The 1,136,504-nt window shown below is 45.2% G+C and overlaps 1 protein-coding gene and 1 long non-coding RNA gene across 3 annotated transcripts; one reads left to right on the forward strand and one right to left on the reverse strand.

Moving 5' to 3' along the window:
• The first annotated feature begins 94,709 nt into the window (after window positions 1–94,709).
• WDR44 (WD repeat domain 44) lies at window positions 94,710–711,224 on the forward strand. 2 transcript variants are annotated; one of them, XM_085607883.1, is made up of 20 exons: window positions 94,710–95,141; window positions 237,604–237,637; window positions 277,270–277,344; window positions 298,813–299,470; window positions 323,555–323,685; window positions 345,349–345,450; window positions 394,681–394,817; window positions 442,009–442,092; window positions 467,731–467,837; window positions 482,701–482,852; window positions 491,692–491,830; window positions 493,870–493,934; window positions 507,459–507,575; window positions 512,815–512,937; window positions 554,604–554,795; window positions 580,672–580,773; window positions 581,226–581,341; window positions 611,923–612,050; window positions 669,723–669,860; window positions 710,156–711,224. In XM_085607883.1, the coding sequence occupies exons 1-20, from the start codon at window positions 95,068–95,070 to the stop codon at window positions 710,248–710,250; spliced, it is 2,769 nt and encodes a 922-aa protein (XP_085464009.1). In that variant the 5' UTR covers window positions 94,710–95,067; the 3' UTR covers window positions 710,251–711,224. The 2 variants fall into 2 exon arrangements, with proteins under 2 accessions (XP_085464009.1, XP_085464011.1); XM_085607885.1 differs by lacking the exon at window positions 277,270–277,344 and having other exon boundaries at window positions 94,730–95,141; window positions 710,156–711,215.
• Window positions 711,225–804,716: 93,492 nt separating this feature from the next.
• On the reverse strand, window positions 804,717–806,367 carry LOC146829249 (uncharacterized). Its single transcript, XR_014961941.1, has 4 exons — window positions 806,331–806,367; window positions 805,501–805,626; window positions 805,254–805,389; window positions 804,717–804,961 (listed from the first exon to the last, which is right to left on the reverse strand). It is a non-coding gene; the product is annotated as an uncharacterized LOC146829249 (long non-coding RNA).
• Between the last annotated feature and the right edge of the window lie 330,137 nt (window positions 806,368–1,136,504).

A 1,136,504-nucleotide genomic window follows, 5' to 3' on the forward strand; every position in this document is an offset into this window, starting at 1 on the left:
AAAATCATTAAATTGATAAAAGTAGATGTAAAATAATTTAAAAGCTATTTTGTATTAAAAACTACAAAGCCAAATATTTTTTTTTCCCAGGACTCAAAACTTCCGGATTGTAAATGTGTTCTGGGAGGTAGATGAAACATAGCTGTTGCCAGAAAATGAACACAATGATCCCAGAGGCACCCATCAAATCTGATCCCTGGAGCAAACATGTTCCCATCCATCCAATTCAGCAGCCACTGAAGAAGGAGTAGCCAGTGCGAAATCTGCAGAAGCTGAGCCAAGATCCAGATCACTGGGAGCAGAAGCATCCCAGGAGACTCGTCGAACGCGTTTAGAAGCAACAGTAGGCACAAGGGAGAAAAGAACAAGTGGGCCGTTAACAGACTCCCCAGTAGTTGAATATTCAAAGACTGAACCAGTTCCGTTCCTAGGTATATATCCAGTGCACACTCGAAAGCGCATAGAAGACAGCAGAATACGGGATGCACGCAGTGTAGCCACACAAGCTGAAAGGACAAGAACTAGTGTTCAATCAGTTCCAGAAGCAAGTGGGCAACTGTATCTTGAGTTCACGAAACAGGAGCACATGTGGAAGTACTAGTTCCATTTGGCCTCTTAAGGGGACATCCATTGTGGAGGAGAAAAAATAAAAGCACAGTCCTGGCAATAAGTAACAGGACAAGTGGAAGACCTCCAAAAATGCTTCCCAGCACGGAGTTTATGAACGATGGAATAACTCCGAAGACTGTCTGGAAGGTACTAAGCAAGCCAGAGCCTATTGCCTTAAAAAAGTGTGCCACTCCTATGGTACTAGCGTTACAACAAACAATTGATGGACGGAATGCTGACAATGCAGACATTCTCCCCCAGTCAAGAGATCTGGGTTAAATCCATCGTTCTTTTGCCCACTACGCCACCCCAGTTGCAAATCAGTCTTGACCCTGTGCCTCATGGGAACAGTCCAGCCCGAACTGCCAAGCCATGTCTTCCCTGGACCGGAATCAAGCATCCTAGGATCGGTTTCTGGCTATCAGCCGTCATCAGCCAGGATAGCTTGACTCCAGTGGCGTAGTGAGCACGGGTCCCACGTCTGGGAATACCCATCCCACTTAGGGCGAAAAGCGTTACAACAAACAATTGATGGACGGAATGCTGACAATGCAGACATTCACCCCCAGTCAAGAGATCTGGGTTAAATCCATCGTTCTTTTGCCCACTACGCCACCCCATTTTAGACATGGCCATATGCAAATCAGTCTTGACCCTGTGCCTCATGGGAACAGTCCAGCCCGAACTGTCAAGCCATGTCTTCCCTGGACCGGAATCAAGCATCCTAGGACCGGTTTCTGGCTATCAGCCGTCATCAGCCAGGATAGCTTGACTCCAGTGGCGTAGTGAGCACGGGTCCCACGTCTGGGAATACCCATCCCACTTAGGGCGAAAAGCGTTACAACAAACAATTGATGGACGGAATGCTGACAATGCAGACATTCTCCCCCAGTCAAGAGATCTGGGTTAAATCCATCGTTCTTTTGCCCACTACGCCACCCCAGTTTAGACATGGCCATATGCAAATCAGTCTTGACCCTGTGCCTCATGGGAACAGTCCAGCCCGAACTGCCAAGCCATGTCTTCCCTGGACCGGAATCAAGCATCCTAGGACCGGTTTCTGGCTATCAGCCGTCATCAGCCAGGATAGCTTGACTCCAGTGGCGTAGTGAGCACGGGTCCCACGTCTGGGAATACCCATCCCACTTAGGGCGAAAAGCGTTACAACAAACAATTGATGGACGGAATGCTGACAATGCAGACATTCTCCCCCAGTCAAGAGATCTGGGTTAAATCCATCGTTCTTTTGCCCACTACGCCACCCCAGTTTAGTCATGGCCATATACAAATCAGTCTTGACCCTGTGCCTCATGGCAACAGTCCAGCCCGAACTGCCAAGCCATGTCTTCCCTGGACCGGAATCAAGCATCCTAGGACCGGTTTCTGGCTATCAGCCGTCATCAGCCAGGATAGCTTGACTCCAGTGGCGTAGTGAGCACGGGTCCCACGTCTGGGAATACCCATCCCACTTAGGGCGAAAAGCGTTACAACAAACAATTGATGGACGGAATGCTGACAATGCAGACATTCTCCCCCAGTCAAGAGATCTGGGTTAAATCCATCGTTCTTTTGCCCACTACGCCACCCCAGTTTAGACATGGCCATATGCAAATCAGTCTTGACCCTGTGCCTCATGGGAACAGTCCAGCCCGAACTGCCAAGCCATGTCTTCCCTGGACCAGAATCAAGCATCCTAGGACCGGTTTCTGGCTATCAGCCGTCATCAGCCAGGATAGCTTGACTCCAGTGGCATAGTGAGCACGGGTCCCACGTCTGGGAATACCAATCCCACTTAGGGCGAAAAGCGTTACAACAAACAATTGATGGACGGAATGCTGACAATGCAGACATTCTCCCCCAGTCAAGAGATCTGGGTCAAATCCATCGTTCTTTTGCCCACTACACCACCCCAGTTTAGACATGGCCATATGCAAATCAGTCTTGACCCTGTGCCTCATGGGAACAGTCCAGCCCGAACTGCCAAGCCATGTCTTCCCTGGACCGGAATCAAGCATCCTAGGACCGGTTTCTGGCTATCAGCCGTCATCAGCCAGGATAGCTTGACTCCAGTGGCGTAGTGAGCACGGGTCCCACGTCTGGGAATACTCATCCCACTTAGGGCGAAAAGCGTTACAACAAACAATTGATGGAGGGAATGCTGACAATGCAGATATTCTCCCCCAGTCAAGAGATCTGGGTTAAATCCATCGTTCTTTTGCCCACTACGCCACCCCAGTTTAGACATGGCCATATGCAAATCAGCCTTGACCCTGTGCCTCATGGGAACAGTCCAGCCCGAACTGCCAAGCCATGTCTTCCCTGGACCGGAATCAAGCATCCTAGGACCGGTTTCTGGCTATCAACCGTCATCAGCCAGGATAGCTTGACTCCAGTGGCGTAGTGAGCACGGGTCCCACGTCTGGGAATACCCATCCCACTTAGGGCGAAAAGCGTTACAACAAACAATTGATGGACGGAATGCTGACAATGCAGACATTCTCCCCCAGTCAAGAGATCTGGGTTAAATCCATCGTTCTTTTGCCCACTACGCCACCCCAGTTTAGACATGGCCATAGGCAAATCAGTCTTGACCCTGTGCCTCATGGGAACAGTCCAGCCCGAACTGCCAAGCCATGTCTTCCCTGGACCGGAATCAAGCATCCTAGGACCGGTTTCTGGCTATCAGCCGTCATCAGCCAGGATAGCTTGACTCCAGTGGCGTAGTGAGCACGGGTCCCACGTCTGGGAATACCCATCCCACTTAGGGCGAAAAGCATTATAACAAACAATTGATGGACGGAATGCTGACAATGCAGACATTCTCCCCCAGTCAAGAGATCTGGGTTAAATCCATCGTTCTTTTGCCCACTACGGCACCCCAGTTTAGACATGGCCATATGCAAATCAGTCTTGACCCTGTGCCTCATGGGAACAGTCCAGCCCGAACTGCCAAGCCATGTCTTCCCTGGACCGGAATCAAGCATCCTAGGACCGGTTTCTGGCTATCAGCCGTCATCAGCCAGGATAGCTTGACTCGAGTGGCGTAGTGATCACGGGTCCCACGTCTGGGAATACCCATCCCACTTAGGGCGAAAAGCGTTACAACAAACAATTGATGGACGGAATGCTGACAATGCAGACATTCTCCCCCAGTCAAGAGATCTGGGTTAAATCCATCGTTCTTTTGCCCACTACGCCACCCCAGTTTAGACATGGCCATATGCAAATCAGTCTTGACCCTGTGCCTCATGGGAACAGTCCAGCCCGAACTGCCAAGCCATGTCTTCCCTGGACCGGAATCAAGCATCCTGGGACCAGTTTCTGGCTATCAGCCGGCATCAGCCAGGATAGCTTGACTCCAGTGGCGTAGTGAGCACGGGTCCCACGTCTGGGAATACCCATCCCACTTAGGGCGAAAAGCGTTACAACAAACAATTGATGGACGGAATGCTGACAATGCAGACATTCTCCCCCAGTCAAGAGATCTGGGTTAAATCCATCGTTCTTTTGCCCACTACGCCACCCCAGTTTAGACATGGCCATATGCAAATCAGTCTTGACCCTGTGCCTCATCGGAACAGTCCAGCCCGACTGCCAAGCCATGTCTTCCCTGGACCGGAATCAAGCATCCTAGGACCGGTTTCTGGCTATCAGCCGTCATCAGCCAGGATAGCTTGACTCCAGTGGCGTAGTGAGCACGGGTCCCACGTCTGGGAATACTCCTATGGTACTAGACATGTTAAAAATGCCATTCCATTCAACAAACTTTATTTCGATCATTGGAGGCCATAAAAAGTAAATAACGTGCAAGTACATATATAGCTAAGTTAGGGCAAATTAAAAAAAAATCATCGACAACAGGTTATAAAAAATAGCCACAATGCATTTTAGTTTGTCCAATGTCATTACATCAATTAAGAACAAGAATTATTAAAACCAGATAAAACATATTAAAATGTTAAAAAAGATAAAAAAGACAAAAAGCAAGGAGAAATGTTTACGGTTGCTGAGGTGAGTTTAACAAGACCCTACGCCTATGCCACATTGAATTAAGGAATCGGGACACGGCAAAGACTATGGGGGGGGGTGTATCAGATCTTAGAATTTTATACACCTCCAACCACTGCCTCCAGCCCAAGTTTCTGCAAAGTGGTGTGAGCCAACGCCGTCTGGCGGATTTATAGCCAGGGCAAAAAAAAAAGAACATGAATGTCGGACTCTTCAGGGCTATTGCAAGCAGGACACCCAATGGAGGTATCTTTTGTCCATTTATCCGTAAATGCATGAACCAGGAGGGTCCCTGTTCTAAACTGGATATACAGCTTCCTTGCAGTGCACAAGTTCCCCAAAATGTAGCGGAAGATTAATGCAAAGTAGCAGCTGTTTCTCAGAAGAAGACATTGCAACTCGAAGATCAAAAGTATCATTTGTAGATGTTATGGACACATCCTTCTGGAACAATAATGCTTTCAGTCTGCTCAAAGAATCAAAGTGCACGTTTGAAAGTTTTATCGAAGTTCAAAGCATTGTCTCCCTAACTGCAAGGGCGTGTGGAAACAGTACTAGTTGTAGAAGTCACAACTACAGAAACCGTCACCAATTAGGCAATTCCCGGTTTCATGCCACAGCAGCTCTGACCGTTCGACATCAAATAACTGCAATTTGAGAGCAATCTGAAAGCCGGATGTATCATAGCAGCTGGAGGACCCTTCAGATAGCAGGACAACCTTGGCATTGACGCATTACATGAGCCATGATGCAAAACCTCCCTCCACACCAAGGAATGTCCTAAAGTATTCTGGCAGTCTGGCCCACTAACAAAGACCTCAGTCTCACCATTCCTACAGCTATATCTAAAAGGTAAATTACATGGCTCATGCACATATCCCTCTCCTAGAGCTTTGTATCAGCCTACTTGATGGTATTGTAAACAGTAGTGAAAGTGGAATGTCGGTATTGCCAGAGAAATAACCTGTAGATAATTCAATTTCCTGAAGGTATTTCTGCAGCAGTAAATGGTAACTTCTCCATGTGTGGGCGACCTGACCGGATCCAGGTTAAAAACTTAATCGATCTAAGCTGTGACAGCCCATGTTGTAAAATAGGGCATCATTCTGTATGATGTCTATCGCAGATGACACGATGTTACTCAGAGAGTATATGCGCGTGGACAGTGTAGTCATACCATTATCTACTACCGCAAGAGCCTTTTCTAAATTAAACCCTTTTGTGTTACCCAGGTAACGTGCATGACATCCGTTAGTGTTTAATGGCCCCACTAATCATCCACCAGATCGGATCCTGAATAATTGTCTGAACCGCTATGAAGCATGGTATCTAGTGTTTTCACTGTGTTATTTGTGAACTGTTGCCAGTTCGCAAATGTGGGGATGTTTGGAGTATTTAAATCTTTCATCTTAGCCAGGCCAAGACATGATGTTTGCAGAACTGTTTTGTTCGGGAAAATTAGTTGTTGTGGTATCTGGCATGTTCTGAATAATGCCTCATTCACTTGAACCTGCCAATCTTTTGTTACCCAAATTGATTTTAAATCATCTGTGTCCCTTCAAAAGTCAAACCCTTGTGTAGACAGATGGAAATGAAAACATTTGGAATATATCAGCCATGCATGAGTAAGCATAGTTTATTTGCTGGCTTCGGTGTGAACCTATAACAATATGACCCCAGGTCTGTGGTATTATAACCAGAAAAATATGCTAACTTTTGTGCAAACGTGTGTGAGCGAACCCGTGGTGGTGTTGGGCAGTGTTCCCTTGCGTGAATTAAACACAGCACGTGGAGTACTTGCTTTATATAGGAAATTATAGCCAAAATGTTGAAAACAAAGCATTTTCTCATAATTAGTTGGTTCTTCATACATTTCCTCAGAACTGAAAACAGTGGAATACTCTAGATCTTCTAGCATTTCATACACTATATCAATGTCCCAATCATCAGAGGCAGTACTAGGGTGATAATATCATTGAAAGAAATGCAAAATACATATGGTATTTGCAGAAGTTCATTTGGTCCAAATATATTATGCAATACCCTATCGCAAATAATTCTCTTGGGAACTTGAACAGCAGAGATGTTTACCTGGGGGAAGGTCTCTTCGCACTTTGTGTGCTGAAGAATGGGGTGTTAAAACCAAGTTCACCGTTTGTAAAGCAGAGTATTCTGGGAGATAGTGTCATTTCAGAAGCAAGCAAAAGACTGTAACAAAACCAATCCACAAGATGAGGAAAAGTAATGAAATTGGAATCCACAGGCATAGCAATGGAGGAAGAAAGTATGTCTTCTTTAGCCAAAAGTAGAACACACACAATATACCTCAGAGAGGTGGACCTGGAGGTGGTAGTGACTCTGATAAATCTGACAAGAAGTCATCAAAGTCAACAAAGTAGCCAGAGGCTGTTCAATCTATTTTTGGCAGCTCTGGAGGCTGGGAAGAAATTGGAGTTGATTTGAATTGTGGTATATTGGCGTAGACACCATCCGTGTCTGGTTTCTAAATAGATATCTGTGTTTCCCTACAAGTATTTTGTATAGTTGCTGTTGCTGTAGCAGGTAGAAGAGATACTTCATTATTTACTGTCCCCAGCAGGGGAGTAGAAGCTTCATTGCGGATCAAAGCTTCCATTGGGACTTCCTGTATAGTAGTTCTAGAAGAAAGGAAACTACTCAGGATCCCTTGGCACCTACTGTGTAGAACTGGCCACATGATGTGGATTGATGAGATTTATTGACACAAATCTCTTGTTTTTGCAACTTGCAAGTGGCAGTAAAAGTACAGTTCTATTACCTCCAAAAGCCAGGACAGGTACATGCACACTGTAAGATGGCACAAATTATTTCTTGTCTACATTTTCTTCCTGGCCAGTTCACCTATCTTGGTATCCAGCTGGAGGCTGCTGGTGTTTCCTTCACTTCGCCAGTGGCTGTGCGTTATACTTGGACATTGCTCTGTGCATTCCAGAAACCACTCAGTTCCTGTAAAACATTAATTCATTTATGTCAAAGAGCATTTCTGTTGCCACTGTGTTGGCACTATCGAGGTCAGGTACCCACATCTTAACCCCAAACTGCATTTCATAGGAAGTCCGTCCACCCAGGGATTTTCTAGGCAGATTGTTCAGTGCTCTTTGGACCCAATATAGGTGATGGACGAAATTGCAACCTGAGCCTAATACTCTCGCTGTTAAAGACTGCTTTAAGTCACGGTTCTCACCTTCCACCACTGAATTTCCCTTGGGATGGTAGGGGGAGGAGTATCGCAAGGTCACAGCAAATTTCCCATTGTGTCTTTGTAAGACTTAGGGGTGAACGCCGGCGCCTGGTCCGAATGGAACATGCCAACTGCATATGTCCCGATGACAACTTGCAAGACTTTGATAACAGTTTGGGCATCAGCCGATCACTGTGGCCAAACCCATAGGAATCGAGAGCAGGAATTCACTGCAACCAAGATGTATTTGTAAGCCACATCCGATTGTAAGGGGCCACACTGGTCCAGAAAAATACAAGCAAGGGGCTTGTCTGAAATCAAGAGAGGTGTCTGCAGTGTCCACGCCACGGTAGAACCTTCATTTGTTGGCAAATGTCACATTTAAGGACAAATTCCCTAGTTTGTTTATAAAGATCTGGCCACCAATAGCGTTGCTGCAATCGTGAAATTGTAGCCACCACCCCTGCGTGTGCAGATGCTAAGCCCTCATGTGCTGCTAGGATCAAAGCTAACCTGTGATCAGAATTTGGTTTTACTCTATCTATCCCCAAGTCCGGGAATATGAGCAAACTGTATGTTTTGCACACTTAACTGGTAGGAGTACATCACTGGAAAGCCTTTCGGCAAATGGGTGTCTTCATGCGCAGTATTGACAGCCATCATGATGTCTCTATTTACTCTTGCACTGGACGGAGTAATTGCAACAAGAGCAGTTTGCACAGTTGCTTTCGTGGTTTAATAAGCCATTGAATTCCCTGCAACCTGTTTTCCTGCACGTTGAGGACTCAAGGTGTGAATCACATGAGTCTGTGGCAAGCATCCTTTCAGCTTAGCCACCTGCTCTTAAAGCGTTTTATGCTTTATTGGAATCTCTTAATCCATTCTGGCTCCAATAGTGTAGCTACTCGTTATAAGACTGGGCACAATAATGCAAATCTCACACAATGAAAATGGGGCATTCAGGATCTGTATACTCTAGTGCCAGTATCAGAGCCCTAAGTTCTGCCCACTGTGCAGTCACCAAGTGATTGCGTCTAGGTTTTCTCAGGGTGGAATTCACCATCCTTCATTCACCCTTTCACAGCTGTGCATGCTGCCAAGTATTGATGCTTTGTCCCTACCGCAGATTGTGGAGGACCATCAGTATAGAGGATGCAGTCATACTGATCAAGAGGCATGACTTCATAAGGCAGAGGATACTTATGCTCATATTACAGAAATGCTTGTGTTTGTAGTGTTGAATCAAATCTGTAGTCTACATCTGTTGTGGTGAGAGAGTTTTCCCATTGTATTCATATCAGATGTAATGCTTTTGCATTGGGAACACTAGCTTTTGTGACAACCTCTAAAGTCGGCACTGTAGTCAAGACAATGATATGCTTCCCCACAGCCCCTGCTCCCTTTTCACCACAGCAGCCTGTACTGCCATCAGAATCTTTTCTGTTGTTGCAAAACATATCTCTGCATTTGTGTATAATTGCAATTTATATGCATTTGGCACAGTGTCACCTTCATTCAATGTAATGCAGGTATACCCTGATGGCCCCGCAATGATCCGGATCACCAAGTTTATCGTGTTTACACATGTATGTAAGGGTTTTGAAGCTAGCATGTCAGCTTCTACTGAACGTAAAATCAGTGAAAGTTCTGTTGTCCAATGTGTACTCGAAAAGCCTGGATGAATTAAGTCGTAGAATGGTTTAACCCATTCTACGTAATCTGGCATGTATGTTCTGCTAAAATTTAAGAATCCCAATATGTATTGAAGTTTCTTCAATGAGTTTGGTGGTTGTAGGAGCGCACACTTCTCAAAACATTGTGTTGCAAGGCTTTTGAAAGCAAACAGGACTGTTCTTATACCCAAGGGGGAAACAACAGAGCTGTTTCTGAGAACCCAGCGTGGAAAATGCGGTCAAATACCTGCTTCCAGGCACTGTATTTTGCAGAAAAATCCATTTGAGATATCTAATATTGTTTTGTATTTTTAAGCACTATATTGTATATAAGGGCTATGTTATGCGCATTCTGTACTGCAGATGTACATGTAGCTTTGTTTAGATGCCTGTAATCTGATACTAGATTATATGAATGATCTGGTTTCATAACTGGAAACAAGGGATTATTCATAGGAGAGGTGCATCTTTCCATTTCACCTTGGTATTCAAGTAGTGTGAGAACTTGTTTTTTCACTTCATTTTTAATTGAGTATTGTCTTTGAGGTTGTGAGGTCGACCTCAATGATATCTCATGATAAGGGGGAACAGTCATCCCACAACACATGGTTGCGGGATAACGCAGGAGCAAGCGCTAACGCCCACTCCCTGGCGTATGAATGTTTTACTGATTCTGGAACGAGGTTGAAGGCAGGTAAATTTACAGTTTCAACATTTAGGCATTCTATCAAAAATTCAGGTGGCCAATCCTTTTCAGCCAAAAGAATTTTGTTGCTGAATGTCAAGTTCTCCCAAAAGAGAACATTAATGTTTCTAGGTAGGTCCCCCTTCAATTGGAGTTGCATTTCGCACAAACGATGCAGAACATTCACCCTTGTATCCAGTGTTTTCACCTGGATATATTCATCAAACTCTACTCCCACCAGACAATCCATCAGGTTTCGGAAAACTATTGTGACTTCTACCGCGCTGTCCAGTATGGTCAGAGCCCACTCCCTCTCAGAAGCAGTGTCCTCAATATCGTGGCATGCTTGACCTTAAGTTGTGACCATTTGGGTTTATCTTCTTTTTAATTATGTAGTCAGATGATCGTTGTAAGTCCTTCTTCGGTTTCAAGTACGCCTCTGATCTGCTGTCATGATGACCCCCATGTATAGTCCTAACACTGCCGCGTCCCGTGTGGTGGCAATCCTTGATGGGAGTGTAACCCGATGTGCCACTTTGTTCTGTGTGGCCACAGCAGCCAGCATTGTGTGTGTGTGCAGACATTTGCTGGTCTCCTCCCAGCAAGCAACGTTGTGTGTGCAGACTCCTGCCCTTGCCCCAAAGCAGTGGGCGCACGCTGCCTGCAAATCAAGACAGGTGGCGCACCCCTGATTGAGTTGTGGTCGGGTGGCCATGTCTGACACATCGTCGTGGCCGCCATCTTGGACAAAACCAGGTTGGCTCTCTAGTTGTTTACAGTCACGCGCCCGCATCTGTAGCACTGTCGCGGCTGCCATCTTGAAACCAACACAACTATTTAAAGCTGCTCCTGTCCGCGGTCCAGCACTAATGATTAGCGTCGATCCCCCGATCCTGGCAGCGCTCACCCTAGCAGTCGTCGGAATCACGGTAGGCTCTTTTGGTGTATTTTACTCGTGCAGAGAGTATTTTGTCAGCAAAGAACTGTTGAGTGCAGCAAGGGAAAATTGCAGAACGTATTTCTTGAGGAGTGATTTGAAAGGATTGTCAGTGACATTGAACTGTTATTCTTGGCATGAGAAGTGTGGAACTATACAAGTAAAGTGAAGGAAGCATATACTTTGTCTCACATAAAGAAGTATCTCTTGCAACAGTGAAACACGAATGCCAAAAACCTGTCCATGGTGAGATGTCTAACATCTTTGTTTCCATACAGGTAAGCGGCTTTAAAGAAGTATAAATTTAGAATAACTATAGTTGTAAATGGTTTATAGTACCTGTTGATTGTGGTCCTAATCATGGTCTGCTATTATTCCACGTCTCTCTCCCTGCAGTACCCTCCCCAAACACCCTTCCCCTAATCTGGCCACTCCGAAACTCTGGTGTTTCTACCCACAGAGTCAGTGCTGCCAGAAGGTGGGCATTTGAGGGTACTTCTCCTGAGGAACAAGCTCCTGACATCTGCGCTCGGACTGTCCCCCTCTCTCAGATTGTTTCTTGATGTCTCCTGAAAGGAACAAGATGAATGTCTATAAATATCATGATACCTGTCAGGAGCTTTAATACTATCATTGTTACGCAGATTGTAGCATTTTTCAGAGGCCTCCAATTGAGGATATCCACTCAGTGACTTAGTCTTTTATTTATGTTTCTTATTACCCCACTTATTCTTAGAAGACTCGGGAGCTTGCTCAGAGTAATCCTTTTCAGAATTGCTTCTAATCTGTGGTTTACTAGGTCTGGTTCTCAAATTATCTCTACCCACTGTTGCGTAGTTTCTTCAAAAATCTTTGCAAATGTGCGTTCCCATTGTACTGGAGCCAAATTAGTGAGTCGCTGGTATGCCCAGACGTGGGTCCCGTGCTCACTACGCCACTGGAGTCAAGCTATCCTGGCTGAAGAGGGGTGAAACCCCGAAACCGGTCCTAGGATGCTTGATTCTGGTCCAGGGAAGGCAAGGCTTGGCAGATCGGGCTGGACTGTTCCCATGAGGCACAGGGTCAAGACTGATTTGCATATGGCCATGTCTGAACTGGGGTGGCGTGGTGAGGAAAATAACGATGGTTTAAACCCAGATCTGTATCTGGGGGTGAATGTTTTGCCAATGTGCAACATTCCGTCCATCATCTTTTGTGTTTTGCTGTTCGCCCTATGTGGGAAGGGTATTCCCAGACGTGGGTCCCGTGCTCACTACGCCACTGGAGTCAAGCTATCCTGGCTGAAGAGGGGTGAAACCCCGAAACCGGTCCTAGGATGCTTGATTCTGGTCCAGGGAAGACAAGGCTTGGCAGTTTGGGCTGGACTGTTCCCATGAGGCACAGGGTCAAGACTGATTTGCATATGGCCATGTCTGGACTGGGGTGGCGTGGAGAGCAAAATAACGATGGATTAAATCCAGATCTGTGACTGGGGGTGAATGTTTTGCCAATGTGCAACATTCCGTCCATCATCTTGTGTGTTTTGCTGTACGTCCTATGTGGGAAGGGTATGCCCAGACGTGGGTCCCGTGCTCACTATGCCACTGGAGTCAAGCTATCCTGGCTGAAGAGGGGTGAGACCCCGAAACTGGCCCTAGGATGCTTGATTCTGGTCCAGGGAAGACAAGGCTTGGCAGTTCGGGCTGGACTGTTCCCATGAGGCACAGGGTCAAGACTGATTTGCATATGGCCATGTCTGAACTGGGGTGGCGTGGTGAGCAAAATAACGATGGATTAAACCCAGATCTGTGACTGGGGGTGAATGTTTTGCCAATGTGCAACATTCCGTCCATCATCTTGTGTGTTTTGCTGTTCACCCTATGTGGGGATGGTATGCCCAGACGTGGGTCCCGTGCTCACTACGCCACTGGAGTCAAGCTATCCTGGCTGAAGAGGGGTGAAACCCCGAACCCGGTCCTAGGTTTCTTGATTCTGGTCCAGGGAAGACAAGGCTTGGCAGTTTGGGCTGGACTGTTCCCATGAGGCACAGGGTCAAGACTGATTTGCATATGGCCATGTCTCAACTGGGGTGGCGTGGTGAGCAAAATAACGATGGATTAAACCCAGATCTGTGACTGGGGGTGAATGTTTTGCCAATGAGCAACATTCCGTCCATCATCTTGTGTGTTTTGCTGTTTGCCCTATGTGGGAAGGGTATGCCCAGACGTGGGTCCCGTGCTCACTACGCCACTGGAGTCAAGCTATCCTGGCTGAAGAGGGGTGAAACGCCGAAACCGGTCCTAGGATGCTTGATTCTGGTCCAGGGAAGGCAAGGCTTGGCAGAACTGGCTGGACTGTTCCCATGAGGCACAGGGTCAAGACTGATTTGCATATGGCCATGTCTGAACTGGGGTGGCGTGGTGAGCAAAATAACGATGGATTAAACCCAGATCTGTTACTGGGGGTGAATGTTTTGCCAATGTGCAACATTCCGTCCATCATCTTGTGTGTTTTGCTGTTTGCCCTATGTGGGAAGGGTATGCCCAGACGTGGGTCCCGTGCTCACTACGCCACTGGAGTCAAGCTATCCTGGCTGAAGAGGGGTGAAACCCCGAAACCGGTCCTAGGATGCTTGATTCTGGTCCAGGGAAGACAAGGCTTGGCAGTTCGGGCTGGACTGTTCCCATGAGGCACAGGGTGAAGACTGATTTGCATATGGCCATGTCTGGACTGGGGTGGTGTGGTGAGCAAAATAACGATGGATTAAACCCAGATCTGTGACTGGGGGTGAATGTTTTGCCAATGTGCAACATTCCGTCCATCATCTTGTGTGTTTTGCTGTTCGCCCTATGTGGGAAGGGTGTGCCCAGACGTGGGTCCCGTGCTCACTACGCCACTGGAGTCAAGCTATCCTGGCTGAAGAGGGGTGAAACCCCGAAACCGGTCCTAGGATGCTTGATTCTGGTCCAGGGAAGACAAGGCTTGGCAGTTCGGGCTGGACTGTTCCCATGAGGCACAGGGTCAAGACTGATTTGCATATGGCCATGTCTGGACTGGGGTGGCAAGCAAAATAACGATGGATTAAATCCAGATCTGTGACTGGGGGTGAATGTTTTGCCAATGTGCAACATTCCGTCCATCATCTTGTGTGTTTTGCTGTTCGCCCTATGTGGGAAGGGTATGCCCAGACGTGGATCCCGGGCTCACTATGCCACTGGAGTAAAGCTATCCTAGCTGAAGAGGGGTGAGACCCCGAAACTGGTCCTAGGATGCTTGATTCTGGTCCAGGGAAGACAAGGCTTGGCAGTTCGGGCTGGACTGTTCCCATGAGGCACAGGGTCAAGACTGATTTGCATATGGCCATGTCTGAACTGGGGTGGCGTGGTGAGCAAAATAACGATGGATTAAACCCAGATTTGTGAATGGGGGTGAATGTTTTGCCAATGTGCAACATTCCGTCCATCATCTTGTGTGTTTTGCTGTTCGCCCTATGTGGGAAGGGTATGCCCAGACGTGGGTCCCGTGCTCACTACGCCACTGGAGTCAAGCTATCCTGGCTGAAGAGGGGTGAAACCCCGAAACCGGTCCTAGGTTGCTTGATTCTGGTCCAGGGAAGACAAGGCTTGGCAGTTCGGGCTGGACTGTTCCCATGAGGCACAGGGTCAAGACTGATTTGCATATGGCCATGTCTGAACTGGGGTGGCGTGGTGAGCAAAATAACGGTGGATTAAACCCAGATCTGTGACTGGGGGTGAATATTTTGCCAATGTGCAACATTCCGTCCATCATCTTGTGTGTTTTGCTAGTCGCTGGCATGTAGCCAATGCTGCTGCTTCCCCTTTAATATTACTTAACATAATGGCGGGCACTGTGGCAAAATTGCCCATCAGTTTCATCCCCAAACCTAGGGCAGAGTCTGCCCTATACTCATTTTGAATCTGTTTAAGTACATCTGGCAAAACAATGAGGGCTTACTTTGAGTTCTGGAATATACTGCAGCAAAGACTGTACCCCATGTGGTGCAATTCTCCACCAAGGGAAGCATGCTCATTGGCAAGCATATTGTATGAATTCTGTGTTTTTCCTGAGGTCCGTATGAGGAAACATTGCTTCAAGCTGGTTTATTTTTTGTGCAATCCAGAACAGAATCTCATACTGCCTGGATGAAATGTTACCCATAATGGCATTGATAATCTGTGGACTAATGCCTTGTGTAGTCAATTGTGGTCCTGCAACTTGAGCAATCCTCACAGGATTTATTGTCACTGTTCGCATGACAAACTGTGTTAAACATCAATATGTTTTAACTAGATCTGTGTATGATCTATGCAGCTCTGCTGCCCCTAGACTATCTCTATCTGGATATGGTGTGTAACCAGCTAAGACTGGCCATCTTGCTCCCTCATTGATAAGGAGACCTAGTCTTTTGTTCGTATATGCAAGTGGTAGGGCACCTTCAAATCAATTTTGATGTTCTCGGTACTTCTAGAGCTTTATAAGCTTCATAGTTGTTAGGTACTGTATCTGATGTGTATGTGTGGAACAGTCTTGTAGTTGCATTAACTGCTGGGAATGTAATCCATGAGTATAATACCTCTGTCCTGAATGCTTCCTGAGCCTCCACCATGAAGGTAATGTCTCCACACGTCTGTAGCAGACGACATTGCAACAGCATTTGTGTAACCGCATGTCCGCAGATTCCCGGTATGTTTCGTTGGTTTCAGGAATTTGGATATGTAGAATGAGAAAGGGGACCACTAAGGGACAATCCTTTGAAAAGTTCAAGCTTGAAAAACCTACAGCCAATACATAGTGTTTACCTACTCAGCTGAGGAGGATTTTCCCCTAATAACTAGGACGTCTCCTGTTAAGAGGTGAGAAGGGGTCTTTGGGTACACAAAAGAAAACTACTCAGGCTATCCATTAAATAAGAGCCCAAACTATAACTTTGGCGGTGCCATGTCTTTACGGCTGGTACCTCCCTCTGTAAAACTGTGTGTTTGTCAGACATAATAAACTTCAGGATTGTGCCAGACTGATTCTGTGCACACTCTTGTGATATGTTGGCCTATGTCCCTGCTAGCCACAGTGCACCATCTGTACCCTTAACCTTACAGGTCAATAAATGTGTGTGCAACCTTAGGACTCGACAATCCTAATTCCCCAAGGCAATCTAGAACCTTCTCACTTCGACTCTAATACATACCCAAAGAAGTACACAAGAAATACTCAGCAAGGCTTTACAATATTTATTGTGATTCTTGCATAAAACGTGTGTGCTCCGTTGATTAGTGGAATGAAACATATTAGCGTAATTAGCATCACAAGAACAGTGAAAAGAATTAACATTTCCACTATTGTGCTAAGACAGTGAATATATGCGGGCATATACTTACTGTGCATAGTTGTACGCCTATCTAGCACTCCCTAACCTAGTCTTATCAGGGGTGAGTCATCTGGCAATTCCCTGCCGGGTAGACTAACTCCACATTACCTGTGGGTAAGTGTCACTAGGCTGCCCATCTTGGTGTGAAGCTGGACTTCCCTCGTATTGGTACGCAGGAGACAGCCGAGCTGTAATTCCAACATGATGTGACCTCACTGTGTCAACTGAGTGCTCCTCTGCCTAAGCACGGAAGTGGTTGTGTATTTATAATAACAGTGCCAATGTGGCCATGTTGTAACCCCTGTGTAGGCCACAATTGTTTATTCTAGTTGGATAGTGGAGTTGCCAACCGGACAAATCACAAATATGACATTTGCACAGTGAACTTTATCCCTCGTACTAAATGTTCAAGGTGTCGTGATTTTGTACCCACGAAGTAGAAATGTAGAAATGTAAGCAATGCAGCTTCAGAGAGTGTTATCCTGCATTGACAAGCACGCACATGTATGCCAAATGTCATTGTGTACAAAAGAGAAGGCAATTTAAGAAACGTGATCATGTAAATGGTGGGGTTTCTTCTAGGCCTATCTTGGCCACGTGACGGGGTAAGAAAACACAAGCTCAAGAAGTACTTGTTGGCCCTGCACTGAGCCTCATTGGCTTTCATAACGACCATTGTGAAGGAAGGGGGAGGTCACCTATGGTGAGACGTACTGTTTTGCTGCTTCTGAAGCAATCATGTAGACCATCATCTGGGCCCTGGTGACCTGTATAGCGATAGCACTCTGAAGAGGCTGTTAAAAGAGTGGAGAGGGTGGTTCCTATTGGAGATGGGAAGAGGCTGTAGCGGAGCCGGTGAAGTTGGGAAGAGTGACTTAAGGTTGTAGGTTGGTGTGGGTAGAGAGACTGGCATGAGGCTGTTGCGATACGGGGCCACAGGCTAAGGCTGAAGTCACCAGCACTTCTGGAGTGGCAGGAAGGTTGGGCAGTCCATGCACCACTACATTATCACGCTGGACGTAGCAACCTTTTTGAGTGAGGCGAAACCCCTAATTGGGAAGCTCTATTCACCGATACTTCTACCGGTAATACTGCTACTGGCTCACAGACAATTCTTTATGCCAGTACGATCACATCACAGTGGAGGTGTCTTCCTTTTTTACACTGCCATGCCATGGTGTTTTAATTGGGTAGGAAACACTACTCAGGACCTAATAGGGGTACAACAAGCACTCTTTCTTGGCAATACCATACAAGTTCTACCTAATCAAATGCTGTACTCAAGGTGAACATATGGGTGGAGCCAAAGCCCCTCTCACAGTTGTGCTTAATAAAGCTCTTTTCACACCAGTTATGAAGACAGCTGAGCTATAAAGCCAGACCTAAAATGTATATATTAGAAGTACTGAACGTTTCCATGAAGGAGCTTCAGAAACAGATCATCGCACGATACATTAACTTAAGTACATTAACCCTTCAATAATAAGACAGAGTTATGATGTGTGTTGAGTAGTACTGAAGTTAATCCACATGTAGTGAAGTGGTTTTTATAACACTATACGTTTTATTTAACACTTACCTTGTTTAATATTTTCCTTTAACCTCTTCAGTGCCCATGACGAGATGGTCTCGTCATGGGCCGCGGTTGCGCTGTGCCCATGACGAGACCATCTCGTCATGAACCCCGCCCGCTAATGAAAGGGCCGGCACAGGGCGGGGAAAGGGCGGGGCACTCAAGGGGTTAATGCCTTTAGTGTGCCATTCCTACCTGCACCCATTATGCCCTTGACTCCCATTGAAAATGTTGAGTTAAATGAATGACAGTGCCTATATAGAGATAGGCTTGACACCCAGTAAAGTTGGTCACTCTGAATACAAATCCTTTTTGACAGAGGGCATGTATCAGACAGAGTTTGGGGGGATAGGGCAAGCAGGAGCTACTGGCCACAGATGTTTCCTAAGATTTATATCCTGTATTCAAAAATAGTTTGTTCAAATATCCAAGCAAAAGGAGAAGTCAAATTCTACGTAGTTTAGTGTACAAGGAGGTTTTATTGTAAACGTAGTATTTGCAAGTCATCCTGCATCGTCTTCATATTAGGTTTGTTACAATCCTGCAGTGCAGTCAACATGTGTTTCACCCCCTGCATTGCCTGTTTGGTGGGGGTTTGCTAAAGGCTGTAAGTCAATATAATCTTTTTTTAATGACTCATATTATTAGCAAAGTATAGCACAACTTGTGTGATCCATTATCTTAATATCAAAAGAGCACATGGACCTATTTAAATGGCTGTGTTCGTGCTCAAAAGAAAATGAAACAAGAAAAAAAGAGAAGTGCACCCTTGTTAGACCTTTAAATAAAATTCATTATGTAAAATAAATTTGGACCGAAGTTCTAAAAGAGCATATTAGGAACACTGGAATACTATATAACTAAAATATAAAATTTTGAAAAAGTCCACTGGCATTTAAGGCGATCTTATTTACCTTATTAGAACATCTACAGTTTATCCATTTTTTAAACTGGTGCACTATTTACGACTAAATATGACCCAGATTCAAAGAGAACCAACTCTCATAGTATTTAATCCAATATACAACTAGAAAAATTCCCCATTTTGAGATGATGCTGAAACGATGACGCTTATCGAATCAGGGAGCTTTAGGCTGCACCTTTTAATATGCTGTAATTAGCATTTGAAAATGAAGTTGCAGCGAGCAAAACACAACCTATTATCAAGATTGATATACACCATACACCATTCATCTGCATTCTGATAGCTCTTTCTGGGCAGGAGGAGAGAGTGGAGCTGAAACTTATACCTGAATAGGCAGTGTGCGGTTTTCCACACAAAGGGCTGACTACCCCGTACTGATATTCTGGAGTCAGGGCTGGGAAGAAAGGGCCTGTGTGCACTTCAAAGACCCTTCTTTGAAATCAACCCCACTTCAAATGCACAACTGGGTATAATTCTGGGGCTCTGACCCTACCAAGACAGTATACTACTGGACTTGTGAAGAACTCTGCCAGGAGTAAAGACTGCTGTGCTACAAAGATTGCCACTATGCTTCACTGCTGCTCTGGAAGAACTGCTTTTCTGAGTTGCTTTGCTGCCCTGCTGCCTGCTGGTCCCTGCCCTGCTGAGGACAAGGGCTGGACCGATCTCACTCGAACCCAGAGTTACTCCAAGAGATTGCCGTCTGTTATGGCCATCCAAGACTTCCTTCAACAGAACAATGACTCTGCCATCTGTAGGTCCTGCCCTGTCAAATGCCAACTTGGGAAGAGGTTGTGGCCTCATGGCCAAAGCTGCCGACTTTGAAGCTGGGCATCCAGGTTTGAGCCTCGGCGTCAGCTCAGCTTCCTATGATTCTGGGCAAATCACTTAATCTCACCGGGCCTACCAAAAACTGAATGTGTCCTTGTGTAATATAACTGGTGCTCATGTGAAGCGCTCCAATGCCTCTGGGCCGAGTTCACACTATATCAATCTGCCCCCCCTCCCCAAAAATCCATTTCAATTGGCACATCAACAACTTTGCGCTGATCCGAACCAACGCATCGCCTTTCGACGCTGATGCCGCTGCAACTCGATGACATTGCTTCAACAGACTGTGTGGCTTGCCACTGACGGACTGCGCAGCTCGACACCGATGCATGACCTGCATCATAAAGGGTTGTTCGCGGATCGGAACCGATGCATCGCCTACATCCACAGGATCGAAGATGACGCATCGCCTCCTCTGCTCCTTGCATCGAGTCTTCGACGTCGACACTTCCTCCATCCAAGGTACGTTTTCAGCTGGACCTGAACGAGTCCTGTAGCCGACCTGCCCTCCGTCGCAGTCGGCCTGAACTTTGTATTTACCCTGGTCTAGCATGACCAGGAGTCCCCTGATGGCGTTTTATAACTCTAAGCATTATAAGTTAATTTAATCTTTAAAAATTCCTAACTCTAGTTCTACTTATTAGGTTTTTGTAATTTTGATCTTGATTTACTTATCAAATTGTTGTCTATTTTTCTAACCCTCTGTGGATTATTTGTGTGGTGTGTTCATTATGTTACTGTGTGTGTTGCACAAATACTTTACACATTGCCTCTTTAGCTAAGCCTGACTGCTCTGTGCCAAGGTACCATTGGGTGGGCCCAGGTTATCTTTTTATCTAGTTTTCCCTGACTAGATGGTGGTTCCTGCTTGTACAGGGTGCATACTGTGATAAACAGAAACCCGATATCTAACAATAACCCTTTCAAGGTGGTGCAGACCATCTTGGGAGTTGAATCACAGACTAATCCAATCAATAGAAAGTGAAGATCATCACACCCTTTTTCAAAATGGCACTAGAGATGAACGCCGACAACTGATGCTTGTGGAGGAGATGTGCTTGACTGGACCGCAGATACTGAAACACGGATCCCGATACTTGGAGCGCACCTAAGGTCGAAGAACCTGAAAGCTCCTCTGGCTCTACCTCTTAAGGCCTTATACCACCACTTTATCAACATCATGCCAACATTGCCCAGTGTTTTGTTGATTTTCCAGTCTTGCTTGCAACTATACTAAATAATGAAAGCTTGTGGCTACATGCTCCTATTGCAATTCATGCATTTGTTAAGTCTACTTAAAATAACCAGACTAACATGCTAATTTCTAGCGCAATAACCCATCTATTAATGGTGTATGCTATTGTGTAACGGTACACTTCAACTAGCGGTAGTGCACTCCTGCCTATCACATCGCCTGTACGCTATAAATATACCTTGTAAAATCAGATTAACTGGTCATTTCCTAACACAATCACACATGAATTAACAGTGGGTTTCCACTTTGCCTATCAGTGTGTATGCTTTTCCAGGCAATATAAATAATGTCCCTGTGAAAACAATTACAATTTGACCGGAAAGTGTGAGCCTTTCTTTACTAGGAGCTTACACATAGGACGACTACTAATCATGGATCTAGTCATGCTTGTGATTAACCACTCTGATTTGGGATATGGGCGCGGGGGTTCTCAGTCACCCCCACCTGTGCCAAATGATCAAAGTCACACCAGTTTTAGCTTGATATGACTCACATGTGCATCCTACCCATACAGCATGTTGCAACTTACTTTCACAGATTGAACCCAAACGAGGATGCACCTAGGAACACGACTTTAGCATATGTTCTTATAAGGTAAATAAGATGTCCTTGAATGCCAGAGGGCATTTTAAAAATGTTATATTTCAGTTATATTATACTCCGAATATACTCTTTTGGAACCTTGGTCCCAATTTTTTTTATAGAATTTAATTTTTTTTAAAGGGCCAACAAGGGTACACTTCTCTTTCTTCCTTTTCTTTTAAGCACAAAGACGATCATTTAAATTAGGTCTATGATCCCTTTTGATATTAAGATCACACGAGGTGTGCTATAATTTGCTAATATTATGAATCACTAAACAAGGATTATATTGGTTTACAGCCTTGAGAAAACCCCTGCCAAACAGGCACTGTGAGGGGTGAAACACGTGTTGGCTGCACAGCAGGGCTGTAACAAACCTAGAATAAAGAAGATGCAGGATGACCTGCAAATAATAAGTTTGCAATAAAACCTCCTTTTACAAGAAACTACACAAAATGTGACTTCTCCTTTCGCTTGGATACTTGAACAAACTGTTTTTGAATACATAATATAGCCCATAGGAAAGCTGTACACTCATCATGGCAGTGGATATCTTTTTACGCACCAGTGCTATTTTATCTCCAAGTGTAGAACATTTCCTCCAATAAGTGGTGAGACAAAATGTTGCAACTGTCAACCATCAAAACTCCGATTCAGGATACAATGAAACGATCATTGTCCCATTGTTCTCTTTGGATGCATTTATTCATTTTCTGAAAAAGAACATGAGGTGTTTAAGGAATATTTGTAAGCCAAACTACATAATGACTTTCCTCTTCACATACTAGCGAACCAGTTTTTAGTTCCAAAGAACGATAAAGATCACAGGCAATGTATTGGCTACAGAATGTTACATGAAATTACCATTAGGAACATGTATCTGCAAATGGCTTATCATCCTTTACATAAAATTGAATGTGATGAGTGGAAAACAGCTTCCACACCCCATTCGGTCATTACATGAATACCGTGTGAAACCATTCGGGTTGTGCAATCCACCTGCTGTTTTCCAGCATTTGATGGACTTTGTGTCTGCGTATATATTATGAACCATTGTACTGATTTATTCTCTTATTCTTCAAGAATATTAAGGAACGTGGGGAACACGTGTTTACAATTGTATCTAGGCTACAACAACTGACCAGCTAGCCAGACAAATGTTGCTTCAAAAGAAGAAATTAAATACCTAGACTTTCGATTGAGTTCCTTCAGTTTGTGAACGAACCCTAAAAAGATATCTACTATTTTGAAATAGCCATCCCACACAAATGCTATTGAGGATCAACATTTCTCTGTTTTGTAAAAGTTTCTCAACATTTATTAATGGATTCATAAAATTAACAAGAGACATCACTTGCATTTTGAAGAAGGAAAACATGAAGAAAGTTTTTCAATTGGACTCTCAAGTAGATCTGTCATTCAAAAGTCTCAAGAAATTATTCACAATGGCCCACCATAAAAAACATAGTAGAATCAGATGCCTCTGAAAGGGCACAGGGGGCTGTCCTTCAGTAACTTCAAAATGATAATGGTCTAGAACATCTACTTTTTTACTTATCTCACATACTGTCTGGAAGTGAATACAATTATCCAATCTGGAAATAGAAGTGTTAGTTGTAAAGACTGTGTATACCGAACAGAACATAGAAAGATGTAATGTTTACAAATTGGTGATGCACGTGTAACAATTTTGCCTTTTCTGTCATAGAGGAATTACAGATTTTGCGTTCCTTTTGGTGGCCTTCTGTCCATCCTGATGTCCAAGACTACGCTTTTATGTGTCCCGCTTGTGCACAGAATAAGTCGTTGCATTCTAAACCTTGTGGACTTTTACAACCCATATCTCTGGCTCTTGAATCATCTCACATTATTTGCAACTAGTTCATGGTCCTTCTCTCTACTTATCTGAAGGATGTAGAGTAATTTCCTCTGTGGCCCTGGCAGAGGATGGGCCGCCTATCCACAATTAAATCTCGTCCTTTGTCTTTATTGTCTTCACTCTAATGTTAATGACTTTTTGTTTTTTGAATTCATGTAACTTTTATGGGATATCACAATTGTATTTATAACAGTGCTGCTATTTTATGAATAACTAAATGCTATCAATTAAATCACATTATACCTGCATTTGCTGTATGTGTTTGCTGTTTCCACATGGTCATTCCCAGTTACCTGTATTCAAAGAACATGTTGCTTCAGATGTTGATACCTGAGGACACCTGCCCAAGAAACAACGCAGGAAAGATGGAGTTCAGGCAAGATGTGTGGCACCTTCTGGAACTAGCAGAAAAGAGAGGCAGACAAAGATAATTTGAAAATGAGCCAGACTGCACACACACCGAGCATTAGCCGAGACTCAATTATTGCTAGCTGGAATGAACAGAGGTATTAGGTGACAGTGCCGATTGCCTAGTAGAAAGGAGGCAAATTAAACCTTTGTCAGTTGGGGCTGTAGAGGTGACATGAAAGCTGATTACTGCTAGAGAAAAGGGGTGGTTCTTTTATAGCAGTGCTCCAGACAATGCAGTGTCAGAGATAAAGAATAGAACTTACATCAGGAATGCATTGTGTTGAAGGAAATAATGTTTGAAAGAAATTTCATTCAAGTGGAACTATAAGAGAAAAGGAACATCTGTTATTGTGTGCAAAAAGTGAGCTACAGTAGCAGGGAGCCAGAAATTGTTTATTTTGGAAAAGAAACTAGCCAGCCATTAGCTGTATTCGCTGAAGGATTTGTGCCTTACGAGGAAAAACTGCAAGGACAGATGAAGTTAGGAAGGCAAAATAGCACGTTATATTTTTAATAAAATTGTATAAGAGGAAAAAATAGCTAATTTAGTTCCACGTGAGTTTGAAGTTGACTGCATTAATAGTGAAGTGGGTGGTAATAAGAAATTAAGGTTATCTGCAACATACTGTAGGGAAATACAGCAGACTGTATAATTGGATTGAATGCAGAAACGTTTTTAAGGTGTGGGCAAAGTGGGCTCTGGCCCCTTGGCCCCAGCCTTTCAAGGGGCCCCCCTGAGAGAGCCAGCTGTGTTCTGCAGAGAGTCTTGCCCTGTTGATCTTGAATAATTTAGTTTTTTATTGAACATGGGGACACTGTTCCCTATATCTCTGTTCCTAATCAGTATCACAAAAGGAAAAGTTGCTCAAAAGCGAATTCACTGCAGAAAAGATATGGGAAGCGCTGGCTAGGTTGCGCCCGGGGAAATCTCCTGGCCCCAACGGATTCCCAGCGGAATTCTTTAAAAGAATGGCAGACCTCCTCACCACGCATATATTGGCATTATTCAACGGGGTGTTGGAGGAAGGAACGCTCCCGCCAGATCTCCGTATGGCTATGATAGTACCTATCTATAAGCAGGGCAAGCTGCCGGATGTGTGCTCATCCTACCGTCCTATATCTCTATTGAATGTAGAGGTGAAACTCCTAGCGACAATCATGGCCCTCCGACTCCGAAAGGTGGTTTCAGGCCTGATTCATTTAGATCAGACGGGTTTCCTGCCGGATAGGGTGACTAGACATAACCTACAGAGGACACACAACTGGTTGATGGAGGTGTGTGCACGTGAGGACCCCCATGTATTTCTCTCCCTAGATGCTGAAAAAGCGTTGGACACGGTGCTTGGCCCTTCCTAGATAGCGTGCTGATAAAGTTTGGATTTGGTCCGAAATTTCGGTAGTGGATTACGCTTCTTTACACGGACCCACGAGCGAGGGTTAAAGTCAATGGTTCCCTTTCGAAGGACTTCCCCATATGAAGAGGGACTCGTCAGGGTATGTCCCCTATCTCCGCTACTATTCGCCCTCACCATAGAAGTGCTGGCATGTGCAGTACGGCAGGATAGTCAGATAGCTGGTTTTAAAATTCACCAAGGTGAGGTATATGAAGAGAAGATCTCGCTGTACGCGGATGAAATCCTGCTGTATGTTACATCCCCAGAGGTCTCGATCCCGCGACTATTCGCTCTGCTGGATCGTTATGGGTCGCGCTCGGGCTATACTATAAATTGGCATAAATCGGTCCTGTACAATCCTGGGGAGAGAGACTTGGGGAGGGCGATACCCGAGACACTACGGGTGACGACTGAAGGGTTTGTATATTTAGGAATTTACATAACAATTAGTAGCTCTGTCTCATATACGAAGAACATCCAACGGGTTCTACTGAACTTTAAGGAGGATGCATGCAGATGGAAGACCCTCCCACTCACAATGCTAGGGCAGGCGGCGATGTATAAAATGATCACTTTACCACGATTCCTCTATGCACTACAAAATGAGTATTTCCCCCTCCCGCATCGGGTGTTTCAAGAAATAAATGAGGGTCTGAGAGGGCTGCTCTGGTTGGGGAAACAGCCTAGGATAGCGCTGGAGACCCTACAGAGAAACCAGTACAATGGAGGAATCTCGCTCCCAAATGTGGAGGCATGGGGAGGGCCACTGACCCTAGCTGTTTGCGGTGCGGACATGCCGAAGGCAACTTCTACCACACCATCTGGGAGTGTGGGATCCTCCAAAGTTATTTTGCCAGGATAGTGGGAGATCTCGGGAACGTACTTTAGGTGTCCCTACCCCTGGAGCCCAAATTAGTTCTACTGGGGATAACGAATGATATAGACCTGACTCGACCCCATCTCATTTTCCTGATGTAAGCATTAGTGGTGGCCAAGAGGGACGTGGCACGGGAATGGGGAGCCCCGAACCCCCCGAAGCTCGACGACTGGAGGAGGGGGATGGACATATATATGGCAGCCGAAAGAGTTACCTACAAAGCACGGGGCTGCCCGAAGAAATTTTCCAGAGTATGGGGGAAATGGTGACGTTATCATGGCCTGGATGGGGGGATCTGAGGGGGTGGAGAGGGTTGTGCTGGCAGCCTTATTGCATATGGGACTGACTGGGATGCAGCTAGAGGCCTCCATGGATGGTGGGTGCTTCTATATCAATGTATTGAGGTGTCTGGCGCTATGCTGGGGGGAGGTGGGTGGTGGGTGGTGGTAGGGTACTAGGTGGTGGACGATTCAATGTGACATGCTTATTATGTTCTGTGTTGGAAATGCAAATAAAAATATTTATAAAAAAAAAAAAAAAGACCCCGTCAAAAGCGATTCATGCAGTGGTGAGAAGCGTGTCCGTAGGAACAGAAACGTCCCTGTGTGGCATTGTTGCAGGGAGCCGGATCCGGCATTCTGCAAACCTGACGAGGAACCTCCGGACGTGCAAGACTGTGACCTGGAAGCAGGTTCATATTATAAAGGCGGAAAAATACAGTAGTTCACTGGCAGACTGGCTGCTGGACGTTACGCCTGCCCACCCTTCTGCCCACCTTCTGCACTGGGGGCGGCTGCGACCCTGCATCGGAGCGGGACCAGAGTAGGCCCGGCTGAGTCCCAACCCTGATGACAAGTGGACGCTGGAAGCACGGCAGAGCAGTTTGAGCTTCCTAGAGGGGGCTGCTTATCATCGTGACCCACTCCAACCACCTGTAAAGTTTGGGGGGTGATTTTCCCGCTGTTGGATCCGCTGTGGGGGGCCATTGCTGCACGTACTGACTCTGGTGGGACTCCAAGTCCCAGAGTGCTAAGCGGCCCTCCCGCCCCCTGCAGCTGAGAGGGAGACGTCACCTGTGCCCTCTTAAGTGCCGCTCACAAACCGCGGCGTATGAGGCTGGGCTGGGCCACCCCTCTTGAGTTGTGTTTGCTTAGCCTCGAATAGCGTGATCCCTGGGGCAAGTACTCTTATTGACTATAAGCTGATTTGTATTCACTGTTACATTATTGGTAAAAGGGACATTTAATTATTTTCTTTCTCGACATTTCTCGCCATTACGTGTTTATTTAAGTAGTAGCTGCTGGAACCGTAACTAACATGGGTAAAAACAAAATTAACAGCTAACACTACTGAGAAACATTCTAGCAAGCCCAAAGATGCTAAAATGACCTTGCTAAACTATCTTACGGGGGCTGTAGGTGCTATAGAAAAACAGATTTCCTGTGTGGAAGAAACTTTAACTATAGACGCACAGGGGTTACCTAGTAATAGCAAGGAACTATCTCTACCTGAAATAGTGACAGACGATGCCCGTTTCCCAGGAACTTCACACACAGAGCTAGTAAAAAACAGGTGTATCCAGAAAACTGCCAATGATATCTCTATTAATGAGTTGGATGCTGAATCATCACCTCCATCAAAAAGACCTTGTAAACCAAGACCAGCTGAGTCACTGGATAGTTCCCTCCGAGTAATTTTCCCGGCCACCCTTGATAATAGACCACCTAAAACTAACTCGAAAAAAGGCAATGTCCAGCCCCAAAAGGGCAAAGGAATAGAACCCCGTTCCAAAAACAAAGGAAATGGTCCCCTTAATGAAAATGAGAAATTGTCTAGATTGATTATGGAATTATCAGCGTACGTGAAACAGTCTATCAGTACTATGGAAGGTAGGTTAGAAAAAATTGAACTAGGTCTGGAGAAAGTTGCAAGAAAGCAGAGCCTAATAATACACAAGGGGAATATGTGTGAAATGGACCCTGTACGTACATGAAAAGTAACACAAGGTGTAAAACCTATTCCCCCTCGTAGCATCCGAGAATAAAGACAAGCGTGAGTCAGTAACACGTACAGGGGTGAGTTGTGAACATGACCCACTGATAAAAATCCGACCTATTAAATCTGATATTCACGACAGATTACGAGTCTAAATTTACCCCCGGCAGCTACCCCCTACACAGTGATTTTAGCTAACGTCCCCGCCCCCTGCCTAGGGTAAGATGAAACATGGATATCACTGCGGAACAAAGCCATTCATTGCTTAGGGAATAGAACTGGACTAACTAACGAAATGTTTAGGGAATTCAAAATGGTCACACATGTACCCTGGGTTGGCAATAGTACAAAAAGCCATAAGGGAGACTGTGTCGTTCTTTCTTTTGGTGTTCCTTCCTTGGTAAGGGAAATTCTAATTAGAGCTAGGAACAGAAACATTACCGACTTAGGTATAAAGTGGAGAAGTGTGGCTCAATAGTGGAGAAGTGTGGCTCAATGGTTAGCGCGGCAGACCTTGATGCAGAGCACTGGTCCGGGACCAGGGTTTGATTCCCGTCGCGGCAGAGTCTCGGGCTATAAATTCCGCGGACCGGATATTCTCGCCTCAGTGCCTATGCTAATCATGGGTCCCACGCTGCAACTCTGGGCAATAGCTTGCTTAATCTCCACAACGGCCCCAACAGTGCTGGGATGCCTGGCCTTCACCATGGGGGTGCCCAGGAGTGGACACCTCACATGGAAAGCCAGGAAGGGTTCCTTCAGCGGTATGTATACAGCGTTGAGATACCTGTAGTGGTGATCGGCGCTATATAAAAAAAACATACATTTACATAAATGTACTGCCTTTGGGTTACTTTTATCAGCCTAATCTTTTGACACGACAAGAAGGAACCCAGCTCCCTACTCAGCCTATCGGCCATTTCTCCTATAAGGAGGTGGCAAACAGATATTGGCCTCTCCAATCCTTGGATGCTAATGATTTTTTATGTTAATGTTAATGAGATTTATAAAAGCTCACAAATACCCAAGAGTGTCTTGGTGCTGGGGACTCCAAACAGCAAGCTCTGCGCCTAACTCTGAAAGAGCCAGGTTTTTAATCTCTTTCTAAAGCCAGTCAAGGAGCTGGCATTCCTAAGTTCCAGTGGAAGAGAGTTCCAAAGTTTCGATGTGTCGTTATGAAAACTACGGCCACCCCAATGTGCAGTGCGAATTCTAGGCACCAGCAGCAGTCTTGCCTACATCGACCGAAGATGTCTGGTCGGTTGGTACCATGCAAAGAGATTCTGAAAAAAAGAGGGGCCTGTATGATGCACGGCTTTGTAGACAATACACAGTGCCTTGTCACTGAAGCACCAGAAGCCAGTGCAATTTGCGGATTTCGTTAGAAACCGGTCTATGCCTGGGAATATTGAGCAATAAGCGTGCCGCAGAATTTTGAATCATCTGGAGCTTCTTCAGGCATTGCTTCTGGGCGTTGAGATATAGCCCATTGCAGTAGTCTAATTTAGATTGAATAAGAGAGGTGACTACTGTTTTCCTGGTATTTGCCGGAATATACGGAAATATCTTCCTTATTTTCTTTATAAGAAAATATGATGCAGAGACAACAGCATTAGTCTGTTGACAGAGTGTTAATCTGTTGTCAATCAGCACACCCAGATTTTTTACCGCTGGTTTGGGTGGTATGCCCATCTACGCCGGCCACCACATGTTGCTCCAGGTGGACTGCAAATTGCCAAAAATCAAGACTTCCGTTTTATCGGAATTAAGTTTGAGGCAGTGTGCAGTTATCCATTTATTAATAGTGCTTATGCAGCTTTGAAACTGCTGAAAGGGGGAGTTTTGATGTTTCTGTGCAGCTACCACAATCTGGGTGTCATCAGCGTATGTGGTCAAACTAAATCTGAATTCCAGGATTAATGGGGCCAATTCGGAGACGTAGATGTTAAACAATGAGGGGCTCAACGAGCTGCCCTGAGGGACGCCACAAGGCAAAACATAAGAAGCCGAATTGAAACCGTCAATAGACACTGTAGATTTCCGATCCTTTAAAAAGGAGGACAGTAGCGCCAGAGCCACTTCACCCACTCCCAGCTTCTTCAACAAATTTTGTAAAAGGGTATGATCAACCGTATCAAAAGCGGCAGACAGATCGAGGAGCACAAGAGCAGCTGTGCCTCCTCCATCCTTGACTACCAAGTCATAAAGAACAGAGTAATACAGCAAATGACATGGTAAATAGGTTAATTTATGTTGTCGGCAGCGATTTTCCGAGCACCGATTTGATGACTAACATGACAAAAGTGGGAGAAGCTCCAGGGCTACACCCTGTGTTTAGGGATATTGTAGACCAAAGTTTGCCTAGTAATCCCACACAGACCGAACAATCTAGTCCTGAATTAAGTCAACAGATACAATCGGTCCGTGGATCAAATTCCCCTAAAAAAGTAAGTGTTCTAACATAGCAGGTTTACAAAACAAAGTTGACAATCTAGCATGGTTAGAGTTTATTGATAAATTTGATATCCTGTGCCTACAGGAGACATGGGTGATAGATGAAGTTCATCTAAATGGATTTAAGACCTACCATACTCCTGCAATCCACTCAATACATGGGAGGTCAAAAGGAGGGATATGTGTGTATATTTCTAACCTGTTGAGCGTATCAAAGATTGAACTGATAAAATCTGACAACTATTACCAAATAATATTGATCTGCATAGACTCTAGCTATACCCTGGCTGTCGTTAACTTCTATAACAATGCTGAAAAGGGCTATCAGGGGCTCATTTTAAAACAGTTAAGCGAGGACCTAGGCAAACTTAGGGCAATCAATAGTACTGAAAGGATTATTGTTTGGGGGGTGATTTTAATGTTAATCTGTGCCAGCAAGCTGGGCTGGGGAATCTGTGGATTGGAGGTAGAAGAGAATGTATTTCCGATTCATTTGGAGCACACTTCCAGGGGGGAGATGCTCAATGAAGTCTTGTTCGCACATGATCTTGGGTTCGCCAATTGTTCGTGCTCCCCGAATGTTGAGTTTGATTACACCTTTATTAATAGGGGACTACGATATATAATAGATTTCATAATTGCACTTAATTGTTATGCAAACTTAATCGCAAACGATAAAATCTGTACTGAGTGATCACCTGCCCTTGAGTATCAACATTTGTCTGCCCTCTATGAAGCATCTCTGAGCAAAGATAGCTCATCATTCTGGAGGGCAGTGAACGCTCCGTTCTTTACCAAGTCTGACGTTGTGACATTAGCGACCACAATTGACGAGAAAACCTGGATAGATTTTTTCTCAAACGTGTATAAATCACACGTTTGATACGGTTGATCATACCCTTTTGCAAAATTGGTTGAAGAAGCTGGGAGTGGGTGAAGTGGCTCTGGCGCTACTGTCCTCCTTTTTAAAGGATCGGAAATCTACAATGTCGATTGACGGTTTCAATTCGGCTTCTTATGTTTTGCCTTGTGGCGTCCCTCAGGGCAGCTCGTTGAGCCCCTCGTTGTTTAACATCTATGTCTCCGAATTGGCCCCATTAATCACTATGGTCCCCCCTAATAACACATGTTCTCGCAGCTTGCTGCAAGAAGGGTTTTCTTAAAACTTGGTCTGAATCCGTATTAGTACAGATTTTTAAAAAAGGGGATAGGGAAAAACCAGCATGCTACCGTTCGATATCTTTACTAGATTCTTTGATGAAAGTAGCAGGAAGGATAGCCCTGAACAGATTGCAGACCTGGGCAAGGAGAACAATATTTTAAGCGACGTCCAGTATGGTTTTAGAGAGGGTCTCGGAACAAATGAGCAGGTTTTAAATGTAAGCATCTTAATCGGAAAATATACCCAGGCAAAGGCAGGGAAATTTTTTGTAGCATTTGTAGACCTCAAAGCCGCCTTTGACTGTGTTATACACAGCAAACTATGGGATATTCTGGCAGACATGAAGGTCGATCAGGTTTTGGGTCCAGTTTCTAAAACAACTATATTCAAGGGCCACCGCTAAGGTGCGGTATGGAATCAAAGGGGAGTGTACTGCATTATTTAAAGAGGAGAGGGGAGTGAGACAAGGCTGTGTCTTGGCACCGTTCCTGTTCACTTTATATACAAACTCTTTGGAACAGGAACTGACGGTAAAGGCCAGAGACCCACCATCCGTGAAAAAACGCCCGATTGTCTCCCTCCTCTATGCCGATGGGGCAGTACTCATGGCCCTCACGCAGCTTAGCCTGCAGAAGGCCCTTGCTTCGTACTCCAGCTTTATGGATGACCTGGGGCTCAAATTAAACGCAAAAAAAACTTTTATTATGACCTGTGGGTGGGGGAGGAAAAATGCAGTAATCTCCACTTGGGAGATAGCAGGGTTGCCTCCACTAACATCTTTACATATCTTGGTGTTGTGTTTGACCAATCAGGTTCATGGGGGTCGGCAGTCAAGGCGAGGAGTCTTCTTTTTACGAAGTCGACTGCGGCCGTGGTAAATTTCTAGAGGAAACTGGGCAAAAGACCTCCGCGTATCCTCCTAAAGATATGTCAAGCAAAATGTATGAGCATTGCGACATTTGGGGCGGGAGTTTGGGGTTTTTATGACGTATCTTCTATACAACGCGTGGAAAACACTTTTTTAAGAGATACTTTAGCAGTACCTGTCAGTTCCCCAGTTTTCAACTGTCATAATGAGTTGGGTATTCCCTATATTACAGATGTGATTAAAGTATAACCGGTGCTTCTCTGGCACCGTGTTTGGACTTTCAGCTTTACCGGCCTAAATAGGAAAATTATCAAGGACTCAATGAACTTGGATTATGCAAGCAAGATTACTTGGCTGAAATATATTAAGAATGTTATGAGTGATTTGGGCCATCGTGAATATTATACTTACCCAGAGTCACTGAACTCTATTTCAAGGAAGGAACTTAAAGTCATTTGCATGTCCCACCTTGAGTCGCTTAGAGTGGCCGTCGAGATGAATAAATGTATGGTAGCCCAACATCAAGTGACCTTGATTACTTATGAAATCCAATCGTACCTATTATGCTGTACTGGGGGATACGACAGATTTCTTTTAACACGTTTTAGGTTTGCCATCTTTCATCGTTTAATTAGCTACTCAAAGATAAATGACTGGTCCAGCAATCTCAGCCCCTGCCCTTGCAACAACATTTCCCCTCAATCCACCATCCACATGATTTTTTTCTGTAAACACTATGATAAGGAAAGATCAAGATGGATTATGCCCCTACTAAAGGTGGGGGGATGGAGGCAATGTTGTCCTGCCTTTTTGTATTTGCAGTTGCTGGAAAATGTGTATTGTATTGGTGTTATGGCCGGTTTTCTAAAGAACATCATGAAAGCAAGGAAAAGTAGAAATGGCTAACATCTTTTTTTTTGCCCCGTTTTTAAATGTATTAATACGATCAGCTTAGCATTGTATTTATCAAATGAATTGTGTAATATGTGTATATTTGTATTTTATCTGTTTGCTTTTATGATTTTAATGGTTAAAATCGAATAAAGCATATTCTAATTCTGAATAATTCTTAAACAGATTGTTTTAAATACTGTTTTCCTTAATTTAATTTTAATGTGGATGATGTGTGAGTCTACTACAGACATTTTGCTAAGAAGTGTTGTGTTTATGTTTCATGCCACATCCATAATAAGGTTTTTTTAAATCAAAACAGGACCTTACTTATGAAAAATGGGAGGGTGTCACAGAGATTATTTGTAGTAATATTAGAGAGCTGCTGGTGTTTTACAATATTGAAAACACACATCACTATCCCTGAATATTAGATGTAAACACATTTAGAATTTGGATGAGGGGGCCTGTGCACTGTCAGTGACCTGGCCAAAGAGGGCATGAAATAGCTGAAATAGGATCATAAATTCAAAACTGTTCCGAACAGGGGCCCCCAAAATACGTTTGGCCCAGGGCCCCCAAAATCCTCAAGATGTCCCTGATTGAATGCTCTTCGAGTGAAAGCTGTACATACAAGTTGGGCATCTGAGCACACGTCTAAGATACTAGACTATCTCTGACACTCCATCTTACGTACTTCTTGGATTCTGTAGCATACAAAATGGAAGCTAGTGCAATCATGGATACATATACCACTCACACTCCATGCACTACTTCCTCTCTCATAGAGAATTTCATACATGCGACATCCATGTCCCACACAGACAGAGGACCGGTTGTAGGTGACTAGCAAACACATTTTAAAACATGGAGTGGCGGTAGGACGCTTTCCCTAGCAGATAACATGTATAAAGGCCTATTCTGCAAGTGTAATCAATTTGCTACCACCACAGTCAATTCTCTACAATCCGATGAACCCAGTAAGATTACAGTAGTCACCCTCTTCAAAAGGAAGGTGTATATCGTGTGCCCCTTCGATCATAGATCCCTGCTCTTGTTCTCACTCATGGATGGGCTTCAGTGCACTTGCAGAATTGTCGTGTGTTCTGAGGAGGTAGTCATAAACTACTACAGCTGGCTATGGGTAACAAGAGGCAGGCGCAAACATTCTCCAGGGCTTTGCAAGGGACTTTTCTATGTCCCAAAATATCCTGTTCCTGAAAATCTGTATTTTGGGGCATGACCAAAGGATATGGCAAAATGTTTGCCTACACTCAAATGTTAACATCTGTGTTCTAGAGTAGTATATCCTAAGTAGTAATTTAAGTTGGATTATTGAAAATCTGATCCTTATCACCAATATCCTGAGATACATAAAGGAATTTTGCCAATCATCCTCTGTGAACTCACCCACATCTCTCATCTTTCTTTCTGCTTGTCCATTCATTGTGTTGAATTACAAACTAGCATTTGAAGTAATGTAAATTTCAATTGTCATATTATATTCTGTGAGGTCTGTTTTCGAATGTGGAGTACTCAAGGAATGCTGTCTCAGGTGGTAAATTTTGTTAATGCGTGTTTCAATTGAAAATGTTGTAAAAATTCACGATGTGCCATTCATATTCCTGTTGCATCTGGGAAAATGAAAGCATTGTTTTCACCTCCCCCACACCTCCACTTTTTGTTACGCTTATCAGGTCCATGTTTTAACAGTGATGGCTGGTATTTAACGGTGGTGGAGGGGTGGGTCGCAGGGGTGGGGGGGAGGAGAAAAAAAATTATTAAACACTTACCTGTGTGCCACATTGCGCAGCTGCCTCTCGGTACTCTTTACCATCTTCAAGGATTCCATGGCAGGAAGTACCCAGGCTCCCCATAGCCAATTTTGTGATTGGTCTGAGCGCTGTGGTTCAGCGCTCAGCCAGGGAATGGGAGCCTGGACATGTTCTCCACCCAGGCAGTAATGCAGCCTAGGTGGAGAACGTGCAAAGTGCTCATTATGGTTTGGCCGAAGCGTCATGCGCACTTGCAGTGGGCAAACCACTCCTCCCCTGCTCTGCTCTGTGAGCAGAGCAGTCCTACCCTTACCCAGCAGAGCAAGGACAGAAACATAAAATAATAATAACAATGAGTTATTATCATTTAATGATTTTCTTTTTGACCTGCTCAGTGGAGCGATGCTCCTCCGCCTTAGCGGAGGAGCCGCCCCTGGGTTTTAAACTTTTTAAATTAATTTGCCTCCTTCAAGTCCCTCGCCATTTACCTCACTCAAGGCTGTACCCATCTACAAGTGAATTTCTTTTGATATTCTCGCTTTTCATCCAATTTGACGGGTCGCTAACTTTCATGCCCACATTGTTCCTATATTATGAGCAGGAAGACCCTCCCCTCATTTTGGTTATTTCGTGCATTCCTTTTAATCTTTGGGCAGGAAAAGTATGTTTCATTAAGGCTGTCAAATAAGGGTGAGTTGAAACTGGCCCTCCGTGGAAAAGTTGTAAGTGGATGTGAAATGGCCTGCCTAGCAGGCTTTAATCCAATTTAGGATCCAAGAACCCAGAGTTCACACACAAAGTAAATGCTTTTTGTGTGAAGTGAGTCCCAAACAGGTATGCGCTCAGCTTCTTAAAAGAACAGACTACAGTTGATGCCTCTCTTTTAGTCATGGTCCAAAGTTACTCCTTCTGTAGCAAAAGTTCACTAATCAATGCCATATGTTGGTCCTAACATTTTAGATGAAGATGAAATAACACTAGCCCATATAATTGTCAGAAGTGTCTTTATGCAGAATGTAAACATTGCAGCACCTGGGCCCGATTCAGAATGTATGATGCTTTCCTTCACTTTGAGCTTTAGTTGACAAGCTCTGGTTACCTCTTAAAATGTAGACCTGTCAAATGATCTCATAGCCTTCTACACAGGTTCTGTGAAGTGAGACATTGTGAGGACTAGCAAGGCTCTGACATTGGCCTAAATGCTGAGAGATTCCCAATGCACTAAAGAATGGATTTTGGATTGGAGAATGAAAACTCTGACACTGTTAACCTGACCTTTGTACTGTCTGCCACTTACAGGCATGGGTTGACACACTATCTTTTTGAAAGGCTTGAACCACTTTCATGAGGCACATTAGTTAGTAGTCCCAGTTAGAATGAGACAACAACAACATTTAGCAAGTAATACTGAAGTTATCCAACACGGTCTGATCTTAATTGACAAGTTTCTGAAAGATGGCAGTATATTTTTCAACTCAAAGGGCATCACTTTAAAATGAATGCGGCTTGCAGGGTTCGAGAACTGTACCCTCTCCTAAGTAACCCTATTTGGGGTTTTCTATCAGTATCTGTAAGTTAAAATCAACTTGGCAGTCCTTGATCTGTCAGTGTGCTCATTAGCTCAAACTATTGGGTGTACATCAAAATTGGCGGTAGCACTGAAGTCTGTGCAGGCACACAACACTATAATTCAGGTGATGGAGCGGGTAGTACAACATTTTGTATACCCTCCCCATTCTGCATGTTTATATTAATCTGAATAATCAACTAATAGTAATCTTATTAATTTGTTTGCAGTGAAAGACTTACCAATTATATTAACAAAAGAATTACACGTGGGAATTGCACTTTGGATGGCTAAACTAATTGTAAACTAACATATATACGCACACTAATAGTAGAAAATTAGAATATTACATGGTATATGTTGCTTTTGTGATGTAGTTGTAAGTTGCGTATCATTGAGTGAGTATAAACGCTTTGGATGTTGCTATTCTGCTAGATAATTACTTACACATAAGGGTATTAGTGAGGGTTTAACATTTTATTAGTCATTTCCATGTTTTAATTACGTTTTTGTGTTTGTTTTGCTTAAGTTGACCATTTCGGCCTAAGCCAAGATGGCTGAACGAGATGTTTAACGTGACTGCTCCTGACACACGAGGTTCTGGGTGAAGTGCGCATGCGTCACCGCCAGCAACAATGGCCTAGTCCTGGCCCCAGGAGATGATGTTCTTGTCAAGGACACTCTGGGAGCTTTGCCAACGACAATACAAAGGACTGTCTTAAAACCGGAACCAGCAAGTGTGATGACTTCATTTTGCGGACTATTTGAGAACTTCACCGGACGACCCCATGTCCACCAATCAGAACTTTCCAAAACCCCAATCTTGATATTAATTTCATTATAAAAGTAGATAGGGAAATGAACTACAAAAAAACCTCTTCTTCTTTGACGAACTCGATTTCCTGACGTTATGCTGACGGAGAGGACGGCGACACTGCTGGACAGCTGTTATCCTGAATCTTTAAGAGACTGAATTGCGGCCTAACTTTGATGAATTTTAAAGGTTTATCCACGACTTGACTGACTTAGAGGACGACTATTAGCCAGATTAGGTAAATATGATGTTCTGCGGTTTGATGATGATTTCTAACAATTTGCAAATTTCTTAGATAAACGATATTTGATTAATTGATAAATGTGTTGTGTCGAGTATTTGAAGAAGAAAATTAGGATAAAGAGTAGTGTATAGATAAATGAAGTGGTTCACTAAATTATAAAACAACTAAATGATCCATCTCCTAATGAGGGGAATATCACAAGGTTGTAGTCAACGCATTTAGGGTTAGGTAAAGATATTCCTTTCATGTCAGCGTTTGGAAGCTTGTTCCTCTAGGGAAGCAGATCAACGAAGTATGAGTGTTGGTGTTATGGGCCCCACCAATTAATGTTTTGAGTGAATTTGCTATTGAGGTATTTGGTCTGCGACGAAGGGGGAATTTGATGTTCTCCGCTGCAACAGTTTTTCTGGTAGCAGAGTTATGGTTTTTATTGTTTTGGTTTGGTGATTATTGCTTGTAAATTGCTTATTGATTATTGGTTATTGATATTGGTTTATGTACAAACACTCTATGTGAGTCGCGTTGAGTTTTATGTTGTTTGCACGGCTTCTGGGATGTAGGAAGTCGGAAGTTCGTAACGGTTCCGTAGTAGAGCAGAGGTAAGCGCTGCTCTCGGGAAAGACGGAATTGTTGTTGCCCTGTAGGTACACGGGGAAAACGTGTAACAATTGAAGTTTCACGACGCATTGTCTGGGTTCGATTCGGTGACATCGCCGTGTGTTGCCATTAGAGACATTTTCTGTGTGAGAGAAGTGTGTATGATAGCGAAGGTCACCTCTGAAATTTTGGTCTTAGGTACCAGGAGTCCAAATGGCATTCCAATAACGCTTATCACTGGAAAGGTAACAGGTGTTCTCTGAGCTTGCTAGAATGACAAAGTAGAGGGAAGCGCTGCTTTGTTAACGTATGTCATAATTCTGTAGTAGAACAGACTGTTTGCTGTTCTCGGGAAAGACAGGATTCTGTGTGAATGTACTATATTTTTCTCGTGTGGAAGTGCGTGAATGTGAAGGCATTCGGGTTAGTTGTGAAACTCTAGTTTTATTTCTCAGGAGCATTGGGTCTCCAACTATGTGTCTTAATTAAGGGGAAACGGTTAGCTAATGCTTGTTAGAAGGGTAAGGTAGAGGGATGTGCTACTTTATCAACGGAAGTAACGATTCCGTAGTAGGGCAGAGGTAAGCGCTGCTCTCGGCAAAGACGGAATTCTCGTGAGAAAGGTCTATTGCTATTCCTTGGATAGAGAAGCGGACAATGGTGGTGCTTTTATGTTGTTACTAACAGAATTGTAAATTTCGAAACAAAACTTACCAAGTGGAGTTTGTGAAGGAGGGGTAGACAGGAGCAGGAGCTGCGGCAGCGGCTGCTGATGTCAGAACGACCGCACTAGGATTGGACAGTCGGTCAGAAACGTAAAACGCTCCGGATTGGTGTGTTAGTGTGCGCCCCGCTAAGAGTGGAGAAGTACAGGGTGTCGTAGACGCTCCGTATTGGTGCGTTAGTGTGCGCCGCGCTAGGATTGGAGAATTGCAAAAGGGACGTAGACGCTCCGTATTGGTGCGTTAGTGTGAGTCGCGCTACGATTGGACAGAATAGCAGTACAGTTATAAGGAGAGACTAGTGATACGCGAAAGACAGGAAAATGTATTACGATCCACCAGAGAAGGAGAAAAAGTCTTGGTTTGGTAGAATTAAAAAGTGGTTTAAAAAGGACAAACCGATTGTAACAAGGAATGGACAGTTACTTCCTCCACCGAAAACCCCTGCATCCTTTATGGTTGCGAAATATGGATATCACACCTGTATTTGGTTAGATAATTGGGTCAAGTATACCGAAAAGGATGGAGTGTTGGCTTTTCCAGAACATGGTTAATTTAATTTGGCAGTTTTGAGAAATTTGAGAGAGAAAATGATGAATTTAGAACCAAGACCTAGACCGATACAATTTGAAGCATTGACGGAGTGGGAAGATGAGATGCATGACCGAGAAAGACAGAGAAATGGTAGAGGATATAGGTACATGTTTGGTAGGTCATACGGACATGAGACGCATGATGATCGAATGAGAAGGAGGCGGAATGCGAGTATGACTGAGGGTTTGTTTCCCGTAAGAACTGCAGGAGAGAATGAAGGAAGAAAGTGTGTAGAGAAGAGGCATAATGTGGAATCGAGAGGATATGGAATGAATAAATCAGAGGATGATGTTCTTGATGATATGTTCTATAAAAATCCACCTCCATATCGACCAGAACCAGAAATATTAACCCCAAGTGCCCCAATGAAAGAAACAGTACGAATCATAAAATCAGAACCAGAGTTCCAAGATTTGGGAAGAAACAATTCTATTACAGAGGTAGAGAAGAAGTCTGGAGGTAAAATAAATTATGAAAATTCAGCAGAACTAGCAAAAACGACCCTAGAATTAACAGAGAAAATAAGAGAATTGACTAAATCTAGAAGCGGTAACAGTTCCAGTAACGATAGGTCCAGTAATGCCTACTTTTGATAAACAGAAAGATAGCGAACACTGTTTGACGGTCCCTTATAAAAGTAGTAAACCGGTTGAACAACCAAGAATGAGTCAGAATGAGAATCCATGGAGACAGACAATGAGTATGATTGAACCGAATTTTTCAAATAACCCGTTTGTAAGTCCAAACTGTGCAGAAAAGCGTATGACGATAGTAGAGTCAATATCAGAAACACAAAAGGATTTTGGACAAGGAAATGTAGAGAAGCCAGTAGGACCCTCTACAGAGGAATTGAGTGAATGGTTGAGAAGCTTGCAGAAGAAAGACAAAGAATCGCAATCAATAGATGTGGCCAAACTACGAATGGTACTGGAATAATTAATAGTAGGAACTATCCCTACGGAAAAGTGAAAAACTTACCATGATGAGGAGTTGTTATTTCTGTGTAAAAGCGTAACATGGAGAGCAAAAAGTCTCCATGAAAGATTAGAAGAAGTGGCAAATGAAATGGGTATTGATATTGAAAAGGTAAAAGCACTACAGAAACCCTATCGAGTAGATTTCACTGAAAAAGACATTGAAAATATGAATACCACAGGACGAATAGGTCAGATTAAAGAGATAATTATTTTGTTGAGAAAATGGGGAGATGTGGACAAATGGAAAAGTAGATGGTATCGTAAACGAGATGAAGTTTCAGACAAAACTTTTTCAGCTTTCCCTGTGAGAGAGAAAGAGAAGGTTGTGACAGAATGCCCTATGAGAGAGATTCCAGGAGGAGGATATGTACATGTGCCATGGACTAGACAGGTTATTTTGTCATTTACGAATGATTTCCCTCGACTACGTGAAAAACCCGTCGAGTGGTATAGACAGGTGGATAGATTTGTAAAATTATCCAAAGTATTGTGGATTGATTTAAATAGCTTGTTTGACATAATAGTACCAGCAGATCTATGGACAGAGTGCAAAATCATGATAGATTGGCCGACACAGGAGTACCCAAGGGATCCAAAAACAGGAGCTCCAGACCCCGAGGTAATGAAGAAATATGAACATGTTATGGCATTTTTAGAAACACAAAGTACCTCCTAAAGAGACAGACTGGGTAAAAATTTACAGAACACATCAGGAAAGAAAAGAGTCAGTACATGCCTATTATGAGAGGTTAATTTTAGCCTTTAAACAATTCAGTGGAGATGAAAATCTAAGTGAAAAGGATTTCAGTCATTTTGTATACAGATTTGTATATGGTCTTCGTCCAGAAATTAGTGAGATGATAAAACAACATACCGTAGACTGGCAAAATAAGAAAATAGACAAAGTATTGAGACATGCTAAATATTTCAGTGATGAAGGCTATGTGGGCAAAAGTAAAGGTAGCAGAGAGACAGGAAGCTCAATTAGCAGAACAAGCAGGGTCAAGACCAAAATTTAATCCTGGGAAACGTAAAGGAAATATCGAGGAAGCTAAAAAGAAATTTCCGTGTCATAATTGCGGTAGTATAGGGCATTGGAAATCCGAGTGTAAATTTCCTCCGAGTACTAACGATGAAAATGCATCATTGAATCCACAGGTGCAGAATGAGGTGAGTGGTCAACAGCAACGACAACAGCAGGTTGTAACACAACAGAATCAGGTGCCAAAACCACCTTTTCCACAGAACAAAAATTGCCAGAAGTATAGTAAAGAGAATGGATTCTACAACGAAGAACAGGTAAATAAGCCGCCACGCGCTAGCGCTGCTTCGCAGTATTGGCTGCAACACGATGAAAGTGATTCAGAAGAGGGTTATTGATGGTGCCGAAGGGAGGAAGAAGAGTGCGTGCTTGGCGCAACTCTAGAAGTAGACCAGACAGGCCCATTTGTAGATGGAAAAGTTAATAATGAAAATGTTACTATCCTAGTTGATACTGGTGCTACTCGATCAACTGTTAGATCAGCTGATGTCAAGAATCTTCCTCTCTCGGATGAAACGATCCAAGTACTTGGTGTATCCAACAGACAGATTAAAACTTACCTTACAGAACCAGTGAAAGTTAGTATAGGGAAATTCTCTGAAATGCACCGGTTTGTCGTGTGCGACACCAGTCCTGTGAACTTGTTAGGTAGAGATTTATTGTGCAAGATGAACTGCACTATATTTTGTATTCCAGATGGATTAGCCTTTGAAACACCAGATGATGATGTGCTGTATAAAATGACAATGGCAAACAGGGAGAAAGAGGTTTCAGGAACCTATGCTGTATTTAACCCTGACGAATTACCAAAAGAATTAAAACAATCTGTTAAAGCAGAAGTGTGGGATTTCACAGGAGAAGACGTAGGATTGATGAGAAATGTAGACCCATAAAAATAACAGTAAAGGAAGGAGTAAGTTACCCAAATGTCCCACAATATAAATTGACACCTGAAATAATTGAAGGAGTTGCTTCTGTGATTGAGAAAATGATAAAACAAGGAATATTGAGAGAAATAAGGAGTAGCCCATGTAATTCACCAATAATGGGATTAAAAAAGCCTAGTGGGAAGTTCAGGATAGTGCAAGATCTGAGAAAGATAAACAAAATTGTTGTACCGTGTTGTCCCATTGTACCGAATCCATCTGTGATTTTATATCAGATCCCTCATGACGCAGAATGGCATACAGTAATTGATCTGTGCCATGCTTTCTTTTCCATCCCTTTGCATCATGACAGTCAGCAGATTTTTGCATGGTGCCGAATTCCACAGGGGTATACAGAAAGCACCTCAATATTTAATCAGCTATTGAAGAAGTCTTTGGAAAGTCTAGAAATGCCTGAAAATTCTGCATTAGTTCAGTACATCGATGACCTGCTTGTGGCATCGAAAACTCGTGAAGCTTGTGAGGTAGATACAGTAGCCTTGCTGAATCACTTGGCAGATGGAGGACTAAACGTGTCACCATCGAAATTACAATTTTGTAAGAAGGAAGTACAATATTTAGGACATAACATTGAAAAAGGACAGAGAAGAATAACCATAGACAGAATCAGGATCATAAAGAGAATGAGTCCACCAATGACCCAAAGAGAAGTGAGAATGTTTCTGGGAATGGTTGGATATTGTCGTCAGTGGATTAGCAATTTCTCATTGATTGCAAAACCTTTGGTACGATTGACAAGAAGTGATATCAGAGATCCAATTGATTTGAACAAAGAGGAACTGACAGCATTCAAAAGATTGAGAGAAGGATTGTGTGAAGCACCTGCATTAGGAATGCCTGATTATGAGAAGGAGTTCAAGTTGTATTGCAGTGAGAGAAATGGATGTGCACTCTCATGTTCTAGTACAGAAGCATGGAAAACTGAGGATACCAATTGCATATTTTTCATCCATGTTGGACCCAGTAGCTGTAGCCCTTCCTGGGTGTTTGAAAGCAGTAGCAGCTACATGTCGAAGTTTGGAACAGAGTGAGGGAATTGTGATGGGATATCCTGTGAAAGTGTTTGTACCTCATGATGTGGCGATCCTTTTAACAAGGAGTCGTACTCAGTATATGACGCACAGTCGGCTGACTAAGTATGAAAAGGTCATATTGGGTGCAACGAATGTGAGTCTTGTGAGATGTGTGAATGTGAATCCCTCAACACTGTTACCAGATGTAGAGAATGTGGAACTAAGAGATGAAGCAGATCATGACTGTTTGGATGTACTTGATTTTTGTTTAAAACCACGACCTGACATAAAAGATGAACCCTTACCAGAAAGTGATTGTCATGCCAAGCCAAGGAAGCCAGGAATAACGAGGTAACCACCGGAGCAATTGTCTCTACCTCGACACAGCCCGACCAACCGACCGACTAACTCGGTGGAAACGGACTGGGTCAGTCGACGCGGGTGTGGTGTGGTGCGGTGCGGCCCCTGACCCTTCGCCTGCCCCCCTTTTTTTCTGACTGCCTCGAGCGGATTGTGCATTTACTTTGCCACTGTTCCGCCTTCAATTTTGTGCATTGGCAGATTTGCCCAGCTTCCCTCCCCATCAACAGCAAGTGCCCACAGTTTGGGTCAGAGGAGGCCCTGCGGACCAGAGAAGGAGCACAGGAGCCTTAGAGGACATAGCTATACAGTCCTCCATGAGACACTAGCTGCACACAAACGTTTTTTTCTGCTCAATCCATAAGCCTAAGGGATACATACGCAGTAATTGAATCGCTTCGAGGAGCATTTTGACCCGTGAAGCTGAAGGAGGGGGTCGCGTTGCCACCACTTACCTTGCCGAACTGCAGGAGCCCTGACGCTGTGGTCGCCCCCGCCGCCGAGCAGCTGACATCGCTCGGCCGCGGAGTGGGGCGGACTACAGTTCCCAGCCTGCCTCGGGACACCGCCCACTTCCTGGTTGCCGCGCCTGGAGGCGCTTAAAAGCAGGCAGCTCCCATAGAGGAGCGAGGAGCATTTTGACCCATGAAGCCCAAGGAGGGGGTCGCGTTGCCACCACTTACCTTGCCGCACTGCAGGAGCCCTGACGCTGTGGTCGCCCCCGCCGCCGAGCAGCTGACATCGCTCGGCCGTGGAGTGGGGCAGACTACAGTTCCCAGCCTGCCTCGGGACACCGCCCACTTCCTGGTTGCCGCGCCTTGAGGCGCTTAAAAGCAGGCAGCTCCCATAGAGGAGCATTTTGACCTGTGAAGCTGAAGGAGGGGGTCGCGTTGCCACCACTTACCTTGCCGCACTGCAGGAGCCCTGACGTTGTGGTCGCCCCCGCCGCCGAGCAGCTGACATCGCTCGGCCGCGGAGTGGGGCGGACTACAGTTCCCAGCCTACCTCGGGACACCGCCCACTTCCTGGTTGCCGCGCCTGGAGGCGCTTAAAAGCAGGCAGCTCCTTCCGCCTCGCGGACGCGCGCGGGCGACGCCGGGTGGAGCCCGGGCAGAGGGCGGGCCGTCTGTGGCCGTCAGGGGCCAGAAGAGGCCAGGCCGGGCCACCCCTCTTGTTAGTAATCGCAGGACATCTGTACGTGAGTAATACTGGTCGGGACTCAGGGTTGATAGAGGCAAGACATCACCCCATTCATTCGAGACTCTACCATTTGACAAGCCACTCATGCTGGGTTTGCATATTGTGAAAGCCGTGTTAAGGGGTGGAGGGGTCTAACACGCTTTTATCCCACGTAGGGTGCAGTGAATGTGTGGTAGGGTGGGGGTGATCAAATACACCTAATATATTAGTATAGGTACTGACTGTAGCGGTGGGAAGTATGGCAGGCAAAACAGTGACACGCTCGTTAAGAGCAAAGCGTAGCACCCCCGAGGCTTCTATGGCACACAAAGATGATACTAGTTCTGTATTCCCTGTCATCATGCAGCCTACTGCTATTGATCGTATGCTCAAAAGAGCGCTAGGGGCTGTGTCGAGCGATATCGAGCGCACAGAGAGGCGCTTGTCTCGAACCCCAGATCCTGATCTTTTCTTAACCACACAAGATCAGGAGCAGGAGGTTGTATTAATCTCACCCCCTAGTCCCTCAGAAACCAGTGAGAAGGACATCTCATGTGCCCAACTCATCACCACCAGGAATAAAGAGGACCTAGGCCCCACCAAACGTGCTACTCTACTTAAAAAAAAGAAATGCGCCCAAAAAAAGCATAAGAATATAAACAGCCTAATCGCCCACCCCAATCTCCCGAGTAGAAATAATAGTGGGATAGAACGAGCCACACAGACATCCGCTCAAGCAGTTCCTTCAATTTCGTTAACTAAGATCATGTTAGACCTACAGGCCCAAATAGAAACATTGATTACAAACCTGCTGAAGCCGGTGACAAATAGGCTGGACAAAATTTTAAGTGAACTAAAGAATAGAGAGACAAAAGGCAGCTCACTAGGTGTCTCAAGCAACCCCACTAGCACCCTAGATACTAACCCAGTAATCCAAAGGGCGAATAACATCACTGACATAAGGAACGTGCAAATAACATCTGCACAGATCCACGATGCCCCGGCTACCCATAGACAAGTGATCAGGAATCATAACCCTAGTGAGAGCGGACCGTACCCTAACAGTGGCCCAGGTGCACAACAATTTGACAAACAGTCCCAACCCCCTGTTGACCCCAAATTAAATGCAGCAAATCACGAAGATAGGTTTATCACAACACATAAGAGATTCCCTACCATAAATCTTCCCCCAGAGTCGTGCCCGTTGGTCGTTGTTTTTGCAGGGGTCCCAGAACTAAAAGAGGACCAGAGAGAATCACATCAGGAGCTTAAAAACAAACTCATCTACTGGCTCACCCAAAACAGACCAATATCTAATAACCAGAATGGGGAAATTCTCTTGGTCAGACGAGTGAATTGGATAGGGACTAGACCTAAAAATATTGAAGGAAACTGCATTATTGCTAACTTTAGGGACATGGGGGGCGGTTGAGCATATTTTAAGACAGGGACCATGGGGACGCACAACGGGCATAACGCCATTGGCATTTAGCTACTTCTATTTGAGGCAGCAGGTACCAAATGAGGGACAGTACACTATAGGGGGACGCGTGGAGGGACGAAATCCTAGTTTAAACGGGGCCCCAATTCGCACACGCCAAGCGACAGGGATCTGGGAAGGAGGACACCCATGTTGGGCAAATAGGTTCACCCCACTAAGGCCGCTAGAAGAGATTGATTGACTACTCATTTCACATTCCCCTATTGTGCAGGCTGATATGGATCACACAAAATCCGATCGGATTGACTCGATAGAAGGAACCCCTCCTACACATTGCCTGACCAAAGAAGATGTACAGTCTTCACCAGGGGTGGGTAGGCGCAGGACCCTAGCAAGGACCTCAGGAGCTCCAGACCCTCTTGATGGGGGTTGCCCACAAACGCCCTTAGGGACAGGAATCACAGCCCCTGTACTAAGACAGCAGGATAGTGATTCGCAGAAACTATCCCCCAGGAACAAAGGAGGGTGGGCTAATATCACTCAAAGCATGGCAGGGGCAGGGCCCGTTACTATTGAGAAAGCGGGCCTGAAAATTATATCTTGGAACATAGCGGGTATTGCAGGAAAATTTGACAACAAGGACTGGTGCCAGTATATGGACCATTTCCATATAATCTGCCTACAAGAAACCTGGGCATTGGATAACATCCACCTCCAAATGGCGGGTTATAAATGCTTTTTTACGCCTGCACAAAAAACCTCTGCAGGTAGGGCCAAGGGCAGTTTGATTGTATATGTTGACCTAAATATAGAAGGTAAATGGTCTAACGCGGACTGGTTCGCATGGAACATCCAGGCCCTGAGGTTCAGGAATAAAGGGTTTGGTTTTGTTTTGTTCAATGTGTACAATACCGGTCTCCCTGAAAATGATACTACTATCACGAGGGAATTAGATGCTAAGTTGAAACTAGAACTCGCTCCCGTCCATGGTGTTTTGGCCCCCTCGATACTAGTAATGGGTGATTTGAATTGCCACTTATGCCCGCGGCTGCTCCAGATCAGCGCCAATTGGTCAAAATGCCCAATAGTAAAAGGTCCCCATTTTAGCCACTCCCCAAGTGGTTTAGAATTGGGCAAGCTCTTCCACTCTCATGACCTCGAACACACAGTAGATATGATCCCACTGGGACCGGACGGCACACTCCCCCCTACTTTTAAAGGGAGAGGGTGCTCGTCCTATATAGATTATATTTTTGTCTCTAGAGGTCTAAAAAATCGGATCACTAAAGTAGGAATTGAGGGGAGCCCATTTAGCGACCATAACCCTTTGGTTATGGAGCTTTTGTATCAGGCCAAGGAAAAGAAGAAAGCAGTTGAGGGCACCCTTGAAAGTGTGAGGGCCCAGGGCAGAAGACTCAAGTGGGCAAAATTAGATGGGGTCAGATTTTATCGGTCCCTGATGGAAAAAGGCAAGTCACTTATTGATGAGTGTTTAGACCTCTCTGTGGTAGGGGCTCGCTTAATAAACGCGTTTGGACAAATAACTAGCTTGGTGGATGGGCTATTGTTGACCAAGGCCCCCAAGAATACTCACCCCAACTCGCCGAGATGGTTTGATGGGGGTTGTACACGCGCTCTGAAGGATCTAAAATTAGCCCTGAGCAGCACACTGAGGGACCCAGTAAAAGTTAACACATGCAGGTCAATATATAGGAAGGAGCTAAAAAGAAGGAAAGTAACACTGCAGGGGGAAGCATGGGCGGCCTTCAGAGAGGCCTCTGAAAAAAGGGATATTACAGAATTCTGGAGGTTAATAAATTCCCCTTGTTTTCAAGACAACAACGCCCCTGAGGTCGCAACAAACATCCTACCGGAACAGTGGATAGCTCACTTCGAGGGCCTGTACAACCATGGGGAGGTGGACACCATAGAGGAGAGGGGGGTGAACATACAGAGAATGATGGTGGTATTCGCCCTGGAAGAGATTAGAATGGGTATCGAGGGACTAACCAAAAATAAAGCCCCGGGCCCAGATGGGACCCCCCCAGATTTGTTCCTGAGTCACGTGGAATTATGGGCCCCTATTATAACTAGAGTAATAAACGCGGCCATTACGGTCGGTTTGCCTCGGTCCTGGTCATCGGCCATTATTGTACCCATTTTTAAAAAAGGCAACAAAGATGACCCTCAATGCTATCGTCCTATCTCTTTGATAGATGTTACCGCCAAAATCCTGGGCAGAGTAATCCTGAATCGATTGACTGAGTGGGCCGAGGATAATAATATCATCTCAGATGCCCAGTACGGTTTTCGGATCGGTAGGTCCACCAGCGATCAATGCCTGAACCTATACATGCTGGTCGCAAAGTATACTAAAACCAGCAACGAAGCCATGTATTTGGGGTTTATGGATTTGGCCGCTGCATTTGACCATGTCAATAGGAATAAGCTATGGGTAATGATGAACCAACTCGGAATTGACCCAGGGATAATCTGCATACTGAGGGAATTGCACAGAGATACCTCCGCCAGGGTACGCTATAACAAGGATGGGGGATTGACAGAACCCTTTAGCTGTACTAGTGGCGTGAGGCAGGGATGTATTTTAGCTCCTTTTTTGTTTTCGTTATATATTATTAATTTGGAACAATCTCTTAACAATCTAAAAACAGATTGCCCAAGGGTTGGGACACATAATATACCTGTGCTGTTGTGCGCAGATGATGCGGTGCTTCTGGCACGAACCCCCAAAAGTCTGCAGACCCTAATTGATGGGTTCGTCAAATTCATGGAGGCGCTAGACTTGTCTGTCAACCTAAAATAATCATATGTAATGTCAGCAGGCCACAAACCACGGACTGGCTTCACTTACAGAATCGGCACCCACACATTAGAAAGGGTGCATTCGTTCTCGTACTTAGGTGTGCTCTTCGATGAGTCACTAAAATTCACACCTCTTGCGCAGGAAAGGTGTGGCAAATTGGTGGCATCATCTGGGGCAATTTCAGGTTACGGGAGGAGAGTTGGCCACTGGTGCCCGGAACAAACAATGAACCTTTATGGCTCAATGTGTTGTCCAAAAACTATGTACGGCTCAGAAGTATGGGGTTTTATAAATCTGGATAGACTACAAAGGGAAGAAAATAAAATATTCCGCTCAGTATTGAAAGTCCCCAATTGTACACCAGCTCTCATAGTCCACAACGAACTAGGAAGACCCTACTTAGAGGATCTGATCAAGTTTAGACCAATCCTGGCTTGGCTCAAATTATGGACGAACCCGGAAGCAGCATTGAGCAGGCTGATTATACAAGATTGCCTTGGTAGAGATAAACATCTGAATATCCCATGGATCAATTATGTTAAGATTAGTTTGGAAAGTTTGGGTCATCAAGAGCTGTACTCAAACCCCTCACTGATTACTGCTCAGGATAAGCTTAACCTGAAGAGACTTTTTATGGAATCAACAGTATCGGGCAGGGTTTTACTAGAAGGGAGCAAACCAACAGTGAGCATTTACAGTAGGCTTGAAACCACTGAAGGGATGGAACCGTATCTCTGTGTCTTGTACAATGCCCAAGAAAGATTTTTAATGTCACGTTTTAGGCTCAATTTTTTACCTTATTTGTTAGCTGATCCAGCTGGTTTTAGTAAATCAATTGAGCAGAAGGGTGCCTGCGGCTGCGACAATAGGTCTCCACAGGACACCCTTCATTTTGTACTTTTATGTCCCATATACACAATTCCAAGACGCAGATTTTTAAAAGATATTTAAAAAAAGGCAAGGTTCACCCGAGCCAAAGAGGCACTGACCTTTCTTCAAAGGGCTAGTGACCCGCTAACACTATGTGCGGTGATAAGTTTCCTGAAATTTGCACTTAGACTCAGGGTAACTAGAGGCCAGCATTAATTATGAACACTGTAGACTCGCCAACTTGTCAGTTTGAATAAGCTATCAAGAAGGATTTTCTGTGGTTAATGAACTAATGGTATGTATAGAGACTCGTTCAATGTTCTGTAAATTTATTTAATACTGTTTTAACTGTATATATGTGTACTCTTTTATGATGGTTTTTAACCACCAAATAAAGAACTATTGAATTGAATTGAATTGATTGTCATGTTCGTTGATGGATCTTGTTTGAGGACAGATGATGGAGTGCTGAGTGAAGCATATGCGGTATGTACAGTTGCAGCAGTGATGGAAGCATCCTATTTGAAAGGGGTAAGATCAGCCCAAGTAGCTGGACTTGTTGCCTTGACAAGAGCATGCAAAAGTGGGAAAAGTGTGAGAGTGACTGTGATAACTGATAGCCAGTATGGCTATGGGGTAGTCCATGACTTCGGCCAAATATGGCTGCAGAGAGGTTTCCTAACCTCGAGTGGAACTCCCATTAAGAATGCTGAAGTGGTTGGAAAGTTGCTTGAGGCGATACAGCTGCCTAGGCAATTGGCTGTTGTAAAATGTGCTGCCCATAGTCGCAGTAGTGAATATATTGCCACTGGTAACAAATTCGCAGATTACATGGTGCAATACTGTGCACGAAATCAGAATTCAATCAATCGGGCAAAGGAAAAGGAGTTGATTTCTTGTTTCCCAATGTTTACTAACACTGTGGGGACATGGGAAGAAGTAAGACAATTGCAGGAAGAAGCAGGAGAGGAAGAAATAAAACGGTGGGTAAAAGCAGGATGTGCACCAAGAGAGAAGGATCACGTGTGGGTCTATCGAGATGGAAGACCAGTTATGCCTGATAGCATGATGTCTGCCATGGCACGGATGTATCATGGACAGGGACATATAGGGAGAGACGCTATGATTAGGTCTTTTAAACAGACTTGGTATAATGCAAAATTCAGACTTGTAGCAGAAAGTCTTTGTCAGAGATGTCTAATTTGTTAGCATTACAATCCAGGAAGAAAGACAGTAGTGAGTCTAGGAACAATAGGTCGAGAAGGAGGGCCTTTTACAAGAATGCAAGTGGATTTCATTGAAATGCCTCCCTGTAACAGGTTGAGGTATGTTTTGGTTATGGTATGTCTATTTTCCAGGTGGGTAGAGGCGTTCCCAACAAGAAGAAATGATGGAATGACAGTGGCAAAATTACTTTTGAGGGAGTTTATTCCTAGATTTGGGTTCCCAGTGACAATTGAATCAGACCGAGGAGGACATTTCCATAATGAGATCATAAAACTGATATGTGAAGCATTGAATGTACGACAAAAACTGCATTGTGCCTATCGACCAGAGGCTTCTGGTGTAGTAGAACAAATGAATGGTACTATCAAAAACAGAATAGGGAAAATGTGTTTAGCCACAGGTATGAAATGGCCCGATGTCTTGCCTCTGGTACTCATGACTATTAGATCAATTCCAGACAGAACTACAGGGTTGAGTCCACATGAAATCATCATGGGACGAGCCATGCGTCATGTTTTTATACCAGTCAACAAGCTGATGACTATAACTGATGACATGGTATTGGAATACTGTAAAAGTCTGGCTGACACAGTTCATTCTGTGTTTCATCAGGTTGGAGTGGATGCCACCACCCTTGAAAAGAAGCCAGCCAATGATCTAAGCCCAGGGGACTGGGTAAGGATAAAAGTCCACAGAAGAAGAAACTGTTTGGTTCCCAGGTGGGGAAAACCAAGACAAGTCATCTTGACCACAACGACAGCTGTGAAGTGTGCTGGATTGAAGAACTGGATCCATGCAAGCCATACGTTGAGAATTCTAAATCCAGTTGACAGCAAAGAAAAGGAGTATTTTGACGAATCAGAATCCAGTACTGAGTTGGATGACGGAGAGCCGAAAGACAAAGAAAACCCTGAAAGGGGGGTAACAGAGCCGAGTTTAACTTTGGTCCCCAGAAGTAATTCCCTGAGGAGAAGGTTACAGATTTCTGATACCAGTTCAGACTCAGAGACAGAACAAAGAGCACACTCTTCCAGGAAAGAACAAGGGAGGAACAAAGAAAAGGACAGTGGAGAGACAATAAAAGAGATTCATGAGAAAGAAGTGCCAGATGAAAGATTGAGAGAAATTCCACCTGAAATAACACACTTAGATGAACAGGTGCCAGATACAGAGAGAGAGGGAAAGATTATTGCGGAAGAACCCTGAGGAGGTGTAGGGAACTCCAACATCCAGTTAGAAGCAGGGACAAGTAGTCAGCAGGAAGATTGCGTGCTGGAGATTCGAGGAGGGACAGAGGTAGGGAAAACAAAAGAAGTGGTGGAAAAGGAAACTGTTGAGAGTAAAAAGCAAGTTGAAACAGAGTCAGAGGAAAGCGAATATGAAATACCAGAAGGCCAAGTTCTGAGAAAGAGAGCTTGGAGGACTGAAAAGAATGACGAAGGGAGTAAATTGAAAAGAGCAGCAAAAGACGATGTATGGCCAAATAAAATAAAAAGATTGAGATATCGACTGACACGTGTAAATTCGCCAAGGGCTGAACAGGTGAATGAAGTGACGAGTCAGGAGAAATCGAAAGGAGAAGAAACAATTGTGGTTAAAGAAAGCAAAAGAACAAGGAAACCTAACCAGAAATATAAATCACCGGAATGGACATATGTGGCCCTGCCTGAAGTAAAAGAAGAGGCGGATAGCCAAGGAAATCCAGAGGTGGTTGTACCGGAAGTGGTTGAGGAAGACGAAGAATCTGAAATCCTGATATTGGAGAAGAAGCGGATGTTCAGGACATTCTGTATACCGAAAACGAAGGAAAAGTGAAAGATGATGAGATGCCAAACTGAATGAGACAAGAAAAATTACTGATGGAAAGACAGTAAAATACTGAAAAAGACAAAAACTGGTAGAACCACGTAGGTGCTTAGAGCCTTGGGTTAGAAAACTAGTTGTGAAGTGGAAGAGGTTAAGTCAAAAGACACGGTCCATTTTAGCTAAGATGGCAAACATAGATAGTAGCAAAGGTAGATGTACCTTCTTTAGAAGATGGTGTAAAATGTGTTTTGGTTGTACAGCATTATTAATGCTTCTTTGGAGTATACTTGCTCTACTAATTTCATTTAAAGTTACTATAGATACATTAGAAGGACATAGTGATAACATAACTAATATAGGGAAAATTCAAAAGGTAGTTCCGACTAGAATAGATAAAAATTATTTGCATAAAGACAGGTCTATAACAGATTTTTCTAATAATGTGTTTTCAAAATTGTTGTATGAATATGTAAAAACAATGGACGTAAAGGATTGCTACGTATGTATGCAGTTACCTGCATTTGTATCTGAAGGAGTGACTTATCATCACCTTCCAGTAACACATGGAATAACATGTAGTGTAATAGCTAGTTTATTTTATCAAACAGGTAAATTAGAGTATTATTTTTCAGATGTAGATACTATGGGCCATATGTAGGTAGCTAAATACTGGTCAGTAACGGCCGAAATTCGGTAAATATCCCGTTACCGACCGGTATTTAGCTATTTGAGATGTAGGGGGCATATTTCAGGATTCGGTAATTTACCGAATCGGTAAAATTACCGAATCGGTAAAATTACCGATTCGGTAAATACCGAATCCTGAAATGATATGTAGGAAACACTCTAATGAGTGATGAGTAGGAATTAGAATTCGGTATTTACCACCAAATATAGGTTGGTGATAAATACCGAATACCATGCAGTTGAAAGAAAGAGGAGAAGACATTTTTAGATATGGTTGAAGAAAGGAGATTGAAAATGCAAAGAAAGGCTTCAGAAGGGAAAGTGGAGAAAACAGTTTGGGATGTAAAAACGGAGAAACACTTGAAAGGGGAAACGAGTCCAACTATGGTTTTAGATTGGCCTCAGAAAGGGAAATTGTGTATAAGAAGGAATCAAACAGCGTATGATAATTATTTTGTAGGGAATAGTGAATGCCATGATACATACCGAATCATGGGAGGATGGGGATTTAAAGGTGGAAAAGATCCAGTCTTTCCGGGACTGTATTTTATTTGTGGGAACAGGGCATATTATCGTTTGCCAGACCATTGGTATGGCACATGTTATGTTGGCCTGGTTTTTCCAAAGATTTTTCATATGGATAGAGGAGAAGATGGTGTACAAAGTTTAGGTAGTTATTTAGCACGTAGTAAGAGAGAATCTTGGACTGAAATTGTGGGTGACATTCTTGGAGCACTGATACCCACAGTGGGAATATCTCTAAATGCAAACAAAATTAGAAGACTTTCAACAGTAGTGGTTCGCTTGTCCACAAGCACCACTGGAGGATTCTTATGGGTAAATACCGAAATGGTTGCCATGCGCGCTATGGTAATGAAAAATCGACTTGCCCTTGATATTCTTTTGGCAAAAGAGGGTGGAGTCTCTGGAATGCTGAAAGTTCAACATTGTTGTACTTACATTCCTGACGAAAGTAGAGATTTGAACATTTATATTAAGAATATTACAGAATTGCATGACGAAATTGCACCACTGGAGGTTGAAGGTGTTTGGGAGAAGATTGGAAAGAAAATATCAGCTATTAAAGATTTTGTAGTTAAATTAGGTAGTACATTTTTAGGTAAAATATTATTTCCATTAACATGTGTGATTTTCTTAGTATTAGTAATTAGCTAGGATGTATTTGTCGTAGAAAAGATAAAAATCAGAAAAGATTAAAAAGAGAAAATTTAAGGAGAAGAGATAAGAAACAAGAAAGAGAATTTGAAGAAATAGAATTAGAAGAAATCAAGGAGAGTATGTATAAAACAGCGAAAAGAGATGAAACGGGGGAAACTGAAATATGAATGAAACAAGAAATCACTTTGAAATTCCATAAAAGTGGATACAACATTTTTTGTTGGTGTGGTGATATAATCACCAAAGGGGGGATTGATGGAGCGGGTAGTACAACATTTTGTATACCCTCCCCATTCTGCATGTTTATATTAATCTGAATAATCAACTAATAGTAATCTTATTAATTTGTTTGCAGTGAAAGACTTACCAATTATATTAACAAAAGAATTACACGTGGGAATTGCACTTTGCATGGCTAAACGAATTGTAAACTAACATATGTACGCACACTAATAGTAGAAAATTTGAATATTGCATGGTATATGTTGTTTTTGTGATGTAATTGTAAGTTGCGTATCATTGAGTGAGTATAAACGCTTTGGATGTTGCTATTCTGCTAGATTATTACTTACACATAAGGATATTAGTGAGGGTTTAACATTTTATTAGTCATTTCCATGTTTTAATTACGTTTTTTTGTTTGTTTTGCTTAAGTTGACCATTTCGGCCTAACCTAAGACGGCTGAACGAGACGTTTAACGTGACTGCTCCTGACACACGAGGTTCTGGGTGAGGTGCGCATGCGCCACCGCCAGCAACAATGGCCTAGTCCTGACCCCAGGAGATGATGTTCTTGTCAAGGACACTCTGGGAGCTTCGCCAATGACAATACAAAGGACTGTCTTCAAACCGGAACCAGCAAGTGCGATGACTTCATTTTGCGGACTATGTGAGAACTTCACCGGACGTCCCATGTCCACCAATCAGAACTTTCCAAAACCCCAATCTTGATACATTTTGACATTAATTTCATTATAAAAGTAGGTAGGGAAATGAACTACAAAAAAAACTCTTCTTCTTTGACGAACTCGATTTCCTGACGTTATGCTGACGGAGAGGACGGTGACACTGCTGGACAGCTGTTATCCTGAATCTTTGAGAGACTGAATTGCAGCCTAACTTTGATGAATTTTAAAGGTTTTTCCACGACTTGACTGACTTAGAGGACGACTATTAGCCAGATTAGGTAAATATGATGTTCTGCGGTTTGATGATGATTTCTAACAATTTGCAAATTTCTTAGATAAACGATATTTGATTAATTGATAAATGTGTTGTGTCGATTATTTGAAGAAGAATATTAGGATAAAGAGTAGTGTATAGTTAAATGAAGTGGTTCACTAAATTATAAAACAACTAAATGATCCATCTCCTAATGAGGGGAATATCACAAGGTTGTAGTCAACGCATTTAGGGTTAGGTAAAGATATTCCTTTCATGTCAGCGTTTGGAAGCTTGTTCCTCTAGGGAAGCAGATCAACGAAGTATAAGTGTTGGTGTTATGGGCCCCACCAATGAATGTTTTGAGTGAATTTGCTATTGAGGTATTTGGTCTGCGACGAAGGGGGAATTTGATGTTCCACGCTGCAACACAGGCATACTCTCTGAATGGTGGGCTAAGCGCCAGAACCATCATACTTGACTAAGGACTACCACTGAGTTTATCCACCTCCATGTTCTCCATTCTGTAGGCCATCACCTTGCCTGGCGGTCTGTACAGTTTATTGTTGATCAGAATGTTCTGATTAGTGTCAATGTCTTAGGCACGCCAATGTGCAAGTTCTGTCTGAAAATAATACAAAGGAAAAAACTGGTACAGCACCTGCTTATAATTCCTATATTGTTTCTGGCAGAGTAAAGGAAAGATTTGCTTCCTTCACAATGCCATGCTTTTCTTGATAGTGCAGTAGGTTAGGCTTGGGTTCATTCTCCTTGATTTAACCTATTGCCGTAAATCCAACAGTACCATCCTCCTCATTGTGGGCTTTTAAGTGATTAAATGGCTCTTACTTGTTTTGGAGGTTTAAGGTCAACAGGGTAGTTCTCGTTCAGCACTCTGAAGGCACCAGCCATCTTTGAGGTTTTCATGAGCCCTACCGCCCAGCCATTGGGGTGGTTTTTCTCCGGGTGGCTATTTGGTCACAACAGTGTTTGATTTTCCTCTAACTGGCCTCTGGATTCTTAATGGCCCTTTTTAACCCCTTCGCCGCAGCAGGAATTCCGCCACGGCGCTGGGGGGGTTTGGGGGCAGTTGCGGTGCCGCCGTGCTCGTGACGGAACCACTCCATCATGAGTCACGGGTGAGCTGTGCTCATGACGGAGTGGTTCCGTCACGACTCCGCCCACTGCGCTAATCGCCCGCACAGGCGGGGAATTAGCGCCGCGTGGGCGGAGCGTCCGCCAATGGCCGCAGCATGACAGAACCACTCATGGCGGAGTGGTTCCGTCATGAGCGGGGAAGGGGTTAAGCACTGGAAAATCTTGGACATGACACCCAGCCCATTGTTTATACGTTAAACTTTCTTTGATTGCTCTTCTACAAACTTGAAGCAATTTATGCCATAGTGGTGGAATAAATAATTACATGGACTGAAGCTCACTCTCTTTTGTAGTAAGCCACCGTAGGGGAAAAGGAAGCAAGGGGACAATATCCTGCTTCCTCTTTAAGAATTTCTCCAGTCTCGTAGATAATGCCTTTTTGGAACATGAAGCTTCCCAAAAGAGCATTCGTTTGTGGGTGAAATGAAGCCAAGTACTTGCACTTTACACAGTATCACTTGTGACATAGGCTTCATGTAGTTAGGCCACTTGTATGAGACAAACTGCTTGGGAACCCCAGTCTTATACAAATGCGGCGGGTGGACCTCAACACAAAAGTAGCTTTGACAGTCCCGAGGACCATCACCAAGCAGTAATTGGTTGTATAGTATGACTCTGCCAAAGTGAATTTGTTTGCTTAGATGTGCTAGGATGCAGAGGACCGACAATATGTATCCAAACCACTCCAAAGTGATCCCTGTGCTGCCTGTGGAATCAGGTGAGCCTTGGTTTAACCTCCTGACTCACAACTAGATCGGCAGATATGACCTACCAATGAGTTATGACTCTTGGTAATACTAAGATGTCTAGCCATGCAGATGTCATGAGCCAAATCATGAGAGAAGTCTCTAACACTGAGACACAATTAACTTCTCTTGAGTTGCAGCCTTCCTATGAAGGGCTTTCAGAGTTAGATACACTCTGTGAGCCCTACATCAGTCTGCCAAAGTTAGGCATCCATCAAACTGTAAGATTTCTACCTTTTTTTTTTTTTTTTTTTTTTAGCAGAGTTTTATATAGCGCAAACTTGACCCGAATTCAATCAGGTATCAGAGCGCTTTACATAGCACCAGTTACGTTACATGAGGACACACATTCATTTAAAAAATATATATATATTGGGGCACGGGCAGATTAAGTGATTTGCCCAGAGTAACAGGAGGTTTGGCGTCGTTACCGAGACTCGAACCCAGTTCCCCCACGTCCGAGGTCGAGTGCATTAACCGTTAGGCCAACTCCTCCCCCCACTCCTCTCCTCTCCCCACTCCAACTCCTCACTACCTTGAAGAAGTAACTTCCCCTGGGAAGAAAGATCAGCCGTCTCAGACTTGGATACCTGTTGCTGAGTAGCAGGCGCTTTGTGTTCTTCAAGCACTTTTACAGCAGGCTTAACCTTCATTCCTGACCCACTTTCTTCTGGGGTCCATTGACTACTAACTTAGGGACGCTATCCTCAGAACTCCCCTCCATGGCCACATGTCCTCTCAAAACTACAGCAGCAGCTCTGTTTCTCTTTTGTGATACCTTGTACCTGTGTTTCCACAATTCACAAAGCATTTGCTAGATCAATGCAAACCAAACAATTTCCTGGCATTCAAGGACAAGTGGCTATCTTCCTTTGGACGGTGATCTCTCCTCTTCCAATGGTTTTGTTTGGGTTTCGATGTAGACGCTGATTGTTAGAAATGGGGGTCTCTAGTTGGCAATGGCTGGCGCCAATGTCCAAATAGGGACCCTTCTTCCTAAGTCAGGGCAACTGGGCTACCCCCTTTGACAACCCCTGCTCAACCCTGTGGTAATGTAGCACCTGCAGTTAGGCCTAGCTAAGAGGCAGTGTGTGAAGCATTTATGACCATGCACTATAAGGCAGTAACGACACCACAAAAGGACACAACTCAAGTAGGTATAGAAAAATAATATCCTTATCTAAGGTTTAACTCAAGACACTCAAAGCGTTTTAACAAGCTACAATGCACGTAAACCAGTAGGGACTCAAAAAGGCAGTAACGTATTCACCAGAACGTGACACTGACTGAGTTCAAGGCCAGGGCCTACGCGACCCGTTGCGCACCAAATACCTGCCGGTGAACGGGGACACAGCACGCAGCTTCTCGAAGAAGCAGAGACGGTGACAGGGGGACTCCCAGTGACCACAAGTCTTGGCTGCAGGGGTCCGCAGCGTGCACCCACAATGATTCGGGCACTCGGGGACAGGCGGGCTCTCAGCGGCAGCAGCACGTGGCTGCGGCAGCCCGGGCTGGTGGTGGTGATGACTCTCGTCTTGCAGCTCCTTGGTGGGCTCACAGCGGCAGAAGGTCTCTCTTAGCTGCGGAGGCCCACGAGACGATAGCAACAATCCTTGACAATGGTGAACAAGATGCGGGCACACAGCAGCGGCAGCTCTCCCTTAGCTGTGATGGCCCACAGGACAAATCACGATGAGGCAACGTTGGCAAAGGTGCGGGCTCTCAGTGGCAGCAGCTCTCTCTTAGCTGCGGCGGCCCACAGGACAGATCCCAATGATGCAAAGTTGGCAAAAGTGCGGGCACTCAGTGGCAGCAGCTCTCTCTTAGCTGTGGTGGCCCACAGGACGAATCACGAGGATGCAAAGTTGGCAAAGGTGCGGGCACTCAGCGGCAGCAGCTCTTTTAGCTGCGGCGGCCCACAGGACAGATCACAATAATGCAAAGTTGGCTTCCTCCTGAGTTTTGAACCGGGAGAGACGCGGTAGGGCTGCGAACCTGCAAATTGTTTAATCCTTGTTTTAATTACGGTTGTAATTCTCTGCTTTTACTGCTGGCATAGTGCACTTACCTTATCTCGCCGCATTAGTATTCCAGGATAGCGCTTGACCCGGGGAGTAGTGGACGCGCTCTGCACACGCGCACTGCCTCTATTGAACCGCCAATCAGTGAGGCGGCCACTCCTCCAATCAGGCTGCTACGGGGATACTATTACTATCAGGCTGGCGCGAGCGCGCAGCGGACGCTTCCTCCTGAGGTTTGAACCGGGAGAGACACGGTAGGGCTGCGAACCTGCAAATTGTTTAATCCTTGTTTTAATTACCGTTGTAATTCTCAGCTTTTACTGCTGGCATAGTGCACTTACCTTATCTCGCCGCATTAGTATTCCAGGATAGCGCTTGACCCGGGGAGTAGTGGACGCGCTGTGCACACGCGCACTGCCTCACTTGAACCGCCAATCAGTGAGGCGGCCACTCCTCCAATCAGGCTGCAACAGGGATACTATTTCTATCAGGCTGGCGCGAGCGCGCAGCGGACGCTTCCTCCTGAGGTTTGAACCGGGAGAGACGCGGTAGGCCTGCGAACCTGCAAATTGTTTAATCCTTGTTTTAATTACTGTTGTAATTAAACTTTACTGCTGGCATAGTGCACTTACCTTATCTCGCCGCATTAGTATTCCAGGATAGCGCTTGACCCGGGGAGTAGTGGACATGCTCTGCACACGCGCACTGCCTCACTTGAACCGCCAATCAGTGAGGCGGCCACTCCTCCAATCAGGCTGCTACGGGGATACTATTTCTATCAGGCTGGCGCGAGCGCGCCGCAGGCGCGCCGTAGGCGCGCCTAAGGCAAGCCCGTCTGCGGCCGCCCGGGGCTAGGGGCACGACACTATGCCCAAATCAACTCTTACTCTACACTGGAATTATGTAGCTATCGAGCAAATTGGTCTTTGGATCCCTGTATTTTATACAGCTTACGTTCCAACGGCATCCTATCTCCCTGCGACGAGACACTTGAGCCTCCCTCACATTTGCTCAGGAAAGGCCGTTCGGCCAGCCTCACTAAAATTTTTATTCCTACCACGTCTTCCCTCAAAACGTGTTTGGACTTTTTTTACTTGAATACTCGCTCGCTACCCAAACACCAGCTAGAGATATTTCATTTCCTCGACTCCCATCGCCCCGATATACTTCTCCTCTCTGAAACCTGGCTTACGGATGACTCCCTACCCGACATTCTGGCCGCTATCCCTATGGGGTACTATTTACTTCAGACTAATAGACCCCCTGAGAAATTGGGTGGAGGAGTGGCCGCTATTATTCATCACCAGCTCAGATTTACTGCTCTTACCCTCACTAGTATACCCTCTGTTGAGAGTCTTATTTTAAAATTCGAGTCTCCTCTTTTTCCTTTTGTGTGTGCCCTCTTTTATAGACCCCCCCAAGCTATGCCCTCTTTTCCTAAACTGATTGGTGAGCTTCTCTCCCAATTAGTTATTAATAATGCGAAAACCATCATTTTGGGTGATTTTAACTATTGGCCTTCGGATCCACTTGAATTCACTGATCTCCTCACCAGGCTCAATTGTATCCAACATGTCCATACTGCTACCCATATCAAGGGTCACATACTGGATCAGATATGGACCGCCAATCTGACTATTTCTTCTCCCTCTATATCCCCTTGTTCTTGGTCTGATCACCACCTTATTCATTTCTCTATGGATTATTCCTCTCCCCCTAAAACCCTGACCCTGGGTAAATCTTGGGCACGGAACTGGAACCGGGCGAATAAGGACGAGTTCCACTCCATACTCTCTGCCTCTATCCCTGCTGAAACTAACTGTCTCGATAAACAGACGGCCGCTATTAAATGCTGGCTTGACTCCGCCAGCAACATCTCAAATTATCTACACTTAGGCGCCCTCATGACGCCCAACGTTGGTTCTCCAACGAATTAAAACTAAAGAAGTTGGCGCTCAGACAGGCGGAACGTAATTGGAGGCGTGACTACTCTCTGGATAAGAAAGGCACATACTCCAGGCTTCTAAATGACTACAAAAAATCTATCATTCAAGCTAAAATCACTTATTTCTCCCTGAAAATTACTAACGCTGCCTCTAAAGCCAAGAACATATTCGCCATTGTGGACGAACTGTCCTTACCTGATAAAGTTACAATCAAACCCCTCCCTACTCAACAACTCTGTGATGCCTTGAATGACTATCTCCTACAAAAAATCATCACCATTAAAAGCAGCATTTCTCCATCTACTACCCCAGTGACCTCGATGACTTTGCCTCAAAATGTGCAAGTATTTACCCAAATTCCTCTGATCTCGAAGGAAGAATTTCTTGCACTTCTTAAGAAGGTTGGCTCTGGCTCCCCTACTGACCCATGTCCTTCCTATATTCTCCAAGAGGCATTCTCCATATGCCCCGACCCTCCTCTAGCTCTCCTAAACAATTCTCTGAAACTGGGCTTAGTTCCAGACTCTTTTAAAACTGCTGTCGTTGTCCCTATTCTGAAAAAACCCAACGCTGACCCCTCCATTCTTGCCAATTACCGTCCCATCTCCCTTCTCCCGTATCTTAGTAAGATCTTAGAAGCCCATGTCACCAGTTGCCTTAGCTCTTTCATTGAATCTTCATCTTTTCTTGACCCCCAACAGGTTGGCTTCAGACCAGCCCATTCTACTGAGCTAGTTCTGCTTGCGGTCATGAATGAGCTAAGAAAGGGTGCCGATAACAATCTCTCTCAGGCCCTCATCCTTCTGGACCTTTCTGCTGCATTCGACACGGTCGATCACAATCTTTTGATCGACCGTGTCAGGGATGCTGGCATTCATGGAACAGCTTTACAATGGATTTCATCCTTTCTGGAAAACCGCTCTCAGGCTGTCCGTCTTGATACTTTCTCTGCTAAGAGGGTCAGCTTGACTTGCGGTGTACCCCAGGGCTCCTCTCTTTCTCCTCTTCTTTTTAATTTATATATGCTTCCCCTGATCCGTTCTCTTCATTACTTTGAGGTGGCCACTTTCAACTACGCGGATGACCTCCAACTAGTGTTTAAAATCGACTCTTCCGCTACGTCCGTCTCTAGGTTCCAGGATAGTCTTCACTTTATTAGTAACTGGATGAACGCCAGTCAACTTAAACTCAACCCAGACAAAACTGAGCTGGTCTTGACTGGCGGTACCTCCAATCCTTGGAACAATGGTTTTTGGCCCTCTACATTGGGTAACCCTCCCCGCCCTTCTGACTCTGTGAAAAGCCTCGGAGTTATAATCAGCAAAGATCTGACTATGAAAGCTCAGATCAATGCTGTAGTCTCATCTTCTTTTTTCCATCTTAGAAGAATTCGAAAGATCTCGAGATTTTTAACTACCGAAGCTCTCACCCTGGCACTCTTGGCTATAGTCATCTCTCGAATTGACTATGCCAATTCATTGTACGCCGGTATTCCAGCCTATCAGCTCTCTCGCTTACAACTGGTGCAAAACCAAGCAGCCAGACTCATTTTTCACCAGCCTAGATTCCAACATGTCAGCCCTCTACTGAAGACCCTTCATTGGCTCCCAGTAGCTCAGCGCTGTATTTTCAAAGTTGGCTGCATTACCTTTAAGGCCTTAGCAGGCTCTGGCCCTGTCTTTATTTCCTCCTTGATCTCCCGCTATATCCCCTCACGTGCCCTTCGGTCCTCTCACTCCAATTTTCTTGTCACTCCCCCCTTCAAACGAAAAACATTTGGTGGCCTTAGTTTTTCCTTTCTGGCTCCTCAGTTCTGGAATTCTTTGCCCTCCCTCTTCCGTCTTGAAAATTCTCTCTCTAAGTTCAGAACATCGCTAAAAACCCTTCTATTTACACAAGCTTACTCATAATCTCTGGTTCTCCCTCTCCTACCGTTTCTCCTTCCTTAGCGCCAAGAAATCGTTTTGGTGTACGAGCGCTTTACAAAACTTTTTAACATAACAAGGTGCGGGCACTCAGCTGCAGCAGCTCTCGCTTAGCTGCGGCGGCCCACAGGACAAAGGATGGTCTCGACCAGGCTGGCACAACGGTGGGCACTCAGCGGCTACAGCTCGCTCTTAGCTGCAGCAGCCCACACAGATTCAGCGAAGGTTCCGAAGGTTCAAATTCAGGCAGGCTCTCAGCGGCAATAGCTCTCTCTTAGCTGCAGCAGCCCACACAGATTCAGCAAAGGTTCCGGAGGTCCAAATTCAGGTGGGCTCTCAGCGGCGGCAGCTCTCTCTTAGCTGCAGGCAGACTCTCAGCGGCAGCAGCTCTCTTAGCTGCAGCGGCCCACACAGATTCAGCGAAGGTTCCCAGTCCCGTTCCTCACAATAGAACTAGAGGCTCCAGATTGCTTGACGGAGGCCTCACCTACAAGCAGAATACCTCGCACAGGACAGCTGACGGGGTGAAGTCTAATGTCCCTGAGACTTCGGCAGGAGGCGCACTCGATTCAGGCCCTCGGGTAGTTTCTTCAGCAAGCTTGGTGAAAGTTTCAAAAGTCCTTTCCTCTGTTCACTCGGACAGAGTTTCAGCTTGACATCCAGAAGGAACACACCCGGACAAGGTTCCAGCGCAGCGTTTTATACCTAAAAAGTCTTTGTTCTCTAAAGCCAAAAATCACTAAATCCAGTCAGAACCAGTTTGGTGGGGTCGGGGAGCACTTGGTTTACGAGACGACATCCTTCCCTTTCAGAATGCGGGGGTCTGCTATCAAACGCCCAGTGGGGGGGTGGAGCCATCATTCACCTTGCCAGGCACGGCCTTGCTCAGATCAAAGAGTCACCCCTCCCCATGCTCTGAATACCGATCTCTCTCTCCAGCCAGGTCTGACCCAGCTGGCCCTGCTTGTACCAAACCAGATGGCCAATACACATACTAGCAAAGCCTACAGGAAAGCTCAGGCAAGAAAATACTGCGTTTCCAGAAGAGGCATTTTCGAACATGGGATATATAAATGGTTCTTACTAAAAGGTGTATCTCAATGTCCTGAGCATAAACATATCAAACTCGAAGTTCCTATCTGGTTCTGGGGGTCAGATAGGAATATAGAAGGTAATCCTCAACCTGCCCATTCTGGTCTATGAGAAAGGATAGCTTCACAATATAACACTGAAATGGAGGGTAACTCGCTACTAGAACATGCTACAGAGACCTAGGCATTATGGTTATCCTAATTCATACAGTCATTATTACACAGGGAGCATTCGCGCTGTGGCACTGGTTAGCAGTGGCATGGTGTCCAGAGCATCTAAATCCAGCCAACATAAAAGATAGGAAGTGAAAAGAGGAAGGGAGACCCACGCCAATGATGCCAGGTCTAATACGCGTCCCCTCCAGCTGAAATGTGGGGAGAACTAACCATCCCCCTGGGAGTTCTCATCACTAAGGCGGAAAAATCTGGACAGACCGTCAGCATTGGCGTGTTCTGTACCAGGGTGGTGTTCCACCGTGAAATCCATACCCTGTAGGGAAATGGATCACCTCAACAACTTGGGATTCTCACCCCTCATCTGCATCAACCATCTAAGGGGCCTGTGGTCTGTCTGAACCCGGAAGTGAGTCCCAAACAGGTATGGTCTCAGCTTCTTCAGCGCCCAGACCACAGCAAATGCCTCACGCTCAATTGCACTCCACCTCTGTTCCCGGGGAAGTAACCTCCTGCTTAGGAAGGCTACCGGTTGGTCTAGTCCACAGAGACTTCATGCACTTGGAGATTAAATTAGTTCCCCTATTGGACACCACCTCTCTGGGGAATCCCACGTGGGAGAAAATCCCCATCATTGCCCGTCCCACCACGGGGGCCATCACTGTCCTGAGCGGGATGGCCTCAGGGTACCTGGTGGCATGGTCCACCAAGACCAGGATGAACCTGTTGCCCATGACTGTTATGGGATCCAGCGGCCCCACAATATCAATGCCCACTCTCTCGAATGGGGTACTCACAACGGGAAAGGGCTGTAGTGGGGCCTTAATCTTCCCCCCACTCTTCCCACTTGCCTGGCAAGTCTCACACGTCCTGCAGTGAGCATCTGAGCTCCTGTGCATCTGGGGCCAATAGAAGTGAGTGACCAGCCTCTCAAAGGTCTTGGTCTGCCCCAGATGTCCGGCCAATGGCACATCATGAGCCAACCTCCGTAGGAACGTCCTGAAGCGCTGGGGTACCACCAGCACATAGGCTGACCCAGGCTCAGCAACCTTAGGCTCGCTGTAAAGGAGGTCATTCTCCCAATAGATCCAATGTGACCCTGTCTGATCACCTGCTGCCTGGGCGGCGGCCTGGCGCCGCACCCCCTCAAGAGAAGGGCAGGTCCTTTGTTGCTTGTAAAATTCCACCCTGGAGGGCCCCCCTTCCTGCTGCCAATGGGTCTGCTCTGTTAGGTCCCCCAGTTCAGCCACTTGTTCCCCTGTAGGTGCCAGGGCATCCCCCTCAAGGTCTGCTCCCTTCAGGACCGTGGGAACCGTGGGGGCCGGTTTCCCATGCCCCCTACCCCTTCTCTTTAAGGCAGGGGCCTTGGCCATAATTTTAGGCATCAGGCCCTCCGGAACACCCTTCTGAGCTGTCATGGACCGAGTGGTCGCACACGCCCACTCAGGCAGGCCCAACATTTCCAAATGAGACTTTCTCTCCACCGTAGCCCACGGGGAGTTCTCTAGATCATTGCCCAACAGACAGTCTATAGGCATGGCGGGCCTCACAGACACTTGAAGGGTTCCTGAGACCCCCCCACTTGAAGGGAACCTGAGCCACCTCACACTGGCTCTCTGAGTTGTCTGCTGACACTATGGGGCAGAATGCATGGGGGTCAACCTGCTCTTTGGACACCAATCTGGAGCTGACAGCAGTCACACTAGCTCCGGTGTCCCTGAGAGCCTCCACCCTATGGCCATTGATGGTCACCCACTGCCGGTACTTCTTAGTGTTATTAGTCAGTGTGGGGTTCGGGACCTTCTCAAAGTCTCCTAGCGAGACAAGGGTTAACTCTACGGGATCCCACCCACCTTGGACCTCCATCTCCTCCCCCCCAGGGCTACACTGGCAATCTGGCGGGATGGTGCACGGGGTGGTGCACAAGGGGATGCATTGGGGACCCTCTGGGGACACTGGGGATCATAATACCGGTGGCCCACTTGACCACACTTGAAACAAGTGAGTGGCCCCCTCTGAACAGGCCTACCTGTCGGGGACACTGGCTTCTTCTCCGAGGGAGGCTGGGACACCACTGCTTGGTTCCCTTGGGAATTACTCTGGGGCCCTCTCTGGAACACCTTTGGCTTACCCTTGTACCCCCCACTTCTCTGCTGGAGACCCTGCTCACCTATGGCGAAGTCTCCCACAAAACCTTTGCGGACCCGGGTGCTCACCCAGCGGTCCACCTCCTCAGCAAGCTTCCTAGGGTTAGTCAGCTTGCTATTAATCAGGTGCTGGTGTAGCTCTGGAAAACAGTTACTAGAAAAATGCTCCCACGCAAACAAATCATACAACTGCTCAAATGTTTCCACTTTGCTACCTTTTACCCAGCGATCCATTGCTCTGCAGAAATAAGACACATATTCAACCCATGTGGTACCCTCTAACTTCTAACAGGTTCTAAACCTCTGCCTGTACATTTCTGGGGTCAAACCATAATGGGTCATCAAAGCTTCCTTCATATGGGCATACACCATCCTGCTCTCCTCAGGCAGGTCCTACAGGGTATCCCTACCATCACTCACAAAGCGTCTCCACAAACCCGCTCCCCAATCTTTCTCAGGGACCCGGTGGGACACCATTGCTATCTCAAATGCGGCAAACCATTGCCCAATATCCTCACTCTCGTGAAAATCCTTAATGACATCTTTAGGAATATAAACTCTACTCTCAGGAGTTACTAAAGGTATGCTGCCACCAGAGGGGAAGACCGGGACACTCCTCGCCCTGATCTCTATCTCCCTCAACATTCTCTCATGCTCCATTTTCATTTTCTCGAGTTCAATTGACAATCAATTCTTCTCAATGTCTAATTTCTTACTCTCAAGGTCCTTCTGACCTTCCAATTTAGCCATCTCCAAACTATGCCTCCTATCTCTCTCCCTGTCCTCCAGCTCTTCTGGGGCCAGGCTCCTTTGGGACACACTAGTACCTGGATTGGAGGGTGTCCTATCTCCCCCCTCTACTGAATCATCCTGCTGCCCTCCAGCATTCTCTTCCTCATCCCCAGCGGACTCTCAAAATGACATCAGCTGTCTGGCAGTATAGGTATCTAATCTTTCCTCCTCAAGGGTGAGATCATCCGAAGCATTGGAGGTTGGCTTTCCCATATTAGCAGTACTCATGGCTGCGATCAACAATTCAATCCTAGAACAACCAACCAAACAATTAAAAAAAAGTTGTGGCTGCGCTTTGGTCTACACTCACTAGTGGTGTCTACCAGTTATTGTATGTGGATCACAAATGCAAGTCCTGATCCTCACCGCTGAACGCCAATGTTAGAAATGGGGGTCTCTAGTTGGCAATGGCTGGCGCCAATGTCAAAATAGGGACCCTTCTTCCTAAGTCAGGGCAAGTGGCTACCCCCTTGGACAACCCCTGCTCAACCCTGTGGTAACATAGCACGAGCAGTTCGGCCTATCTCAGAGGCAGTGTGTGAAGCATTTATGACCGTGCACAATAAGGCAGTAACGACACCACAAAAGGACACAACTCAAGTAGGTATAGAAAACTAATATCTTTATCTAAGGTTTAACTCAAGACTCTCAAAGCGTTTTAACAAGCTACAATGCACGTAAACCAGTAGGGACTCAAAAAGGCAATAACGTATTCACCAGAACTTGACACTGACTGAGTTCAAGGCCAGGGCCTATGCAACCCGTTGCGCACCAGATACCTGCCGTTGAAAGGGGACACATCATGCAGATTCTCGAAGAAGCAGAGACGGTGACAGGGCGACTCCCAGCGACCACATGTCTTGGCTGCAGGGGTCCGCAGCGTGCACCCACAATGGTTCGGGCACTCGGGGACAGGCGGGCTCTCAGCGGCAGCAGCACGCGGCTGCGGCGGCCCGGCTGGTGATGGCGATGACTCTCATCTTGCAGCTCCGTGGTGGGCACACAGCGGTGGCAGCTCTCCCTTTGCTGCGACGGCCCACAGGACAAATCATGATGAGGCAACGTTGGCAAAGGTGCGGGTGCTCAGCGGCAGTATCTCTCTCTTAGCAGCGGCGGCCCACAGGACAGATCCCAATGATGCAAAGTTGGCAAAAGTGAGGGCACTCAGCGGCAGCAGCTCTCGCTTAGTTGCGGCGGACCACAGGCCGAATCACGAGGATGCAAAGTTGGCAAAGGTGCGGGCACTCAGCGGCAGCAGCTCTCTCTTAGCTGCGGCGTCCCACAGGACAGATCAAAATGATGCAAAGTTGGCAAAGGTGCGGGCACTCAGCGGCAGCACCTCTCTCTTAGCTGCGGCGGCCCACAGGATGAAGGACAGTCTCGGCCAGGCTGGCACAACGGTGGGCACTCTTTGGCTACAGCTCTCTCTTAGCTGCAGCGGTCCACACAGATTCAGCAAAGGTTCCGAAGGTTCAAATTCAGGTGGGCTCTCAGCGGCGACTGCTCTCTCTTAGCTGCAGCGGCCCAACAGATTCAGCGAAGGTTCCAGAGGTTCAAATTCAGGTGGGCTCTCAGCAGCGGCAACTCTCTCTTAGCTGCAGCGGCCAATACAGATTCAGCGAAGGTTCCCAGTCCGCGTTCCTCACAGTAGAACTAGAGGCTCCAGATTGCTCGATGGAGGCCTCACCTGCAAGCAGAACTCCTCGCACAGGAATTCCGACGGCTGAAGGGGTGAAGTCTTATGTCCCTGAGACTTCGGCAGGAGGCGCTCTCGATTCAGGCCCTCAGGTAGTTTCTTCAGCAAGCTTGGTGAAAGTTTCAAAAGTCCTTTCCTCTGTTCATTCGGACAGAGTTTCGTCTTGACATCCAGAAGGAACACACCCGAACAAGGTTCCAGCGCAGTGTTTTATACCTAAAAAGTCTTTGTTCTCTAAAGCCACAAATCACTAAATCCAGTCAGAACCAGTTTGGTGGGGTCGGGGAGCACTTGGTTTACGAGGCGACATCCTGCCCTTTCAGAATGCAGGGGTCTGCTATCAGACACCCAGTGGGGGGGTTGTGGAGCCATCATTCCCCTTGCCAGGCACGGCCTTGCTCAGATCTAAGAGTCACCCCTCCCCATGCTCTGAATACCGATCTCTCTCTCCAGCCAGGTCTGACCCAGCTGGCCCTGCTGCTCCAAAACCAGACGGCCAATACACATACTAGCAAAGCCTACAGGAAAGCTCAGGCAAGAAAATACCGCGTTTCCAGAAGAGGCATTTGCGAACATAGGATTTATAAATGGTTCTTACTAAAAGGTGTATCTCAATGTCCTGAGCATAAACATCAAACTCGAAGTTCCTATCAGGTTCTGGGGGTCAGATAGGATTATAGAAGGTAATCCTCAACCTGCCCATTCTGGCCTATGAGAACGGATAGCTTCACAATAGTAACAGTGAAATGGACGGTAACTCGCTATTAGAACATGCTACCCAGACCTAGGCATTATGGTTATCCTAACTCATACAGTCATCTTTACACTGGGAGCATTCGCGCTGTGGCACTGATTAGCAGTGGCACGGCGCCCAGAGCATCTAAATCCAGCCAACATAAAAGATAGGAGGCGAAAAGAGGAAGGGAGACCCACACCAATGATTGGCTGCAGAATTTCTAAAGAACAGTCACTGGGATCCCCTTGACAGAGACCTTCTTAGGTACCTGAAAGTTTTGGTAGACACAACACCAAGTTCTCAGATTCAACCTCTCATCCACCCACAGAAACAAGTGTAATTTCTTCTTTGTACACCAGTCCTGACAGTGGCTTGGTCCATTCTTACTGACCAAGCAAATGCCAAGCCAACACACACCCTGAGCTGTGGAGGTATCACAGGGAAATTCCCCTAGGAATCCTCCCTCTTTCTTACTGAAACATGGGTCAAACCTAGCTCCACCCCTTCTATTACGGTGGCACTCCCTGACGGCTACCCTATTCAAAGGCTGGATAGAGAGTTTAAGGTCGGTGGAGGTATAGCCATTATCCATAAAGATACTATTAAGGTATCAATGCTAGAGCATTGTTGTAATGATAAAATAGAAATCTATGTTTTTAGAATTGATTTTCTGTCCCACTACTGCTGGAAAAGTACCCTTGTATCCCGTCCCCCGGGTCCCCTTCAAGATTCTTCACTCCAATTGATAGAACAAATTGCCCCCCACATTATCTCCACCAAACATTTCCTTTTATTAGGTGACTTCAATATATATAGTGAAATTAATTCTAATTTGGATGCCTCTACGTCCCTCGCTGACTTGGCAACTTTAGGATTAGGAAAGATCGAGGGTCCTACTTACCTGGCGGGACATACGTTAGATCTTATTCTCACCAACTCCCCAAACATTCTTTGTGAGGCTCCACGTCCTCTTATATGGTCAGACCTTCCTAATTGGTTTCCAAAACAGTGGGCCTAAGGTTAACCCTGCCCCCTCCACGGCTCCCAATAGTTTTAGAAGACAGTGGCATAAAATTACACCTGACCTTTTTATGAATACATTTCCAGTAATTATTAACCAGGAATCAAGGAACAATAAGGATTGTTTAGCCAGCTACTATACCTCAGTAAAATCAGCCATAAATCAGCTGGCATCACTGAAACCATACTCTAATACACCCAGACGATCACATGCACTTTGGTATTCTCAGGAACTGCGTAAGGAGAAATGTCTCAGTTGGAGAGACGGTGGCGTCACTCCCATGATTTAAACGACAAAGAAATGTATAAGACCTCTACAGCTCTTTATCATAAGAACTTAAAAAATGCTTGCAAAGCCCATATTGTGTAACAACTCAACCAGGCAGGGAATGCGCCTAAAGAATCATATCAAATCCTCAAATCTTTTACTAACCCAAAGGCCTGCAACAATGAAGTTTATCCATGCCAATAACTTTGCAATGAGCTTGCTAATCATTTTGAACAGAAACTCATCTATGAGAAAAACTACCGAAGACAGGAGCCCCTCGAACGACACCTTAAACCTCTGTCCTCTAACTTTGACAATGGGCACCTGTTGGAAAGTTTTACTCCTCTCACAGCAGACATAGTGGAGACATTGCCGAAAACAGCTAAATCTGGTTCACCTATGGATGTTATTCCAGCTAAAATCTCCTCTCTACTTTACAAACCTGTGGGCTCCATCTATCTGTTCAATTCTCAATCGCTCTATGAGACAGGGCCAACTACCATTAGAGTGGATGGCTGCACAAATAATTCCCATCCGAAAGAAGGCTAATGCCCCAGTAGATAATCTATCTAATTACCGCCCGATCTCTCTCTTGCTTCTTCTGAGTAAATTATTGGAAAAACATAATAATAAACAACTCTTTGAATATATTGAATCCACTGGATGCCTCGACTCTTCACAGTCTGGGTTTTGGCCAATGTACAGCATGGAGTCAGCACTGATTGCTGTCACTGATAATGTAAGACACTCCCTTAACAATGGGCAGGCAGCACTATTGGTGCTGATGGATTTGTTGGCGGCTTTTGACACGGTATCCCATTCCATTATGCTCAGGCGACTCAGAGAAATCGGGATTCGTGGACAAGCCTTTCAATGGATCTCGTGTTTTCTTACCCATCGGACACAGTCCATTAATCTCGGCTCTTTCCGCTTGCGATCTATGGAACTTACCAAGGGAGTGCCTCAGGGATCTTGCCTCAGCCCCACTTTGTTCAATATTTATGTGGCTTCGCTGGCAGGGCTACTTAGAAAGCTTGGCTTTATTCCGATTTCATATGCTGATGACGCACAGCTCTTACCATCATTTGATAAAAACTCTAGTAATACTCACACCACCTTCTCAGAAGATTACTGCTAGGATGATGATTAACTTCCTACAGCTAAATACTGGGAAAACTGAGATCATGCTTTTCAGGGATGCGCCTCTGCTCTGGTCTCCAGGGTGGTGGCCACCCAAATTAGGCACTGCCGCTTCCCCAAGACTGTGGTCAACAACCTAGGCATACGTCTGGACCAGACACTCACGATGAAAGAGCAAGTCACAACTACTGTGGGTTTCCTGCTTTCATATGTTAAGCTTCTTACCCAAGGTATTTCCCTTTCTACCCCTCACCGTACATAAAAAACTCATTCAAGCACTGATGATAAGCCGCCTGGATTTCTACAATGCCCTCCTGATTGTGGCATGTGAGTCTTATCTAAATAGACTTCAGGTAGTTAAAAACACAGCAGCACATCTTGTCATGAATTTACCAGCCAGAACAGCCTCTCTCCCTGTACAGTGTGTCTCAGCGACGCTGTCTGCGTGTGCTTTTTGCAGCCCGAGACCCTCGTAAGAATTGCCCCATGATCGTGGGCACCTGGAGTCCAAGGGAGTCTCAGCGATGCTGTGTGCATGGGCTTTGTGCAGCCTGAGACCTTCGTGAGGATTGTCCTGTGATCGTGTGCACCCGGAATCCAAGTGAGTTTCAGCGACGCTGTGTGCATGTGCTTCGTGCAGCCTGAGACCTTCGTGAGGATTGTCCTGTGATCGTGTGCTCCCAGAGTCCAAGTGAGTCTCAGTGACGCTATGTGTGTGTGCTTTGTGTAGTCTGAGACCTTCGTGAAGATTGCCCTGTGATCGTGCACACCCGGAGCTTAAGTGAATCTCAGCTACGCTGTGTGCGTGTGCCCTGTTGTAGCCTGAGACCTTCGTCATTGCCATCGACCCGGACCGGCATCCCCAGAGGAGCTGTGCCGCCAGCCAGAGCCTGCCGTTGCAAAGGAGGGCCAGAGTTCCACTGCCCAAAATCACCGAAGTCGCATCGGAGGCCCAAGTCTCGAGGAGAGGAGAGGAGAGCGATGTCTCACCCCCCAGGTAATGCTCAGCGAGCGTGCGTGTGTCGCCACCTGGGGCGGGGTGCGGGCTCTGAGAGAAACGCTCTCGGCCTTTCCCATTCTCGCAGCGCGAGCCTCCACCCAAGCTCGTATCATGGCTCGTACTTGCTGAGGAGTGGCAGTACCGGGGCCGGAGTGTGGAGCTGCACTTTGTTTTCCACTATCCCCGTGTTGGGGGCATATTTTGGCAGTAGCTGACCTGGCGGGTCAGTACAAGTGGCATAGAGACCGTCCAGAGCACCGTGATCGGTGCGCGAGTATATTATTGTTGGCATTACGAACTGCCCGACTGTTGCATTGCGTATTGCATTATTTTTGCATTACAAACTGCCCGATTTTTGCATTACGCATTGCATTATTTTTGCATTACAAACTGCCTGATTGTTGCAATACGCATTACATTATTGTTGGCATTACGAACTGCCTGATTATTGCATTACGCATTGTATTATTTTTGCATAACGAACTGCCTGATTGTTGCATTACGAATTGCATTATTTTGGCATTACGATCTGCTTGATTGTTGCATACCGAACTGCATTATTTTTACGTTACGAAGTGCCTGATTCTTGCATTACAAACCGCATAGTATTGCATTAGGACTGCATTGGATCAGCTAGAATTGCTCATTAATACTGCAAGAACCTACAAGAGCTTGCTGGCCTAATAACCTGGCAGGTGAAAATATTACAAATACCCATATGTTGGATCTTTATTGTGTAGTCTCATCGTATATCTTTTTAATATATATATATAATTGTTTTTGTATGAAACTCGTGTGGAGTCTATTTGTGGTGTCATCATTGGGTTACTGAGAGCGTGGTTGCAAATACTTTACACATTTGCCTTAGCGATAAGCCTGGCTGCTCGTGCCAAGATACCGAGGAGGTGAGCAGGGGCTATCTGAGAAGGTGTCCTTCCTTTCCCTGACATAGAAGCAAGAGTCTCTATTTGGACTAAGGTACCTACCTCAGCCAACTAGAGACCCTCAGTTCTAACAGAACCCATTGAATTTCTAAAGGTAGCCCTTCCCCATTCTCCTTCACTTCAATGTCTGGGTCTTCATCCTCCACCCACCGCAATGCAGTCAAAACACTTCCACTGGCCGGGGAAGTCCTATCCTCCCTCTTTCCTGTGCCATGCTAAGCTGAGGTCCATCCAATTTGGATCTTGCTAATTAAATCGCATAAGCCCTTAAAATCAGCTACCATGCTGCCCTTCATCCAACCATCCAGTGCACGTTGATGCATTCACACACTCAACCCAAAGTACTGGATTCCAGTTTCTTGAAGTTCCTGAATTTCTGCCTGTACTGTTCAGGAGTGAGTCCATACCTGAGGCATAAAGCCTCCTTCATATTGGTGTAGGTCAGGGTTCCCACCCTCTCTAAAGGGGGTAAAGCATCCCCCCCAGAAGCCTCAAAGTGTTTCCATAGGGCCACTCCCCAATGCTTCTCAGGCACCTCATTCATCCTCAGTGCGATCTCGTATGCCATGAACCACGCATAAATATCATCACCCCTTTGGTAATCTCGCACTAAGTCCTTGGGAATGTACACCTTACCCACTGGCACTGGTTGCGTGCTGCCACCGTTTGAACTGGACTCCACCTGTTTAACCTTCATGTCGAGTTCCCTCATGCTTAACTCATGAGCCAAGAGAATCTTTTTCTCTTCCAAGATGAGAGCATTCCTGCTCTCCTCGGCTCGCTTTTCACATTCAATGAGCAGCTTCTTCTCTTCTGCTTGAGCCTTAAGTTTTAAAACCTCCAACTCATGCTCTCTGACCCTTTGGTTTTCCTCCAGCTCCTCTGGGGAAAAACTCCTTCCTGAATGGTTACTACCAGCCCCTGAGGGCGGTCCTTCCACTGGTAAATCCTGTGGACCAAATCCATTCCCTGGGTCATCCTCATCCACCTCAACATCCCTTGTTTTTGAGCCTCTTTGGCTTCCCACCAGACCCTCAAGGCCGTTTGCAGCTCATCCTTCTTGGCGCTACTTTTCATGGGACATCCCAAAGCTCTGCAGAATTGCCTCAATTGATCAACTTTGTAGGTAAGCTATGCCTCAATGTCGAACTCTATTTCTGCAGCCTCACTGGCTTCTTGAGCATGAGGTGTGGCTTAAAGGTCGCTCAAATATAGAACCAAAAATCAAAACACAATATGTGGTTACGTCGTGGTCTGCGCTAAACTAGTGATGTACACCAATCACTGTGAGTGAATTTGAAAATACACTTTCAAATCCCAAACCGCTGACCACCAATGCTAGAACCGGGGGTTTCTAGTTGGCTGTGGTAGGTACCTTAGTCCAAATAGAGACCCTTGCTTCTAAGTCAGGGAAAGGAAGGACACCTTCTCAACATATGCGTATTTGTAATATTTTCACCTGGCCGGTTATTAGGCCAGCAAGACCTTGTAGGTTCTTGCAGTAATAATGAGCAATTCTAGATGATCCTATGCAGTCCTAATGCAATACTATGCAGTTTGTAATGCAAGAATCAGGCACTTCATAATGTAAAAATAATGCAGTTCGTTATGCAACAATCAGGCAGTTCGTAATGCCAAAATAATGCAATCCGTAATGCAACAATCAGGCAGTTCGTTATGCAAAAATAATGCAATTCGTAATGCAAAAATCAGGAAGTTCGTTATGCAAAAAAAATGCAAAAATAATGCAACAATCAGGCAGTTCGTAATGCCAACAATAATGCAATGCGTAATGCAACAATCAGGCAGTTCGTAATGCAAAAATAATGCAATGCGTAATGCAACAATCAGGCAGGTCGTAATGCAAAAATAATGCAATGCGTAATGCAACAATCAGGCAGTTCGTAATGCCAACAATAATGTACTCCGGCACCGATCACGGTGCTCAGGACGCTCTCTATGCCGCTCGTTCTGACCCGCGGTCAGCTACTGCCAAAATATGCCCCCAACACGGGGATGGTGGAAAACAAAGTGCAGCTCCATACTCCGGCCCCGGTACTGCCACTCCTCGGCAAGTACGGGCCGCGATATGAGCTTGGGGGGAGGCTCGCGCTGCGAGAATGGGAAAGGCCGAGAGCGTTTCTCTCGGAGCCCAATAATGCGAAAGTGAAAGTAATCGCAGTAAAGCGCGGCGCGCGCGCCCGCGCACATGCACTGTAGCTCTAGGCTGGCCTGGTAGCACTTTTTGGAGCCCTCTCAATAAGTCTCGTCAGACCAGCGCATGCGCTGGGTCAGGTGAGACCTAACAACGAATGACCCTTACACCCCCTTGAGTTCTTCTGTCGCCCATCAGGGTGTCTGACGGTGGAGCCAGCAGGAGAACAGCCGACGGAATTAAGATGCTCTCCCTGACTATTAATAAATAAGGCATGTGACCTGATGGTTTGACGGGCAGGTACCTACCCCGCACATTTGGGGCAAAGTACCCTGTCCGCTAAGCTCCAAATCAGACCCTTAGCCCTTTAATGTAAAATCATGTGAACAGACCTCCCGCGGAAATAAAATTCGATCTGAGAATCAGGTGTGTGTGTTTTTTTCCTCCATTTATTATCTGTGGTAAATAATCACAAGCATTTGCAATGCAATATGTCTCGCATTAGTGAAAGTTTGAGCTATTGTCGTTGCTAATATTAATGCTTGTTAGATTTTTGTTTTTGTCAAACAATATCATAGCAGTAGCATAAGTGATACAAGAAAAACAAATGAAAAGGTATGCTGAGCTGCAATTTTTTTTTTTATAATTGCATTAAGGATGCAGTACTTCCTGTGGCTAATTGAAGTCCCTGTAGAACTCCATAGGCACACCTAGTCACAGCCTGTGGTATGGCACCCATTTCTTGCTTTGTGTATTTTCTTGTATTACTGATGTTACTGCTGGGATATTTTGTGATCTAAAAAAATCTATCAATCATTATAATTTGGAACAGCAATTGCTCAAACTTTCTGTAACAAAAGACCTTTTGCATTGCAAATGCTTGTTCTGATAGGTGGACATGTCTTTTGTCGCAAGCCAGCTACTAAGAAATAAGGCACTTTGGTATCGTGGCCAAACTGAAATCTTGGAATACAGGACCAGTTGCCCTTCAGAACTACAGCCCACCAAGAGATATGACATGTAATTAAATGTTATCTTAACTAGACCAGATATGCAGAAGAGAGGCATATAGTTTTACATCCTCAGAGGGTTTCTGAAGGTGGGTTAGGGAAAGCTACAGTAGGGACTGTTACATTTTGAGTCCATTAGAACTGTGCAAATTGTTATCTAAGTGCGCATTGCTGACATCTGTCATAAATTTGAATTCCTGCAGGGCATGTTCAGTCCTTGATTCTTCCACTATTGATGGATTGAGAGCCATAAATTAGCGAATATCGACACCTAATATTTCTATGCCTGGGAATTTTTTTTAAACTGTTATCCCAAAAAGACATTCTAAATTTTGCAAAACAGTGAGACAGAACCTTGGAATGATAGATACTGTTTAAACCCCATAGAGTTTTATTCAATTCAGATGGGTAAAAGGATGAGTTCTGCTGAAAATCCAACCTCTGAATTGTAGTTTGAATATAAATCTCCTCAGCAGAGGTGACCCTGTGCCTACTCAACTACCTCTAATCTCACACACTAAGCAACAGTGCAGCGATGCCAAATCACTACGTTTAGAGCATGTTTCTAAACCTCAATCCCTTCAGTCAACACCTTCCACAGAGATCAATTAACAACCCACACCCTTTTCAGCCAAGAGAGCCCCCAGTACCCTGAAGCAAAGTTGGGTGATTTGGGGTGCATGTTTGCTTTTCCGCGTTCTAGGGTGGTTGGAGGGCGCCCCTCGAAGCTCTCGCGATAACAACGCGCACATTATAATTGATGAATGTGATGCGGGTTTGGTAGCTTTCTGTAAATTGTGTAGTTTGGATGTAAGCTAGTTTTGTGGATTTTCAGAAATGCTGGGTAGTGTCGCGGGACTGTGATGTTGTCCAGCACCCGCTTGTCCAGTACTGACACCCACACACTGCCCTGCCAAAGCACCGCATCCCTGATCAGCAGCGCCTTATGCTACCCCGGCAGTGGGCCCTGCATACAGCTCCTTGGATGCACCTTAATGTTCTCTGTGGCACTGGATGCTGGCCCAGTATCGGCACTGATTCAGCTCCCCCGCTGCGCCTACCGTGCTGGCCAGCACAGCGCTCACTCCTGTACTGTGCGAGCTCGGGGCTCTGACAACACACTAGAATCCGGGCCCTGAGCTCCCTGATGTTCCAGTACTGGGGCCCACACACAGCTCTGCCAGTGCACCTCAGCCCTGACATATGCCCCCTGGATTGTCAAAGGGGTAGGACCCGCACGCTGCTGTTCTTTGCGCCTCTTTCTGCCTGCACCACCCTTTGCTATTGAGGAAATGTTGCCCAAACTGCTCTGTTAGTGCATCTCAGTCCAGCCCAAGCGCCGCTGCTGCTCCTGTACTGGGACCCACACACAGCTCTGCTTTGGCACCCAATCCGACCTGCAATGCCTTTGCTATTCCAGTACTCATATCGGCACGTTGCTTTGCCAATGCTCCCTAATTACTTATGACCTGTAGCAGCCATTCTTTAAGTGACAAGACCCGAAAACAGCTCTGTTAATGCACCCCACTCTAGTCTACACCGCTCCCCATTACTTAAGTGATCGGACCCACACAGCTCTGTCAAGCCCCATCAGTCGTGCGTGTAATGCTTCGTATGATCGAGGCGCTAGGACCCAAGCAGCTGTCAGTGCACCTCAGTCACACCACCCTGTGTAAATGGTATTATTTGTGCATTTGATACAGGCAGAGGCTCACTCTTGCCCACGGGCAGATGCTGGGACGGGGGCAGCCCTTCTGCGCGCTGTATACTATTACTCCCACCTCAGAACTGCAGATTTAGCTGCTTGCCACTCGCTTGTAAAAACAAGGGACAAAAGGCAGAGGGGCAAGGTGAAGAGCAGGAGAGGGAGGGGCATGAATCAAGAGACAACAGTGTATGAGCAAGGGACAGTGTGGCAGGGAGCAGGAGACTGAGGAGTATGAGCACAAGAGAGTGCTAGAGGAAAGAGGGAGGGTAGACAGCAAGAGACAGGATAGAGAGCAAAAGATAGGGGTAATATAACATGAGACAGCGGGTATCGTGGGAATCGTCTCAAGTTTTCCTGAACGTGTTGCTCTTTGATAAGTGCGTGCAGGGACGCTTAGTTGTTATGGATAATGTTTTGTGGGTGTGTCCCTACATATGAGCTGGTGTTGTGTGTTGGTATCGTACCAATTTAAGAAAGCACGAAGCCCTGGGAAATAACAAACGCGGCATGTAGCGCTGACTGAACTGGTACCGCTTAAGGCGCTGGCGTGTCCACCACCTACATGAATGACCCGGTGTCAGGCAGTTGGGGGTTCCTGGGGGGAAGTGGGAGGGTCATGTTCAGCAACTTAGTAACCGCTGCAAAGAGGGAAGGACGGTCGGGGCTCTGTATTTTTAACAGTAACACGATATGTTGTAAAATATGCATTCTTAGTGAAGCGCAGACCAAGCGTTAACAAGAAGCGCATGCTTGGTATAGGGAGAAGATAGGCCGACTCCATCCTTGGACTAGACATAGTTTCTACAAGAAAAAAACAAGAAAGGTTTAGAGTAGGGGAAGAGCTGTGTTTCGCATCAGTGCAGCGAGCCACTCCTGCCGCCTCACACACCACGTTAAATGATTTGTGATGTTTACCCAGAGGTCGAAGTGCAGTAAAAACAAGAAGGGCTGGGCGAGAAGGGAGGGGGGAATGCGAGGAGCCTGAATACAAGTGACGAAAAAAGAGGAGGAGAAGGGAGATGCGAGCAGAGCATCAAAGGGCTGGGTGAGAAGGGAGGGGGGAATACAAGGAGCAGAGGAGCAGCTGTGCACGTGCACACCATCGTGCACGCAAGCTCTCGGCCAGCAAAACCATGTGGGTAGCACTTTTGAAAACCCACTTACAAAATGTCTCAAAGAGACAGCTTGCGCTGTCTCAGCGAGACCTAAAAATAGAGGAGGGAGAGGCAAAAAGTCAGGGGAAATCACGCCAAGAAATGCCAGGTCTAACAGGGTCCTTTTTAGCAAAGGGCTACTCATTACTTCTTACTGAGCATTGCCATTCGGTAGATGGTAAGGGTAAATGGTGGGACTACAGTTTCTATTGTTCAAGGTAAGGACTTTTCTAGGAATGGCCTGACCTTTTGTCTGACCTTGATTACTGCTTCAGGAAGGCTTTTGACAACCAGGTGCAGAGATGTCACACTTCATTGTGCCATTGATTTTGATGTTTCTGCCTGGCATCAGCACAATTGCCACCCACTGTGGGAGTCATCACTTTACAAAAAGCCTGTATCTGCGGAATAGCCAGAAACGACAACTGAATCAGAAACAACACAACCTGGTTCTGGAATCTTAAACAGTGGATCCATATCCTGTCTGGAAAATTTGAAGGACAATGGGATCCAAACAACCCCACTTTGTTCTAGTTCCAAGTTCCTCATGACCAAGGAAGGGAGTACTCTGCAGAGTTCTTGAAGAACTGCTGTGTGACCAGGGCTAATATACATGACAGCCAATTTCCCAGAGATGAGGGATGTTACCTGAACTCTACACTTTCTGCTGGAGGAGCTCAATGTATGCTTAGAGACTAGAAGCCTGCCTGCCAAGAGAGGAACAAAGTGTGCCTGGCCATGTAGGGTGACAGACTTTCCAAGAAGAGAATACCAGCATCATCACCCCATGGCAAACTAACAGAGAAAGCGAGCAACTATGAAGGAGAAAAGATGGGAGCGACCAATGTGTAGAGTGGTCCCACGGTCTTCCAGCACGCTTCTTGTCAGGAACTGCATCAGGACTTTTGAAATTGCCAATCGTTGTGTGTGATCAACAGCTAGCTGTGTGACCAAACCTTTTTAGTCACCAAGATTGGAGACCTGATCATCCCAGGTGCCGCAACTGCTGAAGACATCCAGCCTCAGGAGTGCCACCACGCTGATCTCCCTCGGGCGTTAATTTCAGAGCGAGGATGTAGCCTTGGCCCCAACAGTCCAAGAACCACAGTTCCAGGATCTGGACCACTGCTTATGCCAGCCCCACACTACTAGAACTGCAGGTAACTTCAAGGCATTAACTGTGCTTGAAACGAAAGCCTGAGGAAGCCGACATCTGCTGTATGAACTTCCGACTTTTACAGTGAAAGCAAAATGAACTGTTGTGTGCATCTATGCTTTGGGGGTATTTTGAGCGAACTGCAAAGGTGCCTAATTAGTGAGTTGTCCTGTGCTGCGCATAAGGGGCTTTTGGGACTGGTGAAACTCCCCTAACGGGTGGGGGCATTGAGAAGGTGCCCCGCCCAAAACAGGCTTGCAACCACATATCTGATTCCTCTAATTGCACTTCCTAGTATTAAGTTATACTTTGTGATTAAAGAATGATCTTTTTACTCAAAAGCTGAGCACTGGGCTGAACAATAAGCTCCTGCGTCTGTTGGTTGACTGTTGAATTCTGAGCTATTGACCCCCAGTCACCTGCCTGAGAATCCCTTAATCAGGACCAATGTAGAAGGACTCCAGGATACCATGTAAAATAGCCTCGATCAATTCGGTAGAGCCCCAGTAGCGCTTGTCTAACCTGTGGCCCCAAAACAGGGTCGGACGATATCCGTGTGATTACTTATATTTTGCTATACTTCATTTTCAGGAGAGTCACAAAGAGTTGGTTACACCGAGCCAACTTCAAGGTATATCATTTTCACTGAGAAAGTCAGATGAACATTCATGAAAGTAAGAATTTATTGGTTACTTTTAAATATGCTTTCAACCTGCAGATGCCAGGGCCTAGTGTAGACAAGGCAGAGAAGTGAATCCAGGGTCTCTTTTTGCTCTCTTAATTTCATTCTTGTTTACCTATTTCTACAATTCGTCTTGCATCTCATTCCATGTGTTGTCGGTAGTGGATGTGGCGAGGGGTGGGTGAGCACTTTGCTTCCGTTGGATCTAGAGTACAAGGCTGTTCTGTTGTGATTTGGTCTTTATTGCTTGATGGCACTAAACAATTCCTTTTTGGTGCACTATGAACTATGTGATATTGCAAAGGTTCTTCCTTTTTCGCCACTGCCGAGTGCGCCTTCGCTCCCGGCGTCTCCTTCCCATGGGCTTCTGCCACTTTATATCCAGCACACAGCAGTGCTCACGGCTGCCATTTTGTTTTTTCTTTGAAGTGCGTTGACTGGCTCTGCTGAGCGTGCAGCATTTTGGGGCGACTCCTCCTTCATGTCAGAATTGGTGGTGACACCACATGCAGGAAAAGATGTAATTTCATGCAATATTTGAAAATTACATATATTCGAAATTATTATCCAGTACTCTGTTTTTTTATTTGAATCTTTTTAGATTTTATTTGGTTACTGTGAATTGAAATTATATTGATTTTGGCTTTACAATCCAAAATGTCAGCACCAACTCCCGAATGGTGTTACATCCTGTTTGGCACTATAACAGGGAAGTCCATTTTGAGACCCGTTGCATCGCAATTGTCACTGCATCATTGCTCCCTCACTGGACTTTGTGGACTCTCTGCCTTCTCCAGTTCCTGTTGCTCTCCTACTATTTGGGTTGCTGCTTGACCTGGTCAGCTGAAAGGATTTCACTGGTTTCCAGTTTTTCCCTTCCTTCTGGATTGTATTTTCTGAAGCATTGGCAGACTCCCAGCTAACATCTGGCATCTGGTACTCCCTCTGGAAATTGGCAGCCGTGTCTAGGAACCAAGAAGACTCTTCAAGTGTTGCTTAAAAGTCCCGCTCTTGATAGATATAGACATTCTTGGAGGAACCGTTGCTAAGAGCAGCTTGGAACTGATATCCTTGAATGTGTACCAGGGCTGACAGGTAGCTCACAAGATATCAGATTCTTGTGATATATATTAGAATTTGGCAACATGGAAAGCCCTTTTACAGCTGACCTACAAGTATTTGTACTGAACAAATCTGTCACAGACCACATTAGAATTAGTCTATGATTCCTGGAGATGGAAGATAAAGATAAGAACACAGACAATGTCCATGGTACCATCCAGCACAGTAACAATTCCTTATGAAATCTGATATTAAGGTATTTATTGTTTGCTAAATTAACAACATATTGTAAGAGTTGGTGAACATACTAATTGTAACATACTGGCACGCCAATGTTTCATCACCATTTCTCCACCACATGATTGTCTTCATGTCTTCATCTGGGACCCAAACACCTGGACCTGCTGACATCAAACTGCAGCAGAACACTCAGTGCCATTGTTTCACCGGAAGCAGGAAGATCAGTTCCACCATGTGCAGTCACCTTGGACTTCACTGTGCTATGCCAGAATCTGACATACTAGCAGGTAGGTAATGGGTAACTTTTAGACACTGTTCTCTGCAGCACATCCAATAGCTGTCACATGAGCAGCAAGTGACACAAAGCCTCTTAGCCAGTGAGCTGTCTTGGTAATAGACACACACATACCAGATTAAATGCATAACTAGAACTTTGTATAGGCTGCCAGCTGAGGCAGAGAGAAAAATGAGGGGCTTTTTAATTGGAGCAGTCAAAACAGCATTTGCTCAGCAAAATAGCTCCATTCATTCTCCCAGGGCCTCATTGCCTTACTTTCACCCATGCTCCTTGACAGCACTCGTACTGGAAGTCCTGTGTCATCACAGGCGCACCTTAAGTATGTTGAACGCAGCAACACTACTTAATTTACGGCATGGAGGGTCACTTGGGAATTGCAGGGTGGCGCGCTAACAAGATGGTCACCAGAGCGTGAAGCTCCTGCCACCCGGTGCCATCATCCTGTGAATTATCCTACCTGCAGAGCGTGTAGACATCGCTGACGCCGCCAGCCGCGACATACAGACCTCCTGCAGCCCCACGGAGAAATTCAGAGCCGGCGATATCCCGCAGCTCCAGTTGTGCTGTGCTGAGTCTGAGGCCAGCGGGAGGAGCGGAGCGGGCCGTAGACCTTGGCCGGCCACGGGGGACACTCTAGCCCGCGGCTCGCCACGAGGTGACTGGGCCGCGCGGACCGTGATCCACGCAAAGGAGGCGGGACGGCGGCTGGCCTCTCGGGCACGGAGGCCGACGCAAGCAGAGGTGGGGAGCGGCAGACCCGGCGACCTGCTAGTGAAGAGGTGATCCAGCCTGCCAGATTGGGTGAAGCCGCAAAGACGGCGCAAACACAGAGGTGACTGCTGCCTGCTGGTGACGGTGCGGAACGCGCGCTGACAGGGCGCCACTGCGGAACGAGTCTGCGACGACATCCCCGGGTTACTGTGCGAGACCCTGGCTTGGAATACCTCGCTACGGGACCTGGCTGACTGCCTACTGGAGCTGCCCGGGTGAGTCGTGCGGACCCGACCTCAGCACTCCAACGAGGTCGAGGGGCGCGGCGGGGAGGCCTGGGAGCGAGGTGGGCCTCTTTGCGAACTGCAATAGAGTGGTGAGCCCGGCGGCGGCTGCCATGGACGGTCGGGGAGTGATGGGCCGCCCTACCACTAGTGGACATGACATTGAAGCCTGGGACTTGCGGGGCTAGTAGCCGGTGGCCCGGTCATTAGACATAGACCGTGAGGTGAACTACTAAGAAGGGGGGGGGCTGCTTTGACCCCACAGTGAGGAGAGCGACTGGACCTGGCGTGAGCCCCTGAGGTACTGGCATATTGCGGCGGGACTTACACCTTCACATACCCGACGCGCACAGGGAGCGTCCCAGCTGGCGACAACAGCATGGAGGGCCCGGTCATAGCCGAGACTGGGGTGCTGTCCGGGTTGTACCACTGTCAATACCAGGTCGGTGGCAGCAGAGGGGTGGCCCACTCGCTAGTGGCCTAGGAGCAGCGGATGCCGACAGCGGAGGTGGCATAGCGTCAGACCTGGTCGGCGCGGGGCACAGACTCTGAGGTGGAGGAGAGATGCCCGACGGGGGGCACTGACGCACTGTGGGGACAGCACAAAGCGGCCTCGGCGGCCTCCGGAGCCTGGGGATACCGGGCAGTGGGCATCTGATAGACGGTGGCTGCGCCATTCTCAGGAGGATCCTTGTCCCCCCCTCCCCCCTCTCCTTCCCCCGCGCTGGTGGGGGGAACGTGGTGTTCACTCTCTCATACCCCGGTGAAACAGGAGTGGGGGTCTGGATTGTCCGCCCGGTGCCGGGGTTGCCGGCGAATGCCTTCAGCACAGCCATTGGCCATGGGCCGGCTGCGTAACAAGCCGTCTGTGGGCCGATCACAGGCGGAGGGTCTGGGTCCCACATCAGGACGTCATGACAGAGACGTGGAGCCTCCGGTGACGGCACTTGCGGCGAAAATGGACACAGTATTGGCGGCGGTGGAACGGCTGGGTACTACCTTGGAGCAGACTAGGGCCTCCTTGGAGTCCCGGATCGATAAAGTCACAGTGGACTTCACCCTCCATCATGCAGACCATCGCAAGTTGGCGGACTCCGTTACCCAGCAACGCCAAGCGCTCCAGGATGTCCAACCTGTGGTGCGCAACCACACCGTGGCCCCGCAGGACCTGATCAACCGTGTCCATGCCTTGGAGGATCGTGCCGAGGACGCGGAAGGGCGCTCTCGGCGCAATAATGTCCAAGTGGTGGGACTACCGGAGGGTGAGGAGGGACGGAACCTGGAACAGTTTGTCGAGGGGTGGCTTCATGACATCCAACCCCTGGGGGTGCTCTCCCCGCAGTTCGTGGTGGAGCGGGCGCACAGGGTCCCGGCGCGGAGGCCTCAACCCGGGGCTAGGCCGCGACCCTTCCTTTTCAGACTCCTCAACTATCGAGATAGGGACGTGGTGCTTCGTGAGGCCAGGAAGCTGGACACCATCACAGTGGGAAGTGGACAGATGATGTTTTTTCCGGATTACACGGCGACAGTCCAAAAGCGGAGGAGCAACTACCTGGCAGTGAAGCGCCAGTTGCGCGATCTGGAGATCCCATATTCCCTGCTGTTCCCGTCGCGCCTCAGGGTGGTCACGAAGAAGGGGACCCGATTCTTCACTGCCCCGGCCGATGTCTGGGACTGGTTGGAGGAAGCGGGGCTGTGCGGAGGTCAGAGGCCCCCAGATTCAGGAGTTGGTGGACGTCAGGAGAGGAGACGGCGGCGATGGCAGCGGAGGGAGGCCCGCAGGGCAATGGGGTCGGGCCCCGCCGTGGCACCCAGTCCTGAGAGGATGCGGCTGGAGCGTCAGGGAGTCCTGGAAGCGGTGGCAACCCTGGGGTCCACGAGCAGCCCGGGAGAAGCGGCTGTCCACGAGCATAGTGAACCTGAGACTAGTAGATCGTCTTCCCTGTCCACCATGCTTTCAGAAGATCAAGTTCTACCACTGGTGACACCCCAGACTGCCGACCCCATTGTGTGAGCCCAGTGCATTGAGATGGCGGCGCCTACCGGCGAGTGGGCCGACATGAGTGAGACAGGGTGTCGTGGTGACTGTTGGTTTTCCTATTCCCCTGTATGATGTGGTGCAGTGCCGCGTGCTGGCACGCACAAGTTTGCTGGATCGTATTGGGTGGATGGGGTAGCGGAGAATCCTGCTCAGGGGGGTTTATGCGTTATGTGAGGTCAGAGGCAGGTGGTATAGGTAGGCGCAGTTAGGCTACTCGCACATGCTCAGTACCATTCGCACCACAGAAGGCACATATGGCGAATGTAGGGGTAACGCAGGGAAAGAGCAGTTTTCGTTAGCTACAGCCACACTGCGCACCCGTTAGCCATTACCTGGCTTAGTTTAATTCAAATAAGCGCTTAGCTTGCAGTTTGGACGAATGCCCATTTGGGGGTTTGCCCCGGTAGTTACACTGTTACCGATTTTCATTACATATACTCAGCAGTACACAAATGTTCCTTTGTTGGTGGCCCCTGTAGACCTCAATTGCTCTAGATGGCTACTACTGACGTTATCACATGGAACATATGGAGAATGCACACGCCAGCGCGTCGTTATTCCATTTTTGCTTATCTGCAGCGGCATGGGGCAACCAAAGCCCTTCTCCAGGAGACCCACATGACACAGCCTGAGCTCGAGCAGCTGCGTGCTCGTTGGAGGGGCCAGCTCTTCGGGACCACGTACTCCGCACATGCCCGAGGCACACTGATCTGGGTGAGGGCGGGCACACCGTTTACATGCACGGAGGTAGTAGCTGACCCGGCAGGGTGATACACATTGGCTCGTGGGAAGCTTAATGGTCAACACATACTACTAGGCTCCATATACGCCCCGAATGTCGAGCAGCCGTCGTTTTTGGCTCGCTTGTCCACGGTGCTGGCACCATATGCGGGTCTTCCCTGGCTACTGGGTGGGGACTTAAACTCTGTCCTTGACACGCGCCTAGATGGGTCCTTTCCGCCCCCCCGCAGCACGCAGGCGGTCTCGAATGCGCAGACCCTTACCGACTTGTTGTCAAGTTGGGCATTATACGATATGTGGCGCACCCTGCATCCCGACGATCGCATCTACTCGTATTATTCGGTGGTACACGACCTTCACGTCCGTCTCGATAGGGTGGTGGGCTCCCACTCTTTGACTCCCCTGTTAGACCAGGCAGAATACTATGTCGGACCCACTCTGACCACAACCCTCTTAGGCTGCGTCTCAGGTGGGACCCCAGTCGGCCTACCGTCCCCACGTGGCGACTCCAGCCGGCAGCTCTAGAGGACGCTGAATTTCGTGCCTCCCTAGGCACAGCGATCGAGCAGTTCTTTGAACTGAATGAGGGGACGGCGAGCAGCGAATTAGCAGAGTGGGACACCCATAAGTCCACTATCAGGGGCCACTGTTTGGGCGAATATTCATAAGCGACTTGCACTGTCGCTCGCTAGCCTGGAATCTCGCCTTCTTTCGTGCGAACATCATGGCGAAGGCGGGGGTCGTGACTCAGTCTGACTGGCGCGGCTTCGGGCACGCCATGCTGAGTTGCTGGAGCGCTTGCGTTGCCACAATTATGCGGCTCACTCAGCTCAAGTTCACGCCACGTCCGACAGGGCGGGGCGGTTACTGGCATGGCTGCTCAGACAGGAAGCTGCTCACGCCCCGATAGACGCTATTCGCGGGCCCAACGGGTTGCTCGTGTATACACAGTGGGAGATCCATCAGGCAATGACGGAACATTACGCGGCCCTATATCGTTCGGTGGGGCGCCGGCAGGCGCAGGTCCTGAATCGGTTTCTGGAGGGCTGCCTGTCTGCCCACGGTCCCAGAGGAACATCAGGAATTGCTCGAGTGCCCCCGTACCGTGGAGGAGATCGGAGACGCGGAGGCCTCTTTGGCCTCTGGGAGGGCGCCGGACGGGCTCCCAGTGGAGTACTACAAGGCCTATCGGGAGTCACTGGTGCCCAAGCTGCACGCTCTCTATAACACGGCCCTCGAGGAGCGCACCTTGCCCGCCTCCATGCGAGAGGCCTATTCGGTGTCTCTGCTCAAGCCTGGACGGGACCCCACCAATCTGGGGTCGTACCGCCCCCTTGCCCTGCTTAATGCTGATTACAAAATCTTGGCCAAGGTGCTGGCGGAGCGGCTGACTCCAACGGTGTCGGTGCTGGTACACGGTGACCAAAACGGTTTCGTGCCCAAGCATAGCACCTCTCTCAATCTGCCGCGGTTTTTCCGGGTGGCCACTGACAGTGTGCAGCAATGGCCTAGGGTGGGCTGCCTGGTCCTAGATCTCGAAAAGGCCTTTGATTGCCTGGAGTGGGGTACCTGGTGGTGACGCTGTCGCACTACGGGTTGGGCTTCGGGTTTCTCCAGATGGCAGCCCTCCTTTACAAGGACCCCACGGTGAGGGTGAGAACCGGGCCATATATTTCTGACGCCATCCCGATTTGCCGTGGCACCAGGCAGGGGTGCCCGCTTTCGCCCCTCCTGTTTGCACTGGTGATGGAGCCCCTTGCCGCCACGCTCGGCAAAGTGCTGACTGATGGAATCCCTCTGGGGGATGCGATGCACCCGGTATCGCTTTACGCAGAGGACCTTCTGGTTTTCGTCAGAGACGTGGCACACATCCCGGTCGAACTGGAGCGCATTCTACTCGACTTTGCCGCTATCTCGGGCCTCCGGGTGAATGCTGCTAAGTCCTGCCTCTATGCGTTCCGAGCCGACACTCAGGATCCGACCTACCATCTCGGGGGCGTGCTGGTCCAATGGCAGCCAGACACCTTCCGTTATCTGGGTATCCAGATATATCGGCAGCCGGCAGATCTCGTAGAGGGCAATCTGGGCAGAGCTGTGGCAGCGGTCAGGACTCAGATGCGGTTTTGGGGCACCCTCCCCCTCGCTGTCACGGGGCGAGTCGCCTTAGTCAAAATGGTGATTTTACCCCGGCTCCTGTACTACTTTGCTAACTTGCCCACTTTCTTCGCAGCCTTTGCACGGGCTCTTCGGGACTTTATATGGGGTACGGCACACAGAGTTGCGCTTCCCAAGCTGTACCTTCCCACTGACCAGAGAGGCCTTGAGCTGCCGTGTTTTGAACATTATTACCTAGCTGCGCAACTACAGTGGATAGCCCGGTGGTTAGCGGATAGAGAGCGGGACGACGCGGCGACTACGGCACTCCCCCTCTCCTTAGCTGATCTCATCAAACTATTCCACCCAGCCGCGAAAGTGTCGAGACCTGTGCCCCTCCTTGTGGTGGTGGCCTACAAATGCTACCGCCGTGCCCTCTACCTCACCCGGGCCCGGACTCCTTATGCCCCGGCCATGCCGATTGAGGGTTCTCCTAGCGGACAGGGGGTGCTTAGTGCCTCAGAACTGGCGGACTGGACCGCGGCAGACATACAAACGCTGGGGGACCTTTACCGGGAAGGTGCCCTCCTCTCGTTTGCCTCTGTAGCGGAGGAGACGGGGCTATCACCTGGCCACTTCCTTCGCCACCGGTCTCTGATAGCGACACTAACGAGCCGATAGGGAGATCTTCGGGAGGAACCGGAACAACATCTTACTATACAATACCACCATGTGATGGGACGAGGAAGGCACCTGGTTCGATGGTTTGCGGCCTTCCTGCGTACGCATGCAGCGATTAGCCTGGTCCCGCTGCGTCGTAAATGGGAGGCGGACCTGGCTCGACCTATGACCGACAGAGAGTGGGACAGAGCGCTGCAGGGCCCGACGAAGATTCCCCGGAACATGCGTTTCCGCCAAATACAATTTTTTATTCTGCCCAGAGCGTACCTCACGCCCGAATCCATCAACAGATACTTCCGTCGTGCGGACGCGGGCTGCCCTTGCTGTGCGGAGCTAGATGCCGGACTGATCCATATGTTGTGGAGCTGTCCCGCACTGGGTACGTACTGGCGGGTGGTGCAAGAGGCACTCCACGCATGCACAGGTCACAATATTCCGTTCAAATGGCCTGCCTACCTGTTGCACCTCTTCCACAGAACTCCCTCCACGAAGGTCACCTCTCGGTTTATCGACCTGGGGTTGGTGGTGGCGAAGCGGCTGCTCACTAAACGCTGGAAAGCAGCTGACCCACCCCATGAGCGGGCATGGCGGGGTTCATACCTGGTGTGGGCCAGGGCGGAGGGCACGGCCCTCTCGAGGGAAGAAACACTAGGCCTCAGGAAGTCGCCCATAGCGAATCAGTGGGAGGCACTTTTGCAGGCCATGGTGCGACTAGACGGGGATCATGCAGGGATCTGTCACGAGCGCGGTGTGGGCGCTCCCCTAGCACGACCAGACACTAGCCAAGCTAGAAGTGAGGCATACAGTATTGCAGCGAGGGCCTAGCTGTCCAGGTGAGGCGCAAAGTAAATATGACAATGTCAATAAAGCAGTTTGTATAAGGGGCACCGGGATGGGGGGGGGGGCGGACCAGGGGACAGAGTTAGGTGATGCTAGACCATAAGCCAAATGTTGGGGGGTTGTTGTTTTGATTGGGTATCTGAAGTTCTACCCCATTATTTCTTGGTTCGCTAACTGTTTATGGAAACGCACCTGGGGAGAGGGGGTGGAGTGCTAACAGGTCCCCATGGGGGGGGGTCTCTCAGTGGCAAGATATTGACAGGGACTTTATGGTTACCGCCACAGTTGAGAGGCCTCTAATGCGGATACAAGACTCGGAGATATACCCACCTCCCATTAATTTAATTTACGCATGCCTGGGTAAATACCAATGACACCACTACTAATGTGAGTTGCTCTGGCTTCAAAGTGCACTGTAAACCTTGTTAAATGCCAATAAACAGATTTTATAATAATGGAGGGTCACTTGAAAGAATACCCACTTTCTAATAACATGGATATAGGTGCCATTTGAATGGGCCACTCCTTTATTTTTATAGATATATTTTTACCATTTTTTTTATATCACATATGTTTGCAGGGTAGCCCGGTCAGACCTATTGGCTTTACTAGTGCTTGTTATACATATATTTAGAACATATATATTGTTTTCAATCTTTGTGTGTGTTAATATTGAAAAAGCTGATGCCAATATGAATAACAATACATTCATGTATAACAACGAAATTACATTTGAGCGGCCTTGGCCCTGTACCGGAGGGGACGGCACATTCACAGATAGAGTAGGCTACATGGAAGGTTTACTTACAGTTGGAAATTATGCTGCTCCAGGGATTGAACAGACTTATGGGGGGAGGGTTACTGTTTAAGTTTCAAAATGTGTTTTAACTTTATGGTATTGCAGTTGATATGTACCACAATTATTGGAACTGCCTTTTTGCTGTCTCCAGAATGGATGTGGGTGTTCGAACGCTGACGCACTTGGTTTTACTGACTGCACTGTGCTTGGGATATTGGGGACTATTATTACATACTTTATGATATAATGCGAAGTGATATACTTGTGACTAAATGCCAATAAAGAACAAATAAAAAAATAATTAAAAAACAACAAAATTGCATCTTTATTGACAAATTCGCCCGTTGTGAACTCCACGTCAACGCGGACTCAGAAATACATAGTCAGACAGGCTCTAAGACCCATGCCAAAGGTTACTGATTGACAGGTTGCAGGTGGAGTGGCACGTAGTCAGAAGACAAACATGTGAACAGGAAACCCAGATCAATACTACTGATAGGCGCAGTGGCACAACAATGGTCCTGGGAGATTGGCTCCAATAAAACATGCTTGGTCAGGAGAGGGGTACCCATGTTCCCAAAACATTATGATGTCAGACACGTTACACATTGGCTGCATTGTGTCCAGCAAAGTCGACCCCCACCTGGATTCCTCATCGAATACATTAATTTAGGACTCCAAAGACAGAGGTTCACATTCCTTACCAAAAAAAAGGATTGCCAGAACTATGTTATTGTATTCAAGGAACTTATAACAACCCATGATAGACCGAATGTAAATTGAGACAGTCCTCAGACTCTATGCCTGTGACTGATCGCATGGCCGCACTGTTTAATTAAATGAACTGCTCCAGTTTTGCCAAATGCCTCCTCTCGTTTTTCAAGGCATTTTATGTAATAGTAACGTGTAAAATTCCGCAAAAGCTAAAAAATGGGAATCTAACCTAACTTATTATAAGGCAACAGAGGCAATTCAGGTTTGGAAATGCACGGACAGGGCAGAAAACAAAAGCGCCAGCTGCATGAAAACAGGCAGACCTGTAAAATAAAATATATAACCTCAAGTCATCCACCGATTTAATCTCACACGATATCGGGTGCTTCCAGCAAAGGAACGTCATTCAAGCAATAAGCAGAGTTATCTTACACTGGATATTACTATTTCCAATGAGTACCCAGGCCAACTGCAAACGTATGTGAAGATGCTTAGTGTATATGAGTGAGTGAGAGGCCTGTCTCTCATGGAAAAAATGTAGGAGAAAAACAAAAAAGGAAGAAAAAGGGGGACGAGATAAGAGCGAAAGTGGAGGGCGAAAAGAAAATATGGATAACAGCATAAAATAGATCAGGAAAGAAGTACAGACACATGAAGGAAGGTTAGAGTGGATCTTAAGTAAGGTAAAAAAACACAAACACACACATTCGAGAGAGGTCATGGAGAATTTCCGGGTGACGTGGAGTATCAAAATCGCTCCGGTAACCGGTTACGGAAAGGTGACTGAAGGAGTTAGGGGATCCGTGCATGTCTAGACGCAGCAGTAGGCACAAACACGGCTTCCCTTAGCTAGCCTCTGCCTGCTCCCCGTGCTTCCTCCTACTCCGCTCCGGTCCTCCGGCTCCTCCTCCCGGTGTCTCCTCCCCGTGCTCCGCACATCTCGCGAGCTTTGCGCCCGCTCCTGCTGTGGGCTGTAGTTCCTGCTGGTGCTGAAGCCAAGACCCTGAGACTGAACCCCTGCCCCGGTACCACCCACCGGCTGGCCATGGCCCGACCCTCCAGCCGCTGAGTTCGGGGTAGCCCCACTTGCCCCTTTCGGACCGGGGCCCGTAAGTCACCCCGGGAGAAGACAGCCCCGTGCCTGCCAGTGACAGCTCCTTCCGGAGCGCCGGGCCTCTGCCCCCGGGGAGGTGGTTGCCTGCTGCGGCTCTCACATTGGAGCCGCCTGGCTGTTTCCGAGCGCCCGGGTCTCGGGGGTCCGTTGTGCAGCCCTATGGCGTCTGACAGCGACGCGGAGGAGTTCTACGATGCTCCTGAAGATGTGAACCTGAGCGCCTCCCCTGCCGTGTGAGTATTCAAGAGGGGCAACGCGAGGTGTCATGAGGAAAGCACCCACGGGACCAGGTAGCAAGAGGGTAGCACCGGGTAGCCGGCAAGTCAGGGTACCACTGAGGAACAGGCATGGAAAGAGACCCTTCACGTAAAGAAATGAGACGCAACACCTTACGGGGAGACGCCTTGTGGGTTCCTAGGGTTGCAGACAAGGGAGGGTACCACTGAGGAAAACGTCATAGGGTAGATAACTATTTGGAGAAGTCAGAAGAGTAAAGCGGTCTAGCAAACGTCTAACGGCAATCAAGGATCATCGGGGACGGATAGGCAGTCAATGATAAGCTCCACTGGGATAGTGGGTCAGAAAAGGATAGGCTCAACTGGGGGTAGTTCAGGAGAGGCACCACTAGGGTGCAGTCCAGGCTAGCTGCTACTAGGGTACAGTCCAGTTTAGCTGCCACTTGGGTGCAGTCCAGGGCGGTGCTACTTAGGTACAGTCAAGGGCAGGTGCCACTTTGGTGCAGTCAAGGGCAGGTGCCACTTTGGTGCAATCAAGGCTAGGCATCACTCAGCAATATTACAAGGTCTGGGACCAGTGGTAGCCCTTTATACAGTGACGGGCCGCTAACCGTATATTAAGCTTGTTGAATTTTATTGAGTTGGTTTTTTTTTTGCATTGTCCTTCAAAACCTTTATTTGTGAGTTGGCATCTTACATTGTGGTAACAGTTGTATGTGGCTTTAGGAAGGAAATCAATACAAAGAGTGTGAAAAAAGACAGACATCATTTGGAGGTAGACAGTGATAGGTGCCACTTGAGAAACAGTCATGGTTGGAGACCATTAGGAACAGGCAAGGGATTTCACTAGCAGGGTGCTGTCAAGGAAATATGCTGTTGGAAAGCGGGCAAGGCACCCTGCCCAAGAAGAGCAAGTTAGAGAAGGTTAATCACACCTCAGACAAAGAAAGGCATCCCAGACAAAAGGATGAACCCTGTGAGCCTCTAGGTAACATGGAATGGTGCACAAAAGAGACCAATAGAGATCTCGAGAGACCCTGGATAGCAGTCGTAGGGCAGGCTGTGTGCTACCTGCACTCATATTGGGAATTACACAATGCATTTTCTGAAACAGAGAATTACTCTCCTGGCTAGTGTGCTACCGATCGAAGTTCAGATCCTGGGGACCAGGGAAGAGAAAGCACTATTGAGGCATTGCATCAATACTGAGGTGTAGTCATTGTTCACCCAATGTGAATTTAATCGTAGCTCCTACTGCTCCTTATGGGCATGGGGAATAGAGTGTACTCTGAATGTATGTATCCATGCATGACTATAACGAGAATAACTCCTAGGCAATCAGAATATAATAGACAGTATATGTAACAATGAAATATAGGGAAACATGAAAGACAAAATAATGTGTAAAATGCTTTACTTTTTAATAATTCATATTCTGGAAAAAGTTCATGTACCACATTACATACAATAAAAAAAAAAAATCAGCAAATGTATAAACCAAATAAACAATACAGTTAAAAAGTGGCAGCTTTGAATTATCAACGTGCGTTTCGGCATACACAACGCCTTCTTCAGGAGTAGCCACACTTATATTTTAAGCATTAAACAATGGGAATGATTCACGTGGTAAAGGACTGCACTTCGTATATTATCTTTCTATTTAATAGAGATGTTCCAAGAGTAATGAGGTTGTGAATTCTTTGTAAGAGAGATCTGTGTCTGTGGTGGATTGTAATAAAGGCTCTTTTAATGCAGTGAATATCACCGGAAAGATGGGAGGTGGTTGATGTCTTCCTAAGTTCCTGTCTATGGCGGTTAAAATTGACTGTAGTCAGAATTCTAGAATATTCGGCTATTAGAACATACAATATCACTACGATCTATTCGATTAGAGTATGTTTTCAAGAAAACGGCTTTTTTTAAGCATTAAAAAATGGGAATGGTTCACGTGGCAAAGGACTGCACTTCGGATATTATCTTTCTATTTAATAGAGATGTTCCAAGAGTAATGAGGTTGTGAATTCTTCGCAAGAGAGACCTGTGTCTGTGGTGGATTGTAATAAAGGCTCTTTTAATGCAGTGAATATCACCGGAAAGATGGGAGGTGGCTGATGTCTTCCTAAGTTCCTGTCTACCACATGAATCATTCCCATTTTTTAATGCTTAAAATATGTGTGGCTACTCCTGAGGAAGGCGTTGTGTACGCCGAAACGCGGGTCGATAATTCAAAGCTGCCACTTTTTAACTTTATTGTTTATTTGGTTTTTACATTTGCTGATTATTTTTGTAAAATTGTATGTAATGTGGTACATGAACTTTTTCCAGAATATGAATTATTAAAAAGTAAAGCATTTTTTACATTATTTTGTCTTTAATGTTTCCCTATATTTCTTTGTTACATATACTGTCTATTATATTCCGATTGCCTAGGAGTTATTCTAGTTATACAAATTTACCCTGTCCTAGGAATTGAACTATTTGCTGTTCAGGGGGTCCTTGCTTTCCTCATTTGCATGCATGACTATTCCTTAGCCTTCCTCTAAACAGTGGCCAGGGTTGGTTGGCCTCCTTACTTGGAGAGGATGCACGGTCTTGCTAGTGTCAAAAAGTGACATCTTCTGGTCCTGGGTAGTAGGTATAGGTGGACTCCAGCCTTCTATACATTGAACACGCGAGCTAGTGTGACACAACTTAGACCTTTAACTTTTTTGTGGAGTTTTATATAATTTGAACTCGACCTGAAGGTATCACAGCGCTTTACATGAGCACCAGTTACGCTATAGACCGACACATTCATTTTTGTTAGGCACGGGGAGATTAAGTGATATGCCCATAATCACAGGATGTTAAGCATCCCTGCTGAGACTCGAACCCGGTTCCCCAGCTTCGAGGTCGACCGCTGTAGCTTTTTGGCCTCATCCTCTCCCATATTGTAATGAGAAACAGAATGATTACACGTTGATATCTGCTGTGCAGTCACTTTACATTCAATTAGAATTAGTGCACACTCAAGGCTTCGGGGCCACTGTACTACACAAATTTACTCCAACTTCGTGGTATGCAGAGGAAGATGTGAAAAATGCCTGTCCTGAAGATTACTGGAATTTGGTCTTGATCCTTGTGTTGGCGGGCCACACACCCTGTAAGAGTAGTAGCCATGTTTTATATGTATTGAGTAGTCAGTGATCAGCCGTCATGGAGAATGGGACTGGGGCTCATTTTCTGGATAGACCCCTGTGCTTATCCAATTCTCAACTACGAAAGCTCACAAAAAATGTTTTTTGACTCACCCAGCTCTGTTAAATACTTTAGGCTTGATTATCAACTCGGGAGTTGTTAGGAACTTCTAATGTGGACTGTTTAGGGTTTAATAACTCGAGTGTGATAACATGGGAATAACTGGATTCAACACGTTTTAATTACTGTTACTACAATTAATTGATTTATTATGATTGGTGACTGCAGATGAAGCTTCTCAGAAAACTGACATTTGTGACTGCTTGTATGTCAGGAATTTTCGTTGCTGACAGACGCAGCCCATTCTTCCCTTGGGCGGAGGTGTGCGCTCTGTGCAGGCTTACCAGAAAGTGTATACTTTTCGTGTTTACTCAAGAGCATAGTTTTGCAAAGCAATTTGAAAATGTATACCTCAAAAAATCATTCTAAATTGTGAAAACGCAACATTTAACCAACGAGATAGGCGTCCTTTGCCCAAAGAAAAACAGAAAAGGTTGATTGGCTTTCCTGTCATTTTGTGTTGTATTCTGTTTTCATGTTTAGAAAATGCTAATATGTACTACGGAGCAGGAAGACGCTTTACTGTTCAGTTGCATTTGCTAGTGAAGTAATTGCATGCAGGAGCTGTGCTGCGTACGTGTGAAATTCTCATAGGCCTGTGTAGTGTGGTGCTACAGGCTATGATTCAGTGTTTCTCCATCAGCCCATGGATTGATCCATACTGACTGTGCTTTCTGACTCCGAAATATAGTAGGTATCAAACAACAAAGATTACAGTGCAGGAATTGCTCCCTGTAATCGTTTCACCAGCAGTATTTTTTACTATTATAGTTAAATTACCAGAGTTAATCTGTTTTACTATTCATTCAATGGACCTGCTGAAACATGTAAAAGTATTTTTAGGTCTGGCCTTTGAGACCGCTTTAGATGTTTCTTTAGGCTATTGCTTTTCTAAAAAATGATCATACATAATTTAGTTACAGAGAAGGATATTTGCCTTGCAGACATTAGCCATTTGTCTTTTAAATTGTAATTCACATTTTGCTTCCACCCACCACAGCATATACAGAATGGGGTAGTGGTTCAGTCAACTTTACCGCTGCTTCCTTTCACTTTGAGTGACTGCTCAAAACCTGTGCATATTGTTCACATCCATTTAAAAGTAATTTATTTATTCAGTGAAAAGCCGATTGTAAGTGTGGATGTTTATTTTTTTAATTATATTACCTTTCAGTGCTGCATATTTGCAAGCAAAACAGCTATTTGTTTGACTTGCTTAACTTTTTATTTAGAAAATGTTTATGCTATAGGATTTAATTGACATTGGGAGATTGAAGCTGTCTGTCATTTGAGTGCTTCGTTAGACAAATATTTATTGTGGACTCCTTAAAAAAAATACACAGCATTGTGCATCTGAAAGGAATGTTGTTACCAAAACATCACTATCAAAAGAGCTGCATTGTTAAATGTTTTTTTAAATGATTATTTTTTTATTGAAATTATAAGTTGGCCCTGTATAAGTGGTCTCTTGTTTTCTAATGTATTTATTAGTCTTACAGTCTTACATAGAACAAACCAGACTGCGAAGGGTATCTGGGCGCTTTGCAGAGCTCAACGGAACAGTGCATTAGCAGTTACAATGGAATTTTAACCAACAGTACGAGTTAAGTCTGATGAATTGAGGTCATTCAGCCTGCATGAGACGTTAGCAGTTCATGAAAATAGGAACTTCATATTCTTGTTGCTTTTTTGTTGTTGTTGTAAAGCTGTGCTTTTTTTACACTGCTGTGCCTAATGTAAGTAATACTGACCGCGTGTATTCGTTTTTTAAGGAAATTGGATCAGCACATCCATTTACAACATAGTGGCGCTGTTCAAAGTAATCAGCTGGTTGGGATAATAGCTGTGAACGTTGTTGAAAGCCTATTAACTGTTGTCAAGGCCTAATTGCTCATTCTTTATTTAGTTGGCCGCAACAAACTAAACATGTTTGGAAGTGCAGCTGTCAGACAATTTAAGACATGAAGCTGTCTTTTCAGTATTCAATGAGCTCGGTGTATTCTCTGGAGGAGCTACGCTATGGTAGCTCTTTCCATTTATTAGTTTTTATCTTTACCACCCTCCATGTCTTAAAGTACTGAAGACATGTACAGTGTGTCATTTAGACACCCAATTTTTGTAAACTGCATCGTTCTGCAAATCCTCGCAAGAATATAATACCCTTTCAACGTTTAAAAACAAATTAAAAATATTCATACTATACTAGCAACATGGTAGAGAAGAAGGCAAGAATAGTCACTTAAAAAGCAGGTAAATATTTTTGATCTAAATGTAACTATAACAAATCAATACGTTACATGTACCTACCTTTACCTGTTGCATAGTTAAATTGTATACAATATGGCTATACAATAAATCTTAGGTGGTGAGATGGTTACATAAAGATTTGTGGCAGGAATCTGTGGTAAATAGATAAATACGTTGACAATATCTTGCACATAGGAATGCATACCTCATTATAATGTATTTAAGACTTATGACATTATGAGATTAGAAGTTGTGACCATGCCTGCTATTTGTAGGTCAGGAACAGAGAGCAAGCTAGGACCTAAGTATTCTGTTAAGGTAATAATGCATGACATGACATTTGATGACTTATAAGAAGTGATCAATTGATAATTGAGGGGTTAGATTAGATCTTAGAGCTTCAATTGTTGTAGATGATCTTTCTGAAATCAGTGGTGCAAACTTGTCTAGATGCATGGTCATTTTATGACTTTTGCCTCAGTGTGATAAGTTTCCCCAAAAAACAGACAATGACTTTCTTATTTAACATGTACATATGAAAGTAAATCTCCATGCGGGCTGTAGCGAAATATTGAAAGACTGGTCCGTGAGAGAGCTTGAAAAAGACATTAATGCCACTCCAGAATGTCGGCTCTGTGGCCAAACAAATGAATCTCTTCCCCATTTGCAGTGTGTTTGCTCAGCCTTGCTAGACAGGGACGAAGATTCTTATAATGCCTGGGTGGTGAACTTCGCTCTGTTCGCAGAGTTTTCTGCACTCCGCGGAGAGCAGAAAAATCTGCTTTGCGATGTGCAGCGGGGTTTTTTCCCCGCTCACGAACGGTAAGTTCGCGAGCGCCAACAGTAAGTTCGCGAGCGCCAACAGTAAGTTCGCGAGCGCCAACAGTAAGTTCGCGATCGCGAGCTGCCGCTCGGGTAGAATTTCTACCTAAGCAGCAGGAATACCAGCACAAACTTCAGTTTGCACTGCACTCCCCCACTCATGGAACTTTGCTGAGTTTTTTTGGAACTTCGCGGAGTTCTGCGTAGCAAAACTCCACGAACTATGCCCAGCCCTGACTCCTATGACCTACATTAAAAACCTTGCAAATTAGGTCATGTCGAACTGCTGTTATTACATTACTGAGTAGAGTTCGCATGCAATTGGCATGTAAAACAGTAAAATGTCTGAACACAGCAGCTAAGGAGTTGGCAAAAACCAATATCTGACTTTTATCGTATGTCTCAATTGGAGTCTAATACATTGTTGATCTGGTCTATGTTTTATAAGTTTTAATAATGTAGTATACCTTGAAATTGCACGCCCCTCTACAATTGAAGTCCTTTTAGATTAAGAGAATGGTATTTATTTAGCACGTATATAGTAAAACAGACTTTATGGCAGAAGTCATGCACAGTACATATGCACCTTATTATCATTAGAAAAAGAGGTTTCCTATGAAGTAGACCTTGGTCTTTTTTTTCACCTTGCTGGATATAGCTCTTTAGCTGATTATGATATTGTGCACTGACTGAGTGTGTTTAAACCATAATATTTGAATGGATTTCTTGTATTATCTAGGTAATATGTTAGAAGTTGCTTTTATATGCATGCCATGGTTTTAATTAGCAAACTAGATGCATTTGATGGCAAAGTTATGCATTGTATATACTGAATTTACAAATACCAGAAAGCAGTGCCTCTTGAGAGGTTAAATGTTTTTTAACCATACCGCCTGAGTAGTGATTTCGTATTATATGGGTAACATGTTTGAAATTGCTTTTATGTGCGTGCAATGGTTTTAATGATCAAACTAGAGGCACTATATGGCAAAGTTTTGTACTTTACATATGCACTTTATAAATACTGGAAACAAGGGTCCCCTGAGAGGTTGACCATGGTTTTGTTTTTGCATAGGAAGCTGCATAGTAATACATTTGTATTAATGAAGTTGTATTCAGCACAAAGCTAAACAAGATAATCTGTATTGATTTCTTATCTTTTTCAACTGTTTACAGTTGTTTACATGTTCAACTGTTTACATCTGTAGCTACGTTGCAATATCATGATCATTAGTATACTTTTATGAAATTGTAATAGTTTTAACTATGCATGAATACACTTGACCTAGACATTGATGCAGCAGGATTATAAATACCTTACATGCTTTCAAACATGTAATCTCTTCTATGGTCACTTAATAAGAATTGGTTTTTATTTTTGTTTCATCTGTTGCCTGGTACATGAGCTTCTGTCCGTTCTTGCCTTTCATAGAGCTACTTGCACGTTTTAAAGTGGTGCATGCATAAGTATGTGCAGAATAAGACCTTGCTTTATTTATTCTTAGGCAATGGAATTGCCCATAAGGCGAGTTGTGTTAAGCACTGTTCAGTTTTTTCTTTGGCTGACATATTGTAGTTTAGGACATTCTTAATGTGTGATCAGAATGTACAAAGTCCCGGTCACTGTCCTGCCAGTGGCATAAGTAAATCTAAAGTTAGATAATTAGTGAGCTGTTTAATTGCAGGAAACATGATGAAAAATCGATTTAATATTTTTCTGCTGTAGGGATCTGTATAGTGCAGTGAAGGAAGTAATTGCACCTGAAGAGGTTCATGTTGTATGATAAAGAGGTCACCTGAGATTCTATGTAGTAGATATAGGATCTTTCATATCCAGACATTTGTTTCTTGCAGTCTACAGGACATCTTGCTATATTGTGCAAAGCTGTGCTAGCATGACATCTTGATTGGTGGAGGTTATACAGTGTTTATTATCACAAGACGGCAGTTTTTCTTTGCATTCATTCCTCACTGTGGAACCTAAGTTATTTCGGATGGTAGAGGCTATAGAAAGTAAGTGATGAGTGTGGAGTTAGCTTGGTGATGCATCCTGAATAGATGAGCCTAATTGTTGCTTTTGAGATTTTTTTCTTGGCTGTTAATCTTAGGTCTGTTTTACAGTATACGTTTTGTAGCGAAATTAGTCAGGATATAATCTATAGCTGGACTGGAGCCAGTGTGATGTGCAATTGGTTTAAATGTTATTAGAACATTGGAATGTTGGGAGCGCCATTTAAGACAATGGAGTGCTCCCTGCTTCTACGGGCCGGTAAAGGCCCGCAGAGCAATATTCCAATGTTTTACAAAGAAATCTCGGAGCTCGAGGGGATTTATATCCTCTTGAGCTTCGAGAAGCCTTTGTTTAATTTGTTAGAACATTCTGCCCTCTAGTGGCAGAATATTCTAATAGCCTTATAGCCCTTCGTAGCAGGGCTATACCGGCTATTAAAGTCCTGTCCCTTGTTAAAGTCCCTCGCCTTCGGATCGGGCCTTTAACGCGGGAGCGGGCCTTTAATAGCCGGTATAGCCCGCTACAGCGGCTATAAGGCAATATTGGTGGTAGTAAAGGGCTTAAAAAGGGCTAGCATTCAGGTCCAGCAGCAATGCCTTGCCATTCTGGCCGTTTCTCTCTAGAATAGTTTTCTGCAAGTACCAGGTGACATATTAGAGTACCCATAACAACTTTTTTCACTATTTTATTAGGCCATTCCATTTGAAATGCGACAAGGATCTGTCCCACCCCCTCCAGTTATTCAGTTTGTATGTTGAAGCACTGTGGTAGGTATTGCCTTCCACTAGTATGTGTACAATGTGCAGCTGTACCTCAAGATTAATAGTACAGATGCCCGTCTGAAGTATGCTCATGAATGTCCTGTATGAAATGTAAACTTAACCCTCAAAGGACCGAACTCTCATATTGTTACCAGACAGCTCAAAGTTCCTCTCTCCTGAATGGATATCAAAGGTACAGCTCTTAAGCATGATGCCCATGATTATGAAATCAGCCAAATTTATTGGCATCACACTGATTTGATCCATCAATATTGACTTTATCAAAGTACTTGCTAAGTGTGCTAGAATTCTACTGAAGCTGCTCAGTTATTTCAGACCCTTTATCCTTGGAATTATGTCAGTGCCATTGTACAGACACTGAAGGTATTTTGCATAGAATATGGGTCTCAAAACCATCCTCGTCCTTTCAGTCAGACAGGTCACACAAACCAAACAAGCATTTGCAATGCAGTAGGTCTCGCATTTACGAGAGTTTGGGCTATTGGCATTGTAAAGGACAATGCCTTCTATTTATGTTTTGGTTTTTAAAACAAAAATAAAAGGCATTGTCATTTACAATGCTAATAGCTTAAACTCTCGCAAATGCGAGACCTATTGTATTGCAAATAGTTGATAAAATAATCAAGTTACCCTGCTGGGCCTGAATAAATAGTGAAACTGCCTTTTTTGCTTGCTTGGATCATTTGTGTACTGTGCTATCTGTGAAAGGAAGAGAAGGGGGCTGCAGCGGCCAAGTGAGGCCCATGGGCAAAGCGAAAAGGAAAGACAAGGTGCGGAGAGTTGGGCAGAGTGAGTCACAACAAAGAAACTGTGAATTAAAATAAATGCTAATGACACAGACGAGAGACGGAAGCAGAGAGAGAGGATATGAAAGCTGGCGTCGTGCTTAAATTTAAAGCGCGGTGCCTGTGCAGATAAGTTATCTGCATGGCAGCCCGTGAAGTGGGCGCCATGCTAAAAAAAAAAAACCCCAATAAAAGTGGGCACTTCCTTAAATAGTGAGGCGCCCGTCGTGTTGTTATAAAAGCGGGTGCCGTGGTGAAACTTTAGGTGCCGCGCACGGGGTGGGACGATGGTCTGCAAGCTGAAGTAACACAAATTAGGTCTAATATCAGGGGGTAGTAATTTTCTATCATCCCACAGTTCCTTGAATACATCTTTGCCAATAATGGAATACCAGGCACAAGAATCAATCATCATTGTCACTTCCTTCCCATCGACCAATATAGAGCCAGATGGAAAACTTTTACAATTATTCTCGCAAACACAAGAAATACAATTGAATTCATTAAATTCTGTAGAGATTTCATCCTCTTCACAAGTAACACAGTTAACTTTTTGTAAGGACCTGCACATTTTTCCAAAGTGACCTGCTTTCTTGCATTTTATACAAATTTTATTCCATGCCGGACATCCTTTGTAATTTCCGACGTGGTCCAAACTACCACATCTATAACAGATCACAGGATTTCTTCGATTACCAAATTTATTATCTTTGAATCCTGAGTCTTTCTGAGTCTGGCGTGAATTGATTTTTTACAAGTGATACTTCTACCACGGGGTCTTGTACTTTCACATTAAAAGTTTGGGGTTGACCTCTAATCTCACTGACAAACTTTTCAGATTGTTCAATACCTTTAGCAATGTTAACTACAGCATTTAATGATGATTCAGTGCCTAACCATAACCTTTCTTGTATTTTTTTTACTCTTTGTTTTCATCATAATTTGATCTCTGAGTACCTGTTCATAATTAATGGCATCGAATGCACATGAACCAGCTAGATATCGTAAGGCGGATACATAATTTTCAATAGATTCATCTTCTCTCTGGGCAGGAGAATAAAATTTGAATCTCTCCATTACTATATTTATGTTCTTCCCAAATCTGGTAGTAATTCTTTTGACAGCAACTTCAAAAACATTTACTCCTTCTGTGCTTTCAAGAGGAGGCAAATTATCGAATTCTTTAATGCCTTGACCCCCTAAACAATGTCTTAGTAGATCTAGTTTACTTTTAGGAGAGCAACCATCCTCCTCTAACACTTCCACATAGGCTAGAAACATGGGATACCATAGATCCCATTCCATCTTAGGTTCACCAGCAGAAGGCAAAAAATGTGGGGGTGCCGAAATATGACATTGTAGCAATAAGAGAAAGAAAGAAAAGAAAAAAAAAAATAATGTATATATATAAGGTAATACCAAAACCAACTATGTAGTTTAGTGTTCACCTGTATTAAAATGCCCAGAACGATATTCTTTATAAATGGTGTATAAAGCACAGATGTAGATTATTCACCAATGTCTTTGAATGACAGAAACACCAAATATACTATACATTACAAAAATGATCTTGGCTTATTATTATTTATCTTCCTTACTTGAGTGGTGCGCGAATCACCGAAGTAAAATCCGCATCCTGCTATGTTTTGTTGTTGTTGTTTTTTTTTGATATAACAAGTAAGACGAAAGAAACGATCTAAAAAAAAAACCCGATGTCACCGTGAAATTTTACAATAATAAACACTTAAAATGGTCGCCATACGCGTGACATCATCACGCTCCCAGCATGCAGTGTTGTATTCCAAATCCCACAATCCTCTTGTGATGGAAGAAAAAAGAGCTCCGAACGTTGGACTACCGAGTTCATACGTTGGTAATTGTTTTCTTTTAAGTCTCGTTGTTTATGGCAAAGAATAAGAGAGTATCGACTACACCAGTAATGTGTTCTAAAAATCTGCCGTGGGTGCAATCAGGGCGCGTCTCTTTTTCCTTTTCAAATGTTCGTCACTGGTACATACACCACACAGAAAACTGACGCAGGCGCTATCAGAGCGCAACTTTTCCAAACACGGCCACTCTTTCCAAATTAGATTCACATTCACACCTTTCCTTCTGCAAACGTACTGTTACGTAGGATGGCACTTGGATAAGGGTTACAACAGCCGCTGGTGCAATCATCAACACGTCTCTTACAAACAGCCGCCGGTGCATTCACGCACATTAACAAAATACCTTGAAATGTTCTCCAAAAGTGAACGTTGTCTTCGCCTTGACTCCCGCTCGTCGCCAATATGAAGTAACACAAATTAGGTTGATTGTGGATTCCAAGATGAGTTTATTACATGTAGAGAAGACAGCTTACACAACCACTGCCAGACGGTTCCCCACCAGAGATACCCAACCGCCAGCCATGGAACATAGAATCCAAGAAGACCAATAACATTCTATACTGATGTGTGACCGTACATAATATGAACACTACACAAGCCATGTGTGCGCCTTTGTTTAGTGGGTGTTAATTGATTTGGTTGAGCTGCGCGTTCCAAAATAAACGTGTGTCCGCCATTCTGGAATGTAAAGCTGCCTCGCCTTTGAAAAAAGAACATAAAGAGGGGCTTAGAACCGCAGTGTTTTAATTGCGCGGCTGCCATTTTTAAAAACAAAGATAAAGCGCTGCCACGCTGCTTAAAATAAAAAGCGGGTGCAGATTGCAGGAAAGCGTGTTCTTTTTGCAGGCAGGTGAAAAGCAGTTAAAATAGTGCTTGGAGGCTGTAATTAAAGCCTGCCAGGCAACAACACGTGCAACAGGGGGTGTCCTCATGGGAGGTTACAAATGAAGACAAGGCGGTACTAATGACGGACTTAGAAGCTTATGAACGAATCAAAAGCCATCATTTACCAAAGACAACGACACAAGCCCGGAGAGTAGGCAGAGCTTCAAGCAGCATGCCTCGCAGAGCAGTGCATGCTCTGCCCAGGCTCGACCTAAAAATGTAACAGTATTACTCGCATTCTAAACTCCATAAAAAGGTAACACCTGAACCTCGCTCTTCTTACAAAGAATTTGTTACCCATACAGACCAACACACCTTAATCACGCCTTCTACCTTGCACAAAAACTGAAACTGTCTGATAAAAGTGTCAATCTAAGAAGCAAATATAAACCATTTCTCAAAAACCTTTGTTAGATTTTTTTTCCAAAGTAGCACACACTTACTCAGGGAGTGTATCTAGGATATGCTAATCCCTTCCAACACACGTTAGACTAGCTTCCTCATTGCAGATCTTCGGAGCCATACTATGCGATCACATTTTAACCGGTCTTAACATTGTTCACTTTGTTTATGCCATTTAAGTTACCATGTTCATGGTATAGAACTATCACTGTTGCACTACTGCCAACCTTGGTTGTATAAAACCTGTCATTTGCACCACTACTAAGCACATTATGTCAAATTGTAAACACTAAAGTGGAAATACTACGGAGAGGTTCAAGTGACTTTCACGTATGTATCAGTCAGACACTAACTACACTCTCACCCTGTCTTCTTTCCTGCAACTTCTATTGTACTGCTGTTCTCTATCATGTTTAGTTTATCTTTGTCCACTACAAATGTATGTGTTTTAAATGTTCAAGGGTTATGTTGATGCCAACCACAAATATGTTCATTGCTCCCACTTGAAAAGGAATGTATTTATTATTTAATTTCTCTTCCTCTTAAAGATGTTGAGCAAGTTCTTTTCATTTTAACCTTTTTGTTGTAAATAACTGTCACTCTTTAGGGCAGGTGTCGCCATAGAGTAGTTCGCGAGCTAACAGCAGCTCTCCAACTGTACTGCTATGAAAGCTTTTGCTTGGTTGAATTTATACCAAAATAAAAAAAAAAGTATTCAAGACACGTGTATTTTCAGAGCACATAAGATGATGTTTGGAGAAAAATTGTTGGATTTTTAAAATGTGTTTACAATGATTACTGCCACGTAGATTGCAGCTATGGGTTTTTATGTAGTACCTATTTGATAGTTTAATTCAAATTGTCAAAGCCTTTTTAGGTCTCGCTTTAGCGCTGCTCTGGCGAGAGCTATAGAAAACGGGGATTTGGAAGTGGAAACAAGTGCTTTTCAGGCCCCCAACTACAGTGCATGTGCACCGGGCGCGCGCACCATTTGTCAGCCAGCTGATCGCGGCCGCTTTGATGTTCTCAGTGAGCCGCGCGGCCACTGAGAACATCAAAGCGGCCGCGATAGTGCTCACCATATGCCAGCCTTCCCTGTGGCACTGACCGCTCCCCCCCCCCCCCCCTTCCATGTTACCCGTGTGGCTCATTCTCTTTCACAACCGCGCGGCCAATGCTTGTTTTGTTTGTTGCAGAATCTACTTTAGAATTTGCTTCAAACTACGCCGTTGTCATTCCCCCACCCCCCTTGCAAAAAAAACCTCACAGCCTACGGCAACTGTTCCATCTGCTTCATGTTCATTTTTTCTGCTATTCACATCACCCACCCCTCGTTCGCCGCTTCCCTACCACGTCCTGCTTCTCGGTTACCCCTTGCACCGTCCATACCAGCAGTCCCCGGAACGCACGTTTCCCCCCCTCATCTCGAGTCCATTCAGCCGGTTCTGCGCACCCGGCGGGCCGCCCTCACCTCCACTGACGCCCTGACAGTCGCGAGAGGCGCCCCAGACATCCTTCCTTTACGGCCTCCACATGGTCCGCGGCGCGCGCCACGACGCCGCAGCCCACACTGCTCCAGTGTGTGCCTCTAATGGGAAGCAGCTGGGCTGCGGTGTCTGCTCGGAAACGGACCGGGAGGAAATGCCTTTGGTTGGGCCAGTCAGGTTCAGGCTGCTGCTATGTGCGAAGCTGGAAACAGGGCAGCGCGGTGTCACCCGCCATCCACCGTGTTTTACACTCAAAACTTTGAGGACAAGTCACGCGCCTTGGCAAAGAGCACACACTTTAGACCTACAGCCGTGAAAGCGAAGCATCTTTCAACGTGCGACTGGGTCTAGGTATTGATAGGCAAACACGGCATCCACAGGGCGGGATTTCCTCACACCTCACTTTAACACTCCACTGCAAGCAGGGCCTTGAACCCCCCAGGGCGATTAGCGCGCACTACAAATACTGATTGATTGACTATAAGCATGCCCGTGCTGTATGTGGTGTACATACAGAATGGGCAGCTGGGCAACTAACAACAGATTCCAAGTGAGACCCTATTGACATAGAAAGTGAAGACAGCGTAATCTATGAAGTCACTTGGAGCCACGAGGTGGAAGACTCCATATTGTAGACGTGTACCCATGCGTTATTCCATGTTGGTTTGGTCCCTCTACTGCCTCTTGCCCCTGCTCAGACCAACATCACAGAGACACAGGAGTCATGGAGGAAGCCATGCACAACATAACCTCACCTCCCTCGCCGCACATTCTTGTGCCTTATGCTAGAATTCAATGTACCAGGTAATAGAGAAGGAACACAATTACTAGATAGTTTACTATCTATTGATTTTGCTCCTTCTCTGTCCAAATATACTAAAATGGCATCCTGCCCCCCTCCCCGCATCAGTATTCTACTTTTCTCCACATAACAGAACACCGGAGTCTTGCCATCCGTGCACAGTACCCCCTGTCCAAAACCCTAAATTAACATTCTGTCTGACCTCCCCATCCCCACACCATCAGATTAACCACAGAACCCAAGAAGGGAGGCCCAGCCCTGTACTGACAGTGGCTCTATGACAGCACGACCTACAATCCCCTGTCACCTGTTTGTGTGGAGAGGAGGTGGTGGTTGGCAGTACAAGAGGGACACTTGCGTCCCACCGCCTCCCCCGCTCTGCAGTGACCAAAGAGAAACACAAGGGGGTGGGACAATCTGCCAATAATCACTGCACTGCTTCCCATTGGTCACTTGAGGGCCATGAAGGGAGAGGATTGGATTCTGTAACAGTAGCAGCTTTTCACTACTCTGACGTCAGAGAATGAACAAGTTTCAAATCCAGTTCTAGTATATGCACAAACGACTGACCATCGAAGTCATAAGCAGTGGGTTATTTCCATCTTCCTTTTAAAACAATTGTATTGACTCCCAAGAACATCCCTATGTCACACACTCTAATCAGTCAAAAACAACAATTGTGGAGCTATTAAAAACAATAACAAAATCAGATCTTCATCCATAAAGCTACTTATACCTTTGTGTGTAGTTTATTCTTGTTTGGAATTCAAACTGCTGTTAGTAGTGCCTTGAAAGATGTAAATCTCCAAGCATTTCTAGGGAGGAAATGGGACAAGTAAAAGTTTGCTAAGAACACGTATGTTGGAGGTGTATTGTTATACCTTGTCTCTTTAATATTTCAGAATGTTTGTATGAACGTTCATGCTTGGATGTAGTCTTTTTCCGGTCGAGGCCAGCGGCAGAGCAAATGCACTGCTCGCTCTGCGAGGCATGCAGTAGTCTAGTATGCTGTGGAAGCCTCGCCTTCTCTCCGCCTATATTTTTGATTGGCTGGTGTCATGGTCCTTGGTAAATGCGGGTTTCTGATTTTATGAGGCGCGTTAGTCCCTCCTTGTTACCACCCTGTCGCCATTTGTTACCTCCCATGAGGACTGGATCTTTTACTTGTGGCGTTACACGGTCTACATCATAAGTCAGTAGGCACTATTTTTTAGGTCTCGCCTGAGCCAGCGCTTTAGCGCTGCTCTCGCGAGAGCTTTTGTAAATGGGGGATCTGGAAGTGCAAGCGAGTGCTTTCAGGCCTCCAAATACAGTGCATGTGTGCCGGGCGCGCGCACTATTTGGCAGCCTGCACACCATTTGCTTTCACTTTTGCGGCCGCATGGCCGCTTTGATGTTTGATCGCGATCACTTTCACGGCCGCTTGTTTATCATTGCCATTCCTTATGCATGTGCGCCACCAGGCCAAGTTAGGAACCACTGCCCCTATCCGTGCGCCACCATACCAGGGTAGGAGCCATGCCCTCCTGTCCGTGCGCCACCAGACCAGGGTAGAAGTACTCGGGACTGTCTTGACCAGAAGCGCTCTCCAGATTGTACAAACGCACGTTTACGAGACAAGTGCCCATATTACACCCGCCTGCCCCCGAGACAATCACAGCACCTCTGGAGGAATCGGCAACATTACACACTCTCAGGGTGAATCCGGCTGGGAAACGTGTTAGATGTGCGCCTGCTGTACAGTTGTAATATAACTAACTAGCGCGCGACGGAGGAGCAGGTTTAACATGTCAGTATTTGGAAGCCCCGGAGTTATGTGTAACCATGGCCGCTTACCCAAAGCTCCATCTAAAACTGCCCCTTAAGCGTGGCATATTAATACGGTGGTGCAGTGCATATGGCTAGATAGTTTGTGGAAGGGGCATTACTTTGGGGTGGCAGAATACTTGGAGACGGCCATACACCGCCAATTATTATACGTGAACAGCTCGCGAGGCTAGGACAGTCGCCTTTTTTTGCAAATAATAAATGATTAGTGACCCTTGGAAGATAACAGAGTGGGTCTGTCAGCCCTGTATCTGTAGCTTGCGAGCATGCCAGCAGTACGTGCTTAACTCGCTGAGCTAGCACTTGCTTAGTTCGTCACCTTCTGAAGGCTGAGAAGTGGTGTGAGTGAGCCAGCAACGATTCGAACCTTCGACCGGCAGCTGGCGGAGCTCCGCTGCAGGCGCGTTGACCCACCCCGGCTGCCTTGGACCCTGAAAGCATGCCTCCTTATCATGATGCGGGAGCGCTTTCCTTCCAGGCACAGGGCGGCTCCTTGCACGAGATCCGTGTCTTGGGACATCACCCTTCTGGAAACGACAGAAAGAAGCGGCCTAAAAAAACAGGTGGCTCCGAATTTCTCCAAGTTCTGCTTCAAAACCACAGGCTTATGGGCGCCTATATAAACCAGCTCCAAACAATAAATAAGAACTTTTCTAGTGGGCATTGAAACTCCCTTTTTGCAACAAAAGCTGTGTCTTTTTAATGAAGAAATTTGGATTGGTTATTTTTTTCACTGCACTTAACCCAGGGCCTCTTGAAGTAATCGCTCGGTTCCCGTGCAATCCAAGGCAGCGAAAAAACAAACTACCTGCAATTACAACTTGCCGTAAATGCCCGACACAAGAGGCTTCCGGAGTGTCAATTTCAGCTGTCAGTCAGCCAATCCATCAGGCCACCCTAAGATTTGCAAATTTGATTTTTTAATGGCGGTAATTAAAAATCGAATTTTTTTCCCAGCGCACAAAACGCCGAGAGGCAAAGTGGCTGCATGGAGCACGTCTACTATTCACAACAAGCATTTGCAATGCAATAGGTCTCGCATTTATACGAGTTTGAGCTATTGGCATTGTAAATGACAGTGCATTTTATTTATGTTTTCAAAAAACCAAACTTAAATAAAAAGCATTGTGATTTACAATGCCAATAGCTCAAACTCGTATAAATGCGAGACCTATTGCATTGCAAATGCTTGTTTACATTCCTGCTGGAAATCCTTCCTAATGCACTGATGTGATCACTACTGACAATCTTGGATGGGGCAGTCACTATTACATCACTAGTATTAGTAGCTTGGGATGACTTCCATTGAACACAGAGCTCTTGTTACAGAAAAATTTGGAGATCACTTCTTTAGGGTATAGTCACTATATCTAAAATTAAAATAGATAAAAAATAGGCATTCTGATTGCAGAGTGCCACATTATAGTTTAGCAATGTAAATAGTGTAGTCAGTGAAACATAAGGAAATGGTGTAGCAGCAAAAAAAAGCTCTCTGTTTTTTTCCAGGTAGTGTTTTCCTTTCCTTATATTTTACCATATCATTTATTGAGCTCACTTTAGTCCATTTGAATACCATGGCTCTGTTTGAAATGAACTATACAGCCGTAGCAATATGCAATATCAACCACGTTTTGATGAATTAGTAAACGTTCTGTTCTGGAGCTTGAATGATAAAGTTCTCAACAAAAAATGATTGGCAAGCAGTTCAAGAGCTACAAGTTTGACACCGTGGATAAATAAATGACTTTCTTACTTAATATTTTGGCACTTTGGGGCTTTTAGTATGTGCAGAAGAGACAACAAAAAAGTTTGGTCTAGGTGAAACTGACAGAGTTTTTTCTGAAGAAAGTACCAGCAATTAATTATAATGCCTTATGAATTTATATCTCTTCTCATAAGAGAATAAAACATTTGTGAGCAGCTTTGAGAAAACGAAGTATTAATTGTGGACATATGCATGAGGATGTCCTTTATTAATTCATTTTCATTCTAGTTGAGTTTTGAACTATGCAAGACATCGGGAGCTGTAGCTGACCCAGACATATGAAGATTCTCTCTAGTTCTGGGGAGTTAGGAGGCCTTTTCCTACTTGGCTTAAATTTAAATTCTGATAGTTCCATCTGAATCCATTGCCTAGCCACCAAGTTTAATCATCCTAATGGTTGTCAGGAATTCACTTAGGAAAGTGCAGTATAGTTTGCATTACTTCTGAGTCGTAAAGGGAGGGATCAATGCAGTCATGCATTTAAGTTACCTCAAGAAGCAATCTAGCCAGGATTCTAGAAAGGGTTGCCTTTTCATTTTCCAGTGGTGCAGCACACCTAACTCTATTATCTTTGTGCTAAGTGGGCATTTTCCTCTAGAATGTAGATTGGAAAACCTGTTAGAAGGCATCAACATATATAATCTTACATTTGCAACAAACATATTTGGATACTCGTGTGTTTTCTTTGTGGTTGCTTTTCCTCACCTGAGGTGTTTGATCATCGGGGTTTCCTCATTACACCTCTGCAGACGTCCATTTCTCTCCCACCCCCTATTCACCATGGCATATACCCAGTAATTTACTTTTGGGAATGTCTCTCTGTGCCTTCCCAGCTTTTTGCTACTCCACCATGTTTGCCCTTTTGCACCACAGCTCAGTTGAATCCGCACACTACTATTTTCCATTGTTCATGCTAAATTGCACTTTATTCTGACCAGCTTGACATTGACTATCTAAAACATTGATTGATGTTTTCAACCTAGCGTTTTTGGCAATTATTGTCTTGTTGTTGTATTTCTCTATAACAACAATGCCCAACTGAAGGATTCTTTCAGCTTTTTGCAGCCTATTTTACTGCCCTGTTGCCCTGCATTTTTGTGAAGATCTGCTGATCAGATCTTCTAACAAGGGGTAACAAGACATAGGCGGTCTTGTGTATCATGGCTTCTGTAAAAATAAGAGAAGGTAAAAATGAAAGGAATGTGTTTTGAGGAGACACGTTGTAATTTTAGCGTACAGATTATTATTCAAGTCAGACCTTGCATTGACTTTCCTTGAGCCTTCTTGGCAGTATAACAATATTAAAATTAATTACTTGCATCTTCCTTCTTGTCTTGTCCCGCTTACATTTATTTGGGTAGCAGATGAGTTCTATAAAGTAGGAGACTCAAAGGATGTTTCTGAATGACTTGGGGTGTAATTGTTGGATTCGCTGGGGAGAATAGTCCAAAACAGTCACTATGCCTCTGCTGTAACAATGATCTTCTTTCTCCCAGATCTTTCTTTTTGCTGTTCTATCTCTGTCGCTGACTTTAACATTATCACCTTTTTGATCTTAAATGCTGTTCTGGTTTGTCTATTTGTATAGCGCACTAATCACCCATGAGGGTATCCAGGCACTTGAGCAAGTGTGTAGGTGAATGTCCCCTCAGAGTAATTCGAAAAGCCAGGTCTTCAAATTCTTGTGGAACTCAGGATGTGAGGAGGAGGCTCTGATGTGTTGTGGGAGGCTGTCCCATGTTTTTGATGCCATATATGGGAATAAACGACCTACTGTTCTGGTCTTGTCAATGCAGGGGATGTGTGTGAGGGAAAGTGAGGCTGAGCGTAGGTGTCTGTTAGGGTGGTGAAAGTATATGCGGTTGTTGAGGTATGTTGGGCCAGTGTTGTGTAAAAGGTTTTGTATGTGGGCATGAGGAGTTTGAATTGGCTGAATTTGTGAATGGGGAGCCAGTGGAGTTGTCTGAGGTAGGATGAGAAGTGGGTTTGACGTAGGAAGTCAAGTACGAGTCTTGTAACTGTGTTCTGGGAGGTCTGAAGTCTGTCTAGGAGCTTCTTAGAGATTCTGATTTAGAGTGTGTTGCCGTAGTCGAGCCTGCTAGTGATGAGTGCTCGCGTGACCATACATATGGTGGTCTGTGGCTGCCACTTGAAGAATGTTCGTAGGATGTGGAAGCAGGAGGTGCTCACTGCGTTGCCTTGTGCAGTCATGTTGAGCTTGTAGTCTAGGATGATCCCCAGATTCCTGTCGTGGTCAGTTGGTGTTGGTCCTAGCTCCGCCCACTGCCATGTGGCGTCCCATGGGGTGGCCTTGTTTTGGAAGACGAGTACTTCTGTCTTGTCGGAGTTGAGTTTGAAGCAGTTGCTACTCATTTGGGAAACACAGCAAACTTACTCCCCGCTTTCCTGTTAACAAAGGGGCACGCCAGGGTTGTGTGCTAGCGCCTACCCAATTCTGCCTATTTGTTAATGGGCCTATTGAGCAACTTAGAAAAGTTAAGGATAATGATGCCCTGATGCCCCTAGGCTAGCATCGGGCAAGGCCGCAGCACTGATGTCCGCTGATGACACCCTCCTACTTTAAAAGACACCCATGGGAATCCAGCGCATTCTAGAATGCTTTGACACCTTTTGTAAGACTCGGGCCGGAGATAAAAACATCTAAGACCAAGTATATGGTGTTTAATCCTGTTAATACATCTCGCCCAAATCCACATTTGAATGGCTTCCGCCTTGACAGAGTGACGGTGTTCGATTATCTTGGTGTCACTCTGACCGAGCATCTAGATTGGGGACCGCAGATGGCTAAGGCCAGCCTTAAGCTAGCACAGACAGTGGAAGGGCTTATGAAACAATTCAGTTCCTCACCATTCAAACCAGTGGGGCCAATAGCTGAAATTTACAAAACTCAAGTGCGGGGTGCTACACTGTATGGGGCAGAACTGTGGGTGCATCGCCCTAGCACTAGTTTGAACAAAGTGGAGAATAACTTCATGAGGCAGCTATTAGGTCTTTTTCTCAGCACACCTTACTCCTTTGCGTCTGGACTTGGGTATTAGGCCCATTAATGAAGAGTTGGCCCTTAGACCTCTAACAGTTTGGCGCCACCTCTGGGTGACCCCAGAATTGGCCACTTACCGATCTGAGCTTAAAGAGCTCTTGAGCATCCCTGGTATTACTAAAATACCCTGCTTTAGCTATATTAGTGATCTCTGTATACAGCTGGGGAAAGTGGACCTATGGAGATCACCTGAGGAGTCATGTTCCCTAATCCCACGGTTGGAATTGGTAAGAGCCTATAGATCTTATAGGCTCTCTGTTGTCCAGGAAAATCCACTTTGTGGCCGATTAACAGCAGAGATTTTATTGATAAAAGATGAATACAAACTGGAACTTTTCCTGGACAACATCCATCCAACCAACCTTGGCTAGGAAATTGTACATGCAGCTTAGATTAGGGACTTTGCCTCTCCTTGCCAACACAAGCAAATGGTCCAAAACTCATACTAGTGAATGCCCCGCCTGCAATTATAAGGAAGAAACTGAGTTACACGTCCTTTTCTTTTGTCCTGCATATGTGTTTTTCTCGCCAGCGTTGGCTCATCCAACTCTGTAAGAATTTGAGCTTTGTGCAATGTGCTGAGGCATATGGAGTACTAAAATACGAGTCCTACGTACCAATTGTTTTTGCCGTTTTCCGTTTTCTTAATTCTATGTGGCATGTGCGGAGGACTTTTTTTTACTTAGCGACGCTTTAGTAATGTATTAGTCTATCCTTTTCACTTTCATTTCCAGTCATTTTATTGGTTTTAAGTATTTATTACAAACATTTGCACTGTAATGAAGTTTGAAGAGTGTTCTTTTCATAAGATGACTGCAAAGCATTGTAGAATCGCATAAGGACTTGGCCCTTAGATAACCTAATGTTTCATCATACCACGGGTATTGGGGTCCTCTGGAAGCAAGCTGGCTACATTGCAATGCGGAAAAAATTTCTCGGTTGTGCACTACATATGAAGTAATTGTATATATTTTATTGTGTTTTTTGATATGTGCTTTTATGGTCTTTGTGACCGAAATAAAGTTGATTGGAATGGAAAAAAAAGTTCCTTCCACTTCTTCTGCATAATATCTGGGCATCATTTTTGGGACTAATCTTTCTCCCTGCAAATTTTTCTTTTCTGTGGGTTTTAACTTTAGACTGCTTATGAAGCAATTTGCTTGCTTCTACCTTTTCAGTTCTCATTCTCATTCTCATTCTGTCCCTCTTTCACTGTTGTTCTACCGTGCTTATTGATCTTCCTGATTTTTCTATTTTGCTCCTTAATTCTTCCATTTATGTTCTCTTTAAACTTTCCCTCACAGCTCGGCTTTCTCCTTTAATCCTCTCCTCTGACTACCTTTTAAAAAAAAAAAAAATTCCATTTGCTATGCATTGTCTTTATATGTGTTCATGTCCTTGCTCCTCCCTCCCTCTACTCTCTTGTTCTGCTCTACATTACCTCTCTCCCAATACACTTTGCTACACTGTTTAGAGTTAAACTGGTTTTCCCCTCTTCCTCCTTTGTGCCCCCGTTACTTATTTTAATACTTGGCACGTTTTGTTTCTAAGCTCTATAACTTCTTCACTTGTCAGTACACTTCACCTTTCACATCTTTTGAGCCAATTTGAATCCTCAACATCTTCACAAGCCTTTCTCTGTAACTTGTACTAAATTCCATCTTAGCTGAATATCCCTTTTTTGCACATTTCTTGGTATGTGCCGCTTTTACTGACTGTGCTCTGTACTGAACCTGAGCATAATCGCATTAAGAATACAATAAAAGGAAAATTAAATGACATTAGAGGAAGACGCATCTTGGAAAGAAACATTTCCAGTATGTCGGTCTACTGCTCACCTAGATATCACTATGTCTGCTCACCTTGGGCTGGCACTTATTACTCCTGCATCTAGTTTTAAAACCTGCATTGATATTTCATTAAAGCTCAGTGGATTAAGCTTTCATCGATGAGACCTTTGGGTGACCTGAAGGCCATAAGTCCAGATCCGGGCATTGTTTACTGTTAAGGTCTTTCATTCTCCAAAAGTTAATGAAAAGAGCACACGGCCCGGTAGACTAATGATAATTTCATACCAAAAAAGTAAGTTTTATATACAGTGGCTTGGAAGGTAAACTATATAAACCATACTATCTTAATAGTCAAAAAGAACAAACCTTTAAATCGTTCTTGTGCCATTATTTTAACACATTCAGGATCACTTGTGACTGTATTGCTTCTCCCTTTTACAGCTAGATTTTATTCTTAACCAACATAGGACTACATCAGTATGTTGTACGAACAATATATTTATTCAGTGAATATGTCCACTCCACAAATGTCTTGATGTTTTGAACATCTGGAAGTAAATTATTTGTTTGAAGCAGAGTATACTAGCCAGTGTTAGGCACTCTTATTTTTCATACAAGCGGATAATGTCTGCCTCATAGTGGGGTGAATGTTTTGCCAATGTGCAACATTCCGTCCATCATCTTGTGTGTTTTGCTGTTCGCCCTATGTGGGAAGGGTATGCCCAGACGTGGGTCCCGTGCTCACTACGCCACTGGAGTCAAGCTATCCTGGCTGAAGAGGGATGAAACCCCGAAACCGGTCCTAGGATGCTTGATTCCGGTCCAGTGAAGACATGGCTTGGCAGTTCGGGCTGGACTGTTCCCATGAGGCACAGAGTCAAGACTGATTTGCATATGGCCATGTCTGAACTGGGGTGGCGTGGTGAGCAAAATAACGATGGATTAAACCCAGATCTGTGACTCAGGGGTGTGCGATTGAATAAATTATCTACTGGTCCTTGGGCAGGTTGCTTCATAAGTCTACTTGCCCTGTAACAAAATCTACTTGTCCCTTTCGTGCCATGTAGTGCATTGACAAATTATGTCAGCAATCTCATTATATAAGAGCTCTGATATGGCCTCCCTGATGATGCCAGGGCTCATATTATAGTAGGGTTTGAATACTAGAAATTCACTTATTTTGCCACCGTTCCGCAGATCTACATACTGGGGCTGAAGGTAGTGGTAAGCAATAGTTCCAGTCTGTGCTAACCTACTAACTTGCTCATTTTAAGGGATTTCACCAGTTCTTCTCCAATCTTTTCCCATACTGAGAAAGTTTGGAAATTTACTCCTGACAATGGCAGACATTAAAATTCTTCCAGGGTTGGGAAAAAAGTGGATCGAAGAAAAGTGAACTTGCAAACACTCAACAGATTTCCACATGAGCAAATCTACACATGCATGTCTGCTCGTGCTAAAATGCAGTTCACAAATATTTTCTGGGACTACGATATCTTGATCTGCTTCTGTAAATTCTTATGAATTCATGTAAGCCATAAATCTGCACTAATGCAGGGGCATATACCATGGGTGCAGTTTTGAGATTTCTTTAATAATTGGGCCCCTATATCAGGCCTGGCGTAAAGCAAGCTCTTTTGTTTTTATTAAAATTCTCTCTCTCTCTCTCTTTTGGCTGGCTTCACCGTGAGTGACAGCATTCTGCTCTTTCACAAGGAGCATATCGGCACACAAAGTAGTTTTTTTCAGTGCCAGGAACTAATGTGGCAATGTGTGCTTTTGGAAACCAATTCATTTTTTGCTTTTTGTCAATGCTTGTTATAATGATGAGGGCCCGGCAGCTCCCACCCCAATAACGTTTTACAAAAACCATGCAAAATAAGACATACATTGACAAAACTAAAAGGTTGACTACCAATTTCAGACCTACCTATTATTAACCTATGCTTGTTAATTCATATGTTTCCCTTAAGCTTGTTGAAACTGGTTACACCGATTTTTCATTCAGGATATTCTTTGGAAACACTTGCATGCATCAACAAATTTTATAAATGATGCTGTAAAGAAATGGTACATAAAATTATTTTACATTAGTTTAGCTAAATGCTTTTTTCCTTGTTTCGTTTTTTGTGAACATTTTATTTTGAAAGCAAAGGATCATCCATCTTGCTTCCACGCTTCTGAAAATATTTGCATTTAATCAGAGAGCATTATGGGAGCATTATACAAAGCCTCATACTGCTAATCTTTGAAAACGTGTGTACACATGTCATGGTCAGTTGTGCAGTCCGAGCTTACAACATTGCCTTAGAACGCTCTCCCTAAGAATAAAGGCTTTGCATTAATGAACCATAAATACAAGTTTGAACTGCATTGACATGTGAACACAAAAATTACCTTTAACTGCAGACAATGGCCTTCCCTTAACCATAACGTGGGACTATGAACTGGCAGCCAAAGGGTTTGTGCTGCAGGGGTTGGTCCTACTTGTCCCAAGGACAATATACTCCTGAAAACTTGTTGTCCTTGACACCAAATAATATGTCCTGGGCATCGGGCTATAGGAATTCCACACCCCTGGTGGCTGGGGGTGAATGTTTTGCCAATGTGCAACATTCCGTCCATCATCTTGTGTGTTTTGCCTCATAGTGCGACACTTTAAGTGAGCATAGGTATTACCTCCGAAGAATTGCAAGATTTCCGACGGCAGTTCGTTGTTTCCCAGATATACGGAGATAATTTCAGACGAAAGTTCCTGCCCTTTCCATTTCACACAATGAATGCCTTTTGGTGTAATTTAACTGTGTTTGTTTAAGGTGTCATGTACAGTACAAGAAGCTGTTTTAAGGTCGTGAAAGAGCGCATTTTACATAGAGTTTATGTGCGTTGATGTAAGGGGTTGGGGCAAATGTATTGTCAAGTCATTTATTTAGCTTAGTTTGCCTCAGTGTGACTGCATATACCACAGGTTTGTGGATATTCTGCAGGTGTTCCTCTTTTTTATTAACCATTTCGTTAATACATTTTGAATGTAGATAAAACTGTAAAATTGAGTTCTGTTGTGTTATACTTAAACACATTTTTGGAGACTATTGGTGTAAAGCTTTCTTGCTGTTCTTAGTACAATTCACAGGGTAATGGCTTAGTGGAAAGAATTAACAGAATGGTTAAGCGCAGTATGCAATTGGCTATGACTGCTGGATTGTCAGTCGAGGGGGCTGTAAGTGAAATGCTGTGGGCATATCGCACCACCAGGAACTCTGATTCGGGTGAGAGTCCGTTTGAAATGATGCGGGGTAGAGCGCCTGGTACGAAACTTGTTCCAGCTTGGATGCGAAAGAAGACAAAAAAGTGTGGTGAGGTTCTGAGGAATGGTTGTAAATGGTTCATTGATGTGGGTGACTTGGTCAAAGTGAAACCTGGTGGGAGTGAAAGATTTCTGAGTCAATTCAGAGTGCCTTTGAGTGTCAAAGCGGTGGGTGGCAATTGGGTAAAGCTTGAAAATGGCCAAACATGGAACGTAAGGCGTGTTGCACTTCATTGTAAGGTGAAGGATGCTTCGGGTGTGTTGGTTGAGCGCGATGGTTCGACTGATGAGCCTTCTCCTTGGCTGTTGATGAGTGATCGGGAGTTTTTGGGAACTTCCTTGGGTGATGTTTCTAATATTTGCCGTCAGTCTCCTGGTGTTCCAGATGATGTTGTTCCAGGGGGAGGAGATGGGTTGGTGTGTTTGCCTCGTGTTACGTGGGGGGGCAAGAGAAAGGAGACCTTCTGCTTATTTGGGTGACTATGTTCAATAATGCTTATGGATGGGGGAGATTTGATTCCTAATGCTTTAACTCTATTACATTCCCTTTTTGTTTTTGTTTGTTCTTTTATCTTCTTGTTCTTCTGTTTACTTTCTTTCTGCTTCAGCTTGTTTTTATTTTTAGGTTTATCTTGTCAAATAAGATGGGGAGATGTGTTGTGTTCTTCTTGAAACCCTCCAGCTAGGTTGGTCTGTGCTTTGAGGTGTGAGGTACTTGGGTACCAATGCTACGTCATGGGTTCTGGGGTGACGATTGGGCAGTTGGCTTCCAGCTGCGTCTGGAGATGGGTTTCTCTTGCTGACTTGTTGCCATTAAACCTCTTTAAAATAGTGGTTGCCTCCGTGATTCATCATAACAAGTACCTTTGCATCCTATAGTCTGTTTTATGTCCTCCAACTTTGTCTTTTCTGAATGTATACTTGCTTCTGCCAATTCCTACCTAGAATCCATACATTCTAACGATTGCCATTCTGCCAAATACATCAAATAATGATCTACTTACCTTATTAGTGGTTCATATTTTAACACATTCTGCGGCAATCTGCCCTAAGAATAATCTTATGTACCTTAAACACTGGGCTCCAAAAATCTTAGTGATGTGTTCATAGCTGTCTCAGTAACCTCTCTGTCATGGGCTAGATGTTCCTCACACGTGAGGCAATTAATTATTCTGTTGACATATTGTTACATATAGCCTTCCTGTTTTCCAGTTCTGGTTCTCTCACGCAATACTTTAAGATTGCTTTTTGTCGTTGACTGTATAGTTTCTTAAATCCTTAAGAGAAGGATTTTTCCCCTCATAAAAGTGCTACGCCCTATTCTTATGTTTGGGTCAGTTCACACTTAAACTTGTATTATTATTTTTTTCCGCTAAAGATATTGCCGTTAGATTTGCATCCCTTTCTAACCACACATTGGGGACCCCAAGGATACCCAGGTTTTGTGGATTCTGCTATAGGCACACAGAAAATATTGTCGCAATGTTTTGTTAAAGGGGAACAAAGTTCTAAGCTAGAACTATTTTCCTAAAACATTTTTTTTCACCACAGTTTTTGCTGTTGACTTACTAGCTGAACTTAAGTTTGTGAAGTTTTATAGATTTCATAACTTTCTTAATGTGTTATGTTACTCTTATTTTTTGTAAGTAGAAGACCGGTTGTCCGTGAAATTCTTTGCATATCAGGATGAGCATTTTCAGTGTTACACTTTGCTAAGTGGCTAGCAAAGTTTGATGCTTTCAATTCAGTCTTGACTTTTTAAAATAAGCTGCTCCGTTTTAGGTCTCTCCTACAGGCAGCTTTAGTTAAGTGGATATTTTTCTTTCTCCCTTCCATGGGAGTGAATGTATTTTCTTGCTCTCTCCCCCTTGTGCTGCTTCCCCTTTACATCCCCGTCCCTGTGCTTTTTAGGACTCGCCTACGCAGTGCGCATGCACTGCATAGGAGGAGACCTCTTGGGATCGATTCAGTTTTTGCCCTAAAAACGTGCACGCGTTGCATTGCTTTCAATGGCAACGCGTGCACGTTTGGCGATTCCCTTGCGGGAGTGAGCGGCGCCATCTGGTAGCAATTATCGTGCTCGCAAGGGAAACGCTGCGCGTCCCTGCTCTCGGCCGCTCTCCCCCCACTTGTTACTTTAGCCTTTTGCCGAGGCCACAGTTTCATACCTGTTTTTGAACCTGAAGACTAATGTTACCGCTTTGTTTCCTTTAAGAAATACAAAGTAACTGAGCAGTCCTGCTGTGTATTTTACACTTGCTGAGTTCTGAATTAAAAAAGAATACTCTTTACATCTATTAGATTTTTTTTTTTCCTCCAAAGCGGACGTTCATAGCAATGTTCCAAAGCGCACTAGATTCGGTAACGGCGTGGCAAATTAATAGTGTTAGTAGAACGCAGGCAGAAAATAAAACAAATGCGTAGCAGAGTAGCTGATAATGTTCAGGTCAAGGTGTACGCTAAACAGTAATGTTGGGAAAATAGTCGGGGTGCTCCCATATAGGGGTAGTAAATGCTATATAAATGTTGCAATACCCTAGCGGGCGATTATTTTTTTGACGGCGCGATAGGCCATGACTGGCTGTGCTTGAACATCCCCCTAATGGCGACGCACACTTTCTACTCTGCCCCAAGCTCACTTGGTTCTTTTTTTCCGACTCTGATGACCGCCCATCCCACCCCGCTCTAGGATCTGAACCATGTTACTCCACCTATTAGGCTATGCAAGTGCCAGAAAACCCTGTCCTCAAACTGAATCTACACCAGCTTTTGGGACTTTCATCACACCACAGGACCCGCCATTACAGCGCAACCCAATCCTCCACCTTCCTCCCACCCGGTCACCCTGTGAGGCGGGTGGCATCAGCGCGTGGAGAAACAGCCCGAGCGGGAAGCGCGCGGCTGCGTGCACAGAGAGAAGCGCGTGCCACAGCCAGTGGACTGAGGTAGCAATAGAAACAGAAAGAAGCCATCGCGGAAGCAAACTAGCTACGTAATGATATGCGGCCCCTCACAGACAAAATAGAGGTCTGCAGAAGTGGAACTCAGAGAAGTAAAATATCACTTCATTAAAACTAAAAGTACCTGAAATGTAAATTTTCACTTGAAAAGGTGAAATACCAGAAAGGCGTAAATCTCATACAATGCAACTTATGTACAAGAAAGAAGCAGCAAATATAAAGCCCTCTTTCCTGTCTTATAACAATGGGAAAGAGCCAAATTTAGTGACTATGCAATTAAATAATAATCAGAACGATTACTATGCCCATCGGCAATAAAAATGATTAGCTGATGATTTTTTTATTTTCTAAAAATATTTTGTGTGGTGCAGTGACATCTACATAAGTGAACAGAGTACCGCTGGTAATAAAATGTAGTTTTAGACACAGACTGTCAGTGCCCTATGACAGTTTAAAAGTGCAACCCTTAGAACACTGTATATGTATTTTGACAGGACCCTAAACTTCCGCTTTGAACAGCAAGTAATTTAATGGCGGTTCTGGGGAAATCAGACCAGCACTGTTTGATCATATCCTTATGATTAAAATATTCGCCTGTGAGGCATCATCAGGCTGGCTTAAGAAGCTGTCGTAAGACTGAGATTTCAAAGTGCAGTAATTGGTGCTCCAAAGGGGAGCCCAATATTACATCCTATGTCAGACCTTCGGTCCAACATGGCCGCTGATCACAAGTGACAAGAGGACTCAGAGCTGTCTTGTAGAAATAAAAGAGAGACTGCATAGAATGTTTTCTCTGGTCAATGTTTCAGCGGATAATGTCACAGTACGAGATTGATAATTTTGCTACTTAGTTCCGCAGGGTACGCACACACAGGCTCCGTTCTTTGTGTTGTAGCTCACTTTTATGTTAATATTTTTTTTGAAAGGGTCATTCAGTTATTCATAATAAATTATTAATTATATATAAGGTAACAAAAATGCTTATAACGATTTTTATTATAACTTTGCAACATGCTGCACAACAGCCACACTACTCTACAACATAGCTTAAATACACTGGCAAAGCCAATAGCTCTGACTAAACACTTATAAGATCCCAAAGACGAGACCTATTGACTATGCCAATGCTTGTTTATATTTTGGTTTTGTCGTTTACAATGCCAATAGCTTACTCTGGTAAATGCGAGACCTATTGCATTGCAAATGCTTGTTGTATTTCTCTCCCCCCCCCCCCCCCCCACCCCCCTCCCAATTTGACTGTTGCTTCCCCAGCCCTCCTGTCCTGCTTGGCTTTTTCCCACTTTTATTTGCATCTCCACCCCTCCCCAGCTCTATTGCGTTCCCAGCTCACTGTTGCTTCATATGATGCTCGGAAGAGTTCAGTTGCTTCAAACCTAGCTCCCCCATTGCTCCAGCAACCATGCTCCTCCGTTTGGAAACAATCTTTTTAGAAGCTACATTTTGTCATTGAGCTGCTCCTTTTGCACATTTATCTTTTTTTAATTTTACCACTGCGTAAGAGTGCACCATCTTGCACCAGTAAATAAAAATAAAAAAAGGCTACTGTCGCGACATGACAGTCCATGTACATGCCTTGTGACTTTTACGCACTTGCGTCATCACATTTTGGCTTTAGTGTATTGCCAGCATCAAAGTGCCTGTCTCAGCACCATGGCATGTTCTTACGCATGCATGGTGATGCCAGCATTCAGCAATGAGCGACCTGCTGAAACTGCTCTTTCCCTTGAAGTCATCCTGACTTCTTTCACCTTGGCCTCCTCCAGATTCATATGCAGAGTTCCACAAGGATCCTCGCTCAGCACCCACTGTACAACTCATACATAAGCCCACTTGCCAGCATCACTGTACCCACAGAATCAATATTCTATCCTAAGCAGATGATAGCTCATCCTCTTCCTCACTGACAAAATATCAAACATTTGAACCAACTTTCCTCCTGCATGTCTGAAGTCACCATATGGATGAAAACTGTCTTGAATTCATCACAGACAAGACAGAAGTAGTTATTTTCGGTAATGATACCTTGCTATAGTACTCCATCTGGTAGCCTGCTGATCTCAGCACCACACATAACCCAACTACCCATGCAATAAACTTCAGAGCAATAGTTGACAACCATATCGCTATGACAGGACAAATGAAGTCACTCTCCACCTTCTGTTTCTACACACTCAAAATGCACTAGAAGATTTTCAAATGGCTTCCCTTCCACAACTGCGAAACTGTCACACAGACCTTCATCACCAGTAAGTTGGATTATGGCAACACACACTACATAGGAATAGATGTGCAACTGGCCAGAAGACTCCAGACCACACAATTCAGCTGCTGTACTCCACTCAAGACTCCTCACTCCACCACCCAAACTCACATCCCCCGCACCTAAAGACGCGTTCTCCATTCACAAATGACCTCTGTTTAAACTCCTAATACGCACAAAGAAAGCCTTGCACAACATCGGCCCCACCTACCTCACTAATCTAATTAACTTCCACATACCTACCTGAAGCTTCGGCTCAACTGTACTCCTACTCGCACACATTCCCCACATATGCAGAACCAGATCTGACGGCCAGGCCTTCTCTTACCTCGCACCTCGGAAACTGAAGACTTGGCTCTTCATCTAGTCTTGGCCCACACCGCTCCTTCTTTTTTGTACCAGGCTGACCTCCTCAGTGATTTGAGCACTCAACAAATATCCATAACTGTATAACATATGTATAGTTTTATGTGTTTTATTTTCTGATTTTGCCAATGCTGTTATTTTTTCTTGACCGTGAACTACATTGTTACTCAACCTTTTTGGTTTACAAGTGATTGTTAATGCCTTTCAATGATAACAGTTGGCTTTGCCAGTGCTTGTTGATCTTGTGTTGTTTCATTAGATCTTCTGAAAGACTGATGCATTAACAAATATAGCAGCTAGTTTGCATACGGTTAAGCAGCAAAATAGGTCTTCTCTTTTTATCCTCTGAAATAGTATTGATTGGCTTATGAGATTAATAGAATCTGGTGTGCCTGGTTGTTCCAAATTAAGTGGCTGCGCATTCATGTCCATTGCTAGCTGATGGGACCCTGTCATTTAGATGGGTACGATGTTCCTCTCCTGACCTGTGGCATAACTGGGTGATCTTAGTGTGCATTAGAAATTGTGCCCTGTTATAGGCATGAGTGTTCCATTTTCACTCTAAAAAATGTCTTGTCAGTGTTTTTGCTGATGCATAGTGAACCACAGAACAATGTTCATACCTAAAGGTTTGTGTTTAAGAGCAGCATTTTAAAGGATGAATGTAGAGATCTTTAAATATCTAAAAAAACAAAAACATGCTGCACAAGCCTCAATGCTTTGCAGAACTGGTAAAAGGGAAACTACAGTCACCATATTAAACAAGTGCATTTTCAAAGGAAATAGGTCTGGGTTAATTATGCTAACGCATGCAGCATATTATGACAGACAAATGTAAGAAGCGAAAGCTGTCAATATTGAGCATACTAGAGTATTAGAACAATATTTGTAAATTCTAGAAAATTGCATAAAACTGACAGGGTTACCCTAGTGTCCCTGGGGGTGATAGTGTATGTAGGAGTGAGGAAAAATAAGATACAACTGTCTAGGAGATACCGAAGGGTTTTTATTGTGATGGTTCTTCTTGCAGGATTAAAAAAACAAGGAATGCTTAGGGCTACTGTCAGGGGTGCGGAATTTAATAAAATATCTACTTGTCTATGGGGCAGGTAGCTTCATAAATCTACTTGTCCTGTAACAAAATCCACTTGTCCCTTTGGTGCCATGTAGTGCGGTGACAAATTATGGCAGCAATCTCATTATATAAAAACTCTGATATAGCCTCTCTGATTATGCCAGGGCTCATACCATAGTAGTGTTTGAATACTTGCAATCCCCTAATGTTGCCACGTTTCTGTAGATCTACATACTGGGGTGAAGGTAGTGGTAAGCAATAGTTCCAGGGTTAGAATGCCCTTTTGAGTCTCTGCAAACCTACTAACTTGCATGCTTTAAGGGGTTTCAACAACTCTTCTCTAATCTTTTCCCTTACTGAGAAATATTGGAAATTTACTGCTGACAATGGCGTAAACCTTCTTCCATGGTTGGGGAAAGTGTTTGGAGGAAAGTGCCATAATGTGTGGAGGGATGTTCCCCTTTCAATGTGGCATCGGAGGCATTGCCGCCCTACCAAAACCATGGAACCAGGCCCTGTCGCAATATGTCCTATGCAGGATTTTGAATTGTATCCGGCAGATGCTTGATTTGATCAATCTTCCCTGGGGTGCATCAATGCCGCTTCCCAATCCAAGTCATCAAGGGTCCCTAGTTCTCCCTCCCATTTAGCCCTCAGACACACTGATGTGTCTGGTTGCTTGTTGATCAAAGTCTTATAATTCCAAGAGATCGTCTTTTCTCTGATTTCCTCTTTAGGAGACGTCCCTCCCACTGTGCATATTCAGGCAATGCTTCCGTCTCTATCTGCTGTGCCTTCCAAGCATGAGTGACTTGCAAGTGTTTATAGTACTGTGTATAGGTTAGTTCAAACTCTTTCTGTAGATAGTCGAATGAAATGAAGGCCCCCCCCCCCCTCCAGGATATCTCCTAACCTTTGAGATCCCCAGCATGTCCCAGTATTTGAAACCTTGCAGCTTTGCAAATTCTTTTAATCGCGTTCCCGCCCATAGTGGAGTCTCCCGCATCACATGGTTATGCAGTGCATTCCCTTTTCTGCTTTTTTCCATGCGTCAATCGCCACTTGCGTTGCCAGGAGTAACTTCTTCATGCCTTTCCCTGTGTAAGTAGTGAATATGGTAATACGAGCCAAACTGAGTTTGCTCCAGTGCTTTTGTGGGTGGTCGCTTGGGGCATGTTCCCAGTCATTAACAACGACTAGGTGTGCCACCCAGTAGTAGGATCTAATGTCAGTGAGGGATATGCCCCCATTGTACTGATTCCTCTGCTGTGTGTTAAGTGACACTAGGAAGTGCGCCATTCCAAAGAAACGACCAAACTATCCCCTGTATCTTGCTGAATACTTCTCGGTCAGTTTAGAATATGTACTCTGGAGTATGTATAAAAGCATCGGCATTGTTATCTTAAACATGGAGGCTTTGCCGAGGAGCGTCAGTGGTAGCGTTTTCCAATGGTCTGCGTCGCTGTGGAAGTCTACTACCAATATATTTTCATGTTTTTACAAAATGGATGCCACTTTGACGTAATTTTGTTTACCATGTAATGGGTTGTCCTATGTTGATTTCCATGATTGTATATGCAAAACTGGCTGTTCCGACACGCCAGTGAGTGATCAAGACTACCTTGACAGTCGAAACGCATTGCTGGCAATAAATCTGTGGTATTGCAACAATCTTGAGAGTGCGATTACTTTGTGTTGGAGAATTGTATTAATGTGTCCAGTGGCACCCCCTATCTACGGGTTGAAGGGGCACGAAGGAGCATATAGAGAAATCGAGATATTTGATATATATATTTTTTTTTTTTATTCATGCTCTATTTGTGGTAATATTCATGCCTAGGTAGTTCAAGCCATCCGGGGCTATTTTCAGTCGCCCCAGGATGTCGGCTTGATCAAGATCATGACTCGCTGTGTACACACTGGATTTATCCCAGTTTATCTGATATCCCGTTTGAGTCCCATAAGTCTAAAAAAAATTTATCAGACAGGGGACTGTTTGTTGCGGACTCGTGACATATAGGAGGATGTCATCTGTGCATAGGGATATTCTCTCATCCTGTGGTGCCTCTTCTCTCTCTCGGAAGCCCACGATATCGGGATGTGTGCGGATTTTGCACGCCAGGGGTTCCAGTGGCAATGTAAATAATAAGGGGGATAGTGGGCACTCGTGCCCCTTCCAATCGGGAATTCGTCTGATTTGTCGCCATTCACTCTCACTCCGCCGACCAGATCTTTATAAAGTAGACCAATCCAGGCCCGGAAGTGTGGCGCAAAGCCATACCTCTGGAGCACCTGTTTCAAAAAGGGTCAATGGATGGCGTCAAATGCTTTTTCTGCGCCTAGGGATACTATCAGATTGTTGTGTTTTACATTTGTCCCTGTGCGGACACCGTATTCACCTTTGCTAATTGTCCCAGCTGATACGCTGTATCAGCTGGAACGTTCGTGCCTTGACGTGATCAGCTGCCGTTTGTTTTGAGAGTTGACAGCTGACCACGCAACGCACCACATGTTCAGCCGGCTCCGCTGTTGGAGCCTCCGTGTTGGTTGGAACAATAAAGTTGTTCTTCATGAAGACTTCAGCTTCTTTTATTTCTACAAATTGGCGACGAGGGTGGGATGGTGCTAGATATTTTAAAACAAAAAGGGTTGACAGCCGAGTACAACAAATGTAAATTTGGATGCAACTCCGTTAACTACCAGGGCCATCGCATAACTGGTGATGGCATAAGCCCCAAGAAAGAACTCATGGATGCTATACAAAATGCACCAGTACCAGCCAACAAGGATGAACTGAGATCGTTCCTTGGAATGGTAGAATTCTATTCTAGATTTGTTAGAAATTTTTCCCATAAGACATATGATCTAAGGCAACTGCTCAAGTTAAAGAACAAATTCATATGGTCAGAGGACTGTGACAGTAGCTTTAAGAACATTAAAGAGGAAATGTGTGCAGCCCTTCCCCTCAAGGGATTCGACACGAACCTAAATAGCTTCGTAACGACAGACGCAAGCAACAAAGGTTTGTTGTCATGATTGATCATATTAGACAGGTAATGTCATTCGTGAAAAACGGCTGGTGCAACAAAAGAGAACTCAGTGACCAACTACAAGCTTACTGGGAAGTTAAAAACGAACTGTCGCTTGAAGATGGATTCCTTCTCAGAGGAGGAAGGTTCATACCTCCTTCCAGTCTTAGGAGCAAACTACTGTATGCATGTCGGCAGACAAGACGCAAGTCACATTTAGACCACCTCTTCATCCACTCACATGCCCCAACATGCCTTGGGAGAGGATAGGCATAGACGTTATGGGTCCCGTCACTGAGGAACTTGAAAAATGGTATGTTGTTGTCATGATTGATCATTTCTCCAAGTGGCCAGAAGTGCTGTTCACTCAAAATCCCGAAGCAGTGAACATAGTGAAATTCATGGACAGCATCTTCTGCCGCGAAGGTTTACCCAAGGTGGATGTGAGTGACAACGGAACACAATTCATGTCAGATGTATTCCAAGAATACGTGAAAAGGCACAACATCTGCCACAAGACCACCTCAGTGTACCACCCGGCGGGGAACGGTGCGGTAGAACGTTTCAATAGAGTCATCAAGGGCATAATACAAATAGCCAAGAGCAATGGATTACCATGGAGAAATGAAACTATGAAGACTGTATGGGCGTACAGGATTACCCCGTGCGAGTCTACAGGACACAGTCCATTTGAACTGATGCGAGGAAGAACACCATTGTCGAAGGACAACGTGGGCTGGATCACGGCGGCGAGAAAGGTTGACTGGTCGGCCAAGTTGGTGCTAAATAATCTTGCCAAGTCACAAGCTAGGGCGAAGGCATACTATGACAAAACCCATGGTAGTAAGGCGGTAGAACTCAAAGAAGGGGACTATGTAAAAGTGAAGAAAAGTGGACATATCGCCAAGGGGCAAGAGAGGTACACCCCGCCGTACCAAGTCAAGAAAGTGTATTGCAACTCAGCACTTCTGAGTGACGGTAGGGTGTGGCATTTTTCGAAATTATCTGCAGTCAAGTATACCAATGAAACGCCCATCGGATCAGACTATCCCTGCTTTGAATCAGTTATCTCACAGGGGTGCAGGCGAACCATAGACTACGACTCAGAGGGTGAGGAGCCCATGGAAGGGATGACTGGTGCAGACCCAGCAGTGTCAAGTCCACCTAATCCAAGTTTGGCGCCTAGACCCGTGAAAGACGTGGTCAGACGGAAGTTACCAGAGACACCCAGTCTGGACAGTGCGCCACTAGCCACCACAAGCAGAACAGGCAGACTCCTGGGTCCACCAGCTAGACTTAAAGACTTTGTGTGTGAATGAATCTCTTCTTCCCTTAAGGAAGGGGATGTGTTGTGTTTTACATTTGTCCCTGTGCGGACACCGTATTCACCTTTGCTAATTGTCCCAGCTGATACGCTGTATCAGCTGGAACGTTCGTGCCTTGACGTGATCAGCTGCCGTTTGTTTTGAGAGTTGACAGCTGACCACGCAACGCACCACATGTTCAGCCGGCTCCGCTGTTGGAGCCTCCGTGTTGGTTGGAACAATAAAGTTGTTCTTCATGAAGACTTCAGCTTCTTTTATTTCTACACAGATGTGCATTATCCCTGTTGCGTGTAGCGTCCAGCCAGTTACTGAGGCGGTGGAGGTTGAGACGGGTTGACCTTTTGGGCATAAAGCCAGACTAGTCATTATGCGTTAGGGTGGTTACTACTGGCACTTATCTATTTGCCAGGAATGTGGCTAAAATGTTGGTTTCAATATTCAAAAGGGCGATAGGACGATGGGGGCCCATCCGCATGTCACCTCCTCTCCTCCACCAGCTCTTCTCATCGGCCTCCGCTGGGAGGACGGCGTCTGTAGAAATACCTCCTGCCGCAGCCTTTAGCCTCCAGTCCCTAGCAGGAAGGCCCCAGCCGCTTGGCACGTCCGCTGCCCTTCAGAGCGATGCGAGCCACCAGAGGCCCAGTCCCCGGATGCCGTCACCGCTCTCGCCTTCTGCGAACTCCATCACCTCTCTGGGCCTCGGAGGCCGTCCCCATCTAACTTCGTCAGGACTCGTCTTCCCGCTCCCGGTGCTGCAGTCGAGCGAGTCAGGCCGGCCACTCCACGGCCTCGGGGAAGGAGTACACCTTTGACGTGGCGCAGATTGAAGCGAAACCACGGGCCAACACGGAGGGGAAGATGTCTCAATTGCAATGCTGCTGGTGTCTGCGACTACTGCGCAGGCCAAGCTGTGTTTGGTGCCGTGGATGAAGCAAGGGAAACATGATAATTGTCGGATTAACAGCTAGGCCGACGGAGCTTGCAGTCAGAGCTGGTAGTCAGCCATGTTGTTGGCCACGCCCCCACTTTATTGATATTCTTGATCATTTTCCCAATTTCATTACATTGTACCTCACCAACATATTCTGTTACCTTTCGTGTCTTGCCATCTGCTTCGAACTGCACATTTACAGTACTGATACAATTGCATAAAGTGAAACCGTGATAGTCCGCTTAATTCCGGAGATATTAATGTGAGTTGGGTAGTGTCACGTTGATTTTGAAATATTTGTTTGCTTTAATAGCTATGATCTTGTCATACTTTATTTGTCGGGAACAATTGTCACTTGTTAACCAATGCCAATGGATAGAATGCTTACCCGTGGGGGTCTTTTCAATTGAGAGTTCCCGTTCCTCATTCAAACTGAACATCTATCTTGAGAGCACCATGAGTCCTAGTCAAGACTTCACAGGTTTTCTAGAGTTTCAGAATTGGCTCACTGGAGTTTTTCAAAAAATTCTTAAATTGTTTTGTTATTGTTTGCCACCGTTACATATATAATCGCCAAATCATGGAACGTTTATAATTCTCTTGTAGAGTTTATGCTACATTTGGAACAAATTTGTGGCTTATGGAATTGCAAAGAATTTCTGAAATATGCAGGTAATGTAGGACTGTCGTAAATTTCCTCGAGTATTCCAGTACAGAACATTTGTGCATAACGTGTATGCATGTGCATATTTTGTTTTGCTAATGAATATTAAGTTTTATTTATGTAACAGGAATACATTTGGTTAGTGGTCATCCACTTTTGTATGGTAGTAGGTTATCTCAATGTCAACTTTACTTTTAACTGGCCTGAGCGGGAATAATGTTGAATATGCTTGGGAGATTCAAGATGTTCTCAAAAAGAAATATTCATTTGAGTATCTGCTCAACTTAAGTAACAAACAGCAAGTAAGCATCTTGGTTGTGAACAGATATGTGGGAACATTCATTCTGAAACATGGAGCGAAAAAACAGTTTCATAAATTGGAAAGCAGATTGCAGAAGAATACTCCATTGATTTATGTTGTCCTGCTGATGCAATTACATTAATTTGTTTACAAATAAATAAATGATAGACTATTGTCTGGTGTAGAAAATTAATACTACGTATGGCTCTCATAGAGAGCCTCTATCGTTTATTTCAGTTTCTGAATTTTATAATCTACGACTCGGCATAGTAACAGTTGATAACAACACTGGTTATCCTCTTTTGTGATGTCTTAAAGGCCTTCAAGGCCAGCCTGACAGGCCTTCCTGAGAGCCTGTCAGTGCAGCGCTACTTGTCTGCTTTAACTGAAAGCAGAAAGCACAGCTGCAGTAGGGGTAAGAATGGCAGGGTAGATGGTGGGGTTTTGTGAAGGATGACGGGTAAGATTTATTTTTTTAACTTTGGGACAGGGAAAAATAACTGAGGCCATACATAGTATGTATGGCACCCTCATTACTCCTCTGCTAATGCGTAGCAGTTGAAAGCAGGGACAGATGATTGCGGGGGAAACATAACTTACAATCGAAGATGGGTAAAAGGTGAATTACGGGAAGAATTTTCACCTCGGGGTTCTGAGTGACCCGTTGTCTATTTGATGCCACTCTGAGCCTCTTGGTTAAAAACATCCCTGTATTTGATTGTTACCCATCTATAATGCTGTATGTAGTACTTGAATGTTGTATGTGTTTAACTTTGCAAAGCATAGACCTATGAATGCTCTGAGCAAAGATTTTGGATGTGCGTTTAACTGGTGCCCAGTGCTTTTTCAAGAAATGCTTTTCGAAAGAAAGAAATTTTGTATATCATTTAGTTACTTTACTGAGGGGTTTTGAAAGTTAAAGTAATGAAAATAAAATTATCTTTTGTAGTTATTTAAATCTTGTGTTTTGAATATGTGATTTCAGGATATTAGTAGTACAGCTATGGATCACAAACTTAAGAAAATTACAGAATACACTCATCACAGTCTGATGTTGCTTAATTAATCATTGTATCAGTTGTAGACTTGAAAATGTATGACAAAGTTGGGAGTAAAATCGTGCCATTTTAAGGGATGAGCCTATGACAGTGCATACGATCTCGCTTGCAAGACCCTATTGTGGCCCGCCCATAGCTTACCATATGTTTGCTTTAGTGCCACTCTTCTCTGCTGCCTCATAATTGGCAAGCACAAGTCACAGCGTCAATTCAATTCTTTCTGTGGAACATGGACCAGGCACATATTGAATAAGAGGTACTATTTCTTTTCTACCTCTCACCCTGTTTGCTCAACAGACTGGTATCAAACACGTTTTTAACAAATGCTTATTACAAATCACTGAACATACAAAAAACTGACCAAAAATATAATTTGTAATTTAACATCAAATAATTAGTAAAGTGCATGTTGAGTCGTGGGCATCTCACCAATGAATAACGTTAGTTCATTGTTAGGCATCCCAGTGGTGCTCATTTTATCGACCTCAGGAGCATGATAGTTTGAGATGACCAGCTGGGATTCGAACCTCTGACAGTCACGTGAAATACATATCCCTTTAGTGTAGGCATTAGCTCACTGAGCTACCAGACTTGAATTGATGTAAAACAATGTAAACAAATGTAAACATCGAAAATAAATTTCCTTCAATATTCTGAGGATCCATTAGCACGGTTTCATTTTACCCTCCAATATAGTGTCCATCCTAATCTGACCATAATATTGCTCCTATGGGGGAGAGTGTCTCTATTTACTCAGGTCCACCTGTTCTATTTTCTCAAATTCTATGGCTGTCAGGAGTAGTGCACTAACGCTTGGTAGTCTTTATAGGTGTCAACGGTCTTTAGAAATAACATGGTTGTCCTATTGTTTGCAGAATAAACTGATCCTCCAGAGGGGCTACAGTCTCGTCTCGCAGTCCTTTTTTCTTTTTTTTTTTTTCCTGGACCCTACATAAAAGTATCATTCGATTTCCCTATTTGGTGTTTCCCAGAGAACTTGTTCAAATTCACAGGGAGAGTGTAACTTTCAGTGCAGTGCTCCAACCACAAATAGCCGTCAAGCCGCTTCTGAGCTAATCGTGAAACCAGAACACCGCATGACTGTCTTTGAAATTGGACATCAGGTGATATCCTGGCTCTCTTTACACAGGCCTATATCCAAGATGGCAGCTGTTTGTCTTCTAGTCATAACTACCCAGCTTGGCTAGAAAAACAAGAATTGGCAAAACCAATTGGTCTTAACTAGGCAAGATCTATTGTCAATGTTTTGTTTAGCCATGTTCTACAGCAGCACGGCTACTGTGCAACATGGCTGAAAGTAACGAAAAAAAGCGATATGACATGGCCAGTGCCTACTCGGTCATAGCACTTTTGTTCTGTACTTCCAGCCATGCAGCTGTACAACATGACTAAAAACATCGAAAAAGCCAGTAGGTCTTGCTTGGGCAAGACCTATTAGCTTTCCCAATGCTTGTTTTAAGCTTTCCAGCTTGAGTTGGTCCCTCACATGGAGCATTGCATGTTTAACAGGGCTCTTTCTATTTTTTCATGAGTGGTAGCTTTCTGTAAACAGGCCTTTAAATTGTGCTCTTATCTTGTCACATGTTATGTGCCTTCATAGGCAGCAGTCAAATGTAAGGCACTGTCTTCCAGGGAACGTAGTGTTTATGTGAGTATCTTGCTGTGAAAGGAAAGGCTTTTTTATAGCGCACAACAACATTTCAATGTCTGTAAATGAACAGTGTAGATATTTCAGAAAATATCAGAATTAGGAAAGCACAAAAATGAAGCACATCTCTTTTTAATTCTGAAGTGAGGTGGAAGCAAATATTTTTGTATTATCATTACAGTAGGTGATGCCATTTCCACACATTATCGTTTGTGTGCTGTATAGTTTTATCAGTAAAACTGTGTCTGTGCAAACGTAATGGTCATTTCAATTGAAAATGTATTGTCTGTAATGGCAGCGTGCTAGCACTCCACTCTACTGTACCCCCACACAACTCCAGTCTGACATTCCACTCCTCTCCACGCCACTCCATGACGCTCCACTCTACAGCACACCATTCCGACATGCAATTGAAAATGTATTGTCTGTAATGGCAGCGCGCTGTCACTCCACTCCACTGTACCCCCATGCCACTCCAGTCTGATATTCCACTCCTCTCCTCTCCACGCCACTCCATGACGCTCCACTCTACAGCACACCGTTCCGACATGCCACTCCACTCTACGACCTGCCACTCTACGACATGCCACGCCACTCTACGACATGCCACGCCACTCTACTCTGACATGACACACGCCACTCTACTCTGACATGACACACGCCACTCTACTCTGACATGACACACGCCACTCTGCCACGCCAATCCACTTCTCGACATGCCACTCCATTATACAACACACTATGCCCTTCTGCAATATGCTCCTCCGCTCTGCGTCCCTCTGCTCTATGCTCCAATCAATCAGACATTTGTAAAATGCGCTACTCACCCGTTAGGGTCTCAAGGCGCTCAGGGAGGGGAGCAGCTACTGATCGAACAGCCAGGTCTTGAGATGTCTCCTGAAGGTCAGCAGGTCCTGGGTCTGTCGTAGGTGGATGGGGAGGGTGTTCCATGTCTTGGCGGCGAGGTGGGAGAAGGATCTGCCGCCGGTAGTAGTTCGGTGGATGTGCAGGACGGTGGCAAGGACGAGTTCAGCGGAGCGGAGTTGGCGGTTGGGGGTGTAGAAGGTGAGTCGCTTGTTGAGGTATGTTGGTCCGGCGTTGTGGAGTGCTTTGTGAGCATGGGTGAGGAGCATGAAGGTGATCCTCTTGTTGACGGGGAGCCAGTGCAGGTCTCTCAGGTGGGTCGTGATGTGGCTGTGGCGGGGGATGTCGAGGATGAGGCGTGCAAAGGTGTTCTGAGGGCGTTGCCGTAGTCCAGCCTACTGGTGACGAGGGCCTTGGTGACCGTTCTTCTGGTTCCGGTGGGGATCCATCTGTAGCTCTTGCGAAGCATGCGGAGGGTCTTAAAGCAGGAGGAGGAGACGGCGTTGACTTGTTGGGTCATTGACAGAGAGGAGTCCAGGATGAACCCCAGGCGTGCGTGCGTGCGTGCGTGGTTGGTGGGTGCAGTTCCCAATTAGGCCGGCCACCAGGAGGGAGTGGAGCCGAGGATGAAGACCTCTGTCTTGTCCGAGGTCAGTTTCAGGCAGCTGCTCTTCATCCATTCGGCGACCGCCTTCATCCCTTCGTGGAAGTTGGTTTTGGCGGTGGCGGGGTCTTTGGTGAGTGAGAGGATCAGCTGGGTGTCGTCGGCGTATGAGACTATGTTGAGGTCGTGCGATCGAACGATGTTGGCGAGCGGTGTCATGTAGATGTTGAAGAGGGTCGGGCTGAGGGATGATCCTTGTGGTACGCCGCAGGTGATCTTGGTGGCTTCAGATTGGAATGGAGGGAGGCGGATTCTCTGGGTACCTTTGGTGAGGAAGGAGGTGATCCAGTCCAGGGCTTTGTCACGGATCCCTGCGTTGTAGAGGCGTGTGCGAAGGGTGTGGTGGCAGACGGTGTCAAAGGCGGCTGAGCGGTCCAGGAGGATGAGGGCCGCGGTTTTGCCGTTGTCCATCAGGGCCCTGGTGGCGGCGATTAGGGCAGTTTCGGTGCTGTGGTTGCTGCGGAATCCAGATTGGGATGAATCCAAGGTGTTGTTTTCTTCGAGGAATTGGGTCAGTTGTCTGACGATCTTCCCGATGACTTTCGGCCGGAACGGGAGCACGGAGATGGGCCAGAAATTCTTGATGTCCTTTGGGTCGGCCTTGGGTTTCTTGAGTAGGGCGTTGATATCTGCGTGTTTCCAGCTATCTGGGAAGGTGGCGGTTTCGAATAAGCTGTTGAAGATCTTACGGTGTTGGGGTTGGATGATGGAGCTCACTTTGTTGAAGATGTGAGGGGGGCAAGGGTCTGATGGTGAGCTGGAGTCGATGCTGTTCATGGTCTCGATGGTGTCTTCGTCGTTGACGTAGTCCCAGGAGATCAGATGGCTGGTGTTACTGGGGGACGGTGAGTTTGGGGTGTTGGCATCAGTTGGAGAGGTCTGGGAGTTGAAGCTGTTGTGGATGTCTGCAATCTTGCGGTGGAAGAAGGTAGCTAGAGAGTCGCAGAGGTCTTGTGACGGCGGGATGTCATTGGAGCTGGGGTTGGTGAGCTCCTTCACGATGTTGAAGATCTCTTTGCTGTTGTGTGCGTTGTTGTCGATGCGTTCCTTGAAGGAGGTCCTGTTGACCGTTCGGATGAGTTGGTGGTGTCTGCGGCTGGCGTTCTTGTGGGCTGCATGGTTGTCCGGTGGTTGCTCATGGCGCCATTTCTTCTCTAGTCTTCGGCAGGTCTGCTTGGATGTCTGGAGGTCGGCAGTGAACCAGATGGCTCTTCTGTCGGTGCGTCTGTTTGAGGGTTTCTTGATCGGGGTGTTGGCGCAGTCATCGATCCATTGCCTGAGGTTGTGGGCGGCTGTGTCGGTGTGGTCGGTTGGTGGGTTTCGGGTGAGGGTGGTGATTAGCTGGTCTACGGTGACCTTGTTCCAGCTGCGGTGGGGGATTCTTTGCTGGTGGTTGTGTGTGGTGGTTTTCTTGAAGGAGAAGTGGATGCAGTGGTGGTCAGTCCAGTGGAGAGTGGTGGTGTGGCTGACGGAGATGTGTCTGCTGGCAGAGGAGAAAATGGGGTCGAGCGTGTGTCCGGCGGAGTGGGTGGGTGTTGTGACGAGTTGTTTGAGGCCGAGGTTGTCCAGTAGTGTGGTGGAGTTGCTGTCTTTTGTGTTCTCGAGGTGGAAGTTCAGGTCTCCGAGGAGAATGTAGTCTGTGGAGGCCACAACGTGCGAGCTGACGGCGTTGGTGATTGAGTCGATGAACTGTGCCCGGGGGGTCTGTACACGAGGGTTCCTCTGAGGGTGGTGTTGGGATCAATGTGGATTTGGAAGTGCAGGTGTTCGGCGGTGCTGATGGCGTCTTTGGTGTTGGTTGAGATTCTGAGGGTGTTTCTGTGGACGATGGCGATTCCTCTTCCTGGTCTGTAGGGGCGGTCCCTGCGGGTGATCTTGTAGCCATCCGGGATGGCTATGTCAACGTCTTGCGCCGATGAGGTGTTCATCCAGGTCTCCGTCAGGAAAGCGACGTCCGGGGAGTATGAGTCGAGCAGGTCCCAGAGTTCGATGTCGTGCCTGTGGACAGAGCGGGTGAAGAGTAGTAAACATCTGAGGTGGCTGTTGCCTGCCTGGGCAGGACGTGCTAGTGTGCGCTGGCTGGTGAAGCTGCAGTTTCGGCAGGTGAATGGTCCGTGGGTGTGCTTAGGGGTGGCCTGGAAGCAGGTGGCAGATCGGCCAGCGTTGAGTGCGTGGAGGAGGTTGGCGTCGTAGTGGCGTCTGGCGTTGTGGTGTTTGCGGAGGCCAGGGGGTCTTGCGCTGGGCGCGGTCCAGGCGCGGACGGCCGCAGACGGGCTTGCCTTAGGCGTGCCCGCTGTGAGCGACCACGCAGCGGTCGACATTATGTAGGGGAGGGGGGCGGGACCAGGGAAGGAAGGCGGGAGTGGAGGCTGTGCCGGAGGGGCGGGACCGCAGGGGAGCAGCGGCGGGAAAATATACAGAGCGTGAAGCGAGCGAGTGTCCAGTAACAGAAGGGAATAACAGTAAAATGCAAAAAATACACAGGGAGCAGGCAGGTAACTGAAGGGGGGAGAGGGGAAAGCACAGAGGAACGGAGCGGCAGCCGCGGGTAAAACTACGGGAGAGCGACCTGGGGAGCGCTGCAGGCACGAACTACAGCTGGTGAAGGCTACGAGCCGGAGCGGCTGCTCAACGTCCCTCCATGCCACTCAATGCCACTTTACACCATTCTACGACACTCTACTACATTCCACTTTACGAAATTCCACTCCACATCACTCTAATCTGTACCACTCCACTCTTTTCCACTCCACTCTACTTTTCGCCCTTCAATTCTACACCCTCTACGACACTACTCCACTCGAACACTATACTTCGATTTGTGCCACTCCACAACAATCTACTCCACTCTACTCTACGACACTCTGTTCCACTGTACGCAACTCCCTCTACGACGTGCCAATCTATGACACTGTATTCCACTCCACTCCTCTTGGCGACACTCCACTCTGCCCTACGGCGCTCCACGACACTCTATGCCACTCAGCTACACTCTTTGCCACTCTGCGCCACTAACCTTTAGCCAATGCTGAACAGCAGCCATGCTGGTGTATAACATGGCTAAAACCTTTGCAAAGTCAAGAGCTCTTGCATAGGCGAGATCTTTGGGCTTTGCCAATGCTTGTTTATTTTACACACCTTTTATTTGGCCCTCCTAAAATTTCGAGAACAGTACTTTTCAGTATCTGAGTGATTCTTTCTCCACCTCTTTGTGAGTCAAGCTCTTTTTCGACTGTTAAGGCTTCAGAAAATATAATTCTAAAAGTATACCTCTAATGACTGTATTCGCCTTTGAGCGGTGAAGGACGTTTGCATACTTTTCTCCTCTTGTGTAAAGGATGCCTCAGAGTCATGTTGCGACTTCAGTACTACTGTGTCCACTAGATTAAAGTTTCCCTTTCTGGACTTGGGTAAATATTACAGCAGGAAAATGCTCCCACTGTTTTTCTTTTTCAACAAAGCAGCAGGTTACTGCAGTGTTTGATAAGGGAGGCTGCTAAATGAAATTTGACCTTGATAATTAGTAACCGATGAATAGGCAACGTTAAATGGAAAGGGAGGAAAAAATAAGATTAGATGATTCAACATACAGCACATCCCCCCCCGCCCCAATATGGGAGAAAGAAAGCTCAAGTATAAAACAGACCAGCATTGGCAATGCAATAGGTCTCTCGTTATTTAAGTTTCTAAATAATACAACACCAATAGCTCAAACTTTATTAATGCGAGACCTATTGCATTGCAAATGCTTGTTCTGAAAGGTACTGTGTATTGTCATGTCTCTTCTCCTAATGCTGATTGTCTTTTACAGATAGGCGTTGACATTTTGTGTCTTCTAGCATGTCGTGGCTAAAAGTAAATTTCAGATTATTTCGGTGGACCGGTGTTTACTGTTCTAGAAGAGTCGGATTTGAAATGTATAAAATTGTATTTTTATTTAATTTTATGAGTATATATATTGCATATCGTTGTTTTTAATGGTTGCAATAAAGCGTTCTTTTCCGCTTTTCTAATGTTTGCATTATTCCATGTACATTTGAGATTGTGTTCGACATTCTAGGGAGTACTGTAAAAGTGGACGTTTTCTGAAACATTTGCTGCAATTACATCAATTTCAGAGAGATAAAGTGAGAGCAGCATAGGAACCATTCTTATTCATGCACAGTCTGCTATTCTTTGAAAGCAGCCTCTCAGCGCTTCCCTAATTTCATAAGTATCTCCGGAAATGCGCACACACGCTCGTGCAAACAACCTGGAAAGATCATGCAGAAAAATTATACTTTTTATCTTTATTCGAGAACTAGAGAAACATTTAAAAGTGACGTTAAGGAAAGGCCTATTTTCCTACCCTACAAATGCACAGAAACACGAAGGTTTCACTAGCCAGTGAGCATTCTGTGCCTGTAAATTGGATTTACAATATGAAAAGCAGATCTACATTTACCAGAAAAGAAAGAAAAAAGTATGCTTTGATATGGACTAAAACACATGCATGCTAACACTCTCAGTTTAGGCAAGAGATTTCTATTTTCTCTGCAGATTTTTAAAAAATATTTTCCGTACTTTGTATTCAAAGTCCAAGTATATGGCCAAAATATACATTTTGCTTTTTCGCGCTCGTGGAGGTTCTGACTTGTTGGCAGTTAGTTATGCACTCGGGAGGTGTGGGGAAACTAGCGATGTCGCAAGTATGATTTATTGTTAAACAGGTATAAATAATGGAAACCCAACATCCCACAATTAACAGTTTAAACGTTATCAGTTTTACAGTGCTGTCAAATGTAGTGTAGACATACTGAACTGTAAATCACCGTAAGCACTAATTCAGTGCAAATAAAGGCAATATTTCCAAAAGAATTGAAAACTAGTGACAAGTCTTCATTTTAGAAGTAGTCTTGGCGCTATTTGTGTGAGTCACACAATGCTGTGTTGTCTTTTATAAAATGTTCAGTGTGGTGAAGTCTCTGCCATAGATTTGTATCTCGGTGACTTAGTATGTTCTATTTTCTTCTACAATATTTGTAGGGCTTTGATTATCAGCAGAAACTCATTCAGTTACAGAATTAAACCCAGGATTTTGCTCCTTTGATGGAGACATTCACTGTATCCGATCTAAGAATGCCCTGTGTTTATTGTCTGTCTCTGCTGTGACCTTACTGTGACAGTGTGTCTTGTCCTTCTTCACTGTTATCCTTTATGAAGGGATTTGTTGCAGTCCACGAAGATGTGACCTGTTGAATGACAGCTCAATAAAGAGACTTTCAATATAAACAGCTGTTCTCAATGTTTTCATTTGGACGGCTGAGACTTATGCACAATTCACCACGGGGGTACAGTGAGGGAATAAAAATACCACCACTTGTTAGTTAAAGCACATACAATCTGCAGAAACACGGTATAAAGCGCTATAATAAAGCACGTTGCTGATATTATTATGTGCTGAGAGAGCTCCACGCACAATGTGTGAGTTTGCTTCACCCCTCGGGGACCAGGTGACCGAGTTAAGCTGATTGTTGTCTCGTGTGAGAGTGTGCCCCACACACAGCTGGGGGATCTGACGCACTCCTGCAGGATACTCTCATACACGAGTGAGGTCTGACACCACAGAGAGGAGGGCGGGGCACTGATCGGGGTGAGGGCTGCGGAAGTGTGGGTGGCACAGTGTGCATGGGCATGCTTTGGGTTCCAGGTGCTGCATGCAACACTTTTTTTTTTTATTTACATGCATAGCTATTGTAACATTCACCCTGTTAATAAACAGGGCCGGGACACAGGTCTGACTCTTCCTTATAAATTAACTTCGGGTGTAAATTGGCGCTGCATTGACTCCATGCGCACCCCCCCGCCCCCCCACAACCTCCTCTTTTCACTTACTAGCGATAGTTACATTTTTGTTGTAAAGGCATGTGTGGTAATGGCATGCATGGTTCCATTATAAATCCCTCAAAAACCACCAATGTTTTGTAGATCGAAAGCTACCACATAGCGCAACTGTCTTGTCTGCTAAAGACATCTTGCGGACATATAGAAAGCTTCCCTGGGAAGGCATTCCGCCCATTGCTTCCCACTGGCTTTGTGGTTTATAACTCATTTGCTGGCTTTCTATTTGCTGGTTTTATTTGTTTTAGCTGTCCAGGGTGTGTTTGTCCCTCCCAAGGAGCAAAGCCTTTTCTCACCATCTGCCCTTTTATTATACCACGAGTGCCCTTTTCTGTACATAGGACTGTAAGTCTTGTTCTTTTGTTGTTGCATTTGCTCTGCATTCATATGCAGAGGTCAAATGTCAAGCTCTGTCTTCCAGTGGAGTTTGGTGTTTACTTTTCTTTCTGGGCTTCACAATTGAGCTGATTTTTTTGCTAATCTTGCTGGATGCTCAGGGTAGGAAAGGTTTTTTTTTTCTACTCACAACAACATTTAAATGATCTGTGCAAGTATTTCAGGAACCAGGAACGCACAAATGAAGCAAATATTTAATTAATTCTGAAGTGTGTTGGAATAAATGCTTTAATATGATCAAAACAAATCCATAAACTAGGTGATGCCATTTCCATACATTGTTTGTCCGCTCTATAGTTTTATTTGTAAAACTGTATGACTCTGCAAATGTAGTGGTCATTTCAATTGAAAATCTGTTGTCTGCAATGGCAGTGTGCTACCACACCATGCATACTCCACTCTATGCCACTTCACTCTATTCTGCACCAATACACACCACTGCACTCTACTCTACACCACTCCACGCCACCCAATCTGTGCCACTGCATTCCACTCCTCTCTACTCTACACACTGTACTTTATGGCAGTGTACTCTACACCACTGCACTCTACACCACTCCAGTCTAGGCCACTCTACACCACAGTGCACTTTTTGCCAATACGCTCTATGCCCAATGCTCTTTACTCCTTAACACTCAACTTTACTCCCCTGCACCCTACGCCAATCCACTGTACTCCCCTATAATCTACTCTGCACCACTGCACTCTGACACTGCACTCTATATCACTTTACTTTGCGCTATTACACTCTATGCCACTAAACTCTACCCTGCACCACCCCACTCTATGCCTCTTCACTCCGCTCTGAAACAATCTACTTTGCACCACCCTACTCCACTCTACTCCACTGAAGTCTAAGCCACTGCACTTTACTCTGAACCACTGTATTCTATGCCACTCTATGGAAATGTGCCTTTTAATGAGCACACCGGTGTAGGGGTCACCCTTCTATGTCCACGGGTCCGTAGACCAACAAAGTCGAGATTGGCACTGAAGCTGGAATTCAAATAACAAGTTTATTAATCACTCATGAGCGGGACTACGTCCATACAACACCCTCAAGTGTTCCAGGAGGTAGTACATTGAATACACAGACCATGGGGCTTATATACACACTTTGTTGCAGAGTAAGCATGTAGATACAAATAGAAGGTACAGGCCTACACAGAAATAGTTACAGCCAGACATGGACAGATGGGTGATCACTTAGTCAGCAGAGTGGGAGGGGGAACAGAAATGTTTACAACCGCAGAAAATAGTTCACAGTTATATCTTTAACCAGGTGCATTTTAGCAGCTACAGACCTTTTCTCAGCACATTCATTGCTTTGGCTCAGTACAGAAGGAGTTAACTAAAGCTGATGACTGAAGCAGAATAGAAAGGCATGCAACAGTGAAGACGGAAGAATTACATAGCTAACAAAATGGATGCCACAACCAAAATGGCTTCAGCTTATGCTAACGGTATTTCAGATTTCCAGAGACGACCCTTTTAGCATATGCTGAAGACATTTTCTTATGCTTTCGAAGGAATACGAAAAATATCATTTACGTCGATTTGCATCATTTCATTAAATTCCTGATCACTTGCTAAACGGGCATTTACATTCTTAACATTTTGTTTAGTCTGTATACACGAGGTGCAAGTAGAAACACAAAGGGAACAAAGCATTGGGCTGCATTGAATACATAGGCAAAAAGTGAAAAGAATCACAAAAAATATACATAGGGCTGACAATAACTTCCAGCTCCATACAGCAAATATGTTCCATAGCCATCCTGTCCAAGTCCCTGAATCCTGATGGATTTCAGTGGCTATTTTGTGCAGCTTGGAAATTGCATCAAAAACAGAAAGAGCGTGGTCAGGGATGTAAACGCAGCAGCTACTCCCAATGATGCGACATGCTCCACCACGGTCAGCCAAGATGACATCAAGGACCATCCTATTTTGGAGCCTCACAATTCTCGCAATTTGTAGTTCTTCTGTGATATTTCCAAGCATCATTGCTGTCTGATTGGTTACAGCCTCTACAACACATGTCAAGTGTCGGATCTTTCTGCTGTTTAAGGCCACACCAACAAAGAAGAATAGTCCCAAATTAAAGTCAATATACTGCTGTACTGCAGTATCAGTTTGACACACCTCATCATTATTTATTGTCCTCTTGAATCTAGTTTTGGAAATGTCATTATACAGTTTATAGTCTTTATCGTAGGATGCAGGTGCCAAAAACACAGGTGGAAGCGTAAAGGACACATAGCAGCTACCTGACCAACCAATAGGTAAATGATAATAACCTTTACTTCCGCAAATGAAATAAGTGTTGTGTGAGGACAAAAAACTGCTATTGTTTATTCCAGTAATATTCAACACTAAAGTACAGTCACTTATTCCCACAAGGATATTGCCAATACTGCGAGTCTGCCGCCCACCTTGCTTATCTAAGTCTTTATCGTCTGAGGAAAGATGTTCTTCTTGAGAAAGCTCGTTCTCAGGGGCAGAGGGAAACTTATACGGGGGAGGAGATCAATCTAACAAGATAGAATCATCCTGAGGTTTATTAAGTATCGGATAAATGGGGTGCGTAATAGGGTACTGGCCAGTTACCTCTAAACGACGCTCCCTTCTTTTTCTTTTATTGCCTTTATCTCTTTATTTTTTAATTCCAACGCTTTTTGATATATCGTTTTTCACTGTTCTTTTTCTGCTATAGGTTCTTCTTTCCTCACTCTCTCTTGCACTTCTTTCTCCCACATTCGTACACAATGAAACATATCTTGTCGACGTTTTTCTTTCAAACAAACTCCTCTACATATTGAATCTTTTTAAAGTCAAATGACCCATTCACTGGCTATTGGAGATCAGGATCCTTTTTCGTATATTTGTTCCACAGTGTACTATACAGTATGGAAGAAATACTTTATTTGACATACATATGTCTTTTAGGTGTTCCCTCTAGGGGAGCCGGCTGACTTCTTTCTAAATCCGTTTTGGTACCACCAAGACAGCAGCACAGCCTACAGAGTGTGCTGGAAACCGGCATGCTACCAAATTTTTGTAAAATATTACTTTTCCAAAATATTCAAAAGTAGAGAAAAATCTCCACATTACCTGCCTTTATCTTTTGCAAAAAATAAATCAAAGAAACAAAACCAGAATCTTGGCCAAGCAAATCAAGAGTGCCGCTTCAGCGACCTTACCAAACAAGGGTCTCCAACTTCCACCTGCCGATCTCTTGGTCGACCCAATGGTCACTGCAAAAATATGACAAAGGATACCTCAGTCGGGACTGGTGATCACCCGAAGGGTCAAATCGAAAAAAACTGAAAAGTCACTTTGGCTGCAGAGACAAGGGCCTCCTCATGCAGGACGTCTCCTCAGTAATATTCCACTTTTCCGTCAAGATCACTCCTTCGCACGGCCGCGTCCTCGATGAGGGGCCACGTGTCGGGTGCCAACTGTGGAAATGTGCCTTTTAATGAGCACATCGGTGCAGGGGTCATCCTTCTCTGTCCACGGGTTCGTAGACCAACAAAATAGAGATTGGCACTGAAGCTGGAATTCAAATAAGTTTATTAATCACTCATGAGCGGGACTACTGTAGAGGTTGGTCTCTCTGATAATGAAATCCAGAGGCAGTTGATTTGAGGAGAGAGAGACTTTAGTAAGTAGCAGTAATCATTGAGACCCCATCCAGCAGCAAGACAGAGATAACTGTAACAATCTGTTTGAACAGTGCTAGGCAACCTTCACCACGTTCCAGAACCTGGAGTCAGTGGCTGACAAGAAGGCTGAGGACACCACATCACCTCCCCCTTCTTGAGCAAACATAACAATAACATGAGAAAGGCATACTAAAAGGAAAAGGAATGTTGAAGGGACAGGGACGAAGAAACAAAAAAAAACAATTAAGCACAATTGTGCAAAGGAAATGCAGTTAAACACAATTTTGCAAATTAAGCAACAAAGTCACGTAAATGAAGTGGAGCACGCTTCAGACGTATGTGTCTAGAACAGCTCCCAGACGCACCATCATTTTCAGCCCTTTGTCCTGGTAACAGCGGAGGAGAACCACAGGTGGAAAGGGCGTAAGAAGAGGAACATTTTGCCTCCCTGTTCAAATTCCAAATCCTGTGATCACTAGTCTGAATAGCATTCTTAAAGAGCTTAATCACTTGAATAGGTTGACTGAACTTAGATGCACCTCAACCTTTCCTAGGCAACCTAATTTTGATCCAGTCACCAACTTTGACAATAGTGCTCTTCACAGCCTTCCTTTCATCATAACAAGTCTTTTTTCATTCATATTGTTTCTCTCCCTCTCTTCCCAACCATCCGTGCTGTCCACATTCTCGTCAGCTAAAGCCCTCTTAGATGAGACCCAGGATGGAGTCATTTCAACATTAGCTACTCTCCCTTTAAAGAGGCGAAAGGGAGTCATACCTGTCGAAGAATGAGGGGTGAAGCGATATTCCCTGACCTTTTTCCGTAAAGTAGATTCCCACAATCACCAGAAGACCTAGCTTGTTGCAACGTTTCTTTAAGAACCTTGATAAATCTCTCCGCAATGCATTACCGTGCGCATGATATAAGGAGGACTTCTTGTGAATGATTCCCCTCGAGGCTAAAAAATCCTCCACGAATCGAGATGTAAATTGGACACCATTGTCTGACAGGATGGTGCGAGGAAAACCCTCCCACTCAAAAAGTTAATCTAAAAAGTTCACAACAGAAGATTCAACTGAATTGACTATCTTGATATCTGGCCATCGTGAAAACATATCCAGGCAGACTATGACATAACAATCTTGCGAACTTAATTTTACTGGCCCCAAAATATCTATACAAATTTCTGACCAAGGGGCGTTGGCCTGATCCCTAATCACCATGGGTTGGGTCCTGCACTTTAATGACTTGTCACAATTCACACACTCTACACATCCACGAACAAGTCTTTCTACATAGACATCCATTGCTGGCCACCAGAACGCTCCCCTAACCCTCTCCTTTGTTTTGGCGATGCCCATGTGAGAGGCATGAGCGTTCTTGACTATCTTTTCCCTCAAGGCAAGAGGTGGAACTAGCTTACTGCCACGACAAATATTACCTATTCTGAGTCTTTGTAGAGTAACATGCGGGTTTTGTTGCTTACCTCACCCAATTCTGAATACTGTACACTTGTCCTCCGTTAAATTCCGGCAGGTTTGACCTACCGAAATGTAACCAAAAGTGGGATATTTAATGTAACTGGTAAGTACTTAATGCTGTAAATACCACCCAACTTGCAATTCCAATCTTTGTGCCAAAAGTGGTTTAAGCAGAGGCCGAAAAACTTTGGGCTAATTTATAATCCGGGTTTAACTCTCTCTCTCAATACATTGTGCTGCAGCCTAGCTTATATTGTGTGTAATAGAATATTAAGATAATAAATTGCATTTTAGCAGTGCTTTCAATCGCAGGCTGAGACCTCTTAGCACTGTAAATACAACTATTCCCCGGTGCACCAACCAGGATTCAGTTCTGTGCATCCCTGGTGACACACACAGATACCTGCAGTGATCACACTAACCACATAAGCTTGTATAACATATAGTAGTTCATTGTGTAAGGCCTACAAAATAGTTGCAAAATAATGTTTACTTTTTAGCCACTTCTCTGGCCTGTCTCTAAACTCCCCTGCCCAGTTGCACTCAGAACTACAGTTCCTGTACAGTTTTTTACGCACTTGAACCTGTGGATGAATTTCAAAATACTTTGTTAGAGGGTGTCACTGAGGCCTCATTCTCAGTAAAGCCCAGCACACATCGGCTGAAGAATTGTATGTGTCCCGGACGCAGACCCAGGCCCAGCTAAAACAAACAGACGGGGCAGAGGCTGATGCCTTTTAGCCCAATGGCCATGACACGACTGGTTACTGGCCTTCTCAGCCTCAATGATAATTCGTGCTCTTCTGCAATTAATCTTAAACTGTCTTTGCCTTCTATGCATAGCTGCCAAGGTTTCAGATTGCTTACATGGGACATTTTCATAATTTCAGTGTAATAATGAGTGGCATTCAATGACTATGAGTTACACTTTCTCTCAAACAAAATCAAGCAGTGAAGACGATTGAAACATACATATCAGAAATAGCACCCATTTGAGCAAGGAAAAACTCCTTTTGCACGTGTAAAACCGAGCATTTTAGTGCACAGAAAGACAATATCAGAAATTACACCCTTTTGAGCAATGAGAAGCCCTAAAAAAAATCTTGAAATTGCTGCAAAATCCTTGAAATAGAAAGTCACTATGCTATAGCTGCTTTCTAAGACGACTATTGCATATTCATGCAGTGCCTTAATTGTTGGCTAGGACCTCATAACACTATGAATACAGAAGTCCGTAATCTCCACAGCACCAAAAAGGGCTCAAATCTGTCTCCCACTAGTTACACACACAACCTGCAGTGATTGTATTAATCAGTTGAGGTTTCATAAGGTAAACGTGATGCATGGCCCATCAATTTAACTTGCATGATCTATGAACATCTTTCATTTAAAGTATTTCGTGGTTAGTTTTATATATGGTTACCCGAAGAAGAAAGACCAAAATAGTTGTGGAACATTTTGTTCTCTAAGCCATATGACTCTCAAGCACACACTGAGACATTATTATTCCCCCCAGGGTTATACTTACTTTCACCTCTGGGCAGGATTGAGCCTTGAGACTTGAAGAAGTAAACAAATGGGTGGGGTGGGGGGGAGTGCACGCGCACACACACAGGAGACACCTCTTGCAGCTGGACGGGCTTGAGGCTTGAAGAAGTAAACAAGTGGGAGGGGTGGGGGAGTGCACGCGCGCGCCCGCTAAGCAGCAGCTGTATGCTCTTTTTCAAAGCACACACTTGTGCTTGTGGCGCGCCGCTGCGCACTCCCGCAAGCTGTATGCCGCCACAAGCACGATTATGTGCTTGGAAAAAGAGCTGTACGACGGCTAAAGGTCTCCTTTGCAGCGCATGCACGCTGCGTAGGCGAGACCTAAAAATGGAGGCATCCCTCCTAGACAAGGCCTTACATAAGAGACAAACAAGTGGTATGGAAATTTGAAGCGCTCTGTCCGACAGTCTGAAAACAATGCAAGGTTCTTGATCTTTATTATTAGTAGTTCAGACAATCTGGGAAAAATAATTTTATGGCTCACCATTTCAAACGCTGGTGTGAGGTCTAACAAAATTAGGGCTACCGGAACAGCGGTTGTGAACATGTGGGCTGCAACGCATTCTAAGGGGGGTGCAAGGACTAGAGTACCTAGCGGTAGTCAAGCTGTCATGAAATGTTGTAAGGTGCTTGGCCATACAGTTTTGTGGGTTACCTTAAAGAGCTTTTAATCAACAAGTCAGTAAGTGGTTGAAAGCTAGAATTATGTTTTTTTTGGCTTGTATAATGTGGCTGACCACTTTAAGCTGAAGATGAGACATGTGGTATCGTTTTGTAAGTTCCAGCGTGGAGCCCTGCAAAACTTTGTAGCTGCTATTATCATATTCCGGGATGAGGAATTTTATCAAAAGAATTGAATGCTTCAGAAATCTTATTTGTTTAAAAAAAAAAAAATGGTGCCATGCAATGATGTGACAATTATGACCCCATTCTCATTACATCATAGTTTTAATAGTATCCTCTCGGACTACACCATGGCTCATAATATATGAGGATGTGAGTCTACAAAACCTTTCCAAACATCTGCATACAGCGGATGCGAGTAGGCAGGAAGCGGTAGTTTCAGAGTAAAAATTCACAGAGAATGTGTGCACACCCAAAAACTGACAAATCTAAGGGTATTCACCAACTCCTTTCTGTTCTTCCACACTGAAAAGGCTGGAAAGTTACTATAGGAAAGGGCATAAGTAAAAGTTTTTCCAGAGTGGTAAAAGAGGTGTAGATAAAGTGAATTTGCTATCACTGAGCAGATTTTCACATTAAAAATCACACACATGTAAATTTGCTCAGGTGACCATGAAAATCACAAAATGTTCCCAGAATGATGTTTTCTAGTCCTACTTCTGTAAACTCTTGTGAATTCCTGAAGGTTGTCATCTGCACCACTGCACGCAGATCTACCTATAGGTGTATTTGTGTCTTTCTTTAAGCACTGGGACACTCATTTATTTTCATGTTGCCCTTAATGGTTTTACACGATTCTCTATTGTTAAGCTTTTTTCTTTTTTGGTATTGACACTCATCAAACATGTTATACTACATGATGCCTCAGACAAATGGTATCCCAAATTGCACAGCAGTTCAGCACAATAGTTTTTTCCAAGTTGCAATCGATTTTGTGTGCATGTTATTTTGAAAGGAATCAATTATCAGTCTTGCGTTCATACTTATGCGTTTATTTGTGTATAACGAAGGAGCAGTAGCCTCAAATTGTTACATTTTGCAAACTTTTACACGTTTTTATACTGAAACCACTGTCCGTGATGTATAATGAGCTCACAGTGACTACATTCAATAGTCAATAGACAAACCGCTTTATTCGATTGCTATTTCATACAATCATAAAAGCACTTAAATACATACATATTATTGCACAAAGTAATAATTTAAAAAACATTGTGTATCAGCTGCTCATTTAGACAATCATAAAAGCGCATAAAAACGGACATGTTATTACACAAATATCAATTAAACACAATATATAAAAATCAGGATTGCAGTTAATGTGCCATATGCGGCTAATTGACCTTTTACTTTAATATATTCCAAACCTTTATTCGATATCTAACAAATATCATAAAAGTACAAAAAATGCCCACATTCAATTCAGTGCATTTACAGATTAAAACATTTTCATTAAATACATTCAGCCCTTTTTGATCCATACTGCTCTCTAGTGTTTCTAAATCTAAAAGCGACCCTTAAAAAATGTATTATACATACAAGGGTCAGTGGGTTCTCGGCCCTTTGTAGATATAATAAGGCAACCTTTACTTGTCTGAATTTGCTGTTTTTTATTATTCTTACTAGGAAGCGACGCCTAGGAAAAGAATAAAAAGGGCATAATAAAACAAAATGAAGGGTATCCTGCGGGGATTTATTATCGCAGCCGCAGGTACCCTACTGCTCAACTGTAGCGGTAAAACCAGAGGGGTCCGCCAATGAGTGATGTATAAGGTTGAGCCTAAAATGAGTAAATAGAAACCTATTTTGTGCATAAGAGTAAGGTATGGTTCCATGCCATCTACTGTCTTTACCATACTATAAGCACAAACTGTGGGCTTTCTACCTTCAATGTAGGCTCTAAGCTCAACAGCCTTTACCAGGAGCAAACTCTTGATTCTATTCTTGTCTTGGGAAATAATTGTGGTGGGGTTGGTGAAGAGATCCATGCATCCTATTCCCTCCAGGGTAGTTTTTACATATTTGAACCACGGGATACACATCCCCTTGTCCCTGCTTATGCAATCTACATTCACAAAGGGTTTGCCCTAATAGCAAAGACATCATTATTAATGATTCATATATACAAGGTTGAACAACATGTACCTTTGGATTCATATCTTGCATTTAGTGCCAGGTAATTCTCTTTCAAAGATCTGCACTGTGATACTGTAAACTAGAGGCCAAAGAATTTGTCCTGCAATTGTTTAGACCTACTTGACCAGCGGACAAATAAACATGAAAACTTGTTGTCTCTGACCACAAATAGCAGTTTTTCAATCTGCAGAGTCTCTATAATGCACTGCATGATATGATATTCACCACTGTGTATTATATCAATTGGTGATATTCCAATATGTCTGCTAGGTGTGCTACCAGAATATTGTTGGCAGAATATCGTTTGACATAAATATTGTGTTCCAAATCATCGCTTACAGAAATATTGCCTCATTGGAGGCAATAGAACATCTGCATACAATGTAACAATTTTTTTGTAAATGATGTTCAGGACACGATATTTATGGCACACATTAGTTTTGTATAAGTTAATAACCTATAAGGGTCTGCTAGTATTATTGTCAATTTGAAGAATATTCTAACAAACCTGCAGTGTGATTTAAGGTTAAATTAAGGGATCATGTTGGAGCAATTGAGCAAAAACAGTTTAATTCTCAGTATGAAAAGTACGTTTTAAAAAAATAAACCTTTTTGGGGTAGTTAAACAGTATATTGCGTTCCCCCCCACCGCCCTAAAAGGTTCAAATACGTTACTGCGAAACTTGGTACCCGCTACAATTAGGAGTGAGTATGTGGCCATGTCTGTGCATCATGCAAGACAAGTAAACAGTTTGTCTGTTTTGTGAAATTTTCCTAGCATCATCACTTTTGTCTTATTAATGGCTTAAAATGCTCTAAAAAGAACTAGAACGGTAAATATTTGCACTTTCTGGTCAGAATGTTTTGCCAGTTACTCTAGGAATGTCTCTTCCTTTGTTTATTTATTCTTTGTCTCTAGCCTTGAGTAATGAGTTTCGTAAAAGTGCTCCATCTGTCAAATTGTTGCTTATTGATGATATGCATGTCACGACCCTTGAGGTTTCCCTTATTTTTAATCTCATGCTGTGGGTAGCTGAAGTCAGCAAGTTAGTCTGATTAAGTTAATTGTAGTAAAGAACAGCTGTTAATGTGCCATTGTTTTGCTCACTTTTCGAGGTTGCCCGCTCACTGGATTTTTTTGTGGCGTTTCTTAGAAATAATTGGCAGCAGTTTGCCTGTGTTTGATCCCACATAGACTTCCGTTGACACAGTCAGTTTCGTATGCGAGTCTCCGTGGTCTTCGGTATTCTAGATACATTCATTGTTAACTGCAGCCACATTTTACCCGAGTAGAGCTGTCAGTATTTTAAATGGTGATTAATAAATCCATAATTAATGATAAAAGTGTGGTTTTTAAAAAAATAATCATGTATATTGTTTGTTATCTGGGCCTAGACGGCCATTGTGCCTTCTCACAGCTGGGTCTTCGACCCGTGGCGTTGCATAAGGCTGCTCTGTCCTGCTCTTTAATTCGCATGTGGCCTCTCAGGCCAATCTCCGATCTGCTATGCGATGACACCCAGTTTATTCTCAGTCAGGATGGATGGGAATAGTCACTCCGGTTGCTGCATTTTGTGCTCCTGACAAGTGCAGGGACACACTGGGTGCCACACATTTGTTTAAAACTAAACACCGATAAAATGAAGGTCATAGTGTTGGGGGAAGTGGAGGGTTCCCCATCGACTAGATCGTCTGTCTCATGGCTTTATGCTTAGATCTTTGTCAGATCCGTGCAAAGACAGTGAGAAATCTTGGTGTTGCATTCGATGACTAATATTTGGCCTCTTGCTTGTTCCATCTTACAGTCCTAAGGAAGATTCTTCCCTTCCTGCTAGAGAATACGCGCTTTAGTATGCTTCAGGCTCGTAGGTTTACAGCTTGATTATGTTAATGTGCAGTATTTGGGGCTGCATTCATACACTATACAACTAGCTCAGTATCTGACAGCCCATCTCCTACTTAAACTGCCACTGAGAGTTCCGATGCCGGCACTTCTTCATAGATTGCAATGGCTTTCTTTCTCACAAGCGTGCCATCTTTAAAAGCCTATGCATTGGTCTCTAAACAGATGTACAGCAAAGGTTCCCGCTTCTTCCATCATCTGTTCAGTTGGTGTATCCAAGCGTGCTCATTATGCCTCGCCTCGGGACAAGTTGCAGACTCTGCCAGAGATAAAGAAATGCTGCCACGGTGGTGGTGCCTTTTCCTACACAGTTGTCTGTATATGGAATCCTCTCCCCCTTGAGTTGCGCTGAATTAACTTTAGAAAAGTGCTTAAACCCTGGCTGATCAGTCTATGATTTGGGAGTGACTAGATGCTCTCTTCAGCAATATTTATCTCAAGGACGGCTTTATGGCAATTGCGTACTTTATACACCTTAAAAATAAATGAAATGCAGGTTCGTAAACTATCTGTTCAAAGATACATAAAAGTATAGGTGTTATAATATTTGTTTCCAGTCTGCTATGGAAGTGCTGATTGCACAAATGTGAGTGGAGTTACACATTTTTAATGTTGCACATGCACTCATGTGCAAGGCACAATCAGCTAGATACACTGACAGTAGTTTAATCTTTTATTTTGGTAACTTCTTCCAAAACTTGATATCTTTAGAATGCCTTCAGAAAGTTAAATTTTTGTATTGCATGCAGTGGAGATTTAATGTTGGGTGCAATTGAGCCGAGCCAAGACATTTGTCATGATCAGTGGGGTTTGCCAGAAAATGGACACTGAAATATAATTTTTATATATCTGTTGGGGCGGAAATGTCCCCTGCATGGTAATAGACTTGTACCCCTGCAGTGAGTGCCCCATCTGTGTTTATATCTGAATCCTTGTTAATAATATTTGGTCATGAGCAAACACTACTCATGCGTGTGCTCCGCGTCCAATGCCTGTCTCACAAATTGTTGTCTTGCTTAACCCGTTCCCGACGCGAGCACTACCTTCCAGGTGTTGCGCACGACCGTTGGCCGCAGCCCCGCCCACCCTTTAGAACGCCCGCACCACCGCGGAATGTCAGCCGCGGTAAATGGGTTAAACTGAGAGGGGCGCCCAAAGTGACACCCTCATGTAGTGAAAGACTGCCTTCACCAGGAGTTAAGTAGCATGAGCATGGTGGCAGCAGCATACCATGTTTTTAGTTATAATGATCAGTAGAGTGAACAGGCCTTCTTAGCTCTGTCACAGGAGTAGGTCTACTTGCCCACTTGTGTACAGTTCCACTGCTGTGTGCTGAAATCGCTCTTGGTCTACATTAGGATGAATGCGATCCTGCGTCAGTATGCTGGGATGTATGGGTACATGTGAGTAGCGCCATACATGGAAAGCAGATATGGTCTGTTTGAGTGCACTGGGATACGTTTGTGTCTGAAGTGGTACAGTACATGGAAACCAGCATGCATGTGTTTACTGTGTGCACAGGGTTGTCTGTGTGTGAAGGGCACCATGCATGAAAGCCACTGGGTTCCAGGTTTGTGGATTGTTGCTTTCCTGAGTGCTGGGTGGGACACGCTTAGAGGAAGGAAGAGCAGGCTCTTCAGTGTACTCCAGTAGGACTCTTAGATTCTGAAAGTTCAAAGGTTAAAGGGGCCAGTAGACATCTCTGGAAGGAGATGGGGCATATCAGAGTATTGTAAAGAGTGGTGCCGGAGGCCCTTGTAAACTGTGGATAAACATATGTCTTGAAGGTGACATCCAGGTGTGCCTCTCTAATCACACCAATGGCCTGACGTTTGGGGCTGTCAAGTTTGGAGACATTCTTTCTGTCACAGACTGCTTTCAGGAGGAAGAATTAGACAGAGGAGTGGCCACTTAAAAGTGGGTAACCCCCCCCCCCCATAATACGAACAACAAAAGACTCTGACACTAAGTTTCAATTATGTTTCAAAACTGATTCTGAAAAGGGGAACTTGAGCCAACTTTGACAAACTGAAGTTGCTCATCAGCAAGGAGAAGCTCAGCAAGACTTTTGTCTGTTGTGATCAGGACTGAGGGTCTGCCAGACTCTCCTGCTTGGTGAGGGAACATCTCGCTGGAGAATCAAGAACATGTGTCCTGGAGTACCACCTTCTGCCTGACCCAAGACCAGTGGGCCCTGTGAGGAGAAGACCACAGTCTGGATGGAGCGAGGCCCAGTGGGAATCCTGCCAAGGAGATCCCAGAAAGCGGAGTGTCCCTGTATGCCAGATGGGGGCTGCAGAGAAAACTGGACCGCCACACACATCAATTGGTGTGTATCCCTTGTGCATAGTCTGCGACTCATTCCTAACCCCTCTACACCCGCCCATTGCCAGGTAGGGGCTGGAGTGATGATTAAGGGTTGGTGTCCTGGTGCCACGCTGTGACAAGAGGAGGGCTGTCACCGTTTGCAGCGCCGTGATCGGAAGAGGGCTATCACATGATGGTGCTGTTGCAACCTCCAAATGCCAGAAAAGGGCCGTGGTAAAAATTGAGGGCTGGTGCCCTGGTGCGTCGCTGTATAATGAAGATGGCCATTACCTTGTGCAATGATGTGACCTGAAGGGGCCATCACCCTGTGTGTTGCTGCATGAGACCTCCGTAATCCAGAAGGGGCCGTGAAGGGAAAGGGTCATCAAGTGAAGCAGCAGGCAGCTGTGAAGATGAAGCTGGTTGTGACCGCTTCATCATCATTGATTAGCCAGGACCTGCTGCTGGATTGAAAAACCTACTCTGTGTGACTGCAGGAGTGCTATGGAGGCCTGCCGCCTCGACCACAGCAGCTCAAAGTACGCTTACTGATGGACCTCAGACGCGTGCTCGGACACTCCGATCTACCACTCCAGCGAGTGTGTGTAATGTTGAAAACTGGGCTGCCGGCCTTGGTGGGAGCTTGCTCTGACTGATGTGCTATGGCGTGGGCACACTTTGAGGTTCTCAAGCCCATTGTGGAACTACTAAGACCTGCACTCACTAACGGTCTTAGTTTGGATATTGTCTCACATAAATGGGAAATAAACATAGCCCTTAGATCGGAAAGTGTTATGTATGCTTCTTTGTATAACGTGTTAATCACCCATGAGGTTAACCAGGTGCTTTGCAGGTGAAGTGTCAGCTGTCTACTTGGAAAGAATTATTCATTGAGCTAGCTCTTCAGCTTCTTGCGGAACTTGAGAAGTGATGAGATTTCCAGAGTACTTCAAGAGCTAGTTGAATGGCCACCTGATAAGAGCCTCAGGGACAGAAAAGTCTCTCGACCATCTTGAACTTGCACCTGGACCCATCTTTAGTGAGTCCTGACCGCCCAGAGTGGTGCCCTTTCAGTTCCGGACCTTTGAACTTGTGCTTAAAGGTGCCCAGATAGCCCAAATCCAAAACCTGTGACAGAACATTTTCTGCCAAAAGGTGTTCTGAAAAACAAGAGGAGACTGGGACCTACCTGCTCGCAGATCTTCTGAAGGTTCATCACTGTTCGACCTGCCTTCGCGGTAGCTCCAGCAGTTGCAAATTCTGTTCAGCGGCTCCTCGCACAAGGGATATCAGGCCTCCTGGATCCCTTACCAGTTGCAGCCTGCTCTTTCGTCCCGCCGGATATTTTCGACTTCCAAAAAATGACTAAGTCCAAACGAAGAAATCTTTACCGCAACATCATCCAACGGCTCCCTGACGCCGCCTCCTGCTCCTTGGACACTGCCAGCTGCCTTGCCCTTCTGAATTTTACCTTCTCAGACATTTTTCTTCAAAATTTCTTCTAAGTCCCGAGTTAAGCAGAAACCCTGCCCAATCGACTTTGTGTATCTCAACCGTGCTCCATCGCGGCCGCCCATAACTTTCAGCTTTGCCGGGTCCACAGTTGGCGCTTTGATCTTTTAGGTGCTATTTTTAACTTTAAACTTTAAAAATTCATAACTCCGGTTCTACTGATAAGGTTTTTTTTGATTTGCTGTCAAATAATTTACAAAAATGTACACTATTTGTTTTTAAATTAGTTTGGGATTTTTCTTGTATTGTGTTTTCACTTTATTACTGTTAGTCTGCTGCATGCATTGTGACTACTCTTGTGCCAAGCTACCAGAGGTTTAAACACAGACTATTTTACGGACTTTTTGTGGTTCACCCTGACAAAGATTGTGGCTGTTGTTGAGGGGTGTGTGACCCCTTCTAAAACCAACAACCCAGTTTCTCACTATATTGTATTGTATTGTAATGCAAAATGCATATAGCGCGTAATACCCCGATTTGTACATGAGAACTTGTATAGTATATGATAAATGGAAAAAGCCAGATGTATCATTTCCATAAAAAAAGAACATAACACTAAGGTGTATATAGGTTTAACATTTTATTTTTTATATTGTGGATTCTTTTATTAAGAAACACTTGGCAGACAAGTATGTGTAAATAGAAATCATGAAATATCATTTTCCACGTGAGAACATGTGCTTCTGGGGAGCAAAGTGTGTGTGTTTGGATATGTATTTTATATATATATATATATATATATATATATATATATATATATCTATATCCAGTAGATAGTTATAGTTAGGACCTAGTTTCCATAGGAAATCCGCAACATTCTATTCCCAGTAAGTCTGGCGCCGGTTGACGAATCCTCGCGAAATTTTCCAAACTTTTGGCCAGCTCCGCTCCGCTCCTACCCTGAAAGTTTCGTGGTGATTCGTCAAGCGGGGGCCGAGAAAATAGGGGGGTCTCAAAACACGCTTTCCCCATGCAATTTCCCATAGGATCTGTTGTCGCAGCTACAGCCCGAACCGCTGATCGGAATGACACCAAATTTGGCAAAGAGGTAGTCCTCAGTTCAGACTCGTGCCTTTTGCATAAATGGTGTGAATCCGTTCAGTAGTTCCTGAGAAAATTAGAGTTAAAAGTACATGAATATCTATGGCCGGGGAGGATCCGCGGACCCTACACGCACCGTAAGCGCACCCTCCCCGAACCGAGCGCGCACCCTTCCGATCGCGCGCTGAATGCTAATTGGCTGTCGAGTGTGTCTCTACATTCGAAACCAGGAACTGTTGGCGGCCATTTTCTGCCTCGGTAGAAGCGAGGCTGAAGAAGCAATGGGAATAAGTGTGTAAAACATATAAAGGGGGCAGAGTGGAAATACTCTGACCCTCTAAAGGTGCTTAGGGGGTCCCAGAAGGACCACCTGGGGCCCCCTTTAAAAAAAAAAAAAACGGCGAAATGCGCGCACTGTGCACGCATCCTATCGCATTGGGTGCGCGGATCCACGGAATTTCTTTTTTTTTTTAAAAGAGAAGAAATCATTGGTTGTTTGACTACTTTGTACACTGAAAGGTAGGGTGTATATTTCTGTTTTTTAAAGGTATGGTTCTTATTGGTTAACAAAAACAGATTGTAAGGAACATTATATATGATTAGCTGATATGTTGAAAAGTGAAGCACACTTCCTCTCATGTTTACCAACATTGTGTGCTGAACTTCTGACCTGTGTTCTCAGTGCAGTGTTCCATGACCTGTTTCTATGGTAACAGGCAGAAGGCAGATTGGGGGAAGGGTTGAAATGTATTTCAGTTGGAAAGGGTTGAAATGTTTAACCAATAGAAATGTGTTTTGCTTTTGAGTTTGTGTGAAGGATTGTGATTTGATGTTTACATGTATATGTGTGGAAAATGAAAGGGAAACTTTTCCATTCTTTGTTTTTGCTGAGAGGTGCACAGTGCAGAGATTCTGTAAAAGAAAATATGGTGAGTGACTGATCTACTTATTAATCTACAAAAGAACTTGAAAGATGAGTTATTTAATTGTGAGGGGATGTATGTAGACTATTTTGATTTTAATCAGACTAATGTATTTCTCCTGCTAAAGTGTAGGGAGTACTTTTTTTTTTCTACAATCTTATTGACATTGTGTGTGCATGTAGAAACCATTCTGTGATACGCATTTGTGTTTTTCATGTGTTTGCAGACAGATAACTGTGCTGTTTTTATATTTTGGTAGAATTAGAAACCAGTCATTGTTTATGAATTTGTGAAATGAGTTGTGTTCTGTTTCTATACTAAAATGTAGTACTTCTTCTAGATGAAGAAATGTGTTTTGGTATAGTGCAAGGGATAGTGTTGTTTGTCTAGAATCACACAGTGAGTATGTGTGTATTTGGGAACCACTGTGAGAGAAGCATTTGGTAACATTGTGTATTTGCTGACAGATAAATGTTTTAAAACCTGTCTTGTTGTCAAGTTTTAGTAGCATTAGAAGGCAGTTTTTGCTTATGCGTTGATTAAATGAGTCATGCTTCGACACTAATGTGCTGTACTTAAATATGTAGATTGTGTGCAGTACCATTAACTCTTCCAGAGTAGTGAATGAGTTTTGGTAAACTCCTAGGATAGTGTTGCTTAACTAAAATCACACTGTGAGTCTGTGTGCATTTGGGTAAGGATTGTGAGAGAAGCATTTGGTAAGATCGTGTATTTGCTGACAGATAACTGTTTTAAAACCGGTCATGTTGTCAAGTTTTAGAAGCATTAGAAGCAAGTGTTTGCTTATGCTTTGATTAAATGAGTCAGGCTTTGACACAAAAGTGCAGTCCTGAAATATGTAGATTGTTTGCAGTTCCCTTACCACTTCCACAGTAGTGAATGATTTTTGGTAAACTCCTAGGTATAGTGGTTGTTGTCTAGAATCACACTGTGAGTCTGTGTGCATTTGGGAACCACTGTGAGAGAAGCATTTGGTAACATTGTGTATTTTTTAGCAGATAACTCTTTTAAAACCTGTCATGTTGTCAAGTTTTAGTAGCATTAGAAGCTAGCCTTTGCTTATGCATTGATAAAATGAGTCAGGGTTTGACACTAAGGTGCAGTACCATGTACTATTCTCTTCACTGTGGCAGAACTGAAAATTTAAAAGTTTTACCCAAGCACTGTCCTAGAAGTAGTCTGATGATTTAGTCAGTTTCTAAGAACCAAATAGACTGCTTCAAATGTCTATGCAGTATGCATGTAGTGTTCTAACATACTATACACTTGTCTTTTACACCTTCAATCCCCTAGTCAGTATCCATACACTTCCAGGAAACACCCTGTCACTCCCTTTGCAGTCCTCCAGTGACCCATTCAACACCATGTACTAATCCATTCACTGTGCCAAAACCCAAACACTTATAAATTCACCAAGACACTCTCTTTCCAGTACTCTAATGATTCAGTCACTACCTAAGTATTCATGCACTGAGCCAGGCCTTAGCACATGGACTGCTTCAAACCCCTATCCACTAGGCATGCAGTCCTCTAACCACCTACACACTTGTCTTTCACAACTTCAATTCCCCAGTCAGTATCCATACACTTCCAGCAAACACCCTGTCACTCCCCTTGCACTCCTCTAGTGACCTATTAAGCATTATGTACTAATCCATTCACTGCGCCAAAACGCAAACCCTAATAAATTCACCCAGGCACTCTCCTTGCAGTACTCTAATCATTCAGTCAGTACCCAAGTACTCATCCAGTGACCCAGGCCTTGGCATATGGACTGCTTCAAACCCCTATCCACTATGCATGCAGCCCTCTAACCACCTACACAATTGTCTTTCACACCTTCAATTCCCTAGTCAGTATCCATACACTTCCAGGAAACACCCTGTCACTCCCTTTGCAGTCCTCTAGTGACCCATTCAGCATCATGTACTAATCCATTCACTGTGCGAAAACCCAAACACTTATAAATTCACCAAGATACTATCTTTGCAGTACTCTAATCATTCAGTCAGTGCCTAAGTATTCATGCACTGAGCCAGGCCTTAGCACATGGACTGCTTCAATCCCCTTTCCACTATGTATGCAGTCTTCTAACCACTTAGACACTTGTCTTTCACACTTTCAATTTCCTAGTCCGTATACATACAGTCCAGCAAACATCCTGTCACTGCCTTTGCACTCCTCCAGTGACCCATTCAGTACCAAGTACTAATCCATTCCCTGTGCGAAAAGCCTACCACTTATAAATTCACCTATGCACTCTCCTTGCTGTACTCTAATCATTCAGTCAGTACCCAAGTAGTCATGCAGTGAGCCAGCCCTTAGCACATGGACTGCTTTAAATGCCTATGCAGTATGGATGCAGTCCTCTAATCACCTACACAGTTGTGTTTCACACCTTCAATTCCCTAGTCAGTATTCATACACTTCTAGCAAACACTCTGTCACTCACCCAGTGTGTCTCCTTATAGTACTGTAATCATTTAGTCAGTTAGTGTTTTAGTGAGGTAGGCTTTAGGGCATGATCTGCTTCAAAGTAGTATGCACTATGCATGTAGTGTTTTAACCATCGTCACGCTTATGGTTGAGGGCTATAGTTTCTTAGTCAGTATTTATATAAAGTGTGTTTGAACGGTAATGGAATAGTATAAATTTGAAAGTTATTAATGTACATTTATTTGTGATTCTTTTTTACAGATCCAGAACAGGAGTGTTTTTCATCTGTTTGCACTCTTCTCGTGCAAGATTGTTTGGATGAAGGGTCCTTCGGTGTTTCATCATACTTGCTATGCCGCACGAGTATTTTTTGTTAGGATCCCCTCGTAACATAACTCTTTTGAAAATCTTGTGCGTGACAAAGGTGGCATTGGTCTTTGCTTTCCCCTCGAGAAAAGTAGAAAATTTCCACATCACCGAAGGAAAACGTTGTGGGCGTGGTGCATCCTCCAAAAATTCATCTTTAGATTCGGTGAATATTTTAAAGCGACATTATTTACAGTTTTTGTAAGTTAAAGTTAAAAAATTTTGTTAGCTGTGTGCATTTTATATATCTGTGATTTGTATCTTGTGGTATTTTGTTGAGAATAGCATGTTGTTTTTTTTTTTTAACAATCTTTGAGATTGTGTTTTTTTTGCCCGCTGTTAAGTGATGAGTACGATTGAAATCACTATTTTTAGTGAAATTTAATATATTCTGAGAACAGCAAAAAAAGGCAAAAAAATTACTTTGTGGAAATTATGCTGTGTTGTAAAAAATGTATTATTACATGTTATAATTTTTTTTTCGTTTTCTTTCACAGATCCAAATTTTAAAATAAGCAATTTTTAAGAATTTAATTGGAATGAAAATGTGAAAAAAATGTGTACCATGTTTTTATTCCTATTACTGTGAAGGTAAGTTTAACTAAGCCTCAATATGCTGAATGAGGAGGTCTGCAAGAAGCTACAAAGTGGAAACATGTTTCTAAAAACACTCTGTTTATACCTATGTAGTTTTGAAATCTGACCATAATCAGATATCATGTGACCTGCAAAAAAAAGAGATTTGAGGGGTTCATAATATTTCCAATTTTAGCTATTGAAGGACCGCAATTATTTCAATCATTCTTCTTTGAACATCTTTGCAGACAAAACTCTGTGCTTACCTTTTATCATTCGCAAGGAATTTTAAAAACGGAAATATGTCACTTTTTGTAACATAGTTATTGTGTAAGATACTCTTTCATATTTACAAAGAGAGGAAAAGGCACTCTGTGCACTTTTTATACTCCACGTAAATACAACCTCATCATGCAGACCACTTTGTTTTGAAAGGGTGTTCTATAAGTGTTGTTGTGCATGATTGCACTGAATACTCATAGAACAAGACACATGTCTAGATTTATCAGAAATCATAAATCTCGATGTGTGTGAATGGTGCACCATTCTAAAATGGGTGTAGGAAAGCACAACAAGGAGAATTGTTTTCATTTCTCCACATTTTTATATCTTCAATGCATGCTGAAATGTTCAGCATACATTGAAGGAGAAAAATGCATTTTCTCATTGTTTTTGTGCAGGAAGCTGTGTCCTCCTGCAGAAAAACTAACAGCACATGACACAGATATCCTTGCACTATGGTGCAAGGGTGCCTGTGTCACCACATGGCTGCAGTTTAAGCAGCCGTGCAGACAGAAGCATAGATTTGCAACATATTTATGTACATATGTTGCATCCCTGTGCTTCGGAAGTACTACAGCACACTGCAGTTAAAGAGGTTACTGTGTGATGCTGCATCACTTCCTCATAGTTCTGCACTTATACACTCGCCATACGCTACTAATGCATTCATTCAGTCAATTACGTACTACACATACATTCATCTAAACTAACACTAACAAAGAAATGTAGCTCTTTTTTTAAACCAGGAAAGTTAGTTCTTACAAGAACTTTTTTTTTCTTTCTTCTTTTATAATTTATTTTGGGTTTTCTGAACAATTTTTTATTTTTTGGGGTTTTTTTGCAAAAAAAACCCCAAAAACAAAACAGGAGAAACCAAACAATGAACTTCAGGGAACAATAAAAAAAAATGTGACTTTCTTGCCGGCGGCAGATCAGATCGATCGACTGCTCACCATAGCACAAAGTCGCATTGCACTTAGTGCAGAGCACTTTTAAATATTGAAATTGAGGACGGATGCCCAAGGTTTGGGCTGATGGATGCACTCTTGATGTGCTCGGCTGCGATGAGGTGGATGGCGCAGGAGCAGGAGTGTTTCTCATCCGTCGGCACTCTTCTTGTGCAAGATTGTTTAGATGAAGGGTCCTCATGTGCTTCATCATACTTGCCGTGCCGCAAGAGTATTTCTTGTTGGGATCCCCTCGCGACAGGACTCTTTTGCAAATCTTGCACGTGACCAAGGTGGCATTGGTCTTATTCTGCCCCTCGGGAAAAGTAAAACATTTCCACACCACTGAAGAAAAACGTTTTTTGAGTGGTGCCTCCGCCAAAAATTCATCGTCAGAAGTATGAGGTGATGCAGGTGATGCCTGCTGCCCTGAAGCCATTTTTGGTTGAAAAAAGTTAGAGCTAAGTGTAAACTTAGTCTAAAAAATCTTCTCTCCAAAGAGATGGTGCTCTAAAGAAGGTCAAAGAAGAATGATTGAAATGGGTTGGTCTTTCAATAGTTAGAAGAGGAAGTGTAATGAACCAATCAAAACTCTTTTTTTGCAGGTCACATGAGATCCGCGCACCCTGCGCTTACGCAGCACGCACCCAGCGCGCATCCGCGAAATTGAATTAAAAAAAAATATGGGATTAGATGTAAAAATATATTAGTTTTAAGAATAGTTTAGAGTTTGTCTTCAATTAATATTCACATGAAATAGATATATATATGTTTTTTTAAATGTTAAATATTTTGCGGTATTCGTGCACCTACCGCGTCATAGACGCAGATGACGCATCGCGGAAGCGCGTAAACGTCGCGTTAAGTACATCGAACGTGTCGCGTATACGCTGGGAGTCGCGTACCAGTCACATTGCGATCGCGCACTAAACACGTACCCAACACATACCATGCGCGGATGCTATCGCGTAGGAATCGGGAACGGTGCGCTTAGGGTGCGCGGATCCAAAAACATTGAAATAAATATATAAAATAAAGTTTTGCACATATAGTTAAAAAAATATTTTGAAAAATATAATTTTTTTTTTGAAAATCCCATTAAGTTCAAATAATATTTTTTAATTTTTAAAAGAATTAATTGAAAAAATAAGTTTAGAAAATGGTGATAAAGTATTTTAAAAAAAAGATAATTAAATTGACACACTGAATTTGAAAAATATACAAATCCAATCAAAATCATTAAACATGATATCTTCAGAGATAAGTTATAGATAGGAATTAGCATTTAAAAAACCTTTGAAATTCACTGAAAAAACCATAGGTTTCATGCACGTTATAGTTAGGAATTGGCATTTAAAAAACCTTGGAAATTCACTGAAAAAACCATAGGTTTCAGGGGTGTTATAGTTAGCTGGACATTCCCCTCGTACAAAACCCTAGAAATTCCCCTGTTATAGTTAGTTCAGCTAACTATAACTCGCGCCCCCGCAATGCACTGCTGATGACGTCACATATTTACATCACTCATGACATGGCCAGTGAAATCACTGATGACATCACTGATGACATCTCAAATGACATCACTGATGACATCACTGATGATGTCATCCATGTGATAAATTACTGCATCTTCTCACACCCTAATTTAACCGTTGATGCACCAACTCAAAATTTCAGACGTCCATTCTCAAATCCATAGATACTCCAATACCAATAACTACATACCCACTTATTAACTCTTAGGTCTACATACACCCCCACTCATTCACCTGTACAGTCACTCATACTTAGTCACTCCGTACAAGACTATCGTATGCATTTATACACCTACATAGACAATTACACACCACCAATCATCCATAGAGATATTTTCACACCTAGTCAGTCATGCAAATAATTAATTACACTCCCATGTACTCACCTATGCAGTTATACACACTCAAGTTCACTTACTCATAAAAATAGTACCACATTCTTACGCTCTTATACAAACATTGATACAAGCACACACTCATCCATACAGCCACTCTCACAATCACACACTCACATATACCCACTTATATACTCTTACACACATATATATTGCCTTTCACTTATGTAGTTGGTCACAAATGTACCACTCAGATATACATTAAATCCCTAACACACCCATACATACTCACTCAACCATACAGTTCATCACAGATGCACTCTTAAAACCATGCACCCATAGAATCACCCACTCACACATCTATGCATAGTCACACACACCCTACCCACACAAACACTCAGGCACCCATACAGATACTCAGACAACCAATCAATAACCCATATAGACACTCATATAGCTATTCACAAAACCATGCAGCCACTTATACACCAACACACAGACACATACAGACATTCACACAGTTTAGTCACTAGTCTGCAGTGAGATACATTTAATGACTCACTTATAGAGTCTGTTACGCACCTACAAAATCATCCATTCATACACTTGTACACCCACTCATTCTTCAACAGACCTTTCCCTATATATATTAAACATATTAAAACTGTACAGAAACACATACTCACTGGATGATGTCATCAGTGATGTAATTTGAGATGTCATCAGTGATGTCACTGACCATGTCATGAGTGATGTAATATGTGACGTCATCAGCAGTGCATTGCGGGGGCGCGAGTTATAGTTAGCTGAACTAACTATAACGGGAATTTCTAGGGTTTTTGTATGAGGGAAATGTCCAGCTAACTAGAACACCCCTGAAACCTATGGTTTTTTCAGTGAAAAAAAAAATATATATATATATATATATTATACTGCAACTCACCCTCACTTCCTCTTTTTCTTAGAAACGAACGAGCGTGGACCCAGTAATTCTTGTGCTGATTTGTTTCGGGCGATCCCGCCCTTGATCACATGACCTCTCATTGGCTGAAAACCACAGTATTTAAAGTGCAATGACTTAATTCATGGACATAGTAAAAACACTGTAGTATATCAAAAAAGCGCTAAACAGGATCATATATAATTACATAAATGTAAACTACAGATCACACTTTTTTACCTACAGGGTTGCAAAAAAGAAACTATTTTCTTATGTTCCTTTCAAATTTCTATTGTTTAAAATAAACTGGTACTAATAGCAGCATAAATGTATAAATTAATTCTATATTTCACTATGTCCTTACCATGAAACCGTAAGAGTGCTTATCAAAATATAATAAACTGCTATTTATAATAAAACTTGAAGAAAAAAGAAATGTATAAACACTAAACAGTTTCGGGTTACAACAAGGTGACATCTGGGAAGCAAAGTGTGTGTGTGTTTGGATATGTATAATATATATATGTATGTGTGTAAGTAAAAAAAAAATATATATATAGTCACTGGAAAAAAAACAAAGGTTAAAGTGGCGTTTTAGTTAGGCTTAGGTTTCTTCACGCATACAAAACTAGTGAAATTCAGCAGTTAAAATTACCTGAGCTAACTAGAACATACACCCCTTCAAATCACTGCTTGAACTCAAATAAAAACACCCAAAAATATAACCTCTACAAAAAAAGTTATAGAAAAACAACAAAAGGTTTTTACTCGAACTGCCTTTTGTGGTTAAAAAAAGATAACTTATGCTATATGAGTGTATGATTGCGTATATGGAGTGAATAGGTGCATGACTTCCTGCATGGGTGAGTGAATGGCTGTATGAGAATCTGTAAGGGTGAGTTAATGGGTGCATCAGTGCCTGTATGGGTGTTTGAATGGGTTCATTAGTGATGGCATGAGTGAGTGAATCGGTGCATGAGTGGTGTATGGATGTATGAATGAGTTCTTGACTATTGCATTGGTGAGTGAATGAGTGGTACAATCAATATTTCAACAAACAAGAGCAACCCATATGTCCTTGTGAACTGGGTATTTGCAAGAAAGCAGGGAACAATGTTCACAAGGTCAACACAAAAAAAGAGGGTAGAGGCTATAGGAATCCGCACCCAACAGATGACAAGTGTCTTTAAGTCCACATGATAGCGCAAAGAACCAAGGAGTACTCCCCTCTATACTCCTTATTTAGGAAAAAGTCCTATTTTATACACAAAATACACAAAGGATTCAGCGCTATATAATGTACATTTGTTAATCAAAGTTCAGGATTCACACCAAAGAATAAATTATTCCAAAGTCTTCATTTCTTGATAAAATATGTTTCTTCTTTATTTCTCTTTAAAATGTTTTCTTTATTTTCAAGAAGTCAAAGATCATAGCCAACGCGTTTCGTCTCACATCGAGACTTCTTCAGGGCTATTCAAATTAAAATACAAAAAATATAAATTACAAAACCACATTTTGACATCTCTCACATACAAAGACAAATGCAACACATTTAGGATCACAAGTAATACATGTTTCTAGTACGAGGGTCATGATTTAGTAATTGCACTTTGAATCATAAGTTATCTTAAGCATCATTTAATAAATTACCAAAGACAAAGACAGAAAAAAATATATATGTGCAAATGGTTAATGGCATACCTTGGCAGTAAAATATTGCGTGATCTCATCAAATCCTAATTGTTTCAAGTATTCTAGACTTCTTCAAAAATCCAGAACCTCTATGTGGTACACAGTATCTAAAATGATTAATATATATAGTCGAATAAAAAACTCTTGTCTAGTATTTATGTACATATTATAAGCATGAGCAACCATCAACCATTTCTAATATCTATTTAAATATGTTGTCATGTCAATGAAACGTTATATATTGTCTTGGTATCAAAAAGCATTAACCTCAGATGGCCTATGGCAGAATAGTAATCAAGAAGGAAATCAATATTCAACAGTTGTCTCTATAGGAAAAGCAGAAAACCCAAGAGACCTTGATCAAAGAAAGGTTCAAAAATTATTTTTATAATGAGAATGTTATTCCATGGTAAAATAATTTGCCCACTCAGTATATTAGTGCTGTGCAAGGTCAAGCAGTTTTCAAAATTAATAAAAAATGCTCATTTCATAAGGAGCATGGCCATATGTTTAGAAAAACGATATGAAATATACACAGAATACTAATTAGATGCTCGCAAGAAAAACTCCATGCATCCATTAGTCTTATTATATGCAAAAGTCCACCTTCATACTTGTATTTAAGAACATCACAAAATACCATGAACTGAAAATAATTTTCTTCAAAAGGAATCACATTTCAGTCAGCAACGATTATACTTATAGACGACTATAATCAATGCGTTACAAATTGACGCATTAACTATATGTGAAGATGAGTCAGAAATGCCCAGAAGTGCAATTAGATCATGGTTACTGAGTGAGTAAACAATCTCATATGCAAGCAAAATTTAGCCCATAATTCAAGTGCGCAAAACAAGGCATATTTTTTATATATTTGAAAAAAGAGTAATATCTACATATCATGTCAATCATCTTTGACACGTCGCTTATTAGCTTCCGTACTAGACGCTATTATATGTCTAAGTACTATTCAAGACAATCATTGCATTGAGGTATAACAATTCAGCTAAGTAAGAATAACACCGTTGCTCAAACATGAAACTTGATCGCAACGGAAATAGACTGGTTCAACACCGCACTATGTCGATTCTGCGGCGGACATCTTTAAGTTGCACGAATATATGACACATCAATGTAAAACATACGAGTACCAGTAAGGATAAATAAAGGCCACTACAATTATAACCTCGTAGCGCACATATATTCAATATCTTCTGTATTTCGATACAATTTTTAAAAAGAAGTATCCATAGACCAGAATTACCAAAAATGTCTCAATATACCAAAATTACAAGAAGAAGCAGAACACAGACTGCATGGACATTGTTGTCCATTGCGTGACACGATGGCAACCGCATGCGAATTAAACTCACCCGGAATGGCATGGTAGCCCGAGATATACGTCCTTCGTGTTTTAGATGAGAAGACGAGCGCTTACAGTCACGTCTTTTTAAACTCCCCGCCCGGAAATGTCAATCACCAGTATGTAGAAAACGGACAACACGGAGAGTTGAAATCAAAGGACACCGAAAACTAATACCAGTATCGCGGCCATCTTTAACGCGAATGTATATAGATAAATATAACGCAATTATATATGCGTATATCATGATTTACATGTTCCCAAAGTTGTGTCTTAGCACCAATGTATAAGGATTGATAATTTTAGATTACTTGTCTCAATATGTATGATTCATTATATATGTTACTTGGATACTATAGGTGGAGCAACACATTCTCCATATAGCGTTAATAATTCTTTATTACTAGAGAATCGAGATAAAGCCTGATTAATTTGGTTAATTCCCGTGATCGAAATGTCAAGGGATCCAGATTTATAGCATAGTGGCAGCCATCTTGTAGGCAAAAGCACATAGAATCGAGTATGTGGTAAATCAGGAGAAATGCCCGGTACCAAGTGTAGTAAGACTTTGTAGAAAGGCCTAATGTAGATAGATCAATATACTTTTCAGTGTGAAATGTATCTGAAGGCAGCATTATTCATACGGCATTATCCATACGAGAATGGACACATTTAAAAACGCGCCATATATGTCTTAGTTTATTTAAGTCAAAACGGCGGCCATCTTTGAGTGTATATGTGGAAAATGTTTTCCCTGAATGAAGCCAAATAATTTCAACGTTATAATTTGTCTTTACTGGTACGATTTATTATCAATAATAGTATACTTTATAGGTAAGTATTTTAACGCCGTTTCTTTGAGAGAATTTTATATCAAAGAAAATCGTGATCGTTAGACCCGTACATGGTCTATATGTGGAAAGTGCGAACTCATACAAGGATCAAAAGATATACAGTCATTACATCAATTTATGAATAAAAATTGAAGAAGAGGACGTGTCATATTTCACTATAAACATCATGGTATTAACCAATGCCCTCATGGGCAAAGGTGTATAGGCAACAAGAGCAGAGGTCTCATAGCTCAGTGCTCTCATATATTGGTCACATAAGTCATGGACAGAATTTCAAACTTGCAGCCCTGACAAAAATATATATCTGCAGTGTTCAACGGAAGATGGAATTGATTTATCTTTACAAAAAATGATGTAACTCAGTATTGACATTCAGACCAAATCTTACAGTCCTGAGACGGCATATCCATGATGCTTCTCGTTGCCTCAAAATCATCTCCCTGTCTCCTCCTCGTTCTGGTGCCTTAACATGGTCAATGCCAAAAAAGGTAAAGTTCTTATCATCGGGATGTTCACAATGTATATGCATAGCTATTGGATACTTCGCATCAATATTTCTTATTGCTCTGGCATGTTCTTGTATCCGCAATTTGAGGCTGCGGATACTGCTGCCGATATATTTCTTTTTGCAGGCGCATATAACCATATATACCGTGAATGTCGTATTGCAATTAATGAAGTGATTAATTGAAAACTCCCTGGACTGGCTACCACTAAACATTTTGATCTTGTTTACACCAAATCTACAGATACAGCAATTCCCACATATATGAAAGCCCAAAGGTTTGTTGGGTAACCAAGTAATAGAGGGAGTGTGTATTTTTTTAACATAACTTGGACTTAGTATATCTTTCAGCGTCTTACTCCTCCGATATACTACTTTCGGCTTCTTAGGTATGGTATTGCCTAAAGACCCTTCTTTCTCTAAGAAATGCCAGTTTTTTCTTAGAATGTTGTAAATATGACTGCTGAATACATTGTATTCTGTGATAAATAAAACCACAGAATCCTGTATCTCAATGTTTGGCTTACTTCGTGATTTAGGTACCAATGTCTCCTGCCTCTTCAAGGACAGAGCTCTCTTTTCGGCATTGTCAAGACAGGTCTGATTGTAACCCCTTTTAGAGAAGTTCGTTTTGATTTTTTTGATGTTTGTAACGAAATCTTCATCTAGGCTGCAATTTCGTCTTGCGCGGACCATTTCGCCATATGGAATGGCAGCAATGGTTGGTGGAGGGTGCGCACTTGAGGCATGTAAATAACTATTACATGAGGTCTTTTTTCTAAAAATGTCACTATGTATATCGTTGTCTTTTACAAATAGTTTCAAATCCAGAAACTCAATGCTTTTGTCAGAATATTGAATGGTCAGTTTCACATTAAAACTGTTGCTATTCAGATAGTGATGATAAGAATTAAGTTGTTCCACAGTACCATGCCAAATCATGACAATATCATCAATGTAACGTCCGTAGAAAATTACATTATCACTCCAGGGATGTGCTCTTGGGCCCCAGACATGCTCCACCTCATACAGTCCCATAAATAGGTTTGCATAAGAGGGAGCAAATCTGGAGCCCATGGCAGTGCCCTGTCTCTGCAGGACCATGTGTTATTATGCAAAAATGCATTCTGTGTTAGGATCATCTCAGCCATGGTCAATAGCATGTCAGTATGTTCCAGATGTTGTGCTCCCCGTTTAAAAAGAAAATATTTAAGAGCTCTCATACCATCTTGGATGTGAATACAAGTATATAAACTTTCAACATCCATAGACACAAATAATAAGTTATCATGATCCCAATTGAAATCCTCCAGTTTACACAACAGATCAGAGCTATCTCTAAGATGCGATGGCAGATTCTTTACAATAGGTTGGAGAAATTTGTCAACATATTGTGCAATGTGTTCTGTTGGCCCACCATTCCCGGAGATGATGCACCACTCATTCAATCACACCTGCACCACTCATGGACTCATTCTATCATGCATGTACCACTCATTCAAGAAAGCAGGGAACAATGTTCACAAGGAACTCATTTCATACAACATTATCAATTTGTCAAGCAAAAATTACTTGTAGCTGGTTGAGTCAATAACACGTTCAAACAATTTTAAATAGGACCTTAAATCTATTAGATCACGGCAAGAATTTATTACCCTATATGATAACTGTAATTTAATACACAAAAAGCCCAGGAGAAAGATTATTTACTTCAGCCGAAGTAAATATAATTTATTTCTTATTTATCATTTGTACTGTAGTTATAGATCTTAACGCAGTTATATTTCATTATTACACTACAAGCACAATATGGTGGAAAGGTGAAAAGGTGAGCCCCAGTGAAGTGATCTTAGCCTAACAAAGTGAAAATTAAGTGAAAATAAGGGAAGGTCATAAAAAAACAACAAAGAGGAGCTTCCAATAATATGATAAATCTTTCTGGCCCTCTCTTTGTAAATGTCGACGGCGTTTCGACCCACTCTTGATTTGGGGTCTCTTCAGGACAGCTTATCTGGGGACTAATGTGAGAAGATATCAGTGCGAGCAGTGAAATTTGTATTAATTGTGGGCTCAGCGGCACGTAATGGCTTACCTATAGAATTGTATATTGGACTCTTAGTCTTGTTTACCCACAAATCTGGGATCTGGGGACGGGAACCTCTGGACAATGCAGGGCTTCGAAAAGCGCTAGGACCGATTTTATTAGGGGCCTAAACATGAGAAACAAAGTAAGTTTCTATTAACGCACGCATTAATTCGTGCACCATATACAGAAACCGATTGAAGAAACAAACAAGCAACTGAGTGATGGCTCATGATGTAGTCCACAGGTGCTATTAATTGAGTCTCTTAAGGAGGATTCTTAATGTCTAGATGGCAGGACAACATATGTATAACTGCTGCCGCGCGTTGTGAAAACTTTCTTGTGCGTAGCAAGGGTGTGGCCTCATAAGTTATATCGATAGTGGCACACTACTCATAGGCAACTATCAAGCTGTATGTATGGCACCACAGACTAAGTCAATTATAGCGCGTTACCTTTTAATTCATCATGTCGCGGTAAATGTAAATCAAAAATAAGAAAGGGAAACGCCACTTACACATTAGAGTTGGCGTATCTCTAGGATTCAGAATTAATAATGAAAAGCAGCGTACGATGAGTAATACACTGAAACAAAACAATAAGGCTAGTTACTGAAGGGTCAAGGCTAGGCAACACAAGCTTGTCAATAATGGTGTCACTGTGAATGTCAAGGGAAAAACAAGGAAAAACGCCACTTTCCCGTTAGAAATAGCGCATCTCTGAGAATTCAGAATTCATCATAAAGAGCAGGATATGGAGGGTGACGAACTAAAATGAAACATAAGGATAATTACGCAGGAATCAGGGGCAGGAGGATGACAGTCGAATTGCGGGGGCAGTGTGATTACTTACTTAAGCGTCAGCCGGTCGGACTTCTCAATGGAGGGTTCCGATGGACTATGTGAACGCTGGCTAACCGGAAGTATCTATCTAGAAATTCTTGTATTGTCACACATGCGCAAAGGGAGCCGGCGAGAAAGATTATCCAGCGGCCATCTTAGAGTGGCAAGAGGACCATCCCTAATATTGAACAAATCTTATAGTCATAATTACCATTTGCAATAATGCCTTGGAATTATACAGATAGACAATCACAAAAAGATATATGAGCACATGCATACATTTAATTATCTGTAATATACATATGTTTTGTCGATAGTATTAGTATTGTGTCCGTTTGTTCTCAGGACACGTGCTTATTTGGCAATTCATCAAATTTTAATTATTCCTTTCATATTTGACCACCAAGATTAACTCATGTATAATAATAGAGAACATGAGTAGTCCTAGTACAAAACTTAAAATCATTAAAAGTGCCAATATATACAGTGGTTGACTTTAGAGCAGGAGAAAGATTGGCTAAAATGCTGACTTGCTCTTTAAATGCACGCCAATAACCTACAGCATTTATTATAGCCTATTCGATCCACTCTTTGTAGAATCACATATATACTACTAGTCACGGCCCTGACTAGTTGAATGCGGTTTACTGTATATCAATGAAGACTAATGAACCTGCGTCATTCCTCTAGGCTGTTCAATCCTCTCTGTGTGGATGCACATTTCTCAATCCATTTACATTCCAAGGATTGCAAAATTAGGGAGATATCCCCACCTCTAGGAGGTAACCTGGCTTTTTCTATCACCTGCCATTTTCTATCATCTGCTGAATGTGCTTTCTCTTTGTAATGGTGTACCAGATGGGCATTCTCTACTTGACAACGAATTCTACTTCGGTGTTGGCAGATGCGTGCTTTCACTGGTTGGGTGGTCTGACCAATATAGATCAAGCCACACGGGCACCAAATACAGTAGATGACATTCGATGTCGAACAATTAGAGAAATCGCGTAGGGTAAGGTTTATGTTGCCATGAGAGAAGGATTTAGTTTCCATTGTGAACCCACAGGCAACACAACTTCCACATTTATAGTGCCCTGTTACTGGGGGGAGGGACCAGAGATCATGGATAGTAGTTTTAGATTTGGTAATGCTGGTATCTAAATGAACCAGATGGTCTCTTATGTTTTTACCTTTTCTAAAGGAAAACAGTGGTAGTTCTTGGCAGACATTAAGGGTGTGAAGGGTTGGCCAGTGTCTTCTGATGGTCTTTTGGACTTGTGTACTCATTGGGCAAAAAGTGGTTTCACAGACGGTCTGAGTGGTAGGAGCTTTCGCTGTTTTTTTAGCAGTATTTCACGTGAGCTGAACCATGCCCTTTTCATAGAGGTTTTAACCAATCTTTTAGGGTATCCTCTTTCACGCAGTCTGGTACTCAATATATTTGCTTCTCTGAAGAAGTCAACTTTCTCAGTACAATTTCGTCGAAGTCTTAAAAATTGTCCATAAGGTAGCCCATCCTTCAAGGCCCTAGGGTGGAAACTGTTGTATTGTAAAAGAGTGTTTCTATCAGTAGGTTTACAATAGAGAGTCACATTAAGTTGGTTGTTATAGTGTCTGATTTTCAGGACCAGAAACTGAGTCATCTCTCTGTCTTTACTGTAAGTAAATGTCAATGCTGATTGACACTCTTGTAAATAAGGGATGAATAGTTCCAAATCTTCTTCCATGCCTGTCCATATAAAGAAAATATCATCAATATAGCGCTTCCAGCACCTTATATTGTTGATAAATGGATTAGTAATATTATTGATGTATTTTTCTTCAAGAGCACCAACATAAAGATTGGCCAGATTTGGTGCAAAAATCGCACCCATAGCTGTTCCTGAGCATTGCTGGTAATAAACTGTGTTGAATTTGAAGTAGTTCATAGGTAATGCAATATCAAGGTCAATGATGAATTCAGTGGGGACCATGACGGGCGCTCATGTTTAGGCCCCTAATAAAATCGGTCCTAGCGCTTTTCGAAGCCCTGCATTGTCCAGAGGTTCCCGTCCCCAGATTTGTGGGTAAACAAGACTAAGAGTCCAATATACAAATCTATAGGTAAGCCATTACGTGCCGCTGAGCCCACTATTAATACAAATTTCACTGCTCGCACTGATATCTTCTCACATTTGTCCCCAGATAAGCTGTCCTGAAGAGACCCCATATCAAGAGTGGGTCGAAACGCTGTCGACATTTACAGAGAGGGCGAGAAAGATTTATCATATTATTGGAAGCTCCTCTTTGTTGTTTTTTAATGACCTTCCCTTATTTTCACTTTGGTAGGCTAAGATCACTTCACTGGGACTCACCTTTTCACCTTTCCACCATATTGTGCTTGTAGTGTAATAATGAAATATAACTGTGTTAAGATCTATAACGACAGTACAAATGATAAATAAGAAATAAATTATATCTACTTCGGCTGAAGTAAACTCTCTCCTGGGCTTTTTGTGTATTACATTAGAGTTATCATATATGGTAATAAATTCTTGCCGTGATCTAATAGATTTAAGGTCCTATTTAAAATTGTTTGAACGTGTTTTTGACTCAACCAGCTGCAAGTAATTTTTGCTTCACAAATTGATAATGTTGTATGAAATGAGTTCCTTGTGAACATTGTTCCCTGCTTTCTTGAATGAGTGGTACATGCATGATAGAATGAGTCCATGAGTGGTGCATGTGTGATTGAATGAGTGGTGCATTGGTGATTGAGTAATTGGTACATGGATGTTTGAATGAGTGGTACATGGATGATTGAGTGCATGGATGGTTGTGTGCATGAGTGGTTCATGGATGATTGAATGAGTGCTTGAGTGGTGTATGGATTAATGAGTGCATCAGTGGGGCACGGAGGTTAGAATTAGTGTTTTATGGATGACTGAATGAGTGTATGAGTGCTGATCAATTGAATGAGTGCATGAGTAGTATACAAATGATTTAATGAGTGGTACATGCATGATAGAATGAGTGCATGAGTGATGAGTAGATGTTAGAATGAGTGTGTGACTTGTGCATGAGTGGTGCATGGATGTTCGAATGAGTGCATGAAAGTGGTTCATGGATGTTAGAATGAGAGCAGAAGTAGTGTATGGTTGATTGAATGCGTGGTTAAGTGGTACATGATCATTGAATTAGTTCATAAGTGATGCATGTGTGATTGAATTAGTGCACAAATAGTGCATGAATGAATCAGCGAGGGCCTGAGAGGTGAGTGGATGCTTGAGCACAGGAGGTCCATGGATGATTGAATGAGTGCATGAGTGATGTATGGGTGATTGAATCCGTGTATAACTGGTGCATGGATGATTATTTGAGTGCATGAGAGGTGCATGGATGATTGAATGAGTGTATGAGGCGCACATACATTATTAAATGAGTGCGTAAACAGTGCATGGATGACTGAATGACTGTGTGAGAGGTGCATGAATGGTAGTATTAATACGAGTGGTGCATGCATGGTTTAAGGAATATGAGACTTCGGTGGATGTTAGAATGAGTGTATTAGTCCAGCATGCATTATTAAATGAGTGCATGATAAGTGTATGGATGGATGAATGAATCAGTGGTGCATGGAGGTTAAAGTTTATGTATGAAGCGTGCATGCATGTCAGGATGAGGGGTCAATGGATGTTCGAATCAGTGCATGAGTTCTGGATGAATATTACAGTGCATGTGTGACTAGGGCATACATGATTGAATGAGTGCATGACAGCTGCAGGCATGTTAGAATGAGTGATGCATGGATCACTGAGTACATGATAACTGCGAATACTGTTTGTTTAAAAACACTATGGATATCAGGAAGTAATATGTGTGTGGTAGAAGAACTCTTTTGAGACATGTAATGTCCTTCAACTGCAATCACTATAGAAAAAGAAGATAAAATGTTAATATTTAAGCTTTAGAATTACAGAAACAGAACAATACACATTTGTTATACTGTGAGACTTTATTACAATATAGTAATAATACAATGTTACCCTTTTTTACTGTTCTCAGCCTTCATACTCCTTCACCCCAAACAATGGTTTGTATGAAGCACCATCCTGGAAGAGTGGGGAACAAACAATCAATGGATTGTAAAAGAAACCTCAAAGCTGCACAGTAGATCACTACAAATAAGTGATACAATGCATTACACTCAATAAAAGTCATTACTTAGTGGCTTTTTCCACAGTTACTACAGTAATCTGACAAAAACGTATGTTAAATATTTCATATATTGTTATATTTGGCATCATATCAGAAATAGATGTGAAGTAGTCTTCAATTTTGGAGATCCTTTTGAAAACATCACCCCTGGTAGGCCAAATGACGTGTAAACTACTGATGATCCATGTAGAGAAAATCTTATACAGTGCTTTTTTGTGCCAGAAATTGGATGTAGAAGTTTGATTGGAGAAATAGAAGGGGCCTGGATTTTAATTTTGAAGGCAGAATTTCCTTTTTTTTTAAAGCTGCAATATTTGGATTTGTTCATCCACTTTCAGACTTGAATTGGAGTGCTCTGTTTAGTTATATTAACTCTTTTCTACAATATAAAACGACTCTTCATTTTGAATATCTTTTTCGAAAATATTTTTAAAACAGTAGGCTGAATAATCCTACAGTGTAGTATGTAGAAGTTGTTGTTGAAGAACCTAAAAGGGTTATTTATTTACTTTTGAAAACACTTTTTACTTCCAACTTAACGCTGCTGTAATTGAACTATATGCATTCAGTTTTTGATTGTAATTGAGAATGTAGTGTTTAGAGGTTATATAAATTCCTTTGTGAAAGGTAAAACCAATGTCACATTTTGAAGAACTTTGACGACATTAACCCCAATAGGCAGAATATTTTCAAATAAACAGATTAACCACTTAATAAAAAATACCATATAGCACTTTTTTTATCCACAAATTCTCCTCAGAACTTTGGTTGAAGAAAGAAGAGATATGAGTTTGGTAATCCCCTGGGTAGTCTTGGTTTGCAGTTTAGATTAATGTCTAATGTTCTGTCCATCTAGATTGCGATCTTAAGTAGCCAGTATAGCGTCCAGATGTTGCATTAACTCCTTCATGAAAGATAATATCCAAGATAGTATAGGTCCTCCCTGAATTTGATATTTGTCCTTTTACGAAGTTTGCAATTTCACTTTCAAATTTTGAGCCACCTACTCTGCATAGTATCAGTATGATATATTTCCCAGTTCTTCGTAGGAACAACATAGACATGACATCTGATCTGCAGTTTGGACAGGTCATATTATGGTTGGTCTTTTTTCAACAATTTGTCAAAAGGCACAGTTTTAGTGTATGGTAATGTCTAGTAGATGAATCGTTCACAATTAATAACCGGGCTTAACGAGAATCCACAATCTTTTCAGTCAATAATCCATCTGTAACTGAATCCACTGAAAAGAACTCTTTTTATTATTTACTACTTCTTCCTCTAATACTCCTAGCAATACCCTAATAAATTATTATGCACCTTGTTCAATATTTGGAGAAACCATCTCTGATCCGGTGGATATATCTAGAAGATCTTGGATTCCTGGAACTGAATGTGTTACAGTTCTGTCACTCAAAAAATATTGGAGCAAACTATATAGTACAGAACAGATTATTTTATCTCTTTTTTGTTAACTTTACTAAATGTGGCAAATAGAAGAGAGTGTTGAGTAAAACATTTGCAAAGCAGTTGACTCCGGAACTGTTTTCGATCTGGGATCCTACAACTTCTCCATCATTTTGCAGTTTTCTCTTCTTTGATCCTTGAGGATTCTTTCTCTGCTTCCTTTTCTTGAGCATCTTTGCACTGTTTCGTAATCTCCTGCTTTGCTCAGATTAACCATTTCTCGTAAACAGTTTACTGGCCTAAATGAGGAGCATATAGAATTCTTAACAGATTGTATTCTCTTGATATCTTCCATCAGCACTAACTTTCTTCTCATCGAAGTCAATCAAAAACAAACGGACAATGTTTTGATTCGCGGCAATGCTACATATGGCATTCCTTCTTTGAATACTGTACTTCAAATATTAAAAGCTGTAGCTACACTTAAACCGTGTGATTTGTGGCTGGTTACAGCATACGATGGAGACAGTGGAAACTGCTTTTGTTGGACGCATTAGTCTATCACTAGAAAAAAGGGCATTAACCTATCGGCTTGACACCATCAACCTCATCACATTTTATGACACAGACTTTGCTAAATCATCCAGTTTTGCTTATAGTTTCTCTGAGCAGTGTTGTCACTTCCTGATATTCCATTTTACCAGTAGCTGTAATTTCCATAATCTCTCCTTTCTCCAGTTGAAGTAATTCTTCATTAAATTTGGAGCACTCTATGTGGGGTTGGCTTTAAACACACAATAGACTTCTCTTCTTTAATTAAACTATGCATAGGTTGTGCTGCTGTAATATTAGATGCAAATAGTTTCTTGATAAGGGGACTATTCAAAGCACGTTTACCTTCTTTTGTAAGAACTTCTACTCTGTCCTTCGATATATCTCCATATTGCACGTGGTGCTTGACTCCTATTTCTCACCAATTCGTTATATATTAAAAGTTTTGCCAAATATTTACATTCCCAATACTTCCTAGAGAATTTCTTGTTTCATTTTGCAGAAGTGTTTTGAAAATAGGTTGTCCTTTTACAGGTGTTAGTTGTAGTAGGTCACCAAATACTATCACATGTTTTCCTCCAAACAGTATATCATAGTTTGTTTTTAATATCTGCTGTATTCTTAAATGTAAGAAAGCAGGCATTAGGTTTGAGACCATACTCTCTATATCAATAATTAGAAGCTTCTGTTTTTTCAATATTATTGCTACCTCATGACAAGCGTCCCCAGATAGTTTCTGGTATTCTAATTTGTTGTCATGTTCCACAGGTAGCATTAATATCCGATAAAGAGTAATTCTTTTAATGTTGTGTGCAGCTAATCCTGTTGGTGCAGTAACTACATATGAAACATTTGTATATGTAGTCTTCTGTAGATAACTGGTGAGTACTTTAATTTAAAAGCGGTTTCCATTTCCAGCTCGACCACTTATGTATAATAGAACTGGTTTAAATTAAGAACATTCTCATACATGAATCCATGCTTTATCTATTTTGTCTTTAGCTTCGTTAAAAATGTCTTTCTGTTCATTATTAAGTTGTTAACTTTTCGAAATCTACAGTTTCCTGTCTTGCTTGTTGGTTTGCATTCTCCACCTAATTCATAGCTATTGCTGCTTCATTTTGAATTATTTGCTCTCCATGAAAATCTTGACTTGCTGGTGCAGAACTTTGGCTGCTTTGAGAACTCTCCTTGACTATCTCAGCAGTGACGGGTTCTTACTGTCCAATCTCCTCTCTCAACATTTGTAGATGAGTTGGAACACTGAGCATTCAATATTGTCTTTAACTGCATTAAAGAGTCTTCGTAACAGTCATAGTGTCTAAGTATTCTGATTCTGCACTGTGAGAAGTTGGCCTGGCATATGCTGGTCACTAGTTATAGTGGCCACCTTGCACCAGTCCAATTTGACTCTTATGGTAGATAGGTTTAAGACAACCTTTTAAAGAAAGCTATCCTAGTGGTAGCTGTGGAGAGCAGCCTTCAGGCTAAGTCTCAGAGGAATGTAAAGCAGCTTGTTTTACCTTATAATCTCTTGAATTACCAAATGAAAAGTCCCCACACAGGTATATATATCAAATATATATGTATTTATTTCTAGACACACTCTACTAATCTCTTTGAGATTAGAAGTCAGGAACACATTCAAATATCAACGTTTCACAATAAGTTAAGCACAAATATGGCTGAGGCCCTAGGGGCGTACCAGACCATTTTCTAAAAAAGAGGTTTAGGAAAGTCGACTTGCAAGGGGACAAGGCCTAGGGCCTGTAGAATCGCTGGGGCTTCAGTAATGCAGCAAAAGCAGGTAAGTAAAAGACCCATGAGAGACGCGTGCAGTGTGAGAACACTGCCGCGGGTTCTCTATTGATTTCAATGGAGCAAGTCACGGTTGGATTATTAAAGTTTTAGGGTACTTCGAGGAAGTGTACAAGCATGCAACTTACAAGGTAAGTAATTCGAGGGCCAACACACACTAGGGCACCGGAGTGCACGAGTTACCTGACCCAGGGAAGCCGGGTGCATAGGTGTCTTTTGGTGTCGGGTCGCGTCGCGTCGCTGTTTTCTATGGAAGCCAAAGAAGATTTGCTGCTTGCGAAGACTAAAGAAGTGTCCGGTGGAATCCAAGGCTGGATTCAGGATGAAGATGACATGAAAGCAGAAGGGACAGTGTTCACAGTCACTTGCCAGTGACCCGAGGCCAGGAAGATTGATGCCCACGGATGTTGGGTGATTTCAGGTGATCAAGGGTGTTTTGACTCTTCGCTCACGAGGTCCAGGAGAGATCAACGATGACAAGCAGCTGGATTCGAAGTGTCCCACGACGTCTGCAGCTGACTGCGGTGTCTGCAACCGGATTGGAGCCAACAAGCTTTGGCAACAGCAAGTCTTGTGAAGAGCGAATAAAGTCGATGGTGCAGACCAGCAAGGTCTGAGGGACTCATCCAGTGAGGGTGAGTGAGGGCAGGCCTGGAGCAACCAGGGGAGCTCTTTGGTTCGATAAAGTCTTCAGGGGACCCATAAGCCAACGGGCAAGGGATCGCAAAGACTCCTCGTGAGGAAATGCTTTACAGGAGCCCACGGTCACTCGGGACGGGGTAGGCCGCTGATTTTCGGTGCACAACCTGCTGGAGGCTTGGGCCACAAATGGTCCAAAGCACAAGTTCGTAGAACCTCGTGAAGGGGTTGCACTCGACAATAGTGCATGGTACCCAGATATTGCTGTTGCCTGTCACTCGTGGGGTCCACTCGCCTCAGCTCTGTTTCGGACTCACAATGCCGTCGAAGTCAGGAAATCCACTTCCGGGGCTGCAGGGACTTTGGCCATTGATTCAAGTTTTTGGTGCGTCCCAAGCAGGGGAGTCACTCCTTGACTCCAAGGGAGATTCTTCCGTCTTCCAAAGGTAGTGGACCGTCGAAGGGCCAGGATTCTTCTTGTAAAGCGTCGTCCAGGGATATCTAACTTGCAATGGCAAGGATTCCCTATCTTGTACTAAAAGACAGGGAGGGACTAGCTCTATGACCACTCCTCTGGGAGGGTGAGGGTAAGAGGTGGTTACTCCCACTTCCCTTTGTCCAGTTTCGCGCCAGAGCAGTGACAGGTAGCCCCTGAACCGGTTTGAGCTGGCACATGCACAGAGAAGCCTACTGCTCCCCAGTGCAGGACTTCAAAGCACTCTAGGAGTGCACCCACCCAGCCCCAATACACTAAATCCTGTCTGGAAGGTGGTAACACCTCCTTGTGACAGGATGCCTATTGTTGGGCCTCCTCCACTGCGAGTTTCAGTCAGCAGCAGGAGGGCAGCCCAGTGTCTGTGCTGGTGGCATCTATTTTGTGATGCCAGGGCTCTTTCAGATTTCTACCGTGTTTCCACAGTGGTACATGTCGTCCCCTCTAGAAGGGTGGGATCATACTCCCACATCATGGACTGATGTGGGGGTATGATTCCAAGTTGTTTGACACCAAACACGACATGTTTTGATGCAGTCATTCCGAAGTTAGCATTTATAATGCATTTAAGAGTATATGGTTTAACCGCATCCACAAACAGCCACAGGGAATAGACCCTGCCAGCTGCAGAGGGGCCCTGCTCAGGCAGAGGCACCCCCTCACATTGTAAACCAAGCACCCTGCCCTCAGGATTGATAGGGCCTGCCTTAGAGGTGACTGATAGGTTTATATGTGTGTGTATGGTGAGATATAGGAACCTATACCTCAGTGAGGAGTGCTAACACTACCTCACCCAGGCTGCAGTAGCAGGCCTGTGGTGTCAGATTTAGTCTGCTTCCCAGGGGTGGCATAATACATGCTTCAGCCCCTGGTAGGCATGTGAAGTACCAATGCCCTTGGTACCTAAAGTACCATATACTAGGGGCTCATAAGGTACCACAGTATCCAATCACTAGTGCATCTAATATGCACTCCAAGTTGTTTAGAGAGAACAGAGAGACTGGGGCCCTGATTAGCAGGGTCCCAGCCAGACTATAGCCAGAAACCAGTGTTAACATCAGAAAAAAAGTGGGGGCAACATAAGTGCAGATCCTACTCTCCTACATGCACGCCATGGCTTGAACAACTGTAAAAGTGGCAAGTAGGAAAACTTTTTTTTCTCTGGAGTTTGGCTACTATGTTTTCTGTTGTTAGTTAGAACATTGGAATGTTGTAAGTTCGATTGAAAACAGTGGAGTGCTCCGGGCTTATAATGGCTGGTAGAAGCCTGAAGCTTCAACATTCCAATGTTTGACTTTGTTTACAGCTGTTGCTGTGAACAAAACTTCTCGAACCCGAGGGGATTTAAACCCCCTCGGGCTCCGAGAGGTGTTTGTTTTTACTAATTAAAACATTCTGTCCTCTAGGGATTGAATGTTCTAATGACCTTAGAGCCCTATGTAGCAGGCTCTACTGGCCATTAAAGACTGTAATACTCTACTACTTGCAAGGTCTAGACTTACCACAGAATTCCTCTTGACTTAGAAAATAAACTTGCCAAGCTTAATCTGTCTTTCATACAAAACTATTTTGCTGTGGGAAAGCTTTTTCAAAATGAAACTATATAATTTCTGGTAAGACTCTTTTCTGCAGATATCTCCTCCCACATCTCTTTAATATCCGGCTTCTCTGATTTTGTTATATGTGAAATTATGTAGCGACCAACAGAGGTGGAGTTGTTTGCAACAAATTGAAGTTCCATATTTGCAGTCACATCTTCAGAATGACTGGCTTGTAGTCATTGATATATTTTGAAGCCTCTGTTCTTCTCAGGTTGTATGTATTTTTTGGTGATTTCCGTGTGAGGGTGTGTCTGATTGCAGACAAAAAGCTGTTCTCTCTTCCTTCTGAGATCACAGATAGTGTGAATCCAAAACATCTTTTGTAAAATTATCCTTTGGATTAATATTTTCGGTAACAGTATTTCCAACACCTATGATTTTGAAACCGTCAAACTTGTTGTTTCAAACCCTTGTCAGCAATATCCATTGGGATGGCACATGTCACATACTGTTGTATAAAAGAAAAGACCAACTCATCGCTGTCTTTTCAAAACTTTGAAGCATGTGAATATGTGGAGCATCTGTAGCTTGGTGCACTTTGCGCCAAAAGAAATCAGTTACTTTACCTAGAGGAGGATTAGTTTTATTGCAGGTGAAATTCATTATCGCTTGAAACCTATGGTTAAAATATTTGCAAACATTTGCAGGGTCCTGCAAACAAATTTCTCCTGCTGTCTTTGGATTAATGTCCTTATGTTGGAGTTTGCTTCTCGCAGGAATTCAAGGAGGTCATCCCAGGCATACTCGGCACAACTGAGTGTTAGAAACCAAGTTGATGCTCCTAGGTTTCTCAACATGCATTTCAGCTCACCAGGACGACGATACCAATATTCATTGGTGCCACATTGGTATGCCACCAAAAAGTAAGTTGTATTCAAGGTTTTCATCTTTTCCGTGAACTTTGTCAACAAATTCCCTTGCTCTCATATTTTGCAGATTCACTCCTGTCTTGAGAATGTGGCTTTCTGCATAAGATATGCCTGACAAGTCGCTCTCAAATAAAAGATTAAATATACACTGATGAAATCTAGGATCCTTTGAATATAGTCTAGTTGATCTGTACTCAGCTGCTGGTATCTGTACTGGCTTGTCATCATATCTACCACCTACTTCAATAGGAAACAGATGTGAGAAACAGGGAGCTTCTAAACTGCTCTCCCACACACTCGAGAGCTCCTCTTGCTTCTTTCATTTGAAAGAGATCCACAGCATCACTAGTGATCTCTTTAGAATGGAGAGGATGAGTAGTGTAGTGTTAAAAATTGTCTCTTGATTGGGGATCAATCTACTTTCTCAATCTGACCTCTTGACAATGATGTATCATCCTCCATATGATGTACATTTTGAAGAACATCTATATCTTTATAATATTATTTTGTACAAGACGTAATATTGCATTTTTTTACTTCTAACTCGCCATAATATTTTGCTCTTCCTAGGTACACCTTTGAATAGAATTATAAGTGCTTCTTCCAAATCTCTCGCCACTCCTACTGTTTCAATATTCTGCTTCTGATCTAATGGCAAGTATACAACTCTACCTTTAAGACCGTTCTGGAGCTCAGTTGGAGGTAACCTACCTAGCTTTCAATGGATGTATACATTGTAAAAGTGTAGATTCATGAGCATTCAAATCTTGAAGTACTTCTTGAATAGGTACTATTTATAATTTATTATGCACTGCCCTAGAAAGCATTTTGTTTTCTTCTAACTTATAGTAACAGTACTTGACTACAAAATCCTCGTTTTCGCCTACAGTATTTTTCAGAAACAAACTGAACTGCACATCATCAGTAATCTTTTCTACTACTTCCACTGTACCATGCAGAAGAGCTCTATTCATTTCTCCTAAACATAGTGCTGGAGTTTTGACACAGAAAAGCCTCCTAACTAAAGCCCACATTTTTGAGTGGTTTACACCTAACATTCTGAAATGAGGAAAGGTGCTTTGGCACACTTTCTTTGTTAGAAATGCTAGTGAGTGCTTCCTTTCTTTGCATGGATCTATTCCTTGTAAAGCCACAATTTTTTGTGTTAGATTTCTGCTTGGAAGCTAATGTGGACCATTTCTCAATAGATCATTTTTTTGATGTTGAATACTGCAAACACTACTACAGTTCCATTTCTATACAGGGGCCTGTCTATGTCTTCCCTGTACCTCTTCAGAAATCACTTCCTCTATATTTCTAGCTACCATCACTTCTTTTGGAATAGTAGTACCATTCTTTACCTCATAACATCGTCCAGATTCCTCAACTGTATGCACTAATGTATTCCCTTGCAAGTAGCTTTCTTCATTAAAGAAAGGCTCAGAACTTGGCGTATGTTTCCATTCACCTCTTAAAACTTTGCAAAAGTGATTTCTATTAACAAGTCTTTTCTGTTAACTACATCTCCTCATACAAAACTCAATTTTGTCCAGTGTCTAAACTCTCTGGAGAATCAAAATAAATAGCTTCCTTTTCAAAGCAAAAACCTTGTCAACTATATTCTCAACACATTCCTTTTGCCTGAGTACTTTTCTTCTTCTTTTAAACTTCTTCATACTTCTTGTAAGATTAACAATTACTCGAACTCTAATTTCCTTAAACTGTTTCTGCCTCCTGGTTAAAGTCTGTTTTTTTGTTACATTTTTTCGTCGTCTTTTCATCCACTTTTTGTTTTTCCTTAGTGCATCGCTTTCTTAGTTTTTTTTATTTACGTGATTGTCCATGCTTTCCAATTCAGCACATAGAATTTTCACAAATGTCTTTGTCCTCTTACCAGCAGGTCTTTTCTCTTTCGCCACTTTTTCCACATTTTGCCCCTTTTGTTTCTCAGTTTAAGGAGATAATGTTTGTGATGCTGCTTCTGTCTTTTCTTACTTTTTGATGGCATTGAAACTGTCTGAACTTAAGTAGATATTGATGTCTATGATGAAAGATAAAGAAAAAAAAGATAAGCAGATTTACCTTTTACTAATGTTGTCAGATTACATTTTTCAAATATTTAACTATAAACATAAACAGCACTTATTCTAATATACCCAACATCACCCATTTTATTTTCATATAGATTTGTACAACTTTATATAACTCAGTAAAACTTCAAAGTACATACCTAACATTTTAAGCACAAAGCCTTATGACCTACTACACCTAACTTGGTGATCACTTGTACGTGTTAGAAAATCAATTTATGCTTTGTCTTGGACTGTTAAATGTGTCCGAGTGTATGAATGTTTTTTTTTAAAACAAACTTTATTGGGGTTTTCATCCGTTTTCCATCTTTTAAACACATTGTATCCCTGAATTGTACAGGATATACATTCCCCTCCTGTACGATCTCCACACAGGGAGCATTATGTCCATGGATTTACATAATCGGCACAGTCCACATGCCATATGTTGGGTCACAAACCGTGTTTATTTATAACAATGTTAACTAGTACCCATGAACACCCCCTCCTCCCAGTCTACAGCCCACCCCCCGGCTCTGATTGCATATCACCAAATCCTGAGACATCCCTTTCCAATTAAGTGTCTCTGATTACCCTAGCTTGTCACAGTATTCCACTCAGAACCAACACTGATTGACTTCATAGAAATCCTCTGTTATAGCTGTCATTGTGTATGTGGAACGCCAGGAGTATCATCGGGGGTTGGCACCCTTATGGGCTTCTACCGTCGTGTCCCAGTCCAGGGAAATCGGGCGTGCCTCATCCCTAAGCAGCTCCGCGCTTTCAGCTCCTGCCCACTTGAACAATTCGCTATGCCACATGTGCAGCGTAGGGGCCTTGGCTGATTTCCAGCGCATAGTGATAGACCTTTTAACGACTATGAGCACCAAGTCCAAAAAGCGTAACTGAACCTTGTGTGTCTTTTTACGTTGACGAATGTCTAATAGGCACTCCAGTGCTGTGCCCCCAATGGAGAGGTGAGTCCTCTCTATCAATCTTATAACTTCCCTCCAAAAATTAGTAAGGTGTTGTCATGCCCACAGCATACGCAGTAAATCCGCTACAAGTAACTTTCACCGGGGGCATTGGTGGCCGGTGGCCGGGTACATTCGCTGTAGCTGATGTGGGGTCAGGTAAGCTCTATGCAAAATCATGCACTAAATAAACCTGAACTTGGCATTACGGGGTATTTTCCGTGGGTATTCCAATATATCTTTCCATTCCCTGTCTGTAAAATCTCGTCCCATGTCTGTAGTCCATTGCGCTCGGATAGTGTCTAAGGAAATTCTGGCATGTGCACGGACGCTAATATATAACAACTTAATAAGGTGGCTACCATGTCTCATATAATATAGAGACCAACTCATTCGCTTGGGGTTCCTCCTATTGTGGGGACCACTGTCTTCTAATATAATGTAGTAACGCTGCATGTGTCATGTATAGCGTGTTAGGCGATCCTGTGTCTCTCAGAAAGGCATTGTGGTCCATAAGCATCCCGCCACCAAACAGTGCCCCCCCCAGTCTCTACACCCGCGTCCAACCAGGGTCCAAGTGTCTGCTGCGTCAATCTACCACTCGCCAGTGGTATTCCCACTAATGGGATGTTACCTGCATATAGTCCCCCTCCGGAGGTGTATTTCAGGGGTTTAATGTGTGGTAAAAGCAGGGTGTGGAGTGTTCCTTGTTATACATGTCTGAGAGTATAGCCAATCTCCTGCAAGTGGCGGCCTGCCGTCCAATAGGATAACCATTGCAACTAGCATGCATAGTAATAAGCCTTGAAGTCTGGTGCTCCTAAGCCGCCCTTGTGTGTCTATTTGAAGTGTCTTAAGACTGATTCTACGACGACCCGTACCCCAGATGAGTTCTAGCAGAATAGTATCCAGCGTGTTAAAAATGGTCGGTGGCACCAGCAAAGGCAGGTTTGTAAAGTAATATAAAGACTTGGTAGCACCACCATTTTAGATAATGCCACGCGCCAGATAGCCGATAAGGGAAGCGTGATCCAGAAAGCCACCTGAGATTGTATACCTCGAATAGCCTTACCGAGGTTACCCTCCAACATATCCACTGGCGAGCGATGCACATTAATGCCCAATTATTTAAAGGTGTGTGGGGCCATTGATAGTGTGAGTCTCCCAAAAGTAATACTGTCCGGGTGTAAGCTGTTGTGAAAGAAGAAGGCATTTGATTTGGTTTTGTTAATCGCTAAGCCTGATATCACTTCAAAGTCTGCAAAAATACGAGGGATTGGGACCAGTCCCTCCACCAAGTCCGACACATATATAATTAAAACATCGGCGTAGGCCGACACCAGATGTGTCGATGCGCCCATCGATAGACCACGGTGTGTAGCCTCCAATTGCATATGGAGTGCCAGTGGCTCCAGGGCCAAGACGAACAATATTGGGGATAGGGGCCAATTCGAACGCTTTCCCCTGCTAATATATTCTCTGGAAATGCGTTTCCCAGATCTTACACTTGCGGTTGGAGCGGCATACAATAGCCTTAGCCACTTGATATATTTAGGGGGTAATCCAAAACATGCAATAGCTTTAAACATGTATCCCCACGACAGTGTGTCAAATGCCTACCTCGTGTCTAATGAGATACAGCTGGCCTGTTGGTGTTGTGTGAGATCCGTGGACATAATCTGGTGTAACCTACGAATATTTGGTGACGTATTCCTACCTGGTATAAATCCGCATTGATCGATGTCGATCAGTTTGTTGAGGTATGGTTGGATTCTATTTGCCAAGTTCTTGCTTAGGATTATGTATTCTGTGGATAAGAGTGACAAAGGGCGATAACCTGACATATCCGATAGATCCCTCCCTGGTTTGGGCAATGACACCACCAATGCCTGGGCAGTGGTGCATGGGAAATGTCCCAGTTCAAGCGAATTATTATGTACCTCTTCCAACTGTGCTATTAGTATTTCTGAGTATGTAGCGAAAAATTCTACTGGCAGTCCGTCTAGTCCCGGTGTTTTGTTGTGTGAGAGCCCACCGATTGCCGCTTTAATTTCAGCCCTGGTTATCCTATCGGGGTGTCCTGCATTCCGTCTGGGACTTGTGGGTATGGTAAATTTGTGAGGAACTCTTCTATCTGGGACCCCTTCAAAGACGGCGGAGCACTATACAGGCCTTCGTAGTATTCACTAAAGGTTACATTAATATCATTTTGGGTGGTCGCAGTGCCTCCCTCAGGGAGATTAATGTGACTAATGATGATGGTGGTGGGGGGGATCATTCCTAACTAATTTCGCTATAAGGGTGCCCGATTTGCCCGCGTCAGTGTGTGTCAATTGGTTGTAGGATCTTTAGACTATTAGCCTAAGAGTTTCTAGTAATTGCATGTTGAATACGCACTTCCTGTAGTAATGTCTGCTTCGAGGGGTCGTGTACTGCCTCCTGCAGCCAATTTATTCTCTGTATCAGTCGGCTTCTTCTGTGTCTCTTGCCTGGCTCCCACTGTGGCACTAATTGCTGTTCCTCGTTTAACTGCCTTCACTGCGTCCCACTCAATTAAAACCGTGGAGGCAGTGTTTCTGTTTTCTGCAAAATAATTCTGGAGTGCTGTGGAAAGTGTGCTGCAAAATACTGTATCTTCCAGTAATTGGGGCCACAACCGCCACGCAGGAACCGGGGTGGGCACTCTACCCCAACTAAAAATAGTCGCCAGTGGATTGTGGTCAGAGAATGTCTGCGCTAAATACGTGGTGCCTATGCCTTGATCTGCTATGGAATTGGGGCATTCTGGTATGAAGGTTGTGCACCAGGGAGAAGGAGTACTCCCTGTGCACCGGGTTTCTAAGCCTCTATGTGTCGCACAGGCCCAACCCCTCACCCAGTCGCATAGGTCTGTTTACTGGCCACCATGCCGTTCATTGGGGGAAGCGATCGATCCAGTGTAATATCCATGACCGCATTGCAGTTGCCCCCTACTATCCATGGGTAGGCCTCCCACCCTGCCAGAATCGAGTTCAGGCTGTAAAATATTTGTGTTGGTCAAAATTTGGAGCATAAACATTCCCCAGGATGATCGGTACACCATCCAACGTACCTCGCAAGAATATGTATCTACCCTGTGTGTCCCGCTCTTATCCAAATCGTCACCCCTCTGGCTAAAGCAGAGTAGTTTGTGGAGATTATTTTCCCCCTCCACTTCTTTCGCATTTTGGGGGCTTCAACCTCCGTCAGGTGCGATTCCTGGAGAAATACCACGTGCGCCCCACGGCGCAGCAAGTGTGCGTGTATCCTATGCCATTTGTGTACAGAGCCCAACCCACGGACCTTCCACGTCACAAAATTATCGTTGTCCAGGGTATGCATTAGTACTTAATTGTATCATACCAATTCTATATAAAGGATCAAGTTGTCTTGTGGGATATACCCATTGTCAGAGCTTTTGAACCCCCCAATGAAACGTAATATTAGGTCTCGCCTACAAACTAAACCAGGCCAGACCAAACAAAACGTACATTGAACTGTTACATAATACACTGTAGCATTCGCAGAGTGGGAACCCGAAGCCATAGCCATCATGTAGAAAAACACTCAATTTGGAGCTCCTCCAAACCTGAGCAGGTAATGAATAGTAATTCTTTGACATATAAACTCATCTAAAACCAGAGCAAAAGGATATGTGTGTCCTAGGGTATATGTGCCGTTGATGCCCTCATCCGTGGCCTTTCTAGCGTTGCAGAGGTTGTGAAAAGCCTACAATCCTAGTAGGTCATCAGCCGTCAGGGGAGTCGCGCTAGGGAAGAGTGTTAAGCTAGTCTCGGAATCCGATCGCACTGTACTGTGTTCTGATGATTCTGAATCTCGGTGTGAGGATTTGTCTCTGAAAGTATTCGCAGCCGCCAGAGCCACGTCCCTGCTTTTCTGGGCCTGCTGCTGTGTAGAACCAGGAATCGATACAGCGCCCGTGTCTCCAATTATGCATTGTGAGCGTCGCAATCTCTCATTCTCAGGGCTGCGCTGTGGTCTCGGGAGCTATTGGCCGGAGAGTTGCGTTGGTTCCATGACCTCCAGCCACTCCTCCACGTCCTCCGGACTTTCAAAGAAATAAGTCTTTTGGTTATAAATTATCTTCAAATGTACAGGGAATAGCAAGCATATTTAAGATTCATGGTGCACAACTTTCTCTTAACTGCCTGATATGAGGATCTGCGACGTTGCACCATTAGCCTCCGAACCTTGGTCTAGGTCCACTCTCTCCCCTCAGCTCTGCTGTGCCGTTTCTTGCCTCCAAACCCCGACCTCCTCCTTGAGAGGTTCAAGGCTGCTGTCCGCTCCTGTGCCTGCTGCCAGCTCCAACTGGGACCAGACAGACTGCCTGCAACCACCGTAACTTTCTCAGCTGTTTTTTTTCCTTAATTTTTCCTGTTGTGCCACTGTTATTGTGCCCATCTGTGTCTTTCTCTAATTCCACCACTGTTTTTATTTTCTCATGCCTGCCTGTTCCTTTCGCTGCTGCTGCCCCTCAGCCCCTCCCACCCCCCGGAATTCCCCCGCCTCCCAGCCTCTCCTCCCTCCCACCTCCCCTACTTAATGGAGGCCGCTGCGCCGAAGGCTCGCCAAAGGCAAGCCCATCTGTGCCCGTCCGTGACCCTTCTGCGGCCAGCGCCAGGAACCCTGGACCTCCTCCTACCCATCGCTACGACAATACCACCCTTCTCGCACTCAACCCTGGAAGACTTAGAGAATGAGAACAGCCTTCGCCGAACACGACCCACGGCCAGTTCCCCTGCCTCCACTGCCGCCAGACCTTCACCGCCACCCCGGCCTCCAACACCGGCGACGCCAGCACCGGCGACACCCTAAAATGTATCCTCCTCAACGGACGCTCTGTACACAAACACGGCATGGAAATCTGGAACCTACTCGACTCTCTCTATCGCCTTCTTCACAGAGACCTGGACCAACGCATCCTCTGCCCCCGACATCAGTACCGCCATCCTAGACGGATACAAGATCCAGAGGAAAGACCGCCCCAACCACCCAGGAAGGGGCCTCGCCATCACCCACAAGAGCACCCTCCACCTCACAACCTCCAGTGAAACCTTCACCTACGCCGAGCACCTGTACTTCCAGATCCAGAGCACCCCCAAGGCCACACTCCGAGGAACCCTCATCTACAGACGGTCTTCTCGATGACTTTGGCAGGAAACGGGAGGAGCGAGATGGGGCGGTAGTTCTTGAGGTCGGTGGGGTCTGCTGCTGGTTTCTTCAGGAGGGCGCTGAGTTCGGCATGCTTCCAGCTCTCCGGGATGGTGGCGGTGTTGAAGGAGCAGTTGATGATGTCCTGGAGTTGGGGTGCGATGACGGAGTCGGCCTTGTTGAAGACGTGGTGGGGGCATGGGTCAATTGGTGATCCGGAGTGGATGGTGTTTATCATGTGGATGGTGTCTTCGGTGCTGACCGGGGTCCAGGCGCGGATGGTGGTGTTGGGGGGCGTCGGTTCGGTGGTTGGGTGCGTGATCTGAGCGCCGAAGCTGTTTATGTCGGCGATCTTGCGGTGAAAGAACGAGGCGAGTGAGTCGCAGAGGTCTTGTGAGGGAGTGATGTCGTTGTTTCCGGCGCTGGGGTTGGAGAGCTCTGTGACGATGCTGAAGAGTTCCTTGCTGTTGTGTGCGTTGTTGTCTAGTCGTTCTTTGAATGCTGTCCTCCTGGTGCTGTGGATCAGCTGGTGGTGTTTGCGGGAGGCGTGCTTGAAGGCGGTCATGTTGTCTGTGGTCGGGTTTTTTCGCCAGGCTTTCTCGAGGGTGCGGCAGTTCTTCTTGGAGTTCTTGAGGTCGTTGTTGAACCAGGAGGCTTTCTTGCTGTTGGGCCTGATGGGATGGTTTTTCAGAGGTGCGAGGTCGTCAGCGCAGTTGGTGATCCACTGTGTGAGGTTGTTGGCTGCTTGGTTGGGGTCCGTTGTGCTGGCGGGAGGGTTCTGGTTCAGTGATGTGGAGAGCTGGTCGGTGGTGATCTTGTTCCAGCTCCTGCGGGGAACCTGTTGCGGGTGTTGGTGAGTCGTGGTTCTTCTGAAGCTGAAGTGGACGCAGCTGTGGTCTGTCCAGTGGAGTCCGGTGGAGTGGCTGAAGGAGATGTACTTGCTGGAGGAGAAGACTGGGTCAAGCGTGTGTCCGGCGTAGTGGGTGGGGGTGTTCACCAGTTGCTTGAGTCCGAAGTTGGAGAGGTTGTCCAGCAGGGTGGTGGTGGTGTTGTCGTTGTTGTTCTCCAGGTGGAAGTTGAGGTCCCCTAGGAGGATGTAGTCAGCGGAGGGGAGGGCGTGTGGGCTGATGAAGTCTGTGATCTCTTCGCTAAATTGTGCGCGTGGTCCTGGGGGTCTGTAGATGAGGGTACCTCTGAATGTGGTCTTGGGGTCGGTGTGTATCTGGAAGTGAAGATATTCGGTGGCTGTGAGGGTGTCGTCGGAGTTGGTTGTGATGCGGATGGTGTTCTTGTGGACGATGGCGATGCCTCCTCCGGTCTGGTTGACGCGGTCCCTCCGGGTGATCTTGTAGCCGTCCGGGATGGCGATGGCGATGTTGGGCGCTGAGGAGGCGTTCATCCAGGTTTCTGTAAGGAAGGCGACGTCTGGAGATGTGGTGTCGAGCAGGTTCCAGAGTTCCACGGCGTGTCTGTGGACGGAGCGGGTGTTGAGCAGGATGCACTTCAGGTGGTTGCTTCCGGTTATTGGCTTGGCGGGTGCGGTACGGGCCGGATGCAGGCGAACTTGCAGGATTGGCAGGTGAAGGGTCCGTGGGTGCGTCTTGGGGTGGCTCGGCAGCAACCTGGGGTCCGGCCGGTGTTGAGTGCGATGAGGGTGGCGGCGTCGTAGGTCCGGCGGGTGGGCTGGCATCTGCGGGGGCCAGGGGGTCTGGCGCTGGGCGCGGGCCGGACGCGGACGGGCGCAGACGGGCTTGCCTTAGGCTGCGCTGCCTCCATATCAGTGTGAGAGGGAGGGAGAGGCAGCTGGGAGGCGGGAGCGGGGTGGCCAATGGGACACAAGGGGGCGGGGCCGCAGGGAGGCAGCGGCGCGAACACGCAAGGGGATGGGGTCCCGGGTACAGAAAGCAAAAAAAGGCAGAATGGGTGAAAGAGAACAAGTGCAGCGGCAAGTCGGAGGCACAAGGGGGGAGCGGACACAGGGCACAGCAGGCAGAGAAGGACACAAGAAGCGGCACAGAAAATAAACAGACTCAGCAGGGAAGCAAGGCGGGCTCTCACGAGTGGCAGTGGCGGAATTAGCGGCACTCACGGGTCACACGGGCTGCGTGGCGGTGAGGAGAGCGACCTGCCTGAAGACAGGGTCGAAGGTCGCTCTCTCTATCGTCGCGCGGCCTCCATATGAGTGTGAGAGGGAGGAAGGGGCAGCTGGGAGGCGGGAGCGGGGTGGCCAATGGCACACAAGGGGGCGGGGCTGCAGGGAGGCAGCGGCGGGAACACGCAAGGGGACAGGGTCCGGGTACAGAAAGAAAAAAAGGGCAGAATGGGTGAAAAGAGAACAAGTGCAGCGGCAAGTCGGGGGCACAAGGGGGGGAGCGGACACTGGGCACTGCAGGCAGAGAAGGACACAAGAAGCGGCACAGAAAATAAACGGACTCAGCAGGGAAGCAAGGCGGGCTCTCACGAGTGGCAGTAGCGGCACTCACGGGTCACACGGGCTGCGTGGCGGTGAGGAGAGCGACCTACCCGAAGCCACACAACGCAGCCCCATGCCAACCACAAAGGAACTGAAGCAAGGTTACCGACAAGCAACTTAACTCCACCCTCACCTGAGACAACCACACCTGGGCACCCGACGCACAAGACGCAGACAGATAACTCCACACCTGGATGTCTGAGTACGCAGACAAGCTTGCCCCACTACGCAACCCCGACAGACAACGCCCCAGGAAAGCTGCCTGGTTCACCACCGCTCTCCAAGAAGCCAGATGCACCTGCAGACGCCTGGAGAAAAACTGGAGAAATACCAAGACAACCGAAAACCACACCACGTACAAGGACACCATGACGGACTACCACAACCAGATCAGAGCCACCAAGAGGAACTTCATCCACAACAAAATCCAGGCCAACTCCACCAACTCCAAGGAACTTTTCAGTGTCATTAAAAAATTCACCAACCCACGCAGCGAAGCCACAGACATCACCAAGACCTCTGCGACAAGCTTGGAACCTATTTCCACCTCAAGATCAGAACCCTCTAAGATAACTTAATCGACCATCCACCAGGTGCCACAGACGGCCCCCTGCCCCCCAGAACACCAGCCAGCACACCATCTCCAACTGGACACCGATCACAACCGAAGACACCGCCTCGACCATGAAAAGCATCCACTTGTGGGCCCCCACCGACCCCTGCCCCCCCTCACATCTACCACAGAGCCGCGGCCGCCATCGCACCCGAACTACAGCACCCCATCAACACCACCTTCAAAACAGGCACCTTCCCAGATGACTGCAAGTGCGCAGAAGTCAGACCTCTGCTCAAGCAGCCCACAGCTGACCCCACCGACCTCAAGAACTATTGGCCCATCTCGCTCTTCCCCTTCGCAGGCAATGTTGCAGAGAAAACAGTCAACAGGAAACTGACACAATCCATTGCAGAGAACGCAGTCCTCGACCCGTCCCAATCCGGATTCCAAAGCAACCACAGCACAGAGACCGCCCTACTCGCCGCCACAGATGACATCCACACCCTCCTGGGCCAAGGCCACTCCACAGCCCTCTTCCTACTCGACCTATCAGCGGCCTTCGACACCTTCTCCCACCGCTTACTAGTCACTAGACTACACGACGCAGGCATACAAGGAACAGCCCAGGGCTGGATCCGATGATTCCTCACCAGAAGAAGCCAAAGGATCAGACTCCCACCTTTCCTCTCCGACCCCACGAAAATCACCTGCGGAGTCCCACAGGGTTCATCCCTTAGCTCCACCCTCTTCAACATCTACATGGCCTCCCTCGCGGCCATCGTCCAACAACACGGCCTCAACATCGTATCCTACGCCGACGACACCCAGCTCATCCTCTCCCTCACCAAAGACCCCACCACTGCCAAACTCAACTTCCAGAAAGGAATGTATGACGTTGCAGTCTGGATGACCAACAGCTGCCTGATGCTCAATGCCAAGAAGACAGAAGTCCTCGTCCTCGGTACCACCTCTTCTGCATGGGACAGCACCTGGTGGCCGACCGCCCTCGGAAACCCACCTACCCCCTCAGACCATGCCAAGATCCTCAGCATCGTACTCCACTCATCACTCACCATGAACCGACAGGTCAACGCCGTCACCTCCAGTAGATTCAACACCCTCCGAATCCCCTGCAAGACCTTCAAGTGGATCCCCCCTGAGTCAAGGAAGACAGTCACCCACGCACTCATCACCAGCAGACTGGACTATGGAAACGCACACTACGCCAGCATCAACAAGTCCCTACTCCGCAAACTCCAGACAATACAGAACACTGCTGCCAGACTCATCCTCAGCATCCCCCGACACAAAACACATCTGCCAAAACCTACGAAGTCTCCACTGGCTCCCGGTGGAGAAAAGAGTCACTTTCAAAATCCTCACTCACGCCTACAAATGCCTACACAACAACAGACCCAAATACCTCAACAACAGAATCAACTTCCACGTACCCAAAAGAAATCTCCGATCTTCCAACCTCGCACTGGCTGAAAACCCAGCGCATCCACAGATCCAGAGTAGGCGGAAGATCCTTCTCTCACATTGCAGCCAAGACCTGGAACGAGCTACCAGCAGATATCCGACGCGCCCCCTCCCTAAACACCTTCAGGACGACCCTCTGGCTCTTCGGCTAAACTGATGTGTGGACCCCCCCCCCCCCTCAGCCTCTTGAGACCCTCACGGGTGAGTGACACGCTTACAATTCCCCTGATTGATTGATTAGCGTGTAGTCCAGGTACAGTGAGACCTGGCAGTTCTCAAATTGGTTCTGTGGCTTCTCCCATGCTTTTTGAAGCAGCACGTCACGTTTTCTGTAACTCAGGACTTTCACGATCAAAGGTCTCGGCGGAGCACCGACTTTCGGCTTCCCTGTGGGGATACGGTGCGCCCTTTCAGTGCAAAGGGGCCACATGTGTGTGGAACCACTGTTCTTTGTAGGTCGTCGCCGTCGTCCCCTCGCTTCGTTCCGGGAGCCCTATGATGCAAATATTATTGCACCTTGCTCTGCCCTCCGCATCCTCAACCCTGTCCAGAAGCCCTATGACCTACCGTTGGAGAGTCTAGCGATGCCAAAGGGGAAACCGCTTGTTTCCGGTCCAGGGAAGACATGGCTTGGCAGTTTGGGTTGGACTGTTCTCATGAGGCACAGGGTCAGACTGATTTGCATATGGCCTTGTCCGAACTGGGGTGGTGGAGTGAGCTAAAGAATGATGATGGATTAAACCCAGATCAGTTGACTGGAGGTGAGTGTTTGATTTGCTCAAACGTACCGTCCATCATCCCCTTTGGTATCGCGTTGGAGAGTCTAGAGCTGCTTCGTATGGTCCTTCTGTTGTGGAACCAAATCCTCTAGGATGGAGGTATGATCCTTCACCGTGCTGGCGAGTTTGGCATGGTCTGCCTTGATCAGGGTAAAGCCTCTGGTAAGGGTGCCTATCTGTTCTATAACTTTCCAGGATTCCCGGACCTCATTAAGTATCAGGTCCATCTTATCCTGGGCTCCCGCGTCCCACGTTGGCGGGATTTTAGTGGTCGACTGCATACTCATGACGGGGTCCTGTTCATCTGTGTCTTGGGAGTTGGTGGCGGCTGTCTCCTGTGGTTTCCCCTTTAGGCGGCCCATCTTCCCCTGATAGCGTTCCGCACCAATTGACCCTGTTCTGGTATCCGCTAGCCTGTTCCGGGCAGGTGGACCAGTACTGCTAAGGGTCGAGATCGGGCCCAGTGTGAAGTGTGAGCAAGCGCCCTTGCACCATCGAAAATAGTCCAGAACAAATAACTGAGAAAGGCAAAGTGTCCGGTAGCCCTATAGTAGGTAGGATAATGCACCACTAGTGGTCAGGCACATAACCGCAAGGACATGGCAGTAGGGTGGAGGAGAGAGACCAGGGCTGCTGTAGCGATGGGGCCTTGTTATGACTTATCTTCCGTTGGTCCAGAGCAGCACGCTGCGGCCCGTGTCAGCGCAATGGGGGATTATGGCTCCCAGGTCCCCGCCAGAGTTCCTGACCCAGGAATAGAAGGCCCAGCAGTCAACAGAGACCGGCATGTGCCCCAGGGGCACCCTCAACGGCACGGAGCCGGCAGGGGGGGGGGACACCCCAGGTGACCCACACAGTGGGGCAGAATGGGGGAAGTTAGGAAACGCCACAATCGGTGAGCTGGAGTCCCGTGTTGTCCCCCTTCTCCAGCAATGAGTGCGTAGGCTCACGACGTCCCCATGCACATGCAGTGCCCGCAGGCGGACCAGGCAAGCACCGATGCGTGTCCCCAACAGTCCTGCCAGGCCTCAAACACCCTCCTCGGGCAGCAGAGCAACCGTGGGCGTGTTGCTCCAAACTGCGGGAGTAAGTAAATGGCCGGGTAGGGCCGGATATCCAACAGTGTCCTGTTTGATGAGTTCCTCCCACCGCCAGCCCGGGCCGACGAAGGGGATGGGGTAAGAAAGGCCTCAAATGTTCAGATCCCCTCCTCTGAGCCAGGCCGCCATTGCGGCTCCATCGACAAAGAAGGGAGTAAAGCGCTCCGCAGGTCCCCTGTCCACAGGAACCGGGACTGCACTCACCGCAGGGAATACGACTTCGGGCGTCGCAGCCCCAGGTAGGCGCTTCTCCGATATTTTTTCACCACTCGGCGATCCAGCTCCAGCCGCTCCTGGCACCAACTGCAAAGCACATCGCAGCGGGTCTGCAGGCAGGCCCCAGGCCATCGCCGTGTCTCTGCTCTGCACCAGTCCTCTGTCGCCGCGACTCCGACACCTCCAGCTTGGGCGATTTTCCGGCAGCACGGCAGTGTCACACCACACCCTACCGGCCTCGTCTTCTGCCCACGTTGGAGCACGGCAGTTCCCCGGCTCGCTGCAGTCAGGCAGGCCTCGGCTGCAGCATCGGTAATTGCCAGTAACCGGCGCAACCACGGCACCCGGATGTGGAGCACTCGTCGTGCACAGCAACCTGCCCACTTGTACAGTGCGACAGGGCACGGAAACCACGATGGCACAGGAAAAATGTGCTCGGGCTCCGGAGCACGCTCAGTTCGCGTCTGCCATGATCGGCGGGTAGCCACGCCCCCGAGTGTATGGATGTTTTAATGTCTGTCTATTATTCTACTTGGGTATCTCATATTAAAGCCTGTGTGGCAGAGAAGATGTATAAATGGGCATATGGGTTTCTAGGAGTGCATATAGCTCACTGAAATTTCGCACTGTATCTGGTACGTTTTATGCACATAGCTCCCTGTCATATGGTCTTGCAGCACCCTACATCAGTGGTGAGTTATATGTGCTTCAAGAGCAGTTTATGCTTTCTCTAGGACTTTTACATAGGAAGATTGGCCTAGCAATAAAACTGCATGCAGGTGCTGAAGTGTACCAGGCCCAAAACATGATGCAAGTGCTACTTCTCTGTATGATAGACTTCAAAGTGTCAGTTTTTTAGCAGCTATCTGAATGACTGTCTCAGTTCCTTCTTGCAGCTCTTATTACATCTGTATGTTACTTTGTTAGTATATAACTCCTTCTCTTTGTGACATGTATCCTTCTCTAAATGTGTCTGTAAGGGGCTGCATGGATTTCCTCCTGGGTGTGGTGTTTAGGTTTGTGTGCAACTGCCTGCATTAGCACTACATACACAACAGTTCTTCCTGTCTGTGTGAATGGATGTTTACGTGCTTCTGTCACAGTCTGTGTGGGTGTTTTAGTGTCTGTCTGCTTGTCTTCTTGGATATATCAGATTAAAACATGGGTAGCAGGGTGGATGTATAATTGGGCACATAGGTCTCTAGGAGTGGATGTAGGTCACTGAAACATCAGAGTACATGTCTTACCTTTTAAACACATAGCAGTCTGTTCTATGGCCTAGCTCCGCCCAATCTCAGTGGTGAGTTATATATGGTAAAAGATTAGGTTCCATTCTCTAGGGCTTTTAAATGTGAAGGTTAGCTTGGCAGTAAAAACTGTATGTACCGGTTCAAATGTACCAGGCCCAAGATATCATGCAAGGGCTACTTCTCTGCATGGTAGTTTAAAGTGTCCGTTATTTAGCAGATATCTGAATGAGTGTCTCAGTTGCTATCTAGCAGTGTGATTACATGTATATGTAAGTTTGTTAGTAAATCACTGCCTCTTTTGTGGCGTGTATGCTTCTCTAAATGTGTCAGATAGGGACTGGATGGATTGCCTCTTGGGTGTACAATTGGCTCCATTAGCGTTGGATACATAACAGTTCTACCTGTCTGTGAGTGAAGGTTTGTGCTTCTCTTACTATCACACTGGGTGTTGTAATGTCTCTCTGCTTTTCTAGTTAGGTATGTCAGATCGAATTCTGGGTGGATGTAAAATTGGGCACATGGGTCTCTAGCAGTGCATACAAGTCACTGTGTCTTCAGAGTACATATGTTACCTTTTAAACTCATAGCACCCTGCCCTATGGCCTAGCTACAGCCTTAACTTAGTGGTCATTGTAAGTGGTACAAGCACAGTTTTCACTTTGTGTAGGAGTTTTAAGTGACAAGATAGCACAAGCAATTACACTATATGCACAAGGTCAAGTATAGCAGTCCTGAGACGTAATGCAAGGACTACTCCGTGTGGTAGACCTCAAGTGTCAGTACTTTACTAGATATCTGAATGAGCGTCTCAGTCCCTATCTGGGGCTATGATTCCATGTGTATGTAAGTTAAATAGTAAATCACTGCCTCACTTTGTAACATGTATGCTTCTTTTAAAAGTGATTGATAGGGGCTGGATGGATTGCCTCCTGGGTGTATTAGTGAGGAATGGGTCATTTATGTGTATGTGAAACTGGCTCAATTAGCGCTAGATACATATCAACTCTCTCTCTCATTGACTGAATGTTTACATGGTACACTTAATATCTCACTGGGTGCTTTACCGTCTGTGTGCTTTTCTACTTAGGTATGTCAGATTCAAGTCTGGGTGGCACAGTAGATGTATAATGGAACACATGGGTCTTTAGGAGTACATATAGCTCTCTGTCTTCAGAGTGCATGTCGACCCTTCTAAACACAGAGCTCCCTGAGCTATGACATAGCTAGATCCTACCTTACTGGTTAGTTATATGTGGTACAAAAGCGGTTTACACCTTGTGTGAGTTTTAAGTGACAAAAGACCTCTAGTACTATAACTGCATACACAAACTGAAGTATACAAGCCCATAACCTAATGCAAAGAATATTTCTGTGCATGGTAAACTTCATAGTGTCAGTTCTTTAGCAGATACCTTAATGAGTGTCTCAGTTGGTATCTCAGGCTGTGATTCAATATGTATGAATGTTTCTTGGTAAATGACTGCCTGTCTTTCAGACATTTATCCTTCTCTAAGACTGTCTGAAAGGGTTTGCATGGATTGCCTCCTGAGTGTATTATTATTGTGTATTGGGTTATTTAAGTGTGTCTGCATGCACCTCCATTAGTACTAGGCATGCATCCGTTCTACCTATCTATGTGAGTGAATGTTTAGTTACTTCTCTTACTGTCTCACTGGGTGTTTTACTGCCTATCTGCATTTCTACTTGGGCATGTCAGATTAAAGCCTTCGTGGCAGAGTGGATATATAATTGGGCAAATGGGTCTCTTGGACTGTATATAGCTCATGGAAACATCAAATTACATGCGTTACATTTTAAGGATTTTATACGATGTGCATGACTAAGTTACTAAAACTCAAAACAACAGCTTTCACTTTAAGAACAAAAGACCATGCTTTATGACATATGTGGAGCATATCTGACAAGTCAGTTATCTCTTCTAAAACAAGCTTTCAGCATTTCACAAAGAGATGTTAAATGCAAAGTCATGCTGGCAGTGAGACTGTGCAGGGGCTCTCTGCACTAGTAAACCTGACCCATATTCAGACCATACATGTTTAACTATGCCTACCAGTCTCCTAAACATGTAAATTTGGACAGGATTAAACAATATATCTCCCCATCTAACCATATACAAACCTCCCTTATAATTTAAAAACAGCTACACTAAAGTATATCTAATACGTAGCTGGAAACTTTCCCAAGTTCATCATTCACATACACCTACAGTGCATTTTTAGGTCTCGCCTAGCTATTGCGTTTACGCAATCGCTATGCGAGACTCTAGTAAGAGGGGCATTTCAAAGTGCTCCCAAAAGTGGATTGCATGGCGAGCACACGCACAATCACGTGCATCGTGCCGCCATGCAATCCGTTTGGGGAAGCGCTTCAGCCCACTGGCACGTTCACGTGTAGCCACAGCCTCGGCATCATACTTCAAAGGGTCCGCTCCCCTGCCTGGAATGCGCTCCCCCGCCACAGCATGCCGAGAGATTGTTTCCTCATGGCACCTCTCACAACTGTCCCTCCCCCACCACAGGGCTAGTCTCACGGACGCATTCCCATCCATCGATTTCACTTTCATGCCCGTGTTCTCTTTGCCTTTTCAGCACACAGCCCCCCTCCCCCCTCCGTGTTTTCTTGCAGCTTTGCCCAGATCTGAGTCTCAAACAACCAAAATAATAAGTTTGCCCTGCATGCTTTCTGCGCTTTCAAAGTTAACATATGCCGCGCTCATTCCCTTTTCATCCTTCTAAGGTCGATAACATTAGCTCCATTAATTCTGCGTCTAAGGATTTAAATAACCATATGTTTTCTTGCAACTTTAGGCACTTCACACACACAGCCCCACTGCTCACACACACAGGCATCAAGGCAGCAACAGAATGCTCTGAGCCCCACCATTGTTTGCCACACACACATGCCTCTTGCATCTCGTGTTTTCTTCCAGCTTTGGCCAGTGTTCTCTTTGCCTTTCAGCACTCCGCTTCCCCGTAACCACCTTACGATGTCAGCAGATCTCAGGCAATGGGTTGAAGGACCTACGCACAGGGGAGGGCATACCCTGGATGGGATTTTTTCCAACCTTAGTAATCTTCTTTTCCAGGGCCTTCTCCCTCTGGCCTGGTCCGACCATGCTGCAGTTCAGTTTGAGATACGGCTAGGCAATCTTGGTAAGGAAACTGTTGATGGAAAGAACAACATAAAAATCTGAGCCTGGAATAAGGTGGAGGAAGCCTCTCTTAATAAGCTGTTATCTTCTCCAGCAGACTGTATGGTAGATGATGTGGAGAGCGCTTGTCAAATTTATACGGGCTGGCTGCAGCAGGCCTGTGACAGTCTAGCTCCGACCAAAGTACTACAGCCAAAGAGAGCACAGCCCTCCGCTCCATGGTACTCGCAGGAACTTGGGACCCATAAGCTCAACTGTAAGAAGCTTGAACGCGCTTGGAGGAGCAACTACAAAGAAGCCGAGCGAAAAGCGTATAAAATCAGCTTACAAACTTATAAACATGTAATTGCGTCAGCCAAACAAACATATTTTGCAGCTCAGATTTTAGAATAAAAAAATACAGCAAAAGAATTGTTCAAGACAGTAGCGATGTTGGCTTCGCCAAAGCCAAGTCCGGTTCAACCGAGCCAACAACTATGTGAAGACCTGGCCAAGGTGAAATGCATTTTTGAGGTCTTTAGTGAGGGAGGTACTGGCTCTCTGGATGGGAGCAGGGAAGGCCCAAGGCCAGAGGATGCTCCTGGCCCAACCTTTGATAAATTCCGGAAAATCTCTACTTTAGACACACAAAAAGGCTTGATGGAAATCAACTCAGGATCCCCTTTTGATCCCTGTCCCAGCAGGGTGGCTAAACTGGCTTCAGGCCCGATAGGAACAAGGCTTACGAGTATATTTAATCTTATGTTCGAAACCGGTCTTTTTCCTAGGCAGTGGAAACTTGCCTCGATTTTACCACTTTTAAAAAAAAAACAACCTGCCAATAAATGAGCCAAACAGCTTTCGCCCGATTGCTAGACTTCCCCTACTCTCTAAGTTGGTCGAAAAATTCATGAATAGGCAATTTAGTCTCTTCTTGGTAGATACCCAAGCATTTGACCCCACGCAATATGGTTTTAGGCCAGGTCACAGTACGGAGTCTGCCTTGATAAAAGCCACGGAAGAGATCAGAGAGGCAGTGGATCAGTGAGGGAAGGCGGCGCTGATCCTGCTCGACCTGTCCGCAGCATTCGACACGGTCCACCACTCTATACTTCTTAAACGCCTAAAAACGTGTGGCATTGGTGGCAAAGCTTCGGACCTTATTAGATCCTTTCTTACTGACAGAAAACAAGTGGTAACCCTGGGGGAAATCCAGTCTAAACCTTTCTCCACACCTTGTGGTGTCCCTCAGGGGTCATCACTTAGCCCCACCCTTTTTAATATTTATGTGAGCGCACTGGCACCTGTTATCAGCGCATATGGATTTGGTATTACCTCTTATGCAGACGATACTCAAATCGTGGTCTCTCTGACTCCAGGGGGGGGGGGAGATTGACACAGAAGAACGTCTGCGGGAGTGTATGTTAGCAGTAGGGAGCTGGATGGCTAAGAACTGCCTTAAATTGAATTCAGACAAAACGGAGGTCATTCTGTTCGGAAACACCTCTAATTTCTGGACCCCGGCCTGCTGGCCCGATTCTATGGGCATGCTTCAAGTTCCGGTTGTAAAAGCCAAAAACCCCGGCATAATCCTGGACGATAGACTGACTTTAGATCATCACATCAGGGAGGTGACATCCAAAACCATGTACACCATTAGGATGCTGAGGAAAGTGCTACCCCTGCTGCCCCAGGACAGCAGACACATGGTGGTCAGGGGGTTGGTACTTGCTAGATTGGATTACTGTAACAGACTTTATTTAAACGCACAAAGCAGAGCACTGAGTAAACTTCAGATTCTGCAGAATGCTGCAGTCCGCCTTCTTACGGGCGCTTCAAGATTTGCTTTGGCATCCTTGGGAAGAAAAACCTTGCACTGGCTTCCTGTTAAAAGCCGTATTTGGTTCAAGGCACTGACCATGACTTTCAAGACACTGCACGGCTTAGGCCCAGAATTTCTAAAGGACCAATTACATTGGTATGTGCCGGGTAGAAGCCTACGGTCAAAAGAAGCCAATCTGGCTCAGGTCCCACGTATTAGGAAAGCTCGCTGGGGAGGCAGGAGCTTTATCTATGGGGCTGCCAAGGCTTGGAATGACCTTCCTCCTTATCTCAGGACCGTGACGGATCTTCTGTCATTCAGAAAGGAACTTAAGACCTGGCTGTTCCGTAATGAATAACTCCGGTCATCCATACATTAGCCCCCTTGTCTGTGGATTCTCAGGACTTTCTAGACAGCGCCAGGACACCTCCGGGTAATTGCCGCGCTCTACAAATTTCAATAACATAACATAACATTTAACTAACTTCCTGCCACACTCATTCCATTTTCATCCTCGCTTTCACTTTCATGCCAGTGTTCTCTTTGCCTTTCAGCACAAAGCTTCTCCGTAGCCACCATTTAACGACCATCCTGCCACACTCATTCCATTTTCATCCTCGCTTTCACGCCCGTGTTCTCTTTGCCTTTCAGCACACAGCTTCTCCGTAGCCACCATTTAACAACCATCCTACCGTAAACACCATTTAACTACCATCCTTTTAGTTAAAATCAAAGAATTGCCTCCAAGGGTTTAAGGAACCATAGAAATACAAGGCAAGACAACATACACTCCGAATGCCACTCAGAGCCACATAATTACATGCCACATAATTACATGCCACATAATTATATGCCACATAACTACAATGCGCTCAATACAACAGACACTCCAAAAACCAATCAGTGCCACATAATTACACACCACATAATTACACTACACTCAATGCCACATGCACTCCAAATAACACTCATTGCCAATTAATTACAATGCAAACAATGCGAGATACACTCAAAATAACACCACCACAACATCACTCACCGCCCCCCCCAGTATCAATCTGTACAACCATTCAGCAACAACTGGCTCTAATATGTTCTCTCAATATTTAGGCTTTATCACAAATGACACAAAAAATGATAATATTTAACTTCTGTTCTTGGATTTTAGGTGCAATTAAATACACTAAACATAATCTTCACAAGAGTTATTAACAAAAGTTTAAATGATTGCCATTATCATTTACATTAACTTTTATTTAGGTATTCATTATTTGCAAAAATTAAAAGCCATTGTTATTTGTAATATCAATACATCTAAGTCACGTAAATACAACACATATTGCATTACAAATGCTATAGGTGTCACATTTGCAACAGTTAAAACTATTGACCTAGTACACGAGAAAGCTAGTAATTTCAATATTTTCAATACCAACACATAAATAAAAAATTAGTCTATTTACAATACAAAAAGCTCAAACTTTCCTAATGCGAGGCCTATTGCATTGCAAATGCTTGTTAACTCTTTAAATTCTGATTGTTCTTGTCCTCTTTTACAATGAAGTAAATAGGACTACATGTCCCAGAATGCAAAGAAAAACATTCTCCATCAGCAGCAGATCATGTATACAGATATAAAGCTTTCACTTCTTCAAATACACTCTTGCATATAACTTTATCAATTAGACTACAGTGTTATTCTACCACTAAGAGAATGGAGTAAATAAGCACAAGGGAATATAGAGCTCCATGGCAACACGTGAACTAACTTTACAAACACCTAGTCTGTAACTGACACAAACTGTATCTCAGTGTCCTATTTGTACATATATAAAAGCATTCATAATACCAGCCTTAAACCATTATATACATTTCTGACTCTTTTTTAAAATCTCTCATACACATATACCTTCCTAATCAGTTTGGGTTAAAAAAAACGTAATTCACATACCATAAGATTGAGTTAGTTGATCAGTTAGCTTTTTCTGCTCTTATTAGATAGATGTAATACTCTCAGGGTTTGTAAAAACTAAGCACAAGAATGGCACACCACTCTCATATACAAAGCAACCATAAATGGCAGCCTTTTCAACTTTGCACTGTCTGGTACTGCAGAAGGCAGCAAATGAAAACATTAATTTCATATTTTAGTATTGTAAGTGTATTTCTCAATGGTGAGTATGTGGTAACCCTTTCACTCCCTTTTACAAAGACCACCAAAATAGATGCTCTTTGTGTATAATCTCGACTTGTCATCGCGGTGAATTTGCAAAAAACAATGGGAGTCCAAAAACATATTTGCCTTCATAGTTTTATGACTTTAACATTATAGTATACTTTTTTACGAAACGCTGACTAGATATTGAAACTTTTTATAGTAATAGAACTCTAAACACCTCAAATGTATACAAAATAGTGACCTGTGTCTTTAACACCCTTCCCGCAATACCCTCTTAGCACAGTCTACATACCAATCCACTAGAACCAGTAGGTTGCAAGTTCATACCACATTCTAAAAGGACCATACTTGTTACAAAATCAACTGCAGTAGGCGTGGTTTACTGTAGACATTGGAAAGCATATCTATGTCTGTGTTACATTTTCTTTTATACCAGAGCCAATCATAAATGTAGTTACTATTCCTCTCAACACACTACCTAATTTTATGCAGCTATGTGTTCACAACATCTAATCAACTATCTGTTTTTTTTAAACCAGGAGAACGCCTCAATTTTAATTGCCTTTCATTTGGAAAACTGCCTCATTCAGCACCAGCTTTCTCCTGTCTGCTACTGCTGCTTCACTTCAAAATGGTTAGGGTGTGGATTGTGGACCACAGCTATGTCTTTTGGGCTAGAGAAGCTGCTAGAAAGAGTGGTATTGACAAAGACGTGGGTTTGGCTAATGTGCACATTAAATGTATTGGCCAAGAGGGTTAAAGTGTCATTCATTTCTGCCTTTGGTTAAAAGCATTGTGGATTCCTAAACCCCAATCCTCATGATTGTGCACTGTGGTGGCAATGACCTAGGCACACTGACTGTGGTAGGACTGGAAATCATGATGGATACCTTTGCAGAATTAATGACTCTTTTCCCTCACAGTGTCTTCGGGTACTCAAACATATGCCAAAGACAGAAATAGAAGTGATCTACTCAATTCTGTCCACAGATTGACAAAGCCAGTTAACAAGTTAATAAAACGTTTTTTGCATTCCTCAGAGACCATAACATGGGATCTATTTACAACAACAACCAGCTTTTTGACATGCATGGAATCTATAGAAGTGATTTAGTGCACTTTACAGATGAAGGCAACAGGGTGTTTCAAAGCAACCTGAAACTCTGCATCTGGTCTTGTGTGTAACGGTCCTATACAAACAATCAACACAAAGACTCTTGTCAGATCCACCCCAGTGCCCAAAATATTTTAAATTTTCTTTATAAATCTTTCTTTTCCTTCAATTTTTGAAAGAGGTTGCAACGATGTTACGATAATCGTGAATAAGTTGCGCAAACGCAAAACAAAAGCAGACATTCAATAGCGAACAGCACATTCAAAATCTTTAACTAACCATCACACTACATACATTACTATCTAAATAACTCAAAAAAAGAAATGTATAACTCTTTCAATGTCACAGCGTGTATGAGTCTTTGACTGACAACTGTGCGTTGGTGTGTCAGTGGGTCTCTGAGTGAGTGTATCAGTCACTGAGTGGCTCTTTGACTGGATGCGTAAGTATCTGAGTGGGTCTGTCACTGGCTGCATTAGTGTCAGAGTACATCTGTAAGGGCATACATGAGTGTCTCAGTGGGGTGTGTCAGTCACTACGTGACAATATTAGTCTGTCACTGAGTGCATGCTTGTCTGTATGTGCCTCTGAGTGACTCAATATGAATATGAGTGGATCTGTGACAGGGTGTCTGAGTCTCTCAATGGGTCTGTCAGTGGGTGCATCAGTGTCTGAGGGAGTGTCTCAGTGGGTTCTTCAGTGTCTGAGTATGTCTGTGAGTGGATGTCTGAGTTTCTGAGTAGTTCTGTGAGTGGATGCATCAGTGTCTGCATGTATCTGTGAGTGGGTGTCTCAGTCTCTGAATGTATCTATGAGTGCATTTCTGAGTCTCTGACTGGGTCTGTGAGTGGGTTCATCAGTGTCTGCTTGGGTCTGTGAGTGGGGTCTGACTGGGTGGGAGAGCTGGTGCAAGAGTGGTTGTATGAGCTGCCGAGTGGGTTTGTCAGTGGCTGACTGACTCAATGGGTCTGTCAGTTGGTGTTTTAGCATCTGAATGGGTCTGTGAGTGGGTGCATCATTGTCTGCTTGGGTCTGTGAGGGGGTCTGAGGGGGTGTGAGAGTCGGTACATGAGTTGTCGAGTGGGTTTGTCAGTGGCTGACTGACTCTCTCAATGGGTCTGTCAGTGGGTGCTTTAGCATCTGAATGGGTCCGTCAGTGGGTGCATCAGTGACTGAGTGGGTCTGTCTGTGAGAGCATGAGTGGGTTTGTGAGTGAGAGCGTGAGTGGCTCCATGAGTGGGTGCAGGAGTCTGTCAGTAGGTCTGTGAATAGGGGAAAGAGTCTCTGCTTGGGTCTGTGAGTGGGTGTGTTAGTGTCAGAGTGGGACTGTGAGTAGGTGTATGAGTCTGAATGGGTCTGTCACTGGGTGCGTGAGTGTCTGTGAGTGGCTCTGTGAGCATGTAAGTAAAACTGAGGATGAATGTGTGTATATTTTTCACCAATATTCGCAAATACCGTGATATTGGCGAAATCACAGCAATGTCACACGGGGCCATGCTGACTGTCGTGATGCCTTTGCTAATATCGCATGTAAAAAAACAAACATTTAGGAGACAACGTTTGTTTTACTGACACCCCTATATGTCAAATATTAGGTCAGGGCACCGCTACCCTGACCCCGTATACCGCATTTGTGGTGAATTTTCACCCCTTGGACCGTGTCCCGTTTTCTAAAATGGCGCCCGCAACTTTCTGCGCAGGCTGCGGCTAGACAATCACAGGATTCCTGTTTTTCCTGTTTTAGCCGCGGCCAGAGATATCACTAACTGTATTTTCTTAAATTTCTCAACAACTACTGAATGGATTCCTACCAATTAACTGAAAGCGTGATCTGCGTAACCAAATCTTCTTTTCGACCAAATTTGGTGCAATTCTGTCCAGTGCTTTGGGCTGCAGCTAAATGTTGTGTGGGAATTAACATGGGAAACACTTTTTATGACCCCTTCCCTTTTTCTCAGCCCCTACTTCATAGATCAACCCGAAAGTGTCCATGTACAACAGGAATCACTTGGACACTTTATGGGGAAATAGTGCCAAATATATAGGCTAATCTAAAAACTTTTTTCCCATGGAAACATAGTCCTAACTATAACTTCCTCCTAGCACCACCAGTTGGTAAAACATGAATGGGGAAAATGCGTTTTGGGATCCCTACCTTTTTCTCAGCTCCCGCTTGACAGATCATCCTGAAACTTTGGGGAATTTTTGGGGAGGAAAGTTATGTGAGGATTTGTCATACAGTGCCATTTCCTAAGGAAACACAATCTTAACTATAACTACCCAGTGGTGGCCTCCACTGTATTAAAATTCAAATCTCACATTCCTTATACAAGAAAGAGCTGGCGCTCTGGGGTATTGTGCAATACTTCATATTTATTTTAGCAACAGTGATCGACCCATTGACGCGTTTCGGCTTCCTCGGAAGCCTTGGTCACAATAAGTGACACCATTTTTGCCAAAATTGATGATTAGTCCAACACAATCACAACAGCAAAAGATTAAGATAAATGTGATACAATACTGTGTCATTAAATGCAACTCGGGGAGAAAATAATTAGTAGTTGCAACTCTAGCAAAATTCATATTCAACAATGATGATACCATGTAATTAATTATGCCCCAGTGGGTTAAGTAAAACTGAATATATGTAACGCTCACTCATGCATTTTGCTTGGCCAAATTGCACTTTCAAATGCAAAACCAAATAGGCATAATGAATTCTACTTCCCTCAATGGGACAAATTCAGCACTGATGCAATCAAGCATAGCTCTACATTACTAAATCATTTTCAGAGTCAATCAAATTATACATTCAAACTTGATACTCTAAAGAAGAAGGAAAAATAAACAAAACACAAATTCATAAAAACACATGCAAAATCCATTTAAATTCATTCACAAAGGCATCTCTGCCAAAAAGGTAGAAAACAGCTTATTACTTAATGAATTCATTAATGAACGTGCATTTCTTCATCCGAATTGACCCCCTATAGTTCCGTGCTATTGAGAGGCATAATGTATCTGAACTCTAACCATTGCAATGCACTCTCTATCACTACCTCTTACTGGTCCATGCAGGCTTATGTTCCTCCAGTTTAGTGCTGCTGACAAATAATTTGGGGCAGGAACACTTTAAGATATATACAGTAAACTCTGTTTTAAATTTCAAGTGACTTCTAATTATCCATTCAGTATTATTAAGAGTTCTCAGTAAAGGTGGCCACCTCACCTTGTCCCCAGCTGTACAACTGGGACATCACGTGAAACCCTATATTACTTCTCACTAACTCGTCTCTCTATGATCTGGCTCTTCTGCATGTTATCTAGATTTTCTGAGTAGTTTTCTTACCTGTAACAGGATCATTAAGTATCCACTATCAATTTATATTTAAAACCGCTTTCACTTCATTATGCGCAACTTTATATGTGGTGATAAACCTGCCTACTCCTTCCCCGTTCTTCTCTACTTGCCATGTTCCAAACATGGCCACTTTTCTTTTTATTTTGGACGCTCCAGTTTTAGCTGAAATCTATGCACCATCTCATTGTCTACCTCAGTAAACTTGTCCTGGGGGCTATGTTGTCTTTTACCTCTAAGTTGTTTGCCATAAGATACTAGTTTTGAGGGGCTCGGGATGGAACCTACTAGCTTGTAGTGTGCTGTTACTTGCACTTGGTTTCCTATTAAGGGTGGTGGTCAAACTTCCATTTTCAACAATGTTTCACATCCAAGAATTCAAACTTTGTCGCTTATTTTGCTTGTAATATTCAGGTTGAGGTAATTCAGATTAATTTCTGATGCAGATTCTTTAACCGAGATAACAATTAATCTCCAATTTACAAAGATGTTATCTAGGATTCGAGCCAATAATACAATGTGATCACTCCATTTATCAGAGCCCAAACTACCTGCTCTGGCCCATGTGCAAATTAACATAGCTGTGGGCAAATCCGGTACCCATTGCTGTTCCCCCACTGTTGCTCATAGAACTCATCATTGAACAAAAACATGTTCCTAGTAAGGCACCAGTGTAGCATCTCTGATAGCATTTTAGTGTGTTCATAATACTTGATGGGACGTGACCTCAAGAAATGTTTAACTGCCCTTGTCCCATTCTCATGTCTAATCCTTGTGCGCAAATTGGATACATCAAGAGTCATGAGAATAATGTCATCTTCCCAGGCCACATCCAAGATATAGCGTAATTGTCCTCTCGAAGCCTTTATGTTTAATGGTATATTAGATTCATGTGATCTCAAGAAGAAATCCAAATATTTAGAAGTATTTTCAAAGAGCTCCTCCTGAGTCGCTATAATAGAACTCTCAGGGGGTGTCTCAAGACACTTGTATACCTTGGGTATCAGGTATAAAACTAGAACAGTTGTCTCCAACCAGTCGATCACGAGCTACCAGTAGCTCATAGAAACCTTCAGAGTAGCTCTCACCCTTGAGTATATTTTGAAATAAGCTAATGTTCACATTTTCCTTCTAATGTTAAAGGAAGGCCGTGTTTATTTTTCAATATAACCAGGCTGCAGATAGCAGGGCCTGGTAATGAGCAGTGCTCTGTTAGATTTATGATCCATGCTGGGACACAGAGGTGAAGAACTGAAGCACCGAAGTATTTAACTTGGAGCCCTTGACAGCTCCATATTGAAGCATTGGACCAGAAAGATGTTTCCGAATGCTATCAAATGGGAAAAATTGAAAAGTTTACCTTAATGATTAAGTTAAGTTTTAATTAAAATTTTTCCCATTTCAAAGAGTTGCATTTACAAACAGCCTTGCTCCCAGAAGACACTGTGCCATATTTATAACTGAAAAATACAAACATATTTTTTTCAATGGTTAAAATTTAAAGTAAAGAAAAATATTTCTATGAACCATTAGGTCTAAATGTTTTTCTCCACTTTCAGTTGTCAATTTAGTCTTAATGTTTTATAAAGCATTTTTATTCACTTTAAATTCTTCCCATTCAAAGAAATGGCTGAATTTTTCCTTTTAGACATTTGGCACCGCGTCCACAGGAAACTGGGAGCAAGATGCCTGCTCTTTGTAAATATGACACTTAGAAATGGGAGAAAAATTAAATGAGGAGTTTAATGGAATCCATTTAAACATAATGTTAACTCTTCAGTTTAAATTTCTTCCATTTCAAAGTGTCAACCTTTACAGAAAGTAGGTATCTTGCTCCCAGAGTCTGGTAGACACGGTGTCGCATTTATAACTGAAAAGTACAGCCATTATTTTAAGTGGGAGAAATTTAAATTGCAGAAAAAGGTTACACATTAATCAGACCCTTTCTCTATAGTTTCCTTTTCTCCCATTTAAAAAAATGGTTGTATATGTGTGTTATACATGTAACAGAGCTACATCTGATGTAAGGTATGTCCTGTGCAACGAGTATTTTCATATCCACGTTTGTCAACATTTCAGAAGTAAGAATAATTATTGTTTTATTGACTGTCACGATTTTACTCTGTGTTGTCTTCCCTTTGCTTTTATCTATTCCTCCTGCCACCTTTTCCCCCTCTCCTTTTCTTTATTGCCTTTGCGACCGGTATTTAATCTCTGTGTCCTGTGGTTTGTCTGCCAATGCGTAAAAAATCGAATTAATCTTATAACGATGTGTGGCTTACTCCCTTGTTGAATGAAGAAACAGGTCGCTCTACCTGATCTGTGTCAGAACGTAATTCAGTCTTATTTTATTGGGTTCATCTAATTGTTGTCTCATAATAACATCAAATTTCCTCGAAAGTGGAGATTCTCCCAAATTCATAACTATGATCTCTTGTGAATTTTCCCACTTTTTTATTTTGATTGTTTCCTCCTGCTGTTTGAGTCTTTCACTCACCACTTGTTTGAAAGTGGTCACTGATTCCTTTTCACCTGTATTTTCTATGTCTTCACAGAGCTCTTTAATCTGCTTCAAAATCTATCCTTTTTCACGTACTTATCAAAATGTTCATCATCCATATTAAGCTTGCTGAATTATGCTCTGCCCATTCTTTCAATAGGTTGGGGGAGGCGGATTCTCATAGCTTGGCGTAATGAGTATTCTGAGCCCTCTGGGCACCCGTCCTACTTGTATGCATTTTTGTAAAGATGCAATCTTCCACCATTTATTTAATTCATCCTTCCGTAATCTTTCCAATCTGTGTAATTTTATTTTTATGTTTGCCTCAGATCCTTGTGTAACAGGTCACCCTGAATGTTAGATCCAGTCACTCGTCTGTCTACAACAAAAGGTTTACCTGCCGCTGTTTGCCTTGCTTGGCAATCCACCTCCGCCATCTTGTCCTAGTTTTGCTTACTCCAATTTAAATGTCCCTGGCTAAGAAATAAGCCATATTGTTAGTTTGAAATGTTTTACCCCGACTCCCGATCTCCAAGGGGCAGTAAGCTGTACCAGACCAGAGTATCGCAGTTTGTGAAGAGTTCTACAACTCTCCACCCTTGCCCTCTGTATACTTGCTGTGTGTATATATTAGCCAGAATCCTAATCCAATGCTCATACAATTGGCAAGGAGCTCTGCAATTTGTAACTCCTCTCTTTACATCTGCCTCCGGGTTCACATCCAGACTGCGTACTGTTTCCCTGTTTCTCCAATCGGGGAGGGAAGAGGGGGGGGGGGTAGTTTGCCTGCCGACCAGCAAACTCCTCCTTATGATGGCAGTTGTCGGCTGGCTCCTGAGCGCCGTCATTGCCTGGCTATTGGCGGGGCTGCTGTGCCTGCCTAAAAATGTTCAAATCTCTTGTTACTTATACAAGAAAGAGCCAGCACATTGTACAATACTCAATATTTATTTTAGCAACAGTGGTGGGCCGAACGCCCCACCATTCTTTTTATAATTCTGCCACAGGGGTGCTGTACCCGGGGCCATTTTAGACTCGTGGAGGGGGTCCATGCGGCCCCCCTTCCTTTTTAATAGTTAGGTCCCAGGGGATGGGGCCCCAGGGGCTTTTTAAGGCTTGGGACGGGGGGGGGCATGGCCCTCGTTGCTTTCTACTACATTACAACATAACCACCAGGCCTATCCCTGCCCATGTGTCTTTGTTTGCATTTTTTTTTAGGACTCTGGACTGAGTTCCGTGTCTTAATATGGCTACCACTACTTCTTGGTTGATGCGATGGCAGCCTGTCTGGTCTCAGCGGGAGATCTGTTGGCTCCACCGATCCTGCACGGCGTGAAATATGCAACGTTTTTGAGCATTAATTTCTGAAAAATTACTTAACGGATATGCACCAAATCACAAAAGCGCTCTTTGTGGACCAAAGCTTTGGTGGATCTAGTTTTCTGGCAAATTTGGTTTAAATCCCTTTAGAGGTTTAGGCTGCAACTGTATCTAAAGCTATGAAAAATGAATGGTGTGGTTTGGGATTCCCCTTTTCTTCCTCTGATTCCGCTTGACAGATCATTCTGGAACTTTCCATGCGCAAACTAGTACTTTTTTGGTACGTTTTGTGGAGATTTGTCAAACTGCACCAAAGAATTCGCAACACAAAATATATATATATATATATTTTTTTTAAGGCACCTGTGAGACTCTTGTGAGAGTGGGAGCACCCAAACGCCTGCCTCCGCCAGCATATTTCTATGTTATGTTATGTTATTTGCACTTGTAGAGCGCGCGATTACCCTTGGGTGTCCTGGCGCTAAGTACTGGTTGCCTGGGGAAGCTGAAAGTGTACTACTGCGAGAAGAGCCATGTCTTCAGGCCCTTTCGAAATGAAAGAAGATCCGGGGCAGTCTTAAGAAAAAAGGAAAGCTCATTCCAGGCTCTCGAGGCACAAACGTAAAACTCCTGCCTCCCCAATTAACTTTTTTTGACATGGAGACTTGCACTTGTTTAGCACTGGTAGATCGTAACGTTCTACCAGGAACATACCAGTGGAACTTTTGCTTAAGAAACTCAGGACCGGGAGGAGCCTAGCGCGCAACCAAGATGGCCGCGTAGGTGCGAGGCTCCCGAGGACCTCCGCAACCTCCCACGTTTATCCTGTCTTCATCCTGAATCGGTTGAGGGGACTGTGTCGGTGAGCCTGAGCCGAGGTGGTACCCGTTTTCCGTTTTCGAATCGGACCCCGGGTGCCGGGGTGAGCACCGACTGAAGTTTGCGGCCTACTTCTCTCCTGACCCCGGATTCGAGTTTGGGGGCGACCCAGTGGCGAAGTGAACAACAACGGCGGACTGGGCCTGGCGAGTCGCGTACCCCACACTTTCACTTTCGCTTTCGAGTCCCCTTGCCATCATCGCAAGTGGGATTACGGCGCTTCTTTGTGTGGGGGTGGCCTCGCTGGGAGACCCTGCCTGCCTGCCTGCGGTGACCCGCTTTGCCGTCCTGGGGTGACCCCCGGGGCTCTCGGCCTTGATTGCTTGCTCTCCACTGCGTGGCTGGTGAGGGTGCGAGACACACGACGATGGCCACGAAGCAGTGTGGGGATCGGTTAAAGGCCAAGTCGACCCGGCGTGGCACCGCACATCAGGCCAACATCATGGACCGCTACACCCTCCCGAAGGGGTCTCCCGGCGGATCGCACAAGTCCTCCGAGTGCCCCCCGGATGCCCCGGATTTGCCTACGGATCTGACTTTGCAGGACGTCATGGGCGCCATTGCTGAGATGAAGACCTCAGTGGGCCAGCAATTCGACACCTTGGCACACAAACTCGACGCGGTCCTTATCGATGTCAACCTTGTCAGAGCCGATCTCTCTAAGACAAATGACCGGGTCGATTCTTTGGCCCACACCGCGTCGGGCCTCACGACTGAGGTAGCGGCCCTTCAGACGGAGGTGCACCGGCTCCGTCAGGCAAGTGCGCTCATGGATCGGCGCCTGGAGGACTCCGAGAGCAGGGCCCAGAGGAATAATATTCGCATTATCGGAGTGCCCGAGGGACGGGAGGAGTCGGCGGCGGATCTCTTTGTGGAGGACCTGATCTCTACCCATCTCCAGCCTCGAGGACTGAGTAAATTCTTTGCGGTGGAGAGGGCCCATAGAGTTCCCGGTGGCAGGCCGAAGGTCGGAGCCCCTCCGCGGCCTCTTATTGCCCGTATTTTCAACTTTCGGGACAGGGATGCGATCTTGCAAGCTTCCAGACTGCAAGGGCCGATTAAGCTGGGGAACATGGAGGTGAACTTTTATCCTGATTTTACGCAGGCGGTCCAGAAGCAGAGACTGAGTTTCCTGGGCGTCAAGCGGCGGCTTCGAGGCATGAACTTAAAATACGCCATGCTCTTCCCGGCCAGGCTGCGGGTGGAGGCGGATGGTCGCACTCACTTTTTTGACCGTCCTGAAACGGCCGGGAACTGGTTGGACACTTTGTCTGGAGGACATGGTCGGGATGGGGGGGGGGGCGCGACGGGAGGAGAGTGCCCACCGGACCGGGTCTGAGGTACTGACACGGGGGCTCGCCCCGGAGGATGCCACTTTCGGCCCAGCTTAGGGTCATTTGACTGTTGTGTCTCGTTTCCCCTCCATTGGGGGTGGTGCGGGGTCTCGAGGGGGTTCTCCTTCCTCCTCTAGGGGGTCTTAGTGGTTTAATTTACATAGGGGCGACAGGCACACTGCAAGTTGGGGGGGCTGTTTGGGCTCATGCAGGGGTGCAGGGAGGGGGGAGTTTTGTTGGGGCTGTTGGGTTGGGGTTGGGTATTGTTTATTTGTACCACAAGGCAGAAGTATTGTTGTGCTATTTCTAAAGTGCTCTCTGGGGGGAGATTGATCGATTTCGGCTGTGATGGGGGGTAGGGGACTGAGTCTTTTGTCCTGGAATGTTAATGGACTGGGGGACAGGATAAAACGGGGGGTGGTCCTGCAGTTTTTAAAACGAATTTCACCCGATATAGTATTTCTGCAGGAAACACACCTCATCGGCAACTCCTTTCGTGCCATGAACAGACGGGGCTATCGCCTTATAGCCCACTCGGGCTTCACGTCTGGTTCGAGTGGTGTGGGCATTATGGTTAAAACCTCGCTCCCGTTGGAAGTTGATGAGGTGCTCCATGATGACCGGGGACGATATACGGCGCTGGTGGGTAGATTGGAGGGTAGAGTGATTGTTTTCGTCTCTGTTTATGTCCCGCCAGGGTTGCAAACAACGACTTTTGCTGATCTGGGGCGCCTCCTCCTTGGCCTTCCGGAGGGGATTCTAGTGGTTGGGGGGGATTTTAACGCTGTAGTTTCCGGGACTGAGGATCGTCACCCTCCCAGGGATCTCCCCCGTGCCCAAACTTGGTTATCCGGCCTCTTGGATACCTTGGGGCTGGTGGATTGTTGGCGGCTGAAACACCCTACGCAGATACATTACACCTTTCATTCCGGGGCTCATGGCAGTCTTTCGAGGCTTGATTATGTTCTGATGCCAGCGGCACAGGCGGGGAGGGTTGGGGAGGTACGACATTTGGCGCGGGGTATTTCAGACCACTCCCCGCTCCTGTTGCACTTCGACATTGTCCCGAGGGGGGAGGGGAGGGTGGTCCCGATTAATCCCTGGTACCTGCGTGACCCCACAATTCGCGCAGACTTGGTTAAATCTCTTGAGCGATATTTTGAAGACAATGTGGGGTCTGTGTCGTCTGCGGTCTCTCTGTGGGAGGCGTTTAAGACGGTACTCCGGGGGAGGCCCTATCCCTCATTTCCCATTCCCGGAGGCGCGAGCGGGAGGAGGTGACCCGTATTGAAACTGAGATAACTGAGTTGGAGGGTGATCTGGAGTGTGGGGTGACGGATGATAAATTGCATGCTCTCCGACTCAAGCAGGCGGACTACAAGGCCCTCGTCACGGAGGCAGCCAGGGGCCTCAGTAGAGAGCAACAGGGGAGACTGTATGATGTGGGTGATCAGGCTGGTAAACTGATTGCGTGGCTGGATAAAAAGGAGAGAGCGAGTCGAGTTGTCCCGTCGATTGAGAAATTGGATGGTGTGTGTGTCACTGAACCAGGAGAAATTGTTGATTGCTTCGCAGAATATTTCCGTGGGGTGTATTCCCCGATATCTTCCCGCTCGGAAGAGGATTCCCATGCCCTGCTTAAAGACATTGCGCTGCCTTCCCTTTCGGAGGAGGATAAAGTGTTGTTGGACGCGACCCCGACATCCGAGGAGATTGCCCTTGCTATACGTTCGGTCGCCTCCGGCAAGGCCATGGGTCCTAATGGCCTTCCCATCGAATTGTACAAACTACGACCAGATACGCTGGCGCCGCATCTCCGTGCTATGTTCCTCGCAGCCCGCTCGGCGGGTTCCCTCCCGCTGGACCAGCGTCTGGCCACTATCGTGGTTATTCATAAGGAGGGGAGGCCGCGGGATCGGGTCACGTCTTACAGGCCCATTTCGCTGCTGAATGCGGAGCCCAAAATTCTAGCCAAGGTGCTGGCCAATCGGCTGGTTGGCGTGGTGTGCGATCTGATTCACCAGGACGGCTTTATCCCTCATCGCAACACCACGCTAAACTTGCGGCGTTTGCATGGGGTGCTCGCGCGGGTCCCGTTCATACGAGAGCCGGCATCCTTGGATGCCACTATGGCGTTAGACACGCTTGAGTGGCCATATATTTGGGCGACGCTGGCTAAGTTTGGTTTTGGCCCGGGATTCATTGGTTGGGTGAAACTGTTATACTCCGGACCGCTGGCGCAGGTGGCGGTGAACGGTAGAGTGTCGGCTCCGTTTGAGCTAGGCAGGGGCACGCGGCAGGGCTACCCGCTGTCGCCGCTCCTCTTCGCGCTTGCCTTGGAGCCCCTGGCGGAGTGGCTGCGGTGGCATCCTTCTATTCGTGGTCTCCGATGGACCCCCGAGTATGAGGATCGCGTATCTCTTTACGCGGACGATATTCTTTTATACCTCGCTTCCCCGCGTAAATCGCTGATTGTGCTAGTGGATGTTTTGCATTCATTTGGCCGCAATTCCGGCTTAGTCATCAACTGGGCTAAATCCTGTGTGTATGTCCTCTCCGGGGAGGCTCCTATCCTTCCGCGGGGTTGTCCTATCCAGGTCGCTCCACAGGGATTTAAGTACCTGGGTATCTTTATTACCCTGGACGCTGAGGCCCGATATAAACAGAACTTGCTCCCCCCCCTCCAGCGCCTGAAGGAGGACGTGGCGCGTTGAAGGCGCTTGCCGCTCTCACCGCTCGGTTGTTTAAGATGATGTCGCTGCCACGTTTCCTATACGCTTTACAGAACACGATGGACGTTGTCCCGGCGCGCTACTTTCGCGAGGTGGAGGGTCTGCAGCGACACCTGTTCTGGGAGGGGAGGCCGCGTATCGCCCTTGCGAAACTGACGCTCCCGTGGTACGACGGGGGGGTCGCCCTACCCAGACATCAAACGGTATTACTGGGCCTCCCAGTTGGCTGCGATAAACCACGGCCTTTATGGGCCCGCTCTTAACCCGGCCTTTGAAATGGATAAACTGTTACTGCCGGGTGGTGACTATAATCGTGCGCTTTATTCTAGATCGCTCGACGCACGTCTGACGGGCCCTACGCGGGTCGCGGTACGGGTCTGGCACGCGGCGAACTTGGCGATGGGGTGGAAAGATTGGTTGACCCGGGCGACGCCACTGTATGCATCTGAGCGGCTGGGCTCCCTGTGGACCTCGAAAGGCTTTGAGAAGTGGGACATGATAGGCATCAGCAAGTTGGGCGATCTCTGGACGAGGGGGGGATTCAAAACGTTCGAGGTGCTGCAGACGGAATTCCAGTTGCAGGATAGGGAGTACTTTCGATATATACAGGTCCGTCACGCGTTGTGCTCCGTATTCCCGGATGTTGCCTCCATCCCGGAGTACTCCCCTCTGGAAGATAGAGTGCTAGATGGGCATGTACCGGACGGCACGATTTCATTAATTTACAAAAAGCTCATCAACGATCGCTCGGGACTGCTGACTAGCCTTCGTGAGGCGTGGGTCGCCGAGGGATTGGAGCTGGAGGACGAAGACTGGGTGTCTGCGGTGGCCTCCCCGAAAGAGGTGGCCATACCGGCCCGCCTTCGCTTCGTCCAGCTCAAAATACTCCAAAGGGTCTATGTCACGGGGCCGGGTCTGATGCGTATGGGATATGCCGTGGATGGGTTGTGTAAGCGTGGGTGTGGTTCTTTAGGGACCTTCTTCCATATTCTGTGGGAATGCCCGGAGGTGGCGCGATTCTGGCGTGGTTTGCATGCGGTGTTGCAGGCGGTCACGCATGTGACTCTGCTTCCCGAGGCGAGGAGATGTCTGCTGAATGTGTGGGAGCCGACTGACTACTCAGCGCCGCAGACGTGGTGGGTGACTCTGGGATATATGGTAGCCAAGCGTGACATAGCGCAATTGTGGGGCTCCCAGAGGTCGCCAACGGTCTCGGCGTGGAAGGACAACATGGATTGGTGTATGTTTGGGGAAAAGGTAGTGTATGTAGCGAGAGGTAAGCCTGGGAAATGGGTGAAAGTGTGGTGCCCCTGGAACTCCTACCGTGGCGGGATTTTGTACCCCGCCACTGACGCCTGAGCTAGCACTGGCCCCGTCTCCCTAGTCTGCTTGTCGCCTTGGTTCTGGGAACTGAGTCCACTTTGTTTCCGCCCCGGCCCTCCCCCCCCGCTATTCCTGTGGATCGGTAGGGTCCTCCCCAGGAGAGCTCGTACTGCTGCTTTGACTTTTGCTGCCTTGTGGATTTGTTTGTTGTTTCTTATATAAAAATGGAACCGCCATTTGGGGGGTCCGGACGGTGTGGCCGCCAACGCTTCTTTCAACTCCTGCGATCTCTCTCACGTTGCAGAGTGTGTTTACTAACTGTATTTTATGCTCTTACTGTTTGCTAGCGGCCGGCCCGAAGGTTGTAGGCCCATCTTTGTATATCTTTTGCATTCTGTAATAAAGGTTTAAAAAAAAAAAAAAAAAAAAGAAACTCAGGACCAATTCCATTGATGGCCTTAAAAACAATACAGAGTGCCTTAAAGCGAGCTCTTTGTTTTATCGGAAGCCAGTGTAGATTCTTAAGCTCTCCTTTCACAGAGACAAATTTAGGTGTTCCGGACAGCAGCCTGGCCGCTGCGTTTTGGACTAATTGGAGCCTATACATATGTTGTTTTTGTATGTTCAGATATAGGCTGTTACAATAGTCCAAATGCGACGTTATAAGGGCCATGACTACTGTCTTGAGATTGCTCTCGGTCAAGAAAATCTTGATTTTCCTTATGATTCTAAGAATCATAAAGCAAGCCGAGGTCACCATGCTTACTTGATCACCCATGGTGAGTTTGTTGTCCACTAATACCCCAAGATTTTTGGCCTTCCTAGTCTAGACTAGTCCTAGACTTTAGCGAGAGTCTCGCAAGCTCAAACGTTTAGCATATATCTCATGGATAGCAGTCCTGTAGTCTTGAATGTGGGGGTAGTAGAAGGCGCAAACCCATATTCCTCTCTGCTGAGGCCTCTCTATCTTCAGACATATTTTCTGTACCCCTCCCTGCTTATACTTTATTGGGGAAGAAAGTGGCCTGTCCACTAAGAGCTCTCTAGAGTATAACAGGAGTGTATAGTAGGGTTTAAGGAGAGACTGGCCTCTCCACTGACACCTCTCCTCAGGGTGATTAGTGTGCATAGTAGTGTGTGTGAGGGACTGGCCTCTCTGCTGAGACTTCTCTCTTAGATGATGGTTGACCATAGTAGTGTGTGTGAAAGGACTAGCTTCTCCGCTGAGACCCCTCTCTTGGATGACTGGTGCATGTAGTAGAGTGTTGGGAGGGATTGGTCTCTCTGATGAGACCTGTCTGTCGGATGACAAGTGTGCATGGTAAGGTATCCGAAGGGACTGGCCTCTCTGCTGAGACCTCTCTCTGATGATGAGTGTTCATAGTAGGATGCATGGATGGACTGGGCTATCGTTTGAGAAATCCCTTTCCGATGACGGACGTGCGTAGTAGGGTGGATGGGGATCGACTGGCCTTTCCTTTGAGACATTTCTCTCAGCTGACGTGTGTGTGTGTAGTAGTGAGTGGGGAGGGACTGGTCTCTCCTTTGAGATCTCGCCCTCAAATTACAGGTGTGCGTAGTAGGGTGTGTCAATGGACTGGTGTCGTCTTTCAGATTCCTCTCTCAAATAACAGGTGTGCGTAGTAGGGTGTGTACATGGACTATCCTCTCCTTTGAGACCTCCCTCAGATGACATATGTTCGTAGTAGTGTGTGTCGATGAACTGGGTTCTCTTTTCAGACCTCTGTTAGATGATAGGTGAGCATAGTAGTGGATGAGGGAAGGACTGGCCTCTTATTTCAGATCTCTCTCTCTCTCTGATGACAGATGTGCGTAGTAGTGTGTATGGGGAGCGACAGACCTCTCCCGTCAGACCTCTCTCTCAAATGATGGGTTTGCGTAGGTATGTGGATGGACTGGACTATCATTTGAGACCTTTCTCTCAGATGACTGATGTGTGTACTAGGGTGTTGGGAGAGAGACTCGCCTCACTGCTGAGACTTCTCTCTTGTATAACGGGTGTGCATAATATGCAGGGACTGTCCTGTGAGATAATAAACATTAGCTATAAACAATATACATTTATTATTTTCACAGTAGTTATCCCTTAGACACTTCCTCTCTAAATCTAGAGGGACAGCATGTCTTTCTGCTGCCCCTTTATGTAGTGTGTTTACTTAATTTTCACAAGCTCAAAAAGGTAGTTTCCGCTGTTCCTCAAAGTGGAAAGAGGGGAGAAGAGTCAGGTGAAAGGCTAGAACCAATTGTATCCACTTTGTATTGGAAATTGGTAATCCATTTGTCGGATAATAATGCCCTCACACACCCTTGCAGGTGTCATGCTTCATCATATGGGCTAGCTCCTCGTCGGGCCGGCGGTGCAATGCCCGACGGGCTCCCTTTATAAGGGGCACTTTGTCGGAGATCTTCAATCCGACAGCCGTATGGTGAAGTGCGGGTGAGGGGGCCTAAGTGGTGTAGATGTGACTATGTGGTATAAAACAGGGTTAAAGTGCCAGCTGGGAATCAATTTTATTCTTGGGGCCTTCTTCCCTGATTAAAAACGTGAAAAGGTGGCACTCAACGGAGTATAATGTCTCATGTGTGAGTGAACTAAAAGATGGTCAACATGTTTCTCGCTATGAGTGTGTGTACTCGCGATTCTTCAGGACCTAAGAAAAAAACACTATCTACAAAACAGTAAAACTAATAATAACAGTATTCTGAACTGGGTCGTGTCACACCAGATGATGACTACTATTGAAGTACCTGTCAGTGTCTGGTATTACCTGTAAGGGAAATGATGCCAGTTAGAGTAGAACACCGTTGACACATTGGTACAGAAAAATATATAGCCAATAGGTGACTCTTCAACCATGCTAAATGTAGAAACTGTGGTGGTTTCCTAAAGCCAAAAGAAATATTTTTAGCAACTCAACAAGTACATTCGTGATGTGTCCCAAAGGTGAACTAGAAGTGCCAATTCACCTGTGTGGACGATTAAAAAATGCAGTAGGGAATACGCGGGAACTGACTTACCCTATTCGGTAACAGTTAAGACAGCAGCAGTACTCGGTGGGTGTACATGGAGCTAGAATCTCTCATAAAGTAGAACTGCGCACGAGACCAAAGAATGATATGGGTAAAACAACAATTAAGAGCAGGCACTAAGTAAGGCAGTACAGTTGTGGTCTAATGTATTAATGTAATGGCAAGCTTATCCTTTAGATGTAGGAAATATATATACATTGAGGTGACAATGGAGATATAAAGGCAGTCAACCTGTAAAGTGTATCGATTGCATCACATAGATAAATACATAAATAAATAAATAAAGAAACAACACAATTCCAAGGTTGTAGGCATAAAGTGTTGTGACTTGATGTCCGTGGATAAGGAAAGTAAACTGCGTGAAAGGCAGTCTGCTGGAGAGCCTTCATGTTTATACGTGGTCTAAGCTGTGCGTGCAGTCATCCTATGCAGAGGATTAAGGGATGGGTGGAGGCCGGTGTTGCAAAAGCCCGGGGGCATGTCCTGTAAACCCCTACCATGATAAGCGGAAGGAGCTAAGCCGCCGCAAGTTAGTAAGAACGGTCACCAAAGGAGACCGATCGGTGCGACTGGGATGAATGAGAGTATATTCAAAAAGAAGCGTCAGTTACCAGTCGAGGACCTAAGTGTGCCTGGCGTTCCCAAGTTAACTACTAGGGGGAATAAGAGGGGAAAGCAGGTCCCTGAAAAGGTGAAGCTCAAAGTTAGCGGCAATGTGATAGAGCGTAAATCTACTTACATTGCGTGCCGCTCATGTCCGCCGTATTGACCTACCCTCTCCACCGAGTCCGGAAGGTGACTCGTGCCTCAGGAAGGTGTGCTTAAAAAGAGGAAGTCGAAGTCAGGTGACTGTGGGCGGGGGTGGAGGTGGAGGTGGGACTGTGGTAGAATGGCGGCCATCATGGATTGGTGTGTGATCTCAGCCAGTAGACCAGGAAAGATTGTAAATGTGGCGGCCATCTTAAAACGGAGGGTTGAACACTAACTTCATAGTCACAGTAGCATATTAGCTGGGAAAACCAGTAGACAGATGGCTATTTTTAAAGCACTCAGTGTGAGTTTTGGTGGTACCACTCGGAGGGTAATGTGGGTGGTATATATCGTGTCTGGGAATGTATGCCAATATACAGTAGTGAAGGTCTCTTGTTGGGACTGAAGTCTCAACCAACAGTGGGGGTCATGCTCCTGGTATAGTGTAGAATTGCTCAGGTTCTTATCGAGCTCCACGGGATATCGTCGTTGAGTCCCCCAGTATCAGAGGATAAACGGTGTATCCATCTCTGCTCTCTTGCGAAAAGGCTCGATTTAGTAAGAAGGGGATTGGCTTCTAAAATAAGCCATTTCACCGAGTCCGGTGAGTGTCCCTTCTCGTGAAAATGAGCATAAAGTTTGGTGTTATTTTTGTGGCACCGGAAACTGCTGCGATGCTCAGAAATGCGCAGTTTGATGGGGCGTGTTGTCATCCCCACGTAGTAGAGATCGCAAGGACAGATAAGTAGGTAAATACAGTTTGGTGTGTTACAATTTGTGTGGGTTCTCAATTCCCAAACAAAAGTGCTATTCAGTGTGACTGTCTTATGTACTGAAGTGAAGGTGCAAGCACTACATGTGCCACAAGGGTGGTGTCCCTTCACAGGAGGTAGTTGCCAGAGTGTGCGTTGTAGGGACTTGATCTCGGGTTTAGGCCTTGTGCGTATGAGAATATCCTTAATGTTCTTAGATCTCTTGTATGCAAAGCGTGGTGTTTCAAGGTGTAAAGTTCCTGTATTAAGGATATCCCAGTGTTTCTTTAACACGCGGGTCAGTTGTGTAGAAACCGGTGTAAAGGTAGTGACACAGGTTAGTGTTGTAGAAACACTTGGCTCGGTTCTATGTTCAAGGAGTCCTTCTCTATTGTTGTTGCGGGCACGTTTATTAGACAGAGTGATGCTCCTCTGTGGGTAGTTCCTCGCTTTCAGGTTCTGGGCCAGGATAGCTGATTCACTTTTGTATGAATCTAAAGTGCTGCAATTTCTCCTAACTCTTAGAAATTGCCCAAAGGGCAAATTTTCTCTGAGTGATCTAGGATGGTGGCTCTGAAAGTGTAACAGGCTATTGCGGTCAGTTGCCTTCCTGTACATGGTTGTTGAGAAGTGACCCTGTGTCAACTTAATAGTCAAATCAAGGAAGGCAATCTGTGTTGGAGACGCTGTTATAGTGAACTGTAAGTAGGGATTCAGGTTATTAATCCAGGTAAAAAACTCAGTGTAGCTCACGCTGTCTCCTGTCCAAAAGATGAGGATGTCGTCTATAAAACGCTTCCATAGGCGGATGTTATCGCGATAAGGATTGGCGTCACAGAAGACTGTCCTGTGAGATAATAAACATTAGCTATAAACAATATACATTTATTATTTTCACAGTAGTTATCCCTTAGACACTTCCTCTCTAAATCTAGAGGGACAGCATGTCTTTCTGCTGCCCCTTTATGTAGTGTGTTTACTTAATTTTCACAACACCTCCAGTTATTCACAGTAAACAGTAGTGGCGGCCACTTCATTTCTAACATTCTAACAGCCAGCCATTCGGAGCCCTCGTGAGACTTGCGGGAGCCTTATACACCCACAAGATTGTGAAGGTTCATGGGAAGAACAGGCCTGTTTCTTGCCTATAGTAGCCCATAACAAGTCTAGTGGCAATTTGTGAGGACCAAGAGTAATTAGAGAAAGTGTCTCAACTCGAACACTACCGCAATGCTGGTTCAGGAAATGGCGGGAACCAGAGCTGGGGTAGGAACACGGCTATTTGCCGCGCCACCTACCGTTGTGAGCAACGAGGTGCTCTGTTGAAAAGCTCCTGTTATCCTAGACCCACTAATTAAGGGGTCACAGAATACTAGGTTAATCGGACTTGTTGTTCACATGCAAAGCTGGTAACTACTCCATCTCGCCATTTCCTGAACCAGCATTGCAGTAGTGTTAGAGCTGAGACACTTTCTCTAATTACTCTTGGTCCTTACGAATTGCCACTAGACCCGTTAGGGGCTACTATAGGCAAGAAACATGTCGACATTTTGCACCACACATGCCCTTTAGGACCATTGCATCCAGTTAGGGCTACCTGCTTTTAGTTAGGTTAGTGCACACTAGGAATAAAATTTAGGCAATAGGGTTGCCCTAGACCTATTTTAAATCACCATCTCGCACTCACTACACTACCTAGTCCACACAACCACATGCACCTAACTGCTTCATCAAAAAAAGATCTCCGTGTAAGAGCCCCTTCGCTGGTGCCCATCTGGCATTGCAGCGCCAGCCTGATGAAAAGCAGGTCAAATGATGAAGCATGACATCCTTCGGGGTGTGTGAGGGCACTTCTTCACAGACGCTCCCACCCACACTTAGGAACTGCACACTAGTCAGTTATACTCGTTTATGTTTGGGAGTACTTGTGCAGGACCTGTTTAAAAAGCTCCTGATTCCTCTTGCCTAGAGAAAGGGAATTCATTTCAGCCACTGATGATTGCTTGGGCTGTATTCCAGACCATCGGTATTTTACTCACTATGACACACTAGACCGAGACTTTTAATCCCCATATGCAATTCCTTCTTGGTCCTGCTCAAATAGGAACAGTCCCTCCTGAAGTGCAGGTCCCCACCAGACAGAAATGCAAGCAACTCAAAAGGTTTCAGCCTACTGAAAAACTGGCCGTGAGTTAGAGCTTGAGCCTTGTAGCACAGAAAGCATGGGATGGCGGAAACTGGTCTGGAGTTTTATGTTCTGGTTCAGAGTTGATCTGGCTTTACAATTCTGGCTGACCTTTTATTAATAGAGCGGAACCAAGGCTGACTTGTTTATGTCTGAGGTGGCATGGTAGGCAAACAATAGAGGGACCGGATTGCAACACAGAGTAATCACCAGTGACTAAGTTTAATTCAAGCAGACCACCCATCACTTTTTTTATTTTCACTGTTGATGCAGAAGTTGGTCAGTAGATTAGGTCTACTATTTCATCATTGGTGCATGCGAGTTTTAATAATGCTCATACCTAGGATATTTGAGAGAATGTGCAATAAAAGCTGAGCATACAGGACATACTTGAGGAAGGACTAGATTTCTTTTTGTACTGCTCAATGTCCTACCAAGGTTAGGGTGTACATTTTTGGTTCAATTGTGTGATTCTATATGAAAAAGAACTTGAGTCCTACCAAGAAGTTTAACCAGGTGTAGGTTTTTTCATAAGCGGACAAGTAAGCTGCTTCAAGGTAGTTTCTTTACGAGGTATGAGATTATGAACAGGGTATGACAAAAGGTCATGTTTGCCCACAAAGTGTAGTGAAATAGGGGCCATTCCCTACGGCTGCAAAGATTGGTTGTAGTTGCAAGGATGTTTTCTATTAGAACTATCATTGCAATCACACCTTATGCTTTACAAAAAATCATATTTTTGGCCACTGCACTTTAGATAGGCCTCTTAGGTATGGATGGATAGAGTCTATTCTGTTGGCAGTACTTAAAGAGAGTTTACAGTGAGATGTATTTATTATTTTTAACTTTGCTATGTGCCACTTGAAGATATTTTTCATATTGTGGCAATTGGATGGATTGTGGACTTTGTAATCGTGGGTAATTATATTCTTATATTTGCTGTGTATCTCAACTGTTAGGTCGAGGCCTATTAGACAGCACTACTGTCTGGTTTGCTCACGACCTCTTGGGGACATTCAGAAAGCTTCCGTAGCATGCATTCTGCTCGTTGCTTACCATTAGCCTAGTGGTTTGTAACTCACATTGGCTTGCTTTCTATTTGCTGGCTTTATTTGCTTTAGGATGTCCATCTTGAGTCCCGCCCTTTCTTTGCCGAAACCCTGTTTACTGTATTCTTCCATCAGTAGTGAATTTCTGTTCTTATATTGTCACATATGCTGTGCATTAAAAAACAGAGGTCAATTGTCTTCCAAGAAGCTTGGTGATTTTTTTTTGTTTCTCTGAATTAAAAGGGAGATGATTTATGTTACAATCATGCTGGCTTCAGGTGTGCTGTACAATGTTGTTTTTTTCCTAGCACAAAACAAAATGTAAATGTTTGTAAATGAACTGTGCAGATATTTCAGAATATGAAAATTATAAATGAAGCACATTTTGGTAGAAACAAATATTCCAATTTGATCAAAACAAATCAGTACATGAGGTTATGACAGCCATACATTATCATTTGTGCACTATATACTTATGTCAGTGAAACAGTATGTCTGTGCAAATGTAACCATCATTTTAAATGAAGATGTATTATGTGTAATGGTAGTGCGCTACCACACCATGCATACTCCTTTTGATCCCACTCTTCTGTGCACCACTCCATGCCACTGCACTCTACACTGCACACTACGTCACTTCATTCGACGTCTCTCTAGTCTATACCACTATACTCTACACTGTAAACTTTGCCCCAAACTACTCTACTGTGCACCACTGCACATTTCGCACTCTATGCCACTTCATTATACTTTGAATCCGTCTACTCTACGATACTGCGCTCTACGCCACTCTATTCCACTCTGCACCATTCCACTCTGCCATTCCACGCCACTGCAATCTACTCTGCGCCACTCCACTCTACCCCATTGCATTCAATGCCTCTCTATTCTACGTAGCTGCACTCTATGCTGCTGCACTTTACGCCAATGAACTCTACACCCCTTGAATCAAAACCAATACACTTTGACACTGCACTCTATGCCACTCTACACTCTTGCACTCTGCGTCACTTTACTTGGTGCCACTATACTCTACATTAATACACTCTATGCCACTCTACTGCGCTCTATGACACTATTCTTCAACACTAAAACTCTATGCCACTCTGCTCTGCTCCACTCTATGCCTCCACACAACTCTAGGCCACTCTACTGCACTATGTGCCAATGCACTCTTCTCCATTACCCTACGCCAATGCACTCTACTCCAGTACACTCTATGCCACTACACACTACGCCACTCTAATTTACTAGCACCACTGCACTCGGACATTGCACTTTACGCCACTTCACTCTACTCTCCTCTACTCTACAACACTCTACTCTATGCCAGTGTACTCTACCCCACTCTACTATGCACCACTGCACTCTGCGACAGTGTACTAAATGCCACTGCACTCTGACACTGCATTCCGACAATCTGCTTTGCAAGACTGCTCTCTCACTGCACTCTACCCTGCACCACTCTACCCTACAGCACTCCCCTCTGTGCCACTTCACTATACTGTGAAACAATCTAGTCTACACCACTGTAATCTGCCACTGCTGTCTACTCTGTGCCTCTGCAATCCACGTCAACAGACTCTACACCACTTTACTCAAGACCAGTGCACTCTTCAATGTACTCTGCACGCTGTACTCTATGCCACTTCACTCTAGTCCACTCTATTCTGTGACACTCAACTATACTCCACTGTGACTTTCTACTCCATTAAACTTTACTCCACTCAAACTCTACCAACACTACTCTACGCAACTCCATGCCACTCTACTCCACTCTATTGTATGCTGCACTACTTTACTCTTCCACTCTACGCCATTCCACTCTGACAGACCATAACACTATGCAACACCCTCAATGCCCCTCCACTATGCTCTACACCACTTCACAACACTCTGCCATTCCACTCTACAAAACTGTACTCCACTATGACACTGTACGCCACTCAGCTCTAGTCCACTCTACGCCCTTCTACTCTGACACTCTACTCCCTCTGTGACACTCCACAACCCTCTACACCGCTCCACTTGCCACTCCACTTTACGTCACTCAACTCTACACCACTCCACGACTCTCTACGCCACTCCATAACACTCCACTCTACTCTGCTTTACGACACTCCAATCCACTCTCCTTTACCCCACTAACTCTTAGAAATGCTAAACAGCAGACTCGCTGGTGTACAACATAGCTAAAACATACTGGCTTTGCCAATAGCTCTTGCACCATCTGCTCTTCATCCGTCTCACCCCTCACACATTTATGAGGCAGTATAGGGCTATGTAGTGGTAAGAGGAACGTTCTTACGGGAGGTTCCAGATTTATGCGGTAGAAGTAAGCACATGATCCATCGCTGGATCTATCACATATCGCTGTAGTAATGAGGTGTCATAGTTCCTCATAATACAGTTATATTATTTTAGTAAATGTTCCCTGCCATCACGCCTCTCAAGGACAGTTTTATGTGTTATTGATATTTATTTGTCCTGCATTTGAATTAGGACTATGAGCCTTTAACAGAAATGACATTAAACAAAATATCTTCACCACTGCCCTTTCTTTATTCCAGAACATATAAGAGTGTTACTGTAGCAAAAAGTATTTAATTCCAACCTGCTGCCTTTTCTTTAAATAACATAAACATGTTTCACATAAACATTTTTAATTGTTATTTTTTGTCAATAGGTCACCAACGAAAACTGGTCCTCTAACATTGAAGGTATGTTTTTTTCTCAATTTTCTTGCTTTCAGTAAGTTTGAGGCATAAGAATATTTATTTTAATCTTCGACTAGATAGCATTAATATACTGAACAAATGCTAACCACCGCAATTCACAGCTTAATGTATTGCCTTGATTTGACCTCGACCTCGTGGGCCTTCCGAAAGGGCCCCTCGAACAATTTTTCTACAAATATTGTCATTCATTTTCTTATAAGCCTGTTTCTAGAGTTTCCTAGGGGAATGCTTATAGTTACTTCTACCGGCAAAGTGCGTGCTTGGTACAAGGCTGAACTAATGTCACTTGGGTGCTAACTCCAATATGCTTGTCATTTCTGTTTACTTCTAGTTTGAATAATAATGGTAAGTTATCTATATGCATTTTAAATGCAGATGTTACAATTACACAGTGGTACTCTGCTTCACAGACCCCCGAAGGGTGAAAGGCCAAATTAACATGATTCAGACCGGTGGCGGCTCCTCCACTAAGGCGGAGGAACGACTCCTCACTGCTCTTTAGTACTGTAAATAAGGGAAACATAAAATGATAACTTGTTATTGCCATTTTATGTTGTCCTGCTGCCTCAGCTCTGCAGGTGGGACGGGGCTGCTCTGCTCTCAGAGCAGGGGAGGAGTGGTTTGCCCACTCCAAGTATGCATGAATGCTTAGCCGGTCGTCCCCGGCCGTCCAATAATTTATGCACACTTTGCATGTTCTCCACGCAGGCTACATTACAGCCTGGGTGGAGAACCTGTCCAGGCCCCCAGTCTCTGGCTGAGCGCCGGACCACGGTGCTCAGACCCGTCAACTCTGCATTGCAGCGTTGTGTTTGGCTATGGGGAGCCTAGGAGCCGGTTGCTTCCTGCTTCCCTGTTACGGCCTGAAGAGAGGATGGAGGAGAGACGAGGAGGGATGTGGCAATCAGGTACGTTTTCTTCGTTTAAAAAATAAAATAAAATCCGTGCCAGCCGCCACTGATTCAGACTCTTGATTACATCGGATTTTAGCGGCGAGCATTTAATAGTAAAATGTGGCCCTGCTTGTATGTGTAAGTAGAACGAGTGCACTAAGTCAGTTGTAAATTTAAAGACTTGGCAGCATACACAAATTCAGTGTACATTATGGCTATTTTCTGCGCAGTTAAATGCCACAATAGTGTTAATATTCAATCTAGTATGGGTTGCAAAAGGAATATGGAGCGAGCCTTGGCCTTGCCGGATAGGTTGTATGAGCCGTTCTTTGAGCCCCACCGTCATGAGGGTATTGAAGGCCTGGGTGGAGGATGCTGAGGGCCGCTCCCGACTCAACAACCTTCACTTTCTGTGGTTTTCGGAGAGAGTTGACGGCTCCTTGGCGGAACACTTTTTAGAACAATGGGTGAGACAGTAGTTGGCGCCCTTGGACCTCTCGGAGCTATTCGTAATGGAACAAGCCCACCGTGCCTTGGTGCTGCTGCCCTTTGGAGGCCCCAGCGGGACCATATAGCCAAAATACTGTCCTACAGGGACAGAAATTGTATTTTTCAAGTGGCTATACAACATAAAATGCCAAATTTGATAATTACACCATTGACATTTATCCTGACTATACCAGGGAACGTTAAGGAGAAGCGTATGTCATTCCTAGGAGTCAAACAGAAGCTGAGCGCTATGAACCTGAACTAGATGTTGTACCCATCTAAACTCATGGCCATCTCAAATGGAAATGCCCACTTTTTTCAGCAGCCTCAGGAAGTCTGGGACTGGGTAGAAAATGTGGGAAAAGGTTCCAGTCCATGGACTGGCAGCATGAAGTCACCCTGGTGTTTCGATGAATCATGGTGCATGACAGGGCTGCCCAGGGGGGGGGGGGGCTGCCTTCATACAGGGTCATGATACAGGACAATTTTACTATGCAGGTTGTGGACACGGGTGCCCCTGCGGTTGGTGGAGGCCGGTTTGCAGGACTTCACCTTGGCATCTCCGGTGCACAACACCCGAATGATCTAGTAACTGTGGTGACCGAGACTAATTTCACTGCTGAATGATGTGTATATTTTATTGTTCTGTGCTTTCCTGCTTTAAATGGGATGTTGTGTCAAGGCTATATGGGTCTGGGCGTTCCAGCTCCAGTAGTCGGATCTTCGGAGCTATTGATGTGGGAGAAGTCTCACTGTTGTGTAGGTTTGGTGTAGCTTTGGCCCGCTTTGACTTCTGTTGGCCTCAGTGTGGACGCATATTGCATTTCATGTACTAATTTGTTCAGCTCTAACTTTGTATTTCAGGGTTCAAGTCCATGAATCTAGCGGCAAATTCAGTTTCTGGGAGGCTGCTGGATGCTTAGTGGCCTAAGGTTTAGACAGGGTCCAGGATAGATGGGGGTACAGAATTGGGGTCCCTATCCCAGTTGAGTAGGTTTGGGTTATTGTGGTGTTCTGGCACTTAATACATGTGGACTTGTATAGCATAATGGTTGCACCATGTTTGTCCTGGGGAGGGAGAGATTGTTTTCTAGTTTTGCATTTGCTTCTTCAGTTTTCTTTGCAGCACTGTTGGTATGTCGCAATGGTGGAGGGTGTGAATCTCATAGATGCCAGATTTCCATGGAGGGTAAGTAACTTCAAGATACTTACCTGGAATGTCTGGGCACGTACCTTAAATGATACAGGAGGTTATCCTTCTTGAAGCGTCTTAGAGTCAACATTGCTTGTCTTCAGGAGACTCATCTTAACAATAAAGAATTGAGTGAGTGATACATTTATAAAGTGCAACTATTGCTGAGGTGTCTTGGCGCTGAGCTGTAATAGAAGTGGTAACTGGTATGTTGTGGACAGAAATTAGGTAGATATAGTTGGAAACAGCCAGGTTTTGATCATTCTCCTAAACAGAACTCTGTTAGGTTGTAACCTGATTGAGATTGGCATTGTGTTCCAAAGTTTGGCTGCCCTATAGGAGAGGGTTCTCTTCCCCCCCCCCCCCATCTAGCTCTACGAATTGTTGGGACCTGAACTAGTTCTTTATTGACCGACCTGAGTTCACGCCGCGTGATATGCCAGTGAAATAATTGCTGAAGGTCCAGAGACCCTTCTCCATACAGTGCCTTGTACCCAAAGCAAAGTGCTTTGAATTCGATGCGCTTCTGGACCGGGAGCTAATGAAGCTCACTAAGACTGTTAGAGATGGGGTGGTATTTAGGGATGTCCAGAAGCAGCCTATCCGCAGCATTTTGCAAGGCTTGAAGTTTCAACATTTGACCTTTGTCAATGCCTAGAAATGGCACATTGCAATAATCGATTCTGGAAAGGATCAGTGCAACTACCACCGTTTTGCGAAGGTCTTGAGTAATGAAGGGTAAGACCTTACTCAAAATCTTGACCAGGAAAAAGCATGAAGAGGTGAGGGAGTTACACTGGCCAGCAATGTTTAGCTGGTCATCGATCAGAATACCTAGGTTTCTTGTCTTCCTAGTGGCTACAGGGCACTACCCAGCATTCTCTGGCCACCATGAGGTACTCCAAATGGAGGGAACTTTTCCGAATTCCAAAACCTCCGTTTTTTCGTTGTTCAGTTTAAGGAAGCTGGAATGTATCCATTCAATGATGTTTCATACAATTGTGGAACCTTTTCCCCACTGTTTCCGCATTAGAGGGTATAGATATCACTATCTGTGTATCATCGGCGTACGAGATCAGAGCAAAGCCATGTGATTTGATCAGTCTAGCCAGAGGAGTCACGTAAATGTTAAACAGGGTCGATGATAAGGCTGACCCCTGCGGGACTCCTCATGGAAGGCAAAAAGGCCTCAGAAGTCAGGTTACCCCAACACAACCTCTGTTCCCTGCCAGTGAGAAATGAGTTAAGTAGGGCCAGGGCCCCCCCACGCCCCCCTCCCCAAACTCCTAAACTCTCCAGCCTGCATATTAATACCTGGTGGTTGACAGTATCAAACGCTGCTGAGAGACCCAGTAAGATGAGGATGGCTCTTCCCCCACTATCCACTTGTTTGCGGATCTCCTCAGTGGCCAGGGCTGACTCCGTGGAGTGACATGATCTAAAACTGTGTGGAGCGAAATCAAGGAGATCGTTGGATTCCAGGTAGCTGGTTAATTGCTGATTGATAGATTTTTCTAGGATTTTAGCAGCCAACGGTAAACACGATAGTGGTGTAGTGTAGTTCCTATTTCCCTAATTGGCTCTGCGCGTTGGAATAATATACCCTATAGATTTGGCATAGGACTGAGGTCAGTATGCCCCCATCGACTATATTAAACTTAATTTCTTTGTGCCAGCTAACTCAGAGGCCACTAGAAACTCCTTGTAAACAAGAAGGGAGTAGTTTCTGCCAACCGCATAAACATGACAACTTTGTTTCCCTTTAGAATCGGAACACACTCAGAACTGTGGAAACAACAGATAACAGTTTCACTCAGCTAATCGTGCGTGGTTAGTTTCTTCAGAGTTGCACAGAAAGAATAGACGGGCGTTTCAATAAAAGGATTTATTGAACAGTCTTGTTTCTCGTGTAAGAGATATGAGCTGTTACAATCATAAGACAGTATGCGAGATATAATATGTACAGCGTAAGCAGTAGAAAGAAATAATACTGCGCTAGCATTATCTTTTAGTTATGACACATATATTCATATACATAAATAACATAAGCTAAAAATGTGAGTACTCATAAGATGCTTCTCTAACTAGTTCTACCCCAGTGTACCTAACCTAAGTGTAGTGCAAGGTAAGAAGTAAGTGATGTGTTCTATTGTATGGTAAGCTATAGTATGGTATGCTATGTCTGGTATGCCAAGTGTCCCTCTAGGTTCTAGTCAGTTCCATACCTTGAGAATGAGAGAGGTGGGAATCTCTTTCCGGGTCTCGAATTCTAACACCCCGCGAAGGGAGTCAGAACACTGGAAGCTGGATTCTCTGCGAGCAGGGATGACAGCATCTCTTATCAGTATGTCAGGCCGGGACATGGGCTCCTCTAAAGTCGAGGTCTCCTCCTACTTGCTTGGGCAAGGGAAGGTATATTTATACCTGGTAGGTGCTTTGGAATGTTAGCATTGACGTAAAGTCGGGCAGAGGAAGATGTCCGGAATGAACCCTTAAGGAATAGCGGTTCATGCATAATGAATGAGTTCTTGGAGAAATCAATAATCCTGTGCTAGGGGAAACTCCCAAGAGCTTACGGGTCTGGTTTCTAAGAACTCGTTGTGACGTTGGGGTGGACTGATGTAGGTGACCATGGCTGTATTTGGATAGCATGGCTAATGCCTAAATAAGGACTGGGATCTTATGCCTATATAAGGGCAATGCGAATTGTGCCTATATAAGGACATGTTTCAGGGAAACCAATATACGGACACCTAAAGCGGAATACAGCACCCACTCCACTTTCGAATGAACGATCATACTAAATGTCAGTCAGTCAATACTTTATTTCGGCTAACAATAGCCATAAAAGTCAACACATAAAACACAATACATAAGTCCATGATTCATAAAACACAATACATAAGTCCATGATAAACAAATTACATACAATTTATAAAGGTGGATATTTATCCATGATTAAGCAATACCAAATAAAATATAAATAACACATTAAATTAGCTAAAAGCCAGAATTCTTATAATAAGTAATATTAAAAGTGAGGTAGACTTGAGGATAATCTGGTAGCTAGAGTAGTCCATAGTTCCTCTTTCTGCGATTATAATTTATGACCACAACGTTTCCTAATAAGGTACACATTGAATAAATATCTACTTATACCATATACCATTACTTGGGAGGAGTTAAATTTTAATATGCGCTCAGCTACTTTGTATGACTCAACCCCCATATTCCTACAAAGGGGTTTGATCCAAGAGGTCCTTGGTTTCTTGTAAGCCGGACAGAAAAAAAGAATGTGGGGAATATCTTCCCTAGCCCCAAGGGGACACATGGTACACGAATCCGTTCCATTTTCCCCAGCCCACCTACATGTGTAGGAGTTTAACAATAAAACCCCATACCTAAATTGTAGATAGAGAGATTTAGCCAAGGGAGGAGCAATCTCATCCATAAATTCCTCGAAATTAGGTGAATGTTACTAAATGCTAAATATTAAATGCTAAACATTAAACTGAGTACCACATGTTGCAAATAAAAACATTTGTAAAAGCACACTAAAAGAAGTTTTGTTTAAAAAAACCTTTTGCTAAAGATGTAATGCAAAGGTATTGTACATTTTAAAGCAGTTTTTCATTCGAAGCATATATCGGAAATAAATGCAATATGAATGAATAGAAATATATACATATGATGAAATGGTTGACAATTATTCAAAAACCAAAGCCATTTCATAACATGGTACTAAATGAAATAGTGGTAAATAAGGTGACAATGGGTCCCTTGAAGTGTTCAAAGAAGTCTGTTCTATATGAATAGTTCTACTGTAAGCAGATTGAATTCCCATGTATTTTCAAATTTAGAGAAAAAAGTCAATTTTAGGAAGAGTTCCAAGTTTTGTTCTGCTTTGAAAATATGGAGGCCAAATTCATAGCTTCTCCGGTAAACTGTGAGCCGAATCAAAGTCAGTGTATGTGTCTGGTGTATACATGAAATCATCTACTCCTGTACACAAAAGATCGTCTACCGATGTCGGTGACAGTTGGAGCACCTAGTTTAGAAGGTTAACTGCACAGAGGTGCGAAGCATCGCCTTCAGCATGGGATGCCGCAGCAATGTTCACGTCAGTTGTTATCTGTGTGCCTGTTGATCCATCTCGTATCTCAGCAGCAGCAGGAAGCGTCTGAGAGATGTCAACGAATACCGCCATCAGGATTGGTAGCCGTTAGTGTAGAGGGTGGAGAAACCATGAAATCGTCTAATCCTGTAGACAAAAAGTTGTCTACCGTTGTAGGTGAAAGTTGGATTACCTCGTTTAGAAGACTCACCGCACATAGATGAGAAGCATTGCCTTCAGCATTGGTCGCATCAGCAATGTTTGTATCGGATGTTACCTGCATGCCTGTTATTTCCTCTCGTACCTCAGCAGTAGCAATTTGCGTCTGTGAGATCTCAATGAATGCCATCATCAGGATTGGTAGCCGCTGGGGACAACACACAGCATGGGCCGTTATCGGGTCCAGCATAGTATCGATATCCGTTGGCATGACTGATGGAAGTGTTAGATGTCTAGCACGCATTCTTCACCGCAAAGCAGGCAGCTTAGAACAGGTAAGATGCAATCTTGCCAGATTGGTCTAAATCACAGAAACCATGTTGTATTAACCCCTTCGCTGCCAGTCCTTTTCCCCCTCCTGTTCCTCGCCTTTTTTTGGGCTATTTGGGGTAGTGCGCGCTGAGGCCCCTGTAACTTTTTGACCACATAAGGTATCCACGCCAAATTTGCGTCCTTTTCTTCCAACATCATGGGGATTCTAAAGGTACTCAGGGTTTGTGGATTCCCCTGGAGGGGTCACAGAAATGAGCCAAAATACAGCAAAATTTAGTTTTTTGGGGGAAAAATTGGAAAAACTGGCCGCAAATGAAAGCATCTGGGTTTTTCCCTGCAAATGTTATCAAAAAAGGGTTTGTGGGGCTGAAATCACAATTTTCCCATCTTTTAGGGGATACCAGACTTTTGTCAGAAACCCAATATTTTTTACACAGTTTTGGCATTTTTCTGGGACATAGCCTATTTTTGCTATTTTTTGTGATTTCGACCTCCTTCCAGTTAATGGTAGAAATGGGTACAAAAGCAATAATGGATCCTGGAAAGCGATACATTTTAGAGAAGTAGACAAAATTCTGAATTCAGCAAGCGGTCATTTGTGTAGATTCATCAAGGTTTCTTTATAGAAACTAACAGTTAAATATAGGATAAATTGAAAATTAGTTGAAAAAACAGCCTTTTGTGTCCACGTTTTCACCTGTAACTTGTTCTAATTATGACAGCTCTTTGAAAGCAATATACCGATACATCCGCTGGACATTACTGGTTGTGGGGATATGTAGAACTTGTAGGTTCACCAAGAACCCGACGAATCCAGAGCCAAAAACTGAGCAGCAACTTGCAATGGTTTTTTATTATGTACCGGGTATATAGTAATTATTCTGTAAAAATGTGTACATGGAAAAATCGGTATGAAAGACACCCATGTATTTCTGAAATGGGAGCAAAATATAGAGTTTAGAAACAGTAGATATTTGCACATTTCTGAAATTGGGAATACTCATACTAGCATGAGAATTATCAGTCATTTTTTTAAATTACTTCTTTTTTACACAATTTCTTTCATTTGAAAGGCAGAAAGGCATCGAAAGTGAATAGGTAATAACAGTTCCTTTACAAATCTGAATTACCCTAAGTCTCCCGATAAAAATGGTACCTCACTTGTATGGGTAGGCATAGTGCCCGCAGCAGGAAATGGTGCAAAACTAAATGTGGACACACCTCAATTTTGCAGTGAAAAATGACCCTTTTTTGGCAAAATGCCTAGCTGTAGTTTTTGAACCATAGGTCTGCCGGCACCTAGGGAAACCTATACATTTTTGAAAACTAGACACCCAGGGGAATCCAGGATGGGGTGACTTGACTGCCTCCCACTAGGTTCTGTTACCCAGAATCCCTTGCAAACCTAAAAAATTGCCAAAAGAAACACATTTTCCCCACATTTCTGTGGTGGAAAGTCCTGGAATCTGCGTGGATCCACAAATTTCCACCCACCCCGTGTTCCCCAAAGTCTTCAGAGAAAAATGGTACCTCACTTGTGTGGGTCGGCCTAGTGCCCGCGACAGGAAACGCCGCAAAACGCATCGTGGACACACCTCAATTTTGCAGTGAAAAACAAACCTTTTTTGGCAAAATGCCTAGCTGTAGTTTTTGAACCATAGCTCCGTGGGCACCTGGGTAAACCTACCAAACCCACACATTTCTGAAAACTAGACACCCGGGGATTCCAGGGAGGTATGGCTTGCGTGGATCCCCCAACGTTTCCTTACCCAGAATGCCCTGCAAACCTCAAAGCTAGCCCTCAAATTTAGCTGAAAAAATCACCTTTTTCACACATTTTTGTGTGGGAAAGTTGTGGCATCACAGGGCTTACACAAATTGCCTACCACCCAGCGTTCCCCCGGGTCTCCCGATAAAAACGGTGCCTCACTCGTGTGGGAGGCCTAAGGACCCGCCACAGGCAAGGGTCAAAGACGTAGTGAGGCGCACTACGTTTAGGACCCTTGCCTGTTGAGGCGCACTAGGCACATTGCCTGTCGCGGGTACTTGGGCCTCCCACACGAGTGAGGCACCGTTTTTATTGGTAGATCCGGGGGAACGCTGGATGGTAGGAAATTTGTGTCAGCCTGGTGATGCCACAACTTTCCCACACAAAAATGTGTGAAAAAGTGATTTTTTTTTCAGCTAAATTTGAGGCTTGCAGGGCATTCTGGGTAAGGAAATGTTAGGGGATCCACGCAAGCCATACCTCCCTGGAATCCCATGGGTGTCTAGTTTTCAGAAATGTGTGGGTTTGGTAGGTTTCCTTAGGTGGCCGCCGAGCACCGGGCCAAAAACCCAGGGGACCCCCTTTGCAAAACCAGGTCGTTTTGAGATAGACAATTTTGATGTCGCCTCAATACGTTTTGGGCCCTTGCCTGTTGCGGGTACTTGGGCCTCCCACACGAGTGAGGCACCGTTTTTATCGGGAAACCCGGGGGAACGCTGAGTGGTAGGAAATTTGTGTCAGCCCGGTGATGCCACAACTTTCCCCCACAAAAATATGTGAAAAAAGTGATTTGTTTCAGCTAAATTTAAAGTTTGCAGGGATTTCTGGGTAAGGAAACATTGGGGGATCCACGCAAGCCATACCTCCCTGGACTGTCTAGTTTTCAGAAATGTGTGGGTTTGGTAGGTTTCCCTACATGGCCGCCAAGCCCGAGGCCAAAAACTCATGGGACCCACTTTGCAAAACCAGGTTGTTTTGTGATAGGTAATCTTGATGTCTCCTGAATAGGTTTTGGGCCCTTGCCAGACGCGGGCACTATTCCTACCCACGCAAGTGAGGTACCATTTTTCTCGGAAGACTTTTGGGAACGCGGGGTGGGTGGAATTTTGTGGACCCACGCAGATTCCAGAACTTTCCACCACAGAAATGTGAGAAAAATGTGTTATTTTGGACACATTGTTAGGTTTGCAATGGATTCTGGGTAACAGAACCTGGCGAGAGCGAGTCAAGTCACCCCATCCTGCATTCCCCTCGGTGTCTAGTTTTAAAAAATGTACAGGTTTGCTAGGTTTGCCTACGTGCCAACTGCGCTAGGGCCCAAAATCCACAGGTAGGCACATTGCTAAAAAAAAGTCAGAGCCCAGTGGGCTTTCTGCCGCCCTGGGGGGGAATCGGGGAAGGGGGTTTCATCCTGATACGTCACTAAAGGGGCAGAAAGACTGCGGCTATTTTTTGTGGGGGCATTGGTATGACCATTTTGGGCAGCCCCCACGCATAATAAAAGCCTGCGTACTCGCTGGCGCCTAGTGGGCTTTCTGCCCCCCCAGGGGCCACTGCCACCATCTGCCATCTGCCCTCCCGGGGGGGCAGAAAGACTTGAATTTCTCTAGGGGTGGGGGTATTGTCATGCCCATTTTGGGGAGCCCCTACCCCTACACTAATAAAACAAAAAAAAAACATGGTTTCTAGTGGGCTTTCTGCGCCCCCCAGGGAGGGCCAGATAGGGGGCTACAGCTCCCATCTGCCTCCTGGGGGGCAGAAAGACTGTCATTTTTGTGGGGTGGAGGGTGGGGGGCATTGGCGTGCCCGTTTCGTGCAGCCCACACCCTAAAAACAATTTCGCAAAAAATATCCCTGGTGGATAGTGGCCTTTCTGCCCCTCTGGGGAGGGGCAGATTGGGGGCTACTGCCTCCATTTGCCCCCTGGGGGGCAGAAAGGCTGTAATAGTGGCAGGGGGTGGGGGCATTTTGGTGCCCATTTTGGGCAGCCCCCATCCTAAAAAAAAATGCGCAAAAAAAATCCCTTGTGTCAAGTGGGCTTTCAGTCCTCCCCCGGAAGCAGAGTGGGTGCTACTGTCCCCATCTGCCCCCCGGGGGGGGGGGCAGAAAGGCTGTAATGGTGGCGGGGGGTTGGCGGCATTGGCATGCCCATTTTGGGCAACCCCACCCTAAATAAAATCCACCACCCTAAATAAAATTGCGCGAAACAAATCCCTGGCGTCAAGTGGGCTTTCTGCCCCCCCGAAGGGGCAGATTAGGGGCCAATGCCCCATCTGCCCCCGGGGGGGGCAGAAAGGCTGTAATGGTGGCGGGAGGGTGGGGGCAACCTTCTAAAAACAAATCCCTGGTATTTAGTAGGCTTTCTGCCCCCCGAAGGGGCAGATTAGGGGCCAATGCCCCATCTGCTCCCAAGGGGGGCATAAAGACAGTAATGATTGCGGGGGGGGGGAGGGCATGGGCATGGGCATGTCCGTTTCGGCCAGCCCCCACCCTTATTTTTAGTTCCTAAAAAAATCCCTGGTGTCTCGTGGGCTTTCTGCCCCCCCAAAGGGGCAGATTAGGGGCCAATGCCCCATCTGCCCCCCGGGGGGGCAGAAAGGCTGTAATGGTGGCAGGTGGGTGGGGGCATTGGCATGCCCATTTCGGGCAGCCCCCACCCTAAAAAAAACCCTAAAAACATATCCCTGGAGTTTAGTGAGCTTTATGCCCCCCGAAGGGGCACATTAGCGGCCAGTGCCCCATCTGCCCTCCGGGGAGGCAGAAAGACTGTAATAATTGGGGGGGTGGGGTGGCGGCATGGGCCTGCCCGTTTTGGGCAGCCCCCACCCCTATTTTTACTTTTTTTAAAATTCCCTGTAGTCTAGTGGGCTTTTTGCCCCCCAGGGCGGGCAAAAAGACTAAATATTGCCAAAATAAACTGGGGGGAGCAAAGGCCTTTGCCCAAGGGGCCGCTCCCCCCTCCCTGGTGTTTACTGGGTGGATCCCTGCTTGGGGATCGCCTTCCTGTGGCGATCCCCAAGCAGGTATCCACTGGGGAGGGGTACCATTGGAAAGGGGAGATTCTCCCCTTTCCAACGATACCTTTCCCATCTTTCTACGTGCTCAGGGGGCTGAGATAGCACCCTGAGCACGTAGAAAGGGAAACTGAAATGAGCCTCTTGGATCATTTCAGTTTCGGTTTCACTGAAATGACGTCAGTGCGACGTGTGCGCCGATCGTCATTTCAGGGAAACCAGGCGGGGGGCCTCGGGAGCTGGGGAAGCTCTTCCCCAGCTCCCGAGGCAATTTTGGTTAAAAGGGAATCCCTCTGGTGCCCGCACCAGAGGGATTTCCCAGGGGATGCCTCATGACGAGCTGGACTCATCATGGGCACACGAGAACTGTGTGTCATGACGAGTCCAGCTCGTCATGGGCATTTAAGGGGTTAAGTTCCCGTAGACGAGGTATGCCCAAAAGTTGCACTATGCGCTCACGGCACTTCCATTCTAGGAGAGCTTTCTCCAAGTTGCTGGGAGTGACGCCGGTGGATAGGCTTGCCATAGCTTAGTAATAGGAATAGAAACAGGATTCCTGCAATGAGTGCTAGAAGTAATGGCAGACCACCAAACCCCGAATGCACGAAATTTGGAATGATTCCGAGGACTGCCTGAAAAGGTGTAAACAGTCCTGAACATATGGTCTTAAATACATTTACAATCCCGCTCGTATCAGACACGTTTAAGATATGTCCCATCATTTCTACGAAATGTATAGGGCAGTTTGTACTTATTAGAGCCTGTATCTCAGCCGAAGTCCTTGCAATTTATAGATCATAGGTTTCTTTGGCCGAGGTCAAAGGCACGGTCTGTTGCAAAAGCATGGCTTTCATTCTGCTTAAACTATCAAAACGTATAAAAGAAACATTCAATAAAAGCCATAGAGGCGACTCCCTGACTGTGTCCATTTGGGGGAACAATACTTGCATACATCAAGTAACCCTGTAGCTATATCTGTTACCAGAAATTGGATTCCTGGCAACATGCCACAGCAACTTTGATCATTCAACATGAGGTAACTCCCGTTAGAAAGTTGGCCAAACGTTGGATTAATCACAGCAGCTGGTGTAGCCTGCAGGTGGCAGGACAAGTTTGCCACAGAACCATTACAAGCCCCGTTTAAAGAAATGTCCTGACATATGAGTGATCCGCTTAGTGCATTTTCACAGTGTGTACCGCTGAGAAACACTTCTCGACCCCCACTCCAACATCTGTATTCGTAAGGTAAATCCCAGGATGTCTTAATGTATTCTTTACCCAACCTTAAATATTTGCCTGCTTGCATTTGTTTGAGGCAGTACTGAAAATGAAAAAGTAGTGACGGGCAGAGTTATTTTGCCATGGATAAGCCCTTCTGTAGCTGTTTTTTCTGCTACCGTAAATGGTAATTTTTCCAGTTTTTCAATTCTTAGCACTGTATACTATGCTCCCCTTTGTGCCAGTTTGATCTGTTTATCCGTGAGATTGTATTCCGAAAACAGACGATATGTTGATAAAACGCCAAGGCACATAGCCTGCACGCAAGGATTGCAGCGTCCAGCCTAATAACATAATAGAACGTAACTGAGATTGGCCTTGTTGTAACATGGCTAAATCTTGTTCCAGTATGTCAATAGCAGAGGATACAATGTTGTCCAGTGAATATATTCTGGATGACAAAGTTGTTAACCCATTGTCGACCACTCTAAGTTAATACGATCAAGCTCACGTATTCTTTCTGCAGCCTCTGCCTGTGAAACCTTCCATATTTCATTATAAGCAGCATAAATGCCGCATATATGAAACGTTTTTGATGCGGTTTTCTCGGTCCTAGCAAGAAATCCCTAAGGTCTGCATCTTCTTTAAGTAAAGATAAGTGTTGTTTCACATCCTTGAGTGAAGATTTTTGTAACCAGTTGAGGCACAATTTTCCTACACTGTATGTTGTTACTACCCCCGGGTGCTGTCGTTGAACATAACGTGGGTCTGACCTACTGATAGTAAAGCCCTGTATTCTATTCAGGAATCTTTCTTGACAGATGTTTGTGTCTGTGGGCCAGAGCAACCATTTTTTCCAATCAGGATCTGATCTGTTGTTTTGTAGTATTGTGTCTACTGTGACCGCTCCCTGTGTAGTGATATTACTTGCAGGTGTTGGTACAGAAGGTGTGTTCATGTCTTTGATCTTGGCTAATACAAGGCAAGACGTTTGTTGCAGTGTCATTCAAAAACATTATTTGCGGTGGGATGATACAGGCTCTAAATGAAGCTTCTATCCTCTGCACTTGCCAATCTTTAGAACCTCAGACAGATTTTGTGTTGATTGTCTTTCCAAAAGTCAAACCCTTGTCTCGACAGTTGGGCAATAAAGGCTGCAGAATAAGTCTGTTTTGTATTAGTTAACATATTTTTCTGTCCTGTTTTGTTTACATTTCTATAGAAAAATGTTTCTGGATCAGATGTATTGTACCCTGAAAAATATGGAAACTTATTTGCAAATGTTTTTGAACTACCCTTTGGTGGTGTAGGACAATGTTCCCATTGGTTAAACATAAATACATTTCTAGGTGTTGCAGATTTATGCAAGAAATGATGCCCATAGTGGTTGTAACAATAAAGCTGTTCGTAGTCTGATGAACCCTCTAAGTTTTCATTGTTAGAGAACGCAGCAGACCTTTCTAAATCAGGCATCATGTTATTAACCGTCTCAAAGTTCCAATCATCAGAATAGGTACTGGAGGTAAAAAAGTCACTTAAAGAAATTTTAAATAAATGTGGAATCTTCAAAAGTTCCGTCGGGCCGAATATGTCAAAATCGGTTTTGTCCCAAACTATACCATCCTGTATAGGAACGGCTGTGATGTTCACTGCTGACAAGTCTCTTGCTTCACGATGGGAAGATTTGTGTGGCTTTAAAAGTAAGTTCACATTTTTACTTTGTGTCCAAACGAATTTATCTGCCATTCATAAACTAAGAGTCATTACCAAAGCTAGCCAAAGCAGAAAGAAAAATATTCCAGAAATAATCCGTAGTTCAATCCATGGTGAAACCAGATAAGTGTCTTTCAGAGAATGAAAAAAGTCTTCTACTTGTTGTTTGAAATTTTTTAGGGCTGGCGTTGTTTCAGGCTCACTTGGATCCTCAGAAAACATATCCAAGTTAATGAAGTAGCCAGAAGCAGTTTGGTCAATTGTTGGAATTGCATCAGGATTTGTCGAAATCGCTGTAACCAGCTGATCACGTGTTACGTTGGTGTAGACAGGTGTATCAGGATGAACTGTTACTTGAGTTTCAAGAGTGATGAGTTCGATAGCATTGTTGCTTAGTCCTTCATCTATTACTGCTGAATTCTCGATGGTTGAGTCTTTCAGTCTGAACCGTGAGAGGAGGGCATCTGCTACTAGGTCGGAGTCCACGAGGCCTACTATTTAGTATCGGCCACATAGTGTGGTTTGATGAGGTCGATTAACACAAATCTTTTCTCCTTTTTTCCAGCAAGGGGCGGCAGAAGTACTGTTCTTGCTCCGTGGACGGCTAGGACAGGTACTGGTTGTCTGTAAGAAGGTCCAAATTCCTTCTTGTCCGCAATCTTCTCTCTGACTAAATCCCCAACTTTTGGGATCCAGACAGGCCTTGCTGGGACTGCCATTTTTTCCCCAGTGGTGTTTGGCTTCAGGAACACGTTGCTTTGTTTCGATCTTAGTTCATTTAGATCCTGTAAAACAGCCAAACGATCTTTGGGTTTATTTTCCACCACTGTGCCTTTACATTTGAGATCAGGAACCCACATTCTTGTCCCAAATAGGACCTCATATGGAGTGAACCCCCCACCCCCTTAGAAAAGTTCTTGGCAAATTATTTAATGAGCATTGGACCCCATAAAGATGTTTGACCCACCCATCACCCGAACCTAAAACTCTAGCTGTTACAGACCGCTTTATGTCCCGGTTTTTCCTTTCCACAAACAGAATTTGAAATGGAGAGTAGTACTGCAATGCTACGCCCAAACTGGCCATGGCTTCTTTGTAAGCCCGAGAGCTAAACGCAGGGCCTTGGTCAGATTGTAGTGTGCCAAATGCGTATGTGCCGATAAAGACTCGCAAATCTTTTATAACTGTTTGAGCGTCAGCCGAGCGCTTAAGGCCACATCCATAGGAACCTTGACCTAGTGTTTGTGGGGATGCATTTGTCATAAAGGACGCCTGCGCTTAGATAGTCTAATGCTGTCTAACAATGGTGTCTGTACTAGGCAGGTTACTTCGTAGTCTGATGGCGTTCGGCACTATGCTGTCTATTGCAGTCTCTGCAGTCATTGAGGAAGATGTGAATCAGTGTATTCATCCCAGGCCACCAGTACATCTCTTTTAATGTTAATATTGTTGTAGAGATCCCCTGATGTGACAGACCCTCCCCAAGATGTGCTTCATAAATCAAAGCTGCTCTACGTTCCATTTTTGGAATTACTCTATCCCACACTCCAGGGATTCGAGCAAAAGGAACGTTGTTCGCATCAATTACATAGGAGTACTTGAGTGGAAATTTCTTGGGAAACGCTGTACCACTGCCTTTGCTTGAAGCATGGACAGCCAACAATATCTCATTGTCTTTTTTCTCGTTTTTGAACGAGTGATCGCAGCTACGGAAACCGTCTGAACAGCCCCCTTTGCGGCTTCATCAGCCAATGAATTCCCTGCAACGTGAACGCCATCACGTTGATGACTCGGCGTCTGTATCACGTGAGCTTTTGGTAGTTCATTTCTCAACTGAACTACTTGTTCCCAAAGCGTTTTATGCTTTATTGTGCCACCTTTTCCATCTTTGAATCCGTTTTGAAGCCAATCTGTAAATATTCATTATATGATTGAACACAGTAAAAGGAATCGCACACTATAAGTGTGGGGAATTTGCGATCTGTTCTTTCAAGTGCCAGTTTGAATGCTTGTAGTTCAGCTCACTGAGCTGTACAATCTCCTAGAGATTGCGTCTTAGTGACCATTGTTCGGAAGTTACCATCACGCATGCATACTTTAACGATTGCGCATGCTGCATTGTAGGCTTGTTTGCTCTCTGTAGCGGGTTGTGCTGATCCGTCAGTATAAATTGTAAATTCGTACTGATCGAGAGGCAGAATGTCAGTGGGCAGAGGACATTCATGTTCATATTGCAGTAACGCTTGTGTTTTTAAATCGGGATCAAAAACATATTCAACATCTGTTGCAGCAAGAGAATCAACCCATTGTATCCATCTAGGAAGTAAAGCTTTTGCACTTGGAATGCTCGCTTTTGTAACCGCCTCTAAGGCTGGTACTGGAATCACGACAATTATCCGTTTCCCCTGAGCTAGTGCTCTTTCTTTTGCTACAGCGGTTTGAACTGCTGTCAGTATTTTTTCTGTTGAAGTGAAGCACATTTCTGCTTGTGTATAGAAATGTGATTTGTATGCTATTGGTATTTTTTCACCCTCATTAAAAGTTAAATAGGTGAAACAACATTGACCAGAAATTATTCGGTTCACTAAATTGCGCTTATTTACGGGTGTTTTGTAAGTGATTTGTTGTGAACATGTTAGCTTGGGGTGAACACAGGATGTCTGTGTGTTCCTGTGTCCAATGTTTTGTTAAAAAATCAGGTTTGATTAATTCGTAGAGAGGTTTAACCCTTTCTGCGTAATTTAGAATGTAAGTTCTTCCAAAATTTAGGTAACCCAAGATGGATTGTAAATTTTTCAGCATTTTTGGAGGTTGAAGCAGCGCACACTTTTCTAAAAAGTGAGCTGCCAGGCTTTTGCCTTCACTTGAAAGCTCATATCCTAGGAAAAGGACATTGATATGAGCAATTCTGGATTTTTTAAAGTTGAATTTATAGCCCTCAGAGGCGAAGCCCAGTATAATGGTATTCACCCTGTTCAAGTGCCTATCTAGGTCATCGTCTGTTAGATAGATGTAATCGACATATGACAATGCCTCGTCATCATAAAGTTGTATTAACTCTGTTACCCTTGCTGAGAATAACCCCGGGCTGTTTTTGAACCCTTGTGGGAGTCTACAAAATTGACCCTGGGTCCCCAATATTGAGAATGCTGTTAAGTACCTGCTTTCAGGTGCTATGTTTGACAATAGAAACCATTTGAAATGTCCAATGCAGTTTTATATTTTTTACGCACAATGTTATTCTGTACTATGTGCATTTTGCGCAGCAAATGTTTTGGAACAAGTGTTCAAATGTCTGTAATCCAAAACTAGACGATATGTATTGTCTGGTTTGGATATAGGAAACAAAGGACTGTTCATTGAGGAGGTGCATGTTTTAATCACCCATTGGTATTCAAGTTGATCTAAGATCTCCCTGACCTGTTTTTTTAGCTTCTTGCTTTATTGGGTACTGCCTTTGTGCAGTAGGTTGATTTATTATTTTGTGGTGAGGTGAGTCCTCATCCCATCCTACATGATTTTTGTATAATGCTGGGGCCTGGGCAACTGCCCATTTCCTGGCATAAGTATATTTTAAGTGAATTGGAATATGGTTGGAGTATCAATTGTTTGCAGGCCCACTCAACTATTTATCACCCTCTAATTTCCCTCAGGTGATCAATCACGTGTCTTGATGTCGACACTAAACTCTGCACCGGATTTAATATGTGACGTGCTAACCCTCGAGTCTACTGCTTAGCTATCAATACTACATCTCCCAGAATACCATATGTGTGTATCCCACTCCAAATGTTTTCCTCCTAAATTCACCAATTCAAAAAGAGGAGATGTTGCCATAGCTAACACGAATTAACACTGCAGAACGTTTTTAAAAGAATTAAACATAAACATCCAAATTTACATCCAACCAGTTCATGTTCACCGTATTTATCACAGCAAAACAGTCAGTAAAATACTTTTTTTTTTTTTTTGGAAAACCTTTATTTACACATCGAATATTCACAATCATGGGCCTACAACCGCATGGGCCGGCCGCTAATGTAAGACAATAATACAGTAGTCACAGGAATCGGAGCGAGCCGCACGCATAACGGCTGCAGCCGCCCACAACTGAGCATTGTACTACGGAAAGGTTTCTTATTAACTATTTTATAAAAAAAAAACAACAAAAAGAAACTTATACCAGGCAAAAGAACTCCTTAAATAGGGACTTGCTCTCCCATGGGCGGGGGACAACAGTGACAATGCAGCCAATTACACAGATATTTGTGTGAAAAAGGGGGCGGGGGGGGGGCCAGGAGAGGAGCAGTCATCAATCCCGCAAAGCGACCAGGAACATCAAAGTCAAGGGGACATCGTCACGTCTGGTGCGACCACCAAGGGGGGGGGGGCAAATATTCCCCCGATAGGAATTCCAGGGACCCCACATCTTACTCCATGCCCTAGGCTTGCCCCTGGCCACGTAAACCGTCTTCTCTCGGAACATGCACCAATCCATGTTTTCTTTGCATTTCGCAACTGTGGGGGGCCGGCCGGACCCCCAGAGCTGCGCAATGTCCCTTTTAGCGATCATGTTGCCCAAAGTCACCCAGCGTTCTTGTGCCGCATCGCAGTCAGTCGGTTCCCATACATTCAACACACATCGACGAGCCTCAGGGAGCAGCGCCACACCCGTAACCTCCTCCATCACTGCATGTACACCAGTCCAGAAACGTATCACCTTCGGGCACTCCCACAGAATATGAAGAAAAGTACCAAGCAAGCCACAACCACGCCGACATAAACCATCATCTGTGTAACCCATGTGAAGCAAGCGGGGACCGGTGACATAGACCCTATGTAGTATCTTCAACTGCACAAATCGAAGGCGAACCGTATAGCCACCTCCCTCGGTGAGGCTATGGCCGCGACCCAATCCTCATCATCCAACTCTAGGCCATCAGCGACCCAGACCTCTCGCAAATGCGTGAGGAGGTCCGCTCGAGTATTAATCAGTTTTTTGTAGATCAGGGAGATAGTACTGTCTGGCAGGTAACCATCAAGCAAGCGATCTTCCAACGGGGAGGCTTCGGGGACAGCTGCAGGATTCGGGAAAGCGGAAAGTAGCGCATGGCGCATTTGCGCGTAACGAAAGAACTCCCTCTCGCTCAGCTTATATTCCGTCTGAAGAGCTTCAAACGATTTAAAAGTGCCCTTCGTCCAAAGATCCCCCACACGACTAATTCCGATCAAATCCCACTTCTCAAAGCCTTTCGAACGCCATAGACCTCCCAACGCATCCGGCGCATATAGTGGAGTCGCACGAGACAGACGGCCCGTCCATCCCGTAGCAGCGGTGGCGCAATGCCAGGCGCGCACCGCATTTTTCATAGGACCGGTCAATTTAGCACTTCCCTTCGTACAGTAAAGCGCCCTAGTGAAATCTCTGCCCGGCAACAATAGCTTATCCATCTCGTACGCGGGGTTCACCGCCGGGCCGTATGTCCCATGATTCACCGCCACCAACTGGGACGCCCAATAATATCGTCTAATGTCAGGGAGGGCTATGCCACCATCATACCACGGTAGGGTCAGTTTAGCAAGAGCAATGCGCGGCCTCCCATCCCAAACTAGCTGCCTCTGTAAGCTCTCTACCTCACTAAAGTATTGGGCGGGCACCACGTCCAGCGTATTCTGCAATGCATACAAAAAGCGTGGAAGAGACATCATTTTGAATAAGGCTGCCCTGCCAAGCGGCGATAGCGGGAGCCTACGCCAACGAGCTACATCGGCCCGCAGCCGCTGGAGAGGGGGCAACAGATTCAGAGCATAACTGACCGCCGGATCGAGGGACACGTGGATACCCAGATATTTAAATCCAGAATGTGAAATCTGAATCGGACAGCCACGCGGGAGAGGAGGGGGGGTCGCCAACCAGCACAGAAACACAGGATTTCACCCAATTAATGACAAGCCCCGAATTGCGACCGAAGGAGTTCAGTACATCAAATAGCACTATCAACGATTTCCGCGGGGATGTGAGATAGAGCAAGATATCATCTGCGTAGAGTGATACGCGATCTTCAAACGTCGGTGACCACCGAATATCTGTCATGGAGGGTTCCCACCGGAGCCACGCCTCCAGGGGCTCCAACGCAAGAGCAAAGAGAAGCGGGGACAGGGGGCAACCCTGCCGCGTGCCCCTGCCAAGTAAAAAAGGGGGCAGAGACTCTGCCATTCACCACCACCTGCGCCAGTGGTTCCACGTATAGCAACTTCACCCATCCAATGAACCCAGGTCCAAAACCAAACCTAGCCAGTGCCGCCCAGAGATACGGCCATTCCAGCGTGTCAAACGCCATCGTGGCGTCCAGTGACGCCAAAACGGCCGGCTCCCGAATAGAGTCAACTCTCGCGAGGACTCCATGGAGGCGCCGCAGGGTCAGCGCGGTGTTGCGATGCGGAATAAAACCAGACTGGTCCGTATGTACCAGGTCCCCGATGACTTTAATCAGACGATTAGCGAGCACTTTAGCGAGAATCTTAGGTTCAGCATTTAGGAGTGAGATGGGCCTATAAGACGCACAGCAATCACGCGGCTTGCCCTCTTTATGGAGCACCACAATGGTCGCTAGACGTTGATCACGCGGCAGGGCGCCGGCCTCTCGGGATGCAAGAAACATCTCGCGTAGATGGGGCGCCAACTTATCTGGACGAAGCTTGTAAAGCTCGATCGGGAGGCCGTTAGGGCCGAGAGCCTTTCCTGAACGGACCGAGCGAATCGCCGATGCTATCTCATCGTTTGTCCAGCAGCTCTTTATCATCGACCGAAAGGCACGGCAAAGCAATATCTCGCAACAATTGGCAAGAGTCCTCTTCTGGCCTTCCCGAGACTGGGGAGTAGACGTCACGCAAATGGTCTGCAAAGCAGCCCACAATCTCCCTCGGATCCGTAACACTCACACCATCAGCACGCACAATCACCGGGACCACACGACTCGCTCGTTCTCTCCTCTCCAACCATGCAATCAACCTTCCAGCCTTGTCACCAACATCATACAAGCGCCCCTGTTGCTCCCTACTGGCGAGCTTAGCAGCATCCGTAACCAACGCCCTGTAATCCGCTTGCTTCAGGCAAAGGGCATGGAGTTTGTCCCGTGTGACCCCCCGCCCGAGATCCCCTTCCAAGTCAGTTATGTCCGACTCCAGGCGGACCACCTCCTCAGTTTTACGCCTCTTAGCATGGGAGATCAAAGATAGGGCCTGCCCACGGATGACCACCTTGAAAGCCTCCCACAACGTTACGGCCGAGGAGACTGAACCCTGATTTTCTTCGAAATAGCGGTCCAGAGACTTAACCAGAAGAGCACGAGTCGTGGGGTCATGCAAATACCAGGGATTAATCGGGGCCACCCTCCCCTCTGCCCCCATGGCCACATCTAAGTGGAGCAGGACCGGGGAATGGTCAGAGATGCCCCGGGCCAGATGTCTGACCTCCCCGATCATTTGAGCTTGGGCGGCCGGCATCAGCACATAATCCAATCTAGATAAGGAGCCGTGGACGCTAGAGTGAAACGTAAATTGGGCGAGCCCCGGATGCATTAATCTCCAACAGTCCACAAGCCCCATAGTGTCGATAAAGCCACCCAGCCAAGAGTGTGCCCCGGGGAGGTCTCTGGGAGGGTGCCGATCCTCTCTACCCGACACCACAGAATTGAAGTCACCACCCACCAGCAAGAGGCCCTCCGGGAGCCCAAGCAGCAACCCTCCCAAGTCCGCAAAGGTAGTGGTTTGCAACCCCGGGGGAACATAGACTGAAACCAAACACCAAGTCCGTCCTTCCCACCGGCCCACCAACAACACGTAGCACCCCAGGTCATCATGTATTACCTCATCAATTTCCAGCGGGAGAGAGGATCGAACCAAAATGCCCACCCCTCTGGAGCCGGTTGTAAAACCAGAGTGGGCCACCAAACGGTAGCCCTTTCTATTCATAGCATGGCATGAGTGTCCCACCAAATGCGTCTCCTGCAACAGAACCACATCAGGAGAGTGACGTTTCAAATATTGTAGCACCACCCCTCGCTTCAATCGGTCCCCCAAACCATTTACATTCCATGTTAAAATGCGCAATCCCCTACCCCCCATCCCCACAGCAACCAGCAGCAACCAGCAGCATACTGATTGCCTGGTACAAAACGAACACCACACAAAAACAACACCCCTACCACCACCCCCCCCAACTCCCGCTACAAATCCCCCCACCCTGCACCCCTGCACAAGACCATTAAGCCACCCCAACTCGCAGTGTGCCTGTCGCCCCCCCATGAACCTACTCTACGGAAAGAAAGAAGAAAACCCCTCCCGAGGAGGAAGAGTCTCACCAGATACCCCGCAGCCTCCCAATGATGAAGGAAGGGTAATGCAGTCCTAGAAAAGAAAAACCAGTACATCAAACCCAAGTCGGGCGTGAGCCCAAAATTGTCAAGGAACCACAAGTCATTTGTTCACTCTTGGTCTGCTGATCCACCACCCACATCCGCAGCTCGTTCCTCCCCGCCGTGCCGACGGTGCAAGGTGTCAAGCCAGTCCTCAACCGCCTCGGGCCGGTCGAAAAAATGAGTCCGTTCTTCCAATTCAATGCGTAACTTGGCCGGGAAAAGCATAGAGTACTTCAAGCCCATGTCCCTCAACCGCCGCTTGACAGTCATGAAGCCCATTCGCTGTTTTTGCACCGATTGTGTAAAGTCAGGATAGAAACTGATATCCGCATTATCATATTTCGTCGGGCCATGCACACGGGAGGCCTGCAGGATTGCGTCACGGTCCCTGAAGTTGAATATCCTGGCTATGATAGGTCGCGGTGGGGCCCCAGGCCTCGGCCGGCCCCCCGGGACTCTGTGTGCCCGCTCCACCGTGAAGAATTTGCTGAGGCCTTTCGGCGCTAATTTGGTCAGGATCAGATCTTCCACAAAGAGATCGACCGGCCCGTCCTCCGACCGCTCCGGCACACCGATAATGCGTACGTTATTCCGCCGGGCCCTGCTTTCAAAATCCTCCAGTCTCTTGGCAGAGAGGTCGCTGAGGGCCCGCAAACTACGGATCTCCGTCTGCAGTTCCGAGACATCCGTCTTGAGGCCAGATGACGTAAGATCGAGTGATTTGACCTTCTCATTAGTTTTCGACAGATCAGCCTTAAGTAAGTTAATATCGATCAACACGGTGTCCAGCTTGTGGGCCAGCGAGTCGAATTGCTGGCCGACCGAGGCCTTCATGGCGTCGATGGCACCCATGACGTCTTGTAGTGTCAATTCCGTCGAGGGTGACGGGCCCTCCTTGGCTGTATCTGAAAGTCCACTCGATCCGGGAGATCCCTTCTGCTGGGCATAGCGGTCCATGTTGTTCGCTTGCACGTAGCTACCCCTCCGGGGAGCTCTAGACTTGTGCTTGTCGCCGTCCAGCCGGGTTGTCATCACTCAGCAGGGAGGGCAGGTCCAGTACACTTGTTAGACGCAGCACGCACCCTGGGAGTCCACCTGACTGATGGGCAGACCCCTTGTCAATGCCACTCGACAGCTACAGCTCGGTCCAAACTCCGAGCGACTGTGAGCGCCTGCCACCAGACTCGTAGAGGAAAGTCAAAAACGAAAGTGAAACCAGGGGGGGGATGCCAGCCCCAGGCCCTAATGCCGTTGTTGTTCAATTGGAGCTCGGGGACAGTGCCAGCCCAAGTCCGGGGTGGCGCCACGGAGCAGGCCTCTTTCTGGAGCACAGGATAAGTCGAGTTCCCAAAGTCCGATTTAAGTCCCGAAAACGGGATTCACCTCCGCTTCGGTTCACCAGTAATATTCTTTCAGAATAACAGGATTATAGCCAGGATAGACGTGGGAGGCCGCGAGGGTCCCGGGAGCCCTGTGCCTACGCGTCCATCTTGGTTGCGCGCTAGGCTCCTCCCCCGTCAGTAAAATACTTGATGTATGCCCATGTTCATGATGGTCGCTCATGCCTGACTGACTGACTGAATTATTTATTAAGCGCACTATTGCCGTGGCGTCTTGGCGCTGTATGAGGGTAGAGATTAGCCACTTCCAGTCTAGGATTTAGTAAATAGCCAGGTTTTTAAAGCCTTTCCAAACAGGATCTTATTTGTTTCTAGGCGTAGCTCAGTGGGCAAAGAATTCCACAGCTTTGCTGCCTGAAATGAGAAAGCCTTACCACCCCATCGGGCCCTCTTTATCTTAGGTAGGCAAACCAAACCCAGACTACCTGATCTTAGTGTATATATACTAGGCATAAAGCCTTAAACTGCACCCTTCGACGAATAGGAAGCCAATGTAGTAGCCTTATGCCATTGGACGTCGGGTGGTGTTTCGGAAGATCCAGCAGCACTCTTACAGCAGCGTTCTGCAATGACTGGAGTTTGGAGAGCTGTCTTTCTCCAATTCCAACATGCAGTGTGTTGCAATAGTCGATACGGGATAAAACTATGGCTCCTACTACTGTCTTCCTTAATGCAAAAGGTATAAATGGCAGTATTTTTCGGAGGACCTTAATCGTAAAGAAGCAGGCCGTGGTGACCTGATTGACTTGAGAGGTGAGTGTTAAATCTTTGTCAACCAAGAAACCTAAGTTCTTTACTTTTTGTGTCGGGACAGGACAAATGCCAGCTTCTGGGGGCCAGCATGAATCACCTCAGTTTTCTCTGTGTTGAGCTTTAAAAAGTTCATATTCATCCAGCTCATAACACTAATGAGGTAATTTTGAAATCTCTCCGCTGTGACTTCAACACTCTGTGTGAGTGACACCACTAGCTGGGTGTCGTCGGCATATGACACCAGTTTCAGACCTTGATCTTTTATCAGTTTTGCCAATGGCGTCACATACAGATTGAACAATGTAGGGGATAGCGCGGATCCTTGGGGGACTCCACACGGGAGGAAAAACTCTTCAGATTGAATTCCATCCCAATAGATTTGTTGTACTCTTGAGTCCAAGAAGGACCCGAGTAAGGTTAGTACAGTGTCCCTAATTCCCACTACTTTGAACCTTTCTAGTAGGACCCTATGGTTTGCGGTGTCAAAAGCCGCCGTTAAGTCAAGTAGAATTAGGACAGCTCTGCCACCCCCATCCATAGCCCTACGAATTTCCTCCGTTGCCATTATTAGAGCAGATTCTGTGGAATGTCGTGATCTAAAGCCGTGCTGCGTAGAGTCCAGGGTATTGTTGAGATCCACAAATTCCATTAACTCCTGATTCATAGCTTTCCCTAATATTTTAGATGGCAGAGGGAGACAGGATATAGGACGGTAATGTTTAGTATCCTGAGGGTCCAGTGAGTCTTTCTTAAGAATAGGTCTTATACAGGCCTTTTTCCGTCGCCCAGGAAAGACTCCAGATCATATAACCTCATTAAGGAGAGGAGCCAGAGAGGCACTTATCTCTTCAGGTGCCAAATGGAATATATAGGGGGGGCAAGGGGTGAACCTGACTTAGTTTGGGTTAACAGATTGATAACTTGTTTTTCGTTTAGGGGAGAAAATTGGGACAGACAATTCAGTGTTCAAAAAGTCTCAATTGGTTCCCTATTGTCTTTTCCCAGATTTACCGGTAGGTTTTGGACTGCTTGGACCTTTTGCTGAAAAAACAGAGCCAGTTTGAAAGTTTCTCCCGAAAGAGTGCTTTCACTTTTCTTGGTATGTCTCCCTCCATCCGGAGTGTTATTTCATATAACTTTTGTGGAGTACTAACCCTGGTGTTTACAGTCTCTACTGTGATGTACTCATTCAAGTCCACTATCTCCAGAAGTTCCTTCAGGTTCTGGCGAGCTATTGTTACTTCTGCTGCACTGTCCAGCATTGTCTGAGTCCGTTCTTGAGCTGTGTTCTCAGTATTCTCGGCATGTTTGATCTTCAGACCTGCTACCTTCTTCGGTGAATTGAGGTTTTGATTTATTTTTCTGAACGTGTTGATCGTGTTTGTACTTCACGCGTTCTTCTTTGTGATCTGACCGTCCTCTTCTTTCTGATGTCTGTGACGATATTTGAAAGGTACGAGAGGAACATGTATCAGTATCCGGATACCTGTCGGGTTTTCTTAAATTATCCCTATTCCTGAGGTTGTACCTCCTTTCAAAGGGCTCCTTTTGAGGAGACCTACCTTGGAATTGAGAATGTTTCTCTTTTGAATTTTGTTTATTAGTTTCTCACTTCTTTTTAAGAGATGTAAGATTTTGTTTAATAGAGTCCTTCCCAGGACCTTCAGACAGTTTTGGCTTCAAAGGTTTTTCACCCAAACTGTCTCTGCCTAATTCTGCATAAGATTTTTCTATTTTTCTGTGTAGTTCTTGTTGATGTTCTGTTACATCAAATTCCCTTAAGCGTTGGCGGATCGCCACTGATGCTGCCTCCCCTTTAATATTGGATAATATAATTGTTGAGACCAGGTCGAAGTTTTTCAGTAATTTCATACCTAAATTCAGAGCAGGCTCTGCCCCGTATTCGTTTTGAATTTGTTTCAGGACATCTGGTATTACTGCAATTGACGGAACACCATGTGTTTTAGTATAGATGGCAGAAAAGACTGTGCCCCAAGTGGTGCAGTCTTCCAGTTGTGGTGTGATCCCCATTGGTAAACAGATTGTTAGGATTCTGTGTTTCTCATAAGAGCTAGTATTTGGAAATACTGATCGATTTGATAAATTTTTTGAGCTAACCAGAATGGAATTTGTTGACGTTTTGTGGGCATTTTAACCATGACTGCGTGTAAAGTCTGTGGAGTAATTTTTAGTGTATACCCCTGTTGAGTTTGATTTGGAATGGTCATTGGTGGTTAGACTGTGAAAGTCTGCTTGACATATTGGACTAATTGTCTGTAAATCTTTTATTAACTCTTGTAGTTGAGTGAGTAATTCCTCGTCTGACATGTCTTTGATGTCTGGATGAGGTGTGTAGCCGACTAGAATCGGCCATGTTGCTCCTGGTCTACCTAGTGGACCGAGCCTGGTTATGTTTTTGTGATGTTTTAGGGCACCTTTAAACCAGAGATTATGGTCCTGCTATTTGAGTGGAATTTCAATATCCTCGAATGGAATATATTCCTCAGGTGGTTCATCTTCTTTAAAGAAGTGAAATATTTTTGTTACTGGATTTGTTTCTGGGAATACAATCCATGAATAGAATACCTCTGTCTGAAAGAATTTGTGTGCCTCTATCACGAAAACTGCTCTACCGCCTCTTGGTGTTAGGCCGTGTTTTATAAGTTTTAGAGTAATGGCTCTCCTTAAGTTTGGAGGGATGTTTAGAACACCCTCCTCGGTTTCATTTAAACCTGTAAAATTAAAGCTGTTACGACTGGGTCAGCCGCAGCCACACCGCTCTCTGTGTTAGTATCCCCGTTAAAGGACATTGTTTTTGAAAAATGTAGAACAAGTTTCAAGAAAACAAAGATAAGGTGCGCAATATTTTGGAACACTGTATCCTTCAACGTTGAACAAACCAAACAGCTAATATATAGGATTTTGGTCCTATTAAGTTTTGGCGGATACTTAACCCTACCCACTCCAGACGTCTTATGGAGTATGAGAGTAGGAGTCTCTAAGAAAAGCACGACTGAGTTACTCAGTATCTAGTGTTAAATTAGTGCCTTACCAAACGTTGGGCGCCATGTAGTGTAGTTCCTATTTCCCTAATAGGCCCTGCGCATTGGAATAATATACCCTATAGATTTGGCATAGGACTGAGGTCAGTATGTCCCTATCGAGTATATTAAACTTAATTTCTTTGTGCCAGCTAACTCAGAGGCCACTAGAATCTCCTTGTAAACAAGAAGGGAGTAGTTTCTGCCAACCGCATAAACATGACAACTTTGTTTCCGTTTAGAATCGGAATACTCAGAATCGTGGAAACAGATAAGTTTCACTCAGCTAATCGTGCATGCGTGCATGCTTAGTTTCTTCAGAGTCACACAGAAAGAATAGACGGGCATTTAAAAAAAAGCATTTATTGAACAGTCTTGTTTCTTGTGTAAGAGATATGAGCTGTTACAATCGTAAGACAGTATATGCGAGATATATTATGTACAGCATAAGCAGTAGAAAGAAATAATACTGCGCTAGCATTCTTTTAGTTATGACACATATATTCATATACATAAATAACATAAGCTAAAAATGCAAGTACTCCGAAGATGCTTCTCTAACTAGTTCCACCCCACTGTACCTAACCTAAGTGTAGTACAAGGTAAGAAGTAGGTGATGTATGCTATAGTATGGTAGGCAATAGTATGGTATGCTTTGTCGGGTATGCCAAGAGTCCCTCTAGGTTCTAGTCCGCTCCATACCTTGAGAATGAGAGAGGTGGGAATCTCTTTCCGGGTCTCGAATTCTAACACCCCGCGAAGGGAGTCAGAACACTGGAAGCTGGATTCTCTGCGAGCAGGGACGACAGCGTCTCTTATAAGTGCGTCAGGCTCCTCTTTAGCAGCCTCTATTTTTGTGGTAAAATAGTTCTTTTTGGCCTGAATAATTGCTTCTTTGTATGCCGCAAAGGCTAGCTTATAGCACAATTTACCTTGCGCACTGTAATCCACTCTCCAGGCACGCTATAGGTGTCTACATTTACATTTAATCGTTTTAAGTTCTATGCTTTACCATGGCGCTGATGGTTGAGCTCTTCGTTGATTGCTGATCATTTCTGGGGCCAGACAATTAATTGCAGATCTAATCCAATTGTCAAAATTGTCTGCAGCCTTATTGTTATCCGAGGCTGGGCTAGGAGGGCCAATACAAAGAGCTTCCTCCAGGTTAGTTTTGTTTATTTTATGCCAGGATCGACACTTAACCACTGTTGTTCTGCCACGAGACATCATTTTTCTTTCTGGACAGAGGAGTGTGAAAAACTCCGCCTTATGGTCTGTCCATGTAAGTGGCAGAATTTTGTCTAACCCAATAAGGGGGTTGTTTTTGAATATGCTGTCCAGAGTATGACTGGCATCGTGGGTGGGTCCAGTGACTGAGTCAGACCAAGACTTTCCATATTATGTAGCAGGGTGAAAGTATCTCCACTGTTCCCACATTCCAAATGAAAATTAAAAACCCCTAGGGCTGTAAAGCTTTGGAACTCGAAGCAAGATTCTGTGAGAGTATGCAGTGCACGAATGAAAGTAGCACGCGGCCCTGGTGGCTGGTATAGGAGCAGACCCGGGCAGCTGTGGGTGTTATCAATTTTAATATTAAACGCCACCGCTTCTGCGTTCATCAGCTGGATAGGGTTGCAGGTGGCCTTAAAGCATGAGCGGTAGATAATAGCAATACCACTTCCCCTATTGTCTTTCCTGTCCATGCTGTACAGTTTGTAGCCTATTGGCAGCGCCTCATTACAGACTGGCTCGGATGTATCCGTGGCCCAGGTTTCAGTCAAGAAAATCAGGTCAGGATTATAAGTCTGCATTAAGTCCTCGAACAAGTGTCTATGCTTATTTATGGATCTAGTGTTCAGCAGGCAAGTGGCCTTCTCCCACATTCCTCATTGTTTATTTCCCTCCGTCCAGGAGCGTGCGGGGGCTCCACTATATGAGGAGTTTCAACAGCAGTATCTAAACTATTGTTGTCTCCTGACCTTGGTCTAAGGTTAGTTGCCCCTAGGGGATTCACTGATGTATACCTACATGTCACTAAGAACCCACAGCCATTACAGTAGTAGGGATCAACCCTCTTCCCTTTCCATAATGGGGAGTGACAGCCCTTACCTATATCTAGAGCAAGTAGTTGATCTCTTGTGTAGGTTTGGGGAAAGAAACGGCCAGGGGTCTTGGCGCATTCCAGGCGCTGACTGGCGCAGACTGGCTTGCCTTTGGCGTGCTGGTGGCACCCCTGCTGCACACGACCGGGCAGCATGTACTTCTATGCCCCACATGAGCCAGGAGCTAAAACACTGACCTTTAAGAGGTGGGCCCGCTCTTACCTGTGGGCACCACAGGTCAGTTTGGCAGCGCGCTTTCACAGCGGGGCTACCAGTGCAAATTAGCAAGAGCAAGTGCAGATTAACAATATAAAAACCGGAGTCAGAGTAAAAATAGATAAAACATAAACTAAAAAGGAGCAGCAGAATACCAAAATTCTCAAGCAAGTTGTCCAACGAGGTAAGTTTCACCACCCAGTACACACCATTACAGGCTGTGCGGTCAAGTCAGCATGTACTTTTATGCCCCACATGAGCCAGGAGCTGAAACGCCGACCTTATTTTAAAACCGGATAAATTGGAAAGAGTGGAAAGGGCAGCTATATCACATATTGTATTCAACCTACGCTAGGCGAGCATTAGTGTGGGAGCAACTAAGACCACCTTTGTGCCTATATATGTGGAGGCGGACGTTGAGGAGAGGTATGTCTATCTGAAAGAAACACGTTAGTTAGGTTCCTCACCTTAGAATATCCCCAGGCGTCAGGCTGGATCCGGAAAGATTTTTCGGCAGCAATACCCTTGCGCGTCGCTAGGTGTCGTCGGCGGCTCCGCGTCCGTCGTCGGCGTTGTGATCGCCGGAATGACGTCGTCGGACTACTTAAACACCGCCCTCGCGTGCTGACGTCAGTTCTTCTTTTTTTCCGTGCCAGTAAGCGCTGATCCGGGAAGAGCATACCCTTTTAGTCACTTTTTGACACAACTTTTTGAACTCTTTTGGTTCTATTTCCAGTCGACCTCGACTCTGGTGCCGGTAGGGATGCCTGGATTCAAACCTTGTGACGCCTGTCACCGACTGATGTCGGTCACAGATCACCACCGCCTGTGTCTCTATTCCCTTGGGGCCGACCACCATGCCGAGTCATGCCTCGACTGCCGGGCCTTGACCTCGAAGGCTAGGCGGGAGCGGTCCCGCAAGCTGCTCGAGATCCAGCAGTCGGCTCCGAGGGACCGGTCGCGGAGCCGCAGCGATCACCGCTCATCGGGGTCAAAGTCTTCGCACTCTGGTAAGTCGAAGCACAGCAAGAAGTCAGGCGACATCGTTCTTCTGGCTCCCCTCGCCGGTCGCGCGACTCGACTGAGGGTTCGGGTGGCACCGTCGGAGCCGCAGGAGTCCCGTCCGACCCCATACCCTCCGGTCCCTGGGTCTGACGCGACTCCGGCGGAGATCAGAGATTTCCTCGTGGCCATGAGGAGCCTGGCTTTGCCGTCTGGCCCCGCGGGCTCGACTGGGAGGCCTAGCGAACCGGCGGCCCCGGCGCGACTCCGGTTCCGACGCAGCAGGCCCCTGCGGGATCCAGGCCTGGATCCCGGTCGACATTACGACCCCTCCGCCTGCGCGATCCCTCCGGTGCCACCCCCGGCGCCGCCTTCGGATGACGCCGTTCCCCGGATGACGCCGTTCCCCGGATGACGCCGTTCCCCGGATGACGCCGTTCCCCGGATGACGCCGTTCCCCGGATGACGCCGTTCCCCGGATGACGCCGTTCCCCGGATGACGCCGTTCCCCGGATGACGCCGTTCCCCGGATGACGCCGTTCCCCGGATGACGCCGTTCCCTGGTTTAGTCCGGGCCTGGCGTCGGAGCGGCGCCGTCCGGTGCCGGTGGATGAGAGATTCATCTACTGCCCGGCGCCGACCCTTCCACCTGTATACCAGGAGTCTGATGACGTAGACGACTGGGAGGGGTCTGAGGACCCTCTGGCACAGCAGCGCCAGTTATCTCAGTACTGGGCAGACAAACTGGGGGATGCCAGTGGTCTTGATACCGCCCCTGACACTGGCTTCATCTCTCCTCCATCCGTGGCTACGGAGGAGGGTGCTACGTATTCTGTGGGGGGAGCTGCCTGCTGTGGCCGTGAGGACTAATCTCCTCACTGAAGTGCTTCAACCGCCGGCAAGCTCCTCGGAGCCTCTGCTGCAGTTCAATGAAGAACTAACGGACATTCTGATGGGCACCTGGACCAAGCCCTCCACAGTTCCTCCTGTGGACCGGAACGTGGCCCGGCGTCACCCAGTTTTCTTTCGGTGCACCCCACGCCCGAGAGCCTGGTTATCCAGGCGTCTACCTCCCAGACCTCCTTCCCGTCTGCTCCCCCGGATCGGGAATCCAAAAGGTTGGAACAGTTTGGGAAGAAACTGTTCTCCTCCCTTAGTTTGGGGTTGCGGTCTATCAACACCGCATGCCTTTGGGACCGTTACTCCCACTCCCTGTGGGATACGGTGGAGGACGTGCTGCCCCAGTGTCCGGAGGAGGCCCGGACACGGCTCGCCCAGGCTCTTGCCGAGGGGCGGGATGCGGCACGGTATTAAATCCGATGTGGACTGGACACAACAGACTTGCTAGGCAGGGCAATTGCGACCTCTGTGGCGATTCGTCACCACGCCTGGCTGCGGTCCACGAATTTCTCCGGGGATGTCCGGAGCACCCTCATGGACATGCCCTTCGATGGCAGTCGCCTTTTCGGCGACAAAGCGGATAGTGCGCTGGAGCGCTTTAAAGACTCCAGGGCTACGACCAAGTCCTTGGGCCTCTCGGGCCCGCACCCGTAAACTTCCGCTTTTCGCCCCTTTCTTGGCCACGAGCCGGTCCATCCACATCTACCCCAGCAGCATCCGCCTGAAAGCCCTCCTATTCCGAGCTTTCATGCCCATTCCACGCCCGTGGGAGGCAGAGTTCGCCATCACCTGCACCACTGGCGTGCCGTCACCACGGACAGGTGGGTGCTGCAAATTGTCCTAAGGGGCTACTCCCTCCCCTTTTGAGGTGACCCCTCCAGCCATGCCACCGCAGTACCACCGAATTTCGGGGGATCACTTGCGACTTCTGCAGGAGGAAGTTACGGCCCTCTTGGCCAAGGGGGCTATCGAGCGCGTTCTTGGCCCAGAAGTAGGTCATGGTTGTTATTCCCACTACTTTCTGGTTCCCAAGAAGGGCAAAGGGGGCCTACGCCCTATCTTGGACCTCAGGAGCGTCAATGCCTTCCTCTGGAAGGAGAAGTTCAAGATGCTATCCTTAGCTCAGGTTCTGGCTGCCCTAGACCCTGGAGACTGGATGGTAGCGTTGGACTTGCAGGACGCTTATTTCTACATCCCCGTCCTGCCGGCCCATCGGCGTTACCTGCGGTTCACGGTAGGCCACGAGCACTTTCAGTTTACCGTGCTCCCCTTTGGCCTCACCAGTGCCCCTCGGGTGTTCACGAAAGTGATGGCGGTGGTCGCAGCTCACCTGCGCAGATTAGGGGTTCCAGTCTTCCCCTATCTCAACGACTGGCTGTTGAAGGCGGGCTCGCCCCAGGCAGTCGTCTCCCACCTCCAGACTACGGCCGACCTCCTGCATTTGCTGAGGTTCTCCATCAACGTGCCGAAGTCGCATCTGAGTCCCTCGCAGACGCTCCTTTTCATCGGAGCAGTTCTGGACTCTGCACAGTTCCAGGTCTATCCTCCGGAACAGCGGGTTCGGCAATATACAGGCTCTGATTACGATCTTTCAGCCTTTGTCCCGAGTTTCGGTCAGGTTGTTGCTGCGGCTGCTGGGTCTGATGGCCTCCTGCATCCTGCTAGTACATCACGCCACGTGGCGGATGCGGGCTCTGCAGTGGGACCTGAAGTTCCAGTGGGCCCAGCATCTGGGCAACCTGCCCAACCATGTGCTGATCTCAGAGGGCACTGCAAGACAGTTGCAGTGGACAGCGATTGGGTCAGTGGCAGATCCCTCTCCCTACCCCAACCGGAGCACGTAGTGGTGACGGATGCGTCCCTCCTGGGATGGGGGGGCCACATGGGAGAGGTGGAGTTCAGAGGCCTCTGGTCTCCGGCGGAGTCCCGGTTCCATATCAACCTATTGGAGCTGCGGGCGATCCGACTTGCACTGAAGGCATTCCTTCGCTCTGTTCGGGGAAGTGTAGTGCAGGTGTTCACGGACAACACCACCGCCATGTGGTATTGCAACAAACAGGGCGGGGTGGGGTTGTGGACCCTTGGTCAGGAGGCTCTGCGCCTCTGGACATGGCTGGAACATCAGGGCATCACCCTGGTGGTTCAACACATGGCGAGCTCTCTGAACACCAGGGCAGACGAACTCTGCCCCCGGTGCATGATGGATCACGAATGGCGTCTGAACTTGGACGTGGTGCAAGGCCTCTTTCGGCAGTGAGGAGAGCCTTGGTTAGATCTATTCGCGCAATATCAGCAGTTCTGCGCGTTGGAGTTTCCAAGGCGGCACTCGCTCGGAGACGCTTTTCGTCGCGAGTGGAGCTGCGGTCTGTTGTACGCCTTTCCACCTATACCACTTCTGCCCAGAGTGCTGAAGAAGATCAGGCGCGACCGGGCCCAAGTCATCCTTGTGGGTCCGGATTCGGCACGAAGATACTGGTATCCCGAGCTACTCAGTCTATCTATCGATCCCCCGATTCGACTGCCTCTTCAGGAGGACCTTCTGCCGCAGCAGCAGGGGACGGTCCTCCACCCGAACCTGTCCAGCCTCCACCTCCATGCGTGGAGATTGAGCGGCGGCAGTTGATGCCATTTGACTTGCCTCCTGAAGTCTGTAATGTTATTCTGGCAGCCAGGCGTCCCTTCACAAAATCGGTATATGCCTGCAGGTGGAACAAATTTGTGGCATGGTGCACAGCAAAGGCTGTGGATCCCCTTTCCGCCCCTCTTTCTGAGGTTCTTCTCTTCCTTCTTTCCCTGGCCCAGCAGGGCTCTGCTCTGGGCACCCTCAAGGAATATCTTTCAGCTATTTCTGCCTTCTTACGGCTTCCTGATCAGCCTTCTCTTTTTAAATCCCCTGTTGTTTCTCGATTCTTTAAGGGCATTACTCACATGTTTCCTCCTGTCCCCTTCGTAATGCCTCAGTGGGATTTGAATCTAGTCTTGACCTATCTGATGTGCACTCCTTTGAGCCACTTCATAATTGTCCCCTTCGTCTTCTGACTCTTAAGACTGCTTTTCTGGTTGCCATCACCTCTGCCAGAAGGGTGAGTAAGCTCCAGGCTCTCTCTTCTAAGCCTCCTCTCCTTTCTGTCCATCCGGACAAAGTTGTTCTTAGGACTCGTCCTTCCTTTCTCCCTAAGGTGGTAACTGCCTTCCACATCGGCCAGTCTGTTACGCTGCCCAACTTTTTTCCGCATCCCTCGAAAGAGGAAGAGAGGCTCCACCGTCTGGACCCAAAATGGGCGCTGTCCTTCTATCTGGACCGTACCAAACAGTTCCGGGTGGACGACCAACTCTTTGTTGGCTACGTGGGTGCTAAGAAGGGGCGGCCGGTGCACAAGCGAACCATCTCTCGGTGGGTCATTTTGTGTATCAAGGCCTGTCATTCTTAAGCTAAAAAGGAACCTCCTGTAGTGCTGAGGGCCCATTCCACTCGGGCCACAGCGGCGACCACTGCCCTGGGCCGGGGAGTCCCCTTGCAGGACATTTGTCAAGCAGCAACGTGGGCCTCGCTGTACACGTTTGCCAAACATTATTGCCTGGACAGCCAAGTCCAGAGAGACGGCTTCTTTGGCCGTTCTGTTCTCCCGGACTTTCTGGTGTGATCTTGGTTCGCAGACCCACAGCCGGGGTTGGTATTGCTGGGGTATCTATTCTAAGGTGAGGAATCTAACTAACGTGTTTCTTTCAGATGAACAAGTTACTTACCTTCGGTAACGATATATCTGTAAGAAACATTAGTTAGTTAGATTCCTCACTGCCCCACCCATCCTCCCTGTTCTGCGAACTGATATCTAGGATTGAGGTCATCCCTTTCAGGGCCCTATATTCTTGGCACCAGTGTCGGTCTCTTGCATGGCTCTGCGTTCCTGTCGCGGAAAGCTATGTACAAGAATTGACGTCAGCGCGCGAGGGCGGCTTCTAAGTACTCCAACGTCATTCCGGCGATCACGACAACGGATGCGGAGCCGCAGACGATGCCTAGCGACGCGCAAGGGTATTGCTGATGAAAAATCTTTCCAGATCCAGCCTGACGCCTGGGGATATTTTAAGGTGAGGAATCTAACTAATGTTTCTTACAGATATATTGTTACCGAAGGTAAGTAACTTGTTCTTCTGCAGGGTAAGCTTGTCTGGAAGGCCGTTCCTTGCTTAACCTATACATGCCTATTGTTGATGATCCCCACTTCTACTATGGGCATCAAGATGTGATTGGTTCCAAAATGGATGGTCTGCTTCTTCCGTTAGATGATTTTTTAACTGTGTAGTGGATGCGGAAAAGGATTGGTAACTCCCCAGGCAAGATATGAAACCACAAATGACCTCCTCACTGCAGGAGGTCATGTCCAATTTGGGGTTGCTGGATGGTTGGAGAGCTCACAATCCATTAAATAAAGCCTTCCTCTGCCACTCGCCTACACACCACACGTTCAGCAGACTAGATAAAATGCTGTTTGCATGTCTTCCCATGGACTCCCTGTTGACTGTGACTTAGCTGGTTTCTTATCAGATAATTCCCCAGTGCTCTGTGATTTGGCCTGGGGTGGGGGTGGGACACATACAAGACATTTGTGTTTCCTGATTGATAATATGGAGCATGTGGTAGGCAATGAAAAGCTAACTCTGACCTTAACTGAATATTTAATAATCTAACTGGGGCTTGAACGGTACTCATGCTGTTGAATGGGAGGCTATGAAAGCAGTGATGAGGGTCCAATTCCTGGGCTTGACCAGTGGGGTACATAGGCCGTTACAATGGCGAGCTGGCAGTTTTGCAATATAAGGATTTGAGTTGTTCAACGCAGCAAAGGGAGACATTATAGCTCAGCCAGACTTTGATGTCAAAATGGAACAGGCTCGATGCTTACACAATATAGGCAATGTCTTCATTGTGAAGGAGACAAGGTAGGCCGGCTTCTGGCCTGGTTGCTCCATAGAGAACGTTGTTCACCTCCTGTCCCTAACTTGATTGGCCCGGACAGCACGGTGGCTGCCTCACAGGAGGCAATGGTGGCAACATTATTTCAGTGCCATTTGGAGAGGATGTATGGGGGTGGGGTCTCGCTGCTCACTTGAGAGGATTGAGGCATTCCTGGCACTGCTGGTTATACCCCAGCTAGGAGAAGTGGCAATGAAGGACCTATGAGTGGATATTACTCTAGTGGAGCTCCCTGCAGCCTTGATAATGAAACATAAGTATAAGACTCCCGGTGGATGGATTTTTTACTGAATTGTACCGGGTGTTTGTAGCGGTGCTGAATCAGATCAGTAGTTGTTGGAGGTAATCTTAGAAGCTATGGAGTTAGAGATAATCCCAAAGGATTTATGATGCCTAAGCCATGTGGGGGCAACTCTGACCTCATATCGTCCCCTTACAATGAAAAACTCTGACATAAAGGTTTTGTGCAATCTTATGGTGCCCTCCTGCTGAGCGGGACCTAGGTACCTCTGATTTCAAATTGTACTTCTTTGCCTCTCAGCTCCAGTGGGTCACACAATGGCTTGATGGAGCCCACCAAGAAGTGCTAGGGTTGGTGGGGCAGTCCACACATTTCGGTCCTTTGCTAGAAAAACTGCCAGCCTGTTGGTGGCTGTTATGTGTCCTGGAGTTCTTTTGACTGTGGCGCTAAAATGCTGGAGGTGCTGCGTCTTAAGAACTGCGGGGACGCCCCTATATGCACCGGCATCACTCCTGGCGGGCCTCCCTCACGGAGACCCCCCCCTCTCCTTTTTCTCAGCAGAAGAGGTGTGGAATTTAATAACATTTCTACTTGTTCATGGGACATGTTGCTTCATAAATCTACTTGTCCTGTAACAAAATCCAATTGTCTCTTTGGTGCCATGTAGTGCGACGACAAATCATGACAGCAATCTCATTATCTAGGAGCTCTGAAAATAGCTTCTCTGATTATGTCAGAGCTCATACCAATTGTCCAGATAAAAATGGTACCTCATTTGTGTGGGGGCGGAGGAGCCTGGTGCCTGTGACAGGAAAGGGCCCAGATCGCAAGATGAACCCGTTCATTTTTTCCTCTGTAAACCTACCCTCTTTTGACATCTGGGTAGCTGTGGATTTTGGGCTCTAGCTCAGCAAGCACCTATAAGCCTATCAAACTTGTATGTTTCTGAAAATTAAACACCCTGGAGAGTCTAGTGTGGCTTAACTAGCATTGCTCTCAACATGTTTCTTTACCCAGAAGGCCTTGAAAACCTCCATCCTTGGCTAAAAACATACATTTTCATCATATTTCCACAATAGGCAACCCCCATGGCTTGCCCTGGTTGCATAGTTTTCAGAAATGTCTGGGTTTGGTAGTTTCCCTGGGTGGCTGCTGAGCCCGGACCCGAATACTGCAGCTCCTGCATTGCCAAATTAGATTAAATTTTTTTTATAGGAACTGTTTATGTCTCTACATTGTGTTTTGGTCCCTTTCCTGACACAGGCGGTGTGCCCACTCACACAAGTGAGGTACCAGTTTTTATTTGGAGACGTGGGAATGCTTGGTGGTAGTATATTTGTTGCCCCTCACCCCACCAATTTCCGGTACTTTCGCTCACAGAAATGTGAGGGAAATGTGTGTTTTTAGCCAATGTTTGAGGGTTGCAGGGGCTTCTGAGTAGGAAAACTTCATGGGATACATGAAAGAGACACCACCCTGCAGTCCCCCGGTTTGTAGTTTACAAAAATATCTGGGGTTAAGAGGTTTTACCTTGAGACAATGCAAAAAAGTTTTTTACCCTCTTACACATTTCTTGCATTATTAATGGTAGGCTGAGACTTCTTGACTGTTTCTTATTTGACACAAAATATTGTCTGAATATACGTGCCTTAATCTGTTCTGCTACAGGAAGCTGAAGAAAAAGGACAACAGGCTGTTAAAGATCCAGGGGTCAGTGAAAAGAAACAAGATGATTCTAAAGCGGTTAGTAAAGTCACCAAAATATGGATGCTCTGCAAAGGTTGTTTCGGTGCACAAGAACATAACTTTTAAATGAATCAGTAAAAAAAAAAAACTCACTGGGAAGAAATTTGTTTTTGTGTGTTATATTTGTCACTTATTTAATACACCGTTGCGAGACGTTTCCAGCAGTATTGAGAATATTTATCGTAATACCTTTTGCTTAAAACCACTTCTTTCATATTAGTCATTTTTATAAGTTGATACTATGCGAATCTCTGTGAAACCATTTCAATACACGAATATTGACATGTTGGAGATGTGAATGCCCACGCCCTCCCAAATATGGGCCTGAACAGCATTCCAAACATACCAGTCACATAATTGCCACTGACAGAGAAATACTCCTCAATCCTATATTCTTTTACGTCGCCATGGTTCCCCCAATTGGTCAGTCCTATTTCTAGAACTTTGTGCAAAGCCTGCTAAAGCTGATCTTCTAAATGTTCAATCTGGTTTTCCCCGGTATTGTTAGCGGTCACACACGTCAACAATGCTCACTGCGGGTATCTGGTTTCAGTGTTTCCTTTTGCTGGTCTGCATATCCGGAGCAAGGTTCCTAAAACAGTACTTTTAATTCGAACTGAAATGCTGCCGGTTAGACCAGGTAAGTCCTTTGAGCATTCACTCTGTTAGGTGTTTAGTGATATACATAAGCTTGTCACCAAGATTATGTATTCTTCCCCAGCAAGCTATGAGAGCTAGGCACTGTCCAACTCTGGCACCGCTAATATCTTTAGACGTGGTCTGTTTTGTAGCATACAGTTGACTTTCACTGTGAATGTCACATGATTGGCAGAGAAGCGCTTGGAAGCGGGCGTTGCCTAGCTCTAGTACATACTGTAAATCAAGGGCTAGTTTTGCCTCCATAACTTCTAACAAAAGTTCATTGGTTCTGGTTTCTGAGGAAGTTCTACTTAAAAATCACTTCAACAGAAACCTAAAATGTTTGATTTAAGGCCACCCACATCTTTTTGGTGTTCAGTAGCCAATAGTGTAGGAATTAAAGAATGATGTATTAACAATTTGCAAAACCAAGGGATTCCTGAGCTTCCAACCGACCTAGTGATTTTTTATTTCACCAAGTCTGGAAAATGTATAGAACATGGATTATGTGATTATTGATATATCAATAATGCAAGTTACTTCTGGAGGTTTGTGCTTTGGCAGCAGTACTTACAAATTATATTCTCACTGACTCTCCCTCTTGTTTAGGGGTGGCACGTCTGAATATTGACCAACAAGGATTTTTTGAAGTGATGTCTAGAGTACAAATAGAACATTTTGAATTTCTTGTCCAAGGTCCAAAGCTTTGTATTGGGCTGCTCTGTCGCACCTTGGGCCAATTGCAACAACCGTCCAGTTCCTACAGCCCAGTTCAGTTTATATTATCAGTTCTCGACTCCTCCGACTTGCCATAATATGACTCCATTGTATTGTGAAAGGGTTTTCAGTAAAAAATACTTTTTGCACTCAAAATATATTATGATTATCTGCGAATTTCGTTGCTTAGTGCTGATGGGTGTGCTCATCCTTCATAGCGATACTTCTAAGCTCTGAGATCAAGCCTCTCTGAACCCCTCTTTTGAGTGTTATACGCAGCTTTTATATTGATTGATGCAACCCCATGAAGTACATGTTGACTATGAATATTTTCAAGACTGGAAAGATTTTACAAGGTCATTCCCTTGAGTGAAGCACTGAGGGTTGTGTCCGAAGTTGCAGTAATTTTGCATTCACAAAGCTACCTGCTGATTATACAATATTATTTGCAGCCTTTTAGTCTGATAAAATGGTAACACAGGTGTTATGAGGGGTAGGCCTGTATATTATTGTAATTGTAGCTTTTTCAGTCTACTGTACACTTGATCCTCTGTTTACAAATCACTGAAAACTCAGAAATTGAGTGCACCTATGCTCCCCCTTTACTGCCTCATGTTACCTTTTGCTTGCCTTCAGCTCCTTTTGGGCAAATGCAAATGATTGCCTGTTGTGTTGTGTCGTGTCTTATTTGAGATCCACTGCTAATTTGGTCATTCATATGAATGCTACCCAATGTGGGTTGACAATATGGTTACCATTCACCCTTTCAATAGGCATCAATCTGTGCACAGTACTGCTATATACTTTGAACATTTTCTGACTATAATACAAAGTGGGCATCTCTCATTTAGTTGGCATGTATTTATAGGCGTATTGTAGACACATTATGAAGTCTTGAAGGAATTTAAGGTTTTAGCCTCATGGTGAGATGACATACCTCAGTGGTAGCTATAGCACTTCATGCTACTCTCTGTACAGGCAATGTCAGCAGTGAAGGTTGTTTCAAATTCTTGCAAAAGAGTACATATTGTTCCTGGGACGAGTGGTAATATTATAAATATTTATTAAGAGTTGTCCTTTGAAGGGAAAACACAGCCCAAACAGTGAGGTAACAGACATATGAAGGAGGCCCAGCCCTAGAAACGGGGACAATATGGGGAAGATCAGCCCAGCATAAAGGGTATGTATTGTGGAATCACCGGGTGGTGGGAAGGGAAATGTGACCGAATATCGCTGTACTTGTTTTCTTTTGTTAGTGATCTGTTTGAAGTATTTGAAAACCTTATGTTATTCTAAAACTCAAACAAAATATATTCCCAGAAAAGAGTTGTACTGTAAAAAAGATAATTAACTCTTTGCATATATTGACCTATTCTGTGCTTTGATTGCACGACTCCCAGCTTCTATTAAAAATAATTGAAGATTCGGTGCAACAGATTTGATATCCATGTATACTCAGTCACTAATACACAAGGGCACCTTCCAGTTCGATCTTCTTTTGTTTGTTACAGTGCTAAATAAAACAGCAACTACAAACACATTCTCTAAAAGGGAGTACAGAGTACACATCTTGTTTATTTCAGGAATCTTCTAAGCAGCGAAGTATTCGAGGGCAGGGGTTTGACATGCTGTTTGTATGTCCGATATTGTCACATTTAGACAGGAAGGTCAACAAGAGTACCACCTTCAGATATTTATCCATAGGTCTTATGTTCAGTGCCAGGTTAAAGTCATAATTTCGCAAATGCCAGTAAAGCTTTAAGCACAATATTGATCTGCAGTTTAAATTCAAGTGGGTTAATAGAACAAAATCTTTCCTTTTTGCAGAAATAGTTTTATGTAGTTCTCAGCCTTGAAATTTACATAATTATGACCATGCATGAGCACATTCATGGCCTGCGTTATTTCCAGTGATGCCATATATAAAAAGGTGTGGTCACAACTCAGAGCCCCTCCTTTTATCTGACTATAAGATCCAAGTACAAGTAAGAACCTGGAGAGAACAGCTGTGCAATCCTGCATTACTGCCTACTCGAACAGCGAGGTAGAAGTACTGTAAAGTTTAGAAGCAATGTCTTGTCAATCGGTGCCGGATGCGCTGCTTATAGCCACTGCAGTTCAAGCACCCTTTGCAAATTGAGGATGAGGCTGGTTATGTTGCTATATCTCTAGTATTGCAAGAAGACTCTGCAGACACTAGCGACGTCGACCTCTTGGTTGGTTTTGGTCAGCCTCAGGTAGGAGGTTCTTTGGCAACATTTAAATTAATCTGCAGCTATCTCCTAATTATGATCTGCTTTCTCCAAAAAGAATGGCGACGGAGGCTAGTGCATCTTTCGCTGAGGCTATTAAGAGAGCTGCTGGAATGCTAAAATTGCAGCTTCTGTCGCTGACTTTATCATCTGATCCATTATTGGATCTGCTTCATCAGGGTGGCACACCCTGATGAACCTATATTACCTTATGGAGAGTCTGTACGACTTTCTCATGAGTACTTGGGCAAGGCGATGTCTGGTATCTCTGCTGATCGTGCCATTTCGCATCGTCATCGTCCTGATCCGGATGACCCTGCTTGTTTTTCTCAACACCCTACTGCTAAAGAATTTGTTGTGCAAACTGCTACAGCTTCACCAAGTTTGGAGGTTTCTCCTTTGCTTCTGCCAGGTGGAGAGTCGAGGTGGTTGGAGATGTGTAGCCAATAGTGTGGCCTTGAGGTCGCTGAACACATCTTGTGTCTTAGGAAGGGATTTCTTATGAGCTATGCAGATTATATGACCTTTATCATGCATTTAACTCTTTTTTTTGGTCATCAGGTTTTCTTGCCCCTTTTGAGGACAGACGCTAATGTCTGTCTTCTGACAGATGGTTCTTCAGCGGTTTTCAACCCTTTTCCTTTAAGGGCAGATTCTCACGGACCTCGAAGGTTGTTTTTTATTTATATATTCTGTGACAGTGATCATGGATTTTATTAGGAACCAAGCTCTTGTTCTGTGAATTCTACATACATTTGGTCTGCTGTTAGTTTTGACCGGCTAGTTCTCTTTAAGAACTTTTGTAGGATTAGTTGGCAGACCATGCTCCAGTGGGGCATAGCTATGGTATTTAATTCAAAGTTAAGGAATCTGCGGCTAGATGTCTCTATTAGATGTAAAAGTTACTTACCTTCAGTAATGCTATATCTGGTAGAGATACGGTCTAGCCACGGATTCCTTAACGCCCTGCCCATCCTCCCCACTCTGCGAATGACCTTTGAGGTAAAAGTTATACCCTTTCAGTACTGGGTTTATATACCAGTGATCACTTTCTCAATCTATTGTTAGGGCTAAACAAATCTAAAGTTAGGTAACATGCAGTTAGTTGCAAGGATATCCTCACCATATTTAGGCAGAGACTCACTTTTCCCTCCTTTATTTAGAAGCGTATTTTTGCTATAAAATATATTCAACCATCCTACCTGTTTGCCAAAATCACATCTAATGGCTTTACCAATGCGTTTGTTAGGTCTCGCCTAGGCAACACTTGTGCAGTCTCTGAGACATGCTGTATCTAGGATATGGGCTTGAATTTTTTTTCATTGGTTCCTCTTGCTCTCCTTCCTAAATGCCTGCTTTTCATTGGTTAATATGCTTAGTAATCCCTCCTTGTCCACTTTTCTAACCTCCCACGAGGACTGCCCCCGTTACTGTGCCTTTACTCTTCATATTAATTTTATGAGACTTGGAGAGAAATCTTTTCTTTTTGTTGGCCTGCCTCAGCTCGTGCATCTTTACTCGCGTTAGCTGAAATGTTCCTGGCTAATTCATTTACCTGTGCTCCTGCTTCACAGCTGATGCACATTCTGCACTTCGTGGGATGTTATTTTTTTTGTTTATTTAAACGCTTACAGACTAAGCACAATGTTAATTTTGTTTTGTTTTTGGGGCTTCCCCTGTTGTCAGTCCAGCCACTCCCCCTCATGTTCAGGGTTCCTCCTGGTTGTCCCGACGGCGCAGCTCCCAGCTCCCAGCTGCTTCTGCTGGGTATATTTTTAGTTTATCGGCATTCCTGCCATTGTTTTAGTGACTACAACAAGCATAATGTATTTACATTCTATTTTTTATTGGCACAGTTTACAGACGCTGAGACTCAAACCCGGTTCCCAAAGTCGACAACTGTGGAGGTTTCACCACAGTCTCTCTCCTGCTGGTTTACTTTTGCTAGTTTTATATTATTTACATAAAGCACTTTGTGTGTTTTTTTCCTTGCTCCCTGCCCCGCCCTACCCTACTCCTTCATGTTGATCTGCGAATGTGGCCGGCTAGCTCGTTAGCATAATTCCTCTCATCGCTTTTAAAACCCCTGGCTTTCTCGAACTCCTCCACATGCCTTCATTTCACTACCCCACCCTCATGTCGGTTTCTTCCCCTACTCCCTGCATCACCCAATCAGTGATGGCCGTTGACAGGAGGGTGGACAGCAGGCACTGAATATGCAGCCTGTGTACCAAAGCATTAAGCTAGACAGCTAGCTTGACCTGTGAGGAACGAAGGGCGTAATACAAACACCATTTTGCACAGTGTCTAGGCGACATGCGTTACCCTGATAACGCTGTTCAAATACTTTTGAGAACGGGGTTTGTAAGTAAATTCAATATTTATTTGGAGCATCTGCCGAATTGAAGGATTTTTATAATACCCGAAGCGCACAGCTCATTAAATATGATTCATTGACCTAAATTAAACAAGCATTTGCAATGCAATAGGTCTCACATTACTGAAAGTTTGAGCTTTTGGCGTTGCAAATAATAATGCAATAGCTCAAACTTTCAGTATTGCGAGACCTATTGCATTGCAAATGCTTGTTTTTTTGCTGCTGGAAGTCCGCAACTTGGAGAGTTTCATATAATGTCACGTCATAGTCTTGTGTTAAAATGTAAGTTTTTCAGCAAGGGTTCATGGTATTTGTGCAGCTTCATCATAATCTGGTTTTTGAAACTGTTTTCTCCATTTCGTTTTCTAGAGGTTCTTTATGGAGCTGATGTTTGTAAAATATAACACAGTAAAACTCCTGAAATAAAAACGTGTTTATACAGTAGTTTTCTGAAATGGTTTAAAAAATGCTTTCTTCCATGTTTACCTTCTATGTTTTTCGATTTCCTGTTAAGCAAGCAGAAACAAATTTGCAAAATGGTTTCATCTATTTTCTTTTCTCATCAGCGCAAAGTTGACCTAATATGATGAATTATCTCTTCTCTGGAAGCAGCCCTCTAAATCCTCAAAGAATCGTTTAACAGTGAGACATTTATTGACTATTGCAGACGCTATAATTCACCCCGTTTTGATAGCCTTCCTAGTTCTCTATATTAATGTACGGGACGCTAAAAAAACCTTTACTGCAGTAAGAAACCGCGTCCCCTCTTTGGGCACAAGGTGTATTCAGCTGTGACTTGTTCAGTGAACAAGGTGTTTCAGAAAGAATCGGCACAATTGCTGTCTCAGTAGTGTTTTAAAGACTGAATCAGCAGCTCAGAGCCTGACCTATCCTATGTTGCTTGAAGGGCATTTGACGTTTATGCACCTCTACACAATATAGTGCCATAGTATTTCTTCTCACCCCACCACCCACACACCAAAAGGCACTGATCATACCACCATCCTCCTGTTGGAACTAGGCCAAACAACTCCTCTGAGCTAGATAAATATTATTTGGAACACTTTAAATTGTTTTGATTAAGCTAAAACAGAATATTCTTATTTCATCCTGTTCCTCTCCACTTATATATGTATAATTGTTACGCTGCCTCGACGCATGGTCACCAAAAAAGGAAAATTCTCTTGTCCTGCCAAATGTATTTATCCGTCATGGTTTGGACGTTAAGAGCAATTCCCAAGCAGGAATCGCTATTTTGAAAACAGAGAAATCTATCAGTAGGTATGCGGTTGAAATCCTAACTTTCCACTTGGCCCATTATCTTGGCTGACGCAAACAAGCACCCACCCATCATCTGTTTGACCGACATGCACTGTGCCTTTCACCTACAATGAACTTTTCACTATTACAGACAGCTACAGCATATCGTTTCCTATAAGTTACATGAGGCAGCACTGTACCTTAAAGTTCTGTAATATCTGGCTTCTAACACCTACTCTTTCTTATGCATTTTTTTCAGGAAAAAAGGAACATCACAGAAACCTACCCCAACACAAATGGGACACAGTTCTACTCACAATATTTTATAAAAGAGGGTAAATGCCTCAAATAGTGAACTCAATGCAACGATATAAGCATTAGTGTCCGCCCTAGTCTGTCCATGTAGTGTTCTCGCTGGAAGGAGTGTCACCTCTACACCAGGTGTCTGATCTCTACAACAGGGGAGTTGGATAGCTAGAGGGCCAATCAAAGTAAACCACTTTGAACAACTATCAAAATGTGCTCCTTCTGTCTGATGTGCACTTGTAACCACAGATTCCTCACCTATATATAAAATACCTTCAGGTGCTAGACTAGATCCACAAATTTTCAAAGCAGTTGCTCTGATAGGCCATTGGCTCTCTATAAACCTTGTCCCATTATGGGAAGTGACATCAGTGTCTTTCTTAACCCTTCGATGCAGATCTGTAGCTCTGCTCCCAGCTTTTCTGTTTACGAACTCCAAAAATAGTTGTAAAACACTTATTTTCAAGATAGTGTGCTAGCGAAAATGCCTCCCCCAAGTACCACAGGCTTCACACCATGCTGTGACTGCAGAAATCAGATGTTGGACATGGATTCTCTGTCTGCATGTAGTGTCTAAGGTATCTGTGCTTTCAGTCATTACTGAAGCACCCTTCAACATAACCTCCATCTTGAAAAAGTCCTCTGTTTCTGATGCTCCTCGCCTTGAGGTTCTGGAAAACCTGGAACATTTAGTTTGGCATTCCTATGTGAATTCGTAACCTTTCCATCTTAGCTTCAAGCAGCACAATAGAGGGCAGTTTCCAGAATCCCTTGTTCTGTTTTTCACAATCAATGATCACTTCAACTGCAGTAATCTCATTTAGACTTGTATCCTTTTCTGCAGAGGCACACTCAATTGTCTGCAGTTTATTATGGAGCACTAACATTTTTCCTCCCTTCTAATGACCTAAACATAAATTTTGTATGTGGCGATTATGATTAGATACTCACCACTCAGTGGTGATGGGCGGGTGCAATACCTACATGCTGCTTCTAACACTATACTTGCACCCCCTTGGTCTCTCCACAAGTACAGTTCTGCCATTGACTCAGGCTTTCTTATAGAGACTTCTAGTGTTCCGCTTCATTCCAACTCTCCTCATAAAGCACGTGGGCAGTGCCAGCTATCTCATTCCTGAAGTTATTCGACTTCTAAGCCACTTCTACAGTTTCCGGGGCCTTCAGCCACCCTGCTCCAGATCTAAGATTTTCCTTGGCTATGCTTCGGCCCTTCAGTTCTTTACCAACTTTCTCTGGTGCACATTCGGGCCTCACAAGGTAGAGAGGCATACCACCTGAATTACTGCTGGCAGGTTCGCCCTCTGCGCCGTTGGTCCCTCTGAGCTCTCTGAGCTTCTTCTGGCCCCCGCCCCAGTACTGACGCTGCCTCCGGCACCAATAGCCACTCGGGGCCTAAGTACGCTGACATAAATGCACACTTTACCACTCAAAGAGGTGGCCCGATTGTCCTTTCCAGTGCCGGTCCGAATTTGACTGACCCTGCCAAATCTGACTGAGGTTTCTGCAATCACCTTACCACAAGGCAGGCAACACTCTTTACATTCTTTTTTTGGAATGGACTCTGATAACGCTTATTACCAGGGTGATGAGTTGGCTTAGCTCTATGCCGATTCCAATTGGTATGAGAACTTGCAAGATACGAGTGAGCAGGCCCTAGAAGACACTGCGTCCTACGTCATGGCTATGTGTAGGGCGGCTGAAGTCCTTGATATCCATTTCCCCATCATGGAGGTCACAACAAACCTCCTGACGGCAATCCTGCAGTCTGGCTAGACTGCTTCTGAGCCTTTTCTACCTTTTAATCATGCCCAGACAGAAAATCTACTAGGTGCTTTGGCTAGGCCTTGTAGCGGTACTCCTGTTAACTGACAAATTGCCAGACGCCATATTCTTGCTCCAGGGGACCCAGCTTGTTTGTCACAGCACCCTTCTCCTGAGAGCCTCGAAGTGCACGCCACCACCTGCTCCAACTCCGACATCTTTCCTGCCACTCACCCCCGAGAGGGAATTGAAGTGAGTAGAAATATTCGGACAATACCTCTTCTCATTTGCCAGTTTGGCCCTTCAGTAAATGTACACCTCCTCTTTGCTGGGCCACCATATTCGTGCCCTCTTGGGCTTGGTATATATATTTGAATTGTGCCAGCAAATTGTGGATCGCGAATTATGACATGATTTCATATTATCATTACTGTATTCAAATAATTCATGCATAACAAACTTCCAAATAATTTTCAGTACTGTTTTACTTTTACTCTCAAGTGTTTCACTCGCGCCATTTAAATGTTTTTTCACCAGCACAATGTATTCACCTTGCACTTAGTACACAATTCTACAAGTATAGCTGATGCTGCATTATAATCCGTGAAGCATGTTTTTATGGCTCTGTTGATAATATAGTTACATTTATCAAAAAGTTGGGACTATGTGTTTTTGTTTCATAAATTGTGCCCTTTTTATTGGCACCCATTGGGGCATTGTTGCATAATACTCTTGGAGTTGTTGCTGCAAATCCTCCCAGGTGTTCCTGGTGACCTTCACCCTGTTCTATCACAGGCCTTTCAAGGTGGTTGTGATGAGGCCAAATTCACAATTCGTTGTGGCATGGACATCACTGACTCTGTTGGACGGGCTATTGGCAACAGTATTGCCATTCTTTGTCGTGTGGATATAATAAACTGGGTTACTGGGCAATGTCCAGTCCTCCATGATGGACATGCTGTTCGATGGGACTCACCTGTTTGGGGGTCAGGGCTGATTCTGCCCTTGAACATTTCACGGTGAATAGGGCTACCGTCGCTCTCTGGGCCTTTCTAACCAGCCTCACCATCAACAATTTCAATGTTCCTTTCCTGGCTTTTGATGAGGCTTTCCCTACCACCAGTCTGTCCCTCCCCAGCATGGAATACAGCAGTTTCGGGAGGAGAGGGGGAGGAGGGAGAGTGGCTGCGGTGCCCACTGCCCCCCCCCCCCCGTGGTCAAGGTCAGCATGCTGCTCTGTACCCTCCCCCGCCCGCACTCCATCTGCAAAGCCTCTTTAGTGTACCCTTACAGGGTCACAGCCACCCAGTTGGAGGCAGGCCGAATCCACAAATCTATCTGAGTTGGCAGGAGGTCATATTGGACAAATGGGTACTGCAAACTGTCAGAAAGGTTATGCCCTACACTCCCTCTCTTCCACATTACTCCTCCCTATGTCACCCCAACAACTGAGGGAGGACCAACTCTCCATTTTGCATCAAAAAGTGCAAGCCCTTTTGGCCAAAGTGGCTGTTGAGAGTTTGCCGGTGCAAGAAATAGGGCATGGTTGCTATTGCCGCTACTTGCTGGTGCCCAAAAAGGACAGAGGGCCTATTCGATATCTGCCCCCTGTCAATACCTTCCAGATGTCTCAAAATGCTCACCATAGTCTTGTCTGCTCTCCACCCTGGATACTGGATGGTAGTGTTGGAGCTGCAGGACGCCTATTTCCACATTCATGTCCTGCAAGCCCATCAGTTCCACCTAAAGTTCATGGTTCCCCTTCATTGGAGCCTTTCTTGACATACTTCGGTTTCGTGCCTATCCGCCGGGAAAGAGAGTCCAGGACATTAAGGCTATGATCCTGATCTTTCAGCCTCAGTTCTGGATGTCAGTGAGGTAGATTCTGAAGCTGCTGGGGCTGATGGCCTACTGCATCCTGCTGACCGAGCTCCCAATGTGACCTATTCAGGCTCTGCAGTGGGATTTAAAGTTCCATTGGCCCAATATCAAGGTGACCTCTCCAACCATGTTCAGATTTCGGTTGCTGATGGGGCCAGCGGCAGACCTCTCTCCTTTCCTCACCCAGAACTGGCAATGGTGACTGATGCATCTTTTCTGGGATGGGTGGCTATCTGAGAGAGATGGAGATCAGAGGCCACAGATTTCCAGCGGAGTTCCAACTCCACATCGACCTTTTGGAGTTGAGGGCATCTGCTTGGCGCTGAAATCCTACCTGCCATCCATCAGAGGGAAGCTTGTTCAAGTGCTCATGGACAACACCATCGCCATGTGGTTCTGCAACAAACCGGTCAGGTAGGGTCACAGACCCTGTTCCAGGACTCCTTGCGCTTCTGCAAATAGCTGAACCGCCAATCAATTTTCTCACGGTGGAGAACCACTGGCAAGATCTTTGAATGCCAGGGCGGTCGAGATCAGCCATCGACTCCTAGTGCATCATGACTGGAAATTACTCCCAGAAGTGGTGCAGGGTCTCTTCCGTGAATTCTGAGAACAATGACTCTACCTGTTCTCTACTGCCAAGAACATGCGATGTCGGCACTTCTGTGCATTCTAGTTTACAAAACATGTTCTACCTCGAGTGAAGCTCAGGACTACTGTAACCTTCCCGACGATACCACTCCTGCCCCAAGTACTCAAGAAGATCAGGAAAGACTGGGCCCAATTGATCTTAGTGGGTGGCTCTTGATTGTACATGGAGAGTTGGGTATCCAGAACTGCTGGGCATAAGCATATGTCCTCCAATAAAGGTGCCCCTCTGGGAGAACCTACTGTTGGAGCAACAGGGCAGGGTTCTGCACCCGGGCCTGTTGCATGCATAGCGATTGAGTGGCTACAGCTGAACACCTTTGCCCTTTTTCCGGAGGTGATTGATGTAATCTTGTCAGCCACGTATCACTCCATGAAAACTGTATATCCCTGTTGTTGAGACAAATTGGTGGTTGCGTGTGGCACTCGCCAGGTTGACCCCCTCCAGGCCAAACTATCTGATGTCTTATTATTTATTCAAGTTGACTGTTGATGGACAGAATGCAGAACAATATCATACATTCACCCTAGTACAGAGATCTGGGCCTAAATCCATCGTTTTTTTTGCTCACCATGCCCTTCCAGTTTGGACCCAGCCATATGCAAATCAGTCTTGACCCTGTGCCCCATGGGAACATTCCAGCCCGAACTGCCAGGCCAGGTCCTCCCTGAACTGGAAACAAGCATCCAAGGCTAGCTTGATTCCAGTGGCATGGAGAGCACGGGACTCACGTCTGAGCATACCCGTCCCACTCGGGGTGACAAATGCAAAAAGAACTGTTGATGGACAAGCCGTGGGTCCCGTGCTCACTACGCCACTGGAGTCAAGCTATCCTGGCTGAAGAGGAGTGAAACCCCGAACCCGGTTCTAGGTTGCTTGATTCTGGTCCAGGGAAGACAAGGCTTGGCAGTTCGGGCTGGACTGTTCCCATGAGGCACAGGGTCAAGACTGATTTGCATATGGCCATGTCTGAAATGGGGTGGCGTAGTGAGCAAAATAACGGTGGATAAACCCAGATCTGTGACTGGGGGTGAATGTTTTGCCAATGTGCAACATTCCGTCCATCATCTTGTGTGTTTTGCTGTTCACCCTATGTGGGAAGGGTATGCCCAGATGTGGGTCCCGTGCTCACTACGCCACTAGAGTCAAGCTATCCTGGCTGAAGAGGGGTGAAACCCCGAAACCGGTCCTATGATGCTTGATTCTGGTCCAGGGAAGACATGGCTTGGCAGTTCGGGCTGGACTGTTCCCATGAGGCACAGGGTCAAGACTGATTTGCATATGGCCATGTCTGAACTGGGGTGGCGTAGTGGGCAAAAGAACGATGGATTTAACCCAGATCTCTTGACTGGGGGAGAATGTTTTGCCAATGTGCAACATTCCGTCCATCATCTTGTGTGTTTTGTTATTATTTATTCAGTCTGTTGCCTGGCATGGTCTTACTCTGGGCACATTTAAAGGTATCTTTCAGCCCTTTTGGCCTTCTTACTGTTGCTTGATCAGTCCTCCTTGCTTAAATCACCAGCTGTGATTTCTGAAAGGGTTACAACATGTTTCCCCCTTCTCAGTTTGTAATGCCCCTGTGGGACCTCAATCTTGTCCTTACTTATTTAATATGTACTCCATTCTATCTGCTCCACAGGTGTCTTTTGCGGCTTCTCACCATTAAACCGGTGTTCCTGATTGCGGACTCCTCTGCATGACATGTGAGAGCGCTTCTGGCTGTGTGGGTTAGTCCACCATACACTACGTTCTTCCCTGATAAGCTTGTACTACAAACTAGAGCCGTCTTTCTACCAAAGGTTTTGATGCCGTTCCATGTCGGTCAAACCATCACCCTGCCGTTGTTTTATGCCCTGCCTCACCCCGCTAAGTAGGAGGAGAGACTCCATTGCGTGGACACAAAAGTGCTCAGTTCCTACATGTATCTCACCAAAGACCACAGAGTGGATGATCACCGTTCTTGCTAGGTTGAAGCGAAATAATGCAAGGCTGTGCTAAAGCATACCATCTCTTGCTGGATCGTGCTCTGTATTAAGATCTGCTACGCACCGGCAAAGAAGTAGCGTCTGGAAATCCTTGCACACCCATTCCACTAGGGGAGAAGCTGCTACCACTATGATAGCGTGGGGAGTCCCTGTCCTAGACATCTGGTACACAGCTATCTGAGCGTCTCTCCATATTTTCACAAAGCACTATTGCTTGGACTGTCAGTTTTTCCGAGAGGTACAGCTTGCCTGTTTGGTCTTGCAGGACTTCATGGTTTAAATCCATTTAACAGACCCACCTCCAAATAGGTGCTGCTTTGGTATCTATTTAGAAGGTGAGGAATCTGTGGCTAGAAGTAGCTTTCAGAAGAACAAGTTACTTACATTTGTTAATGCTCTTTCTGGTGGAGACAATCTAGCCACAGATTCTTCACCAACCCGCCTATCCTCTCAATTCTGTGATTGGACTCTACCTCTTAATAAGATCTTAAGACTAGGAATCTGCACACTGACCTACCAGTTTTTCTTTGGGGCTCCATGTCTGGAGGCACGGATAGTCTTGAAAGCAACTGACGTCAGCACGCTGGAGTGGTGCATTTATCTGCACCGCACATCACTTCTGAAGTGGAAAAGTGTCAATGCTGGTCCCCCGCAGAACCACCTTCCGGTGCACAGAGGTACTACAATAAAAGTTTCTGGATAGAGTCTGACACCTGATAAATATTCATAGTTGAGAAATGTGTGGCTAGTTAGAGTATCTACCAGAAGGAGGGTTACCGAAGGTACGTTTCTTGTTCTTCAAAGACTTACAAACCTTTTCTTTGCCATTTTGGATTACCATCACCTATTCTCTCTGGGGGCTCAGAAGTAGGGGGTGTCTTCAACAAGAGTATCTGGGACACCACCAATCTCTCCACTCTGGAGCCACCTGATAGTCTACCCCTCAGCTCCTGTACTGCTGCAAGGCTCTGGAATGAGATTAGTGAATTCTCTGTGGCGTGTCTTGTTCCACACGCTTACCTACTCTTTCTGACATTTCATCATTGAAAACTTCCTATGTTTCATTTTTGACTTATGATGGAAGGTCCTTGCTGGTATATTACGTTTTGTTCTACCCTTGTGAAACTATTGTGTTGTTCTCTATTCCTCTGTCTCTTCCATTAGTGGCCTATATTGCTCCTTTTCACTGCCAGACCCTCCTCTTGAGTGATCATCTTTGTAAATTGTAGGCACCAACCCAAATACTAATACACGCAAAGACCCACATTATATAGTGGGCAAGAACTTTTTTTCGATGCTCCTTAATGTATCCCATTTCACATGGACCTGTTCATGTTCTCAAGCCTCGCATACAGACACAATGTTTAAGACCAACAGCCTAATTGGAAGCCCAAGAAATGGTTTCCCGGGTTCCTCTCCAACTTTTCCAGTGAAATGTTCCCTACTTTAATAGGTTTGCAGAGTCGAATATGTGACTGGATGCAGAGTTTATCCCTTGTCTTGGTGATAAAAGCTGCCATCTGGTTATTGAGGACAGTTGTGTCAGGCAAGCATCCAATTGAAATGTATGGTATCTATAAATGTTGATATAATCTAAAATGTGGCAGGGAAATAGTGCGTTCGAGGCATGTGAGCTGTAGATCACATGCTTTGCAATGCCTGCCATCTAGTGTTGGGTCTGGATGTTTGCACTTTATTTTTGTTCGAAGAAGTCTTTTCCAGTCACGAGGTAGATGATGACTAATTTCGATTATAGTGCGCGTGGGCATCGGCTCCATTGTTCGATAGTTTTTTCCCGCCATCGGGTTCGGATGTGAATTGCTGCGTTCCGATTCAGCAGTTTCTCAGGTTCCCTTCGAAGCACAATCCACTACCCTCGACGGTATTGTCTCTCAATCGTGTTTCCTATTCTCTGCATATCGTTTAGAACCAAGAATCTTCGATTGGAAAACTTGTGGAGGGCCGTTGGGCCTACCCGCTCCGGGCTCGCTAGCAGTCGATGGAACGGATTCCATTCAAGCTCTGTCCCGGTGTCGCGGCAAGTTTCCACGCCCGACCAGAACAAAGTGTGCAACCTCTGTTTATCCCCGGAACACGATGAGAAAGACTGCGACGTTTTGATCAAAGAAGATGCTCCGTGACCGTCGGGCTCGATGTCACAAGATGCAACACCAAGGCGGCTCCGTACCAGACATCTTCGGCGAAGATTCCGACCGAGAAGAAACACAAGCTCAGGGAGCCGAGGAAGAAGAACACATCTCCATGTCCGAGGACGACTCCGACATGGAGGAAGAGGAGCAAGTTACACCGGGTCAGAGTACAGTGAGTACAGATACAGAAGCCTTCTTGCCCCAACAAGACAAGACCAAAAATTCTCCGGTCCTTCCTCTGCCTAAGGGCCAAGGTCGGCACCGAGAAAACGTTTTGAGCGCCCAGCCCTTGGGCCCGAAACACGAAGAGAAGCCTTCCAGGTCGGGCTCGAGTCGGCCCCAGGCCGGCGGCAAATCGAAATCCTCGGTGCTGAGATCCAAGCATGTCCTGGTCCAGGTTCCATCTTTGTCGAAGACTAAATCTTCGGTACCGAAGAGTTCGGAGCCGAATCTTTCGACACCGAAAACACAAGTAAAGATAAAAATACTCCGGCAAAAGGATAGGCCACAAGATGTTGACCATGGGAGGATTATGACACTGATTCACAAACGGACCCTGACTTAAACCCTTCCAGGCCATCACCACCTGACGACAATTTAGGCTACATTGAGCTTCTTAACATTGCTGGTCATTACCATGGGGTGGAACTACATAAAGAGGCTTTAGAGGAGGACTTCTTGTTTGAGACCCTAAGTTCCTCTAAAAAACACTACACATACACTGCCAGTGCTTAAGGGAATGCTTAAACATGCAGATGAGGTTTTCAAAGATCCTGTAAGGGCAAGAATCATCACGTCCAGGGTTGAAAAGAAATATAAACCAGCACCTACTGACCCGTCCTACATCAAGGGTCAGCTGCCCTTAGACTCTCTTGTGATTTCTATTGCTTGCAAGAGAGCTAACTCACAGACCACAGGTGAGGTCCCTCCTCCTGATTAGGAGTCCAAGGTAATTGAGGCCTCTGGCAAAAGGGTTGCCCACCCTGGAGCTAATTACTGACACATTGCCAATGCTCAGGCTTTATTAGCCAGATATGATGGGGCTCGTTACAATGAGTTGGAAAAAATTATGCAATTTCTGCCTGATGAGCATAAATCTAAGACAAATGATCTTATCCAGGAGGGCAAACATATCACCAATACCTCCATCAAGTGCGCCCTAGACTCGGCAGACACAGCAGCGCGCGCAGTAAACACCAGCGTACTGCTACGCAGACATGAATGGTTGATACTTTCAGGGTTCAAACCTGAGGTAGAGGCTTCCAGTCTTTGGTCCAGCAGTTGACACCTCACTGGAAAAGATGAAGAAAGACACGGAGGTCGCAAAGTCCATGGGGGCTTTGCAGTTACCTGCAAATAGGGGTTCCTTTTGGCTCTCCTTTTACAGGGGTATCTCCAAAAATATTTCCACAGAAAATCTCTCCTCCTCTTACAAGGGTAACAACCAATCACCCTCATCAAGAGGCTATTTCAGAGGATGTTTTAGAGGAAACAATAGTAAGGGAAGAGGCAGTGGCAATTCCACACGTACTTCCCTCGCAGACAACATGCAGTGACGTCCTTCTGCTACCCCCGATCATTCCACTTCTGCTGGGGGACGTCTCTCCAAATTTCTCCATGTCTGGAACACAATCACCTCAGACAAATGGGTTTTACAAATTATCCAATATGCTTACTGCCTGGAACTTACCAACCACCCCCCAAACATTCCTCCAAGATCACGCGCACTGTCACAGGAACATCTTACCCTTCTAAAGCAAGAAGTTCTCTCTCTGTTAGAGAAAGGAGCTATAGAACCGGTCCCATTAAAATATCAAGGGGCCGGGCTATATTCCCTGTACTTCTTGATTCTCCAAGAAGGACGGCTCTCTCAGGCCTATACTAGACCTCAGAGAACAAAATCTATACATTCAGTCAGAGCACTTTCACATGGTTACACTCCAGCAAGTGCTACCGCTCCTTCAACAAGGCGACTTTCTGTCCACTCTGGACTTAAAAGACGCCTATTTCCATATCCTAATACGATCTGCTCACTGCAAATACCTCAGGTTCATAGTAGCAGGCCAGCACTATCAGTTCAAGGTGCCCCCATTCGGAGTACCTACCCCACCCAGGGATTTCACCAAGTGCCTGGCAGTAGTCGCAGCTCATCTTCGAAGACAACACATTCACGTCTTCCCATATGTGGACGGCTGGCTCATAAAAGCCAGCTCGCAAAAAAACTGTCTACGTCACACTCTCAAAACAGTGCAATTGCTCCACCATCTTGGATTCACAGTAAATCTGTCCAAATCCTATCTACATCCATCCAACACACAGGCGTATCTGGGAGCCATAATAGATACGCAAAAGGCTTTGGCCTACCCCAATCCGGCCAGAATCCGCAGCATGCAAACTTTACTCTGTCAGTTCCAGCCTCAACACTCATTGCCAGCTCGAGTGTTCATGCAGTTACCAGGGATGATGGCGTCTTGCATTCTAATAGTCCCTTACGCAAGACTCCAGATGCGCCCCTTCATGAGTGCGTAGCACTTTAGTGGAACCAGGCTCAGGTTCTCTTATCAGATCTAGTGTTGGTGTATGGCCGCACCCATCGCTCTCTGCAGTGGTGGAATACACAAAACCTTTCAAAAGGGCGGGTCTTCATAGACCTGGTTCCACAGATAGTGCTAACAGCAGACACATCGCTCACTGGTTGGGGAACTCCTCTCCAGACGCATACAATTCACGGCATGTGGAAACTGCAGCAAAAGCAGCTTCACATAAATCATCTAGAGCTACGAGTACACCACACAAAGTGGTTCTCAGGACTAACCCTTAATTCCTACCAAAGGTAATTTCTGCCTTTCATATCAACCAATTTGTTGAGTTGCCTGTGTTCTTCCCTCAACCAGATTCTGTGGCAGAACGTGCTTTAGATGTGAAAAGAGCACTACTTTACTATGTAGAAAGGGCTAAACCTTTCCACAAGACAAAACAACAGTTTGCCACTTTTGCGCCACCACATAAAGGCAATCCTATATCAAAATCATGTATTGCACGGTGGATAGTCAAATACATTCACACATGCTATGCAAAAGCAAAACAAACACTAACAATTCCCCCCCTAGAGCGCACTCGACACGCAAACTAGGGGCTTCTATGGCATTCTTAGGAAATATAACCATAGATGACATCTGGAAAGCTGCAACATGGTCTACACCTCACACATATACAAAACACTATTGTGTAGATGTGTTATCAAGACAGCAAGCTAGTGTGGGCCAAGCAGTTTTACGTACACTATTTGAGACTACTGCAACAGCTACAGGTTAGCCACCTCTTTGGGAGATAACTGCTGTATAATCTATGCAAAGCATGTGATCTACAGCTCACATGCCTTGAACGGAAAATGCTACTTACCCAGTATGCATCTGTTCTTGGCATGTAGAGCTGTAGAGTCACACGCGCCCACCTACCTCCCCGGTAACTTTATCTGTTGCAGTAGTATCTTAATTAGATACATACATACATGGACATCTCTTACTAACTCCATTATCACCCTCTGCGGCAAACAATCGAACAGTGGAGCTGATGCCCATGCACCTTATCCCCGAAAGGAGGAGTCACGTACCTCATGACTGGAAAAGACTTCTTCGAACAAAACAAAGTGCAAACATCCGGACCCAACACTAGATGGCGGGCTATGCAAAGCATGTGACTCTACAGCTCTACGTGCCAAGAACAGATGCATACTGGGTATGTAGCATTTTCCATTCTTGTACATATGATGGGAAAACTATCTTCACAAAGATAGTGTGCTGAATTGATCAATTTCATATAGTACACTTTTCTTTATATAATGTAAATCAGCCACTTGTGTCATGCACCGTCAACCACTGACTATGTATGGTGCTCCTCTGCTTTTTGGCTTGGTTCGGGCTATAGAAATACCACATACTTATAGAAACACTTCACTGATTCTTACAGCCCAGATTTAACTGTGCTCTAATACTAATGTTTTGAGTTTTAAACTTTTAAAATGTAGCTGCATTTACCTTATGGTTGTGATGTACAAACAGTGAAATTGAAGGGTGGAGCGTCGGTAACTCCAGCTGCAGCTTCATTTTTGAAGAGGAGGTAGCATGTTGGCTACCTATTTTGATAAACTTTCAGGACAATTATGTTGTCAAAAGGATTAAAGATGATGTCAAAAATGCGTTTCTTCAGAAATGTAGTCTTAGGAAAGCTGGTGTCCTTCTTTTACGCTCCTTTTTAGGTGCTGCAAGCTATATGAACCTCCAAGCAAGGTGCAGATTCCAAATGTTATTTATTTGGACCTGATTCACAGAAGGATGTGCTTTTTCCAAATGGACTTAAATTCACTGACTGTATGAGTGACTTGAGCTTGTGTGAAAAATGTGCCTAATTCACAAATTCACATTGGTAAAGCCTATATGATTTGGCTATAAGGTGCTAACCACTGCCAACACAGGTATGTACCTGTGTGAATTGGTTAAGGTGTTTGTGTTCCTGTGTTAGCACATTAAAGTCAGAAAGAGTGCAGTATAACAAATGAAGCTATACTGCTTTGTATTCTTAATTGCATTCTTATTGGCAACTACATTGAATGCATCCTCACCTTCATTTTAGTCTTGATTTTGATTTTTTTTCTTTTCTATTTTGAGCGAAGGTTGGATAGTGAGGGGGCCTTCATTCTTTTCCATATTTTGTTTTTATGACATAAAAAGAAACACAAGTCTATTTTTAAGGCACCTTTGTCATCCTATCTTGAATTCACATAGAAACAAAAGGTAAGAATGTTTCAATTCAATTTAGTCCTGATTTTGTTTCTATGAGAAACAAAGTTGGAATGGCAGTAGAGCCTTCATTGCAGTCTTGGGTTTCTTTCCATGACAGAGAAATAAATGGAGGAACATTATGAAGGTTTAAAAATGCATTAAACAATGTCTGACAGCACTGATGAGAAGTGCTTGGGGCCTTCAGCAGGGAATAGCGAGAGATGTGGTTGGTAAAGAGTGCATGGACAGGGGGAATGAAGCCATGCAGTTAAAGGAAACAAAGAAAGGGGAAATGGGCCTTAGAGGCACTCATGAGAAGCCACATAGAATGTCAGTCAATACACTGAGGTAAAGAAGAGGGGTGTGGAGGGAGCACTGAGATGAAGTAGATGATGAGAAACGAAGAGTCGACACACCCGGGATAGAGCCCAGCTATGATGGGACGGCAGTTCACATCTCGAAGTGGTATCGCTTGCCCTGGATTTTATTGTTATGCTCATCCCTATCATAATGCTAGAATATAAAAAAACTATTGTTTTCTTGTTAGAATTATTAGAATACAGTACTTTGCATTTCTGTTAGGTATAGGCTTCTTCTGGTGCCGAAATAATTTGAATTCTTATTTGTGATTTAGCTATATTTTTACAAATCTAAAATGTGGTTCTCTTTTTTTTTCCCCCAAGATTATTGACAGTATTATTGAAGAGAGCCAAAAAAAAAATGAAGTGGAAGCTGTACCTTTGCCTGCCAGCATTCAAGAAGAGCCAGTGGATCTTACATCAGATGCAAGTGTACTGACCTCTGACACAAGTCTTCTTAACAGTATTCCTGAACTGTTAATTACAGAGACTGTGGCACATGAGGACAGTGAGGAGACTCTGGATAATAATTCTAGTGAACAGACTGAGTCAAATTCCATTCCCTGTTTGATCTCTGGTGAGACCACTGAGAAACGGCTAGAGAAAACTTCGAACTTAGAAGAAATTGTAAATACCTCTCAGGAGCTTAATATCTACCAAACCAATGTAAAATCAAACGAAACATCCACAGAAGAGAAAGTTACAGAAGACGAGCACAAAAATAAAGAAGAGCAGATGCTATTGGACTCCACTTCTGCCAAAGAGTTTACCAACACAGAAGAAATCCCTCCAGCTAAACCTCCTAGGCAGCTTTGCATAGAACCAGACATAGTTGCAAGTACAAAGAAAAATGTTCCAACACGCCCACCACTGCCAGTAAATGCACCGCCTCCAAGACCACCACCTCCTGCACGACCTGCACCTCCACCACGAAAAAAGAAAAACGACTTTGATTATGAAGTACACAAATCTGGTTTGGAAGGTAAGCATGCTGTTTTTTTTTCTCTGTAATATTCCTAACTTATTCCATGCAAAATGTTAAGAATGTTGACGAGTCGTTAAATGTGTCTTACTTACATAATAAAGGATTCTTAGTAATCACAGCAAAAGCAATTGAGACTATCCCCAGTTTTAAGTTTTTCAGAACATATATAAAGTTATTTTTGCATTACTAGTTAGATGATTCCATATAAAATGTAAAAATACAAATGGTAATGGTGGAGAGCACCCATTGATATGCTTGGCTGTATTGAGATAAAGATATCCCAGATCACAAATTGTGTAGCAAAAAGAAAAAGTTCACCTAAAAGTTGTCACTTAAAGTCCTAGTTGTTGGGAATCAAAAGAGTGAATAGCCATAAACATGATATAGTCAAAACCATTGAAGAAAAGTGAGGGGGAATCGCAAGTACCTGAAACATATAAAAAACAATATAGTAGTAGAGGCACTGCTCATTTCTACCTTTCAATCTTTCACTTCTCCAAAGCCTTATTTTTTACTTATTAAGCATTCACGTTTGCTCAAGGTTGGATAAAATGCAGCCGTGGGCACAGGTACTCCGAACCAGGCTAAGCACTTGGGACTGTTTACACGAATGTGAATGTCATATGTTTTTTTACTTTCAGTCACTGTTCTATCTATGGATCACTTACCATTTCGCACATGGGAGACAATGGGCCACCAATGTGTACTCAGGAGCTCTTTATTACTATATTGCTCTTTGTATGCTTCAGGTACTTCCGATTCCTCCGTTTTCTCCATGGGTTTTAACTATACCAGACTGTTTAAGGCTATTCACTCTTTTGATTCTCAACAACTAGGACTTTACCCAACAACTTTTAGGTGGATTTCATTACAGTGGGTTAATTTTGAACAAGAGCTTTCTTCTGTTTTCTACACCATTTGGCGATTTGGGATATGTTTATCTCATTACAGCCAAACATATCAATGGGTGCTCTCGACCATTAACTCCACGGGACCACAGATACACTTGGAACACCTCCCACATGTTCTTTGAAAAAACAGTATTTTAATCTCGGAGGTGGGTAGAAAATTCTGGCGATCAATGTCACTGGGCTTTTATATACGCATGGCGATTTGCTGAGAGTACTTATACTCATCCAATTAATAGGTCCACCTGTTTTCTTCCATAGTCCTAACAGACCAAACCAGAGACGCACCAGCAAAACAATAGGAAGTTAGTCTGCCGGATCACTTGGTGATGCAGGAGACACCACCAGCCAACCAGGTTGGTGTGCTCCCTTACAGAGATAGTTTTGGAGATTATATACTACAACCATTTAAACATAGCCAATGGTAATTAATTTTCCTTTTTCCAGGCAATACTACAACTTTGGAGACAAGATCGGGAATGTGTCGAATAGACTTTAAAATAGCTTTACTGAATTTGGTGTTATCTATTACAATAAGCAGTTTAAGCTGTTCCTTAATTCACAGTTCCATGTGCTAATTTTGGGTGACGGGTGTCTTACACACCGACCTCTTCACAAATATACTGCGCCATACAGGCAGAAACACGTTTTGCTTGGTTGGTCTCGCTGCGCATAGGAGCGCCTGACTCCACTTTCTTTCCAGTCTTACTACTTTCTCTTTCCAACACAATCGCGTACCAGGGTATTCTTTTAGAACTTCTTGAATCTTTACTTACTTTTTCACATCTACATAGCATGTCAGTCCCTGCCTGCTGACATAGATATAGCATACAAGAATATTAAGGTTTTGATTGCCTTTTATTGTATTGTACAATTTTGCAACCTTGAAGAAGTCATGCAGATGATGAAACACGTTGGCTGTGCCTTTTGATGTAACTTTTTTGCTGAAGATTTCAAGTCACATACAATAAACAGAACTTGGATTTAACTTATCTTGATTCTGACTCATTGGACTAAATCAAACTACTGGACTACATACAGAGTGCTACAATAGCTCTTTTATACATACGCATTGTAGGAATATGTATGAAGAAATATTAAGAACGAAAAGCTATCATCTCAAATGACATTGTTATTTAACATTGAATGTTCCTGGATGTAAATGTTGGGCAAGTCCTGCAAAGGGTGCTTTTACTTGGCTTGGTTTGAGCTAATCTTTCGTAATTTTAAGACAACAGAACACATCATAGGTTTTCTTATCAGCAAGGCACATTGTCGAAACAGCCTAGCATTTCAAAAGGCAACATCTACCCATACCATGGGACGCACCAAATAATTGTAGACCATTACTTCCCATGTACCATGCTCCTATGCCTTTTAGTTTGGTTCATGCTATAAAAATACCATATATGTACATCGCTCAAAAAAGCACTTAGGAACTTTTCTCAATAGCCATAAAAATGATCCAGTAACCTAGTATGGAAGTGATTGGGGGAAGAAATAATATTGAAGTGCCTCCCAGTTCCATTGAACAAACCCATGAAATATAACGCACATCCATCCGTTCTTCTTAACGGAGAGGACCTCCATGAGATGGATTATCATTTAGCGAATATATTGAAGAGGATCATAGGGATGAAAACCTCCTTGTAGACTGTCCCAAACCTTCTTAGTCTAAATAGAACTGTGTGATTTAAGAAAAAACAATAATTGAAGGCTCTGGCAGGGTTAAAGTGTAAACCCTATGCTCAAGTTTCGTACTTGAAGGAAAGCATAGGGAATTTTGAAACCTAAGCACTCTTTCTTTGCCTCTAGTTCCTGTCTTTTTAGCTGCTTCCCTTGACTCATATGCTTTTTTGTCCAGTCAAGCAAAGGTTAGACTTATCTCCTGCTCTGATAATAGATGTTCGATGGCACGTGTGGCTGTAGATACACTTACTCTGCATACTCCTGCCATCTACTGTTGGGTTTGCAGTGTACAAGTTGTTTTTTCGTCTAATTGTTTCGAACCACATAAAGTGACTCCTTTTCTCTGTGATACTGCGTGTAGAAATCTGCTTTTATGGTTACCCCCACTTTTTCCCTGGTGCTAAGCTGTTTTTGACTAGTCTGACTGGGATCCTGCTAATCAGGACCCCAGTCTCTCTGCTGTATCCCTTAAATTGTTATGGCGAGTATTTGGGTACATCCCAGATTGGATACTGAGGCCCCCTTATAAGTCCATAGTATATGGTACTAAGGTACCCAGGGCATAGGTACCCCAGAGGACCCCCTGTGGGCTGAAGAATGTATTATGCCACCCATGGGAGGCCATTCAAACTGTAACTACAAGCCTGCCATTGCAGCCTGTGTAAGCTGGTGCTAGCACCACTTATGAAAGATATAGGTTTCCAATACCTAAGGTCACTGCAATTAAAACCTTTAAGTCACCCCTATAGCGGGCCCTTTGCAATCCTGAGAACACAGTGCTTGGTTCTAAGTGTGAGGGTGCCCCTGCATGAGCAGGACACCCCTACAGCCTACGGAGTCCATTCTCCCGGGTTGTTAGTGAGGCAGCCATATACCATATAGAGGGGCACCGTATAATTACGCGATGACCATCTCATAAACAGTGTGGGAGGTATTATTCCAAGCACTGCACTGGCCTTCGTTAGGCTCTCCATGCTCCCGGTTCATGTCTTCTAGACCCGGACATGACAACATGGCTGCTGCCGACCAGAGACACATTTCTGCCCACCTGCTGCTGGGGAAGGCAGAACAATAGGTATCCTGTCACAGGGAGGTGTGACCACCTCCCAGACAGGATTTAGTGTATTGGGGCCAGGTCAGCGCGTGTGCCAGCGCCACTCAGTCTGCATGAGGGGCACATTTGGTGCCTCTTAGCATAGTTCAGTTCAATCCAGCTCTGGGAGCCGTAGGCTCCCGCTCTGGTCTGAAACTGGACAAAGGACATGGGAGTAACTTCCCTACTGTCCACTCCCTCCCTTTGGAGGGAACCTTGAATCGTCCCAACCCATTCCCTAGGTTACTTGAGGGCTTACCTGTGGGTGGTCCCCTAGATTCGTCGTGGGACACGATTCAATTCAGACACCACTTCAACTTCTACCGTCTGGACACTCTGGACTTCGACTGAGATAGACTTCATCCCCCTTTCAGTCTGCTTCATCATCTGTGCCAGTCCACCATACAGGAACCTTCCAGGGCCTGTGGGCATCAAAGACACGTGAAGGAATCTCGCTTGAAGTGAAGGAGTCATTTCCCTGCATCTGCAGGCACCGCAACTAAGCTGACTGGTCTGCTGATCCTGAGCTCCTACGGACTCCGAAAGGTTCAACAACAAAGGTGGTGGTTCTCCACAGCTCTCGAAGCCTGACCTGCACTCTCACCAAGTTTGACGCCAGTATCCCTCTTGGGAGCTGCAGGAACCGAACCCCTGTGCACCGCGTCAATTTACTGTTGCAAAGGCTTGTTGGCTTCCTTCCAAGAAGATCTTCTGGCTCCAACTAGCCCCAACCTCGGGCATCTCAAGTGACCAGAATCTTCGGCCACACCGCATCGTTTGCATCGTGGCCTGCATCTTTTGGTGAGCTGCTTGAGGTCCTCTTGTGACTCCAGTACCTCTGACCTGTGCGTCCATTTGAGGGTCACCTTTGCTTCTTTTGGACTCCCCTGATTGCTCGGGGCCTGCCCTGACACGCCCGATTGTGGTGAGTCCCCTGGACCTTGCTGGTCCCGACATTGCACCTTCTTTGACTTTTCTATTGGTTGCATTTGCCAAGACTTGTTGGTGCTTCCGCCCGACACTGACCCCTCAGCATTCAGCATCTGACGTGGGACAGCTCGTGCACAGCTCCGGGTCTTACTCAGCGTCGCCTAGTCCTCACAGCTGCAGAGTCAAGGTCCTAGTCAACTCTGCTGCAAATCCCGACATTAATGTGCATTTGTCTTCCAGATCTTGTCATGAATGACATAGACTCTGTCCCCTCTGTTTGCAGGTACCTCTCAATTAGAATCCACCTTCGGATTCCATCCGACACTTTCTCCTTCTTCAGCAGTGGCCCTTTCCTGAAGTCCTCCATTGGGGTCGACAGCGGTTTCTGACACCACTTAACACCTATGCACCCGGCTTCCCTGATGTAGGTAACTTGGGTATCCATGCGTGGGGTGGCTCGCCAACCTTCTCTCTTCTGCTGGGTTTTTTTCTTCAGGGTCCACTGGGAAGAGTCCTTTATCTTTAAAACTCCAACCTTGACTTGCACATTGATTTGTACGGAACACACAATCATGTTCCCACACTGCACATGCTCTCCATGGGGCTTCTAGTTACTCACCTTGGGTGGTTCTTTGGGCCCCCAGCACTTCTTCGTTCTCTTGACTGTCTTGACCCTAGTCGTGGTTCTTATACCACTTTCTTAGTATATGGTTTGCCCCCCCACCCCCGGGGTCCACTGTGTATTACGTGCTATTTATTTATTTCCATTCAACGTATTGTGTGCATTGTGAATATATCTCTGCGTAAGAGAGATTTGTATGTGTTGGAGAGTATTCTATAATAAAAACATATTTTTATAAATACCTTGTGTGGTTCTTTTTCACTTAATGTATACATATAAGAGTGTGTTCTGGTAAAACAAGCTGCTTTACACTCCTGGACTAAGCCTTAAGGCTGCTGTCCACAGCTACCACTTAGAGAGCTTTCTATGGTTGTCTAAGACCTCCTAAATCACCATAAGGGTTCTCTGGACTGGTGCAGGGTGTCCACTTACATAAGTGTGCATCATATACCCAGCCAGCCTCTCACACTGCTCATGGGCATAGACTCCTTTGTTAGATTGTTTTCTCTTCGCCGTCTGGTTTGTACATGTGTGCCTCTCCTCTGTATTCAACTACCATCCAATTCAACTTTTTGGTTCTATCCTGTCTTCGACGGTATAGTTCTTTTGATCATGCTTTTCCAATTCTGCACCGCTTTAAATTAGTTTGTTTGGTTAACGACCGATCGCCTCTCTGGGTGCCACCCATCTCGGGCCTACAGGCCTACTCTCCACATGCACTGCCAACACTGAATATGTGTTCCGGAACAGACACCTTTTCAATTTTGCCCCCAGTGTCACACCAAGTACCTGAACATGGACCAACTTCTTGTGTGCAATCTGTGCCTTTCGCCCGCTCATAGTGAAGATGATAGTGACCCCTGCAAGTCTTTTTGCCAAGACTCTCCAGAATCGGAGGGCGTGTCTGCTGGAAATGTCTAGTTGTTCCAAAGGCGCAACACTCCCGTCGTTTTTGGAGAAGAACATGCACAGGAAGAGCATGCTACAGAGGAAGAAGAGCCATTGTCTATCGAAGACACTTCTGACTCCTATGTGGAGGATGAACTGGAGTACAACCTGCCACTCAGGCAGCGTGTTAGTTCCATCGACCCTGACCATGTCCCTCCTCCTAAAAGAAATTCCAAATCTTCACTCTTTCCATTACTTGAGGTCGCCAGACTGCCCCTGCCATCTGGCCATGGTCGGATCGAAAAGACACTTTGGCTACCCCACCCTCTGGTCCGGCACCAAAATTTCTACCAAGGTTTAATCCTCGATATCGACCTCGGATCGGACACATACCATGGTGTCCTGCCAATCTCCGGTTCCAAAACCAGCCTGACCTAAATTCTCGACGCACTCGAAGGTTCCAAAAGCATTGGAGACAAATATTTTGAACATTTCAAAACATTCCACAGTTTCTATGTCTCTTGTTGAACCTATCCTCGTAACTATGAAAATTCGACATAGAAAGATCCAGATTGAACAAGGAACTGGGAAAATAGTGGCCTTTCCTCGACCAAAGATATTAATGATTGTTTAGGAGGATTTGGGCACCCTGTGCCACAAACAAGTTCAAAGGACACTGCTACCAGTCCTACTCATCATCCTCCACCTCCTTCTCTGACACCACAATCTCCACCACCACCATCTCCTCCTGCCTCTCATACATTTCCACAACGTGATCCAATAGATGCTACACCTCCAGGTTCACCTAGATCACACACTGTGGGTATGGGGGACCCATTTGGGGAACCAGACCCATGGGACACTTAGAATACTGATCCCATGATGACTAATGATCTGGATTTAAATCTAGCTAGACCCTCCACTCCTGAGTATGCTAGTGCCTACCAACAGTTTATTGCTAGGGTAGGTACCTCCCATTGCGTCCAATTACATAAAGATTCTTTAGAAGAAGACTTTCTTTTTGACACTCTATCTTATACACACAAGAACACACATTATTTACCTATGCTCCCTGATAAGTTGCGCCACGCCACGCCCATCCATGCTAGGGTCATTACCCCACATGTGGATAAAAATATAAACCAGGAGGAGCCTAGCGCGCATCCAAGATGGTCGCGTGAGCACAGGGCTCCCCGGACCCTCTCTGCTCCTCGGAATTTATCCTGAGAATATCCTGACGTGGCTTATGGAATCTGGGAGATAAAGACCAGCTGAGCGTATATCTCTTTTCAAAACTCAAATCGGACCTGGGAATCCTGAGTTGTCGTCGTCGGAACTTTTGGGACCCACCCGACGGAGGTGACCGGGGTGAAGGTGACCCGAGGGACCGGGCTGCAATTGAACAACAGCGGCTTCAGCGCGGTGCCAGCTGCCGATCCACCACTTTCGGTTTCGGTTTTGCACTTCAGGAGACCGGCAGGGAGGTGCGCTCGGGGTGGAGAGGTGCTTCCTGGGCCTCTGCATGAGGTTTTCTTTCATCTGCCACTAGAGCGCCTATCGCCTCGGACCCCCTATACCGACATTTTGTGGTCTTCTTGCTGGTGCCTTACACCTCTTGATTGGAGGTCCCCTCGGGTGACCGTGTTCACATGGGGGGCAAAGGGGGTCCCGAGGGCCGCAAGACCAAGGCTTCCCTCCGCGGGGGGGCAGTCCAGAGCAATAACATGGACCGCTACACCCAGGGCAGGGGGCCCTCTGGCGCTGCTGGCCTCCCCTCGGATACTGCGGAAGGAGGCGCGACCGCCACTACGGAACTATCCTTGCAGGACATTATGGGCGCCATTGCTGGCATCAGGGAAACCATCGCGACGCAATATGAGGCCCTGGCCCGTAAGATTGACACTGTCGCGATCGATGTCACCCTGATCCGGGCCGACCTCTCCAAAACTAACGAGAAGGTCCAGGCTCTCGACGCACGGACCTCCACCCTCGGTGCGGATGTGTCGGATCTGCGGGCCGCGCTTGGAGACATCAGGGTGGTTAACGACCATATGGCCCGGCGGCTTGAGGACTTCGAGGGACGGGCCCGACGCAACAACATCCGCGTCATAGGTGTACCGGAGTCCTCTGACGGCCGCCCGGTTGACCTCGTGGTCGAGGAACTTATCCTGAAACAGTTGTCCTCGGCTGGCCTAAGTAAGTTCTTTGCCGTGGAGCGGGCCCATCGAGTTCCGGGCGGTCGGCCACGGCCGGGGGCCCCCCCGAGGCCTATCGTGGCCAAACTGTTCTATTACAGGGACCGCGACGCTATTCTGCAGGCCTCACGGACCCACGGCCCGGTTCGTCATGAGAACTCGACCATCAATTTTTACCCGGACTTCACGCAACTGGTCCAGAAACAACGGATGGGATTCCAAGGGGTGAAGCGTCGTCTCCGTGAGCTGGGCCTAAAGTATTCGATGCTCTACCCTGCAAAACTCGAAGTGGAACATGGGGATCGGACAGCCTTTTTTGACTCTCCTGTGGCTGCAAGTGACTGGCTGGACTCTCTGCCGGACGGAGGTGGCCGTCCCGGACCCTCTGCGGGCACCGCAGGTGATGGGTCCCCTTTAGAATGACTTTTGGTCCTTGATTTTGCCTTTTTGCACTGTACAGTCGGGTCTTATTTCATTTGCATATTGTGTTTTACCAGGACCAGTGAGGGGGGCGGGCGGGGACGGGTCCCTTACCTCCTCTGGGTTCTTTTCGTAGAATGGGGTTAGTGGGGCGACAGGCACACTGCAAGTTGGGGGGGGTTTTTGGCCCGCAGGGGTGCAGGGTGGGGGGAGTTGGTCCTGGGGTGGGGTTGGGGGGGAGGAGGGTTTGTTTTGCTGTGTGTTTTTTGTTTACAGGGCGAGGTACTGATTTTTGTCCACATTTGGGAACTGTGCTGCAGGCGGGGGGACCCTTGATCTATTGGGGGGGATGGGGGGGGACGGGTTGAGGCTTATGTCATGGAACGTCAATGGGTTGGGGGACCGTATCAAGCGGGGTGTAGTACTGCAATATTTGCTCGTTTGACTCCTGATGTGGTGTTTCTCCAGGAGACGCATCTGGTTGGCAATGTTTGTCATGCAATGAACAGGGGGGGATACCGCCTCGTGGCCCATTCTGGTTTCACAACTGGTTCCAGGGGGGTGGGCATTCTGCTGCGAACCTCACTTCCGGTGGAGATCACTAAGATAGTCTCGGATGACAGAGGGCGCTATGTGTGTTTGATTGGGAGGTGGGAGGGGCAGCCCCTTGCCCTGGTTTCAGTTTACGTCCCCCCGGGCCTCCAGAACTCCACCTTCACTGACTTGGGTCGAATGCTGCTTGACCTTCCGGACAGCCTCCTGCTCATGGGCGGGGACTTTAATTCTGTGGTTTCGGGTGAACTGGATCGTCACCCACCAAGGACCCTCCCCGCTGCCCAGGCATGGCTGGGTGGGATGCTGGAGACCTTCGGCCTGGTGGATAGTTGGAGATTAATGCATCCGACCCAATGTCAATTCACCTTTCACTCGGGGGCGCATGGGAGTCTCTCTAGGTTAGACTACTTCCTTATGCCCGCGGCGCAGACTGGTCGGATTCGAGAGGTCAGGCACCTGGCGCGGGGTATCTCCGACCATTCTCCGCTGTGGCTTGTTTTTGACACCGGGCCGCGGTCTGCAGGGCGGATCGCTCCCATTAACCCATGGTACCTGCGAGACCCTACGACTCGTGACAGCCTGGTTAAGGCTATGGACCAATACTTCCTGGATAACGAGGGGTCGGTGTCTTCTGCAATGTCCCTGTGGGAAGCCTTTAAAACCGTGATCCGCGGACACGCCCTTTCCCAGATAGTGGTGGCTAAGAGGGTCAAGAGTGAGGCAGTGGTGAGGCTGGAGACTGACATCTTGGGGCTGGAGTCGGCCTTGGAGGCGAATGTTACTCCGGACGGGCTCCATGCCCTCAGCCTGAAACAGTTTGAATATAGGTCCCTGGTCACTAACGCGGCCAAAACTATGTATAGGGAGCAGCAGGGTCGACTGTACGATGCCGGGGACAAGGCGGGAAAGTTGATCGCGTGGCTGGACAGGAAGGAGAGAGTGAATCGTGTGGTCCCGGAGTTGCGTGCTGCGGATGGTGTGTGTGTGACGGAGCCTGACGAGATTGTGGAATGTTTTGCCGACCACCTCCGGGCTGTGTACTCCCCAGTGACTGACAGGGATGAGGACGACTCTCGCCTTCTACTGAGGGATATCGCCTTGCCCTGCCTGTCCGCTGAGGACCGTGAGCGGCTGGACGCCCCCTTGTCGGTGGATGAAATAGCGACCGCGATCCGCTCCCTTCGCTCGGGCAAGGCTATGGGTCCCAACGGTCTGCCCATTGAGCTATATAAATTGCGCCCTGACAAGCTTGCGCCCTTCCTCAGTCGCATGTTCCGTGAGTCTCTGGCGGCGGGTTCCCTCCCGGCCGATCAGCGTTTGGCCACGATAGTCGTTATCCCCAAGGAGGACAAGCCGCGAGATCGCTGTACTTCTTACCGGCCTATTTCACTGCTAAATGCGGAGCCTAAGATCCTGGCGAAAGTCCTTGCCAATCGTCTGTTGAGCGTCGTGTGCGATCTGATTCATCCGGACCAATGCGGATTCATCCCGCATCGTAACACCGCTCTTAACTTGCGGCGTCTTCATGGCGCCCTTGCCAGGGCGGAGCTCCTCTCCGAACCGGCCGTGCTGGTTTCTTTGGATGCCACGATGGCTTTTGACACCATCGAGTGGCCATTCCTCTGGGCTGTCTTGGCTAAATTTGGCTTTGGGGAAGGATTTATTGGCTGGGTGAAGCTTCTGTACACGGGACCCATGGCTCAGGTGGTGGTGAACGGGCGGGTCTCTCGGCCCTTTGCCCTCGGCAGGGGCACGAGGCAGGGATGCCCGTTGTCCCCTTTGCTCTTCGCTCTCGCCCTGGAGCCACTCGCGGCTTGGCTCCGCTGGGAGCCCTCGCTTCGAGGGATCCGGTGGGCCCCGGGCTTTGAAGATCGGGTTTCGCTGTATGCGGACGATATTCTCCTATATCTCACCTCACCGCGGCAGTCGCTCAACGTCCTCTTTGACGTTCTGACTTCCTTTGGGAGTAATTCGGGTCTCACGATCAATTGGTCTAAATCCTGCGTCTATCCGATCTCCGGTGGTCCTCCACTCCTACCGCCTCGGCTTCCGATCCAGGTATCACTGAGCGGCTTTAAGTACCTGGGGATATTCGTTTCGCTGGACCCGGTGGCTCGCTATGAGCTGAATCTCCTGCGTCCGCTTCGGCGATTGCGAGAGGATACGGCCCGGTGGTGCAGGCTGCCCCTGTCCCCGCTGGGTCGGGCCGCGCTGTTCAAAATGATGTCCCTTCCCAGGTTCCTCTATGCACTCCAGAATTCCTTCGACGTCATCCCAGTGGCCTACTTTCGGGAGGTAGAGAGCCTGCAGAGGAGACTGGTGTGGGACGGGCGGGCGCGTATTGCTCTTGCTAAGCTTACTCTCCCCTGGTATGACGGGGGCATCGCGCTTCCCGACATTCGCAGATATTATTGGGCCGCGCAGCTTTCGGCCATCAACCATGCCACGTATGCGCCTGGCCTGAACCCGGCGTATGAGATGGACAAGTTCCTGCTTCCCGGCGGGGACTATAACAGGGCGCTGTACTCCCGCTCGGCTGGCCGGACCCTTACGGGTCCTACTAAGATCGCTGTGCGAACCTGGAGGGCCGCCACTGCGGCCACGGGCTGGGGTGAGCGACTGACATGTGCTACTCCTTTGTTTGCCTCCGATCGCCTGGGGAGCCTCTGGACTACGAAGGGGTTTGACCAGTGGGACACGATTGGTATCAGCAAAGTGGGAGACCTGTGGCATAAGGGCGCGGTTAAGACTTTCGCGGCTCTTCAGGCCGAATATGAGCTTACGGACAGGGAGTTTTTCCGCTATGCCCAGGTTCGACACGCCCTGCTCTCGGTCTTTGGAGAGGGGACCACGATCCCGGTTTCCTCGCCCCTCGAGGACCGCATACTTGACGGACATGTCCCGGACAGCACTATTTCTTTAATTTATAAGAAACTGATTAATCATCGGGCTGACCTCTTGGTGCGCCTTCGGGAGGCTTGGACGGGGGATGGGGTGGAATTGGACGACGAGGACTGGCAGTCTGCACTGTCGTCCCCCAAAGAGGTCGCCATTCCAGCCCGTCTCCGGTTGGTACAGCTTAAGATTCTTCACCGGGTGTATGTGACGGGTCCTCGCTTGGTCTCGATGGGATATTCCGACGATGGGCTCTGTAAGCGGGGTTGTGGGCTCAGTGCCACCTTTCTCCATATCCTGTGGGAGTGCCGCGAGGTGGCGGACTACTGGCGCCGGGTACATACGGTTATGGGACAGGTCACTGGGGTTGTGCTGCTGCCGGAGGTGCGTCGCTGTGTCCTGAATGTGTGGGAGCCCAATGATTATAGCGCGGCTCAGACTCGGTGGGCGGCCCTGGGGTACATGATTGCCAAGAGAGATATAGCGCAGCTTTGGGGTGCCCAGCGGCCGCCCACCGTGTCAGTATGGAAGGAGAATATGGACTGGTGTATGTTCAGGGAGAAGACTGTGTATGTTGCCCGTGGTAAGCCGGGGGCATGGGGCAGAATCTGGGGGCAATGGAATGCTTATCGCGGGGGTATCTGTACGCCCCCCCTGGTGGACACCGATATCGCCATGTCCCCCTGACCCTTGACGGTTCCGGGCACCTTTTGGAATGACTACATATGGACGTTCAGTTCCCTTGGCCCCCCCCCCCCTGTCCCCAGCCTCCCGGTACTCCTTCCTTTCGTGTGCTGCTTAATGGTCTGACCTGGAGTTCCCCGGAGGAAGCCTGACCTGCGCCGTTTGTCTTTATGCCTCGCCTTTTGTTTTTCTTTTAGTTTTCTGTGTTTGTTTGATCTAAGTCTCCTGTGCCTCTAGAACTATCCGGACTCACTACGGGGCCGACCCCCGGGAACCGACTGCAGCTTTGATAAATGTATATTTCATTCTGTACTTAGCGGCCGGCCCTGGTGGTTGTAGGCCCGTGCTTGTAATCGAATTATTGTTCAATAAAAACTTTAAAAAAAAAAAAAAAAAAAAAATATATATATAAACCAGCTCCCTCAGACCTCTAGTCCTAAGTGGTCAGGTTCCATCAGACTCTATAGTTGCCACCACCGCTCGTGAAAGAGTTTATGGTCTAGCATCTGGAGATATGCCAACCCCTGAAAAAGAGAACATGCATAATCAATGCAGCAGGCAAAATGGTAGCGCTCAAGGATCTAACCACTGGTGTATTGCTTACTCCCAGGCCCTCCTAGCTCGCTATATTAGAGCCCACTGGGATGAAATGGAAGAGTTTTTACAACATCTCACTGAGGAATATCATAAAAAGGGGCATCAGATGGTCAGACCATCACTAATAACTCTTACCAGATGTGCCTTAGATGCAGCAGACACACTAGCTAGTTTTCAGATAGGCTGGCAGTGCTGGGACCAAGTCAGTGACTGGAGCTTCTTGTCATGCAGGGATCTGCTGTTCTTTGTCATCTTCTCTGTAGGTAGTCGTTAATCTGAGGATTAAGGTTCAGGGGTGCCCCTAAATAATAACTTTTGGGACGTTACACTGGTCAGAAAGTAGTAGCCACTTACCTACTTACCTTGAAATACTTACCTTTAGGGTATCCTAACCGTTTGTATGTCCACTCCCTCTGGGGAGGAGGCATATCCCTAACCCTATTGGCCAGAGTCCTCTAAAACAGTATGGAAGATTCTGATTGGAGGGGCGATAACGTCTGCTCAGGGCCTGGCTGAGTGGTGACACACCTCTCTTGCTTACTAATTTTCCCGCTGACCTTGCTGCCAAAAAAGGGTTTGGTCAGGGGGATGGGCTCTCCACTAGCTGGCGAGTACCTAGTCAGTATAACAAAGGACGGGAAGCCTTTTAGGCTCACCGCCTTCCTATTCTGCTCCTGCTTGGTGGTAGGTGTGAAGCCCCTCCACCCAGAGCAGGCTTTGTTTCTGACCCACGATAGCAAAAGGCTCCTACATCAAACAGAAACATGTCTAGAGGTAGCAGGCTGGTGGGGACCACTCAGGCACACACTAGCGAGTTGGTATGATTTCAGGGGCACCTCTGAGGTGCCCTTTGGGTGAATTTCTTAATAAATCCAACACTGGCATCAGTGTGGGTTTATTAAGCTGAGATATTTGGTACCAAACAACTTGGAATTCAGTGAAGGCTTGATGGAGCTGTGGAACTCATAGTGACAAGCTCCCAGCCCATGTACTCAGTATGGCTTCACTTTGCACTTATAATATCTAAGAATGGACTTCGACACTAGACGGGCATATCTGTTCATTCAGGTATGCCCTCACATGAGGTATAATGCACCCTGCTGTAGGAATGTAATGCCTGCTGTTGGGGTGACTTACCTATGCATCTAGTGGTGCTGGTAGGCCTGGCGCACAGGGATGTGTGCTAGTTCGAGTGTTCACTTTTATCTGCACCAAAACATGTAGGCTGCTATGGCAGTATGCCTGTGTTTGGTGTGGGGTCTCTTAGGGTGGCATAATACATGCTGCAGCCCTTAGAGACCCTCTCTGGTCACAAGGCCCTTGGTACCACTGATACCTTTTGCAAGGGAGTTAAATGTGAGCCAGAGGTGTGGAAACAAAGATACAGGTATGGGAAAGAAGACAGGCACTGGGAACCTGGTTAGCAGGAACCCAGTGCACACTAAAAGATTCATTAGTCATGTAAAAAAGGAGGGGGGTAGCCATGCAACAAACTTTACTTTCCTACAGTCACGCTGCAGGATGTCATTCACCTTCTACAACACAGTGACTTTATTGCCACATTCGACCTCACGGACACTTACTTCCACATACCCACACACCCTGCTGATCGCAAGTACCTTAGGTTTATCATAGCAGGAAAACATTACCAATTCAAAGTTGATCTGTTTGGAGTCTTTACCGCTGTTCGCGTCTTCACACAGCAGTAGTGGCAGCACACTTAACACAAGAGAATGTTCATGTATTCCCATACCTGGATGACTGGCAAATCAAACCAGCACTTGTCACCAGTGTCGACAACACATTCAGTGAAAGGGGATCTACTGTACAACTTGGGGTTCACCATCAGTATACCCGGATCTCACCTTCAACCTCTTCAGACTCCTACTTAGGGGCAACCCTCAACACACTCTTGGGGTTAGCATGTCCCAATCCAGCTTGTATACACATTTTCAAACATCTCAATCCTATTTCCAGCTGAACAAAACTCTCACAGGTCTGACTGTAATGTGTCTACTGGGAATGATGGCGCCTTGCATTGCCACCGTCTCACATGCAAGACTATTCATGCGCCCACTGCAAAAATGTCTTTCTCGTCAGAGATGTCAAGCCCAAGGTCATCTACAGATTCTAGTGTTGATAGCCCTTCACACTCCCTTCTCTCTGCAATGGTGGAATACCAACAATCTACACAGACGCATCAGAAACAGGCTGTGGTGCACATCTCCAACTCCTAACAATACAAGGTCAGTTGGATGCCAGGCAGCAATCCCTTCACATCAACCACTTGGAACTTAAGGCATTCTTCCTAGCACTGAAAACGTTCCTTCCTCATCTCTCACACAAGATTGTCCTAATCCTCATGGACAATATGACAGCCATGTACTATCTAGAACAAGCATTTGCAATGCAATAGGTCTCGCATTTATGCAGTTTGAGCTATTGGCATTGTAAATGAGAATGCCCTTTATTTATGTTTTGGTTTTCAAAACCTAAATAAAAGGCATTGTCATTTACAATGCCAATAGCTTAAACCTGAGTAAATGTGAGACCTATTGCATTGCAAATGCTTGTTTTGACAGTGCCCGGGCCAAATTGTGATCCCAATCTGACCCTGCCTGGCTCCTGAGAGGCAAGGAAAGGATCGGCAGCCCGGGTCCAGGGCAGGGGAGGGAAGCCACTCCTCTGATCAGACCATTCACTGATCTGCCAGCTGCTCTAACACCTTCCGGCTGCTGCTTCTTGTGCCCTCCCATCCAAGGTGCTGGGTTCTGAATGCCAGGGGAATAGAATGTTAGAACGTTTATGAATTAGAAAAGTGGTATTCAAATGTTTCCTTTGGAACGGTGGCAGTTGCTGATCCCTGCCAGGGCTACTGGCCGCTCTTTGATGCTCATTAAAGACTTCTACAGATTACCTTTGGAGCTGCCTCTTTTTACAAGCACACAGACAGTGCATAAATGCCTTATTTGCATGACCATAGTTGTTTGAATCGCGTAGCTCGTCATTGTGCTGCAGCACCCGATGTGTCGTTTCTCTTGACACTTCTATACTATTCACTTTGACAATATCATGTTTAGTGCAGTTCTGCGCGTGCCTGATACAGCCACTCTAGAGTCTAGACGTTGAGCTGGCAGAGGGCAAGGTGGCAGTGTATGGTGAGGGGAAACACAGGGCTGGCAGTGCACATCGGAAGCAGGCACTGGGCTGAATTCTGGTCTGACACTCTGTGGGACTGGTACCATATATAGATAACATGCAGAGCACAGGGCTGGCCGCCTCTGGTGCAGGAAACCAGGGTTCGAGCCCCGAGGTCGCGTCCATATCCTGTGATTCTGGGCAAATCACTTAATCTCCCCTTGCCTGAATGTGTAATGTAAATACGGTGCTATGTAAAGCGCTCCAATACCTTCGGGTCGAGTTCGCGCTAAATAAATATGCAATAAAACAAAAAAAGCCTGGTAGTATGCAAAAGTGAGGAGTGTCAGGTAGGCGGCAGTGCACTGCATACCGGGCTGAGAAATGGGCTACTTTGTGGTTGCCAGTGTTCAGGGTTGGCAGTAGACCGAACTGGCAGTGTTCACACCTACAGAACAGAGCGGATTCAGGCCTTGGTGGACAGCATGTGGCTTCTCTGCTGCATAATGAAGTTCTGCATGGCTACAGAAGAGGGTGTGGTCCATCGGCTAGATTGCCGGCTTTGATGCTGGAAGCCAGGGTTCGAGCCTCGGGGTCGCGTCCACATCCTGTGATTCTGGGCAAATCACTTAATCTCCCCGTGCCTGAATGTGTAACGCAACCGGTGCTCATGTAAAGCGCTCCAATACCTTTGGGTCGAGTTAGCGCTATATAAATCTGCCTTATAAAAAAAAAAAAGGCACGGCTGCTCACTAGGACTGTATGCGCAGCGAATCAGCTTGGCGGTTGGTGCCCAGTTTACCTGTGCACGTGCCTGTCAGAGCGCACGTTTACTAGGAGGGCTGACTGCACAAGAGCTGCCCTCCCTAGGGCTGCCGACGCACATGGTTCTTTCTCTGTGTGTAGGACTGCCAACAGAGCGTTCTCAGAGGACATCTTTATTTGTAAAGCTGCCATTGCACAGGGCTTGAAGTGCACACGGCATCCACTCACAGGGCATCCTGTGTCGAAGATGCCTGTGTGCAGGGATGGACGCAAGTTCTTTATGCAGGGCATACATCTGTTAATGTGACAACCTTTCCTTGGTGCGTGTGTAAAACGGCGCGCGCACACACTGCTGTTAACGTGCAGTCCTGTCAGTGCACGGGGCTATGTGCAGGCCCGGCCACTGCAGAGAGCTCTCTTGTACAAACTTTGGGAAAAGAGGGCGTCACTGCAGGATGAGGAGGATGGCGCTTGGGTGGAATGCAGAGAGTGGAAAACAACAGCAGCCGACTAGGAATGAGGAGTATTTGAACTGAATGCGATGGTGAACAAAATTATGTTTTTTAGTTCAATTGTTACCCAACATTTGTTCTGCCCTCGGAAGCCTAAAGAGGAAATCAACATAAAGCCTCGTTAAACCGGCAGCGAGAAGAGCCAAGTTCTGGGCTGTTTACGGAAAGTCAGAGACAGGGTTGAAAGCAGAGGGCATGGAATTCCAGTCGTGTGCAGCCAAGTAGGACAAGCCCGGCGGAGCGTGGCTCGCGCGCGCTTGGCGGGGGAGCGCATTCCAGGCGGGGGAGCGGACCCTTTGAAGTGCGATGCCAAACGGATTGCATGGCGGCACGATGCGCGTGATTGTGCGCGTGCTCGCCATGCAATCCGCTTTTCGGAGCACTTTTGGGAGCCCCTTACTTTAGTCTCGCTTTGCGATCGCTTACGCAATAGCAAGGCGAGACCTAAAAACAGTGGGGTACATGGTCAGCTCAACTGTCACACCTTGCTCAGACCATATGGAATTGGTCTCTTTATTACATTCATCTCTTGGAGGAACATCTGCAAGGAACAGACAACATTCTTGCGACCTGCTCAGCGGTACCCACTAGCAAACCCACAAATGGGAACTCACTCTACAAGTTCTTCTTCCATACTTTCTACAGTGGGGGTTTCCTCAAATAGACTTATTGGTCATGCCAAAACTTCGCCTACAGGTTCCCACATCCCCTATCCAAGGGCAACGAAGTATGGATGAGTTGGTATGGGATATATGCCTATGCTCTTCCACTTCTCCCTATTATTCCTTTTCTGGTTTGGATACTCGGGCAGACATAATTACAAATGATCCTGGTAGCTCCCACCTGGGCATGTCAACCCTTAACCTTATTAGCCGGACCTTCTCGCTTGAGACAATGGACAAATCAGACATCCAGACCCCAAGATGTTCAACCTAGCGATCTGGCAGAGGTGGGGTCTTAGAATTTGATTTCCTACAGAATGTATGGACATTCTTAAACAAGCACGCAGACCCACAACTCGGGCTTGTTATGTTGCAAAATGGAAACGTTTTGTTTATTATTGTCATCTTAAACAAATAAATATTCTCAAAGCCACAGTACATATTATTTGTTATCTGCTTCATTTGCAAAAATCCAGTTCAGCATATACTTTTATTAGATTCCATCCTGCTCCCATAGCTGCATATCTACAGAACAGACAGCATCTATCTTTCTTCAGTATTCCAGTCATTAAAGCAGTCATGGAGGAACCTAGATGAGTTATTCCACCTTGTGTTCCTCCAGCACTCTCTTGGAGCATAAATATTGTATTCACAAGGCTAATGGGGCCTCCTTTTGAGCCTTGGCATTCCTGCCCTCTTCAATTTCTATCATGTAAAGGGCATTTTTAGTTGCCATTACCTCCCTCAGACGTAAACCTTAGAAGAACCTTTCTTTCAAATACGTAAAGACAAACTGGTTCTTCATACTAATCCTATATTCCTACCTAAAGTAGTTTCCCATTTTCACCTCAATCAACCTATTGAGCATCCTGTTTTTCCCCCTCACCCTAATGCTGTTGAAGAAAAAGCTCTGCACATTTTGGATGTTAAAAGATCACTCATGTTCTTCATAGATAGAACTAAAACTTTCTGCAAAACAAAGCAACTTTGTGGCTTTTTCTCCACCTCATCAAGGCAACCCTAAATTCAAATCAGGTGTAGCTAGGTGGATAATTAAAAGCATTCAAACTTGTTAAATTAAAGCCAAGACCGTTACTTGTAACTCCTAGAGCACATTCCACTCGAAGAAAAGGGGCAAGTATGGCGTTTTTAGGAAATATTCGAACAGCTGTCATTTGTAAAGCAGCTACATGATCAACACCACACACAGTTACTAAACACTACTGTGTGGATGTTTTAGCATGCCAACAAGCCAAGGTGGGTCAGGCAGTGCTACGTACTCTTTTTCAAACTACTGCCACTCCCACGCGCTAGCCATGACTTTAAAGGAGGGGCTGCCTTACAATCTATGCAGAGCATATGTACCTACAGCCACACATGCCATCAAGTGAATTGTTACATACCCTGTAAGCATCTGCTTGTGGCATGTAGTGCTGTACTATCACCTTGCATTTTCCAGTATACCTAGGACCTGTTTTTTTCTCATTTTCATGGGCCTTCAGTAGTCTGTTCCAGGCGATCCATTTCACAGTACCAGGGTACCCTTTAGAATATTACACCCCTCTACAAATTTACTTCATCATCATGAGCGCCTGACACGCATTTCTGATTGTTAAATATTTGGAAGAATTGTTTATTTTCTGCTGGAAATGTCCGTTTTGATGGCTTTTCCTAATGAACATTATTCCGAGGTTATCATTGGTGGCATTTGACCAAACCCTTATGGTTAGCTCAATTGACAACCAATAAACTTGGGTCCGAAGGTAAATTTGCTAAGTGACACAGATTGCAAATGCTCTTGCTGCCTAAAACAGGTGTTTTGAAGCTTATGCTTAGTATTACTCAAGAAACAAAGGTGGGCATCTGCAGTGTAAAAGGGGCCTCGTTCTGGAGAGAAATCCTAAAACAAATTCAGGATGACTGAGGGGCTCTTTAATGTGAAGGCTAACCTAGGTATCTGAAAGAGACAATTAGTTATAAATTCCTTACCTTAGAATTACTCCCAGGTGTCAGACTGGATCCGGAATTTTTTTTTGCCAGCAGGACCCCTGCACGACGAAAGACGGCGTTGGTCGGCTCCGTGTTTGTCGGCGGCGTCGTGGTCGCCGGGATGACGTCCCGGTAGCTACTTAGACGCCGGCCTCGCGCGCGGATGTCAGTTCTTTCTTTTTCCGCGCCAGCCAGCGCAGATCCAGCGAGAGCGGTAACTCCAGTCGCTTTTTGACTGACTTTTTGGACGACTTTTGTCGACACTGTTTTTGAGTCTTCGACTCCTAGTGCACGTCAGGTATGCCCAGTTTCAAGGCTTGTGGTTCCTGTAGCCGGCTGATGTCAGTGACGGATCCTCCCTACGTCTGTCTCTTTTGCCTGGAGCGCGACCATGACCCCAAGTCGTGCTCCGACTGCCAGTCCATGAATCCGAAGTCTTTCCAGGAGCGGTCCCGAAAGCTTCTCGAGGCCCGGCAGTCGACTCTGCGCCATTCGAAGTCCCGGTGGTGTGGGAGGTTTAGGGGACCGGTCATGGAGCCACCACCAGTCCTCATCAAAGTCTTTGCACTCCTCAGGTAAGTCGAACCACAAGAAGAAGTTGAAGAAGCATTGTCGCTCTTCGACTTCTCCCCGTCGTTCAGCCGACGCGATGCGGATGCAGGTGGTACCCGAAGGGTCGACTCAGTTTCCCTCCCTTCCCGGGACCCGGAGCGACCCCTGCCCAGCTTCTCACCTTTTATGAAGCGATGCATACCATCTTTGGGCAGCCCGACTCCGCCGGCGCGCCTTCGTGCCACACTGACTCGGCTGGGGACCCTGGGCCTTTGACGCAGGCGCCTCCGCCCCGGCACCACAGGGTCCCCTTGGATCCAGGCCTGGTTCCGGATCGGCGCCGGTCGACCTGATTACACCTCCCCCGGCGCCAATTCCACCGGCACCACGTCCGCAGCCGATGCCGGTTGTGTCCTCAGCAGGCGCCTACCCTGGCCTCCACGCCGATGTAGACAGACTTGGACCGACGCCGACGGGTAATTTTGTGCCCCTGTTCTATCCTGTTTTTTTTCAGCCAGATTGGAAACCAGAGGAGGTTGAGGAGGACTCGGAGGGGTCTGGAGTCCCTTTGACTGACTAGTTGGGTTACAAACTGGACTGGAGAGAGGAACTGGGGGAAGTCAGTGGTCTGGATTCCTCACCAGATCTTGGCATGTTGTCTCCTCCTACCATGGCTACGGAGGATGGAGCGTTTTATGCAGAAGTGTTGCATAGGGCGGCCGATGCTTTCAACCTCAAGCTACCTACGGTCGCGTTCAGGACTAACCTCCTGACAGAGGTGCTTTAACCAGCAGCGAGCTCTTTGGAGCCCCTGCTGCCGTTTAATGACGCCCTAACCGACATCCTTTTGGGCACTAACCGACATCCTTTTGGACACCTGGTCCAGGCCCAACACAGGGTCTTCTGTGGATAGGATGATTGCCTGACGCTACCGCTGGCCCCGAGCGACGCCACTTTCCTCTCCCAACACCCCACCCCTGAGAGCTTGGTGGTCCAAGCTTCCGCATCCAAAGGAGCATTCCCTAACGCACCATCTGATAGGGAATCCAAAAAGCTGGATCATCTTGGGAAGAAGATGTTTTCTTCCTCCAGCTTGGGACTGCGGTCTGTAAACACCGCATGTCTGTTTAGCCATTAAACCCACTCTGTGTGGGATACGGTGGCGCAGTTGCTGCCCCAGTGCCTGGAGGAGGCCAGGGCCGTACTCTCCTGTGCAGTTGCCGAGGGGAGAGACGCAGCGAAGTTTACCATACGCTGTGGATTGCACACCGCCGACTGGCTGGGTAGGACGATTTCAACGTCAGTAGCACTTCAACGCTACGCCTGTGTGAGATCAACTGGCTTTTCTGAGGATGTCCAAACTACCCTTATGGACATGCCCTTTGATGGCCGGCGCTTGTTCGGCGACAAATTAGACAGCGCACTAGAGCGCTTTAAGGAATCACCAGCTACGGCCAAGTCCTTGGGTTTCTCCACCACTCGCTCTGCGCAGTCTGCTTTTCGCCCCTTTCGTGGCGACGGAAGGGGTGCCCCACCACGTTCCACCCAGGAACACAGGCTGGGGCAAGCTGTTCAGCCCCTGCGTGGCCATTTCAGCCTTTCTTTGGCTTCCTGATCAGCCTTCTCTTTTCAAGTTCCCTGTTGTAAATCGCTTCCTTAAGGGCATTTCCTCCTGTTCCCTTCGTAATGCCCCAGTGGGACTTGAACTTGGTTCTTCAGTATTTTATGTGCGCTCCCTTTGAGCCACTACATAACTGTTCTCGCAGGCTTCTGACTTTAAAAACTGCCTTTCTGGTGGCCATCACCTCTGCGCGCAGGCTGAGTGATCTCCAAGCTCTTTCTTTTAAACCTCCTTTTCTGGCTGTTCATCCGGACAAGGTTGTCTTTCAAACCCGTCCTTCCTTCCTTCCCAAAGTGGTAACTTCTTTCCACATAGGACAGACTTTGCCCACCTTCTTTCCGCCTCTGCATCCTCCCAAAGAGGAAGAGAGGCTCCACCGTCTTGATCCAAAACGTGCGTTTTCATTTTATTTGGATCACACAAAGCAATTCCGGGTGAATGACCAGCTCTTTGTTGGCTACGTGGGCGACAAAAAGTTGCACAAATGGGCCATTTCTAGATGGGTTGTTTTGTGCATCAAAGCTTGCTAATACTTGGCAAAGTAGGAGCATCCAGTGGGGTTACACGTCCATTCCACCAGGGCGACGGCAGCTACCACTGCTTTGGGATGTGGAATCCCCCTTAATGACATCTGTCAGAGAGCTACGTGGGCATCACTGCACACGTTCACAAAACACTACTGCCTGGACAGCCAAGTCCGGAGAGAGGGCTTGATTGACCGTTCTGTTCTCCAGGACTTTCTAGTGTGAACTTGGTTTGCACACCCACCTTCGGGGTTGGTATTGATGGGGTATCTATTCTAAGGTAAGGAATCTATAACTAATTGTCTCTTTCAGATGAACAAGTTACTTATGTTCGGTAACAATATATCTGTAAGAGACTTTGATTAGGTATAGATTCCTTACCGCCCCACCCGTCCTTCCCGTTCTACAAACTGATTTCTAGGGTTAAGGACTTCCTTTCAGGGCCCTAGTTTTGTGCACCAGTGGTCAGTGTCTTGCATGGCTCTGCGCTGCTGGCGTGGAAAGTAGTGTACAGAACTGACGTCAGCGCGCGAGGGCGTTGTCTAAGTTGCTAGCGCGACCACCACCACCACCACCACGAACGGATCCAGTCTTGCGCCTGGGGGTAATTCTAAGGTAAGGACCCAATAACTAATCTAGGTCTCTTGCAGTTATATAGCGTTACCGAAGGTAAGTAACTTGTTCAGTACATCCATTCTACTCTATTATGAAGTCACAAAACAGCAGATAAGGATACTTTTGTATTCCTCTAGATTTACTGTATTTTTTTTGCTAATGGTATCATGTTTCTTAATATCATGTCCAGTTATATTTGTTGTCTAATTTAGTTGAGTATTTTTCAGTTACCAGGGACAGTTTTGCATCTACTGGTCTGTTGTCTCCAAATATTGCTGGTGAGGGTATGACCAAAGATTCCTTACCTTCATTGGACCTAGCGAGCGCTACAAGTGGAGTTAAAATAGTTACAGCTCAGGTGAGTCATCTTGTTCATCAAAATGCGGTTTATATAGTTGAATGATTGATTTATATAGTGTGCTTGTTTTAAAGAAGTCAGAAAAAGTATGGTCTTAACTGTAAAGCAAATTTATGTGCAGTTTGGCGATTTCCTGCTCCATTTTTTCCTCCCCACTCTGGACGAAGTTCATTATCTCTTGACAACAAGTTGTCCTGTTGTACATTAGTATGAGATTTTTTCCAGACAACTATTTCATCCTGCTGTGTTGTAGGATTTTAATTATTTGAACACTCCAATTTAATGTACTGAACTGCCTTCACTCAACTGCCCAGTCCTGGAAAAATATATATTAGTCAGTGTTTGGAGAAACATGAATGGTCTATTGCAGGGGTCTCCAGTCTTTTCTGTAGTAAATCTGCTTCTGATGAGTGAAAATCATCGTAGGCTACTTTAGACTAAGGAACTAGTGCATTGTTACTGTTCACGCCATGCCCAGCTTCATTGACTTGATGCCTAATGTCAATAGAGCCAGATACTGTGGTTTGAACAAAATACTTTGACTAGTGGCACTATGACAGCGCTGCAATGTGCGTCAGTGAGCGTGTGGTTTTTGGGGATGTGTTAACATGTGTGCATATGATTGGGATATATGTTTATGGGTGACTGAATGCCTGGGTTGTATATACTTGTTGCACAGGACATACCTTTCGCCATATGTTGCACCGTTACATGTATAGCACAAACATACAACCTTTTTTAAATGGGTGAAATTTAAAGTTTAGAAAAATGTAGTGCAAAAATGTTCATAATGTGGAACATTTATGTGCACCTTAAATTCCTTCCACTTAAAATAATGGCTATATTTTTCAGTTATAAATATGGCACCGTGTCTACCAGCTACTAGCTTTGAGTAAAGGCGACACATTGAAATGGGAGAAAAATTAAAATGAAGTGTTAACTTTATGTTCAGATGGGATCCATAAAACTCCTCAGCTCAACTTTCTCCCATTGCTAAGGGTCATATTTACAACCAGCAGGCATCTTGCTCCCAGTGGCCTGTAGACACTGTGTCATATTATAATAGAAAAATACAGCCATTTGTTTAAATGGGAAGGAATTTAAAGTGAAGGAACATACTTCATAAAACATTGACATAATTGGCTTAATTGAATGTGGAGAGAAACATTAACACTTAATGTTTCATAGAAATATTTTTCTTCACTTTACATTTCTCCCATTTAAAAAAAAGAAGAAAAAAAAAAGACTTTTTCATTTATAAATTTGGGACCGTTTCTACTCGTATACTGGGAGCAAGAGGTTTGCTGCAATTTGAAATGGGAGACAATGAAATGAAGAGTTTACTTAATCATTAAGGTAACTTCATTTTAATTCTCTCCCATTTAAAAGCACACAAAAACATAATTTTGTTCTCACTCTCCAATATTGAGTTGAGAAGGAATTTTTATTTAGCAGGTAAATACCTCAGAGCTTTAGTTCTTTACCTCTGTGCCCCAGCCTGGATCATAAATCTGATTGGGCAGTCTCATTATTGGGCCCCGCTATCTGCAGCCTGATGAGAATGCAAAATTAACACAGCCTTCTCTAAACTTTAAAAGGAAAAGGTCACCCTGTGTTTATTTGAAAATTAACTCAAGGCTGAGAGTTACTCTGAAGGTGCCTTTGAGCTACTGGTAGCTTGCGACCGCCTGGTTGGAGACACCTGGTCTATTCCTTATTCACAGTCTTGTTTATAAATCTCATTTTCCAGTAACAGTTGATGATTTAAGTTGTAGTAATTCTGTTTTGATATAAGAATTGTTACACAATCCCTTCACTTGGAGTACTTGCTTTTGGTATTTCACCTACTTAGCTTTGCATTTGACTGTAATATTCTCAATGTTCATCAATGCATCATGGCTGAATTTTTCCTGAGATGTGTGAAGTTTCAAATAGCTACTGCTATGTAGGCTTCTCTGCTTTGAAAGGGAAATGATAAGTGCATTGAATGGCTTTCAGTGTGGACTTAATGGGCAGGCGGGAGCCTAAAATTAGCGCTCAAGTCCCATAATGGGTTGAGACACTGATTTTACACATGCTTCTATAAAGGGAGGAAAATTTAGGAGTGAAAGAGGGGTCATAGAGTGAGGGTAGTGCCAGTAGTTAGTGGAATGGAGATGGGTGTTACGAAATGCGTGAATGTCAGCCCACCTGATCCTGAAGAGTAGGTCTTAAATGTTGGGTTTCTGGAAAGGATTAAGTAAAAACAGTTCAGTTGGCTTATGTCCCCTGTCTGAGGTGGTTCGACACTTGGAGAAGGTAGTCAGTTGGAGTATGTCTGGATGTAGTTAAGGTGCTGTTGACTTAGCTTTCAACTATCAGTTTCCAGGCGCTTAGTACTTTTAGTGGAACTGTGTTCTTGTGGAGTCTTTGGGTTTTCAAATTAAATGCTTCTTCAGTACCCAGAAAGTTAACTAATCTGTGGCAGCTAGTAGAGTTTACCGGATGGCTAAAAGTGAACCAGAGCTGTAGCAGAGAATAGTATGCAATAAACAGGGAAGGTACTGTTCCTGTTAGGGAACAAAAGAAGCCAGAGCAGTGGACGAGACACAGGGTGTGAATCCCAAGGGTTATTTCTTAGTGCTCTAACACAACCCTAGTGATGCCATGCTTCATCATCGGGCATGCTCCTCGTAGGGCCGGCGCTTCAATGGTCTACGAGCCTCTCGAAGGATCGATTTAGTGGAGATCTTTTCTTATCTTGCCGTATGATGAGAGGTATATGTGTGAGGGTGTCCTAAATGTGGGGGGTGGAGTGATTATGTATACACGAGTGAAAGAGAATTATAACTGTCCAAAAGTGGTGGCTCTCTTGACTGAATTAAAAAGCTGTATAAAAGGGTCAGGGCTACTGGAGGGGTGTAATTTACCCAGATATCCTCAAGTCTGTGTGTGTAGCCAGGTCAACATGTTTCGTGTCATGGATGACAACCAGGGTCTGAGCTTTGGCGAATATCTTGTTGCCGATATCTTGAAAATACAATCCTTTTTAGGGGAAGACGGTAGCACAACGACGAGCAGCAACCAAGATGACTGGAATTTCATCACTGCCCTGAAGAAACAACAGGTCAAGATAGCCATGCACAGGCCCATTATGACAGAGTACCTCAGAGCAAGCATAGTACCTAATGGGCTTTTGGTGACTACAACACCGTGCTTGTTTCTGGAAGACCTCGTAGAGGCACTAGTATTCAGAAGGGAATGGTCACAGATCGTGTGGAAGTGTACACGTAACTTGCTCATTCTTATCATTACGGCCAAATGCCTATCTGCTGCACTTATCATCAAGATTTTTTTTTTTTTTTTTTAAAACCTTTATTTTCAAAAGTCTGGACACAGCTATTCAGCCGACAACCCGGAGGTTCGGCAGCTTCGATAAAGAGGAACAGAGACGCGTCCACAGTACAATGAAGGAGGAGTGCAAAGATTCCATTTTTTAAATAAACACAAAACACACAACAACCCCCAGCAAGGCAAGAACACTGAATGCCCATGGTGATAGCCCCCCAGGGGAGGCAGGACCCCAATCATCTACCATTTACAGTACTATGAAAAGAGGAAGGAGGGGGACAGCAGAGGCCAAAGAAGTCCATTAACCATACTGAGCTGGAAAGAAGGTTAGGAGGAAAGCTGTTCCTCGGGGGGGATCCAAATCAGGGGCAAGACAAATTCCCCCCCTGTATTGATTCCACCGCCCCCAGATGGCGTGCCACTTCCGAGGGCGGCCTCTAGCGCAATATACCGTCTTCTCCCTTAGCATACTCCAATCCATATTTTCTTTCCACGCAGTCAATGTGGGGGGCCCCACGGATCCCCACAATCGCGCTATATCTCTCTTAGCGACCATGTTCCCCAGAGTCACCCATTGGGTCTGCGCCGCATTATGATCAGTGGGCCCCCAGACATTCAGGAGACAACACCGCGCTTCCGGCTGCATAGCAATGCCCGTCACCTCCCCCATCACTGCATGGATTCTCCTCCAGAATTCCGTGATGACACCACATTCCCAAATGATATGCAGGAAAGTACCCACCATACCACATCCCCTCCTGCATAGGCCGTCCTCCGAGAATCCCATGTGAACCAGCCTTGGCCCCGTCACATACACTCGATGCAGTATTTTAAGCTGCACCAGCCTCAGACGCGACGGGATCGCAACCTCCTTAGGAGAGGAAACAGCGGACTGCCAATCCTCGTCATCCAACTCGAGGCCATCCCTAGACCACTGGTCCCTCAACCCCAGAAGCATATCCGCCCGGACGTTGATCAGTTTCTTATAGATGAGCGAGATCGTGCTCTCGGGCATATGGCCATCAAGGACCCGGTCCTCCAAAGGAGAGGACTCAGGCACCTTCTCACCCTCTATCAAGTCCCATTTGTCAAAGCCTTTTGTGTGCCAAAGCCTACCCAGTCTCTCAGATTCAAACAGCGGGGTAGCGAGGGTGAGCCTATCCTTCCAGCCCAGCGAGTCAGTTGCCATCTTCCACACACGCACCGCCACACCAGTGGGCCCCGTGAGGGACGAGTCCAGGGACCGCGAATACAACGCCCTGTAATAGTTACCACCACGCAGCAACCACCTGTCCATGGCATACCCGGGGCTGAGGGCAGGGCCATAAAACCCATGATTAATCGCACTCAGCTGGGTGGCCCAATAGTACCGTCGGATGTCTGGAAGCGCAATACCCCCGTCGTACCATGGAAGCGTCAACTTTGCAATAGCTATTCGCGGCCGCCCGTCCCACAGCAACGTTCGTTGGAGGCCTTCGACCTCCCGAAAGTAGTTGGCCGGTACCCAATCCAAAGTATTCTGCAGTGCGTAGAGGAACCGGGGAAGAGACATCATTTTGAACAGGGACGCGCGCCCAACGAGGGAGAGCGGCAGCCTCCGCCAGCCCTCCACATCCCGCCTCAGGCGCGCTAGGGGGGGGAGCAGGTTCCTCTCATATCGCACGGCAGAGTCCATGGAGATAAAGATCCCCAGATACACAAAGCCCTGCTGAGCAACCTGGATCGAACAAGTTCGAGGGATCGGTGGAACCTCGCCACTAAGAACATATAAGTACGATTTACTCCAGTTGATAACGAGACCCGAGTTCCTACCGAAAGATGTGAGTACGTCACAGACCACTATGAGTGATTTCTTGGGTGAGGCAAGATACAACAGGATGTCATCAGCATAGAGCGATATGCGGTCCTCGTGTTCAGGCGACCATCTAAGTCCCCGTATATCCGGGTGCCAGCGTATCCACGCAGCTAGCGGCTCAAGGGCGAGGGCAAACAACAATGGCGACAGGGGACAACCTTGCCGAGTACCCCTCCCAAGCTGAAACGGAGTCGACGCCCGGCCATTTACCACCACACTCGCCAGAGGGCCCTCATACAGCAACCTCACCCAGCTCACAAAACCGTGGCCAAAGCCGAACTTGGTCAACACGGCCCACAAATATGCCCATTCCACCGTGTCAAAGGCCATCGTGGCATCGAGAGACGCCACAATAGCTGGTTCACGCAGCGTGCCCGCCCTGGCGATTACACCATGAAGGCGTCGAAGATTTAACGCTGTGTTACGGTGCGGGATGAATCCGGATTGATCCGGGTGGACCAAGTCACCGAGTACCCTAATCAACCGGGCCGCCAGGATTTTAGCCAGAATTTTCGGCTCTGCGTTAAGGAGTGAGATAGGCCTATATGAGGCACACTTATCTCTGGGTTTGCCCTCTTTGTGTATAACCACAATCGTCGCCAGTCGCTGATCCAACGGGAGGGCCCCACTCCCCCGCGCCTCCACGAACATGGCGCGCAGGTGAGGGGCAACCCTATCCGGAAACAGCTTGTACAGGTCGACCGGCAAGCCGTTCGGGCCCGAGGCCTTGCCCGAGTTCAACGCGCGGATAGCCCCCGCCACCTCATCGACCGTTATGTCACCATCTAGATCGTCCCTATCTATATCAGAGAGGCAGGGCAATGCGATATCACGCAGGAGGTCATGCGAGTCCTCGGGCGGCCTGTCCGACACTGAGGCATAAACCATACGGAAATAGTCCGAGAAACACTGCACAATCCTCTCAGGTTCCACAATCACCTCTCCCCCCTCTCCCGTCAACTCCGGCACTACTCTATTGACCCGTTCTTTTTTGTCCAGCCAAGCCAGGAGTTTCCCGGCCTTGTCACCAACATCATACAGACGGCCCTGCTGTTCCCTACCGAGGGTCTTAGCGGCATTCGTCACCAGGTCCTTATACTCGGATTGCTTCAAGCACAGCTCATGCAGTGAGGCCTCTGTAACCTCCTCCTCCAGCGCTCCCTCCAAAGCCGCGATCTCCTCCTCAATCTGCGAAACCTCGCCATCTCTCCGCCGCTTGGCAGCCACTACAAGGGAGAGGGCTTCCCCTCGCAGCACGGTCTTAAATGCTTCCCACAGCGACACTGCCGAGTCCACGGATCCCTGATTGTCCTTGAAAAAATTATCTACTGTCTTTACCAGCGCGCTGCGCATCTTGGGGTCTCGGAAATACCACGGGTTGATAGGGGCCACCCTTCCCCCTCCCTCTCGACCCAGATCCAGCCTGACCCACACCGGCGAATGGTCAGATATACCACGCGCCATGTGCCTGGCCTCAGACACCAATGAGGCATGCGCAGCCAGAGTGAGTATGTAGTCAATCCTGGAAAGGCTACCATGCGCCCCGGAGTGGAAAGTGTATTGGCTCTGTGTGGGGTGCCGGAGCCTCCAGCAGTCTATCAGGCCAAGCGTATCTAGAAAGTCTGGAAGCCACTTCTGAGCCCCCCCAGTGTCTCTGGGCGGGTATCTATCCAGCAGGCCGGAGCCAACAGCGTTGAAATCACCTCCCACTACAAGCATACCCCCCGGGAGATCCATCAGGGCCCTACCCAGATCTGTGAACGTGGAGGCCTGCAGGGCCGGCGGGACATAAACCGAAACCAAAACCAAAGTTCTTCCTTCCCACCGCCCCGCCACCGCCACAAACCTCCCCCTATCATCAACAATGGTGGAATCCACCTCAAATGGTAGCGAGGCTCTGACTAGGATGCCCACACCCCTGGACCCAGAGGAGAATCCCGAATGAGCTATGAGTTTATAACCCTTCCTATTCAGGGCATAGCACGTATTACCTATAAGATGTGTCTCCTGCAGCAGGGCAACATCCGGCAATGACCGTTTCAAGAATTGCAAAACAATCCCACGCTTAATGCGATCCCCCAAACCATTAACATTCCAGCTTATAACACTTAAGCCCCTACCCCCCATCCCCAAACGTAAAGAGGCCCTCCCCACACCCGAAGAGCCACCATGGAACAGTCCTGAAGATAATCGCTATGCCTTGCGGAAACAAACCCCCCCACAACAAACCAAAAATCCCGGAAACCCCCCCCACCCTGCACCCCTGCTGCAGCTTACAAAGCCCCCCCAACTTGCAGTGTGCCTGTCGCCCTACCAAACCCAAAATCTACAAAAAGTACCCTATGGGAGGAAAGAGCTCCCCTCGTCCTCCCACAACCTCCTTATTTACTGCAAGTCATTATCTAAAGTCAGTCCGAGTCAGCCCGGTTCCGAAGACATCAACCTTGTTCATTCCGGCCACTGTCCCCGTCTACGGCAGTGTCCTCTTCCGTGCGTCGTCGAGGCAGAGCGTCCAGCCATTCATCCGCCATGGCAGGCGACTCAAAGAAGAATGTTCGGTCTTCAAACACCACACGTAGTCTGGCAGGGAAGAGCATGGCGTATTTCAGTTCCCTCTCCCGAAGCCTCCTCTTCACCCCCAGGAAGCCCTGCCGCTGCCTCTGCACCTGCTGGGTGAAGTCAGGATAGAAATTCACCGACGCGTTCTGGAAGGGGACCGGGCCCATTACCCTCGAGGCCTGCAGGATAGCGTCCCGGTCTCGAAAATGAAAGAGCCGGGCAACGATCGGCCTCGGTGTGGCTCCCACCTTGGGCCGCCCACCCGGCACTCTATGGGCCCGCTCAACTGCGAAGAACTTCCCTAGACCCTTAGGCTGCAGATGATTGAGCACCAAGTCCTCCACGAGCAGGTCCACTGAAGTCTCGTCCGAGGACTCCGGGACCCCGATAACGCGCACGTTGTTGCGCCTGGCCCGGCTCTCGAAGTCCTCCAGCCGACGGGCGGCGAGATCACGCTCGGTCCGCAACTTACGGACCTCGGTCTGCAAGTCCGAGACATCATCGGCGAGGCCCGTGGTCTTGATGTCCAGGGATTTGACCCGTTCATTTGTTTTGCCCAGATCCGCGCGGATCAGATTAACATCCACCAAGATGGTATCCACTTTGTGCGCCAGGGCATCAAACTGTCTCCCAATCGAAGTCTGCAGCCCGTCGAGTGCACCCATGACATCCTGCAGTGAGAGCTCCGGGGCCAAGGGTGAGGCAGTCTTCTGTGTGTCCGGGGACTGGCTCGGTGCACCCGGTGACCCCTTCTGCTGGGCATAGCGGTCCATGTTATTGGCTTGTGTGTAGGCTCCCCGCCTGGTGGCCTTGGGCTTCGGCCGGTCCACCTCTGCCTTGCCCGACATGGTGGGCTCAAGCAAGTCGGTTCAAACCGGACTGCCCTCTCTCAGCGAGAGAGATCAGGAGTGCTCCGTCTTACGATGGGTCGCCAGTGTGGCATGCAGAGCGTCCGAATGATAATAAAGCAGACGCGAGCACTCCCTGGGCTGGGCAGACAAAGGGCGAGAAAGTGAAAGTGAAAGGATAGGGACCTCCGTCCGGCAGTTCACACCTCGCCTGGCCGCTGTTGTTCAATTAGAGGTCGGGCATCCTGCCAACTCGAGCCCCTGGCATCCCTCGGAGATGGGCCTCAATCTTCCGCCATGCATAACTCCGGTTCCCGGTGGGCGATTCGAGCTCGGGTGGCATCGATCGCCTCCCTGACAAGTCATCTACACGATGCCATGCATACAAACAGGATTATATACAGGATAGACGACGGAGGGCACGAGGGTCTCGGGAGCTCAAAGCTCACGCGGCCATCTTGGTCAAGCACTAGGCTCCTCATCATCAAGATTAATATTGCAGAAAATGCATTGAAGACGAGGATCAGCATCTCAGCATTTAAATCTCGCTGTCTGAGATTAATGCTCAGGTGAATGAACATAAGGACTACCTTATGAAGCAGAAAGTGTTTCCCTATAGAAGAGAAGATTACTGACCACCTGGCGGTGAACTCTGATCAGATGATGGCTCCACCACCTACTCTAGTAACGACAGTTGGGGCGGCAACGAGAGCTGTTGGGGAGTAGACATCCGATGCCCCCCATTTTAGGGACAGGCACAGATGTGGCTCCCCAGGTTCCATATGCCCCCTCAACCACTGCACAGGATGGGGCAGGGGAAGAGGGAGAGAAGAGGAGGCAACAAACCGGTAACAATAGACCCGAATGCAGCCCAGGAGTCAGGCGGGCAAGAAAAACTAGTTGTTGTCCTTTCACAGAAAGTCTTAACCGAGGAAGAGACTGCGGTTCTGTGTAAAGGCCTTGGTTTTGTGCCCTCTCCCAAGTAGAGCTATTTTGTTTCACACGTGAGCTTGACCAGCTCTTTCGCAAGGTCAGTCTTTGGGCATTTTTTTCAGTGGCAATACCCTCCCAGAACCATGAGGACTCTGGACTGAGGATATTATCAAGGTTCACACCTACTGCAGCCATGACACCCAGTAAGGCTCTCACCTTCGAAAAAGCTGTACTGAAAGAGACTGCACTGATCCAATCATCCAGACCTTATGAAAAAGCAAAGCAATCACTACCCGAGGACCCCTCGATCATAATAAAACCAGCAGACAAAGATGGGCAATTGTTGTGATGAACTTCAGTTATTATTACCAAGAGTGCCTTCGACAACTAGCAGATGGAAGATACTATTGCCCTATGAAGACAGATCCAACTGACACTTTGATGAAACCCATCCAGTCCTTGGTCATGACAGCAGAGGCACAAGACTGGATCATGAAACACAGAGCAGTGTTTTTGGTGAACACTTCTCTGAAGACCCCTTACTTCTACATATTACCCAAAATATACAAGGGCATTAAGCCTCCCCCAGAAAGACCCATCGTCTCTGGCATTGGATCTATTTTGGAACCTTTGTGCAAGTTCTGCGACCACTACCTCCAGCTTCTGGTTCAGAGAACCCCCTCGATCCTAAAAGAGACTAAGGACATGTTGAACACCAATAATCGGCAGGAAATTTATCTTCTCGTGACCTTGGTCGTAGAGGCACTTTATGCTAACATCCCATGTCATTGAGGCCTGCCTAGGAGCACGAAACTGGATGACTGCCACACTCGTTGACTTTATCATTGAGTATGCAACAGTGGCATTGAAGAACAACTGCAAGTTCAAGAACCAGATTTATCATCAAATACAAGGGACATCTATGGGCAGCACGTTCGCCCTGAGCCTGGCCTGTCTATACATGGCCCATTTTGAAGAGTGATATCGACACTAGCACAAACCCATTCAAAGACAACATTCTAACATGGCGACATTACATAGATGACATTCTGGTTTTCTGGAAGGATGACAAACCCAGGTGCCTTGAGTTCGGATGTTGGATCAATACCTTGGACCCTTACCTGAGATTCACACCGTCGTCCTGCACGAAAGAGATACCATTCCTGGATCTACTCTTCTCTATTGAGGACGGACACTTCTGCGCAAAGACTTACAAGAAATCTATCGATTGCCTTCTCCTTTTTTTTTTTTTTTTTTTTTGGAAAAAAAGTTTTATTGTGCAGAGAAAAGGTTACAAGCACGGGCCTACAACCGCCCGGGCCGGCCGCTAGTAGTTAAAGTGGTCAAGCAGATCAAAAAACAATGACTGGCCCACAGGGGCTCCGCTATATTACAGTAGATCAGACTGCACATAAGGGAAGTCAGGATACACACTTTTAATATAAATAACAACAAAAATAAAGAAAAACAAAAAGCAAGGCGAAACGACTTGAAATGGGCGTCGAACCACAGCCGGGGGAGTCCACACCCGACCACCCGAGGGCGGTCAATAAAAGGAGGCCTGAGAGGGAGAGGGGGGCCACGGGAGAACCAAATCTGTACTCCGAAGTACGAGATAAGCAAGGAACCCTCAAGGATCAGGGGGACGAGGCAACCCCAGACGTATCCACCAGGGGGGGAGCACAGATAGACCCGCGATACACGTTCCACTGCCCCCAAATTCTACCCCATGCCCCCGGTTTACCACGAGCCACATACAGTTTTCTCCCTGAACATGCACCAGTCCATGTTCTCCTTCCATACGGACACGGTGGGAGGCCGTTGGGAACCCCAAAGCTGCGCTATATCTCTCTTTGCGATCATGTTCCCCAAGGCCGCCCACCGAGCCTGAGCCGCATTATAGTCATTGGGCTCCCATACATTCAGAACACAGCGACGCACCTCCGGCAGCAGAGCGACCCCGGTGACTCGTCTCATAACATCATGCACCTGGCGCCAATATTCCGCCACCTCGCGGCATTCCCATAGAATGTGGAGAAAGGTGGCACTGAGCCCGCAGCCACGCTTACAGAGTCCGTCGTCAGAGAACCCCATCGAGACCAAGCGGGGGCCCGTCACATAAACACGAAGGAGAATCTTAAGCTGGACCAGACGGAGACGGGCCGGGATGGCCACCTCCTTAGGGGATGACAGTGCAGTCTGCCAGTCCTCGTCGTCCAACTCCACCCCATCTCCCGTCCATGCCTCCCGAAGACGCACCAAGAGGTCAGCCCGATTATTTATCAGTTTTTTGTAAATCAAGGAGATAGTACTGTCGGGGACGTGACCATCGAGTATGCGGTCCTCGAGAGGCGAAGAAGCAGGGACCGTGGTCCCCTCCCCAAAGACCGAGAGCAGGGCGTGCCGAACCTGTGCATAACGGAAGAACTCTCTTTCACTAAGCTCGTGCTCGCTCTGGAGCGCCGCGAAGGATTTAACCGCACCTTTAACCCATAGGTCCCCCACTCTGCTGATGCCGATCGTGTCCCAGCGCTCGAAGCCTTTCGTTGTCCAGAGGCTTCCCAAGCGTTCTGAGGCGAATAAAGGAGTGGCACACGTTAAACGCTCACTCCAGCCCATCGCTACGTTCGCCGCCTTCCACACACGTACCGCAATCCTAGTAGGGCCCGTAAGGGTCCTACCAGCGGATCGAGAGTAAAGCGCTCTGTTATAGTTACCGCCGGGAAGCAGGAATTTATCCATCTCATATGCCGGGTTCAAACCAGGAGCGTACGTAGCATGGTTAATGGCAGACAGCTGGGAAGCCCAATAGTACCGTCTAATATCAGGAAGCGCGATGCCCCCGTCATACCAGGGGAGAGTCAGCTTTGCCAAAGCGATACGCGCTCGCCTGTCCCAAACCAGTCTCCTCTGCAAACTCTCCACTTCCCTAAAGTAGGCCGCCGGAATGACATCGAAGGAGTTCTGGAGTGCATAAAGAAATCTGGGAAGGGACATCATTTTAAACAGCGCCGCGCGACCAAGTGGAGACAAGGGCAACTTACACCACCGAGCCGTATCCGCCCTCAAACGCCGGAGTGGAGACAGGAGATTCTGCTCATAGCGGATCGCCGGATCCAACGAAACGTACACCCCCAGGTATTTAAAGCCGGACTGAGATATTTGGAGCGGAAGCCGAGGCGGCAAGAGAGGAAGGCCACCAGAGATAGGATACACACAAGATTTGGACCAATTAATTATCAGACCCGAATTTTTCCCGAAGGAAGTAAGGACATCAAAGAGAACATTGAGCGACTTCCGCGGCGAGGTGAGATACAAGAGAATATCATCCGCGTACAATGAGACCCGATCCTCGAAGCCCGGGGCCCACTGGAGCCCCCTGATCGAGGGCTCCCAACGGAGCCAGGCAGCGAGCGGTTCCAAGGCGAGAGCAAAGAGCAGCGGGGACAACGGGCACCCCTGCCTAGTTCCCCTCCCGAGAGCGAAAGGCCGAGAAACCCGCCCATTGACAACAACCTGAGCCATTGGTCCAGCATAAAGAAGCTTCACCCAGCTAAGAAATCCCTCCCCAAAGCCAAACTTCACCAAGACGGCCCAAAGGAATGGCCACTCAATGTTGTCAAAGGCCATCGTGGCGTCTAAGGAAACCAATACGGCCGGTTCAGAGAAGTACTCCGCCCTAGCGAGGACGCCGTGCAGACGCCGTAAGTTGAGAGCGGTATTACGATGAGGGATGAAGCCGCATTGATCCGGATGTATCAAGTCACATATAACGCTCAGCAAGCGATTAGCGAGGACCTTAGCAAGGATTTTGGGTTCGGCGTTTAGTAGGGAAATAGGCCTATATGAGGCACAGCGGTCACGCGGCTTACCATCCTTGGGAATCACCACTATAGTAGCCAGACGCTGGTCGTCGGGAAGGGAACCCCTCTCGAGCGACTCCTGAAACATATGACGGAGGAAAGGCGCGATTTTATCCGGGCGTAATTTATACAGTTCAATCGGCAGGCCGTTGGGGCCCATAGCCTTGCCCGAGCGAAGGGAGCGAATCGGAGTAGCAATCTCGTCGACAGACAAAGGGGCATCCATCAGCTGGCGGTCCTCGACGGATAAGCCGGGCAGGGCAATATCCCGCAGCAGAAGACGAGAGTCGTCCTCATCTCTATCAGACACCGGGGAGTACACAGCCCGGAGGTGGTCAGCAAAACACTCCACAATCTCACCAGGTTCAGTCACACACACTCCATCCGAAGCCCGAAGCTCCGGGACCACACGATTCACTCTCTCCTTCTTGTCCAACCAGGCAATCAGCTTACCCGCCTTGTCTCCGGCATCATACAACCTACCCTGCTGCTCCCTATACATGGTCTTGGCAGCGTCAGTAACAAGAGACTTATATTCAAACTGCTTCAGGCTGAGGGCATGCAGCCCATCCGGAGTGACACCCGCCTCCAAGGCTGTCTCCAGCCCCGATATTTCAGTCTCCAGCATCACCACCGCCTCTCTCTTAACCCTCTTAGCCTCCACTATCTGGGACAGGGCATGCCCGCGGAGCACTGCTTTAAAAGCTTCCCACAGGGACACTGAGGACAACACCGACCCCTCATTCTCAAGAAAATATTGATCAATCGATTTAATCAGGCTATCACGGATCTTGGGGTCTCGCAGGTACCAAGGGTTAATAGGAGCGATCCGCCCAGCGGACCGCGTCCCAGTGTCAAAAAGCAACCACAGTGGGGAATGATCAGAGATACCCCGGGCCAGGTGTTTAACCTCTCGAATCCGGGCAGTCTGGGCCGCGGGCATAAGAAAATAATCCAATCTGGAGAGACTCCCATGGGCCCCAGAGTGAAATGTGTACTGACACTGTGTCGGATGCATTAACCTCCAACAATCCACCAGACCGAAGGTCTCCAGGAGTCTGCCGAGCCACGCCTGGGCAGCAGGGAGGGCCCTGGGCGGGTGGCGATCCAGGTCACCCGAGACAACCGAATTAAAGTCCCCACCCATAAGCAAAAGACTGTCAGGAAGCCCAAGCAGCATACGACCCAAGTCTGAGAAGGTGGAGTTCTGGAGGCCCGGGGGAACATAGACCGAGATCAAGGAAAGGGACTGCCCCTCCCACCTCCCAGTCAGAGCCACATAGCGCCCTCTATCGTCTAGGACTACCCTGGTGATCTCTAACGGAAGTGAAGATCGCAGGAGAATGCCTACCCCTCTAGAACCAGTGGTGAAACCAGAATGGGCCACGAGTCGGTATCCCCCCCTGTTCATGGCATGACAAACATTACCAACCAGATGCGTCTCCTGTAAGAACACCACATCAGGAGTCAGACGACGCAAATATTGCAGCACAACACCCCGTTTGATACGGTCCCCCAATCCGTTGACGTTCCAAGACATCAATCTCAACCCGTCCCCCCTCATCCCCTCCAGTAGATCAAAGGTCCCCTAGCAAATAGCGCAACACCCGAAATTGAACCATAGCCAATACCTCGCCTTGAAAACAAAAAACACAAATCCAAACAACCCCACCCACCCGCCAACCCCCCCTCCCGAATCCAACACCCCCCACCCTGCACCCCTGCGGTCCAAAAAAACACCCCAACTTGCAGTGTGCCTGTCGCCCTACAAACCCCATTCTACGAAAAGACCCCGGAGGAGGAAAGGGACCCGTCCCCGCCCGCCCCCCACACAGATCATAATGAAACAAAATGCACAAAAGAAGTAGAACCCAGCCGAACAATACAAAATGGCAAAGTCAAGGACCAAAAGTCACTCCGAAGGAGACCCGCCACCCTCGGTACCGGCAGAGGGCCCAGTCCGGTCACCCCGGTCCGGCAGCGAATCCAGCCAGTCACTCACAGTCGCAGGAGAGTCAAAAAAGGTAGTCCGATCTTCATATTCCACTCGGAGCCTAGCAGGAAAAAGCATAGAGTACTTGAGACCCAGGTCCCGGAGACGACGCTTCACCCCCTGGAAGCCCATCCGCTGTTTCTGGACAAGTTGGGTGAAGTCCGGGAAAAAGTTAATGGACGAGTTCTCATATGGGACCAGGCCATGGACCCTTGAGGCCTGCAGAATCGCATCTCGGTCTCTGTAATGAAAAAGTTTCGCAACAATAGGCCTCGGGGGGGGGGGGGGGGGGGGGGGGGGCTCCCGGTCGCGGCCGACCACCTGGAACTCGATGGGCCCGCTCCACGCCGAAGAATTTACTCAGGCCAGCGGGGGCAAGCTGTTCGAGGATGAGCTCCTCAACCATGAGATCAACCGGGCGGTTGTCGGAGGTCTCCGGAACGCCTATGACGCGGATGTTATTGCGTCGAGCCCGTCCCTCGAAGTCCTCCAGCCGCCGGGCCATCAGATCGTTGGCCGACTTGAGATCGCCGAGAGTAGTCTGCATGTCCGACACGTCCGTACCAAGGGAGGACGTCCGCACATCCAGCGATTGAACCCTCTCGTTGGTCTTAGAGAGATCCGCCCGGATTAGCGTAACATCAATGGCCACCGTGTCGATTTTACGGGCCAAGGCCTCGTACTGCGTAGCGATGGTCTCCCTGATGCCATTAATGGCGCCCATGATGTCCTGCAGGGTCAGATCCGGAGAAACAGACGGGCCACCACTGGCATCATCCGGGGGGACACTGGCCGTCCCGGGCGACCCTTTACCCTGAGTGTAGCGGTCCATGTTGTTCGTCTGGACCGGTCCCCCACGTAGGGATGTCTTGGTCTTACGCCTCTCGGGGTCTCCCTTGCCTCCCATGAGAACCACGTTCGCCGAAGGGGACCACCGAGGAAGCGTCGAGGGGGCACAGGCCAAGCAGACGCGGGCCGCACCAGAGGCCGCAATGTGGCGGAGCGAAGGGACCACCGTCGATGGGCACACTGGTAGCAGGCGAAGACACAGGCATCAAGCGAAGGCAAAGTGAAAGCCCAATCGCACCAAGCAATTCCACTGTCCAGCTCCTCAGAGATCCAAAAGTGAAACCGAAAGTGATGGGACGGCCACTGGCACAGCCCCGCTGCCGTTGTTGTTCAACTACGCCCCGGCTCCACAGATCACCTTCGCATCGGGCACAGCCATCGGTTGGGCCTCAAAAGTTCAAACCACCATAACTCAGGATTGCCAGGTCCGATTTGGTTTCCGAAAGGAGTTTAGTGTTCAGCCAACATTCGTCTTCCAGATTCCATCAACCAAGTCAGGATAAAGTCAGGATAAATTCCGAGGAGCAGCGAGGGTCCGGGGAGCCCTGTGCTCACGCGACCATCTTGGATGCGCGCTAGGCTCCTCCGCCTTCTCCTTTTTAAAAGCTATCATCCCAAAGCCTGTCATTTGGACAGTTCCTCCGACTCTGAAGAAACTGCATCTCATTGGAAGATTATGATGCACAAGCCTCCGCACTCAGTATGTACCTGTCTTCTAGAAATTATCCTACTAGAGTCATCAGATGAGCTAAGAAAAGGGCATGAAACAATCACTGAGAGGTCCTTCTGGAGACCAACATAAGATCCAGCATATTATCATGAAGCACTGGGACTTCCTAAGTAATGGGTCCCTAGAGATTCCACGACCATGATTTGCCTTCAAGCGAACCCAGAACCTAAAAGACCTCCTTGTACATACCAGACCACGTACACAACAATCACACATGCAGATCACCTTGTGGGCTCTACCACCTGTGACAGGACACTACCCTTGTGGGTCCTGCCGAGTCTGTGCTTTGACTCAGCATACAAAAGAGATTAAACTGAGCCCCATTCCACCTGGTTATACAGAAGAATCACACTAACTGTAATACCAGGAACTATATCTACCGGACACTTGCTCATGTGCCCTTCACTACGTGGCATGACCACGAGGGCCATAAAGACTAGGATAGTAGAACATTGGAGCACTATTCGCTGCGGATGCAGCGCCACAAAAATGTATAATCACTTTTACAACTCTAAGCATTTTCCTGATGACCTATGTTGTACTATCCTGGAATCAACCAATTCATGGAGTGGTGCTCAATCTCTTTAGAAAGGAGCAACAATGGATCTTCCGTCTCTCAACTAATAACATGGGCCTGAATGACGGGATCCGGTGGTGTGAGATAGAACCTCTCAGACTACGTCTCTTGAGGCAAGTAGTTCCGTACTGGAGATACTCATACCCCTTTTTATGAGGATATCTGTTGTACCACTCAGGCCCATCACCTTTGATTACTTTCTACATTTATGATCTGCTACATAGATCATATATGCTGATATGGTATTCTACACCATATCTGGGGGCACAGACCCTGCTTCGCCCTCCGTTCTTCTATGAGAACACACATAGTCTGTTAGATGTATATGAGTGGGTATGATTAACATGTGTCAAAAACATACACCAATCCTAATATGCGACTCAGTACCTGCCATTTCTATCGGTCTCTACTGCAAGCTCTATATGGCCATATATCCCTGAACTCTTTTCCCTCACTTTGGACTTACAAGTTACTGATACTACTTGCATACTGAAACCATTTCATAAACATTATACCTAAGGCTCCCGGTTTTCCGTTTAAACTGATTTTTACTTATAAATACAGACGGAAAACTTTCGTTTTTGTCTGTATTTATAAATAAAAATGAAAAAATACTTACAAAACAAATGCTCCTGCTGCCTCTGTAAAATCCGAGTCAGAGGTGCGCAGGGGCTGCCAAAAGAAACTGGAAACCTCTGCCATGAAACTGCTCCAGAGACGGGGGAACAAGTGCAGCTGGGAGCGCCGTGTCTGCAGAGACCCTCCAGCACCCATCACAGCGGTAGTCTCGCAAGATAATTGTTGGAGCAGTGCAAGCAGCGGACATCCATTAAGAGGTGTGAAAACACCCCAGGACATTGGCTGCAGCCCCAGCAACCTTTTGTTTTTTTGTTCAATGGAAGGAGGTTGATGTGGCAGGACATGGGGGCAGACATGCCTCCAACAACTATTAGCATACAGCCTGGCTGCATCTCTCAGTGACTATGCATGCTGTGGGGCAATGAGGCAGAGTGAGAGGTGAGCAAGTCAGCTAGCATGACTTCATTTTTCTTAGCAATAACGTGACTCTGGAAAATTAGTAGCACTTAAATAAAAATAAAAACAGAAATGACTGTTACACCACCTGTGCTCTACATTTTCTCCATATTGTCCCGATCAGAATACTATTCTGTACAGATGAAGATGCAGGATTCTTTAGATATTTTGGTGATTTACAATGCCTCGTGGGGTAGGTCGCCATCTAGTGCACACTAAGAATGATCCGATATTCTTTGAGCAGACACTCTCTGTGATGGCTGATTAAATGTGAGTAAAAGAGGGAGCAATGCGTTGACATTTTGCCAGACGGCTGCGCAAACGAGACCTAATCAAAATCACTAATTCATGCATCGTTTCTTAGAGGACAGGGAAGAAATTTGCTCCCAATATGTAAAGTGCACTTAGCATAGACTCCAATAAAAAAAAACAGCTATAACAACCTAGTGCAAGTGTGCATGTCAATTTAAATAAATGTGGAAAAATAGTAGCTTCAGCTTTTTTTTTTTTCTTGCGACAAAAATAAATGTGGATAAATACAGATAAAATAACCAAAAAATAAATACGGATAAATACTGACAGAAATGTAAAAAAATATAAATGCCATAAACTCGGGGGCCCTAATTATACCCTACATCAAGGTGGGCACATATAAAACGGTTTACAGTAGTAGGAATGACTATCTTTGATTACATGTTTTTATACATATACAAGACCCAGTATCCTGATGGGTACTTTTCCGATACTTTCCACACCACACACTTCAATATGGCCATCGTCTGGAATGATGTTTTGTACCACCTCAGCACACGTGGCTTTCTTTCCCTACTGACTTGGGACGCCAGCTACTATGTTGTTTTTTCATGTAAGGGCCCCCTCATGCCTCTATACACATAGGCTCATTACTTTTATCCACAATCTTTCAAATCCATTACTGATATCGGGTAGGTAATAACAGCCATCTGAGACGAATTGGCCAAGCTTCATCTTTTACATGATTATCACTACTGTGGGGACGGAGAGGGGCTGGGGTGAGGAGGTGGGTGGTGGGGTGTGGGGGCAGGGGTGGGGGAGATGGGCAGGATGGAGGTTTGGATTTTTTTATGGACAGTTCCAACATGTTTTGTTGTATTGGTACAACAACTGCAGCATGTATGTGGACCCTCCTCCACACTGTAAGATGGCTGCCATGGAAGGACCCGTTTTTCAGTTACCACAACCTGGCACCTCATTGGCTGTTGCATGCTCACGTCAGCTCATAGGCTACAATACCACACCCTACTCACACGACCACATACGCGGCCCCTGGGGACAATTAGTCCAATCTGTGTCACTTTAAAAGCGGGACACCTCCTCTGCTCCATCTCGATCCAGGCAAGCAAGCAGAGGAGGGTAGGTCTCTCGAGCTCCATTGGCAGAAGCCATATGAGTATGGTTGCCTCAAATTGCTGAACCCAAGGTCTTGTTTACTTCCTGGCCTGGTGGCTTTCCTTATTTGGGTACCATTACTTTTTCTTCAAAGTTAGCAGCTGAGCACTAACTTCCGTCTCTGACCTATGGGGCTTGTCTGATTGATCCAAAGGGTAACCTTCCTTGCTCACACCTAGGACAACTAGTCCTTTTATGATATGCTGTGTGCCATGTGCCCAGATTTTGCTTCTATGTTGTATGTACTGTGTATGTTCACCAGCCTGCTGTGTGTGTCTGTACTTTTATGTCTTTCATCTCTGTCGCTATTTGGCGACAGAATAGCGCCAACCACCGCATGCGCATAGCTACCATTGGAGACACCATGATATTATATGCTGGAAGAGCGATCCTGATGACGCATTTAACGTTATATGCTTTACCTTTGTTTACTATCTGTTCTCCCCAATATTTCTTATTTTTCTAGGTGGACAATCGTTTTTAACCACTATACTAGGTATTTTCTTCTTGGGTAATACCTACACTTGCAGATCACATTTTGGTGTGGGGTAGGTTAATAATCCCTTTTTCTTAGGTCCTGAAGAAGTGCTGTGGATCCTTTTTGGGCCTCCATGGCCCGAAACGTGTCGACCTGACTACACCTGACCTGACTACACCCACAGACTTGAGGCTACCTGGATACATTACCATCCTCCAGTAGCCCTGACCCGTTTTACGGCTTTCTAATCCTGTCAAGAGAGCCTCCACATTAAAAGTGATCCTGGTATCTTTTAGAGAGTTGTAATTCTCCGTCATTCGAGCATGCACAATCACTCAACTCCACACATTTAGGACACCCTCACACATATACGTCTCATCATATGGCAAGATAAGAAAAGATCTCCGTTAAAGTGACCCTTCGAGAGGCAGCACCTTCCAAACAAGGAGCATGCCTGATGATGAAGCATGATATCCCTAGGGATGTGTGAAGGCACCAAGAAATAACCCTGTCTCTCGTCAACGGCTCTGTCTTTATTTTTTTTTCTCTTTGTAACAGGGACAGTACCTTCCCAGTTTATTGCATTATTGTTTAGGAGCCTAGGTAGTGGACCTTTATTGGCTCCCAGCCCCCCCCCCCTTTTTTTTGCTTTGAGCAGAGAATAGTAACACATGATTCTGCAAGGACTCGCTTGTGACCAAGGAGTACTTCATACAGCAGTCATGATTTTATTTTAGGTAAGTTCTGTGAGTGTTAAGTTAACCCTTTGCAGCTTATTGAGTTGGTTCTGGGCTGCAATAAAAACAAACATTTGGGACTGGCAGTCGGTCTGGCTGATAACTAGCCTAATATGGGTTGTTTTGATAGTATATTTTGGATGCAAAATTGCGTTTATGAACTGACTGACTGGGAAGGAGTCGCAGCCATGTACATTGTGCTGGAACCTTTTGCTGAAAATGCTTTAAATGATATTGCTTTAAAGGATTTGGCAGGCATATAAATGAATACAGTTTGTTATCTGTCTTGCCTTGTAAGAGATTCTGCAATTTGTGTAAAAATGGGTACTCTTCATTTTGTAGATTTTCAGATGCCATCTCCTGCCTTATTCTGTATATTTGACATGTTCTGTGGCAGGGCTATAGTGTACTCATGTATTTGTGCTATGTTCCTATTCAAATATTTCAGGAAAATGGAAAGGCAGCAGATGGTCAGACACCATCTCCACCAAGTGGAGTGCTTGGACCACAGCGACCAAGATCCAACTCTGGCAGGGAGCTCACAGATGAGGTATTGTATGCATCTCCCAGTCAAAATGCAAACATATATAAGAGCAGATGAATACTTAGTTAAGTGCAAAGCCAATGAATGACCTCACACATTGATAGCTACGAATTCTACTGGCATGCATTTAATTCCAGTAAATATCTGTTTTGCTTGAGGTGCTTTCTGCTGCTTCACATAAAAGCAAGATGAAGTAATGTAGAGACAAAATAAGTGATTGCCATCAAAGTATATTTATTTGTTCATGCAGCTATTTTAATTGCCTTATATGGTTATTGTCAGTGCTTTTTGCTCTGGAAAAATACACACATGCTATGAACGTGAAAATGAATGTGTGGCCCCATAACATTTTAGTTTGTTTAGAGCAACTGTACTACTAAAGATGCATTCACACATATATTACTACAATGCATGGTCAGATTCAAGTTTATTGCCATCGTACAGCAACGTTTACTTGAGAAAAAGTGTTTTACAGGCTAATAGATTGCATATAACCATCAATTACGTGACACATGACACATTTAAGCAACTCTCTTAATAGTCATGAGGTGTCTTCAGTGTGATTTTATTCTACCGCCAAAATGTAACTCCTTGCATCCTGGTTTTGGTTAAGTATCTTAAAACAAGTACTCATGAAATATTATCATCATGGCATAAAGTTTCCATATATGTTATTTCATACCATTGATGAGGGAGGGGAAGCGCATTACGACTCACCTGAGGCTACGCCTCTTGTGAGTCATTGTCCCTTTCCACACTCATCAATGGTAATAAATGGCATATTGTACTCTGTACACCTGGTTATATGCTCTAGAGCTGTCTGTCTGTTGATCAGTCTATTTTTCAACTATTAGTAATTTGTTTGGTCGGTCTTGAGTCCATCTCTTTTTTAGAACTTAATTGGCAGTGTGCTTTTACACCAACATAGGAAACTCCTAGTTCTGAAAATATCAAAGTAGACAATTTTGCAGTATCCCATGCAATTCCTGCTTCAATGATAATCGATTTTTCATTTCTGGTAAATTACTTGGATTAGCGAGTGAGGCTGCTGGGTCCTGCATTCACACAGATTTAACCAGATCTAATTAAAATACATTCTACTGCACTCGATCTCAGTATTTACCTGAACATTCCTTTGTTTTCAATTGATTTAATAAATTATAAGACACTTTTTATTTGTAGGTATCATACATTGGGATTGTTGTGTATTTTTAGATGACCCTATGGTCAGAATAGTTTGTAATAGATTACAGAAATGGAAACAATATGAAGTTGTCCGAATGATAAACATTTGTGTAAGCCATAGGTAAGCAAACATCTTCCTTAGACGGTCACAGATGCCAGGGACCTCTTAGACCAACACCAAACCTCTTGAGTTTTGCAAAGACTCCCACAATTCAATAGGGAACTAATACTAGATGCCAGTTTGCCTTACCACTGGAGCCTTCTTGTGTGAGATGTCCTTGTGACTCTCCTTTATCCATCTAATACGACATGTAAATAAGATATATGTTGTCTAGTGCATAGAAATTGGATTGGACAATATGAAGTGTAGTGTTGCCACAAGATTATTTAAGGTGGAATTAATGATAGTTCTCCTCTGAACGGCACTCATTTAACTTGCCCTTTGTAGATCAGTTGTTCCAAATTGTTCTGCAAAGTAGGTGTGGATGAACCTCCTAGTGTGAGATTAATGGATTTACAATTTCATGTATCATCCTGTTGATTACAGAGTGTCCGATAATAAATTCAAGTTCCAAAACTGCTTTGGTAAAATCCGTCTTTTTTTAAAAAAAACTTATTTTTGGGGTGTTTCTACAAAAACATGTAATAAACTTCACATTTCCATTACACTTCCAATATCGCCCTCGCATTATGTCCAGTCTTCGGTTTCTTAGGTCCATTCACTAGATGGAGGGTCAGTGTGATTCTAGTAATAGTACATATCTCCTTTATCTATCCTAATTTCCCAACTCCCATCTTCCCACCCCCTTCACAGAACCCTGCCAGACAAGACTTTATGAACATGCCATACAGTTGCTTCTAGCCTCACCACCCTCTGCCTGTGTTCCCAGGGCCCCAGTCCTCCTGTGTCGACCTAGGATTGCATTCAATCATTATTACATCAAATATGTACTGCATCCTCCCCTGCCCTGGTGTTCTGGGCTTCTCTGTGGGGACCCCATTTCTGGAGATGTCGCCACGATGCTGGTACCCGCTCCTTTAAGTTATCAACCAGAGCTTCCCAAGACCTGGCTCTCTTCACCGAGCCAATACCTCTTTTGACATTTCTAAGAAGTACCCTCCCTTCGCAGGTCACCCATTTCTCTAGCTCGGCCTGCCACAAAGTATTTCTGGGCCTTAAATGGGATTTCCAGTGTCGCGTGATCTCACGCTTAGCTATAATCATGGCTAGGTCTTAGAACCTGCTGGTGAACCACAGCTTGGAGTTATGGGGAAACAATCCCAGGAGACAAAGTGCAGGGGTGCTTGGAACTGGGCTCTCTATTACCTCCCCTATAGTGGCAGATATTTTTGTCCAGTAATTCTGCAGTTCTGGGCAAAAACTGGCATTTCTCGACTTCCTGGGAATCCCTATCAGTATATTCTCCCATGGTTTGCCTTCCAGTGGAACATTCAAATCTTCTTTCCATCTATCTCATAGTGTGGTCAGCGGTTGTATCGCCTCCCAACTCAGGACTCCGTATAGGCATGTGACTGCTTTAATTCTGCCTCCACCTGTGCCCACTTAGTGGCAAGTTGCGTGTTGTGGGGGTTAAGCTGACTATCCATCCCCAATGCGTGCGAATCGCTGCTACGATCCCTGCATGCAATAAGAAGTGTCCCTGTGGCAGATCATACTCCTCTCTCAAGTCTTCGAATGGCATGAGCTGCCCACCACTGTATAAGTCTCCTAGTCTTGTCGCCCTTGTCAACTCCCAGTCCTCAAGGCCCACCCAAGCTGCTCCGTGAGGGAGCACCCTTAACATTGTTATGGGCAAATCCGGCAAATAGGGAAATTGGGTATGGGCCTTGTGGAGACTTCGTCTCCAACAGCGCCTTATCAATTGCACTGCATCTGAGTCCCCAGCTGTGACTCTGTTTATACCTAGCGTAGTTTCCATAGCGTGTCTAAGCCTTGCCTAAGCGGGTGTACCTCCCGTATCTGGGACTGGAGGTCTCCCACCCATTGCGCCACCCACTATAATTGAGAGGCTAGATAATATTGTTCGAAGTCTGGGACCGCTAGTCCACTCTCATTAGTTGGTTGCTGCATTGTTTTCAGAGCCACACGTCTACAACCTGCGCCCCACAAGAAGGATGTCGTAATGGAGTGTAGGTCCGTGTGCCATTACAGGGGACTCCATATTGGGCGTACCGTAAAGAAGTACAACAGTCGTGGTAACGCCACCATCGTAAGAAGGGCCACTCTCCCCGCCAAAGATCGTGGGAGGCCCCTCCAGAATTCCATGTTGGTCTTAGAAATCTCAGGGCCATTCCCAATTTACCCTCAAATATGTCGGGAATTATATATGTTCACCCCTAAGTATTCTAAGCAGCGAGGCTCCCATTTAAGAGTTCCAAGCTCAGTCGGGGGGAGGGGGGGGGGCTCTGTTGGCTGTCAGCGCAAACAATTTGTATTTTTGCTAGTTAATTTTTTAACATGGACATGTCTCCGAACTCCCCTATCAATGTTTCGTACCCTGTAGATCCTCCTCGACATTTCTGAGGAAGAGCAGGAGATGATCAGCATAGGGGCAATGTGATGAGGATTATTCCCCAGGTGAATCCCCCGGTATCGTACCACAGTGCGGACTGGGGAGGCCAAAGGCTCCATGGCAAGAGCGAACAGCAGTGGAGAAAGGGGGCGTCCCCCGCTCAACTATGCAGCTCTTCGATATCGTCCAACCTGTTCTGATCCTCGCCACTGTTCTTGTGTATATCAACCTTACCCAGTTGGAGAAGCCCTGTCCTAACCCCATTTCATCCAGGACGTCGTATAAAAATTCCCATGAAAAGCCTTCTTCATATCCACTGCGAAGACCACCTCTCCGCCCATCATTTCGTTCCCTCTTGTCATAAGTGTCATGAGTCGTCTGATATTAAGAGCCATATTGCGCCCTGGGATGAATCCCTCCTGATCTTGGTGTATGAGGTCAGTCATTAGCGGTTGGAGCCTCATAGCTAGAATTTTGCTTAGTACCTTAAAATCTAAATTTAGTATTGATAGTGGTCTGTAAACCTCTCAATCAGTGGGGGGTTTGCATGTCTTGAGTAGAGGGACTATCAATGCTTCCCAGGTGGAGCTCGGGAGATGGCCCTCCTCTAGATCCGCCTCGTATAACTCCACTAGCCTGGGGGACAATTCTTCAAGATAGGCAGCGTATAGCTCAGCTCTATGGGCACCCCAACCGTTCCGGGCGTTTTGCCCTTAGCCAGTCCCTTATTGCAGCTCCTATTTCCTGAATATCTATGGGGGCCCCTAGTGCATCCGCTTCCTCAGCCTCCAAGGTGGGTAGCGGTATAGCAGACCGGTATTCTCTAATTGTGTGTTCTTCCTGTCTCGACCGGGAACTATATAGGACAGTGTAAAGCTCCAGGAATCTACTATTTATTTCCTTTTGTCAGTATAATATATACTCTTCGGTATTCCCCAATTTCAAGAATCGGAGAGCTTTTCCAGGCTGGGTTGGCCAACCAAGCCAGCAGAGACCCGTTTCTGTCCCTCTCTGCATGTGTTTGTTCTATTTACCATTTATCATCATAGTTATGCAGCCCCTCCGTTTGGCCACTTCCTCCTTGGCATCCAGTAGGGCATGTCCCAGCTCCAGACGTCCAGGCCTTTGTATTTCTAGTGTGCGCAGTACCCTATCTGCGGACTCAAGGTCAACTTCATGGTAGCGCCGCACTCCTATAGAGGTCGCCATCCATTTGCCCCTGAGCACTACCTTAAATTGCCCCATTCTGTTAGTCGTTTTTGTATTTATATTAAAGTAGTTCACAATGCACTCTCTAACTTCCTCAAGGAATACCTGGTCTTCTAGAGCCTCAGGTTTGAGGCGGCTTGTTTTTTAAATGTTTTAAATTTTTTATTTTAAACACTTTATTTAGTAGTTTCGCATTAAGTATCATGATACATTCGATTATGCACCGTTACGGAAGAGTAATAGCAAAGACGGTACATGTTACGTTTGATAAGTTAGGATGAACACACCAGTCAATTGCATTGAAGTCAGTATATTCTATAGCATCTCTTGTGAGAACCCTCAGGAGGGGCAAGTTGGCCTCGTTACACAGTTATAGTCTCTCCATGGGTTCTTTATATAAACATTGAGAGTTGAAGCAGGAGATAAATGCAACAGGCAGTAAGAGCGTGTAGTACAAGATGTAGCAATTAAGGTGCATCTAGCCCACCCCGGTGGGAACCAGACCCTGTTCCGTTATCGAGGGTGGGTCGCGTTGCAGTGTTGACAGGTAGGTTCTGTATGGGCCCCATATGTCTTTGGGTCTCGAGGCAGATGGAGTTGTGCCCGCATATATTTCGCTTCGCATGGAACAGGAGGCTAAACTTTCCATCCAGTGCTTGACCTTGGGACTGGCTTTGCTACCCCAGTGAATGGCTACTTCTCTTTTGGCCAATAGCAGACCTCTGACCGCAAGATACCAAACTTTTTTGGGAAATTGGCCCACGTAACCTAGGAGGGCAATCTCGGGCAGTGGGTTTATAGGAATGTGGACTATGTTGCTCAGAATTTTGTGTCAAAATGAGTAGATACATGGGCAAGTCCATGCAACGTGGGCAAAGTCAGCGTGTTCTGCATCACATTTATGGCACATGTGTGGTTTAGAGGGGTCTATCCGGTGGAGTCTGGCTGGAGTGATGTACATCCTGCGAAGGAATTTAAAATGGATCAGTTTGTGTTGGCTTCAAAGCAAGCCTTCCACTGCTCATCTGTGATGGGATTGCCTAGATCTCCTTCCCAGTCCCTGCGGATTTTGTCTTCATTTAATGGGAGGAGAGCAGCACAAGATTTATAGAGTTTGGAGATAAGATGGACACCTTTGATGTTGTCAATGACAAGTGATAGCGGGGCGAAGGATTGAGGTTCTAGGGGGAAGTCTGGAAAGGTGGCTTGCAGGGCAAATTTATCCATGTAGGTGATGTCGGGGAAATGGAATGTATCAGTAATGTCAAAGACGTGCCTGTCAGGGAAGAGGTCTTCCAGTTTAGTGATGTGAAACTTAGCAAACGTGCATTGTAGGAGTCGCTCCTCTGTGATCGGCAGAAGTCTGGCATTTGGGAGTGGCAGGGAGGAGGAATAGAGGGCAGGCGTGTGCGTGCCTCGTCTGAGTTTTTCCCATGCCCAGCTAGTGGTGGAGACCGTTTGAATGTCTTTAGGGTCCCGAGGGAGATCCTTGGGTAGAATGGAGGCTAGTGTCTTGGGGAGGACCAGATCGGATTCCGGATGAAGGTTAGGGATTCTGGCATCAGGGTGAAACCACATGTGTGCGTAGCTGCATTGGGCAACTAAATAAGAGTTGTAGGTCAGGGACTCCATAACCACCTCTGTCGTAAGGGAGAGTCAAAACTCACCATCGAACCCTGGCTCGCTTGTCGCCCCATATCAATCGGGTCAAATGGGAACGGAGTGTCAAGAAAAATTTGTTTGGAAGGGGAATGGGGATGTTGTGGAATAGATATAAAAATTTTTGAAGCACAATCATCTTGATGAGGGCGACTCGACCTGCCATGGAAAGCGGAAGTCGAAGCCATTTGTCCTTACAGGTTGTGAACAGCCCGTCCATAATTGAGGCGGATGATCTGTTCAGTATCAAGGTGGATGTGAATACCCAAATATTTAACGGAGTCTGCACACCACTCCAGAGGAAAGTCGAGTTCCCACCGTTTCGTGCTGGCAGTAAGGGGAAAAATCATGGATTTGTGCCAGTTGATGCATAGGCCAGAGTATAAGCCAAAACGAGTAATTTCATGAATGAGGGGGTCCAGGTTCACCTGTGGGTGTCTGACGTAAAGAATGGTGTCGTCAGCGTATAACAGTACTAAGAGAGGACCAGTGTTGAATTGTAGGCCTCTATGTAGGTGTTTTTCTTGAAAGTGGCGAATCAGGGGGTCCATTGCCAAAATAAATAACAATGGGGAGAGCAGACAGCCTTGCTCATGCCGCGAGATAACACGAACGGCTCAGAGAGTGACCCATTTAGACGGAGGTGTGCTGTGGGGCTATTATAGAGTAACGCAGTGGTAGCAACTAAATCAGTAGGCATGCCCATTTGATTCATTATGGAAATAAAAAAAGGGCCATTCCAAGGAATCGAAAGCCTTTTCATTGTCTAATAAAATAGCGGCTGCTGGCTCTTCGGGGTTTATCCTATGAAGGGTGGAAAATAGGGTGCGTAAATTGAATGACGTGGAGCGGTGAGGGACAAAACCAGATTGGGCGGGTGAGATTATAAACTCCATTAGTTGGGAGAGACGGTTCGCAATCACCTTAGCTATAATTTTGTAGTCTAAGTTTAATAACGATAGGGGTCTGTAGGAGCCACAGAGCAGCGGATCTCTACCCGGGTTGGGGAGGAGAACTATCACCGCCTCGCGGAGCGTGGGCGGCAGAATCCGATTCTCCAGGGCCTCAGCATAGACCTCGAGAAGTTGCGGCGCTAATAAGTCTTTGAAGGCCTTGTAGAACGCACCAGTGAACCCGTCTAGACCCGGGGCGGAGGAGGGACGCAGAGCGTCTATTGCAGCGATAACGTCTGGCTCGGCAATGGGTGCAGCCAGGAACTCCTGCATATGTTTCTCTAGGTAGACGAGAGCAATTTCTGATAAATTAGATTCCTGTGCAGTGTGGTCCCTACTGATTCTGGAAGTGTATAGTGTTGTCAGATGGGAGAGAAATTCCCCTTGGATTTCCATCGTGTCTGTGATCCGGTGGCCCGTAGATGTCAATAATTCGGGGACGCACGCTCTGCTATATGGATGCCTGACCATTTGTGCCAGCACTCTACCCGGACGTTCACCCTCCCCGTATTGCTTCGCGTTGTGATATTTCCCCATAAATATTATCTCCTGTTCAGCTGTGTCTCGGTATTCTGCTAGCAGTGCTACCCGCTTGTGTTTGACTTCCGGGTCTTGCGCCTGCAATAGCCTGACATCAAAGTCGACTAATTCGTGTTCCAGGCGGGATAATGTGACACGTATGTTGCGGAGGACCCCAGCATGTTTCGAAATACCTACCTCCTGTATGTATGCTTTAAAACCCTCCCAGAGCGTTGCGGCCGTGTCTACCGAGCCCGTGTTTATTTCAAAATATTCCTCGATTGCTTCCCAGATCTCATGTTGGAAGACATCATCATCTAGGGCACGGCAGGGGAAGCGCCGGTGTCTCTCGAAGCCCTCAGGTCGTGGGATCTCAAGGAGAAGTACTACCGGTGAGTGGTCTGAATATGTTCTAGGGAGAGTTTGGAGTGTGCGACACCATCCGAAAAAACAGGGGGAAGTTAGCCAATAGTCAATACTTGTCCATGTATTATGCCAACTGTTAAAGTGGGTGAAGTCAGTATGAGTTGGGTTAAGTGCCCGTCCAATATCCACTAGGGCCAACTGTTCACGTAAGGACTGGAGAGCCTTGCGTGAGCATGATTTGGGATCAGGGGCTAATGAGGTGCTGTCTAGGGCCTGATCAGGGGCGATGTTGAAGTCGCCTCCAAGCAAGAAGGTTATAGGGCCCAATGTTAGGAGCTGGGTGAGCAAGGAATAATAACAAGCATTGGCATAGCCAATAGGTCTCGCTTTTGGGACCTTATAAGTGTTTAGCCATGCAACAGTTGCATAACTAAATACTTATAAGGTCCCAAAAGCGAGACCTATTGGCTATGCCAATGCTTGTTTCTGTTTATTACTGCTCTGTAGTAATGGCGGCACCCGTGCTTTAGCTTAAACATCGTCCACAAGTCCACCCTCCAGGTCCACACCCTCGCAGGCGACTCCCATCAACTCCGCCGAACACCTTCACTTCCGGATCCACACCGACCTCGCCAGCACCCACGCACTCGCCTCCACGGACTACATCCTCCTCGGGGACCTGAACTTCCACCTCGAAAACAATGACGTCGCCAACTCCACCGCCCTGATCGACAACCTCGCCAACCTCGGCCTCTGGCAACTCGTCACCGAACCCACCCACGCCGGCGGCCACACGCTCGACCCCGTCTTCTCCACAGGCACCCACATCACCTTCAACCACACCACCGAACTCCACTGGACGGACCACCGATGCATTCACTTCACCTTCACGAAACCAGCCATGCACCACCGCACCCAACAGCTGCCCCGCCGCTGCTGGAGCAAAGTCACTAAGGACCAGCTGACCTTCACCCTCACTCAGAACCCACCCACCGACCCCACTGACACAGACGCCGCCACCCGTAATTTCAGACAGTGGATCGACGACTGCGCCAACATCCTCGCCCCGTCCAAGAAACCCGCCGCCAACCACCCCAGCAAGAAAGCCAGCTGGTTCACCAAAGAACCTCAGATCGCCAAACGAACATGCCGGAAGCTGGAGAAGAAATGGCTCCACGACCACACACCAGACAGCCACACAGCCCACAAGCACGCCATTCGCAGACACCACCACCTCATCAGAACAGCCAAGAGATCGTCCTTCAAAGCCCGACTGGACAACAACGCACACGACAGCAAAGAACTTTTCAACATAGTGAAGGAACTCTCCAACCCCAGCGCCAACACCAACAACATCCCACCCTCGCAAGATCTGTGTGACTCACTGGCCACCTTCTTCGATCGCCGACATCCACGACAACCACACCCCGAACGCCACCTGCACCAACCAGCTGACCTCCTGGTCCCACGTCAACGACGAAGAGACACGCAAGGTCATGAACGCAACCATCGCTCCCCAACTGCGGAAGATCATCAACATCTCCTTCGACACAGCAACATTTCCGGAAAGCTGGAAGCACGCCGAAATCAACGCCCTCCTCAAGAAGCCCAAAGCGGACCCCAAAGACCTCAAGAACTTCCGGCTCATCTCCCTGCTCCCCTTCCCGGTGAAAGTCATCGAGAAAATCGCCAACATGCAGCTGACCCGCCACCTCGAGGACAACGACACCCTAGACCCATCCCAGTCCGGATTCAGACGCAACCACAGCACCGAGACTGCCCTCATCGCTGCCACAGACGACATCAGGCGCCAACTAGACAACGGCAAAACGTCAGCCCTCATCCTCTTGGACCGGTCAGCCGCCTTCGACACGGTATGCCACCGCACACTAAGAACACGCCTCCAAAAGCCGGGATCCAGAAGAAGGCCCTGGACTGGACCACGTCCTTCCTCTCCGGCAGAACCCAGAGAGTCCGCCTCCCACCCTTCCGCTCCGAAGCCACCGACATCATCTGCGGCGTACCCCAGGGCTCATCCCTCAGCCCGACGCTGTTCAACGTCTACATGGCCCCCCTCGCACAAGTGGGCCGCCAGCACGACCTGAGCATCATCTCCTACGCCGACGACACCCAGCTCATCCTCTCCCTCACCAAGGACCGGCACACCGCCAAAACCAACCTCCACGAGGGAATGAAGGCCGTCGCCGAGTGGATGAGGAGCAGCCACCTGAAACTGAACTCGGACTAGACGGAGGTCCTCATCCTAGGTCCCACCCCCTCTGCGTGGGACAACTCATGGTGGCCGTCCACACTAGGAGCAGCTCCAACTCCCACAGACCACCATGCAACCTAGGGTTCGTCCTCGACTCCTCCCTCTCCATGTCGAAACAGGTCAACGCCATCTCCTCCTCCTGCTACAACACCCTCCGCATGCTTCGCAGGATATACAAGTGGATCCCAATCGAAACAAGAAAAACAGTGACATAAGCCCTTGTCAGCAGCAGGCTGGACTACGGCAACGCACTATATGCAGGAATCCCGGCCAAACACCGGCGACGACTACAACGCATCCAGAACGCCTCAGCCCGACTGATCCTCAACGTTCCCCGCTGCAGCCACATCACCTCCCACCTCAGAGACCTGCACTGGCTCCCCATCAACAAAAGGATCACATTCAAACTCCTCACCCATGCACACAAAGCGCTCCACAATACCGGACCAGCCTACCTGAACAACAGACTCAACTTCTACACCCCTGCCCACCAGCTCCGCTCTGCCAACCTCGCCCTTGCCACCGTACCGCGCATCCAACGAACAACCTCTGGCGGCAGATCTTTTTCTTTCCTCGCCGCCGAGACCTGGAACACCCTCCCCACCCATCTACGACAGACCCAAGACCTGCTCACCTTCAGAAGGCTCCTCAAGACTTGGCTGTTCGAGCAGTAGCAGCACCCCCCCTCAGCGCCTTGAGACCCTCACGGATAAGTAGCACGCTTTTCAAGTTCAGTGATTGATTGATTGATTGATTGATAAGCTAAAGTTGGGTGCCGAGATTGCTTCAAAAGTAAAGAATTGTCTATATCTTTACTTTTGAAGCAATCTCAGCACCCGACTTTAGCCTAAGAACGGGCTCATGGAGAGCATCAAAGCGGCCGCGAAAGTGAAAGTGATCGCGATCAAGCGCGGCGCACGCGCACATGCACTGTAGCTCTAGGCTGGCCATGGTAGCACTTTTTTTAGCCCTCACAAAAAGTCTCGCCAGACCAGCGCATGCGCTGGGTCAGGCGAGACCTAAAAATCAGCGGTGTCATTGTTAGGGCCATATACACACACCATCGCAACTTTGTGCCCCATTAAGGTCCCCACAACTATTATGTATCTGCCGTCCTTACCGCAAACTGTTTTGTGGAGACTAAATGGGACTCGTTTGTGAATGAGGATAGCGGTGCCTCTAGGATAGTTACTGAAATTTGCAAAATATCTATGGGATCCCCAGCTAGCAGTGAAGCTAGAAGGGTCTGATGTGGACAAGTGGGTTTCCTGCAGGAAAGCGACTTCCACCCTATGTCGTTACTTGTGTAATATGTGGCGTCGTTTGCGTGTGCCGTTCAGGCCACGGATGTTCCATGTCACGAGTGATAAGGTGGATGGACGGTCAATTCGTCCTAACTGGGCCATTCATGGAACAGAGGGAGCACGAAGAGTGTATGTAAACGTGAACCAATGGTGTGTATGACCGTGTACAAATGTATCAATAGTAATGTAGAACTAAGTGTAACCAAACCCCCCCCCCCCCCCCCCCAACCTCCTCCCGCCCAGCCTCCCCGCCCAACCAGAGAGGCAAACCCAAGATTTACAAAGAAAGCCATAATACCAATTGAATCATAGAATATATGGACAAAGCCCAGAAAAGGTACATTCGTAGATAACTAAAACAAATTACGGTGTACACCAATAGGGGGTGGCAACGACGTCTCAATCGATCGGCAGTCTAAAATGATGTGAAGGACAAAACTATATCCCAATGGGTTACACATCAATACAAATCAGATCAAATAGCTCAACCTGTGCCTGACCCATAAATAAGTTCCATACTGGCGTCCAAGCCACTGTGGGGTGGAGAGGGCCTGCTATCATTATCAGTGCGCTGATTGTTTAGTTTGTAGGTTCGGCAAAATTCTTGAACCCCCGTGGGGTTGTCGAAGATTCTGGCTCGCCCACCGGCCTCCACTCGCAGACATGCAGGGTAGAGCATTCCATATTTTAAGCCAAGATTTCTGAGCCTGGCTTTGACTCCGTTGTACTTGTGGCGGGCCTCTTGAACCGTGATGTTGAAGTTGGGATACAATGACAGTTTGGAGCCTTGCCATATGGTTTCCCCACGCTCACGGGCGAGGCCGAGAGCAGTGTCGCGGTCCCTAAAGTTCATGAGGCGTGCGATGATGGGCCGGGGATGGCAGCCTGGGTTCGGTCTTGCCTCCAGATATCGATGGGCGCGCTCCACTACAAAGCCTGTGGTAAAAGAGTCCCTACCAAAAAGGTCAGTGAGGATCGACTCAACCAAAGTGTCCATGCGACCGGTAGCAGTGAACTCTGGCACCCCTATGATGCGTACGTTGTTGCGGCAACTGTGGGCCTCCAAATCTTCATTTTTAATGGCGACGTCTTTTAGAATACGTTCCACTCGTTCAAGTCTTTTTAAGGATTGCGCCGTGCCATCCTCTAGGTCCGATATATGGGATTCTGCCACGTCGATGCATCTATCATGCACTTGAATCTTTGATCCCAAATCTGCAATGTGTTTATCCAAGGCGTCTAATCTCACATCCAGGGCCTTGAATCCTGCTCTCATCTCCTGAAGAAGTGAACTAATTTGGCCAGAGGAGTCCTCTGTGCGGGCCAGGCCTTGCCCTCCTTCCGCCATGCTGGTAGATTCGTCTGGGGCAGTTTCTGTAAGCTTATTGAATGGAAGGAGCCTCTGCCGCGGATCTTTGCGGCCCTTGCCTCAGTACCCGCCGTGGGCACAGATGGTGATAGGGGCACCAAGGCAGCCAAGTAATGGTGAGGAGCCGCAGGCGTCAGTACCTAGAGGGGAAAGTCTAGATGAGGATACAGCTGCAGGGCATCGGTTGCCAGTGCCCCCTTGTAGTGTAGTTACTGGGGTTGTCAGTGATAGAGGGCATCAGCAGGAGACCAGCAAGATGGCGTGGTCTCAGACGCTGGAGGAAATCCTACTGCCCCATTGCCAAGCAATCTTACAAAGATGCCTTAACCATATATAAAAAGGCTATCACTACTCGGAAGATGACTTTTTTCTCGACCCAAATAAACAATGCTAGGAATTTGGCCAGAGAATTGTTTTCAGTAGTCAACTCCCTATCTACACCTCCATCGGGTCTCGGAGTAGAACCCTCCCAACTGTTCTGTAACGCATTGTCCACCTTTTTTACTACTAAAGTGGCAGATATCTATGCATCCTTTGGTGGAGATACAGGGGCCAGACCCATTGCCAGCAATAAGGAACCCCCCCTCATCAATCATGACCGTCTTTCTTTATTTGCTAACACCTCAGAAGACCAAATCAGCAGACTCATCTCCATCACCAAGTCTGGATCCCCTCTGGATCCATGCCCTCCCTCTGTGATGGCTAATCTAAGTGAGGTGATTTCTCACCCACTTATGGAAATCTGCAACAATGCCTTTCAATCCGGATGTTATCCAGCCCCGTGGAAGAAGGCTGTGATCAAGCCTCTTCTGAAGAAGCCCTCCCTGGACCCCTCCGCCCCGGTCAGCTATAGACCTATTGCCTGTCTTCCCTTCCCGGCCAAAATCTGCGAAGCTCTGATGAATACACAGCTCTCAGAGTTCGTCGATACGCACCAACTATTAGACGAAACGCAGTTTGGCTTCAGGAAGGGACACGGGACGGAGACCGCTCTAATAAAAGCCTCTGATGAAATCAGAACCATCATGGATCAGGGAGGAATGGCCATCTTAATTCTTCTGGACCTATCCGCAGCATTTGACACGGTCGACCATGCCATTTTGGTCGACCGTGTCACAGCTCTGGGGATTGACGGCCTGGCTAGAAATCTCATTTCATCTTTTCTGGCCGACCGCACCCAGACAGTCAAGTTGGGTAATTTCTACTCTCCCGTCTCTGCACTACCATGCGGAGTACCACAGGGTTCCTCGCTAAGTCCCACGTTATTTAACATCTACGTAGCGGACTTAGCGAGGGTAATAAAGGCCTACGGGGTGCGATTAACTTCCTACGCAGACGATACCCAACTGGTGCTGGCGATCCATAAGAATGGCACAGCAGTGGCAGCTAATTTTCAGGAAGCAATGCTTGCTGTCAGTACGTGGATGTCCTCCAACTGCCTAAGGCTTAACTCGGATAAAACCGAGGTTATGACCTTCGGCAACCTCGCCCCAGAATGGTCCTCCACCTGGTGGCCCAAACAACTGGGCTCTCCTCCTGTCCCAGTGATAAAAGCGAGGAACTTGGGAGTCATCTTCGACAGCAAACTAACCTTCAACCTTCATGTCAACAAGGTTGTCTCCTCTGCTCTCTTCATGCTAAAGAAAATAAAGAAATTGCTGCCTTATCTTCCCTCCTCTGCTGGGAAGACTTTAGTTACCACTCTGGTATTTTCCAAAATGGACTATGGAAATGCCCTCTTCCTCAACACCCAGAAATCAGTGCTGTCAAAACTACAGTCTGTACAGAATGCGGCTGCCAGAACTCTTCTAAACATCCCTCACCGCCAGCCTACCACCCTAGCCATCCGCCAGCTTCACTGGCTCAGAGTAGAGAGCCGTATTAAGTTTAAGGCCCTTTGCATTGCCTACAAGGCCATGCATGGCACAGGACCTAAATTCTTGACTGAGGCACTCCAGCTGTATACCCCCAAAAGATTGCTGAGATCGGCTAACACTTGCCTTCTGCCCGTACCTCGCACCAGAACGGCAACCTGGGGAGATCGTCGCTTTTTAGTGGCTGCACCAAGACTCTGGAACCTTCTCCCACTAAATATCAAAAACGCCCCCAACCTGATGAGCTTTCGGAGGCTCGTAAAGACATGGCTGTTTGATCAGTGAACTCTACTATTATGATCCTGCTAGCTCACACATGCGCCGAGACACCTCCGGGTAATTGTTTGCGCAATAAAAATCTCAAAAATAAATAAATAAATAAGAAGCAGTAGGGCCGGGTGAAATAGGAATGCTGGGAGCTCGGTGTGAGATCCGATGGCAGGAGGTCCAGTGGAATCAGGATGCTGCAAGGAGAGGGAGGCCGTGGACCTGGCACTGGAGTTGCGGCATGGTCTGGGGAAGCGGTCTGTATTAGATATATGGGGAGGGGGACCGTGAGGCGGCGAGACGCGGGAGATAGCCGATCGCGGGCCCAGCAATCGCTTTAGGAGGTGCGCTGGGAGACCCGAAGGCGGTAGCTATGGATGGACGCGAGGGCCCTGTCCCCACACGCACCCTTTCTGCAGCGAGGAATGACGCGCTCCTTGGATCGCGGGAGGACCGGCGGCTGCCGGGCCGGGTCTCAAAGCGATCTGCGAGGGAACCGCAATTCAGCCTCCCCACCCAGCGCCGCACTTACTTACCGCACCTCGTGTTCCGATCTTCAGACCGAAGGGAAATGCCTCTTCGTGTCGCCGCGATCACCTCCGGAGCACTTTGTCGCCATCATGAAGGCGCTTCTCGTTGTTTCAGCTGGGCTGATATCTCAGGCTGCACTCTCCCGATCAGCAAGTTTCTGGGTTCACTGGGCATCGGAGCTCTTCATTTATGTAGCGGCGCTTAATTCATGTCGGTTGGCCTCAGGGATATGTGAAATATTATTGATATGCCAGATCGAATTGCGGCACTTCAGAGCCGCGCGGCCATCTTGGTCCGCGGCTTGGCCATGCCCCTCTTGAGGCGCCATGTTGGTATTCTTTGGCGCAGTTGTCCCCACCTCAGATAAAGGAGGGCGGAATTGTGATTGGACAGAGTGCACGTTAAGTATTCCACGGATTGGATCTGGGTGTGTATGTCTGGGGAACATAAGAATGTATCTAATCGAACATGTAGGTCATGACCTGGGGAGTAAAAGGAGTAGGCCTTGCCAGTGAGGTTCAGGCATCTCTAGGAGTCTATTAAGCTCCATCTGTCCTGCTAGTCTGTGAATGTCTTTGCTACTACATTTGTTGGGGCGTCTCTTTAACGGTGGGTGTGAACGATTCTTCCGGGGTCAGCTATGCAGTTAAAGTCGTCAATGATTACAGAGTGTGGGAGATAGGTCGCTTAAGTACCTGTGATCCTAGCCAAGAACATCCCCTGATCTATGTTAGGGCCATATATACTCACAATCGCTATATCTCGGCCATCCAGTCGGCCCTTCACTGCCACATACCGGCCATCTGGGTCTATCATTTCCCCAGTACACTGTAACGGGACACCCGCCCTAACCCAAATCAAGACCCCCCTAGCGAGTACGATGTGTAATATAATTGACCTTCCCCATTTACGTCGAAGAGCCTCCCCCTCCTTATGGACTCTCCGTTTGTTTAGAAAAGATAATATTTTATACCGCTTGGACATAGTGTGCATCACTCTAATGTTCCATGAGATTATCTTGTATGATTGGGGACCAGTCGTTGGTGTGTGTAAAGTGCATTCGCCGGCGGGCCTCCAGGGCCCGCGGTCCCGGTACTTGCAGGCGAGAGCGCGGTTTAGGCTCCTGCTTTTTCAGTGTCTGGTCTGCGAGATCTGCAACCCCCATAAACATGAACCTGTAACATCCCAAACTCACTTTCCCCAGGACAAGCGAGCAAACCCTCCTCATCCAAACATTCAAAAACAACACCCAACATTTGAGCATATGGGGTAGTGCTGGCCCTCCTTGCATCTGGTGGATCCGAAGTTGTGGCCCCACCACCCTCCCACCCATTCAGTGAATAGTTCAACACGTAAGTGTTCCCATCCAGGGTGTATCCACCCCCTTCAGTTGCATAAGTTTGTTTGTGGGAATCTTCCCGCCCCTTACACTCACCCCTTGTTAATACTTGCGGCTTTCGGGGGGGGGGGGGGTAGTACAGTCAAATAATCTCATCATCTGTGGCGGGGGTGGCCACCAACATGTCTTGACTGGCCCCTTCCATTGTGCTGGTGCAATGGTCTGAGTTTAAATGCCTTGGATCCTATCGTACAGGAGAAGATGTACCACTGGAGCCAGGTGAACTCAGAGACGCCACTGCCGCCATGGCTTGTTCACGTTCCCGCTGCTTTTCGGCTTTGGAAGGGGCCGCTGTCCATTTGTCATGTTCTTCTTGTGAATGGGTGCCCTCTCTCTCCCGCTGCTCCAAAGGGGCAAGCCCAGTGGCATGTTGCTCAATCCATTCCCATGCCTCTTGTGGTAAACTAAAACTAAAAAATAGGGTGCCGGAGGGGGCCACTATTGTTCGTCTGGCCGGAAAGAGCATTGCATACTGGACCTCCATTTGCTGCAGCTTCTTCTTGACTGCCAAGAAAGAAGATCTCTGCCGTTGGACTTCCCTAGAGAAGTTGGGGAAAAATCTGACTGTGCTGTTGTCCACCACCAGGAGCTCCTTCTTACGGGCCTGTGCAAGTATATGGTCTCTGTCCTTGTAAAACAGAAGGCGGGCCACCACTGGGCACGTGGCTCCTCCAGGCGAAGGGGCCTCACAGGCACTCTGTGTGCTCGCTACAGTGCAAAGTACGGGGACAGGCCATCTGGCGCCACCTCCTCCCTGAAACATTTCTCCAGGAAGACCACCATGTCCCTTCCCTCTCTTTTCTCTGGTAGGCCTGTGATTCGCAAATTGTTGCGGTGGAACCTATTTTCAGCATCTTCGGCCCTCGTTGTCATTACCTTCACTTGGGCTTCCATTGCTTTCAGCCTGTCTACAGTCGTGTTTACAATCGGTTTCAGGTCCTCAATATCCGTTTCCGTCGTGGTCACACTCTCGGCCTACCCGCAATTGTCAGCTTGTAGGAGGTCCATTTCCTTCCTTACAGTATCTATTTTGTTCTCCACAGACCGCCTCAAGGCAGTTATGGCCTGTAGAATGTCTTGAAGCGTTGGCGATGTTGGATCATCTTCTTGCAATGCATTAGAGGGGGCCATTCCTGAATTGTCCTCGGTTCTGTCGAACTTCAGGTCGGGGGTCGACCTCTCTCCTTCTGCTCATTTTCTCCATTGTTCCTCCGGGCTTATCGGGCGCATGTCCCCAAGGTCTCTTTCCTGGCGATCCTCTCTCCACCAGTCCTCAAGGAATATCGTTAGGGGGTCTTGTCTATCCACCTGAGGTCTACTTCGCCAGTATTTCACGCTGCGCCCAATGTCAATTGCCCAGTCTCAATATCCTCAACATGTTCCCAGCTTGACCAGGTGCGTTGTCAAGGAAGGATGCTCCCTGCTTGCCTGCCCCCTCCTCCTTCTGATCCGCTCTTTGGGCAATATGAGAGACCTCCCCGCCTCCTAAGTCAATCAATCTCGGTGGTGGCGCTGTTCTGCTATGGTGTACTCTAAAATACGTCTTACCCCCAATTCTGTTGCTGGCTCCTGAGACACACCCCGCTTCTCAACAGGGATCGCGGTCATCAGCGCTGTGGGTTGCCCTTTAAGGATCCTCAGGATCAGATCTTGAGGGCTACTTCAACCCCCTCACCGCCACTTCCTCCTGCTATGGGCCGTCCGCCTTCCTGGTTTACTGTGTGGGGCTTCTAGCCTATCTGAGAAGGTGGGTTGGTATATGCTGTCCACTAGTTAAAGTGGGCTCCTTTTACCAGGCCACACAACCCTTATGATATCTGAGGTCAAAGATAACCTTATTGAAAGCTATCCTAGTGGTAGCTATGGAGAGCAGCCTTCAAGCTTAATCTTGAAGGAATGTAAAGCAACTTGTTTTACCAGAATATCACCTCCTAAATGATTAAATGACAGGAGAACCACACAGTGTTTAAATAAAAATATGTATTTATTAATATAACACTCTACTAGTTTCTACACGAGACTAGGGCATAAAGCACACAATACTAAATCAATAGAACATTCGTAAAAAGCGAAATACACAGCGGGCTCCAGAGGGAGACCGAACCATATACTAAAAAAATGGTAGAACAACGACTTCAATAGACACAGTGCTTAGAGCACGTAGAATCGCTGGGTCCCCAAGGAACCACCCAGAGGAGTGAAACAGTGAGCCCACGGAGGACGGATCCGTGGGGAAACACAGACGCGTGCTCTGTACAATCTATGGGAAAGTCGCGTTGGAAATTTACAAGTTAAGGATACTTCTAAGAGGACTTTGAGCAAACCCTTTAGCACGTAGGAGGTGCTAAGGCCAACCCACCCGTGAGTACCGAAGTACCAGTGTTACCTATCCCAGAGGAGCCAGGTGCATAGGGGTCAAGTGGGTCGAAAACCTTTGTTGTTTTCAATGGAGAGCTGCAAAGAAATCCTGCTGCCAGGAGGGCGAAGAGTGTCCGGTGGAATCCAAGCCTGGATTTGAGGTGAGAAGAACCTGAAAGCAGAGGGGACAGAGTCTGGGTCACTTCAGGTGACCAGGGGCTCGGTAGTCGAATGCCCACCGATGTCGAGTGCTTCAGGAGTGAAGAAGGGTTGCTTGACTCTGCAGCCACGGGTACCAGGGGACATCGAGGACGACCAGAGTCCGGGGGTGAGCTGTCCCATGAAGGATGTCAAGAGCTGAGGGGTCGATGACCGGCTGGAGCACCCACAAGCCTTTGCAACTTCAATCCACACGGTCAGAGGAAACAGGTTACGGTGAGGACCAGCAAGGTCCAGGGGACTCTCCAAGCAATGGAGACTAAGGGCACGTCTGTAGCAACCAGGTAAGCCCAAAAATTAACAAGGTGACCCTCGCCAGGACCCACAGGCCAACGGACCAGGGATCGCGAGGAGGCCTCAAGCAAGTCTGCAAAGCACCATCCCACAGGACACTCGTGGAGTGGAGGCTGGAAATCCTCAGTGCAAATACTGCTCGGGGTCAGGACTACATGGAGTCCAATGCACAAGCTTGGGAATCGTCACTAAGCATATGCAACTGCACGCGGTGCACAGGGGTTCGGGTTGCACAGTCCCCACGAGGGATATTGTTCTCAGAATCACTGAGAGGGCAGATCAACCTCAGTGACCTTCGGGAACCCACCTCCTGTGATGCTGAAATCTTTGGAGTCCTCAGGAGCTCGGGTGAAGGAAACTGGTCGGATGCGTTTAGGTGCCTGCTTTTGCTGGGGAGTAACTCCTTTACTCCAAGGGAGATTCTGCAGTCGTCTAGCATCGTGCAAGCCGTCGAAGTACTTGGTTTCTTCTTAGCAGAATCTTGTCCAGTTAAAATCTAAAGTCCTGTAGCCAGGTATCCCACTTTATACCAATGGGACGGGGTTAAAAAGATTCTCTGGACCCTCCTAGGGGAGGGGAGGGGCAGGACAGAGATGTGGCTACACCTATGTCCTTTGTCCAGTTTCGCGCCAGAGCAGGAGCAAATGGCTACTAGAGCTGGTTTGAGCTGGACTATGCACAGGGACACCAAATGTGCCCCCAGTGCAGACTTTCTGGCACTCTAAGAGTGCACCCACCCAGCCCCAATACACTAAATCCTGTCTGGGAGGTGGTTACACCTCCCTGTGACAGGATGCCTATTGTCATGCCTTCCTCTGCGCGAGTTTGGCTCGGCAGCAGAAGAGCAGAATCGTGTCTGAGGCTGGCAGCATCCATTTTGTGCTGCCCAGGTTGAGAAAGCTGGTACCGGGTATACCGGTGGCCCACATATGTCCCTTCAGAAGGGTGGAGGTAGGATTCCAAGGTGTTTGACAACAAACACACGTTTCTAAGCAGCTGTTTTAAAGTTAGCATTTACTACTAGGTTATAATGCACTTAAACATATATGTGTGGCTGAATCACAGACAACCCCGGAGAATGGTCTCCGAAGGCTGCAGAGGGGCATTGCTTATGCAGGGGCACCCTCTCACATAAAACCCAGCACCCTTCCTTCAGGATTATTAGGGCCTGCCATAGGGGTGACTGGCAGGTATTTAAGTGTAGTTATTTAAATAGGAATAGTGAACCTATATCTTAAGTAAGTGGTGCAAGAACCAGCTTACACAGTCTGCAGTAGGAGGCTGGTCGTGTCAATTTGGATGGCCTCTGAAACAGATGTTTAAATCATTTGACTGTTCTTCAACCACAGAATTTTCCACAGGCGGCTACCAGCATTCTGATCAATGACACTGTAACGATTTTTTAATTCAGTTTTCCAACTTCAAGCACATACTGTAGTGGGGTGGTTCAATTATCCCTTAATAACAGGAAAAACCCAGGCTGCCCCTTTCATATGATCTACATGAGCCACTTCCTAATTTGGGGTTTCTTCCGAGTCGCACATAGTCATCAAGTATTTTCTGGATATGTACAAGATTTCTGTCACATCTTAGGCTATCTGAAGTGTGTGATATTTCTATAACTTTTTCATCGCATCTATCCTTCTGAACCATTACAGCCCCACATCTCCCAAGCAGGCATCTCCATCCTGAAACCCCTGAGGACTGTCCCATAGTTTTCTTCTGGTTTTCTCCCTGCAAATGAGGAGTAATCTAGACTCCCAAGTAGGAGATTTACCTTGAACCTGGAAATCCTGCCAGGGGCTAGCAGAAGAAGTGACAGAAGCCACCTCGGTCTTGTGCGCCTCTTAAAATAGCTTGATGAACATCTATTGACTTCCAACGTGGCTCTCTTTGCCTTTTACCCTGCCAAGATCAGGACACTAAAGTTGAGACCAAACGAAAATAAATCAAGAGTGTGTTGCGAAAAGCCCAGTTTACCTGATCAAATACAATTTTTGTGTCCCGTTAGAGCAAACAAGTCTGCTTATGATTTCTGTGTATGTTATCTAAAAAGTGTTGTTGTTTTTTTGGTCTTTGCTGCACATTTTCTTGCATGTACAAACCCAGATTGAGCGGGGTCAATCAGCCTCATAAGATTGGTCAGTCCGTACTGCCAAAATACCAATGCAGAGTTTAGTGTCTATGTTGAGCAGCAGAATAGGTCGTAGGCCACTTTCATATTGGGATGCTCCTAGTGCTTAATTTGAGCCAGTGGTTAGAGATGGGTACTAATTTTGGTGACTGAGGCTTATTTTTGATAATCAGTCTTTGACCGCAGAGCAGTAGACTAAGTAGACTTAGGGAGAAAGCAGGGATGAAAAAAATCCTTAAAGAGTGAGCTAAAGAAGCAGGAAGTGTATTGTGGTGGATGTAAGAGGCATGGGGTGAAATGAAGTAGACATGGCCGTGATGTTCGGTAACATTCAGTAGTGACGACGGAGGACATCTTAGAAAAACTTTAGGACCAAGCACTTATTCTTCTTCAGATTATACAATGGTTACTTCCCTAGGTTTAGGATCACTAGCAGATATATTTATCTCGTATTAGGTGGGGTGAATGCATGTCCGTAAATGAATTAAATACTTTGGCTAGGTTTGGGGTAGTATGGGCACAGGTTTTATTGAACAAGGCTGAGAGTCCCTCGAATCCTTGACATTCCCTGTGTTTAATTTAGCGATGTCTTCTCTATGGGTAGGCCTTTCAGATTTTCTTAACTTCAAAGCACCCTATCAAAGGGAGAATGTTAGCTTCTTTTCCTGGCTGTAACAGAAGGGTCTAAAGGCTTATTTCATAATCTGATTGTCCACTGCATGGTTTTGTCATCCTGTATCAAGTTGACAGTATTACTCACTGCCCTAGCTCTGAATTTGCGAACAGTCATCTTACCTTGTTCCCTTAGCCATAGAGAATTTGCTTGGATCATAAAATAGTGTGTTCAGCTTTTTCCATTGCACAAAAACGTAACCTGAGCCTTCACTGCTGTAGCTTTTCTCCCTATTTTCATAGGTGCTGTCCTCTTCTTAATCCTTCAGCTCCTGTAGATGTCCTTCCAAGGTTTCAAAGTATCGCTTTTAACGTTATTCTGCCTAGCTGCTATTCCTATTATCCTTTCTCTAGCTACTGCCCTAAGGGTGTTCCACAATGCCCCCGGTATATACCCTCTATTAACATGAGTATTTGTAAAGAATATTTACCATGAAGGATCTCTTGGCATTGAAATAAAAGATCTTTATTTTTAACCATCTCCTGGAAATTGCACTCTTCATATGCCTATCTTCTCCAACCTTGCACTGCAACAGTGAGACATAGCACCAGATTGGCCACTGCGCAGGGCAACCCTCTACCTCCGAACGTCCATCACTAAATTCATATCTTGCCAGATAGAGTATGACAGATTTTTCAAGAATTTCTGCTATCGCAGTTTCAGGAGTGACTCCTGGTTTGTGTTTTGGGCATAGTCATTGGTTGTGGTGTAGTTGTCTCGCTTCACACCTTCCCCCAGCCTCAGAACCACTGTCTCGATTATTCCCTGTTGTCACCCACAAGACAGTACCCAAACATACAACCCCCCACATCCCTTCTTTCTCCCGTTCTCCTTCTGTTTCAGCCTTCCACACAGATTTGTCTAAGGAACCATTGAGATTTGAGTCTAAACAATTTTTTGATGAAGTGAGTCTCCTGTATTAGGAATATCTTGCATTTCAACTCGTAAAAAATACAGTTCATTGCTTTGCCAAACCATTGAATAAGTAAGTTCAGCTACATTTATATACTTTTTTCTTATATGTTTGGGGGACTCTATATTAGCCTTTGCTGTCCTAGAGGTATCAGCTGCCTATCCCATCTGGTGAGGCGTACCTAATAAAAGCACCAGTAAACATTTACTCCCCTTAAACTATAGTAAAAGAGCAATCTAACCGCTCAACCCTTGTTCCCCTAGTAGGTTCCTTCCCCACACTTCACTCCTCTCTTGTTTCAGTCTCCTTAACATTGGTGGGGTCAATGACAATAACCTTATGGTTTTCTCTCCACCAAGCCAGTGTCAATATCTGCCTGTTCTCCGCCAGTCTCAGATGTCTTCACCATCAGGCTGGCGATGTGTCATCTGTTTCTAGGGTGTCCCTGAGAGTCCATATGATGGACAACAAATGTCCCAGTACATTGGCTCAAATTGTTAATCAGGTGATTGATTCTTTCTCCAGTGTCCCCCACTTTTTGATCTCAGCCAGAGCTGGCCATCTGACACCAGGCTGTCTGCGATTTATCAAAAGATCTCCATCCTACACCTAAGGTATTCCTTTCGCTCCTCTCTGATAGATATTATGATTGTCCTCTTTTCTTTACGTTTGAATATTAAGCAGAAGGGATGTCCCCATTGGTAGGTGATATCTTGTAATTAGAGATGGTTACTGATAGGCCTCATTACCCTCAGTTCCTGAAATATTGGCAGTTTTTAACTCTGGTTATGTAATATCCCCCTTCATCCTTGACAACCTTATTATATCCTCTTTGTCTCCATTAAGGTGAATGTCCAGTGGTCTCACTTAGCTGATTTCCTTCTACATACACTCAATGCTTTCTGTCAAGTTGTATTGGAGCATCAATACAGTGGTGTCTAATGTGGTATGACATAGCTTTAAATGCTCTCACCGTTCGCACCTCTCGGAGACCTCTAAAGTGGATATTGTTTCTGTCCTGTTTCCCAGATCTTCATGTCTCAGTTGCAACTCCAGATTTTGTTCTTGAAGTGCTTTATTGCCCCACCACATATGATGTCATTCTTCTGAGCGGGTATCCATTGTTGTCTTGATGTTGTTGATTCTAGCCCCTATCAAGGCCCACCACTCCTTAATTTCTTTGAAACTAGGTTTAAAGTCAGCCTTGATGGTACATAATTGAGATTTAATTTTCTACAAGAAATGCTGTCTGGAGTAATTTCAATCATCCCAGGTGCCCCCAGCTTTTTTTACCAGTAAAAGTTGTTTTTTGGAAGCTGGTTAAGGCTCAATGTCTTTATCTTTTTTGTTCTGTTTTCTGGTGAAGTCCTTTATCTAGATCCCTTCTGCCTCTGTTTGCTGCCATGATCTTTTATCTGCGTGGTCCCATGTTCAGGCTTGTTAACGGGTTACAGAGACTCACACCCACAGTCAATTCTAGTGCCTCGATCAAGCACTTCAAGGAGGATCACACTTAAGCATTAACCAGGTCGCTGACAGCGGGGAACCCCAATCCCATCCAAGGTTCATGCTTTTGCCATCTCTTACTTTGTTCACCTGCCGTATTGCGTGGGGAATGAGAGGTCTCTATTAAATAGATTCCAGAGAAAATCCCAACTAGTCTCTCCTAACAGTCTTGGCATCATCCATCCAAGCCTCCAGGCTCTTTCTTGCAGCGTCTGAGTTGCAGGGCCTTGCCTGATTCTCACCCTAGCGGCTAGCACTCAGAAAAACTGAAATTTAAGTTGGCTTGAACTCAAAGGGCAACAAAAATATGAAGACTGCCAGGAGACTCCGGATGAATGCTTGTTGCCGATTTACTTGGAGAGGTAGGGTCCCAGAGTTTTTTTTTCCTGATATTACATCACACAAATGTCTGTAAATCAGGAATATATTTAAGTACCCTGTCTCACATGCGCTTGGCGCTTCAAAATGTTCGTGTATTTCTTGTGCCCGCCCGTACTGTCTAAATTCCATCAAAGTTTTTCAATTTATAAATGCATTCATTGCACTAATCATCAAAATTAAACTAAACTCTTAGGCGATGTTACCAGTTGTGTCTCACATTTGCACAACTGCTTGACCAAGAATATGTTTTAAATAGATGAATGGCGAGCACGGCTACGCTATTGTGTGTAGTTCTAGGAATGGTCAATCTGTCACTCCTACTTTGGCCTAAAGCCAGTCGCTGTCCCTCATGTGAAAAAACAGTGCAATAAATTCGACCCTGAATTTTGTATGCTTAGTCAAATCAGTACTATCATCAGTACTTGTTTTTTCCAACTTTGCACTCAAAAACTTACCCTGTAGCTGTTCTTTTTCTCCGCAAAAGTGCAAATTCTGAAAGCTTTTATTGGAACGGTCTGGACCATTGTTATTTATTCAACCTGCATCTGTTCAACTCACTGAGGAGAAGATACAAATGGTGCAAACGTGCTGCCAATATAGCAATTTGTCCAAAGAAATGGGTTCAAATTTTTTCCATACATTGGTGGCCTGTTAAGGAACAGGGTTTGTTTAAGTTGCTGTTTCTGGTGCAGAAGGTATATATATATATAGTACTACCCATCCAAAATATAGTTTTGTTTTATCCACATTGCATCATTGCTGTACTTCATGATTTTAATACTTTCATTGGCTTCATCCCAGTTATTTCAGGGAGAGAAATGGAGGCTGGATTTACATTCCCTACCCGCCCAAAAAAAAGCAACCTAATGGGGTGCCGCGGCCAACAGCCAATATGTCAAGGGAGCCGTGAGTCGAAAAAGTTTGGGAACCACTGCCCTAGCCCCTTGTCCTCCAACATCCTCCCCTGTAAATATCTCAAGTTACTTCAAGTAATCGGAGTCCCTATCAAAGCAGGGGGCTTCCCTCGGTATACTAATGCCAGGGAATCCTTTTCATGGGTAAACTGCCTTTCTCTTTGTGCTGCTGCAGATTTTTTTGGGTGAGACTGGCCCCAGCAGCCCATTCTGTGCTCACACTTACTGCAGGTTTTCACTGCTCTGGAGTACACTACTGAGTGGTGGACATTGTGGTTTCTTGGCAAGGCCCCTTTGTCTAATTACAGGCTTCATATCGGTCCAACAGGTTCATGATACCCACCAATGGAGGCCACAGGCCTTTACCACCCATTTCTGCTGATTATGTCCTTGCTGCTTCTCCCTCCGTCTTCCTGTGTGGCAGTGTTGTTTTTCTCTGCCTTCTTGGCCAGGTGGCCCACCAGCATTGTCATGCGTGCAGACCCTGCCACACCTAAGTGTCCCTGCTGCCAGGCCAACTATGCAGTGCTCTGGTTAGGGACTCCAGAGCCGCCTGTCAGTCTCTGCAAGAGGAGAGGGCGCTTACACCTCTTTACACGTGTACTGTTCCGTCTGGGGGCACTGGATAGTGTAGATCAGCGTAATTATAGTGATTTGATGGGGTGCTGAGTAAGATCATCTGCTCATTTCCTGTTCCAGCCACACGTCTAATGTTTACTTTGGCCTGATTAGTACCATTCTCACAGTTCTCAGTGCAGGCCGAGGCCAAGAGGCAGAAGACTGAGAAAGTTTCCTCATTCAAACAATTACAGATCATTTTGTGCTCTCTTGCATATGTATCCTTAATGGAGAGGTGTTGTGGGCCTAGAGAAGTTTTTTGCTTTTGGTCAGTTGGGGCTACATATTTTTGTACAATTTTCTTACCTCTCCAACTGGTGTTTCCCAAGTTAAGTGAAAAGCTGAAGTAGAACAGAGCTTGTATGTTGAAACTGATGGCATATTAAAAATGTTGTCTACGTGAGTCAAAATGAGATGAAAAAGAGTCACCAATACTCTTTTAATTCTCTCTCTACCTCCAGTAGACAGCCAAATGTGATATCATGGACACTCTCACCCTTTGTGCACTGCCAAGATTTAATCAGGAACTAGATGTCTCATCCGTATTCTAAAACTAAACCATTGTCGGGGAGATTTCCTACTCCTCTCCTCTAATTCAGAGAAGCAGGTTTTGTTCTTAGATCTCAAGCATCAATATATTAGCCAGATGTGAAACATTTTGAAAGGAACACAATTTCAGGTACATCTCATGATGAATATAAAACATTCTACTTCAGACTTGTTTCTTAGTAATTAATCATTGCAGCACCCTATTTGTGGACATTCAAAAGAAGATTTGGCACCTCTGAAGGCTAGACAACACTTGGAAGCACCCTTTACCACTTGTAATTCTCTTTGGACCATAATTCTCATGTTACTGCTTTGACTGCCGGTTGCAACTGAGTGTATGTTCAAAGTTGCCCCCCAGACTTACTAGGTCATCTACCAGAACTCTCCAAAATATGCGGCAGATAAACTCACTATTTTAGGAGGCAGCCTAGCTCTTACCTGTAAAAACATTGTGTGCCTGCAGTTTCTTAAACTCAGGAAGTAATAAACTGCTAGTTACAAAGACTCAAGTGGGCCAAATTGCTGTTACTTGTTCCAGTTCAACTGCATTGCAACTCTTACCTCATTATATTATGGTTGTCCTCTATATTCGGTATGTACTATGGAAACACTTCAATCATATTTGTCAGAGAGAGCTCAAAATATTGGTTTCTATAACACCACAATCCTAAAATGTAACAAAAGCCATCAGATTGACAATCATTGCTTCGGAAGACTCTAGTATACACAGTTGTATGGATGCTTCTGCTTGTCTTGATCCAGCACCTTCCTCTCTATCCCTCCCCTTCACATTTTCCTTAATTCTTACTGTGGACTTTATGGCTTGCTTCTCTCTCCTTTATTACTGTGGTTGAATGGATTACTCATGTTTTCCTGTTCTCCTGCTGCCTATTACATATATCCTCTTTCAGTGCTGCTTGTCTGACTGCTAGCATTGACCATCTTCTCCTTCACCCCAGCACTCCATATAAACAACATATCCTCTTCCCCAAATAATGACCTGTGTCCTCAATTCTCTCCCTCCACTTCTGCTGAAGACATAACTCCTCACTTTTGTCCCCGATATCACTCACACCTGGCCTCCCGGCCTCCTGTTTTTTTTACCCCAGCACCTTCTGCCTGACCTGTCAACTTTCTCTTTATATACCTGCTTTTATGACTACTGATGACTTCACTACTAGTATTCCGTGACACAGGAAGCCTCATTTATGGCCTGACCTATTCGTCTGGCTTGATCTTGTACTCTCTTCTTCCTTTTCTTGTTTAGCTGCATCTTTGTTTGCCTACAGCACTTTCTGCAGCAATGGATCTACCAAATACAAAATAGGTCTTCTCCTTTAAAATGTTTACTGCTAATATTTGATGGCGAAATTAGTCCTGTACCAGATGTGCTCCTTTATGCCATTCCCCTTCCCTGTTGCCCTACCTGTAGGCAGTCTCCACAGTCTGTGAAACAGGTCCTCTTCCTAATGTTCTTTAGTTGATACACTTTTCTACCCACTGACAGCCTTGCACTCGGAATCTTCTTATCCATTTCCTGCATCTCCCTCTGCTTCCTCTCCTACTTGACCCTCCTATGTTTCTACCCTAATATACTTCATAAAACTCCTGCAATCGTACTTCTTGAATGGCCATATCCTGTAAGTCGTTTTGGTCCCCTGCACATTTTATTGGTTACTTATCGATCCTTAGCTCTTCATAATTTTAGCACCAAATTTTTATGCAATTAAATATGCCTTCTGTTCTTAATTTTCCTTAAAGCTACTGTAAAGTATGTTTCTGCACTGTAGGATCCTCACTGAAGTCATAAACTTAAAATAATTCCTAGCTGCGTGCGTGGACCCTGGAACACGTTTGATAAACAATGTTTTTTCAAAGAGGTGGATAATTTTGTTGTGGCAGTTGTTTCTGTGTAGTTCTAGTTAGAAGCTAGTTACCATACGAAGAGCGTCTTTTGGTTTGATATTGTTTTTGGCACTGTTTGACGAATCTTTACCACACGCCCCCCCCACCCCAAAAAAAACCTTTCTGTAATTTTTCAAGGGGATCATTCAATAATGGATGAGAAGAAATGGGGGGTCCCAAAACTCAATTTCCCCTTGCAATTTTTCATAGGAAAGTTGAACACCAATACCCTAAAAACAGCTCAACAAAATTATATCAAATTTGCCTGAAAGCTAGATATTCGTCCAGAAAGCGTGCTTTTTGTGATTTAGTGTGGTTCAATAGCTCAGTTCAGTAGCTTTTGAGAAATAAAGGCTGAAAAAAAGTTTTATATCTTGGTGTTTGGGTTTGCAGGAGGTTCGCATGAGTCAGTTAACCCACATCTTAAAATAATAGAGCAATCTGATTGGCCAAGGGGGGCTCAAATGCAGTCTGCTGCCTTGCTTTATCAGGAGCTCACGCTCTCATTGCATGGCTGCAGCATGAAGAGAAATGTTGTGGTTGCTATTTCAGGACACAGGAACTCAGTCCTCATTCCTTGAAAATGTAGCATTTTATACTAAAAAGAAACGGTGAAATTTAGCAGTTACAGTTACTTCATGTAACTATAAACATGCACTCTCACCATGCACTGCTTATGACCTCACCTATTACAACACTCATGATATATTCTGTGACATCATTGATAGCATTACTGATGACAACTGAACTGGCATAATTGACGACTGCGGAGGAGCGAGTTATTGCGACAGTGCTGATTTCCCCCTCTCCCTCCCCCAAAAAAAGACTGCCTTTTTTAAACCCTTCCCCCAGGTGATCCGGTGAGGGGGGATACACATTATTCAGGGGAAAGGGGCATGTTGCCCACCCTCTGCAAGCCTTGAATAGGCCACATTCCCCGGGGCCTGTACATTAATATTAAGGGGAAGAGTAGTGCGTGGGGACCACTTCTCCGATCGCTGGAATATGTACAATTAGGTGAGGGGTGTATGTCCCACCCTTTCCGAGCTGTGAATTGGCCCCATCGACCCAACCCCCTGGGCCCAATATGGCTGCTCTGTCCTGGGGACCCCATCCCCCTGGGAACTCTGTTTTCAGCCTGCATCCTACTAGACAGCAAATGCAACTTTACTCCTGCCAGCAGGAGCAGTGAAAAAAGTTTAAAGTATGTCTGGCTCCTTGTCATGGCAGTGGCTGGGGAGACTGTCGGGGACGTGGGGTCCTGGGGCTCCTCCCACAGCCTAGAACATTTAAGCAAGGTGAGGGTGCCCCAGAAGGGCAACCAAAAAAATTAAAAAGAATAATAAATGAGTGGCAGAAGCTGCTCATTTATTCAGTGCTTCAGATATGGAGCTCCCCAAAATGCCCTGCAAGAACTATTTGTTTATATCTTTAGATGCTGGTGCTGCCCCTTAAAGGGACAGTGGCAATATCGAACATTTTTTTTGTTTGTTTGGGGCTGGTTGGAGTGCAGCAGTCCCAACAACATAAAAAACACATTAAGTCTCCTGAGTCATTATATCCATGACCCCAGGACAGCTTACCTTATGTTTTTTCAAGCACTCTGAGCTAAAGCTGTATGCTCTTCAACTGGAGTGCACAGCACCCTTGTGGTTGGTTCTTTGGTGGCACTTTGTAGCGTGAACATTTTTAAAAAAAGACTCAAACACGTTTTTTTTTATTATTAAAGCTTTATTACCATTACCATTATTAAACATTGTTATATATGAATTTATTAAATATAAATTTGATTTAGTTATTGGTGTCTTTCTGACAAAATATTTCAAGAAAGAGCGTAGGGCACCAGATAGACCAAAGTAATAAAAACAATCCCCTTTGGATAACTACAATCACACTACATTCATACTCAAACGAGAATTTTTTTATCACCAAAACATAAACCCGCAAATCTCAAAGAAACTAAAATGGGTCAGTTGAAAATTACATATTTATTATCCATACATTAAAAACACATAGGTGTTGTACAGCAGAATTCTACAATTTCTAAAAACAAGGCAAAAAATCTAACAGATGTCAATATGCTGTCCAAATTGTTACAAGCCACAACAGTTCATAAAAACTGTTCTCAAAAACATTTATTAAGCAGAGACCTAATAATACACCATGGGAGAACAAGCAAGAAAGTCATTTCTATTCATGAAAGCACCACACCGATCTGACACAAATCACTTATTACACATAGAGATAACTATTTCTCTTATCCTCTGTTTGGTGTAACAGTTGTCCTCAAGGATCTAGGGTGGGCTTTATCATCAGAGCATCGATGCGTTTCGGTGGGTGCTAGAATTCGACCGCCACCTTCATCAGGACAAAACATTATCTCTCCAAGTTCAACTCCTGGTCTGTACTATATTATAAAACAGAAAACATCACAATTAAAAATCAATTAACCTATTGTTTGCAGGGCTATAAACATTAGTGCCCATGTGATAAAATGGCTAAACATACAACAGTGATACCAGTCATTCTCACATCCACTCATATTTTTAATACCTCGTAAACAATATGGTATCATGGTGGAAGTACCTTAACATCTTCCAGAGGAATTTCTAGTCCACAATAATATTATATCTTAGTTCAAGGCAGGGGATATACTTCTCTACCTCCCACCATGGAATCTGAAATTACACAACACAGTATGCTACGGTCATCCATGGCATAAACTTCTATAAATATAATTGTATTAAACACAGACTCCAAAAACGGGTTACCTTCGACAGCCTCGTGGATAGAACCCCAAGGATTGGGGTATATTCTAAGAGTCCAATCTCTGTATATGGTTAGGGAAGAGAACAACCCTTACTCTATTTCTATAATACAGAGATGCTGGTCACTATTAATGCTATACAGAACCACTTCTTTCAATGACCTTAAATTACCTCAGGTACCCACTGGATAGTAAAGGGCAGTATTGCTCTCAACTCCTTCTTCCAGCAATGATATTCGCTAGCAATTCAAATAGCGATCCGTCGTTATTCCTAAAATTTAGGGTCTATTATAAGGGTCCGATCCCTGTATATGAAAAGTGAAGAGAACAAACCTTACTATTTTTCTATAATACAAAGATGCTGCTCACTCTTAATCCTATACAGAACCACCTCTTCAAATGACCTTCAGTTACCTTCAGGCCTCCACTGGATAGTAAAGGGGCAGTATTGCTCGCAACTCCTTCCTCCAGCAATGATATTCGCTTGCAATTCAAATAGCAATCCTTCGTTATTATCTAAGTAAAAAAAGTACAAAAAGGTATTGGTTGACCCTTTGATCCTATTTCTCTCAACTAATTTCTGACATTACAATTACCCTAGCTCATTCGATTCTAAACATGGGCTTCCAGTCAAGTGTTATCAGGTCTCCTGGAATATATGTAGGTAATAGATAAACAGTATCTGGCTGATCGATTACTAGAAAATCTGGTTCTGAAATAGAAGCATGACATTACCACCTGTAATGAGACCAGAACCCCACTCTCTCTTCATTCAGACCCAGGACGTCCATCTCTGTTAATCCCATCTAGGAGCTAACCGCAATCGGTAGCACAATAAATAAACCATATCTGGTTGATCAATTACTAGAAAATCCAGTTCTCAAATAGGAGCATGACATTACCACCTACAATGAGTCCGGAACCCACTCTCTCTGTATACAAACCCAGGACGTCATCTCTGTCGATCACATCTAGGAGCTAACCGCAATGGGTAGCACAATTCCCCATCTCCAATACCGACTACTGGCGTCAAGAAAAACGACCAGCGTCTCTCCCCTAATACTAATTCTTAACTGTATCCAGCCATCGGTTCACGGGGTATACGCCTCCGTGAATAAAGATAAGAATACCGGCACTGCAAGCACATTTAAGAGCACACCGGTTCACCACACGAGACCCCGTACGTGACTACGTCCAGGATACGTCACAGCTGTAGTCTTGTGTATCACGTGATATGGCTCCCATTATTGGTCGCTATCTTTTAATGGTTAAAATCTGTATCACGCATACAGAGACACCTATGTCTGATCTACAACAACCCTAATTAGATATAATTAAATATAACAAGTCAGATGCGGGAACAATAATAATAGTCCTCCCAGCCAATCCCCCCCCCCTTTTTTTCCCAAATACTCCTCATATCTATTTGGATGTGAATATTGTAAATGTCTGAACCTCACTTACTCTAGCTCCTCACTTGTCAAAAAAGGAGCGTATGAGCAGATGCCTTACTTGGGTAACATGTCCCCTTATCTCAACTTTTTCTAGTCACATCAATGCTTCAGTGTGTCTATTCCAATTAATTTTATCCTCATCCATGTTCACTTAAAAATTCATATTCTATACATATTAGGTGTTCATATCAAATAGGCATTACAGAAATAGACATCTACACTCTACGTCTCAACAGATAAATAGGCAGCCTCAAAAATTATCAAACTGCCCCTACCAGGCGATCCCATTCTTCCTTGGATTCAACCCATTCCGTACAGTGCTAAAGTAGGAAATATACTACTGTTCTCTTGCCCCCTCTTTTACCAATAGTTACCTTTACTAGAGTGAACCACATAAACCTATTTTCCCCATGCCCTAACTCTAGGAAGTGAGCAACTAAAGGGGCATTCAGTTTCTTGGTGTTTATTGCCGACCTATGTTCCTGCACTCTTGTGCCCAACTCCCTCCTCGTTTCTCCCACGTAGCCCTTGCCACACGGGCAACGTAGAAGATATATCACGTTTTTACTCCTACAGTTATTAAGGACTCTAGATTTTACAACACATCCATTGTGATTGATCTCTTTAGACTGTATGCATTGGGCGCACACATTGCATGTACCACATCTTACATTCCCAGTGGCAGCAACATTCTCAAGTTCTTTGAGTACTTCGAGGTTCCTCTTGGTAGGTATGCACCAACTCATTTTTGAGATTATTTCTTTTAAATGCAAAAAGAGGTTTATCCAATTTATATTACTCTTTATGATTTAATTTGTGCCAATTTCTAATGACATTTTAATTATATTGCTAATATTGGCGAACTTACTCACAAACACTACTCTGTTCATTTCTTTTTATCTCTGTCCAGTCTTGTTATTCATGGCATCTCTATCATAAAATCTTGCTCGCTTGTATGAGTGGGATATTAATTTTTTCGGGTATCCTCTATCTCTAAACTTCTTTTTGAGGACTTCTGAATGTTTGTAAAAATCATCAAGATTAGAACAGTTTCTCTGAAGCTGGAGAAACTGACTAAAGGGAGCATTGACCTTTTGGGATTTAAGGTAGAAACTCGAATAGTGGAGCAGTGTATTTTTGTCCATCTGTTTCGTATATAGTTCCACTTCTAAAAAGTTCATTATAGATATGCCTTCTTTCAAATTCCCCAACGTAGAGGCATGCCAAACTTGGGGCACAGGTAGCCCCCATGCTGGTACCCTTCTTGTGTTTAAAAAGTTGGTCTTTAAACAAACATGTTGTTTTTCAAGATCATTCTTACACATTCCACTATAAAATCTTTATTCACACCATCAAGGTTATGATCCTTAAGTGCCTCACGTACTACCTCTACTGTATCTTCCTGGGGAATATTAGTGTACAGAGACTCAATATCCAGAGTAACTAGACATTGAGTCTCCCCACTAAAGGGTTTACCCTCCAAGAGAGATAATATGGGAAGAATCTCTCACATAGGATTTTAAACCACTTACTAGTGGGCGTAGGAAGCCATCAATGAAAGAAGGAAATAAAAGAAAGCATGAAAGAAAGATGGTAAGAGACAAAGGAAGAAGGAAAGAAATAAAGCAAGAGAAAAAGCAGGAAAAAAAAGGAATGAAAGAAAAAAGAATTCAAGACGGAAAGAAAAAAGGAATGAAAGACACACAAAAGGAAACAAGGAAGCAAGAAAGAAGGGAGGAAGGAATGAGAGAATGAAAGAGTGAGAATTAAAACAGAAGGAACAATGGATAGAAGGAATGAAAGAAAAAGTAAAGAGGGAATGAAAAGAAAGGAAAGAAGGAAGGAATAGCAGGATTAAAGACTAGGAAAAAGGAGAGAAAGAAGAAAAGAAAGAAGGCAATACAAATAAGAAAATAAAGAAGGCATTAAAAATAAAGTGGTAAAAGTGCTGCAAATTAAACGGGATAAAGGCTGGTTTTCTTGCTGTGCAAAGTTTATTTAAGAACAATTATCCAGAATAAATGTGTTCTCGGAATTGTCTGCTTATAAATTCACATATATAATATTGAAGCTTTCGATAACTTAATACTGGACAGTTTCAAATTGACAAAATCTGTAATGCTGCGAAATACCACCAGCCAAACAGTAAACAAAGGACACTCCAAAAGAATTTTACAACAGCACTAGCAGGAGACTGGAACTGAAAGGGTGGAATGTGGCCTGTGCTCACATCTTGTATAGTAAGTGCCTTGTTGTCACATCAGAGTAAACACAAAGGCAACACCAACGTAATGAATAAAAAAGTTTTTAAAAAAACATTGGCACAGAAGGTAACTAGCTGATGTGCTCCTTGTGAAAGAGCAAAGTACAGCCACTCAAAGTGAAGTTATCCAGTGGCCGAATTGGGTATTACCACCTGACCCATACTGTTTGCTCTAGTGGGCCAAAGCAAAACATGAATGATACACCAACAGACCAATGAATGAAGACCTCTTTAAATCAGTATATTGCACATATATATATATATATATATTTTTAACAAAAGGTCTTGGCTAATGCCAAACTAAAAAAAAAAAAAAAAAAAGGCAGATGCAATTTGCTTAAAAACATTTTTCCTTTTCAAAAAATAACCAACCTTACACCATCTAGCTGTAAAGAATTGTCAATTAATGACCATCAATGCTTAAACCTGCTGAGTACTGAGGAAAAAATGAAAGCAAAGGTTACCTGCAGAGTTAAGAGTACATAAGGTCAAGAAAAGGCATACTGCCCCTTTAAGAAGTCATCATCTTTCCGGTCCCAGCATGCCTTGTACTGGAATTTTGTCTCACAGACTCATGTATTTTTTCTGGCTTGTGCTGACATGATCCAAGAGCACTCGGAGTAGCTTTGTTCTCGCTTTTTCCAGAGGTTAATTCTTCATATATCTGACTTTCTTTTACAGCTCCATTCAACATTTTTGACATCCCTCATCTTTTCCCATATACTGTGCGCTGAAAGAGTTTTCCTGTCCAGATACCATCACTATTTGTGACGCACCCTTCACGTGGTAGGAAGAAGGCTGCCACAGACCCACCCTCTGTTTGTGTGATCTGTTTATCAGCTTGCCACTCTATATCCAAATCACAATTTTGCCAAAAATGGTGCAAAACTGCGTTAGTCTAGTTGGATGACCTCAAAGTGCAAAGGAATAAGAAGCAACAGCAATGCAGAGAGAGCGCTTTCTCTACTGAACCTCTCAAAGGACTCCACAGACAGAAGATCCAAGAGAGAAAAAGCGGCATAAACATCACCCCAATCATTCTAAACATTCTCAACACTCACATCAGTTGATATTGTGACAGCTTTGAATCAGACCTGATCACAGTTGAGATCTTTGTTGACAATGAAGAGACATTTGAAGACTTCTACATCGATGACAAGACCATCGGTATCGAGACCATCGTCACCGGTAACCTTGATGTTGATGTCGATAAGGACAAAATGGTTAAGATCTCCCAGATCAACATCGAGACAGTCAAAATCAGGGTCAATATACACTCCTTTTGTGAAGTCCAAACTAAGACAGTTTTCCATGTTGCTTATATTGGGGGGTCACCATTGATATGTTAGTCAAAGTCACGAGAAACATCTCCTCTTTCACCAAAGGCGACTAAAATGACAATTCCTACTTCTGATGCCCTACAGACTCATTTAGTTTCTCTAAATATTACTCCTATTATGATTCCATGGAGCATATCCATGTCTCCACCAAGAACACCGGAGAGACCAAGAGAAAAAACACCTATATGTTCTCCACCTCAGACAGATTTCCTACCATCTCATACTCCTATCGGTACTTGAACTACCTACACTCCAGCCTCACCACTTCATAACTAACCAGTGCACAACATTCCCATGTTTTATGATGTCTTGATCAGAGGTGCAAACAAACTGAATATCCAACTAGAGGTCCAGCATACCTCTGTTTCTGTTATTAAGGAAACACAACTGAGAGTGACCCCTGGAGCAAATCTACATTTGTTACCAGGTTTTATAGATGGGGTAGAAGAGAAATTTCTGTAACCAGCAACAAGATGGCAACACCAAGACGGCAACACCAAGACTTCTAAGAAAGAAAAAAAACGTATAGCCCGTAGGATTCAATGTTTTTAAGACAAGAACCTAAACTTGATTCAGTTATTGTCTCCGCTTTCAGACAAAGGCACACTTCTGCTCCAGAATCATCCATACATCCAGACCATTAAAGCAAAAGGATTGATACTGCTGGTCTCAAAGTATGTGGTTCTGCTTTGATTTCTTTTAAAACAGCTTGGGATACTGCTTTAATGTGAAGATATGACAGATCACTGTGGGAAACTGTCATCCTTTGCTTAGGCCATACCAAAGGAGCGGAAACAAGATTGTCTGGAGGTCATCCAGGGGGGCCAATTTGTGTCCCGTCAAGTTATAAGTGTAGGTATTCATTCTGTAGACTTAGCTACTACGCATTATTGTCATGGTGTCTCGTTGTGTCACTCATCGTGGCTGAGAATAACATCTTTCAAGCTGGACGCTCAACTCCTCACCCACGCACACAAGGCACTCCACAACACCGGACCAGCATACCTCAACAGACGACTCACCTTCTACACCCCCAACTGCTAGCTCTGCTCCGCCACCCTCGCTACCGTCCCCCGCATCCGAAGAGCGACCTCCGGCGGCAGATCGTTCTCCCACCTCGCCGCCAAGACCTGGAACACCCTCCCCATCCTCCTACGGCAGACCCAGGACCTGCTAACCTTCAGAAGACTCCTCAAGACCTGGCTATTCGAGCAGTAGCAGCATTCCCCCCACCCCCAACGCCTTGAGACCCTCACGGGTGAGTAGTGCGCTTTACAAATGTTCTGATTGATTGTTTAATTAATTGATTGATTGAAGATCTTGAATCTTCCCTTTGTCTGTTATTTTTGGTCCTCATACAGATGAGGAAATGGACTGCATGAAAAGAGAACAAAAACTTTTTAAACTGTTGGGCTGGAAGAGCAAAAAATGATTTGTCAGATCACAATTCGGCTGTTGAGATTATGATCAGGAGACACTGAAGATTCAACTTTCTGAGTGGCAGTATAGATAAGTATCCCAACAAAAACATCAGCAGTACCAGACAACGTGCTAACGACGACAGGAAGCCAACACATTCAGCGACAACAATTTGCCCCGTTATCTGGCAAATCTAGGACTCAATCCAAACAACTTTCTTTCTTCTGTTCACCACTCCAGTTGGAGGGAGTCTTTGAAAACATCTTACAGAGTGGGGCCAAATAACATTGGCCAGCTGGGGAAACTAAAATTGAGAAACCTGGTCTGAGTCAAATCTACCCACAGTTGGTAAAAGCATATTGAATGTGCTCAATAGATATAAAGCTTGCTTATTTTCGTATTCCAGTTGCACAGAAACACAGAATGTTCCTGAGATTCATGGTAGGGAAAGCACACTACCAATGCATATTCTTCCCCTTTGACTCAAATTTGTTCTAAGAACTTTTTGCAAGTGCATGGCTATGGTAGGATTTCTAAGAAAAGGGAACATTTTTATTTACCCATACCTTTATAATTCGCTCATAAAAGTCAGTTCACCAGAGATAGTTTGTCAAGACTACAACTGTACAATCCAATTGCTTCACCATTTTGGTTTACAAGTCAATCTTCAAAAGTCACAATCAACACTAGTTTATATCCTCGATTATTTAGGAGCAACCCTAAATACTAAGAAAGGAGAAGTGTTTCCTTCCGTAAAGAGAGTATCTTCTAATATGAGAAAATAGACAGAGTGCGAAAGAGAGAGAGTCGCCAGTAGGTAGTCATAGTTACGACCTTGTTTCTATTAAAAAAGCGTTTTTTCTTTTGTCAATATCTTTGGCGCCGTTTGATGAATCTTCGTGAAATTTTCAAAACTAATGGCCCACTCACTTTAGCTGCTGTATTGAACATTTCAGGATGATCCCTCAAGTGGGGGCCAAGCAAAAGGGGGGGTCCCAAAATGTTTTTTCTCCATGTGAATTTTCTTAGGAGATTTTTGACGCAGCTACAGCCTGAACTGTTAAACGGAATTACACCAAATTTAGCAAAAAGGTAGCTCTTGGTCCATAGTGCACTCTTTTTGTTAAATGGTGTAAATCCATTCAGTAGATCCTGAGAAATGTAAACATTTCTCAGATATACAAATATGGCCAGGGAGGATCCGCGAACCCTCCAGATCTCGTGCCTGAGATCTGATTGGCTGCCAACACTTCAAACCAGGGAGTGTTGGCAGCCAACTTGTGACATGGTTGAACTGAGTCACGAGGAAAAAGGTAAAAAGAAATGTTAAAAATTAAGAAAAGGGGGCATGGTAGAAAAACCTGCTCAGGGCGTCCCACAGGGACCGCCACCTCCCTGGGGCTTAAATTGAATGTGGGGGGCTAGGCACCCCCCGGCAGCCCCGGGGACACCTCGCTGAGGCTAAATTTAGAAATATGCGTGGGAGGGCTCCAGCCCCCACTCAGGCCGGGAGACCGCCACCTTCCCGGAGCTATTTTTAAAAGTAAAGTGTGTGGGAGCTCTAGACCCCCCCACACAGCCCAGGGGACCACCACCTCCCAGGGCTATTTCCAAGATGGGAGGGGGGCCGTCGGGCCCCCCTCCTGGAGCCGTAAATGGCCTTGGGCACCGCCACCCCAGCAATGTCCCGGGGTGCCCACGCCCGAGACGTTGCAGTTTGCTATGGCATGGCGGGAGCACCGCTCGTGAAGCTAAGCAGAATTGCTTTTGGGCAGAGGGAGCTGCATGTTTGTAGCTTCCTTTACCCAAAAGCAATGCAGGCTCCCGCATGAGGCGGGGAGCTGGCAGGGACGGCGGAGGCCTCCGCGTTCCCCAACGACATGGCCATGCCCCAGGGGATGAGGTCCCCAGGTCTGAAAATGGCCCTCTTAGGGGGCTCCGTGCACGCCCCCTGTCATTTTTTATTTAAAAAAAAATAAAGGATATTGCCATGCCCCGGAGTATGGGTCCCCTGGGCAATAACTTCCTAAGGCCGCCCTCAAAAAAAAAAAAAAAAAAAAAAAAGTGGGCATGCTTAGGGCAATGAGATCCCCGGGGACAAAATTGGCCCAGGGAAGGGAGTCCACATGGCCCCCCTCCCTTGGAAAATCAAAAAGAAAAGAATAGCCCTGGGGCCCAGCCCCCCTCCCTCCCTTTTTATTTTAATTTTTGAAAAAAATGTTCCCAAAAGGATCCATTGAAGGGAGGGCACGGAGTTCCCCTTCCTAAAATAAAAATGGAAAGCCGGCAACTCACTGGAGGCCCCGTCCTCTTTCTCCACTAATCTGCAAACGCGCCTCCTGGTGCTCTCTTGGTTGAGGGATGAAGACCCCTTTACTCCTGAGGGTCCTTAGGGGCCAACTAGCCCACCTGTTCCCTCCAATAATCCCCACGCAGTGGGATTGCTGAGAGGTGGTTGGAGACCATGCCCCTTATTCTACCACTCTGCAAACTCGCCTCTTGGCGCACTGCTGGTTGTGCGATGATGTCCATTTGTGTCCAGAGGGCCTCAGGAATTGAGGTAGACTTCATACCCCAAGCAGCAGTGCACCAGGAGGAGCGTTTGCAGAGTGGTGGAGAAAGGGGGTGTGGCCTATGACCACCTCTTAGCAATCCAGCTGTTGTGGGGCTGACTAGAGGTAACAGTAGAGCTAGTTGGCCCCCAGGGACCCTCAAGAGGTAAGGGGACTTCATCCTCCAACCAAGAGCGTGCCAGGAGTAGCGTTTGCAGAGTGGTGGAGAAAGGTGGTGTGGCCTGTGCCTTCCTCTCCGCAATCCCACTGTGCTGAGCTTACTGGAGACAACAGGTAGGCTAGTTGGCCCCTAAGGATCCCTAGAAGCAAAAGGGACTTCATCCCCCAACCAAGAGCGCACCACGGGGCACGTTTGCTGACTGGTGGAGAAAAGGGGCGTGGTCTGCTATCAGAACTCCACAATCCTGCTGTGTGGGACCTACTGGAGGTAACAGGAAGGGTAGTTGGCCTACAAGGACGTCCTTGGGGCCACCTACCCCTCTTGTTCCCTCTAGTAAGTCCCACACAACGGGATTGCTAAGAGGTCTTCGGAGGCCATGCCCCCCTTTCTCCACCACTCTGCAAATGTGCCTCCTGGTGCACTACTGATTAGGGGATGAAGTCCACTTTATCACTGAGGGACTTTGGGGGCCAAGAAGCCCTCCTGGTACCTCCTGTAAGTCCTACTCAACGGAATTCTTGTGAGCTCGTCGGAGGCCCAGTCCCCTTTCTCTACCTCTCTGCAAATGCTACTACTAATTGAAAAAACTAAGAAATTTACTTAAAAAAACACAGGTTACAGAGATGTTATAGTTAGGCTGACATTTCATTCATACAAAACAATAACTCATGCCCCGCAATGCGCTGCTTATGACATCACATATTACATCACTCATTATATGGTCCGTGACGTCACTGATGACATCTCAAATAACATCACTAATGACATCATCCACAGCATCTGACACACCCACTCGCATCCCTTTAGAATCTTTTATACATTCACTACCACTCCCACACAACCATTCACAAACCCATTCAAAGAGCCATGCCAGTACTTACTCACCCACTCACTGATTAATGGATCTACACACACATCCACTCTCTCACCCATTTTGCCACTCATAGACCCTCTTTTTTTGATAAACAAGTTTATTGTTATTATATGCAACAAAAAACAATGAGCCTTTCAGACCAACAGTGCGCATTAGCCCCATCTGAGAATCATTCCCCTCCCCCGTCCCCCCCCGAACTACCTCCCCCCCCGCCCCCACCCCGCACCGCAAAGTCACACAACATTTCCTAGCCATTTCCCCCAAACCCTACGATACTTTTTGTGGCAGCCCCGAGCCTGGTAAAGAGTCCGCTCCTGCGCCGCACACCAGTCCACTCCTGCGCTCCACCTGGTTAGACTGGGTGGCTGCGGCTGTTTCCAGGCCGCCGCAATATCCCTTTTTGCCACCAGTAATGCCGTCATAAGAAACACTTTTTCAGCGCGCGTGCCGTCCAGGCCGTCAGTGATGCCCAGCAGGGTGTGTTTGGGGTCGTGCGGCACTTCCCACCCCAAGACCTCCGTCAGATCAGCTTCAATGCCACGCCAATACCCCTCCAGTTCTGGGCATGACCACACCATATGGATGAAGTCAGCCGGGTCAAAGCTACAACGAGGACAAGCTGCGTCAGTAGAAAGGCCCGCACGGCGCAGGCGCGCTGGTGTGAGGTAGGCCGCGTGAAGATAGTAGATTTGAATAAGCCTCAGCTTGGCGGAGGCCGTCACCAGCCTGGGAGCCATAAGGGCATCCCGCCAATCGATCTCGTCTAAGGGACCCACTGACCCCTCCCACCGCTCCTTCAGACCCTCCCGGGGCGCGGGGGCATTGTTAATAAGGGAGCGATAGATTCTGGATATACCTCCCCTCCCTAGGTTACCCATCAGAACCTGAGCCTCCGGGGGGCTATGATCCGGCAGCCGGATGTCCAGCGGGGTGAATGCCCATATAGCGTGTCGCAATTGAAGGTATCTATAGAATTGGGACGGGTGGAGAGAAAAGCGCGTCCGCAGTTCCGAGTACGAGCACATGCGCCCCCCCCGCCACACGTCCCCCAGCTGAGAGATGCCGAGCAAATCCCATGGCCGAAAACCCTCCAGCCCCGCAACCTCCCGCAACCATGTCCCATGCCAGAGGGGGGTGGCGCGCGTCAACTTCCCGGTCCACCCGGTGTGGCGGAGCGCCGCCCGCCAAGCCACAAAAACCGCCTTAGTGATTTCGGGGCAGGAGGCGGGAGTAGGGGCGCCGTACATGCGGTCCTGAATGCAGGAAAAACCCAGGGCCTCAAATTCCACCCTGTAAGCCGGGTCAGACCATCCTCCCCCGAACCAGTCGTGAATGACCAGAAGTCGGGTGGCCAGGTAATAAAGGTAGAGGTTGGTCATGCCCAGCCCCCCGTCAAAGGTGGGGAGATGGCAAATAGATAGGGCCAGCCGCAGCCGTCCACCACCCCAAAGGAATCTGGTGGCCATCCCGTCCAACTCGCGGAACCATGACCGTGGAAAGGACACCGGAGTGTTCTGCAGTACATACAGAAACCGGGGGAGAATCATCATTTTGTAGAGCGCCACTCTCCCCAGCGGGTTTAGTGGGAGCGAGTGCCACCGTATGAGATCCGCTTTGGCTTTCTTGACTAAGGGGGCCACATTGAGTGCCCAGCTCAGTTCCGGGAGGAGGGAGACCCAGATCCCCAGGTATTTGAAAGACACTCATAGACCCTCTTACTCACTAATATAGCCAATGACATATCCACTCATACAGCCATACAGGTGCTCACACACTGAGTGAGTAACCCATAGTCACTCATCCATACAGTCAATCATACAGCCACTTACTCACCCAAACAGTTACACACCCACTTACTTACTCATACAAATAGTAACACATACTCACTCAGCTATAGTCACTGACAGAAGCATGCACTCATCCATATAGCCACTCTCACATTCACTCACTCACGCATACAGTCACTCATATACCCAGTCACTAACATATACTGCCTTTCACATACTCAGTTACTCACCCATACCTACACATGCACTCAATTACTGATAGTCATACAGACACTCACCCATACAACTTCTCACACACGTAACAGTACCCCATTCAGCCACTGACTCACCCACTCACTGATCCATATAGGCAGTCACGCACCTCCTCACCCACAAACACAGACACCCAGACAAACATAGACGTAATCAGACAACCTATCAATTACCCATATAGCCATTCACATACCCAATAACACACTCATACACCCACTTAGACATCAACTGACAGACAGATATACCCATTCAAACAACCAGTCACTCAACCATACATTCACTGAGACACCTAATCACTCGCTTGTACAGTCAGTCACGCACCCAATGAGTCATCCATACAGTCACTCATACAGCCACTGATTCAACAATACACCTTGGTATATATATTTAACACTTATAAACATTTTGAAAACACTCAGTCACTGACCATGTCATGAGTGATCTAATATGTTAGGTCATAAGCAGTGCATTGCGGGGGCGCAAGTTATAGTTAGCTCAGCTAACTATAACGGCTGAATTTCTCTGGTATTGTACGAATGAAATGTCAGCCTAACTATAACGTCTCTATAAGCTTTGTTGTTTTTCTGTGAATATCTAAAGTTTTTTAAATGCTAATTCCTAACTATAACATCCCTGAATATAAATATATATATGCCTCCAAACAGTTCCAATTAAATGCGCTCTCAGAAAACAGATACTCCAGTTCGATCAATTTCGACAGGGATGTTTAATCTTACAACGCGTTTCAGCTCGTTGCAAAGCCTTGTTCACGTAAGGTTAGTGCTCAAAACCTGGGGATTGATAAAGTTTACAATAGTGAACATAGATGAGGGACACAAGAAAATACCTGTTGTAATGTCAAAAAAATACGCGCCTTGATGTCCTCCTCGTATCTTTTGAGACGTTCTTTTATTGAGCTCATAGCTCCCTCCACTTTTTCTGCTTCCGTGGATTTTTTGACATCTTCAATAATTTCTTGTATTTGTTTAAGTATATTGTCTCTGTCTATCCACGCATACTTTACCAGAATTTCAAGCATTCTTTTGGAGCTCAAAGCAGAGTTCTGTGACCATTCAAGTAGCATTTCAGGATTAGTCGTTTCATAAGTTGGCATGGTAAAAATGCATAGACCTCTAGGCACCATTTCTTGGTCAATGTAATTCTGTAAGGAAATTGCTTCCCACCATTTAGATATCTCTGACCTCTTAAGTTTCTCCAATTGCGTAACTTGTCATCAACAGGTTGAATTTGAGCATTTTCTACCCTGCTAATCCCTTTCGGCTGTCTCTTTGTAAACATAATGTGAGCTGCTGCTCTCCTCTCCATCCTGTTCATCCATAGTGCACACACCCCTGGAGTAGTTCTGATGAAGGACTGCAGTTCTGCTTATCCCTGTGCAATTACATTTTTGCTGTTGTCACGTATATTATCGCAGAGTCAGTGGGCACTTGCCACAATAACCAAAGTGTGACACTATGTTGATTACAAGAACATTTACCCATTCTCAATAATTTGCGCACTTGCGCTATTTGCAGCAGATCATGGCCATTGGGCATATTGACACTCATTGAGCAGGATCCGGCGCACAAACACATATATTAATAGGACAAAATGCGGAATACAGTGTTTGACTGACATGCATTAGAGACATTAACCTTTTACAATAACAATATTTGATAGTAACATGTGATGTTATTTACACATTCTCAATAGTTTGCGCACTCACGCTACTTATAGAGGAGCATGGCCATTGGGCGTATCGACACTTATTGTTTGGCAACAACATGTGATGTCATAATGGAGTCTAGGAGATTGAGTAACACAACTTGTGTGGATGAATATTCATCTAATGCGTACATACATATGCATGAAAGGCTGAATTTGCAACAACACTCCCTGTGATTTTACCATTCCAACATGTCTGCCATATTTTTTTGACATTACAACAGGTATTTTCTTGTGTCCCTCATATATGTTCACTATTGTAAACTTTATCAATCCCCATGTTTTGAGCACTAACCTTACGTGAACAAGGCTTTGCAGCGAGCTGAAATGCGTTGTAAGATTAAACATCCCTGTTGAAATTGATCGAACTGGAGTATCTGTTTTCCGAGAGCGCATTTAATTGGAACTGTTTGGAGACATTTACTAGCCGGCGCGCTCCGCCGGCATATGCGCCACCTCTCTTGGGTCCCTCGCGTCCAGAAGGAGCAAGTTTTGGGATATATATATATATATATATATATAGAGATATATATATCTATATATATATTATCTACTGGCGGTTGCCAGTAGATAGTTATAGTTAGGATCGTGTTTCCATAGGAAATCCGCAACATTCTATTTGGAATAACTTTGGCGCCGATTGACGAATCCTCGTGAAATTTTCAAAATAGGTGGGGCGCTCCGCTCCTTCCCTGAAAGTCTCGGGGGGATTCGTCAAGCGGGGGCTGAGAAAAAGGGGGGGTCCCAAAACGTGTTTTTCCCCATGCATTTTTCCATAGGGACCTTCAGTCCAAGCTACAGCCCGAACGGCTGAACAGAATTACTTGAAATTTGGCAGAGAGGTAGTCCTCAGGTCAGGGATGTGCCTTTTGCAGGTCTGGTGTAAATCTGTTCAGTATTTCCTGAAAAAATAGCATTTAATAGCATATATATATCTATAGGCGCGCACCGTGCGCGCACGGTGCGAGCACCCTGCCGTGCGCGAGCGCGCTTCTGATTGGTTGTTAGATCTTAGTAAACATTCGAATCGGTCGAAACCAGGAAGTGGCGGCCGCCATTTTGTCTCTCGCAGTCTGAGGGGGTGAAAAACAAAGGTGGAGAACATGAAAAGGGGGCAGGGTGGACAGTTCCTGACCCCCTAGCCTTTGTCAGGGGGTCCCAGAAGGACCCCCAAGGGCCGAAAATTATTTTATTTCTTTTATGAAAAATCGCGGAGTGCACGCAGCGTGCGCGCACGGTACAAACTGAAAAATTCCACGAACTGCGTAACGTGGGCACGGTGAAAAACCTTAGCATTTAAAAAAACGTACAAATTCACTGAAAAAACCATAGGTTTCACACACGTTATAGTTAGGAATTAGCATTTAAAAAACCTTGCAAATTCACTTAAAAAACCATAGGTTTCACACATGTTATAGTTAGCTGGACATTTCACTCGTGAAAAACCATTGAAATTCCCCCGTTATAGTTAGTGCAGGCAACTATAACTCACGCGACCGCAATCCTCTGCTGATGATGAAAGATATTACATCACTGATGACATATGTCTTTCTGAAAAAAAAAATATTTGTAATATATGTATTGCTAAAAATTAATGGAAGAAGACATGGGTAAATAAGTGTCTAAATACAGTGATGTAATATCTTTCGTCATCAGCAGAGGATTGCGGTCGCGTGAGTTATAGTTGCCTGCACTAACTATAACGGGGGAATTTCAATGGTTTTTCACGAGTGAAATGTCCAGCTAACTATAACATGTGTGAAACCTATGGTTTTTTAAGTGAATATAGATATAGATATATATAGCTAGATATAGATATATATAGATATATATAGAGAGAGAGATAAATAGATATACATGTGTATATATATATATACACACACAGAGAGATACACATTTTGTATTTCAATTTTTTTGAAGCTGAATATCCACCTCTTTTAATAAATATTGTGTATATTAGATTTTTTTCTCAATAAATTGATAAATCAAAAGTGTTCTGGGGTCCCTGCTTGAGGCAAGACATATTCTATGTTTCTAACTTAAGTGAGGATTCCTACGCTGCAGAACCAGGATTACAGTAAGTAAAATTTTCATCGTAATTGTTCTTTTATGGTTGACTACCTGAATCTCCTGTCCTGACAAACTTAAAGGTCTTGTAAGCACTATATAAAACCGCAAACAAAAAGTTGATTGATCAAAGTTATTGGTTGGCTAGCTAAAAGCTAGTTGAATCCCCTGAATGATGCAGTACAAACATTGTCTAGTTATTGTTGAAATTCCTGTATGTAACCGTGCATAGAAATTTCCACACAGGTATTTGGAAACTTATATAGCGGAGTATTTCATATCATTCAAAGGTTATGGTGGCCTGCTTTTGGACGGTTGTACAGAGTTGCATTCTTAAGACAAGATGGAGTGCACAGTTATCGGTTTAAATGACATGGTAAAGTGCTACTGGAAAATGGTGCCAGAAAGAAGACACATGCGTTTTTGCAATGCTACTTTGCCATATAAAATACTGGTTTTATGGTGACCAGGTGCCCCAGCTTTGTCACCTTGACATGATAGACTTCCTAATTTTGTATCACTATGTATTGATAATGTTGCAGATTACACACAATTTATTTTTAATTTCCATTTATTACTTCAATTTAAAAACGAACATTAGAAAGTCTTAGTACCACCCATTATTGAAATGTGTTCATATTTTTTCATAGGAAATTCTTGCAAGTGTCATGATAAAGAACCTTGATACCGGCGAAGAGATACCATTAAGCTTAGCAGAAGAGAAGCTCCCAACAGGCATTAATCCTTTAACTTTACATATCATGAGAAGGACTAAAGAATATGCAAGGTATGATTGAAATTTGCTCCAGGCTGTTTCATCTGTAGGAATATGTAGTACATTGCTGCTTAGCATATTTATTCTATTGATGTATACATACATGTCTTCTCTGTGTTCCTGTTTAAATGTATGAATTTATATGAGCTTGGAAACTTTTTGTCAAAATTAATACCCAAAGCTACAGCTTGTATGAAGTGGTTAATTAGGCTGATGGCCTGCACGTATATCATTTTCTTAAGGTACTTTATAGGTAATGCAATAATGTAAAAATTAAACCTAACATTTAAACATTGAGATGTATTGCTGATCCACAAATTATTAGAAATTCCTCAATGATGTGAAACAAAAGATTAAAGAGTTGCTTATCTATTTTTCATTACAGATATGCAAATAACCCCCCCGCTTACTGCTTACCTGACTAGTCCAATTGTTTTCAAAGCCTTAATAGTACATTGCGTTTTGCAAATATCCTTATTTTAAGAAAACGCTTCATCACCCTCCGTTCCCTTGTCTTCCTTCTCGCCTCTTAACTTTTCTTTAGCTCCCTACCATGCTACAGCTTACTTTAATTCCCTATGCTGCCACCATTCAACAAAACACCCCACTAGTCCTTCATTTGTGCCTGTTGCCCAACTTCTGCTTCACAGTCTTCTGCAAGCAAATGAACGTGTGGTAAAAGGCCCACTTTAAAACTGGTAAAAATATTGCCATCACTGTTGTATTTAATATTTTAACTGCTTGACTGTTTTTACACAGTAGGATGCAACAACTTTGTCCGACCTAGCGTTCGTTCAAAACCGTCAAACGTTCAGCTTCAGAGTTCAGCTTCTGCGGTATTTTGGAGTTATACATGCCTTCATAATTCCTAGACACCAGCACATTAGATCGCATACGTAACAGGTTTGCTACATTGCGGGGAAGGGATTTTTTATGGAGACAGGATACAGTCCTACTAGACCTTTCGCCCTTGTGGCTTCTAGTTTATTGAATTGTGTAAATTTAGATTTCAGTACTCAAGCTTGCTTCCCCATCGATATGCCCCATATATAGTGCTTGAAGGTCCCCTGGACCATTAGGAAGGCAGGGACAGATATTGTATTAACTTCAAAAAATTCAACTGTGGTAGCAGTAATGTCTGCACAGAAGATAGTCTCGAAGCGACTCCGAGGGGAAGCACCAAGGTCTTTGCTGCAACATCCGTTTAGGTAGCCGAATACTAATAAGGACCAGGGAATGTTCTCATATGGTTTAGGGTTGATATTGTATTATGTCTATACATTGTAGAACCTCTCTAGGAACCACCTGTTGGACTTGGCCCTCTCTGCAGGGTTATCCACAAACATTTTGCCTTCACCCCTCCTGTTTACTGAACTACTTATTGTTGGCTTTTAGAATGCTGCACACTTTACCACTGCTAACCAGTACTACTGTGCTTGTGCTCCTTCCCTCAAATATAGTACACCTGATTGGCACATTTAATTTACTTGTAAGTACCTTGTGGTAAAGTGGTGCAGCATGTACCCAGGGCCTGTAAATTAAATAGTTCTAGTGGGCCTGCAGCATGTATTGCACCACCTACTTAAATAGCCCTGTAAAACATGTCTCAGACCAGCCATTGCAGCCAGCCTGTGTGCAATTTTAAACTGCCAATTCATCTTTTGCCAAACCTAAATCTCCCTTCTTAATGCATATAAATTACCCCTAGGGTAGGCCCTTACTAGCCCCGTTGCACATTGTTTGGGAGAATTATAAAGCTTTTATAAGGAGACGACTTACCAGCCTCTCCATTGGCCAAAGCAAGGAGTGGAAATTCAAGATTGGAAATCTAGGGTCCAAAGCTTTCCAAGGAATTTGAGAATTTCCTAAATGCTCATGACCAGGCTCTAATCCAGGGTTGTCGGCAGAAAGCAAAATATAGCTTGAAGTTTTTTGGAAGATGGAAAGCAGAAAAAATGGGAGGCCAGTAAGCTATCTCATTATGAGTATGGGGAGGGTTGCAGTAAACTGCTGCCATGGAAAACTAAAACAGATTCTACTAGAAACAACATTGGAGAAATTCTAGACCCAGAGACCGGTAAATCGTGTAAGGAGGATGAAGAAATGTAAGGGGCTTTTGTGCACTTTAAAAAAAAATATATGTATAATGAGGACACAGTAGTAACTAGGGAACAATTACACAGTTACTTTAAGGAAATAAATACTCCTAGTCTTACCTTAACTTCAAAAGAACTTCTTTGATCTGAGATAAGCTTGGAAGAAGTGAGAGTGAGAATAGGTCATTTGAAAAAAGGAAAGGCAGCTGGCCCGGATAGCCTCTCCAACGAACTATATAGAGCTCTGAAAGAGGAATTGGCCCCGTGGTACAGGGAGATGATGAACACGGCCATTTTAGAAGGAAAAGAGCTTCCGCAATCTTGTGAGAAAGCCACGATTAGTATCATTTTAAAACAAAATAACCCTAGCTATGTGAATCAGACAGACCAATATCCCTCTTAAACTGTGATTACAAGATCTACACACAGAATTTAGCAAAGCGCTTGAAGAGAATTATTGGGCATTTAATACACACAGATTAAAAGGGTTTCATTAGAAGGAGAGACCTACATGATTTTACAAATTTACTGATCAGAGCAATAGATCTGGCTGTAGGTGAAAAAACTCCCCTGGCGGTCCTAACTTTTGACGCAGCCAAGGCATTTGCTAGGGTTAGCTGGACCTTCTTACATTGGGCAATTAAGCAACACAACTTGGGGGAGGTATTTTCCAGAGCTATCTCAGCCATCTATAGAAACCCTACGGCGAGGATTCTGGTTAATGGCAACCTTGCAGATAAAATAAAAATTGAGGGACAAGTCAGGGTTGCCCTCTGTCGCCCTTTCTTTTTAATATATACATTGACCCTCTGGCAAATAAAATAAGATTAAACGTGAACATCAGTCCATTCAGATATAAAGGTAGGGAAAAAAGGTGGCTATGTTTGCCGATGACTTTATCATCTACACCTGTGAAATGGAAAGGTCCCATCCAGAGATCTTGAACACCTTAGAGTAGTTCGGGAACGTCTCTGGGTATTCAGTTAACCAGCAAAAGACTGAAATCATGGAGTGGAATACTCAGTGTCTTAGTCCACTGATGAAATAGAAGATTAGATATTTGGGGATTCAGGTGGTACAAGATCTTCAAACCTGCTCACATAAATTTGATTAAGGCAAAAGCTGAAACTAAAAAGTTATTAAAGACTTGGAGAAGCCTACCGCTATTTTTTTAGGAAGATCAAATTTACTTAAAAAGTCCATATTACCAAAATGTACTGTCATTTTCAACACAATCCACATAGAATTCAACCTGGATGCTTTCAAGAAACTACAGGGTGAATTGAGCAGCTTTATTTGGTCTGCAAAAGGAGTAAGGATTACCTGGAGGAAGCTCTGTCAAAGGAAGATTCATGGTGTGATTGCAAGTCCTGATTTTCTTATATATTCTTGGACTTTCCAGGTCAAGACATTTAGATCTCTCCTAAACTAGGATTCTTACACTCCATTTTTTTTTTTTTTTATAACAATTTTTATTTAAGAAAAACAATTGCAGCGAAGACAGTGCATAAATCGTTCATCTGTAAATACAAACATCCAAGTACAAACAAGTTATGTATTATCATATAGGGCATCAGCAGTAGCATTGAACATTGTAGTGGCCTGGTCCAAGGGCTACACCAGTGTCAGTAAGCGTAGGAGGCGCAGCATTCTACACAAGTTTCACTGGCACGAGGAGTTATGTCGTCACGTCTGAGGCCGTTCTCTCCAGAATTGCATCACTCACACGTCTAAGTTCCACCGTGAGAGAGATGCAAATATCCCCCCTGTATTTATTCCAGCACCCCCACTTTTGATCCCATTTTCGAGGGCAGCCTCTACCTTTATATACGGTTTTCTCCGCCACCATAGCATGGTCCATGTCCTTAGTCCAGTCCCGCAACCGTGGTAAAGTATCTACTCCCCACTTCTGGGGCAATATTTCTTTTCGCTATGCTCCATCCCATGGTGGCCCAAGCCTGTTCAGTTTGGGTGTGAGTTGCTTCCCAGATGCTAAGGAGGCATAGGCGAGGAGTTGGGTTTATGGGTTTATCACAAGATCTGGCCATTTGTCGAGTAACATCAGCCCAGTATCGCTGTATGTGGGGGCATTCCCATATAGTGTGCATAAATGTACCTAATTGATTATAATGTCTCATACAGTTCGTATCCTGTCTCCTCCCCAGTCGAAATAGTAGCTTGGCATCATAATATACCCTGTGTAAGATCTTCAGCTGGACAAGCCGGAGTCGCATTGGGATAGCCACTTCGCTGGGGGAGGCCAGCGTGTCGCGCCAGTCCTCATCAGTGATGTCACCCAGATCTCCCTCCCAGCTAGCCCACAATTGCATCATTGGATCGGGTTGATTATTGAGGAGTTTCTTGTATGTCAGGGAGACAGCCTTGCTGTCCATTGGGTCCAATAACAAACTATCCTCCAGAGGAGAGGACTCCGGGAGAGAGGGGTTCCTGTAGGAAGGGCACAGTCTATAGCGTGACTAATCTGAAGATACCGGAAGTGTTCTGATGGTGCCAGCTGATATTTAAGTTGGAGTTCTGCAAAGAAGGCCTTCTTGCCCTTAATCCAGACGTCCCCACCCTGGAGATGCCGATCATGTCCCACTTACCGAATCCTGCGCAAGCACTGAGGCGTCCCAGTATGTCCGGCTCCCACAGGGGGGGTCGCTTTAGTCAGGCGCCCCGACCAGCCCATACGCCGCTGGACACGATGCCACATCTCCACTGTTCGGGCCGTGGGGCCGGTCAGACCTAGTTTCTTGGGGTTTGAATAAAGCGCCCTATTGTAGCCACCCCTCCCCATTAACCACAAATCAGTGCGAAAGCTTGGGTCAGAATGAGGTCAAAATGCCCAGCGGGAAATAACCACCAGCTGACACGCCTGATAATACAGACGCATGTCCGGTAACCCGATACTTCCGTCGTACCAACCCATAGAGAGCTTGTGTGTGGCTTTTCGAGGCGGTCTGCTATCCCATAGCAAATTCCTGACTGTTGAGTTGATCTGCGAAAAGTAGGAATCCGGGACCGGGTAGGGAGTATTTTGCAGGACATGTAGGAAGCGTGGCAGGGCAAGCATCTTAAATAAAGACGCTCTGCCCAGAAGGGTTAGGGGCAGCGTCATCCAGTGGTTAGCGTCTGATTTAAACCTGTGTAACGGCCCCAGTAGATTTCGTTCATAGAATATTTCATCAGTTGTTATAAGAATGCCCAGGTAGCGAAAGCCCTGGTCCGCCACAGGGATGGTATATCCTCGAGGGCTCGGTTGCGGATCACCCCAAAGGGCGTACATCTGGGATTTGGACCAGTTGATCTGGTAGCCGGAGTGGGCCCGAATATATGAAAGATGTGAAGGACGTGGCGAAGAGTGCGCCGGTGAAGTGCGATGAAGTAAGATATCGTCCGCATATAGTGATATGCGGTCTTCGTGTTCGTCTGTCCATTTAAACCCGCGTTTATCGGGATCCCCCTGATCCACACCGCTAAAGGCTCGAGAGCCAGGGCAAAGAGGAGTGGCGACAAAGGACAGCCCTGTCTCGTGCCCCGACACAATGGGAAGGACCCCGACCTACGGTTATTCACGGAGACGTGGGCAATGGGAAGATTGTACAATAATCTGATCCACCCTAGCAATTTTGATCCTAGACCAATGCGAGCCAGGACCGCAAATAAGTATTCCCATGCCACCGTGTTGAATGCCTTCTTTGCGTCGAGTGCGAGCAAGATTGACTCCTCCTCTATAGTCACCACCCGACCCAGCGCGCAATGTACGTGCCGTAGGTTACGTGCAGTGTCGCGGCCTAGCATTAACCCCGATTTGGTCCGGGTGAATTAATTCAGCAAGGTATGGGAGCAGTCGGTTAGCCAATAATTTGGCCAGGATTTTGGTCTCTACCATTATTAGGGAGATAGGCTGATAGGACGTACACTCGTCCTCCGGTTTGCTGGGTTTACGGATAACCACTATAGTGGCCTCGCGGATATAGACCGGGAGGAGGCTGGTTTCATAGCATTTGTTGTACAAATTCAACAAGTGTTGAGCGAGCTTCGTCGCCATGAGTTTCACAAGTTCAATCGAAATCCCATTGGGGCCCATCGCCTTGCCTACCCGGATACCCTGAATTGCTCTCTGAATCGCCTCGACGGAAAGGTCTACCACCAGGGCCTCCCTATCCTCCTGGGAGACCGTCGGAACTTCAATAGTGGCCAGGAGCTCCGCTGCCTATGGTGCCTGCGAGTCCTGTGGCACTTTGTAGGTTTGTTCATAGTAGTTGGCAAACCTCTCTGCGATGCCCAGAAGGTCAAACACCAGGGCACCCTCCGGCCCTTTGATTGCACGCACCCATCTGACCGCCTGTTCTTTTCGTTCCAGCCATGCCAGAAGTTTACTCGTTCGTTCTCCTTGTTCATATAACCTATGACGGGAGGCAAGAATGTGCCTATTGGCGTCTTCTAACAGCAATTGTTTATAATCTTGTCTTTTGATATTAAGGTTATGAAGGAGTTCCTGATCGGGGTTCTGTGAAGTAGTGTGTTAAAGAGTCAGGATGTCTTTTTCCAACTCAGTCACACGCCGGTTGCGCTCCGCCATGTGGCCCACCATCAAGGACAGCGCTCTCCCCTTAATAACTGCCCCAAAGGCACCCCAGAGTGTTGTTGCCGAACGGACTGATCCTAAATTCTCCTCAAAATTGAAGTCAGTTTCCCTCCGTAAGCTATTCCTCACATGAGGGAGTGTTAGCGCCCAGGGCTGAATCCGGATAGGACCTGGTTGCAATGTTCGGCGCTCCCCGAAAACTGCAGTGACCGGGGAGTGATCTGATACACCTCTTGCCAGGCAGGCCAAATCGGTAAAATCTTGTATGTGTTGTGCTTGTGTAAACAAGTAATCAAGTCGCGACTGGCTGCAATGCACCCCTGAGTGAAACGTTTAGAATGTGTCCTGGGGGTGAGACCACCTCCAGATGTCCACCATCCCGAGGGCATTAGTGAAGTCATGTAGTTGCGAATCATGTGCTGAGTCACGTCTAGGAGGGGACCGATCTATTTGGCCATTCATCACCAGGTTAAAGTCGCCGCCTATCACCAATACGCCCATCGGTAAGTTCAATAGCAGCGCACCCACATCTGCAGACGTGAAACCCGCGTGTGTTACCATACAATAACCCTTCCTGTCCAAGTCCTTGCAAGAGTTGCCTATTAGATGTGTTTCCTGAAACAGGACCATATCAAGTCCCTGACCATGAATGTACTGTTGCACTATTCCACGCTTAATCTTGTCCCTTAACCCATTGACATTCCACGTCATGAGTCTAAGACCTTGGCCGTTCGCCATAAGAGTTTGGCAGTGGAACAACAAGTGGCACAAAGTGTATCGGGTGAGGGAGGCCCATATTGACGGTCCCCCAAGCCGCCTCAATTGTGTTGAGGCACCCCTGAACATCATGCAGCGAGAGATGAATAAGAGGAGTGGGAGTGTTGACCAGAATGCCCAAATGTAAAGCACCTTTTTGCACCCAGCTGTGGATGTGTAAGTGGATCGTACATCCTGCTGCAACGTAACTTCTGATAACTTCTTCCAAACAACGTAAACTCAAAAATACCCTAGGAGCAACCAACTCTCCCCCTTCCTGCCCCCTGCTCAGCGGGACTAAAACCGCCCTCCACCCCCAACATACAGAGTACCTGTCGCCCACCCATTAACAATTCCAGGGAACGCGGGTGACCCCACTCCCGGTTTAGCGTGCGTCATGTAACTAGTCGTCGCTCCCCGGCCCTACCCCACCCCATTAAAACAGTGAGTTACAAACACATTGGCACATATTAACCCCCCTTAAGTGCCCCGCAGCAACCACTACACCCACAACATTATAATAACAATTGACTACTCGTATTAAAGTACCCCAAACACTTAAAGAACATGTGTCTCGACAGCGTAGGCCACGTATGCCAATCCCAGGGCAAGTCCCCCAGGCCAGGCTGCCACACCGGCCCGGACAGCAGGCATCTGCTCTTTGTCCCCCTCAATTGCTGTTATCATTACCAAGTCATTTTCGGGAGGCTGCGGCACCATGACCATGAGTCCGCCGGAGAAACCTTGCCAATTTTGCCACCATCTTACCAGTCCCATTGTCAGCACCCTCCTGTGTGGTCCTGCAGATCCGAATCCGAAGGTGGAGGTGATCTCCTCTTCTAGCGCCAGTCAGTCGCGTTGTGCGCTGCTGAGACAGGTTTTTTCCCCTTCTTCCCAACCGTGCGCCCACACTCGAGCCATTCCCAAGCATCCTCAGGACTGGTGAAAAACCAGGCTTTGCCATTTGCTTCCACACGAAGCTTGGCGGGAAACAACATTGCGTACTTGATTTCCTGATCACGCAGGGCCCGTTTCTCCTCCAGGAAACTCCGTCTTTGTTTCTGAACTCTCAGCGTGAAGTCTGGGAAGAACATGATTTTGCTGTTCTCCAGGAGAAGTGGCGGAGCCGCCCTAGCCGTCTGCAATATGACATCACGATCACGAAAGTTGAAGACACTCACCAGCAGTGGTCTTGGAGGGGCTCCAGGCGGCCAGCTCTTTCGATCATGATCAATTTAGAAAGTCCTCTGGGTTGGAGATGTTTGATGACCAGTTCCTCCACAAAGAGGTCTGCAGCCTGCCCCTCTGCACGCTCTGGCACGCCAATAATAGGAACATTGTTCCTCTGCATGCGACCTTCATAGTCCTCCAGTTGCAGGACCATTGTCTCATTGGAGGCGCGGAGGTCTTTGACTTCATTCCTGAGCAGCGCGGTATCAGCAGCCAGTTCATTGGTGGTATTCTCTACAGTGCCGAACCTGTCTGTTATTTTCTTCATATTCTCTTGAATCAGTGCCACGTCTGTGGCCACAGTGTCAATCCGCACCTCAATGGAGGTTCTTATTGCCGTTATCGCTTCAAGTAGGTCTTTGTTTGATGGTTCCGCCGCCTCTCCCGGCGCCACCGTATACTCCACTTTTTAGAGCTATGATAAGGGACCTCACAGAGATGGCTGACTTTTGTTTGTACAAACTTTAAAACGGTCAGGCTAAAGATTTTGAGGGCCGCATGCAAGACATGGTATCAAATAAGCTAATCCCTAGGAATATCATATTACTGTGCCCCTGTACCAGTTTGGAATTACCCAGGTACTCCCATATGATTTTTAGACAAGTTGGCAGTTCTGTTGCCTGAAGCAGGAATAAACAAGTGGGGGGACATTTTACATGAAAAAACTTTAGTTCCCTGGGAAATTTTAGTGAGCACAGCAGCAGAACTTCTTTCGAAGTTTAAGTATTATCAACTGACAAGGTGGGCAACACAACTGGGGAAAGTGTGGGAAGGAAGTATGGACTATGAGTTAAAACTACAATTAAGATCCCCTTAAGCGCAGGAAGTTGCAAAGTGGTATTGGATGCTGATAGAGGCAGGGAGAGAACCATATTCTACGCTGGAAGAGATCTGGAAGGGGGACCTTCCAAATCAACAGACGGAAGATCTATGGAAAGTATCGATGACTACCCTTTGGTCAACTATAAAGTCTGCACCCCTCAGAAACAAATCATCTTTTCACAGTACATAGGGCATACTGGACACCGAAGAAGCTGACCAAGTTGGGGAGACAGGAGGTGAGAAAATGCAGAGAAGAGAATACTGACGATACCCAAATGTTCTGGCGGTGCCCTCTGATAAAGATCTTCTGTAGGTAATGAAGTTATAGACTAAGACATTAAGGTTAGCCTGACATTGGTAATATTTGAGGTAGTAGAGGGGAGCCATAAATTGGTGAAGTTACTTGAAATAGAAAAATCTTTGTTTGTGTTGATATCATTGGCAAGAAGGAAGATTTGCTTGAAATGGGTACTGGTTATTCCCCGAACAAGAACCGAATGGATTTTAACTGTCCAGAAGGTAAATTCTTTAGAATGCAAGATTCCATCAGTTAAAAAAGTAAATTTTTGGAAGATACAGGAAGCCTGGCAAACGAAAACCTAAGCGGGTGGCGAAGGTTGGACAAAGGTGAATCGGGTCCTAATATTAAGATATTAATAGCAATATTTCTGGGAAGCGAGTTGGGACACGAGGCTCCAAATAAACAAATTCCAAATACTCATCCCAGACAAAATGCTAAAGAGCCTGTGGAGACGGTTGAGAGTGCAACTTATATGAAAGTCCTGTCCCTGTTAGCAGGGAGAGGAAATCGAGGTTGCCTGCTTTTTCAGCCTAAACGAGCCCCTATATGCCTTATCTTTTTTTTTTTAATAGACCTTTATTCCACATTACACAGCTTACAGCCTACAACCCATCGGGCCGGACGCAGAGGAAATACTTCTACAATTCGTCAAAAGCACACAGCCCTATGCCGTCAACCCGGGGGTACGGCAGCGTTAAACAATGCAAACGTTTCATAATGCAGCAAAGCATCTGGCAGGTCTCATTTTCCTTTAACACATCCATACATCATAAACATAGTGCCCCAACAGGCGTAAAAGCGCCAAACGATGAAACTGCCCTCCCCCCACCCCCCCCCGTAACTACGGTCAACACGTTAGACACCGTATGTGTATCACGTCCCGGTGATGCGACCTCCGCATCCCTCTCTTTAGCACACGGAGCACCAGAACGGTGGAGTTTTACAAACCCCGGGGGCCTTCCTGTGCAACGGAAGGAGGCTCACAAATGCCCCCCCTGAAATCCTTCCACTTGGACCAGACTTCGATCCACTTCCGGGGGCACCCTCTCGACTCATAAACAGTCTTTTCCTGCAGCATGCACCAGTCCATATCTCTGTGCCAATCTGAGAGTTTGGGTGGAATAGGACTTCCCCAAAGCCTGGCTCTGTTCCTCTTCGCTACCACTTGCCCGAGCGTCACCCAAAGTCTCCCTTTTGGTGGCAGGTCCGTTGGCTCCCATATATTGAGGAGGCACCTCTTCGCCTCCAGGCGGAGTCCCGCCTCCCATACCTCCTCCATACACCGCACCACCCGTCTCCAGTACCGCTCAATCTTCGGGCAATCCCACAACACGTGAAAGAAGGTACCCGTACCGCCACAGCCCCTCCTACAGAGCACTGTGTCCGCCCTCCCCATCATGTGGAGCCTCGTACAGGAGATATAGACTCTATGTAAGATCTTCAGTTGGATAAGTCGCAGTCGGGCTGATATCGCGACCTCACGCGGGGAGGCCAAGGCGTAAAGCCACTCCTCATCGTCTATCTCCAGCCCCTCGGCAATCCATTTTTCCCTGAGGGGAAGGAGCATATCGGGGGGTTATCGATAAGTTTTTTGTAGGTGAGGGATATGGCGCGTTCTGTGAGGTGGCCATCCAGCAACCTATCTTCGAGCGGGGAGGCTTGTGGAAGTTTGGTCTCCGGAGGGATATTAGCTTGTAGGGAGTGACGCACCTGCAAGTATCGAAAGTATTCGGTTTGCGCCAGCTCATAAGCGTCTCACATTTGGGCAAACGTGCGGATCCCTGTAGGGCCCCAGATGTCCTTGATTTGGGAGATGCCGATCAGGTCCCAGTTGCGGAACCCCTTGGTGCGTCCCAGATTGCCCAATGTTTCGGAGGCCCAAAGTGGCGTGGCCATAGTGAGGACTCCTGACCAGCCGAGCTTCCTCTGAGCGACGCGCCATATCTGTACCGAGTGGAGTGTAGGTCCGGTGAGCCGGCGTATACCTCGCCTAGAGTAAAGTGCTATTTAATAGTTCCCCCCGGGAAGCAGCCATCTGTCCATATCGTAGGCTGGATCGTTCCCGTCTCCGTAAGTCCCTTGATTGATCGCGGATAGGTGGGCTGCCCAATAATATTTGCGGATGTCGGGGAGGGCTATACCGCCATCGTACCACCCAAGCCTGAGCTTGGCCAGTGAGATTCGGGGTGACCCAGCCCAGAGGAGGTCGCGCAGCGCGGCCTCGATAGCTACGAAGTAGCTGTTCGGAACCAAGTCCGGGTAATTTTGCCGCGCATAGAGAAACCGTGGGAGCGCTAGCATCTTAAATAGGGCTGCCCGGCCCAGTAAGGACAGTGGTAGGTGCTGCCAGGATTTGGCCTCCCTCTGGAGCCGAAGCAACGGCGGCTTGAGGTTGTGCTCGTACGACAGAGCCTTATTAGCGGTGATGTACACTCCCAGGTATTTAAACCCGTCCTCTGCAACCCTGATAGGACAAATGTCTGGGAGCCTCGGAGGGTCCCCATGCAGGACGTATATGTGTGATTTGGCCCAGTTGACCCGGTATCCAGAATTGCGACCGAAACTAGCAAAGATGTCGAGTGCCACAATTATCGACCTTCGCGGCTGACAAAGATAAAGGAGTATGTCATCGACGTAGAAGGATATTCTACCCCTCCGCCCATGCTATGCCCTTCAAAGTGACCGTCTGCCGTATCCAGGCCGCGAGTGGTTCCAGGGAAAGGACGAAGAGAAGGGGGGAGAGGGGCAGTCCTGCCTAGTCCCTCTTTCCAGCGTAAAAACCTCTGACAGCTTATTGTTTACCAGCACCTGCGCAAGGGGTTCAGCATACAGTAGGCGCACCCAAGCGATGAAGTGAGGTCCAAAGCCCAGTTTGCGCAGGACCGCGAACATATACGGCCACTCTAAGGTGTCAAAGGCCATGGTGGCATCCAAGGAGACCACCACCGCGTCCTCCTGTAGTCTGTGGCACTGCCCTAGTACACCATTCAGTCTCCTGATGTTAAGGGCCGTGTTGCGGTGGGGCATGAACCCCGACTGGTCGGGGTGGACCAATGAGGGGAGCACCGACTTAAGCCTGTTGGCCAGCGTCTTCGCCAGAATTTTGGGCTCCGCGTTTAAAAGCGAAATTGGTCTGTAGGACGCACAGGAGTCTTTGGGTTTCCCCTCTTTCGGTATTGCCACAATGGTCGCTATACGCTGGTCCCGGGGCAGCACCCCCATTTCCCTGCTACGGTCAAACATGAGTTTCAGGTGCTTACTAGTGACGTCCGGCTGGAGCTTATAAATCTCTATTGGGATGCCATTGGGACCAAGCGCCTTACCGGGGCGGAGGTCTCCTATCGCTCGCTGCAGCTCGGTCTCGGTGATCGGGCTGTCCAGAGCCACCTGGTCTGCCTCCGATAGGGTGGGCAGGCGGATATCGGTGAGGAGATTCATGGAGTCCTCCTCCGGCCGGTCTGACTCATGCCTGTAGACCTGCTGGTAATGACTAGCAAACTGTTAGACTATTTCCCGGGGCTCTGTAATTATGATCCCCGACTCGGTGCGCAACTCCGGCACCACCTTGCCGGCCTGTTGCTTCCTCTCAAGCCAGGCGATAAGTTTCCCGGCTTTGTCGCCCTGATCGTATATTCTACCAAGCCTGTGACGAGCCACGGTCTGAGCTTCTTGGGTCACCAGTGCTTTGTACTCCGCCGCCTTTAACTGCAGTGTGTGCCTGACCTCCTGGTCCCCACTGTCCGGCGCCTCCCTCTCCAGTACCTCCAATTCCGCCTCCAGTGCCGTGACCTGACGGCCTCGCTCCCGCCGTCTCGCCGATATGGCCGACAGCGCCTCCCCCCTTATCACGGGCTTGAATGCCTCCCACAGGGTGACGGGGGATGCAACCGATCCAGCATTCTCATCGAAGTAGTGCGAGATGGAGTCGGAGATATGCTTCCTGGTGTCCTCATGTTTGAGGTGCCAGGCGTTTATTGGTGCTATGCAGCCCTCCCGGCTATTCCCAAAGGTGATGTGTGTAAGGATCGGCGAGTGGTCGGAAATTCCTCTAGGCAGGAGCTCTGCCTCCAGCACCACCATATCGTGTTGCAGCAGGGTAAGGATGTAGTCAAGTCTTGAAAAGGAATGATGCGCCCCCGAAAAGAAAGTAAATTGGCTATCAGTGGGGTGGAGCAGGCGCCAGACGTCCGTAAGCCCGAAGGCCTCAAAGTCCGCCAACCACCCCTGCCCCTGGGGCAGGTCTCTGGGGGGCTGCCTATCTCGGGTTCCCGACACCACTGCGTTAAAGTCCCCTCCCAGCACCAGCTGACCCTCGGGAAGGGAAAGGAGAAACGTGCTGCGAGGGCCCGGGCCTGGAGGCCAGGCGGGACATATGCGGAGAGTAGATTAAGCGTGCGGCCCTCCCAATGCCCAGATACAGCCGTGAAGCGGCCCTGCGGGTCCGTTTTGGTGAGGTCGATATGGAGGGGCAGCGAGCGACGCAGGAGTATCCCCACCCCCCTCGATCCCGAGGTGAAACCTGAGTGTGCTGCTAGAGTGTAGCCACATCTATTGAGGGCCTGACAGACATTCCCCATCAAGTGGGTTTCTTGCATGAGCACTACGTCCGGCTGGTGCCGTTTGAGGAACTGTAGGACTATAGAGCGCTTGAGTCTGTCCCCCAATCCATTAACATTCCAGCTGAGGACCTTCAAACTTTTTTCCCATCTCCTAGCCATATCTCCTGCTTATTAGGGTGCTTCGTCCCATCACCCCGGCCGCATATTTGACAACATAGTTCGTGTGACCATCAAGAATCCCCAACTCCCACCCCTCCCTGGATCCCGCCCCGCAAGTGCCTAGTGTGAAAAAGACAAATAAACTAACAAACCATTCATGCCACCCACTCCCCCCCCCCCCCCAAATCTAACCCCAACATCTCCGCCCCCCCCTGCAAAAACAAGCCCCCCCCTCCCTGCCCCCTGGGTTTCAAACTACCCACCACCCCAATTAGCAGAGCGCCTGTCGCCCACCCCTGTCCCGGTGGACCCCACCGAGGAACTCTACTTGGGAAGTTCGTGGGCCAGCCCCCTCCTGGCCGCCCGTCCGTGGTGCCCCAGCGCGTTCACCCCCTCGGGCCCGCAGTGCCTCAGCTAAACAGGGCGCCCAGCCCCGACATGGGCCAGCAAGCAGACACACCGCCCCGTGGGGCCACCAAGTCTCACAGTAAAAAAAAAAACACAGTTTATACTTTACTGTCCGGCTGCGTCTTGTCGGCAGTCTCGTGGCCTCATCTCGCTGCACCGTCTCTGGGGGAGTCCCAGCGGGGACTATTCGATCTGGACCTCCATGACCGCTGACTCAGCTCACCACCCTCCGCTCGTCCCACCGCCGGCCCCTGGGAGGGTTGTCCCATGCCTCGCCGTTGGGCGTCGTCCCGCCGGGAAGCCTCCGCCATCTCGCCCGCGTCTAACCACTCCTGCACCGCTGCCAGCGAGGTGAAGAAGAGGGATCTACCGCCAGTTATAACCTTCAGTTTGGCGGGGAAGAACATCATGTACCTGATCCCTCGATCACGCAACGCCGCCTTGACCCCTTGAAAGGAGCGTCTTTCCCGCTGGACCTGGAGCGTGAAATCGGGAAAGAAGCGGACCGTGGCTCCCTCATAGTGTAGATCTCCATGTTGTCTCGCCGCCTGTAAAATTGCGTCGCGGTCCCGGTAGTTCAGTACTTTTGCTATGATGGTGCGTGGCAGGGCCCCAGGTTTGGGCTTAGGGATCGGGGCCCGATGCGCCCGCTCGATCGTGAAGAGCTTAGATAGTCTCTTGGGTTTCAGGTGGCTAAGGATCAAGTCTTCAAGAAAGAGCTCCATACAGTCCCCTTCAAGGCCTTCCGCCACACCTACCACGCGGATGTTGCTTCTCCGGGCCCTACCTTCCTGGTCGTCGAGTCGCAGGGCAATCAGCCGGTGTTGGTGTACAAGCTCATTCACCCTACCCTCGAGCCGCTTTTCCGAGTCCTGCAGCGCCTTTATGTCCACTTCATTGGCCTTGGACCGGTCCGTGGTGTTCCCTAAGTCGGCTCGGAGCAGGTTCACCTCGATTGTGATCTTATCCATTTTGGTCTCCAGGTTGGTACCCAGGGTTTGGATTGCGGCCGGACCCGCAGCCTCCTTTGTTGCCCCTCCCGGCTGCGGCGTCGCCTTGGCTATGGTATATTGGTCCAGCTTATTAGTCTGGGTCGTGGTGCCACCTTTAGGCCGCATGGCGTTCCGGGCGCCCTTAGGGCCGAATGTGCCTCCGCCCTCCTCTGCGCCCAAGTTCCCTCAGGTGCGCGCCAGCTCCGAACCTCAACGTGTGGCGTAGCCGTGTCCCACCGGCACTCTCAAGGTATCGGCTCGGGGCAGGGGGGCACCCGCGTGGGCCCCAGCAGCCTAGTCACTGGGTGCGAAGTGCGCCACTCCACTCCGCCGGCTCCCCGATGTTAGCCGCCTCCAGCTACGATCGCAGGCCCCCTCCTGGCGAGCGATGCAGGGCCCCCCGCAGCAGCAGCTCAAGCCGGTCCTTCCCCAGCACTCCGGCAGCAGCCAAGCAAGATATGGCCTCCCCGTTCGCGCTCAGGGTCGTCTCCCGGGCGCCGTCGTCGTGGCAGCTCTCCCGCCCTCCAGGCGTCCGGGTCGTGCCGCCAGTGTGGCCCGGGAGCCCGAGTTCAGCGATGCCCCGGCGCTGCAGGCGAGGCCGCGCTCCCCCTCTCTGGCGCTCCTACGGGCGCGTCTAGCCACAGGCCAGAAGCCGGGGCCTCGGGTGGCGCCGGGAGCGGCCAGGGGGCGAGGCACTGAGTCGCCTTCGCCCGTCGCGGCCGCTGTCTCGAGCCGTCCGCTGGTCGCAGGCGTCCACTAAGCCACTCTGTAGGGCACTGGGCCGGGGGGAGCCGGGGGGCCCTCACAGGCGATCCCCTCTGCGCGGATGTGTGCCGGATGTGTAGGGACACCAACGGTCCCAGCGGAGCTCCGGGATCAGGCGGCCATTTCTCACGGCGCCTGGCCACGCCCCCCCCTATATGCCTTATTGATGTAAAAATGAGGAATAATAAAAAAGATGTAAAAAAAAAAGACTCCTGCTCTGCAATGCTGTAATCCTTATTATTGTTTTGCTGTTATCATAACACATATAAGATATCTAAACAAATGAGCCAGGCGAGAGACATTTATGAAATATAAAGAAACTGTAAAACCCTTGCCTACGGCTGGCGGAAGAGATTGTGGAGTATCTAGTTACTGGTTAAAATTTGAACCCTCCTCACTTTAATGAAATGTCTATCTCCACAGTCCATGGCCAAAAGGGACCTAAACTTCTTCGAAAGTATGTGTTTCAAACACTCCTTTTGGGGTGCGCTATTCAACATAGTAATGCACTGGATGGCTACCTGGATTGATCGAAAAATCAACCTAGTATCAGTCGTCTAAAAGATCCCTTGTTACTTTAACAATTCCGGCAGATTAGTCATGCAGATGGATCAGTTGAACTGTGAAGAAGTCCATATGTGACGTCATTTGTTTAAACAAAGGATTCTGTGCTCAGCTGGAAGCTTTGTTGTACTGGGCCAAAGCATTTCTTCTCAAACTTAGATTGAGCAGACTGCACAAGAATGATGAAAGCGATGAAGGTAGCACACAAAAATCGTGATTATTTTTGCACACAGTATGTTGATGGCAAAAGGTTTAAAACCTAACTGAAAGTCTTTGAGCTTCCTGGTTTTAAAGGATTATGTTTTTTATGCAGAATGTCTTCCTCCCCAAGCAGGCATACTTCCTCTCTTCTGAAATCTTGCTGCATCCAAACCTCATAATCAAGTGGCTCCGAAAGAGCTGGATTTAAATCTGAATAAGGTGGTCAACAACAAGCTGCCTAGCTTACTAGCTGCTCTAGATAAAAAAAAATGAGGAAATATTCCTGGCATGCTGGCCTTCTAACCATTTCTAGGCTTACAAGCTTCTTGTTTTTTCTCATTTGGTTTTCTGCCTGAAAATGAGAACAGATACCGCATCTTTCTTGAGGACGGTTTCCAGGGCGAGTTCTGTAGTGCAGTGTTGTCCGCTCCTCTAAGATGCGTGATCCAATTGAGCCAGCCTTTGAACGATGTCTTGCTTGTGTCTTTCCAATTGGAGAGGACCATTTTCACTGCTGCTGTCAGTAGCAGGTCTAGTAGGTCCTTGTCGTGTTCTGATTTCAGTTCTGTGAACATAAATGCCGTGGTGGAGAATTATTTTGTTAGCGTACAGCCAAACAGTTTGTTTATAAGAGCAAAGATTTTCTCCCAGAATGTTTTGAGTGAAGGGCAATAAAGGATAAGGTGTGCTAGATCCCCTTTTTCTTTGCCACAGTTCCAGCAAGCTGCATCCTCCCTGAGGCCTAATGAGTGTAGCCGTTCAGGGGTCCAGAGAGCTTTGTGGAGCAGCCAAAATTTTGTTTGTGAGAGCACTGGGGAAATCTTATTGCGTGAGGCCGAGGACCATAGAGTGGACCATTCTTTATCGTTATATGTGGATTTAGTTTGGTTATTCCAATAGGTCATTGTCTTGTCGTTAAGTTTAGAAGATTTGGAGCGGAGGAGTTTGTAGAGCTGGGAGACCTGGTGCCCTAATTCTTTTTTTTTTTTTGTTTAAATCTGTTTTTATTGTTTTAAACGAGAACATTCTTTGGGAGCGTACATGAAAGGCAGACAGGAATTCGCAAGCATGTGCAGGCGATTACCCCGCACCAGGGCCAGTAACTACTGTACCTTAATATGTATTCAAACCATGCTTCAATCGCTTCCCATTTCAGAGCTAACTGCAGTGTCTGTAGCAGTTCTGGTGCAGTCTCACAAGAAATGGCAGGAGTAACCGTGTGTCAATTAAAGCTCTGTACCTGTAAGCATATACCGCCCGCTCTGTTCAGGTATTTAGAACTGACAAGTTACATACAATTCCCAATGGTTAATCATAACAAGAACAATAACAATGGCAGCATGGACTATTTATGCATCCCTATTACTCCCCCTTCCACCACTAACTCCCCACCCTTCCATCCCCCCCCGGGATCGTTTGTGTGTGCCTCAGCCATGACCACCCCTGCGTGATTACGAGCGCCGCAGCGTTGGGTTAGAGGAGGTGGGGGCATATCAACCCGTCGTGCCCTAATTTGTTTGTTTGATACAAACTTGGAGATTGACGGTTGTAGGGTGGAAAATTTGGTTTTAGCCAAGGCCGATCTGATTTTCAAAAAGTTATAGAATTCAATGTCTGCTAGTTTGTCTCTCCTTGAGGGCTGTGAATGTAATGGGGTAAGCTTTTTCTAATTTGTAAGGATAGTAGATCCCTTTCTCGATCGATGATTCGAAGGCTAAGCCTTTCCCTTTGTAAAGAATCTTGCTATTGGCACAGAGGGATTCCATGTCCGAATCTTTTCTGATTCGCTTGCATCATGATTGTTATTTTCTCACTTTCGATTTGCTGGATGTCATTTTGTGTTACCGCCCTTGCAGTTTTGTGATGCCGCCCATCATGACAAGCGCATCTGTTTTCACTTAGCCCAGACGCAAAGACAAGCGGCTGAATGAAAACAGATGGCAAGCGTTTTTTTTTCTCTTTGTGCTTCTCGGCTGTTGTGAAGACTTTTCTTATCTGCTTGTTTATTTAACAAGCAGATAAGAAAAGTTTTCCCAAGGGCTGTGATGCAGAGAGCCACGGCGCACAGGCCTTCCGAGGGCGCCTGTTCCCAGCACCCTGCCCCTCAGTGTCCTGCATGAATGCAGAGCGGACTAAGGTCGATTGTCTTGTTCTATATGTTTAAACGCATAGGCAGTAAATATTAGCATTAAAACAGACAAGTAGTTACTCTTACAGCACGGTGCCACAACACAACTGTTGACAATATTTTATATTTCACTTTGTAAAAGCCAGCTAAAATAACTGCAGAGCGGTTGTCAACCGCAAAGTTATTTATTTTCGTGTTTGCCCAAGAGCAAAGATTATATGTGCACGCATCTGACCGAAATAACAACCTGTTCCCAACTTTACATTTCAGTGAGAGGCTCAACAATGTGTTTTCATAACTTTCCACATATTCCTGCACATAGAAAAACATTTGTAAGTGCTTGACTAGGACAAAGGGGGCATGCAAATGAAACCTATAGGTAGATTCACAACCCAGCACAATCACTCACTGTGCACATAGCAGTGAGTGCACACACAAACGTGCCCAATAGGATGTTCCCCTGACAGGGTGCGTGGGGCACCGCTTTTGTGGGTGTAGGCTGGGCTATCATTCTTCCTGGCACAGCAGGCTCCTGCCAGGACATTGTTTGGCAGGGCTGGCCTTGCATCGTCTACCTGCGTGGGAGTGGCAGGCATTCTCCGGCCTCCACCCCTGGCTCGCCAGAGCCATGGTTGCAAAGTGTTTGTTTACCTTCTCCCCTTCCTGAGTCCAGATGTGCCAACATTCGAAGTAGCGCGAGGCATCGGAGAGAGGCAGGCGGGGAGAGCGAGGATGTTTTCTACCCGCATGGAATGCCTTTCAACATGCGCACGGCCATGGGCTCACTCACTGAACTCTGCCTGTCCGTCTTTATACCATAATGACTGAGTACCGCTGTGCTGTGGCTCACGCTTGCTGCATCTCGGGGAGAAACCTCTGTTCACAGATCATGCCTGCTCCGGATGCAGTTACTTTAGGGGGGTCTGCAGGGATCCCCTCGTATTGTCATCATTTTTTATTTGATAGTTTTATAGCGCAAACTTGACCTGAACGTATCCGAACGCTTTACATGAGCACCCGTTACATTACAGACGGACACATTCTTTTTTAGCCACGAGGAGAATAAGTGATTTGCCGAGAATCACAGGATATTCAAGCCTCCCGCCAGACTCGAACCAGGTTCCCCACCTTCAAAGTCGGCCTAATTAGCCATTATGTCACAACATTAATCGCTGGACATTTGTGCCTGTTGTCAGTTACAGTTTATAAACTCTTGCAGTCTCATATTTAATAACATTAGCCACATGGGCGGAAAGTTCCTTCCTTGGATGCCATTAGTCAGAGGCAGTAGGTTAATACCAAATGATGCCCCCCATGAAGAACGTGTTGAGGGATCTCAGCCTCTCACGGATGTTCACATGAATGAATGAATGATTGATTATGCCCCTCCTCCTCAAGGATGGCAAGGCCCTCTGCTACAGAGGCCTCGGACACACACCTGGTCAGTGGGTGTGTGTTGGAATGTAAGCTACCCGCTAATTTTGATGAATTAATGATTTTCTACAAAACTCACAAGGAATACGTTATAGTGACCAGCGATGGATGGCACTAACCAGATGCCTTAAAGATGTAAATTAGTTTCCTTTTTTATTTTTAAAGTATTACAAATTTTAGTGTTGGCAAAAACCCCACTAGCTTGGGCAGTTATCCTATGGGAGTTGTTATTAATTCTACCAGGGGCACTAGTCCAATATTCTTCAATCACTTCCCACTTTGCTGGGTGTTCAGGTAAAAAGATGTTGAGTGTTCAGGCCTTTTCTGAACCACATGTAGTTCCCCTTAAGTTTGCATTCAATCTGTTACTTACTTTGGGACCCTGAACATGCAGCCTCCGAATTTCTTCCTTCGTTGGGTGATGAGCTTTGCTGTTGATAAACCAAGTTTCTATTAGGGGTTTCATTTGATGCAAGTTTTTGAAGCCACCCTGGTCCTATACCCCAACAAGGCCAAAGAGATGGGAAGTGGTGTGTAATCAAGGTTAGGCCTTTCCTATTGCTGGGGTAACAAGCATTTGCAATGCAATAGGTCTCGCAGTTGTTAGAGTTTGGGCTATTGGCATTGTAAATGGCAATGCCTTTTATTTATGTGTTGGTTTTTAAAACCTAAATAAAAGGCATTGTCAATTTCAATTTATAGCTTTATTCGAGATAAAAACTCATAAAAGCATAAGACATACATTACATATAGACAATCTCTTATAAAAACTTTTGTTTAAAAACGAATAAAAAACATTAAAATACATCCATGATAATAAGGATCATAATTATTTAGCCAATATAAGAACAGAGTGTCAAAATTTTCGTAACTGATAGAGCGGACAATGGTCTAAAGTCTTTTCTCCTATACTACCATTAGACAAGAGATTTCTTTCTGATAGCCCAAGCCCATCCCAGATATTTGGCAACTGCCACAGCGATAAATGTTGAGGGACTGGTACAAATAATCCTTAGAGCAGTGTCACTCGCTCTTGTACCTAGCTGTTTACACATAGCCTTCAACCAAACAAGTCGGGGGACTGAATAGGCCTCGCACACAAAGAGAAAGTGGGCAATGGTCTCAGACCTTACTTTACAAACTGGGCAGACTTGAGAGCTACCCTTTGCCCATTTTCCAGTTAGTGATCTAATTGGGAGAGACCCCACTCTAAGCTGGAAGTATAATTTCCTATTCAGGGGTTTGGTAATAATATCCCAATAGGGCTCTAAAAAAGGGGAAGCTTTTACTTCAAGGAATAAACCCTCCATAGTAGACGGGTTTGCTTCATTCCAGTCCCGATGTTCGACCATTTCCCAGTACTTGGTTTTTATAGTTGCTTTGGACGGGAACAGGGCCTCTTCTGGATTCTCCCAAAGCTCATTCATGCCTAGAGACCCCAACATTTTGCACAATTCCCCCAGCCATCCTATCTTGTGCAATTTGTCACTATTTACTAGATCCAGAAAGCCCCTTGCATAATGAGCGAGTTCGGGGGAGACCCATATGCGCCGCCAGTATAAAATGGGTCTTAATCTAGCAATATCTGGGATGGCTTTTCTGCCTAGATCACAACGCAAAGGCTTCATGGGTGTGCTTTTAGGGAGGCCAATTAGATTTCAGAGAAACTTATTCTCAGCAAGCATTAATGGTGCGAGATTCCCATAGCCCCAAAGCTCTGAGCCATAGAGCACCGAGCTAATGGCTTTGGCTTCGTATACCTGAAGTACTGGTGCAATGGATTTAGTCAAAGATCTTTTGTGTTCTACACCTATAGTACCAGTAGTTTGGCGGAATTTAAGAGCCGCCATTTCTAAGTGTTTCCCCCACTTTGCACCTTTAGCTATATGGATACCCAGGTAAACAAAATCCGAAACCATTTCTACCTTTTGGCCATCCATGAAGAAATTCCCTCTAAAGCTGGGGTGGGGATTGAATGTCATAAGCTTTGTTTTGGCTACATTTACTTCAAGGCCACGCTCAGCACAAAAGCCCTCAAAAATATTCAGTGCACGCTGCAGGCCACTCGGAGTCTTGGATAAAATGAGCGTGTCGTCTGCAAATAGTAGGATTGGCACTTTCGCTCCATCCAATGTTGGAGCGTCTACAGGAGCAGACAACATACGCTCCACTACTCCATTAATAAAAAGGGAGAAAAGCATTGGGGCCATAGCGCAACCTTGGCGCACCCCCCGTTCTACCATAAACTCATCAGTTAGTTGCCCATGTCTCCCCCACTGAATCTTTGCAGAGTTAGACTCATGCAATCTCATTACTAGCGATAAGATTTCTGGAGGCATCCCCATCTCAGCTAAGACTTTCCATAACAAAAATCGGGGGACTAAGTCAAAAGCTGCGCAGAGATCAATAAAAGCAGCATAAAGACTGCCCTTCGCCAGCTCAACTGTCTTCCAGTGCAATAACGTAAACCGGAAGATCTGGTCAATCGTACTTGTCAATTTACGGAAACCTGCTTGGTAGAGAGATAAAATGTTGTTTTCTTCCTCCCTTACTGAAATTTTAGCCAGGATCATTTTGCCTACAACCTTCTGCACTGTGTCTATAAGGCTAATGGGGCGGTAATTCCCTGGAAGTGTTTTGTCCCCTTTTTTATAAATAGGGATTATTACCGCCCCGAGCCACGACTTTGGCACCGGAGCCCCTAGTGCTACTGCATTGGCCAGATTCGAGATGTATTTACCCCAACGTAATTTCTCGTGAAGAAATACATCTGCGGGCACCCCGTCGGGGCCCGGTGCCTTGCCCCGTGTAACTGAATCCAAAGCTAGTGCTACATCTGCGTTGTTAAAGGGGGGAGTTTGGAATATAACATGGGGCACAGATTCCCCATTTCTATCCTCGAGACGGCACCTGTACTGAGGGCCGAAATAATCCAACCAATTGCTCTGCGAGACATGGTTGGAGGGTGGTTCTGGGAGGCCCCCCTTCCCCCACTTGACAATGTTCCAGAATAATCTGGAATCTTTTGCTGAGCAAGCAGCTTTGAGTTCTTGCCAGTGTTGCTCATCCCATTGTTTTTTGGCTATAATTACACTGGACTTGTATTGGCACCTTGCTTCCCTGACTGAGGCTGGATCTTTGGACTTGATGGCCAACCCCAGAGAAATTCTAGGTGCCCTACATGTAGCATTATACCACCCTGCCACATGCGGGCAGTTTTTCTTACCCGGGTTCGAGCGTACTGCCCTATAAAAATGGCCCTTTAGTGAATGGAAGAATTCACAATGCAGATTGGTGATCTTAGCCAAATCTGTTCTATTGCTTGGTCCCATGTTCAGAATTACTTCCATGGCGGTGGAAGTAAAATCCAAATCTGTATTGATGCTTAATAGCACCTCTTGGTTGGCCACAATTTGAGACCACTTGACTCGCCTCATGTCATTCGTTGGAACGGTCTCCACCAGTACTTCTGATGTTATATTTTCCCCCTCCATGTCCCCCCCCCCCCCCACAACAAGTGAGAGATGCAAAGGGGGTTATGATCGCTCTCTTGTCTGTTAACCACCCTCATGTCTTCCATCAGATGCCAGATCGTTAAACTGCAGATGACATAATCAATCCGGCTTTGCCAACGGCCGTTGTCAAATGTGTTTGCCCCTTGTCCATCACTCAATGTCCTCCCATTCAGCGCTCTGAGCCCCCTTTCACAACATAGGGCATTCATCTGTAATACTTCCACCGACCATCTGCTCACAGGTTTTAAGTCCAGCTTAGGGATTCTCCTTTCATTATCTACATCTTCTCCCGCCTGCCAGTCTTCTACTAAAAGGGGCTCATAGGTCATATTCATATCGCCAGCGATTAGTATGTTATTCTCGGTTGGCTGAACACTGATCAAATGGTCAAGTACAGCCAAGACTTGGGATTTCCCTCTGTTGTGTCTTCTTCTATACAGATTATAAATCTATAGAGGTTCCCCCCGAGACATATATAGCCTAATCAGCTGCGGATCATTATTACCTGTGGGGAGCTCTACTATCTTGACAAAAAGTGCCTGCCGGGCCCAAATAGTTAGACCCCCTTTTGGTCTTCCCTTAGGACCTTTAACAGCCGGGACAAAAAAATTAAGAAAACCCAGGAGGAACAAAGGTTCACAGGCCCATGTCTCCTGGAAGATACAGACGTCGAAATCAATTATAAACAACACCCATTCTGGAGAGTACATTCTGGGTCCCAGACCCGCGATATTTCACGAAACTATTCTGCCCCTTGCCCTCCTAGGATCACCCCCCTGTGCAACAGTGTCTAGCGGCTGGGCCCCTAGACCACTAATATTTAGCAAATCACAAGCCCCGGCTAGCTCTTTGTTGGCTACTCCTGGAACATTTCTCCCTTGTGGACTAGTCACGACATCTGCTGCCAAAGATAAGCCTGCCGGACCTGGGGGTTCAGTCCCCTCCTCCCCTCTAGGGTTCCTACCATTTGGTCCCAGATGGACTATTGGCGACTCTCCTAACCCGATACGGCAAGAATCTCTCGCTGCGTGCCGGGGGATAGCTTTAGTTGGGGACGTGACTAGAAGTTCTTTGGTTGCTGGTGGAGCCTCTTGTGATATTTCCTCGGCAGTAATTGTTGAACCCCTAGAATACAGTCAGTCCACACCCTCCAGACCTGATAGAACCCCATATCGATTATGAACTTGGGGATAGTAATCGGCCTGCTGGCAGGGAGGGTGCCTTAAGCGGCCTACTTGGTGTTGGAATAATACTCCAGGTTTGGCTACCTGATTAAAAAGAGGAGGCCTAATATAGCTATGCTGGGATTCTAGCAAGGGCTTGGCATTAGTTGCAGAAGCCACTAGACCTCTTGGATAAAAATAAGTCAGGTCCTGGGTGAAAATTGCACTACTACCATTTTGGGGGAACCAGTTTACAATGCCAATAGGTTAAACTCTCGCAAATGCGAGACCTATTGCATTGCAAATGCTTGTTGATCCTTTGATGCTGTTTTCTAACTTCATGTCTACCTTTAGTAGGGAGATTTTTGTGTTTTTAAAGATCGGCTTTGAGGCTTGTGGGTATCTGTTTGTTGTTAGTAGAGCGAGAGGGCTTAAGTTGTTTAGGATGGCCCTCTCCACTTGTAACCATGCTGGCATGTAGCCGGACGGAGGTGCTATCCAGTATGAGCCTTGTTTTGCCAGAAAAGCTAGCTGGAACGTTTTGAAGTCTGCTAGATTTACCCCTCATAGATTTTTCTCCAGTCTTAGTTTTTTATTAATGCTTTTCTGTGCTTTCTTCCCCCGCCAAAGGAATTCAGAAATCAAAATATCAACTTTGAAGTGGAAATCTTCTGTGAGGAGGAGCGGGAGCAAGCTGATCAGATAGTTAATCATTGGTGTGACCATCATTTTGATAGTTTCAATTCTGCCCCACCATGTTATGAACTTTGGTGACCAGGAGTCTAGCAGTTTCTTAATCTTCTCTAGCAGTATTTTCTCATTATGATGTAGCGTGTCAATTAGGTCTTTACCAAATTTTATACCTAGGTATTTGATATACCCGCTTGCCAGGCTAAGCCTGACCTCCTCCAGGCTCTCTTGTGCAATGAATATTTTGTGGTTTGCATTCTGATTGGTCTTTGTTTAACTTATATCCTGATAGTCCGGAGTATTCTGCTATCGTATGCATCAGGGCTTCTATTGAGGTCTTCGGCTGTTCTGTTACTATTTGTATGTCATCAGCATAGGTCGGCTAATTTTATTTCAACGCCGTTGATGTCTACCCCTTTTATGTTCGTGTTTAATTTGATGTCTTGGATAAGGGGTTCAAGTGCTATTAGAAATAAAGAGGGGGACAGTGGGCAACCCTGTCTGGTACCTTGTTGCAGTGTAACTGGTTCAGAGAGTGTACCATTAACGACTATACGGGCTGATGGTCCCCCAAAAAGAGCCATAACCATCTGTATGTATCCTTCCCCTAAGTTGAAATAATGCATGCAGCGTTCCAGGAATGCCCAGGAGACTCTATCGAAGGCCTTCTCGGCATCCAATGTGATGGCAACTGCTGGTTCTGCTTTATTGGCCGCATGCTCCATAATATGGCAGAGAAGTTGTGTGTTGTCATTGGACATTCGAGTATGTAAGAACCCCACCTGAGAGTTGCTAATTAGTTTAGGTAGAATGGAACTGAGTCTGACTGACAGTATTTTAGCATATATTTTGCAGTCCACGTTTATAAGAGATATGGGTCTGTAGTTTTTTGGTGACAGATGGTCTTTACCCACCTTTGGGATAATTATTATGTTAGCTTCGGACATTGAGTGCGACACCTCCCCTCTAGCTGCAGCGTGGTTAAAGACCAGTTTCGTAGTTTGTTTCAATTGGTTTAAGAAAGCCTTGTAGAAGGTGGCAGTATACCCGTCCGGCCCGGGGGCTGTATTATCTTTCAGAGATTGCGTCTGTGGTATTTTTTCTCGATTTAGCCAAGTCATGGACATCTGCTAGTTTCTTTAGTCAAGGGTGCTATTGATGTCTGGTTTCTGTTTTATCGGGGAGTCAGAGATCGCTGGTTCACCTTTGTTTGTTTTTTAGCATTTGTTGTAGTCTTGATTCTCTTTCCATCATGGTTGTGTGGCTTGGGTATCCCTGATGTCCACCCAAATTGAGTTGGGTCACGGTGGTTCTGTGTGATTGATGTGTTGCTCCTCTCCTTTTTGTTGTTGTCACCCTAGCAGGCTCGTGTGGTCCGTTTATGGATGGCAGCTTCCTTTTACCCCCCTGTGAGGTACCTTTGCTGTCTCTAGAGTTCTGGTGGGTTGTGTCCTGGTGGAGCCTGTTGAGCTATTACACCCCTCTTTCTTGCTATTGCTGGGTGGGGGACAGTGTTGACCATCAGCGTTGTTTTTTTTTTTAGCTCTATTCTCCTCTGTTCTCAACTGGATCTTGAGTAGGTTATGGGTGCTGCCTGGTTGAGGATGGGCCATGCTCCTCTTTATACTGAGGGGTCTGAAGCTCTTAGGATCTTTGCGGCTTCCACTACCTCGTGTGTTTATCATCTTTTGGCGGTTTGCGGCTTTTACGTAAACTCTTCCGCTACCTCTGCTCCCAGCTGAACCGACCCTGCATTAGTTTGCAGTGGATGGTTGTACTTGTCTATTTTATTTCACGGTCCCTGCAATTTTTCTCTTTACCCTTTCTGGCCACTGTTATGATCTAGGAAGTTTATGATGCATCTTCTCTGTTGCTGTCCTTGCCTTGCTGCTCAGTCTGTGTGATGTCATCGGAATGTTGAGTGTGTTTGAGTGGAAGCAAAGATCAGTTGGTGAGATGGGCTGAGCAGCAGGGAGGCTGCTCCTGGTGGGGCATTGTTGGATATTAATCAAGGCCTAGCTTAAACTTGTTGTGGATCCTGCTTGAGAAATAAAGCTAAGATCTTGGACTACATCCCTGGACTACCTAGTTTTCTTTAATTGTAACAGCCACCCAGTTCCCAGCTCCTCACAACTGGTACCAATGGGAGCGTTCTGCTTCTTCGTAGCGAAGGTTCGCTGCGTGCTTGCCTATGTGTGAACCATCTGTCTTGTTATGTCGACATACTGTTGTTCAGCTTGCTGCGTGGGCTCTTTCGTGGTTGGTGTTTACGCTTCCTCCAAGGAAGAACTGCCGGTCTCCTAAAGACCTCGCACCATACACCGACTCGATTGCCGTTCACACTATTTTTTTTAAAATTCCCAAGTGAAGTATCCGAGGATTGTGGCGTGTGTCACCAACTCACTAGTTCCCTGGTATGGCCGGCAGTGCTTATATCAATATCTTCTCCCGTTTCGGGGCACCCTTTTGAAGTTTGCCTTGTGTATGGCGCTTTTGTTTTTCTCCTTTATTTTGGGCTCCGGGTCCTCAAGGCACTTAGGTACACGCTCTTTTTTTGCACAACGTCTATCGCCCCACCTTCTAGGGCCCTTCTATAGTCCCTGTAGTTTTTCCCCACACTCTGTGATTTTATGGCAGTCAAAGTCAGGCTGGACCCAAAGACGCCATTTTGGGTTTCGGCTGAGTATGGCGGAGTCGCTTTCGCTGTTCCTGAGCGGGCCTGCTGGTCCTCAGGCTCCGATGTAGCTGATAACTCTTCTCGCTGATTTAATCCCCTCCGATCAGAGCTTTCACACACTTTCATGCGCTATCATGCGCTCGGTCAAAGCCCGTGCAGACTGCCACCCAGTGCTGCGCTGCGACCCTTACATACCCGCTGTTGCCCTCCTTGTGTTCATCGTCTCGCTGCTCACAGGCGATTATAGGCATTCCAGGGATATGGTCGCTGGTGTGGACGGTGATCTGAGCGGCATTCGGGCTGTGGAGGTTTCGCTTTTGTTTTCTCTTTTAAATTTGAACGGAATGCTGGACTCCCTGGCGCACCCTCCGTACCGCCCCTACTCCAACTCACTCCACCTAGACCACATCGCCCCCACGAAAACGAGTCAGGCCGACGAGAAACTCCCTGGTCCCTATGAAAGCTTCATCCTAGCAAAGGAGCCTAATTGGTCCCTACTGGTTGCATCCGTTATGGCCCTCTCAGGGCCCGCATGTTGACTTCTGTATGTAGGCTTCTTGTGTAACAACGTCCCCACTGTATGTCAGACGTAAATAATATGCAATGCGATGCAACCTCTCAAGTGCCTGTCTACTATCTCTTCTTTTACCCCTTGCTTTCCTGTCCTAATCTGTCTTCATTCCCTCTTCTATAATGATAACGACATGTAAGGGTTAGCTAAAAGTCACAATGTCAAAAAAGCGATTGGAATAACCTATGTCAATCCTGTAACAGTATTGCTAATGTGTCCTTGTAAAAAATTAATAAAGCATGTTGAAATGAGAACAGATACCACTAACTGTGATTGATGATTTAAGGAAAGGACTGGATAGTAGCCACCCATGGCTCTCATTTTGGTCCATCTTTCTGCCACTTTTGAGGTGGTGAATCATTTACTCTTAGTCCACTGGTTGGGATGCCAGGAGTGGCCTTGTTCTGTTCTCTTCCTTTCTGTTCGGGTGAAGCCAGTCTCTGTCCATTCATCCGTACTGTTCCAAGCCGCAGGATGTCGTTCCAAGGGTATCATATAGTCCATCTTTGCCACCCTAAACTTTTGAATGTTTACATACTGCCGTTTGCCAAAGTAGTTTTTTTCTTTTTTTGCCGTGGGAGAGGTCAAATATGTTGATGATGCATAGCTGGCCCAGCACTTTGATGGGCATCTGTAGGGGCCTTTCGGAGTGCACTCTATGCTAGTCTATTTTCTATGTATGGAAAGATGAGCAGCAACGTTTTACAAATCAATGCACACAAGACAGAAATATTGACCTTGGGCCGGGGCAGCTTGTGGAACGCAAAGATCCTTTGCTTTCATATAAAAGCCTTGAGCCAGCAGGCTGCGTACATTTTGCAAAGACTTCCTTCTTCCACAAATGAAGATTTTTAGGAAAATGGATCCTTTCTTGCGTCAAGCTTCAAGCACTTGTAGTTGTAGCTGGGATCCTTGCTAGATAATAGTGTGGGAAACGCCTCTATCTGCCTCTTCTGTTTGTTTGACTTAGAAGGTACAAGTAGTACAAGCAGGTCTGTCTGGTTGACTCATAACCTTAGAACATTTGATCATATCCAAATGCCAGTCATGAGCTTTACCGCATTGCAATAGCTTAAGATAGTCCAATCAAGGTACTTTGCATTGCTCATAAGGCCGTTTTTATGTGTCCATGTTTAGTTGCATCCCTCGGGGACTCTTCCCCCATGGTCCAGCTTACTCTTGGGGGTGGGTCTCCTCTTCCCTTGATTGCTCTGCGTTTCTTGCATATCCGCTTTGGAATCGGGGCCTTCTGAATCCTAGCCTGCTGCAATGAAGCTGGCTGCCCTCCGCCATTCACCAGATGGAGAGCCTCTCTGATTCCAGAAGGCACTTAACCACCATCTGGTAGGAGTTTTTTTGTTAAGTTTATATGCTAGATAGGGCCTTCTTTTTCCTTTCGGGTTATGAGTCCTAGTGCCAGTATGTGGCTGGGAGAACATTGTGCCAAGTTCCTTGTAACCCTGGGCGTAGTTCGCGTAGTAGCGCTATGCTGTTCGCGATGATTGCACAGTGCCGGATGCTTGTCCACACTGTGCAATCATTGCAAACGGCATCTTGCACAGTGCAAGCGATCGTTTTCTGCTGCTCGAGTAGATTTTTACTAGCGGCAGCTTTCTCAACGCGGACTGATAGTTTCTCATCCCGAGCATACGCGACCACTCTCAATGAGAAGCCTGACCTCCCCGCATTGAGAATCTCGCCGGGAGGTTTATTTTCCATGCTTTCGATTGGCAACTTGATGTTGCTGATCGCGAACGAGGAAAAAGTCTCGCCGGGATGTCATTTTGCTCGCTCGCGGTCGCCAACTTGACGTTGAGGACCGCGAGCGAGCAAAAAATGCCAACTATGCTACGAAATTTTGCACTGTGCAACGTGCAATTCGCATAGCGCGAAGTAGCACAAACTTTGTGAGCGTAGCGTTGTTGTCTGCCCAGGGTTAGTTCCTTGCTGATTGTTCCTATTCAGGAAGTACCTTGAAGTGATAGCGTTTCCGGTGTTAAAATGTAGAAGCAAGGTACATTGTTTTTGTCAAGCAGCTCAGTTGGCTGTGCCAAGCAGCTATACTGTGTCCCTAAGCTGCACGGACAGGGTGAAGGGAGCAGTAATAGCTGCAGAAGGAGTATGGAGAGAATACTACCTGAATGAGGTGCACAGGAAGTATGTAACCGAGGCTTTGTTACCAGATAGAGGAGTTCATGGAGAGCGTACAGGAATCAGAAGCACCTGCACAAATGGTGCATACGTTGTTTGATCGCAGCGCTATTACCTGGAATGGTTGTACGAAACTGCCATGGCAGCATCACTCACAGCAGCAGCATCACTCACAGCAGCCGTAAATGAGCAGCAGTATTGGTAAGAATACCACAGTGTGATAGCAACATTGCTATTTGCGACAAGTAAATGAAAGGTTGCATGGCTGGTGTACTGTATCTGCACCAAATACATAAAAACAAAAGTGCCGTTTACATCACGTTTACTGAAACAATGTTCAGCAGTCTTTCCTGTACAAGGCACACAGAAGCAGCGTCAACATATGGGCACTGTCTGCATCAAGTGACCGGAAGATCTAACACCCACACCAAGTGCAGCATGTGGTGTATATGTACAGTGAAAAAGAGCCTTCCCGACGGTCATGGGACATACGGAAGAAACAGCTGAGAAACGTAGTAGTGGTTTCTGGTGCCTGGGTAACAAGGAAATAAAAAAATTCTTAAATCAATTCTTTTCGCTTTTTGTCTTGCATCTTATAAACATTTTTTCAGTTTCTGCATGTCGAGAAAATAAAGTCTACACAAGTTTTAACCTTCCCACGACATTGCTACAGAAAAATATCCTCACCGAATTTCAATATATATGCTGTCTGGTTAACGCACAGGTTATTTCCCAGAATTAAACAGTCCCTAAATTGTATAATTTTTTTTAAGCTTGTGTTCTTTTGATGGGGAGAATAAAAAATCCTATGACTTTTATTGTATTCAAGAACAGCTATTAAACACAGGGATATTAGAATTCTGTTATTTTACAGCCAACACATAATTATGAATTTGCCACACAGTCCATCATCTGTTGCATAATCTGCAGATTTTAACAAAAATGTTTTTCTACGTCAAACGGATAAAACGTTACTAAAAACACAGTACCACATGTAGAGTCGTTTACAAAGTTTCACTGCTCACCTTTTTGTGCTTTTGCTGTATTTGGTGGTACTAATGAGCTGAAGTCTTTCCCCAGAAAATTTTAATATGTGTAAAAATGACAAAATAATTAAGTAATACTATCATAAAATTTGCTGGATTATGCCACATAATGAAAATTTTCCTAGCTATCGTAACGGAAAGTTTCAATTCTATTAAGGACTCGGAGGCGAGGATTATGCCTTCTTTCTCCGCTTTATTTACATCAGCAGCACAGAAAGAACAACAAAGACTACGTTTCCCATGGAACATCGGGAAAAAACAGTAGTCAACAACGACGTGGTAACAACCAATCAAAACGATTACGAGTGTCCAATCAGAGCTTCTCCCGTAGATATAGTCCCTTGTTAGTGTCCAGATCTCCTCTTTCGGAGCGCGAAGACAGCCCAGCACTCAACATCAGGCATCCTGTTTGTGGGTATCAGAACCTGCAACAAACAAGGCAGTATTACCAAGGGGAAAAAACAACCCTAGGTAGCAATCAGAAAAAAGGGAACAGAATCGTTAGGGCATAACGAGCAACTCTCTTTAACATAACATGAATGGGAAATGTTTACTTACATCTGTACGGGGAGGGATCTCCTCTGAGAATCGGGCGGGATAATCCTCGCCTCCGAGTCCTTAATAGAATTGAAACTTTCCGTTACGATAGCTAGGAAAATTTTCATTCTATGTCAGGACTGGAGGCGAGGATTATGCTTGTTTAAAGCTTGCCCACAACCAACTGAGCCATATTGATTATTGGCTTGAAGTAAAACCTCTTAAAGGTGGAATCCGAGGACCAGTCCGCTGCGTTCAGGATGTCCTCCAGGCGGGCCCCTAGACCGAACGCCTTTGAGGCCATAGCTCCCCTTGCGGAGTGTGCCCCAAAATGTCGGAGACTAATGCCAGCCTCCTGCATCACCCAACGCACCCATCTCGCGATGGTGGGCGAAGAAACAGCCTTAAAGGGTTTCCGGAGCGCAATAAGCAGCTGTCGCTCCCCCGGAGGGCGATAGTCCCCTGTCATTTCTTCATAGGCCTTGAGGCAACGGACCACACAAAGTTTTGGTGAATCCGTGAATGCCGGGTAAGAGATAACTCTTGTATGGCACTTTGTCCGGCGAGAGAGGGTAAATGTCACTCCATCCGGAGTGAACATCCGACCCGATATATCCAGAGCGCGCACATCCGACACTCTGCGGCAAGAGATTAAGCAGAGAAGCATTGCCAGCTTCGCAGACAACTCCTTACGGGACAAAAACCTATTGGGTTGCCAGGACAAGAAGAGATTCAAGACCTGATTAACATCCCACAGAGCCGAGTACCGTGGCTCCGGGGGCAAGGAAAGTCGAATGCCCCGAAGGAGCCTGCAAACCAAGGGGTGTTCACCCACCACCGAGCCGCCAACCGGGACGTGACCCGAGGAAATGGCTGATCTGAAAGTGTTGATAGACCGGTACGCCAGACCATTGGAGGCTAAATGCGCCAGGAAGTTTACAACGTGGATCACATCTGCGCCCACGGGATCGTAACCCCGTCGCAAACACCAACGGGACCATCTGCTCCACGCAGACTTGTATCGTTTAACGGTGCTATCGGCCCAGGCTTTGGCGATGAGCTCTTCAGCTGACCGCGAAAGTCCCGGGGCTTGCCATCTACCCCTGAAATCCTCCACGCCATGAGCCACAACGAGTTCGTCGACACCAGAGGATGAGGCGCACCGTATGGATCCTTGAGGAGATCCGGAGTCCGGGGGAGTAGGATTGGAAAATCCCAGGAAAGTTCCAGCAGAACTGGAAACCACACTTGAGATCTCCACAGAGGTGTGATGAGAACCAAGTCCGCCTGCTGTCTGCGAACCTGAGCCGTCGTCCGGGTAATCATCGCAAAGGGAGGAAACGCGTAACCGTGATCCATACTCCAGTCCTGGAGAAACGCATCCGTGGCCGCTGCCCGGGGGTCGGGCCTCCAGCTGAAAAACTTTGGGAGCTGGTGGTCTAGGCGGGATGCAAAGAGATCCACTGTAAACGGACCCCAAAGATCGCCGAGGGAGGCAAATACCGAGGGATCCAACTTCCAGAGGCTTGAGTCTCGGAAGTGACGAGATTGATAATCGGCCTCCACATTGTCCCGGCCCGGTAGATATTCCGCTGTGACCGATACCTGACTGTCTAGGCAATACTGCCAGAAGCTCGCCGCCAGATCTGAGAGGGCTTTCGACTTGGTGCCCCCGAGATGATTGATATAACGGACCGCAGACACGTTGTCCATCTTCAAAAGCACGCAAGACTGCACTGAGTCCTTGGTCCAACATTTCACAGCAAACGAGCCGGCCAGAAGCTCGAGACAATTTATATGTAATTTCTGTTCGGCGGGAGACCACAAGCCTCCTGTGGAAAGCTCCCCGCAGCGGGCGCCCCAACCCAGCTTGCTGGCGTCGGACTCGATGACCAAATCCGGCACTGAACCGAAAATGGCCCTGCCATTCCATGCCTCCATGTGTGAGAGCCACCACTGGATCTCGTTCCGAGCTTCGTCGGACAGGCGAACCTTGTGGGAGTACGGAAACCCCTTCCGCAGAAAGTACGCCTTGAGGCGTTGAAGGGCCCTGTAGTGGAGCGGGCCCGGAAAAATCGCCTGGATAGAAGCAGACAGCAGGCCCACGACCCGGGCCAGCTGGCGGATGGACACGCGCTGCTGAGCTAGAACGCGACGCAGCTCGTGGCGGATCTTCGCAAGTTTTCTGGACGGTAGGCTGAGAGTGGAAGACATGGAGTCGACGACGAACCCCAAAAAGGTGACCGACTGAGCGGGCTGGAGAAGGGACTTCTTCCCATTGATCACGAACCCGAGGCCCTGCAGCAAGGACACTGTCATTCGTAATTGGCTGGCCAAAAGTATGGGACAGGGAGCCATCAAGAGGAGGTCGTCTAAATAGACGATCAATCTGACTCCGCGAGCTCTCAGGAATTCCACCACTGGTTTGAGCACTTTTGTGAAGCACCAGGGAGCAGAAGACAGCCCGAAAGGGAGTGACGAGAACTCGTAAATCCGGTGACGCCACTCGAACTGGAGGAAACGGCGGTGAGGCCGAAAAATAGGAATCACCAGATAAGCGTCCTTCAAATCCAAACGAACCATCCAGTCGTGAGGACGGAGAACATCCCGCAGGAGATGAATACCCTCCATTTTGAAATGGCGGTAAACTAACCACCCGTTGAACTCGCTGAGGTTTATGACTGGACGTTTGCCTCCATCCGACTTGTCCACCAAAAAGAGGTTGCTGAGGAAACCGCGCGGGTGATGCGTCGCGAGCGAGATGGCACCTTTGCGAAGCAAGGAAGCCACCTCCTCGTCCACTAGATGAGCATCGTGACTTGAAAACTGAATAGGGCGAGGGGGAACCCGTTGCACCGGCTGCCCGAAGTATTCTATATGAAACCCCCTTATCGTCTGAAGAACCCAGGCATCGTGGGTGAGCTGTGACCATGCCCCGTAACAGCTTGCCAGGCGCCCCCCTATTTTTTGAGGGGAAAAAGGGATAACACTCACCGGAGTTTGAGTTAGAAGTTCCTCCTCTGTGACCTCTGCCTTTGCCACGGCGTCCTCTCGTGGGGTAGAAGTTTCCAAACTTCGACTGGTCCTGATACTGACCGGAGCCTCTTTGGTTGTTTTGGTGACCTTGGCGACCGGTCGAGCGGCCCCTCCCTCGACCGGCCCCGCGAAAAACACGAGGGAACACTTTTTTAATGGTAGACTGCGCCCTGTCCAGTGACGTGAAGGTGTTCACGAACTTGCCTAATTCTTTAATGAAAGGTTCACCAAAGAGACCTCCTTGGGCAACCGCCCCTGCTTCCGAATCCGCTAAGTCGCCGAGTTTCGGGTCGATCTTAATTAAAAGGGACCTCCTCCGCTCGGTAGAGAGGGCACAGTTGGCGTTGCCTAAAAAGACCACCACCCGCTGAGCCCAACCCGAGAGGGTTTCGGGAGAAATCATCGATCCCGAAGCTTTCGCTTCCTCCGCCATATCCAGAATTTTTGTGGCGGGACCCAAAGCGTCCAAGAGCTTATCTTGGCACGCTCTCCAAGACCTGTCGATGCCCTTCTTGGGGTCTCGAATAAATTTCTGGAGGAATGTCAACATCCTTGGATCGATATCCGGAGTCAGGGCGACTTTTCCCTCCAGCGAGGGGCGAGGACACTCCGCTCGGAGACAATTGCGGGCCTCTTTTTCGAGTGGGCGCCTGATATGTTCCGCGACATACGTCGCTACCTTGTCAGCTGGGACCCAGTCTGAAGAGCGAGGATGTACAATATCATTAGGATCCAACATGTCGGAAGGAGTAGGAGGAGGCTGTAAGATAGAGGGCCCCAAAGGGGTTTGTGAGGGCTGAGCCGGAAGCCACGACCTGGACGGGCTGGCATCGGGATCCCCAGAAGGACCTGGAGGCGAAGGGGGGGGATTGAGGTTAGGAGCCAGTGAATCGCCCGCACCCCCCAGAGGCTGGCTATCAATAAAGGCCCGTTTGAAGCGCTCAAAAGCGTCCACGTCTACCCCGGGGGCCCGGGGGCGTTTGGGAGGGGGAGGCCCCTGGAGTTCCTGGCCAGTAGAAGGCAGGGACGATCTATGCTCAAGTCGCAAAAATGCCTGTTCAATTTTTTGCGTCAGCCTGTCCTCCAAAGGAGATATGGCCTGGTCCACCGCCCTGTAAATAGAGGTGTCCACCGCCTCATAAAAGGCATCGCCCCACGGCATATCTGCCAGAGGATCCTCCTCTTCCTCTTGGTAATCCCCGTAAAACTCCATTATAGGGGAAAAAAAGGGCGGAAGACTTTTGCGCTGCACTCGCAAGAAGTATTCACAACTGGGTGTCAGTTGACAAATTCAAATGTGGCAGACCCACAAAATATTGACAGGGTGACTAGCCCTGAGGGGACACAAGCTGGCAGAAAACAAATTAAATTTTCAGTGCAGAAAGACTGGGCTGGAAACGTCCCCAAAGCAAGCCTAACGGCGTGTACAAGACCTCCTGGGAGGCGTCAGCACTATCGTGCGCAATACCAGACTCGTGTTCCCCGTTATTAAACAAACGCGGGAACCGAGCGTCACAAATGCAAGAATTAGGCCCGCGAGCCGAATATTTAAGCTCGAGAGGCTGGTACAGACCGCAGTCGGTGTCACTTCTCAGCCCAGAGCTCCGGCGGCAATCAAACGCGCGCGCGTCTCTGGAAACCATGAAAACCAGAGACGCGTCGCGTTCAGTCACCACCTCTCGCGCCCTCAGGCGGCGGGAGGACCAGAGCGCACCAGCGGAGCCGCGTAGGAGTGGGAGACGACTCTCACTCCCGCGGCCCAAAACAACACGAAATTCGTTGAAATAACACACCCCCTAACCTAACGACGGGGAAAAAACCATTTTAAACCGTATTGGCAAAAATACAAATCATGACGAGAAATGAGTCTAACTGACGCACAGCAAGGTAATATACAATAAATGTAACCAAAAAACTCTCAAATGGAGCGAAAGAGCCCAACAGTTATGAAAGTTATCACAAAGCCCCCCAAACAGCATAACCCTGAGGGACTTAACTGGCTGCGCAGCAGCGAAGAAAGAGAGATCTGGACACTAACAAGGGACTATATCTACGGGAGAAGCTCTGATTGGACACTCGTAATCGTTTTGATTGGTTGTTACCACGTCGTTGTTGACTACTGTTTTTTCCCGATGTTCCATGGGAAACGTAGTCTTTGTTGTTCTTTCTGTGCTGCTGATGTAAATAAAGCGGAGAAAGAAGGCATAATCCTCGCCTCCAGTCCTGACATAGAATTTGCCTTTGCTTGCCACATAATTTAGTTAATTCTGCAGCATAAATGTGTCCTCCTGCTGCACAATTCCAGTGGCCCTGATTATACACTACATTTAACAGTTCAGTACTATTTGTTTCTGGTTTTACTCCAAAGTGCCCCTTTAAGTTGCCTCAGAATGATAAAGGTCCTTAAGGACATTTCAGGTTCCGTGTGAGCACCTCCTGTCATCACACATTCGTCAAGCAAAGTGGCCAGCAGTGATCCTAGTCCAAATCCCCTCAGTTCGCTTAAGGGACAAATGTGTGACTCCAGGAAGTGACTGCAATGTAAACATGAGCCCACAGTTTGGCTACCACCTTTGTGTGGTAATGGTAAGTAATCCTTCTTTCATCTGCATCAGTAGATGGGGTCCCCAATTGCATAGGCATCCTATATCTTAATCACCCTAATGAAAGCCATGGACTTTTCAGTGGCCGTCATGTTTGCAATAAATTGGATGTATTGGCCTTTGTATACATAAAACATCCGTCTTTTTGTTTTTCACATTTTAAGTATACTTAGGGTACCCATCAATAAAGTGAATTCCCGAAGGTTTATCTTAAGGTATTTTTAATATCTGGATCCCTGCTCTATTCAGCTATCATACTTTATCTAAGAACTCCCTCACAAAATATAGGTCGAGTCAGCCCTGGTAGTATCATCTTACCACGGTGGGGTAGGAAGCAGATAATTAAAAATGCCACTTTACGTGGATGAGGCTTCTTTATTCAGAACAACTGGATATGATTTCATAGCCTAGTTTAACCACCACGGAATAAAAATCGTTGTTCAATATTGTCACTAGGCCACGTAGCCTAGTGTTTGGATGTGTTCACTGTTGGAGGATGTGCGGTTTAACACCTGTTGCCCTTTGTCTCTCTGTGGTTATATAGGTAATCATGCTGATCAGCAAATAGAGCCACTTGCAAGTGTCCACCTTTAGCCAATCTTTAAAGTTATTCATGTATTAAATCAAAACTGTCGATTAACTGAAAATGCTTATAAACTGTAGAGGACTGAGCTGTTCGCTGCTTAGGTTATGCTAGCCATCTACATCACATGCAGTATCTGCTGCTAATTAAATAGAGCAAGACCTTTTGACATTGTCTTATTGCGCTGTGCAAACATCTGGATTAAATGTAACACGTAACGTACATGTAATAAAAGCCCTGAACGGAATTGTGCTCTTATTTAACACTGTTGCAGAAACTAGCCATTATCCGAATCCTGGGGTGTGAGTAATCACCCCCACACACACAAATGAGACTTTTTAAATGATCTTTATTGGAGTTTCAGCTTTAACAAGTTATGCCAGGTAGCATCATCATGTCTATAACAAATATATGTTCTTAATTTGTTCATCATAAATTTCCACAAAGCTCGCTGTAGACGGGGATCTTTTTACTCCCAAATGTATCACTATTCAATGGCCCACACTGCCCTTATTTGAACTTGGCTTTACAGACAAACGTTGCTCTGGCTATTAACTTAACTGAACTGTGCAGGTGAGTAGCCCTAAATTCTCTTTCAGTTACCTCATGGGTATTTAGTGAGAGAACCAAGCACCACTGATACTGAAATTTAGATGAATTTGACTCGATAATCAAGTACGCAACAAAACGTCCTCATAACATAATGTTTTTGTTTAGCTTTTTATTGGTAACCCAACTTTACAGAATTAATCTCCCTATGCAAGGTAATAGAGTAAAAGCTGGTATTGTTACATATGCTGCCTTTGTTATTCAAGCTCAATGATTTTGGACTTAGTTTTGTAAATGTTTGAATTATTCATTTATGGTGATAGTTCATAAAGTCAAAACATGGCGACATTTACTAATCCTAGGTTTTGGTGTTTGTTCAAATTCAAGCATAGGTGACTCAGTAAATTGTGGGTTATTTTTGTTTGTTTCTCTGGAAAAGGGGGCAGGTGAGATCAATTATATCCCAATATCTGATTTGTTAATCGTATGATGGAAGGGGATAAAGGCAGTACATCTAAAGGAGACGGGAAAGCGGACTCAAGATGTAAAGGCTAGGGGTTTTGCTTAGTTTTGCAGCGTGAATCTTTCTGGATTCACTATGCTGTGCATTATTCCGCCATCTTGTGGTTGGGTCCGGAATCGCAGTATTTTCTCTTTTTCTTTTTTTCGTGGCCCAGGTGGGCGGCGACGTCCCACCATTTGGTGTCCTTCGTGACGTTGGCACGCTTCCTGCGGAAGCTCCCACCTTTAGGTTCCCATCTTCAGATTCTTTTTTCTGCCATTGAGTCTGGATCGTTGCCGAACAGCTCCAGAGTTTTGGAAAAGGAATCAAGCAAAATCGAAGAAAATCGACGAAGAAACAAGTTCAACTACACCGGACTACAGATCAGGTACCCAGAGCGACGAGAGAGAAGCTTTAACGAACAAAACCTCAACGTTCGGCGAATGCGCTCGCAGGGGGCTCCCTGAGCGCGGAGATGGACAAAACACCATTCAAGTTTTGCACTAATTGCCACCACAAGTACGCCCAGAAGGATCAGCATCCAGTCTGCAACCTCTGCCTGCCGCTCGACCACAGAAGCGAAGACTGCAACGCCTGCTCGGCGTTTACACCCAAGACCCTTAGAGTAAGGGAGAGGCAGCGAAGGGCGAACCCACAACATGCAGGTGCAGGGACCACCTCCAACGCTACGAGACTTAGGCCTCTCCAGTGGAGAAGAGGACAACATCGCGGAAGGACCGGTGGACTGCACGGTCGTCGAGGTCCATAAGAAGACGTCAAAGGAGGTAAGGGAGTCTTCGACCCCTAAACATCCAAGCGACACTCGAAAGAGTGAAGCAAAAGCCCCGAGTGACACTCGTAGAGGTGAATCTAAGTCCTCGAAAGGAGCTCTGCCGCCGAAACACTCGACGAAAGCAACAGCCTCCAGGGACAGTCAAACGAGCGGATCCTTTGAAAAGGACTCCCAATCGGCGAAAACCCTCGAAATGACGTCGAAGGTTGCCCTCGAGAAGGACACCTCGGCACCGAGGAAAGAAGGGCTGACATAGTCGTCGACGGCATCGAAGAGAAGTGCTCCAACCCTCGACGCTGAAAATGCTGCCGACTTGGAGAGGAAGAAGAGGAGGCTCGAGGCCGAAATGGCGAGCATCCTACAGCGGAAAAAGGACTTCGACGAGAAGATGAGCCAATACACCATCCCGCCGAAACCCACGGTCGAAGTCGAAAGGGACGACGAAGACGCGGAACCGCCAAAGACACACGAATCAGTTGAGGAACTGGGAGAAGAAGACTACTATTTCGAGGGTGAAGGTGACAAAGATCTACAATCCTACCGGGACTCGATGTCCTCGGAGGCACAAGACATGGAATGGCAGGACCTTGACGCAGGATCGCCGGAAGAAGGCGCGTAGACACTTACCCTTCGAGGCCCTCACCGCCAGAAGACATAGGGATCTATACCATGGTTGTACAGAAGGCTGCACAGACTCATGGAGTGAACATGGAGGAGGAGAAGCCCAAGGCATGTTTCCTCCTGGAAACTCTACTGCCTCAACAGACTAGGAGCTAATTCCTGCCCATGCTCCCTAGTGTGCTGGACCAGGGAAGAGAGGCCTTTAAGGAGCCAGCAGTTTGTAAAGCTGTGACACCTAGTACTAACATTCTTCAAAGGAACCTGCATACATCCAAGGGTCAGTGCCAGCCGGCTCCATAATTGCAGCAACGTCTAGGAAGAGGGCAAATGTTCCCACAAATGCCGGACCACCTCCAGACAAGGAGAGCAGGCGGATGGATCTCACAGGGAGAAAGGTGGAGAGAAATGCGGCAATACATTGGCGCATCGCAAATTCCAATGCCCTGATCAACAGGCATGCATACCAACACTAGGATGACGTGGGGCAGCTCCTAAAGCATCTACCAGACCAGTACCAACAAAGGGCAGCTCACCTGGTAGAAAAAGGAAAGAACATGGCGAACACATGCCTGAAATCGGCATTGGATGCTGCAGAAACATCGAGCAGGCTAATGATGATAGGAGTGACAGATAGAAGACACGCATGGCTCAGAATTTCGGGGTTCAAGCCAGAGGTACAAAGTAACATCTTAAATACACCCTTTAATGGAGAGCAACTGTTCGGCACACCAGTGGACGACAAGTTGACGCTGCTCAAGAAGGACAACGAAACAGCAAGGTCCATGGGAGCGTTGCAGTTCAGAGGAAGAGGCACACCCACGAGAAGACCGGGTGGTAGAGGAGGCAACGTGCCTAGCACATCACACCAAACGTCCCAGCAAAGCTACCAAGGTAACAACCAAGGCCAGCAGCAGAACTGGCAGTACCAGCCCCGGGGACAGTCCTTTCCAGGGCGCGGGAACGGAAGAGGACAAACACAAAGAGGAGGCCAGCAGCCCTCCACCAAGTGACTCCCAACATGGAACAGGCCCCAACTCTAGCAACACCTCGGGGTGGGTGGAAAGACATAAGGAACTGCAGCTGAACGTTCCACGACGAGCAGTACCTCGAACACTCAACACCGGTAGGGGGAAGAATAAGAGACTTCATCCAGGAATGGCGGAAGGTCAAATCGGACAAATGGATACTAAACATCATACAATACGGATACTGTATAGAGTTAGAAAAACAGCCTCCGAACAGAAAACCAAGAAGCAAGACACACTCAGCAAATGAGCTCCCGCTCTTGCAGCTAGAGGTGCAAGATCTGCTCAGCAAGGAGGCAATAGAAGTGGTACCAAACAACCAAAGGAACAAAGGGGTTTACTCAACTTACTTCCTGGTGCCAAAGGTGGACGAAACACTAAGACCCATCCTAGTTCTACGGTTCCTGAACAAATTCATAAGAACTCAAAGGTTCAAGAGGACTTCCCACAAGAGGTAATATCACAAATACAACAAGGGGACTTCATGGCTACTATAGATTTAAAGGACGCATACTTACACATCCCCATCAACCACAAACACAAGCGCCTGCTAAGGTTTGTGATCAACCAAAGCAACTACCAGTTCACAGTACTGGCATTCGGCCTGAAATTCGCACCATGGAGGTTTACAAAATGCCTAGCAGCTGTCGCAGCACACCTACGAAGGCAAGGAATACACGTATACCCCTATCTCGACGACTGGCTCGTAAAGGCAAGTTCGTACAGCCAATGCAAACTGCACATCCAACAGGTCATACTAACTCTGACAAGACTGGGTTTCTCAATCCATTGGCAGAAATCGTCAACAGAACCAGAACAAATCAAGATATTCTTAGGGGCAGAGATCGACACCATACAGGCCAAAGTGTTCCCTAGCAGGAAGAGAACATTGGTGTTGCTGAAGGAAACACGTAATTACCGCAAGGGGCAAGTTCTGACAGTGAGGACGGCGAGCAAGCTGATGGGAATGATGGCATCATGCATCCACCTAGTCCCAAATATCCGACTACACTTGAGACCATTCCAGGAATGGACCCAGCAGCAATGGTCATAGGCCACAGGGAGTTGGGAAGATCTTGTGGTTGTCACACACGCAGTGAATCAGGAAATAGCGTGGTGGAAAAAAGAAAACATATCACAGGGGAAGCCAATCACACAACCAACTCCAACAGTGACCATCACAACGGATGCCACTCGGCTGGGGTGGGGCGCTCACATGAACAAGCTCAAGGTGAGGGGGTCCATGGTCGCAGCAAGATGCGGTCAGACACATCAACTTCCTTGAGCTAAAGACTGTGTTCCTAGCCTTAAAAGCCTTTCAGAAAGAGCTGTACGGGAACAGGGTGTTGGTCCAGACAGACAACACAACCACCATATTCTACATCAACAAACAAGGAGGAACATAATCTGTGGCACTATCAGGGCTAGCACAGGAAATATGGAGATGGGCCATCCCACTAAAAATAGACCTATTAGCAATACACCTCCCGGGGAAGGACAGACCGACTCAGCAGGCAAACGTCTGCATCACACGAATGGGAGCTCAACCAGCAGGAAATAGAGAAGCTTTTCCAGAAACGGGGTACTCCGTAATTAGACCTATTTGCAACACACCAGAATGCAAAATGCCAACACTTCGCATCCAGGCAACCATACCATCGGTCCCAAGGGAATGCGCTATGGATAAGTTGGTCAAAGACATTTGCATATGCTTTTCCCCCCGATACTACTGATAGACATGGTACTCAGCAAATGCAGAATCAGCAACATGACACTAATACTGATAGCACCTCAGTGGACCAGGCAATCCTGGTTCTCACAGATAGTGGAAATGGCACAAGAACCAGCACACAGGTTCCCAAGAAGAAAGGTCCTGTTAACAATGCAGTATGGAAGGGTGCTTCACGCAGAACCAGAGGGTCTCAGCCCAGCAGCATCGCTCCTGAAGACCTAGAGTTTGCACACCTAAAACTACCAGCAAGTACTATGGCAGTACTCAGGGAGGCAAGGAGGCCTACCACGAGAAAGTGCTACGTAGCAAAATGGAAAAGGTTCTCCCAATGGTGCATCAAGGAGAAACTACAACGAAAGGCCACAAGGGAATCGATAGTACTAAGGTTCTTAACACACCTGCTACAAATCGGATTAAGCTACACATCCCTTAGGGTGCACTTGGCAGCGGTAGTGGCCTACACAAGAGGAGAAACAGGGAAAAGTTTCTTCACCTTTTAAGTGGTAAAGAGATTTTTGGAAGGGGCAAAGAGAATAGCCCTCCCAAATAGGATGCCAGCACCAGCATGGAACCTCAACGTAGTGCTAACTCAATTGATGAAGGCACCCTTTGAACCTATTCACAAGGCTACACTGCACATGCTCACACTAAAGACGGCCTTCTCAGTGGCTATCACGTCACTACGAAGAGTAAGTGAGTTGCAAGCTCTGACAATCCAAGAGCCCTACTTACAAATACACAAGGAAAGGATTGTTATGGTGACGGACCCACCCTTCATGCCAAAGGTGGTGTCTCGGTTCCATATTAATCAGACAATCCAAATACCAACTTTTTTTCAAAAAACGACCACAAGAACAGAAAGGGCTCTACACACACTAGACGCCAGAAGGGCTGTAATGCACTATGTAGAGAGGACAAAGGAGTGCAGGAAAACAAAACAGTTCTTTGTCTCCTATGCAAGCAGCTTTTTGGGACGACCAGTCACCAAGAATACCATTTCACGAAGGATTGTGCAGACAATCCAGCTCTGCCACAAGCAGGCAGGACAACAGTTACAAGGAGCAGCTCAAGCTCACTCAACAAGGAAGAAAGGATCAACAATTGTGTTTCTAGCGAACACACCCATCCAAGACATTTGCCAAGCAGCAACATGGTCTTCAGTGCATACGTTCACTAAGCACTACTGTGTGGATAGCCAGATGAATAAAGAAGCGCAAGTGGGACAAAAGGTCTTACAACACATATTCAGTAACCAGTGCTCATCTTCCACCCAGCCACCACAATAAGGGCAAACCGCTACAAAGTTAATCCAGAAAGATTAACGCTGCAAAACGTATAGTTTCTTACCTGTCGGTGTTGTTTTGCAGCTTAAAGACTTACTGGATTCACTAGCGAACCCACCCTCCTCCGCCAGAAAGATGAGACAGAAGTAAAGGGATTTAAAAGGAACAAGACTTTAGAAAGTAACAGAGAAAACAAGATTAACACAAGACAAGAAAAAATAATCCGAAGATGGCGACCAAAGGTGGGAGCTTCCGCAGGTGTCACGAAGGACACCAAATGGTAGGACGTCGCCGCCCACCTGGGCCACGAAAAAAATTAGAGCGAAAATACTACGATTCCGGACCCAACCACAAGGTGGCGGAATAATGCACAGCATAGTGAATCCAGAAAGTCTTCAAGCTGCAAAACTACACCGACAGGTAAAAAACTATACGTTTTAGGTCTCGCCTGAGACAGCGCTTTAGCGCTGCTCTCGCGAGAGCTTTTGTAAATGGGGGATCTGGAAGTGCAAACGAGTGCTTTCAGGCCACCAAATACAGTGCATGTGCGCCGGCCGGGCGCGCGCACTATTTGGAGGCCTGAAAGCACTCGTTTGCTTTCACTTTCGCGGGCCGCACGGCAGTAAAGATCGGCAGTAAAGATTGCAATCTCTTTATTCCCAGCATCAGTGAGATGCAAATGAACAAACAGCGTGAGGCCAAAGTTCTTATGTTTTTTAAAAACAAACCAGGTCACTGCTACAGTGAAAGGAACAACAAGCATTTACAATGCAATAGGTCTCGCATTTACGCGAGTTTGAGCTATTCACATTGCAAATAACAATGCCTTTTATTTGTGTTTTCGTTTTTCAAACATAAATAAAAGGCATCGTCATTTACAATGCCAATAGCTTAAACTCGCGTAAATGCGAGACCTATTGCATTGCAAATGCTTGTCTTCAGGAGGTATAATTGGTGTTCTTGAGAATGACAGAAGTGAGATGGGCAGTAGAGAAATGTCAGTGGAATTCAACTAACGAGGGCCTGAGTCACATTTTGTTATTTTAAGGACCAACTATTATGCACCATATGTAACTGTTCAGTAGTATTTGACTTCGACGATCTGTGTTTTTTATAGTAATGATGCTGCACAGTCAGATGATGAGGATAAACTTCACCCACAACAAATGGATTCTGATGGTGGAAAGTTAAAACAAAAAACGTGAGTATATATTTCTTCATTATTTAAAATTTGCTGTGTTACAACAGTACCTTTATCCTGGATGAAATACTTGAATGCATGTGTGTAACTTATCTCTGCAACCCACAGCAGCTTTGCGAATCATGTTTATATTAATTTATGTTGTTGTAGCATACTGCTGTTTGGTTGCATGTACTTTGTGCTAACAGTGTTCAATGCTCCTATTTTCCCTACATCAAATGTTGCCCTTTTGTCATGTAGCAGGACCATTCTCTGATACTCCTATTTTATTGGAATGTTTTACTCAAGAGTATCATATAGTACGGTCTGGCGTTATGAAGAATATACCATGTGTGTTTATTTTTTTTATTAAAAAAGTGAAGAATTGTATTTTGCTGACACAAGTTCCACGCCCGCACTTGCATTCATTATAAATATGCAGGTATTTTATGTTAATTTTTAAAAAATGAACGTCATGCCTTCTCATGTATTTATTTATTCATTCTATTTACTATCTCTCGGTCAGCCCAGAGATCACTTCCTATTGCTTTCATGAGTGAGATTACAAAAAGTGACTAGAACGATTGTCAGTTGGAATGGCAGTCAAAGAATATAACAGGAACTCAGAAGTCTAATTATCAGCTGGGGCAGAGCAAAAGCTTATTGGAATAGTTGAGTTTTGTGGATTTGCTGAATTAGAGCAAATGAAAGTGAGTTCCTGAAGGAGGTGCCCTGAGCATATAGTGATCTGCCTCCAGAGGGTTTGCATCTTACTCGGTGTACAGCAAGACCATTTCTTGTAGTTGGCCTTGGGTGGTCGGTTCAGCTCTGTGTAGTTTTGGTTTTGTGAGGTGAGATGAAGCTCAGCAGTAGGTCTTGAACTCAATAGTTAGAATTCTTGGAAGTCAATTATGTGGCACCAAAGCAGGACTAGTGTGGTCATTGTGTTCAATATTGAGGATGAAACAAGCAGTGTAGTTTTGAACTTTTTACAGTTTAGCTATCGTCCTGCAAGGATTCCCATTTATTCTCAATTGCATTAATCTTCTTTAAAGATCACCACGGCAAGCATCAGTGAGATCTTTTGAGACTGAGCAGCAGAGGTGGGATTGGTTGAAGAACATGCAAGTGCTACTAAGTGTTTTTGTGAAGTTTTTCCCTTGAGGATCAATGACCTAATATTATTGAGAACATCCTGACTGGGTACATTTTGAAAAGGAGTTGGGTAATTCAACAGAAATGGAGACCATTGAATGGGAGCAAATGCACATCACCTTGGAAAAAAAGCAGTATCTTTCTTAGAGGAGTCAATTTGAATGCATGCAGTTTTCGATGCTCTGCTGTCAATCCAAGTTTTATTGGTGATTGGCCAGATCCTTGTAGGCTCAGTGTATTTGGGTGCCATCTATATAGGTCTGGCAGCCCAGGTTAAAGCTCTTGAAGATATTTGCAGGCAGTATCATGTAGATATTCCAAAGGATTATGGTGAGAGTTGTTCCTTGGGGAACTACTTTTGTGATGCTGGGCAGGAAGGTGTCAATTCACACTGGTAAGACAAGTGAATGAAATGAGAAGAGCCAAGTGTCCCTTTTTGGTCTCGCCTAGCGAAAGCAGCGCATGAGCTGCTTCGCCTTGGCGAGACTCTATTGTCGTGGGTTTGGTGCGCGAAGGGAGATAAAACATGTGCGCGCCTGGACAGGCGATGGGCACGCACCTGGACAGGCGATGGGCACGCGCCTGGACAGGTGTGCACGCACGCACCCGAACATTTTCGCCAGAGTGCTCGGGCTGCACGGGCGGAGTAGAAATGCTTCTGCTATTATAACTTGTTTGTGAATAAGACGGCCATCTTTTGGTGGCTTTTTATCCATCCTGCAGGCGAACATTGTAGCGCAATGTGTTAAAAAATATTTTGAAAGACACAATGGAGCAAAAGATGCGCATTTTACTCCAAGAACAGCATTGTTAATTAAACTAAAATTCGGAATGCAAATCTTTATTTATATTTATTGTAAGCCTCTATACGTAGTTCACAATACTCTCCAACCTTTAAGTTAGTCCAAACACCCACAGAAAGAGACTACTTGCACGTTCGTTCAATGGATAATAATTGAAAAATATCTGCTTCCGACTGTTCATATTTCATCGCTGTTAAGCGCCGCCAACTCAGCGAGCACATAAAGTGACATTTATATAAACCCAGTCGCAAGGTATTGTGGGTGGGTATTTTGAACAGCGGCGCGCAAACACCGTTACACCAGTGTGCCTGGTGGGAGCAGAGAGTTGCCCCGTGCGTGAGGGTGTGCCCCGATCCCGAAGATGGAGGAACAGGTTGGAGGGCCCTATCGGAGCAGCAGTGACTCCATGCCCGCAGCTCTGTTTCAGAGCAGCATGGTTATCAGCGAGCAGGCAGAGAGATATGAGAGGTAATTTAGGCCATTAGAATGCATATTCGAGTCGAAGGAGGTGGTAGACACAGACGGGACCCAGGCTAACCCATGCTATCACTGTCCTTTAATAGCACATTTCCGAAATACATTTCCTGCTTCAAGTACAACTCTAGCCATGGCTTAATCCCCCCTCCCCCAACCAGTTGAAGCCCGGGCAGCTCCATAACAATGACAATATCATACATGATATCTTTTCCCTGCTAGGTCGCGCCCCACCCCCATGCCAAAAAGGGTGGAGTGCAACAGTGGAGTTATTTATCTGTGCATATTTATATAGCGCGGACATTAGCCAAAGGTGATAGAATGCTTAACAAGAGAAATATTTAGTTACGTGGAAGTTAGAGATGGTTTAAGAAGAAAACATTACAAAGGTCGAGAATACAACTTCATAGATCAGTAAATAAAACAGAATGTAGAAGAGGTATGTACAGCTTCAAAAGGTTAATGTAGAGTAGATGTCTGTGCCAAGAGTTGATTGCAGTGTCTGAGCTAAAATATTATTGAAGGAGAAGGATTTTCAAGTCTGTTTTGAAAGTCGTTACAGAAGTGGTTACTTTAGGAGGTAATGAGTTCCAGATTCTGGTTGCGCTATTTGAGAAGAGGTGTGCCATCAGTGGTTCCTTTTTAGGTCTCGCCTAGTTTACTCTGTCGGCCAGTCACCTCGCTCCCTTAATCGAAAGGCCTCTATCTCTCTCTCTATCTCTCTCTCTCTTCCAGCGAGACAGGGTCCAGGAAACTAGGCCAAACATACCGACCCTCCCACTTCAGGCGGGAGACTTGTTATGTAATGTTAAACTCCATTTATAGCGCGTGCATAGCTACTCGGAAGTGTCCTGGCGCGGAAGCCAAATGGTGGAGACAGAGGGGAGCTGACCCGGCTGGAAGATTACTTGAATAACAAAGTTTTTAAATGTTTTTTTTCAACAGCCTGAGGTCGCCGATGTTCCGAAGCTCGAAGGGCAGGGCATTCCAAGCCATGGCCGCTCTGACAGAGGGAGCTGCCTCCCATTCTAGCCAGGTGGTACCTGGGTACGACAGCGAGGCATTGACCTGTGGAGCATAAATGTCTGGGCGGCACATAGAACGTAAAACGTCTCCTAAGGTACTGAGGCCCCGCCTTGTAGAGAGCACCGTGAGCAAGCGTGAGAGCCTTAAACAAAACACGTTGGTCAACCGGGAGCCAGTGCAAATCGCGTAGAGTCTGCCTAGCGCTAGACCTGCCAGGATTACCCAGTAAATCTCTAGCCGTCGCGTTCTGGACAATTTGCAGCTTTTGCAGCTGATATGCCAGAAGACCAATGTACAGAGCATTGGCATAGTCCAGACGTGAAAGGATGAGACACGGGTCACCATTTCTTTAGCCACTTTGGGCAATAGGGCAGAAACTTCTTTAGACGTTTCAGTGTGCCGAAGCACACACCGGCTAGTTTATTGATCTGGGGCAGAAATCTTAGTTCCTCACTGAACCATATCCCCACATTTTTTGCCAGGCTCCCCATTGATTTAGGCATGGGGTAACCCACCGGCCAAATGTCCTCGCTGAAATGCGGGGGGAATGATCCATAAAGGAGCACCTCAGATTTCTCCTCGTTGCATTTCAGTTGGGCCTGCGCTAACCATTTAAAAACTTCCGCAAGACAGTTTTTGGCAGTGATCAGGGAAAAATCAGTTTTCTTCCACGTGTAGAGGAGCTGGGTATCAGCATAAGCTATGATTTTAGCACCCAGCTCCTCCGCCAGATAAATGAGCGGCGTCATATAGACATTAAACAGAAGAGGGCTCAATGTTGAGCCCTGAGGAACCCCTGTAGCCAGACTTCTCGGTGTTGAGGAGAAAGGAGGCAGCCATACTTGTTGTGTTCTATTCGCTAGAAAGGATTCAATCCACTCCCACACCTGACCAGAGATGCCGATGTGAGACAACCGCGCCAAAAGTTGGCGGTGTGGCACAGTGTCAAACGCGGCAGAGAGATAGCACCAGAGCCGCTCGGCCGCCGGCATCCAGGCACTCTCTAATAGCCTCCGCCACCTCAACCAGGACCGTCTCGGTGCTGTGTGAGGCCCTGAAACCCGACTGGGCGGGGTGGAGGGCCCCAGAAGTCTCAACGAACTCAGAGAGATGCTTGTGAGCGGCCTTCTCACACACCTTTGCCAAATCTGGGAGAAGTGAGATTGGGCGATAACTAGCCCGGGTAGCGGGGTTTAATGAAGGTTTTTTTTAGCAAGGGGAGGAGTTTTGCCTGTTTCCACTCAGGTGGGACCGTAGCGGTCAGAAAGGACAGACTGACAATTTTGCTAACTTCAGGGTTAACTACCTCTGCCACTGCCGCCAGTAACCTGGCTCGGCAGGGATCCGTAGGAGAGCCTGATTTAAGTATTGCCAGAGTATCTGACAGCGAGACGGGAGTAAACGCATTCAAACAGGAGGGGACTGGATCAAAGTCTACAACTGTCTGATGCGAATAGATCGCCTGCATTTGAATAGCAGTCCAAAAGATATCCTGTATGGCTTGAATTTTATCAATAAAAAGCCGATACCTGCTTGCACCAGTCGTTAGAGATGGGCGTAGCCAGCTGTTGAGTGCATGGATTCAGGAAACTTTGGACGATTGCAAAGATTTTCTTTGAATAATTTTTTGATTGAGCAATACGCTCCGCGTAAAAGTGGCCTTTGGCCAGCTTGACCATGGTGTAATAGTTGTTCTGAGCCTTCCTAAGAGCTATTTTGGCTAGCGGACAGTAGGCCTGTCTCCAACAACGTTCAAGCTTTTTGCAGGATTTTTTTAGTTCCTTTAATTAATTTGAAAACCTGGGTTGGGACGGAGATTTTATCGCTCTTTTATGACCCAGAGGTGTGGAAAAATGCTCCACTGCTCTAGACAGCCAATTATTCAATCTGCCAACAGCTTCCGACAGGCCCCCAGAGAACCCCGGCAGGTATCTGTAAGGACTCTGCCCAGGTCCGCAGGCTCAATACGAGGAGGAGGTCTAGCCTCCGAAGTCCTCGTAGATGAATAGGATGGCTTAATGGTCCATGAAAATTGAATTAGAAAATGATCGGACCAAGAGACAGGGAGAGGATCCTGTACAACTAAAAGAAAGTTGGAACAGACCCCATGAATGGTATGCCCCCACTTTGGGGAGGGGAATTAATCCATTGGGTCAACTGAGCAAGATCCAAGGAATCATTAAGAGCACGTCTGTCGGAGGCCTCTCTACAGTCAAAGTGAATATTAAAATCTCCGAGCAGTAGATAATTAGAGTAGTGTAGGGCTCTCGGTACAATAACTTCATCAAAGACTTTAAAAAAGATCTCCGGCCCAGGAGGACGATATAACAGCGTGGCCCCCAATAAAAAATGCGGGGAAATAGTAAGGGCGAAGTCAAGTGCTTCCCCCTCCCTGATATCCTGTGACTGTACCTGAGTAAGAGTCCAATTTTCCCTGAAGACTACTGCAACCCCTCCTCCTCTGCCTGTTTTGCGGTCAACCCTGGCAATTTTATACCCTGCAGGGATAGCCAAGGCGATGACCGACCCTGAACACTCATTAAGCCAGGTCTCTGATATAAATTGCAGATCTAACTGGCTATCTACCAGCAGCTCAAAGATGTCAGAAGCATGTTTAGCCATGGACCGCGCGTTAAATTAAAGTAGCTTGAATACATTGGACAGTCAAAGGGGCAGAAGGAACATAACTGGGTATGGGAATAAAGCCCACAGTATGGATAAAACGATAATTACAGGTCGGACAGATGCTAGAAATATTATCCAGCACTGCCCATACATGGTCGCACTTAACTCAAAGACGCACCAATCGACCCCAGTTCCTCGCGACTCCAGACCCCTACAGTAGGCACATCTGATGGAAAACAGGCAGCATGGCTGGAGCTGGCCGCTTCCGGGACGCTGACGGGCGCAGTTGGGCTTGCCTTAGGCGCGCCTTCGGGGTGCCAGCAGCGCGTCCGCGCAGCGCACATGTTTTATAGCAAAGTAGCCCCCGACTACTAGACTGTGCCCTTCCCAAGATGGCGGCCTAGATTGTCCCTCCAGGATTTCGGTGGTTGCGTGCTGCGAGAGTGCAGGTAAGAGGTCAATTTTAAAAAGCAATATCAGGTTTGTAAAATAATAGCATCAAATTATTAAAAGTACAAAGAAATGGTGTGCACTAAAATCACGATCTCATCAGCTTCAGAACTAACAGCACATAAGCAGCAAGAGCGAGTAAACAGCTAGAGTCACTTTTCACACATCACAAGCACTCCAGCCCAGGAGAAACGGCAAACTGACACCCCCTCTCACCTCAGGCGCTCGCGTCCGCGCAGCGCATGTTTTATAGCAAAATACCCCCCAGTACAAGAGCGCGCCCTTCCCAAGATGGCGGCCTAGATTGTCCCTCCGGGATTCCGGTGGTTTCCTTATTGCGAGAGTGCAGGTAAGCGGTCAATTTTAAAAAGCAATATCAGGTTTGTAAAACAATAGCAGTATCAGATTATTAAAAGTACAAAGAAATAGTGTGCACTAAAATCACGATCTCATCAGCTTCAGAACTAACTGTAATGTTGCCCCTTTACTCCCTGGCAATGCCCACCACAGATGACTCAGACACTGCTTAGATGTTGAGGGATTTATTTCTTAATATGATCGCTATTGCAGGAGCGCCGGTGCGGAGCTCCGTCCTCTGTTTAAATCGGCGCGCTAATGCCGATCCTAAGATGGCCGCCGCCGGAAGTCCGGTGACGTCACGCCTAGCGTGCCGTCAACTAGACCGCAACACCACATCTCCTCCCTTTACAACACCAAAGTCACTGTTCCCCTTAACACACAAACAGTCTTACTTGTGGTCTAGGCTGAACTCCTCTAACCTCCTGGGGAGCATCACTCTTCTTCCGCAGCGTGTTCTCCTACCTCCTGCGCCTGCGGTCGGGGTATCTCCCCCCCTCATCGGACCAGCTTCCCCACGCACTTCTAGGGGCTCACTCTCACTCAACTCAGTCCCTCGGTCATCCCGTCGCGGAGTCTCGACTTCTCCTCCTCGTGGACTCCCGGGTCCCTTGGGAACACTTCCTGCCTCTTTCTCTGGTCTCCTACTATCGCCTGTCCCCACCGGGGTGGCTCTGGCTCCTGCCTCGCAGTCCAGCTCCCCACTCCGCTCAGTCTCATCGATTCTGGAGCACCTTGCCATCCGATCTTGTGCCCAGATCTTCCCGTCGCTTAGTAATGCTGATGTGGAATAGGGTTCCACGACTTGGAAGGGGGGGGTGAATTTGCTGTCCCCTTTCTTCCCCGGTGAGGGTAGTTTCACCCTCACCCACTCTCCTTTTTCCAAGGCTGTTTCTTTGGTGTTATGCCTTGCGTCGTAGTAGTTCGTGTAAACGGCTTGTGCCCTCTCTAAGTTTCTGCGCACCACTGCCGGTGACCAATGACTCTGCACCGTGAGCCTCTTCCATGCTACATTGTCTCGGGTGAACGGTTCTCTTCCTCTCAGAATGCGGAATGGGCTGTAGCCTGTGGACGAGGGAGTTATCCGGTACGCCCATAGCATGCGCTTGAGTTCTTTCTCCCAGCTTGCTCCCTGACCGATAGCTGCTTGCACTGACCCCATTATCACCCTGTTGAATCTCTCTACTGCTCCGTTTCCCGCAGGGTGGTAGACCGGTGTGTGCCTGGCGGTTATCCCATTCCTGTCCATGAAGGCCTCCCACTTGGTGGAAGTGAACTGTGGGCCGTTGTCACTGAGGATCCCCTTGGGGATCCCTTCTCTGATGAAAACTTCCGTGAGGAATCCCAGGATGGTGTCAGTCTCTGCGTTATCATCCACATGGACTTCTGGCCACTTCGAGTACCTGTCCACCACCACGGTGAGGTACTTCTGGTCACCACTGGCATCTTGTATGGGACCTAGAACGTCTATGGAAATCTCCTCCCACGGGTTTTCCGGGTAGTCAAAGCGGCCCAGCGGTGGGCGCAGCACCTTCTGCGTCTTGTCTGCATTGTTGCATTGCTCGCACGTTCTGACGTGTCTTTCCACCGCGAGATCCAGCCCTGGCCACCAATAATCCTCCTTCACTCTACCCTTCGTCTTCACGATGCCCAAATGTCCTTCGTGGGCCAAGGTTACTACTCTAGGCCTTAGCGCCCTCGGGGGCACCACTTTGTTGCCTCGGAATAGGAAACACGGGTTGTCCCCCAGCGACAGTTCTTCCCTGACTTCCCAGTATTGTTTCAGTTCTTCTCCAAGTAGCCTCTTCTCCGGCCACCCCTGTGTCACGTATGTTTTGACAGCCGTCACCTTCTCATCAGACCCATACTCTTCTTCCCACTCCTGCTTGCTGATCGCTCTTTCGTGATCGCTCATGAACGCCACTGCGTACTCGGCCCACTTCTCTGTGTCTTGCACCTCCGCCGACTCCTTCGCTGCCGTCCTGCTCAGGTAGTCCGCCACGCGGTTCTTGGTGCCTGGGATGTACTCTACGTCGTACACGTAGTCGAGGAGACGCAGGGTCATCTTCGCTATTCTTGGGGTAGCGTGCTCGTGGCCATTGGATGTGAGCACTTTGATCAGGGGTTTGTGGTCTGTCCGCAAGAGGAACCGCCCCCCCCACAGGAACTGCCGGAATCTTTCCACCGCCCACACGACTGCCAGCATCTCTTTTTCAATCACGCTGAATTTGCGTTCATTGTCGGCCAGTGTGCGGGACGCGAAGCTGATGGTCGCTGTCTCTCCTCGCGCTGACTGTTGAGTGAGCACTGCTCCGAGTCCTCGGTCGCTGGCGTCCGTTGTCAGGGTCGTGGGGGCTGTGGGGTCAAACCCTTGGATGGGTATGGCACTACAAATTTCTCTCTTCACCTCTTCGAATTCTCTCTCCTGTTCCACCTTCCATGAGAACGCCGTTTTCTCCTTCAGGACCGCCCTCAGGTGGTGTGTCTTTGACGCGAAGTGGGATACGAACTTGCTGTAGTACTCAGCCATCCCCAAGAATGTCCGTACCTCCTCCTTGCTGGCGGGTGTGGGCGCGTCTCTGATGGCAGCTACGTTGGATGCCTTGGGTTTTATGCCTTCCTGACTGATTTCATGCCCCAGGTACGTGACGTTCCCCAGTCCAAACTTGCACTTGTCCCACTGGGCAGTGAGCCCGTTTTGTTCCAGTACCGTCAAGACACCAGCGAGCCTCCGGTCGTGTTCTTCCGTGGAGGCGCCCATCACCAGGATGTCGTCTTGGAAGAACTGGACCCCCTCCATCTTGTTGAACAGGCGGTACATCAGTTTTTGGAATACCGCCGCTGCCGAGGCGAGCCCAAACGGCATGCGTAGGAATTTGTAGCACCCGAAAGGAGTGATGAATGACGTGAGGTGGTTGCACGATTTGTGGAGTGCAATCTGGTGATACGCGGATGTTAAGTCCACAGTGGAGAACCACTTGGCGCCTTTGGTCTTAGCTAACATCTCGTTGATGCGGGGCAGAGGAAACTTGTCCACTACAATGTTCTTGTTGAGTTCCCTGAGGTCCACACATAGCCTCACCTTCCCGTTCGGCTTCTGCGCCACGACTAATGGGGCCAGCCATTCCGCGTTGTCGATGGCTTCGATGATCCCGTTGTCCTCCAGTCTCTGCAGTTCCTCTTGCACTGCCTCCCTGGTGCGGAACGGGATGTTTCGCACTTTGTGGGACACTGGTCGGGCCCCTTCTTTGAGGTTTATCTTGTGGGTGAACTTTGTTAGCTTCCCAATGTCGTCTCTGAAGACTTCGGGGAACTCCTCCTTCCACTGCCTTGCCTCCCTTTTGGGGTCGTCCTCCATCATGAGCACTTGTATGCGGCCTCCGGGGTTAAGCTTTATTTTCAACTTCCCTTGATCCTTCCATCCCAACACTGAGGGCCCCTTTTCCGCCACGTACAGTTTCCCTTCACACGTCCTGCCCATGAACTCGAACATTAGGGGGCAATATCCTACCATGGGTATGGGTTCCCCTGTGAATGTCACTGGGTGAATGTCCGTGGGGCGCAGTCGGTGTGTTATGGCAGGAGCGAAGTCCTCTTCCCATATCTTCCTCTTTATGATCGTGTAGGGGGACCCTGAGTCTGCGACCATGGTGACTTCGACGCCTCCTATTGTCATGGCGCACCTCGGTTTCTTGTCGACTGCGCCGTCAATCCCTAAGATCTGGTCGTCTATCATCAGGATCTCTTCGTCTTCCTCCTGCCCTTCTTGCTCTTCTTCCTTGGTCACCTCTTGCGCCACGTATTTCACCTGCTGCCTTGACGTCTTCCTACGGCATACTCTCTCGTAGTGCCCCATCAGCCCGCAGTACGTGCACTTGGCCCGGAACGCTGGGCACCCTTTGTCATTGGCGGCATGCCTTTCGCTGCCGCACCTGTAGCACCCATTTGCGCTTCCCTGTCCCTGCGCCTGCTGCTTCGCGCCCCGGGACATGGGCTTCCTTTGTTGGCGTGTGCCGTGCTGTTCCGCCGTCGTCGGTCTCTCGTGGCCTTTCCGCTCTTCGATCTTGCACACTGATTGTTCAGGGTATCGGTCCTTCCTTGCTGTTTCCGCACATCTCTTGGACATTTCTGCCTTCTTCACCATGGCTATTAACGTTTTGAGGGGTTCGTCTCCGTGAGCCCACAGCTTATCCTGGATGGACGCGTTCGCTGCGTGCATTACTATTTGGTCCCTGATTAGCTCTTCCTGGAAGGCCCCGAACTTGCACGTTAGGGCCAGCTTTTGTAACGCCGCTACATACTGGTCGATTGTCTCCCCCTTCTGTTGCGCTCTGTGGTAGAAGTTGTACCTGTCGACGGCTACACACACAGATGGGCGGTAGTGGGCATCCATGTCGTCGATCGCGTGTTGAAATACGTTGTCGTCCGCTGCGGGCCGCGCCACCTTCACCAGATCGTCGTAAACCCTCTGACCTGCTGGGCCTAAGTGGTGTAGCAGCATCCTCTTCCTGCGTGAGCTCGAGAACTCAGCACCACTTTCTTCCTCCAGGGCGAACAAGAAATTCAAGAAATACGGTTTCCAATCTTCCCATGGCATGTCCGGAACCCCTGCTTTCGTGAGGAAAGGTATCGGGTTCGGCAGGCCCGTCGATGAGGCACTCATCGTTCCTCTTGCCTCCGTTCGCCGCTGTACAGGACTCGAGCCACTCGATCCCTGGGTGCTGTCTGGGCTCCCTGCGTCTGGTTCGTCGCCTTGGTCCGTGGCGCCGCCGCTCGCGTGTCGACCTGTGACCCCCGCCACGATGTGTGCGACCTCACCACGTGGGCTCTTCTTGGGGCGGTCCCCTCCGCTGCGGGACTGCTACGGTTCGGATTCTGGTTCTGGAGGGGCTGGTCCGCCGTGTAGCGCTCTACCTCCACTCTCCGCGACACTGCCGCGCTCCTGCTGATCAGGGGTGGTGACTGTGGGCGTCGATGACTCGCAGGCACGAGGCACTCACCCTCAGAGGCAGCGCTGGGCCGTTTCACCTCCTCGTCGCCATTGTAATGTTGCCCCTTTACTCCCTGGCAATGCCCACCACAGATGACTCAGACACTGCTTAGATGTTGAGGGATTTATTTCTTAATATGATCGCTATTGCAGGAGCGCCGGTGCGGAGCTCCGTCCTCTGTTTAAATCGGCGCGCTAATGCCGATCCTAAGATGGCCGCCGCCGGAAGTCCGGTGACGTCACGCCTAGCGTGCCGTCAACTAGACCGCAACACCACACTAACGGCACATAAGCAGCAAGAGCGAGTAAACAGCTAGAGTCACTATTCACACATCACAAGCACTCCAGCCCAGGGGAAACGGCAAACTGACACCCCCTCTTACCTAAGGCCTATTTATTTCAAAGCTTCTCCTGCCTGCTGGAAGCGAGGCAGCTTGAGCTCCGAAATATATCCTGTGCCAGAGTGCCTTGACCGTAAATCTTGGAGAGGTTGTTTAGCGGGTGTAACAGGCCTCCACGTTTAATTGTTGGTAGTTTTACATAGCACATGCAAAAACAGAATTTAGAACTCTGTTTTTGTATGCACTATCTTTTAAAGTGCGAAAAATGAAATGCTGATTGTCACCATACATGCCAATAGACCCAATGCAGACAGATTGCCTTCAATCTAAGTCAATAGGGAAACTGCATTCTACGGACAATTTGTTTTTAATCTCTCACTTGCCTGCTTTGGAATGTTGGTGTATGCTAGACAGAGACTAAGAGCAAGAGAGTAAAGAACAAGCATTTGCAATGCAATAGGTCTCGCATTCGTGAGATTTTGAGCTATTGGCATTGTAAATGGCAATGCTTATTAATTATGTGTTTGAAAACCTACAAGCGGTGCGTAAACACTCACTTTCTACTTATGGTCCTTGCTTACGAGAAGCAAAGCTGGCAGTAACTGCGCCTTTTTTACTGCCAGCATTGCTTCTTGTAAGCAAGGACTAGTATGAAATGTGGAGGTTCAGGCACCGCTTGCAGGTTTTCTAAACATGTAAATAAAAGGCATTGTTATTTACAATACCAATAGCTCAAAAGCTAGCAAATGCGAGACCTATTGCATTGCAAATGCTTGTTCTTGATGCTGCCTTTGGTAGCAAGCCATTTAAGGAGTATTCTTTAATGATATCCAGGAAGATTATAGCGTAATGTGTTGCTTAATCCATGATGTTGAGTAGATTTTCTTGAATGTTGGTGATGGTCTTCGTTCCTCTTCAAGGACACATGCCAATTCTAAATCACTAGGCTGTGCTGTTTCAAATTAGCTGAAATATGGATAACTAGAGACACCAGTATTTTGTCTAGGCAATGAAGCTCAGAAGATAGATGATGATTGGTACGAGATTCAAGGTGCATATTCGGCTTCTGCAGTAGTGTAGTAATCGTGACTTGTTTAAGTTTCTGTGGATCGTCTCCAACCTGAAGTTAGGAACTGACAATTTTGGTGATGGGAGGCGTGAGAGCTAATTGAGGGAGTTTAATGTCTTTAGCATTAAGTCTCATGAGGAAATATTCCTGTCTTTGGGGCATTGGACAGACGGAAATTCAATGAAACTGGCATAATGAGCCATTGCACAGGCACGAGTGAGAAGCCATGGGGAGGAGGCACAATTTTTGCCTTTGAGTCTTGTATTGTTGTGAAAATAGATCAGTAAGTTGTCACCCAGGTGCTGCAGTGGAGCCATGAAGGATGGTGTAGAAGGAGAGATTGGCAATTCTTTGTAAGGCTTAAGAGTTTTTTTTATTTTAGACCTCTTCGGTGTGTTTTTCCATTGTCATTTTTGCTTCTGATTGCCTGTTTTTGACTATGTGCTGCATTTAGTTTTTACTGGTTTTAGAACTCTGGGCACTTTACCACTGCTGTCTAGTGCAAGTGCTCCTTGTTTTAAATTGTTTCTGTAATTGGTTGTCCATGGTTGGCATATTTGATTTAGTGGTAAGCCCTTAGTAAAGTGCACTGTGTGTGCCCAAGACCTGTTAATCAAATGCTACTAGTGGGTCCCCACACTGACTATTCCTCCACATTATTAGCCCAGCAACCAAGTCTAAGACCTGCCACTGCAGTGTATGTGTGTGTGTGCAGTTTTGAACTGCCATGTTGACCTGGCAAGTGTATCCACTTGCCTGGCCCAAACGGTCCCTTTTACCACATGTAAGGCACCCCTAAGAGGGTGTGGCTTGGCTGCCAGCAATGGCGGACATGTGAGCAAACAGCTCCTTGCCGGCCTAGGTTAGATCTGCTAAACTTTCAATGGACCAGTTCCAACATTACTGGTCACGTAAGCCTCTGACCTGGGGGGAGCCAAGTGAGCTGTGGGAGACGTCTGGGGTACTGTGAGAGCGCTGGAATCCCGACAGCCGAGGGACCGTGAAACAGACCAGGGCTGCATTAAGATGGCGGCCGCAACCCTCTGAGCTGCGGGGTTGGGACGCCTCCAAGAGACAGAAGACGGCGGATCTGCTTGCTGCTGCGTGCCCAGAGAAGACTTGCCTTGTGGCACGGAGCTGGCGATCGCTGAGGTGGGGGCTGCGCATCTCCGACACACCTTGGCAACAGGCTCTGCCGATGAGTGTCAGCCCCGACGAACTGTAGCGCGGTCCTACTGTGGCTGGGGACCTACTGTGGCTGGGGAACGGCACACCACACCTTCACTGCCCGAATGAATAGCGGCAGCAACCCAGGAAACGCATTGATTGGGGGTGGCCCAAATACCCTCGAGGCCCGGCGAGAGATGTAACGCGGGGCCTCTCAGTGAGATGCCCAGGAACAGTTGATTGACATGGCCCCAGCAGGCTTCAAGACTGACCTGGGGCAACCCGGGGGTGGCACCACACACGTATCTCTGCATAGTTTGGGGGACACGGTGCTGAAGAGAAATGCCCAGAGTCAAAGGGGCTAGTACACCGGACATGCTCCCGCCCAGTAATAGACCCTGGTGAAGAACCGGCGCGCTGGGACCAGAATATCGCCAATACCAGTCTGGACTGCTGCTGGGTTAATCGGTGAGATTAATCTGATCTGATCTGTTAGGTGGCTCTGTGGGGGTCACCTTCTTGGACTTCCGCTTTCTGGGGCGATGATGGGCAAGGTTAAAGCAAAAGCGGCAGGGGCAATGCTGGACTAGGACAATGACTCAGCAGACCCAAAGCAGGAGAAAATTGAACATCCATCTGGGGCAGACCCAGTACAGATGCAGCTGACCAAAATACTGGAAGCTATTGCCGACACTAAAGCGACACTGCACCAGGACATTAGCACTGTGTCAGTAGGCCCAGGGCTCCTAAGGGCGGAACCCCAGAAGCTAACAGAGAAGGTAAAAATAGTGGAGTCCTCACTTACAGACCTAAACCCTGCACAGCAAACGTTGATGCTCCAGGTCGCAGAGTTTTCAGACAGGGTTTGCACACTAGAACATAGGGCTGAAGATGCAGAAAGCTGCAACCTTAGGAACAGCATCAGAGTAGTGGGCTTACTGGAAGGCGGAGACATGGTTGCTTTCCTTGAATCCTGGCTGTGCTCTGTTGTTGCACCAAAGGGTTTGTCTACATTCTACACCGTTGAAAGGGCACACCGGGTACCGACATGCCCCCAATTCCGGGGCGCCCCCCCATGGCCGGTTGTAGCCCGGCTCCTACATTACAAGGATAGGGACCTACTCCTGCAGAGGGCCAGGAATGAAGGCCCGTTTGCTGTGGACAATTGTAATATATCCATATTCCCTGACTATACCATTGAAACTTAATGGAGGCGAGCTTCCTTTCTTGAGGTAAAAAAAGCCTTGAGGGGGGAAGGCTTACAGTACTCCCTGATGTTCCCCGCCCATCTGCGTATTGTGTTAGATGGGAAGACACATTTTTGCAAGGACCCCAAGATGGCTTGGGAGTGGCTGGAGGCCTATAAGTCTGGGAGGCAGCCCCCTGCTGCAGATTTTACAGGGGTGCCCCGAGCACAGAGACCACAGAAAAGACTTAGAAGGAGATCCAAATGGGGCCCACCGAAGAAGCCAAGTTCGTCACAGACTGAGAAGGAGAGAGAGGCAGCGCTTCAGTCTGTGTCCGAGATTATGCAGACCACAGGAGCTTCTTCAGAAATGAGCTCCAACTCAGGGAAGGGGACTGGGGGCTCGGACTCCTCCCGTGCGGACCGTATCATCTACCCAGATGTGACCCCAGGAACGGCTGATGACAGCATCTGAAGGACCATGATACATGAACGCCACTCTGACTTCTTCTCGGGCCAGATTGCCCTTCAAGGCACTGTCCTAGGTCTTTCAGTGCTTTGAACCAAATTAGGCCAACATAACCTAAGTGAGAATGTGTTGCATTAGTGCCGGCTTCCCCCTAGTAGAACCAACCCTGACAAGGTGGGGTTCCTTTCACTGAGACTGATGCTGTACCCACAGTTTGGGTGGATGGCCGTTGCCGTCTGCGCTGGGTTCGGGGGGTTACTGTTTGCGAGTGTTTTATTCATGGTTGGTTTACAACCTTTCCGGGGGTGGCATCATGTTAACTGCTTGGGAACAAATTGGCGGGGAACTGAAGGGTTGATGGGGGCACTGCTTGAATGAATGTCTCACCATGGCATCCATGATTAACGTTTGAAAATTTCTAACATGCAATACAAGGGGTATGGGCTCAGCGGCAAAGAGGCACAATGGGCACAGGTTCTTGAGGCGGCGGGGTATGCAGATAGCTCTACTGCAAGAGACACACCTCCGGCAAGGGGAAGTGGAGAGACTCTGCAAAAGATGGAGAGGGCAGATTTTCGCAACCTCTTACTCTGCATATGCCCGGCAGATGTTAATCTGGGTGCAGGCGGGGGTCCCTTTCATGCCAGTACATACTTTGATATACCATGAGGTTAGGTATGTGCAGATAAATAGATAATAATCTGCAAGAGACTTAACACTCGGTAGTGCATATGCCCCCAACCAAAATCAAGTGACCTTTTTTCATGACCTCTCAGCCTGTATCGTATATTACACTGGACCGCTCACTCCCACCATTGCTTGGAGTGGAGCCCAGGCCCACCGCACAGCAGCGGGATTTCGAGACTGGTGGAGTCATTGGGGGTTAACCGACATTTGGAGGACACAGCATGTGGAATATAGGGATTACTCCTTCTACTCCCCCATACACCAACTACATACACAACTCTATTTATTTTTCTGCTGTACTACTCTGTGGTTCGATCACACACTGAATATTTGATACATACACACTCCGATCATAGCCCCTTAATTATAACCTACCAACCACTGGAGAGACGCCCTCCGATTCCCTTGTGGATACTTAACCAATTAATGCTAGAGGACACCCCCTTCTGGGAAACCTTAGGCACTTTTATTGACTCCTATTTTTTGACTAACACGAATGCAGCTTTTACAGGGCTAGTGGAATGGGAAGCATTTAAGGTGGTAGTTCGAGGACACTGCTTGGGGCAATCGATCGGAGTGCAAAGAGAACTGCACAGAGAACTGGAAAACTTGGAGAGTAGACTACACAAACTAGACAAGACATTAGGGAGTGATGCCTTCTCCCTAGCATGCTTACGAGAAGTGCGTGCCCAATACAATGAGAAACTGGAGTGGTTAAGTTGTGGTCAGACTTGGCATCATTGGCTTGAGTCGCCCTTCCATTTTTTGCTGTTGCCTCATCTGTCTTTGCTGGTCTAGATGCTTTGGGCACTTTGCCACTGCTGTTCAGTGCGAAAGTGCAAGTGCTCCCTATTGTAAATTGTTGTATGGATTAGTGATTCTATGATCGGTTATTTGATTTACTTGTCAGTCCCTAGTACAGTGCACCATGTGTGCCCAGGGCCTGTAAATCAAATGCTGCTGGTGGGCTTGCAGCGCTGATTGTGCCACCCACAGAAGCAGCTTGTAAAATGTGGCTCAGGCCTGCCATTGCAGAGCCTGTGTGCAGTTTGGGACTGCCTTGTCGACATGGCAAGTGCAAACACTTGCCAGTCCCTAAACCTTCCCTTTTCTACATGTAAGTCACCCCCACGGTACCCCTGTGGACAGGGTGCATTGTATGTGAAATGTAGGACATGCCCTGATAGTGAAATACTGCCAATTTCGTTTTCACTATTGCAAGGCTATCTGTTCCCATAGTCTGGCTTGTGAGTGACAGGAACTGGGAGAGGGCTGCGGCTCCAGCAGTCGGATGAGTCAGGGCTGGGCTGAATGGGACCTGGGCTGAATTTAGAGTAGGGGGAGGAGAGTTCCTTTCACCTGCCTGGGCCAGGTCTGCTTTCAATAATGCTATCTCCACCTCCTGCCAGGAAGCTGCACCAGAGAGGACAGAACTGGTTTTGGTTGGTTACAGACACACTCTGCCTTCAGAGACCAGGGATTTGTGTGTATTAAAAGGGGGACCCAGATCCCAGAACTTTAGATCACTTCTGGGAAATCAAGAGGAACCTTTGCCAAGGAGAAGAACCAGAGAAGCTGAAGGAGGATTACTGCCCCTGTGCTGTTTGCTGTTTGGGGGTTGGCCTGCAGTGGTTGCTTGCTGCCAAGCAAAGGAGAAAAAGGACTCTACTGTTTGCTTTGTCATCTGCATGAAAAAAAGATCTCCAAGGGCTTGAAACTGAGCTTGCCTCCTGTCTGAATTCTCAGGGATACAAAGACTTCACCCCCAGCTCCCCTGAATTCCCTTGCCGGGAATTCCAACCTGCAAAGAGGTTCCTGCTTCTGTTTAGGACATTTAGAGACAGTTTGTTGTTGGGAGCTTGAAGATCGACGCAACGTGGAAGAAGCGTGTCTCATCCGCTCCAATTCCCGACGCATCGCCGAGTCACGGAGAAGACACGTGCCGCATCCGCACCTGGTCCTGACGCTTTTACCGAGCACCGGAGAAGAAGCACGCCGCATCCACACCGAGTCCTGATGCATCGGCGAGAAGATTTTTGCAGCACCTGCCGTGCGGCTGCAAACTTTCACTCATCTGGATGGTCGCATCGCATCAAGCCACCATTTTGTCGAATCGCACAGTATCGTCGCCAAACATCGAGGCACCATCTTGTCGCATCGAAACCGGAACGCAGTAAGAAACTGACGCATCCCCTCCTCTCTGGTAAGGAACAGACGTATCGCCTCCCCTGCACTGCAGTAAGGAACAGGTCGCCGCCTTCCCCGAAGCAAGGAACTGACGCATCGCCTTCCCTGCGACCCTTTTGTTTATTTTGCGTGACGCATCTAAGGTACTTTGTTGGAAAAGTGTCACATTTACAACTTGCATTGAGCTGAACTATTTCTACCATTCAAGAGCCTATTTTTGATACTGTATTGTGGATTTTTGCCGTTTGGTCTTGTTTCAATAAAAATTACTTATTTTTCTAAACTGGTGTGGTGTCCGTTTGTAGTGTTTTCACTGTTACTGTATGTGTTCACAAATGCTTTACACACTGCCTCTGAGATAAGCCTGTCTGCTCGTGCCAATCTACCAAGGGGGTGAGCAGGGTTATTTTAGGAGTGTATCCCCCCTATCCTGACTAGAAGCAAGGGTCCCTATTTGGACAAAGATTCAATCCATTGCCAACTAGTGACCCCCATTTCTAACAGATGTCATGACTATAAGACATATCTTTCCAGAGGGCAGGAGGGGAGACCTGGCCGCTTGTTGGCATGGCTGATTAGACCCGAAATTTGTGGGGTTCCAATAACCCACGTCAGGTCTGAAACTGGTATATCGGTTCATGACCCAGAGGAGATTAATTCCCTATTCCAGGCCTACTACAAAGCCCTGTATACTGCCCCTGTGCCAGCTACACCAAGGAGGTTAGAGATTTATTACCCCCCCTTGTAACTTCAGGTCCTAGATAGAAAGGCAAGGGAAACATTGGGAGGCCCAGTGACACTGCAGGAGATTCGGGGAGCTATTACTAATATGGCCACGGGCAAGACACCGGGACCGGATGGACTTACTGTGTAATTTTACTCAACATATGTCTCCAAACTGGCATCACGCTTGGTTACTCTATATTCCGAATCTCTGGAACTCTGTAATCCAACTCCCCCCATACACGAGGGACACACTTGTGATTCCGCCCCCTAAAACCATGACCCCAGGTGCCCGAGTCGTAGATTATAGACCCATCTCCATGCTCAACATGGACTTTAAGATTCTTTTTAAGGTCCTGGCAATGCACCTACTTCCCTATATGCCCGCGATCATCCACTCAGACCAAAATGTATTTATCCTGGCCCGGAACACCTTGTTTAACTTGCGCAGACTGTACTCTGTCTAATTTCATCTTGAGGTGCGATCTCTTCTATGAGCAGGAGATATGTGAGGAAGGGGTTGGTCTGATAGAAATGCCTACACTGCTGATTGATCCATAGGGAGGGTGGGGGCGTATAATAGCTCTCAATTTTCCTTAAAGGCTAAATAATTCTGTTTTGCGTCTGAATCAATTGTCCATGGGGGATTAATTATAGTCTTAAATGGGGGCTCTTAAAGTGGTGGTTCAATGAGCCTCGTTTATAGTCTCCCTGCTCTATCCCCTTCTTTGTGCTTTAATTTAGCAAACTTCACATAGTCAACGCACGGAATAAGTTCTAGAAGGTCTGCAGGAGCTTTGTGCACAGTGGACATTTCGCCCTCCTTAGCTGGGTCAGTGCTATACTCCCAGTGCGGATTAGGGCGCTTTTCAGTCATTATGGGCAGACTGGCTCCTCCATTAGTGCGGAGGGGCGTCTCCCCACTGCTTTCTCGCAGTGCGAGAAGAAGAAACATAAAATGGTATTTTAAATACCATTTTATGTTTCTGCTTCTCGCATTGTGAGCAAGCAGAAGGGGATGTCTGGTTGGGGGCGGGAGGGTGGGTGGTTCAGGGAGGAGCGAGAAGAATGGTATGCCTGGTTGGGGGTGGGCGGGTCGGGGAGGAGTGGCTTGCCCAATGTTCTGGGCACTGACTGTTTGGTCTGCTCTCTGGGGCGACCAAACCAGTCATGCACACTCTGCTACATAGAGAAAATGGCCTCCCCTTAGGCACCCAGCTGGGCGCCGTCCCCACCAATCACAACACTGCCATTGCAGCGTTGTGATTGGCTTAGGGGAGGGGAGGGTGGCTGCTTCCTGTTGGGGAAAAAGCGGCGGGACCCGGCCAGCAGCGCTGAGGCAGGGCATAGTGGGACCCATTAAGGTAAGTTTTTAGGTCTCGCCTGACTCAGCGCATGCGCTGGTCTGGCGAGACTTATTGAGAGGACTCCAAAAAGTGCTACCAGGCCAGTCTAGAGATACAGTGTATGTGCACTGTCACGCGCGCCACGCTTGACCGTGATTAAATTTACTGTCGCGGCCGCTTGGCATAGCCAATAGGTCTCGCTTTTGGGACCTTATAAGTATTTAGTTATGCAACTGTTGCATGGCTAAACACTTATAAGGTCCCAAAGGCGAGACCTATTGGCTATGCCACTGCTTGTTTATTTTAATTTGAATCATAACACCACCACCCCCGCGCACCCCCGCACAACCCCTACCCACGAGTCATTGAATGATGAGCAGGGGGTGTTCCGACTTGGGTGTGCGGTTGAACATTCAAACCCTGAAACTCCCTAAAAATGATATGCAGCTGGTTAATCTGGACAGTTGTTACTGCTGCAGAAGAATAGAACTGCTTTGCTGAAGACCAACTGGCTTTAAAAGCAATTGAGTTAAAAAAAAAAATACTTTTTCTACAATGAAATGATTTCATTCTAGTGATTCTTCAGTGGCGCGCACAACACGCTGCCTGACTCCGTTTATAAAGTCTGACTTAATAAATGGAGTCGGGCAGCGTGTTGCGCGTGCCACAGAACAATCAGTAAAATGAAATCATGATTTTATTTTAATCATGGTTAAGTATTTAAATGTGAACGCGAGTGCATGACAGTAATTAACGTAGGTTCGGACGCGTTCTAAGTGCGTGCATGAATAACTAGAACATTTGGTGGTGTGTGAGCAATACATCCCCAAATGTATTCGTTTTTCAGTGCACACACACACTATACGTATTGAACTCTGGAGAGTGAGATTAGAATTAACTTTAGTGGTGACCAGAGCAATACTGCGAAAGTGCGTGCATGAAAAATCACACACCACCAAATGTTTTCGTTTTTCACGGACGAACGCACTCGTCTTGGAAGAGGTGTCAGTTCACACAGGAAGACGCATATAGCCTGAGGAGTGAGGACTGCCCTGAGTTCATTACTATCGTAAAGTAAACTCCCATTTGAGTGTTATTCCCTGCACATTGGGGAATCTTTCTTTGTTTCGCTTCCTTGGGGTCCTCCAGCATGGTGCTGCAGCCCCTTTGGCTGACGGGCCTCCATGTTTGCTAATGGGCCTAGTAGTAGTTGGTGGAAATAACATCATTGCGATTGACGAATGACTGCAGGGAAGGAGATAGAAGACGAGGGAGTCAACGACAGGATAGAGAGAGAAAAGAGACCCTTGCGTGCTGATTCTTGTGTAGCACTTATGCCTAAAAATCAAGTGCTCGTAAGTGCTGACCGGGAACTTGGGGAAAAGAGGACATGAAAGGGAAGAAGGAAGGACAATAAAGGAAGAGGAAAGAGGCAGGATACTCTCATGTTGGTTGCTTGTCTAGCACTTATGCTAAAGCATGGGCTGTTTCAAGGCCCTGAGGTAAAGCATAAGTGGAAAAGAGAGACCATGAGAGTGAAGGCAGGAATCATGTGGACAGCGTCTGAGGATGGAAATGAGAACAAGCATTGGCAATGCCAATGAACAGGAGAACAAGCATTAGTAGTCATTGACGGTCAGTCAGAGTGCAAGGGCTGTATAAGTTTGACAGAGCAACTAACTAGAGCTGCCTACCATCTCACTCCATTTCAGTAGAGCACCACTTCTCTAGTAACGTTCTTTTAATTGACATAGTGTATTATCATGGTGCTTGTAGTCCCGGTTTGCTACCATTTGCTCAGATGGACTGACACACCCTCTCTAGAGTTGTGTGTGAAACATGCTCCCTTTGTTATTTTTACATTGTTTTCACATCATAGACAGACGTTAAATCCTGATGTATGCTTTCAAATTGAGTTTCAAAACACATGCCTCCTTACAGGGTTCCGTACTGCCTTTTAATGTTTATTCCTTGCTGTCTCATTGTGTGCAGTCCAACAAATCACAATAACTTGTAACTTGTATTTCCTTAGTAAATTTCATTTTAAAGGTATATCAATAAATAAGGTAATATGTGAGGTACTCCGCATTCATATCTCAAAGTTTGTTTTGAAGTTCTGTGGTTATACTGACTGAGCAGCTACCTACATCATTATCATATGAAATCTATTTATTGATGTCATAACTACAATTTCACAATTGTCTTTTAACCTTCGTGCTTTCTTAAATTTGCTTGAAAATTCACTAATTGCCCTCCCTTATTTCAGTTTTCTCATGGGAGAACCCCTGGACCCCCATTATGGCGGTCGGGGTCGCTCGTTACGCTCACTCGCCAAAGGTCACTCATCCAGAAATGCTACGCACACCACTTTCAAATGTCACCAGCCGCCACTAATCAGCCCGCTCCATTGGGCGAGCCCGCTCTCAATCTGGTTCCACTCATTCAGGAGGACTCTCCCGAGTTGTTTGTTGGGATAGTTACGGATAGAATCGGGTTGGTGTTGGAGCCCCTAGATTAAGCATTTGCAATGTTTAGCGGCTGGCCACACCCCCACATGTACTGACATCTCATTACTTTAATAGCGAACTCTGTGTGTTGGACTGATTTATTATATGTAACCAGATCTATCCACTGTCACCCAAGCCGCCTCTGAGATGTCTTTACCGATGTGCTTTTTTGTCACTTTTTGATATATTTCTTCATACGGTCTCTTTAGGGAGTTTTCAGTATTGTGCAGTGTGGATAGAAATCCCTTAGCCCCTGTGAAACCTCTTACCGCTATCTAGGAAAGTGTTTTTTCTACTCGCTGCTATTCCATTGTGTATGGTCGTAAGTGCTTCACACACTGCCTCTGAGATAGGCTGTCTGCTCGTGCTACGTTACAGCAGAGTTGAGCAGGGTTTATCAAAGGGTGTAGCCCCATTACTCTGACTTAGGAAGACATTGGCGCCAGCCACTGCCAACTAGAGATCCCCACTTCTAACGCATGTGTTGCTTCCACTCACCTGTGATATTTCCCCTGACCCACTCATGCTACTTTTTTTTTTCTCTTTTTACTGATCCAACTCTTATTAGTATACAAAAAGAAAACAAAAGTGCTTCATTGTGTAGGCATGCACATGCTTGTTTGCGCACCTACAAAATAACTTTTTTGTTATCTTTTTTTAGCTTTGCTGCCCAGCATTGGGAATGCTATACAGCACGGCTAAAACCATTGGCAAAGCCAATAGGTCCCATAGGTGAGACCTACTGGCTTTGCCAATGTATTGTAGACCTTCAATAGGAAAGTAAGAAGGTGGACTCCTTTATTTGAAATGTTTCATTATCAGACCCATAAAGGCCAGCCATAGTCATCTGCTCACTCAATTTGGAAAACGTTAGTTTTTGGATGCCAAAACAGTTCAATGGGCCTTAGGATAACAGACCATACTAAAAAATCTTTTTGCTAATACTTGCTCTTAAAGCCCAGGAGCATTAGTGAAGTACTGCTTTGCAATCGATGCACACAATATAAAAATGTGTATATATATATATATATATATATATAGAGTAGCTTTATGCTGCAAAAAAAGTTAAAATAGGTTTTCTGCTAGAGTTTTCTGTAGATATATGACACTCATTCCTACTCCCCAGTGTAGTGGAGGGTTGAATAGTATTGAAAGATTACTGATTGGTTGTGAGCATTGTATGCTTTGATTAACAGTCGGGGGAACTCCACTCATTGTCAATGCCCAAAAAGCCTAATAAGCTGCTTTTCTGAGACAAACCCCGAGATTGCAGAGTGATGTATAGTCGTTGCCACTGGAGTTATGTGCAGGGGAGGACCAAATAATGTGGTAGGGTTGATTAAATAGCAAAACAGGCAAATTATGCGACTCAATGCAACACAATTTGCGATAGTATTACTTTATTTTTTTGACACTTACTAACCCTGTCTGACCAAAGCTTTTATCTCTGCACCAGTTTAATACCCAAATACAGCAATAAGCAGCATACAGATGGCTAGTCCGCTTTTGTCAAGGGCCTTTCAATCACCAGCAACTTTTTGATCCACATGAGCTACAAACAATTTTTGGTGGAAATTTGCAGATTATGCTGTGGATGATGGATAATGTGGCAAACCCAAGGTTATGCTGAAAATGCTAAGGCCGCAAAATTGCATAATTCCAGTCTCCCTGTGTTTAGTGCACGAAACTGGAATAGTCTCAATTATAATGCAATAGTTACCTCTAAACCTATTGCTGTGAATTGCAAACTTAATTAGTAAGCTGCAAATTTCAAAGTCCATTTCCCAGTTTACCCTTCATGTGGTGTTATGGCCTCTTAGCAGTCTTTTATCTAATGTATCTGTAGCGCCTATCAAAAGTGCAATAGAAACAACAAAGTTACAGATACAAATTCACTACACGTTTGATGCATTTTCCCTAGTTAGAGAGCAGCAGTATCGTATGGTCTTGAAAACCATTCCCTGATTTTAATAGTTGCTGACTTTGGGCAGATTTACTTTGGAAATGCACTCTTTCTGCCCATTGTTTTATTGCTGTTAATCCTTTATGAATGTTGTCTTGAATGTTTATCAAAATGGTTATGTTTCTGTTTTCAAGGACTCAGCTGAAAAAGTTTCTTGGCAAATCGGTGAAAAGGGCAAAATGTATTGCAGAGGAGTACGGCGAACGTGCAGTGAATAAAGTAAAAAGTGTCCGAGATGAAGGCAAGTGCATTTCCACTAAACAAATGTTATATTTCATAACTCAGACACTTTTGAAAAATTAAACTATTCCATAGAAAGGGCAGTTACAAGTGAAGCTAGAATCTTGGTTGCTGTGCCAAGAATCATGGTATAGAACATGTAGGATTCGAAATTTGAATTGAAAGACACCTCTGTTCACCCTTTAGTAGTGCTGCTTGTTCGATTATGATACTATAATTGTGACCAGTGGACCGAAAATGCAGGCCCGGGACTCAAATGTCATCATTATGTTCGATTTTATTCTTGTTTGGGAAACAATAAAAATATTGAACTATTTATACAATAGAACATAGTCTTTAGCAATACTTATTCCACATTGTAGAAGGAAATTTGATTGGACAAAGAGGGGGAGAATACACCTTGAACCTCTTCTCAGAACTACTACAAATAATGCATTCCTTAACTGCTATATCTGTATCGTTATGCATGGCTGGCCACCAAAATACCACTCTAATTCTTTTCTTAGTTATGGCACAGTACGGATGACCTTCATGAGCATTTGTGAATGAAAACTTTATGCAAATTGAGTGGAGGTACTAATCTGACACCTCTCAACAAAACATAGGCCCTTATTACAAATGGCGGTCGGCCGCATTGCCGACTGCTATCGCTTCGGGCAGGAGTCCACACGAAAATGGTTCGGCAGTCCCATCCGCCAAATTAGGATGGGACTGCCGTTCTGTCGGGCAGGAAGTGCTTTTTCTACTGCGGCTTGTGCTGCGGCCCAGGGAACGGGCCACAGCACAAGTTACAGTAGAAAAAGGCACTTTGTAAACATCCATGCACCATGTGGTGTCTGGCTTGTGGTGCTTGGATGTTTGCGGGAGCACTACATGTGCCCATCAGGCCACATAGCAGTGGCCCATGAGGGACGGGGGCCCCCAAAGTCTGTTTCCATCTACCTTTTCATGGTGGTGGGACCGCTTTTAAAAGGCAGTTGGAGAGGGACATCCTAATCCCTAGGATGTGCGGCACAGGCACTGCCTTCATTGTAGGGGTAGGAATCCAATCGCCACCCCATCGGGATCATGGATTCTGACAGAGGTCTTTCATCTGACATTATTGCTCTGACCACCTGCATAGTTATGCAGCTGTCGGGCCGATGCCCTGTATGTGGGGCGGACCGCCAGCAACGGACTGTTGGTGGCGGTCCACCCAACATCATAATGAGGGCCAAAGTCTTCCACTGTCAACTCATCAGCTATCTTAGTAAAAGGTTGAAGACAGACTTGAGCATTTTTTTTTCTATTGGCCATTCTTCTTTAGCATATGACTTCAAACATTGTATAATTTCATCAAACTCTTTTGCATCAAACCACATCTCTGTTCAACATGCACTGGCCGGGACATCAATAGTGTCTTCAATTAAATAATTTTCAACATCATCATCATCCAGCAGATAAACATTTTCATCAATAGGAAGCCTAGAAAAAAATTCAGCTCTGAGATTGGAGTTACCAGGTATGTTTCACCTCAAAGCTCTACTGTGGCATTTTGTTGGACAATTTATGTGCAGTGTGGCATTATTAAAATTTTCACCATTAAGAAAATACTCATGAGGCTTATGATCCCTATGGAGAATACATTTTCTCAGCCATACATAGCAGCAACATTTTTGTACAGCCCAATAGCAAACTATGAGTTTTTTTCAAGCACAAATATTGCAATTCCGAGATTCTCAACACTCTTCTTGCAAAGCACATGGTGGATTCCTCGACATGTGAGAACAGTACCTAAGCTATACTTACAGGCATTAAGTGTGATGTTGCAAGGAAGATCAGGGTCATAAGGTTTGGGTGCTTTCGCATTGGTCATCTCTTATTTCATTAAATGAAAAGTTTTCCGACACACATCATCGCAAGCAAAAAGAACAGACTTCTTTAGCATTGTAGAATAAACTATTCATTTTTTATCCATAATTCGGAATGAACTTGGAATAGAATTCACACAGAGCAATGAAAGATCGCAGTTCATCCTTGTCCTTTTGAATGGGGCAATCCACCACAGTTTCCACCAAACTTGGCCTTGGTTTAATTCCTTCACAAGTAATAACATGGAGCAAGATTCAATGCTTTTCTTTCAAAACTCACATTTTTTATGACAACTCCCTCTCTCAGCAAAAATCTTAAAATCATTGTATAGGATTTTTTCTTGGTCTTGCAAATTGATAGCGCACCCAAGGACATCGTCTTGAAAGACAGCAACACTATATACATTCCCTAGAAGCTCAAATATAATCATTTGAAAAACTGATGCTGCCATGCCAGTAAGAAATGCATGCAACAGTATTGAAATGTGCCAATTGGAGAATTGAAAGTGATTAAATGTCTTGAAGACTCTTCAAACTCCACCTGATGGTATGCGTAAGTGAGACCAATTTTAGAGAACCATTCCTAACCACCAAACTTCTCTAATAGCTCATTAGTTTTGGGTAGTGGATACATTTTTTTGTTGAGGCTGCGCAGATCTACACAGATTCTCATGTCTTAATTCTGTTTGCAGGCTACCACTAGAGGGAATAATCACAGAGAAGCTTTAGCAGGTTCTAAAGAATGTAACAACAAGAATTTCTTTCTTTCAAGTCTGTATTTTAGTCCACTGATAGGTACTATCGACATCTAAAATGCATCATATCATTGCTTCCACTGTATAGGTGGTACCCCTGGTATTTCTAAAAATGGTGGTGGGGGTTGATCGATTGCATGATGATGCTAAAAATAAGAACTATATACAGTATGCACTGAAACTATAGACTAACATGCACCTACTGTTGAGCTCATGATAACAGAATAATTAAGTTCTTCAATGATATAATGCATGGAAAAACAATCAAGTTAAGTGGAGAGATGCGACATCAATGTTTCAAATGTTGTGTGTATCACCATAGTTATAGGCAGCAAAACCTAATGGTCAGTGTGTAACCCCAGCATTGACTGGTTGAGTTGCGTAAAAAAAAAAAATTAACACACCAAATTTTTTCAGGTGTGCCTTTCACCATAGATGCAGACAGCTGAAAGTAAAAGGTGTGTCACGATAACATAAAACAACTGGCTTACGAAATGTACAACACAGAAGAATAAATCTGAAGAGCTGGGTGCAGTGTGTAAGGTCAAATGACCAACGTGCACAAAAGCTGAAACAGGGGCTCTAGCAGGGAACTCCTCATTGTTTGGTATCTGCCTCAAGTTAAAAACAGGGTTGTCAGTAAGCCGTTAATGCCATCCATATAAAGCAATTTCATACTTAAAAATCACGATCACAGTGGCGGACTGACGGTATCAAGTGATGCTCTAGAAAAAAAAACAGCTTGAACTATGAAAATGAGGCTTGGTTGCGAGATGCATACGAGACGTGGACAATCAATGAGCTTTGCACACATATGCTACTAGAACAACACAATGCCTCAATGTGAAACTATGCCCACCTGTGCTGTCCACAATACTTCAACGATGTTGGAAACTGTAGAAATTAAGGCTTTAAGTCTACATGCATCTTCAAGTTCCTCAGTGACCGCTGATGGAAGCATGAAACAGCTGTAACATTGTTGGGCACGCTGCAAATTACCCTATGTCCTCTGGATCTGTCGCCTAACAGAGAAGAAAAGGTCATTGATATCATTTAGGCAGCTCTGAAAAACTTCATGAAGGCGGATACTGTGTGTAGAGTCTTGTAGTGTCTTTGTGGGTCCTTCTGTAGCCGTGACTTACCGCTCCATCTCGTCATCAATACAATGTTGTGTTATTGGTGCAATGAAGACACTGTGGAAGACCGTTATCAGGTAAGCATTTACTTTGGAGGACAGAATCACCACAGATGTTGTCAGCAGGGAAGACAGACCTGAACTTGACAACCCATGGAGCATTTCAAAACATAACATTCTTCCTGCAGTTTGAGAATACTGGGAGTTAAATATTCTACATCACATGAAGTTATAACAGTGTTTTTGTTTTTTTTGGCTGGGGATCATCACGTGAGAGGAAAGCGTGGGGCAACAGGCCATTTTCACATCTAATTTCTCAATTTATCATAAATATTTTCACAAGCTTGCCTTATCGAAACTTACAACAGCTACATGGCGTGCCAATAACACATGTAACCTTCGAATTTGTTCCGCTTTTTTAATGATTCTGAGAAATGATACTAAACGATTTTGATAAACAATGTCTAAATAGAGACAGCATTTGCGTACCATTGACGTATACAAAATGTCAAAAGATGAACTTGCGGTTTAACTGTTCTGCATTAAACCACTATAAAAACATCTGCCCACTGTCCACTCGTTGGATTTGCCCTACTGTGTTTGTGAGTCACACGTGGGCTGTCCCCGATAGATCGTTAGTTCACATTATAGAATTCTTGTCTTGAATATTTGCAAATGTGTTTGTATTTAGATAGCATTGCTTTTCGCATTTGTTTCCATGCATTTCTCTCCATGTATAATCCAAATGTATGATTTTCTTACTGCATTTATCAAAAGATCTATTTCTCCCATAGCCCTTAAAGTGATCATATTTCACAGAATACTATTCTTCTTCCATTATTGCATTGAACTATTCCATTATATGCTCATGTCTTACTTTTAACCTGAATTGTGTTTTATTTGGTCTTTGCTAAGACACAACATTTCGTTTTGCACATAGTGTTATCTTTTTCACTTCAGGTTGGAAGTGGTTTTCATGTAATAAAGTGCAAACAAACCTGATTCAACTTCTATCGTTTACACGTGTATTTTCTCATATTTTGTAGAAGCACCCCCACAAATAAAGCTGGCCTGGTCCAGTGCCCCAGGACCATAGAATTTCTCCCCCGAACAGCCACCTAGGGCAATCTACCAAACCCAGAGATTTCTGAAAACTAGACACATAGTAGTCCAGAGTGGTGTGCCTCATGTGGGTCCCACAAAAAGTTTTTACCTACAATGCCCTGCAAACCTCAAACATTGCCTAATGTTGTACATATTCCTTTCATTTCTGTAATGTAAACTTTTGGAATCAGATCAAACCAAAGTCAAGGAGTGTCCCTTTACAAGGACTCCCGTTGACCTTAGTTTGATCTGTTCCTGTTGCGGGCATGAGGCCCAACCCCACACAAGTTGGGCAGCATTTTTATCGGGACAAGTGGGGGAATGCTGGGTGGTAGGAATTGTATGGATTCCTTCTGATTCCAGAAGAAGAGGTCCCAGAAATGCAAGGAAAATATGCGATTTTAGTTACATTTTGAGGGTTGCAGGGCATTGTGGGTTAGAGAACTTTGTGAGAAACTCGAGAGGCACACCACCCTGTACTCCCATGGGTGTCTAGTTTTCAGAAATGCCTGGGTTTGGTAGGGTTTCCTGGGTGGCTGCTGAGTTTAGGCCCAAAAACTGCAGCTACACCTTCTGTTGATGTTGCCACATTGCGTCTTGGACCCCGTTCTTTCGCGGGCTCTAGGCCCACCCACACAGGTGAGGTACCATTTTTATCGGTAGATGTGTGGAAACTGTGGGTGGCAAGAAATATACGGCTCCCCACAGATTCCAGTACTTGGAGTCACATAATGAAGAAAAGATATGTTTCAGACTATGTTGCACAAGCTTCTGGGTAAGAAAACCTTGTGAGATCCATGCAAGACACACCACCCTGGTGTCTAGCTTACGAAAATATCTGGGGTTGGTTGATTTTCCCTTGAGACAATGCACACCCTGGCAGAGAGACAGAAAAGGCAAATATTACTGCACAACCATCTACTACTCAAGTACACATACATACTGGTTGGATTTGGCACTAGGGTGAGTGAAAAGTTCAAAATGTGTATTTTGTTAACAAAAGATATCTTAGAAATCAGTGTTATTAAGATAATTGAAATTTCAGAATACTGAACCGGTGAATCTCATTGTGTGAGCTGTAAAGCCACAATAAGCCACCAACCCCTTTACGGGCCATTCACACAGCTTTCATGCGTCACCCACAAAACCATTTTAGTAGATACTGTAGTTCCTATCGGTCTTATCAAACACTTTATTGGGATTGGATGTTTTATCTTATACATGTTATTCTGTTTGCCTTTGTGTATTTTTGTTTTATGTTAAATGTACAAATGTAAATTTTTTGTATGCACCTGCAGTCCTGAAGAAGCCCTCGTTTTCGGGCGAAACGCGTTGGCTGCATCGTTTTACTATTGTATACTTGAGTGTGAAAAGCAGAAAAAAGAAGAATAAATTATAACTTGTTTAACAAAAATGAGAATGATGGACTAAATTGTACATTACATGGAAATTGGACTGATATGTAAACACTTTTGATTTGGAAGTGTTGCCTCTCATCCTTTTGGATTATTTACAAAACTATTCCCACTGCCAGCCGCACACATTACAACACTCATCTACAAATGGTGCCATTCAAGGGCCCATCACTTTCATACTGCCACAGGTGAGCACACCTGCTGGCAGGTGGGTTTGGTGTGTGTGTGTGTGTGTGTTTTGCTCCCAATACTTGAGTTGTGTATGGTACAATTTAAAACATGTGGGCACACACAAGCTAGGATTAGTAGTACATTTGGGGCAGTACATACAACTCTCTTTTTGTACTCCTCTTCGAACACAGACTCTACATCTATGAAAAGGAGTTTTGGGTGTTGGAGTAATGTATAGAGGAAAGAGGTGATCTTTCAATCTAGCCACATCGTCGACCACTCCAACTCTAGGAACACTGGCCTGCTGAACTGCAACAATGGTGCCTATTAGAGACTGCTGAAATTGTACAAAACTCATCTTGGAATCAGGAGAGCAATCTTTGAAATTAACATAAGCATTGAAGGATGCCAATGAAAATAAATGGCCATCCTACTTCTTGTACCAAATGTATGACTTTATAGCAGCATGGTAAGGCTACAACCTTAGATCTACTCTATCCACAACTCCCATGTGCTTGGTATAGTCTAAAATGCACACAAGGTTTACACACTTTTGCTACCTGACCCCCAAACCCGTCTCAGATGAAGTGCTTTAATTATGAATAGTTGTGAGCATGTGGACATCACTTCTGTATGAAAAATTCAAAGCATGAAGTTCATTACTACTCGGGCACTGCTCTGTCCCCATTGAAGTTTTATTACAAACAAACTCTTTTGGGTAGTCTTTACGTTTAGAGTGGATTGTGCCACATGCCTCAGTGCCCACTTTGAACAGTTCCTTAAATAATTGCACACCTGTGTAGAAATGGTCCATGCATAAATGTTTACCTTTATTAAAAGGTCCTCTGGCAAGTTCCCACACAATCTTGACACTAACTCCAAAAGTGGATGAGTAACAGGGGAAATCAATTGAAGAATCCTTACCAGTGTACAACCTGAAATTATACACTTATAAAGTGGCAGTTTCACACAGCAATTTAGATCTTAATACCATAATGTGCTCTCTTGCTGTAAACGTATTTCTGAAAGCTAAATGGCCTTTGAACATGACCCAAGACTCATCCACAGATGTATCTTTCACTGAAGCATAGATCACTGAGAAACGATCTATTAAATGGTCAAGATTCAGAACAGGCCGAATCTTGAAGAGACGGTCACTATCAGGGTGATCTCGTGGCAATGCTGTTGCATTATCCACAAAATGCACCATCTGCTGCAGAAACAAATAGCAGTCTCAACTCATGGTTGCTGGAAATACATCAGTTGCCATCTAGGGACTAGTAGACCAATATAAAGACAATATAAAGACATTGATGGCTTTCTTAGCAATCCCATCAACAGAGTTAAACCCCAGAACTGCTTAATCTTGTGGAGATTTGTGGGAGTCCATCGAGTAGCTCTAGAGTGGGACTTAAGTGTGGCACTGTTGATCATCAAATACTATTCGGCATACAAATTAGTCTTCTCAACATTAGCTTCCACAAACACATCATCAATAAAACGTTTAAAAAAGGTATAGGCAAAAAGTTCTCTATATCTCTACACCCTGCAACACAACTAAAGGCAGTCAAAGCAGGCTGTACCATATTAGGGACTACCCAGAGTTCAGCACTTCCAACGGGAAGCCTTCCAGTCCCTGCCTGCAAACCATCTTGCTCTTGTTACACTACTAGCAGATCAGTGTCATTCTCTCAAAGTGGCACTTTGTCAGCACTGATAGTGGATTTATCACCAGATGATTCCTCTTGGACAGAAAATTCACTCACAGAATCTCCAACTTGATACTCTGCCTCAGATGCAGAATCAGTCTCTATTCAGAGGCAGATTCGAAAAGCAAACCAACAACCTACTGGCCAGTCGGCCTACGAGTAGCCGTAAGGCTTACTAATCAACCACAACAACAAAACAACAATAAACCACTTGCATTAAACAGTAAATGTAACTATTGATATATAATGAGCTAGAAAACACAACCCCACAATTAATTTTATGTTATACTCCAAAAAATGCCTCTTACTTGCCATAGACAGCTAGACTGGGGATCAACTGCACCTACTCTGCACAGACATAGCAAGCACCAGTGATGTCCCACTAGAAAAGAAAAAAAAAAAGAAAATTACACTGAAGATAACACAATATACATCTTGCACAAATCCAAAGTGAATGTGACGCACAATAAAACAGAAGCTAAATATGCTTAAATGATTATTGCAGTTAAAAAAAAAAAAAGCAGTCATGCAGGGCAATAATACTAATTTGAAGCAAACATTAGAAAAAAAAATCTTACCAAACACATGCAACTACATAATTGGCAGATCTATCAATGCTGAAACTGCAAGTAGGAGTTGCCACCAAAGAAATCAGAAGTTTTGAACTACAATAAAAAGAAGAAATAAAACATTAAGTTGACAAATACAAGCAAATGATGACAAGAAATAAAACAGTTAACTTTATAAAACACACACAATGTAACAACCATCTGATCTGCCCCCAAGGGGGGCACACAATAAAGGCAGAAAAAAATGATCCAGAGGGAAATGGTCCTTACTTCAGCTACCAGCCAAACGCAAAACACACACAAGTTCACATACGCCACCAGCCAAACAACCAGGCACACGCCAGTCGACCCATAGCTCCAGCCAAATGCAATTTCGCACAAACCACCTGCCAAACGCCGGTTCATCACACAAAAACGTGTTCCCTGGTGTCTGGTGGCTTTCCGCCTGACAATGGGACATATAGGCCTTCAAAAAAATCTGATATGCCTAAGGCTGGGAGCAGAAAACAAAGGTCATGTGTGGGCAATACTGCGTGGTGCCCCTTGACCAAGGGGCTGCTTCCCTAACATCTATAAATTCAAATTCCCGATTTTCTAGCAATTTTCAGCTCCCTGTGTGGGCCAATCTGCCCAATAAATGGCCACTCCGTCGTGGGGGGTGAGGAGTGGGTTTGCAAGCCAAAACAGGCAAAAGATTTCCCAATATTTTTGGAAAGCATCCCTTTCCCAAGGGGCCGCGCCCAAAAATGCACAAAATAAGACAAAACCCTGATGTCTGGCCGGTCTGCCCCTAGGGAGTTGGAAAACAGCCAAAAGCTGTGTAATTGTTTTTTAGGGAGTGACCCTTGTCCAAGGTGTCGCTCCTAATAAAAAGTATTTTTTATTTTCTTGGTGTTTAGTGAGTTTCCGCCCCTCCTTGGGGCAGATTGGCCTAAAAAAAAAGGCTGTTCTGCCCCCAGAGTGACAGAAACAAAGGAAAATGGTACCCTTGTAGGGAAGTGACCTTTGCCCAAGAGGTCGCTCCCCATACACATAAAATTGTGCCAAACCCCTGGTGTCTAGTGGCTTTTTACTAAGCCTCCCACCCCGAAGGGGCGCAGATAGGCAATTTTTTAGGTTAGGGCTAAACAGCCAAAACATGGTAATTTTAAACGAGGGAGCAGCCTTGCCCAAGTGGCCGCTCCCACCACCAAAAAAATAGATCCCTGCTTTCTAGTGGTGCATTCCTGCTGTGTGATCACGTTCCCACTTGCGTTCCTAAAGCAGGAATGCACTTTAGAGACACACCGAATCATATGGTGGGGGGCTCACGGGGGAGCCGCAGCACTTCCCCCATGGGTGGCTCCTAGGACGTGTTGGAGCTGTCCTCAGCACCTGAGCACCCTGCAGAGTCTGCACTGCCATTTAATGAGGCCCTCACGGATTCCTTTCTGGCCACTTGAGCAAAATCATGTTCAGTTCCACCTGTTAATAGGCAGGTCGCCATCTTCCTGCACCAGGCGACTCAGCGTTCCTTACACAGTTTCTGACACCAGAGAGTTTTGTGGTAAAAGCGTCGTCCACAAAGTCAATCCCAACGCCTTTCCTACCACTCCACCTGATTATGAGATAAAATTGATGGACTCACTTGGCAAGCAGATTTTCTTCTCTACGATCATTGCTCTGAGGTCATTGAACAACATCTACGTTCTCGCTGCTACTCTTATGCCGTTTGAGCTATGTTAGCACACGTTTTACTTGCTGTTCAGGATGACCTTTAGGTGTCCTTTACGCAAGCTATTCCGGATGGGCGCAACAAAGCACAGTTTGTCATATATGCAGGTTTGGACATGACCGACTGTCTAGGTTGAGCAGTGTAGCACTTTGGGGTCATTCCTGGATGAGGCCTATGGGCTTCTCTGGGGATGTTCAAGCATCCCCAATGGGCATTTTGTTTGACACTTCATACCTCTGTAGCGAAAAAAATCGAATTAGGACCTGGAATGGTTTAAGGAAAGTAGAGCCACAGCACAGTTCTTGGTTCTTTGTGCCTCCACCTGAAAATTCCCTCAGTAATTTCACACCACAGCACGTTTCTTGGGTCTTTGTACCTCAACCTGACAATCCTCCCAGCAGTTTCACAGTCTTCCTGGCTATGGTCTTGGTTTTCAGTTTCGCCAACAGCAGACCCCTCCTCCACCTCAGCAGGCCTTTCAGCCTTTTCATGGCAGAGGCCACGGTTCTCAAATAAATCTCCCTGGGCAGCAGGGGCAACATGCAGCTCCGTTCCCCCCACCGCCACCCCTCCTGCATCAGCAGCCTCAACATCGTTTTAATGTGTCCTTGCCAGCACACTGCCATCCTTTCAGAGACATGATCCTCAATTTCCATCGAGGGTGGCAGGACATCACTTAAGACAAGTGCGTCCTCCAGTAGTACACCAAGGCTATGCCATCCCATTTCTCTTGACCCTACCACGTTTTCCACTACCTTCAGGGTGGCTGATTGGGGACATTCTGTTCGTTTTGCAGCAGGAAGTGCAGGCCCTTTTGCGCAAAGAGGCCATAGATAGGGTTCCAGCTTTGAAACTACTTCCTTGTGCCGAAGGAGGATTGAGACCATTGTCCTATTTTAGATCTTCACCCTCAACACTAGCCCAGATCCTGTCTTCCATAGACCCTGGAGACTGGATGATGGATTTAGACCAGCAGAATGCTTATTTCCATATCCCTGTTCTTCAGGCCTGCAGACGCTAACTGTTGTTTAAAGTGAGCTTTGAGCATTTTCAGTTCTCATTGCTCCCTTTTGGCTTCACCAGTGTCCCTCGGGTATTCACAAAAGTGATGGTTGCAGCAGACCTTTGGAGGTTAGGGCTACCAGTCTACCCTTACCTCGACGACTGCCTACTGAAGGCAGGTTCACACCAGGACATCATAAACCACCTCAGATGACGGTGAACCTCTTAACATCATTGGGTTTCACTATCAACATGGCAAAGTCACACCTGACTCCTTTGCAGATTCTCCTGTTCATCTGTTTTCCTCTTGCCTGTAAAAAAGTTCCCTTTGCAGTTCTGAGGTAGTATATATTTTTGGTTTTTGTTAGTTGCAGTGCTGGGTCACTCTTCGCTTTTTGTTGGTCACTGTCCAAATTACACTAACCCAGACAAGCTACCCAACTTACTGGAACACCAGCTGTATCCCTCAGGGTTTGTGTATACCAAGACCAAGGCTCAGGGTATCCTGCTTGCCAAATACATTGCCCTAGCACTTACAAGGGTTTGCAGATGAATGCGGAATTAATCCAGGGAATGAGGGACGAGTATAACAGAAATCACACTCTTGTGACTTGCTGATACAACTCATTCCTGTTCCTAAACTGACAAAGATGTTACGTGATTAATATCACTTCTTGCAAAATGGGGACAAGAGAGAGGCTTTGATAAGATCAGGCCACAAACAGAGTAATATTTAGTCATATGAAAATTATTGTGTTTGATTCACCATTTTATCTTTATCGTAAAAACTAAGACCACCTGTTTCATGCATGTGTTAAAAAAAAAACTGCAGTAGCTTCTACTGAGTCACAAGTGATAACTTTATATTAGAACAGATATAATATCTGTGTTCTTCTGATTTCCGACTTACCTATTTCTGCCCACTTAGAACAGTATTGAATTGCTCAGAAATTAATGAAGTGTGTTTGAGTGGTCAGTGATAAGAATGATCGGTTAACTTTAACCTGCGAGGGTTTAAATGCCGTGGAGGTTGCAGGCAACTCTTTGCTGTAGGCTCCTCTCACCTGTTTTTACCAGGGATAGGCCTTTGACCACGTTATCAACTACAACTAAGCTATCTATCTAGGAAGCATTTGCAGGTTAGGACCAATTACTTACAGCATGATTAGTTCGCAATTTTAGCTAATTTATTGGTTGATTACACACACTCACCCGTCCCACCCCCCTTGGCAAGTGCTTTATCCACCTGAGTATTTGGCCAATATTACGCATAGAGACTTGTTGGGTACATATGTACATCTACATCATATTCGTTGATAACCTAAACTGTTTTAAAATTTGGTCTGAAAAGCTTTGAAACCTATTTTTTCCTCATCAATTTATTTGAGGGAAGATCTCGTTGATAGTAATATACTGGTAGACATCAGACTGTCATTTCCTATGCCCCTCATGACCCCGCCCTTATTAAATTGCTTCCATTCCTCAATGTGTGGGATGCTGAATTTATTTTAATTCCTCTACTTCCTGGGGCCTTGTACAGTGCTTATAGAAAGCCTGCACCCATTTCAAAACGTTAAACATTTTTTGCTACTTATTCTGAAATTAAATTACGTTTAAAAAGATTTCAGTTAGCAAATATGTTCTAGAACATTTAATAAAATCAAAATTGAATATCTTGATGGATTAAGTGCCCAGCCCTATTGTAACTAGCTAAATTAGCTAAGACTGTAACCCATCAAGTTCGAACTCGCATACCAATTTTTTGACCTTCACTTGTTAAATTATAGTAATTTTCATGGTACTTCCGAAATCTTGCCTAAATAGTGGGAGGGGCAAGGATGAAACGGTTACGCGGATTCTCATTTGAACTATGGAAAAAAACAATGGAGATTCCTTATCCTTCTGACAAAATGTGATGTTATATTACTATATGGAGCTTTTTGCCATAAATGAAAATGTAGACTTTGATGCAAATCCACAGCACATGACCTAAAGGGCACCACTTGTTTTGCTGTGCATGGTGCTGGCATCATCATATTATGGTGCTATTGGTTATAAGCATGGATTCAGGCTCCTATCAACATAGAAGGGAATATGAATGAACAAAAGTACAGAAAAGTCTTTGAAGAAAACGTGCTGCCCTCTACAAGAAAGCTGAAAGTGGAGAGTCAGTCACCCTTCTTTTTGATATGGATCTCAAACACATAGCCAGTGCTTTCCTGTTATGGCTAAGGAATGACGAGCATTGCCAAAGCAAATAGGTCTGTGTTAACGTGCTAATGCATGCAGCCTTGGTACATTATAGCATCAGACAAGGGGAGGAACTAGCAGGAGCGGATTAAGCAGGTTGCGGTGCAGGCGGTAATTCAATACCATTATTCATGCACCCAAACAGCTGAGAGAACAGCTGAGAGAGGCATGAATACCTCCCTCGACTCAACCAAGACTAGATTGACCAAGTCTCAGGTCCATGGCTGAAAGAGGCTGGTCTAAGAAAGCTATTGATTGAAAGAGGTGAACCCAAATCCCACTCAGTATATATTGTTAGCAATAGGTTTATTTGAAAGCTACACAGTCAAAACACAGACCTAAAAGGGTTATTGTTCTTGAGTAGTGCAGTGAGATCCTCAACCTAAATCTATTAGAAAATTTGTACCATGAAGAAAAGTGTACCCACCAATGCTCCCCAAGGACCTACAACTGCTTTATAAGCAAGAATGGTCAAATGTTTCCAAATCTAGGCAAGCTAAGTTAGCAGAGACATATCGGAGCAGCCTCAAGGTTGCTATTGCTGCCAAAGGTCCAGCAATCACTAATTCAAGTTGTGGAAAGTTCAGTTTAATATATTTTAATATACACACATTTTTTAATATAAGCACATTTTTCACAACAACCTATTCCTTCCCCCTTGAAAGTGTGAAGTATCATGTTTAGTTAAGTCAAAAAAATCCTCATGTAAAGACAAGAAACTCAGGCACTGACACAACAAAATGTGAAAAATTCAAGTAGGTGCAAGCTTTCTATAGACAATGACTCGTATTCCGGTAACTAAACATCATATGTCAGAGCACCTACACTTATTGCCAGGTTGATATTCATTGGAGCGCAAGTGGAGAAGAGTGATACAGTGATGTTTGTTTCGTTCATTTACAATGAGGTTAAAATTGTGTGCTCCTATCTTCTAAGAAAGTGCAGATACATTTAGTATTAAGCAAGCTGCTGAGGAAGCTAGAGTCAAGGTGAAATGCCCTCCTGGTTGTTTAATTCAGCTACACTCAGTTGAAACTCTGTGTTACTAAAGCACCTCTTCACCTATGTGAATGTTTTGTATCCACTGTGCAAGGGTTAGTTTGCATTGTTTGAGCTGCACATGGTTGTTAGATTTTTCGATGATGTCCTTCGCAAGCATGTAAAGGGACAGTTTCTTTATTGACTCGTAGTTTTTCACACCGATCAAGATGACCCATCTTCCAGTGATGATGAAGGGATGCCGTACACAAGACCAGTCAAATTCAAAGCTGCTCATGGCTTCAAGGGACCATTCGACTTTGAACATATTAAAGTGGTGCAGGATCTCAGTGGAGAACATATGGCAAGTGAATTCCTTCTGATCTGGTATCTCTCTAGTGATTCAAGTGCATGTTTGCAAACGACCTATTTTAACAGTTGTATGAAATGTGACTTCTGTTAATTAGATAGCAGAAGATTGCAGTTTACTGTAGCTTGCTGCATTGCAGTGGATATTATCTTTTTTTTAAATATAGTAATCGCAGTTGTGGTAAATTCAGTCCTGACTAAATGTTCTCATTTGTTTCCAGTGAGCTGATAGATAGGCATTTAGTTGCATTTCCCAGTTGTGTGAATGCACCTCTGCTGTATAAGCAAGGGCTGTGGCTTTTTTGTTTAACATTTGTTCTTTCTGCGTGGCCTTTGCTATCCTTTACAAATGAATGCTATCATGATAGTTTTCCTACCACTCTATGATCCACATATTTGTGAAGCAGACGACATGAGGTAAAACCATCTTTACAGTTCTCATTTTCTCTTCATTTTGAGCGACACTATGGGACCTTTCGTGTCCATGAACTGTATTGACACTAATCCTTTGAAAACTAAGTACCTGGTGGTTGTGTTATTCTGTGAGTGTAGCATGTTCTACATCACACTGGCTAATGCAACATCGATAATATTGTGCATCATGATCATCACACTATATATATTTTGCACTCAGTATCTTTCTAGCTGTTGTAACTGGAAACCACAGTTTTCTTTTGTGATATGGATGTAAACATAATGCTAATGAAGAAGTTCATATTTACTCTGGCTTAGAAATTAAATATAAGCAATCTTTCAGAGCCTCAATCAATATCACACAGACTCATAATAAGTAAACAGGAAGGTTTTGTCAAGCATTTGTAGTGCAAGACCATTGCCTTTCAGGCAACTGTAGCGTTGCTCCGAAAGGGCAAGAAGATCACGAACCATACATTGGCACTTCTACAGTTTAACTTGTCAAGCTTTTCTTCGTTAATTCATCTCTTTGTACTAGTATATCTGATAGACTCCTAGCCACACATTCCTTACCTTAGAATTATCCTAAGGCATCAGGCTGGGTCCGCAAATTCTGTGAGCAGTACCCCTGCACACCAGTAGGGTGCATCAATCAGCTCTGTGTAGCGTTGTGTGTTGTCTGCACTGGAAGTGACATGCGCGTTGCCTATTTAGGCGCCACCCCAGCATGCTTGCTTTAGTTCTTTCTTTCTGCACTTGTCAGCGCAGATTTTGAGGGAGCTACCCCTAATCACTTTTTGACTGACCCTTTTTCAACCTTTTGTCGAAGTCTTTTGAGACATCCACTGCCTGCTCTATCACCAACTGGAGCCATACCCTACGGACCGGAGCCTGAGCCCTATTCCTACGGGCTAGAACTTGGAGAAGATTGGGAGGGGCCACAGGACCCTGAGAAATGCCAGCCCCTATACCCCAATGTGGACTGGTGTGAGGACTTGGCGGACATAAGTGGACTGGGCACCTCCCCAGATAATGGCATGGTCTCTCCACCTACCGTGGCTATGGAGGAGGGAGCTTCTTTTGCTATGGTGGTGAGAAGGTTGTCTGAGAACCTGGACATTAGCCTACTCTCAGTGGCAATCAAGACTGACGTCTTGACAGAGGTACTTCAGCTGGGAGTGAATCCCTCTGAACCATTTCTCCCATTTAATGAAGCCCTTACTGATGTCCTGCTCGGGACCTGGTTCATACCTAGCACAGGATCTCCTGTGAACAGGACAATTGCCTGCTGACTTAGTCTCGCCTTAGGAGACTCCAATTTTCTCATGCAACACCTAACCCCATAGAGCTTGGTGGGACAAGCCTCCATGTTCTGTGATAACTCTGGCATTTTCCCTACAACTCCACCGGATAGGAAGTCCAAGATGCTGAACACCTTACGCAAAAAAGTTTTCTTCCACCAGCCTGGCCCTGCTGTCCGTGAACATCACATGCCTTTTGGGCTGTTACTCCAGTTGTGAGAAGTTGGCCTGATGTATGATATCACTAGTTCTAGTGTACACCTTATATCAGTCCAAACAACCCTTATGGTGATTGGTTGTAAAGTCAACCTTATAGACCAGCTATCCTAGTGGTAGCATTGACAAGAGCAGTCTTAGGCTAAACTCTGAATGGCATGTGAAGCCAGCTGTGATACCACATATAATCCCTTGAATACCAAATGAAAGGACACCACAACAGATATATATATAAAATAAAGTGTATTTATTCTAGTCAAACCCTCAGCACTCTTTATGAGATTAGAGGTAAGTACAACACAGTCTTATTTATGCATACATTAAGTCACACAGGTAAGTAATACAGTTAGGCCCTAGGGGCCACGCAAACCATATACTAAAGAAGTGGTATAAGGACCACTGTCACGGAAATAGGATAGGCCTAGGCCTAGGGAATCGCTGGGGCTACACTACACTAGCAACAGTTAGGAAGTGGGAGGCCCACGGGATTCAGGTGCAGAGTGGAAACACTCGCGCGTAATGCGTAAAAGTCGATAGAATTACTAGCAGTTAGAAATTAACAGTTTAAGGACACTTCTGAAGCAGCTAGAGAGTCGAGACTCGGAAACTAGACCCTAGGATAGTCACTACCCTTGTGAGCACCGAAGTACCCAAGTTACCTAGCCCACGGACTGCGGGTGCATAGGTGTGAACTTGCGTCGGGTTTCGTCGTGGACTTCTATGGATGCCTGAAGGAAATTTGCTGACAGGCAGTCAGTGAAGAGTGTCCGGTGGATCCCAAGGCTGGGATCAAGAAGAGAGGATACCTGCAAGCAGAAGGGACAGAGTCAAGGTCACTACCCAGTGACCACGTGGAACCAGGAAGGAACCAGGCGATGTCGTGAAGATTGCAGGTGAAGGTGAAGCTTGTCGCTGTAGCCACGGGGACCAGGAAACGTCGAGGACGACCAGGACCAGGAGGCGAGCTGTCCCACGAAGGCTCTTGCTGTCGGCGGCGTCGAAGTCGAACTAGGACTCACCAAGCCTTGGCAAGCGGAACCCACGAAGAACGGAGGACTTGCTTCTGGTGCAGACCAAGAAGGTCTGGGGTGCTTTTCCTTTGCAAGGAAGCGGGAGCCAGTCTGGAGGAGCCAAACCAGCAGTGAAGATTTCAGGATGCGTCGTCACAGAGGCCACTAGCCAACTGGCAAGCAACCGGACAGACGCGGCAAGCAGGAAAATGCAGAAGGGCCCCACGCAGGACTCGTGGAGTGTGGGGGGCTGATCTTCGGTGCAGATGGTGCTTGGGGTTGGGGCTTCTCAATCCCCGGTGCACAACTTCGAGGGTGCCTCAGAAGCTGCGCTGGAAGATACTAGCCACTTTTCCCAGGTAGCCGGTCCCACGTCTCTCGTCGCCTCCACGGATCTCAGCTCGGCTGTGGATGTGGATCAGGGTCGGAGAAGTCTGGAAGTCCAGGCTCTGGTCGGGCTCTGCAGTCGGTCCCTCGTAGAACTTCAGCAAAGCAAAGGGTATTCTCTTGATGGTGCCTGTTTGCACAGGGTAGCCACTCCTTGGCCACAAGGGAGATTCTTCAGTCTTCTTCTTTCGTCGAATGTCGAAGGTCCAGAGTTTCTGTTCAAGTTGCAGGTTTATTTATTTATTTTTGGCATTTGTAGAGCGCGAACGAATACCCGTGGGCGTCTCGGCGCTAGACTGAGCAGCTGACTCTCCCCATCAACGGAGAGACCGGAAGGATTTACTGGTTAAACAACCAGGTTTTCAGGCTCTTGCGAAACTGAAGTAATGATTTGCTGGATCTAATATGCTGAGGCAGCATATTCCAAATCTTGGGTGCTGCTACCGTAAAGCGGCGATCACCCCATGAGACTGGTTAAGAGCGTGGGACCACTAGATAATCGAGAGCCATGGATCTGAGTTGTCTAGTTGGTCTGTAAGGTTTTAGCTGGTCCTTAAGAGGGCGTGGACCTTGGTCATGTAGAACTTTGTAAATTATGCAGAGGGATTTGAACGTAATCCTGTTTTTGATTGTTAACCAGTGAAATGTCCTAATAGTGTCCGAGATGGGTGCAAACTTGGGTGTTCTAGACAGGAGACGTGCTGCCACATTCTGTATTGTTTGTAGTTTTTTTGTGACTCTGGTTTGGCTATTTAGAAAAAGCGAGTTACAATAATCCAAGGAAGAGAGGACCAAGGAACTAACCAGAGTTTTGACAGCAGCATCTGGGAGAAAAGGGATGATTTTTCTTATCTTCAATTTGTAGTGGGCTGTAGCTGCTACTTTATTAGCATGTGCCATAAAATTGAGATGATCATCAAAGATAATTCCCAGATTCCTGACCTTGGAGGTCGGGTTGGGTGGAGTGCCGAAATCTGGGGGCCACCAAGGAGTAGGCCAAGTCGGAGAGAGGGGTCCGAAGATGACCACCTCCGTTTTATCGGAATTAAGCTTTAGGCAGTTATCTGCCATCCACTCTCCTATCAGACTCATGGCATTTTGAAAGCGCTCTGCCACTTCCGTCCCTTCACCCTTAATGGCCAACACCAGTTGCGTGTCGTCTGCATATAAGGTTAGGCTCATGCGGGGGTGGGTGGGTTCTCTTTGGTTCGTAGCGTGTTTGAGGGTGGGGTTTTTCTTTCTGGGTTTATAGGCTTGTTTGGAAAAGCAGATGACGGACAGTGGATCATCCGGACCAGCCTCGACATCCTTCTGAGCCCCCATTGAATTTCGCCGCCCGACCCTAGGGTTGTGGGCTGAATGGCTGTGTAAGAAACTTACGGCGGGGGGACGGAGGGGTGTGTCTCATTGATCTTGCTTGTTATATAATGCTGGTCGATTATGTAACGATTTACTGATTCCTGCAATAAAAATATATTTAAAAAAAAAAAAAAAGGTTAGGCTCATCCCAGATGCCTTGATTAAACCTGCAAGGTCCGACACATAGATATTAAATAGCGTCGGACTCAGGGATGAACCTTGAGGAACCCCACACGGGAGCGACAGCTTAGCTGATTGGTATGGCCCCAGGGTGACCACCTTAGTTCTATCGGCAAGGAAGGATGAGAGTAAATCTCTTGCCATATGGTCGATGCCCTTCTTCCCGACACGGTCAACCAAAATTTTATGGTTGACCGTGTCAAAGGCTGCCGAGAGATCCAGCAGTACAAGCAACGCTGTCATGCCCTGGTCACGAATAGTTCTAATGTCATCGGCTGCTTTAAGGAGGGCGGTTTCCGTGCCGTGGTATTTGCGGAAGCCGTACTGTGTGTCATCCAGGAGCTGATGAGTCTCTTAAGTATTCTGAGAGCTGCTGATTCTTCGCCTTTTCTGCCACTTTGGCTATGAAAGGGAGACTAGCTATGGGCCGATAGTTCTTGAGCTCTTCCATGTCAAGGCTAGGTTTTTTTAGTAGGGGTTTGATCAGCGTGTTTTTGAGACAGTCGGGATAGGTCCCGGAGGTCAGTATGGTATTACAGACATGGGTAATGACAGGGACAGTAGTGTCCATCGCCATGGAGAATACTGAGGAGGGGCAAGGGTCCAAGGCCGAACCTGATTTAATAGAATTCATGATAGTAATTATCTGATCAGTGGAGAGAGTACTGAAGCTGGTCATGGAATTACTGGCGACAGTGCGAGCAAGGGAGACTTTACTGGTGTTCTTTTTGGAGGAAAAAGCTTGGTAGATGTTGTTAACCTTGGAATAGAAGAATTCAGACCACGCGTCGCAGAGTAATTGAGACGGGGGGGGGGATTTAGATCTGGCGCATTACCAGTCAGAGTTTTTGTTATGGTGAACAGTTGTCTGCTAGAGTTTTTAGCTGTTTCAATTTGCTCCGAAAAATATGTTTTTTTGGTCGCGACAATCATGGATTTATAGGTGGCCAGTGATTCTTAGTATATAATCTTACTTTTGGCGTCATAACTTTTGCGCCATTGCCTCTCTTTATTCCTGCTTATTTGTTTTGAAGCTCTTAGTTCGTCCGTGAACCAAGGAGCAGTAGGTGCGCTTCTATTCCTGGAGTAACGCTTGGTGGGTACCAGGTGATTTGAGGCCTTGCCGAACCAGTCATAAAATTGATTAGTAGCGGTAGTGGGATCATCAGATAAAATAGGGCGGGTTTTATCTAATGGTGTTATGAGTTTTTCCTGGTCTAAGCTCTTCCAAACTTTAAAGGGGGGTGGTTTAGGAGATTTAGCCTTGTTCCTCACTGGTTCCTTGATTTTCAGGTTCAGAATAATCTACTCTCCTGGGGCCCAGCTACCACTCTTATCCAAATCTGGGGGGCTGGGTTACCTGCTAGGTCACGCCTTATGGGTGGGACCTGGGAGGGGGGTGGTTACACCCCCTTCCCTTTGTCCAGTTTCGCGCCAGGACTGGGGCTGGAGTGCCCCAGCACCGGTTTGAACTGGACTATGCACGGGACACCTTGTGTGCCCCAGGCATGTCTCATTCTTTTCATTCCTCCCTGCCCCAATACACTAAGGCCTGTCTGGGGTGGTGCTCGCACCTCCCAAGGCAGGAAACCTATTGTCCAAGCCTCCCTTGCCGGGATCACTCCCAGCAGCAGGAGGTCAGACTCGTGTCTGTGGCAGCAGCATCCATTTTGTGATGCTGGGGCTCTGGTTAACTTTAACCGGGTAAGTAGGTTACAACATGTCTTCTCCCTCTAGAAGGGAGGGATAATATCCTCATCCCCAGAAATGGGATGGGGGTATTATTCCAAAGTGTTAGACTCCTTACATGACATGTTTTGATAAAGCCAAACCATAGTTACCATAACCGTTTAAGATTACAAGGCACTTTAAGAGTATATGGTAGGCTATATCATAGAACAGCTATAAGGACATGGTTCCTAAAGCTGCAGACAGGCTCAGCTCATGCTAGAGCGCCATCTCACATGTTACCAAGCACTCTGCCTCCAGGATTGTTAAGGCCTGCCATAGGAGTGGCTGATAGGTACACATGTGTCTATATGTAAGTCAGGTATAGGAATACTACACCTAAGCAAGGGGTGATTACACGACCTTGCCCCAGCTGAGTTATCAGCCAGTTGTGTCATAATGGAAGGCCAGGCCAGGGGTGGCATAATACATGCTGCAGCCCCTGGTAGGCCTAGGGTACACCTATGCCCTGGGTACCTAAGGTACACTGTACAGGGGCCAATAAGGTGACCCTATCCAAATGGGTTATGCACCTAAAGTACATAGTATCAATTTAGAGAGAGAACAGCAGGGCTGTGGGTCTGATTAGCAGGCCCACAGCCACATCTAAGTCGAAAACCAGTAAAGCAAAAGCAAAAAGTGGGGGTGAACATAGAAAGCAGACCCTACTCTCCTACACCAGTGCACTGTGGTATTAGATTGCACATGTGCTGCCTGTGGTCCCCGAGGCTCCCAGGCCGTAATCTTCACGGCTGTGGCATACTGGAGATGCAGCGAAGTTCACAATCCGATATGGGCTGGACACGGGGACTAGCTTGGCAGAGCAGTTTCTTTGTCAGTGGCTTTATGGCGTCACGCCTGGCTGAGAACTGTTTTTTAAGGGGATGTTCAAGCCTCGCTTATGGACATGCCCATTGATGGCTTCCATCTCTTCGGAATTGAGTTGGACTCAGCGCTGGAGCGCTTCAAGGATAGCATTGCTACGGCCAGGTCATGGGCCTTTCCATGGCCCTGCCAATCTCAGTCGACCTTTCACTCCTTTCATAGCCACGAAAGGGGTTTCCAGATGCGTTCTCACCTGCCCAGCCGTGCAGAAGATCCCCAGCCTCCTTGTGCCTGAGGAAGTGGTACCCCCATACCCTGTGGGTTGGGCAGCAAGATTGGGTCAGTCCTCTTCCTCCCAGCAGCTGTAGCCTCCAAACCACTTTGATTCGCCCTTCAACCTTCATGGTAAACAGTGGGAGGCAGGATATGGCATCACCTGCACCACTGGAGGTCCATAACATCAGACTGTTGGGTTCTCCAGATTGTTGAAAGGGGCTGCTTCCTCTCCTTCTTGACTTTACTTCCACCTATCCCACTTACTTGCAACAGGCTGACCGAGGACCATCTCTCCTTAAACCGCCAGGAAGTAACGGTTTTCTTGGGCAACAAAGCCTTGGAGAGGGCGCCGATGCCATAAGTAAGTTGTGGTTGTTATTCCCGCTACTTTCTGGTGCCCAAAGAGGACAGATGCTTTCGTCCTATCTTAGACCTGGGCCCTCTCAATTTTTTCCTCAAGAAGGAGAAATTTAAAATGCTCATTTTCGCTCAAGTTCTCCATGTCCTGGACCTGGGAGACTGGATTGTAACTTTGAACTTGCAGGGTGCATATTTCCACATTTCAATCCGGCCTGCCCACAGGTGTTACCTGCGGTTCGTGATGAGCCACAAGCACTTTCAATTCACTATGTTCCCCTTAGGCCTTACCAGCGCCCCTCAGGTGTTCACCAAGGTGATGGTGGTGGTTGCAGCTCCTCTGCAGAGATCAGTTTACCCGTCTTTTCCTTTCTCGACAAATGGCTGTTTAAGGTGGGCTCGCCCCAGGCAAATTCAAATTTTTATTTCCGATATGCATGCATATCTTATTCACTTCGCAACGCTTGTTATACAGTAAGTGCAATTGTTAAATATATTTTTAAGTGGTAATTCGAGGGTGGGGTTAGGGATGCTCGTTAGCAGCAATAAAAGGATTGCAAGTTTCATTATATGCTGCCAAGAGCTAAAAAGTTGTTTTTGGATTGGTGGACATTGTAAAGGAGTACAAGTTGAATAGCTGAAGGTGGACTGAAAGCTTACTTTACCTGAGCTGACAAATTTGTAAATGCGGTTTGCACCTTGGTCTACTGGTAGAGTGCGCATAAAATGCTGTGTGCAGTAAACCATTAGATTGTTCCTAATTTCTTTATTTTTTTGACAGGGTGCGGTGTGGACTATGAAATTTTCTCACTGCGGTCGTTTACTTGCATCAGCAGGACAAGACAACGTCGTAAGGATATGGGTCTTAAAGAATGCGTTTGACTATTTTAACAACATGCGCATGAAATATAACACTGAAGGTAACTCGTGCTTATGTTACTGATCTATAGTGTATGGTGTGTGATTTTGTTTTCCGTTCTATTTTTATTACTTAAGGACCCCTTTATTGTCAAGGAAAATTACAACTGACAAGATATTTGTTTGAAAAATGTACTTTTGAATATTAGCATTATTTGAAGGAAAAAGTATTTAAGCGCACAGGGCACTCATAAAGATTATAATGTAACTTATATTTCATGCCGGTAGGACTTGGTACATCGAAGTGGCTGCTGCCAGGGAGTACTTTTTAGCTGCAGTTTACATACCGTGATGAATTTATAAGCGTATGTAGTGTATTACTGATCGTCTCCCCAAGATATGTTACTGAACATTTTCTACTGTTTTTTTCAAAGAAATTTGTCACTGGAAAAGTGGGATCGGATATTCTCAAGGCCTTTCCACCTCTGCAAGACTATATCCTCCACAGTTTTGCCCCTTTCTAGGCTATTCCAGAGGGTTGCCATAATGCTCACTCCATTGTCCACCGCAACAGACACCCCAGTCCTGTTGGTGTGGGGAACATGCAGACACTGCCCAGGCCATCAGAGACCATATACATATCAGTCACCAGCCCCACTGGCCTCCACCTACAAGCTGCTTTACTTTGTCCTTAGCAGCTTTCATGTCCCTGTCCTGCAGTCCCATTGACGGCCCTGGCAGTTCAAGGTGGGCCAGGAGCATTTTCAATTTTCCGTACACATCTTCAGAAGTTGGGGACCCCAGTTTTCCCCTACCTCGATGACTGACTGTTGAAGTTGGGCTCACCGCAGTCAGTTGTAAACCACCTCCAGACGATTGAGAACCTGATATGGTTTGGATTCTGGATCAACATGCCAAAATCCCACCAACCCATTTGCAGAAACTCTCTTTCAATAGTCATCCTGGATACAGTGTAGTTTTGGGCCTTCCCTTCACCACAACTCCAAGACATTCGGGCTGTGAGTAGATGTTCACGGTTGGCTGTTTAATCTATTAGGCTCTAAATTTTACCTTAAAATTTAAAATTTCATAACTCCGGTTCTACTGAAGTTTGTCATTTTTGGTGTCAAGTAATATATTAACTTTAACTCTATTTTTCCAAAGTGGTGTGGGATTTTCCTTGTGTTGTTTTTTCATTTTATTACTGTTTGTGTGCTGCATAAATACTTTACACATTGCCTGACTGCTTTTGTGTCAGGCTACCAGAGGGTAAGCACAGGTTAACTTAGTGACTTTTTGGTTCACCCTGATAAGGATTGTGGCACAATTTCTCCCCCCCATGTTTTGACATTGTGCAATAAGATGAGGTCATCAAAAACAAATGGAATCTATCCCTCGTCAGCAGGGCTTGCATGAGAGTTTCAACATCTGGATCAGAACTAATGGTGATATTTAAAACTAAAGTAGTTTAACCGCTGTTATTTGGCAGCATGCAACAAAAAAACGATGTACTCAGATAAATTTGTTAGTTACTGAAAGTCCTGTGTTAAGTCCAACAAGTTCACGATCTACCAAAATAAGTTGTTCCTGACAATTTTGTTCTTATCTGGCAACTTACTGTAGCCTCGTGATGTATACTGAATCTACAGGTGAACATTGTGAAATGGAACACTGTGACAACCTTAACCTCTGGTGTGGAAAACTAGGAGGAGCTCTAGAGATACCACAACATAGTAGGATGCCATTTGGGTATAACTGGTCCCAGTTAGGAATATTGACGAGGTCTCATACTACTGCATTGGGAAGTATGTATGTGCAGTTATGCATTGAGTACATTATGCGATATACCGCATACATTATGCGATATACCAAATACATTGTTTGGACAAAGGTTCAATGTAAGTCTATGATATGTAGATGTATTTTTGATTCTACTCAAAAACAGTTTTGAAGCATAATGTAAATAAACAATGAACATTTCCAAAATGTCAAACGGCTAATAAATTGTGATAAAAGGAAACTATAGCATTCATTTAATTTCGTAAAGAGAATGGTATATATTTGCTCTAACAATTTTAAACCGCTTTTCATTTCTGTTTAGGGCGTGTATCTCCTTCACCTTCTCAGGAAAGTCTGAATTCTTCCAAGTCAGATACTGATGCTGGGGTATGTTAAACAGCTGTACAATCATTATACAGTATATGAAAATAAGCTACAACGTTGGGTAAAAAAGCATATGTATAGGGGTATTTAGCAAATAAGCCTCATAATGCATGATATCATTTGTGTAAATCAGCTGACAATTATTTTTGTGAACAATTCATAAGTTTAGTGCCATAAATAAAACCAGTTGTAGCATTTGAGAAGAATCAGTTAACCTTACCCTATGAGGAATTTAAATACATTACTTAGAGTTTTGAATTGAGAGCGTTAATTTACTGCCGCAGCAAATATTTAGTTATAATACTCTTCTAGACGTGTAGGTTTGTGATTGATTGTTCCGAATATGTAGTCGTTTTGTTCATATTAACTTGTTAATGTATCAGTTATTTATGGAAACAATTCGAGACAATACCAACTAATTGAAAGCATGCGGGGTAACACTCTTGCTAAGATAAGTTGTTTGGCATTAAAGTGACAAAAAATCAGTAGGGGCTGCTACTGAATGGGCGTGAGGGGGGAGAGAAGGGAGGGGATTAAAAATACATTAAAAAAAACACTCACCTGGGTGCTGCCAGCCGCCGCCTTTCCCTCCATCCTCTCGTCCTCCCCCTGGCTTTTGTGGCAGTAGGTAGCACCCAGACTCTCCTGAGCCAATCATAACGCTGCAATGTAGTGTTCAGTGCTGACAGAGAATGGGACCCTGGTCATGTTCTCCACCCAGGCTGTAATGCAGCCTGGGTGGGGAACATCCAAAGTGCGCTTGAATGTTTGGCCAGCCCCAGAGAGTAGGCGTAACATTAATTGGCACCTAGGAGGGTGTCACGACTCCTAACCCAGCCTCAAAACAACCTGGCCCGTCTCCAAACAATGAGCCGGTACGTTTAAATAAAATTATAATAACATTAAGTTATTATCATTTTATTTTTCCATTTTCTTATTGCTCACTCAGTGAGCAGTAGGCGGAGGAGCCGCCACTGTTAAAAGTGCATGCTTTGCTATAAACTGCACAAACTATAATTCATTTTTGCTTGTTTCTTCCTCCACCATATTCTCCGGATGGACCAAATTGTCATTGTAGGCACCCACTCCCCATATTGTTTTGGCCAGGACCTGGGGCCGATATTGGTCCAAGGAGGGATCTGCATGTCCCCTCCTAAATCATAAATCCAGAGAGGCCCAGGGTATGGGGTCCACAAGACTAAATTGGCCTGAGGGGGCCATATGTCCCCCTCCTCCTAATTTTTGATGGCATGGCCCTGGGTTTGGGGGTCCCTGGAGCCAAATCCTGCCTAGGGAGTGGGTACTGCCTGCATCCATCCCCATTTACTATCTGGATAGGCCCTTGCGATAGGGGCACCAGGGCTGTAATTGGCCTGGGGAGGGGGGGTTACGTGGCTCCTCACGATTGCGTGCTTATGGGAGGTTGGCCACAGGGCCTGGCCATAGACCATACCCTGCAGCTAACCAACATGCCGCGCACAGCCTTCGATCATGTGCCGCGTGGGGTTGGGTGCCTGTGGCCAACTCCACACAGCGCATGGCCTTTGCCTGTGCGCAACGCTGGTTTCGGTGCCTATGGGGTGTTAGGTGCATGGCCTGGCTGCAGGCCCTGCCACCAACCTCCTGCCACACAAGGCCTTTGAGGGTTAAAAATTCACAGAAAAAAAGGTTACAGGGACGTTATAATTAAGAAATAAAATGTTACAAGCCTTAGAAATTTACCCCCCCCCCCCCCCAAAAAAAAATAGTGAATATACACACACACACATATACTGAAATCATGTCCTCTCCTTCATATTGGTGTTTTGTTGCTATTGTTCCCTTCAGCTTCATACAGAAAGATACATTCAAGGTTATCTGCTCCTGTCTTAATTTGTTGATATAGGGAAATGAAGGGGGCTGTGTTTGCCAATTAGTAACATACTATGGCACTGTACCTGCCACCGCAGGGATTTATTTCCTACTTAAAGTATCTCTAGTAATGACCTAAAGTACTGCAGGCTGGCACTGGAAGGACTTGTCTAATTCAAGAGGGACAAACTTGTAGCAGCTTGTTTTACTGTACCTTTGTGGAATGCTTTTCAAGCACTTGTTGCTGACTCAAGAGGGACATCTGGTGGTAACTTCAATACTGCATCTTTGTCCAGGACATGTAAAGTACAATGTGTTTGGTATATTCTTGAATAGTGTTCAGTTTCTCTCCTGAGGAATAATAATAAAGTTATTTATAGAGCACCTGGTTACTTTGACTGAAGTGTACCCGCTCTAAAATTTCACTCTCTGGCACCTATAGAGCTCACTCCAGAAATGGCCTTTAGGTCTGTCTAAATAGACCTGTTTTGAGTTTCTTTTGAAAGGCCAATGTATTGCTCGGAGTACCAGAGGCAAGGCATTCCAATATTTAAAGGCCAACAAACTGAAAGAGCATCCTCTCATGCGTGCTCTTTTTACAGTAGGTATGGCGGCTAAAAAGGCCCCTGCAGACCTGAGACTTCTGCCTGGTAGGTAGGGTTTGACAAGAGAGTGCAAATAACAAGGCCCTTTATCATTCAGGATTCTGTGACACATGGCTTTAAAAGACACATTCTTGCCCAGTGGCAGCCAGTACAAGTTAGCAAGAGCTGGGCCTGTAGGCGTTCGCCTCAGGAGTTCAAGCATTAGAAAGCTGCCACATTCTTCACCCTCTGTAGTCTCTGCAATCTAGCTTATGAGACTCCCATATACAACACATTGCAATAGTCCAGTAAGATTATCAGTGCCTAGACTACTGAGTTTCTGGTGGCTTCTGGTAGAAACAACAATATCTTTTTAAGGGGTTTCAGAACCCCAAAATATTTCCCCGCTAGGCTGGTGATCTGATTGTCGAACAACTGGTTCTTAACTTTCGACTTGGGATCAGGTAGTGACCCAAGTAACTCAGGCCACCAAGTAGAGGACCAGATTGATAGTTGCTTCCCTAAAATAAGAGTCTCAGTTTTTCCGACATTTAGTTTAAGGCAGCTATGGTTCATCCGCTCAGCCAGTTCTGACAAACAGGATTCCAGCTGAGCTGCAGTGCCTCTTTCATTCTGAGACCGAGTGATAACAAGCATCGGTGTATAACACAATGTTAAAGTCATAATGCTCGATAATATCAGCCAGTGGGTGCATGTACAGATTGAACAACGTGGGGCTCAACGCAGTGGAAAAACCTAAAATATAAAATGTTTTTGAGTCACCTGGAAGGTGCGATTCTGCAAAAAAAAAAAAAAAATGCTGTGATTACACAGCTGTTCAAGCAGAAAGCTGTGGGACACGGTATTGAATGGCGCACTGAGATCCAACATTATCAGTGATGCAGTGTTACCCCCCCACACCCTTCCTCCCCCATCCACAACCTGCCTGAGGGATTCAGAGGCTAGAAGCCATGCAGATTCTTTGCTGAACTGCGGGCAGAACACCAACTGGGTCTCATGAAGCACTTCTGTAGCTTTAATGAAGCTCGACAGTTGTTTATTTATATGCTTCTCAGCCACTTTAGAAAAGAAGTGAAGCAGGGAAATGGGCCTACAATTTTTCGGCTTCATGGGATCCAGTAGGTGCATTTTTTAGGAGTGGTACTATGGTAGCATGTTTGCAGCTCCCAGGGACCTGACCTTACCTAACTCAAAGGAGTTAGGTAGGTCACAGAGCACGGGCTATGGTGCCTTCATCCCTCGTTCCAAAAGATGAGGCAGGATCGGATGTTGATCCTGATTTAACCTGTCAACAGAGGAAGGAGATCCTCAGTGGTTAGGGAATTAAAGATGGAAAGTCCTACCCCCTCAGCAGCTAGTTCAAACCAGACTTCAAGACACAGGGCATCTCTGACTTCCTCTGGAAAAGTAGCATAGCTAGAGGAGACTTTGTCAGAGAAATACTGAGCAAAAGAGTTACTACCATCCATTGAGGGAATAAGAGACGTGGAGACTGTCCAAAGAGGATAGTGATTTCACAATGGAAAACAATTCCCAAGAGGAGCTATTAGCTTGATCTATTTTTTCTGCGTAGAAATGGCGGCTTGTAGCCCTGGTCGGTTTGTGGTATTCCTTCAATGCTCCACGATAATTATCTTAATTATTATGGTTGTAATTTCTGCTCCAAACATGTTCTAAGCGTTTGCCGGTCTTTTTTAACAAAAGTAACTCCAAACCATTCCGCCGTAGGTTTAGTGCGTCTGACCTTAATGATGGGTGTGATTTGGTCAAGCACCCTTGTTATCCATCCCTCCAGTTGTGCATTGGCTGTGTCTACGCAGTCCCTCAAGATAGGATGGTTCTCTGCCAACACCTCTGTAAAAGTAGTAGGGATAACCTTAACCCATTTCCGTATCTTAACCTGTTTGCCTGCGTTAGATTTTTGTGTTGGTGTAGTCGGAGAAACCTGAACAGGAATGGCACAATGGTCAGACCAAATAGGAGGAATAGGTGGATCCACTACCAGTCTGGTACAGTTAGAAAAAAATGGAATCCAGCGTATGTCCCAATCTATGTGTAGAGGCTCATACCAACTGAAGGGCTTTCAGTTGTACAACTTACGCAGCAGCCGCCAGGCACTTTCTGTCCTCAAGGTGAAGGTTAAGATCAGCTATAACATTATCGTAGAGAGAGCGAGAAGGCAACATTTTGCCAAATCTGTTTTCAAAGTAGAAACTGCCCCCGAAGGGCGATAGATCGGAAGCCCTGCTAGAGTAAAATTGTTGGATGAAGCGAGACTCGAAGAGGCTACCTCACTGCCTACATAAAAGTGCTGTCTCTGCAGATGTACAAGGAATAGTCTGTTTAAAAATGATAGCTATCCCGCCTCCCCTTGTTTCTGCCTATCAGGCCTGATTATCGCATAGCCGTGGGGGATAGCAGTAAGCACATTAGGAGTCGAGTCAATACTTAATTGTTTGTTAGTCTTTGGTGCTGATAATTTGAGTAATTTTGCCCTTCTAAACAATTGACTGTGCCTGCCACTGGTTCTGCTTAGAAAGGAATTTGCCCTCTTCTTGTTTCTAAGCAGGGCAGCAGAGTTATAGAAATGTGTCCTCTTATTGCTCCTTAGCAATGTAACAGAGTTAGAAACTCGCCCCCCCCCCCCCCAAAAAAAAATCATCTTGATTCATCCCTTTTCCCCTCTTCTTCAGTCCTCTCTGCCTCCGTCTTGTCAAAGTTGTTTTTTGGATAACCTTATTGGCATGGTGGGGATTTCTCACAGGCTACCTCTCCCCTCTAAGTCCAAACATGGACAAAATTCCAACCAAGCCCCCAAGTAGTATTTATATGAACGCAACCCATAAACATTAACTCTCATGTAATATGGAACCGTTGTTTTGTGTCTCTCCTGCAAAACTATTAAGATATCCCTAGTTGCTGTACCTATCAATAAATGTTACCATGTGGGGGACTCTATACTCACCAAGGAGAGCCATCAGTTGGCAGGAACCAACCCACAAACATAAGTGTGCTAATTGCCAACTACTGCCACAATGGTTGTCAAAGGTTTACGGTCATCTTTTTTTCTTGTTTCTTTTCTGTGCTTACACATACAAGTGAAATCTCAAAAGCAAGTATCTAGTGTCAATCCGTTGAGGCTATTCATCTATCTTCAATAATAAAAAGCATCAATGACACTGTACTTTCACGCAAATTGTGCAAATAAAGAATTTTATAAAATTCTCACTGAATTTCATAAACCTAAATGCACAGAAGGAATCACTGACGTGTCTCAGTTAAGAAAATGGCGTCTGGCTGATTGTCAATCAAGAAATCAAACAGCTCTAATTGATGCTTTACTAAAGAACGGCAGCTAAGCAAGTAACAGCGCCCCATAAGAGGGGATGGCAAAACACACATCCCCCTTGTAGTGCTGACCTAGGAGCCCTGAACGTGAACCTGCACTTACTACAACCCAATATCTCTTGGGAGAGGTCCAGAGAGTGGCAGCAATCTCTCGAAATAGTAGGAATCAATAGCTGCAGAGAGGTGTACTGCCCGATGGAAGACCCAAAACGACCAGGGTTCCAGGGTCATGGGACCATCTAGGTGCAGACAGGCTTGTCTTGGGCACGCGTGCCTGCATCGGCTATTTATGTGCACTATTGGGCAGCAACTAAACCACTAACCCACAATAAGGCAGCCAGTCAACCAGGAAGTCTGGCAGGTGCAGAAAAGTTTTCTCTGCGCTAACAGCCCCGAGAGACTGCAGCGGATCAGAAAGCATGACGGCGCAATTTAAAAGTACACAATAAACAAAATGAAGTACATTTCACATGGCACACAGCAAAGTAATGGCTTTAAAAATCAGGAGTTTGCCTGATCTGAGACTGCGCATCCACTCTGGCATCAACTATTTAACAGTAGACTATTGGGTAGTAACTAAACCGCTATCACACAATATGCAGCAAGTCAACCAGCAAGAGTGGCAGGTACAGAATTTTGCCCTTCTAAACAATTGACTGTGCCTGCCACTGGTTCTGCTTAGAAAGGAATTTGCCCTCTTCTAGTTTCTAAGCAGGGCAACGGAGTTATAGAAATGTGTCCTCTTATTGCTCCTTAGCAATGTAACAGAGTTAGAAACTCGGCCCCCCCCCAATAAAATCATCTTGATTCATCCCTTTTCCCCTCTTCTTCAGTCCTCTCTGCCTCCGTCTTGTCAAAGTTGTTTTTTTTAGAGGCCGGATTTTGTAACTCTGCTGTGGAAATAAATAGAAGGAATGCCATTTATGCAGTGGCTGAGGCCTATTTAGCAGGTCTAAGACTGACAGCAGAGTTACAGATCATTGGAGTCCAAAAACTAGTACAACTTGGATAACATAATGGACAGGGGGGATTTCTCACAGGCTACCTCTCCCCTCCAAGTCCAAACATGGACAAAATTCCAACCAAGCCCCCAAGTAGTTGTTTTGTGTGTCTCCTGCAAAACTATGAAGATATCCCTAGCTGCTGTACCTATCAATAAATGTTACCATGTGGGGGACTCTATACTCACCAAGGAGACCCATCAGTTGGCAGGAACCAACCCATAAACATAAGTGTGCTAATTGCCAACTACTGCCACAATGGTTGTCAAAGGTTTACGGTTATCTTTTTTTCTTGTTTCTTTTCTGTGCTTACACATACAAGTGAAATCTCAAAAGCAAGCATCTAGTGTCAATCCGTTGAGGCTATTCATCTATCTTCAATAATAAAAAGCATCAATGACACTGTACTTTCACGCAAATTGTGCAAATAAAGAATTTTATAAAATTCTCACTGAATTTCATAAACCTAAATGCACAGAAGGAATGACTGACTCAAATATTTACTAACAAACTGGCAAACCCTTACAGAACCAAAGCAGTCATGCTGAACTCCTGTTTAAAACCAATGAAAACCACCAGCACCAACCAATTTCCAACAACTCCCTCTAAGGGTAGGCTAGCCCAGCCTCTTTATTCCTTCAAACAACTACCACAAAGTGAATGTATGGATCTGGTCAAAGCAAGCAGGCTGTTTGGCTTCCCTTCTAAACCTTGTCCACTACAAATCTTCTAGAACATTCTTTTAGCTATCTCTGCTTCCATGCCAGTAAGAAAAGTAATCAATAATTCTTTAAATACAGGAATCATTCCAGAGGACTTAAAAAAGCCATACGCATGGCCATTAGTAGAGAACCTGGACCCACATGACCCAAACAATTACAGACCGATTAGAAATGGACCTTTTCCAGGTCAAATTCATAGAAAGAGCAGCATTCACCCAGATGTCACAGTTCATTGAAGATAATCCCATACTTTCCGACTTCCATAAAGATTGATCTTGCTAACTTGTCCATTTGGGAATTAATTAATAATTTCGAGTCCATCATAATTCCAAGGTTTCTTACTTCCTTACCTACTTTAGGAGGTGGTCCCAGATTGTCAGGCCAGGCGAACAGTGGGTCATAATTGTCCAATCACCACATGTGAGTGTAATTAGAAAAGAACCTAGCTCCAAGGGCACTCTTTTAAATAATTAACCAAAAAAAGGGAACCTGGGCTTCAAAGATATACTTTGTGATTTGTTGTCTGTAATGTTGTCATTGTTTTGTGTAAATTTGTGATTTTTCTTTTCTGTAAATGTAGTATTGTCGTTTTCCAAGTGTATTGACAAGCTTATAAATGTCTTCTATGAAGAATATATTTAAAAAGGTTCAATATTGAAAAAAGGAAAATGTAGAAATGAATAAATATTTGATGGTCATAACATGGTGTGTGATCATGGGTGTGAATGATTTTGTGGAATGATATCATTGTTATGTTATCACAACTTGTATAGTGCAACAGCTGCCCCAGCAAAGGGGCGGTCCCGGTGCTGACAGCAGAGCAACTGACATATGCGGGGGGAACTGAAAGTAGGACTATGGTGCAGGGAAAAGGTGGGTTTTAATGGCCTTCCTGAATTCTAGGTAGTTGTTAAGGCCCCGGATGTGAACTGGAAGTGCATTCCAGAGGAGGGTCGCTCTACTACCAAAAGAGCAGCCTCCAGCACGGACTCTCGGAGTTCGGGGGACCATTGCCAGGTGTTGACCCTGTGAGCGGAGATGGTGTGAGGGAACATATGGCACGAGGAGGTTGGCCAGGATGTTAGGGGTGGACAATTTCAAGGCTTTGAAGGCGATGCATAAAGCCTTGAATTCAATTCGCCTGGCTACAGGCAACCAGTGAAGATGCCGAATGGCGTTAGATACCGGGCAGGACCTGCGCAGACCTAGAAGGGTTCTTGCTGCCGCGTTCTATGCCCTTTGTAGCCTCAGAATTTCAGCCTTATTGGACCCTAGATATAGAGAGCAGGCATAGTCCAGTCTTAACATTACAGACGCCTGAATGATGACCTGTCGTGTGGGTGCATCGAAGAAACCCAATAGGGGTCGAATTAGTCCGAAGCAGGTCCCTGCCACTTTTTTGGTTTGGACTCTGAAGTTGAGGGATGAGTCTAGCCACACCCCCACATTTTTTACAGCCTGCTGGGGGGGAGGGCACTAAGGCTTGCCGGCCACCAGCGTGCCCTCCACTGACCATGGTCCTTCCCCACCAGCAGTACCTCTGACTTGCTGGCATTCAGCTGGAGACAGTTGGTGGTTATCCACTCGGCGACTGCTGCTAGGTCGCCCTGAAACTTAAGGGCGTCCTGCTCAGTGTTATTTGAGAGCGCCACCACCAACTGTGTATTGTCGGCGTAGGAGACCATGGTCAGACCTCTGCTCTTAGCTACTGCGGCCAGGGGTTGGACGTAAAGATTGAATAGCAGGGGGCTGAGGGAGGAACCCTGTGGCACCCCTTGCTTGATGGGGTGTTCGCCTGAGGCATACGGGGGGACTGTTACCACAAACGACCTCTCATGAAGGAAAGAGGCAAGCCACTCCAGAGCCGGACCAGTGATTCCGGCCTCCTCCAGGCGGCGCAACAATATGGCATGGGACACCGTGTCAAACGCGGCGGTCAGATCCAACAGGATCAGCGCCGATGTTTGACCGGCGTCCAGTGCCGACCGGAGATGTTCTGTCACAGCCAGGAGAGCAGACTCCGTGCCGTGCGGAAGCCATTCTGGGAGGGGTCCAGCATGTTATCCCTGGTCAGAAAGTCCGACAGGAGGGAGTTGTCATAGGCCTCGGTGATCTTTGCCACCCAGGGGAGCAAGGAAATAGGACAATAGTTCTCTGGCTTGGCAGGGTCGAAAGAAGGTTTTTTGAGTAGGGGTATCACTTTGGTCTGTTTTCGTGCCCTGGGCACGGTGGCCGTGGCAAGTGACCCGTTTATCACCTGGCCCATGGAGGATATGATTGTAGGAAGCACTTTCATGAATTGGTCTGGTTTGAGCGGGTCAGCCGGGGATCCAGACTTGACTTTATTGCACAGTGTTCGCAGCTGGTCGGCGGGGATAGGTGGAAAGGTATCCAAGGTATTCACGTTTTAAATACCCTGTGCCGCTTGCTTGCTACTATGTGTCATTGGGAAGGGCCTGTAGGTGGCAAGGTCCTCACACTGCTCATTGGACTTGATGGTCGGCCCAGCGGCAGTCTGCTGGGATTGAAGGCTAGAGAGTATTGAGAACACGCTCTTTGCAGGGTTATCACTCTCGCGGATTTGATTGGCGTAAAATGCCGTTCGGGCCAATTGAATGGCCTTGTGGTACCTCTCAATCGCCGCCCGGTAGATGTTCTGTGCGGCGGGATTGAAGTCCCTTCTCCATATACGCTCCAGCCTCTTACAGCTCTTGCGCATATCGGCCAAATCGCCTTTATACCATGGTCTAGTTTTAGATTTGCGGCTAATAGACCATTTCTCAGGAATTAGGCTGTCTAACGGATGTCTGATCCAATCGGAAAACACCCTGTATGCCTCGTTGGTATCAACCGGCAGACTCGGGCAAGTAACCGAGAGGCATGCGTCGAAATGTTCCCAGTTCAATTTGTGCCATGGGCGTTTCAGGGAGATCGAACGATCCTCACTCGTTACTGGGGTTATACACTGAGTGATATAGGTACTAGACAGTGGTCTGACCATCCCATGGGGATGGGCGTGTGTGCTGTAAGTGAGGGTATGTTCATGAAGACTGGATCTAACAGGTGGCCGGCGATGTGCGTCGGACCCGAAACCAGTTGCACAAGCTGGCAAGCCGCAACATCAGCTACACAGTTAGCCACGTCAGTGTAATCATGATTATCCAGATGGAGGTTCAAATCCCCACTGACGGTAAAGTTAGCGACGTTAACCGCCAGCACGCTGACTGTCTCCATGAGGGCAGTCCTAAAGTCTGTGGATGGCCCAGGGGGCCGGTATACTAGGAGTCCTGACGTCGTGTAGTTGGAGCTCAATGAAATCTTAAAGTGTGCTCATTCGCATCCGGTTACGACCTGTTTTGCAAAAGTACAGGGGTAGCAAGATTTAAAAATAACCGCGATGCCCCCGCCTCTGGACTCCCTATTCAAAGTGAGGATGCAGTAGCCTAAAGGAAGCACAAGGCCTCGCTCGGCTATCATGGCATCAGAGAGCCATGTCTCGGTAAGGAAGAGGACGTCAGGGGAGGCGTCCTCTAATAGGTCATGAACATCAGCATAGTGTTTGGCTAACGAGCGACAGTTTAGATTGAGAATGCTAATATGCTTACTGGGTCGGGGGAGGTAGTGTGGAGACGGGGCTATTACAGCACTGAAGCCGCACTGTATACAACAGAAAGGGTCCTCCGTGGCGTCTCCAAAGGACTGTCTGCAATTGCTCACCGTGTTCCTGATTTTTAGGAGGTCATTCCGGGCGTAGAAGAGCCTATCTCTAGTGGGGGCGGCAGCATGTCTGGCGACGAACTGGCGCAGACGTGCTTGCCTTTGGTGTGCCTTCAGCGCTCACGCTGCGCTTCCATGCCATCGGCCCCTTTTCACTGGGCTGGTGCCAAGTTTTGAACAACAAGAAAGTCTCCTCACCCAAAATGGCGGAGGAGCACAGCACACCGGAAGTGGGTATCCGCCACTCTTGACTCCCTCCACACAAACAGCCCGCTAATGGCTGGTGGTGGACTGGGGAGGGATTGGTGGACTTAAGTCCCAAATACGGTGAGAGCAGTGAGTATTTCGTGCAATTGCGCAAGTTTTTAAAAGACCTATTATGGCAGAGTGAAAATACAGGTCAGGGCACAAACTCAGATGCCAAATTCTTAAAAGCACTCGAGATCTCTCTCACATACAGGTTAAAACAACACAGCTTCCTGCAACCGAGCTGTCCTTTTGTGCGTCAGTTGCATGCTGTGAGCATTAATCAAGTGCGCTTCCGCGTCATCGGCCCCTTTTCACTGGGCTGGTTCCAAGTTTTGAACAACTAGAGAGTCTCCTCACCCAAAATGGCGGAGGAGCACGGCACACAGGAAGTGGGTATCCGCCACTCTCGACTCCCTCCACACAAACAGCCCGCTAATGGCTGGTGGTGGACCGGGGAGGGATTGGCGGACTTAAGTCCCAAATACGGTGAGAGCAGTGAGTATTTCGTACAATTGCGCAAGTTTTTAAAAGACAAATTATGGCAGAGTGAAAATACAGGTCAGGGCACAAACTCTGATTACTGGCACTTGTGTTGTTTTTCAAGTTATATAGGGCCTAACCTTACTGAATATGGGCCTAACAATGTGGAGTTTTCTTTGCCCATAAATAAAGGCATTGTTGAACATGTTCTCTACAAAGGTCTTTCTCAGCTCCTGAGAAGGTTTTCTGTGTTGGCCTTCCTTCAACAACCTGTGACCTCTTTTGTTACTTGTTCTGTTCCTGTGTCAACTCCAAGTCTTCCTTCACTCCACATAACCATGCTGGACAATGTCATTGTGTAGTGGCCCCTTTATAGTTGGGTGAACCAAATACAATGGCGGAGGCACAGCAAGATTTCTTGGAGCATCTGAGACCTTGCTTGACCTGGGACATATCTTGCCAGTAATCAGTAAAATCATGTACAATTTAGCTTTTGTTCCTGCTCTATTACAACTTGTTATTGCTGTCCAACCCTCATGCACCAAGGACAAAACATAGTATCACTTACAGAGTCCGCCCTGAAGATACTAGAGCTCCTACTTTATGGATGTGGTGAGTGAGTGCTCCGAGAGTGACTATGATGTGCATATTTTCAGCAGCAAGGTTGGGGTAGGGGTGAGAGTTTAGTCCAGACTCTCAAGGTCACACTCCAACACAGTGTACCGAGGTCACAATTTACCAAGTCCTCTGTCTTTTCAAGGCCACATTCTCTTGCTTACCTGAGGGATTTTTTTTTCAGGGCACACAGCACAACTGTTTAGAGAACCTGTCCCTTTGGATATGCTACTACCTCAGGGCTTCCCAAAACAGTCTTCCCCACCGTCTTGGGTTTCCAAACAGTCTTTTGAACCTCTGAGCATTGTAACCTTCCCTACCTGGGGCGCTTACTTTGTCCACTATCAAGTGCTTAGTGATGCTTTTGAATAAATGTTGTGTTCATAAAGAAATATTTGTATCCTCCGCTAAAGAAACCTCAGGCGCCAAACATGCTGATGCTCAGCCTACATCCCTAACCGGGACATGGTTGAACAGGCTTGGGCACATCAAACAATCAACCATCCTAGAAGGTTCCTTACAGCCTTGGGGGACTTGGCCTCTACCATGTGTAGGGGCAACTGAGCGGTAACATCACTCAGTAGATACTTGTCATATTTAGATCACACACCCATATGTTAATGCATTTTTGCGGTTCTCACAGCCATTTAGTGAATACTGTGCTGTGTGCACCTCTCCTCCAAAGGAATCACCGCTTTGCTGTCACCTCTTCCTTTGCAATATTAGAAGGTGCCCTGGAGATTCAGAAGCCTTGAAAGTCCTTTTTGTACTTTACATGGCGAAGGAATACACGAGCCGTCTCATCTGAACTCTAACTAGGGCTTAAAATGACATTTCTAGCGTCACTGAAATATGGCAGTTGTTTTTCATATGGTAAAAAACATTGTAGCACCTGTCACTAAGAGTACCACTAACATTCGCTATCTGTTTTTTTTGCAGCTGAACAGCGGCACAGATGACTTGGACACTGATGATAAAAATGCACCTTTTCGACAGGTTCCATTTTGCAAATATAAAGGACACACTGCAGATCTCCTCGACTTATCATGGTCTAAAGTAAGATGCCTTTATTTTCCACCAGAACTGTTCTAATTGCCTCTAGAATTTATTTACTCTATGAATCTGTTAGACAGGGCAAGCTAAACCTGTCAGAGTTATAAGAAAAAATAAAAAAATAAAAAAAGACAGTTGAGTTGACTGACCTTTAATGACTGAAATTTGACTGTCCAGTGAGCATCACATTGCCTTTTGCTTAAAAGTGATAGCTTTGTTGTTGGTTCTCTCTGTATTAACAGACACGTAGTCATGTATATCGTCCCAATCAAATCAAACTGTACTTTTTATTATATTGATCTAAAGAAGTATTCTGCCTCCCTATAAAACATTATAGGTTCATTTGTCTCGTCTTTTCTTGGGTTTGGACAGTCTTGCTGTTCTTGGTGTTTTATTAATCTGATTTCTTACTGCATTTATTCACATTAAGGCTTAAAACAAGTCTGTGTCGGTTTTGCATGCTGGCTTTTATTTGCATTTCTTGAAATTGGTTTATGCTATTCATGGCGGTGTATTTTCAAAATTCCAGAAGAACACATATCTTACTTTTAATTTAAGTTTGTCCTCTAAAGGTGCCTCATTGCCACTCTGGGAACATCAATCCCGCTATAACCTAACATCCCACATACTTCACGGATAGAAATCCTATCACCGTGTGCTTAGACGTCCATCCTCCAACCATCACTCTACGGCGAGAACTGTATGAAAGGTGGCTCAGCATTTAAAAACCAAGGGAGTGCAATATATAATCCTTTGTTTTTCAATATAGTTCTTCATTCACACTTATGCTGCTCAGAGCTGTGTAACTAACCGGGGTACTTCTTCGTTAATTGAACGGTCCTATGTTTACCAGTGTTAGATTGATGGAGGACTCAGTTGCCCTTTCTGGGATTTGGACTTGTGACTTGCGGATGTCCGCAGCTAGCGTTCATCTCACTGTACTACAATGTAATGATTCAGCCAGTGTGTGTGAAATCCCATCTACCCCATTATGTAACCCGTGTTTTTGCTCTCTCCAACACAGCTCACTGTTCAATTGCCTTGGTGAAACTCAAAACAATAAAATGGATTTTGAATGTTTCGATAGTTTATGAAAATGTAAACCTTTTATACTTGGTATCTATCCGGAATACACAAGTCAAGCCTAGTTTCGGGAGGGAATCCAATCATAACTTGTATATCGCCTGATTTGGGAAACATCAGCCCTGCCAAGCATTTGCTCACCCTGACAGAATTACTGTGGAATCCTTTGCTCTACGGAACAGTGCAACAAAGCTCGTTGGTGCTGCACACCTCTTATGCACTGAGGTGACACTGGCCTTTTAAGTGGAAGGGGAGAAAAAAATCAAAGAACGAGATCTAAGTCACATGTAGATAGCTCTGTCATTTTCGATGTTTAAGACAGTAGCTTGAGAGATTTGGTTTGCATGATCCAGCTAATAATTCTATGATGTCGCCCTACGAAAGGAGAGCCTGCCCACATATGGAACCTCAAATTGACTTTTATATCTGGCATTAGCCAAGAGCTTTTGATTTTAATAAAAGATTTTATACATTTAAAAAATGTACAGCTCCATATATTTTAAGTCTATATATATTTTTTTTATGTACCCCCACACACTCATATATGTGCTTGTATACTTTTACTGCGCAAAATACAGTGGTATTGGAAAAAACATATTTCACAGTGAACAACGGACATGATTTACAGTTCCCTGTGAAATACGGATTTCGTATTAATGAGAGCACCCACACCACTATTCCAGAGGTATAGCATTGCATGGGCTACTAGGATTTTCCAGAATAGATTACCAAATTATTCAACAAGGTTTTTTACCTGTGTTGTTACACGGTCTGCTTTATCTAGTCTATGAGCACTATTTTCTTTAAACCCACGACGTGCTTTCCTACAAGGCAGCACACCGCCTTCTGTTATATTTTAATTAGTAATTGCGGTTTGCTTTAACTATAGCGGCGCGCTTCTTTATTTATTTACTCTGGCAGCGTGGTCTGCTTGAAGTATAGCCTCTGCGCTTCTTTATTTAATTTGCCAAAGCGGTCCGCTGTTACTGCAACGCTTCTTTATTTATTGTATTTGTCAGCACGGTCCGCTTTAACTTTAGAGGCCGTGCTACGAAACCTTTTTTTTTTTCGTCGGTGAAAACGCCCCATAACATGCTTTCAATTTTATAGTAGGCACGCCCCTTTTTTAGACGTTGCTTGCGGTATTCAGGTTATAGCGAGTCGCATCTAAACAAAGGCTCGCTGCCGCCATTAAAGTGAAAGCAAGGCATGGGCCGTCTTTACAAAAAAATATATATATTTGTGAACTTTCAGTTCAATGGTGGCTGTGCCCCTTTCTTTAGACACAGCTTGATGTAACCTGAATACGGCGAGCAGCATCTAAAGAAAGGGGCACGGCCACCCTTAAAGTGGTCTTGCATTTGCAAGAGTTTGAGCTATTGGCATTAGAAATTACAATGCCTTTTTAAATGCGTTGGTTTGCAAAACACATCAATAAAATGCATTGTCATTTACAATGCCAATAGCTTAAACTGTCGAAAATGCGAGACCTGTTGCATTGCGAATGCTTGTTTGCAAGTGCTTCCTAGGCATATACACGAAGTAGTAGTCCGGGCATTGGTTTTATCATGTCTGGACTACTGCAATATATTGTATCTATGTCTCCCTGCTAAAACTGCAGCTGGACTACAAAGAGTACAATACTGGGCAACAATACTACTAATTGGAATTAAGCAATGAGATTCAATCTTTTCAGCCTTAAAAGAACTTAACTGGTTACCAGTCAAAAACAGAGCACTTTTTGGGTCTCACCTGAGCCAGCGCATGCGCTGCTCTGGCGAGACATTTAGTGAGTGGGCTTTAAAAAGCCTACCACAGCTTTTTGGGTGGCATACTGCGTGCGGTTACGCGCACAGAGATGAGCAGAGGTGCCATCTGGCTTTCCTCTCGCTCTCCCAAGCACGCGCACCTCGCTCCGCCTCGGTCTTGCTCGTCCCTCCCCCACCACAGAGCGTGTCTCGTGGCCGCGCGTCTTGTTTCATGTAAGTGGGCTTTTTTTCTTTTTCCTCTGCTTGTTTAGTAACTATCCTGTTGTGATTCACTTTGCTGCTGCCGCCTTCCCTGTTGTCCTAGTCCCTATGTTTCCTTTTATCACAGCCCATGGTCTGTCGTTTCATCCCCCCGTCGCCTCCTCCGCTCCTTTGTCTGACCAAGGCGCCGGGATTAATATCTTTCCCAGATTGAGGAGTCCGGGCAGCGGGAGACTGCAGAATGTTTCTCCCTTCTCCGCTAACACGCCTTTCTTCTTCACTTGCTTCAACTCCGTTCTCCCTTCGCGCTGGACCCCGTCCCAGAGACATATAAAGATACCTCAGCTTCGAGTGCCCGGCGGTTACTGACACGAGCCGAATGCTACCGCTACACACTCCTGCCCCCCCCCAAAAACCAGACTATTTTGGTTCACTGCACGGTTGAGTACCACAGTCCAATCATCAGACACCAAACCCTCTTTCGAAGTCCAGTGGATGTGGTTAACTCGCTAATAACAAGCATTGGCAGCCGTAAAACGTGCCTCTACCTCAAACCTTCAGAGCATGTGAGCATGCCCCATGTCCTGACCCTCCATCTGTCCTAACTCACCCCACACATCGTGACGGCAGAGCAGCTGAAGATGCCGTATAACCTTAGCTGCACTCATTGACCCCTCCTTCCTCACCTGCCCCCAGCCTCAAAAAGAGCTCTCAAGGTTAGCACCAAGTGCTTTGCCACCCACCGCTCCATTACTGCTCTGAGCATGTTTTTCTCTTCCCCTCCCACAAACAATCAGCGCAGCCAGTTTACAGCACAACAATTTTGTAGAAGCGCTGAGCCCGGTGACAGCTCAGATTGTGACAGAGTGGGCTGCCCTGGAGGGCTCTGTCTGCATCCCAATTGCTGAAAATGTCTCTTTCCTCTTCCCCCTTCGAGTGCCCCCTCCATTGCCTTAACCTTCATCCTGCCCCTACCGCAATACTTTAATCTACTTATTTCTGTTACAGTCGGAGCCACCGGAATTATGCGGATTTTTGGCCGCCGTGTTTTCTGCATAATTATGGATTTGTGGGAATTTTTCAACATAATTCGTCATCTGCTATACAATCTACAGATTTTAACAACAACAAAAATGTTTCCAACTCAAACGGAACAAACGTTAATAAAATCACGGTGATCTGTTTGCCCTGCAGTGGAAGGCCCTATGTTACGGTTGACTGGTCATCTTTCAGATGCTTATGACTGCATTTGAATGTTAAACTGGTAATGAGGTGAGACCTTTACCCAGACAGTGATAACATGTGGAACAAGCATTGGCATAGCCAATAGGTCTCACATTTAGGACCTTATAAGTGCTTAGCCATGCAACAGTTGATGTTGTTGCACAAAGGATATTGTGCTGCATAACTAAATACTTATAAGGTCCCAAAAGCGAGACCTATTGGCTATGCCAATGCTTGTTAAAACTGCAACGAAGCCCTGAGACTCTCACAGAGAACCATGCAAACCTCTGATCTGTGGAGGCTATATTCCTCGTTATCCCTAATAAAATTCCACCAGAGTGTCTGAAGATCTTCGATTCCTTGCTCTGGTGATGTGGAATAATCTACCTTTACATCTTCAACATCAAACCGATCACCATGACAGGGTAGCAGACGCCCTGTATAAATACACTTCATTATCATAGATTTTCCACCAGCTGTGACAGACATTCGTTTACAAGATTAAATGAAAACATGCCAAGGTACATTCTTAAGTCTAACATAGACTGCTCAATGAAATGCACACTAACATCAAAAGGATAGTACAACAACACACAGGCAGGGTGTACCAGCAAGCAAGTAGGTATTTTTTGGTAGTTGCAGTGGTGCCGATATTACAGATCAAGAGACTTTTTTCTTAGAAATTGGAAAGTTTAGCCCAATTACCACACTGGTTTACGTAAGGTATAACATTAGGAACGCTTGTAAAAGGCATCTTTTGGTAGCGAAGGATTTTTAAAAGTGATTTATGCTGATGAAAGCTCTGTAACACTGCAAAGAAATTAATACATTAAATTGAAATCTTTGTGTTTTAAAGATGTGATCCAGATGAAATCACATATACCTTAAGTTACCACAGTGAGCAGTGCTTTTGATATTGTAAATTTACAAAGATGTTTACAATTCCATACTTTTCTGTCCTACAGAATTACTTTTTACTTTCTTCTTCTATGGACAAGACAGTACGACTGTGGCACATATCAAGAAGAGAATGTCTATGTTGCTTCCAGCATATAGACTTTGTCACTGCAATAGCTTTTCATCCAAGGGTGAGTACTGCTATGTTTATCAGCAGAGCTGGCTCCAATTCGTTAAAAGTATTCTTATCACAGCCTGGAACTGTTAGATGTGATGTTTGCGGCATTACATTGTATTAAATAGTGCTGTCTATATAGGCTGTGCAATGACTGGTGATGATACTTCGTAGTTTCATTCTTGTTTATATGGGAAATTGACATAGTGAACTGCAGAAAGCCCAAGAAAAATCCCAATCAGTGCCTGGCTCATTTCTGTGGCCCAAACAAACATGTCCTTCCTCTCGCAATTCTGTCAGCGCTTCTCTCTACAGGAGAAACATTGTGAGGGGAAGAAAGTATTTCTGTGAAACCCATTTAAGACCCTAAAAACTATTCATTGGTGAAAAATTGTCACAATTCAGATTTCAGCTACGGGTAATGTAGGTAGCTTGCCTACAATGTAGGTAGCTTTACCAAAGATACTAATAATCATCTAAATTAAATATATTGAAAGTAAGTCAGGGGAAATGTGGAATGTGTAGCTGAGTTTACATCAGACTTTCAGTCTCAGTAATGTATAAACTTTATAATTGTTCAAAAACCCACAATACCTAGAGGCAACTATAGAGATATGGTCATTGTGTACCAACAATATATCACTTGATAATGAAACATCTAACGAATAGAAATTGGAGATGAATAAAAAAATATACATTTTTAAATGTATGCAAGCATGAGTTTAGGGGCTCTTTGTACCACTCCGAATTCTAGATTAAACATTAATGCTAGGTGATTTTCAATAAGTGTTTTTGTGTACACTGACTTTATTATAGGAAGCCACAGAATATGCCTTGTGCCAGGAGATGCCTTAGGTTGTACAGAATTACTGGCTTATTTTCCGGAGGAGTGATCTGAACATGATTAGGTTATCAAACCGAAGACGGCCATAGAGGTACAGAAACTTCACTGAAGATTTTAAAACATGTGCTGCTCCACATGATGGTCTCTCTCAACACGCACTACAATTTACAAGAGCCGAACAGACTCATTCCAAGTTTCTATTCCATACACCTGAGTAGATCAGAAAGCCTACCTTGAAGCATAAGGAGGGTTAATCCCTAAACATACATTCATTTCTGAATGCTGATTGGTATTGAGGCTGTTTCCAAAGGTACTCCTTTTTTGGCGATATACTGCACAACCATAGGGGAAAATAAACAGAGGAACACATTCAAAGCACATCTACAAAAACAGATATCCTGGACTCAAGACAAAAATGAATATTCATCAATCTATATTGTGACAAGCCATCACAAGAGTATGCTTGGTGTAACACACACGGCCTAGTCAACCAGCCCTTCTGTGCATAGTTTACAATTTTAGGGCAAGACTGATATTAAGCAGAAAATCTCGTTTGAAGTATTAATTTCACAAGATATACACCATTGTGTCATTCCTAAGTGTACCGATATCACTGAGTCACAAAGACATCTCCAGTCATCAGCCCTCAAGATGACATCACATACTAGCCATCTTTAATGCATCACCACACAGGCACAAATCAAAAAGGGGAATTGGGTTACTTATGTGAGACTCTTGTCACACGAGGTGAGGATGGGTGCATTGCAAAAGTACATACTAGAGTCATATAGTGTTGATCCCTGGGGCAGTAGGGCATCCCCTAGCGACGAAACCTATGTGTACATGTAGTCCTACAAAGGACTGCAATGCAACAGCCCTATGGCAGATAACATAACATGTGTATTTGTAAAGTGAAGGTTCACCCAAGGTATCTTGTCGCTGAAAAACAGATGTTCATTGTTACCCAACTCAATGGTACTCATTTTGACCGACAAGAGGAAACTGTTTTCCTTAAGAAAATATTGCTCAGAACAGAGCACACATCCAAGTACCTGCCAAAGCTGCAGGCCTGCTTTGCAAAACAACTGTTTAATTTTTTTTTTATCATGTGCAGTTAAAACACTGTGCATAACATCTAGTTTAGAATTTAAATTCAAAACAGCTGCACAGTAACTGTGGATGGTTCACACAGCTCTCAAAAGATCTTCTAAGGGGGCACAGTTGGCATGCAGCCAGTTAAAGAAAGTAAACGCCTTTATGCTGCACTGGGAATGTCTACTTGGCTTGGCACCTTGCAAACTTCGTGGCACTGCTTAGCTGCTATGATTGCTTCACGTTGCAGAAAATGTAGGAAACTCTCCAACCCCTTCCTAACATATATCATAGGAAAGTAAAGAACAGCATGTGGAAGTCAGAATTCTTTCAGCTGAAATTTGCTGTATGTTAAACCCCCGCAGATGACTGCATGCTGTCGCATTAACACATATGTCTTATTATTTCACCATGGTTGTTTACATGCTACAGGGTTCTGCCCAGAAACATATCATCTTTTGGGCGTACCATATGACGGAGTTAACCTTTCTAGGCTACATGTAAAGGAGGCTTCAGAATAAAATTAAATAAAAAAATACACTGCAACCATGCCCTTATATTACTGCGTTGTAGAGCCTGTTGACATGATGTTAGTTGTTCAGTGCTTTAAAAATCAATAAAATTCTGTTTATGAAAAAAAAAAAAGACACCGCAAAGTCTCTGGGTACTTTGCAGCAAAGACGGTCATTCCAATGCCTAATACAACATCATGGAGAAATGCCAGCCAAAAGGAATAGTTACTAGGCTGCAGTGTTTCTTCAACCCGTCTAACAACCAAAAAGTATCCAGCACTAACCCTTTCACTGAAGCGTTTCATTAAACCAGTAAAAGTACTAGCAGTTTCCATTTTCAGAGGTACTACTGCAGCTACCGTTCATGATTCCCCCACAAATCCAATTAAACCCGGTCTGAGGAAGGCTAAGCAATTGCCATCACAAATGCAACAGTATAACAGACAAGTCAGTATTGTCAATTGTATTAATAGGATACTCCCAAGTTCATGCACCTACCTATAAATATACCTCTGTATTACAGGCACAAGATCAATAAAGACCATACGTATCTATCACTGGAAGGCATTTTCTCAATATTAAACAAGGAAGTGAGGGCCAAAATATCATTTTTCAGCAAGGGCAGGGATTCTACTTAATTTACTACTTCATACCAAAGAAGGAAACTATACTTCATCCTATTTTAGTCGGTGGGTTTTAAATACCTTCATGCAAACCATCCACCTCAAGATGACTCCTACCTTCCAGGAGATGATCTCTCTCCTACAAGAAGGCATCTCCCTAGCGGTAGTTGACTTGAAGGACGCCTATTCCCACACCTGATGCTACCAACTCGATAAAAATATCTTCTATTTATGATGTGTGCAACCTATCCTACTTTAAACATTTAAAATAAAATTACTACCAATAATATTTACCAAATGTATTCTTGGCGGAGGCTCACCTTTGGCACCAAGGAATTCATATTTCTCCAGTATTGGATCTTTCATAAATTAAAATGCTTGAATCCTTCCCCTTCGCCAGAGTGGGAGTCCCACAGTACCATAATAAATCAGTACATAACATTATCCTAGCCTATAATGGCAATGACACATTCACTCTAATAACTTATCCATATCCTTTAAATGGAATTGAACTCCAGCCAATCAGGCGACAGCATCCTCTAGAACACTCCCTACAGAGGCTGCTGCTTTGGATTTTCTACTGCACGTCGTGTGAAGGGAGTATCCCTGACCTCTGCTCAGTTTTCTTCAACCAGTTTGGAAGAAATTTGCCTTCAATCTACCTACTACCATGTTAGCGAAATAAAAGAAAGGGCTTTTCAGGCCCTGTGGCACCTGTGGGAAGTAAAGACTTCATTCTGAAGACCCACACAAGGACTGTATCTACTGCCTGCACACTACACATAAGGTAAAGAACTGCAAGATCTGTCATACTTTTTTCAACTAAGACCCTAAAATATATGGCTGCCTCGGCCAAAAGGTGTCCCAGTGTTGAAACAGGACTAAGCGGAGAGCAAACGAGGAGTTAGGACTGAGAGAAGAGCAAACTTCACCAAGTAAGGTTTCTCCCCTCCCTTCAAGTCACCTTCTTGATGACGGACCATTTGGAAAGGCCCACAGGCCGTTGGAGCTCCAGGTCCAGTATCCGGAGGAGGAGGATGATGAGGAACAGTACTATCAGGAATATTATGCACTTCAACAAACGAGATACGCTGAAAGGCCTAAGCAGCATGGAGAACATTTCCAGCAGTCTGGCCACACTCCTTACCAAGAATATATGGTGCAGATTCCTTTAGCCTTGTTTCAAGAACTCAAAGGCATGCAGCAGAATACCTACAAGAGATTTCCAGAACCCACTAAGCCATCGTCCCAAACATAGCCTAGCGTTTCACCTCCTTCTCCAAGAACGCCTCGGCCTATTCTGCCACCCTTGACACCCATGATGACGCCTGCTTCCAACATTCCGGCACCTCCTAGAGATGATTCTCTCCTGTTAGAATGAAGACCCAGAAGAAGGAGATATAGATGACAATCAGTCTGTTCCCAACTAATGCAATGGCTACTTAATTCCCACTCCATCTCCACCTGAACCACAACCAGTGGACTGTCCACCAGACGACATTGGAGGTTTCCACAGTCTTATGGAAAGAGCTGCAAAATGGATCCAGATGCCAATCCAGCTAAACAATCTGACTTTTTTCTTTATGATTATAAAGAGGATGCTAAAAGATGTATGCAAGCAATTGCCACGGCAGATTACATCTGCGAAAAAGGCACGAAAATAATGAAGAATCTAGCTAGGTTCACGGCTGTCTTTCCGTGAATTGACAAGAAATATAAAGCGACAGAAGATTTGCTTGCCTGTCTAATAGGGCAGTCAAATCTGGATTCATTGATATCTCAGACAGCTCAGTGCCTGTCCAAGAATCCCTCCACTCCTATCTCAGCTCCACCAGATAGAGGAGGCAGACGTCTTGGTAATAGCAGCAAGAGGTTCTCCACAATGTCAGCAATTACAGTACGTGCTGCCAATTCCTTGGCTATATTGGGCCGGTATGACAGGCAAATGTGGCTGGACATTATTGCCTTCATAGATCTAGTGCCTGAAGACAAAAGGGCAAAAGTAAGGAGAATATTGCAGAAGGTAGATAAAACCTCTACAGAGATCATTGACTATGCTATGGATATAGCATCAGCTGGGTTTAGACAGACAGCAGGCACAAGGCAGCAGGGATGGTTAGAGACAATGTCTTTTCGACCTACGGTATAGAGTAAGATTCTAGACATGTACCATGATGGCAAAGCCCTGTTTGGGAAACATGTTGATGACGTCTTACAGTCCTTTAAGGGAGATACAGGCACTGCACAATCTTTGGGCACCTTGCAGTATTGGAAAGAGCCCTTTTGTGGAGCACAGGGAAGGGGACTTACGTCTTACAGAGGATGTTACCAGAGGTTTCAACAATATCAACCCTTCAAGCATTAGTGTAGACCATCCTACCAGCAACGGTCCTGTTGACTGCAACCAGCGACAGCTTATAATAAGCAAGCGCTGAGACAGGAGCAAAACACCCAGGGAAGAGGCACTAACCAATAGCAATGACCTCCCTCAACTGCTAGTTATGCCCAATACAACTCAAACTATGGGGGCAAAAAAGTGCAACTTTTTCCATCAATGGCGGCAAATAACATCCAACTGATAGGTGTTAGACCTCATCACCTACGGTAATACTCTAGAATTCATCAAAAGACTGCCGAACACTCTACCTAGTCTTCCCTTACTTCGAAAGGAATCCCACACCATTTTAAGCAAAGGAGAAATAGAGAATGTCCCCCACCCCCAAATGGGAATGGGTTTCTACTCCTGTTTTTTCCTCATAAAAAAGTCATCAGGGGAATGGCGAACCTTTACGGAAGCAATACTTTTGCATGTTATCCCTTTCAGACATCTTGCATCTTCTTAACCATGGAGATTACATGACAACCTTGGATTTGCAGGATGCCTATTTTCATATTCCCATACATCCCAAACATAGCAAATTTCTAAGATTCGCTGTAGTTGGCACCCACTATCAATTCAAAGTCCTCTCATTCGCCCTCAGATCAGCTCCACTCATTGTTATAAAAATGCCTTGCACATGTGGCAGCTTCCCTAAGAAAATGGGTTATCAGGTATTCCCAAAACGTGACGATTGGCTGATGAAAGTACCAACAACCAGTCAAGCTCCTGGAGTCACCATTGTTTAGCAGTTTAGGTCTAACTGTCAGTCACCAGAAATGATCAATTCTTCCATCAAAAATAATAATGTTCCTGGGAGTAGCTGTAGATACAACCCAAGACAATACATTCTTCTCTTAGGACAGGCAACAAAGGCTCAAGCAGTTAGCCCTCAGACGTTTGTAAAGAAGGCCCATTTCAGTATGTCCTCTGACATATCTCTCTAGTCCCGTTCTCCCTTCTGAAAATGAGACCTCTACACGAGTAACTAGACAAGCAATAAATTCAGACGGATAAATCATTTGCCGATCTGGTAAAGATCACTGCAGGCATGACAGAAGCTCTAACCTGGTTGGCTAAAGCCAGCAATCTTTCCGAAGGCTTAACATACTTGCCTCTGATACCAGATTACGTGTTAACCACAGATGACTCCTTAGAGTGGTGTGGCATGTTCTTCAAATAAGTGTAAGGTGGTCTCCAGACCAAAAGAGCATGCACATCAATCTGCTAGAGCTCAAAGCGATCTATTTAAGACTTTTAAGCTTTCCTGCCAAGGATTGCAGGCTCGTTAGTTTTAGTTCGCACAGCCAATACCACCAGCATGTATTATGTGAAAAACAAGGGGACACAAGATTGCAAAACCTTTCCAAGGGAGCTCAAGTAACTTAAAAATGGATTAAGACACACAGGATAACTATTCAGGCAGAATGTGAGAAAGTGCCTCTTATGCATGGTTAGTCCATACTTTTTGCCTGGTTTTGATGTGGTTTCAAATGTAGTGCACAGAGTCCCTGCCAACCAGGTCCCCGGTGCCATTGCTCCTTCCCTAAAACAAACCACTGATTGGTACTTCTGTGCCTATAAGTCCCTAGTAAATGGTACCCTGGGTACCTAGGTCCTGGGAGCAGAAGAGGGTCTCTTGGGACCCCCTCACTGGGACCATGCCACTGCCCTTGCAGCCTGCATGCCCCTGTGAGGGAGAAAACAACCTTGACATGGCACTCTGCCTGGGTGCAATGCCAGCTAGCACTGCTTGTCAGCATAGGTAAGGCCCCACCCTCTAGCAGGCCTCAGCCCTAAGGCAGTGTGCACTATACTACAGGTCACGGCAATCAGGGCAAGGTCTATGCCTTCTCCCACAGGAGTATGGCATAACAGAGGGTGTAGTCGCCCCAGGTAAGATGCCCATTGGCCCTACCTGCTACTCCCCAAAATGCCTCCTAAATGTAGTATTTAGGAGGCTCCCCCAGACCTGTCCCTCAGATTTGACGGACCAAAGAAGAAGTCAAAAGATGACTGCTGCTGGACTAGGGACTAAACCGCTGCAGACCGAACCTGGCAAGAACCCCACCACCTGCATCCGGTTCTACCACTAGATCTGTCTTTCTTCCAGAAACTCTGCAAGGCCTCCAAGAAGCCCTAGAGAACTTTTAACCTTCACCAAAGTGCCAAGAACCTCACTTTGGACTAGAGGCTCTAGTCCCTGGCGTGTGCTGATACCAAAACCTCAGTGCTGAGGACCTACCCTGGTGTCGACGTGACTCACTGCTACCTAAGAACTCCACAAACACTGGTGTTGAGGGCCGGCACTTGTGTCGACTGAACTCTACCTGGTCAACCATGACCTAGAGGGGATCCTCTTGGAACCACGTCCTGAGCTGTGCCCAGCCCTGTGCTCAAAAGCCCTACCCTCCTGTAGGTGGCCCGTGTGCCACCTCCTGCCCCTCTTGCACTGCTGTCCGGCTGCAACATCCCCTTGACGGTCTGACAATAGTGTAACCCCACCATCCGAATTACAGTAGCCTGCCTCTGGCAACCACAACGGTAACTGTGTTGGCAGTCTGCTGAAAACCAGACTGCTAGATTACTCTCCACAGACCATGAGGGTAAATAACATCACCGGTATCCACCGCCTCAGGTTTTATACTGGATCCAGCCCCTTGTGGGTGACCCCTCGTCCCTCATGACCGACACTGCCTGCAGTGTTGGCCTGAGACCCCTAAAGACTGGACTGGAACTGTAAGTGGTATACTTACCCGTTACAACGCGCAATTGTTTTCCTCCACAGGTGAATATTGAACTGCTATGAAATTTGCACTTTCAAATTTCTGAAACTTGAACAGTATTTTTAATGAGAACTGTACTTACCCTAATGCAAAGATATTGGTCTTAAAAATAAAATAAACAAAGTATAATTTTCATAAAATTGGTCTGGATCTCCGTCTTGAGTCGTGCGTCCAATCACTGTTGTGCAATAAGTGTCTTGAACTCTTCTCTGTTAGGCCTAAGTCTGCTCGACCACACCACCAAATAGAGCTCTTTGGGTTTTACATTGAACCCTGTACACTTTTGGGGAACCCCAAGACTCTGTGCATGGTATTACCACTTAGTGGCTTTATCATATACAAATCAAATCAAAATCAAATTGGGTGTTTGTTAAGCGCGACTACTCATCCGTAAGGGTCTCAAGGGTGTGGGGGGGGGTTTGCAGGTTCCAGTCCATCAAGGAGAGGGTCTGTCGAATACAGAGCTAACTTCCTACATTGGTGGTCCAATGGTGGGGTTCAAGACCTTGACATTTGTTTTACCACTTGATTGATAATTGATTTCACTGAGGAAATTCAAAAATCGAGAATTTTGTTTTTTCAATTTTCGATTTTTTTCCACATTTTTAAAAAATAGTGTTAGGGCTTTGGTTAAGCTCCCTCCCCACCCCCTGTTTTAGAAACTTAAGACTTAAAAGTAGTTGAACCTTAGAAATACTCAGAGCTTTTTAAAATTTCTAATAAGACCCCATTTACTTTAAACACCATGACTGATACGGCAGGGACAAGCCAGGAGCTCAGCCTGGGTCCCTATGCACATCTTAAAGTTTCTCGATTTAAAGATTTGTGCAAACATGGAAAATTGCCATGGGTCCTAACTCCCCATAAAGCCTATCTCCAGCAGATGCTGGCAGATAATGACAAGTCCCTGGGAATCAGAGCTCCCCCCACTGGGGAGGAAGTAGTAGAAGAAGATGAGTAGGTAAATGTGGAAGTCACTAACTCCGTCACTGCCCCCTCGGATAACACCACTGGTGGAAGTGACCCCAGTAGTGTCCCAGATGAGGTGGATACTGGAGATGCAGATCTTCGGGAACTGCCAAGAGGATAGCTCTAGAAGCTAAACTCCTAGCCATAGAAAAAGAAAGAGCTGAGATGGTTCTAGGACACATCTCTGGTGGCAGCAAAATAATAAATAGTGAGGTAGACTTCGTTGACTCCAAATCCCCTAAAGGGATTGGCCCTAATTAGCTTGAAGGTAATGATATCACTAAATGGTTCATTGCATTCAAAGAGCCTGTCTTAGTAGGCAGGTTCACAGGAAGCTATGGAGTGCGATCCTGTGGTAAATGTTCTCAGAAAAGTGCAGGGATAGACTCCTGACACTCAGTGAGAAAGATGCTACATTCTATGACCTCATGAAGGGTACCCTGATTGAGGGCTTTGGATTCAGCACTAAGTAGTATAGGATCAAGTTCAGGTAGGCCAAGAAAACCCAAGGCCAATCCTGGGTACATTTTGTAGATTATTCTGTGAAAACACTGGGAGGTTGGTTGAGTGGTAAAAATGTACATGATTATGAAGGGCTGTATAATTTACCACCTTTTAAGTAAATGTTACCCAGAGAAACTACATTAATTCCTGGTAGATTTAGGTTCACTTTCTCCTCAAGAATTGGTGAAGAAGGCAGACCAGTGGGTCAAGACAAGATCACCAAAACTTATACTGGTAGGGGAAACCAAAAGAAAGAGTTAAAAAAGCATCCCCCTGCCCTTCCCCCCCTTTCCCAAGGGAACGCAGGAAACCCTAAAAATAACCAAGAGTCTTCTACAGACCCCCAAAAACCTGCTCAGTAGGTTGGGCCCAGAGTATTTACACAGTCTAAGAGTGGGTACCAGGGTAAGAACTGGGATCCCAACAAGGCATGGCGTCATGATTGTAAAGCACTAGAACACCGAGCTGGAGATCTTACTTGTAAAACAAAAAAAAATGCCTCTAGTCCACCTGCAATTGCTAACATCCAGATAGGATCCCATGTGCGGCCTGACCATGACAACATTAGTCTTTGAGCGAGACGTAGACTGTCTGTGCTGCCTGGCCAGATAATATGAAAACAAGCATTTGCAATGCAATAGGTCTCGCGTTTGCGAGAGTTTAAGCCATTGGCATTGTAAATGACAGTGGCAAAAACAACAATTGATGGACAGAATGCAGAACAATGTCATACATTCACCCCAGTACAGAGATCTGGGCCTAAATTCATCGTTTTTTTGCTCACCATGCCATTCCAGTTTGAACCCAGCCATATGCAAATCAGTCTTGACCCTGTGCCTCATGGGAACAGTCCAGACCGAACTGCCAAGCCAGGTCCTCACTGGACTGGAAACAAGCATCCTAGGACCGGTTTCGGGGTTTCACCCCTCTTCAGCCAGGATAGCTTGATTCCAGTGGCATGGAGAGCACGGGACTCACGTCTGAGCATACCCGTCCCACTCGGGGTGACAATCATTTCCTTTGGTTTTTGCTTTGTTCGCCATAAGTTGGCAGGGTATGCTCAGACGTGAGTCCCTTGCTCACTTTGCCACTGGATTCAAGCAAGCCTGGCTGAAGACGGCTGAAATGCCAGAAACCGGTCCTAGGAAGCTTGTTTCTGGTCCAGGGAAGACATGGCTTGGCAGTTCGGGCTGGACTGTTCCCATGAGGCACAGGGTCAGACTGATTTGCATATGGCCATGTCTGAACTGGGGTGGCAGAGTGGGCTAAAGAACGGTGATGGATTAAACCCAGATCAGTTGACTGGGGGTGAGTGCTTGCAATGTTCAACACTCCGTCCATCATGTCCTTTGGTTTTTGCATTGTAAATGACAGTGCCTTGTATTTGTGTTTTGATGATTAACACATAAATAAAAGGTATTGTCATTTACAATGCCAATAGCTCAAACTCTTGTAAATGAGAGACCTGGGACAGCGGATTTCCAGGGTTTTGGGCAAACCTCAGAGACATTTTTTATTTAGGTTCAGTGAAAACAATAATGCACACAATTGGCGGATGTGCACAGTCCGCATTTGTAGAGTGATGCACAGTTATTTTACTGTATTTTATTGTTTGGGAAGAGGATACATCCGTTCTCTAATGGGAAGGCCCGATGTAATGGCAAGTACGAGTTTATGAAATGCTATTAGCAAGTACTGATTCCCGAATGCTTTCCACATGGCGTGTCTGTCTGTGCGCCCATCAGCAGGCAATCAACCTGCAGCATTACATTTCCCTTCCGGTCCTAGTCACCCCTTCGTCTTCTTGGTTACCGTCCCTTCCATGTACAAACTCCGACGAGCAGCCCTTTCACCCCACAATGTGCATCACAAGAAGCGCTGACGGGTACCCTGCTGTGCAGCTGTGATATTCACCAGTGTTATTGGTCGTAAAAACCTCAATAAAGCACTGTTTACAGGCTTTTCTTTTGTCCGTGTTGATTAAGGTGAACTGTGGCATCGGGGATTTAAAGCTACTAAATCGTTCGACTGTATTTTTTGTCGAGTTGTTGTTGCAATGATCTAATATAGACAGGGGGTATGAAATGATCCCTAGATAAATACACCGACCGACAGAAAGGCAGAGACCGATAGGCAGGTACACCAGTAGACGGGCAGATTGATAGACCGACGGGAGAATATACCGTGAAATAGCTAGAAAGACCGGTATAGGTGGACGGACGGAGGCGCCGAAGGATGGACAGGGTCCTTTTAACCACGGATAAAACCGCATTTTCCACATTGCACAATCCATTTCTGCACATTTAATATGCTAATCGCCACATGAAGTATTGGCATGCAGTGCTGTGTTCTCACTGTAAGCGAAAAGGTCTTCTGTCCTTTACTGAGAGTTCTGGAGGGGAATGAAAGCGTGCAAGAGCCGCAGGTTAAACTGCTGTTTTTTGCTGTTAACGCTCGGTAGTTCACAACTCGACAGCATTGTCGGACACAGTGCACACTGAAAGTTGGTAGCCTCACCTCTGCTTCTAATGTGCAAATCTTAACACACGTGGTATTGACAGCTCAGTTTATAACTGGGACATATTCCTAATTTCACTATGCAAACAGTTTAAATAACCACAAAAAATAGACCGTCGCCTACCCAGCAGAACATAACAAAACGGCTGCCATAAGCTACCGGTAACCTAACACTACATTGTATAACCTGTGCGGGGATATGGTATGCCATGCGTCACCCTAAGTGTGGCAGTGGCAGGTGGAAATGATGAAATGATGAATTACCTTGAAGTACATATAGGAAATCGTCGACTGTGGTGTCTCATTGGCTGCTTACTGGATAAATAACAGGGTATTTTATATACTTTCCAACTTTTTCCCTCTAGTAGTGTTCAAATTAATTGCACTCAGCTTTTAAAACACGTTTTCTTCGTGTACTGTTGCAGTTAATCGGGTAGTGCTGTTAGTCCCAAAAAATACTGCTCAGCAGATCCTACCTCCTCAAGGATGAGATGACCGTGCCATCAGTGTAGCTTGTTTCACGGCCTGCATTTTTAGTCATTAAGACATGGCATTCTGGGATTTGTAGTTTTTGTTCAGTTCAATCAAAGGTACAAATACAAAAGAACACCATGCGTCCTGCCCGTTTTGATAATCCTTTATCTTTTCACTGTCTGCCTTCAGAGTGATGATCCTCCTTGGTTCATACCACCCAGGTGGTCTTCGGTCTCCCACCATCGCCTTCCTCCAGCTCTGGGTACATAACTTTACCTCCCCATTGAAGGTTTTCTCTCTCATGAGGACTAACTGTCCCTACCGTGGATGTGATCATCCATTTAGATATTTTATACCTCCACAGATGATTTGATTTGATTTGTCCATTTCTAAAGCGCACGAATACCCGGAGGTGTCTTGGCGCTATGAATTGTCTAGTTTCCGGTGCAGGTCTGGAGTTAGTGTAGTTTATGCGGTGAAAAGCCAAGTCTTGATTTTCTTTCTAAATATCTCCAGAGTTGGGCTGTTTTTTACATCAAGTGGTAGTAAGTTCCATGTCCGTGCTGCGTGAACGAGGAAACTTCTTCCTCCCCAGTTTGATCGTTTAAACTTGGGTATCGCTATCAGTTTTTTTTTACCAGATCTGAGAAGCCTTGCAGGTTCGTAATGTTTCAGGTGTGTTTTCAGGAAGTGAGGGCCTTTGCCCTGCAGTGCCTTGTAGGTTAAGCACAGTGATTTGAACTTGACTCTCTTGGCTAACAGGTAGCCAATGGAGTGTCTCTAGTTTATGACTAATAGGCTGAAACTTTGGAATTTCCAGTATCAGTCGTGCCGCTGCATTCTGGAGTCGCTGCATTTTTTCCATGATTTTTACTCTGGTTCCCGCATATAATGCGTTACCGTAGTCCAATCGAGACAGTGCAAGGGCTGTCACTACCGTTCTGCGTGTGTCTTGAGGCAGATATGGGAGTATTTTTCTTATCATTTTTAATATCAGCCAGAAAGACGAGGCTAGTTTGTTTACTTGGGCTTCGTATGTTAATTTGGTGTCTATCATGAATCCCAAGTTTTTAGCCTTCTCTGAGGGTTCTGGTCTTGTTCCCAGTTCAGGAGACCACCACTCTGGGGACCAGATATCAGCATTACCTCCCAGAATCATTACCTCACTCTTTTCTCCGTTGAGTTTGAGGCAATTTTGTTGCATCCATTGACTAACTTTTAGCATGCATAGTTGGAATTTCTTGGCTGTTACTTTATTGTCTTTGCCTATGGAAATGACAATTTGTGTATCGTCGGCGTAGGATATTGGTGTAAAGCCATTTTCTCTTATTACTTCAGCAAGGGGGGCCACATATAAATTAAAAAGTGTTGGGCTTAATGAAGAGCCCTGTGGGACACCGTATGGTACTTTAAAGGAGTCTGACTTTGCTTCTCCTAATTCAACTGTGAATTTTCTGTCCTTGAGGTAGGATACGATGAGATTGCACGCGTGGTCGCTAGCTCCGGCTTCCCTAATGCGTTTTATTAGTATCTCGTGGCTGACCGTGTCGAAGGCCGCCGAGAGATCTAATAGCACCAAGGCGGCCTTTTCCCCCTTGTCTAGTATACTTCTAAGTTCCTCGGTGGCCGTGAGGAGGGCTGTTTCTGTTCCGTGCCCTTCCCGGAATCCGAATTGAGAGTGGTCAAGCCAATTGTTGTCCAGTAGGTACCTTGAGAACTGTTTGTTCAGCAGTTTCTCCAGCACTTTTGCGGCGAAAGGAATCCTAGCTATGGGTCTGTAATTGCTGGGGACTTCACTGTCCAGATGGGGTTTTTTCAGTAGTGGCCTGATTGAAATGGTTTTCCAGTCATTTGGAAATATGCTGGTGTTCAGAATTACTTTAAACAATTTTTGAAGTGCTGGTCCTATTTGTTCCGAACATATTTGCAATATCTTCGGTGGACATGGGTCTAAGGGACTGCCTGAGTTGGTTGTCGTTATTTCCTTAATAATTTGTTCCACTGTAGGTAAGGACCAGTGAAAGTATGGAGTGCCGCTGGGTTGGTTGTCTAGTTTTGTGTTATTTGTGGGGTTTTGAGTTATATGGTCTATCTGATTGTTTTTAAATAGTTCATATACTGAAGACACTTTATTTACGAAGAAGTGGCCTAAAGTATTGCAGAAGTCAGATGATATATCCTCTGGATTATTATTTTCGATTTTGGCAAGTTTTTTGACTACTGCGAACAGATCTTTACTCGAGTTCTTGGATTCATTTATTTTGTGTACAAAGAATTTGCTTTTTTCTGCGATTATCATATTTTTATAGGTGGCCAGTTCATTTTTATAGTCTACCTTTAATTTGGGGTCATATTGCGATCTCCACTTTTTCTCTGCTCTTCTGCAGGTCTGTTTTTGTGTTTTTAAAGCTTCCGAGTACCAGGGTTGTGAAGGTGACTTCCTTTTGAAGGTCGCTCTTTTCTGTGGTACGGAACTCTGAGTGGCTGTTTTTAACCAATCGTTGAATTGCGTGCAGGCTATATTGCTGTCACTTTCTAGCGTTGGAAATGAGGAGTTCATTACCTCTACTAATATTTGAGGGTCTACTTTTGACCAATCAGGATAAGTGACTCTCTTGGGAATTTCAGTTGGTTTTCCCAGGTCCTCTATAGTCTCTAGCTGGAAGGATACTAATTTATGATCTGTCCATGCGATCGGGTGGACTTCTACCTTTGTTAATTTTTGGCAGGATGTAAAGATACCATCAAGTGTATGTCCTGCTACATGTGTATCTAAATGGACTTTTTGGTCTAGATCAAAATTAGCCATTGCCTCTTTAAAGGTGTTGATTCTGGGGTCTGTGGTTTTCTCCAAATGTAAATTGAAGTCTCCCAATATTGTATAGTCCTGGTTCATTACACAAGATTCAAGGAAGGGACTTAATAATTCAATGAGCGTTTTTTTGCATTTGGTGGTCTATAAATTAGTAGCCCATTGAAAGTATACTTGTTTGTAACCATAATTTGAAATGTCATGGTTTCACAGTCAGGGTGGCTACCTTTTTCAGAGCTCTTAATCCTGAGGCTTTCTTTAGCTATAATCGCTAACCCTCCTCCCCGTTTCATTTTTCTATCTACTCTATATAATGAGTATTTTTCGGGTATTGCTAATGAGAGGTCGGCGTCGGATGCTTCATCCGCCCATGTTTCCGTTACAAACAATACATCGACTTCTTGGTTTTCGATCAAATAGGCGATGTGGGTGTTGTGTTTTACCATTGATCTGGCGTTTATTAGCCCTGCCTTGATAGTACACATTTTAGTATTCTCTATATTGTTATTTATAGAAATCTTATTTGTGTTATTTATTGTGGCGAAATCGAATTTAAGAGGGCAGCAAGGACATTGCTTACCTTCTTTCTGCAGATCTATTGGTGGGCAAGTTGCGGAGCATCTTAACGACAAGATTTCTTGTGAAGTGTATTTCCTATGAACGATTTCTTTATCCTTTTGAGCAGGGGGTCTGGCCCTGGGCTCTGTCATGGCGCGGACGGGCGCAGACGGGCTTGCCTTAGGCGCGCCCTCGGCGCGCAAACGGCGCTCCCGCTGCGCTCGTCCGCTGCGCTTCCTCTGGTAGCACATATTATAGGCGGATTTGGGGGGCGTGGCCTGGAAGTGGGCGTGGCCTAGAGTCTCGCCGGAATGGCGTCAAGGAATCGTTGCAGCCGGCGCTAAGGAGCGCTCTCAGCTGTTTGTGGTAGGCTTAGTTTGTTTTAAAAACAGATACACAGAAATATCACATTGATTTTAAAAATATTCGATCTTAAAGTGCTCCCGGCGTGTGCCTGCGGAGTCCTGGGCAGTTCTGAGTGCGGCGCTCGGTTTGGCGCTTAAATATGCTGCCTGAGGGGGCGTGACCTGGAAGTGGGCGTGGCCTAGAGTCTCGCCGGAATGGCGTCAAGGAATCGTTGCAGCCGGCGCTAAGGAGCGCTCTCAGCTGTTTGTGGTAGGCTTAGTTTGTTTTAAAAACAGATACACAGAAATATCACATTGATTTTAAAAATATTCGATCTTAAAGTGCTCCCGGCGTGTGCCTGCGGAGTCCTGGGCAGTTCTGCGGAGTCCTGGGCAGATGCTCGACTGACACCGAAGCTAGTTCCTGTCACATTGTAATTACCCTATGGCACCTGTTGATTTAAAACACAGTAAGGCGCTGACTGTTTCCGCTATCTTCTCTGATGCTGTTACATCGCCTGCCTTTATCCCGCCAGTGTATTCTATCACCGACCGGCTTCTCCCTTTGAAAGAAATGGAAACACACCTACGCCAGCCTCGGTTCTCCTGTACAGGCACACGCTGCCTGCCTGCTACCGAATCAGGAAGTGAAACCAGACCCGCATTTTGCACTGAGAGGTTCTCCTCCGGAAACACCCCAAGCCCTGCTGCCTCTCGTGCAAGGTGGGAGGAAGGGGAAACAAGTGAACAGCGACATCTCTCTCGTGTGTAAGGCAGAACTCTTGGGGCTGCTTTTCCTTGACCTGCGTGTGTTTACAAACAAATCAGTTACTCTACATTAGAAGTGGACGAGCCAACAAATTAACAAGGAGAGCCAAGCAGGTCTAGCTCGACTCGAACAGCTCATGCTTGAGTTGAACCCTGAAAATATTTGGCATTGAAATCATGCAATAATTATCACGTACAAACATGCAAGTGTCTTCACATTAAAACAAGCCTTTGCAATGCAATAGGACTCGCATTTACACGAGACCTTTTGCATTGCATCACAGACAATTGGAGGGGGGAGCACAGACAACGGGATTGCGGGCGGGGGAGGGGGAGAACGGGGCGAGAAGCCACAGACAAAGTCGTGCGCACAGTCTAAATAACACGTACAGTACCGTGTAATACTCGAAGTAAAGGGGCCAGTAGCCATGGGAGGGTACAAATGACGACAGGGCCATAACAAGCCTTATAATTAATCAGAAGGCAGCATTTACGAAGGACAATGACACGAGCCAATTAAAAACATGGGCGGAGCTTCCACTCCATACTCCATTACTGCTTGGCTCGCAGAGCGAGCAGCGCATGCAGGCTACCGCTATAGGCTCGACCTAAAAATACAGGCAGTTTCCTGAGATTAATGGGTCCAGGATAGAGGCCTTGAGGGATACTGGGGCTAGTGTCACAATTGTAGCCAAGCAGCTAGCTCACTCAGATCAGTACCTGATTGGAAGGTCCCATCCAATCACCAATCCTAACAATGTTACCACAGTCCATTCCATGGCTATTGTCACTTTGGACTGGGTGGGAGTAGTTGGATAAAAAAAAAGAGGTTGTGTCCCCCAATGTTCCTATAGGTTGTCTGCTTGGCAAAAATTTGTAGACTTCGCCTTGGACTGAGGTCAAACTGAGAACCCATGCCAGCATGACTGGTCTCTAAGGATGGGGTTGTGTTACAACCAGAGCACAGAGCAGCGGTCTGAGTAAAAATGGAGAGGTGAATCCAGGAACAATAGACCAGCCCTCCATAAGGAAAGGCAAGAGGATTAGGGAACCAGCTTCTAAACAGATTCCAAGTAGGAACCCCTCTTCCCAAGAAGAGGACTTGATATTCCCAGAGGGAACTGAGCCTGAAGAGATTGGGCCATACCATGCAGATCTCATGAGCCCAGGGGGACCATCTAGGATGCATCTGTGCCAGGGACACTAAACCTGTCCCACTCTTGAAAGCCTGAGGCAGCAAGCTGCTGCACAAGAAAATTGTGATATCAATAGCACCCACAGGGTCTATTGGGAGGATGGACTCCTATATACACTGAAGCCAGAGACCACACACCTAGTTCAACCAGGAGAGGGGTAGTGACTCAGAGATTTAGAGAGTTCATCCTTACTTTGGCCCATGATATCCCCTTAGCTGGGCACCTTGGCCAGGATAAAACTGTGAATAGGTTAGTCAACCACTTTTCCTGGCCATGGATGTCTCAGAAGGTGCAGGACTTTTGTCAGTCCTGTGTCACCTGCCAAACCAGTGGCTAGGCAGGTGGCCACCGAAAGGCCCCCTAAATTCCGCTTCCAGTGGTTGGGGTACCCTTAGAAAGGGTAGGGGTCGACATTGTTGTCACCCTGGACCCTCCAACAGGCTCAGTCAACAAATATATTCTGGTGGTAGTGGATCATTCCACCAGGTATCCTGAAGCTATTCAATTAAGTGCCACCACTTCTCCAGTGGTGGCAAAATCCATTCTTGGTGTCTTTACCAGGGTTTCTTGCCCAAAGGAGGTGGTCAGACAAAGGTACAAGTCTCATGTCTGCATACCTAAAACATGTGGGATGAGTGTGGAGTGAACTGCAAATTCACCACACACTATCATGCACAAGCCAATGGCCTGGTGGAGAGATTCAACCAGACATTGAAATGGATGATTGGTAGGAGTGAAGGAGATGGGATGCCCTACTTCCATGCCTGCTTTTTGCCTTAAACGAAGTGCCACAGAAGACATTAGGGTTTTCACCCTTTGAACTTTTGTTTGGGCACCCTGTTAGAGGTCCCCTGAGTCTGGTGGGAGAAGGTTGGGGGCGGGGGGGGACCTCTCAAAGAGCCAAAACAAGGCATAGTGGACTATGTGCTTGGCCTTTTCCAGGGTGTCTGAGTACATTGAGAAACTAAGCCAAAACCTTCAGCCAAGAACTGTAAAAGCAGTTGTATGACCAAAAGGCTGCTCTGGTAGAATTGAAATCAGGGCAGAAGGTACGGGTATTGGAGCCTGTGGACCCCAGGGCCCTTCCCTGTCCTTGAAAGAAAAGGGGAGGTCACCTATCTGGTTAACCTTGGCAGTTGCAAACACCCCAAAAGGGTGATACATGTGAACCGCCTGAAGCCTTATTGCGGCAGAGCTGACATGACCATGCTTATGGTCACAGATTAGGGACAGGAAAATTAGATTGAACCTCTCCCTGAAATCCTCTCAATCAATCCCCAAGATGAGTCTGTGGATGGAGCGGTCTTTTCAGACACCCTCAATGCCCAACAGCAAGCTGACTGCAAGCTAGTCCGAAGTTAGTAGGCTGAGCTTTTCTCTCTGACCCCAGGTGTACCCATGATGTGGACACTAGTCACTGCCTACCTGTCAAAAACAAAATGTACAAGTAGCCTGATAATGTCAGACAGAACATCCAAGTTGAAGTCATCGAGATGCTGGAATTGGGTGTCATTTAACCCTCAGAGAGCCCAAACCTCAATCCAAGGGTGAAAAGACTCACTTCTACCAAAGAACTCCACAGATGAATATTGAACTGCTATGCAATTTTCACTGTCAAACGTTTGAAACCTGAACAGTATTTTTAATGAGAACCATACTTACTGCAAGGCAAAGACCTTGGTCTTAAAAATAAAATATAAACAGTATAATGTTCATAAAATTGGTCTGTATCTCCTCCTTGAGTCGTGTGTCCATTATTGATCACTGTTGTGCGATAAATGTCTTACACTCCTCTGTGTTAGGTCTAAGGCTGCTAGACCACATTACCACAAATAGGGCACTTTGATTTTGCATTGAGCCCTGTCCTGTTTTGGAGAACCGACTCAAGAAGCATTTGGGGGTGGTAAGATGCACACCAGTGTAATCATTCTTATACATCATGTTTAACCATTTATCCTTGTGTAGGCGTGCAACCGCGGTCCGCGCCCTGTCCCATTGCGCTTTTCAACGAAAACTCAAAACGAAGGAACCACATTTGGGTACCATTCCGGCTTCGCAGCCAAATTCTGGACTGTATGAATCCAATAAATCGAATTTACCAATTACTCTTCTTTTTACTCCTTATTTTGTTCCATTTTCTTTATCATGTTTAACGTTTTTCTTTTCAATTTTTTTTACTCATTCGTATGTCATACGCTTATGCTGACACAAGCACAGGAGGAGTGTATGTTCCGCATGTCACGACTTTATTGACATCACACAATGCATTTCTGGAATTAAATTCCCTTCGTCAGGGGTATCTGTAATGCAAAAAGTATTTTTTTTAAAACGCCATCAGTATACATGTTACATTATCAGCTTAATTGAAAACCTTAACCTCCAACCAGTTTGTTATACTGAATTGGCACACGCAAAAACATGTTTTACAGCATTACCCTCCTTTTTTCATAAATCATTCCCCAACTCAGAACCCCAGTCTCTTACACAATACAAACTCTTTTCAACCCCCACATTGCTCAAGTTCAAAAGGCCACCATTAACTTGCTCACTCCTTAACCTCTTCCCCGTATGTTACCCGTTTTTATCATTAATCACATTTTGCATTGTAGATACCCCTGACGAAGGGAATTAAATTCCAGAAATGCATTGGGTGATGACAATAAAGTCGTAAAAAGAAGAGTAATTGGTAAATTTGATTTATTGGATTCATACAGTACCCAAATGTGGTTCATTCGTGTTGAGTTCTCTTTTGGAGAACCCCTGGACTCTGTGCACAGTATTATCGCTTGGTGGCAATATCATATGCAGAGCTAGCTTCCTACATGGAACATGTCCCTGGGATGAGGAACCTCTTAGCAGACACGCTAAGCAGAGCAAGGAAAAGCTGCCACGAATGGGAGCTTGATCTGTCAATTCATAACTAGATCTTCTCCCTATGGGGCAAGCCAGCACTAAATCTCTTTGCAATGAAAAAGAACCGGAAATGCCAGTTTTATGCAAGTTGGCAACTACATGTAGGGTTGTGGGTTAATGCCTTTTAGATCAGATGGTCCGGAATCTCTGCATATGCTTTTCCCCAGATACCTCTTATACTCGGGCTTCTCAGCAAGAACAGTGTTCTTTAATCCTATAGTCTCATGATGGCACAGACAGCATTAGTGCACAGAGCTGCTCCTGCTATATGAAACCAACCACATTCAGCTGAAATAATTCAGGACATTGGTGACATTGGCCAGGTCCTTCATCCAACCAGATTTCGCTCCACTTATCAGCATGGCTCCTGAATTCCATGAGTTCACAGATCTAAATATTGCTCAAGACTACAGAGACATTCTTACAAAAGCCAGAGCAGACACCACTGCAAAAAACGTATAAAGTGGAATTGTTTGTCTATGGTGCTAGAAGACGAAAATTCATCCTTTTCATGCATCACCAGAACAAATATTACCTTATCTTTTGTCACTGGCAAAATCAGGATTAGTTCATGCAACAATTAAATTACACCGTGCTGCACTATCAAGCAATGTTCCTTCTAATTTTTTTGTTTGGCGAGGGGCAAGGCAATGTCTTTGTGCACACTATTCTGAGATGTGTGCGCAAATGGAACTTGCCATTATCCCAGCGAGCTGGCTACCTCTGGGGGGATCAGGTGAAAGAACAGTTTAATTATTTTTTTTACACAAATTAACTAAATGGTAAATTATGTCATTACATGTTATTATTCAAACGGTATTGTCTGAAGGCAAATAGGTAGTGGTGACATTTTGGAGAGGGTGTGGTGCAGCTCATGCAATTATCCAATCTTGGAAGTCAACAGAAGATTCAAGGAGTAGCTTTGCTAAACTTTAACATGCTCCTTTCCTAATTCACTGTAGCTTATCCCCTACCCAGGCTTCTTTCTGCTGACTACCCCAAAGTGCAGGTTCAGCTTCTCATGCCCTTCTCTGAATAACCCTCTACACCGTCTACCAACCGAGTACTGTGGACAGCACCTTGAGGCTCCCAACTCAACCCTAGATGCCATGCTTAATTTGTAAAAAAAAAAAAAAAAAAACTGTGTGTTTGATTTCAACCGCATTTAAAACAGTGTCCTGAAAAGTGAAGACGGACTAGTGTATTGTTATACTTGCACCTCTTTTGATGTCCGCTATATTTGCATGACTGATTTCTCTCTCAGTGAGTAAGGCTCTACATTTATAATGTCCATGTCACTCAAGTAGTGAATACACTAGCCATCATTTATTTATCATGCTTCTCTCACCCATTGCGGTTACTCAAATGAAGACAGTTCCTCGCCCTGCCGTTCTCCCATCTCCACAACATGCATCCATGGGTGTCGGTTTAGTAACCTCAATCCCTCCGTTCTAGTAAATGACGACTGTCAGGCGCTCCCGTTTACCCGACCTCTATCGTAATCAGCCCCTTAATCTCCCCATGCCTAATAACAATGAATGTTGACCTTGTGTAATGTAACTGGTGCACAGGTAAATCGCTCCAATACCTTCGGGTTGTTCCTGCTATATAAAACCTGCTGTAAAGTGCACAAGAGCGTAAGGTGAAAGCTGTAACATAAGGAAAGTCGAATAGATACCCATATACTGCTTGATTTGTACAAAGTGACATCAGAAAACCTGAATTAATCGTGGCTTCCCCGCTTAAATTGTGTGATCTTAGGCAAATATTGTATTTTACCAAAACTCTTCATTATCACATAAGAAAGCACTTCCAAATATGTGAGTTAAGAAAAACATTTGTTAAAAAACATACATATTGTTTTATAATAACCTGGGGCACATACACACTATAATGAGATGTACTAATGACAAAGTTTCCACATGTTAAAGAAATACACTTTTTGAGTTTTGTAGAGATGTTATCATATGTACATTTTGTTTGGTGTAGAGTTTACCTGTTAAATATTTTCAGAGCTTGGCTCTTGCACGGCTTTCCCCTTTAATTTGTTAGTTTGCCAACCTGTACAAAACTTTGGGATTTAATGACGCATCACATTTAAATAAAAAGAAAAATGTGTAAATGGAAATCTCACTGTAGTGTGTAGTGAAATGGAAAGAAATCCGCAATTTTTGGCAGACCTCTCTGTGCTTACAACAAGGAATCTTGCATCTGCCTTTTCCAAAAATAGCATGAATGTAAAAGTTTTGTACAGGTGGGCAAGCTTACAAATTAAGGGGGAGAGTCCGTGCCTGAGCTGAGACCTGAACATATTTAAAAGCATCCATTTGCATCTGTGAATTGGTGATGTTCATCTTCTTTTGGCAGCGTTTATCTGTGTTCTGATCTGTTGGTAATAAAAGTTTAATGCTGCTAATCACGAGGGAGATTACCCCATACACTGATGCAAATGATTGAAATAGCCCCATTTGTATTTGTTTCTCCCCTGTCGGATTTCTCTACTTAGACCTTAAAGGTCTCTCCTTTCGAATACGCGCTACAGTGTGCCCCCTGCACGGAGATAGATTGCTGTGTGCACGGCCGCCCAGGCGTGCACCTTAGAGGGAACAATGCTATCAAGATATAAACACTCTTTGGGGCATAGCTTGGACGCCGATGAAGACGGTCGCGTGACCTGAGAGCTCCGCGCTGACCTTACTGGTTATCCTGCAATAAGAACTGGGTTGCTACTCCGGTGACCCAGGGGGGGGGGGGGGGACGGGGGAGGGAGGTTCCTTATGGAGGTGGGGGCCCGCATTGAGCGACAAGTGGTCCGCTGCCCCCAGATGCCGAATGTACGCATCGGGAAGGAGGACACCCGATCGGCGTAGGTGTAAAATGGCAGCCATCTTCCTGAATTGATCGGAGGAGCACGATCTGGAGGAGGCGAGAAGCCAGTGATCTGTAGGGGTGTGCGCCTCCCCCCCTGAGAGTGGCGTGAACCGATCATCTGCGGCAAGCCTCTGCTTTCCCCCCGCACGCCGAGAGGCAGGAGTGGCGGTTCATGGAGGTACGGCTCGCGGGTGATCCCGGGGGCACCCGGCAGCAGCGGTGGGGAGAACAGCAGCGGGAGTGATTTAGGGATGACTGCGCAACCCTGGTCTCTGACTGCGGAGGAGGAAGGGCTGCCTCTCTGCCTGTGGCCCTGATGTGCTGAGTGTCGTCGAATGCTGCCTGAGAAGAGGTGCGAGCCAGAGGCAAAGAGGGGTGTGCGCCTCCCCCCCCCCCCCCCCCCCCCCCCTGTAAACGGTGAAAGCCGAGCGCCTACGGCGGGCCCTGGCTCTCCCCCAAGCACACACAACAGTAGGTGAGGCGGCTCCAGGCGGTGCGACTAGCGGGTGGTTGCGGGGGCACCCGGCTGAGACGGCGATGAGAGCTGTGGTGCAGGTGAATAGTGGACGGCCATATAGCCTTGCAGCCCTGAGGTTCTGAACTAACGTTGAGGTTGCGATCAGCCTTTAGACTTGACTGCAGGTGACTGGGGTGCCACTGCCTGGTGTCTGGGGGTCAGGACTTGTCTCAGGGCGGCCCAGCGTTGCACCACCGCCTGGAGGAAGCTGAAAAGTCCCCCGCGCGGTGCTGAAGAACCCTGGCTGCAGGGGTCCGGGGTGACGCTCGGGCAAGTTGAAGTGTGGCAGGTGATTTACATTGGGGTTCAGCCGAGTGCCCCAGGTGGGGAAACCTGTTGCGGCGAAGCTGATTCGGAATCGGAGATTCCCCTCCACTGCCAGTGGGGGGAACTGGGAGAGGCGCAGTTACCCAACAGACGACCCAGGTACGGGCTGAAGCGCTCTGGAGGTCATGGGCCTGGGGAAGTGGTCGGCTGGATAGCCTGCGGAGATGAGAGGAGTGGTACCGCTGATGGGCCTCCTGCACATTGAAGTGGCCTAGAACTGGGCTTGGCGTATTCGCTAGATGACTGTTTGTTGGGGCCTATTACGCGCGAGCTGGCTTTTGGAAGTTTTGGCATAGGGAGCTCCGTTGGACCATACCGGGTTCGGGAACTGAGATCCAAACCGCAGTAGATCTAGTGGAACTGGGGCCTCTGCATTTGGGGACTGGAAGTTTTGCTTGAAGGTGACCTGTTCCGCTGGGACCCCCTGCAGGCGGCAGGGGCGAGGGCGGTGCCTCCGGAGGCGCGATGGATGGTGGGGGCTGGTGACCTGCAGTGCCTGCGTCCCTGACGGCCGGGGGGCCCACTTTGCTGAAAGACGAGAAGTGCTGGATGGTGGGACTAGAACTGGGTCCAGAAAGATTCACAATCATGGGGAAAACACGCGACAGGCCGGGGGTAGCGCACCCGGAACCAGACAACGAGTCGGCGGAGCAGAGAACACAGGTCGTGGTTGACCCGCACCCTGAGGGGCTGATGCAGCAGCAGGTGGACCAGATCCTTCAAGCTATCACGGACACAAAGGAAGCACTTCACCAGGACATCGCTCAAGTGTCGCTGGGACTGGGGCTCCTACGGGCTGATCATGCACAGCTCATAGATCAGGTAAAGCAGGCCGAGACTACGTTGGAGGTCTTGGAACCATCTCAGAAAGCATTAGATGTTCAAATGGGTGAAGTCACTCGCAGGCTTTTCGTGTTTTGGAGAAGAGGGCCGAAGGACGTAATAGGAGGAATAACATACGAGTGGTGGGCCTTCTGGAAGGAGTTGAAGGAGACAGCATGATAGGCTACCTGGAACAGTGGCTGCGCACCGAGGTTGCTCCAGAGGGCCTGACGCCATTCTACACTCTAAAGCGAGCGCACAGGGTGCCCGCCCGCTGGTCCCTGGGAGGCCACCCAGGCCTGTAGTGGCCCGCTTGCTCCAATCTAAGGACAGGGATCTCCTGTTAAATAAGGCGCGCACAGCTGGCCCATATAAAGTGGACAATAGCAACGTGTTGCTATTCCCGGATTATACTTGTGAGGTACAGCGTCACCGAGCCTCGTTTCTTTCCGGGACGAAGGCCTTCAATACTCCCTGATGTTCCCGGCGCAACTATCACTGGATGGCAAAATGTTCTTTTATAATGATCCCGATGAGGCATGGAGTTGGTTGGAATCCTACCAACCAGGGACGGGTGACGCAGGAGGTACTGTGGGACGGAAAGCGGAGGATCCGCAGCCGCGCCCCAGAAGACGACGCCCTGGGACATAGAGGCCCTCCACAACTCAGACAGAGAGAGAGAGAGGCCGGCAGCGCTGCAGGCAGTGACAGAGATCTCGCAGGCAGGCGGCTCAACGCTGCTGAGAATGATGGAATCCAAAAAGGGGTCAGCGGGAACAGATTCTGATGGAACAGATGCAGGGAGTGTTGCTTTGCCAAACATCACTCCGGGGACTGCGGACGAGATCGTTGATGCCTGAACTTATGCAGTGCCTAGTAAGAGGGGGCAGTTGACCCTGGTATGATTGCCCTCAGGGGGGGACATTGAGAGACACTAAATGATTCGCCAGGCTAGAGGGGGGATTGTTCAGGGTATGTGGCTGCCCACTCTCCAGGGGGCCCTCCCGGTGGGGTCGAAGGTTCCTTTATAGTGGGGTATGGCGCCTGAGTACAGTGAGGCTCCGGGCCAGGTCTTCTTGGCGTTGGACTTCCCCCCCCCCCCCCCCCTTAGTTTCGCTCTTAGAGCGACTCTCTGGTAGCTACCAGAGGGACTATAAGTGGATTGTTTGGATGGGTACTAGTTGTTTAGAGCCTGTTCTGGGGAGGGGTGTTGGGGAGATTTGGGGGGTTGTTTTAGGGGTAGTTAATGCCACCGGTGCGCCAATACAGGGAGTGCAGTTGGGGAAAGGGGATAATTTGCATAATGGGACCTTTACCTGCGTTAAAATGTATTACGTGGAATGTACGGGGGATGCATACGATGATGAGACGCCATAGGGTTCATGCTTATTTGGTGCGTAGAGGGGTGCAGATAGCTTTTCTTCAAGAAACCCATATGGACCGGCTTGAAGGCCAGGCATTACAGTGCCGTCGGAGGGGGCAGCTTTTTTATACAACGTATTCTTCTTATGCCAGGGGTGCATTGATTTGGGTGAGGGCGGGGATTCCCTTTCAGCCGACCCAGCAACTAGTAGACCCAAAAGGGAGGTATGTGGCTGTAATGGGACGATTAGATGGGAGGGATGTGACGTTGTGTAGTGTGTATGCCCCCAGTGTAGAATAGAAGTACTATTTTGCTAAGTTATCGGGGAAATTGGCGTCCTTCCTGACCGGTTCAGTGCTATAGGGGGATGATTTTAACTCTGTAACGGATACTGAGCACGCCCATACTAGCTCTGACCACCTCAGCGGGGGTACCAGAATATACCCAGCAGGGGATTAATGGGATGTTTCTGGCATATTATGCAGAGCTATATGAAAGTAAGTTGCGGGATACGAATGACGGCTTGAGTGAGTTTTTAGCTGGGTTACGATTGCCGCACCTTGAGGAGGACCAGGGGGCTCTGCTGGGACAGGAGATCACAGAGGGGGAAATACGTAGTGCGATGAAATTTATGGCGCGCAAAAAAAACCCTAGGGAGATTGCCTGTTTCCACTCGAGAGGCTGTCATTATCCTGCTGCTGAAGCCGGGTAAGGACTCACAATCTAGGTCGGCCTATCGCCCGTTGTCAATGTTAACGACGGACTACAAGATTTTAAGTAGGATTCTTGCGACCTGGCTTCTTCCCTATATGACGCACTTGGTCCATAATGACCAGGCGGACTTTATCCCGAAGCGAACCACTGCGACCAACGTGTGACGTCTCCTGCGGATTTTAGGAGAGGACCATAGCGAAACTCCTGACGCAGCGGTTCTCTTTGTTGATATTGAAAAGGCGTTTGATAGTTTAGAGTGGCCGTATCTGTACCGAGTCCTTCATGCGTTTGGATTTGGGGATTCTTTTGTAGGGTGGATGGAGCTTTTATATAGATCGGCGACGGCGCGCGTGCGGACGGGTGTGACGATCTCTTAGACTTGCCGGATTGGAAGGGGCAAGCGACAGGGATGCCCCCGCTCTCCGTTGTTGTTTGCCTTGGCCATTGAGCCTCTGGCCTCCCATGCCCGGTTGGGGAGGCATTATCCGGGTTTATCCCTTCGAGGGGACATGCAATTTATTTCCCTCTACGCGGATGATTTGTTAATATTTCTCGCGAACATGTCTGCGGCATTGGAGGGCGGGCGGCACTTACGCCATATGTTTGGACAATACTCAGGGCTGAGGGTGAACTGGGCAAAGACTTGCTTGTTTCCGGTGGTGCCGACTGCGGGGTACTTGTTTACTGCATTGGTTCCCGCATACTGCTAAAACGAAAGTGACCAGCAAATTCCTCGATTTGGGCCTCGTCTTAGCCAAAAGGGAGATCACAATGCATTGGAAGTCACGTAGGGGGCATAGCGTGGGGAGATGGCGGGCGGAATTACTCAAATGGCCGAGGAGTGAAGGTACACTTAGGTTGCAGCAAGCCTTACGTACTAATAACGAAAAGGTGCAGGAAGCAGCGAGGGTGTGGGAGCCCTTAGTTGCCGCACTGCAGGCTCCAGACATAGATTCAGAAGAGGGGTCAATCTTGGAGGATCGGGGAGATCTAACTAACGCATTGGAGCAAGAAGACTGAACCAAAAGTAGTGAATGGTACTCCCTAAAGTCTACTTACCCCCAGTACCATTTTAGTGATGTTCAGTACTGTTACTATATTAACTTCAGAAGCATTTTACTGGTCATAATGCAGGATCTATAGGTGCACCGGTGGAGGGGGAGGGTAACGAGAGAAGCAGCATGCGATATATTGTTGTTTGGACAAGTTTGTTCTTATATTGCTGCTACGGTCATTATTTGTTGAGAATCAATAAAACAAATAAAAAAATTTAAAAAATTAAGAGACCTTCCAATAACAGAGAAAAGGGCGGGGATATTTCACATTATATCGGCTCAAGCGTGCAGTTGGTATTTATTTCACATGATTCTCTTAAACAATAATTTATCAAAATATGCGTAGATTGTTGAAAGATCCTGCAGGCGTAATGACTGGATGTTTTCAGAATGAACTCACGGAGAACGTGCTTTGCTGCCCGTTGGCCCCCAGTGTATGAGGGTATTTTCAGACAATATTGGGGCGTGTTGTCTAGGGCCGGCGATTGATTTATCGCCGCTTTGGCGCCTGTTTTCGGGCGAGAAGCGGCGATGATTCTATCGCATTATAAACAAGGACACGCTAGCGAGGGTCTCCTTGATTTATCTCCCGTTTGTCACGCATCGATAATGAGATGCAAAGTGGGCGTGGCTGACAGAAACAACATGGGAAAATATTGCGAAGGCAGCTTCGCGATATTAGCAAGGAGGGGTAGCGATGATAATAATCACACTACCGCTGGCCTAACGCAGGAATTTAATGTCTGCTGGATTCCTGCGTTAGGCATACCTAACATGGGAGGTGGATTATGGGGTTAGGGCCACAGGGCCTTGTCACCAGGATCATCACCGTTTTGGGAGGGACATCGCTGTTTTTTAGGCGATGTTTGGCCATTTGCCCGCTGTCGCTGGAATATTTATCGCCATAGCGCTGAACGTTGGTAATACAGCGCTAGCTTGGCGGGGTGTTTCAGCGAAAGCTGGCTATTTAAAAAAAAAAAAGAAAAAAGTGCGCTAAGCGCGCTCAGCGATGATTATCGCCGGCCCTGGATAGTGTGCCCCATTGGTTTTTCAGTTAATACCACTATGCGTGCATTAGTCGTTACGAACCTTGGATAGAAAAGGTAAAACTAAAAGTCCCAGCCTAGTATTGATTGCTGAAAACTGCACCACAGCTGACCTCATTGTTTAGGGGGTGGGGGCACTTAACGACTAGTCAAATGCTATTTTCTACATTTTCTGGTTGGATCTGGCCTCTTCTGTGCATGAAGGATTTTTGCAGCCGAGAAGTTATGCAAAAATAAACTGTTGTGTAGACATCTTTAAATATACACTAGATTTCAGTGAATTAAGTGCCTGAGTTCTTGAACTTTTCCACCTGCTAAGAGTTGCTAAAGAGACAATGTTATTAGGCCACCCCCACACCTGCGATTCTCCAAGACTTTATTACCATGGAAGAGAACACAGGGTAAGTTTTAGCAGCCATTTTCCTACCATAAATTCTAGACTCCACTGAAGCTTCACTTGATTTGACGGAGCATGCACTCTACATTCATGATGTGGAAAACAAAGGGAAGGCATATCTGTAGACAACTGGAATGGGTGGTGCTTAAGGACGGCTTATTTTTTGAGTGTTTTGAATGTTCATAAAACCCGAAAGAGCTGGCCACTTGATAAACGCTGCTAGCATTGATGTCATGCGCAGCATCTTTGTACAATAGGATCTCTGAGTTACACAGGCAACATATATATTGTGAGATAAGCTAAGTAAAATGCCTTGAATTAAGCTAAATAAAAAAAATATAAACACTCTTTAAACTCACTCTCTTTATAGTCTAGCAGGATCATTAAGCAATTCCTTAAAGGACTATTCAGGGTTTTTCCTTAAACAATGGCTCCTACTCCTGCCTGACAGCTTAATGTAGGGCTCACACAGTTATCGATTAGTCCATTTCAACCTATACACAAAGTGGAACTCAAGTTTCTGGAATGGAAAGTAGCATTACTGCTGCCTTTAACATCAGCCAGAACGGTTAGTGAAATACAAGCCTTTATAATCAAGGAGCCTTTCTTGTGCTTCACAGACAACTCTGTGATGCTCCGAACCAATCAAAATGTTATCTCCAAAGTCCCTTCGGATTTTCATCTTAATAAGCCTGTAATACTAAGGACTAACACCCCCCCCCACCCCCGTCCGTCCCCCTGCCCCCCAAATTCTCAGTCGGCAGTGGAAAGATCTCTGCATACATTGGACTTCAAAAGATGTCTAAAATGTTATTTGCACTGCACCAAACAGTTCAGATAAACAGACCAACTGCTGGTAACATAATGGAATAATCGTAAAGATGTCCCAGTCACAAAGGCAAACATCGCTCCATGGATCTAAGCTGCTATCCAGTTCGGTCCAAGGCTGATAGACCTTTGGCAACTAAGGTCAAGGCTCATTCCACTAGAGAGTTCTCTACCTCAACTGCATTGTTTGCTGTAGTGCCTCTCTAGAAGATATGTTGAGCTGGGGCATGGAAGAATGCACATACATTCATGCAGCACTGGAATCTGCACAGCGGAGAGATGTGGCTGTAGGACAGGCAGTGTTAAAAAGTTCCATCTCTATCCTCTCCAAACCCAAAATTATCTGGGTGCATTGATAATCCCTAAGTTTGCCTAGGCCTTCTCAACTGTGGAGAGAGTACAGGTATTTTACAGACTGATTCCAATTTTCCATACGTCACGATCTCTTGACAGTGAGAATGGTCATGAGGCTTTTGGACTTGATCGAGTCATACGAAGAGCTAGTCCCCTATGCACATCTACGCATGATTCATTTGCAAGTGCGTCTGGCATACTAGTGGGACATAAGCACCCAGGGACTGGGAAGAATTAGTTTTGCGCCTTAAAGCTCAAACTACTTTGTGAAACGCACACATCTCAGGATAGGGTTACTCTTTGAAGCTTTCCTGTTCACACAAGTCTTAACATCGAAGCACATCATGCTCATTTCACTGTTCAGGGGAAATGCACCAGTACAGACCAGTTTCTACTCATCAGTTTGTTAGAATTGACATCAGTATTTTAAGTTCTACAAGCTTTCTAACAACATCTGCTGAGAAAAACTGTTCTCATTCAAACAGACAACATGACAACCATGTACTATGTTTGGAAATAAGGGATACAATTGTTTGTTCTATCTCATATCAATCAACAACAATGGCATTGGAAATTCAAACACAAAGTACATCTCCTTGTAGAACAACTTCTAGGCGTAGCCAACGATGTTGCAGACCTCCTCAGCAGTCACATTCAAAACATGCAAGAGGGGACAATGAATCCCTTTCAAATCATACTTTCAAAAGAGTACACACAGACATAGACCTATTCACCATGCTTCAAAACAGAAAATGCGCATGCTCTATTTTGAGGTTTCCTACACGTCCAGTCACAGGGATCAGTGGATGAACTGCTCAGGTACAGTTCCATATTCTCTTTCACCCCTTTTGGAAGATACCAGCCTTAGTGCTGAAAATGCACCAGAAGTTGGTGTCAATATTCTTAGACGGGCCATCATGGACCAGACAAGTATAGTACTCACTTGTGCTTGAAATAGCAAGTCAACCTCTATTCAGGCTCAAGGCATTGCCAGACTGCCTAACAATGCAAAACAGCCATATTTACCATCCCAATCCTCGCACTAGCGATTTGGTTCCAGAAGTCAGAGAATTTTGTTACCTTAACTCAGTGCTTAACTTGACCATGTGGGTGCCAGTGGGGGACATCAGCTCTTAATTTAGGGAGACTGGCACCCTCAAATCCGAAAGACTTGGGAAGAGAAAAGACGGAAATAACTGTCATGTACGGAGAAAGCAGAAATGTGCAAGAGTGAAATAAAGGGGCAGGGAGTGTGTGGTAGTGGATTAAAGAGCATGAGGGGGATTTAAGGCTATCAGCCTTGGTGTTTGATGCGCCACCCTTTAATTGCTCTATATCGGCACTCATTCTTTTACAAATTAAACACTGCTTTAACCTACCATCTAATTGTTTGCCTATTGTTAAGGAAACTCGTCACCATACTAGATAATTGTGCCATTCAGCCAAATGGAATTTTGGTTTGTTCCATTACTGTGAATAAACCTTCATAGCTCCGTTTAAACAAAATCCTTCCCATACTGTATATTACCTTTATTCACTGTTTTGTGATAAACAAACCTTATTGAATTGTACACAGAGAATATAACAAGACACACAGTTAGCATATCGGAAAAACTATACAGCATTTGACCAAGATACATGCTGTCAAATTACATGATTTCTTATCACAAAGCAACACCAGCACTTTTATCTTTAAGCATGACCCTATGTTAATTGTCCAAGCCATATCCCCCCCCCCCCCCATACTCGACCATGCTTTGGGGGATAACCCCAGGCTTCATAGGCTGGCCTCTTCTGTTGTGCTCACCAGTCCACCGCCATTGCGAGTGGCAATGTCTTGTTTGGCGACCATAAGCGCTGTAACCAAGAAAGCTTGATCAGCCCTAGTTCACCAAACTTCCAAGGGAAAAAGGGTGACCTCCCATCCCAGGATTTAGTTCAGCTCTCCTACCACTGCAGACCAAAACTCTTGAATCTTAGGGCATAACCTCACCATGTGATAGAAATCGGCTGGAGCATCCCACAATGGGGGCAAGTGGGTTCAAGGAGGAGACCTGCTTGGTTCATGCTAGTCAGCGAAATTTGAGCACAATAATCTTTATTCACTTAAAGAAGCAGACCTAGCATTCATTTCATCATCATCAAAAAACTTTATTCAATCTTTTTTGTTCAGATCATAGAAGTGCATAAAAAGTAGATGAAAGCAGGTATTAAAATCACAACCAATCATAGCAGTAGTGTCAATAAGGGAGATGGGTCTGTAGTTTTTGGGATTACCCTTATCTCCCTTTTTAAAAATTGGGACAATTACACTCGTCTTCCACGATGGCGGGGGGCCCAATAGCACTAACTTATTAAAAACGTTTGTCAACAGGGGGACCCAAAGATCTTGATCCGCCCGGAAAAAGTCTATTGGGACCCCAACGGCCCGGCACTTTCCCCGTGCTACAGGCCTCTAGATCGCACTTTACCTCTAGAAGAGAGAACACTATATTTTCTTGGGGATTAGTGCCTATTGAATTGGGAGGACTGGGGAGAGAAGTGAGGGAGAAAATGCTTGAGTAGTGTGCCGCCCAATCATCTTCAACTATATACGAGTCTAAAGCAGGGTCTCCTTGGGTCTTAAAATAAGGAGCAATAATTATATCCCAAAATTCTTTGCTGTTTCCTGATTCTGAGGCTCCCTCTAAGCTGGCCCTGTTTTCCTCCCCCCCATTACCCTCTACCTAGACTTTTTTGCCAGTTTATAATCCCTACGCAAAGAGTCAATTAGTATTGCATCCCTGGGTTGTCCTTAATGCTGTTACCAGGGCCTTTCTGGATTTTGAGCATGAGTCGTCGAACCAGCCATTGGCTTTTTTGGATCTATCAGGCTTATACTGTGTTAAGGCGCTTTTTTGGTCTCGCCTGATCCAGCGCTTGCGCTGATCTGGCCGAGACATTTTGTATACAGGCTTTTCAATGTGCTGCCGTGGCCTAAAGCTGCAGTGCACGTGAACGTGCACGCGCGCAGCGCCATGTGTCTTTCCTCCGTTGCACGCGATCGTAATCGCGATCACTTTCACTTTCACGGCCGCGTTGCAAAAGCTTGTGTATGTTTCTGTTAGCGGCCACGGGTCTTGTACGTTCTTCGCTTGTCATATTTTAAATAATATCCGTAACCATGATCTTGTGCACAGCTTACCCAACTTATTGTTTTTTTTACATAAGAAACAATAGCTCTTACGCCCTCACTGAAGCAGTTTCCTTTGGCCAGAGTAGTGCGGTACAGTTTAACAGAATATTGAACACAGACGAGCTTCTTGATTGGGTGCCACCTGCAAAGTATGGATGTGGCTGTTCTTGCGTCACAGCAGCTGCTTCCCCGGGGCTGAAAAGACATGCACATCGAGACATCGCTACAGAAAATGCAGTTGCCATCGAGACAAGCGCTCAATTTTAAAGTGCACGCTAGTTTATATGCTCGGAAAAGGCTTTGGGAATGACATCGAGTGAAAGATCAAATGAATCATCCTTATCTAGTCCAATCTCTAGGGCCTTATTGTCTTGATGTGAGCCCCCATTTTTATACACCAGCCTTTTGCCTTGCACCTGGGATTACCAGTTGTGACCAAAACAGCGCTTTGAAAAATGTACTGGCTTGAACTTGTGCCATTTTTAAGCAACACAAGTAAAAGTGCTTACTAGGCGCAAAGCGACGACACCTAAAGAGTTTTTGCTGTCCGTAGGTAGCAGGCATTGCAGTTGCTTTACGTAAGGCAGCCTGTTCTATAAGCAATGTGTCCAAAAAGTGTCTCCTGTACTCAGGCAGCGCAGAGTGACCCCCCCACCCCCCCCCTCAGCCTCCATTGTCTGTCTCCAGAAAGACACATTAGCCTTGTGTTGTCTTTCATTAGCTAACGTTAGCTTTCAGGTGTGCATAGAGAGTTCTTATAGATGCGTCAGTCGTCAAACACCTGCCCTTGGATTAAGTGGGATAAGTGCTGCATTTTTGTAATTTCTTAAGTGGGTAGCTTTTCCTCATATCCTCTCCACTTTATCATCCCTCGACAGGTCCCAATATATTCTCTTTAATTGATACCTCTTCTTCCCGTGTTCTCCCCCCATCATTATTGCCTGTTCCCTCTGGAATAATATGCTGTTTTCTGCATGGTGCTTAGGCACTATAACACCACCTGTTATTTCACATTCCATTTTTAGATCTCCTCTGTGCGTCTGTTTTTCAGTAGCAGTTTGGTTCTCGGTGCCTGTAGAGAGTGTTAATTAATTAGCATTACCTCGGTAATTTAGCATATTGAGAGCAGTGCAACACGTTGTCGTTCTACATACAAGAATAGCAGTATTATGAGTGTTGCTTTTGTGTGTGTGTGTTGGCAATCGCTTGGGTACTGTCTGTGGAATTACGTTTGACAGCAGACATTCATTACTTTTAGGTCAGGCCTACATAACTGGTTAGGTTTTGGCTGCCTCGTGTAAACAAATCTTATAAATGAAAAATACCTATGTATGTACATAGTAGGTGCTTTGCTACCGCCCTCTTTATTTATTGGTATGGTCAGCAGTCAGTCACACTTTTACTTCCGCCCACCACAGCATTCAACAGGGGACGACGGGACTGCTCATATTATTGGATCTTTCTGATCACACATGCACATCTTTCTAACAAGCATTTGCAATGCAATACGTCTTGCATTTGCTACAAGCAAGGATAGCAGTAAAATAAGTGCAGTTACTTGCCAGCCTTGCTTTTCGTAAGCAACTACTAGGAGTACAAAGTGTGTGTTCATGCATCGCTTGCAGGTTTTACAAATATATAAATAAAAGGCATTGTCATTTACAACGCCAATAGCTCAAAATATTAAAAATGCGAGACCTATTGCATTGCAAATGCTTGTTATATTTTCCAGTAAGGTTAGGAAACCCAGTAATATTACAAGGGGAGCTATTTAGATCCAAACATGTTTCAATGCTAGCTAGAGAGGTACTGACCGTTTCAGAAAGAGTTTTAGCACTGTCAGTTTGGGCCCACTTTAATTGGTATCCATGTCTCCTTGTGATTAATGATGGGGCTACTTCCTGTGACTGGGCACTTCTCTGGGGGCAGAACGGATCTCGCAGGTTAAAATGGCGCGATCACTAAATGATGTAAATTGGGCATCACTGTGGGTACAGCTCTCGTTAAACTAGTCTGACACCAGGAAAAAGTCTATAGTTTCATGTTCAAAATGTCGAAAGGTTTTTGGTAGAGTCAGAAGTGAAGGAATACTTGTTCACTATCACCATATCCCTAACCTAGAGTGTCCGATTAGGATTATTACCATAGGTGCTGTGAGAAAAGTGATATAGCGGGTTACCCATAAGGTCTGTCAAACCGCATACTTTCTCTTAGATTGTGTTTGCAGGGGTGGATGTTAAAATCTCCGAGCCAGATGACACGTATGGGTTCTTTTAGCCTTTGTGATTTTAAAATAGCATCCAATTCCTTATTGACCTCATCTACGGCCAGGTGCATATTCGGCCCAAAATTGTTTTTGTAAAAGTTTATTAAGAGCCAAGAACCTTGGTTGGCCAGCTCAAGGATAAGAATATGGAAGAAGAGGCAATTTTCTATAAACTTTTTTATTTTCAGGGCGACTTATTTGGAATTAATGCTAGTAGACCCCCCTTAGCCCTCCCTGATGACAATGGTGCTGCCCTCGATTGAAAGGAACGGTAGCCATTTACAAAAATGGGATCCGTTGCCCAGGTTTCCTGGAGGGCGATTAAATCGCATTCCTGCCAGGTTTTTACCCATTTATCATTGCCCACTTTATTTGCTATACACATTCCAGGTTGCTAAAAGAAATTAGCTATCCTGCCCCATTTTCCGTTTGGAAGACCTAGGGGGCTCAGAGGTTTCGAGCAGTGCGATTTCAGATAAGGGGGGGGCCTCGACTGGGCGTAGGGATAGTCAATCATACCAGAAAGAGGAGCAAATCTGTTTGTATGGGGTAAATCCGGATATCCCAGAGGAACAGAGTTTGCGTAACCCTCTCTATGGTGCAAAGGTGGTTCCAGGCTCATTCGAACCAACTGGGGGGAGGGGAATAGAAGTGGCCAAGCGTCAGTGCGAGGATCTGGGTGCCCTTAGGTGGAACTCTGTATAATTGAGACAGAAGGGATCTCGGTGTTGATGGATTATTGAAACTGGGTACCACACAGTCACCCTTCCAGGTTTTTAAGGGACGGTCCCACCCACCCTACCCTTCTTGCCATAATAATATGATTGGCTAGCCAAGACAACCCCCCCCCCCGTCAAGAATGTTGTGTGGGCAGTCTACCAGTAAAGAGATGTATCGATTAGCTGAGTAGTAGTTTCAATCTGGCCCACCCTCAGGGTGGGGACATTTCCAAGGACCGGACATGGGCCTCCCCCATAGTATTATTCCTCTGCTTTGCGATGTCAGCATCGCCACCCTCTGTATTAACTGCCTGTGAGTTACTTGGCAGCCTTGAATACATTTATCCTCAGCAGCTGCCTAGTTACAAAGCATATAGTTCATTCCACGTCTGAAAATTACTTTTGTCAAAGAATTCATTAAAGGGTTAGGCATGATTATCCCACCTAGGGCACCCCATGTGCCCAGTTGGGCTTCTCAATATTATCTTGAAGATATTAAAGGGTGCACATTTTGAACCACAATATTACTTCTTACTGCAATCCAAATTGTAATCACTTCCCTTCTCAGAGTTATAATTTACAAGCTCTTTCAATCAGTGAACCATACGATCAGGTAGACAAAGTTATATACATGTTAACATACATTTCCCCTCACTGAAGATAGCCTCACCTTTTTACCTTAATCGAGCAGTTTAATTGCTTTCATGTTTTTAAACCCTTCACGCAGGGCAAGAAAGGGCATTACAATCTGTAAATGGCAAGCATGTGCTCAAGTACCACATTGACTCAACCAAAACCTTACACAGAACAAAACATTATTTGTTTTTGCTTATCTGGGTAACAAGTTCAAAAGAAGACATAGACAGGTGGATTGTGCGATGCATTCAGTTTTGCTATGTATGCGCAATCGGACAGCTCATGAAAATTCATCAGGCTCCTTCCACACACAAAAAAGGGGCAACCATGAACTTTCTAGGTAATGCACCACTAAGTAATATTTGTAAGGCCGCAACACGATCATCGACACACACATTCACGAAATACTACTGTGTGGACATTAATGTAAGGAAAGTCGATTAAAGTTGACCAAACTGTTTTAAAAACCTTATTCAGTACCACTACCTCTTCATTCCATCCACCTCACCTCTAGGGAGATTAGGGAATCGCTTTTAAGCTTGTGCACAGCATGTGATCTACAGCAACCCATGCTGTGATTGGAAAATGTTACCTCAAACCAACTATTTGCAGTTTTCCATTTGTAGATTTACATGTGCCACCCACCTCCCCTGTGGTTGGAAAGTATAGGGGTTGCTTAACTAAACAGTTTAATTTATTTACTGAATGCTCAACTGGACACACCTACTACGAGTGTGGAAACACTTTGAGTGGAGCCTGCGTTCTAATGGATTGTGAGTTTCAGCTATGAGGTCAACGGTCCTTCTCAAAACCAAAACTCATTTGTTAAAATAGACTATTCTGAACTCAGAACTTGGTGACAGGGTAGTGCACCGCATATGAATTTAAAACATGACAAGCTGCAAATACTTGGCTACTGGTAAGTAATGGTCTGTCTGCATATCCATCCCAGTTTCTCCTTGTCCCTCAAGCATTCAAGGGGTTCACCTCTGTAAAGTGGCCACTTGTCCTCAATAAGCTTATGTGCTCTAAGGACATTTAAATCATTAAAGACCTATAACTCCGTTTTTGATTGATCCCTCTTGCAAGAGATCATGAACCAAGAGTTCAGGTTCTCTGCTGCAGAACCCAGGGCCCTATGGGTACGTTCTCTCAGGCCCGTCAAGTTTCAGTTCTCGGGCTTGCATTAGTACAGGCCCTGAGGTTCTGTGTCAAGTGTTATACTGCATATACACGGTACAAGATCAGTAGCTTCAGAAGAACTGCTACACGAAAGCGTGTTTGTTCAGATTAAATTGTCTGGCGTTTAACTAATGCTTTTCCATGAACGAAAATGATTTAGGACTATTTACATTTATGGACTATCCGCTCTTAAACCATTCATGGTGGTTGGCTGTGTGTAAATCATTACAGCCATGCAGTGGGAAGGTGGTTTAATCTGTATCTCAATAATGCCATTTTCAGATCAGAGCCTGATCTGGTGCATTAACGCAACTGTGTAACATGAGCTTTGTGTCTGATACATATTTTAAAGTTCTCTTGTAACCACGGCCCTGTAAATCTTTGTTGGCCCTCAGGCCCTCATGTACCAACTTACTTTCTTGAGCACAAGGAACAGATAGTCTGTAACCCGCGAATCTCCCCTAACTTGCCTGGAGATATTGTGTGTTGAACAACAATCAGATCCTGCCGGACACTGTCAAGGATACATTTATCGTTCTGGTGGATTTCTGGTATGGTTTCCCTAATAGTTAAACACACAAGAAATCCGCACTGCTGTGTTTTTGAAAGACTCGATTAGTTGATAATGTCTGTTCGAGTGCAGTATATATATATAAAAGCTTCATTGTAAATAAATTACGGTGATTAGTATAACAGCACAGCAGGTAAATATTATGAACATTTGCAGCATACTACACGACAATCTTTGATGACATTTCTTCTTTCCTAGTCCCTGTTTGTGTCTATAGTAACACCATAATGTTGCCAAAAATGTGGGCTCCCAAATGACCTACACATATTCCTTCTCATTGCTTGTATTTTTCCAGTCTGCTGCCTGTCCGGGTTTGGCCTCAGTTGTTGTTGCTCCCACAATAATGTGAAATATTGAGAAAGAAAAACCTTGGTGCAGGCTGTTTGTTTTAGATGCCCTCTCTGGAATGTCTACAGCTCCTCCCTTCTAGAGAGGTTTGCCCACACACACTATAAAATATTTTTAGCTCTCGCCTGACCCAGCGCATGCGCTGGTCTGGCAAAACTTTTTGAGAGGGCTCCAAAAAGTGCTACCAGGCCAGCCTAGACCTACAGTGCATGTGCGCGGCCACGCACGCCGCGCTTGACGCAAGTACTTTCACTTACGCGGCCGCACGGCCGCTTTGATGTTTAATCGCGATCACTTTCGCGGCCGCTTGGCATAGCCAATAGGTCTCGCTTTTGGGACCTTATAAGTATTTAGTTATGCAACTGTTGCATGGCTAAACACTTATAAGGTCCCAAAGGTGAGACCTATTGGCTATGCCAATGCTTGTTTAACCTTATTTTTAAGAAAACTTAACCCAAGATAGGTGATCTCGGAACAGAAGCAAGATAATTTCTTTCAGTATTCATCCAAAGTCTCTTGTTTGCTCTAAGTGTCACAATTCATGAATGTAAAGCATGAACTAGAAATACACTACCAAAAAATAATAAAATACTGTTTTACTGCAAATGTATATAAATGAAACGGAACACAGCTGTTAAACATCATACACCAAATGTGTGGCCATAGGCAGCAATGAGCCAGCAAAAAACTTTGAGGAGGATTAGCGACAGAAATCGGGTAAATCATACAACATACCCTTTGCTATGACCCAAGTGACAACAGCAGTTCCATATACCCAAGGTTTCAGGGAAAACACACCATCCCTATCTGGAGGATTTGTGTGTTTACCTACAGTGTGCCTTTCAGTTCCTCCTCTTCACATTCTTGTTGCTTTTTATGGTTTTGAGTTGTATGATTTATTTCCCTGGGTTACTTTTGGATGTATCCCTGGCAGCCCGGCTTTATCCTAGCACTGAACATATTTTAAGTAATCTGATGAAACCTTTTCAGATAATACAAGATGTATTATATCTTTAGACATTAATGCCCAATATCGTTTTGCTTGCTGTGTTAAATTTTTTTAAATTATGTAAAGTTGGCTCCCTTCAGTTCTGTTTGTTATTAATCTCACTTGGCTAGTCATGACAATACAATGGATGTTCAAAAAGTAGCTATGAAGCAACAGAATCACTAAATTATATAACTTTTCTGTCTTTTTTCAGGATGACCGCTATTTTTTGAGTGGATCATTAGATGGAAAACTTAGGCTGTGGAATATCCCAGATAAAAAAGTTGCATTATGGAATGAAGTTGATGGACAAACGAGGCTAATAACAGCAGCAAACTTCTGTCAGAATGGCAAATATGCAGTAATTGGCACATATGATGGTAGATGCATCTTCTATGATACAGAGGTACATTGCAATCTTGGAAAAACTAAAGGCATTGTTTACTTTGTCAGTTAAAATTTGTCAGTTTTAAAGCTGAATTTCTGGAAAAAAAATAACATGTATTGGGCTAAGAAAATAATCTATGTGTAGCATTAATATAAGAGTGACTAAAGAGAAAAATGTGTAAAGATCTTTTCTTTTCCACCTCACTCTTCGCTTGACTTATTTGTATTACTTTATTTTGGATCGACAGGAGCCTATTATAAATAAATTGGCAAAATACACACTATAAAATTCTACTCAGCTAAAAGTGATTGGTGTTGGGTCCTACCCACAACAAGTGTGAATAATCCTCCCCCCCCCCCCCCCACCAAAAAAAAAAGAAGGATATCGAGGTACAATAAGGGCAATAACCAGCAGGTCTGGAGTGGATCGGGACTTTCATTTAGCTACAAGAATGTCCTGAGTATTTTGTTATTAATACTTTGCACACATTTGTTCTGTTGTGAACTTTCGGAGACCAATACTGCATGTTGAATGGATCTTTGTATGTATTTGTATTGGACCAATTCACTGTTCTTTTGTAACTTTACTGTTTCTGACTATTTTTGTGTTTAATGATACAAAAGCTTTTTTGTTGCCTAGCTGATCAATAAATTATTCAGTTTTATTGTAAAATCGTTACCATAATCTTAACTTTTTTTCTTAAATATGTTACTATTGTGCAGATAGGGATTTTACTGAGCGCTTTAAAATTTTAATGCTCATTTTAAAAGGAAAAAAAAGTGATTGAAAAAGACTTCTCGTACAACATTAGCTAGAATTTGGTTATTTATGTAAGGTTCTAGGGGTTCCAAGCACATAGAGCCAATCTTCGGTGGCAGAGTGAATTCTCTTTGTGCTTTCACTTAATCAAAAGATCTTCGAAGAAAAGAAAAAAAACCTCATGAAACAGTCATGTATTTGATTTTAGACTACATTATAGCACCAATATTGACATGAGATGAGCCTGGTTTAGCATTTCTCTGAAAATATTAATCCTTGGATGACATCCACTTACCTCAGATTTCTAACCGCACATAGTTTGAAGGAAGTCTCTGTGCGCTTCATCAATGCCCAGCTGACCATCTTCATCGAAGAGAACGCCATCCTTGACTCCTCCCAGTCTGGATCCTGCAGCAACCACAGCACCGAGACCTCCACTGATGACATCCGCATGCTACTCGACCAGGGCCACACTGTGGCCCTCATCCTACTAGACCTCTCCCCAGCCTTCGACACCGTCTCACACCGCACTCTCGCTGCCAGACTCCACGATGCCGTTATACGTTGAACTGCACTCGACTAGATCTGCTCCTTTCTCTCCGGCAGAGCCCAAAGGATCAGACTCCCCACCCCCCTTCGTCTCCAAACCTACAGAGATCAACTGTGGAGTATCCCAAGGAGAATGTATGATGTTACTTAGCATACCGTTGCTCCGCAGGTATTTACTTCGAAGTTTTTACTTCGCAAATACCTTTACTACGCATGATTTTAGTGTGTGCATGCTTTTACTTCGCAAATATATACAAATACATTAAAAATGCTTTTACTTCGCAGTTAATTATTACGCATACCGTTACAACGCTTTATTGGTACTTTAAAACAAAAAAATTATCGTAATAGTAACCTATCCCCTGGCGCGCACCGTGAACCCTAAAAATACCCCCAACACCCCAAAACCCTCTCACCTTGACCCCTAAAAATATCCCAGTACCCCAAAACCTAAATGCACCCTGACCCCTAAAATTACCCCCTACACCCCAAAACCCTAACCCACTCTGACACCTAAAATTAACCCAAAACCTAAACGTACCCTGAACCCCAAAAATACCCCAGCACCCCAAAACCTTAAATGCACCCTGAACCCTAAAAATACCCCCTACACCCCAAAACCCTAACCAACCCTGACCCCTAAAATTACCCCAGCTCCCCAAAACCTAAATGCACCCTGAACCCCCAAAACACCCCAGCACTCCAAACCTTAAATGCACCCTGAACCCTAAAAATACCCCCTACACCCCAAAACCCTAACCCACCCTGACACCTAAATGCACCCTGAACCCTCAAAATACCACATGCACCCCAAAACCCTAACCCACACTGACACCTAAAATTACCCCAGCACCCCAAAACCTAAATGCACCCTGAACCCTAAAACTACCCCTACAGCCCAAAACCCTAACCCACCCTGACACCTTAAATTACCACAGCACCCCAAAACCCTAACCAACCCGACACCAAAAATACCCCATCACGGGTGAGTAGCACACTTTATAAACCCCTGATTGATTGATTACATCCATGTCCTAAACCAAAGGAATGCAAGCTTTGCTACACATTTTCAGCAAACACCCTCAAGGACTGGAAAGCCAGGCGTATTTTGTTGTTAGAGATTAAAAATCAAAGCAAGCATTTTCTGGAGATGAGGAAGAGGGGAACATGCTTTCCTCCAAGGAAAGCCCACAAAAGAGAGAGGCAGGAAGAAGAGGATGTCATTCAAGAAACTGCAAAAAACGTTCACAAGTCTACAAGTCCATCTTCATTGATTAAAAAATCTTGTCAGATACATTCATCACCATCTCTTGCAGTGAAGAAAGCAAAAATCAGATCTGAGCCTTCAACTCCACCTGTGAAGACAATTAGTTCACCAAAGACTAAAAAGTCATCTACATACCCACTGTTGACAAAACACGCATTGGCGAGGAAACAGTTGAGGAGACTACCAAATGACTACTAAAACAATTACAACTTCTTCGTTGTTGACGAAAGCAATTTGTATGTCAACAATGTTGAAGAGACCATCAACAAATACATTGCAGCCACAGATGACAGCATCTGAATCTTGACACCTTCAAATATCCCATGGTGCCGTTGATGACCCTGTCTACAAAGCAAATGGAGCAAATATCCATCAGACAGAAACAGACCGCTCCAAGTAAGGTCTCACAGTTACCTCCAGTAAATCTTCTAGAGGTAGACATTTCAGTGGAAGTCAATGCTGATGGCCCTTGTGGGGCTGTATACAGCCCTTCTCAATTGCTTGTCAAATGCCAGGACATAGATGAGGAGGAGGAACATAGTAGTAACTATATGGAAGTTGATAGCTTCTTCAAGGACAAGTATCGAACCAGGACATTTGAGGCATTTGAAGAATAATATGCTATAAAACCATTCCTAATAATCATGCAGGAACTTACTGAGCAAGCTCCAATGTGCTGATGAGGAACCCTCCCCCCCCTCCCCCCATCAAATGCTCAGAGACTACTATATAAGGTTCCCGAACAGCACAATCTGCCTGTGCAGTTACTGCACTCTCCTATTCCCCTATACTCATCCTCTCTATGCTATTCAATATTGCTGGTTCGGTTCAGGAGAAGGGTTCAATATCGCAGAATCAATGTAATGGAAAACCTAGAATTTCGGAACCTATCACCATCCATGATGAGTATGTGCACAACAATCACAATGAACCTGAGGAGAGTAAATAGTTCAAGATCAGAAAACACCCGCCAGACAAGAGTGGAATGATTTTTAAGCAGCCCCCTCAGCCCCTTCAACACCACCTGTTGCCAGATCCCCTGTTAGCTGCAGGCCCACTAGTAGCATTGAATTTACAGGGTGTGGGCACAGGTAGTGCACTCTACTAGAGACTTAGATTAATTAAATATCCCAGTTGTGGATAAACCAGTGTTACCATGTTTAGGGGAGAAGCACATGCACTTTAGCATTGGTCAGCAGTGCTAAAGTGGTCAAAGTCCTATGGCAAACAAAAAGAATCAACAAAATGAGGAAGTAAGGAGGCAAAAGGTTTGAGGGTGACCCTGCAGAATGGGACATTTCCAACAGAGACCAAAGCTATCCTTCATAAAGGTGAGAGACCTTAGTCAGAAATCTATATAGCAATGGATATAGCTTCAACAGCTTCTTGGGCCGGTTGAGAAGGCTGCTGTCTTGAACAGCAGGGCAGGCAGAATGCAACCTCTTTTAGACAGGGAATTCAATTAAAAAGATCAAATATGCCGTATGGTGTAGGAGCTCTATTTGGGATATTCATAGACCACGAGCCACAATCCATAAAATCTGATACGGACATGACCAGGTATTTAGGATTATTACAGCAACCTTGTTTCCAGCCTTCTCAAGGGGCCAGACTAAAAGGACAATAATATTTCAGAGGACGCTACCAATCAAGTAGATTTCAGCCTTACCAACAGTCCCTCCAAAGTTAGACAGCAATAGTCTCATCAACAATACAGTGCTCCACTGGCTGTAGCCTATTTGACACAGACATCCTGTGGACAAGAATCAGCAGGACAACAGTGACGTTCCCTCCTCATCATCCCCCCTCCCTCCAACATTTCATCTATATTAGGGAGCAAAAACCATTCAACCTTTTACAGCTACTGAAGTTCTAAGTCTTTAAATCGGCAGGTTTTAGACCTAATCAGCACACCCTTGAATGCGTGCAGAAACGTCCTTGAAATCCACCTCACTGGAGGTCACATCAACATCTTCATCTATTAAAGGATGAAATTCAGTCAGTGATACTCAAATATGCTATAGATGAGGTTCCCTGCACTTAACTAATTTTCCTTCATGAAACAGAGTTCAGGCAAATGGAGACAAGTGTTAGATTTGAGACAGCTGAACAAGTATGGGAAGAAGCTGTTGCAAAGGATGATCACATTGAAGGACATTCCGCAACTACCAAACCCAGAAGATTTTATGACATCCTTTTACCTCCAGGATGCTTTTTTCAATATCCCATATTCATATAAAACACAGAAGATACCTAAGATTGGAGGTGATCGGATGCCATTATTAATTCACGGTCATGCCCTTTGGCTTAAAATCAGCTCTCAGAATATTCGCCAAATGCATGGCACCATTTGCACCTTATTTAAGAAGGAACAGTCACTAGGTTTTTCCGTATTTCGACTGGTTAATAAAAGCACCATCCTTCCACGCTGCAAAGTTCACCATGAAAGCCTGCATCAGAGTATTCAAAAATTTTGGATTAAAACTCAACAAGGAGAAATCCTGTTTCCCTCCTTTGAGAGAGATAACATTTCTGGGAGGGGTTCTCAATAAAATCCAAAAAAACAATAGAGAGTGAGGGTAATGAGGATCCCGAACCCCCGGTCTGGAAAGGAGTATAAAACAAAGGAGGGAGAGAGATGCAGTCGAAAAAGATTCAATCGAAAAGAAGGGGGAGAGATAGAGAAAGGAATAATTCAGGGCAAAAGAATTTCCTATTTGGAAAAAGACCCATCACTCACCAACCTGGTTGGTGACATGCTTAATCATCTGGGTCCCACCCTGACCACGAAAACCCGCTCCGCTGGAATTCCAGGCGTCGAAGCACACCCTGACTGCATTCGGCGGTCAGGGTGGGACCCAGATGATGAAGCATGTCACCAACCAGGTTGGTGAGTGATGGGTCTTTTTCCAAATAGGAAATTCTTTTGCCCTGAATTATTCCTTTCTCTATATCTCCCCCTTCTTTTCGTTCTCAATAAAATCCCATGCAAAACTTTTCCCAAAAAGGAAAGGATCCAAAAAATGAAAACCATGTCTTCATCCTTCTTGGAAAAAGGCTTGCTTCAGTTCAAGTATACAAGCCTTTCCTAGGGATGATGTCTTCTTGCATCACTCTTATACCAAACTGTCTATTCATCAGGCCGCTCTGAGGACATAGTCAATTCAAACTCTAAGGTCTTTCGACTATGTTATCAAAATTACTCAGGAAAATAATGGTAGCCATGACTTGCTGGATACAGAAAAGCAATATCTATGGAGGGCTGGGGAGTCCACCTGCAGGATTTTTTTTTTTGTTTTTTTTTTTTGAAACCGTTTATTACAAATCTCAAGAATATACAGGTATGGGCCTACAACCTTCCGGCCGGCCGCTAGGATGTCAGGAGCATATGACATACGTTCATAAAACACTTGGTGTTGCAGAGGAGCATAATCAGGAGGTATCAATGCCGTGGGCCATATCAGTCAGACCCCACAATACGGTTTCATTTTATACAAACAACAAGAAAAAATCACACCCACAAGGCAACCCGCAATCGACAGTAGCAGCACGTGCTCCCCGAATGGGGGACCCCAAGTATCCACAGGAGTCTAAAGAGGGGAAGGGGAACAGAGCAAGGACTGGGGGAATCCTGTGCCCGGGGCTGGGGGAAGGAGTCAGCTAAGGGGACGGGGCTGGTGAGGCAGCAGGCAGCAGTGGTGGCGCGCAGATACCCCCGCGATAGGCGTTCCAGGGGCCCCATACTTTCCCCCATGTCCCAGGCTTACCCCTCGCCACATACACCACCTTTTCTCGAAACATGCACCAGTCCATGTGTTCTTTCCAGGCCGACACCGCCGGGGGCTTCTGGGATCCCCACAGTTGAGCAATATCACGCTTAGCTACCATATATCCCAGAGTCACCCACCACATCTGCGGAGCCGAGTAGTCAGTTGGTTCCCACACATTCAACAGGCACCTCCTCGCTTCAGGCAGCAGCGCGACACGCGTAACCACTCGCAGGACCTCGTGCACACCACGCCAAAATCGCTCCACCTTCGGACATTCCCACAAAATATGCAGAAAGGTCGCCAAAGCACCACACCCACGCTTACACAGCCCATCCTCAGCATAGCCCATACGCAGAAGCCTTGGCCCCGTCATGTAGACCCGGTGGAGTATCTTAAGCTGGACGAAGCGAAGGCGAGCCGGTATGGCCACCTCCTTCGGAGAGGCCACCGCGGAGATCCAGTCCTCGTCGTCCAACTCCAGCCCATCGGCAACCCAAGCCTCTCGGAGGCCAGTTAGCAAGCCCGAGCGGTCATTGATCAGCTTTTTGTAAATAAGTGAGATCGTGCTGTCTGGGACATGGCCATCTAGCACTCTGTCCTCCAGGGGGGAAGACTCCGGGATGGAGGCAACGTCTGGGAAGACGGAGCCCAGTGCATGACGGACCTGCAGGTACCGAAAGTATTCACTGTCCTGCAGCTGAAACTCCGTCTGCAGCATCTCGAATGTTTTAAATCCCCCCCTCGTCCAGAGATCCCCAACTTTACTGATGCCTATCATGTCCCACTTCTCGAAGCCCTTCGAGGTCCACAGGGAGCCCAACCTCTCAGATGCGTACAGCGGTGACGCCCGGGTCAAACGGTCCTTCCACCCCATAGCTGCATTAGCCGCGTGCCATACTCGGACCATGACACGCGTAGGTCCCGTCAGGCGAGCGTCGGGCGCGCCAGAGTAGAGCGCTCGATTGTAGTCGCCACCGGGCAATAGCATCTTGTCCATTTCAAATGCCGGGTTCAAGGCGGGCCCGTAGAGGCCATGGTTGATTGCAGCTAACTGGGAGGCCCAGTAATACCGTTTAATATCCGGGAGGGCAATCCCCCCGTCGTACCATGGGAGCGTCAACTTCGCCAGGGCAATACGCGGCCTCCCGTCCCAGAACAGGCGGCGCTGTAGACTCTCCACCTCACGGAAGTAGCGCGCCGGGACTAAGTCCATAGTGTTCTGGAGAGCGTACAGGAAGCGTGGCAACGACATCATCTTAAACAGCGCCGCCCGGCCGAGCGGCGAAAGCGGCAGGCGCCGCCAGCGCGCGACGTCCTCCTTCAAGCACTGGAGGGGGGAAGCAAGTTCCGCTCGTAGCGGGCCTCCGGGTCCAGAGTAATGTAGACACCCAGGTACCTAAACCCCTGAGCGGCAATCTGGATCGGACAGCCCCGCGGGAGGACGGGAGCCTCCCCGGAGAGCACATACACACATGATTTAGCCCAGTTGATGACAAGGCCTGAGTTGCGGCCAAATGAACGTAAAACATCAACCAGGACTATTAGTGATTTACGTGGGGAGGCTAGGTACAAAAGGATGTCGTCAGCGTATAGGGACACGCGGTCCTCGTACTCGGGGGTCCAACGGAGACCACGGATGGAAGGATGCCACCGCAGCCACTCCGCCAGGGGCTCCAAGGCCAGCGCAAACAGGAGCGGCGACAAGGGGCAGCCCTGCCGTTTACCACCACCTGCGCCAATTTTGCCCGAATACAACAATTTGACCCAACTGATGAAACCCGGGCCAAATCCAAACTTCGCCAGCATCGCCCAAATGTATGGCCACTCAAGCGTGTCAAACGCCATGGTGGCGTCTAAGGACGCCAGTATGGCCGGCTCCCGCACGAATGGAACACGTGCGAGCACCCCGTGCAAGCGCCGCAGATTAAGGGCCGTGTTGCGATGGGGAATAAAGCCGGACTGGTCTTGATGGACCAGATCGCCCACCACGCCGACCAGCCGATTGGCCAGCACCTTGCCAAGAATTTTGGGCTCCGCATTTAAGAGCGAGATAGGCCGATAGGATGTAACCCGGTCCCGAGGTCTCCCCTCCTTGTGGATCACCACGATTGTAGCCAGACGCTGGTCCAGCGGAAGGGAGCCCAGCGAGTGGGCCGCCAGGAACATCGCGCGAAGGTGGGGTGCCAATGCATCCGGTCGCAACTTATACAACTCGATAGGGATGCCATTCGGGCCCATGGCCTTGCCAGAGGCGACCGAGCGTATGGCGAGGGCAATTTCGTCGGAGGTGGGAGCGGCATCCAACGACACCCTGTCCTCCTCCGAAAGGGAAGGGAGCGCGATATCCCTAAGCAGGGCATGGGAATCCTCCTCCGAGCAGGGAGAAACCGGGGAATACACTTCACGGAAATAATCCGCGAAACAGGAGACAATTTCTTCTGGCTCGGTTACAGTCACACCATCCATCCTCTCAATCAGCGGGACCACACGATTCGCTCTCTCCTTTTTATCCAACCACGCGAGCAGTTTACCAGCCTTATCACCCACATCATACAGTCGCCCCTGTTGCTCCCTACTGAGGCCCCTGGCCGCCTCCGTGACGAGGGCCCTGTAGGCCGCCTGCTTAAGCTGTAGGACATGTAGCGCAGCATCTGTCACCCCACCCTCTAGATCACCCTCCAATTCGACAATTTCGGCCTCCACCCGGGTCACCTCCTCCCGCTCGCGCCTCCGGGCATGGGAAATAAGGGATAGGGCCTCCCCTCTGAGAACTGTCTTGAAGGCTTCCCACAGGGAGATAGCCGAAGGGACGGACCCCACATTCTCATCAAAGTATCGCTGTAAGGATTTAATCAAGTCAGCGCGAATGATGGGGTCGCGCAGGTACCAGGCATTGATTGGAACTACCCTGCCCTCACCCCTCGGGCAGATATCAATGTGTAACAGGAGCGGGGAGTGATCTGAGATACCCCGCGCCAAATGGCGCACCTCTCCTACCCTCCCAACATAGGCCGCCGGGACAAGGACATAAGCCGTGAGAGGCTACCATGGGCCCCCGAGTGGAAAGTGTACTGCAGCTGCGTGGGATGTTTTAAGCGCCAGCAGTCCACCAGTCCCAGTGTATCCAAGAGGCCGGACAGCCACGCCTGTGCCCGGGGGAGGTCCCTAGGGGGGTGACGATCCACAGTCCCAGAAACCACCGCATTGAAGTCCCCCCCCAACCACCAGAAGCCCCCCCGGAAGGCCAAGGAGGAGGCGCCCCAGGTCTGCAAAAGTGGTCGACTGTAGCCCCGGTGGGACGTATACTGATACAAAGACAACTACTTTGCCCTCCATTCTCCCCACCAAGACAGTGTAGCGTCCCCTATCATCATGGAGCACCTCATTAATTTCCAACGGGAGCGAGTTCTTCACCATGATGCCCACACCCCGTGAGCCCGACGTGAAGCCCGAGTGGGCCACTAAACGGTAGCCACGCCGATTCATGGCACAAAAAGAATTACCAATAAGGTGTGTCTCCTGCAGAAAGACTACATCGGGTGAGATTCGTTTCAAATACTGCAGGACCACACCTCGTTTGATCCTATCCCCCAGTCCATTAACGTTCCAAGACAACAAAGTCAAGTCCCTACCCCCCATCACACACAAAAGCCATCATTCGTCCCCCCGAGAGCACCTTAAGACCAATACAAAAAAGGGTTTGCCTTGTGGTAAAAACGAACAACACCCCACCCCAACCCACCTACCCCAACAGAACTCCCCCCTCCCTGCACCCCTGCATGAGCCCGAACAGCCCCCCCAAAGTGCAGTGTGCCTGTCGCCCCATAGATGGTTAAACTAACTAAGCCCCCAGAGGAGGAGGGAGAACCCCCAAGAGACCCCACACGACCTCCACAGGAGGGGAACTTACTCGAACAGACGAACAGTCCAAAGTGACATCAATTTTGTCCAGAGCGAGGCCTAATATTAGTCCCTCAGTCCTGATCCGGCGAGCCCTCTCCCCCAACCGCTCCCCCCCAACCCCCCCGAGCCCGATCCCCAGACAAAGTATCCAGCCAGTCCCCAGCCGCTTCGGGACGATCAAAAAAGTGCGTGCGGCCATCCACCTCCACCCGCAACTTAGCTGGGAAAAGCATCGCATACTTGAGGTTTAGGTCCCGTAGACGACGTTTGACTCCGAGAAAGCTCAGTCTCTGCTTTTGGACCGCTGGAGTGAAATCAGGATAAAAATTGATGTCCATATTGTCGAGTCTGACCGGTCCCTGTAGTCTGGAGGATTGCAGAATAGCATCTCTGTCCCGAAAGTTGAAAATCCGGGCAATGAGAGGCCTCGGAGGGGCTCCGGTCTTAGACCTTCCCCCGGGAACCCTGTGGGCCCGTTCCACCGCGAAGAATTTACTCAGCCCCCGGGGCTGGAGATGGGTGAGAATCAAGTCCTCCACGAATAGGTCCGCCGCCGCCTCCTCACGTCCCTCAGGCACCCCGATAATGCGGACATTGTTCCTCCGGGCCCGACCCTCGGAATCCTCCAAGCGGCGGTCCATCAGGGCACTCGCCTGGCCAAGCCGGCGCACCTCCTTTTGGAGGGTCGCCACATCTGTCGTGAGGCCCGATGTGGTGTGGGCCAAAGAATCGACCCGATCATTGGTCTTGGATAGATCGGCCCTCACCAAGCCAACATCCACGAGGACCGAGTCTATCTTCTGCGCCAGTGTATCAAAACGCTGGCTCACCGAGGCCTTCATCTCGGCGATAGCACCCATGACATCCCGCAGGGTCAGATCCGCGGGCAGAGCAGGAGCATCAGTCGGGCCCTCAGGGGACCTACGCGGCACCTCGGGATATCCCTTCTGGAGGGTGTAGCGGTCCATGCTGTTAGACTGCTGGGCTGCGCCACGTCGGGTCGATTTCACCTTTGCCCGGTCACCATCTTGCTTTGTGGACATGGTTCCAGTCCCCCGATCGTGCCAATCACGTCGTAAAGGGCAGGCAAGCCGGTTCACGGGCTCCGGGGGGGGGGGCCACCACAGATCCGCGGGGTGGATCACAGCCGGCGGGCCGGCAGGGTACCCCAACGAGGCCACACCACCTCACAGTGCCCCGCGACCCAACCTCGCCAAGACAGCAAGGAGGGTGCAAAAGCGAAAGTGAAAAGTGCGGGGTACGCGAGTCGCCGAGCCCTGCCCGCCGCTGTTGTTCACTTTGTCTCCGGATAGCCCCACAGATCTAATCCGGGGTCCGGCGTGGAGAAGGCCGCAAACCTCGATCGATGTTCCCGCCGGTGTCCGAGGTCCAATTTGGAAGCGGAAAACGGGTGCCACCTCAGCTCGGGCTCACCAAAACAGTCCCCTCATCTAGGACAGGATATTTTCAGGATATGTGTAGGAGGTCACGGAGGTCCTCGGGAGCCTCGCACCTACGCGGCCATCTTGGTTGCGCGCTAGGCTCCTCCCCTCCACCTGCAGGATTTAAAATGAAATTGCAAGTGGTCACTCCAGGAAATGAAGATGCTCATAAATCGGCCCTAGGCATTTAGACTTTCCTCCCAAGGGGAAAATTTTTTTTGTAGATCTTCTGCGGACAGACAGTACAACCACCATGCTCTATTCCAACAAACCGTGAGGAACAAAATCACGAAAAATCTGGAAGACCCTTGAATGCCAAAGTTGATGCACATTCCACAAGGAGTGTGACAGTCTACAGTCCTCTATGCTGGAGTTTCATTGCTTGATATATGCACAGTGTCTACATGGGAGAACAAACATATGTTCACTAGGCACTACTGTCTAGATGCTCCAACAAGAGAGACGACTCAGCAGTTGGTTAAGTGGTTCTTCGCCATCTATTACATTGAGGTGAGCTATCTCTTTTTGATGCACTAAAAATGCATTCTGATCATGTTAAGTGCTTCCCAACAGCACACTTGTCATATTCCGTCAAATGTGATACTGCTTGCTATTCGAATTCAAGCATGTTAATCTATGAACAAATAAATACTGGAGAAAAAATAAGGTACTTGCATGTACACTGCGGTGCTCCAGGATTGATAGCTTTCATACATTCACATCCAGTCGGCCCTTCTCCCCATTATAGAAGTTCACCACTTTAAAAACCTCAAAATTTGTATCTTTACACTTGTGCTGATAAGTCTGAAGTGTGGCAGAAAAGGGTAATTCGAGTGTAGATCACCGTCTGTAGTTTGGCTCTTTATGAAATTATATGAATTGGTTAACAATGTCCCTTGTTTAAGCTTACCTTAAATGCTTAGTTTTATACTGTTTTCTATGAGTACCGTGGGACTATCACCTTGACGGGGATGATTCAAACATGTGCATTTATGAAGGATATCAATACTAGAGAACTACTTTATACTGGTAATTAACTTGTTTTTTTCTTTGTATTAGATATTTCAATTTAATTTGTGCTAAGGAAAGAAATATCACTGTTCAAGGGGACGTGGCCATGTGAGATGTCTCTGTTTGGACTCATTGTCATGGGCTACTTTTTTTTTCCATCAGTGGACCTAGCCTTATTGAAGATTGTCCACCTGCAAGAGTGAATTTGAATGACCCTATGTTGATTTACCTAATATACCTCACTGGCCCAAGACCCTAATAATCGTCAGTTTTGCAGGCTCTGCAGAGCCTCAGTTTTGGTCGAAGGCAGTAACGAACATTGTTGACAAGCAAGAAATTACATCAGTGTCCACATGAACAGTAATGAGCATATATTTGAAGAAGACTGTAATGATCATACATTGTCCTAGTAACTAATGAGTATGAATGGTCCCTTGCAGTAATGAGCATTAATGACCCTTCGCAGTAATAAACAGTAATGGCCATATGCAGTAATAAGCCTCAAGGCCACCCAATCTGTTATGAACATCACTTGCCCTAAGCATTATTCATTCTTATTTCATTATTTTCCATCTGTGAGGCATCTGTATATTTGTGGGTCCGTACTCAAGAATAGGGATGAGCCGCTGTGCATGAGATCGTGGTGATGAGCCACTATGGGACTGATTGCAGTGAGAATTTGCTACTCTTGCCACAAAATCTACCAACTGATGCATAATTTGCAGATTAAAAATGAAATAGTTTCTAGCTCAAATTCTACACACAAGGTGCAGCCCCGCACTGCTTCTTCTAACTGGTCACACTTTTGCCTACATCATGTACATACACATCGCCAATCGAGCAACTAGGAACAGTGCTTTTGTCCGGGGTAGGAAACAAAAACTTCAAGTAATGAAATGTAACTCCAACCGGGTGGAATAAATAAAAAACTTTAAATCATATTTTGCATCAATTTCATATTTGCATCTCTCTTCTCAAAGCTACAGTTATTCCAAAAGGGCATAAGACTTTAGAAGAATACTAAACATGTTGGATCTCTTTCCAGAATCCCTTACAGCAATCCATATATTATAAATACTAAATGACAGCACTGTTCTGCAAGTCTTTTTTTTATAAAAGAAATCGGTGGTTACAACAGTCCTGTTATATATCCGGATAGAGCCAAATCTGAGTATAACTGAGGCGTGCTAAATAAATGCGATGTGTTTTTGCTTTTGCAGAGTGGAGTATTTTATCTTTTACTCAATCAATTTTAGTATGCCTGGTAGAAAGGCCACTGTAATAAATGCCTGTCCTGTGCTTTGTGCTGAAAGTGTCGTTTTCTTTCTTTCCTATGAGACTTGTATATTTTACACTGTAAGGAAATGCCTCTTTTTGCATGATCCCCCCCCGTTTTGAACTGATGCTGCTGGTTTTTCGACTCAGAGTGTACTAAGGCCTGCTGACCAGACCTCAGTGCCTGTCTTCTAACCCATTACAAAATGTATGTTGAATTGGCTACCTCCAATTAGCATAAGCTGACTTATAAGTCCTTAGTATATGGTACCAAGGGTACCCCGGGCATGTAAGTTAGAGTGCGTATGACAAAGTACAAAATGTCTTCCAGCCTGCCCCTGCAGCCTTGAAGAATAGTTTTAAACTGCTACTTCGACTTTGCCGTTTAAACCAATGGCAAATCCCTCCCTCCTCTTAACAATATATCCAAGTACCCCCATAAGGATGGCCTATTAAACCTTAAGGCAGGGAGCTGTAAATTATTGAGTAGGACATGTCCTTTAATATGTCCCAAGAGCAAACCCACCAAACTGTCGTTTTTGCTGCGGAGTTAGTAGCCCCACTGACATGTGCAGTATTACTAACTGACCTCTCGGTCTGGCTAACTTCTGAATGGGACTACTAAATTTGGTACTTCAAGGTATCAAATTAATCGTGGTAGAAAACCCAACTTGGTGCCCAAGTCAAATTTATTGCCACTTTTAAAGAAAGACAACATTTCAAAAGTTGCCACTCTGTTGCCCAGTTTATCTGGTGGCTTTTCATGATAGATACAATCAGAGCCATCAAATCAGTTTCCTCGGGCAAAGCAGATTTAGTCCCAAAGAAAAAGCTGTGGGAGGATTTTGAACAACTTTGTTGCCTAAGAGGCCTAAAAAGTAACTCATAAAATGCTAATTACATGATATTCAATCCCCAAAAAGGCTGCAGGGGCATAATGCGATTGTGAAGTGATATTATTCAAACAGTACAAACCTTTGAGTTTCTTGGCTTAGGAACAGTCAATTCACTATCATGCATGCCTCAAATCCAAAAAGCCCGATTTTTGGTCCACCACAGATCAGCAGCAATTTTAAAAATGTCCAGTCCATATAACTTTCACGTGCACTCCCAAGTATACAAAATGAAAGCTCAATCAGCTGCACTATATGAAGCAGACATATGGGGAGAGGAGGTTGTAACCTCTTTGTCTGCAAAAGAAAACAGTTTTGATCAAATCACTATTATGCCTCCCCCAGAGCTCGCCCACTCTACCATTGATCCTGCACATCTATTGAAAGCCTATCGAGCATTAATCTGCCCTGAAACTCCTACTGTTCGAAGCATATGAGCTGTAGATCATATGCGTTAGCATATATCGCCATCTTGTGTTGGGTTTGGATATTTGCAGTTTGTTTTTGTTCAAAGAAGTCTTTGAGGTCATGAGATAGGTGACTCCTCCTTACGATGATAGTGCGCATGGGCATTGACTCCATCCCCAGATTGTTTTATTCACTCATCTGGTTCCAATGTGATTTGCTGCGCTCTGGGTCGGTATCGTCTTCGAACCCCCTTTGTCGCGCAATCCTTCACCACTCAACGGTATTGTTCTCGATCACGTTCCCTTTTCGACGCGCATCCTCCAACTTCAAATAATCTTCGACCATGAACTTCCACCCAGGCCGTTGGGCCTACCCGCGGCCACCACGCCGGCTGTTGATGGAATGGACTTCGTTTTAAAAATGCCCCAGGTGTGGTGCTAAGTTCCCAAACACGAACTTACACGAAGTGTGTAACCTCTGCCTCTCCACCGAGCACTAGGAAAAGCACTGCGAGGCCTGTACATCGTTCTGGTAGAAGAAAACCATCCGTGATCGTTGGGCTCGACGTCACGAAATGTCTCGCGGCAGCGGTTCGAATCTAGACTTCTTCGGAGCAGGTTCTAATGTCCAGCCAGAACTCCAACCTGCAGAAGAGGATATCTCTGTGACCGAAGCCGATGACTTCGAAGAAGACGAGCAAAACATCACCCCGGCTCAACAGACAGTGAGTACTGACACCCAGGCTGCCACCAAACCCAAAACTAAGGCTCCAGTAACACCTTTGCCCTCGGGCTCAGGTCGACACCATGAACATACTTCAGACACACCACCCTCAGGCCCGGCTATGAAACCGAAACAACAGCCTTCAGACTCGCGCTCGAGTCGGCCCCATTCCGGCACCGAACATACACCTTCGGCTCCGAAGCCTAAAACCAAGCCGGTGCCCCTATCGGCACTGAAGAGACCTTCGACGCCGAAAACGTCGACACCGAAGCCACCCAAAGACAAAGTTTCGGAGCGGAAAAAGGACAAACCAAAAGCTTCGGAGCCGAACCAGAACAAACCGAAAGCTTCGGAGCCGAAACAGGGCAAACCAAAAGCTTCGGAGCTGAAACAAGACAAACCAAAAGCCTCGGAGCCGAAAACTCCCTCACCAAAGGTTTCAGAGTCAAAAACCCCTACAAAACCTTCACAGCTTAAGCCCGTTAAGGAACACTCTACGCCCAGCTTCCGACGCCGAAACAAGACATACCACTCAAAAACCTTTCTTTTCTAGAATTTTCAGATCCAAAGCAGAAAACAATGCATATTGACCCCGAAACTGGCCATCTTCTCGCCAAACCTCCTAAAAAACGGTAACTAGACCTTCCAGAGGACTCTCGCATACCTCTCAAATGCAAGGACATGGGTACTAACCCTTTTCCCCCTTCCTTACCTCCCTCTCCTCCTCCTGATCATAACTTATTTATCTCACCAGCAAACTCACCATCACCTACACTCTCACCTGCACCACAGGATGATGATGATGATGGTGGGGATGGGGGATACACTAGGGGATGATGACAACCATGACATATCACAGGATACAAACAATGGGATGACTATGATCAAGATCCAGATCTACACAATGACCCTGCTCTGTATCCCGCCAGGCCATCACCACCTGATGATAACATTGGTTTTGCACAACTTAATAATAGGGCTGCTCACTACCATGGGGTGGAACTACACACTGATCCCCTAGAAGAGGACTTCTTAGTGGAAACATTCGCACCCTCACAAAAATCCAGCCACACCCTGCCCATGCTAAAAGGCATGTTAAAACACGCTACCGAAGTATTCAAAGACCCTGTTAGAGCCCAAATACTTACACCTAGGGTGGATACAAAATATAAAGAAGCTCCCACAGACCCCGTGTATATCAAAGGCCAGGTACCCTTAGACTCTCTTGTTGTGTCTAACGCACGCAAGAGGTCTAATTCCGTAGCTACAGGCAACGCCCCCCCCTCCTGACAAGGAGTCAAAGTTTATAGATGCTTCAGGGAAAAAAATTGCGTCACAGGCTGCTAACCATTGGCGCATTGCCAATGCACAAGCTCTCTTAGTGCGCTACGACAGAGCGCACTATGACGAGCTGGAAAAATGAATGCAGCACTTACTAGAGGAACACAAACACCAGGCCAATGAACTCATTCAAGAGGGCAAACTTATGACTAACACCTCCATAAAATGCGCCCTAGATGTGGCTGATACAGCATCTCGTGCCATTAACACCAGCATATTACTGCGTAGGCACGCTTGGCTTTGAATCTCCGGATTCAAGCAAGAAGTTCAAACCACCATACTCAATCAGCCTTTCGATCAAGAACATCTTTTTGGACCTACAGTCGATACTTCATTGGGGAAAATGAAGAAAGATACCGAGACTGCTAAGTCAATGGGGGCCTTGCAACTACCCTCCAACAGGGGTTTCTTTCGCCGCTCCTTTTACAGGGGTGGTGCCAAAACAATGTTGTCAGAAAATCCCTCCTCATCTTACAAAAGCCCCAATCAATCTACCTCTTCCAGTGCATATTTTTGGGGAGGATACAGAGGGAACAATAATAGGGGAAGAGCCAGAGGTAACAACACCTGCAATTCCCCTACCACCAAGCAGTGACTTCTCCACACTGCCCCCCGACTATTCCACTCCTGTCGGGGGACGTCTCACATAGTTCCTAACTGTCTGGAACTCCATCACAACAGACAAGTGGGTAAGACAAATTATCCAGTATGGTTATTGCCTAGAACTCACCTCCATTCTCCCAAGCAACGTCGAATGTCATCAGAACATCTCACCCTCCTAAAACAAGAGGTTCTCTCCCTGTTACAAAAACATGCAGTAGAACCAGTCCCCTTGCCTCATCAGGGCACAGGGGTTTACTCCCTATATTTCCTAATTCCAAAAAAGGACGGCTCTCAGAGGCCAATACTGGACCTCAGACCACTAAACCTCTATATTCAGTCAGATCACTTCCATACGGTCACCCTCCATTAGGTGCTCCCATTGCTTCAACAAGGCGACTTTCTTTACACTCTGGATCTAAAGGATGCCTACTTCCATATTCCCATTCATCCAGCTCACAGAAAACATCTCAGGTTCCTGGTGGACGGTCAACACTACCTGTTCAAAGTCCTCCCATTCGGGGTGACCACAGAGCCCAGAGTCTTCACCAAGTGCCTCGCAGATGTTGCAGCTCACTTAAGAAGACAACACATTCACGTGTTCCCATATCTGAATGACTGGCTCATAAAAGCCAAGTCACACAGCAGCTGCGTTCACCACATCCGCAAAACAATTCAGTTGCTTCGCGACTTGGATTTCACCGTGGATTTCACCAAGTCCCACCTCCAACACACAAATGTATCTTGGAACTACAAAAGACACTTCTAAAGCTCCACCATACCCCAAGAGGAGGAGGAGCCTGCACCCATCATGGCCGTTCGGAGCTGATGCTCGGTTGCGAACCCTCATTCCTGCCTCCTGTACATCGTTCCCACTGCAATGTTTTCCCACCGGTACAAAGATTCCGAAACCGGAATTCAGGCAGCTTACCTCAAGACTAAGTTCGACCTTCGCCGATCGAGCATTGTCGAGATATTCCTCCGTGACATCCCTCCCTGGGAATGTGCTAAGAGAGCTAAGCACTCGCGCCCGAAGCCAATGGTAGATCTCCGTGTTCCCCCCGAACTCCGTCCTATCCAACGTGTTGGAAAAGCCTCATAACAACAGCAGTAAGGCACCTACTAGGGGACAATGAGCCGATGAGTCAGAGAGGAAGGGATTGCGTGCAAATGATGAATGGAGCACTGAGCGGGTGAAGCCTTGGGGAGCATTGCACAACGGAGAGGAGCCTCGATGCCGCCAGCATTAACGGGTGAGCCGAGACGCCTCAGGGAGCCTGGATACTGGGAGGCCGGACATTGGACAGACCTTCCTTCGTCTCTCCTGCCGTTATCTTCCCCCCTTCCCCCTACACCCTTCCCTCTTACCCCTAGCCTACCTGGATTCTGCACACCCTTCAGGACATTTACCCTGTGAACTTTCCCTCGACCGCTGAGACCTTGCTACCTGACCGTTGCCCGGTGGAGCTAACCTGATAGCTATAGGGGAGATGGGCTGTGAATTCCCTCCTCGGCCGTCACCTACCCAGCCGGACATTGGGCAGACCTTCCTTCGTCTCTCCTGCCGTTATCTCCCTCCTTCCACCTATTTATCCTTCCTCCATACTATTTAAATGTGTTTCGTATAACCGATGTAACCTGTAATTGTTTTTAACTGTGTAATAATGTGATTCCTAATGTAAAGCGCTCTGATACCTCCGGGTCTAGCCAGCGCTATATAAAACTCTCAAAATAAATAAAATAAAACCCAGTCAGAATACGCAACATACAGACTCTAATATCACAATTTCAGCCTCAACACTCATTACCAGCTCGAGTGTTCATGCAATTAATCGGCATGATGGCCTCTTGCATTCTAATCGTCCTTTATGCAAGACTACTCATGCGTCCTCTACAGTAATGCTTAGCACATCAATGGAACCAGGCTCAAGGTCAGCTAACAGATCTGGTGTTGATGGACAGCCGCACATGTTGCTCTCTGCACTGGTGGAATACACAAAACCTTCCCAAAGGGCTGGCGTTCCTCGACCCAGTTCCACAGATAGTGCTAACAGACGCATCGCTCGCCAGCTGGGGAGCTCCTCTCCACAACCTTACCATTCAAGGCATATGGAATACACAACAAAAACAATTCCACATAAACACCTGGAATTACTGGCAATTTTTCTAGCATTAAAATCATTCCAACTCCATCTAGTAGGCAAAGCTGTCTCAGTCCGTACGGACAACATGACAGCAATGTACTACATACAAAAGCAGGGAGGGACACACTCTCTACAGCTTTCACGCTTAGCTCAACGCATATGGAAATGGGCCATTCCACAAAACATATATCTCCTTGCAGAACACCTCCCAGGAGTACACAATCAAATCGCAGATCTGCTCAGTCATCAACAACAACAAATCCACGAATGGGAACTTAATCCTCTAGTTCTTCTTCCATTTTTAGGCCTCGCTGAGTCAGCGCGCATGCGCTGCTCGGAGAGACTTTAGTAAGGGCTTTAAAAAATGCTACTGCCAGCTACAGCTTGCAGTGCATGTGCGCGGGCGCGCGCTTCAGCAGAGGCGCCATATGGCGTGATTACTGCTGCGTGCGCACCAGTCGCGCACATGCACTGCAAGCTGTGGCCGGCGGTAGCATTTTGAGCTTGCTAATCGCGGCACTGGTGCTTTACTTTTAGCATTAAAAGTAAAGCGCCGGTGCCGCGATTATAGCAAAAGTAAAGAAATAGAAACAAACATCTATTTCTTTCCTTTTGCTATAATCGCGGCACCCGCGCTTTACTTTTAAAGTTAAGAGTAAAGCGCCTGTGCCGCGATTAGAAAGAAACAAGCATTGGCATAGCCAATAGGTCTCGCTTTTGGGACCTTATAAGTGTTAAGCCATGCAGCAGTTGCATAACTAAATACTTATAAGGTCCCAAAAGCGAGACCTATTGGCTATGCCAACGCTTGTTTCAAATGTTGGGCTACCCAGAAATAGATCTGTTCGCTACACACCAAAATGCAAAATGCCCAACCTTCGCGTCCAGGTATCCACACCCATTGTCCACAGGCAATGCGATATGGATGAACTGGTCAGGGAAATTTGCTTACGCTTTTCCGCCTCTCCCACTTATTCCATTAGTGGTTTGGAAGCTCAAACAGCATTCCCTCACACTAATCCTGGTTGCTCCCACATGGACTCGACAACCCTGGTTTGCAACCCTATTAGAAATGTCAGTAGTTCCTCATCAAAAACTACACCTCTCTCCCAAATATCTCATTCAGAACCATGGAGAGATAAGGCATCCAAATCAACGCAACCTTGCGATCTGGCACCTGAAGTCTTCGAGTTTGGCTATCTTAATCTCCTGCCAGACTGCATGAATGTCATTAAAGAGGCTAGGCGTCCTACTACCAGAGCATACTACACAGCAAAGTGGAAACGATTTGTAATTTACTGTATAAACAAACAAATCAATCCGCTTAACGCTTCTACTCAAAATATTATTTGCTATCTATTACACCTACAACGCTGTAACCTAGCATATACATCTGTAAGACTACATCTAGCTGCAATAGCAGCTTATCTACAAAACAGACAACACTTGTCTTTGTTTCGAGTACCTGCTATTTAAGCTTTTATGGAAGGACTTAAAAGATTAATTCCCCCTAGAGTTCCGCCCTCTCCAGTGTGGAATCTTAATATCGTCCTTACAAGGCTCATGGGCCCACCATTTGAACCTCTGCACAAATGTGAACTACAACTCCTCACTTGGAAAGTAGCCTTCCTTATAGCCATCAGATCGCTTAGAAGAGTGAGTGAGCTTCAGGCACTAACCATACAAAAAAATGTTTTGCAAATTCATCACAACAAAGTGGTTCTCAGGACTAATCCAAAATATTTACCTAAAGTAGTGTCTGCCTATCACCTTAACCAGTCTGTTGAACTACCAGTATTTTTCCCTCAACCAGACTCCGTGGCAGAAAGGGCTCTTCACACGCTAGACGTTAAAAGTGCACTACTCTATTACATTGAAAGAACTAAATCCTTTCGAAAGACTAAACAACTCTTTGTTGCTTTCTCCCCACCTCATAAAGGCAATCCCATTTCAAAAGCAGGTATTGCATGGAGATTAGTTAAGTGGATCCAAAAATGCTACCTTAAAGCCAAGCGTACATTAACCATTTCCCCTAGGGCTCTTTCTACGCACAAACTAGGGGCTTCTACGGCCTTCTTAGGGAACATTCCCTTAGATAACATCTGCAAAGCTGCAACTTGGTCTACACCGCACACATTTACAAAACACTATTGTGTAGATGTGCAAGCAAAACCATAAGCTAGTGTGGGCCAGGCTGTCTGAAGAACACTTCTTCAAACTGCTGCAACAGATACAGGTTAGCCACTGCTGGGAAGATAACTGCTGTATAGTCTATGCTAACGCATATGATTTACAGCTCATGTGCCTCGAACAGAAAATGCTGCTTACCCAGTATGCATCTGTTCTTGGCATATAAAGCTGTAGATTCATATGCACCCACCAGCCTCCCCGGGTAACTTTATCTGTTGCAGTATTATCTTACTTAGATACACTATACATGGACATCTCTTTCTACTTCTTATTAACTCCTTCATCACCCTTTATGGCGCAAATAATCTGGGGATGGAGTTGATGCCCAGGCGCACTATCATCGTAAGGAGGAGTCACCTATCTCGTGACCACAAAGACTTCTCGAACAAAAGCAAACTGCAAACATCCGAGCCCAACACCAGATGGCAATCTATGCTAACGCATATGAATCTACAGCTTTATATGCCAAGAACAGATGCATGCTGGGCAAGTAGCATTTTCCTTACTGGCTAAGGGTGTGGTCCCATGGTGGATTGGTATCTTTTAGGATGAAATGATCCTAGTTCTTGAGCTCGACACCAGCTCTCACATAAGATGATTCCGACATATGAACATGTGGCTTCTCAAACTTGGCATGCAAATAACTTAGAGTGACCCTGTAACCACTGGCAAAGCAGCAGAGAACAACCTTAAAAACATATACTGGGGAACCATTATTGAGCAGTGGCATTGGACCACTAAGAGTGGCAACCTTACTGATCATTTTCGAGCTCACAAGCCTTTTCTCAAGTTTGAACTTTACCTTGATGAGATCCAACCCCCCTCCCCCCTTAGCAAACAGTCTTAACATAAAGTCAAGAACTGGAAATTTAACTGTGAGATATTTTACCTCCAAGTGGCTCTTTTCTTCAAACACTGTTATTACATGCTTCTGCTGCCCCCAGACTGCTGAGACCATTGACCGTTTAATAGTCTGTTGCCCTGCTTATCGTAGATTTAGGGCTAAGTGGGTTAGGCCTCTTTATTTAAATCTTGGTTTGATAAGATACCAAGAGGCTTCAAGATTTTTTAAATCTGATACGAGCTAACTGTTCTTGGAGTAAGCAAATTTTCATTTTCAGCCTGGTTACTCAGAAATTGTCTGTCTTAAAGTCTCCCCGATGGTGGGCAAAAAGCCAGTAGTGAACATTTGACAGCTTTAAGACCATATTTGAACTGTACGTATTAATGGCTAATGCACTGCCCTCATTTGGGCACCGCATTTTAATCCCTTTTTTGCATCCTGCACTTGACAAAGAGTATGGTTGAATCAATGGCCCCAATTCATTGGTATACAGTCTTCGGAGGTTTTTGCTATACTCTAAATATCTTTGCACTTTGCTATTATTCTTTTTAATTTGATTGTATAATGAGCTTTGTTTTTATAAATGTTTTAAGGGGCTGTGCCCTAAAATTAATGTATTTTGATGATGATGATGACTCCAAGGGTCAGTCGGTTGACCCCTGGATCCAGCACGCGGGCCATCAAAGCTGAAGTATCTCCTTCAGCAGGTCAGGAGCCACATTCTTTGAATCCCCGATGACTGGCAACCCCAGAGCCCAATCTTTGATGGCCAAAAGTTGCACCTGAGTCTTCTGGACCCAGGAGTGTCGTCTGAGTCCAGATTGATTGCCAAAGGCAGACACCAGCCTTCACCAAAGGATACCACTTGACCCATTGTGTCCGGTGATCTGTAGCCCAGCTACAGCTGGACTTCTACTAGCTCAAAATGGACTTAAAGGGACTCCTACTCCTGTTGCGAAAGACGCCCTACCTTATCCGTGGACAGAGGAATAACCCCAAGAAGACCCTCATCGACGGCACAGCACCCGGAGCATCTTTCAGCATCCTCTGCATCTTGCATCCTCAGCGTCAGATCCACTACATTTCAATCTATGGTGGTCTTCATGTAAAGTGTGGAACTGGACTTGATACTGCTTTGGTGACCAGGTAAGTGCCCAAATACTCCTCATTGGCGCCCCTGACCTTTTCCCGGCTGGAATGGGTCGCCCAACAGAGGCCGGAGTAGCTGAATACAACTCTTTCAAATGTCTCAAGTTTTCAAACTTTACTGTTACCAATGCTTGTTGTGCTGTGTACTAAAAAGATTTATGTTTTACTTAAAAATGCGTATTTCCTGAACCTTCCACTGGATTTTGCTTATCTTGATGGCTAAAAATTCATTAAAATATAATCTATTATAAATTGGTGTTGGATTTCTTTTGTTTTGCGCGAGTTTCTTATTTGGTCCTTTTGTGCTTCTAAATTATTTACGCTAGTTCCTTTGTTTAAACTTGGCTGCTTGAAGCCACAGCTACCATCCCAGGGTTGAGATAAAGGTTTTAGAAACAAGCCTGGCTGGACCCAAGGCGGTTTCATGAGTGTATTACACAGTAACGTTGCAGACCCATACCATATAATACACCACAATCCTTACAATTAACATGGAGATTTTTTGTGTATTAGCATGTGTTATAACATTAAGATAGCTAGGTTTTAATGTGACAGAATGTGCAGCATAATTTGGCTTTAGTTGTCTATTTTGGAACATAGTTTGCCCTTCTTGTTACATAATCTGTATCTTTTCCACTATTTAGTCAGCCCTGTCACTCAATTTGACCACATTATCCCATTGGCCCTACCTATGGAGCAGCATTAAGACTCCAAGGCTATCTAAAAATAAAGCGTCAAAAATCCTTTAGATTGCTTTGCTGTGCTCCGCCTCTAATCCCAGGTGGGAGGCATCGCTTTTTGCCACTACTGGTCTTGATTGTGATGTGCATTCTGAGTCGTGTGCATTAATGCACAACGCAAGCAAGCACTTAGCTCGTTCCATGTATTGCTTTTTTCGGTGCTGAACAAGAGACAGCAGAGCACTATATGAATGGCAATTAAAAATAACATCACGGTTTAATTACAATTATAATAAATACATGGGAGCCTGCAATCCCTGTATAAAAACCTGTCTGCAATTATTTTATTGCAGTTGCGCAGTGACATCTCTTGTCACCTGTAATTAGACAGTGACGTAGCTGCTCACCTGTAATAACATGTTACAGATTAGCAGACAGAATGAAAGGCAGGCCACAGAGCCTAAATGCAGCTGCAGCTTAAACAAAACTGCCTCAGCAAAAGTGCAGCAGAAGTCGCTTTCAGGAATAAGAAATGTTTTAACTATGCTGTCGCGCGCCTAAGTGAACTTGTCGTCATCAAACAACATCCGCCGCCCCGTGACTCAGTTTCCGTCTTGCTAGCTTCAACGCACATTATTGACAATAAATAAAACATAACGCTATATAATGCTGACTCGCGTTATTGAAAGTAGGACACGGTTGTGCCTCGAAGCAGGTTTCTGTTCGTTTTCAGCTCAACATTCGGTTTTATTTGCGATTGTAAAGCTCTAAAATAGAGGGAATACTAAACACCATACAAAGCATTTGTAGCCTGTCGTGGTAAAATAGAAATATTCTAATAAATATTTTTAGAATTTGTTGGTAATTTGAAAAGGTGGCTTCTCCATGCTGGGATATTTTGGAAATCCGTCTCTCACCTCTAAACTCTTTCCCTTTCCTTCACTAGCATCTGAAGTACCACACGCAGATACACGTGCGCTCCACCAGAGGCCGAAACAAAGTGGGACGGAAGATCACTGGCATTGAGCCTTTACCGGGAGAAAATAAGGTACTGCGACAAACCCAAAGCATGTCATAAAGCCTAGTATCATCTGAATGTCATCAGGGACATGTACAGGGAGAAATGCCTAATATTCAAAGCAGTGTCCTTTGGGTCGTGTACATACAGTGGAAAAACATGAACAGTATCTGTTTGAACTGGGCATTTTGCGATATCCTACCATGAAACTTTATCTTTTTCCGATTTCATCTTAATCTCATCTAATGTAGTTTTGGGCATGGCCAAGATGCCTTTCTGTATAGTGGTTATTGCCTTTATTTGTGTACCATCCACCAAAAAGGGAGACTTTTCAGTTCAAAGTATATACCTTCTCTCCTGTCAGTGAACATGCATACTGTTCCAAGCTTTTTTTGTCACATTTGTTAAAACATCATTTTTGTGTGTGTATATCTCTCAGTACATTTGTCAATATTTACAATAAGTTTGTGCTTGTTTTGCAGATACTGGTGACATCTAATGACTCCAGAATACGCCTTTATGACTTAAGAGATTTATCTTTGTCCATGAAGTACAAAGGCTATGTCAACAGCAGCAGCCAAATCAAAGCAAGTTTCAGGTAAAGTTGCAAAAGTCAGAATACTCTGTCTTGCAATTGCTGTGTACATTTCGAAGCGTAAAGCGTTTTTGTTTAATGAGCTCACAACCTTGTTGTCTGGTCAGACTGCGAAATTAAAACGAAATCCAGAAAAATACCTCATCAGCGGATTAAATGGTTTAGATGCCTGTGTATAATTTACCGCTCAAATGTTTGAATAACAGGCGAGATAGACCACATTTAATTCATACTGATGGACAGTGGCGGCTGGTGACTTTTGAAGTGGTGAGGCGTAAAATAATTTTCATACTGTATACGGCGAGTGAGCGAGCTCAAACAACCTAGGGGGAGTTCGGGGGCTTCTCCCCCCCCCCCCCCCCCCCCGAGAACATTTTGAAAAAAGAGTGGACAAATGATGCATTTTCAAGCAAACTTGAGGAAGCAGGAAGATTAATAAAGCAATACGATTGAATTATTAATCATTTCAGAAATTGCTGGGTGTTGGATTTTTTTGGGGAGGTTATTACACAGAGGACCACACAGATATGTTGAGTGTGGCAGAAAAAAGTATGGTAACAGACAGCAAGATAGAGTGTGGAAGAGAGAGCTCACCTGTGCTAACTTTTACCATGTCCACTGTTTCTGGCACCTCGCACTATCCACCAATGCCACCCTCACACGCTGCTCATGAGAGGCAGCTCATCTCTGCCCACCAGTGCCAGCTTCCCACAGTCCTCAAGCACCTTAGAGTACTCACCACTGCTTGCTTGTTGGAATTCAGAAGGCTCTGAACTGGCATATGAGGCCTCTTTGTGCCTCATGTGAGCTATGGCTGTGCTCCTCCACCAGTAGTGTTAACCAGGTATTAAATTGTGAAAGACTGAGGACTTCAAGGGGAAAAGTTAAGGGGATCTTGTACTGGTGAAAAAGGTGCAATGCAAGGGAGCTTTCTGACTGAAGAATATTAAAAGTAGAGATGAGCACAAACAAAAGTGAGGCGTTTGTGTAGTTCACTTCTGTGCTAGCCCTCTTCTGTGCTAGCCCTCTTCTGTGCTAGCCCTCTTCTGTGAGGGTTATTGAAGTTTGCACTACTGCTACAATGCCTCACGTTTTTGGTGAAGTTTGTTAGATCCTTCACAGTTTTCACCAATGCTTCCAGACCAGTATGACTGATAATGCACACGTCCCCAGTCATTGTCGCCAATATGCTATTAAAGACTGCAAAGTTGATATTTTGAAAAGTATGTGTCACTAGCGCACTACTCCAGCGCCGATGTTACGTGGTAGTTGATGGAAGCACTTAATTTAAGGTTGTGCCACCTCCACCATCTATGAGGGATATTTTCAGTCTGATCAAGGTATTCGGTCGAAGGTAGCAGAGCACTGCATGGTCTGGTAAATGTTTACATTCTGAATCGAATGCCAGTGCAGTCTGGTTGGTGCTAGTTGAGAATACCTGGGAGCATGTGGTTTATTGAGTCATGCACATTTCTCCTCAAAGGTTGAACCGCCGTCTACCCCAGCAGGGGCAGTGCTTCCAGAGCTCTCCCCTTGCTTATATTAAAATTCCTTTGGCCATCAACTACTACAGCTGATTCTGATATTTCATCTTGTCTAGCCGTTTATCTTGCTTTTTCGTTTTAATTATGCTGTCCTATTAAATGGGGTAAAGTAAAGCAAAATGGCAAAAAGTAATGAAAACCATTTAAAAGCCTTGGAGGGATACAGCCAAATCAAGCATGCTTAAATCATTGCATGCAGTCAGTGCAGTGAGTGAGGCTGGCCTGCATGCCCACTCAATATTTTTATGCAGTAGATCAAAAAGATGTGCGTTATCGATCTACACATTCTCTTACCATAACATGCTATTGCAACACTAACAGGGATTCCACGGGAGTGCCAGATCTTGCGCTATACAAATGCCAATAACATTATAATGTAATGATTCAAACATGCGCTGTCGGGTTGTTCGACATTTATAATAAAGCAGGCACAAGTTGTAACATTTAATATAGAAAGAGCTGAAGTCATTCCTTTCAAGCAACGCGTTTTTCTACAGTGCATGATAAATGGTGAAATGTTTAAGTGCCAAATTCTCAAGCTGTATTAAAATAAAATCTGAAAAGTTTACTAAAGCGGTAATGAAGCAGTTGTGTCGTTTCAAGTCTGGAAACTGATCCCTAGTTCAGCTTCCAATCGGGATGGGAGTGCAGGGGTGCACTCTGCTTCCCAGCAGTGATTGCCATGCGGGGAGAGTCTCCTTTACATCCGGCTGCGACATTTGGGCCCGACGGACGCCCACAGTGTTGTTTAATGACAGTGTGCACAGTAAACAGCCCCAGAGGGAGGTGTGGGACCCACTGCTTTATTGATGAAATAAATACATGAATACAAATAACTGTCGTGGCCCACCCAATGTGTTCCTTCGGAGACTGCTGTCAGCGCCACCCAATGCTGTGGTTACTGAAAAGCAATGGAAAAAGTTGGATAATTGCAAGGTCTAACTAAGGGACATAACATGGTCCCAACAGTGCAGCCTCACATGTTGAGACGTGCGCAATGCCTTAACTTGTACCGGTCTGTGTCACAGGTTGTTCTTATTAAGTTCCCCCATATCAATGCACCCTCATCACTGTCATAGGATGAATACCTCATGACCAAAGTGGCAATAGAATAACCATGCTGACTTATTTATGTATGCTACGCGGGATTGCTAAAATCTCAGGATATTAGCCAATGCTGGAAGGCCCCGTGAAGAGTATTGCATGTGCTCTCAATTTGCCATGTAAATACTAGTATTGTAAAAGCCAGGGCTCAGAGGTTTACAAATATCCTGACAGCCGCTGACTACCCTCAAACACGAGAGGGAAACAAATAACATGTTCGCAGCGGTCTAGAGTGTGACATATACACTCAGTTTACCGTATAGCTGTATATGTAATGCGCGCCTGAGGTCAGGTGGATAACGATTAGCCAAACACAGCGGCTAACTAACCCACCTAAGCGAGAGGGAAATGAGCAATAATTTTGTAGGAATCAGTGGCGTAACAAAACTTGAGGGGGCACCCTGCGAAGTACATAGAGGGGGCCCCCCCGGCGGCCCGGCCCATCACCTACCACTTCGCACCACACCCCAAAAATCTGATCTATTTTGATTTGAAACCTCCAACATTTAATGAAATGCTTCTATGTTGTCTTGATCAAAGTTCTAATAAGAAAGTGGGAAACACTCTTAACATATATATGAGTACACAAGCTATAAAACAGTATCCTGCCAACTTCAAGAGAAATAAACGCAAATTATCTGCATGCCACACACTTGTGACTGTCCAGCGTTGTGCATGATAATAACGTCAACTGAGACAATTTCAATTTCTACCATCATGTCTTTATGAGTAAGCAGGACAAAAACAGGCAAGCAAGAGGCTGAGGATAAAAACTGCCTGGTTGTTTCAGAACATTGATGCAGGTGTTTTTCAGTTTTAAGTTATTTTTTTTTTTTTTTTTTTTTAATATTTTTTTATTGATGCAATTAGATGTTACATAATACATTAGACAGAAACAGATAATATCAACAATTAAACGTATGCTAAATCTTCAAGAGGCACCAGAGCCAGGTAAGAACATATCAGAACATGAGACGGGGAGGCATTATGTACATACATTCGAAAATACAATACAATATACATCAAACTCTTGGTCTTCCAGCAATCCAGTCAGAGATTGGAGACCATATCTTTTTACCGAAATTCTGTTTTTTCCTCCCTTTCTGAGCATATAAAGAAATTTCAATATTATATATACCCAATAATCTAGATAACCATAGCTGGAAAGAGGGGGCATTTACATCTTTCCACCCTGAGGTAATTAATATCCGAAGTACTGCTACAGTTAAAAAGACCAAAGCTTCCTCAAATTTCCCGAGTTTTAAGCTATTATCTAGACCCAATATCATCAACGAGGAGGATCATTCCACCCTTCGACCAAGCACCTCCACCCAGAATTTCGCTATCTCTCCCTGAATAGCTAATAACGAGCTACAGTTATAAAACATATGCGTCAAGTCTGCTTGAGCCAGATTGCATCTGGGGCACCTGTCATCAACTTTAACCCCCCACCTAAAAAGCTTTGCTGGCGTGAAATATAAATCAAACAGGGTTTTATAATGCTGGGCCCTCAAGTTCGTAGAGCGATAGAGTGCCTTATCGAGATCCACATCGGGATTATCCAGTTTCCGTACAAGAATATTCTCCATTTTCTCGATATCGCTCTGTAAAGTATCTAGCAAAGACAGATAGACATTTTTAATTCTTATACCCCCTGTTACCAACATATCAATCAGAGGAGCTTTTAACACTGTTGGCCATCTGATTCTTAAAGCTTTAATGACACTGGCCAGCTGAACATAGGAGAGCCAGTGACTTGAAGGGATGGCAGCTCTACTCTGAAGTGCTTCGAAGCCGATCAGCCCTTCTGCCCCCGCTATATCACCTAATGTACTAATTCTATGCTCCTGCCAGATCCGGATATTCCTCTCAAGACCTCTACCCCGAAATAAGCTCGAATTACTAAGGTGCAGATGCGCATGGATTTTGGGAATTTTACAAAAGCAAGATGTAGCTCTCCAAAGTCACCATACTCCTTCCAATATCTTAAAGCGTGGTCTTTTATAATACCTCCGTTCAACCTCACACATCAGGAGACCATATGCCTTACTTCCAACTAATAACTCATATATAGATGGTGGGGTCTGTAGATCTCCTTGCCCTGAATCATTGGGTCGAGTAGGTTGAAAAAGAATAAGCATTTCTGCCAGCAGACAGGACCAGTGATACAATCTTAAATTAGGTAAGGTGAGCCCCCCCCTATCCCATGGGAGTGACAAAAGGTTTGTGGAGCGTCTAAGTTTCCCGTATTGCCAAACAAATCTGATGAATATTGACTCTAGCCACTTAATAGTTTTTTCCTCTACTAACAAAGGTATAGCTCGAAAGAGATATAAGATTTTTGGAAACATTGTCATCTTGAGGACATTGACCCTGCCTATCAATGAGAGATGTAAAACATCGATTCTTTTGAGATCTGCTTCTATCATTTTCCCAAGTGGGATAAAATTCTCTGCTGTAATCTTATTAACCGCGGCATTAATTCTAACTCTCAGATAAATTGCTGAATCCACACATCTGGAGTCGGCTTTATCTATATTTGCTGTACAGATAATTTGGGTTTTAGATTCGTTTAACAGATACCCCGACCTCATGCCAAAAATATTAGCCATCTGAACCAAAACCCCAAGTGTCTGTTGCGGGTTTGTTGTAATCACCGCCAAATCATCGGCACATGCCATAATTTTGTTTTCAAATCCATTATGTATCACTGGTTCTATCCGGGGGCTGGCTAAGATCTCCCGGATGAGAGGGTCGATATAGAGAGCAAAGAGGATAGGGGAACAAGGACATCCTTGGCGCGTACCTCTCGTTATATAAATTTTCTCAGAACACTCACCCATGACCACGACCCGGGCAACTGGATCACGATACATTGCCCGCAGAGCTGTAATACAATTTTTACCAAAGCCTCTACCGATTAAAATCCGCCATAAATAATTCCAACCAACACGGTCAAAGGCTTTCTCTGCATCGAGCAGGATCATGGCCATCTCTCCTCCCATTGCAGACTGGATATCAAATAAAGCTATTGCCCTCCTAATATGGTCTGTGGTACCGCGCCCAGGTACAAATCCATGCTGCCAAGGGGAGACGAGATCACCAATGACCCTGCCCAGTCTTTTAGCCCAGATTTTAGAGTATAACTTCGTGTCTGAGTTTATTAGCGAGATTGGGCGATAGGAGCCCGGTTTATCCTTTGGTTTCCCTTTCTTATGGAAAACCACTATATTTGTTTCTTTCCATGATTCCGGGGCCACTCCTGTTCCCATTACCCCGTTAAAAAGATCACTAAGAAGCGGGGTAATCTCTGCCTCAAAACATCGATAGACTTCTAAAGGTATTCCATCAGGGCCTGCTGCCTTGCCAATGGCTGACTCATGCAGGGCTTCCGCTATATCCCTCCCGGAAATCTCATTCTCTATCTCTTCTATTGCAGCATCCCCTAAACGAGGGCCATTATCAGCAATCTCCTCCGTCCCAGGTTCATTTAATATAGTTTCTGTATATAATTTTTGAAAAAAATTCTTAAAAACCTGGAGAATATCTGGAGGTTCTGTATATTCTGTACCATTTTCTTCCATCTGAGATATAATATTTTTAGACTTGCCCTGCCTTATTTGTAAGGCTAATATTCTGCCTGCCTGTTCCCCTGTTTCATACCGTTTAGCCCTAGACGATTGGTACTCCAACATTGCTCTCTGTGTAATCTCCTTCTGTAGTTCTGCTCTGGCTACCACTAGTAGCCTATAACTCTCGTTACTAGCCCGGTTTTGAGCGATATCAGAGGTATGTTGTTCCTCTGCAGCTGATAAATCCTCCAGACATTTTTCGACCTTTCTCCTATGCTCTTTTCTCAACCTTGCTGCACAGCTTATTGTTTCACCTCTAAAAGCGGCCTTAAAAGCCTCCCAAACTCCATTTCGTGATGCGCTATATCTATTGGCATCAAAAAAATCAACCAACCATTTCCTGATATGACCAACATAACGGGTATCCAATAACAGCTTCCTTTCAAACGTCCACCGTGTCCGAATTTTAGGTACTTCTACCATTTGAAATGACAATACCAAAGGGTTATGATCTGACAGGAATTTGGGGAGTTTAGAGATTTCTACCTTGTTAATTTCTGAGGAGGATATAAAGAAATAATCCAATTTTGAGTATTTTTGAAAAGGATTCGAAAAATAAGTGAAGCCAGATTTAGAAGGTTCTTTTACACCCCACACATCAATCATCCCATGTGAATCCATAAGAGCTTTTATAGCCCTGAAAACTCTAGGTTTCCGTCCAGTATACGTTATGTTACTGACCCAGTCAACCGAGATATTCATATCCCCACACATAATTATAGGGGGTAGCCAGTTTACCAACTCTATTTCTAGGAAATCAAAAATCTCCGGGTCATCACAGTTTGATCCATAGACAACACACAGTGTCAAGCCTATTACCATCTCCACCAATAGCCATCTCCCACTGCTGTCAGTTTTTTTTAATTTATTTTTTTAATAAAACCTTTATTTTCAAAAATCTGGACACAGCTATTCAGCCGACAACCCGGAGGTTCGGCAGCTTCGATAAAGAGGAACAGAGACGCGTCCACAGTACAATGAAGGAGGAGTGCAAAGATTCCATTTTTTAAATAAACACAAAACACACAACAACCCCCAGCAAGGCAAGAACACTGAATGCCCATGGTGATAGCCCCCCAGGGGAGGCAGGGCCCCAATCATCTACCATTTACAGTACTGTGAAAAGAGGAAGAAGGGGGACAGCAGAGGCCAAAGAAGTCCATTAACCATACTGAGCTGCAAAGAAGGTTAGGAGGAAAGCTGTTCCTCGGGGGGATCCAAATCAGGGGCAAGACAAATTCCCCCCCTGTATTGATTCCACCGCCCCCAGATGGCGTGCCACTTCCGAGGGCGGCCTCTAGCGCAATATACCGTCTTCTCCTTTAGCATACTCCAGTCCATATTTTCTTTCCACGCGGTCAATGTGGGGGGCCCCACGGATCCCCACAATCGCGCTATATCTCTCTTAGCGACCATGTTCCCCAGAGTCACCCATTGGGTCTGCGCCGCATTATGATCAGTGGGCCCCCAGACATTCAGGAGACAACACCGCGCTTCCGGCTGCATAGCAATGCCCGTCACCTCCCCCATCACTGCATGGACTCTCCTCCAGAATTCCGTGATGACACCACATTCCCAAATGATGTGCAGGAAAGTACCTGCCATACCACATCCCCTCCTGCATAGGCCGTCCTCCGAGAATCCCATGTGAACCAGCCTTGGCCCCGTCACATACACTCGATGCAGTATTTTAAGCTGCACCAGCCTCAGACGCGACGGGATCGCAACCTCCTTAGGAGAGGAAACAGCAGACTGCCAATCCTCGTCATCCAACTCGAGGCCATCCCTAGACCACTGGTCCCTCAACCCCAGAAGCATATCCGCCCGGACGTTGATCAGTTTCTTATAGATGAGCGAGATCGTGCTCTCGGGCATATGGCCATCAAGGACCCGGTCCTCCAAAGGAGAGGACTCAGGCACCCTCTCACCCTCTATGAGGACTGATCGGAGGGCGTGACGCACCTGAATATAGCGGAAAAACTCAGATGGCCCCAGCTCATACTCCTTCTGCAACTCTTCAAAGGACTTCACCCTCCCCTTAATCAGGACATCTCCGACCCTGGAGATGCCGATCAAGTCCCATTTGTCAAAGCCTTTTGTGTGCCAAAGCCTACCCAGTCTCTCAGATTCAAACAGCGGGGTAGCGAGGGTGAGCCTATCCTTCCAGCCCAGCGAGTCAGTTGCCATCTTCCACACACGCACCGCCACCCCCGTGGGCCCCGTGAGGGACGAGTCCAGGGACCGCGAATACAACGCCCTGTAATAGTTACCACCACGCAGCAACCACCTGTCCATGGCATACCCAGGGCTGAGGGCAGGGCCATAAAACCCCACTGCTGTCAGTTTTAATTCGTCTAACACCCCCCATGGAAGTCCTGGCTAAAACAGCGACCCCTCTGATTGTTGATGATTGGGTAGTGCAAGCTAATAGCTCAAAGCCATTGATATGCATGAGGCTTCTCCGAGCCCAGGGGAGGTGAGTTTCTTGTAAGCACAAAATGTCGAAATTATTAAGCTTCACAAACAATGCAAGTTTGTTACGTTTACTCCAATCATTCATCCCCCCAATATTGACTGAGCAAATTTTAATACCTGTCATCCCTAAAATATATACATATAACAAAAACCATCTGATCCTTTGGCGATTTAGCACTGGTTTTAATCACTCTGACCTGCCTACAAAAATGACAAATTTCTATAAACATCATACTGCATCCATATTTTCCATTTTTTGTTGACCCACCACCCTTACCCTCCCTACCCCCCCTCCCCCTGTGCCACCCCCCTTCTAGTGAAGCGCTCAGACCTAGTCTGTGCTTAGGATGGTGCACGTGATTTACAGTGACGGCTGGCTGGCTGTTGAAACCAAGAATTTAAACAACAAAAGAAATTACTCTTAGGTACCGTCGAGGCCCCGCTATTATTGTAACCTTCATAATATCCGTGGACGAACCCCCATCATCTTATTTTAAACAAGTTGAGTAATAGAAGACAATCCAGATATATGATCCCTCCCCCGGCCTGCTTAACATACTATTCCATTTTGTCAAGAGAGACCAAGTATTCTTTTGCCTTGATTTCTGAGGAGAAAAAGATGGTCTTCCCTGCGTTAATTATTTTCAGCTGCGCCGCGTTTATCAGATAGGCTTGTATCTTTTTATCCTGGAATAGGCTTATCATTCCTCTAAGTCTCCACCTGCGCTCTACTGTCGTATGGCAGAAATCGGGACGAACAAAGAAGGAGACCCCTTCACCACTTCTTTTGGAGTCTGGTCTGGCTTTTTCCGCGATGGATTGCCTCAAAATAAAATTACCAAAGAAAACCAACACAGCCCTCGGCTTATCACCTTCCTTGGACTTTTTAAGAACAGTGAAGGGGGTACGGTGTACCCGTTGGATTTCGCTCGCCCAATTCCATTCAGAAAGCTCTGGGAATGCTTGCACAAAGAGTTTGACCATGTATGCCTTGATATCCTGACCCTCGACTCCTTCCGGTATTCCCAAAACTCTCAGATTATTCCGTCGTAGCCTGTTCTCCATCTCCTCCATTTTCCACTGCATGTCAGCCACTTGTACGGATTGGGTCTTTACTTGGTTAATCGCCTCTGCTGACTCTGTCTCCGTTGACACAATTCTCTGCTCCAGGTTAGATACTCGATCCCCTATGTTTGCACATGTCTTAGACAGTTTCCTAACGACCCCCTGGATCTTCCTCATAGCGACTTGGGCTTTACGGTTGTCCTGACGGGTCTCCTCGCGATGTGAGATTATCTCTTTGTGAATGGTTTCCAACATAGTCATATGAGCAGTGTCCGGATTGGGGGAGCCCTGTAATGCCAAGGTAGAAGAGTGATCCCAGCTAAGCTCACCTTGAGGGCCAACATGAGCCAGAGGTTGCTTTTTCCCGGGAGGACCCACTGGGGGCCTAGATGTAATTACAGGGGGATCTACAGGGGGATCTAGCTCTAATTCACTTTCTGAGTCCAAAAAAGAGCTGCATTCGACATCATCATCGTCGGACCACTCTGCCCCCTCTGAAACAGAGAAAAAGCATTCGCTAGAGTCTTTATCTTTATCTCTACCCTTTTCTCCTTCATCTTGATGAGCCCCCATGCCAAGGCCGATATCCGGGCCAATATCCAAGTCAGCAGCCGCACTCAACAAAGTTTGCTGCCCGGCCTCTTGCGGACACAGCTCCCTTTCGGATTTTTTAGGATCCTGCTCAGGAAGGCCTCTATTATCGCTTGCAACCTCTTGCAGCCTGAGATCTTTATTAATCTCATCTCCAATAAACAAACCCTCACCATGTTCCCCCACAGTGTGCAGACAAGGTTCCAAGGATGATGCCTGCTCACGAATGGTGGATCCGTCTTCTAAATCATTTAGATTGACAGTCTCAATAATCTCCGAGGGAGCACTATCCCTGCTGTCTGCCGTAACTTTGGACTTTGGACCCCCCTGCTCCTTACCAGGCAAGCAAGAGGCTGAGGATAAAAACTGCTTGGATGTTTCAGAACATTGTTGCAGGTGTTTTTCAGTTTTAAGTTATTATTTCTATTGTAAGCAATGCTAATTACAAGATTGATGGCCTACGTATTACGAGCAAGTGCAATCAGCACTGTAAATAGCACAGAATGTAGAATAAAAACCACACATATCAGCAAGTACCTAATTACAGAATCTATACAAACTGTAGTTGGTAAAGCAAAGGAAAAAGTGCAAATACTTTCAAAGTGCATAATAAAGCAATCACAGTCCAGCAATATACAAAAAAATAAAGCATGTTTTGTAAAACAATCCCCCTTCTTGCATCAAAGTGACCCAGGGTCTTCCCTTGTCTGTATCTCCAGCGTTTTCCCAGGTTTGTGTCAACCCATGAATCCTAGTGCAGGTGTCTCCCCGTGTCCGTTTATGTTGCCCAGTGTCTATGACTTCCAGTGTCTTCCCTTGTCTGTATCTCCCAGTCTTCGTGTCTCCCAGTGTCTCTTCGTGTCTCCTAGGGAATGTGTCTTCCAGTGTTTCTCTCCAAGGGTCTTCCCTTCTCTGAGTCTCCCAGTGTTTTCCCATGTTTGTGTCTATCCATGAATCCTAGTATAGGTATCTCCCTGTGTCTTTCAGTATTCCCGTCTCTTAGTGTCTTACCTTGTCAGTGTCTCCTAGTGCCTGTATCTCCCAGTCCCTCAGTGTTCGTCTCCCAGTGTCTTCCTTTGTCTGTGTGTCTGTGTTCATGTCTCCCAGTGTCTGTTCGTGACTCTCAGTCTCTGTGTCGCTCAGTGTTCTTGTCTCCCAGGGTCACTTGTCTGTGTCTCCCTGTGATTTCCCAAGTTTGTGTCAATCCATGAATCCTAATGTAGGTGTCTTCCAGTGTCTGTTTGTGTGTCACAGTGTCTGTCTTCCAGTGTTTGTGTCTCCCAATGTCTTCCAGTGTTTGTGTCTTCCAGTGTCTTCCTTTCATCGTGTCTCCATCTCTGTTTTCGTGTCTCTCAGGGTCTTCCCTTGTCTGTATCTCCCAATGTTTTCCCATATTTGTGCCTCTCGGTGTTCGTGTATCCCAGTGTCTTCCTTTGTCTGTGTTTTCCAGTGTTTGTGTCTCCCAAGGTCTTCCTTTTTCTATGGTATTCCCTTAGGTATGTTTCCATTTATACAGCACGGTGTTAATTGAAGGGAAACAATATGCACCTTTATTGCTTATATCTTTCTCTTGTTATTTCCTTGCAAAGTGCGACTCCACGTCAGCAAAGTGAGAAAATATTTATTTTTATTTTACAAATCATTATTTTCAGGTGTGTTAATAAAACTGAATCAACTGAAAAGCACCAGGACCACAACACCAAGAAGGCATTAGGCCGCTCAACTGAAACCCAGCGTTCTTGATAACATTGAGTCATCTGGGAACTTGCAATCTACGAACCTTGTCGCCACATCACGCACACACAACTGTGAACATTATTGCATGAGTTCTACCTGCAGCCATTTAAAACCACTATATGTTATACCATGTTTACTTCTAACGAGCATTTTGCAAAACAGTTTGGAAGGCTCTCTGCTAGAGTAACCAAAGTATACACAATATACTTAAATAGACGATTTTAAAAATGTAATTGGTGCCTTTCTTTAGCATCCTTCAATTAACAATAGCTGCACGATTTGCCTTGAGTTCTGAGCAGTGTGATGAAACGCGTATAATTATCTAACATGATCGGCTATCACAACACAGTAAACAGGTGGCCATGCTACCACTGCGCCTACTAAAGTTGGCTGAGACTTGACATGATCTGGTCACTGATAACTGTAGTGCATCTACACGGAAACCATACATTTGATGAACAGCAGCAACAAAACAGAATAACCGACAGCATAAACATTTAAAGGAAAAATCAAGTCCACAATATAGTCTGGTCGAAGGCAACGGGTGGGCTTTTTTTGGAATGGGTCAATATGGGACTAGCTTGTTTTATGCAAAAACAAGCACACAAAAAAGCAAGCATCTGCCTACCTCGCATTCGCTGGAGCGTGGTTCTTAAATTCCGGTGCTACTCCGGGCATTACATTTGTGATGTCTGGAAGAGCGGAGGAGAGCAAGGTTTGCAGTCATGGGGTTTAGTGATGGATGGAGTAGGTGATCGCGTGTCCGGGTAAATTGCAAACAGCCACTCACGTCTCCTGAAAGCAGTTTGCATGTTTGGAATAAATATCGTTAACAACCGAGTCCGTTAATAAAAACAGAGGGATTTATCTTCCGGCCTATCGTAACAAACTGGTTCCAGCTCCGCTCGACACTGGCCGGGGCAAAACAGTTGGGCCTCACTTGCTTCCTCTCACCCCGATCTCGCCTGTCGTTTCTTCTGCCTTGCCTGTTGAGCTTGAGTTTCTTGCTCTTGTTTGAGTAGCTCATGAAAGTTAAGGACACTGTGATTTTATGTCAGAGGCTGCATTAAAGGGTTTGGCAGCACCCCCTTGCTAATTTAGTGCTGCGTTTCTTAGCTGCCTGGTCCCTGCTGCTTCTGTAGGGATTCACGTGTCTTATTCGCACCGCCAAGTTTTTTCCTTTAAGTACTCCGTGGTCGGTCCACGCCAAGCCCATCTGACATGGCGCGTTTTGTAGCTTCGAGACTGTTTTTCAAAGTACGCAGCAAGTGGAACATCCATTGTGAGGGGTCTCAGCCAGCAGCACGCACAACAGTGCAAAAGAGGAGCGCGAGCGTGACGTCTTTACCTGCAGGAGCCTCTTGTCGTACTCCGGGTGGGCATTCTGGGACTGGAGCGCTGCGCGCGGTTGCGTAACATTTAAACTACGTCTACGTCCCTGCTCTCAATGACTACTGGTGGTACAATCTACTGCATGATTTCGAGTTTCAGTTTTAAAAAACGTTGTTTTATTTAACAAATGCTATTTGAGTACAGTCAAACCAATGCAGCGACTACTGTGTGCTGAGGGGGCCCCTCGAGCTCAGAAGTTGCGGGGGCCTTTGTTACGCCCCTGGTAGGAATCTAAAATATTATGAAATGACACACATCTCTCGTCGGGTGGCAGGGTTGATGGTATTCATTTGCGTGTAATCAAATGCCGCGCCGCTTGGCATTTTATATACAACGCGTCATCGGCTTTGCTACACGGACCCTTCCGGTTTCCACGCTTTGTGGTGTAAAAGAGGACTACTATGAAAATGCCATATTTAAATGGAGAGTCCTCTGTGAAAATGTGGGCATACTACTATAAAAGCGGCAGAAACAAGCAAATTGCATTCAAATAACGATGCCCAGCTGCGGCCGGCATGGGAGGGGGAGGTGGGGCGCGCGGGTTTTTGCGGGTGGGGAATAAGTTAACAATAAAAAAATAAAACCTACCTTACCGCCTACCTCTGCTCCTGGCCGGTGTGATGGTACAGCCGGGTCCGGAACAGGAAGCAGGCAGCAGGCAGCCTCCTTCCCTGGCCGGCCCAAAGCCAATCACAACGCTGCAATGTGAGCGTTGTGATTGGTGAGGCGCAAGCGGAGAGCGCCCCAGCCGGGCCATTTTCTCTATGTAGGCATGCAGCAGCCTACATAGAGTAAAAGGGAGTGCGTATGACTGAGTTGGTCGGCCCTGGGGCCGACCCAAATGTCTGTACCAACAACAGTGGGCAAGCCACAATTTCCTGCCCCCCCCACCCCCACAACCAGGCACTCTAGGCACTCTTCTGCTTTCTCGCATTGTGAGAAGCAGAAACATAAAATGGTAGTTTTACCATTTTATGTTTCTGCCTTCTTGCACTGCGAGAAAACAGTGAGGCGACGCCCCTATGGAGGAGCCGCCACTGCTGATGAAGATGCTTACCCATACCACTAAAGGACCAACAGTAGTCAATTCAGTTTATTGGATACCAGCTTCTGAAAGGTGATAGTATTAATTTGCAAAGTGGGAAATGTCCCACTTTGTGCTTGTGGACTGTCCTCAAGGTTATGGGTTTGATTGTATATCTTTCTGTAAGTGCTTGTTGAAAGGGTGAACGTTCTGCTGAGTATAATTTCAACGTAGTCTTTCATTTTCTCTGGTGTTGGGATTGTATTTTACTGGATATGTTCAGAATAAATTGAACGTGCTCACTTGGCACTGGAATAGAAGGTTTTCTATTAGTATTTATTTAGGTACTTGTTTAAATTCACATCTACATTTATTGCAGTGATATAGGGGGTCATTTGTTTAAAGTTGGCAGTCAAATGTAAAGCCCTGCTTCCAGATTTCAATGTATTTTATTGTATATTATTTAAGGTTTGCTAAGAGATCCAACTTTTATGATGCATTTTTAAAACATGATCAGTGCATTTGAATGCCAAATAAAAGTATTTACTCATAAAAACACCCAACTTTGCAGACTGGATAACATAATTTCAACCAATACACGTCATATTATACTGTTCCAAAAGGTTTGGGACTTGCGGTATAAAGTAGAAAGATTCAGTGATACTCTGGAGGCACTTAATATGAATTTCTTTTTATTCAGAAAATAGACTGGCAGAAATGAATGACCTTGTGTATCAAACAGGCAACCCTCATTGGGAAGTTAACAGAGCCCTGGACCTGGGCCATAACATCCAATTTGTGGACATGGTGACATTGTAGCGAGTGACATCCTCTGACCTCTTGAGGAGAGTATCAAAGTAGGAGTACGGAGAAAGGAGCTGCTGTATCTAGCAGTTAATGCTTCTGTGGCCCTTTATCAAATGCACCTTGAGGCAATTTGGTTGTGTCATTCCTTTTTCAGTTGGGAAGTAACTAAAGCAGTATACCACGTTAAAAGGCATTCACTAGGAGGTAAAGTTAGGAATATTGCTTGCAAGCAGACTGGAATCAAAAACATGCAAAGGGTTGGATTTGTACACTACAGAATCTTTGTAGCTCGTTTAATCGTTTTCTCTTATCAGCAGAATGGAAAATAGGTTTAACTGGTCCAGAGGCAGCACATAGACCAATCATATTGCGAAGTCTAGTAGGTCTCGATCACAGCTTGCTGACTCACTGAGGCTACCTCTGTGTCTAGTCAGCCAATGCCCCAAGTGAGATGAAAGTGATTATCGGCACCGAACTGTGGGATTCAGGCAGGCCGGTTTGTTGCCTAAATCTCTTGTCCTTGTTTTAACATTCCTGACTCCTGGTAATTGGATGTGCCTGTGAATGGATCTGTGAAGTCTTTTTTAGGTCTCGCCTAGCGTTGCACCGCACGCATGCGTTGCTCGCTCAGCGAGATTTATTGCTAACAAGGACTTTCAGAAGAGGTCTTTAAGCCCACCCCTCATTTCCATTGGCTGTTGTCACCGTTTATGCTAAACGGTGGCCTGGCATTGGAAATGAGGGTTTTTGGTTCACGCCCTTTTACCTGCGAGCCGGACTTGCTCGCCTGCTTTGCTGCTGTTGCAAAGCACTTTCTTATCTTTATGGGGCCATGTGTTTCTAATTAGAGACACATGGCCCCGTAAAGACAAGAGATCTATGCTTGTTGGGACTGGCAGCAGCAGGTCGAAAACTGAGCTGCAGGGTTCTTGTGTATGCATAGCTTTGTTCCTGTGGTGCCTCGGTGTTCCGCAAGCGTCGACTAAACTTGTGATCGAGGCGCCTGACCGTAGACGTCTGGGTTTGTGTGCTGGAGATGCCAAGCTTCACCATGCTGACTGCTAGGAGAGCCCTGCTGCTGCTGTGCCTGGCTTGTGACGCCGCTCCGATTCGAGGTAAGAGCCAGCCTTTTGTTGTGGGAAAACATGTGGCCGGATCGCAGCACATCTGGGATCCTGATGTGAATGCCTGATGGATTCTGTAAACCATAGAAAAAAAACGATATAGGGACATGGGCGCGGGCTATTCCTGGACGGAATCCTGGAGCTGATGCAATTAGTTTTAATGTTCTTGTTTGTGGGACTTGACATGTGGGGTCATTCTCTTCTCACACTATGAAGCCTCGAACCTGCTGATAGTGTTGTGCCCTTTACATTTGCAGGTCGTGCTCGTTTTAGATGTGCTGAGTGCCCCACCCTCCTGCCCTCTGTCTCTCAGTGAGGGACGCTGAGTGAGGCATGTCACTTGCTGCCCGGGGCTCCCGGAGTGCCCTCACAACACTGACTCTCCTCCTCTAATCCACTGCACTGGGGCTTGTGCGAGGATAGCTCAGTGGGTGAATGTGCCTGCGGCAGAGATAGGTGACCAGCCTGCCCTCGTGAAACCACCAGTCCATGACAGGGCCTCGGCTCTTTCTGGGGAGTGCAAGGGGACCTTGGGTGAGATAGCTCAGTGGGTGAATGTGCTTTCAGCAGAGATCAGTGACAGGCCTGCCCTCGTGAAACCACCAGACCACGACAGGGCCTTGAAGGCTTCGGCTCCTTCTGGGGAGTGCGAGGGGGCCTTGGGTGAAATAGCTCAGTGGGTGAATGTGCCTTCGGCAGAGATCAGTGACCGGCCTGCCCTCGTGAAACCATCGGACCACGACAGGGCCTCGGAGGCCTCGACTCCTTCTGCAGAGTGCAAGAGGGCCTTGGGTGAGATAGTACAGTGGGTGGACGTGCCTGCTGTAAAGATATGTATTAAAATATTTTATACAGCACGTGACATGCGCTTCCATACCAGGAGCCATACACGAGCTGTGTGCATATCACTGCAGTGCAGGGACGACCCAGTGCATCATTCTACTGAAGAAGATGAAGCAGAGCGCAGAAACGGTAAAAACTTTAAATATCTAAGGAAGCAAGTTATTCGTAAGGTCAAGATGTCAGAAGTCAAGACGGAAGAGAGAGGATCGGTGCACTAAAGCGAAGAGTCCATCTGTCCTGCAGTGCAATGTGCTTCGTGGCGCTACAGGAGAACAAGTCACAGGTGAAGAGACGGGGCGCTGGGTGGGCATGCTTTGAACATAGGTCCCATAGGTGCCCACTACTCCCACCCCTGTCACCGGGACAGCGCCCCCTGCTGCAGAGGGTGAGTCCTTCTATTGCAATGCTTTCTCAGAGCCCCAGGGGGCAAGTGATCCAGTTCAGACTTGTTTCTGAAGCTCAAGGCCCCCGGCCCGGAGGCGGGTGACGGATGAGGCCTCTGAGATATCTCGAGTGGGCGTGGTCTGAGGTAGGCCCCATGTCCTAGGTGGACAGGAGGACTTTTTTTTCCAATTCACAAACAGTTCCAGAAACAGGACTTTAAGTGGGATAAAAACAAGCATTTGCAATGCAATAGGTCTCGCGTTTATACGAGTTTGAGCTGATGGCATTGTAAATGACAATGCCTTTTATTTATGTTTTAAAAACGAAAACCATGTCAAAAGCTCAAACTCGCGTAAATGCGAGACCTATTGCATAGCAAATGCTTGTTTCTTCTAGCTGTATGTTGTCTGATCTCCTTGACTGCCTGTGTGTGCATCTCTCTGGTGCTCTTATCAGAATTTCTCTAGCTATCTGTATATGTGGTATTCTCTGTGTGGCAGTGACTGCTTTTGTGAGTACATTGAACATGGGGGTGTGCATATTTCTCTGTCAAAGTTTGTAGTCCTTTGCATATCATTTGCTTTCTCCCTTTAGGACATTCAACCAGATATGTTTTCATTTTATATCCACTCTTAGATTTTCTCCTGGGGCCTTTAGCTTACTACCATCCATTGTGTGAAACTTAACATTTTCTTGTTTTCAATGTAGCTCTCCATGGCAACCTGACTGGCCTGTCAGAAAGAACAGCACTGATTGACAATTTAATCACTTGGAGAAGTGTAAAACATGAATACCTCACCCAAAATAAAGCAACAATAGAGGCACAAGCTCCTTTGTCATGTTGCATGTGGGACGTGTGAGGCTATCATTGAGGTGTTTCCTGAGGAGTGGGAAAACATTAGTCATGGAGCAGCAGAAGCTACATCCCCCTCCCTGCTAGGGCCTATTTCATGAAAGACACTGGAAAACACAGTCCTAAATCGGGAAGTAGGCAAATGTGGCATTAAGTGAAACCAAACAGGTAAGTTGGTCTGAAGTGACCAGTTCTGTATCCAGATTGACCTTTTTTTTTTTTTTTTTAAGTCCCAAACCATACTAACACAGGCTATTGCTGATAGCAGAGTTGCAGCAAAGTTCAGATGCATTGACTGACTGAGATATACTGGCTTTTCGTGAGAAGTCCAGGCATCCGTTGTGGACATGCCCTTCAATTGCACTTTGGTGACAAGGCAGACTCCGTGCTGGAGTGCTTCGAGGACAGACAGGCCACTTCCAGGTACTGGAGTCTCTCCATGGCCTCACACCAACCCCATTCTGGCTTTTGCCCCTTGTTTGGCTGCCTTGGGAGCTACCAGCCTTGTCCATTCTTGCCCAGCCACTAAGGCCAACAGGCTCCCCGCTTCTTTTGTGGACGTGGTTCCCACAAGCCTTGTGGGTGGAAGAGCCAGAGGTCAGCCCAATCTGCCATTCCTCCACCATCTGCAGCCTCAAAACCACTTTAGTTTGCCCTTGTACCATCATGGGCACCCAGTTGGCAGCAGGATCTGTCATCACCTACCCCAGTGGCAGTCCATAACATCGGGCAAGTAGGTACTACAAATTGTTCAACAGGTTACTCATACCTTTCCTAGCTACTCCACAATCCATGCCACCATCCTAAGACCTGCTGACAGGTGACCACCTCTCTCTGCTTCGTCAGGAAATTTAGGCTCTTGTGGCCAAGGGAGCCATCAAGAAGGTGTCAACATTGGTTGTCATTGTTATTCCTGCTACTTTCTGGTGCTCAAAAAGGATGTAGGTAGCCTCCACCCTATTTTATACCTGTGCTCTCTCAATTTCTTCCAGAAGAAGAAATTCAAGATGCTCATATTAGCTCAGGTCCCCTTGTCCCTGTAGGCTGAATGGGAGTGTTTGACTACTTCCAAATTCCCATTCTGCCCGAACACAGACGTTACTTGTAGTTCACGGTAGACCACAAGCATTCAGTTCTCTGTGCTTCCTTTCGGCCTTACTAGCACCCCTCATGTGTTCATCCAGGTGATGGTTGCAGCTCACCTGCGGAGTCAGGGGTTACAGTCTTTCCCTACCTCAAAGTTTGGGCTTCACTATAAACATGCCGAAGTCACATCTAACCCCCTCTCTGATGCTCCCATTCATCTAAGCTGTTTTGGACACAGTGCAGTTCCAGACCGATCCTCCAGAAAGGCTAGTCCAGGGTATTCTAACTATGATTCCAGTGTTGCAGCCTCTATCCTTGATTTCGGTGAACCAGACTCCGAGGCTGCTGGGCCTCATGGCCTCCTGCATCCTGATGATTACACAATTCCACTGGCATATGTGGTTATGAGCTACAAATGGTTCTGTTGGGTGAACGAGATCTGCTCAAGTGGAATTGTAAAATAATATTTTTCATTAAACACTCAAAGGGCCTATAAATGATCCCTCAAACGTGTGAAACTTCTCCTACTCCAGAAGCACCAATCTTTAAAGAAAAAAGATTTCTGAAAACCACTGACACAACACAACCATATACTTGTTTTAAATGTTACTTTTCATATATCAAAACATGTATATCTATGTTTTTTCATATTTCGCTTTTCAATGGCTGTCCAGAGAACATAAAGAACACTGCATCAGATTAACATATACATAGTGAAAATCACAAGTATCCAAGTAATCACATACACAAACATGAGACCTTGGAACCACAAATAATCAAAATGTCCCAAAAATATTTTATTCAGTGTATCATTATATTTTCTTTACATATTCCAAGGATAGCTGACATAGGACATGACGTAATGTTGTCGACGTTTCGACCCTGTGATCAAGTGTTATTCACTATACATCATGGCGGGTCTTCCTCAGACCAAAGGGCAGCCTTAAATGTATTCTAAGAAAGACCCATATGGCGTGTCCAAAACAGTATCTATTAGTTATGTAACATGACATCCCAGTCCCCAGCCACCGTTCACTCGATGTGGGGATGGGGTTATTATCGCGCTCCTTCGACTATAGTCCTCATGACTGAATCGTGGCTTCATTTAAAATGTACAACAGTAGCTCCCATCTTGTTTGCTGTCCTCCGGACACATGGTAACCCCATTATATTTAATGGCACTGGCATATGTGGGCTCTACCTGAACCTGACCTGAAGTTCCAGTGAGCTCAGCATCAGGGGAATATGTCCGACATAGTCCAAATATTAGAGGGCACTTCAAAAGACTCACAGATGCGGCTAATGAACCACGATTGGGTCAGCGACAGACCCCTGTCCGGTCAACCCCCCAGAGCTGACTGGGGTGACAGATGCATCACTCATGGGCTGGGACTAGCCATCTGGGACAGGTTGGGATCAGAGGACTCGGGACTCCTGCTCCACATAAATCTGTTGGTTCTGAGAGCGATCCGACTTGCATTGAAAGCCTTTCTTCCTTCTGTTAAGGGAACGCTGGTTCAGGAGTTCACTGTTTTGCAGGGTGAGGTGAGATTCTGGACCCACTGTCAAGATGCCCTGCATCTCTGGACATGGCTGGAACGTCAGGGCATTTCCTTGGTGGTCCACCTCAACCATCGATGCCTAGCGGATCATGAATAGCGGCTCCATTTCGAGGTGGTGCACGGTATCTTCAGAGATTGAGGAGAACCTTAGTTAGATCTATTTGCCTCCATTGAGATGCACCATCGATGCCTAGCAGATCATAGATAGCTGCTCCATCCGGATCCGGTGCAATGTCTCTTCAGAGACTGGGGAGAACCTTGGTTAGATCTATTTTCCACCACTGGGAATGTGTGATATTTGCAATTAAGCACGCTGGAGTTTCCTAGGTGACTCACTCAGAGATGCATTCGATCTCGAATGGAGCTCAGGCCTCCTGTACGCCTTTCCGTCAATACCACTCTTGCCCAGACGTCCTCAAGAAGATCAGGAATGCCCAGGCCCAAGTCATTCTTGTGGCTCTGGATTGGGCATGGAGAGAATGGTAACCAGAACTCCTGAATATGAGCATCAGTCCTCAAATCAGACTACTTATTTTGGGACAAATTTGTCGCTTGGTGAGCTTAGAAAAAAGGTGAGATCCCATTTCTGCACCCATGTCTGACGTTTAGTCGTTTGTTCTCCCATTATCTGAGAAATGCTTTGCTGAGGACACAGTTAAAGGGTACCTTTCAGCCACATTGGCATTCTTGCAGTTGCTCAATCAGCCCTCAATGTTCAAGGCACATGTGTGACTTGTTTTCTTAAACAACACCTCATACGTTCCCTCCAAAAACATTCATCATGCTTCAATAGGACTGGAACCTCGTTTTGATCTTCTTGATGTGCTCGCCCATTGAGACCTCGGTTTCTTGATGATAAAAACAGTCTTTTTAGTGACTATTTCATCGGCCAAGAGGGTTTGTGAACAGCAGGCACCCTCCATGCACAACTTTTTCCCCCAGAGAAACTCGTTCTTAAAAAACGTGTCTCTTTTCTGCTGAAAGTACTAACTCCCTTTCACGTTGGCCAGACCATCACGTTGACTAAATTCTTTGCTCTGCCTCACCCTCCAAAGAGGAGGAGATTCCACTGCCTGAACAAAAAAAGTGAGTTGTCATTCTATGTTGATCGCACCAGAGAGTTCCGGGTTGATGATCCACTCTTCATTGGGCTCGTTGAGGCGAAGAAAGAGAGCAATGTCCAGAAACAGACCATCTCACGATATGTAGTGCATTGGATTGAAATCTGCTATGCACTGGCCAAGAAGCAACCACATGAGGGCTTGCAAGCTCATTCCACCAGAGCCAAAGTTGCAACCACTGCGTTAACTGACGGAGTCCCCGCCCTGGACATCTGTCAGGTTGTAAAGTGAGCCTCTTTGAACATGTTTACCAAGCATTACTGCCTGGATAGTCACGTCTGTTGTGATGGGAACTTTGCCCTTTCTGTCCTTCAGGACTTCCTGTTCTAAATCTGTTTGCAGATGCACCCCTGGAGAAGTATTGCTAAGGTATCTATTCTAAGGTAAGGAATCTGCGGCTACTAGTCTATATCAGACGAGCAAGCTACTTGCCTTCGGTAATGCCTTATCTGTTAGAGACTCTACCTAGCTGCAGATTTCTTACCGACCCTCTAATCCTCCGCACTCCGCAAACGGATTTCTCCATGTAGTGCAACTCATAGGAAGTCCCTAGTGTCTGCACACTACATCAGCAACCTTCGTGGCTCTGCGCTTCTTGCAAGGGAAGGTTGTGAAAACTAACTGATGCTAGTGTGATTGGGTGGCGGCTAGATAGGTACCGTGTACGTCACTTACGACACGGATGATGCTGACAGAGGTACTGCTCAGAAATGTACTAGTCCATTCTGACGCCTGTGGAATATCCTACTGTAAGAAAGCTGCAGCTAGACATAGTCTAGCTAATAAGGCGTTACCAAAGGTAAATAATTTGCTTGAGTCTCCCCATACTGAACACTTCCTCCCCCTCTGTTTCTCCTAAAGATAACAGAGAACTTTTTGAATAACACATTTCTTATGTTAGTTTCACTAAGTGAAATGGATAGTTCCAAAAGAGGTAATTAAGAGCATATTAATTCCCATTTGTGTGATTCTCATAGTCTGTGAGGAGATGTTGGTTGATTCTATACCCTCATCCACACTGCCTTGACCAACCCCCATCTTCGCATCCTCCCATCCCTGAAAAGTACAAGTTGTCACCTTGATTATCCAAGGAGTCAAGAAAAGTTTGTCTGTTCTGAAGTTAGGGACTTTTTTGTTTGAGATGCTCAATGTCTTTTGTTCCTGATCCTTGGCAGACATTCTTTGTTTCTGGATCACTCTCTTGTTAGAGACTGTTTTCCATCTGCTGCTCAGTGAAAATGATTCTGATGTTAGGGGTAAACAAGCAGATGATTCAGTTTTATTTAACCTACCGCCAGTATTTGAAGGATGGATTTTGCTTTGAGTAACAGGATCAGAATTCTTTGGTCATGCCATTTGAATATTAAACGAAATAGGTGGCCCTATCTGTAATCCTTATTATGTCTCCTATTGAACTCGACCACTTGAGGGAAGCTTCTTATTTTTTTCTGTTGTAGTGGCACTGCGAGATAGCCAGGATTTGGGCCAACAGGAACTGACGTTGTAGAGAGACTCGGTCCCTACATTCTAACATCCTGCAATCCTAACACACAGCTTTGCTTTTCCAGCAAAATCCATGCAACAGCATCAGGTGTAAGCACAAGCAGTGCCTGTCCGTTTCCATACACAATAAAATATTACTTTGATTACAAAAGGCATTACAAATTAATCTAGAAATGGGCACTTTAACTGAAATTGGCTGCTAATCTACTGTTTGGCTTCTGATGTACCTCAAACACTAATACAACGGAGTTTAAAGCCTTCTCATGAATCACCTTCCTGCAAGGCAACTAAAGGCATTCATTGTTGGCCATTGAAACAGCTCCAGAGATACCCTGAGATGCAGCCACAGGCCCCCAGAGAGACCGGTACTAGGAAGAGGTTTGACGAGAAAACCAGAGGCAGACACAGGCAACTATGGACAGACACACACTCAGAAAAACACTCCGAGAAAGACACCCAGAGGTAGATGCGCACTGAGACACAGAACTAGACACCTACAGAGCCAGACAAAGACCCTAAGAGACCCTCATCATCCACAGAGGCATGGATAATCCTATAGAGACACAAAGAAGCAGCCATAGAGGAGCACACATATATAGTGAGAGAGAATAGGAGACTGTGGCACTCAAATAAGGTAAAGCATGCTAGTAGACACAAAAGACAGAGACTGGTACTGAGCCACACAGAGAAAGCCACAGTAACAGTCAGAGAGAAAGACCAAGAGCAGTAGGATGCCCCCCAAAGCTGGTAATGGAGAAATAGGCCTCTGTAGAAGTCATGACAGATCACCCTGGCTGTTAAGAAAGACAACACTTTGAGCTAAACAGATTTCAATAAGGATATCTTTGCTCTTCTTTGCTAGATAAGCCTGATTGTGGTGGCAACATTCAGACAAAATATGTGAGCTGTGCTCAAAACAAATCCAAATTACAATTATTTAACAGACTCAAATCATCAACAATGTACAAACCACATTATTTAAATATGTAAAGAAAATTGCATGAAACTGAAGAAAATTCAATAAGGGATTCAAAAGTTATTATGACACTTAATTTAACACTACAGGAAATAATACATGGAAAATAAAAACAAATTATTGGTCTCACAGCAAAAGTCAGCACTAACCCCAGGGTGCAGCATACCACAAAGGAGGCTGACTCCAGAATCTCTGCTGCCTTTCGGCTAGATTAGCGCTATAAAAAATACTACATACAAAGAGAAGTGGACTGCTCATATTGCACACGTCCTATGAAGGGTAGCATAAATATATCACAAAATGAACAATTAAAATGGACCATCAAGCACCCCCTTCTAATAAGCTGTATGAGAATATACTTAGAGCTACCTCTAAGAGGTCAGCTTGGAGCAAGTCATATCTTATTGAAAGATCAAATAAACTGAGTAACATGATGTTCTGCCATGGTAGGTTTTAAAATCACGTTTGAACAAAGCACCATAAACATAGTAAACTCTTCTCTTAATATAAACAAATTACTTTGTTGTCCTTTACAGAAAAAATGCATCATCACACCTAAGGACCCTTATTTGTCAAACTTCTCCAATTATAACTTCCCCATTCAAAGCTGTCTATCACTCAGCAGCCAGAATGGCACATAAGACAAAAAAGAGCACACTGCTTCTATTGTTTGACATATACTGGCTCTTTTTAAAAGCAAGGATAGGATTCAAGATATGTAGCCTTTTATATAAGCCATAAACAATAACAAACTTTAACTAGCAGTACTACTGATCATCTCACAATGATCCAGGGGTCTGCCAAACAAGACACCTCTGTTTAAACAAATGCTGGCCAAATGCTATCTCTACCCAAATGATGAAAGTCTCCTAACAGACTGGATCAATTAAGTCACCTAGCTGCTAATCTTGTTATTTATTCTGCAGGGAAACCTTTGTATGTTGGTCATAAGCATAAATGTGTGTTAGTTTCTCTCCCCCTCCTCCATCCCCTATGATAATGATCTGAGCCTGTTGGTGTTCCTGGATCTCGTGACAGACTTTGGAAATGTAGATCACTGAGTTCCTATATACTGTCTCACTGAAATTGCAGCTGTTTGGATACTGAACCATCCTGATCCCATTTTGTTTTAATCTGATCACAGCTGTACAATCAAGCCGGTGATATTCTGTGCCATAGCCAGAAAATTGATTAATAGGGAACCTTTCTCCTCAACAATGTGAAAAATCTAAATGCAGCCATTGATGAGCTTGATTAACAGTGGGATCTGGAACATAAATATTACAAGTAACACTACTCCAGGTGCACATCCATGAAAAGGTCTCAATCTCTCAGTACGACAACTTGGTGGGATGCTAAGGCTAGCTTAATTCTTTGATAAGGACCAGTCGGCATCACTTGAATGGAACTCCGATAGAATGTGTACTATAAGGGGGTTTGATCCAAGCCTTCACAACAAGAAAATACATAGGAGTCATCTGGAAGGGAAGATGTTTTTTACTAATGGATATTTGCAAGCAACAGCAAATAGGAGCGATGGATTTCTCTTTCCCTGAACATAAACACGTAAGACTTATCTGAAATATCGGTCATTGCTGCAAATCTTGATCTTTAAATAATGACAACCTTAGAGCATGGCAGCCTGGGACCTACAGGGACCCCACCGAGTAGTTCCCAGAAACAAAGTACTGAGCTCTAGATGTGTGATCATTATCAGCATAAACTACAATGTAACATTATTTACGCAGGGCTGCATGTCACTACAGTAATATCACATCAAAGTCTACGTTTAAAATGTATCAGTTCACCATGAAATTCTTAGATCACTTGTACTGCTCCTTTATTGTTGTGGCGAAATACCATGTGACCACATAAAAATATCACAGCTTAATATCAACGCCACATTGGGTTCTGTAAGCTCAGTCCTGATAATACGACACGCCACCACCGTCACTGACTTGACCTGAGACTTCAATGTGACATTGCTGTAAAGAAATACATTAACCCTGATGAAGTCCTCTTTTTGAGGACGAAATGCGTTGGCCAGTCTGACTCTTTGATGCATTGAAGAATAATAAAGAGAATTGTTTTGAGACTTCATACCACAGCTCCCATGTTATTTTTGATATTGGAGAAGAGTCCACTGATATTGACACCATTGAACTATGTGTACTACATGAAAGGAGAAGAGAAGAAACAAAGAGAACACACTTTACATTACAATTGTTGGATTCTTGAGGCACTCCCTTTTGTGTGTTTCTTTCTGCTTCTCCCTTAAACATGGTAAAATTGGTGCATACCTTATTGGCATATTTAGGTTACCCGTTAGTCCCTTGTAAAGTGGAAGACCGTATACCCTAGGCCTGTAATCTAAATGATTCTAGTGGGCCTGCAGCACTGGTTGTGCCACTCACACAATCCTTTCAAACCTGTCTCGGACCAGCCATTGCAAGGCCTGTGTGTGCAGTTTACTGCCACTTCGATATGCCATTTAAAACCATTTGCCAAGCCCAAAATTCTCCTTTTATTACACACAAGTCACACCAAAGGTAGGCCCTCTGTATCCCTAGGGGCAGGGTGGTGTGTAGGTAGGACATGTACTACATGTCATGGTGGTGACAAACAGCTAAATTTGTTCCTCACTAGTCTGAGGCCTACTCCTCTTATAGACTAGCATTGGGAATTCTGTAAAACACTTTTAAGCTGTAATTCCTGATTAGAAAGGAGTAGCTAAATCATGTTTTATATCTTGGAAATGGTCATGATAAATCCTCTTTAGTGGCAAAGTTGGATTTGACATTACTATTTTAGAAGTTTGACTTTTAGAAAGTAAACATTTCTCTGCTCTTAATTTTTCTCTGTGCCTGCAGCCCTTAACTAATACACGTCTGGGCTGGGTGACAGCTACACTTTGTGCATTCAATCTAGACAGCCACAAACACAGGAAGGGTGGGTGTGACATAGGACTCAACTGCATTCCTCTGCATTCTGATAGCCTTCCTGGGCAGGAAGTGGGAGAGGGAGCTGATTCTTACATCTAAATAGGCTGCGTATTGTTCCCACACAATTGACTGATTACCTTCCCACTGATAGCCTGGGAGACGGGGCTGGGGGGAAAGGGGATCTGTGCACCTCAAGTAGCTGCTCACCCCCATGTCAAAGGCACATTTGGGTATACATACTGGAGCTCTGACCCAATCTAATCAGTACACTATTGGGCCTATGAAGAACTGTGCCAGGAGTAGGGACTACTGTATGATTGCTAATATGCTTGACTGACTAAACCAAGGAACTGCCTAACTGCTGAGCTTAGATTCCCTACTGCCTGCTGATCTCTGCCCTGCTGAGAAAAAGGACTGGACCCATCTCACTTGAACCCAGATTTGCTCCAAGGGGCTTGCCTCCTGTTTTCTTATTACTCCGGGCCATACAAGACTTCTTGCAACTCTGCTGCTGGACTCTGCCATCTGTCCTCCTCCCTTGCCTGATGTGTAGCCTCTAATCCTGGGACTCAGAAGTTGGCTCTGCAGCTGTTTTATTACAAAATTGATACATCGTCACCACTGCACCGATTGGAACTTACGTAGTGCCCTATGATGCTGATGCAGTACCGATCTGGTTCCCAACTGTGAGGCCCAACTTTGATGCAGCGACCCGACTCAGTGAATTGGAACTGAGGCATCGTACTCTAGATGACGACGCTTTGCTCCACTCAAGGTACTTTGTCAGTGGGACCTGCTCGGCTCCTTTAGCCAGCCTGCCCTCCATCGTGAACTGCCTGAACTTTGGATTTACCCCGGTCTGTTGCAACGTCAAGTAAGCTTTTAGCACTATTGCCTTCTAAGAAGTATATTTGGTTAATTCTTTATAAATTCATAACGCTAGTTTTACTTATTGGATTTTTGTTTTTTTGGTCTTGTTTTACTCATACAATTATCTGTTTTTCTAATCCTATGTGGAGTAGTTCTGTGGTGTTTTCATTGTGTTGATGTGTGTGTCTGTGTGTTGCACAAATACTTTACACATCACGTTTTTAGATAAGCCTGACCGCTCTGTGCCAACTACCCGAGGGTGAGCACAGGTTTTCTTTTAGTGTGTATCTTGCTTACCCTGACTAGGATTGTGGTCCCAATGTGGACAGTGTGCACATCTCTGCCAACTGGAGACCCCAGTTTCTAACAAGGTGATTTTGGCAACCTCAAACTTGACTCTCTAGTCCCCAAGGGAACTGTGAAAACAGATCTTTCCCTTTCATTACTCACTCACTCACTCACTCATGCTCGTGGTAAATACAAGAAAGAGATGAACATTTTTTACAATACATTTATTGAAACTTATCTTGGTCTATCATGAAGCAAATGTGCTGCGATAATTAGGCAGATGCAAGTAAAAAAAGTAATTAGCAATACTAACAGGGTGTATCGGACAAACATCCAAACTAGGGCAAATTATCTATCTGGCTACATCTACCCTTACTGTGAGCACATGGATATATTTGCGATTTCTGGGATTGGCCTAAGACCTCATACCTAATGTAAGTAGTTAGGTGGGCCGCACCATGAGTGTACACTTAGTTTACGCAGGGCTGCATGTCAGAAACTGCAGTTGTTCCAGAACACTCCTTTCTGCCTGAATCCTCCTCTCTGGCTCACCAAGCGGTCGGAGTACAGTTTATATAATAAAACTACTGTGTTTGAAAGATACAGCTGTGTGACTGTTGTGTCTAACGTTAGGAGCTGTTCCTGAACAAGCAAAGAAAAACAGTACACTATGTTATGTATCTGGGGCAACCTTGCACAATATGTGCAAACTAAATCCCAGGATGAGTCCCCGGATAACAAGCAACATATACAGCATAGTTCCAGAACAATGTCGCAAAAAACGAGTGTATTTTATCTGGCAATGCAGAGCAGAAAACTCTAAACTAAGGAAGAACCAAAGTGGGCCCAGTAGAGAAATCACTACAATGCCTCTTTACTTAACTGAATTAAAAGCCATTCCTTTCGACAAACATTTATTTTCCACTTGTCACACCCATATTCCGTTTAGGATAAAGGGTGCGCTTCAAGCCAATTCAGTTTGCCATTATATGTGTAAGTGTATTATTGAGTTAAATGTATCATAACTTCCCTAAAAACGAATACATATTTGTGTATTTATATGTTCTCCATGTATTTAAGTAGAGTATGTTCCCGACAGTGTGTATTCTTTTCTAGTGCCTTAAAGGATTATACTCGAGTGCAGAATCTAAACCTATCCAAATAAAATGTTGGGGCGTTGTTGAAGGCCTGTGCATGGTGGTACACTCTCAGTTCACTGATGCGCTTTTCCCTATTTAATATAGACTTGTTGACAAATGGGAATATTTGGGCCCATAGCAAATAAACTTCTTTCAGTCTCTACTCTTGCTTGATAATTTACAGGTAATTGTTCCAGGTGCGCAGCTATCTTCAGTATAGCAGGTGCAGTAGCACCAGCCGAAGCACATGGGAGGCCACTGCAACCCAGTTATTGCTGTCTTTGTTGCCCAGGTGGTGGGTGGGAGGGCTTTTACCTTGGGTGTGCTGGGGCCGCGGAACCTTTCCTGTGTCACTATTCTTTCTTTTGAGTGGCTATGGAGGGTGTTTCTGGCTGGGCTTCCTAACTTTACAGTAACTTTCAAGTCTTCGATATAACTTAGTATGTCTTGCAAAATAAAATGCATGATGATGTGTAGAAATGAGCTGATCGGTTCATTTGTCATTTTCATTTATTTTTTTAGCCATGACTATACTTATATTGTCAGTGGTTCTGAGGATAAATATGTGTATACTTGGAACACTTATCACGACTTAAGCAAATTCACGTCAGTAAGAAGAGATCGTAATGACTTCTGGGAAGGTATTAAAGGTAAGCATGATTCTTCTAAATCTACTTACTTTTTATATGCTGTGGTTGTTATACTGCGTGATATGCAATAGTTTGTCAAAATACAGTCCGGATTTAAAATAAATGTTTATTCCTTAAATACTTGCAACTGTTTACAATTGATGAATAACCAGTAATTAATTTAATAGCATTCATTCTCTTCATGTCATTTCCACTTACTGAGCCAAAACAGTTTTGATTCTATCCAGTGTATTGAACCCTGATTTTCACATGTACACTTTAAGCCTGTACTTCCATCTTATCAACCATTTGAGAGCTGTCTCACAGCTGGCTGGAAAGGACCCTTCTGTATTGAAATATGCTGAATTATACATTTCTGAAACAGACTAAAAACTGCAGTTTCCTCACCTTAGAATCTTCCCCAGGCTTCAGCCTAGATCTTGAAAATCTTGAGCAGCACCTCCTTGCGCCGGTAGGTGGCATTGATTGGGTCTGCATCAAAACAGACGTGTGCCCTTATAAGCGTCGCCTGGGTGCACTGACATCAGTTAGTTTCTATCCGCTCCAATGGCATGGATCCGGAGAGCTGCCTCGGTCATTTTTTACCATCTTTTTCGACCTTTCTGCCTACAATTTTTGAGACATTGCGGACAGTGTGCTAGGGACATGTCCCCTATGAACCCTACATGGTTTAAACCTTGCAGGTCATGTCACATGCAGGTGTCTGATCCCCACTTGGTCTGTCTCTGGTGCCTTGGATCGAGTCACTACTCCAAGGCCTCCTCTCAGTGCAAGTCAATTCACTACAAGGCGATGCACGAGTGCACCATGATGCTTCACGCAGAGCAACAGAAGAAGACTCTGCACCGTTACCGATGCTGATCTTGGAACTATTCCTGCAGGCAGTTGTCTTTGCGCTCGGCCTCTTCATCCAAGCTCAGTAATTCAGAGACGCACAAGCAAAGATGCTGAAGAGCTCTTCAGCTTCTCCATCTAAATGCCTTGCTTCTAGGACCCGCACTCCGCCTGCGGAACCAGTGCTGGGCCTGCTCTGCACTACCCTGTGTTCCCCGGAGAGACTCCCACCCAATTAAGAGTTCTATGATGCCATGCATGTCATCTTTTGGCCACAACTTTCTCTGGTGTGCCTTCAGGCCCTACAGAGCCGTGAGGTGCCCCAGCTGGGTTTTTGCCAGTGGTTCCGCCCATGTCGCCAGCCAGACCTTCTGGATCCGCTCCAGCCATAGATGCCATATTCCACCCCAGCCCTCGTCCTGGGGAGCCAGGCCCAGCGAGATGTGTTGTCCCTCAGCCCTCCGGCAGCCGCAGCCTCTAAGACTCTTTTGCACACCCTCCATCCTGCACAACCATTCCGTTAGTGGCAGGATCAGGCACTACCTGCTCCAATGGTCTGCAAGTGTGTGCTTTGGATTGTGCAGAAGGAATACGCCTGCACACTCATGTTAACTCTTGCTTTTGCCACTATCCCAAAAACTGCTGACGCAGGACCACCTCTTTCTTCTTGCTTCATCAGAAAGTGCATGCTCTTTTGGCCAAAGAAGCCATCTAGAGGGTCCCTGGAACAGAAGTAAGTTATAGTTGCTATTCCCACTACTGTTGCCGAAAAAGGACTTCATCCTATTTTGGGTCTACACCATCTCAAAGCCTCTCTGCGGAAAGAAAAATTCAGAATGCCCACCCTGGCTTAGTTCTTGTCTGCCCTGGACCCTGGAGACTGGATGGCAGCATTGGATGTGCACAACGCGTATTTTCACATCCCCATCCTGTGAGCCTACAGGCGTTACCTGTGGTTCACGGTGAGCCACAAGCATTTTCAGTTCGCTGTTCTCCTCTTCGGCCTTACCAGCGTCACTCGGGTGTTAATGAAAGTTATGGCGGTGATTGCAGCTCATCGTCAGGGGTTCCAGGTTTCCCCCTACATTGATGACTGGCTTTTGACAGTGGTCTGGCATCAGGCAGTCATCATCCACCTCCATTCTACGGCGATCCTTTTACATTCCCTTTACTATCAACATGCCAAAGTAACACCTGGCCCCTTCTCAGACGCTCCCTTTCATTGGAGCCATTCTGAATACTCCAGTTCTGCACCTACCCTCCGGAGCGGCAAGTCTAGGATATTCAGGCTATAATCGGAGACTGCTTGGTGGATGGCCTCTTGTATTCTGCTGGTAAAGCATGCCAAGTGGCATATGCGAGCTCTGCAGTGTTAACGAAAGTTCTATTAGGCACAGCACCAGGGGAACTTCTCCAACATGGTCCAGATTTCGAAGGAGACTGCAAAAGATTTGCAGTAATGGCTGACTAACTGCTATTGGGTCAGCATCATACCCCTTTCTTTTCCCCACCCATAGCTGACAGTGGTGACCAGTGCATCACTTCTGAGGTGGGGTAGGCCATCTGGAAGAGGTGGAGATCAGAGGACTCTGGTCTCCAGTAGAATCTCCGCATCACATCAGTCTTCATGAGCTGATGGCGATCCGCTTGCCATTGAAAGCCTTCCATCCATCCATTAAAGGTAGGCGACTAAATCAGGTGTTCACGGACAACACCACCACCATATGGTATAGCAAAAAATAGGGTGGGGTGGAATAGCGGACCTTGTGCCAGGAAGCTTTGTCCCTTTGGAACTCAGCCTTTGATGCCTTGCGGATCTCGAATGGTGAGTGCACCCGTGAGTGGCACGAGTTCGTTTCCAAGAATGGGGAGAACCTGGGCTCAATCTGTTAGCCACCGTCGAGAACTTGCAATATCAGCACTTCTATGCATTGTAGTTTCCGAAGCAGCTGTCGCTTGGAGACTCATTCTGGTTAGAATGGAACTCAGTACTCTTATAAGCCTTTCTGCCTACACTACTCCTACCCAGAGTTCTAAAGAAGATTAGGAGCGACTAGGTCAATGTCATCCTGGTGACAGCAAACACTAAAAATAATCAAATGCATTGCAGGCATGACCAAACCGGACAGCGCAACAATCAATGTTCACTTTATCTGCAAAAAAAATATTTTTTCCAGAAACACTAGACCATGATTGTTACAGTGCTGTGTTTACATTGTAGTCAATTACTTGCTGTACCACTCTTGCCTTTAGCAGAGCGAGTTCAGGTACACTGTGTCTACTCCATACCAGTGCTGATAATGGCTGGATTCTTATGAATTGACTGAAACATCATTGACGTGTCAATAGCTTAGGGTCGGAATTGCCACTTCTGTATTTGTGATTACCTATATTGAATTGCTCTTTGTATCTACACCCTACTTATTTGTCATTTTTGCACATACACACATTTTTCACTTTTTTCATTGTGTGATCGCCAGCATGTTGTTCTGTGGGGAAAGGTGCAGTATACATCCTGTAAAAGTTCGGTTTTGAGACAGACAGTACTATCTTTTTTTAGGTCCTTGATGGTAGTTAGCAAGGGTGGCCAGCAAGTGTGTATGTTAGCTTGAATGTTGACTGTTCATTTGGTGACCATTTGTTCTAGGTCTTTGTCTAGCTGCTCACATAAGAATGGTTATTGTCTGCAGTATAGCCAGATGCTAGCTCCTTTACTATTCAGAAAGCCTTGCGAGTGTTGTGATGACGTAAATGACTTGGTATGTAATATAATTCATTCTTTTTAGATTCTTTGTAAAAAATGAGCCATTGACCTCTATCTTGATTATAATTAGATGTTCTGCACTCTCAAGTTTGTAACAACAGCTTTTTGGTATTTGTGGTGAGGCTGTAAAGTAGAGATTAGGATATTGTTTGCAGTGAACAATGTCCACCTCCTTAATGAGGCAGCCATGAAGGGGAGAACAGAAAAATCTCAGTACAGGGGTAGATTGGACAAGAGATAACAGTTGCTTAGAAAGAAGGCATGTCAGCATTATTTAGAGTGTGGAGAAAGTGGAAATGGGCCTTCTGTAGTAGGGGATCACTGTGTATAGTCATAATCTAGAGAATAGTCCCGCCCATGTGCGGGGACCCCGGAGCAATACAAATAATCTCTTAAGTTGTCAAGCCATGCAGACCTGCATCTACTCTTAAGAGAGAATTTCAAAGACAGATAATGCAGCCTATATCCACAGGCTACACTGTCCAGTACTTCAACTAGAAAATTCCACCAACAGCACTGCCTGCTCAGCTTTTTCCACAGAGAAAAACCTGCCTCTACCAGCAAAAGCCTCTAGAATGATAGAGAGGGAGGAATGGACAGACAAGCCCCATAGGCTGCCATTATGTGGCTCAGAACAGGATACTGTGCCTTTAAGAGAACTTTCCAGAACTTTTCCAGTATCCCAGAATGCACAGCAGGTCCCTTTTACTTTCAGTTCTTTTTTCCGGCTCCTGCTAGCAGGACCCTGGTGCATTGAGCTCTCCCTTTTCAGGTGTTTATTTGGTGATTTTGTCACTTTTGAAGTGCTTTTAGTGTTGTGGCCTTCCTTCTGGTGTTATCATGCCTGGCTTGTTTGACAAGTGCCCAGAGTGCGATAAGAAGAAGGCTAAGTCAGACCCACACAGGGTGTGCATCGTCTGCCTTCCCCAGTCCCATGTGCCGGAGGAGTGTGAAATCTGCCACTCGTTCTCGGCCAGGACCTTGAGAGAAAGGATGAAGATCAGGCTCCAAGTCCTAGAGGACAGAAGGCTGAAGGCACAAGGTGGGTCAGGAGGGGCTGATTCTGCCCATGCTGAGGCCTCTGGGGAGCTCCCCAGGGCCAGGAAGACCGGCAAACATCCCCATTCTCCGCCGATGTCGATGGTGTCGACTATGGCGTCGAGGGGGATGACTACGGTCTGTTCCCCTTCTCCCCAGGGCTCTGGGGAGAAGCGGCGTCGATGCTCAACGTCGAGGGAGCTGAGCAGGCCGCCGTCGACGACATCGTCTTCGCCGTCAAGTCATCGATGTTGAGATCAGGCCCGGCGTCGGCGCTCGCCGTCGAGGGGAAGTCGCCTGTCGCCGTCGGCGAAGAGGAAAAGATCACCGTCGAGAGGATACCCGACGTCGCCTGCCAGCCGCGGGCACTCGCCGTCGAGGCGGCGTTCGCCATCGAGGCGGCGTTCAGCGTCGAAGCGGCGCTCGCCATCAAGGGGGCGATCGACGTCATGGAGGCGATCGACGTCAAGGAGGCGATCGACGTCATGGCGGCGATCGACGTCAAGAAGGCGATCGACGTCATGGAGGCGATCGACGTCAAGAAGGCGATCGACATCAAGAAGGCGATCGACATCAAGAAGGCGATCGACGTCAAGAAGGCGATCGACGTCAAGGGGGCGATCGACGTCCAGGGGGCGATCGACGTCCAGGGGGCGATCGACGTCCAGGGAGCGATCGACGTCCAGGGAGCGATCGACGTCCAGGGAGCGATCGACGTCCAGGGAGCGATCGACGTCCAGGGCGCGATCGACGTCCAGGAGGCGATCGACGTCCAGGAGGCGATCGACGTCCAGGAGGCGATCGACGTCCAGGAGGCGATCGACGTCCAGGAGGCGATCGACGTCCAGGAGGCGATCGACGTCGCAGAGGGATTCATCGACGTCGAGGCGGCGCAGGAAGTCCCCGGGCTCGGTATACTCCGTGGTGTATACGCCGACGAGGCCGGGGTCGCTGCCCTGCCCTCCTTTGCCACGGGAGCCTGCGCCACGGATCCCTACGCCATCTCCTCCGCCTCCTCCTCCACCACTACCGACACCACCACCACCGCCGCCTCCTCCTCCTCCTCCTCCTCCTCCTCCTCATTCTATTCCGCCTCGCACGCCTTCGAGCCCACCCGTGGTTCCGCCACGGTCAGTCTCGTTGCCCAGGTATCCGCCGCCGCCGCAGGGAACTCCTAGGCCGCGGCGCCAGGGTAAGCCACCGTCGCCGGGCCCGGCGAGGCCGGCGGACAGACCGAAGCCAAGGAGATCGCGCTCCCGCTCCGGACGGAGAGGGAGATCACGGAGCCATGTGCGTTAGTCGTCAACATCGGGGCGACGCCGCAGGAGGCGCAGATCCAGGTCACGCACGCGATAATCTGCCAGGGACTTCTCACCGACGCTGTCGGACTCGCCAGGGACGAGGGTGTCGCCGGTTGATGATCTAGTCTCCTTCCAGGAGGTACTACTGAGGGGTGCAGCCAAGTTGAGAATCACGGTGACGGTACCGACACCTACGACGTCCGTGATATTCGAGACGCTGCACAAGAAGCACCTGTCTCGCCCCCTGCTGCCTCTAGTGCCGGGACTGGTGGAGCCCGCTATGGAGTTGTTCCTCACGCCGGCGGTGACGAAATCCGCCCCCTCACGGCTCCTGAAGAAGTATCGGGCGCCGGACTCGGACCGGACTTTTTTGAGGATGGACCCGAAGCCGGATTCGGTCATTGTGACGGCGGCGAAGAAGCAGCATGCTACCACCCCTTCATCGACGGTTCCGCCCGACAAGGAGAGCCGCTGGCTAGATTCGGCGGGCAGGAAGGTCTGTGGGACGGCTTCTACCACCATGAGGGCGGCAAGTGCCAGGGCTCTGTTGGGGCATTACGACCGTGCCCTGTGGGAGTCTCTCCAGCAGTATGCGGAGCTGCTGCCTCGCGACAAGGAGGACTTCTTGGAGACTTTGCGCGAGGAGATGCTGGTATCGAACCAGGTGATCAGTGCGGCAGCTGATGTGTCTCTGCTGGCGGCGCATGGGTATTGTCATAGCGTCCACCAACGACGTCACGTCGCTCAAGCCAGAGGCTCAACATAGAGTGGCCAATCTGCCTTTCTCGGGGGAAACCCTTTTCGGCAGGCATGCAGACGACGAGATGGCCCCCATGAAGACGGAGGCAGATACCCTGACGGCTGTCGGGTTGGAGAAGCCCGAGAAGATGAAGCGCCCGTTCCAGAGACGGTTTGGGTCTGCGGGCAGAGGCCGTGGGCAGGCCTCGGGACAGCAGCAACACCAGCAGCAGCAGTTCCGGAAACCCTTCCAGAAACGCCAGAAGGGTAGAGGGAGCCAGCAGTCCGCTACTGCTACCAAGGGCCCGGCCGGGTCTCTGCCCTGAGCATCTACTTCCCCTGCAACCGTTACCCACTCCAGTGGAGGGAAGCATTCAATTTTTTCTGGCAGAGTGGAGAAAAATTACTCAGGACAAGTGGGTGCTGAATATTGTTTGCAATGGATACAGTCTTCGGTTCATCAGACCGCCTCCAGCGATTCCGCCGGTCAGCTCGCAGTATCAACTGCGAGAGCCCAGGCGGAGGCGGACATCCTGTTACGGAAAAAGGCGGTGGAAGACGTACCTCTGTCTCAAAGGGGAAGAGGTCTGTACTCTCGGTTCTTCCTGGTTCGCAAGAAGGACAAGAACTAGTTCAGGCTCATTCTGGATTTGCGGCAAGTAAACAAATGGATTCGCAGAGAGAAGTTTCGCATGCTATCGTTGCATCAGATTTACCCTCAGCTGCAACGGGGAGACTGGCTCTGTGCCATAGACCTACAGGATGCGTACTTCCATGTGCCCATTGCACGGAAACACAGGAAGTTCCTGCGATTCCAAGTCGGCGCCAATCATTATCAATACACAGTACTGCCATTCGGGCTAAAGTCTGCGCCCAGGACCTTCTCGAAGTGCATGGCAGTGGTAGCGGCGCACCTGCGGAGGAACAAGGTGTTTGTCTACCCGTACCTGGACGACTGGTTGATCAAGGCCTCATCTTTCTCGGAAGCGCAGGCGCACTTCCGGACGATGTGCGCTCTCTTGAACAAGCTGGGGTTACACGTCAACATGTCCAAATCTGTCCCGACTCCGGTCCAGTGCATACAGTACTTGGGGGGCCTCCATAGATACGCTGTCAGCAAGCGTGTCTCCTTCGGAGGAGAGACGGTTATCGCTCCTTCGGAAGGCTCAGGACCTCATGACCGCTCCATCGACGACAGTGAGGAAGGTGTCTTCGCTGCTGGGGTCGTTGGCCTCCTGTATCTTCCTCACTCCTCACGCACGGCTGCACATGAGACCACTGTAGGAATGCTTGGAAGATCAGTGGGATCAGAGGACAGGTTCTTGGGACGACGAGATACGACTGTCTCTGCATGCTTTTCAGTCTCTGAAATGGTGGTGTCCGGCGGAAAATCTCCTCAGGGGGGTTCCCTTCCACAAGGACATTCCCACGACGAGTATCGTGACGGATGCGTCTCTCCAAGGCTGGGGAGCGCATTCCGGAGACTTACAGATACAAGGAAAGTGGTCCCTGTTGGAGTCTACGTACCACATCAATTTCCTGGAACTCAGAGCCGTTTCCTTGGCATTGAAGGCCTTCCATCCGTCCTTCCAGACCAACTCGCTGCTGATACAGACGAACAATACAACCACGATGTATTACCTCAACAAGCAGGGGGGGTCGAGATCGCGCACTCTGTCGCAGGAGGCGCAGGCGATCTGGCACTGGCTTCTGGCCCGGGAACTGATGATTACGGCCACGCATCTGTCGGGGGTGCAGAATGTTCAGGCGGACGCACTGAGCAGGCTGCTTCAGGAAAACCACGAATGGGTCATAAACGACGAAGTACTAGGAGAAGTCTTCGCAAGGTGGGGAACTCCAGACGTAGATCTGTTCGCCACCGCCGAAAACAGCAAATGCCGAGACTTCGCATCCAGGTACTACCAGCGGGGGACGCTGGGGAATGCGCTATGGAACGACTGGTCGAACAGCTTTCTGTACGCTTTTCCACCCATTCCCCTGATTCCAGCGGTGCTCATCAAACTGTCCAAGTCCGGGGCGCGGATGATCCTCATTGCCCCGGAATGGCCCAGGCAGGGGTGGTTCACGGACCTACTTCACCGGTCTCTCCTTCCTCACATGCGGCTGCCGTGCAGGCCGGACCTTCTCACGAAGTTCGGGGGCGGATGGTGCATCCCAACCTCTCGTCTTTGAGTTTGGCGGCATGGCTCCTGAGATAGTGCAATATGGCCATTTGAATCTACCAGAAGATTGTATGGACATACTGAAGGAGGCTAAACGTCCTTCCACTAGGACTTCCTATGTTTACAAGTGGAAGAGATTCTGCATGTGTTGCAAGTCCAAGAACTTTGACCCGACGACCTGTAAGGAAGATGTCATCCTTCCATATCTTTTACATTTGGCGCAGTCTGGCCTTAATTTCCACTCTATTAAGGTTCATCTCGCTGCTTTGACTGCTTACAGGAAATGCCCTTCACAGACTTCCTTCTTTCAGATCCCTGTGGTCAAGGATTTTTTGGAAGGCTTGAAGAAGGTGTTCCCTCCTGTCAGACTTCCCTCGCCTTCCTGGGAATTGAATGTGGTGCTGTCCAGATTGATGAGGGAGCCTTTTGAACCTATTCACAAGGCTTCGTTGCAGCACCTGTCCTGGAAGGCGGCGTTCCTAGTGGCCATTACATCGGCCCGCAGGGTGAGTGAACTTCAGGCGTTATGTTGTCAAGAACCTTATACTGTATTTCATGCGGCTAAGGCTGTTATGCGTACTCACCCTAAATTTCTTCCTAAGGTTATTTCTGATTTTTCATGTCAACCAGACCATAACTTTACCTACGTTTTTGTCAGAATCCCTCTTCTCCAGCGGAAAGGTCTCTACATTCCCTGGACGTTAGGAGGGTGTTTATCTTGATAAGACCGAAGATATTCGTAGGTCAGACCAATTGTTTATCAATTATGGATCAGTCAGGACCGGTCTTGCTACCTCCAAACAGTCCATCTCTCGGTGGATTGTGTCCTGTATACAATTATGTTACCAAAAGGCTAATAAGACCTTAGGGGGTAAACCTAAGGCTCATTCCACCAGGGGCAAAGCGGCCACGACTGCTTTTCTGCGTAATGTTCCGATTGCAGAAATCTGTAAGGCGGCCACTTGGAAGTCGGTCCATACCTTTGCTGAGCATTACTGTCTGGACACGGATGCCAGGGCAGATGCTCAGGTTGGGCAGGCTTCGCTGCGAAATTTGTTCGCACAGTAGTGGTATTATTTTGTAGTCTTCTCCACCGCTGTTTTGGTGTGGGGGTGGGCTTGCCATTCTATTCACTAGATTATGACTATACACAGAGATCCCCTACTACAGAAGGAGTAGTTTCTTTTCTGTAACTCCAGTTCTGTAGTAGGGGTATCTCTGTTATGGTCATAAGCGCCCGCCCTCCTCCCCGGTGGAGAGATAAATGTTAATGTAAGGAATGCTACAAGTCTGGCGTGCTACGCCTTCAAAAAGAACTGAAAGTAAAAGGGACCTGCTGTGCATTCTGGGATACTGGAAAAGTTCTGGAAAGTTTTTTTAAAGGCTCAGTATCCTGTTCTGAGCCACATAATGGCAGCCTATGGGGCTTGTCTGTCCATTCCTCCCTCTCTATCATTCCAGAGGCTCTTGCTGGTAGAGGCAGGTTTTTCTCTGTGGAAAAAGCTGGGCAGACAGTGCTGTTTGTGGATGTTGGTGGAATTTTCTAGTTGAAGTACTGGACAGTGTAGCCTGTGGATATAGGCTGCATTATCTGTCTTTGAAATTATCTCTTAAGTGTAGATGCAGGTCTACATGGCTTGACAATTTAAGAGATTATTTTTATTGCTCCGGGGTCTCCGCACATGGGCGGGACTATTCACTAGATTATGACTAGAACAGAGATACCCCTACTACAGAACTTGAGTTACAGAAAAGAAACTACTCCATATATCAGTAGTTGCTTTGATGTGATCAAGATAAGAAGTTGCTACATCTAAAATGCCACCATAGAAATTGCAGATTTATGGAAACTAATATGGCGTTCATGTGAAGAGCACAGTTAGAGGCACTGACTTCAGCTGAATGTTTAGAAGTAGCTACATTTGCAACAACTCCACCGGTTTTCATTTAGAACTATGAGAAGCTGTTGTAGATTTCCAAACATGATCCAGGGCCCTATGTGGTCTTCTGCATCACTACACCTTCTGGTGTCCTAGTCCACTCTGCTTCTCTCTTCATGATTTTTCACCCTCCAGTCAGTACTGCTGATTCTGGGAGGGTCAACTCTAGTGTTTTTGTCCTTTCCTTTTTCCCCAAAGACCGCTGCAGACTTGCTGACTCAATTTTTCCATTTATTTCACATGTCCTGTTCCTAGGCCCAAACCTCTGTTAGGCCTCACTGTAACTTACAGTCCAAACCAGCAGCACCTGCCATCCAATATTTTACCGTAGCTGGATGCCTTTAAGGCACTGGCCACTGCAAAAGGGGATGAACGTCGGTGGCCACTGCAGACCTTCCTCCTCTTAAGTCTTTGTGCATCAGTCCAGAACTATGTTTCAGTTTGTCTGGCCTGCGTTCATTGCCTCTTTTGATGCTTGCATTATTTTTATACCATTTGCCGGTGGAGAAGTGGAAGATCATCACCTCAGATCAGTGAGGTCTGCAGATAATTGAAGCACTTTTATCCCTTCTGTTCACCATTGTTCCAACTCCTCTTTGCTTACCTCAGCTACATAGACACCTGAAGGGGATGAGGGATCCAACTGTCAAAGAGGGTCATGGGAGGGAGCCCACTATCAGAACATGGAAAGACTATGCCTCCCTATGTGTTGTCCCTTGGGTGAGGAAGGCCCCTTCTCTGAATGTGCACTTAAAAACACATCCTCCATTAATCAGACGTTCAAAATACTACTTTAATCCATATTCTTCAGCTTTGGGTTCCAAACATTAGATGATGCCACTAGGCTATATGGCTCCTGTTTGCATGTGTCAATTCTTTATCAATATATCTGCTATCTGAGATTCATGGTGGGCTGATGAGCACTTTCAGTAACCTATTCTGGTGGATATCTCTTCCAGTAGATTATTAAACTGTGCCTGCTCTCAGTCCTCGCTATCTATTACTTTTTTTTTAATAACATTATCCTTCATTCATGATTTTTCCACTCATGTCCCCTCTACAGCATGGAGGTTAGGCAGGACTGATGTGAAGGAGCACTCCTGTAATTAAGCAGTATAGTTTTCCATGGACGATGGTGCTATGAAGCGAAAAGCTGTGCTGAGCCTTTTTTATTTAAATCCTGCTTTTGTTGATGGGACCATTCTTTATCAGAATGTGTAATAGTTTTTCCTGTAAGACACAGATTTCTCAAACATGTGCATCTCTTTAAATAAAAAAAAACATTCCGAATGTATTTTCTATAAATCTATGCTGTCTTACTTGATTACCTGGAAAAAGTTAGGGAAATGTATTGATGTTTTTCATGACCAACCAAAGGGTTTATGTTAAGAAGGGTAAATTAAAGCCACTTATATATGGTTATAACTTTTTATCTTGTCCAAACCTACCCTCAAAGAGGATTCTTTCAAGAATTTGTTCAGGAGAAGAGACTGCACTCATGATTTTTTTGACAGGCAGTTTGTACTTGCATAGAACATTTACGCTTGAAAACAGTCTAACAAGTGTGTTGGGAATCTGTTCATAAATACAGCTCGGACTTGAGCGTGGACGTGTAAAGGGCTATGAAATTGTACGCAAGCTAATTGCCTCTCTCTCTCTCTAAATTGTGGAGATCAGCAAAAGCTTTACACTGTTGTAGTCAAGAATTGTGTGGTTTCCTAATTCTCAACTTTGGTGCCACCATGTTTACTGTTGGATTACTCTATTGATATTTATATTTGTCATGAAAAGGTTTCCACAAGGTGCTCATATGGGGGGGGTGGGAGGGGGGGCTGTTCAAGAAGTTCTGAGGGACCACTACAGCCAATGTCCAGTTGAAATAAATATATTTTGTCCCCCGTTAATGGGATTTATATTCTTCATTGCCTAGAGGGTTGGGAGGAAGGAGTGTACAGGTGCCCCCAGTTGCCTCTTTAATGAGTGTGATATTCCACATATAGCAGATGCGTTTCAGAGGGATACACTAGGCCTTCCCAGGTCCATCCGGATACAGATGTGGTGGCTGCTGCTATTACTGCCCTCTTCTCCTTCTTCGCCATGCCCATTAGCACAAACCACTTTTGTTCTGTTGGTGAGTCGGAAAGAGAGGGAGAAACATCCCAGCTCATCCCAAAACCCCTTCTCTCCCTGCCACTCCACCAACAGAAGAAATGAACCAGGAGGTAGGGTTTTTATAAGGGGAATGTACTAGAATTGTTCTTCATCCTTCTCCTTCATATCCCACTTCTAGATTCAGTTTCAAGCAGCTGCTTTGCTTCGCACTGCTCCTCTGTCCAGGAGAAGCATTGCGTGAGGAAGGACCTGTGTGTCTATGCTAGGCACTAGTTTGGATTTTCTTTAGCCTATGAAAAAATCCACACAGTGCCAAATTCCTTTCTGGGGCAAAGACACTCACATCTGTGCCCCAGCGAGGAGCCAGAGACTGTTTTTTTTCCCCTTATTCTATGAACAAATGTACAAAACTGCTTCTTTCTTAGATGCAGACAAACATGTCTACACCCAAGCAAGGAGCTGGTGGCTGTATGGATATTTTCGTAGTCAAAACAAAAAAATCCAAACAGCGCCTGACTCCTTGCTGGAGCACAGTCACATGTCTGTGGCCCTGAAGGGTTCCCAGGCCATGCTTGGATAGTCTGAACAGCACCTGGCTCCTTGTTGGGACAGATACACACATGTCTGTGCCCCATCGAGGAGCCTGGGCACTGTTCGCTTACTTTGTTGTCCTTAAAAACAATCCAAACGGTGCCTTGCTCCAGTCCTACGGCAGACTTCTGAAGATTCAGATTTTAAGTTACTGTTGTTAAATCAGATAAAGCATCTCAGACTCCCCTAATCACATGACAAAAGAGGATGGAGAGACAGCTTTTCATTGTCTAGCTATTATTATATTGAAGACTTGGTAGCTAATATTAGTAAGTGCTGTATAGTCCTACACTAGTGGAGCAATTCTTATCTGTATCTAAACATAACATCTCTAGTATCTTGTTGTATTGGCTGTTTGTCTTCCTTCCAAAAAGACAGCTATTTCTTGCCAGAGGTTACTCTTGTTGGGTCACATGGCCTGCATCAACTGCATTAGACCTCAGACTAGGCGTTGTATGTAGACATTTTAGTTCATTTATCTAAAGTGTAATGTGTGGTGAAATATAAGGAATAACTGATTATGGTGTTTTACACAGGTAAAGGCATGAAATGTGTGAGCAGCAGTCTATAGATGTAAATTGATAACAAATGCCTCAATTATCCCATTTGATTGTTAATTCAGACTCTGTTCATTATTTTAAGTGTAACAAGATAAAACTGTGATGAGAAACATAAATAGTAATCCGCAGATATATTGCATTTGAAGATTGTTGTTCAGCTTTCCATCCACTAGATTAAGTAGTAAATTAATGACTTGAATGTGACTATATAAAAGAAACAAAAGTGTATACTTGATTTCTGCACAGATAAGCTCCCTAATGTTACCAACATTAAATACTAAATCTATTGTTTGATACTATTTACGGTGAATGAATTAGATTGAATTTTAAGTCCTCAAAATAATTGTTCGAGGCATATGAGCTGTAGATCGTATACTTGTGCATAGATCGCCATCTGGTGTTGGGCTCGGATGTTTGCACTTTGTTTTTGTTTTGGAAGAAGTCTCTGTAGTCACGAGGTAGGTGCCATGATCCGCCAACGTGTTCGGATGTGATTTTCTGCTCTCCGGGTCGGTGTTGTTTTTGAACCCAGATTGACGTGCAATCCCTCTCCAATTGATGGTGTTGTCTCGATTGCGTTTCCTCTTCGACACGTATCTTCAAAATACATAAAATCTTCGACCTTCAACGTGGGCTGTTGGGCCTATCCGCACCGACTGCGCCAGTAGTCAATGGAAAGGATTCCTTGCAAAAAATGCCCCGGAAGTGGTGCTAAGTACCCTCAAACGGACTTACACGAGGTTTGTAACCTCTGCCTCTCCCCAGAGCACGAAGACAAGAACTGCGAGACCTTTTCGTCTTTCAGGTCAAAGAAAACCATCCGTAACCGTCGTGCTCGATGTCACAAAATGTCTTGCAGAAGCAGCTCGATTCCGGACATCTTCGGAGCAGATCCCAATATCCAGCCGGAACAACAAGCTGATGAAGGAGAGATCTCCGTCTCCGAAGCCCACGACTCTGACGTCGAAGACCAGGCAGTCACCCCAGCTCAGCGGTCCGTGAGTACCGAAACCCCTCTCCCAACCAAAACCAAACCTAAGGCTCCAGTAACACCTTCACCCTCGGGCTCAGGTCGACACCGGCAACATATTTCAGACGCCCTGCCCTCGGGCCCGGCGATGAAACAAATAGAAAAGCCTTCCAGCTAGGGATCAAGACAACCCCATTCCGATGCCGAAAAATCACCTTCGGCACCGAAGTCCAAAACCAAGGAGGTGCCACGCCTTCGGGGCCGAAAAAATCTTCGGAGCCAAAAAAATCTTCGGAGCCGAAAAAACACTTTGAGCCTCAAACTCCTATACCAAAAGTTAAGGAGTCCAAGACACCACAGAAAGCTTCAGAAACACGGGCTAAACAACATTCTGACCCTAAGTCTTAGGCACCGACAAAGGATATTGTACCCACACAACAACTTCTAACTGATTTTTTTAATCCAAAACAAAAGACTCTCTATATTGACCCAGAGACTGGCAAAGTTGTCGCCAAGACTCCTAAAAAGAGAAAATTGGACTCTTTAGAAGACCCTGACATACCCATGAAGCGAAAGGAGATGGGCACTAACACTACTCCACTTCTCTCTCCTTCTCCAGCTGTTCCAAATCTCCTAATTTCTCCAGCACACTCCCCACAACATACATTTTCACGTCAACTTCAGGATGATGAAGATGACTATAGGGATGAGGGTGGGAATGGAAATCCAGATAATGATGATGATGCAGATACCATTCCACACAATCCAGATCCTTGGGATGATTACAACACAGATCCCGACCCACACAATGACCCAGACCTGTATCCCTCTAGGCCATCACCACCAAATAACAATATTAGGTTTGCCCAGCTCATTAATAGAGCTGCTCAGTACCACGGGGTACAGTTACACTCTGACCCTTTAGAGGAAGACATTTTACTGGAAAGATTTACACCCACACAAAAATCCACACACACCCTGCCAATGTTAAGAGGCATGTTAAAACATGCACCAGAATTTTTTAAGGACCCCGTCAGAGCCAGGATTCTTAACACCAGAATAGACAAAAAATACAAGGCAGCTCCCAATGACCCAGTGTACATTAAAGGTTAGGTCCCACTAGACTCTCTTGTAGTGTCCAATGCACGCAAGAGAGCAAATTCACAAAGCACAGGCGACACCCCTCCTCCTGATAAGGAATCCAAACTTTTAGACGCATCTGGAAAACGCATCGCGTCACAAGCTGCAAATCATTGGCGGATTGCCAATGCCCAGATATGACAGAGCTCTCTATGATGATCCTAAAAAGCTAATGCAACATCTTCCTGACCAATTTAAAGACAAAGCTAATGACCTTATACAGGAGGGAAAATTGATAACAAATACGTCCATCAAATGTGCGCTTGATGCAGCTGATACTGCCTCTCGTGCTATTAATACCAGCGTTTTGCTACGCAGGCACGCTTGGCTCCCAATCTTTGGATTCAAACTTTAATTGCAGTCTGCTATTCTTAATCAGCCCTTTGACCAAGAGCATCTTTTTGGGCCCTCAGTTGATACATCTTTAGAGAAGATAAAAAAGGATACAGAGACTGCCAAGGCCATGGGAGCCTTGCAAACCCCTAGAGGTTCATTTTGTCACTCCTTTTACAGGGCTGGCTCCAAAACTATTGGCTCGAAGCATCCCTCTTCTTCCTATAAGAGCCCCAATCAAAACACTTCCTCCAGAGGATACTTTCAGGGAGGGTACAGAAGAGGCAACAATGGTAAGGGAAAAGGTTGTGGTAACAATACCTGCAACTCCCCTACCATCAATCACTTTCCCCCGATCATCCCACGCCTGTCGGGAGACGCCTCTCACAGTTCCTACCGGTCTGGCATTCGATCACAACAGACAAGTGGGTAAGGCAAATTATCCAGTATGGTTATTGCCTGGAACTCACCTCTACACCCCCAAATATCCCTCCCAGACAACGTCCAATGTCCTCAGAACATCTGACTTTTTTGAAACAAGAGGTTCTCTCTATTACAAAAACATGCAATAGAACCAGTCCTCTTGCCTCATCAAGGCACAGGGGTTTACTTCCTCTATTTTCTAATCCCAAAAATGGACGGCTCTTTCTGTCCAATACTGGATCTCAGACCGTTAAATCTTTACATTCAGTCAGACCACTTCCACATGGTCACTCTCCAACAGGTGCTCCCACTGCTTCAACAAGGTGATTTTCTCTCCACTCTGAATCTAAAGGACACCTACTTTCATATTCCCATACACCCCACTCACAGGAAATAGCTCAGGTTTGTGGTGGACGGTCAACACTATCAATTCAAAGTCCTCCTGTTCGGAGTGACTACAGCACCCAGAGTCTTCACCAAGTGCCTCGCATTAGTGGCAGCTCACTTACGAAGACAATACATTCACGTGTTCCCTTATCTGGACTACTGGCTCATAAAAGCCAACTCACACAGCAGCTGTGTGCAACACACACACAAAATAATCCAGCTGCTTCTCAACTTGGGATTCACGGTGAATCTCACAAAGTCCCACCTCCAACCGCCCAACACACAACAATACCTAGGTGCGACAATAGACACTTCAAAAGATTTAGCATACCCCAACCCCCTCAGGATAATTAGTATGCAAGCTCTAGTATCTAAATTTCGTCCTCAACACTCATTACCAGCTCGAGAGTCCATGCAGTTATTCGGGATGATGGCCTCTTGCATTCTCATCGTCCCTTATGCAAGACTCCAGATTCCATCCCTTACAGTAGTGTTTAGCACGTCAGTGGAACCAGGCTCAAGGTCAGCTAACAGATCTGGTGTTGGTGGAGAGCCGCACACATCGCTCTCTGAAGTGGTGGAACACACAAAACCTTTCCAAAGGGCGGCCGTTCCGCGACCCGGTTCCACAGATAGTGCTAACAGCAGACTCATCGCTCGCCGGCTGAGGAGCTCATCTTCAGAACCATACCATCCAGGGTATATGGATCCCTCGGCACAAAACAACACATCATAAATTACCTGGAACTACTGGCAATTTTTCTGGGACTAAAATCCTTTCAACTCCATCTAGTAGGCAAAGCTGTCCTAGTCCGTACAGACAACATGACAGCAATGTACTACATACAGAAACAAGGAGGGACACACACTCTACAGCTTTCACACCTAGCTCATTCCATTCCGCAAAACATATATCTCCTTGCAGAACACCTCCCAGGAGTATACAATCAGATTGCAGATCTGCTCAGTCGTCAAACACAGCTGGGAACTTCATCCTCAAGTTCTTCTTACATTCTTTCACATGTGGGGCCAGCCAGAAATAGATCTGTTCGCCACTCATCAAAACACAAAATGCCCAAGCGTCGCGTCCAGGTATTCACACCCATTGTCCAAAGGCAATGCGCTATGTGTGAACTGGTCAGACAAATTTGCTTACACTTTTCCACCTCTCCCACTAATTCCATTAGTGATTCGGGAGTTCAAACAGCATTCCCTCACAATGATCCTGGTTGCTCCAACATGTGCCCGACAACCATGGTTCACAATCCTCTTGTAACTATCAGTAGTCCCTCATCAGAAACTGCGCCTCTCACCCAAGCTTCTCACTCAAAACCATGGCGAGATAAGGCATCCAGATCCCAATCAACTCTACCTTGCGAGCTGGCTCTTGAAGACTTAGTTTTGTTACCTCAATCTCCCACCAGACTGCATGAACATCATTAAAGAAGCTAGACTTCCTGCCACCAGAGCATGTTACGCCGCAAAGTCCAACCTCGGACTGAAGCAGCTCATCACCACCCCCATCCACAGAGCAGGAGACACCCTCGACCCCATCTTCGCAGGAGGGACAAACATCCACTTAAGCCACACCACGCAACCCCACTGGACTGACCAGCACTACGTACATTTCACCTTCAACACCACCACCCCACCCAAACCCGCAACTCGCCCGCCTCGAAGGAAGTGGAGCAAGATCACGGAGGAACTCCTCAACACCACCCTCCTCCTAGACCCCCCATGCGCCACAACCGACACCAATGGCGCAGCCAGAGAACTCACTCCTCCGACACCCCGCCAAGCAACGCCCCCTGAATGCTGCCTGGTTTACCACTGAACTCCAAGAAGCCAGGCGCACCTGCAGACACTTCGAGAAAACCTGGCAAAACCGGAAAACCACCGAAGACCTGAACAACCACAGGATCGCCCTATAGGACTATTAGCAGCGCATAAGAGCCACCAAGCGTTCCTTCGTCAAGAACTAAATCGACTACAACACTACAAACGCCAAAGAATTGTTCAACGTCATCCAGCAATTCACCAAACCACCCAGCGAAGCCACGGACGTCATGCCTTCGCAGGAACTCTGCGGCAAGCTCAGCTCATACTTCCATCTGAAAATCAAGGCCCTCTATGACAATTTCAGCGAACAGACGCCCATCTCTCTCCTCCCCTTCGCTGCCAAAGTCACCAAGAGACTAGTAAACTCACAGCTGACCACCTTCATCGAAGAGAACTCCATCCAAGACCCCTCCCAGTCCGGATTCTGCAGCAACCACAGCACCGAGACCGCCCTCTTAGTCGCCACTGATGACATCCGCATGCTACTCGACCAGGGCCACACTGCAGCCCTCATCCTACTAGACCTCTCCGGCATGCCTTCGACACGTCTCACATCGCACTCTCGCAGTCAGACTCCACGACGCTGGGATACGAAGAACCGCCCTCAACTGGATCCAATCCTTTCTCTCCGGCAGAACCCAGAGGATCAGACTCCCTCCCTTCCTCTCCGAACCCACAAAGATCAACTGCGGAGTATCCCAAGGATCATCGCTCAGCCCCACGCTTTTCAACGTCTACATGGCCCCCCTCGCCGCCATCGTCAGACAACATGGGTTCAGCATAGTATCATACGCCGACGACACCCAGCTCGACCTCTCCCCCACAAAGGACCCCGAAAACACCAGACTCTGCTTCCAAGATGGAATGAAGGACGTCGCAGACTGGATGAAGAATAGCTGTCTGAAGCTCATCTCGGAGAAGACTGAGGTCCTCATCCTCAGACCACCACCTCCGCCTCGGACAACACCTGGTGGCCCGCTGCCCTTGGGAGCCCACCCACTCCCACAGACCACGCACGGAACCTCGGCATCATCCTCCCTCAACATGACCCGCCAGATCAACTCCGTCGCCTCCACCAGCTTCAACTGCCTTCGCATACTCTGCAAGACCTTCAAGTGGATACCCCCCGAATGCAGACAGACCGTCACCCACGCACTCATAACCAGCAGACTGGACTATGGCAATGCCCTCTACGCCGGAATCAACAGAACTCTTCTACACAAGCGCCAAACAATCCAGAACGCCGCAGCCAGACTTGTCCTCTGGACCCCGCGACAAAAAACACATGACCCAACACCTACAAGTCCTCCACTGCCTCCCAGTCAAGAAGCGAGAAACCTTCAAACTCCTCACCCATGCCTACAAAGCCCTCCTCAACATCGGACCTAAATACCTCAATGGGAGAGTCTCCTTTCTTCTAGAGGATGAGTACTGTCCATGTCCGATGGTAGGTTTAGTCCACCCAAGTGGGTCTGTGTTGTATGACCAGTGTCTGTTTCTCCTCAGCGCTTTGATCAGGTACAGGTCTCCCATCCTGACCAAGTGGCTCTGGGGGTTAATCTTGAGTCCGATCACCGGTCTTTGGCCTGCCGCCCAGGGATCGACATGCTTGGCCTTCTGTGTTTCCTTCAGAACCGGATCGGACCATTGCCCACTCCTCCAGGCACCTCCAGGCCTCTTCCAGAGAGTGGAAGAAAAGGGATTTTCCCTGATAAAGGACTTTTAATTCAGTCAAATGTGCACCTCGAACGCTGAACCTCCAGGCTGTAGTGGGTAAATATGATCTTTGATCCCTCAAAATGGATATCGCCTTTTTTACGTGCTTCCCAGAGGATCATATCCCTATAAAAAAAATTAAGGAATTTAGCAATGATAGGTTATGTGGAAGCTGCTAAGGGGGTGGGGTGGGGTGGTTGGTTCCCCTCAGGGCTCTGTGGGCCCATTCCACCACAAAGCATAAGGAAAAGTGTTCAGCAGGAAATCTCGTTTGGAGCCAAGAGGTGAGGAACCTATTTGTGGCTGTACCTTCAATCCCTTCAAGGAATGCGATAAAACGGAGGTTATACCTTCAAGCCTGATATTCTGGATCTTTGATGCACCATAGGACTTCTGTATTGGTTCTCCGTTGTTCCACCGCTCCTGTCTTGAGGCTCTGGACCAATTTGTACACTTCGGAGAGTCTCGTCTCCTCCACATTTACTCTATCAGAAACATTACATAGATCTTCACATAAGATGGGCACCTATGAGCGTACCCCTCCTATTTTTCCTTCCAATACCGCATTGGAGGACTGGATAGCCTGTAATAAGTCTGAATTACTTGGGCCAGCGTTAGTGTTCTCTTCTTGTCCCGCCGGTTGCGTAAGCACTCTTTCATACTGATCCAACTTGCCTTGCTGTGGTTATTTAGGTTCCTTGGCTTTATCCATGATTCCCTTATGTGCTCTAATGGGGAGAGAGGGACCACACTGTGTTAAGGTTGATGTCTTGTATTTGGAAATGGTTATGCACCAAGCGTTGACACCGCAGAGTCAAGGGAGGATGAGTCAATGTCCTTTTCAGTTCAGTTGGCTCAAGTCTCAGACTCAGGGGAGTCGAAGGCCTCCGCCGCATCTGGTATCCGGACTAGGCTGACTCAATAGTACTTTCCAGGCAGTGCTTCTGTGGTCAGGATGAGTGGAGGTGCATCAATGGGAAGGGTGCATGTACGAAAAACCCACTGGAGTTCAGTGTTGGCAGTCAGGCGGTAGAGGGCCCCCAAAGCCCAGAGAGAGAGGAGGTTCCAGGCACTCAACAGAAGCCAATAGACTGCTCTCCTTGCAATTCCGCATGGAGATGTAACGAGTGCCCAGCCCTCTCCCCACTGTCAAGCAGGCTCACCAGGAAGTTGCAATGTCAGCGGAGGCCAGCCCCTGATCCACAGCCTTCGACACCGCTGTCTGCACCCTCAGGGGCCCAATAGAGTAACCAGGAGATCCTGTAGCCAAGGGCAGAGAGGACCCCCAGGCAGTCCAAAACCCTGCACTGCTCCTAGCGAGGTAGGGGAACTCAGGTGCATTGCTGTTATGGTGTCAATTATTGGAGCCCCTGGAGCCTCTTGTGGAACAATTTCATGCCTCACTGCCCACCGGGCCCCCAATCAATTCTGTTGTGCTGGCCTATGTCTAGCGGTGGAGCACCTATCTGGACTTGAAATTCAGGGTTCGGTCACCAGAGGAATCCTGCACATGAGGCGATAGGGCGGGGGAAGTGAAAGGCATGCCAGCTCCGCTACCTCCAAGGGGCTCTCTGCCAAGACTTATGTTTCCTCTGTCGCAGCGGAAGCTCAGCCCGGCACTCGATCCCAGGGGGGCTCCCCACAGCCAACGCCTCTGCGGTCACCCCAGATCAGGCCAGAGGACCCCCCAGCCACCTCGGTGTTCTTGAAATGGCAGCTTGGGCACCTCTCCCAGGGTCGGCGATCAAAGCCCAGCGCTGCTCTCCCCAGGGTACTTGCCAAACGAGAGAGGGCTGGTGCAGGACAGCCACTTACCCCCATAGCTCAAACCTCTCCTCTGTTGCTGCAGTCAGCACAAGTGGGCCACCATCTTCTCTCAGGCCTGCAGCAGGCCGCACCCGCGCCAATGTGCTTGTTCCACAGCCCTGACTGGCAGGGGATACCAACCAATGAGTCAAGGTCGAGGCAGCAACACTCTAGACATAGAGAGGTGTGCAGATGGTGTCTGGAACTGAAGGATCAGGGTCTGATCAAAGTCTGATAGCTTATGGCAAACACGTCTACTAAGCCATGTTGTTGGCCACACCCCTCAATGTTAATGGTAAACATGTTTTACAGTGAGAAGCCCCTAAAGCTATTTTCACTGTAGCAAGGTTAGTTGTTCCACAGGAAAACACTGTGTTACATATTACATTTAATAATGCTAACTCCTGTTAGGAAGCAGCTAGGAAAATATTTAAATAGCTATTATTATTAGTTGTTAAAAATCTAATTCAATGGTGATGTCAGAGTTTTCCTACCTAAAGCCTCTGGGTTCTCATTTGCTCTCCCAATTCTTCCAGTCAATAATTAGAATTATTAGAATATGTTTTTCCTTGGCAGGATGGCCAGTGGGGGTGAACCCAAGAAATTGACTAACTTCGGAGAGGCCTTCCCTGTCACAGGCAAGTGTTAGCTGATACCTGGACAGGACCCCCCCATACCCCCCCCCCCCCCCCCCCCCCCAAGCCAGGCAGCTTCCAATCATATTGGGACTCTTTTTGTCATTAGTGTCAGATCCATGCTGGAGTGTGAAATCCTGCTTGATAGGTCTCCTGGGGTTTACTCTTAACACTGGGGGTGCACTTAAAAGGCAGGGAAACAGGATGCCAAAATAATTCTTGTATATCCAGTGTCTGGTCACTTGACACCCCTTCTTTGTACTAGCAGACCTGTTTCTGGGGTTATTGGGGATACAGTGACTGCCCTAAACTGGATTTTACTGTTAGATGACATTAGGATTACCTTAGTAGACTCCCCACAAAAATACAGCCCAAATTTAGTGTGGCCATAGTAAAAATGCCTAAAGTGGGTAGAGTTGGCCACAGGAACATTTTCCCCATTGGTTATGGTATGCCAAGGAGTGTTTATACCAAGTCCGGACTGGGAACCCAATGCAACCCCTTCAGAGGGGTGCATGTCTTAAGCACTGCTGCTTTTGTTACTGGGGGTCGATATTGCTGCACTGCTGCAGAACCTGCCCCCTTTCACAAAACCGGCCTCCACCCTTCCAGCCTCCCAAGGAAATGCCCGATGCCCGCTACAGCCAGTCCGGCCCTGGTTCCTACCCACAAGCTTGTGCCAAGCATGAATGTGGCATCTTCAGGCACCCACTTCACAATACTTCCGGACCTGAGGAAGATATGAAGAGGCACTTGACCCTGGACTGAACCTCTGCCTATCGCCCTCTGAGTTTTTAAGTGCCTCTCCTGAGAGGATTTAGACGTGTACTCCTGTGGTATATTGGGGCATACAGGACTAAACTCGGAAGATAAAATCTTTGACCAGGATGACCCAGTTGGTGTATCCGACAGACTCTCCATCACGGTCACTGTCAAATTACACCAAGGCCTGGTCTATTGCAACCTTTAACTATCTTAAGCACTTTGTGCTATTTCTACTTGAAATAATTTTGTTTATTACATTTGTCTCTATTTTCCCAATTCAATTTCAGATTGCTATTATGTTGCATTTAAATGTAATTATTACTGCATAAAAACTTTACATGTTGCGTCAAAGTTAAGCTTGTCTGCTCAGCGCATAGTTACCATGGGGTAGAGCTCAAGTAAATTTCTTGACTGTAAGGGTTTTACCCTGATCGGTTTTGCGATTAATCCTTGAGATGAGTAGTCACTGTTTCCAATTAATACTGCCCAAAGTTTATCCCATTGAATAAAGTCAAAGATCTTCTTCGTCAGAATCTAGATGGCGATTAGGAGACAGGAATGGAGTAGGTAAAGCATCACTGCAATCCAGAAAAGGTGAAATATGACCCTGAGACCGAATAAGTAATCTTTTATCCTCTACAATTATTAAATGTCCTGTCACTTTTTGCAAAGAAGTAGATATCAATTTAGATACGATTTCAAAAGATTCAGCGTACATTTTTATGTGCATTGTGCTTTATGTTGTAGTACGTCAGAGGTTCACTTCGTTAGACGTGCTCACCTCAACCAATGGCATGTACTAGCTCACAAGACAAGTCTCAATAAGGTGTTGTTTTTAAGTATATAGAATGAGTTTATACAACACGCAGGTCTAGTCAGTCTCTGTAAGCGTGTCATATTTCTGTGTTCTGCCAACTCTTGGCAGGATAACCCTTTAATGATTATATATTCAGATTACCAACCATTGAAACCAAGTAGGTGCAATCACTTTCTTATCCTTGGCATCCAGAGCGCATGCTGTCATTTTGTGCCAACACCTTTGTAGGAGCGGAATCAGGGAGTAAGATCCTTGGTCCTGAAGTAAATCCAGGGGAATTGGCTTTAAGCATGTAGACCAATAGAGGGGCAGGTACATTATAACCTATACATTTTAGCTCTCTTCCCCTTTTTTTACCATACCACCCGTAGGATGGATTAAATAGTATTATTTACCTACCAGGAAGGTATTGTTAACCTCTCATCCAAAACCCCTCCCACTCCTATTTACCTCTCATCATTCATACTACACCACTCAGTGCTCCTGCGTAATCCGTAGGTTGCAGTACACCCCATTCCGCAGCGTATCAGAAGGAACCCTATGATGAAGCTTGCCACAAATAGACAACCCTATTTGTGAGTGATATATTACAAAACCAAGAATTTTCTCCTCATTCTGCGAAGGGTTAGCATAAAAGTACAGATGAGTTAATTTGGATATAACCTTCCTTTCTAGTTTTTACAAGGTCTTTGGTTCTGAAACTCTGATCTTATCTTCTAGCCAGGACAGTGGTATTCAGCCTTGCTTAAATATTTCTAGTGAAAGCAAAGTGAGCAGGTTTAATATTTGAGGTACCGTTATCTTCCAGCATTCACTAGCTAGTCCATGAGAACCTGTTGCGTTAGCATTTTTAGTTGATCCATCATTTCCTTCACATATATAATTAAGATTTTTAAATTATTTTATCAGGATTACAGTCCATTAAAAAGGGTAGACAGAGGTGAACCCCTTATTGATCCCATAAGCTCAGGTCCAAAACGACAGATTCTAAATATGCTGCTAAGCAGTGGTTTACTAGTTCACCTGCCACACCATTCAGTTTGAAATTCATTGGGTTGCTTTTGAAGATATAGAGTTGTCATCTTTATTCTGTGATTTATGAGTCATGATCCATCACTGCTGGGTTCTTTTACTCTTCTTGAAATTCTGAATTGAAAGCAAAAAACAGTAAACTATCCAGTATATATGTGGTGTCCATTTTAATTTGTATTTCAACTAGAAACTAGTTCAGATTGAGAAAATATTTTTTGGTGAAAACTTTCAACACAAAGAAAAGTTTGCATGGCTAAGAAACGTTTTATGGCATATCAGAAAGGCTCAGATGGCACGTTAGATCCTTTGTTGCTTTAATCATTCTGATCTTTTTTTTTTTTTGTAAATTTGTCATCTGAAAGAGACTATTAGTTATAGATTCCTTATCTTCGAATTACCCCCAGGCGTCAGACTGGATCCGGAGAATTTTTTATTTTTCGGAGCAGTACCCTTGCACGTCGATAGGTGGCGTCGGTCGACTTCGTCCTTCGTTGACTTCTAGATCGCCGGGATGACGCTGCGGTATCTACTGAGACGCCGCCCCTGCGCTGACGTTCGTTCTTTCTTTTTCCGTGCCAGCCTGCGCAGATCCGGAGAGAGGGTACCCTAGTCACTTTGTGACCAACTGTTTTTTGACTTTTTGTTGACTTCTTTTCGAGTCGTTTGACTCTTGGTGCACAGGGATGTCACATTGGTGGACCGGCTTCAAGCCTTGTAGCTACTGCCACAAACTGATGTCGGTGACGGACCCACATCTAGTGTGCCACTGGTGTCTGGAGCGCGACCTCGACCCGAAGTCGTGCTCCGAATGTCGGGTCATGGCCCGAAGTCTTTGCAGGAGTGGTCCCGAAAGCTTCAGGCCCGGCAGTTGGCTCTGTGCCGCTCAGGGTCCCAGTCGAGAGGGAGGTCACGGGGCCGGTCGGGGAGCCCTCACCACCACTCCTCGTCGAAGTCTTCGTCTTCGAGTAAGTCGAAGCACAAGAAGAAGGCGAAGAAGCACGTCGATCTTCGCCTTTTCTCTGTTCGTCGGCTGACGAGATGCGGGATGCAGACGGCCGCCGTCCATTGGCACCGTCCATGGAGCCTGCTGGGTCGGCTCTGAGTTTTCCCCCCTTTCCGGGAGCTAGAGAGACCCCTGCCCAACTTCGTACATTTTACGAAGCACTCCAATACATCTTTGGGCAGCCCGACTCCACCGGCTCCTCTAAGGGCCCCGCGGACTCGGTTGGGGGTTCTAGGCCTTTGCCGGCTCCGGCGCCGCAGGGCCCCCAAGGATCCAGGCCTGGATCCAGATTAGCGCCAACCAACCGGACATCACCTCCTCTGACATCGAATCCATTGACGACACCGCCACTGCCTCAGACGCATGTTGTGTCCCCACCGCGGCCTCCCCCTTGAGGTAGATACGGAGCCGGCCGGTAATTTTGTGCCAGTTTTCTAACCTGCCGTTCCCTATCGCCCTGAGTGGCAGCCAGAAGAGGGTGAGGAGGACTGGGAGGAGTCTGTTGACCCTCTTGCAGACCAACCTGAAGATCCGGACTGGAGAGATGAGTTGGGTGATGCCATGATCTGGATACCTCCCCAGACCTTGGAATGCTTTCTCCCCCTACTATAGCTGCGGAGGAGGGAGCCTCCTATGCTCTGGTGTTGCGTAGAGCGGCTGAGACCTTGGGCCTTGAGCTTCCTACGGTGGCAGTCAGGACTAACCTCCTGACTGAGGTGCTTCAGCCAGGAGCGGCCTCTTCAGTGCCCCTGCTGCCTTTCAATGAGGCCCTCACAGACATCCTTCAAAGCCCAGCACAGGGACTCCTGTGAATAGGATGATTGCCCTACGCCACCTCCTGGCGACCCCATTTTCCTCTCCCAACATCCTACCCCTGAGAGCTTGGTAGTCCAAGTCTATACATCCAAAGGCTCGTTCCCAACTGCTCCCCCAGATAGGGAATCCAAGAAGCTGGAATATCTTGGGAAGAAGATGTTTTATTTCGTCAGCTTAGAACTGCGGTCAGTGAACACCGCATGTCTCTTGGGCGGTTACACCCACACCGTGTACGATACGGTTGAGCAGGTGCTGCCACAGTGCCCAAAGGTGGCCCGGGGCCCACACTTCTATGTGGTTGACGAAGGGAGAGATGCAGTAAAGTTCGCCATTCGCTGTGGCAGACTTTTTCAACATTAGTAGCTCTGAGACGCTACGCCTGGCTGAGATCCACTGGCATTTATGGTGATGTCCAATCTACACTTTTGGACATGCCCTTTGATAGCCGTCGCTTGTTTGGCGACAAGGCAGACCACGCACTTGAGCGCTTCAAGGATTCTAGGGCTACTGCCAGGTCCTTGGGCCTCACAACTACATCTCGCCCCATGCAGTCTGCCTTTCGCCCCTTTCGTGGCTAGGGAAGGGGTGCCCTGCCATGTTCCTCCCTGAGCCACAGGCCGGCGCAAGCTGCCCAGCCTCTGTGCGGCCAGGGATGTGGGACCCAGCGCTGTGGGTCTGGGGGCCAGCGGGGGGGGCCAGTCCACCAGTGCCCCCTCTGCAGCAGCCTCCAAACCCTCCTAATCTGACCTTTCATGGCCACCAGTTGCCAGTGGGCAGCAGAATCCGCCATTACCTCCCTCACTGACAAACCATCACGTCGGACAGGTGGGCTTTGCAGATAGTCCAAAGGGGCTACTCCCCTCAAGTCTACCTCTCCATCTATGCCGCCACTATTCCACTGCATGTCGGAGAATCACTTGGCCTTTCTCCTTCATGAAGTTACGTCTCTGTTGGCCAAGGGGGCTATTGACCGAGTTCCTGCCTCAGAAGAAGGTCGTGACTGTTATTCCCACTTCTTTCTGGTGCTCAAGAAGAACAAAGGCCTGCGTTCTATCTTAGATCTCAGGAACTTCAACCGCCTCCTCCAGAAGGAGAAGTTCAAAATGTTGACATTGGCTCAGGTTCTATCTGCCCCGACCCTGGAGACTGGATGGTGGCATTGGACTTGCAGGACACTTATCTTTATATCCCCGTCCTGTATGACCACCGGCGCTACATACAGTTCACGGTAGGCCATGAGCATTTTCAGTTTACTGTGCTCCCCTTTGGCCTTACCAGCACCCCTCGGGTGTTCACGAAAGTGATGTCGGTGGTCACAGCTCATCTGCGCAGATCAGGGGTTCCAGTCTTCCCCTATCTCGACAACTGGCTGGTGAAGGTGGGCTCGCCCCAGGCTGTCCTCTCCCACCTACAGACTATGGCGGACTCCTGCATTCTCTGGGGTTCACGATCAACGTGCTGAAGTTGCACCTGATTCCCTCTCAGAAGCTCAACTTCATCGGAGCGGCTCTGGATACAGCGCAGTTATGGGATTATCCTCCCGAGCAGCGTGTCCGGGATATTTGGGCTATGATTGCGATGTTTTAGCCTCTATCCGGGGTGTCGGTGAGAATGACCCTGAGGCTACTGGGCCTCATGACCTCCTGCATCCTGCAGGTGGATCATGCCAGGTGGCACATGCAGGCTCTGCAGTGGGATCTGAAGTTTGAGTGGGCACAGCATCAGGGGAATCTTTACGATTACGTTCAGATCTCAGGGGGCACTGCGCACCAACTGCAGTGGTGGCTATCGAACCAAGATTGGGTCAAGGGCAGATCCCTCTACCGTCCCGAACCAGAATTCATGGTAGTGACAGATGCGTCACTCCTGGGATGGGGAGGCCACATGGGAGAGGTGGAGATCAGAGGCCTGTGGTCTGCGGTGGAGTCCGAGCTCCACATCAACCTTCTGGAGCTCCGGGCAATTTCTTGCACTGAAAGTATTCCTTCCTTCTGTCTACGGAAGACTAATGCAGGTGTTCACGAACAACAGCATCGCCATGTAGTACAAGGTGGGGTGGGGGACGGGGACCCTATGTCAAGAGGCCCTTCGCCTCTGGACATGGCTAGAACATCTGGCCATGTCCCTGGTGGTTCAACACCTGGCAGGTTCCCTGAACGCCAGGGCGGACGAACTCAGCCGTCGGTGCTTGGTGGATAACGAATGGCGTCTTCGGAGGTGGTGCAAGGTCAATTTCAGCAGTGGGAAGAGCCTTGGTTAGATCTGTTCACCACAGAAGAAAACACGCAATGTCAGCAGTTCGGCACGTTGGAATTTCCATGGCGGCACTCGCTCGGCGACGCTTTTCGTCGCCAGTGGAGTTGCGGTTTTCTATATGCTTTTCCGCCTGTACCACTTCTGCCTAGAGTGCTGAAGAAGATCAAGCGCGACCGGGCCCAAGTCATTCTTGTGGGTCCGGATTGGGCACGAAGAGTCTGGTATCCCGACCTCTTGTACACGGCCATCGATCCTCCGACCAGACTGCCTCTTCGGGAGGATCTTCTGTCGCAGCAGCAGGGGACAGTCCTCCACCCAAACCTGTACAGCCTCCACCTCCTTGCATGGAGATTGAGTGGCGACAGTTGACAGCTTTATACCTTCCTCCTGAAGTCTGTAATGTCATCTTGGCAGCCAGGCGTCCCGCCACTAAAACGGTATACGACTTCAGATGGAACAAATTTGTGGCATGGTGCCTAGCAAAGGCTGTGGATCCCCTCTCTGCCCCTCTTTCAGAGGTTTTCCTCTCCCTTCTTTCTTTGGCCCAGCAGGGCTCTGCTCTGGGCACTCTTAAAGGCTATCTTTTGTCCATTTCGGCCTTTCTTCGACTTTCAGATCTACCTTCTCTTTTCAAGTCCCCTATTGTAAATAGGTTTCTAAAGGGCATTTCTCATCTCTTTCCTCCTATTCCTTTCGTAATGCCCCAGTGGGACTTGAATCTGATTCTGACTTTCCTGATGTGTGCTCCCTTTGAGCCATTACGTAATTGTCCTCCCAGACTTTTAACTTTGAAAAGTGGTTACCTCTTTCCACATAGGACAAACCATCACTTTGCCCACCTTCTTCCCGCCCCCATATCCTTCTAAAGAGGAAGAAAGACTCCACCGTCAGGATCCAAAAGATGCGCTATCATTATATTTGGATCGTACAAAGCAATTCCGGGTGGTCGATCAACTCTTTGTTGGCTATGTGGGGCGCCAAAAAAGGTCGGGCCATGCAGAAACGGACCATCTCTTGGTGGGTCATTCTTAGCATCAAAATATGCTATTCCTTGGCGATGAAGGAACTTCTAGTAGGATTACGCGCCCACTCCACCAGGATGACGGCAGCCACTACTGCTTTGGGACGAGGAGTCCCTCTCAATGACATCTGCCAGGCAGCCACATGGGCATCGCTGCACACGTTCACTAGACATTATTGCCTGGATACTCCAGTCCAGAGAGACGGCTTCTTTGGCCGTCCAGTTCTCCAGGACTTCCTGGTGTGAACTCCGGGGTTGGTATTGCTGGGGTATCTATTCTAAGGTAAGGAATCTATAACGAATAGTCTCTTTCAAATGAAGAAGTTACTTACCTTCAGTAACGATATATCTGTAAGAGGCATATATTAGTTTTAAATTCCTTACCGCCCCACCCTTCCTCCCCGTTCTGCGAACTGACTTCTAGTGTAAGGGACTCCCTTTCAGGGCCCTAGTTTTGTGCACCAGTGGTCAGTGTCTTGCATGGCTCTGCGCTTCTGGCGTGGAATGTCATGTAAAGAACTGACGTCAACACGCAAGGGACTGCATCTAAGTAGATACCACAACGTCATCCAGGCGATCACGATGCCGCCAACGGGCGCGGTGCCGACCGACACCACCTACCAACGTGCAAGGGTACTGCTACGAAGAAAAAAAAGTTATCCAGATCCAGTCTGACGCCTCGGGATAATTCTAAGGTAAGGAAACTATAACTAATATATGACTCTTACAGATTTATTGTTACTGAAAGTAAGTAACTTGTTCTTTAGGACTAAAACCCATGTTTCAATCCCTCCAGCACCTGAAATAATATAGAAATATTAGCCAGCTCCATACCAGTCAATTTTACCATAAAGTACCTATACCATGCTCCATGGAAGCAGCAATAGAAGAAAAACGGTGAGCCAGTTATGTTATCTCCAGGATGTGACTTTTATTAAAGTGTCATCCAAGTCACAGTATATGACTGAATAACTCCCAACGTTCCCACATGCATTATGTACATTCCCCGGCAACCACAAGTCCAAGCTCCCATTTTTTAATCTCCCTCTCCATATTTGCAACGCCGCACACGCGGTTGAGAGCGACATTCAAACAGCGCACTGCTTGTATGCCGTGCCATAAACACCAACCAATGCAAAACAAACAACTGATTGACGGAATGCTGAACAATGCAAACATTCACCCCAGTCACAAAGATCTGGGTTTATTCCATCATTCTTTTGCTCGTCACACCACCCAGTTTGGTCCCAGCCATATGCAAATCAGTATTGACCCTGTTCCTTATGGAAACAATCCAACCCGAACTGCCAAGCCATGTCCTCCCTGGACCGGAATCAAGCATCCTGGGACCAGTTTTGGGGCATCACCTCATCAGCCAGGCTAGCTTGAATCCAGTGGCGCAGTGAGCACGGGACCCATGCCACGCCACTGGAGTCAAGCTCTCCTGGCTGATGAGGGGTGAAACCACGAATGGTTGTTTCCAGTTCAGGGAGGACCATGCCTGGCAGTTCGGGCTGGACTATTCCCATTGGGCGCAGGGTTAAGACTGATTTGCACATGGCTGGGTTCAAACTGGAATGGCATGGGGAGCAAAATAAATATGTATTTAGGCCCCGATCTCTGTACTGGGGTAAATGTATGACCATGTACTGTCCATCAATTGGAACAATGGTATTCTTTACATTAGCATCGTTAACAAGGTCCTTTGCACCCACATCGTAATTTTTTTTAGGGTAGACCATACTTCCTATGGAACATTGACACATGGCCCAAGTTCCAAACATTTCCACCATCCAGTCGCACAGCATTTTTGAAAACGTGAATAATTCGAATAGGGTCAGACCAACATGCCACTCCCTTAGCCTCCAATTTACCTTTCTTCAGTCTAACCCAATCTCCAATCTCCAACAACCACAAACTACTTGCTATAAGGCCCTTTTCTCTTGTGTAAAATGTCCTTCATTTTTAGCTTATACTCCTCTACTTTGTTTTATCCTTGAAATCTGTATCTGCCAGCTCACAATAATTCCTTCTTTTACTTCTCAACCACCAGGGAACCAACCTTGTGCTAGGTTTGTGTCCTCTTAATAGTTCAAAGGGACTCACTTAAGTTACTGAATTGGTGTGAGGTTTGGTATGCCAGCAGCATAGATTGCAACGCTTTCCTCCAATGTAGCACACTCTTAATAGATGGCTGAATAGCTTTTTTCACTACTCTGTTGAACCTTTCAACTTTACCGTTTGCTCCGGAATCGAATACAGCAATACACTTATGTACAATACCACATCTCATTAAATAATCTTCTGGTACTTGCTTACAAATTGAGGTCCATTATCGGTCACAAGATCCTGAGGAATGTCCTCTCTACAAAATACCTCATCTAGAAATTCCACAGCACATTCTGACATAACCTCCTTCACCACTTTCTATTCACTACAAACACGGATATGATGTTAAATACAAGTATCTATACCTGGCCACCAGAACTTTTCTCTGACACGTCTTCTAGAACTAGAAATGCCCATGTGTCCTTCTGAGCAATGTCTAAGAAAGTCTTTCTTAAGCTAAAAGGTGGTATAAATGTATGGGTAGTCTGTGCCAGAGCAAGCTAATTTTTATCAAATGTGCCCATAATTGTAATCTATGTAGGCTCCTGATAATCTTACTTGTCTTCCGTGGGGGTCTTTTAATAATCATTGGGTTTAGATCCTTTTGTCTGCTTATGCTCTCTAATCACCTCCTGTGTGGTTGGCAGTTGCACCTGAGGTTGGCCTTTTGTCTGCAGTGAGTATGGTCTAATTCCAGTTGTAACTTGTGCAACATTTTGACAGACACTTAACTGTGTTAGGCGGGGGTCTGTGCAACAAACCATTCCCATTACAACCACTCACAAAAATGCATGCTGTTGGCCCAGGAAAACTATTTGGTAATGTTCATGTGCCAGAGTGAGATTCATATCAGTTGGAAGGCCACTGCTCAGGCAAAATATCAACTAGCACTCCTTATGATCCTTCCATTGTTCCTTCATTGGGGAAAATTTGTTTATATGTCTATCAAAAGGGTGGTTGAACAGTTGATAAGGTAGATAAGCTAGATGCATGACCAGATCAAGTGCAAGATTTTATATTAACAAGTGTGTCTCCTGCTCTTTGCTAGGGAATTACTAGTTACGATCTTTAATGACAACTGAAATTTCCAAATCAACTAGGTCATTTTTTGCTCAGCTATTATTGCATAATAGGCTTTGTTCAAGTCTAGCCTGTTTGTCAGGAGACTTTAGATCCTTTGAACAGGCTACATTAAAGTCTCCACTCCTTACCGTTTGTCACCTACGATGTTGAGTCTGCTGACAGGCAACTTCATTAACTGCATATAACTGCTGGTTCTTACATTTGCCACTGCGTAACATTCCCTTCCATCACTTATTATTGCTGAGTTTTGCTTTCAGCACTGTGCACAGCAACTTTTGTAAATTTCATAGAAATGTCTTTAGTAACAACCAATCTTGAAGCTCAGCGTCCTCTACAATCCTGATTCTGCATATCTGAAAGAAACACGTTAGTTAGATTCCTCACCTTAGAATATCCCCAGGCGTCAGACTGGATCCGGAAGATTTTTCGTCAGCAATACCCCTTGCGCGTCGCTAGGCGTCGTCTGCGGCTCCGCCTCCGTCGTCGGCGTCGTGCGCCGGAATGACGTCGTCGGAGTACTTAGACGCCGCCCTCGCGCGCTGACGTCAGTTCTTCTTTTTTCCGCGCCAGTAAGCGCAGATCCGGGACAGCTACCCCTTAAGTCACTTTTTGACTAACTTTTTCGATCCTTTTTGACTCCGGTGCCGGTAGGATGCCTGGTTTTAAAGCCTGTGCTGACTGTAGCCGCTTGATGTCGGTTACGGACCATCACCGCCGGTGCCTTTACTGCTTGGGCCTCGACCACGATGCGGAGTCGTGTTCGGACTGCAAGGCCCTGACCTCGAAGGCTAGACGGGAGCGGTCCCGTAAGCTTCTCGAGCTTCGCCATTCGGCTCCGCGCCGCTCTCGATCCCGGTCCAGGAGGAGGTCCAAGGATCGGTCGCGGAGCCGCAGCCGACGTCATAATCGGTCGTCGGGATCCAAGTCTTCGGGTAAGTTGAAGCACTCCAAGAAGTCCAAGAGGCGACACCGCTCTTCGGACTCCCCTCGCCGGTCGCGCGACTCGGCCGAGGGTCAGGGTGGTTCCACCCCCGCGGCTCCGGAGGAGCCGCAGGCGCCGCGCAAGTCCCCATACCCACCGGTCCCTGGGACTGACGCGACGCCGGCGGAAGTCAGTGCCTTCCTCTCGGCCATGAGGAACCTGGCTCCGCCGTCGACGCCCGCTGGCGCGCCTTCGGGCCCCGCGGACCCGACTGGGCAACCTTGCCTGCCGGCGGCTCCGGCCCAGGCGCCGTCGACAGCTCCGGCCTCGATGCCGCAAGCGCCCGAGGGACCCGTTCCCGAGTCCCCGCCGACGCCGGTCGACCTCGTCACGCCTCCTCCGCCAGCGGCGACACCGGTACCACCTCCGACGCCGACTCCGCTCTGCGTCGAGCCCCGGTTCAGCCCCGCTCCGGGCCCGGCGCCGATACGGCGTCGATGGACGCCGCGTTCGGCGCCGCTGGAGACACATTTTGTCTATCGCCCGGCTCCGATCCTTCCTCCTGCATACCAGGAATCGGATGATGGGGGTGAAAGGGAGGGATCTGAGGATCCTATGGCCGCTCAGGCTCAACTGTCACAGGACTGGGCAGATGAACTGGGGGAGGCCAGTGGTCTGGATACCTCTCCGTACACTGGATTCATCTCTCCTCCGACTGTGGCTTCGGAGGAGGGTGCTGCTTTCTCTGTGGTGCTGCGCAAGGCGGCCGCAGCCCTTGGGCTCGAGCTACTTGCCGTGGCTGTGAGGACTAACGTCCTCACTGAGGTGCTTCAGTCTGCAGCAAGCTCCACTGAGCCTCTGCTGCAATTCAATGAGTCCCTCATTGACGTTCTGCAGGGCACCTGGTCCAAGCCCTCCACAGTTCCTCCTGTGGACAGGAACGTCGCCAGGCGCCACCGCCCTGCTCCGGGCGACCCCAGTTTTGTCCCAACACCCTACCCCCGAGAGCCTGGTTATCCAGGCCTCTACCTCTCTACCTCCCAATCCTCCTTCCCGACCGCCCCGCCGGACCGGGATTCCAAGAGACTGGAACAGTTTGGCAAAAAGCTGTTCTCCTCCCTTAGTTTGGGCCTGCAGTCTTTGAACACCGCCTGTCTCTTGGACCGTTATTCCCACTCTCTGTGGGATACGGTGGAGGACGTGCTGCCCCTGTGTCCGGAGGAGGTCCAGACACGACTTACCCCGGCTCTGGCCGATGGGAGGGATGCAGCACGGCATGCTATCCGCTGTGGGCTTGACACTACGGACTCGCTGGGTAGGGCGATTTCTACCACGGTGGCGCTTAGACGTCACGCCTGGCTGCGGTTCACGTCCTTTTCGGGTGATGTCCAGAGCACTCTCACGGACATGCCCTTTGATGGCACTCGCCTTTTTGGTGAGAAAGCGGACAGTGCGCTGAATCGCTTTAAGGACTCCCGGGCTACGGCCAAGTCCTTGGGCCTCTCTGCCCTGCGGTCGCAAACATCCGCTTTTCGCCCCTTTCGTGGCCAAGGAAGGGGTGCCTCCTCACGTACGCCTAGCCACCAGCCGCAGAACCAACCTGCGCGCGGTCACGGATGTGGTTTCCGCCGAGGCGGTTCTGGAGGACGACGAGGTCAGCCCACATCCACCCCGGCAGCATCCGCCTCAAAGCCTTCCTAGTCCGAGCTTTCAGGCCCTTTTCCACGCCAGTGGGCGGCAGAGTTCGCCATCACCTGCTCCACTGGCGGTCCATCACATCGGACAGGTAGGTGCTGCAAATCGTCCGAAGGGGCTACTCCCTCCCCTTCGAGACGACCCCTCCAGCCATGCCACCTCAGCACCACCGTATCTCGCGGGATCATTTGAATCTTCTCCACGAGGAAGTTTCGGCCCTCTTGGCCAAGGGGGCCGTCGAGCGCGTTCCGAGCCCAGAAGGAGGTCGTGGTTGTTATTCCCACTACTTTCTGGTTCCCAAGAAGGGCAAAGGGGGCCTACGCCCTATCTTGGACCTCCGGAACATCAATGCCTTCCTCCGGAAGGAAAGGTTCAAGATGTTGACTTTGGCTCAGGTTCTAGCTGCCCTAGACCCTGGAGACTGGATGGTAGCGTTGGACTTGCAGGACGCATATTTCCACATCCCCGTCCTGCCGGCCCACCGGCGTTACCTGCGGTTCACGGTGGGCCCAGAGCACTTTCAGTTTACCGTGCTCCCCTTCGGCCTCACCAGTGCCCCTCGGGTGTTCACGAAAGTGATGGCGGTGGTCGCAGCTCATCTGCGCAGATCAGGGGTTCCAGTCTTCCCCTATCTCGACGACTGGTTGTTGAAGGCGGGCTCGCCCCAGTCAGTCGTCTCCCACCTCCAGACTACGGCGGATATCCTGCATTTGCTAGGGTTTTCCATCAACGTGCCGAAGTCACACCTGAGCCCCTCTCAGAAGCTCCTCTTCATCGGAGCAGTTCTCGATTCGGCGCAGTTCCGGGTCTATCCACCGGAACAGCGGGTCCGGGATATACAGGCCCTGATTCCCATCTTTCGGCCTCTATCCTGGGTTTCGGTCAGGCTAGTGTTGCGGCTTCTGGGGCTGGTGGCCTCCTGCATCCTACTAGTGCATCACGCCAGGCGGCGCATGCGGGCTCTGCAGTGGGACCTGAAGTTTCAGTGGGCCCAGCATCGCGGCAACCTGTCCGACCATGTCTTGATCTCGGAGGGCACTGCACAGCAGTTGCAGTGGTGGCTCACGGACCGCGATTGGGTCACGGGCAGGAGCCTCTCCCTTCCCCAACCGGAGCATGTCGTAGTGACGGATGCGTCCCTCCATATGGCAGAGGCGGAGATCAGAGGCCTCTGGTCTCCGGCGGAGTCTCGTCTCCACATCAACCTGTTGGAGTTGAGAGCGATCCGACTTGCACTGAAAGCCTTCCTTCCCTCTGTCAAGCGAAGTGTCGTGCAGGTGTTCCCGGACAACACCACCGCCATTTGGTATTGCAACAAACAAGGCGGGGTGGGGTCGTGGACCCTTTGTCAGGAGGCCCTGCGCCTCTGGACATAGCTGGAACACCAGGGCGTCACCCTGGTGGTTCAACATCTGGCGGGCTCTCTGAACGCCAGAGCAGACGAACTCAGCCGCCGGTGCATGATGGATCACGAATGGCGTCTGAACTCCGAAGTGGCGCAAGGTCTCTTTCAGCAGTGGGGAGAGCCTTGGTTAGATCTATTCGCCACCGAAGAGAACGCGCAATGTCAGCAATTCTGCGCGTTGGAATTTCCAAGGCGGCACTCGCTCGGCGACGCTTTTCGTCACGAGTGGAGTTGCGGTCTGTTGTACGCCTTTCCGCCTATACCACTTCTGCCCAGAGTGCTGAAGAAGATCAGGCGCGACCGGGCCCAAGTCATCTTGGTGGCTCTGGATTGGGCACGAAGGTACTGGTATCCCGAGCTATTCAGTATGTTGACCGATCCTCCGATACGTCTGCCCCTTCGGGAGGATCTTCTGTCGCAGCAGCAGGGGACGGTCCTACACCCGAACCTGTCCAGCCTCCGCCTCCATGCGTGGAGATTGAGCGGCGGCAGTTGATGCCATTTGACTTGCCTCCTGAAGTCTGTGATATCATTCTGGCAGCCAGGCGTCCCTCCACAAAGACGGTATACGCCTGCCGGTGGAACAAATTTGTGGCATGGTGCACAGCAAAGGCTGTGGATCCCCTTTCCGCCCCTCTTTCTGAGGTTCTACTGTTTCTTCTTTCTTTGGCCCGGCAGGGCTCTGCCCTGGGCACCCTGAAAGGTTATCTTGCTGCCATCTCTGCCTTCTTGCGGCTTCCTGATCAGCCTTCTCTTTTCAAGTCCCCTGTAGTTACACGCTTTCTAAAAGGCATTACTCACACGTTCCCTCCTGTCCCGTTTGTAATGCCTCAGTGGGACTTGAATCTTGTTCTCACATTTCTAATGTGCGCTCCCTTTGAGCCTCTTCATAATTGTCCTCTTCGTCTGCTGACGCTTAAGACTGCTTTTCTGGTAGCCATCACCTCGGCTAGACGGGTGAGTGAGCTCCAGGCTTTATCTTCAAAGCCTCCTTTTCTCTCTGTTCATCCGGACAAGGTTGTCCTTCGGCCTCGTCCCTCCTTTCTACCGAAGGTGGTGACTCCATTTCATCTTGGGCAGTCTGTCACCTTGCCCACCTTCTTTCCGCCTCCGCATCCTTCCAAAGAGGAAGAGAGGCTCCACCGTCTGGACCCAAAACGTGCGCTCTCCTTTTATCTGGACCGCACAAAGCAGTTCCGGGTGGACGACCAACTTTTCGTTGGATACGTGGGTGCTAAGAAGGGGAAAGCTGTGCACAAACGGACCATCTCTCGGTGGGTCGTTTTGTGCATCAAAATTTGTTATTCCTTGGCAAAAAAGGACCCTCCTGTTGGGCTGCGCGCCCATTCTTCTCGGGCCACGGCGGCTACTACTGCTTTGGGACGGGGTGTCCCTTTGCAGGACATCTGTCAGGCGGCAACGTGGGCTTCGCTCCACACGTTTGCCAGGCATTATTGCCTTGACAGCCAAGTCCGGAGGGATGGCTTCTTTGGCCGTTCTGTCCTTCAGGACTTTCTGGTGTGATCTTGGTTCGCAGACCCACCACCGGCGATGGTATTGCTTGGGTATCTATTCTAAGGTGAGGAATCTAACTATCGTGTTTCTTTCAGATGAACAAGTTACTTACCTTCGGTAACGATGTATCTGTAAGAAACATTAGTTAGTTAGATTCCTCACCGACCCACCCATCCTCCCCGTTATGCGAACTGACATCTAGGGTTAAGGTTATCCTTTTCAGGCCCCTAGATTTTATTTTGGCACCAGTGTCGGTCTTTGCATGGCTCTGCGTTCCTGGCGCGGAAAGCTATGTACAAGAACTGACGTCAGCGCGCGAGGGCGGCGTCTAAGTACTCCGACGTCATTCCGGCGCACGACGCCGACGACGGACGCGGAGCCGCAGACGACGCCTAGCGACGCGCAAGGGGTATTGCTGACGAAAAATCTTCCGGATCCAGTCTGACGCCTGGGGATATTCTAAGGTGAGGAATCTAACTAACTAATGTTTCTTACAGATACATCGTTACCGAAGGTAAGTAACTTGTTCATTAATGTCCCCTTTTATTTCCTTACTTTTTTCATTTGTAGAGCATACTGCAGCTCCCCAAACAGTGCTAACAGGCCCCTTGCTTGCTGTTTGTCATCTGCAGTGCACTGCATCCCGCATGACCACTGCCTATAAACCAGGCTACCATCATGCAGTGGTATTGTTCATTGTCTATCAATCCATGGCCAACACATTGTTTCTAAACGTGACAGCTGCTTTGTTCAGTTTTATTTGTTATTTCAAACATATATCTGCCATGTTTAGGCAGCAGCATGTTTCTGTTTTTGACTTTTATTCTTTCAATATACCTTGGATATGTTGTTGAGGTAGTTGTGTTTATTGTGGTTATGAAAGTAGATTAATGCAAGGAGTAGCCAGTGTGTGTATGACTGGATTTATGAGTGTATGTATGTGTTATATTTTATGGACACTTCTAACTGAAAATTCCTCACCTACAGACTTGATCCAGAGATTTGTCCTAGTTTTGCTCCCGGGCACCGGCAGATGGCGTCATAGGGCTCTGAACCCACCCCAGAAGTATCATCAGAGCCACATATAAGCAGCATCGCTACATGCTGATTTCAGTTCCTTTCATTATGCACCTACCGATGTGGATCCTGTGCCTGCTTCCAAATGTTTCCTCATCTATGAGGATACTTTATGCTACCAAATTTTTGGTCAGTATGCAAGGCAAGAGGTCCCCACCTAAAACAGAATTTAAGCCTTGTAGGCATGTCTCAAGCAGATGTCTGTAAGGGATCCCCACGAGGTCTGCTCTCAGTTTCAAGGGTTGGCACAAGACATCAAGGCCATTGTCTGAATGAACTCTAAGGTGATCCGGGAATCGAGAGGTCAAACTTCACGTCGCTGAACACCGACAGAAGACGTGTATATCCAGCTCCCAGTCGAAGTCGAGGGCATAAACCTGATCCCACTTTCAAATCTGTTCTTGTGACAGATCCTCTTCCTATTCAGAGACTTCAGGCAAGTAAAAAAAAAAAGCAAGATGTCGCAGCAGGATTCCTCCCTGTCCTGCCACTCTCGATCTCCGAAATCACAAAGATGTCTAGGTGCCTTTTTATCTCCAAAGTCGTCACCTCCCTAGGAACAGATTGGCAAGTTATCTTCCTTCACCCAGCATTTCAGGCTCCGTCTGTAAAATTTCAGCATATAGAGATTTTCAAAGGAAACATGCTGCTCATATTTTCCACTGTTCTAGTTCCCTCTGGCGCACCTTCAGGCCCCATGCATCTGAGGAGGCTTCCAGATGGTACTGACAGCTTAGGCAGGGCAGTCTATGCCAGTGTGGTTCTTTGGTACCATACATGGATATGTTTCTCTGGTGACGTCCAAGCATCACTAATGGGCATGCCATTTGACAGCACCTGTCTCTTTGGAGCTCAGGCAGACTTGGCACTGAAGCACTCTAAGGACAGCAGGGCCACAATGCGCTCCCTAAGCCTTTCTGCACCCGTGCAGCAGTATTCCCAGCAATTTCGCCTCTTTCGGGATTTTGGAAGGGATGTGCCTCAGAGACAATGACAAGGTCCTCTGCAGCACCAACAGGCTCACTTTGAGGCTGGTAATCTAGCAGTCAATGCCCAGGCCAGCAGGGGCAGGATACTGCACAGACTCCTTTTCCTCACATCCCCATGCTTCAACTTTGAACTTCTAAGTCGCTTTGGTTAACCCATTGCAGCACATGACCACCCTGTAGGAGGCAGGATAAATTATTACCTCCACGAGTAGCAGAGTATATGGTTTACCATTTCTGTTAGACCCACCACTGCATATCTAACCCACACCAGAGTGGCTTTTGGAGTACCATTTGTACATTCTCTGAAAGGAACTATGGGCTCTTCTGGGCAAAGGAGCAATGGAGAGGGTTCCGGCATTAGAAATAGGGACTGAATATGATTACTCTTATTTGCTGGTGCCGAAGAGGGACAGTAGCCGTCATCATATTTTTTTATTTACACCCTCTACTTCATTTTTGAAAAAGGACAAATTCAAGATGCTCACTGTGGCCCAGGTTCTGTATGTTCTGAATCAAAGAGACTGGATGGTAGTGCTGGAACTACAGGACATATATTTTCACATCTCTCTCCTGCAGTGCCAAGATGTTACCTGCAGTTTGAGGTGGACTAAGAGCCTTTTCAGTTTTCTCTGCTCCCCATCTGTGTCATCAGAGCCCCTTGGTTGCTCACAAAAGCAGGTTGGGTATGTCAGTCTTCACCTACCTTGACGACTGGCTGTTGAAGGTGGGCTCGCAACAGTCAGTCACAGACCACCTCCATGCGACCGCGTACCTCCTAACATCTTTTGGGTTCTCGGTCAACATGCCAAATTCACACCTGACTCCTCCACAGTGTCTCCTGTTTATCATAGCCATTCTGGGTACGGTGCAGTTTCAAGCCTTTCGTCTGAACCATTTAATCTAGGCTATTCCGGCTATGATGATCCTAATATTTCAGCCACTTAACAGGATCTCAGTGAGAGTGCCCCTTGGCCTCCTGCATCCTACTTGTTATCTATGCCAGATCTCAAGTCTCTATTACCTCAGCACCTGGCAACCTGTCAGATTCCATCGAGGTTTCGTCGGAGACTGAAAAAGCCCTACAGTAGTAGCAGATTGAATGAAGTTGGGCCAGTGGCAGACCCCTTTCCCACCCAGAGGTGACAGTGTCAACAGATGCATCGCTGCTGGGTTAAGGAAGTTAACCTGAGAGAGGTGGAGATCAGGGAAGTCCGCATCACATTGTTGGAGTTCCGGGCCGTTCACTTGGCATTGAAAGCCTTATTTCCGACCATCCAAGAGAGGCTGGTTCAGCAGGACCATGTGAAATCTTGGGTCATTTGCCAGGCATGTTTATGCCTCTGGACCTGACTGAGCCATCATGCAGTTTCCCCTGATCGAAAAACCACCTGGAGGGATCTTTAAACCCCAGAGCTGATGAGATTACAGATCACAAATGGCAGTTACATCCAGAGGTGGCACAGGATGTCTTTCAGCAGTGGGGAGAACCTTGGCTCGATCTTTTTTTTTTTTTTAAATATCTTTATTGCGTTTTTTTTACCTCTTTGTTATTACATCAATTTCAAGAGTCAACGCACTTTGCGCAGTGGACAACAATAGCCATATTTTTTTCCATTGTTAGCATAAATCAGTGCATTATTGACTTACGGTTTCCAGTGTAAATTGCATTTACAATGTATGGGTATTCGTGCACATATCGGGTACCTTGGGCAACGGAAACCTATACATACTGTCGTCTCCAATCGAGAGTCGGATCATGCCTACCCAATGCCTCCTTATATATCTGTGGTTGTTTATAATTGAACATATCAATGTAAATAAAAGCACAATGTTCACATATCTCTAATCTATGCAATTACCACTTAAAGCCTCGCATATCAGACATCTATTTACTTTTTTTATATATAACCATATAAGCACATCTAATAAAAACTCCAACAAAAAGAAATACAAAATCTAAATAAGAGATATCGATTGCGCAAAAGTACATGCGGCTAATACGTAGAGTATCGTTGAGGCATAGCTGTGAGAAGTTGGCCTGATGTATGATGTCACTAGTTCTAGTGTACACCTTATATCAGTCCAAATACCCTTATGGTGATTGGTTGTAAAGTCAACCTTATAGACCAGCTATCCTAGTGGTAGCATGGACAAGAGCAGTCTTAGGCTAAACTCTGAATGGCATGTGAAGCCAGCTGTGATACCATATATAATCCCTTGAATACCAAATGAAAGGACACCACAACAGATATATATATAAAATAAAGTGTATTTATTCTAGTCAAACCCTCAGCACTCTTTATGAGATTAGAGGTAAGTACAACACAGTCTTATTTAAGCATACATTAAGTCACACAGGTAAGTAATACAGTTAGGCCCTAGGGGCCACGCAAACCATATACTAAGTAAGTGGTATAAGGACCACTGTCACGGAAATAGGATAGGCCTAGGCCTAGGGAATCGCTGGGGCTACACTACACTAGCAACAGTTAGGAAGTGGGAGGCCCACGGGATTCAGGTGCAGAGTGGAAACACTCACGCGTAATGCGTAAAAGTCGATAGAATTACTAGCAGTTAGAAATTAACAGTTTAAGGACACTTCTGAAGCAGCTAGAGAGTCGAGACTCGGAAACTAGACCTTAGGATAGTCACTACCCTTGTGAGCACCGAAGTACCCAAGTTACCTAGCCCACGGGCTGCGGGTGCATAGGGGTGAACTTGCGTCGGGTTTCGTCGTGGACTTCTATGGATGCCTGAAGGAAAGTTGCTGACAGGCAGTCAGTGAAGAGTGTCCGGTGGATCCCAAGGCTGGGATCAAGAAGAGAGGAGACCTGCAAGCAGAAGGGACAGAGTCAAGGTCACTAGCCAGTGACCACGTGGAACCAGGAAGGAACCAGGCGATGTCGTGAAGATTGCAGGTGAAGGTGAAGCTTGTCGCTGCAGCCACGAGGACCAGGGAACGTCGAGGACGACCAGGACCAGGAGGCGAGCTGTCCCACGAAGGCTCTTGCTGTCGGCGGCATCGAAGTTGGACTAGGACTCACCAAGCCTTGGCAAGCGGAACCCACGAAGAACGGAGGACTTGCTTCTGGTGCAGACCAGGAAGGTCTGGGGTGCTTCTCTTTTTCAAAGAAGCAGGAGCCAGTCTGGAGGAGCCAAACCAGCGGTGAAGATTACAGGATGCGTCGTCACAAAGGCCACTAGCCAGCGGGCAAGCAACCGGACAGACGCGGCAAGCAGGAAAATGCAGAAGGGCCCCACGCAGGACTCGTGGAGTGTGGGGGGCTGATCTTCGGTGCAGATGGTGCTTGGGGTTGGGGCTTCTCAATCCCCGGTGCACAACTTCGAGGGTGCCTCAGAAGCTGCGCTTGAAGATACTAGCCACTTTTCCCAGGTAGCCGGTCCCACGTCTCTCGTCGCCTCCACGGATCTCAGCTCGGATGTGGATCAGGGTCGGAGAAGTCTGGAAGTCAAGGCTCTGGTCGGGCTCTGCAGTCGGTCCCTCGTAGAACTTTAGCAAAGCAAAGGGTAGTCTCTTGATGGTGCCTGTTTGCACAGGGTAGCCACTCCTTGGCCACAAGGGAGATTCTTCAGTCTTCTTCTTTCGTCGAATGTCGAAGGTCCAGAGTTTCTGTTCAAGTTGCAGGTTCAGGATAATCTAATCTCCTGGGGCCCAGCTACCACTCTTATACTAATCTGGGGGGCTGGGTTACCTGCTAGGTCATGCCTTATGGGTGGGACCTGGGAGGGGGGTGGTTACACCCCCTTCCCTTTGTCCAGTTTCGCGCCAGGACTGGGGCTGGAGTGCCCCAGCACCGGTTTGAAATGGACTATGCATGGGACACCTTGTGTGCCCCAGGCATGTCTCATTCCTTTCAGCCCTCCCTGCCCCAATACACTTAAGTCTGTCTGGGGAGGTGCTAGCACCTCCCCAAGCAGGAAACCTATTGTCCAAGCCTCCCTTGCCGGGATCACTCCCAGCAGCAGGAGGTCAGACTTGTGTCTGTGGCAGCAGCATCCATTTTGTGATGCTTAGGCTTTGGTTAGAGTTAAACAGCAAAGTAGGATTTTAACATGTCTCTCCCTCTAGAAGGGAGGAATAATATCCTCATCACCAGAAATGGTATGGGGGTATTATTCCAAAGTGTTAGACACCTTACACGACATGTTTTGATAAAGCCAAACCATAGTTACCATAACCGTTTAAGATTATAAGGCACTTTAAGAGTATATGGTAGGCTATATCATAGAACAGCTATAAGGACATGGTTCCGAAAGCTGCAGACAGGCTCAGCTCATGCTAGAGCACCATCTCACATGTTACCAAGCACTCTGCCTCCAGGATTGTTAAGGCCTGCCATAGGAGTGACTGATAGGTACACATGTGTCTATATATAAGGGTAGATATAGGCATACTATATCTAAGCAAGGGGCGATTACACGACCTTGCCCCAGCTGAGTGATCAGCCAGTTGTGTCTGATGGGAAGGCCAGACCAGGGGTGGCATAATACATGCTGCAGCCCCTGGGAGGCCTAGGGTACACCTATGCCCTGGGTACCTAGGGTACACTGTACAGGGTCCAATAAGGTGATCCTTACCAATTGTGTATGTACCTAGGGTACATGGAGTCCATTTTAAAGAGAGAGCAGACAGCCTGAGACCCTGAATGGCAGGATCTCAGGCCAACTAAGTCGAAAAACCAGCTAGACACTAGGCAAAAAGTTGGGGGTAACCATAGTCAGATATCCACCTTCCTACAATAGCCACAGCTAAGCCTGCGTGTGGGTGGTGGGTGCGAGTTGCTGCTACTGTTGTATGCTCTGTTGTTTGGATATTAGTGTAGCGCACGGTAATTGTCATGTCTATGTGCTGTTCTGCAAGGAATGAGAGTTTCGTGTCTTAGCTGACCTCCAGCGTTTAAATATCCTGGGGTTGTGACATGTCTTTTACTAACTAGTGGTATAAAGGTACTAGCCTTAATTCGTTGGTGAAATGTCGACATAGTGGAATATCAGAGCGTGTACGGATTTTGAGCATATCATCCCAGGTATTTGCTATGGGATATTTCCGCAACCCTGCTGTTTCCTCCCTGTGTAGGGTAGTGCTCTCTGCCTGTGCCCAGACTTCCAATGATTTAACCCAGTGTGATGCTACCTGTGGGTCTGTGCATTTCCACCTCTTAGTTATCAGCCGCTTCGCCACTATTAGGCCCAGGTCCCAGAACCTAGAACTTACTTTGTTAATCTTGGTTCGCTTGTAATATCCCAGAATACAGACCTCCCATGTGGCCGGCACTTCGACATTTGTATATTTCGTGAGGGTATCTAATATTGTGCGCCAATAGGGTAAAAGTAGGCGGCAAGACCATAGCATATGTAGTATGTCAGCACCTGGAAGACGACATCTCGGGCATTCAGACGTGTTGATGTTGAAATACCTATTAATCTTATCTGGTGAAAGGTACGCCCTGTGTAGTATATAGGTTTGAATGAGTTTAAAGCGCGAATTGCGTGGTATGTGTGTGGCACTTGCTTGGACACACTCCCATTCCTTATCAGTCCAGGGATGGCCTCTGTCTGCGGTCCAATGCTCACGAAGACTCTGTAGTGGGCGCAATGCGTGAGTAAGATGAGCTTGTACTAACCAATGTACCACGTGTGACACCTCCCCCATTACGTGTAAGTATTGCAACAATTGATGTGCCGGTGGCTCATTAGTTAGATCTCCCCATGCGAGTGTCAACGTCCGTGTAATGGTTGCATACAGTAGGAACTGGCCTGCCGATAAGCCAGTATCTGCCGTCAGTGTCGCAAAAGGCAGTATGGTACCCTCTGCATATAAGTCTCCTAATGTCTCTATTCCTGCTTCAGACCAGGACACCAGTGCTGTATCACTTATAGAGCCTCTACCTCTGGGCGTCCCAATAATTGGCAGTACTGGGGCATAGGGGATCGTGCCTTTTGTAAGCTAAAGGCTTCTCTTATAACATCTGTGGGCTAATTCAATGTGTAGCTGCATCGGGCGGGGGATTTTCGCCAGTGGGTGAAACAGACTATAAACTTGGGCTTGCGTCCATAGCGTCTTGTCGGTCGCTGTGTCTGCCAGGTTTTTACCGCTTAACCATTTTGTAACCCATTGTAGCTGCGCCGCTAAATAATATAGTTCCAGGTGGGGAACTGCTAAACCTCCATTTACTGGTGGCGCATATAGTTTCTGCAGTGCTATCCTGGGCCGCCCTGTATTCCAAATTAGACTTCGGGTTAATCCCTCCAGTTCCCGAAACAGTTTCGCTGGGACATATATCGGGAGGTTTGCAAAATAGGACAATAACCTTGGTAGCACAATCATTTTAGTTAAGGTGATGCGGCTTATTACATTAAGCGGCAGAGTCTTCCAGAATTGCATCTGTGCTCTTATTGAGGATATGGCCCGCAGCAGGTTGCCCTCGAGTATGTCTACTGGTGACCTATAAACATATATACCCAGGTATCGGAACGTGGTGGGATACCAAGTCAACTCAATCCCATTAAAATTTATGTTTGTCATAGCCACATACTCGTTGAAAGAGTAGGCACCTGATTTAGCCCAGTTCACTCTGAGGCCTGACACCCCCTCAAAATTGCGGAACAACTCCGATATCGCCGGCGGTATGGCATGCAGGTCTCTTATGTACAGCAACAAGTCATCCGCATATAGGGACACCGTGTGATTCCATCACTTAAGGGGATGCCCCAATCTACTCCACCCTTGCCAAGGAGAGCTGCTAAAGGTTCCATGGCAAGAGAAAAAAGCAACGGGGACAGCGGGCACCCCTGTCTAGTTCCGCGTCTAACCCTAATTGTATCAGAGAGTAGCTTACCCGTTCGGACCCGAACTGTAGGACGTTGATACAGCAGCTGCACCAATTGTAAATATCCGTCTCCAAATCCGTATTTACGCAGGACCGCCGCTAGATAGGGCCATTCCAACGAATCAAAGGCCTTCTCTAGATCTAGTATCAAGCAGCCAGAGCGAGGCCAATTTGTTGTTGCATACTTTTGAATTCTAAATAGCCTGCGAATATTCAGGGAGGTGCACCTGGTTGGGACGAAACCATTTTGGTCCGCGTGTATCAGGGCCGGTATCAGCGGAGCTATCCTTTTAGCCAAGGTGAAAGCCAGAATTTTTGAATCCGTGTTTAACAGAGCCAGCGGGCCATAGGAGCCCAGTAGTTCAGGGTTTCTACCTGGTTTTAATAGAGATATCAGCGTGGCCTCATTCTGCGTGGGTGTAAGCGCAGAGCGCTCTAGGGCTGCGTCATAAACCCGCAGCAGTTCTGGTATTAATATATCCGAGTAGGCTTTGTAAAATTCAGCCGGTAGCCCATCTGGGCCCGGCGTTTTACCATTTGAGAGGGAAAAAATACTATCTCTTAACTCTTCCGACGACAGGGGAGCACCCAGTTCTTCCTGTTGGTGTTCCGTCAATTGCGGCAATGTTATGCCAGAGAGAAAATACCGTATGTCTACATCTGTGGACATCAAACAAGATCTGTACATCGTGGAATAGTGTTCCACAAAAGCACAGTGTATTTCACTTTGGGCATGTACCGTGACTCCGCTTGTATTTCGTATTAGTGTCACCGGCGAGATGGTGGCTTCCTGTTGTTTCAGCCAGGACAATAGCCTGCCAGGTTTGACCCCGATGCGGTGAGTGCGTGCTGAGTGTGCTGCATAATTTATATTCCGGAGCCGGTCTAGCAATCTGGAGTGTTCTTCTTTGTCTTGTTCCAGAGGCCTAATGTTACCCCCCAGTGCTTCTCCCTCTCTTCGAAGCAGGTCGGTTTCAATGCGTGTGAGGTCAGTTTCCAGCTGCTTCCGCATATCCGCCTGTGTGCTAAGGCAATCACCCCTAATGACTACTTTAAACGCATCCCATTCCACCTGAGGCGTCGTAGTGTGTCAGTATTGTCTTCAAAATACCGGGTGATGTTAGCTGCTAGTAAATTGCGAAATGGTGCATCCAATAGCAAATCGGGTTGCAGTCGCCAGGTTGGGATTGGCGGTTGAGGGTGTTCCCATAACATCTCTAAAATATGCGGGTTGTGGTCAGAATGTGTCCTACCCAGATAGTAAACTGCTGTTATATTGGGAAGTAACATATCCAAGAGCATATATCTGTCTAACCGTACATGTAAATCATGAGCACCAGAGTAAAAGGAATATACCCTGTCATGGGGATTACGGTGTCGCCAGGCATCCCTCAAATGCCACTGTTCTGCCCAGCTAGTTAATGCCTTCATGGCATGGTGTATGCTTGTACCTGGAAGTGGCGGGAAGGAACGATCCAATGATACGTCAAGTACGCTATTATAATCGCCTCCCAACAGCATAGGAATATCGTGCCACGGAGCCAGTATAGTCGACATAGTGACAAGAAAGATAGCCTGTTCTGTATTAGGAGCATATAGGGATGCAATCACAATTTGTCGTCCATCTAGCGCGCCCTTGATTACCACATATCTGCCCTCTGTATCTATTAATGCTTGTGTAAGTGTGAATGGAACCCCTGGCCTCACCCATATTAGCGCTCCTCGTGCAAAGGCCGAATAACCTGTTGCATACAACTGACCTCGCCAGCGGCGGTGCAATCGCGGAATTTCTGATTTGGCCAGGTGAGTCTCTTGTAGTAGGGCTATTTGTATATGATGGCGTTTAAGGTATGAATATATCTGATACCTGTGCGACGGTGAATGTATGCCTCTCACATTCCATGTGCCAATCTTAATGGATGACATAGACTTTGCAGTGTGTCAGATGGTTATGCGCCTTTGGCTCGATCTCTTTGCCACCTCTGAGAAAGAGCAATGTAAACACGGATGCATGCTGGAGTAGAGCTCAGGACTCTTGTGTAGCTTCATGCCTTAAATTCTCCTGCCCCAAGTTCTGAAGATTATCAGGAATACTGATCCCAAATCCTTCTAATGGCTCTAGATTGAGCCAGGAGAGTGTGGTATCTGGAACTAATGGGGATGGCCAGCTGTCCTTCCATCACCTGGGCATGTGACCTCTACACCTCCATGAGTGGAGATTTAGTAAATGAGGTGCTAATTTGAAAGCCATAGGCTTGAACAATTCGATCGGGAGCCCGTTCGGGCCCATCGCTTTGCCCGCACAAATGTCTTGAATTGCCTTATGAATCTCTTCAACCGATAAGTCAACTTCCAGCGCCTCTCCATCCTGTTCTGAGAGGCACGTAATTTCGATAGTAGCACGGAGTTGCCAGCACACGTCTGTTGGCGTCTTCTTGTAGCAGTTGCTTATAATCTTGCCTTTTTACGTTAAGCAGATGTTGAGTGTCAGGGACCGGGCCCGAGATATATCAACCTCAAGACTTAGGATCTCAGCTTCCAGCTCCAACACCCTACGACGGCGTTCAGCCTTGTGACCAGCCATCGCCGATAGTGCCCTCCCTTTGATCACTGTGCCATAAGCTCCCCAAAGTGTAATGGTTGATTGGACCGAGCCTATATTTTCCTCAAAATTGTAATCTGTATCTTTCCGCAAGGCGTCTCTAATATGTGGGATCTTGAGTGCCCAAGGTTGAATCCGTATCGGGCCAGGTTGAGGCGGGCGTTGCACTCCAAGGACCGTCAGCACCGGGGAATGATCCGACACCCCCGCGCCAAACACCCAGAGTTGGAAAAGTCATGTATGTGTTGTGCATGTGTGAATAGGTAGTCAATTCTTGATTGACTTCCGTGTACCCCGGACTGAAACGTAAAGTGTGTGTCATGGGGGTGCGACCACCTCCAAATATCTACCATCCCTAAGGCTTCAATAAAGTCCCGTAATGGGGAGCAGCGTGCTGAGTCACTTCTGGACGGTGATCTGTCTAGTTGACGGTCAATCGTCAGGTTGAAGTCGCCCCCCATTATCAGTGTGCCCACAGGCAGGTGAAGTAAAAGTGTCCCAACATCTGTCAATGTCAGTCGCTGTAGGCCTGGTAGAGCATACACAGAAACAACATTTAGGACTCTGCCCTCCCACATACCTGTGCAAGCTACATACCTGCCCTGTGGATCCGTTCAGGTATTCTGTATTATATATGGACAGCCTTTTCGAAGGAGGACCCCCTGCCCCCCTGGACTCCGTGGTGAAACCTGAGTGGACTACCATTGGATACCTCTTTCTGTCGCGGGCCATGCAAGAGTTACCAATTCAGTGAGCTTCCTATAGTAACACCAGGTCAAGCCCATGGCGGTGGACATACTGCAGCACAATACCTCTTTAATTTTGTCTCCTAACCCGTTGACATTCCAGGTTATAAGCTTAAGTCCCTGACCTTTAGCCATATTATCCCAGATATCGGAAGAACGGAATCCATGGAAGACATGTAGCCTCCCATGCTCTCCCCTACTGCCAACTGAGCGACCCCCGGAATTTCAGTGACCATCTCATAGTGTTGGAGATCTCCTGTTTTTAACCGTACATAGAAACCAACCAAGCTGTGCATACATAAGCAATCACTTTGTCTTGCTGCATAACACCCCCCAATAACAGCCCCCCAACAAAGTAACTAAACACCAGATTATCATCCCAATAAACGTACCCCCCTCCCTGCTTAACGGGACCAAAACCGCCCGCCACCCCCAACTTGCAGAGTGCCTGTCGCCCACCCATAAACAATTCCAGGGAACGTGAGTAACCCCAATCCCAATTTGCATAACTCTGTACAAACATTTCTCCACCCCCCGGCCTGACCCCCACTACAAAAGCAGCACACGATACAGAGGTGCAGTACGATCCTTGTTAAATGTCCCGTGGCACCCTCATTACCAATAGCAGTATGGTAACAATTTTCATAAGAAAACCATTCCTTCCCATAACAGCCCAACATGGTGAACGAGCACAGCAAACAGCAGCACAGTCGACTCAATCAAGTACTAGGGCAATCCCCAAATAGTGGACAAACCTCGTGACACAAGTATCAGGAATCTGATCGAGTATCCCCTCCCAGCACTAGACTTGTGCGATCCCAAGTTTGGGTGGCCATGGCACCAAGACCCTGCTCCATAAAGTTAGTGAGGGCATCAGGAGGACATTACAATCCCAAACAACCTTACCGACCATTGAATCAGCGCCCTCCCGTGAGTCCCTGGGAGTCAGTCAGAATGCGGAGGAGATCTTCTTTACTGGCGCCAGTCAGCATTGTCGTCTGCCGCTGAGAACGTCTTTTTCCCTTTCTTTTCGACCGTGCGCCATCCCTCAAGCCAGTCCCATGCCTCTTCAGGTCGAGTGAAGAACCACGATTTTCCATTCGTTCCACCTGAAGCTTGATGGGGAACATCATTGCATACTTGACTTCCTGGTCACGTAGGGCCCGCTTCACCTCCAGGAAACTGCGGCGCTGTCTCTGTACTTGCAATGTAAAATCTGGAAAGAACATGATCCTGCTGTTCTCCAGGGTAATTGGCAGGGCCGCCCTTGCCGTCTGTAAAATAACATTACGGTCTCGAAAGTTAAACACACGCGCCAGCAGTGGGCGAGGGGGTGCTCCAGGTTTCGGGGGCCTCCAGGCACTCGGTGACCTCTTTCAATCGTGAAGGATTTGGAGAGCCCTCTGGGTTGAAGATGCTTAAGGACCAGTTCCTCCACAAAAAGGTCTACCGCCTGTCCCTCCGCATGCTCCGGCACGCCAATAATGCGGACATTGTTCCGTCGCATTCGACCTTCGTAGTCGTCCAGCTGCAGGGCCATCGCCTCGTAGGAAGAGCGGTCAGTAAGTTGTTTCTTGAGCAGGGCGGTGTCAGTTACCAGTTCCTTGGCAGTGTTCTCTACTGTTCCAACCCTTTCTGTGATTTTCTTCATGTTCTCTGGAATCAGTGCCACATCCGTGGCCACTGTGTCGATCCGCACCTCAATGGAGGTCCTTATCGCCGTTATTGCGTCAAGTAGATCCTTATTCGACGGCTCCGCGGCGTCCCCCGGCATCACTGCCTCCGTGGGGCCTTCAGAATGCTGTTTCTGCCGGGCGAACTTCTCTAGCTTGGTCTGGGCCGTCGTCCGACTATTACGGCCGGTCGCCATTGATTACTGCCACGGAGACACCACAACTGGTCAAGGAGCCACTGCTACTCCCCGCCACCTGCGGTGAAGTCCTTCACCCAGCCTGTCTGCTTTCGCAAAAAGCACCCCACACAGTGGGGTATCTAACCGAGGCCGCCGGTCAGTGGCTGTAGACGGAAGGTCAACACACACCAGCTTCCAGGCCGTGGGCGGCCAGTCAAGGTTCAGGGCCCGATTCTCCCGGTCGTGGAAATCACCTCTTAGCCACAGTGCGTTTCACCTATGCCACGTGGCATGTAGGTCGCGCGGGGAGACAGCAGGCCCAGGGGCCCCTGGGGCAAGAGTCTCTACTTCGGGTACTTAGGGCACCCCAGAGCATCAGCGCCCCCACCATGTCCACCGCTCCAGGGCCAAGATGTTGCACCCTGGATGGGCAAAACTGTTCCCAGCACTCCAGGGCCCCGCAGCAGTACCCACCGGGTATCAGTGGATTGGCGGTAACCGGTCCCCTTCCAGCAACCACACCAGATCTTTTCAGCTTGTCTATTAGACCTGATGGTATGTCTATGGGGTAGCTAGATGGGCAATAGTGGAAATTGCCTCCAGTAGAAACGTGAATAAAATGTTTCTGTTAGGCCTCCAGCGGCAGAACCACGGAAAATTGCAGTGCAGTCCAAGGGCCACTTCCAGCCCTCTCACTCTGGCTCGGTATTGTCTGTTTCCACCGGTACCGCGGGGGCCACCACTATCTCCCCTTCAGCTTTCAGGCAAGTCCCAGTGTCTTAATGACGACCTACTGTAAATCACCTCTCCCTCTGGGCTTCACTGCACGCTGTGTCAAACGGTTCAGGGGGCCCTCAGCGCGTACCTTCAAGACGCTAGTAGCCGTCTTTAGCTCACTCCCCACGAACGCGTACAGTCATCAGGGCCGCCTCGGGTCTACACGCCCGTGTCATCAAAGTCCCTCACTTTCACTCACGACGGGGGCCGCCGCACCATCCACCTGGCCCCCTGTCACTCACCGGGCCACTGAGCATGATCTCCTCAGTCACCACGGCCCCGTCACTTTAGGCCTCAGCCGCGGTCTCGTGTGGCGCCTGATCGGCCCCACACCGCACTCCCGCGGGCAGGGTCACCCGCGAGGCCGCGGTCTCTGGAGCTCTCGCGGGGCAATGTCGCCGATCAAGTCCAAAATTATGCGAGCAGTAGTCGGGCACCACAAACTTATTCCGGCGGCACCAGGGCAGGAATCGGGCCAGCAGGGGCGAAGTTATCCAGGATAGTTTGGGAGAGGCGCTTCGGAGTAAAACTACCGAGTGGCCATTCCCGTCGGTGGTAAGCCACGCCCCTCCCATGAGTGGAGATTGAGCAGCGACAGTTTACTGCTTTTGATCTCCCTCCTGTGGTTGTGGATGTCAGTCTAGTGGCCAGGCTTCTATCTACAACATCTTTTTACACCAACACTGGGATAAGTTTGTCGTTTGGATTAGTTCCCACGATATAGACTCTCTGCAAGTGAAGTTGTTGTATGTTTTGGTTTATATGCTGTCTTTAGCCGGGCATGAACTTGGACGGATACTGTTAAAGATTGAGTGCCCTTTTGTGTTTTTTGTGTTTGCCAGTACAATCGTCCTCCTTTAAATCACCAGTTGTGATGCATTTTCTTAAAGGAATTGTTAATCTGTTCCCACCCAGACCTTTTGTGATTTTGAAGTGGGATAATCTGGGTTTTACATTCCTTGTGTGCCCCTTTTGAGCTGATGCACAGCTTTCCTTTGTGTCTCCAGACTCTTAAAACATTCCCATTGTGATAATGTAAGCACGTCACGCGAATGAACTGCAGGCTCTGTCCAGCCTCTACACCACTAATTTCCCCAGACATACTGGTGTTGACGACCAGAGCGGCATTTCAACGAAAGTTGTGACTCTTTCATGTCAGGCATTCCATCACTCTTCAGACATTCTTCACTTCGCCTCTTGAAAATGGAGAGACTGCATCGCTTTACCCCAAAAAAGCATTGAGTTTTTACTGTACTTGTACCAAAAGCCATCGGGTGGACGTTCAGCTCATCTTGGGGTTCTCTACGGCAAAGTAGGGTAAAGCAGTGTAGAAATGGACAATATTAAGAGTCCTCTGTATTAAGATTTGCTACACATTGGCCAAGAAGCAGCCTCCAGAAGGTTAGAGGGCTCTTTCGCACTTAGCCAAGACTGCTACCAATTCCTTAGCACTGATAGTACCTTTCTTAGACATCTGTCAGGCCGTGACATGGATGTCAGTTCACATGTCGACAAAGCACTATTGCTTAGTTAACCAGGTCCGGCGGGATAGGCGGTTTGCCCATTCCATCCTGCAGGACTTTTCGGTTTGAACCATTACACCGACCCACCACTTAGGAGGTGCTGTTTTGATATCTAATCACAAGGTGAGGAATCTGCAGTTACAAGTATCCATGAGAAGAACAAGTTACTTACCATTGGTAAGGCTCTTTCTGGTAGATACTCCATCATAATGCAGATTCCTCACTGCCCGCCGAGCCCCCTTTTCTTTAGAATGGTCTCTTTTTCAAACATAAAAAGGTCCCAATTTAGAGATCTGCACACTGACACATCTGATTAGTTAATGAGCTCAGTGTCAGAGAGTGCGGACAGAGTTGAGAAAGAATCTGAAGTCTGGGTACCGGGTGGTGCTTATATGTGCCTCTGATGTCTTTACTGGGACGACACCACCTACCTGTGCACAGGAGCAATGCTATGGAAAACCTTCTAATGTGGTCTGGCGCCTGGGGTGTTCACACAGTGACAACCTATTGTTATATAGTGTATCTACCAGAAAGAGTGTTACCGAAAGTAAGTAACTTGTTCTTTTATAGCACAAACCTATCCAAAAGGCAGAGGAGCATTAAGAAGCAAGCATAAAGTCAGCAAGTGATATGATAGCTGGAAAGTGGACCAGGGCCAGACTGGGAAACAAAACCGGCCCTGGCAAAGAGTTCGCCCCCACCGGGGGATTGGGGGTTCGGACGATTTTGTTACAGGGGCCGAGTTTGCACCTATGCTGCAAAAACGGCCCTGTAAAAAAAACGGCCTCAGGGGCCCAAAATCAGCCCTCAACCTGGCAGCCCACGTGGGAAACGCCCGGTGCCCGCTACGACCAGTCCAGCCCTGGAGTGGACTGTTAATACAATGGGATGTAGTATTCTTTCAAGAGGTGCATCTTCAGTTCTTTCCTAAATGTGAGCAGCATTGGGGTGATACTGATGGATATGGGGTTGTTGTTCCAGATCATGGGTGCATAGGTGGAAAAGGTCTGCTTCCCTTTATTTTCTTTTTTTACATTTCTAAGTCTACAGACTGATAGTGTCATGGCTGCAGGTGTACCAATGTATGTATGATGTCTTAGTGAATGCCTACACCCATTCTGGCTTACAGAGGCACCTTCATTTATTTGCCAGGCCTATTGGCATTATCAATGTGTGTTCCGCCATGTTTGCACAAGCACAGTTTCCTGACCTCAGGCCAAGATCAGTTACTTTTCGTTGGTAATATGGTGAAATGCTTTCGGACTACAGGGTGTTTTATTTTTCATATGTGTACTAAAATGCATTCTAGATTAATAAAATGTATTACGTTATTCATAATGTTCCCTTTTCTTTTGTTCTAAATTGGTGATTACATGCTTTTTACTGTACCTGTTCTAATAATGTGAAGTTCTGATTTAGATCACAAAACTGAGGTTTTATTCCATAGATTTACAAAATTTAATTGTTGGTTATTAACACACAAATCAATTCTTTATTCTGTTTTAGCACATAATGCAGTTGTCACATCTGCTATCTTTGCGCCAAACCCCAGTTTGATAGTGTCGCCAGAAATAGCAACTGAGAAACAACTGGAGGCTGACAGCAAGGGGGAACTAGATGAAGTATCAGACCCAATACCTTCAGGTGAGTGACACTAATGGAAAAGAGTCCTGTGGGTGCCTATGAACTGTAGCATTTATACCCTAAGGAATTATTTTATTATCATGAAGGATGCAGCATTTTCCTAGGGTTTAGTAAGTCACAATATACCTTTAAGAATAAGTTGACGATTATTGTAGCCATGTTGGTGTACAGTTTTAGATATTTTAGTTTTCAACCTTCATCACCTTTTTACCTGCATGTCGTGTTTCTTTTTTGGTTTACAATAAATCTGTACCTAGATCAAGCTTTTGCCTATATCAAACATTAGAATTTTCATTAAGATGTTGAGTTGGGAGCTGCCATTCAGTAGCAATGAATGTAGTGTGTAACTAATTGTACTGGTCCTTCTCAGTTGTCAGCTGGCCAATTATATTAGTTATGGTCCACTGTACAATAAATATTGTTGGAAAAAGCTCCTAAAGTTTTGTTGCTCTAATGCAGAACGTCATGGATCAAATTATGTGAAAGAAGACAAAAAGCATGTTTGTAATGTTATATTACCCTTAACATCTTCTTGTGAACCTCTACTTTGACCTGTTCACATTTCATTGACATTTTTGGGGATGAGGGTCATTGTTTCTTTATACTCACAAAAAATATCGGGATGTTGTCTGTTATTTCAATAACTAACCATGGTGTCGGTGTGGGGAAAGGGTAGGGCATTAGTCTTATAAAGATGAGAACCCTCACTCACCCAAAGGTGACATGCTTCATCATTGGGTTCCTCCTGCACACTGTGACCGCAAGGTTCACAGTGTGGGCTACAACTCTCCTGTGAGGTAGAGAAGCGTGAGGTGTTTTGTTTGTAAATCATCCAATGGAAGTCAGATTGAGGGGCAGAGTGCAAATAAAGTGAAAATTGTGTATTAAAACTAACTCAGAGAGACAAAATCTACTTTAATTGGTGTCCCCAATGGTTAGGGCTAAAAAAGCTAAGTGAATAGGGGTATGGACATGTTTCTGCCTTGGGCGACCTGTTGGTTCATGGCATTCATCAGGACCCACTTTTCGTTACTCCGCTATTCATGTGTAAAAATAATAATATGTAAGTGTAAGAAATACCATACTTAATTGTAATGGCATCAATCAGAGTGGTACCTGCTGGAGTATGGTCCACAGTCTGAAAAAGTATATATCTTCATTAGACGTAATAAATACTTGCTCCATTATATTTGTGTGCACACACACCAACGTGCCCCCCACCTCACAACACACGTGACAAAACATAATCAATGGTAATCAGTCATGCTTATGATTAAGCGTCTCACCACTTGGGTACTATTAATGTACCACCACCTTCCAGAGGTACTTTACTGATAGATCTCCAAAGTCTAAAGGTGTAAACATACAAACAAAAATAATGTCATAACATAGAAATTAAAATGAACACCACAGGACCTTACTTTCAACAACGCTGTCCCTAGATAGCATGGTTCATAGTCTTCCAAGCAGTGTCACTTTTTCTTTGACAATTCTGAAAGTGAGTGTCCTAATGCAACACTAATTGTCAGTAACCCGACTCATAATTTTTCACTATATCCTGTACATAGCTCACAATTTATTCTTTCTACTTCTCACAGTTTTTGAAAACGGAGGGAAAGAGAGTCATCGATTCTTGTCACATTAGAAATCGTGCCATAAATATCCTTAGCAAACACAGAGCTGGTCTTGTAGCTCACTCTTAGATCACAAGGCACGCTAAACAAAAAAGTTGCCAAATGTCTCAGAGACAAGTGTATTTAATATCTAAAAGCAACTGTTCAAATGGCTAAATCTGAGACCGGCAATAGCGTAGAACATTAAAGTTAAGGAGTGGCGACATACGTGTAGCCCATCGCGGAGAGCACCCCACGGACAAGCGTCCTCGCCACTCCATTACCGCAAAGTCCCTCGCCCTCATGTGTTACCTCATTCTCCGTGATATGTCTCCATTTCAGTAATGACCGAAGGGAAACATGAAGGGAAACCTTCCGATTTTAAAGTATACCTCCCGTAACGACTCGCGTCATACCCCGGAAATAGAATCTTTAACTTCCTAGTCCCGGTGGTCATGGGAACTATAGTTCTTAAAGTGGAGTAATCCAGGAAGTGTAATCCGGAAATAGAATCATTAACTTTCTGCTCCCGGTAGTCATTGGAACTATAGTTTTTTAATGTTTTTTAATGTTGAGTGATCCAGGGCGTACTCCGTATATAATTACGGGAGAGTTTACCGAGCAATGATCAAATCAGATAGTTATCCAACGTTACCCCTGGTCTGTAAAATCGAGGACCCTCAATGTTTGAATTCACATTTAATCAATGTCTACTTTCAAAGACTTTGTGGATAACGAATAACGATAAACAAAGTCTTACTATCTGTAGACTCCACCAACAGTCTCACCCATGTTTTAAAGAATTTGAATGAAATAAGACGATCCAGTGAAGTTCAAAATCACTGAACTTAAAAAAAGATCTGGAAAGATTTTCGTTGGAAAAGGTCTACCCCTCTACTGCAGACGGATACCAAACCTCGGCCAATAAGAACACGATTGAGAGGTACCCGGGGTTGGAGAAGGGATACTGATGAGGGTACATTAAACTCAGATGAGTTGAGTGATTCAAATGATTCAGACATACATCAGACTTCTCAAAGTACCTATAGGCGAGGTAAAGGACGAGGAAGAACACAAACCTTTCATCAGCAGGCACCCTGGTGACCACCACAACCATGGTCTTTCCAACCACACCCTTACAATCCCTGTCCTCCTTTTGGTGGTCCATCTTACCTGCCCTTTTTTGGACAGGACAGAGGAAGGAGGGGACGAAGGAGAGGAAACAGAGGCCGAACAGCAGGGAACCAGCAACAAGTGAGTTGGGACCTGGCACTGGAGCAGAGGATAACGAGGAGCATGATGAACCTTAGTACCAAAATCCTGACTGCATTAGAAGAAAGAGTCCTAAGAAAAGGTTTGGGCTTTGTCCCCACAAATTTAGGTGATGATTTTACGGGGCACAAAGAGTTGGCCGAATTTTCCAGAAAAGTACACCTGCACTTTTTCTTTGCCAATCTGGATAAGAATGAATCCGCACCCGAGATTGTGAATACTGGTCTGAAGAATAAATCTACATTTTTATCGTCCACACAACAAATACCAACAGATGTTGTAACTTTTGAAAAGGCTGTTCTTAAAGATTATGAGACTAATGTGACCCAAGTAGGCAGGCTGTTTTGCAATATCTCCTAAGAAGAAAAACAATGTATCATGGCATTATGGAATGACTTGAACGTGACTATTAAACATGCAGATAAAGGGGGAGCAACGGTCCTCATGGATACTGAAGAATATCCCAAGGCATGCTTAATGCAACTGAATAACAGCAGATTTTATACACGGATCATGCAGGAACCCACGATGCGACTAAAACATCAAATTAAGAATCTAGTCGAAGAAGGGAGCAATCATGGCTGGATTACTAAATAAGAAGCGGACTTCTTGATTCAGAAACATCTGAGAACACTGGCATTCTATATTTTACCAAAAATACATAAGGAACAGAGGCCCCCTCCGGGTAGACCGATTGTATCCGGCATTGGCTCTGTTTTAGAGCCATTGTCCCAATTTGTGGATCATTTTCCGTGCCCTATAGTGGCAGAAATACCTTTGTATCTGCAAGATACAAAACATGTTCTTACAGTATTGGAAAATGTACCATTCACCCCTCAGAATTACATCATGGTAACATACAATGTAGAATCGTTATATACCAATATTCCACAAGATGATACATTGGAGACGATACAACTGCTCCTGGATGGCCATCCTCAAGAAGACCAAACACCCAATGCATTTGTTATGCGGTGTGCAAGACTGGCATTAAAAAGAGAACTTTTTCAGTTTTGAAGGAAGTCTCTATTGGCAAACGACAGGGACATCAATGGGCAGCACCTGTGCCCCTAGTATGGCTAATTTGTATATGTATGGTTTTGAAACTAAATACATATACAGTATTGCGAACGCCTTCCAGGACAAACTGAAACTTTGGAGACGTTATATAGATGACATCCTGGTCATCTGGGAAGGTGACCAGATGTCTCTAGACAATTTTTCCATTTGGTTGAATTCATGCGACAGAAATCTGAGATTTACTGAAGTACTCAATGTCTTTCTTGGACCTTCTATTGTATCCGAAGGAAGGAAAGATTTATACAGAACTTTTTCAAAAACTCATGGCAAGGAACTCGTTGTTAAGCTATCATAGCTTACATCCACGTTCCCTACTGACCAATCTTCCTGTAGGACAATTTTTAAGGTTACGTAGGAATTGTACGGAACTGACCATGTGCAAAAAACATGCAAATAATCTAAGTGAAGAACTGGCAGCAAGACAATATCCACAACGACTAATACAGGCGGCGGCAAAAAGAGCACGCAATAATAACAGGGAAGCCTTACTTGAATCACACGAGAAACTAAAAAGTGATCGAATGGTCTGCGTGACCACTTTCAGCAATCTAGCAGATAACCTCAAAAAGGCCATCAACAAAAATTGGGAAATTAAATTTGGAAAAAACGTTTTTTCCATTGAGACGTAGTAGCAATCTGTGATTTGTTGGTTCATACAGGACCTAGGACAAGACAGTCCCTATACAAACAACTTACACTTTGGGGCAGTTCTGCTGTCACTGGACACTTCTCGTGTAGTACCTGCTCCGTTTGCCCTTTCACTCAACACACGACACAATTGGACATGGCATTGGAGACATCTTGGTTACTCAACAACCATACTAACTGCAATATGAGTGGAGTAATCTATATGATAACATGTCCTTGTTCACTTTGGTACATTGGCATGACCACACGTAAGGTTAAGCACAGGATAGTTGAACACCAAAGTGCATTTAGATGCAAAAAGTCCAACACACGTATGACTAGACACTACCTAGAAATGGCACATTCAGAAGATTATTTGATGTGGGTCATCATTGATCAACCGAAATATAGAGTCCTCTAGATAGTCTTCTTTCGACGGGAACAGAGATGGGTGTTCCGGATTAAGAGGTACATTATAGGGCTCAAGGAAGATATTCCCTGGTGCTCCCTCAGAATAAGATATCTAGTGACTAAAGAAGTATGTCCTTCCATGGGAAGCGAACACGTGCCAGAAGTTGACTATATAAACAGTAATATAACTATGTAGATCTATTCTGCGCATGATGCTTATGTATTGTGCATCTACTATAAGACTGACTATTAAACAGCAATGTAGATATATTCTGTGCACCTAGTTCATGTATTATACCCACTACATGATGGACTATAGGGTTTACAGGACTGAATGCTTTAAAAAAAAAAAAAAAGCCTTCTTTACAACATGGGTAAGACTGTTGGTGGACTCTACAGATAGTAAGACTTTGTTTATCGTTATTCGTTATCCACAAAGTCTTTGACAGTAGAGATTGATTAAATGTGAATTCAAACATTGAGGGTTCTCGATTTGACAGACCAGGGGTAACGTTGGATAACTATCTGATTTGATCACTGCTCGGTAAATTCTCCCGTAATTATATACGGAGTATGCCCTGGATCACTCGACATTAAAAAACTATAGTTAGTTTTAATACACATTTTTCACTTTATTTGCACTCTGCCCCTCACTCCAACTTCCATTGGATGATTTACAAACAAAACACCTCACACTCCTCTCCTCACAGGAGAGTTGTAGCCCACACTGTGAACCTTGCGATCACAGTGTGCAAGAGGGAACCCAATGATGAAGCATGTCACCTTTGGGTGAGTGAGGATTCTCGTATTTATAAGACTAATGCCCTACCCTTTCCCACACCAACACCATGATTAGTTATTGAAATAACAGACAACATCCCAATATTTTTTGTGAGTATAGTGTATATGAAGTGGTATCGTGGATGTATATTACTCCTCAATTATTCCATTTTGTGAGATTGATGTTGTGGTCATAGTTTCTTTCCATATATCCTGTAATATAACATTCCCTACCAGGACACTATTCAGAACATGTATTGTCCTGCGATCAGTAGGTGCGGTCAGAAGGCAATTATAAGTTTGGTTTGTATGGGATCTTGTATAGTGCAACATGCTAGCAACTTGCCCTAGTCAGCCCATAAATTCGCAGCCGCTTGAACAGAACAACACTTAGCTAGCATGATACCTGAGTGATTGAAGCAATTTCTGCAGAAGCATGTAGTTACATCACAGACTGAAGGTTGGATTCCTGTCAGCCTACTCGTTCTTTCTTCTTTCGGAGAGTGATAACATCCTTACCAATAGCGCTGATAGTAATACACATCTACATAAAAATGTTCTACTTGAACTATAAAGAAATATTCATTCATACAGTGATGAGTCTGTCATTAGAACAACCTGCCAATAAGTCATCCATTGGCCATCCTTTTTTCATTTTTTATGAAAATGTGCACATCTGGTCTGGCATCATCCTTTTATTGGTTAGGCAGAAAAGGTAAACTGTATGATTGATGAAAAACTTTGTGGTATTGCCTTCTACTTGGAGGCAATGATCCGTTAAAAGTAAAATAATTTCTTTATCTGTAAAAGTGTTGAGCTGTGAAGGAAATACCTGATCACTTACAGGCTTGACTCAACACCGAAATGGTTCTTGTTGTGCAGTACATGATAGGTTTCATTATCCTTAACAATTCAGCTGTCTTTCCTTTGGCGTTAGCAGGCTTCCCCCCCATTTGTCAAAGTCAACCGACAAGACAAGGGAGCGTCAACATTTGAGGCCTGGCTCCACGGTTGAGCTTGCACCTGTGCTGTCTCCGCACCTCTACAATGCCTCTACCTTCGTTCTGATCTTAACATACGTAGGGCATTGGTTAACTAAAGTTCAGTGGAAAAGGAGAGAGCTATCTGTGTTTTCATCGAAACTCAAGTAGAGACTTTCTTCTCTGATGAAATTCCTCCCCCCCCCACCCACAGCGCCAGACTGGAACAGGAATTTATCACAGTGCTTGGTCCAGCGCACCGTTGGGTGATGCCATTTACCTGTGCAGCTACCTTGCACCATTCACTGACGTGATGGCACGATGCACAATATGGGCACCACCTCCGCCCTCTGTCAGCTCCGTTTTTCCATACCCTTTGATGAGTATAAGGGACTCAATTCCTAACTTTTGTCAGTGTTTCACTAGTTCCAAATTAGTTTTCTCAGATGGTATGCTAGGGTAAATGTCTCCCCCGCAGACAAGTGGCTTCAAACTGATAAGCAACTGCCGGAAGCAGATGCCTGTTATAGATCCATGTAATGTCTGCCTATGGTGTCAAAGATCTAAGCACTACTCGAAATTATGGGACAAATGCTCCCTTATGCACCCAAAGGCAATCAAAGAGTGGGAGGCAAAACCCTACATCACGGAGCACATGTAATGGGGCAGGTTGTGCTTGGACCTGCTCTAAATCGTGGACCCGCCCTCGCTCCAAGTTCTGGACTCGTTGCAGGTTGTTGTCTTTGTGTAAGTCTAAGATGAATTAGAGAGACAGGCCTGGCCATAAACCTAAGAAGTTCAAGCAGGACTCCTCTGCTTTTCGGCTTGTCATACTCTGAAAGAAAGTTACGCCGCTGGCGTTTGAAGAACGTGACTGTATCCCTATCATTTGATTCAGAGCTTGCTCCAAGACTTGCTGCAGCACACCAAGTTCACCAGGTCAAGTGGGATGGAAGAGGATACCTGAAGCACACCTCAAGTCTACCAGGTCACTGTTGACTTCACAGCCGGTAGAGGCCTTCAGGGACACCATGCAGCATCTTTTCTAGATGATCTTGTCTCCCTCTGGAACATCTTCAAGCCCCATTGAACTGCAAGAGCTATTAGCCTGATTGTTGCCCGTGGGGTCTGCCCTGGCACTGACTGACCGCGGCGAGCCTCCACCCAGCCCCTCCTGGCACCTGCCCAAGCCTCCACTCCTGTGCCAGAAGCCTTGTTGGTTCCATCCGCTAACACTACGGTGCCTACATCGACCTGCACTAGACTTATTTCCTATTAAGGAATTATCAAAGCGTAGCCCCCTATTTTGGAAAAACACCAGTCTCTTCCTCAAAGCCAGTATTACAGTAGGCCGGAAGATGTTGACAAGGAGTTACTCCCTTCTCACTACACTGATTCTGATCTTTATTTAGATTTCCAGAAGGTCAGTGGCCTACATAATTCCACTGATAAAGAGGTGAACTCCTCCATCAGGGCCCCCATTGAGGAGTGTGCAGCTTTTGTGGTAGGGTCCGCAGAGCAGCAGAAGTGCTGAAACTTCATCTACCAATGATAAAGACTAAGGCAAATTTACTGACTTAAATCTTTCAGCCTGGACTTTCTACTTCAGAGCCCTAATTGCCCTTTAACAAAACACATTCACTCCAACCTGGTCTAACATTTATTTACCACCTCCCACCCCAGTAAGTTATCTGGTAGTTACACTGTAGGCCTGCCACTGTGGGCCCTGGCTTTTCGGACCCAGCACCCGAACCCTGAGAGATTGGTGGTTTAGACTTCCACCAGCAAAGTTAATCCTAATGCATTCACTGCTGTGCAGCCAGATCTGGAATTAAACCACATTGACTCATTTGGGCAAAAAATCTTTCCCTCCACCAATTTGACTTTGAGATCCCTCAGTGCCATCCGCCTGCTAGGACACATACGGATACACATGCACTGTGGAATATGACTATCAAGATCTTGCATGACATTTATATTTAGTTAATGCTTTTGCTCAGACAATCCAGAATGGACAGAAACCAGCTGCTTGTGTTAAAAGCCAGTCTGAACACAATGAACGGTGTAGGTCATGCCATGTGCACTGATGTGATGATCAGGCCTGAATGCGAGCTACCGGATTTCCTGGGGATGTGCAAGCATATCTATGTCATTAGTTGCTTCAAGCCTTTTTGATAAAAAAAAATTAAAAAAATTGACTGTATTGGAGTGCTACAAAGACAGCTGGACTACACCGCCACTTTTTGGGCTTGGTATCACCAGCCTGTCAATTCCACTAGCAATATCAAAAGTTATGGAGATACTTCTGAGGATTTTGTGTCTCAGCAGTGTACCCCTTGAAAGCTGTGCAGCAGCCAGCACAGTCCTTCATTGGCTCGAGAGGACGCAGTAGAAGTAGTGGCCATTAGCAAGGACATCAGTCTTCTGCCTCCTTGACTGCCACAGCTACATCCAACCATGCACAGCCAGTAAGGAGCAGAATTTGTTTTCGGCTGCTGAGCTTGATTACGCCCTCCCTTTTTACATCTGTTTTCCTTCTGTCTCACCTGTGTTTGATCATATTTCAGCAGATCATTGTTAGAATCCGGGTTCTCTGGTTGGCACAGGTAGGTACTTGTGACAAGCAGAGAACCCGGATTCTAACATTGGTGGTCAGCGGTGAAGATTCTGGACTTGCATTTGTGACTCATGTACAGTGATTGGTGAACACTACTTAGTGAGTGCAGACCTTAACGCAACCAATACTTGTTGGTAGATTCTTTTTGGGACTTTATATTTTTGAGTACTGCCAAACTTAACCATGGTGGAGAAAGCAGCATCCATAGTCTCTGTTGATACTGAATTTGAATGGGAAGAAGAGAAACTGGAAAGCTACAAAGTATCACTGCTAAAGTTCTCCTGCAGGAAATTTGTTTCTACTACTAGATGTAAAAACAAGGCAGGGTTCTACAAGGCGCTGAGGGCCTGGGTAGAAGCAAGGAATGCCACTGATAATGATAATGCAGAAGAGCAGCTGGATGGGCCAGTGGGTCCAAGAGGAAGGAGAACCCCTTCCCCTGCCGGTAGCAGTGTTTCCAGTAAAAGTCTATCTCCAGAGGAGCTGGTAGATAGAAAAGAGTGTAGGATGCATGAATTGGAGCTGACCAAGCTCAAGTTAAGTGGGCAGTTAGAATTTAAAATGCAAAGTAGAAAATTAGCCCTAGAAGAAAAAAAGCTACAGTATGAACATGAAAAGGTTTTGAGGGAGTTGGAGCTGAAAGCCCAGAGTTTAGAAAATGCTCCCTCTGGTGGCAGCACTCCGTCAATGCCTGTAGAATCTAGAGTTTACATACCAAAATATGTAGTAAAAGATTTTTTGATGACATAGGGCAGTGGTTCAAAGTCTATGAAGTAGCCATGTCTTCCCACCGGGTCCCTGACGAGGATTGGGGAGCGTGGTTGTGGGGACGGTTCCTTAGTGAGGGGCGGGACACACTGCTAGACTTGCCTTCAGATGATTTATAATTCTTATCCCCATATGAAGGCAGCTTTGATGACTAGATATGGGTTGACCCCTGAGTTGTATAGGCAAAGGTTCAGGGGTTGCACCAAGATTCCAAACAGTACGTATGTGGAGTATGTTTTTTTTTTTTTTTGCAGAGCACTGGATGGTTGGGTGAAGGGTAGCAAGGTTAATGATTTTCAAGGGCTTCTTGATTTAATGGCATGGGAGCACTTGTCCAGTAATTGTTTTCCTGAGCTACGCCAGCGCCTGATTGATAGTAGGCTGACTAACCCTAGGAAGCTTGCTGAGGAGGCGGACCGCTGGGTCAGTACCAGGGTCCAGTGGGAGACTCCACTAAAGGTGGGCAGGGTCCCCAGCAGAAGAGTGGGGGGGACAAGGGTAAACAGAGGGAGTTCCCAAGAAGTCCCCAAAGTAATCCCCAAGGGAAAGGTTCTCAGCCTCCCCCCACCACAGAAACCGACCGGGGCCCCGACAGGTCCACCTGTTCAAAAGGGGCCCATAAAATATTACAAGTGTGGTAACATGGGGCATTTTGCCTCTGATTTAAAGTGTCCTTTGTATGGTAAACCAGCACCCACTGGTGCTCTGTCCCGGCAGATGACTAGTGTAGCCTTGGGGGAGGAGATGGCAGTCCAAGGTGGGTGGGGTCCCGCAGAGATGTCCCTTGTCTCATTAGGAGACTGTGAGATGGTCCCCCAAACCCAGCTGCCTGATAACACTAAGAAATATAGGCAGTGGGTGACCATCAATGGCCGTAGGGTGGAAGCTCTCAGAGATACAGGAGCCAGTGTGACAGCTGTCAAGTGTCACCTGGTGTCTCAAGAGCAGGTTGTCCCAGGAGCATTCTATCCAGTTGTTGCCGCTGACAACACAGAAAGTCACTGCAAGGTGGCTCAGGTTCCCTGTGAGTGGGGGGGGTCTCTGGTACTCTTCAGGTAGCTGTGAGGCCCGCCATGCCTGTAGACTGTCTGTTAGGGAACGACTTGGAGAGCTCACCTTGGGCTAAGGTGGAGCGGAGTGCTCACCTGGAGATGTTGGGTGTGCCGGATTGGGCGTGTGTCACCACACGGTCCATGGCAGCAAGTAGAGGTGCTCAAGAGGTCCTGGAGCCTGAGAGGGAGGCCCAGGGACCGGCCTTAGAGAGAAGAGGCAGGGGGCGCGGGAAACCGGCCACTGAAGTTCCCACGGCCCAGGAGGAAGCAGACCTTGAGGGGGATGCCCTGGAGCCTACCGGGGAACAGGTAGCTGAACTGGGGGACCTCCCTGAGCTGACCCATTGGCAGCAGGAAGGAGGCCCCTCCAGGGAGGACTTTTGTAAGGCACAGAAAGAATGCCCTTCTCTCGTGGGTATGCGGCGGCAAGCTGCAGACCAGGCCGCAGGTGATCAGTTTAGGTCACATTTCATTTAGTGGGAGAACGACCTCCTATATATAGAGCCTAAGGTTGCTGAACCTGGGTCTGCCCGTGCGCTGGTGGTACCCCAGGACTTAAGAGCCTTCCTACTGGGGCTGGCTCACGATGTGCCATTGGCAGGACATTTGGGGCAGGACAAGACCTTTGAAAAGCTTGTCACCCACTTTTATTGGCCTCAAATGCGCAGGAGTTCAGACACTCAATGCAGGACCTGTCAGACTTGCCAGGCAAGTGGAAAGATTGGAAGGAAGCAGAAGGCTCCTCTCCAGCCATTCCCTGTGGTCGGTACCCCATTCCAGCGATTGGGGATTGACATTGTGGGGCCACTGAACAGCCATGGGCAACAGGTTTATCCTGGCCCTGATGGACCATGCCGCCCGGTACCCGGAAGCCATCCCTCTGAGCACAGTGACGGCCCCCGTGGTGGGACGTGCACTGATGGGAATTTTCTCCAGAGTGGGATTCCCTCTAGAGGTGGTGTCTGACCGGGGTACCAATTTCATATCCAAGTATATGAAATCCCTTTGGCAAGAGTGCGGTGTAACCTACAAGTTCACCACACCTTACCACCCCCAAGGAAACGGGTTGGTTGAGAGATTCAACCGTACCCTCAAGGGCATGATAATGGGTCTGGAAGAACCCATGAGGCGTAAGTGGGACGTCCTCTTGCCATGCCTTCTCTTTGCGTACCGGGAGGTGCCACAGAAGTCTCTAGGGTTCAGCCCCTTTGAGCTCCTGCATGGCCATCCAGTGAGAGGACCTCTAAGTCTGGTCAAGGAAGGCTGGGAGCAATCTCCCAGGAAACCTCCCCAGAATGTATATAGCTACATGCTGGCCTTCAGAAATCAGACTAGGCGATTCAGGCAACTTGCTGAGGCAAATCTGGAAGCCAGCCAGGGGGAGATGAAGCGGTGGTACGACCAGAATGCCACTCTGGTAGAGCTTCAGCCTGGACAAAAGGTGTGGATCTTGGCCCCCGTGGAGCCTTGTGCGCTCCAGGATAAGTGGACCGGTCCCTTTGAGGTTATGGAGCGCAAGAGTCCAGTTACCTATTTGGTGGACTTGCGGTCTCCAAGGAACCCCTTAAGGGTCCTTCATGTCAACCACCTCAAGCCCCACTTGGAGAGGTCCCAAGTGGGCATGCTCTTGGCAACAGATGCTGGGATGGAAGAGGAGACCAAGCCTCTTCCTGACCTCCTGTCAGCCCAGGAGCAAGATGGGTCAGTGGATGGTGTCATCCTCTCTTCCGCCCTGAGCAACAGAATGATTGTCGCCAGCTGCTGGGACAATTTTCTGATCTGTTTTCCCTGGTTCCCGGTGTCACTGATTGGTGATGATGTGGACACTGGGGATAGTACACCTGTGAGGCACAAGGCCTACATGGTGACTGACTGGGTGAGTTCCTGCATCACGGAGGAGGTCTCCCAGATGTTTGCACTCGGGGTAATTGAGTCCTCCAGCAGTCCTTGGGCCAGCCCAGTGGTCTTGGTCCCAAAGGCTGCAGCGCCGGGAGCCACACCCGAACTCCGGTTCTGTGTGGACTACAGAGGACTCAATTCAGTCACCAGGACTGACGCACACCCCATCCCCAGAGCTGATGAGCTCATAGATCGGCTAGGGGCTGCCAACTACCTCAGCACGTTTGATTTAACGTCTGGGTACTGGCAGATCGCCTTGACCGAGGGGGCCAAAGAGAGGTCAGCATTTTCCACCCCAGATGGGCACTACCAGTTCCGGGTTGTGCCCTTTGGGATGAAGAATGCCCCTGACAACTTCCAGAGGTTGGTCAACCAGGTATTGGTTGGACTGGACTCGTTCAGTTCAGCCTACCTGGATGACATCGCAATGTTCAGCTCCACTTGGGAAGAACACCTGCGCCACCTCTGGGAAGTGTTGATGGCGCTGCGGAGGACAGGCCTCACGATCAAGGCGAGTAAGTGCCAGATCGGGCAGGGTTCCGTGGTGTACTTGGGGCACCGGGTTGGGAGCGGCCAGGTGGCGCCCCTTCAACCCAAGATAGAAACCATCCTGAATTGGGAGTCGCCCAAAACCCAGACAGAGGTGAGAGCCTTCCTAGGTCTCACCGGGTACTACAGGAGGTTCGTCAAGGGGTATGGCAACATTGTTGCCCCCTTGACAGCGCTGACTTCCAGGAAGCAGCCCAGGAAAGTGATTTGGACTGACACCTGTCAGAAAGCTTTTGAGGCCCTGAAAGCTGCTATGTGCATGGCGCCCGTGCTCTTGGCTCCCAACTTCTCCAAAGAGTTTATCGTTCAGACAGACGCTTCAGAGCATGGTGTGGGAGCTGTTCTTTCACAGATAAATGAGGAGGGCCTAGATCAACCTGTAGCCTTCCTTAGCAGGAGGTTACTTCCACGGGAACAGAGATGGAGTGCTATTGAGCGTGAGGCATTTGCTGTGGTCTGGGCGCTGAAGAAGCTAAGACCCTACCTGTTGGGGTCTCACTTCTGGGTTCAGACAGACCACAGGCCCCTCAGATGGTTGATGCATATGAGGGGTGAGAATCCAAAGCTCTTGAGGTGGTCCATTTCCCTACAGGGTATGGATTTCACGGTGGAACATCGCCCGGGTACAGATCACGCCAATGCTGACGGTCTGTCCAGATTTTTCCGCCTTAGTGATGAGGAACTCCCTGGGGTAGGGTAGTTCTCCCCACTTTTCAGCTGGAGGGGACACGTGTTAGACCTGGCACCTTGGCGTGAGTCTCCCTTCCAGTTTTTGTCGCTGTGCCTCATGTGTTTTGCTGGTGTTAGCTGCTCAGAGCACTGTGCCACTGCCAACCAGTGCCACAGTGCAAGTGCTCCCTATTTAGAATGTATATGTTGGTTGGATTCCATGATTGACTTATTTGGTTTACTATCAGACCCCAGTTAAGTACACCAGGAGTGCCCAGGGCTTGTAAATGCAAATGCTGCTGGTGGGCTTGCAGCACTGGTTGTGCCACCCACAGAAGCGGCCTAGTAAAATGTGTCTAAGGTCTGCCATTGCAGAACCTGCGTGCAGTCTGGTACTGTCATGCTGACTGGGCAAGTGCACCCACTTCCCAGTCCCTAAACCTTCCCTTAACTTCATATTAGTCACCCCTATGGTAGGGCCAAGGGCAGGGTGCATTGTAAGCATAAGGTAGTACAAGCCCTGATGTGTGTGGCATGTCCTAATAGTGAATTACAGCCCTTTTCGTTTTTCACTATTGCAAGGCTACCTGTTCCCATAGGCCAGAATGGGCTGTTAGAATTGTTACATCCTATGATCCTAACAGACCCAGGGAACATGGTAGAAATTCGAGTTTAGTATGCCTGAACTCAGAATAATAAAATACATCTTTTAGTAAAGTTTATTTTAATGTTCTGTGTTTGCAAATACCACTTTCAGAAAGTTGGTATTTGCTTGCCTAACCATTTCAGCCCGCCTCTGCTATGATGTGTATCTGCCTGTCTGGTTTGTGTGAGTGACAGGGCTGGGGAAACCCAGAGGGGCAGGGCTGGGTAGCCTGGTGGTGAATGGAGAGATTGACATCCAGATGGGTGGGAGGAGTGCACCTGAACTCTGAATAGGGCTGTGCTCTGCCACCACAATGCTGGCTCCACCTCCTGTGGAGCGGCAGATGTCTCTGCCCTGCACCCTGAATAGAAAGTCAGAGTCATGTCAACAAAGTGCTCAGGAACTGGTTTGGACTGGGTAAAGGCCTCTCTACCCCAGAGGAACAAAGGAATTAGGGGTATAAGTATTGGGAACCTGCTCCCAAGAAATTAGATCCTGCTTGACAAGAAGAACCTCTGCCTGAGGAGAAGGAACTGGGAAAGCTGTAAGGAGGAGTACTGTCCCTGACCTGGGGGATTGGCCTGCAGTGGTTGCCTTGCTGCTGAAGGAGAGGAGAAAGACTACAAAGACTTTATTTCAACTAGTGCTTAAAAAGATCTCCAAGGGCTTGGAATAGAGCTTGCCTCCTGCTGAAGTCTCAGGAACAACAGACTTCACCCCCCCCCCCGCTCCCCAGAGTTCTTTGGAAGTGCCTGCTGCTGTTGTTGGGCCTTCTGAGGGACTGCGTATCGCAAGGAGCTGGAAGCGCGACTCAAGGAGGAGAAGCGTGCCGCCGTCGGAGCTGCTGTCGTCTCATCTCGTAAAGTGTGTCGCCGCTGCAGCATCGCATCGAGCGGAAGTGTCTCGCATCATCCAAGAAGTGTCTCGCTACGCCGAAGAAGCGTGTCGCCATCGCAGCCATCATAGCTGACGCATCGCACCGCATCAAGAGAAGAGTATCGCATCGAGGAAGAAGCGTGTCGCCATCGCAGCTGTCGCATTGCACCGCATCAAGAAAAGCTCCTCGCATCCACGGAGAAGCGTGCCGCCATCGGAGCTGCTGTCGTCGCATCGCGTAAAGGGGTGTCGCCGCTGCAACATCGCATCGAGCGGAAGCGTCTCGCAAACGTCGGAGAAGAGTGCCGCTGCCAAGGCCGCTGTCGTCGCATCGCGTAAAGGGTGACGCCGCTGTAGCTGACGCATCGAGTCGAGTCTTCTCGCAACATCGGAGAAGCGCAACGTATCTGGAAGATCTTCACGTCTTTATTTCTTTGCACCAAAAACTTCATCGCATCAACATCGTTGCAATACTTTCGTTGCCCTGCGTGTCGCATCTAAAAGGTACATTGACTTAAAGTGTCGCATTTAAGAACTTAAGAGAACTAAGCAAACTTCTACCATCTAAACTAACAGTATTGTGTATTTTTGTCGTTTAATGGTCTTGTGGTATCTCTGTATAAAGAATCCTTATTTTTAATATAAAACCTGTGTGGTGTCCATTTGTAGTGTTGTCACTTGGTTACTGTATGTGTTCACAAATGCTTAACCTATAACGCTCTGAGATAAGCCTTGTCTGCTCGCGCCAAGCTACCTAGAGGGTGAGCAGGGGTTATTTTATGAGTGTACCCCCTTATCCTGACTAGAGAAAAGGTTCCCTGCTTGTCACAAGTACCTACCTGTGCCAACCAGAGAACCCGGATTCTAACCATCATGCCTTTATTATTTGCCCTGGAAGTTCAGTCTCTACTGGACAAAGTGGCCATTGAGAGAGTCCCCAAGGCAGCGAAGGGCAGGGAATATTTCTACCGATTATTTATTTATTTATTTATTTATTTATTTATTTATTTTTTTCCTTGGGTTTTTTTTTTTGTGCCCAGAAAAAAATGTGGGCTCAGGCCAATGCTAGACCTTCGAGTTATGAACAACTTCATTAAGAAGGGCAAGTTCAAAATGCTGACTTTGGCCCAGGTTCCTCCTGCCCTGGATCCAGAGCATGGGACGGTGTCTTTGGACTTGTAGGACACATACTTCTATGCACCATTTCTGCATCCCCACCAACGCTTCCTATGTTTCGTGGTGGTGTCGGAATTCACTGATTTTACTGTCTTGCCCATTGGCCCATTTAGTTTTTTACTGTGGTGTTGAAGGTAGTTGCGGCCCATCTGCACAGGTGAGGATACATGTATGGCCCATACCTTGACAACTGGCTGTTGATGATGGGTTCGCCACAGTTGCCACGAAGCACTGCAACTCTGGAGGTGGGTCAGCCTCCTGGATCTCTCGGATGGGGAATCATTTGATATGCTTGCTGAATTCCAGTGCAGGTAACCTCAGCAGAGTTTATCCGGCAGATCAAAACCGCATCTGCATTCACAGGTGGTTCAAGGTGTCTTTGCCCGGTGGGGTGTGTTTTAGGTGAATCTTTTCACCACCACAGAGAACATGCTGCCTCTCGATTACTCATTCTAGAGTTTCCACTTTGAGACTCCCTGGGAGACTCGTTCCTCCTGCAGTTTGACTTCAATCTACTATATACCTTACAAACTCTGTAGCTCCTGCTTACAGGTCTACAGAAGGTCAGAAAGGACTGAGTTTAGCTCTTCCTCATAGTCACAGATTGGGCCAAAAGAGTGTGGTACTCTTCGAGGCTGAGCACTTATCCTCTGGTTCATCTACCTGTTCTGGAGGACCTCCTCTTGCAGCAGCAGGGTGGGATTGTGCAGCTGAATCTCCACAAACTACACCTCCAGGCATAGCAGTTGAGTGGCACCAGCTGGGTGAGTATGATCTACTTGCCGTGGATCTTATTCTTGCAGCTAGAAGCCTGTAGATCAAATCACTTTATTCTGGTTGTTGGGCTATGTATGTAGCTTTTTGTTGAAGTTGTCAAGTTGATCGTCTGCTGGCCAAACTTTCTCATGTTTTGCTTTGTTTTTTCACTTGCCCTGCAGGTCTTTGCAGTAGGCACCATAAAAGGTTGTGTCAGCCTTTCGGTCATTTTAAGTTTACTTGACCAACTTTCATTGTTCAAATCACTGGTTATGAGGCTTTATTTAAAATAGTTTGTATAACTGTTCCCTCCTGCGCCCATTATTATTAATCAGTCGGATCTTAATTGGACAGTTGATCACTGAGACTGCTGACCATTAAGATGGTATTCCTCAATTGAAATACTTTTATGTGCCGTTTATATGAGCTTCAGGTGACGTCAGCACACCTCCTTCCCTAATGAATTGGTGCTGCTAACTCACACTGTTTGTGCTGAAAGTGGTGCCACCCTTCTTCATAGAACACGTCTTCATTCTCCCTGCCATATTTGCTCTGCCACACCTCTCTAAGGAGAAGGAAAAGCTTGATCAGTGGGACCCGAAAAAGAGTCCTTAGCTTTTACATTTAGTCTACTAAGGATCGCCAGGTGATGACAAGTTTTTTATTGGTTTACCCGGTGCTAAGAGGAATGAAGTTCAGAAATTAAAGTTATCTAGGTCAATCAAGCGCTCTATGGCCTGGCCAAAAAGGAGTCCTCGTGCGGATCTTTGCTCTCATTTCACCATGCCATCACAGCATTGGGTATGGGTGGTCTGGTGTTGGCATTTGTCAGGCTTGCAACATGAATGCCCATACTCACCTTCACAAGGTATTACTGTCTCGACAATCAAATTTACAAGTCATGCTATTTTGCACAATCTGATAGAGACTTCTAGCCACAGATTCATTAACTTGAAGTTATCCTCATTCGTCCGCCCAGTGCGGCCAAAAACGGCTCCTCCAACCCCATGCAGAAATCTAACCCTAGCTTCCATACCCCCAATAGGGGTGGAGAGGAGGCCTTCCAGGAGCGGGCTGTGTCACGTTCAGCTACTATCAACCCCAGGAACAATAAATGTTGTTTGTATCTATTACTCCCTATGTCCTCTGTAATGTGCAGTAACGCTAGTCGTGGTGTACTCGGTATGACCCAACCCAACTCGTCAGTCAGACAACGATTTACACCTTTTCAAAACCAAGAGCTCGACATGTCCACACTGTGTGCAGAAATGTGGCCTGTTCCACTCCACAGCGGAGACACGCTGGGGAGGCAATAGGACCAGCTTTGTGAAGCCGCAGTCGAGTAAAATATGTTCTATGTAGGTATTTCAACTGTATTAATCGTAGTCTCGAGAAGACAGCATCCTCTCGATGGGGCTCCAAAGCTTCCCTCCAATCGTCATTGTCAATAGGGCCCAAATCTGTCTGCCAATCTTCCCTAAGGAATTCCAGTGTTGACGCACTGAGTGACAAGTGTTTGATATATTTTAGATATTTTGTGATCGATCAAGAAACTCATAAGGAGCTTCCCTTACAGTGGACTAAATTCGGGGAGGGCGGTAAGATCCCTGAGATAGGGAGTAATTGCATAAAAAAACTGCAGATATTGGTAAAACTGAGTGCGTGAAATTGAACTTTTGCTAGTGTGGAGAAACCAATTGTGTCCCAGCCCTAGAACCTTTGTAGCTGTTGCAGCTGTTGAAGAAGACAATTACACCATAACGGGGCCTCGCCTGTCAGGCGGTTCAACCATCCTATACGGCGAAGAGATTGATGCCACAATATCAATACTACTTTGGTAGCAGGAGGAAGAGCATGGGAGCCGGACTAGCCGTACAAGTATTTCTAGAGTTGCGGCTCACCCAGCGCAGCCATCTCTCCAGTGCATAGGCCGGCTCGTCTCTGGGGCAATATCACCAATCATTAAGAACCTGCAGGTGAGAAGCAGCATAGTATGACTGAATGTCAGCAGCCTCAATGCCCCCGTCGTAAGTAGAAAGGAATCATATGCGGAGCACTATTCTGATTGCTCCTCCACCCCACAGGAACCCATTGAGCATTGCGTTCAGTTGCCTAAACCATGTCTGTGGGATGGGATAGGGGTGGTTGTGTAGTTGATATAGGAGCCGAGGAAGGGATATCATTTTGAAAATTGCAGAGCAGCTGTACAAGGATAGGGGCAAGCCCACCCACGACTTTAGCTACACCTTGACCCTAGCGGTGACAGTATCAACGTTGCATGCCCTAGATATCTCCTGTCTATCTGTTATGAAGACCCCCAGATATGTCATACCATCTCGAGTCTGAGAAAGGTCTGATGCCCACTTGTAATACTCCGTGGACCCGCGCAAAGACCATAATGTAGACTTATTAACATTCATAAAGAGCCCTGAGGTCTCACCAAAAATTCGCATAATTTGGAGGATGCGAGGGACCGAGAGCCGGTAGGGAAGAGGAGGACATCATCTGCATATAACGCGATTATGTCAGAGACCCTGGCAGACCATTCGAAGCCACTAATCTGGGCATCCATTCGTACCCACACTGCCAGCGGCTCAATGGCCAGAGTAAACAATAATGGAGGCAATGGGCACCCTTGTCTGGTACCACGGCTTATTGGAAAAGATGAAGACACCTGGCCAGCTATACGTACGGAGGTGGTTAGCCCATGATATAGCATCCGAATATATGACATCAATTTAGGGCCAAAGTTGAGACCCTTCAAAAGGAGAAATAAGTATGTCCAGCTGACCGATCAATGTCGGCCAGAAGGAGGGCTGCAGGGCGGCCAAGACCGACCACGGCAGCTATCGCGTTATGGACCCGACGAATGTTGTGGCGCGTCGAGGCGTGAATCCGGCCTGATCTTGGTGGACCAGGTTGGGAAGATGCGCTAGCAGTCTGGTGGCGAGCACTTTGACTAAAAGCTTTGCTTCACTATTTAATAGGGAGATTGGTCATTAGGACCATGAAGTTCTGCATGCCTCCAATCTGGGGGCATTAATGTTGTCTGGGCAGCTTCTTGTATAGCCGCCAGGCAATGTAGGGCCATATAAGCTTCATAAAATTCGCTGGGGAAACCGTTGGGGACCGGCACTTTTTCCAAGTGTAAATCGGGAGTAGTAGTGGTCAGTTCCTCCAGGGTTAGAGGAGCTTCAAGCGAATTCCGAGCCTCTTCAAAGAGGGCACGCGGAGGGAGATTTACAAAGAACTGCTCAATCTTAGAGGCATCAAGGGCCTCCTGGGCCGTGTATAGAGATCAATAGTACCTCACAAAGCTATCGGAAGGCGCCGCTGGGTCCGTCACCAGCATATCTGCAGAGTCTAAACAGAAGTTTCCCGGACTTGTCGCCCCACTGATATATTCTGCTTTGTGTAGCGAGCCATGACCCTTGTGCCGCCTCCAACAACACATTGTGATACTGCTACTGAAAAAGGCGCAGCTGTCCGCGCGCCACATCCCAGCTTCACCACGGGACTGAATGTGAGACTGTCTGTGCTGTCTACATTGAGCAGTGCAAAAACTAATATTGACCACGTGCACTGTGGGCTTCATGGCCTCCCAAAGAGTGCACACCGAGGATTCCTCATTGTGAGAGATGTACTCTGAGAGCGTGCCATGGATTTGAGCACGGTATGTTGGGTTCTGCGAATTCCAGGTCGAGAGCCGCCACCTGAAAGGGGCTGGCATGGGCCTATCAGAAGGTGAATGGCCACCGAAAAAATGGTCTGACAAGCCCCTAGGTTGAATCGCAGCCGCCCTCACCCTATGGAAAAAAGCACCTGGAACAAATATGTAATCTAACCTAGAGTATGAGGTATGGGTCTGAGAGAAGTATGTGTAGCTAGCATTTGTGGGGTTATTTCTCTGCCATGTGTCCACCCATCCCACCATGTTCGCTAGGGTCTGCAGCTTGGTGTCAGGGGTCCTGACAACCGCCCCCACGGGCACCATCTATCAATGACAGGGGACATGACATTGTTCCACTTGCCACCAACCACCGCGAGCCCCTCTGGCAGAGCCCCCAAACCCCTACCAGGTGGTCCATGAAGCTATGACCAAGAGGTTGGGGGGTGTAAACCCTGTCAGACAACGTGCTCCCCCACTACTGTTCCATGTACAAATATGTAGCGGCATGTATATCAGCCCACTTCTGTATCAGTGTGAACGCGGCTCTGCGGTGGATCAAAATGGCAACACCACTGGAACCCCTAGTAAATCCTGTGTGAAAGGCACGTATGAAGTCCTATCGGGTTAGACAGGGGGCTTAGTACCGAGCATGCGTGTCTACTACAATAGGAGGACATCTGCACCAATGTGCTTGGCCTGTTGAAGGATCTTATCCAACATACCCCTTGTATTCTAGCTCACTATGTGTAGTTGCCCCAAGGTGTGTAATATAGGTGCTGCAGCCATCGTTTCACGGGAAAATAAATTGTTGTATCAAATAATCCAGGCCTAGATAGTTCTGAGGGCTTTTTAGCTACGCAGCACTTAACTAAGAGAACAAAACAAACCAGAACAGACATAACATCCTCACCCCCTCCCACCCGACCCCAATACCTCAAAACAGCAGAAGTATCTATCGTGGGAAGTGTTGTGTTCCATCCCCAACGGGGGACGGGGACCAGCATTCCCAATGGATCTCCATAATCCATATAGTGTCCCAAGTCCTACTGGGGAAACTGAAGCAAGCCCATACAATCTGCCCATATTTAACCTGAACACCAATGTGCGAGTAAGTGAAACACCCAGGCTATCCGCCCCAGGAAACCAAACTAAAAGGTAGCAGCATTATTTCTTTGCAATCGGCAAACTCTCCGGATCCTGGTTGTTGTTCCTGGAGCACCACGTGGATCTGGATCTGTGGAGTCTTTTGTCCTTGGTCTTCGGCTGTGTGCGGCTCAAGTCCCTGGCCGAGGAGTCAGAGTTTCTAGGTGGCGTAGTATTGGTTTAGCTGGTCGATGTTCATCTGTCCATGCAAAAGCCTCTTCTAGATTGTTGAAAAAGATGGTGCGGGAGTTGAAGGCCACCCTCAGGCTCGCTGGGTAGAGAAGCATGTAGGAGATTTTGCGGTCTCGCAGCTGTGCCTTAGCAGCGGTGAAAGACTGAGGTTGTTGCTAGACCATTTCGGTGTAGTTAGGAAAGATTATAATTCATTGGGAATCCTATGTAAGATCTGCCTTAAGCCAGGCCTGTTGAAGGATTACATCCTGATCGTGGAAATTCTGGATTCGTGCCATCATGGACCGCAGTCTGGCCCTGGGCGGGGTTTTCTGCTGTAGGGCCCTGTGTGCCCGCTCGACCATGAAGCACATGGAGAGGACCTCGTAAGGTATCCACGAAGTGAGCCAGATTGTGAGGAACTTCCCCACAGCATTCTTTTTGCAGTTTTCGGGGAAGCCCACGAAGTAGAGATTATTTCTTCTTGTGCGTTCTTGCGCTTCACTCTGCATCTTCCACCCGCAAGGCCAGGCCCTTAGTCAACTGTTCTAGGGCGGTGACTTTACGTTGCAATGTGGCCACAGCGTCTTCGACCCCGGAGACCCTAGTCTCTACTTCTGTTATGCGATCGACTGCATTGCGAAGGTCTTGGCGTAGGACGGTGACTTCGTAGCCCACAGCACCGATCTGCGTTTCCAGGGCCTGTCTAGATTGAGTAATGGCATCCAGAAGGGCAGCATTGTCTGGTAGGATAGGCGAGGCATCAAGATTGTCTATGGGCTGCGCTGCCGGGGCCGTAAAATGGTCCAGGAAGCTCTGATTCGGGCCAAGCACAAATGGTTTATCTTAGACATGGTAGGCCAACAGTGTCATGAGGAACTGTAAAGCTAAATCCTTTTGCACACTCGACCCCTGTAGCGCTCATGACCGTACGTCTTGCACTGCAGAATGGCCTGGCCCAGTACAACTTGTCATCGGGTCTCAGCTGTCAAAGGGTGGCTGGTGTCCCAATCCAGGGGCCTGAGCAGCTCCCCAGTTCACTGATGCTCTTGCCGCAGGGTTCACCACTCCACGTCATGTCAGGGGGCTGTTTTATTTTGGTGTACAATTCAGGCCAAGCTCAACAGGCAAAATCACCCCCCACTAGTCTGTGTCCCCTCCGCAGGGCCCTCGGCCCCTTCCTCAGCCAGTCAGATCCAGGATGGTGGAGGGCCCTAGGAGCCATAGCCAGACCGGGGCCCAGTTGATAAGTAGAGGCCGAGGGAGGGCCCCCACCCGGCCACAGGCCGCACCAGAACCTGGTCCGGTCGCCTCCGCATACAGGAGCACGCCCCTCCCCCATTGGGTTCCTCACCTCAAACTGCTGGTGATTCCCACGGACGGTAGCACCCGATGCCGGCAGTCCGGGCCACTGCAATGCTTCTCCGGTCCCAGCCACTGAAAGTGTTGGCCCCGGCGTCAAACCAGAGTTAGGCCGCCGGCTTCACCTGGGCGCAATGACACCGCAGGCTCACGTGCCTTCACTGACAAGCTCGACAAGGCCTCTGTAGTGCGGGCACCAGAATGTCTCTTGTTGCGGCCCCATGCTTCCTACCCAGGTCGCACTCACCGCCTATGCGGCCGGCCCAGGCTGCTGTGACGTCTCCCAGTGTGCGCCACTCCAGTGACTTAGGCCGTGGCTCTACGCCACCACTTAAGCCATAAATCATGCGCCAGTCCATGGCTGCCAACGAGCCCGGTCCCACGACGGTACGGAATTTCGTTGCGGCGCTGGCTCAGGCCTTGTTACCGTCCGTCAGGGCATCCGGGATCCACAGCTGTGGCCGCGAGCCCTTTGATCAGCAACGTGCTCCAGGGCTGTCGGCGCTCGGCCGACCACGCCCGCCCGGGACAGCTCAGATAGCATCCAGTCCGGTACGCCAAAAGGACTCAAAAATTGTCTAGTCTATCTTTCCCAGAGTTCACCAAGCCGGGCCAGTCATCCAGGTGACGGTTACAGGGCGATGCAGGTAGGCTGGTGGAAATATGTTTATTGGACCGTCGGAGCTCTTTCACAGCACGTCCACCATGTTGGGCTTCTTGGCTCCACCCCCTACTCAGTCGATTTTTGACACTTTTTTTTGCCTCTTTTTTTTGCCTTTTTGTTGAAGCTTTGGTGTGGCAGGGATGTCAACAAGGAAGGTTGGATTCAAATCCTGTGGCGCCTATCTGAAAGAGACTATTAATTCCTTACCTCAGAATTACCCCTAAGGTGTCAGACTGGATCCGGAGAATTTTTCTTCAGCAGTACCCCTGCGCATCGGTAGGTAGCCTCGGTCGTCTCCGCGTTCGTCATAGGTGTCGTGATCGTCGGACTAATGTCGCAGTTTCTACTTAGACGCCGCCCCTACGCGCTGACGTCAGTTCTTTCTATTTCTGCGCCAGCCAGCGCAGATCCGGGAGAGCGGTACCCTTAGTCATTTTTTGACTAGAGTTTTTTCCTACATTTGTCGACTTCTGTTTTTTGGTGCACGGATGGATGTCACATCAATGTCACATTGATAGACTGGCTTCAAGCCTTGTGACTCCTGTCACAAGCTGATGTCGGTCACAGACAGACACCTTGTGCGCCTTTGGTGCCTGGAGCGCGACCACGACCCAAAGTCATGATCCGACTGTCAAGCCATGAACCCGAAGTCTTTGCAGGAGCGGTCCCGAAAGCTTCTGGACGCCCGGCAGTCAGCTCCGTGCCGCTCGAGGTCCCGGTCGAGAGTGAGGTCGCGGGACCGGTCGTGGAGTCACCTCCATTATTCTTCGTCAAAGTCTTCATCGTCGGAGAAGTCAAAGCACAAAAAAAAACAAATAAGCACCGTCGCTCTTTGTGTTCTCCCTGTCGGTTGGCCGACGCAGGATGCGAAAGGTCGTCGTCCTTAGACTCCGCCGGCGGAGCCTACTGGGATGGCTTCGAGCTTCCCTCCCTTCCCAGGAGCCGGAGCGTCCCCTGCTCAGCTTTCTCAGTTTTACAGAGCTCTCCACTCCATCTTTGGTCAGCTCGACTCCGCCGGCACGCCTTCGGGCTCTATGCCTTCGATGTCAGCGACTCGAGTGCTGCAGGGCTCCCAGGGATCCAGGCATGGCCAAGGCCTTGCTTTGAACACAGAGCCGGACCAGCATCGACCGGCGCCGACCAGTACTTTTGTACCATTGTTCTTCCCTAGCATTCCCTATCGCCCCGAGTGGCAGCCAGGGGAAGGTGAGGAGGACTGAGAGTTGACAGTTGCCCCTTTGGCAGATCAGCTCAAGGAGCCGGACTGGAGGGAGGGAGGAGTTAGGGGAAGACAGTGGTCTGGATACATCCTCAGACCTTGGCATGTTTTCTTCCCCTACCTTGGCCACGGAGGAGGGGTGCCTCTTACGCTGTCGTATTACGTAGGGCGGCTGAGGCCTTGGGCCTTGAGCTTCCTATGGTGGTAGCTAGGATGAATCGCCTGACTGAGGTTCTTCAGCCGGCAGCGGCCTCTTCTAGGCACCTGGTGTAGGCCTAGCACAGGGGCTTTTGTGGATAGGATGATTTCCCGACGCCACCGCCTGGCCCTGGGAGACCCCATTTTCCTCTCCCAACACCTACCCCTGAGAGATTGGTGGTCCAAGCCTCAACATCTAAAGGCGTGTTCCCTTCGGCTCCCCCGATAGGGAATCCAAGAAGCTGGATCATCTTGGGAAGATGTTTTCTTCCTCCAGCTTAGGACTGCGTTTGGTGAACACTGCATGTCTCTTGGGCCGCTACACCCACTCTGTGTGGGATACAGTTGCGCAGGTGCTGCCGCAGTGCCCACAGGAGGCCCAGGACACACACTCCTGTGCGGTCGCAGAAGGGAGAGATGCTGCAAAGTTTGCCATCCGCTGTGGGCTTTACACCGCCGACTCACTAGGTAGAGCGATGTCTACGTCCCTAGCTCTACAACACTATGCCTGGCTGAGATCCACTGGCTTTTCTGGGGATGTCCAATCAACTCTTTTGGACGTGCCCTTTGATGGCCGTCGCCTGTTGGTCGACCACGCAGACAACGCGCCTGAGCTTTTCAAGGATTCTAGAGCTACGGCCAGATGCTTGGGCCTTGCTGCCACCTATTGACCTGCGCAGTGTGCTGTTCGCCCCTTCCGTGGCTACGGAAGGGGTGCCCTGCCACGTTCTGCCCAGGGCCACAGGCCTGCGCAAGCTACCCAGCCTCTGCGCGGCCGGGAATGTGGGACCCAACGCCGTATGTCTGGGGGCCAGTGGGCGGGCCAGTCCACCAGTGCCCTCACTACAGCAGCCTCTAAGCCTTCCTAGTCCGACCTTTCAGTGCCACCAGTTGCCAATGGGCGGCAGGATCCGCCATCACCACCCTCACTTGCACAACATTACGTCGGACAGGTGGGTTTTGCAGATAATCCGAAAGGGCTACTCCCACCCCTTCGAGACTACACCTCCCTCCATGCCCCTAACACTCCATTGCATGTCGAAGAATCACTTGGCCCTTCTCCGTCAGGAAGTTACGACCCTCTTGGCCAAGGGTGCCATCGAGCGAGTCCCTATTCCAGAAGTAGGTCGTGGTTGCTACTCCAACTACCTCCTGGTGCCCAAGAAGGACAAAGGCCTGCGTCCTATTTTGGATCTCAGGGACGTTAACCGCTTCCTCTGGAAGGAGAAGTTCAAAATTTTGACATTAGCTCAGGTCATGCCTGCCCTCGACCCTGGAGACTGGATGATAACGTTGGACTTGCAGGACGCATATATATCCATATTTCCGTCCTGCCTGCCCACAGATATTACCTACGGTTTATGGTAGGTCACAAGCACTTTCAGTTCACTGTGCACCCTTTTTGGCCTTACCAGCACCCTTCGGGTGTTCACCAAGGTGATTGGGGGGGGGGAGGGGGGTGCAGCTCATCTGCGGAGATCAGGGGGTTCTCCTCCTGAGTGGCAAGTCCAAGATATTCAGGCTATGATACCGATGTTTCAGCCTCTATCCTGGGTTTTAGTGAGATTGACTCTGAGGCTGCTGGTTTTCATGGCCTCCTGCATCCTGCTTGCAACACATGCCCGCTGGCATATGCAGGCCCAGCACTGGGTCCTGAAGTTCCAGTGGACGCAGCATATGGGGAATCTCCCAAACATGGTCCAGATCTCAGAGGGCACTGCAAAAGATCTGCAGTGATGGTTAACAAACAGTAGTTGTCAGCAGATGACCCCTCTCCCTTCCCCAACCAGATCGGGCAGTAGTGACAGATGCGTTACTTCTGGGATGGAGCGGCCATCTGGGAGAGGTGGCGATCAGAGGCCTCTGTTCTCAGCATAATCTGAGCTCCACATCAACCTACTGAAGCTCAAAGCGATCCGGCTAACATTGAAAGCCTTTCTACCCTCCATCAAGGGAAGGCTAATGCAGGTGTTCACTGACAACACTACCGTCCTGTGGTACTGCAACAAACATGGCGGGTGGGCTCATGGACCTTTGTCAAGAGGCCCTACGCCAAATGAGAGGCTCCAAAGGCCCTGGTGGAGGAAGTAACCACCTCCAGCTCAGAAGCCAGCACGGGGGACATGGTGGAAGATACTCCGCAACTCGAGAAACCCTGATTCAGATCCAGACTGGGGTAACGTGTGGAAGGCCTGAATGCTGAACAGAGATAGGGTGTGTGTGATTCTGGGGGTAGGGGTCTCGTTCTGTGTGGTCACGCATTGTGGTGACACCTGTTTGTCTGAGCTGAAGAGCGGATGGCACTAAGATGGGCACTGCCATTAACGGGTAGACAAACCCCCCCCCCCCCCCCCCCACACGATCCCTCCCCTCTCTCTCTTTCTTAATGTCTGTGCTACTGTTCCCCTCTCAATACCCCTGTTTTTATCACTCTTCCAACCATTGACCAGTAGATCTGTACACTTCCTTCTCTTGCAGATTCGTCCTTGGCATGGAGATGTGTGTCTATTGAATAAGGAATTGTATGCATGTGTGTGAGTAGAGACAGAGGTTGGGAAGGAGCAACGGGTGCACGTACATTTAGTCTACAACGTGCACCGACCTGACCCGGTGTGGGATATAAGACGGATGTTTTGCGAGCGGGTTCCGTGTTAGTATGGTGAGGTTTTTGATCTATAGTATGTGCGTGTGTTTATTGTTGATCACAATATTTTGTTTGTGTCAAGGATGATGATGATTCATAGACAATAGGTTATTTATTTCTGGGTTTCAGGAGTTGGGAAGGGAGTATCGGGAGTGGGGTGAATATAGCGATGCACGATTTACTGATGGTGTCTACCGGCGAGGTGGGATGTTTCAGTTGTTCGTTACAGGCAGTGATTGTGACGGTATGCAGAATACACAGTGCGAGGGCAGCCGTAGACTATGAGAAACTAGGCAGTTCAGATTCATAACGTGGAATGTGAGGAGACTTAATTCATTTGTGAAACGCTACTGAGTACAAACATATTTAAGATGACAGGCCATCCAGGTTACCGGAGACACACCTGTTAGACCTCAAAATACAGGAGCTACATAACAAATGGAGAGGGCAGCTATTTGCATCTACCTACTACACATATGCTAGGGGTGTCGCAATCTCGGTGGCCACACAGGTCCCATTCCTCCTCGGGGATATGAAGCAGACGTGAAAGGAAGGTGGTTGTACATGGCGAGCTGGATAGGGTGGAGGTGTGCCTGGTGAATACCTATGCCCCAAATATAGACAATGGTGAGTTTTTTCGCAACTTAGAGAAAATTCTTCCTTACATTGGGATGCCGTTAATATGGGCAGGAGATTTTAATTGCATATTGGATGGCGACCTACACAGATAACCCCCGAAACTGCACACTAAACCCCACATGTCAGCAGACCTAAAAGAAGTGATGAGCATCCTAAACTATGTTGACATTAGGCCCGCGACACGTGGGTGCGCGGGGGATACACCTATAATACTGTGTTGTGTGAGGTCTCGAGCAGGCTCGATCGATTTCTACTTTTCGAAGAAGCTTGCCATGCTGCGACGTAAACCCAACTGCTGGACCCCTTCCTATCAGACCATGCCCCGGTACTGCTGGTGTGGGGTCCTGAACGAAGTAGACCGAGTGTTCTGCTATGGTGCTTGCGCACAGAGGCTCTGCGCACAGAGGCTCTGCGTGATGGGGTATTCTGGGAAGAGCTCAGAGAAGCCATTGCGCTTCCTGGGCACGAATTTGTCGTCCACGAATAACAGAAGTGTGGGATGGGATGCACTGAAGGTAGTCACCTGCAGAGAATGCTTGTTCAGAATAAGAGGCAGAAGGAGACGTTTAGAGCATGAATTCATCACTGCCGAAGACAGGCTGACCAAATTACTACATGAGGGGCTGACATCGGAACCAGATCACGATTCTATTTTACAAGCGCAGCGACAAGTCGGGGAGATAGGGGATATATTAGACTGTTATATTAGGCGTGAGTATCGCCAGTTACTCCATAGAGAGGGCGATAGGTCCGGGAGGTTGCTAGCGTGGTTACTGAAGCGGGAGTGTCTCTCCCTGCTTATATTGACACTCAAACACCCAGACGGAACCACGGTAACACACAGGAAGAGGTCAACTCAGTGCTGTTTAACCATTTAGCCGTGATATACCGAGAGACTCTGGCGGCCACACCACCTGAGGGAGGGGAGTACCAGGCCGACGTCCCCCTGCCCCGCCTAACTGAGGAGCAGACGGCAGATCTGGATTCAGCGCTCCATTAGGAGGAATTGCGGGAGGCTCTGAAGGGCATGGCTCATAAATCTCCGGGCCAGGGTGGGGTTCCTGTGGAATTCTATCCGGCATATGCTGATCTACTACTCCTACGCCTGTTTGACACCTTACAGGAGGCAAAGCACGAGGAAGTCTACCGCAATCTATGAGAGAGGCACAGATCGTCATGCTCCTTAAACGAGGGAGGGACGCTCAAGACCCGGGCACATACAGACCCTTGTCACTGTTGGGTGTCAATGCTAAACTACTTGCCAAGGTTTTAGCTATGCGTCTGGGTTGGGTGGCAACCCACCTCGTCTAAGAGGACCAATGCGGGTTCATACCAGTAAGAGGAATGCATATGAACTTACGTCATCTGTCACATGTCCTACACTCAGTGGCTGATAGTGAACTCTGAGTGGCAGTAGTCGCCCTGGATATCGAGAAAGCATTTGATACGCTGCGATGGGAATATTTATGGAAAGTACTAAGGAGAATGGGTTTAGGCAAGGAATACATGTCCTGGGTTAGACTACCTTACAATCAGCCGAGAGCTTGAGTGCGGAATGGAAACCTTATATCAAAGGCGATGAATATTGAAAGGGGCACATATGGGGTGCCCTCTATCGCCGCTTGTCTCCGCCCTTGCGATGGAACCCCTGGCAATCCGACTGAGGAGGGACACGGCCCAGTGGGGCATAGTCATCGATGGCTGCACCCACGTGCTTTCCTTGTATGCAGACAACGCACTTCTGCACCTCTACCAACCGTAGGAGATTCACTAGACCTCCCCGAGGTGGGGTTCGGCTGGGAAAGTGGCCATTTTCAATACCTCAGTATACAGGTAGCCCACCAGACAGAAGCCTAATATGCATTGAACATGGGTAGGGTCATAGCGGGCCTGCAAGAGTCTATTCGGTTCTGGAATAAGCTCCCCCTCTAGATGATTTTAAGGGTGGCAAGAATGGTGATGCCCCCATTTGCCTGTATATATTGCAGAATTCATTCTGCAACATACCGAAGGCCACATTTGATACTCCTAATCTCATTGGTGTGGGCTGGGGAACGCAATAGAGTGAAACTCGAGAAACTCAAACTGAACACGTATTCGGGGGGTATGGGCGACTGGGTCATCCAGATTTCAGACTTTACTATATTGTGGGACTCCTACAATATGCAGCACAGTGGTGCATGGACGATCACACTGTGGAGTTGCTGGGAGAGTGGAGAGACAGAACAAAATTACCGAGATACCTCATGATGGGATCACGGGCCCTAGGGACTGCCTATTCATAATACGGCGGGTGACAGAGGCCTGGGAGCTCGCAGTAACCCTGGTTCTATACAGAGCTCCCTATGCCAGCGTGCTCCAACTCAAATGTTTACAAGGTTTTCAATGAGTACAGTCAGTCCTGGAAATCACGAAATGGTATGAAGGGGGATGCCTGGCGAATGGGAGCTTTTTAACATTTGATGAGGCAAAAGAATGGTTTCATGTCCCAAACGTATTTTTTTTTTTTTTACAATGCATAAAAATCTTGCTGACGGTCTGCGAAATATGGACCTCGTTCCCGGACGAGCTGAAGGAGTCACTTACGTTAATATTGCTGCTTGACCCAGGGTCCAGGAACGGACTTGTCTCACGCATTTACAAAGTCCTGAAAGAAAATTGTATTGTCGAGCTTTTCACAGTTGGAGACAGATGGAGTGTGGACCTGCCCTCCCTGCTCACGGAAGGGGAGTGGACGAGGGCATTATCACAGGTACGTGAGGTAGCAAGTAACGCCAGGTTTAAACTTACTCAGTTACACTATCTACACCGCACATATATGACCCCACAGTGTATGGCACGTTTCACTCCCCGGCAACCCTCGGCATGCCCAAGATGCGGTAGAAACCCCGCTATATTTATACACATGACCTGGAGCTGTATGTGCCTACAAAAATATTGGCATCAGGTGACCCAGACGCTCTGGACTGCGACGGTGGTGCGAGTGGAGGCCTCAATCAAACAGTGCCTACTGGGTGTTCTCCCGATGCCAAAAAAGGGGACTCGAATGCAACATAAGTTTGTATCCCTGGGCCTAGTCCTAGCTAAACGCCGAATTGCAATACACTGGACCCACACTGCTCCCCCCGCCCTAGTTAAATGGAGGACGGGCGTGCGGGAATGGGGCATGGCAGAGGAGTGTTGTCTAAGGGCAGTGAGAATGCAGATGGACACCTAATGGCACATGCTGGAGGGAATGTCGCCAGTGATAGATCAGAATGAAAGTGAGATTGACTCTACACAAACCCAAAACAACACCCCACCTGTACCTAGCATAGGAAATGAGGATAGCCCTCCCACCCAAATGTAAAACACAATATCCCAGCCGCCCATGAAGGTCAAGCCCTAGATTATTTATATACATTGTACATGGGTTAGGGTTCCGACACCAGTCGCTGCCTAGGTTCCTTTGCTAGATTGTTATTCATTTTATCATTTGTCTTTTATATCTCAATTGTTAAGGACTTTAATGAGTATCGCAATACACATTGATCCGTCGGGTAAATAGTACTATTGAATGTGCCGTGCAGACAGAATTATGTACCTGTAAGCAGTAGTTTGTTCATGATGGTCTGTCAACGACACACTGCAATATGTATTTGGTGGATATGCAATGTGATCCCTGTGCAATGACTTTAATAAAGACAAGTTAAAAAGAAAATGAAAAACAGGCCCTTCGCCTCTGGACTTGGCATTTTCATGATGGTTCAACATTTGGCAGGCTCTCTGAATGCCAGAGTGGACATAGTCAGCCAAAGATGCCTAGTGCATCACGGATGGCATCCCCACTCGGAGGTGGTACAATGTCTCTTTCAGTAGTGGGGAGAGCATTGGTTAGATCTGTTCACCACCGCCGAGAACACGCTATGTCAACAGTTTTGTGCGCTGGAGTTTCAAAGACTGCTGTCGCTTGGAGACGCTTTTCGTCTCGAGTGGAGCTCAGGCCTCCTGTACACCTTTCTGCCCATACCATTCCTGCCCAGAATTCTCGAGAAGATCAGGAACGACCAGGCCCAAGTTATCCTTGTGGCTCCGAACTGAGCTCGTAGAGTTTGGATCCCGAGCTTTAATTACATCTACCCGAAAGGACAGTGAGCTACAGGCACTGTCCTATCAGCCTCCCCACATTTCCTTTTTCCCCGACAAACTGCTCCTTCGGACTTGAGCATCCTTCATGCCGAAGATAGTTGCCCGTTCCACGTAGGCCAGTCCATCACTTTGCCTACCTTTTACGCTCCGCCTCAACTCACTAAGGAAGGATAGACTCCACTGACTGAACCCAAAAAGAGCAGTGTCATTCTACCTAAACCACACATACCATTCTGGGTGGAAGATCAACTCTTAGTGGGGTAATTCAGGGCCAAGAAAGGGAAGGTCGTGCTGAAATGGACCACCTCCCAATAGATATTGCTCTGCATTATAATCTGCTAATGATTGGCCAAGAAGCAACCTGCTGAGGGTTTACATGCTTATTCCACCAGAGCAAAGGCTGCGATCACTGCGTTAGCATACGGAGTCTCTGTCCTGGACATCTGCCAGGCAGCAACTTTGACCTCTCTGCACAATACTGCCTGGACAGTCAGGTCCGTTGGGACGGGCACTTTGCCCGTTTGGTCCTGCAGGACTTTTTGGTGTGAAATAGTTTTGGAGACCCACCTCTGTGGAGGTATTGTTTGGGTATCTATTCTAAGGGAAGGAATCAGCAGCTAGATGTCTCTATCGGATGAACAAGTTACTTACCTTCAGTAACGCCGTATCTGGTAGAGACTCTATCCGCAGATTACTTACCAACCCGTCCATCATCCCCTCTTGCAAACTGATTTCTAGGAACAGAGTTGTTTCCCTTTCAGGGCCCTAGTTTTACACACCAGTGATCAGTGTTCTTCGTGGCTCTGTGCGCTTGGCGTAGAAAGTTGAAAAAAGAAACTTGGGTCACCGTGCTAGGGTGGGGCCTACATAGGCACCACACACATCATTTCCGGTGCAGGCATTGCCAAGACGGAGTCCACCTCCTGGCACGCAGGTGTCCTATTGACCAAAAATTTCCGGATCCAGTCTGAACCCTGGTGAAAATTTAATGGTAAGGAATCTGCACCAAATTAACATCTTTACCAGATAAGGCGTTACTTGTTCAATCTTAAAGGACTTCCTGATTTAAGTCCACTCCTCATAATCTCCACCTTTTGGGGACATACTGCTTGCAGATTTCTTACCTCCTTCTCTCCTCCCTGTTCTGTGGAGTGGACGTTTAGGATTCTGAAATGTCCTGACTATAGACCATAGAATGTGCTTGTGAATAACCACAGTTACGTCTTTGTCAGTGTCAAGTTCTTTTGTAAGGCCACCGCCCTCCCTACAGCCAGCACCGCCTGCCCTCTCCCAATGAAAACCCATGTTCCTACCCATTCTCAGCACAATTAGTAGTGTGGAATACTTGCCATACTAGCATATTTGTCAATAATAGGTGGATTTTGCAATCAGATTCATCATTAAATCCTAATTCTGTATATCAAGTTTTTATTTTTTCAACTTCATATATAACATTTGCTTATGATCAACTGAGGTGTGAAACCATTTTGTAAATAGCCCCAAAGAGATCAGTCGCTCAATAGGGAAGAACGGGATTCTAAATCACTTCACCAACATCCAAGCATCCATGAATTTCGATTTGGTACGCATGTCTGATTTTAACAATCCTTGTGTTTTTATCACTGATGTCACTCATGCCTCAATAAATACCATTGCCCCCTGGCAATAAGATGACGTTAATACTCCTTCATATGCTTACCTTTATGTACTTGCAAGTCACAACATGCTACCTTCCAAGGAGCATTTCTCCCTTCTCTTGTACACTGCCTACAGTTTGCCACCTTCCAGTGCATGACCTCTGAACTTTGGCAGGCACCTGCCATCTTGCATATTCTTCTCAATCCTGGAGGAGTTGGATTTATTTTACAGGATGTCACTGTACCAGCATTATAAGCATGCCAAAAAGAAAAATGGTCATCAAGAGTAGGCAGTCCGTATGAAATAACAAAACTGCCATTTTGTAAGTCTTTGGGACATCCATAGTTTATCTTTTTGGTGAAACAAATGGTGAGCTGAGGAGTTTTCGGTTAAGAACGTCCTGCTGATTCGTTTCATGAGACAATGCGTAAATTGTCTTAGTACAATCTTTGAATGTACACTATGAACCTTACAGCACCTTCAATGTACAATTCAGGTCTTTTAAATGTTATGAAATATGCTTTCTCTGTCGGTATAAATCAAGGTGTGGCGAAATGGCCGGCGGATGAGTTGGAAAAACAATTGGTCCTTCAAAATCAATTCAGCGTATGAAGAATAAATATAGACCAGAATCGGCTCTATATTAGTATGAAATGTCCAGCCGGACATATAGATTTAATAATAAACGTAATGAATAGAATATACAGCCAACAATTTAGAGTGGGACACAGTCCTGTGTCCTTCAACAAACAAAACAATTAAGGACAATCACAATTTTAAAGACATTTTTCAGGCTAAACAAACAAGCTTATCGCCGATAGAAAGTGAAGGAGCACGCTTTTAAGATGGTTAACAGTCATGCGCAATTTTTAACTAATGTGTTTAACATGCATGCTGTTCAACAGGTCGACGACGTTTCGATCTATTTAAGGGATATATAGATCATCATCAGGACTAAATTAAATGACAAGCCTGAGAGCGCACTGCCCCGCGTTGCAAGGGGCTGGCCGTGAAGGGTTCAACGTAGAAGAACCGGAGGATCCCGGGTGGAATGGCTTCGAGGAGTTCGATGTGATAACCAACTACGGTAATTGAAGAATAAGTTGAAATCCCGGAGGTTTCCGTTTGTTTGGGCTTCGATCAGTACAGGATAGTAACCAAACTGCGGAAATTGGGGCAGAGTTGGTAAGGAGAGACGGCGCCGATGAGGGGGATCTAGGCGTCCGTATAGGAGGAAGGCAGCTTGTCGATCCAAGGGTTTGCCTAAGTGCCGGTGACTAGCGCGATCGCTGATGAAACTCCATGACAGTGAAGGAAGAGGTGCAGGACGCAGGCAGCACTTCAGCAGCACACCGCGGAGGTGAAATCTACACTTGTCCCTCGGGTGACTTGGAAAACGGAGCCCCGATAATTGACTTCACGTGAAATTTTGCAAGGTGGCAATTCCGCTTTTTATAAACTGCTCTTATCTGAACAGAATAGAGACCATCATATGGTTTTGAAAATACAATACAACTAAAATTGAAATAGAAGGCCTATACAGAACCTGGAAATAATGCATATAGAAAACTTTATTCTTTTGTCTTGAGAAAGATGGAAATAGTTGGAAAAATCCATTGAAACGCGTCGACGCTAATTTGATTACATAATCTCTATGGGAATATGGTCTCATCATTGTACGAATAGAAGTTGAAAACGGACCATACAATCACTGCTATAGATGATGTGTACAGATAAAGACTAACAATAGTAGACTGTAATTGTGTTTTCTCTTTTATTTTTATATGTATTGATGTTTGTGTAAACATTTTATTATATATGTCAAATTGAAAAAAATCTTTTTTTTTTTTTTAATTGTTTGTATGTAGGAAGAGGATTTTTTTCCTTATGCAATTGTAATGATTTTTATGTGATTCTAATTAAAAGAAATATTTGTAACAAGTTTTTACCTCTTGTGTAGATTTTAATTGAATTCATTAGCCTGAGTTTTTTTAAAGTGTTATTTGTTTTATGTCACATATATGGTACATGCTATTTAGATTTGTCCCAAAGGGAACTTGCACTTTACTTGTTAAGAGTACCTTATCCCTTTGGTTTCAAAGGGGTCTCTCTCTATAATATATAAAAAGAATAGTCGGCAGACAGTGCAGCTTTGCAGTTATGGAATTGTCACAAACAGTGCATATTTGCCATTTCAGAATTATCACAACAGAGGCAAAAGAGGCAGATCAGTCGACACAAATAGAGCGTCATGCAGAAGGTTCTTTCCAGTCTTGAGTCTAGTGAGTACTGGTGGAGTGAAGCAAACTTTCTCTAAACCAAAGTTTGTTGAGAATCAGCAACCCTTGTGGAAAAGAGCACAAGGAGATATAATGCAAGGCCGGGCATGTGGGCACTACAGATCACAAGACGTTTCACAGTTCAGACCCTGCCCCTCGCGTTAGTTCCTCTCCTAGGGCACTCTGGATAAGGTCACCCACATGAATAGTGTGTGAGAGCTGTCAATCCTCCGATGCTCATCAGTGCAATCACATCTGAAAGTTTAGAGCAAGGCTAGACACCATCAGTGACAGGCCGTATGCCTCACAAACCAGGGGCTGGTGAAGAATCCCAAATAGACCTGAGCAAACAGACCTGTAACTGACCCACCACCTTTCCTCTCACCCCTACGTCTCACGACGATAACCAGAATGAGAATAACTTGAGTGCCTAGTTCCCCTCCGTCCGCCACAAGGTTCTACCTTCTGATTTTCCCAACAGCATCCTGGTTGTTTTAAATCCCCCACCTCCCTTCTTGGAGTCAGGGTGCCAAATTCCTTTAACTCTTTAACCACCTCTCCTCGCATAATAACACTGCTGCCTGGTCTATAGTGTAATAATTCTGTTTACCTGCTGCTGAATGTAAATACCACCTTCTTTATGTGCTGGTAGTGGATCCAGGATTTTTCTTGAGCTGTTATGTAGACAAGATAGGGTGCTCATGCTTTTCTTGTTTGAGTAGATGAAGTCTGCTGAGTTCTGGATTACCCCGTGGAAACTTATGGATTACTTTATTTGACGGACGGTACAGTTGGTATATCATTCCACAAGAGTAAAGTCCTGTAGCCTAAACCCCATTCTCCACTTCACACCGTACCTAGATAGCTATTCCAGTTCGTGAGTTAACCAGAAACAAGAACTCTGCATTTTCTGGTGGAGCCCAGTAAATATGAATCAATTGGCTATTTGAAGAAATATTCTAATATTATAACTTTTAAAAGAAGAATGAGAAAAATTGCCATTTCAAAACAATTTTTATATCAATCAGTTTGATCCAGTGTATGCAAATGGTATAAAAGGTCTCTATATGGTTATGAATATGAACAACTTTATGTGGTAATATTTTTTTAACTTCTCCTATGTGCTTTGGTTATGATGTCCATTGTCGAAGCAAGTTCTGATTATCAAAAGGAGAACAGCGAGGTTTAGCAATCAGGAACAGTTTAAGTTTAATTAAACCATAACGGCCGGGATTAACAGCCACATCTCTGACATTTGCGTGCTGAAATTCAATTTGCATTAGGTACATGGCACGTCTAACACATACAAGCACCGTGGCAGGGTATACCAGTGTTTGACCAAAAGTGACAACAGTATTAGTATTTCTTTGTACAGTTGCTAACAAGAATGCCCACCTCTCGAAACCAGCCACCCACTATGGTCTCAAATACAATCTATGAACACAAAGGGTGAGGGAGGCATTATTGTAATAACACTCATAGGGTTTAATCCCAAAAACACAAAAAGGCGATGACAGAAATAAACGTCTGTCCTCTAGATGGTGTTTCAGATCCTTTTATTCATTATTTTATACATAACAGCCAACACGTTTCACCCTTGCAGGCTTCTTCAGGGCAAATAAATGATCCACAGAACAGAAAAAGAAATCCACAGGGTATTACCCCAGATAAGTATACGGTTTCCTAAGTTGATTCATGATCACGGGATCTGAGATAGAGTATTCTGTAAAGTCCGTAGACACTGTTCATGCTAATCCCACTCATGAACCAGGGCGCATAATGTATTGCGCTAAGCAGCAGGCCTGTTAAGCGGCCATCAAAGCGACTCCTGTCACATCAGTTATTCCAAGTAAAAAAAAAACACATAGCATGCTTCATACTGTTCAGTGGGTGCCTTAAAGTGAAGCCTGTCCCCTTGGAGAAGAAATACTGGTGAAGTGGATCATGAATTGTATGCTTGATCCCATTCTGATAGCAGGGGGTATAAATCCCAACTGAAGGTCATATTCTGAGGTGGTCCAGTTGGCCGGGTGTTTCATGTGTGTTATCTAGGGTGAAGCTTTATACAGACATTGGGCTTTATATGATGAATGTAAATGACCGTCTGCTCTGCATCATGTCCTTGGCCCGAATGTAGGCCCTCTTCTGTGCCTTTGTGTTTGAGTATGTGCCTCTGACTCGTTTTATTAGGTATTACATCCTGCGATTTTCTGCTGCAGTCTTCCAGGTGTGTTTGAGGTGTGTTCCATATCTGGTGTCTCCATCACGTCAAAGCTAGGGGTGAACAGTGGGCAGCTGTGTTATGTTGATCTGGTAAAGGTTCACAAACTGGAACAAGTGTTTTATAGTGCCTTTGGGTAGTGCAGACAACAGTTGTTCTTTGGTGTGCTGGTCTCCTAAGAGCGGGACCTTTTCTTGAATTGATCCGATGCTAACACTATGCTTCAGCTAGCCCAAAAGTAAATACAACCACTTAACACGATTCACTGTTTTCTCTCAAAACAGTAATATTTCAGACCTTACAAACTAATATAATGTGTGGCTAGAAGGTCGTTATTTGAAACATTCCCTGCTTTTAGTCACTAATCACCTTTTGCCTTTGGCCCAAAAGGTAAAGTCTGATTCAGTTTGCTCTATTTACATTAATTACATGACAGGAAATCTTGCATGCAAATTCGCATCCCATGAACCTCGAACCCTTGAGTCACTCATCTGAGATCGTACTCCCTATTAATTTAATTAAACATTTTTCTCTCTCTTTGCTTCCAGGTGCTTTGAAATCGGATCACACTGAAGTGCTTTTATCTGCAGACTTTACGGGTGCTATCAAAGTGTTCGTTAACAAAAAGAAACACGTACTTTGAAAGTAGGGATTATGTCAGCCTACAATCTGGCAGCGCTATCGGTCAAAATATTACTATGATCCAGGTCACAAGACTGATTTACTTGTCACTTTCTTCATTCTTATTTACTTTACTTTTAACGTATCAGTTAAATTTGATAACCCAATAATATTTGGGCTCCTAGATTTCGAACATGTGAAAAAATAACAATGCCAAGTCTTTCTTTTTTATGTTTGTGTTAGTTACATATTTGTGAAACATTGCAGGTTTCTGCATGAGAAATTACATTAATATATTCACACGTTTGTGTGCCTTCTACGGATACATGCACTATCCTGAACATGTTAGAAAAAAAATCTAATTTTTGATTGCATTGCCTCTCGAGCGTCGAGAGGTGACTGACGCTTATTTTCGATAGTTAATTTTGGGGAGGTCTAAATCCTTTCTGTTGCACAGGTTCAGTCTCTAAGAAAGGTATATCTTGAGTTTGCGGTATTTTTCTGGGTCTATAACTTATACATTTTGATGGGTCAGGTGTACAATAAATGCATTACCGTTTTTATAAAAATAACAGTTAAATTCTATAAATGTTCATCGTTGTTGTCTTTTAAATGTTGTGAATATTAGATTCCTTTATGTATTTTTTTATTTCTGCACTGGAGCATAACATGTGAAAAAAAATGTCTCATTCCTTTTGTCATGGGCACACGCTATGGTGATCTAATATAATTAAGCTATTATAGGACCTGTTTAGTACCTTTTCCAACAATGTAAAATTAAACCGTTTACATATTTTTAAATATTGTAGACAAACATGTTTTCATTTGTCTTCTAAATGTAGAGCTACTTGAATCGAAAGTATCTGTAAATATTCATAAAAAGTACCAATGAAATAACTTTTTGGGGTTGTGTAACCCATAAAATGTTATTGATGGTTCCAATGTTACATAAAACACAAATGTACCAATAAACTGCAAAAAATATTGCCTCATGTTTCATTCTTGTAGAAAAGGGTCTCTTTTTTTTAAAGGTTTTTCTACTTTGAGTGTCCTGTATAATTTAGTTATAAAAGGTTTTGCTATTTCTGACATGGTTACATGGATTATTTCTATTACCAGAAAGTGAGAAGTGTAGAGAAAGCAGTGTTCAGTACAGTCAATTACTCCGGATTTGGACTGTCAAATAATTGCAAAAATAACTTGCTGCATACTCGTTTCCCCAGTTAGAACAAGCACTGGCAAAGCCAATAGGTGTAGCTGTGTCTGCTTACCTTTCAGCTTTGCCTATGCTTATTTAATTAGTGAATGGTTTTAGTAAGGCAGCATGCATTGTATTAAATCTAGCATTGTCTAAAAGTCACAATGTATATATTTTATGTAAAAGTGCATGTTGCACCAGTAGCCTCTGGCCCTGTAGGGGACACTTTACAGTGTGGATGTGCCCATTGTGTATGAGCAGACTGCCATCAGTTACAGTCAGGTAAACCAGTGGATGAGGTGGGCGGACCCTTTGCCCCATGATTTATGCTGTGGTGGGCAGAAGCACAATGTGAGCGACACTACAGCAGATAGATACATGAAGAGGGCTGATTCAAAACCTCCAAGTTTTCTTTTGTATATGTTCGAGGCTTGGGTGGCTGTAGATACCCATGCTGTGCATACTTCTGCCATCTGGTGTTGGGTCCAGGTGTGTTCATGTAGTTTTTCTTTGAAGAAGTCCTAGTCACGAGATAGTGTGACTTCTTCTCTTGCTGGTAATGTGCATGGTCATCAGCTCAATTGTTAGATTGCTTTCTTTCTGCAGTCTGGTTCGGACGTGTGCTGCAGTGCTCCAGGTTGACACAGTTGTGGTCTTCTTTGGTTCAAACAGTTTCCTCCCCTCCGTCTGTATTTTATTTCAAACTCCCTTACTCTCCATCTCGGGTAGACGTTGGGTTGCTTCGCTCGAGCTGGGTCCAGGTCGACTGCAGCCCCTCCTGCGAGTCGCCCTTTGGGGCCTACCCCATCTCTCGGTTGCGTCTCACCACTATGCCTTGATGGTGATGTAACAAACACCATTTCAATATTGTCCTCACTGCCACGTGAAATATCCCCGGACCGATCACCACCAGGTCTGCAATTTGTGCCTGTTTCCCAAATGCAACTAAGCCACTTGCAACGCATGCTGCTCCTACCGTTCCAAGAAGACTCTTTGCGCCAATTTTCTCAATCCAAGCAGAAATCTGCTAAAATGCACACAGCTACTCTGAAGCACCAGAGTCAGGCTTTCAGACCACCACTGCCTTCGGGCCATGGTCAGCACCGACAAACAAATGTGACGCTCCGCACAGCTCCGACTCGGCTCCGTAAAAGCTTATGAAGCTGTCCGCTTCAGCACCAAGCCATCCCAGAGCGCTGACCACATCTGCCACGGCGCTGATGAGAACCTCTGCACCAAAACCAAAGGCATCCTCGGAGGCGAGGACTTCGGCGTCGACCAGCAAAATCGGTGTTGGCACGGCTGAGCGGATTCTCCACAAACTGCAGGAGGAGATCGAATCAAGGCAGAAACACCTAGTCATCCACCCCACTACAGTCCAAATGCTTGCCTGCCCTCCGGGCCCTGCTGCTGTTCCATCCTCATAACGCCAGCAGTCCGAGGATGCCTTGGACATTCTGAGTCCACCAAAGTAGCACAAAAAATAGATAAGGCTAACACCCCCTTACCACATGCACAACCATCACCCTCACACTGTTTCTCAGCCTTCATCTTCCTCACCTTCTTCTCCAGGAGACCTCCTTGTCATCACACCTCAGTGGTCTCTTCATACTGACACAGGTGGACATGGGGGAGGGCACAACACATTTGAAACCCCTCCACAGGATGACCCGTGGGACTCCTATGATGTAGACTCACCAAGGGACACAGACCCTAAACTGTATCCTGCCCGTCCCTCCCCTCCGAACGATTCCACGTCCTACCAGTAACTCATTGATAGGGCAGCCTTATTTCATAAGATCGATCTTCATACAGCACCCTGAGAGGGGGAATTCCTTTTTGAAACCCTTTCCTCCACTCACCGCTCTAATCAGTACCTCCCCATGCTTAAGGGCATGCTACGACACTCTTTGATATTTTCAAGGACCCCGTCTGAGCTAGGGTCGTAACACGTAGGGTGGATATAAAATATAAAGCATCCCCTACTGACCCCATTTACATTTGCTCAGCTCTCTGGTAGTCACTACTGCTCTTAAGCAAGCCTACTCCCAGGCCAGAAGGGGATGCCTCATCACCGGAGAAGGAGAGTAAGTGCATAGATGAGGGCAAAAGGGTGGCCCCACAATCGGCCAACCAATGGCGTATCACTAATTCTATCTGCCTTCTTTCAAGGTGCGATTGTGCCCACTGGGACAAGATGGAGGAGGTCCCCCACTACATACCAGAGGAGCACAGGAAGAGGGGACACAAAATAGTCTCTGAGGGCAAGCAGATATCAAACACCTCAATTCACTGTGCCCTAGATGCCTCAGATAGCGCTGCCAGAGGGGTCAATTCCAGCATCCTTCCTCGTAGACACGCCTGGCTCCATATCTCTGGCTTCAAGCCAGAAGTTCAGCAGAACCTGTTGAACATGTTACAAGTGGACCAAATGTTAGAAAAGATTTAAAAAGGAGATGGATGCACTTCAGACACCTGCTTGCCACTTGTTCTTTAGCCGCACACCCTATTGTGGAGGCTCAAAGATCAACTCCCCTGAAGCCTCCACATCCTACTGCACACCCAGTGACAGCAATTCTCTGAGGGGTTACTTTAGAGGGCCTTGCAGGGGCAACAACTCTTGAGGCAGAGGTTAAGGTGGCTCTGCAGTATGAGCTGCAACCTCCACCAAATCCTGGCTTGCCTATTCTCCCACGCTGACTAAACAATACTGGTTGTAACAAATTCCTACCTCCAGCCCCTCCAGATCCAACCCTACCTGGGAGCTATTCACAACTCGGAGGTAGGCATAGCCTATCTGAACCCTGCAAGTATCCATTCTATTCAGGTACTGCTCCCTCTTTTCCAATAAAATCAACAAATCACGGTCAGAACAGTCATCTGCCTTCTAGACATGATGGCCTCCTACATTTCTATAGCACCCCATGCCAATATGTACATGCGTCAGTTGCAACAATGCCTAGCGCAACAGGGGTGTCAGGCGGAGGATCATTGAAATTATCTAGTGTTGATCAGCCGCTCTAGTCGCTGAATGCAGTGGTGGAACACCAACAACCTGTTGTATGGATGGCCTTTCCTCAACCTAGTTCCGCAGAGGACCGTTACAACGCACACCTCTTTCACAGGTTGGGGCACACACTGGAACTGACTGTCCAGGGACAGTGTGAACCCAAACACCAGGGCCTCCACATCAACTACCTGGAACCAAGCCATTCACCTAGCATTGAAGGCTATCGTACCTCACCTGATAAGCAAGGTTGCTCTCGTCCGGATGGACACTGACAGCCATGTATTATCTTCAGAGACATAGGGGCACATGCTCCCCACAACTGTCGCAGCTGTCCAAGAGAATATGATGTTGGGCTCAACACCGCAAAATCCATTTGATCGCAGAGAACCTTCCAGGGATGGACAACGATTTTGCCAACCACCTTAACAGAATGAGGCAGCAAGTCCACAAGTGGGAACTCTCCCTGCAAGTCCTTTCTCTCTCTGCTATTTCCAGAGATGGGGGTGTTCCACAAACAGACCTGTTTGCAACAGCAGAAAATGCCAAATCCCAAAACTTCGCCTCCGGTTTCTCAAACTCACTGTCCAGCAGCAATGCACTATGGGTGAACTGGTCAGGGATTTTGCTATGCTTTTACGCCTCTGCCTCTTCTTCAGTTTGTGGTTCGTAGGCTGCGACAGATGTCCCTCACTTTCATTCTGGTGACGCCCACATGGGCCTGCCAGCTCTGGTTCAGGACTCTGCTCGAAGTCTCTCTGATTCCACAGGAGAGGCTCCTCAAAAGAGCAGAACTTCACACACGGCCGTGGAGAAATCAGGCACCCAGACCCAAGGGCCCTCAACTCTCAATCTGACTCCTGAGGTCATAGAATTGGGTTACCTTAGTCTTCCACCTGACTGCATGAGCACTCCTAGGCCTACTATGCGGCCAGGTGGAAGAGATTTGTGTACTACTGTCACGCAAAAGATGTACCCTTTTAATGCCACAGTGCAGGATATTGTTTGCAACTTAATCCACTTATACGTTTCTGGTCTACCCTTCAACTCTATATGACTACACCTTGACACAGTGGCTGCCAACCTTCAGAATCAACACTGCATTTCTCTCTTCAGGATTCTGGTCATCAAAGCTTTCATAGAGGGTCTCAAGAGGGTCATTCCTTCCCAGGTCTCACTAGCCCTGGCATGGAATCTATACATTGCACTCACGAGAATCATGGACCCTCTATTTGAGCCTGTCCACTCCTGCACCCTTCAGTTGCTCTATTGGATGGTGGCATTTCTAGTTGCCATCACTTCACTCAGGCGCGTCAGTGAGCTTTAGGCATTAACCCTGGAGGAATCCTTCTTCGAAGTTCATAGGGATAGGATTGTCCTCTGCACCATTCCCAAATTCCTCCCTAAGGTGATCTCTCAATTCCACCTTAACCAGTCCATTTCTCTTCCTATCGTTTTCACACAACCTGATTCATTTGTGGAACGGGTTCATACTTTTGATGTAAAGTGTGCCCTCATACTACATTGACAAAACCAAAACATTTAGGAAGACGCAACAACTTTTTGTTGCTTTCTTCAAACCCCATAAAGGGAACGCTCTATCCAAGTTAGGCATTGCCAGATGGATAGTTGGATGCATCCAGATATGCTATGCTAAACCTAAGAGGACTCTGCCCACTCACTCCACTTGAAAGAAAGGAGCCTATGCAGCCTTCCTGGGGAACATCCCAATAGCTCAGCTATGCAAAGCAGCTACTTGGTCCACACCACACACTTCCACAAAAAATTACTGTGTGGATATGCTAGCCTGCGCACAGGCTAATGCTGGTCAGATAGTGCTCCGTACACTCTTTAAATTTACTGCAACACCCACAGGCTATCCATTGCTTTCTGGTAGGACTGCTTTACAGTCTATGCACATCTAGTGTTTCTACAGCCACACATGCCTCAAACTGAAACTGTTACCTACTCTGCAAGCATCTGTTCATGGCATGTAGTACTGTAGATTCACATGTGCCCACCCTCCTCCCCGGTTGCCTATGGCCGTTGTAGTGTCTCTTACTATCTTATTTTCCTCTTTTGCATGGACATCTTGCTATACATAGCTTTGCTTAACATTCCAAATGCAACCGCCATGCAAGAAAACATTCTAACAATGAAGCTAATGCTCAATAACCCTAAAATGAAGGGTCACATGTGACTTGAAAGACTTCTTTCAAGAAAAATAATTTGCACACATTGGGCCCAACACCAGATCACAGGGGTATGCATAGCATGTGAATCTACAGCACTACATGCCACAGACAGATACTTACAGGGTAAGTAACATTTTCTTTATCTACGTATCATATATTTGTTTGTGGCATGTGCAGCTGTTGATCTGCATGCAGTGCATACTTTTGCTATCTAGTGTTGGGCTCGGACGTGTGCAACTTGTTTTTCTTTGGAGAAGTCTTCAAATCACGAGGGGTAGTGGCTCCTTCTACTGTTGGTAATGTGTATGGGCATCTGCTCCACTGTTAAATGGTTTTGCTGTGCATCCCTGAGCTCTGGGTCAACACCCTATGCTGTTGGACACCTCCTGGTTCTTCCACCCTGATCTGCTATAATCAGTCTTCTGCATCTCCATCTCATCACTCAACTTCACCATCCAGGTTTCTTCCTGCCCCCCCAACCACCCCACCCCCCCCCGACACTTGCCTCCTTTCAGGGCCGCCTTCTCATCTGCTTTCATCAAGAATGCAGACTCTTTAATGGAAGTATCCCTTTCCGTTACTGTCCACAGTGCGTTGGAAATACCCCTAGTCGGATCATCTTCGGGTCTGCAACTTGTCTCTCACTGGAGCACTACAAGGTATCCAGCCCTGCCTGCCTCACCTTAACATCCAAAAAGACACTCCATTACTCTTGAGATCAGTTCCTACCTCGACGCACCATCAAGAAGATGACACCCGTAATCTTTGTGCACCAGGATGATTAGGGGGAGCCGCAGCCAGAGACTTTGCGTCAACAGCCCTCTGCTTCAGCCCAGAACCGAGCTCACACTCCGACTACGCACGGAGGAACTGCCTCTCGCTCAGCAGATGACGTTGACTGAGAGTACCACACACCTACCCTTCACCTCCATACCGACAGGCCAGGCGCCACTCTTGAGGTGGTCGGGCATTAAGCTCCGAATTCTGGGTGCAAACTTCGGGGTTCAATGCCCAACCACCTCAAGAGCAGTGCTTGGCCCCTGCCCAGATTTCCAGTCCACCACTGCCAGAAGGCCAGGGTCTGCACCGACCAAGAGCCTCGGAGCCAAGTCTGAGCCAACCATTGACATCGAAACAGCCACTGCAGCCCCAGCCCTTGGCACTGTTAGCACCTTTAAAAAACCAGCACCGAATCCTGCTTCAGCTCCCAAGACTCCTTTGGCTACGAAGAGCCACTCAACGCATGACCTCTAAAAACCTTAAACGGTGTTGAAATGCTTGGTGTCCAAAGCCCCATCATTGGTGGAGTTGAATGACCAGGAGCAAATCATCCTGCTTCAGCTCCAGGAGGAGCTCGACGCCAAGCAACAGCGCCACACCATTCACCCTCAGACAGGAATAATTATTACGAGCCGCCTCTGAAGGAACAGAACGTTCTGTCCTGTAAATGAGAACTACATTTTGAGGAGTAATTTGCACAGGAACCCACTGATCCACCTAAGTTCAGAAAACATTGGGACAGGGGCACTAGCCCAGCATTACCTTGTCACCCTACACTTCCTCAAACACCAGCCCCCCCTGCTGCCTGATTCTTCAGTCACACTCACAAAGAGGGAGCTCCACACTCCTTTTATGGGGAAGGGAGCTGATTTTATCCCCTTGATCCATATGAGGGCCTGTTTGACCTTGGGACAGAAGGTGACCCAAGGGACGATAATAACATCGTCCCACCTGCAGACACAAACTCAGATGTCTACCCTGCAAGCCATTGCCCCTAATCATACCACCTCGTATCACGATGTTATAAGCAGAGCTACAACCTTTCACAAGGTAGAGCATCACAAAGATCAGGAGGATGAGGACTTCCTTGTGGAGACACTCTTCTCTACCCGAAAGTCAGTGCAGTATATCCCTATGATTAGAAGCATTCTAAAAACAGCTCTTTATATCTTTCAAGACCCTGAGAAGGCTATAGTGCTAACTCCAAGGGCTGAGTAAAAAACAAAAAATACAAGGCTTCACCCTGTGACCCACCGTGCACTCGGGCCTGCTACCACCTACCTACTTGGTGCTTCATACAGCGTGGAAACACGCTGTTAGAAATGTGGGGTCTCTAGTTGGCAAGGGCTTGCACCTTTGTCCAAATAGGGACCCTTCTTCCTAGTCAGCATAAGGGAGTTACACTCCTAAAATAACCCCTGCTCACCCCCTTGGTAGCTTGGCACGAGCAGTCAGGCTTATCTTAGAGGCAGTGTGTAAAGCATTTGCACATAACCAACAGTAATACAGTGTAAGCACTACAAAAGGACATCACACCAGTTTAGAAAAATAGCCAATACTTTTATTTACTTGAAACAAGACCAAAACGATAAAGATCCACAGTACAATACTTAAAAATCTTCAGTGATCAAAATAACCTTTTAAACAGTTCCTTGATGCCGATACATCCGTCCGGGGCTATCACGGCGTCGTGAGCAAACAAATCCAAACAGTTCTGGCTGACCGCGGCATCGCGGGCCAGCTGCAGCGTCGGGTAGACCCACAAACAGTACCTTTCAGAAATGCAGGGCATCGATGACCTCTTGTTGAGCTTCTGAACACACGGCGTCCGCAAGCGTCGGTTCCGGAGGTCGGTGCAGGAGTCGTCCGGCCCTCTAAGTCACACGCATTGCAGATCGAACTCCTCTTTGTTGAAGTCAGGAGCGCTTGCGTCGGCAGGCGTCGGGTGTTGCGGTGCGAAGTGCAGTGCCCTCAGGTTGCAGTGTGAGCAGTGGCTCGGTGGCGGTGTCAGATGGCATTGTTGGTGAGACCAGGGTCGCGGTGTGAGATGAAGGCTGTGCTCGTCACGGTGCTGGCAGGACACGGTGCAAGCAGCGGCTTCATCGTGGCTGAAGTGCTGTCGTCGGCTGACGAACTGGAGTCTTTGGCTCTGGCGTCAGTAGGCCACGGCTGCTGTACGGGATGAGGGTGGTATGTCGTGTAACTTTACGAGCGGTGCCCTCGAACCACAGTGCAAACAGCGGTGTCGATTCCGGCGTGGAGCGGCGGCATCGGGGATACCAAGGTGTCGCCGTGAAGTGTGGTGGTGCGGAGTGCGGTGCCCACAGTTCGCGGTGCGAGCATCGGCTCGGTGGCCGCGTCAGCAGGCGGCGGTAATGAACCAGGCTCGTGGTTCGGATGTGCCCTCTGCGGTGCCTTCAGGACACGGAGTCGGCAGCGGCGTCGGAGACGGCGTCAAGCTTGAATTCTTTGCTGTTCCTGAGACTTCTTGAACAGGGGGCAATCTCTACCTCAAGCCCTTGGAGAAACTCACAAAAGTAGATTGCGGAAGGTTCAGTCCAGTCCTTTCAAGACAGAAGCAGCACCCAGGTGCTACTCCTTCCACCCATCTACATACAGATAGGTCTATTCAGCCCTGTGCTGTCTCACCCTGTCTCCTGGAGTCTCCTCCAGCCCCTGTCACTCACAAACCAGACAGACAGTACACAAGCTAGCAGAGGCAGGCTGGATGGTTAGGTAAGAAAATACCCACTTTCTAAAAGTGGTATTTTCAAACACGGAATGTTAAAACCAACTTCACTAAAATATGTATTGTATCATTCTGAGTTCAGGCATACTAAACTCGAATTTCTACCATGTTCCCTGGTTCAGTTAGGATTATAGGATGTTATATTCAAACTGCCCATTCTGGCCTATGGGGAACAGGTAGCCTTGCAATAGTGAAAAACGAAGTAGGCTGTAATTCACTATCAGGACATGCCACACACAACAGGGCATGTCCTACCTTTCACATACAATGCACCCTGCCCACAGGGGTACCTTGGGCCTACCTTAGGGGTGACTAACATGTAGAAAAGGGAAGGTTTAGGGACTGGCAATTGTGTGCACTTGCCAAGTCGACATGGAGGCCCCAGGCTGTACACAGGCTCTGCAATGGCAGGCCAGAGTTACACTTTACGGGCTGTTTGCGTGGGTGGCACAATCCAGTGCTGCAGCCCACCAACAGCATTTGATTACTCACAGTGCACTTTACTAGGCACTGACACATAAATCAAATAGGCCAATCATGGAAACACCAATCCATAACACATTTTACCACAGGCGCACTTGCACTTTATCACTGATCAGCAGTGAGAAAAGTGCGCAGAATCATTACACCAGCAAAAAACTAGTCAAAACCAGGAGGTCAGAAATCAAAAACTCAGGGGAAACACGCCAAAAGATGCCAAGTCTAACACACGCTAATTCACAGGGCACCTGAGATGCCCCTCCAGCTGATAAATAAAGTAGCAAGGTAGGTGCAGCAGGCAAATGCATCACTGCCCAGTCGACAAACCACTGGAGAATTGCCAACACCATTGGCCTACTCTCACAGTGTAATTGTGCTCACTAGGATGAGATGGAAGAACTCCTCCAACATCTACCAGTTATGTACTAAATGCGAGGACACAGTTTGTTTTGGAAGGGAGGCTCATAATTAACATCACCACCACCGTCCACGGTGTCCTGGACGCAGCTGATGGCACAGCAGTGGGCATTAACTCTAGTGCCCTGATTCCATGACACACGTGGCTGAGTGTCTCTGGTTTTAAACATCATTTCAACCTGCCCTTTGATGGGGAGCACCTCTTCGAAGCACAGGTTCACAAGGTGATGGAAGAGATCAAGAAAGACAGACACCGCAAAGGCAATCTGAGCCCTCCAGATGCCTTCTTCATGGGGGTCCTTTCGAAGGTTCAGCTATAGAGCAGGCCCAAAACCACCTCCCCCGAGGCATCTACCTCCTACCAGAGGAAGCAGCACCAATGGACACCTTTGTGGGGTTTCACTAGGTGAGGTAACAAAAACAATAACTCCAGTGGCTGTCAGCCTCCACCAATAAACAGTGACTCCTTTCTCCCCAATCACATTGCACCTGTCCGGGGAATACAGCAGGGGTTTCTCGCAGGTTGGCGTAGTATTACCTTTGATCAGTGGGTTTTGTGCCATCAAGCAGAGATACCGCCTAGAGCTCACATCAACCCCACCAAGAATCCCTCCTTGCAAACACACCCTTTCCTAAGAACACCAGTGCCTCCTTCAGGTTGAAGTAGAAGCACTCATTCCCAGCGGGGCCATAGAATCTGTGCCGCTCCACCACCGTTTTAAGGAAGTTTACTCTTTGTACTTTCTCATCCTCAAGATGGACAGGTCCCTCAGACACATGCTCAACCTCAGGCCCCTCAACGAATACATCCTCTCAGAGCACTTCCACATTGGAAACACTCCAGGATGTCTTCCCTCTACTACAGCTCGGTGACTTCATGACCGCCCTCGATCTCAAGGATTCTTACTTCTACATACCCATCCACTCTGCACATCACCAGTACCTCTGGTTTGGCATTACTAGTTCAAAGTGCTGCCCTTTAATGTAATCACCACCCCCAGGATGTTTACAAAGTGTCTGGCTGTGGTTGCTGCTCATCTCTGGAGGAACGACATCCACGTATTCCCTTATTTGAGTGACTGGCTGATCAAGAGTACAACCCAAAAGCAGTGTTTAGCGAACATAGGCAAATCCTACCTCCAGCCTTCCAAATTGTAGTCCTTTATAGGAGTAGTATTCAACTCGGCCACTGAGAGAGCCTACCCCAGTCTGGCACGCAGCAAGCTTTCCTAACGTTGCTCCCTCTTTTTCAGCCATTTCACCAACTAATGTCACTGACTATCATGCATCTTCTTTGCATGATGGTTTTCTGCATCTCCATTGTACCCTACGGCAGGTTATACATGTGGCAGTTACAAGAGTGCCTAGCAGTGCGATGGTGACAAGCAGAGGGTCGCTGGGAGAATCTAGTGTTAATATGGGGCCGCACTCATTTTTGCAGCGGTGTAATACCACCAATCTGTTACAAGACAGGACCTTTATTGACCTGCAGGTGACCATCACAATGGACACTTCGCTTACCAGGTGGTTACTTCAACAACTTGACTGTGCAAGGCACGTGGACACCCCATCAACAGGGTCTCTACATCAACAACCTGGAACTACTCTCTGTCCATCTAGCCCTGAAGTCATTCCTCATTCATGTTCAGAACAAGGTGGTCCTTATTAGCACAGGTAACATGACTGCCATGTGCTAGCTACAGAAAAAGAACGTAACTCACTCACCACAGTTGTCTACGTTAGCTCAGAGCATTTGGTGGTGGGCGTTCAATCACAAAGTCCGTCTCCTAGCAGAATACCTTCCCATATTCCAGTGGTGGGGTTCCCCAATGTATACCGCTTTGTCACCACCAAAAACAAAATGCCCTAGCTTCGCCTCCAGGTATCCGGGACTACAGTCCATCGGCAATGCACTCTGGAGGAATTGGCCAGGGATATTTGCCTATGCTTTTCTACCTTTCCCACATCTTCCATTTGTGGTTCAGAGGATTTGGCAAAAATCCCTATCTCTCATCCTAGTGGCACCCACATGGACCAAACAGCCCTGGTTCACCATTTTTCTCGACTCCCCTTGGTAACTCGAGAAGCTGTTCAACCGTCTGGACCGTCTCATTCAGAACCAGGGCAAGCTCCGGCACCCATACCCCAAGCAGCTGAATCTTGCAATCTGGCTCCTGAGGTCTTGGAATTTGGCAACCTCAACTTAACTGTGTAGGATTTTCCTCAAGGAAGCATTTAGGCCTACAACAAGAGCCTGCTATGCAGCTAAATGGAAACACTTTCTGCACTACTGCATTTCCAGGCACATCAATTGGCTCATGGCAGCAGTGCAAGATATTGTCAGTTACCTGCTATACCTGCAACAGGCAGGCCTTGCTTGTACCTCTATTAGATTTCACTTGCCCGCTATTGCCACCTAACTTCAAAACAGAGAACTCACATCACTCTTCAAAGTTCCAGTCATTAAGGCCTTCATGGGGGGACTAAAAAGATTAATTCAGACAGGCTGCCAACCGCCCCCATGTGGAATCTCAAGATTAGGCCGTCCTTAGGACAAACCCCAAATTTCTTCTTCCAACCTTCACCACACCTTAGAACTCCCAGTGTTCTTCCCACATCCAGAGTTAGAGGTGAAGAGGGCACTCCCCACACTAGACATTTATTGCATTGACTAAAAAAAAACCTTTCAGCAAGAATCTTGGTTTCTGTCTCCAAACCACATAAAGGCCGCTCTGTCTCCAAAATGGTCATCACTAAAGCCAAACAGTCTTTGCCTATTCGTCTCAGACCCCACTCCACTCATAAGAAAGGAGCCTGTATGACTTTCTTGGGCAACATCCCAATAGCGGACATTTGCAAGGCAGCTACCTAGTCCATACCACAAGCTTCCACCAAGCACTAATATTTGTAAAATGCTACTGACCTTGTAAGTATGTGTTTTTCCATAACCTTTATTCTGGATGTTGTCCCAATGATCATTGATTTGGAAAAACATAGGGTTTTTTGTTGTTTTTTTAAACCCTCACCTACCTAGTAGGTGACATGCTTCATCATAGGGTTTTACCCTGGTCACCGAATGCTTCAAGGGTGTACTGCGACTCCTGATTACAGAGGAGCTGGTTTTTGTGGGGAAGTGTAATTGTGATTGTGTTTGTTTTGCCAAAAGGTGAAAGATAGAACTAGCTCGAGGCTCCTATTCACAAGTTATGATTTTATTTTCATGATTCTCGGTTAAATTAAAATCATGATGGATGCGTGTGGGATATTAAATTGCTCCCACCTATCCTTAGTATGGTTGACATGTTTTAGCCATATAGTTTGCCTCTCGGGGTCACGGTGGCTTTCTTCAGGATTAGTAAACACGTTCTACCCACATGTGTACTATACAATGCAAGTGCGGGTTGTCATGCAGTGAATACTTACAGGACCCCGCTGTTAGTGAAGAAAGTACTCCTTGTATCCTGTCCTGTAAAACATAAGTGTTATGGAGAGAAATAGCATAGTTTGACATTATAGGTAGAATATTTTATATTTCGGAGCCAGGCAAGTAATTCACTTCCTAAAGCTCCATTATTTACTAAAGTTAATTGTTTTAGGAGATGCACGTCATTCTTTGATTTGCAATTACTGGTATCAGGGAATGCAATACATTTAGTCTACACTTACAAAAGTGCGCATGCATGATAATTTGGTGTCAGATCTCATAAGTTGTGAGGTAAAGCATTGGTAGAGAACAGGTATTTCAAAGCGCGGCGTATGATATTTAGCGCTGATTTCAAATGTTTGGTATCAGGGGATGTGATACTTTAAATATGCGCCTTATGAGTGTGCATGTGTATTAATTTGGTGTCTAATCGCACAGATAATGTGCTAGATCAGCATTCAGCTGAAACGGGGATTTTTTTAGAGCGCAGTCGTATATTTGTGCAAGCTCACCGTGAGTGTGGCCGTTCCAGGCGCATCGAGCCCTCATAAATCGTAGTGGTAAAAACGCTGCAAACATTGAAGTGACCAGAGCACATGCCCTTGCTTTGTGATCCCTCTAGGTCTGGAAGTGATGGGCTTATGTACAGACGGCTAATCATCTATGATAGCTCCACTGATGTCTACTTTCGGGCAGGTATATAGTGAAGACTAATGGTAGTCGTTACCCATATCCACGAGGGCTAAACTCGGTGTGCTCATAGTCCCACAACGTATGCATAATAAAAATCATTCGTGAAAGTCATTAAAACGACGAAAGACAACACTGACTTAATCAGAGGTAGCCTGTTGCTCCTTGAGAAACTGTGAGGAGGTGGGCCCTGTAGTCAAACCCTGAAGAATGGGTTAAAAATACCCAACAAACACAGTTTTTTTGCAAAACGCTCTTGTCAGCCATCTATATGTAAAGCTGATCCCCCCCCCGTCCTACTTACTTCATCAAGGCGCTTTACCCTCATGCAAACCTATGGCTCCCTCTCCGGTCCTGTAACTACCAGGCGGTTTAGTTTATAGGAGGTTTCAGTCTGCCTGTATCCTGTAACACGGGAGGCCCCGTGACCCACGTTTGACCTTATGTTGAGAGTGGTTACGTCCCGGCGTGGTTTGCCTCTGTTTTACTTGTATAGATCATACTAGCCTTTATGATGCAATCGTAATCATTTACCCTGAAACCCATATCAATTCCTCTTTTTTTGTTGAGACCTTGAATCTGTGTTTTATCAAGTACTCCCTTGGAAGGTATCTATATTATGTGAACAACATACAGATACTTTATAATGAACAATGGGACTCCTTTCATTATGCATATATACATACACACACACACACACACACACACACACATGGAAAATGCTACTTAGCTTGTAAGGAGATGTAAGTGTGTGTGTATATATACATATAATTTTGTACGGAAACTGAAGCTACACAAATATTTCAAGACAAGACCAGTATCAACTAGAACTACTATGGCGGGAGAAAGAATCACGATAACTGATTCACTTACCTGTAATGACTTACCAGGAGTTGAACTTCTGCAGAATCTTAACACAGGGGCACCCACCCAATCAAGTATCACTGAAGATATGGCGCAAAGAGCAGTAGCTGTGGGCATCGAACAACAATCAGAAGTAAGTCCTTTTAAATCAAAATCGACGTTTGTACCGCAGTTACCATTTGATGCCATAGATGTATTTTCGGATACAATGGTCAAGGACCTGTTGAAATTCAGGTGTAACACCCGAAGGCGTAAGAATAGTGATAATTTGACCAAAGAGGAGAAGCAAGCTCTCGATGGTCTATTACGTGATACATCTATCATTATAAAGCCTTCCGACAAAGGTGGAAACATAGTGTTACAAACCAGAGACTGCTATTGCAGTGAAGCCTTGAGACAGTTGTCAGATAGCAACTATTATGTAAAATCTGCTCGGGAAATCTATCAAGAAAGTGTAAAGAGTTATGAGACTTTGATCAGAAAATGGTATGATGGACAGATGTTGGAGACTGATGAATATCTATTTTTAAGAAATACTACTCCTGTGGTGGCAACCTTTTATCACATACCAAAAATCCACAAAGACAATGTGAAACCACCAGGCAGACCAATCGTGTCTTCCCAAGGAAGTCTAACAGAACACATGTCCATGTTTATTGACTATTTTCTGTTTTCATTTGTGTCACATCTTGATTCTTATGTGAAAGACACTAAAGACTTCCTGAGCAAGCTCAACACTTTAATTTGGGATGCCAATTACAAACTTATGGTATTGGACATTACCAGTTTATACACATGTATAAAACATGAAGATGGTATAAAAGCTGTCCAATTCTTTCTTAACAAAAGATCATTGAGATTTGCAGCGCATAATTCTATGCTAATAGAATTTACCAACTTCTGCCTCTCTAACAATATTTTTGTCTTTGAGGATCAATTTTTCAAACAGGTCTCAGGCACGGCGATGGGCACCTGTTTCGCCCCCAGTTATGCCAACTTGTTTGTAGGCTGGTGGGAGGGGCAGGTGCCCAGAACCTATGAGAGAGGAAACATCAAGGGTGAGGTCAAAGCATGGTATCGATATATCGATGACCTGTTCATTGTCTGGGATGGCACAGCAGAATCAGCTAGAGATTATATAGAAATTTTAAACAACAATGATCTCAACTTGCACTTTTCGGGTACAGTAAGTCCAGTGGCAGTGGACTATCTGGACCTGAAAGTGTTTGTTTCCGCAGGCAAGTTGGAAACTGCTCTCTACCGCAAAAGTACAGCGGGTAATTCCATTCTTTTTGCAACCAGTAATCATCCGTCGAAATTAATCCAGAGCATTCCATATGGAGAGCTCTTGAGATTAAAACGGAACAGCTCTAGATCTTGTGATTTTGAGGCTGCTGCAAAAGACTGTTTATCTAGATTCTGTGTAAGGGGCTATGATAAGATACATCTGGAAAAGACATTAGCCAAGGTCAGGGGGATCCCTAGACAGCGGTTATTGGAAGAAAAGAGTGGAACCAGCAAAAGTGCAGGGTCAGTTGACTCCCAAGTAGCCAAGTTCAGAATTATTACCACGTACTCTGCAGAAGCCAATTTTTTGAAAAGAATGTTGAGAAAAAATTGGCATATTCTCAAAAGTGACAATATCATGGGGGAAGATATTCCAAACTACCCCATGATAACCTTCAAAAAGGCGAGATCACTGAAGGATAGGCTAGTTAGTAGTCATTTAGTAAAACAACCTACTATGCAGGGCACTTTAAAACATATGCAGGGTTTCTTTCCCTGTGGTAAGTGCAAGGCCTGCTCAAATAGCAAGAGGGTTTTGACATACACAGTGCCCGATGTAAATCTTAAAAAACCTATCCCCAAGTTTCTAACCTGTAGCACATCTTACGCAGTCTATTGCCTCGTCTGCCCGTGTGGATTGCTGTATATAGGCAGCACCATTCATTCATTAAAAATTCGAATATTGGAGCACAGGAGAGCAATATTGAAGAGTGACGCCTCATATCCAGTAGCAAGGCATTATGATGACAAACATCCCAACAGTAAAAACTTTTTACAGTTTTTTGGCCTTGACTATATTCCAGACAACATCAGAGGAGGGGATCGTCTCAAAAAGCTACGCAGGTTAGAATCACGCTACATTATAGACTTACAAACTAAGTTCCCTCGCGGCTTGAATAGTAATGAGGAATTATCGGTACACTTGGGATCCTAGTACAGAGCGGTTTATGGCAACAATGATATCAATGTAAATATGTGGACTGTGTCGGGGCCATGACCACTATGGTGAGTTTTTAACATTGCCTTTCTCAATTACTTCTCTGCTTTTGTAGAATATAGTTGGACAGTAAGGCCGATTCACGGCTTGATTGATTGCCATGCCGATACACGGCTTGATTTTGTGTAGTAGAGTAGGCGCCTGAATGCGTAAGCCAATATATGGCTTTATGAACTAATACTTACGCAGAATCGATGTTCAAAACATTGATGTGCTGGTACATGTGGCAATATGCCTTTATCAAGTTTGTTAATTTTGACTATTTTGATGATTATGATTAATTTGTACTCAACCAGTATGCATGTGTATATGTTTATTTACTCATATACTTGATTTTGAACACATTACAAAATGGCGCCATATTATCCATGCACATTAACGCTGTCCTCTTTCTATGTTTAAATTCATGATGCTTTGAGAGACATAAATAATGGCGTTTTACGGTGTGCTGTAAACACCGAGGAAGGCAGATCGCCGAAACGCGTCTGTTCTGAGAATAAAAGTCCCGTGGACACGCTACCCGTGAGTGCTTAATTCTTTACCATTAGAGAATTTTGGAGCGATAATGTTATGCGGCAGGCACCGCCGCACTTATAGCACCCGACCGTGAGTGACTCGGATGAAGGTGCGAAGGAAGCAGTAATACACACATATATACGTAAATATACACATATATATAGTGACTTCATAGTTGGGTGAAAAATTCAGTGATAATGCAATATTTTAAACTCCATAAAACCACTGCTATTCACCAAGCTTAGTTATCACAAGTAACTATATCTCGTGCCCTAAGGTAACTATAACTCATGCCCCTGCAATACTCAATCTTGTCATCAAATTTTGCAGGCAGGGTATCGATGATGTCATAGGAAATGTCATTAGTGATGTAATATGTGGGGTAATTAGCTGTGCATGGCGAGAGTAATATATTGGGTAATTAGCTGTGCATGGCAAGATCGTGAGTTATAGTTACCTTAGGGCATAAGTTACAGTTACTTGCAATAACTATATCTGGGTACTTTTTTGTATTGTTTTTTAGTTTTAAACGTTATGTTGTCACTGAAATTTATTTAAAGTAATATTTCATTACCATACATAAAGCTAACCCACCCCGCGCATGACCGTCGTCCGTGTGCAGCGTGGGGTTGGCCACAGGCTTTGTGTCCAACCCTTTGGCGCAGCCCCCCTCTCAGATCCACTCTTCAGTCTCAGAGAACCCATCCCCAGGCTATTTGTTTTTTAATTATAGAGAGGGCCAATAGTGACCCTGTTGACCCATACATATTTGTAAGGGAAAGGGTGAACGTGCCCCCCCCCCCTCCCCGATCTGTAGCCCTCAGCTGCAAGGTGGAAGCAATGTAAGTTTCCCTGCCTGCAAGAGGCCAGGCCGGGACAATAGTTTGCTCCCACTTAGGGGCAGCACTTTTAAACTCCTGCCTAGTGGGCGCAGGCATGCCATCCCTGCCCACGTTCTTGCATGGGTGGACTTCCTGGGACACAGTGTGTGAGCAGGCCCCCCCTATAGTTGTATGTTGGCCCGGGAGATGGGGTCCCCAGGGCTTTTACAGGCTCGAGAAGGGGGCCACATGCCTCCTACCCTTTATCTTTAAATCAGTCCTGTGGGTCGGATCCACAGGAACTCAGTGTGGCTCGGGGAGAAGGAGGGTGTTCTTCCCCTTCCCCTATTTTTGAGTATTCTTCCCCAAGGGACGGGGTCTCTGGTGCCCATAAGTGTCTCGGGGGGCATATGCCCTTCCCCTCTTTCAGCTATTCGGCCCCAGGGGTGGGGTACCTGGGCCCATAACTGACTCAGGAAGGGGGGCCTTGGTTGGTGTGTGAGTTGCTGTATGGGTGTGTGAGTGGCTGTTTGAGTGGGTGTTTGGTTAAGTTAGTTGGTGTGTGAGTGGCTGTATTGGTGAGTGAGTTTATGTGAGTGGCTGTATGGGCGAGTGAGTGGGTGTGTGAGTGGTTGTATGGATGTGTGAATGGATATGTAAGGGGGTGTGTGAGTGGCTGTATCGATGATTGAGTGGCTATGTTGAAAGGCTGTATGGGTGAGTGAGTGGGTGTGTGAATTTGGGTATGTGAGTAGCTGTATGGGTAGGTGTGTGGCTGTATGGGTGAGTGAGTGGCTCTATGGAGGAGTGAGTGGGTTTGAAGTACTGGTATGGGTCTGTGAATGGGCATGTAAGTGGCTCTGTGGATGATGACAGGAGTGATGTCATTTGATTTGTCGTCAGTGATGCCACCAACCATGTCATGAGTGATGTAATATGTGAAGTCACAAGCAGTGCATTGTGAGGGTGTAAGTTATAGTTAGCTCAGGTAACTATAACATTTTATGGATTTGTATGAGTGAAATCTGAGCCTAACTAAAATGACCCTACTTCCACCGCAAGACATCCACGACAGCTTCAACACCACGACTGCCCCGACTACGCCAGAATCCACTCCCCCTGCGAACACCACCCACACCATCCGCCTGACCTCCTGGGCCAACGTCAACGAGACACGCAAGGTCATGAACTCCATCCACTCAGGATCTCCGTCAGACCCCTGCCCACACCACATATTCAACAAAGCAGACGCAGCCATCGCACCCCAACTACGAAAGGTCATCAACATCTCCTTTGAAACAGCGAGATTCCCGGAAACCTGGAAGCACGCCGAAATCAGCGCCCTCCTCAAGAAGCCCAAGGCGGACCCCAAGGACCTCAAGGACTTCCGGCCCATCTCCCGTTCCCGGCGAAGGTCATTGAAAGAATAGTCAACATGCAACTGGCCCGCCACTTCGAAGACAACAACACCTTAGACCCCTCCCAGTCCGGATTCAGACAAAACCACAGCACCGAGACAGCCCTCATCGCCGTCACAGACGACATCAGGCACCAACTAGACAATGGCGAAACATTAGCCCTCATCCTCCTGGACCTGTCAGCCACCTTCGACACGGTCTGCCACCGCTCTCTAAAGACATGCCTCCAAGAAGCCGGAATCCAAGAGAAGACCATCGACTGGACCACGTCCTTCCTCTCCAGCAGAACCCAGAGCGTCCGCCTCCCACCCTTCCGATCCGAAGCCACCGACATCATCTGCGGCATCCCCCAGGGCTCATCCCTCAGCCCGACGCTGTTCAACATCTACATGGCCCCCCTCGCACCAATGTCCCGCCAACACGACCTCAACATCATCTCCTACGCCGACGACACCCAGCTCATCCTCTCCCTCACCAAGGACCCGCACATCGCCAAAACCAACCTCCACAAGGGAATGAAGGCCTCGCTGACTGGATGAAGAGCAGCCGTCTGAAGCTGAACTCGGACAAGACGGAGGTCGTCATCCTCAGACCCACCCCCTCAGCCTGGAACGACTCCTGGTGGCCGACCACGCTGGGAATAGCACCGACACCCACCGACCACGCACGCAATCTAGGATTCGTCCTCGACTCCTCCCTCTCCATGTCAAAGCAGGTCAGCGCCGTCTCCTCCTCCTGCTACAACACCCTCCGCATGCTCCGCAGGATCAACAAGTGGATCCCGACCAAAACAAGAAGATCAGTGACACACGCCCTCGTCAGCAGCAGGCTGGACTACGGCAACGCACTCTACCCAGGAATCCCAGCCAAACACCTGTGTCTACTACAACGCATCCAAAACGCCTCTGCCCGACTGACCCTCAACATCCCCTGCCGCAGCCACATCACCCCCACCTGAGAGACCTACACTGGCTCCCCGTCGACAAGAGGATCACCTTCAAGCTCCTCACCCACGCACACAAAGCACTCCACAACGCCGGACCAGCCTACCTGAACAGCAGACTTAGCTTCTACACCCCCACCCGCCAGCTCCGATCCGCCAGCCTCGCCCTCGCCGCTGTCCCCCCGCATCCAACGAACGACCTTCGGCGGCAGATCTTTCTCCTACCTCGCCGCCAAGACCTGGAACACCCTCCCGACCCACCTACGACAGACCCAAGACCTACTCACCTTCAGAAGACTCCTCAAGACCTGGCTCTTCGAGCAGTAGCGGCACCCCCCTCCCCTCAGCGCCTTGAGACCCTCACGGGTAAGTAGTGCACTTTACAGGTACTTTGGTTGGTTGATTGATTTATAATCTTTGCTTTTTTCAGTGAATTTCCAAGGTTTTTTTTAATTCTATTATCTAATTGTAACTTCCCTGTAACGTGTTTTTTTCAGTGAATACAGATATATATATTCACTGAAAATATATAATATAACCTACAACAGGTGGCCATTAGGTAGTTATAGTTAGGATGTAGTTTCCATAGGAAGAGTGTTTTTCCATTTGCCAATAACTTTACAGTTTCATGAATTCTCACAAAATTTTCAAAACTAGTTAGAGGCATACTTCAGCTGCGGTGTTGATAGTTTCAGGGTGATTCGTCAAGCGGGGCCCAGGGAAAGGAGAGGGGGACCCAAAAACATGTTTTCCCCATGTTAATTTCCATATAAACTTTACACACAGTTAACACCAAATTTGTCAGAGAGGTAGCTGTTGGTCCAGAAAGCGCCCTTTTTGTAAATTGGTGTGAATCCGTTTAGTACTTGCAGAGCAATTTAAATACATTTCCAATTATATAACCAGGAATTGTTGGCAGCCATCTTGGCACTTACCTTAATCCTAGTCCCAGAAAAAACATTTAAAAAAAAGAAAAGGGGGCAGGGTAGAAATACTCTGACCCCCTAGGCCCCTTGGAGAGGGCATTTTACTTTTTTTTTTAAATAAGGGAGCCGCTAGGGTTCCTCCTCCACTGCCTCCCTTGGGCTTCTTAATAAATAATGCATGGGTGGCCCGTACAGCCTACCCCACTACCCCCTCCTCTGGGGTTATTTAGTTTTTAAATGGAGAGGGTCCTCTTAGACCCACACAGCCCTGGGGACACGCACCTCCTGGGGCTTTGCCTGAAAAAAAATGCTGGGTTGTGCGGAACCCCCCACAGCCTCGGGGACCGCCACCTCCCCGGGGCTTTACTTTCAACTAATACGTGAAGGCCATACCGACCCCCGCAGCCCCGGGGACCGCCACCTCCCTGGAGCTTTTCTAAAATTGAAAGCGAGGGGGCCGTGCGGATCCCCCACAACACTGGGAACCACCACCAACCTGGGACAAAATCTAAGAAAGGAGGAAAGTCCATGCGGCCCCCTCTCCTGAAGCCATAGATGGCACAGGGAACCGCCACTCCCCAGGTCCGGCTCCTGCTATGTCCCGGGGTGCCTACCCCCGGGACATAGCTGTTTGCTATGGCTTGGCGGGAACTTTACCGCTCATGCCAAGCCATAGCAAACACTCTGCTTCTAGCAAGCAAGAGCATTTAAAATGCTCTTGCTTGCCAGAAGTGGAGCAAAATTGCTTTTACAAAGAGGGAGCTGCATGTTTAGCAGCTCCCTATGTGTAAAAGCAAAGCTGGCTCCCGCTGGAGGTGGAGAGCAGACAGGGACTGTGGGGGCCTTCTGGCTTCCCCAGCAGTCTCCATTAGTGGTGAGTGGGTGCCCTGGGTATGACCAGGGCACCCACAATAGAGGCTGGGCCCTGGGAGATGGGGTCCCCGGGGCCGATGTCATCCCAGGAGAGGGCCGCTAAGCCCCCTCCCTTTAATTAAAAACTTCCTCTAAAAAAAAGCCAGGCCAAGGGTGATGGGGTATACGGGCTGAAATTGGCCTGGGACAGGGGGGGCCTCGCGACCCTCCTCCCCCATTGAAAAAATTGCCTGGCCCCCGGATGATGGGATCCCCCAAAACATTTATAAACATTTTTTTTAAAAAGGCCGGCAAGTTGCCGAAGGCCCTGCCCCCTTTCAATACCACTCTGCAAACATGCCTCCTGGCACACTAATAGCTGGGGGATGAAGTTTCCTTCACTGCAGAGGGTCATTGGGGGCCAACAAGCCCTCCTGTTACCTCTAGTAAGTCCAAAACAGTGGGATTGCTGAGAGGACTTTGGAGGCCATGCCCCATTTTCCCACCAGTCTGCAAATACACCTACTGGCGCACTGTTGGTTGGGGGATGAAATCCTCTTGGCTCCAGAGGTTCCTTGGGGGGCCAACAAGCCCTCCTGTTACCTCCAGTAAGTCCCACACAGCAGTATTTTTGAGAGGTCTTTGGGGGCCATGTCCCCTTTCTCTACCACCCTGCAAACGCGCCTCCCGGCGCACTGTTGGTTGGGGAGGAAGTCCTCTTGGATGCTGATGGTTCTAAGGGGCCCAGAAGCATTCCAGTAAGTCCGACACAGCAGAGTTCCGGAGAGCTGGTTGGAGGCTCCGCCCTCTTTCTCCACCACTCTGCAAATACGACTACTACTTAAAAAAACAGAGAAATAAACTCAAAAAAACCAAAGGTTACATGGGCATTATAGTTAGGAAATAGAATTTTAAATACCTTAGAAATTCACTGAAAACAACAAAGGTTACAGGTACGGTCTAGTTAGGCTTGGATTCTAAGTGTGCCAAACCAGTGAAATTCAGCAGTTATAGTTACCTGAGCTAACTATAATTTAGGCTTAGGCTTATGACCTCACGTATTTCATCACTAATGTGTAGATCAATGCTACACATAAGACTGGATGCTGAGTTTTAGGTTACTTAGAAACACCTTGTTGCCTTCATCTGGAGAGGAGTTGGCCTAACGGCTAGGGCCCTCGACCTGGGGAACTGGGTTTGAGTCTCGGTTATGACGCTGAACATTCTGTGATTCTGGGCAAATCACTTAATCTCCCTGTGCCTAAAATAAATAAATAAATGAATGTGTGTCCTCGTGTAACGTAACTGGTGCTATGTAAAGCGCTCTGATACCTGATTGGATTTGGGTCAAGTTTGCGCTATATAAAACTCTGCAAAAAAAAATCTGTAAAGTGTACTCCATCATCTGTAAAGTGTACTCCATCATTTCTATAAATTCCATGCACGTCAAAATGCAGATTGTTTTTATAGATACAGCCCATGCGATGGTCTCTGAGAAATGCAGAAATAATTTTATTAACATGTTTCCTGGCTTGGTCAATCTGTGGACAAAACTGATTTGACCACTTCCATTTCTGTCTTTGGCACATATTAGAGTGCACCAAGACAGTGTGAGGAAAAAGCAACATCAGTTCTGCAGAGGATTCTTTCACTAGGGTTTCCAGCACTACCCCAATCAATGTTCGTAGGTCATTGCCACCACAGTGCACAATAATGAGGTGAGGAGCTTGGGAATCCGCAATGGATTTAACCAAAGCCAGCAACTGATGAAACTTTAACCCTATCTGGCCAAACCAAGAAATCTGCACATTCGGCAAACCCACTTTCCTGTTAATACCTCTCTGTTTTTGGAGCCTCTTTAGCCCAATAGATATAGCTGTGGCCCACAGTCCATACTGTAAGCATTTTGAAGTGAAGGAGCAATAGTAGTCAGAAGAACGTTGGAGCTGAATGAGGTAGTTTACCAAAGATAAAGAAGTTAAAAATGAGGTGTTTTTTTTAAATATATATATATATATATATATATATATATATCATTGGATGCTGTCAACATGAAAGTGAATAAAATTAGGTAGTGTGTTGGATGGCTCAGGAAGAAGTCTTATTATTGGCTGTTGTTTAAAAAAGAGAAATGTGATACAGACCTTGATATGCTTTCAAATCTGTGGTGTAAACCACACCTGCTGTATCTCATTTGGAAGTAGCATATTGCTTCTAGAATGTGCTTTGAACTTGTAACCTACTGGTTCCACTGGGCTGCTAGGTACACTGAGCTAAGACTGTATTGGGCAGGCAAGGGTGTTAAAGTGACAGAATTTTTTTTTTTTAAGTTGAGTGATGACACAATGTAAGTAATGGCAAGTTTTAATTATTTCCAACTCAGGACTATGTAAAACTTTTGTGTAGCATTTAAATTTCAGAAAAATGAAGCTAGATATAGGTTTGAACTCCAGTTTCGTTTCGCAATTATTCTGCAATGATCAGGAAAACATAGCGAAAACGCGCCAGCTGGAAACTCATTTTGAAAGAGAGGGAAAGGGTTAGCAGATACTAACTATTCACAAATGGAGATGCAGTAGTCTAAAATGAAAGACATGATTTCATTTGCTGCTTTTCTCATGATGATAGAGTGGAAAGTTGAAGAGCTTGTCATTTTAGAGGTGCTTTGTATGAGAGTGGTGTACCATTCTTGTGCTTAGTTTTTAAAAATCTTAACAGTGTCAACACAATGCAGAAAGAGATAAAACAACAATAGAATCTACAAACTGAATTTAGTGGTATGTATATAACTTTGTCATTATTTAAAAAATGTACATTAGAAATGAAGTTGTATATGGGAGTTTGATTAAAAGGAGTATCACAGTGATGAGAACCAATATATCAGATGAACTGTTTGTATTAAAGGGTATGTGTTTAAGAGGTTAGTCGTGAATGTTTTGGGACGTAATAGAAAAATGAATTAGTGCCTCTTTATTCCATTGTGTATTTTATTGAAAGATAGGAGTATAGTCTTGTGAAAAGTTGCAATGAGGAACTAAGAATGTTTTAAATGTCTAATCATCATGTGCAAAATATATACATCTGTTATTTGCATTCTGGGAGGTGTAGTATTTTTAGTAATATTATGAAACAGGATAGTGTATTGAGAAATAAAAGATGAGAACATGTTGTCCGCCTGCTTATGAATTAGAAGGAAGTAATACTTGTTAGGTATGCATTTGAAAGTGTTTGTCAATGTGCTTTTTAACTTGTATGAACACTCTGCATATGCTTAGATGGTGAGATATGGTTTTTGTGCCTGCTCATAGTTCTATATACAGTGGCACTTTTGAATTTGCTTAAAGACACAGAGAGGTATATATTTTGGGAAAGATGGTTCGGAGGTGGACATCTATTAAGAAATCACATATATGTTTACATGGTGATCTATATTCAGTAAGACTGATGAAAATGTCATGTACGTGGTGAGGATAGTGTTTTTCTTTAAACATGCATTGTTTAAAATTGAGAAGGATTAATAGTGGAGAATGCCTCAAGAATTATTTTGCTAGCTTAATTTTGGGTGTAATGTTTGTTTGAGATATTCTGAATATATGTTTTAGAAGCAGAAGAATTACTTAAGAAATGATGTAGGTATGCCATTCGCAGAAGGTTTTTGTGCTTTGAATTTTTTTAAATGTGTTTTCTTTTTTAGAAACTTAGTGATGCAGGTGCATGCTCAGCAACAAATTAATGTATTTTATAGAGTGCCATGTATGCAATTATATTTCAAGTGTGATACCTAGATTTCACTCGCACATCTCAGAAGAAAAGCATGAAAAGAGTTAAACAGGTAGTTTGATTCTGACAGGAGATAACCAATGAGTCATAGATATATTGAAAACTGTTCTGTATCTAACAACAATGAGGGTACTATCTCAGTCTGCCAGGCAGTATTTAGGAACTCATGGAATCACCCAGCCACTACTCAGTCATCAAATCAGTGATTCACTATTCATGAAGTTATTCAATTATCCAGAAACTACACATGTACTCTTGCAATCTGGCAGGCAAAAATTATGTAGCCATTGAAGTATGCAGGCACTACGTATACATTCATCTAATCACCTAGCTTACTAACTATTGACTTATGCAATTAACAAGGCCGTAACTATGCAATCATTATAACATTTGAGGTGATCCTATGCAGCCATCTAAACACCCAATTACAACCCATGCAGTCTTTGATTTACTGAGGCACACACTTGCACTGGTGAAACACTCAGGCTGTACTCATGCACTCATGTAATTACATAGAGAGTTCAATTGTTGTAAACCTATCACTCATCCAGTACCTATTTTATTACTGAGGCAATAGTCTTGCACTAATACAATCACCCCAGCAGTATACTTACTTTCATCCAATCTCTCAAGCTTCAACAATGGAATCCTACAGTCACTCAGACACTAGTCGTGCACTCATCTAATTAGGTAGGCACTACTGATGCACTTATTCAATTATCCAGGCACTACCCATGAAGTTATGTAAGCATCCAGTCAACCAAAAAAAAATGGGCAGTATCCAATTGCTGTCACAATATTTATGCACTCATCCAATAGGCTAGGTGCTATGCATGGGCTTAAACAATCATCTAAGCACAACCCATACACCTATATACTATGTATGCACTCTTGCAATTATCCAGGTACTCGAGTTACACGTGTTTAATCATCCTTCCAGTATCAATTCATGTTTTGAATTATTGAATTATTAGTCATGCACTTGTTGAATCATTCAGGCTCTACTCATGCACTCATCCGAACACCCAGATACTAATGGTATACTCATGCAAACACGCAGGCAGTAAGTATGCAGACATGGAATGACTCATGGAGTTATGACATGGGGAAATCATCTAGGCACTACTTGTATCCTCAGGAAATCACCTAGGCACTACTTATGCACTCATTCAATCATGCAGGGAACATTGATGTATTCAACCACAAATCCATGTATTTACAAGTTTTACTGAGTGATATGTAGTCCTTAGACAGTATGGGTGATGGGTTTACTACAATGTCATTCTCTACGTAATTACATGAGTGCCTGAGTAGAGCCTGAGTGTTTGATCAGTGCACGTGTGTGCCTCAGTATTTAACCCCTTCGATGCTCATGACGGAATGGTTCCGTCATGAGCATCGGTGCCTCTGTGCTCATGACGGAACCGTTCCGTCATGAGGCCAGGGGCACGAAATCCCTCTGCTGCAGACAGCAGAGGGAATTCTATTTCACCCTTCTGACCTTGGGAGCTGGGGAAGAGCTTCCCCATTTCCCGAGGCCCCCTCCCTGGTTTCTGTGCCATGAAGATCAGCGTGCACGTCGCTCTGTCTTCATTGCACTGAAACCGAAACTGAAATGAGCCTTTAGGCTCATTTCAGTTTCACTTTCTATGTGCTCAGGGGGCTATCTCAGCCCCCCGGGCACGTAGAAAGACTGAAGAGGTATCATTGGAAAGGGGAGAATCTCCCCTTTCCAATGGCCCCCCTCCCCAGTGGATCTCTGCTTGGGGATCGCCCCAGGAGGGCGAATCCCAAGCAGGGATCCACCCACTAGACACCAGGTAGGGGGGAGCGGCCCCTTGGGCAAGGGCCTTCCCTCCCCCCATGGGCTAAATTCAGTCTTTCAGTTTTAGGGTGGGGCTGCCCGAAATGGGCCCACCAATACCCCCACCCCCCTGCCACCATTACAGCCTTTCTGCCCCCCGGGGGGCATATGAGGGCAGTAGCCCCCAATCTGCCCCCCCCCCCAGGTGGCAGAAAGCCCACTAAACACCAGGGACTTTTTTTGTGCATATTTTTAGGCAGGGGCTGCCCGAAACGGGCACGTCAATGCCCCCGCCACCATTACAGCCTTTCTGCCCCTGGGGGGCATATGAGGGCAGTAGCCCCCAATCTGCCCCCCCCCCGGGGGGGGAAAGCCCACTAGACACCAGGGATATTTTGGGGCAAATCTGAATTAGGGTGGGGGCTGCCCAAAATGGGCATGCCAATGCCCCCACCCCTCCCCCACAAAAATTACAGCCTTTCTGCCCCCCTGGGGGGCAGATGGGGCAATAGCCCCCGATCTGCCTGGGGGGGGGCAAAAGCCCAGTAGACGCCAGGGATTTTTTGGGGCAAATTTTATTTAGGGTGGGGGCATTGGTATGCCTGCTTTGGGCAGCGCCCACCCTATTTAAAATTTGCCCTCAAAAACTCCCTGGCGTCCTGTGGACTTTCAGCCCCCCCTCTGGTGGGGGCAAAAAGCCCACTAGACGCCAGGTTTTTTTGGGGGGGAAATTTGAATTAGGGTGGGGGCTACCCAAAGCAGGCATGCCAATGCCCCCACCCTAAATAAAATGTGCCCAAAAAATCCCTCATGCTCATAACACTGTACTTCGAGAACAAAAAGTACATTCCACATCTCTCTCTCATGCTTTCAAATGCACATCCCACATGTTCTGTTATTGGCAAGCTGTTCTACTCTGTGACAGCTCCCACTCTAAGACTGCAAGATTAAATCTTCAAGGGAAACAAGGCATATATGCAGGACGTACATTCATGCTAGGGTAAAATGAAACACCAAAGTCAATTAAAATGATGGTAGTCAAAGGTCATCATGTGGTGTCAAACCATACGTGTGCCTCTAGCACTACAGTGAGTGTTGGAGTACATGAGTGAGAGATTGCGATAGTGGTTGTATGGGTGAGTGTGTGCTTGTGTCAGTAATTGTATAGATGAGTGAGAATGTGAACATATCTGTATAAATAAATGAGTGGGGGTGTGTATAACTGTATAGGTGAGTAAATTCCTGTGTGATTCTATAGGTGTGTGAGTCGCTCTAGGAGTCACTGTGTGTGAGTTGTTGTATGGGTGTCATAGTAGATGAGTGGATATATTAGTGGCTGTATTAGTGAGTGAGTTGGTATCTGAGTTGCTGTATGGGTAACTGAGTGGATGTGTTTGTAGACCTATGAATGAGTGAGTGGGTGTGAAAGTACTGGTATGTGTGTGGCAATGGTTTTGAGAATGCTAGTTTAGAAGCTAGAGTGGGTGTATGAAAGTTTATATTGGGGTATGAGGGGGTGCATCACTGATTATGTGCATGATGTCATCAGTGATGTCCTTTGAGATGTTATCAGTGATGTCACTGACCATGGCATGAGTGAGGTAATATATGAGATCATAAGCAGTGCATTGCGGGGTCGGGAGTTATACTTAGCTCAGCTAACTAGAACTGCTGAATTTCTCTGGTTTTGTTTGAGTGAATATTACCCTAACTATAACATTCCTGTAACCTTTGGTTATTTTCAGTGAATATATATATATCTATATATATATCACAAGCTTCGCCTCCTGACATCCAGTTTCCCTGGAATTGATGAACGCGGACCCAAAGATATGGTGCAAAATAAATGTATTTACTGCCCTGCACCACCGCCATAAAGCGTTTCGGCCTCCCAAAGGCCTTGATCACATGACGTCTTGCGTAGTGCCTTTCGAATATTTAAAGTGCCAGTGCAAAAACTCGTGCTCATACAGGTGACTGGATCATAAACAGAGAAGAGTCATAAGACAATTCCAGCAGAATGCAAAGCAGTTACCTTATACAGGTAAAGATGCGGATATTGGCTTAAAATCAATTAATATGTCATAATTAAAAATAGATAAAATACCAATGAATTTGACAACTTGATTTCTGTCCTATCAATGCAACGATCCGCTATGACCTGCATAGTTAAAACACAGTGTAGAAAGATATTTTTATATGGGCGTTAAAATATTGACGTGGTAAAAACATAGCTCAATGTCAGTACATAATCTTGTTTACCTTAAATATCAATATCATACACTCATTCGGTGTTTCTTGATATTATGCTCTATAATCACACTAAGCTGGTACCTGTTATTATGCCCTAAGTGGGCTTGGAATCTCCTCCATGTCTTACTGTGATAGAGTGCAAGTGCATTTTGGTGTCACCCTATTTAATCTACAAGGATTCCGAAAGTGCTATTTATATGAAGACAAAGAACTATGTGACAGAATGCGGAAATTAGCTGAAGGAGAAACTAATCACAGACAAGTGAGGGAATCATCACTTGCGTTGAGCCCAAATGGAGTTTTTGTTTTCTAGCCCTTTCAGTGAATATAAATAAATATATATATATATATATATACACATGTGTGTGTGTGTGTGTGTGTGTATGTGTATATATATATATATATATATATATATATATATATATATTCACTTGAAAGGGCTAGGAAATAGGATTAAAAAAACCTTAAAAATTCGTTGAAAAAAACCAAAGGTTACAGGGACATTATGGTTAGGCTTGGATTTCACACGCACAAAACCAGAGCAATTCAGCAGTTATAGTTAGCAGATTAACTAAAACTCGCGCCCCTGCAATGCACTGCTTTTGACCTCACATATTACATCACTTATGACATGGTCAGTGACATCATGTTCAGTGAAAATATATATATATATATTGTTGTGGAATAAATTAATTTTGACCGGCACCGAAGTGCCGTGGAGTGCTTGTGGAGAGAAGGAGCCCATAAAACTATATATATATTTATATATCTTATTTTAATTTTATTTAATATGCTCCTCCTCTCCACAAGCACTCCGGTGCAGGTCAAAATAAATGTATTGCACAAGTGCAGGCAAAGACAATAGGCCAACAAGTTTCGGTGCACATACGCACCTTGGTCAAGACGTTGACCATGACATTTTTGCTTGTTTTTAAAAAGAAAAGAAAAAAATAGTGAACATAGCAGTAGGACAAGTTTTTTACCATTATGAAATCATCGCCATTTTGGAGTGGCTATTTAGCATGCAAAACACTTTTACCAAGTAAAAACTATTCATAGCACCATTGCAATATCTAATAAATAATAAACATTTGATTATTATACTTTTTGGATTTATATATATATATTTTGATATATATATATATATATATATATATATATGAAACGCGTTTGCTGATAAATGAAAGCCCTTTTATACCCTGTGTGCACCGAACCTTTTCTTTTAGTTGTTGTGGAACATTCGGGTTCCACCCCGCTCTCGGTTGCACCCGCTGTGAGTTCGGCGGCCCCAGGTGAAAAGCTGTTTTTGGAATTCATTTTGGGCTGCCAAAACCACCGCCGACGGACCCTGTCAACCTATTTAGGTTGTGGTTTATTCAAAGCCAGGGTGCCTTGCCATATGAAAAACACCCGCAGTAAAGCCTTTGACAACATCCAGCGGCAGGCAAGGGGCATTTTCAGGCGCAGCGAATATGGCTGTTTTTTGATTTATCAAGGTGATTGGAATGTCACAACATTTCATTTGGACATCGGGTATGACTGTGGAATGGAGCATTGAGGCCCATAATACACCTGATAGCATCGGAAATGTTGATGCCCCACTGCCGGCTTCTGGGAAGTTGCAGTCCTCCCATTGGCCATGGATTCACCAATCAGATTGCAGGACTGTTTAAATAACTTTCACTGTGCTTCTTCATTCATGGCTTTTCCGCACTGAGGAAGGCAAGAAGCCTGAAACGCGTCTGCGGATTAATGAAAGCACTTGTATACCCGGTGAGTACACCAAACCCTTTCTTGTAGTTGTTGTGAAACAAGGGGGTTCCAACCCCGCTCTCCGGTTGCACCCGCTGTGAGTTCGGCAGCCCATGGTGGAAAGCTGTTTTTGTATATAAATATATATCTTCTTCAAAGGTTCTTGGCTAAAGCTCAGACACAGTTGAGGTGTACTTTTCTTACTCATTAATGTGCTCACAAAGCCTTTTGGATCTGACGTACAGATATAGTCATAGGAAGCATGATTCAGAAAGCTATTAGCTCAACTAAGTGACACTTTGATGCATTAACAGTAGCAATTATGAATGCAAATTAAAGGTTTTCTAGCTATCACATGCATTAGCAACTGCATTAATGTGTGTATTGGAAAAATGAACTACCTGTTAAGATACAAAAAACTTACACTGTATGGGACATAGACAGGAGGGTTATGGTTCACCTTTTACTCAGTAGCAAAGAGAAGCTATATTAAATTAATGAGATTTCTGAACTAAGCAGGAAACGAGTAAAACATTACATTACCAACACTTAAGCAAGGGTCCCAACTACAGATCCAAAGCACAAGATATTCCCCACAATGTTATCGCTATTTGAGCAAAGCTGATCATCAGACTAAAACTACTGTAGTAATTGAGCAAAGTCTGGTACAAGTGGTATCTTCAAGTAGTTTAATAGGTGAAGTAACAAACCCCAACAGGAGCAGCCTCCTTGCTGCTCAGCCCTACACTCAACTGACACTCTCACCCACGCATCCAACACTCTATGACATCATCACTGATACTAACATTCCACACACATCACTGGCTGAGCAGCAGGCTGGAAGCAGACACCACATATCCCCTTTGCCCTTCCACATGAGGATCTAACATTAGGCCTGGGCGAAAATTTCGTTCCGTTCGCGGAAATTGCGATAATTTGACATTTTCGCGTTCCGCGGAGAGCGCGAAAATGTCAAAATTTCCGCTTTCCGCTTTTCGCGGAAGGCAAAAAGTTCAGGGATGACCCTGCAAAAAGGGCCAAGTCCAACCGCTGGGATTTGTGCAAAAGGGATTGTAAGATCCCCAAAAAGTTCCAGAAAAACCAGAAACTACACTTGAGGCCTCTCGATTAGAGTCCATAAAATCAGGTATACGTGCATTTTACATGAGAGATCTTAATTAAAGCGGGAAAGGCATGATTTCTCGCTGACGTTTAGTGCTCGTGGAAAACATCCAAATTCAATGGCTCCTGGACCCGGCCTTAAGCAGAAGAATTTCAGGAGCTGAGAGGGAAGTCTTCAGGTAAAGAAATATGTCTTGAATGGGCCCCACCTGTCCATTAACCTCTAGAATTCCGACCAATGCAGCCCACAGGCACTGTAATCCAGAAGGTTCCGGTGGACAGATTCCACCCTCACAAAAATGTCCATGTCCTGACAGAAATGCCAAAAATCCTCCTCCAACTCTTCCAGCATGTTGAAGCATGTATACTGTAACTGCCAGGTGGTTGTTATAGCCTACTACAGATGCTTGCCCCTATTTTGCTGTTAACCATCTGGTTACAAATAGCTCCTGGGAATTTGCGAAAGTTGATGTCTGACATCTTATTAGCAAACCTGGAGTTGCTCCAAAATTGCCATCTTTCCAAGTCTCCATGAGAAGCAATCACACTGAATTAGCTTCTTGACTTTAGTAGACAGTTGTATTTGTTCAATATAGGTGGTTTCCTGCTTGTCCTCAGATGTGATGCCTTAAGCCTTTGACGCTCCCTCTTATGACCAGACCTCCCTCAGGAAAATAAATTAACAATCGAAGAAGACCCATGGTTCTGGCCAGCTGATGTTGCAATATCCCGTCCGTGGGAATAAGTGTGGGCAACATTTCTGAGTGAAACAGGGTAAAGTCTTTTTTGCTGCAGAGTTGAATTCGTTTTATGTGGGCTAAAAGAAAACTAAGCCCTATACAATTGCTTTTACAAGCACTTTCACAGGCCAGAAAATGTAATTACTTTAATGTTAATTGCATTAAGGTAATTACTTTACCCTTACATTTCTCTTGAAAGTAAGTTTTCCAGTAGAAAATCCTATGTGCAGCACTTGTCTGCCGGCTATTTCTGCCACACTAAGGCTCCACTGCTGGGGAACGTGCTTTCAAGCACTGTCAGCCTCTCGGCCATTAGCCCTTTCACTACCTTTTTGGTCTCTTTGTGCAACTATACAAATAATGCAAAATGTATATTTTTTCAGCACATTCAGGGATATATATTGGTGCAAATCCTGCATCAATATTTTATTGTAGCATATGTTATGAACATTTTTGAGATATTTTCATTTTTGTCAAATATGATCAATATTATGTTGCATTTTTCAAATTTTGAAACATGAATCACATAATACAAACCCAGAAAATGAAAACTTGAATGTCTGAAGTCCAGCAATGCTAATTGTAGTCTTCACAATTATGTAATGTTAGCTATCATCACTAAATTGTGGCAGAATCATTTTTTGCAGTGAATTGTTCATTTGATGACAGATAGCAAACTAAGGACTGGCTTGAATTGAGATATTACATAGTTTCTAATTGTGTACTACATAAGGAATCTAATGGTGCAGGCCCAACCTCCTTTGTCCCGATTGGGAGATTATGCTGGCCGTAACATTTGTCAGATTTCTAGCAATTCTTTCCATCACAGTGTTTCTTTCCGATCTCCCATATGCAGGAACAGATGCGACCAAGGTTTGATCCCGACCTTTGCCCTGTTAAACTGTCCAAAACTATGCATTGAAACAGCTGTTTGTCAGATTTTTCCAAAGCAAGGTCATTTAGCCCTCCTTATGAAAGAAGATATCTCTGCCAATGCTTGACCACTGTGCTCCACCCCTGGTTTCTAGACTGTAGGGATACCAGACTTTCCTGTGCTTACAATGGGTATGTGCAAGGATTCATTCGCAACTTTTGTACATTTATTTCAGAGTCTTCTATTTTTTTCATAGGAAGTGTGACTAGATAAGACATGTATAGATCTTTGCATCATGCCCACTTACTGTCCACGATAACGTTTTCCTAAGGATATATAATCAATATGATGGTCGAGCTGATGCCTTTGCAGCCATATGTTGCTGCTTTTGCTTCTGCACTCTATGCAATTACTATGGTCGTTGTCCCAGCATTGCTTCAAATACACAAGATCAATACTCAGATCCTATAAAAACCAAGGTATTAGACTGCAGTTAAGAGAGGACTTCAGAAGGGCAATCAAGATTAGGATGGGCACAGAATGCTCTGGCGACATTCCTGTGAGACTCCAGCAAAGCTCTTAGCCTTCACTGCCTGGTGCTGAAGCCATGTTCGTCCTTGCCCTTGTTCCCGGAATAGCTAGATGCTGTTCCAAACAGAACAGAACTTGTACTAAATCAGGTATGCACACCATCTCTGAAACTGAGAGTATGCTTATTATTCACTGATTCTGCTAGAACCAGCATAGCATCTAGAGCAGTGGTTCCCAAACTTTTTCGACCTGCGGCTCCCTTGATCTAATTGCCCATTGGCCGCGGCTCCCCATCATATCACTTTTTTTTTTTACAGGTGCGGGGATGTAAGCCCTACCTTGGGACTACTTCCAGTTTTCTCCCTGACATTAATTGTGATGAAGCTGATCAAGGTATTATAATCATATTTATAACAAAATAAAAATATAACTAATTTAATAAAAAACTTTAATTGGTTGAGTATGTATATGTGCGTGTCTGTGTGTGTGCGCACACATATATGCATTTGTGTGTGTGTGTGCATGAACATTTGATGTCATTTCTCTTTCATTCTCTTCTGGGGATGACATAACCTCAGTGTCTCAAAGGTTAAACTAATATGGCAGAACCCCTGCAAATTCTTGATTTAGTTTAGAAACTGAAGGGCCCAACATTGAAAGAGGAGAGCCAGTGCCAAGCAAATTAGTGACTCATCATCATTGTTCATGGCGTACTATTTTACACAGTCAGAGGGTCACTGCATGGGTCAAATGGACATCATAAGTCAAGATAACTTTCGCCTTTTTTTCCGTGCCACGTGCAAGGCAGAGACTGCTTACATTTACCACTGCAAGAAAAACTAATATTGAATATCACTTTCTCCAGTATTGCTAAATGCAATGTTATCATAGATCTGTCCAAAACCTGTAATTAACAGTTGGTCCTTTAAAAAAAAAAAAAGTTGCTTTACTACCACAATTAGACGTGGGGCCTACAAATCTTTACAAAACTAGCACAATTATTTTATTTAATATATTGACGTCATTGGTTCCAGCAAAATAAAGTAACGTAACCAATTTTTTTTTTTTATTTTAAATTTCTTTTTATTTGCAAAAATAAACAAATCAACAACATGGTCAATGGTTTCGCATTAACGTCATTCGAACCAATTTATTTTTAAAAGTTGGTGTGTAAACGTTAGACCAGTGCAAAGAACTGATGTTTCCAGCACAAACAGCAAACAATTCTTAACCCCTTCAGTGCCCATGACGAGATAGTCTCGTCATGGAGCGCGGTTGCGCTGTGCCCATGACGAGACTATCTCGTCATGAACCCCGCCCGCTAATGCAACGCCCGGCACAGGGCGGGGAAAGGGCGGGGCACTGAAGAGGTTAAAGTCTGAGGGCGAGCAGCGGGGCCGGGCCTGTGCAACGATGCCAGTAAGTGCCAAAGAAAGGCAAGCCAAGTGCTGCACCCTGCATTTTAATTTGCATGTCATTGAGGAAGCAGCAGTGATTAGGGCCGGTTGCTCGTCTCTGACAGATGACCGCTCTAAGAAGAGGGGGTTAGGGTCTAACCCTCTTCTTAGAGCTGTCATCTGTCAGAACCGAGCAGCCGGCCCTAATCACTACATACCACAGTCTTCCTCAAACACATGTAAATTAAAATGCGGGCTGCAACACTTGACTTTCCTGGCTTTGGCACTTACTGGTCTTGCTGCACAGGCCAGGCCCGCTGCTCGCCCTAACACGGTTATGCAACAAGGCGAGCAAGTGCCAAAGCCAGAAAAGTCAAGTGTTGCAGCCCGCATTTTAATTACACGTCATTCATTTATTATTATATTTTTCATTTCTACCGCCGAGGAAGCGCATGGGTGAACCTACTTGTAGGTAAAGGAGAGGGTCTCTAGAGTTGCGGAGGAACCCAGGCAGCAATAACGCTCGGCATCTCTGAATGCGAGTCGTATGCCTGGCTCGCCTAAACTACGTGAAGCACGTACGTGGGTATGGCGGTTGTACGCTTTGGGCAAAACCATGATTCCTGATTTTACAGGTGGCACTTTCAACTCTCCCATGTGTTGCACTGCAGCTGGGCCAAACCACGATTACCGATGCAGGCTGACAGATACCATTTTTACGTCCCCGGACGGTATTTATGCGCTGCGGCTGGGCCAAATCAAACTGCCTGCCGCTATCGGTAGAGCTTTTAATTCCCCCTGTAAACATTACATACTCGGGGCGAAAAAAGACTTGTGATTTTTTAATTGTTCACATTACAACACCAGATATTTTCCCTACATTTCAAAGACGTGCGCGGCGCCCCTCGCAAGTCCTAATGGCGCACAGGGGTGCCGCGGCGCACTGTTTGGGAACCACTGATCTAGAGGTAGCACAGTAAGGGTGTCTGGGCTATAAAATTGAGTAACCATGTTACAATTTATTTGTGTTGTCTTCTCTCTTCAGGAATTGCCTTGCAGCTTTAATATTTATTTTCTGTGATATTACCATTCATATCACTTGCACTAGATTAGGAATTTTAATATACATATTTTAAAATGCATATTCCATTTCTAGTGATTCACTGCTGTCCCTGGACCTATCTTGTGGGACTGATTGTTAGCAAGAAACACTTTCTACACAGGATTGCTAAGTAGGTTGTGTGTGAGAAACAGTCCAACTGGATGTTTAATTCTTTACAGCACAATGACTCCAATTTACAAAAGATTGAGAATAATATGATGGAAAAATGACACCAAAATTACAAAAATCTAATAAGGTGAAGTAGAGATATGGATGCTTAAAGTCTAAATGAAAATATCACCAAAAAGCTTTAAGCCATCACCGTGGTAATCTGGTTGCATTTGACTAGTACCTGGGTGTTGTTTAAGGCCAACCGCGAAGGAATGTGGGTCAGAAACAGACACCAGTTTAATCCCAGAGCTAATTTTACCTTCTGACTTAGTCTCTGAAATGGAAGTCAACAATCCTCAGCAGGGCAAGGCTGAAGGCGGTGGCGAAGAAGGGCTCCACAAGGCTGGATAGCCATCGGACGAGGTTCCTGTGGTAAAGGTCAGAGAGAGAGAAATGTAAAATTCGGGCCCAAGGAAAGTCGCTTTCTGGCAAGAGCCTTTTGGCTCCTTCGCCTGCTGAAGATTTCTTCCTTTGGACAAAGTCACTTTTTTGGATCTCTGATTCCTCCAGCTGGGGTAAGGTTGAAAGCTGTAGCCAAATAGGGCTCCACCAGGCGGTATAGCCTCTACGTAATGTCCCATTTAAATGGATTTGCTGCTGCGGAAAAACTCCAAGCGGGAGCAACCTGACTCTTTAGTCCACTGCCAATGCACCTTTTTTGGATTGACTTGGTCCCTAGAGGTCTTTGGAGCCAAAACGATTTTCAGAATGTTAGGAGTACACGTTTACACAGCCAAGGGTCCAGGGCCTCAGGAACAGCGCTTAGGAATCAAGACTCACTCCAGCATAATCCACCAGAAGGGTCCAGGGTAGACCCAGTTGGAACTGGTCAGCTGGGCCCAGCAGTTTAACAGGAGGTCAGCCAACTGACCCTTGGAGTAAACTTATTTTTCCTGGGTACAAGTGGAAGCAGGGCCAGCATTTCAGGTCTCCTCACAGGTCTCAACTGCATGACAGTCCTGTCTTCCACAGGTCAAGAAGTGTTCTGAAAGGGTGCCACATTTATGCCTCGGTCTAGCCTGTGAGTGAGAGTAACCCATTGCCTCTCCCTAACCAATAGGAAAATAGCCCCCTGGGATAATCCTACCCACTTTTATGCCAGTTCCTATGTGCCCTGAGTCAAACAACCCTGCAGTGGCCCTCTCTCCCTAAATCCAACATCACAGAGCCTTTCATCCCCTTTATCCAGCATTGAAAGCAGGCAGCTCCTCTCCCACTGGAATTGGTACATGGCTGACTAAAGGGACAAAGGATAGGGCAGGCTCAGGCGTTACCTACATGTGTCTTTGCCAGGGTTGGCTTCTTTGACGTTAAGTTACTGGGCACTGCCTAGATAGTCCTCCTGTCAGAGGAATAGAACACCTCCCCACAACCAAGGCCTTTGACTCACCTCTGGGAGCAGTTCACTCCCCATCAAAAGAGCTATTCAGCTCCTGGGTGAGTGACAGTTTAAAAAGTGTGCAACTTGGCTTCTCAAGGCTTTAGGCAGGCAAAAGGTGACGTTTTAAAAGTTCCTCGCTAAAATATTCAGTACAGATCCAACTTAACCAATGAATTGGGCTTGGAACAAATATATTAAAAAGGCCACTAATGAACTTGCTGTTTTTCTGAAACATATATAACATTGTTTAATTTTAATATTAGATCCCTATGCTTTATTATAAAACAGCTTAACCTTGCTACAGTGAAAATAGCTTTTGTGAATTGTCACTGCAATGTCATGTTTTACAGTGTAATAATATTTAAAAGGAGCATTTAAGCCATTTAAAAGGGGTTATTTTGACAGGTCAAATTTGCAGCTTTAAAGGAATACAGTAGTAGGCCCGCTGTCATGTTTTGCACCATTACTTTAGCAGTGGTATCATGAGTTATTCAGCCACTAGTGATATTCAACTTACAGGCCCTGGGTACACTTTGTACAATATACTAGGTATTTATAGGTATGGTAAATATACCAATTAGAATTATAGCCAGAATTTGCATGTTTTACAGGTCAGAGCACATACACTAAGCACTTGACAGCAGCATCTCCGTGTGAAGAGTCTAAACGCCAGCAATATAATCTAGTAAAAGTCAGGGTGACCACACAAAAGGGGCATTTTCTGACCCTTATACTAAGAAAAAAGAAGCAGTTTCTAGCCACATGCTGTGACACAAACACAATGCTCTTGCACAGAGAAGGTTGTGAAAGGAAGAATTTGAATGAGGAAGTGTGAATTTGGAGGGAAAGGACTCGGAATGATCTTAGTCCCTCCCCTTTCATTCCCCATCTCCTAGGTCATTTCTTCTGTTGATGTGGTGGGAGGACTTCGCACCTCCTCTCCTACCTCTCTCCCTCTCCACCAGCAGAAGAAATGTATGCTCATCAGGTGGTAGATATGGGAGCAGTAATAGCTGGCCCCTCCATACCCCCACCCACCAGTTTGCTCTCCAGATTTTCAAGGGACAACCTAGGGAATCCCTCCCATGTCCATCCAATATTTGTGGGTGTGATGTCGGATGCATATCTATGAGATGGACAGGTGGGTAGTGCCAGGCTATCTAATTCTGGAGTCTGCTAATGCCCAGGGAGGATGGGGTACCCACAGACCTCATGCAAGCATCTTTGCACCAGGAGCTTTGAAAAGTTGAAATAAATAACCACCATGCACGTGGTACCCTTTTCTCTACCCTAACTTCACCTTTTCATTATATATATATACATATATATATATATATATATATATATACACAGATACAGCTATATACTGAAAAAACTAAAGGTTATGGGTTTCACTTGTACAAACCCGGTGAAATTAAGCCGTTCTAGTTAGTGAGATAGCTATAACTTGTGCCCTGCAATGCATTGCTTATGACCTCACATATTACATCCCTCATGACATCGAAGACATCGTCCAGTGACTTTGAGTGTTTTTAAAAACTTTTAGTGTTAAATATATATACCACGGTGTATTGGTGACTCAGTGGGTGTATGAGTGCCTTTGTGGATCATTTAGTGGGTACATGGCTGACAGTATTAGTGAGTGATTAGCTGTCTCAGTGAATGTATGGGTGAGTAATTGATTGTGTGAATGTCTATCAGTCTGTCAGGTGGTGTCTAAGTGGCTATATGGGTGTATGAGTGGGTTTGGAAGTGGCTGTATGGGTGGTTGGTTGTTTAAGTACCAGTATGGGTATCTAAGTGTTTTAATGGGTGGGTGAGGGGGGTGTGACTGCCTGTATGGATGAGTGAGTTGGTGAATCAGTGGCCGTATGGGCTAGTGAGTGTGTGTTTGTGAGGGGCTATATGGTGTGTGTTTGTGAGGGGCTTTATGGTGTGTGTTTCTATGGGCGAGTGAGTGGATGTCAGTGGTATATGGGTAACTGGGTATGTGAAAGGCAGTATAGGTGAGTGATGGGGTATATGAGTGACGGTGTGGGTGAATCAGTGGTTGTATGGGCTAGTGAGTGTGTATTTGCGAGGGGCTATATGGGTGTGTGTGAATGGCTGTGTGGGAGAGTGAGTCGATATCTGCGGTATATGGGTGAGTATCTGGGTATGTGAAAGGCAGTATAGGTGAGTGATGGGGTATCTGAGTGACTGTATGGGTGAGTGAGTGAATTGGAGAGTGGTTATATGCTTGTGTCAGTGACTATAGGTGAGTGAATACATGTTAGGATCTGTATGAGTAAGTGGGTATTTGTGTGACTGTATGGGTGAATAAGTGTGTGAGTAGCTCTATGGGTGACTGCCTCAGCGAGTGGCTACATGGGTGTATGAGTGGATATGTCAGTGACTGTATTAGTGAGTGAGTGGGTTTATGAGTGGCAGTATGGGTGAGTGGATCTGTATGTTCTATAAATCAGTGAGTGGCTGTACAAGTGTTGGTGTGTTAATGGGTTTGAGAATGGTAGTGTGGAAGTTGGAGAAGGTATATGAAAGGTTATATGGAGGTGTGAGTGTGTGTGTCAGAGAATCTGTGAATGACGTCATCAATGATTTCATTTGATATGTCATCTGTGATGTCACTGACCATGTCATGAGTAATATAATATGTGAGGTCATAAGTAGCGTGTTGCGGGGGCATGAGTTATAGTTAGCTCACTAACTATTTAACGACTTAATTTCACTGATTTTGTACGAGTGAAACCTGAGCCTAACTATAACGCCCCTGTCACCTTTGGTTTTTTCAGTAAATTTCTAAGCTTTTATTTTTTCCCATTTCCTAACTATAACATCCCTGTAATCTTTGTTTTTTTCAGTGAATTTCTATGGTTTTTTAAGTAGTTGTCATATTTGCAGAGTGGTGGGGAATGGGGTAGAACATCTGACCAGCACTCTGGAAGCCCATTGTGTAGGATGTACAGGAGGTACCAGGAGGGTTTCTTGGCACCCAAGGTCCTTCAGGAGTAAACTGGACTTCATCCCCAAATAGTATTGCACTAGGAGCCACGTTTGCAGAGTGGTGGAAAAGGGGGGAGTGGCCTCTGAAGACCTCTTAGCAGTCCTGCTGTGTGGGGCTTACAGGAGGTAACAGGAGAGGTACCTGGCCTCCAAGGACATCCCCATAGACCTAACATAGGCAAAACGCATTTTGGAACCTCCCTTTTTTCTCAACCCCCGCTTGACAAATCACCCCGAAAGTTTCAACACAGCAGCTGAACCAAAAAGGGGACATTTTTTTTAAGAATTCCGTTAAGATTCTTCTAGTGGCACCAAAGTTAACAAAAAAACACTTTTTCTATGGAAACTTTGGTCCTACCTCTAAGTACCTATGCATACTTATATTCAATGAAAAAACCATAGGTTTCACACATGTTATAGTTAGCTGTACATTTCACTCGTAAAAAACCAATGAAATTCCACGTTATATTTAGTGCAGGCAACTATAACTCACGCGACCGCAATCCTCTGCTGATGATGTCAGATATTACATCACTGATGACATATGTGTCTTTATGAAAAATAAATCTTTGTAATATATGTATAGCTAAAGATACAGTATTAGCATCAACAGAGGATTGCGGTCGCGTGAGTTATAGTTGCCTGCACTAACTATAACGTGGAATTTCATTGGTTTTTTACGAGTGAAATGTACAGCTAACTATAACATGTGTGAAACCTATGGTTTTTTCATTGAATTTGCAAGGTTTTTTAAATGCTAATTCCTAACTATAACGTGTGTGAAACCTATGGTTTTTTCAGTGAATTTGTACGGTTTTTTAAATGCTAAGTTATGTATTTATTTTGAATTTTTGCACGCACGGTGCGCTTCGCGCACCGTGCGCGCGCTGTGGGCGTGCGGTGCGCTTCGCGCACCGAGCGCCCACGTTGCGCATTTCGTACCGTGCACGCCTCGCCATTTTTTTCAAAATATCAATTGTTTTTTTCTCCCTTGGGGGTCCTTAGATTTATATATTAAATGTGATTGTTAATTTTTTTTTTTTTTTACCGTACGCGTACGGTAAGCTTACCGTACGCGCACCCCGCGATTTTTTTTTAAAATTATAAAATTTATTTTTCTTACTTTTTGGCCCTTCGTGAACCCCCTGACGAACGCTAGGGGGTCTGCAACTCTCTTCGTTGCCCCCTTTTCATGTTATCAACCTTTTTTTTTCAGTGCGACAGACAGAAAATGGCGGCCGATACTTCCTGGTTTCGACCGATTCGAATGTTTACTTTGATCTAACAACCAATCAGAATCGCGCTCGCGCACGGCACCGTACGCGTACGGTAAGCTTACCGTAAGCGCACGGTAAGCGCACGGAGCGCGCTTACAGATATATATATTGATTTAAATGCTATTTTCTCAGGAACTACTAAACAGATTTACACCAGACCTACAAAAGGCACTTCCTTGACCTGCGGACTACCTCTCTGCCAAATTACAAGTAATTCTGTTCAGCCGTTCGGGCTGTAGCTGTGTCTAAAGGTCCTATGGAAAAATGCATGGGGAAAACGCGTTTTGGGATCCCCCTTTTTCTCTTCCCCCGCTTGACGAATCACCCCGAGACTTTCAGGGTAGGAGCGGAGCGTAGCGCCCCATTAGTTTTGAAAATTTCGCGAGGATTCGTCAACCGGCGCCAAAGTTATTCAAAATAGAATTTTGAGATTTCCTATGGAAACATGGTCCTAACTATAACTATCTACTGGCGACCGCCAGTAGATAATATGTATGTATGTTTATAGGGCAGACAAGGGTTGGAGGTAGTTATTACTTTGCCTGGCTCCTCACAATGCTCAACCCCACAAGTATTTCTCAATCATTGCATTCCTTACTGAGGGGAACAAGAAAAGTTTCCCTGTGATCTACCTTTTATTTTTTAATCGGATTCTGATGGTAGCAAAACCAGCACTGAGAAGGTTTTATATGAGAAGACTTTTACTCTTGAACTCTTCCTTTGGTCTGAAGTAGTTCCAGAGTTTCCAGAATGACATCTTTAACTAAACCCAAATGGGGTCTTGGCCTGCTTGGGGACTGAGCACAAGTTGGATATTGAACACAAAGCATATATACTGCAGCACATCTACCATTTGTGAGATCTGGTTCCTCAGACATTGGCGTTCAAAACACATAATTAGGATGTGATCAAAGGAGATAAGCCTTGCACACCTGGATCTCAAGAACTCCATCACTGGCTTCTGGAGTTTAGTGTAACACCACAGTGTCAACAACATACCAAAAGGCAAGGCTGCAAACTCGATTAACTGCCCCCTTTGGTACATGCAGTGCAAAAATAAGGACTTTAAGTTGTGGCCTCCAGTTTCAGTATATCAAGACAAAGAACTTTCCTTAAACAATTGATACCTTCCACTTTGGGCTGCCAGCCATTCCTTTGTATAAGTAGATCTCTACATTGAACAAATTGCTCGGGAAACCATTGGGTCTAATATCATCCTCACGATAGCCCGTTCCCATTCTATGTCTGCCATTTCCTTGTCTACAATGGCTTGTTCTTTGTCTTAAAAAAACAGGATATGTTCTTGTCTTCTGCCTTGGACTCCTGTTGAGTTCTGCATGGAACAAAGTTGCAGTCTGAAGTATCTAAGCCTCCCTTGTCAGTAAACTCCAATTGGGGACAGAAAATGCTAGCTGACCTTTACATAAGTCTTAGTTGGACACAAATGGAGAATGCTTACCTGCATATCTGATATTGTCACCTGAGGCACCTCAAAACACTCCTCTGGTGCCTCTTCCTTGGCTTACATTTTTGGATTGGAAGAATGCTGCAAATCATTGTTCCACCTATAGTCCTGACCATGCTGGAGACCTTAGGATGGCAGTCCTATTGAACACCCCCTACCTCGAACTGACCCAGTAAACGTTTCTGAGTTGAAGACCCTTTTGGTCAATACCTGGCCCATATCTTGATTGGCATAGGTAATAGCAGACTTTCTTAGTTCCTTGATAGGGAAGCGCAGAGCCACTGGGCCAACCTCCAAAGGGGTGAGTTCCCTCAATTAAGGGTCCACTTTGAAAAAGAGGGATTATTTCCTATCTGTGGATGAAACACTACTAAATTGTCTTCAAAAGTCAAGTGACCTTTGACTCTATCCTCGGAGGACAAACTGCTAATTCCGTAGCCTTGCCCACCATGTAACTTGTTTTAACATTTAGTTTACGAGTAGCAACACCCACAGAGGAACTGGTAGGTGATGCAGGGGTGATGGGCCCCAGTTAAAAGCCCCGTTTTGGCCACTTACTTTTTCTTTCGTGCTCCTGCACCAAGTCTGAACTCGACCCCCTACTCTAAGTGGGTATTTATCATGGCCACAACGGGTCCGCGCAGCTCCTCCTGCGCATGCTAGAACACTGACACATCTCTGATATCCTTGTGTATCCTGTTTAGGAGGTGCCTGGCTCCTGACATTCCGGTTGCCATCTCTGATATACTGCATTCCTGTTTTTATTCATTTTATGAATTTGTTTGCATCTTTTAATTTGTTTTAACATTTTGTTTACCAGTAGCAACACACACAGGGGAGCCTGTAGGTGCTGCAGTGGTATGTACCCCAATGTACCTCAATCTTGGTCTATGTAGCTACACGACCTTTTACCTACATTCATCCTATCTTGCTCTGCATAATGGTTCTAGCACTGACCTTTTATCCAGTTATGTGCTGAATAAATGTCTATCAGTTTCTTGGAAACTAGCTTCATTTATTATGCATGAGGATTCTTAGAAAAGTCCCTGCACATTATATACGTAACAGCAAGAGCATACTCTGTGTAAAAGTCATGCTCATCTTCATCCTAGGGCGAAAGAACTGCTTTGCATAATCACAGGTATTGTTCTAGGCTCATTTGCATAAACGTACTTACAACATATTGATTGTGTAAGGAATCCTGAGGCTATCTTTATGGTATAGAAGAGTCATACCAACACTAGATAGGTGGAGGAGAAGTTTCATGCCAACATTTGATGCTGAGGTTCCGGCCTGCAGAAGCTACAACACGCAGCATTTTGACATCCCTGGCAGGGTGTCCAACTCGAGACAAAAACGGGGTCCTTCGATCTCTCCCATTAGGTAATGGGGTTGTCTCTTTCCTAGGGGATTCTTGGCTTTACACCCACATACGTGCTAGGTACTCTTAGGTAGGGTTTGCATCGTAGGAGTATGCTTGATTACTGTCATGTATCTATATGCATATATTCACTGTTTTAGCATATATTCACTGTCTTAGCACCATGATAGAATTCTACCTTTAATTTACTCTGTTGGTGCTTTTAATCTTGTACATCTGTTTCTGTCTACTGGTTGTCGCAGCAAACATGTTTTATACTAGAATGACGCTGGTTCAATAAATGGTTATTGAAAACGTCCCCATAGTTAATTCTGTGTATCTTTCTGAGACCAAGTGAGTATGATTGACTGAGCGAAAAGTACTGTACTGTTTCCACGATCCCTGAAGGATCAAGGGTTGTCGATAGTTGCCAGAAACTATTCGCTCCTTGGTAAGGGGAGGGGGCTTATGGTGGCACTGTGAGCTAGCTGGTCTAAAGGCTAACATATCCTTTGGGGGTGTCTGGAATTAGTCTGGACACCAGTCCCCTAGTTTATGTTGTCTAAATGCGCAGATCCTATGTGTTTTTAGGAACTACATGACATGGCATCGCCAACGTTGGTTTGGTTCTTATTTAACTGTCAAATCTGAGTAGTTCAGTCATGCTTTCTCAGAGACGCCTACTCACATTTAACAAGAGAATTCTGGAGCAGGAAGGGAAATTCCTCCACAGCTGAATAGGCTTATCATATGTACTGGCTGTAGGTTTGTTCAAATTTGAAGGATTATAGTTCCCCCACATTGTGCAGAATATAATCTATTTTCCTTACAACTTCCTTCTGCAATGTCTGTTCAGGACGGCAATGCGAATACAAGGGAAGAAGAGCTTGAAGTTGCTCTTAACATTTTGGAAAATTTCAGACATGCAAATACATGAAATTAGTAGATTATGGCCTCCCATCACTAGGTGGGACGGTTACCTTTAGAATTGAGTCACACAAGACATTCAGGACAGAAGTATTCTATTAGTGGATCAAATTCTCACCTACAGATGCACCACACGTTTTTCATACTTACATTCTAGATGAGGCACCAGAAGAATACTATCTATACAAGGACATAGGAGTCCCGTTAACTTAGCAAGAGCATATTAATTGGTTTGAAGGCGCCCGCCCCCACACCATACCACAGAAAACGTGAGACTCGGTCTGCTCAGCAGTGAAGGAGTGACTTGGCCGGTCCTAGCTGCTTACACACTGCATCTAGAGATAGATACATTGCCAGTAGCAGAATTACATACACTTTACAAAGAGATAGTAAAACTATGCAGAAACCTTACACAATTCGTATTGCGAACACTTACAATTTAACCTTCAATAGTAACTCAAGCTGGTCAACCACAAAGGACTGCGCCACAAATTAGCGATTATGGGACAGATGCCCACTATGAGCAGATGCTGTTATGGATAGTTCAGAAAATAGCACAGCTTGAGGCAGTGTTTCCCACACTGGCCCGCAAGAAAAACACAGAATACTAACAATTTGCTTGCAAATGGGGATAGCTCTCCCAATCTGGGATTGTGCCACTTGGGGTACAGGTTTTGCTGCCGTTTATACCAGAACTCATGGTACCCCCTCAATAGCGGTGATACCAGAAGTATTGAAACAAATACAGAATGAGTACGGGGCAGAACCTGTCCTGGAGTTAGGGTGAAATTGATAGACAATTTTGCCTAGGTTTCCACAATTATGGGGAGTCAGCGGCGGATGCTGTATGCCAACGCTTGAGGGAAGTCACTCATGCACAACAGGAACCTAAGAGTATTGAAGAAACCAATGCTTCGCCTAGTAGAGATAACTTGGGAGCTAGACCTGTGAAACCACAAGTAGCGAGTAATTAGGAAATGGATAACTCGAAGCAAGCACCCGATTCTTCTAAATTGAAAAGGGGTAACAACAAATCAAAAAATAATAAGCAGAATGCATCACTATCATGGGGTGGGTCTCCTCAACAGGAGCCCTCTGATAGAAAATACAATCTTAGGAACAGTGATAATATTAAAAAACCTGAAAGGTATCAGGATACTGATACATGTTCCTCTCGTTCCTTTCAAGATTCATAAAAAAACTCAGAGAGGGAAGGATAGTCAGAACACAGATCAGAAGACCGAGGCAAGCCAAGAGACGCACATCGCACTTCAGACTAAATTATCAAAGAAAAAGATAAATCCAAAAGTAAACCACAATTTAAAAAGAAGAAAGTAGCTGGCCTTAAAATAAGAAATGCCCAGGCTACTGAGGACTCTACTACTGAACGGGAAATGGGCTCGGACAGTGCTAGACAGCGCAGCAGAAGTAACAATAGCTCGCTATAACCTGATGAAATTTCTGGTGATTGTAACATTGAATGAGCATATCACAGTGGAAACACCTGATACAAGGTTAAGTGTCCCACATCAATTACACAAAATTACCCTCCAGATGGAGGGGGACATACCCATAAAAGTGAAAAATCTCTTTTGCAAGAACCTGACATATTGATTGTGTTATATTCTCTTACCTAATGTTGTTATAGTTCACTGCTTCCTTATATTTTGGTTATCTATACAGTATGCCTATTTTCATATTTCTCTGCTCCTCCCCCCCTCCATTCCTTCATTGGTATTGCCCTTCTGTTGATCGTGAGGTTGCCTTAGAATGTTGGGAGCCTTGAGGTGAGGAGCGAGAGAGAGAACGTTGAGGTCTAAGTTACCTGAAGCTGTATGTTGGTGGAATTGTGGCAACCAAAAATAAACATCTTATGTTACCTTTGTCTAGAGATTCCTTCTTCATAACAGATACAATATCCTGTTGGCTGAAAAAGATGGGCCGCCTGAGTTCATCATGGTATGCCCAAAGGGGGAGATGTAATTTTACCGGCTTTTTCCAACCTCGTTCCAGAGTCACTAAAACATTCATACTCGCAGGAGTGGGTGTTCGTGCTAACTCCTGCACTTTACCGCAATCATTTAGGGTGAGTTGCTGAGTCACCTCACCATGAAATCTAGTTAAAAACTACTCCTGTTCCAGAGAGGCATGTACCCAATAAGACAAGACACAAAGAGACAAGTTAGGGAGATCTTAGATCAACTTGAATACCAAGGTGTGATTGAGAATTGTACCTCTTCCATGAATAATCCTTTGTTTCCTGTAATGAAAACCGACAATTCATACCATCTAGTTTTAGACTGCAGGCATTTGAACACATGCACAAAAACATTTGCAGTACAAAATGCACACAGTGCCGCATTAATGAATAACATTGTGCGGAAGAAATACAAAACAACACTAAATATCTAAAATGGATTCTTCTACCAAAATATAGCACCTGAAAGCAGATATTTGACAGCATTTTCAGCGTTCTGCTCTTAACGCCAATTCTACAGACTACCCCAAGGGTATAAGAACAGCCCCGGTTGTTCTCAGCAAGAGTAACAGAGTTACTTCAAAATTGTTATGAGCAGGGCATTGTCCTCATATAGATGATATTTATCTGACAGACAATGAGGTATTAAATCAGTTGCACAGGGTAAACAACATAATTTTTGGGGTTTGCCAATGTGGGCTACAAATTAAACTTTAAAAAAATCCAAAATTGCGCACCTCACTGTCCTATTTTTGGGATATGAGCTAGCAAGTGTAGAAAAAAGCCTGGCATCTAATTTGTTTAGAAAAATGTGCACCTCTTCAACCTCCAAAGAATCTGAAAGGATTACAATCCATTTTAGGATTCCTAAATATTGGCAGAACATACATTTTGGATTATGCAGAAAAGGTAAAACCTTTCTTTGACCTAATCAGACCTGATTTTTCAGTTCACCATTGTCCACAGAAACACACAGAAATTCTCCGTTCCGGACAAGCTGACATGATGGCTTTTAAACACTTACACAAATTTGGTGATCTGTATAGTCACAGGTCAGTCTGGGTACACTCACCTTACCTTCAATGAAGGCGAAACGGTACCCATTGCATACAAATCACATTTTACACAAATGCTGAAATGCATCTCGGATCCACAGAAAAGATACTGACAGCAGTACAAACTGCTGTAGCTAGAGAATTAGCACTAGCTCAGGGGAATCACAATTGTCGTGACTCCGGTACCAACCTTTGAGGCTGTTACCAAAGCAAGCGTTCCAAACGAAAAAGCATACATCCACGGTGGATACAATGGGCTAATTCTCTCACTGCAGCAGATGTATACTACAAATTTGATTCTACATTAAAACCACAAGCATTTCTGCAGTACCAACAAGAATATCCTTTCCCAAATGAAATAATGCTTCTAGATTGGTATGAATACCTCATTTACACTGACGGATATGCCCAGCCTGCCATAGGAAATAAACAGCAATACAGCGCAGCATGTGTGGTTGTGAAGGGACGTATGCAGGGTGGCAAATTCCGTCCAAGCAATACACAGACGCAGTCTCTGGGAGTTTGCACAACACATCTGGCAGAACTAAAAGCCCTGATGCAGGCACCAAAAAATATGGATCAGGATTTCCCCACACTCATTGTGGGATTTGTTTTACTGTGTCCAGTCATACAATGAATATCTTCACCATGGGGGGACTGAATGGGTTTAGAGATTCCAAAGGTTGCACAATAAAGCACAAGTTGCTTTGAGAACAGGTGGCAGAGCTGAAAAAAGGCTTGCCGCAGGCTCATGTAATTCACACATCGAGTCATCGGCGTGTTGGCGTGCATGATGAAGGGAATTCACTGGCTGATAAAGCTGCCAAGGCGAGATTGCGCACTACTCCCATTGCTGCAATCACTCGTTCTAGTACGAGAATAGACAGACAGATAATGATTGCTGTGAACGCTACGTGCATCAACAGCTTAGCCTTGCCAAAACTTTTTCCACTCCAGTACTCCTACAAGTTAGATGCGCTAAGATTCCGTATGCTAAAATTATTTAAGGGGGAAATAGAGTAAAACCAAACATGGATCGCAGATCAGGATTAATTCTAACTGCTTGCGAGGGTCTTGGTTCAGCACAAGCAGGTATTACTGCAACTGTTTCATTACTACAGCAGCAATATTGGTGGCTAGGTCTCACTAAATGGACCAAGGATTAGGTCCTCAAGTGCGACATCTGTTAGCTGATGAAAGGTTCTACTGTAGCATGTCCACCACAAACACCTTTACAGATATCAAACAGACCTCTCGCGTGTGTCTATTTGGACCACTGAGGCCCCTTACAATTTTACTGGGCTTACAGGTGCATCCTGGTGGCAGTGGATTCATGCTCTAGTTTCCTGTGGGTTTGGCCTCAGCGCTCGGCTGACGTCTGAACCGTTGTATTGAATTTTTGAGTCTTCATAGGGACATAGCAGTTGGCACATTACATTCTGACCGTGGCCCAGCGTTTAGCTCATGGGTTTGCAAAGAAGCCATGGGAAGTTTTGGGTGTAACATTGCAGTACTCTACTCCGTATCCTCTCAAGGGAAATCTCATTGTGGAGAGGGTAAACTGGGACTTAAAGAAATCCTTAAGAGCTAGGGTATTAGGCTTGGGTGGCATTTGGGTTAAACACCTATATGGGGTCCAGAGGGCACTAAGCAACTTGCCAAGAAGTTCCGTGGGGTGGCCATACTCCATACGAAGCCCTTTTGGGGATCAGAATGTGGGTACCTGACCTCGACTGAGGCAGCACAGTGGCGGATGAAAAACCATTTGACATCAATGATAGTTTGGCTGTTTTACAGGAACTCAATGAATTCCAGGCATTACAAAGCATCCTACAAGTAAGATACACTGCCACTGAAGAAGTGAAAGTTGTTGCTTCAAGACCTGTCTGGGTCTGGAAGATTGGGGACCTCGTCAGAGAGAAGATTGTGGACAAAAAAGAATTTGGACCATCTTCCAGAGCGCCTATACCTATCCTGGCTGTTGATGAAAAAGGACAGTACTTCTTTCTCCCCTTGCCGGCAAGAGAGAAAGAGATTTGTCTCAATTGATCTGATCAAACCACACTATGTGGCCGATACTCAATAGTAGGCCGCGTGGGCTCCTGGGTTGCACCAGCTCTCGTCTCACTGCCATATGGGAAGTTCAGATGGAAAAATTAATCATGTTTGAAGATTCTACTCCACAAAGTGAAGGAGTTATCAACCACGGAATGAAATTGAACAACTTCAAACTAAAAGTGAAAGACAGATCTCATTTCTGCCCAACACCGACATCTATGTGAATATGTCTCAAACAGAGGCATCAGCCAGTTCCACAAAACCTGCTGAGCTACCAAAGATAGATCGAACTGCATCTGGCTACTTCATCGATTTTGATCTTTTGCATTGGATCCAAGTGAACCGAGCTACCGCCATCTCCTGTTTCCCAAACACAACGAATTTGTGGGTTCTACTTTTGGCTGAAAAAGACTCCCTTTTTTTCTCCCTGGATACAGCTCCAGTTTGATATTGGTCTACTGTTCCTAGTCCTTTGGGTTGGTATAGTGACTGTCATTTTCTCACTCCTGAATGGACATTATCTCCCAAAATGCTCTGCAGCACAAAATGTGAACTTAGTCCTGAAACCGCATGCATCATCACACTGCGACCAGAGAGACCTGTCCTTAGTGAACATTACAGCAGTTCCACTTCCCGAAGGAATAGTATGGGACAGAGTTTCTTATGATGTATATGGTCCCACTGAACTTTTAAAAATAACACTTATTTAAAATTTCGCTAAGTGATATCATCACCTCTAGAACTTTCTCTGATGATTGGGACTTTGGAACTATGCTGTCTAATTTAGAACAATCTGCTGCATTTTCAAATAATGAATTCTATGATCTTACATCTAATTTAGACACCATGTTTTGTTACCAACACTATGGTCCTAATTTCTTGCACAAAGCAGGTATCTCACAAAATGTTTCTCTTACCATCAATGGCAGCATTGACCAACACCACCGAAAAGTAGTTCAAACACATTTGCACACAAGTTTGCTTATTATTCTGGGTTTAACACTTCAAACCTGACCTCTTTTTATTATAAGCTGGCAGCTACACCTGCAAAGAAAAATATGCTGACTAATACCAAACAGATATACTTTGCTTCCTTAGTTGCCCAGCTGTCTGTAGATGGTTTTGACTTGTGGAAAGACACAATAGGCACAAAATCGATCTGGGGGACTAAAGGTAGGGAATTTCAGGGAACTGAGGCCTTATTTAGAGCATGCCTCATACCACATCAGATGATCTTTCTGAACGACACAGTGCAGCAGACTCCTGTCTTGGGTTAGCCAAGATTAAGGATTTGAACCTACCTCGGATTCCCTCACTTACACACTTTGAGGGATGGCAAAATTATACGGTTCTTACAATTCACTAGACCCCAATTGGAAGGGATGGTTGGTTTGGCCTATCGACACAAATAAGTGTCAGTCACGATTCAGTGGTACCACCGAAGGGTTTAGCATCCATAGGCCTGACCAGCGTTATGTACAAACAGAACACTCGGGAGTGGTATCATCTTACAGTGTTGGGAAGTTATGCCTTGAGTGACTAAAAACCTCAACACTGTCCCAGGTGAAACAACACTTGTCCTTACTCTCAGGTTACATGGATTATAGGGATTTTTTGTTAGGTCTCAAGAAGCCACATCCAAAGCACTTCTTGTACGCTATTTAGAACGAGGTATGGAAAATTTCCCAGCAGGAGGCTACTGAGAGAATGCGTAAGATTGACAGGGTTAACCTAGAAAAGGCTTTGGCAGTGGTCGACAATGGCATGACCACACTATCATCTAGAATTTATTCACTGGGTAACATTCTGTCTTCTGCTATAGATATAATGGAGCAGGATTTGTCTATTCTTTAACATGGGCAATCACAATTGTGATCCATTCTATTATTGAGCTGGATGCTACAATCATTGCGTTCTGGTCAAGAGCCCTGGTGCTACGTCAGCAGCACCACTCTGTTTTCTGCATACAATCTAACGCGCAGACAGATATCAATGGCACGAAGAGATGCAAAATATACAATGCTACACGTTGAAAAATTGGACCAATTACTTTTCACCGTGGCTGAGTCACCTTCCACAGAATGGTTAATCCATGGCTATATTACACTGCCAGTCACGACATTCCGATTTGAATACTGTCTACAGTATCACCAGGTAGGCAGGCTTTAAAGCGTTGGGAGAGGGATTGTTGGAAATGGACCTTTTTGAAGGGTTATCCCCAAACTTTTTGCTTCTTCCTCCTATTTTTTCATGACCTTTTGTTGTTGGCTATAGGACTCTGGGCACTTTACCGCTGCTGATCAGTGCTAAAGTGCATATGCTGTATGTGTAAATTGTTATTGTGATTGGTTCTCCCTGATTGCCATATTTGTTTAACCAGTAGGTCCCTAGTAAAGTTCACTGAGTGTGTCAGGGCTGGTAAATCAAACGCTACTAGTGGGCTTGCAGCACTGATTGTGCCACACACATGAGTAGCCCTGAAAAGAGGTCTCAGGCTAGCCACCGCACTGCCTGTGCGCATTTTGTTAACTGCCATGTCGACTTTGCAAGTGCATCCACTTGCCAGGCAATACCCTTCCCTTTTCTTACATATAAGACACCCCTATGGTAGTCCCAAGGTAGCCCCCTGGGCAGGGTGCAGTGTATGTGAAAGGTAGGAAATGTAATGGTGGGTGTAACATGTCCTGATAGTGAAATACTGCCGATTTTGTTTTTCACTATAGAAAGGCTATCTTGCCCCATAGGACGGAATGGGGAATGCTTTGTAACATTTTGCAAGCGTATCTTCCCATAGGGATGAGATAGAACATTTGAGTTTGGTATCCCTGAACTCAGTATTTAATAACACATTTAATTTAAATTGTGTGTTTCAAAATACCACTTTTAGAAAGTGGCTATTTTCTTGTTCAGCCTTCCTGTGTGCCTCTGCCTGTTTGTCGATTGACTGTCTGGCTTTGGAGTGACGGGGCTGGGGAGGTGCAGTGGCTCCAGGAGTCTGGATGAGTCAGCACTAGGCTGAATAGGCCTGATCTGCATTTGGAGTGGTGGGATGAGTAGTACCTATACCTGGCTGTGCCTATCTTCCACAATGCTGGCTCTACCCCCTTTTGTTGTGTCTGGAGCCAAGGCTCACACTGACAATGGATGTTGTTGTGCACTTGCAGAGTGCCCCCAAGAACTGGTTTGAACTAGGCTCAGACCCCCTTGCACAAAGAGAACAAAGACATTTTGGGGTATAAGTATCGGACCCAAAACCCCAGACTTTAGATCATTCCTGGAATTCAGGAGGAACCTTTGCCAAGGAGAAGAGCTTGAGAGACTGAGGAGAAATACTGCCCTTGCTGTGTGTCTGGGGTTGGCCGGCAGTTGCTGTTTCTGCCAAGGAAAGGAGAAGGGCTTTGCTGTGTGATTCGTCCCCTGCTTGAGGGAGATCTCCAAGGTCCTGAAGTGAGCTGGCCTCCTATTCTGAAGTCTCAGGGACACAAATACTTCACCCCATCTCCCCTTTACTTTGCTGCTGTGAGTTCTGACCTGCCAAGAGGTGCATGTTCCAGTTCTGGGCCTCTGGAGGTTGTTGCTGCTGTTTGAGAGCTGGAAGAAAGAAGAAACTCAAAGAACTACAGAAAGCGACGCATCACCTCCGCTGTGTCATGTATCATACCTGTGCACCAAGTTTTCCATGGATCACCCGCAGTCCAGAACCATTTTGGATTTCAACGCTTCACTTCCCCCTACAGTCCGGATTCGACACATCACTTCTCCTGTGTGCAGCAGAACTGTCGCACAGCCTTCCCAAGGACTCGGGAACTGACGCATCACTGTGTTTTCCGATGCTTCCTTTCTCTGCAGCTGTTTAGCCTTGTGAATTTTGGCGTATCTTCAAATACATTGTGTAAAAGTCATGCATCCATAGCTTTCTATGGTACAAGTTCTTGAAATGTTTTGAAAGTCATATTTTTAACTGTGTATGTTGATTTTTTGTTGTTTTGGTCTTGTTTAGTTGAGATAAAGATATTTTATTTTTCTAAACTTGTGTGTTTTCCAATTGTGGTGTTTTCACTCTGTTACTGTGAGTGTTGGTATAAATACTTTACACATTGCCTTTGGGATAAGCCTGTCTGCTCGTGCCAAGCTACCAATGGGGTGAGCAGGGGTTATCTAAAGTGTGTATCCTCCTTACCCTGACTAGAAACAAGGGTCGTTATTTGGACAAAGGTACCTACCTCTGCCAACTAGAGACCCCTATTTCTAACATTGGTGGTCAGCGGTGAGGATTTTAACCTGTATTTGTACTTGACCCACAGTGATTGGTGTACATCACTAGTTTAGTGCAGACCACTACGCAACCACATACTGTGTTTTGTTTTTGGTTCTGTTTTTGAGTAACCCTTAAAGTATCCACACATCATGTCTCAGAAGGGTAAACCAGAAAGTGAGATGGCAGAACTGGAGTCTGATATTGAAATGTTAAGTAGTTACAAAGTAGGTTAACTCAAGCAGTTCTGCACACACTTTGGATGTCCCATGAAGAGCAGCTCCAGGAAGGAGGACCTACAGAAGGCCTCAAGGGCCTGGTGGGAGGCCAGAGAGGCTTGGGAGGCAGAGGATGATGAGGATGCAGAAGGGGATGGTTTCAGATCACAGGATCTGCATGTGGGTCGAGTAGCCTCTAGGGTTGGCAGCAATCATTACTCTAGCAGTTTTTCCCCTGGGGAACTGGAGGAGAACCAAAGGGTCAGGGAGCATGATCTAGAAGTCCTAAGGATCCAAACAAAGCAGATGGAAATGGAAATCCAGGCCAAGGCAGAGGAGAGCAGGAGAGCTTATGCCTTGGAAGAAAATAAATTGATCTTGGCAAATGAGCTGAGAATGAGAGAGCTCGATAAGGAGTTCATGAGGCTTGAGGCCCGAGTACCTCAACCAAGCAAAAAGAGATGTGTGTAGCTCAGGAAGTGAGCGTGGCTGGGTTGGAGGTGGAGTTCAGCTCAGATGGTGGCAGCAGAATTGTGTTATCCAGTGCTGAGGGAGAAGTACACACACCCAGAGATGTGGCATCTGACTTGAAGGAGGGGATTACCGTACCATACGGGGCGGTCAGGTTTATGAGGTAGCTCCAGTGGTGTGCAGTGTCCCTGAAGTGGATTGGGGAACTGACACTGGGGATCACATTCCTAGTGGTAGGAGGGACACTGTACTGACTCTAGATGAGAGGTGCAGGGAGAGGGGTTCCCCCATGGTAGTCCTGGTGTGTGTGTGTGTGGAGACTGCCCAGAAGAGTGTGGGTTGAGTGACAGAGACAGTCAGACACTGTCTTGCCAACCTCAGGAGAGTGGTGTGGGGTACTTGTGTGAGGCACTAGATGGTGAGGCAAAGGGTAGCTTTGTTAACAACTGTGTGGGGCTGTGTGATGCAATTGTTGGAGAGCATATTTTATGTCTCTGTTTTCCAGCGCTATGCCAACACCCAGTGGAGTGTGAGTTCTCTGATTCCAGGGAGCTTGCGCTGGAGGCAGACCTTTTGGTGGAGTCCAGTGGGTCTGATGAGGCTTTTGGGGATGATTCTGAAGGAGGTGGCTCAGGTTTTCCCTAACCAGGTGAAGTAGGGGAGGTTTGGAGTAACCCAGATAGGCCCCAGTGTACTGGAATGGGTGAGGAGCCCCATGTCCTGTCTCTGAGCAGAGGGAGTGGGTGTGGGTCCCAAGGTGTCCGAGGCCCAGTTCCAGGGACTGGTTTGTTCCCTGAGTGAACACCAGGAGAGGAGCCTAGTCTGTACCGGGAGGATATTTCCTGAGGGGGATCCCAAAGTGTCAGGCGAACTGGGGAGGACTGCGGTAACCAGCATTCTATCAGTTCTGGTGTCTGGTGGTGCCGCTCCTGAGTGGAGGGTGCTGAAGTCCAGATGGAGGGGGTGAGAGGGGGAGAGAGTCCCCAGTGGGAGAACCAGTGGGTCAGGGGCCAGCCTTAAGGGTTGAGCCTTCTAGGAGTGACCATGGTGACACCACTTCTGTCCTAGGGGGTCTTCGCGCACTGTCAGATGGACAGGGGTTGGGAGATCAGCGCCAGGCAGACTGTCACGCAACACATGAGGTATGTGTTACCCTTTGGGGGGTCTGCGTGTTCCCCTGGATGTCCTGGGTTGCCAGGCACAGGTCCAGCCTAAGGGTACAAACCCTGGGTTGGAGGACTAGGTTCAGGGTGTACCCCCTGACCTGGAGGAAGGGGCGACTGCTAACAGTGCCCCTACCAAGTTGATTTCTGGGGGTACTGCTCCAGGTGAGAGGGTGCAGAGCCCCAGGGAGGATGACAGGGTGTGGGAGAGCCCACCCCAGTCTCTTGTCCCGCTGCAGGGTACAGACCCTGGGCTGGTGGGCCAGTGTCAGTATGCCGTACCTGACTTGGCGGGAGGGAGAGTGGAGAAAAGGTGCCAGGCACCTGAGACTACTGCCCCTCGCTTTCTTATGCCACAGAGGTTAGAGATGCCTGAAAGGCATGAGGCCTGGCTCTCATCACTGACAGCTGTCAGTGGCTAATATGGCTGGCTTTCCGAGTGGACAGAGTTACCCCTGGGAGGGGGGCAGGGGTCACACCCCAGCGTTGGACTGGGCCACAACACTGTGTTGGCCTTGTGTGTGCTGTCTGGTTGCTGGGACACATCTGTGAGCAAGGTAAGCTTAGGTGCCTCTCATATGGAGTCCCCAGGTGAGGAGATGGGTCCCCCATGGGTTCGCCTAGTGGGCCCTGAGAGTATGGATAGAGGGATCCAACTGGGTTCAGGAAGGCGTAGAACAGGAATGGACCCCTGCTGTTCTGGCCAGGTTCCAGGTTCTATCGCCCCAAGCAGGGAACCCATTGAGGTATTGATTGGTCTACCCTGGCTTTAGGCTTTGGCTGGAAGTGGGTTGTGTTGGAAATGGCCCTTTTTGCAGGGTTATCCCCAAACTTTTTGCTACTTCCTCCTATTTTTTCATGACCTTTTGTTGTTGGCTATAGGACTATGGGCACTTTACCGCTGCTGATCAGTGCTAAAGTGCATATGATCTCTGTGCTAATTGTTATTGTGATTGGTACTCCCTGATTGGCATATTTGTTTTACCATTAGGTCCCTAGAAAAGTGCACTGAGTGTGCCAGGGCTGGTAAATCAAATGCTACTAGTGGGCTTGCCGCACTGATTGTGCCACACACATGAGTAGCCCTGAAAAGAGGTCTCAAGCCTGCCACCGCACTGCCTGTATGCAATTTGTTAACTGCCATGTCTACTTGGCAAGTGCACCCACATGCAAGGCCCTACCCTTCCTCTTTCTTACACATAGGACACCCCTATGGTAGGCTCAAGGTAGCCCCCTAGGCAGGGTGCAGTGTATGTGAAAGGTAGGGCATGTACTGGTGGGTGTAACATGTCCTGATAGTGAAACACTGCCAATTTTGTTTTTCACTATTGAAAGGCTATCTTGCCCCATAGGACATAATGGGGAATGCTTTGTAACATTTTACAAGCATATCTTCCCATAGGGATAAGATGGAAAAATTGAGCTTGGTATCCCTGAACTCAGGATTTAATAACACATCTTTTAGTAAAGATGGTTTTTAAATTGTGTGTTTGAAAATACAACTTTTAGAAAGTGGCTATTTTCTTGTTCAGCCTTCCTGTGTGCCTCTGGCTGTTTGACGATTGGCTGTCTGGCTTTGGAGTGATAGGGGCTGTGGAGGTGCAGTGGCTCCAGGAGTCTGGATGAGTCAGCACTAGGCTGAACAGGCCTGATCTGCATTTGGAGTGGTGAGAGGAGTAGCACTTGTACCAGAATAGGGCTGTGCCTGCCTTCTACAATGCTTGCTCCACCCCGGGGGGTGTGTCTGGAGCCAAAACTCACACTGACAATGGATGTTGTTGTGCACTTGCAGAGAACCCCCAAGAACTGGTTTGAACAAGGCTCAGAGCCCCTTGCACAAAGAGAACAAAGACATTTTGGGGTATAAGTATCAGACCCAAAACCCCAGACTTTAGATCATTCCTGAAATTCAAGAGGAACCTTTGCCAAGGAGAAGAGCTGGAGAGACTGAGAAGTACTGCCCTTGCTGAGTGTCTGGGGTTGGCCTGCAGTTGCTGTTTCTGCCAAGGAAAGGAGAAGGACTTTACTGTGTCCCCTGCTTGAGGGAGACCTCCATGGCCCTGAAGTGAGCTGGCGTCCTGTTCTGAAGTATCAGGGACACAAAGACTTCACCCCCATCTCCTCTGAACTATGCTGCTGTGAGTTCTGACCTGCCAAGAGGTGCCTGTGCCAGTTCTGGGTCTCTGGAGGTTGTTGCTGCTGTTTGGGAGCTGGAAGAAAGAAGAAACTCGAACTACAGAAAGCGACGCATCTCCTCCGGTGTGTCATGCATTGTACCTGTGCACCACGTTTTCCACCCATCACCCGCAGACCAGAACCGTCTTGGATTTTGATGCCTCACTTCTCTCTGCAGTCCGGATTTGATGCATCACTTCTCCTGTGTGCAACAGAACTGTCGCACAGCCTCCCTATTCTACAGATACGAATGTGTGTTGGACATATGTCTGACTCTTCCATAGGTTGTGCCACCGGACATGGATGTACTACTGGACCCCTTAAAGGCCCAAGTGTTACAGTGTCCTCTGCGTATTCCCATGTTGATGACCACATTCTTAGAGCCCCCAAGGGATGGTTCAGTTCCTGTCGGATCAGACAATGGCTCTGCAACAAGTTCACAGGTATCGAGTGCCAATGACCTGATACAAGAGTTGTCACAGGGCCCGTCGTCTGGGGATGCAAGCAACAGTGATGTTGCATCTCCCACACAGGACATATAAACCTTTGGCTCTCCTTTTTCCAAAACAAACCAAGTTGGAATTAGAAAACATAGTTTGTTTTAACTTCTCTGCTCTCATTGAGCACCATGGCTTTCGGCCTATTCAGTTGGTCTGATCATATATTGACTCTTTTCCAGAATTTTAGAGCTTTCTACTTTTATAGCATAATTTTTAACATATACCATGTATTTAGATGTTTTTATATACATTTTTTACAATGTTTTTATGCTTTTATCAGGGATATTTTAGCATTACTTGACCATATGGTGTGAGGAAACGGGCCCTGAGGCGCCTACCTAGCATCTAAAACTACAAGTCCCAGCAACCCTGGAACCAGGAAATGGGCGTCCTTATAAGGACGTCACGCACGTCAGAAGACGTGCGTTATTCTGAATCAGAGGAACCTGTTCGTCGATTGGAGTTGGTGTTCCAGGCGAGCAGAGGTTTTCGGCAGCACCGAAGGAGACATTCCCAAAGTTTCCGCGTCCCCGTCCCTCGGAGCTTGGCGACCAGGCGGGGAGCGGCTGGGACACTGCGGCGTACACCGAGGAGGCAGGTGAGAAGTGGCGGTGTTCGGCTGAGCACGCTACTGTCTACCCGGGCGGACCTCGTATCCCCGCATTTCCCCTTCACAGACTTATCGGCTCGGACGAGCCTGACTATTCCGCGCTGAAAGAGCGCCTCCCAGTTTCAGGGCTCACGGAAGAGCTTTGACCGCGCTCGAAGGAGCGAGCGGTCGAATTCCGCGCTGAAAGAGCGCACCCAGGTTCAAAGCTCGTTCTTGAGCAAGGTCGGGACTAACCGCGCTGAAAGAGCGCATCCAGGTTCATAGCTCGTTCTTGAGCAAGGTCGTGACTAACCGCGCTGAAAGAGCGCATACCCATTGTCAGAGGGAGAGTAGAATGTACTGATCACACGTTATTGCATTGTTTGCTTTAGTGAGACCGAAGAAGAGTAGAATGTGCTGATTACATGTTCTGTTCGCAGTATTGCTTTAGTGAGACCGAATGAGAGTAGAATGTACGGATTACACGTTATGTTTGCAGTATTGCTTTAGTGAGACCGAAGGAAAGTAGAATGTACTGATGATAGACTGGTCTTGTGTTTTGTCATTTCAGAGCCTAAATCCCTGCTGACCCCTTCCCCTATCCTTCCCTCGCCTGATCCCCTCTGGGCTCTGTAACCTTTGGTTGGAGTCCGGGGAGATCGGGAGGTGGACCCCTATATCATCATCCGGATCCTGAGGAGTTCTGAAGCGTGACAGAATAACGCACCCACGATAGGTGCTCCTCCCGGTCCGGGGGAGGGTATATGGGATGGCCTCCTTAGAGGACGTAGTGCAGGCGTTAGCATTGATCCAACAGGAACTGGTGGCATCGCGGGGGGAAACGGCTGCGTTAAAAGATAGGGTGGACAGATTAACCCGTAATCCTTTTGATGCGACGTCGCCTATGGGGCAGCAGATACAGGTAACAGTTCCACCGCCTATCCCTTTGGCCAGTCCCGAGAGATACGCGGGAGTCCCGCACAAGATTCAAATTTTTCTTACGCAGGTATTATTAAATTTTTCGTGTAAGCCTTCGTCCTTTCCAACTAACCACTCCCGAGTGGCTTTTGCCATCTCGTACTTGGTGGGAGACGCGGCTTCATGGGCGGTTCCTTTGGTCAGGAACAACGATGCGGTCCTGTCGGACTGGGACGCATTTCGAGCCGCGTTTGAGGGAGTGCTTGATAGACGAACAACCACCTTCAGTACTGACAAGGAGCTAATGTCGTTGAGACAAGGAAAAAGCGACTTGGTGACATACCTCACTTCTTTTACTCGGTTAGTTGCAGAGGCGGCTTGGCCTGAAGAAAAGCGTATGTCCTTATTTTATCAAGGGTTGTGTATGTCGGAAAGAAAGATTCAGGCAATACGAGACTGGCCTCTTCCTCACAATGTCCGAGAGGTACAGTGTTTTTTAGGGTTTTCAAACTATTATCGCAGATTTATACAGGATTATTCCTTAATAGCAGTACCCATTACCAGACTACTACGTAAAGGTGTCCCCTTCCAGTGGACGACTGACGCCACAAAGGCGTTTGAAGCGTTGAAATACATGTTTACTTCAGATCCCATTTTGCGGCATCCCCAGACAGACCTTCAGTTCATAGTGGAGGCGGACGCGTCCGAAGAAGCCATTGGGGCAGTACTGTCCCAAAGAGATAAGGTCAGAGGGCGGCTGCACCCAGTCGCATACCTATCGAAAAAACTGGACAAAGCAGAGCGCAACTATACGATTGCCGAGAAAGAACTATTGTCCATAAAAAAGGCGTTCCAAGAATGGCGTCATTACCTGTGGGGAGCTCAACATCCAGTACTGGTGTACTCCGATCATCGGAATCTCTTATATATGAAGACGGCGCGTCACTTAACACCGAGACAAATGCGCTGGTCTTTTTTTTTTGCCGAATTTGACTTCAGCATTACTTTTAGACCAGGCCCGGAGAACCGGAAGGCAGATGCCTTATCGAGACAAAACACAGCAGAAGGGTGTGCAACCCCGGCTCCGCTAGCTATCATCAATCCAGCGAAGGTGGTCTGTGTCGTCAGAGCAGAGGAGTTTCTGGATGAAATAAGAGCTACCCGCTCAGCAGATCTGTGGAAGGAGTGGGGCAGCACAGCCACAGGACGGAGCTTGAAACAGGGGCTGCCTTTTCAGGGACAACGGCTGTTCATCCCGACAAAGGCGCTCAGAATCAGGGCCTTTCAATGGTGTCACGACTCCCCCTTGGCAGGGCATCCCGGAATCCGAAAGACAACGGAGACCGTGTCCAGGCATTTTTGGTGGGATAAGATGCATAAAGACATTCGCCTATGGGTATTGTCCTGTGAAGTATGCGCTAGGAACAAAAGCGACAGAGGGAAAAGGAAAGGAAAATTGCTCCCGTTGCCCACCCCACCACAACCATGGCAGAACATTAGTTTGGACTACATTACCGGACTGCCTAGGGATAGCGGAAATACAGCGATCCTGGTGGTGGTGGATAGCCTAACCAAAATGGGTCATTTCATCCCATGTCACAACCTCCCTACGGCTGGACAGACGGCTCAGCTGTTATTGACTAATGTTGTGCGCCTTCACGGATTGCCCAAGGTGATCGTGTCAGACCGGGGCCCGCAATTCATCGCCAGCTTCTGGAAAACGTGGTGTAGGGCGCTCCGGATGGAATCCGCTACGTCCACCAGTTTTCACCCACAGACAGATGGGCAAACCGAACGCCTAAACCAAACATTAAAACAGTATTTAAGGTGTTACGTATCTCACTCACAGGAGACCTGGGTATCTATGTTGTGGATGGCCGAACTGGCCTACAATGGGGCTTGGCATAGCTCGATTGGGGTTTCTCCCTTTAAAGCCAATTACGGATATGAAGCAAGAACATTACCGGTAACTATGCCTGAGGACTTGGGGAATCAACCAGCAGTCCATGCCAGGCTGAGGGACTTGCATAGCCTACACAAACAAATACAGGAGGCTTTGCAGGCGGCTAAACGGAGGTATAAGATGTGGGAGGATCGGAAACGGAGTTCGGGTCCAACGTACGAAGTGGGCGATCGCGTTTGGCTGTCTACACGGTACATAAGATTTAAGCTCCGTAGTGTTTTCCACCCGAGGTTCATTGGCCCTTACCAAATAGTGAGAAGAATCAATCCGGTGGCTTACAAATTTAAACTGCCGGGGTCTTTGAGGATCTACCCCGTTTTTCATTGCAGTTTGTTGAAGCCTGCGAGGACCGCTTCTAGGAGAGCCCCACCTCCGATATGGGTGGATGGGGGATTGGAATACCAGGTGAGAGGCATCCGCGACGCCCGCTATCGACAGGGCAAGTTGTGGTTCTTGGTTTCCTGGAAGGGATACTCGGCGGAGGAGGATTCTTGGGAGCCCTCCGAGGCGGTACACGCCCCGGCGGCGATGCGGAGATTCTATGAGACCCATCCAGGGAAACCTGGCTCTAGGAGGCGCTTGGGGAGGGATCCTACTGTGAGGAAACGGGCCCTGAGGCGCCTACCTAGCATCTAAAACTACAAGTCCCAGCAACCCTGGAACCAGGAAATGGGCGTCCTTATAAGGACGTCACGCACGTCAGAAGACGTGCGTTATTCTGAATCAGAGGAACCTGTTTGTCGATTGGAGTTGGTGTTCCAGGCGAGCAGAGGTTTTCGGCAGCACCGAAGGAGACATTCCCAAAGTTTCCGCGTCCCCGTCCCTCGGAGCTTGGCGACCAGGCGGGGAGCGGTTGGGACACTGCGGTGTACACCGAGGAGGCAGGTGAGAAGTGGCGGTGTTCGGCTGAGCACGCTACTGTCTACCCGGGCGGACCTCGTATCCCCGCATTTCCCCTTCACAGACTTATCGGCTCGGACGAGCCTGACTATTCCGCGCTGAAAGAGCGCCTCCCAGTTTCAGGGCTCACGGAAGAGCTTTGACCGCGCTCGAAGGAGCGAGCGGTGGAATTCCGCGCTGAAAGAGTGCACCCAGGTTCAAAGCTCGTTCTTGAGCAAGGTCGGGACTAACCGCGCTGAAAGAGCGCATCCAGGTTCATAGCTCGTTCTTGAGCAAGGTCGTGACTAACCGCGCTGAAAGAGCGCATACCCATTGTCAGAGGGAGAGTAGAATGTACTGATCACACGTTATTGCATTGTTTGCATTAGTGAGACCGAAGAAGAGTAGAATGTGCTGATTACATGTTCTGTTCGCAGTATTGCTTTAGTGAGACCGAATGAGAGTTGAATGTACGGATTACACGTTATGTTTGCAGTATTGCTTTAGTGAGACCGAAGGAGAGTAGAATGTACTGATGATAGACTGGTCTTGTGTTTTGTCATTTCAGAGCCTAAATCCCTGCTGACCCCTTCCCCTATCCTTCCCTCGCCTGATCCCCTCTGGGCTCTGTAACCTTTGGTTGGAGTCCGGGGAGATCGGGAGGTGGACACCTATATCATCATCCGGATCCTGAGGAGTTCTGAAGCGTGACATATGGACCTTCGGATGAGGAGTGGGTGTTATGTACCCCAATCTAGGCCTAGGTAGCTACGCGACCTTTTACTTACATTCGTCCTACTTTGCTCTGCATAACGATTCTAGCACTGACCTTTTACCCAGTTATGTGCTGAATATATGTCGATCAGTTTCTTGGAAACTGGCCTCATTTATTATGCATGAGGATTCTTAGAAAATTCCCTGCACATGAGTTACATAACAGCATGAACATACTCTGTGTAAAAGTCATGGTCATCTTCATCCTAGGGCAACCGAACTGCTTTGCATAATCGCAGGTTTTGCTCTAGGCTCATTTGTATAATTGTACTCACAACATATCAATTGTGTAAGGAATCCCGAGGCTATCTTTATGGTATAAAGGAGTCATACCAACACAAGGTAGGCGGGGGAAAGCTTCACACTGACACTAGATGCTGAGGTCCTGGCCTGCAGACGCTACAACACGCAGCGGTCTGACATTCCTTGCGGGGTATCCAACTTGAGACCAAGACATGGTCCTTCGTTCTCTCCCATCAGATAATGGGGTTGGCTCTTTCCTAGGGGATTCTTTTTTTTTCTTTTTCAAGAACCTTTATTCTTTTAAGTCAGTGACACAGCTATTCAGCCGACAACCCGGAGGTACGGCAGCTTTAGAAACACAACACATGCGAGCGTCCACATTTCACTGACAGGAGAATCAAAAGGTTCTGTTTTAAATAAACACAAACCCAAACCTAAACACAAGCAAGGCGATAAGTACTTAAAGCACAAAAAGGGTTCCCATCAGGGGGAGCGAGCCCCATTTCGTCCATCAGACACAGGTCTATAGTAAGGGAAAGGAGGGGAAGGCAGAGACTCAAGAAGACAAACACATACCAGCAAGGAGTACAAAGCCGGAAAGAAAGCGAAGGGGAGAGCTGCTCCTCAGGCGGGTCCGGGTCTGCGGGCAGGCATATGCCCCCTCTGTACTGGTTCCATCGCCCCCACACAGAGTGCCATTTCCGGGGGCGCCCTCGAGCACAATACACTGTCTTCTCCCTAAACATGCTCCAATCCATGTTTTCCATCCACGCTGTCAATGTAGGAGGCCTAGTAGAGCCCCACAGGTGAGCGATGTCGCGCTTAGCTATCATGTTCCCTAGGGTCACCCACTGAGTCAGTGTCGCGTCGTGGTCAGTTGGACCCCAAACATTCAGGAGACAACACCGCGCCTCCGGCTGCATGACGATGCCCGTCACCTCCCCCATCACATCGTGGATTCGCTTCCAAAACTCCATGATCGCACCGCATTCCCAAATAATATGTAGGAAGGTGCCCACCATACCACAGCCTCTCTTACATAAGCCCTCCTCAGAGAAACCCATATGGACCAGCCTGGGCCCTGTCACATAAACTCTATGGAGTATTTTAAGCTGCACCAGCCACAGGCGTGCGGGGATCGCGACCTCTTTGGGAGAAGAAACTGCATACTGCCAATCCTCATCATCTAATTCGAGGCCATCCCTAGTCCATTGATCGCGCAACCCTAGAAGAAGATCTGCCCGAACATTAATTAGTTTCTTATAAATGAGAGAGATCGTACTCTCTGGCATATGGCCATCCAGGATCCGGTCCTCTAACGGAGAGGACTCAGGCACCTTCTCCCCCTCTACAAGGACTGACCGCAAGGCGTGACACACTTGAGCGTATCGGAAGAACTCCGTGCGCCCTAGCTCATATTCCTTCTGCAGCTCCTCGAATGACTTTACCCTACCCTTAACCAAAAGGTCTCCAACCCTGGATATACCGATCAGGTCCCATTTCTCAAACCCTTTTGTATGCCAAAGCTTTCCCAGAATATCGGAGTCAAACAGAGGGGTGGCAAGGGTAAGCTTACCCTTCCAGCCCAGTGAATCCGTCGCCACCTTCCACACATGCACGGCCACCCTGGTGGGCCCCGTAAGGGTTAAGTCCAACGACTTCGAGTACAACGCTCTGTGGTAATTACCCCCACGCAGCAACCACCGGTCCATGGCGTAGCCGGGGCTCAGCGCCGGACCATAGACACCATGGTTAATCGCGCTCAACTGAGTGGCCCAATAATAACGTCGAATGTCTGGAAGCGCGATACCCCCGTCATACCAAGGAAGCGTCAACTTAGCAATCGCTATGCGCGGTCGCCCGTCCCACAATAGCGCGCGCTGGCGGCTTTCGACCTCGCTGAAATAACTGGCCGGGACCAAGTCAAGGGTATTCTGCAAGGCATAGAGGAAACGGGGAAGAGACATCATTTTAAACAGGGCGGCGCGGCCAAGGAGGGAAAGCGGCAACCGCCGCCAGCCCGCCACGTCCCGCAGACGTGCCAATGGAGGGAGCAAGTTTTTCTCGTATCGTAAAATGGGGTCGGTGGAAATATAGATCCCCAAATACAAAAAGCCCTGCCGGGCTATCTGGATCGAGCACTTTCGCGGGACAGGCGGGACATCCCCACACAGGACATACAAGTATGACTTTCCCCAGTTAATGACAAGACCAGAGTTCCTACCGAAAGAAGTCAAGACGTCACAAACCACTATGAGAGATTTCTTAGGCGAGGTGAGGTATAGCAGAATATCGTCGGCGTAAAGCGAAATACGGTCTTCGTGGTCAGGCGACCAACGAATCCCACGTATATCCGGGTGCCATCGTATCCACGCCGCCAGCGGTTCAAGAGCAAGGGCGAACAACAACGGCGACAGGGGACAGCCCTGCCGGGTGCCCACCCCGAGCTCGAACGGTGTCGACGCCCGCCCGTTCACCACAACGCTAGCAAGAGGCCCCTCATAAAGCAACCTCACCCAGCCTACAAATCCAGGCCTGAAGCCGAACTTGGCTAGCACAGCCCACAGGTATGCCCACTCCACCGTATCGAAGGCCATCGTGGCATCGAGGGACGCCACAATAGCCGGCTCTCGCATCGTGCCCGTCCTAGCAATCACTCCATGAAGGCGTCTAAGATTCAGTGCAGTGTTACGGTGCGGGATAAAGCCCGACTGGTCCGGGTGGATCAATTCGCCAAGCACCCGGACCAGGCGGTTAGCAAGGATCTTGGCAAGGATTTTCGGCTCGGCGTTGAGAAGTGATATCGGCCGATAGGAACCACACTTATCCCGGGGCTTACCGTCTTTATGTATTACCACAATCGTCGCCAGCCGTTGATCGAGCGGAAGAAACCCATTCACCCGCGCCTCCACGAACATGGCGCGCAGGTGAGGAGCCAACTTATCCGGACGAAGCTTATACAACTCAATCGGCAAACCATTTGGGCCCGAGGCCTTACCCGAGCGCAACGCACGGATAGCACACGCCACTTCGTCTACAGTTATATCTCCATCGAGGTCATCCCTATCAATGGCAGAAAGGCAGGGCAGAGCAATATCACGCAGAAGGTCGCACGAGTCCTCAGTCGGCCTATCCGAAACCGAGGTGTATACCATACGAAAATAGTCCGAGAAACACTGGACTATACCGTCGGGGTCAGTGACAACCTCTCCCCCATCCATCGACAACTCCGGCACCACTCGATTAACACGCTCTTTTTTATCCAACCACGCCAGCAATTTCCCGGCCTTATCACCAACATCGTATAATCGACCCTGCTGCTCCCTATTGAGGGTCTTGGCAGTGTTCGTCACCAGATCCCTACATTCCAGTTGCTTCAAGCTCAAGTTATGCAGTGTGGCCGCTGCAACATCCTCTTCCAAGGCCACTTCTAAAGCCGCAATCTCGTCCTCAACTTGTGTCACCTCGGCGTCTCTCCGCCGCTTGGCGGCCACTACTAAGGAAAGGGCCTCCCCTCTCAATACAGTCTTAAAAGCTTCCCACAAGGACACCGCAGATTCAACTGAACCCTGATTATCTTGAAAATAGTGATCAACTGCCTTCAGCAACGCACTGCGCAGCTTGGGGTCACGAAAGTACCAGGGGTTAATGGGAGCCACCCTGCCCCCCACCACCCGGCCAATATCCAGATGGGCCCACACCGGCGAGTGATCAGATATGCCCCGTGCCATGTGCCTAGCCTCAGATACCAATGAGGCGTGCGCAGCCAGAGTGAGCAAGTAATCAATCCGAGAGAGACTACCGTGGGCCCCGGAGTGAAAGGTGTATTGTCTCTGAGTGGGGTGCCGTAGCCTCCAACAGTCTACCAGGCCAAAAGTATCTATAAAGTCGGGAAGCCACTTCTGAGCCCCCCCGGTGTCCCTGGGCGGGTACCTATCGAGCAATCCAGATCCAACCGCGTTGAAGTCTCCTCCCACCACTAGCATCCCTTCGGGGAGTTCCAACAAGGCCTTGCCCAGATCAGCAAACGTGGAGGCCTGCAGGGAAGGAGGGACATAAACAGAAACCAATACCAACGTTCTGCCCTCCCACCTCCCCGCCACAGCCACAAAGCGCCCCCTGTCATCAGCGATGGTGGAGTCAATCTCAAATGGTAGGGAAGCTCTAACAAGTATGCCCGCACCCCTGGAGCCCGATGAGAACCCCGAGTGGGCAATGAATTTATAACCCTTTCTATTAAGTGCATAACATGTATTCCCTATAAGGTGGGTCTCCTGCAAGAGGACCACATCTGGCGAGGTCCGTTTCAAGAATTGCAGGACTATCCCCCGTTTAATACGATCCCCTAAGCCATTAACATTCCAGCTAATTATGTTTAAGCCCCTATCCCCCATCCCCAAACACAAAGAGACCTCCACCCCCCCCGGAGAACCACAATCTGACAATATTGACAACAATTACTACGCCTTGCAAGAAAAAAAACCCCAACAACAACCCCAACATCCCGAATCCCCCCCCTCCCTGCACCCCTGCGTCAGCTTGCAAAGCCCCCCCAACTTGCAGTGTGCCTGTCGCCCTATCAAAAACAAATCTACAAAAAGTACCCCAAGGGAGGAAAGAGCTCCTATCTTCCCCCCGCCGCCCTCCCATTACTGCAGTAGGGTGCGAGTCACTGTCCGGGGCTGAGTCAAAACAGACCGACACCGGAGGTATCACTCCTGTCCATCCCGGTCGCCTTCCGCTCCAACCACGCGGTCCCCGCCGGGCTGTCGCTGAGGGAGCGCATCCAACCAGTCCCCTGCCATGTCCGGCGATTCGAAGAAGAAAGTCCGATCCTCATACACCACACGTAGCCTGGCGGGGAAAAGCATGGCATACTTCAGGTCCATCTCCCTAAGCCGCCTCTTCACCCCCAGGAAACTCTGCCTCTGTTTCTGCACCATCTGGGTGAAGTCAGGATAAAAGCTCACAGAGGCATTCTGAAAAGGCACCGGGCCTGTCACCCTCGATGCTTGCAGGATAGCGTCTCGGTCTCGAAAATTAAAGATCCGGGCGACAATCGGCCGCGGGGGGGCTCCCACCTTAGGCCGTCCGCCAGGCACTCGGTGAGCCCGCTCAACCGCAAAAAAACTTGCCGAGGCCCTTAGGCGCAAGATGATTCACCACCAAGTCCTCGACGAGTAAATCCACGGAGAGCTCCTCCGAAGTTTCCGGGACCCCAATAAGGCGCACATTGTTGCGCCGGGCCCGACCTTCAAAGTCTTCGAGCCGGTGGGCGGAGAGGTCATTCGCGGTCCGTAACTTACGAACCTCAGCCTGGAGTTCCGAGACATCATCCGCGAGGCCAGTAGTCTTGAGGTCCAGGGACTTGACCCGCTCATTGGTTTTGCCCAGGTCCGCGCGAATCAAGTTGACATCAACCAAAATCATGTCCACCTTGTGCGCCAGGGTCTCGAACTGTCGCCCAATCGAAGATTGCACCCCATCAATCGCCCCCTTGATATCCTGCAATGGTAACTCCGAGGCTGGGGATGAATCGGCCTTCTGTGCTTCCAGCGACTGTCCCGATCCACCAGGCGACCCCTTCTGCTGGGCATAGCGATCCATATTGTTGGATTGGGTATAGCCTCCCCGCCTGGTAGTCTTAGACTTCGGCTTGTCTACCTCCGATTTGGTCGACATCTCGAACAGCAGGGCGGTCAGTCGCAAAAAGACGTCCCTCACTCAGCCAGAGGAAACAGGGTCAACTAGGACTTCAACAGCCAGCCAGGGTCGAGTGGAGGTCTTCCAGATAACAGGGGATCGGCATGAAGCACTCCCGACCCAGAGCAAGCAAAGGGCGAGAAAGCGAAAGTGAAAGTGCAGCGGCACCCGTCCGCCAGTTCACACCTCCCAAGGCCGCTGTTGTTCAATTAGTGGCCGGGCATCCTGCCAACGCAAGCCCCTGGCATCCTTCGGAGGTAGGCCGCAATCTTCCGCCATGCACAACTTCGGTTCCCGGTGGGCGATCTTAGCCCGGACAACGTCAATCGCCCCAGCTGTGACTCATCTGCAGGATTCCGTGCATGAAAATCAGGATTTAGGACAGGATGATTGCAGGAGGGCGCGAGGGTCGCGGGAGCTCAAGGCTCACGCGGCCATCTTGGTCAAGCGCTAGGCTCCTCCCCCTCCTAGGGGATTCTTGGCTTTACACCCACATACATGCTAGGTACACTTAGGTACACTTAGGTAGGGTTTGCATCGTAGGAGTATGCTTGGTTACTGTCGTGTATCTATAGCCCTGCATATATTCACTGTTTTAGCACCGTGGTAGAATTCTACCTTTAATTTACTCTGTTGGTGCTTGTAATCTTATACATCTGTTTCTGTCTACGGCTTGTAGCAGCAAACATGTTTTATACTAGAATGACGCTGATTCAATAAATGCTTATTGAAAACGTCCCCATCGTTTATTCTGTGTATCTCTCTGACACTAAGTGAGTACAAGTGACTGAGCGAAAAGTACTGTACTGTTTCCACGATCCCTGAAGGATCAAGGGTTGCTGTGTTCGATACTTGCCAGAAACTATTCGTTTCTTGGTAAAGTTAGGGGGCTTATGGTTGCACTGTGAATTAGCTGGTCTAAAGTCTAACATATTCTTTGGGGGTGTCTGGAATCAGCTTGGACACCAATCCCTTAGTTTATGTTGTCTAAACATGCAGATCCTATGTATTTTGATGAAGTACTTGACAGCAAGGGAAAGTTGTTTTTAGGGCTGGGGGAGGATACAGAAGTACACCTTTGAAGGTCAGATGCTTATTGCATCCTAAGTTAAAAAAAGAGCGCTTCACAGTCCGTGTAAGGGACTGCTGTGCAAGTGGCAGTAAGCCGACTGTGGTATATCAGAGCAAGGCCTCCGTCCCTTTTTAAAGGTCTGTCAAGTCTAACCAGAGAGTAGCCCGTCAGAATGCCCACCGCAAAATCTAGGTTGGATGCCTCGTCACCCCAAGTTTCAGTGATTAGGGCCAGGTTGGTGATTGGCTAGATAACACAGGGAGAAAACTTTGAAAATACACTTTGAAATGTGACAGAAATCCTTGTATTGAGAATGAGACCTACTACTGCATTTGCACTATCTGGATACAATTGAGAAAGGTATTTTGGAAGATTTATGAAAAAACTGCAGTAATCAAGTCTGGTCATGAAGGTGTCTTAGACCACTGTTTTGGGATGATCCAAGGGGTTAAAAGGGAGAATTTAAGCATGACTAAGTAAGCTTAGAAATATGGAGCCCGGAAGAAAGATTTGTGTAAAAAATTATACTAAAGTTCCTTGCATATAAAACCGTCTCGGGAGCAGCACCCAATTCGCCTGGCTACCGGTCAGAGTGCTAGAGATGAAGGGACAAAAATGAATATTTCAGTCTTATGGGAGTTAAGAGAAAGCAAACTGAGGTTCATACAGTTGGCAATCCCAATCATATATTTTTGAACTGGGATTAAAGGGAGAGAATATATCCATCCAGTCTTGGTATGCGTTGAGTGTCATCAACTTAAGAAACTAATGAACTTAGAAAAGGCCTAATTGAAGACGCTAGTAGGACCAGATGCAGATGAAATAGAGTGGGGCTAAGTAAGGAGCTGACACCAATACTGTTTCCATAGTGTAATGGGGCCGAAAGACAGATTGGTGCGGGTCAGAGCACGGTGCGAATTCTAAGAAGGTCAAGAGTTGAGTGTTGGCACATTCCGAGCATTTTGAAGGCCGAAGGAAAGGAAGAGATAGGGTGATAGATGGAGAGAGCAGTAGGGTCAGCTGTGAGTTTGTTCAAAACAGGGACTCGTGAATCTTTGAGAGAAAAACATGTTGAACAGGTTTGTGGTGTGGGGCAAAAAGGGTGATCCAGAGTTTTAGTACATTGCTTGGGCAAGATTCTAAAGGTGAACCAGAGGACCATGAATTTATTTTTATGGGAACGGAATGAGTTGAAATTAAGAAAGGTGGGTTTATTCACACAAGGATAGAGCAGATGAAAATATGAGACATTAATCAATATGAGACAGTATGTGGCGGCCTGAATACAACTAAGAATATTGTGAATTTTGTTATTGAAAGGAATCTACAAGATTATTACACAACTCCAGTGAATGTGGACAAGAAGGTTTACAAATTGAAAATATTGAGGACTTCTTTAGCTTCAGTGGGTGCTTCATGAAAACGGATGTTGTAGTAATTAATGTAAGAGATTCACATTTGTGCTATGCTACCGAACCATCCACACTTGAAGGTGGCCACAAACTATGGTTGTTCATTCTCTCTGTACAAATAAACCTGTACAGAGATGCCTCTTAAGGGTCTATTTTTCAGATGTGAGAGTATCAGTGGATGTAGAGACCAAGGGTCTCATGCAGAGTTGGAAAATTCTACCTCTGGACAACAAGGAAACCAAGATAAGAATTACGTTGCACATTTTCCTCTACCATGCCATCCTTCTTCTGGAGGAGAAAATTACACTGATGGCTTATCCTCTGAATATAACATTTCTGCCAGAGATTGGAAGATGTTGCATTACTGTCCAACTCTAAAACATGCATCAAGTCACAGCCCACCGTAAATGCCCTTTACATTTATTAGCAGATGAAATGCACCAAAATATATAGTGTTTAATTATGCTGAATTGATACACAATATAGATCATAATGCTCAGTGGGGTTGTTAGATTTTTTTTAATTTAGCATGACTAGACCTGGCCAAGCTAAACTCAAACCATGGAATAAATATCTCTCATTTAACCAAGAATATCAGGTATGGCAATATTCCTGTGACTGCAATTTAGGCTAAATCTAGTTGTGGACATAAATAAAGCACCACTTTTGTTGCCTGAATTGCTCTGCTTTATACATATGCAAATTACGCACCGCAAAAGAAACACCAAAGTGCGAGAACAATTTGTATAAACTTCAGGCTTCAAAAGAGCCTTAGACCTAAGGGTGCACATTAAATTAACCAATTTTTCTGGTAATTCTCTTCAAATCAGCTCATCTTGCCAGTTAGTTTTCTTGGATTTTTTTTTGTTTTCAGTTAAACATTTTCCTGTGATGTCTGAAATTATGTTTTTTGATGTTACATAATGTTCATTATGTCAACCCTTTTTGGTGTATTTCTCTGTGTGCTACATTTAGTTGCTCGGGGTCCTATCCTTCCAAGGAAACTCAGTGCTTTTAAAACCTGAGAAACTGTACTCTGTTTGCATTTCTTAAATGGGATCACAAATTCCTGTGTTTTACAGTTCCAGATCTTCCTGTCACAGCTCCATGTGTAAAGCATTACCCATACATTTTTTCAAGAGGATAACAACTGAGCAAATCCATTTTGAAACATTGAAATGGGTTAGCACGCTATACTGTAGGGGCTCTAAGGTAGTGATTCTTAGGGACTACCTAGGAGCTCGGCAAGGAGTGTTCTGGTTACAGTAAAATGTCACCTTACCCTAAATCTCAGTTTTGATTGCTCAGTCAGGATTAGAGACGTGCACTTTTAAATGTTGTATATTTCCCAGAGTTTTTTTTGTGAAGTCCTAAGCAAACATCCACAGTGCGTCAATTTAGGCCTTTTTTTTTTTATAAATGTGAAATTTTGCCTAACCTTTGTTAGGTACTGTATAAAAACTGAATTGCACATATCGAACTAGGTCAATCGTATGTAAAGACACAAACCAGCTCATTTACAGTGCAGCTTTTAAGTAATTTAAGTCTTCCAGTGTCACTGTTTGACCTAGCTGAGCTTCCGCAAATATTCCGCAGAACGTGCAGTGCTTCTGTTAATCACAAAACAAGAATAGGCTACACGCAGGTATTGTGCGTGGTAAAATGTATGCTTCTAGGGCCTAATGTACAAAACTCTTTTGCAGTCACAAATCATGTGATTCGTAAAATTACAGGCTCATCTACTTAACCCATTTAGTGGTTCAGTAAACCCTTTCCAACTTTCAAAATGGATTTAGAGACTCATACTGAATCGCAGTTTGGAAGTGACGTAAAACAGGTGCACCTTCCTATTTGTGATTTGCCATGAGATACATCCGAAGTTTATGTTGTATCCTGGTTTCAATGTGTTCATGCTCTGCCAGTGAGTTCCTCCTAGAATGATGTAATGTAGAATGTTGAGGGTCAGAGACTACAGTTGGAGAAGGGCTGAGCAGCATGATGGCTGTTCCTGGTGAGACTAGTCCTGGACTGAACATCTGGACATGTAACTTGTACAATAAATACTCCTGAAATACTCATACCTGTCTGGACCAAGTTACTACAATTTTATGGCGACGAGATGACTCAAGAACCTGCGTCTGCTACCTCTCAAGCTCTAGTGGGAGTATCTTGTAACCTACTGTCAAAGAAGCAACCTTTGCATCTACAGCTGCATTTCATCAACTAACTGGCACACCTCAGCCCCACCAGTGACCTCTACATCGGTCGCCCTCTACGCAACAGTGCCAGCTCCTGTCTCAAATTCAATTTATTTTTATTTTTTTGATTTAGTTCTCTTCTGAGAACAACAAATAAGATGGTTAAAAATGATAAAATAACATTTATAATTAGAAGAATTGTGAACGCTCATCCTAATACAAGTTTAAAAAAATAAATATAAATTTAAACAGATTATAACATACATATTCATTGGGAGGTGATTTAAGAATAGAAATCAAACTCTGTACAGTTGTAGAATTACACTTTGTTTGAATTGGTTTTAAAAACCGCTTTATAGCAACAACTACTGTGGAGTTAGGACAAACAAACAAAATATGAATCAGATCTTGAACTCCTCCTTTACAGAGGTCACATAAGCTACTGGCATTATTGTTATTTGTCCATTTACAGGTAAAAAATTTGAGAGGGAGGATCCCAAACTGAAGTAAAATCATGCAACGCCGGGCGCCGTGTCTTAAAGTAAAAGTAGGATATTGTTGCCTTTGTTTGAATTCAATTGACTCAGCATATACCTTATAACATTGTAATTTTGTACAGTGCTGGAAATCAAGATCATACCTTATCCTTGGAGTCAAGTGTTTTAAAAAGAGTTTCAAATGTGCCGGGGTCCAGGTTTTCAGCAGGTCAACTGTACATTCTGACAACTTCAGAGCAAACACTAAGTTTCGATAAAAGACGTATTTTGAGGATCCTTCGTCAAAGATTTCCAATTTTAGTAGTGCTCTTAGAGAACCTTGATCAGCATGTAAGATGTTATAAGCCCATCGAATGATGCTTGGGATTCCTCTAGCGTATGTACTAGTTAGAGAAAACTCGAGGCGCTGGGCTTGCATGGGCACAGCTTGAGACATTTTGGTTAATTTCCGAAGAATCTGGCTTTCTTTGAGTTGTATTGGTTGCCATTGACTTATAGGAATATGCTCAAGAGTGTATGAAAGAACAGGTGGAATCTTGGTACTAAAAACCTGTAAAAGGGATGAAAAGTGCCTATGCCCGGTAGAAGAGTATAGTCTTTGAAGCGCCCCAGTATGAACATCAACTTTGTAGGCCAGGTGCTGCAGATGGGAATAATTTTTTTCATTTTGAGAAGAAATACGACCTAAATAGATGTATTCCTTCACTATTTCTAACGGTTGTACTCGTAAGGTCCAGTTATAGTTTACGTATCTTTGTCTTCCTCGAAAAGGAACTATTTTTGTTTTTGTTATGTTGGGGACTAAAAAATTTTGTTCTGCATATAGCGTAAGTGCATGCAAGTTACTTTGGAGGCCGAACGGAGTAAGATCAAGGATAATCACATCATCTGAATACATCAAGGTATGAATTTTATGTAATGATATTTTTGGAGGGATATTAATTATCTTCATAAAACAATCTGGGAGATCACTAAGGTAGAGGGAAAAAAGTAGGGGAGCTAAAAGACACCCTTGCCTTAGGCCATTCGATGTTATAATTGGGGGAGTGAGGCCCCTCTCTGTTCCCAATAATACTTGGCACCAAGTTTCGGAGTGGAGTGACACAATTATATGTACTAAGTTGTCCGGGTTTACCAGTTTTTTTAGCTCACAACAGAGTATTGGTCTGTCCACTCTGTCAAATGCTGTTGAAAAATCGACAAAGACAGAGTAGACGACCTGTGATTTTGAGACCACATATTGATCAATTATTGTTTATAACATCGCGATATTATCAGTTACAGAATGTTTTTTGCTAAACCCGGCTTGGTTAAATGGGATTGATTCAGTTGAAAAGGCCCACTCTTTAACATGGTCTAATACACTAGCCGCAAAGATCTTTCCTGTCGCGTCGAGCAGGGCGATCTGTCGGGAGTTGCCAGGGAACAATCGGGAGCCCTTCTTTTGGATTGGGATAATTATACTTTCTTTCCAAGATTTGGGAATTTCACCAGTAGCGAAGCTATGGGGAAAAAAGGGGGGCTAAAAACAAACTCCACTCCTTTGGATTCTTTTGGAGCACCTTTATTGGAATTTGATCTGGGCCCATTGCTGCAGATGTTCTTGCATTTCTTAAATGAAGTTCAATTTGAAATGGTGAAGGGGCGACATTGTCAAGAGTAATGACCCATGTCTTGCCTGATGGTCGTATCATGATGTCTTTCCTCACGTTTATCTTGTATAAATACACTTCTCATTCCCTTGGATGACTGGTGAGGCTTGTAAAGATTTTTTTGTGCCTGTTTCTTTCGCAATAAGAGTCCAATATTCACGTATGTTTTTTTGTTTAGTGCAATCTAAATGTCCATCCATTTCTTTCTGAACTGAAAACAAAAACTCTTCCACGTTTACCAATTAGTACGGCAGAATATTAGCCCCAAGCGAGTGCACTAACCCTCGAGTTGCTAATTTAAAGATATAAATAACCATTACATTGAATAAATGTGTACAATTGTCACACACACGTACTGTGGGAATGCATACATTTTGTGCATCACATAAGCATATTGAAGAAGCCGTGCCTACATACTACCCGCACAAACATTTCGACTTACATCTCAACTAGCACTGGCAGTGCCAATAGTTTTGACTTTTGAATGAAGGAGCCTTTTGTGTCATTGATGAGTTTAGGCACTCAAGTCATCATACTTGTACTCAGTTACACATCTTAGCACTCATGCATCTATTCATCCATCCACTGACTCATTCAGAGGCGTAGCGGGGGGGCGGTCCACCCCAGGTGGCACTATTTTTGGGGCGGCCACGTGGCACTGGTGGCCCGTTGCGGCGGCCGTTATAATTTATTTGGGGACACTGACACTACTGTTACTGTTTGAAGTGCAAGTGCACCGCCACCTGCTGCTTGCAACTGCTGCCTGCAGCATGCAGCCACGCACGCCACCACCACCTAGCATAGGCCCGTCACGTCCCACGAGCTTCTGCAAGGTTGACTGCGCGCCGGGCGGAGGTGTCCGGGTTCATTGTGCGTGCCGCCTGGGGTCCGGTCCAGGTCGGGACACAAAGTAGTGCTTGCGCTTCCTGTGGACGGCGCTGTGCAGCGGAGCTTGGGGTGCCTTGGCTTGGGGTCTCCTGGTGCTTGCGAGGACGGGACATTTAAACCCGGATAACTGTTTGTGGAATGCAGCTTGAGGGGAGCTTCATTGAAACAGGTAAGCCCCGGCGCAGTTCTTGTCTATTAGGCTTCCTCTTGTGAGAGAAATGGGGACAGAGACAGGAAACGTTTTTCTTGCACACAAAGGCTATCTTCGTTACTTTTTAATATAATTATGTGAAATGGTGACAGGCAGTGCCCTTACTGCCCTAGTTGATGCGGACTTGATACATACAACAGTGTATTCCTGGTGTACCTACATAGAAGTTTGATTCAAACTGTTTGAACGTCAATATTCAAGCTTAATTTGGGAAATTTAATCAAATATAATGGAAACACAATTGTAAGCAGCTAAATATAAAAAAATATTGAAATGGACAGCCATTTTGATTTCTTTTTTTTTAAAGTGGAACGGTCTCATAAAGCTTCGCTAATTCACAAACAGCATTGGGACAGTATGGACAGCTGGTATGCAACGTTTCCAAATGCACAGAGAAGAGGTTTAGCATGTGTAGCAGTAGTTCTGTTATGTTGACTTGCCAGATATGGTTCAGAGTTAGCCAATTACTTGGCCTCTGCACTTTATGCAGACATCAGTCTGCGTTTGTGATTCATCCATTAGAGGTTTTCCAGTAGGGGAACTGAATCACATTAATGTGGGTGGCTGGCTTGGAAGACATTGGTTATCCTCATAGTGTTGTTATATAAAGGGAGTTGAGGGGGGAGGAGAGACTCTTGACACTTTCCAGCCTAACCTATGTTAATGTTGAGTGTGTTTGGGGGTTCTGCATGGTGGTTCACAGTGGAGGTTAGGGTCTTGAATATTTCCCCCCTAATTAGTGTCAGCTATGGTAGTGTTGTTGTTTGAAAGTAATGCCATGTGCCCTTCTAAATGACACAGGTGATTGATGTAAGAGTCATTTTAATGTAATATTTGTGGATTTTAGGTTTTTCCTTTGCTATGCATTGTTCCTCATCTAGTTTCTAATACAAACATTCCACCCTAGGATCTTGTTTGCCTGTATCCATGTAGTTGGAACTGGCCTGTCTATTGCTTGCATTGTCTCTGTTGTCTTGTTCTAGCCTTCCATTACTACTCTGCCTGACGTTTCCCAGCCTAAAGCCGCTCAATATTGAGGTCTCTCTATCCCCAAGACCTATCTGTTGCGTCTCCCGGTTCCTTTGTTTTACCTGTCCCGCTAAAGTATGAGAGGGTCTCTTTCTCCAAACGCCATTCTGCAAGCATTAGTTCCCGAATCCCTCTTGTTCACTGGTTCCCTGTTCCCTAGATGCTTAGACACAGTGCAGACAGATTGTCAGAAGGACAATCACCTATCCAGGGGTAGCTCAGCTGCTATTAAGGCATAACTTTGCTCTCTGTAACTTGTTTGGGAATGCTCTGTTGTCTGGTGAGAGTAGCTCTGCTGACAAAGACCTTAAAGGATAGATTTGCTGTTTGCACTGAGTAAGAAATTAACCAGAAGAGCAAGGGATGGATCATATGAATGGTACTAATCAGCTGCCTTTGACATGTGATGATAGCTGTGGCCACTGTGGCACGTAAGTAGTACTTTTGCTATCTTTGATATATGAGTGATACTTGTACTATATGCGCTGAGTGTGGAATAAGTCTTCATCTGAGCAAGTGGTGGCTGTGCTGTTAGCGCCAGTTAGACATGTGGGCTATTGCACCTGTCTCTGGGTAAATGTCAGTCTGTACCCTGCCCTTATGTTGATGTGTTCTTGTAATTCTGCTCAGGAAACAGCAGACATAAACTGACCCCTCTGCTTCCATTCTCTCATTGATACATGTATCTGCAAGCACAGGCAAGCCTTTCTAATCTCTCTTCCTAAATAATGCATTCGTCTGTAGAGCCTAGAGTTCTAGAGAGAGTTGAATGGCGTGTAAGCTATTTACCTTAAGAGTTTTGGCTTGTGAGAGGAAAGGAACAAAAAAAATTGAGATACAAGAGAAGAACCTGGTATTCCCTGATTCCCGGGCACCAGGGCCTAGATTGCGAGTAGTGATCGCAGGTTGCCAGTGTGATTCCTCCAGTCAGTCAGCAGTTGTCTAGGCACATCAAGGTCTGTGTACCACTAAGGTTATGAACTTTTTGAAATGCGTAAGGGATCTGATGAAGGGCTTTATTCCCGGATGTCTGTGAGTAGAGCGATACCAGTAGTAGCTAGCTACTACTCTCCAATGATTGAGCCGTGGACATACTGAAACAAACATGCGTAAATGCACGCATAACTTACTTTGTATCCGGACTTCTTTTAAGTGGCTATTTTTCTCCAGACCTTGGTTCTGCCATGCCTACATTTCGGTCTGGGAGGCAGCTGACGATGTGTGTTACAATTACGTGTGTTACAGAGCCTTGCCGTTCCATACTAGACATCTTATTATGATTTTACTGTTTCTGCAGACTTTTAACACTGTTGGTTACCATGAAAGGAATGTGAATGCTGCGGTAATATGAGCAGCTATCTTATTATAATGTTGTTATGATGACGATTGCATGCAGATATATAGTGTGTTCTTCACAATTTTGCTTTGCCATGTTTTGTAAGGGAATGGAATAATGTGAAAAAAGACCAATAAAGATATCTAAAAAAAAAAAAAGAAATGAAAGGAATGTGAAAACAAAATCGCAGAAATATGTAATGTTTCTTGTTTCTTCTGATTATTCTCGGAGTGCCGTAGTGCCGGATCAGTTTGTCCTGGGCCTTGGATAGGGTTGAACATGTTCCCATGGCCCCTACAGCTGTGTTTGAGGATTATGATGATAATGTGTCGCCCCTCCCTGTATTTTAGCTTTGGGCCCCCTGGGCGGGCTGTGCACCATGTATGTGCTGAGGCTGCTCTGAAGGAGAGATGCACTATTACAAGCTGGCTTTGGGTCCCAAGTGCACACGTCTTTTCATTCCCAGGGAGTTGGTTGCTGCTGCTTAGAAGTAATGACAGGGCGTGACCCCTGGTTGTTGCCTTTGGGCCACCAGAGCAGGCTTTGTATCTGGTCTGTGTTGGCAAGGTTGTGGAGCTGACTGACCCCTTTGTTCCCTGTGAATAATTAATTTGCTGTTTTTGAAAGATAAAGAATCACAGGCTTCGACACAGTTTTTGGTTTTGGGTCCCCGGAGCACATCACGTTTGTGCACGTCCCCACTGCTTTAATGGGGGGACCATGATGTTTGGTCATTTAACGTCAACTGTAGATGACGGATCCCTGAACAGTGTCATGTATGTGCATGTTTGCATTGTGCTGAGATGAGTTCACGCAGTCCCCAGATAGATCATGCAGTCTGTTTGTACTGCTGGTCACCGATGTATTCAACTGTGTAGCCTTGGACCATGTCATGTATGTGCATGTAACTTGCATGATCGAGGTAACTATTAGCGCAATACTACATGTCTCTCGGACCTCTTTCAAGTGTGCGCCGTCCTTTTTCCCAGCACCCCTCCCCCCCAGGGGCGGCAATCTGAGGGATAGCCCTGGGCGCCACAAGCTCTAGCTACGCCACTGCAGTGCCTCTACCTGTGTTTTTGCCCCAGTGGGAAGTGTAGTGCTTCTGTTTTACATGAGGCTGTTTTTAGCATGTTCCACTCTTAAGTCACTGGACACTGGATTTCGGAAAGTGTCAGCACAGGACTTGTTATGCTCAACTTTCATCTGATGAAAAGATCGTTTAAAGGTACTGATCTCTGGTACATGGTCCTGCAGCCCGTTAACGGTGTTGCTCTAGCAAGATTTACCCCTGTGAGGAATTTCGAGTCGGGTGAGAGAAAACTCTTTCTTTTTTTTTTAGTTTAATTGGAAGTGTCTATGCATTGCACCCTCAGTGGCAGTTCAACTGCTATATTTCTTTTTGAATGCGGCACAAATTGCACGGGGCATGCGCCCGCTTAGCTTCGCTTTACTTCAGACTGCTACCAGCGTCATCTTGCCTCCCTGTGATGTGTCTGCCTCTCTGCGTCAGTACTGCTGCGCAGAGATGTTTGGTGCATGTTTGTGCTTGCAGCCACCCAGCTGAATACGTCCCGCTATCTTGTGGTTGCCTGAAGCTGTTTGCTTTTCATGTGTTCTCCCAGTTCCTTGCCAACCACGATGTTCGTTTTTATAAACTGTGATGAAGCTGAAGAAACCTTTTGCTGATGATTCCTGTCCTGCTCCTTCTTGCCTGCATCTCCAAAATTTAAGGTACTGTTTTTCCTTTTCTTCGTTTCTGTCACATGTATTTTAGCAACAGGCATTGCTTTACAGACATCACGGTCTTCCTGACGTTCAGCAATTTGTCAGCGAGTCACAACTTAAACGATACTTCATTTGCTTCGTTGGAATTTACGCCTGCCGATGTCCTCATTTGACACTTGATGAGCTGTTAGTAATTTCAAAGGTCAACCCACATGTTGCAAGCTTCAGCTGTTTCCTGACCACGGTGACTACTTCATTTATTTTAACTTATTATTTACTTGGGACAGTGCATCTTTCCTAGTGTTTTTAGTACTCACAATTAGCTAAGCATTCATTTGTGGTATGCCTTGCTCGTCTACAGAGCTCATTTACTGTTTGTTTTTCCATGTATGCACAGCGTTTGCTTAATACAAGAACAGGTCATGGGTTCCCACCCACATGTTCGTTCTTGCACACATTGCCCCACACTGGTGTGTTGCATAGGTTACAGTTCTATTGTCACTGTGCACAGTCCTTTGACCTCTTCACGAGGTGTGTTCCTTGGGTTGTTTTTCCCATTGTTACAGTGCACATTGTCTTCACCTTCACACGGGGTGAATAGCATGGGTCTTATTCCCATTGCTACAGTTGCAGTGCACAATGTTTTTATCTCCACACGAGGTGTGTCGCATGGGTTCCAGTTCCGTAGCTACAGTGCACTACCGGTGCACAACGTTTTACCTCCACTCGAGGTGTCTCGCATGGGCTTTTTCCTTTGCTCAGTGCACATTGTCCTTACCTCTCCACGAGGTGCCTCCTTACACATGGTGCACAACATTTGACCTCAATTCGAGGTGTGTTCATTCACGTACTTACTCACACGAATTTTTTTTTCTCAGTGCACAATTTACAATTATTTACAATTTACCTTTCTTAAGGTGTAAAGTGTGAGTTGTTCTCTGCTTCTAATATTGCACAACATATTAATCTCCAATCGAGATTTCCTTTGCACATTCGAATTGTTACCCTTTTTGGGTGTGTGGTTTGGATTCCTGTCCCATTCCTACAGTGCATGGGTTACATCACACTGGGTGTTTTTTTTTTACTTTATGCTTCATCTCTCGCCTTTGACTCTTTAACCCAGTGCTCTTTACAATTTATTATTCATTTTTCATTATGCTATGGAGTAGTATGAGTTATCTGTTGTATTTCTCTTCTTCTCCGTCTCCTTGTTTCCTCCTGCTCTGACTTGCTTCTCACATACCTTTCTGGCCACTAGGTGTGCACGAGGTAGTCAATCTCTTGTATTATTTATGGAAAGGAGGATGGGTAATGGTTTATGTTTATTTGTTTGCTCTAATTTCTATTGTTGTTTCCTTTCATTCTCCCACTGCTTTTCTTGTCGCTCCCTGGCTCTTTATACTCTCTTTATATTCTCCTCCGCTCATCTAGCTTCTGCTTTCTCCCTATATTCGCTATAGTGTTCTTTTCTGTTTTCCTTTTGGAAGAAAGGAGGATATGTTGTATACTGGTTTCAATGTGTTCATGCTCTGCAAGTGAGTTCCTCCTAGAAGGATGTAATATGGAATGTTGGGGGTCAGAGAGTACAGTTGGAGAAGGGCTGAGCAGCATGCCGGCTGCTCCTGGTCGGGCTAGTCCTGGACTGAACATCTGGACATGTAACTTGTACATTAAATACCCCTGAAATACTCATACTTGTCTGGACCAAGTTACTACAGTTTACGACCACAATTACAGTCGAAATCTAGTGAAAATTTACTGACTCCTTCCCTTTCAATCACTGGGGGTTGCATATAGTGATTGTCCTAATTAATATTCATTAGGCAGGGTATTCTACAGCCCCCGGCAACTGGAGATTTTGCAAAAGAAATTAGATTTTCTAGTATGAAATTCTTCAGTAAAATCAGTATTTTAAAAAAAGTTTTCCATTGATTCACATCTCTAACAGAAGTAAATTCTGCACACGTGTCAAACAAAAATTGGTAAAAAGCACATTATACGTGTAGTGTCCTATAGGATATGTCATGCGGCAGCCCTCCCTACAGGCAGTACTACCACTCATCAACCTATAGAACACCGACATCACTGGTCAGGTGACCCTATTAATAAAAGGGCTTGGGAGCACATGCTCATGGCCAGTTTCACTCCATGTAACTAGAGTACGTGTCGTCCTTTATTGTAGCATGCAGGCCTAGGGCCATCAACTTTACATTGGCAATGAGGTGGGCGATTCCCACCTGTCAGCCGGTTCAATGCAAGAACTGACTTTTGCTGGTCCACTCCCCATTTTGGAGCATCCGACGCTCATCATGATGAAGGAAAGAGAGAGTGTACAGAAGCCTCCATGACAGCGGGGGCACCCTCTCAGCGTGGGCAGAAGCCATTGGAGCTGCCTGCATTTGTGAATCTGCAAAGTGGGAGAAGATACATTGGCCGCCCCACTGTGAAGGAAGAGCAGCAGCATCACCACAGCCAAGAGTAAGCTGGGTGCACATCCTTCAGTCAGTGCCACCACTGCTAGAAACAGAGGAGGCTGGTTGAATTCACAGCAAACCCTGCAATACCGTCCGTTTGTGCCTTGGCAAAAAAACAAAAAAAGGGGGAACATACGACTCCCACCAGCACTGAACTCTCAGGCCACTTACATAGGTCATTCTCCAACCCTGCTGCCTATGAGTTGATGTCTGCCTGCAGAGGAAGGGAGGAGAGCTGAGGGGTGGCCCTACCGCCTAGGGCAGGGTTAGAGAGCCAGCAGGAGCAGATCCTGCCTCCCTTGCAGTGGCTAGGTCCAAACCAGCAAAACCTGTCAGGGGCTGAAGTAGCCCCACATGCCCATTGGTGGCCATATGTCACTGCCGCTGGGAGGAAAGAAGAATGTTTGTCTCCTGTATGGAAGTAGCCTCTTTTCTAGATGCCCCTACTTTTTGCCTGGTGTCAGTGTCTTTTGTCAGTAGTTCACTGGTTTACTGCTAATCAGTACCCCAGTGGCAGTGCTCTCTCCTCTAGATTCTAAGGTAAGTACTTTATACATCCCACAATTTCCATACCGGGAGTCCCTAGTATATGGTGCTGAGGTACCCAGGGCATTGGTACACCAGGGGTCTCCTATGGGCTGCAGAATGTATTAGGCCACCCATGGGAGCCCGTGCAACTTGTGTCTGTAGAGCTACCATTGCTGTGTGCTTGAAATGGTGCTTGCATCTTTTACTTTGAATTTAAGGTTTTCTTATATCCCGGCCTCTGCACTTTTAACCTATAAGTCACCCCTAAGGAAGTCCCTTCAGTCCAAGGGCAGGGTACATGGTTCTAAGTGTGTTGGTACCCCAGCATGAGTAGACATACCCGTACAAACCCCAGACTCCATTCTCCGGGCTTTGTAAGTGCAGGACAGCTATTATATGGAATTAGTGGACACCGGCAAGAGTTCCAACTACATAATGGCTGCCCCGAACCTGGTCATGTTTGGTATCAAACATGTTGGAATCATGCAACTACACCTATTTCAGTGTTATTTGCATGATATCATGTACTGGGGACCCCCAGTACCTACCTGTGTAGCCGTACAGGGTTTGCCTGCCAGCCCGCGCTGCTGCCGACCCTAAACAGTGTTCTGCCCCCCTGCTGATGAGCTTCACTCAGGCAGGGGAAGCTGAATAAAGAATTTCCTTCAAAGGAGAGGTGTGACCACCTCTCCTTTAGAAATAGATAGGGTGGGGGCCCCTTCTGAGCACCACCAGACTGCATTGAAGGGCACATTTGGTGCCTTCCATGAATAAACCAGTATTGCCCAGTTCAGGAGCCATTAACTCCCACTTTGGCGCAAAACCACACAAAGGACAGGGGAGTGTCCACCCCCCTGTCCAACTCCTCCCTCGGGAGGTGCCCAGAGCTCCTCCAGGTGGCCAATTGAGCATCTGACTGGCTAGAACAGCTGAGTAGTGTCCCATACTCCCTCTGATAGGTGGGTCAACAGAGGAGAGATCCTTCCCCTTTTTAGGGTTACTTAAGGGCGTCCCTGAGGGTGGGTCCTTAGATTAATCAAGACAACAAATTCTAGGTCCGACTACCTCTCATCTGAAGACTATCAAACGACTCTTCTGTTGGTGGACACTGGAACTCCGCTGTTCTTCGAGCCAGGACCAAAGACCAGACTGCTCCGGAGGGAAGATTCCTGCTGTATCTTCATCTCTGTGATTCTCCAAGTTCTGCCCCATGCATCCTACAAGTCACCAAGGACTCGGCCTGCATCCCAGCCAGAAGGAATCTGCCTTGGAGTTAAGGAGTCACACTCCTGCAACAGCAGGGACTTCTACATCAACAACTGGTTTGCCGATCCCACGGACATTGCCCGGCTCTGCAACACTGGGGGTGGTTTGTTGGTTCTCCAGAGTCCTGACCAGTTTTCCCTGCAACTTGGGCAACTGTAATCCCTCTCTTGCTGACGTAAACCACCTCCCTGTGCACCACTTCTGTTTGTCGTTACCAAGGCTTGTTGGCTGTCCTCATGAAAGATCTTCAAGCTCCAAGAAGCGACAGCCTCCAGCACTGCACAGCTCCAAGAACGACATCTTGCCTGCATCCTCTGCATCGTGGGCCTTCATCTCCTGTGTGCTGTTGAGGCTTCCCTGCGACTCCCTGTTCCTGCTGCCAGAAGTTCCTCGAGGGGGCTCCTCCGATACCTGGTGGCTCTCCTGAGTACTGAGGGCCTGCCATGACTTACCCTTGCTGGGTTAGTTTGACCAGGTGTGACCACTTTGCACCCAGGCGCCTTGGGGTCCCTGGTTACTCACCTGGGGTGATTCCATGTTTCCCCTGGGGTCCTCCACCCTTGGGTATTAGTCCGGTTTTGGTACTTACCTCACATTACACTATTTTTGTATATGGTTTAGCCCCCGGTTGGGCCCTGTGTGTTTTCCTATGCTACTTACCTATGTTTGAAGTATTTCTTGAGTGCAATTGATATCTCCCAGTTAGTGTCTAGTGTGTGCTAATAAATACTAAGTATTTTTATACTCATTGTTAGACCTGGTACCATTGGCATGAGTCTCCCTTCCATTTATTCTGATTGCCTCCTCTGTATTTGATATGTTTTGCTGGTTTAGATGTTTTGGGCACTGTGCCACTGCCATTCAGTGCCACAGTGCAAGTGCTTCCTATGTTAAATTGATGTATTGATTAGTGACTCCATGATTGGGTTATTTGATTTACTTGTCAGACCCTAGTACAGTGCACCATGTGTGCCCAGGGCTTGTAAATCAAATGCTGCTGGTGGGCTTGCAGCACTGGTTGTGCCACCCACAGAAGCAGCTTGTAAAGTGTGTCTCAGGACTGCCATTGCAGAGCCTATGTGCAGGCTGGTACTGCCATCCTGACTGACCAAGTGCACCCACTTGACAGTCCCTAAACCTTCCCTTATCTTCATATCAGACACCCCTATGGTAGGCCCAAGGGCAGGGTGCATTGCAAGTATAAGGTAGGACATGCCCTGGTGTGTGTTGCATGTCCTAATAGTGAATTACAGCCATTTTCGTTTTTCACTATTGAAAGGCTACCTGTTCTCCATAGGCCAGAATGGGCAGTTTGAATATTACATCTTGTATTCCTAACAGACTCAGGGAACATGGTAGAAATTCGAATTTAGTATGCCTGAACTCAGAATGATAAAATACATCTTTTAGTGAAGTTGGTTTTAACATTCTGTGTTTGAAAATACCACTTTTAGGTATTTTCTTGATTAACTGTCCAAGCCTGCCTCTGCTAGGTTGTGTATTGTGTGTCTGGTTCTGTGAGTGACAGGGACTGGGGATTCCAGGGGAGAGGGTGAGTCAGCACAGGGCTGAATACGAAGATCTGCATGTAGATGGGTGGGAGGAGTTGCACCTGGGACCTGAATAGGGCTGTGCCTTCCCTCCACAATGCTGGCTCCACCTCCTGTGGTGTGTCTGATGTCTCTGCCCTGCACTCTGAAAGGAAAGAAGGAGTCAGGTAAATAAAGTGCTCCAGGACTGACCAGAACTGGTTTGGACTAGGCAAAGGCCACTCTGCCTTCAGAGAACAAAGAGAAAAGTAGTATAAATATGGGGACCCAAACCCCAAGACTTTAGATCACTTCTGGAACAACAAGAAGAAACCTCTGCCAAGGAGAAGAACCAAAGGAAGCTGTAGGAGTTGGACTGCCCCCCTGCCAGTGTGCTGTGTTGTTGGGTTGGCCTGCAGTGGTGTCTTCATTGCTAAAGAGAGGAGAAGGAACTTTTACAGAACTTTCATCATCTTGCAGAATATTTCTCCAAGGGCTTCAACTTGTGCTTGCCTCCTGCAGAAGTCTCAGGGACAACAGACTTCACTGGGAGCTGGAAGCGTGACGCACCGAGAAGAAGCGTGTCGCAGCCACGGCTGTAGTCATCGCATCGCCGGAGAAGCGTGCCGCATCTCCCAGAAGCGTGCCTTCGGTGCAGCTGTCTGCTGTCGCATCACCGGAGAAACGCGTCGTAACCATGAGGGTCGCCATTGCATCATCGGAGAAGCGTGTCGCAGGGCCTGTCGCGGTTCCAAAGTACAGAGTCGCTGCAAGGGTACCAGAGCGTGTCGCATTGTCTCAATGTTGTCGCATCAAGAGCGCCATGGTATCGCATCGCTCCAGATTGTCGCATCGCATCGAGGCGCCATCTTCCCGCATCGCAACCGGTCTGCAGCATGAGAATCTACGCATCACCTCCTTTCCGGTAAGGATCAAGACGCATCCCCTACTCTGCGCAAGCATTGAGGCGCGACGCATCGTCTCCCCCGAAGCAAGGAACCGACGCATCTCCAACGCTGCGAGCCTTTTGTTTATTTTGTGTTACGCATCCAGGTACTTTTGTGAGAACTGTGTCACATTTACCAACAACTTGAACTAAGCTACTTCTACCATCTTTAAGTTAATTTTAAATACAGTTTTGTGGATTTTGTCGTTTGTGGTCTTGTGTTAATGCTATATTAAGAATACTTATTTTTATAAAACCTGTGTGGTGTCCATCTGTAGTGTTTTCACTGTATTACTGTATGTGTTCACAAATGCTTAACACACTGCCTCTGAGATAATCCTGTCTGCTCGTGCCAAGCTACCAAGGGGGTGAGCAGGGGTTATCCAGTAGTGTAATCCCCTGACTTAGAAGCAAGGGTCCCTATTTGTTCAAAGGTACTAGAGACCCCCAGTTCTAACACTCATCCTGTGTGGTTCTTCCTTGTGTGAAAAGCTTACTGACTGACTATAGTGGTGAATGCACTTGCTGTACAACACCCCTCCTGAATAAGCCTTAGCTGTTTTCCACAGCTACCCCTTGAGAGCTGTGATTTTCAGGGATCTAAACACCATCATTAAGTGTTTCCTGGATTCAGTGCACAGTGCCTCAAAATAGTTGAGCAATATATACTAAGCCAGCCCCCTACACCTCCTGCTGTAGTATTGCAGCACCGTCCGTTGTTCAGCAGCAAGAGAGGGAAATTGGTGGGCAAGAGAGAGAAAGCCACATAAAGGGCACAGTCCAGCAAGGAGCCTACCTGCCTCCCTAGTCATCAATGACACCGAATCGGACCAGCACAGGAGCTGGGGGGGGGGCAGCAAAACTGTGATTTGTGAGGCAGAGATCACTGGGTATCCTTTAGTGGCTGCACGATGTGATTGCAGACAAAGGTGAGAGCCTGTACCCAGCCTGCTGTGCACCTGTATCCCCGGCTGGCCGCCTGACACCACTGACAGGAATAGGAGACTCTTTGCTTCCTACAGAAGCCCTGCTGCAAGAGCAATCCACCTCCTGCAAGAAGAAAGGCATTGGCAAGCACTCCAGCCAGTGCAATGCAACTACAAACTATGAGGCTCTTAGGCGCCATCATCCACAAGAAAAGCGCCAGACGAGGAGTGCTCATCCTGCAAGGTGGAAGCCAGGACGGAGGCAGAGAGCACCATTCAGCCCTGGTGTCCATATGACAACACTGCAAGATGAACGCCAAGCAAACCGTACTCCACCTGTCATTGATGTGGTGAGGAAGAGAAACTTTATCCAGCTGCAGCCCTGCTCCACTAGCGACTCACTACAGGCACAAATAGGAGGCAGAGTGTCATGTGCAAGGAGCGGTACACCAGAGGTACACAATGTGTCCATGACATCCACCTGATATCTCACAGACCATAACTCTTTCAGATGACTCCCAGGGGAGGTAAGACTTCCAACACCTTAAGGTCCTCAAACGGGGTGTATTACCAAATACATCAAGGTCAACGGCTGCAACATCAAATGCTACCCCTACTATGGAGCAGTGGTACTGTATCAGTTCATCACCTGTCCAAAAGTAGTAATAAAAATAGGAACACTGCCAAAGAGACAGTCAAGTGAATCAGAGTGCGAAGGGCTACAAAGCCACCCCAGCCAACAGCCAACAGCAGCTGTCGTCCCCAGAGACAGCCAGGAACTGTCTGATGAGCTGGAAGTTGAGAACGCTACTGAATTGTAGCATCACCTGAGAGCCGGTTACAGAGAGCAAGTGGACAGGAACCTGTTGCCCCAACGAGGATTGGAGGAACCAATCAGCAAAAGGAAGGTGAGCGTTCTGACCGTACCTCAGCAGGTCATAGATGTGGAAGCATCCCAGGAAGGAGCCCGGATCATGAGGTGCAACCCATCGAATGCCACCCAATAAAGAGACTGAGAACCCCAGACACACCACATTACCTGTCTAAGACTGCCAAATGGACACAGCCCCAAGCAGAAAAAAGGTCCAAAGAAAGCAAGGCCGGACCAGAAGGTAGACAGAAGCATACAACACCAAGACGGTGGCCAGGCACTGGTACCAATAAGTCAGAAAAAATTCCCTTTGGGCTGTTTAGAGGCATTCAATCATAGTACATCCATACACATACACACCAATATCACCAACGAGTGTCACAGAAACCCAAAGCTAATATATAAATCTTTTATTCAATGGATCCTTATTCATATAAAAAAACTTTAAAAATACCAATTAAACAATAAATTGATTGTCACATAAGTAAATGGTTCGCAAATGTGAGAAAATACTCATAACATTCAAAGATGGGAGAAAATAAATAATAACAACAAAAATACACAAAGCACCAGGTCATGAGGTCATTTCAAAGTCAACACATAGTGTACTGTTGTTATTTATCAAGTCAGGACCAATACAATTAGGTGCTTATAAGTAGCAACGCGTTTCAGTGGTCCGACCATCTTCTTCAGGCACAATAAATCGATATCTCCCAACACTTCATCTATTAAAAACAGTATATAAAATCAAGTTTAAAATTTCATCATTACAATACGTGTTAAAAACATAAAAATTGAATCTTTATAAATTTCACATAATATGTTCACAATACAACTTGTTTGTATACCCACAACATATACAAATATATATATATATTAAGCTTTGGTTCACACTCAACCCTTAGTGATTGACAAAACACTCTCAAAACCATACAACCATTTGGAAAGCAAATATTTAAACTAATAGCAACCACATCATGTCACACAACTATTATTGAATACCCACCAAATACCCACCAAAATTGGTGATGAAGTGATGATAGATGGTTTGAGGAGGAGCAAAGAAACTGCCTCCTCCTGTTTACTATATTTTCTCTCACATGTGTATCCCACGATTGTTGATGAAAAAAAGGAGAGAGAAAACTCTCTCAACCTACGGTGAATAATAAAGAAGAGAGAAATATATATGTACACACAAGTCAGGCCACCTAATAAATATTTATGTAGTATGACCTCAAAATGCTGCTATGCTGCCCAATGTTACCTTTAGAGTAGTTATTCAAGTGCAGTGCAGGTATATATATCCCTGCTTTGGATTAAAGTGCGGGGCAACCTCCAGGAATGTACAATCTCCTCATGGTATAACTTTTTTTCACATGGAGACAATCGCCTGTTTAAAAAAACTCAGTGTAAGCCAATACTTGAATACGTAATTATGTGGCCAACATTCCTAACACTCATATTTATCCAGGAGAGGCGCTTCTCTTGTACGAGCCTTCCCAGTATATATTATAAACTTGTATAAATAAAACTGGGACAACTATTGTTCCCTTACATGCACCATTAATCTGAAAGGAATGTAGTGAATGTGTAAAAACCCTTTCTTTTCAGAAACTCTGCCTACACCCCATCCATGCCCTTACTCAAACCGCATCCGAAGGAGTTCCATCAGGCCAATCCCGGGGATGGCAATAATCAAAATGGAAATCGATAATGCCAAACTGCCCGTTACTAATGGTACACTGTGTACGGACCCCATCATATCCTAAAGCATGAGTGCCCAGTCTCCCCTCATATTTGCTAGTATCCTATTCAGTAAAAAACCCTTTACAGCCATGCGGCCACATGGATTATTGCTATCCATGTTGTCATAACAATCCTCCTGGAAATAGCACACATCCGAGATTTAAAAATACAAAAGTTGACTAGGACGGGGGTTTATGACCACGAACACTCCCCATCCACTGCAGGCCGAAATGGTCCCGGAAACACGTGCCAAATGCTCGCATCAGTCAGTACACTGTGTTAGTAAGTTATAACGGTCCCGGATATCTAAAACATCAAAGCCAGACCTTTTTGTGCTTTAAAACTCACCGGGGATGAACAGCTTCCTGGTGCCCTCTGGTCACTGTAGATTACACGCAAACAACCAGGCGGCGTAAGCCCCTCTATAAATATGTCCCTCCCATAAGAGTTTTAGAGATGGAAAAGGGACTAGTACAGGACGCGTGGACGCCATCTTTGAACGGACACTACATAATGTCAATAAAATGTCTTATACAAAGATGTCGGACACCGCCCTCTTGAACTGGCATACAGTATCTAATTTTAATCATAAGTGTAGCTACTAAAGCAGCCTATATCTCAGAGAGAGGCCCCAGTGTGCATTCTGATCAGAAGTGATAATTCTCCGATAAGGAGCTCTTTGTATATTAAATAATGATAATAATGTAAACATTTTTGTTTATTTTTAGTCACATCACAGAATGGTCCCTATCTTGGGTTCTACCGTATCACTTTTTCCCACTCCTCTCCTGTATTTAATCCCTGTCTCATGGTAGTTAAAATGGATATATACCACTGTTCTCTGGCCTTTCTTTTGTCCTCCATGTTTCCTCCTCTTTTATTAATAACTACCTTTTCAATAATAAACCATTCAAATTGAGTCTCTTTATGTCCACATACTTGAAAATGAGCCACAAGTGGAGCATTTAATTTGTTAGTTTTAATGGCTGATTTATGTTCTGATAATCTAATCCTCAACTCTCTGCTCGTTTCTCCCACATAAGCTAAGCCGCATGGGCACCGCAGCAAAAAAATTACATTATTGCTACGGCAATTGTTGAGTGTATTTGCTACTATTGTTCTACCATTATGTACTAACTCTTTAGACACTATACATTGTGGACACATAGAGAAGTTACCACACCGTGTATTGCCCTTTGCAACAGTATTATCAAAAGTCTTCTGTCTCTTCACTGGTTCATCCCTATAGGTGTGCACTAACTGGTTGCGTAAATTCGTGTTTCTTTTATATGCAAACACAGGTTTGTCTAGCCTGATTTCCTCTTCATCATTTAAAATGTTCCAATGTCTGTTTATTACATTTTTAATTCTATTACTAATACTGTAGGCTTACAAAAACAACCTTTGACATCTCCTGTTTCTTTTTAGAGCCCTTGAGCAATGCATCCCGATCATAAAATCTTGCACGTTTCAATGAGTGTGATAATAATTTCTTCGGGTATCCTCTGTCTTTCAGTTTTGTTTTTAGTACTTCAGAGTGCCTATAAAAATCATTTAGACCCAAACAATTTCTTCGAAGTTGAAGGAATTGACTAAAAGGGATGCTGTCTTTCTGAGACTTGGGGTGAAAACTGAAATAGTGGAGTAACGTGTTTAAATCCATTGGTTTAGTATATAATTCCACTTCCAGTTTTCCCACAGTTTCTTTAATCATAATATCCAAATAGTCTGCCCTCTCATTACTATGTTGAGCAGTTAACCAAAGGTTGCTGTCTCCAAGGTTAAGCCAAATCAGAAATTCATCAAGCTGGTCAGAAGGGCCATCTCATATAAAAAAGGCCTCATCGATAAAGCGATGCCACTCTTGCACATTCTCAAAAAAGGGAGCCATCTAATTATAAATATGTCTCATCTCAAATTCGCCAACGTATAAACATGCCAGACTGGGGGCACATGTGACCCCCATGCTGGTCCCCTTCTTTTGACGAAAGAGTTGGTTCTTGAATAAAAAAATGTTATTCACGAGAACCATATTTGTGCACTGTACAATAAAATCTTTATTAACACCCTCAATTTCTGTATTATCAAGAATCTCTTTGATGACATCGACTGTGGATTGCCAGGGTATATTAGTGTAAAGAGACTCAATGTCTAGTGTAACCAGACATTGAGTATCTCTACAGAAAGGTTTGTTTTCCAACAGGGCAATGATATGGGAATAATCCCTCACATATGATTTTAATTGACTAACCAGAGATTTTAAGCAAAAATCAATATATTTACTTAAGGACTCAAGTAATGATCCCAAGCAACTATTAATAGGTCGCATTGGGGTATCAGCACTATCCTTATGGATTTTCGGTAATCCGTATATTGCCGGGATTTTTGGCTCTTTGTTATTCAGGAATTTAAATTCTTCCTCACAGATCCAATTTTGATCTTTAGCATTAGTGAGGAGATTCCAATTTTTTTTAGCTAAAACTGTAAGTTCCTTTTCATGGACTTTTTCATAATGTGAAAGTACATCTAAAAGCTTATAGACCCTATTCTCATAGTCTTGGGTGTCAAAAACTACTACACCCCCGCCTTTATCAGCGGGTTTGATGATAATTGATAGATCTTCCTTAAGGGTACTAATAGCTGTTCTCTGATTCCTATTTAAATTCTGAGCAACAGGAAACTCATCCTTTAAGATATCCTGAATGCGCTCAAAGACTTCTATGTTCTTACCCACCTGTGTTACAGATGGAGTAAAAATGGACTTTGGTTTAAGACCCGATATGTTATTAGACTCCCTCACTGGTCTGTCCTCAAAACATCTCCTCAATCTAATCTTTCTAAAGAACTGTCTCAAGTCCTTTTCTAATTGGAATCTGTTTACATTAGCAGTTGGAACAAAACTAAAACCTTTTCCTAAAACCTCTGTGTCATGCTCATTTAACACCCTACTTGATAGGTTCCCTATGGGTATTTTGTCTATCGCCAGTATCTCTGGCTTTTGGTTCATATATAGTCCTGCGGCGGTTGACTGCATGTGGGTTTTGAAGTTTTAAACTTGATTTTCTATAATGTTTTTAATAGATGAAGTGTTGGGAGATATCGATTTATTGTGCTTGAAAAAGGTGGTTGAACCAGCTAACTCCACCGAAATGCGTTGCTACTTATAAGCACCTAATTGTATTGGTCTTGACTTGATAAATAACAACAGTACACTATGATAGGTTGACTTTGAAATTACCTGGTGCTTTGTGTATTTTTATTGTTATTATTTATTTTCTCCCATCTTTGAATCAATTTATTGTTGAATTGGTATTTTTAAAGTTTTTTTATATGAATAAGGATCCATTGAATAAAAGATTTATATATTAGCTTTGGGTTTCTGTGACACTCTTTGGTGATACTGGTGTGTATGGGTGTACTATGATTGAATGTCTATAAACAACCCAAAGGGAATTTGTTTCTGACTTATTGTCTATTTGATGTCCTCTCCCTCTGGCAAGGGGGACCCCTCTCTTATTTTGAGATCCAGTACCACAATGGCCCATACCTTCAAGGCACACCGGGTCACACCCCACCAACCCTGCCTGATGGCAGTTATGCCTCAAGGCACAAGTCCTGAACCACCCAAAGAGAGGAGACAGAATCACAGCTCCCTACTACCAACGGAAGAGGGTCCCTGAAGAGGGAAAACCCCGGAGTAGGAGCTCCAAGAAGGTCCTGAAGAGGGAACATGAAATATGTGGCCCAACGTCACAACACACTCAAAAAGAAGAGGAGAACCAGATCAGCAACTCTCCGGATCATAACCAAGCCAGAGCTCTACACCAGAGGCCAGTGGCCAGGCTACAGCAATAGTTGAGTACTGAGAGGCCTTGTTGGCCGATATCTGAAGAAGGTGCATGCCTCTGCACTCTGAAGTAGAGACATGCAATGAGAAGTCTCAGCTACAAGAAAAGAGATGCATGTCAAAGCATCAAGGAGAAAGATGAGAAGGAAGTTTGACATGCCATTTTACACTGGGAAACCTGATGACTGACCAAGCCCAGAAGGAAGATCAAGAGGGCCAGGCCTGGAAGACACATTTGAGAGGACTCCATCAATCATTCATAGCATTTGTAAAGCGCACTACATACCTGTGAGGGTCTTAAGGTGCTGGGGGGGGGGGGGCTGCTACTGTTCGAAGAGCCAGGTCTTGAGAAGTCTTTTGAGGGTCAGAAGGTCTTCGGTCTGCCGTAGGCGGATGGGGAGGGTGTCCCATGTCATGGCGGCCAGGTGGGAGAATGATCTGCCGCCGGCGGTCACTCTTCGGATGTGGGGGACGGTGGCGAGGGCACGGTTTGCGGAGCAGAGCTGGCGGGTGGGGATGTAGAGACTGAGTCGGCTGTTGAGGTACGTTGGTCCGGTGTTGTGGAGTGCCTTGTGTGCGTGAATGGAAGGGATCTATCCACAAGACGGAGCCACTGCAGTGAAATAAGGATGGGCTGGTGACAGCACAGCAGGAGAACTGGGATTAAGTTGCAAACATGTGCAAACAGGGTCTCTGTCCCAAGCCCAGCAGGCAAACGGGAGTAAGCTGTGAGCATGCGCAAACTGAGTCTCTGCCCCAAGCCCAGAGGGAGACCATAGAACAAGTCACAAGCATGCGTGAACTGAGTCTCTGACCCACGCTTTCCAGCCTAACCATCCAGCCATTGTAACAGGTGAATCAGCAACACAGAGCATCCAAGCTGAAGGATATAAGTGCCTCCACAAAGAAAGAATGTAAGCACCCTGCCACCATCTCTCCAAGTTGTCGGCGGCCTGAGAAGGAATGCCGGCGACCATCAAGGCAAGTCGTTCCCACCTATCATACAGGCTTACCACATGACTGGAAACCCCATCATGCCAGTCCCTGTCTTGTGCATCTTTACTACATCCATAGAGCATCGAACACCACAAGCGGGGTTCAACACCACTATCAAAACTACAGAAAGAAGCACCAGTGACAGTCAGGAGAGTCAGTCAGAATGTGGGGGAAAAATGCTGGATCTGGGTATATATATATCTATATATTCACTTAAAAAACCATAGGTTTCACACATGTTATAGTTAGCTGGGCATTTCCCTCGTAAAAAACCAATGAAATTCCCCCGTTATAGTTAGTGCAGGCAACTATAACTCACGCGACCGCAATCCTCTGCTGATGACGTCAGATATTACATCACTGTATTTAGACACTTATTTACCCATGTCTTCTTCCATTCATCTTTAGCTATACATATATTACATTTTTTTTTTTTCAGAAAGACACATATGTCATCAGTGATGTAATATCTGACGTCATCAGCAGAGGATTGCGACCGCCAGTAGACAATATATATATATATATATATATATATATATATATATATACACACATACATACATACGTATATATATATATATACACACTACACACACACACACACACACACACATATATATATATACATATATATATATATATATATATATATTTATATTTATATTTATTTCCAATCCTGGCAACATCCATAAACAGGCACCGACTCCGTGAGAATTTGTCATAGAAAGTACTTATTCCAACAAGACCCCAGACGCGTTTCGGCGGCGAACCGCCTTGATCACAACATCAGGTACTCTGCCATTTTCTACATATATATGTGTGAGTCACTCTCATTTGGTTGTCACAGCAACCAACACTCAGCAATAGACATAGACAATAGTCTTCGCCGATGAATACATGACAGTGCAAAAAACAGTCGGAAAGCAGATACTGATAAGGTTTGGCCGACTAATAAACAAAATCAAAAGATTGCTAATGTTTAGAACTTTCACAGTGGCAATCAACATAAACGTAAGGAAAAGTGTGTGTATATAAAAACTTTCGACCTGGACACCAATAATTAACCAACACGTGTGGGCGACATGGCAGCACCTAATAAAACAAAGAAGTTTAAGTGATTGAGCATGGGCTCAATGTAAATGATTTGTCCTACGGTATGTTCTGCAGAAACTGTGACTATCTCGTACGGGTTCAATTACAATTGTGTGTGTAAATGCTCATTATCAGGGCCGGCTTTAGGGCAGTGCGACCGGTGCCACCGGTGCCACCGTGCCGGGTGCTGGCTCCCTGGGGGCGCCCTGTTTGAAAGTTAATTATGCTTTTGAAGCACCTGCTGCAGTGTTTCTTTTCCCCAGCAATTACCAGGCCTCACATAAATGTCAAGATAACTCGTGTGATTAATTATCTTCTTGGAGAGAGATCAGCATTTTGTATAGTTGAGGTTTTGACTTAGGTGAAGTTAGTGCAGAGGGTTAATATGCCTGCTGCAAAGAACGTGTACCAAGTAGATTACAGAGTGCGTATGATGTAAACAGATCAGCAGGTTACTGCTTTCAAAAGAGACATCCTTTTGTTACTTGCAATTTATAACTTAAAGTCCTAATATTGAATAGTGAGCTATTAACTTTCATCCCAGAACTGCATACACACTGCAAAGTATACTTTATTAGAACATTGAATAATGTTGCAAAAAGGGTTAATTTGGCTAGAAATCTATTACTATTATTAAAGAAAACTCCAACTATGCTGTTTCTTTTTCGACTCTGAGTTTGTGATTCTCCACACCAAGCACTCTTAAACTATACTGCCTACCAGTATGGATGACATGGGACTCCTACACTTTTAGTCCTTTGGCTTATGTAACATTTCCTATACACTGATTTACACAGGTATGATTGATTGTCTCTGTGTAATGTGTGTGTGATGCAAAGTGCTCGGACACCCTACACTGGTATGAGTGGCGCTATATAACTAATTCAATGCATCTGAGAGAGTGTGGTTATGGAGACTTGGTCACTGTTAAAGAGTGCTAGTGAGAGAATCCGTGGTGGAGGTGGTCATTGCGCGGGCGCCAACAAAGATTGTTGCACAGGGCGCCACCAGCACTAAGGCCGGCCCTGCTCATTATATATAATAACACCCGATTTCAACGTTAGCTCCCAAATACACACGCATCTGCCCATACCTTCCTATCCGGGAAGAGTATATTTACGCCACATTTGCAGACAGAAATGTGCCAGCGTTTATTATGTAGAAGCAGCAGTGCATGTTGTGACATGTAGCAAGGGTTACAGTGCGCTGCAGAGGAGTCAAGCCCCAGTGGGCATTCTAACAGAATATACAAATATCCACATCGTAAACTCCTGATATACTAGACTATAAATTCCTAGGTCTCACACATGTTAAGGATTGGTGCCGGTCAACGGGAGAGTGTACAAAATAACAAAAAATATAAAGCAAGAGGACCTCACGCTGTGAGGGGTGGATCAGGTTCATGATAGGCTCAGTAAACAGTTATAAATGTACATTCAAACCTTCATCAGCATTCATCCCATGCGGGATTTTCGAGTTAAACAGGATGATATATCTCGACTCTAATCTTCTTAATGTCAATTGTCTGTTCCCTCCTCTCTGATTTTTCGGGACTGTATCAATGACATAATAGGAAAGGTCTTGAGCTTTGTCCGCATGGCATGAGTTTATATGCCTTGTCACCGGGTAAGATTGGTCATTATTGGAGATGGCCCTCAAATGCTGCAGAATGCGGACATGCACGGGGTGGATGGTGCTCCCCACATATCTTTTGATACACGTGCATTGCAGGACATATACAGCAAAGTCCGTTTTGCAGTTGTAACTGCCACGTATTTCATATGATGTTTGTCTGAAGGGCATTTGGACTGTTTTGGTGTTAGCACCATGTTTGCAGGCTTTGTATTTAATACATTTGGTAAATCCCTTTTGTGTTGGCAACCCGTTAGGTGTTTTAACAATTGCTGGTGCATTACGCAGTAATTCTTGGTGCATGGATTTTGCTCTTCTAAAGCATATCGACGGAATTTTGGCGAAGGTGGGGCCCAGAGTAGGGTCATTACGTACTGCGCCCCAGTGTTTATATAGTATTTTACGCAGGGAAGCGTGGTAAGCATTTAAGCCTGTTATCAGTCTTGGGGTATCAATTTTACTTTTAATGCGTTGGTTCTTGTTTTTCTTGTTAAATAGCAGATCTTCTCTAGTGAGTTTCGGACTCCTGGCTTTAGCTTTCACTAGGGTTTCTGTCTTGTAACCTCTTCTTTGCAATCTATGGAAAAGGTCATCAGTAGATTGTTCTAAACCCTCTTCCGTGCTTCAGAATTGCAAAACACTCTGCATAGGGGATACCCTCTTATACACTATTGTGATAAAAACTACTCGCATGCAGGATAGCATTCCCAGCTGTAGGCTTTCTGTATGTTCTGGATTGTAATCTGTTATTTTCTGCATATATTTCTAATACAGAAACTGTATACATTCTCTACTGGTGTTACTAGTGAAAGAAAGGTTCAGATTGTTGTTGTTAAGCTCCTTAGCACAGGTCTCTGCACTTTCCTGTGTGCCATGCCACAGGACGAATATATAATCTATGTACCTAACATAAAGTGCCACATTTTCGGTCATTGCCTTTTTCTGTGTCTTCATGAGTACTTGCTCCTCCCACCAGCCCATATGCAAATTAGCATAGCTGGGGGCGAAGCAAGTACCCATGGCAGTGCCCTGCAGTTGTTAGTACCACAGCTTGTCAAAGATAAAGATGTTATTTTCCAAGCACCACTCCGCCATTTTCAACAACATCATGGTATGCTGATGAAGATGTAAGGGTCTTTTTCCCAGGTAGTACTTCAATGCATTCAGTCCATCCCTGTGTCTGATGCTTGTGTACAATGTGTTAACGTCTAGTGTCATCAATACACAATCATCATTCCAAGTCACGTCATAAATTTTGGTAAAAAGTCGCCTGTGTCTCTTATGTGTGAAGATAATTCACACAGTGCTGGTTGTAGAAAATGATCAACAAATCTTGAAGTATTTTCAAATAAACCACCTATTGCTGCAATAATAGGTCTTCCCGGTGGCTCAATGGCATTCTTGTGTATTTTTGGTATTAAATACAGTTGTGGTGTTATTGGGCAGTCTGTTTTAAGATATTCAAATCCAGGTTTGGCGATAAGCCCAGTCCCTCTCCATTCATAGAGCGCTCTGTGGTATTTTTCTTTTATTCCCATGATACTGGTTGGGGCTATGCGGCTGTAACAATCTCTATCTGGCAACTGTTTCTATGCCTTTGCGTTGTATTTTTCTAATGGCCAGACGACCACATTGCCGCCCTTGTCCGACCATCGGACCACTATATCTTGGTGTTGCTTAATTTTCTTGATTACTTTGTTATAGTCAGTCCTGTTCTTGTTGTGCACCTTGTTGAACTCTTTGCTGCTTGTATGAGCTAAAATGTTAAGGTCTTTCACCACATTCTCAGCGAAAACGTTGAGCCTATCTTTCGGCATCATAGGGGTGAATACAGATTTCGGTCTGAACGGTGTACGCACACTCCCATATTTGTCAAGCCCGATATCTGTCGTTCTTTCCACCGATGTTCCATGGCTATTAAATTCCTCGCATTCCATCTGGACTAGATCCTGTAAAAAAGACATGCCTTCCACATTGAGACCACTGTTGCTTTCACCACTCATTGTGTTATCATTGTCTTTGTTCGATACGTTGAAGAAGTATTTTTGTAGTTTTAATTTTCTTACGAATTGAAAAAAGTCAAATCTGGCCTGTGTGCGGTCAAAGTTAGTTTTATCACAGGATGAGAGGCCTAGGGCAAGAATTCTCTGTTCATCCTCCGTAAGCACCATATTTGTAAGATTAATGACTGTGTTCTCAATGTCTTTATTTTTGTTTACCTCCATCTGTTTCTTCTGTATGGTTGTTTGTTTGTTTTTTGCATTGTGCTTGCTCCATCGTCTATCTTTTCTACGCCTTCCTTTTACTGGCCCCTGCCTGTACTTTGGTTTTCCTGGCGTTGGGGCCGAGGTCGTAGGCTCATAGTTCTTTCTACTCGTAAAAAACCCAGTTCTTGGACAACTGTGGGTGGTTTTCGTTTTTGTGCTCCACTACCTATTGATTCAGTTACTGACACTACTTCTGAGCTCAGCTCCGATGCGCTCGGTTCCGTTAGTATGACTTGTATTTCTGCGGTGGATGACAGTTGTTGTCTGCGTAGGTTTTCAAATTATTTAGAAAATTTGTATATTCTTCCCTGCATGTAATCGTTCCTGTCTCTTTGGAACTTGATTGCCTTCCTTTCTTTTATCGATTCCTCATGTTTAATTAGTCTTGTCTTCATTTCAACTAATTTCTTTTTAATGTCCTCCTGATTTTCACATTTCTCCAATTCTTTGAATAATGCTTACATTTTCGATAGCATGATCTTGCGGTCACCTTCAGCATATTTAATAAGTATTTGGAGCATTCTCCTTGAAGATTCGGCGCAGTTATCTGCCGAGTCCTTCAGCATCTCGGGGTTTGGATACTCATAGGTGGGGGCCACCAGAATCGTGAGTCCATTTGGGATGCGGCGCACATCGAGGTATCGTTGAAGTGATTTGCATTCCCAACACTTCGCAATCTCGCTTTTACGAAGTTTCTCTAATTCATGCAACATTCTCGCACTGTCATTCCCTGCCACTTGTTCCGTTGCCTATATATATATATATATATATATATATATATATATATATATATATATATATAGATATATATATATATTATCTACTGGCGGTCGCCAGTAGATAGTTATAGTTAGGACCTAGCTTCCATAGGAAACTTATTTTTTCTTTTCTCAATAACTTTGGCGTCGGTTGACGAATCTTCGCGAAATTTTCTAAACTTATGGCCCGTTACTGTCAGCTTCTACTTTGAAAGTTTCGGGGTGATTTGGCAAGTGGGGGCCAAGAAAAAAGGGGGGTCCCAAAATGTGTTTTCTCCATGTTATTTCTCAGAGGAAACTTTAGACACGACTACAGCCCGAACTGCTGAGCGGAATTACACCAAATTTGGCAAAAAGGTAGCACTTGGTACAGAAAGAGACCTTTTTTTAAATGGTGTAAATCTGTTCAGTAGTTGCTGAGAAAATCAAAATATAAAAGTTTCGATATCTATGGCCGCGGTGGATCCGCGCACCCTGCCGATCACGAGCTGCATTCTAATTGGCTGTCAGCACTTCAAACCAGGAAGTGTTGGCAGCCACCTTGTGCCTCAGTAGAACCGAGGCACAAAAAAAGAAAAGAAAAAGAAACGCGCAAAACAAGAAATGGGGGCAGGGTAGAAACACCCTGACCCCCTAGGCCTGCTCAGGGGGTCCCACAAGGACCCCCAGGGCCCCAAAAAGCATTTTTTAAAAAAAAGAAATCAGGCGAATTCGTGCTGGGTGCGCGAATCCGGCCAAGGAAAAAAAAGGATGCGTGGACTCTCGCGCTTCATTTAATTGAAGCCCCCTTGTGGGACAGGTCCCGGGGGTAGTTGAAAAATGTGTGGGGGGGCTTTTTTCAAAAATATTTGCAGGGGGCACATGGCCCCCCCAAGCCCTGGGGACCACCACCCCCGGGGCTTTTATTAATTAATTAGTGGGGGCACACTGCCCCCCGCTGCCCCGGGGACCACCACCCCCGGGGCTTTTTCTTTAAATTAAAACACCTGTGTGGGGGGCTCGCCCCCCCACACGCCCCGGGGACCGCCACCTCCCCGGGGCACTAATATTTAAATGTGGAGGTCCGTAACGGACCCCTGAGCCCCGGTGACCACCACCCCCCAGGCTTTGTCAATGTTGGGAGGGGGGCTGCACGGCCCCTCTCCTGGAGCCAGTGATGTCCCTGGGGACCACCATCCCCCAGGGCCGGCTCCTGCAGTGTCTTAGTGTGCCCACCCCCGGGACACTGCTGTTTGCTATAGCAAACTGTGGTCTTCCAAAATCCAAACCACAAATGCTTTTCCACACGGGAGCTGCATGTCAGCAGCTCCCCATGTGGAAAAGCAGTGCCGGCTCTCGCAGGACGTGGGGAGCCGGCATGGACCGTGGGGGCATTGGGGCTCCCCACACAGTCCTCAACGAGACGCCAGGCCCCGGGGTCCCCGGGGCCAGAAGTGGCCAGGGAGGGGGTCACGCGGCCCCCTTCCCCATAGTAAAATTTAAAAAAACAGGCAAAGGCCGGCCCCGGTGAATGGGGTCCCCGGGGCCATAAATGGCCTGAGGAGGGGGCCACGCAGCCCCCATCCAAATATATATATATATTTTTTAAAAACACTGGCCATGCCCCAGGGGATGTGGTCCCCGGGGCCAAATATGGCCTCGGGAGGGGAGCACACGGCCCCCTTCCATTTAAAAAAAAAAAATAGGGGTTCTAAAATAGAAAAGGAAGGGGGCACAAAGCCCCCCTTCTTAAAAAAGAAAAAAAAGAAATTTACACGCGATCGTGCTGGAGGCCCCGCCCCCTCCAGCAATATTCTGCAAACGCACCCTGTTACGCGTTTTAAGTTGGGGTATTAATTCCCCTTCAATACTGGGGGTCCCTGGGGGCCAACTAGCCCACCAGGTACCTCCAGTAAGCACCACAGGGCTGCGTTGTAGAGTGGTGGTCCATGCCACACCCCTTTTTACACCTCTCTAAAACACAGCTCTTTGGCGCTTACTGGAGGTACCTGGTGAGCTAGTTGAACCCCAGGGACCCTCAGGATTCAAGGGGACTTTATCCCCCAACTTAAAACGTGACACGGGGCGCCTTTGCACAGTGGTGAAGGGAGGGGGCGGGACGTGAGGTGACATGTGTGCAAACACGCCCTATGGCACATTTTAAGTTGGGGGATTAATCCCCCTTGAATCCTGAGGGTCTCTGGGGTCCAACAAGCCCACCAGGTACCTCCAGTAAGCGCCACAGAGCTGCGTTGCAGAGAAGTGTAAAAAGGGGCGTGGCCTCTGAACACCTCTCTGCAAGGCAGCTCCCTGGCACATACTGGAGGTACCTGGTGGGCTAGTTGGGACCCACAGGATTCAAGGGGACTTAATCCCCCAACTTAAAACGCGCCACAGGTGCATTTGCACAGTGGTAAAGGGAGAGAGTGGGGCCTGAGGTAATGTGTGCAAACAAGCCCTGTGGCGCGTTTTAAGTTGGGGAATAAATTCCTCTTCAATCCTGAGGGTCCCTGGGGGCCAACTAGCCCACCATGTACCTCCAGTAAGCGCTGCTGCGCTGCGTTGCAGAGAGGTGGCCTAGGCCACGCCCCTTTTTACACCTCTCTGCAATGCACCTAAGTGGCGCTTACTGGAGGTACCTGGTGGGCTAGTTGGACCCCAGGAACCCTGAAGATTCAAAGGGACCTACTCCCCCAACTTAAAACGCGCCACAGGGCGCGTTTGCACAGTGGTAAAGGGAGGGGGCGGGGCCTGAGGTGACATGTGTGCAAACACGCCCGTGGCGCATTTTAAGTTGGGGAATTAATTCCCCTTCAATCTTGAGGGACCCTGGGGACCAACTAGCCCACCAGGTACCTCCAGTAACCGCCACAGGTCTGCGTTGCAGAGAGGTGGCCCAGACCACGCCCCTTTTTACACCTCTCTGCAACGCAGCTCTGTTGAGTTTACTGGAGATACCTGGAGGGCTAGTTGGAGCCCAGGGACCCTCAGGATTCAAGGGGACTTAATCCCCAACTTACAACGCGCCAGGGGGCGTGTTTGCAGAGTGGTGGGGAAAGGGGCATGGCCTTTGTCTACCTCTCACCAATCCCACTGCGTGGGGCTTACTGGAGGTAAAAGGTAGGCTAGTTGGCCCCTAAAGGATCCCCAGCAGTGAAGGGGACTTCAATCCACAACCAAGAGCGTGCCAGGGAGTGCGTTTGTAGAGTGGTGGGCAAAGTGGGCATGGCCTGGTACGAGTACTTAATGCTGCTATGTGGGACTGACTGGAGGTAAAAGTTTGGGAAGGTGGCCCCCAAGGATGTCCTTGGGGGCCAACTACCCCTCTTGTTACCTACAGTAAGTCCCACACAGTGGGTTTGCTAAGACGCCTTTGGCGGCCATGGCCCCCTTTCTCTACCACTCTGCAAACGTGCCTCCTGGCAGACTACGGGATGGGGGAGGAAGTCCAATTTAGTCCTGAGGGAGTTTGGGGGCCAAGAATCCCTCCTGGTACCTCCTGTAAGTCCTACGCAGTTGAATTCCTGAGCGTTGGTTGGACGCCCAGCAACCTTTCTCCACCACTCTGCAAACGCGACTACTAGTTAAATTAGCATATTTCTGCTCCTCTGACTTAGAGGTAATTTTAAATCCCCCTGCCCTATTATGTACTAGGGGCTTACAGAGGAGGTCATGCTCATCACAGGTGTACCCCAATGCATAGTGTTCCCTAGTGTATGTAGGTGTTTTCACTGTATTCTAAGTGTCTTTTAGCATAGCACTGGCTCTAGGCCTGGTTAGTCAGAGTCAGTTATCACCAGTACCCGTCAGAAAAAGTTGTGGGCACAGGATGATTTTGCAACAAGGCCTCTTTCTGCTCCTCTGTTGGTTCTTTCTGCACATGTCTTGCTTCTTCCTGCACTTTTCTTCGTCTTTGTGGACTTCTGTTGCTTCTTTTCGCATTTATTTTGCTTCTTTCTGTGCGTTTTTTCTTCTTTCTTCACATGTCATACCTCTGTAGGCATAATTAGAAACTAGCATTTAAAAAACCTTTGAAATTCACTTAAAAAACCATAGGTTTCAGGCACGTTATAGTTAGAAATTAGCATTTAAAAAACCTTTGAAATTCACTGAAAAAACATAGGTTTCAGGCACGTTATAGTTAGAAATTAGCATTTAAAAAACCTTTGAAATTTACTGCAAAAACCATAGATTTCAGGTACGTTATAGTTAAAAATTAGCATTTAAAACACCTTGGAAATTCACTGAAAAAAACATAGGTTTCCGGGGCGTTATAGTTAGTTGGACATTTCACTCATACAAAGCCATAGAAATTTCTACGTTATAGTTAGTTCAGCTAACTATAACTTGCGCCCCCGCAATGCACTGCTGATGACGTCACATATTACATCACTCATGACATCGCTCATGACATCACTAATGACATCATCCTTGTGATAGAGTGGCAGACCTCCTCTCACCCTAATATAACCTTTGATACACACACTCTAAAATACAAAATACCATTTTCAAAACAATGGACACACCAATACCAGTTACAACATACCCATTCACTAATTCCAAGATCTACACACACATCCACTCATTCACCAAAATTCCTATACAGTCACTCATACATGCACTCACTCATCATATGTACTCATACAACTATACATACACTTACACTCATCCATAGAGTTACTCACACACATAGTCACACATGCAAAGAAAGTATCAAACATCCATTTACTTGCGTATACAGTTATACACACACCACCACACTTACTTCTACAGAAACTAACACATACTTACCCTCTTAAACAATCACTTATAGAAACACATGCTCATTTATACAGGTACTCTTCCAATCTCTCACTCCCACATATACTCACTTACATACACCAATACTCACATATACTAGTTTAAAACATATGTAGTTACTCATAAAGACACTACTGAGACAGTCATTCACTCATCAACACACCCATACACACACTCATCCACCCATACAGTCCTGCACACATGCTGTCTTCAACACATACAAACAGTGACTCACTCATTCATGCATCTATGCACAAAGTAATAGCCCCAACAAACCACCCTGACACTCAGACAGATACGCAAAAAAACAACTAATAACCATTTTAGACACTCATGTAGCTACTCACCAACCCATGCTGCCACATATACACAAAGTGAGAGACTGATACAGATATTTACACATTTAAAGATTACTCACTAACCCATGTATTCCCTAAGATATACTTAATCAGTCAGTTATACTATCAGTTTCACACAAACAAAATCATCCATTTACACGCTTATATACCCACTTATTCTTCCATCGACCTCAACATATACATATATAAAACATATTTAAATTTCACAAAAACACACATTCACTGGATGATGTCATCAGTGATGTCATTTGAGATGCCATCAGTGATGTCACGAGTGATGTCACTGACCATGTCATGAGGGATGTAATTTGTGACATCATAAGCGGTGCATTGCGGGGACGCGAGTTATAGTTAGCTGAACTAACTATAACGGGGGAATTTCTAGGGTTTTGCACGAGTGAAATGTCCAACTAACTATAACGCCCCTGAAACCTATGGTTTTTTCAGTGAATATATATATATGTATATATATATATATATATATATATATATATATATATATATATATATATATATATATTCACTGAAAAAAACAAAGGTTTCAGGGGCGTTATAGTTAGCTGGACATTTCACTCGTACAAAACCCTAGAAATTCCCCTGTTATAGTTAGTTCAGCTAACTATAACTCGCGCCCCCGCAATGCACTGCTGATGACGTCACATATTACATCACTCATGACATGGTCAGTGACATCACTGATGACATCACTGATGACATCTCAAATGACATCACTGATGACATCATCCAGTAGGTATGTGTTTCTGTACAGTTGTAATATGTTTAATATATATAGGGAAAGGTCTGTTGAAGAATGAGTGGGTGTACAAGTGTGTGAATGGATGATTTTGTAGGTGCGTAACTGACTCTTTAAGTGAGTCATTAAATGTATCTTACTGCAGACTAGTGACTAAACTGTGTGAATGTCTGTATGTGTCTGTGTGTAGGTGTATAAGTGGCTGCATGGTTTTGTGAATAGCTATATGAGTATCTATATGGGTTATTGATTGGTTGTCTGAGTATCTGTATGGGTGCCTGAGTGTTTGTGTGGGTAGGGTGTGTGTGGCTCTATGCATAGATGTGTGAGTGGGTGATTCTATGGGTGCATGGTTTTAAGAGTGCATCTGTGATGGACTGTATGGTTGGGTGAGTGTATGTATGGGTGTGTTAGGGATTGAATGTATATCTCAGTGGTACATGTGTGACTAACTACATATATGAAAGGCAGTATATATGTGTGTAAGAGTATATAAGTGGGTATATGTGAGAGTGTGTGATTGTGAGAGTGGCTGTATGGATGAGCGTGTGCTTGTATCAATGATTCTATTAGAGCGTAAGAATGTGGTACTATTTTTATGAGTAAGTGAACTTGAGTGTGTTTAACTGCATAGGTGAGTAAATTGGACTGTGTTTAATTACTTGCACGACTGACTAGGTGTGTCAGTACCTCAATGGATGATTGGCTGTGTGTGAGTGTCTATATAGGTGTATAAATGCATATGATAGTCTTGTACGGAGTGACTGTAAGTATGAGTGACTGTACAGGTGAGTGAGTGGAGGTGTATGTAGACCTAAGAGTTAATGAGTGGGTATGTAGTTATTGGTATTGGAGTATCTATGATTTTCAAAATGGCCGTCTGAAATTTTGAGTCGGTGTATCAAAGGTTATATTAGGGTGTGAGAAGATGCACTAATTTATCACATGGATGATGTCATCAGTGATGTCATGAGTGATGTCATTTGAGATGTCATCAGTGATGTCATCAGTGAAGTCACTGACCATGTCATGAGTGATGTAATATGTGACGTCATCAGCAGTGCATTGCGGGGGCGCGAGTTATAGTTAGCCGAACTAACTATAACAGGGGAATTTCTAGGGTTTTGTACGAGGGAAATGTCCAGCCAACTATAACGCCCCTGAAACCTTTGGTTTTTTCAGTGAATTTCTAAGGTTTTTTAAATGTCAATTCCTAACTATAACGCCCCTGAAACCTATGATTTTTTCAGTGAATTTCAAAGGTTTTTTAAATGCTAATTCCTATCTATAACTTATCTCTGAAGATATCATGAAAAGCATTCTTTTTTAAAAGTAGGGTGCACATTAGTTTTGTGGAAAAGCATCTTTGTGATTGGTTAAGAAAAAGCAGTTTCAACGTGGAGTACATATCAAAGGATAACATTTGCTCAGGTCAACCACACCTGCTTCTTGCATTTGAAAGGCACTGTTCGAACTTAAAACAATCGTCAACTTTTAACCTGCACGTATCGTTAAATATTCAAGAAAATGTTACAAAAAAATATTGTTAAGTTTTAAAAAACTTGATGAACTTTTAACCTGCACGTGTTGTAGAATGTTCTAGAAAGTGTGTTGATAGAATACGTTGCACTTCTGACTTCTATGTGTTGTTCAATATTAAAAAAACGGTTCATATGGAAAAAGAAACCAATAGAGAAATTTTTAAACCTAAAAGAATCAAGGAACTATTATAATGTATTCTTTACATGTATTTATGTGTGCAGCAACAAAATTATAGACACAACAGCAGTAGGAAGAGGAAGAAGCAGGGAGTGGGGGGAGGGGGGGAGATGGGCAGAATGGCACCCATGCACAATTAAGTACAACACACATATAGACTAACAATGGCCAAAATGAAACACACCAACAAGCAGCACAAGTCACACAACCCGCCAACATCACACCACTGAACGAGCATAGAAGTGAAAACCACGCTGCATTCATAAAGGATGTGTACAAAGGCCAGTCGTTGGTGTTGTGGGATGTCTGTGACCGTGGTTATCATGGATGAGATGCCCAGCATGTGGCACATGGTCGAGTTCACTGTGTGTTATGTTGCCAAACGGCTGCGCCTCCCTCCCACGAGCCCCCACACTTTTGTACGGTGCACTGTTGTATCTCGTGCACTCGTACAGCACACCATTGTAATGCCTATTTGCGCATGTCCTGCTACATTACAACTACAACATCACAGTGCCGTTTGGAGGTGGTGCATGCCAGTTTACAACATCAACTGCTGCAGCTCTTGTAGCAGGCCACACCAGAACACAGACACACTTACCGCACTTCCTGTACACGGACATGTCCGAGACACCCCGCTCCCCTTGCCGGATAGGCACACCCCTGCACTGACCTGTGAACCCCAGACCAGCACACGCCAGTTGTGCATGCAGGAGGATGCGTGCGTAGCTACATATCCAGGCTCACTGCCAACGCTGAGGTGACAGCACACTGTGATGTTGCAGGGCTCGTGCCTATCATGCTAAGACAATGACCACAGGGACACACTTACTAAGATGTGGGTTTGGGGGGCATTGGCGGTCCTGGAGTTGTTGAGATGAGTCTTCTGTCCCTCATGGGTATCCCTGTATCATGCTCATTGACTCTATGGTACCTGTGGGTGTTCTGTTGTGGCTCTTGACTGTGTTGCCTTTCATGGTGCAGGTAGTTGTCCTGCTTAACACCAGCAGAAAGCAGGTGTAAAATCCCTGGTGCTAACGTGTCTTATCGCCGGAATTTGTTTCGCATTGTAATTGGTGTGAAAGTTGTGATGGGATTTTTTTTGTGTGCAGAACAATATACAAACTGAGCAGTGTATCTCATCAAGATCCAGCACCTGACGCACTATTCCCAATCAATATAAATACAATGAGATTTCTTAATAGATTTTGTGTGTACACTGTAACTGCAGCCAATACCTCAGTGCAATTCAATACAGGATTTTAGTATTTAGAATAAATCGGAAAGATGCACCTCGTGTCTTTTTACATGGGAACGGCTACTCTCCATTTCATTATCAGCACTTTAACGGAAGTAAAGTTGAGATAAATCTAACACACTATTCAGAAGTTAGTGCAAACTGCAGATATCACCAGTATTCCAGCGATAAGTCCCCCAAAATGTAACACCATGGTGGACTCCATCAAATAACAGTAATAAGAACAAGAAAGAGTCACACAGCAGTTAAGAGAACAACCAAAAACGTTATTAATTTTTTTTTCAAACTTTATTTTTTATACTAATAAATATATAAACGAAAAACTATTTTCAAACTTTATTTTTTTATTAATATATATATGAACAATAAACTAATAAACAAAATGTAACAACAATAATAAAAAACAACAAGGCGGAACACTACTGTGGGGACAATGGATGTCGACGACAGACCTGGAGAATAAGAAAGATTGTTAAAAAAACAACAACATGGTATTCTCAACAAAATACCACAAGAAACAAATCACAGATATATAAAATGCATACAGCTAACAAAATTTGATAAGTTTAACTTACAAAAACTGTAAATGTTGCCGATTTAAAATATTTACCGAATCTGAAGAAAATGTTTTGCAGAAGGCACCACACAAACAACGTTTTTCTTCTGTGGTGAGGAAATTTTTTACTTTTTCCAAGGAGCAAACAAAGACCATTGCCACCTTCGTCACTCGCAAGATTTGCCAAAGAGTTCTGTTACGAGGAGATCCTAACAAAAAATACTCGTGCGGCACAGCAAGTATGATGAAACACCTAAGGACCCTTCATCCAAACAATCTTGCACGAGAAGAGTGCAAACAGATGAGAAACACTCCTGTTCTGTATCTGTAAAAAAGAATCACAAATAAATGTATATTAATAACTTTCAAATTTATACTATTCCATTACTGTACAAACACATTTTATATAAAAACTGACTATGAAACTATAGCCCTGAACCACAAGTGTGACGATCATTAAAACACTACATGCATAGTGCATACTACTTTGAAGCAGTTCATGCCCTAAAGCCTACCTCACTAAAACACTACATGCTAACTGAATAAATGATTACAGTAGTATAAGGAGACACACTTGGTGACTCACAGGGTGTTTGCTAGAAGAGTATGAATACTAACTAGGGATTAGAAGGTGTGAAACACAACTGTGTAGGTGATTAGAGGACTGCATCCATACTGCATAGGCATTTAAAGCAGTCCATGTGCTAAGGCCTGGCTCACTGCATGACTACTTGGGTACTGACTGAATGATTATCGTACAGCAAGGAGAGTGCCTAGGTGAATTTATAAGTGCTAGGCTTTTCGCACAGAGAATAGATTAGTACTTGGTACTGAATGGGTCACTAGAGGGGTGCAAAGGCAGTGACAAGTGCTGGACTGTATGGATACTGACTAGGAAATTGAAAGTGTGAAAGACAAGTGTCTAGGTGGTTAGAAGACTGCATGCATAGTGCATAGGGGGTTGAAGCAGTCCATGTGCTAAGGCCTGGCTCAGTGTATGAATACTTAGGCACTGACTGAATGATTAGAGTACTGCAAAGATAGTATCTTGGTGAATTTATAAGTGTTTGGGTTTTAGCACAGTGAATGGATTAGTACATGGTGCTGAATTAGTCACTAGAGGACTGCAAAGAGAGTCACAGGGTATTTCCTGGAAGTGTATGGATACTGACTAGGGAATCGAAGGTGTGAAAGACAATTGTGTAGGTGGTTAGAGGACTGCATACATAGAGGATAAGGGTTTGAAGCAGTCCATATACTAAGGCCTGGGTCACTGGATGAGTACTTGGATACTGACTGAATGATTAGAGTACTGCAAGGAGAGTGCCTGGGTGAATTTATTAGGATTTGGTGCTGTGAATGGATTAGTACATGATGCTGAATGGTTCACTAGAGGAGTGCAACGGCAGTGACAGGGTGTTTGCTGGAAGTGAACGGATACTGACTGGGGAATTGAAGATGTGAAAGACAAGTGTGTAGGTGGTTAGAGGACTGCATGCATAGTGGATATGGGTTTGACGTAGTCCACGTGCTAAGAACTGGCTCAGTGCATGAATACTTAGGCAGTGACTGAATCATTAGAGTACTGGAAAGAGAGTGTCTAGGTGAATTTATAAGTGTTTGAGTTTTGGCACAGTCAATGGATTAGTACATCATGTTGAATGGGTCTCTAGATGACTGCAAAGGAAGTGACAGGATGTTTCCTGGAAGTGTATGGATACTGACTAGGGAATTGAAGGTGTAAAAGACAAGTGTATATTATGTCAGAACACTTTTATTTGAAGCAATCTATTTGGTACTTAGAAACTGACTAAATAATCAGACTACATCTAGGACAGTGCTTAGGTAAAACTTTTAAATTTTCAGTTATGGCCCAAGTAAACAGAATAGTATGTGGTACTGCACCTTAGTGTCAAATCCTGACTCATTTTATCAATGCATAAGCAAAGACTAGCTTCTAATGCTACTAAAACTTGATAACATGAGAGGTTTTAAATTAGTTATCTGTCAGCAAATACACAATGTTACCAAATGCTTCTCTCACAGTGGTTCGCAAATGCACACAGACTCACAGTGTAATTCTAGACAACAACCACTATACCTAGAAGTTTAACAAAAATCATTCACTACTGTGGAAGTGGTAAGCGAACTGCACACAATCTTCATATTTCATGACTGCACTTTTGTGCCAATGCCTGACTCATTTAATCAACACATAAGCAAAGACTGGCTTCTAATGCTACTAAAACTTGACAACCTGACTGGTTTTAAAACACTTATCTGTCAGCAAATACACGATATTGCCAAATGCTTCTCTCACAATCCTTACCCAAATGCACACAGACTCACAGTGTGATTTTAGACAAGCAACACTATCCTAGGAGTTTACCAAAACTCATTCACTAGTCTGGAAGAGTTAATGGTACTGCACACAATCTACATATTTAAGTACAGCACATCAGTGTCAAAGCATGACTCATTTAATCAACATATAAGCAAAGACTGGATTCTAATGCTACTAAAACTTCTCAACATGACAGATTTTAAAACAGTTATCTGTCAGCAAATACATGATGTTACCAAATGATTCTCTCACAGTGATCCCAAATACACACTAACTCACAGTATGATTCTAGACAAGCACCACTATCCCTATGAGCTTACCAAAACTCATTCACTACAGTGCAAGTGGTTAGGGAACTGCACACAATCTACATATTTCACAACTGCAATTTACTGTCAATGCCTGACTCATATAATGAAAGCATAAGCCATAACTGTCTTCTAATGCTACTAAAACTTGACAACATGACATGTTTTACAACACTTATCTGTCAGCAAATACACAATGTTACCAAACACTTCTCTCACAGTGGTTCCCAAATAAACACAGACTCACAGTGTGATTCTAGACAAACAACACTATCCCTAGCAGCTTACCAAAACTCATTCACTACACTGGAAGTGATAAGGGAACTGCACACAATCTACATATTTCACGACTGCACTTTAGTGTCAATGCCTGACTCATTTAATCAACACATAATCAACGCATAAGCAATTACTAGCTTCTAATGCTACTAAAACTTGACAACATGACCAGTTTTAAAACAGTTTTCTGTCAGCAAATACACAATGTTACCAAACGCTTCTTTCACAGTGGTTCCCAAATGCACAAAGACTCACAGTGTGATTCTAGACAAGCACCAGTATCCCTAGGAGTTTACCAAAACTCATTCACAACACTGGAAGTGATAAGGGAACTGCACACAATCTACATATTTCACGACTGCTCTTTTGTGTCAATGCCTGACTCATTTAATCAACACATAAGCAAAGACTGGCTTCTAATGCTACTAAAACTTGACAACATGACAGGTTTTAAAACAGTTTTCTCTCAGCAAATACACGATGTTACCAAACGCTTCTCTCACAGTGGTTCTCAAATGCACAAAGACTCACAGTGTGATTCTAGACAAGCACCAGTATTCCTAGGAGTTTACCAAAACTCATTCACTACACTGGAAGTGATAAGGGAACTGCACACAATCTACATATTTCACGGCTGCACTTTAGTGTCAATGCGTGACTCATTTAATCAACACATAAACAAAGACTGGCTTCTAATGCTACTAAAACTTGACAACCTGACTGGTTTTAAAACACTTATCTGTCAGCAAATACACGATATTACCAAATGCTTCTCTCACAGTGGTTCCCAAATGCGCACAGACTCACTGTGTGATTCTAGACAAACAACACTATCCCTTGCACTAAAGGAAAACACATTTCTTCATCTAGAAGTAGTACTCATTTTAGTATAGAAACATAACATAACTCATTTCACAAATTCATAAACAATGACGGGTTTCTAATTCTACCAAAATATAAAAACTGCACAGTTATCTCTCTACAAACACATGAAAAACACAAATGCCAATCACAGAATGGTTTCTACATGCACACACATTGTAGAGAAAAAAAGTACTCCCTACACTTTAGCAGGAAAAATACATTAGTCTGATTAAAATCAAAATAGTCCACATACATCCCCTCACAATTAAATAACTCATCTTTCAAGTTCTTTTGTAGATTAAGGAGTATATCAATCACTCACCATATTTTCTTTTACAGAATCTCTGCACTGTGCACCTCTCAGCAAAAGCAAAGAATGGAAAAGTTTCCCTTTCATTTTCCACACATATACATGTAAACATCAAATCACAATCCTTCGCACATAAACTCAAAAGCAAACACACATTTCTATTGGTTAAACATTTCAACCCTTTCCAACTGAAATACATTTCAACCCTTCCCCCAATCTGCCTTCTGCCTGTTACCATAGAAACAGGTCATGGAAAACTGCTCTGAGCTCACAGGTCACAAGTTCAGCACACAATGTTCCTACACAAGACAGGATGTGTGCTTGACTTTTCAACATATCAGCTTATCATATATAATGTTCCTTACAATCTGTTTTTGTTAACCAATAACAATCATACCTTTAAAAAACAAAAATATACACCCTACCTTTCAGTGTAGAAAGTTGTTATACTACCAATGATTTCTTGTTGTTTTTCAAAAAACGTTGCCGTGGATCCGCGCACCCACCGCGAGAGAATCCGTGCATCCAACGCGATAGGATGCGCGCACCGTGCGCGCATTTCGCAGCTTTTTTTTTTTTTTTTAAAAAGGGGGGCCCCAGGGGGTCCTTCTGGGACCCCCTAAGCACCTCTAGAGGGTCAGAGTATTCCCACTCTGCCCCCTTTATATGTTTTACGCACTTATTCCCCTTGCTACTTCAGCCTCGCTTCTACCGAGGCAGAAAATGGCCACCAACAGTTCCTGGTTTCGAATGTAGAGAGACGCTCAACAGCCAATTAGCATTCAGCGTGCGATCGGGAGGGTGCGCGCTCGGTTCGGGGAGGGTTCGCGTACGGTGCCGGTAGGGTCCGCGGATCCTCCGCGGCCATAGATATCACTAACTTTTTTACCCTCATTTTCTCAGGAACTACTGAACAGATTCACACCAAATATGCAAAAGGCACGAGTCCGAACTGAGGACTACCTCTTTGCCAAATTTGGTGTCATTCCGTTCAGCGGTTCGGGCTGTAGCTGCGACAACAGATCCTATGGGAAATTGCATGGGGAAAACGTGTTTTGGGACCCCCCTTTTTTCTCGGCCCCCGCTTGACGAATCACCACAAAGCTTTCAGGGTAGGAGCGGAGCGAAGCTGGCCAAAAGTTTGGAGAATTTCGCGAAGATTCGTCAATCGGCGCCAAAGAAATTCCCAATAGAATGTTGCGGATTTCCTATGAAAAATAGGTTCTAACTATAACTATCTACTGGCGACCGCCAGTAGATAATATATATATATATATATATATATTCAGTGAAAAAACCATAGGTTTCACACACGTTATAGTTAGCGGACATTTCACTCATAAAAAACCATTGAAATTCCCCCGTTATAGTTAGTTAAGCTAACTATAACTCGCGCACCCGCAATCCACTGCTGATGACGTAACATATTACATCACTCATGACATGGTCAGTGACATCACTCATGACATCACTGATGACATCTCAAATGACATCACTGATGACATCATCCAGTGAATGTGTGTTTTTATAAAAATTAAATATGTTTTATATATGTATATCTCAAGGTCGATGGAAGAATAAATAGGTATATAAGTGTCTAAAAGGATGATTTGTTTTTGAAAAATTGATTGTGTAACTGACTGATTAAGTGTATCTTAGTGAATACATGGCTTACTGAGTAATGTTTAAATATGTAATTATCTGTATCAGTCTCTTACTTTGTGTATAAGTGTCTGCATGGGTTGGTGAGTAGCTACATGGCTGTTTATATAGGATATTAGGTTGTTTTTTGAGTATCAGTGTGAGTGTCTGCATGGTTCGGTGGGGGGTATTACGTAGTGCATAGGTGCATGAATGATTGTCTGTCTGGTTGTATGTTTTGAAGACAGCATGTGTGCATGACTGTATGGTTGGATGAGTGTGTGTATGGGTGTGTTAGTGAGTGAATGACTGTCTCAATAGTGTCTTTATGAGTTTCTAAATATGTGTTAAAGAAGTATATTTGACTATTGGTGTATATAAGTGTGTATATGTGTGAGAGTGAGAGATTGAAATAGTTACTGTATGAAGAAGTATGTGTTTTTATAAGTGATTGTTTAAAAGAGTAAGTATGTGTAAGTTTCCGTAGAAGTAAGTGTGGTGGTGTGTGTATAACTGTATATGCAAGTTAATGTATGTTCGATTCTTTATTAGCATGAGTGACTATGTGTGTGAGTAACTCTATGGATGAGAGGCATTGTGTAACAGGATGTATAGGTGTATGAGTACATATGATGAGTGAGTACACGTATGAGTGACTGTACAGGACTGTTGGTGAATGAGTGGATGTGTATGTGGATCTTATAATTATTGAAGAGGTTGTTGTAATTGGTATTGGTATGTCCTTTTTTTTGAAAATTTCAGTCTCTATTTTTGAATGTTTGTATCAAAAGGTTATATTAGGGTGAGAGGAGGTCTACCACTCTGTCACAAGGATGATGTCATCAGTGATGTCATTTGAGATGTCATCAGTGATGTCATGAGTGATGTCACTGACCATGTCATGAGTGATGTAATATGTTACGTCATCAGCAGTGGATTGCGGGTGCGCGAGTTATAGTTAGCTTAACTAACTATAACGGGGGAATTTCAATGGTTTTTTATGAGTGAAATGTCCGCTAACTATAACGTGTGTGAAACCTATGGTTTTTTCACTGAATTTGCAAGGTTTTTTAAATGCTAAATCCTAACTATAACGTGTGTGAAACCTATGGTTTTTTCAGTGAATTTGCAAGGTTTTTTAAATGCTAATTCCGAACTATAACATGTGTGAAACCTATGGTTTTTTCAGTGAATTTGCAAGGTTTTTTAAATGCTAATTTCTAACTATAACGTGTGTGAAACCCATGGTTTTTTCTGTGAATTTGTGTGGTTTTTTAAATGCTAATTCTTACCTATAACATATGTGATTCCCATGATTTTTTTATTGATTTTTTATGATTTTTTTATTATATATTCTTATATTAAATGTTTTTTTTTTTTTAAAAAGCAAGTTTTTTTTTTTTTAACTTTTTATTCTCTTAAAACACGATGTTTTTTTATAATAAAAATCTGCAATATATCAATTTTTCTCTTTTTTTTTTTTTACCAAACTGGTAAGATATATTAGTATAACATATAAAATCTTTTTTTCTCTTTTTTTTTTTTTTTAAGTGCGCGTACGGTAAGCGTACGGTTTACGTAATGTTCGTAATTTATCTAATCTTTTTGCGTACATTTACGCAATTTGCGTAGCCGTGCGTACTGCGTATGGGGCGCGTAAGCGTGTACGCTACACGCGCACGTTACGCGGAAGTGTTGGGGAGTGACTGTTATGCGCATGCGCGCGAGCGCGTGTCTTTTTTACGCGCATGCGTACTTTTACCGTAAGCGCACCGTAAGCGCACCGTAAGCGTAACGTAAGCGTAACGTACGCGCACGGTGGGTCATGTGATCATGAAACACAACTTTTGATTGGTTGAAACTACTTTCAGTTCTAGAACTCTCCTACACCACACCCATTCCCCTTATTTCTGCTTGTGATCCCTTAGGAGAAGGAGCTGACTTGTCTTTGTGATACGATGGCAGACCAGCAGACTTCTACTGAGAGTGAGGCTAGCAGCACCACCATCAGGCAGAGAAGGAGGAAACAGAAGAGCTCTTTTATATGGGAGTATTTTAGTTTTCCTGAGGGTGAGAAAAAAGTCAATGCTGCCTTGGTGACTTGCAAGCTGTGCCAGCGTGTACTTTCGCGAGGTAATCCCAACAAGAAGTATTCCTTCGGGAATCACACTATGTTGAGACACCTTCACGATGTACACCCTAGGACACATGCTAGACATACTAGAGGCAACCCTTCAGTAAGTCAACCAAGCACATCCACAGCAGCTCAGCCGAGTTCTTCTTCGGAAACTCAGCAGAGCCCTTCATCTGTGGGGGCAGATTCACCTTTTTCTGATCCTGTGGAAACGAACCATCGGTTTGCGAGGGTTACTATGCGGTGTTCATTTTGCCATGGTCTAATTGTTCATAGGGAGACCAGTCTTCCCCTCATTAACAACAAAATAGACCAGCACATTTGTCCTACCAGCTAATGTTCCCATTCTTCCTTTCCTCTGTCCCTGCATGAACGCGTACGGTAAGCGTATTTTTTTTTTTTTTTAAAACACTAAAAATCAATTGCCACATCTCAAGATCCTTGAGGAATTAATAACTAAATACTAAAAATCTGTTTGAGAAAAATCGGAAGAAAGGGACCATCTAATTTCTGACTTACCTGACCCACCCAACAATTTAATTTTTAATTAAAATGTAATTGAAATTACTTGAAAAAATGGATGTTTTTTTTCGAAAATTTTCTTTCACAATCTGAAAAAAAAGAAAAAAGTATTAATATTTAATAAATCATTATATAACACAGTACACGTATTTACATATTTTCCCCCAAAAAATGTTTGCCTTTTTTTTGCTGTTTTCAGAATATATTGCATTTCACTATCAATTGTGAAAGCAATTGCATTCATCACTTAACAGCGGGCAAAAAAAAATAACAATCTCAAAGATTGTTTTAAAAAAGCCCAGAATCTCTTTTTACTTAAACATAACTTTATAGAAATGCATAATATTCTATAAAAATATCATCTAATAACAATAATTATTTCTTTAAAATACCGTCTGACAATTTTGTTTCAGAAGCATAATCACAAAAATATTATATCTCAAATAACTCCACAATACATCTGGTTCCATTTCCTTTAGGCCAAATAGTAATTTTAAAATTCTTTTTTGATTAAATTTCCAATGGTAATCCAATAAAATTCCCAAATTTAAATTGTACAGATCTTACCGATTCTCTATAACATTTTGGTTTCCGAAAGATTAATTAATAATTAAATTAGTCCACAATACAATTGTTTACCTTTCCTTATGGCCAAATAGTAATTTTAAAAATCTTTTTTGAATAAATTTCCAATGGTAATCCAATAACATTTCAAAATTTAAATTGTGCAGATGTTACCGATTTTCTCTAAATTTTTGCTTTTCGAAAGTTTCATTAAAAATTAAAAAAGTCCACATTACAATTGGTTACCTTTCCATTAGGCCAAATGATAATTTGAAAATTCTTTTTTTTTTAAAATTCCAATGGTAATCCAATAAAATGGTAAAATTGTTTTGTGCAGATCTTGCCAAGTCTCTCTAAAATGTTGGTTTCAGGAAGATTAGATAGGAATTTGCTAAATCAAAAGGCAAACGTTGCTTGAAAACCAGTTGGGAATCATTACACAGTGTCCAGCCTTTTTCACATTTAAGATAAACTGTGTAATGTCCAGAAGTAACAGTAGGTCCTTCATGGAAAATTATTGCAACTGTTACAAAAGTTTTTCCTGAAATTGATAATTGCTGTCCTGTAAACTTCTTTATTAAAGTATCTAATTTTGAACCATCAGCTTTACATCGTTGCATCATTAAAATTACATACTGTCCGTATTCCTTTAAAATTAACGTTGAAAACATTTCAGATTTACACTCACCGCATTCCATGCTATGATTAGCATCTTTAATTAATTTAGCAAAAGTGACTGTTTTACTGTCTGGCAATGTTAAATAAATAAACCTTTCAGAATCAACATTAGAGCCACATGTATTGTAACAGTTTTCACAACTATGTTCCCATTTATAAGAGACACCAAACATATTTTCAATGGGAACCCCTTCTTCTTCCAGTACCTGAAGAAAATACATCAAGAATTCCTGTGCGTCTTGCTGTACATTTTGAGAAAACTGTGTTCGTCCTGAACATACATCTAAAAGTTTTCTAATTTCACTAGCACTTTCTATTTGAGTTTTATCATTACTCAGATTTTGAAAAAGGAGACTCAACTCAGAACAGAACCTTTTTCTCTGATTTACTATTATCTGCTCTTGCAAACTTTCCAGATAAAATGCAACATTCAGCACTACATTTGCGTAGCAGTTGACACCAGAGCTATTTTCAAAATGACATCCTACAACCTCTTCTTCATTTTCCTTTTTCTTTTTGCTTGCAATTACATCACTCCTCTTTTTTTTCCTCCTCTCTACATCCTCATTACAGATATTCTCAATTCTCCTTTTACGAGAAACTACACGTTTCTCTAACACAGGATACTGACCTAAATGAGGAGCATAGGTTCTTCTTAATCTATAATACTCCTTTACACAATTTGTATCAGCACTAACTTTTGAGTCATCAAAGTCTATCATGAATAAACCAGATAATGTTTTCACTCGTGACAAAGCTACATAAGCCATACCTTCTTTGAACACAGTTGAACCAATGTTTACAAATGCACAATCTACAGTCAATCCTTGAGACTTGTGAATAGTTACAGCATATGCTAGAGAAAACGGAAACTGTTTCCTTTGTACATATAAGTCTTTCACAAGCATAAAACGAACTGTACAACGACAAATGTCTATAACTTCTTCTATCTGATCAAATTTTATTTTTAAACATTCAATTCCATCTTTTTTCTGATAATTAATAAAACCCACAACTATTCCCATAGCTCCATTAACTAAACCTGTTTCAGCATCCAAATTTCTCCTTAAAAATACTCTACAGTTCATGCAAACATATAGATTTTTTTCTAATCCAGCAGTTTTGGAAATGTTCTTCTCTAGTGAATCCAATTTATTTTTTAGTTTGCCTGTTAATGTGATAGTAATTCTTCCATCCTGAATTTTGTCCACTGCTTCCAATTTCCTGATATCTTCCTTTTCCAATTTCAAAAGCTCCTCATTGAATATTGAGCATTCACGTAGAGTTGGCATTAAGCAGATGACACTTTTCTTTTCTGCAATGTTCTTGTATATCTTCTCTGCAACTATTTCTTCCTTTGGAAATAAATTATGTAGCAACCGACTCTTTAATGCTTTTGTGCCAGCTTCAGTCAGTAGTCCAATTCTGATATCTTTCAGAATACTTCCATATTCTTCATCGTTTGCTTGCCTCATATTAGTAGTAAGTTCCTTGTACTCAAAGAAGGACCAAATATTTGCATTACCAATCCTTCCCAATGACTTCTTTGTGTCTTCATGTGTCACAGTATTAAACACTGGTTGTCCTTTAACTGGAGTAAGCTGTAGAAGATCCCCAAAAACTATGACATGTTTTCCACCAAATAACACGTCATAGTCTGTCCTTAGAATTTGCTGCATTCTTAAATGCACAAAGGCAATCATTAAGTTTGATACCATGCTCACCTCATCAATAATGAGAACTTGCATCTTCTTCAATACTCTTGAAACTTCCAAGCATGCTTCTCCAGTTAGCTTGTGGTATTGTATTTTGTTCTCATGCTCCACTGGTAACATTAGCAAACGATGTAAGGTGATTCCTTTTATGTTATATGCTGCTAACCCAGTTGGAGCAGTAACCACACAAGACAAAGTTGAATCCGTTTTTTGCTGTAGGTAGCTTCTGATGACTTTTATTAAGAAACTTTTTCCAGTTCCAGCTTGTCCGCTTACATACATCCTGATTGGATGAAATGATGTGCATGAGCACTCTTTTTTTTCATGTAGTAATCCGTGATCAATTTTGTTTCTGATCTCTTCATAAATTTGTTGCTGCTCTTCATTCAGTTGTCTTTCCAAATTTGGTAAGTCTATAAATTCTTCTTGAGCTTGATTCATAGCCGTTTCCACTTCATTCATGGCTATAGCAGCTTCATTTTCAACGATTGGTTGTCCTAGGGGATCTTGACTGAGTGTTCCTGAACTTTGGCTGTCTTGAGAACTGTCTCTAGCAACTTCAGCTGCAATTGTAGTTTCCTGTTCAATTTCTTCATTTAACATTTGCACATAAGTTGTGAATGTACTGCATTGTATGCTGTCTTTGCAAGCATTAAAGGAATCTTCATAGCTTTGAAATTCTCCCAGTAGTTCATCCTCTGTACGCCATGGTTTAAACAGCTGTAAAAGAGCCAAGTAGTAAAATTCCTTTTTGTCAGTAGTGTCGCAACTCAGCTTCCTGTGATTTATCAAACTTCCTTTTGTTTGCTTCACCAAACATCCTTCCTCACCAATGACTTTATATTTTCCATTGTTGATGTCTTCTGCGGCTTTCCGTGAATAAATGTAGTTCTGCAGCACTTCATAGAGACACATGTTCTCCAGATGATGACTTCTCTTGGGATAATATGTGTCCAACATGTTTGATTTCAAAATATCTGTACTTTCTGGGTCATTCTCAGCCAAATATTCAATTTCTCCAACAGATTTCAGTGCCCGATTTCTCATTGCTGCAAGGCCTAAACTTGCCCAAATTATTCTTCTTGATTTCGAGTAGAGACTTGCAGAAGATAACCTATCTGAACATTCGTAGGATCCAATTTCTCGATGCGATAACATCTTTAAACTGAAACTGTACAGCTTCTTACTGACAGTCTTCTCGTGAGAAATCTCTTCCCACATTTCTTTCAATTCAGTTTTTTCAGATTTAGTAATGTAAGACGTTACATATCGAGCAACAGCAATGGAATTGTCAGCTACATACTGTATATCCATGTTAGCATTCCACATGGATAAAATGACTGGGTTGTAGTCATTTATATTTTTTGATTCTTCTTTTCTTTTAAGGTTGTAGGTATTCTTAGGTGATTTTCTTGTAATAGTATGTCTCACAGATGACATAAAACTGTTTACTCTTCCATTTGAAAGAACAGGTCTAGGAAATCCCAATCGACATTTAGTGTAGTATTTAACTTTGCTCTTGTATTTCCGTCGACAGTATTTTCCACACCGATGACTTTGGAAACGTAAAACTTGCTCCTTTAACTTTTTCTCTTCTGTGCTTTTTGGTATAGCACATGTTGCATATTCTTCAATGAAAGATAACACTGCTTCATCAGTATCTGTTCCAAACTTTGGGGCATCCTTGATCCACAACAGCATATGAATATGAGGAGCACCTCTTGCCTGGTACTCTTTTCTCCAAAAGAAATCCTCTACTTCTCCAAGAGGTGGATTTTTTTTATTGCAGATGAAGGACATCATAGCCTCAAATCTATGATTGAAATATCTGCAAACATTAACCGGATCCAATGAGCACAGTTCTCCTGCTGTCTTGTATTCGATGTTTTTAATGTTTGAATTTGCCTCTCGTAGAAAATCCAGTAAATCATCCCAAGCGTACTCAGCACAGCTTAGGGTAAGGAACCATGTTGGTGTTCCTAAATTCCGTAACATGCATTTTAATTCACCATGGCATCGGTACCAATATTCATTTGTCCCACGCTGACAAGCCATCAGATTGATCAGTTGTGTTTCCAAATGATCATCTCGGTGCTGCACTTTCTCCATAAAATCCTTCGCAGACACATTTTGTAAATGTACTCCACTTTTTAAAATGTGATTTACTGCATATGATAATGCAGACAAGTCGCTTTCAAATAAAAGATGGAACAAATAAGGAATACTTGGTCGAAATCTGGGATCTTCTGCATATAGTCTTGTAGTTCGATACTCAGAAGCTGGAATCTGTTCTGGACGTTCATCGTATCATCCTCCTTTTCCTGTAGGAAACAGCTGGGGAAAACATCGAGCTTCCAAGCTCTCCTCCCATACACTCACGGGAGTTCCTTTTGCTTTCTTCATCTGAAACAGATCAATATTGTCTCCCATAACTTCTTTTGAATGAAGAGGATGTATGCTAAAATGTTCATAAATTTCTTCTTCCTTTGACTTGTCCACTTTTTCAATTTGTCCAGTTGGTGTTTCTGTGTCTTCTTGTAAATCTTCTTCTTCTTCTTCTATATAAATTGATTCATACCATTTGTTATTCCTTTTCAAATACAAATTTGCTCTTTGTACTTTCCGTACATCTACCAGCTCCTGCCAAATCTTCTTATTCTTTGTAGGTACACCATTAACCAGAATAACTAATGGTTCACTTTCCAAAGTATCTGCATCAATAGTTTCCATATTTTTTTTCAAATCCAAGGGCAAATACACCACTCTTCCTTTTAAACCTCTCAGTAAATCTGAAGGAGGTAATTTACCAGTTTTGGGCTCCATACGTACTATGGTCTGGAACGGATGAACACATTGAATAAGTATAGACTCATAAGTATTTAATTCAGAAAGTTCGGCAGGAATAACATCCAATTCTAAATTATTATGTACAGCTCTGGTCGGCATTCTATTTTCCTCTAACTTGTTGTAACAGTATTTACAAATACGGTGATCTTCACCCAATTCAAAACAATTTTCAAGAAATATATATGTGGCAAAATCCTTCCACTTATAATTATCTTAATTTTCACTTTTTCTGTAGAGATCAACATTCCTGGTTTGTTTTCTATAATGAGTTCTGCGGCAACAAATACAAGTAATATTTGGTCTTTCATTAGAGATTATTGCAAATTTTGTTATGTGATCATTAAATGTCTTACTTACAGAGGGTTCTACATTCTCTTCCACTTCTTCCTCATTTACTGTGTCCTTTTCTGCACTGTCTTGTTCAGGACCAAAGTAACAAAACTGAATTTCATCAGTAACCTTCTCTACATCTGATACCGATCCACGGAACAGAGCCCTATTCAATTCATCTAACTTTATTGCTGGACTTTTAGCAAAATACAACCGTCTCACAAACTTTCTCATTTCAGTATGATGAACAGCCAGCATCCTAAAATGATGAAAAACACTTTTACACACTTTTCTAGATAGACAAGCCAGAGAATGACCCTGCAAACCAGTATTCTCTCTCACTCTGCATGGATCTAGACTTTGAAGCACCTTAATCTTCTGTTTTACACTTTTTTTACTATATTCTCTTAGAAACTCACGAAATGTATCAATAGATTCCTGACGCACAGTGCAAATACTACTACAATTCCAAGTGTACACTGGGGCTTTAGGACGTCTCCCCATAGCCTCATCCGCCATCACTTGTACCTCATCTCTTGGAACCATTTTCTCCTTTTCCATTATACAACCATTTTTCACTTCATAAGCACGACCTCTGGTGTCAACTGCATGCAGCAAACTATTACTTTGAAAATAACTCTCTTCATTAAAAAAAGGTTCACTACTTGAACTATGCATCCATTCTCCTAAAAACACTTTACAAAAGTTTGTTCTTTTCACTACTCTTTTCCTTTTGCTTTGTGATTTCAGTACATTAACCATTTTATCTAATGTACGCATCCTATTCAAAATTAAAATGAATAGTTTCCTTTTTAATTCTAATGCCTTAGCTGCAATGGCTTCAATTTCTTTTTTTCTCTTGTAAAATTTAGCCTTTTGCTTATATTTCTTCACATCCTTTATCAAATTGGACATAACTCTTCTCTGAAACATTTTTCTACGTATCTCTTTAAATGCTGTTTTTCTGTTTAACTTAATCTTTATTGTTTCTGAAGGTATATTTGCATTAACTAAATGCTCAATTTTTTCCTGTTCTTTTCTATTTAAAACATTCTTTCCAGTACAGACATTTTGTACATTTTTCCTTTTTTTGAAGATGTTCTTTAAAAAATCTTTTGTCTGCTTACCAGAAGACTTTCTCTTTTTCCCAACATGAGCATCTTCAACTAACTTAGGTCCTCCAGTTGTCTTCAAATATAGTTTTTTTTGTGGTTTTTCCTTAGTCTGGATTTTGTAGGCATCTTACATTTTGTTCACTGCTCTTCAGCAATACCTGAAAAAAACTAAAAAAAAATCCTTTATTTTATTTAAATATATTACTACATTTTTTATGATCTTTTCAAATCTTAAAATACTAAGTACCCCTTTCCTACAAGTGAAAATCACAATAACACCTTCACAAATTAAATATCTAAAAATAATTCCTGTGTGCACACAGAGTCATGGTTTGAAATTAGGCAGAAAACGAAATTTCTTTGCCAATTGGAAAGCACACTTCCTACTGCTTTTTTTGCAAGTGATAAGTACTTTTACAGTCTGACACATTTTGAATCCACTTTTCAGATTCTGAAAAAAGCACATGTCCAAACTGCTTTTTGAGACCAGCAACATCTGTAACCTGGGTGACTGACTACACTCCAGCAAGGGCAACCAGCCTTAGTGATGCTGAATGTATTTGCATTACTGACTGCAACCTCAAACCCACCTCAGTTGTGAATACTGTGCATGATTTCACAGGATAAGCAGCTGGCTGTGTGCTAAGAGTCTGCTTCTGCAGAAAAAAATAGGTCCCCCTTTCCATCTAATGCAAATGTAAAATTACCAGAGCAATTTGCAATAAATCTCTGTCTGTAATTCCTCTTTGCACACAGAGTCATGGTTTGAAAATAAGGAAGGAAACGAAATTTCTTTGCCAATTTGAAAGCATACTTACTACTCTTTTTTTTGGCAAGTGATAAGTACTTTTACAGTCTGACACATTTTGAATCCACTTTTCAGATTCTTAAAAAAGCACATGTCAAAACAGCTTTTTGAGACTAGCAACATGTGTAACCTGGGTGACTGACTACACTCCAGCAAGGGCAACCAGCCTTAGTGATGCTGAATGTATTTGCATTACTGACTGCAACCTCAAACCCCACTCGGTTGTGAATACTGTGCATGATTCCACAGGATAAGCAGCTGGCTGTGTGCTAAGAGTCTGCTTCTGCAGAAAAAAATAGCTCCCCCTTTCCATCTAATGCAAATGTAAAATTACCAGAGCAATACGCAATAAATCTCTGTCTGTAATTCCTCTTTGCACACAGAGTCATAGTTTGAAAATAAGGAAGGAAACGACATTTCTTTGCCAATTTGAAAGCACACTTACTACTCTTTTTTTTGGCAAGTGATAAGTACTTTTACAGTCTGACACATTTTGAATCCACTTTTCAGATTCTTAAAAAAGCACATGTCCAAACAGCTTTTTGAGACCAGCAACATGTGTAACCTGGGTGACTGACTACACTCCAGCAAGGGCAACCAGCCTTAATGATGCTGAATGTATTTGCATTACTGACTGCAACCTCAAACCCTACTCAGTTGTGAATACTGTGCATGATTTCACAGGATAAGCAGCTGGGTGTGTGCGAAGAGTCTACTTCTGCAGAAAAATTATCTCCCCTTTTCCATCTAATGCAGATGTAAAATTACCAGAGTAATACACAATAAATCTCTGTCTATAATTCCTCTTTGCACACAGAGTCATGTTTTCATATTAGTCAGAAAACGAAATTTCTTTGCCAATTGGAAAGCACACTTCCTACTCTTTTTTTTGGCAAGTGATAAGTACTTTTACAGTCTGACACATTTTGAATCCACTTTTCAGATTCTTAAAAAAGCACATGTCCAAACAGCTTTTTCAGACCAGAAACATGTGTAACCTGGGTGACTGACTACACTCCAGCAAGGGCAACCAGCCTTAGTGATGCTGAATGTATTTGCATTACTGACTGCAACCTCAAACCCCACTCGGTTGTGAATACTGTGCATGATTCCACAGGATAAGCAGCTGGGTGTGTGCTAAGAGTCTGCTTCTGCAGAAAAACTAGCTCCCCCTTTCCATCTAATGCAAATGTAAAATCACCAGAGCAATACGCAATAAATCTCTGCCTGTAATTCCTCTTTGCACACAGAGTCATCTTTTCATATTAGTCAGAAAACGAAATTTCTTTGCCAATTTGAAAGCACACTTCCTACTGTTTTCTTTGTTAACACATTTTTCTGTACCAATACAAAACATGCTTCTATAAATTTACACATACAGCCTAGTTTTTATTGTAGAATGGTATCAAACAGCCAATCAGTTCTTTTTATTTTAAAAAAATATGTATGCCTCCATTTCCAAACTGTCTTTCATTCCTTTTTCCCATTCTACTGAAATACACCTCCTGAGTGCATCCAGATCTCCTTTGAAGATGTTCACAGTGTGGATTGTAGGGCACAGCTATGTCTTCTGGAGTGAAAAGTATGCAGAAAAAAGAGGTATGGTGAGTGACCTTGCTTTGCCAAATGTAGACATTAAATGGATTGGTCAGAGAGGGTTAAAGTGGCACCAATTGATGCCATTGGTGAAATCCTTCATGCAAATCCAACACCCTGACCTCATAATAGTGCACTGTGGTGGCAATGACCTAGGCACTTTGACTGGGGTAGGTCTGGAAATGCTTATGAAGGACACCTTTGCACAACTGTTTTCACTTTTCCCTAAAACTGCCTTTGTGTATTCTAACATATGCCAAAGGCAAAAATGGAACTGGTCCAATCAATTTTGTCCGCAGATTGACAAAGCAAGAAAGCACGTCAACAAATCTGTTTCTGCTTTCCTTCGAGACTATGGTATGGGTTCCATTTACCACAACAACTTGCGTTATGACATGCAAGACATTTATAGAGGAGATGGTGTACACTTCCCTGATGAAGGGAACAGAGTCTTCCTCTTGAACCTTAGACTCTGCGTCGGTACTTACTTGTAGGTACAACTAAAAAAGCAAATCACTTCATAAACACAACGGCTCTTTTTAGAGCCCCCTAATATCTAAACACTTAAATCTGATTTTTTTTTCTTCTTTTATTTTTTTTTTCTACCGTACGCGTACGGTAAGCTTACCGTAAGCTTACCGTACGCGTACCCCGCGATTTTTTTTTTTTAATTAATAAATGTTTTTTTTGTACTTTTCTGTCCTTCTTTGACCCCCTTTCAAATGTTAGGGGGTCTGTAACTCTCTTCCTTGCCCCCTTTTCAAGTTATCACCCTTTTTTTTCTGAGTGAAACACACAAAATGGTGGCCGCCGCATCCTGGTTTCGACCGATTCGAATGTTTACTAAGATCTAACAGCCAATGAGAATCGCGCTCGCGCACGTCACCGTACGTGTACGGTAAGCTTACCGTAAGCGCACGGTAAGCGCACCGTAAGCTGGCTCAGATATATATATTGATTTAAATGCTATTTTCTCAGGAACTACTGAACAGATTTACACCAGACCTACAAAAGGCACTTCCTTGACCTGAGGACTACCTCTCTGCCAAATTTCAAGTAATTCTGTTCAGCCGTTCGGGCTGTAGCTGTGTCTAAAGGTCCTATGGAAAAATGCATGGGAAAAACGCGTTTTGGGACCCCCCTTTTTTCTCAGCCCCCGCTTGACGAATCCCCCCGAGACTTTCAGGGTAGGAGCGGAGCGTAGCGCCCCACCTATTTTGAAAATTTCGCGAGGATTCGTCGACCGGCGCCAAAGGTATTCCAAATAGAATGTTGCGGATTTCCTATGGAAACAGGGTCCTAACTATAACTACCTACTGGCGACCGCCAGTAGGTAATATAGATATATATATATGCTCAAATTCCACTTTGAAATGAAGCACTCTCAGGCGGGTGCGGATTTACGGCTGTGGACGCCGCACTGCTCTGTTTTCCTCAGTTACGAAAGAAATTTCCGCACTCGCGGGGACGTTCAAAGAAAACTTTATTCTTCAATGACCAGCAACAAACGCATTTTGGCAAACTGCCTTCTTCGGAACCTTCCAAGTAACTCGGCATATAATGGCTATATATATATTATCTTCTGGCAGTCGCCAGTAGATAGTTATAGTTACAACCTAGTTTCCATTGGAAATCTCAAAATTCTATTTTGAATAACTTTGGCGCCGGTTGACGAATCCTCGCGAAATTTTCAAAACTAATGGGGCGCTCCGTTCAGCTCCTACCCTGAAAGTCTCGGGGTGATTCGTCAAGCGGGGGCCAAGAAAAAGGGGGGGGTCCCAAAATGCGTTTTCCCCATGCATTTTTTCATAGGACCTTTAGTCGCAGCTACAGCCTGAACCGCTGAACAGAATTACGTGAAATTTGGCAGAGAGGTAGCCATATGGTCAAGGAAGTGCCTTTTGCAGGTCTGGTGTAAATCTGTTCAGTATTTCCTGAGAAAATAGCATTTAAAAGCATATCAATATCTATACGCGCGCACCGTGCGCGCACCATGCCGTGCGCGTGTGCAATTCTGATTGGTTGTTAGATGTCGGTAAACATTCGAATCGGTCAAAAACAGGAAGTGTCGGCTGCCATTTTGTCTCTCGCAGTCTGAGGGGGTGAAAAAAAAAGGTGGAGAACGTGAACAGGGGGCAGAGTGGACAGGTCCTGACCCCCTAGACTTGGTCAGGGGGTCACAGAAGGACCCCCAAGGGAGAAAAAAACAATTATTGTTTTTAATAAAAAATCGCGAGGTACGCGCACGGCACGCACTGCGAACCGGGGACGCTCGGTGCATGAAGCGCACCGAGCGCCCACAGCGCGCGCACGGTACGCGCACGGTGAAAAACCTGAAAAAAAAAATTTATAAATACATAACTTAGCATTTAAAAAACCGTACAAATTCACTGAAAAAAACCATAGGTTTCACACACGTTATAGTTACGAATTAGCATTTAAAAAACCTTGCAAATTCACTTAAAAAACCATAGGTTTCACACATGTTATAGTTAGCTGGAAATTTCACTCGTAAAAAACCAATGAAATTCCCCCGTTATAGTTAGTGCAGGCAACTATAACTCACGCGACCGCAATCCTCTGCTGATGACGTCAGATATTACATCACTGATGACATATGTGTCTTCATGAAAAATAAATATTTGTAATATATGTATAGCTAAAGATTAATGGAAGAAGACATGGGTAAATAAGTGTCTAAATATAGTGTCATTGTCATATCAAACTAGTTCTGACTCCTCTAATCCATTGCATACAAATTGCACTAACCTTGTTATGGTACTAGGTATGGACAAAAGATGAGCCGGCCCTTAATCGTGCAATAATATTGGACATATTGGACTGTATGTGTCTTCATCATATGCACAAATACCATGGTTTAGCTACATACAAAAGCAGCTGGAGCTGGTGGGAAAGGTGGACTGTTTTTATAACCCTGAACTCAGCGTCAAAATGTCAAAAACCCAGTTGAAAGTGGATCTTTTATCTGTTTTAAAGGAGAACAGGGAGCGACTTGGAGACTGAGAAGAAGAGAGTTTTGAAACATTTGCCCCCAGTCTGCTCTCAACGTCTAGAGCCCTATCTCTCCTTTTTCTTTTGTCATTCGAAAAGGTTTTATCTTATTAGATTCAGATTTAGCATCGCACATTTGTTGGTTTCTTACCCCCTCAAGGCTTATTGTGATGCTGTCCTCGGACTATGTCCATGCGATTCTAAGTCAGCTCAGAACATGTTGCATTTTCAGTTTTTTTGTTGGCTTTATACCAAACCGAGGAGAGATTTTATTACCCCCCTATTAATGTTTTTAAATATTAGGAAATGTAGGCCGGCATCAGCTTTTGAATGATGAATATACATGCCTAATGGTGTATAATTTCATCTCTACAGCAGTTCGCTTACGTAAATCAGTTGGGAAATTAGGACTTTTTCTGGATTTTGTCATGACTTTTTGTATTTTGTGTGAGATTTATTTATTCATAATCTGTACATTTTAATGTGTTTATTGAAACTATTATATTATGTATTGATCGGTTGTTTTATGGCTCTCATCTGACACTTAATGAGTTAACCTCTGAATTTTGTGGCATCATGTGGGGCATGTGAGTTGTTTTTTGTATTTGTATCTTGTATGTCTGCATGTTGGCATATGATTAATGTCATGGAATGTTACTATTTTAATATCTGGTAACTCATGATTTGATGCCCTATGATGGAATATCATTTTATCACTTAGCTTATATTGTTGTTAATGAACTTTATTATAATGTCTGTTTTCTTGTAAATGATGTTCTCTTTTATGGTTGTGAAAAGAACCGAATAAAAGAATATATGACTGAGTCAGTCAGTCATGTTTGTAGCTCGGCCCACATGCGGTTTTATCACTGCCAGCTCTATTTTGTAGCCTATAAAATTGGGTCCAGAGCGCCCTCATCCGGACATCTTGTCCAGGGAACACCAAGCCAGTTGTAATTGGACCATAAGCAGTAAAAGAAACCAGGTTTCCAGGTTGCATGTAGGTTGCAAGGATAACGACACAAAACATTTCTCTGGTGGAAATTCCAGTAAACCATCTACAAATAGTTCCCACAACATCATAAAGAATTCTGAATATACATTCACTCTTATGAAGGACAGTATTCAACAGAAACTATTTCCAATTCGAATTTCCAACGCTCCAAATCACTATATCTCTGCCGTGTTGCCAGATCTAGCAAATAGTAGAATAGCCAGCAGGTGTCGCTCCAATCCCAGTTGCTGAGTAGGCTGAAATGAGAATCTAGTTAATGTGAAACTGCATTATAGCTACATACTCAAGAGAAGCACAAGCGTGAGTAAGAATAGATAGGTATTTATACTTAATGTAGAGAGGTTCTTTTCTCAGCAGTTTATATTTTACAGGATGTATTTTGCCATGACGACTGCCGAAATGAGTGTATGTTATGAGTGGCATTCGTTGAATCAATTTACTACCTCAGAGATACCTTATACCAAGTTCGTCAGTTTGTGAGATGCGGTCCATTTACCTGCCAAGTCTTTGCCAGAGAAGGAGAAGCCGTGGTGGTGCTGAGACTTCGCTTAATGGCACAGAACCAAATTACAACATTTTCTGTGTACCTTCGTTTGACACACAAAGTGCCACATGTGGGCCCCATTCAACAATCTTCCTTCCACACCTACACTTTATTACACACAGAAGTAATAGTTGGGTGTACATTTCGAGATCCTATTTCACAGAATAAAGGGCCTGTGGAAATGTACATTTTCAAATCGCACTTCAGTCAAAACTGCCTTTTTCCACGGCTTAACGAAAGGGATAGAACAAAAACACTCATGCCTGTTCTCAAACATTTCAAGATATGTTTCCCCCAGAAACAAACAACTACTCATGAATAAGACAAGAGTGCTTATACCTGCATGGTGGAAAGTGGAAGACAACACGCCAATATTTTTGGAGGGATCCAAGTTGCTAAAAGGTGAAAAATATTTCCATGTGGAGAAAACAGTAAAAAAAAAAAAAGTTTTGCTTTGTAAATGCACAATCTACCTTTTTTGCCAATCCACAATAAAGAGTGTAGAGTACTAATATGCAGAGAAACTGCTATGTGTGAACAATGTCATGTACTCTGGGTGTTTTGTGACTCCCCAGAAAGTTGGAAATCTTTGCAAATCATAGGCATATGACTAAAAATCATATAACTCTGACCTGCTACTAATCTTTTGTGACTTGGATTGTGCATTGCAAATGGTTAAATCCCGATTCATGAAATCAGCTTCTGTGGGCATTACGCTCTTATACGTTATTAACAGTAGCGGTTGCTACCCAAAAGGGGTGGAGGGGTGAGGGGACCGAGGGAAGGGGTGTGGGGGAATAAAAACAATATAAAAAAAAAACGTACCTTCATTCCGCTGACTACCGCCACTCCTCCGTCCTCTCTAGAGAAGCTAGGAACCAGGGAGCAAGCACACAGCCTCCCAGAATCCACCTGCCAATCACAAGGCTGCCTTAGCAGCATTGTCATTGGTCTGAGCGCCATTGTTCGGTGTTCAGACAGGGGCTGGCAGGCTGGGCATGTTCTGCAATAGTGCAACCTGGGTGGAGAACAGGCACAGTGCGCATGATGCTTTGGCCGGCACGAGATGGCCGACCAAAGCCTCATGCGCACATTTGGGGCTGCACCACTCCTCCGTCCTGTGAGGCACAGGGAGCCCAGCCCTGCCCCGTCCAGTCCTTTCAACTGCAAGCTGAATACTAAAAAGCAAAATTATAATAAAATGTCTTGGGGTGTAGATAGACCAAAATCATAATGGAAATATTTTCTTTGTGGAAAAATAAGGTATAGGTGGAATTGCACTTCTCCACTGAACATCAATTGGAATATTTAGGTCGGGTGTACAAAAGGACATTTTCACAGGTTTCATGCATATTCTTAGAGAGAAAAAGCCTTCTTTTTTTCAGTGTTCTCCATAATTTGTTTTGACCTTACCAGTGATCGTGCAGAAATTATAAAAAATGTGTAAACAGTTCAGCTCTTAACGTATGACAGTGATCCCCAGCATTTGGAGTTCAGACAATGATGAGAGGTTTAGTAAAGTTTTAAATGCTTTATTTCTCAATAAGAGAATAGTAATTGTTATTTATGTTAGTCAGATTAGTCTGTTTACAGAAATATCAAGAGAATTAAGTTAGAGTCAACATGCAAAAATAACAGCGTGTTCCGTAAAGGAAAGAGTCCCTCTCTTAATCTAAAGAACGTAACCTATCCTAAAAAGAACCCATGAAGAGTTCCATTTGGAAAAGAGCAAGATTTCTTGGGGCAACAATTTAAAAGTTACCAAGGATCAAACTCCCATAAAGAGCAGTTCTGGAAACTCATCCGAGTCCCCCAACAGTTGCAGTAGCAACCATTAAATCAAAGGAAATAATCGCAGCAGTAGCTATGATCAGAATAGAGAAAGAGGGAGAGTCTCCTAACAAATGCTAGGAAACAGATAATCACAGTTGGCAGTAGCTTACAACAATTCGGGCAAAATAGCACAGTCAAGTGCTAAGGAATATGGCAGGGAAAGGTGCACAGAAACTCTCTAGCTTGGAATGTGTACTATATAGAAACGAGAAAACATATGTTTCAGCTCCGGGGCTTAGGTCATCATCAGCCAATCTTCTGATGGTCTGTCATCTCTCCTCTCAATTCGCACGGTAAACGCTGGAGTCAACGTGGTGTTATCTGTAGTATCTAACATTTTATACAATTGTTATAATAGAGAAGGTTCTTACGGGAACCTTTGCACACCCTATTCTGTTGGCTTTTCAGTGTTCCATTGTGTGTTCAATGGACTGGTCTATAAATTGGAACATTTTTTATCTGCAATGTTCTGGTTAAGTCATGAGAACTATAAGTACATAGCAAGTGCATTTGTGTAAAACGATAGAAATCATATGGTGTGAGGAAGAAAGGAATACGGTTTCCTAAATACTGCACATTTCACAGCAATGACGGGTTCTGCAGTGAAATACTAGCAGTAAATCAGCATTTCCAAAAAGGTCTTCATTTGATTTAAAGAGGAAAGGTAAGAAAAATACAAAAGAAAATCAGGCCTAGTTGTGAAAGGTCAATAGAAATGAGAGATTTCTGCAAAATATTATACTGCACGGTAATTATTTCCACATTTAAGAAAGGCACATTTTCCACAGTCTGCTTTGTTATGCATTTTCTACGTTAATGTCCAGTTACATTTTTCATTAATGTAAAGTTATTTTTGTCTAAACATTTCAGCTTTCTCATGAAGTGTCTAGGATCCACTAAACAGGCTCTGGCCACATGACCGCTTTAAATGTGCAATTGCTTAGATCTTCAAATTACACAATCTGTTGCTCTGGTAAGGTGGCAGTCAAAATATAGGCTCTGCCGGAGTGCGCTCAAAATTCAGGTGTGTGGAGCGGTAGAGAAAGGCATATTTTCTGATCTGAAGTTGAACTCTTATTGCCTGTTATCTCTATAGCAGTTTGGTGATATGAAAGTTAATGTCCCTTACCTCAGCGGAAGAGCATTAAAACAGGCATGCACACTTCTGTTTCAGTTTCATATCAGCTTCGTCTGGTCAGACTTCTTCCAGGACTTAATATGTGTTTGGTAAGAACCCATACTTTACTGTACTCCCTAATTTGATGTGTTAGTGCAGATGAGGTAGAAAATGATCTACCCTGTTGTCCGCACAGAACGATTTCTGTCTGTTTGCCTGAGCGGTGGAGAGAGGTACTGCTAACTCAGTCTTTGACTTTAGCCTCTGTCTCCTGCCCTCGTCTCATTACTAGTAGCACCGGTCTCCTCCCTCGTGCTCCAGAGCAACAGTGAACCCATCTCCTGGGAAGCCCCTGCTGTAGAAAGAACATCCAAGAAGCCCATGGTCCATGGAGCCGAGAAGAGTCCGGGTGCTGCTGTCATGTCAGCTGAAAACGTGTCCTGAGGAGCCCGAACACCGAGGGAGATGAGAAAATGCTGCGCCTTCTAGTGGGAGCTGCTCACGGACACTGTTGTGTTCAGTGAAACTGGGCAGGAAGAGACTTCCATGTTTTTTAGACGATTTTACAACTTTTCTCAAAGAATTAACATGTTTAGCTGCTGGAACCCTTTGTGCTGAGCTGGCACTCGACGAACTCCAGCATACAGAACCCTAACTGAAATGTTTCTGCAAGAGATACCAGCACCCACAGCACTGCCGGAGCCCCAAGTCTTCAAATGTCCCACACTCAAGACCGACCCCACTTGGACCAGCTGTGTCTCACTGTTCCACTTGCTGCTTGGCATAGCCTTGCCAGAGCTTCACCATATTCGAGCTGCTTCAGTTTGGGACCTTGACATCCGGCACCCGGCAGTCGTCTCACCATGAAATCAACTCAATTCAACACGCGAAACAGCGTGATTCGACCCTCTCCTCAATTTGAATTGTACCTTTGCACTGAATTCAAAATGAATGCAAACGAGATTCATTGGATTGTTTTAAACCGATTTTTATTCTGGACAATTTTTGGGGTATATTCAAAACACACTTTTTGCTTCATGTCTCTGCGTTTGCCAAGTGTGTTATTTGACTTGTTTTATTACATTTTTATCTAACTTAGTTTAGGCCTTTCCGGGCAGTAGGTGTAAAATGTAGGTCTGACTGAAGATGACGAATCATGTAAAGCCCTGCCCACTCAAGAGAAGTTAGCGATGGTTTTTTAAAGATATTTGCATAAGTTTTACTTAAACGAGCCCAAGTTATTTAATATGTGACTGCCTGAACTGATGCGCATCAGATGCAAGGCGGAGAATGGAAGGTTTAAATGCACTCTGGGAGTGTGTTATGACTCTCTCTCTTTGGGGTAATATACACACTGAAATGATGGTGGTCCTTAGGGAGGATGTGAGTTTAACAGCCCACATGGCTATGCAAAGTTTTTAGGTAGAACATGTCCTACCTGGATAAAAATGATACTCTATGGCAAAGGTCTTATGCTGGAGCAGTGGCGGCTCCTCCGCAATGGTGGAGGAGCGTCGCCCCACTGCCTGATGCAGAGCCAGCAAACCAAAAATAAAACGATGCCCTAGCATCACTCTACTTTTTGTTTGCCAGCTTGTGCATGGTCGGGGGGTGAGGCATGGGTGGGTGGAGGTGGAGTGCTTGTGCACTCCCTAAGTGCTCAAGTGTGTTTGGCCGGCTATAAGTAACTATAACTCGTGCCCCCACAATGCACAATGTTGTCATCAATTATGTGATTTGAGAAGTCACCAATGATGTTATCAAAGTTATCATAGGACATGGTATGAGTGATGTAATATGTGAGTTCATAAGCAGTGCATGGTGAGTGCGCCAGTTATAGTGAACTTTAGTTAAGTAGAACTGGTAGATTTCATTTTTTTGTAGTTTAAAATGTTAGGTTGGAACTCACATTTTCATCTAATCACAACAACACTTTAGCCTTTGTTTTTTCAGAGAATTTTTTTTTTTTTTTTTAACATTAAGTAAGATATTATTACCATTCTGCCTGACCTGACAACCTTAGGGCGATCTTCCCCCAACTTTTTGCCTTCCTCCCTCCATTTTTTTGACCTTGTTTTTGCTGCCTTTAGGACGCTTTACCACTGCTATCCAGTGCTAAAATGCTTGTGCTCTCTCGCCTAAACATGGTAACATTGGCTTAACCCTAATTGGCATATTTAATTTACTTATAAGTCCCCAGTAAAGTGCACTAATAATGCATTTAGTCTGTAAATTAAATGCTATTAGCGGGCCTGCAGCACTCTTTGTGCCACCCACCTAAGTATCCATCTAAACATGGCTTAGGCCTGCCATTGCAGAGCCGGTATGTGCAGTGTACACTGCCCCCTTGACCTGGCAAGATAAACCTCTTGCCAGGTTAAACCTTCCCTTTCTATACGTATACCTCACCCCTAGGTTTGGCCCTGTATGACTCACAGGGCAGGGTGCAATGTATTTAAAAAGCAGGACATGTAATTTTAAGTTTTACATGTCTTGTTAGTGAAAAACTCCCAATTTTGATTTTCACTACTACAAGGCCTATCTCTCCCATAGGATAACATTGGGATTACCTTATTAAATTGTTGTAAGGGTAATTCACAATTGTGAAGTGATGGACTTTTCAAGTTTGGTGTCACTGGACTCACAATATGAAATCAAAACGTATGGTGAAGTTGGATTTTAATTGACAGTTTAGCAAATGCCACTTTTCGATAGATTGCATTTACTTACTATAGTCGTTTGGTGCCTGCTGCCTTTCTCTGTTCAGTCTGGTTTGGGTGACAGCTGGGCTTTATATGGAGGACCTCTGTGTACTGTGAAGTCCCCCTCACTTCAACGGCACAAATAGGTATAAGAACCGGACCTTTGACTCCATAACTTCAGTAAACTTCTAGACATGTGACTACTCTGCCAGGAAGAAGAGCTGCTGCGCTGCTGAAAGTACTGCCACTCTGCTGGACTGCTGCTTTGCTGGACTTAAGTCTTGCTGTGTTGCCCTGCTGCCTGCTGTTCTCATGCCTGGGTGAGAAGGACTGGACCTGCATCACTTGCACCCAGAGTGACTCCAAGGGCTTGCCCCCTGTTCTAAGTCTCAGGGATATCAAAGACTTCCACTACCTGCAAGTTCTACAATCTCTTAGTCTGCCCTACCAAGTGGTGTCAGCTCAATCCTGGACCCATGAAAGGGAAACCTAACGTGCTTCAACAAACAAAACCCGCGCATCCTCATTGGAACCGGCGCATCTTCGCCTGGGTCATAACCAGTGCATCTTTGTGTGGATTGGAGCTGGTGCAGTCTCATTGAAGTATGCAACGGAGCCGGTGCATCACCCTTATAACCAGCGCTTCACCATCAAAATCAACACATTACCTGCTGTGAGAGCAGTAGCCACCTATCACCTGTGGAACTAACGACTCGCGCTCGGAACCAACGCATTTCCGGCATTGCATGGAGAATCTCGACGCATCTCACCCACTGCATGGCTGGGAATGGACGCATCACTTCGGCTGCAATTCCCATCTTCGTCAATGTTGACACAAGCCCAGATCAAGGTACTTTGGTTCAGTGGGCCCAAGTGGGTCCCTGTATCCGGTCCGAGCTTCATAGAGGTCAGCCTGAACTTTTGACTTTGCCCCGGTTCAGCACGACCAGATAACCCACTCAAGTGCTTATTGCTTCTAAGCGCTATTTTTAATTTATTCTTTAAAAATTCATATTTCCACTTCTACTTGTTGGGTTTTTGTCTTTTTGGGCACAAATACTTTACACATTGCCTCTTAAGCTAAGCCAGACTGCTCTGTGCTAAATTGCCAGAGGGTGAGCACAGGATCATTTAGGGTGTGTTGTGACTTACCCTGACTAGGAGTTTGACTCCTGCTTGGACAGGGTGCATGTCTCTGCCAACCAGAAACCCAATTTCTAACATTGGAGATCAGCAATGAGGGTATGACTGGTGTTTGTAAAGTGCCATACAGTAGCTAGGTGTACACTACCCATCTACATTCAAGATCATTTGGGATTTTTCCAATTTCTCAGTTATGCATTTTCCATAGGTTTTCCTCAAAATTATGTCTATGGCTGGTTCTGCAACTGGAACCATTGTGTTTGAGCTGGCCAACTTGGAAGTCTACATACACAGTGGCTCAGATAAGAAAACGTCTGCAAAGGAGATGGGGGTTCCGGCCAAGAGTGCCACCAAGAAGGTGGAATTTCAAAAGATGCTGACAGCCTGGGCAGAAGCCCACTCCAAAGAGAGTGATGTATTGGGAGAGTCTGGGAATGGCTCTTCTGAGAAACCACCTACAGTGGCTGAGGGAGGCATCCCTTAATTTGAGATCCCTGTGAGAGCAGGGAGCAGTGTCTCCACCCATGGCCTATCCCCTGAAGAACTGGCCGACAGGAGCGAGGAGAGAAAATTCAAACTGCAGCTGGCAAAATTAAAGATGGGAGCTGAGGAGAAGAAGGCTGAAAGAGCCTTAGCAGAGAAGAAACTACTTTCTCTTGAACTGAGTCTAAAATAGCTGACATTAAGGCCAGGCAGTCTGAGTCCAGCAGTAAGGGTGGCAGCATACATGCAGTAGCTGTTGGAGACAAGGGTTTGTAAACCCAAGGATTGGGTGCCCAGTTATGTGGTGGGAGATGACATTGATAAGTGGTTTTCTGCTTATGCGGTTGCACTGAAGGTAGTCAGGGTTCCTGATGAGCACTGGGGGGAAAGTGGGGAGGTCTGTGGAAACTGATGCCAACACTTGGGAAGGAGATGCTTTTGACATTAGAGGTTGGGGACCATACCAAGTACACTCCTATGAAAACCATTTTGATTGCCAAATGTGGACTAAACCCTGAGCAGTATCACCAAAGATTCAGGGACAATCAAAAGCTCCCCAGCCAATCCTGGGTAGGTATTGTTGATTATTCCAGTAAGGCACTGAATGGCTGGGTTTTGAGCACCAAAGTTAGTGATTTTAATGGGTTGTACCATTTGATCATGAGAGAGCACATGCTCAGTATCTGTTTTTCAGAGTTGCGCCAGCACCTGTAGACAGTAGGAAGACAGACCCCAAGAAGCTTGCTGAGGAGGCTGACTTCTGGGCTAGCATCAGAGTGTCTATAAAAGGTATCAGGGCACACACAAAGGTGGTCAGGGTTCCCAACAGAAGAAAGAGAGGGAGAAAAGCTTAAACGCAAGCAGTTCTCAAAGGCCCCCAAAATAATGCCCATGGGAGTAGTGGTAACCAGTACCAGTCTGATCCTAAGAGGAAGGGGTTGTTGACCATAAGAAAGGGAGATTTGCACCCCAATATGCAGTGCTACAAATATCAGCACAACAAGGGTGACTTCAAATGTCTGAGGGCACAGACCCCCATCTGTGGGCAGACACCAGGGTTGGTGAGTATAGCAGTCGGCGAGGAGGTAGTCCCAGTCAGTTTGGGGGACAGACCGAGGTGTCCCTAGTTTTCCTGGGGGATAGATAGTGCCAACAACCCACATGCTTTCATGTACTTAAAAGTGTAGGCAGTGGGTCACCATTATTGGGCTATGGGTGGAGGCTCTGCGACACACAGAAGCCAGCATGACAACAGTCAAGTGTCTTGGTGTCTGTAGAGAAAGTCCTACCAAACACATTCCACCAAGTCGCAGTCACCGACAATTGCAAGAACCACGTATGGGTGGCTCTGGTTCCCTTTGAGTGGGGGGTCTCCCGTTCTCTGAAAAGTGCTGGTAACCCTGCCATACCTGTTGATTGTTTGCTAGGCATTGACCTGGAGCACATTACCTGGAGGGAGCATAAGGAGAGACCACCTACTTGGTGGATCTCCAGACCCCTCAAAACCCCCTAAGGGTGCTTCAAGTAAACAGACTAAAGCCTCACTTTGAGAGTCCAAAGTGAGCATGCACCTTGAGACAAATGTGGAAGAGAAGAGTGAACCTCTCCCTGACCTCCTCTCTGAATAGGAACAGGATGGATCACTGGGTCAGATCTTTGATGGCAATACCCTGAACCCATAGATGCATTGTAGGGGTGTGTAAGGGACTAATATGAATATTAAAATACAGGAAACCATTTTTTTCTCCACATGCAGGGAGTCACAACACTTCCCCCAATAATGTTTTAAAAAAAGTTTCACACACTCATTTATACCCATTCAGAAGCTAATGCACTCACTCACAGACACACAAGGCTCATGCACTCACTCGCAGACCTACTCAGTGATTCATGCATCCACTCACATACCCACTGAGATATTCATACACGCACTCACAAACCCATTCAGAAACTCATGCATCCACACACCGACCCACTCAGAGACTCAAGTACCCACTCACACACCCACTCAGAGATTCACGTGCCCACTCACAGACCCACTCAGAGACTCACACACCCACTCACAGGCATACTGAGACTCACACACATACTTAGAGAGCCACTCTGAGACTCATGTACCCAGTCAAAGTCCCACTGAGAGACTAACATACCCACTCAGACACTCATGCACCTACTCTGAAAACCATTTAGGCACTCATGCACCCACTCACAGATCCACTGAGAGACTCGCACTCATGGAGCCACTCAGAAAATCACACATCCACTCATGATCCACTCTGAATGCATGCACCCACTCAGAAATCCATTCAGGCACTCATGCACCCACTCACAGACCCACTTGAGAGAGACACAGCCACACTCACAGACCCACTCAGACACTCATGCACCTACTCAGAAATCCATTCAGGCACTCAGGCACCCACTCACAGATAAACCTGGAAGTCACACACTCACTCACAAACCTACTGAGAGACTTACACATCTATTCACTGACCCACTTAAAAGACTTATGAACCCACTCACAGACCCACTGAGACACTCAGACACCTACTCTCAAACCACACAGACACTCATGCTCCGACTCACAGACCTACTCAGACACTTGCACTCTCACTCAGCGACTGACCTACCGACTCACAGACCCACTCATACACTCATGCACCCACAAACATACCCACTCAAAAACTCATGCACCCATGCACAGACCTATTCAAACACTCACACATTCACTGACAGACCTACTCAGACACTCATGCATCTAGTCACAGACCCACTGAGAGACTTATGTACCCACAGATCCAATCACATACTCACTGACAGATCCACTCAGGTACCCAGTCACAGACCCACTCAGACACTCATGTACCCACTCACGGATCCACTCAGGCACTCATGCACCCACTCATAGACCCATGCACCCACTCACAGACTTATGCACCCATTCAGACCCACTCAAACACTCATGCTCCCACTCACAGGTCTACTTAAACACTAATGCACCCACCTACAGACCACATTAGACATTCACACAGCTGCTTACTGAGTCATTGCCACATGTACAAAGTGCAACAGAGACTCAGAAATGCTAAAGTTGCTGTGGTGCATTGAACGTGTGCTTTTGGTTTGCTAATCAACAATGGATCCGCGACTCCAAAAATATCTGATTTTAATTGAAAATTAACTAGTGTTTGGTAAAAGTGCAGCTCTTAGGAGAAGTTTTGTGCTTATTGTGTGAAGATGATTACTACAAATAAAACAGGATGCAGTCTTTCAACTTGTTCTGTAATATCATGTTGCCTTTCTCAGAGAAATGAATTTCTTCACTTCTATATATATGCTCCATGTCAAAGCGCAAGTTGTTGTAGATGGATCCCATGCTGTGGTATGTAAGGAATACAGAAATAGTTTTATTAACATGTTTCCAGGCATTGTTTATCTGTGGACAGAATTTGTTTGACCATTTCCATTTTTGCCTTTGGCGAATGTTAGAATACACCAAGGCAACCAATGGAAGCAGTTAATGCTACTTTAATCCTCTCTGGCTAATCCAAGTAATGTCCACACTAGGCAACCCAAGTGCCAGTCATTGCCATTCTTCCTAGCACATTATCTAGTCAAAACCATAGCTAAGACCCACAATCCACACACTAACCATTTTGAAAGCAAACAGCAGTAGCACACTGGAGAAGGCTAAAGCTGAAGGAGGCAGTTTTAAAAAAGAAAGACTATAAAATGGAGGACCCGACCTGATTTAAAAAAGGACATATTTTATTGGATTCTGTAAATATGTTAGTAGTTAAAAATAGTTAGTAATTTAAAAACAGGTAGGTAGCCAGATCTGTGATTGACTCTGGATACATTAAAAAGAAGTTATGTTATTTTGGATATTTATTTATTATATGTTGGAAAACTTTTAAGAAGCTCAAACATGACCCATACGGGTATCAGAGTGCTGTACAAAGCAGTGGGAGTGGAAGGAGGTAAAAACATGAATACAACATCAAAAAGGGACATGTGAGGTGCCAGAAAAGCAACAAAGTCTAGTGGAGCAAGTGGAAAGACAAAATTACAATGTTAAATAGAGGTATCAACCCATCTTGTGGGACATGTAAAGTTCCAGAAGAGCAACAAATCTTGTACGGCACATAAAGAGACAGAATTAAAACTTTTGAACAGAAGGATCAAAGAGTGTCAACAGGAAATAAAAGTAAGTTACAATGGCTTCGGGACTATTGCTATAGATGGTCATTCATGAGTAATCATTTGACTTGTGTTTAAAATGAGGTGGTAGAGGGATTTTATCTGATCTCGGGAGGAAGAGCATTTCAAATTCTTGGTGCAAGACCAGAGACAGTACGATTGTAGGTTGTTTTCTTTTTGAATTTGGGAGGTTTCAACAGTAGGGTGTTAGAGCTTATTAGGGTCCAATTCAAACCCATTAGTTCAAGTTTTTTTTACCAGGTAAACGGCGGTGTTGGAGTGAATTGCTTTGTGCATAAGGCAAGCTATCTTGAAACGGACCCTTGCTTCGATAGACAGCTAGTTTAGTAAAATTAGGTCTCGTGTGATGTGGTCCTGTTTTCTGGAACCAGTGATGAGTCTAGCCGAAGAGCTCAGAGTGGCTCTTAGAGGTGCCAATCTAGCTTTTGGTAACTCAGCTAGGGTCACCATCCGTACTCCAAGCGTGAGATAACTAGTGATTGGACTGCAGACTGAATGTCCTCAGAAAGCAAGAATGGCTTGATTTTCCTGAATGTGTTGAGCTGATGATTGGCTCCCCTTATAGTTGCTCTGATGTAATCTTGCATATTCAGGTATTTGTCCAGAGTTATGCCTAAACGGGGGGTGCATTTGAGCGCTGGAAGTTGTTTCAGCCAGTCTTGAGTGGGTGCAGAGTGATTGTGGGGGCAATCAGGAGGAATTCTGTCCTGAGAGTATTTATGTTATGTTATGTTATAAATTTATATAGCGCGCGATTACCAATGGTGTCCTGGTGCAAGCAAACCGAGAAGCAAGCAGAGGGATTAATCAGTGAACAGCCAAGTTTTAATGGCTTTCCTGAACAGAGTCAGAGAGGTAAGATTTCTGATGTTAAACGGGAGGGAGTTCCAGAGCGTGGTGGCTCCCACCATAAATCTTCTACCACCCCAGTATGATTTAAAAACTCTCTGAGAAAGTATCACTTTTGCGCCTTGTGATCTCAGACATCTGTTTGGGGAGTACCAGTGCAATGAACGTCTCAGGAACTGAGGGCCAGCCCCGTGAAGTGCCTTGTATGTAATACACAGGGTTTTAAACTTGATCCGTCTTTTTATTGGCAGCCAGTGCAGACTTTGGAGATGGATTCCCATTTTAGAAAAAGATGATTATGAGTTAACCATTGTTGAGTTTTTTGCATTGCACAGTTTAGAGTTATTATGTCATCTGGTGAAGAGATTTTCAAATACAATTGAGTGCCATCAGCATACATATGGTATTGAATTTTAGAGCGGTTCAGAATTTCGAAGAGTGGTTCCATGAAAAGGTTGAAAAGCGTGGGCGAGAGTGTGGAATCATGAGTCACTCCAATTGTGACCGGGGTAGTGGTTGCAAGGGAGTGGTTAACTTTGATTCTTTGCGTTCTGTTTCATAGGAATGAGGCAAACCAATTTAAGACAGGGCCTGATAGCCCCATCCTTTTTTGAATGAGAATAATCAGTTTTCATGTTTGACAGTGTCAAACACTGAGGACAGATCAAGAAGGATCAGTAGACAGGGTACATTCTGGTCAAGAGATCTCAAGGCGTCATCAACGATGTGTGTTAGGGCTATTTCCATACTGTGACCCGTTCTGAAACCTGACTGGTATAGGTCAAGGAGCTGAAACTTCTCAATGTGGTGGCAGAGCTGTGTGTGAACGCATTTCTCAAGCAATTTGGCCAAAGTCAGGATATTAGTTATTGGATGGAAATTGTTAGGATCAGCTAAGTCTTCATTTGGCTTTTTTGGGAAGGGAGTGACTTGACCCATCTGAGGCAATCAGGAATCCTACCCTGCACAAGAGATTCATGAATAATCAGGGACCAGAGTGGAAGAATGGCTGATTTGAGTTATTTGAAAAACTTGGCGAGTAGAGAATCGTTGAAGTGATTGGAAGGTTTTAAAGAAGTCATAGATTGGAGCAGCTCCGCATCGTCTGGAAGTAATTCCATGATGCATTGTTTTTTGGAGGGTAATCTGTGGGGTGGGAAGTAGGTGCTCTTGCTACCGTTGACCAAGATGAAGGTGAAAGGGAAGTCAGAAGCAGCAGATTAGGCGAGGCGCATTGCAGTAGGGGCCCTTTTTAGTATTGGCTGAGTACATCACATCACATGGCTTGGCACTACGGACATGCTTTTTGTATGAACTTCTAGTCATCCTTAAATGTTTGAGGCTTGTAATGGAGCGTGAGTTTCCCCTTAGTCTCTCCGTAAGCCTTAGTTTGCATCGTTCCTCATTTAGGGAGCCATTGAACCAGGGTTTGGACTGTTTGCTTCTGTGCAATTGGGTCAAAAATGTTTGTCATGGTAAGGATGTAGTGATCCGTAAGGTCATCCAGGTCAGTCATGTTAGGGGGAGGCGAAAGTAGATTAAAGCTAATGGATGTTAGATCATTAATGTTGATGTCTCTCAGATTTCGAGCCTGCTGTTTGGTTTTGAGAAGTTGACCTTGTCTGACCAGAACCTTTTCCAGAATTGAAAAGAGATTTGGTAATAATCCGACCAGTCACAGGGAGATAGTCATCAAGTTGTATGATATCTTTAGTTATGATTAGATATAGAGTGGAGCCCGTGTTGTGGATGGATCCCTTGCAGGTCTGGATGAAGTTGAGGTCGGAGAAAAAAGCCTTGAAGGAGCACAATAAGGGATCATTTGTGTCATTCCAGTGTAGGTTAAAATCCCCAAGGAAGATATGGTTGGGGTGTTGGTCAGAGTATGAGGTAATGGACTCCATAATCTGCTCGATGAAGAGCAGATTATCGCCTGGAGGATGATGTATCATGTGGAGCAAACAGACTATCTTGCCATTGTTCCAGATTTCATTGTCTAGGTTTTCACAGGAGGACATCATAGCAGTTTGAACCTGAGGATGGAGCGATAGATGCATGCAATGCCACCCCCAACTTTAACAGGTCTATCTAGTCTGATAATGTCATATTCAGGAGAGACTAAGATGTCCAGAATAGGAGAGAGGGTGTCATTAAGTCAGGTTTCAGTTAGGATCAGGAAGTTCAGTCCTTGCATTAGGATGAGGTCAGAAATATCCACTGCATGCTTCACTGCTGACCTGCAATTGAGAAGCATTGATTTGATAAGCGAGTTAGTTGCTACCACTTCTAGGTGAGAAGTGGTGATCAGTAGTAGGTTATTCTTGTTCACATATATCAGGTTAACACTTGGTTCTCTAAATGGGTCAGAGGAAATAGTTCGGATGTTGAGTGGAGAGTGTGAGCCAAAGTAAGATAGAAGTAGGCAGAGAGTGTCATCATCAGACATGTGGAGTGTAGACCAATGGGACCTGGAGTGGTGATTTGGAAGAGACTGTGTTCTCCAGAGTAGGCTGAGCAGGCTTTTGAAAGAATACATTTCCCTCCTGTAGGGCTTTTCTCTTGCTGGAAGGCTAGGTTTATTTGTCTCAAGGGTAGGATAGAGTTTCCAAAAGTTCTCCATCTTCAAAGAGAAATGTAAGAGGATCTGCAGGTTTTCCTTAGCAGTTTGAAGATCATGCTTGAGATCAGCCAAATTATCCTCAATGTAGGGCAAGCTATCACTGTTACCAGGTGTCTCTGGGTAGATAGTGGATGGGACCCTTTAGGGAGAGGGTTGTTGAACGGCAGAATAGTTTCCTCTAAAGTGCTAAGGAATGCATTGAGGGAGGGGATGGGATGCAGCTTAAGGTCAACCATATTATACTCAATGGGGGGGTGGCATTGTGGAAGGCAGGCCTAGGGGTAGCTAGCTGAAGAGACAGCCCTTGGAGTGGAGTGGTGGGGGGCAAAAGTGGTTTAACCTGTTTGATGAGGTAAGTATTGGGGACGAGTCAGTTTGTTGAAGGTTCACAGATAAAGTACTGGAGTATGAGCCTGGGTGATGGGTTGGAAGAGCACTCATTTTGGTATTCAAGCAGACTTGAGTTGGCATACCCGGTTTAGATTTGTAGGTATTGCACTCACCATCTGTGTCAGGGGATTTGTCAGGCTGACTCAGGGGGAGTGAGAGGGAAGCGGAGATGGGTGAATACGGAGGAGGAAGAAACGAAAGGTTCTGCAGCTGAGGGGAGACTTTGATTATGTAGACTAGAAGGGACTATATTATCAAGTGTATTTTTAATCCCCATAAAGATTCTGTCAAAGTGTTCAAGATTCAGGTCCGAAGCTTGTATAAGGATGTTTCCATTGTTGTAGATGGATATGACAAGATCAGCATTGAAGTCAGTTGAGGGTAGTATGGTTATTCGGAAACCATGATGGGTTTTGTTCATTGGTTTGTAACAAAGCATTGATGTTAAGACTCTTCTCTACTGAGCTCTTCTGGTAGTGAAGAAAATTAGGTCGGTAACCACAACACCCGTTGACGTGCGGAAATAGGTATTAGAGATTAGAATTTCAGGGAATCGTTTGAGCAGATTGTGTTTGAAGGTCTTTGCCGCTTTCTTAGAAAGATTAGGGGGGTAGGCAGTCTTAAAAGCATTAAGAGCTACCTGTGCCAGGATGTCATAGGAGCTAGTGATAGGTTGTGCCATGGTGAAGATAACAAACAGATTAAAGTGGTTATGAGGGGATCTTGGATGGATGTTGAGATGTCACCAGAGAGTAGTGTAATATTCCACCTTTAGAATCCAAGCAATTGGTACACTTTGTAATGATACACTTGCTCGTTGTCGAAATGTCTCCAGAGAGTAGGGGAAAACTCACCTTCAGATACAGTGCACTGTAACTTGCTACACAAGACCATTCCAAGATGGCTGCTCCCAGGGCATAACAGGTATGAAGTCCTGCCTTTCTTTCAATGCAAGGCCAATATGCCAAGAGTCCTCTTTTGCTTTCTGTGAACTCTCTTGGGCTCAAATTAATAGTCTTTTGTCTATTTTCAAATTAGCTGGTCGTACCTCAGATCAGAGCTGGAGAGATAAATTCCCAAAATGGAGCGTTCTCCAATGTCCAACAGAACACACACACAGATCAACACAAGACCATTCTAAGAAGGCTGTTCCCAGGGCATAACAGGTATGAAGTCCTGCCTTTCTTTCAATACAAGGTCAGCATGCCTGAGTCTTTTTTTACTTTCTGTGAATTTTCTTGGGCTTGAAACATTAGTCTTTTGCCTATTTAAATTAGCTGAGATCAGAGCTGGAGATTTTCAAACACTCAACCATATCTGCTACAGTTGAACTTGTGGTTAGTATGCTGATGACAGAACGTGCTGTGAACTTATGACCTGCTGGCACAGTAGAGTGTTGCAAAAGAGGTTGCTATGGCATCTGAGGTAAAACAGTGTGAGGGAAGGGTACTTAACAAACTGTACTTTCAAACTTTAAAGGAGAGTGATTTACAAATATTACGTCTTCTAATATAGTAATTTCAAAAATCACAAACATCACAGAATATCAAAAAAGGATAAATAATTATAGTGGTATAATAGTAAATGCAGCAACAGACTTATGTATGGATTTGCATCTCTGTTGTGAAGTTACACTGGGGTGACATGCTGAGCGTTGCGATGGAATCGCGAATCCACTCACTGACACTTACAGATTGGGCTTCTTTAGAAGACACTAAGAAAGGGTTAAAAATAAGTGACCAATAAGAAATGGAATAACAAAACAAAAAATTGAAGTGTATGTTGCGATTTGTTAAGCACATTAGTGTCACTGGAAAAAGAGTGGGAAAGATTGCCAATACTGGTTCTTTTTTACTGAAAGTGGTACTAATCATTTTATTGCATAAGAAATTTCAAGGAAACTGCGTTAAAATTTGGAGAACAACAAAGCGATTTCACAGGTATGTTAATAATGGGGCATTATATATACACTAAGATAAGGCAACTCATATCAGTATTTGTTCACATATTATTTAGGAAGTTATGGCATTTGGAATAGATGTCCATCCTTAATAATTTGGCGGCTTGTGCAACCAATTGGATTATTGTCAAACATTAAATTGTTTAAAATAGAGTTACCATAAAATATGCCCAAGTTGCGTCACTCTCATCATGTCTTATAATTATTTACATATCATGGAATATAACATCACATATTCATCTTATGTGAGCAAAAAAAGCCATTGTTTTATAAATGCATTAAAACATGATGGATGTCATGGAGTTGAAACCCCCATAACGGACGGAATGTGCCTTATATTTGTGTCTCTTTATATGGTTCTGGTTAGTTAAACTAATATAGTGCTGTAGTGCTGAACATAAAGTGCTTGACGTGTTGGTGTGCTGTTGAACTAATATGTGATATATATCTCCGTAACTGTTAGGTTTGTTTCTCACAATTGTTGTTCAAATTTACGAACTTGGAAGCAGGGATTTACTCGACTTTTGTCCCTAAGAAATCTCATTAGTAATTCAATAATGGTATGAATACCAGATAAAGCGATGTTTTTAAATATTGCTCAATTACATCTAATATGGATTTGTGCAAACCTCTGCCAATATAAATAAATTAAAATAAATAAATACATAAATAAATACATAGCAGTCTCCAATCGCACTAATTACAACATGTAAAATCATATATATATATATATAATTCAATGAAAAAACCAAAGGTTTAACACATGTTATAGTTAGCTGGACATTTCACTCGTAAAAAACCAATGAAATTCCCCCGTTATAGTTAGTTCAGCTAACTATAACTCGCGCGCCCGCAATGCACTACTGATGACGTCAGATATTACATCACTCATGACATGGTCAGTGACATCACTCATGACATCACTGATGACATCTCAAATGACATCACTGATGACATCATCCAGTGAATGTGTGTTTTTCTGAAAATTAAATATGTTTTATATATGTATATCTCAAGGTCGATGGAAGAATAAATGAGTATATAAGTGTCTAAATTGATGATTTGTTTCTGAAAAATTGATTGTATAACTGACTGATTAAGTGTATCTTTTTGAATACATGGCTTAGTGAGTAATGTTTAAATGTGTAAATACCTGTATCAGTCTCTCACTTTGTATATAAGTGGCTGCATGGGTTGGTGAGTAGCTACATGAGTGTCTATATAGGTTAATAGTTGGTTTTTTGAGTATCAGTATGAGTGTCTGAGTGTCTTCATGGTGCGGTGGGGGGTATTACGTAGTGCATAGATGCATGAATGAGTGACTCACTGTTTGTATGTGTTGAAGACAGCATGTGTGCAGGACTGTATGGGTGGATGAGTGTGTGCATGGGTGTGTTAGTGAGTGAATGACTGTCTCAATAGTGTCTTCATAAGTAACTACATATGTTTTAAACTAGTATATGTGACTATTGGTGTTTATAAGTGAGTATATGTGAGAGTGAGAGATTGGAAGAGTTCCTGTATGAATAAGTATGTGTTTCTATAAGTGATTGTTAAAAAGACTAAGTATGTGTAAGTTTCTGTAAAAGTAAGTGTGCTGGTGTGTGTATAACTGTATATGCAAGTAAATGGATGTTTGATTTTTTATTAGCATGAGTGACTATGTGTGAGTAACTCTATGGATGAGTGGGATTGTGTTACAGGATGTTTAGGTGTATGAGTACATATGATGTGTGAGTACATGTATGAGTGACTGTATAGGATTGTTGGTGGATGAGTGGATGTGTATGTGGATCTTAGAATTACTGAATAGGTTGTTGTAACTGTTATTGGTATGTCCATTGTTTTGAAAATTTTAGTCTCTATTTTTGAATGTTTGTATCAAAGGTTATATTAGGGTGAGAGGAGGTCTACCACTCTGTCACAAGGATAATGTCATCAGTGATGTCATTTGAGATGTCATCAGTGATGTCATGAGTGATGTCACTGACCATGTCATGAGTGATGTAATATGTGACGTCATTAGTAGTGCATTGCGGGCGCGCGAATTATAGTTAGCTGAACTAACTATAACGGGGGAATTTCATTGGTTTTTTACGAGTGAAATGTCCAGCTAACTATAACATGTGTGAAACCTTTGGTTTTTTCATTGAATTTCTAAGGTTTTTTAAATGCTAATTCCTAACTATAACATGTGTGAAACCCATGGTTTTTTCAGTGAATTTCAAAGGTTTTTTAAATGCTAATTCCTAACTATAACGTGTGTGAAACCCATGGTTTTTTCAGTGAATTTGCAAGGTTTTTTAAATGCTAATTTTTTTTTTTTTCTTCTTTTTTTTTTTACATATTTTTATTTTAATTTTCTATCCTTTTTTAAAGACTATGGTTAAATTTTTAAAATTCTACAATATGTTTTTTTTAACATTTTTTATAAAATAAACAGGTAAAATTTATTAGCAATACATTTTTTCCTTTTTTTTTTTTTTTTTTTAGTACGCGTACCGTAAGCTTACGGTAAGCGTACGGTTTACGCAATGTCCGTAATTTATCTACGCTGTTTGCGTATAGTTACGCAATTTGCGTAGCCGCGCATACTCCGCGTGGGGCGCGTACGCGTGTACGCTACACGCGCACGTTACGCGGAAGTGTCGGGGAGTGACTGTTATGCGCATGCGCGCGAGCGCGTGTCTTTTTTACGCGCATGCGTACTTTTGCCGTAAGCGTACCGTAAGCGTACGGTAGGTCATGTGATCATGAAACACAACTTTTGATTGGTTGAAACTACTTTCAGTTCTAGAACTCTCCTACACCACACCCATTCCCCTCATTTCTGCTTGTGATCCCTTAGGAGAAGGAGCTGGGTTGTCTTTGTGATACGATGGCAGAACAGCAGAGCTCTTCTGAGAGTGAGGCTAGCAGCACTACCTTGAGGCAGAGAGCGAGGAAACAAAAGACCTCTTACGTATGGGAGTATTTTACTTTTCCAGAAGGCCAGCAAAAGGTAAATGCACCCTTAGTGACTTGCAAGCTGTGTAAGCGTGTACTTTCAAGAGGTAATCCTGACAGGAAGTATTCCTTTGGGAATCACACCATGATGAGACACCTTAAGGATGTACACAGAAGGACACATGCTCGACTTACTGAAGGTAACCCTTCAGTAAGTCAACCAAGCACATCCACAGCAGCTCAGCCTGGACCATCATCTGCAGAGCCGAGTCCTTCTTCTGCAGGTCAGGTGAGCCCTTCATCTGTGGGGGGAGCATCTCCTTTTTCTGGTCCTCTGGAAATTAACCCTCGGTTTGCGAGGGTTGAAGTACGGTGCGCCAATTGTCACGATCTAATTACTTATAGGCAGACCAGTATGTCCCTAGTGAACAATAAAATAGATCAGCACACTTGTCGTACCGTCTAATATTCCCATTCTTTCTTTCCTCTGTCCCTGCATGAACACAACGGCTCTTTTAAGAGCCAACCTTACCTTTCATCTATTTTTTATATATGTTTTTAAAAACTTTTTTTTTTTTTTTTTTTACCGTACGCGTAATTTTTTTTTGTTTTTTTTTAAAAACACTAAAAATCAATTATCACATTACAAGGTCCTTGAGAGACTACAATTAAAAACTGCAAATGTGATTGTAGAGAAGTGGAAAAAAGGGACCATGACATTATTGACTTACCATACCCACTCAAAAAAAGATTTATTCATTTAATTTTTTTTTTATTGCTTTTAAAATGGTTCTAGTTTTCGAAAATTTTCTATCTCAATCTGAAAAAAAAGAAAAAAGTATTAATATTTATTAAAACATTTAATAATACAGTACACATATTTACATATTTTTCAAAAAATATTTTTGCCTTTTTTTTGCTGTTTTCAGAAAATATTGCATTTCACTATAAATTGTGAAAGCAATTGCATTCATCATTTAACAGCAGGCAAAAAAAAATTAACAATCTCAAAGATTGTTTTTAAAAAAGCCCACAATCTCTTTTTGCATAAACATAACTTTATAGAAATGCATAATATTCTTAAAAAATATCATCTAATATCAATACTTATTTCTTTAAAATACCGTCTGATATTTTTGTTTCAGAAGTATAATCACAATAATATATGTCAAATAACTCCACAATACATCTGGTTCCATTTCCTTTAGGCCAAATAGTAATTTTAAAATTCTTTTTTTGTTTAATTTCCAATGGTAATCCAATAAAAAACAAAAGTTTAAATTGTACAGATGTCACCGATTCTCTGTAACATTTGGTTTCCGAAAGATTAATTAATAATTAAATAAGTCCACAATAGAATTGTTTACTTTTCCGCATGGCCAAATAGTAATTTTAAAAATCTTTTTTGAAAAAATTTCCAATGGCAATCCAATAACATTCCAAAATTTAAATTGTGCAGATGTTACCGATTTTTTCTAAATTTTTGGTTTTCCAAAGTTTCCTTTAAAAATGGAAAAATTCCACATTACAATTGGTTACCTTTCCATTAGGCCAAATGATAATTTGTTAAATCTTTTTATTTGTAAATTCCAAATGGTAATCCAATAAAATGGTAAAATTGTTTTGTCCAGATGTTGTCAAATCTCTCTAAAATTTAGGTTTCAGGAAGATTAGATAGGAATTTGCTAAATCAAAAGGCAAACGTTGCTTAAAAATCAATTGGGAATCATTACACAGTGTCCAGCCTTTTTCACATTTAAGATAAACTGTGTAATGACCAGAAGTTACAGTAGGTCCATCATGGAAAATTATTGCAACTGTTACAAAAGTTTTTCCTGAAATTGATAATTGCTGTCCTGTAAACTTCTTTATTAAAGTATCCAATTTTGAACCATCAGCTCTACATCGTTGCATCATTAAAATTACATACTGTCTGTATTCCTTTAAAATTAATGTTGAAAACATGTCAGATTTACACTCACCGCATTGCATGCTATGATTAGCATCTTTAACTAATTTAGCAAAAGTGACTGTTTTACTCTCTGGCAATGTTAAATAAATAAACCTTTCAGAATCAACATTAGAGCCACATATATTATAACAGTTTTCACAACTATGTTCCCATTTATAAGAGAGACCAAATACATTTTCAATGTTAACCCCTTCTTCTTCCAGTACCTGAAGAAAATAAATCAAGAATTCCTGTGCGTCTTGCTGTACATTTTGAGAAAACTGTGTTCGTCCTGAACATACATCTAAAACTTTTCTAATTTCAGTAGCACTTTCTATTTGAGTTTTATCATTACTCAGCTTTTCAAAAAGGAGACTCAGCACAGTACAGAATCTTTTTCCCTGATTTACTATTATCTGCTCTTGCAAACTTTCCAGATAAAATGCAACATTCAGCACTACATTAGTGTAGCAGTTGACACCAGAGCTATTTTCAAAATAACATCCTACAACCTGTTCTTCATTTTCCTTATTCTTTTTGCTTGCAATTACATCACTCCTCTTTTTTTTCCTCCTCTCTACATCTTCATTACAGATATTCTCATTTCTCCTTTTACGAGAAACTACACGTTTCTCCAACACAGGATACTGACCTAAATGAGGAGCATAGCTTCTTCTTAATCTATTATACTCCTTTACACAATTTGTATCAGCACTAACGTTTGAATCATCAAAGTCTATCATGAATAAACCTGATAATGTTTTCACTCGTGACAAAGCAACATATGCCATACCTTCTTTGAACGCAGTTGAACCAATGTTCACAAATGCACAATCTACAGTCAATCCTTGAGACTTGTGAATAGTTACAGCATATGCTAGCGAAAACGGAAACTGCTTCCTACGTACATATAAGTCTTTCACAAGCATGAAACGAACTGTACAACGACAAATGTCTTTAACTTCTTCTATCTGATCAAATTTTATTTTTAAACATTCAATTCCATCTTTTTTCTGATAATTAATAAAACCCACAACTCTTCCCATAGCTCCATTAACTAAACCTTTTTCAACATCCAAATTTCTCCTTAAAAATACTCTACAGTTCATGCAAACATATAGATTTTTTTCTAATCCAGCTGTTTTGGAAATCTTCTTCTCTAGTGAATCCAATTTATTTTTCAGTGTGCCTGTTAATGTGACAGTAATTCTTCCATCCTCAATTTTGTCCACTGCTTCCAATTTCCTGATATCTTCCTTTTCCAATTTCAAAAGCTCCTCATTGAATATTGAGCATTCACGTAGAGTTGGCATTAAGCAGATGACACTTTTGTTTTCTGCAATGTTCTTGTATATCTTCTCTGCAACTATTTCTTCCTTTGGAAATAAATTATGTAGCAGCCGAGTCTGTAATGCTTTTTTGCCAGCTTCTGTGAGTAGTCCAATCCTGATATCTTTCAGAATACTTCCATATTCTTCATCGTTTGCTTGCCTCATATTAGTTGTAAGTTCCTTGTACTCAAAGAAGGACCAAATATTTGTATTACCGATGCTTCCCAATGACTTTTTCGTGTCTTCATGTGTCACAGTATTAAACACTGGTTGTCCTTTAACTGGAGTAAGTTGCAAAAGATCTCCAAAAACTATGACGTGTTTTCCTCCAAATAACACGTCATAGTCTGACTTCAGAATTTGCTGCATTCTTAAATGCACAAAGGCAAGCATTAAGTTCGATACCATGCTCACCTCATCAATAATGAGAACTTGCATCTTCTTCAATACTCTTGAAACTTCCAAGCATGATTCTCCAGTTAGCTTGTTGTATTGTATTTTGTTCTCATGCTCCACTGGTAACATTAGCAAACGATGTAAAGTGATTCCTTTTATGTTATATGCTGCTAACCCAGTTGGAGCAGTAACCACACAAGACAAAGTAGAATCCGTTTTTTGCTGTAGGTAGCTTCTGATGACTTTTATTAGGAAACTTTTTCCAGTTCCAGCTTGTCCGCTTACATACATCCTGATTGGATGAAATGATGTGCATGAGCACTCTTTTTTTTCATGTAGAAATCCGTGATCAATTTTGTTTCTGATCTCTTCATAAATTTGTTGCTGCTCTTCGTTCAGTTGTCTTTCCAAATTTTGTAAGTCTATAAATTCTCCTTGAGCTTGATTCATAGCCGTTTCCACTTCATTCATGGCTATTGATGCTTCATTTTCAACGATTGGTTGTCCTAGGGGATCTTGACTGAGTGTTCCTGAACTTTGGCTGTCCTGAGAACTGTCTCTAGCTATTTCTGCTGCAATTGTAGTTTCCTGTTCAATTTCTTCATTTAACATTTGCAGATAAGTTGTGAATGTATTGCATTGTATGCTGTCTTTGCAAGCATTAAAAGAATCTTCATAGCTTTGAAATTCTCCCAGTAGTTCATCCTCTGTACGCCATGGTTTAAACAGCTGTAAAAGAGCCAAGTAGTAAAATTCCTTTTTGTCAGTAGTGTCGCAACTCAGCTTCCGGTGATTTATCAAACTTCCTTTTGTTTGCTTCACCAAACATCCTTCCTCACCAATGACTTTATATTTTCCATTGTTGATGTGTTCTGCGGCTTTCCGTGAATAAATGTAGTTCTGCAGCACTTCATAGAGACACATGTTCTCCAGATGATGACTTCTCTTTGGGTAATATGTGTCCAACATGTTTGATTTCAAAATATCTGTACTTTCTGGGTCATTCTCGGCCAAATATTCAATTTCTCCAACAGATTTCAGTACCCGATTTCTCATTGCTGCAAGGCCTAAACTTGCCCAAATTATTCTTCTTGATTTCGAGTAGAGACTTGCAGAAGATAACCTATCTGAACATTCGTAGGATCCAATTTCTCGATGCGATAACATCTTCAAACTGAAACTGTACAGCTTCTTACTGACAGTTTTCTCGTGAGAAATCTCTTCCCACATTTCCTTCAATTCTGTTTTTTCTGATTTCGTAATGTAAGACGTTACATATCGAGCAACAGCAATGGAATTGTCAGCTACATACTGTATATCCATGTTAGCGTTCCACATGGATAAAATCACTGGGTTGTAGTCATTTATATTTTTTGATTCTTCTTTTCTTTTAAGGTTGTAGGTATTCTTAGGTGATTTTCTTGTGATAGTATGTCTCACAGATGACATAAAACTGTTAACTCTTCCATTTGAAAGAACAGGTCTAGGAAATCCAAATCGACATTTAGTGTAGTATTTATCTTTGCTCTTGTATTTCCGTCGACAGTATTTTCCACACCGATGACTTTGGAAACGTAAAACTTGCTCCTTTAACTTTTTCTCTTCTGTGCTTTTTGGTATAGCACATGTTGCATATTCTTCAATGTAAGATAACACTGCTTCATCAGTATCTGTTCCAAACTTTGGGGCATCCTTGATCCACAACAGCATATGAATATGAGGAGCACCTCTTGCCTGGTACTCTTTTCTCCAAAAGAAATCCACTACTTCTCCTAGAGGTGGATTTTTTTTATTGCAGATGAAGGACATCATAGCCTCAAATCTATGATTGAAATATCTGCAAACATTAACCGGATCCAATGAGCACAGTTCTCCTGCTGTCTTGTATTCGATGTTTTTAATGTTTGAATTTGCCTCTCGTAGAAAATCCAGTAAATCATCCCAAGCGTACTCGGCACAGCTTAGGGTAAGGAACCATGTTGGAGTTCCTAAATTCCGTAACATGCATTTTAATTCACCATGGCGTCGGTACCAATATTCATTTGTCCCACGCTGACAAGCCATCAGATTGATCAGTTGTGTTCCCAAATGATCATCTCGGTGCTGCACTTTCTCCATAAAATCCTTAGCAGACACATTTTGTAAATGTACTCCACTTTTTAAAATGTGATTTACTGCATAAGACAGTGCAGACAAGTCGCTTTCAAATAAAAGATGGAACAAATAAGGAATACTTTGTCGAAATCTGGGAGCTTCAGCATATAGTCTTGTAGTCCGATACTCAGAAGCTGGAATCTGTTCCGGACGTTCATCGTATCGTCCTCCTTTTCCTTTAGGAAACAGCTGGGGAAAACATCGAGCTTCCAAGCTCTCCTCCCATACACTCACGGGAGTTCCTTTTGCTTTCTTCATCTGAAATAGATCAATATTGTCTCCCATAACTTCTTTTGAATGAAGAGGATGTATGCTAAAATGTTCATAAATTTCTTCTTCCTTTGACTTGTCCACTTTTTCAATTTGTCCAGTTGGTGTTTCTGTGTCTTCTTGTAAATCTTCTTCTTCTTCTTCTTCTATATAAATTGATTCATACCATTTGTTATTCCTTTTCAAATACAAATTTGCTCTTTGTACTTTCCGTACATCTACCAGCTCCTGCCAAATCTTCTTATTCTTTGTAGGTACACCATTAACCAGAATAATTAATGGTTCAGTTTCCAAAGTATCCGCATCAATAGTTTCCATATTTTTTTTCAAATCCAAGGGCAAATACACCACTCTACCTTTTAAACCTCTCAGTAAATCTGAAGGAGGTAATTTACCAGTTTTGGGCTCCATACGTACTATGGTCTGGAACGGATGAACACATTGAATGAGTATAGACTCATATGTATTTAATTCAGAAAGTTCAGCAGGAATAGCATCCGATTCTAAATTATTATGTACAGCTCTGGTCGGCATTCTATTTTCCTCTAACTTGTTGTAACAGTATTTACAAATACGCTGAACTTCACCCAATTCAAAACAATTTTCAAGAAATATATATGTGGCAAAATCCTTCCACTTATAATTATCTTCATTTTCACTCTTTCTGTAGAGATCAACATACCTGGTTTGTTTTCTATAATGAGTTCTGCGGCAACAAATACAAGTAATATTTGGTCTTTCATTAGAGATTATTGCAAATTTTGTTATGTGATCATTAAATGTCTTACTTACAGAGGGTTCTACATTTTCCTCCACTTCTTCCTCATTTACTGTGTCCTTCTCTGCACTGTTTTGTTCAGGACCAAAGTAACAAAACTGAATTTCATCAACAACCTTCTCTACATCTGATACCGTTCCACGGAACAGAGCCCTATTCAATTCATCTAACTTTATTGCTGGACTTTTAGCAAAATACAACCGTCTCACAAACTTTCTCATTTCAGTATGATGAACAGCCAGCATCCTAAAATGATGGAAAACACTATTACACACTTTTCTAGATAGACAAGCCAGAGAATGACCCTGCAAACCAGTATTCTCTCTCACTCTGCATGGATCTAGACTTTGAAGCACCTTAATCTTCTGTTTCACACTTTTTTTGCTATATTCTCTTAGAAACTCACGAAATTTATCAATAGATTCCTGACGCACAGTGCAAATACTACTACAATTCCAAGTGTACACTGGGGCTTTAGGACGTCTCCCCATAGCCTCATCCGCCATCACTTGTACCTCATCTCTTGGAACCATTATCTCCTTCTCCATTATGCAACCATTTTTCACTTCATAAGCACGACCTCTGGTGTCAACTGCATGCAGCAAACTATTACTTTGAAAATAACTCTCTTCATTAAAAAAAGGTTCACTACTTGAACTATGCATCCATTTTCCTAAAAACACTTTACAAAAGTTTGTTCTGTTCACTACTCTTTTCCTTTTGCTATGTGATTTCAGTACATTAACCATTTTGTCTAATGTACGCATCCTATTCAAAATTAAAATGAATAGTTTCCTTTTTAATTCTAATGCCTTTGCTGCAATGGCTTCAATTTCTTTTTTTCTCTTATAAAACTTTGCCTTTTGCTTATATTTCTTCACATCCTTTATCAAATTGGACATAACTCTCCTCTGAAACATTTTTCTACGTATCTCTTTAAACGCTGTTTTTCTGTTTAAGTTTATCTTTTTAGTTGCAGAAGGTATATTTGCATTAACTAAATGTCCTTTTCGATTGAAATCATTCTTTCCAGTACAGACATTTTGTACATTTTTCCTTTTTTTGAATATGTTCCTTAGAAAATCTTTTGTTTGCTTACCAGAAGATTTTTTCTTCTTCCCAACATGAGCATCTTCAACTAACTTAGGTCCTCCAGTTGTCTTCAAATATAGGTTTTTTTTGTGGTCTTTTTTTACTCTGGATTTTGTAGGCATCTTAAATTTTGTTCACTGCTCTTCAGCAATACCTGAAAAAAACAAAAAAAAAATTCCTTTATTTTATTTAAATATATTACTACATTTGTTTTCACATTAGTCACAAAACGAAATTTCTTTGCCAATTTGAAAGCACACTTACTGCTCTTTTTTTTGGCAAGTGATAAACACTTTTACAGACTGACACATTATGAATCCACTTTTCAGATTTTTTAAAAAGCACATGTCCAAACTGCTTTTTCAGACCATCACCATTTGTAACCTGGGTGACTGCCTACACTCCAGCAAGGGCAACCAGCCTTAGTGATGCTGAATGTATTTGCATTACTGACTGAAACCTCAAACCCCACTCGCTTGTGAATACTGTGCATGATTCCACATGGTAAGCAGCTGGGTGTGTGCTAAGAGTCTGCTTCTGCACCAAAAAATGGCTCCCCCTTTCCTTCTAATGCAACTGTGAAATCACCAGAGCAATACGCAATAAATCTCTGCCTGTAATTCCTATTTGCACACAGAGTCATGTTTTCACATTAGTCACAAAACGAAATTTCTTTGCCAATTTGAAAGCACACTTACTGCTCTTTTTTTTGGCAAGTGATAATCACTTTTACAGACTGACACATTATGAATCCACTTTTCAAATTTTTAAAAAGCACATGTCCAAACTGCTTTTTCAGACCAGCACCATTTGTAACCTGGGTGACTGCCTACACTCCAGCAAGGGCAACCAGCCTTAGTGATGCTGAATGTATTTGCATTACTGACTGAAACCTCAAACCCCACTCGCTTGTGAATACTGTGCATGATTCCACATGGTAAGTAGCTGGCTGTGTGCTAAGAGTCAGCTTCTGCACCAAAAAAAGGCTCCCCCTTTCCTTCTAATGCAACTGTGAAATCACCAGAGCAATACGCAATAAATCTCTGCCTGTAATTCCTATTTGCACACAGAGTCATGTTTTCACATTAGTCACAAAACGAAATTTCTTTGCCAATTTGAAAGCACACTTACTGCTCTTTTTTTTGGCAAGTGATAAACACTTTTACAGACTGACACATTATGAATCCACTTTTCAGATTTTTTAAAAAGCACATGTCCAAACTGCTTTTACAGACCAGCACCATTTGTAACCTGGGTGTCTGCCTACACTCCAGCAAGGGCAACCAGCCTTAGTGATGCTGAATGTATTTGCATTACTGACTGAAACCTCAAACCCCACTCGCTTGTGAATACTGTGCATGATTCCACATGGTAAGTAGCTGGCTGTGTGCTAAGAGTCAGCTTCTGCACCAAAAAATGGCTCCTCTTTCCATCTAATGCAACTGTGAAATCACCAGAGCAATACACAATAAATCTCTGCCTGTAATTCCTATTTGCACACAGAGTCATGTTTTCACATTAGTCACAAAACGAAATTTCTTTGCCAATTTGAAAGCACACTTACTGCTCTTTTTTTTGGCAAGTGATAAACACTTTTACAGACTGACACATTATGAATCCACTTTTCAGATTTTTTAAAAAGTACATGTCCAAACTGCTTTTTCAGACCAGCACCATTTGTAACCTGGGTGACTGCCTACACTCCAGCAAGGGCAACCAGCCTTAGTGATGCTGAATGTGTTTGCATTACTGACTGAAACCTCAAACCCCACTCGCTTGTGAATACTGTGCATGATTCCACATGGTAAGTAGCTGGCTGTGTGCTAAGAGTCTGCTTCTGCACCAAAAAATGGCTCCCCCTTTCCATCTAATGCAACTGTGAAATCACCAGAGCAATACGCAATAAATCTCTGCCTGTAATTCCTATTTGCACACAGAGTCATGTTTTCACATTAGTCACAAAACGAAATTTCTTTGCCAATTTGAAAGCACACTTACTGCTCTTTTTTTTGGCAAGTGATAAACACTTTTACAGACTGACACATTATGAATCCACTTTTCAGATTTTTTAAAAAGCACATGTCCAAACTGCTTTTTCAGACCAGCACCATTTGTAACCTGGGTGTCTGCCTACACTCCAGCAAGGGCAACCAGCCTTAGTGATGCTGAATGTATTTGCATTACTGACTGAAACCTCAAACCCCACTCGCTTGTGAATACTGTGCATGATTCCACATGGTAAGCAGCTACCTGTGTGCTAAGAGTCAGCTTCTGCACCAAAAAATGGCTCCCCCTTTCCATCTAATGCAACTGTGAAATCACCAGAGCAATACGCAATAAATCTCTGCCTGTAATTCCTATTTGCACACAGAGTCATGTTTTCACATTAGTCACAAAACGAAATTTCTTTGCCAATTTGAAAGCACACTTACTGCTCTTTTTTTTGGCAAGTGATAAACACTTTTACAGACTGACACATTATGAATCCACTTTTCAGATTTTTTAAAAAGCACATGTCCAAACTGCTTTTTCAGACCAGCACCATTTGTAACCTGGGTGTCTGCCTACACTCCAGCAAGGGCAACCAGCCTTAGTGATGCTGAATGTATTTGCATTACTGAGTCCAACCTCAAACCCTTAAACTATTCTTTTATTATACCAGTACACCTTAATTTATTGTGAAAACATAGTCCATATTATTTTACTTGTTCCTCACATTTAAATTTCTCCCAAAACAGAAAATAATAAACACAACTTCAACAAAAAGAATTGCATTTCTATTATTCATTTCTTAATTTACCATATACATCCCCTCTCAAACTCTAAACTCACCTTTAAAATTAGTTAGTTGTGAAAGAAATGTGGCACTCAAACAGCAGATTATCAGAGCCAGGATCTCTGTTCTTTACACCTCTCTCCTCTCAGCAGAACCAGATAATGGCAAACTTTCCCTCTCATTTTCCACACATATACATGTTAGTTTCAAATCTCAGTGCTTGCCCCTTTTTTTCAAATGTAATCACACATTTCTATTGGTTGAAAACCAACCCTTTTCCAAAAGTACCCTTCCCCCAACTTGACTTCTGCCTAGTACCCTTCCCCCAACTTGACTTCTGCCTGCTACCATAGCAACAGCTCATGGAACACTGCTGTGTGGAGTCAGGTCAGAAGTTCGCCAAACAATGTTTCAATTCCACAGAGCAAGAGTGCTTGACTTTTCAAACCTAACAGCAAATCCATAGTACTGTTCTTTGGTAACACATTTTTCTGTACCAATACAAAACATGCTTCTATTAATTTACACATACAGCCTAGTTTTTATTCTAGAATGGTATGAAACAGCCAATCAGTTCTTTTTTTTATGAAAAAAATATGTATGCCTCCATTTCCAAACTGTCTTTCTTTTCATATTGCCATTCTACTGAATTACACCTCCTGAGTGCATCCAGTTCTCCTTTGAAGATGTTCACAGTGTGGATTGTAGGGCACAGCTATGTCTTCTGGAGTGAAAAGTTTGCAGAGAAAACAGGTATGGTGAGAGACCTTGCTTTGCCAAATGTAGACATTAAATGGATTGGTCAGAGAGGGTTAAAGAGGCACCAATTGATGCCATTGGTGAAATCCTTCATGCACATCCAACACCCTGACCTCATAATAGTGCACTGTGGTGGCAATGACCTAGGTACTTTGACTGGGGTAGGTCTGGAAATGCTTATGAAGGACACCTTTGCACAACTGTTTTCACTTTTCCCTAAAACTGCCTTTGTGTTTTCTAACATATGCCAAAGGCAAAAATGGAACTGGTCCAATCATTTCTGTCCGCAGATTGACAAAGCAAGAAAGCACGTCAACAAATCTGTTTCTGCTTTCCTCCGTGACTATGGTATGGGTTCCATTTACCACAACAACTTGCGTTATGACATGCAAGACATTTATAGAGGAGATGGTGTGCACTTCAATGATGAAGGGAACAGAGTCTTCCTCTTGAACCTTAGACTCTGCATCGGTACTTACTTGTAGGTACCACTAAAAAATCACTTCATAAACACAACGGCTCTTTTTAGAGCCCCCTAATATCTAAACACTTAAATCTGATTTTCATTTCTTTTTTTTTTTTTTTTTTTTTACCGTACGCTTACCGTACGCGTACCCCGCGATTTTTTTTAAAATCAATAAATGTTTTCTTTGTACTTTTCTGTCCTTCTTTGACCCCCTTACAAATGTTAGGGGGTCTGTAACTCTCCTCCTTGCCCCCTTTTCTTGTTATCACTCTTTTTTTTCTGAGTGAAACACACGAAATGGCGGCCGCCGCTTCCTGGTTTCGACCGATTCGAATGTTTACTAAGATCTAAGAGCCAATCAGAATCGCGCTCGCGCACGCCACCGTACGCGTACGGTAAGCGTACCGTAAGCGCACCGTAAGCTGGCTCAGATATATATATTGATTTAAAGGCTATTTTCTCAGAATCTACTGAACAGATTTACACCAAACCTACAAAAGGCACTTCCTTGACCTGAGGACTACCTCTCTGCCAAATTTCTAGTAATTCTGTTCAGCCGTTCGGGCTGTAGCCCTGTCTAAAGGTCCTATGGAAAAATGCATGGGAAAAACGCGTTTTGGGACCCCCCTTTTATCTCAGCCCCCGCTTGACGAATCCCCCCGAGACTTTCAGGGAAGGAGCGCCCCACCTATTTTGAAAAATTCGCGAGGATTCGTCGACCGGCGCCAAAGTTATTCAAAATAGAATGTTGCGGATTTCCTATGGAAACGTGGTCCTAACTATAACTACCTACTGGCGACCGCCAGTAGGTAATATATATATATATATATATATTCACTGAAAAAACCATAGGTTTCACACACGTTATAGTTACGAATAAGCATTTAAAAAACCTTGCAAATTCACTTAAAAAAACCATAGGTTTCACACATGTTATAGTTAGCTGGACATTTCACTCGTAAAAAACCAATGAAATTCCCCCGTTATAGTTAGTGCAGGCAACTATAACTCACGCGACCGCAATCCTCTGCTGATGACGTCAGATATTACATCACTGATGACATATGTGTCTTTATGAAAAATAAATATTTGTAATATATGTATAGCTAAAGATTAATGGAAGAAGACATGGGTAAATAAGTGTCTAAATACAGTGATGTAATATCTGACGTTATCAGCAGAGGATTGCGGTCGCGTGAGTTATAGTTGCCTGAACTAACTATAACGGGGGAATTTCATTGGTTTTTTACGAGTGAAATGTCCAGCTAACTATAACATGTGTGAAACCTATGGTTTTTTTAAGTGAATTTGCAAGGTTTTTTAAATGCTAATTCGTAACTATAAAGTGTGTGAAACCTATGGTTTTTTCAGTGAATATATAAACATATAAATATAATCTGCATATCTATATAAATATAAATTCATGCAAACATATACATATATGCATACATATGCATGGTATGTACATGAAAGTTTGAAAAACTCTAATACAAGCAAAGCTAAAAAGCCACCTAATTACAAACAGAATTGCTTTAACTTAAACGAGGGCAAGACCTATTGCATCTTCAATGCTTGTTTACTTTGATTCCATCAAGAAGGCATTCAGATGTGTCCCACATTTTCCATAAATTCTGAATGTTAGCACTCTAGTTGCTCATTAGATCACTGTAGTAAGGCTACTGCTCACCAGGGAAGTCTGCTGCTGGTATTGAAAGTGCATGTTTCAGTCTACATGTCAGAACTTTTTAATGAAATAGAAAAGGATTTGATAAGTCACTCAAAATGTGCCCTAATTTTTCTTTTTTCCACACTAATCATAATTTCTATGGCAAAATGAACCTCCTCATTGTGTTCCTTTTAAATTAAACTACTCACTCTCTACTACTCACTCGCTACTACTTTCTACTACTCACTCTCTACTACTCACTTTCTACTACTCTCTACTACTCTACTACTCTCTACTACTCACTCTCTACTACTCATTCTCTACTACTCTCTACCACTCACTCTCTACTACTCTACTACTCACTCTCTACTACTCTCTACTACTCTCTCTCTACTACTCTCTCTCTACTACTCCCTCTCTACTACTCACTCTCTACTACTCACTCTCTACTACTCTCTACTACTCTCTACTACTCTCTACTACTCACTCTCAACTACTCACTCAACTACTCACTCTACTACTCACTCTACTACTCTCTACCACTCACTCTCTACTACTCTCTCTCTACTACTCACTCTACTACTTTCTACTACTCTCTCTGCTACTCACTTTCTACTACTCTCTACTACTCACTCTCTACTACTCACTCTCTACTACTCACTCTCTACTACTCTAATACTCTCTACTACTCTCTCTACTACTCACTCTCTACTACTCACCCTCTACTACTCTCTACTACTCTCTCTACTACACACTCTCTACTACTTGCTCTCTACTACTCACTCTACTACTCACTCTCTACTACTCCCTACTACTCCCTACTACTCACTCTACTACTCACTCTCTACTACTCTCTACTACTCACTCTCTACTTCTCCACTACTCTCTACTAATCACTCTCTACTACTCACTCTGTACTACTCTCTACTACTCTCTCTACTACTCTCTACTACCCACTCTCTCTACTACTCACTCTCTACTACTCACTCTCTACTACTCACTCTCTACTACTCACTCTCTACTACTCTCTACTACTCACTCTCTACTACTCTCTACTACTCACTCTACTACTCATTCTCTACTACTCATTCTCTACTACTCTCTCTCTGCTACTCAGTCTCCACTACTCACTCTCTACTACTCTCTACTACTCACTCTCTAATACTCACTCTCTACTACTCACTCTCTACTACTCCATCTACTACTCACTCTCTACTACTCTCTACTACTCTCTACTTCTCACTCTCTACTACTCACTACTACTCTCTCCTACTCACTCTCGGCTACTCTCTCTACTACTCTCTACTACTCTCTCTACTACTCTCTCTCTACTCTCTACTCTCTATTACTCATCCTCTACTCTCTACCTCTCTACCTTTCTCTACCTCTCTCTCTACTACTCTCTACCTCTCTACCTCTACCTCTCTACCTCTCTACCTCTACCTCTCTACCTCTACCTCTCTACCTCTACGTCTCTACCTCTACATCTCTACCTCTCTCTACCTCTCTCTACACGCACACATATGCACATATATGCATTTATATATATATGTATGTGTATATATATGTATATACATACATATATAAACATATATATAATCTGCATATCTATATAAATACAAATATAAATGCATGCATACATATACAGATATGCATGTTATTTACATGAAATTTTGAAAAACACTAATAAAAGCAAAGCTAAAAAGCCACCTAATTACAAACAGAATTGCTTTAACTTAAACGAGGGCGAGACCTATTGCATTCTCAATGCTTGTTTACTTTGGTTCCATCAAGAAGGCATTCAGATGTGACACATTTGCCATAAATTCTGAATGGTAGCACTCTAGTTCCTCATTAGATCACTGTAGTAAAGCTACTGCTCACCAGGGAAGTCAGCTGCTGGTATTCAAAGTGCATGTTTCAGTCTGCATGTCAGAACTTTTTAATGAAATAGAAGAGGATTTGAGAAGTCAAAATGTGCCCTAAGTTTTCTTTCTGCAGCACTAGTCATAATTTCTATGACAAAATGAACCCCCTCATTTTGTTCCTTTGCAAATTAAATGTTTTAAATGTTACCACTTTATTCCAATCAAGATGGCTGCAGGTGTGCCATACCTTTGTCATAAGTAAGACTGTTAGCGCTCTAGTTGTTCTTTAAAACACTCTGGGATTTCTGTCATTGGGCTATACTTGGGCTACATCTCGGTGATATTTGTGCTACATTTGGGCTCTTTTGTCTCTGGTGGCCATCTTGGGAGACTTGTTATGAAGTTTCCTAATTTCCTCATTTACTGCAGTCTCCTCAGTAGGCATACTGTCAGTTTTTTACTTTGATTCAATGAAGAAGGCATTCAGATGTGTCACACATTTGCCATAAATTCAGAATGTTAGCACTCTAGTTGCTCATTAGATCACTGTAGTAAAGCTACTGCTCACCAGGGAAGTCTGCTGCTGGTATTGAAAGTGCATGTTTCAGTGTGCATGTCAGAATTCTTTAATGAAATAGAAGAGGATTTGAGAAGTCACTCAAAATGTGCCCTAATTTTTCTTTCTGCAGCACTAATCATACATTCTATGGCAAAATGAACCCTCTCATTTTGTTCCTTTTTAAATTAAATGTTTTAAATGTTACCACTTTATTCCAATCAAGATGGCTTCAGGTGTGCCATACCTTTGTCATAAGTAAGACTGTTAGCGCTCTAGTTGTTCTTTGGAACACTCTGGGAAGCTGCAGTAGAACACAAAGGAATCAACTGACAGTCTCTGCCCTTGTTGGATGTACATGTTTTACTGAGAATGTCAGACTTCATTCTCACATGACTGAGAAAGATAATGTGAATTTACAGAAAATATGCTCTCATTTTAGCTTATAGATCACCTTCCAAACCTCTGTGGGAAAAGCATGTGAAAATAGTTTTCTCTCAAACATGATTCATGATATCCCAGCAGAAGGCTTTTTCACATGGTAAAATCACCTTAGAACATACGACAATTCCTAAAAGGAGTATGGTACCATCAACAAATGATTTATAATGTAACTAAAGTCTTAAAACCTTCTATTAACTGCAATGCTTTTTAATGAGGTGCTATCATGTATATTGGTCCCAAGATGGCTGCCAACACTTCTTGGATGAAGTGCTGACAGCCAATCAGATCTCACAATGAGATGTGTGGTTAGGCTCCTCCCAGATATGTATATGATTTTACTTTTGATTTTCTCAGGAACTACTGAACGGATTTACACATATATGCAAAAGGCACATGCCTGACCTGAGGACTACCTCTTTGCCAAATTTCAAGTAATTCTGTTCAGCCGTCCTGGCTGTAGCTGTGTCTAAAGGTCCTATGGAAAAATGCATGGGGAAAATGCGTTTTGGGACCCCCCTTTTTTCTCGGCCCCTGCTTGACGAATCACCCCGAGACTTTCAGGGTAGGAGCTGAACGGGGCGCCCCGTTAGTTTTGAAAATTTCGCGAGGATTCGTCAACCGGCGCCAAAGTTATTCAAAATAGAATTTTGAGATTTCCTATGGAAACTAGGTTGTAACTATAACTATCTACTGGCGACCGCCAGTAGATAATATATATTATCTACTGGCGGTCGCCAGTAGATAGTTATAGTTAGGACCGTGTTTCCATAGGAAATCCGCAACATTCTATTTTGAATAACTTTGGCGCCGATTGACGAATCCTCGCGAAATTTTCAAAATAGGTGGGGCGCTCTGCTCCTTCCCTGAAAGTCTCGGGGGGATTTGTCAAGCGGGGCTGAGAAAAAGGGGGGGTCCCAAAACGCGTTTTCCCTATGCATATTTCCATAGGACCTTTAGTCCAAGCTGCAGCCCGAACGGCTGAACAGAATTACTTGAAATTTGGCAGAGAGGTAGTCCTCAGGTCAGGGATGTGCCTTTTGCAGGTCTGGTGTAAATCTGTTCAGTATTTCCTGAGAAAATAGCATTTAAATCAATATATATATCTTTAGACGCGCTCGGACCGCGTACCGTAAGCTTACCGTACGCGCACGCTGCCGTGCGCGAGCGCGATTCTGATTGGTTGTTAGATCTTAGTAAACATTCGAATCGGTCGAAACCAGGAAGTGTCGGCCGCCATTTTGTCCCTCGCAGTCTGAGGGGGTGAAAAAGAAAGGCGGATAACGTGAAAAGGGGGCAGGCTGGACAGTTCCTGACCCCTAGCCTTGGTCAGGGGGTCCCAGAAGGACCTCCAAGGGCAAAAATGTATTTTAATTTTTTTACGAAAAATCGCGGAGTGCGCGTAGCGTACGCGCACGGTAGAAACGGAAAAATTCCGCGAACTACGTAACGTGGGCGCGCGGTGCGCGAAGCGTACCGTGCTCGCACGGTACGCGCACGGTGAAAAAACTTTTAAAAAATAAATAAATAAATAAATTTGCATTTAAAAAACCGTACAAATTCACTGAAAAAAACATAGGTTTCACACACGTTATAGTTAGGAATTAGCATTTAAAAAACCTTGCAAATTCACTTATAAAACCATAGGTTTCACACATGTTATAGTTAGCTGGGCATTTCACTCGTGAAAAACCATTGAAGTTTCCACGTTATAGTTAGTGCAGGCAACTATAACTCACGCGACCGCAATCCTCTGTTGATGCTAATACTGTATTTAGACACTTATTTACCCATGTCTTCTTCCATTAATTTTTAGCTATACATATATTACAAATATTTTTTTTTCAGAAAAACACATATGTCACCAGTGATGTAATATCTGACGTCATCAGCAGAGGATTGCGGTCGCGTGAGTTATAGTTGCCTGCACTAACTATAACATGGAAATTTCAATGTTTTTTCACGAGTGAAATGCCCAGCTAACTATAACATGTGTGAAACCTATGGTTTTTTAAGTGAATATATATATATATATAACTTTAACATTGTAAAATTGTAAAATTATGCTAATATTGGATAAAATCATGTATATTGTAAAATCCATATAGAGTTAATATAAAGTTGTTCTCATAAACAAGTGTATAAATCCTCTGTTGCGTTTAATCCCCCTGAGTGTTTGTAATCCATTTCTAGAATGTATCTCGTTTCCGGTTTTCTAAGTTTACATTCTCTGTCTCCTCCGCGTCTGCTGGGGGGAATTGCATCAATTACAAAGTAACTGAATTCCAGACTGTTGGATGTATGGAACTCCCTAAAGTGTCATGCAACAGGGTAGGTATTGTCTTGGTTAGTTATTGCGCGTAAATGTTGCAACACCCTTTTGTGCACTTGGAGTTTGGTGCTGCCTATGTACTGCAGGCCACATGGGCACAGAAGCACATAGACCGCATACTCTGTTTTGCACGTCAATAACTTTTGAATCTTATACTCCTTGTCACTGAAGGGGGTATGTTATGTACTCTTGTTGATACCATGTTGGCACGCTTTACAAGTTTTACATTTGAAAAAGCCTATATGTGTTTGTAGCCAACTTGTTCCTTCAATAATCTCTGGATTCGTTTTCACCAGGATATCGCTCATGGATGGGGCTCTGCTGTAGGTAATGGACATCCTCTGCGGTAGCAGGGGTCCCATTACTGGGTCGTTCAACGCTAATGGCCAGTTTTGTTGAATAATGTTCTGCAAGATTTTCTGTTTGCTATGTCCCATAATTATCCTGGATTCATTGATGTTACAGCCTTTTCCTGTCACTCCTGAATCTAGAATATCCTGCACGTTCAACTGTTTATCTGTCAGTAACTCCTCCCTTGTCTGTAGCATAGATTTGGATATGGCTTCACTAATAATGTCATTGGAGTATACCCTTTGCCAGAATCTCATTCTGCTTTTGTCTTGGGCTTGTTTTCGGTCTACATCATTCCTACAAATACGCCTAAGGAGTAGCATCTCCCCGTAGGGTATACTGTTAATTAGATCCTTGGGGTGCGAGCTGCTTGCATGTAATGTAGAGTTTCTTTTCTGCACAATCGGGTCTCAATCTTGTTGTTGCTGATGTAGATCTGTGTATCAAAGAAATTTACTGTAGTTTCATTAATGGTGGCAGTGAAGTGTAAATTGAGATTATTTTGGTTAATAGTATTTATAAATTCCAATGCTTGTTCATGTGTTCCTTGCCTAATCGCAAACAAATCATCGATAAAGCCAAGCCACATCTTGATGTTGTTATTGATGTAATGGCTATGCTCTACCTTTAGGACCAGTTCCTCCCACCAGCCCATGTGAAGACATGCATAGCTGGGAAAGAAGTTGGCCCCCATTGCCACTCCTCTGGTCTGCTGATACAAAATGTTGTTAAACATAAACATATTATTGTTTAAACAGAAAGTCACCATCTCTACCAGCATTTTGTTGTGTTTGTTATACTGTGTTGGTCTCTGAGCCAAATAGTGCTCAATTGCCTTGGCTCCATCAACATGTCGAATACTAGTATATAGGGAGGTTACGTCGAGTGCGATCAACAGATGTTCAGGTTGCCATTCAAAATTACTGATTTTTCTTAGGAAATCGCTAGTGTCACGTACATAGGAAGGTAGTGTTTTCACAAAGTCCTGCAAAAAAAGTCAATGTATTGAGAGGTATGTTCTAACAAACCTTCCCTGGCTGAGATTATCGGTCGCCCCGGGTTTTTTTTGGGGTCCTTTTGTACTTTAGGGATAAAATAGATAGTAGGGGTGGTCGGATTCTCCTTTCTTAAGAACTTATATTCTTCCATAGTTATAAGCCCCTTGGTTTTCCATACCAACAATTTGTTGTAAAATTTGTTGTACATTGTTTTAAGATTGGAGGCACTGCTTCGGCTGTAGCAGGATCTGTCATTCAATTGACTGAATGCTTATTTTTTGTACTCCTCTTGGGACCAAATAACAATATTGCCTCCCTTGTCACTATTACGAATAACTATACTGTTGTCATTCTGCAATCTCTTGATTAAATCATTGTATTGTTGATTGCGTCTGTTGAATTTTTTTTGTGTTGTTTGTATAGTTCTATTCAATTTTTTTATTTGTGATGTGACTGTTTCATGGAATATGTCAATGGAGTCCTGGGGGTGATGGGATTAAATGTGGATTTTGGTTTAAATGGTGTTTGTTGCATAGATATGCCCTTGCTTTGTTCGGTGGGATTCAGGGTCTCCACATTTGTATTTACTTCCCCTTCATATTGATGTGTTGTGTCATCCCCTTTCCATAGATCTTCCATTTCTCTTAGGAGGAGTAAATCAGACTGAGATCGATTTGGATACATCATTGGATCTGTGAGTTCTTGTCGTCCTCGTTTTCCTTCAGTTTTAGCCAAAATATGGTATTTGTTAAGTTTACGTTTTCTGACACTCTTGTATATGTCCATTCTCGTGGACACGTAGTTGAAATTAATATCCGGGGAGTATGATAATCCAAGGCTGAGCAGATTTTCTTCCTCTTTGGACAATTTAATGTTGGCTAAGTTCATAATAGTGTTGCTAGTTGTAACAACTTTGTTTATTTTTTCTTCCAATGTCCTCTTCCTCTTTTTTTCATATAGATAGCTCTGCCTGTTTGCCTTACGCCTCGCCTGAAGTTTCTGCCTGTTCTGCGTTGCTCTTCTGTAGTCCCGGCCGGAGGATTTGCCTCCGCTCGCAGCATCAAAAATTCAGTTCTTCAGCTGGTGACGTTTTTGGCAATTGTCTTCCTCCCTGGGGGTTTCTCAAGTCCGATTCTGACTCACTACCCCCCGACGAGCTTGTGTCTGAGTGGGATGTGTCAGTTAGTAATCCACCACTTTTTGTTATCGCTGTTTTGGGGCCCCCTGTTGTTCTAAATATGGACACCCGTAATGCATCAAATTTTTGGGCAAAAGTAAATATTTGTCCCAAATCATAGTTGTTTTTATCTCTGTGAAACTTGAAAGTTTTCCTCTCTTTTATCTTATCTGCCTCCTTCTTCAATCTGAACATCATCTCACTTCGTAATTTGGTCTTTTCTTCAGATTGACCTGAGCTTTCCAACTCCTTATTAATTTCATCAATGTCCTTAAGTAGCTGTGCACGGTTTATGTCTGCATACTTAATTAGAATCAATACCAGTTTTCTGGAAGAGTCAAGGTTGCACTCTGCCCATCCACGCATCAATTCAGGGTTAGGATTCTCGTAACTGGGGGCAGTGAGGATCCTGAGGCCGCTTGGAATTCTGTCCACATCAATATATCTTTGTAGGGAACGAGACTCCCACCACTTGCTCTGTTCCATTTTCATCTTTTTTTCTAAAGTTTAACATTTTTCTTTTACAGAGTTAGTATCTTTAGTGCTAGCTTTGTTTTTTTCCTTGGCACCAGATGTCACTGGGAGGCAGTCGGAAAACATTCCCATCGCAGCTGCCTCCCTGTCGCGTACCATGTTGGCCAACATTTGCAATATTTATTCTGAATGCTGTTCGTGAAGACTACGTCTTTCCCAATACAGCTCACTACACTGATTTTGCACACCTCTCCTCCCCAAAGTGCCCGCTTGTCCTACCTGGTTTGAATCTGTTCCGTCCGGGTCCTCTGACTCAGCGTTCACAGAGCTCCACCAGGCATCGGCGTGATTTTAGGTTCTGGGGGATCAGACGCAACGTATCCTTCCTGGATCACAATCACTTCCAGGTTGCCCTGGAACTTGCGTTTCACTTCACGCGTCGTCATCCATATATGTTTATATATTACCTACTGGCGGTCGCCAGTAGGTAGTTATAGTTACAACCTAGTTTCCATAGGAAAGAGTTTTTTGATTTGGCAATATCTTTGGTGCGGTTTGATGAATATTTGCGAAATTTTCCAAACTAATGGCCCGCTCCGGTCAGGTCCTGTCTTGAAAGTTTCAGGGTGATTCGTCAAGCGGGGGCCGAGAAAAAAGGAGGGTCCCAACGCAGCTACAGCCCAAACTGCTGAACGGAATTATACCAAATTTGGCAGAGAGGTAGCTCTTGGTCCAGAGTGCACTCTTTACTTTAAATGGTGTAAATGTGTTCAGTAATTCCTGAGAAATATAAAAATAAAAAATATTGATATCTGGTGACTTCGGTGGATTAGCGAACCCTCCCGATCACAAGCTTCATTGGGATTGGCTGACAACACTCTAAACCAAGAAGCGTTGGCAGCCAACAATGCGAATCGGTAAAACCGAGTCACAAGAAAACAGTGAAAAAAACTATACAAAACATGAAAAGGGGGCAGGGTAGAAACACCCTGACCCCCTAGGCCTGCTCAGGGGGTCCCACCGGAGTCACGCTTGGTGCGAAAATCTGGTGGAAATATTTTTTTTAAATGAAGCGCGGGCTCCCATGCTTCACTCTCCTTAAGCCCCCGGGTGTGCCAGGTAACGGGACAATCAAAATTTATGTAGCAGGGGACCGCCACCTCCCTGGGGATTTTTTGGAAAAATGGTGTGGGGGCTCCTGCCCCCCCACGCTTCCCCAGGAACTGCCACCTCCCGGGGCATTCCTTATTATGGGGCATGGAGCCTCACGCCCCCCAAGCCCTGGGGACCGCCACCTCCCCGGAGCTATTAGTGATAATAATATGTGTGGGGGGGCTTAAGCACCCCTACACTGCTCCAGGGACCACCACCTCACCGGGGCACTAATTATTGAAATGCGGGGGTCCATTGCAGACCCCTGGGGACCAACACCTCCCATGGTCTTTCAAAAGTTGGGAGGGGGGCCAAAGCCCTAGATGGCCCTGGGGACTGCCACCATCCAGGACTGACTACAGCAAAGTCCTGGGGTGCCTACCCTCGGGACATTACAGTATGCAATAAAAGGGCGGGAGCACGGCTCACGCCCTGCCATTGCAAACTTCTGCTTCGCTTCATGGCAGTGAGCAGATTGCTTTTAGACAAGGGGATTTGCATGTCAGCAGCTCCCCTTGTTCAAAAGCAATGCCGGCTCCCGTAGGAGGCGGAGAGCTGGCTGGGACCGCGGGGACATTGGGGCTCCCACTGCAGTCCCCAACGTAAGGCCAGGCCCCGAGGAGGGGTCCCCGGGGCCATAATTGGCCTCAGGAGGGGGAGGCCACCCGGACCCTCCAAAATAAAAAAATTAGAAAGAAAGGCTGACCAGGCCCTGGGGAATGGGATCCCCAGGGCATAATTGGCCTATGGTCCCCCTCCAAAAAAAAAAAAAAAGAAATGCTGTCCAGGCCCCAGGGCCAATAGTGACACAGGGAAGGGGGGGCCACGTGGCCCACCTCCCGAAAAAACAGTAATTAAAAAAAAACAAGGCAGGCTCCGGGGGATGGGGTCCCCTGGGCAAAAAATGGCAGAGTGGTGGGGAAAGGGACGTGGCCTGCTGTGAAAACTTAGCAATCCCGCTTTGTGGGACTTACTGGAGGTAATAGGAGGGGTTGTTGGCCCCCAAGGTTGACCTTGGGGGCCAACTACCCCTCCTGTTACCTTCAGTAACTCCTACACAGTGGGATTGCTAAGAGGTCTTTGGAGGCCATGCTCACCTTTCTCCACCACTCTGCAAACACCCATCCCCGCACAGTATTGGTTGGGGGATGCAATCCACTTTACTTCTGAGGGACTTTGGCGACCAAGTAGCCCTCCTGGTATCTCTTGTAAGTCCTACACTGTGGAACTCCTGAGCGCTGGTCAGAGGCCCAGGCCCCTTTCTGCACCACTCTGCAAATGCGACTACTCCCTTATAGTTAGAAATGAGCATTTAAAAAACCTTTGAAATTCACTGAAAAAACCATAGGTTTCAGGGACGTTATAGTTAGAAATTAGCATTTAAAAAACCTTGGAAATTCACTGAATAAAAACACTGGTTTCAGGGATGTTATAGGTACAAAACCAGAGAAATTAATTGAGTTAACTAGAACTCGCTCCCCCGCAATGCACTGCTGATGATCTCGCATATTACATCACTCATGACATGGTCAGTGACATCACTGCTGGTATCTCAAATGACGTCACTGATGCCCATAATGTGGTGCGGAGTGTTGAGGTTATCTTTTGTTACATTTACGTCATTGCTAAGGTAAAATGTATTTAGTCAATAGTGGTGTATGGTATGTGTACAGAAGGTAAAACTTGTCATTTGAAAGTTAAGTGAGTTAGAAATACAGTTACAGACCAGTAAGTGGAATTCCCAGTTAAACATCCACTCATCTATCTATGCACTCATTGAGATACCCATTAAGAAAACCATACAGCCACTCACATACACAGTCAGCCAGTGTCAGACGTAGCTACACATTTACTGATACAGCTACATAGCAGTTACATATGTAGGAGTAAGACAACCAATTGTAGACACATTTACATATGCCAACACTTACTAACACACATAGTAAGAATCCATACAGCTACTTACACACACATTTACAGAACAGTAGAGTTACTAAGCTAGCCAGTCATATATTGACAAAGTTACTTACACATCCAGTGATACACTCACAGGACTAATACACTCACTGAGATATGTACTCAACTACAGACACTCTTAGTCAACCATCAAGACAAGTACCCCTTTTAACATATCTTGGGCCTGCTACTGCAGGTGCTGTATGTGCAGTTTTACAACCAGGTTGACTTGACATTAAAGACCACTTGCTAAGCTTTAAACTCCTCTTTTTATGTATAAGTCATCCACGGGATAGGCTGTAGGTGGTCATTGACCAGGGAGCTATCTGTTTAAAAAGTTGAGAGGTGTACTTTGAAGTTTCATTGAGTTACATGTGCACTTGGAGACACATATGCCCAGCTATACATTCAGTTTACCACCTAATCCTACAATTCATAAATAACTCTATTTATGAAAGCATAGAGGTCACACAACCAGTTAGACGGAGACAGAGGCATTAAGACATTCACTCACACACCACTTATGTTTCCAGCAGTAACAGAGACAGTTGCACATACACTTATATACCGCAATACTAATTAACGCAGTCAGTAAGCTATCCATACAGCCACTTGCATATAGTTTTACAGGTGCATTGAATTTCTAAGAGAGCCATTCATATACCAATAAAGTTAGTTAGACATCCAGCCACACACCCGCAGAAAGGGTGATACAGTCCCTCACATATGCACTCAAGTACTGACACAATCTAGTCACCCATCCATATAAGAAGCCCTTTAAAGATGTCTTGGGCCTGCTATTGCAGAGCCTGTGTGTGCAGTTTTACTGCCAAGTCGACTTGACATTTAAAACCCCTTTGCAAAGCCTTACACTCCCCTTCAAATACATATAAGACACCAGTGAAGTAGTCGTAGGTTGGTGTTAGGGAGGGTGGTATGTGCTTAAAAGGTAGTGCAAGTACTTAGAAATTTTGGTGAGCTTCATTCGCACTTACAACCCCATATGCCCATTTATACTTCCAGACTTCCACCCAATACTACAAATCTATCTACAAAAGCATAGAGGCACTCACACACCCAGTTAGACAGTGACAGAGGCACTTATACCTTCACTCACACACCCACAACCGCTTATGTATGCAATAGTAACAAAGCCAGTTGCATATACACTTAAATACCCCAATACACTCCAACACAGTCAGTAAGCTATCCATACAGCCACTTCCAGACAGTTACATGGGTGTATAGAATTACTAAGAGAGCCACTCATATACCAATATAGTTAGTTAGACATCCAGTCACATACTCCTAGTGAGACGTATACAGTCACTCACATATGTACTGAAGGACTAACACAATCAAGGCACCCGTCCACACAAGAAGCCCTTGAAAAATGTCTTGGGCCTGCTACTGCAGGGTCTATGTGTGCAGTTTTACTGCCAAATTGACTTGGCATTAAAAAACCTCTTTGACAAGCTTCAAACTCCTGTTCCAGTACATATAAGTCACCTGTAAAGTAAGCTGTAGTTAGGTGATAGGGAGGGTGCTATGTGTTTAAAAGGTAATGCATGTAATTAGAAATGTTTGTGAGCTTCATGCGCACTTACATACCCATATGCCCATTTATACATCCATACTTCCACCCAATACTACAAATCTATTTACAAAAGCATAGAGGCACTCACACACCCAGTTAGACAGTGGCAGAGGTACTTATACCTTCACTCACACACACACACACAACCACTTATGTATGCAGCAGTAACAAAGCCAATTGCATATACACTTACATACCCAAATAGACCCCAACACAGTCAGTAAGCTATCCATACAGCCACTTCCATACAGTTATATGGGTGCATAGAATTACTAAGAGAACCACTCATATACCGATATAGTTAGTTAGACATCCAGTCACATACTTGTAGAGAGACTTGTACAGTCACTCACATATGTACTGAAGTACTAAAACAATCAAGGCACCCGTCCACACAAGAAGCCCTTGAAAAATGTCTTGGGCCTGCTACTGCAGAGTCTGTGGGCCCGATTCACAGAACCAGTCTGAGACAAAATCCTAAACTTACTACTCATGGTAATCAAAGAATGCACTTATGACTGTCTTAAGTTTACTTCCACACTCGGGCCGGAATTTCCACACCCGGAGCAGAAGCTCCGCACCCGGAGTGGAAGCTCCATACCCGGAGTGGAATTTCCACCATCAGGCCGGAATACCCACAATATGGTGTTCACTGACTATATCTGATACATTGTGGGTATTCTGTGAATACCATGAGTAGTAAGTTTAGGATTTTGTCTCAGACTGGTTCTGTTAATCAGGCCCTGTGTGTTTAGTTTTCCTGCCAAGTTGATTTAGCATTAAAAACCCTTTTCGCAAGCGTTAAACTCCTGTTCCAGTACATATGTCACCTGTAAAGTAGGCCATAGTTAGGTGATAGGGAGGGTGATATGTGCTTAAAACATAAGGCATGCACATTGAACTTTTATTGAGTATGCTATGCACTTACAGACCCATATGCCCTGGTATACATCAAGTCTCCAACCCAATACTGGAACTCATAAACCTATTTTCAAAAGAATAGAGGCAATCACACACCCAGAAAAATATAGAGAGAGGCACTTCGATATTTCTTCACACACTGACACACCACTTATCTATCAAGCAGTAACAAACCACGTTTCATAAACACTTACATACCCTAATACTCACTGAGACAGCCAGTGAGCTATCCATACAGCGGCTTGCATACAGTTTTACAAACCGATAGAATTAGTAAGAAAGCCAGTGAAATAGCGATATAGTTACTTAGACATCAGTCATACATTCACAAACATACTGATGCACTCACTCACATATGTACTCAAATACTCATATAATGAAGTCACCCATCCAGAGAAGTAGCTCTTTGAACATGATTTGGACCTGTAATGCAGAGCCTGTGTGTGCAGTTTTACTGCTAAGTTAAGTTGGCATTTTAAATCCCTTTGCAAAACCAAAGGGGATGATGGACGGAGTGTTGAACATTGCAAGCACTCATCCCCAGTCAACTGATCTGGGTTTAATCCATCATCATTCTTTAGCTCACTCTGCCACCCCAGTTCAGACATGGCCATATGCAAATCAGTCTGACCCTGTGCCTCATGGGAATAGTCCAGCCCGAACTGCTGAGCTATGTCTTCCCTGGACCGGAAACAAGCATCCTGGGACCGGTTTCGGGTTCATAACCCTCATCAGCCATGCTATCTTGAATCCAGTGGCAAAGTGAGCAAGGGACCCACGTCTGGGCATGCCCTGCCAATATAGGGCGAACAAAGCAAAACAAAAGGGGATGATGGACGGAGTGTTGAACATTGCAAGCACTCACCCCCAGTCAACTGATCTGGGTTTAATCCATTATCATTCTTTAGCTCACTCCGCCACACCAGTTCAGACATGGCCATATGCAAATCAGTCTGACCTTGTGCCTCATGAGAACAGCCCAGCCCGAACTGACAAGCCATGTCTTCCCTGGACCGAAAACAAGTATCCTGGGACCGGATTCGGGTTCATAACCCTCATCATCCAGGCTATCTTGAATCCAGTGGCAAAGTGAGCAAAGGACCCACGTCTGGGCATACCCTGCCAACTTAGGGTGAACAAAGCAAAACCAAAGGGGATGATGGACGGAGTGTCGAACATTGCAAGCACTCACCTACCAGTCAACCGATCTGGGTATAATCCATCATCATTCTTTAGCTCACTCCGCCACCCCAGTTCAGACATGGCCATATGCAAATCAGTCTGACCCTGTGCCTCATGGGAACAGTCCAGCCCGAACTGCCAAGCCATGTCTTCCCTGGACCGGAAACAAGCATCCTGGGACCGGTTTCGGGTTCATAACTCATCAGCCGGCTATCTTGAATCCAGTGGCAAAGTGAGCAAGCGACCCACGTCTGGGCATACCCTGCCAACTTAGGGCGAACAAAGCAAAACCAAAGGGGATGATGGACAGAGTGTTGAACATTGCAAGCACTCACCCCCAGTCAACTGATCTGGGTTAAATCCATCATCATTCTTTAGCTCACTCCGCCACCCCAGTTCAGACATGGCCATATGCAAATCAGTCTGACCCTGTGCTGCATGGGAACAGTCCAGCCTGAACTGCCAAGCCATGTCTTCCCTGGACCGGAAACAAGCATCCTGGGACCAGTTTCGGGTTCATAACCCTCATCAGCCAGGATATCTTGAATCCAGTGGCAAAGTGAGCAAGGGACCCACGTCTGGGCATACCCTGCCACCTTAGGGCAAACAAAGCAAAACCAAAGGGGATGATGGATGGAGTGTAGAACATTGCAAGCACTCACCCCCAGTCAACTGATCTGAGTGGGACGGGTATGCCCAGACGTGGGTCCCGTGCTCTCCATGCCACTGGAATCAAGCTATCCTGGCTGATGAGGGGGAAACCGGTCCTAGGATGCTTGTTTTCCAGTCCAGGGAGGACCTGGCTTGGCAGTTCAGGCTGGACTGTTCCCATGAGGCACAGGTTCAAGACTGATTTGCATATGGCTGGGTTCAAACTGGAATGGCATGGTGAGCAAAAAAACGATGAATTTAGGCCCAGATCTCTGTACTGGGATGAAAGTATGACATTGTTCTGCATTCTGTTCATCAATTGTTTGTTTTGCATTTGTCATCCCGAGTGGGACGGGTATGCCCAGATGTGGGTCCTGTGCTCTCCATGCCACTGGAATCTAGCTATCCTGGCTGATGAGGTGTGAAACCCCGAAACCGGTCCTAGGATGCTTGTTTTTCAGTCCAGGGAGGACCTGGCTTGGCAGTTCGGCTGGACTGTTCCCATGAGGCACAGGGTCAAGACTGATTTGCATATGGTTGGGTTCAAACTGGAATGGCATGGAGAACAAAAAAACGATGGATTGAGGCCAAGATCTCTGTACTGGGGTGAATGTATGACATTGTTCTGCATTCTGTCCATCAATTGTTTGACTTGCATTTGTCACCCCGATTGGGACGGGTATGTCCAGACGTGGGTCCCATACTCTCCATGCAACTGGACTCAAGATCTCTGTACTGGGGTGAATGTATGACATTGTTCTGCATTCTGTCCATCAATTGTTTGTTTTGCATTTTAAATTCCTTTGCCAAACTTTAAACTCCCCTCCTACTACATATAAGTCACCTGTAGAGTAGGCTGTAGGTGGGCCCTAGGGCAGAGTGGTATGTGCTTAAAGGGTAAGAGATGCACTTTGAAGTTTTAGTAAGTTTGATGCGCACTTACAGACACATATGCTCAGTTATACATGGACTCTCCCACCCATACTGCAACTCATAAACCTATTTACAAAAGCATAAATGTAATCACACACTTAGTTAGATATAAACAGTGGCACTTCGACATTCAGTCACATATTGACATACCACTTATGAATCCAGCAGTAACCGAGTCCCTTGTACACACGGTTACATACCCACACAGTCACAAACACAGCCAGTAAGCTAAGCATAAAGTTACTTGCATACAGTTTTAGAGGCCTATCGAGATACTAAGAGAGCCAGTAAAATAGTGCTATAGTTACTTAGACATCCAGTTACACAATCAGGTGTTTCTAAAGCGCAGCTACTCACCCGGAAGGGTCTCAAGGCGCTTGGGGGTGGGAGAGGGGTGTGCAGCTCCTGGGAGTTTAGGGTGATTCGTCGAAGAGCCAGGTCTTGAGGACCTTCAGAAACCTGTCTAGAGTTGCTGTCTGGCGGAGGTGGAGAGGGAGGGTAAATAAATAAATGTCAAGGTACTTATAGAGCGCACTGTCACCAGACGGCCACCTTGCGGTGTCGCCTTTTGCGGTTTCCTGGCGCTGATTCTCATACCACTGTGGAACCCCTCCTGGCTTTCCCTGTGAAGTGTCCACTCCTGGGCACCCCCAGGGTGAAGCCAGGCATCCTTAGCGCTGTTGGGGCCGGTGTGGAGGCTAAGCAAGCTATTGCCCAGAGTTGCAGCGTGGGGCCCGTGATTAGAATAGGCACCGAGGCGAGAATAGACAGGTCCGAGGAAATTGAGCCCGAGCCCCGCCGAGGCAGGAATCGAACCCTGGTCCCTGGCCAGAACTCTGCTTCAGGGTCTGCCGCTCTAACCATTGAGCCACTCTCCTCCACAAGGTGTTCCATGTCTTGGCCTGTTCTGGTCGGTCTTCTTGATGCATGGTACCGTAGCAAGGTAGAGCTAGGCTGAGCGGAGGGATTTTTGGGACGCGTGAAACGAGAGGCGGTGATTCAAGTAGGCGGGTCTGGCTTTGTGGAGGGCCTTGTGGGCATGGGAGATAAGTTTAAAGGTGATTCTCCAGTGTACTGTCTGCAGGTGTTGGATGATGTGGCAGCAGCGCGGTAGGTTGAGGACTAGTCTGGCGGAGGCATTCTGGAAGTTTTGGAGTTTTCGGTGAGTTTCTTGTTGATCCAGGCGTAGAGTGTGTTGCTGTCTAGTCTGCTGCTGATGAGGACGTGGGTGACGGTTTTCCTGTGTTTGAGGGGAATCCACTTGAAGGTCTTACATAGGAGGCTGAGGGTGTGGAAGCAGGAGGAGGTGACAGTGTTGATTTAGCGGTCCATTTTGAGTTCAGAGTACAGGATGAGTCCAATGTTGATGGCTTTTTCAATTACTTTTGCCGGGTACGGGAGTAGGGAGATCGTCTGAAGTTCTTGAGGTCAGCCAAGGGTTTTTTCAGGAGTGGGTTGATCTCTGCATGTTTCCAATTTTCGGAGAAGGAGGTGGTCTTGAAGCAGAGGTTGATGATTCGCCGCAGCTCGGGCGATGATGACTGCGGCTCTTTGGTAGATGTGGTGGGGCAGGGATCCATGGGGGACCCGGAGTGGGTGGTCTTCATAGTCTTTAGTGTGTCTTCGATGCTAAGGGCGGTCCATCTGTCCAATGTTGGCTGTGTGGTGCAGGGGGCGGTGGGTGTGGGTTCCTCGTGAGGGTTGCCATTGTTGAAGTTGTTATAGATGGTCTTGTTTTTGTGGTAGAAGAAGGCACTGACTCTGTCGCAGAGGTCCTGGGAGGGTGGGATGTCGGTTGCCTTACTGTTGGGTTAGGCAAACTCTTTGATGATGCTGAAGAGTTCCTTGCTGTTGTGTGCGTGGATGGCGATTCTGTCCTGGATTGCTTTCTTTCTTGAGTGTTTGATGAGGTTGTGGTGGGCGGCGGTGGCTGCTTTGAAGTTGTCGAGGTCTGCTGTGGTTTTAGAGGTCCTCCATAACTTTTCAAAGCATCTGTATGTTTGTCTGGATTCTCGTAATTCAGTGGAGCACCAGCTGGCTCTCTTCATGTGTGGGTTGGAGTTTTTCTTGAGGGGGCGATGATATTGGGGGCAGTCAGTGATCCCATTGTGTAGGGTATGGACAGCAGTGTTTGGGTCGTCGTCTGAGGCAGTGGAAGCGGAGCTATTGAGTAAAATTATGAGCTGGTCATCAGGGATCTTGTTCCAATTCCTGCACTGAAACTGGCGTGTGCCTTTGCGGGTGATATTTGTTGTGAAGGTGAAATGGAAGCACCGGTGGTCCGTCCATGGGAGTTCGGAGGTGTGACTGAAGATGATGGAGTTTCCTAATGTGAAGATGGGGTCGAGGGTGTGTCCTGCAGAGTGTGTGGGCTCTGGTATGATCTGTTTGAGTCTGATGTTGAGGATCTTGTCCAGGAGGGAGGTGAATTGGGGTCTTGGAGGTTGTCGAGGTGGAAGTTGAGGTCTCCCAGAAAGGTGTAGTCGGCAGAGGAGATGGCTTGCAATTCGATGATATTAGTGATGGAGTCGTAGAAAGGTGTGTGGGGTCCGGGGGCCCGTAGATGAGAGTCCCTCAGAGGGTGGTGGTGGGGTTGGTCTGTCCCTTGCAGTTGAGATGTTCCATCAGGTCTGTGGACCCTTCACTGTGGGTGCTCAGTCGGAGGTTTGACTTGTGAGCAACACACCCACAGAGAGACTGATACACTGACTCAGATTTGGTCCCGTGCTCACTACGCCACTGGAGTCAAGCTATCCTGGCTGAAGAGGGGTGATACCCCGAAACCGGTCGCATAATACCCATAGCTTGGCAAAAAACTTTCTAGGATGCTTGATTCCGGTCCAGGGAAGACAAGGCTTGGCAGTTCGGGCTGGACTGTTCCCGTGAGGCACAGGGTCAAGACTGATTTGAATATGGCCATGTCTGAACTGGGGTGGCGTGGTGAGCAAAATAACGATGGATTAAACCCAGATCTGTGACTGGGGGAGAATGTTTTGCCAATGTGCAACATTCCGTCCATCATCTTGTGTGTTGTGCAGATATGTCCTCAAGTACTAAAACACCATTCATGTACACAGGGACACACATGTATATACTAACATACACAGGTAGTGACTTAAGGATAGACTGTTACACCCTGACACACAATTATGCATACACTAACACACCCAGGTACACTCTAATGTATATAGTTATATGACCACACATACACTTATCCATACATTGAGACACCCAGGCACACACTAATACACCCAGCCACACACTAACCCATACAATAAGACACCCAGCCATGCACCTATGCATACACTGACATGGCCAGATATACACTCATGTACACATTAATACACCCAGGTACACACTTATACACACAGTGACACAGCTAGCAAGACAGTGACGTATACACTGATACACCCTGTGCACACACTTAAACATACACTAAGACACCCGGTTACACTCTGATGGATATAGTGACACAGCTACAGATACACTAATGCATACACTGACTTACTTAGTGACACTGTGATATACACACTCCATCACACACTGACCCATACACTTAGACACTCAGGATAATACCAATCCATACACTGATACACCGAGGTAGAAAGTGATACATATTCTAACACACCAATGTACATTCTGATAGATTAGCACACCCAGGCATACACTGATATATAGACATACACAACCAAGGAGACAGGGAAGAAGACATTGACATATGCAGGCACATTGTCATGCATACACTAACACTCCAAAAGACACACTTCTGCATATACTGGCAAATTCAGTCATACTCTTCTCCATACACTATCACACCCAGACTGTCATTTATGCATATAGGTAGACTCTCTAATACACACTTATACATATGGTTAGACAAGCAAGGATCACAGTTGACTCAGGCAGAGAAGCACAGATGTAAATATAAAGAACAGCAGAGTTAGATTGTCTATACAATTGCAATATAACTGTTTCCGTTGTCAGTTAAATGCTTAAAAATGTAATTTAAAAGCATGTAAACAAAACATAAATATGCTTATTTTTTTTTCTCTTTGCAGACATTTGCTTCCACTTAGAGCAAGATAATTAATATGCCGTCAAAAATGGGAAAATGAAAGAAACGGAGGAAAGGAAACTATTTCCTCACAGCTGAGAAACAAAAAGGGGAAAATGGAGAGAATGTAGTTAAAGAGAAAATAGCTGCTGGTAAGAAAACAAAAAAGGTTTCTTAAAATAGTACGTGGAAAATTGCAGAGTGAGCAAAAGCAAGTAAATGAAAAGCAAACTTTCAAATCAGCTAAGAAAGGACAAAACATGCATGACATTAAGAGTAAAAAATCATATGAGAAAGCAGATAGTTTGATAAGGAAACAGAGGCAGTTTGAAGAAATTGGAGTCAGAATGTTTCGTAATAGAGTAATTCACAATCTCATAAAAAGTATGAAGCAGTTAAACAAAAGGTATGTGTTGAAGCTGTAGTTGATGAGGCCTTTGCCCTAAAGAGAAAGCTATTTATTTCGATTCTAAGCAGGATGAGAACACTGCATAAAATACTGTTGTCTATGATGAAAAGAAGCCAAAAGTAAAGATTTGTAAATAGAGGTAACTTTTGCAAAAGTTTCGTTGGCAAATGGAAGCTTTTAATGAAAAAAGCTATTTCCAAGAAAACACAGTAGTGCATGCAGTTTTAAAAACTGGAAGATGTTATGAGATGAAGGATGGTACTCCCATTGCAAAAGAGGAGATGGTAGCTAAGAATGTTGAAGAAGTTATAGCTAAAGAGGTACATGGAAGGCGTAGACAGGCCTTTGCGCACAAGTGGAACTGTAGCAGTATTTGCAATGTTCAGCAGGAATCAATTGACATATTGAGAACTTTCCTTCGTATGCTTCCTTCAGAAGTATGAAAAAGAAAATAAGTGTGTTGCGGAGATTACGATCCATGCACAGTAAGAAGTATACCAATTTACAAGGACATTCACTAGCATGTTTGTCGAATAAAGTGTGTGAAAGCACCTTCATCATTTCAGAATGTTAGCTGTTCACCACTCTATAAAGCGGAAGTTAGTTAGAATAATTTACTATTCCAAAACTCCTGCCTTATGTTTAGGAGAAATGAATAGAGCTCTTTTGCATAGTACAGTAACAGAGGCAGAAAAAGTTTGTGAAGATGTTCAGTTTTGTTTCTTTGGTCCTGAAGAGGAGTGCAGATAAAACGAGTAGTTTGTATGTGCTGGTTTATTGTAGAGAAACAGAATACAGGTATTAGTGTTGATAAGAGATTAGGAATTGTAACACAGTTTCTTTAGAGAAACCAAATTGTGTTTGGATATGTTGTCGACGCACTCACTGCAACAGCCAAACTTGCAATGTAGTTGTAGTCTCAAAAACTGAACAGGAGAACAGGGATAAGTGGCAAGAATTTGCTGTTTATTTATTTGTAGAGGAACTGTTTGAGTTGTCCACATGGCAAATTATATGTAGAAAAAGAAAATAACAGGTGCTGAATTGTGAATAGAGTATTTGTTTCCATTGTTTGTGATTGTTTTTCCCCACTGTGAAAAATTAATATCTTAAAATCTGAAAACAGTAAAAAAGAAAAAAATGGGAAAAGATTTATGTGCTTAACACTACCAGATTTCACAACTTTGCCTTTTGACAGATTGATTAAAATGGTGAACCAAAATATGACTGTCCTAAATTGTAGATCAGATGTTATGTTTACATTGCATAAACAAAGAAGTGGAAAATACCTTATGTTAATGCTGCAAAGATGCAGAGCAGATGGATCTAAATTGGAAACCAAAATTACAAACTTCAAAGCAGGACAAATATCAGTTCCTAGAACAACTTATGATACTATGGCTATCATCGTACATGAAGGACTTAATGTAACATCTGGACACTATGCTGTCTATTTGAAGATTGAATTGAATGGACGGAATGCAATGACAGCAATCTTAAGTTCAAACCAAAACTGCCTTTCAAACTTTGAAATTCTGACCTTTTGTTTCTTCAACCAAAGTTCTAAGGAGTATTTCTGTGAAAAACGCGTAATGTACGGTGTTTCTTCTACATGGTTCGTCAATGTTTTAGACATCATTCGGGCCATCAGGGTTGATGTCTTTAAAAAGTTCTCCAAAATTCAAGAGTCCTTTTATCTTCCACAAAGGAGTTAATATAACATCTAAAAACTACACACTCTAATTAAAAATATGAAATTGGATGAAAACAATACAATCACTGGTACCTTAAATTGAAACCAAAACTGCCTTTCAAACTACAAAACTGCCACCTTTTGTTTGACTCAATTAAACTTCTATGTACTATTTGTGGGGAAAAGCAATGTAGGGGATTTTGTCTACATGGACCATCAGCATTTTAGGCATCATTTGGCCTACCAGAGGTCTTGTTTTCAATAGGCTCTCCAAAATCCAAGTGTGGTTTATTTTTTATTAGTAGTATTTTATCAGATATAATAATAAAGCAAATATTTTTAAGATAGTGTTGTTGAAAGTAGTGTAGTAACTGTAGGTAAAACAACTGATTAACAAATTATAGTGAGTGCAATCCATAGCGTCACTTAATTACAGTGATATACTGTGCAGGTTTGTGTTTTTTTCTACAATCTATAGGATTATTCTTTCCCCACTGTTCAAGGATGAAGCTTCATACAGTACATCATTTATGGTGAACAATTATGAAAGCGGAGAACAGTTAAAAAGGGAAAATGAAATGTTTAACTAAATTGTGATATACTCTTAGTGCATAAGCAAGGTGTGATATTATCTTTCTGGAATTTTTAAAATCAAATACTAACCTAGTTCACTTCTTTTTGTTTTACAACAGTGTTTGCATTAATACGCCTTTAGATGTGTTAGTATACTTGTAGTGCCACAGAAATACTTCTTAAACATACTTTTGGAGAGGGTGTTCATCTATAAAGAGCACTTGATATGGTTTGCCACCAGTTTCCTTTTGCAGGAGGGAAAGATGAAAAACTCCAATGCAATTTGCTGTGCTTTGGCAAATGATCCTGACTGCCATTGGATGCCATTTTATTTATAAATGGTATAGAAAGTAACACATTTAAATGTAGAAAAAGAAAATAACAGGTGCTGAATTGTGAATAGGTTGAAAGGTAGAGTCTTACAGATGCACAAATACAGTCACACACCCTGATAAACCCAGTTATATACCCAGCCACTCACACATCGATCTACTCACCAAAAGTCAATAACAGATAAATACACTTACAGATACATTCACAACTACATACACTCACGTTCCCATACAGATACTGGTACATCCACTCACTCATTCATATAGGTACTAACACAGGCCTCCATTAAGCCACCGACACACTCATTCTCTCATTCATACAGTGTCTTATGCACCCACTCAATCACTCATGCAGTCAGTCATTTATCTACTCAGCCACCCATATAATCACAAACACGCCCAGTCACTCTCCCATGTAAGCACTGCAACATCCAATTACTCTCTCATGTAAGCACTGCAACATCCAATCACTGACCCATACAGCTACAAATAAATCTACTCTCACACCCACACAGCCATTTACACACACTCACTCATACAACCACCCATGTACCCTTTTTACTTACCCATACAGATACTCTCACACAGTGATATAGCAACTCAGAGACTCGCTCACTCATAAAGCCACTTACACATACAGCCACTTACACAACATGTCACTAACTCATACAACTACTCACACACAGTTACTAACTCATACAACCACTCACACATACTCTGTTTGACCCATACAGCTACACACACACACACTCACTCATCCATACACCCAGTCATGCACCTACTCACTCACTGATAAAGCCACTCATGCACCCCCTTACTCACCCATACAGAGACTCACATAGTCACTCGCTCACCCATATACCACCGAGCCAGGCACCCACTCACTCATACAAGTATTCACACACCAACTACCTCATCCATGCAACCTCTCATTTCCTCACTCACCCATACTTCCACTCACACACCCACTCACTCACCCATACACCACTCATGAACTCACTCACTCACCCACACAGCCACTCACACAGTCACTCGTACACCTACAAATCCACTCACACATCCCCTCACTCACCCCCTTACTCACCCATACAGTTACTCACAAACCTAGTCAGTCACCTATACAGCCACTGGCACACCCACTGATGCACTGATAGAGCCACTCACACACCCAGTCACTCACTGATTCAGGCACTTACACAGGCAATCACTTACCCATACAGCCACAGCCACAGACACACCCAAACACTCACTCACACAGCTAGTCATGTACCTACTCAATCACCCATACAGGCACTAATGCACTCACTTACTCACCCATACAGGTACTTTTTTTAAATAGTCATTATTGGTATTTTAGGCAAAATGACAAACAGTAGCATTTCTTAATCAAAGATGCGTTACATACAAATCTGTCGGATAGCATTTGGTAAGTTGCAACTTATATGACATATCAATGGTACATCTCTTCCAGCATTGTTGAACATGGTACAGTTCTAAAATGTATTTAGTTATCTGCGCATTTATACAGCTAGTCTTAACAACAGACAGCATAATAGTCTACCGGCATGGCTATTTCATGTACATTGTGATCAAAGGTTGCCCCGCTTGGTCCAGTTCAGTTCGGAGCATTCAGCGCTGTTATGTGTTTGTGCTAGGTTTCGTCTATGTCTACAGAGCTCAGCCAGCTCACAAACAGGTCCCATATGTCTCTAGGGCGTGACCGCGCCAGAATTAGCTCCCAGTATTCCGCCAGTTGGGTTCTACAGTAGGTCACATGCCGAACCCATTCCGTCACCCTTGGGGGGCGAACAGCTCCCCAATGAAGGGCCAACTGCCTCTTAGCCATCAATAATAGTATGGCCAGCAGTTTCCTCAACTTCGGTGGTATGTGAGGGATGATTCCCAGCAGCGCCACCAGTGGTGTGCAGGGCAAGGCTTGTCATGTTATATTTCCAATATATTGTAATACTTTGGACCAAAAATTGGCTATCGGCCTGCACTCCCATGCTATGTGTATGAATCATGCTGGGGACACCCCTCACCTCCAACAGCTATCGTCCGTGCACAATCCCATCTGCCGTAGTTGTATGGGGGTTCTATAGAGTCAGTGAATGTACTTAAAGTGTATTAGTCGGAGTCGATAATTTGGGGTTATCTGTTCCAATTGTCTACAGCTAAAGTCCCATTGCTCATCAGTTATGTTCTCGCCCAGATCTATCTCCCACACCGCGCGAGCTGTCGGCACGGTAATCGGGTGATCTTTTTGTGTGGTGGTGTAAAGTCGTGTGATCAATTTGCGTCCAGATTCTAAGATGAGTATATTTTCAAGGGCAGACAGCTGCGAGGGGGGCTTCGGAAATGCTCCAAATTTACTTTTGCAAGCCGCTCGCAGCTGATAATCGAGTAGCATATGTAGCGCCTATGGGGGTTTAGGCCCACACATCTGTTGCAGTGTGAGAAAGTGATCCCCGGGGTGTAAGTCCTGCCTAGTCAGTATGTGGTGTACCTGAGCCCGCTCCTGCTCCTTATTGTCCATTAATGACAGAACTAGGGTTACCTGCCAAGGCCATTGAGGGAGCACAAGGCATGTCTATATTGGCACGTCTGCAGAGGCCTCCCCAGGCACATCGCATTGCCTCCACTGCGTCCACTTCGTTGGGTGGGAGCTTGACTGGTTTATAAATGGCAGTGTTAAGCGGGAGGGGGGCGCCTCTGTCCAGCTCGACAGCGACATGAGGTTGAAATGAGGTGGGGTGTACCCAATAGTGCAAGAATTGAGCCTGCGTGCAGTATGCATATAGGGTAAAATCTGAGGCCGCCAACGCGCCCTGTGCCTGAGGCAGCGTGAGTACCTCCAATGAAATTCTTGGATGTCTGCCCGCCCAGACCAGTTCGACCATTAAGGAACGGAGTTTTTTGAAAAATTGCATTGTGAGGGGGATAGGGACATTTAAAAACAGATATAGCAGCTTTGTCAGGATAATCATTTTCGCCACCGCTATGCGAACTATTAGCGAAAGAGGGAGAGTCTTCCATCTCCGCACTCTGTCCTCCATCCAGTTTATCACCCTTCTATAATTTGTCAACCAAAGCTCTTGCAAGTCATTACTTATCCAAATGCCCAAATATCTTGTCGGCCCAGTCGCCCAGACTATGGGGTAATCTGTGTCAAAAGGCTGTGTCCCAGATGTCAGAGGAATTATGAAGGATTTGCTCCAGTTCACCTCTACTCCCGAGAGTCCACGTAGCGCACTACCTCGTGTGACATGGACGAGAAGTTGTCTTTTGGATTCACCATATACAGGGTGATATCATCTGCGTACATTGACACATTGAGCGCCCGTGTAGTGAACCCAATTTCTTTGTTAGTGTGGGGTTGCCTAATTCTGGCTGCCAATGGCTCAGTGGCTATTGTGAATATTAACAGCGACAAGGGGCATCTTGCCTGGTGCCCCTTGTAATAGATATTGGGCTTGAGACCAGGCCATTTACCCGCAAACATGCCGTGGGCATGGTATAGAGCAGCTGTATCTGCTTTAAACAGCGGACTCATGCCTAATCTGTGTAGAAGCGGGAAGAGAAGCCCCCATTCCAAAGAATCAAACGCCTTAGTGGCGTCCAAGAGCACTACAATCGCAGACAAGTGGGGGGTTAGGTAGTGGAGAAGCGTGAACAGTGTTTTTAGATTGTGAGCTGTGGATCTCTCTGGTATGAAACCAGATTGATCCGGTCTGACTATCAGGGGCAACAGCGGTTGGAGACGGACAGCCAGCAGTTTAGCAAAAGTCTTTGCATCCAGGTTGATCAGTGAGAGTGGTCGATAAGAGTCGCACTGTGTGGGGTTTTTATCAGGTTTTAATATGTTGATAATGATAGCTTCGCGCATGGAGCTTCCTGGTATACAGCCAAGAGACGTGGCGCCAGGAGTTCGGAGTATTCTTTGTAGAATTTCGCCGTTAGAACATCCACCCCGAGTGCCTTGACCGCTGGCAGGCTATCTATAGCTCGGCGCACATCTTCTACAGTGAAGGGGATGTCAATATATTCTTGATATATTCTGCTAAACCAAAGTAGTTCCACCGAGTTGAAGTAGTCCTGCATATTCCATGATTTGTGTTCTTAAGATCTCCCTAAATGCCTTGTCTGAGAGTGCATTGGGAGGGAGCCGCCACGCGAATGGCTGTCTATATGGTTTCGGCACCGAGAGAGCCAGCGTCACCGGAGTGTGATCTGAGAGTGTGCAAGCTTGATGTGTAAAATCAGTAACCCATACATGTAGATCCCTGGTCGCTAACCAAAAGTCTAACCTAGACGATACTTGATACTGCTGTGTTATGCACGTGCCTTCATGATCCGTGGGGTGGAGTGTGTGCCACGAGTCAACCAAGTGGTGATCCTGTAGTATTCCCTGCAAATTCGCAGTAGCCCATGGGTGATGCGTACGAGATGTCCTCTGAGAGCGACAGAACAATATTGAAATCACCCCCCCACAGTAGTGCTGCGTTTCCCAATGATTGTATCTTGTGCCCCACTTGATGAAAGAAAGTGGGGTCATCTGTGTTGGGCCCATATGTGTTAGCTTTTATGACCGGTTGATTGTATAGCAGCCCCCTTTGTATAAGGTATTGACCCTCAGGGTCCTTGATTGTTGTGTTCGTCTGCCATGGTACGCCTTTCCTGATCAATATAGCCACCCCGCGTGGATAACTTGAGTAGCTTGATGTATGCACCTCTCCCCATCTGTTGTTTGTCAACCTCACCCAGGCAGTGTCTTTTAGGTGTGTCTCCTGTAGGAGACATATGTCTGTCGCATGTCTGATATAGATATGCCTGTACCAGTCTCGCCTTCTGGTGGTCATTAAGACCCCGGACGTTCCAGGTGATGCATGTTAATTTGGAAATTCTGAAGTAGAGTGTAGCAGTTTCATATGCACAGAGGAATCCCACCCTCGGAACATCCTGACGCAAGCGCCCGATCCCTGAATGCCTGTCATTGTATTACTGCAAGATGTCTCGTACGCGTTTTGTATGTGTGTTGTTTTGCACGTCTTGGCAATTCTCACCGGCAGATCTGAAACATACTGTATTTGCCATCCCAGAACACAAACAACCCCAAGCCACCCCCCACCCACACCAGCCCCCCAAACAGGTTGTGTATCCCTCAATAACCCACCCATTTCAAACTTTGACCCGTGTAACATAGAGTCAATGGGAATCATCCCGAGGGAGCATGGATTAGCTGGCATACTGCCCCGTGGCTACGGGGTGGCCAAGCATTGTACCTACTTAACGAACATTTCAAAGCAAACCTGAAGCTCCAGCTGGAATGTAACTCTCTTACTTCGCCCCTTAGCATGTCGCTTCGGGTTGTACACTAAGTAATCAAAGGCCAGCCTCCTCAGAACTAGCCATCAGTCATTGTCACTGAGTGGGCTGCTTGGGGATCCTGCAGTCACGCTGTCCTTGTTGTGGCGTTTTCTTGCCGTCTGCTTGGCGAACTTCAGCACCACGCTGGCTTCAGTGAATAGCATAGGCTTGCCCCCAGTCTGCACTCTCATCTTCGCCGTTTTAAAAAAATAATGTTTTCGCCTGCATGAATTCCCGTCGTGCAGCTTGCACTGCTTGGGTGAAGTCTGGGTAGAATGCAACACTATTTCCTTGGTGTTTCAGTTCCCCCTTCTCTCTGGCTAGTCTTAAGATGGTGTCTCTATCTCTGTAGTTGAGCAGGCGAGCCAGTATTGTTCTGGGTTGAGCGCCGGGAGAGGTCTGGGCCCCAGTGTTCGGTGTGCGCGCTCCACAAGAAACATCTGCGACAGATCAGGGTCGAATAGATCTCGCAGGAGGCCCTCCACAAATGTTCTATGTTTGTTATATTTGTGAACTCCGGTATTCCTGTGAATCAAACGTTGTTCCTTCTCGACCTAGCTTCAAGGTCTTCGTTGCGTGTCTTAATAACATCTAGCACTTTATCCATTTGGAGGAGTTGCTCCTGCGTTTCTGCTTGGCGATCATCCGAGTCCGAAACTCTGGTTTCCAAAGCCTCTATTCTAGCCTCGTGCTTGTCTACTCTTTGTGAGACCTGGTCTATCCTCAGTACCAGGGAGTCCAGTTTGGCATCTATCGCTCTGAGGCTGACCTTTACCTCGCAGAGCATAGTTTTTATATCGTCCTCTTGCTCCGGTTCCAGCTGCGTTTCAGGCACCACAGTGATCTGTGTCGGGTCAATGTCTTGCATTCTGGATGAGCATTTCTCGAGGTGATTTTAGCCTGTTGGCTATCCATTTTCCCCATTGCTACCCTTCTCCTGTAGCGCCTGTCTACTTTGTGTAGATACACAGAGCCTAGTCCTGCCAGGGCGTCGCGCACTGGAGTTTTCCAAGGAAGTAACTCCGCGTCTGGAGTAGAGGGCCTGAGCCTACGGGTCAGCTGTTGTTTATTGATCAGTGTCCTTCTCTTACACCTTGAAGGTACCGTGCCACTTGGGGGACCAGGCGCTGGTATTCGTGATGTGCAATGGCGGTGCGCGCACAAGTTCGGATATGTCCGCCGCGGTGCACTTCGACGTCTCGGGTCTGTTCAATTAATGTGGGGTTTCAGGCTCGCGCCATGAGCCGCAGTGTTAAGTGAGTAGCGGTATCACAGTTACGGCCCTCAATCCCCAAACCGTGTAGGTGTGCCATTTGGATGGTGCACCTCGCACGGTGTGTGCGCTTTGTGTATCCTGGGGTCGCTGTTGCCGTGATAACTGGGGGCCTTCTCTTCACAGCATCTTGCTTCTTACTGTACCTAGATCAATCAGTAAGCGAGGCTCTCCCACTTGTTAGTCTTGCAGTCAGTGCCCAGCGCTGCGCCAGTTCCAACCACTGTCCCTGCTGGCCTCTGTCACCTCAGGTCTTTGTTAATGGCCTCCTTCCTTTTTTTTTTTCTGGTGTGTTTTGTATATGTTAGTGTTATGGCACACACAGTGTGTTACACTAGTTGTTGGCAGTTGTGTTGTCTCGTGGGTATCATTCATTCACTATTAGCTCGGCCTGTGGTTGCGCTTGCGCGCGGGCCCGTCCTGGGCCTCCACCGGCACTCCTGTCTGCTGTGGTGTGGAAATCGAAAATAATTGCTGTTAGCATGAGCTGAAGCCATCTTGTTTGCAGCATCCATTTTGTTAGCCTTGTGATTCTGCCGACTTCACTGGTGCCTGCTTTTCTATCCTGCTTGAGTCATCAACCTTAGTTAACTCCTTCTGTACTGAGCCAGAGCAATGTATGAGCTCAGAAAGGCCTGTAGCTGCTAGACTGCACCTGTTTGAGAATGTAACTGTCTATCATATCCTACTAATGTAAGCAGTTCAGTTTCCCCTCCCACTTTGCTGACCAAGTGATATCCATCTGCCCATGTTAGTCGATAGCTATTCCTGTGTAGGCCTGTACCTTCTATTTGTAACTACATGCTTACTCTGCAACAAACTGTGTATAAAAGGCCCATGGTGTCTGTATTCCATGTACTACCTCCTACAGCACCTGAGGGTGATGTATTGATGTAGTCCCACTCATGAGTGATTAATAAACTTGTTATTTTGAATTCCAGCTTCAGTGCCAATCTCTTCTTTGTTAGTCTAAGGACCTGTGGACAAACTTAAAGGTGAACCTTGCACCGGTGTGCCCCTGAAAAGGCACATTGCCACAGTTTGGCGCCCGACTCGTGGGGCTCATCGGAGACGCGGATGTCCGATGGAGTGGTCTTGACGGAGGAATGGAATCTTACTGAGGAGACGTCCTGCACGAGGAGACCGTTTGTCTTTGCAGACCGAAGTGCATTTTCGGTTTTCCCGATTTGACCCTCCAGGTGGTGGCAGGTCCTGACTATGATCTCCTTTGGCGCACGTTTTTCAGTGACCATTAGGTCGACCAAGAGATTGGCAGTTGGAGGTTGGAGACTTTTGTTTGGTAAGGTCGCTGAAGCGACACTCTTGATTTTGGATTTGCTTGGCCAAGATTCTGGTTTTATTTGTTTGTTTATTGCAATAAAATAAAGGCAGGTAATGTGGAGATTTTTCTCTACTTTGATATATCTGGGATAAGTAATATTTTACTACAATTTGGTAGCATGCCTGCTCCTAGCACACTTCGTAGGATGTGTTGCTGTCCGGGTGGTACCAAAATGGATTTAGAAAGTAGTCAGCCGGCTCCCCTAGAGGGGACGCCTAATAGGTACATGTATATTAAATACGGTATTTCTTCCATAATGTATAGTACACTGTGGAACAAATATACGAAAAAGGATCCTGATCTACGATGGCCAGTAAATGTGTCCTTTGGTTTAAAAAAGATTCAGTATGTTGAGCAGTGTCTGTTTAAACGAAAGAGTCAACAAGATATGTTTGATTGTGTACGAATGTGGGAGAAAGAAGTGCATGAGAGAAAGAAGAAGCCATAGCAGAAAAAGAACAGCGAAAAACAATATATAAAAAAGCATTGGAATTGAAAAATAAGGAGATGAAGGAAATAAAAGAAAAAGAAGATAGGGAGCATCATTTAGAGGTAACTGCCAGTGCCCTATTAGGCGCCCCATTTATCCCATATTTAATAGACCTCAAGATGATTCTATTTTGTTAGATCGACCTCCAGCCCCGTATAAATTCCCTAGTGCTCCTGAGAATGAGGGTCCTGATGAGGAGCATTTGTCTTCAGAAGAAAAAATTTAACATAAGCAAGATGGGCTGAAGACTCGCTCTACTTTGACTACTGAATGCAAGGCCACTCTTAGATCCGCTGCTCGTAAAGCAGCTCGTGGGAGTGCTTCTGCCCCAGAACTCATAGCAATGGTTCAACAGTGGATAGATTTAGAGCAGTTATATTTTGTAGAGACGTTTACTTGGGAAGTAATACTCAGTTTTAGAAAACATTGTGATGATTTAGAGCCCTCTGATATAAATTCTAATTATAAACAATTAAGTGATGGCACCTTTCTTCCTTTACAGGTGCCTGATCTAATTAGGCGAGTGGTTAAATTGCGCACTGACACGTTCCGTCTGCGATAGGAGAAAAAAACAGCTGGTAAAACCACAACTGAACAAACAGTTCAGACCCCGGAGCGACAAGAGGGAGCTATGGGGACAGATAAAGATACTGGTGATATTGAAGTTACTATGAAACCCATGCGTGAAGCAGCACCTCTGTATGTTCCCCCAAAGGGAGCGGTAACTAATGATGATAAAGATTCAGACGATGCAAAGGGATATTTTGTTTAGAATTGGGTCTACACTCCTTGGAGTAGAGCAGATGTTATGACTCTTAAAGCTGCTTTGCCCGACCCACGGAAAAACCCGGCCGCTTTTTATGAAGAAGTGGAAGGAGCTACTCGTAGTGCTCTGTCTAAACAATTGGTTCCGATGGCTACCCTGTCTGGCACAATGATAACATTGATAGGGTTCGATGGGACACCTACACTTAGCCCACTGTCACAGCCACTTTCATTTAGTCTTGATAAATTCACTGCAACATGTCCATTTCTGCTTTCCCCTAACACGCCGTATAACATTGTGGGTATCGATATGCTTAAACATTTTAGTGTTACAATAAATACATTGTTTCCCAGAGGGTGTGCGTGTTATTTTAAACGATAACTATCCAATGGTTGAGAGTTCTTGTCTTATTAAAGAGGATATTGCTTTGGTATCATTACCTAGTACCTTGTGGGCTACATCAGACACCGATGTGGGACAAATGGTTATCCCACCAGTACATATTCAAGTGAAAGAAGGTGCTTCTTTGCCTCGACTGCCCCAATATAAAATATCTCGGGAAGGCAAAGAAGCATTGATACACATTGTTCAGGATTTGATTAAGGTGGGGGTTGTGGAAGAAGTCCCTTACAATACCTGTAATAGCCCTATTCTTCCTATTTTGAAAAAAGACACTGATTATAAAATGTATAGATTCATCATTGACTTGCGAGAGGTTAACAAGATCGTAGTGCCCCAATATCCGGTAGTCTCTGACATCACGACACTTCTTACTATGGTTCCTCCTACTGAAACTACATTCAGTGTGATCGATTTGAAGAATGCATTCTTCTCGATACCTATTCATCCTGACAGCCGTTATTTGTTCGGCTTCACTTTGAATAATCGATCATTCAGATTTTGTAGAGCTCCACAAGGGTATACAGAGAGTCCTAGCATTTATAGCCTGGCATTGAAAAGGCAGCTTGATTCTTTCCCTGTGCTAAAAGGGGTGGCTCTTATTCAATATGTTGATGACATCTTGTTGACTGCTGATACCCCTGAACAGTGTGAAGAAGGAACACTGTTATTACTATCATTCCTTGCCTCTCATCATCACAAAGTCTCTCAGAAAAAATTGCAATATTGTAGACAGCAGGTTACCTATTTAGGTTACCTCCTGTCTAAGGAGGGACGTGCACTTACACCAGATCGCATTAAAGCTATTTTAGACACACCAGTGCCCCGTACTCAGAAGGATGTTCGTGCACTGATTGGCCTTACTTCTTTCTGTAGGCAGTGGATCCCTAGCTTTTCTCACATTGTTAAACCCTTGTTGGCCCTTTTGACTAAAGACACTCCGATGTCCCTCCCATGGACTACTGAATGCCAGCAGGCTTTCTAACAGTTGCGTCAAGCTCTTTGGAACTCCAGACTACACTAAGGCTTTAACACTCTATGTACACGAGAGGGACGGTTGTGCTATCTCAGTTTTAACACAGACACACGGTGATAAGCAGCGTCCTTGTGCATATTTCCCAGCTGTCCTTGATCCAGTCGCCTGTGCGCTGCCTGGGTGTTTTTGAGCGGTGGTGGCGACAGCTGTGTCCATACGTCAGAGTGAGGGAATAGTCTTGTCACATAGATTGCTTGTGCTAGTACCCCATTCAGTTGATGCTCTTTTAAATCAAACAAAAACACATCATTTGACTAGTGCCCGCTTGACAGGATATGAATTGACACTTTTGGCTCCTCATATCACACTGAAAAGATGCTCGACTCTGAATCCTGCTACATTATTGCCATTTCCAGCCACTCAGTCTCAGTCACAGGAGTTACATGATTGTATATCCTTTACTGAAGAACAAACAAAGGGTTGTGCTGACTAACAAGATACGCCCCTTTCTAGTGTTGATGGGGAACTGTGTGTTGATGGGTCCTGCTTGAAGTTGCCTGATGGCACGACATCTGCTGCCTATGCAATTACAACACTTTAGACAGAAGTTGAGACAGCTCGCATTCCACAGAAGTCAGCTCAAGCAGCCGAGTTGATAGCACTGACAAGAGCATGTGAGCTTAGTACAGATCTACTTGTTAACATCTACACCAATAGCAGATATGCGTTTGGAGTGGCTCAGGATTTTGGGCAACTCTGGAAGGAAAGAGGCTTTCTTACTTCACATGGGACACAAATAGTGCATGAGGAATTAGTATACAATCTCCTTACTGCCTTGACATATCCTAAGAAAGTGGCAATTGTTAAGTGTAGCGCACACAAGAAAGTGACTGATAAAATAGGTAAAGGCAATGACTTTGCAGATCACACAGCTCGTGAGACTGCAATGCAGCAAAGTACTACACCCATGTATGTAGTTAAGTCACAGGATGAGCGTTGGCATGATGCCAGGCAAGAGGTACTGGATATGCAACGATCTGCTTCTGTTGAGGAATTAGACCAATGGTCTAAGGAGGGAACATTGGATGATGAGGGCTTTTGGAGGAATAAAGAAATGACAAAATGTTACCCACATCCTATTTACATCCTATGATTCACATAGCACATGGGCCAGCACATGTTGGAGCGTCCTCAATGGCAAAGCAACTTATGCAAGTTTGGGATCATCCAGATATTGCCGGCACAGCTAATAAGATAGTCCAGTCTTGTCTGATTTGTCTCCAATATAATCCTGGAAAGGGAACACGAACTCCAGCAGGATGGTTTGCCATACCTACTGCACCTTTTGAGGTCCTGCAAATGGATTACATACAGTTTGAGTGTTGTAACAACCTAAAGTATGTCTTGGTAGTGGTTTGCGCCATCAGTAAATGGGTGGAGGCATACGCTACGAAAGATAATACAGCTCTTACTACAGCAAAGGTGCACCTAAAGGAGTTTTTCCCCAGATTCGGCATTTGTCGAGTTTTGTGTAGTGACAACGGACACCTTTTCATTGGGCAAGTTGTTGATTACCTCATGAAAGGGTTAGGAATTAAACAGAAGTTCCATGCCGCTTTTCACCCACAATCAGCAGGGCTAGTGGAACATTACAATTCTACCCTCAAGCTAAAATTGGCCAAAATACAGGCTTCCACATCTTTGAAATGGCCTGATGCACTGCCATTAGCGTTGCTATCCATTAGATCGATACCACATACACGATCTGGCCTCACACCAGATGAGGTGGTTTTTAGAAGGCCAATTAATATTTGGGGGATTCCTAAGCCACACCCTATACATGATGTACCCTATGTATTGATGAACGACTATTTGTCTTAGTTGACTGACAGTTTGTCTTCTATTTATCAACAGGTTCGGGAGACTCTTCCAGACAGGTCGCAGGTTGAGGGCCATTATCTACAGCCTGGGGACTTTGTCCTAACAAAGTCCTTTCAGCGGACCAGCTGCTTGGAGCCTCGTTGGCGTGGCCCTGAGCAGGTGCTCTTGGCTACCAGGACTGCGGTTCAAGTGAACAACCGGAAGAACTGGGTCCACGCAGCCCATTGTCGGAAGGTGTTGCAGGACCTAGTGAGCCCAGCTGTGTTGGCAGATCATCGCGACATCCTGGACACAGAGAAAGGACAAGCCATGTAACCTGAAGGACCTGAGGAAGTCTTCCCGGACCACACAATCTCTGGTACATCTCAATATCAGCTGCGACCCCGGAAGAGAGATAATTTGTTGCTGAAAAAGACTGATTGAGCCACTGTCCTGGGTAGTGAAAGACTGAGTTGCAAAGGGGGGTACTCTTTTAGTGGCTACTCGTTTCAACCTCAGCGAAGAAACCAATGTCTGCCCAGGACCTTAGAGCACAATCTGTTCTGCTGTTCAACGGCAAGATGAACATGCCTGTGGAGAAGAAGTCAACTGCTGCAAAAGTTTGTGATTGAAAGAGTATGTTCATTATTGGACTCAGTTTGATTTTTGTCATCATTGCTACAATAACATGGGTTGTAGAGGGAGTAGCTCCTGCTCGACAACTACTGACTGCTACTACTCCTGTCCCCATTGAGCACCAATATTTTACTCTTCCCTATCATGAAAAGAAGCACCGAATGTCATATCTCAATAACACTTTCATACAAATGTTGCATCACACCCATAATGCTACGAACATTACCAACTGTTGGGTGTGTGGAATGATGCCAGTTCATCAGAAAAAGGGAGGAACGCCTTTCATTCCTTTGCCGTTTTCACACAATGGCTCCTGCAGAGCCTGGTTTGCACTATTGTGGGCTTCTCATATTGGTAATATTACCAACTTTGATGTAGGAAGACTTAACAGTCAGTTAAATAGAGTCTGTTACCCTGATGAGGAAGGAGATCCACAAGCTAAAGGAACTGTATGAGAAATGGAGGAATATCACAGAGGAAATTCCTCCACACACTATGTTTTCCCAAACACTCGAACTGTCAAGGGTAATGGGCCTCCTGTTATAGCTGTTACTAGAGCTCGAGCAGACCTTTGTGTGAGCAGTATCAGCAGTATCCCTGTGGGAAAAAGTGACTGTACTACAGTGCTGAACATTACTGGAATAAACAATAGTAGTTTTTTGTCATCATATAACACCTATTTCATTTGTGGAAGTAAAGGCTATTACCACCTACCTATTGGGTGGTCAGGTAGCTGTTTTGTGTCCTTTTTGCTACCACCTGTGTTTTTGGCACCTGCATCCTACCACAAAGACTATAAACTGTTTAATGACATTTCTAAGAGCCAATTTAAAAGGACAATAAATCACGATGAGGTGGATCAAACTGATACTGCATTGAAGCAGTATATTGACTTTAATTTGGGACTATACTTCTTTGTTGGTGCGGCCTTAAACAGCAGAAAAATCAGGTGCTTAACACATGTTGTAGAGGTTGTAACCAATCAGACAGCCATGGCACTTGGAAACACCACGGAAGAACTACAAATTGCGAGAATTGTGGCACTCCAAAACAGGATGGTTTAGGATGTGATCCTGGCAGACCGTGGTGGAGCATGCCACATTCTTGGGAGCAGCTGCTGTGTCTACATCCCTGACCACGCCCCTTCAGTTTTTGAAGCAATTTCTTAATTGCACAAGATAGCCACTGAAATCCATCAGGATTCAGGAACGTGGACTTTGACTGGATGCTATAAACTATGTTTACTGTATGGGGCTGGAAACTATTGTCAGCTCTATGTATATTTGGTGCGATCCTTTTTATCTGTTGCCTATGTATCCAATGTGGCCCGATGCTGTGTTCCCTTTGTGCTTCTACCTGTACCTCATGTATACCAGCTAAACAAAATGTCAAGAATGTAAATACCCGACTAGTAACAGACCAAGAAATTAGTGAGTTAATGATGATTGATGTCCATGATATCTTCCATGCTCCTTCTAAATCATAGCCATGTCTTCAGCTAAAAGGGCCGTCTGTGGAAATTGAAAATAATTGCTGTTAGCATGAGCTGAAGCCATCTTGTTTGCAGCATCCCTTTTGTTAGCCTTGTGATTCTGCCGTCTTCACTGTTGCCTGCTTGTCTATTCTTCTTGAGTAATCAACCTTAGTTAACTCCTTCTGTACTGAGCCAGAGCAATGAATGAGCTCAGAAAGGCCTTTAGCTGCTAGAATGCACCGGTTTGAGAATGTAACTCTCTATCATATCCTAATGATTTAAGCAGTTCTGTTTTCCCTCCCACTTTGCTGACCAAGTGATATCCATCTGCCCATGTTAGTTGATAGCTATTCCTGTGTAGGCCTGTACCTTTTATTTGTAACTACATGCTTACTCTGCAACAAACTGTGTATAAAAGACCCATGGTTTCTGTATTCCATATACTACCTCCTACAGCGCCTGAGGGTGTTGTATTTATGTAGTCCCACTCACGAGTGATTAATAAACTTATTTTGAATTCCAGCTTCAGTGCCAATCTCCTCTTTGTTAGTCTAAGGATCCGTGGACAAACTTAAGGGTGAACCCTGCACCGGTGTGCCCCTGAAAAGGCACATTTCCACAGTTGTGCCCTTTTAGCGTTCTGCTCACACCTGCTCGGATCGTCTCTGTGGGTAATCCGCTCACCGGGCGCCTTTGGTGTGTTTTTTGATGCAGGTGTATTCGCTTGTTGAACCCTTCTCTCCCTTACGACTGCCTCGCGGGGGCTGCCAGTAGTAGTTTGGCGCCGACCCCGCTTTCGCAGTTCCAAAGCTTGCTTATGGGGCAGAAGGAGGGTTGTTCTTGCTGTCGCTGCTGGCGCCTGTGTTCGCACTCCACTGCAGGCCGCCTCAACTACTAAGGAGCTCCAGGGAGGCCGGGCAGGCCATGCAGCAGACGCGCACTCACCCAACTTTAGTCTGCAGGGTCTGCACACAGCTTCGGTCTCCGGCCGACCCACCGGGCATCCTTGCCAGTCACCGCAGGTGTGTTGAGTTTGCTCCGTGATCAGTGGTGGATATCCGCCCCGCCAGTCGCGGTGAGTGCAACTCCGTTTCATATTCACTTAGCCTGCTCCATTTTGACTTTACCGGCTGGGGGCTCGCTCTCCAGCTCTGCCACAATTTTCTGTGCACTTCTGGGTCCCCTGCAGTTGAAATTCATGCTGCCTGCTCAGCTTCTATTTCTGCACCTTTCAGGTTGTTTTTGGGCATGCGGATGGGTGGGTGAGTCCCGGATAGTTGTCGGATATTATGCTCGGCCGGCAGAGCCACACTTTTGAGCGCCCATCTTGCAGCTCGGCTTGGCCACACACCCCCACCCATACAGGTGCTTGTGCGCCCACTCACACACACACCCACTCGCAAACACACTCATTCACCCATACAGTCACTCACACAGGCACCCATACAACTTGCACACTCATACAGGTACATACACAGGCACTAACTCATCCATAAAGGCAGTGACATACCGAATCACTCTCTCATAGAGTCAGTCATGCACCCATTCAATAACTCATACAGGCACTCATGTACCCATTCAGTAACCCATAGACCACTCATGCACTCATTCACTCACCCATACACCACTGACACACTGACTCACTCACCCATACAGTCAGTGACACACACCCTCACACCTATACTCTACTGACACACCCTTCCACTATCATATACAAGCACTAACACACCCAGTCACTTACCCTTACAGATGCACTTGCTCACACATTTAGTCACTTGCTCAGCTACGCACTCATCCATACACTTATTAACATACCAATAGACATAACAAGACGTATTCACACTGTAACAAACATACATTTAACATATACATTTTCTTTCTTAAACAGGAATGGGCGGTTTCAACAAGAACTGTTTCTTTTTACGTTATAATTTTTTTTGTATTTCTAACAATTTTGTATTTTTTGGTTGTTTTTTTTTCACAGAAAACTGGAAATAGTGGTTAAGAAGGAGAAGCACAAAAGTACAACAAGTGTTTTAGTACTAGAAAAGCATTTTTACATTTGTGTGGGTTAATGATCTGTACTTGCGTAGGTACAGATGAGGTGCCTGGTTTTGGCTTTGCACCAGCAGATGTTGGTTGCTGACTCTCGTTTCTTTCTCTGTGTGCTCTTGCCAGACAGGTTCAATGCATTGACCGCAGATGTTTGAACATGCTAGGAGTACCGCATGATTACTTCTTATCAGTCCCTCGAGAGAGAATCTTCTGGAAGATAGTACAAGTCACTTTCTTGGCATTTACTTTTTTTCTCCAGGTGGTCTAGAGAAAAATTTCCAAACAATCCTCTCCTTCTTTGGCCGTACTTCGTCTTCTTCCAGTGAAGAGTTCTCATGTTCCTCTGGATGAGCTTGAGGAGCAGATGCCATGTTCATTCACCAGGTCCCTCAGATCCATAGCCTGCCAGTACAAGTTGGACTAGGTCTCTGCCTGTGTCCAGCAAGTTCTAGGTACTGTTGAGCAGGTATTGCATGCAGTGTGGCCTTTAAGCAATGGAGATTGTCTAGTCCTTTGCAGGTGTGCCAGCTGGCCAGAGCATCCAGCCATATCCATTGGGCGCTAGCCAAAGAGTCTGTTTTTTGATCACACTGTGCGGGCATTCACCCACACTAGAAGCCACTGTGAACAGTCTTTCACCAAGTCAACTCCTTCAAAACCCAGAGGCCATAGGAGCAGCATATGGCACTCACTGAGTCTCCACCCTCAGTCCTTCTGCCTCCAGTGCCTACAGGAAGGACCTTTGTCCGTGCCCCATAACCTGCTTTCAACCATCATCTTTTGTCAGTCATTTTTTGCCAAGATACAAAAGAAAGAATGCATCTTATATAGACCTGTCAATTGAAACAAAATTAAACTTTAAAAGGCAAACACTATTTAAAATAGTGAGCCTTACCTAGTTCAATTAGAGGTAGGCCAGGCAAAAAATGTGAATGTAATAAAGGAAATACTAGAAAACTATGTTATGGAAAAATAATAATGTAGACTCTGAACTGCCTCTGGCCTAGCAAGATATCTCTGACCATTCTGCTGTGAGGGCCTTGTGGTGTTGTGATATCATGTTGTCACGTGTATTTTGGAATGCTCTCTGTGAAGGATTCTAGACTAGATGCAGTGGTGACGGTTGGAGAGAGGGTGATAGGAGCAGATGCCCTTTCATTGCTCTCTTTGGCTGGGGTATCTCAGAATAAACTGCAACTTATAACAGACACTTGAATGTGTCATCATTACAGGGCTTCCATTTTCAGTTATGTGGGCCACTTAAGCTTGCACAAAATTGTTGATTTACTGTGCGAGGATTTATTTAATTAATGATAGGTTTGTTCCCTCCTATCATGTTCATTAAACAAGTATCCTGTGGCAATGATGCCATTAAGTTTACTCTGCAACAGTGGCAGCTCCTCTGTAATGGCGGAGGCACTTCACCCAACTGCCCAGAGCCAGCTAATGATAAATAAAATTATAATAACCCAATGTTATTATCATTTTATTTATTGCTGTCTGAGCCACACAATGAGTAGAGGGCGGGGCCGGGCATGGCAGGGAGGAGGAGTAGTGTGCACTTATAAGTGTGCATGTCTGTTTGGACGGCCGTCATAGGCCAGCCAAACAGACATGAGCACTTATGTTTCTCCAACCCAGAGGAGGTGCACATCCAGGTTGGAAAAAAGCCACAGGCCCTAAGGCACTGTCTGAATGGCAAACCAGCCAATAGGCTACTCAGACCAATTCTGGTGCTGCTATCATGCTATGAAAGCAGCGTCTGGATTGGGTGGGGAGCCTGTGCCTTGAGGTGCATCCACATCCGAGCCTGACGAGAGGAGCAACGAGGTGGCCAGGAATGTCAGTGGGAGCGGAGCAGCAGGTAAGTCTCTTTGTTTATTTATTTTATTACCGATCCCCAACCCAGCCCTCCTCCCCTACCACCCTAGATAGGCGGTGGCCGCCACTGCTCTCCAGGTAGATCAAATTGCACCTATGCAACAATTCTCTATGCTCCAATAGATAAGACAGTCAAATCTACTAATAAAAATAGTCAAATATCCTTGTCTTATGTGAATAAGATCACAGCAGTTACTGTGGGGCATATGTACTAATCTTTCACACATAACAGAGCACCAAGCAAAGTTGCTGCATTGTATGAGAGGGAAAGAGCAGAAATGCTCCTTATTTACAAAGATAAGAAACATTTCTGCTCTCTTCATGCACTTGTGCACAGGCAACGCAGGCACCCTTACACCATAGTGCAAGGTTGAACGTGTTAGGGGCAGGATTGTTTTTGTGCAAGAAGTCATACCTTCCTGCACAAAAACAATCCTTAGTGGCATTTTTCTCTTTCTATATATGATGCAGAATGCATCCCGTAGAGAATTAGGCAGTAACAAGAAGAAATAAAGATATTTTTCCTCGTTATGCCTCACTGGGGAAGGCATACCATTTCGGCACATTACCAGGTTTATAAGCCTTTGTAAATTGCCCCTTGTTGGAAATGGCCGTTTTTGCAGGGTTATCCCCAAACATTTTGCTTCTTCCTCCTATTTTTTCCTGACCTGTGTTTGTTGGGCACTTTACCACTGCTGATCAGTGCTACAGTGCATATGCTCTCTGTGTAAATTGTTATTGTGATTGCTTATCCATTATTGGCACATTTGTTTTACCAGTAGGTCCCTAGTAAAGTGCACTGAGTGTGCCAGGGCTGGTAAATCAAATGCTACTAGTGGGCTTGCAGCACTGATTGTGCCACCCACATGAGTATCCCTGAAGAGATGTCTCTGGCCTGCCACCGCAGTGCCTGTGTGCAGTTTGTTAACTACCATGCCGACCTGGCAAGTGCACCCACTTGCCAGGCCCTACCCTTCCCTTTCCTTGCACATAGAGCACCCCCATGGTAGGCCCGAGGTACCCCCCTGGGCAGGGTGCAGTGTATGTGAAAGGTAGGACATGTACCGGTATGTGTAACATGTCCTGATAGTGAAATACTGCCAATTTCGTTTTTCACTATTGAAAGGCTATCTTGCCAATAGGACAGAATGGGGAATGCTTTGTGACATTTTACAAGCATATCTTCCCCTAAGACTAAGATTGAAAATTTCAGTCTGGTATCCCTGAACTCAAAAGTTAATAACAAATCTTTTAGTAAAGATGGTTTTTAAAATATGTGTTTGCAACATAGCACTTTTAGAAAGTGGCTATTTTTCTTGTTCATCCTTTCTGTGTGCCTCTGCCTGGCTGTGAATTGACTGTCTGGTTTCAGTGTGACAGAGAGGATGTGCATTTCCTGTAGACAGCCTCTGGGGGGGGGTTGAGGTGTGCCTGGCCCTTCCTGGATGACCCAGCCCTGAGCTGAATAGACCATGGCTGCATATAGAGTGGTGGGAGGAGGTTTACCCTGCACCTGAATGGGGCCTGTCTCCCTTGCACAATGCTGTCTCCACCTCCTGTGGTCTTGTTGCAGCAGTGAAGGCAGAACTGGTTTGAACTGGGCTCAGAGCCCCTTGCACAAAGAGAACAAAGACATTTTGGGGTATAAATATTAGACCTAAAATCCCTGAACTTTAGATCATTCCTGGAATTCAAGAGGAACCTTTGCCAAGGAGAAGAGTTGGAGAAACTGAGAAGTACTGCAGTTGCTGTGTGTCAGGGGTTGGCCAGTAGTGGCTGTTTCTGCCAAGGAAAGGAGAAGGACTTTGCTGTGTGCTGTGTCCCCTACTTGAAGGAGATCTCCAATGGCCTGAAGTGAGCTGGCCTCCTGTTCTGAAGTCCCAGGGACACAGAGACTTCACCCTCCAGCTCCCCTGAACTCTGCTGTTGTGAGTTCTGACCTGCCTTGAGGTGCCTGTGCCAGTTTTGGGCCTCTGGAGGTTGTTTCTGCTGTTTAGAGCTGGAAGAAACCCATGAGAAGCCCGGGGAGCTACTTGTGAAGTGAACACCGCATCACCCGGCCTGCTCCGCTGCTCTGCCGCCCACCGACGCCCGCTGTGATCGGCTGTGCCCGACGCCAGCACTCGCATCGACTCCGTCATTGCCAGCGCCTACAACCTGTTATCGCGGCACCGATAACAGCTGAGGGCAACTCTGTGAACTTGCCGACGTCGCATCGTCAACGGAGCCGACATCGGCCATCTTCAACGCCGTGCATCATGACCGACTTTGTTTCCAAGGTACTGTTTGTTCAGGGGTCTGTGTGACTCCGCGCACGATGCCGCGATCCTCGCGGTCGGCCCCGTACTTTGGTTTTCTTGCTATCACGACGTTGCAATAGCCCCAGTTAGTGCTATTTGATTTCTACAAGCTTATTTTTGCAATATCCTTTTGAAAGTCATTTTTCTGAATATCTGTATGTTGTATTTTTATTTATTTATTTTTTTATGTTAGTCCTCATATATACACCAGATAGTATTTGCTCTAGGTGGGAACTCTCCGTGCCCTCCACACAGGCCAACTCGATTCCCGCCCTCGGGGACTGTGTGCCACAACCGGGTTCCCCCAGAGAAAGGCTGTCTCCTTATCCACTTCCCGTTCCCTACCAAGAATACAGTGGGTACAAGGGAAGAGCGGACCACAGACCCCTGGCATAATCATTGGACAGATGTTATTCTTTCTTCACCCAGGCCAATAGCGGAGACCAGATCTTATCGATACTCCCTTCATCACAGGCAATGTCAGACTGACTGATCCACATGATATTTTTCAGACAGTCGACAAATCTAGGAGGGGTCTCGGACTTCCATTGTCTACAGATTTCTCTCCTGGCTATAACAATCACATAAAACACAAATTGCGAGACAATGTTCATGTTATATCCCGGTAAAATACCAAAAAAGATCAATCTAGGACAGCATGTGATTGGTACATGTAAAACCTCCTCAAAAAAACTACAAATGGACCCCCAATAATTAGAGATCTTAGGACAGTCAAGAAACATATGTCGATCGTCTGCTACCGGGAATTTGCATCTAGGGCAAAAAAACCTATCTGACGTTACCCTAGATAGTTTAGCCGGAGTCCAAAAGACCCTATAGGCTGTAAATAGATGATTTCTCCTCAAATTTGTGGGTTTAATTACTCTCTGAGACATAGAAAACGAGTCCCTCCAGATTTTTTATACCTCTTCCGTGTTCCCTATTGAACCATTGCCCTAAAGTTTCCCTACTTCTGAGGATAAACCGTCCTCAGACCCGACAAGTGTCTGATACCAGAAGGAAACTTCCCGCTTCCAACCTCCCACCCTACAGATAGAATCTGGGATTGGGATGTCCACTGCCGACCCCCAAGATTGTCTAGCCCACCATGCGGACAGTTGGTAAAACTTAAACCTAGTTAGGGATCTAGTGGTTAAATTTGCAAGACACTCCCAATCCATAAGCCTGGAATCAAGACACAAGTCGCCCCATGTTTTAATCCCTGCTAATTGAAGGGGCTGAGACAGTTGGTCTAAGAGGCATTCAGGAGTGCCCGGAGAATCCCAGATTGTGGCGTATAGGTTAAAATAAGGTATCCCTAGAGTTTTCCGGATATATCCCCAGTTTTTAAGCGCCGCTTGTAAAATCTTAAGGCGGACATTTTTAAAGAATTTTTGATCTCCGAATTTGAGAAGAAAAAACTCAAGGCCCTGTGGCTGATCATATAACAATGCCTGAAAAAGGCGACCCTGGGAGGAGAAGTCCAATTTATTAGCTAAAATTCTAAAGTTTTTAAAGTGAAAGACATGGCAGTATATAAGCAAGTCGGGCCACGCCAAACCGCCTACATTCAGACCTCTCCTCAATTTTTTCCACGCTATCCTGGGCGATTTTGTGGCCCATATGAACAAACCAATCTTCCCTTGGAGAGTAGCAATATCTTTATGATTAAATAATAATGGGATAGAATTAAAAAGAAACGTTATCTTACGGAGGATAATCATTTTAACAAGATTCACTCTCCCATATATATTAAGCGGAATACTTCCCCATCTCGACATTAGCTTACATGCTTCATTCGCAACTTTCATCCAGCTAGTTTTTGAAATATCAGCCAATTTTTGAGTTAAGTGTATTCCAAGATATCTGATTTTTTGTTTGGCCCCTTCTATCGGGATTAAATTATTCCAGCCCATTATATCTGTTTTTTCCTTATTGATTTTATAGCCCGAAACGCTTCCAAATTCCTCCGCAAGTTCAAAGAGCCGCGGGATTGCCTCAACATGATTGGCGGTGTACAAGAGGAGATCGTCAGCATACAAAGCGGTTTTCAGCTCCAGCTCACCAATTAGCCTTTACGTGTGCAGTTTACTATAGCCCGAATGAAGATGATCCAGGCCCCATTTTAAAACTTAGTGCGTGCCTTTTACAGAATCTAGCTCCGGTTATCTTAGGGGGAGACTTCAATTTGGTTTTTGATGGGCAGGTGGACCGGACCTCGAGGGCCAAATATTGCGTTCCAACTAAAATCTTAGCATCACTGATGAATATCATGAAGGATTTTAATTTATTGGGTTTTTGGAGAGTGAAAAATCCAGTTCAAAGAGAGTACTCTTTTTACAGTAAGAAGTATAAGCAATTCTCCAGAATAGATTTTTTTTTGACTGACCAAGCCCTGCTTACAAACACTGTCTCGGCTGTTTATACCACGGTGGGCATCTCAGACCATTCAGTGGTTCAACTTGCTCTTAGTCTAGGACTTAGGAACTCGGTATATAGATGGACACTTGATAGAACACTCCTCCTGGACGATAAAGTGAAGGCGCTGGTAAGAGTAAGAATAATAGATTTTTTCAATTTTAATCTTGGCTCCTCCACAGTGCAAATGGTCTGGGAGTCCTTCAAGGCCCATTTATGGGGTCTGTTAGGCTCTCAAATGTAATATAGGAGGAGAATTCGTAGGAAAGAAGAAATTGATGACATTAAAGACATAAAAAAGAAAGAATTAGACTTACAATTGGCTACCTTGGAAGATAGGGAGAGTGTTCCTAAACTCGAGACAGAGCTGCTGGAATTACAAGCTGCGTTTAGTGCCAGGTGCGACAAGATTACTAAAGAAAAGTGGGAGGCCAGTAGACTTAAAAACTTCGAGTATGGAGAAAAATGTGGTGTTCTCCTAGCATGGAAATCAAGGGTGGGTAGGGTTAGGAACAATATTAAGGCTGTGGTACAAAGTGAATCTGGTCTATTAATCTCGGAGGATGAGCTGATTAGAGAAGAGGCCATGGGGTTTATGTCAGCTCGGTATCAAGAGGATACTAGAGTTGGATTGGAGGAGGTGGATGATTGGCTTAATTCAGGTAATTTACCTCAATTGTCCGAGACAGATAAGACCTATTTAGCCAGTGAAATCAAAGATGGAGAAATACGGGAACAACTAAAGAAAATGAGTAGAGGCAAAGCCGCCGGCCCAGATGGGCTTCCGGTAGAAATTTATTCCGATAATTTCGAGATAGTTGTTCCAGTTCTTAGGACACTTTTTAATAAAATTCTTCTACAAGGGGAGTATATCCCCCCATCCTGGGTTGAGGCCACCATAACCTTGTTAGCTAAACCAAATAAAGATCCACAAAAAATCGAATCCTATAGACCGATCTCGCTGTTAAATTCGGATCTAAAAATCTTTTCAGGGATACTGGCTACTAGATAAGCCAGATCCATTAAAACAATCATACATCCAGATCAGAGAGGGTTTACACCAGGGAGGCAGCTTAATGAACTCACGTTTCAGGCACTAGGGGCAATAGATTATGCAGAGGAGAAGGGGCTGCCTCTTGCTATTATAGCAATTGATGCAGCCAAGGCCTTTGATCAGGTCAATTGGGGGTACCTTTGGTCCACTATGATGAAGTTCGGCATCCCCTTAATTTTTATTGAAGCTGTTAAATCTCTATATCAGGGCCCCCGAGCAAAAGTTTTGGTGAATGGAGGGCTATCAGAAGGGTTCAACATCACTAGAGGTACAAGGCAGGGGTGCCCCCTATCCCCTTTATTATTTGATGTCTATATAGAGCCTTTCGTTTGTACACTCAGAAGGGGTAATACAATCATACCCTTTAAAATTGTATATTGTATTTTTGTCATTTTGGTCTTGTTTAGTTAAAGTTTTTTATTTTTCTAAACTAGTGTGGTATCCTTTCGGGTGTTTTCACCGTATTACTGTGAGTGTTGGTATAAATACTTTACACATTGACTTTGGGATAAGCCTGTCTGCTCGTGCCAGGGGGTGAGAAGGGGTTATCTGGAGTGTGTTTCCCCCTTCGCCTGACTAGAAGCAAGGGTCCCTATTTGGACAAAGGTACCTACCTCTGCCAACTAGAAACCCCCATTTCTAACACCCCTAAAGCATGGATGGACCTGCTGCTACACATAACAGCCTCCTCCTCACTTCTCGAATTCCACAAGAAGCTGAAGATCTGGCTTTTCAAGTAGTCCCACCTGTTCAGTTACAGAATAACTTCCGGGGTGAAAGCAAGTGCTACAAATCTGCATAACATAACAATATGAAAATGCACCAAAATCCATGGGTGGATGTGTGGGAACACACATTGCCCACCCATGGACTGTCTCCCAGCTTCAAATGCAACCTAGCACAGTGCAAGCTTCTGCCTTTCATCACATTTCTTTACAAAGCCACGCAAAGTGGCCCTTGTGTGGCTTTGTAAATATTACGGAAGCCTTTGCGTTGTTCTTGCATCGCCTTGTGTGATGCAAGGACAAAACAAAGGATAAATCTTGGCATGTGTCTTTAGCACCTTCATACATTAGGTGGAGTAGAAGGTGTTTGTTCTTCAGTTGCACTTGCAAAAAAATAGGTTGTGCAATCAGGTCAGATGCAGGTAGGGCTATGAGTGATTGTGCATCCTTCAAACTATCTTAAAAGTATTGGATTTTTGTTTCTTTCTAAGATTTTGGTAGGTCAGGAGGTTACCATGTCTGTACTTGTTTTACTTCTTCCATCTTCCTCTGTGGTGGGGTTATAGTAGAAGTATACATTTCGGTCAACCTTTATCTTAATTAGTGAAATCCCAAATGCGTTACTTGCCAAAAATGATTAATTTAACCTAGACCACCACATTTTCAGTTTTAACTTCCATTGCTTGCATTCAGGGAACTGCTTTTACTTTTTTGCTCCATGCGACTGCATGTGCTTCTTGCTCTCTCCCTTGTGTTATGCTTCTCCCTCCAATACCACCAGCATGTCTTGTTGCTCTCCAACCCCCACACCTATTCCCTTGCTTCCTCCGTCCCTACCTGTCTGGCTTTTTTACGTTTTAAGCCCTACCCCTGCACTTCCACTGCTCCTCCTCAAGCTGCTCTTGTGTTGTCCCCCTGCTGCTTGATGGCACTGATGTCCTCCCAAATACAACTACCCATTTCGCAACAACTCCTCCCTGTCAGGTTCTTTTTATGATTTTTTTTTTTTTAATTTCTTCTTTTGAGGGCCAAGCAGCTTCAGGTTGCTATCAGGCCACAGCTTTTGTTTTCATTTGCTCTTGCATTTTTTTTTTAATCTACCACACAAAACTTTTTACCTCCAGCTTGGAATGCTAAATTTAAAAAAAAATAGCATCATGGCACCCTTTAGTTTTACTGATGCTTAACCTCATTAGCAAACACCATTGGCAAAGTCAATAGGTCTGCCTTTGCAAAGCTAAAAGGTGTGAACAATCGGCCTTGCCAGTGCCTGCTGTTTTTCTTGGTGTGCTGTGACTGGCCCTTCCAACTTTGCTATTCCAGTTCCGTTTTACTGCCGGAGAAGTGCTGGTAAATGATTGCATGTGTTCCACCTTTAACTTCCAAACATGGAGTTCTGCAGGCACCCACCAACCCAGACAGCAAATCTAGGGGACGACTGAGCCGTCTGATGTACCCTTCGCGCATTGCGGATACACAGTTACATACATGATCATCAACCAATCTCTGTTCTGGTCAACACTAGCAGCATGATGCATGAGGAATATCTAACTGCAGGTAACATGCTCAGTCTAGATAATGAAACAGCTTCAATTAAACGCATCAAATGGGGGCCCATAAGCCGGACAAAGTATATCAAATGGAAGCAGAACACATGCATAAATGGCCCACAGAGCAGTTGGGCAGAAATTATGACCTCGCTATTCAATGCTTTGACTCCAGGAAAGCAATCTACTTATAATAATAAACACACGCAACTGGGGCAACTTAACTGCACAGACAATCAAACCTACATTCAGAGTAAAAAGAGATGCCGCTTGGCAGAATCAAAACACAGGAAGGCAAAGTCCATTCAAACGGAAAGAAAATTGAAGATAGCAAGAAAAACGCACAAAAAAATTGCTTGGCAACTGAAACAAACCTGCATAGAGGAAAAATGGAAAAACATTTATACATTACTAGCACCCAACAAAAGCAAGGGATTTTGGAGATATGTCAATGGCCTAAATGGTGGCCATCACACCCACAATGCTGTACCTGCCAACAAATGGGCTGTTCACGCCACCAACCTATATGTCGACCAAAAAACATCCATGGAAAGAGTTGTCAAGGTAGAAGACCACGGGGGGCGTGGCTTGGCGCCCAACGGCAATGGCGGCGCACTTGTGAGGCTCCCGGCTTGAGGCGGAGGAAGCACGTCCTTCTGTTCTTCGGCGCTGCACATTTTAGGAGTGCGGCGGTGCGAAATGTTCTGTAGCGCAACGGAGCCATCTCCGTGACTTTGTGTGGCGCCCTTCGTCCGCTACTCGCAGGTAATGGGGCGAAGCGAGACTGTATTGCCGCCATTTTACAGCTCTGTCTGTCACCACGTACGGCTCGTATGAGCGTGCGCTCGCTTGTTCCTTGTTAACACACCCTTGCGTGTGTAATTATAGCTTTATTATCTGCCCTATGGATGTTTCTCAGGCGCGTTTGAAGCAGGATGATGACCCTATGCCAGCAAAATATTTGTAAGGTCGCCATCTTGAGGACCTATTAATTTCCTCAGAAGTACTGCGAGATTGCCACCAAGCACCAGCTGCAAGCTTATTACACAAGGGGGTTCTCAATGGTTTTTCTTCATATCCGGAGCAGCTGTGTCTCTGTTCTACCCCACCGTTATTCAGTGGCTGAGTCATTGTGAGTGAAAGTAACATTTCGTGTTTTTTTTTTTTTTGTCACAACTTTCTTGGCAATATTAAAGGGAGAACCAATGTTGTTTCGCCACTCTACGTGGGTCCATATGACTCATTAGGCTCAACTAGTTGTGTTTTTTGAATCCTTGACTCAGCCCTGTGGGTGAAGTGGTTATTATCCTGACGCTCTTCGGATGCCTCTCTCGGATTGCTGATCGATTTGGCTATCCCCGTTCGCAGCTGGCCCTTACCTGAGTGTTGCACTTAATTATAATTTAATGAGGCACGCGAAAGGATCTTCCTCTGTCAACTCGAAACCCATGCGGCTCTTCATCAAAAACTCTCAGATTTTTTCGGAATTCTCTAAGTTGCACAATCTGGAGACTCTTGGAGAGGAGCAGGGCGGTACAGAAATGGAGCCTACGCAGGTACCACCCGGGAAGGCAAATGTGAAGCGTCTTAAAAAGGATCCGCCTACCCCTCCTAAACCATCTTCTCCAGTCTCCATGGAACTACTCTTACAGGAAATAAGAGCGCTTCGACCGTTTGTTGAGGAGACCAACGCCAAATTACAAGTCTTGTCCGATAATTGGTCGCAGCTGGATGTTAGACTTACAACCGTGGAACAAAACGTTTCTTCCTTCCAGGATACCACTAAGCATGTTTCCTCTTTACAATCCCAAGTGTCCGCCTTGCAAAAACAGACCAAGGATTTAGAAAATCGAAACAGACGGAATAACCTTCGTATTTACAATTTGGCGGAAGGACTTGAGGGTACCGATCCAATTGCTTTCTTTAAGTCCTTCCTTCCTAAGGTACTCCATCTTCCAGATGACATTGTCCTGAATATACAGCGGGCTCACAGACTGGGGCGGATCACGCCTACCTCGTCTTCATCACAGAGACCACGGGGAGTCATCTTGTATTTCCTGGAATACACAGACTTACTTAGGGTTTTGTCTGCAGCCAAGTCTCTTCAAAAGGTATCCTGGTCTGGCGCTACATTATTTTTTGCTCAAGACTACTCCAGAGCCACTGCGTCACGCCGTAAAGCTTTCCTGGATATGAGGCCTGCCGTCCGATCTATGGGTGCTCGATATGGCCTGTTCCACCCTTGTTTGTTTAAGGTAACCTACAATAATAAGACCACTTCATCTGACGATCCTATTCGCTTGCAGAGCTTCATCAATGCTCATAAGACGGACCTTATGGACTTTGCGGGGCCATCCTCTTCGCATGGTTCTTGACTCTTCTCATTCTTTCATTCAATCTGTCGTTTTCCTGCTTGAAATGTAATTGCTGTTCTACATCTTTAGGTATTAACTTCTCGTTTTTCATTTTTGCATTAGAGCTGTTACCATTGTCTTAGCAAGTTATGCTATCCTTGTTGTGTCCTTATTACCTGGATTAGAGTTTATCTAACTATGGTATTATTTCTATTTTTACAGTTCAATTTATGGTTGACGTGCCCTCTTTGCTCTCCAGCCTGGTCCTCGTTGGATGTGTCGTCTGTTGCCCATGTGGTTCCACCTTCCCTCATCCTCATTTCTCCTCGTTGTAGGTATGTCACTTGTTTTGTTTCTTGTTTTTTGTTTTACCCTACCTCTTCGATTGCTCTCTGTTCTTGGTGCCTTCTATAGCCTCTCTCAGTCTCCTCTTTGTCAATGTGGTATACCCTTAGTTATTTCCTTTCTCTATTTCTTTCATTCCTGGTCTTTTTGATTCTTCGTTCTTACCTTTCTTTCTCCCTTTTTTCTTCTGCTTGTTTTAGCTTTATGGTCACTGCTGTTTCCATTGTATATTTTTATATTATTTAAGCTGAATATCTTTTTCACATTTTTTCTATTCTGTTTTAGTATTATATGGTGCTATTATAGCGACTCAGACTTCAGTCCCAGAACATTAATGTACTTTTTTATTGATTGCTTATGTCACTGAAAATTGTCTCATGGAACGTTAGGGGTCTGCACTCTCCTATCAAAAGACAAAGGATACTCACTCATTTGGCCAAATTAAATATCGATCTGGCGTTTTTGCAAGAGACTCATTTAGTGGATAGCAAGTCCTTAAAACGGAAAAAAGGTTGGGTAGGAGAGGTATTTTTTTCACCTGGGGATGGCAAGCTAAATGGAGTGATGATACTTTGTCGTAAAACACTTCCTATTTCACTTATCTCACAAGAATCGGATAAGGATGGTAGATGGCTCAATGTTAAACTGCTTTTCAAAGATGTTCCAGTCTCTCTCTTTAATGTTTATGCCCCCACATGTGGTGGCTCCTCCTTTTGGTCTACGTTAGCCAAACAACTTACGCACTCCATGGAGGATAACTTTGTACTGGCTGGTGACTGCAATCAGGTTTTCGACCCTTTCATTGATAGGAACTCTACAGTTCCCTTTATCCCCAATAAACCTCATAAAACTTTTGTTCACACGATTTCTCAGCATAAACTTTTGGATGCCTGGCGCTTATGTAACCCTACCACCAAAGAATTCACTTTCTACTCTCCTACTCACCATACCCAGTCTAGACTTGATTATGTTTTTGTGTCGCATAACATATCCCAAACGCTCACTTTTGCTGAAATTGGCCCTATATTGATCTCCGATCACGCTCCTGTTCTGCTAGGTATCGAGATTTTACCCGTGTCCTCGGCCCCTAAACGCTTGCGCTTTAACAACACTCTACTCACAAACCCAGATTTTGTTGCCTCTTTTACTAGCTTCTTTAATGAGTCTTTCGACCTAAATTATACGGATTGTTTACCATTTTCAACTATATGGGATGCTTTTAAAGCGTCGGCAAGAGATTTCATTATTGGGTTTGTTGCCAAACAACGCCGAGCTGCACGCGCACACGCTAGGGCACTTCTTCAACACATCAAGAAGCTAGAACATTCCTATTACACTTCACATTCACAAGCTTCTCTAGAAGCTCTGGTTAGCGCTAAATTACAATTCAATAAAAAGTCGACAAATGACGCTTCATTTTTTTTATTAATATCCAGCTCACGATTTTACGGAGGCAAGAACAAGGCCGGCAAAATACAAGCTAATTACTTAAAGATTAAGCAGAACAAATCGAATATAGAATCTATCTACGATACCAAATCTAACTTATGTTTTAAGGATGCTGATATTCTAAATAAATTTTCCATCTTTTATAAGTCCTTATACTCGTCCGAGACACTTCCCACTCCTGATATCCTTTCGAGTTTTTTCTCTGATTTACCAAGACCTCGCCTTTCTCCTGCAGATTTGTTGTCTTTAGACTCAGATATTACACAACAAGAGTTACTGTCTGCTCTCCAACTCCTTAAAAAAGATAAAGCTCCAGGTCCAGACGGTTTCACTGTTGAATTTTATCTGCACTTCTCTAAACTTCTTTTACCTAAATTATTTTCCTTAATCAACTTTTTTATTTCTTACGGTCAATCCTTTGGCTCCTTTTCCGAGGCACATATATGTTTGATTCCCAAGGAAGGCAAAGACTCCAAATTTTGCAAGAATTATAGGCCCATTTCTTAATCTCCGGTTATAAGTTAAATAATGACAAATGCGAAATTTTACCCCTGACGAAATACACTTTTAAATTGGATTTTGCCATTTCAAATTTCACGTGGAATCCTAATCACATTAAATATTTAGGATTATACATTACTCCTAGCATTTCAGATACAATTGCTCTATGCATGAAGAAGTGCACTCAAAAAATCTCAGATTTAACGACTAGATGGCACCCCCTCCATTTGTCATGGTGGGGTCGCTTAGACACTATTAAAATGATGTTGTCACCTATAGTGCTATATACTATATCTAATATACCAACTCCAGTCCCGGTAAAATCAATTGATAAAATTAATTCTATCCTCTCTACATTTTTATGGAACAATAAAAAACCCAGAATGTCTCTGAAAAGATTAATTTGTTCCAAAGATGAAGGCGGTGTCAATTTTCCAGACTTTCGTGCTTATCAGAAAGCATTCCTTCTCCGTCAGGCATCCTTTTGGCTCCTTGACCTCACAGATACTTCCCCTCTTTGGCTCTCAATTGAACACCTTTTTCTATCTCCCTTTTCTTTTCAGGAATGTTTGTCTTTTTCGCGCAAACCACAAGTCGCGTCTTCCCCTACAATTAAATCCACATCCAAACTCCTTCAGCCACTTATCCCCCCTCCGCTACATACTACAGACGCCTTCCTAGCCTCAACCATCTGGCACAATCAAATAGTGCTCATTCACAATAAACCTATTTACTGGAAGCCTTGGAGGCGGAGAGGATTGATCTGGATCCACCAGCTATTTTCCCATTCCCTTTTCTTGTCCTTCGCCTCACTTCATCGTACGTTTAATCTGCCTATTTCGTTTGTTGCCAAGTATAACCTTTTAAAGGAGGCCGTGATGTCTACTTATCTTCATATATCCAATACTTCCGCTTCCTCCAACACCTCTGACCCTCCCTCACATTTGTATGTCATGTTAAAAAACACTCATAAAGCATCCACTATCTACAGTCTTCTACGTGCCACAGACACCATTAGGCAGAAATCTAAGGTAGAAACAGCGTGGGAGCATGACTGGCAAACCTCCTGGCCAGTTTCCTTATGGGAAAAATTGTGGGTTAAAGTACGTAAATCTTCTAGAGCAGCCAACACGACTCAAACACTCTTTTTCATATACAATAGATTGTTACTGTCACCACATATTTTAAGCAAGAGCTTTCCAACTGTATCGGATGTTTGCTGGTCTTGTTCTTCCTCCAATGCTGATCTGTATCATATGCTGTTTTCTTGTAGTTATGTTTGCAAATTTTGGGAACAAGTATGGACTCAAATTAATTTGATTTTTGGTGTCAATTTTCCTTTTTCTTTTATCATTCTTTTTTTGGGAAGTCTCTCACCAGTCTGGGAAAGCATTACGTTAAATGTTAAAATTCTTGATCTGTTATTGGCTGTTGCTTTTCAACAAATCACTGCTAACTGGAAAGATTTTATGCAAATTTCTTGTAGAGCCTGGTGGTATGCCGTCTGCCACAACCATAGGTTAGATACTGCTTTTGTTTTTCCGGTCACCCTGGCAATGAAACGTTTGGCCTTATGGTCACCTGTTACGACGTTTCTGGATATGCATGCTCACAGGTCCTCTCAGCCACAACCTTCCCAACAAGAAGTTCTCAAACCCCCCTGATCCCCTCCTTTCGTTCTTATATTTTACTCTTACTCATTGATTTTTCGACTATTTATGTACTAGTTACTTTTGTATTACATTACACTGTATTATTCATAAGTCTGATTCATGTATTTGTAAAATGTTTTTCTTGGATGCACTGTTATGAGGTCTTAATTTGGTTGCTTCTTGGCACCCTTATAATTATTAATAAAGCTTTTTGAACTAAAAGGTAGAAGACCACCAACATGAGGAGATCAATGCGGTGGATCCATACCAAACAGAAAGGGAAACACAAACCATCCTCCAGGGCATCAGGAAGGATGGGGCGCCAGGGCCCAAAGGGCTGCCTGGGTATATCTTTAAGGAAGATCGTGAATACTGTGCACCCCACATTCAAACCTTATTCAATCATTGCTATAACTTCTCTGCTGTTCTGGATTCATGGAAAGGCTCCATCCTACATCCCATTTTTTAAAAAGGGGGATGCATCTGATCCAGGGAATTATAGATTGATTGCACTACTGGACGTGGAAGGAAAGGCATTTGCAAAAAGGCTCTTGAAAGAGCTAGAGACATGGATCACGAAAAATCAAGTAATCCCACATTACCAGACTGGCTTTCGGCCGAATTCGTTGACCATGGACAACGCCATCGCACTTTCATATCTGACAACAAAGGCAACTGGGGCCACCTCCCCTCCATTATATGCATGTTTTGTGGACTACAGTGCCGCCTTTGATGAAGTTGATCGAAACATTCTGTGGGCAAAATTGGTTAAGTGGGGCATACCATGGAAACTGCTTGCGGCCATCTTATCACTCTACACTGGCACGTGGGTGCGAGTAAAGCTCACTAGCACATGCGCAACTGCCAAGATCTTCACACACAGGGGGCTAAAACAGGGCTGCGTGATCACCCCCACCCTGTTTAATTTATACAATGCTGACCTGGGAGAAGCACTGTTAAAAACTAACATCTTTCCTCCAAAATTGGCCACCTCAGATTGCCAATTATGCACTATGTGGACGATCTCGTCCTGTTGGATCATACAAGAATTGGCATTAAAAGGGCATTAGAGACGCTACATAATTACAACATGGAAAACAAGCTCGCAGCTAATGCATCTAAGACTAAAGTGCTGATCTTTGGTCACAAGCCAAAAAAACAAATACTTGGCCCTCTAAGGATAAGCACAACCAACAAGTACACCTACCTAGGAGTACAATTTACAGACACCTGCAGACCAGCCCTGCAGGTTAAAGTACTGGAGGCAAAAGTAGCAAAGCTAACATATGGCTTGTGCAAGTTACACCACAGGCTTGTAAGCCACTCGACGGAGGGGATCCGACAAGTTATGCAAGCCAAGCTAATACCAACACTCAGCTCTGGCCACCTTTTCTTCCCTGGTCTGTTGACCAAAAAATTGGAGGGTCTATACACAATGGCTTATAGAAAAGTCTTCAAGCTCTCCTACATGACCAGGTGTTCACTGATCTGATTAGAGTTCAACATCACAACAATGGACATTGAATGTAAAAAAGACATAGTCAAACCCCACCACAACGTGATCAATGCATGCCCGGGCACAATCAGGGCAGCGCTACAGGTGGTCTTTACAGATAACAACAGTCGCTGGGCGAGGTATCTCTTGACTGCCAAACAAACATTGGGACCATCAATCGAACCTTCTACAGACATACCATTAACAAAGTGTAGATTAAAGATCCTGCTAAATAGTGTGGCAAGAACATCTCGAGGCAACAAGACCTTGAACGGATCAGATTAGTCCTGGGGACAGAAGGCCTTGTTAACTCACATGAAAGCACTACATGCCAGCCCTACTTAAAAGCAGGTATTGGAAGGCAAGCCCTACAAAATGTCATGAGAGTGAGGCTCTTAAACTTGCCTATACAAGACTGTAGAGCCCACTGGAAAAACTGGTCATCAAGTGGCTCTGGCTGTTGTCTGTGTCAACATCAGAATCTGCGGAGCATGTTATTTGCTGCTGCCTAGTCTTGCTTTCCCCAAAGCGCTTGTATTTAAGAACCATGCTTATACATCACGGCGTTAGATTATGTAAGGAGGCCTTAAGGCATATCTACACCACCACAGTCCTGATGGAGTTGGCACTAATTGGGAAGTTTTATTCGGCTGCTGGAATGCTCATACGATCAGCCAGAGAAGAGACAGTTGAATAAACTATGCTTCAAGTACCACTGACACTTGTAATTACTTATCACTGCATATTTAATAATATACATGTCTATACTAATTTTTGGCAGGAATAGGATGCCCCCAGCAGTTTTGCACATCCCTCGCATGTCAAATTCTGCATGCGTTGTCTCTAAATGGACTGCTTTTCTTCTCCCCATTTTCTCTTTAGTACTAAGTCATGTGTGTTTAGTTATTTTATAGCATATTTGCATTTTAAACATATTGTCTTACTTAGATTTTATGTATTTTATTACCTTTTCTAAACTTGCACTTTCTGCCGTTTTTTTAAAAGATTTTAAATAATCATACAATAAAGGTGATGATCTCAGTCAATAACATACATGATCATGCTTATTTTACACCATCAGAACCTGGGCCTCACCTTCCACCTGACCACTGCTCTGTCTCCACGAGGAAGATGATGAAGAGTTTGGTGACGGCAATGTGTCAAGAATCTAGTTTAGGTCTTCAAAGAAGTATGCAATGCCTTCGTGGGTGGCAGTATGTTAACATAACATATCCATACTTGTACCTTAAGCACAATATGCACAAATACGCACAACATGTACCTTAAGGAAATTTAGATATGCATGTGGACATCAATAGGTGGTTTAAAATCGCTCTGAAAGTACATTATTTAACTTAAAGATTAAGTTAGAGTTTAACTCTGTTATTTTAATATTCTTAACTAGGAAAGCAAGCAGAATAAGGTATTTCTTTACAAAAAAGTGCCAAACATATGTCGTCTAAAATTGGAGTCCATATTTTTATGTCTCGCCTACGCGGAGGGCCTTTAGCTATCTCTCTGGTCATTTTCAAGCACACACTCGTGCTTGTGGCGGCATCCACTTTGCGGGAGAGCGCAGGGGCGCGCCACAAGCACGAGTGCATTGCTTGAAAATGAGCAGACTGCGCGCGCCCGCACGCACCACTTCCGGGCTTGTATAGGTCGCGCCTGGGCAGGCATGCTGTTCCTGGATATGTACTTTAAAAGCATCGCCATGTTTTGAATTGGCTCCTTCTTACTGCATCAGGTTATTTCCTGAACTTTAAGCGTATTACTTTTTAGATTGGCCTGCCATGAAACCTTGTGGTTGCTTCAGTTTTTGGGGTTTCCGCGCCGACCTTAATCTTTCCATGCCCTTCCCCACATCACTCCCCCCCACCACAATACATGCGAGTCCCCAACATCCCACCGAGGTCCGACCACGTTTACAAGATTGATTTGGCTGGGCTGTCCTTCTACTTTGTCACCACCATACACTCCCATTTCACTAGACATTACACCGCGCCCATTGAATTTGTGTCCTTTTTTCATTTCATCTGAGACATCCTTTTACGTGAAACATTCACGTCCCCGTTCTATCATGGTACCCTGTTTGACCAGATGTCCTATTTGTTCAAGTATTTCTACTTGTTCATCTTCCAGGCGGTATCCAAATTATGTCTAGTCTCTACTTCACCCCTTAACCCACAATTCTTTACACCCCTCCCACCCCCCCCTCACATTTCTCCTCAGCTCCTTCCTCATCTTCGCGTCCTTCCTCCCTCTAGCTTTCCTCTAGGTAGCCCCCGCTGCACAGTACAACTAACGGAAAAGGCACAAAACTGATGGTACCGGAGAGCGCAATTGCAAGATGAAAGTTACCTTTCAGGGAGGGAGGCGGTGTCAAGGGAGCTGGGACACTGGGGAGGGGGCGCAGAAAGCGTCAGGAGTTATACTCGGGTGGATGAGTCATCCAGGATAAAAAGGATTCCGAACAACGGTGAGCCTGGCAAGACATGTACTACAGACATGCTTCTCCCACACCTAAAGAAAGCACTTACGCGGTGCAATTTTAAACCAATAGGTATAATAAGAAAAAAAACTACAAGTCACAGAATACAAAACTCTTATTAACAGGTCAAATGCCTAAATAAAGGTCTCAACACAGATTATTTATTTGGATATTCTGGTCAGCCTTGCACATCTCCTTGCGCTTACTTCAAAGCACTGACCATTTTCATGGTCCTTTTGTACTGCAAGCAGGGGTGTAGCTTCGGGGGAAATGAGGGCTCCTGGGGGCACCACTCGCAGAGTGTGCACCCCCGGGCAGCTTCGGGCACATGGTATGGCCGAGGCAGGTAGGCAACGCTGATTGGTCGGCGCTTCGGTAGCGCGAGTCTAACATTCCAGAGCATTCTGTGTAGGCGCCTGGAGTGTATGACAGGAAGGTCGACGAATTTTGTGGGTCGTGTGAGGCGCCTTTGAGGGTAATTAATAAGATCGTTTTTCGTAATGGAGTCATCCGCTTCAGTGAAGGAGGCGCTGCGGGTGCTATACGAGGCAGGCAGGGAGGATTTGTTGATTCCTGGTGTGCTCAGTGAGGCGTGGGTTGGGTTAGAGCAGCAGGGGCGGCAGGCTTCAAAAGGCGTTTCCGCCGCTGTCGCCGCATGCATTTCCAGCGAGGGTTCACCTGAAGTGGTGGGAAGCGTCGCGAGCGCTTTGAAGCAAAACTCACCCCCTCCTCGTCAGCCGCCTCACAGGTCAGCCTCTGCTCCTGCCCCAGTCATGTTTTTAAGGAGGGGGAAGGGCCGCCCACGCACTCGGGCAAGGTCCTCTCAGGCTCATGTGGGGAGAGATATGGTTACAAAAAGAGCCAGAGTTAGAGCGAAGGGCTCGCTGGGTAAAGAGAATGTCGCAAGGGCTCCACCAAGTGGCCAAAATGTGAATAGGCCTGTTTTAAAGGAGCACAGTTGTAAGCAAGGCAGTGGCACTAATGTTGTTGCAGTGAATAGGGGAAAGGAGGATGAAATAGCAGAAGTGTCCTCACGGGACAGGGATTTGTTGCCGGTTATTGCCAGTAGTCAAGGCGACACCATCCCGGGGGGGCACAAATCCCATATGGAACAAGTTGCGCTTTCTCCTTTGCCTAGGCCAATTTTTGGAACCGGGGGGGAGCCGGAGGAGTGTTTTATGAAGGACATGCCTGCCCCTTTTCAGTCAGATTTGCATGGTATAAGTGACTTTACGCAATTCACGAACGCTCCACAGTCTGGGCGGTTGGGGCAATGGGTTTGGATACCTCAAGAAATTAAGGACAAAGATAGGTTGCTGAAACTCAGTCACAGGGGTTCATCTTTTGCTGCGAGTTCAAGCGGCTCGCAGTCCAACGTGGGCAAACCACTGCCAGTCACAAGAAAGGGCAGTAGAAACGCTAATATCAGGCTTCACACGTCCTGCAACGCCAGAAGTATGGAGGAGGGAGATTTGTCAACGAATTTTCCCACACCGCTGGACCATTCAAGAGCTGCAGTTTTTAAGAAGGCTGTGAATTGGAGGGAGTTTGATGGGGGTATAGGTGATGGGGCGCAGCCAGGTTGCAGTGGTAGGGACGGGAATACAAGCAGGGTAGGGGTGGTAGTTTCCGAGCAAATTATGGATGACGACGATTCTGTGGAGGAAGGGGAAATTTTGGAAAGGGCAAATCTACGAGAAGGTCATCAACAGGTTTGGGAAACTGCAAAAGGGGGGGGTTCTACTAAAGATTTGTCTAGATTTTATTTTTCGCAGAACGCATTAAGCGAGGGCACCCAGTGCAGATCCATCCCAAGGCATCGTAGGGGAGCAACGAACAGATCAACGACCGAGGAACAAGGGCAAACTCAGTCAGGTGAGGTGCATGCGCTTTTGCCTCCAAAACGTACAAGGGTCGATAAGGGAGTGGGTACTGATTTTCAGCACAATGTTGCGATCAATGTGGGAAAAAATGCACAGGGTGGCGGCGAAGAGCAGCCTTCGGTTAGCAACTCCAAAGGTACGGTGAGTTCAGAGGATAAGCAAAAATCAGAGTCAGATGACAAATCTGCATCAAGGTTCAAACGTTTACCATATATGGGTTTTTCCATGCCCCTGGGAGCACATTTGAATAAGTCCACTAAAGAAAAGATATGGAGGGGGGATTTTGTTGACGTTTTTAAACTGCTTCACAGGGAAATTCAGGCGAAGGAGGGTTCAAAAGAGGAAGCATGGGAGTTGTCTAGAAGGCCCAGGGTACCCACAAACATAGATTCTTGGACCTCTGCCTTCCTTATATTCGCCAGTGTTTACTGCGAGAAATTCCCGGATAGATCAGTGTCCCTTTTTAAATACCTCGATACAATCAGGAAGGCGGCCTCAGAATTCGGGGGATACTCGTGGTTGCATTATGATGAGGAATTTAGGGCCAGACTAGGGTTAATGCCGGATAAACCATGGGGGGAGGTTGATAATGAGCTCTGGATACAATGGATGTATCCTCAGCGGCCCCCTCCTTCCATGCACACGGCCAGTGGTTTAGCCGTTGCGTATCGGCCCTTTCAGAATAGACCCACCCTGGGGGGGGTGGGTAATGGGAACAAGCAGCAGTCAGCCATTTCCGGGGCATGCTGGAATTTTAACAAAGGGTTCTGTACAAGGAACCCCTGCAAGTACAAGCACGAGTGCTCAAAGTGCGGAGGCAGGCACGCAGTCTTGCAGTGTTTTGGAGAGCAGGCGAACTGGGGAAACAGTTTTTCAAATAGGGGCAGAGGTTTCTCGTTCCAGTCTGGAAACAAGGGCTTCTACACCAATCAAGGTGGACAACCTATGTAATTGGTTACGTTTTTACCCCAACTCTCAGGAGGCAGCGCTGTTAGCATGGGGCTTTAAGGAGGGCTTCAAGTTAGGTTATCAAGGCCCACGCTGTCGCCGATTTGCCCTGAATTTAAAATCCGCCAATGCTTTCCCTCAGGTGGTAAGAGAAAAATTGATGACGGAAGTCCGGGAGGGAAGGATGGCAGGGCCTTTTGATTCATGGCCCCTGGATGATCTCATTGTGTCACCTCTGGGCGTTGTTCCAAAAAAGACTGCTGGAGAGTTCAGAATGATTCAGCATCTTTCGTGGCCTTCAGGTGGCTCCATAAATGATTTTATATCCAGGGACGATGCTATGGTGCAATTCTCAACTATAGACTCAGCTTTTCAGATGATCAGGAGGTCAGGGGAGCATTCGCAGTTAGCAAAATGCGACATCAAATCAGCCTTTAGACTCCTGCCAGTTCACCCCTCTGATTTTTCTTTGCTGGGAATCTTTTTTGAGGGAAGTTTCTTTGTTGACAAATCCCTTCCTATGGGTTGCGCCATATCATGCAGATTATTTGAAGCTTTTAGCTCCTTTCTGCAGTGGTGCTTTTCTTTTATCACAGGACACACCGGGGTAACACATTACCTAGATGATTTTTTGTTCATAGGCTCAGCCAATTCTCAGCAATGCAAAAAAGCTATACACGAGTTTGAAAGGCTGGCTCATGAGTTGGGGGTACCCTTAGCTGAGGATAAAACAGAGGGCCCCGCTTGTTGCCTTACATATTTGGGCATTGAAATTGATACCTCTGAAATGCAGGCCAGATTACCTCGGAAAAAGATTCAAGAAATAGCTAAACTTTTGGACCACGCATGCTCAGCAGCGAAACTAACGTTGTGGGAAGCCCAAAGCTTATTAGGCCACCTAAATTTTGCATGCAAGGTTATTCGTGCAGGCAGATCCTTTTGCAGGCGTTTGGGTTTCTCCATGTCAGGCCTGAAGCTCCCTCACCACAGGGTTAGAGTAACGGCTCAGATGCGAGCAGATTTTGAGGTTTGGTCGATTTTTCTGGCAGAGTTCAATGGCATAACAATCTGGTCACTAGAAGAAGATTTTAACTGGGAAATGCAACTTTTTTCCGATGCTTCTGGAGCCAATGGTTTTGGCCTTTTCTGGGAGGGAAAATGGTGTGCCGAACGATGGCCGGCCAGTTGGGTCGCCCAAAAGAAGAGCATAGCCTTCCTGGAATTTTTTCCTTTAATAGTGGCTCTAACTGTTTGGGGAAAGAAATTGGCCAACAGGACATTCTTATTCAACGTTGACAATAAAACAGTGGTCGATTTGATCAACAGTCAGAAACCTAAAGATAAGCCTTTGTTGAAATTGTTGCAGATGTTTATGTTAGGCTGTCTTAAACATAACATTATTTTCAAAGTAAGGCACATTCCCGGTATCTCAAATAACATCGCGGATGCCCTATCTCGATTTCAGTGGGAGAGATTCCGTGGCTTGGCGCCGGGAGCAGACAGGCGGAAGACTCCAATACCCGACGAGATATGGAATCTGGTGGTGTGAATGTGTACCATCTCATCGAGCTCTCTTTAGCAAAGAGTACAAAGCTGGCTTACAGGAGAGCTTGGCTGGAGTTTCTTGACTCAGGTGCTGCATGTAGGAGTTTTGATGGGTTGGGGTTAGAACAGCGACGAAAGGATGTGGTGCATTTCATTACGCTCAATATCAGTAAAGGCATTTCTTCCACCACTATAGCCGGTAAGCTAGCCGGTATTTCATTTTACGGAAAATTTTTCTGGGGCTACGAACCGTCAGCAGGCGAGATGGGAAGAAGAATTCTTCAGGGATGGGCTAAGACAAAAAAGAGAGGTGCATACAGGAGAGATCCTATATCCCTGCAATTGTTGCATAGAATAGTCACTATATTACAAGAAGTTTGTTTTTCTGTTTTTGAATTCCGGCTATTCAAATTGTGCATGGTCTGGCTCTTTTTTGGGGCTTTTAGAGTTTCGGAGTTGTTAGGGAGTGTAGCGAGCAGCGACATACCAAAAGAAAACATATCCTTGCGGCAATCCGACATAGAGATTTTTCTTCAACACTCTAAAACAGACCAAATGGGCAGGGGTGCTAAAATAATACTACAGGAGGTGGGTGGCTTGTTATGTCCTGTGCAAGCTTGGCTAGATTTTTTGTCAGTAGGCGGGGCAAGTTCAAAGTTTGTATTTAGGCATCGGAATGGGTCACAGCTAACTGCTTTTCAATTGTTGTCTGTTTTACGAAAGGCTTTGTCAAGATTGGGCAAAGATCCAACCAGTTTTGGTACCCATTCTTTCCGTATTGGGGCAGCATCGGAAGCAGTTCGCTGGGGTTTTGCTATTAATGATGTCAAAAAATTGGGACGCTGGTCATCCGATTGCTGCCTTCGCTACATTAGACAGTTAGATCAGGACAGTTAATGTCGCGGAATATTAATTGTTTTTTCATTTTAGGTTGGGCTGCCATCTTGGAAAAACGTCAGCCAAGAGTCTGGATGGTCGGTCATTCCTTCATCAAATGGGCATTTAAACAAGCCGTAAAACGGCACTTTGGAAAAAATTTAGGTTTTTCTTCTCAGGAAGTGCTGCTCTGCTGGTGGGGGAAAAGTGGCATGATATGGGGGCAGTTTTTACCTTTGATGAGCGAGTTATCTGCAAACAGCAAACCTGATGTGATAATTTTGCACCTGGGGGAAAACGATTTGGTACAGTTGTCAGGTTTGTGTCTTTTAATGGAAATGAAAACTGACTTGGAACTCTTTTTGAACACTTGGCCTCATGCACAGCTGGTTTTGACTGCTTTAATGCCTCGCAGGGTTTGGAGAGGGGCGGACAGATTTACTGCCATGGAACGAGCGAGGAAAAAAGTCAACCGCGGCATGCAGCGTTTCTGTATCCTTAATAATATTCATTGGCTTGTGCATAGTGAGATAACCAAAGATGACTATCAATTTTTCAGGCATGATGGGGTACACTTATCTTTCATTGGCAACGAGATTTATATTCTGAATATACGAGAAATGATTTTGAAGATTTTGAACGCAAAAACATGGTGTTGAGTTATGCTGTTGAAGCGGCAGCATCTGTTTTTTCAGTTTATGCAATACTTAACTGTTTTTAGAAGGAAAAATTTTTCTAGTTCCAATATAATCAATTATCGTCTCCATTTTTCCTTCCACCTCACCCCCCCCCCCGCCCCTCCCCCCCTCTCCCTTTCTTCCCCTCCCTCCCATAGGATTATTTCATGAATTCGCTGTATTTATTGCAGTTTTTCTGGGTGCTTACGCCGCCCAGCCTTAGTGGATGGTGGTAGTTTTTTCTGGTTAAGAGAATTTTGCTATTGTTTTCCACTGTTTGGCGACAGTATGTATGTGTATGTACATATATATATATATATATGTATATGTGAATATACATATATGTGTATATTTAGTTATATATATATGTTCTTCTGTTTCTTGCACATGGTGCTGGTTGATTTTCTCGTAATAAATGTTTTTCCCAGTTGTAGCGGCTGGGGGCTCAGGTATATTTTGGATCGTTTTTGAATACATTTGCCATTTCAAATGTTGTCAAGTGAGATTTTTTGAGCGGGAGGGGGGGACAGGAAAAACACCTGTGGAAGGGTTTTTCCTGGTGGCAGAGTGGAGGAGATCAAGACAGGCAGGAAAGTTTGGGGGCGTTAGGGATAGCTTCGGACAGAGGAAAGCAAGGGAGAGAAATTGGAGGCAAGAGTTAGGCAGGAGATGGAGTTAGGGGTTTCTGGGAGGAGGATTAGGCCGAGCAAGGTGGGGTGGTAGTTGTACGGGGATATTGCTTAGGGGCGGGGGGTGTTAGTTCGGATTATGTTTGATTAGGACCTGTTTTCTTTGCCTACCTGTCCAATAAAGCGGCCTTTTACCCCACTTTGAGTCTTGGTCATGATTATTGCCCGATGAGGGCTCCTGGGGGCGCCACTCGCAGAGTGTGCACCCCCGGGCAGCTTCGGGCACATGGTATGGCCGAGGCAGGTAGGCAACGCTGATTGGTCGGCGCTTCGGTAGCGCGAGTCTAACATTCCAGAGCATTCTGTGTAGGCGCCTGGAGTGTATGACAGGAAGGTCGACGAATTTTGTCCCACCCTCCCCACCCAAAGAGAGAAAGGGGAAAGGGAGAGAGAAAGGGGAGAAAGGAAAAAGGGAAAAGAAGGAGAAGGGGAAAGAGAAAAAAAAAAAAAAAAAAAGCGCCATGAGTAACGCTTTGTCTGGGAGGTTGTCGCTTGGACAGGTGGCAGAGTGGAGGAGATCAAGACAGGCAGGAAAGTTTGGGGGCGTTAGGGATAGCTTCGGACAGAGGAAAGCAAGGGAGAGAAATTGGAGGCAAGAGTTAGGCAGGAGATGGAGTTAGGGGTTTCTGGGAGGAGGATTAGGCCGAGCAAGGTGGGGTGGTAGTTGTACGGGGATATTGCTTAGGGGCGGGGGGTGTTAGTTCGGATTATGTTTGATTAGGACCTGTTTTCTTTGCCTACCTGTCCAATAAAGCGGCCTTTTACCCCACTTTGAGTCTTGGTCATGATTATTGCCCGAAGGGGTGTTTGGGGGTGTTACACCGCCCTGATAAATGTATTATTTAATAAATAGTTGGGTGCAGGAACTTTCAGTCGGGCCTGGTAAGGTGCATTTCAGATTTCATCTGGGATGTTTAAATACTCCTGCGCACACTCTGGGCTCTGTTTTGAAGGTCTTAAAACATGGTTATTTTCGGGTTACAGGGTGACTCAATGACTGGCAGTGCACAAGCACAAACATGGGTAACTAGGTAACTCAATCGCGGGCACTGCACATGCACTAATATGGGTTACTGGGACTCCTTGGTTGACACTGCAGTGCACTAATATGCGTTACTGTGGGAGTCCATATTTGCCACAGAACATGCACTATTTTGGTTGGCACTGCACTATTTTGGGTTACTGGATGACTGTTGTTGGCACTGCACGTGCACTGTTTTGTGTTACTGATGACTCCATAGTTGGCACTGCACACGCACTATTTTCATTTACTGGGTGACCAGATGTTACCAAGGAAGCAGCGCTCCAACTCTGGCTTTTGCTTTACAAATCTGTTCTCTCATTTGCCGTAAATTCAATTTGATTTACTGAAGTCAACCAGGACTGCATCTCCCAGAATGCATTAGTTGTAGGACTAAACCTCAGGAGTGGCACACTGCACTCTTTGTGACATTCAGTTGTGTGGTAACTTTAGCAAGCAGTGGAAGAGTATAGGTGGGTCAGGCCTAGGCGTGACCAGATCAGACGGTTGCACAGAGAAACTGTCTGCCGTCTTTTCACTTAAAGGAGCAGGTCTCTGCTTCATTTGTCCTACGCCTCGTCAGGAGTAGTAAGTAGTATATGAATGCAATTTAAAGCAGATGTTTAATCAGGGTGACAAACTCACCCTAAACTATGTCAGTAAAGTATGTGGTCACCAGTAGAAAGAGACCTCCTGAGGTAATGGCCACTATGCGAAAAATGAGAGGCTAGTTGTATCAAAGGGTTGCATCATGGAATTTGTGCCTCACAGGGAGAGTCAACAGCAGGGCCTGCGTTCACGTCACATTCAGCCTGTCCTTATTTCACAACATATCAGCTAGTCTGTCCATTTGAAACTGTTCCGTTTTAAGTTATCCTCTTTTTACTTTTTTCTTCCCCCTTATATCTTTCTTCCTTCTTGCCATTTCATACTTGCTTTCTTACATCTTTCCTTCTCTTACATTCTTTCATTCTTTTTTCTTCCACTTTTCTCTGTCTTTTTCCTTCTCTCGTTCCTTCCTTCTTTCTCTTTCCCTCTTCTCTTTCATTCCTCCATTCTTTCCCCTTCTCTATTTCTTACACTTTCCCCTTTCTTTCTGTTTCCATCTCTCATGCTTTGTTTCTCTTTCCTCATTCTTTCTCTTTTCCATCCTTCTTTCACATCCTTTCATTCATTCTTTCTCTTTCCTTTTTTCTTTTCTCTTTCTCATTCCTTATTTTCCTTTTCTTTCTTTCCTGCCTTCTTTCTTTCTTTCCTGTATTCTTTTGTTTTTTACGGCAAGAGGTTTGCTTTGCAGCCAATGCCAGACGGACTGACTTTTTTAGGACTGTGTTATGCAAAAACTTGATTTTACTAAAATTATGAGTAGGACGTAGTTGCCCACAGGGGTTTCAGCTAGACTTCAACCATTAATCTGTAGCTGCACACTTGCAACTACAACCCTAAGGACTTTGCCTTGGTTAAACAAGCATTGGCGTAGCCAATAGGTCTCGCCTTTGGCACCTTATAAGTGTTAAGCCATGCAACAGTTGATGTTGTTGCACCAAGGATATCGTGCTGGATAACTAAACACTTATAAGGTCCCAAAGGCGAGACCTATTGGCTATGCCAATGCTTGTTCTTTCTTACAGTCTTTTTGTCTTCTATATAGCTATAGAGATTGCTTCCATCTATCTCTTTCTGCATCTCTTTCTTATTGGCTCTCCTCCACTTTCCTTCTTTCTCTCCTTCACTTTATTTCAAAATATTTCTCTCCTCTGGTCAATTCTCCGTCTGTCTCTCGCTTTTTCTATTCCAATTACTCTCTGCCTGTCTGTATTTGTGTCTATTTTCCTTTAAAGTTTTCATTCTGATGAATTCCGTTTTTATGGCTTTAAGAACTGATGCAACAACGTGACTAATTGTCTTTGCAAAACAGCACAATCATTCGAAAGAGCCCCAGGCATTTGTTGCCAAGATACCCAAAGCGCCAAAACATCCCGTGGGGCCGTCTTATTTTTTTCTCATATGGCTATCCAGTATTGTCAACAGAACAAGCACCCTCCTCGCACATTAATCTTCACATGACCCTTTATTCTGAACTGTGCAAAAGCAAGAGGTAATTTCCAGTAAAAAGAGAGAATTATGTATTTAGTACTTCAAATAATTTGGAAAACTCTTTATTTTGAAATTAGACCTTTATTGGTCACAGCAACTAAAGGGTATTTCAGTTAATTAATGCATTAATAGAAATTCATAAAAGTGGAATTATAGGCGGTCAAAAGTGCTCACATGTTCTGGACTTTTAATTTATTTGAATGGATATATAAGTAAACTGTTTCTTTGCATTACCGTTCTTTGCTACATCTGTGTTTTGTTCAAAAATGCATATAATAGTGAATTACATAATTCGTGCCCCATGTTACACTGATGAATCAAATAGCTGTGCGGATCTATTCTGTCGTGGTGCCCTTTGCTATATGTACTAGGGGTAGTGCAGTGAGATGGTCCACCACCCTTCCAAAGATATTTCCGATTCAATTAAAGGGGACAGCCAGTGAAGAGAAAAAATATTCTATTTGACTAAAAGACACCAACAATGCATTCTACAGTGTTTCTTTCATTGATGTCTTTTTTGCTTGGGTCTTGAGAGGTATTGTGACATCATTCAACGGATGGCTCCTTTAAGCACAGGTGCACGAAGTTCCCCGCATAATCAGATTTATACCAATGTAGCATTCTGACAAAGAACAACGGAGGGGCTCCGCCGTCTTTATTTATTACCCGAGTAACTGGAGAAACTAAATTCATATTTTGAGCTAGTAATAATACAGGCTTCAGTTACAGTATTACTTTACAAAAAAATAAAAACATTTACACTGACTCGAGTTCTGTGCAAGCTGGTGCCTGTGAAGCCAGTACCCTTTGCCGGGCTGACGATCTCACAGCCCTGGGTTCTGTGAGGTCATTAGCTCGGCAAAGACAAAGCCTCAGGGATAATCTCCACCCCTAATGACGTGGTGGGTAAAGTTAGCCCCGGGCGCTTCAGGCTGAAGCCTTGTAGCGCCAGGGCTTAACGTCATTCTGGCAGTGGAGCCGATGTCTACCCACCCTTTCTTAACTCATTACAGGGTTGTTGTATTCCGCTTTAGGTGTCCGTATTTAGGTTTTCATGAAACATGTCCTTATATAGGCACAATTCGCATTGCCCTTATATAGGCAGAAGATCCCGGTCCTTATTTAGGCATTAGCCATGCTATCCAAATACAGGCATGGTCACCTACATCCATCCACCCCAACGTCACAACGAGTTCTTAGAAACCAGACCCTTAAGCTCTTGGGAGTTCCCCTAGCACAGGATTATTGATTTCTCCAAGAACTCATATATTATGCATGAACCGCTATTCCTTAAGGGTTCATTCCTGATGTCTTCCTTTGCCCGCCTTTACGTCAATGCTAACATTCCAAGGCACCTACCAGGTATAAATATACCTTCCCTTGCCCAAGCAAGTAGGAAGAGACCTCGACTTTAGAGGATCACTGACAAGAGACGCTGTCATCCCTGCTCGCACAGAATCCAGCTTCCAGTGTTCTGACTCCCTTTGTGGAGTGTTAGAGTTCGTGACCCAGAAAGAGATTACCATTTCTCTCATTCTCAAGATATGGAGCTCACTAGAACCTAGAGGGACTCTTTGCATACCAGACTTGGCATACCATACTATAGAATAGTATACTATAGAAAACATCACCTACATCTTACTTTGTACTACTCTTAGGTTAGGTACACTGGGGTAGAACTAGTTAGAGAAGCATCTTATGAGTATTCGCATTTTTAGCCTATGTTATTTATGTATATGAATATATGTGTCATAGCTAAAAGATAATGCTAGTGCAGTATTATTTCTTTCTATTGCTTACACTGTACATAATATATCTCGCATACTGTCTTATGATTGTAACAACTCATATCTCTTACACGAGAAACAAGACTGTCAATAATCCTTTTATTGAAACGCCCGTCTATTCTTTCTGTGCAACTCTGAAGAAACTAAGCATGCACGATTAGCTGAGTGAAACTGTTATCTGTTGTTTCCACGAATCTGAGAGTGTTCCGATTCTAAAGGGAAACAAAGTTGTCATTTTTATGTGGTAGCCAGAAACTACTCCCTTCTTGTTTACAAGGAGTTTCTAGTGGCCTCTGAGTTAGCTGGCACAAAATAATTAAGTTTAATGTACTCGATAGGGGCATACTGACCTCAGTCCTATGCCAAATCTATAGCGTATATTATTCCAATGTGCAGAGCCTATTAGGGAAATAGGAACTACATAACAGGGTAGGGTCAGTGTACATCACTCACTCCACCCGAGTGGCGGCTGGTGAAGTTTGAAAGTGGTAAGGCTGTGGGGGGCACAACGTGGGGGGTCACAGCATGGGGGTCTAGGGGCAATTTCCCCATGCAATTATATTATCTAAATGGGGTGAAATTGTGCATTTTTCATAAGAATACATCACTGCACAACTCAGTCGGTATCACACTTGCGCTTCCTCTCAAAAACTATTAAAGAATATGATATTTGTCACCATGAAGTGTCAAATGATTCTACAAATTAAAGCCTTTAATGGCTGCAAGTAGCCCTTTCTTGATTTCTAGGAGCAGCAACATCCTTCCTGACTTCCACGTCCTTGACTTCAAAGTGTAGGAGGCCCGCTCTTTACCTTACAGACAGACGCAATCCAAGAGAGGCGAGTCATTAAGCAGTCAGCAGTCTGAAAGGAATGCAGGGTGTGGGGAACATTAATTAATCCAAGGCCTACCCAGAAAACGCAACAGCCAGTCAAAACAGCATTTTGTTATTTCAACTGCTAGGTGTTCCGAAATGAAATCTGTTCAGACTCTTAGACACCAGTTCTCTGCAGCTGACGCCGGGGTCCCGAGCAGGCGTCACCGGCGCAGGTTGAGGGTTGCTTCTGCACACCTTAGCTGCAAAAATATTGTGATAAAAACAATTACAACCATAGTGTCTGTCTTAAACCACTATAAAATTAACAAAAATATTTACTAAAATATAATAAAAGAAAACATAAATATGTACAACGACAAAAATATTGATAACAAACATATCAGTTGCTATGATATTGTTATAATTGTAAAACATACTTACAAAGAATAGAATACTACACCACAAAAAGTAAATATATCTAATACATATTATGAATACAGCATAACAATAACACTTTCAATAATCAATCAAACTCAGAATTAACACGGTAACCAAATAGGAAAACCAAATGAAACTTTAAATGGAGTATACATACAGAACAGATTGAACACACAAACTGTTGTACAGCTAGCCCACATCATAGGAGTCCATCGCTCTGCCCGAGGGAAGTCCTCCAGCACCTTTGACAACCACTCTACCCAAGCAAAGGAACTGTGTTCTGAAACAAAGTAAGATTTGTGCATTTCACACATCAAAAATAATTGTAACAAAAGTTAATTAAATGTTTTTTCTTTTTTAAATATATTCTTAATGCAGAACTAAACATGTGAAACCTCAAAAGCCAACTTCAAAAAAAGGAACAAAAGCTTGGAAGTACTGCACAAACCAAGAGCAATGCTGAAAACGAGAGAAAGATTGTTAATTATAAGATGCTAAAACTTATAAATTATTAATTCTGTACATTGTAACCCTATTCACAACATTAATTTAAATAAATTAAATGTATAGGTCTCATATTTACTTTATTCACCAATTTCAAAACGGTTAGAACAGACACATACACAACGTCATAGGAAGGGAAACCTTACTATACTGGGTTAAACATACATGAAAGAGGGCACTAAGTGCACCACGTACTACTCTAATGGCCGTTATTGTCAAGCAACAACCATTAATGACACTGTTGAGAACATAACATAACTATCCTCCTTCCTCCTTACATGGCTGAAGAAGAAATTTGTACAAGACTTAAAAGAAGCAAGCACTAGCTTTTTAGCACCAACAGGAATCATTTTAACAGACTATGGATCTGATTGAGAGTTTAGCAGACTGGATACGCCATCACAAACATTATGGATATCCCATTCATCTTATAACATGTGCTTTGTATCCTATGGCACTTGTAATATGGCAGATGGAATGTCCGTCATATTTGTGACAGAGCATCCCATCTTTCAAACTCTGAACCAGGGCCTATATTCCTAATGTTCCTCAGTAAGTAATGAGATAGCTGCCCTCGATACCAAGTTAAACAAGCATTGGTATAGCCAATAGGTCTCCCCTTTGGGATCTTATAAGTGATTAGTTTTCCAGCACAATATCCTTGGTGCAACAACATCAACTGATACATGGGTAAACACTTACAAGGTCCCAAAGGCGAGACCTATTGGCTATGCCAATGCTTGTTTTTGATTCTATGCATTACCTTCTTGGCCTGTGGTTGCAAACTGACGGTATTCTGAATTCCTTGAACACAAAAAAAAGAGTTTATCCAAAAACCAAGCTGCAACTCTTACAAAATTATAGAGGGCAGAATGCCAGCTAAAATTGGAGTAGTTCTTTTCAGGCTACACAATTTTAAAAAAACTTGCCAAAAAGGAACAAATACAAAACAGTGGGTTAAGACTTTAGGTCCAGGAAAGTGTAATGGAAGAAAGGCATGCCTGATGAGCCATTAGAACTGCAAATACTGTCTGACTTTCTTTTTATGGTCAATGTGTGGTTTTCTGCCTGCAGTTATCAATTTAACGGGAGTGGGGCAATGTTATGGAACAAAAAAAGGGCAGAAATATAAAGTCCACTCCAAAACTGCACCAAGAAAGTAATTCATTGAGAGGCAAGATGGCTGCCGTGGGGAAGGCTGTGTAGGCAGCTAGCTCCCTCGCTCCTGGCGTCTTATTGTTTTCATCGTCAGAGAAGGAGAAACTCAGCTATTCTACGAGTTTAAATGTTCGAAAATCGGCCATGGGGCTCCCGTGTCGATATTACGGCTAATTACAACTAAACGAGCTCATTTCACCTGTGTTCATCTTATCTGGTGACGGTGACCACGCTGTTCAGTATCGGCCAGCTGTTGCTACTATCGCTGTTGCGGAAGCCGCCCGGGCTGGGCAGGGCTACTCGGAGAAACGGAGAGACGGAAAACAGAGCCGCACAGCGCGGAACCTGAAGTGTTTTTACGTCTCTGACCGGAGGGCTGGATCCGAAGCTACGCGCTGGCAGAGAGGCAGAGAGGCGTCGACCATTTCCCAGTAGATTCTAGTAGCGGGGGAAAAGTGCCGAATAACTGATTTTGATACTATCGGAGTTCGGAGCTCGGCTCGTGTAGGTCTGCCAAAGTCACAGAGCTACTGAGACAAAACGTACCAAAAACGGAGAAGAAATAATTACATCGCGGTGTCTCAGTATACAGCAATTACAATCTGCTACAAACTATCCTTGCGTCAGGCAGAGCTTACGAATGTTGCTAAATTTCTTTGAGTTCAATCGGCGGTCTCCGCTGTGGCGTGTTACACTCTGCTTGTGCTGGCCACAGAGCAGCGTTTTTCCTGGTAGAGGTGGTTCACGGAAGAAGAAGAGGACGCCACTTCCACTTTCTATAGCCACACGCAGCAGCAGAAAAACCGGCCCTGGGTCTGATTCGAATAACATGGAGCAAGAGAACGAGGAGACCGAAATGGCAGAGGCAACACCACTGATCCCTGGTAAAACCATCATCAAACAGGGTAAGAATTCTAATAAGGGGGCTGCTGCTAAATCTAATGAAATACTCGGCATAAAAAGCTCTGCGTTACAAACTTTACCAGATTTATTTGAAAAGCATGCTGCAAAAAAGAAAATAATTGACAATGTTAATCAAAGCACTGATATAACCGCAGGACAGTCTGCTAATCAATCATTTACAAGTGGTGATAATCAGAATAACTTTAATAATCCCTCTACTTTGATACCCAATCTAATACCGACCGATTCTTTGAAGAAGGGGGCTATGGGACTTGCAGTTCCGGGTGGAGCTATCACCGATAGAGTATGCTCTCTTCCATCGCTGGTATTATTACCAAATGAAGCATCAAGTGAATCACGAAGTGCAAAAGAAACTAATGGGCATCAATATAACCAAGAGCTCCCTGAAAATTTCTATTCACTATCAGAACTCTCATCCGATGAAGCGATGGGTCTTAATAAAGACTGGGCAGACTATAGTGGTGAGAGCCTATCTTCTGAGGGTGAGATCAGCATGAGTCCTGGTAATACTAATGTGGCAACTATTATAAAAAAGAAGCTGAGGAAGAAGGGATCTTCTCGCACAATGAGCCAAGAGGCTGCTTCTAATTCCCTATCTTCTAATTTAATATCCACCGCTTCTGTTGCCAATGATATTCCGGGGTCTAGCCATAACGCCACACCAGATCCTAGTTTACAGCAAGCGAACAACGAAGAGATTACACTGAAAACAATTTTTGATACCATGATGTGTCACAGAGCAGAGAGTAAGGCCGAGAATCAACGTATGCAAATGACATGTGCCAAAGTCAAAAACGCAGTACGACGTGCAATCAAATTATGCTCAGAGACTGCTGATAGGGTCACTGAAGCAGAGGCCAGGATATCTGTACTAGAAGAAGAATGTATGGCTCAAAGACAAGAAGTGGGAGATTTTAAAGTACAAAAGGATGACCTATCCGACAAACTAGCTAGTTTGGAAAATCAGGCCCGCAGAAGCAATTTGCGTTTTTTGGGGATCCCTGAAAATAAAGAAGGAGGGGACCCGAGGAAGTTTATCATTAACTTATTAAACGATGCTTTTCCTGAAATTACTGATTGGGACTGGGCTCGGGAAATACAACGAGCACATAGATTCCCTTTCACAACAAGGAAACCACGACAAGGTCAAGAAAGCTATCCTAGGGCCATTCTGGTGTCATTTAATAATTTCCTTGCCCGCGAAGTGATATTTGCAAACGCCAGACCAGACAAGAAAGCGGATGGTCTAGGGTGTCAGTTTTTTGTGCGACCAGACTACTGCCAAGCTACTGTGGCTCAACGATGGCAACTGAAGCAACTAATCCCTGATTTTCAGAAGAAAGAAGTAGCAGTATTTCTTCAAGGCCCTGCAAAACTAAAGACTATATACAAGGGCCAGACAAAATATTTTATTTCTATAATCAAAGCTAAGGAGTATCTGGAATCTCTTTGAATAAATAAGAAGATCTTTGATGTATAGTATGATAAATCCAGAATTTGAGCGTAATAATTATATTGTATTGTTTAATAATTATTTGAATGCAGGACCATTATGCTTCTTTATCCTTATATTTTCCTTTCTTCTTTTCTGAACTTTCTCCTTCTCTCGTTTTTCTTATTTCTTTTTTTTCTTCTTCTTTTTTTTCCTATTCCTTTTTTTCTTCTATTAAGGACGCCACGGGTTAGGGACACGGCATTCATACGCTTCAGGAACTGACAGTTCCTGTGCCTCATATAGTGGGGAGGGTGGGGGGAGGGGTTCTGGGAATAAGGGTAGGGGTGGGTAAGGGCAAGGGTTGGTGGTGGGGGTGTAAGGCAGAGGTGTTCAACGCAGGGATGAATATAAGGCATTTAAATGATAACATTGAAGAGCAAATACGTCTGATGATGGTCGATAATTTGTTTCTATCATTTTTGATATGTATAAAAAGGTGAAAATATGTACTATTAATATCAACGGTCTTAATGATTTAAAGAAGATTGCTATGTTCCGAACAATGCTTCAAGTGCTGAATATCGATCTGCTATGCATACAGGAAACTCACATTTCATGGGATAAATGTTTTCTTCTGAATAATTTGGGATTGGAAGTCTTGATTACATCTAAGCAAATGGGTATCAAAAGAGGTGTTGCAATTTGCATGTGAAAGGGAATAGGGAAATGTTTAAAAACACTTTCTGATAAATGGGGTAGATGGGGACTGGCCGAGCTAAAAATTGGAAGCTGCAAATTTACTTTATGTTGTATCTATGGTCCCAATCTGGACGATGCCGAATTGTTTAATACTATGAATGCAGAGCTATCCACTTGGACACAACCGATTATAGTCTGTGGAGACTTAAATATACATATGTCAGCCGACTGGAATATTAAATCAGAGAAGAGATATACGGGCCGAAAGGTTAAAACTTATAAAGCACTTAGAGACCTGGTATTAAGTAATGGGTTAACTGATGTCTGGAATAAATTTCATTATAATGACCCCGGATATACTTTTTTTTCTACTCCTTATCAAAAATTTGTCCGCTTAGACTATTTTTTTGTATCCTCAGTTTTTTTGGAGAAAATTCGTATCGAGATATTACCACAAGTTATTTCAGATCATAATCCTATAATTGCTGAGATGCAATTTTCTACTGATTGCCAAAACTCCACCAGATCCTGGTCATTTCAAAGAAATTTATTACTAGATGAAGAATACCTTCAATTTATGGTTAATATCATTAAAGATTACTTTCTAATAAACAACGATACTGCCTCTCCACAAGTAGTCTGGGACTCTTTCAAATCTATTGTACGTGGCGAGACAATTAGTTTTGCAAATCATAAGAGGAAAAAAAACCAAACAGATCTTAGGGACAGGTTAAACAAGATAAGGCAGGTCGAGCTGGAATTATCTACTGCATGCAAAAACAATGCTAATATAGAGGATGTACAAACACGATTAACTATTGAACGCTCAGGTCTTCGTACACATATTGCTGAAGAAGTAGCTGCAAAATTTAAACAATATAAAACGGAACGTTACGAATTTAGCGAACGCACGGGAAAAATTCTAGCACAGCGTTTACGACAAAAATCTTCTTTTAATGAAATACATTGTGTTAAAGATACTAATGGGGTCTTTCACGAAAGTAGGGAAGGAATATTAGAGGCATTTCAGGGCTTCTATAAGATGCTGTATAACGACTTTAACAATGAAACTGACAAGACTCTTAATCCCAAAGATTATTTACAAAACATTAACCAACTTTTTTTGTGCACAGAAGAGACAGATTTATTTTCTAGGTTAATAAGCTGGGAAGAGATTGAAAGGGCTATTATGAGTCTTGCAGCTGGTAAAGCTATGGGGCCCGATCAAATTCCTCTTGAATTTTATCGGACATTTAGATTCTTGCTGAAACCAGAGTTGCTTAAAATTTTTAATGCAGCATTTCAAGATAAAGCTCCTGATTCCTGGTCCATAGCTACTATAGTTGTTTTTGTTAAAAAGAACAAGGATCCAAAGGAATTAGGCTCGTATCGCCCCATCTCCCTGATTACAGCTGATAGTAAGATTTTTTCTAAAATTCTTGCAAATAGACTAAACGAAGTCATGCCGGGCTTGGTTTCTAATATTCAACACGGGTTTATTAAACACAGGGACACTACAGATCACGTTAAACGTGTTATTGCATTGCTGGATTGGGCCCAAGCAAAGGAATCCCCAGTCGGAGTTATCCTACTCGATGCTGAAAAAGCGTTTGATAGAGTAGACTGGGGGTTCCTTTGGTCCGTACTAAAATGGAAGGGTTTTCCACTACAATTTATTAAAGCTATACAGTCACTTTATTCTAATGCAAAGGGTGTAATAAGATTAGGCACGGACATCTCTAGTCCATTTTCAATTACTAGGGGGACCAGACAAGGGTGCCCCTGCTCTCCACTTTTATTTGCACTCTATCTAGAACCCTACTTGAATAGATTAATTATAGAACCCGGTATTCCACCTGTCCGACTCCATGAGATAGACCACAAAGTCTTAGCATATGCAGACGATGTGGCCATTGTAACTTCTGATTCTTCTTCTGCCTTACCTAAAATAATAGAAATTGCCAGTGAATTTGGTAAATTTTCTGGATACAAACTAAATATTTTAAAAACCCAAATTATACATTCTAAAACTGGTACACCCACTGATATTTCACTAAATGATACTGCTACATACCTTGGTGTAACTATATCATCTAAAATAGATGACATTGTTGGACTAAATCTGGATCCTTTATTCACATCCACCAAAAGAACCTTAGAAAGGATAAATAATTTACATTTATCTCTATTTGGACGGACCAATGTCATTAAGATGTTGATTTTTCCAAAATTTCTCTATTTTTTTCGCACCATTCCTCTATTTTTTTCTATGTCCCTTTTTAATAAAATAGATACGATGCTGTCCAGATTTTTATGGGGGTATCGCCGTTCAAGAAGATCTCTAAAATGGTGCACTTTACCGCAAGAGCGTGGTGGGTTGGGATTCCCGAACTTTAGAATGTACTATTGGGCTATAACTCTTAAAACCATAAAGGTTTTATTATTTCATGATCATGTCAACGAAACCTTTATGTCACCATCTATTTTTGAAATGCTTATGGGTGCTCATGTGCGCCAATGTTTATTGATATTCATGGAGCCAAGCTATTATAAAAAAACAAAATTTAAGGTTCTTCTCTCTACTTTTTTGGTTTGGAGACAAATTAATAAAGCTTTACGGATAACTTCAAAATATAATTTTTATACACCCATTCGTTGCAATGTTTCATTATTTGGTATTCCTCAAGACATCCCTACGAATCGATTCCGTCTGGGACAGATTCATTCAATTGGGCAATTGTACCAAAATGGGGCTCTAATGTCCTTTTCCAAACTTCAAGATATATTTGGTCTCTCCAGAAACGAATTTTTTAAATACTTACAAATTCGCAGCTTTCTGGAAAAAAAAAACCTCTTATATAGTGACGCAATGGAGACCAATGTTGTTATGGAAAGTGGTAGGAGAGATAGTCGCATTGGTACAATCTACCAATTAATGGTCAACAGGCTGCATGATGATCTCGATCTACAAGCCCAGAAATGGGAAAGGAAACTGTGTATAGACGGGATAGATCTTGCAAGGGCATTTGAGATTAGCAATAAAACATTAATTAACAGCTCTCTTAAAAGTCAACATTACATGGCATCTCTAGATCTTTACTATACACCGGCAAAACTGGCCAAATGGAAAGCTACGAAAGGCATCAATTGTAGCCGTTGTGGAACTTTAGCAGCTGACTCATGTCATATGTTTTTTAGCTGTTCTGCACTAACTGTATATATAAATAGGATAGAAAAGTTCTTGACTAATTTGCTTAATGCTAATATTAAGCTATGTCCATCTGTGATTATTTTTGGCTTATATGTTCCATCTGAGAGCTTATCTGCTGATCAAGAACATTTTCTTTTTATTGGAATGTCCATTTATCGTTTTTGTATCACCTCAAGATGGTTAGATGCTGACCCACCATCATTTGAGCAATGGTTGGGAAAGCTGTTAAATGTTTATAGAATGGATAAAGCAGTGTACAATTTGAAAGGACACAGAAAGAAGATATTCGCTAGGAAACTATGGTCTCCTATTGAAAACTGGATTTAATCTAATAACGACCACATCTGTAAAAAGAGATATTTTATGTTTTTTTTTTCTTCTTCTTTTCCATTTATTTCTCACTTTGTTTTGATAATAATGTATCAACAATTATGCGAAGGATTGTCTTGTTTAAAATGTTTTTTTTCATCCTTGTATTTTGTATGCCTCTGCCACTGAAAATAAAAAAAAAAAATTTAAAAAAAAGAAAGTAATTCATTGTGGTGGCCTATTTACAAAGGTTGGGTGGTTAAAACAGCAACTGCGTGGAGGGCGTTTGCATTTTTTTAAGACTGTTTAAGTTTTGCGAAATTACATTTTTTGTGCTTTAAGTACCTGTTTAATTTTGTCTAAGCTCATGACAATCTTATCTGTGCTCTTTGTGAGATCGTTTTCATCCTATTGCAAGATGCTTTTCATTCTACTCAAACCGTTCGTTGTTGAGGTAATTCAGTTTCCGATCTCGTTCGTATTTAGCCACCATTTTGTGTCTTTCTGCCATTTTTGTGTTGCCCTCACTCAGGCGGCACGGTGAACGAAGAGTTGTTTTTTTCATCCTACTGCAACGTGTCAAATAACCTCCTGCCTCTGTTTATAGCTGGTGTCAGGGTCCGGCCGACTCCACTAATCCTCGTCTGGTCTGACTGATCCCTGTTTCAACTATCTGTTGGTTCGCACCATTCTTTTCTGACTTTATCTTATCCTCTGGCCTTCGCTATTCTTTACTCGTATTCTCTCATTTCACAACTGTCCTCTAGGCCATACAAATGTGTCCTGCCACCTGCAAGTCGACTTATAAACACTACCACTGATTAACTTGTGGGGAAGGGTGACAAACATAGTTGGGAAAGGGGCTTATTTGAGTTACTTAATATCTTGTTTTCGCATTCTGCTCATTGGACGACCCTGTATGCATTGGGAGTCTTCTTTGTGAATCTGTATGTTATAAAAGATTGTGCGCCACGAAGTAAAGTGGCAGTCTCCTGAGAACCTACCAAGTGTACTTCTGGGACAACTGTACTTAGCTGCAGCTAATAAATCCTATCTTCTACACCTAACGGAGTGTCCCGTGTCTCTGTTTGACAAAGCAGGTGAACTCAGGAGATTAAGGTGTACCCTGCGCCGCCAGGCCCCTAAGGTCTTGGTTCTTCAATGTGAAAAATGTTAATGTATGCAGGCATTTTTCCTACATTTTTACTTTTACAATTTTTCTTTGCAGTGTCAAATTTATGCAGATTTTTTTTCTGTGCAATGTTATATTTTGCGACAGAATGTCACAGAAGTCATGATGTACACGGAAACGAGAGAAACCGTAAAACATTGGTAACATTTATAAAGTATACTTCTCTGCATTCCTTTGTAGTAAACCAGGATTCAAGCAGCGCAGGGTCGCATTTTACGGAAAGAGACTATCGAAGTTTTCGGTGGCACATTCCCGCATTAACACAGTCCAAGACAAAAAAAAAAGACGTACTGAACGCGAGCTCAATAACACAAACAGTTTGCAAAGTTTCCATTCCCTGTCGGGAGCAGTTGTTGGTACTCTCCATTCTAGGGTGAAATGACTTGTAATTATTAGCTTGCTTGTTGAAATAGAAACAGCAATGCCACGGTGGGGACAGGAGCGCGGCTTCGAGGCTCAGTCCATGTACAGCGTTTACCTTGCGGGAGCGAGCAGCGGCGCCATCTGTTTCCAAAGCGCGAGCACGATAATTGCAAACAGAGGGTGCCGCTGCTCGCTCCTGCAAGGTAAACGCCGTACATGCACGAGTGCTCATTGGAAACAGTGCAGTATATCCACGAGTTTCCGAAAAAGTCCGGAGTGATTCCAAGAGGTCACTCCAATGCAGCACTTGCGGGCTGGGTAGGCGAGACCTAAAAAGATTAATTACAAGACCAAGAAGAACCGTAAGGTAAGTTAATAGAGCCCTAAGAAGATTGGAGGAAATCGATTTTCCTCACCACCTAAAAACAACTTACACAAAGGAGAACATCATTCTCTATGCTAATGAAAATAATAAAAAAAACATTGTTTTTCTGCACAGCAAATACTATGTTCTAATCATAAAAGAATGCACTACCCAATATTCCTCTGGCACTTCTAAATCTTGTTCACCACCCAATACCCAGATATACACAATTCAAGGGCAGCACCAACTCACAAATATGCCACTAATTTGTGCACTGTTACTAAACATCTGGAATTAGTAATAGCTGTAACTATTAACTACTGCCCTCAAACCTTAGCTATGGGGAACAGCCCTTAAAATATGTTCTCACACTAAAATACAAGGCTGTTATTACCTTTTCAACCAAGCCTTATAGAGACATTTCTTTGACAAAGTCCTGGGTATTGTTGGCTTTGTCTGGGGAAACTACTGAAAAGCTTAAACATTTATTTTAATATCGCTGTACTGTTTGTTTTAACTGTTGCACTCGGAGCTGTGTTCAATGCTCCTCGGACCATTTTGGTAGGGCAGGTCACTTGCTCCAGCTCTTCCCTGACACACCCCCCTCACGTGACTCTCAGACGGCATCATTAGAAGCCGAGGAGCGAGCGCGCGGCGGACATTTCTTTGACAAAGTCCTGGGTATTGTTGGCATTGTCTGGGGAAACTACTGAAAAGCTTAAACATTTATTTTAATATCGCTGTACTGTTTGTTTTAACTGTTGCACTCGGAGCTGTGTTCAATGCTCCTCGGACCATTTTGGTAGGGCAGGTCACTTGCTCCAGCTCTTCCCTGACACACCCCCCTCACGTGACTCGCAGACGGCATCATTAGAAGCCGAGGAGCGAGCGCGCGGCGGACATTTCTTTGACAAAGTCCTGGGTATTGTTGGCATTGTCTGGGGAAACTACTGAAAAGCTTAAACATTTATTTTAATATCGCTGTACTGTTTGTTTTAACTGTTGCACTCGGAGCTGTGTTCAATGCTCCTCGGACCATTTTGGTAGGGCAGGTCACTTGCTCCAGCTCTTCCCTGACACACCCCCCTCACGTGACTCGCAGACGGCATCATTAGAAGCCGAGGAGCGAGCGCGCGGCGGACATTTCTTTGACAAAGTCCTGGGTATTGTTGGCATTGTCTGGGGAAACTACTGAAAAGCTTAAACATTTATTTTAATATCGCTGTACTGTTTGTTTTAACTGTTGCACTCGGAGCTGTGTTCAATGCTCCTCGGACCATTTTGGTAGGGCAGGTCACTTGCTCCAGCTCTTCCCTGACACACCCCCCTCACGTGACTCGCAGACGGCATCATTAGAAGCCGATGATGCGAGCGCGCAGCGGACGCGTGCAGCGGGCGCGCCGCGGGCGCGCCGAAGGCTCGCCAAAGGCGAGCCCGTCTGCGCCCGTCCATGCCAGGTCCGGGCCCAGGGCCACCCCCCCTGGTCGTGTAGAATCGGCCCTCCACAGTACCAGGTTATATTATTCTCATTCCCAGCTGATGGATCTCAATTTAGGCACTCCTAGTGATCGGTGCTTATGTCTGCCCCCTGCTACTTGTTTACAATCTATACCGGCCTCATGTCCAGGGTGCAAATTCGTTCTCCCCCTTCCTTCCCTTGCACGGCACACTACTGGCTTGGGTCCAATTCGCATTCGCCATATTCGAGTAGCACTCATTAATGCTCGCTCTCTCCCGAGTCATTGTTGGGAAATAAGGGAATTTATTACCACTCAGGAGCTCGATATTTTGTTTATCACGGAATCCTGAGGAGATGCCTCCTCGGGTCCGGATTTTTGTTCAGCCACCCCTGAGGGCTTCTGTGTGGTGAGACAAGACAGAACCACGGGGAGAGGAGGGGGCTTAGCCATAATTTACAAAGCCAATTTAAGAGTTAAAATTGATCCTCTAAGTCGACCATACTGTGAAGCGTTTCTTTTTGCTATCTCACTCAACCATAATCAGGCCTTTAAGGGGATTCTGTTATATCGCCCCCCTGGCCCTCATGCGCGCTTCCTTCTGGCCCTGGAAGAATTTGTAGAATTCTCATTAAGCCATTCGGACTTCACCATCCTAGGTGACTTCAATTTCCACTTGGAGGATCTTGAGAATAAAGACACCTCCCAACTAACAGCCGACTTACAAGTGGCCGGTTTATCTCAATTAGTAGACGTCCCCACACATCAAGCCGGACATACGCTGGACGGGCTGTTCACCAACAACCCCAAGCTCTCCTTATCCTTAGTAAGTCCTGTGGTATGGTCAGACCATTCCGCTGTAATCTTCACCATCCAGGCAAACAACTCCAATTTCTCCAAACCTATGCCCCGTATTTCCATCAGCTCTAGAGCCTGGAAAAACTTCGACCACTTACTTCTTTCCCAGACTCTAATAGACTCCCGGTACGAGGCTTCCCTTAATCCCAGAGTAACGTCCAGCAGATACCAGGAATGGATTTCTGATGCAGTGAACCATGTGGTCCCAATTAAATCTTTTATTTCAAATAGGGTATTACCATCTGCTCCCTGGTTCACAGACGATCTCCGCTTACAGCGTCAACACTGTAGGAACCTGGAAAGGCGGTGGCGAAAGCATTATAATCCTGTCGATAGACAGACTTATAAAGATGCCTTGGCACTATACAAAAAACACATTGTGAAATGTAAAAGTACCTTTTTTCTGGCCCAAATTGAATCAGCTCAAAACTCCGCCAAAAAGCTGTTTTCAGGTAGTTGACATCCTGTCCAATCCCCCTACAGGCCCTCCGACGGAACCCTCTCAAGTTCTGTGCAATGCGTTGGCCAGCTTCTTCTTTACTAAGGTCTCCAGGATTTACTCATCGTTTTCCCTCCCCACTCGCTCATCTACCTCTGATTCTCTTTCTCCTAGGCCCGAGTTTACCAACTTCTGTCCAGTCTCAAATGAACTTATTAGTAGGTTGGTCACCTCCATCAAGTCCGGATCCCCGTTTGACCCTTGTCCCCCCGTTATATTGAACACTCTTACTGAGGTCATTGCACCTCCCCTCACGGATCTTTGTAACTCCATTTTCCATTCAGGCATTTACCCGGAAGTCTGGAAAAAGGCAGTAATTAAACCATTACTGAAAAAACCATCTCTAGATCCCACTGACTCAGCCAGCTACAGGCCTATTGCTTGCCTACCTTTTCCGGCCAAAATATTTGAGTCAATTATGAACCTGCAATTATCTGAGTTCATCGACCATCACAATTTATTAGATGATACTCAGTTTGGGTTCAGGAAATATCATGGCACAGAAACAGCCTTGGTAAAGGCTTCCGATGAGATCAGATCCATCATGGATCTGGGGGGGGCCGCAATCTTGGTGCTCCTTGACCTGTCCGCCGCCTTTGACACGGTCGACCATGCCATCTTGGTCGACCGTGTCGCATCCATGGGGGTAACTCATCGCGCAAAAGATCTCATTGCCTCGTTTCTGGCCAACCGAACTCAAGCGGTTAAACTGGGTAACTTCTATTCACCTACCTTCACTCTCCCTTGCGGGGTCCCTCAGGGATCTTCGCTAAGCCCCACACTATTTAATATATATGTGGCGGACCTGGCGAGGGTTATAAAAGCTCACAACCTGCAGTTAACCACCTACGCTGACGACACCCAACTGGTGCTGGCTGTTCATAAAGATGGTCCTATAGTCGCCGCTAAATTCCAAGAAGGGATGATGGCCATCAGCTCATGGATGGCGGATAACAGTTTGAAATTGAACTCGGATAAGACCGAGGTGCTGACCTTTGGCAGGCCATCTCCTGAGTGGTCTTCGATCTGGTGGCCCAGTGATATGGGTCCCCCCCCCACTCCTGTGACCAAGGTCAGGAATCTCGGCATCATGTTCGATAACAAACTGTCTTTTAAGCATCATGTTAACGCTGTGGCGGCATCCTCCTTCTATATGCTGAGAAAAATCAAGAAGTTGCTGCCATACCTTCCCTCAAATGCTGGAAAAACCTTAATTACCACCCTTGTTTTTCCAAAACTGGACTATGGCAATGGCCTCTTTCTCAATGCTCAGGAGCAGGTGTTAGCCAAGCTGCAATCAGTGCAGAACGCGGCAGCCAGATTACTGCTCAAGGTTCCATTTCGTCATCCTACTTCCGCGGCCATACACCAACTGCACTGGCTGAAAGTAAAGAGTCGGATAAAGTTCAAGGCTTTATGTATCGCCTACAAAGCTATTCATGATTCAGGACCTAAGTTCCTGAAGGACGCTTTCCGAATCTATGTTCCCAAAAGAACTCTACGTTCAGCATCCATGCACGTGCTCCCGGTGCCACGCACCAGAACCTCCACATGGGGTGATAGACGCTTTCTGGTGGCAACTCCCAGGCTGTGGAATTCCCTTCCATTGACCATAAAAATCGCCCCCACCCTTTTGATGTTTCGCAAACTCCTAAAGACTTGGTTATTTAACCAGTAATCTTCTGTGATGTCTTTGTTTCTGGGAAGTTCTAAATGCGCCGAGACACCCAAGGGTATTCGTGCGCAATAAAAATCTTAAAAACATAAACATAAACATAAACATCTATAAAAAATCTATGTTAACTGACACTGTCCCACCAAGCATATTACGACTTTCCTCACCGCCACCTGATTTCATGGAGGTCTTTCCTCCCTCCATGAAAACAGTGGTGGTGGTGAGGAAAGAAAGGGTGCCTCACTTCATGTGGAAGCATACAGGGGGCACAACATGTGCCCCCCCATATGTGCATGCACCCCGAGATCCAGCACAGCATGGACTTCACAGTCCGTACTATGCTTGAACTTCCTTTGACGTTCCCATTGCAGCACCTATTTCATAGGCACAACCGTAGCAACGCCAAAGGAACCGCCCACCAGTGACTAAAAAAGTCATAATATGGCAGGCAGTACTCACGCAGGCTTGGCGGTGCGGTGGCGGGGCTCATATTCGGGCCCTTAGTGTAGACTACAATACAAATATTAATTTTTACTTTGAAATCAAAAAGCAAATTGCCCTAGCATACATGCCACCAACAGAGGTTAAAAAACAATACGGCCTATTACCGTAATCTGCATTTTATAAAGTAAATTAGAAAAAGCTAGCACCATTCTGTATCTACTTTGAAAATAATTGGGTTGGACGCATGCACTGCTCAGGGCACAGGCACCAAACTAAGTTACACATTCCAAGGCACTCTTGGAAAGAACCCTCCTAACCTATACCAATTCAGGGAAATTAAAAGGAAAAGAACAAAGCTATAAATACCTATGGCAAAGACATACCCTAGCACAAAATGTATACAAAAAAACTTTGCCCACTGCCTACATCATATGTGATCATTTGTTTTGACATTTAATTCATTATGACTATGGTTCACACATTTTTGAGGTGCCAAATTCCTACAATTCCAAAACAATCAAAGACTACCTAGAAAAAATTGCACAAACTTACTATAATGTACTTCACCATATATACATAAACTCACCATACTAAGCAAATTAACAAAATAATTCATTAACAAACTCCTAAAGACTGAAATATTATTTTTACATTTACTAAAATTATAATCTATTGATTATTATTCTGAAAAATGTATAACTTTTTTTGACAAAATTCCAAAGTAAGTCCTAGAATGATACAAAATGCGCCGGGACATTCATTGAGTAGCTGTGCTTTATTATTCCCAGAGATAGTAGAAGATAAATTCATATTTAAATTTTTTATAATTCTCTACAGTACAAGTCTAAACACATAGGGCCTGATTACGATGCCAGTCTGACCGACTTCCGCAGTCCTGTCGGAGGCGGTCAGATCACTGCGGTCTTGTTGGAAGCGGTCTATCCAACTGCCGCAGTACGATGTGTGCATCCTGTCATCCGAATGACTGCTGAAAGACCGTCAACTCCGACAGCCTTTCTCCGACCGCCGAGATGGCAGTCAGAGAAAAACAGCATCCATGGGGCACTACAGGGCTCTCCGACTGCCATCCGGATTACAATGTATGTTTCCAACTACCCAACAGTGACAGTCTGACCGACTGCCTCGAGTCATCTGAAACAATGGATTTGGGGTACATACTCACCCAAATCCACTTCTCTCCAGCAGTCTCAGCTGAGGATCCCTTACTCAAGGTCCCCACTACACCCGAGTAGCTGCACCCTGGTGACTACGATCCTGTGAGTGCCCAAATTCAGGTAAGTACTTATGCGGTATGTTTCCCCATTGACTGGACTGTGCACATTCGACCACACTCCATTGTGCATAAGGCATATCCCTAGATATGTCATACATTTGTATACAATTCCCATGTTTTCTGTGATTTTGTATTCATTTTCAGCACCATATACGGGGAAAGGCGAGACCTATTGGCTATGCCAATGCTTGTTCTTTCTTACAGTCTTTTTGTCTTCTATATAGCTATAGAGATGGCTTCCATCTATCTCTTTCTGCATCTCTTTCTTATTGGCTCTCCTCCACTTTCCTTCTTTCTCTCCATCACTTTATTTTAAAATATTTCTCTCCTTTGGTCAATTCTCTGTCTGTCTCTCGCTTTTTCTATTTCAATTACGCTCTGCCTGTCTGTATTTGTGTCTATTTTCCTTTAAAGTTTTCATTCTGATGAATTCCGTTTTTATCGCTTTCAGAACTGTTGCAACAACGTGACTAATTGTCTTTGCAAAACAGCACAATCATTCGAAAGAGCCCCAGGCATTTGTTGCCAAGATACCCAAAGAGCCAAAACATCCCGTGGGGCCGTCTTATTTTTTTCACATATGGCTATCCAGTATTGTCAACAGAAAAAGCACCCTCCTCGCACAATAATCTTCACATGACCCTTTATACTGAACTGTGCAAAAGCAAGAGGTAATTTCCAGTAAAAAGAGAGAATTATGTATTTAGTACTTCAAATAATTTGGAAAACTCTTTATTTTGAAATTAGACCTTTATTGGTCACAGCAACTAAAGGGTATTTCAGTTAATTAATGCATTAATAGAAATGTATAAAAGTGGAATTATAGGCGGTCAAAAGTGCTCACATGTTCTGGATTTTTAATTTATTTGAATGGATATATAAGTAAACTGTTTTTTTGCATTACCGTTCTTTGCTACATTTGTGTTTTGTTAAAAAATGCATATTATAGTGAATTACGTAATTCGTGCCCCATGTTACACTGATGCATCAAATAGCTGTGCCGATCTATTCTGTCGTGGTGCCCTTTGCTATAAGTACTAGGGGTAGTGCAGTGAGATGGTCCACCACCCTTCCAAAGATATTTCCGATTCAATTAAAGGGGACAGCCAGTGAAGAGAAAAAATATTCTATTTGACTAAAAGACACCAACAATGCATTCTACAGTGTTTCTTTCATTGGTGTCTTTTTTGCTTGGGTCTTGAGAGGTATTGTGACATCATTCAACGGATGGCTCCTTTAAGCACAGGTGCACGAAGTTCCCCGCATAATCAGATTTATACCAATGTAGAATTCTGACAAAGAACAACAGAGGGGCTCCGCCATCTTTATTTATTTCCCGAGGCACTGGAGAAACTAAATTCATATTTTGAGCTAGTAATAATACAGGCTTCAGTTACAGTATTACTCTAAAAAAAAAAAAAACAACATTTACACTGACTCGAGTTCTGTGCAAGCTGGTGCCTGCGAAGCCAGTACCCTTTGCCGGGCTGACGATCTCACAGCCCTGGGTTCTGTGAGGTCATTAGCTCGGCAAAGACAGAGCCTCAGGGATAATCTCCACCCCTAATGACGTGGTGGGTAAAGTTAGCCCCGGGCGCTTCAGGCTGAAGCCTTGTAGCGCCAGGGCTTCACGTCAATCTGGCATTGGAGCCGATGTCTACCCACCCTTTCTTAACTCATTACAGGGTTGCTGTATTCCGCTTTAGGTGTCCGTATTTAGGTTTCCATGAAACATGTCCTTATATAGGCACAATTCGCATTGCCCTTATATAGGCACAATATCCCAGTCCTTATTTAGGCATTAGCCTTGCTATCCAAATACAGGCATGGTCACCTACATCCATCCACCCCAACGTCACAACGAGTTCTTAGAAACCAGACCCTTAAGCTCTTGGGAGTTCCCCTAGCACAGGATTATTGATTTCTCCAAGAGCTCATTTATTATGCATGAACCTCTATTCCTTAAGGGTTCATTCCTGATGTCTTCCTTTGCCCGCCTTTACGTCAATGCTAACATTCCAAGGCACCTACCAGGTATAAATATACCTTCCCTTGCCCAAGCAAGTAGGAAGAGACCTCGGCTTTAGAGGATCACTGACAAGAGACGCTGTCATCCCTGCTCGCACAGAATCCAGCTTCCAGTGTTCTGACTCCCTTTGTGGAGTGTTAGAGTTCGTGACCCAGAAAGAGATTACCATTTCTCTCATTCTCAAGATATGGAACCTAGAGGGACTCTTGGCATACCAGACTTGGCATACCATACTATAGAATAGTATATTATAGAAAACATCACCTACATCTTACTTTGTACTACTCTTAGGTTAGGTACACTGGGGTAGAACTAGTTAGAGAAGCATCTTATGAGTATTCACATTTTTAGCCTATGTTATTTATGTATATGAATATATGTGTCATAGCTAAAAGATAATGCTAGTGCAGTATTATTTCTTTCTATTGCTTACACTGTACATAATATATCTCGCATACTGTCTTATGATTGTAACAGCTCATATCTCTTACACGAGAAACAAGACTGTCAATAATCCTTTTATTGAAACGCCCGTCTATTCTTTCTGTGTAACTATGAAGAAACTAAGCATGCACGATTAGCTGAGTGAAACTGTTATCTGTTGTTTTCACGAATCTGAGAGTGTTCCGATTCTAAAGGGAAACAAAGTTGTCATGTTTATGCGGTAGCCAGAAACTACTTCCTTCTTGTTTACAAGGAGTTTCTAGTGGCCTCTGAGTTAGCTGGCACAAAATAATTAAGTTTAATGTACTCGATAGGGGCATACTGACCTCAGTCCTATGCCAAATCTATAGGGTATATTATTCCAATGTGCAGAGCCTATTAGGGAAATAGGAACTACATTACAGGGTTGGGTCAGTGTACATCACTCACTCCACCCGAGTGGTGGCTGGTGAAGTTTGAAAGTGGTAAGGCTGTGGGGGGCACAACGTGAGGGGTCACAGCATGGGGGTCTAGGGGCAATTTCCCCATGCAATTATATTATCTAAATGGGGTGAAATCGTGCATTTTTCATAAGAAGACATCACTGCACAACTCAGTCGGTATCACACTTGCGCTTCCTCTCAAAAACGATTAAAGAATATAATATTTGTCACCATGAAGTGTCAAATGATTCTACAAATTAAAGCCTTTACTGGCTGCAAGTAGCCCTTTCTTGATTTCTCGGAGCAGCAACATCCTTCCTGACTTCCACGTCCTTGACTTCACAGTATAGGAGGCCCGCTCTTTAACTTACAGACAAACGCAATCCAAGAGATGCGAGTCATTAAGCAGTCAGTAGTCTGAAAGGAATGCAGGGTGTGGGGAACATTAATTAATCCAAGGCCTACCCAGAAAACGCAGCAGCCAGTCAAAACAGCATTTTGTTCTTTCTACTGCTATGTGTTCCGAAATGAAATCTGTTCAGACTCTTAGACACCAGTTCTCTGCAGCTGACGCTGGGGTCCCGAGCAGGCGTCACCGGCGCAGGTTGAGGGTTGCTTCTGCACACCTGGGCTGCAAAATTATTGTGATAAAAACAATTACAACCATAGTGTCTGTCTTAAACCACTATAAAATTAACAAAAATATTTACTAAAATATAATAAAAGAAAACATGATAAAAAAACTGGGAAACTAACAATATCTCATTCAAAATATCAAGAACCCATTAAAACAAATGTACAATGACAAAAATATTGATAACAAACATATCAGTTGCTATGATATTGTTATGATTGTAAAACATACTTACAAAGAATAGCATACTACACCACAAAAAGTAAATATATCTAATACATATTATGAATACAGCATAACAATAACACTTTCAATAATCAATCAAACTCAGAATTAACACGGTAACCAAATAGGAAAACCAAATTAAACTTTAAAAAGAGTATACATACAGAACAGATTGAACACACAAACTGTTGTACAGCTAGCCCACATCATAGGAGTCCATCGCTCTGCCCGAGGGAAGTCCTCCAGCACCTTTGACAACCACTCTACCCAAGCAAAGAAACTGTGTTCTCAAACAAAGTAAGATTTGTGCATTTCACACATCAAAAATAATTGTAACCAAAGTTAATTAAATGTTTTTTCTTTTTTTAATATATTCTTAATGCAGAACTAAACATGTGAAACCTCAAAAGCCAACTTCAAAAAAAGGAACAAAAGCTTGGAAGTACTGCACAAACCAAGAGCAATGCTGAAAACGAGAGAAAGATTGTTAATTATAAGATGCTAAAACTTCTAGATTATTAATTCTGTACATTGTAACCCTATTCACAACATTAATTTAAATAAATTAAATGTATAGGTCTCATATTTACTTTATTCACCAATTTCAAAACGTCTAGAACAGACACATACACAACGTCATAGGAAGGGTAACCTTACTATACTGGGATATACATACATGAAAGAGGGCACTAAGTGCACCACGTACTACTCTAATGGCCGTTATTGTCAAGCAACAACCATTAATGACACTGTTGAGAACATAACATAACTATCCTCCTTCCATGGCTGAAGAACAAATTTGTACAAGACTTAAAAGAAGCAAGCACTAGCTTTTTAGCACCAACAGGAATCATTTTAACAGACTATGGATCTGATTTAGAGTTTAGCAGAATGGATACGCCATCACAAACATTATGGATATCCCATTCATCTTATAACATGTGCTTTGTATCCTATGGCACTTGTAATATGGCAGATGGAATGTCCGTCATATTTGTGACAGAGCATCCCATCCTTCAAACTCTGAACCAGGGCCTATATTCCTAATGTTCCTCAGTAAGTAATGAGATAGCTGCCCTCGATACCAAGTTAAACAAGCATTGGTATAGCCAATAGGTCTCCCCTTTGGGATCTTATAAGTGATTAGTTTTCCAGCACAATATCCTTGGTGCAACAACATCAACTGTTGCATGGGTAAACACTTACAAGGTCCCAAAGGCGAGACCTATTGGCTATGACAATACTTGTTTTTGATTCTATGCATTACCTTCTTGGCCTGTGGTTGCAAACTGACTGGGTATTCTGAATTCCTTGAACACAAAAAAAAGAGTTTATCCAAAAACCAAGCTGCAACTCTTACAAAATTATAGAGGGCAGAATGCCAGCTAGAATTGGAGTAGTTCTTTTCAGGCTACACAATTTTAAAAAACTTGCCAAAAAGGAACAAATACAAAACAGTGGGTTAAGACTTTAGGTCCAGGAAAGTGTGATGGAAGAATGGCATGCCTGATGAGCCATTAGAACTATAAATACTGTCTGACTTTCTTTTTATTGTCAATGTGTGGTTTTCTACCTGCAGTTATCAATTTAACGGGAGTGGGGCAATGTTATGGAACAAAAAAAGGGCAGAAATATAAAGTCCACTCTAAAACTGCACGAAGAAAGTAATTCATTGTGGTGGCCTATTTACAAAGGTTGGGTGGTTAAAACAGCAGCTGCGTGGAGGGCATTTGCATTTTTTTTAAGACTGTTTAAGTTTTGCGAAATTACATTTTTTGTGCTTTAAGTACCTGTTTAATTTTGTCTAAGCTCATGACAATCTTATCTGTGCTCTTTGTGAGATCGTTTTCATTCTATTGCAAGATGCTTTTCATTCTACTCAAACCGTTCAATGTGAAAAATGTTAATGTATGCAGGCATTTTTCCTACATTTTTACTTTTACAGTTTTTCTTTGCAGTGTCAAATTTATGCAGATTTTTCTTCTGTGCAATGTTATATTTTGCGACAAAATGTCACAGAAGTCATAATGTACACGGAAACGAGAGAAACCGTAAAACATTGGTAACATTTATAAAGTATACTTCTCTGCATTCCTTTGTAGTAAACCAGGATTCAAGCAGCGCAGGGTCGCATTTTACGGAAAGAGACTATCGAAGTCTTCGGTGGCACATTCCCGCATGAACACAGTCCAAGACAAAAAAAAGATGTACGGAACGCGAGCTCAATAACACAGTTTGCAAAGTTTCCATTCCCTGTCGGGAGCAGTTGTTGGTACTCTCCATTCTAGGGCGACATGACTTGTAATTATTAGCTTGCTTGTTTAAATAGAAACAGCAACACCACGGTGGGGAACGGGAGCGCGGCTTCGAGGATCAGTCCATGTACAGCGTTTACCTTGCGGGAGCGAGCAGCGGCGCCATCTGTTTCCAAAACGCGGGCACGATAATTGCAAACAGATGGTGCCGCTGCTCGCTCCTGCAAGGTAAATGCCGTACATGCACGAGTGCTCATTGGAAACAGTGCAGTATATGCACGAGTTTCCGAAAAGTCCGTAGTGATTCCAAGAGGTCACTCCAAAGCAGCGCTTGCGGGCTGGGTAGGCGAGACCTAAAAAGATTAATTACAAGACCAAGAAGAACCGTAAGGTAAGTTAATAGAGCCCTAAGAAGATTGGAGAAAATTGATTTTCCTCACCACCTAAAAACAACTTACACAAAGGGGAACATCATTCTCTATGCTAATGAAAATAATAAAAACACACTGTTTTTCTGCACAGCAAATACTATGTTCTAATCATAAAAGAATGCACTACCCAATATTTCTCTGGCACTTCTAAATCTTGTTCACCACCCAATACCCAGAAATACACAATTCAAGGGCAGCACCAACTCACAAATATGCCACTAATTTGTGCACTGTTACTAAACATCTGGAATTAGTAAAAGCTGTAACTATTAACTACTGCCCTCAAACGTTAGCTATGGGGAACAGCCCTTAAAATATGTCCTCACACTACAATACAAGGCTATTATTACCTTTTCAACCAAGCCTTATAGAGACATCTATTAAAAAATCTACGTTAACTGACACTGTCCCACCAAGCATATTACGACTTTCCTCACCGCCACCTCATTTCATGTAGGTCATTCCTCCCTCCATAAAAACAGTGGTGGTGGTGAGGAAAGAAAGGGTGCCTCACTCCATGTAGAAGCATACAGGGGGCACAAAATGTGCCCCCCCATATGTGCATGCACCCCGAGTTCCAGCACAGCATGGACTTCACAGTCCGTACTATGCTTGAACTTCCTTTGACGTTCCCATTGCAGCACGTATTTTATAGGCACAGCCGTAGCAACACCAAAGGAACCACCCACCAGTGACTAAAAAAGTCATAATATGGCAGGCAGTACTCACGCAGGCTTGGCGGTGCGGTGGCGGGGCTCGTATTCGGGCCCTTAGTGTAGACTACACTACAAATATTAATTTTTACTTTGAAATCAAAAAGAAAATTGCCTTATCATACATGCCACCAACAGAGGTTAAAAAACAATACGGCCTATTACTGTAATCTGCATTTTATAAAGTAAATTAGAAAAAGCTAGCACCCTTCTGTATCGACTTTGAAAATAATTGGGTTGGACGCATGCACTGCTCAGAGCACAGGCACCAAACTAAGTTCCACATTCCAAGGCACTCTTGGAAAGTACCCTCCTAGCCTATACCAATTCATGGAAATTAAAAGGAAAAGAACAAAGCTATAAATACCAAAGGCAAAGACATACCCTAGCACAAAATGTATACAAAAAAACTTTGCCCACTGTCTACATCATATGTGATCATTTGTTTTGACATTTAATTCATTATGACTATGGTTCACACATTTTTGAGGTGCCAAATTCCTACAATTCCAAAACAATCAAAGACTACCTAGAAACAATTGCACAAACTTACTATAATGTACTTCACCATATATACATAAACTCACCATACTAAGCAAATTAACAAAATAATTCATTAACAAACTCCTAAAAACTGAAATATTATTTTTAAATTTACTAAAATTATAATCTATTGATTATTATTCTGAAAAATGTATAACTTTTTTGATAAAATTCCAAAATAAGTCCTAGAACGATACAAAATGCGCAGGGACATTCATTGAGTAGCTGTGCTTTATTAATCCCAGAGATAGTAGAAGATAAATTCATATTTTAATTTTTTATAATTCTCTACAGTACAAGTTTAAACACATAGGGTCTGATTACGATGCCAGTCGGACCGACTTCCGCAGTCCTGTCGGAGGCGGTCAGATCACTGCGGTCTTGTTGGAAGCGGTCTATCCAACTGCCGCAGTACGATGTGTGCATCCTGTCATCCGAATGACTGCTGAAAGACTGTCAACTCCGACAGCCTTTCTCCAACCGCCGAGATGGCAGTCAGAGAAAAACAGCATCCATAGGGCACTACAGGGCTCTCCGACTGCCGTCCGGATTACAATGTATGTTTCCAACTACCCAACAGTGGCAGTCTGACCGACTGCCTCGAGTCATCTGAAACAATGGATTTGGGGTGCATACTCACCCAAATCCACTTCTCTCCAGCAGTCTCAGCTGAGGATCCCTTACTCAAGGTCCCCACCACACCCGAGTAGCTGCACCCTGGTGACTACGATCCTGTGAGTGCCCAAATTCAGGTAAGTATTTATGCGGTATGTTTCCCCATTGACTGGACTGTGCACATTCGACCACACTTCATTGTGCATAAGGCATATCCCTAGATATGTCATACATTTGTATACAATTCCCATGTTATCTGTGATTTTGTATGCATTTTCAGCACCATATACGGGGATATGGGCTCTGCTGTAGATGCGACCTCCACTGTAGCAGCTGTTTCATTGTAATATTGTGGGGGAAACTTTCCGTCCTCGGCCCACGAAGACAGCAGTAGGATGGTAGGTCCAACCAGCATCGTAACCAGGCTCATAATCTTTTAAAAGCTTAACAACATAACCAAACACAATTCTTTAAATTAAATATTTTTGAGAAACATTACTGTAAAAAAACAACATACAAACTGTTCGCCAGTGGTTAAAAATAATGTAATATATAATAATGTAGAAAAGACATTATTTACAATAATATTAAAGTAAACAAAATAAATATCAATATTTTTAAAAAGGTAAAAAAACATTCCAACCTTCTGTATTATGCCAAACGATGGACAGCATGGTAGTTTAAAAACTATATTATTGCATCGCCATTACCACCTGAAAGACATTTGAGTTATGGCATGAACATGCAAGCTCCTATCTTGCCACTGCAGGGAAGTAAAAGCACTCTCATTAGATTTGGCTACAGAAAGGCATTAGCAGTATGTGAGAGCTCAAGTCAGCAACAGTAACTACTTACACAGATAGAGGGCTCTGCTTGAAAAGTTGTCATTTCATTTTGGAACTGGTCAGGGGAATGTTTCAGTTTCACCTACTCTCAACTGCTAGTTCTTAGGTGTGCAATTCCACTTGCCTAAAGAGTGTTTAGGCATCATGCTAATGTTGTGACATGGATGACCCTGCTCCTCAGTTGGCTCTCAACCAGATGTAGGCCCTGATTACGATTTTGGCCGTCCGACCCCCGGATCACCGTTGGAGCGGTTAGGAGAACGCCACCAAGCTGGTGGAATCCCTGCTGCCGAATTCGGACCTTACCACTGGGCTGGCGGTGTTGCGGCAGTGGTAACACGGTGGCAGCATGATTCGACTCATAGAAGGAGCCTGAATCTCATGCCGCCATTGTGTAGCGCCACTTGCAAGGTTGGTGCACTGTGTACCATGTCATGCATGGCAAAGAGTGCACACACGACAGTGCAAACAGAGGAGCCCCCATGCACAGTCCCCAATAGGCATGCCCTGAAAAGGTTGGCGGAAAGGCAGGTCGTAATGAGCATGTCGGTGCCGGCATCACCGCCATGGAGTGCCGCTTTCTCCACCGCTGCTGAATCCAAGATCCTTGAGGTGGTGGCAGTCTGACTGTCCTCCTCGTAATTGGGAGGTCAGACCACCCAGGAGGAGGCAGTCAGACCGCCACCAATGGTACTGCGGTCTCAAGACCCACATACTCGTAATCAGGGCCATAGTATATTTACATATAATGTAACAAGTTACTATCAGATTTTCTCTTTGAACTGAGTGATTTTGCACCTAAATATAATACTACACTCCTGCTAAGTTTACACTCTATGGGTCTGATTCACAAAGGTACACTTACAATTCTGTGTAATTTTAAGTTTATTTTAGAATTCCCAAAACTCAATTTTTATAGTACGTTTACGAGGGTGGGGACTCCTCATTCTGGGCAGAAAACTCTGCACATAAAAAGATAGCCATGTCGTATCTTTTATTGTGAGGAGTTCTCCACCCCAACTATGGAGTCTCCTCCACACCTATAAACTTACTATAAAAATGTTGTTTTGTGAATTCCAAAGCAAACGTAAACTTACACAAAAGTGTAAGTTTACTTTCGTGAGCCAGGCCCTGAGTGTTTGTTCATCTATGTTTATGCACCCAAAGGTTTCTCCACACACCTGTTTATGTTGACACAAGGGTGATTTTGTATGTTTGTATGATTTTGCTCAGAACATTTGCAAATAATTGTATTTTGCACTGTAATATGATTTTACAAACAAACTGGTTTTCAAACTCCTGGTGATGTTGCAGCACAGGTGATTTTGCACCCGACTATAAACCTGTTCCTAAAAGTGCTTTTTAACTAAATATGCTTCGCACCTCACATGATTTTTGCCCTATTTGAGTTTCCACAGTCTTGTTAATGTTGCACTAAGAGTTTCCCTCCTAATTGTAATTTGTGATCCTAAAGATATTTGCCCACTCCTGCTGATGTTTCATCTCTGGTGACATTGTAACTGATTGTAATATTGCAGTTCTGCCTCTTTTGGGGGTCTTTTGCAGGTATTGATTTTGCACATAAATATAATTTGTTGTGCTCCGACATGTTTTTCACATGCATTTTGATATTGCCCCAAAGATGATGTTGCATCCTAGTGTGCTGTCACTTAAATCTAAACTCATTCTGAGTTACACCTTTTGCACTTAATGTGACATATTAATACCACATTTTCTCTCGGTATTATGTGACACCCCACAACTGTATATCATGGCTGCACCATGTTGAATCTGCTTCTTAAGATAAATAACCTACACATTTGCATATGATGCTGCTATTGCCACCAGACGAAAATCAAATAGAGATCCATATAAAGTGAGACTAAAGGATGCAGGTAACAACAGCTTAGCCGTCCTATTCCTCCTGAACTTTCCCAAAAAATCCCTCAAATACCAGCAAAACCGAGCCCTGACAACTAACCTTGCACCCTTAATTAGTAACAAATACCACTTTCTCCCAAAGATGCACTTTCCCGAACCATTCCACTATGCCCTTCCTGAGTCCTGAAGAATACAAAGATCTTTTAATGGAAAAGCATGCTATCCTAGATTTCCGTAAAAAGAAATCTGAACATCACATCATGAAATTAGGAAGGTTATGATCAACATCCCATTCTTCATTGTTTGATATCCTAAAGGCCCTAAATGTTTCGATCAATGCTGCCAACGATCAGACCCAAATACCTCCCAATCGCCAACAACTTCGCACAATAAAGCCTCCATCTGTCATTCAATATCCTAGTCCAGTCCAACTGGACCAAAACAACAGCCTATAAATGGGCTATACACAGAAGGTCTTGTCGAGCCATATTCATTATTTAAGTAAGAATTGTGATTACTCACCTCATATTTCATTACAGCCACTTACTAGAGAGCAGTTATCTTATCTGATACCTACAATCAACTGATTGACATCAAACTGAAACCTACTAGATCATTACTCCATGCCTATTGCCTATAACATATTCCACATATGTGTCTGAATACTCTATGATCAAATATCCCACAATACCTTCTACTATTACAAACTCCAGAGAGGTCCTAAACACACTCAGAGATCAAACTGCCAAAGCAACTTCAGAAGTATCACTTATACTAAACCAAGTCACCCATCTTGAAAACATCACATCAAAACTGCCCTCTAGAACAGTAGCTCTGAGGTCTTGAATGCAACTTCCCAATATGCCATCATCCAAGACTACAACCTTAATGCTATCGCACACACAGAAACCTAATTCTGTTCATCCACATCTATTTTACCACTGGGATACAACATCCTCCATCTCAATAGAGCAGAAAATACTGGTGTGTTAGGGGATGCGTTTGTGCACCATGTGACCCATACATGCAAACTGGAAAACGTATTCTACTTGTCGTCTATATCACTATCATACTACTGTGATACAGCATTGACCTCCTCGATAGAACATAGAAAATGGTGGTTGCAGGGTACTTGCCTTTATTCACAAACTAATTAACTAAATAAACTAATTTTCATTCCAACATCTCACTCAGGACATTAAAACCCCATAGCCTTTGAGGATAAACTTTTTATACCTCTCCCCCATCTGGCAGCAAAAAATATTTTATTGATTCTTTCCTTGATTTTAGCACTGATCAGCCCACCTCCTCTTGTGGTAAAATTGTCCTGGGAGATTACACCTTCCATCGGGAAAAACACAAATACAACCATACACCTCTTTTAAGATACTTCCTATCTGGCAATAATCTACTGCGACATTGTACCTGCCCAGATTAAGTTTATTATCCAGGATCTCATTTTAATTAAAACACATGGCATACAAATCTCAAACCATCTTAAATTCTTTTGGCAGCCACATATTCACTGTGCTTTTTTCACATCTGGGAACTAATAGCACAAAAAATACACAAGTCACTATTCTCTACTGCACCAACCAGGAGGGGAACAGCCTTTAAAATGCAGGCATTACCACGCATCATTTACCATGCAAATTTCTTTGTGCAAGTTTTTTTATTTTTCAAAATTAAACTTTGCCGCCATGATGCGTTTTGGCCTTCGCAGGCCTTGAACACATGTCACATGTATATATATGTATATGTGTATATTACCTACTGGCGGTCGCCAGTAGGTAGTTATAGTTAGGACCACGTTTCCATAGGAAAACCTCAACATTCTATTTTGAATAACTTTGGCGCCGGTCGACGAATCCTCGCGAATTTCTCAAAATAGGTGGGGCGCTACGCTCCGCTCCTACCCTGAAAGTCTCGGGGGGATCCGTCAAGTGGGGGCTGAGATAAAAGGGGGGTCCCAAAACGCGTTTTTCCCATGCATTTTTCCATAGGACCTTTAGAACGAGCTACAGCCCGAACGGCTGAACAGAATTACTCAAAATTTGGCAGAGAGGTAGTCCCTAGGTCAAGGAAGTGCCTTTTGTAGGTTTGGTGTAAATCTGTTCAGTAGATTCTGAGAAAATAGCCTTTAAATCAATATATATATCTGAGCCCGCTTACGGTACGCTTACCGTACGCTTACGGTAAGCGTACGGCGGCGTGCGCGAGCGCGATTCTGATTGGCTGTTAGATCTTAGTAAACATTCGAATCGGCCGAAACCAGGAAGCGGCGGCCGCCATTTTGTGTATTTCACTCTGAAAAAAAAGAGTGAAAACAAGGAAAGGGGGCAATGAGGAGAGTTACAGACCCCCTAACATTTGTAAGGGGGTCAAAGAAGGACAGAAAAGTACAAAAAAAACATTTATTGATTTTAAAAAAAATCACGGGGTACGCGTACGGTAAGCTTACGGTAAGCGTACGGTAAAAAAAATAAAAATAAATAAATGAAAAGCAGATTTAAGAGTTTAGAAATTAGGGAGCTCTAAAAAGAGCTGTTGTGTTTATGAAGTCATTTTTTTAGTGGTACCTACAAGTAAGTACCGATGCAGAGTCTAAGGTTCAAGAGGAAGACTCTGTTCCCTTCATCATTGAAGTGCACACCATCTCCTCTATAAATGTCTTGCATGTCATAACGCAAGTTGTTGTGGTAAATGGCACCCATACCATAGTCACGGAGGAAAGCAGAAACAGATTTGTTGACGTGCTTTCTTGCTTTGTCAATCTGTGGACAGAAATGATTGGACCAGTTCCATTTTTGCCTTTGGCATATGTTGGAAAACACAAAGGCAGTTTTAGGGAAAAGTGTAAACAGTTGTGCAAAGGTGTCCTTCATAAGCATTTCCAGACCTACCCCAGTCAAAGTGCCTAGGTCATTGCCACCACAGTGCACTATTATGAGGTCAGGGTGTTGGATTTGAATGAAGGATTTCACCAATGGCATCAATTGGTGCCACTTTAACCCTCTCTGACCAATCCATTTAATGTCTACATTTGGCAAAGCAAGGTCTCTCACCATACCTGTTTTCTCTGCAAACTTTTCACTCCAGAAGACATAGCTGTGCCCTACAATCCACACTGTGAACATCTTCAAAGGAGAACTGGATGCACTCAGGAGGTGTCTTTCAGTAGAATGGCAATATGAAAAGAAAGACAGTTTGGAAATGGAGGCATACATATTTTTTTCAAAACAAAAAGAACTGATTGGCTGTTTCATACCATTCTAGAATAAAAACTAGGCTGTATGTGTAAATTAATAGAAGCATGTTTTGTATTGGTAAAAAAAAATGTGTAACCAAAGAACAGTACTATGGATTTGCTGTTAGGTTTGAAAAGTCAAGCACTCTTGCTCTGTGGAATTGAAACATTGTTTGGCGAACTTCTGACCTAACTCAACACAGCAGTGTTCCATGAGCTGTTGCTATGGTAGCAGGCAGAAGTCAAGTTGGGGGAAGGGTACTAGGCAGAAGTCAAGTTGGGGGAAGGGTACTTTTGGAAAAGGGTTGGTTTTCAACCAATAGAAATGTGTGATTACATTTGAAAAAAAGGGGGAAGCACTGAGATTTGAAACTTACAAGTATATGTGTGGAAAAATAGAGGGAAAGTTTGCCATTATCTGGTTCTGCTGAGAGGAGAGAGGTGAACACAACAGAGATCCTGGCTCTGATAATCTGCTGTTTGAGTGTCACATTTCTTTCACAACTAACTAATTTTAAAGGTGAGTTTAGAGTATGAGAGGGGATGTATGTGGTAACTTAAGAAATGAATAATAGAAATGGAAATTGTTTTTGTTGTAGTTACACATGGTGGTTTCATAATGTGACAGTGTGTAAAAGTGATTTACACTTGCCCCGAAAAAAAAAAGAGCAGTAAGTGTGCTTTCAAATTGGCAAAGAAATTTCGTTTTGGGACTAATGTGAAAACATGACTCTGTGTGCATAGAAGAATTATAGGCAGAGATTTATTGTGTCTTGCTCTGGTGATTTCACAGTTGCATTAGATGGAAAGGGGGAGCGAATTTTTTGGGGAAGAAGCAGAGGCTTAGCACACACCCATGTGCTTGCCATGTATAGTCATGCACAGTATTTAGAAGCCACTGGGGTTTTCAGGTTTAAGTCTGTAATGCAAATACATTCAGCATCACTAAGGCTGGTTGCCCTTGCTGGAGTGTAGGCAGACACAGAGAATACACATGGTGTTGGTCTGAAAAAAAAACAGCTTGGACACGTGCAATTAAATAAATCAAAAATAGTGGTTTCATAATGTGTCAGTCTGTAAAAGTGATTTCAAATTGTAAAAAGAGATTTTCACTTGGCCCTAAAAAAAAAGAGCAGTAAGTGTGCTTTCAAATTGGCAAAGAAATTTCGTTTTAGGACTAATGTGAAAACATGACTCTGTGTGCATAGAGGAATTATAGGCAGAGATTTATTGCGTCTTGCTCTGGTGATTTCACAATTGCATTAGATGGAAAGGGGGAGCAAATTTTTTGGGGAAGAAGCAGAGGCTTAGCACACACCCATGTGCTTGCCATGTATAGTCATGCACAGTATTTAGAAGCCAGTGGGGTTTTCAGGTTTAAGTCTGTAATGCAAATACATTCAGCATCACTAAGGCTGGTTGCCCTTGGTGGAGTGTAGGCAGTCACAGAGAATGCACATGGTGGTGGTCTGAAAAAAAAACAGTTTGTACACGTGCAATTAAATAAATCAAAAATAGTGGTTTCATAATGTGTCAGTCTGTAAAAGTGATTTCAAATTGTAAAAAGAGATTTTCACTTGGCCCTAAAAAAAAAGAGCAGTAAGTGTGCTTTCAAATTGGCAAAGAAATTTCGTTTTAGGACTAATGTGAAAACATGACTCTGTGTGCATAGAGGAATTATAGGCAGAGATTTATTGCGTCTTGCTCTGGTGATTTCACAGTTGCATTAGATGGAAAGGGGGAGCGAATTTTTGGGGGAAGAAGCAGAGGCTTAGCACACACCCATGTGCTTGCCATGTATAGTCATGCACAGTATTTAGAAGCCAGTGGGGTTTTCAGGTTTAAGTCTGTAATGCAAATACATTCAGCATCACTAAGGCTGGTTGCCCTTGGTGGAGTGTAGGCAGTCACAGAGAATGCACATGGTGGTGGTCTGAAAAAAAAACAGTTTGTACACGTGCAATTAAATAAATCAAAAATAGTGGTTTCATAATGTGTCAGTCTGTAAAAGTGATTTCAAATTGTAAAAAGAGATTTTCACTTGGCCCTAAAAAAAAAGAGCAGTAAGTGTGCTTTCAAATTGGCAAAGAAATTTCGTTTTAGGACTAATGTGAAAACATGACTCTGTGTGCATAGAGGAATTATAGGCAGAGATTTATTGCGTCTTGTTCTGGTGATTTCACAGTTGCATTAGATGGAAAGGGGGAGCGAATTTTTGGGGGAAGAAGCAGAGGCTTAGCACACACCCATGTGCTTGCCGTGTATAGTCATGCACAGTATTTAGAAGCCAGTGGGGTTTACAGGTTTAAGTCTGTAATGCAAATACATTCAGCATCACTAAGGCTGGTTGCCCTTGGTGGAGTGTAGGCAGTCACAGAGAATGCACATGGTGGTGGTCTGAAAAAACAGCTTGGACATGTGCATTTAAATAAAAGAAAAAAAAGTGGTTTCATAATGTGTCAGTCTGTAAAAGTGATTTCAAATTGTAAAAAGAGATTTTCACTTGGCCCGAAAAAAAAAGAGCAGTAAGTGTGCTTTCAAATTGGCAAAGAAATTTCGTTTTAGGACTAATGTGAAAACATGACTCTGTGTGCATAGAGGAATTATAGGCAGAGATTTATTGCGTCTTGCTCTGGTGATTTCACAGTTGCATTAGATGGAAAGGGGGAGCGAATTTTTGGGGGAAGAAGCAGAGGCTTAGCACACACCCATGTGCTTGCCGTGTATAGTCATGCACAGTATTTAGAAGCCAGTGGGGTTTTCAGGTTTAAGTCTGTAATGCAAATACATTCAGCATCACTAAGGCTGGTTGCCCTTGCTGGAGTGTAGGCAGACACAGAGAATACACATGGTGGTGGTCTGAAAAAAAACCAGCTTGGACATGTGCAATTAAATAAATTTTTAAAAAAGGTTTCATAATGTGTCAGTCTGTAAAAGTGATTTTCACTCGGCCCGAAAAAAAAAGAGTAGTAAGTGTGCTTTCAAAATGGCAAAGAAATTTCGTTTTGGGACTAATGTGAAAACATGACTCTGTGTGCATAGAGGAATTATAGGCAGAGATTTATTGCGTCTTGCTCTGGTGATTTCACAGTTGCATTAGATGGAAAGGGGGAGCGAATTTTTGGGGGAAGAAGCAGAGGCTTAGCACACACCCATGTGCTTGCCGTGTATAGTCATGCACAGTATTTAGAAGCCAGTGGGGTTTTCAGGTTTAAGTCTGTAATGCAAATACATTCAGCATCACTAAGGCTGGTTGCCCTTGCTGGAGTGTAGGCAGACACAGAGAATACACATGGTGTTGGTCTGAAAAAAAAACAGCTTGGACACGTGCAATTAAATAAATCAAAAATAGTGGTTTCATAATGTGTCAGTCTGTAAAAGTGATTTCAAATTGTAAAAAGAGATTTTCACTTGGCCCTAAAAAAAAAGAGCAGTAAGTGTGCTTTCAAATTGGCAAAGAAATTTCGTTTTAGGACTAATGTGAAAACATGACTCTGTGTGCATAGAGGAATTATAGGCAGAGATTTATTGCGTCTTGCTCTGGTGATTTCACAGTTGCATTAGATGGAAAGGGGGAGCGAATTTTTTGGGGAAGAAGCAGAGGCTTAGCACACACCCATGTGCTTGCCATGTATAGTCATGCACAGTATTTAGAAGCCAGTGGGGTTTTCAGGTTTAAGTCTGTAATGCAAATACATTCAGCATCACTAAGGCTGGTTGCCCTTGCTGGAGTGTAGGCAGACACAGAGAATACACATGGTGGTGGTCTGAAAAAAAAACAGCTTGGACATGTGCAATTAAATAAATTTTTAAAAAAGGTTTCATAATGTGTCAGTCTGTAAAAGTGATTTTCACTCGGCCCGAAAAAAAAAGAGCAGTAAGTGTGCTTTCAAAATGGCAAAGAAATTTCGTTTTGGGACTAATGTGAAAACATGACTCTGTGTGCATAGAGGAATTATAGGCAGAGATTTATTGCGTCTTGCTCTGGTGATTTCACAGTTGCATTAGATGGAAAGGGGGAGCGAATTTTTGGGGGAAGAAGCAGAGTCTTAGCACACACCCATGTGCTTGCCGTGTATAGTCATGCAAAGTATTTACAAGCGAGTGGGGTTTTCAGGTTTCAGTCTGTAATGCAAATACATTGAGCTTCACTAAGGCTGGTTGCCCTTGCTGGAGTGTAGGCAGACACAGAGAATACACATGGTGTTGGTCTGAAAAAAAAACAGCTTGGACACGTGCAATTAGTCAGTCTGTAAAAGTGATTTCAAATTGTAAAAAGAGATTTTCACTTGGCCCTAAAAAAAAAGAGCAGTAAGTGTGCTTTCAAATTGGCAAAGAAATTTCGTTTTAGGACTAATGTGAAAACATGACTCTGTGTGCATAGAGGAATTATAGGCAGAGATTTATTGCGTCTTGCTCTGGTGATTTCACAGTTGCATTAGATGGAAAGGGGGAGCGAATTTTTTGGGGAAGAAGCAGAGGCTTAGCACACACCCATGTGCTTGCCGTGTATAGTCATGCACAGTATTTAGAAGCCAGTGGGGTTTTCAGGTTTAAGTCTGTAATGCAAATACATTCAGCATCACTAAGGCTGGTTGCCCTTGGTGGAGTGTAGGCAGTCACAGAGAATGCACATGGTGGTGGTCTGAAAAAAAAACAGTTTGTACACGTGCAATTAAATAAATCAAAAATAGTGGTTTCATAATGTGTCAGTCTGTAAAAGTGATTTTCACTCGGCCCGAAAAAAAAAGAGCAGTAAGTGTGCTTTCAAAATGGCAAAGAAATTTCGTTTTGGGACTAATGTGAAAACATGACTCTGTGTGCATAGAGGAATTATAGGCAGAGATTTATTGCGTCTTGCTCTGGTGATTTCACAGTTGCATTAGATGGAAAGGGGGAGCGAATTTTTGGGGGAAGAAGCAGAGTCTTAGCACACACCCATGTGCTTGCCGTGTATAGTCATGCAAAGTATTTACAAGCGAGTGGGGTTTTCAGGTTTCAGTCTGTAATGCAAATACATTGAGCTTCACTAAGGCTGGTTGCCCTTGCTGGAGTGTAGCACTGTGGACATGGGCTTTTTAAAAAATCTGAAAAGTGGTTTCATAATGTGACAGTTTGGAAAAGAGATTTTCACTTGCCCAAAAAAAAGAGCAGTTTGTGTGCATTCAAATTGGCAAAGAAATTTTGTTTTATGACTATTGTGAAAACAAATGTAGTAATATATTTAAATACAATAAAGGATTTTTTTTTTAGTTTTTTTCAGGTATTGCTGAAGAACAGGTAACAAAATTTAAGATGCCTACAAAATCTCGAGCTCAAAAAACGCTAAAAAAAAAACTATATTTGAAGACAACTGGAGGACCAAAGTTAGTAGAAGATGCTCATGTTGGGAAAAAGAAAAAATCTTCTGGTAAGCAGAAAAAACAATTTCTTAGCAAAATATTCAAAACAAAGAAAAATGTACAAAATGTCTGTCCTCGGAAAAATGTAACAAAACATAGAGAACAGCAAAAAATTGAGAATTTAGTTAATGCAAATATACCTTCTGCAATTGAAAAGTTTAACATAAACAGAAAAACAGCGTTTAAAGAGATACGTAGAAAAATGTTTCAGAGAAGAGTTATGTCCAATTTGATAAAGGATGTAAAGAAATATAAGCAAAAGGCAAAATATTACAAGAGAAAAAAAGAAATTGAAGCCATTGCAGCAAAAGCATTAGAATTAAAAAGGAAACTATTCATATTAATTTTGAATAGGATGCGTACATTAGATAAAATGGTTAATGTACTGAAATCACAAAGCAAAAGTAAAAGAGTAGTGAACAGAACAAACTTTTGTAAAGTGTTTTTAGGAAAGTGGATGCATAGTTCAAGTAGTGAACCTTTTTTTAATGAAGAGAGCTATTTTCAAAGTAATAGTTTGCTGCATGCAGTTGACACCAGAGGTCGTTCATACGAAGTAAAAAATGGTTGCATAATGGAGAAGGAGATAATGGTTCCAAGAGATGAGGTACAAGTGATGGCAGATGAGGCAATGGGGAGACGTCCTAAAGCCCCAGTGTACACTTGGAATTGTAGTAGTATTTGCACTGTGCGTCAGGAATCTATTGACAGATTTCGAGAGTTTCTAAGAGAATATAGTAAAAAAAGTGTAAAACAAAAGATTAAGGTGCTTCAAAGTCTGGATCCATGCAGAGTGAGAGAGAATACTGGTTTGCAGGGTCATTCTCTTGCTTGTCTATCTAGAAAAGTGTGCAATAGTGTTTTCCATCATTTTAGGATGCTGGCTGTTCATCATACTGAAATGATAAAGTTTGTGAGACGGTTGTATTTTGCCAAAAGTCCAGCAATAAAGTTAAATGAATTGAATAGGGCTCTGTTCCGAGGAACGGTATCAGATGTAGAGAAGGTTGTTGATGAAATTCAGTTTTGTTACTTTGGTCCTGAACAAAACAGTGCAGAGAAGGACACAGTAAATGAGGCAGAAGTGGAAGAGAATGTAGAACCCTCTGTAAGTAACACATTTAATGATCACATAACAAAATTTGCAATAGTCTCTAATGAAAGACCAAATGTTACTTGTATTTGTTGCCGCAGAACTCATTATAGAAAACAAACCAGGAATGTTGATCTCTACAGAAAGAGTGAAAATGAAGATAATTATAAGTGGATGGATTTTGCCACATATATATTTCTTGAAAATTGTTTTGAATTGGGTGAAGATCAGCGTATTTGTAAATACTGTTACAACAAGTTAGAGGAAAATAGAATGCCGACCAGAGCTGTACATAATAATTTAGAATTGGATGCTATTCCTGCTGAACTTTCTGAATTAAATACATATGAGTCTATACTCATTCAATGTGTTCATCCGTTCCAGACCATAGTACGTATGGAGCCCAAAACTGGTAAATTACCTCCTTCAGATTTACTGAGAGGTTTAAAAGGTAGAGTGGTGTATTTGCCCTTGGATTTGAAAAAAAATATGGAAACTATTGATGCGGATACTTTGGAAACTGAACCATTAATTATTCTGGTTAATGGTGTACCTACAAAGAATAAGAAGATTTGGCAGGAGCTGGTAGATGTGCGGAAAGTACAAAGAGCAAATTTGTATTTGAAAAAAAATAACAAATGGTATGAATCAATTTATATAGAAGAAGAAGAAGAAGAAGAAGATTTTCAAGAACACACAGAAACACCAACTGGACAAATTGAAAAAGTGGACAAGTCAAAGGAAGAAGAAATTTATGAACATTTTAGCATACATCCTCTCCATTCGAAAGAAGTTATGGGAGACAATATTGATCTCTTTCAGATGAAGAAAGCAAAAGGAAATCCCGTGAGTGTATGGGAGGAGAGCTTGGAAGCTCGATGTTTTCCCCAGCTGTTTCCTAAAGGAAAAGGAGGACGATACGATGAACGTCCAGAACAGATTCCAGCTTCAGAGTATCGGACTACAAGACTATATGCTGAAGATCCCAGATTTCGACAAAGTATTCCTTATTTGTTCCATCTTTTATTTGAAAGCGACTTGTCTGCACTGTCTTATGCAGTAAATCACATTTTAAAAAGTGGAGTACATTTACAAAATGTGTCTGCTAAGGATTTTATGGAGAAAGTGCAGCACCGAGATGATCATTTGGAAACACAACTGATCAATCTGATGGCTTGTCAGCGTGGGACAAATGAATATTGGTACCGACGCCATGGTGAACTAAAATGCATGTTACGCAATTTAGGAACACCAACATGGTTCCTTACCCTAAGCTGTGCCGAGTACGCTTGGGATGATTTACTAGATTTTCTACGAGAGGCCAATTCAAACATTAAAAACATCGAATACAAGACAGCAGGAGAACTGTGCTCATTGGATCCGGTTAATGTTTGCAGATATTTCAATCATAGATTTGAGGCTATGATGTCCTTCATCTGCAATAAAAAAAATCCACCCCTTGGAGAAGTAGTGGATTTCTTTTGGAGAAAAGAGTACCAGGCAAGAGGTGCTCCTCATATTCATATGCTGCTGTGGATCAAGGATGCCCCAAAGTTTGGAACAGATACTGATGAAGCAGTGTTATCTTACATTGAAGAATATGCAACATGTGGTATACCAAAAAGCAAAGAAGAGAACAAGTTAAAGGAGCAAGTTCTACGTTTCCAAAGTCATCGGTGTGGAAAATACTGTCGACGGAAATACAAGAGCAAAGAAAAATACTACACTAAATGTCGATTTGGATTTCCTAGACCTGTTCTTTCAAATGGAAGAGTCAACAGTTTTATGTCAGCTGTGAGACATACTATCACAAGAAAATCACCTAAGAATACCTACAACCTTAAAAGAAAAGAAGAATCAAAAAATATAAATGACTACAACCCAGTCATTTTATCCATGTGGAACGCTAACATGGATATACAGTATGTAGCTGACAATTCCATTGCTGTTGCACGATATGTAACGTCTTACATTACGAAATCAGAAAAAACAGAATTGAAGGAAATGTGGGAAGAGATTTCTCACGAGAAGACTGTCAGTAAGAAGCTGTACAGTTTCAGTTTGAAGATGTTATCGCATCGAGAAATTGGATCCTACGAATGTTCAGATAGGTTATCTTCTGCAAGTCTCTACTCGAAGTCAAGAAGAATAATTTGGGCAAGTTTAGGCCTTGCAGCAATGAGAAATCGGGTACTGAAATCTGTTGGAGAAATTGAATATTTGGCCGAGAATGACCCAGAAAGTACAGATATATTGAAAACAAACATGTTGGACACATATTATCCCAAGAGAAGTCATCATCTGGAGAACATGTGTCTCTATGAAGTGCTGCAGAACTACATTTATTCACGGAAAGCTGCAGAAGACATCAACAGTGGAAAATATAAAGTTGTTGGTGAAGAAGGATGTTTGGTGAAGCAAACCAAAGGAAGTTTGATAAATCACCGGAAGCTGAGTTGCGACACAACCGACAAGAAAGAATTTTACTACTTGGCTCTTTTACAGTTGTTTAAACCATGGCGTACAGAGGATGAACTACTGGGAGAATTCCAGAGCTATGAAGATTCTTTTAATGCTTGCAAAGACAGCATACAATGCAGTACATTCTCAACTTATCTGCAAATGTTAAATGAAGAAATTGAACAGGAAACTACAATTGCAGCAGAAATAGCTAGAGACAGTTCTCAGGACAGCCAAAGTTCAGGAACATACAGTCAAGATCCCCTAGGACAACCAATCGTTGAAAATGAAGCATCAATAGCCATGAATGAAGTGGAAACGGCTATGAATCAAGCTCAAGAAGAATTTATAGACTTACAAAATTTGGAAAGACAACTGAATCAAGAGCAGCAACACATTTATGAAGAGATCAAAAACAAAATTGATCACGGATTTCTACATATAAAAAAAGAGTGCTCATGCACATCATTTCATCCAATCAGGATGTATGTAAGCGGACAAGCTGGCACTGGAAAAAGTTTCCTAATTAAAGTCATCAGAAGCTACCTAAAGCAAAAAACGGATTCTACTTTGTCTTGTGTGGTTACTGCTCCAACTGGGTTAGCAGCATATAACATAAAAGGAATCACCTTACATCGTTTGCTAATGTTACCAGTGGAGCATGAGAACAAAATACAATTCAACAAGCTAACAGGAGAAGCATCCTTGGAAGTTTCAAGAGTATTGAAGAAGATGCAAGTTCTCATTATTGATGAGGTGAGCATGGTATCAAACTTAATGCTTGCCTTTGTGCATTTAAGAATGCAGCAAATTTTGAAAACAGACTATGACGTGTTATTTGGTGGAAAACACGTCATAGTTTTTGGGGATCTTTTGCAACTTACTCCAGTTAAAGGACAACCAGTGTTTAATACTGTGACACATGAAGACACGAAGAAGTCATTGGGAAGCATTGGAAATACAAATATTTGGTCCTTCTTTGAGTACAAGGAACTTACAACTAATATGAGGCAAGCAAACGATGAAGAATATGGAAGTATTCTGAAAGATATCAGAATTGGACTACTCACAGAAGTTGGGAAAAAAGCATTACAGAGTCGGCTGCTACATAATTTATTTCCAAAGGAAGAAATAGTTGCAGAGAAAATATACAAGAATATTGCAGAAAACAAAAGTGTCATCTGCTTAATGCCAACTCTACGTGAATGCTCAATATTTAATGAGGAGCTTTTGAAATTGGAAAAGGAAGAGATCAGGAAATTGGAAGCAGTGGACAAAATTGAGGATGGAAGAATTACTGTCACAGTAACAGGCAAACTGAAAAATAAATTGGACTCACTAGAGAAGAACATCTCCAAAACAGCAGGATTAGAAAAAAATCTATATGTTTGCATGAACTGTAGAGTATTTTTAAGGAGAAATTTGGATGTTGAGAAAGGCTTAGTGAATGGAGCGATGGGAAGAGTTGTGGGTTTTATTAATTATCAGAAAAAAGAAGGAATTGAATGTTTACAGATAAAATTTGATCAGATAGATGAAGTTAAAGATATTTGTCGTTGTACAGTTCGTTTTATGCTTGTGAAAGACTTATATGTACGTAGGAAGCAGTTTCCGTTTTCTCTAGCATATGCTGTAACTATCCACAAGTCTCAAGGATTGACTGTAGATTGTGCATTTGTGAACATTGGTTCAACTGTGTTCAAAGAAGGTATGGCATATGTAGCTTTGTCACGAGTCAAAACATTATCAGGTTTATTCATGATAGACTTTGATGACTCAAAAGTTAGTGCTGATACAAACTGTGTAAAGGAGTATAATAGATTAAGAAGAAGCTATGCTCCTCATTTAGGTCAGTATCCTGTGTTGGAGAAACGTGTAGTTTCTCGTAAAAGGAGAAATGAGAATATCTGTAATGAAGATATAGAGAAGAGGAAAAAAAAGAGGAGTGATGTAATTGCAAGCAAAAAGAAAAAGGACAATGAAGAACAGGTTGTAGGATGTCATTTTGAAAATAGCTCTGGTGTCAACTGCTACGCTAATGTAGTGCTGAATGTTGCATTTTATCTGGAAAGTTTGCAAGAGCAGATAATAGTAAATCAGGGAAAAAGATTCTGTTCAGAGCTGAGTCTCCTTTTTCAAAAGCTGAGTAAAGATAAAACTCAAATAGAAAGTGCTACTGATATTAGAAAACTTTTAGATGTATGTTCAGGACGAACACAGTTTTCTCAAAATGAACAGCAAGATGCACACGAATTTTTGATGTATTTTCTTGAGGTAGTGGAAGAAGAAGGAGTTCCCATTGACATTTTTTTTGGTCTCTCTTATAAATGGGAACATAGTTGTGATAATTGTTATAATATATGTGGCTCTATTGTTGATAATGAAAGGTTTATTTATTTGACATTGCCAGAGAGTAAAACAGTCACTTTTGCAAAATTAGTTAAAGATGCTAATCATAGCATGAAATGTGGTGAGTGTAATTCTGACATGTTTTCAACATTAATTTTAAGGGAATACGGACAGTATGTAATTTTAATGATGCAACGATGTAGAGCTGATGGTTCAAAATTGGATACTTTAATAAAGAAGTTTACAGGACAGCAATTATCAATTTCAGGAAAAACTTTTGTAACTGTTGCAATAATTTTCCATGATGGACCTACTGTTACTTCTGGACATTACACAGTTTATCTAAAATGTGAAAAAGGCTGGACACTGTGTAATGATTCCCAATTGATTTTCAAACAACGTTTGCCTTTTGATTTAGCAAATTCCTATCTAATCTTCCTGAAACCTAAATTTTAGAGAGACTTGGCAAGATCTGGACAAAATAATTTTACCATTTTACTGGATTACCATTGCAATTTTGTAGAAAATATATTTTTAAAATTATCATTTGGCCTAAAGGAAAGATAACCAATTGTAATGTGGACTTTTTTAATTTTTAATGCAATTTTGAAAAACCAATAATTTATAGATAATCGGTAACTTCTGCACATTTTAAATTTTGGAATGCTATTGGACTGCCATTGGAAATTTTTTCAAAAATGATTTAAAAAATTACTATTTGGCCATGTGGAAAAGTAAGCAATTCTATTGTGGACTAAATAAATTATTCAAAAAATTTTCGTGAACCAAAATGTTACAGAGAATCGGTGAGATCTGGACAGATTAAACTTTAGAATTTTAATGGATTTCCCTTGGAAATTTATTCCAAAAAAAAAAAAAAAAATACTATTTGGCCTAAAGGAAATGAAATCAGATGTATTTTGGAGTTATTTGAGATATAATATTGTGATTATACTTCTGAAACAAACATATCAGACGGTATTTTAAAGAAATAAGTATTGTTTTTAGATGATATTTTTTTAGAATAATATGCATTTCTGTAATGATAAGTTTAAGTGAGAAGAGATTCTGGGCTTTTTTAATACAATCTTTGAGATTGTTATTTTTTTTTGCCCGCTGTAAAATGATGAATGCAATTGCTTTCACAATTTATAGTGAAATGCAATATATTCTGAAAACAGCAAAAATAAGGCAAAAATATTTTTTTGAAAAAAATGTAAATATGTATACTGTATTATAAATTGTTAAAAAAATATTAATACTTTTTTCTTTTTTTTCAGATCGATATAGAAAATTTTCGAAAACTACAACCATTTTTAAAACTATTTTTTAAAAAAACAAATGAATAAATATTTTTTTGAGTGAGTATGGTAAGTCAATAATAATAATTGTAGTCTCTCAAGGACCTTGTAATGTGATAATTGATTTTTAGTGTTTTTTTTTTAAAATAAAAAAAAGGTACGCGCACCGTACGCGTACGGTAAAAAAAAAAAAAAAAAGGTTTTAAAAAACATATGTAAAAAAAAGATGAAAGATAAGGTTGGCTCTTAAAAGAACCGTTGTGTTCATGCAGGGACAGAGGAAAGGAAGCATGGGAAAATCATTCAAAGCTACAAATGTGCTGATCTATTTTGTTGTTCACTAGGGAAACACTGGTCTCCCTATGACAAATTAGACCTTTACAAAATGTGCAATGAATATCAACCTTCCGAAATCGAAGGTTCATTTCCAGAGGGCCAGCAAAAGGAGATTCTCCCCCCCAGATGAAGGGCTCACCTGACCTGCAGAAGAAGGAGTAAGCCCTGCAGGTGATGGTCCAGGCTGAGCTGCTGTGGATGTACTGGCTCGTCTTTCTGAAGAGTTACCTCCAAAAAGATGACCATGTGTCCTTCTGTGTACATCCTGGAGGTGTCTCTTCATGGTGTGATTCCCAAAGGAATACTTCCTGTTAGGATTACCTCTAGAAAGTACACGCTTACACAGCTTGCAAGTAACTAAGGGTGCATTCACCTTTTGCTGGCCTTCTGGAAAAGTAAAATAATCCCAAACATAAGAAGGCTTTTGTTTCCTCGATCTCTGCCTCAAGACAGTGCTGCTGGTGCTAGCCTCACTCTCAGAAGAGCTCTGCTGTTCTGCCATCGTATCCCAAAGACAAACCAGCTCCTTCTCCCAAGGGATCACAAGCAGAAATGAGGGGAATGGGTGTGGTGTAGGAGAGTTCTAGAACTGAAAGTAGTTTCAACCAATCAAAAGTTGTGTTTCAAGATCACATGACCTACCGTACGCTTACGGTACGCTTACGGTACGCTTACGGCAAAAGTGCGCATGCGCGTAAAAAAGACACGCGCTTGCGCGCATGCGCATAACAGTCACTCCCCGGCACTTCCGCGTAACGTGCGCGTGTGGCGTAAGCGCGCACGCGTCCCACGCGCAGTACGCGCGGCTACGCAAAGTGCGTAACTATACGCAAGCAGCGTAGATAGATTACGGACGTTGCGTAAACCGTACGCTTACCGTGAGCTTACGGTACGCGTACTATAAAAAAAAAAAAAAAAAAAAAATCTGGTAATAAATTTTACATGTTTATTTTAAAAAATATATTAAAAAAAAATATTTAAGGATTTTAAAAATTTAAGCATAGTCTTTATAAAATGAAAGAAAATTAAATTAAAAATATGTTTGAAAAAAATGAAGAATAAAAAAAAAAATTAGCATTTAAAAAACCTTGCAAATTCACTGAAAAAACCATGGGTTACACACACGTTATAGTTAGGAATTAGCATTTAAAAAACCTTGCAAATTCACTGAAAAAACCATGGGTTTCACACACGTTATAGTTAGGAATTAGCATTTAAAAAACCTTAGAAATTCACTGAAAAAACCATAGGTTTCACACACGTTATAGTTAGGAATTAGCATTTAAAAAACCTTAGAAATTCAGTGAAAAAACCATAGGTTTCACACATGTTATAGTTAGCTGGACATTTTACTCGTAAAAAACCAATGAAATTCCCCCGTTATAGTTAGTTCAGCTAACTATAACTCGCGCGCCCGCAATGCACTGCTGATGACGTCACATATTACATCACTCATGACATGGTCAGTGACATCACTCATGACATCACTGATGACATCTCAAATGACATCACTGATGACATCACTGATGACATCATCCTTGTGAAAGAGTGGCAGACCTCCTCTTCCCCTAATATAACCTTTGATACACACATTCAAAAATAGAGACTAAAATTTTCAAAACAATGGACATACCAATAACAGTTACAACAACCTCTTCAGTAATTCTAAGATCCACATACACATCCACTCATTCACCAACAGCCCTGTACAGTCACTCATACATGTACTCACTCATCATATGTACTCATACACCTATATATCCTGTTACACAATGCCACTCATCCATAGAGCTACTCACACACATAGTCACTCATGCTAATAAAGAATCAAACATACATTTACTTGCATATACAGTTATACACACACCACCACACTTACTTCTACGGAAACTTACACATACTTAGTCTTTTAAACAATCACTTATAGAAATACATACTTATTCATACAGGAACTCTTTCAATCTCTCACTCTCACATATACTCACTTATATACACCAATAGTCACATATACTAGTTTAAAACATATGTAGTTGCTCATAAAGACATTATTGAGACAGTCATTCACTCACTAACACACCCATACACACACTCATCCACCCATGCAGTCCTGCACACATGCTCTGTTCAACACATACAAACAGTGAGTCACTCATTCATGCACCTATGCACTACGTCATACCCCCCACCGAACCATGCAGACACTCAGACTAATACTCAAAAAACCAACTAATAACCTATATAGACACCCATGTAGCTACTCACCAACTCATGCAGCCACTTATACACAAAGTGAGAGACTGATACAGATATTTACATATTTAAACATTACTCACTAAGCCATGTATTCACTATGATACACTTAATCAGTCAGTTACACAATAAATTTTTCAAAAAGAAATCATCCATTTAGACAGTAATATACCCATTTATTCTTCCATCGACCTTGAGATATACATATATAAAACATATTTCATTTTCAGAAAAACACACATTCACTGGATGATGTCATCAGTGATGTCATCAGTGATGTCATTTGAGATGTCATCAGTGATGTCATGAGTGATGTCACTGACCATGTCATGAGTGATGTAATATGTGACGTCATCAGCAGTGCATTGCGGGCGCGCGAGTTATAGTTAGCTGAACTAACTATAACGGGGGAATTTCATTGGTTTTTTACGAGTAAAATGTCCAGCTAACTATAACATGTGTGAAACCTATGGTTTTTTCACTGAATTTCTAAGGTTTTTTAAATGCTAATTCCTAACTATAACGTGTGTGAAACCTATGGTTTTTTCAGTGAATATATATATATATATATATATTCACTTAAAAAACCATAGGTTTCACACAAGTTATAGTTAGCTGTACATTTCACTCGTAAAAAACCAATGAAATTCCACGTTATAGTTAGATCAGGTAACTATAACTTGCACGCCCACAATAAACTGCTGATGACGTCACATATTACATCACTTATGACATGGTCAGTGACATCACTCATGACATCAATGATGACATCTGAAATGACACATTGTGCATTGCGGTCGCTCAAGTTATAGTTACCTGATCTAACTATAACGTGGAATTTCATTGGTTTTTTACGAGTGAAATGTACAGCTAACTATAACTTGTGTGAAACCTATGGTTTTTTAAGTGAATTTGCAAGGTTTTTTAAATGCTAATTCCTAACTATAACGTGTGTGAAACCTATGGTTTTTTCAGTGAATTTGTACGTTTTTTTAAATGCTAAGTTATGTATTTATTTTTTAATTTTTGCGCGCACGGTGCGATTCGCGCACCGTGCGCGCGCTGTGGGCACTCGGTGCGCTTCGCGCACCGAGCACCCACGTTGCGCATTTCGTACCGTGCACGCCTCGCCATTTTTTACAAAATATCAATTGTTTTTTTCTCCCTTGGGGGTCCTTAGATTTATATATTAAATGTGATTGTTAATTCTTTTTTTTTTTTTTTTTTTTTACCGTACGCGTACGGTAAGCTTACCGTAAGCGAACTCCGCGATTTGTTTTTAAAATTATTAAATTTAGTTTTCATACTTTTTGGTCCTTCGTGAACCCCCTGACGAACGCTAGGGGGTCTGCAACTCTCTTCGTTGCCCCCTTTTCATGTTATCAACCTTTGTTTTTCAGTGCGAGAGACAGAAAATGGCGGCCGATACTTTCTGATTTCGACCGATTCGAATGTTTACAGTCATGTAACCACCAATCAGAATTGAGCTCGCGCACGGCACCGTACGCGTACGGTAAGCTTACCGTAACGGAGTGCGCTTACAAATATATATATTGATTTAAATGCTATTTTCTCAAGACCTACTGAACAGATTTACACCAGACCTGCAAAAGGCACATCCCTGACCTGAGGACTACCTCTATGCCCAATTTCAAGTAATTCTGTTCATCCGTTCGGGCTGTAGCTCGGACTAAAGGTCCTATGGGAAAATGCATGGGGAAAACGCGTTTTGGGACCCCCCTTTTTTCTCAGCCACCGCTTGACGAATCCCCCCGAGACTTTCAGGGTAGGAGCGGAGCGTAGCGCCCCATTAGTTTTGAAAAATTCGCGAGGATTCGTCAACCGGCGCCAAAGTTATTCCAAATAGAATGTTGCGGATTTCCTATGGAAACATGGTCCTAACTATAACTATCTACTGGCGACCGCCAGTAGATAATATTACCTACTGGCGGTCGCCAGTAGGTAGTTATAGTTAGGACCACGTTTCCATAGGAAAACCTCAACATTCTATTTTGAATAACTTTGGCGCCGGTCGACGAATCCTCGCGAATTTCTCAAAATAGGTGGGGCGCTACGCTCCGCTCCTACCCTGAAAGTCTCGGGGGGATCCGTCAAGTGGGGGCTGAGATAAAAGGGGGGTCCCAAAACGCGTTTTTCCCATGCATTTTTCCATAGGACCTTTAGAACGAGCTACAGCCCGAACGGCTGAACAGAATTACTCAAAATTTGGCAGAGAGGTAGTCCCTAGGTCAAGGAAGTGCCTTTTGTAGGTTTGGTGTAAATCTGTTCAGTAGATTCTGAGAAAATAGCCTTTAAATCAATATATATATCTGAGCCCGCTTACGGTACGCTTACCGTACGCTTACGGTAAGCGTACGGCGGCGTGCGCGAGCGCGATTCTGATTGGCTGTTAGATCTTAGTAAACATTCGAATCGGCCGAAACCAGGAAGCGGCGGCCGCCATTTTGTGTATTTCACTCTGAAAAAAAAGAGTGAAAACAAGGAAAGGGGGCAATGAGGAGAGTTACAGACCCCCTAACATTTGTAAGGGGGTCAAAGAAGGACAGAAAAGTACAAAAAAAACATTTATTGATTTTAAAAAAAATCACGGGGTACGCGTACGGTAAGCTTACGGTAAGCGTACGGTAAAAAAAATAAAAATAAATAAATGAAAAGCAGATTTAAGAGTTTAGAAATTAGGGAGCTCTAAAAAGAGCTGTTGTGTTTATGAAGTCATTTTTTTAGTGGTACCTACAAGTAAGTACCGATGCAGAGTCTAAGGTTCAAGAGGAAGACTCTGTTCCCTTCATCATTGAAGTGCACACCATCTCCTCTATAAATGTCTTGCATGTCATAACGCAAGTTGTTGTGGTAAATGGCACCCATACCATAGTCACGGAGGAAAGCAGAAACAGATTTGTTGACGTGCTTTCTTGCTTTGTCAATCTGTGGACAGAAATGATTGGACCAGTTCCATTTTTGCCTTTGGCATATGTTGGAAAACACAAAGGCAGTTTTAGGGAAAAGTGTAAACAGTTGTGCAAAGGTGTCCTTCATAAGCATTTCCAGACCTACCCCAGTCAAAGTGCCTAGGTCATTGCCACCACAGTGCACTATTATGAGGTCAGGGTGTTGGATTTGAATGAAGGATTTCACCAATGGCATCAATTGGTGCCACTTTAACCCTCTCTGACCAATCCATTTAATGTCTACATTTGGCAAAGCAAGGTCTCTCACCATACCTGTTTTCTCTGCAAACTTTTCACTCCAGAAGACATAGCTGTGCCCTACAATCCACACTGTGAACATCTTCAAAGGAGAACTGGATGCACTCAGGAGGTGTCTTTCAGTAGAATGGCAATATGAAAAGAAAGACAGTTTGGAAATGGAGGCATACATATTTTTTTCAAAACAAAAAGAACTGATTGGCTGTTTCATACCATTCTAGAATAAAAACTAGGCTGTATGTGTAAATTAATAGAAGCATGTTTTGTATTGGTAAAAAAAAATGTGTAACCAAAGAACAGTACTATGGATTTGCTGTTAGGTTTGAAAAGTCAAGCACTCTTGCTCTGTGGAATTGAAACATTGTTTGGCGAACTTCTGACCTAACTCAACACAGCAGTGTTCCATGAGCTGTTGCTATGGTAGCAGGCAGAAGTCAAGTTGGGGGAAGGGTACTAGGCAGAAGTCAAGTTGGGGGAAGGGTACTTTTGGAAAAGGGTTGGTTTTCAACCAATAGAAATGTGTGATTACATTTGAAAAAAAGGGGGAAGCACTGAGATTTGAAACTTACAAGTATATGTGTGGAAAAATAGAGGGAAAGTTTGCCATTATCTGGTTCTGCTGAGAGGAGAGAGGTGAACACAACAGAGATCCTGGCTCTGATAATCTGCTGTTTGAGTGTCACATTTCTTTCACAACTAACTAATTTTAAAGGTGAGTTTAGAGTATGAGAGGGGATGTATGTGGTAACTTAAGAAATGAATAATAGAAATGGAAATTGTTTTTGTTGTAGTTACACATGGTGGTTTCATAATGTGACAGTGTGTAAAAGTGATTTACACTTGCCCCGAAAAAAAAAAGAGCAGTAAGTGTGCTTTCAAATTGGCAAAGAAATTTCGTTTTGGGACTAATGTGAAAACATGACTCTGTGTGCATAGAAGAATTATAGGCAGAGATTTATTGCGTCTTGCTCTGGTGATTTCACAGTTGCATTAGATGGAAAGGGGGAGCGAATTTTTGGGGGAAGAAGCAGAGGCTTAGCACACACCCATGTGCTTGCCATGTATAGTCATGCACAGTATTTAGAAGCCAGTGGGGTTTTCAGGTTTAAGTCTGTAATGCAAATACATTCAGCATCACTAAGGCTGGTTGCCCTTGGTGGAGTGTAGGCAGACACAGAGAATACACATGGTGTTGGTCTGAAAAAAAAACAGCTTGGACACGTGCAATTAAATAAATCAAAAATAGTGGTTTCTTAATGTGTCAGTCTGTAAAAGTGATTTCAAATTGTAAAAAGAGATTTTCACTTGGCCCTAAAAAAAAAGAGCAGTAAGTGTGCTTTCAAATTGGCAAAGAAATTTCGTTTTAGGACTAATGTGAAAACATGACTCTGTGTGCATAGAGGAATTATAGGCAGAGATTTATTGCGTCTTGCTCTGGTGATTTCACAATTGCATTAGATGGAAAGGGGGAGCGAATTTTTTGGGGAAGAAGCAGAGGCTTAGCACACACCCATGTGCTTGCCATGTATAGTCATGCACAGTATTTAGAAGCCAGTGGGGTTTTCAGGTTTAAGTCTGTAATGCAAATACATTCAGCATCACTAAGGCTGGTTGCCCTTGGTGGAGTGTAGGCAGTCACAGAGAATGCACATGGTGGTGGTCTGAAAAAAAAACAGTTTGTACACGTGCAATTAAATAAATCAAAAATAGTGGTTTCATAATGTGTCAGTCTGTAAAAGTGATTTCAAATTGTAAAAAGAGATTTTCACTTGGCCCTAAAAAAAAAGAGCAGTAAGTGTGCTTTCAAATTGGCAAAGAAATTTCGTTTTAGGACTAATGTGAAAACATGACTCTGTGTGCATAGAGGAATTATAGGCAGAGATTTATTGCGTCTTGCTCTGGTGATTTCACAGTTGCATTAGATGGAAAGGGGGAGCGAATTTTTGGGGGAAGAAGCAGAGGCTTAGCACACACCCATGTGCTTGCCATGTATAGTCATGCACAGTATTTAGAAGCCAGTGGGGTTTTCAGGTTTAAGTCTGTAATGCAAATACATTCAGCATCACTAAGGCTGGTTGCCCTTGCTGGAGTGTAGGCAGACACAGAGAATACACATGGTGGTGGTCTGAAAAAAAAACAGCTTGGACATGTGCAATTAAATAAATTTTTAAAAAAGGTTTCATAATGTGTCAGTCTGTAAAAGTGATTTTCACTCGGCCCGAAAAAAAAAGAGTAGTAAGTGTGCTTTCAAAATGGCAAAGAAATTTCGTTTTGGGACTAATGTGAAAACATGACTCTGTGTGCATAGAGGAATTATAGGCAGAGATTTATTGCGTCTTGCTCTGGTGATTTCACAGTTGCATTAGATGGAAAGGGGGAGCGAATTTTTGGGGGAAGAAGCAGAGGCTTAGCACACACCCATGTGCTTGCCGTGTATAGTCATGCACAGTATTTAGAAGCCAGTGGGGTTTTCAGGTTTAAGTCTGTAATGCAAATACATTCAGCATCACTAAGGCTGGTTGCCCTTGCTGGAGTGTAGGCAGACACAGAGAATACACATGGTGTTGGTCTGAAAAAAAAACAGCTTGGACACGTGCAATTAAATAAATCAAAAATAGTGGTTTCATAATGTGTCAGTCTGTAAAAGTGATTTCAAATTGTAAAAAGAGATTTTCACTTGGCCCTAAAAAAAAAGAGCAGTAAGTGTGCTTTCAAATTGGCAAAGAAATTTCGTTTTAGGACTAATGTGAAAACATGACTCTGTGTGCATAGAGGAATTATAGGCAGAGATTTATTGCGTCTTGCTCTGGTGATTTCACAGTTGCATTAGATGGAAAGGGGGAGCGAATTTTTTGGGGAAGAAGCAGAGGCTTAGCACACACCCATGTGCTTGCCATGTATAGTCATGCACAGTATTTAGAAGCCAGTGGGGTTTTCAGGTTTAAGTCTGTAATGCAAATACATTCAGCATCACTAAGGCTGGTTGCCCTTGCTGGAGTGTAGGCAGACACAGAGAATACACATGGTGGTGGTCTGAAAAAAAAACAGCTTGGACATGTGCAATTAAATAAATTTTTAAAAAAGGTTTCATAATGTGTCAGTCTGTAAAAGTGATTTTCACTCGGCCCGAAAAAAAAAGAGTAGTAAGTGTGCTTTCAAAATGGCAAAGAAATTTCGTTTTGGGACTAATGTGAAAACATGACTCTGTGTGCATAGAGGAATTATAGGCAGAGATTTATTGCGTCTTGCTCTGGTGATTTCACAGTTGCATTAGATGGAAAGGGGGAGCGAATTTTTGGGGGAAGAAGCAGAGGCTTAGCACACACCCATGTGCTTGCCGTGTATAGTCATGCACAGTATTTAGAAGCCAGTGGGGTTTTCAGGTTTAAGTCTGTAATGCAAATACATTCAGCATCACTAAGGCTGGTTGCCCTTGCTGGAGTGTAGGCAGACACAGAGAATACACATGGTGTTGGTCTGAAAAAAAAACAGCTTGGACACGTGCAATTAAATAAATCAAAAATAGTGGTTTCATAATGTGTCAGTCTGTAAAAGTGATTTCAAATTGTAAAAAGAGATTTTCACTTGGCCCTAAAAAAAAAGAGCAGTAAGTGTGCTTTCAAATTGGCAAAGAAATTTCGTTTTAGGACTAATGTGAAAACATGACTCTGTGTGCATAGAGGAATTATAGGCAGAGATTTATTGCGTCTTGCTCTGGTGATTTCACAGTTGCATTAGATGGAAAGGGGGAGCGAATTTTTTGGGGAAGAAGCAGAGGCTTAGCACACACCCATGTGCTTGCCATGTATAGTCATGCACAGTATTTAGAAGCCAGTGGGGTTTTCAGGTTTAAGTCTGTAATGCAAATACATTCAGCATCACTAAGGCTGGTTGCCCTTGCTGGAGTGTAGGCAGACACAGAGAATACACATGGTGGTGGTCTGAAAAAAAAACAGCTTGGACATGTGCAATTAAATAAATTTTTAAAAAAGGTTTCATAATGTGTCAGTCTGTAAAAGTGATTTTCACTCGGCCCGAAAAAAAAAGAGCAGTAAGTGTGCTTTCAAAATGGCAAAGAAATTTCGTTTTGGGACTAATGTGAAAACATGACTCTGTGTGCATAGAGGAATTATAGGCAGAGATTTATTGCGTCTTGCTCTGGTGATTTCACAGTTGCATTAGATGGAAAGGGGGAGCGAATTTTTGGGGGAAGAAGCAGAGTCTTAGCACACACCCATGTGCTTGCCGTGTATAGTCATGCAAAGTATTTACAAGCGAGTGGGGTTTTCAGGTTTCAGTCTGTAATGCAAATACATTGAGCTTCACTAAGGCTGGTTGCCCTTGCTGGAGTGTAGGCAGACACAGAGAATACACATGGTGTTGGTCTGAAAAAAAAACAGCTTGGACACGTGCAATTAAATAAATCAAAAATAGTGGTTTCATAATGTGTCAGTCTGTAAAAGTGATTTCAAATTGTAAAAAGAGATTTTCACTTGGCCCTAAAAAAAAAGAGCAGTAAGTGTGCTTTCAAATTGGCAAAGAAATTTCGTTTTAGGACTAATGTGAAAACATGACTCTGTGTGCATAGAGGAATTATAGGCAGAGATTTATTGCGTCTTGCTCTGGTGATTTCACAGTTGCATTAGATGGAAAGGGGGAGCAAATTTTTTGGGGAAGAAGCAGAGGCTTAGCACACACCCATGTGCTTGCCGTGTATAGTCATGCACAGTATTTAGAAGCCAGTGGGGTTTTCAGGTTTAAGTCTGTAATGCAAATACATTCAGCATCACTAAGGCTGGTTGCCCTTGGTGGAGTGTAGGCAGTCACAGAGAATGCACATGGTGGTGGTCTGAAAAAAAAACAGTTTGTACACGTGCAATTAAATAAATCAAAAATAGTGGTTTCATAATGTGTCAGTCTGTAAAAGTGATTTTCACTCGGCCCGAAAAAAAAAGAGCAGTAAGTGTGCTTTCAAAATGGCAAAGAAATTTCGTTTTGGGACTAATGTGAAAACATGACTCTGTGTGCATAGAGGAATTATAGGCAGAGATTTATTGCGTCTTGCTCTGGTGATTTCACAGTTGCATTAGATGGAAAGGGGGAGCGAATTTTTGGGGGAAGAAGCAGAGTCTTAGCACACACCCATGTGCTTGCCGTGTATAGTCATGCAAAGTATTTACAAGCGAGTGGGGTTTTCAGGTTTCAGTCTGTAATGCAAATACATTGAGCTTCACTAAGGCTGGTTGCCCTTGCTGGAGTGTAGCACTGTGGACATGGGCTTTTTAAAAAATCTGAAAAGTGGTTTCATAATGTGACAGTTTGTAAAAGAGATTTTCACTTGCCCAAAAAAAAGAGCAGTTTGTGTGCATTCAAATTGGCAAAGAAATTTTGTTTTATGACTATTGTGAAAACAAATGTAGTAATATTTTTAAATACAATAAAGGATTTTTTTTTTAGTTTTTTTCAGGTATTGCTGAAGAACAGTGAACAAAATTTAAGATGCCTACAAAATCTCGAGCTCAAAAAACGCTAAAAAAAAAACTATATTTGAAGACAACTGGAGGACCAAAGTTAGTAGAAGATGCTCATGTTGGGAAAAAGAAAAAATCTTCTGGTAAGCAGAAAAAACAATTTCTTAACAAAATATTCAAAACAAAGAAAAATGTACAAAATGTCTGTCCTCGGAAAAATGTAACAAAACATAGAGAACAGCAAAAAATTGAGAATTTAGTTAATGCAAATATACCTTCTGCAATTGAAAAGTTTAACATAAACAGAAAAACAGCGTTTAAAGAGATACGTAGAAAAATGTTTCAGAGAAGAGTTATGTCCAATTTGATAAAGGATGTAAAGAAATATAAGCAAAAGGCAAAATATTACAAGAGAAAAAAAGAAATTGAAGCCATTGCAGCAAAAGCATTAGAATTAAAAAGGAAACTATTCATATTAATTTTGAATAGGATGCGTACATTAGATAAAATGGTTAATGTACTGAAATCACAAAGCAAAAGTAAAAGAGTAGTGAACAGAACAAACTTTTGTAAAGTGTTTTTAGGAAAGTGGATGCATAGTTCAAGTAGTGAACCTTTTTTTAATGAAGAGAGCTATTTTCAAAGTAATAGTTTGCTGCATGCAGTTGACACCAGAGGTCGTTCATACGAAGTAAAAAATGGTTGCATAATGGAGAAGGAGATAATGGTTCCAAGAGATGAGGTACAAGTGATGGCAGATGAGGCAATGGGGAGACGTCCTAAAGCCCCAGTGTACACTTGGAATTGTAGTAGTATTTGCACTGTGCGTCAGGAATCTATTGACAGATTTCGAGAGTTTCTAAGAGAATATAGTAAAAAAAGTGTAAAACAAAAGATTAAGGTGCTTCAAAGTCTGGATCCATGCAGAGTGAGAGAGAATACTGGTTTGCAGGGTCATTCTCTTGCTTGTCTATCTAGAAAAGTGTGCAATAGTGTTTTCCATCATTTTAGGATGCTGGCTGTTCATCATACTGAAATGAGAAAGTTTGTGAGACGGTTGTATTTTGCCAAAAGTCCAGCAATAAAGTTAAATGAATTGAATAGGGCTCTGTTCCGAGGAACGGTATCAGATGTAGAGAAGGTTGTTGATGAAATTCAGTTTTGTTACTTTGGTCCTGAACAAAACAGTGCAGAGAAGGACACAGTAAATGAGGCAGAAGTGGAAGAGAATGTAGAACCCTCTGTAAGTAACACATTTAATGATCACATAACAAAATTTGCAATAGTCTCTAATGAAAGACCAAATGTTACTTGTATTTGTTGCCGCAGAACTCATTATAGAAAACAAACCAGGAATGTTGATCTCTACAGAAAGAGTGAAAATGAAGATAATTATAAGTGGATGGATTTTGCCACATATATATTTCTTGAAAATTGTTTTGAATTGGGTGAAGATCAGCGTATTTGTAAATACTGTTACAACAAGTTAGAGGAAAATAGAATGCCGACCAGAGCTGTACATAATAATTTAGAATTGGATGCTATTCCTGCTGAACTTTCTGAATTAAATACATATGAGTCTATACTCATTCAATGTGTTCATCCGTTCCAGACCATAGTACGTATGGAGCCCAAAACTGGTAAATTACCTCCTTCAGATTTACTGAGAGGTTTAAAAGGTAGAGTGGTGTATTTGCCCTTGGATTTGAAAAAAAATATGGAAACTATTGATGCGGATACTTTGGAAACTGAACCATTAATTATTCTGGTTAATGGTGTACCTACAAAGAATAAGAAGATTTGGCAGGAGCTGGTAGATGTGCGGAAAGTACAAAGAGCAAATTTGTATTTGAAAAAAAATAACAAATGGTATGAATCAATTTATATAGAAGAAGAAGAAGAAGAAGAAGAAGATTTTCAAGAACACACAGAAACACCAACTGGACAAATTGAAAAAGTGGACAAGTCAAAGGAAGAAGAAATTTATGAACATTTTAGCATACATCCTCTCCATTCGAAAGAAGTTATGGGAGACAATATTGATCTGTTTCAGATGAAGAAAGCAAAAGGAAATCCCGTGAGTGTATGGGAGGAGAGCTTGGAAGCTCGATGTTTTCCCCAGCTGTTTCCTAAAGGAAAAGGAGGACGATACGATGAACGTCCAGAACAGATTCCAGCTTCAGAGTATCGGACTACAAGACTATATGCTGAAGATCCCAGATTTCGACAAAGTATTCCTTATTTGTTCCATCTTTTATTTGAAAGCGACTTGTCTGCACTGTCTTATGCAGTAAATCACATTTTAAAAAGTGGAGTACATTTACAAAATGTGTCTGCTAAGGATTTTATGGAGAAAGTGCAGCACCGAGATGATCATTTGGAAACACAACTGATCAATCTGATGGCTTGTCAGCGTGGGACAAATGAATATTGGTACCGACGCCATGGTGAACTAAAATGCATGTTACGCAATTTAGGAACACCAACATGGTTCCTTACCCTAAGCTGTGCCGAGTACGCTTGGGATGATTTACTAGATTTTCTACGAGAGGCCAATTCAAACATTAAAAACATCGAATACAAGACAGCAGGAGAACTGTGCTCATTGGATCCGGTTAATGTTTGCAGATATTTCAATCATAGATTTGAGGCTATGATGTCCTTCATCTGCAATAAAAAAAATCCACCCCTTGGAGAAGTAGTGGATTTCTTTTGGAGAAAAGAGTACCAGGCAAGAGGTGCTCCTCATATTCATATGCTGCTGTGGATCAAGGATGCCCCAAAGTTTGGAACAGATACTGATGAAGCAGTGTTATCTTACATTGAAGAATATGCAACTTGTGGTATACCAAAAAGCAAAGAAGAGAACAAGTTAAAGGAGCAAGTTCTACGTTTCCAAAGTCATCGGTGTGGAAAATACTGTCGACGGAAATACAAGAGCAAAGAAAAATACTACACTAAATGTCGATTTGGATTTCCTAGACCTGTTCTTTCAAATGGAAGAGTCAACAGTTTTATGTCAGCTGTGAGACATACTATCACAAGAAAATCACCTAAGAATACCTACAACCTTAAAAGAAAAGAAGAATCAAAAAATATAAATGACTACAACCCAGTCATTTTATCCATGTGGAACGCTAACATGGATATACAGTATGTAGCTGACAATTCCATTGCTGTTGCACGATATGTAACGTCTTACATTACGAAATCAGAAAAAACAGAATTGAAGGAAATGTGGGAAGAGATTTCTCACGAGAAGACTGTCAGTAAGAAGCTGTACAGTTTCAGTTTGAAGATGTTATCGCATCGAGAAATTGGATCCTACGAATGTTCAGATAGGTTATCTTCTGCAAGTCTCTACTCGAAGTCAAGAAGAATAATTTGGGCAAGTTTAGGCCTTGCAGCAATGAGAAATCGGGTACTGAAATCTGTTGGAGAAATTGAATATTTGGCCGAGAATGACCCAGAAAGTACAGATATATTGAAAACAAACATGTTGGACACATATTATCCCAAGAGAAGTCATCATCTGGAGAACATGTGTCTCTATGAAGTGCTGCAGAACTACATTTATTCACGGAAAGCTGCAGAAGACATCAACAGTGGAAAATATAAAGTTGTTGGTGAAGAAGGATGTTTGGTGAAGCAAACCAAAGGAAGTTTGATAAATCACCGGAAGCTGAGTTGCGACACAATCGACAAGAAAGAATTTTACTACTTGGCTCTTTTACAGTTGTTTAAACCATGGCGTACAGAGGATGAACTACTGGGAGAATTCCAGAGCTATGAAGATTCTTTTAATGCTTGCAAAGACAGCATACAATGCAGTACATTCTCAACTTATCTGCAAATGTTAAATGAAGAAATTGAACAGGAAACTACAATTGCAGCAGAAATAGCTAGAGACAGTTCTCAGGACAGCCAAAGTTCAGGAACATACAGTCAAGATCCCCTAGGACAACCAATCGTTGAAAATGAAGCATCAATAGCCATGAATGAAGTGGAAACGGCTATGAATCAAGCTCAAGAAGAATTTATAGACTTACAAAATTTGGAAAGACAACTGAATCAAGAGCAGCAACACATTTATGAAGAGATCAAAAACAAAATTGATCACGGATTTCTACATATAAAAAAAGAGTGCTCATGCACATCATTTCATCCAATCAGGATGTATGTAAGCGGACAAGCTGGCACTGGAAAAAGTTTCCTAATTAAAGTCATCAGAAGCTACCTAAAGCAAAAAACGGATTCTACTTTGTCTTGTGTGGTTACTGCTCCAACTGGGTTAGCAGCATATAACATAAAAGGAATCACCTTACATCGTTTGCTAATGTTACCAGTGGAGCATGAGAACAAAATACAATTCAACAAGCTAACAGGAGAAGCATCCTTGGAAGTTTCAAGAGTATTGAAGAAGATGCAAGTTCTCATTATTGATGAGGTGAGCATGGTATCAAACTTAATGCTTGCCTTTGTGCATTTAAGAATGCAGCAAATTTTGAAAACAGACTATGACGTGTTATTTGGTGGAAAACACGTCATAGTTTTTGGGGATCTTTTGCAACTTACTCCAGTTAAAGGACAACCAGTGTTTAATACTGTGACACATGAAGACACGAAGAAGTCATTGGGAAGCATTGGAAATACAAATATTTGGTCCTTCTTTGAGTACAAGGAACTTACAACTAATATGAGGCAAGCAAACGATGAAGAATATGGAAGTATTCTGAAAGATATCAGAATTGGACTACTCACAGAAGTTGGGAAAAAAGCATTACAGAGTCGGCTGCTACATAATTTATTTCCAAAGGAAGAAATAGTTGCAGAGAAAATATACAAGAATATTGCAGAAAACAAAAGTGTCATCTGCTTAATGCCAACTCTACGTGAATGCTCAATATTTAATGAGGAGCTTTTGAAATTGGAAAAGGAAGAGATCAGGAAATTGGAAGCAGTGGACAAAATTGAGGATGGAAGAATTACTGTCACAGTAACAGGCAAACTGAAAAATAAATTGGACTCACTAGAGAAGAACATCTCCAAAACAGCAGGATTAGAAAAAAATCTATATGTTTGCATGAACTGTAGAGTATTTTTAAGGAGAAATTTGGATGTTGAGAAAGGCTTAGTGAATGGAGCGATGGGAAGAGTTGTGGGTTTTATTAATTATCAGAAAAAAGAAGGAATTGAATGTTTACAGATAAAATTTGATCAGATAGATGAAGTTAAAGATATTTGTCGTTGTACAGTTCGTTTTATGCTTGTGAAAGACTTATATGTACGTAGGAAGCAGTTTCCGTTTTCTCTAGCATATGCTGTAACTATCCACAAGTCTCAAGGATTGACTGTAGATTGTGCATTTGTGAACATTGGTTCAACTGTGTTCAAAGAAGGTATGGCATATGTAGCTTTGTCACGAGTCAAAACATTATCAGGTTTATTCATGATAGACTTTGATGACTCAAAAGTTAGTGCTGATACAAACTGTGTAAAGGAGTATAATAGATTAAGAAGAAGCTATGCTCCTCATTTAGGTCAGTATCCTGTGTTGGAGAAACGTGTAGTTTCTCGTAAAAGGAGAAATGAGAATATCTGTAATGAAGATATAGAGAAGAGGAAAAAAAAGAGGAGTGATGTAATTGCAAGCAAAAAGAAAAAGGACAATGAAGAACAGGTTGTAGGATGTCATTTTGAAAATAGCTCTGGTGTCAACTGCTACGCTAATGTAGTGCTGAATGTTGCATTTTATCTGGAAAGTTTGCAAGAGCAGATAATAGTAAATCAGGGAAAAAGATTCTGTTCAGAGCTGAGTCTCCTTTTTCAAAAGCTGAGTAAAGATAAAACTCAAATAGAAAGTGCTACTGATATTAGAAAACTTTTAGATGTATGTTCAGGACGAACACAGTTTTCTCAAAATGAACAGCAAGATGCACACGAATTTTTGATGTATTTTCTTGAGGTAGTGGAAGAAGAAGGAGTTCCCATTGACATTTTTTTTGGTCTCTCTTATAAATGGGAACATAGTTGTGATAATTGTTATAATATATGTGGCTCTATTGTTGATAATGAAAGGTTTATTTATTTGACATTGCCAGAGAGTAAAACAGTCACTTTTGCAAAATTAGTTAAAGATGCTAATCATAGCATGAAATGTGGTGAGTGTAATTCTGACATGTTTTCAACATTAATTTTAAGGGAATACGGACAGTATGTAATTTTAATGATGCAACGATGTAGAGCTGATGGTTCAAAATTGGATACTTTAATAAAGAAGTTTACAGGACAGCAATTATCAATTTCAGGAAAAACTTTTGTAACTGTTGCAATAATTTTCCATGATGGACCTACTGTTACTTCTGGACATTACACAGTTTATCTAAAATGTGAAAAAGGCTGGACACTGTGTAATGATTCCCAATTGATTTTCAAACAACGTTTGCCTTTTGATTTAGCAAATTCCTATCTAATCTTCCTGAAACCTAAATTTTAGAGAGACTTGGCAAGATCTGGACAAAATAATTTTACCATTTTACTGGATTACCATTGCAATTTTGTAGAAAATATATTTTTAAAATTATCATTTGGCCTAAAGGAAAGATAACCAATTGTAATGTGGACTTTTTTAATTTTTAATGCAATTTTGAAAAACCAATAATTTATAGATAATCGGTAACTTCTGCACATTTTAAATTTTGGAATGCTATTGGACTGCCATTGGAAATTTTTTCAAAAATGATTTAAAAAATTACTATTTGGCCATGTGGAAAAGTAAGCAATTCTATTGTGGACTAAATAAATTATTCAAAAAATTTTCGTGAACCAAAATGTTACAGAGAATCGGTGAGATCTGGACAGATTAAACTTTAGAATTTTAATGGATTTCCCTTGGAAATTTATTCCAAAAAAAAAAAAAAAAATACTATTTGGCCTAAAGGAAATGAAATCAGATGTATTTTGGAGTTATTTGAGATATAATATTGTGATTATACTTCTGAAACAAACATATCAGACGGTATTTTAAAGAAATAAGTATTGTTTTTAGATGATATTTTTTTAGAATAATATGCATTTCTGTAATGATAAGTTTAAGTGAGAAGAGATTCTGGGCTTTTTTAATACAATCTTTGAGATTGTTATTTTTTTTTGCCCGCTGTAAAATGATGAATGCAATTGCTTTCACAATTTATAGTGAAATGCAATATATTCTGAAAACAGCAAAAATAAGGCAAAAATATTTTTTTGAAAAAAATGTAAATATGTATACTGTATTATAAATTGTTAAAAAAATATTAATACTTTTTTCTTTTTTTTCAGATCGATATAGAAAATTTTCGAAAACTACAACCATTTTTAAAACTATTTTTTAAAAAAACAAATGAATAAATATTTTTTTGAGTGAGTATGGTAAGTCAATAATAATAATTGTAGTCTCTCAAGGACCTTGTAATGTGATAATTGATTTTTAGTGTTTTTTTTAAAAAATAAAAAAAAGGTACGCGCACCGTACGCGTACGGTAAAAAAAAAAAAAAAAAGGTTTTAAAAAACATATGTAAAAAAAAGATGAAAGATAAGGTTGGCTCTTAAAAGAACCGTTGTGTTCATGCAGGGACAGAGAAAAGGAAGCATGGGAAAATCATTCAAAGCTACAAATGTGCTGATCTATTTTGTTGTTCACTAGGGAAACACTGGTCTCCCTATGACAAATTAGACCTTTACAAAATGTGCAATGAATATCAACCTTCCGAAATCGAAGGTTCATTTCCAGAGGGCCAGCAAAAGGAGATTCTCCCCCCACAGATGAAGGGCTCACCTGACCTGCAGAAGAAGGAGTAAGCCCTGCAGGTGATGGTCCAGGCTGAGCTGCTGTGGATGTACTGGCTCGTCTTTCTGAAGAGTTACCTCCAAAAAGATGACCATGTGTCCTTCTGTGTACATCCTGGAGGTGTCTCTTCATGGTGTGATTCCCAAAGGAATACTTCCTGTTAGGATTACCTCTAGAAAGTACACGCTTACACAGCTTGCAAGTAACTAAGGGTGCATTCACCTTTTGCTGGCCTTCTGGAAAAGTAAAATAATCCCAAACATAAGAAGGCTTTTGTTTCCTCGATCTCTGCCTCAAGACAGTGCTGCTGGTGCTAGCCTCACTCTCAGAAGAGCTCTGCTGTTCTGCCATCGTATCCCAAAGACAAACCAGCTCCTTCTCCCAAGGGATCACAAGCAGAAATGAGGGGAATGGGTGTGGTGTAGGAGAGTTCTAGAACTGAAAGTAGTTTCAACCAATCAAAAGTTGTGTTTCAAGATCACATGACCTACCGTACGCTTACGGTACGCTTACGGTACGCTTACGGCAAAAGTGCGCATGCGCGTAAAAAAGACACGCGCTTGCGCGCATGCGCATAACAGTCACTCCCCGGCACTTCCGCGTAACGTGCGCGTGTGGCGTAAGCGCGCACGCGTCCCACGCGCAGTACGCGCGGCTACGCAAAGTGCGTAACTATACGCAAGCAGCGTAGATAGATTACGGACGTTGCGTAAACCGTACGCTTACCGTGAGCTTACGGTACGCGTACTATAAAAAAAAAAAAACAAAAAAAAAAAAAAAATCTGGTAATAAATTTTACATGTTTATTTTAAAAAATATATTAAAAAAAAATATTTAAGGATTTTAAAAATTTAAGCATAGTCTTTATAAAATGAAAGAAAATTAAATTAAAAATATGTTTGAAAAAAATGAAGAATAAAAAAAAAAATTAGCATTTAAAAAACCTTGCAAATTCACTGAAAAAACCATGGGTTACACACACGTTATAGTTAGGAATTAGCATTTAAAAAACCTTGCAAATTCACTGAAAAAACCATGGGTTTCACACACGTTATAGTTAGGAATTAGCATTTAAAAAACCTTAGAAATTCACTGAAAAAACCATAGGTTTCACACACGTTATAGTTAGGAATTAGCATTTAAAAAACCTTAGAAATTCAGTGAAAAAACCATAGGTTTCACACATGTTATAGTTAGCTGGACATTTTACTCGTAAAAAACCAATGAAATTCCCCCGTTATAGTTAGTTCAGCTAACTATAACTCGCGCGCCCGCAATGCACTGCTGATGACGTCACATATTACATCACTCATGACATGGTCAGTGACATCACTCATGACATCACTGATGACATCTCAAATGACATCACTGATGACATCACTGATGACATCATCCTTGTGAAAGAGTGGCAGACCTCCTCTTCCCCTAATATAACCTTTGATACACACATTCAAAAATAGAGACTAAAATTTTCAAAACAATGGACATACCAATAACAGTTACAACAACCTCTTCAGTAATTCTAAGATCCACATACACATCCACTCATTCACCAACAGCCCTGTACAGTCACTCATACATGTACTCACTCATCATATGTACTCATACACCTATATATCCTGTTACACAATGCCACTCATCCATAGAGCTACTCACACACATAGTCACTCATGCTAATAAAGAATCAAACATACATTTACTTGCATATACAGTTATACACACACCACCACACTTACTTCTACGGAAACTTACACATACTTAGTCTTTTAAACAATCACTTATAGAAATACATACTTATTCATACAGGAACTCTTTCAATCTCTCACTCTCACATATACTCACTTATATACACCAATAGTCACATATACTAGTTTAAAACATATGTAGTTGCTCATAAAGACATTATTGAGACAGTCATTCACTCACTAACACACCCATACACACACTCATCCACCCATGCAGTCCTGCACACATGCTCTGTTCAACACATACAAACAGTGAGTCACTCATTCATGCACCTATGCACTACGTCATACCCCCCACCGAACCATGCAGACACTCAGACTAATACTCAAAAAACCAACTAATAACCTATATAGACACCCATGTAGCTACTCACCAACTCATGCAGCCACTTATACACAAAGTGAGAGACTGATACAGATATTTACATATTTAAACATTACTCACTAAGCCATGTATTCACTATGATACACTTAATCAGTCAGTTACACAATAAATTTTTCAAAAAGAAATCATCCATTTAGACAGTAATATACCCATTTATTCTTCCATCGACCTTGAGATATACATATATAAAACATATTTCATTTTCAGAAAAACACACATTCACTGGATGATGTCATCAGTGATGTCATCAGTGATGTCATTTGAGATGTCATCAGTGATGTCATGAGTGATGTCACTGACCATGTCATGAGTGATGTAATATGTGACGTCATCAGCAGTGCATTGCGGGCGCGCGAGTTATAGTTAGCTGAACTAACTATAACGGGGGAATTTCATTGGTTTTTTACGAGTAAAATGTCCAGCTAACTATAACATGTGTGAAACCTATGGTTTTTTCACTGAATTTCTAAGGTTTTTTAAATGCTAATTCCTAACTATAACGTGTGTGAAACCTATGGTTTTTTCAGTGAATTTCTAAGGTTTTTTAAATGCTAATTCCTAACTATAACGTGTGTGAAACCCATGGTTTTTTCAGTGAATATATATATATATATATATATATATATATATATATATCCATCCAAAAGGTTCCCTAGCCAGGAAACCCAGTTAGCACGCACCAAGCCATCGGTGGATGGTGAAACGCGTTGGTTCGTTTTAAGACTGGATACCTGCAAAGAAAAATAAAGAATTGGGATTGAACCAAGCAAACTGTGAGTGCGTGCTAACTGGGTTTCCTGGCTAGGGAACCTTTTGGATGAATTCATAATGGCACAGCTCGGCCTCAGCGTCGCACCGAATAATGAAGCGCCAGGGGGCCCTTGAACGGAGCACATTTGTGGAAATATATATATATATATATATATTGAGGGCACCTCGGGTGTGCTTCAACGCCTGACTACAGTGGAGCGGGTTTTTGTGCAGTGAGAGTGCAGTGAAGTGAATGAATGTAGATAAAAAACTGTCCAATGGGTCCCGAGCAGTTGGGGAAATGTAATCGCGGGACCTTGGCAGTATTAAAATAAAGCTTATTAGCAGATATATTTGGAGGTTAGGTTATGTCTCCAATTTCCTATGAGGTCTACATGTTTCAGCCAGATTAAAAGGTGTGCTGGCTTTCTTCAGGATCCATGTGTGTGGTGAAATAGTGGTGGTCAAGTGTTGCTTGTTGGACCAATATGTGTCGCACGTGCTAAGGTGCGTTTATTAAGAGAGAGGGTTTTCCTCAGGTTGCTCAAGTCCTGTTGGGAAGAAAAAGACAGACAAAAAACAAACAGACATAAACATATACATAGCGATAGCTTCTCTTAATCACACATGGTATTGTGACTGCATGAGTGTCGTCTCCGTACACTGTGCGGATAAAATTAGATGGAAGTGAAACGGATAGTGACACTCGTGAAGGAGTGGCTATATATAATGTCGTTATTTTGGAATTTGTTTGTTTGGATTATATATAATGTCGTTATTTATGCGCTATTGTGCCTTCAGAAAATAGCGTCCGGTTACAAAATGGCTCTAGTATGAGTGGTAAAATAAAAACGTGCAGAGAAGAAAAGGATGCTTACACCGAGATTATCAGCACGAGCACCATGAATCCTGTGAGGGGGCCGGACCTGTAGTCACACACTGTGCTTGTGGAGGAGGAGAGAAACAAAAGAAATGCTTTATGGCAAAGATCCCAAGCAGTGTGTGGTGTTACATCCACCAGCTAGGAAACAATGCCCACAAAGCCCCACTTCATCAAGATCTCTGGCCCACACTCCATACCTACTGCAGCCTGCTACCAGGATCCCGTTGATGTGGACCGGTAGCTGGGAGGCGGTTTAAATACCGTTTGGTTTCGCCAGGTGCTGCATGTTAGAGCGGGCGTGCCCTTCATTGCTGTTAGGTGATTCCATGAGTAGTGTGCTCTTTGAGTGGGGACTGAAGAAGGACTATGTGGGCTTCAGTTGGAGTGTTATAATTTTGTTACCAATAAAGTTATATGAACTGAAGTTTTATGTCAAAAAGTGTAGTTATTTCTAGAATAATGCTCGTGAGTTGTATTTGTGTATTTAGTCAATCAAATACTACGCTCCGGACGAGCGCGATGTGTGTTGTAAAAAGACACTGAAAACAGACTACCTGTGCTCCCGGTATAGTTGAAAGCTCCGTGTCAATAAAGATTGATTTAAAGTAAAGAGGAATTTTCGTGTCAAACAATGTTAGGGTATCATAAATGAAGCTCGTAAGTTATGGGTCACATGTACGTGTGACACTAGTAGGTCAATTCCTCTGCTCCAAACGAGCGGGATGGGTAAAAAATGTTTTGTACACTGTATCCGTTACTCCTGTGTCATAACTCATGAGAGGAAGGTGTGTTGGTAAAAGAGTGGTCATCATATGTGATTCGGAGCGATACTGGAAGGGTGGTACCTCCCAACGTAAATGTTGATATCATGCACATCAGGGCATGGAGTAAAGTTATCCATGGGCCTTCATGTGTGCGTGGGACCCGGTGTGTGGGCCTGGTAAGATGGTCTTTGGGGAAGGTGCAGGGTTAATAGTGTGTCCCAGAAGTGGTGATACTAGTTGTCCTCAACTGAGGGCCTATTCTCTGGTGCATGGGATACCATCTACAGTTGGGGTTCTCAGAATGTCTCAATTCAGGATGATTATGCACATCTGTGGCACAAAAGCGAAGTGGTATCAGCGATTGTTGAGGGAGTTCCACGCTATGTTGTCGTTGAGCCCTGTTATATGTGTGGACAGGCGGTAGATCCAGCGTTGTTCTTTCTGTAGTAGGACATTTTCATCTCCTCAGTTTGTTGACATCAATTTGCTCAATAACAGTCTATCTGAGGTCGTTGGGTGTGTGTCCTCTCTGGATGAAGTGGCATGTCATCCTTGTGGTGTTCCGCTTACAACGTATGTTACTACGGTGTTCGCCAATCCTCATCTTGATTTTTCTGCTTGTCATCCCGATGTAGCGGAGTTGACAGGGGCATTCAATGAGGTATACTACATGTGCTGAGTTGCAATTTTTATGTTATCTTTGGTACCATGTTTTGCCTCCTCTAGATCAAGTGTCTTCGTGGCTCTGGTTAGGTGGCAGATGCAGCAGCTCCCGCAGGGATAGTGTCCCACGATGTTGGGTAGGCCCCATGCGTTGAGGACATTGCTGTTTTCAGTGGCAGGGGATTTACTGGGGCGGGTGGACTCTAATCGGTCTTTCAGACTGCCCACTTTCCTGTATGAGAAGACTGGCATGTCCCATCTCAATGTGCCCGTATTCAGGATATGCCAGTTTTCCGGATGATTTTAGCTACTTTGTTTGAGGCTGAATTGTATGTAGTCACACAAGTGAGGGGGATGGTCTTATCCTCTTTTTTATTATTATCCTCGAGTAGAGCCTCTCTGTTTTGATTCCGTGCTCTCTTTTTTGTGGTACGGATGATTCTGTCCAGGTATCCGCATTGGCCGAGTTTGGTGGCCAGGTCTGCAGACTGTGTCTGGTAGTCCTGTGTTGAGCTGCAGTTTCTTCTAATGCATAGGAACTGGCCATGGGGGAGACTCTCCCTCAGTGGGTGAGGGTGGAAACTCTTGAAGTTCAGTAAGGAGTTCCTAGCCATGGGTTTATAGAATGTCATGGTCTGTAGTGAACCCTCTTTGGCTGCAATTGTCAGATCCAGAAAGGCCAAGCTAGTGGCGTTTGCTGAGCTGGTGAGTCTCAGGTATGGGTCCCGACTGTTTAGCCATGTTAAAAAAGTGGCTAGGGAGTCCTCTGTCCCAGTCCAGATCATTAGAATGTCGTCGATAGAACAACGCCAGAACTTAATGTGAGGACTGAAAGGGTTACGGGGGGAATGATGTGGGTTGTCTCGAAATGGTACATGTATAGTCCTGCTACGCTCGGGGCAAATGTGCTGCCCATCGAGGTTCCGTTGGTTTGGAGAAAAGATTTTCCCTCGAAGTAATTTTCTTTGAGGGCAAGTGTGGCACATTGTAGGATAAATTCTCTGGGCGTGGTATACTCCCTCGTGGTACCTTCCAACATCTGTTCCAGGACTCGCAGCGTGTCATCCTGTGGTAAGCTGGTGTAGAGGCTTTCTATGTCTAATCCCACCAGGAGTTGTGTATCTGGATTGAAACTCATATCCTTGATAAGGTTGAGTAGGTGTTGGTTGTCCTTGATATGTGTGGAGGATTTTTGCACCAAGGGATTGAGGTAGTAGTCAGAAAACCATGATAAGGGCTCCAGCAGGGAGTTTATTCCCGATACAATGGGGTGTCCTGGAGGTGGTCTGGTCTCCTTGCGGATTTTTGGCACTGTGTAAAAGTATGGTGTGCTCACTTTTTTGGTGCACAAATGCTTCCTGTTTGGAGATATGGTTTCTGGCTTCTGCTGTTTCCACTACGGAGATTATGGTATTTCTGAGTTCCTCTGCGGAGTCTCCCCTAAGTCGTTTATAATTCCGCTCGTCACTGAGGAGTCGTCGGCATTTGTTGGTGTACTCTACTTTGTCCTGTATAACTACGCCACCCCCCTTGTCTGTAGGTTTGATGGCGATGTCAGGGTTGCTCTGGAGGTTGCGTACAACCTCTCTGTCTTTGGCAGTGAAATTAGTGTAGGTCCTTGGTTCTGGGATCTCTACTATTGCTTTGTGGGTCACTTGTCTAAATGTCACAATCTCTCCCGGGATGCAAGAAGGGGGGGGACAGAAAGTGGACTTCAATTTCAAGCCAGTTTAGTTGGTATTGGGAATTTGCTCTCTGGATGTCTGTTGCTCAAAGAAAGCCTTGAGCTTACGTTTCCGAAAGAATTCAGCCAGCTCTATATGTAACTGTAACTTGTCAAGGCATGTTGTGGGGACAAAGGAGTATCCCTTGTTGAGTACTTGTTCCTCTGTAGGTGTTAGAGCGGTTGTAGATAGATTGAATACCAGGGAGGGTGTCTGCTGACTGCCATCTATTGTCTCAGTCTGCTCTGTCCTGGTTGCGGTTCTTTGGACTTGCTGTGTGTATTTGCATGCCCCGGGCCTGCTTCCTCTGCCCAGTGTACCCGTTGTTGGTCTCTCCTCCCTCCTCTTGATCTCCGTCCTCTCAACAAGGAAAGTGAAGCAGAGAATCTGTGAGCACAGGACCACTATTAGATGCAAAAAACAAACTACACGTCTAACAGAACACTTTCTTCAACACCATCATACATCTAACGACATGCGTTGGACGATAATTGAAACTGTGACTGGTACCAACACACAGAAATATCTGTATGAGAAAGAACAACGCTGGATACACAGATTGTCCACCCACAAACATGGTATGAACGATTGCATACCCTGGAACTCTGTGCAGAACAAGAAACCTCAATGTGCCATGTAATTTTAGTTGAACTACTGTTTTCCTTTTTGGAGTATTCCTCCAACGTGTGGAATGTCCTATTCCATGTAAAAAAAAACAATATTTTTTAACAATCACTCTCGACTCCTTTTTATCTTCTCACCTTTGACTAGCCATTCACCAGTAAAACCGACCTGTCCCTTTAAGAATTGTCTCCTCACTCCAGGCCAAGCCCACTAGTTATGTGATGTTTAACCAGGAAGTGAGGAGTATTTAGTTGAAGCTTTGCTGCCCATTCAGTAACATCCGGGCGCCTGGGGGAAGCACCGCAGGTTTGTGGCAGGTAGTCGGTGAGCTGAGGTAAGAGTGTGGAGGGAAGAGCTGGTGGCCATACACACGTGAGGCACTTAGAGTTGAGTGTTCTGACCAGGGCCGCCCGTGTTTTGTGTTTTTGTCCAACAGTAACGCAGCACCGTCTGCCTCCCTTATGAGCCCATGATACGATTCGATTAAGAATCGCGAGTGAGTTTTGAGTCTTTTCCTTATTTTCACCGTGTTTTGTTTTTAAATAATTTCTTTAGAGCACGCATGTCACAAATAGTCTTTTTCACGTGCGTCTGACCGCTCTGTAGAATTACACATCAAGTATGCTCATCATTGCTGTGTAGCCGTAAGACACCCACGACTTCCACAACGATTTAGTGGGTTGATGCTAATTTCGCATAATATGGAACGGATGTTCGGTTCCAATAATCACTGGCAATTACCGGGGCGTATAACTCAGACTGTGGTGATTATATGCGCAAAAATGAGAGTTCACACGGAAATGGGCACTGTTCACTCTAATTTTAAATAGATTTTTTTCTGATTGCCCAGAACTGTATGTTCTTTTTTCAGGTTCATCTGTACGCAGAGGACTCCCTGAACCCTTTTACCACCTTCGCAAGTATATGTAGGTGGCACACAGACGCTCCAGGGTTGGATGCACCTTAGTGTGTGTAGACCGCCCGGTGTGTCGATAGGTCCTGACGAAAACCTGTGACTACACTCAAAGGTTGAAACATGTAGACCATCAATTTTTGGATAATACTTTAGGTCAAATCAAACCTACATTAGTATTACACCTCACCACTTTTTTAACTGTGACCCTGCTGCTCCATATTAAATTCATTAGGGAGTACAGTAGGATTACTTTTAACTTTATTTCACTCACTCACACACGTCACTTACACGTACTGACATAATAACAAACCTGCTCCGCTGTAATCACACCCGGGTGGTGTTCGGCTGCTCGGGTGGACCCCGATGATGAAGCACGTCACCAACTAGGTTGGTGAGTGAGGGGTTTCATAAAAAAGAAATAATTTCTCTTTTTACTTCTCTGAGAACTCTCTAACAGATACTGAAGTCAGCCAATAGGGGGGGGGGTGCGGAAAGGATTTCGTTAATATCGTCCTCTGAGAAGGTCAGTTCGTCATTCTCCGCCATGGTGTAAGGCGGGTGTGTGTGATTTGTACTCTCACAGCTGTGCACTGCCTAAAATAATATAATCAAGCGAGAGAGGGAGGAAAAATGAGTTCACTTCCCCTGGTTCATAACTAAATATGAATGAGAACTAGCTAAAGGGTAGAAGCTAGATGTTCATGTCTGGGAGAAAAACAAATTGTTTTTATGAAGACCCTCATCCACCAATCTAGTTGGTGGCATGCTTCATCATCGGGTCCCTCCCAAGGTGCCGAGTGCACCTCGGGTGTGCTTCAGCGCCTGACTACAGCGGAGCGGGTTTTTGTGCAGTGAGAGTGCAGTGAAGTGAATGAGTGTAAATTAAAAACTGTCCAATGGGTCCCGAGCAGTTGGGGAAATTTAATCGCGGGCCCTTGGCAGTATTAAAATAAAGCAGCAGATATATGTGGAAGTTAGGTTATGGCTCCTATTTTCTATGAGGTCTATATGTTTCGGCCGGATTAACAAGCAGTAATTTACAATGCGAATAGCTCAAACACGCGTAAAGGCGAGACCTATTGCATTGCAAATGCTTGTTTACAACTGTCGCATAGAGTGTACACTGTTCTTAGAAGATTCTACTTAATTCTCTGGAGTGTATTTCTCATGAGAGTTTCATTGTTTGCAAACAGTGTGGTATAGAATAAACTCTCTCATTAGAGTTCTCTACTGATATCAACTTCATCTCTCAATGTAGGTTTGGTGCATGTCAGGGGTTTGATATAGATAAAAGCTGTTCACAGTAGGGCATTTGTTTTTGGAACTGACATACTATTTTAGGGAGTGCAAAAGTAGGTCGCACACTGCTCGTCACACCAGCAAGTTGCCCCAAAGGACTGTGGGAAATGTAGTGGCGACGGCGGGTACGCCTATGCCACGATGTGTAAAAAGAACAGTATGTGTTGCGTTAGCCATCCCTGGACACGTGTTTCGAGGTAGTTGCCTCTCGTCAGCAGGGAGCAGGTCAGTGTAAGGGGGTGCCGTGTGGACTGCCAAAATGTAATTAAAAACAGGTCAAGTACCTCTCATGGCGCGCAGGTGCAGATCCAAGGCTCGTCAGCCCGTTGGCTCAAGGGAGCCGTAATAAATTGTGCAAAAGTAGGTCGCACACTGCTCGTCACACCAGCAAGTTGCCCCAAAGGACTGTGGGAAATGTAGTGGCAACGGCGGGTACGCCTATGCCACGATGTGTAAAAAGAACAGTATGTGTTGCGTTAGCCATCCCTGGACACGTGTTTCGAGGTAGTTGCCTCTCGTCAGCAGGGAGCAGGTCAGTGTAAGGGGGTGCCGTGTGGACTGCCAAAATGTAATTAAAAACAGGTCAAGTACCTCTCATGGCGCGCAGGTGCAGATCCAAGGCTCGTCAGCCCGTTGGCTCAAGGGAGCCGTAATAAATTGTGCAAAAGTAGGTCGCACACTGCTCGTCACACCAGCAAGTTGCCCCAAAGGACTGTGGGAAATGTAGTGGCGACGGCGGGTACGCCTATGCCAGGATGTGTAAAAAGAACAGTATGTGTTGCGTTAGCCATCCCTGGACACGTGTTTCGAGGTAGTTGCCTCTCGTCAGCAGGGAGCAGGTCAGTGTAAGGGGGTGCCGTGTGGACTGCCAAAATGTAATTAAAAACAGGTCAAGTACCTCTCATGGCACGCAGGTGCAGATCCAAGGCTCGTCAGCCCGTTGGCTCAAGGGAGCCGTAATAAATTGTGCAAAAGTAGGTTGCACACTGCTCGTCACACCAGCAAGTTGCCCCAAAGGACTGTGGGAAATGTAGTGGCGACGGCGGGTACGCCTATGCAACGATGTGTAAAAAGAACAGTATGTGTTGCGTTAGCCTTGGATCTGCACCTGTGCGCCATGAGAGGTACTTGACCTGTTTTTAATTACATTTTGGCAGTCCACACGGCACCCCTTTACACTGACCTGCTCCCTGCTGACGAGAGGCAACTACCTCGAAACACGTGTCCAGGGATGGCTAACGCAACACATACTGTTCTTTTTACACATCGTGGCATAGGCGTACCCGCCGTCGCCACTACATTTACCACAGTCCTTTGGGGCAACTTGCTGGTGTGACGAGCAGTGTGCGACCAACTTTTGCATAATTTATTACGGCTCCCTTGAGCCAACGGGCTGAAGAGCCTTGGATCTGCACCTGCGCGCCATGAGAGGTACTTGACCTGTTTTTAATTACATTTTGGCAGTCCACACGGCACCCCTTTACACTGACCTGCTCCCTGCTGACGAGAGGCAACTACCTCGAAACACGTGTCCAGGGATGGCTAACGCAACACATACTGTTCTTTTTACACATCGTGGCATAGGCGTACCCGCCGTCGCCACTACATTTACCACAGTCCTTTGGGGCAACTTGCTGGTGTGACGAGCAGTGTGCGACCAACTTTTGCATAATTTATTACGGCTCCCTTGAGCCAACGGGCTGACGAGCCTTGGATCTGCACCTGCGCGCCATGAGAGGTACTTGACCTGTTTTTAATTACATTTTGGCAGTCCACACGGCACCCCTTTACACTGACCTGCTCCCTGCTGACGAGAGGCAACTACCTCGAAACACGTGTCCAGGGATGGCTAACGCAACACATACTGTTCTTTTTACACATCGTGGCATAGGCGTACCCGCCGTCGCTACTACATTTACCACAGTCCTTTGGGGCAACTTGCTGGTGTGACGAGCAGTGTGCGACCAACTTTTGCATAATTTATTACGGCTCCCTTGAGCCAACGGGCTGACGAGCCTTGGATCTGCACCTGCGCGCCATGAGAGGTACTTGACCTGTTTTTAATTACATTTTGGCAGTCCACACGGCACCCCTTTACACTGACCTGCTCCCTGCTGACGAGAGGCAACTACCTCGAAACACGTGTCCAGGGATGGCTAACGCAACACATACTGTTCTTTTTACACATCGTGGCATAGGCGTACCCGCCATCGCCACTACATTTACCACAGTCCTTTGGGGCAACTTGCTGGTGTGACGAGCAGTGTGCGACCAACTTTTGCATAATTTATTACGGCTCCCTTGAGCCAACGGGCTGACGAGCCTTGGATCTGCACCTGCGCGCCATGAGAGGTACTTGACCTGTTTTTAATTACATTTTGGCAGTCCACACGGCACCCCTTTACACTGACCTGCTCCCTGCTGACGAGAGGCAACTACCTCGAAACACGTGTCCAGGGATGGCTAACGCAACACATACTGTTCTTTTTACACATCGTGGCATAGGCGTACCCGCCGTCGCCACTACATTTACCACAGTCCTTTGGGGCAACTTGCTGGTGTGACGAGCGGTGTGCGACCAACTTTTGCATAATTTATTACGGCTCCCTTGAGCCAACGGGCTGAGGAGCCTTGGATCTGCACCTGCGCGCCATGAGAGGTACTTGACCTGTTGTTAATTACATTTTGGCAGTCCACACGGCACCCCTTTACACTGACCTGCTCCCTGCTGACGATAGGCAACTACCTCGAAACACGTGTCCAGGGATGGCTAACGCAACACATACTGTTCTTTTTACACATCGTGGCATAGGCGTACCCGCCGTCGCCACTACATTTACCACAGTCCTTTGGGGCAACTTGCTGGTGTGACGAGCAGTGTGCGACCAACTTTTGCATAATTTATTACGGCTCCCTTGAGCCAACGGGCTGACGAGCCTTGGATCTGCACCTGCGCGCCATGAGAGGTACTTGACCTGTTTTTAATTACATTTTGGCAGTCCACACGGCACCCCTTTACACTGACCTGCTCCCTGCTGACGAGAGGCAACTACCTCGAAACACGTGTCCAGGGATGGCTAACGCAACACATACTGTTCTTTTTACACATCGTGGCATAGGCGTACCCGCCGTCGCCACTACATTTACCACAGTCCTTTGGGGCAACTTGCTGGTGTGACGAGGAGTGTGCGACCAACTTTTGCATAATTTATTACGGCTCCCTTGAGCCAACGGGCTGACGAGCCTTGGATCTGCACCTGCGCGCCATGAGAGGTACTTGACCTGTTTTTAATTACATTTTGGCAGTCCACACGGCACCCCTTTACACTGACCTGCTCCCTGCTGACGAGAGGCAACTACCTCGAAACACGTGTCCAGGGATGGCTAACGCAACACATACTGTTCTTTTTACACATCGTGGCATAGGCGTACCTGCCGTCGCCACTACATTTACCACAGTCCTTTGTCCTTTGGGGCAACTTGCTGGTGTGACGAGCAGTGTGCGACCAACTTTTGCATAATTTATTACGGCTCCCTTGAGCCAACGGGCTGACGAGCCTTGGATCTGCACCTGCGCGCCATGAGAGGTACTTGACCTGTTTTTAATTACATTTTGGCAGTCCACGCGGCACCCCTTTACACTGACCTGCTCCCTGCTGACGAGAGGCAACTACCTCGAAACACGTGTCCAGGGATGGCTAACGCAACACATACTGTTCTTTTTACACATCGTGGCATAGGCGTACCCGCCGTCGCCACTACATTTACCACAGTCCTTTGGAGCAACTTGCTGGTGTGACGAGCGGTGTGCGACCAACTTTTGCATAATTTATTATGGCTCCCTTGAGCCAACGGGCTGACGAGCCTTGGATCTGCACCTGCGCACCATGAGAGGTACTTGACCAGTTGTTAATTACATTTTGGCAGTCCACACGGCACCCCTTTACACTGACCTGCTCCCTGCTGACGATAGGCAACTACCTCGAAACACGTGTCCAGGGATGGCTAACGCAACACATACTGTGCTTTTTACACATCGTGGCATAGGCGTACCCGCCGTCGCCACTACATTTACCACAGTCCTTTGGGGCAACTTGCTGGTGTGACGAGCAGTGTGCGACCAACTTTTGCATAATTTATTACGGCTTCCTTGAGCCAACGGGCTGACGAGCCTTGGATCTGCACCTGCGCGCCATGAGAGGTACTTGACCTGTTTTTAATTACATTTTGGCAGTCCACACGGCACCCCTTTACACTGACCTGCTCCCTGCTGACGAGAGGCAACTACCTCGAAACACGTGTCCAGGGATGGCTAACGCAACACATACTGTTCTTTTTACACATCGTGGCATAGGCGTACCCGCCGTCGCCACTACATTTACCACAGTCCTTTGGGGCAACTTGCTGGTGTGACGAGCAGTGTGCGACCAACTTTTGCATAATTTATTACGGCTCCCTTGAGCCAACGGGCTGACGAGCCTTGGATCTGCACCTGCGCGCCATGAGAGGTACTTGACCTGTTTTTAATTACATTTTGGCAGTCCACACGGCACCCCTTTACACTGACCTGCTCCCTGCTGACGAGAGGCAACTACCTCGAAACACGTGTCCAGGGATGGCTAACGCAACACATACTGTTCTTTTTACACATCGTGGCATAGGCGTACCCGCCGTCGCCACTACATTTACCACAGTCCTTTGGGGCAACTTGCTGGTGTGACGAGCAGTGTGCGACCAACTTTTGCATAATTTATTATGGCTCCCTTGAGCCAACGGGCTGACGAGCCTTGGATCTGCACCTGCGCGCCATGAGAGGTACTTGACCTGTTTTTAATTACATTTTGGCAGTCCACATGGCACCCCTTTACACTGACCTGCTCCCTGCTGAAGAGAGGCAACTACCTCGAAACACGTGTCCAGGGATGGCTAACGCAACACATACTGTTCTTTTTACACATCGTGGCATAGGCGTACCCGCCGTCGCCACTACATTTACCACAGTCCTTTGGGGCAACTTGCTGGTGTGACGAGCAGTGTGCGACCAACTTTTGCATAATTTATTACGGCTCCCTTGAGCCAACGGGCTGACGAGCCTTGGATCTGCACCTGCGCGCCATGAGAGGTACTTGACCTGTTTTTAATTACATTTTGGCAGTCCACACGGCACCCCTTTACACTGACCTGCTCCCTGCTGACGAGAGGCAACTACCTCGAAACACGTGTCCAGGGATGGCTAACGCAACACATACTGTTCTTTTTACACATCGTGGCATAGGCGTACCCGCCGTCGCCACTACATTTACCACAGTCCTTTGGGGCAACTTGCTGGTGTGACGAGCGGTGAGCGACCAACTTTTGCATAATTTATTACGGCTCCCTTGAGCCAACGGGCTGACGAGCCTTGGATCTGCACCTGCGCGCCATGAGAGGTACTTGACCTGTTTTTAATTACATTTTGGCAGTCCACACGGCACCCCTTTACACTGACCTGCTCCCTGCTGACGAGAGGCAACTACCTCGAAACACGTGTCCAGGGATGGCTAACGCAACACATACTGTTCTTTTTACACATCGTGGCATAGGCGTACCCGCCGTCGCCACTACATTTACCACAGTCCTTTGGGGCAACTTGCTGGTGTGACGAGCAGTGTGCGACCAACTTTTGCATACTTTATTACGGCTCCCTTGAGCCAACGGGCTGACGAGCCTTGGATCTGCACCTGCGCGCCATGAGAGGTACTTGACCTGTTTTTAATTACATTTTGGCAGTCCACACGGCACCCCTTTACACTGACCTGCTCCCTGCTGACGAGAGGCAACTACCTCGAAACACGTGTCCAGGGATGGCTAACGCAACACATACTGTTCTTTTTACACATCGTGGCATAGGCGTACCCGCCGTCGCCACTATATTTACCACAGTCCTTCGGGGCAACTTGCTGGTTTGACGAGCAGTGTGCGACCAACTTTTGCATAATTTATTACGGCTCCCTTGAGCCAACGGGCTGACGAGCCTTGGATCTGCACCTGCGCGCCATGAGAGGTACTTGACCTGTTTTTAATTACATTTTGGCAGTCCACACGGCACCCCTTTAAACTGACCTGCTCCCTGCTGACGAGAGGCAACTACCTCGAAACACGTGTCCAGGGATGGCTAACGCAACACATACTGTTCTTTTTACACATCGTGGCATAGGCGTACCCGCCGTCGCCACTACATTTACCACAGTCCTTTGGGGCAACTTGCTGGTGTGACGAGCAGTGTGCGACCAACTTTTGCATAATTTATTACGGCTCCCTTGAGCCAACGGGCTGACGAGCCTTGGATCTGCACCTGCGCGCCATGAGAGGTACTTGACCTGTTTTTAATTACATTTTGGCAGTCCACACGGCACCCCTTTACACTGACCTGCTCCCTGCTGATGAGAGGCAACTACCTCGAAACACGTGTCCAGGGATGGCTAACGCAACACATACTGTTCTTTTTACACATCGTGGCATAGGCGTACCCGCCGTCGCCACTACATTTACCACAGTCCTTTGGGGCAACTTGCTGGTGTGACGAGCAGTGTGCGACCAACTTTTGCATAATTTATTACGGCTCCCTTGAGCCAACGGGCTGACGAGCCTTGGATCTGCACCTGCGCGCCATGAGAGGTACTTGACCTGTTTTTAATTACATTTTGGCAGTCCACACGGCACCCCTTTACACTGACCTGCTCCCTGCTGACGAGAGGCAACTACCTCGAAACACGTGTCCAGGGATGGCTAACGCAACACATACTGTTCTTTTTACACATCGTGGCATAGGCGTACCCGCCGTCGCCACTACATTTACCACAGTCCTTTGGGGCAACTTGCTGGTGTGACGAGCAGTGTGCGACCAACTTTTGCATAATTTATTACGGCTCCCTTGAGCCAACGGGCTGACGAGCCTTGGATCTGCACCTGCGCGCCATGATCGGTACTTGACCTGTTTTTAATTACATTTTGGCAGTCCACACGGCACCCCTTTACACTGACCTGCTCCCTGCTGACGAGAGGCAACTACCTCGAAACACGTGTCCAGGGATGGCTAACGCAACACATACTGTTCTTTTTACACATCGTGGCATAGGCGTACCCGCCGTCGCCACTACATTTACCACAGTCCTTTGGGGCAACTTGCTGGTGTGACGAGCAGTGTGCGACCAACTTTTGCATAATTTATTACGGCTCCCTTGAGCCAACGGGCTGACGAGCCTTGGATCTGCACCTGCGCGCCATGAGAGGTACTTGACCTGTTTTTAATTACATTTTGGCAGTCCACACGGCACCCCTTTACACTGACCTGCTCCCTGCTGACGAGAGGCAACTACCTCGAAACACGTGTCCAGGGATGGCTAACGCAACACATACTGTTCTTTTTACACATCGTGGCATAGGCGTACCCGCCGTCGCCACTACATTTACCACAGTCCTTTGGGGCAACTTGCTGGTGTGACGAGCAGTGTGCGACCAACTTTTGCATAATTTATTACGGCTCCCTTGAGCCAACGGGCTGACGAGCCTTGGATCTGCACCTGCGCGCCATGAGAGGTACTTGACCTGTTTTTAATTACATTTTGGCAGTCCACACGGCACCCCTTTACACTGACCTGCTCCCTGCTGACGAGAGGCAACTACCTCGAAACACGTGTCCAGGGATGGCTAACGCAACACATACTGTTCTTTTTACACATCGTGACATAGGCGTACCCGCCGTCGCCACTACATTTACCACAGTGCTTTGGGGCAACTTGCTGGTGTGACGAGCAGTGTGCGACCAACTTTTGCATAATTTATTACGGCTCCCTTGAGCCAAAGGGCTGACGAGCCTTGGATCTGCACCTGCGCGCCATGAGAGGTACTTGACCTGTTTTTAATTACATTTTGGCAGTCCACACGGCACCCCTTTACACTGACCTGCTCCCTGCTGACGAGAGGCAACTACCTCGAAACACGTGTCCAGGGATGGCTAACGCAACACATACTGTTCTTTTTACACATCGTGGCATAGGCGTACCCGCCGTCGCCACTACATTTACCACAGTCCTTTGGGGCAACTTGCTGGTGTGGCGAGCAGTGTGCGACCAACTTTTGCATAATTTATTACGGCTCCCTTGAGCCAACGGGCTGACGAGCCTTGGATCTGCACCTGCGCGCCATGAGAGGTACTTGACCTGTTTTTAATTACATTTTGGCAGTCCACACGGCACCCCTTTACACTGACCTGCTCCCTGCTGACGAGAGGCAACTACCTCGAAACACGTGTCCAGGGATGGCTAACGCAACACATACTGTTCTTTTTACACATCGTGGCATAGGCGTACCCGCCGTCGCCACTTCATTTACCACAGTCCTTTGGGGCAACTTGCTGGTGTGACGAGCAGTGTGCGACCAACTTTTGCATAATTTATTACGGCTCCCTTGAGCCAACGGGCTGACGAGCCTTGGATCTGCACCTGCGCGCCATGAGAGGTACTTGACCTGTTTTTAATTACATTTTGGCAGTCCACACGGCACCCCTTTACACTGACCTGCTCCCTGCCGACGAGAGGCAACTACCTCGAAACACGTGTCCAGGGATGGCTAACGCAACACATACTGTTCTTTTTACACATCGTGGCATAGGCGTACCCGCCGTCGCCACTACATTTACCACTGTCCTTTGGGGCAACTTGCTGGTGTGACGACCAGTGTGCGACCAACTTTTGCATAATTTATTACGGCTCCCTTGAGCCAACGGGCTGACGAGCCTTGGATCTGCACCTGCGCGCCATGAGAGGTACTTGACCTGTTTTTAATTACATTTTGGCAGTCCACACGGCACCCCTTTACACTGACCTGCTCCCTGCTGACGAGAGGCAACTACCTCGAAACACGTGTCCAGGGATGGCTAACGCAACACATACTGTTCTTTTTACACATCGTGGCATAGGCGTACCCACCGTCGCCACTACATTTACCACAGTCCTTTGGGCAACTTGCTGGTGTGACGAGCAGTGTGCGACCAACTTTTGCATAATTTATTACGGCTCCCTTGAGCCAACGGGCTGACGAGCCTTGGATCTGCACCTGCGCGCCATGAGAGGTACTTGACCTGTTTTTAATTACATTTTGGCAGTCCACACGGCACCCCTTTACACTGACCTGCTCCCTGCTGACGAGAGGCAACTACCTCGAAACACGTGTCCAGGGATGGCTAACGCAACACATACTGTTCTTTTTACACATCGTGGCATAGGCGTACCCGCCGTCGCCACTACATTTACCACAGTCCTTTGGGGCAACTTGCTGGTGTGACGAGCAGTGTGCGACCAACTTTTGCATAATTTATTACGGCTCCCTTGAGCCAACGGGCTGACGAGCCTTGGATCTGCACCTGCGCGCCATGAGAGGTACTTGACCTGTTTTTAATTACATTTTGGCAGTCCACACGGCACCCCTTTACACTGACCTGCTCCCTGCTGACGAGAGGCAACTACCTCGAAACACGTGTCCAGGGATGGCTAACGCCACACATACTGTTCTTTTTACACATCGTGGCATAGGCGTACCCGCCGTCGCCACTACATTTACCACAGTCCTTTGGGGCAACTTGCTGGTGTGACGAGCAGTGTGCGACCAACTTTTGCATAATTTATTACGGCTCCCTTGAGCCAACGGGCTGACGAGCCTTGGATCTGCACCTGCGCGCCATGAGAGGTACTTGACCTGTTTTTAATTACATTTTGGCAGTCCACACGGCACCCCTTTACACTGACCTGCTCCCTGCTGACGAGAGGCAACTACCTCGAAACACGTGTCCAGGGATGGCTAACGCAACACATACTGTTCTTTTTACACATCGTGGCATAGGCGTACCCGCCGTCGCCACTACATTTACCACAGTCCTTTGGGGCAACTTGTTGGTGTGACGAGCAGTGTGCGACCAACTTTTGCATAATTTATTACGGCTCCCTTGAGCCAACGGGCTGACGAGCCTTGGATCTGCACCTGCGCGCCATGAGAGGTACTTGACCTGTTTTTAATTACATTTTGGCAGTCCACACGGCACCCCTTTACACTGACCTGCTCCCTGCTGACGAGAGGCAACTACCTCGAAACACGTGTCCAGGGATGGCTAACGCAACACATACTGTTCTTTTTACACATCGTGGCATAGGCGTACCCGCCGTCGCCACTACATTTACCACAGTCCTTTGGGGCAACTTGCTGGTGTGACGAGCAGTGTGCGACCAACTTTTGCATAATTTATTACGGCTCCCTTGAGCCAACGGGCTGACGAGCCTTGGATCTGCACCTGCGCGCCATGAGAGGTACTTGACCTGTTTTTAATTACATTTTGGCAGTCCACACGGCACCCCTTTACACTGACCTGCTCCCTGCTGACGAGAGGCAACTACCTCGAAACACGTGTCCAGGGATGGCTAACGCAACACATACTGTTCTTTTTACACATCGTGGCATAGGCGTACCCGCCGTCGCCACTACATTTACCACAGTCCTTTGGGGCAACTTGCTGGTGTGACGAGCAGTGTGCGACCAACTTTTGCATAATTTATTACGGCTCCCTTGAGCCAACGGGCTGACGAGCCTTGGATCTGCACCTGCGCGCCATGAGAGGTACTTGACCTGTTTTTAATTACATTTTGGCAGTCCACACGGCACCCCTTTACACTGACCTGCTCCCTGCTGACGAGAGGCAACTACCTCGAAACACGTGTCCAGGGATGGCTAACGCAACACATACTGTTCTTTTTACACATCGTGGCATAGGCGTACCCGCCATCGCCACTACATTTACCACAGTCCTTTGGGGCAACTTGCTGGTGTGACGAGCAGTGTGCGACCAACTTTTGCATAATTTATTACGGCTCCCTTGAGCCAACGGGCTGACGAGCCTTGGATCTGCACCTGCGCGCCATGAGAGGTACGTGACCTGTTTTTAATTACATTTTGGCAGTCCACACGGCACCCCTTTACACTGACCTGCTCCCTGCTGACGAGAGGCAACTACCTCGAAACACGTGTCCAGGGATGGCTAACGCAACACATACTGTTCTTTTTACACATCGTGGCATAGGCGTACCCGCCGTCGCCACTACATTTACCACAGTCCTTTGGGGCAACTTGCTGGTGTGACGAGCAGTGTGCGACCAACTTTTGCATAATTTATTACGGCTCCCTTGAGCCAACGGGCTGACGAGCCTTGGATCTGCACCTGCGCGCCATGAGAGGTACTTGACCTGTTTTTAATTACATTTTGGCAGTCCACACGGCACCCCTTTACACTGACCTGCTCCCTGCTGACGAGAGGCAACTACCTCGAAACACGTGTCCAGGGATGGCTAACGCAACACATACTGTTCTTTTTACACATCGTGGCATAGGCGTACCCGCCGTCGCCACTACATTTACCACAGTCCTTTGGGGCAACTTGCTGGTGTGACGAGCAGTGTGCGACCAACTTTTGCATAATTTATTACGGCTCCCTTGAGCCAACGGGCTGACGAGCCTTGGATCTGCACCTGCGCGCCATGAGAGGTACTTGACCTGTTTTTAATTACATTTTGGCAGTCCACACGGCACCCCTTTACACTGACCTGCTCCCTGCTGACGAGAGGCAACTACCTCGAAACACGTGTCCAGGGATGGCTAACGCAACACATACTGTTCTTTTTACACATCGTGGCATAGGCGTACCCGCCATCGCCACTACATTTACCACAGTCCTTTGGGGCAATGTTAGAAAGGATAGACGGACCGGGAGGGTCGGCCGGGGTCAGGAGGAGAGGTCTCCGGGGAGAGCCGTCTCCAGCGATCGTACAGACAAGTAACTTCCCCCCCACAGACAGATACCACACACGGATAAGGTTCAGTGTTCTTTATAAGCACTTCTTAAGGTACGGTTGAATGGTACAAGGAGGTCTGGACTCAGGGGTCCCCTCGATTCAAGTCTCTCAAAGCAGGGTAAGGGGTAGCGGGACAGTCTGTCTACCATTCAGGTAGTTTGGATGAGATGATGATTAGCTCACAATCCTCGAGCTTAGTTGGTACGGGCCGCGGCAGCGCCAGCAGGTCCCGGAAAGATGGTCGATGTACGGTCCGCGGCAGCGCCAGCAGGTCCCGGTGAGGATGGTCGTTACAACGGGCCGCGGCAGCGCCAGCAGGTCCCGGAAAGATGGTCGATGTACGGTCCGCGGCAGCGCCAGCAGGTCCCGGTGAGGATGGTCGTTACAACGGGCCGCGGCAGCGCCAGCAGGTCCCGACGAGGATGGATGTTGTAGAAGGCCGCGGCAGCGCCAGCAGGCAGGACGATGGTTCACAAGAGCGGGCTATGGCAGCGCCAGTAGTCCGTCAAGGCTGAGTTCTCTCGGTGTCTCTCGACTCCAGGATACAACTGCCTTCCTGCTCCGGAGTTGCCCCAGTTATAGGGCAGGCGCCCTTTGATGTCCGGACCCTCGCACTTGGAGGTCGGAGGGCCCGGGATGAAGGTGTCCAGACACCCAGCAGGGGGTGGAGCCAGCGCCTGGGGGAGCTGGAGGCGATCGGCACCTGGCGGGGGAAGAGCTCTTGACACTTCGTCCTCCCATTGACCTGCCAAGTGGTCCGCTCACCTCCCGGGTGGATGGTGGTGCCGGGATGTCGGGGCCGGCCAGGCCCGGGGTTAGGGTCGGGGCGAGGCCACGCGGCCTCGTGGTGCAGGGCCCAAGATGGCGGCTTGAACCGGCCGGGGGAGCCGGTGGGGCTGGGCCCCGTGATGAGTAGAGGTCCGAGGGCAGAAGATCCGTCGGGAGACGGGGTACAGGTGCTTTTCGTGGATTATGCCTGGTGGGCCGGAGCTCGGGCCCTGTCGTGCGGGGAGGGAGCAAGCCCTTCGTGTGGCCTGTCCAACATGCGTCCCCCCCAGCTGAAGGCGGGGAGAGTCACCCATCTCCTTGGGGACTCTCTTCGTCGAGGCGGAAAAAGCGGGACAGGCCATCCGCGTTGGCGTGGTCTTGGCCTGGTCGGTGCTCCACAGTGAAGTCCATTTGCAGGGAAATGGACCAGCGCAAGAGTTTTGGGTTCTCCCCCCGCATCTGCATCAGCCACTGCAGGGGTCGATGGTCGGTTTGTACCCGGAAGTGGGTACCGAAGAGATAGGGCCGGAGCTTTTTGAGGGCCCACACCACTGCGAAGGCCTCCCTCTCGATGGTGCTCCAGCGCTGTTCTCGGGCCAGGAGACGTCGACTGATGAAGGCCACCGGCTGGTCATGACCTTCGGGGTTTAACTGAGAAAGGACGGCTCCGATGCCGTGGTCGGAGGCGTCGGTCTGTACCACGAATTCCCGACTGTAATCGGGGGCCTGGAGCACAGGGGCGGTGCACAGGGTGGCCTTCAGCTTCTCGAAGGCCGCTTGACAATCGGGGGTCCAGTTAATCCGCTTCGGTTGGTACTTGGACGTGAGACCCGTGAGGGGCCCCACGATGCTGCCGTAGTCCTTCACGAACCGCCGGTAGTAGCCGGTGAGCCCCAAGAAGGCTCGGACCTCGGTCTGGGAGACGGGGGGCTGCCAGGACTGGATGGCAGCAATCTTAAGTTGTAGCGGGGCCACCAGCCCGCTTCCCACTTGGTGCCCAAGGTAGGTCACAGACCCTTGGCCAATTTGGCACTTGCCGGCCTTAATTGTGAGGCCGGCCCGCTGGAGGGCCTGTAGGACCTCTTGGAGGTGACGGAGGTGGTCGGGCCAGTGGCGGCTGTATACAGCGATATCGTCCAGGTAGGCAGCGCTGAACTCTTCGAGCCCCGCCAAGACCTGGTTCACGAGGCGTTGAAACGTGGCGGGGGCATTCTTCATGCCGAAGGGCATGACCTTGAATTGGTAGTGGCCATCGGGGGTAGAGAAGGCTGACCGTTCCTGAGCCCTGGGTGTGAGGCCGATCTGCCAGTAGCCCGCTGTTAGGTCGAAGATACTGAGGTAGCGGGCGGCCCCCAGCCGGTCGATCAGCTCGTCTGCTCGGGGGATCGGATGAGCGTCGGTCCGGGTGACAGCGTTCAAGCCCCGGTAGTCGACGCAGAATCTCAGTTCAGGTGCGGTGCCGGGGGCAGCGGCTTTGGGGACCAATACAACCGGACTGGCCCAGGGACTGTCCGAGGGCTCGATGACCCCGATTGTGAGCATCTTGGCCACCTCCTCCTGTATGCAGGCCCGTACCCGATCTGGTACGCGGTAGGCCCGGTGTCGGACAGGGGGACTGTCCCCGGTGTCCACGTCGTGCAAACACCAAGGGGTGACCCCGGGGGTGAGGGAGAACAGGGTAGCGAACTGCAGCAGGAGGTTCCGGCAGCCCTGGCGTTGCTCCGAAGTGAGGGCGTCAGAGAGCCGGACCCCGTCCACGGAGCCGTCATTCTCCTGAGTCTTCAGAAGATCCGGGAGGGGTTCGGAGTCTTCCTCTGCCCCACTGTCCGTAGCCATCAGGAGGCTGAGTTCTGAGCGCACAAAGTGTGGTTTGAGTCGGTTGGTGTGGAGGACCCGAAGGGGGTTCCGGGAGGTCCCCAGGTCGATGAGGTAAGTGACGGGGCTTTTGCGCTCGACCACTTTGAAGGGCCCCGTCCACTTATCTTGCAAGGCACATGGTTCGGTGGGGGACATCACCCATACTTGTTGTCCAGGCTCGAACTCAACGGAGGAGGCATTGTGATCATACCACTTCTTCATGTCCTCCTGGCTGGCCTCGAGGTTCGCCTTGGCCATCTCTCTGAAGCGCCGGGTCTGATTGCGTAGGGCCAGGAGGTATTTGAAGACGTCTGGAGGGGTCTTTAGGGGGGCCATCTCCCAACCTTCTTTTACTAGGCTGAGGGGCCCTCGCACAGGGTGCCCGTACAGGAGTTCGAAAGGGCTAAAACCGAGGGACTTCTGGGGAACTTCTCGGTAGGCGAAGAGGAGGCACGGGAGTAGTACATCCCACTGGCGACGGAGGGGCTCTTCCAATCCCCCAATCATCCCCTTGAGGGTGCGGTTAAAACGCTCCACTAGTCCGTTCCCTTGGGGGTGATAGGGGGTCGTGAATCTGTAGGTGACCCCGCATTGTTGCCAGAGGGACTTCATGTATTTGGATATAAAGTTCGTGCCTCGGTCGCTGACGACTTCTCGGGGGAAGCCTACCCGGGAGAAGATCCCCATTAGGGCCCGGCCAACCACCGGAGCTGTCACGGTCCGTAGGGGCACCGCCTCGGGGTAGCGGGTGGCATGGTCCACCAGTACTAAGATGAACCTGTGTCCTTGTGCCGTGCGGGGGTCCAGAGGCCCCACGATGTCTATCCCCACCCTCTCGAACGGGGTGGTGACCACAGGGAAGGGTTGCAGAGGGGCTTTCAGCTTCCGACCACTCTTCCCGCTGGCTTGGCATGTGGGGCAAGATCGGCAGTGGTTCAGGACGTCGTTCCTCATCTTCGGCCAGAAAAAGTGGGTCACTAGGCGGCTGTACGTTTTATCTTGGCCCAGGTGTCCAGCCAGGGGGACATCGTGGGCCAGGTTGAGCAGAAAGTCTCTGAAGCGGAGAGGTACCACCAGTACTCGACCGGCCCCCAGCTCGGCGATTCTTTGCTCGCTGTATAGCAGGTCGTTATCCCAGTAGACCCAGTGAGTTCCGGTGGAGTCCCCTGCGTTCTGGGCGCTGGCTTGTTGGCGGAGTCCCTCGAGGGAGGGACAGGTCTTTTGTTCCTGGCGGAACTGTGCTTGGGTGGGCCCCCCCTCTTGACGCCACTGAGCCAGGTCAGGAAGGTCCTGGGGTTGTGCGTCCCCTTCGGCCGTCGGGTCTGGGAGGCTGGCCTCGTCGTTGTCTTCTACTGGGGCGACTGGGGGCGGAGGTGCTGGCCATTCTGGTTCTTCTGATCGAGGGACGGCACGGGCGGCCATGGACCGGGTGGTTATGCAGGCCCAGTCCGGGAGGCCCAGCATCCCCAGGTGCTCTCTTCTCTCAACGGTGGCCCACGGGGAACTCTCGAGGTCATTCCCCAGGAGGCAGTCCACGGGGGCATCGTCCCGGACCGTCACCTTCAACAGGCCGGAGACCCCTCCCCATTCGAATGGGACGCAGGCCATTTGACACATACTTTCAGAGTTGTCTGCCGAGCGGACGGGGCAGAGAATGTTCGGCAGGATCTGCTCGGGCTTCACCAGGTGACAGCGGACGGCCGTCACACTGGCGCCTGTGTCACGCAAGGCCTCGGCTCGCTGTCCATTAATGGTCACCCACTGACCGTATTTCCTGGTGTTAGCGGGTAGGGGAGCCCGCGGGACCATGTCTCTTCCCCCTAAGCACGCCAGGACCATGGCGGCCGGTTCCCACTCTTGCTGGGCCGGCTCATACTCCTCTGGTTCCTCCAATGATCGCTCTTCCCCCAGGGCGGCGGCAGCTACCTGGCGGGGCTTGGGTGTTTGGTTCTGCGGGCAGCTCGGGTCATTGGCGTAGTGGCCGACTCGCTGGCATCGGTGGCACGTGACGTTGGCTCGGACCCCAGGACGCCACGGGGGGTTGCCCCGACCGGCCGGAGCCGGGGTGCTGGCCACGGGTGTTGTGGGCAAGGCGTCTCTCCCTCGCCCCTGGCCCCCTCCTCCTCCCCGAGGACGGTGCTGGCCTTGGTTGTTTCTGTTCTGTTCGTGTGGCCCCCTCCGGCCCACTCGGGTGCTTTCCCATCGGTCAGCTTCGGCGGCGAGCTGCCGGGGGTCAGTCAGCTTACTGTCGAGGAGGTGCTGCCTGAGCTCGACGAAGCAGTTGTTCGACAGGTGCTCCCATACCATCAGGTTAAAGAGTTGTTCGTAGGTGGTGACCTGGCTCCCCTTTATCCAACCCTCGAAGGCACGGCTGAAATAGTTCACGTATTCTACCCAAGTTGTACCTGGGATCCGGGTGCAATCTCTGAACCTCTGGCGGTACATCTCGGGTGTGAGGCCGTAGCGGGTGAGGAGGGCAGCCTTCATGTGGTCGTAGGACGACATTTGGTGATCTGGGAGCTGCAGTAGGGCATCGCGACCCTCGTTGATAAACCTCCCCCAGAGTCCGGCTCCCCAATCACTCCGGTCGATCCGGTGGGAGGTCATGGCGATCTCGTAGGCTTTAAACCACTGTTGTATGTCGTCTTCTCGGACATACTCGCGGACAACATCCTTGGGGATGTGGACTTTTTTCTCGATTGGCCCCGGGGTGTGTGGTCGCTCAGGCACCCCCAGTTCTTTATTCTGTTTCCGAAGTTCTATTTCCGCCAGTTTGCGCTCGTGCTCGAGCGTTATTTTTTTCTCCTCCAGCTCTCTCTGTCTCTGCTTCTCTTCTCGTTCATCTCGGAGCCGCATGTGCTCGAGGTTGAGTTTCTGTTCAGCTAACTTGAGTTCCCCATCCATCTTGAGTCGTGCCATTTCCAACTCGTGCAATCTGGTTCTTTCTCTTTCTCGGATCTCCTCCTGCGAGAGGCCCGTTCCCCGCTCCTCGGGAGCCGTGGCGTTCCCCTCTGGTGTGATGCTGCTTTGGTCGGAGGGTCCGGCGACCCCAGTTTCTGTCCACGACTCTAGGGCGTGCTTTAGATCATCTTTGGTACTCAGGCCGGTGGTAGCAATGCCAAGTTCTATGCAGAATTGTCTCAGTTCGCGGTGGTTGTATTCTTCTAATTTATCCATTTGGAATTTCTCGGTGGAGTTGCTATCTTTGGCTGACATCGTGTTGTTGTCGTGGGGTGAGCTACTCTCTGTACGATTACGCGTTGATTCGGATCCCACCGCTGCTACCAATGTTAGAAAGGATAGACGGACCGGGAGGGTCGGCCGGGGTCAGGAGGAGAGGTCTCCGGGGAGAGCCGTCTCCAGCGATCGTACAGACAAGTAACTTCCCCCCCACAGACAGATACCACACACGGATAAGGTTCAGTGTTCTTTATAAGCACTTCTTAAGGTACGGTTGAATGGTACAAGGAGGTCTGGACTCAGGGGTCCCCTCGATTCAAGTCTCTCAAAGCAGGGTAAGGGGTAGCGGGACAGTCTGTCTACCAGTCAGGTAGTTTGGATGAGATGATGATTAGCTCACAATCCTCGAGCTTAGTTGGTACGGGCCGCGGCAGCGCCAGCAGGTCCCGGAAAGATGGTCGATGTACGGTCCGCGGCAGCGCCAGCAGGTCCCGGTGAGGATGGTCGTTACAACGGGCCGCGGCAGCGCCAGCAGGTCCCGGAAAGATGGTCGTTGTACGGTCCGCGGCAGCGCCAGCAGGTCCCGGTGAGGATGGTCGTTACAACGGGCCGCGGCAGCGCCAGCAGGTCCCGACGAGGATGGATGTTGTAGAAGGCCGCGGCAGCGCCAGCAGGCAGGACGATGGTTCACAAGAGCGGGCTACGGCAGCGCCAGTAGTCCGTCAAGGCTGAGTTCTCTCGGTGTCTCTCGACTCCAGGATACAACTGCCTTCCTGCTCCGGAGTTGCCCCAGTTATAGGGCAGGCGCCCTTTGATGTCCGGACCCTCGCACTTGGAGGTCGGAGGGCCCGGGATGAAGGTGTCCAGACACCCAGCAGGGGGTGGAGCCAGCGCCTGGGGGAGCTGGAGGCGATCGGCACCTGGCGGGGGAAGAGCTCTTGACACTTCGTCCTCCCATTGACCTGCCAAGTGGTCCGCTCACCTCCCGGGTGGATGGTGGTGGCGGGATGTTGGGGCCGGCCAGGCCCGGGGTTAGGGTCGGGGCGAGGCCACGCGGCCTCGTGGTGCAGGGCCCAAGATGGCGGCTTGAACCGGCCGGGGGAGCCGGTGGGGCTGGGCCCCGTGATGAGTAGAGGTCCGAGGGCAGAAGATCCGTCGGGAGACGGGGTACAGGTGCTTTTCGTGGAATATGCCTGGTGGGCCGGAGCTCGGGCCCTGTCGTGCGGGGAGGGAGCAAGCCCTTCGTGTGGCCTGTCCAACAGGCAACTTGCTGATGTGACGAGCAGTGTGCGACCAACTTTTGCATAATTTATTACGGCTCCCTTGAGCCAACGGGCTGACGAGCCTTGGATCTGCACCTGCGCGCCATGAGAGGTACGTGACCTGTTTTTAATTACATTTTGGCAGTCCACACGGCACCCCTTTACACTGACCTGCTCCCTGCTGACGAGAGGCAACTACCTCGAAACACGTGTCCAGGGATGGCTAACGCAACACATACTGTTCTTTTTACACATCGTGGCATAGGCGTACCCGCCGTCGCCACTACATTTACCACAGTCCTTTGGGGCAACTTGCTGGTGTGACGAGCAGTGTGCGACCAACTTTTGCATAATTTATTACGGCTCCCTTGAGCCAACGGGCTGACGAGCCTTGGATCTGCACCTGCGCGCCATGAGAGGTACTTGACCTGTTTTTAATTACATTTTGGCAGTCCACACGGCACCCCTTTACACTGACCTGCTCCCTGCTGACGAGAGGCAACTACCTCGAAACACGTGTCCAGGGATGGCTAACGCAACACATACTGTTCTTTTTACACATCGTGGCATAGGCGTACCCGCCGTCGCCACTACATTTACCACAGTCCTTTGGGGCAACTTGCTGGTGTGACGAGCAGTGTGCGACCAACTTTTGCATAATTTATTACGGCTCCCTTGAGCCAACGGGCTGACGAGCCTTGGATCTGCACCTGCGCGCCATGAGAGGTACTTGACCTGTTTTTAATTACATTTTGGCAGTCCACACGGCACCCCTTTACACTGACCTGCTGACGAGAGGCAACTACCTCGAAACACGTGTCCAGGGATGGCTAACGCAACACATACTGTTCTTTTTACACATCGTGGCATAGGCGTACCCGCCGTCGCCACTACATTTACCACAGTCCTTTGGGGCAACTTGCTGGTGTGACGAGCAGTGTGCGACCAACTTTTGCATAATTTATTACGGCTCCCTTGAGCCAACCGGCTGACGAGCCTTGGATCTGCACCTGCGCGCCATGAGAGGTACTTGACCTGTTTTTAATTACATTTTGGCAGTCCACACGGCACCCCTTTACACTGACCTGCTCCCTGCTGACGAGAGGCAACTACCTCGAAACACGTGTCCAGGGATGGCTAACGCAACACATACTGTTCTTTTTACACATCGTGGCATAGGCGTACCCGCCGTCGCCACTACATTTACCACAGTCCTTTGGGGCAACTTGCTGGTGTGACGAGCAGTGGGCGACCAACTTTTGCATAATTTATTACGGCTCCCTTGAGCCAACGGGCTGACGAGCCTTGGATCTGCACCTGCGCGCCATGAGAGGTACTTGACCTGTTTTTAATTACATTTTGGCAGTCCACACGGCACCCCTTTACACTGACCTGCTCCCTGCTGACGAGAGGCAACTACCTCGAAACACGTGTCCAGGGATGGCTAACGCAACACATACTGTTCTTTTTACACATCGTGGCATAGGCGTACCCGCCGTCGCCACTACATTTACCACAGTCCTTTGGGGCAACTTGCTGGTGTGACGAGCAGTGTGCGACCAACTTTTGCATAATTTATTACGGCTCCCTTGAGCCAACGGGCTGACGAGCCTTGGATCTGCACCTGCGCGCCATGAGAGGTACTTGACCTGTTTTTAATTACATTTTGGCAGTCCACACGGCACCCCTTTACACTGACCTGCTCCCTGCTGACGAGAGGCAACTACCTCGAAACACGTGTCCAGGGATGGCTAACGCAACACATACTGTTCTTTTTACACATCGTGGCATAGGCGTACCCGCCGTCGCCACTACATTTACCACAGTCCTTTGGGGCAACTTGCTGGTGTGACGAGCAGTGTGCGACCAACTTTTGCATAATTTATTACGGCTCCCTTGAGCCAACGGGCTGACGAGCCTTGGATCTGCACCTGCGCGCCATGAGAGGTACTTGACCTGTTTTTAATTACATTTTGGCAGTCCACACGGCACCCCTTTACACTGACCTGCTCCCTGCTGACGAGAGGCAACTACCTCGAAACACGTGTCCAGGGATGGCTAACGCAACACATACTGTTCTTTTTACACATCGTGGCATAGGCGTACCCGCCGTCGCCACTACATTTACCACAGTCCTTTGGGGCAACTTGCTGGTGTGACGAGCAGTGTGCGACCAACTTTTGCATAATTTATTACGGCTCCCTTGAGCCAACGGGCTGACGAGCCTTGGATCTGCACCTGCGCGCCATGAGAGGTACTTGACCTGTTTTTAATTACATTTTGGCAGTCCACACGGCACCCCTTTACACTGACCTGCTCCCTGCTGACGAGAGGCAACTACCTCGAAACACGTGTCCAGGGATGGCTAACGCAACACATACTGTTCTTTTTACACATCGTGGCATAGGCGTACCCGCCGTCGCCACTACATTTACCACAGTCCTTTGGGGCAACTTGCTGGTGTGACGAGCAGTGTGCGACCAACTTTTGCATAATTTATTACGGCTCCCTTGAGCCAACGGGCTGACGAGCCTTGGATCTGCACCTGCGCGCCATGAGAGGTACTTGACCTGTTTTTAATTACATTTTGGCAGTCCACACGGCACCCCTTTACACTGACCTGCTCCCTGCTGACGAGAGGCAACTACCTCGAAACACGTGTCCAGGGATGGCTAACGCAACACATACTGTTCTTTTTACACATCGTGGCATAGGCGTACCCGCCGTCGCCACTACATTTACCACAGTTCTTTGGGGCAACTTGCTGGTGTGACGAGCAGTGTGCGACCAACTTTTGCATAATTTATTACGGCTCCCTTGAGCCAACGGGCTGACGAGCCTTGGATCTGCACCTGCGCGCCATGAGAGGTACTTGACCTGTTTTTAATTACATTTTGGCAGTCCACACGGCACCCCTTTACACTGACCTGCTCCCTGCTGACGAGAGGCAACTACCTCGAAACACGTGTCCAGGGATGGCTAACGCAACACATACTGTTCTTTTTACACATCGTGGCATAGGCGTACCCGCCGTCGCCACTACATTTACCACAGTCCTTTGGGGCAACTTGCTGGTGTGACGAGCAGTGTGCGACCAACTTTTGCATAATTTATTACGGCTCCCTTGAGCCAACGGGCTGACGAGCCTTGGATCTGCACCTGCGCGCCATGAGAGGTACTTGACCTGTTTTTAATTACATTTTGGCAGTCCACACGGCACCCCTTTACACTGACCTGCTCCCTGCTGACGAGAGTCAACTACCTCGAAACACGTGTCCAGGGATGGCTAACGCAACACATACTGTTCTTTTTACACATCGTGGCATAGGCGTACCCGCCGTCGCCACTACATTTACCACAGTCCTTTGGGGCAACTTGCTGGTGTGACGAGCAGTGTGCGACCAACTTTTGCATACTATTTTAGGGACTTGGCTTTGTGTGAACAGTTGTGCACAGATTGAACACCATACTCAATGAGGGTTTCCCATACATCTGTGATTAATTGTTAATGTCAACTATGCTACCTTTTTGTTTGTTTTTTGGGTGGGTAAGACTATTGGGTTGTAAGGGTGTTTTAACAATTTAGGGGCTGGTAGGGGTATAGGGTAATAAGGGATTTTTGTAAGGTCTATGGGTGGGTAGGGGTATAGGGTGGTAAGGGTAGTTTTAGGCTTTCGGGTCGAGTAGGGGCATGGGGTAGGAGGGATACTTTAGGGCTTAGTGGTGGGTAAGGGTGTTTTCAGGGTTTAAGGGTGGGTAAGTGTATGGGTGATAGGGCTAATTTTAGGGTTATGGGGTGGGTAGGGGCATAGGGTGGTAAGGGTAAATAATAAAGAGACGTTTGAGGTGGGTTCCCCAATACAAAAATATATATATTTATAGATAGATGGGAAGGGGTCTTGGGGGTGCCCCCCAAAATATATATATATATATTAATTTACTTACCTTATTTATAATTACCTGTGTTGTAATGACATGCATGGTAAAGGCATATGCATGGTAATGGCATGTGTTGTAAAAAATACAAAGGCAAAGGCAGGAGAGGAAATTGCATTTGTTGTAATGTCAAACAATCCAACCAGGATTCAGTTCTGTTTCTGCCTGGTTACACACTCAGATCTCTGCAGTGGAGTTAGAGGTTTCATATTGTACAATAGTGCATTTCCCACTAATTAGAGTTAATTATTTTTAATGTAAGCTCTGTGTTATTTTATATGTAGTTACCAGAAGGTGAAAGACCAAAACATTTACAAAATATTTTTTTTGTCTTTGACTCCAAAATTTGCTGTGACCTGCCCACATTGCACACAGCATCACAGTTCCCACTCTTTTTTTGATGCACTGGTTCCAACACCAATTAACAAGCTCCAGGCCGCTCAGAATGCAAATGCTAGCCCAAATCATAGCCTGAGAAACACACACTGAACTTCACGTGATGACTGTTGGCACATTACAATACAGAGTCATGGTCATTAGGAAGAAGAGGACCTGCACCAATTTATGATCATATGTGCAATCTGCAGCAAATAACTGTATTAAATTTGTGTTTTGGAGACATGACAAATTCTAATTAGTGTGTTCTTTTGCCACATATGTTTGCATCTCTTTATGCAGGACAAGCAGTGAAAATTCTGTCTGCTGTTTATATACATGTTTGATCTACTTCTACAAATCAGTGATAGAAGAATATAATAAGGTAGAGCCATGACTTTTTATTTTAGGAGGTGTGACTGTTATTATGAGGGTTGGCTTTTGAAATAAAACCACCCCCTATTTCTATCACGGTTTTAATTACAGGGCAGAAGTATTCGTACCCTAGTTCTATTCTGCATGGAGAGGCCTATCCAAGAAGGAAGCCGCCATAAGGGAGGAAATATATATCCCCATATTCTGACTATTTCTCCAGTGCGTACACCCTAGAGACGTGGCAAACAGGAGTGTGTGAGATGATGGTTGCCACATTAAGTGGCCTGCTTGGAAGTGGTGTGTGAATAATTAAGGGTGGAACCAAGTTTGTAATATAAATGCATTTTTTTTTTAACATTAGATATGTTTGTGATGTCTAGTTGTTATTAATGATGTACAAGTTATATTGGACATGTGACATGAAATATTTATGAAATGAAAAAAGAGATGTCCAAGTGTCTAACTAAAATATGTTTTCTAATATTTTCTAGATGAATATGTTGGGAAATACTGCAATGTATTTTTAAGCCTGAAGAAGGTGGACTATCACACTATTCCACCGAAACACGTCGCTTGCTTTTGTTATGTGGGGAACGCACCTGAATTATATCTGAGTTCAATAAGGATGAAAAAACATTATTAAGTATTGAACCAGGGTCACTAATTGTAGAGTTCAATTAATTTTGGGGTGTTTACTGGAGTTATCACGTTGTTGATGTTGTTATTGCTTGTTTTAACTCTCCCAGATGTCTATGAATGACATCATTTTACTCTATGTATTTTTATGATGCTTATGTGTTTTAACTTGGTGTATAAATTTTGAACTGATATTGATTTTGCTAATAATAAAAATACATCACAGCATTTATACCACATTTTTTGGTTTCCATTCAATATTGGAGATTGGGTTGTGAGTGCATGCTGGAATTGTGTGTTGGTATGCTTTAAGGAGCTCAAAGAGATCTTATTTTTGACAGAAACAATCTGCAGCAAAAACAAGGGAGCACTCTGCAATTGGTCCACAGTAATGCATGATCTTCCAGGTCACACCCTGAAGTGCGCAAGTACAACACTTTTGTGAAATAGAGGAATAGTAAATGTGGAACACTCGGCTAGTACAAATATAAATGACACATATATAGGTATCTTAATAATTTATCAAACCAATAATCCACTAAGGAGCCAGTAAATGCCCCAACTATGTACCTGCAATAGTAGTGTGCCAACAAGGGATTTTGTTTTAGAAGAGTTAAGTTTCTTTGTGCAAAGCAAATTAGTTTTTAGATGAGCTCAAGACTGCTACTCAGCCACACGTTATTCGATTGAATTTAATCAAAGATATACAACACACACGGGGTATCTTTTCAAGTGAAAAAATCACTGACTTTTTATATAGAAACAATTGATTAAAAAGGAGTACAGAGGACAAATAAATGTGCAATGCGACATGAAGGGAGAAAAACAACCAAATATTAACCAAATATTATCCACAATTCATGACACAAAAAATATATCCAATCCAATAAAGTGAACAGAGATCTATCTCATATTTGGAGAACAATCAGCTGTGCATGTGCGATATGGAAATGGATAATGTAGTCCAGCATATTTTGATAAAATAATTCCTTTACTGATTGCAAAGTATTACAGGGGTCTCCAACCTTTTCTGTAACCAGAGCTACTATGTTCAATGAGAAATTTCCTGAGCTACTAGTATTGTTGGCCTTGTAAAATTAACCACATCAGACAAGATTATTATAATGTTGTGTTGTCCTGTAATGTTACAACTATTTATAAAGCGCACTATCACCCCACGGGTATCCTGGCGTTGGAATACGTAAGTACTACTATTAACACATATTCCAATACTGATGTCAGTTGCTGGATGTCATCATGTGATCTGAATTACTCCTTTGGAAAGAGACCTGTTTTAGGCCTCTTTCTGAACTGTAATAGATCTTCTGTATGTCTTAGTGTTGACGGGAGCTCATTCCAGAGTCGTGCTGCCTCGATACTAAAAGCTCTTCTTCCAAATCTTGTAGTTCTAAACGTGGACCTGTTTACCAAGTTGGCTGATGACAAATGGAGGCTTCTGGTCGGGACATACCATTTGAATATATTTAGCAGGGTCTGGGCCCGAGACCATGCAGTGCCTTAAACACAATACAGAGTGATTTAAACTATATCCTCTGCTTCAGCGGGAGCCAATAAAGCTCTCTTAGAGACGTTGACACCAAAGAACTACGTCTTCTCTTTGAGGCTAGTTTTGCAGCTATTGTCTGAACTCTCTGAAGTCTCTTAATCAAAAGGTTTGGAGCACCCAATAGCAGAACATTACAGTAATCCAATCGACTCAGGATTACACCTATTACTACTAGTGCTGTGGCTGAGACAGGTAGCATTGGAAGTATTTTTCGTAGTGCTCTAATAAGGGAGAAACAAGTCCCAGCCGTTTTATTCACCTGGGTTTCTAGACTAAATTTGTTGTCAAAATGTACCCCTAGGTTGCTGTCACGATTCGCTCCCTGCACTCTCGTGCCCACCACCAGAGGGGTGCAGTGTGTCTTTTCTGTGTTCTAATATGCTTCCAGACACTCCCCTGCATGCTTATCCTGACTTCCAGGCATTTTAACACCATTTGGAAATTGACATCCATTCCAAATCCATGCCGGGTTTTGTTGAAGCAAAAGACACACACAATTGATGGAAGGAATGCAGAACAAATCAAAACATTCACCCCCAGTCAAGAGATCTGGGTTAAATCCATCATTCTTTTGCTCACCATGCCACCCCAGTTTAGACCTGGCCATATGCAAATCAGTCTTGACCCTGTGCCTCATGGGAACAGTCCAGCCCCAACTGTCAAACCAGGTCCTCCCTGGACCAGAAACAAGCATCCTAAGACCGGTTTCCAGGATAGCTGGCTCCGCTATGTATGAGAGACATCCTGATCGCAAAATTAGTAATCGCTAAAGTAGCGATTAGCAATATTGCGACAGATGGAATCTGCGAATATTATTGTGAATTCGCAAACTGCTACACTACAATAGCGAAAATCACAATTGTGGACTTCCCATATTGCGAATTCGCTAAACGGAATGCATGAAAAAATCTCAAATTGCGAATAATCGAAAATCGCAATTTTGCTAATTGCAATTACCACCAAGTCTGAACAGGTGGTAACCAGGTGCAACCTATTTAAAGAGGCCCACAATGCCACAGTATTTTTCCACAGTGGCTGGGCTGTATGTAATAGCCAGGAGGCTGCGACTCAGAGCTGCTGCACAGGGAAGGAGACACCAGAAAAGGATCTTTAGAGTGCGCATCACCCTGTTCCAGCGGACTGAGGAGGAGATCCATATTAACAACAGGCTGGATGAAGAGAGTATCCTGGACTTAATAGAGGAGCTCAAACCTATACTTGAACACCCCACACGCAGGACACACACCATCCCCACCCATATACAGGTTCTGTGCTCACTGCACCTCTTGGAATCAGGGAGTTTTCCAGGGGTGATAGCCACAGCAGGAGGGGTCTCACAGAGTGCACTTTCGTGCTTTTTCCACACGTTCCTTGATGCAATGGTACAGAGACTGTATCACCACATCCACTTCCCCAGCACACCACAGGCACTAGACCAGACCAAGCAGGAGTTCTATCAAATCGCAGAATTTCCCCACGTCATAGGCTGCGTAGATGGGACCCATGTCGCTATATCCCCCCCCTTCCCAGAACGAGTATGTGTTCAGGAATCGCAAGTCCTACCATTCCCTGAATATACAGGTGGTGTGCAGTGCCAAGCATATTATCACTGACATCGTAGCGAAATACCCAGGCAGCACCCACGACTCATTCCTCTTCCGCCAAAGTGGGATCCATCGTCGACTCACAAATGGGGAGTTTTGTGAGGGCTACCTACTAGGTAATTGCATTGGAAACAAGGACACACTAGTAAAGTACAGTAGTGGCAGGACAGTGTTTAACCTGATTCCTCTCACCCCACAGGTGACAGTGCGTATGCTGTCCGTGACTACATATTGACTCTGTACCTGAATCCTGCCAACGCTGGGGAGCGGAGGTACAACTGTGCCCACACAGCCACCTGCTGTACCATTGAGCGGACCTTTGGAATACTCAAGAGCCATTTCCACTGCCTACATAAGAGTGGGGGGGCACTACAATACAGCTCAGAGACCTGTTGCAAGATTGTGGTTGTGTGTACCATGCTGCACAACATCGCCACCAGGAAAGGCACCCCAGTGGCGCTCCCCGATTCGGAATCATCAGGGGAGGAGGGCCCAGCTCCAGAATGCAGGCCAGCCTGTGTTATTGGTGCAGCTGCCGGGCGCCAGAGGCGAGATGAGATCACACAGACCTATTTCTAGGTGAGAAATTATGACACAATGCTATATATTCATGCAAGACTCTGTTTATTTCCTTAAGTTCAGGATATATTACGTCACACAGCCTGTGTAGTACACAATGTAATTCAAAATGTCCTGCACATGTGGGTCACACAGTGCGAAAAAACAATACTTAACAAGTGTCTGTGTGCAATGGGTTGATACACCCATTGCCATTTGGTAGTCAGGGCACCTCAACGTCGGTGCTGACGGCTCATAGCTCCTTGCCCTGAGTGCACAGTGCCCTCTTCAGTAGTATCTGCAGCCCTGCCATGACACACACTATGGCGCCTGTCCTGTGGGAGCGGTGGAGTGATGCTGCTCCTGCTTGATTGGGCGTCCTCCTCCAGTGGACTGAAGATTCCTGTTCCAGCAGTGGCAGCTGCCTGCAGCTGGTCCATAGCACATGTGACCTGGACTAGTCCCCTGGCCACGTTCTGGCTGCAGTGTGCCGCCTCATGCTGCATGCTGATGCAGTGCCGTGACAGCACTGAGGTAGCTGAGGCCAGACGGTTGACAGCCCTTGTGTACAAGTCAAGGCGTATGTGGAGGCGCTGCCTCTCTCTGCGACTAGCAGCACGATCCTCTCTTATCTCAGCACAGAGGGCCTCCAGGGCACCCATCAGGCCCATGAAGCCCACCTTAATTTGTATCTGAATGACTGTCATGCTTTTTCCCTGCAGGTGCTGCACATCAAGCATCTGCCCTCAAGTCCTCTGAAGACTGTCTCCACTCCTGTGGCAGGTGCACTCGTGGATGGACGTGCCCTGCGCCTGGATGGTATCGCTGGAATGGAAGTTGGAAGTGATTGAGCTCTGTGTTGTGGCTCAGACTGTCCCTGGACTTGGTTGGCATCCTCATCATCAGAGTCCTGTGTTTCCTCCTCCAGCGGTGGCAATGGTGGCACTGTGATGCGCCGGGGGTGTTTTGCAGGGATGACTGGGCTGCCCTCCACCTCCTACTCCACTTGCCCGACCCCTCTGAGCTGTGGGATTCATCCGCCCCTCTGCTCATCGGTCCATGTGTTTCTGTTGGTGCTGTGGACATAAATGCACACATTAATTTGGTATCCTGCCTTGCATTTGTCATGCAATAACATGCATTTACATGGGTCCTGACTGTCTGTATTTTGCCATTCCTGATGCACACATACTGGTTGACCGTGGCTGGGTGTCACTGCTCCAATGTTAGGTGCATGTGACTACATCTCCCATAATGCATTGCTGTGTGTGCTTGTGTGCCTGCACTGGACTTGCTTTTCTGTTGTGTGCCTGGGTCTCTCTTGGGTGTGTGGGTGAGGTAGGGAGGTATCAGGGGTGTGATGGCATGCTTCTTACCTTGTCTTGGGTCTGGGTGGTCGGAGCTGTCAAAGTCTGCCACGCCCCTCACACTCTCCGGTAGCAGGGTCCCCTCAACCATTTCCTCAAGTGGCATGGAAGCGGTGGCAGTGGAGGTTTTTAGCCTCCTCCAGCCTGGCAGCAACCTTCTCCTTCGAGCGCTGGCGCATGTCATACCAGCGTTTTCGCAAATCCTCAACGCTGCGGTGGGTGACGCCAATGGAGTTTACCTTCTCCTGTATGTCAGCTCATATCCTTCTTTTGCGTGTCTCTGGCACACGCAGGGATTTCTTCCCGAAGAGCAGCTATTGGCTCACAACCGTCTCCTGTATCAAGACCCCCAGCTCCCTTTCAGAAAACTTGTGTTTTCGCTTCCTTGTTGCTTCCCCCTTCTGCATCTCCTGGCTGGTCATGTCTCCTCTCACACTAGCAGTGCAGTGTTGCCTGAACTCTCCTCCCAGCCTCTCACTCTGCTTCTGAAACTCAGGTGCAGCATGGGTAGTCACACTTCCTGGTTGTGATGTCATCAAGCTGCACCTGAGTTTCCGATTAGCAGATTTGCGATTCCTTATTTGCGAGTTCGCAAAATTAGCGAATACGCATATAAGGAATCGCTATTGGGGTACTCGCAATTGAAAATGTGAATTTTAAGGAATCGTTATATATTTGCGATGTTTTATTTACATACCGATTTGCGATTTTCAAATTGCGATTTGCTAAAAATTGCAATTTGAAAATCGCAAATTCGATGTTTGATACATATGGCCCTTAGTATGGTGTATGCTCATATGTCTCACAAGGCACCTCATGTGAGTTTGTTCCAGCTGAAGAGAAACACGAGCATGCAGGACTTATATCAGTTTGAGGTTTAAACTATCTTTGATTTTTTGAAGTATGGTTAATCTGACTTGTGGCGACTAGATGTGTTGACATGCGGTGTTAGATAACTGATAATATATAAAGACCTAGCTGTGCCATTTGGCCTTGCGAAGTCACTTTTTGCTATCTATTGAGAACTTGAAAGGAATGAAGCCAAATATACCTAGCATTATGGAAGTATAAATTAATATATGCAACACTTTAAGAGAATGCCGATTGTCAACAGCTAGATGTCCAGACCCTTATTGAGATCTTTGAATTATGTTGACAGATGATTCAAAATATAGCCCTGAAGAAGCAATAGAGTTTACACTGACAAATCACGTTGGCTGTTGAGTATCTAAAAAGATTCATCTTGATGTGCTTTTAACTTTTTGTATTTGCTAGATTGTTCTTATGTTTTTGTAAAGTTTATAAATATTTTGTAATAAACAATTGTGTTTTTTAGTATTTTGATATGATGTGTGTTCTTTTGACTTCCCTCCTGTAGTAATTCACTATTGAGGTGTTACAGTCGAAATGTTGATACAATAATAGGTTGTTTTGTGGAATAACACTCAGGAGGGTTTATGTCAGTGCAGCGCCACAGGTATGAATGTGGTACATACCTTGGTGTCTCAACAATAATCGCCAACGTAGAAGTGTCGTCTGGGCACATTTAGGGCTATTCACAAAGGTAAATTACACTTGTGAGTAATTTGTACATGTAAATTTACTCTTACAATTTTGAGTAACCTTTCTACTTTTGGTTCTTAACAAAACCTGAGTGTAAAGTTACTCAAAAGTGTAGACTTACATGTCTCTACTCCCTGAAAGTGGGGGGTGAAGCCAAACTTATGACTGTACGTTACTACTTCAAAAAACAATACTAAGTCCAGCACCACACATAGCCAACCACTGGTTCTGCAAAACCCCACCACAGAAAATAATGGAGGTAGGAACTTAAATGTAAACCCCACAGTCAAATTGTTTGGAATAGTTAAAAATATAAATATTTATAATTTAATGCTAACTATAGTACATAAGTATTATTTCTAAAATATTCCAATAATCTTTTTTGTTTTAAAAATAAAAAATTAATGTAACGATATATTTTATTGAAATATTATTAAATTACTTTAAACTAATTCTAGACATTACTTATTAAAAGTGTTTTTTACCTAAGGTTGGAATGTGTTTTTAATTTAAATTTCACCAAAATGCTTTCAATTTAATGTATTCGATTTAATTTAATTTTTAATTAAAAATTAATTTAATAGTGCTGTAGCACTTTCCTTTTATCCTACATTTAAAAAAAATACATACAATTAATGTACATTAATATTTAACATGCAAATATGTGTACTAATTTTTTCAATATTTAATAAATGTTTTTAATTTCCCCCACATTTTACCAAACAGAGTGGCGATCTCTGGTACTTTCCTTAGACTTTACCATACGGAGATTTCTGCTCTGACTGTGGCGCCTCCATATGGTAAAGTCTAAGGACAAGGAAAATGGACAGCAAACTATGCAGTGGAATACCTTTTCCTAAGCTTTTTCCTGACTGCCATGAACATCGTGTAATTGAAGAGTATCCTGGCTATCCCTGGGCATGTAACCAAGACTGGGCTCATGTAATTATTGGAAACCTAGAAAGAGTGCTGTGTGCTCCAGAGAACTGTGGGTTAGTGGCTTGAGAGAGCACCAGGACTGACAAGTCACACCTCGGCCATGAGATTGGACCTCAGGGACGAGTGGAAAACTGGACGCTGACCATTGGCTGAGCCGACTTGGTGGAAGGACACTCAGGGGCCTGGATGTGACAAAGTGCTTGGGCCTCATAAAGGCCTCTCTCAACAGAGGGAGGAAGCCCTGCGAGCGGATGGTAGAGCAGCCTTTGAGAGAAGTATGTTGAGGCGGGACTGCAATGATGGACGCCACAAGAAAGTAAACATGGAGAGGCTCTATAATGGTGGCCAGTTCCTGAGGCCTTTCCTGTCATCTGCTGACTTGCTTTAGGGGAAGGGTGTTTGCAGATAAATGAGTAAAACAGTGAAGGTCAATCTGGGGGAGCTAAAGTGCAATATAGAACTGAAAACATTGCGTGTGCACTAGTGAGTGCACAGGCACCAAACGTAATAGTTTAGAACATCTGAATGGGGAAACTAATTCATATAGAAACCACACTCCCTTTCCACTTATTAGGGCTAGATAAAGATGATGAAGGTGTGGGAACTCTAAACAGGGATACATTCATATAAGATAGTGAGAACCCACAAACTGTAAAGCTGCCACCAGGCTATGTAATTCCATCATTACAAATGTGAAAAAGTAAATTTATTCCTTAGAAGCAAAACGGAATACTGTTCTCAAGACAAAAAACAAGCCTGGCAAGACTTGAAACAATGAAGCAGACTGCACAACCACCTCGGCATATGATGGTCACAAAAGATGACTCAACAGGCAAAGAGAGAAAGTATGCAGTAATGGCACAAAGCAAAGACAATGGAACACCTAAACATAAACTAGACTGTATACTGCACACCATTAAAGAAACATTGCAAAGCACAGAAATATAAAGTAGACACGGTTGCCCTAGACTTAGGGGGCCAATAACGAGTTTGGCAGTCCTCTGTAGCACCACCAAAGCTGCGCTGCCAGGAGGACTGCCAAGCCTATGGTTCATCTGCCCGCTGGATTCTGAGATTATTTCAGGGTGGACAGGTGGTGCTGCAGAGGTCTCACGGTGGCGGCTGTGTTAGGCTCATAAGAGAGCCTTAACAGCAGACCGCTGCTGTGACAACACTGGCAGCACGTTCCTGCATGGTGTGGCATGCACCATTTTGTGTATGCCACTCAGTGCAGGAACAAAGGTGCAAATCCAGGGGGGCACAACTGGTGCCACCCCCAACACACCCCATGGAAAAATTCACCTGGGGGCTGTGTTAGGGCCCCCTAACTTGCATGTCTGCCAGCCTTTTCATGGCGGGCTCACCACAATAATATGGTCGATGGAAATGCAACTTGAAATATGCTCAGCGGTGCCGGCATCAGCACCGCCAGCATATTACTGCCCATTTACACACCACTGCGGGAACCTGGATCCCGGCGACCTCCACACTCTGAATACAGCACATGGACCAGCAGGGGTGACGGGGGCAGGACCACCACCGCGAGTACAGTGATCCCAGGACTGCCGTACTCGTAATAACCCCCTAAGTCCTGCTGGGTGTGAACCAAAAGAAGTTGGAATCAGTAATTACAGTGACCACACGGAATCCCAGAATCGAGGAATTATATAAGAACATGCTGGATATACAGAAAAGAGCAAGATTCCTCGAATACAGAGGTTAAGGAGAGCAAGAAGAAACAATATCTGGATGGTAAGATTGTCATAAAGAAGAGAAGGCTAAAGCATGTATTGTTTCTGCAGAAATGGCTTCGTACACTTAGCACAGATATGTCTCTAACCTTTTTAGGATTGAGAGGGCACATGGAGTACAACCAAAAATGCTGCTCCACATTCAAGGCCTTATCCTGTGGTAACCCAAGTACTGAATTATAGGCACCTTTTGGTGTGTAACTCAGTGCCGAATGGGGTGATTGAACACAAAAGAAAATACTTTAAACTATAAATTGATGAGCAGCATGACAATCATTGAAAGCTCAAAGGAGGAAAACTTTAAAATCTGCAATCAAAAGATTACAAGGGATTTGAAGTGAACTACTTCTCTCCAGGCTGTAAAGAAACCCATACATACACAGGGATGATTCACAAAAATAATTGGCTAAAAACAACAACTGCTTGTTGATATCTGGAATATAAGGGGCTGGGGTCCCCAATAAATGGTATAGGAATTTTGCTTTCAATATACATTGATGCATTGTTAACAGGATATTACTCCAATAAAAAACACCTAACTCAAGGGGATGGGAAAAACTACGGAAATGCTAGAGGAGCCAGTTACTCCACATGCTGTACTCACTACATGTTGGGGATCCTGGAGTAGATTCAGCCTGGGCTGCCATGCGCAGTAGTTAAAGAACAAAATGGCACAGCGGGCACACATGGGATATTGGAGGGGGAGACCTGATGGAAATCCAGCTGTGATAGTGTGTTTAAATGTCCTAATCAACTCACAATTACAATTCCTAAACAAACTAGTACACAGATGTCTGGATCCTTACACGTTCCAGTTAACTCAGAGAATTTGACTGGCACCCCAGGTATAGATGGGGACAGATAGGTGGTTCCCACCGCTTCCCAGAACAAACATCAGCATAAGCTAAGGCAGGTTCAACCCACTTAAAAGAGATCATTCTTTCCACTCCTCTGTACACCTCCTACTCTCTTGAGTTAGACTTGTTCCTCAACACATCCCACCTACAGGGCTGATAAAAGCTGTAGATTTCCTGAGTAGGACACTGTTAGACCATAATCCACTGACTCTGATGATACAGTGAAGAGTGAGAAAACCTTGCTCTGATAAAATGATTGCAAAGTCATGAGCAACTGCAAAAGCTGATTGGAAATCTGTAAGTGTGCGATCCTGGCCAATGGCTCAAGCCCCTGTAAGAGCTATCAATTTGTCTACCTGAACACGGGTGACATTAAGGAAAGGGGCAGAGTCTAGTACACCAGTGGCAGCACAAAAGGCCCCACCTAAAATTGCCCCACCTCAGGACGCAGACAGGAACCTTCAATGATTAACACCAAGTCAGGATTTTTCAGGGGCTACTCAGTCAGATCTAGCCTAGGTTTAGTGAAGTGATCTGTCAAAACAAAACAATGATGGGCCTCCCCCTTCTCTGGTGCAGGGAGAAGGATAGCATGGTTGAGGGTGGTGCAATGAACAACAGTAATGTGATGAGCTCTCAAAAATAGCAGTTCGTTTCTGGGGATACAGATACTATTGAGGTGCTGTGTCCTAGTCTTCAGAACCAAAGGAGTGATTGCAGGAAAAACAGCAGCAATAAACTCTGAGCCTAACATAATGTAGTCCATAACTTAGACTAACATAGCAGCAGTTGCCGATGTCCAAAGACAAGGGGAAAACATGCAGCTATGAGATCAAGCAAAAATAATAAGTAATGGGACGGTGTTGGAATCCATATTGCTGTTTCCAGAGCTGTAGTACAAATTCATTCCTCTCAAGACAGAGAAGACTAAAAGGTTTGTCATCATCTAGAAGCCCTGGTGCAGGGAAAGAAACCAGGTCTCTTTTAAGAATAAGAAATTCGCTTCTTTCACCTTTACTGGTCCAAGAAAGAGGGCAAGGGACAATGTGTTTCAGGAGGTCTTATAATGGTTTTGGCTTTTCTATATATCCTAGAATCCATTGGTGGCAATATCATGTCATACCAAAAAAAGCGAGCCTGTGTCTGGAGTCTGGGCAAATCGAAAATAGTATTCCTTTCTATTCAATGAGGGTGTGTTGCAGAACAGAAGGTGAGTCGCATGGCAAATAGTGGTGGACCAAGGGTTGACAATATTGCATTGCATCCCTAAAAGCTTTGTGGTCATGTGTGTCCAGGTGCTTAATGAATGCAACAGCAAAATTAGTGAATCCATATCATGCTTGAGGGCCCTTGTAAACATGGAGCGGGACTCAGCAAACTGTTGCACAAGGAGGGTCAAGAAAATTGTTGATTTTGGTAAGCAAACTTACAAAAAGAAATTGGCAGTCATGGAGCAATTATATTGAGAAAAAAGCTTCAAAAAAGTCTATGACAGTAAAACACTGCAAGGTAGGCAGGAAGGGAGAAAGGACTTTGATGGGGGTAGGGACCAGCTACTTAGCATTTGAAGCTGTGCTTAACATGTATGGTCTCCTTACCAGGCTATTGACTGGCAAAATAGGAGTATTGCACTGGTCACATGTGGGACTATTACTCCCTGCTGCAACAAAGACTCTGTTGTGAATTTTATATGTTCTTCTGCCTCCTTAAATATGTGATTTGGCAAATGTATTCAGGGTTTTCGCTGCTTTCAAGTTACTACTCACAGGTTCCACGTACCTACTTCGTTTGGCCGTCTAGTCCACACTGTAGTTGGAATCTAGGCCAGAAGGCCAGGGGTGTCTGGGTGACATGGTAGGAAACAGAACATCATGTTAGTCTGAATCACAGATGTGTGAATGCAGTGTATGTCTCTCTTCAACATCAGCAGGAGCCTAACCATCAAGAGTTCAGTAGATAGGGCTTCGGAACTTACACACCAAATCTCTCATCTCTAAGGGCCTTGACAGAAATCGGTGGTGGTGTGAATTCAGACCCGGTGAAACAGAAACTCATTGAGAAATATTGTGTGATCCTCTCTAATTATTGCTGAAAGGTCACTTATGGACTGTTTTTCCTATGAGGAGAAGATCGTGAAAATCTTGAGCAAGGGCACAGCTCCAGTGTCCACTAAAAGGTGCCCCTGTTTATTCCCTACCTTGACACTGGCAAAAGGACCCGCTTGATCCAATGGCACTAAAGCTATTTGTTTGTCCAGGACACTCCTATTGCTGCTAAAGGAAACACTTGTACTGATTACTTTGCTCATGGAGTTGAGCATTTTTCTGAGGGACTAAAACTGTGGGAGAGTGTTAAAGAATTGCCAGGAATATTCTGTGGAATTAGAGTGCTCCCTGTGGATTCAGAAGCACCTTCCTTGGATGGTAAACCCTGTTTGAGTAGTTCCTCTTTCAATGCTCCAATCCTCCACAACCAAAACACTGCTGCATACTAATATTGTTATTATAAATAGCCCAACAATCATCTCCTGGAGAAATCCTATGGACTCCCCTCCCTCTGCGAGGCTGGACTTGGTTAAATCCAAGACCCTGTTGCCCTTTTTGATTCTGTTGCTGAAAGCCAGGAGTCTTTCTTCTCCTCATGCTTATTATGAGGGCTTATGTCTGCTTAATTTAGAGTCACTTTTCTGTTGCATGAACTGTTTTTTATATGTGTAATGATCAGCAAAATCTACGATCATGCGCAGGCCTGCCTGAAGGGTGGGAAGTCTTTAGCTAAACTGTGGGCATTCCTTGGTGTCAAAGTATCAGAGATGAATGGTTTATAATCTCCCTGTGGTCTAAGGGCCTCCCTCAAGGCTGTGGTTTGTCATAATTTAGAAGCCCTGGTGCAGGGACAGAAGCCAGGTCTCTTTTAAGTATAAGAAATTAGCTTCTTTCAGCTTTACAGGTCCAAGAAAGAGTGCAAGGGACAGTGTGTTCCTGGAGACCTTACCATCCTGATCATCTGTCTCTAACTCTGCTAGCGTCACAATTGTTATCGATTACCCACCCGCCAAACTTGAAACCAGGCCCTGTGTCTTGCAATTGTTGTAGCATATATGGCCCTAATGTGTGCTGCAGCTTTTTCTTTTCTTCGGGGCTAAAACTTGGGACTAGTCTTTAGGCATTGGGAGTGGCAGTGGTTTGCCTCAGGGCTTTAACTTTTGTGTTTCTATGCCAATCCCTGCTGAAAGTGTTGAGTGATCTGAGTCCTGGTCTCTTGGCCTCTTTTCTCCTGGCTTCTTACCATCCTCTTTGTCTCTTGATATTGGGGGACTACAACAGATGGAGTTTACTTTCGAATTGCATGTTAAATTGTACTAAACTATGCATGAAAATGTGTTCATATCTTTTGCAGGCTTCACTGTACCAAAGGAGGTAATCCTCTCACTGCTACGCACTAACTTTGTATCCCTTTTTCTTCATTGCTTCTTTGAAATAATCTTATTATCCTTATTAAATGCTCCCTCACCAGGGAACCTCAGGTCTGATCTTCCTCTTGTGTGATAGACCTATGCTTTCAAATCCGGACACATGTTGGGCCCAAGATTTCCATATGGGCCATGCTGGGAGCAGCTTGGGCAGTTCATGAACTTCTTCACTCAATCCTTCTACCCATCACTACCTATCTAGCACCTGACATGCTTCTACAATTTGGGATGGTATTTAATGAAGACTTGGTCACTGCTCTGAACCTGCACTCTCTGATCAATTCATTGAATGGACTTGGGATACAGCAAGCATTCAGGAAGGGCCAATATGTTGGAATCTCACGCTCACTCTAAATTCTGCTCCCAGTTGTCCTGATTGCCAGAAGTAACGCAACGCGATTTTATTAGGGCGACTGACCTGTAGTGACAGCCTCGACCATCACTCTGGCAACTTATGCACATGGAGCCGTTTAAAGAGTTTTTATGTGTCAGCCGCACCCCACTGAATGCTCCGCTGGCATATTTATATCATCTGACTACATTGGTGAAGAGAAGCCTTATCACAGTACTTTTCACAGTCCTCTGGCAAGGGTGTCACGACTATATTCAACAGTCGTGGAGGGAGCGAAGTGTAGAACCCACCGAGGCTTATCTCTTCATCCAGCCAAACTCTTCTTTATCTGGACATGACTGTGCAAGGGGCACCACCAGATTAGAATTGTACATGGTCAATAGCAGCATTCCATGTCATCCTTCGATTATACTGTAGAACAAACAACATTTGCAAAACCGCTTTAAAAATAAAAACAAAACAACTTACCTTATAAAGTAACAGGCTTCTCTTCTCTTCTTTTTGGGAAATGTGGATGTGTCATCATTGACTCCTGAGGCTAATCTATGGTCACTAAAGCCAACAGGCGTGCCTGAGCCTGATTTACCGGTACTACCTGAAGCTGGTATTCCAACCAGGGCACAGGGTGCATTCTGCCCTTGCATCACCCAGTTGCTCTGCACCTACAGATTACCCTCATGTAGATTTACTGGTTTCCAATGAGCACTGCCATCCCACAACAAATACGACTATTCATAGTTTGGAAGGCATATGAAATGATCCTGATGGGTCCAAATGAAACAGTTATTTCTGGCACAGACTGAACAACTAGACACAATCGGGTTTTTAACAGCAGTAAACCGCCATTGAAAAGCTGGCCAAGGGTGGAGCCCCTGGGGGCGATTGACTCCCTTCAGAGTTCTAGACTGTGCACCAGAACCTGTCGGCGCCTTGCCTATTGCAGATGTATATAGTGCCTAGTGACGTGGGCACTTATCCCCACCAAAAGAGGCTATCACAGGAGCATTACCAAAACCGAGGAAAGTTAACCTAGACATTAGATTTTATAAACTGCTGCCCATGTTAAACTTGGACTGTAAAATACTAGGGAAATTTTTGCAACCAGGATATTACAAGTGCCAACTGAGCTGCTGCACCCCGATTAGGCAGGATGCGTCCCTAATTGGAACACATCACCCAGTATAAGAAGCCTGTTCCTCTTACTGTCAAAGGATGCAGTTAAAAAGTGAATGCTTGCAGTCACCCAGGTAGACATGGAGAAAGGTTTGACACTCTGAATTGTGAATTCCTATTCTTGCTACTACAGGTAAAGGGCTTCAGTCAGGAAATAATAACCTGGATAAACTGCTAGCCTCAGAACCCACCGACCCAGTCCAAGTGGGTCAGGTAACATCTGACACTTGGACAATACGAAGGGGGATGAGGCATCAATGCTGCCCTTTATCCCATCTCCTGTTCAGCTTGGTAACAGGGCCATTGGCAGGCGATGTGCGAAGAGGGGGACCTTCTACGGAAAAATGGTTAAATGGTCAAATACATGCAACCTCACTATATGCTGATAAAATCCTATTGCATCTCAGAGACGCACACGCTGAGCTAGACCCAGCATTGGAAATATTTGGTAAATTCACTGACTGCACTAGACTGAGGGTAAAATCAGATGAATCCTGCCTCTTCCTGCTGCGTACAAATAAAGGGTTAAAACTTGCAGGCCTGCCAAGTTGCCCTTTCAGTGGCCAACTGGAACATTTAGGGTATTATGTGCTAAGCAATAAGCACACCAAAGAGATCACTCTCCTTCTAGAACAGACTGCCACTCTCCAGCATACTCAAAATAATGTACAAAATGGACTATTTTAGGTAAATACCAGTAGTGATTCTAAAAAAGATGTTTGAGTTGTTGAACGTGCTAGTGATTGACTTGATCTAGGGTGGCAGTAGAGTAACATTAGCAATTCAGAATCTCCTACTGCTCTGTCCATAGAGGGAGGACTAGGAGCACAGACTTAAGTCTCATATTGTTTAGCAATGCAACTGCAGTGAGTGGCCCAATTGTATGACCGGCCACAGATGGAAGAATGCAAATATGGCACATCGAGGAGGACTCCACTACTAAACTTAGTATTCTCTGGCGTAATGTACATGCACACTGTCAGACCCCTTTTGGGAACCGCAGGACAGACATAGTCTACTGGACCCCAAACATGGAGGTTGAGGTGTTTGTTATTGGTGTCCTGGGCCCAATCTACTATAGGTCTGTGAACTGGGCCCAAATTAAACTGTTTCCACGCTTAACTCTCAAGGAAATAAGGGCGAGCAGTGACAGGCTTCTCTGGGATGTAGCTTGCGGGCCACAAGCTCAGAACTTAACAGACGACCAAAAGACACAATAACTGGATATCCAGCACAGTACTTACCTTTTTTGCATAATAAAGTACTTTTAATCACACCAAATACTACACAGTTCAACTGCGAATACAGGTTGACTCCTATGATTACGAATACCCTGTGGGCGCTTTAGCCCTTCCCTCCTCTCTGTGCTCTGTCCCACCCAGAGAACACTATACAGGGTAACCCCCAGTAAGCTGCAGTAATACCATGAATTATACTCAGGTGCAGATTACATGCCCCACAAGTTTCATTGTGCAGCCAGTTCACTTTTGCTCCTACGCTTGTTGTAGAGGGCAGAAATCAGTATGAAGTCCAACTGTGTCATGTTGCAGTGTCCCATCTGCAGGTGGAGGCACAAGGTGCTCGAGTTATGTCCCAGCTGGGGAAGATGCGTGCAGCCTGCGTCTTTTGCATGCGTGGCCTCCCTGGACAGATGGATGCTACTCCACATGCTCTGGTGCTGTGGACTGGTATCCTCAGCCGTCACTATCTGCTGTGGACTCATATGTATATATATCAGGGCAGCTGCATCCCAACCTGTGTCGATGCACATGGAGAGGCACTTGTAGCCCAATTCGGGACGATGCTGACAGCAAAGCACTTGCAGCTGTTGGAGGGTGAAATTTTATGGTCTCGGGGCACTTGACCAGGACGGCTTAATTTGAGGGGGTGCTTCTACATAATATAAGAAAACACACGTGTAAACGATCCAAATTGAATCAGGTTTGTTTGCAGTTTATTACAATGAAACCACTTCCAACATGAAGTGGAAAAGGAAACACTTTTAAGTGCAATAAGGAAATGCTGTGTCTTAGCAAAGACAGAATGGGACACTATGCACGCTAAAAATATTACATGACTATATATGGAGCGCTTGAATGCAATAATGAAAAATCACATCAGGTAGAGAGGGAGAGAGAGAGACCTTTTGTGCATACCATTGCATGCAAATAAACAATGAACACAATATATATATATATATATATATATATATATATATATATATATATATATATATATATATATATATATATATATATATATATAAAATAAACAAGATGCCCTGAGCTTTAGAAAAGCACTCGACAGTGCTCTGCCCTCCAGCTCTGAAATTCAGCATTTCTTTTGGTTCCAAGTGATTGGATGAACCAGTATCCACCTCCAGGTCCGGGAGAAGAGAAGGCGGCGTTGGAGTTATTACTCCACACTGGGTGGTATGGACCGCCATTCCTACCCCCGCCGGAAGGATTCCTGAACCTTTGGGGGTTGATGCGGATGGGGACCCAGGGGGACGCTTTGTTTCCAGTACTTTGAAAGCAGGAAATTGGTCTTGGTGACATCGTGGTGCCCTGCATTCCGCGCAATCATTGGATTTTCCACCCCTTACCTACCTGGACAAACAACAGCATTCTGGGAACTGTGGTTCACAGGCACCGTGTGAGCTGCAGCAGGTGAGCGAAAGGCAATTGCCTTGGGGGTGGAGCGGATCACAACCAATCATCTTGTGGCAGGACATTGAAATGCACGAAGTCAGTCACACCTCCTGAATACTGTTGGCGCTGAGGAAGGCTGTTCCAGCCGAAATGCATTCGCCGTTGTTGTAATTTTGAATAAAGATGCCCCCGTGGTCTCCCCTACTGTGGCCTCTTCTCTTTCCTTGGAGGAGTTTACGGTGATATATATATATATATATATATATATATATATTCACTGAAAAAACCATAGGTTTCACACACGTTATAGTTAGGAATTAGCATTTAAAAAACCTTAGAAATTCAGTGAAAAAACCATAGGTTTCACACATGTTATAGTTAGCTGGATATTTTACTCGTAAAAAACCAATGAAATTGCCCCGTTATAGTTAGTTCAGCTAACTATAACTCACGCGCCCGCAATGCACTGCTGATGACGTCACATATTACATCACTCATGACATGGTCAGTGACATCACTCATGACATCACTGATGACATCTCAAATGACATCACTGATGACCTCACTGATGACATCATCCAGTGAATGTGTGTTTTTCTGAAAATTAAATATGTTTTATATATGTATATCTCAAGGTCGATGGAAGAATAAATGGGTATATAAGTGTCTAAATGGATGATTTGTTTTTAAAAAATTGATTGTGTAACTGACTGATTAAGTGTATCTCTCACTTTGTGTATAAGTGGCTGCATGGGTTGGTGAGTAGCTACATGGGTGTCTATATAGGTTAGTAGTTGTTTTTTTGAGTATCAGTCTGAGTGTCTGTATGGTTCGGTGGGGGGTATTACGTAGTGCATAGGTGCATGAATGAGTGACTCACTGTTTGTATGTGTTGAAGACAGCATGTGTGCAGGACTGTATGGGTGGATGAGTGTGTGTATGGGTGTGTTAGTGAGTGAATGACTGTCCCAATAGTGTCTTCAGGAGTAACTACATATGTTTTAAACTAGTATATGTGACTATTGGTGTATATATGTGAGTATATGTGAGAGGGAGAGATTGAAAGAGTTCCTGTATGAATAAGTATGTGTTTCTATAAGTGATTGTTTAAAAGACTAAGTATGTGTAAGTTTCCGTAGAAGTAAGTGTGGTGGTGTGTGTATAACTGTATATGCAGGTGAATGTATGTTTGATTCTTTATTAGCATGAGTGACTATGTGTGTGAGTAACTCTATGGATGAGTGGCATTATGTAACAGGATGTATAGGTGTATGAGTACATATGATGAGTGAGTACATGTATGAGTGACTGTATAGGACTGTTGGTGAATGAGTGGATGTGTATGTGGATCTTAGAATTACTGAAGAGGTTGTTGTAACTGGTATTGGTATGTCCATTGTTTTGAAAATTTTAGTCTCTATTTTTGAATGTGTGTATCAAAGCTTATATTAAGGTGAGAGGAGGTCTGCCACTCTATCACAAGGATGATGTCATCAGTGATGTCATCAGTGATGTCATTTGAGATGTCATCAGTGATGTCATGAGTGATGTCACTGACCATGTCATGAGTGATGTAATATGTGACGTCATCAGCAGTGCATTGCGGGCGCGTGAGTTATAGTTAGCTGAACTAACTATAACGGGGCAATTTCATTGGTTTTTTACGAGTAAAATGTCCAGCTAACTATAACATGTGTGAAACCTATGGTTTTTTCACTGAATTTCTAAGGTTTTTTAAATGCTAATTCCTAACTATAACGTGTGTGAAACCTATGGTTTTTTCAGTGAATTTCTAAGGTTTTTTAAATGCTAATTCCTAACTATAACGTGTGTGAAACCCATGTTTTTTTCAGTGAATTTGCAAGGTTTTTTAAATGCTAATTCCTAACTATAACGTGTGTGTAACCCATGTTTTTTTCAGTGAATTTGCAAGGTTTTTTAAATGCTAATTTTTTTTTTTATTCTTCATTTTTTTCAAACATATTTTTAATTTAATTTTCTTTCATTTTATAAAGACTATGCTTAAATTTTTAAAATCCTTAAATATTTTTTTTTAATATATTTTTTAAAATAAACATGTAAAATTTATTACCAGATTTTTTTTTTTTTTATTTTTTTTTTTTTTTATAGTACGCGTACCGTAAGCTCACGGTAAGCGTACGGTTTACGCAACGTCCGTAATCTATCTACGCTGCTTGCGTATAGTTACGCACTTTGCGTAGCCGCGCGTACTGCGCGTGGGACGCGTGCGCGCTTACGCCACACGCGCACGTTACGCGGAAGTGCCGGGGAGTGACTGTTATGCGCATGCGCGCAAGCGCGTGTCTTTTTTACGCGCACGCGTACTTTTTGCCGTAAGCGTACCGTAAGCGTACCGTAAGCGTACGGTAGGTCATGTGATCTTGAAACACAACTTTTGATTGGTTGAAACTACTTTCAGTTCTAGAACTCTCCTACACCACACCCATTCCCCTCATTTCTGCTTGTGATCCCTTGGGAGAAGGAGCTGGTTTGTCTTTGGGATACGATGGCAGAACAGCAGAGCTCTTCTGAGAGTGAGGCTAGCACCAGCAGCACTGTCTTGAGGCAGAGATCGAGGAAACAAAAGCCTTCTTATGTTTGGGATTATTTTACTTTTCCAGAAGGCCAGCAAAAGGTGAATGCACCCTTAGTTACTTGCAAGCTGTGTAAGCGTGTACTTTCTAGAGGTAATCCTAACAGGAAGTATTCCTTTGGGAATCACACCATGAAGAGACACCTCCAGGATGTACACAGAAGGACACATGGTCATCTTTTTGGAGGTAACTCTTCAGAAAGACGAGCCAGTACATCCACAGCAGCTCAGCCTGGACCATCATCTGCAGGGCTGACTCCTTCTTCTGCAGGTCAGGTGAGCCCTTCATCTGTGGGGGGAGAATCTCCTTTTGCTGGCCCTCTGGAAATGAACCTTCGATTTCGGAAGGTTGATATTCATTGCACATTTTGTAAAGGTCTAATTTGTCATAGGGAGACCAGTGTTTCCCTAGTGAACAACAAAATAGTTCAGCACATCTGTAGCTTTGAATGATTTTCCCATGCTTCCTTTCCTCTGTCCCTGCATGAACACAACGGTTCTTTTAAGAGCCAACCTTATCTTTCATCTTTTTTTTACATATGTTTTTTAAAACCTTTTTTTTTTTTTTTTACCGTACGCGTACGGTGCGCGTACCTTTTTTTTATTTTTTAAAAAAAACACTAAAAATCAATTATCACATTACAAGGTCCTTGAGAGACTACAATTATTATTATTGACTTACCATACTCACTCAAAAAAATATTTATTCATTTGTTTTTTTAAAAAATAGTTTTAAAAATGGTTGTAGTTTTCGAAAATTTTCTATATCGATCTGAAAAAAAAGAAAAAAGTATTAATATTTTTTTAACAATTTATAATACAGTATACATATTTACATTATTTTCAAAAAAATATTTTTGCCTTATTTTTGCTGTTTTCAGAATATATTGCATTTCACTATAAATTGTGAAAGCAATTGCATTCATCATTTTACAGCGGGCAAAAAAAAATAACAATCTCAAAGATTGTATTAAAAAAGCCCAGAATCTCTTCTCACTTAAACTTATCATTACAGAAATGCATATTATTCTAAAAAAATATCATCTAAAAACAATACTTATTTCTTTAAAATACCGTCTGATATGTTTGTTTCAGAAGTATAATCACAATATTATATCTCAAATAACTCCAAAATACATCTGATTTCATTTCCTTTAGGCCAAATAGTATTTTTTTTTTTTTTTTTTGGAATAAATTTCCAAGGGAAATCCATTAAAATTCTAAAGTTTAATCTGTCCAGATCTCACCGATTCTCTGTAACATTTTGGTTCACGAAAATTTTTTGAATAATTTATTTAGTCCACAATAGAATTGCTTACTTTTCCACATGGCCAAATAGTAATTTTTTAAATCATTTTTGAAAAAATTTCCAATGGCAGTCCAATAGCATTCCAAAATTTAAAATGTGCAGAAGTTACCGATTATCTATAAATTATTGGTTTTTCAAAATTGCATTAAAAATTAAAAAAGTCCACATTACAATTGGTTATCTTTCCTTTAGGCCAAATGATAATTTTAAAAATATTTTTTCTACAAAATTGCAATGGTAATCCAGTAAAATGGTAAAATTATTTTGTCCAGATCTTGCCAAGTCTCTCTAAAATTTAGGTTTCAGGAAGATTAGATAGGAATTTGCTAAATCAAAAGGCAAACGTTGTTTGAAAATCAATTGGGAATCATTACACAGTGTCCAGCCTTTTTCACATTTTAGATAAACTGTGTAATGTCCAGAAGTAACAGTAGGTCCATCATGGAAAATTATTGCAACAGTTACAAAAGTTTTTCCTGAAATTGATAATTGCTGTCCTGTAAACTTCTTTATTAAAGTATCCAATTTTGAACCATCAGCTCTACATCGTTGCATCATTAAAATTACATATTGTCCGTATTCCCTTAAAATTAATGTTGAAAACATGTCAGAATTACACTCACCACATTTCATGCTATGATTAGCATCTTTAACTAATTTTGCAAAAGTGACTGTTTTACTCTCTGGCAATGTCAAATAAATAAACCTTTCATTATCAACAATAGAGCCACATATATTATAACAATTATCACAACTATGTTCCCATTTATAAGAGAGACCAAAAAAAATGTCAATGGGAACTCCTTCTTCTTCCACTACCTGAAGAAAATACATCAAAAATTCGTGTGCATCTTGCTGTTCATTTTGAGAAAACTGTGTTCGTCCTGAACATACATCTAAAAGTTTTCTAATATCAGTAGCACTTTCTATTTGAGTTTTATCTTTACTCAGCTTTTGAAAAAGGAGACTCAGCTCTGAACAGAATCTTTTTCCCTGATTTACTATTATCTGCTCTTGCAAACTTTCCAGATAAAATGCAACATTCAGCACTACATTAGCGTAGCAGTTGACACCAGAGCTATTTTCAAAATGACATCCTACAACCTGTTCTTCATTGTCCTTTTTCTTTTTGCTTGCAATTACATCACTCCTCTTTTTTTTCCTCTTCTCTATATCTTCATTACAGATATTCTCATTTCTCCTTTTACGAGAAACTACACGTTTCTCCAACACAGGATACTGACCTAAATGAGGAGCATAGCTTCTTCTTAATCTATTATACTCCTTTACACAGTTTGTATCAGCACTAACTTTTGAGTCATCAAAGTCTATCATGAATAAACCTGATAATGTTTTGACTCGTGACAAAGCTACATATGCCATACCTTCTTTGAACACAGTTGAACCAATGTTCACAAATGCACAATCTACAGTCAATCCTTGAGACTTGTGGATAGTTACAGCATATGCTAGAGAAAACGGAAACTGCTTCCTACGTACATATAAGTCTTTCACAAGCATAAAACGAACTGTACAACGACAAATATCTTTAACTTCATCTATCTGATCAAATTTTATCTGTAAACATTCAATTCCTTCTTTTTTCTGATAATTAATAAAACCCACAACTCTTCCCATCGCTCCATTCACTAAGCCTTTCTCAACATCCAAATTTCTCCTTAAAAATACTCTACAGTTCATGCAAACATATAGATTTTTTTCTAATCCTGCTGTTTTGGAGATGTTCTTCTCTAGTGAGTCCAATTTATTTTTCAGTTTGCCTGTTACTGTGACAGTAATTCTTCCATCCTCAATTTTGTCCACTGCTTCCAATTTCCTGATCTCTTCCTTTTCCAATTTCAAAAGCTCCTCATTAAATATTGAGCATTCACGTAGAGTTGGCATTAAGCAGATGACACTTTTGTTTTCTGCAATATTCTTGTATATTTTCTCTGCAACTATTTCTTCCTTTGGAAATAAATTATGTAGCAGCCGACTCTGTAATGCTTTTTTCCCAACTTCTGTGAGTAGTCCAATTCTGATATCTTTCAGAATACTTCCATATTCTTCATCGTTTGCTTGCCTCATATTAGTTGTAAGTTCCTTGTACTCAAAGAAGGACCAAATATTTGTATTTCCAATGCTTCCCAATGACTTCTTCGTGTCTTCATGTGTCACAGTATTAAACACTGGTTGTCCTTTAACTGGAGTAAGTTGCAAAAGATCCCCAAAAACTATGACGTGTTTTCCACCAAATAACACGTCATAGTCTGTCTTCAAAATTTGCTGCATTCTTAAATGCACAAAGGCAAGCATTAAGTTTGATACCATGCTCACCTCATCAATAATGAGAACTTGCATCTTCTTCAATACTCTTGAAACTTCCAAGGATGCTTCTCCAGTTAGCTTGTTGAATTGTATTTTGTTCTCATGCTCCACTGGTAACATTAGCAAACGATGTAAGGTGATTCCTTTTATGTTATATGCTGCTAACCCAGTTGGAGCAGTAACCACACAAGACAAAGTAGAATCCGTTTTTTGCTTTAGGTAGCTTCTGATGACTTTAATTAGGAAACTTTTTCCAGTGCCAGCTTGTCCGCTTACATACATCCTGATTGGATGAAATGATGTGCATGAGCACTCTTTTTTTATATGTAGAAATCCGTGATCAATTTTGTTTTTGATCTCTTCATAAATGTGTTGCTGCTCTTGATTCAGTTGTCTTTCCAAATTTTGTAAGTCTATAAATTCTTCTTGAGCTTGATTCATAGCCGTTTCCACTTCATTCATGGCTATTGATGCTTCATTTTCAACGATTGGTTGTCCTAGGGGATCTTGACTGTATGTTCCTGAACTTTGGCTGTCCTGAGAACTGTCTCTAGCTATTTCTGCTGCAATTGTAGTTTCCTGTTCAATTTCTTCATTTAACATTTGCAGATAAGTTGAGAATGTACTGCATTGTATGCTGTCTTTGCAAGCATTAAAAGAATCTTCATAGCTCTGGAATTCTCCCAGTAGTTCATCCTCTGTACGCCATGGTTTAAACAACTGTAAAAGAGCCAAGTAGTAAAATTCTTTCTTGTCGGTTGTGTCGCAACTCAGCTTCCGGTGATTTATCAAACTTCCTTTGGTTTGCTTCACCAAACATCCTTCTTCACCAACAACTTTATATTTTCCACTGTTGATGTCTTCTGCAGCTTTCCGTGAATAAATGTAGTTCTGCAGCACTTCATAGAGACACATGTTCTCCAGATGATGACTTCTCTTGGGATAATATGTGTCCAACATGTTTGTTTTCAATATATCTGTACTTTCTGGGTCATTCTCGGCCAAATATTCAATTTCTCCAACAGATTTCAGTACCCGATTTCTCATTGCTGCAAGGCCTAAACTTGCCCAAATTATTCTTCTTGACTTCGAGTAGAGACTTGCAGAAGATAACCTATCTGAACATTCGTAGGATCCAATTTCTCGATGCGATAACATCTTCAAACTGAAACTGTACAGCTTCTTACTGACAGTCTTCTCGTGAGAAATCTCTTCCCACATTTCCTTCAATTCTGTTTTTTCTGATTTCGTAATGTAAGACGTTACATATCGTGCAACAGCAATGGAATTGTCAGCTACATACTGTATATCCATGTTAGCGTTCCACATGGATAAAATGACTGGGTTGTAGTCATTTATATTTTTTGATTCTTCTTTTCTTTTAAGGTTGTAGGTATTCTTAGGTGATTTTCTTGTGATAGTATGTCTCACAGCTGACATAAAACTGTTGACTCTTCCATTTGAAAGAACAGGTCTAGGAAATCCAAATCGACATTTAGTGTAGTATTTTTCTTTGCTCTTGTATTTCCGTCGACAGTATTTTCCACACCGATGACTTTGGAAACGTAGAACTTGCTCCTTTAACTTGTTCTCTTCTTTGCTTTTTGGTATACCACATGTTGCATATTCTTCAATGTAAGATAACACTGCTTCATCAGTATCTGTTCCAAACTTTGGGGCATCCTTGATCCACAGCAGCATATGAATATGAGGAGCACCTCTTGCCTGGTACTCTTTTCTCCAAAAGAAATCCACTACTTCTCCAAGGGGTGGATTTTTTTTATTGCAGATGAAGGACATCATAGCCTCAAATCTATGATTGAAATATCTGCAAACATTAACCGGATCCAATGAGCACAGTTCTCCTGCTGTCTTGTATTCGATGTTTTTAATGTTTGAATTGGCCTCTCGTAGAAAATCCAGTAAATCATCCCAAGCGTACTCGGCACAGCTTAGGGTAAGGAACCATGTTGGTGTTCCTAAATTGCGTAACATGCATTTTAGTTCACCATGGCGTCGGTACCAATATTCATTTGTCCCACGCTGACAAGCCATCAGATTGATCAGTTGTGTTTCCAAATGATCATCTCGGTGCTGCACTTTCTCCATAAAATCCTTAGCAGACACATTTTGTAAATGTACTCCACTTTTTAAAATGTGATTTACTGCATAAGACAGTGCAGACAAGTCGCTTTCAAATAAAAGATGGAACAAATAAGGAATACTTTGTCGAAATCTGGGATCTTCAGCATATAGTCTTGTAGTCCGATACTCTGAAGCTGGAATCTGTTCTGGACGTTCATCGTATCGTCCTCCTTTTCCTTTAGGAAACAGCTGGGGAAAACATCGAGCTTCCAAGCTCTCCTCCCATACACTCACGGGATTTCCTTTTGCTTTCTTCATCTGAAAGAGATCAATATTGTCTCCCATAACTTCTTTCGAATGGAGAGGATGTATGCTAAAATGTTCATAAATTTCTTCTTCCTTTGACTTGTCCACTTTTTCAATTTGTCCAGTTGGTGTTTCTGTGTGTTCTTGAAAATCTTCTTCTTCTTCTTCTTCTTCTATATAAATTGATTCATACCATTTGTTATTTTTTTTCAAATACAAATTTGCTCTTTGTACTTTCCGCACATCTACCAGCTCCTGCCAAATCTTCTTATTCTTTGTAGGTACACCATTAACCAGAATAATTAATGGTTCAGTTTCCAAAGTATCCGCATCAATAGTTTCCATATTTTTTTTCAAATCCAAGGGCAAATACACCACTCTACCTTTTAAACCTCTCAGTAAATCTGAAGGAGGTAATTTACCAGTTTTGGGCTCCATACGTACTATGGTCTGGAACGGATGAACACATTGAATGAGTATAGACTCATATGTATTTAATTCAGAAAGTTCAGCAGGAATAGCATCCAATTCTAAATTATTATGTACAGCTCTGGTCGGCATTCTATTTTCCTCTAACTTGTTGTAACAGTATTTACAAATACGCTGATCTTCACCCAATTCAAAACAATTTTCAAGAAATATATATGTGGCAAAATCCATCCACTTATAATTATCTTCATTTTCACTCTTTCTGTAGAGATCAACATTCCTAGTTTGTTTTCTATAATGAGTTCTGCGGCAACAAATACAAGTAACATTTGGTCTTTCATTAGAGACTATTGCAAATTTTGTTATGTGATCATTAAATGTGTTACTTACAGAGGGTTCTACATTCTCTTCCACTTCTGCCTCATTTACTGTGTCCTTCTCTGCACTGTTTTGTTCAGGACCAAAGTAACAAAACTGAATTTCATCAACAACCTTCTCTACATCTGATACCGTTCCTCGGAACAGAGCCCTATTCAATTCATTTAACTTTATTGCTGGACTTTTGGCAAAATACAACCGTCTCACAAACTTTCTCATTTCAGTATGATGAACAGCCAGCATCCTAAAATGATGGAAAACACTATTGCACACTTTTCTAGATAGACAAGCAAGAGAATGACCCTGCAAACCAGTATTCTCTCTCACTCTGCATGGATCCAGACTTTGAAGCACCTTAATCTTTTGTTTTACACTTTTTTTACTATATTCTCTTAGAAACTCTCGAAATCTGTCAATAGATTCCTGACGCACAGTGCAAATACTACTACAATTCCAAGTGTACACTGGGGCTTTAGGACGTCTCCCCATTGCCTCATCTGCCATCACTTGTACCTCATCTCTTGGAACCATTATCTCCTTCTCCATTATGCAACCATTTTTTACTTCGTATGAACGACCTCTGGTGTCAACTGCATGCAGCAAACTATTACTTTGAAAATAGCTCTCTTCATTAAAAAAAGGTTCACTACTTGAACTATGCATCCACTTTCCTAAAAACACTTTACAAAAGTTTGTTCTGTTCACTACTCTTTTGCTTTTGCTTTGTGATTTCAGTACATTAACCATTTTATCTAATGTACGCATCCTATTCAAAATTAATATGAATAGTTTCCTTTTTAATTCTAATGCTTTTGCTGCAATGGCTTCAATTTCTTTTTTTCTCTTGTAATATTTTGCCTTTTGCTTATATTTCTTTACATCCTTTATCAAATTGGACATAACTCTTCTCTGAAACATTTTTCTACGTATCTCTTTAAACGCTGTTTTTCTGTTTATGTTAAACTTTTCAATTGCAGAAGGTATATTTGCATTAACTAAATTCTCAATTTTTTGCTGTTCTCTATGTTTTGTTACATTTTTCCGAGGACAGACATTTTGTACATTTTTCTTTGTTTTGAATATTTTGTTAAGAAATTGTTTTTTCTGCTTACCAGAAGATTTTTTCTTTTTCCCAACATGAGCATCTTCTACTAACTTTGGTCCTCCAGTTGTCTTCAAATATAGTTTTTTTTTAGCGTTTTTTGAGCTCGAGATTTTGTAGGCATCTTAAATTTTGTTCACTGTTCTTCAGCAATACCTGAAAAAAACTTTTTAAAAAATCCTTTATTGTATTTAAATATATTACTACATTTGTTTTCACAATAGTCATAAAACAAAATTTCTTTGCCAATTTGAATGCACACAAACTGCTCTTTTTTTTGGGCAAGTGAAAATCTCTTTTACAAACTGTCACATTATGAAACCACTTTTCAGATTTTTTAAAAAGCCCATGTCCACAGTGCTACACTCCAGCAAGGGCAACCAGCCTTAGTGAAGCTCAATGTATTTGCATTACAGACTGAAACCTGAAAACCCCACTCGCTTGTAAATACTTTGCATGACTATACACGGCAAGCACATGGGTGTGTGCTAAGACTCTGCTTCTTCCCCCAAAAATTCGCTCCCCCTTTCCATCTAATGCAACTGTGAAATCACCAGAGCAAGACGCAATAAATCTCTGCCTATAATTCCTCTATGCACACAGAGTCATGTTTTCACATTAGTCCCAAAACGAAATTTCTTTGCCATTTTGAAAGCACACTTACTGCTCTTTTTTTTTCGGGCCGAGTGAAAATCACTTTTACAGACTGACACATTATGAAACCACTATTTTTGATTTATTTAATTGCACGTGTACAAACTGTTTTTTTTTCAGACCACCACCATGTGCATTCTCTGTGACTGCCTACACTCCACCAAGGGCAACCAGCCTTAGTGATGCTGAATGTATTTGCATTACAGACTTAAACCTGAAAACCCCACTGGCTTCTAAATACTGTGCATGACTATACATGGCAAGCACATGGGTGTGTGCTAAGCCTCTGCTTCTTCCCCAAAAAATTCGCTCCCCCTTTCCATCTAATGCAACTGTGAAATCACCAGAGCAAGACGCAATAAATCTCTGCCTATAATTCCTCTATGCACACAGAGTCATGTTTTCACATTAGTCCTAAAACGAAATTTCTTTGCCAATTTGAAAGCACACTTACTGCTCTTTTTTTTTAGGGCCAAGTGAAAATCTCTTTTTACAATTTGAAATCACTTTTACAGACTGACACATTATGAAACCACTATTTTTGATTTATTTAATTGCACGTGTCCAAGCTGTTTTTTTTTCAGACCAACACCATGTGTATTCTCTGTGTCTGCCTACACTCCAGCAAGGGCAACCAGTCTTAGTGATGCTGAATGTATTTGCATTACAGACTTAAACCTGAAAACCCCACTGGCTTCTAAATACTGTGCATGACTATACATGGCAAGCACATGGGTGTGTGCTAAGCCTCTGCTTCTTCCCCAAAAAATTCGCTCCCCCTTTCCATCTAATGCAACTGTGAAATCACCAGAGCAAGACGCAATAAATCTCTGCCTATAATTCCTCTATGCACACAGAGTCATGTTTTCACATTAGTCCCAAAACGAAATTTCTTTGCCATTTTGAAAGCACACTTACTGCTCTTTTTTTTTCGGGCCGAGTGAAAATCACTTTTACAGACTGACACATTATGAAACCTTTTTTAAAAATTTATTTAATTGCACATGTCCAAGCTGTTTTTTTTTCAGACCACCACCATGTGTATTCTCTGTGTCTGCCTACACTCCAGCAAGGGCAACCAGCCTTAGTGATGCTGAATGTATTTGCATTACAGACTTAAACCTGAAAACCCCACTGGCTTCTAAATACTGTGCATGACTATACACGGCAAGCACATGGGTGTGTGCTAAGCCTCTGCTTCTTCCCCCAAAAATTCGCTCCCCCTTTCCATCTAATGCAACTGTGAAATCACCAGAGCAAGACGCAATAAATCTCTGCCTATAATTCCTCTATGCACACAGAGTCATGTTTTCACATTAGTCCTAAAACGAAATTTCTTTGCCAATTTGAAAGCACACTTACTGCTCTTTTTTTTTCGGGCCAAGTGAAAATCTCTTTTTACAATTTGAAATCACTTTTACAGACTGACACATTATGAAACCACTTTTTTTTCTTTTATTTAAATGCACATGTCCAAGCTGTTTTTTCAGACCACCACCATGTGCATTCTCTGTGACTGCCTACACTCCACCAAGGGCAACCAGCCTTAGTGATGCTGAATGTATTTGCATTACAGACTTAAACCTGAAAACCCCACTGGCTTCTAAATACTGTGCATGACTATACACGGCAAGCACATGGGTGTGTGCTAAGCCTCTGCTTCTTCCCCCAAAAATTCGCTCCCCCTTTCCATCTAATGCAACTGTGAAATCACCAGAGCAAGACGCAATAAATCTCTGCCTATAATTCCTCTATGCACACAGAGTCATGTTTTCACATTAGTCCTAAAACGAAATTTCTTTGCCAATTTGAAAGCACACTTACTGCTCATTATGAAACCACCATGTGTAACTACAACAAAAACAATTCCCATTTCTATTATTCATTTCTTAAGTTACCACATACATCCCCTCTCAAACTCTAAACTCACCTTTAAAATTAGTTAGTTGTGAAAGAAATGTGACACTCAAACAGCAGATTATCAGAGCCAGGATCTCTGTTGTGTTCACCTCTCTCCTCTCAGCAGAACCAGATAATGGCAAACTTTCCCTCTATTTTTCCACACATATACATGTAAGTTTCAAATCTCAGTGCTTCCCCCTTTTTTTCAAATGTAATCACACATTTCTATTGGTTGAAAACCAACCCTTTTCCAAAAGTACCCTGCCCCCAACTTGACTTCTGCCTAGTACCCTTCCCCCAACTTGACTTCTGCCTGCTACCATAGCAACAGCTCATGGAACACTGCTGTGTGCAGTTAGGTCAGAAGTTCGACACACAATGTTTCAATTCCACAGAGCAAGAGTGCTTGACTTTTCAAACCTTACAGCAAATCCATAGTACTGTTCTTTGGTTACACATTTTTTTGTACCAATACAAAACATGCTTCTATTAATTTTCACATACAGCCTAGTTTTTATTCTAGAATGGTATGAAACAGCCAATCAGTTCTTTTTGTTTTAAAAAAATATGTATGCCTCCATTTCCAAACTCTTTCTTTTCATATTGCCATTCTACTGAAAGACACCTCCTGAGTGCATCCAGTTCTCCTTTGAAGACGTTCACAGTGTGGATTGTAGGGCACAGCTATGTCTTCTGGAGTGAAAAGTTTGCAGAGAAAACAGATATGGTGAGAGACCTTGCTTTGCCAAATGTAGACATTAAATGGATTGGTCAGAGAGGGTTAAAGTGGCACCAATTGATGCCATTGGTGAAATCCTTCATTCAAATCCAACACCCTGACCTCATAATAGTGCACTGTGGTGGCAATGACCTAGGCACTTTGACTGGGGTAGGTCTGGAAATGCTTATGAAGGACACCTTTGCACAACTGTTTACACTTTTCCCTAAAACTGCCTTTGTGTTTTCCAACATATGCCAAAGGCAAAAATGGAACTGGTCCAATCATTTCTGTCCACAGATTGACAAAGCAAGAAAGCACGTCAACAAATCTGTTTCTGCTTTCCTCCGTGACTATGGTATGGGTGCCATTTACCACAACAACTTGCGTTATGACATGCAAGACATTTATAGAGGAGATGGTGTGCACTTCAATGATGAAGGGAACAGAGTCTTCCTCTTGAACCTTAGACTCTGCATCGGTACTTACTTGTAGGTACCACTAAAAAAATGACTTCATAAACACAACAGCTCTTTTTAGAGCTCCCTAATTTCTAAACTCTTAAATCTGCTTTTCATTTATCTATTTTTATTTTTCTACCGTACGCTTACCGTAAGCTTACCGTACGCGTACCCCGTGATTTTTTTTAAAATCAATAAATGTTTTTTTTGTACTTTTCTGTCCTTCTTTGACCCCCTTACAAATGTTAGGGGGTCTGTAACTCTCCTCATTGCCCCCTTTCCTTGTTTTCACTCTTTTTTTTCAGAGTGAAATACACAAAATGGCGGCCGCCGCTTCCTCGTTTCGGCCGATTCGAATGTTTACTAAGATCTAACAGCCAATCAGAATCGCGCTCGCGCACGCCGCCGTACGCTTACCGTAAGCGTACGGTAAGCGTACCGTAAGCGGGCTCAGATATATATATTGATTTAAAGGCTATTTTCTCAGAATCTACTGAACAGATTTACACCAAACCTACAAAAGGCACTTCCTTGACCTAGGGACTACCTCTCTGCCAAATTTTGAGTAATTCTGTTCAGCCGTTCGGGCTGTAGCTCGTTCTAAAGGTCCTATGGAAAAATGCATGGGAAAAACGCGTTTTGGGACCCCCCTTTTATCTCAGCCCCCGCTTGACGGATCCCCCCGAGACTTTCAGGGTAGGAGCGGAGCGTAGCGCCCCACCTATTTTGAGAAATTCGCGAGGATTCGTCGACCGGCGCCAAAGTTATTCAAAATAGAATGTTGAGGTTTTCCTATGGAAACGTGGTCCTAACTATAACTACCTACTGGCGACCGCCAGTAGGTAATATATATATATATGTCATGTGATCAAGACCGGTTCTCCGGTCGAAACGCGTCATGCTGTTGTACGAAAAATAAAGCACTTTACCTGATAGCCACGGAGTGGTCTGTTCCTGCTGCTTGCATCATTGGGCATTCTGAAGGACTTTGGAAACCATATATATATATATATATATATACATATATATATATATACATATATATATATATATATATGCTTTAGAAAAGCACTTGACAGTGCTCTGCCCTCCAGCTCTGAAATTCAGCATGCCTTCACGCTCCATTTAGTCCATTTATTTGCCAACGCGTTTCAAGGTTACAACACCCCTTCATCCTGGGCTGCATAAATGACACCTGAGACTCGCATTAGATTTCATTTCCGGCTCATTTAATTACAAGTCCCACTATGGGCGTGTGCTGAGTGCAACGTCACTCCAAGATTACTCTGGGACTTGAAGTCCATAATACGATAAACATTATTTGCTTTTAGTAAGTTCAAGTGTGCATTTAAAATTCTGCTTGTCTTTTAAATACCTTAAGTAGGTCAATGTCACATTTAGGCATGTTTAAATTAATCGAAGAGCACTGTGCCAGGAAAGTTGCAATCCGTTTGTACTTTCAGCCTCGCCCAGCTGGTAGTCGCATTCCTCTCACAGCAGGCGATGGTGCTTTTCCTCACGGCCGGGCCGCCGTGTGCAATGTGAAATAAACAAGATGCCCTGAGCTTTAGAAAAGCACTCGACAGTGCTCTGCCCTCCAGCTCTGAAATTCAGCATGCCTTCACGCTCCATTTAGTCCATTAATTTGCCAACGCGTTTCAAGGTATATATATATATGAATAGGATGAATACTTTAAAGCGTTATGAGAGAAATAGATCATTTGATAAATGCATTGAGAAAATCATACATTTGAATGACACAAGGAAAAAATACATTTTCTAACAAGTGAAGCATATGAGAGGAGAAATGCTATCTAAAAATACATTTGCAAGTATACAATACTAAGACAAGAATTCTATAATGTACTCTAACGATCGATCGGGGAGAACCCACATGTGACTCATGAACACAGTGTAGGGTAATCCAACGAGTGGACTGTGGGAAGGCATTTTATAGTGGTTTAATACGAAACAGTTAGACCGCAACTTCATCTTTTGACATTTTGTCTACGTCAATCCTACCACTATTTGGATATTATTTATCTGAATCGTTTAGCATAATTTCTCCGAATCCTTATAAAAAGCAGAACTGACCAAAAGGTTAGAGGCAAGCCATGATGATGTCGTAAGTTTCGATAAGGCTGGCTAGCGAGAAAGATTATAATAAATTGAGAAATTGCAAGATGTGCAAGTTCCGTGTTCTTGTGGTCTTGTGGGTGAGTGCAGCGCAGGCTAGGGACATCCAAGGAGAGGGGGTTTTTGGGCTGTTGTTGACCAAGAAACACAGAAGCTGCAACTTTGTGTGTGTCGCAGAAAAAATATGTGAAATGCTATTTAGGAGCTACTGGGCCTTTGAAGCTAAAGGAATCAGTGAGACAGTTTGATCAACTTACCTGTACACTTGCAGGTGGGGCCTATATGAGGGTCTCATGTTTCAGGTGTAGCAAGGCGGGCCTACTGTGTCCTATATAGTAAAACGGGACCCTGCTTCATTTCCCTCCTCTTGTTCATTTTTTAACAAATTTCTTACGGCATACTTTGCTGGAGCTTCATCCCGCTCGATCATCCAGGGGGTGTCATTGACATAGGGGCACTTGTAATCCCTGTTTACTTGTGCTCTCAACTCTACGTACTCCCCATCGGATCTGTCAACCAGGGCATCGTAAGGAGCTATGGTATGGTGTTCCCCTGTTAAGTTGTGGAAAACGTGTAATATTTTACTTAGCATAAGCTACTGCCATTTTGGCTGTGGTGTCCATTTAGTTTCCTTCGTAATTCTTTCGTCTTCTGCTGCTCATCTTTTCACTCTGCTTGTGTTATCTATTTTGGTTGCCTTCCTGACTCAGCTAAAAGCAATGTACGTGCCATGGGTTTGTAGCTGCCAGTGCACCTGGTCATAGATGTTTACTGTCGACCATTTACTGCTGCCATAAGCATTCCTGCTCCCCCTCTCATTTTGCTGACCACGTAGTTATTCATCTGCCCTTGTTTGCTGATAACTATTTCTAAAACTTTTTCTTCCTATTTCTGTTCACATGCTTATATTGCAGAAAACCGGTATAAAAGGGACACGGTTTGTGAATCCAGTGTACTACCTCATGCAGCACTTGAGAGTGCTGTGTGCATGTGGTCCCACTCATGAGTGATTAATAAACTTGTTATTTATTCCAACTCCAGTGCTGATCTCTATTTTGTTGGTCTCTGGACCCGTGGACAAGAGGGTGATCCTGCATCAGTGTGCCCATTTTTAGTCACATTTTCACAGTTGGCGCCCGACACGTGGGGCGCCATTGGAGACGCTGCTGCACGAAGGAGTGGTCTTGACGGAGGATCAAAATCTTACTGAGGAAGCGCACTGCATGAGGAGACCTTTGTCTTTGGAGGCCTACGTGACTTTTCCGGTTTTTCCAGATTTGACCCTCCAGGTGGTGGCCGGTCTCAACTCGGGTTTTCTTTGGCACAATTTTGATGTGACCATTAGGTCGACCAAGAGATCGGCAGGTGGGAGTTGGAGACTTCTGTTTGGTAAGGTCGCTGAAGCGGCACTCTTGATTTGTTTGGCCTGGGCTTTTTGTTTAGATTTGTTATTCAATCTTTGCAAAGTTTGAAGGCAGGTAATGTGGAGATTTTTATCCTTTTGAAATATTTGTTTGGAGTAGTAATATTTTACACATCTTGGTAAAGCATGTCTGTTCTCAGCATACTCTGTAGGTGGTGTTGCTGCTCTGGTGGTACCAAAGTATCCTTGGAAAAAAAGTCAGCTGGCTCCCTCAGAGGGGACACCTAATAGAGATATTTATGTCAAATATAGTATTTCTTTCATAATGTACGGTACACTGTGGAAAAAATACACGAAGAAAGATTGTGCTCTGCAATGGCCAGTGAATGGGTCATTTGATTTTAAAAAGGTTCAATATGTAGAGCAGTGTTTATTTAAAAGAAAAAGTAGACAGAATATGTTTGATTGTGTGCGTATGTGGGATGAGAGAGAGTGAAGAGAGCAGAAGCTATAGCAGAAAAAGTCCAACGAAAAAATCAAAAAGCGCTAGAACTAAAAAATAAAGAAAAGAAGGAAAAAATAGAAGAAGAAGATAGGGAACGTCGATTAGAGGTAAATGGCCAGTACCCTATTAGGCACCCTATTTATCCCATATTTAATAAACCTGAATGATGACTGCATCCTATTAGCACGCCCCCCACCCCCGTATAAATTTCCCACTCCAAGTGCCCCTGATGAGGTTTCTGACAACGAGCATTTGTCTTCAGACAACGAAGAACAAGATAAACAAGATGGGTGACAGATTCGCTCTACTTTGACTAAAGCAGAAAAATATCAATTAAAAACTGCTGCTAGAGATGAGGCTCGTCGGCCTCACACTGCATCTGTCATCGTAGCTATGGTTCAACGGTAGCAAAATATGGAGCAATTTTATTTTGTAGAAAAATTTGCTTGGGAGGTAGTATTTGATTATAGACAAATTTCTCAGGAACTAGAGCCAGCTGATATAAATTCTGATTATAAACGATTAACAGAGGGGACTTTTTTTTTGGTAGGGCCCCAAACATACGTGAGGACGCAATCATAGCGTCCCTAGATGCCACCATGGCATTCGACACCCTTGAATGGCCCGATCTTTATCAGCTGGGTGAAACTTCTATACGCCGCACCCCTGGCGCAAGTGGTCGTGAATAATAAAAAATCCAACCCCTTTGCGCTTAGTCGTGGCACCCGCCAGGGCTGCCCCCTCTCTCCCTTGCTGTTCGCTCTGGCCCTCGAACCCCTTGCAGCGTGGATCCGCAACGATGTGGCCATTCGTGGGCTGCAATGAGCACCGGGCTGGGAGGACCGCATCTCCCTGTACGCAGACAATGTTCTCCTCTACCTCGCCTCCCCCAAGGGATCCCTTATTGTCCTATTTGACATCCTAGACATATTTGGGAGATACTCTGGATTCCGAGTCAACTGGCAGAAGTCACTCATATATGTCCTCAGTGGTAACTCCCCGCAATTGCCCTGAAATTGCCCAATATCAATCGCTACTGAAGGCTTCAAATATCTAGGTATATTTATCTCTCTGGATCCAGCACTCCGATATGCCCGTAACTTGGCCCCACCCCTGCAACGCCTTAAAAGCGACATTATACACTGGAAATCGCTCCCTATTTCACTGTTGGGCAAGGCAGCATTATTTAAAATAATGTCCTTGCCACGTTTCCTCTATGCACTGCAAAATGCTGCGGACCCTGTCCCTAACTCCTATTTGAGGGAAATAGAGGGCCTCCAAAGAGACCTCCTTTGGTGTGGGAGGCCACGCATAGCCTTACCAAAACTCACGCTTAGTTGGTACGATGGCGGAATTGGACATCAGAAAATACTATTGGGCTGCTCATCTCATAGCTATAAATCACGGCCCCCCCCCCGATGCCCCAGGGTTCCGTTTGGACCGCTGGATCCTCCCTAACGGGGCGTACAGTCGAGCACTATACTCCAAACCGGGCAAATTCCCACTAACAGGGCCCACCAAGCACACGATCAAGATATGGCATGCTGCGACACAATCATTGGGCTGGGCCAACAGGCTAACACTTGCCACCCCGCTATGGGACTCACAAAAGCTAGGATACCTGGGAAACTCAAGGGGATTTGATAGGTGGGACCTGATTGGTATTTCCACTATTGGAGATCTTTGGGATGCAGAGGGAGTAAAACCGTTTAGCGCACTTAAGACTCAGTACTCACTGGCTGACTCTGAGTTATTCAGATATCTTCAGGTCCGACACGCCCTACAGACCGCACTGCCAGGGGACGCCTCCTTACCGGATAGCTCCCCCCTTGAGGATAGACTTCTTGAGGGGCACTTGCCAGAGCGGGCTATATCCCTGACGTACAGAAAACGTATTAACAACATGAGTGATCCCCTGACCCTACTGCGGGAGAAATGGACGGAGTACGGTATTGAGTTGGACGACGAAGGGTGGCAGACGGCGATTTCATCCCCTAAAACAGTCGCAATATCAGCGCGTTTCCGCCCGGTGCAACTCAAACTCTTGCACAGAGTATATATAACAGGACCTCAACTGGTGCACATGGGGGGTCATACGGATGGGTCTTGCAGACGGGGATGCTCCCAGCCAGGTATTTTCATACACATCATATGGCATTGTAGACTAATCCAGGAGTACTGGCATAAGATACATTCCATCATGAGTGAAACCCTAGAGGCTGAAATCCGGCCAGAAGCTCCCAGATGCCTCCTTAATATCTGGGAACCCACAGATCTCAACACCAATGCCATACAATGGGTCACACTCGGTTGCATGATAGCCAAAAGGAATATTGCACAGCATTGGGGGGCCTCACACGCACCCACAATCGCGGACTCGAAAAAGGACCTTGATTGGTGCATGCAACGAGAGAAAACTGTATACACTGCGAGGGGCTGCCCCCGTAAATGGTCCAAGATATGGACCCCCTGGAATCTATACTGAGGTGGAATATGTACCCCCCCCCCCCGATTGAATGATGTAGATGTCTCCCCTTCCCCGTAATTTCAACTGCATAAGCATATTCTGTACTGATGAATCCTTGTTTTCGCCACTACCTATGTTGTGATATTGTGATACTATGCCTTATTGTCGAAGTATTTCTAATAAAAAGAGTTTATAAAAAATAAAACAGAGGGGACTTTCCCTTTTTCGGCCTTATCTGATATGATTAGATGAGTGGTTAAAATACGAGACGCAAAAACAACAGTTGATGGACAGAATGCAGAACAATGTCATACATTCACTCCAGTACAGAGATCTGGGCCTAAATCCATCGTTTTTTTGCTCACCATGCCATTCCAGTTTGAACCCAGCCATATGCAAGTCAGTCTTGACCCTGTGCCTCATGGGAACAGTCCAGCCCGAACTGCCAAGCCAGGTCCTCCCTGGACTGGAACCAAGCATCCCAGGACCGGTTTCAGGGTTTCACCCCTCTTCAGCCAGGATAGCTTGATTCCAGTGGCATGGAGAGCACGGGACTCACGTCTGAGCATACCCATCCCACTCGGGGTAACAAATGCAAAAACAACAGTTGATGGACAGAATGCAGAACAATGTCATACATGCACCCCAGTACAGAGATCTGGGCCTAAATCCATCGTAAATGTGTCGCCAACTTGCCCATACAGTCGCTAATGGGCATGGCCATCTTGTTTTCACTTGTCCCGCCTGCTCGCGATGCTTATTTCCTGTTCCGGGTCGCACAGTGCATGCTCCCGCCCGTTCGCGATAAGTATTTCCTGTTCGGGAACGCGTATTACGTGTTCGCGACGCTTTCTGTGTGCTCGGGGGGAAACATCACGCGAACTTGCCCATGCGGTCGCAATGGGCGCGCCCATCTTGTTTTTCACTCTATTGCCATGGTTCTGGGGCCTGCTTTTCAATCCTCCCTCTATCTTTTCAATCCTTTGTTTCCGGAAACTTTTTTTTGATCTTTTTTATTTATTATCTATCTTTCTATTTTCCTGATTCCATATTTGTTGTTTTTGTCTACTTTTTGTGTTTTTAACAACTTTTTCACTCTTTTTCTATTACCTGCTTTTTTCATTTCTTTTACTTACTTTATTAATTTTTACCTTTTCTTTTCTGCCCCCCGCCTACCCAGAACCATGGCAAAGGGTCACAGGGGCCAGGCTCATCGTAGCCAGAGCCACGACCTGCAAGGGGTGCAGGCACAAGCCTTATTTGGGGAGGCGGAGTTGGCCACACTGGTTTTTTTTGTGCAGCGCCACCTCCCCTTAACCCTGGCAGCAGGCGGCAGGCCTGGGTCCGGGTACGGGCTCCTGGAGCGTCAGCAGCTTTGGAGAAAGGTGTGCCGGGCAGTGTTTCACTGCTCTGGTGTCCGGTGCACCCATAACCAGTTGACACACCGGTGGTCCGATATCCTGGACCGTGAGCAGGACCTGCTGGACCTGCTAGGAGTGGAGGTCCGGGGCTTAGTGGATAGCTGTTTAATTATTACTACTTTGTGTCTGTTCTTCTGCTCTGTGTTATATATTGCGAATATATTTTTTTTCCGACCAGCTAGAATGCTGATGCTTACATTGCAGGTAAATTACGTTTAAAAGTCTTCTGTGATTGTTATGACACAGGTGCTCTACGCTACTAATCTTACTTGTTTGCAACTTTGCGCTCGCTTAGCGTCATTATGTAAGAGTTTCTTTTAGAGAACTTGTCTTAAGTTAGGTAATGCTAGAATGAGTCTAGTCCTTCCTTTGTCCTGTCACTAAGAGATAGTAGTGGATTGATACTTAGGTATAGTTACTTATTAGTATGAGTTGGTACATTTTTAGTGGTCTGCATGACGCACCCTCTGTTACATCACGTGCTGCTGAGTGCTGCTTACCCCAGTCCTTAGTACAACCTTTTGTAGTTTGTTCAGTGAGTGGTAATAGGCTTAGCACTAGCAGAACATCAGCAGCAACCAACCAACAATTTGGTGTGTGCAAAAATGTAGGCATGTGTCCTCCATTTATTCATTTTTGAGGACTAAAAGAAGTGAAAATGCAGACTTAATGAACAATTGGCACGCCTCGAAAGGTGGGCTAGGTCTGGTGGTACTTAGGCTTACTTAGTATTCTGGAATCAGAATGGAACACTGGATTAGTGTCGATAAATAATAACTAGTCGGTCCGCGAATCCCCCGATACTACTAGTCGTCGTCGTCCAGTTTAGATAGGTCAGTTTTATTGCAATTGTTGGTTACATAAATGTTTTTTGACCGTTTAAAAAAAAAATGTTTGTTTCATACCAATCATCAATGTTTGTCTCTTTCTTTCTTATATCTTTCATGATCAGCATCCAGGGGCAAGAAGACGGGGTCTGAGTCGGCGGGAGAAGTTGAACACCAGGGACAGGAGGACCAGGACGAGGGCTCAGCTGCTGGCCCCAGTAAGTCTTCCTCTTTTTAATATTAATAATTATTATTCCCTAACTTTACTGCACCGTTTTGTTTCCGAACTATTGTTTCCATTTCCTAATGCTATTTTTTACTAATTCTCCTTCGATCTAGACTCTTTCTAAATTCTTGTTATCCCTGCCTCGAACTGTCTCTGCGATGACTCTCTGTACTACTACTATTTGTCTTTCTGTAGCTAAGCTTGCCCAGTTGGCCATTCTTTATTTAAAAGGTTTTGAATAAAACTCAGATTCACCTGTAGCTCTAGCCATTGAGTCCAGTCCTTTTGGTTGTCCTCTTCTACTACTTCTAGTCTTCTTAATCTTGAGGCTTTCTTAATCTTGATGCTTTCGACAATTCCCACCAACAAAATGCCCAACCAGATTTTACTATTTTTGATAGGATAGGACATGCTACTACTGTTGTAGGGATTTTGCACATACAGAACTTTGCACAAGAAAATAGGACATTGGTGATGGGAGGTTGGACCTTCCTCACACCTCAATCAGAACCCACCACAATCCCCTGCCCGACTAGTTATAGTAGTGTCTCATAACTATTAGCTCGCCAAACTCCCCCCCAAGATACCCAATGAGTAGACAACCCAGAATATAACACTCCCGACCTCTCTGTCACGGAAGCAATGCACATGCACACCCTTCCTTTCGCTCACTCACTCGTGTAAGTCCACACCAAATACCACGAGTCTATGTAAGTTCAAAAGGTTTATTTGCAACTGACAAGCTCTGTACGTTGTTCTATAATGCAGCCCCAACTGAAAAATGCCTAAGATTAAAACAATAAAGATTGTTACACTTAGTTACACTTACAACAACTACAAGTGCATATAACGAAGAAAAAATGTGAAATCATGGATTTATGATAACTGAACAGTGGTGGAAGGCAGAAGCACCACCCTACTCTTGGTAGGAATATAGTTTATAGACAATTATAAATGAAGATCTCTGAGCGAATTCTGGGGACCCCACACCTTAGCTCTGGTTCATAGAAGGTAATCTTCCGTCTGTTATGAGAAAAAGGGTGCGCATTTCTCAGTCATGCCAAAAAGTTTAGCATTTTTATGGATAAGCAATATGGACTAACACCAGAACTCCATAACAAAGTGGCTTGTTTTGTTCGACCTTAGACGCATCGCTTAGACAGTAGCAGTATGAGCCGATATGGGCTCAAAGGCGTCTTACAAAACAAGCAGCGAGATAACGTGCGCAAAAATAAAAGACACAAAGGTAAAATGGTTACATGGCTCGGGCTAACTAAGCAAAGACTAGAATGACCCTAGGGACCATATAACTACTAGTGTCTACTCTACTACCTGATTTGTACTAGTGATGTATGTTGTAAATGTATGTATTAACTTTTTTTTCAATCTTGCTAGTGAAAAATAGGGGGAGGTGTATATGGCATCTAAAAAATGTATAATGTTTTTTCTAGGCGTACTACCGACCACATGTGCCGGGGCCAGCGCCGAAGGCGACGCGGCTGCTGAGGGCGGAGAGGATGCGGCAGTTGCAGGAGGAGCTGCAGGGAGTGAGCCAGCAGCAGTGCCGGGTGGTGGTAAGTTATATTCCTTACTTATTGACATTACACTCGCTGCAAGGGTGTACACTGTACTGTTGAGACTTAGTAAGTAAGACGTTGTTGTGAACAACGGTTGAAGAAGACAGCCTTTACTTAGCATTAGCAATAGCATTAGCGGCGGGAGTTGAGTAACCAATGGCCTCTTGTATCTGACCTCAACTCAGCTTTGAAAGTTTTATGGAGAAGACTAATAGTCAGATCAGATGACCTTGATGGATGTGTTGAACGAAAAGGGAAAGAAGGGTGGAAGGATGAAGGACGGGCGAGATTTAATAATTATGACTGGCAGAGAAGGATACATGGGATGCATGCATGCATAGGTGGCGGATAGGAATCAGATGCATGGGTGGTTGAATGCCTGAAACTCCCACAAATGTTAAAGGGCAAGGAAGTGGGAGGATAGGTACATACCACAAATGTTATGTACTGTGCTTGCTAGCGCTACCGTGCCACTATGTGTAGAATTAATTTGTCTAACTGCTTTCCTAAGAGTATATTTTACAATAGTCTTGTTTTTCCTTCCTGATATAGCTACTCCTTCCAAAGGAAAACCGGATAGGAAGGAGTTAGCGGCCAAGGCCCGGCGCCGGAAGCTGGAGGCCATACAAACGGAATACTGTTGGCTGGTGGTTCTGGAAGAAGAGGAGGAGGAGGAGGCGGCAGCAGCTGCAGCCTCCTTAAATGCCCGAGCCCCAGCCCCCCCCTTCAGTGTTACGGCGCCACTGTCTGGCAGCCGCCCGCCGCCGCCCCTCTTTTAATATCACTGCTGCCCTTCCCCTGTGGATGCAATTGCCGCGCATTGAAGCACCGCGTTGCCCGGCTAGAGGAGCAAGTTTGTGTCCTCCAGCAAGCCCGCCAGTAAGACCCTGTTCATTGCCCCTTTTGTATTTCTTCGTTTGGTGGGTGGGAATCGGGCGTTGGGGTTAACTTTCTTTGGACATTCATATAGGTTGGACTTTTTCGTTACGGACATTGGTTGGGGTTAGGGAGAGGGGTGGGTCAGGTGTTGTGAGATTTTTTACATAGTTTATTTTTGTTAGAGGATCAAATTATATATTTATACTTTACATACAATGTTGTTAATGTTTTGTGGGTGGGGTTACTGTTTTACTTCACAGTTTCCTTGCTGGTGCTGGGCCTCAGCCAGGTATGATTAAAATAATTGGCTAACTTTGTAAGACACAAACAGATAGATGCGGCACCCCTCACTAAGTGACTTGTCCTACTAGTACTGTCAGTCTCTCCTCCTAGTCTATGCATTCTGCAACTGGACTCAAAGGGGTGTGTGAAATTGAAATAATTAAAAATGGTCCATTATTAATTATGCCTCCCCCAAACTTCTCTTACCTTTGCTTGATGTTTAACTTAGGCACAGCGATGGCTGCATGGTGATGATGGTTTTCTTTCCTAACATGCCATGGTGGTGGTGGTAGTAGTAGTAGTAGACACTGGCAGTAGCATGTGCAAAAAAAGAAAATGAGACAGTTAGTCGCCTGAGAGAGACTGTTGGAGGAGTAGTAGAATGAAGTACAGTACATATCTTACTGCCAAACAATAATGTGCAAAATACAACAAAACATAATGGCGATGGGGATAGCCTAGTACATAGAGTTACAAACTCTAGTTGTGTCGAGTCACTCGACTAGGCCTACAGTTCACTGGACACAACCGTAAACGTTAGTGCTGTGTAGGGGGATGACAACAAATCCAATCGATGCCGGCAATTAGTGCTGATGTATTAGGTTCCTTTGGTAAAACAATTACCTCACAGATATACTGATCATGGGTGGTCAAGCAGAAGAAGATCCTCGTCCTGCCTTGAAATTGAATTACTGTTGCTTTTGCCACATCCGCTCCAGCAAGCGTGTGATAAATTATTGGTGTACATTTACTTTAGTCACACCTCAATAAGTCACACAGCCCGGGAGAAGAGGGTTAGTGTTTGTTGACTGGTTGGGAAGGGGGGTTTGGGGAAAGGTTTGACAAAGTAAAACAGTACGCATGGACAAACAACAAAACACAATCTTGGTAGACTACCATATCCATATCAATCTGTTAAGGGAGACAAAGGAAATGCATGCATGATGATGATAAGCCGACCCAGATTACATACAGTTTGTGTTCTGTTGTACCGGGCTTACTTTTAAAGATAGCAAAGACATTTTTAAAATATATGTAGGGATGAATTATAAGCAGACAGCAAACATAATAATAATAACAACAACACACTGCAGTACTGATTGTAGACAAAAAATGAATCAAATTAGATTTATAAGATGACGAAAGTTGATACTGTTACTGTGTTATCCTGGTCAAAATGGGGAGTTGCATCTCGGCATTCCTCTTGGTCCTCCCTTCCATGGATGCTCCGTCCATCAATCTTGGGTGACGCCACTGCCTGCTTGGCAGATGTAGATTAATTGGTAAGGTAAGTGTGCATTGTTTTCCCAAGTATAGCACAGGGTAAGTGCCGGCCTGTAATTGTAGATGGAAAAACAAACGGGATGTTTAAAAACCAAGTTTAAAAAAAATGCACAAGTTATGGTGTAGTGCAACAAGAACACTTTCGGATGCGGCATGGATGCATCATGTCTACTCTAGTCTGTTTCCAGCATTAACCTACAACAGCAACAGGACAGAGCAGGCCCACGGTGATGGCACCCTTTGCACATCCTCCATTTAGCATACATTTTTTTAAAGAGTTGGAAAAAGCACATATCCAGCAACATAGCATTTTACAATTGTAAGTCACTAAATCAATGCACCGCAGTCATACCACACTACACTCGACTCGACCACTACACAGACAATTAGGTCTGCTGTGGTTGTTGTTGACTTGTTTACCTTTTATGCCACTCATGAAATGCCCTGACTTATTCCATCAATCATCTCCGATCCTACTGAGTGACTGCGAAGATACTTTGTCACTGTGGTCATCATGATGGTGTTGTTCAACTCAGTCCGCAGTGTACCGAGTGAGTTCAGATTGATTCCATAATCAAAAATGCAATGGATCGGTCTGCAGTAGAAGTACAATTTTGTTATTAAAAAACAAGAGTGGAATATTGACACTGTTAGTGTGTAGATTAAATACTAGTACACTTTGACTTCACTTCATGCACAACAAACAACAACACAAACACCAATCACTCAGAGTCGGTGTCCAATGCATGCCATTCATTACCTCTTCCTTCTCATCTTAAGTGAAGGGGCAGTCTCTCTCGCCATCAGCATTATGGTGTTGTCAAACTCAGTGTGCAGATTGAGTCCCCTTTCTATATTCAAAATGCAATGTATCGGCCTGCAGTAGAAGTACAATTTTGTTATTAAACAACAAGAGTTGAAATATTGACTTGAGTCACTGTTAGTGTGTAGATTAAATACTAGTACACTTTGACTTCACTTCATGCACAACAAACAACACAAAGCACTCAGTCAGCGTCCAATGCATACCATCATTCTTTACCTGTTCCTTCTCACCTTCAGTTAATGGGCAGTCTCTCTTGGCTCAGAAAGAAGGATAGCTATGGTAGTCATCATCATGTTCCACTTCTTTTGGAGGGACTCAACGAGGAAAGATTTTCTTTTTTCTTCTATTTTGCATCATCCAATCATCACCTGGCTTGAGGGCAATGGATTTAGGGAGATTCAGGAGGATGGAGGAGCAGGATTCAGAGGAGAGGACTGTGAAATGCAGACAGCTGAAACTCGTATATGGCAATAAAAAGACTAGAAGATGGTGGTGATGGATTTGTTGTGATTCGATGTTTCTAACCAGAAAGAAAGACACACAAATAAAACAAAATAAGGGAGGAAGACAGTAAGAAGTGCAAGCCTAATTCAGGGAAGTATAGCTCGTCCTCAAACTCTGGGGGTTCAACCAGAAGTAGGTAATCATCATAATCTAACTCACTACTTCCGTCACCTGAGCCACTGTCCTCATCTTCCTCCCTTGATTCATGTATTGTGTAATTTGGTGGTATAAATTGCTGATTCATTTTGATCATGGTTAACCTCTTCACGTTTTTGGGCGAGAGACTGGTCCTTGTCACTGTTACAATGGAACCAGAAGCACTGAAAACACGTTCTGAAGAGACACTTGAGACAGGGCAAGCCAGATTTGTTTATCGCCAGCCTGCTGAGCAGTGGCCATTGGCCCCTTTTACCATACCAATACCGCAATGGGTTTTGATCAATGGACACCTCTGTTGGGTCATCCAGATAGGCCTGGACCATGCGCTCTATGTTCTGGGGTGCTACACTTTGTTTGGCCACTTTTGTCTTTGCATCAGCACTCGACCTAGAAAATCCTTTGTGTAAATACCAATCCTTTAACGATTTTACTGGGGCTGATGATCCGGTTCTTGCTGTTGTCAATAGTGTTGGATAGTGTTCTGAGCCAAACGCACTGCCCTCAGGCTCCGAAGTTGAACTTGACACCGGATGCACTGCTGCAGTACTTGCTGTTCATTGTCCAACTTACTGGCTGCCTCAGCTATCGAAGATTTGTACCGGGCAACATCCACTTCTGAAAATGGAATTAATGTCTTACTTTTCAGTGCCGATTTTGACCGTGGATCCAGAATTGTGGCACAAATGTAATGTTCTTCTGCCTAAATCTTATTTTGCACCCTTGTATTGTCAGCTAAGCGACGGGATATGCTCTCCACCAACTCATATGCTTCTTTTTTTTCCTCTACACCTTTGTACGCTTCAGAAACCTTCTTCAGATGTTGCACTAGCATGTGCAACAATGGGATAGCTTGGCCCATAGTACAGTCCTCCTTGCTGACTTCACGTGTGAAGACCTCGAAAGGAAGAAGCATCTCAGTCAGGCATTTAACTAGGCACCATTCGTCCATCTGAAGAGTCATGCCTTTCCCAGTAGCCTCCCCTCTTTGCATGACATATTCATTGATTGGTCTGTACTGCTCAAACTGATGGTCAAGCCTGTAATATGTTCAGTTCCAACGTGTTGCCACCTCCTGGATGAGTGCTTTGACTGGCATTCTATAGTCACGTTGAATGATCCTCAGCTGCTTCCGAGCTTTAAAAGAATGAGTGCATATTCTTCGGCAGGTGGTCAGTAAGTTGCTGACTATGGCTTCTTTTTTCAGAAAGTCTTGAACTATAATGTTGATGCAGTGGGCCAAACACAGGACCCTGTTGCATGTTTCCGAGTAGCATTAAAAATCTTAGCTGTGTCAACAGCACCTACTTCAGATAGCTTATCTCTAACCCCCACAAAAGAGACCCAGTGTGCAGTGATGTAGATGTAATCAGTGGCTTGGCAACTGGTCCACATGTCTGTGGTCAGGTGGATATTGTGAACAGCACTCTGCTGCAAAGCTTGTCCAACCAATTCCAGCACATCGTGATGTAGTGCTGGAACAGCAACTCTGGTGAAATAGGACCGGCTGGGAACCTTCCATTTAGGGCAGATGGCTGACACAAATTCAAGGAAACCCACCCCTTCCACAAATGAAAAAGGGAGAAGGTCCAGCGCTAACATTTTAGCCAGCTTCGCATTGTACAACAGTGCCGTTGGGTGGTTGCATTCATACTGTCCCTCCGACCTAAACATGCTGAGAATGGTAGGCTGGAATTTTTTCATTTGTGGTGAAGCTGTTTTCTTTGTCCCAGTTAGGCTCAACGACGCACGTTTTTGTATTGCACTACTCGGTTGCCTTGGTGTCGCAGGCTGACTCTGAGTATGACTCTTACTGCTGTGCCACTGAGATGTTGCTGAGGATGTGGGCGGTACCAACACACTGCTGGGGACAGGGATAGAAATGTCTCCCTCTTGTTCACCTTCCACCGCCATCATATCTTCCCCTAATTCTTCATCCCCAACAACCGCAATGGGTTCAGTTTTACTTTTTTCTAAGTGAAGTAGGTGAGCCTCCCACTGGATACTGCGGTGTATTTTTAGATGACTTGTTTGGCCTCCGGTACCATAGTTTGTACCAAGCTTACCCCGCTGAACAGTCTTTCGACAAATTGAGCACATAGCAATGTTCTCCTCCTTACTGCTAACCGAAAAAAAGTCCCAAACTGGGGAGGAGAACTCTCTGGTGCTGCTGGATGTGCCACTTTCAATACCAGATGAACTGGGGGTGTGCCTGCAATTTGAATCTGTGAAGTTACACCACTACCTACTGAGGTGGTGGTTGAGCTTGATGTAGGTTCCTGCCGGGCCTTTGAACATATAGAAGCTAGAGGTTGTGTTGTTGTTACCTGTGTTGGAGGTATCCATGCTACATCCCTCGCAGCAATTTTAGACAGGGCAATAATGTTGGTCTTCATCTCCTCGGGGCCAGGAGTGATGTGCGTGATGACTGGCTCGTCATCATCCCCCTCTTGTACATCTACCTCCATAACCGTAAGGCTTTCTGGAACCTTCCTTTTCACTAGCCTTGTCTTGTGGCGTGCATCACTTTCAGACTGAGCTGGTGGCTTCCAAGTGGCATCAAGATCATCAGAAGCGGGGCTTGAAGAAGAAGATGATGGACTAACCCTCCTTTCCTTGTTAGGTGTCTGGAAGACAATAGATCTTCTGAAACAGTGGCTTGCTCCTCTTTGTCTGCAGGAAGCTCGATTTTATGAAATGCCGCTACTTCAGGAGGATCAACTACTATTGTGGGCTGCGGCTGCTGCTGTTCTTGCGAATGCTGCTGTTCTTGCGGCTGCTGCTGCGTCTGCTGCTGGCCACTTATCTGCTGAGCTTCTGCCTGCGTTAATTGTGTACTACTTAGCGATAATGACATTTCAGCATCGCTACTCGTTAGTAGACTGGCTACCTCTGCGACACTCATGGGCTTGGGCATAGGTTGGTGGGGCTGGCCCGCTGATGCAGAATTGCTGTTCCCAGCTTGGTCTCCGGACAGCGCTGCTGCAGGCGTACTTTTTTGTTTCCCAAAAAACATCTTGGGCGGCACACCAGTCTTGGTAAGTGTCACTTCCTTTTTCTGTTCCTTCTTCTCACTGGCGGACCTGTTACCTTTCTTTGGGGCCATCTTCTTCAGATGTGAGCAGGACGCAGGTGCATAAGTTGCAGAGATGTCTGTGGTCACACGTGGACGTGACGTGGTGCGCAGTGAGCAGCAGGACTTCTGTCTGGCAGTACAACGGTTGATGATGATGACACCTTCTCCTCTGTCTTTTTGTGCACCTAAAAGCAAAGAAGCCATGAGAAGAACATCAGTTAAATGTTGCATTTGTTGTTGTGGTTCAATTACTACTAGTACAAACAAAGAAATAAAAGATATAACTTTGTGTTGCCATTTGTGAGACTTTGTCAACAAGGGCTTTCATGATATACTGTGTACACTCTCAGAAAGGATAGGAAAGAAGAAGAACAACAACAAAAATACAAACGTAATGGAAGAGGACCCTGTTTGGCAGTAAATTATTTGCTCAGCACATCATTCAGGGAACTGCTGCTAGCAAAGGGGATGGATGGAAGCTGTAAGCCAAGAGGAAAGCCATGCAGGCCTATATGGCAAAAGCAGCACACTTCTATTACTCCCAGCAGAAATGGCAACCAGCCACATGGCCAGGCCCAAACCACTACAAGAAACTGAAGACAGACAATGCAGGCCTAGTGCAAAAAAAATAGCACACGGCCTGGCTTCAAAATGGCCGCCAGCCTCATGGCCAGGCCCAAAACAACAATAGGAGGCCTAGGCCACAAAGGAAACACATGCAATAAAATGCAAAAACAAAACTCCACAGGGCTACACAAGGTCTGCAAGGTACACAACACACCACACACAACAAAGGCACATTTATTGAACACACCCAAAAAGAACAGAAAAAACACCAAAAATACACTTTTGTAATTCAATCCAATCCCATCCATGCACTAAATGTGGTTTAAATTCAACAAAACATACAGAAACAGTTCTTCCATGCACCCGTGACTACCCCTGAGCCTACTGGATGAAAGGCCTGTTGGCAGACTAGGCCACAAGCTTGCAGGCCTATGGCAAAAGCTCACTACCGGGATTCAAAATGGCCACCAGCCACATGGCAAGGCCCACACCACTACAAGAAACTGAGGACAGACAATGCAGGCCTAGTGCAAAAAAAAAAAGCACACGGCCTGGCTTCAAAATGGCCGCCAGCCTCATGGCCAGACCCAAAACAACAACAGGAGGCCTAGGCCACAAAGGAAACACATGCAGGCCTATATGGCAAAAGCAGCACACTTACAACGCCCACCACAAAATGGCCACCAGCAACACCAGCACACTCACAAATCACAAACAACAAGCAGGAGGCCTGGAAAACAATGTACTGACAAAAGGCCTGTAATTGCCAAGGCAAATGATGCATGCTAAACCACACTGCTTGGCCTTTAATGCAATAAAATGCAAAAACGAAACTCCACAGGGCTACACAAGGTCTGCAAGGTACACAACACACCTCACACAACAAAGGCACATTCATTGAACACACACCCAAAAAGAACAGAAAAAACACCAAAAATACACCTTTTGCAATTCAATCCAATGCCATCCATGCCCTAAATGAGGTTTGAAATACATTCAACTCACACCAAAGGAACAGTTGCTTCATCATGCACCCACCCATGACTAGTTCTGGGCCTACTGCCTACCCACAACAATTAAAAAAAAAAAAAGATAAGTAACAATATTTTAGTTGCAGCAACTGCAATGCCCCCAATCAAACAAACAATAACACCAACTTACTTGTAAAATCTCAAATCCAAAAATCCTCAAATCCAATGATAATGATGCAGCAGACACAAAGAGTGATCCTTCCAGCTCAAAATCCAAAGGAAGAATGAACAGGAGATGAACAAAGCACTGGGAGGAGCCTGCTGAACAGCAACAGGAAGTTGGAGACACTGTGGCACTTCCTCCCTCTCCCCCCAAAAAAGGACTCCTTGCACAAAAAAGGACAGCCAAATGTCAATCTGAGGAGTTTTTTTTCATCAAAATCATCATTTACAGAAGGTTTTATGCTGCTCGAGATGTTATTCTTCTCTAGATTGCAAATTTCGCGTGTTCGGGATAGCAAGCTTCACCAAACATTCCGGTGGCACGTCCAAATGACGTGTTTGCGATCGCAAGCTCTCTCTCGCGGTCTCGATGGCGCGGCGAATGACATGTTTGTGATCGCACACTCTCAAAGTGTCTGATGGCGCGGTGAATGACGTGTTCGCGATCGCAAACTCACGCGGGATAGCGCGACCGGCTACCAACATCTCGTGGTGCACGCGAACGGATAGGAAAACTCGGCGGCAAACGCAGGGATCCTGTAAGTTGCCATCGCGCGCGCAAGAAGGCATTTTTAAAGCACAAACAAGAAAATACTTCAGTTTCGCAGCGGATCACGGAAGTTTCGACATTTCCGCGTTCTCCGCAGAACGCAAAATTTCCGAAATTTCGCAAATTCCGCGAGCGGAACGAAATTTATGCCCAGGCCTACAGTTGAACAAGGACTAAATTACTCTAATACTTTTGATAGACGAAATCAATATCAAATGTCTGATTATTCTGCTGATGCCCTTGCGGATTCCGATTATGCATAGGGATGCCTAGGATGGGGTAAGGAACCGGTTGAGGTGCCAGTAGATCAAATGGGTCCTTATGTTGATGCAAACGTCTTGGGATCTACTGATCAGTTTCTGGTTGATACAGGAGCTACCCATAGTGCTCTGTCTAAAAAATTGGTTCCTAGGGCTCCCCTGTCCGGCACAATGATAACATCGATAGGACACCTACACCTAGCCCACTTTTACAGCCACTTGAATTCAGACTTGATAAATTCACTGCAGCATGTTCATTTTTGCTTTCCCCTACCACAACGGACAACATTGTGGGTATCGGTATGCTTAAATATTTCGTGCCACAATACGTTGTTCTCCGGAGGGTGAGTGTATTATTTTGAACGACAATTATCTAATGGTTGAGAGATCTTGTCTTATCAATGAGGATCTCGCTCTGACATCCTTACCCAGTACTTTGTGGGCTAAATCAGATACTGATGTGGGTCAAATGGTTTATTCCACCTGTACATATTCAAGTAAAGGATGGTGTTTCATTGTCTCGACTGCCTCAATGCAAAATATCCCGAGAAGGTGAAGCAGCATTAGCACATATTTTTCAGGATTTGAGGGGTAGTGGAAGAAGTCCCCTATAACATTTGCAATAGCCCTAACCTTCCTATTTTGAAAAAAGACACTGACACTAAAATCTACAGATTCATTATTGATTTGCGAGAAGTTAATCAAATTGTAGTTCCCCAATATCCAGTAGTTTCTGATATCACTACACTTCTCACTATGGTCCCTCCTACTGCCACTACATTTTTGGTGATCGATTTGAAGAATGCTTTCTTCTCGATACCCATTCATCCTGACAGCCGTTTATTGTTCAGGTTCACCATGAAAAATAGATCATATCGGTTCTGTTGAGCTCCACAGGGCTATACAGAAAGTCCTAGTATTTACAGTCAGGCATTAAAAAGACAGCTTGATTCCTTTCCTGTACCAACAGGGGTGGCTCTTATCCAGTACGTCAACAACATCTTGTTGGCTGCAGATACCCCTGAGCAGTGTGAAGAAGGAACACTGTTATTGTTATCATTTCTTGCCTCTCACCATCACAAAGTCTCGCAAAAGAAATTGCAATTTTGGAGACAGCAGGTTACCTATTTAGGTCACCTCCTGTCTAAGGAGGGACATGCACTTACACCAGACCGCATTCAGACCATTTTAGATACTCCTGTGCCCCGTACTCAGAAGGATGGCTGTGCACTGATTGGCCTCACTTCTTTTTGTAGGCAGTGGATCCCCAGTTTTTCGCACATTATTAAACCTTTGTTGGCCCTTTTGACTAAAGACAATCTGATGGCCCTCCCATGGACAACTAAATGTCAGAATGCCTTCCAACAGTTACGCCAAGCTCTTTGCTCTGCACCAGTATTAGGAACTCCAGATTACACAAAGACTTTCACACTCTATGTCCACGAAAGGGAAGGTTGTGCCCTCTCAGTTTTAACACAGACACACGGTGATAAGCAACGTCCTTGTGCATATTTCTCAGCTGTTCTTGTCCCAGTCGCCTGTGCGCTGCCTGGATGTTTCCAAGCAGTGGCAGAAACGGCTGTATCAATACGTCAGAGTGAAGGAATAGTTTTGTCACATAAACTGCTTGTGTTAGTACTCCATTCTGTTGATGCTTTGCTAAATCAAACGAAAATACAGCATTTGACTAGTGCTCGCTTGACAGGATATAAATTGACACTTTTGGCCCCTCATATTACGCTGAGAAGATATCTGACCCTAAACCCTGCTACACTATTGCCATTTCCAGCTACTCAGTCTCAGTCACAAGAGTTACATGATTGTCTATTCCTTACTGAAGAGCAAACAAAAGGCTGCGCTGACTTACAAGATACACCTCTCTCTAGTGTTGATGGGGAGCTATAGGTTGACGGATCGTGTCTAAAATTGCCTGATGGCACTACATCTGCTGCCTATGCGATTACAACACTTCAGACAGTAGATGAAACAGCTCGCATCCCACAGAAGTCGGCCTAAGCAGCCGAGCTGATTGCACTGACGAGAGCATGTGAGCTTAGTACAGACTTACTTGTTAACATTTTTACCGACAGTCAGTACGCTTTCGGGATGGCACACAATTTTGGCCGCTTAAAGAAAGAAAGGGGCTTTCTCACCTCACATGGGACACAGATAGTGCATGGAGAATTAGTACATAATCTTCTTTCTGCCCTAAACTATCCTAAGAAAGTGGCAATTGTTAAGTGTAGTGCACACAAGGAAGTGACTGATAAAATAGGAGCAGTTAATGCCTTTGCAGATCACACAGCATGTGAAACTGCAATGCAGCGAAATACCACATCTATGTATGTGGTGAAGTCACAAGCTGAACGTTGGCATGATGCCAGGCAAGAGGTGCTGGACATGCAACAATCTGCCTCCACTGATGAACTAGACCAATGGTCTAAGGAGGGAGCACTGGATGATGAGGGCTCCTGGAGGAATAAAGATATGACCAAATGGAAGTTACCCACAGCTTACTTATACCCCATGATTCATATGGCACATGGACCGGCACATGTTGGTGCATCCTCAATGGCAAAGCAACCTATGCAAGTTTGGGATCATCCTGATATTGCCGGCACTGCTAAAAAGATGGTCCAGTCTTGTTTGATCTGTCTTCAGTATAATCCTGGAAAGGGAAAGCGAACTCCAACAGGAGAGTTTGCGACACCAACTGCACCTTTTGAGGTCCTGCAAATGGACTACATTCAGTTTGAGCGCTGTAATAACTTGAAATATGTCCTGGTGGTGGTTTGTACCTTCAGTAAATGGGTGGAGGCATATGCTACGAAGGATAATACAGCCCTCACAACAGCGAAAGTACTCCTAAAGGAGTTCTTTCCTCGATTCGCAATTTGTCGGGTCTTATGGAGTGACAACGGACCTCGTTTAATTGCGCAAGTTGTCAAATATGTCATGAAGGGGTGATCAAGCAGAAATTTCATGCTGCTTTTCACCCACCATCAGCAGGCTTGGTGGCGCGTTACAACTCCACCCTGAAATTGAAATTGGCTAAAATACAGGCTTCCACGTTTTTGAAATGGCCTCAAGCCCTGCCCCTAGCACTACTTTCTATCGGATAAATACCTCATACACGATCTGGCCTTACGCCATATGAGGTTGTGTTTGGCAGGCCCATGAATATTTGAGGAATCCCTAAGCCTCGCCCTATACATGATGTACCCCATGTGTTGATGAGTGACTATTTGTCCCAGTTAACTGACAGCTTGTATTCTATTTATCAGCAGGTACGGGAAGCCCTTCCAGACAGGTCGCAGGGTGTGGGCCATGATCTACGGCCTGGTGACTTTGTCTTGACAAAGTCCTTCCAGCAGACCAGTTCTTTGGCACCTCGTTGGCGTGGACCAGAACAAGTTCTCCTGGCTACCAGAACTGCGGTACGAGTGACCAACCGGAAGAATTGTGTGCATGCCACCCACTGTTGTAAGGTTCTGCATGTCCTCGTGAGCCCAGCTGCGTTGACAGATCACCGCAACATCCTGGTCACCGAGAAAGGACGAGCTGTGTCACCTGAAAGACCTGAGGAAGTTTTCCCGGACCACACGATCCCTGGTACATCTAGATATCTGCTTCGATCCAGGAAGAAAGACATTTAATCGCAGAAAGAGACTGTTTGAGCCACCGTCCTGGTGGTTAAAGACTGACTACAGGGGGCGTGGCTAAGCACCAGCAAAGATGGCCACTTAGTAGCGAGCTCCGTCGGAGCAAAGCCTAATTCCCCAGAAATCCGGCAATTCTCCTCAATGCAACACCACGTCAAGGTTGGCAGATCCTGTTGAAAGTCTGCGGTACCGGATTCTGTAACCCGGAGGATTGAAGACTCCTCCGTTGCTGCAGTGTGCCGGAGGCGGGAGGAGACGCCCGAGAGCAGCTGAGGGGCGGGCAGCGGGCACCTCCAGCTATCACGTACGCCATGCCCCGGCCTGGGGCCTGTGGAGGTACTTGCCGTTGGGGGCGTGGCTGGCCCTTTGCGCCCCCCGCCGAATTAACGCTAACGGCTGAAGGGGACCGCGTGGCAGATCGCAGCCCCGGTGTGCACCGGAGGCTGTGGTTGACGCCCTCGCACACGCAGAACGCACCAAATTGAAGCGGCGGTCCGGGAGCCGATCGGCTGCACGCATCATCTACCCTGAACACAGGACCTGCGGGACAGTCTGCACCTGCAACCAGCGGGAGCGCTTGCCTCCTGAGGGCAGACCTGGTCTCAGAGCCATCATCCGGCCCCAAGAACTTCTGCATTAATATTGGACGGTGGGCTGAGCCCAGAGGGTGGCGGTAAGGAGCATTACTGGCTTGCTGCATGCCCCTGCGAGGATAGAAGGCCGCTGTGGCGCCGCAAGACATCCGGACCTCACGTTCACAATCACCCCTGGATCTGCCCCAGTGGCCCAGGACCATACGGCCAGTTTTTCAATAGGCAAATGGGCCCCTTCATAAACAAGCCGCAGTGCGACACATCCGGGAATTGATCTCCGCTGCCTTTTCGTCGGAGAACCTTGTGCGGAAGGGGGAAAGAGTGTGTGGCGGCCTACGATGGGGTGAGGGTACCGAAGCTCACCCGAAAGAGATCACTATTGGCTGCATGACGATCTAGCTGCACAGGCCCTCGTACAGGGAGGGGGCCCCAGAAGAGTCTATTCTCCCTCTCTGCTGGCCGAAGTGTGGACTGTGAGCCGGTGGCGGACAAGGAAGACCTGGGCGACGCGCGAAACGCGTGCCTGACCGGGATGTGAAGGCCTACCACTGAGGGAGGACACAACTCCTGCTGTGCGGTGGTGAGAACTGCAGACGGGGGCTGCGCAGGTATATCAAGGAGGGACGAACCGGACGGAAGAAATAAAGTGCTACCCACTTGCGGGACGTTAACGGACAAGTGACGTAAGCTCACAGCATACCCTGGTAGCCGGCCGTTTGAAGAGGGGATCACATCATGAAACCTAAAGGGGCGGCGGCTGCCCAAACGAACAAGCTCGATAAGTATGCGGTCCCGAGGTCAGCCCCGCAGACCGAGGGGGCGGCGGGGAAGCAACCAGTATCGGCGGAACCCTCCTTGGCTTCCATAATGGTGGTGATACAAAACCTAGGGACCACCTTCGAGACGAAAATCGGTAAAGTGTCCATTGAAATGAATCTTTTGCGGGCGGATCTCAACAAAACTTCGGACAAGGCCAGACGTAACGAGACGGATATCAGGGAGCTTCCGGCCTCCTTCAAGAAGCTCGAACAGAGGGTTAACGAACTGGTCTACCAACACCGTCAAGTAGCCCTGAAGCTCGAAGACCAGGAAGGGAGGGCCCGACGGAACAACGTCCGCGTGGTGGGTGTTCCAGAAAGTTTGGAAGGGCCTGGTGTGGACCTATTCCTCGAGGATCTGATCCTTAACTGGCTGAAACCGAAACGGCTCTCTGCTATGTTCTCCGTTGAAAGGGCGCACCGCGCTCCGATCCCCAAGCCCAAACCCAAACACTAACAGTGTGGGAGCTGCTTTCTCCATGCCCGGAAGGGAGTTAATTTACATGGGACGGGCCAGAGACATCGTCTGACTTTAAATACTCGCATTGCACGGGCGGACTGCTCGGCTGGCCACGGAACATTGAGAGACACATCCGATAGAGGATCGGAAAAGCGCTGCAGGGGACATGGGAGCCTAATCGTAATGTGCATGCATATGTTTGAACAGTTATTGCAGATATGGGGAATGGCGCTCAGTGGCTGGAGTTGGTTCTAGCGCACTTCCCACCTAACAGTTCTTAAGGGGGAGGGAGGAGGGATTTTTCACACCTTCCTTTATCTGGGGCGAAAGGCTAGTTGGGGATGTGGGTAGTTGTAAACCTACGTGGCAGGGTAGCAGGGTGGGGGAGAGGCGGGGGGGTCTATAGCACTTAACAGATGGGGTTATAAACTGGCTACACATGCCAGCTTTACCACGGGATCCCGCGGTGTGGGCATATTGGTGCGCCGTAACTTTCCAATGGTCATTGAACACTCAGAGACGGACCCGCTGGGCTGCTATGCGGTGCTCACGGGAAAGTGGGAAGGGCGCACACTTGACTTAGTGATGATATATATCCCACCGGGTCTCCAAAATCAATCCTACCAGGACCTGAGCAAACTTCTCCTTTCCCTCCCTGAGGGGTAGCTTCTAATTGGGGGGGACTTCAACGCAGTGGTGTCGGGAGAACTGGATAGACACCCGCCTCGGAACATCGCGATGGGGCACATGTGGCTCTCCAATCTTTTGGAGGCATTTGGGCTAGTTGACCTATGGCGTATGCGCCACCCAAATCTACGGCAGTACACATTCTTTTCGGGACCCCACCATACATTTTCCAGAATAGACTATCTCCTTACTCCTTTGCAGCACGACACTACGGTCCAAGAGATTAAGCACCTGGCACGGGGTATATCCGATCATTCCCCTCTGTGGGTGTACTTAACCATTGGGGAACAAAGAGTAGGAAGTGTGGCGCCTATAAACCCTTGGCACTTATGCAATCCCGGGATTAAGACGGAGATCACTTGATCGATAGATCAATACTTCAGTGATAATGTTGGGACAGTGGACTCCCCTGCTATCCTCTGGGAAGCATTTAAGACCGTATTGAGGGGTGAAGCCCTCTCCAAAATTGCTGGCCAGCGTAAAGAAAGGGAGGTACAAATGTTTACCATCGAACGCGATCTTCTCGCACTGGAAGGGAAAGCACAGGCGCACGGGACCCTAGAGGCTCAGCATCAAATGCAGCTTAAAGCGGCTGAGTATAAGGACCTAGCTACGGAGGCCGCAAAAAAGCCTAGCAAGAGACAGAGGAGGCCAACTCTATGATCAAGGGGATAAAGCGGGCAAATTAATTGCCTGGCTGGACAAAAAGCAGAAAACGGAGAGGGTGGTGGCCGAGCTTCAGACTGAGGGGGCCCCCCTTACTGAACCTCAGGAGATAATTAGCAAATTTGCAGCACATTTCAAAAGAGTATACAGCAGAGGGACGGATTGATCGGAGGAGGATTCCTCCGCACTCTTAGCCGACATAAAGTTGCCCACACTTACTGAGGATGACCGAGAGACTTTGGATGGCGAACTCACCACCGCCGAATTGGCAAAGGCTATTAATGACCTGCGGCCTGGGAAAGCCCTGGGCCCCAACGGCCTCCCTATTGAAATGTACAAGCTCAAACCTGACTGCCTGGGCCTGCACCTCAAAAATATGTTTGAAGATAGTAGAACTCTGGGGAGGCTACCGAGGGACCAACGGGTCGCCACCCTGGTGGCTATCCCTAAAGAAGGGAAACCTAGAGACCTGTGCACCTCATACAGGCCAATATCGTTATTAAATGCGGAGCCTAAAATACTGACGAAACTCCTTGCACATGGGATTAAGCCAATAATCACCAAACTGCTTCATCCAGACCAGTCGGGCTTCATGCCGCACCGTAACACAGCGCTCAATCTGCGACGGCTCCACAGCGTGATGGGTCGCTGCCACACGCTTCAGGAGGATGCGGTCGTGGTATCACTGGATGCCGCTATGGCATTCGACACGCTTGAAAGGCCTTACATGATGGCGGTCCTTTGACGGTTGGGTTTCGGTCCTAATTTCATCGGGTGGGTGCGCCTCCTCTATACTGAACCATTAGCCCAGGTGGTTGTGAACAACAAGATCTCCAAGATTTTCGCACTGGAGAGGGGGACGCGACAGGGCTGCCCCCTCTCACCCTTGCTCTTCGCCCTCTGCTTGGAGCCTCTTGCGGCCTGGATAAGACAAGACCTCTCATTACGAGGGCTCACAATGGACGGATGGTTGGGAGGACCGGATCTCGCTATATGCTGATGACATCCTATTGTATCTTGCCTCCCCCTCTAAATCCCTCAGAGTGGCCCTAGATATCTTTACCAGCTTTGGGAAAAACTCAGGGTACAGTATTAACTGGGGGAAATCATTACTCTATGTACTACGCGGTTCCCCTCTGTCCATCTCGCGTGACTGCCCGATCCAGATAGCCACGGAAGGATTCAAGTACCTTGGAATTTTTATCTCCAGGGATGTGACGGCCCGCTATGAAAGGAACCTCTTGCCACCTCTGCAAAGGTTCCAAAGGGACACGGCCATTTGGAAGACGCTCCCGCTGTCGCTGCTGGGTCGGGCAGCTCTATTTAAGATGATGGCGCTGCCGCGGATTTTATACGCACTCCAAAACTTCCCTGATTTAGTCCCACATAAGTATTTTGCGACTATTGAGGCCACGCAGAGAGACCTTTTGTGGAGTGGTACGCCACGCATATCGCACCAAAAACTTACACTGGGATGGTACGACGGGGGTATAGCGCTTCCTGACATCCGTAAATACTATTGGGCAGCACACCTCTCGGCTATCAATCAGGGCACCTATGGGAGTGGGGATGATCCCAGATATGGAATGGACAGGTGGCTCCTCCCCGGGGGGAACTTTGAGGCTGCGCTTTACTCAAAACCTAACAAGTACCACCTTACAGGGCCCACAAAATACTCTGTCCAATTTTGGCATATTGTGAGCCGGAAACTGGGATGGGCCGACAAACTCACATTGGCGAACCCGCTCTGGGTTTCCGAAAAGCTGGGCTCACTGGGTCGCACCAAAGGATTTCGCATTTGGGACTTGATAGGGATCTCCCATATAAGGGACTTGTGAGGACCTAATGGTATGGTGACCTTTGCCTCCCTACAGCAAACTTACGAATTGGCGCAAACAGAGTTATTCTGGTACATGCAGATCAGACACTCGCTCCAGTCAAACATTCCACCAGGAACAATGATCCCGGAATCCTCCCCCTTAGAGGACAGACTGCTTGATGGCCATTTGCCGGAGAGGGCGATCTCTCTAACGTATAAAAAACGTATCCACCACACCCCTGACCCATTACTTGTACTCAGGAGAAAATGGGATGCTGATGGTTTGGAGATTGATAATGAGGAATGGAGAGAGGCACTTTCGTCCCCCAAAGAGGTGGCGATCGTGGCAAAGCTGAGGTTGATATAGCTTAAAATACTACACCGTGTATACATCACAGGTACACGACTAGTGCTGATGGGGAGGAGTGAGGACGGACTGTGTAGAAGACGGTGTGGGGAGATGGGGACATTTCTTCACATAATATGGGAATGCCCTCAAATACAAACATACTGGGGGTGGGTACACGATTGTATGAGTGAGGTCTGGGGGGTAAAATTACGACCTGAAGTTAAAAGGTGCCTCTTGAACATCTGGGAGCCCACGGACTTGTCAGTAAAAGGTAGACTGTGAGCAACACTTGGACAGGCAATTGCAAAACGAAATATAGCACGCCTGTGGAAAGCGGGAGCACCACCAATGATAAGCGAATGGAAGAGGGATATGGACTGGTGCATGCTGCAAGAGAAGACAGTTTATACGGCACGGGGTGCCCGAGGAAATGGGTGGCGGTCTGGTCAAAATGGAATGAATACCGTGGAACTTTGTGTGAACCTCCCATGCTCCCTTCCCTTGAATAACCACTTACACTGTAATGCTAATGTACTGATACTTGCTTGAGTACTACTATTCTTGAAGTGAACTTTTTATATGATAGTCATGGATGTAACACTGTAAAACTTATATGTGCAAATGTAACATGACCAACAAGTTAATTTTTGTAAATACAAAGAGTTAAAAAACAAAAGACTGACTACAAAGGGGGGTAGCCTAATAGTGACAACTCGTCTCAATGTTAGTGAAGAAACCAACGCCTGCCCAGGACCTTAGGGCACCATCTGTTTTGTTGTTTACCGATGAAATGAAGATGCCAGAGGAGAAGAAATCAAACGCTGCAAAAGTCTGTAGTAAAAATAAGATGTTCGCAATTGGACTAACTTTGACTCTTGTCATCATTGCTATAATAATGTGGGTTGTAGAGGAAGTAGCTCCGGCTCAAAACTTATTGACTGTTACTACTCCTGTCCCCACCGAACATTCTTATTTTACTCTTCCCTATCATGAAAAGAAGCACCGAATGTCGTATCTCAATAACACTTTCATACAAATGTTGCATCATACTCATAATGCTACGACCATTACCAACTGCTGGGTATGTGGAATGATGCTAGCTCATCAGAAGAAGGGAGGAATGCCTTTCATTCCCTTGCCATTCTCGCATAATGGCTCCTGTAGAGCCTGGTTCGCACTGCTGTGGGTCTCTGAAATTGCTAATATTACTCTAGCTGATGTAGGAGGACTTAATGCAAAACTTAATAAAGTTTATTACCCCGATGAGGAAGGGGACCCACAAGCCAAAGGAACTGTACAGGAAATGGAGGAGTATCAGAAAGGAAATTCCTCCACACCTTATGTTTTCCCCAACACCCGAACTGCCAAGAGTAACGTTTTGTTATTGCTGTTACTAGAGTCCGATCAAATCTTTGTGTGAGCAGTTTTGGTAGTATCCCAGTGGGAAAAGGTGACTGTACTACAGTATTGAACATTACTCGAGCGATCAAGAGCAGTTTTCTATCCTCACACAACACTTATTTCATTTGTGGGAGTAAAGCTACTATCATCTACCAATCGGATGGTCTGGAATATGTTATGTGTCCTTCTTGATTCCTCCTGTGTTCCTAGCACCTGTATCTTGTCATAAAGATCAAAAACGGTTTAATGACATTTCCTTGAATTGATTCAAAATTTGTGACTCTTTTTCTTTGTTGGTGCGGCTTAGCAGGAAAATCAGACGCTTAACCTGTGTAGTAGAGTCTGTGACTAATCAGACAGCAATGGCGCTTGGAAATATTACGGAAAAATCCAAATTACGAGAATTGTAACATTACAAAATAGAATGGTGCTAGATGTCATTCTAGCTGATCGTGGTGGAGCATGTCGCATTATCGGTAGTAGTTGTTGTGTATTTATCCCTGACCACGCCCCTTCTGTTTATGATGCCATTTCCAAAATGCATAAAATAGCCACTGAAATACATCAAGATTCAGGAACATGGACTTGGGCTGGATGGTTCTGGAGCGTATTTTCTGTATGGGGTTTAAAAATATTATTGGCCTTGTTCATAATTATTGCAGTTCTCTTCTCTTGTAGTGTATGTATCCAATGCAGGCCAATGCTTTGTTCCATCTGTATTTCCACTTGTACTACTTATCTACCATCTAAAACAAATGTACAAAATGTAAATGCCCGTTTAGCAATAGATCAAGAAGTCAGCGATATGATGCTAATTGATAGACATGATATTTATTGTACCCCTTTAAAAGCATAAGAAAATATCTTAGCTTATGCTTGAAAGGCCGTCTGTGGAAAATGTGTAATATTTTACTTAGCATAAGCTACTGCCATTTTGGCTGTGGTGTCCATTTAGTTTCCTTCGTAATTCTTTCGTCTTCTGCTGCTCGTGTTTTCACTCTGCTTGTGTTATCTATTTTAGTTGACTTCCTGACTCAGCTAAAAGCAATGTACGTGCTGAGGGTTTGTAGCTGCCAGTGCACCTGGTCATAGATGTTAACTGTTGTTTATTTACTGCTGCCATAAGCATTCCTGCTCCCCCCTGCCCTTGTTTGCTGATAACTATTTCTAAAACTTGTTCTTCCTATTTCTGTTCACATGCTTACATTGCAGAAAACGGGTATAAAAGGGACACGGTTTGTGAATCCAGTGTACTACCTCATGCAGCACTTGAGAGTGCTGTGTGGATGTGGTCCCACTCATGAGTGATTAATAAACTTGGTATTTATTCCAACACCAGTGCTGATCTTTATTTTGTTGGTCTCTGGACCCATGGATAAGAGGGTGACCCTCCACCAGGGTGCCCACTTTTAGGCACATTTCTACAAAGTTTCTACCTGGGGGAAGCTGGGGAGCAGTAAGAACTGGGTGACCTGTGTCTGCTGAGGTCTGCAACAGGGGTGAACTTGGGGTGGTGATTTTGATAAATTCTATTTGTGTTATCCATCCCCATCCCCTGGTGCACAGTCCTCATGTAGTGTCTCACTGTAAATCCCTCTATTTGCATACTTTCTGGAAGTCCCTGTGTTTGCATAATTCATTCCTACTGTTTTGGTGCCATATCTTTTCACACAGTGACTCCCTATCTGATCGACACAACACAGCAGCAACAACACTCCTACTATTGGAATTATTAACTTCTGGATGGCTCTCAGCCATGAGGGCATCCAGCCAAGATCGAACCAGTCCGGGGAAATGTCTACCGGAGCATCCCCCTCTTCGGCCATCTTTATTCCTAAATTGTCAACTCCTCAATGGCTTTTTTGATAGACCCATTCTCTGCATCGTTTGCTGGCACGAACGTGCAGCAGCTTTTGCCGATCCTATGGCATACTCCACCTTCCATTGCTGTCAGCATGTCTAGAACATAGTGGTGCTCTAGAACCATAAGTCTCAAAGGACGTAGTTCTTCCTTGATAGCATTCAGTCCGTCCCTTGTGCTGTTGATAGCGTTCATGGCTTTATTGCGGGTGACCTCGATCCATCGAGCATTTGCTCCTGTCTGAAACAGTGGAACAAGGCCCCCAAAGAACACCTGAGCATCGTTGAACAGGCGGAATGCTTGAGGAATTTCTTTATAGGGGGTATTGGCAAAATATTCGGCTGCTCACCGGTGACGATGGAGGAAGGTGACGTCGCCAGTCATCGGGTGTGAATGGATGTGGGAGACATTGGTAGCTGGGACGACCAGGTGCACTTCGTGCAGGCTCACCAAGGTGCAAAGGCCATTCCAGTGAGGAGGCAGTCGGAGATAGAGGCGTTCTCGAACTGCATATCAAAATTAAAAATAGTGTTGTTGCAGTCTGTGTTACATCCAACAAGTACGGAGCCATTACCTAAGAAACAAAGAAGAGGATTTTTCAGTTTAAATGCTTTTTTTTTTGTTTGGACATTCCTTCCCCACCCCTGGTGTATCTTCCGCCTTCCTGACTATATGTCTTCACATTCATCCTCAACTTCCCAGTCGATCCCTTCTTCATAATCTGAATCTACCCAAAGGGGGCCTAAAGATACTGCTTTGCATACCACGAAGCCAGGACCATTCCACTTGTTGTTGTAAAAAATGTATGACCCCAGGCATAGCACTGTCCTATTTTGACTGGGGCAGCTACTTAATGTGTGTGTGTGTTTCATTGACCCATCGCATTTAGCTGGGTGTAAGGATGTTAAGATAAATCCACATTCCCTAATTACCTGTGCCTTATAGTCCATGTCTCTTACTCTTCTCCTACGCATATCCTGTATTATTTCCTCAAGGGCAGTTGGGTCAGAGACTACTTTGTATACATTGTAGGTGTAGTCCCATTTTGTGGTGTTTACATATGCTGTGGATATGTCAGCCGCAATGACCTGAATTTGCCCTTGTATGCGGCAAAGATACAAGTGCAAAAGGCATTTGTCAATGAATGGTGGTACTTCCTTAGGGAAAATCAGTCTGTCAGCCCCAACCGCATGGGGAATATATAAACACACATAGCAGGACTCATTCGTTACTGCTTTCCTCACTGTGGTCATATCTTTGTACCATGAGTTATCTAATAGGGAAGAGTGGACCCAATGATCCCTTATCGACTCTTCTGAACCTGGTGTGGGTCCTCGACCCTTCTGTATTTCATGAAGCTGTTGAGATGTCATGCGCACACGGCGTTTGTGAGGGAACCATGAGAGGGACTTAGTTCTGTGGAAAGCAAAAGTGAATCAACGGACTCTGTGTTGGCAGGAAGGGCGTTGGCGGAGTGCTGGTGGCTGTATTGTGAGATCAACGGTACGATCCCATCCTGAATTGTTGTCAATGGGTGAAGGTGGTGGGAAGATGAGGGATATATTGATACTGACAGTACTAAGAGGAGAAGTAAAACCTCTGACGCTAGCGAGGGCGCTTGTCTGACAATATGTGGCACGGGGTATGTTACCAGGCAGGCGGGAAGGCAACCTGGGGTGTACAGTGTTGTTTGCACTAGCTATCTTTTGAATAACAAGGGTGTTCTTGGGACATTGATAGGAGCACATTGCAAACCAGTTGATAACAGCCACTATTCCTCCCACAAAAAAGAACAATATTAATATGCATGTACATAACTTAGCATGACTTATTTCCGTGCGGCGTGTTCTTTTGGGGCTGAAGCCATAAACGACCATGCGATCACCATCTTCTTCCTCTGTGATAGTCAATGGAAACATGGTTACTTCCTGGAGTTGGTCATCAATCAGTTCTGGGATGGTGCAGGGTTGAGTCGCACATCAGTCCAGTGTATCCATGCCTTCCTCTCAGTGATACGGACAGCTGTGGGTGAAGAGTCTATTACATTGTAAGGACCTTTATACTTGGGATCCTTCCACTTCCTAACAGCTTTCCTGATAAAACTTTGTGTGCCAGGATGGATGGGCGGGAGTTCAGTAGAGGTGGGGCCCTTGTTCTTTTTGTTTGATATCTGGGTAGAGAGGTACTGCACAGCACGTGTTAGTGCACACAAATATTCATATAATTCTGCTTTAACAATCTCAGAAGAAGTCCCAGAGTCAATTTTGGGCCTCGTTGAGGGAACTGTAACATTTATTGAGCGACCAGTAATGAGCTGGTGGGGTGTAAGATGGTGATTGGAGCTGGGAGAATTTCTGACTGCAAATAAGGCAATTGGTAAACAATAGAGCCATTTCTTTCCAATTGTTGCACTTATCTTACCTTTCAGCAGGCCTTTAAGGCACTCGCAAATGCCATTGCTTTGTGGGTGATATGCTGAGGTCAATTTATGTTTGATCCCTAACATGGTTGTGAGAAGGGCAAAGATTGCGTTTGAAAAATGGCTGCCATTGTCAGAGCAAATCACGGCGGGGAAACCCCAGCGCGAAATGACCTCACGGGGCAGGAAGTTAGCTGCCTCTTTGGCATCGCATTGGACACATGGTACAGCTTTGATCCATCGTGAGAATGGACATACTACCACAATGACGTATCGATAGTTTTGGAATCGATCAATCATGTCAACATAATCAATGTGTAGTTCTTTAAAAGGGCCATCTGGTTTTGGTATTGTAGATGCAACTGCTTTCATGGAGGGATGAGGTGAGTATTGCTGACAAATGAGACATTTATTAACGAAAAGCTGTACTAGTTCATTGGCATTGGGAATGAACCAGTCGGTTTGTAAAATGGTGGTCATATTATCTCTGGAGACATGTGTGGGAAGGTGTAACTGGTCTAGCGATACTTGTAACAGGGCCTGTGGCATGACTGGTTTTCCGGTCATTACTTGTTTATAAATGAAATCTCAGGCATCCTGTTGTACTCCCCTCTTCTTCAACAGGTCTTTTTCTTGTGATGGGGCACTTTCCTGTATCTCTCTGAGATGTAACTGCGCAATGTGATCATATTGCTCTCTACTGTCAATTACATGTGGAGGCGTAAATTTAGGAGTGTCTGCATCTGCATCATCTTTGTCCTGTTGTGTTACTGGTGTACATGGTGTGCAAGCAAGATGGGAGCATGCTGTCCTTCGGGGGGTATGTCAGGTGGTGGTGGTATGAGTGCGGGAATCCTAGCTGCGGCCTTAGCTGCCCAGTCTGCCAGAGCGTTACCTCTAGAGACAAAGTCTTGACCATTGGTGTATTCAGCACATTTCACAACAATCACCTCAGTTGGCAGTATCAATACTTCTATCAGTTCTTCGAGCAATTGTCTGTGCATTACAGGTGTTATCCAATTTGAGGAAGCCATGCCTTTTCCATCGTAGGATACTGGAATGTGTTGTTGTTGTGACATAAGCAGAATCTGAATATACAGCGATGCGTGAGTATGCGCCCTCTTTCAAGGCAACGATCAAGGCTACAAGTTCTGCTGCTTTTGCTGAGTAGTGTGAAGGTACAGTGATTTGCTGTACAATGTCTAGGGAATCAGAGGAGTCATTTTGATGTGCTCGAACTACTGCAGCTCCTGTATACCTTATTCCTGTCTCTTGATCGATAGTGGAGGAACCATCGACAAAGTTTACTGTACTGTCTGGCAATGGGTCCTCCTTTGCTGTCCCTGACTCATCTGGACAGTATGTGGCACAGTCATGGGAATCATCATCTGTGCTTGCAACTAGGATGGGCGAAGAACGTGGTGGGATTTACTGTGTGACACTTGACAACTTTCAGAGATGGCAATGATAGGATGTCTTTGTAACCTGATACTCTTTGTGTAGTCAAAGTTGTTTTGGCTTTTTGTATTATTGCAAAAACAGCATGTTCAGTGTGTAGTGTTAACGGGGAACCCATGACTATGCGGGTGCTCTTTTCAACGGCGAATGCAGCGGCAGCCAATGCTTGCTCACATGGATAATGTCCTTTCATGACTGAGTCTAGCATGCTGTTGAAGTAGGCAATGGGCTTGTGGCCCATGGGGTATTTCTGAGTAAGAACTGCTGTCATAGCTTGACCATCACAGTGGGTGAAAAGGTATAATTTGTATGTGTAGTCAGGGGATCCTAACACTGGTGCAAATGTAATTTCAACTTTCAACTGAGTGAAGCCTGTGGTCATTTCAGGTGTCCAATCTATTTTGTTTTGTCTGTCTTTGGCCATTTTAACAGCTTTTAGCAGTGGGGCAGTGATGGTGGAAAAGTCAAAGACCCACTGTCAGACATAATTCACTAAGCCTAGGAATTTCTGCATGTCTCTGACTGTCTGTGGCTCAGGTGTACCCTGTATAGCTTGTATTCTGTCTTGGGTGACTCTTCTTCCTGACGCTGAGAGCAACTGTCCAAGGTAGTGTACTTCTTTCTGACGGTATTGAAGCTTCTGTTTGTCTACCTTATATCCCCTCTGTGCTAGTGTTGTGAGCAGAGCAATTGTATCCTGTCGGCACTGTTGCTCCGTTGGACTACAGAGCAGTATGTCGTTGACATATTGCAGCAGGGTACTATCACATTAGAAATTTGATAGATCGGCCTTGACGACCCTGTTAAAGACACTGGGGGATTCACAATACCCCTGTGGCAGTCACATATATTGCATCTGAGTATTGCGAAATTGGAAGGAAGTCAGATATTGACTATCTGGGTGAAGTGGGACACTGAAAAAGGCATTTTTCAGGTCAATGACGGAAAAATACTGTGCATCTTGAGGAATATTGGTAAGTATCACTGAGGGTCAGGAACTATTGGGAATTCTGGTACGACAATGTTGTTAAGTGGACTCAAATCATGAACTAGACGCCATTGGTTCGACTTGGACTTCCATACAGGAAACAGGCATGTGTTGCAAGGAGATCTGCAGGGGTATATCACTCCCTGATCCAGCAATGCCTGTATGGTAGGGGCAATTCCCTCCTCTGCTTCCTTGGACAAAGGCTACTGGCGCACTCTTGGGAATATGGCGCCCTGTTTAAGAGTTATTCTAAATGGTGCAGCTGATCGAATGAGGCCTACATCATTTGGACCTTTAGTCCACAGATTGTTAGGTACCTGAGCTAGGTCTGTGTCATGTATAGTGTCTACTTGTGTGGGTGGTGCTGGCGTCCTTATTTCCATTGCCACTGAGAGAGGAACTTCATTTAAGTAGACAACTTCTGTTTTTGAATAATCTTCAGGAGAGCCAAAGAGTTGGTTGTCTGAAATGTTTGTCACCAATTGTCCAGGCTCAATGAAAATGACGCAGGCCCAGGTGTGGGCGTAGTCGTCAATTGCTTGGAAGGCCCCATATGTGGATGCAATTTCAAGAGCATGTATGACTAAGATCATGTTTCTGTCTGGTACTGGGGAATTTTGGGACTTTGGGCGAAAGAGAAACTCTTTTGGGAGCTGGACAGTGTGGCCGTGCGGTTCTGGTGTGGTAGCAACCATGATGTGTACCGCAGTGGAGAATGCTTGTTCATCCACTTGGCGGGCTCTTATTTGATCTTTCAAGGAGGAGTCCACAGTGAGTGCCATCATCCTTGCCAAAGGTGTACCGGGAATGGAGCAAATCATTGTGCCGTTCTCATCAAAATGGATGGTCATATTTAATTTAGCCATGAGGTCACGGCCCAAGACATTCACTGGGGATCATTGTGAGTAGAGAAGACGCTGCTCCACGCATTTACCTCCTACTTCTACTTGTACTGGCTTGGTGAAGGGGACCCTTGCTATTGCCCCAGAGAATCCCTGTGCGCCCGCTATCTGATTTGAAATGGGTAGTGCTCCACCTGTGATACAGGAATAAGTAGCACCAGTGTCAATGAGAAAGCTGTAGGTTTTGTTGTTTATCATGACAAACACAATGGGGTCCTCCCTGACATCAGTTATACATGACAAAACTGGGCACACAAGAGTTGTCTGTAGGGTGTCCTAACCGGAGTACCCTCCAGCTTGGTATTGCTGGACGGTGCCCTGCGTGAATGGATTGGTAGGTGATAGCACTGTGCCTCCCTGAGGCGTGAATGCTTGTGCTTGGGGCATCATTTGGTAAACAGCTGTTTGTGGCTGTTGCGCTTGTGGTTGTGCTTGTGGTGCTGGAACCTGTAACTGTGTAATTGCAGGGGCCTGCAGCTGTAGTTGTTGCTGCATGGGCTTGTGTTGTAATGGTGGGAGATAGGAATGTATTATTTGAGTCTGAACATGTTGTGACTGTATTTGCTGCTGTTGTTGGTATTGGGGGAGCTGCATTTGCTGGGGTCCCCTGACTGCCGCCCCATTCTCATCCCGCATTTTTGCCTGGCATTCTCTTGCAAAGTGTACTGGTAGCCGACAATAGTAGCATACCCGTGGTTCTGGCTGCTGTGTGTTCCTTTTTGTCCCATCCCTCTACCTCTGCCTCTGCCTTGCATGCCTGTATTTCTAGGCCTCATCTGCTGGTTACCATAATATGGTTGCTGCTGCTGGTTACCATAATATGTTTGCTGCTGCTGTGTATTGCCATATGATTGCAGTTGTATATAGTCATAGGGGGCTGAGCATGTATGGATGGTGCAGCTATCTGTGAGTTACCTGCTAATGCATTTAGGGCATTTTGTGGAAAATTGGTAACGGCAGTCATTTGGTTGACTGGTGAGGCGAGCATGACTGTATCTGGAAGATCTTTTTTCTTAAGCTTCTGCTGCATTAATTTTGTGGCTGCATTTTCAATAGCTAATTGTCTATTCTTGTCCTTTTCCTGTTTTTTTTTGCAGAAGTGGATAATGTGATCCTGTATCTCGGACCATGGTTTGGCTTCCATTGCTACAATTCCATCTAACTTGTCCTGTATGTCAGATGGTAGTCCTTTCTTTACCATGTGGTAGAAAAGCCTACTGTTCCCTCCTGCTGCGTTCCATTTATCTCCTAACTCTTGATGCCATTTTTCCTTCATTCTTGAAATATAGTTGGCTGGATCCTCATTTGCTTGCATTGTCTGTGACATGAGGGACCCAATATCCGGAACATCCGGAAAGTTTCTACGCAGTTGGACCCAGACGTGTGCTCTTATTTTGTTAAACGTCTCCCCATCCTACTGTGTTTCAATGATGGTGATTTTGTTAGCACTGATGCTTTTAAATATGTCTTCTGCTTCTTCCCCCATGATAGGGATAGGGGATATGAAAAGTCTGCTCATCTCCAAGTTGACACCTGCAGTGTTCTTTTCCAGGGTCGCTATCCATTTGCCAGCGCCCTTTGTCAGTGGGGGGAGCTGTTTCTTCAAATTGTCTTTGTCCATTTGAGACCATGGAACGTAGACGGGGGGCATTCGCGCTTTTGAACAATAGGGGCATCTGGCGTGTTACCCTGGTGGGTGGTGGTGTATGCAAGGTAGGGTCATATTCATGTGCATGCTTCTGCCATATTTTTAGACTTACTGCCATGTAGGCATAGTCCCAATCTTCATCTTCCTCTCTATATAGGATGCAGTCTTGGGCCGTGGCCAAATGTTGTGGATGGAAGGACCCTCCTCTTGGCCATGGAAACATCTCTTCGTTAGTGCAGTGTGCCAAATTATCAGAGAAGGGCCTGACATGAAAATTCAGTCTCCTCTCTAAGTGTTACTATGTCATTAAGTGTTAATTCGGTATGGGGTAATGGCATTGGTTTGCCGAACAGCATCCAATTGCGTTTACTTCTCTGTCTGACAGAGCGCAATGATGCTGTACCTGTGACATCATACAGTATGTCATCCGGCCTACCAAGTGTCCCTAAAATGTGCAATTGCTCTATTTCTGTCTTTTACCTCCTCTTACTTTTTGCTCCCTCTATATCATGGGACAGTGTTTGTTCTGTGTTGGTCATTAAATCGAGGTTGGACTTTGGTGGTGGGGGCGAGAGAAAGGGGTTTAGACTAGTAGTAGGTACTTGTGTCCGGGACATGTTTGAAATGCGCTCCTCAGTCCTGTGTGGCCCTGTCGCACCCTGTGTTATTTCAGGAGTGTCTGTGTGCAGTGTCTGCCGTAACTGTGTGTCTGGCCCTACACCATCCTGAGGCTGGGGAGCTGTGATGGCCACACCATCTAATAAATGCGTATGGTTCTTAAGTTGTTAGCATGCTTGTTCTACTTTCATTGACATGCGCCTCATAACTGCAGCATCACCAGTGGGGCTAGGCGACTGACTTTCAGGTATCACACTAGTGCTTTGGTCATTAAATGTGATGCCGTTGGTACTTGTGTTCATATGTCGATCACTTCTCCATTTATTGAAGTGCTCTTGAGAATATACATCAGGTGGGTCTTGTTCACTATCCCTAGAATGCATGTTAACAATTGGGTGAACCAACAGTAGGGGCCTACCCTCACATTGGCAAAAGGCAGCTGAAGGCAATTTCTTATTTAGTTGACATTGTGGGCTTGGGGGGTGCTGGTGTTTAGTGAGGGACAAGATGCTGGGATCAGTGGGGCTAGGTGGCGTAGGATCGGGGTATGAGCTGTGCAAAGAGGGTTTTTGTGCGTGATCATTTATCCATTCATTTATTTGCGACTGGGTGATTATTTCAGGTGACTCTTGCCTGCCAGCCCTATATTCCTTATGAAGGCCTGGCGATTGGTCATTAGGTAGGATAGGAAAGAGCTACTGCTCGCCACTGAAGGATGTATGAGAACCAGGGCGTGAGGTGTGCGAGGTGGAATGCGGAGCATTGGATGGTCTATCGCAGTCTTCGTTCTCTTCTAATTTTTGTGATACACTATTGTGCGCTGGTGTGAGTTTTAGAATAAATTGTGCATCTACCTGGCCTGGCAGTCCTGCTATTGCGGCCTCTATTGTTGAGTTCTGGGTGGTAAGGGATGGTGTGCTTTGGGTGCGATCCGTTGGCTGATCACTTCGTGTAGTAAGGGTGTCTTCTGGGCATATGCCAGAGTGGCCTATGGCTGTTTTTTCATTCGATCTGGGCTCTACGACTGTATCGATAGTTGTTTCAGGATACATCCCCACGGAATTTTTTGATGCTAGCCCTGTGTCTAAATCTACAGGAAGGGCAGGGTACATCCCGCCTATATGGAACACCGGGGGAGGGGCGGTGGGCATTAATGTGGGCTCAGCTGTTTCCTAGTAAATGCGAAATAAGGAAAGGGTATTTTTACGTTTTTGGAGTTTGGATCTGGAATACTTTGCTTCCAGGAATGTCGTGATGTGTTCTAGAGCTGCACAGTCAAACGTACCTTCAAGGGGCCAAGTGTTAGTCACATTTTTCGTGTGCTTGTGAAGCTCTTTACAGTGTTTATTATTAATGATGTGCTGCTCTTGGCCTGTGAAGTTTTGCAATAGGTATTATAATGGAGTGGCCATAGTACTGTATTTAGGGGTCTATTTGGATGGCGGGCGGATCGCCCCCGCCGGGCCGGCGGTAGCCACTGCTGGTCCGGCAGGGGCGATTCGCCCGACATTCTCGCCTGATTGACCCCCCGCCATATTAGTATGGCTGGGGGGTCTGCGGTGGACAGAAAGACCGTCCACTGCTTTTCCGCTGGTCGACTAGTCGAGTGGGCAGAAAAAAGGCATTACATGGTGGCGGTGTCTGCAAGACACCACCATTCATATTATGGTTCAGGCGGCGAATCGCCTTTACATGGCGGCGTTGTCGCCATGGAAAGGCATGCGGTTCCTGCTTATGGGGGTCCGTTGCGGGCCCCCGGGCTTTTTGGGGGTGGAGGGGTGCACATGGAGGGTACCTATGGTACCCCCGTCATTGCCATGCACTACGTGGCAGGCACCATGTGGTGCCTGCCACGTAGTGCATGGCAATGCTGTGCACAGTCTGTATACATTGCGAGTGGGTCTGCAGCCAGCAGATCCACCCGCAATGTATATTGCCCAGGATGCGCCCGCCAGTGTGGCAGGCGCATCATAATGCACATGGCGGAACCGCCGCCACTTCGGCAGTCAGTCCCTATCTCCGTGGCCATAGTAATGGATCCCTTAGTGTATAAATGTAGAATAGGCTTAAATGAAAGCAGGCGTATTGCTGTGGGGACACGCACCCTCATTATGCTCTGCCCTTCAAATGCTTGGATCCAGGTCTCTCACAAGTTCTTCTCCTACTGCCTGAAGGATGGTAAGGTATATACTCTCTTTTAATTCTTGCTCCTGTGGTCCTGAATATACCCCTTCAGGAGAGAAATCAGGGAACTGAAGCTGGCTGCTCAGACAGGCAACAGCAATCTTACTTTGGAGTGGGTTTCTTGGCCATGGACTGGATAATAACGTTGGTATCTCCAAGCCTGGAGCTACTAGGATAATATGTACATTGATTTTATCCAGTGTTTTGTCCACTGTACAGCTCAAAATTCTGTTCATGTGTCTGCTAGTGTGAAACCACCAATTGCAGAAGGACAATAGAGTTGCTTGCAGTCAGGTGCGTGGGTATTTATTATACTTTTTCCACTGGAGTGTCCCTGTTTAGTAGTTTGTACTGTGGTACGCGATCTGTTTAAAGAGTAGTTGTAGGAAGTACCTGAAATACCTGAGTAATGTAGTTGGGAATTACTTGGAGCCTGACTTGTCGTCCATGGACGACGTCAATGCCCAGGACGTCAAATACTGTCAAGAGGACAGCACTCGTTAAAGGTGTAGCTGGGATGAAGGAGGCAGGGTGACCCCTGGTTAGCCGTATAATATGTCTGTTAATTAAATACACACTGATCTGTGGCATTACAGGGCCTACTGGGGTTGGCTAGGCACTTGTCATGAAATCACAGGGATTACACAAATCACTTGGCCAGTCGGGCCACTGTCATAAACATTTCAGTTAGGACAACCAGTACCTACTGGTAGGATTGCCTTTGGCATAAGACACTAGGCCTAAACAACATCAGTAGTGCATTATAGTACACACATGTAAGCTGCACACATTATAGTAATATCATGGCCAGATCAGACATACCACCATTACTGAACACATAGGTGCCTTTTCCTGCCAATTGCAAGTTATGAGCCACAAGCGTAAGCATGGCACCCCCTCGTAGGCTTCTGGGATACATGCCTGCCCACACCATGAAAAAATGCGGTAATGCGGTAGGGACCTTTCCCACCGGTATTACTTCTCTTTTTCAGGAATGCCTCCATTGAGGTTTGCCCTTTATGCCCCCGAGAAAGAAACTGCAGCTGCCCAGGACACAGGGCGTAGCTGCCACCAACACGGGAGAGAGGCCCGGCCACTATTCCAGGCCAACGGGGCCAGCCACGCCCCCTTTCCCTATAGGCCCGCAATCTGCAGGTCTCTCCCCAATGAGAGGCAAAAGAATGACCTAAAGTAGCTGCCTGCAACCATGCGGTGCTGCTGCCTACTAATGCAGTAAATGGGGAACGGTGATTCCACGCTGGCCTTCTCTTCCCCGGGATGCCAATTGGGGCGGCGTCACTCGCCGACAAGCCTCGGGCGCTGACGGCTCCTTCTGTGCAGCGAGACATAGAGCGCACCCTCAGTCGGCTGCACCCTCCTCCGCCTGACCGTCCTCAGCGGTGGGCCCCGTCCTTCTATGACGTGGGTGCTACTTCGGCAACACACGAACCCTGGACCGGGGTTTCCTTTTCTTTGGAGGCGCTGCAGCAGCAGGAGTCTATGCGGCTCCGGCTTAGTCTGGTGCCCAGCCCGTTCTGTTTTAGAGGCACTTTGGAGGTTCCCCTCCCACTTGGAAATAATGGTTGCAGCGCTTCTCTCTCAGGTGCTGAACGTGACGAGGGGAGCACCCATCAGCGCTCCACTCACGCTGCTGATGAACACCACTCACAGGGTGGAAAACACAGGCCTCGCCCAGCACTGCTTCAATTTACCCAAGGCCAGCCACAAAATCAAAGAGAACAAGGCACAGGCAGGCCAGTACACCGGGTCCCTTTAGCAGAACAGCAGTCCCTTCAGCTGCCCCGCGGGCAGCAGGTTCAGTCCCACAAGTAGGGAATCCCAGATGGCGGTTCCTCCTGGCACACATCAGTCCTCTGGCAGTCCATGCAGTGTTTTCTTTGCTTCATGGGGTCACAGCTCCTTTACTTATAGTTCAAATGTCTTTGTTCTGGGGACACTTTAAAACATATTTACAAGTGTGCACCACCCCCCAATTATAGTGTATGCCTTGGCTCCAGGCACACCACAGGGGGGAGAGACAGCATTGTGGAAGGCAGGCACAGCCCTATTCAGGTGTAGGTGCAACTCCTCCCACCACTCCAAATGCAGACCACGCCAATTTGGGTGCAAGGGAAAACTTCTCCTGCTACTCTAAATTCAGCCAAGGTCTATTCAGCGTAGGGCTGGGTCACCCAGGCAGGGCAGGCCACACCTCAACCCCCCCCCCCCCCAAGGACTGGCTGGAGTGAATGCACATCCCCTCTCCCCTGTCAGTCAGAACCAGACAGTCAATACACATCAGGCAGGACACAAAGACACATAGCACACAGAAAAGCCCACTTTTAAAAGTGGCATTTCTAAAATAGTAATAATAAATCTGCTTTCACCAATAAGCAGGGCTTATCACTACTATTCCAAACATACCACAAATGGTTACACTACCCCTCTCATGACAGGAATTACCACTGAAGCACATATCAAGGAATCCCCAATGCATCCCTATGAGAGGGCTGCCTCACAGCGGTGAGAAATCAAATAGACTGTTTCTCACTACCAGGACATGCGACACAGTTAAGGCAAATGTCCTACCTTTTACTTACAACACAACCATGCCCATAGGGCTAGGTAGGGCCTACCTTAGGGGTGACTGATATGTAGTAAAAGGGGAGTTGCTGACGTGGCAACCACTTTATATGCCACGTCACAGAGGCAGTAAACTGCGCGCTCAAGCCATGCAGTGGCAGAGGCCTGAGACAGGTTTGAAAGGCTACTTCGGTGGGTGGCGCAAGCAGCGCTGCAAGCCCCTCAGTAGCATTTATTTTACAGGCCCTGGGTATATGGGATACCACTGTACAAGGGACTCACAGGTAAATTATATATGCCGAACAGGTGCAGACCAATCTTACCAAGTTTACAGGAGAGAGAACATGCACTTTAGCACTGATCAGCAGTGATAAAGTACCCAGAGTCATAATACCAACAACAACAGGTCAGATAAGGTACAGGAGGAAGGCAAAAAGTTCTGGGATGACCCTGCAAAAAGGACCAAGTCCAACAAGAGCTTTTTGAAATGCGTGATCAGGATGTGTGCTTTACAAAATCTCAATTGTGCTTGATTTAATATACTATTACTCCATGTATCATAAGAATCTAGGCCACTTTTAGGGTACACATCAACTGACTTGCCCCTTAATTAAGAATGGCATTGTTGTCAGACTGCGGGGGGAACGGGACATAAATGTTTTTAAGTTCTGTTTAACAACTATCACCTTTAATAAATTTGTCTCAATGCAGTTATAAAATCTGATGTACTAAATTGAAATTCTTCTGCATCTTAAAACATATAATTTTGTAATCGGAACAGGCTTTGTCATATTTTTACATGGCATTTGTTTACAAGCCAAACATTTTCATGGCTTGGCTCCTGGACCAGCTCTTAGAGTGAAGCCAGGCCCTCGGCTTGGCTCTGGCTTGGCTCTGGCTTGGCTCTCTTTGTTAATATGTTGGCTCATCCACCTCTATCCTCTATATTACACGCAGTATAGGATAGGCTGCTGCATTCTTTAATAATTTACAGGTAGGGGAGGCTTTGTTAGTTTTTTCATTGCTTCTCATGCCTCATGGTATCATACTATTTCTGCCTGATCAGCCCACTTGCAAGGTGCCCATAAAAGGCATGGGCCCGATTGGGGGTTATGCACACAAGTATAAGAGGTCCAGTGTTCAAGCAAACAGATTTACTGGGTGTGGAACAAGCTACACACATATATGTTTTCTAATTGATTTTTCACTAAAAACGTATAATTGCAGAGTGACCACCTAAGACTGAGGTCCTGACAGATGCCCATTGATCCCTGTATGGGAACTAACTAAGGCGGAAACATGTTGACCCTTGTGAGGGATACAATTGGTTAATCCCCAGTCCTCTTTTTAACCTTATCCTAAAGGCCTCCAAATAAAGTTTAAGTGGACCTTTAGAGATATTTTACTCACCACTACATTCATCACTTTTTGTGCACTCTGCCCCTCACCACCTATCTTCACCGGTCATCTCTGAGAAAATACCTCAGCTCCTCCCCGTTAGGGGAGTCGCAGCCCACACCTTGGACCTCTCTATTCAGGTGTGAAGAGGGAACCCATATGATGAAGCATGTCACCTCACAGTGAGTGAGAGTTCTCGTCCTGAAGGGATTTCTCCCCCTCTTGTCCGCTCTGACTATTTTCATGACATGTAGATCATTACTACTATTTACTTTTTTTCCGTTTCACCTATAGCTAGGTGTACAAGGTGTGATTGTGTTATTGTATTGGGGAAAGGTACACTTTTGGCTTTATAGATCCCTCTAGATCCTTGTTGTGGAGATAATGTGGAACAAGCTAACCATTTTGTATGTGCTGGAAAATTCTGCAAGTAATCCCACTGTTGGAATAGCTATCTTGCAGCCCGGATCTTTCTGTGACCTCTGCCTAATCCTCAAACAAGGCAGGGGGCAGCATTACATACTACCCCTTGCCACCAACATTCTCCACTTCTTCGTTCATCCTCCTTACCCCTTCCCTTTAACCATGCCTTACAGCACGTTTACTGCATCCCCCCTCACATGTTTACCACCTTCTCAGAGGAGGTGTTAAATGTTTGTGTTAAAACCCTCAGAAAAGGGACTACCATTCAGAATACCACATGGTAATTTCAGGCCCACACAGTAATCCCCCTTTTTGGGGGTGTTTAGCTCATCATTGCATGGTACTTGTGGGATATTACCGCCCAATATTGGTGTGGAGTCTGCACCCTGCCAGTATTGTGCAACTTGTAATCGGGGTAATGGTAGGCTATCTAAAATGCCTAGGGACAGATCAACAGGGATGGAAGGCCCGGTTTTCACTTACCACCATGTCTTAAAAACCTTCTTTTTATCCTGTACCACTTGAAAGCTTCTGTGGTTAATGGCACCAAAATTTTGCGATTGAACTTTACCAATCCTTGCTACGTTGGTCTTCCTGAGTCAGCTATTTACAAGCTTTAGGGTGTTCAGAATACGGCAGCATGAATTAGCATGAATTTCAGGAAATGCAATTGATTTTCCAAGGTTTGCCATAAGCTGCACTGGTTTTCCGTTTCTAGAAGGATCCATTAAAAGGAGCTCCACTGTTCCCACAGAGCCTGTTACGAAACAGGGCTCATGCGGCTTTTGTGTTTGTTTCCACATTTAGGTGATCCCTTCATTTTGGCTCTTCCCTCCTACTATTAATCCCCCAAATTAGTAAATGATGGCAGGTGGAGTGTACACTATGTTGTAGACATTCTCTATGTAAAATGCAGTCTTCTTGGCCTGTGCAAAATAGAGCACCATTCTATCAATCAATCAGAGATTTGTAAAGCGTGGCAAATCACCAGTGAGGGTCTCAAGGCACTGGGGTTATGGCTAACTTTGTGGTGATCCGTTCATTTGAACAGCCAGGTCTTGAGTCCTCTCCTGAAGTGCTGGAGCGATGGGGAGGTCCTGAGGTGCAGGGGAAGGTCGACAGGTGTGAGAAGGAGCATCCTCCTTTGTTGCTTCAGCGGATCCGGGGGGGGGGTGCTGCAAGGAAGAAGGAGAAGGCAGATCATAGATGCCTGATCGGCTGGTGGAAGGCCATTCTATGCTTAGTAAGTCTCCTAAAATGCATTTCTTTTTATTGATTATCTTCATACCTTTCCTGATGTTGCTAGTCAGTTCAGCCTTGGGGTGTTCATTCCACTTTATAAGTAACAACTTCTTTTTTTTTTCTTCTTCTTTTTCAATAAAAACGATTTGAATTTAATAAGTAACAACTCAACTCAAATCTTGCATGTATCTGTTTTTAGTATATTTAGAGGGCGCCTCAAGCAGTAATGTAGGGCCAGTAGCAATAGAAGAAATCAAGCAGAAAGGATGATGGTGGAGCATTGTCACCTGAGGGAACGGTCAGGTGTGTGACACTTGACCTATAGGTAGTCTGACATAAAGCTCAGCTATGTAACGTCTGAAAATATAATTTATGTCTAAGCAGAGCCATACCTCTGCCACCTAAAGCACATACCTCTATGGTCAGCTTCTCACAGTGCATAGTAAAACAGGTGTAGAATTTGCTGTAATGGACAGCCTTGTGTGGATTTTCTCTGGGATGGTGTCTAGTCTATGAAGAGAAAGTACACCAGCACTCTCCTTGTTTAAACAATGCCTCATTTTGGGCCTCATGTAGGAAGCCAAATACCGGTCGGTAACGGCCGAAATTCGGTAAATATCCCGTTACCGACCGGTATTTAGGCATTCGCGATGTAGGGGGCTGATTTCTGGATTCGGTATTTACCGAATCGGAAATTAAGAAATCGGTAAAATACCGATTCGGTAAATACCGAATCCTGAAATCAGATGTAGGGAGCACTCTAAAGAGTGAAAATTAGTATTAGAAATTCGTTATTTACCACCAAATACAGGTTGGTGATAAATAACGAATACCTTGCAAAAAGTAATATTTTGCAGATTTAAGAGTGCCATGTGGCAGACATACATGCCCTTAGGGCATGTATGTGCGCCACATGTGCACACATGCAAGATTCAGGGGTGCAACAGGGTGTCAATGTGACACCCTACCACCCTTGAATATGCTCCCCCCATTACCGAATCGGTATTTACCGAATCGGTAATGAGGCATACCTTCCCATTGATTCCTATGGGCCTCCAGGCCCATAGGAATCAATGGGAAGGTATGCCTCATTACCGAATCGGTAAATACCGATTCATAATTACCGAATTTTTCCGATTCGGTAACATTTACCGAATGATTACCTACATCACATTTACCGATTCATAAATACCGAATCGGTAAAATTCGGTATTTATGAATCGGTAAATGTGATGCTCCCTACATATGGCCCTTTGTCCTTTCTTTTCAGACCAGTGTAGTTTGGCAGAAAAATGCTTGTGAAACGTTATTCTGCTGTCAAACTAAGCTTGGATCTGTCAACAGTTTCATAAGTGTGTTATTGTGTATAAAAGTTTACCAATGCAAAAGCACTGCATAATGAAAGCACTAATGCGTGCCCTACTTGTTCCAGTGTTCCAACAAAAAACTAGTAACTATGTTGTATGTCTGGTGTCTTTCTTCTGTCCAATTCAAGATTATCCTGTTCTGAACACAGGTCAGGTTAATCGCTGTAATTTAGTAGAAGCATTTAGGAGAATATGGTTATTCTCTTCAAAGGAATTTCGGAAAATGTATAACAAATTGCATTTTATAATGTACATTGCCCCTACAGGATTTTTTTTAAAACATTGATAATTTAGCGGATCTGACACTTTATGTGCTGCAGGCTTCGGAACAGGACTAAAAGCATGGCTGTTGTTATTATAACGCATGCTAGTAAGAGATATGATTTCTACTGGAGTTATCTCTTTGCATGACATTGCCCATCCTATGTTTTCTGGAGCTGGAAGGAATACTTGCATTCTTTGATAGCTATAGAACGACATTTTTTGAAACTTTTTTTAAGACGCGTTCCTTTTTTTTTAGGCTGGTGGACAGGCGCGCAACACCCATTGGACTCAAAGGGCTTCAGCCCCCCCCCCCCCCCGTGGTGTGTTGCAGCCCGGGATGAGACAGCTTCCCGGGCACACACACAGCCGCACCCGAGCACTTCACAGGTCTTTAAAAGACCATTTGCATGTTAATGAGGCCTCGCTGTTGTTTCACCCCTTCTAAGAGCCCCTGCAGCTCCACTCTGCCTATTGCTTAAAGATTCGCCCCCCCCACGAAATCAGATCCACTCTGCCTATTGCTTAAAGATTCACCCCCCCCGAAATCAGCTCCACTCTGCCTATTGCTTAAAGATTCAGCTCCCCCCCCCGAAATTTTTTCTTAGCCCCCCAAAATGTGGCTCTAGTTGCGCCTCTGCTGGTAGATGTAGCTCCATATCTCATACGAGACCTGTTCAATGCGGTGTGCCAACAGTTGTTTTGTATTGTATTGTAATTGCATTATATAGCGCTTGCTATCCCTGACGAGGCATCAAATCGCTTTTTCGACGAGTAGCACACTACTCTGCAACCCATAAAGGATTAGTGGTGAATTAGTATAGTGAAATTATGAAAGAAATTTGAGTTGTGGATATCTTAGTCAGTTATTTAGATTGAGAAGGATAGTGGAGGGATAGAAGAGGGAAAAAGGTTTGCATTTATATAGCGCTTGCTATCCTTGATGGGACATTGAAGCGTTTTTTCTGCAAGTAGCACGCTACTTCGGAACCCCGAAAGGATGAGTGGTGAATTAGTATAGTGAAAATAGGAAAGTAATTTCAGTGGTGGATATGTTAGTCAGTTATTTGGATTGAGAAGGCTAGTTGAGGGATAGAGAAGGGCAAAGGGTTTGCATTTATGTATCAATAACTGTTTGATTTGGATTTGGAACAACCCAATTTCCGGGCAGCGTAATTAACAGGTGTTAATAACACCATCTGATTGGCACTCATTCAATCTCCGCAGGAATGGAAGATTCAGTAGAAAACGAACCTGAGACTTCTCAGTCTCACATCCCAAAATCAGGTGCGTTAGCCCACTAAGCTCAATATTCCGAGGCCTGTAAATGTGTGCGTCCTCGAATAAGCATATGTTGCAACGTCCTGATTAGCAGACTGAAAACATACCATTGGTAAAGAGTGAGACAGGAGGGTCTTTCTGACGATCGAAAAAAAAATATGTTAAGAGTTGATTGCTATTTCACAGAAGGGATTTTAGGAGAATTGCCAAAAAGGGCCATCATCTTGTAATAACTTGGTGAAAACTGGTTCTAAAGTGCTTTGTATTGAATCTGTAGAAGCTGCTTTTTAGTTGTAAAATCACTCATTGTCCTTTTTAAAGAGGGAGTGGACTATAAACAGTGTCAAAATGCACTAAAACGTGTTTATTGCTACCCTATTAGGTTTGATCAATGCTTAAAAAGCACTATCACTCTATGTCCATGTAATGGCTCGAAGGATAGCTCCACCCCAGTGCTTGGTGTTGGTCCCGCCTTCAATGGTTGACCTGTTAGCTGTCCCCTCCCATCCCCAGTGTCGAGTCTAGTCGCCCCCTGTGTCTTGCTGTACATCTGTTTCTAACCCCTGTCACGTCATACAGCAAGTCTTGATTCTCGACCTTGCTGATGTATCCACCCGGCTATCCATCTGCAGTACCATAGCAGTGGTAGCCTGGGATACTGGTGATAAATGCCAGTACTCCAGCTGGACTCGGCCCGGGCCTTCCAATGCAAAGAGATGAGTGGTTTTAGAAAACAAAAGACGGTGACTTATTTTTCGTTTAAAAAAAGACATTTTAAGGCACTGGGCTCCTAGAAACGGCACCGCGTGATTTATAATCTACAGAAATCCTCACTCTCCAAATGTGGAGTGGCCTGTTGCTTTGCGGTCACTGGCCGCTTAGGTTACTGGAGAGTCGCAAGCCTCCATGCTTTACACCAGCTGTGCGATGATGTTTTTGTAAGACCTGGCACGAGCGGTATAACA

Source organism: Triturus cristatus, chromosome 5_2 (genome assembly GCF_964204655.1).
Source record: "Triturus cristatus chromosome 5_2, aTriCri1.1, whole genome shotgun sequence".
NCBI classification, from domain to species: Eukaryota; Metazoa; Chordata; class Amphibia; order Caudata; family Salamandridae; genus Triturus; species Triturus cristatus.

Coding starts and splice junctions, on each gene's coding strand:
- WDR44 (XM_085607883.1), top strand. CDS start 95,068: ATGGCGTCTGACAGCGACGCGGAGGAGTTCTACGATGCTCCTGAAGAT. Junction 442,093..467,730: donor GGAAAGTTAAAACAAAAAAC/GTGAGTATATAT, acceptor TCTGTTTTCAAG/GACTCAGCTGAAAAAGTTTC. Junction 507,576..512,814: donor TCGACTTATCATGGTCTAAA/GTAAGATGCCTT, acceptor TCTGTCCTACAG/AATTACTTTTTACTTTCTTC.